The sequence below is a fragment of the Podarcis melisellensis genome, assembly GCF_964234715.1.
Source record: "Podarcis melisellensis genome assembly, chromosome: 6".
In the NCBI taxonomy this organism is placed as follows: domain Eukaryota; kingdom Metazoa; phylum Chordata; class Lepidosauria; order Squamata; family Lacertidae; genus Podarcis; species Podarcis melisellensis.
The window spans coordinates 10,672,265-11,811,365 of NC_138538.1; the positions used below are offsets into that span (position 1 = coordinate 10,672,265).

Sequence of the window (1,139,101 nt, forward strand, 5' to 3'; positions counted from 1 at the left end):
GCCAAGCTTACTCAGGTATCTTTGGTACAGAGTTGATTACAGGACATCAACTTTTAAAAGCTTGAATCGGATCTCTTTCAAAACAAGAGACATTAATTGGGACCTGTTTATATTGGCACAGTGGCGTAGCGTGGGTTGTCAGCACCCGGGGCAAGGCAAGTAATTTGCTCCCCGTAACCCGTGGATTTGCGCCCCCTAACCCGTGGATTTGCGCCCCCTAACCCTAACCCCCAGATGTTGCGCCCGGTGCGGCCGGCCCCCCCCGCACCCCCCATGCTACGCCACTGTATTGGCAAACATGAAGCCATTATATCCATAAGAATTTTTAAGGACACAAGAATCAGGAAAACCACTTAGAGGATGAAACCAATATTCTTAAATGGCTGAAGATGAAGTTGAAAATTTCTTTTTTAATTTATATTTAGTTAGGTTTTTTTATTGGACAGTATGCTGAAAAGTTTCAATAAAACTTTTTTTAAGGAAGAAAGAAAATACCCAGCAGTAAGGGATAGGTTCTTGGCTATTAAATGAGCTGCGGTTTTGGGGCAGGAAATAATGCAAAATCAGCAAGCACATTTGAAGAATAAAAATTGGAATAGTGTAAATGCAGCAAGCATGTTTGCAAACACTTTAAGTACCAGAAACTTCTCCAAAAGTTAATCACTTCTGTATCGTGGAATGGCACAAGAGGGGAGGAAAATGGGTATAAATTTCACACACCCAACATGGTTGGCTGTTAGTAACACAAGGCCCTCCAAAAGGTGAGATTTAATATGGAATTGGGAGCCAAGGTGGATAAGCTTTGTAGACTATCCCATTCCATTTTTGATTGTTTAAATGACTTTAAGAGTAAAAAGTGAACTGTTTTTCTGAGGCCCTTCTTTGTGTGCCTTCATGAGAGGGCGGAAGGTGGCAACACAAGAATGGACCTTTTCTGCAATGGCTCCCCGTTTGTGAGATGCTCTCCCAAGGGAGGTTCACCTGGTGCATTCATTACATATATTTAGGCAGTATTCTCTTCAACCAGGTGTTGATTGAACACCCCATGGCTTTTTTTAAAATGTGTTGGGTGCTATTGGTTTTTATTATGTATATTGTATTCTCATTTTGTATTTTTTTGTTGTGAACTGCCCTGGGATGTTCAATGAAGGGTGGTATACAAATTTTAAAAAGTAAATAAATATTAACATGTTGAGGGCAATAAGAGTCAAAATATGAGAAATATTTTTTAGGTGTGTGTATTTGGGGCAAGAACCAAATTTGGCATTGGATAGTGACAGCTGGTAGTATCGGCAGCAATCTAGGCTATGGGCTGGATTCAGCTACTTGGTCTTGTTAGTGGAAGCTAGCACGATGACTCCAGTAGGGCTTTCCCCACCCTTTCCTCCCATGTACCCCACAAATCTGCTCTGGGGGGGAAAGAAACCCCATAATAGTTTGTGGGGAGAGGAGAGGAGATGGTTTTATCATGCAATCAAAAATGCTTATGCTGACTGAACAACCTCCTTAGTGCCATGCTGATTTCTACCCAAAGTGTTTATCTATAGATCAAGTACAAGTTTGATTCATTGTAATTGTGGTCACAAAGTGTTTGCAGTGACTTAAAGAACTGTGTAACCTGGCAATGTATCTTCAAGACAGCTGGAAGCAGCAGCAAGCAAAACCATACATAAACTGTTAAAACCATACATAAACTGGCTTCTGTAGAAAAGTAGCAGCTGTGTTGAGAAGTCCACTAGGTTCAATGGCTTGAGACTTACGATGTAATGCTTTCTCCTAGAAGCAGGCATGGCCAAACTTGGCCCTCCAGATGTTTTGGGACTACATTTCCCACCATCCCTGACCACTGGTCCTGTTAGCTAGGGATGATGGGAGTTGTAGTCCCAAAACATCTGGAGGGCCAAGTTTGGCCATGCCTGTCATAAACTCTTTCAAACAGACTAAATGGCACAGTTGTAATAGTTACATGGAAGCAACATGGGGACAATACAATTTTAATTGATTTGTAGCTCTTTTCTCCAAAATGTTGCATGACAAGTGGAATGTGAAGTCTATGAAACCCACAAAATTCAGTATGCGGTGTCTACGTTGCAATTCAATTCACATTTTTCCCATGCTGCAACTCAAACTTGTCACCAACATTCATGTGAACCTACGCAAAAATCTGAACATTTCCACTCCAATGGAAATAGAAAATTCAGCCATACATAGAACTTGAAAGCTGGAGTCAAATTTCAAATCTAGATTTGGAATTTCAGAATTAGAATTTTGCATTTTAAATGATCATGTGCATATTTGAGCAAACAGTTTGAAATTCATTTCAGTGCTACTATTGCTTTAAAAATCCTTCATTCATCCCTACCCTTGCCCAAGTTCTGTTCCTTGAAACAATAAAACTACTTTTTTAAAAAAGGAAATATATTAATTGAACTCAGGAAACACTTCTTACGAATCAAAGGACTTGAGCAGTCCCATTTCCCCCTAAGGAATATTCCTTATCCAAACATACAAGCTTTGAATATGAACGTAAACAGTCTTCATTTATTTATTGCTTATACCATGTGCTTCCTCTAAAGACCTCAAAGCAACTTACAGATGGTTCCCAGGTGGTCTCCCATCCAACACAGCTTTCAGAGCCAGATTATAGCGTTTATTCTATCCAATGTTAGGGAAGGATAGCAGCTTTACTTAATAAAAAATTAAAAATCAACAGCCTACTCGAGGTTTTCAGAGAATGTAGTGAGAACTTGTGATGACACAATCTCTCCTCCCCCTTATTAATTGCAGAATTGTAATTCAGGAGGTACTTTCCGCATTGCCTGCTCCAATGTCTTCTTTAAAGGGCTTTTCTGGATAATACACCTTCAGGCAAATGTACTGGAAGTTATTGGGCTTATGCTGAAAAATAGGCAAGGCAAAGTTGAATGCACTTTTGAGACAACTTTAAAAGAACTAGGCAACATGGCCTGAGGTTGTAGAATGCATAGACTGGTCTTTGGAACATTTTTTTTTCAGAACCAGCTCAACCACATGAAGAAACAGGCTTTTTGTTCCTCCATTGCTCTTGGAATCTACTGTATACTGAGATTATTCAGGCAAAGATGTCTGCAATGAAGCATCTTGTGGCTCCTTAAAAAACTAACACACCAATATTGTGCATAAGGTATTCTAGCCTAGAGTTCTCTTCCACAGACGCGTGAAGTGTTGTTCTCAGATGGCTGATAACTGCCAACTGAGGATAACATTTCGTGCATCTAATGAAGTGGGATCTAAAAGCTTATGTCAAAACACCCAATTTGCACATAAGGAAATTTAGCACCAAGGCCGAATCTATATTATTATGACTAACCACCCTTCAGCCTAAGGTCCCAGGGCGCGTCACAGCATAAAAACTATTTAAAACAACTATAGTTTTGGGTGCCATTAGATCTGTGATGGCTGTATTATGCATACAAACCACCCATTTTATTATGGTCATCAGGTGATGAAAATGTATGCTGAAACGCCCCTTTGGACAACAGGCAGACAAAGCGTGTTGAAAGCCAACTTTTTATTTTGCTGTAAAGATACAGTGGTACCTCGGGTTACATACGCTTCAGGTTACAGACTCCGCTAACCCAGAAATAGTGCTTCAAGTTAATAACTTTGCTTCAGGATGAGAACAGAAATCGTGCTCCGGTGGCGTGGCAACAGCAGGAGGCCCCATTAGTTAAAGTGGTGCTTCAGGTTAAGAACAGTTTCAGGTTAAGAACGGACCTCCGGAACGAATTAAGTACTTAACTCGAGGTACCACTGTATCTGCATTGCAAGTATAAAGGTTAGAAATTATGGTGAACATATTTTAAACTACCATCTCCCCCAGTACTGTCTACTGTTAAACAGCTGTGGTTTGCTGTGTTTCATCTCCTACTCTTGATGCCCAAGATCTATTTAGGCGGTGGCATGGGTTCGTTGTGGGACCCTGTGCATGCATGTGCTCTACATCTCAGAACTCAATTCCTCCTCTAAATGGCTGGCAGATCATCAGCTATTTACTCGAAAATGTATTGGTGTGGTTAACTATTAAAATAAAAAACTATTAAAATAAAAAACTATTAAAATAAAAAACCACAGGCTAAAGCAAAAAAACCCCAACCAAACCCCACAAATACAAAACATCTAGCTTGAAAATATATTTCATCACAATAAGAACCAATTAAAGACCAACCCGCAGGTTAAAGGGCAATATTGAGTTCCCCTCAGACCAAAGGTTTGCCCCCCAAAGAAAACTGTTATAGAACTCAAAATTCTTGTATGTGACGCGATTCATGTGTTATTTTCACCGCCTTCATGCTTGGCTGCGGAAATTTCTGGAGCAAGAAGGTATACCTGTCAGTAAAGCCGTACACACTTTAACTGCTTGTAGCACAAAAATGTAGTATTTCTCAATCCAGAAGCATTCATGCTTGTATTCAACATGCTGCTTTCCATTTAGATTGATTCTAGATCTTGCTATACCTAAGGGTGGATGTAGGTACTTGAAACATGTTCTAAAGCCCCTCCCATTCATTAGGTTTTCCATGCCTTTTGCTCTTTCACATGACTCAGGCAAATGAAGTGGTGATTGTGGCTTTTCTATATGCCCACCTACAATGTAACTGGGGCAGGTGTGGCTATGCCCCCCACTGACAGGGCCCTCGACATCTGCTTTCAAATGGATACATTTGGGGGTAGGGCAGACTCAATCTGCAATGAGCTTTTATTTTTAGAATGAATCCGGTAACTCTAAAAGTGCTTTTCGGTGTGTGTGTGTGTGGGGGGGAGAATAGGGAGAAGATCTGGATTTTGTGTGTATACTGCACAGGGAAAAATGTACTCAAGTCTCTATTATTCTATAATAAAATGTGTGCATGCAGCTGAAAAATGTTGTGTGTACGCAGCTTAGAAAGTTGCCTAGGCTTCCAAGGTTATAACAGACACAAAACACTAGCACAAAATGCCTCTATGTAAGAAAGCCACAAAAACAGCCCACAATTCAAATTCAGCATGGAATAAGTTTAACTCTGCTCAGTTTGATAAGGTTAAGCAAACGTTAATGTTGAGATTATGGCTAGTGTGTAAATTGGCAGTTTGATGTTCTCACACTTCGCAGAAAACTTCTTAGAGATAAAGATCCCCCCCCCCCAATTATGGTTCAATGAAGATGCTGCCTTGGATTTGAAAATAAGTTGTGGAAAAGCCAACTCCTTGAAAAATCCTGATACTATGACCTAATGTAAGGGAATCCATAGGGAAGTCAAAAAATCGAAACTGAAAAGAACTAAATTATGGCCTCTTATTTTCAGCTTTTTGTCAGCTTGAAAATTAAATGAGGTTCTAAAGCTTTGGACTGTATCACTTCTGGCTTCATGTTGGGGGTTGCATATTTTAAAATAATTATTTCCCCATATATAACTTTCCTTGCATATACCATTGTATCAGAGATATCCTTTGATGTGCTGCATACAGGAGTCTTGTGTGAAAAAGCATTTAACAACTATGACTCCCCCCATACCTACACTCTGAAATGCAACATTCCAAAATTTTACCCTCTTTATTTTGCATGAGGATATAAACTTTCCCCACTTATACTGAGAGCACGGGACCAAATACAGCAGGCTCCACAAACAGGATGCCTGCCAAATGTCTAAAGACAATTCCCAAGAGTCTCAGCCAGCAAAGGGGGCAGCAGGTGAGTGAAGGCTACACTACAGCATGGCTCCTTTGTGTGAAGCTGGTATAGTGCAGCATGTCCTGATCTATATAGGAGAAGCTCAGGGTGTAAAGTGCATCAGCTGGATTTCTTCCATATATCTCAGGGTGTTTGTATGGGAGCAAGCTATGTGGCAGCCACGCACTACCAACATTAACAGAGGGCCTCAGAAGCCACGTTGCCCACCACTCTTTAAAATATTGCAAATTAAATATTTATCTTACTGGAGTGTCCTCAATTTGCAAAAAAAAGTTTAAAGTAATTTTGTGATGCAGCAAGATTATTTCAACTCAGCATATTCTTCTTTGCAAATACACAGGAAACCAGATTTGTTAACACATTTACTATATTTACATTTTTAGGTAAAACATCTTATGTGAACATCTGCACATATGAAGTAGCCCGTAAACCTTGAATTGAGTATTATTTAGAACAGCTTACTTTACTTGTACTTTTAGGGACATGGATGGCACTGTGGTATAAACCACAGAGCCTTGGGCTTGCCGATCAGCAGGTTGGCGGTTTGAATCCCCGCAACAGGGTGAGCTCCTGTTGTTCGGTCCCAGCTCTTGCCAACCTAGCGGTTTGAAAGCACGTCAAAGTGCAAGTAGATAAATAGGTACTGCTCTGGCAGGAAGGTAAACGGTGTTTCCGTGCGCTGCTCTGGTTCGCCAGAAGCGGCTTAGTCATGCTGGCCACATGACCTGGAAGCTGTCTGCGGACAAACGCTGGCTCCCTCAGCCAATAAAGCGAGGTCGTCCGCAACTGGACTTAATGGTCAAGGGTCCCTTTACCTTACTTGTACTTTTAGGAAACTGCCTCAGACTAAGCCAGGGATAGGCTGACTGTGGTTATATATGGTCTACCGGTGTGTGTGTGTGTGTGAAGAATACATTTATTAAGGGAGCAAACAAAACAATTAATTTAAAAACCCCTCTAAAAACAATCATATATACTGATAGTTAATATTTGTAAGGTTGCTGGGATCAACATATTTCAGCCTGGGTGAAGAATCTTGTTTTTAATTTCCTCCCAAATGTTAGATAAAGGGAGACAGATATATCTCACCAATGTGGGCATTCAGTAAATATGGAATTGCAACCAAGGTGGCCCTTTCACGTGTGCACACCTACAGTATTTCACAGCCCCCGGGAGGAGTACCACCAACAGGGCCTCGCCTGCAGATTCTAGGGCCCAAAATGGTTGATGATGGAGATGTTGATTTAGGAACTAAGCTGTTTAGGGCATTGTACACAAGTGCTAACATTGAATTGGGCCTCGTAGCTCACTGGCAGCTAGTGCAGTGCTTTCAGGACCAAGTTACACATGGTTCCACTGGGCTGTAAATGTAGCAGCAATATATTTTGCTAGCAGCAGCTTCTGGACTGTTTTCAAGCGCAGCTCCTACGTAAATTGGAGTAGTCCAGATGGGTGGTCAACAGAGCATGGACAAGTGAGTCCAAGCCATCTGAGTCCAGGAATGGCAGTGGCGTAGCGTGGAGGCTGCAGGGGGGCCGGCCGCACCGGGCGCAACATCTGGGGGTTAGGGGCGCAAATCCACGGGTTAGGGGGCGCAAATTACTTGCCTTGCCCCGGGTGCTGACAACCCACGCTACGCCACTGAGGAATGGCCATAACTAGCAAACCAACCCAAGCTGTGTCAGGTTGGCCTGGGCAGTTTTGGTGCTAAAAGCATACCTGAAGCCAGCTTGAGTCTAGATAATCTGCTTCTTCCAGGCACACCTGATGGCAGATGGCCACCTTGCCCTGGAAGGGAATATTAGAAACTGATAGTTTCCTCAAAAAACTGTATCTCAGGAAGATCTTTTCAGGAGGGGAAGGGGCATTCTTCCCATGCTAGTCAAATGAGTTGGGATCAAGAGGACTATAGTCAGCCTCACTGCTGCAAGTGTTCCCTACACTTCTTCAGGCTATACAACAATGGAAATAGACCCCACAGGCTGTAACAAGATGATGGTCTAGAACCTCCAATGGAACTGCACTAATTGTGGCATCCAGTTCGGCACAGATCCGAGCAATTTTGATCTCAAAGTGCTTCACATACCTCTCACAGCTGGCTGAGTGGTTAGTTGTTAATTATGAGATACTGATCTGAGCCAGCCAACTTACTGTTTTACAAAGCAAGAGCACACTTAAGAAGTGCCTTGCAGCATGTTATTAAGGTCCACCTAGTCCAGGCCCTCCAGATGTTTTGAGACTACAATTCCCATCATCCCTGACCATTGGTCTTGCTAGCTAGGGATCATGGGAGTTGTAGGCAAAAACACCTGGAGGGCCAAGTTTGAGGAAGCCTGTTCTACTCCATCAAGAATCCTAGGAACGAGCAGGCACTAAACAGTGTTATTAGATATTGGCTAGCGGTCCACTGACAAGACCATATTCTACCTTGTTCCCATCTCTGGACTAAGCCATACTGGAAGTGACTTGCACTCCTGGACAGCAGTTCTAAGCATACACACTGGCAAGTACAGTAAAAGCCACTTAAATCAATGGTACTGCTTTGTAAACATGGCTATGATTGGTCTGTTTGTAAAGTAGTTTGCGTCACATAAACAGTGCATTTTTCCTCCTTGAGGAACTGTTTAAGATTTTAGTGCAAACTATTCTACTTGCTAGACAGATCACAGAAGTGGCAAGGTTTTTTTCCCCTCCCTCAGAGGTGATTAGGCTCACTAGTAATTTTGCTGCAAGAGATAGACAGGGCAAAGGTAAAAGGAAGCAGAAGCACGACATAATAGGCAAGAATGACTAGCAACTTGTAACTATTGCTTCCTGACAACCTGGACTTTGGTAAGTAGCATGCCACCCCTTATTGCCATTGCTGTCTTAGAGGCATTGGGTGTTATGATTTAAAATATTAAGTCTTTTCTGTTTTGTAAGCTGCTTTAAGGTTTTGTGTTTTTTTTAAGGCAAGGTATGTTGTACATTTCTGCCCTGGCTCTTTCCATTTATTTTACTAAACAAAAAACCTCTACTACCTGTTGTGAAGGCAGTGATTACCAAGCAGTATTTGTTGCTATCCAAAAGACAGGCAGGAATTAGGGTAGGGTAGTGTAAAATGGCCAGATTAAAAGGACAAAGGGACAATAATATGAAGGACATGAAGTTAATTCATATTAATGAGTCTTACGTCCAAACTTGGGAAAACTGGGTGTCTGAAATGTGTAAGGGAAGCTGGTATGTCTCAGACACCATCTCTTGCAGTGGTGATCAGAATCAAGGGCATGGTATGTGTTCCCTCTGTCAAGAGAAAGCAAAGCATGAAGCAGATTTATTTAGGTTCCTTTTTTTCTAGCCTACGTAAAGGTTTACAGCTTTTCCTGAGGCGTGAGGGGTTAATGACTTAGTTATGATGCTCTCAAGCCATCCTTTCCCCCTGCCTTTTGCTGCTGAACTTTAAAGGGCAGTCTGAACAGCTACTGATCATCCCCCCCCCTCTTTTCTTTTTCTCCCAAGGCTTTAATATAAAAAACCCTTTCTCTGTGTATTTACGTAGCTTGCATAAAGAATGGGGCTATCAGTTTGCAAAGTTTTCTAAATTCAAAATCAAGAATTTCATTGTCTTTTTTGTAGAAATTCTTGACATAGGTTAGCAGCTTCCATGTATGCTACCCATTTTCTGTACTTCCTCAGCTAATCCTTAATTGGGAACAAAACCAGTTACCTGCTGCAAGGAGTGCAGAACCCCTCCAGTTGCCCAGGGAGGCACCTGAAATACCTGCAGTGCACTGACACTGACTGATAACAGGAAAGCTTAGCCTTCTTAACTCCTTAAAACCAAGATGAAATATGCTGTAAAGCAGAACATAACCCCTTTGTCTTAAAACTGGGAGTTGCTCAAGAGCTTGACGCCTGGTATTAAAAGCCTTGGTATTGGTGGATTCTTTTAATTGTCAGGTTTAAGTAGATGTTTCCATCCCCTCTAATTTTCACCATTCTAAAAGTCTCATTAGAAGTATAAATTATAGAATAAAGTACTGCCACCCATCCTGAACCCTCAGGATGGGGTGGGCTAAGCACAGAAATAATTAATAAAGGGCAACAGCAACATAAGGTATCTCGGCAAGGGAGACAGTGACTAGCACAGCCTGATTAAATTGGTTAAAGAAGGCAGGGAGAGGAACACAAAGAGAATTCTGAATGATTCCATTTACAACTGACTGGTGATAAATTGTGATATGTGGCGGCACACATAGCTTGCACCTCTGCCAATCTGAGGAAGGAGAGCACAGAGATCTTCACAGGCAGCTTTACGCTGCAGGCCAACCACACTATGACAAGGGCGGCACTAACAAATGTGACTTTGCAATGCAAAAGGACCACTATAGGAAGCTTCGGTGAGTTGTTTTGACCAAAACACACACCAATATCTGACTTTAATCCATGTAAAGGTGTGTGGGGGAGAGATGTAAACAACATTAAGGATAGCATTGTGGCGGGTTGGACTAGATGGCCCTTGGGAGTCCCTTCCAGTTCTACAATTCTATGAAGTGACACCGAAAGAGGAATTGTACCCACCCCCAGATTTGGGGGTGAGGTCCTACATTCCTTCAGTCTCTGCACTTTAAAGCCTATCTGCTACCCTTCTCCTTTCAACTTACTTTAGAAACAGGAGTTGTCTCCTTCAGAGAAATTCTTTACATGCAAAGTGGAGATCTCTCTCTCTCTAATAGCAACTTAAAAACTGGAAGGTATGACGACATGGCTGCGAGGTGAGCAGCCAGCTGCTCTCAGGACAGCATGAAATAAGGGGGGAAAAAACGTCTGCGAGGATCAATTATACTAGAGAACTTCCTAAATGGAAAGGCGGCGGCTTGACGTGGTGGGGGAAAAAAAGATTTCTTGCCGGCCTCGCAGAGAGTGTTAAGGAAGCGATTTGAAAAATAAAGGCGGGAGAGGAGGAGGGCGCTGATTCTGACACTGAAGAGGACTCTTTAAAATTATTTTCAACAATAGGAAGGGGGCGCATTTCAACTGGGGCGGGGAAGCCTATGCGTGTGTCTGCAAAACGGGGAGCCCCATGACAAGGATTGGGGGGTGTCGAGAGGATGTAAAGGCGCCGGGGGGGGGGGAGAGGGTCCCCCCTCCCAGGTTGCCGTGTGAGAGATCTCAAACTCTGTTAGATACCAAGGCTGAGGGGAAAGAAAGAGGCGGCAGCCGGCATGGCCAGGAAGCGAGCGCGGGCCCTTCTTCCCCCAAGGCCGAGACCTCCCGTCTCCTCAGCTAAGAGGCGAGGCGGGCGGGCTTCCCCGGCGGGACGAGGCCCTTCTCACCCACAGGCAGGCGGGCCGCCGCCGGGTCGAGCCCGGCCCTCTCCCCTCACCGCCGCCCCTTCCCGCGGGTGTATCGGTTACAGCAGCTGGCACAGGTGCGGCGGGGTTGCCCTTCAGACCCGCTCCGCCGAGGGAAACCTCAGGGGCGCAGGCAGGGAGGGAGAAGAGCGGGAGCCGCCGCCGCCGCCGCGGAACATGCAGCCATTTTGGGCTTCGCCAGACAAAGAACTGCGACGGCGGCTGCTCGCCTCTGAGGCGGCGGCAGCGGCGGCTGTCAACAGTGCCACCTCCGCCACGCTCGCAAACCCCTCTCCGCCAACCGCGCGCGCACCCGGCGCTCCTCCCTTCCCCCTCCTCCTCCTTCCCCCCCAACCCCCTTCGCTAGGCCGCAGCCGGGCCCGCCGCCGCCCGTCCCCTTACTAAGCGCTCGCAGCCATTTGCCCGAGCTTTTATAGCGACCGGCCGTCCAATGGGGAGCCGGCGGAATCCCTCTCCGGCCGCTGATGTGATGCCTCGGCTGCCGGCCCGCCCCTCCCCTCTTTCCCCCCCCTCCCTCGCGCGCATGCCCAGTGCGGGAAGGCCGGGGCGGGAGGGGAGCTGGGTGTATGTGTAAAATGAGTGAGTGAGGGAGAGAGGGGAGGGGTGGCGAGCGCGAGGAGGGCGGGGGGAGGGAGGAGTGAGCGAGGAGGAGGAGGAGGAGGAGGGGGGCCGGCAGGCGGTCGGTCGGGCGGGAGCCTCTCACAGGAACCCTCCAAAAAAAAGATGGCGGCGGGCTCGGATCTGCTGGATGAGGTTTTCCTGAACCCTGATGTGGACGAGAAGGTGGTGAGCGACCTGGTGGGCTCCCTGGAGTCTCAGCTGGCGGCCTCGAGCCACCACCACCAGCACCACAGGGCGCAGGAGCCCCTCAGGGCCGCTGGGGGGCTGCTGGGGAACCATGTTGTGAGCAGCAGCAGCAGTAGCAGCAGCCCGAGCCCGAGCCCTGGAGGAGTAGGAGGAGGTGGCGGCGGCGGCGGAGGAGGAGGAGGCGGAGGAGGAGGAGGAGGCGGCAGCAGCAGTGCTCATGTCCACACCGAGAGCCCCGGCAGCGGCACCGGCACCACCACCGGCGGAGGCAGCGGCAGCAGCAGCGCCGCCGCCGCCGCCGCCACCAGCGCCGCCAAGATGGGACTCAGTGGCCCCGAGATCAGCAAGCCAGGTAACCTGGCGAGGCGACGGGGGGTGGGGGTGGGAAGGGGCTGCCCCCTTTCCTCAGGGGGCAGAGGGGGCTCCCCTTCTCCCCTCCCCCCTGCTGCCCCCGTTCCCCCCCTACTCCTGCCTCTTCCCCCCTAAACCGGGACTGCTGGCTCCCCTCCTTGCTCTTTTCTCTTTCCTTTTCCTCTTTCCCATTCTCTCTCTTCTCTCCCCCCCCCCAGTTGTTGTTATGATAGGAATTGGAGTGTGCAAGGGGGTGGCTGGGTGGAGAGGGTCGGGGGCGAGGGAGGCCTTCCTAGAATGCCAACCTCTCACCCTCCAACCCCCCCTCGCTCCCCTCCCCGCAACATACTATTTTTGGCTGGGACTGGCCTCCCCTCCCCCCCTTCCTACTACATCTAGAGTGGAAATGGATTATTAAGGGGTTTTGTTGTGGTTGTATATGTGTGTATGTATGGCAGTTCTCCTCTGTAACACCGTCTCCACCCCCCTCCTTTTTAATTATGTCATCCCTTCCCCCCCACTTCAATCTCCTGGTAGCTGGGGTATTTGGGGTGCTCCTGATTGATCAGGAGGGGAGACCCTTGGCATTTGACTTCTGCGCCTCCCCCCTCCCCCCCACCCACTGCCTTGTCAAAGGAATAAGAAATTGTGTTGTTTACAGGGGAGATTCTCCCGTCCTCTCTCTCCCTCTCCCTCTGTATATATATATATATAATGCTCTTCTGGAGCTGTCTGAATTCTTCCTTGCCCTCCCCACTCTCTGTAGCCGAAGTGCAAGGATTTTTGTGTGGAGGGGGGGGCATTGTTATTAATCATGACACCAGCTTCCCCTGAGAAGAGGAAGTGATGGGGGGACGTCGGGGTCAGGAACCCTTTTTAAATATACCTCTTTGCAAAGGCCGGTCTGTTTGGCTGCTTCTCCTTCCGTTGTCGTCGGGGTTATACCTCAACCTTTTGAGTCTCTTCTTTCTCCTTAAACAATATGCCAGGCTGTGTCGTTTGCTTCGAATCTGAGGACAAGCCCCTCTTGCCCGTGGGGTTGGGAGAGATGACAGCCCATCTGTGAATGTTTTCCCCTTTATAGCAAGACAGTGGACTGTGAGGGGTATCATAACATTTGGTCCTGTCTTTCACTGCATGGCTAGAGGAGCATTGTAAGGGAAAGAAAACAGTGCTTCTCTCCCCCTCCACCACCATGATTTACACTCCCCTCCCCCTCTATATATTTTTCCCTCGCTTTTGTGTGACTGAAATATTACAGGGATGCTGTTGCACGTAGGACTCCAGGTTAGTAAAGGGGGATCTTGGAGGAACAACCCTCCGGTAGCCCTGATTTGTGTGACGTTATCTATCTGATTACAGTCCTCCTACTTGTGTCTTTTAAATACGGGGCCTGTAAAGTCAGGGATGGTGTAACACATAATGCCAGACTTTGCTAGGGTCAGTGGGTTTTCTGGGTGCAAAAGAAGCATCTTTGCTAGTATTTGTTTTCCTTTGTAGGAGCAGCAATCAAAGCAGCAGGGTTTAATGTGTGTATGTTGAAGAGGGAGGGTGAAGTCCTCTAACACTGCCTTGCAACCTCTTGCCTTCTATCATCTCTCTGACAGCTGCTGTTCAGTCCCACTTTTCCACGTTGTTCCATTCAACAGGAAACATTTAGCCACTAGGTTTTCCTATAGCAGATGAGGGGATTGTGTGGAGGGGGTTGAAGCCTCTGGGCTGCCCCCTATTTACTTTTCTCTTTTTTCCTCCCTGCAACTGCTAGGCTTGCAGTAGAGTATTATCAAACACAGTGCTATAGTGTCCAAAGAAGGAAAAAGAAACACATAATCAATCCCCTTAGGAGCTGATTTCTTATTGTGTGTGTCATATATATATATGGCTTTGGTTAATTATTAAGTTTACCGTTTGTGGGGGGATGGGAACAGTGAGATGATTTTTTTAATTTTCCGCTCTGGAAATATTTTCACCTTTTTCATGTCATTCAATATAGAGAGTTTAAGACAAAGGAGAAGAGTCCCACTGTTTTAGCAGAGTTTGGCAGATGTTTTCTTCTTGGCTTCTCTAGTCAAAAGACTTCTTGGCTTCTCTCTTATTTTTGTATGTTCTTGTCATTTAATCGCCTTTGTTTTATTTGCAGGAGCTGGTGGAGTGCAAGGGAGTGTTATCAATCATAACGCCAGGTCCCAGGGTTCTACTTTGGACGGGACCACCACAACCAGCACCAGCACCACTGCACCTGTCCAAGGCGGATCTGAAGCTGCTGTCACCCCAGGGACCCTTAGCCAGGGTAAATCAGTGGTAATCAGCACCATGGCAACAGCTTTATCTACCAGGAATGGTAAAATTGGGACCACGACAGTGCAGACCTTGAATGGGAGTAACGTAGTGATGAATTCTCACGCTGCTTTCTCGGCCACGCCTGTAACGGCAAACCCTACCGTAATCCCTGCTGTCACCCCTCTTGTTAACAATGGACCTGGAAATGTGGGGAAAGTCAGTACCGTTAACGCCGTCTTGCCATCCGCTTCAAATACCGTCATCCAGACTTCTTTCCTTGGCACTGGGGTGTCCTCCGCCTCTTCGCCCTCACCAACGGTGATCTCCTCACAGCAGCCCCCAAGTATTGGAGCTGGGGGACCAACTGTAGCATTGGTGAGGCCACCCATTCACACGGCGGGACCCTCTGTGGCTGCAGCCACCCAGAACGGGAGCAATACTGTGATCAATTCGACCATCAACGTGGGGAGTTTTCCTCCCGCGGCTGTCGCTGCAGCCACCGTGGGGTCTGGTGTTTCCCTCCAGACCACCCTCGTGAACAGCCAGCCAGGTTCTGGAGTACCGGCTGCACCCACCACGCAGGTCATCAAATCGGAGTCTCCTAAAACTATTGTGCAGACGGTAACTCAACAGCAGACTCTGGCTGCTGGTGGCCAGCCCAGTACTACAGGGGGTAATATGATTATCGGGCAAACTATGCAAGCTGGCCTGCCCAACGTGGCCCCTAATCCTGGTGGGGTTCCTCCTGCGCCTCCAGGCACCCCCACAGGCCTGGCTAAGGGTGCTGCCAACACGGTGGCGCAGAGCCTACCAAGGACTCCGACGGCAACTACAAGTGGAATCAGAGCAACTTTGACTCCCACTGTTTTAGCACCTCGTCTGCCTCAGCCTCCTCAGAATCCAACAAATATTCAGAACTTTCAGTTGCCACCAGGTAAGGAAAGGCTTGAAGGAGTCCCCCCTCTTTCTTTTTCTGCGCTATTGGTGCCTATTGCTTAAAACGAACCAAATGTTCCGGATTTTACTGTAAATGCAGGGTTGGACAGATTGTACTGTGAAGGTCTCTTTGGACATTGAGTTACATGTGCTCTGTTCTGCATATTCCAATTAGTTGTCATTGGCATTATGCAGGTAGCTGTTCAGGAACCAGTTGATGGACATTTTGCAGCATCTGTGAAATAGAAATTTTTCTGGGTAGATTGCGCTGCTCTGATTGTATCTAGTCTGATAGCAGCTTTTCTTTCAGGCTTTCCTCTGCCACCATGAGGGCTAGAAACACAACTTTGCTAAAAGAAGCAAAATCTGAGATTCTTTGGATTCCAGTAGAAGGCTTATGAGTTGCACAGCTTTAAATCATATTGATGTTTTCCCCAGAGTAGTACATTACATCCACATGGAGTTTGGTGTTTCAAAGGACCAGAGCATGCTGGTATTGAACCCTAGGAGAGAATCCACTGCTAGGTAAATTTTTACTTGAGCGTTAAGTGAGCAAAGCAGTAAACCTGCCGTACAGCAAAGTGCTTTACTACTGTGCTAAGCGAAGGAGATATGTCCTAGCACCTTCCTACTTCTTCTCCTCTGTTTCAGCCTGCCACTGTTGTCACAGAAGCAGCAAAAAGCAAGTACAATTTGGGAGCAGATCTGCTTTCTTTTTTCTCTTGATTAAAATGACACACAAATGCTGTGCTTATGGCCCTTGATGGTTTTTAAAACTGGCATGTCTGGAATAGCATTCCAGCCTCATTCTGTCCTCACATCACCCTGTTGTGGGTAGCGCTGAAGCACATGTAGTAGTTAAGATCATGTTTTGGTACTAAGAGGCAACGTGGGAAGGAGCTTCTCTGGTCCAAGACTTAATGCAAGGCTGGATTAATTTCATTCTGCTTTTCCTTCCTTATGATCCCAAAGTAGTATATCCTAAGGCTTCAATATCTTCAGTTTGTGACTTTAGTTGAGATGTTTTAAATAATTAGTAAAAATGGTGTGTCTAGCTTTCTCTTCTTACTGAGTATTACATGGGCAACATTCTCTTCCAGTTGTTGCCAGCCTTTCACAGTGATGCACCTTTTCCCTGACATTCTTTTGTGGTGTAGAAATATGACAGCAGTAATCTGAACAGGCTGTTTCAGACCTTTACACCTGTCAATTCCACCTGAATTCCACTTGCCTATGAGAATATGCAGATCTAATTGACACTTATAGTTGAATATTCGTATTCCCCCCCAAAAAGAATTTCTTATTGCAAGGTTGCCTTGCTACTGCACAAAGCACATCTAATTATTTCCCCCCCCCTTATTGCTACCTAATGAAATCAATGCGGTCATGTGTTCTGTGTGCTTCATTTCAGTGGATCTCTGAGTAGCAAAGCCAATATGTTGGTTGAAACATACTTGGCGAACTGCTTAGATTGATATGTTTATCACATAAGAGAGACCAGCAGCCCTATTATATTGCTGTACTGTACTTTTCTTCTACAGTAGCATTTTGTATGCAGCAGCTGATGCTCTTGCTCAGTTCACTGAAGGCTGCCTGTTAGATCCTCTATAGAGGCTGGCTAGATATTCAGAAAACTTAGGGTATTTGCATTGGACAGAAAGATACTGCATAGTAAGCTTAATTATGTCCACGGTTCAAGGCAGTCTTGAACTGTGCAAGAAAGCTTTCCACACCATGTAATTGCTGTTCTTCATTGCATTCTTAATTTGAAAGGGGGTGGGGGAGTATTCACTCTGCCTCTCCAAAAGTTCTGTCTTCGTTTTCTTTCACATTATAAATGGCTTGTATAGAACAAGGGTGCTTAGCTGCTAAAACAAGCAGAGTTCCATTCTGATAACAGAATTGCTGGGGTACAGTTTAGAAGGTAGGGAACATAGGAAGCTGCCTAGTACAGAGTCAGACCATTGGTCCATCTAGCTGAGTGTGGTCTACACTGACTGGCAGCAGCTCCAGGATTTCAGACAGGTGACGCTTGCAGCCCTACCTAGAGATTCAGGGGATTAATCCTGGGCTACTCTGTATGTGAAGCAGACACTGTACCATGGTGCTATGGCCTGTCCCTGTTCCAGTCCTCCCAGTCAATGTGTTCCAGACCAAATGTATCCCTATATTTCTGGCCCCACACAAAACCAGATAAACCTGGGCCTTTGTATTGGGGATGAACAATGCATCATGAATGTATTGATTTTACTGCCACAAGATGTGGAGACAGCTACTAGGTTTCATAAGGCATAGATATACACAGGTTTTAGCCACGTGGTTCTGAATCTATATTCATTTTCATTTGTTTTATCTAGCCACTTTGATTAGTGCCTTTCAGAGGGGAAAAACAAGATTTATTTTTGGTACTGTATAAATTAAAAAACATGGGGACAAGAAACCGGGGGTGACTGCTATCTTCATCCCCAGCTCTGGGGGTGGAATCTAACTGACCACTGTTGGAAACAGATTGCTAGACTAAGTGGACCTTGGTGTGATCCAGTTGTGCTGCTATTATGTTCTCATGCCTGCTAAAGGCACAAACCCATTTTTCCTAAAAAGAGGGCGACTCTTTGAACATCATTTCACTTGACGTCATTTTCCTAGTTAGGAGTTGCAAACATATTGCAACAAATGCCCTCAAAACACAACAGCTTTTTCTTAACTGAAATCTTCAAGGGCAGGCCTTTGAGGCTTTGCTGAGGACTTTGCTGCCAGTCTTTTTGGTTGCCTATTGAAATGTGAAAAGCTGCCACCGTGGGGCTAGTAGTGTTGCAGAAAGAAAATCTTATCTAAAAACAACTGTTGTGAATGATCACATGTACCTTTTCGATACATCCGTTTTGTGATTTTAAAAAGGCTGTCCATTTGCAAAAAATACACGTGCTCCAGATCATGACAAGTGTGGCTTGCTCTCTAGAAGATTTGGACTTGTGGTTACAGCAAAATCCAAAAGTGCCACGCCACGCCTGTCTTGTGGGAGGAAAATTATGACTTCAGTTCTATGCACCCTTACTTGGAAGTAAGCTCTATTGTACTCAATGGGTTTACTGTTGTATAAACACCCACAGGACCAGGCTGCAAATCACTGAGATGCAGTTCTTATACTGTACTCATGATTTTTATAGTGTAAAAAAATACTTTGTACGCATACCGTACAAAGAGGCAGTCAGTTTCATTGCTTAAATTATTTACAATATTTAATCATCACTTTTTAATGAAAATGCCCAAAGTGACATATAACCAAAGATTAGAATACAACAGTATGCGAGCACTAAAAAAGATAGAACCATTAAAAAGTTGCAATAAAACACAATTGCTGCTAAAAGTCAGATGGAATTAAGAAACCAAAATGTTTTTCAGCAACTGCCAAGAAGCATATTAACCCCCAACCCTACTCTGCTAAGCAAGAAGGCCCTAAAGTTTGGGGGCTTGCCCATAGCTCAGTGTCAGAGAGCATATGCTTTTCATGCCTAAGGTCCCAGGTTAAATTCTTTGTACTAACAGTTAAAAGATCTCAGGTGGAAAGGCTTTGAGTTTAGAAACTAATGTCAGAAATGGGTAATGGTGTTTTTTCTTCTTTGGTGCTTGTGCATGTGCAATCATGAAGGGGCATCCTGTTGTCTTTTAGGACCATAAGGGCTGATGTACTGAAAGAAAGAGAGAGAGAGAGGGGGGGGGAGGGAGGGTATGTAATGCAAGTTGCAGTATCAAGAGCCTATAGCAAGTTTGCTCCCAGGTAGAGGAATCTTCAGTATTTTATATATTTATTTGTTGCATTTAAATCCCACCTTTTCCTTCAAGGAGCTCAAGGTGGTGTACTCTGTCCTTGTTTAATCGCCACAACAGCCCTGTGAGGTAGGTAAGGCTGAGGGGCAATGACTGGCCCAAGGCCGATTAGCAAGCAGTGTTAGAAACTCAGATATATCAGCTAGGCTCCAAAATAGCCCTTAAACCAAGGTTACGGTTGCCTAAGACGGCTCTAAAGTCTTATTTTTCAAATGATGGACTGACTGCGATTGATTATCTGTTAAGCATCTAGCTAGTTCAGATGACAACCTTGAGCTAGGTAAAGGGCTTTGAGAACTTAAAAAAAAGAAAGGTCACTTGATCCAGGGACAGTCCACATATATATTGGCCTGTTCCTGCCTCTTTTTTCTTAATAGTGATAGCTGCTGCTCAGGCTGCACAGAAAAAGCATTTTGGTTCCTGAAATTCATTCCAATTATGCAGATAAAACATAATGGGGAGAAATCTACAGGATGCGGTATTTGTGTGTGAAAACACTCCTGATCCAGTGATCCCAAGGCATGCACCTCCAGATGATGGAACTGTCAGGAATCATCCTGGCATGTGGGCATCTTCACTTGGTCGCAAGTGGTTGATAGCCAGGTGCAGAACATGCCTGGCTAATTTCGAACACTGCAAGTGAGGATTTGAACCCAGGTCTCACATGTCCTAGTCTGATGCTCTGCTACCATTATAACATACTGTCTCTGGGGCATCTTCTGACATGGCAGTTTAGTGTGCTGAAAACAGGATTCCTCAGCCAGGTGCTCTTTTGATGTTTTGGACTACAATTCCCATCAGCCCCAGCCAGCATGGTGAGCGGAGTTGTGGTCCAAATCCTTGGGAGGGTTACCAGGTTGAGGATGGCTAGCCTGAAATCATAAATGGCATTTTAGATATGTGCATATTACCAAGCAGAGAGGCCCCCTTTAATGAGAACATGAATTATTACTAAGTTCCATATTGTGAAGCACCTGCTCCCAAGGAAGGCACTGAAAATCTAGCTGGAGTAGGATTCAGAAAAGGGGGAAATGTAGCTGTTTTGCCTACTTGCCTACTACAACGTGCTTGCTAAGTGTAGCAGTGCTTGTTAATGTGGGAGATAATGGGCCCAGAACTACTTGGAGCTGAGTAGAGTGCATTGCAGGGTAGGTGGCACACTTCTTTTGCCCAAATGGAACAGGTACTTAAACATCCTGAAGAAATTATGGGCTGGGAAAACAACAATGCTGAGAACTTTTTTCACTAGTTGTCCAGAAAAGCTGCATACTTAGGGTTCATGCACCCCCCCTCCCAAGGGCACGTCAAGCTAAGGGATACTAGCTACTAAGCATCAATAAATCTAAAAGGCAAATTGGAAGCTATTTCTGGAGGCTAGAAATTTTAAACTCCTAGAATACTATCCCCAGAGTAGATTCAGGTAAAAGGTAAAGGTAAAGGTACCCCTGCCCGTACGGGCCAGTCTTGACAAACTCTGGGGTTGTGCGCCCATCTCACTCAAGAGGCCAGGGGCCAGCGCTGTCCGGAGACACTTCCGGGTCACGTGGCCAGCGTGACAAAGCTGCATCTGGCGAGCCAGAGCCGCACACGGAAACGCCGTTTACCTTCCCGCTGGTAAGCGGTCCCTATTTATCTACTTGCACCCGGAGGTGCTTTCGAACTGCTAGGTTGGCAGGCGCTGGGACCGAGCAGCGGGAGCGCACCCCGCCGCAGGGATTCGAACCGCCGACCTTTCGATCGGCAAGTCCTAGGCTCTGAGGCTTTAACCCACAGCGCCACCTGCGTCCTAGAATACTATCCCCAGAGTAGATCCAGGTAGACAGAGATAAATCATACATATATAGAATAGTTCGTTTGTTTTCAAATGGCACCTCCCCTTTTGTTTGGAAAGATTGCCCCCCCCAACCCCAACCCCCAGCTTTGTGTATTTTTATCTTTACTACATCTTGATCTGTTGGATAGAATAGGCTTGTAGCTGAGATATTGTTTTCTTGGCAAGGTTGGGAGGTTTCATTTTGCTTTAGATGGTACCTAAACTGGTCATGAGATCAGAACTGTCAGTTCGTGTGTGGTTTGTTTGAAGTCTCGCCTGGACCAGAGGATTTAGCTGATTGGCTCATGCTATTTGCATTTTGATTTATCAGAGCCTGGTGTGAAGTCTTGGTTCCTGTACATTGTGTGGTACACAATGTGGGTTCTGGGTTAATATTTGGAGTGGGCGGGATGGCTCTGTTTTGCAGATGAATTTTTATCTAATTCTGAATCTTGTAGGGGGTTGGACTTTCATTCTTTGCTGAGTTTTTGTGAAGTGCAAAACCGCAAGATACTTGGGGTGGCACATAATACTATAAATCTCTGGAGCTTCTGCATAATGCCTCACTTATAGCAAGATATAGCCATAAATCTGCACAAAGCAGCGTTAAGGTTTTCTTTCTGAAAAAGCTGTCACTCACTTCTAGTGCTGTCTTTTGAGTGTCCTCTAGTCTCTTCTGAGAGTACAATAAGTTTAGGGACTTAAGTTCATTATTAACATAACAACTAACATTGCGCATATTCCACTGAAGAAAGCATTTCTTGAACTTCTTGAAGTAGCAAGAAATTCTGAAGGATTGGACCCTGAAATATTTTAACATGGGTCAGTGAAGTTAGCAGAATGTTTGTTTGTTCATTTTTATCAGGAGCGCTCATCTCCTACAGTAGTTGCTCCATGCAATTATATTTTCCCATCTTTCTGTCCCCGTTTATCACCATACCCTTGCCTCCTCTAATACTTATCATACCTAGGCCTCATTTAAAAGTGATTCCCAAAATAATAATGCATCAGGGCACCAGCTGCTATGTATGCAGATTTGGCCTACAGGTGTTATTCCTGTCCGGATTGTGGATTCCTCTTGTGCTAGCACAGGGCATGTGTAGGTAAGGATGTGATGATCAACCCCACATTTCTTCCACGAAGCCTTTGACTTAACCCTCTTAGCCCATATTTAACCCCCAGTTGAAAAAATACCTACTGGTAAGTACATGTAATTGAATTTGTAGGTATTAATTTCTGTTTATTTTCTCTGTGTTCTTCCCTTCCCTCTCTAGTCTTCATCATTGTCAACACTGTAAGCTATATAGTTTCAAATTTGCCTTTTCCTCCTATTTATTCTGTAAAACATTGTTTGTGACTCTGTATATTATTATTAGCAGTCATTCTCTTCCCCGCCCCCCATAATGAATTAACAATCTTTAGCTCTTTTCTCCAAAAGAATTGGGGTTAGTTTTTAATATCAAATGCAGGTGTACGGAGAGATTAAGTGCCTGGTCCCTTGGGCTGCAAGAGGTTTCATGCTATGGTCTAGCAGTTGTTAATATTTTAATCAACTCAGTGAAGCATTGGCTCCTAAAAATTTCAGAGTGGCTGCTATGTATTGAAGATATGTTTTCAGCCCTGAACAAAGAATGATTGTGAATATAATGTCTTTGGGGAGTTAGAGAAGAAAAGATTGTTAAAAGATTTGTCAGGTTACGCCAAGTAGAAACCCATTGTCTCATTTAGATGGCTTAAGTTGCATGGTGGAGTTCTGATGCACAAAAGGTATCGTGTTAAACAATGGTCCCAAACTGGAACATGCAAGACAAAGTTCAGACTTTTTGTGAGAGAGGATTCTATGTGAGCTGGGCACTTTCTATGGCTTCCTCAGCAGCAGCTCTCTGTCTGTCTGTCTGTCTGTCTGTCTGTCTCCACCTAGCCAGGTCTTCCAACAGTCCTTGCCTCAACTGAATCACCAAACTGCTTCCACAGATTCTTCGATGTAAAGAACAATTTGTGTGTACTTGGTATGGCGATGGAAGCTATGAATATGGGCAAGGAAGTTATATTTTGTTTCTAGCAAACTGCAAGCAGCATTTCACTTGGTGAACCTTTTTAGTGGTTTCTCTTACACTCATTGCTCCCCACTCCCCAAGTCTTGCCACTTCCCTGAGAAATTAGATGATTGCTCCAGTACTGTATGCTATTTCTTGGACGCTGTACTTAACATGTGCTTATGGTTGACACTGCCCTGGTTGCTGTTCATGCTATTCCTGGGTCACATGGAGGCTTCTGACCACGTGGTTCTTTCTAATGGCGTGTTAAGCAATATACAGGTGAGAATCTTTGTTCACACTGGACTCTACATGGGCGCAACCATTAAAGAGATGCTGGTCATGGTGGTACTGTGCAGGAATGCATAAAGTAAGTCTAAGGTGCCCCTGCTGCATTTGTCTCTTGAGAGTAGGAAGTCTACGACAGACTAGTGGTTGAATTAAATGAGAACTTGCAGGTTGACAGCTGCCTGCCTCTAGCTTAAAGAGGGATCTGCAAGAAACACTTTGAGGTCAAATTAATATACCCCAAGTAGGAAATGCTATGCAAATAATTTGCATAAAAGTCCTTGTAGTTGGTTCTCTGGTAAGGTAAAGCTAAAGGGACCCCTGACCGTTAGGTCCAGTTGCGGACGACTGGGGTTGTGACACTCATCTCGATTTACTGGCCAAGGAAGCCAGCGTACAGTTTCCGGGTCATGTGGCCAGCATGACTAAGCTGCTTCTGGCGAACCAGAGCAGCGCACAGAAATGCCATTTACCGTCCCGCCAGAGTGGTACCTATTTATCTACTTGCACTTTGATGTGCTTTCAAACTGCTAGGTTGGCAGGAGCAGGGACCGAGCAATGGGAGCTCATCCCATTCCGGGGATTCGAACTGCTGACCTTCTGATCGGCAAGCCCTAGGCTCTGTGGTTTAACCCACAGTTCCACCCGCATCCCTTTGGTTCTCTGGTAGATTTTACTTAAACCTCATGGTAGTAGTAGGCCTGGTTTGTAAAAGGTGTGGATCAAACAAGAGTGTGTGGGGGATAGCAACTTTCTTGACTCTATATTGAAGGGTTTAATTTTACACCACAGCTCATTGATTTCTGAAATGATGAGGCATGGTAATGTTTAAAGTGTAGCATGTTGGGTTTTGAAATTATTCCTATGATGCATGTTATTGGATCAATTGTCTTGGACGGAATGAGTGATGAGTTGTCAAGTTGCATAGAACTCTGCTTTTCTGATGTTGCTGTTCAGCTTCAGAAAAAGTGTGTCTCAGACAAGCAGTATAAAAGGTATTAGAACTCCTTTGAACCCTATTTGCTTTTCTGTGGGTACCATTCAGCAGTCATACTTATAATTGCCGTGTTTGGTTTGGTTAGCAAGCTGATACTTCAATCCCACATTTTCCTCAAGAGAGTTCAAAGTGGCATAGGTGATCTTCCCCTTTAATCTTGACAACAGCCCTGTGAGGTAGTTCAGGTCGAGAGAGTGACTGACCCTATGGCACTCAGAGTTTGGTTGTTGAGTAGGGGTTTGAGACTCGGTACCTTCCCAGTCTGAGTCTGATGCGTCTGTGTGACACTGTCAGTGTCTGTGTGACACTGGCTCTCATCTGTGAGAAAGCAGCTTTCTGAGTTTTGCCACCTTCTATGCACACACTTGGCTTCACCATTTGGAGTTTGTATCCTCCACTTAAAAAAAGCAAAGCAAAGCAAATTGAGGTATTAAATTGTTGTTTCTAGAGGCCTGGAGTTTGCTTAGTAAAATAATCTTTTTTAGTACTAGATTCACACTCTGAAAGACATGCAGATACACAAATTTACAAGCCAATCATTACCTCAACAATATGGGGACTAGCATCCTTGTTGTGAGTTTCCCACCTGCTGGCTGTACCCTGAGGCAAAACTCAGTTGTGAGTTTGAGACCATTATACAAGGAGTTTTCCCAGTTCTGATCCACGCTAGGAGTGATCATCAATAGGGGCAGGGAAAAATCAAAAGGTGCGAAATCTGCTTCATGAAGATTCATCTTGTATCAATCCCCCCCCCCCATTTCTAGGTTCTAAGTAACCATCAGCTCTTCTGGAACTTATATACCAGAGGCGAACAACTTTTTCAGCATTCAGCCTTCTCAGAATTGTGCCTTAAGATGATTGCAATTTGAGTATTTGCCAAACATTAGACTTTGCAAATCATTTTTATGATTGGATGTGTCAAGTTTTAGACATATTGCCCATATCATAAGCTATATTTGTTTAAGTGGGGCATAAATGGGAGGGCAGGAGAGAACCCTACCTGAGTAAAAAAAAAATGATCGTGAGGTGTGGAAGGATTCAGAATGGCTTTGATGTGGCAGCTGTTATGCGAATTGCCTTTAAAACATTGTTGTGGTAGAAATTACAAGGTGTGAGAAGGGCAGCTTGTTTGTCTTGCCTGTCTGATACTTGGTACTTAACTCATGATGCTAAATAGTGCAGGGACACTCTTTGGTTAAAGTGGAAGCTGGGCATACCTCTTGCAGGCAGGAGATTCTGCAGCACCTGGATGAGCATTCCTTGAAGAGCGTACAGGAAACCACCCATGCGATGCCCCTGACAGATGCTCCAGATCATCATCTGCCTGCAAGGAGCTACCCAGGTAGTGGAAAGACCACCAGCATCCCTAAGAGAGCGGCCACCTTTGGATGATCAAATCTCTGCTTATAAGTGCGAACATAATACACCCTTCACTCCCCACCTTGTTGTGTGAGTGGTTTTGCCTTTGAAGCAGGAAACTGTGATGATGAATGGTTTCTAAACAAGCCAGATTATACGAAGCCAAAAGGTTTAGAGTTGCTTTTAAGAAGCCGGCTTGTTTGGAAGCCATTAACTGTTGCTCCTTTTTCAGATCTGATGGGAAGCTATGGTCGATGGCAGCTTCCTGACATGCTTGCTTGCTCGTGCAAAGGGAAGAGTGAGGTGGGAGCAAAGGAGCTGGGTTTTTATTAAGATGAGCTTTGATTGTCAGAACGTGGTCAGGTGTGGAGGTGCCCAGGGGGGAAAGAGGTTGGTAGCTAAAAGTCAGTATAATCCCAGGCATGCACCTGAAAATCCTGGTAATTTACCCTGACCTTCGCAGGATATTATTTACATTCATTGCTGTTCAGTGGTTTTGGTTCAGAAGGTGTCATCCTTTCTCAGAAAGAGATGCAGTGCTGTATTAGCTGCATGAGTAAAAGGGCCACTAGGTGGTATTGTGAAGAGAATAGGAGAGGAGTTAACTTAATAGAAGTGGTTATTTAAGTGAAATAAATTGCATGCGGGAGCAGGATCTTTGTGACATTATCATTAATTTCCCTAGGCCAGGGGTGCCCTCCAGATGTGGTGGACCACAGCTCCATCAACGCTTGCCAGCATGGCCAGTGGTCAGGAGTAGCATTAGAAACTCGGATATATAAGCTAATTGCCAAATGGCACCTTTAGCCTAAGTTACAGTAACCACAAGAGAATGTCTTGGTGCCCCCCCTTTTTTTACAGTGAAATTTATTATTATTAATTTCATTTCTATACTGCTTTATATTTTTAAGGGGAAAAAAATCTCACAGCGGTTTACAACACATTAAAACATCAAATAAAACAATCTAGAATAAAACAAATTCAAGCTTCAAGGAAAATATTTCAGATCCTTCTCTAAGTGATATTTTGCTTTCCCCATATTTATTTACCTACTTAATTTTTATAGCTGGCCCCACAGCAGAAGTATTCAAGCCAGTGTGGTTGGATTGTCTGACTTAGGACCTGGTAGACCAGGGTTCAAATCCCCACTCAGTCATGAAGCTCACAGGGTGACCTTGGAGTTAGTTGCAGCCTTTTAACCTACCTTACAGGGTTGTTGTAGGGATTAACTGAGGAGTGTGGGGGGGGGTGAACCATGTACTCTTTGGAGAAAAAGGTGAGAAATAAATGCAATAAATAAGCTCTTCTGCTTACCTGCTTAAGAAAGCTGGAGGAGCAAGCTAGATGGAGATGTCAGTTGCCAACCTGGCATTCAGAGATCTCCATGTGGTCGCAATTGGACCTGTGCCAGTCGCAAAACGCACCTGACTAGTTTCTAACACTGGTACCCCTGCTGTTTAGGTTATTTTGGCTGGGCAGGGAGGGCAAAATAGGCTTTATAGTATTCGGCTGTTTATGTAAATAACTACATTGGGCTCTTACAAACATAATGGAAGTTATCTCTTTAGCCATGGTTAATATGCTTTTTATCATCTGCTGTCTTTGATACAAGTTTTCTCCACTTACAAAGACTCTCCTGAAGATCTCGGATATCGGGCAGGGATATAATTGATCAGGTGGTCCTTGAGATATCACGGACCCAAGTTGTTAAGGGCACTTTAAATTAATGCAAATAACCTTTAATCTGGCCTGGTGACATGTGCAGCCAGTGCAATATTTAAAGCATCAGGCGTTTGCTTTTTAACTACAGTTAACAGAGGTGGAAGTGACACTTAAGCTTGCTTAAGGTGAGTAGGGAGAATTTGCCCTAGGTAGAAAGCATGCTGTACCAAGGACTACTCCCAGTCTCGTAACCAAAATTAAGAGATCAACTCTGTCATATAAAGGAAATGCATTTTAGGTTCATTAAAAATATGTCTTGACCACCACTTATATTTTCAGAGTTACTGGAAGCTTAAACTAGCTGGTGTTTGTGGCATATTTCCTGTTGCCCGCCTTAGAGAATCATAGAATTGTAGCATTGGAAGGGACTCCAAGGGTCATCTATTCCAACCCCCTGCAATGCTAGGATTTTGCCCACCGCCATCCCTGAGTGGGCTCGAACCGCCAACCTTCTGGCTAAAAGCCACGCCAACACATTGCGCCACAGGAGGGCTGGATCAGATTTGCCTCCTTCTTGGTAAAACTATGCTAAAGTGCTTGACTTCCCTCCCTGCAGGTTAAGTATGAAGTCTCTGTTTATATCAGATTCAGGTCTGGCAAGCTTTGTTCACAACAGCAGAATGGAAAATTTCAGTGTTAAGTGAAAGCTTTAACTTCTAAACAACTTGATGGCTCTAATCTGAGACTCCTGAGGGTTTTCAAAAAGGAAGGGCATCCCCCCCCCCCCGCAAGCTTTGCTCATAGAGACTTCAGCTTAAGATAGCACTTGAGTATCTGCTTAAACCCCCTTTTAAGCAGCAGTACTGTGGGCATGTCACTTCTTAAAAGATGTATATGAATTCCTTTGTATACGTATTAAGGATATACTATATTTGTTCCCATAAGTTTTCAATCGAGCTGGAAATGCCACTGATACATAATTTTTCTGCTGTGGATTTGCCTAATATGGATAAATAAAAGAGGGGTAAACAAATTACCAGCCTTTTATATTACCAGTCCTTGGAGGTGCAAGCCGAGTGATGGTGGTGGGCAGGTGCAGGTGTTTTGCAGAGGGCGGCTTGCCTGCGAAGAAGATTCACCTTGGACTTTAATCCCACACACCACTTCCTGCATGCTGCCTGGGGTGCAAAGGGCCTTCACCTAAGAGATAGAATCATAGCATTATAGAGTTGGAAGAGACCTTGAGGATCATCTAGTTAGTACAATCCCCCGCAATGCAGGACTATGCAGCTGCGATCTTGTTGTTATCAGCACCACACACTAACCAAGATGAGCTTGCCTTTCCTGAATCATGAAGCATGAAGAAAGAGCACAGGATAAAAAAATTCAGCGCCCCCCAATTCATCCAAGACTTTATTTATCCAGGAGTGGGCGAATTCCTATGCCCCATAAATAACCCAGAGATGCATGTTAAATAAAAGCACACATTCTACTCATGTAAAAACACTAGGCAGGTCCTACAAATAACCCAGAGATGCATTTTAAATAAAAGCACACATGCTACTCATGTAAAAACACTAGGCAGGTCCTACAAATAACCCAGAGATGCATTTTAAATAAAAGGACACATTCTACTCATGTAAAAACACACTGGTTCCTGGACTGTCTGTGGGCCAGATTGAGAAGGTGATTGGGCTGGATCTGACCCCCGTGCCTTAGTTTGCCTAACCATGCTCTTTATTAATGATTGTCCCTTCCTGCAGTGTGCATATACAGTGGTACCTCGGGTTAAGTACTTAATTCGTTCCGGAGGTTCATACTTAACCTGAAACTGTTTTTAACTTGAGGCACCACTTTAGCTAATGGGGCCTCCTGCTGCTGCTGCTGCGCCGCCGGAGCACGATTTCTGAAGAAAAGTTCTAAACGTGAAGCACTATTTCTGGGTTAGCAGAGTCTGTAATCTGAAGCGTATGTAACCCAAGGTACCACTGTACTGGCAGTTTAAATAATCTGTCTCTTTGATGACTTGGTTACACCTGTTTAATTACATTCATAGTCTAACTAAGACACATTCAGGTACCCATTCATAGAGTTGTAGAGTTGGAAGGGAGGGACTAGCTAGGCACTCCTAGATGACCCCACGTGGGGTCATCTAGTCCAACCTCCTGCAATTCAGGAATCTTTTGTTCAATGTGGGGCTCGAACCCACAACCTTGAGATTAAGAGTCTCATGCTTTAGCGACTGAGATATCCTGAGTTCTTGCTTGCAAGTTCAAAACTACTAGTCTGCTGCTGGTGTCATTCTGGAAAGTTGCCTAGTTGTGTGTGGGTTACAAGTAGGGCTGTGGTGTACAAAATTTGCTATCTAATAAAACCTCAGCTTGTATTTTGAGGAATAGTGGTGGTTGAAGTCAAGTTTCTATCTCTTACATGGTTGCACATAATACTTTCAAGTGTGAGTGGTATATTGTTATTATTACACTTATATTCCCCTTTTCCTCCAAGGAACTTAAGGTGGTTCACAACATCCCTGGGAGGTAACTAAAGATTGCAAGGCAGTGATTGGCTGAAAGTCACAGCCTTATCTCAGCTAGGTAGTATGTGTATTGGTAAGCAGCTTTTGAGGGATTCAGACAAGGACTTTCCAGCCCATGAGCAGAGATCCCTTTTTAAGTGGAGATGAAAGTGCTCCACAGCTCTACCACTGAGTTATGGACTTTCCCTCAACTTCCCATCTAGTCATGCGTGGACAGTATCAATATTGTCCAATACCAACTAGAGATGTGAATACTCAGGGGAGTAAAGAAGAAAAATGTGAAATACTGTATAGAGGAAAATCCCCCCTCCCTGTTCTACCCATTTTTCTCTGTACCTTCATATCTTTAGTGTATTTGTTTATCTGATTATGGACTCTTATCTGGCCAAAACGGCACCATCCACACACAATAGTGAGGTATCTGCTTGCTGAACAGGAACACTTCATACTGCAATGTTTGGTTACAGCTCTCACATGCCCTATTTTAAATACCAAGATTGAAAAATGACAACACGTTTCCCTGATTGTGATGATGATGATGATTATTCCACACTTCAGCTGAACATCACAGGGTGGTTTACAATATAAAAACACAAAAGTACGCAACACGATAACAAACAAAAACAATTACCCCCCCCCCCCAGTTTGAAAGGCCATAAATTGTTTTATTTAGCCAAAGGCCTGGGGGAAGAGGAATGTTTTTGCCTGGCACGTAAATATGTCGTAAGTACCTACAAGTAGAAATCCTCCGTTCTGACATTCATGGGCTTCACTTCCAGTCCCCTAGTTCATTCTGCCTTTTTCCTTTTGCGTCTTACATTCTTTCCCACCATGTTGTTAGTGTCCCAGATCTATGCAGCTGCGAGAGGGCTTTTTTAGTTCCACCTGTGCTGCTGTGTCGAGGAAACAGTAGTGCAACGAGATAGCGGTTCCTCCACCAACCTGAAAAGGCGATTGGAGGACGAGAGAGAAGCTGTGCAACTGCCACTGCAGTTTTCCCAGACAGTAGAATGAGCAGCTCTGTTCCTTGACTTTAAGGGCTGAAAGGAAGCTTTACATAGCATATAGGGACCATGGAGGTGAGGGAAAGGAAGGATAGAGGGGGAGAAAGAAGCAGCTCTCTGGGACTCTGGCAGTGCAATCTCAGGCCTCTTCCAAGGAACTACTTGTGCCACTTTGTAGACAGGACAGTGGAAAGTTTTAGACATATGCTAAACTTATCTTTAAAAATCCCCTCTCTTCTCCGCATAGCTGTGGCTTGTCCCCAATGTATAGTCAAGGTCTCTCTTGCCCCATTTTCACGCAAGATATCAGAACACACTTGCTGTTCTCCAAGAAATGTGGCTTTTGTAAAGCCATATAGCAAGTGCCCTTGAAGCGCTTAGCTATTGACCTGAGTGCGCTGTAAGGAAATTGTTTATCTCTCTAGATGTAAATGGTATGCAAAATATTAATAGAACACTGAATATTGAAATGGCTTTGCACTCCTAATATTCACCTACCAAAGTTTATTCTTCTTTAGACTCCACAGCTGCTCAGTGCTACTTGTGTCTCTGTCAAGTGTAATTGCTTTGAAAATAGCTTGCCCCACATTTTAAAGGCTTGACAGCTATGAAAGCAGCTCATTGTCATACAGTTCACCAGAAAGGTGTACTCCAGGCATTAATCCTTCATTACAACAACCATAGTCTAGATTGTGTTAATTTAACTTAAAACCAACAACATTATAGTGGCAGCAAAATAAAAATAAACCACAGAGTATAGTGGACAGAATGTATGATTTGGATACCAGAACTGGGAGACTTGGGTTCAAATCCCTGCTCAACCATGATGTTTGGCGGGTGATTTGAGGACAATCACTCTCTTTTGACATCCTTCACAGCGCTGTTGTGAAGATCATGGGATGATATTTGTGTAAGGTAACATGAGCTGCTTGAAAGAAAGAATACAAATATGAAATGTATATTGCAATTGACAATGTGATTTTGGGAGCCACAAGGCGACTTCTCTTTGGTACAACCAGTGGTCTTAATCCAGCAGGTTTGTACCTGGCTGCACCTGCATGTGTTGGGCAAGACCTTTCCATTTGGTTTCTGTACACCAAAACCACACACCCACCTACCACCTTCCCCAAGTTTTGGGGAGTTTCTTTTAAAACTTGAGGAGGCAGAAGCAATTGCATCTCATGCTGCTCAGAAAGGAAGGCTGCTGTTTAGAAACAATTAAAAAAAGCTCCCTATGCAACACACCTGTAACTCTTTCTGCAGATTTTTTTAGTTGAGGCCAGGAAATTGAGGAGATTTCTTCCTAGTCCAAACAGGAATGATCCTCGTTATGGTTCCTGTATTATGCACAGAAGGTTGCTGCTGGAGCTGGAGAGGGAGGGCTGTTGTATTCAGCAGAAAGCATGTGCTGCAGGGTGGGTTCTGATCCAGGCATCACTCTGTGGTGGGGGGTGAAATCGGATGTAGATATTTCTGTACATCTCTGGATTAGGGGTTGTTACCGAAGCACAGTTGTTGTCCAGCCACAGCTGTTGTCTGGTGCCATCAGCTGTTGCACTGTGAACACACGCAGGGTAAAAGTGAAACAACTGTGGTCAGCTAATCCAGAATATTGTGCTGGCATTTGTTGCAACAGGAGCAGCAGCCACCATTGCAAGACACATGCAGTTGTGTTATGCAGAACTGTCATGTATAGGTCTGAACTGACTGAACAGAGGCATGTTTCAGCATCCTAGAAGCACTTCTGCCAGCATAGCCCTGATTTACAGTTGTGCAACTGTACGCAGTGTCAGATCTGGCTCCTTTGTTTTCAAGGGCAGGATGAAGTAAAGGCCTGATTTGCATCTTGGCAAGAGCAGATCTCCTAGTTGTTCAGATGAATGAGCAAGTTTGATCCAGTAGCTTTTATAGAGGTCAGTTGTATTGGTGCAAAGAGATTTCCTTGGTTGGTGTGGCTGGTCTCTGTAGGGCTAGAATCTTTGCTTGACAGCCCTCACGTCTTCCAAGAGTTGCTGTGGTCTTGAGTCCTGACAGCACCTAATATTTTGCAGCAGTCCTTCACAATATTTTTACAAGTAAATTTAAAGACCCCTGGACAGTCCAGTCAAAGGCGACTATGGGGTTGCGGCACTCATCTTGCTTTCAGGCCAAGGGAGCTGGTGTTTGTCCACAGACAGCTTTCTGGGTCATGTGGCCGGCATGACTAAACCGCTTCTGGCGCAACAGAACACCATGATGGAAGCCGGAGCGCACGGAAACACCGTTTACCTTCCCAACGCTGCGGTACCTATTTATCTACTTGTACTGGCATGCTTTTGAACTGCTAGGTTGGCAGGAGCTGGAGCAGAACAACGGGAGCTCACCCCATCATGGGGATTCAAACTGCTGACCTTCCGATTGGCAAGCCCAAGAGCAGGGGTCAGCAACCTTTTTCAGCCGTGGGCTGGTCCACATCATGTGGTGGGCCGGACTATATTTTGGAAAAAAATAAAAATGAACGAATTCCTATGCCCCGCAAATATCCCAGAGATTAATTTTAAATAAAAGCACACATTCTGCTCATGTAAAAACACCAGGCAGGCCCCACAAATAACCCGGAGATGCATTTTAAATAAAAGGACACATTCTACTCATGTAAAAGCACTCTGATTCCCGGACCGTCCGCGGGCCGGATTGAGAAGGTGATTGGGCTGCATCTGGCCCATGGGCCTTAGGTTGCCTACCCATGCCCAAGAGGCTCAGTGGTTTAGACCACAGCACCACACACGTCCCTATCTTTACTTTTACCTTTGCCTATTTTATTTATTCCTTTATCTTTACCTGTTTTTACAAATAGCAGACATTGTAGTGGGTAGGGTGGATTTTGCTGGCCACAGGATGTCACTGCAGCTACACCAATCTGTTGTGTGTGCTCTCGCTCCAATGTAGTTGGGATACTGGATCTGCTTAAATCAGTGCTTTGTTTATATTTGCATTTCCCTGTATGGTCAGAACAGTGTTTTTCCCTTTCATGAATAGAAGAAATTATCTTTTATTTTGGGCTTTATAGTAAAATAAACTTAAAGCTCTTTTACAAGAGGTACGCTACTTTGTGGCATTTTCCTTGGCCTTAGTAAAAGTGTTACCATCCTGTGGCTTTGGGATTATTTCTCCAGGGGAAAGAGTTTCTGTGTTTTTCTGTCTGAGTCAACTGAAACTAGAAAGCTGCATGATGTAAATATTATTTAAGCTAGTTGAGGTCTGATGTAGAAATGTAGCTACAGTAAAGTCTGCAATCCTGTACCCACTTACTTACTTGGATGTTACTGCTGAGTTGACGTTTATCAGATTGTCCTGTGAGAGACTTGCTATGGTTTCACCTGTGAGAAGTAGTGTCTGCACTAATTCAGATTAATTAAATCTTAAACCAAGCACCCATTTTTTCCATGGAGGTTAGGCACTGAGTTCAAAAAGTCGAGAGGTATAGGGACAGTTTGTTTTATGTAACAAGATATAAACTGATATTATGCATTGGCCATGCTGAAACAATGTGGAAAAAGCATACGGTACTGTGTTAGAGACTGAATTTGTGGATGTTCATAATTACAAACTGGGAACTTGGAATAGTCACGTATCCAGCAAAGTCCATAGTTTGGTGATTGGAGCGTGTGGTTAGAATGCAGAAGGTCCCGGGATCATTTGCATGCTTAAACGATCTTTGATAGCAAGACTGGGGAAGGAGTTACTACTGGATAGAGGAAGATGAACCAGTGTGCCGACTTGGTATAAGAGAGTTTGTCTGCTCATATAAACACAGTTAGTCTTGCCCTAGGCAGACCTGCCAGGGATTCCATAACTTCTTGTTGGGCAACAACTTGTGTGGGATGGAAGCTGCATTTACACAAAAAGAGGAAAGGAGGGCACTGTTTACATATGCTTTTAACTTGGTGGTACTTTTTCTCTTGAAAGAGGGTCATTCTCATTGACATCAACTGAAGGTACCTCCAGTGAGCGAGCAGGGTCTCTGTACTGCAAACGGGTGCCTTTGGAAGAGACACTCTCATGTGACATTTACACACACTAACAGTTCACATAGAAATATCCTGTTCCCACATACTCCTCTTTCAAGTGAGGCCAGGACAGGAGTTAAAACACACTAAAAGATTTTGTGACTAGGGCTTGAGTGTTATTTTAGCTGTAGAAGCTGTTTTCACAGCTGTGGAAGCCTTAAGTAGTGCTAATAAAGGCAAGACTCTATGAGATATGCATACCGTTGTCAGGAATTGACCCAGGCACCTGTAGTTTTTTAATAAGATTTAATAAGAGTATTATGTACTGTAGGCTTCCCCCACCGCACTATCTGCACTCTCTCTAAGGTTGCTGAATTTTTGGTCTACAATATAGAGAAGTGCCAACCTTAGTGAAGGCTCTAGTCTAGTGCGTGAGATTTGGGAACAGAAGAACGTCGCTGGAAAAATGAAAAATTCATCCACTTTATAGAGAATACATTTTCTGTTGTCATGTTACAATTATAATAGAAGTCTGAAAGTCTAAATACGTTTATGTTCAAAGAGAGTGTAGTGGGTTGTGTTTTTTTTTTACCACTTGCCATTGTAAAGTTGGCCTTGAACAATTATTTTGATGGCGATGATTTACTCACTTTAATTTTGAGGAGCATTCAAGTGCTTCTGGTCAGAACTGCTGCTTAGCAGCCATGCAGACTGGCGGCTTTGTTTTCTGCTAGTTTTTCATCCTGTGAAAGGCATTATTTTCATGACCTAGCATGGCTGTCCTATGCACAAGAAACAGGCTCCTTCTTTCAAAAGTGTGTATTGGACTTTGGAATGCCATCCCTGCCCTCTGCTAGTTGCTGACCAGGAACTTAGATCTTTTTGTGGACTGTTTGACCCAATAAAAGCAATTGGCATTCACTTTTAATAGATGACTTAAGGGTCTTTGCTAAAGTTAGCATGGGTTTTGTTTTGTACCATTGCATCCTCACTCCCCAAAACCATACAACCGAAAAATTCCACTGCCGACCTAAAAAGAGAAGGATGATATGAAACAGAAACCAAATGACTGTGCAGTGAAATGTAATGTAATGTAATGTGCAATATTTCCAACTTCTTTAAAAGTCTGCAGTAAATATTATCATGAAAGAGAGCATCATTTTCAGGTTAAAAACAAGAGGGGAAGAAGAGAGGGCCTTCATGGAAGCACATGGAGCCAAGTGGAAGCAGCTAAAAAATTTAGAGGCTGAAGGAAGCCTAAAGTGAATAGGTATTATTCACAAATTGAACACATTACTGGTATATTTAATTGCTTTTAAAAAAAAACTGTTTTGCAACTTGAGGAAGTAGAGTCTTGATTTTGGCACACACTTGCTACTTAGACTTAAATTGTCCAAAAATGTAAGCTGAAAACCTGCCCAAAGCTATGTGCTCTGCAGGTTCATTTTGAAACTTAAAGAATTAACATGTGCATAACCGTGCCTAGGATTTTAGCCATGGCTACCATGCAGAGTAACTGTTGGGCACCAGGAAAATTCTGCACCAGGATAAAGTAAAGGTGCCTGTACAGGCCAGTCTTGCCAGACTCTAGGGTTGTGCGCTCATCTCGCTCTATAGGCCGGGAGCCAGCGCTGTCCGCAGACACTTCCGGGTCACGTGGCCAGCGTGACGAAGCTGCATCTGGCGAGCCAGCGCAGCACACGGAACGCCGTTTACCTTCCCGCTGGTAAGCGGTCCCTATTTATCTACTTGCACCCGGAGGTGCTTTTGAACTGCTAGGTTGGCAGGCGCTGGGACCGAACGACGGGAGCGCACCCCGCCGCGGGGATTCGAACCGCCGACCATGCGATCGGCAAGTCCTAGGCGCTGAGGTTTTACCCACAGCGCCACCCGCACCAGGATATTCATACTAAATAGGCCATAAGCAGCTAACGCATTCCACAGCCTGTGACTATCTTCAACCTGTCAAATTGTTGAACAGTCTTTTCCTGAGTAATTACATACATTTATTTGATGGACCACCATATACTTTATGTATCCAGTAGTTCACTGCTGTCTGCAGGACAGCTCCTCCTTCCGTTCACAAGGATACCAGAAGTCTGCTCCACAGTAACTCAAAGCAGGACTTTCAGTGTGGCTGCCAGTGGAACAGCATTCATGTCTAGATACGACAAATGCCCACCACCCAGGAACAATAGAATACATTTTTGTTCAGGCAAGCTTTCCGAGTAGAATTTGCCATGGTTGTCCGATTTATATTGCTTTGTAGTTAATTTTCTGGGTTTATTCCTCCCGCTTTAAACTGCTTTTAGCTGTTTCTGTGGCAGGCAGTGTTAGAAACTCAGATATAGTGGTACCTCAGGTTAAGTACTTAATTCGTTCCGGAGGTCCGTACTTAACCTGAAACTGTTCTTAACCTGAAGACCACTTTAGCTAATGGGGCCTCCCGCTGCTGCCACACCGATTTCACTTCTCATCCTGAAGCAAAGTTCTTAACCTGAAGCAAAGTTCTTAACCTGAAGCACTATTTCTGGGTTAGCGGAGTCTGTAGCCTGAAGCGTATGTAACCTGAAGCGTATGTAACCCGAGGTACCACTGTATAAGTTAGGCGCCAAATGTCTCCTTAAACCAAGGTTGCAGTTGCCAAAACGGAATACCTACTTGCCATTTTTGACTAAGACATCTTTAGGACATAATTTTCAAATAATGGACTGATTGGGGTGGATTATCTGTTAAGCATCTGGCTAGTTCAGAGGACAACCTTGAGCTAGGTCAAGAGATCTGAGAACTTAAAGAAGAAAAGTCACTTGATCCAGGGACAGTCCACATATATATTGGCTTCTTCCGACCTCTTTTTCTTAATGGCGACTGCTCCTTCTCAGGCTGCACAGAAAAATAAGATAAAATGTGTGAGAAAAGAACCACCCACTCTTCCCTCCTTTCCTCGGAGAAATGGCAGGATAGAAATTTTGTAAATATATACATAAATAATAAAATATGTGCACTGAAGCTCCCTCATCAAGACTGGTAGGTATATTGTTGTGGAGCTGAAGAATGCTGTGAATGCTAACTACCTTGAAAATATACCTCTAATGGAGAAACAGAAAACGATTAGGCTTGGGATAAGTTGCTAAAATGTACAAGGCTTAAAATTGGTGGCAGGAAGATTGCTGCTTTTATAAAAGTGCCCCCCCCTTCTCTTTACGTACATTTGGTTATACCAGTATAGGAAATCATAGTATGCTTATATACTTAAGTTTTGATCTCTACCCTCCCAGCATTCTTCTAATCTTCATCTCCATGGTGTATTGCAACCCACAGAAATTCAGAAGCTTAACATATTCATTATTCAATCGTAATGTTACTGAGACATGGTCAGAATCTTTCTGTTATTTGGGACTAGTATATGAGCATCAAACCACCATGAAAGCTAATATTTTAATGGCCAGCCTGCTCAAATGAAAATCACATCCACAGGGAAGTGGGAAAGGAGAAGGAGTTACGTTTTTATTGATAATGACAATCCTTGCTTTTTTTTCTGGCTTGAAACTTGGTATAAATAATTACGTTGGCTAGGATCCAAAGAATTGCACAACTAGTTCTGCGCGCTCAATGGGGGCTTGGGCTTGAATTTCTTGAATGGCAGTCTCCCCCTCTACCTCCCATGCCACAGAACGGAATCGAGGGGACTTTCCAAAGCCCCATGTGACCTGGAATTGAGGACTGCAGATCCAAGAAAAAGTCAATATTACTCAGCATATCAAAGCCTATAGGGAGTTCTCCCCTTGCTCAGCTCTTGGCTTCTCAGGCCAACGTTGTTACAATGGGGCAGTATCAGTACCTTCCTCCAGATTGAGTCTTCAGGTATCTTGCAGCTGAATATAAAAGTGCGATCTTGCCTGCGTTATTCAGAGTTTGTTCTCCTTGATGTGACTGCTGCTTGCCTTCAGGTAAGAGGCCTCTCTGGATATGGCATTGTAGACTAGGGATTGTGGGCCAGCAGGCTTGCTACCCTTACCCAAGGTAAGAGCCTGGGAGAGGGAAAGTTTGTTTTGGTGGTGGTCCTCCGAGCAAGCGACAGGGAGAAGTGTTATAGTGAGACTACAGTCTTCTGTTCGACAGTGTGGGATGTGCTTACTTTTGGCTTATTATCCATGGCCCTAATCTCCCATCTGTATATTGTGATATTGAGCGATGGTGCTAGTTTGGGTGGGTAGCAGAGAGTTACGAAGATATGGTGTGCCAGTTTCAATGGCGTTGCGCAGACTCTAGGTGTTTTCTACTGCCAATCGGATTCAGTCAAATGTTATGGCGAAACAGAGCTGAGTGCTGCCCATGTTCTAATGGCACCTTGCCCCAAATAAACAGCATTGAGGGTAAAATAGTGCCCTGCAGCGGGCCATAGCATAATTGTCAGGAGGCCAAAAAGCACTTTCCCAGTGACACTCTCTGGGCTCCGTCCTGTTGGTGGGAACAGCACAGAACCCCAATCCTCATTTCATGGAGCCAGTCTAGGATGCTGCTGCTGCTAATAATAATAATAATAATAATATAATATAATTTTTATTTATATCCCGCCCTCCCCAGCCGAAGCTGGGCTCAGAGCGGCTAACAATCGCATACCATTCACAGCATTGGTGGAGATATAAGAATTTGGCGTTTAGAGAGTTTAAATTTTTTTAAAAATGGAGAATACAAATTGAGCTAATTTTGTTTGTACTTTTGCCTAAATATTTCTTTATGGTCTCTTCCCACCCTCATAGCAACAGCAAATATGAGGGAGTTTTGTTTGCCACATAGATATCCAGCCTTTCTTTTGAGGAGCTCAGAGTAGTGCACATGCTTTATCCCACAGCAACCCTGAGGTTGGACTGAGAGAAGGTGATTGGCCTAAGGTCACCCAGATTGCCCCATGTCTGAAAAGGCATTTAAAACTGCTTCTCCCAGGTCCAGGATGATAGACATTTGTCTACTTACCGAGGAGGAAGACTGTCCCTGTAGGTGGCCAATACTGAGGAAATTTTACAGTGCAATGAGGCATTTTCATCTTACCAGAAGCATTTGATAAGTGCAAACCATCGTTCCAACATTTGAGAGAAGCTGAAGAAGAAGAAGAAGAAAAGAAAAAAGGAAGAACAAAAGGAAGTTATGCCACAGAGAAGTCATCAGGCATTGCAGACTCAAATTTGAGAGGACTGAGGAGCCATCCAATATTTTGGAAAGGGGGTGGGTTCTCCCCCCTCCCCCCTTTACCACTTCCTCCTGTAATTCTGATCTGGCTTGAGCTAAATATATGAACACTCTTGCATTGTCTTAAATGGCTTTTTGTTATTGTATTGTACTTATGTGCCACAAATGGTTTATGGTGATATGTATGGGCATTCGAGCTAGTACAAATTGCTGATGGCTAGTCATTTTTGTGAACTTGTAATTGGTTGCAGAAACAGGAATGAGTGGGGTGTGTGTGTAATAATCTATAGTTGCAGTACATCGGTGTTGTTGCCCAGCAAACTAAGATGCTGCGTGGACTGTTCTGGCATGTTTGATCACAGTGGGAATATGCTCAGAGACTTCAGTGTACTGCTGATGGACTTACAATGTCGAAAAGGCAAGTCTTCTTTTTCTAAGTCTAGCTTTGAATCTGATTGGCAGTGGAAAACGCTGAGCCAGGAGGGTATAACTTGGACTCTTTATTCACGAATCAGATTTCATAATAATGCACACTGTACATTGGACACCTCATCTGGGTCTGTCATAACCATGCTGTCCCGACTGTCACAAAGACAAGTGACTTTGTCCTCAGAGTGCCTTGCAGGCTTCTGAGAGAGAGGTCCAACATTACTTTTGGCTGGGGTGGATGTTAGAAAAATCCTGTACCATTCAGAAAAACTGCTTGGTGGCTATTTGGGGATGGAATGGAGGCAAAAAAGTACAATTTCTTGTCATCTTTGTTATGAGTTTGATTCCGTCTGTGTTCCAGATGTCCTCTGGCTTGTTTCATTATCCACAGCTCTCCAGAAAACCAAGGAGCAATGCATGCTCCTCTGTGTTAGAGAGGGCACTCATAGCACAATACATCTTTCCAATCTGTTGATTCCAAAATTATATTTTGCTGTCATTTTTGGTTTCAGGCTTTCTGTTCTCCCAGGCATTTTAAAACTAGCAGTGTTCAAAGTTTTTAGTTCTTTCAAGCTGCCATGAATTCTCATTGGTTGGTGTTTTAGACCTGTACTGCAGTTTTGTCATTTATTTATTTATCTAATTAATCTGTATGATGCCCTGCATCCAAAGATCTCAGGGCGGTTCACAGCATATTGGTTAATTGTCATATTTGTATTTTGGGAGCACAGCCGTGGGATATGATTTTTAGAAATAATACTTATAAATAAGAACATTTTGGCAAGGAGATAAAGCTTCTGGCTTGAAAGGCTATGCAAGATAAAGGGAGGCAGTCTTGTTTTGTGTTAGTAAATGTGTTTGTTGCAGGGGGGGGGGAACTGTCAGAGGGTCAGAAATAGTACCTGGCCTCCTTTTCCTCAGCATTTGTTTTATGCAGTTTTTCTTTACTTACAGGAAGTGGCAGGTGTGTGAGTGCCTTTCCAGGTGGCATGGCATATTCTGTATTTCAGCTGTGCATCTAAAAATGTAACAAGGGAAGGTTGCAAGTGCCTGTTTACCAGTGTGTATATCATGAAGCTGAATAACCAGGGAACAATTTGTTTTAGAAAGTTGGGTTAACAAGTGGTAACTTCCATGGCCTCATCATTTATTTCATGCATTGCACATATTTTTCACTTTAGAGCAGGGGTTGTCAACCTGGTCCCTACCGCCCATTAGTGGTGGGCGGTAGGGGATTCTATGGCACAAGCTGAATCCTCCTTCCATCGAGCACTGGTGGGCGGTAAGGAAACTTTACCATCAAGAAAAATGCATTAGTGGGCTGTAGGTATAAAACCTAAACGTGGGTATAGGACTTGCCAATCAGAAGGTCGGCTGTTCGAATCCCCGTGACAGGGTGAGCTCCCATTGCTCGGTCCCTGCTCCTGCCAACCTAGCAGTTTGAAAGCACGTCAAAGTGCAAGTAGATAAATAGGTACCGCTCCGGCGGGAAGGTAAACGGCATTTCCGTGTGCTGCTCTGGTTCGCCAGAAGCAGCTTAGTCATGCTGGCCACATGACCCGGAAGCTGTCTGCGGACAAACGCCGGCTCCCTTGGCCTATAGAGTGAGATGAGCACACAACCCCAGAGTCGGTCACGACTGGTCCTAATGGTCAGGGGTACCTTTACCTTTACCTTTTAAGTATAAAAAGGTTGACTACCCCTGCTTTAGAGTGTTCAAAGTGCTTCACATATGAAGTATTGGTACATAAGTATTGACAAGTTGTTCAGCATCCAATCTGCTGGTTTTTCAATGCTCGCTTTCCTCCCCATTAGCAGAGACCAGCTAGGCATAGTATGCAAAACTCTATGGCAACACTATCTGAGGTTTGTAGGTTCTCCAGTGTGGTCCATAGCACCAGTCGCCACACCACACACAAATTGCTGAACCATCTTCAGCCTGACAAAGCAGTGCCCCAAGCGAAGCAAAGGGGCTGGCTTACCCGTGACTGCTGTTGTGAGTCACAGCATCAGCCCCTCTCCATTCCATTTAAATTAGCAGCTCGGTGCCCCCAGCTCCCAGCCCCTCTAGACGGTCCAGAAGGATGTTATGGTTGATGATGTTAAAAGCCTCTGAGATATCCAGCAGAACTAGGAAATAGCTCTCACCTTTGTCCCTAGCCCACCGGAGATCATTGACCAGTGCGACCAAGGCAGTTTCAGTCCCATGAAGAGGCCTGAATCCCTACTGGAAGGGATCCAAATTGTCCACTTCTTCCAGGCATCCCTGGAGTTGTTCAGCAACCACTCACTTAATCACCTTGCCCAAGAATGGAAGATTTGAGAACGGGCAATAGTTGGCCATATTGGCCGCATCTAAAGATGGTTTTTTAAGAAGCAGTTTGATAATTCATTTTCCCAGACTGTGTACTGCATTGCGGTGCTTCTGATAGCCACAGAAGCATATTTTTCTTCCTTCTGCTCTTCCCCTAATAAAAAGTATTAATCAGTATTGCAATTGTAGCATTTATCCTCTGGTTTGCCTGTCATTCTTCTCAGAACTTCCTGAGAAATGGCTGTTGTGGAGGCTGCTAGGTATCAAATGGGCTGAGCTAAAGCTGCTGCTATTTATTTATTTATATATTTATTTCTCTGCAGAACTACCCTGCTTTGAGTTTACTTTCCGTTCTTCTAAAATAAATCTTTGTTTTGTCACTTGGCTTGAGTTGCTTGGCTCATCGACGATCCTGATGTTGTATAACTGTGGGTGATCTTACGTACAAAGGTTGTCACAAGCCATAGAGATGGAAGTGGCTGTAGACTGCCAAATATTTTGGAAATGAATGTATATCCCCACACCCCTGAAAAATAATCGGCTTACTTGGGAAAAATAAGGGGGAAATACGAAGGAAAACACCATAAATGTTGGGTACAGAACTGGTAACCATCAGTTCACAAGTATGTGATATGATAGCCATGTTCAAATATATAAAAGGATGTCACATAGAGGAGGGAGAAAGGTTGTTTTCTGCTGCTCCAGAGAAGCGGACACGGAGCAATGGATCCAAACTAAAAGAAAGAAGATTCTACCTAAACATTAGGAAGAACTTCCTGACAGTAAGAGCTGTTCGACAGTGGAATTTGCTGCCAAGGAGTGTGGTGGAGTCTCCTTCTTTGGAGGTCTTTAAGCAGAGGCTTGACAACCATATGTCAGGAGTGCTCTGATGGTGTTTCCTGCTTGGCAGGGGGTTGGACTCGATGGCCCTTGTGGTCTCTTCCAACTCTATGATTCTATGTTTCTCAGAGTCTTAAGAGAGACCTACCTTGCTGTTGTTGGTTCTTAGCAAGTCATAGTATCATAGGATTGGAAAGTTGGAAAAGGACCCTGAGACTCTAGCCTGCAATGCAGGAATCTCAACTAAAGCATCAATGACAGAGGGACACCCAACCTTTGCTTCAAAACTTCCAAGGCAGGAAAGTTCACAGCCTTCCGAGGGAGTCCGTTCCAATGTCAAACATGGAAAAATATGTATCTCTTAGAGGCCTTTCTGATGATGATCCTTGAGCCTAGCGCTGACTTGTATGTGTAGATATGAGAACCAATTTTGTCTTCTTTGTAATGAACGGTGGGCCATACATTGTAAATAAAACGAAAATAAGTAGCCAGTGATGGCTGAGTAAAACACTTGTTTTCACAATTTTGTTTCTTTTTCAGATGTTGCTCTTGTAACATATTTTGGGGGAAATGATGAATGGAGGTGTTTGAGATATTGTCACAAGTGGCCTACAGCAAGTAAAATATGAGAATTGTGACAGAATGCAAACGTCTATAATTAAAATGAAGGACCATTCCTGACCAATTTGGGTAATTCTTTTTTAACGGTGAGGCTATAAATTGGCATTAATTCAGACTAAAGAACTAGGCTTTTAAAGTCTCCACTGTGTCTGCTTCATTCTAATGGAAAGAATCAATTTGATAACTAATTAAAAACGTTTTCTCTCTCTTATGCTTGCTTTAAAATGGAGCTGGGGTAGAAAGCTACTTTAGTGCTCACATCTTAAATTCAACAAATTTGTGACACGCATGGAAAGTACCTGAGACTTGGTTAAACGTGTTGCTTTTTAAGCAATTACTAAATTGAACAAGCACTAAGTATGTCTCCTGGATGTTTCTTATTCAGAGTTAATAGGAACAAAAAGGGATTTTTTTTATTTCTTAGGGGGTGGTATGTCTGGAAATTATTTTTGAGAATGGGGTGAACAGAGAAAACATTTGGGAACGGCAGCCTTAACGTTTTGATCTTACAACTGCGTACTCAGAAGTCAGTTTTATTTGATTCCAGTGGCACTTGCTCCAAAGAAAGGTGTAGCCTAATATGCCTCAAACTGGGTCCATAAATTTTATGACCCAGTCCTAAATATGTAAACTGAGACTTACGTCTGAGGTTCATGTGCGCAGGACTCTGGCCCTAGAACTTCATCCACACACTACATTTTAGTCAAAGAAGAGAAAAAGTGTATGGCAAAAGATGTAGAGAGTCAATGTGACATGTTTTCAAACATTTATATAATATAGGGTACTCATCAAGGAAGGCAGGATTGGATGATCTGGTGACTTGTGGTTTGTTCTTCATAATATGTGAAATAGCTCTTGCTGTCACTGAACTTGGTTCTGCTTAAAACCAAATAATTTGGATTAAAATAGTTAATCATTTGGACTGAAGCGTCTTTGTTTGGATGTGAAATATTATCTGGAGTAGACTTGCAGTTGCTTTTTATCAAGAAATTAAAGATTTATTACTTATACCCCCCATCTGGCTGGGCCTCCCAGCCCCTCTGGGCAGCTTCCAACAGGATATTAAAAACACAATAAAACATCAAACATTAAAAACTTCCCTAAACAGGGCTACTTTCAAATGTCTTCTAAAAGTCAGATAGTTGTTTATTTCCTTGACATCTGGTGGGAGGGTGTTCCACAGGGCGGGTGCCACTACCGAGAAGGCCCTCTGCCTGGTTCCCTGTAACCTCACTTCTCACAGTGAGGGAACCTCCAGAAGGCCCTTGGCGCTGGACCTCAGTGTCCGGGCTGAATGATGGGGGTGGAGACGCTCCTTTTCTTTACTTTCTAAAGCACATTGCAATCCTTTTGCAACGGGGTGGGGGGCGGCAGGAACCAGCGAAGTGAAGAGCTTAACTTTGGGGATGCATGTAGCAAATTCAAGTCAGTTTTCCTTTTGGCCTTGAAGTTCACCTCTGAGCAGCCCTTTCTCTGCCCCACTTACCTTACGGGCTTGTGGTGAAAGTGAAATGAACACCCCATGTCAGCTGCCCACGCAGTTTAGAAGAAGAGGGATACAGATTTGGCGAATAAAAGTCTGAAAAATGAACAGTGATGGTTATCTGAGCAACTTCTCCTAGTGAGTTAGTTGAGTGCATTAGATCTGTTTGGTAATTTGCTGCAGGAATCTGCATGTGCTCAATGTTGGTAGCAATTAATAAATTCCTTGCTATATTATGTAAGGGGGGATTTGTGTGTGTATATACGTGCATATATTGTGTGTGTAGTGCTTTCCTTCTCTCTTTCTCCTGTTCCTAATTTCTGGACATAAAATGCATCAGCATCATTTAGGCTTGTTATGTTTGACCTTACCCTAACCTTAAGTCAGCCAGCCTGTCCTAGCAGTGACCCTTTGCCTTGATCCTATTTTACTTGTAACTCTCCACTTGCTCTTTGTTTCGCTTGGAGCCCATCCTAAATTTGGAAACCTTATGCCTGCGATTGGCTTGGCTGTTAACCCTTCTTCCCATTGTGGTTATGGAGATTACAGTGATCAAGATTGTTTCCAAGTACTTCATGGGCAAAATCACCCCCCTTCCCCAAAATGTAACAAGTGATATTTTGAGCACCAGAAGATGCCAACTTCTGTGTCGTGCAGTGCTCTTCAAAAGGCAGAATGTCAAGGCTGCAAATTTCATCATAGATATTGTATCTTACGCTGGAATTTAATTTAATGTCTCTTAGGGAGTGAAAGTTGCCTGAAAAACAGGGTACTAATGCATATAGCAAACTGCAGCTGCATAGAGAACAAGAGTTGTTAATAGGGGCATATGTTTTAAGTTTGGGACTATGGCATCATCAGCCACAGCAAGCATTATAGAAAGATGCAGAACTGCAGTGATGGGAGCCTCTGGGGTTGCAAGATAGGCTTGGAGAGCTGCTTGGAGCATCTTGGCATGTTACTTTTGGAGGAAGAGTGTCCAGTGCAAGCAAGTACATTGAACATGTATGGGGAACACATTCACAAGAACATTTTACCCCGCAAAATTTGAAGTTTTGTGGTGACTTCTCCACTTCAGAAATCATAGAATTGTAGAGTTGGAAGGGACCCTGAGGCTTATCTAGTCCAACCCCCTTATAGGGTTGTATGGTAAATTGTCCCTTATCTTGTGGGGCTAACATGGGACAATTTCCTGCGTCATATCATCACTGGGAAGGAATTCTAGTGATTTTTAAGCAGTGTAACCTGAAAATTGGCATTTTCTCTGTCTCCCTTTTCTGTGGAGTGCCCATATATGAAGAAGCAACTGTCAGTTGCTTCAGATGTCTTGCGAAGAATTGTCTTTTTTAACAAGGCTTCACGTGTTTTACACATTTGAATCCTGTGAATTTCTGTTTCTCCCCACCTCCATATGCTTTTATGTGTGTTTATACTTTTATTGGTTTTAGGTTGTGTGTGTTTTTTTGTTTCTCATGTTTTAATGATATACTATTGAGGTTTTTTTTTTAGACTGTACACAGCCTTGAGTCTTTTGAAATATCAAGTGGCTTATAAATGCTTATAAGTAAATAGAATAGAAAAGCACCAGCAATGCTATTTGAGGAGGATTTCCGCAGTCAAACCTCCTTCTAAGGTAGATTATTATCTTTGAAACTTAATGTTTTTGTAACACATCCTTATATGGCAATAGCAGCCAGTCCTTTACAAGAGGTTTCAAACACTTTAAATTTAACATCCTGATGAATTCATGTTCTATAATATTTTGAAGTGGGTAGCGGGTGCTGTAATTCTTAAAGTTATTAATGTAATTTTATAACATCAAGGTGTGTATGCCAGTTTATGTATATCCTCCTCTTAATTCAGTGCAAGAAGAGCTTTGTTTTGACTTACAATATGATATTTTTGCCATATATGACTACCTCTCCATCAGTGTTCCAATGCAGCTGAACCATGTGGCGGCTTTGAAACAATTTTCAAAGAAGAATTGGTCACTATGTTGAAATTAAAGACAAATTTTAAATCCATTAGTTAAATGACCAGTAAATTTGGATTGCACTCTTAAGCATTTAAGTAATTGAAATAAGTATTGCAGCATCACTATCTTTATTACAGTACAGGCCTAAGCATGTTTGCTCAGAAGTAAGTTCTACTGAGTTAATTTACTACCCAGTATGCTTGCTGAGAATCATGGCCTAAACAATTTAGTATAATCTGGATCAAAGTAGTTGTTAGTGCATCCCAGTCCTCTGTTTCAGGCGTCTGACACTCTTTCCCCGTGGCCTGAAATATGCATATTCTAGTTGTGAAATGTTTTTCAACCGGTAGTTTTCAGCCGTTCTGGGGAATCCAGGGGTTCTTCAGAGAAAAGATAATTTGTGAGCTTTCTTGTTTGCTGCTGTTGATCTTGGCAGGAATGCTAAAGGTGCGTTTCAGTTCACGCAGGGCAATGGTGAGCTCCAGGAGTCCCAGGCTGAATCTGCATGGCCTGGAATATGCCCCATAATTCTTTGCAAGGTAGAGAAATTTCATTGCTGACACTGAAGTTATCCTGAGCAGAAAAGGTGACACAGAAAGCTAGAAAGCTTGAACAATGCATCACTCTAGGAGAGATGCTGAACCCTGAAGACTCTGCATTGATTTTATATGTCCTAGACATGTACTGTATTTTCGTATATGTTACTACACTTTCTAACTGGAGGCATTTGTGTTTTCCTCTAGCCCTGCCAATTTCACTTTGGGAGAATTGCTAATTCCTCTCTGAAGTCTTAGCATTGGTGACAGTTTTTTTTGGTTTTTTAAAAGTGCCACTTGATATGCATTTTCCAGAGCAGCAGGTGTTTGTTTTCCATTTTTGAGTATGCTGAAGATCTGTGCTGATTCAGTGTTTCGTTTTAGGCTTAATGAAGGCAAGAATATGACAGAGAAATGGGCAAAAAGTGTTTGTTTGCTGACTGTGTCATATTTATATGTTGTAATAAAAACATCAAATTCTGGGGATGGCAGGGGGCGCTAAAGTTTTTATAGTTAACGCTTGTGATTTGTTGTACTTGATGAGCAGAATCTAGGAAAAGTTCGGCACTTCTAAATCCTACAGATTTCAGTGGGATTCATTTAAGCATTTTTCCATTGAGACCAGTGTGTGACTTAAAAGTGGTTAACTTTGCCCTTTGTGACTTATAATTACTAATTAAAAGAGGGCAATTTTGATTTTTGCTGAGAAAGCTGCAGTGTGTGCATATTGTATCATGATTGGAGAGAAAAACAAAATGATATTTGTTACCAATTAAACCTGGCTGTTGTTCAGTTTTCTTTCTTTCATTTTTCTAAAGATTCTGGTAAGCATATTCCAGAAAATCTCGTATATTGAGGCTGCAATCTTATGCACACTTACATGGGAGCCAACTCTATTGACCACAGTAGAATTTTATTGTCAATTACCAGTCTTGAAGATTTCAGAATTATTCCAGAAAAGAGTTAGGGGGAAGGTCATTCATTGGCCAAAGATCTTCCTTTATAACTACTTTTCAACATACTTTGTTGAAAATTATTCCCATTGGAGCTTTCTTTCTGTCATTCTTTTTTTAAATCAAGCCCTCATGGTTGCAGAGACATCCCCAAAGATATACTATGCATTGTTGGCATATTCTAAATGCTTAGGGCTTGAAGAGAAAGTAATATGAATCCTCCATGCAATGTTTTTCAAATATTTGTTTCTATAATGTTTCCCTGAGTTTCAAGTAGACCATCTGTAGCATTTGTACATTACACTTACTCAATAGATGTTATAGTAAAACATCCCATTATTAGTGAATTTGCTTCATTTGCAGTCATTCAGCATGTTGAGCTCGGTATGTTAATTGCATGTCATGAGGTGAGGGGGGAACGTGATGCTCGTGCCGAGTATGTTGCTTACCCCTAAATTAGTGGAAAATGCTTAAGGCTGCTGGTCAAAAATTTCAACTTTATCAGAATATCTGCAAGGAACATAGCTAATGTTTCTGTATAGTCTGTGAAACTGATGGAGCTGATGGCTTTTTCTTTTGCTGACAAGTGAAGGCTAATACAAATTTGAAACCTCCCTTTACCAATGCATGGCTACCAGTTTCAGAATATTAACTCAGATGGAATGATTAATGCCACTTTTCTTTCTATTTGTTACCAATGATCAGCCTCTGATCAATGGATGAGCTAATGTCCTGAATTTTTGTTAGTTAAGGCAGGTGTTGAATTTTGACGAGTATTTTTGTCGAGTAGAATGGGCCAGACGTCATTAGCTAAGTTACTTTCAGGGCTGGGGTGTATGGGTATGAATGGAGAAGATTTATGGTTAAATGATGTGGGTACTGCCAGAATCTAGAAGCAGGTGGGTAGGATTTAGGAGAAAGACATACAGTGGTACCTCGGTTTCGAACATCTCCGTTGGCGAACGTGTCAGTTTTCGAACGCCATAAACCTGGAAGTACCGTATTTTTCTGTGTATCTCACGCCCCGTGTATAAGACGACCCCTATTTTGGGGGACTCAAATTTAAGAAAATGGGAGAAGTACTGTACAGTGGTACCTTGCAAGATGAATGCCTCGTAAGACGAAAAACTCGCAAGACGAAAGAGTTTTTCGTTTTTTGAGTTGCTTGGCAAGACGAATTTCCCTATGGGCTTGCTTCGCAAGACGAAAACATCTTGCAAGTTGATTTCCTTTTGATTTTCAATGCATTCCTATGGGAATCCGTGCTTCGCAAGACGAAAAATTCGCAAGACGAAAAAACTCGCAGAACGAATTAATTTCGTCTTGCGAGGTACCACTCTAAATGCTTCGGTTTTTTAACATGCCTCGGAAGTCGAACATGACACACGGCTTCCGTATTGAGTTTTCAGTTTTCAAACGTTTCAGAACTCGAATGGACTTCTGGAACGGATTACGTTCGAAAACCGAGGCACTACTGTATTTAGTCATTCAAGCACAAAATAAGAATCATGTTCCAAAAAAATTTGAATTATGTGACATGTATACATTATGCAAATTAAGAACAATTGGGACTCATCCACACTGGAGTTTATTGTGGATTTGAAACTGCTTATTTATTTATTTTCCCCTGTGTCCACGCAAGGTCCTCATTGAAGTGTCAACCCATACTTTACCTCTGCTAAATTCAGATTTCCCCAATCCATGGATAATCCACTAAGGGAAGAAAACCCAGTATAAAATTTCATTTTGCCCCCTTGAAAATAAAATGAGGAGCAGAACTAAACAGCCAAAGAAAGAAGCAATGCCTCTGGATGGTACTGGGGGATGATAAGGATAATAATAAGAACACTCAACACGTTCTGATTAAGACCTTATTCAGGAATGTAGGAGCATAGTTTTCCTAGGAGGTTTGCCTTGTAAATGAGTCCACCAAACATACTAGTTTTTTCACTAGCCTCCTGATAGTTAGCAGAGGAAGGATGGAGAGCCCTGCTGTTCCTGCAGCAGCCCACCCCCTTTCTACGCTGTGGATCGGGCAGGGGGAATCTTGCACATCGCTTGGTTTTTATGCTGAGCACAGAGGTGGGAGGAAGCATTCCAGCCCACTCACTTGCTTTCTTTTTTTTTTTTTAATTATATTAATTTTCCATACATTCATACCACATTACAATTTCTATTAAATTTTCCATTTTTGACTTCCTTCGGCTTCTCTGCCAATCATCCAAATTGTAACTTCTTTAATTCACATTTCCAAATTTTGCTATTGCCTTTATACCTACCCCCCACTTCTATTTTGCCTTTTAACAATATTTCTTATGCTGTTACAGAGCTTCTCTAAATGCCACTAGCGTTACACTCACTTGCTTTCATGATGAAAATCCTGGTTGCCCGTCTGGCTACCAGGAGGCTGCTTAAATACGTTTATTTATAACCTGCCCTTCACTTGAAAGTCCAGGGCTGAAATATACACAAAAATTAAACCATAATTAAACCATAAGATTGAAGCAGCCTGGAACAAAATGCAGACTTCAGTTACAGAAAAGCTGGGAACATCCCTTTCTGGGTCATCACCCTGTGTGATATTCTGTAGTGCCGTAACTAAAATTTCCCAGACCACCTAAGTGATCTTATAGGTCTATACAGAGCTGAGCAGCACTTCCGGCGACTCAGCCCCATGGGCACCTAGCTAGCCATTGTGGAAAGTAACAAGCTGGACTAGATAGGTCTTTGGTTTCACCTAGCAGGGCTCTTACGTTCTTCTACATCAAGAATATGGAGGTGTTCCGCAGGCTTCTTCGAAAAGCTGCGTTTTAAAGGGGCTTGAAAGAGGTAAAGGAGGTGGCTGCGCAAAGGCATTCTGGGAGGCAGTTTTAGATCTAAAAGCAGCAAGGACAAAAGATCGGGAGTTATTTGAGGGGAAAGAGACTTTTGAATGGTTGAAGGTCATGGGGAGAAGAGGCAGGTGGGTTTAAAGGTAAGAATGAGATGCTTGTTCAGAATTTTTGAGTGGACTGAAGAGTAGTGTAGGGATTTAAAGAGGGGCATCACATGGTCAGAGCCACAAGAAAGATGAATAATAATACCAAGTTAGGCAACTTATCCTGAGCTTGGTTGCATCTAGAAAGTAATGTTAGACTTTTAAAATTTGGGCAACTTCCTGTGGTCAGAGACAAAGGAGAGGTTCTCTGCTTTTTTTAGTTGGGTGGTGTTCTTTCTGTGACTTTTGATGGATATTGCTATTGGCTGTGCTGATTATTGTAGAGACTCTCCAGGCCCCATGGAAGATAGCATAAAACTAACCCTGTATTGCGTTATCTTTGTCCTCCATCTAACCCTGAACTGGCGGTTTGGGCTGATGGAAGCTCTCCAGAGACTTCCACCTTCCTTTAGTGCCTGAGATCCTTTGGTTGTGCATATGGAAGGATGAGCCCTGATCCTTTAAGTGCAAGGGAGCATTTAAGCAAGAGGGAGAAGCAGGGAGAACTCCTCTCTTTAATACGTTAGGTTAAAAATGCTTTTAAAAAGTGAAATTGGAGAGCCTCGTGATATATTCTTTGTCAGATATCTTGTTTCTCCCTTCGATGTAGATAACGCTTGTCAACAGCACAAGCCATCCTTCTTCGCAGCCACGCTGAGCGTGTTTGTGCAGGCATGCTTAGACACTGGTTTATTACTCTGCACTTGATTATTTGTGGCTGAATGTGTGAACTGGCTCCATAGAAATTTCGCCTTGTTTTCTGAGGCGATGTGCAAATTCGGTCTGTTAAATAGGGCTAGTTCAGACATGCATGCTCATCACTTGCTCCAATTATTATGTGTGAACGGAGCGTGACGTATTTCTTTAGATGAGTTTCAGTGAATGAATGCTTCACTAACTGTGTTGGATTTGTTACATCCTAGCTCTGCCCAAAAGAACTGAGAACAGGTGTGAATTTTGTTTTCAGCCCTTTCCCTGCTGTAGCTGTTACAGCAGGTTAAGAGTGTAGATATGTGTGGTTAAGCAGGGAACGGCAGCTTTATTTGCCTCGTCCTTTTTATTTTTCTTTTGGGATGTAATTCAGCACTGCACCGTCTGTTACAGATGCACTGGAGGCCAGTTATGGTTTTTATAACCACTTTTGTGACTAAATCTGTTATGGGAAATTAATTTAGAAGTTAGACAATTTGTGTTCCCTTTTCTGACGAAAACCTCTGTTTAATTGGTTGGTGGCTTTTAAGGCTGCCCTAATAGAGATTGAATTTAATAGTAGGTTTTTTTCCTTCTGCTGTTGTTTTCACAAGTGAGTTACAGGGGAGAAGCTCAATGGCTTTTCTAGACAAGCAACTACATAAGTATGAAAACTCGCACAGTGTCCTAAACAGAATGCTAGACTTGGACTGGGCAGACCTGCATTCAGATCTTCTGAAACACTCTAGGGAACTTCTGAGACATTCATTGTATCTCAGCCTAGACTACCGCTTGTTAAAATGAGACAGCACCCATGTACACTTGTACTCCTTGGAGGAAGAGTGGTATACAAATGTAGTATGTTTCCAAAAAAAAAACCCACACACACACAAAAACCACCTCTGTCAGAAGCGAGCTTACAGGAAATCACACTGCTGCTGCTGCTGCCAGTGCTGGGCCCGGTGGGGGCATTGGCCTGGCTTTGCAAGGCGTGGGGTGAAATCCACCCCAGTGCCTAGCTGAGCATGGTCATCTGGTGCTGCTGACTTGCATCTAGCAAATAACTAAGTGCCTACTCAGAAGACAGCCACACTGAGTTCAGTGGGCCTTACTCCCAGGTAAGGGTGTGTGGGGCTACAGTGTTTTATCTAGGCAGCCAGGGCTCCTCTGGATGACAAGATCTTTTTGCTCCAGGTCATTGAGGACCACTTGCTTTTTAAAATTCTCCCATATATACAAAACACCCTGTGCGTCTTTTGGACTGTATCTGTAGATTTCCCCCTCTGTGTCAAATATCTGGGGTCAAATAAGTGTTGTTTCCTTTTTATAATACATGGAGGATGGATCTGTCTCGGGAGGTTCTTGACTCTCTACATGAAAGGGCTGGGGATTGGATTTGGGCCCTTCTGCATGCAAGGCATGTACTGTGTCATTGGACCATTTCCCCCATTGTGCAGTCTGGTAATGGAAATATTCTTTGGTTAATTTGAGCTTAACTGTCCTGGGAAAACAATTGCGGAATCTCATTGAAACTCTTTTCACTGAACGGTGTCCCATGTTGCATCTTCATTGATCCCGCATGTGGAATGACTTCCTGTTTCCCAAGGCAATCCTGACTGGCACTTTCTTCCCTCCCTTTCAGGCATGGTTCTTGTGCGTAGCGAGAATGGCCAGCTACTGATGATCCCTCAACAAGCTTTGGCGCAAATGCAGGCCCATGCTCAGTCCCAGCCTCAAACCACCATGACTCCTCGCCCTGCCACCCCTACCAGCGCTTCTCCGGTCCAGATCTCGACTGTGCAGGTCAGTTCACTGAGAAACGTAAGTAAAATAAAATCTTAAATTTCCTTACATTTGAGGGTATCCAAGCTGGCTGCCTCCAGGTGTTTACCCTCGACATGCCCTGCGTTGTATTCTGCGTGCCTGCAAAGTATGCTAGGTGGCAGGATTCTCAGTCCACTGTAAAGGTAAAGGTACCCCTGCCCGTACGGGCCAGTCTTGCCAGACTCTGGGGTTGTGCGCCCATCTCACTCGAGAGGCCAGGGGCCAGCGCTGTCCGAAGACACTTCCGGGTCACGTGGCCAGCGTGACATCGCTGCTCTGGCGAGCCAGAGCTGCACACGGAAATGCCGTTTACCTTCCCGCTGGTAAGCGGTCCCTATTTATCTACTTGCACCCGGGGGTGCTTTCGAACTGCTAGGTTGGCAGGCGCTGGGACCGAACAACGGGAGCGCACCCCGCCGCGGGGATTCGAACTGCCGACCTTTCGATCGGCAAGCCCTAGGCGCTGAGGCTTTAACCCACAGCGCCACCCGTGTCCCTGAGAGACCCGCATTTACCCACCAGCCTTCCAGTGAAGCTTTTATTCCCCCAAACAAGCAGCTCCTAGTTATATCCATTGCAAGTGCTTCCCATCCTAGAGCTTCACTCGCTGCGTTCCAGGTTTCCATGGCCCAAAATCTCAAATTTCATAGCTGAAGCGAATGATCCAAATGTGGCAAATTTGCAAGGATTTGCTTAACATGCATACATAATATTGTTTGCATAGCTCGGTATCGCATTCAGCTTTTCATACTGTGAGCCAGTCGTAAAGGAAAGGGGAAAGAGTGTGTATCTGGAGACATGCATTTCCTGGCTGATAGTCGTGTCATGAAAACTCCCAGCGCCTTACGAGTGGAATTCCTGTCCAGAACTTTGTTTACGGCAAACACTTTCACTATGTCGAACCCTAAAGACTAGCAATGTTGCTTTCCTTCTTTATTTGTTTGCAAATTAAATCTGAGGCCTACTGCAGACTTTGTGCTTGGATATTGACCCACTTTTCTGTAGTTAGATGGAGATCAGTTTGTTAATTTCGTCCTCCAAATCACTCCTCTAAAAAAAATAATGTGGAAGTTAATGGTCTGAACATGAAATGTGCATGAATATAATTGGCTGCTGTGGTCAGAAGCAAGCATGGGATTTCAGGACTCCGACTGAGGCCGATGCTAGATGCTTCATGGGTGGTGCATGCAACTGTGTTATCAATGTGCTTTCTTTTGTTTGGTTTTCAAAGAAAAAGAAAAGGCCGTAGGAAGTTGCATTTGGAAGTGGATGAATGGTAAAGAGGTGCTTGACCCTGTCCCTTCCACTGTGCTTTTTGCTCAGAATTGCCCCTTAGCTTAAGGCTACCAGATTTTTTTCAATGAATCTGGGGACCCTTTAATTAATTAATTACTGCACGTTCGGGATGGTGATGCTGCAGCGATGGCGGTGACAGAGGGGTGGCTGCCACCTTGACCTCAACTGCCATGTTTCCTCTTCCTCTGAGGCTTCTAACTCCTTTCTCCATGAGCATGGGCAGCCCCTGAGTTGTTGGTTCTTTGGTGGTGGTGGTGGGGAAGCGGTGCATGGTGGGTCAGGCATGGAAGGCGGAGAAGGAGGGCTGAGAGCGGTGGCGGTGGCGAGGCTCCGGCAGTCCGATGCCTCCCTTCCCATTGGAGCAGCCCCTTTCCCATTCCTACTTGCGTGCAAGCAGGAGGGGGTGGGGATCCCCCAGCTGGGAAGCGAGGTTTCACACTGCCTTTCGGAGCAGCCCCATCCCAACTGCTACTTGTGTGCAAGCAGGAGGGGGCAGGGATCTCAGGCAGCGTGATGCTTCCCTTCCCATCGGAGCCGCCCCAATCCCCTTCCTACTTGCATGCAGCTGGGAAGGGAGGCTTCTTGTTGCCTACCGTATTTTTCGCTCTATAAGACGCACCAGACCACAAGAGGCACCTAATTTTTGGAGGAGGAAAACAAGAAAAAAATATTCTGAATCTCAGAAGCCAGAACAGCAATCACTGCACAGTGAAAGCAGCAATCCCTCTTGCTGTTCTGGCTTCTGTGATAGCTGCGCAGCCTGCATTCGCTCCATAAGACGCACACACATTTCCCCTTACTTTTTAGGAGAGAAAAAGTGAGTATTATAGAGCAAAAAATACAGTAACTGAGAGATCTCTGCCCCCTCCTGTGAAGCCTGCCTTCACAGCTCAGAGATCCCCGCCCTGCTCCTTCTTGCACGCAAGTAGGAGTTGGGAGGTTGATCTGATAGGCAGCATGAAGCCTCCCTTCACAGCATCTTCACCGATCAGAGTTTTATCTTTTTTTCTGTGCTGTATTCAGTGCTTCTGTACGATTTTGTTTTTGTTGTTTTGTAAGCAGCTCTGGGAATGCTAGCTGTGATATAAATTACAAAAATAAGCAGCCCTACCTGCTGCCCCCCACAGCTGCCTTTCAGTAAAAGAAAACAAAAACCCATTGGTGATTCTTAGCTTGGCCCTGAGCTTCAGGATTTTGTGCTGAGTGCCATCTGGGGTATTCTAAGGCAAGCTGAAACCCCTGGCCTGAGTTTAGTGTTGCATGATTTCTGTTCACCTCTGTTTTTTTAAAATCCAGATTATGTGCTAGCAAACTCACATTCCTCAGTTAACCTGCTCTTAGTTGTAGAAGTGTGCTTGCCTTAATTTCCATTTTTACAATCCACTCCAATTGCAGTATTTAAAAGTCTGGGTCATAATTTAAAAGTCTTTGGCCATAATTAAGGATATTGGATATGTGGCCATAGTTTAGGGATGGATAGATAGGGACTTAAAGTTGAAGCAAGGATGGGGAGGTGGGGCTACTTTAAGGATCTGAAAGTCTGGATTTGGATAATTAATCATCTCATGTTTTCTGATTCTACCTCAACTGTTTAGTTAATACCTATTAGAACAATGCTGATTTAGTCTTAGAGCCATAACATTTTTATGCAAATTCAGACAAGTGAATTATAACCATGTGATTTTTTATTTTATTTTTTAAAAAATAAAAAATTAATACATTGCAGCTTCAAATATTAGGACTAAAGGAGGATTTTTTCCCAGCAGAAAATCAGCCTTTATCTCAAGGTTTTTTATTAGAGGCTTGGAGACTTGACATATTGCTTTTGGAATTTTAATAATAAAATAGCCTAATTAATAATTCCAGTTATCAAGTTCAGACTTCCCTGAAGTTACATCCTGTACTCTGTTAATCTTCACAGTAACTTTTGATGAAGATCTAACTTGCCATATCAATGTTGGGATCAAGATAGTAAGCGTAGCCCTGTGACTTTTCTGTGATTCCAGCCCTATAGCCCACAGAATCATGTAGAACATTGTCCAAAACTGGTTTGAAGTCCATATCATGATACTGGTTGTGTGTGTGTGTGTGTGTGTGCATTCGTACTCGTGTGCTATGCAGAAATCACAATGTGGGGAAAACCATGAAGCCAGTCAATGCCTCTACATAGCTCTATCCTTATTTCAGACATTGTGATATATATGATGACTAGCTGGTGATATATCACAATGATGAAAACCAGATATCGTCCAGCCCTAGTGGGTTATAAACCCGTTGGTTTAAAAACAAACAAACAAAAAACACCCATGAAAAATCTAGACTAGATCTAAAGTTATGAAGATGTGCAGCTGAAACAACTCAAAGCTATAACTATTCGGGACTAAGTACCTGGGTGTGGATTTGCTTTAAAGGATGCAGAATTGAAGAAAGTGCTGGGACTTAAAATTTCAGCCCAACTTACCTTAGGTTGGATTCTTGGTTAAACTGGGCATGTTATCTATTTATATGTGGCTACTTCTCTGTGAATGTACCTGGGATTCTTTTTTGCAGGCTCCTGGAACGCCTATCATTGCGCGGCAGGTGGCTCCAACCACTATAATCAAGCAAGTGTCTCAGGCACAGACAACTGTACAGCCCACGACAACGCTACAGCGGCCCCCTGTAGTTCAGGTAAGGTTGCCAACATACGTTTGCCGGCTAATCCTAAAACAGAACATTGGCTGAGACCCAGGGTGCTGTTTGGGCGCCGTTCATTTATATGAGAATAGATGATGGAGATGTAAAACTAAGTCACACTGGGGCCAGTGGGGCATTCTCCCAAGTAGGTGAGTGGACTCCATCAAACACGGTGGGGCTTACGTGTAGCTTGTAAAGGAAGAGTAAGTACAGTAATAAGTGCAAACAGAAATTACTGAATACTCCAGCCCTTACTGAGGTTTAAAAAGCTGGTGCATTCAAATGATAAAGTGTCTTAATTCAGAAGGGGTGTGGACTTTCTGCAGGAGCTGCACAACTATAGCATCGCTGAAGATTCTTTACACCTCTTAAATTATGTCACAGGTGGTCCAGATTAGTACTTGTGGATAGTTATTCCAGCTACTTTAGACTTTTGGGAGTCAGCGGATAGGTGGAACCAGCAAAGAGTTTCTCTTTCTGTGACTACGCTTCTAAACATTTTCCCCTGATAACAGCTTTTAACTGTGCAATTTTTTCAGTGTGTTTTGATTTGGACCGATTCTTCCTTGACATGTTGACTATGTGACTGATGTGGGATGCAAACCATAGTCCCCCCCCCCCCAAGATTTTACCCTCATGCTTGTTCTGTCTGCATGCACAGTGACCTTATAATAATTGGGAGCGATGATTAAGAAGCAGAAGCAAAATAGATTTATTTCGCTGCACCACAAGGTCTGTAGCCCGTTTCATAGGTCCTGTGTTCTGCTGCCTTCTACCTTTTGCACCAAAAACACATGCTTTGTTTAATCAACTTCCAGTGTCTTGAATTCTGAATGCATAGGGCTTTGTGCCACCTGGTGGTTGTTTCATTTAACTGCGCCAGACGGGTGGCCAGAGCAAATGTCTCTCTTTTTTGGAGCCTGTTTTAACATCACTGTAAGGAGGATATTGCGTCTGATAAAATGCATCCTCCCTTCATTTGCAGCTCTGTATAATTGTCTAATATCTGTGTATCTTTGCAGCCTCAGATTGTTCTGGGCAATCCTGCACAAACGACAGCATTAGGAACAGCAACTGCTGTGCAGACTGGAACGTCTCAAAGGGCGGTGCAAGCAGCCGCAATAGCCTCAGCTGCGGCCACAGTAAGCTCCCAATGACTGTTTGTTGCAAGTCAAAAGCCAAATCTTGCCAGCTTCCAAGAGAGGAACCCATTAACTTACCACCAAGTGCTCAGTGTAGCGCATACTGACTACTTCGCTGGCACAGTATTGGCACTCCAGTTTGTACCTTATGGGTATGAAACTGCTAAGTGAGGCGAATGTGCTGTGATCATGTAAATGTTTGTGGGAATTATGGTAAACTTTACTGTGCCACACACATGCTGTAAAACAAAATAAGTACAAGTTCTGCACCAAAATAACCTAATTTCTGTGTTGGGGGCAGCTGGATTAAAGCATATAAGCAATTTGCTTATTTTGATCTTAATTTGCACAATTTATTCTACTCCTAGTGGTGATGGGAGAGGCAAAGAACTGGGCAGGACACTGAAATCTAATAATGATACAGCAATGGTGGAAAACTTGCTCAGCTTCTCCTTCTAGCTTCTAAGATTCAACAGGCATTGCCCCAGAAGCCATGAAGCATATTTGTAGTAACAAGGGCCATAAACTTTCTTTAAGACAAAAACAAGGAAGCCAGGATCCTTGAGAATCTGGCATGTTTCCATTATCACATCATGTGTTTTTTATGCATGGGCACAGAATATCCACACCCCTGGCCAAATACAATTTGAATGGCAGTGTTGCCAGTCGATAGGGTTGAAAGGGATTCTATAGTGTTCAGATTGAATTCAAATACATTTTAAAAACAACAACAACCCTCTCCCGTCTCACTTTCTTTTCTATCTTTCCCTCCAATAGGAAACCATGGAAAATGTGAAGAAATGCAAGAATTTTCTCTCCACGCTAATAAAACTGGCCTCTTCTGGAAAGCAGTCTTCTGAGACTGCCGCTAATGTGAAAGAACTAGTTCAGCACCTGCTGGTAAGACAGACACCGGTTTAGTTCAGATCCTCATCTGAAACATAGCTTGGGTGACTGAGAATGAGTCTCTCCCCTCTCCTTTACCTTTGCATATAAGAGGAAGAGAATGAAAGCTTCCAATTTAAAATAAACCACAGTTCACATGTCGTCTAAAACCCAAGGAACAGTGGTTTGTTCTAACTAAAATCAGTTAATAAGCCAGGATCTGAAACCATAGTTTAATCATTTGTTTTTAACAACTTCGCTTGGAACGAACCACTGTTCCTTGAGTTGAGGTGCAGCACAGAACCCCAATTTGTTGTAAAGCAAAACTTCCACTTCCCTCCTTGCATGTATGAAGGAGAAGATGGGGGTGGAGGCCTTAGGAGCATGAGTCTTGCCATATCTCATCTCCAGTCTGCTGGATTGTCTGAACCAGGCCACAAACATACGGTTATGAAACGTAGTTTGAAAATAAGAGAGTAAAATGTTGACTTTCTGTACTGTTAGGGACCGTGAGAGTCATCTAGTCCAACCCCTTGCGATGTAAGAATCTTTTAGCCCAATGTAGGGCTCAAAGCCATGACCCTGAGATTAAGAGTCTCATACTCTACCAAAACTTGGATGCTGCCGTACTCTCAACTCATCCTTGACTATTTGCCATTCTGGCAGGGTCTGATGGGAGTTGGGAGTTCAGCAACACTTGAGGACCGCAGGTTAGCTACCCCTGTTGTAATATCCGAAGAGCAAATTCTGAAGTAATGTACAAGGTGTTATGGATGCGACTCAGAACATCTATTTTTAGATATAAGGCCAATGAGCAGGGAAAGCTACAGAGAAATAACCTGCTTCTGCACAGCAACCTGTCATAATTTTCCAGTGTCTTATTGCTATCCATTCATTTAAAACATGTCATCTTTTTTAAGGTGAATTAAGGAAATAATTTCAAAACATTAAAAAGATTGACTGTTTAAAATGAAATTATGGGAATTTTCCTCCCCACCCCAACTTTTTTATTTATTACAACAGTCACATGTGTATGGAATAACAAAACTTAGGCAAGATATACCCTAACAAGACAGAGTTCATTCATGTGAAATGAAAACCATAGAAGGCTTCAGTCATATGGATGTTCTCATTGCTCTCCAGTATTGAAAAACCACAGTATTGAAAAAGCAGAGGAATCAAAAACAATCCATTCAAAATAACAGCTCTACCATTTGATGTAAACATACACTTTTTTGTGACTTTTTGAAATGATTAGCATTCTGCTTATGAGCATAGAAAATAAGAGCAATTCAAGTGTATTAAAAATGTATTTAAACTGAACTTGCTAGCAGATGTGTTATTTGTATTTTTATGTTGGATGAATATGTAGCATTCTTCTTGCAAAGTGCCTTAAATAAATTTACCCAGTTAAGTACAATGGTACCTTGGTTGTCAAACTCCATTCGACTCCCAGAATGGTTCAGAAACCAAGGTGTGGCTTCTGATTGGCTGCAGGAGCTTCCTGCACTCAATTGGAAGCCGTGTCAGACATTCAACTTCCAAAAAACGTTTGCAAACTGGAACACTCACTTCCAGGTTTGGCGCGTTCTGGAGCCAAAACGTCCGAGTACCAAGGCATTTGGCAACCAAGGTGCAACTGTATCTTGTTAATAAGATATGTCCTTCTTATACATTTAAATGGTTGAGGGCTTAATATCTGGAATTCATTATCTGGAAAATCTGAATCTGAATTTTATTCTTCAGGATGGAAAAATTGAAGCAGAAGATTTCACCAGCAGATTGTACCGGGAACTTAATTCTTCACCTCAACCTTACCTTGTGCCTTTCTTGAAGGTAACAACCTCTCTTCATTCTAGTTGCATCACTTGGCAGAAAAGCCTCTTGCCCTTCTCAGTAAAGAAGTGGGAAACACTGTTAAAAATTGGTACCAAATTAAAGTAATAAAGATGACTGACTACAAGAACAAAAAAAATCTCTTTCTGTTCCTCCGTAAGAGGAATCACAGGGGAACTTTCTTGATGTAAAAACTATAGAGTGCAGCTGTGACAATATTCTGTATGCAGAATATTGAATTACTGTGTTCACACAATCACTGCTGGAAATCTGGTAGACCTGGTGAGATGATGTGTGATCCTGGGTATACACATGCATTCTTGCTCTCAGCATCCCTTCCTCCTAAAAAAAGGTGTATATGGAGGAACTATAGGAATTTAACGTGTGTGAATCCCAAGTCATGTTGTATTGTGTGTGCAGGGTGTATGCAAAAGTGCATTTTCAAGCCTGATATTATATCACTTGTTCTGATTTCCAACTAGCAATTATTGTGAAAAGCCCTGAGTATGTTGTAAACTGGCCTGGGATCTGCAGATGAAGGGCAGTATACAAATTTTAACAACAGCAGCAGCAACAACAACAAATAATAATAATGGGAAGAATAAGAATTCTATGAGCCAGTTCCATTGGTTAAATATTAGCTAGTACCATACTGTTGGCAACCAAGTCAGATGGGCAGGGTACAAATAAAATAATAATAATAATAATAATAATAGTGCAGTATACTCTGCATTTTTGTTTGGTTCCTGCTGATAATGTGGTAAAATCCACAGTATTTCTAGTCCGTCCTAGGGGATCTGCACAGAAATGTCAGATTTTGCACTCATGAGGCACTCCTTGTCTCAGACGTCAGTGCTTTGAGCATTCCTGTCAAGCCTGTGCAGTCAAGAGTTGCAGACTGTAGATTTTATTTCCTTTTCAAGGATGGGCTTTCCCCTGCTTTGAGGCAGATTCCCAAGTACTATTTTCATCCCAGGGTATTAAGAGGTACGCACAACTCTAACTTGCCTTTAGCGCTTCTCACGCTGCACAGGCATCTTTACAACAACTCTGCAAGATGGGTCAGTATTATCACCCCCACATGTCCCTGCAAATGGGGGCATCACTGTGTCAATTCAGTAATTGAAATGAATTGGAAGGCAAAGCCGGCACAGTTTTGGGCGATTGATTTGCCCCTCTCATGAAATATTGTAGCCAGTTGTTCGCTCGGCTGGAGTATAGAGTTTACTGTTCCACAGAGAAAGTTTGCCCCCTTTGGACAAGTAAGTATTACAAATACAACCTAAGATTCCTTGTTTGATAGGGATTTTTATCTCTGGATAGCAAGGCTTGAGATAACGTCTGATTCTTGACTGTGTTCCTTGTCTAACAGTATGCTACACGGGGGTGTCACTCACCACAAACTACTGCACATTTCCAATGCCTCTAGGGATAACTGAAACCTGATGCTAATTTTTGGGTGTGTGTGTGTGATGCTTACACACACAGCAGTGTGATGTCACTTCCTCTTTTGTTCCCGTAGCGGAGCTTACCTGCCTTGAGACAGCTGACTCCAGATTCAGCGGCTTTCATTCAGCAAAGCCAGCAGCAGCAGCCCACGACGCAGCCCACGACGGCCCTGACAGCGGTGATGCTGAGCGGCTCAGTTCAGCGTACAGCAGGAAAGACCCCTGCCACCGTCACAAGTACCTTGCAGCAGCCCGTCATCAGCCTAACGCAGCCGACGCAAGTTGGGGTTGGCAAACAAGGGCAGCCCACGCAGGTGGTGTGTAAACCAAAATGAATCAGTCCTACACTTTACCTCCCAGAAAACCGAATCCTTTTCTTCCTAACACCAGTCAGTAATGGGCATAAACTGAACGTAAAACCAGATATCTTGTCGATATTTCATGCATGTTTATCAGTTGGTACAAATGTCTGTTGCTCTGTAGTCAATGGTCTCCTTTTCCTTGCTCTCAGGAAAAGCATATTCAGGAGGTGGGCATGTAAAGCATGTGTGCTTAACCCTCTCCCTACCCATTTTTCTGCTCCAAATTGCTCCCAGCTGGATTTCCGCTGCAGGGAAAAATAGCTTTGGTGTGGAGGGAGGAGGGGCGAGAGCAATTCAGAATGGAAAAGCTGTAGATGTAGAAAGAGTCAGTGATTTCCACCCCGCCCGCCCCCATAAGATGTTTCTCTGCTTCACATTCCCTTTACCCATACCTCCTTTTCCTTGATAAAGAAAAAGCTCTATCAAGGATATATTACAAACTTTTGTGCAGTGGCCCTGAGCTGCACGACACAACTTCTATCCTTACCCTAGCAATCGCTGTATGTTGTTGCTATCGCAGCCTTTCTGAAAACAAAGATTTTATTGGCAGTAGGTACAGGAGAAATTAAAGGGAGGTCCTGCTTCGCATAGGCCAAAAGCAACTTCTTGGATTCATTTCTGCAAGATAGCCAGTAGCAGCAGGTAGCTTTTAAAAGTTCATGGAGAAAAGTTCTTCGAACTATGACAGTTAAAACTTGCGCGTTCAGAATCAGCATACAAATGATTTGCCAGAGGCTAGGGGCAAGCAGTAGTGGATAGCCATATCCATTGTACCATGATTGCAAGGTTCCTAGGATCATTAGGCTGGCTACTGATAAGAGACCAAACAGCACACTAAATGAATGGCAAGGCAGCCGTTGCGTATGTGCATTGATAACCTCTCCGAAAGAGGTTCTGTAAATGACAGTATTCTTTAGTTTGATTTTGCTAGTGTCTAATGATTCAAACCTGTATTGGATTTGACTACCCGCACTTGCCTGTCAGCATTCCTGCTCTTAGTTACTTGAATAACTAAGCTGTTTCTCTTCCTGTACTTGCAGCTGTGAGGATGGGCTATTGTTAAACCCACTGCTCCTGTACTGCAAGGGAATGGGGCTTTCTGGCTAGATACACTCATCATCCACAAGGTGTATCTAAATTATGCATTAAATGGGGAGAGGCTTCTGACAACCTTGTATCGCAAAGTCTGGCAGAGCAACATCACCCACTAAAAATGGAATGGTTTTCATTCTTGAATAACTTTGGATAGGGCTGTAGTGTTTGTATAAAACAAGGGGCCACTCCAGGGCTGCATATAACAAATATTTTATCGTGCATCTCTAGACCCTATTAGGTTGGTGTGGAAAATACCCTTTTCACATATGGCCTGCTTTAATTTGAGAGACTAGCGGCATGGTTAAAGGCAGTGCTATTTTTCTAGAAGAGGTGCCAGAACTTACCATTAATGTCTTCCATGTTCTCTTATAATGGCAATGGCACCCACCTGAGAGGTGCTGGAATTGAGTACCAGTGAGTTCCTGCTGAAAAAAATCCCTGCTTAAAGGGTTCCAAAAGCTGTCAGTTGAATTGGCCTTCTTAGTCAACTGCAACTACTCTCATTCTTGAGAGTAGTTCATTTCTTATTCATTTCTCACGTTTCTCTGCCACCTTTTCCTCCAAAGAGCTCAAGGTCAGTGTTCGAAACTCCTATTGTTCTAGGCTCATTTTGCGACAGGGAATTTAATTAGCACGGGCAGTTTCTGAGTTCTGGGTGCAGTACTGTGCCTAAGATTTCAGATTATAACTGCAGAGTGGAAGGAAAGGAGGACCTTTTTCTGCCTCCCCGCTTCCAGCTAATATCTGAAGGCTGGAGAAGGGACCCTCTTAAGAATATTAGGGGGGTGGGCAGGGTAAGGACGAGGCCATGTGAAAAATGGACATAATATTTTAGCTGCAATTCATTCATTTCCAGCTTTGTATTCATGTTATAAAAAAGTGCACCTAGGCTTTCTTGTTCTTAGCCGGTTTATTGAAACAAATGTCTCTTCGAATGTTTTCAGGTTATTCAGCAGTCTCAAAAGCCGGGCACGTTGATCAGGCCACCACAGGTGACATTGACACAGACCCCTATGGTAGCCTTGCGGCCACCGCACAACCGTATTATGCTTACTGCTCCTCAACAAATTCAGCTAAACCCACTTCAGACAGGTAAGAGAGAAGCATTCTTGTTATTTATTATAATGGGATTTTTTTTTCATTTAAAAAACCAGCCGTCTGATGCTGGTTGCACTTGGAAAACAATGTTTTCAGTCACAGGGCCTCTTAATGGTACATGCTAGTTTTGGAGAAGTTTTTTTATCGGATTCTTGAAAGTCAGAAAACCTGCACAGGAAATATACATTCTTTCTGAGCTAGCATCTCCGGTAGCAGATTTATCAGGTCATGGGGCAGGACTATGCATACTCTATGCTTAACTCCCTCTCCTCTTAATTCTGCTTCGGGTAAAGACTTTGCACCATTCTGCTGGTTTTGGTGTGTTTGTGTGGATTCTGAATTACAGAGCATTTTTCTTGATTTCCTTTCCTTGCAGTCCCTGTGGTAAAACAGACAGTATTACCTGGAACCAAAGCTCTTTCTACACTTTCAAGTCAAGCAGCTGCTGCTCAAAAAAACAAACTCAAAGAACCTGGGGGAGGTTCTTTTAGGTAAGTAATCCTGTGCATTAGTGCAAAGAGATTTGCAGGAGGGGGGGTAGAATCCTGGAAATGACACCTGTCCCTGCGACAGATATTTTGTATTTGTGTGTGTGTTTTGGTTATGCTTTATGTTGCTTTCTCAGTAGCTGCAGATTTGCAGCACCCAGGGAATAAATACTGATCTTTTAAATATCTTCTTATCTGGATTAGCAAATATAGTAGGCTCATTCTGTCTTCCATGCTGAATTGCATTTCTGTATTTATTATACTGCCTAGTGTCTCTCAAATCTTTCTGGAATCCGGGCAGGCGGACTCCTATGCAACTTCTGAATGCTTCCCTCTATATCAGGGGTCAGCAAACTCTTTCAGCAGGGGGCCGGTCCTCTGTCCCTCAGACCATGTGGGGGGCCGGAGCTATATTTTTTTGGGGGGGAATGAAAGAATTCCTATGCCCCACAAATAACCCAGAGATGCATTTTAAATAAAAGGACACATTCTACTCATGTGAAAACATGCTAATTCCTGGACCATCCGTGGTCCGGATTTAGAAGGCGATTGGGCCGGATCTGGCCCCCGGGCCTTAGTTTGCCTACCTATACTCTATATGCCTCCCCATGTTTGATAGGTTAAAGCACAGAGATCCTTCTGGCAGCCTACTTTGATGGACTAGGCTCTGTCAATTTGGGCAAAGGGGTTCAAAGAATGCTGGATCAGGACCTCTTGGTTTCTCCTTTCTTACATCTCCTCCCACTTCTGTGAGGCAGCAGCGAAGGGGGAAATCCTGGGAAGAACCTATTCTCTGGTGGGGGAGCAACGTATCCTGCCAACATACCTTTTAAAAAAGAGAAGGAGAGATGGAATGGTCTGAAAGCCCTTCCTGATTTTAGTGCCGGGGTCTGCAACCCGCGGCTCCGGAGCCGCATGTGGCTCTTTTACACCTTTGCTGCGGCTCCGGGGCGGATACTAGCAAGGGGAGGAGGTGCATTGTGCGCCCCGACACTCCCCACTGTGGCTGGCGCTGTACTGGCTGTGACGTCGCATGGGGGCGGTGCATGCGTTAGTCACGCACCGTCCCGACGTCACCTTCCCGTCCGCCCGCTACATTGTAAGGGGCATGTATGCTGGTCACTGCATTGAAAGGGGGCATGTACGCTGGTCACTGTTTTGAAGGGGAGTGAAGAACACACACACACAAAAAGGTAACTTGTTAATTTAACGTTTATTTCTATGAGGAGGAGTAATTCTGAGGGGTCAAACAAAGAAATAATAAAAAAGTGACAAAAAATATTTTTATAATGACGAGTTTTGCGGCTCCCAGTTTTTTGTTCTTCGGAAACAGGTCCAAGTGGCTCTTTTTGTTTTAAAGGTTGCAGACCTCTGTTTTAGGGGCAACAAAGAGAGAAGAAACCCCAAGCGAGAGGGGAACCAAAGAGGCATTCTTCTTTTTTACTCCTCCATCTCAATACACCACTAATTTTCCCTCCCCACAGATATTAGGGGTGATGGAAGTGGTCTTCAGTTTCTACCAGGTGGCTTAAGTATGAGAGGGAATAGAGGAGCCCCTATCTTAAGTCTCCGATGAAAAGGTCGACTTACATGCATTGGGTATAAAATGCACAGCTGGAACCAGGGAGCAGCACATCTTGCTTATTCTTCTTTCCTGTGGGAAGGAAAGGGCAGTAGTACCAGCATACAGGAAGCTAGGCTTGACCTGGATATCCTTTATATTTTATTTTGTTGCTGGGCAACAGCACCCCCTTGCTGGACCAGGAGAAGTCAATGAGCTGAACCACCCCATCTCTTCCTCCTTGATTCCTGACCCCCAGTCTGTTTTACCGTTCTTTCTTCCAACTGTCTCATTCCCTCTGCCCTACAGTTTGAGAACGGCTAATCTAGCCTGTGGATGCTGAGCTTTGTCACCTTCTGTCAGTGTCCACATAACATTCATGTTGTGGTTGTGGTTGTTGTTTAGTTGATTAGTTGTGTCCAACTCTGCATGTCCCCATGGACCAGAGCACGCCAGGCACTCCTGTCTTCCCAGAGTTTGGTCAAACTCACGTTGGTCGCTTTTGTAACACTATCCAAACATCTCGCCCTCTGTCGTCCCCTTCTCCTTGTGCCCTCAATCTTTCCCAACATCAGGGTCTTTTCCAGGGAGTCTTCTCTTCTCATGAGGTGGCCAAAGTATTGGAGCCTCAGCTTCAGGATCTGTCCTTCCAGTGAGCACTCAGGGCTGATTTCCTTAAGAATGGAGATGTTTGATCTTCTTGCAGTCCATGGGACTCTCAAGAGTCTCCTCCAGCACCATAATTCAAAAGCATCAATTCTTCAGCAATCAGCCTTTGTGGTAACAATCATGTTGCCAGATCCCAAAACAATAGAGATTATGAACCGTGTTGAAAAAGCACACGCGCCCCCCGTTGTTGTTGTTGTTGTCATTATTATGGATTGTCTTTCATTCTCCCCCAGCCCCCCCCCCCAGTTTATTAATGGGAAAATCTACTGGTGCGTTAATGCCTTATTTGCATAAATTTGAACCATGCCTTTTGATTATTCATATTCGTTAAGGTTTCTTCCTTCGACAACAGTCTTTACTGATGTCAACAAATGTCCACATTTCATCTTTCAATGAAGTTCTGTAGTTTTGTTGGATTCAGCTTACTTTTCTTTGAGTTTTGATACTCTCAATATTTTACTGTGGGTTGGATCCAGAGATAGCCAAGAAGATCTCCTTTCATGCAGTGGGGCTTTCTCGAGTCTTCCGTCCAATTGCCATTCCCACTTGTCGAGGGAGTGCTGGAAGCCGCAATGGGGAGAGTGCTCCTGTGCTTGAGTCCTGTTTGCTAGTTTTCCACAGGGATCTAGTTGGTCACTGTGAGAACAGGATGCTGGACTAGATAGACCATTGGCCTGATCCAGCAAGCTAGTCTTCCACTCTTAAGACCAGGCTTCCTCAAACTCGGCCCTCCAGATGTTTTGGGCCTACAACTCCCATGATCCGTAGCTAGCAGGTCAGGGATGATGGGAATTGTAGTTCCAAAACATCTGGAGGGCCGAGTTTGAGGAAGCCTGCTTAAGACCCTCTGGAATGTGATAAAATTGGGAGAGAGCCAGAGTTGCCTTGCACCAAGTGGCAGTGTCTCAAAAAATATCCAGATTTGAGCCAATACAATCACATTTAAATTCCGTATTGTTTTGCAAAATGCCCTTCACTTTGTTTTTGCTGCCCCCGCCCTCCCAGTATCTATTCAGCTGCTCATTGAATACAGTTCGCTGTTTTGCAAATTCCTGGCATTTTTGGAAATTTCCAGATTAAAAAAAATAATACTTATTTTGAATCTACTGTTCCCTCTTTCTGAAGGGATGACGATGATATCAATGATGTCGCATCGATGGCAGGAGTTAATCTATCAGAAGAGAGCGCACGTATATTGGCCACGAATTCTGAGTTGGTGGGCACATTAACAAGGTCGTGTAAAGACGAAACCTTTCTTCTCCCGGCACCTTTGCAAAGAAGGATACTCGAAATAGGTGAGTTGCTGTCAACCTCGGCAGCGTAATGGCCCGATTAATGATACGAAGCGACTCCATCCTTTTATGGTTCCACGTGATGATGTTACTGTTCCAGCAGTGGCGGCCCATATTGAGCACAGCTTAGATGTGACACACAGGTTCATTCTATTAAGCAAAAGTGGATAGAGAATGAGGGGTGGATGGGACAAAGGCAACAGTTGTCTATGTGTCTAAAGGCCACTTTAAAGGTGGCCTTTAAACACATAGACAACTGTTGCCTTTAAAGGCCACTGAGAGCCATCTTCATTAGGTACAGTGATTCGGAGACTCTTTTTATATAGTAGCTTTAAAAATATTCCCATGTTTTACACACCAGAAAAGTAGCTTCTGTGTTTCAGACATCCTGTTTTTTTAAAAAAAAACCATGGACAACCTGGTTTCAAGCTATCAGGAACCCAAATTGGCTACAGCTTCCCTGTGGAGGATATCAATATGGATTAACATGTATTTTACTGCTGCAACTTTGTGACTTGCCCTGTACAAAACAATTGCACCTAACAGGCAGCAAAGCAGAATGAATTTGCGCACGCAAGTACACACACACACACCATTTCCATTAGATGTTATGTCATAGCTGTGTATCAATCATCAGCTAAGCATAATTATCAGGCTTCTAGAGTAGGCTACCAAGTGTTCCTTCCGTCTTTCCCTTTCTAGCAAAAGTTATTGCCTGTTATTGCCTGTTGTAAACAACTTTTCAAACTTTGAGAAATAGATTGTAATGCAGTGATTAGAGTTGTAGGCTTGGGTCTAGGAGATCTAGGATTAAATTGCTGCATAGCCTTTGAAAAAAATCTGTAAGCTGCCTCGAGTCCTGTCAGGGAAAAAGGCGGGGTATAAATATAATACTAATAAATAATATTTGGTTAGGTCAGTTGCTAGATATTTGCCATCTTTAAAATGAGGGTCATAGTGTCCTTCCTCACACACCTCTTTTCCAAAAAGCAGCACAGTGAGATTCATGAAGCCCATTGCAAATAAAAGGAAATGAAATGAAACTAATTAATATCACTGTTAAGTAGTACACATACTTCAATAGGTGCACAATCCACTTGGTTAGGAAACCCAAAAACATTAGCTGTGTTGGTGCCAAGTACTGTAGTAAATTGCTGAGCTTTGTTTGAGAAAAGCAGCTGCATGGGGCTCTTGGGTTGTAAGTCACATTATGTGAATGGTTTTGGGGGGCTTTTTGTGCATGCATAGCCATCGCTTTGGGGGCTGCAGTATCAAGTGGTGTTCGGTAGGTAGGACAGGGTCATCCCAGGTCAGACATCATGGGTAGAACTTTTGAATCACCATAGGCTCAGTGCTTTCCAGTGGAGTCGTTTCACACATTCAATGGCAAGTCAACCAACAAGAAACCAAGTATTGTGATTCTTTACATGAACTCGGCTCTGAATCGGCAATGGCTGCTTAGGTTTCTTACTTTGCTTTTGTTGGAAACACAGGTAAGAAGCATGGAATAACGGAAATCCACCCCGATGTAGTTAGCTACGTATCGCACGCAACGCAACAAAGGTTACAAAACCTGGTTGAGAAGGTATCGGAGACCGCCCAGCAAAAGAATATGTCTTATAAGGTAAATAGTATTACCGACAGTGAGAAGGTTTGGCAACTTGTATTCTTTTGAGCTCTGGTTTAATGAGCTCATACGCAATCCCAGGAATTCTGTTTCTAGCCTGTGATCTACAGCTTTTGTAATAAATTGTTGTTGTTGTTGTTATTTATACCCCGCCCATCTGGCTGGGCTTCCCCAGCCACTCTGGGTGGCTTCCAAAAAAAATTAAAATACTATAATACATCACACATTAAAAGCTTCCCTAAACAGCCTTCCTAGCAGCAGAGAATCTCATTGTGGTGAACAAAAGCAATCCAGGCCTGAAGAAATCAAGTGTGTCTTGTAGACACGGTCTTTGCTGTGACAATGGAGGCATTATGGGAATAAAGCAACAACAGGAATGTTTTTCCTCTTTAATAACTATGCCAGGGCTACTTCTTGGGACATAAAAGACTGTTGCATGGATGGGGGGGAAAAAAAGGAAAAGCTACTTTGGGTTATTGAAACCTGCTATCAAGTTAAATTCTTAAATTTCTTTTAAAGTCTGCATGCCTTTCATTAAATAGATAAATAAATGGGCAGATTTAAGCAATCGTTGGCTAGGTTTAGCTTCCGTTTGGTCCTTTTTGTTGCAAATTTTTGCACTTTGAAATGAAATCAATGGAGGTGCTGTCAGGTATGATGACAAATCAGATATAGTTATCTACTGCATTATGAAGAGGGCAGTGCAGGGTGGATAAAATTGGGGGAGGGTGATGATGATTCTGAATTTCCTTCTAAAGTTTATATTTATGTACACACCCTGGTTTAATCCTGGCTTGAGGGCAAACCATAGTTTGATATATTCTGCAGAAATAGCAAATGAGAAGTGGAGGCTTCTAATCACCTCCCCTCACGTACAAAGGAAGCAAGAAGGATAGGAGGGGAAACACAAGCCTCACAAACTCATAATGAAAAGCCATCGTTTGTCATTCTGGGTGAAATGAATCTCTAGGGGATTTCTTTCTTACTGGCCAGCCAAATGACAGATTTTGTGTAAAACCTCCCATTGATGGATGTTCTTTTGACAGTTGTGTTGCCTTCAGCTTCACCCCCGAATTCTTACAGTTCCCTGAGTTGCAGGTGTATCACATGGTGCCGCTTTCAAAGCTTCATTAACTGAGCTGTTATAGTCTAAGAGGGAATAGAATGGGTGTGTTGTTTGGGGTGGCAATTTTTAAAATTGCCTCATTTCTATATGCAAAATTGCCTGGTTAATATTGCCTCCTGTAGTCCTGCCCTCCCCTCTATTCCCTGCCCCCCCCCATACTACAAGATGCTGAACAGTGGGACTCATTGCTGCTGGAATTACTCCATGGAAAGGACCGACTTGACTTAGGGCAGATATGAATGTAAAAAGCTATTAGCAGAGAAGGTCAAAATTGGACTTACTTATGGTTAGAGTATCCCTAAACTTAATTTGGCTGAACACTGGACTGGTCAGGAGATTAGGCAATGGTTGTCTTGATATTCTGTGCCATTACATGCTTTCTTAAAATCCACCTCCAGCCATTATCAGACACAAAATAGAGGAACTGATGAACCGTTAGCCTGATCTACTGGCTGTCCTATTTCTTCCGCCTTAGACCAAGCTCAGGAAATGAAATGGTGTAATATATTAAAAGAAGGATAAGTATCAGATGTTCTTGAGTTGACTTGACAGGTTTCCATCACCTAAAGAACTGGGCTTTTAGGGGAAAAGAACCTTTTTGAAAAAGGAAGCTGAAAATATCACTTGAATGTTAATAGACCCTGATGAGATCATAGAAAAGATTATTGAATTAAAAAAACAAAGCAACAACACGTTTTTAGCCAGCTGTATGAGTTTAAAGATTAACTTGCTGTTTGAAGACGACTAAGTGAACATATTGAGCTGTGTGTGTGTGTGTGTTTGTGTGTGTGTTATATATATTCTCTCTTTTAGCTGTGCAGTACAATTGCACCCCCCCATTTTTTCCTAATGAAAACCATTTCACCACATTTTTTAGGATGATGAAAGATACGAACAAGCAAGTGATGTTCGGGCGCAGCTCAAATTCTTTGAACAACTTGATCAAATAGAAAAACAGCGGAAAGATGAACAAGAAAGGGAAATTCTAATGCGCGCAGCAAAGGCAAGTGCTTTGTTGTTGCTTTTCACCCCTAATAGATTGACAAGTGTTGCATTTGACGTTGAAAGAGCCGCGGTTCTTTTCTTCTCCTGGCTGTGAAATGAGACGGGAGGCTCCTCCTAACCCTAAATGCCACACAGTGTGATACTGCTCTTTTGCATGCTGTCTTTAGTCCAGAACCACAAAAGGACTGTATGTCGAGCTTCATCCCCCCCCTTTTTTTTGGGGGGGAGGGTGTGTCAGTATCCAACATCATCCAGAAGCCACTCCCAGCAATTTTGGTAATCGCCCCCAGCAGCACTCTGGTAGAGCATGAGGCTCTTAATCTCATGGATTCGAGCCCCATATTACAAAAAAGATTCCTCCTGCGTTGCAGGGGGTTGGACATGGTCCCTTTCAACTCTACGATTCTGTGAAAACAGCTGGGGGATTCTGGTGTGGACGGGAATACCTCCTCAGGTCTAACCAGGCTCCTTGGATCCCAGCCTAGAACTGTAACCCGCAAACTGAAGTGGAAAACGCTTTGTACTCCCTTGAATGGGGAGATTGAACCGAATAACATTTTGCACTCTCAATGATGGCTCAAAGAGAAGCAAAATGCCCTATGCAAAAGCTTTTTGTAAAACCAGGCACAAAAGGGGTAGCGTGGAACCTTCTGCTTTCTCCTTATGGAGGCGCAAATCCAGTGCTGCTTGGTTTGAATCTGGACTGAGCCACGAAACTCCCTGGGTGACTCTAGGCCAGTCACAGTGGGTGATATCCAAGACTGCGTTAGTAGAGTTCCACTTGCACCATGCAACTTCCCCTTCCTCTCTTCTCCCCAGTGGCGTAGCATGGGTTGTCAGCACCTGGGGCAAGGCAAGTAATTTGCACCCCCTAACCTGTGGATTTGCGCCCCCTAACCCGTGGATTTGGCCCCCTAACCCTAACCCCCAGATGTTGCGCCCAGTGCGGCCCCCCTGCACCCCCACGCTATGCCATTGCTTCTCCCTGCGCTGCCCCCCAGATCATCCTGCAGCCCCCAGGAGCAGATTTTGTGGGTGTGCAGGGCCTGCAGAGGAAGAGAAAATTCCATTGCACAACTGGAAATTTTACGCATGTTTCTCAGCCCACAGGGTTGTGAGGATGATAATAATAATAATAATAATAATAATAATAATAATAATAATAATAATAATAATAATAATAATAATTTCCCCAGCCACTCTGGGTGGCTCCCAACAGAATACTAAAAATATGATAAAACATCAAACTTTAAAAACTTCCCTAAACAGAGCTGCCTTCAGATGTCTTCTAAAAGTTAGTTTTTTATTTCCTTGACATCTGAGGGGAGGGCATTCTACAGGGTGGGCGCCACTACCGAGAAGGCCCTCTGCCTGGTTCCCTATAACCTCACTTCTCACAGTGAGGGAACCACCAGAAGGCCATTGGAGCTGGACCTGACTGTGTCCAGGCTGAACGATGGTGGTGGAGATGCTCCTTCAGCGGATAACCCCCTGTATGCCACTCCCGGATCCTTCACGGAAGAGCCAAGATACAAGTGTGAAAAATAAGTAACTGCTAGACTTCATTGCTGTGTATAACGGAGAGGCCAGCAGCCTGTCTCCTACCCAAAGCGTGAGACCCATTGAGTTCCACAGTTTGCTAGGAGATCAGAATACTTTTATTAGGTTCATTGGATCTGAAGTCCTCCGGACACCAGAAATCACCAAGGAATTATCAAGAGGAAGGGAAAAACCCTCCATTCAGACTCCTTTCTTTCTTAAATAGAACTAAGCCAGAGCTTGAGGTGGGTGCCTGGGTATTTGGCTGGATCCAGTCTGTTTCTTCCCCACTCTCCCAGCCACCAGTGTGGTAGCTCATCATCTTAAATTTGAAAATCTGAGCATGTGCTAGTGTTGGACTAGGACCTAGGAGACCAGGGTTCAAATCCCTACTTGGCCATGAAGCTCTGTGGGCCAGTCAGTTCCTATAATCCTCAGCTTTCTCACCTACCTTACAGGGTCGTTGTGGAGATTAAATGGGGGGGGGGCATGTATACCACCTTGAGCTCCTTGGAGGATTAAGTGCAAGATAAATGCAATAACTAATAACTCATTAATCTATGTTTGGAATATAGTTAAAATACAAAACATATGTTATAGCCAAGAACACATTTTTAAAATGTCTCTGATTTATTCTCTTTTTTTTCTTACTTTGTCTCCCCCTCTCCTTCTCCCTGCTGCCACTTTGAAATTCTTCATCAACACAGTCTCGATCTAGACAAGAAGACCCAGAGCAGCTTAGGTTGAAACAGAAAGCCAAGGAGGTATGGTTTTTTTCCCCAAACCACCCGTCGTATTTATCATCTCAGTGCTGCATTTGTTACATTTTCACCTGCGTAATAATGACTGCGTTCCAAAACAAGCACAGGAGAGAGTAAAAACACAGAGAGAAACGGTGACTTTTTCTGTTTTGCCAAACACAGATGCAGCAACAGGAACTAGCACAAATGAGACAGAGGGATGCCAACTTGACTGCCTTGGCTGCAATAGGACCCAGAAAGAAGAGGAAAGTGGATTCCCCAGGCTCTGGATCAGGGACAGAGGTACAAGACTACAACTCTGTTTGTACATCATTGGATCCTAGACTTCTGATAGCTCTGGTACAGTTTCAAACTAAACTGAAATTGGAAGCACATTTCACTCTTGCCCAAAACAGATTTTCTTGTTGTGGGTGTAAGAGTTAGAATTAGCCACCCCAAGTTTAACAAAGCGTGTACCACCTATGCAAGTTGCAAGTCTCATTGCTGGTACACTTTCCTTCCCCACTGCTGCACATCTTTTAATTACCCTTGGGTGCCTTTTGCTATATATCTTAAATTTCTTTAAACCTATCTGCCATGTTACAACTGTGTAAGTTCTGACAGGCATAATATTTTAAGAGGCTTTGCTGTTAAGTTTATCTCAATGTCTTTGGACTGATAATTTCAAGATGTGTTGGAGCAGATTCTTCATCTGTCTTTTCTTAGTGGTGCAGAATGTGCAAAAAATAATAATCTTTCTTGATGTGAAACAGGATATAAAGTTGGCATTTTGTGTGTGAGATGTAACCTCTGGAATGCTTCATAATGGTTGTAGTTCCCTTAAACAAAGGGTTGGAGCCTCAATATATCTGATCTGCAATTCCAGATGCCTCACAGAAAACCTTTATTAATATAAAAGGAGATATCTCTGCCAATTTGTTTTCTTTATTGCTGTAGCAGCAGTGGAAGAAAATGGGCTTTGAAGTTCATCTTCTTCTGCATAGCTCTTGACAAAAATAATTTTCATGTTGCAGGCTTTCCTGCGAATAGCAATTTGGAAATACTCATTGAAACAAGTTTCCATTTTCTCTTCTAACAGAGGCTTTAATTACAGGCAGAATTTGAGCAGATGCACTCGTCTAGTTCTGTAGTGTGTATTAGTGGAACCTGTTGAATTCCTGCCTGGGGCAGAGCAGCAATTGCACAGTAGTAGACAGTAGTAGATGGGGTGAGCTCCTGTTGCTCGGTCCCTGTTCCTGCCAACCTAGCAGTTTGAAAGCACATCAAAGTGCAAGTAGATAAATAGGTACCGTTCTGGCGGGAAGGTAAACAGCGTTTCCGTGGGCTGCTCTGGTTCGCCAGAAGCGGCTTAGTCATGCTGGCTACATGACCCAGAAGCTGTACGCCAGCTTCCTCAGCCAATAAAGCGAGATGAGCGCCGCAACCCCAGACTCAGCCATGACTGGACCTAATGGTCAGGGGTCCCTTTACCTTTTTCACAAAGGCCAACAAAATTTATTTTGGCACATGGGGTAGAAAATCCCATAAGCAGCTCTTTCCCCTCCCTGAAGTAAAATATACAACAGCAATGAATTAACTAATTTGTTGCCCAAAATCAGCTGCTTGAGGTAGTAGTCTCACTTTTTTTTTTTACAGTAGGACTGGCCCTGGTTGAAGGCACAAAGTGAAAGTGCAGAAGCTGATAAACCTATCTAGAAATATCTCTGCAAAATTCCCCTTTTCTCGAAGCTGCAAGTTTCTCTGGCGTGTGTTTATATTGTTAGTAGTAAATATTTTATAAATCTTACATAGCTTTTATAAATCTGAAAAGCATTTACATAGGTTTTATAAATCCATTTGAGTCCAAACACCCATATCTAAAAGGGCACTGCAGTGAATTCCATGGGACTGTGTCTGTGAAGTCCTGGGGAGAAGGGAATTGAGTTAAATCAAGCTCAAAGCTTACTTAATTTTAAAAACTTAAGTTGCGTTCTCAGCAGCAGTAGCACCTAGAAAGATGTGGAAAAATAGGGAATGCAATAAAATTATCATCACTCAAACTTGGAGCAGTGATCCAAAATAGCATTCATTGTGTCTAAGTCCATTAGGTGTGCTGAGCAAATTTAGAAGTAAGCTGTGTTAAGTTGGGCTTACTCCTTAGTTACGTCTTTTTAGGATCGGAGTCTAAAACAACTTACTTCCAAATCTTACCAGTAAACTTGCTCTCAAACCCTATCAGTCAGAATAATAATAATAATAATAATTTTTACTATTACTACTACAATTTATATACCACCCTTTATCCAAAGATCCCAGGGCGGTGCACAACATTAAGAACAATAATTTATGTAGCATAATAAAAAACAGAATACACAGCATAATAATAAAACAATCATGATAACTGCCCCCCCCCATATACATTTAACAGACCATAGATTATTTAATTGCCAAAGGCCTGGGTAAAGAAGAATGTTTAGTTTTTATTGAGCAATAGCACCTACTTCCTGATTAGAGGTGCAGAAGTGATCTTCTTTTCTAGTTTGTTTAGGATCAGGGTTTCTGCCTACCGTTAAAGAGAAGGACTTCAACATACCCATTGCGTCATTTTGGAAGTCTGTGTCCAGCTGCTCCATGCTGTAGTCCACAATCCAGTGGTGGGTGGTGCCAGGGGCAAAAATGGGTGGAGCAATGGGTGTGAAGCTTTCTTTCTTTGGTACAGTGTAAATGGGAGGTTAATGTTCACACATCTCTCCATTCAGGCAAGCAAGAGTCTTAGCACAGTGCCAGCCAGGCAAAAGCAGCTGAGGACCCGGAGCAGTCTGGGGGAGGGAACATGGCTTAGCAAGAGTCTCAAAGGCCAGTCAGAGATTTCTGGAGGGTCCCCTTGGACCCTGGACTGGATGTTCCCCATACCTGAGTATGGCATTGGTCATGAAGCCCTACCACAATTGTTCATCTCCAGGGGCAGGTCACTGCTAAGTGGACCTACATTGCTGTGTCTGAAAGCAGTTTCATTTAGTTCCTACATACAGTGGTACCTCGGGTTAAGTACTTAATTCATTCCGGAGGTCCGTTCTTAACCTGAAACTGTTCTTAACCTGAAGCACCACTTTAGCTAATGGGGCCTCCTGCTGCTGCCGCGCTGCCGGAGCACGATTTCTATTCTCTTCCTGAAGCAAAGTTCTTAACCCGAGGTACTATTTCTGGGTTAGCGGAGTCTGTAACCTGAAGTGTATGTAACCTGAGGTACCATTGTATTTATCTAAGGTAGATTTAAAATACTGTGCTGGCTATTAGGATCACACACACACAAACCTTCAGGCATACAGTAGAACCTCGTGTTACGTAACGTCCTCCTTGCGAACGCTTCAGGTCATGAGCTCCGCTAACCCGGAAGTAGATGCTCCCGGTTGCGAACTTTGCCCCGGGATGCGAGCGGAAGTTGCGTGCTGGCAGCACGGCAGCAGCGGGAGGTGCTATTAGCAAAAGCGCACCTCATGTTACAAGCGGTCTCGGCTTAAAAACGGACCTCCGGAACGAATTAAGTTCATAACCGGAGGTACCACAGTACACATGAACATTTGACTTCATATGCCCTTCAGTATATGGAATCTGCTTTTCATTCATTAGAAATTCTTGTTTGCATATCAGCAAACCGTGATCAATTTAGTTACCTTAGTTTAATCTGTTACTGGATAGCCAAATGTCCTAAATCGAAGCTTTTGTTTGCTTAATTAAGAACCAGCTGCTTTGGATCTAAATGACTCGCAGCTGTACAGCTGCTGCTTTTAACCTGAGCTCCCCTTGTCTCTCTCTTGGTGCATGCACACATGTTGGGGGCGTTTTTCTTGCAGTTAAAGCAGTACAGTGGTGCCTCGCAAGACAAAATTAATCCGTTCCTCGAGTCTCTTCGTCTTGAGAAGCACGGCTATTAGTGGCTTAGCGGCTATTAACGGCTTAGCGGCTTTAAGAACAAGGAAACAAACTCGCAAGAACTCACAAGACGTTTCGTCTTGCGAAGCAGGCCCATAGGGAAATTCGTCTTGCGGAACGACTCAAAAAACGGAAAACTCTTTTGTCTTGCGCATTTTTCGTCTTGCGAGGCATTCGTCTTGCAAGGTACCACTGTATTACCAAAACTGGTTCCGATCAGACTAGCGTGCTGATAATCCAAGGATTGTCGGACCTTAATAAGTCACCTGTAAGCAAAGCAAAAAAAGGGAAAGGGGGGGGGGAGCCAAGAAAATGTAATTGCACAATTAGCTTGTGGATATGATTTTCAATATCCGAGATAATGTCAAAAACCCAGGTTTTACCTGGACAAATTAATTTGTTGCTCTAACTGTGCAAATTCAGCTGTTTGAGCATTTCTGGGAAGCTTAAAAATATATTGTGACAAAATTGCCTGATTAGCTTAAAGGCTCGCATAATATGCCTCATGGCATTCTTCGCCATGACCCAGTTTGACCCCACGAGTGACTAAGAGGTTCTTGCGCTATTCCTTCTCTCTGCCTCTCTTCACCGCACACTCCCTAGAGTTATTGAGAGGAGCCATCAAACAGGATGCTCCTTCTGCATAGTTTTAGCTCATACATGAGGAGGCAGCCCTTGAGTCGGTATTTGGGCAGATATATGCCATGTTTCTCAAGCCTTTTGGGCTTCGTTTCTACTTTTAAGCACGTTGCTTTCTGGAAGGGGGTGGTCCTGTCTAAAGCAAGGGGCTTGGAGTGAAGAATTTGGCAGGGATAGATTTGAGGTATGTGAGCCTTTGGTCACACTGTTAGACGAGGCTGCACATTGAAGAAGGAGGGGGTAGATGGATCATGATCCTGGGGGCTGGAGTGGTGAATGAATGGGACCCTGTCCCTACAGTGTATCAGGAAAGGACGAGCTGAGAATCAAGAAGGTCAAAGAGTGGGAGGACAGTACCAGTGTGCGCTAAAAAAAAATTCCCAATATTTTTCTCAAATATGACCCTGCTAAGGCAAATAGTACTAAACTGCAGCTGCTCAGTTTGTGCAAAATGCAACTTCAACTTGTACACCAATTAGCAGTCTTTCCAGGTGGTATATCTCCCTTGGTTCTTTTTCTTCTTTTTAATATAGAAAAATCAGAGCAGAGACAAATTCTCTGGTCTGTATATGCCACCTGCTGGTCTCAGCTCATTACTGCCTCTCCACATGCATTCCAAGACAATGAGCAGATGCTGCAAAACCTCCTGTCTCTTCTGATTCCATAACTCACTCCTATTATATGTTTTTGTTAAGTTGACTTGCCTTTTAGTAATTATTTTACGAAACAAAAGCTATGTGCTGCTTCTGTAGTCTTAATCTGCGGATGAAGGGCGGTATGCAAATTCAATAAATAACAACAACTACAACTACAACTACAACTACAGCAACAACACAATATGAGAAGTGATGTAATCTTAGTATATGACTTCCAAAACTGTGCCATTATAGCCCCAGCTGTTCCTTTCACCCCCTTTTAAAAAATACAGAGCTTTTGCTAAATAGTATACTGTTAAACAAATTCGCCCTCAGTCATCGATAATTATGTTTATTGTGGGTTGGAGCAGTTGCTCCTGCCTGACATTTACCGTATTTTTCTGTGTATAAGATGCCCCCATGCGTCACAAAAGCCAAAAAGCATCTGCTCAGTAGCCAGCAAGCACATGCACAATTGCCGCAGCATAAGCCAAGCCACAGCAACCCTTGCCGTAGCCACCAATCACCAACCCAGTCGCCGCTGTCAATCTTCTGCTCACGGCTGCAACCAATCGCCCGTCTCCCTCTTTGCACTACTCATGTATAAGACGAGCCCCAGTTTTGAACATTATTTTACACTAAAAAAGTTTGTCTTATACACGGAAAAGTACAGTATTTGCAGAACGGTCATGCTCTTAGCCAGAAGGGCTGTGCTCATAAAAGGCTGTAAACATGGGGCGGCAACTATTTGAATAGTTTTTCATATCATAAGCTGGTCACTGAAGCTGGCTGTAAACTACCTAGGTTGGTTGAAAGTGTCCGGTTGGCTGCCCGGGATGTATAGAAGCTGAGATGTGGGTGGAGGCCAGGGACTGAGGGAATTTTTTGCACCTTCCCCAAACAACTGTTGGTGCCTCAAGCTCGCCTTGTGCTTTGTGGCTTTTACAAGCACATCTGCGTCGGCTTCGAATGGGCTGATATCTTACAGCACAGGTTCAATGTCTTGCCACATCAATACATTCAGTTTATAATGCCAGTGATAGCGATAACCAGAGCTCCCCAGTCTCTGACCCTTAAATGACTCCGGCACTTGGAGGTTGAATTGGCCATCTCTCATGGATGCTTTAGCTGAGGTTTCTGCATTGTAGGGGGTTGGACTAGATCAGGCATAGGCAAACTCAGCCCTCCAGATGTTTTGGGACTACAACTCCCATCATCCCTAGCTAACAGGACCAGTGGTCAGGGATGATGGGAGTTGTAGTCCCAAAACATCTGGAGGACCGAGTTTGCCTATGCCTGGACTAGATGACCATTGGGTCTCTTCCAACTCTACAATTCTATGATTCTAAGTGCTATAGATGCACTCATAGGTAGGCCTTTGCTGGGCGATAACATCATGAAGCATTCTCACTATCGGGGTGGCGGCGTGGGGAATCATCCAGTAGTTGCAGGACTCCATTCCCTGAAGACCCGGAAATTGTTATGTGGCCTCATTTACCTTGTACATAATGCTACAAAAATGAATGTTCTGTGCTCGTTAAAAAGACACCCCAGAGGATCGAAAATACAGAATGTGCCTTAGTTTTCCTCCGGCTCCTGTGTGGATTCCGTGTTCCCATGATGCTTTGGGTGTCTGGCGACAGAAGTACCCTGGATAATGCTGCCCCCATGAGTGTGTCTTTATAATGACTTATGAAACAGATGTTGGTCCGCTGATGCTAAGGCAGACTTGCATCATTCTAAGAATGGTTCAGTTCTATGTCAGCAGGTATTTAATCTGTGCTGTTCATGTCTTTAGCGTTCTGCAAAATTGCATTAGCCTTTTACCTGCTGTCTCTATTCCCCACTTTATTTCTGTTTTAATGGTTTTAATTATTTCGCATCACTCTTTTTATTGTTACAAGCCACCTTGCACATCTCTCTTGATACACAATGTTCAGGGTAGAAATTACTCCAGTAAAACAAACAAACAAACAAATTGACCACTACGCGAGGTGGGATAAAAGTCCAGAGGTCTTCTAAAATGTTGATGGATGCTCACGCACCCTGGAGCCAGTCTGGTGCAATAGTATATAAAGTGTTGTTTGTTTTAGGTAGGGCCAAGCTGAAACCTGTCCATTTAGAGAGCCTTGAGCCAAGTCATTTGTATTACCATAAAAGTCCTGCAGAGAGTCCTGCGGTCTAATCACTTTACTGGGTTGTTGTCAGGATAAGAAATGAAAGCTACTTTACTGAAAGGGGGGCTGCAGAAATGGCAAGGAACCTAGAAGGCATTTGCATAAGAGGCAGCAAACAGGAACTGCAGGTGGGAAGAACTAGCTATAATAGCTAACAACAACAACATATTTATAAGCCACTCATCTGACTGAGTTGCTCCAGCCACTCTGGGTGGCTTCCAACAAATTAAACACAGTAAAACATCAAACGTGAATACTAATAATAATAATAATAATTTTTTTAAAAAAATTATATTCTGCCCTCCCCAGTCGAAGCCAGGCTCAGAGCAGCTAACAACAGTAAAAGTAACACAGTTTACATAAAATCACAATCAATTAATTGAAATACATTCTAAAATCAATTCATTCTAAAATCAATTCAGAATCAAATTAATGGCAACCATTGGGCTAGAGTTCTATGAGTTAAAAACTCCCCTATCCAGTCCTTCCTTCAGGTGTCTTCTAAAAGACAAGATTGTTTATTTCTTTGACATCTGATGGGAGGGCATTCCACAGGGCAGGCACAACTACCTGTGTGCCTGTATGTTTCTGAGCACAATTCAAAGTGTGATGCTGACCTTTAAAGCCGTAAACAGCCTCAGCCCAGTATACCTGAAGGAGCGTCTCCACCCCCATCGTTCAGCTCTGACTTTTAGAAAACGTCTGAAGGTAGCCCAGTTTCGGGAAGTTTTAAATGTTTGATGTTTTGTTGCTTTTTTATATATATTCTGTTTGGAGCCACTCAGAGTGGCTGGGGAAACCTGCCAGATGGGCGGGGTATAAATAATAAATAAATTATCATCATCATCGTCATTGTCATCATCCCAAGAGGGCCCTCTGCCTGGTTCATTGTAACTTCACTTCTCTTAGTGAGGGAATTGCCAGAAGGCTCTCGGAACCTGGACCTCAGGGCATGGGCTGAACGATTGGGGTGGAGATGCTCCTTCGAGTATATAGGGCTGAGGCCATTTAAGCTTCCCATTCCAGACATAGAGGGAACTTTCTAAGAGATTGTTGTTGTTTAGTCGTGTCTGACTCTTCGTGACCCCATGGACCAGAGCACCCCAGGCACTCCTGTCTTCCACTGCCTCCTGCAGTTTGGTCAAACTCATGCTGGTAGCTTCGAGAACACTGTCCAACCATCTCGTCCTCTGTCGTCCCCTTCTCCTTGTGCCCTCAATCTTTCCCAACATCAGGGTCTTTTCCAGGGAGTCTTCTCTTCTCATGAGGTGGCCAAAGTATTGGAGCCTCAGCTTCAGGATCTGTCCTTCCAGTGAGCACTCAGGGCTGATTTCCTTAAGAATGGAGATGTTTGATCTTCTTGCAGTCCATGAGACTCTCAAGAGTCTCCTCCAGCACCATAGTTCAAAAGCATCAATTCTTTGGCGATCAGCCTTCTTCATGGTCCAGCTCTCACTTCCTTACATCACTACTGGGAAAACCATAGCATTAACTATACGGGCCTTTGTCGGCAAGGTGATGTCTCTGCTTTTTAAGATGCTGTCTAGGTTATTCAGCTATACTGCTAGCTCAGAGAACTAACCCATTGCCCTGTTCACACACACACACTGTATTCCACATAGCTTCCGCCACCACCGCCGCCAATGCTTCTCTGAGGGCTTGGAAAATAAACTAACTTCTCTTCTTTGCGTTTTCAGGGATCCAGCACGAGTGTGGCAGTGCCAGGTAGCTCTGGAGTCGGAACAGCCAGGCAGTTTACACGGCAAAGGATAACGCGGGTGAACCTCAGGGACCTCATATTATGTTTAGAAAATGAGCGAGAGACAAGCCATTCACTATTGCTATACAAAGCATTCCTTAAGTAAAAAAAAGTGGAGAACATCAAGGTATTTTTGGCGGAGAAGACACCTGGGGACACTTTTTTTTATATATATTTGCAGATTACGCCTTTTTGTAACGAGCATATGGGATACTGTTTAAAAAAAACACCCACCCCATCAACAAAGCATCACCACCACTCTGAGACAACGACCTCTTTACAAGGAACCGTTTTCTAGTCCCATTTATTATAAACTCTTTGGTGTAAGAGAGAGATCCCTTTCTTTGACAGTAAGGAGACTTGCAAAGGCCTGAGGAGTCGATAAGAGGACAATTTAAAGTTTAACTCATCTCTTTGATTGAGTGGCCTTCTTGCCAAACAAGCCATATTATAGAGACTGATGGAACCGTTTAGCAAATAACCAGCTACTCTGTGTCAGATCCTGTAGCAATTTCAACATTAATTGTGCATTTTAGTTCAGTTTTACTTAACGAGATCGATTATATAGGTATATGTCTACAGCAGATGACCTCATTTTATTTTAGCTTTTAAATGGAGTCAGTTAGCAAAGCGAACTGATTTTAATAAATATTTATCTTTTCCTGCCCAAAATTGTTCAGATCCTAGATTACACTTAATTTTAAGCGTAACCTCAATTCTTTTAATCTTGTTATTATCGCTTATTAGAGGCAACCCCCCACTCTGAAGGCCCACAAAGGAGGGTTACTTCTGAATGTTGTATCAGCATCTGTAAAAATAGAAAAAGAAAAAAAAGAAATGCATTTTATTTGCTATAGTTTGTAAAGCTGTAAAGTTTAAAACAAAAAATGGAAAAAGGAAAAAAAGAAAAAACCTTTTCAGCATAAATATATTTTACTTGCACTGTGTTTTTTAGCGAAAGTGAAAGCTTAGATTAAATAAAAATCAAAGTTGAGAGGAATCATCAAAAAAGACAGTTTCTCAGTGTGAAATCAAGTGTTGAAAAATGGTTGGTGTATTTTGTCAGTAAATGTACATAATTTTTGGCACATAACATTAAAAAAAAATGGCTATGTAAACTATAATTATTTTGCTAAAAGACTGTATGCAAGCTATGGGCTTACTTTAAAGACGTCCAGAGCAAAATTCCCCTCTTTGTACCTATTTTTTTATTACAAATATACTAATTGGTTCTTTATATTTTCAGAGGTTATTGTATTAAATTGTCTATTGATAGTACTTTTATGACTGTAAATATGTCGGCTTTCTTTGTGTGAACTCTCATGTTAGATTTTAAGGGCAGGGGCCACCGTGAACACTTTTTGCGCAAATCCTGTTGAAACGAAGGGAGCTCTGCGACATGAACTGGCATTGGGTTTCAGCGGAGCCTTGTGCGAGAAGCGTTTCCGGCGGATTGCACCTTAACTCTTTTTGTGTGTAAACTGAATGCTGATCAGTATTTTTATCAAACACCCTACAAACTGTTACACCTTTTTATTTCGTCTTTTAGGGAATAAAAATCCTGTCTTTCCATTTTATTTTCATGTAAATTTTGCACAGTTCCTTGTTCATATGTAAATATTTTACTTTCAGAAATGAAGTTTTTAATTGCTATTGTTTTATATAGGATTGAAAGAAAATTAACTCCTTTATTAAAAACAAATTTATCTGTATCTGTGTATGTATTTTTGCTCTATAAAAATACTTCTGTTTCTGGATTTATTTAATTTCTCCCCACCCCGTCCCTACACTGCTACCCCAATCCCCTTTAAAAAAAAAATATTCGAAGAAATAACCTCTCTTGGTTTTAAGCAGTGTTGGGAAGATAACAATTCATCAGGGTGATCAGTGCCTGAAATAAAATTACAAACTGTATGCCAAGGAAACTCAGCTTCTGCACTTGGAATAAATTATGCTAGTTATATAAACCTGCAAATATGTACTTTGCCTAATCAGTTCTGCGTCTAAGATTCAGCTACTGAGGTATAGTGGTTAGAATACTAGATTTGGGAGAAGGGAAACTGGGTTCAAGTCCCTATATCAGCCTTTCTCAACTCCAGCTTGTAATCTGTAGACTGCATTTCCAGTTGAAGTTTCTGAATTTTAGAGCACATTTACAAAAGTCCAATTCAGATGTCATCGGAGCATGCAGTATTTGCTGTACTGCCTGGGCTTTGGGGATTTCTGGTTCCAAACAGCAGGCTGGGCATGGCTGCCCTGCTAAGTGACCTTGTGCCACGTTTTTCCAGCAGAATAGCTGGGGAAATATTTATGCCAACCTGAGCTCAGGGTGCAACGGAGGGAGATAAATCCAATAGGTAAGTGTGATGGGATGATGAGCTGCTTGTGCGTAAAATGCAAGTCCCTCAGAGTTTGATCAGGTTTTCAAACCTCTGCCTGTGACGGAGCCCCTCCGGCATGGCTGCGTCAATCGCTAGTAGAATCCGAAAGTGGTTGCTTTCGGAATCGTTTCCAACATAAAAGCTCTTTAACGGAAACACGTCTTCTGGACTCTCGGCGTGACAGTTTCCGGCGAGGAGTGGGTGTCCCTATAGGAGGTCCTGAGACCTCCCCACTGTTTTCGCTGGAAGCGTCTCTGAGCCATCCCTCCGACTCACTTTCCCTTGGAGTTCTTGCTCGCCCTCTACTGGTTCCCTCTTCCGCTGCTACTTCTCTCTCAACCTCAATGAGCCTTTGCACCTCCGGTTCTTCCGATGGCAGTTCCCTGACAGTAAGTTTGGCTGCTTGTTTGTTTATATGATCAGGAAAGAGCGTGCAAGAGGAGGAGGGGGAGAGAAGCACGGAGATTGGATAGAAACACGTAGGCTTCAAGCAAAAGAAAAGAAAAAGGCAGGGAAACAAATTATAATTCTGGGATTTAAAAAGCTGAATCCTGTGTCGGCTATGTAAATGAAGTACATTTGCAATGTATGCCAATTTTCCATAATTTTGGTGGATGTTGGAAGGATATAGTGCGATGGAAGGCCACCACCACCTGGGAAATGCGGCTTCTGATATTTTCCCAGGTACTACCTACATGATGGCAAGTTTACATTTATAGTTTTAGAAACTGTTGTTTAGTCGTTTAGTCGTGTCCAACTCTTCGTGACCCCATGGACCAAAGCACGCCAGACACTTCCGTCCTCCACTGCCTCCCGCAGTTTGATCAAACTCATGCTGGTAGCTTCAAGAACACCATCCAACCATCTCAGCCTCTGTCGTCCCCTTCTCCTTGTGCCCTCCATCTTTCCCAACATCAGGGTCTTTTCCAGGGAGTCTTCTCATGAGGTGGCCAAAGTATTGGAGCCGCAGCTTCACGATCTGTCCTTCCAGTGAGCACTCAGGGCTGATTTCCTTCAGAATGGATCGGTTTGATCTTCTTGCAGTCCATGGGACTCTCAAGAGTCTCCTCCAGCACCATAATTCAAAAGCATCGATTCTTCGGCAATCAGCCTTCTTTATGGTCCAGCTCTCACTTCCATACAACACTACTGGGAAAACCATAGCTTTTACTATACGGACCTTTGTTGGCAAGGTGATGTCTCTACTTTTTAAGATGCTGTCTAGGTTTGTCATTGCTTTTCTCTCAAGAAGCAGGCGTCTTTTAATTTCGTGACTGCTGTCACCATCTGCAGTGATCATGGAGCCCAAGAAAGTAAAATCTCTTACTGCCTTCATTTCTTCCCATTCTATTTCCCAGGAGGTGATGGGACCAGTGGCCAAGATCTTCATTTTTTTGATGTTGAGCTTCAGACCATATTTTGCGCTCTCCTCTTTCACCCTCAATAAAAGGTTCTTTAATTCCTCCTCACTTTCTGCCATCAAGGTTCTGTCATCTGCATATCTGAGTTTTAGAAACTAGATACCTAAAAATACTAAAAGCTTTCTAGGACATTTTCAAGGATGCTGACCTTTGGCCTAATAATATAGCCTGGATAGCTCAGTTGGTTAGAGCATAGTACTGATAATGTCAAGGTTGCAGGTTTGATCCCCACATCTGCATATTCCTGCGTTGCAGAGAGCTGGACTTGGATGATCACCAGGGTCTCTTCGACTCTACAGTCCTGTGATTCTATGTGTTTGTGTGTGTGTACGTATTTATTTCTGTGCTTCAATTAAGTGTTGGGGAATACACACAAGTTCAGGGCAGAGGTACCTGACAGATGGGGATGAATAGCAAACCATATGATTGCTTGCATCTGAGCTCCGTAAGACTTTCTTCTGAGTAAACCAGTTGCTTGAAAGGAACTAGTTCTAATTCAAGTTCTAGTTCAAGCTTATCCTGCCCAAAAATGAACTAGTTCCTGTTCATGTTTGTCCTTTTACAAAACAGACTAGTTCAGTTCATGTTTGTCCAGTGAACATTTTAGTTCATAAAAAATTCATTCCTGGCAAAACAGTTTCAGCCTTCATAATTTTACAAGCTGCTGTGCAGAAGTGTAAGGTCCAAACGCGTCCTTTAAAAAAAAATTGTGCCAGATGTACAGCTGTTAAAAGTACAAGACATCATTTTTCCTACAAGAGCATATCCCTTCAGCAAGGAAGAGACAGGAAATGCCTCACATTCCTTCTGAATTCTTAGCAGCAGTCATTAAGTGTCCTTGGTGACAACAGCATCTCTGTATCTGTCTAATAAGGCCTAGAACATTGCCTTCACTTTTTGCTTTCTAACTTTATACAAGTCTGATTCATGCTTCTTTTTTAATGAAAGCTAAGATTGGGCTTCCTCCTTTGGTGGTGGAAGACATTAATGCAAAGATGGACTAGAAATCATTCAAAGTTCTGCCCCAAAATGAACTTAGTTGCTAGATAGACTAAAGGCAATTATTTTCATTTTTTTTAAAATTAGTTTTCCAATATCATTCCAACAATAGCCCCATTATAACAATGCCAATTCATATCTAATTAATACAATTATTAATACAAATTAATCAAATACCGGATTATACATTTTAGTTAAAGTGGCCCCGCCCCATGTGTTACATTTGATGGCTTTAGTTACTTGGTGGCTTCACATGTCTTCAGACCCTACCCTGAAATGCACGGGATATCAGGTTATGCCAGGCATAGACAAACTCCAGCCATCCAGATGTTTGGTACTACAATTCCCATCATCCCTAGCTAACAGGACCAGTGGTCAGGGATGATGGGAATAGTAGTCCCAAACATCTGGAGGGCCGGAGTTTGCCTATGCCTGGGTTATGCAGAATGAGGGATGAGCTATATAGCTTGAAAGTAGAACACCTGTGTCACATGCAACAGGTAAATTCCCAGCACCTCCAGGTAGTTGCTTCCTGAAACCCTGGCAAGTCACTGCCAGTCCGTGACAATATTCAGCTAGATAGATGTGCTTTTCTGACCCAGTAGAAGACGGTTTCCTGTGCTTTTCCTTCCTTGCACAAGGAGACTGGAATGGATACAGGTGAGTGGTGCATGTTATAAAAGGAAAGGGAAAATATATAATTATGCATTTAAAAAAGCACAAATCCAGTGGTCTGTATATGCCATGTATATTCTTTTTAATGTACCTAAAACTGCTAGGCACTCTGCGAAATGGAATGAGGTAAAACAACATCTGCAGCTATGCTTATACTATGAAGTGAAGACACGGTAGGGAGGAAATTAAGGGGGGAAAGAGTCACTTGAATGTAAAAACAAATGAGAGTTGGATGTCACCTGGAAATTTTATTCCTATGATAGGGAGCTTCAACAGTAAAGAGATGCAGGCAGGGGGTGGAGAGAGCAATCATGGGTTTCAAAAGACAGCAAATTGACTATAAACCTGTTTATTTTGCTAATTCTTCTAGTAATCTCCCATGTGGCAAGAAGCCTCCAGTTGACTGTAGCAGCTTAAGGTTTCAACAGCTGCTACAATCACTGTTGGACAGCCCCATCTCCTCCCTCAGTGGTGATTTCCTGTAATAACACATTTACCTGTTCTTCTTCTGTAAGTTGTAAAGTCACAAAAGAATGGGAGAAAAGAAAGGAATAGGGGTGAGTTCAGTCAAAACAATAAGCCACAAAATTTAGTAACTACTGTATTGTAGAATTCAGTATTCAGGCTTTCTAGCTCCCATGGCAGTGATGATAGCAGGATTTCTACTTTTGGGTGGGTGGGTAAGGCTTCCTTGTTGCTGTTTTTCTTTTCTTTTTTGTCTAGCAAGGCTGCTGTGCCTGTTCAATCTTCACTGATTTGAAAAATTTGTTCCCATGCCTTTTGAGGCTAAGAACTTCCAAGGTTAAATACAATTATGGGGGGGAAAGCATTTAAAGCAATACAGTGGTACCTTGGTTTAAGAACAGCTTAGTTTATGAACAACTTGGATTAAGAATGCTGCAAACCTGGAAGTAGGTGTTTTGGTTTGTGAACTTTACCTTGGAAGCAGAACATGTCCCGCTTCCTGTTGAGTGTGTTCCATTTGTAAATTGAGTCCCCTGCTGCTATGGGAAAGCATGCCTTGGTTTAGGAACGCTTTGGTTTAAGTACGGACTTCCGGAACAGATTAAGTTCATAAACCAAGGTACCACTGAACTGGAACAACAGAACAGCAATAAAACAGCATGTTTAGCGCACAGCTGAACAATGCCAAAGACTGCATCTCGGGCAAATAAAAAGGCCTGTATCCAGCCATCCACTTTCAACATAAGCTATGGTTTTCCCAAATCAAATCAAATGGCCTGCCTTCCATCTGTGGAAACTTGGACCTGGCAGAGAACATTCAACTATTGGCTTCGTCTTAATCTGAATCCACCTGGTCTACTGCCTCTAGTAATGCAAGACCCTCACAAAAGCAAGTGGTTCAAAACTGTGCATCAAAAACTCCTTACATGCGGTCTGCATTCACAGTCCCTACTATCAATGGGCCTCATTAAAGCAAAGAGTCTAATAGGCCAGCGCCTGAAAGACATTGAACGACAAAACAACCTGATTATCTTAAAGAAACTGTGCCCATGGTATACCTACTTTCCCCCTTCTCATTTTGACTCTCCAGCTTCATATTTGTTTAAACTAACCATCCCAAAATACAGACGTGCCTTTACATTGGCTAGATGGGATGTTCTTCCCTCTGCTGTACTCGAAGGTCGTTACCAAAAGACTCCATTTGAAAAACGACTTTGCCCATGTGGAGATGGTAACACGGAAACAGTGTCCCACGTCCTTCTATCTTGCCCCCTTTACAAAGACCTAAGGAATGAGATTATTACTCCACTCATTCTCTCCAACCCCGGCCGTTCACCAGACATTACACTGTATTTTCTATTATCTGATACGGATAGTCAGATAACAGAGAAGGTCGCGAGGTACATCGAGAGAGCTGCGAAATTGAGGGCCACCATCTGAGTGACAGACTTGTTCATCTGACGGACCTCCTTTTGCTTGTTCTTTTCTTCCTTTTATCCCTATTTTCACTTTTAACTCTTGTATAGCTGTGGCCTGTTGGCTTTGCTAATAAAGTTTTGATTTGATTTGATTTGATTAGGTTTGTTAATGTGGGGTCAGAAGGTCCTTTAGAGTATGGAGATACGTCAGCTGTAGTTCTCCCTGTCTCTGCATCTCGGCAACTGCAGCTGTTAGGCTCTGGTAAAAGGTAAAGGTACCCCTGACCGTTAAGTCCAGTCGCAGACGGCTCTGGATTGTGTGCTCATCTCGCTCTATAGGCCGAGGGAGCCGGTGTTTGTCCGCAGACAGTTTTTCCGGGTCATTTGGCCAGCATGCCTAAGCCGCTTCTGGCGAACCAGAGCAGCGCACGGAAACGCTGTTTACCTTCCCGCCGGAGCAGTACCTATTTATCTACTTGCACTTTGATGTGCTTTCGAACTGCTAGGTTGGCAGGAGCAGGAACCAAGCAACGGGAGCTCACCCCGTTGCGGGGATTCGAACCGCCGACCTTCTGATCAGCAAACCCTAGGCTCTATGGTTTAGACCACAGCGCCACCCGTGTCCCTATGTTAGGCTCTGGTACTGGTGTGCAAAGAGCTATAAAGCTCAGGACCAGGATGATAGTGCTGGCCATCTACTCTCGGGTTTCTGCAGCAGAGCTCCTTTTACTTTTTCCTGTATCTTTTACTTTTTTACAGCAGCAGCAGCATTCCAGCTCTCTCTTTGTGAAATTCCCATTACAGGAATAAACACCACTGGGTTCTGTTTTTCAGAGTCTTTATTATTTACAAAACTTTACACTGGTCATTAATAAAAGGAAAAAAACCAAAACAAATAGAGGAACATAATCTTTTTCGCTTTTTAGCCATCTGGCCAGAGAAATAATGCTGACTCATTCACATACAGTGGTACCTTGGGTTACAGATGCTTCAGGTTACAGACTCCACTAACCCAGAAATAGTACCTCGGGTGAAGAACTTTGCTTCAGGATGTGAACAGAAATCGCGCGGCAGTGGCGTGGTGGCAGTGGGAGGCCCCATTAGCTAAAGTGGTGCTTCAGGTTAAGGACAGTTTCAGGTTAAGAACGGACCTCCAGAACAAATTAAGTTCTTAACCCGAGGTACCACTGTACTCATTTACACTGACCCAGACTTAGTTGATTGCTTGCCATGATAAGGACACCTGTTGCTGGGGAAATTTTCCATTGGAATATTTCAGCATTGTTTTACTCCTTCTGTATCCAACTGCTCATTGTGCTCTGTAGGGGGCGGGGGTCTCCTGCAGATAGCATCTCATCAGGAGGTCTGCTCTAAATGTTAGGCACCCACCCTTTGGAACTCCTTCCCATTACACATCAGACAGCTGATGTCTCTATTGTCTTTTTGGCAGCTATAGATGAATTTCCTTATGTATCTGTACTGCAGGCATGGGGAACATTTGGCCCTCCAGATGTTGCCGACCACCAACTCCCGTCATTCAGCAACTCCTGGAAGGCCATATGTTTTTACATATGAAACTGCTTTATAGATCCATGCTTAGTGTTGATAGGTTCGTGTTAAATTGCACGTTTCACAGGAAACAGTTCAGTGAATGGAAACAAATAAACAACAAGCTTTGCCTTATAGGAGAGCCAGCTCTGAATTTCCCATCTCTCCCGAATCTGCAGCCACTCAGTTTTCTTCTCTACAAGGAAACGGTTGTGATTCGAGGACCCGATCCCCGCTTGGTGGAATAAAGACACGTGGACACAGTGTATAAGGTTAATGGGCGAGAAAAGGCCACAACTTTATTGATTACAGCATGTGAGAAGGTATTGGCTTAGGCATTGGACCACGGAAGATTTGACTCCACCCACTCGGTGAGGGGTGAGTCTGACGAGGGGTTAACCACCAGTCGGGGGAGCCTGTTGATGCTAATACACCTATAAGCTCTCCCCTGAGGGTCGTGCCATGGCCCCCCGCCACACAGGCATCAGACAGGATCCACGACCGCCAGATTCCTTTAATGGAATACCCAAAATTGAAGGGGTGGGCAATGGCCACACCTTGCCCTTCCACACACCAACAACACATTCCAATGCCTAACCGCCAAGGAAGTTGTGACGATTGCTACGAGGTAGGCGGAAAAAACCAAAAGGCCAGTGCCAATTTGCCAGTTATAAAAAAATCCTACCAGGCCCCCTGGACAACCTGGGTGGCCAACCATAGGTCCATAGCAAGGGCAAGAGAAAGCTAAGCCCTAAAGGGAGTGGTGGGTGGGTGACTCAAGGTGAAAAGGTGAGCGCTATGGGCAGAATGGCTGGTGCGGCTGCATTTGAGCAGCAAACCACGCCCCCACCAAGCCCCCCGGTTGGGTGTCAGCCATGTTAGTGGGGCAGGGGGCAGAACGCCCCCTGCATGATGCGGGAATCATCTCCCACTCACAACACCTCCCCTCCGAAAGGAGGAGAGGCCTTGCGGCACCTGGAGCTTTTTAGTTTTGAAAAAGATGAATAAGAGGTGTCATGATGGAAGCACATATATGTTCCCAGAATTATTATTATTTCGTTCTAACGACTTCCCACCAACTCCTTATGCCTTTAAATGTTCATTTGCTTAGCACACTATTTGATTCAGTTTCCTGTTACTAATTATCAGAAATATAGTATTTTCTTACACTTATCCACTGTATCATAGAAGTTATTCAAAGGCTGCCACAGACATCATGTTATTACAGTAATCCCTAAGGTATTTTGTTTGTACATGCCCCATTTCCTAATGAAAGTTTGGTCAGTATAGTCTCTTACTTTTTCTGTTAATTTAGCCAACTCTACATACTCCATCAATTTATGTTGCTACTCCAACTTTGTCGGTACTTTTTCAGTTCATAGCTATTAATATTCTTGCAGTCACTGTGGCGTACAAGAATATTTCCCTTGCATTCTTGGATATATCAGAGCCCAGTATCCCCAAAAGGAAAGCCTCTGGTTTTTTTAAATAAATGAAACCTTAAACATTCTTTTATGCTCCGTGTAAATTACATTCTAGAACTCCCTGATTTTCTTGCATGTCCACCACATGTGCAGCATTGACCCTACTGCTTCTTCACATCTCCAGCATTTGCTTGAGACGCTTTTATACATTTTGGATAATTTTAATGGTGTCAGGTACCAGCGGTACTGCAGCTTCATAAAAATTTTCTCTCAAGGTGTCTTCTATCTATTAAATCATAACTATAATATCATAATCTAACTACTTCTTTTACTCATAGCTAGGGTTGTCATATTTGACCCTTTTTGTTGTTGACCCTTTGGGGCAAATCGCAAAAAGAGACATTTTTGAGAAATGACACTGCCAACATAACTTGCCATATGTCTGGATTTTCCCACACATTTTGCCGATTTCTGCTTAGACACTGCTTTCAACTGCAGTATTCTGGGTATGTCCTGAAAATTATGTATGGCAACCCAATCCTAGCTCAAGTGTTGCTCGCAAGTTCATCATACTATAATGTTTCTTTAGATATTCCAAAAATGGCAACCATTCTTCCATAAAACGCTCATCATTCGATTCTCTTCATTTTGCTGTTAGTTTTGCTAGTTCTCCACAGTCCATCATTTTACTTATCCATTCTTTTTTTGCTGGAATTTCATCTTCCTTCCATTTCTGTGCATATAGAATCCTATACGCACATATAAACAACTTTAACCCAGAATTATTGTACAATGGGAACATAGGAAGCTGCCTAATGCCAAGTTGTTGCATCTCGTTCAGCATTGTCTACAATGGCAGGTGGCATCTCACCTGGGTTTCAGGTAGGACCCCTTCCCATCTCTGCCTGCAGTGGACCTTGGACCAGACAACAAGGGGATGCCCAGGAAGTCACAAAGGTGGTCTGAGGAGGTTGCATAGGAGGGGCCAGTGGGCAATGAAAAGGTTGTTGGTTTTTCTTTATCTTAAAGTGGTCAATGATGATACGCAGGAACAGGGTTGGTTAATTGAAGCTCACAGGTGTATGTTTGCAGTTTGACCTACTTAGCTGTACACCTGTGGTCTCTTGACTATTTATCTAATTAAAAGGGGAGTTTACTTTCTGCACTGGATGCAGGGAGGGATGTGATAGGATAATTGATTATTCGAAACTGTATTTAAGTTGATTAAATGTTTTGTAAGCTGCTGGTGAGGAGCAGTGATGGCTTGCAGTGTTTGGCTGTTAAGTTTTTGAAAATAAAACTAAGCGGACAGCCTTTTATTTCTAGATCCAGTCACTGTGTACACTCAGTGTTGGTGAAAAAGTCAAACAAAGGTGCCAAACAGGACTCTTAAAAAGGGCCTCCACAAACTCCCAGACCTATGGAAAAAGATTATTCCCCTCTTCCAGTTTATTCACTTCTGGGCCTACTTTCCAGAATATGGTCTGAAAGTGGTGGGATGTGAGTTGGACCAGGATCTGGGAGGACAAGATTAAAACCAGCACTTGGCCACGAAGCTCGCTGTGAGTCCTTGGGTCAATAATTGTCTCTCAGCCTTGCCTATCTCCCGGGGTCCTTGTGAGGATGTCACAGAGAAATGGAATGCCAGGAGTACCATACTGAGCTCCTTAGAGGAAAAACGGGGATAAAAATGTATAGGGAGATGATGGCATTCTGCTTGTGTGTTTCTGATTCTAAAGGGATGAGGAGCTTAGGTTTGGAATCATATAGAAAAAGAAACAAACCTAAAAACCAAAGGAGGAAAAAATCTGGGGCGCAACCAGAATGTTCTGGCCCACAAACATTTGTTTTTATATGCAGGACCTTGGCAAATCCAATGTGTGGATGGCTTCTGGGACAACCTTGCCTAGTGGGTTGTGGGAAAGGTGAGCTTCTTCCAGAGAAAATGTGGCAACCTCATGTTAATATCAATTCAAGTAGCTGAGGAAGGAATTTCAAACTGACACTTCTGTATTTAGAAAAAGAGGAAGGTAATTGAAAACAAACAGGATACGTTTAAACAATCTCACTTTATCTGCTGGTGTTGGGGAACGGTGTAAGTTTTCTAAGTGGTATTGAAGCAGATTCTCTCTGGGTGTTTGCAGAAATAACTCAGCAAGATTTTAAGTTTAACAGTATCTTTACAAGATAAGAGAGTCTGTGTTAAACTATCATCTCCTGGAAGTTTCTGCTGCTTTCGGACTGCAGGTGGTGCTATCAGCCTGCACATAAAAAAATAAGAGTAAGTGTACTCTGCATCAGAGTCCAAAAGTTATTTTTTCTCTATCAGTTACTCCCTGGCTCCCTTTTTGGTAAGAAACAGCTTTGCTGAAAAGGAAAGTTTGCCTAAAAAGGATATATGACAAACATTTCATCTGTGGTAACAGAGACTGGAACAGGAATGTTCAAAGTTTGATACTACCAGGGGAGACTTCAGCCAGAACGTTGTTTTCAAACAGTCATAAGAACATAAAAAGAACCCATCAAGTCCACAACCAGATGCCTATAGAGAGCCCACAAGCAGGACCTTGGGCAACAGCACACTTCCCACTTCTCATGCCCCCAGCAACTGCCTTCATATTGCCTCCAGCAGTGGAACAACGGAAGGGAAATAAACAAGAATAAACTACACTAGCATCAAGTTTGGCACAACTTGCTCTCTGTTTTGGAGGAATGCTAAGGGGGACTGGGCAAGGTGTCTTCTTAGTCTTCTATCTTCACCTTTACTAAATTTCTATTCCACCCTCCATCCGAGGATCGCAAGATGGTTTACAATATAAAAACACCAAAATACATAACATAAAAAGGTAAAAGACCACTGACAGTGAAGTCCAGTCACAAATGACTCTGGAGTTGCGGCACTCATCTTGCTTTACTGGCCGAAGGAGCCGACGTTTGTCCGCAGACAGTTTTTCCTGGCCATGTGGCCAGAATGACTAAGCCACTTCTGGCGAAACCAGAGCAGCGCATGGAAACGCCATTTACCTTCCCGCCGGAGCGGTACCTATTTATCTACTTGCACATTGACGTGCTTTCGAACTGCTAGGTTGGCAGGAGCAGGGACCGAGCAACGGGAGCTCACCCTGTTGCGGGGATTCGAACTGCTGACCTTCCGATTAGCTCTCTTTCTCCCCCATCCCAGAGAAGAAAATTCCATGCTTCCTATTGGTGCCAAGATGCCTTTCCGAGACTGTCCTGCTATAATTTTTTCTGATAATTGTAAGCTGCCTTGGGATTGCTCTCCGAGCTGAAGGACAGTGCAGCAAAAATTTCAAATCGAGCAAAAGCCAGAGGAGGCGAATGCAATATGTTAAAAGAGAGAATCCCAAGGCGATTGGAGCGAGGATCGTGTGGTCCTGGGGATGGATGCGTGTGGTCCTTCCTTCCACGGATGCCTTGCAGTTGAAAGGGAGAGCCATTTTCTCAGGGTTGCTTCCTGCATTGTGTTTTTATTAAGGTGGGGAGTGGCTGCGGCAGATCAACTCTCTGCACCCGCAGGTGCGTTGCCTGAATGAGCGAGCCAAGTGTTAGCTTATTAGGTAGCAAGAAAGCTTTGAACAGGCTCTTGTTAAAGCATCAGCATCAGCAACAAAGCAGAGGAGGTTGGAAAGACTGGTTGGAGAAATGATGTCTTAGCAGGTCGAAACAACTTGTGAAAGGAACAGCAGACTTTAAAGAAAATAATGATGCTACACATTCGGAGGAAGCGAAGGCAGTGAATAAAACATACCAAGTCTTGGTGTTGGAACAAGGCAGTATCCAAGGGAAGGGGCTGTAATAATCATGATCATAAACAAACTTGTCACATTCTGGTAAAAAGCTCTTAAGAACTTTAGAATCAAACAGGGACTCTCTTACTGCAGAAGATATTTGGGTTTCTTCTTTTTGGCGGTGTAAACAATTGGGATTGTGGCTTGTTAAAGAGACATATATAAGGTTCTTAATTACCAAATGGGGAAATTGTGATAGCTGTCTTCATTTGCACAAGGTAAAAAAAATATGCAGATTGGTAGAATCACATTGATAGATTCTATTATTATGCCACAGTAAAATAAGAGCTTCAAAATTGGGTTTAGGACAAATTCCAGCTGAAGTTAAGCACCCCTTCCCCCACTGATTTTAATGGAAGACTTAAGCATCTGTTAATAAATATGTATAACAACAACAACCTTCCTGAAAACAAATTGAAATCAGCACTCAATAAAGAGAGAAAATAATATAATCGCCATGCAAGCTTTGTTCAAGCAAATCAGGATGGCTGCTCAACAACAAAGATCATCTGGAGGAGCCCCTGCTTAGTTTCAGAAAGGTAGCAGCCTTCAGCCCATACTAGGGGGCAATCCCACAACCAAAGTTTCCTCTGACTTTTATTTCTTGCATTAAAAAAACTTAACACTCTACCCATCATGGGGGTCTGTGGCTCCAGCTACCCCACTCCTTGCCCTTGATAGTCTTATAAGTCATTGCAGGAAAGGGACCATGAGTAGAATAATAGAATCATAGAATTGTAGAGGACCCCAAGGGACGCCTAGTCCAACCCACAGTTGTCCCTGGATGGGCTCGAACCACCAACCTTTCGCTTAACAGCCGAATGCACTGATCCATTGCGCCACCCATGGACTAACATCATGGGAGGCGTTTTAGGGCTAAGGTGAAACTGCGAAGCTCCCTCGTTATTTTGGCTACTGGATGCTGCAGTTTGATTACGTAATCTTGTTATATTTATAGCAGTTAAATGTGATTTTTTTTTTGCATGCTGTTATATTTGCTATGCTATGAAGTTGTTGCTGTTTTCTTTTTGCTCTGTTATTATGACATTGTTTTAATCGTGTTTGCTTAATGCACTCCCGTCTCTTTGTTATGATCCGTTTTGAGCCCGATTTTGCGTGTGTAAAAAGCGGCATACAAATAGAAGGCGCGCATGAGATTGAATCACCTTTTTCCTCCTGAAGAAAAGCAAGCTGGCTGGATCTTCTGCAGCCTCCACATACTCTCCTGGCAACCAAAGACACCTTCACCCTTGTCATACCCTCGTTTCAAAAGGGTTCTGCTGAGAGGTAATCTTATTTGTAATATAATCAGTCTGTTTACTGGTTGGGGAAATATCATCAAGTATTACTTTAAGATACTTAGGGGATGTGACATACTCTCAAGTAGAAGCCACCCCTTTAGAATGTAAAGGTATTAGTTGGCTGGATTTGCTAATAGAAAAAACAAGCTACGGTTTTATCAAGTCTGACAGTGGGAGAGCAGTTTATTACGCTGGCTGATCACATACACTGTTTCAGAGAGGAAGGGTATTAGAGAGAGATGGCACATCATTAGCAGTAAGTAGAGGTGCGTTGCCATCTGCATACATAAATCACTCCCGGCCAACACGGAACATGATATTTCCTTCTCTTGGGAGTCAGAAAAGAGTGCAGGGAATATAGTGCCAGGGGCAAGGCAGGCAGGTGGGTAAGGGCAACAGCAAATGAGAAAAATGCATTTGGGAAACCTGCAAGTTATTTTCACACCTAGATCCAGCCCTGGTTGAATTTTAACACACAAATGAGGACTTTCCCAACCAGATGTTTTGGACGACAATTCCTATCAGCCCCAGCCAGCGTGGTTGGCTCAAATTCCACAAACTGGGACTTCCCAGGTGGAACAAATCCCTTCTTTTTGCCTTCTCCAAGGTGGTGGGTCCCTTCCAACTCTATGCTTCTTTGAGATCTGGGCTTAGGATGTGAGGAAGTCCTCTCTTCTGAGGGCTTGGAGGCTGTGCACAGCACTAAAGAGGAGCAAATGGGGGCAGGTGTTCCCCACACAGACCAGCAGCTTGCTCCCCCCACCCATCTCTTCCATTGCCAGATCCATGCAATTACTTAAAGAAAGGCACTTTTCATATGCAGATTATAACTAGGAGTGCCCCTGTGTCCTTCTTTACAAAGAACAGTCATCTATTTGCAGGTGTCCTCAGTTTTGAGGGCTGTCCAGTCTGGCTTAAAGACAAGAGGCAAGATTCAACAAAGGGGCTCTGGTAGCAGAAGTTAGTGTTAGGATATAGTTCCATTCCACCTTTAGAACAGGCATGTGGAGTTGTTGTATGTCACATGTCTGTTTACTTCCAGCACAGTCTGCTGGGAACTTCCGTTGTATATAGCTTTCGCCTATGCTGTTTGCTTGGACACGAAGGGAAGCAGACATGTTTTCCTTTGTTCTAATACTGAATAAACGCTTGTAAATATGCTTACATATGCCTCTGTCTGCTACTTCTGTTGCAAAGAGTTCTTCTCTCTGCTGGCTTGCGTTCTCAGTCTCTAAAGGTCTCTGAGGCTTGAGTCGCAGTTTTGATGCTGTTCCAAGAACCGGAGTTCACCTGGCTGCCGGCCGGTGAACTATCTCCCTGATGCACCCCAACAGTTAGTGCAAGGACTTCTGCTAGTGCAACAGGGCTTTTCACTCCCTCCTCCAATGGCAGCCCCATGGCCCCCCATTGCCTTGGGGTGCATGTCAGGGAAGCCCTCAGAACCATGCACAGGGGGAGATCATTCTGCCTGGCAAGCTGAAATTCTTTTTGCTGGTGGAATGATCTTCTATGTTGGATTCCTCCCATGTAATGGCCACCAACCCAAGTCGATGGCCACCAACTTGGATTAGACAAATTCAGGGAGCGCAAGGCTATCAGTGCTACTAACTCTGATGCCAATACTTTGCCTGCTGGAAACGGCAAGAGAGGAGAGTGCTGCCACTGTGAGAACAGAATACTGGACTAGATCGGCCACTGGCCTGATCTAGGAGACTCTTCTCACAATCTTAGAAGGGGAGAACAAGGAGCCTTGAAATTTCCCATTAAGTGTTAGCAGCACCTGATCAGAAGACGGAACAGGCACACAAGTCATGTGGTGTTTCCCCCAATATGGAGAGGTGTACCATATTTCTACTCAAATTCTAGAAATTATTTCCAATTTGTGTCTACGCATTTAAATCACCACATGTTTATTTTTAACATTTGTACACCACTTCAGCCTTGAAACCTCTGAGCCATTTACATAAAGCACAACACATACAGTAGAATGGTTAGCAGAAGTCAGAAAAGCAAATGTCGTGCAAATTGGTGCCCTGTTATGTCTTCCTTTTTTGGCGATGCAATTCTTCTCTTCTTCTTTTTGGCACTGCATAATTGACCACCCTAATGATAACTGAAACATAAGCTGGAAGTAAGACTCTAAGTGAGCTCACTCTGGCAATTTAAAAGCAGCAACAAAATCGATAGGATTTGCAAAGCTTGCCGTCCTCTGAAATGCACTTTGCCGGTTCTGTGCCCTTATATATGAATATTTCTGGTGCTGCCACGAGAAATATTTGGGAGAAACAGGTGGTGGGGCTGGTCCCTCAGGAATTGCCTTTCCACCCATCTCTATTTCTCACCCATCAGACTTTGGTAACAGCAATACTAACGATTAAAAGGCTAGTTGAGAAGGTCTCACACTCTGAAGCAACCATTTGGCTGGACTTTGCAGACCTTTCGCCCTCCATCGTGTCTGATTTGTTAAATAAAAAACAAAAAGAGACTTTGGGTTCAGAAAGCATGGCTGCGTGTTGGCTGAGAGACATTCCAAATTAGTATGCAGAATCAGAACAAGCCTTCCCCCCCCCCTCCAGACAAAGGAAAATGTTACAAATTTTCATGTCTGTTTGAGACATGAATCTTGATATATAAGGAATCCAGACTAAATGAATGAATAAAACTGTAGGCAGCCATCACCATCATTTTTTATTTTATTTTTTGGGTAGACCTTGTAAGTGCAACTGTTTAGGCATCGGACAGAATTCACTTATTTATGGACACATCATCAATAGGCCTTTGTCTCTGATGTTTCAGAGGCAGTAGTGTAGCCAATCTGAATTGGCCGAAGCAAAGTTTATCAGATGTTTAATATAAGGATAAAGCAAAGCAAGGTACAGCACCAGATTTAGAGTGGTGCATGGAGCTCTCCACCCTAAGACCCCTCAGGGCACTGAGTCAAAGGGGGCACACAATTGAGAAGATCCAAATTTTGGCCTTGCACAGGGCACCATATTACGAAAGATTACTATAGTCCACTTCTTTCTCCAGACACAATCTCAATACAAATTGCTCCCTAAACAGCAGTTATCATTACAAAATATTCCCCCACCCCATGCTAATTGCTCTGAAGGGGATAATTCCTACTGAGATTATGGCTGGGGAAGAAGGTGCAAACTTCCCCCCCCAGCACACTGTAGTGTCAATGCCCCCGTCATGCCTAATTTTTTTGTGGGGGAAACTCACAATATGATTTCTGCTCATGCCATTAATGCAACATGTGGTTAGGATCTGCCTTAGTATTATTATGATCATGCCTGTTTCAAATGGTGGCGCTGGAGGAGGAGGAGGACTAGGGCAGAGTGTCGTTTGCCCAAAGTCGTCATGGCAAAGGTGAGGTTCGAAACAGGGACCCAGAGGTGGTTTTAGGGCAGTGTGACTGGTTCTCCACACTGGGCATCAAGACAAGAGAGTGCTTAGTAAGCACTTGGCCAACTATGGGAAGGAGTTGTCAAGTAGGTGATGCTTTCATTTGAAGGCAACATTTGAAATCAAGAAGACCCAAAGCATCTTGTGTGTGTGGCTGAGTTTTATGTTATTTTATTTGTTTAAAAAAAATCAACATGTTAAAAGTATGTGTATCTTAATGTTATTTTCTTTTAGGGCTAAACTCCCATGCAAAGAAATGGAAGAAGAAGAAGAAGAAGAAGAAGAAGAAGAAGAAGAAGAAGAAGAAGAAGAAGAAGAAGAAGAAGAAGAAGAAGAAGAAGAAGAAGAAGAAGAAGAAACAGAGGAGGAGGATAAGTCTCTTTTGGACAGGATCATCATGGATCCTGTTCAGCAAGTGGATCCTCTTCTCCTTTTTACCGGCTATGCAAAATTCCAGTGCGGTTGAAATGTGCTAAAGAAGAACGTTTTAAATATGAGTCTGCAGCAAAAGGAGTAACTCAGCAGGGAGAATTTCTGCAAACCTGGAAGAATCGGCGTCTGCTCCTCTCTGACAGTTTTCTCCCTTGCCTGGTCAGCATTACGTTTTAAGAAGGTAGGTACATTCTGGCAGGTTTGACATATGGGTGGCGGTATGATTAAGAGTGGCAGCTTTGTCAAAATGTCAGTCTGGATGTGGTGGCTTTTGAGATGTGGGAGTTGGAAAGTGACAGACGGAGATAGAGAAGACAAAGGCGGCAGCAGCTATCTCGTAACTAAAATGCCCAGCACCATTCACTTTTAGAAACACCTCTGGGGGTGCTTTTTTTTTTAAAAAAAAAGTTTTTTGGACTTGGGGAAGTGAGTTGTGAAAAGTTTGAAAAAGATTTTCTTCCTCCAGTTTGAAAAAACACCCTATCCCTTTCCTGGGTCTGGTGTTTCACTGCAGATACTATATATATATAATATATATATATATATATATATATATATATATATATATATATATATATATATATATATATATATATATATATGTGTGTGTGTGTGTGTGTGTGTGTGTGTGTGAGAGAGAGAGAGAGAGAGAGAGAGAGAGAGAGAGAGAGAGAAATAGGAGGAATAAGCTTCTGTAAAGCCCAGTGCCTCTTGGATGCAAGGAGGACCAAACTGAGAAAAACTGATGCATATACAGTGGTACCTTGGTTTAAGAACAGTTTGTTTATGAACAACTTGGATTAAGAATGCTGCAAACCTGGAAGTAGGTGTTTTGGTTTGTGAACCTTGCCTTGGAAGCAGAACATGTTCCGCTTCCTGTTGAGTGTGTTCCATTTGTAAACTGAGTCCCCCGCTGCTATGGAAAAGCATGCTTTGATTTAAGAATGGACTTCCGGAACAGATTAAGTTCGTAAACTAAGGTTCCACTGTAATGAGGAAAGGTCACCACAAGTTAGGTCAGAAAGACAGTCTAGGAGCCCCGGAGGTTCCCCTCTGCTTCTCTACTTTCTCCATATGCAAACCCACAAGACAAGGTGAATTTCATCCTACAGCTTCTGACACTTATTTCATTTGAGACTTTAAAACATTTATTTAGCATGTGTAGCTTATTTAGCTGTGGAAATCTATGCCGCTGTTTTAGTTATTTTTAACTGGTCTGTTTTAAAAGTGTGATCTAATGTTTGTCTTAGAGTAGACCACTGAAATCAATGCACTTACTTAAGTCTGCTGATTTTGATGGGTCTGTTCTGAGCAACATTAGCCGTGTTTAGCATCCTAATAAGTTTATCCTGTTGTTGTTTAGATTGCCTAATTTGCAGTCTGTTGACAATCACATTCTGCATCATGTGTACTAGGTACCCAAAAGACAGCCTATAAGTAAGCACATATCTAAGTAGCAAAGGAGGTATCACAGTCAATCTGCCCACAATGAGATAGCATGATTTGCCATGCTGCAGTTGTGTCATTCAGATTTTCTTTGGCCCCAAACTGAGCCCCTCACATGTAATCGGTTGTGTAGATAAGACTGTGAAATGGGAAGGGCTAGTATTTCAGTGTGTAAAAGAGCTTTGGGATACATTAGGTAGGATAACAATTTTACGATGGATATAAACCCCCGTGCTTCAAGATAGAAGCCAAGCACTAACTGCTGGGGTCAAGAGGAAACATCTCCCTGGGGCATCTTAGCACATAATTGTCCATTACAGAAGTTTTACACCTTTCTTCCAAACTTGCCTGCACACTAGCTACTGATAAAGAAAAGCTTCTGCGGCAGACAGTAGATGGTCCACTGGTCTGGCCTAAGATGGGCCAAAAAAAGGAGAATATACGCATTATTCCCACCACAAAAAAGAAGTCAAAATGTGGTGCAGATTTGCATAAAAAATTGCCTATGGTAATTTAGATGCCCGTTTAGAAATAATGTATGTAGTGCAATGCAGACGCAATGCATCTCACCACATTCATGTATTCAATTTAGATTTCTGCTTGCTGTTCAAGCTATGATTCCAGGATGGTTTACAATGCATTAAAATGCACAAGAGCAGTGCAAATACAATTTATGAAAGCAGGAAAAAAGAAGAAGCGAAATCCCAAAACCTGGGACAACTCTGGGTCTTCCAACAAGGGCTCCTTGCTTTTTACTGGTCATTTTGTTGTTGTTGTTGTTGTTGTTTAGTCGTGTCCGACTCTTTGTGACCCCATGGACCAGAGCACGCCAGGCACTCCTGTCTTCCACTGCCTCCCACAGTTTGGTCAAACTCATGCTGGTAGCTTCGAGAACACTATCCAACCATCTCGTCCTCTGTTGTCCCATTCTCCTTGTGCCCTCCATCTTTCCCAACATCAGGGTCTTTTCCAGGGAGTCTTCTCTTCTCATGAGGTGGCCAAAGTCTTAGAGTCTCAACTTCAGGATCTGTCCTTCTGGTGAGCACTCAGGGCTGATTTCCTTAAGAATGGATGCGTTTGATCTTCTTGCAGTCCATGGGACTCTCAAGAGTCTCCTCCAGCACCATAATTCAAAAGCATCAATTCTTCAGCGATCAGCCTTCTTTATGGTCCAGCTCTCACTTCCGTACATCACTACTGGAAAAACATAGCTTTAACTATATGGACCTTTGTTGGCAAGGTGATGTCTCTGCTTTTTAAGATGCTGACTAGGTTTGTCATTGCTTTTCTCCCAAGAGTAAACCACAATAGCCTGGGGAAAAGGTCTGCCAGGCTTGCGTATTGAGGATGCTGCTTTATAGAAGTGAGTTATAAGTGACTTGAACCCACCAGGAGTGATGCCTCAATGCCTTCTATATGCACTGTGTCAGGAAGGTTTTGGGCATCACATGGAGGACCGAGTCTCAAGCAAAGATGTGCTCTCACAAGCCCAAATTCCCAGCATGTACACACTCCTGTCTCAGTGATGTCTATGCTGGCTTGGTCATGTACACAGAATGGAAGATGGCAACGTCCCCAAGGATGTGCTCTACAGGGAGCTGGCTTCAGGCACAAGACCTGCTGGCAGACCAACTATGTGTTACAAAGATATCTGCAAATGTGATATGAAAGCTGGCAACGTCAGCCATGCCATGTGGGAATTCCTTGCCGATGACCGCAGTGCTTGGAGACAGTCAGTCAGGTTGTGTATCCACAGCAGATGACCGGAGAAGAAATGATCACTGGGAGGAACTCAGAGAGAAGAAATTTCAGGGTACATGTGTAACAGTGAAACTGGAGGAGAATAAGAATAAGAATAAATGCCCCAGCTGCAACAAAACATGTCTCTCCCATATCGGTTTTTACAGCCACAGCAGGCACTGTAACTCCACCAATAGTTTGACTTTACTCCTGATGGCTTACTCCTCCATTGTTTCTTGAGATGAATGGATACCAACAACAACAGGCATGACAAAAACGTGAGCTCTGATCTTACTTCCAGGAACAATTGTGGGGGAAACTGATGAGGAGACATGTGAGTTTGTGTGGTGCAGATGCTAACTGCTGATGGGCAATTTCGAGGCTCCCACTCTCCCTCCTTATGGTCCATTATCTTCCCAAAATAAATAAATTCAAAAGTAGACAAGCTCTGGTGCTTCTGATAATCAGCTGTTCATTTTGCTCAATGTGCTTTGGAGAAATCTGCTTTGTCAGGAGCTGCAAAACCATTCAATTTATTAGTTTCAACAAATCGGGACCCATTAGGTCCAAACATTAACCATTTTTTCTTGAAGCAGCCCCATGGTTAACTCTAATCTCAAGGTGACACTCCCGCTCCCACTAGGATTTTGTTAATGTTTAGACCTAATGAATCCTGATTCGTCGAAGCTAAGAAACCAAATTGTTTGAAATTGAGCAAATATGTGCATTTTTATGCACATTACAAACCCTAGGACTCGCATCACTTGGCTGGAGAACTGCACTCCAAAATGAGTGAAACTGTCCAAGGATGGCTGCCATTTGAGCTGCGTATTATTTGAGAAAGTGTGAATTAGGTTGGTTTGCCTTTAAATGCGAACCCTTTTCGATTTCTCCTCCATTCCTAACTGCAGTGCACCCCATCTTCTTCAGCAGTAAACATCATGCTTTAATTGGCCAAAGAAGCCACTTTGAGGAACAAGAAGGAGAGAGAGAGAGAGAGAGAGAGAGAGAGAGAGAGAGAGAGAGAAAACAAAACACAAGGCAGATTTTGTTATATAAAGGAGGACTTAGTTGAGATTCATGTTTCCAGAAAACTCTTGCTCTTCACTTTTTAATGAGATACAGTATGTGAGAAGCAAGGTTATGTGTGTGAGAGAGAGAGTGTGCGCGCGAGGAAGAGAGAGGCATCTTTGTGAGGCTCCCACAAGTATTTCCTTAGCATGTTTAATTAAACAAATGGGAGGAAAAAAGAATTCCCCTTCCTCTCAGGCGCGGTGGTGTCCATGTTCCTTTTCTCTCAACAAGCTGCTAGACCCCTCTGGGAGAACAGCCTGAGGGCTCCCCGAGCAGAGCACAACTCTTTTTCTTGTAAAAGCCACAGATACTGCCTGCCTCGTTGTGCAATGTGCCGCTGTGAGAAGTCTCTGTGGTCCTACACAGCTGCAGTCGGGGTTCAGCAGTTTAGGCTACAATCCTAATTCTATTTAAGGTAAAGGTAAAGGGACCCCTGACCATTAGGTCCAGTCGTGGCCGACTCTGGGGTTGCAGCGCTCATCTCGCTTTATTGGCCGAATGAGCCGGCGTACAGCTTCCGGGTCATGTGGCCAGCATGACTAAGCCGCTTCTGGCGAACCAGAGCAGCGCACAGAAACGCCGTTTACCTTCCTGCCGGAGCGGTACCTATTTTTCTACTTGCACTTTGATGTGCTTTCGAACTGTTGGTTGGCAGGAGCAGGGACCGAGCAACGGGAGCTCACCCCATTGCGGGGATTCAAACCGCCGACCTTCTGATCAGCAAGTCCTAGGAAGTCAGGAGGACTCACTGTCAAGTAGACATGGGTAGAGGATAGCGTTGCAAGATCCTCAACCGGTGTGTCCTGTTGGGTTCTGCTGTAAAGTCTGAGGCCAGGCATGGACAATCTCCGTGTCCTGCAATGTCCTGCATCTGTTGTTTTGTTGTTTTTATTTTGGTTATATATGTTATGGTTTTTATGTTGATCTTTTCTGTGAACCGCCCTGAGACCTCCAAGTATAGGGTGATATATAAATTCAATAAATAATAATAGGTGATATTCCTGCATTGCAGGAAATTGAACCACATGACCCTCAGGTCACTTCCAACTCTACAATTCTATGATACTTGTGGACTTTTTTTCCTGAGATGCGATGGGATCCCACCAGCAACCTTTTCTAGGGAATTTCTAGGGAAAATTCCTGTGCATGGTGAAGGCGATAGTCTCAGAGAACTATGGAGTGGAATAGAAGCAAATTTTGGTCAAGAACTGCTGGCTCATTGTTATGTACTGAAGTTCTCACCCTGGGCCAGCAGGGGGATACTGTCCACATATAGGTCCACATATGCAAATAAGGGATCGAAAGTGATGTTCAGTGATTGGATAGTTACAGAAAGTTGTTACAGTTACGTTGTAGTGGAGCTCTATATAAGCAGGCTGGCTGAACCCTTCAGTTCAGTTCTGTTCTCATCTGTGAATAAACAAGAGCTGTTTGGAGAATCGCTGTGTCGTCTGATATGTTCACCCACAACTTAACACTCATGGCTTTAAAAGGCCTGATTCTTTTGGGTGAGGTCTAGATTTTGCCATTCCAATTTCAAACACTTTCCCTCCCTTTCTGTCTGAACTAATTTCCCCCTTTGGATCACTCTGGATCCCATATTCATATTTTTCAACTTTCTTGTTGAGTTTACAGGATCCTGTTCCTTCAATCCCTTTTTGGACTGGTAGTTATAAATCCCGTTCTTTCTTAATCTTGAAGTTATATAACTGGGAATTTAGTAGGTTTTTTTTAGCTAGTTTGTACTGGAGGAAGTTTCAAGAGGATGCAATTTAAGTCTTAGTAATATACATGATTTATTGGGTAATTATTTTTGTTTGCCAATCCCATCTAGCTCTTTTCTGTTTAAACATTGCTTTTTTCATTTCATGTATACATTATTTTATTCTTTATTCTGTTTGTTCTTATATTTACTGCTGAGTTTGTATATCTTCCTAATTTCCCTGCTTTCATTTAAATAAATCTTTCCCACTTATTTTCATTTCTGGCCCAGTCCGTTTTTGGTTGCCACCACTAGTTCCCCGAGTCAAGCTCAACAGAGCTAAAATCAATCTCCACTTTTGTCACGATATTTTAGCTCCGCCTTTATCCACAAGACCAGGGGTCAGCAACCTTTTTCAGCCGTGGGCCTGTCCACCATCCCTCAGACCATGTGGTGGGCTGGACTATATATTTTTTTTTTGGGGGGGGAAATGAACAAAATCCTATGCCCCACAAATAATAATAATAATAATAATAATAATAATAATAATAATAATAACAACAACAACAACAACATATTTATACCCAGCCCATCTGGCTGGGCTTCCCCAGCCACTCTGGGCAGCTTCCAACAATATATTAAAATACAGCAATGCACCAAACATTAAAAGCTTCCCTAAACAGGGCTGCCTTCAGATGTCTTCTAAAAGCCTGGTAGTTGTTGTTCTCTTTGACATCTAGTTGGAGGGCGTTCCACAGGGAGGGTGCCACTACTGAGAAGGCCCTCTGCCTGGTTCACTGTAACTTGGCTTCTCGCAGTGAGGGAACACGCTGATTCCTGGACCGTCCATGGGCCGGATTGAGAAGGCAATTGGGCCACATCCGGCCCCCAGGCCTTAGGTTGCCTAACGCTGCACAAGACTCTGCAAAGAAACAAGTTAATTGTGCAATGAAGTGTCCTGTTGCGGGTTTTCCATGGGCATGTTGCTGGCCGCTGTGACATTAGAATCCTGGTTGAGATGGGCCCCTGAGCTCATCATGTTCTTATGAACCAGGTCTATGCCTCCTGCCTTCCGCCACCTTTTGGATTCTTCTGTTTTCATCCCGTTCCACCCCTCTCTCTTGCTCTCCTTCCTTGATGGCTTCCCATTTGGGGCTTCAGCCTTTAATGCAGAGACTTTCTGGAAACCAGTAAGGCCAAGATATGGAAGGCAGAGACTTCCTTCTAGACTCCAGCAGGGACACCAGTTAAAACTGTGGGAAGAAAAGAACAATGCATTGTGATCCCAGCTGGCCTACATTTCTTTGCCATCCTTCGAAACATTGCTAACTGGAGACAGACACTTCAACCTTATCTGGGAAAATAAATAAACAAGGAAATAGATGTACTGAGTGAAACATACACCAGCCCAAACGCTCCTCTTGTCATTTTAATTGAATTGTGTCATCTTGGTTTAGTTTGATAAAGGGGGGGGGGGGAGAGGGAGTAATAATAATAATAGAGAGTTAATTAGCAGTTCACAAAACCTGTGGGCTGAGAACAGTCTGCCAGCCATAACAGGGACATCTCATGTAGATTACATTAATTTAGTAACCGTGGGTTGCCTTCCTTCCCACAAATATGGGAGGGAGAATAGCATAATAAACTATAATAGCGTGACATGCAGATAGGACTGAGACCAGGGAGGAGGTCAGCTGCATGAGAGTTTGCAGCCATCTGCATGTTAACAGCTCCTGATGGTTTCTCCTTGCCTTGGGGAAAGGTGAGGGCTGGCTTGGTTATGTGGGACCTTTTAAGAAGAAAATAATAAATTGAGATTCCTTGCTCCCACAAAATAAAGCTGAGCAGGTTGGAATGGGAGGAGAACACAATCAAATTGTAGCAGTGGAGACAAAGAATGGTCAAAAATGCCTACCCGTCAAGCGTTCCTGTTTTCCCAGGACATTCACAGAATTGCAGAAGCAATCCTGGCAATCTGGGATTGTCTCATTTTCCTCCCAGGGTGGAGAGCCAGTGTGGTGTAGTGGTTAAGAGCGGTAGTCTCGTAATCTGGTGAACCGGGTTCGCGTCTCCGCTCCTCCACATGCAGCTGCTGGGTGACCTTGGGCCAGTCACACTTCTTGGAAGTCTCTCAGCCCCACACACCTCACAGAGTGTTTGTTGTGGGGGAGGAAGGGAAAGGAGAATGTTAGCCGCTTTGAGACTCCTTAAGGGGAGTGATAAAGCGGGATATCAAATCCAAACTCTTCTTCTTCTTCTCCCTCAAGTGCCACCATCTCTGAGCATGGGAAGAGCATGTTCTGGTACTCGCAGCTGCCGCTTACCAAGGGAACCTTCTTGAAGTGGGACCCTCTGGCGCAGGGGAGGCATTTCCTCGCCGGAGCAGAGGCATAGGACATGCACGATGCTCTTGCCGGCTTTTCTCTGCCGCCGTCAAAACTGCCACCACTGTCATGGCGGCATGAGGTGCAGTGAGAGCAGAGGAAGGAAGCAAGGAGGGAAGAGAGTGAGCAACTGTCAGGTATGGGTTGTGGCAGGAGAGGCAGCCAGCTGACTTGCACATTATTTGGTGCCATGTTCCTGTGCAAGCCAGCCAGCCAGCCAGCCAGCCACGCGTCATGATTTTCTGTTGAAAAATGTTGAAGGGTTACAGAGCCGGATTTAGGTTTGATGGGGCCCTAAGCTACTGAAGGTAATGGGGCCCTTTATATGTCCAGCTGTCCTTCCTCAACAACAATTTTTTTCTGTTGAATATACAGTGGTACCTTGGGTTACATATGCTTCAGGTTACAGACTCCGCTAACCCAGAAATATTACCTTGGCTTAAGAATGTTGCTTCAGGATGAGAACAGAAATCGTGCTCCGGCGGCGCAGCAGCAGCAGGAGGCCCCATTAGCTAAAGTGGTGCTTCAGGTTAAGAACAGTTTCCGGTTAAGTACGGACCTCCGGAACGAATTAAGTACTTAACCCGAGGTACCACTGTATGCTATATGGTAATTTATGGACCTAATAGGTATCTAAAGCCATTTGCACATGCAGAATGTAGGCACCCTATATATAGAAATGAGCCAACCAGTGATATTTTAGGGAGCAGGCTAGCAGCCCATTACTTACACATCATAGGAGCCTACACAACACGAAACACTGTTGCTGTATGGAGGTTTTTATTTTATTTGTTTTTTATCTTATATTTTGTAAATGTGCATCCAATTTTTTCCCCTTTAATTTTTTTTGGGGCCCCCAAGAGAGTGGGGCCCCAAGCTATAGCTTGTTTAGCTTATACGTAAATCCAGCACTGGAAGTGTATGAAAATGGGATTCTGAAAAATTTCAGAAGCACACCCACACCCCTAAGTGAAATGCATAATGTCTCAAGAAAACTGATACCCATTCACAGCTCTCATGTGGACCCCCAGGAAGTTGTTCACAGGAGAATGTTACCTGTTCTTCACTCCTGTGTTTTGGGGCTTGTGATCTAGCCAGCCCAAATTGTTTAGGCATGCTTTTCCAGCTTGTGAGCCACCACTTGGCTACCCCTGTTCTTGCAAAGTGTGTTTATTCTTGGTCTGTGTGCCTGGAGCCAGACCAAACACGACACCGCCAGATGTATATCAAACGCAATTGCCGTACTAAAACCTCAAATTTACCGCCTTGGCATTGTTTTGTGGATATTTTATTTCATTGGGACTTTGTCACTGCTAGCATTATGATTTGGTGATGAAACCTGGCACCCTTTGTATTATGGCACCCTTTGTATGTCATTGGTTCTAAACTGTTAACACACACACACACACACACACACACGAAGTGTGAGCCAAAGGGAGAGAGAGGAAAATAAAGGAACGATAACAAAAACAAAACAGACCGCTCCTGGATGTAGAGAAAGATATGGAAAATACAGTGGACAGATAGAAATCATAAGAACTGGTTTTATCCAGCAGAGGAATGGCAGAGGTAGAAGAGAGATGGTGGCCGAGGGGGGCGACACATAGTGTCATTAACCCTGAGCTGCACACCCCCTTAGGGATCGCTGTGGAACTAGGCTTTGCATCAATTTTCTTTTGCAAGCTCATGGAGACGGTGGGCGATATATTGATGTATCGGCCAAAACCTCTTTGAAGTCCATATTGTGATATTGGTTTCATAATTTTTGACCTGGCAATATATCGCAAATCACGATATACGTGTGCTGTGTGTTGTATGTGTGTGCTATGCAAAAATTACGATGCGGGAAAAACCGTGAAGCCAGCCAGTGCTCCATTGTGATATATGAGTACAGTCATACCTCGGAAGTCGAACGGAATCTGTTCCGGAAGTCCAATTGACTTCCAAAATGTTCGGAAACCAAAGGACGGCTTCTGATTGGCTGCAGGCAGCTCCCGCAGCCAATCGGAAGCCGCAGAAGCCCCATCGGATGTTTGGCTTCCAAAAATAGTTCGCAAATCGGAACACTCACTTCCGGGTTTGTAGCATTTGGGAGCCAAAACTCAGAACTAAGCTGTTTGAAAACCAAGGTATATCCTGATGTTTAGCTGGTGATATATCATGATGTTGAAAACTAGATATCACCCAGCCCTACGCATAGATGAGTTTAAGGCTTGTGGAGGTGCTGCGGAGGCAGCCATCTTTCCCTTCCTGATGACAGAAGATGGGGGCTTCCTTTGATAGCTTTGATTTAGATTCCATGGCCACAGATTTCAGGGATGTTCGCAAAGCCAGTTCCCATCCCTTCCTGCTCAAAAATTTTAAAAAGTGAAAAAAAGGATCTTGTCCACTACACCTTCCTTGCTTTTAGAATGAGCAGAAAGGAGAGCTTGCTGACAGACCACTCATTTCACAGTGTATCAAATTACAGCCATTCCTGGCTTTGTATCAAATGGCACTGAGATATCTGCTTATCCGTTCCAGGTGCCTGCCAGGACAGGAGCTGTTCCTTTTCAAACCATTCATAGCCACTTATTTTTGCAGGAGCTGTTCACAGCGCGCTTGTCATCACAAACTGGGCTGGCTTGATTGGTGCAGCAAGAGGTTGCGCAGGAGAAGGCAGGGAGCGGGAAGGGGGAGCAGGCCTCCTGTCGCTGCTTCGAAGACGGCTATTAAATCATATCCTTGGCAAAGTTTTTGCCCGCCATTCGATGGCTTTTCTGGAGACTGTGCACAGGCTGGTTCTGCTTGCCCATTGGTAAACTGAAGCATTTGTCCCAGGAAAGGAGCAGTAGAGGAAAAGGCCCCAGAGGATGGGGTCACTCAGTGCTTTTGACATGAGTGTAAAACAGCATCCCTGCCAACCCAGAGCTCTTTGTGCTTCAGCCCACATCTGGAGCTCCCATTTGGAGTGTGTGGCTTCCCCTATTCACTTTAGAGAGCCAGCATGGTGTAGTGGTTAAGAGCGGTGGACTCGTAATCTGGTGAACTGGGTTCACTTCCCTGCTCTTCCACATGCAGCTGCTGGGTGACCTTGGGCCAGTCACACTTCTCTGAAGTCTCTCAGCCTCACTCACCTCACAGAGTGTTTGTTGTGGGGGAGGAAGGGGAAGGAGATTGTTAGCCGCTTTGAGACTCCTTAGGGTAGTGATAAAGCAGGATATCAAATCCAAACTCTTCTTCGTTTTAATGGAGGAGGCAGCTCTGTTCATATGCCTCTTTGGGAACAGAGCAGAATGGTGGTATTATATGCCCACCACTGAATTCTCAGTTTTCACCATTTTATTTTAAGAGCACACTTCTAGCCTTTCATGTTTTAGAATGGAAATACCTAACAGAAGTCTTAACAGAAGTATTGTGTCTCTTTGGATTGCTATGGTATTGGAGTACGTGTTGTTAATTCTTCACTTTTTAAGAGTAAATTTGCCTGAAGTTGGGGCCAAATTTCATGTTGTTGGCTAATACTTCTATTAGGTACTATGTTTTAGCAGACTTAAGAGGAAAAGCCACCTGGCACTCTTGACTCAGGAATTGCAGGTCTTAATTTTGGGTTCATGGGCACTTGTGCAAACTGGATAAACAGCTGCTGGATAAACCATAAACACATGCAAGCACCCAGCACCCACTAACTCACCCTACCCATCAGCAAATTGGCTTGGGAAAAAGATTTTGCTTTTCTCAGGGTGTGTGTGTGTGTGTGTGTGTAAGACAGACAGACAGACAGACAGACAGACACACACACACACAGACACACACACAGACACACACACAGACACACACACACACACTCTTTCACACACACACCCCATGAGAAAAGCAAAAACAATTTTCCGAGCCTATTTGCTGATGGATGGGCTGAACAAATTAGGCCTGTAAAAAGACTTCTGTCGAAGCAAAACAAAGCTTCTTTCAAGCCCAGCTGCATTGTGGAATGGGCAGGACAGTGCTGGTACAAGGGGAAGTCTGTCCAGGAGCACCCAGAGGTGCTGCATTGACAACCCATGCTTTTACTTCCTACTTAATAAGAAACAAACCTCCTCCTGCCTTTGATGTTCTGGCTGAAAAAGGAAAGGCTATGGACCAAATAAGAAACACTACATTCATTTCTAAAATGTTACTAAAATTACTATTTTTTTTGCAGAAAAATCACTCAGTACATCAAATCACATCAAAGTAACTATGATGGCCAATTATATCCCTGTTGCTTATTGTTTGAAAGTTGTTTTGGGATTGATTGAATGGGAAAGTGGCATGGAAATACAGCCAACCAATCAGTCTATCAAATCAAACGATCTTATAAAGTGGCAATTTCTGTTTCACATTAAGTTATGTTACCAACACCCACCCACCAGTCCTAGGTAGGTAATAAACACTCTTCGTGGGTCGTACATGATGGGGGTATGGGGAGAAAATCTGTTTGGCAAGGTACATCAGAAGTTGTGCAGGGGCTGCCTTGATGAAAAGCCCGCAGTCTCTGTGTGGCTCTGTGCTATATTTATCTGCAAAGCACTTTTGAGCTCAGACAAACCTCCAGTCTGTGGTTGCAGAATCAATACACTTTATTCATCACCTCTGGGCATGCCATCTTTTCTCTTATTAGCACTTGCCATTTGACAATCTAATTAAGGTCACCAATCAGCAAAAAAAAAAAAAAGCTACTTAGAGAACTATTTTCTCCCTCCCCGTTTTTAACCAGCAGAACTAATAACCTTGTAAGTTGCCAAATACTCTTCATTAGATCCTCCCCCTCTGGCAATGCTTTGTGACCTAGAAAAACAGGCAAAACAGAAGCTGGCTTTTATCACAATGGAGGTGGGTCTAAATGCCAGAAAATGTGATATCGCCTTTTTAATGAGCAGGTCTCACTGTTCTCCGTGTTTACAAACCACTGAAAAGTGTCAGCGGGAAGTGAATCTTGTGCGTGACACAAACACCCCTACTTCATCCATCCATCTATCCATCTATAAATCTATCCATCTATCTATCCATCTATCCATCTATCATCTCCATCTCTAACACAGGCCTGCTTCTCTCAATATCTTCTCTCCTTGACTATGCGTACCTGGAACAAAATACACATGGATCACATATACAATATGAATTCCCCAAGGGGTGGAAATCATTATTAATACAATAGGAATAGCACATGTGTCCTTTTTTTTTTTTGCTGCTCCATCACTCCTTCTAAATACATGGAAATGCCTTCAGAGAAAGGGTCAAGGCCCTGCTCACCTGTACTTGAACGGGAAGAAAGCACAGAGCAATACGTTCATGCAAAACTCATATCTGATGTTAGTAACGTGACATTTGTTCTTGAGAATGTGTGCACTAGAGTACAAGAAGCACAAAAAGCAGACCAGTTCAGCTGAAAAGGCAGAGGCCACCCACTTCTTCTAAAATGTAGGAGCAAAAGTAATGAATTATCCATAAAGGTTGCATTCTCTCTTTCTGACTCTCGCTTTAATAGTTTTTGCTGGCCTCTGTTCCTTGTCCCTTTGGGGCTTCATAGCATCACAGGAGGGACGCAGGTGGCGCTGTGGGTTAAAGCCTCAGCGCCTAGGACTTGCCGATCGAAAGGTCGGCGGTTCGAATCCCTGCGGTGGGGTGTGCTCCCGCTGCTCGGTCCTAGCGCCTGCCAACCTAGCAGTTCGAAAGCACCTCCGGGTGCAAGTAGATAAATAGGGACCGCTTACCAGCGGGAAGGTAAACGGCGTTTCCGTGTGCGGCTCTGGCACGCCAGAGCAGCGATGTCACGCTGGCCACGTGACCCAGAAGTGTCTCCGGACAGCGCTGGCCCCTGGCCTCTTAAGTGAGATGGGCGCACAACCCCAGAGTCTGTCAAGACTGGCCCGTACGGGCAGGGGTACCTTTACCTTTACCTTTTAGCATCACAGGAAGAAGCTACTATATGAGATATGTGGCTGGGATTGTTATTCACAGAATTGTAGCATTGGGAGGCTTGTCTAGTTCCAACCCTCTGCTATTCAGGAATCTCAACTAAAGCATCTATGGCAGATGGCCATCCAATCTCTCCTTAAAAACCTCCAAGGAAAGAGAGTCCATCACCTTCCAAGGGAGTCTGTTCCACTGTTGAACAGCTCTTACTGTCAGAAAGTTCTTCCTGATGTTTAGTTGTTATCTCCTTCCTTGTAACTTGAAACCACTGGTTGTGATTCAAGGACCCGCCACCTGCTTGGGATAAGAAAGACACATGGAAACAGTATATTAGGTTAATGGGCTAAAAAAGGCCACAACTTTATTGATTACAGCATGTGAGAGGTATTGGCTTAGGCACTGGATAAAACAACAGAGCGTGACTCCATCCCCTCAGGGAGGGGTGAGCCTAACAAGGGTTAACCACCAGTGGGAGGAGCCTGTTGATGCAAATACAACTGAAAGCTCCCCCTGATGTCACTGGGGGGCCGTGCCATGGCCCTAGCCATCAGCAAGGGCGTCGGACAGGATCCACGACTGCCGGATTCATTTATCAGAATACCCTTAAAGTGGAGGGGTAGGTGATGGCCACACCCTGCCCTCTAATACACAAACATATTCCAATGCCTAACCTCCAACACCTAAAAGTTGTGACGATTTGCTACAAGGTAGGTGAAAAACCAAGTGGCCGGTGCCAATTTGCCAGTTGGATAAAAATTCCTACCAGGCCCCTTGGACAACCAAGCACAGGTCCATAGCAATGTCAAGAACCAAGCAATGAACTAAAGGGAGGGTGGGTGATCTGACGAAAACCAGCAGCAGAATGAAAGGGGAGTGCTGCCGCGGCCATGTTTGAACAGCAAAACCCCACCCCCAAGCCTCTACCTGATTGGTTGGCTATCTGGGGGCATGGTGCAGCAGCCAGGCCAGCTGGGCAGGGGCTGGAACGCCCCCTGCCAACGCGCGAAACAGCTCCTGCTCACAACTCCTCCCCTCTGTAAGGAGGAGAGGCTTTCAGGTCCTAGTCTCTGGAGCAGGAGAAAACAAGCTTGCTCCATCATGGCTATCATATCTCCTCTCAGAGTCCTTTTTTCCAGGCTAAACATACCTAATTTCCTCAATTGTTCCCTGTAAGGTTTGGTTTCCAGACCCTTTATCTTCTTGGTTCTCTGCACACATTCCAGCTTGTTAACATCCTTCCTAAATTGTGGCACCCAAAACTGGGCACAGCACTCCAGGCATGGTCTGACCCAGGCAGGATAGAGTGGCACTATGACTTTCCTTGTTCAATACACTGTACTTCTATTGATGCAGTCTGGAATAGCAATAGGATGTTTTTGTTTTGCTGCAGCAGCACGCTGTTGACTCATGTTAACAGGTTAAATAAACTCTGGATAACCACCACTGTCAATGAGCAACTCAAATTCCAGGGAGCAGCTTGGCTTTCTAATGTGTATCCTGAGTGCTTTTGCTATGATCTCAGTTTTACTGTCAGATATCTTAAAACATTGGGTTGTATCTGGCACTGGGCACACAGAGTTCAGCTCATGTAGTGGGACTCTGCTCCCCACGTGTCCCCAAAGTCTTGTCCATAGGGGCCTTCAACCTTGTTATCTGGAGATAAAAACTGATCATATTAATTTAGGTGTTTATATTAGAATTAATGGGCTATTCATATTGTTAATCTCAGCTGGCAATGTTTCCTTATCTCCCCCCTTTCCCCTTTTTGGTATATGTTCAAATAAAGCATATATTAGGGGGAAGTGTGCACACCCACACCCATATGATGTACATAAATGCATTACATTAGGCTTGCAAAAAATGTTCAGATTAGGATGACTATATGTATTAAGAGAAATGTTGATAAATTTTCATTATCCACCCCCCCCCTAAAGTTTGCAAACTGATGTGGAAATTGGGTGAACTGAGAAAAACCAAAATGGTCCATCTCTACCTAGAATAAGCTGATAATTTAAGATTCTCGCTTCAGGACCCACTAAGTCATGGGTAGGCAAACTAAGGCCCAGGGTCCGGATCCGGCCCAATCATCTTCTAAATCCAGCCTGTGGATGGTCCAGGAATCAGCGTGATTTTACATGAGTAGAATGTGTCCTTTTATTTAAAATGCACCTCTGGGTTATTTGTGGGGCATAGGAATTTGTTCATGCCCCCCCATATAGTTCGGCCCCCCGCAAGGTCTGAGGGACAGTGGACCGGCCCCCTGCTGAAAAACTTTGCTGACCCCTGCACCAAGCGCAAACCAGGCTTCAGGACCAAGGACAGATCACAAGAAACTACGCCTATCCAGCCCAGCACTGTCTATTCTGACAGATGTCTTGATCCTAATACCAGCTTCTTGCTTCTAACTGGAAATGTCAGGGATCGAACTTGTGACCTTCTACATCCAAAATGTGTGCTCTGCTGCTGAACTTTGGCCCCTATGTTCAGTAGGCAATGGAGCAACTGCTTGCTATGGGTTCATGATGCAGCAACAATTTATGGACAGATTCAGGTAGGTATCTGTGTTGGTCTGATACAGTTGAAATACATAAGAAAATTAAAAAAATGTCCAGTTGCATCTTAGAGACCATAGGAAAACCACACCCATTGAGTCAATCACCCATCTCCTACTACCCTTCTGAGAAAAACCCTACCCTACCCTCCCACAATATATAAGGGCCTGGTGACTTCTGTTTCAATGTATCTGAAGAAGTGTGCATGCACACGAAAGCTTATGCCCAGAACAAACTTAGCTGGTCTCTAAGGTGCTACTGGGCAATTTTTTAATTTTTTTAAAATTTATGCATGGCAACTGAGGCCAGTCTGAGGCACCTGGGCTCCTGGCTGAGGGCTAGATTTAATGTGAAGGAGGAGGACCATGAAAAAACATGTCCTGTTGTTAAAAAAATGTTAATAGCAGCCATTTTATGTGTGCATGAACATGCATATTTATGTATGTGGGATAGAGGAGTTCAGATCCGGGTCACAGTTCCACAGGAGGGGAGTTAAACTTTCTCTTGCACCAATTTCTTGAGGAACATTCCTATCTGAGGCTGCCATTTTGCAAAACATCAAAATATACAGGCTTCACAAAACTATTATTTTATTATTATTAGTTTTTAAATTTGTGTACCGCCCGATACCCGCAGGTCTCAGGGCAGTTCACAGGATAACATCACAACATAAAAACATGAAATACACACTCAAAATAAAAACAAAACACCCCCCTCCCCAATGTTTTTCCCATGAAGCAAAGGCCACTCCCTTTTCCCCTCACAAACCTACCATTCCCAGAGTTCCCTGGGAAGAGGGATTGGATGTTAATAAACTATTGTGAGAACTATAGCTCTCTGAGGGGAATGGGAGCTCCCAGAATTCTTTGAGGGTAGCCATGGCTGTCTAAAGCGACCATAAGTGCTTTAAATGCATTGTGCGAATTTGGCCTTAGATTCTATAGAAAAAGAACTACGCTGCGACAGCGACTTCAAAGGAAGAGGTCTGTTGATGGAATAGTTACTGAGATGAGTTTGGGCCATAGGCAAGAGCTGACAATGAGAAACAACATTTCTAGAAGAAAGCCTGATATACTGCTGACGCCTTTGCAAAGTGCTGCCCCCTGGAAAGTATGCTCCATACCTCCATGTGGCTGGCGCACAGCAACAGTTGCACTTACCCCCTTAATTTCTCCTATCTATCAACGCCCCCCCCCCATCATAGGCACATACAGCAGGTGCTGCCAGCTTGTTACCCATGACATCAGGCCTGTTCTTTCCAATTATTATGATTTTTTTATATTAAAAAATTGAGATGGTTCCATCTTTCAGCACTGTGCTCCACTTCAACAGATGCCTCCGTTTTCGTGTGTGTTGGTGTTTGAAAATTACGCTCGCTGCGGCAAAAAAAACCTCACATGGAACTTGTCAGAGCAACTCAACATGATCACAATAAAGTGCTGATTGCACTTCACGTTAGCTTCCCTCTGCCAGAGTCAAAGCGCTAGCAGAACCCTAGAGAGGCAGCAGACTGTAACTCCCCCCACTTGGGGGGAAAAAACCCCCAAACCCTTCATTTTACCCTCTTGGCTTGCCGTTGATTTCATAGATTATTTCTGGCCATTGGGCTGAAACATGGCACAATTTCAGAAGAGTTTAATGCGGCGCATCTGAAGACACAGCACAGGGAGTTTTGAAAGAGTCATAGGGGCCTGGCACTGGATAGATCTTCCTCACTAGGGGACCAATCAGGAGTTAGCGGCTGGGATTGAGTGGTTTGTTGGCAGTGTCTTCTTCCCAGCGCTATATGTTTGTATATCTGGCTGCCGGGCTTCTCTCCTGCCAGGCTCAGAAGCACAGCCACACTGAACCCCACAGGGATGCCACTGAGATCCAGTGTGGTGTAGTGGTTAAGAGCGGTAGTCTTGTAATCTGGGGAACCAGGTTCGCGTCCCCGCTCCTCCACATGCAGCTGCTGGGTGACCTTGGGCCAGTCACACTTCTCTGAAGTCTCTCAGCCCCACTCACCTCACAGAGTGTTTGTTGTGGGGGAGGAAGGGAAAGGAGAATGTTAGCCGCTTTGAGACTCCTTAAAGGGAGTGAAAGACGGGATATCAAATCCAAACTCTTCTTCTTCTTCTTCTTCTTCTTCCCTCCTGACTGCCAAGGTGATGCAATTGATTGTTGTATTATTGATCGCAGCGGATGTACTTGCCAACTGCAATCGCTCGTGAAAGTTTCATGGGACCTTCAGAGGAAGAATGTCTCGATCCGATTCTGGGGAGCGTTCGAGCATGTGGCTTGCATTCCGAGGATCCCAGGTTCACTCCCTGGCCTCTCCGGGTCAGGCTGGGAGACACTGTCCTCTAAAACCCAAGAGAGGCATTGCCAGTCAGGATAGATGGAGATCTACCTGTGGCCGTCGTAATGTTGTTAGACTCCAGCTCCCATCAGACCCAGCTAGGACGGCCACCAAGGATTATGGAATTGTTGCCCTCAGGTTCTGCTTGTGACCTTCTAGAAAGCATATGGTTGGTAATGTGAGACCAAGGATTCCCTTTTTATTTTTATTTATTTATTTATTGTGGCTTAGGGCCCTCGTATTTACGGGACCGCCTCTCCTGGTATGTCCCGCAGAGGACCTTAAGGTCCATGAATAACCATAGTATAGAGGTCCCGGGCCCTAAGGAAGTCAGATTATCCTCCACCAAGGCCAGGGCCTTCTCAGTGATGGCTCCGACCTGGTGGAAGGCTCTGTCCCATGAGACTAGGGCCCTGCAGGATTTAACTTCCTTCTGCAGGGCCTGTAAGAGAGAGCTATTCCTCCTGGCTTTCAACTTGAACTTACCCTGATCTTTTATTCCCCTTCCATCCCTCCCCCTCCGCTTTTTATGAAGATTACCAGCTCTGGGATCCCACAGCTAATTCTCCCCTGGTCTCATCGCTGGCCCCAAAAGGACTAATTTAGCCAGCTAGCCCTGGTGATCATCTAATGTTTACTGGATGAATTTCCCCCCTAAATTTATTTTTGAATTCTGAATTTATTGTTATTCATGTTTTCTACTGTATTTTATGCTGTTTTTTGTTGCATCAATTAAGGGTTTTAAATTTGTTGTTAGCTGCCCTGAGCCTGGTTTTCTGAACCAGGAAGGGTAGGGTATAAATAAATTTTATTTATTTATTTATTTATTAATATTATTATTATTAATATTATTATTATTATTTTATTTATACTTTTCAAATTTATACATTTCATTATTTTTACAATCAATTTAACATTTCAAAGTTTGACTTCCTTCCCCCTCTTTCTGCGGTTCAATAAATTTATTTTTTAAATATCTTCTGCATGTCCAAATTCATTTAACTTGCTCATTTAATTATCTACTGTAAAAATATACTCTTGGCTTAAGCTTTGTTTCAGACCGGCAGGTTTGGCCCCCTTGATTCTGAGGGATAACTTTAAATCTCCATGGGAAGGGGAGATAGTGGAGGAAGTGCAGAAGTGCGGGTTGTCCTCCCTTTATATAGAGTCCATGACGTATAGCCACGCAAAGGCGGTGATCGCCCAAAGATTAAAGGATATTGCGAGACAGGAGGACATAGCCCGTGTGAGACCAGGGCTGTTTCTGGGTGAACAGATGTGCCGAGCTGCTCCAGCTCGCTACCTGGCGGATATCCACTACGTGGAATACCGCAGACTATTTACCGCGGCTAGGCTGAATGTCCTTGACTCGGCGGTTCTGAGGGGAAGATATGGAGGAGTCTCATATGACCAGAGATTGTGCCATTGTGTGTTGGGTGAGGTGGAATCCACAGAGCACATTTTGCTGAGCTGTCCCTTCTACAGCGATTTGAGACAGTGTCTTATAACCCCATGCTTACCCCAGCTTAGTCCCCGACAAAGAGGAAAGCAGACAGCATGTCTGCTAAATGGGTCTTCTAGGAGAACAACCTTGTCAGTGGCTAAGTTCCTTTTCCTGGCACTCAAGCGTCGGAAACATACAATTGAATGCCTTGATGTGGGTTATCTGTAGGAGGTTTAGTGCTGTGGCCCTACCTTATTCATGTAACCCTATGATGCTTTAGTTCATAATTCTGTATTGTGTTTTATTTCTGTGTTTTATTTCTGACTGTTGGTCGAATAAAGGAATTGATTGATTGACTCTTATAAAACTGCAGGTTATTACAGTAATCCTGCCAATGTTTTTATCTGTTTACAATTTATCTGTAAACATTCAATAAACCATTTCCATTCTTTTATAGAAAGTTTGTTATCTTGATTTCTTATTCTCCCGGTAAGTTTTGCCATTTCTGCATATTCCATAAGTTTTTATATCCATTCGCAGGAGTGCCCAAACTTTTTTCAAAGAGGGCCAGATTTGATGAAGTGAACATGCGTGAGGGCTGACCAAAGTTGTTGCATTTTTTTAGGATTGAAGTTGGAGCTTTTTTTACAGTTTTACCCCAAAGTTGCTGTGTTTTTAAGGATTTTAGCCCAGGACATATACTGCCATGGGGGCTGGATTAAATTGACCAGCGGGCCAAATTAGGCCCCCAAAATAGACTTTGGACATGCCAACAGTTTACTGGGACTTCTACTTCTTTCCACTTTGGGGCAAGTAAATTCTTGCTGCTGTAGTAGCATACATAAATAAATTTCGATACAATTTAAGTAGTTCTGTCCCTATGATTACGATACGATAATCTTTATTGTCATTGTCCCATACAGAACAATGAAATTGAAAAAATCTACATCAGACATTCAAAACCAACAAACCTGCTATCCCAGCTATCCCAGCCTGGTTAACCCCCTAAAAACTCTGATACACCATAATTAAATACAATATACTCACACAGAGACTACCTTACACTGCATTTAAAACCAAAATCGCATTTGGATAAAAACTGTTTCTCAGGTAGCTAGTCCTAGTCTTTATAACCCTGTACCTTCTTCCAGAAGGCAGAAGCTGAAAGAGATCATTTCCAGGGTGCGCACTATCCTGCACTATCTCTGCAGCTTTCTTATGGCACCTGGAAGCATAGATTTGATCCAAAGTGGGAAGAGTGCACCCAATTATTCTCTCTGCAGTCTTTACAACCCTGGACAGCATTGTTTTTCCCCTGACCGTGCAGCCTAAAGAAAAACTTCTGGTTTTTTTTAAAATAAAAGTTATTTTGAACATCCTTTTCAATTCATTATATATCATTTCCCAGTAAGCTCTAACCTTACCACAAGACCACCACATTGACCCTTGACCTCACCCAGCATGGCACTTCTCATGTTTTTACATTTCCAGACCCCTCTCACCATCCTGGCCAACCTCCTCTGCACATTCCCTAGCTGGCCAGTGTCCCTTTTTGAAAAAAGCATGGCACCCATAACAACAAAAGGTAGATTGTCTTCTAACCTGAGTCATGCCACTGCCCTGCAGAGGAACTGGTATCATTTCAGTGTGATCAATCACTAACGTGCAGAGCTATGATCAACTGTCTGGCCCCGAACAATTATTGTCTTTGGGAGAGAAACATAGTACAAGATCAATGTCTCCTGTTCTTGAAATAGAAACTTGGCTTCCCTTCTGCCTTTCTATAACAGCAGGAGAAATCATGACCCTAAGATAATGCCCTATTTCATGGACATTATCTCTGAAATTAGATTTGGCTGGTGCCAAGTAAAAGTACAGCTTGGAGCTCTGCAGTGATATGCATGGCTTTCGTTCCTTCTGTGGCAGGCACACAGTAACTAGAATATGTTAGCAATAGTGGCGAGAAAATAGGACCCCTGGAATGAACAGAACTAGCAGGAGAGGACAGGGTGGGCAGCCAGATATAAACATGTTTCTACTAATTCCTAGCTGGAGTTATTGGCACAGCTGCAAATGTAAACGATAGGCCTGTTGATACAAGGGTATTCTGTTACTTTAACACACTTCAATGCTGGGGCAGGGAACCTGGGGTATTGGGGGCTGAATGCTCTCTGCTCTGTCAAATTCTCCACAGCTCACGCTCCTCACTGGCTTTTTTTCACCCCAGGTGTTTCTTTCTAGCTGGAATGTGTCCCTGAATTCTGATAATGCCTCTTGCTTGTCTGGGTAGATGTGGGAGGGCACCTTGTTTTAGGGAGACATTCATCAAGAAACAGGGAGAAGATTTGAGAACAGTTGTATATAAGTGGGAGTGGCACTCTGAGCATGCGCAGCTTCAGCTGGAAGTGCCGATAAATGGAGAACTTTTGTTTGTGCTTTTTGCAGACGACTGACCAATGCTGTCTGCAAACGGCTGTGTCATGAGTGCCAACAGACTGTGTCTGCCTGCGTCATTGCTAAAGAGAAAGAGGGACTGAAACTTAAGTATGCCGTTACAGCTATTGCTATCATGATTGTAAATAGTGCTACTGTGATGCATTTATGACCAGTCAAGCAATAAACCCCTTGACTGAGTTGTGAGTGTTTCATCTCAAAGTGTAACTTCAGGTGCTGACCACTGCTTCCAGAAACTCTGCTAAATGGATGAAAGCTTCTAACGAGGTGCCTACACATGAGTATTCTCACGCAGCGAAAGAGTGATAGACTGTGACCTTTAATACACCTAGCCTAGTGTGCAAAGGTGAGATTTGCACCTGTGGCTCCACTCACTTTTGTGCCTGATTCTGGCAACCAGCTGGGAGGCGTCCCTCGGAGGGTGGCCCAGAAGAGAAAGAAAAAGAGAAAGAAAAAGTTGCTCTTGGGTTGAAAAAACTCTGAAAAAATGGTACCCCTGCTTTAATGTCAGACTTCCATGTGAGAAAGAATCTTGTGCATTGAAACCACTTTCCCAAAAGACTGGACCTTTTCCTGATAAGGAAAGTGGTAGGATAATGCAATGGTGTGTGTGTGTGTGTGTGTGTGTGTGTGTGTAGCAATGCTTTGGTGCCATGCCATCTAACCACCCTGGAAAGAAATCAGAATGAATGCTCAATAAGTAGATACCCTGAAAATATATATATTTTCCTGACTTTTTTCTGGCCCATGTAGGACCAGTCTGGATAGTTGGCCTTGGTGAAGATTTGACGTTTTCATCCCCCCAAAAGTTTTTGATTTGCGTTTCTACTGAAATGAGGCTGCATTTTAATGTTCTATTCTAATCTTGTTTTTAAGCTGTATTTTAATCAATTAGTGATATATGGAAGTGAGAGCTGGACCATAAAGAAGGCTGATCACCGAAGAATTGATGCTTTTGAATTATGGTGCTGGAGGAGACTCTTGAGAGTCCCATGGACTGCAAGAAGATCAAAACCATCCATTCTGAAGGAAATCAGCCCTGAGTGCTCACTGGAAGGACAGATCATGAAGCTGAGGCTCCAATACTTTGGCCACCTCATGAGAAGAGAAGACTCCCTGGAAAAGACCCTGATATTGGGAAAGATGGAGGGCACAAGGAGAAGGGGACGGCAGAGGACGTGATCGTTGGACAGTGTTCTCGAAGCTAACAGCATGAGTTTGACCAAACTGCGGGAGGCAGTGGAAGACAGGAGTGCCTGGCGTGCTCTGGTTCATGGGGTCACGAAGAGTCGGACACGACTAAACGACTAAACAACAACAATCAATTGTTTTATACCTGGTGTTAGCAGCCCTGAGCCCAGTCTTGGCTGGGGAGGGCGGGGTATACCGTATTTTATGCTCTATAAGACTCACTTTTTCCCTCCTAAAAAGTAAGGGCAAATGTGTGTGTGTCTTATGAAGTGAATGCAGGCTGTGCAGCTATCCCAGAAGCTAGAACAGCAAGAGGGAACTAGGTGCGTCTTATGGTCTGCATCTTATAGAGCAAAAAATATGGTAAATAAAACAACTTCTTCTTCCTCTTCTTCTTCTTCTTCTTCTTCTTCTTCTTCTTCTTCTTCTTCTTCTTCTTCTTTATATCAGGGTTAATGCTCAGTAAGCAGATGGTCTGCAAGCCCCCCGAGTTGACTCAAAGGGGGCAAGCAGAAGTTCTTTCTGGAGCAAAAGTACATAGCAAAACATAGGAAGTTTCATCAGAGCAGAGCAGATTATCTACCCATGTCATGTGTCCTGAAGCATTGTCAGGCTCCAGGATGGAGTGGCCGGCTGAGATGGACAAGGAGGGGAACAGGAGGATGACAGGAGGCTGAGACAGGAGAACAGGGGCTGGAGCAGGTGGGCACTTCTCTCTCTGCCAGGATATAGCAGGAAGTCTGGAATTAGGACTCCAACCACCCTTCTTCCATCGCATGGAGAGGAACAGAGCAATGGAATCTTGCAAGGGAAGCTGGGGAGAGCATCAACCCATCGCTATGGCAGAGGAACAATCTAGTCACCATCACTGGGAACAGACTCATTCTCCCTGACGCAGCGATCACCTGCATGCCTGACAGTTTTGCAAGACACACAAAGCTGAGTGTGCCAACCTGTTGGGACAACCCTATTGCTTCTGCGCAGTTCTCAACACCTTGCCCTGATCTTGGACTCTAAGCTGGAACTGCTGCTGCTAGCCTGATCAGTCTCATGTTTCACGTCACTCAGCTTGAGCATAGCAGTGCTGTGACTCACTACCAGCTGCTGAGCCTTCACCTCTACTCTCCCTCAATAAGGATCTCTTTCTTACTCTCAAGTAGGAGCCTTTGCCATTAAAGTCTGGGTTGGAGTCAGGGCAGTCCAGCATTGTCTCCTCTGATCAGCAGTGACTTTCCAGGGTGTAAGGCCTGGACATTTCCCAAAATCTGCTCTCTGATTTTGTAATAGGAGGTTCCATAGATTGTACCTGAGTACCTACCACATCCAAAACATATGCTCTAACCTTGAGCTATGTCTTTCCTAAGGGTGAGGTTAGCACCTCTAGAATTTGGGCACTGTCTGCGATTGCCTAGCTTGCTGGACTCACCCTGCTGCATTCTTCCCATGGGCTCCTCTCCTGTGCACACACATTCCCATCACTAGGGGGATTTTATGAGGCCATCTCATTTGGTATGCACTTGTCACATCCATAACCAGAGATGCGCAGTGACAGGCATCTTCCCTCTAATGGAGATCTGATGTTCTCTTTTGCAGTACTGCTTGATGGGCTTATATAATTCCATAAAATCAAAATGATTTTATATTATTAACTAGATGGGCCTTCGACAGGCTGCTTTAACCATGGATAAGTGAAAAGGAGATACAGTGGGCAGGGGGGAGGGGAGTGTGAAGAGAGAGGAAAGGTTGGGGGCGGAAGCAAAAGAGGAAGGGAAAAAGAAAAACATAAGAATGTAAGAAGAGCCCTGCTGGATCAGGTCCCTGGTCCATCTAGTCCAGCATCTTGTTCTCACAGTGGTCATCCAGATGATTGTGGGAAGCCTGCAAGCTGGGCATGAGCAACACAGCACCCAGGCTACCTGCAACTTAAGGCTCATCCACAGTTAACTTTTTTTTTTTATAATAATGTTTTTATTTGCTTTTTTCCAAGGTCAAATGCATCGTCAGTTATTCAACAAAGGCAGTTTTACAGAAAGAAAAGAAAAAAGGTTATAAGCAAGAAAGAAATCGTACTTTGCAAAACAATTTTTCATGATCTACTGGACTTCCCCACATCTTCCATCCCCTGCATCTTTTTCAATAAAATAAAGTTACAGCAAATTAATACCTTGTTTCCTGTGTTTTTGTACTTTCCTCAATTGTATATTAGGTTTAGGGGAAATATTATTAGTTCACAATTCCAACAGTCCTCAATATAGAAACTTTACCCTAGACTTTAGTCGTTTCACAATCTAAACTTAAATTCCAGCAATATCAAAATTTGGAATCTGAAGCTTGTTGTCTAAAAACTTAACAAATTCTCAACATTCACATAACTTATAATGTTTTTGTAAATAGTCCTTAAATTTTTTCCAGTCCTCTTCCACTACCTCTTCTCCCTGGTCTCGGATTCTGCCAGTCATTTCGGCCAGTTCCATATAGTCCATCAGCTGCGTATGCCACTCTTCCAGCGTGGGTAGCTCCTGTACCTTCCAATATTTAGCTAAAAGAATTCTTGCTGCTGTAGTTGCATATAAAAAGAAAGTTCTATCCTTCTTTGTCACTCTCTGGCCCACAATGCCCAGGAGGAAGGCCTCTGGTTTCTTAGTAAAGGTATACTTAAATACCTTTTTCAACTCGTTATAAACCATTTCCCAGAATGCCTTCACCTTCGGGCATGTCCACCAGAGGTGAAAGAATGTTCCTTCAGCTTCCTTACACTTCCAACACCTTTTATCAGACAAATGGTAAATCTTTGCAAGTTTGACTGGGGTCATGTACCACCTATATATCATTTTCATAATGTTTTCTTTCAAGGCACTACATGCCGTGAATTTCATACCGGTGTTCCATAACCTTTCCCAGTCTTCAAACATGATGTTGTAACCAATGTCTTGAGCCCATTTAATCATAGCTGATTTAACTAACTCGTCTTGTGTGTTCCATTTAAGCAGCAAGTTATACATTCTTGAGAGCACTTTCATCTTAGGTTCAAGTAGTTCTGTCTCTAATTTTGATTTTTCCACCTGGAAACCAATCTTTTTATCTTTTTTAAACATCTCTTGAATTTGGGCATAGAGAAACCAGTCTCGCACCTTGTCCTTTATTTTTTCCAAACTCTGCAGCTTCCAATTATCTCCAACTTTTTCTATTATCTCACAATATTTAGCCCAACCACTCTCCATGTTAAGTCCTTTGGTGGTCTTCGCCTCCGTTGGTGACAACCACCTCGGCGTCTTATTTTCAAGTAAGTCCTTGTATTTAGTCCAGACATTAAACAAAGCTTTCCTGACAATATGGCTCTTGAATAATTTATGTACCTTTACCTTGTCGTACCACAAATATGCATGCCATCCAAAAGCATTGTTAAACCCTTCCAGATCTAGGACATCAGTGTTTTCTAGTAGAAACCAATCCTTCAGCCAGCAGAAGGATGCTGCCTCATAGTATAACCTTAAGTCCGGCAGGGCAAACCCCCCTCTTTCTTTAGCATCTGTTAGTATTTTAAGTTTCATCCACAGTTAACTTTTTGCCCCCTGCTTTCTAGGCGCAAGTCCACTCTTTAAAGCTCCATGTCTGACCACTTTTCCCTCCTCCACCACTTTCCCTGGGAATACCTGCTCTTTAATGCTGATTCGGAACAAACAGCAATTTAGATTTTCTGCAGATTCCCGTTTGCTCTGATTCAGCAGTAAAGAGCGGGGGTTTTGCCGGGAAAGTGCTGGAGAAACAGGAAAAGAAAAGAAAAAGTGCTCAGGCATAGATGTTTAAAAGGGCAGACTTGTGTCTTGAAAGCGTGAGGCAAAATGAAGTCTTGATGATCCTGAAGATTCAGAGGCACAATGCCTGACAGTGGTGGTAGAAACTGCATGAAAGACATTGATGGATGGAGAGAAACCTGATCTATCTGCCTGCTCATGATGGAAAGGCCCATGAATGAAAATTGTCCTCGGTCGTCAGATCTCCTAATTTCTGCAACAATTTGCATTTTTTTTAAAAAGCCGCCTGAAAATTCACCAGTATTTAGTATAAATTATTTCTATTTAACACATTTTTGGGGAGTGGGGGCAAGTATGTTTAACACACACATTTTCACAAAGCAATTGCCCTTAATATAATGCATTTTGGGATGCTGTTTCCCCCTAATGTCTGCATTCCCGTGCACATTTTCCTTGAAATATAATGCATTTTTGTAAACATGACCTGGCTGGAGAACTGCATTGAAAAATTTGGAGAAGGGTGAATTTCAAAAGAAGCCTGAATTTCAGTTCGTGTCTTGTTTCAGAAAGTGAAATTAGGAATGTTCACCTTTAAATGCAAACTGAATGCAGTTTCCTCTCCACCCCTAAAACTGCATGTTGATGGACACAGAGGAGCCCAAATTCTGTGCTTGCTCCCTACAAAAGGTCACTGAGTGAAATCCATTCCCTCCAGCCGCCTGAATCATGCTGGATTTTAGGCTGCTATCCGATGTGAGAACTTGCTCTTAAGTATTAGCTGTGATTACTATCCATAGTGTCAGATCCAGCCCAGCAGTGCCAACAAGACGGGAGTTTTTTGACATCAATTACTGTGGCTCTGTCTCCTCTCTGGGTTTCACAGCAGCCCACAGAGCACATTTCCAAGAAGCAGAGATTTGAATTGCCAGATGTTATGTAAAGCAGCACATTTCAAGGCAAGATGCCGAGTTGAATGACTGGCTTCCTTGCTCCAGAAGAAAGCAGTGGGCTTTAGTATATAGAAAAACATTATCATGTACAGGCAAGCCAGGCTCCTGGAACAGTTCGTGGAAGGCCAGAGATCCTGCTGTTTGTAATAAAAGACAATGTCTTTGGGGCTTTGTAGAGAAATGCACACTTGGTGAGGCTGATGTGGGAATCCAAGGGGTCTGGGAGCATTGCTGATGAAAGTCACCTCAGCAGATAACTGACATCTCCTGAGATTTACTTCTGGCATAGAAGAACACCTAATTTATTTTAAGTTTTGATATCTCGGTTGCAGTGTACAGAAATGGAGAGTTTTGGGAATGGGGTGGGGTGAGGAGTCAGAAATGGACCTTCCCAGTTCAGGAATCCCCGAGCCATTGAGAGTTGAGCTCAGTCCCACTCTGAATTTTGCCCCAGCTCAAAATAGCTCAGTTCTAGCCTTCTTGCCAACCCACTTCCCACCTCCTCCTTTACCCATCCTTTCCTAAAAGCACTGGGCCATGGTTGTGGGTGGTGGTGGAGTGATGGGTTGAAGGATAATGGGTGCTGTGACTCAAGTTTAGTGCTGCTTCTAAGCTACAGGTCACCAGCCTTTTTGGGTCCATGACTACATTTGCAAATTGGAAAAATCATTGTGAGCACCACACATGAGGACACATGCACACACACACACACACGCATGCACGCACGCACGCACGCACACACACACACACACTCCTTCCACCAACAATGAGGCACAAAAAAAGTGTTTTTCTTTCAAGTTGAATTGGGGAGGAGGCTGATTTTCCTGCAGAGTGAAGCTGGGAAGGGAAGAGTTAATATTCCCTGCCCAGCTGAAGTCTCCCAGAAGATCCAACAGCCACTACATCAACCATGCTAGAAAAGAACCTTTTGTTGGAGCCTAATTGCAGTGGGGGAGGGACCAATATCTTTATTTGTGAGGGGACCTAGTTGCTGGGAAGGGAAGAGTTAACCAAACATTGCTCTTTTCCATTGCAATTGGGATTTTTAAAAAAGCATTCTGATGACTACTGTTTCAATTAAAATGTAGATTTCAGATGGTTGAAGTTTCTCTTTCTAAGAAACAAAACGACATGAAAAACAAAACAAAACCTTATTGCCTTTCAATTTCTCTTGAGTTTTGTATTTAAATTAAAACTCTGCATGGGAGATATTCTCGGCAAACTGCCTTGGGAGGAACGTAAATATGATCAAGCAATTAAGCCCATCAGCTTATAGGAATGATGCCGAACTGGTTGGCTAAGTTCTGAAGCCACAGCTATCTCCTTTGGAAGCCACATCATCCATGATCCCTGGCACTTCCTGCTCAAATCAAGTGTGGCCATGCTTGGTGGGACTGATGGGATTTGTAGTTCTGCAGGGGCCAGAGGTTCCCCACATCTGCCTTAGATGGTAGAATTGAAGGGTATGGCTTTAATCACCAGGGACTGGCATAGGAAACCAAGGAGCTGTTCTAGGTGCTGAAATTCTATAGGGCTGGAAGGAGGAAACCATGTATTGCCTGTCTAATGTAGGAGCTTGAAGCTATGGTTATTGGTGTAAATCATATTATGCCTACACTATAATGCCCGGACAGAGCTTTCTTTTTACATTGGTGTTGCCTGATAACTGATGGTGGACCAGTCCCTAATATGGACACTGTGCTGGCACAGGGAGGAATCACTGCTGGACTCAAGCAAGATACCCCTGCTTTTCCATCCCTCCCCTGGTAATTGCAGGGACTGGGGCATCTGTGTGGATCTTCTGCATGGGATCCCAGGCTCCCTTTGACCCGGTGCAAATGGATCTTGAGGCTTGAGAGAGTTGAAATGGGGATGTTCCAGAAGATGAGCATGTGCCTCACAAGACCTGTAGTGACCCAACACACAGAAGAGGGTTGTGGGTGGGGAGCATGTCTCTCTTGCGGGAGTGGGGAACCTGTGGCCCTCTAGACCTTGTTGAACTACAACTCGCATCAGCCTTGGCAGGTATGGCCAATGGCAAAGGATAATGGGATTTACAGAGGCAGATTTAGGGGAGTGCGACTGGTTTGGTTGCACTGGGCATTGGACCCTGGGAGTGCCATGGGGGTGCCATAACTATGCTGTTGAAAAGAAGGCAAGAGGTGGGGGTGCTGAATTTTCACATCACACAGGGTGCCAGTAAAATTTGAGGTGCAGCTTTTGATTAACTTTTAAATGTTATTTGCCATCTCACAGAAACGTTTTCCTAGACTGGTTCTTCAGATCATAGAATCAACATCTGAGGCATAGAGCACTAACTGAGTCTGTTTTAAAGCCTAGAGAGAATTTAATTGACTGGGGTGTGATTGACATTACCTGATTTTTTTTTTACATTCACCTTGATGAACTACAATGCAGCAGAGGTGTATGTGTGAGAGTGTGGCCTTATGTAGCCACAAGACACCCAAGGCAGAGCGCTGATCTGGCAACCTGCTGCTTCCATGGTCATTGATGGCCCAAACAAATTTGCCAAAGGAAAACTACAGCATCTGCTGAACAACTGAACGATGCCGTTTTGTTGCACAATTCTTAATGGCCTCAAACATTTGGGGAGCTGCCTTGAACGGAGAGTGTCTGCAGCCTCCTCCAGCCAGGCACTGATGGGAATTGTGTGCTTGAAGAACAGAAACAAAAGCAAATTTATAATATATAATGTAATATGTGATATCCACTTTGACCTCTGTGCAAGGCAATTGCCTCCATAGCAGGGGAGATCTAATTAGAGTCATACGTTTGGTAGACACCAATCTTTCCTGCTCCTCTTGCAAGTGTGGAGCTATCTATTACTCAGTGGGTACTCTAGTTCTGAGCAGCTGCTGTTTTTGTATTTTGTCTTAGTTTCTGCTTCATTACTGGGATGAGGCCTGTCTCCGTGCTGAAGGGTCCTTGTCCCCTGCAGATGGCACTGCGTGTGGGTGTAGCACTCCTCCTGGCACACTCTCCTGTCAATGAAGATCAAGAACCTTGCCCTTGAATGGCCCAACACAGGGTTCAAGGATCAGACTTCATTTCAGACTGTGCACCATACATCACAATCCTACACATGTCTACTTAGAAGGAAGTTCAAATGAGTTTAATGAGACTTAGGACTCAGCTACATTCGTAAAGATAAAGTGCTTTATATACATTATAACACTGTGACAATCAGATGGCACTGTGGAGTCCCATCTTTCGCCAACGGGATTTCCCTGTATGAAGTTTAGGTAAAGGTAAAGGGAACCCTGACCATTAGGTCCAGTCGTGACCGACTCTGGGGTTGCGGCGCTCATCTCGCTTTATTGGCCGAGGGAGCCGACGTACAGCTTCTGGGTCACGTGGCCAGCATGACTAAGCTGCTTCTGGCGAACCAGAGCAGCACACGGAAACGCTGTTTACCTTCCCGCTGGAGCGGTACCTATTTATCTACTTGCGCTTTGACGTGCTTTAGAACTGCTAGGTTGGCAGGAGCAGGGACCGAACAACGGGAGCTCACCCCATCGCGGGGATTCGAACCGCCAACCTTCTGATCGGCAAGTCCTAGGCTCTGTGGTTTAACCCACAGCGCCACCCGAGTATGAAGTTTACATGCGTTTAACTCAATCACCTTTTTGACGTGTCTGGATTCAGCCTTATATGTTTATGCAGCTTTACAACACAATCTTATATTTGTTTGCTCAGGAATATCCTATTGATTCCATGAGGGCTGCTCTCAGATAAGTTGGTATAGGATTTCAGCCTTCATAAGCCTTTGATCAGCCATCTCTTGGATCAGGCTTCAGCTGGTGGAATTAGTAACAGCAGCAGCAACAATGACAATTATACCCCACCCATGTTGCTGGGTTTCCCATCCACTCTGGGCAGCTCCCAGCAAAATATAAAAACATAATAAAACGTCAAACATTAGAAACTTCCCATTACAGGGCAACCTTCAGATGTCTTCTAAAAGTTGTGTACAGTGGTACCTTGGGTTACAGATGCTTCAGGTTACAGACACTTCAAGTTACAGACTCCGCTAACCCAGAAATAGTACCTCGGGTTAAGAACGTTGCTTCAGGATGAGAACAGAAATCGCATGGTGGCAGCATGGCGGCAGTGAGAGGCCCCATTAACTAAAGTGGTACCTCAGGTTAAGAACAGTTTAAGGTTAAGAACGGACCTCCAGAACGAATTAAGTTCTTAACCCGAGGTACCACTGTAGTTGTTTATCTCCTTGACATCTGATGGGAGGGCATTCCACAGGGAGAACACCTCTGCTGAGAAGGCCCTCTGCCTGGTTCCCTGTAACTTCGCTTCTCGCAGTGAAGGGAACCATCAGAAGGCCCTTGGAGCTGGACCTCAGTGTCCGGGCTGAACGGTGAGGGTGGACACGCTCCATTATATCATAAGGTGAAATACAATGGATGGATGCAACCAATGCCAGAATTTTGTTGCTTGAAGTAAAGCTCTTTTCTGAAAGGGATGCTTTCGTAAGGCTCGCCCCTTATAGTACTTTCTTTGAGCGAAGTATCCTGCAATAACATGGTCCTGCATTTTATATACTGCTTTAAGAAAAACAGTGCATCCAAACTATAGACCTGCAATGGAAAAAGACATCTCGGCCATCATCACCTTTATAGGAAATTGAGAGGACAGGCAGCTGAAAACTGAATTATACGGAGGTCTTAGCTGTACAAAAATAAATAAATGGTACAGCTAAAAATGGCATGGGCGTATGAAATTGTCCTGGGAGTGGTGATGGAAATATGTCCCTATCACTGGCTATTAGTAATGATTATTGTTCATGAGTTCCTATGGGAGGAAGGACGGGATAAAAATTCAATGAACAGCTACTTCCAGGTTCAGAGGCAACAGGCAGTATTCGATAAACAAGTTGCACTAGGATTATCCCTAGCAGAATTGGATCCACCCCTCCCATTCTCTTGCCCTTGCACTGCCCCTAAATCTGCCCCAGACGGTTGTGGGAAATGCCAGAGCAGATTTAGGTGTGCGTGGGAAGAGGAGATGGGGAAACATTCCATTGCTCATGGAGAAAGCCTTGTGCCATCAGAATGTTCACCTTAAAGGTAAAGGTAAAGGGACCCCTGACCATTAGGTCCAGTCGTGACCGACTCTGGAGTTGCAGCGCTCATCTCGCTTTATTAGCTGAGGGAGCCGGCCTACAGCTTCCGGGTCATGTGGTCAGCATGACTAAGCCGCTTCTGGCGAACCAGAGCAAGCGCACAGAAACACCGTTTACCTTCCCGCCGGAGTGGTACCTATTTATCTACTTGTACTTTGACATGCTTTGGAACGGCTAGGTTGGCCGGAGCAGGGACCGAGCAATGGGAGCTCACCCCATCGCGGGGATTCAAACCGCTGACCTTCTGATCGGCAAGTCCTAGGCTCTGTGGTTTAACCCACAGCGCCACCCGTGTCCCTTCAATGTTCACCTTAGTACTCCCTTAAATAAAACCCTCTGTATAGTTGAACACCAGTTTTTGGAGGGCAACACTGTTTGCGGGCTTCCCATAACTATCTGGCCAGACCCTGCGATGTGATCCAGCAAGGCTCTTCCTATGTTCTTATGTCAGGTGTTTGTGGAGCTTTTTGATTCCTTATTAAACCCCCTCCCTCTGTTTTATAAAACTTTTGAGAGCTACATCCAATGATATATTATACATAATGCTGCCTTGAGTGCATGGATGTTAAATCTTGTTTTATACACTACTTTATATTAATATTGTATATTATGTATGGTACAATATATTTTTTTATCCTGCATTTCTTGCTTCTGTTTGCAAACAGCTGCAACTCTCTGACCCAGATTTTCATTTCCTTTCAAGGCTTTTAAACACAATGAAGAAAAATGTACAGTAAGTTAATTTTTCTCATGGGTGGAGAATATATATATATATATATATATATATATGAATCTTTTCCCTCTTTCTTTGACAAACTTCACTTTCTGAAAACTTTAACATCACCGACATCCTGGATTTTTAAGCAGAGAGGCAAGGCAACAGTTAACGAGATTGTCCTTTAGCTTCCGATGTCAGCAAACATTTGAGATTTTCATTGCATGCTTGGTTCAGTTTTCATTCTTTCCCAGTCAAATTTAGCAGCTGAAACTGCAGAGGCCTGGGCAAAATTGACTTTATGTATTCAAGATGTGTCAAGAAGAAGAGGCTAAAAGGTGGTGGCAGTGGAGTGAAAAAGTCAGCTTTATTTATTTTGCTGAATGGTAAACATATTTTATTTATGCATGCAGAGAACTGCTTGCCTGAGATTCTCCACACCCCCCCCAATACAAGCCCAGGCCTCAGCTGGGCTGACACCATGCACCAAACAGATTCTGTGTTTGGCTTATTTCCCCAAGAATGAAGCACTCTCAGAATTGACGGGAATGCACAAACACACAAATATTCAAGACGCCTCTTGAATTAATGGCATGTGACAGGGATTAATAAATTAATAAGTATGATTAATTGATTATAAAGGCTTGAACTTGGGTTAAAACCTGCGCTCTTATTAATGGATAGCAAGCGAAGTCCGTGGAACACTTTGAGCTTATCCATACTACAGAGTTGCAAGAAATAACCGTGTATATGTTCTCCCCGTATAGTTAAAGGTCCGTATAGTTAAAGCTATGGTTTTCCCAGTGGTGATGTATGTATGTTATTTTCACAAACAGATGCATTCACATGTACAATTTGCCCGAATAAAGCTATGGTTTTCCCAATAGTGATGTATGGAAGTGAGAGCTGGACCATAAAGAAGGCTGATTGATGAAGAATTGATGCTTTTGAATTCTGGTGCTGGAGGAGACTCTTGAGAGTCCCATGGACTGCAAGAAGATCAAACCTATCCATTCTGAAGGAAATCAGCCCTGAGTGCTCACTGGAAGGACAGATCCTGAAGCTGAGGCTCCAATACTTTGGCCACCTCATGAGAAGAGAAGACTCCCTGGAGAAGACCCTGATGTTGGGAAAGATGGAGGGCACAAGGAGAAGGGGACGACAGAGGACGAGATGGTTGGACAGTGTTCTCGAAGCTACCAGCATGAGTTTGTTTATAATAATATTTATTAAAAGTTTTCAACAATAAAAACATACAAAGTAACATATAGATTTCCATTATCCACAGTTCATTCTCCTCCTTGGACTTCCTCACGACTCTCATTCCTGCATTCTAAACTCATAAATTTTACCAGCAAATTATTAACTTGTTTCAATTCTAATAGTACAATTATCCAATATTAAATCTCAAACTTTAGAAAGTTTAAACCATAATTCTAGAATCTTATTTTTAACGTGATATTTATCCAAAGTTTGTCTTTTCTTTTAATGGCATTTAAATTCTTATTCCTTTTAGCTAGTTTGTTGGCACTATGTTATTACAAATCTTACATCTTTCTTAACATTCATACAATTTATAATGTTTTTGTAAATAGTCCTTAAATTTCTTCCAATCCTCCTCCACCAGTTCTTCTCCCAGGTCTCGGATTCTGCCAGTCATTTCCGCCAGTTCCATATAGTCCATCAGTTGCATCTGCCATTCTTCCAGTGTGGGCAAATCTTGAGTTTTCCAGTATTTAGCAATGAGTATCCTTGCTGCTCAGCATGAGTTTGACCAAATTGCGGGAGGCAGTGGAAGACAGGAGTGCCTGGCGTGCTCTGGTCCATGGGGTCATGAAGAGTCGGACACAACTAAACGACTAAACAACAACATGTTCTCCCCACACCAGTAAAAAGAAGTTTCAGTCTGAGCAAAACCATGCAACAACAGCCCTAAGTATATTCTTATACACCATTTTATGTATGTCTTGCTCTTAAAAATGAAAAGCAACACTAGCTGGAAGTGTGCATTGATGTGCAAATTTTACCAGATCATTTTAATAATGGATAGTGCATCTTTTAAAGAGCCTCTTTTTGGTGGAACGGCATGCCACTTTGTGGAGTTGAAGTATTTTGCTGACTAGGAAGGGTCCCATAAATTTCCAAACGCGGCACTCATTCATCACCCATTTATAATTGCTAAAAATGATTGGTCTCCTCTTATGAAGACTCTATATTACGAACATCCCTTAGAAAGCTGCTACCTTTGATGTGCGCTTCAAAGGGAGACCATGCAACAGTCTTGCTCACTTTGCAGGCAGCCGTGGGCCTACATTACAAATGCTTTCCATTAATCCCACATGCCATATTTTAAAAGATGCCGAAATTAACTGCTCATCTCTTTTCCTCCATTAGGTAGGGGAATAATCTGGCAAAATGGTTGCTAATGAGGCCTTTGCGCTGTGTGCAATATGAAAAAGCATTTCACGGAAATTAGGTTTCTCAGAGTAGCGTATTTATAATTAGTTGATTTCCTCTGTTTCAGAAAAAAACAACAACACATCACCCAAGTTGATCATTATGTCTCAGTTAACTAATTATTATTATTATTTTATATATTGCCATCAGTGTACATAGCACTGTATGCAGAAACATCAACAAAAGGCCAAGTGTCTGCTGGAAGTACCAGGCAGTCTAGATCAGGGTTTCCCAAACTTGGGTCTCCAGCTGTTGTTGCACTACAACTCCCATTGTCCTTAACTAGCAGGACCAATGGTCAGGGATGATGGGAATTGTAGTCTAAAACAGCCAGGTTTTGGAAACACTGATCTAGATGATGACACTGGGCAACACAGGAACTTAGAAAGTTGTTTTATATTGAGTCAGACCCACTGATCTATCTAGCTCAGAAATAATAATAATAATAATAATAATAATAATAATAATAATAATCCTTTATATCCCACGTTCATTAATTTCAATGGGTCTGCTCTCAGTAAAACCTACTTGCCTGCCACCCCTTGAATTAAAATTCATCATGGAACTTTGGTTAGCAGAAAGAGCTTAGATTAATCAAAGTTTGCCTTCTTTCTTTCCTGATGACACTTAGCTTGTGGTTTTCATTACTTTTTAATGATTAGAGCTTGATATACTAAACTATTAATATGCATCTTAAAATATATCAGATGGACGCTATGGGAAAAAACTCCAAAGGTTTGCATTAAAAATGTAGCCTGCTGGGCTTGCAAGATTTTTTTCTGCATCTGTTTGCAACCTATAAAGTTGGACATTTGGTATATATGAGGGAAGGATGGTAGCCCTTGCCCACTCCAATTTGTCTGATGTATTCCACCATTTTGAAGAGGTAGGTATGAAGCTAAAGTAGGCTAGCTAATTTTCCTGTTGTGTCATGCTAATCCAACCCATATTTCCATTATAAAGAAGCAATTATTTCCCAAATATCAAAGGAAGACACAGCAAAGAGTGCTTGTTTACTGTGCCAGGATAAACATTGGTCAAAATCTGCAACCAGAGAACTCAAATTTAGTAGGACATTCTGCTAAAATAAAATAAAAATGGAGCTGGAAATTGGCAGCAGAACCTTTCATTCTCTTTACACTTGAGATAGGCTTTTGAGGTTCATGTGACGATTTGGGCTGCATACATGCTAAACCTTTAAAGCACACTTTCTCCCACCCCAAAGAATTCTGGAGACTAGTTTGTTAAGGGTTGGTGGGAACTGTAATGCCGTGAGGGGTAAACTACAGAATTCTTTTAACGGAAGAAATAATCTTCTCTGCATGTACTTTAAAAGTATAGTGTGTTCACACTCTAAAACCAATGTTTATTTAATTTCCTGTATTTTAATTAATTTTCTTCTGGACAATCTTGCTGACTGCTAATCACTTCAGGCGTTTGCAGTTTATTAAAGCTCCCAGATTCTCCCCTTTCACTAATGTCCAATTGTTAGTAACGAGATGTCCTGCCCCCAAACAGGAATGGAAAACGGGGGGAAGGAGGCTCAGTCAAGCTGCTATTCACAATTTGAGTTGGTGTTTCTTGGTTGTTTTTAAAATAAGTGCATCAGTGCTGATTTGGCACGTCGAAGAGAGAAGAGAGGGCACAGTCAGCAAAGCACCTTTTTAGAAAACCAGTCAGTGCTTCTGAACTGACAATCCAGTACTATTTTCCTGCTTATGTGATTATCTCTGAGTATGGAAAATGGCCCTGACATGCTTGCAGTTGTTACCTGTGTTCTATCTTTACATCTACTTCCTCATCCTTTTTGGACTTGGTCTCATTTCAGCCAGTTCGAGAAGCAGCAGCGAAATACTTTTGCTGGCAGAGAGCACCTGTCAACAACCTTGACAATGCAGAACGCTTTAAGTGAAGAAGGCCTATGACAATCAAAAGGTTAATGCGGACAGGAAAGATAACAGAGCCTGATCCCTTCAGACTTCTTATGAGATATGCTCCACTGACTGATGTTGTCTGCTAAGAGGTGTTCGTACTGCAAACACAGAGTGAATGAAAATGCAGCAACAGTGGCAGAGCACAAATGGTACAAGGAAGGAAGGTTGTGTGAGCAGGATTTATGCTAGCAGTGAAAATGAGAAATGTGTCTCGGAAGAAAAGGTCTGTTCAAGTCAGTACTCTCTCGGTCATTACAATATCAAGGAAGAGAATCCCTATGGGGAGCCCGAAAATGTCTTCTGTAGAATTCTTGGGAGCTGAATATTTGAATGGATGCAGTACACATCATATGGAATCTGCCCTTTCTCCTCTTCTGAGTTGTTAGTGAGAGCATCATAAGCACCCTGCTGGATCAGACCAAAGACCTTTCTGGTCCAGCATCCTGTTGCCTATCATGATCAACCAGGTGTGTTTGGAAGCAGGACATATGAGCATAAGAGGCCTCTTTCACTTGTGTTCTTCAGCAACTTGTATTCAGCCACTGGAGGCAATATAGTCCTCATAACTAGTAGCCATTGAAAACCTTCTCCATTAATTTGTCGAATCCAAGTTGGGTAGCAAGTTGACCAACCCACCAGCCTGGGATTGTAACTCAGCCATCCAGGTCTTGTCTGCCCTGAACGTGGACCCAACTGTGATGGCTAAAACTGTTGATTGACTAAAGAATATAAACGGGCGAATCACCTGCCCCTACCACCAACTGATTAAGTGACTCTGCTTATATAAACGACATATAGCCAAAACTTCAAGATAGATACATTTCCGAATTACTGAAGTACAAAATAATGGCAAGCAGGGACTTGCCCTCTTGCAAGCTGCAAAGCACTATACATATTTGTCAGGGTTTCTGGGAGAGAGGAGGAGATGACAGAGGAGACGGAGAGCGAGTGGGAGGAGGGGCAGAAGGATGAGGAAGAAGATGACGGAATTCTGAGGGAATCCACGAGTCTGAGCAGCGAGTCAGAGGATTCTCAAAAGGGGGTTACCTTAATCAAGCAAAGGGGAGGAGAAGGGAGAAGCGGAGAGGAGCCCAGTGGAAGACAGAGGAAGCAAGAGACGTCTCAGCCGGAACGGAGTAAAGGGGGTGGAGTCGTCAGCCTCTCGGAGGGAGCAGGATTAGGAGAGAACAGAGAGAGGGGGTTGGAGCAGGGTGTTCAGCCGGAAAGGGTGGAGAGCAGAGCAGGGGGTGGTGTAGCGGTCGAAAGAAAGGTCAGCAGCAACGTACGCGCGCCAAGTTCAAACGTAGAGGCGCGCGGAAGTGGAGAGAGCTCAGGGGAGGAGCCCGGCCCTAAAGCCAGAAAGAGGGGGGAAGAGGCGGCAGAGGATTCAGCCTCAGGCGAGTCACGGAGAGAGGGAACCCAGGGGGGCAGGAAGACCCTGCGGAAAAGAAAGGAGAGGAAGAGGTGGTCTAGAGCCAGGCTATTAAGTTGGTGCGGAAGAGGGGAGGAGTCAGAGGGGACTTCAGCGGTCTAACGTGGCAGACGTACGGCCACAATGCTGAACTGTATGAGAAGCAGAAATCTTCAATAAACTTTTCCTGTAAATAAGCTGCAACGGAGTGAGGTCTCTTGTGAGCTGGGACCAGTCCTGGGTGGCCGTGTCAGTAAGTCCCCTCTCAGAAAGCAAAAATTTTTTTTTGCGAAGCTCACGAACGGGAGCAGCCATGAGCGCTGAGGAGCAGCTGGTTGCATTGCGGAATCAGGTTACCGCTCTCACATCGGCAGTCATTGCTTCGCAGAAGAAGAATGACGACTTGGAGAAGACGTGCCAGGATTTGCAGGCAAGGTGGGAGCGCGCGGACAAGGTGGGGGCCCCAGGATCCAGAGCGGAGGGCATTGCGCTTGGACGGAGGGGGGGTGCCCTAGTTCCGCATTTTAATGGCAACTTGCAAGACTATCCCAATTTCAGAGCGGACGTTGTATATGCACTGCACTTACTCCGTCACGATTTTAAAGATGAGGAGGAGAAAGTGGGGTTCATTGTTTCGCACCTGCATGGGGAGGCCAGGGCTTGGCTACGCAATTTGTGGCGCGAAGATAGACCGGCCCGTCGCGATTCAACTGCGTTCATCAAAGCGATGGATTCTTGTTTTCAATCCTCTGTGGATGTGGACATTGCGCGCCGTCAAATGCACGGGCTGAGGCAGGGGAAAGCGACTGTGCGCCAATACCACTCTAAGTTTTTTGCATTGCTCACCGCCTTAGATTGGCCAAAGGACAGTAAGCCGGTCAGAGATCTTTTTTGGGAGGGATTGAGCCCCCCCATCAAGGATGAGATCGCTAGGGGGGACAGACCCCAGACCCTAGAAGACGTGGTGCACCGGGCTTTAGCTATTGGAATTCGACATGAGGGGCGTCCGTGGCACGAGGAGGACGGGCCCCAAGCGCGTGCGCAAGCAAGGACTCTCCCTTTTGTGCACAGGGACTTCAGCCGTGCGCACCCCTCGCCAATGGGGAAGGACAGAGAGGAGCCAATGGAGATTGGTGGTGCTAGGGCTCAGAAGCCATCCCAGAGCCCTGTCCCTGGTGCAGCCAAGGCGAAGCCTCCTAGAGGAACCAGGAAGTGTTACATCTGTGACAGTGCGCACCATATGGCGAAAGAGTGCCCCCAGAGGCTCCAGAAGCACACTGCAGCGCTGGCAACTGTAACAGCAGAGGTGCAACCAGGGGAGCAGCTTCAGGGAAACGACAATGCCTGGCTGGAAGCAGAGCTACTGGGGCTCAGCCAGGCGGATCTGTAGACAAGCCCCCAGCATCACTGCAGAGCGTGGACCCTTTGCCTCCCAAACCGGCAGTTCTGCTCACAGCAACACTCCAGTTGCCTGATGGGAGACTCCTCGAGGTTCCAATAACGATCGATTCGGGAAGCAACGCCGACTTCATGGGACTACAGTTCGTTAAGCAGCACAACATGGCGCTCCTGCCTGCAACGACGCCTCTGAACGTGGTCACGGTGGACGGCAGGAAGTTGCTGGGGGGGCAAGTGGTGCAGCAAACCCCTCCCATGATGATGCAGATTGGCAACCATCGAGAACTTATTAGTTTCAATGTCACCCACTTATCGGACACACCCATCGTGTTAGGCATGAGTTGGCTGGAGAGGCACAGTCCCGCGGTTGCGTGGTACCAGAGGCAGATCAACTTTTGTTCATCGTATTGTGCTCAGCATTGCTTTCAGACCGATCAGGGAGGAGAAGCTGAGCAGCCATTGCATCTGGGTATGGTGCAAACAGTGCCTCACAAGTATCAGGAATTCTTGGAGGTTTTCTGTGAGAAGGAAGCTGACAAGTTGCCGCCTCATAGACCTTACGACTGCGCGATTGATTTAGTGCCAGGGGCGCAATTGCCTGCTGCCAAGCTGTACTCCATGTCGGAGGACGAAATGCAAGAGCTTCGGGAGTTCATAGACCATAACCTCAAGCGCGGTTTCATCCAGGAATCTAAAGCAGCGGGAGGCAGCCCTGTTTTCTTTGTGAAGAAGAAGGACACGCCCCAAAAAAGGCTTATAGTGGATTACAGGTTCATCAACAGCTTGACTAAGCCCAAAGCTTTCCCCATGCCCAAAATTGACGACCTTTTAGCGACCGTCAGGAGGGGCAAGATTTTCACCAAGCTGGACCTACGTGGAGCTTACAATCTCATCCGCATCCGGAAAGGAGATGAGTGGAAGACCGCCATGTTCACCCCTCTGGGCACATACGAATACAGAGTCATGCCTTTCGGCCTCCAAAATGGCAGCCACGTTTTTCAAGCATTTATGCACCACGTGCTAGCAGGTCTCCTCTACAAAAAGTGTGTCTGCTTTCTCGACGATATCCTGATTTTCTCGGAATCGCCGGAGGATCACGATAAGGACGTGAGGGAGGTCCTGCAGAGGCTGAAGGAACACAGGCTGTATGCCAAGTTGGAAAAGTGCCAGTTTGATGTCAGAGAGGTTGATTTCCTTGGCTACAAGTTGTCCGACGAGGGACTGGCCATGGACAGGGCTAAGGTTCAAGCGCTGTTGGACTGGAAAAGCCCTCGAAATCGGAAAGAGGTCCAGAGGTTCATCGGCTTTGCCAATTTTTACCGCAAGTTTATTAAAGGTTTTGCGAACGCGACGGCGGCTATCACTGACACCCTCAGTTCCAAGAAGAAGAAGTTCGTCTGGACCGAACAAGCGGAGCGGTCCTTCCGGACGCTTAAAGGTCTTTTCGCCTCCGAAGAGCAGCTGCTCCACGTGAATCCCGGCAGACCCATGCGGGTAGAGACCGATGCGTCAGATAGAGCGGTTGGGGCCGTTCTTTTGCAAGAGGATTCACAAGGCAACTGGCGACCGGGTGCGTTCTACTCCCGGAAGCTCAGCAAGACGGAGCGCAATTATACCATATGGGACAGGGAGTTGTTGGCCATTCATGCAGCTTTCAAAGCGTGGCGACACTTCTTAATAGGAGCCAAGCACACGGTGCAGGTCCGCACGGATCACAAGAACTTAGAGTATTGGCGGACGGCTAAGTTGCAGACCCAGCGACACATGCGCTGGGCGGAGTTCTTTGCGGACTTCGACTTCAAAATAGAATACATCCCAGGAGACTCCAATGTTATTGCAGACGCGCTGTCCCGAAAGCCGCAATACTTGGAGGAAGCAGCTCCAATCGCAGCAAAGCACATTTTCGCACCGCAGGCGTGGACGTGCGCTACCATCGCAGTCGACCTGGACGCGGTGCGACGCGCGTTGCAAAGGGATCAGTTTGCACAGTCTAAGATGGAGGAGCTACGCGGAGGGTCGCGACACAACGATGAGTTTCAATTACAAGATGGACTTTTGACTCGTAAGGGTGCCCTTTACGTGCCCACCGACGATCTTCGAGCCAAGGTTTTGCAACAGTTGCATGACGCCCCTAGTGCAGGCCATTTCGGCAAAGAGAAGACGATGGAGTTGGTGGCTAGAGACTTTTGGTGGCCCCAGATGAGAGGAGAGGTGGCGGACTACGTCGCCAGGTGTGATATCTGCCAGAGGTCCAAACCAGTGCACCAGAAGCAGGCGGGATTGCTAGAACCGCTGGAGACACCGCAGCAACCGTGGGAGAGGGTAGCGTTGGACTTTGTTACAGACCTGCCCAGCTCCAGAGGTAAGACGGCGGTGTTAGTGGTGGTGGACTTGTTCACCAAGATGGCGCACTTCATCCCTTGTGCCAAGGTGGCGACGGCAGAACAGACCGCAAAGCTCTTCATCGATCACGTCTTCAGAGTGCATGGACTTCCGCAGTCCGTCTTGTCCGACAGGGGGCGCCAGTTTGTTTCCACTTTCTGGCGAAAGCTTCTGGGCATCTTGCACGTCAAAATCAACCTGACATCGGCGAGGCATCCACAAACCAACGGTCAAGCGGAGAGGGTCAACGCGATCATGCAGCAGTACCTGCGGTGCTACGCCAACCAGCGACCTGCGGCGTGGGTGGACTATTTGCCGATGGCTGAATTCGCCTACAACAACACGAAACACGCTTCCACCGGGGTGACGCCTTTCTTCGCGAACAATGGCCGTCATCCCAGAACCTTCCCGAGATTTGCGGCACCAGGAGGGGGGGGGCCTCAAGATGCCGACCAGTTTGCAGCGGAGTTGCAAGAGGTGCACGAGGAGCTGCGGAGACATTTGGAGCTGGCAAAACAGGCGTATAAGGTGCAGGCCGATAAGCACAGGAGGGCGGGAGAGGACATCCAGGTTGGGGACTGGGTGTGGTTAGCAGCCCACGCGATGCCGGCCAGGTCATTGGCCAAGAAGAAGTTAGGACACAGGCAGCTAGGGCCATATCAAGTTGAGGCTAAGATCAATCCGGTGGCTTTTCGTCTAGCCCTTCCGGAAGGTTCCAGGGTGCACCCGGTCTTTCATAGGTCGGTGCTCACTCCCTACAAAACCCCACACAGGTTTCAAGAGTCAGGAGCACCCCCAGAGCCACGTAGGAGGGCGCCTGAGAGGGGGGAATCGCCAAGACCAGAACCTCTTAACGAGGTCACAGAGATACTGGACTCGAGATGGGGGGAGGAGGGAGTTGAATATTTTCTCGCCAGGGAGGGCACACCAGCCGCTGCTAATAGTTGGGTGCCAGGCTACGAGTTAGACGAACCCCTTTTGAAAGAAGAGTTCCATGCACTTTTCCCACATAGACCCATGCCAGCTGAGTACTTTGATGACTGGCTTTTCACACCCACATTGTCTGATAGCACGTTCAGGGGTTTCTCTTCCCCCGAGGAAAGAACACCAGAATCAAGCCCGCCCAGGGGATCGTGCTCGGGGGTGGACACGGAAACCCCTTATTGGTGGGAGGAGCAGCCAGAGGAGGAATGGCGTAAGAGGTGGCTGATAGGTCCTTGGCGGGCAGCACCGGAGGAAGTAGCGATGGAAGCAGAGACTGAGAAGCATTTGGGGGAAGAACCCGACTTCGAATACACTTACACAGAACTGCCAGCGGAGAACATTGACGTAGACGACCTGTATCCTGAGCCTACCCCCGAAGAGCCGCAGTTTCCACAACCGGTCCCCGGCGAGCGGGAGGGGGGAAGGGGGGGCTTCGAGGGGGGGATGGATGTCAGGGTTTCTGGGAGAGAGGAGGAGATGACAGAGGAGACGGAGAGCGAGTGGGAGGAGGGGCAGAAGGATGAGGAAGAAGATGACGGAATTCTGAGGGAATCCACGAGTCTGAGCAGCGAGTCAGAGGATTCTCAAAAGGGGGTTACCTTAATCAAGCAAAGGGGAGGAGAAGGGAGAAGCGGAGAGGAGCCCAGTGGAAGACAGAGGAAGCAAGAGACGTCTCAGCCGGAACGGAGTAAAGGGGGTGGAGTCGTCAGCCTCTCGGAGGGAGCAGGATTAGGAGAGAACAGAGAGAGGGGGTTGGAGCAGGGTGTTCAGCCGGAAAGGGTGGAGAGCAGAGCAGGGGGTGGTGTAGCGGTCGAAAGAAAGGTCAGCAGCAACGTACGCGCGCCAAGTTCAAACGTAGAGGCGCGCGGAAGTGGAGAGAGCTCAGGGGAGGAGCCCGGCCCTAAAGCCAGAAAGAGGGGGGAAGAGGCGGCAGAGGATTCAGCCTCAGGCGAGTCACGGAGAGAGGGAACCCAGGGGGGCAGGAAGACCCTGCGGAAAAGAAAGGAGAGGAAGAGGTGGTCTAGAGCCAGGCTATTAAGTTGGTGCGGAAGAGGGGAGGAGTCAGAGGGGACTTCAGCGGTCTAACGTGGCAGACGTACGGCCACAATGCTGAACTGTATGAGAAGCAGAAATCTTCAATAAACTTTTCCTGTAAATAAGCTGCAACGGAGTGAGGTCTCTTGTGAGCTGGGACCAGTCCTGGGTGGCCGTGTCAATATTGTAAGTCTATATTAATAAAGAACCAGATAAAGAAAAAAGTTAATTAGCTTTTTGCTAATTACATCACCTATGGCCGTTTAAACTGTGTGTTCTTGTTGTTCTTTTGTTACTATGTTATGCATTTTGGTGCTTTTCTGTTGTGAACCACCCTGTGATCCTCGGATGAAGGGCAGTATAGAAACAACAACAACAACAACAACAACTCTTAATGGGTTATCATAGCCCATGTTCCACAATGCGAAATCATTGTAGCTGCAGAGATCCTGCGATTCCTATCCCATTTATGTCAGTGTCCATACAGACCCAACAGGATTGTAAAACATTTCTCATCCAGGGATCAGCGAGAGGACAAAGACAGCATTAATGGGTCCTCAGCAGTGGGGAGTAATGTACATTTCATGTCAGCCTCTTGTCCTGGATCTCCTGGGTTGAGGTTGCCACTGTGCTGAAATGATATTTGGTTGTTGCATGATGGATATTTCTTCTTGACTGCATGTATCTTACAAGGACACATCATGTAATGTCAAGAGAAGCCACTTTGATGATGTGCTCAGAAGCTAAATATTTAATATGGCTGTATATTTATTCTGTGGTGCATTTCAATCTTTAATTTGAAATATACTCAGAAACATGAGATATATATATATATCTACATACCTTTTATATTGTTTCATGCCTGTGAAGTCATTTTATGTGGCCTGCTTCTTCAGATTTTACGTCCCTTTGCCATGATGCACAGGTTGAGAAGGTAGTAAGCAAGCATTCAGGATGGCAATTAATGGCATACTGTGATCCTGCATAGGATTGGGCTTATCAGTATTCTTCAGTGCATGACTGGAATAAAAGGTAGTCGGCATCCTGAGGTTGCAAAGTGTTAACTTCCACACAGAACCGTACTCCTACTGTTCACTCCTATTTTCTCCTACTGTGGCAAATTCCTTCATTTTCTTCACATGGCAATGGTGCCCACCTTAGTTCCAAAAACGAGTCCCAGAACTGAGGTGCCAGCCCTGCTCTCTGAGGCCAACCCCATAGAAACCTAGTGGGAAGAATTCAACATCATGTTGTTCTGATCGCTTCATCATCAGCACAAGTGCTCCAGATTGCCAGATGGAACAATCCCTCCTTTGCACCCTCTGCATGCTGTTATTGGGGTTCTCCTGACCCCCTCAGAGCCAATGTGTGTGTGTGCGTGTGTGCGTGCACACACACGTGCAAGGAGATGAGAGGGAAAAAATCTCCACTGTGCAAGTGGAAATCCTTTGTGTAGAGCTTGTGCTGATGGGGACTTGTTAGGTGAATCCTGCCCAGCATCTCCAACTCCCAACCTATGGAGATGACCTAAGGGAATAGCATAGTTGATGGCATCCGAAGCCACTGGGAGATTTAGTAAGTGTCAGGAATGCGGCCCCCCAGAACACAGGGGATGAGTTAGACTCAGAGAGTGAATTAAGTGAATGAGGGACCGGCTCTATAGATGAGAACTGGCTGTCAGAATTGAGAAAGGGCAGTTCGACCCCCCTCACAGAGAGGAAGAGTTGGAAGGCAGCCAGAGCATTGCTAGGCAATCAGCAGATAAGCAGAGGTTGGGTCGAATTGGACTGACCAGGAGGGGGGAGGTCAGCCTTTCGATCCCTGATCCAGGCTTCTGGATAAAATCAGAAGGCAGCAGAAGGGCAAGAGGGGAAAGACGGAAGTCTGGCGTCCTTCCTGCTGTGGGAGGGGTGAAATTTCAGACTGACCAACAAATGTAAATGCGAGCAGGCAAGATACTGGGCTCTGGATGTGTCTTTTCGTAAAATAAATGTACATAAAACTAACGGAGAGTCATTACTCCTTATCGGGCTTGATTGCCTGCCAGAGATCATTACAGTAAGAGTAACAGGGTTACACTTCTCCTACCCCTCTCCTGTTAATGAGACCTGGCATGGTGACCAAGGCTGTTTATGTCCCAAAACTGGTTCTCAACCCAGACTGAAATGGGGCTAGATAACCACCCTCTCAATCACCTTGCCTGAAAAGGGGTATTAGTAACTTGGCAGTAGCTCAAAAACTCAAAGTCCTTTGTGTGTGTCCTTTGGTGCTGCATGCGTCCTGCATTTCTTAGGTGACTTGATTGCCCACTAATCAGCCCACCATCTAACTCAAGTCGTAACAGTGTCAACTTATCCTTGAGTCTTGGACGATGTATCACTAGCTGGCCATGTGATTTCTCAAGAGCAATGATCTATAATGAGCAAGTTTGGCAACTCCCATCCATTCGGCCCAAAGCAGGCAGTTTTCGAACCTTCCTCGTGCTGATGCCTCCTGGAGTTCCTTTGACTTATTGCCTTCAAAGTAAAATAACTGTCTCTGTCTGAGCGCTGTCACCAAGTTCCAAGAGTGTCAGCTTGTATAGCATAACATCAATCATTCTCGTTTCTTTTCGCTCGGGAAAACAGATCCAGAATGTGACCCAAGGTGATAGCAACTCTGAGGAATGTGGCTATCTAAATTGCTTGCCAATAACACTTGAAGGAAATATTAAAGCTTCTCATTGACCTGCCTCCTTTTTCTTTTAGAATATAAGGTTCTCAGACCCTGGAAGCTTCTGCCATCGTGTTTCATGTTAAGCACCCCGCTGTCTTTGGTAAACTTGACTCAGACAGAACTAGGTTTTCCTTGTCAATGACAGTTGATTGAAGGTGAGTTGGCAAGGCGATGTTTCTCCCACCATGAGATCACCCCATGGTGAGATCAGCGTGGAGCCGAGTCTTCTGAAAAACTTCAGCATGCCCTCATATCTCCCATCACCACATAATTTCTATGTCTGGGTTTTGAGGCTAGACATTTAGCTGGTAGTTAGGAAGGCGAATGCATAGAATTATAGAATTGTAGGCTTGGAAGAGAACCCCAAGGGTCATCTAGTCCAACCCACTGCAATGCAGGAATCACAGCTGAAGAACCATGGCAGATGACCATCTAACCTCTGTTTACAATCCTCCAGTGAAGGAAACATCATCACCTTCTGAGGCAGCCCATTCTACTGTCGAATGGCCCTTGTGATCAGAAAGTTATGCCTAATGTTTCATTGTGTGTATGTTATTTTCACGAACAGATGCATTCACATGCACAATTTGCCCGAATAAAGCTATGGTTTTCCCAGTAGTGATGTATGGAAGTGAGAGCTGGACCATAAAGAAGGCTGATTGATGAAGAATTGATGCTTTTGAATTATGGTTCTGGAGGAGACTCTTGAGAGTCCCATGGACTGCAAGAAGATCAAACCTATCCATTCTGAAGGAAATCAGCCCTGAGTGCTCACTGGAAGGACAGATCATGAAGCTGAGGCTCCAATACTTTGGCCACCTCATGAGAGGGGAAGACTCCCTGGAAAAGGCCCTGATGTTGGGAAAGATGGAGGGCACAAGGAGAAAGGGATGAGAAAGGACGAGATGGTTGAACAGTGTTCTCGAAGCTACAAACATGAGTTTGACCAAACTGCGGGAGGCAGTGGAAGACAGGAGTGCCTGGTGTGCTCTGGTCCTTGGGGTCATGAAGAGTCGGACAAGACTAAATGACTAAACAACAACAACAACAGTGGTACCTCAGGTTAAGAACTTAATTCGTTCCGGAGGTCCGTTCTTAACCTGAAACTGTTCTTAACCTGAGGTACCACTTTAGCTAATGGGGTCTCCCACTGTCACCTTGCCGCCGCCGTGCGATTTCTGTTCTCATCCTGAAGCAAAGTTCTTAATCCGAGGTACTATTTCTGGGTTAGCGGAGTCTGTAACCTGAAGCATCTGTAACCTGAAGTGTCTGTAACCCGAGGTACCACTGACTATGCATTTCTGAACACGTGATTTTGCTGGAGAACTGCATTGCAAAATTCAGGGTGAATCTTCAAAGGGTGGCTGTGCTGGTTCTTGTGCTGTTTCGGAGAGCACAAGTCAGGTGGGTTCTTTAAATGTGAACTGAATAGAATTTTCCCCTCATCCCCATCTGAGTGGGGACAAAGGGTCAATTTTGGGGAAGGGCTTCATTACTGCAAGTGCCCCTGAGCTCAAATGCAGCTGAGGAGCACTGACTCGACAAGGCAGGTCCAGAATGTTTCGTCTCTAATTAAATGCAAAAGTACATGAAGGAACCCCTTTGTCAAGTGATCTAATTAGCCTGGAAACATGCAGGGCAGTTTGAAAAGAGGTTCTCTTTCCAAGTTCCACCAGGTAACGCTCAGTGCCGAAGAGAAGGCAAGGGTTAGGACACTTCAAAAGCAAGCAAATGGCAGGGAGGTGGTGGTGGTGGGGTCAGATGGGAGAGGTTTCAAGCCACCTGCCCAAGCTGTGTAGGAATATATAAAAAGGCTGCTCGGAGCTCCTTGTTCCAACCTCCCCTTTTTATCTCCCTCATTATGGGCTGGGAAAAAAGAGAGCACGGAAAAGAAAGGAACGATAAAGGAAAGAGAAACCTGGTTCAAGAAGCAACTTCTGTCTCTTTCAAGCCATGTTACAGCAGGAGGAAGAGCCATAACGGATTCTGGGTTATCTCAAAGAGTTGGATTTGAAATTGTTTTAAAGATAGGCAGTTTTAAAAACTTTTTAATACATGCAGTTCCTTTATATATGTCTAAGAGCATAAGAAGAGCCTGATGGATCAAGCTAGTCCTGACCCATCTAGTCCAGCATCTTCTTTTCCCTGTGGCCAACCAGATTATTGTTGTTGTTTAGTCGTTTAGCCATGTCCGACTCTTTGTGACCCCATGGACCAGAGCACGCCAGGCACTCCTGTCTTCCACTGCCTCCTGCAGTTGGGTCAAACTCATGCTGGTAGCTTCGAGAACACTATCCAACCATCTCGTCCTCTGTCGTCCCTTTCTCCTTGTGCCCCCCATCTTTCCCAACATCAGGGTCTTTTCCAGGGAGTCTTCTCTTCTCATGAGGTGGCCAAAGTATTGGAGTCTCAGCTTCATGATCTGTCCTTCCAGTGAGCACTCAGGGCTGATTTCCTTCAGAATGAATCGGTTTGATCTTCTTGCAGTCTATGGGACTCTCAAGAGTCTCCTCCAGCACCATAATTCAAAAGCATCGATTCTTCAGCGATCAGCCTTCTTTATGGTCCAGCTCTCACTTCCATACATCACTACTGGGAAAACCATGGCTTTAACTATACAGACCTTTGTTGGCAAGGTGATGTCTCTGCTTTTTAAGATGCTGTCTAGGTTTGTCATTGCTTTTCTCCCAAGAAGCAGGCGTCTTTTGATTTCATGACTGCTGTCACCATCTGCAGTGATCATGGAGCCCAATAAAGTAAAATCTCTCACCGCCTCCATTTCTTCCCCTTATATTTGCCAGGAGGTGATGGGACCAGTGGCTATGATCTTTGTTTTTTTGATCTTGAGCTTCAGACCATATTTTGCGCTCTCCTCTTTCCAACCAGATACTTGTGGCAAACTGGCCAGCACAACCAGAGCATAAGATCACTCTCCTTATTCCAGCTTCCAGCAACAGGAACTGTATTCAGAATCATTACAGTCTCCACCATGGATGCAGAGCATAGTCATCATAGCTAGTAGCTATAAATTGTTGGAAACTGGCCCCCTCGGGAAAGGCTGGCTCCTCTTCCCAGGCTCTTGGGGCCTGTTGCCGGTGATCTACCCTGGCTGGCATCCTGACAGACCAGGAAGATCTTGAATAGGCGACACCTCCCTCATGAAAGGTGCACACCCCCTTCCCCCTTGCATAGCAGCAGGAGAAAGAAAACAGTCAGAAAATAGTCTATTTCATTGCGACTTTTATTCCTGACTATACACTATACAAAAGCATGTCTTCTCACTCAGAATCTTCCGAGCAACTGACTGACTCCTCCTGGACACAAACAACAGGAAGGTTTCATGTTACACTGAGGACATAACTCTGAAAATCGCTTGGAACTTCCTGTCCTACGTTTAGAACCATCATGTGATGTAAACATTGAGCTGGTTCACAGCTGCTTAGTACTCATATCATAACATCATTGGCAGGGGTATTGTTATGGAAATGAGGACGGGGGGAGGAACGCCATCACCTCCCCCAAAGATTGAAGGGTGGTTCGTTAAAGGACTCCGGGGGGCGTCGCCTTGTCCAAAACCTACGGAGGCTAGGGCCTAAAGCGCCCCCCCCGAGCGGTAACCCCCTGCGGGGCGCCCAGGGATGTGCATCTCGGGGGCTCCCCCGGTTGGTGCTTAACCCTTCCCGGTTAGACCGGATAGTCTGGTAGGGCCGATGCCTAAAGCCAATACCGCTCTTTCCTGTAATCAATAAAGTTGTGGCCATTTACGCCCATTAACCTTAAATTTGGTGTCCGGTGTCTTTATTTACTTCATTCAGTGGGAGGGGGAGGGAATTGCCACGCAACATCAATAGCCTTCTCCTTCATGAATTTGTCTTATCTTCATTTAAAGTTGTCCGAGTTGGTGGCCATCATTGCCTCCTGTGGGAGTGAGTGCTACAATTTAATAATAATAATAATAATAATAATAATAATAATTAATAATAATAATAATAATAATAATTTATTTATAGCCCGCCCATCTGGCTGGGTTTCCCCAGCCACTATGGATATCTCCCAACAGAATATTAAAAACACGATAAAACATCAAACATTGAAAAAGTATTATTATTATTATTATTATTATTATTATGTCACTTTGAAATGCTTCACAGGCAGCAATTCATAATCGAAACAAACAATTTGAGGGAGTAAATTGATAGGTGCTCTCTCCCTCGCCTCTCAATTATACATCTGTAGTGAGCTTGTGGTCTATTTTTTTAAAAAAATATTTATATTTTATTAAGGTGATTTCAGTTAAAAGAAATAAAGTGATACGGGAAAAAAGAAGGAAAAGCGAGAGGGAGTAAAACAGCAACAAAGATACATATAAAAGTGAAGAGAGATAGCACACGATATACGTTATTCCCATACACTCTTCTATCAATTGGTATAGTATTATTGTCCTAGTGCTTCTGTAAATGGTAATAGGCCACTAAATTTTGTATAAACTCATTCCAAATGTTATCGTATTTATTTATCCATACAGAGTCTGCGCCTGTAAGCAGTCCATTCATAAATTGCCAGTGACGTCATGTCATCAGTCCCTTGACTGATGTGTATCACATCTTTATTTTCTGATGTGTATCATATCTTTATGTTTCCAGTTCCTCAATATCAATTTCTTGGTCCCCATTAGGGCACGGGAAATCCATTCCTAGGGAAGGCAGCACAATCAGGAATTGCTTTAAGGGCCTCTGCAGGCACAGAACCAAAAGACCCTGGGATTTACCACCGATACATGAATCCAACACAATGGTGTTGCAGAAAAAAGCAAGCAAACAACAACAAAGCTTCTTAAAAATTGCTGGAAATTATATATATGGAAGATATGGATGACAATTAGGTAAGGGGAAAGAAAGCACACTTCAGGCCTGCTGAGTTTAAGGGGGCGGAACTTCCTGGTGGAACTTTGTTACAGTATTGTTTCAGGAAGTGTAAATTAGGTAAGTTTGCCTTTCAATGTGATATGAACTGAATTTCTGCCCTATCACTACTCGGAAGGGGCACTGTTTGTTTAGCAAAAGGTTCTGTTGCACCCTCAATTCTGGGACTTTTGTTTCCATTGTAGTCAGCCTGGTCAGCCTGGTGTGCATCATTTTTGTTGAAAGCACTTGGCAGCACAGTCTGGAACACTTGTTGTTTAGTCGTTTAGTCGTGTCCGGCTCTTCGTGACCCCATGGACCAGAGCACACCAGGCACTTCTGTCTTCCACTGCCTCCCGCAGTTTGGTCAAACTCTTGTTGGTAGCTTTGAGAACACTGTCCAACCACCTCGTCCTCTGTCGTCCCCTTCTCCTTGTGCCCTCCATCTTTCCCAACATCAGGGTCTTTTCCAGGGAGTCTTCTCTTCTCATGAGGTGGCCAAAGGATTGGAGCCTCAGCTTCAAGATCTGTCCTTCCAGTGAGCACTCAGGGCTGATTTCCTTCAGAATGGATAGGTTTCTTCTTTTGGATAGGTTTGTTCTTCTTCTGGAACACAGCAGATCACAAAACAGTGGTTCATCTCTGACTTTGATGCCTGCTTGGCCCCGATCTATAGTGTGAGCCCATATTTTGGGGGAGGGAAAAACCTTGCATGTTCCAATCTCTCTGCCAGCCAGGCTGACATAAGGCAGCTGCTACTGTCATGAGTTTTAAGAGGCATGGCTGTTTTGGTGAGACATGTATACTGCAGGGATGAGGCTTGGAGGAGGAGGAGATTTTCTTCTTGTTACAGAGAGTGTGAAAGAGACTTGAAAGACCATCCTTCATAAAATGCATATACGGAAAGGATCATCTCTAATTACCCAACAAGCAAGGGCTGTCTGGCGTTGCATCAAACTTTGTTTTATCCATGACATTTAACTATGCCATATAAGAACAGAAGAAATAAATAAAAAAAATAAGATCAAACCTCTCCATTCTGAAGGAAATCAGCCCTGAGTGCTCACTGGAAGGACAGATCCTGAAGCTGAGGCTCCAGTACTTTGGCCACCTCATGAGAAGAGAAGACTCCCTGGAAAAGACCCTGATGTTGGGAAAGATGGAGGGCACAAGGAGAAGGGGACGACAGAGGACGAGATGGTTGGACAGTGTTCTCAAAGCTACCAGCATGAGTCTGACCAAACTACGGGAGGCAGTGGAAGACAGGAGTGCCTGGCGTGCTCTGGTCCATGGGGTCATGAAGAGGTGGACAAGACTAAACGACTAAACAACAACAACAAATTTTGTTCTGGGTATAAGCTTTTGTGTGCATACACACTTCTTCAGATACACTAAAACAGAGGTCACCAGACCCTTATATATAGTGGGAGGGTGGGGTGGGATTTTTCTCAGAAGGGTAATAGGAGATGGGTGATTGGCTCGATGGGTGTGGTAAACTTGTTGACTACTGTTAACGACTGCAATTAGTCCTACATCCACCCACTATATATAAGGGTCTGGTGACTTCTGTTTCAGTGTATCTGAAGAAGTGTGTATGCACATGAAAGCTTATATCCAGAACAAACTTAGTTGGTCTCTAAGGTGCTACTGGACAATTTGTTTATTTTGTCTGTGTCAGACCAACACAGCTACCTACTTGAATCAAGAACAGAAGAGACAGAGATGTGAATGGAAAGCAGAAATGATGGATATCAAAGTTCTTCCAAACCGGGTCATGAACTACAGGCTTTGGGACCATCGCTATGTGGGATATGGTTAACAAAAGCAAGAGCTGATCATTGGTGAATGCCAGTTAAATGGCTTTTCCCTTTCATCCAGTGGAGGCTGCCCTCACCTTCATGCCTTTTTACATACAACCAGGGAACAGCGCTGCCTATTAGTTAGAGTCACTGTTACCTTTGTAGAATTCAACACAGAGGAAGTTGAGGACCAAATTTATTTTGGTTGGTTCTCCCTGGCTCCACCAACTCTGTCTTCCACCTCCACCAGTTGGCACCAGTTGGCATACACAGTTCTTCACTTCCTTAATTGCACCCCATAACAATCGTATGAGGTAGATTAGGCTGAGAAACTGCAACTAGCCCAAGCTCACCCCATGACTTTCATAGCAGAGTGGGGATTTGAGTTCTGGTCTTCCAGGTTCTATACCACAATGATTCTCATGAGTCAGTAATGACTTAAGTTGTGCCTCTACAAGGCTTTGTGTGAAGACAGGAGGCATGACCCAGGTCTGGCATACTGTGAAACTCTGATATGAAATACAAGCCACATTATGTACCATTTCAGGTAACTCAGTAACCTGAATCTGCTGAAAACTCAACTCTGATTATGTATCTGTTCCTTGACACAGGAATACGTGCTGGCACTCTATACCTGAGGTCAGGACCTCTGTCTCCTGTTATGGAGGAAGATCTAAAATGCAGTGTACACGACACATTTGCTGAATAAATGTACAATAACATGGATGCAATGGACAGGACTTTTAGGGTTCATAGTAAGAGGTGTTGGTGATGTCTTACCGGTCTGGAACATATGATTTGGGGAGGATAAGGGATAAGGGATCCTCCATATGACCTGTTTGCTGAACATTCATCCTGATATCCTTGCACAAAGCTTAGAGGTTAGACTATGTCTATGATTTGTTTGTGGGGAGGATATATGATGATGAATATTCAATCTGATTTGTTTGTGTAGTGTTCATTGTTGTAAACCATTTTTTTTCATCCCACACTTTTCAAATGCACTTTTCTACATTTCCTCATCACTTTCCAAGTTTTTTTAAAAAGTGGATTTGTTGCGTTGGGGTGACAGCGCTCTTGAATCCACCTTAATCACACCAACCTAAATTCCAATTGTTCGGTCCCTGCTCCTGCCAACCTAGCAGTTCGAGAGCATGTCAAGTGCAAGTAGATAAATAGGTACCACTCTGGCAGGAAGGTAAATGGCATTTCTGTGCACTGCTCTGGTTCTCCAGAAGCAGCTTAGTCATGCTGGCAACATGACCCGGAAGCTGTCTGTGGACAAACGTCGGCTCCCTTGGTCAGTAAAGCGAGATGAGCACGGCAACCCCAGAGTTGTCCATGACTTTACCTTTAAATTTCCTGATATATGTGTGCATCCCCCCTGCAAAATACTCCAGAGGCTATTGGTGGGTATTATTAGCCACAACACCTAAAAGGAACCTCCATATCCAGAGGATATCAAATGCTAGTGACAATAAACAGATGCTTTGGGGAAGCCCAGGGGAAGTGAATGAAGACATCAATCAATAAAGGACAATCCACAGTCCTCAGTTGATTGATGTCTTCATGGGCTGTGCATGGGCTTCCTTGAAGGATTTGATTGACCACTATTAGAATCAGAATTCTAGACAGGAAGGACCTTTGTTTCCTCCAACAGAACTCTTGTGACCAGTTGCAAGGAACTGTGTCTGGCTATGATAAAGGATTTTGTAAGAAATGACCAAACAAAGCTATTTAAAAGGAGGACTTTATTTATTACACTGGAGATTGGTGCCAACACACCAATTCAGCTTTTATACACAATAAATCAGCAAAGCTCTTATTCATTTTTGAACCAAGATTGCAGTGGCATGGAAAACACTGAAAACATCAACTTTCTTCCCTTTTTGTTTTTTATTTCTCTTTTTCTGTATTATTATTTTTTGGTACAAAACTGGTACAAAGAACAATACAAAAAGAGTTGTGCTGTTTTGATGGGTTACAAAAGAACATTTGAGCTCAGTTTAACTTGTGCACTATTTTTTCCCCCTTGAGCTTTTTTGCCACCCTTTCAGCACCCTGTTTTCCAAACATCAGGGATACACAAAGGCTCCTTCTGAATCAGAAAAGGATAATGAGAAAACAAACAGCCTCTCCTCTAAAATAACCACAATCATGCGGGCTTTTCCCCACTGGAAAAGGAAACATGCAAAAGAAATATGAAGAAAGCATCCTCCGTTGCACATTGATATTGGTTTTATGCTCGCCGCTTTGATTGACAGCTGCAAGCAAAAGCTAAACTATAAACACAGTGAGCAAATTGGAGGTGGCTTGGTCCAGTACGTAATATTCACTATCTCTGCCAAACAAAGGTGCTTTCTGAATTTTGACAAAGCTACAGTGTCCAGTTTCTCATTTTTTAAATGCACACAGACTTTTAAAAAATGTACACACTATTTTCACAGACAGTTACTCTGAAGAATTCCAAACACCCTTTTAGAGTCTAGCGATGCTTGGAGCTGCAGTGTGTTCTTCAAGCAAATTGTACTACGTCAACTGTCCAAGTAGTATAGCAGAAATCAGCAACAGAAGTCCCTCGTTCTAAATCCCTAGTGCTAAATTGTATCCCACACCTACAAGATGCCACCCCAAGGGAAATATGAATACGAGGAAGGTGAGGTGACCTTGCTTGAAGTCTCTTTTGGAGAATAAGGACATGTTCTGGTCCACCACCTCCCATTCTCTCCTCAAAAACAAATCTCTATGTATAGCAACCCTATGAGCATCTTTCAGGTTGTGCAAAGGGGTAAATCCACTTTTTAAAAACCACACCCGTGCACTATATACATTTATTCATCTTAAAGCATAAAATAAAAAGTAGGGCTTAAGCTGGAAGAAGCTGTTGCTCAGTGGCAGAGCACATGTTTGATATGCAGAAGGACTTGGGTTCAATCCCTGGCCTCTCCAGGCATCCCCAGTCATTGTAGAGCAAGAAATACTGAACCAGATGGACCAATAGTCTATTTAGAATAAGGCAGCTTTGCTTGCTCCAATCATGGTTGCCAGATTTGCACAAGTGCTTCTGGGACCAGGTGACTTGGTTCATTCATACAGGGTCCTCAGCTGAATGCTGATACAGAGATCTGAACTATATCCCTTCTCCTCCTCGCAGATAATTTTCTTGATCCAAACCCAAACCAATGTGATGAAGTGGGTTCTAGTCCAAGAAACCTTATACCAAGCTGTTCGTTTTTGAACAGATGTTGGATGCTTTAGTTTTGGATGCTTTTGCTGAGATTCCTTCACTGCAGGGGGTTAGACTAGATTACTCTTGGGGTCTCTTCCAACTCTACGATTCTATAATTCTACCAAAGTGCTACAAGACATTTTGCTGTTTCTGCTGCAATAGACTAACATGCTCCCTTCTATAATTTTGCAGGGTTGGTGTGTCAAACCAAGAAACTTGCTCTGAGATCCATTTATTCCAGTATTTCTATTTAGGGCATTTGAAAGGATCTTGGTATTTACAAGCCATGGTGTGAAGATGCCTGGTGGTGATGTTTCTGTTATTAGTGATAGTGATGCTTTTATTAACAGTGAACACTGTAGCTCTCTGGCCCAAGGTGTACTGTGGGATATGATCTGGTAGGACTGGAATCTAGAAGAAAGTCAGGAGAATTCTCCGTGGTAGACGGGAGGTTAAGGATGTTGACCTCTGCTTGAAGCTTGGAAGACCCTTGGCTGGCTTTTCTAGTTGAAGTAATTGCTTTGTCACCTGCAGAGGCCAAAAGGCAATGTCTTGGTAAGAGACCTAGGGGGATAAGTAGAAAATATACACTTTCTGACTTGGACAAGGGCAACTCTTCATCATGTTGGAGGCTGGTTTCTCTTTCTGGGTTTCCTTGTAGGACTGACCTAGCTCAGGGCACCATCCTATGGCCCTCTATGACATTCCAGGGGCCACAGGCTATTCCAGGCCTCCTGCTCCAATGTTGGAGACACAAGGCTTCTCCAGAGTGGAGGGCCTCAGTATGTAATTGAGGCAATAATCGTGCATTAAGGGGGAATGTATATTTGACCTTCCACAAATCGTTCCACTTTATTCATTCTTCTACAATGCTGCCACAATGTTATCCCCCAGCATTTCTGGTATGAGAAGTTGAAGGATTTCAGCAGGAAGTTGCAAAGCATGCACTGACTAGAAATGAAGAAGAGAAGAGTCTGGACTTGATATCCCGCCTTTCACTCCCCTTAAGGAGTCTTAAAGCGGCTAACAATCTCCTTTCCCTTCTTCCCCCACAACAAACACTCTGTGAGGTGAGTGAGGCTGAGAGACTTCAGAGATGTGTGACTAGCCCAAATCACCCAGCAGCTGCAAGTGGAGGAGCGGGGAATCGAACCCAGTTCCCCAGATTACAAGTCCATTGCTCTTAACCACTATACCACGCTGGCTCTTCATACTGGCTCTGAAGCAGTATGTCCACTCTGAAACTCTGGCAAGTGCAAACATTATTGAAAGCGAGATCGCATATAGGTGCCCCAATACCAGCACAAATAATTTTGACTGCATTATAGAAAGGATGTGTAGAAGGGCCCAGGGCTCTGACATGATAAAGGGAGATATGATATTTGATCCACACCAACCCTGCTGCTGCAGGTGTTCTTGAGCTCTAACTCTGGAGCTCTGACATCAGCAGGACAAAAAGGATGTGTGCAGGGGACATATCAGGGACATACCAGGGGAACACCGGGAAATGGCTAGGATCCAAATGATGCTAAGGCATCCTAGCCTCTTGACATACTCAGGAGTGCGCCCAAATCTCTCCCTCCTGGTGCTTTCAATAGGAGAGGAAATGTAAAAATAATAATAATAATAATAATAATAAAGATTTAAGCAATGGACACTTCAGTCTGTCATTATTCTCAGGTGAGATTCAATCACACACTGGTGAATTCAGGTTATGCAATTATAGCTGATCGGGAAGTCTTGCACCTTCTTCCCTAAAATGATTGAACTTCTTGTAATAAGGAAAGTGATGAGAAAATGCATGGAACAATGCTTTCTTTTATGCAATGGCACCTAAACTCCCTGCGAATAAATCAGGACGAATTGTAAAATCATTCCTCTGCCCTTACTTTTGCCCTGAGCCTGGCTGATCACTGGGTATTATAGAAGAACTGCCCCGCAGACCAGCCACCTTAGGATTTCAGCCTTATAAATTGTATTTGTTAAGAACAAATTCTAGCAGTGAAGGCAAACACATGATGCTACTTGTCTTGGGTATGCTTCTACATTTCCCTATCCTTTTGTTTCATAACCCTTATGAATAGGAATGCAAATGAAGCAAAGTGTGCCATTCTTTTCCACTGAGTTATTATTTCTTAAAAAGCCGTTGCTTTGTCATTATCCACAGTCATGCTCTAGCAAGAGTTAGGCACTTTTACATCCCATTGGTTTCAATGAGAGCACTAAGCACATGTTTGCCCATCGTTACTGAAGCAAATGAGACTTAAAATTAACTTTGGTTGGATTGTACCTGTTCTTATTACCACTACTCACTTTCTAGCTACCTGCCCACTGGCTCCAGAAATAGCACAGTTGTTATATCTTTGCATGAAACTACCTTATAGAAAGCCAGACCATTTGGTCCATGTACCCAGTGCTCTAGGGACGCGGGTGGCGCTGTGGGTTAAACCACAGAACCTAGGACTTGCCGATCAGAAAGTCAGTGGTTCGAATCCCCGCGGCGGGGTGAGCTCCCATTGCTCGGTCCCTGCTCCTGCTGACCTAGCAGTTCGAAAGCACATCAAAGTGCAAGTAGATAAATAGGTACCACTCTGGTGGGAAGGTAAATAGCGTTTCCGTGCGCTGCTCTGGTTTGCCAGAAGCGGCTTAGTCATGCCGGCCACATGACCCGGAAGCTGTACACCGGCTCCCTTGGCCAATAAAGCGAGATGAGCGCCACAACCCCAGAGTCGGTCACGACTGGACCTAATGGTCAGGGGTGCCTTTACCTTTACCTTTACCCAGTGCTCTGAGTGGCAATGATCCTCCAAGGTCCCTGGCAGAGGTCTTTCCCAGTCCTACTATCTGAGACCCTTTTTACCTTGAGATGTCAGGGACTGGAACCTTCTGCCTTCAAATTACGGACTCTTCCACGAAGCTAATGCCTCTCCCACAAGCCCTTCCTGCAGCTCTCTAGCTCATGGGATCTAACTAGCCTGGAATTTGGTTACACACAGTACTATTTCTCTAGAAAAAGAGGTGATGGAATGCATCCATATAATGGCAATGGTGCCCACCTGAGAGGTATTGGAACTGAGTTCTGGTGAGGTCCGCCTGAAAAAAAGCCCTGGTTACACGGCAATGAATTGATCAGTTTCAACATATTTCCAAGGTTGCATTACACAGAATATAGATAAAGGCTCCCAAATTACCAATGATTCTAATTTCAAAGCACTGGCACATTTGGGCTTAGTTTCCAGAAAAATAAAGGCTCATTTATTGCAAAAATAGAAGTGTCACTGCATCTTCCAGGACATGGGTTATCACATAAGTGACCTATGGTTGTCTGAACATGGAATCTAACTGGGGTTCTATGCATTCAAAGCCTACAAGGCTAGGAAGCACCAGGGAAGCATCAAAGCTGATGCCACATAAATCTAGTGGGAACATCATTTCCTCCCCCTCAACATTTGATGACCACATCCTTAGTGAATGTAGATATATAATCAGTTCCCTCACCTTTAGGATTAGCTGCATCTATCAATGTAGAAAAGTCATGAATCATTGAGATGCCAGTCTTCTAAAAAAAAAAAAAAAAGAAATGGCAAAAAAGTATCACCTATGAAGGCCTCTCTGCATAAGGCAAAAACCATTAAGTGACACTTTCTGCCATGGTGTTGTTGTTAATACTCTGACATGCCCCAGACACATGTTCAGGTTGCATTTGTTTACCTCTTGGCTAAATTGACATCCTGGGATATTTTCAAGGGGGCTGCAAACAATGTGTTCGCAATCAACCAACTGCAGAACAGCATGTCAACCAATTCCATAACATGATAAGAAAGTCACCTTGTTATCTGGTTATCCATTTCCTTGAAAGGATTGCTTGTGTATGAGAGTCTCTTCAAACTCTAGTAAGAGCTGGCTTACATCGTTGTGGCTGTTGCATAATCATAAGGACATAAGATAGGTCCTGGTGGATCAGAGCAAGGGGTCATTTTCTTCAGCATCTCACAGTGGCCAACAAATGCCTATGGGTAACCCAGCAAGAAGGACCTGAGTGCAGTATTGCTCTCCCCACTTGTGACTCCCAGTAACTGGTATCCAGAGGCATATTGCCTCCGACAGTGTGCTTAGCCACAGAATCAAGGCATGTGGTGGCTGTTTTGAAGTGGCAAACTCTATAAATTGGGTGCTTGTAGCCTCACCACCACCAGTGTGCAAAGGGAGAGGATTGCTGTGGCACGGAGAAAAGTGTGCAGTTATCACAGAGAGCTACCACACACAAATACCTGATTGCCAGTTACCACATGGAAGCTCTGTTAAAGCAGAACCTCCACATGGCAAATATAATGCATGCTCATATTAAGAGTGTTGATGGAATTATATGGCATGCTAAATACTTACCTTTTGCTAGCTTCAGCTTTTTGATCTACAAAGCAAGCCCCAGCTTCTGTTCCTGTTTTTAGAGTGAATCATTACTAAATACCAATACCAAAGCTCTTTATACGGAGTCAGATAACCTGTACATCTAGCTGATTGTTTTCACCAGGGGTGGAGAAACCAGCTGCTGCTGGGTTCCACCTCTCATTGACCAGAGAGGTCAATGGCCATGAAGGCTGAGGTGGTTAGAACTTGGGAATCCAATAACAGCTTTAGGGCACCATGGTCCATATCTCTTCTCTCACTTGCACTGACTAACAGTGCCTCTTCAGGGTTTCAGACACAAATCGCTCCCAAGTCCAACCAGAATATGCTGCAGATTTGAATCTGGGAACTTTTGCAATGCATAGTATGTGCTCTACCACTGACCTATGGACTTTCCCATGGAAGAAGCAGTCAGAGCTAGGAAGCTTCTGAATGTTATCTGGTGTGGTGCTCTCCACTGGAGCCAATCAGATGCTCCAATAATTTTTTGGGTGTATGAGTAAAGGTAAAGGGACCCCTGACCATTAGGTCCAGTCGTGACTTGCTTTACTGGCCGAGGGAGCCGGCATACAGCTTCCGGGTCATGTGGCCAGCATGACTAAGTCACTTCTGGCGAACTAGAGCAGCGCATGGAAATGCCGTTTACCTTCCCGCCAGAGTGGTACCTATTTATCTACTTGCACTTTGATGTGCTTTCAAACTGCTAGGTGGGCAGGAGCAGGGACCGAGCAACGGGAGCTCACCCCGTCGCGGGGATTTGAACTGCTGAACTTCTGATCGACGAGTCCTAGGCTCTGTGGTTTAACCCACAGTGCTACCCACGTCCCTATAGGGTGGGTGAGTACTTGGTAGTAAAAGGCTCATCTAGAAAGATTTGAGACAGGGGCCAGTCAACATGAACTCTATATTATGCTTGTATAGACTAAATACTTTCCAAAAGGGTTTCTGGATTCCGCATTCAAGCAAAATAGCATCCTTTATGAGAGGTGGTTCTGGTTATGGCAGCAAAGCATGAACATGGGATAGTTACTAAGAAACACCGAAGCTCTTCAAAATAAAATTCCACCAGTTTTTCCCATGAACCAGATAATGTTGCTCTGTAGTACACAATCATTTATGGCCTTGAGTTTGATACTTTCAACCCGTTGTAATTTTTCTTCTCTTTTTAAAAAAGTAAAAGCAATACAAAATAGCTAAAGATCACATGACTGCAAAAAGGAAGAGGGAGAAATGTATGCACGGGACATGCAATTCAGAAAGAGAGGGGGATGATGTTTGTTTCATCATTTAAGAGATCAGGTAAACTTAGTGCTTGAAGGACATTGGAATGTCAGGTTAAGGGGAAGGAGTGATGGTATGAAGAAGATACTTTTCATCATGTGTAAGTGCCAGAGTGAAGAAAAATGAGGTCCCAACCTCAAAGCAAGTCTTTTCAGCAGGCATTGGTATCATTCAGTTGACGGGTAGTATACGTCCTCCCGGGAGAGACGTTGGTGGACATGCAAGTACTGTTTCACAGAATCTATCAGAAAGTTCTCCTGCAGGGTAAAAATGGAAGTTGCCTGATAGCCCAGCCTCCCAGTGGATTGTCATTTGTTAAGCTTCCCTGTTTCCCTGCTTTGCTTTTGTCAAGATGCTGAAGTACAAAGTCATGTTGGTTAACCATAACACTTTCCCCCAATAATCCTGGGAATGGTAGTTTGATGAGGATTTGGTTTAATAACTCACAGGCATCGTCACAGTGGTTCCTTGGGAAGAAGGAACAGCCATGAAACTAGTTTAAGACTGTTCGTGTAGATAGGCCCACAAAACCTTCATTGGTATCTTCCAAATCCACAATCCCAACCAAAGAAAAACCAGTTAAACCAGAATACTTCAGTTTAAGTCTATTTGCAGTCTGGTTCTCTAATGAGGAGAGCTACTTGTGTGTGTGTGCAGCTTGCACTTAGCATGAACATCCTTTTCACACCAATTTAGCACATGCCAGTAAAGTGGTTGGATGCCAGCTGTTCTTGCACACCCACATGGATGAGCAGGTCTCGATCCTTGCGCTAGGTACACAGGAAGCTGTGCCCATCTAGCCCAGAACTGTCTATTTTGGCTGCTGATGGTTCTCCAATAGGGTTTCCTTTCCGGGAAGAGGGACACCTCGTCCCAGCGTCCTAGCCCTAGTCTAGTGCAAAGATAGGTTAAATTGCCCAGTGACTTATTAAAGTTGGGAGTTGGGGTGCAAATGACTTAAATCCAAATGCTCTGGCTTAAGTGGTTGATGGAGTCACAGGCCACAGTCTCAACAATAGCACAACCAAGTTATGTGCAAGCAATAGTATCCCCTCTCCTGCCATGTTTGCATAGTTAACCCCTTCTTTTGTAATTTTGGGAGTTTCAAAAGTAGCTTTTGATATAGCCTGCTCTTTAAAGGGTACGAGGTGGCAAGGTGAAGGGGGAGAAGTTATGTGTGTGGGAAGTCTATATGCACCAAAAGTGTGGATTGTGGCTGGTTACCAAATGACAATGAAATTGCAGTGAGTAAAATCATGAAAGATAAGACAGAATGTTCCCTCCAGAATACTTTTTTTTTAAAAAAAACCACATTCCATTATCAGACACGACACATTTCAAATGCTCGTTAATTTACAGAAATTGCATTTTATAGAAAATATGATACAATGAAATATAAAATGCGCGAGGAGCACTTTCAAAGTCTATAGACAAAGGAGCTTGCATTCTGAGACAGTCTTTTAAAACAACATCCACTTGAAATACATTTCTCCTCGCTCTTTCCCCTCCCTTTTTCAACTTCCAAATGAGAATTAATTTGTAGATTGGAAAAAAAAGAAGGGGGGGAAGCAGGATCAGCCCCATCCCTCATGGATAATCTGATATCATTTCCCTAAAACTGTGCACATTCTTGGATTTAACATAAATAATATCTAAGCTCTCCTACATTTTCCTCCTCTTTCTCCAACGTGCTGCAGCAGGACATCTTTCTTATTGTTTAACTCATAGATAATCCAAGATTTCATAGCACAATTAAGTGGCTCATAATCCATTAAATGTGGTTTTTACATTACACAGCCATGCAATCTAAATAATTGTACAAACATTAGACATAAACCTCACTAGTCCAAATCATTAAAGGGGAGAAAAAAACCTTTTGTTTGATTAAAGAAAGCACATAATCTAGATGGTTTTTTAAAAAATAAAAAATAAATACTGACCCTATTTTAAAACAAAAGGTAGTATGCTACCATTGATAACAGTGAGGTCCCATCAGAATGCAGCAAATCAGTGGCTGAATTGTCACCATTTAAACACATTAATCACAAGATACCTATTTATACCTCAGGCTCTCTGTTCTCATCCAATAGGCATTGGTTACACAGCAAAGTACCTATTCATCAGGACAGACACGAGCTGGTTTACATATAGTTGCATCAAGCTGGCTCATGACATTCAAGAGATGCTCATGTTGTAGGCCCCAGATGGCATATTGGTGATCCCCAACACAATTTTGGTACCTGGTGGCCCAACCAAATTTTAATCAAGGGAGAAGCACACAGGTTGTACGACATATAGATAAGTCACACACCAACATTTCATCTCTCTTTGGGTTTCACATGCGATGTCCCAACCATGCTCAAGTGGCAGGTCTTCATATCTGGGAAGCCTTTAATTCTACATGGCGCCAACTTCAATACAGAGCCTAATCACATGCGAGGGGCCAGTTTGTGTGTCGGAACACACTTTGCCTCCCAGATTACTGTCTGGAAAATAGCACCCCTTACGGACGTTGACCATCTCTGTAAGACAAAGGGCAAGTATTTAGTGGTTCTTTCCCAGAGAGCTGGGATGGAGAACTTGTGGCCCTCCCAGATGTTGTTGTGACTACAGTGCCTATTATCTGTGACTATTGGCAACAATGGCTGGGATGTGAAGGAGTTTAACAGCATATGGAGGGCCACACCTTCCCCATCCTATTGTAGAGGCACAGAATGATACTAAAGACATCTCTCTTGGGGATATCATTAGTACGAATAACCCAGCACTGTATCCAATAGTTCTCAAAATGTGAAGCTGGCCACTCTATGGCGGTGCAAATTCTTGCCACAGGAAATGCAGTCTCTTCTTCGACTCCACCCTGTGGATATCATATGAATTATGAAGTAGTCTCATCATGAGTCAGACAGTGGCGTATTATCTATTCTGGCTGACAGCAGTCCTCCAGGTTGACGTATTTCCTAGGCATTTCTCTAGGCAAATTTCGAACGCCAGGGGCTGAACCAAGACCTTCTGTACGCAAAACAGGTTAATTATCACTTAGCTATGGCTTCTCAAGGTCTATGTTAGACTGAGAAAAATAATAGCTCACTACCATTGCTTTCAAATAATTGCAGAAAGGAATGCTGTAGTGCTTACTCTCTCTTGAGGATCAAAAAGCATCTTCCCTCCTTCTGTGTGCTTTCCTGAGGGTCTTTATTGGACGTACTTACACTTCTTTCTTTTTATTTTTCTGGTGTCTTCCCTGACTGAGGGCAAAGGAGGCTGTCTTAATTTTGTAGTAGGATTGATCTGCCTGTTGATTTTTGACATGATTATAGTTATTGCAACATAACTATCTCCCATTGTTTTTAATAACGTTAATCTTTTCCTAATGTTCCTCAGTACATGGCAAGAGCTGGTGCTTTCTATGTTCTGGAGAACATTAGTTCTAGTAGGCCTCAGGAGAACATGATCAATGCCAGACCACACCATGTGAGCTGTATTCAGGAGCAAAACTCATCATGTGGCAAATGCCTGTTGGATATAATTTTAGCACATACAAGCAGTTTTGAATTTGAGATTTGGACTGGGCTGACTATTCAAGCAGCCCAAAAGTTTGTCTGGGATAGCAAAGTTTTGTTGAGTACCAATATGTGCGAGCAGCTCAAGGGTCCTGGGCTCCATTACTTGGATCATGTACAGTACAACTGATTTGGGCAGAAATGTTTCTTGAACCAACCCTGACCAGCACCTCACGTTGTGGGGACTTAACTCTTCAAAACAAGGACCCTCTGAAGTACCTTCCTTTTGACAATGGAGCAACATACAAATAAATGGTCAGGTAAATACGCTAGATTAATTGCTATGCTCTTTCAGTCTGCGTGTGCTTTTAAAATTAAGTTCATTGGTTTTCCTTGCTGATTCATGGAACAGATTATGTGGGCAAGTATATCAGCTGACTTGACGCAATAAACCATAGACTAAAACCATTCCGGCCTGCAGGCCTAACTAGTCTCCTCCTTAAAAATCTCAAGAGAACAAATGGCGTAACCCTAGTAAGACAGTGGCTTTTGCTGGGTCTACTTCTGATGGTGAAAGAGCCCGCAAATGATTTCAAGGGCCTCAAACACCTGCTTCTATTGGCACTGAAAACTGACCCATAGCAATGGCCCCCTATACTAAGTTTGCAACTCTTCAAAACAGAGATGGGCAATTTCTTCATTTGGGTACTTACTGATTTCCTGTCCACCAACCCACCTACCAAATGGCTTATATCTACATTTTGCTTGTGTTTAGCTCCACCTACCTGCTATGCTATGGAAAGGGTGGAAATTCTGGGCAACATCGCACAGGCTTCAAAACAGGTAATCTGGGGCTGTACACGATGCAACTCAATGCATTGGAGTTCATGTGGCTGAACCATGTATATGAGCCGCCCCATTTTATAATCTCCGGTGACAGAGCTTCCACAGCCTCCCTAAAACCATTTCTTCAGTTGCCCACAGTTCTGCGTTCCGAACATTTGCTCAGAATTCCACATTCATCAGGGTGAACATCTGATAAGAGACGTAGTACCTAACCACGGTGGATGGGATCCAGCAGGTGGAGGGAGCTTCAACGAAAATAAAAGGAAGAAAAACAACTCTCACACACAAGCGGCCTTTGGTCTTGTCATCATTTACTGTTGGGCTTATGCAAGGTCTTTTGTGTCACACGCACCAAAGGCTAACCAATGCTATTGTTCTAGGAAGCTACATCACGTGTGACCAGGTCACAAAGAGAAAACCCAGGTCGATAGTTTGCATCGGCTAAACAATGAATTATATATACACAACAGGTTTACTCAGTTCACCATCTGCTTTAGGCCAAAAGATAGCAGTTTTCTTTTTTGTGTTTTTTTTTGTTTTAATTCAAAGCATCTTTCTTCCTTAGTTTCCCCCCCACCCCACAAACAACTTGCCCACTTTTTTTTTTTTAAATAGCAAAAAGGCCCAAAAAGAGAAACCATTCCATAGTTCCTGGTTTTTGTTTTGTTAATTCCTTCCCAGCTAGAACTGGCATAGGGTCATATAGAGTGTGGTGTCCAAGACGGTGGAAACGTAAATTATTTTTGTTTGTTTCTTTTGAACACTCCTGAGATTGAGGGAATCTGATACGTGTACCAAAAGGCACTTTCAAATATATATATCTGTATATATATTTTAAAAACAGTGCTTCTGTTCTAAGAAATTCAAGTTAAGACAGAGTGCCTTTCACTCCCTTTAGTCATAAAGTGGATAGACCAAGCAATATCCCTGCTGACACAACGGGAAAAAGAAAAACAATATTTTTTGGGGGGGGGGGGGACAAAAAAACACACAACCGCAGCAGAGACGAGTGTTCATGCTAGACAGCTCGATGTTCTTTAAAAAAAGGGGGGAAAGAGAGAGAAACAGAAATAAAGAAAAAAAAGAGGAAAATAAACTTTCTAAGTCACCACTCAAAGGAATACAGTCAGCAGGAGATATTAATTTTAAAAAAGCTGCCACTTCTGTACAGTTCTTGTTTAGTCTGCTTTCACTCCTTTCTTCCTCAACACTGGGTTTCTTTTTTTACTTCTTCATCTTCATCATCATCATCTTCTTCTAATGCTATAGCTTTCCTTTCTTTCTTTCTTTCTTTCTTTCTTTCTTTCTTTCTTTCTTTTTCCTTTTGCAAAACAATAAAGTGAGGTCAGTTTAGTCGTCCTCGCCTCCCCCGTACATGTCCGCCAGTTTCTTGAACCTTGGCCCCCAGTCGTTAAGGTAGTCGTAATCTTGATCTCCGGAGCTCGAGGAGTTAAGTGAGCTGACGGACCCTGCTGTTGAACCACTGCCCTCATAGTCAAAGACAAGAAGGGAGTCGTACGGTGGGGCTGTCGGGTCATTATCTGCCGCTCTCAAGCCCTGGAATGTCAAAGGAGAAGAAGGAAGAGGTTACCTCACGCTGGAAGCATCATTCGTAGGAGCAACCTAAACGTGGCTCTGTGGCGCAGAGCTTAATGCCGAAGGATTGCATCCGGCAAAGTCCTCCCATCTGTATCAGGACTTCAGCCACCTTCACGCCATTCATTTGAGGCAGTCACATGCCACTTTAAGCAGCTGTGGCTTTCCCCTAAGGCATTCTGGGTACCGTAGTTTGTCAAGGGTGTGCTGAGACTTGTTAGAACAGGCATAGGCAAACTCCGGCCCTCCAGATGCTTGGGACTACAATTCCTATCAAACCTAGCTAACAGGACCAGTGGTTCTGTGCCGCTAAAACAGAAACCAATCACGCATTTGGTTCTGTGCCGCTAAAACAGAAACCGATCTGCTGCACTTGTACGCCTGAGTGTGTGTGTGTGAGAGAGAGGGATAATTCATTCGCATTCTCATAAATCAAATTAGCAGATGCTAGTTTGGGCTACTTATTTGATGAAGATTCTCTCTCTCGTCCCCTGCTCTCTCAAAGGAGAGGGGATAAGCTCTGTAATCAGCCCTCTTTTACAAGAGTTGCACTTAAAATCAACGTGCTATCTATTGCTACCAGTCACGATGGCTGTTTACTAGTTCCAGCCTTAGAGGCACCATGAATACCAGCTGCTGAGAAGGACAAGTGCAGAGAACACTATTACACTCACGCTTGGCTTGTGGGCTTCCATCCCACACCTGGTTTGGCTTGGGAAATAGTTTCTTGGACTAGATGGGTCTATTCTTATTTGCAGCAAGGAACTGAGATGGTACCACCTAGCCCAGTCTGCAAATTCCATGTGCTTATTCCAATGATCAAACACAACCTACAGCTCTAGTCTGAACTTAGGGCTGATTTATAGATGTTGAGAGCTAGGCCAGCAGGTACTGAAAAATCACAGGGGAGGGAAGTGTTCTTGAGCTTGGAATCTGCTTACGGGTCTCTTACAAGCATCTATTTGGTCACTGTGAGAACAGGATGCTGTTCTTGTGTGAGGGAATTCCATCAGACGTCAGATAATTCCATCCGAAATGGAAACGGGAGCAGAAATGGCCACAATTTACATGCTCATCTGAGGTCAGAAACGGAAATCACGGGAGCGAATTTGAGCGGTATTTGCCACCATTGCATTTAGAATCTGCTAATGTTATGTAAAATTATGTTACTTTCTGTTTTGTTTTTGACATTTTCCCTCCATTGAAATGGACTACATCATGAATTATTTTAATTTTGGCCACAGCGGATAGTGAGATGAATAATGTACATTTTAGTGGAAGCTGAACTGCAGTGGAATGGGAACAGCGCTGATTGAGATGAACACAAGACAGGATGTAAATCGCTGTCTCCATACTTCCCTATCAACAGGCACAATCCTTCTCCCCTTTATATGTACTGATTATGGTGTGAAAGGAGTAACAGGGGGCACATTTTTGATGGGTGAGAGCCCCGCACACAGCGTGAGGAATGAGCAGCATGAGTTTAAGGAGAGGTATTCCTTCTGGGCTCCAGAAACATGTAAATGGGGTTGGTGTGCACCACAGAGGGCAGAGAGGAAGAATTTTTTAATGATTAAAAACCAAGAACAAAATGTCTCAAGAGCAGGAAATGGATATAATAACAAAATTAAATTGCTCCCACATTGATGTATCAGGCTTTATGAAATGGATCACATTTTTGCCTCAGAGGAAATAAAGCATCGATTGGTTTGCAAACACGCCGCCTGTCTTTTCAATAGTAAAAGGATCAAGTTGGCAAATTAAAGAAAAATATTAAATGCACAGTTTCGAGAAATGCACAGGGGAATTCATTCCTTTTCCGGAAGGCTCAAGTTCAGACAAGCAAGCATGGGAGCCTGCATGACCGTGATTGCAAATGTTCCACAGCTATTGCTGTGGAATCTGGGACTGTTTCTATTATTCTTAATTTAGAAACATGTTTCCAGGCCAGATTGATGGCAAAGAAAATTGTGGTACTGCTAAACATTCGCTAAATACAGTTGCAGTGCTTGCTCAGGGAGTTATCCCGTACTTTTGGCAAAGCCCTGATTCTCCACTCCCTCTTGGCACCTGTGTGAGCTGTACCACTTGCTGATTTCTTCCCTCTCCCTCCCTGTGGTGATATTTCCACGCATGGCCACTGGACCCACATGGGGGAATGTTGGCACCCTTGAAGAGCAGTGGATTGCACCTATTGGTCCTGTCCAGGGGCTCCTGTTTATGCATCCCAATTCTCATGGATCCCGAGAAAGCAATCTGTACCGTGCAAGAACAGAGAGTACAGGTACTTTATCACATTCACACCCCACCTTTCCAGGTGGAATGTCCTCAGTATCATGTGTGCAAGAAAAGACAGAGAGCTGCTGAATGAGGCCAAAGATCCTTCTGGTCTCACACTTTGCTCCCTGGATAAAGCAATATATCCTTTCATAACTTGTTGGATGTTGAACTTGTTGAATGAAAGTCATGGATGTTGTAACATAGACTATGATGCATGGGCTAAACTTTGGAACGAGAGTCTAAAATTCACTGCATGCTCCGCTTTAAAAGAGAATGTTATGAAAATGGTCTATCATTGGTATCTCACTCCCACCAAACTGGCAAAAATGTATAGGGCAAGTAGCAAAACTTGCTGGAAATGCAAGGAAAAGGACGGCGATTTTTACCACATGTGGTGGTCATGTAACAAAATAAAAGAGTTTTGGGAATCGATCTATAATGAGTTAAAAGAGATGTTTAAATATACTTTTCCCAAAAAGCCGGAAGGTTTGGTGGGAGAAGATATTAAGAAGACAGACCAAAGATTATATCTGTATGCAACAACAGCAGCTAGAGTTCTGATAGCCCAAAAGTGGAAGTTACAGGAGATTCCGACTGTAAGGGAATGGCAGATAAAGCTGGTTGAATACGCTGAAATGGCAAAATTGACACACAGAATTTTCAATCAGGAGAAGACGAAGTACTAAAAAGAATGGAGTAAATTTATGGTTTTTATAAGTGAGAACTGTAGAAATATGAAAACGTTGGCAGGACTGAATTAAATCTTATGTCATGGTGTAATTTTTAACCAATGAAACTGTGAATTATAGAATGCAATATGAAAATTTGCGGAAGGGAAGGATGGAAGTCAACGGCTCTATGGAGCATAAAGTAGGATATATGTAATAAGACTTGATGATTTTGTTGGTTGGTGTTGGTGTTCTTAAATCTCAATAAAAAGCATTTGGGAAAAAAAAGAAAGTCATGGATGTTGGCCTTTTGGAACACCTATTTAAAGAGCATAACTCATTCACAAAGTCTCCAGTGCCCCTAGGTTTGGGGGTGGGGTTCAGGTTTCATAGCTCTGTCACCATTATTAGGTTTCTCATGTGCTCATGTCTCCTAGGAGCTCCGTGACTTCTCCCTCCTTGTGTTGGATGGCCATCATTACACGAAGCAACCCATTCCCCTCGTTGTTACTTTGAAGTGTATGTTGCTTATACGATTTTGATTTGCTGTTAAAAAGGGATTTTATTGCTTGATTTGATTTCAGATAGGCTTGCTTTATGCTAGGCAATCTGCTGGAAAGTAGGAATAGAAGTGCTGTGATTAAGCAAGCAAATAAATGAATAACACTGTGTGGCATTTCAGAGTACGCAGGAATTTTGAGGCTCATGGTGCAGTTCTACTGCTGAAGCCAAGTAGGTTCAGCCTTGGATGGTAGACCACCTGGAAATGATGGCTGAGGTTCAAAGGACTATGCAGGGACTTGGGCATGAAAACTTCAATTTTTAGTATTTTCTATTGAACCTTGACTATGGATTTAAGACTCTGTTGATGAATGTCTTGGTTAACAGAGCTCTATACAGCTCTCTCCCTGGGCTCTCCATAAAGACCTGCTTCAGGGATTCTGCTAGGCTAAGGGGAGAGTGGGTTGGTGTCAAGTGGACATTGTTCATTGAATTCACCATTCTGGAATACAAATGCACCCTTGGAGCAGCAGGACTTCTACAACATGCCACACACTGCTTTGGAAATTTGTCTCAGTTCCAAAAGACTTTTTTCACGCAGCATGAAGAGCAAATGTTTGAATGTTTCATATCTAAAGTTCCCTTGGCGTGTACAGAACTAGCATTGGAGATCTTTGGATCAAGGCTCATATATAAGTCTCATTGGAGGATAATTTTGGGAGAATATCAGGGTGTACTTGTAATATATGATAATAAACAACTGTTTGCCACATAGAAACCTACTACTGTTTTGGTGCTAGGTTAAAAACCTTGGGTTGTATCCAAAGAAGTGCTACACAACTTGCTCTGTTAGTGCTAGAACTTCTGCTTGCACAATGGAACTTTGGAACTTCTCCCCTCTGTGAGCTCCCTAAATCTGCTCTAGCCTCCGAAGCAGATTTGGGGCAGGCATGGGTTTTGTGTGATGTTCTGTTACCCAAGTGTAATTTTTTGCACTTATGGAATTAGTGCATTGGGCATTGCCCCTTATTTACCCAAGCATTTTAAGCATTGATTATGCTACTGGTCTGCTCTATTGTTTTAAGTGTGGTAAAATATACTTTCTTTCAGAAATCTGTTCTTGTTGTACTCTTTCTTAGTGGGCAAAATTCAGCAAAAGTGTCCCACCATTGCAAGCCCACACAAGGATTTCTGCGAGTGCAACATGGGTTTCCTGCTCTCTTTCCCTCATGCACCCCCAATTGGCTTTGAGGAAGTCTGGAGAACCCCTGGAACAGCCTGCAAGGGAAGGGCAGATCATTCCATCAGGTGAGTGGCAGGAGTTATCTGCTTAGCACTATGTTGAATTCCTTCTGGTACGCTTAGCTCAGCAATGCCCATTTTACACTATGTGCTAGTATCTTTAAGGGTTAAGGAGGGTCCAAAAATATTTCCCCAGTGCAACCCTAGGCACAGTTAAAGGTAAAGGTAAAGGGACCCCTGACCATTAGGTCCAGTCGTGGCTGACTCTGGGGTTGCGGCGCTCATCTCGCTTTATTGGACGAGGGAGCCGGCGTACAGCTTCCAGGTCATGTGGCCAGCATGACTAAACCGCTTCTGGTGAACCAGAGCAGCGCAAGGAAACGTCGTTTACCTTCCCGCCGGAGTGGTACCTATTTATCTACTTGCACTTAGACGTGCTTTCGAACTGCTAGGTTGGCAGGAGCAGGGACCGAGCAACGGGAGCTCACCCCATTGCGGGGATTTGAACCGCCGACCTTCTGATCGGCAAGTCCTAGGCTCTGTGGTTTAACCCACAGTGCCACCCGCGTCCCTAGGCACAGTTACCTGGGAGTAAATCCCAAATAAATAAACTGGAACTTACATCTGAACAGACATGCTTAGGATCTTGCTGTTAACGACTAAAATAGTAACAATTTTTTGGGAGGAAAAAGCTATCGGCAAAAATTGGCAGGCCCCGTTTCATGCACACATGCATCTAATTTTGAACTCTGTGTAAGTTAATTGCATCGGTAGCCTTTGCTGGCTATACGAGCCTCCAGCAGCCGTCCTGGGAAGCCTTCAAGAATGTACCTCATTAATAAAGTCCCCGATGTCCCCAGGATGGGGGATTACAGGTCTTATAGGATACTGGGGCTCAGCAACAACTGGTCTCTCGTCTACCCGTCTGACTCCGTTTGCCTTGTTCAAGACGTGATCCATACTCTCTGGCTGCTGAAGTTGACTTAAATCATAATCCTGTAACAAATGGAGAAGCAGAGAGTGAGGCTCAGGCGGCTTTTCACTGAAAACCCTTCAAGTGCCTCTATGCTGCAGAGGTCTGTAAATAACCTCACTGGCTCAAGTTCAACTGGAATTGAGGCAGAACCATTCCACCATGTGGCATTCGGCATTGATGCCTGCACCTATTTAAACATACGTGACTCATGTGATATTGATTGTTTGCTGAAGGCAGCTGAACAGTGCTCCAAGGCACATTGGGGAGCTAAAGACAATCTAGCATTGCCCTTTAATAATCAGTTATTCAGCTCATATTTGGACACCTGACAGCAAAGATCTCAGAGTGAGTTGAGGAGAGGAACAGAGTCCAATGTACCTGTTTTGCTACCTTACAGGCTTTAGGGTTGAGTTAGCCTTCCAAGTTCTGATCTGCAGTTTATTTAGAATAGCCACACTGATTTCCCAGATTGTCGTTGGACTCTGCAATCCCTTACACTCTTTACTCAGCAATCAACCCCGTTAAGTTCAGTAAAGCTTGCTACCAGGTAAGCAGGTACAGGGTTGCATCCCAAGTAAAATAAACCCAGATTACAAATTAAGTGCAAACTGGCAAGGCAGGTTACAGAAAACTGGCTCTGGGGAGGGCTGTATGTCAACTATGAATGTTGTGTTATACAGAGCATTGAGCAGCCCTAAACCTATGTTGGACCCTTTTTGGATTGGGCATGGATTCCGTAAAATATGGAGTGCTGAGATCAGAATCCAGCAAAAACCAGCTTGCAAGCATTTCAAATAGGGTGCCCTCAGCAGCATATGGAAGTTTACGAATTGCAGCACAACCAAGTCCTGTCTTTGGGCTGATGTTCAAGTACCAGTTGAGGGATGGGGCAGAAAGTCAGTTCAGCTTGAGTTTTAATTCTATTTAATTCCCATTCCCTGAAACAAGCCATGAAACAAAGCTATTATTAAAATTTCACACTTCTGTGAATCTTGTGGCAAAATTCTCCAGCAAAATAATGTGCACATTAAGGTCAAGTGTGCACATAAATGCATATATTAGTGAAAGTAACATACAAAAAGCCATTGTGTTAGGAAAAATTGCTTGCAAAAATGTGTATATTAGAGGGAATTAAGGAAAATCTGTGTATATTGGGAGAAATTCACATGAAAAGACCGGTGAATTTTCATGAGGACCTTAAAAACAACAGCCAGGAACTGATGCAGAAATGCGGAAAACTAAACTTCGGAAAAATGAGAAACTGAGAAAAACCAAAATTGCCAGGCTTGTCCATCCTTAAATACATGTGGCAACCATGGAGTTGTTACAGAGTGGTCTAAACTGTGAGTCTACATGTAGGAAGTTGGACCATGAAGATGCTCTCCTCACCTGGTCTTCTTCTCCACCTCCTTCCTCATCATACTTCAGAATATTATCCCGGACATCATCCTCAGGGTCAATGAGAAGCTGTTTTGTGTGACGCTCCTTTTCCCGGCGCTTCATCCACACCACAAACAGCAAAACCATGGCTGCAGAGAGAAACAGAAACACAATGGAAGAGACGCAGCTGAGTGAGATGATTAACTGTCCCCCATGGGCTAGCAACTCAGCCACAAGGAGGGCATTAAAAGTGCCCTCGCCTTTTCTCTATAATTGATGATTATAGAGGTGATGGTATGTCTGGGAGTGGAGCTGCAAAACTCAAAACAGTCGGAGGAAATAAATGCCCCCTCTTGTGCTATTAGGAGCCATGCTTATTAAGCCAGAGTTAAGGGTTGAGGTCACTGTAAATAGTTCCATCACCTGAACATGGAATACCATCAAGGTGCATATTTCAGCTAAACAAGATGGGAACAAACTGTATGGCTCCTTGCTTTTAGCGCATCACACAGCACAGCCTGAAATGGGAGACAATCACTTCCTGGTTAGCAGAAGAGCAGCTATGAGGCGCTTTCTACTGTACATGTTAACCTGTGCTGCAGCTTAGATACTGCTATATTTTTATGTGATTTTTTTAAAATTTTCAATTGACAGCAGCCTACTTCACCAGAGGCAGGAAGTAGACTGACATGGTAGTGGGTTGGGGGTTCATGGAGAAATGACGAGGTGCTCAAGTTCATGGGGAAGCCAAAGAGAAACTTCTGAAGAGCTGGAGACCTGGACAAAAATATTACATGTAACCTAATTTTCTTCTGCTGCATGAAAACTATCTTGAGGAACACTTGTACCAACAACAACATTATTATTATTATACCCCATCCATCTGGCTGGGTACCCACGTGAAAGACCACCTGCCTGCAATATCACTTGAATCACCTGGGGAAATTCTGCTCATGGCACCACACCCAACAGAATATCACAAGGGGCTTTCCCTGTTCTTTCCTTGTACTGTGGAATGCCTCTCCCTGTGCCTCACGTGAAAGAACAACCATCAGTTGCTACAGATATATCTGTTTGCCAAGGCTTCCCCTGACCCGTAAGGTCAGACCCTGTTCGTCATTATTGGAATTCCTGTTTTTCGTTTGTTTAGTAATATGTTTGTTTAATAATATCAGGAAGAACTTCCTGACAGTAAGAGCTGTTTGACAGTGGAATTTGCTGCCAAGGAGTGTGGTGGAGTCTCCTTCTTTGGAGGTCTTTAAGCAGAGGCTTGACAACCATATGTCAGGAGTGCTCTGATGGTGTTTCCTGCTTGGCAGGGGGTTGGACTCGATGGCCCTTGTGGTCTCTTCCAACTCTATGATTCTATGATTTTATACTCTCTTGCATGATGGGCTTTGTGTTGTATTTTTGCTTTAATGCCATTAAATAAAATGTTGAACAGAACTTGGAGATGTTTAAAATATTAAGCAATTTATAAATGCTTTAAAAAGAGACAGGCAAATATGTCATGGGGACACTGAGAAACAGGTTTGGGGCTCATGGTCCCTGTTCCAGTGCTTAGCAATACCCAAACCACCCAATACCTAAAGTTCTCTTTGCTAGACTCTAGAGCAGGGGTCGCCAACATGGTGCTGTCCAGATGCTGTCAGAGTCCAATTCCCACCAGCCCCAGTCAGCATGGTTCATGGTGAGGGAGGATGGGATCTGTAGTCCAACCACACCTGGAGGGCAAGCCACTTGCTACCTTCCTAGAGGGCATGGAAACACCTTGGGATGTTCTTCCAAAGAAAACCCAGCTGTCCCTTTTGTTGACTTCAATCTGTAAAGGGATATCATTTGCTTACGAAGGCATTCCAGGGCAATTTAACTCCACCGTGATTCCTGGGACGGTGTTTAAAATCTAGCTGTACGACAGATATGCTGGATTTCATTTTAAATTAATAGTTGTTGCTTGCCGCTTTGATTGCTTTGGGAATTTCTACTGTGGCATCCCTATTACGGTGTTGTTACTGGCGTGGCATGTTGCTTTGCGGCACGGAATGCGATGCACACTTCAAAAATGAAAGAAATGTAAATATTAAGCAGTTGCTGACCTGACTAAGTAACAATGTTGAGGGAAAAAAAACAAATGCCATTCTATTGCTTTCCGTAGGTTGATAAGCACCCTTATTAGTCAGCTTGATTAATGAGCTTTTCCTGATCAATTATATTTGATTAATTTATACACATTTGATACGATCCCTCCTCATGTACATTGTGCTTGCAAGAGTATCCCTGTAAGGCTGAACAAAGTCCTATATTTCTCCACTTCTTCCTGCTTAAGTGCAGAACCTTACATTTGTCCCTACTGACATTCATTTTGTTAGCTTGCACCCAGTTCTCCAATCTGTTAAATTCATTCTGAATTCTGATTTTGTTTTCTGCGGCATTAGCTACCCCTCCTAGTTTGGTGTCATCTGCAAATTTGATGAGCATCCCCTCAATTCCTTCACCCAAGTCATTTATAAAGACGTTGAACAACAACGGGTCCAGGACAGAACATCATGCCATCTAGTCCAACCCTTTGAATTGCAGGAATCTCAGCTAAAGCACCCATGACAGATGGTACCACAGTGTTTCTCTCCCGGGGACCAAGGCAGCCAGAAGCAAAGCATTTCACCCAAAAGAAAAGTGGCCATTTTGGAAAATTGTTTTTGTTCTCAAATGCATCCAAAGAGGCACACCAACATGTTAAAACCAACCACGAGGCCAGCTATTTCTATAGGCTGCTTCCCCTCCCCCCCCCGGCCCTACTCTCTGGAAAGAATAAATGCTTTTGAATTTGCAAGTTGTTGCAGCTGGGCTAATTTCATTTTAATGATGTGCGATTCTCTCAGAAGGAATGCAACAGAGGCTGGATAAAACATTAGCTCGCATAATCAAATTTGGACTTATTCTCCTCCTCTTTATGGGCTTTCTATACTTCCGAAATCACATTAACAAATGCACTGTGATACTCTTTCAGCTGCTCTACTTGGAAAGCAGATCTGAGCGTCTTTGAACTCTTTACTGAAAAGTGCTGGTGGGTTTTGCTGAAGGAGAGAAAGCAAACCGAGGAACTGCAGATCTGGTTTGGGCCAGCCTAGATAAACTTCCCTCTCTTCTCTTTGCTTGAAGAGGAGCTTAGTGAAATTAAAAGTGTCGACTGCTGCTTTCACCATCAGAAGTTGTCCTACCCATTTCATACCCGCCTGGGGAAATGGCCACAATTAGTATGCAGAGCCAGCGCTGTGTCAAGGTTGGAGAATTGAACTATGGCTGGGGAATGCCCAGGTTAAAATCCCTCTACCTCCAAGAAGCACATTGGGTCTTTGGGTGTTCAACACTATAAGGCAGCTATGGAGACCGGTCTGTGACAGTGGGTGGAGCAATGCCCCTTGAACCTCAACCAGCCCTCACCTGCCTCGCCTTGTCCAGGGGGTTCTGCCGCTTGCCAGTTTCTTCCTCTTAGTTTCAGTGCCAACTTAATAGCACACAGCAGTCGGAAGGATGGGGACCAAACTAGAATTAGTAGTCTCTGCCTTCAATGGACTCTGGCTCTACCTACTATTGGTCTCCTTGCCTCCTATTCTATCAGTCCCAATGGGGAGCAGACACTGCTGTAAGGAAGGGTGGGGAACCTCTGCTCTGTAAACGGCCTTCCAGGCCTCTCTATTTGACCTTCTGGGCTCTTCCCAGGCCACACCATTCTTGAGTGCTTTTGCCTGGCTGGAATTTGTCCTTGAACTATGATATGGTTTCTTACTTGCCTTGAAGGAGTATGGAGAGGTATGTGTGGGTAAGCTCTGACTTTTGCACGGCTGAAATGTAACCAACCATACAAAGGTAAGAGTTATTTTGCTCTGCCCACTTCTACATCAGACCCCATAGCAACTGATCCCCATAGGGATGCTTGCAAGGGAATGGGACCATTATGCCGAAACACAGGTCCCCAGTATCTGCAATAAGGTCATACTCCTATATGCTGGTCTTGAGCTTTTGCCATGGATAATTGCCTGGGTGCTAAAATGCTACAGAACGGCATTGGGGGAGATTTTATTTCAGAATAATGAGGAATTATTAAGTATTTATGCTAAGGGAGCTCAATTGGAATAGGAGTGTGTGTTGTCATCTTGGGGATGCCTCTAGCCAACAGGTTTGGAGGTTTGCTTAATATTGTTCCCAAACCCTGAAAATGCAAAGACGGCGGAAGCGTAATGAGAAATCTCCTCCAGGCTCAGACTGGTTTGGTCTGGGAAGAAGCCAAGCTCCTTCGCACTCACCCAGCCCTGCTAATCAGGAAATGGTTCAGCTTGTTTCTGAATGAATTGGAATTAGGCTGTGTAAACGAACATACATTAAAAGCATATGGCACACTCCCCAAGAATCCTGGGAACAAGTAGCTTGCTAAGGCTGCTGGAAATTATTATTATATTATTATGTGTGGGGTGTCAGAGGAGTGGTATTATGAAACATTAGCTCGCATAATCAAATTTGGACTTATTCTCCTCCTCTTTATGGGCTTTCTATATTTCCGAAATCACATTAACAAATGCACTGTGATACTCTTTCAGCTGCTCTACTTGGAAAGCAGATCTGAGCGTCTTTGAACTCTTTACTGAAGGCTGCTGGAAATTATTATTGTATTATTATGTGGGGTGTGTGGGGTGTCAGAGGAGTGGTATTAGCTCTGGTAGGGGGCACACCATGCTCCTTCTGGGGTAGCAGCAACCAGGAAGGAAGGAAGAAGGAAGGAGGAAGTAGAAAGGAAGAAGGAACAAACAAGATGAATTTTAACAGGGAGAAATGTAAAGTATTGCACTTGGGCAAAAAAAATGAGAGGCACAAATACAAGATGGGTGACACCTGGCATGAGAGCAGTACATGTGAAAAGGATCTAGGAGTCTTGGTTGACCACAAACTTGACATGAGGCAACAGTGTGACGCGGCAGCTAAAAAAGCCAATGCAATTCTGGGCTGCATCAATAGGAGTATGGCATCTAGATCAAGGGAAGTAATAGTGCCATTGTATTCTGCTCTGGTCAGACCTCACTTGGAGTACTGTGTCCAGTTCTGGGCACCACAGTTCAAGAAGGACACTGACAAACTGGAACGTGTCCAGAGGAGGGCAACCAAAATGGTCAAAGGCCTGGAAACGATGCCTTATGAGGAACAGCTAAGGGAGTTGGGCATGTTTAGCCTGGAGAAGAGGAGGTTAAGGGGTGATATGATAGCCATGTTCAAATATATAAAAGGATGTCACATAGAGGAGGGAGAAAGGTTGTTTTCTGCTGCTCCAGAGAAGCGGACACGGAGCAATGGATCCAAACTACAAGAAAGAAGATTCCACCTAAACATTAGGAAGAACTTCCTGACAGTAAGAGCTGTTTGACAGTGGAATTTGCTGCCAAGGAGTGTGGTGGAGTCTCCTTCTTTGGAGGTCTTTAAGCAAAGGCTTGACAACCATATGTCAGGAGTGCTCTGATGGTGTTTCCTGCTTGGCAGGGGGTTGGACTCGATGGCCCTTGTGGTCTCTTCCAACTCTATGTTTCTCAGATTCTAAGGAAGGAGGAAGGAGGAAGGAGGAAAGGAAGCATGCCCTCACTTCCAGTTACACAAAATGCCAGGCACAAGTAACACCTGGGAAACACAGTTTACCCAGGAGCAACTGAAATGGCAAGGGCATATTTCCGAGCCGCAAAGTACAGATTTCAGTGGCATCGCTACACAGCAGAAAAAGTGCAACCTGCTTCTAATTACTTTCTAGTTTTGTTTTGTCTTTTTTTAAAATTAAAAAAAAATGGTCACCCAGCTTCAGTATTTCCTTTCATCAGCATGTCACCAAATGCAAGATGGAACACAGAGAGAATGTCTTTGGATGTGCACATTCCAGCAGATTCATATCCAAAGAATCCATTTGGAGGAAGGTGTTTGGCAGGGAAAGCCTCATGCTTGTTGTTGATGTTTCTCTCCCCCCCCCCACATACCCCCACTCCCTTTTCTCTTTTCCAAGGGCTTTCTGCAATTTCTACCCAACAAAAATTCATTGAAGTGAGGACAAGAAAACCGGACAGCTAATTACAGCCTCCAGATGTCAATTGGCCGCCCTCCCTTCTTTTCTAGTAAAACAAAATTGTTTTCAGAGTGCTTCGCATTTCTTTACCACTTTCCCTCCAGGGCTTTTTTTTTTGGGGGGGGGGGGTTAGGAATAAAACACAAATGTAACAAAAGAGAGAGATTTCCTCCTCCCTTTAGAAAAAGCTCTGTTATTTATGCCAACTATTGAAGTCTTGCCTACCCACCCCACTTTGTCTTGCACAATAAGCCAACTGCCTGATATGAGAAAACAATATTATAATGGCTGGTTCCCCCCCACCCCCCCCCGAAAAAAAAGATGTATCTTCTTTTTTGGTCACACTTATAGAAAAACTGTCCCATTAACAGCTTTACAGCTTTCTTGAAAAAGAGGCTTTCAAAAGTGTCAATAGCAGATCCAGCTCAGCCTTTTTTATCCGCTCGCACAAATACACAAAGCTCTATTTCTGCTGCTAGGCCTGTTTTTGCTCTGCGCAGAGCTTTCTTGAAGCCCATTGTCTCCCTCAGTCACAGTTTCCCCTCTATTGCATTGCTTTTCTCTCCAGTGTCTTAAGAGTCACAGCTTAAGATGCCAAGCACTTGGCGGCTGATGAGGCCTTTTGCTGGCGGAGCATTTAAATGCCTTGGACAGAACTGACAGGGGATGTGTTGAGGCTTCAGGGCCGGCCCTGTAACTAGGCAAGGTGAGGCAGCTGCCTCGGGAACAGAAAGTAGCCACAATATATTGGTGGTAGGAGGCTTATCTATTCAGCTGCATTATTTGTATATTTATTAATCTCTATCCAACCCTCCCCGCCCGAGGAGCAGCACTAAAGCAGCTTGGACCTGGGGGTGGGATGGCTGGGGGCGAGGTTACCGCCAGACCTGAGTTATGGCAGTGCTGTGTGATAGCTCTTTATCAGGGCCAAATCCCGCGCCCTTCCTAAATTCTGAAAATAAAAATGTAAGTAGGAAAGATCTTCCTACCCCCCAATTCCATTTTTCACCACCGATATAAGCCTAGGGTGGCTGCCGAACATTAAAAAGTCAATTAGAATGACAATGAATGTAAAAAAATATGTGTTTGCAATAAAATCTGTAATTTAGAACAGGGTAATGGATTTGAAAATGGAAAAAGGGTTCTCCTAAATCAAATGTCTTTCAGCTGTAGTTAATTTCAGTCAACAGAATTTTCTCAAGTGTTTAAATCATACTTTAGACTATGATTTATATGTAGAGTATGCGGGGGGGGGGGAGTAAAAAGACATCTTCTGCTTTATTGCTCCTGTTCCTTCCCATGCAAATTTTTTTCGCTGTGCAAAACACAAAGGGGGGAAAAAGGCTTTAAGAAGCTTTATTACATTCAACATTCTTAAAAAGCAGATGTGTATTTACTGCTCATTATCATCACGTCACTATAAAATTAGCATGTGTATATTAAAAATTGTGCAGGAAATCAAAGTGCTTATTTTGCATGTGTAAATCTGAAGGCTGTTGTCTGTTCCACGTAGGTCTTTTTTTTTTTAATGCCTGAGCATTTTTTGCCATTCCTGGGATGGGACGGCATCTTCAGAGGTCTATGAGATGCTCCTAAAATGCTTCCTAACATGTAGTGGTGCTTACTTATATTGTGATGGCAGAGTTCTCCAGCCACTCTTCCTCTAATTGGTTGATGCTGGTGGGAGTGAGGAAATGCATAACACGATGACATCACAATACAGGTAAGCATCTCTAAGGACCACGGCGAGAGATTGGGGCCACTCACCGTTGGGAAAGACTTGACATGGGCTTCTGGTGCTTCTGTTTCTGTAGGTTTCCACATTTCACACATAATGTGCAGGTGCACCCTTAAACAGATACCTTAGGGCAGGGGTGCCCAAACTTTTTAAAAGAGGGCCAGGGGCCAGGTTTGATGAAGTGAACATGTGTGTAAAGGGTAAAGGGACCCCTGACCATTAGGTCCAGTCGTGGCTGACTCTGGGATTGCAGCGCTCATCTCGCTTTATTGGCTGAGGGAGCTGGCATACAGCTTCTGGGTCATGTGGCCAGAATGACTAAGTCACTTCTGGTGAACCAGAGCAGTGCACGGAAACGCCGTTTACCTTCCTGCCGGAGCGGTACCTATTTATCTACTTGCACTTTGACTTGCTTTCGAATTGCTAGGTTGGCAGGAGCAGGGACTGAACAACAGGAGCTCACTCCGTCGCGGGGATTCGAACTGCTGACCTTCTGATTGGCAGTCCTAGGCTCTGTGGTTTAACCCATAGCGCCACCCACGTCCCTTGAACATGTGTCAGGGCCAACCAAAGTTGTTGAGCTTTTTTAGGATTGAAGTTGTTGATCTGTTTTTTTACAATTTTACCCCAGGACATATAATACTGCCACGGGGGCCAGATTAATGATTAAATCGATTGGTGTGCCGGATTAGGCCTCCAAAACGGACTTTGGACATACCTGCCTTAGGGTCTGCCATAGAATGGCAATGGCTTTTTCCACCTGCCTCTCCCTATTCTCCAGTCCATAGGAACCTTGACTCTGAGAACAGTGGAAGCAGTTGGAGAGAGAGAAGAGGAGCACCTTAAATTCCTTTGTAGTGAAACAGCTAAACGGACATAAATCGGACATCAGGAATCACAAAACAGAGAAACCAGTAGGAGAACATTTCAATCTCCCAGGACATTCTATACAAGATCTCAAAGTAGCTGTTTTACTACAAAGGAATTTCAGAAATAGACTGGAAAGAGAAGCTGCTGAATTGCAACTTATCACCAAACTTAAAACCATGGAGAAACCTGGCCTGAACAAAGACATTGGATTCTTATCTCATTATACATGACAAAGCCACTTTTCACCCTCTCACCCCCTGCTTTTTCATGTAATACCTATTGCAGTCGTTAAGAGTCGTCAACAGGCTCATCACAGCTATCTGCCCATCACCCATTCCCACCACCCTTCTGAGTAATACCCCTCCCCACCTTCTCACTATATAGAAGGGTCTGGAAACTTCTGTTTCAGTGTATCTGAAGAAGTGTGCATGCACACGAAAGCTCATACCAAGAACTAACTTAGTTGGTCTTTAAGGTGCTACTGGAAGGAAATTTTTTTGTTTTGACTATGGCAGACCAACACGGCTACCTATCTGTAACTGTTTAATTATTGTTTGCTGATATTTAATTTTACCATTTACTGTTATATTCTAATGGATTATTGAATATTTCTGAATTTGATATGAGTTGTTTATTTTCAAGTTATTGAAAATTAGATTGTTATTATTATGTGTGTGATCTTTGCTGTCTATTTTGTTGTTTTTTCAGATTGTAAACCGCCTTGTGCATAGTAATATACAAATTAAAAATGAAATGAAAAAGTGAAATGAAATGAAATGGAAATCTTGCTTTCAAATTGCGAATGCTAACCAATTAGGCTTCCTACTGCCATCCGGACACTCAGCATTTCCTATTTGTAGCGATTAGTCATGGCAATGAACTCCTGAATAGTTAGAATAGTCATGTGCTACCTGTTTGAAAACTGCAGCTCTTAAGTGCCCACAGCATCTTTGCAAGGGATGAAGATCAGGAGAAAACCAGAGTCACTTGGCCACACCTCTGTCATCTCTTAGCAACCTCACGTAGGCACCTACAACCACTGTAAACAGCTTAGAGACTGATTTCATATTAACTGCTACATAAATATATTAACTAAATACATTTATAATAATAAATAGAAAGGGGTGGGGCTTTGCATTTCTGAAGAGCTAGCCCAAAACTGCTGATCTGCTGTAACCTTGAGATAGCTGGGAGCAGCAACTGCACTGAATGACCAAGAAGATAGTGCCTGAGTGTTGAATTAGGTTGTGGCTCAAATGTGACTCTGTTTTTATGACTGAGAAAGTATTTTATGAAAACGGTGGGCTCTGTAGTGTCTTTGTGTGTAAACAGGGACGTGGGTGGTGCTGTGGTCTAAACCACTGAGCCTCTTGGGCTTGCTGATCGGAAGGTCGGTGGTTCGAATCCCCGCGATGGGGTGAGCTCCCGTTGCTCGGTCCCAGCTCCTGCCAACCTAGCTGTTTGAAAGCATGCCAGTGCAAGTAGATAAATAGGTACCACTAAGGCGGGAAGGTAAACATTGTTTCCATGCGCTCTGGTTTCCGTCACGGTGTTCTGTTGTGCCAGAAGTGGTTTAGTCATGCTGGCCACATGAGCCAGAAAGCTGCCTGTGGACAAACTCCTCCCTCGGACTGTAAAGCGAGATGAGTGCTGCAACTCCATAATCGCCTTTGACTGAACTTAACCATCAGGGGTCCTTTTCCTTTACCTTTTTAAGAGCTTGTGTGCAGGTACTTTTGAATTGCAACACTTACTTAGTAAAATGATGATGCATATCAGGATAGCAATGATAGCTCCTGTTCCCAGCCCAGCTGCGGCAACGGCTCCTACGGTGGTGCAGTCTCCATTTTCATCACAAGGGCACACCTTGACCTTAATGACAGACGTGTTGTACAGAGGAGGGTTTCCAGAATCCGTCACGATGACTGGAACATCATAGACACCAGCTTCCAAGTACATTATTCGTAAACTGAGTTGGGCGTAGTCACCTGCGGGGAACAAAAAGGAGTCAGCTGCAGCACTGAGGGAGTCATATAATCGTGGGGTTGGAAGGTCCCACAAGGAATCTTAAGAACATGGCCAGAATGAAAAGTTCCTCTCCCTGCCCCCATGACCTATGTTAAGAACATAAGTAGATCTTTGCTGGCTCTGGTCCAGCTCTCTGTTCTCACAACCAGATGCCTAAGGAAGCCCACAAGTAGGCTTGGGGGATAAATTCAATTTGGTTTGTATTTGAAGGCAAAACTACATTCTACAACACGCTATGAGAACCAAAACACAGTCATCCTTTGAAATCCGGACGTCTTTGGAATTGTTATGGAAATGCGAGGAACTGAACTGAAGTTTGTAGACGTGAGAAACTTAGGGAGCCCATACTGAGAGATTTCCCCATTCCCAGCTGCCACTGAGTGAGGTTTATGATAAGCCAAGCAATGAGGTCAGTTACAGCTCACTGATTTCAATAGCCTCTCCACTTCCCTCTTCCTATGACAATGAACGAGCCGTCTTCCTACTTTCCCGTCCTCAAAAGCTACTTCCTTGTTAAAGGAGAAAAGGAGGGTGACTTTTATGCAATTACAGCCGGAGGAATGATCATTGATCCTGATTGTGGCTTGTGACAATAAAAATGGAACATAAGGAAGACTGATAATAGCTTCCCCCCCTGGGCTATTACTGATGATTTATTCCCAGTTCAATCCTGATAACGGTGCGTAATTATGAACTGCATTAAAACCTAGAGGGCGGGGAAGCCCAGTGCCAATGAAAGCGCTTAAGAGTTCTGCTCAAGGCCCAATCCATGCAATTTCTTATTAACTACCTTGCCTATAATGTCAGCCAGAATGTGGGGTTTAAAAAATAAAATAAATCAAAGGGAAAGGACTAAAGGAAATTTGAAAGGGTGAAGGCTGATCCCCCTCCCTTGCTTGCGTCGTGTGCCAAGCTGCAAATGCCGCTGGGTGTTGCCTGCCTGGTTTACCATTTAGCCGCGTAATGGTCCAGTTCTTCCTGATGGCAGATGGCACACTTGGCAGCTCAAAGACAAAGGGCCCGATGTTTGGATCGATGTCAGCGTCGGCGGCTGTGATGTTGATGACATTCAGGTTTGGCTTTTCACAGATCTGTGCCTCCTTTGGCTGGAGCTCAGGAGCATTATCGTTGATGTCAATTAGATAGATCTGGAGTGTGCCAGTGCCGCTGGCTGGGGGGATACCTAAATGAAGGAAGGATCATTTCCGTGAGTGATTGTTAAGGTTGGCTTGGAAGTCGCCAGGCAGAAGTCTCACCATGGCCCCCTGTTTAGAAAGTACAGGAAAAGTCAACTACAGTTACCAAGGCATTGGGACACAGCCACTGAGAGCAAAGGCTAAAGCATTTCAGACTTAAAAAAAAACAGTATAGTACAAATACAAACAGGAGAGAGAACATGATACTTTATGAATGGTGTGGAGAAGGTGTATTGAGAAATGGTTCTGGATTTGGCTCAGAACAGACACAAGAAAACGTTTCTTCCCACAACTTAGGTCACATCCATACCACTATAACAGACATGGCTTCCTCTGAAGAGGCCTGGGGAGCTATAGTTTGCTGCGAGTTGTTAGGAAACCCCTCACACAGCTACAGCTCCCAGCATCCTTATGGAATTTTCCATCCCTAAAGGTCATGAAGAAGTTATTTTATGGCAGAAATACTTAGAGATTACAGTTGTACCTCAGAAGTCGAACAGAATCCATTCCAGAAGTCCGTTTGACTTCTGAAATGTTCAGAAACCAAAGTGTGGATTCCGATTGGCTGCAGGAAGCTCCTGCAGCCAACCGGAAGCTGTGGAAGCCCTGTTGGACATTTGGCTTCCAAAAGAACATTTGAAAACCGGAACACTCACTTCTGGTTTTCGATCGTTCGGGAGCCAGAACGTTTGACTCCCAAGGCGTTCGGGAGCTGAGGTACAACTGTACCTGTGTCCATTCTAGTTTGGTTTCAGACCTGGCCATGGTAGCGAAACTGCCTTGGTTGCCCATTTAATGATATTTGTTGGGAGAAAGTGGTAACGAGACCCTGCTCTTTCTCCTTGATCTCTCAGCAGCTTTTGATACTAATAACCATGATATCCTTCTGGAAGTTACAATGAAACTCACTGAATCTTGGGTTAGTCACTGCCTCTCAGTCTAATGTATCATATTTTCTTGAATCTAATGCGTCATGGAATCTAATGTGGACCTCAATTTTCAGAACCTTGAAACCTAAAAAGTATTTGCTGATGAGTGTAAATGTGCCATTGAATCTAATGAACGCCTTAATTTTTGCAACGTCATTTGGCCAAAGAAGGTGAGCATTAGATTCAAGTAAATACGGTATTTCAAAGGGTCATTGTGCTGATACAATGCAGTTAGGGAGGGAGAACCATGTATATAACTTTGAGCTCCTTGGAGGAAAGCTGGGATCGAAATGTAATAGCAAATAAACCAAACCAAACCACAGCAACCCGAGATGAACTGGAGCTAAAAGTAGTACAAACAACAAGTAAAAAATCACCACTCTCACATTAATAGGAAGTGAAAATAACTAATGTTGAAAACATTAAGTCAATAAAAGATTTTAAAAGGGTGATAAGTCCTGGGAGGGGGGGGGAAGGTCTTCACTGGGCAACAAAAACACATTTAAGTAAAGGTAAAAGGACCCCTGACCATTAGGTCCAGTCGTGACCGACTCTGGGGTTGCGGCGCTCATCTCGCTTTACTGGCTGAGGGAGCCGGCGTACAGCTTCCGGGTCATGTGGCCAGCATGACTAAGCCGCTTCTGGCGAACCAGAGCAGTGCACGGAAACACCGTTTACCTTCCCACCGGAGCGGTACCTATTTATCTACTTGCACATTGACGTGCTTTCGAACTGCTAGGTTGGCAGGAGCAGGAGCCAAGCAATGGGAGCTCATCCCGTTGCGGGGATTCGAACCACCGACCTTCTGATCGGCAAGTCCTAGGCTCTGTGGTTTAACCCACAGCACCACCCGCGTCCCTTAAAAACACATTTAAGGAGGTGCTAAGTGAGCATCGATGGGGGCAACATTCCACAAGTTGGGGGCTATGACCGAAAAGACCCTATATCTAGTTGCCGCCCTCCATACCTCAGCAGAACAGGGCCCCCTTGTTGGATGGTTATAAGGCCCAGGTAGACACATAGAAGAAGAGGTGTAATTTCAGGCTACCAAGATCCCACGCCATGTAAGGCTTTCTAGGCTAAAGCAGGGGCCTTTAATTAGGCCCACAGATGAATTGGAGGCCTTCATCTCTTGCTTTGAAGCTTCCAGAGGCATCTGTTGCTATTGGCAACAGAATGCTGGGCTAGGCAGAGCTTGATCTGACCCAACAAGGGCAGTTCTTCGAGTCCCAGGTAGTATCGCAGTGAAGGATTTATAGCCACGTATAACAAAGGTGCAAGCTTTCCCCCTTCACACCGCTGGAGTGATGAGAGTAGCTGAAGGCATCAACCATCTCCTAGGCTTGTAAATATTCAAGGTTCAAAAAGCATCCTTCAAGAGCAGACACCAGCGGTTCTAACACTGGTCTCCCTCCCCACAGGGGTCCTGCAAGATCAATGGCTAAGCCTCTAACGAAGGGTCAGCTGTGCCAAAGCTGCCAGATCAGCCTCTCGGCTTTGAGTTTGACTTTTATAAAGGTTAAAAGCCATCACTGTCCTGTATAATCCTTTGCAATACACACACACACACACACACAGAGAGAGAGAGAGAGAGAGAGAGAGAGAGAGATAGATTCTTCAACTCCCCAGATCTGAATGCTTCAGTAACTTCCCTCTAGTTAGAGGGGGGAACACACCACTGTTAAATTGTTCAATATTCTTCTTTTCTCCCATCTACCATCCCCAGTGAACTGCAGACAGTTTTGTTCCAGGCCTCTACCCTGACTATTTCCTCCAAAAGCCTTGCCTGAGTAGTTTTTTTCAAAGCTCATGTTCTTGGCTGGTTTTTTTTTAATGCTTTGAAAAGAAGAAGAAGAAATAAATAAAGCAACCCTACTCTTTTTTAAAAAAAGGAACGAAAAGAAACCTTCCACTGATTCTTCCTGGCTATTTTTATAAAGCTTTCCGTCTTACTCTCCTTGTTTGTTTTTGCTGACTGAAGAGTCTCAGAATCCCCAACGAAGCCCTTCCAATCCCTTTCTGATTATTGTTACGGTAACTCTGCCAACCTCAAGGTCTAGTACTGAAGAAACTTTTCATTCAGCCTGGTGGCCCTGGACAGAACTCCTTCTAGGCTTGGTGCCTTGATCAGTCACTGAGGTTGCTGAACAGTAAAGCGAAGCCCAGGGGTTTTTCCACGACTACCTGCAACCGCTGAGTTAGTTATCATTATGTAGGAATGCTCAAGTGACTCTTCGTCTTCCACAGTGCTCAGGTTATGGCTGGCGGGGGCTTAAATCTCATCTATTTATTTTACAACTCACAAACCTCTGAGTTGTGCCTCTAAAAAAAACAAAACTGTCCAAATGTGATGTACATTTAGAGGTGAAACAGTGAAAACAGACATCAAAAACACACCTGAGTTTAAAATAGAACATTTGTTTTTGACTCGAGCTCAGTTACCAAAACAGTCTTTTCAAACTCGTTTTATTTACTGTTAAAAGGCATCTCTCTCTTTTTTCAGCCTGCTTTTTGCTGCCCCCTCAAAAGCTTCATCTTTTTTACCTTGTTTGTCATCTAAGTCCTAGATGCTGATGACAGAACAGAAGTCTGCAGCAGCCTCGAAAGTGCTAGTTTTAAGCGAGATCACAGGGCGAAATACACAGAGGTTTATGAGTCAGGGACCTCAATGGTCAGGGACCAGGAAATCTTAGATGGGCACCACGAAAAACCAATTTCACAGAAGTAAAGCAGGCAAACTTCAGAACTCATCCCCTAAAACAACAGGTAAAACACCAAAACCCCACTCCAAACAGTATGGTGTAGTGGTTAGGAGCGGTAGTCTTGTAATCTGGGGAACCGGGTTCAAGTCTCCGCTCCTCCACATGCAGCTGCTGGGTGACCTTGGGCTAGTCACACTTCTCTGAAGTCTCTCAGCCCCACTCACCTCACAGAGTGTTTGTTGTGGGGGAGGAAGGGAAAGGAGAATGTTAGCCGCTTTGAGACTCCTGAAGGGGAGTGAAAGGCGGGATATCAAATCCAAACTCTTCTTCTTCTTCTTCTTCTTCTTCTAAAACAGACATCATTTCCAAGAATAGGCGGCATTCCCTCACTAAAACAACCAATTCCTCACTAAACAAACAACCCCTTCATTTAAAAAACAACACAAAACCGAAAACATTATTTTTTAAAAATAAATTGTATTAAAGTATTATTAAATAAAAATAAACATTGAAAGTCAGTACGTATTGGTTGGTTGGCATCTGCCTGTCTCAGGAAACAATGGAGTGTGCCTTTGTGGGTGAAGTCAAACCCTGGAGAATCACAGAGTCTGTTGTGGCTGCAGAGTAACTGCTAACTGCTGCTTCACACATTGTTTTTGCTGCATGAGCAGTGCTGAAGTGACCTCTCTGGGGCGCAAGCCGGGGCAGCGGGTATGCCCAGACAACAAGACCCCCTTCTTGACCTCTGTTATGTACTGAGTTGAATAGGATCCAAAATGCAGCAGTCTGATTGGTCCTAGAACAATAGGATCCAAAATGCAGCAGTCTGATTGGTCCTAGAACAATGCAGCAGTATGATTGGTCCGCAGGAGCCACCCAGTCCAGCTCCAGGTGGAAGTGAATCCACAACCTAATTGGCTTACAGGAGAATCCCGGAATTAGCCAATCACGTGCAGCCCATTGTGTAAATAATGTATATTAAGCAGATATGCCTGGTTCCTCATAACTTGGCTTCTCACAGCGAGGAAACTGCCAGAAGGCCTTCGGCGCTGGACCTCAGTGTCCTGGCAGAACAATGGGGGTGGAGACGCTCCTTCAGGTATACTGGACGGAGGCCGTTTAGGGCTTTAAAGGTCAGCACCAGCAAGACTGGTGTTATGTGGTCTCGGTGGCCACTCCTAGTCACCAGTCTAGCTATCGCATTCTGGATTAGTTGTAGTTTCTGGGTCACCTTCAAAGGTAGCCCCACATAGAATGCAATGCAGTAATCTAAGCGAGAGATAACTAGAGTATGCACCACTCTGGCGAGACAGTCCGCGGGGCAGATAGAGTCTCAGCCTGCGTACCAGATGGAGCTGGTAAACAGCTGCCCTGGACACAGAATTGACCTGCACCTCCATGGACAGCTGTGAGTCCAAAATGACTTCCAGGCTGCGCACCTGGTCCTTCAGGGGCACAGTTACCCCATTCAGGACCAAGGAGTCCTCCATACCCACCTGCCTCCTGTCCCCCCAAAACAGTACTTCTGTCTTGTCAGGATTCAACCTCAATCTTTTAGCCGCCATCCATATTCCAACGGCCTCCAGATACTCACACAGGACCTTCACTGCTTTCACTGGTTCTAATTTGAAAGAGAGGTAGAGCTGGGTATCATCCACATATTGATGGACACCCAACCCTGGTGATAGGATTATAAAATCCTTCCCTTTCATCCTTGAATTGTTTCTGATTTCCTGAAGGAGCATCTCCTCTTCTGTCCTCAGTTTGGAGCATAATAAGGAGAAGAAACGTACAGCCGACTACCTATTTCTCCTGCCCCATCTTTCTACTGGTTTTACACACTCACGTATGGTGAGAGTCTACATCTTCCCTCCCATCCATCTCCCATTTGTTTCTTCATCATAGTCTGGGACAATTTCATGCATTTAATTTATTCTGGCAATCTCCCATCCCAGCTTCATGAGGTCTTCCTTCCTCTCCCTTTCTACTTTTTTTTTTGCTTTTTTATTTGAAAACCTGGGGAAAAATATATATCTAACTTACCCTGACAACTCTGTCAGGGCAACATTCCCATTTATGCATCACATTACAGTATTATTGAAGCATGGATGATGCAGGACTTGGGCCTACCGTTGTCAGCTGCCAGGAACGTAGCCTCGTAGACGTTGTTCTTAATGTAGGCCGACTCGCGATCAAGGATGGCAGCGGTGGTGATCTGACCATTTGTGGCATTAATGTTCAGCCAGTTTGCAGGATCTGACAGCTTGGAGTATCTGCAGAGAGCCGAGAATAAATACATGGCAGTCTCTTCCAATGACATGTCCTGAATATGGCTTGAAAATAAGGCTTGAGTAGTGTTTTGGCATTCTTGGTTTTCAGACTCCTGGCTCTTCATTTTGAAAGAGCACTTGGACATTTAGTCAGGCCTAAGGTGCATGTTATATGTGAGAGACCCCCATGACTGGAACTTGCAAGACACACACACAACTGGGAAGCTGCCAATTTATTGGAACTGTGGCAAGGGCTGGGAAGGAGTGGATGAATCTCTCTATTTTGGTTCCTCTCAGTTGCTCATTTTTCCAATTCTAAATTCAGTTCTCCACATTTTCCATTTACTTTTTAAGTCCTTGTGGAAATTCACCACTATTGTAGAGCAGGTTTATCCCAATGCACTAATTTTCATCTAGAATTTGTCCTGATTTAATGCATTTTTGTATCTTTACTAAGATATGCAGTTTTAAATGCAAACTTTACCCTAGTTATATGCATTTTTGTACACATTACTTGGCTGGAGAACTGCATTGCAAAAATTGGAGAAGTGTGAATTTCGAAGGACAGCTGTGTTTTGGTTGGTGTATTGCTTCAGAAAGCACAAATTAGGTAGCTTTGCCTTTAAAAGGGAAATAAATCAACCCCCCCCCCCATTCCTATCTCATTGTACTCCTTCACAGATCAGAACTGTTCTCCCCCATGACTGTCTGCCCTGAAGAGAGAAATTGTGTGAAATGTATTTTCCTCACCCATCTCCATAGAGCAAGCAAGAGCCTGAGGTTGAAATTTTGATGTGGAAACAATTCTCAGGTTGCATCTCATTTTAAAAGAAAAGAAAGACAGAAAATGTTTGGGGAGCCAATAAAGGATCTTATGCCTAATGTGCAGTTTGCTCTTTATTGACAAAAAAGGGCCCTATAAATGTTTGGCAATTCTTATTTTGAGCTCTGTAACTCCACAATTTTCCAGGAAAGTCTTCATGCCCTGTTGTCAGGCTTTGGGGGAATTGGCTTCCTCCCCCATGATAGTAAATAAGAAGTGATCAAACAAAAGGAATGTCTTACCAGTTAGATTCTTTAATAATCAGTGAGAGACAAAGAACCTGTCTACCTAGAATGGTGGTGCTCCCAATTAAGGGATACTCCCCACTCTGTCCCTATTAATTTACATCACTCCTATGTCTTGTAATCTGAGTTTGTACCTTCTATGCTTTCTGTTCTGAGACTTTCTGAGTTCTGCTCAACCTTGGACTGAGCGGAGGAATGCTATCCAGAGACTGTGAATCAATCTGCTAACTCTCTCTCTTCCAGTGTTTCTTCTCCTAGCTGTTCCCCATCCAGTATTTCCCAGCTTCTGCCTTCTGAACTATGCCCCTCTGCAAACCACTGTTCCAAATCTATGCTGTCCTCCTGCTCCTGGGAAGATTCAGGATAAGGGGCGGGGGGCTCCCACCATTCCTCCTCAGTGTAGCCCTCCTCAGCACGGTCCCTCACACCTGTGGTAAGTGCTGCTTATGGCATGGATACTGCCATGCTAGTGGTAGCAAAAGCATTATTTAGTAATACATGAACAGTAATATATGTGATATGAAATGGGCACGACCTGTATATGATTGCGATATACTGATATATCACAATGTCTACAATAAGGATGGAGCTATGTAGAGGCATTGGCTGGCTTCACAGTTTTCCCCATGTTGTGATTTTTGCATAGCGCACGCACGCACACGCATGCACACGCACGCACGCGCATGCACACACACACCATGATTCGCAATATATTGCCAGGTTAAAAAATTATGCAATTATGAATCACAATATGGACTTCAAAACGGTATTCGATGATATATTGCCCAGCCCTAGTTAATACATTAAGAGACACAGCAAAGGATCCTGATCAAGACTGTTCAAATCGAAGGAAAGGAAAATGAAAATAATAATAATCCAGAACTTTCATCTAGAAAAATAAAAATGCACGCATTTCCAGACACTCTTTATTAGAACTTGTGGACATTCAAAGAAGCTGAACATTGAAAGACTCAGGACACGAAAAAGGAAATACTTCTCCATCTTGATGGCCAACAACCTGGATAGCTTTCGAAGAAAATTAGGCAATTCATGGAGGATAAGGCTACCCATGGCTATTAGCCAAAATGCCTGTCTTCCCATTACAGTTGCTGGAAGCCACCAGAGGGGAGATCACTGTTGCACTCAGGGGTTCTCATGGGCATGCTGGACTAGAAGGGCCAGCAAGAATTGCTGAACTCATGGGGAATTAATCTCTGGCCCTTTTTTTGCTGTTTCGACTGGGCCACTTGAATCGGACCTGTGCACAATGGCTGGGAAAATCAGCCACAAACAACGAAAGAGACACGCAGGCCTTCTAGCACTGAAGCTTGCAAGTGGAAGGAAAGCTGTCCAAGCAATAGCACCACCACCCAATTGTTCTTCTGCTCTTAGACCAGAAAATCCTAAGCTGGGTCTTTCCCACTCCACACAGCTGGGATGTACAGCCTGCATTTGATCGGAAGGCAAACAGTTTTCCGTCTGCACACCTCAGTGCCGCTACGAGCGAGGAAGGGAAATAAGCACCCTTCAAAAGCCCGGGAGCTTCAGAATGAAACAACTAAGAAAAATGGCCTTGTTAGCTGAGACATTCCCTCTGTCCTTAAAGGTTTCACTGCCTGTCCAAAGCCAACAGGCAGAGGCAGTGAGTAACCACCGTCATTTTCTGCTCCAGACAGCTCCATCCCAGGTGAAATATCTCAACCCTCTAATGATTATAAAATGTCACAAGTGATGTAAGTTTAATTGGCCCCGGCTCTTGTTCCACAGTGTGCCCTCCTGCTATGCCAAATATATCTAGCATTTGCAATAAAGGAGCAGACAGATAACCAGTGAGGCTGGGAGGCAGGGAGGAGAGTTAGAAACCCCCTTTTCCTTAGGACTCAGCTGAGTGGAGAACACGGGTCCTTCTCCTTCAAATGGTATTTAAGCTCACCCAGCTGTGCGTTGGGTTGCAGTTAGTAGCTCAAACGGATGGTTCAGTGGCACTCTTGTCTCTGGAGTATATGTGTCTCTCAGCCACCATAGAGCATGAGAACGTAAGAAGAGACTGCTGGATCAGACCCAGGACCCATGAAGCCCAGCTCTCTGTTCTCACAGTGGATAACCAGATGCCTATGTTGTCAGCAGCTCCCGGCTAGTTGCCCGGGAAAGTATAAAGACAAGGAAAAGTTTCTTACCGTCCTTTTTTATTTCAAACTTTAGAGAGAGGCCATAGAACCCAGCCTCTTGGATACTGGCGTTGTCCCAAGTGAATCTCCATCTGCCACTTCTCTCCTTTTTCCTCATTAGTCACCTCCTCCTGTATGGGTGCCGCTAAGGCCATCAATCTTTGAGCTCTTTGCTCTCCTACTTTTAAGGCTCGCCAGGTTCTGGGAGATGCTGGGTCTAGAATGCTTTCTAGTGACAACGTGTCAGCCAGCTGCTACTCCGGGTCTGTCTGCTCCTCCTCTCCCATTATTTCCCAACTTTCCCCTTCATCTGCCTCTGAGCTGTGACCTCCTGCAAACCAATGTTGTAATCTATACTGCCTTCCTCTTCCTCCTCCCTGGAGGAAGATGGAGAGGCAGTCTCCACCATTCTTCCTCCTCTGCCCAGCTCCTGACAGGGAAGCACAACAGCATTGTCCCCACTTGCAATTCCCAAAAGCTGGTATTCAGAGACATATTGTCTCTGACCACAGAGGCAGAGCATAGCCATCATGGCTAGTAGTCACTGGTAGCCTAATCCTCCATGATCTTGTCCAATCCTCCTTTAAAGATGGCGGCCATGGTTTAACTATGAGCTGGTATAACTACACTTTCCTGTGTCTGTCCTGAATCTTCCAACCTCCAACTTCATCGGATGACCCCGAGTTCTAGCATTATGAAAATGTATGGGGCAATTAATACATGATAGGTGGAATTCAACACCATGCAGTGACAATTGTTCTGTGAGTACAAGCATTTCTGTAGGTAATAGTGTTTAGCTGTGTCTTGTGTCTGGAGACAATAAACGTTTTGTTATTTTGAACCATGTGAGAGAGGAGTTTTCCCCTTAACCAGGGACTCTGGGAGAAGCTGTCTGCTGGGAACAGGAAACTTCTGAAGACTCAACCAGGGCTTGGCTGATACATCACACTGGTTGAGGTGTGGTACACTACCAACTGACTTTCACAAGTCAGCAACATGGTGCCTATTTGACTCTAACTCTCATCATTCCCAACCAGCACGATCAATGGACAAAGGCAGTGGGAGTGCAGCAATATATGGAAGGCGCCATGTTGGCTATCCCTATAATATATATTCTTGCAGATATTTCCCTCCACATCTGCACATTATTTATGGTAAACAACAACAACAACAACCCTCTTAGCAGGGTGATCCTATGATAATGCTACCCAGTATTCAGTGAGTTCTCCCCAGAGCATTTTATCACCATGGTAGAATTGACTACACTAAAAGCATCTAGGTCACAAAACCCAGATTCAAGGCACACCATGTGCTAAATCATCTTCAGCATCCATATAGACAAAGGATAGTATTAAACAGACAGCGCCCCTTCTTCCCTGATACTTTCCAAGGAAATGCAATGTTTTAGATGGGGGTTCCTTCTCACCTTACAGCTTGCTGCATGAACCGGTCAGGATCCACAGCTGAAAAAGTCATCAATGCCGTCCCCGTAGGTACTCCTTCCTCCAGCCTGATGAGCTTGTGGTTTGTGGGGAAGTAGGGTGGTTCATTGACATCGGTGACGGAAATGGTGACTCCTGCAGTAGACTGGAAGGACATTTGGATGCCGCTGGCCAGAGGAGCTTGGTTGGACACCATCACCGTCAGCATAAAGGCTCTGTTCATCTCATAGTCAACTTCCTAGGAAATGCAAAGAAATACACAAAAGAGACAGAAAATCTCTGCACATGAACTACAGAATGGAAATATGATAATCACTAGCTATCTCATTATCTCACGGGCATTTCAGAGGCACATTTTAACTTTCAAGGGCAATAGCCATTGTCATTTTGAAAGAATGCCTTTTTAACGGCAAACAAACTTGACTGTTTACTTGGCATGTGTCCCTCATGGTTGAGTACCTGCATTTGTCACATGGTCAGATTGCTTTAGGTGATGTGGGACTGTCACTCCTCCAGAATGCTGGAAGACAGCACTTCAGAATAACATGACCTACGCTGTCTGGTCTGGATAGATGCTTTCCCTGCATCCCACAACATAAGTGTCTTGGGAAAGGCTTCCAGAGATAGCTCTAGGTTTGTGGGGGTAGTTGCCAAATAATCCCTGCTGGGCACCCTTCTGCCTTAGCAGTCCTAGGTGGTGGTTGTGGTGCCACAAGACAACAGCAGTGCTGCAATGAGTGTCATGTGAGTGTCAGCTGCTGTTTTATTTCCCATAATGCCATTGGAGCGAGACTATGTTGGAGACATTTTGGGGAAAGTATCTGGTGGCTCCCAGACCTAGCTATGCAGCAATGACCTTTTTCCCTCTCTAAAATGGGGGAGCAAGGCAGGCATCTGATGTGGGTCATGCTGGAATCCTAAGCTCTGTCATCTGCCCAGTGATGCTGTTTCTTGTGGCCTGCCATATTAGCCTGTTGCAGAATGGATAAAATTATGTCTAATGGCACCCTTAAAGGGTGATTCGTATTTATTTCAAAAACAAGTGATGGCTCTTCAAGTGCTCTGCCAAACAAAGCAAAATACGAACAAAATAAAACTGTCAAAATAGTGTGCATTCAGTAAAATGCCTATAGTATGCATTTTTATACATATTATTGTCTGCATAAACCCTTGGAAGCAAGAACACACAGCCAGCCTTATCTGTCATAGCTGATTGAACCTGCAGGGTCACAATAGTAGTATCAATAATCGCTATTGTTAGGATTTGTGTAACAAATTTATATACTGCACAAAGAAAACTTTACCTAAGCAACATAAGAATGACAGAAAACATGCATTAAACAAAGAATTGAATTCAAACTTATATAAAAACCATTTGGTCACTCAGATAACTAATAACTCATGGTTGCCTGCACTTTGCAGAAAGCTAGATTTGCCATGAATACTATTAATATTTATTTATTTTATTATCCATGCTTTCATACCAAGATGGCTTATGTTTCCCCACCCTCAAAAATCAATAAAACATATATCCATTAAAAATCTGTTAAATACTAGTGGATACTGGTTGGTTAAAAGGGGTGGAAATCGTATTATGAAGACCTGTCTAAATAGTACAGCTACCACTGCCGATGTCTAAACTGTCCCTCTGATGATGATTATGATAATGGTGAAAATCAAGAAACCCTTTTGTCATAATTCTGTGCAAATCTAAATAGGATTGAAATGGCGGTCATAGTAATGCGCAACTCTTTTACCAGTATAATTTCAGATTTCTCGGAGAACCTACTTTTAAAATCTGGGCTCCCAACCTGGGGGTTAATCTGAGTTACATAAGACCAGGGCTAAGATCTGAATCATCCTTTCAATGGGAATACTGCATGCATAACCGCACATAAGGACTTTAGCCTATTTAAATGTGCCAGATCCACAGAGGCAGTGCCAGACAAGTCGCTCACCCCAACATATTTAAGATGGAAGTGTTAATATGATAGATATCACTTCTCTACTTAGAAGTTTAACCTGTGAGACAAAGTTTCCACACCACCCTTGAAATGCACTTTGTTCCTGCTGTGTGTCCCCCAATATATTTTGTGCGTTATCCACCAATTTGCTGGCCACCTAATTCCTGATACATTTATGTCCTAGGGCTTAATAATTAGAACTGAACCTGTACGTTTGCACTGTCAGAAGTCAGAAAGCATACAAATCTATCTATCTACTATCTTCTTCAACACTCAGGAGCTCAGAGCAGAACACAGGATATTCACTATGAACACATGGCTTAATAAAAACTTGGTGGTGGCACGTTTGAACAGACCGGCGAAGATTAAGGAAGCTTTCTCTAATATTTATTAGTTCACATCTCAAGGGGCCAGAACGGTGCTGTTATGTCAGGCACTGAAAACAAAAGTTACATGGCTAGGAGGCATTTAAGAAAGAATAGCTTACTGCAAGTAAAACATCTCAGGAGGAAAGGTTTAATTTCTCTCCCCCCTGCTTCGGTTAACCTTGAGTGGAGTTATCAAAATAGAATTTGCTGAAACAGTTGGGTTGGAGACACTGAATGGAATATAGGGTTTGATAGCCTACAATGGCCTGAGTAAATTCTCTTATAACATACATTGAAAGCACTCTTATGCCACTTCAAACTGCCATGGCTTCCCCCAAAGGACCCCCTTATTCCCCTCCCAGAACTACAATTCCCAGAGCTCCCTGGGAAGAAGGATTGAATATTAAGCTACTCTGGGAATTGCAGCATGTTCATAATCTATCACATTGCTCACCCACAGGGAGAAGCCCTTTGCACGTCTCCTGTGTTTTAGAGATCTGGGAGGGTAGGGATCCAGTCTTGGCACTCAATGAAATGTGGATATGCCTAAGGGGGCATGTTCAATGTAGGAGAGGCAGAGCCGGTGCAAACAGGAGCTGAGCAGGAAGAGCAAAGAGTCTCCCAAGCACTATGGACTTTTGAGGAAATGTATAGTAAGACCACCAGAGGCACTAGCAAGCACACTAGCACCGATGGGCACTGTGTTGGCGACCCCTGTTGCAAACTTCATGGTACTTTGCTCCAGTCTATGCCAGTATATCTATGGGACATGGGTGGCACTGTGGTCTAAACCACAGAGCCTAGGCCTTGCCAATCAGAAGGCCGGCGGTTCGAATCTCCATGACGGGGTGAGCTCCCATTGTTCGGTCCCTGCTCCTGCCAACCTAGCAGTTCGAAAGTACGTCAAAGTGCAAGTAGATAAATAGGTACCGCTCTGGCGGGAAGGTAAATTGTGTTTCAGTGCGCTGCTCTGGTTCGCCAGAAGTGACTTAGTCATGCTGGCCACATGACCCAGAAGCTGTACGCCGGCTCCCTTGGCCAATGAAGCGAGATGAACACCGCAACCCCAGAGTCATCCGCGACTGGACCTAACGGTCAGGGGTCCCTTTACCTTTTACCTATGCCAGTAATTGGTAATTAGTAGCAGAGAGTTTGCTACATGGAGAATGTCCAATAATATGAACACAGTCTGCATCCTGAATCATAGAGCAGTACAGTTGGAAGGGACCCAAAGCGTCATCTAGTGGTCCAACCCCCTGCTATGCAGGAATCTCAACTGAAGCATCCAAGACAGATGGCCGTTCAACCTCTGCTTAAGAACCTCCAAGGAAGGAAAGTCCCCCACCTTCCGAGGGAATCCGTTCCACTGTCAAACAGCTCTTACTGTGAGAAATTTATTTCTGATGTCTAGTTGAAATCTCCTTTCTTGCAACTTGAAGCCATTAGTTTGAGTCCTACCCTCCAGAGCAGGAGAAAACAAGCTTGCTCCCTCTTCCCTCTGTGACAGCCCTTGAGATATTTGAATATGTCTATCATATCTCCTCTCAGCCTCCTCTTTTCCAGGCTAAACAAACCTGACTTCTTCCACCGTTCCTTATAAGGCTTAGTTACCAGAGCCTCGATCATCTTGGTTGCACACATCCCACCATGTCAACATCCTTGTGGTACCCAGAAGGACCACAACAGAGTGGTGGAACATCTGTATCACACACTAAAGGTCCTTGGCTTCTCTAGGTAGGGGCTGAGAATGTCCCTTGTCTGAAGAGCTACTGCCAGTCTGTGTAGACATCATTGAGTTGGATGGACCAATGGTCTGACTCAGCCTACGACTATGTCCCATGTTTGTTCTCATGGAGGGCAAGCATAATTGTCAAAATTATAATTAAATAATTTAATAATAATAATAATAATAATAATAATAATAATAATAATAATAATAAAAATTCCCTACTTTGGGCCAACAACCCCTCCTGCCAAATGTGAGGAAACCCTTTGAGAAATTAAAGCTTTGGGCTGACTGTTTATGATGAGTCGACTATTCATTTTCTCCCATTGTTGCCCAAATGCCCTGTTTATTGCATATTATTTCATTGTGTCTCTAAAAGCTTAGACAGGTCCTTCCTAGCGGCTTTGGAGTTTGAGAGGATTGCTGTGAGCTCTTACTAGAGGAACTGAGAGCACATAATGCAGATAAATCGGGCTATGTCTGAGAGTTATTATTTTCTTATTTCAATATATAAAAATATATATAATAACAATAATGTACCTTTTTGTTCTAAAGGCATCTTTAACTATCGGGAACAAGCTACAACTTCTCGCTGTTATGTCAGGAGAATGCATCCATTTCAAAACCGTTTCTGTAATCCACGTAGGGTTCATATTAACATTTTATTGAGTCAGATGCCACAGGGTACCTCTTGCAGCACTTGGAGATTCTGTTTAGGCCCTACGTGGAACGGAAAAGCCAGACTCCCCTCTCCTCCTCGTCCCCACCCCTGTTTACAAGGCTTGTGAGGGAGATAAGTATCTTGCGCCACCAAGGAAATAGCTTTCATTGAGATGAAAAAACAAAATTGAAATTGTACATCATTCGTTGCCTCTCGGCACACAAAGTTCGCGTGGCAGACAAACTTACAGTGAAAGCCAGTTAAAAGGGCTGCAGCTACACAGGTTTTAGTGAGGGATCCAGAAGTCTCTGAAGAGTTCTTTGATTGATGTGATTTTTCAAAGTGTTTGGGATATGCTGGGTCCTCAACCCCACTTGATCAAACCACGGTGAATTTGTCAAGTTAGATTTCTCTCTGCTTTTTTTGTTTTGCCTTTTCTGCATCTATTCACTTTTCTTCTCCTCATAGACACATGTTTCTATTTATTTAAGGCCTTTTAATTTATTTACTATTGATTATATTTATATCCTGCCTTTCTTCCAATGACCTCAGGGTGGTGTATATGGTCCTTCCCCTCCTAATTTTATTCTCACAACAGCCCTGTGAGGTAGGTTTGGCTGAGAGACTGGGACTAGCTCATTCAGTGAGCTGCAAGGCTGAGTGAGGATTTGAATCCTAGTTTCCCAGGGCTTGGTCCAACACTCTAACCAGTACTCTTTGCCCAATATACACATTTTTGCAAGGGATTTCACCGTGATAAGGTACATTTGTTCATTGTATTTTAGCTAATACACAAATTGATAGGTACATTAACTTTGCTCCAATTATACTTCTTTGTCCTCCTCTTTTGGATTAAGGACTGCGCTGCAAAATTGGGTGAAGTGTGAACTAGAAGAGACAATCCCTAATATAAAAACTTCTGATGAATGCTATAAATACTGTACTTTTCCGTCTATAAGACGACCCCATGTATAAGACGACCCCTATTTTGGGGGACACAAATTTAAGAAAATGGAGGGAGATGTGCGCATCGCTAAATACGCCTCCCACCCATCCCATCGCCGGCAGAAGCTGCCAATTGCCCACCCAGCTGCCAGAACATCAGCCAATCAACACCACCCATTAACGCAGCAACCAATAACACGCACAATAGCCGCTGACAGCCTTGGCAGCAACCAATCAAACGTCCACCCTATGCACTACCCATGTATAAGACGACCCCCACTTTTTAGCACGATTTTTAAAGAAAAAAACCTCCTCTTATACACGAAAAAGTACGGTAAGTCCTTTTATTAAGGGTGGGCGAACAAAGCATGGAATCTATATGACAGAAAAAGTGGCTTTCACCCTAATTTCAAGGATGATTTCTTGGAGGAATTGTTCCTGTTTCTGGCATGAGGCCTCTAAATGGGGATGAAGGCAAGGCTTGATGAACTCAAGATGCCAGCAGGAGGCATCAAAAATGATCAAGGGGCTGTAGAAATTCCCCTGTTGAGGAAAAGTTATGACGTTTGGTGCTTTTTCCTTCAGAAAAAGGCAAGAGAGGGACAACATGATAGAGCTGTATAATATTATGTATTGTGGACTAAGAGGGCGGGCGAGAGATTTCCTCCATCTCTTACAACATTAGAACTTGAGGCTATTCAAGGAAGATGAATGGTGGGGAATTCAGGGCAGATTAAAGGAAGTATTTCTTCACATGGCAAAGATCTAAACTGCGAAATTCACTCTCCTACAAAATGTAGTGATAGCCACCAGTGTGGATGACACCTACACTTTTAATTGTTCTCTGAGACATGGAGGGGAGGTAAAAGGAAAACCAGGACATTCCAGATCAACTCAGAAACCGAGATGGCTTCTGCAACTCCAGGACTGTCCCTGGAAAATTGGGACACTTGCAGGGAATGTGACGGGGCCTTGTTTTCTTTCCACTCTCCCTGATAAACAGCCATCTCTGGCTCAGCAACTCTGCAAAAAAGTGGGGTGTACAGATGGGTCAGGTGAACAGGATGAATTCAATGCAATTTCAAGCTTCCGGTTTGACATGACATGACGGGCTGTTTCCATGTGTTTCTTTGTGTTTCAATCGCCAGTGGTTGCACAGCTATAGGAAGTCAAGCTTGGGATGAGTTACAAATTGAGGCTGGGGTGGGGAAAAGTCTGCCCTCCTTGCCCCCCCAAAGGAAATGCTGAATAAGAGCTGGGTTATGATGTCCCTGGGGCATGGGGATGAACACGCAAATACCTTCCTCACTTCTTGCCTTTGAGACTGCGTTAAAACTGCACTCGTGGTACCTTAGGCCAGGCACCCCCAAACTCGGCCCTCCAGATATTTTGGGACTACAACTCCCATCATCCCTAGCTAACAGGACCAGTGGTCAGGGATGATAGGAATTGTAGTCCCAAAACATCTGGAGGGCCGAGATTGGGGACGCCTGCAAAATGAGAAGGGTAAATGGTTCTGTTTTGAAATGGATTTTTTTAATTTTATGGCGATGGAATTTCTGTGTTTTTCAGCTGGTGATGCAGAAAAAACAAGTTAAATTCTTTTTGTTGTTGAGGTTAGAAAAACAACACCCTTAAACCAGAAAGTGTATTTTTGTTTTTGGCTGTTAAAGCAGCTTGAATTGCTATACAATCATCATATCAGCCTAATGGAATAAAGCAGTGGAATTCTTAGCTTCTCGTATTCATGCAGGCTTTAGAATTACACTGGATTCCTAATCAGAGAGGAATTCATTTAGAGATCCCAGTCCAATACAAAGTACCATCCATTTACCCTGTTTTGTATCTCTTACAAGTTTCATACTAAACATATCTTCTTTTGATCAATTATGCTTAGAATTATAAAGCCTGTGGGTGGAATTCAAGGTTGCATTGTGGTGAGCATCCTGCCAAAGCAAGCATTTGCAGCTTGAGAAACGATTCCCCCTCTCCTCCCTCTGCACACTGCTCTGGGGGTTCCCAGAGGAACCCCCAATTATGAGGGACCCCGCAATTATGGGGGTTCCAGAGGGTGCTGGGGGAAGGGGGGTAAATCTCCATTGTGCAAGTGGAAGCCCTCACACAGGGCTTGTGCTGATGGGCAAATCCTGCCCTATAATTGCAATTTTATGTAAGGTAAAGGTAAAGGTAAAGGGACCCCTGACCATTAGGTGCAGTCGTGGCCGACTCTGGGGTTGCGGTGCTCATCTCGCTTTATTGGCCGAGGGAGCCAGAGTACAGCTTCCAGGTCATGTGGCCAGCATGACTAAGCCGCTTCTGGCGAAACACCATTTACCTTCCCGCTGGAGCGGTATCTATTTATCTACTTGCACTTTGACATGCTTTTGTACTGCTAGGTTGGCAGGAGCAGCAACTGAGGAACGGGAGCTCACCCCGTCATGGGGATTCGAACCGCCGACCTTCTGATTGGCAAGTCCTAGGCTCTGTGGTTTATCCCACAGTGCCACCCGCGTCCCCTGCGATTTTATGTACTTGGCAGTAAAGCTCATTGAATGAAATGGGAGTTATTTCCATGTAGATATGCATACAATGGCAGGCAACTGAAGAGATGCCTTGCATTAGAAAGGTCTGTTAATGGCTGCTTGTTGTGATCATTATATGCTATTTCCAGTTTCAAAATCTTCTGAATTGCTTGTTGTCAGAGAACAATAGCAAGCAATGGCTATTGCCTTCAGGCTTTGTTTGTAGACTATAAAACTTGCATCCTATATCAGGGTGTGTCATTTAATTTTTTCTTCACTGAGGTGTCTTAAAACTTTGTTTTTGGGTGAGAGGAATTCAAATCTATTATTTTTGTGACTGGGCAACGTTTAGCTTGGGAACTCTATGTTTTATGAAGAAGCACACAAACTGCTTTTGGAAAACCAAACAGAGTTAATTTTACCTTCTGAAAATGTTAGGTAAAGCTAAATAACAATAACAAATATTACAAATATCTACTATAACTGCGAGTCTTTGGCAATCATTTTGAATGATTTCCATGCAATTTTACACACATTCCTATTTACCAAACAAAACTAAATTATATTAATTTAGCTGAAATATCTTTTGAATTCCCAAGTCATGTTACAACTTTTTCTTTTTTTTAAAGCACCCCTCCTTTTTGGAAGTTGAAAGTTGAAAAATGCAACATGCTCTAATCCAATATTCAACAAGAGTTCTTATTATCTCACCCAAAACCTTATGTAGTAGAGTAGAAGGGACCTGTTTTTCAGCTGAAGGGCCACATTCCCTCATAAAGAACTTTCCAGCGGTCGTAGAGTGGGTGGGACCAAACGCAAAAGTTGGGGAACTCTTACTTTGGGAAGTAGCTTGCATTCCAACCATGCAAAAGTCATAGGGAAGATGGGAAGCTGCCTTAACAGCAAGTCAGACCATTGGTCCATTCAGCTCAGTATTGCTTACACTGACTGGCAACAGCATCTCTCCAGGGTTTTAGGCAGCAAGTATTTCCTAGCCCAATCTGGAGAGTCCAGGGATCATAGAATTGTAGAGCTGGAAAAGGACCTGGAGGATCATCTAGTCCAACCCCCTGTCCCATATGGGGATCAAACCCGCAACCTTGCCGTTATCAGCACCATGCTCTAACCTACTGAGCTATCCAATGAGGACCTTCGGCATAAAAAGCAGATGCTCTGCCAGAGGTTTCCACACATGTCTCCATCTGGGCAGGCAAGAGACATCAACACAGGTCAAGGACACAATTCAGGTGGGCAAAAGCACTAGAGGGGGACATGGGGCAGAGCATGGCCTAGGGCAGGCACCCCCAAATTTGGCCCTCCAGAAGTTTTGGGACTACAACTCCCATCATCCCTAGCTAACAGGACCAGTGGCCAGGGGATGATGGGAACTGTAGTCCCAAAACATCTGGAGGGCCGAATTTGGGGATGTCTGGCTTAGGGCATCTGAAGAGCCAGACAGATTCAGACTCCAGGCCCTCTGTTCCCTGTGATTCTCAGGCAGCAAGGCTGTTGGATTCCATGGGAGAATTCTGAATGGATCGGTAAAATGCTACCATTGATGATGAAGAAAGATGCAAGCAACAGAAGATCATGGATTAGAGGTCATGGATTGAATCCAAGATAAGGGCGATGAAAAGGGATGAGGTTTTAGGTGTGTGTGTGAACGTTGCAGGAACCACAGATGGAGCAAGTTAAAATGACTTTAAAAATAATAATTGCTTAACCAGGTAGCAACTGTGAATGTCCCCAAGGTCAATGCAAGAACAAGCTCACAAGCTTCTCCCTCCATCCTTGTGGCATTTCACGGATGGCATTGCATTCGGAGGCAGGGCAGTTTGTTAGGTAGCAGCAAATGTTCTTCGCCCATGAATCACTCTCTCACAATGCTGCTCTTTCAACTTTAGCAGCGCAGCATAGTACATTAAAAAAAATTGCTGCTATGGGAAGGTCACACTTTTCAAAAGATTGAAAAAGCTCTGTTCTCAGCAACATGCTTGCAAAAAAAAAAAAAGATTCTTTTCGAGAACAGTGTATTGGACACACTGCGCAAGTCCTTGCTGATCAGAGCAGCCTATTCATTCGCACATCCTTTCTTGTCTTGATGGTCTGTGCCACAGACTCTATGGAAAACAGCTGCAGGAATCTTATCTGCTAACTGATTCGCTTGATATTCTCTGTGCATAATAACACAAGGGGAGAGAAGGTGTTGACCCATGCTGCTGATTTTCTAAGCAGCGTTTTCAAACAAATAGCAAATGTGGGTTTCTTTCTGGAAAGACAAAAGGCAACAATCACCTCCGCATGCAGCTTAATGGTATGGGCATTGCGCTCGGGGTTTAAAACTTAAACAAGATATTACCATGTATGCATAGTTGCCACTGGTGTTGCTAATGTCTCGTTTTGAAGTGGAGGTGAGATGTGGGACAGCTGAGCAGAATTGGCTGGATCTAGAGTTGGACTTGGTTAGTGTAAAAGGTAAAGGGACCCCTGACCATTAGGTCAGGCATGGCCGACTCTGGGGTTGCGGCGCACATCTCGCTTTATTGGCTGAGGGAGCCAGCGTACAGCTTCGGGGTCATGTGGCCAGCATGACTAAACTGCTTCTGGCGAACCAGAGCAGTGTACGGAAACGCCGTTTACCTTCCCGCCAGAGTGGTACCTATTTATCTACTTGCACTTTTGTGCTTTTGAACTGCTAGGTTGGCAGGAGCAGGGACTGAGCAACAGGAGCTCACCCCATCGCGGGGATTCGAACCGCCAACCTTCTGTTCGGCAAGTCCTAGGCTCTGTGGCTTAACCCACAGTGCCATCCGCGTCCCTGGTTAGTGGTTTGTTGGTTAGTGTAGACCCACTGAAATCAATAGGGTGAATTGGTCATGCTAATTGAAGGGTCTATTCAGTGAGAGACATGGCCTGGGAAGAGGAGCTGTGGTGGGACAGGTTCTGAGGAAAGCCCTGAAGGCAAGCTAAAAATTAGAGGTAGAGTGTTACAGACACGGTCTCCACCCTTGCCAAAGTCCTTTATGGTCCAGACCCCTTCATCTTGACTAACTCTTCTACAGACAGAAATCTCCCCATAAATTACCCATAACAGAACTCCAAATGGGGTGAGTAGAAGGATGGGGTCCCAAATGAGGTGAGCAGCACAATTTACATACCCTCACAACTGTTACCAACCCTTCATTGGTAACGGGATCTGTCCTGATGGTGAAGTGACCAGAAGGGTCTCCACTGATAATCCGATAAACGGCATTCCAGTTGGGCGAGTGAGGCTGATCTCTATCCATGACTGTCAAATTAGCAACCACAACTTCCACTCTGTTTTCTGGGACCTCACCGGAATACTGAAAAAGAAAAGAAAGTGCTGTTAGAAGCATGCATGCTTGTGTGTTCATTACATCTTCACATAATGGAAGACCAACTGGGATGGTACAGAAAACGTGTGAGCCCAGTGTTTACTTTTTCAGGTACCCTTTTCAGACAACCAAGTGAACTCTTGGAGTGTGTATGTGTATTGGGGAAAGTGCCCATTGTATCTTTATTGCGTGTTCACCTGGTTGTCTGTATCCTTGGAGGCTCTGAACAATCAGAGTTAAACACAGAGGTTCAGTAACAGCAAGTGCATTTCCCAATCTGCCTCCGCTGTTTATTTTGCTAATTAATTAATTAAGAGTTTTCTATACCACCCTCCAACAAAAATGATGATACCGCAGTTTACAACAACCGAGGAAATATTTAAAAAAACCTTTAAGAAATGAGAACATTGGCAGTAATTATCATAAAATACATAAATTGGCACTGTGACTTAAAAACCTCTCAATGGTCGTCTGAAGGACAGTTCTCTAATGGGAGGTCTGTCAAGTTCAAGCCCGGTTTAAAGATAAAGAACCACAAGGAGGGAGACTGTGAGGGGCCATGAAGTTGGCCATCAATAGTCAGCACTTGAATAGCAGACTGAGAAGGTCCACAGGTCATCTGGTAACAGTATCTCCCACTACAACACAGTGGAGGCTGGTCCAGTAAGCCAAATGGGGCGTTGCCATGCCAACCTCAGCCAGTCCCACCTTGCCAGCCTTCTTACTTACAACCAGTCTGTTATGTACTAAGCTTGGATCCTAGAACAATAGGCAAGTAGGATCCTAGAATGCAACAACTGATTGGCTTGCAGGAAAAGACCAGTCAGGCTCCAGGAGGAAGTTAATCAGCCTATTAGGCTGGTAGGATCGTAGAATGCAACAACTGATTGGCCTGCAGGAAAAGACCAATCAGGCTCCAGGAGGAAAGCAGTACCAGCCAGCCAGCCAGGACTCATTGTGTAAATAATGTATATAAAAGCCTGAGGTTTGGGGGGGAAATTCAATCACTGTTTTACAAGCTACAATAAAGAGCATGAAATCACTACAGGACTCCAAGTATATTTCACAGTCCAAAGGGTCATTTTACCTGTCAGGCTTCCTCCTCCTTACTCTCATTGTTGTTCTTGTGGAAGTCGGTAGGGAGGAGGAGCTAGAATTAGTTGCCTCTGCCTGCCATTGGCCCTAGACCCACCTACTGTTACCCTTTCTGCCTTCCAGTGGCTTAGCATGCCACCTGGGAGGGAGCGAAACAGACGGCAGTACGGATGCACATTCAACTGCCTAATAGTGTCCACGACTTTCAGGAGATTGCAGCCGCAGAGATAGGACACGAAGAGTTGTCCCATTGTCTGGAGAGGGTGCTTCCTGGTTTGCATGGAGAAGACATTTTCAATGGAGTGTCAGGATTCACAGAATGCTGTGTGAGATAGTAAGTCTGCAGGAAACTTCTGTTTCAGTGTATCTGAAGAAGTGTGCATGCACACGAAAGCTCATACCAAGAACTAACTTAGTTGGTCTTTAAGGTGCTACTGGAAGGAATTTTTTTTGTTTTGACTATGGCAGACCAACACGGCTACCTATCTGTATCTGCAGGCTTGAGTTTGCTAGCTGATGCAACTGGCTGATGCAATCAGCCTGCAATACTTTCTATGGAAGTGCTGGGTCAGAGTGACTCAGCAGTAATGTGCTGACAGTTGATTGGCTGTCATCAGTTTAAAAGGGAAACCTTTCCAGCAGTAAATGGGTGGTGTAGAGGAGTGTGGTCAGAGAGAGAGACAGAGTTAGAGGTCTTCCTATTTGCCTTAAGGTGCAGTCAGGTACTCTGTTTGACTGTATGAACTGTAAAAAGCAGAGACATCACCTTGCCAACAAAGGTCCGTATAGTTAAAGCCATGGTTTTCCCAGTAGTGATGTATAGAAGTGAGAGCTGGACCATCAAGAAGGCTGATCGCCGAAGAATTGATGCTTTTGAATTATGGTGCTGGAGGAGACTCTTGACTGCAAGAAGATCAAACTGATCCATTCTGAAGGAAATCAGCCCTGAGTGCTCACTGGAAGGACAGATCCTGAAGCTGAGGCTCCAATACTTTGGCCACCTCATGAGAAGAGAAGACTCTCTGGAAAAGACCCTGATGTGGGAAAGATGGAGGGCACAAGGAGAAGGGGACGACAGAGGGTGAGATAGTTGGACAGTGTTCTCGAAGCTACCAACATGGGTTTGACAAAACTGCGGGAGGCAGTGGAAGACAGGAGTGCCTGGCGTGCTTTGGTCCATGGGGTCACGAAGAGTCGGACACGACTAAAAGACTAAACACCAACACCAACAAAACAATTTTGCACCTGGGGCAGCTGCCCCTGTGCCCCTCACTCTAACCAACTGAGCTATTTAGGAACTTGGGAAGCTGCCTTATAGCATGTTCAGTATGGTCTACGCTGGGGTAGCACGTATCCAGAGTTTCAGAGGGGAGGCATTCCCAGCCTTATCTGGCGATGCCAGGGATTGAACCCGTGGCCTTTTGCATGCAAAGGAGATGCTGTACCAAAGAGCTGTGAGCACACACAAAAAGGGGGGTGGGGGTGGAGAAGCCTCCGAAGCTTGCATTAGACTTTCACAGGAAAACTGTACTTTTATCTGTATTCAAAAGCTAATAAAGAGAGAAGCCCTTTCATCAAACTACTTGACTTCTGGGGCCTTGTGTATTGCACAGAAACTGGAAGAGTCTGCCTTTGAGAACACAATAGCCTTTCATCTGTAACCCAACACTCCTGTATGCTCCAGCCCTGATACTATCATCTTGTTAGGAAGAAAAATTGTGAATTTATCCAAAATGGGATCTCATCCCAGTCTTAGTGATGGAGCTCCTGTGCCAATGACCTTTAAGAGCTCTTTGGCTCAACGATAGAAGATCTTTATCTCGCAAACTCTTGGCGGGGGGGGGGGTGAGGGTGGAGAGGACACGTTAAAATTCTGATCTGATAAAAATAAGAGTAATAAAAAAAGCAAGCAGGGGCTTCCGTTTTCAGGTTTTGTTGAGTTTGCTTTCTCATCGAACGTACCTTTGTTTCGGTCCCAAGGAATGGATAACATGAAACAGGAGCCACCCCAAAATTATTTGATTGTGGAGGCTAACCCAATAGTGCTGCTTCAGTGAGAACTGTTTGAATACTTTTTTTTGTAAGCAGCTCAATGTAGAATCACAGAGTTGGAAGTGACCACAAAGGTCATCTAATCCAACCCCCTGCAATGCAGGAATCTTTTGCTCAATATAGGTTTCGAACCCACAACCCTGAGATTAAGTGTCTTGTGGCACCTCAGGTGAATGGGTAGTTAACTAAATCTTCCCTTGATTTCAATCAAAATCCAGTTTCTGCACCAAGGTAACCAAAATAAGCTCAGGCAGGAATATGTTGTGCAAATTAAGCACATTATTCTACAATTATGTTTTTGTGGGGTTTTTTTTTTGCTTCTGGAAAACACAACAGACCAAAAAGAAGAGTAGTCTCGAGAGCATTTTGGACTGAGAATTTCGAGAATTTCCAAGCATTCCTTTTAACCTCTAGAATGGGGTAGGAAACCTGTGGCCCTCCAGAGGTCATTGGACAACCAAGTCCCATCAGCCCCTGCCAGCATGGGCGAACAGTCAGGTGGGAGCTGTAGTCCTGCAAGATCTGGAGGGCTGAATGGTCCCTGTCCCTGAAGTTATCTAGAAAATGTAAGTCTATTGCTGTGAAGGAACAGAATCACAGAGAATGTGTCCCAAAGTGTCAAAAGTTATTGGGAAAATGTCCAGAAGTAGCAGCAATCAGTATTAAATCTGTACATGAAAACTTGCTGAAGTATACACTCTAAGATAAGATTGCTTTTATCTGTGCTCGAAGCGGAATGCATTTTCAGTTTCGTCCTTCGCTGAGAGCACACCCTCAAGATCACTTTAAGCACAATAGCTATCCCATAACACTTGAGTTGGATGAAGCATGCATTAGGCTGGTGCAGTCATAGTAAGCGGATAATCTTCACCCCCCCACCCCCTTCAAGGAAGATGAGAATTCTAACCCTTTTGGGGGGACCCTAAATGCCGACTCAGGAAGTAGTAGCGGCCCCAGATGGATTGTTTTGGATGAAAGGATATCCGATCCTAAGTGTGCAGCTGTGGATTCTTAGCCTGACTCCAGACTGTCACTGTTGTGTGGGAAGGATTCAAAAACATATTGAAAATTCAGGTTAGCCCCAGTAAAGTGGATTAAAGGGTTTTATGGCACAGCCGATTCACTTGTTGTTGTTGTTTTATTACTCTTTCCAGTTACGGAAATGGTCGAGAAATGCATTGAAAAGTGTGTACTGAATGATTGGGAAGAAGCGTAAGCACCACACAAGCGAAAAAGGATGGATGTTCATTGTCATGTAACCACCTCATAAACAAATCAGAACAAATGCTCCATAAAGAATAGTCATAGCGTTAGCACCGTGGAAGCAAATCAGGATAGGTTGGCCACTTACTCATCACCAAAAGAAGAGGAAACAAAACACTAAAAGAAGACAAAAGGGGACTCTGATTTGCTAAATACGTTTGCATATGCTAATTTATATGCATAGATGTAAATCTAGTATATAACAAGACATACAGTGCATCTCACCAAGCTGACCAGGTGAATTGTGTGGTTACCTGGTTTTCTGTCCAGGTGCTAATTGTTGAACAGCCCATGATTTCGTTTCCAAATTTTTAAAATCATTAAATGGACTGAAGACTGGGCAGTACTTCAAATGAAGGACTGCCCTCCGTAAAGTGGGACTCATACATCAGGAAGCAAGGAATGCCATTGAGAAATGTTTGACCAAAATGCATTAAATATTACCAAATAGTATGTTTGAAAATGCATACATTGGGATAAAATATGGAGTTAAATACAGACTTTATATACTCTTTTGTTATGAAATGCGTAATTATTTACACACTTTTTTGTGTGTGGACTTCATGCAGGAGGGGCTGATATGGTTGGAGTAGTTTTATTTAAACATCATTTTCCGATGGAAAAATCCAAATTCTTTCCACAGTGTCATTTCACTGACTTTGGGGCTATTTGTAAAAAAAAAGGGGGGGCTGTGGATTTAGATAATAAGGAATGAGATCTTCAAGAAAGTTCTGATTTGTACTCTTCTTTCTCAGGCATCGATTCAATTCTCCATCTCCATGGGGAGCACCATTTTCTTGTTCTGCTCCAAAGCCTTTTGAATATGTTCTTCTAGTAAAACCGTCACACCCTTACATGGTTGCAAAGGGGATGGAGAGAGAGAGGTAGGGATGAGCAACAGGCAGCGCTGGCATCTGTAAATGGGCTCATTAGTTAAGGCTAATTGTATCATTAGAAAAGGGTGTGTGCATAAATGCAGAGATAATTTATAAGATATCCCAGTTGGGGACAAAACAGCTTCAGCCACCCTTCCCCAAACTGATGCCCTCCAGATTCTTTCGGGCTACAGTTCTCATCAGCCCCAGCTAGCACAGCTGCAGGGCAACCAAGTCAAGGAATGGGGCTTTAAAGGGAGCCACTTAAATTAAAAAGACTGACATAAATAGCTGCTTCAAAGCTGGAAACTTCCTAGCTGAAAACTGTCTTCCAGAAGGATGTTTTCTACTTTGCTTATTCATCGTTCTTGAGCATTTTCTTCTTTCCTCAGACATTGCAACAAAGAGCTTTCATTTCTATTGGCTGTGAAATGGAGGAGGTTGGGATTAAGAGCATAACAAGAGCCCTGTTGGAGATGATCAAAGGCTGATCCACTCCACCAGTATGCTCTCCCAATGGCAAACCAGAGGCCTATAGGAATCCCACAAGCAGGAGATGGTGGAAGGCAAGCTTAAAACAAAATCTGGATGTCTGAGAACGGTAGCCATGGGGCAACCTGTATGTTCCTTTCATGATGGATTCCACCCTCCTCCAGGTTAGCCAGTACAGAGCAGATGGGTGGGTGGGCGGGAACCTGCTCAAGGGCCAACCATGAGCAAGCAAAAGATTCCTATTCATCCCCGAAGCAACCAGTCACAATTGAAGTGCATCTTAGGAGCAAAGTTGCCAGGAATACAAAAGGGCTGGGTGGGGCTCAGCATGGTTTATGTAGTCCTTGAAGTCCGTAAGTGACTGTAGAGGCCAATTCTGGATCCACACGTCCATCCACAGTGGGGACATTGGTTCCCGGGTGGGAGTTGATCATGGTGTGGATTTGCCAAGCGTGCCTTCCTCTTAGCACATTTCTCCCTTGCGTTCTGAGTTCTTCAAAGTCCATGACACCTTTGGTAAACACTGTTCTCCAACTGGAGGCCAGTGTTTCCCAGTTGTTGGTGTTTATACTACATTTTTTTAGATTTGCCTTAAGACAGTCTTTAAACCTCTTTTGTTGACCACCAGCATTACACTTTCCATTTTTAAGTTCAGAAGTCCACCCCCTCCATAGCAACACACATAGGTGTACATCTTGTCCTTCTACCTAGACCTAAGTAGGAATAGAAGAAGCTGCCTTCTGAGCTACAGCTCTACCTTTGAGCTACAGCCCATTCCAATAGCGACTTCTCGATAGCAACTTCCCTGGTCCATGTTGTTGCACCAGCTAGGGAAGTACCACCAACCTCGGGAAGTCCCAGGTCCAAAGGAATTCAACTTGCACAGCTTGGAGAACATTATTCTTGAGATTCCACTGAGCTACAGTAAGGGGGAAGAAACAACTCCGGCTCCAGTGATCCAATGGTCCGACTCACCAGATGCACATTGCCTTCTGTTATGTACTGAATTGAATAGGATCCAAACTGCAACAGTCTGATTGGTCCTAGAACAATAGGATCCAAAAGGCAGCAGTCTGATTGGTCCTAGAACAATAGGATTCAGAATGCAGCAGTCTGATTGGTCCTAGAACAATGCAGCAATATGATTGGTTGGCAGGAACCACCCAATCATGCTCCAGATAGAAGTGAATCCACAACCTGATTGGCTTACAGTAAAATTCCAGAATTAGCCAATCATGTGCAGCCCATTGTGTAAATAATGTATATAAAGCAGATACTTTGAGGGGACTTTCATTCATTCCTCCTCACCACTATGAGCTGAATAAAGAGCATGAAATCACTTTGCGACTCTGAGTATATTTCACCTTCTATGATGCCACGCAACATCCAGAGATTAGCAAAATATATACCGTGAACCCCAGAATAAGTTGCGCCATTATGGTGTCTTTGTTTGTTTCTTTATAGTGATGCTGTTGGAATTTGCAGAACAGGTGGTTGCTTGGATCGGAAGACTCTGTGCCATTGGAGTCTGCCAGCCAGGAGAAACAGTTTGCTTTATTCTGCCAACAAACACTGCTTTATGATAGCAAAGATGTACCCCAGACTGCTGTTTATAGGAATCCAATGTGAATACATATTAGCTCAATAAAGCTACTACCTGTGGTTTGCTTCCTGACTAAAGCGCAACGCGGGGAAGGTTGGAGACCATTTAATTGAATTGTGGACATTTTTGTCGGCAACATCTGGCAACGTTACATCTCATTGCACACATCTAGAAGAGCAGCGCCTTGGCACGGGCATCTCATTTTCACTTTGGACATTTTATCCTCATTATTACATAATACATATTACAGGGGCATTGGCTAATGGATTCCTTCCTCCTGGCTCCACACATATTAATGGAAAAGTGAAAATTGCAGAGAGGTTGCATTGAAGGGAGAATACCACAGCAGGGGGATGTGTAACACGGGCAGATGTTACAAATGAAATGGTTCATGACAAATAGGCTCAGGACAAGCTGACAGGGTACCTGGCATGGACTAGGCTGCACAGTACATAAGCTGTGTAACAGCCCTGGAGAACACATGGCTGCCATGAAATTTAATGCATGGTCCATCAAAACCACCTTGCTTGAAGATCAAATATTAACCACAAGTATTCATGCTATCAGGAATATCATGCCCTCAAATAGTCAGGTGTCTATCCTTTTCAAGGCAAAAAAGAGACCACCCCCCAAAAAACAAGTTGTCATTTTGACATGTGCTGTGGACTTCCTAGATGCTGCCATCATGTCCTGCTGTTGCTTGCAAATTAAATGTGTTTTATAATGGCCTGATAAGGACCTGTGAACTGTACAAAATGTTGAGGTGTTCATTGAAGGGAAAAAGAAACTAGAGGTGGGGTACATGTTTGCAAACCCAATGGTCACATAAGGCGAGAGAGTCTCATGAGTGAGTGAACCATACCTTGTCTTTAATAGCATGGTGGGAGTGTTGGGAATCATTCTGCAAAGAAACAGTACCTTTAAGAACAATTTCTGTAAGCTCTGGGCAAATTGGGTACAGCTGGCCATGACTACAAAAGGAGGAAAAGCTGCAGTTTGAACTTTGCCTGCAGGAAAAACACCCACAAGCTTTGCTGTTTGTTGTTTTATAATAAAAACTTTATTTGATTTGGTTTTATACCGGTCTCGTAGTGTCGTAGTCTCTGTCATCTGCCACCAGAGGAAAAAAACCCTCTATTATAGGGAGGAGTGTGGAAACTTGTTGGGACATCTTTGTTGCTTCTGACCAGTTTTGAATTTCTTGAGGACCGTCTGCTGCTGGGCCTGAATCTCTTACTTTCAAGTAACAGCTTTTGTATGTTGGGTGTAAATGCATTAATAATATGAACTGATGGTTCCCCCACTTCTCCTTGTGTCCCCCTTTTCTCCCAACAACAACAATGGTTAAAGGTCACTTACCAACTAAGGTTTGTATTTGGCCTTAGTCAGATTTAGCCTTCCATGTGAAACTGGACTTCCTCCTTAAGGAGCCTTCACCACCCAAAAACTACTGAGCTGTGACTGCAGAGTGTAAAAAAAAATTAAACTGCTCTCAAGGCTCTGCTGCTCTCACTGATGCTTTTAACTATTCTGGAACAAAATAGGCCAAGGTTTAAACTTGAAATGCTTCAGCTCTAACCATGGTTTATTAACTGCGGTTAGCATAGACTATGGTTAATGTTACCCATTGCTTAGCATGGTTATGTGCTAATCAGGCCAGTGTTGTGATTTTGGATTTTGCTTACTTGAATTTTGAGGGTCCTTGGCTCTGACAATGCAAAGGCATTTGTGGATGATGTACTTGTTTCAGCTTTAAGTGGCTTGAGATGGGGACTTGAAAGATCACATTTTGTCACTCTGAAATTTAAACAAGTAGGTTTATATTCCAATTTGAGAAAAGCAAATGTATCTGTCTTCCTTTTTTTGGCAACAGGAAATTGAAGTCTAGTAGTTTTTTAAAAAAAGAAATGCCCTAATCTTTGGCAATTTTAAACACCAGGGTCTGAAAAATTCATTATTACTAACTCCCATCAAGGGGGTTCATGAAGCCAAAATTACTTAATCATCTCCGTTTAGCTTCGTGTGTAGACCTCAATTTGAAAAAAATTATCTTCTTGAATTGTTATTGCAATTAATTTTCTCTTCCTTTTTTTTTCCTACAGCAGACTATGTTACAGTAATTAGATATTTTATAAAAATGAGTTATATTCATTCAAGATAGCTGGCTTCACTTTTACATTTGATTAATCATATTACCACCGAGGTCTGAGGTTTGTCTCCAGGGAAACTTTAATGACCTCGTTTTAATTCTTCTTTTAACCATAGAGAAGGTGTAAATGAACAAATATAAAACTATCTTCTCCCCCCTCCACAATCTCAAGATTAGATCTTAGGGAGCGTTGGGTTGTCCCCCCCCCCCCCCGCGCGAGGCTGACCCATTTTAAAAAGACAATCTACCAATTCTAATTAGATATAGGGTGCATTCAGACCTAAATAGAGACTTGAACTATCTCTGATAACTAAAGTTCAGCTTGATCTTTATGGATGAAAGGATTTTTAAAGGAAGGTTTAGTGTTGAAGAGTCTTGTGCCTGATATGCACACAGCTTCACCAACTTCAAAGGCTGCCCTATTTATGAATGGAGGAAATATATTTGCATCTGTGGATGTGCTTCCTTTGAAATGAATGGACAGGCCATATATACAAGAGCTAAAATGTACACCAAGCTGCTTTTTACTGACCTACTTCACATTGGAAGGGAGGGCTTTGGATGCCTGCTATTGATGGCTACGGTTGGAGGCAGCTACGATTCTGAATACCAGTTGCTAGAAACCACGGAAAGGTTTCTCACAGCCATCTGATTGGCCACTGTGATAACAGTGACGCTGGATCAGATGGGCCATTTGCCTGATCCACAGGATCTTCTTATGTCCTTATGTCCTGTCTTCTCCTTTCTCCCTAACACACCTTGCTCATCAGATGTACCTGTCCCATTGATGGGACATGGGTGGCGCTGTGGTCTAAACCACTAAGCCTCTTGGGCTTGCCAATCAGAAGGTCGGCAGTTTGAATCCCAGCGACGGGGTGAGCTCCCGTTGCTCTGTCCCAGCTTCTGCCAACCAAGCAGTTTGAAAGCACACCAGTGCAAGTAGATAAATAGGTATTGATGCAGTGGGAAGGTAAACGGCGTTTCTGTGCACTCTGGTTTCCATCACGGTGTTCCGTTACGTCAGAAGTGGTTGAGTCATGTTGGCCACATGACCCAGGAAGCTGTCTGTGGACAAATGCCAGTTCCCTCTGCCTGAAAGCGAGATGAGTGCTGCACCCCAAAGTTGCCTTTGACTGGACTTAACCATCCAGGGGTCCTTTACCTTCCTGTTCCACCTCAAACACCCTCGAACATTCCATGTTTAGGCATTACATTGAATTCAGTGTACCCGTAAAGGTTAAGGGACCCCTGACCATTAGGTCCAGTCGTGGCCGACTCTGGGGTTGCGGTGCTCATCTCGCTTTATGGGCGAGGGAGCCGGCGTACAGCTTACGGGTCATGGGGCCAGCATGACTAAGCTGCTTCTGGCAAACCAGAGCAGCACACGGAAACGCTGTTTACCTTCCAGCCAGAGTGGTACCTATTTATCTACTTGCACTTTGACGTGCTAGGTTGGCAGGAGCAGGGACCAAGCAATGGGAGCTCACCCCGTCGCGGGGATTCAAACTGCCGACCTTCTGATCAGCAAGTCCTAGGCTCTGTGGTTTAACCCACAGCGCCTCCAACGTCCCTTTGGTGTACATGAGTGTATAGTAAAAACCCATTAATTCTACCCCACTGGATGTGGTTCCACTAAAACTACCCCTCGCAAAAACAAACAAAACACCCCCACCTTCCTCCCATGGAAAACAAAGATACAGCTATCTGGATACTTTCCTTATGTGATAAGCAACACCTGTAGGGGGCAACCCAGCCAGATGGGTGGGGTATAAATAATATTAAGATTATTATCACCACCACCATCATTTGTAGTGGGAAAACTGTAGGAAGAGGAAGTGTTAAGAAGTACTTAACCCTACTTTAGATGGCAGCCCGCATATGTGCATTTTGTAAGACAGTGATGTCCAAACATTTTTCAAAGAGGGCCAGATCTGATGAAGTGAAGGGTCACGAGGGCCGACCAATAGGCCAAGCTTTTTTTAGGACTGAAGCTGTTCAGCTTTTTTTAAGGATTGAAGTTGTTGAGGTTTTTTTAGGATTTTACCCCAACAAATGCCTGTTGTAAGAGGAAAAAAGTTTAGCCATAGCTACTTGTGGCTGCAACTTAGCCTTAAGCCTCACTGAGCTCAGTGGGACTCACACCCTGGTAAGACTGCGTAGGACTGCCGCCTTGGAAACCGAAATTAAAAGCCCATTATCCCTCGCTTTCTGTGCGCTGCTTTGTGACAAAGAAATGTTATTTCCCATGGAGTGTGCTATGTAGCTCCATTAAGTCAACATCCTTGGATCTAAGCCAAATCAATCTAATCGCCTCTATCGCTGCAAACAGTTATGTGGACATATGTCCTACTCAAACCAATGAGATTGATGCATGCGCAGACCAGAAATAAGCTGCAGAGTTCAATAGGATGCAATTAGCTTAAATTCAAATATGTCAGTTTAACTGGGTTGTAAATGAGGCTGTTAATTACTCAAAGTTGTTGGAAATGACAAAGTTAACTCCTCTCCCCCATTCTTCTAGAAATGTTATTGAAAGAGACAAAAACTAATAATTTTGTTGTGGGGGTGTGGGGAGGAAACCTTTGCAAATTATTTGGTCAGCTTTATCGGAATAATTTGCTGAAATGTGCACACAAATGGGGACATTAAGCATCAGTCACTTTGAGTTACTTTGAAGTTATTGGTGAGGAGTATACGGAAAGCCCTCTGCAATTCTGGCAGCTGGGAGGAAGAGACACAATGGCGATAGCGCTTCTATGGAAGAATAGCAATAACAATCCTGTTTAATTTTCCGCTAAAAAGCAAAGCTCTGCTGCAACACATCAGGAGATGAGGGCATGGTTTGGTTGAGCATACATAATATACAACAGATAGTATTGTAGCTCCTTGAGATGTCAATCAGAGATGCCTGTTGGCCCCTTTTCTATCTGACTGTTACTTTAATGACAAGGGGTGGGACTTACAGAGCCTAATTCCCCCCTACCTCAGTTGCAAATGGCAAGCCACCTGTTCTGCTATGGTCTGTTATCCAACTCTAGCTCAAAATAACCATTTCCAAGAGTTGCGGTCATCTTTCCTTCGCTGTTTTCTTTTTTTCCAAAACTCTAGACTGACTCCAAGGGTGAGCTAAGAGTGGTAGCAGAATGCATGGCTAGAGGCCACTTTTACTACTTAGTCCCTTTGCAGCTCAAAACCACACTCCCCACGGCTTTCTCCCTGCAGCAGAATATGATTCTAAGCTGAATTATGATGAGAGGGTAAAGAGTTGACTAGCTTCTCCCTGCCACCTTCCTTCAGCTCATATGTAGCCAGCCTAGGGGAAGAATTGCTGGGGGAGAACCTGCTGAGGAAAGACTCACAGAACTCCAGGTAACTTATAGTTTGAATATTGCAGCAAGTTGGCCAGCGCAACTGTCCATCTAGAAGAATATTGTCTACCATGGGAAAAGTGCTCTAGTGTCTCAGGTAGGTACCCCCTCCCAAGGGATGGGTGAATCTATCAATTATGATTTCTCTTAGTTTCCCTTTCCCCCCCAGTTTTAGGTTCAGTTCTCCCCATTTCCACATTGGTCCCCAATTTTTTTTTAAAAAAATCTTCATGAAAATTTGTCAGCTTTTTAAATTTCTCCAATATACAGAGTTTTGTCTCCAAATGTTTCTAATGTACACATTTCTGAAGAGCAATTTCCCCTAACGCAATGCACTTTTGCATGCTCTTTTCAATAACATATGCATTTTTATGTACAATTTATCCCAGGGTGTGCATTTTTGTGCAAATGACTTGGCTGGAGAACCAAACTGCAAAATTGGGGGAAATGTGAATTTTGAAGGCTGGCTGTGCATTGTTGTGGGAAGTGAGAATTATGAAGGTTGGCCTTTAAATGAGAACAACACTGCATTTCTTCCCCATCAGTGGCGTAGCGTGGGGGGTGCCAGGGGTGCCGGCCGCACCGGGCGCAACATCCGGGGGGGCGCGAGTCCAGAGGGAAGGGACAAGTTCCTTCCTCCGCCGGGCTCCCTGCCGCCGCCACCGCTGCGCCCACTCACTGCTCGCAGGAGGAGCAGCCGTTGCAGCAGCGCCGACGCCGCCACCGACGCCTGGCCGGGCACGGGCAGCCTCCACACCCCGCCGCCGCCATCCCCTCGGCCCAGCTACAGGTGGCGGCTGCTTCTGCCGACGGGGAGGGAGGAGAGCTCCGAGGGGCCTCGCCGCGCCCTGCGCTCCCCAAAACCCTCCGAGAGGAAGCGGGCAGGCGGGCGAGGGTCTCCCGGCGTAAGGGGGCGCCGCTGGCTCCGGCTCTCAGCGCAAGTCTCAGCCGCGCAGGGGGGGGGGCGAGGACGGAGCGCGGCTGGAAGCCCCAGGACCCGGCCGGGAGGAGGCGAGGCGCTCGCCAAGCCCGGATCTGGAGCGCCTCGGAGCGCGGACTCCACCTACAGCCCAAGGAGAGGAGGGGGCGGGGAGGCGCCCGAGGGGAGGGGGCTTCGGCTGCCTCGGCTCGCGGGGGCTCCGCAAATAATAAATTTAATAAATTCCTGCTGAGCCTTAAGGGGGGGGGTCCTTGGCTCCTTCGCTCGCCCCCAGCCCCAGTGGTGTAGCATGGGGGGGGTGCAGGAGGGCCGGCCGCAACATCGGGGGGGGGGCGCTCGCACTGGAGTGCTAAAATCCACGGGTTAGGGGGCGCAAATTACTTGCCTTGCCCCGGGTGCTGACAACCCACGCTACGCCACTGTTCCCCATCACCTGTTTCTCAACCCCTTGAGCTGGAGATGGCAGGGATTGAGTTTGAGACCTTTCGTGGGCAAAGCATGTGTCCTGTCACTGATGTGAGCCATGTTAGAGAGAGAAAATATCCACAGTGCACTTTGCAAACAAGAACACTAAACCAAAAATTATAATGAAACAGAAGTGATGGCATTCGCTAATAAAAAACACAAGAACCAAAGTGGCTGACGGATAGTTTTGGCTTCAGCATGGTTCCAAAATTTAAATATTGGACTGTCCAGGGACATTGGTTGGCTATCAAGATTTACTTCTGCTAGATTCATCCAAGCAATTGGAAATGCTTCTGGCTGTGGGGAGTAAGAAATCTGGTGGCTAGTGCCACAGTCCATTTAAATATACAGAACAGAATTGTGGAGCCAAATAAAGATATATTTCTAATATATCTTTAGAAGTGGTCTACCTAACTCAGTTGTGTCTACACAGACTGGCAGCATCAGCTCTCCAGGGTTTCATGGCCAGGGATGAAAGGGGATTGAACTTGGTCTCTCTGATGTGCAAAGCTCTGCCAATAATCCTTCTCCGAGACAAAGGAGGTTTGCCAAAGTATCAGGAAGTCACCAGATCCTCTTGGCTGAAGACGCCATAGATTGAAGCTGGAACCTTCTGCCTGTAACTGAAGTGCTTTGTCCCTGAGCTATGGGCCTTGTCTCTCAGCCAGGGGTGAGGAATCTGTGGCCTGGCCAGAACTCTTATAGCTGAGGCTTACGGGAGCTGGAGGTCACCCACCTATTGCCCTAAAGAGATGATAATGAAGGTCATGGTGCCCGGTGGATTCTGTTGTTGTTTTCAGCGGTGAATATTATTGGGAGATAAGTCATTATTTTTTAAAAAAAGTTTTAGGGAAGTTTTTAATGACTGATGTTTTAATGTACAGTGGTATCTCGGGTTAAGTACTTAATTCATTCCGGAGGTCCGTTCTTAACCTGAAACTGTTCTTAATCTGAAACACCACTTTAGCTAAAGGGGGCCTCCTGCTGCCGCTACGCCTCTGGAGCACAATTTCTGTTCTCATCCTGAAGCAAAGTTCTTAACCTGAAGCACTATTTCTGGGTTAGCAGAGTCTGTAACCCGAAGCGTATGTAACCCGAGGTACCACTGTATTTTCAATCTTTTATTGGAAGCCGCCCAGAGTGGCTAGAGAAACCCAGCCAGATGGGCAGGGTAGAAATTTATTATTATTATTATTATTATTATTATTATTTTGGCAAAGCACACATTATCTTGTACCTGGTCAAAATGCTGTGAAGCACCCTTGTTGGAGAAATGTTGCTTATTGTTGAATATGAGAGTGTGAGGAAATTAATCAAAGATAGAGGTTTTGGCAAAGACTCCTATTTAGATCTGGGAATCATCCAAGGGACTTATTTTTCTAAATGGTACCATCTGTTGGAAGCGGATCGCATCCAGCAAAGGTATTTCCACGAATTTCCTCTACAAGGCTGCATTTCTAGACAATGCTGTCTGCGTATCTCGATGGCAGATGTTCTGGCGTGCTCAGCCCTTTTCCAGATACAGACCAAATACTTGGAGTGGGGGCAGAGCTGGCTCAGCCCCCACCTTTGAGTTCCTCGCTGGCCCCGTTCCACAAATGCCTGTGCGTTTGGCAGGACAGGTAAAAAGGGGAACTGATGTGCTTACAGCTGAGCGCTTTCATGCTGTGAGCTGCTATATTAGGCATGGGCGGGGGAAATCTTCAGCCATGGGCCAAATTAGGCCCACCAGGCAGTCCTAATTTTGCCTACAAGGCCATTTTCCATCCGCCATGCTCACCTGCCTCACACCTGCCATCACGGCCACATCTTCACCCGAATAACACAGGGATGAGTTGCATTAAAGAATAAGCTGAGATGAGATAATGGATGAAAACCATCTGTGTGAGCAGATCAGACCTTCATCACTCATGCCAAGGGTCTTCCTCTCCTGCCCCTACAGCCCCATGTACCCCCAAATTTCCTCCATAGGTTTGGGGTACCACCCACAGCTAATTTGGGGAGGAAGGGGGAAGAAAGGAAAAGGTGAGTCGTGTTGCACAAGTGGGAGCTTGCTGACACAACAGTGGATGTCACCCCACTTTTTAAAATTTCCATTTTCCCAGTTGTCACTTTTGCCTGAACCCCCTAGTTTTGCAATAAATCAAATACTTTGGAAGCATCACAGATTGCATCTGCTGTGTCCCCTGCCACCTGGCCCAAAAGGAAACAGTGCTCCTTAATTCTAAGTGCGTGGAAACAGCCTGCAAGTTCCCTATGATGAAGGAAAGGCACTTTTAGGAGTCCCTTCCCGTGTGTGGGGTGTTAGGGGAAGGGTAGTACCTCTAGTGGGGGACACGTCATGCTCCTTCTGGGGTAGTTCATCCACCTTTGGTCTCCATCCTGCACTTAGCTTTCACTTGCGACTCTTTGAAGCTGTCAGCATGCAACAGCAGCCACAACCCAGGAATGGTTTCGATTGACCTGCTAAACCAGGTAAAGGTAGGATCAGTTCCTGGCATTGGCAGTTAAAAGGATGGTGGGGAATACCTCTGCTGCAGACCCTGAAGAATCTCTGCCAGGCAGGTTAGACAATACAGGGCTAAACGGACAAATAACCCAGCTTTCTATGGAAGAGATTCTTCTCCCCTCCTATACACCATTGCACATTTGGCAATCAGAGATGCTCGACCGTTTAGAGAGCTATTTCGGAGGGTCTGGTTTTGACTTGCATCAAGTATTTATCCGGCGACAGCCAGAACAAGACTAAGAAGGCATTTTCTATTCTCCTTGGCCTTGGCCATCAAAGAGCAGCTTTCTTCCCTCCCCGCCGCATTCCCTCCCCTGCCGCTGCTGAACCAACAGTTTTGCTCCTTTTAATTATTTACAGGAGTTTTTCTCTGGACCTGAAATGCAATTAAGAGCAGATCGTCCATTTCAACTGAAAAGTGCTGAATTCTTTCTTCGAACCAAGCAGGCTGATTTGCAACTTCCAGGATTGGTTGTTTGCATTGAACTGAGAGGCGCAGGAAATTAAGGGTGCAGTCTCTGGCATCAGGTGAGGAAGGACTGTGTCAGAAACACGGTGAATGCCACCATCGAGAGAGGAAGACGACTTTTACTCGGTGCAAGTCAGACAGCCATATTTTGCACCTTGCTGCTAAGGCAATGAGAAGAAAGGTCTAAGGCACAGATGGGGGAACCCTGCAGCCCTCCTGATATTTTGTGCACTCCAGCAATGTCCAGAGGGCCACAGGTTCCCTATCCTTGTCCTGACTTCCATGTAAAGTAGGGGTAAGAAGCCTTGGGCCTGGGGTTCAAATGCTGCCCTCCGAACTGCACACCCATCACTGGTCCTTTTCAATACCCTCCTCAAATGCTTTCGCTTGGCTGGTGTGCATCCCTGAATTGTGAAACTGCCACTTGCTGGGATGGAGGAGGATGTCAGGAGCTTGGCCTACACACGAGTAGGACCCTGGCAGAGACACATGCCCAACTGGCATGTTCTCTCCCTCCTGGTCAATCGTTCGGGAGCTTCATTAGCTTTCTTCAGCTCGAACATCACAACGACCAATGCCAACAGACATCGGCACACTTAGGGATCGGCAGAGTCTTCGCAGTTCACGTGACAAACCTCAGCAACTCAGCATTTTAGCTAATCGACTTTATTTACATATCAACACATGGAGCACTGCAACATGGCTCCCTCTCTCTCTAGCATCAGACAGCAAAGAGGAAAAAAACGAAGGACCATAGTCTCACTTCTTGGAACAAAGTAACACAAACATCCTATCTCCGTCACTTCCCACTCTGCGGAGTCAAAACACATACCGTCCTGTTATAGACAACAATCCCATGACTGTAGTCATGGAGCAGGAATTCTAACAGGGGATCCCTGTCTTGCTTCTATTCCCCCCCCCAAAAAAAGTTATAAAAAGCTGCCATCTGATGTATTATGAATTGCCAGTTTTCCCCATAATTTCTGCAGCACGTTGCAAAGTTCACAAATCCTGAGTGCATTTTTTTTTTACATATACGCCACAGATGTGGATTTATTATCACAGTTACTGTAGGGTTTCGTTTCGTTTTATTTAAAAAGAAACCTGGCTACTCTTCATCCATATTGGTACTTCTTTTGTCTTTGTTTCCCTCCCAAGCCACTTCATTAATTGCTTGCCTGATACCATCCTTAGCATGAAACGGCTTTCATGCCTGGTATCAAAAAGTCTATGTAGAAAGCTTCTAATAGATGCTCAAGGCAGTTCACAAAGATTCCCCCACAAACCCAACACAGTAACAGCTGAATTAAGACCACATATTCCTCCAATAGCAAACCATGTACCATCCAAATCAAAGTGCCTCCTAAAAACTTAAAGAGATGGGAGTTCCAGAATAGATGTATCTGTCAATTTTGGTTTCTTTCAATTTTTCATTCCCTGGCCCCAATCGTAAGTTCATTTTGCTACATTTCCACATCAGCTTGTGAATATATATATCTATATATTCATTCCTCAGGAAATTCAGTAGCAGTTTAGCCCACATTTATCTTTAAAAGCAAGCTTTTGCAAGCAATTTCCTGTAGGTATGTCTGCATACTTTACTATATACTTTTTGGACACATGATTTGATTGGAGAACTGCTCCCCAAAAATTTGGAGGACTGCACATTTCAAACAATAAGAACGTAAGAAAAGCCTGTTGGATCAGGGGACCCAACGAGTGCAAAGTCTTGTTCTCAGAGCGGCTAACTGAGTTTCAGTTCATATATTGTTTTAGGAAATGCACGTCATGTAAGTCCACATTAAATGTGAACTGGAATGAATGTCTTCCCCATCCTTATTGCAGAATCCCGAAAGCACAGTAGAAATGGCTCAATTCCATGACCTATCATCGTACATCTCAAGCCTAGCTATACTTTCATTCATTTTAACTGAACTTACTTTCAAATAAGGGTGGTTAAGGATTACATGGAGCAGACCATGTCTGCCATTTTGTTTTCACAGAGACCACCCAAACACCTCTCTTAACCTCACAAGAACGGCACAAAAGCAATTGTTTGTTCCAGCATCTGCAACTCGGAACATTTTTCAGCACAGAAGCAGTTGTGGCTATATCCCTTTCCTTCCTCCACAATTCTTCCCTGTGGCCTCATCAAAGTCTGCTTTTCTCTTCATGCACAGACTTGCGAAAGAAAATCCAAGTTGTGATTAGGCAGGGCAGCAACTGAGAAAATGGATATCCATAGCGTGGTTGCTTTTAAATAGGCTCCTTTTCTGCTTTGGATTCAGACACTCAACGGGAGTACCTCAAAGCGATGCCAAAGGGCGAAATTTAAAGTAGCTTTTAATAAGACCTCCTAAGGCTTGGAGAAGTGGAACGGACCAGTGTGGTGGTGTGTTTTTTTTTTAAAAAAGGAAAAGGAGCTTGATTGCAAACGCTCTCTCCCACCCGCTCCTGCCCCGCCACAAATCCACAGCTCTACTAATCACAAACACTTCAGCCTGGCTAACATATTATTTTCCTTACATGGGGTACTGAGAAAGGGATAAGGAAAAAAAAAATAGAGAAGTTCTGCACAGTAGGCAAATTTAAGCTAACTTTTAATTAACATTTAAGGCACAGAAGTGTGATCATGCAAATTTGTCTGCGTCTCCTCTCGCTTGCTTGATTGTTCTTGATTGAATATGATAAAAATAGACTTTATTTGAGTTGTGTGTGGGCATGGATCCCCCTTTTGGTCCCATTCCTCTCTGATTAAGCATTTGCTAACTTTGAGTGGATGTCCTCCGAAGGCGAAAAACCGCGTCGTAGGCAGAACTGAATGGCATCACAGGCTTGAAGTTCTGGAATCAGCATGACCACGCAAGTTGGGTAAATAAGCTTCTTTCCATCAGATGTGAAAAGCCCTTGATTAAAAGGGTTTTCCTCCACAGTGCCAGCATCAGCCTATGGAGGGAAGGAGTGCCATTCCATGCCTTCACTCTTCAGTTCGCATGCAGCTATCACTCAGGAGTGCAACATTCACTCAAGGCTAACGCAACTCAGCAGGTCTGGTTCTCCTATCAGCACTGGGAGGGTCAGCACATGGAAACACAGCGATCTCGCAGCAAGACATGAGCACCACACACAGCCTTATCATCCCCAAGATACAGAACAAGACCCAGGAGCTGGGGGACTGCTGGGCTAGATCAGGCCACGGGCTTGGAGTTCCCTGGTCCTGTTGTAAGTGATGCCGAATTTAGTGCTGCTACAATGCATTTTGATTGGGTTGCATGCAATGCTAACTCTACTCACCCATTGAAATGAATAGATAAGACCAGGCACCCCCCAAATTCAACCCTCCAGGTGTTTGGGGACTACAATTCCCATCATCCCTGACCACTGGTCCTGTTAGCTAGGGATGATGGGAGTTGTAGTCCCAAAACATCATCTGGAGGGCCAAGTTTGAGGATGCCTGAATAAGACTAACTTACAGACTATTCATTTCAGTAGGCCTAAAACTTAGTTGCATGCAACCTATTGTTTTTTTTTGTTTTTGAACACTCTAAAGGGCTGGGTATTATCATTCAGGTATGCAAGAAAAAAATGGCAATTGGCTACAAAATAATCAAGTGCAATTGCTCTGAGTACATACTTCTTTGGATGAGCACTGGCCCAGAAAGCAGCCTAAAAATAGTTTAATAATAATAATAATAATAATAATAATAATAATAATATAATAAAAGAGCATTTGTTGTGGCTACTTTCCCCCCTACCTCATAATAATCCGATCCAAAAGAGTTCCTGAGGAATAATACATGTGGCATAGCACACAGGCTGAAATAGGATTCCTGCTTACTCTTCAAGTCGCAGGAGATTCAGGACAATGATCTCTACTAACTGGAAAGTGGGATCCCCCCCCCCAAGAGTGCAATCCTAACTTGTTCTACTTAGAAGTCAGTTGAGGGCAGACAACATAATGAAAAGAAATACTAGATGCTCCTTCAGATAAGATGAGATGCGAGCAAAGCAAAAACACCACCATTCTCTGGTGTTGATGTCCTGCATAATAATAATAATAATAATAATAATAATAATAATAATAATAATAATTTATAATAATAATTTTTTACTGATACCCTGCTCATCTGGCTGGGTTGCCCCAGCCATTCTGGGCGGCTTCCAACATAATAAAAACACAGCAAAGCATTGCCCATTTATTATCTGTGAAAAGTAGCTGGGAAGAGATACCTAAGGAGAAGAAGGCCTGCATGATCCTTTGAGCATCAAGGGGTTCATGGGATAAATATGCCCCAATTTACATATTAAGATAATTAGTTCTTTATCTTACTTGCACAGACACTTCCTCCTATTTGACATATAGCTATGGGGACAGGGCTTAGCTCGTTGCCTCATTCATGCAATCATTTCCGTCAAAAACCATCATTTGGGGAGAGGGCGTTGTTTCATGTTAGTGGTTTCTCGGCCGTTCTTGTTGGCTATTGCAGATTCTCATTGGCTCTTAATTTAGTACCTTTTATGTGAGTAAGTCTGTCTTAAATGTTTCCGCTCCACCCTTTAACCAGGAAAAATATATATCTAATAATCATAATAGTATTTGTTTGCCTACAACCATACTACGCCCCATGCTAAGGTGCTTTTTAGTGGTTAAGTTACCCTCTGTTGTGGTGCTTATATTTTAGTGGAGTGGGATGGACTTATCCTTTTCCTTGCATCGCAGAATGAGCATTTTAGGAATATCGTATTGTGAGTTGTTTTAAATTTGGCTTTTATCAGTATTTCATTTTGTTGCTAAGTCACTTGGAGACATTTCTTTTGGATGAAGCAGCAAGTTTGGAAAACTCAGCAGTGGCCAGAGGATTGGAGAAGTCTACATCCCAATCCCAAAGAAGGGCAGTGCCAAAGAATGCTCCAACTACCGCACAATTGCACTCATTTCACATGCTAGCAAGGTTATGCTTAAAATTCTACAAGGAAGGCTCAAGCAGTATATGAACCGAGAACTCCCAGAAGTGCAAGCTGGATTTAGAAGAGGCAGAGGAACCAGAGACCAAATTGCAAACATGCGCTGGATTATGGAGAAAGCTAGAGAGTTCCAGAAAGACATCTACTTTTGCTTCATTGACTATGCAAAAGCCTTTGACTGTGTTGACCACAGCAAACTATGGCAAGTTCTTAAAGAAATGGGAGTGCCTGATCACCTCATCTGTCTCCTGAGAAATCTCTATGTGGGACAAGAAGCTACAGTTAGAACTGGATATGGAACAACTGATTGGTTCAAAATTGGGAAAGGGATATGGCAAGGCTGTATATTGTGTCCCTGCTTATTTAACTTATATGCAGAATTCATCATGCGAAAGGCTGGGCTGGATGAATCCCAAGCCGGAATTAAGATTGCCGGAAGAAATATCAGCAACCTCAGATATGCAGATGACACAACCTTGATGGCAGAAAGTGAGGAGGAATTAAAGAACCTTTTAATGAGGGTGAAAGAGGAGAGTGCAAAGTATGATCTGAAGCTCAACATCAAAAAAACGAAAATCGTGGCCACTGGGCCCATCACCTCCTGGCAAATAGAAGGGGAAGAAATGGAGGCAGTGAGAGATTTTACTTTCTTGGGCACCATGATCACTGCAGATAGTGACAGCAGTCATGAAATTAAAAGACACCTGCTCCTTGGGAGAAAGGCGATGGCAAACCTAGAAAGCATCTTAAAAAACAGAGACATCACCTTGCCAACAAAAGTCCGTATAGTTAAAGCCATGGTTTTCCCAGTAGTGATGTATGGAAGTGGGAGCTGGACCATCAAGAAGGCTGATCGCCGAAGAATTGATGCTTTTGAATTATGGTGCTGGAGGAGACTCTTGAGAGTCCCATGGACTGCAAGAAGATCAAACGCATCCATTCTTAAGGAAATTAGCCCTGAGTGCTCATTGGAAGGACAGATTGTAAAGCTGAGGCTCCAATACTTTGGCCACCTCATGAGAAGAGAAGACTCCCTGGAAAAGACCCTGATGTTGAGGGCACAAGGAGAAGGGGATGACAGAGGACGAGATGGTTGGATAGTGTTCTCGAAGCTACGAACATGAGTTTGACCAAACTGCGGGAGGCAGTGGAAGACAGGAGTGCCTGGCGTGCTCTGGTCCATGGGGTCACAAAGAGTCGGACACGACTAAACGACTAAACAACAACAACATTTGTTTGCTGCTTCATCCAAAAGAAATGTCTCCAAGTGACTTAGCAACAAAATGAAATACTGATAAAAGCCAAATTTAAAACAACTCACAATACTATATTCCTAAAATGCTCATTCTGCGATGCAAGGAAAAGGATAAGTCCATCCCACTCCACTAAAATATAAGCACCACAACAGAGGGTAACTTAACCACTAAAAAGCACCTTAGCATGGGGCCTAGTATGGTTGTACTGTGGTACCTCGGGTTAAGAACTTCGTTCCGGAAGTCCGTTCTTAACCTGAAGCACCACTTTAGCTAATGGGGCCTCCTCTTGCCACCGCGCCACCGAAGCACGATTTCTGTACTCGTCCTGAAGCAAAGTACTTAACCCAAGGTACTATTTCTGGGTTAGCGGAGCCTGTAACCTGAAGCATATGAAACCTGAAGCGTATGTAAACCGAGGTACCACTGTAGTGGTTAGCACCTCAGACGAAAACCTGGAAGACCAGGGTTCAAATCCCCACTTGGCCATGAACTTGGGCCAGTCACTGCTTGTCAGCCTCACCTACCTCACAGGGTTGTTGTGGATATTAAATGTAGAGGTGTGAGTCATGTACACCACCTTGAGCTCCTTGGGATATAAATGCAATAAAATAAAATAAAACTGTCAAGCGCGGTGCTAGGCATGTTTCTCACAGACTGGGAGCGACCACTGAAATAGCCTGTTCTTGTGTAGGCACCTTCCGTACCTCCTGAAGATGAGGCCCCTGAAAAGGGGCTTCTATGAAGACTGCAGGGTGTATTTGTGTACAGTGGAAGCTCGGGTTGCGAAAGTGATCCGTACGGATGCGCATTCGCAAGCCGCAGCATTCACAATGTCTGTGCATGTGTGGGTTGTGATTTGGCACTTTTGCACATGTGCAAAGCACGATTTAGTGCTTCTGTGCATGCGTGGCTGCCGAAACCTGGAAGTAACCCGTTCCACTATAGTGGTACCTCTGGATGCGAACGGGATCTGTTCCGGAGCCCCGTTCGCATCCTGAGTAGAACGTAACACGTGACTGGGCACCTGCGCATGCGCAGGTCACATTTTGCCACTTCCGCGCATGCACGCGATGCCATTTTGAGTGTCTGCGCATGTGCGAGCGGTGAAACCCGGAAGTAACGCGTTCTGTTACTTCCGGGTTGCCGCTGAGCGTAACCTGAGAACGCTCAACCTGAAGCATATTCAACCCAAGGTATGACTGTACCTCCGGGTTTCGGCAGTCCGCAACCCAAAAAAACGCGACCTGAAGTGGACGCAACCTGAGGTATGACTGTATATATTTGCACCATAGTGTGTATTACACACACAATAACTTAAGAAGAGCTTGCTGGACCAGGCCAAAGGCCCATCTAGTCCAGCTTCCTGTTCTCACAGTGGCTGACCAGATGCCTGGAGGAAACATCACTGCAGGATTTGCTCCCCTGCTGTGGTCTTCAGCAACTGGTGTTCAGAAGCATTGCTGTGGAGGCAGAGCCTTGCCATCATGGCTAGTATCTATATTCTCCATGAATCTGTCTCACCCTCTTTTAAAGTCATCTATGATGGTGGCCATCACTGCCTTCTGTGGCAGCGAGCTCCATAGTTTAACTATGTGCTGTGCGAGGAAGTATTTTATTTCATCTGGCCTGAATCTCCTAATATTCAGCTTCACATTCCTTACTTTGTGCCTCAGAAGCTCATCCACCCGTGTCTTGTGTCTAAAGCCTCGTCCGAGTTATACGAACAAGAAAACCAGATTGCGTTTCTCCAGCTGCATGGCTTGACTGTCCCAGTTGACCACCAGCACAGCCAATTCCTTTTTTTGCTCCGGTCCAACTGCTAGGTTTTACATAGCAACGTTAATTCCCGCTGTAGAACACGTGGGGCTTAGCAGCAGTGTATTGCAAAGCCCTCCCGGGCTATGTTTATATCCTGAAACTATTAAGCTTCAAGCCTCCTGCTTTGATTGACAGGTAATTTGAGAGCAAGATAGGATGTGCTTTTGTGCGCGTTAGTGGTGAGCTCAGCCCTTGATTTCTCCTCCGTCGGCGCTGTGCCAAGCGCAAACCTCCGTTGCCATCTTCCAGCCTCTTTCCTTCCCCCGCCGTAACTCAGAGCAGAATTGCTTCAAATAGAACTGTGTGGTTTTCTTGCCGCTGAAACAAATCCTACTCTGAAAAGACACGGTGGGGCTGCAGTGGTGGTAGTGTGGGATATCATAAGAGGGAGGGAGAACAGTGTCAGGGCTTTGTGTCACTCTTGCATTTCACAACATCCAAAGCTGGCCATGGTTCTGATTGCAAAAGTCAAAGAGAAGCACACCTGTCCAGCAGGTGGAGGTGAAGCAATTTGCCATGGATACATTGCAGGATGAAATCAAGGTACAAAACCATTCCCCAGCTGCTGGATAGAGCAAACATGTGCCTTAAATTCTGGCTGGGGTAACCAAATGTTAGGGATGCCGGTGGTGCTGTGGGTTAAGCCACAGAGCCTAGGACTTGCCAATCAGAAGGTCGGCGGTTCGAATCCCCGCGACGGGGTGAGCTCCCGTTGCTCAGTCCCTGCTCCTGCCAACTTAGCAGTTCGAAAGCATGTCAAAGTGCAAGTAGATAAATAGGTACCACTCTGGCGGGTAGGTAAACGGCGTTTCCGTGCGCTGCTCTGGTTTGCTAGAAGCGGCTTAGTCATGCTGGCCACATGACCTGGAAGCTGTACGCCGGCTCCCTCGTCCAATAAAGTGAGATGAGCGCCGCAACCCCAGAGTCGGCTACGACTGGAACTAATGGTCAGGGGTCCCTTTACCTTTAATCAAATGTTACATGAAATACTCTTACTATGACTTGCCATAAATTGCTCACCACCTTGGATAAGGACCATAGCTTTGTGGCAGAGTGTCTGCTTTGCATGTGAAAAGTCCCAGGTTCAAGACCTGGCCCCCCGTCCAAACCCCTGGGGAGCTGCTGCCAGTCACCACAGAAAATTCTGGACTAGGTGGACCAATGGCCTTCCTATACTTAAAGCAACTTCCTACATTATCATTTGCTTAGCGCATTTAGGCCAGGGTTCAGCAAACTTGGGTCTCCAGCTGTTTTTGGACTACAGTTCCCATCTTCCCTGACCACTGGTCCTGCAAGCTAGGAATGATGGGAGCTGTAGTCCAAAAACAGCTGGAGACCCAAGTTTGGGAAACCCCGATTTAGATCCTGCCTTTATCTCACCATGGAACTCAACGCAGGCACATCTGAAATGTCAAGGTGGACTCACACCCAAGCACCAGTCTGATCTATACCGGCTTTCAGGGCTCTGATAATGACCTGGGATGCCAGGATTTCTTGACAAGAAGTGCAGCGCCAGATTTAGTGTGGTGTGAGTGGTTCTTCTGCACAGGGTGCTGAGCAAAGGAGGCTCAAAATTGAGAAGATCCATCATTGAGAAGATCCATTTGGTGGCATCCGATTTTGGCCACACTCAGAGAGCCTTGCTACCAAAGATTACCAAAGTCCACCCCTGAGAGGTGGATCTGCTTTTTTGGTCCAGATATGACAGGTAGGATTCTAGATGCCCCACATCCATCTTTCATGGCAGGGGTGGCTAAGCTGTTGCTCTCCAGATGTTGAACTACAACTCACATCATTCATGACCATTGGCCATGCTGTCTGGGGCTGATAGAACCTGACAGCTTCCCTGTTTTAATTTCTGATTGTAATTTGGTTGCCCAGAATAAAATGTGGTTTGCTGTATCATTTGCAGCCTTGATTGCTTTTTGCAAAAATACAGAATATGTGGGAGATAGCAAATGCTTAGGTTACAGTCCTTCCTTGGGAGCAGGGGCCATCAAACAAATGTGGGGCTCATGTCTGAGAAAACATGCCCAGGACTCGGCTATTAATATTGCTAGAACAAGGCTCTATTTTTGTGCCTACCTGGAATGGATTTCTGACTATAACCAGGAGGCTGATTTATTTTAAAGGTCACTTTTGCTAAAGAGCAGTAGTTTATATAACTGTAAAATACCCTCAGGTTTGAATTATGGAAAAGAGCAATGGGGAACGTGCAAAGCTGTTTCTGGCCCTTGCAAAAACTTTCTGCTCAGTTCTCAAATTTAGAGAAATGGGTGAGTTGTCCTTTATTTCTGCTCGAGGGGGAGGCAGCAGTTTTTGATCCGTTTAAGCTGGATTCTAGGCAGAGATGTCTTGGTGACCGTAAAGCCTTGTGGGCTTTAATGCTCAGCGGACGTTTGAATGCCGCCTCCCAAAGCTTCTCTTCCTAAAGTTGTTGAATAGGCAGGGTGCTCTAACAGGGGGTAAATGATTCGCGAAATCAAGCCCCATGATCCCCTTCTCCCTTTGCAAAGCGTCTTTCAGAGAGGGATGCTTTGAAGCAAAGAAGAATGTATAGGGAGGGATGCTCTTAACCCTTCAGCTGCCAGGTGGTCCCCCAACCTTTCTTCCAGTGGCTTCCTTCGCACCAAGGTTCCAGGCTGGTGCTTGGAAGGGAAACATGGGTCCTGAATGCTGAAGTGAGTACAGTGGTACCTCAGGTTAAGTACTTAATTCGTTCCGGAGGTCTGTTCTTAACCTGAAACTGTTCTGAACCCGAAGCACCACTTTAGCTAATGGGGCCTCCTGCTGTTGCCGCGCCGCTGGAGCACGATTTCTGTTCTCATCCTGAAGCAAAGTTCTTAACCTGAAGCACTATTTCTGGGTTAGCGGAGTCTGTAACCTGAAGCGTATGTAACCTGAAGCATATGTAACCTGAGGTACCAACTGTAGTGCGTAAAAGAAGTTATGGGGAAGATTCAGAGGAAACCAGCTGGTAGGGGAAGGGGTTAAGCATTCCCTTCCAAATATGGGAGTTGTTTTAGGGAAAGAAAAGCACACATCGTCCATGACCGCCTTGCTACAATAAGGGAAGCTCAGTCCCACACTGAAAATTGCAAAGGGCGAGGCAGAAAAATAGAAGCACCTTTTGCTGAGGAAGAAACCTTTCGGGATCTGGAAAGGCAGGTTTGGATGAAACACTATCATTATTCACTTCAAATCCCCCCCCCAATGTTTTACAGAGGAAAGGGGATGTCAAGGTAAAGGTAAAGGTAAAGGTAAAGGCACCCCTGCCCATACGGGCCAGTCTTGACAGACTCTGGGGTTGTGCGCCCATCTCACATAAGAGGCCAGGGGCCAGCGCTGTCCGGAGACACTTCCGGGTCACGTGGCCAGCGTGACATCGCTGCTCTGGCAAGCCAGAGCTGCACACGGAAACGCCGTTTACCTTCCCGCTGGTAAGCGGTCCCTATTTATCTACTTGCACCCGGAGGTGCTTTCGAACTGCTAGGTTGGCAGGCGCTGGGACCGAGCAGCGGGAGCGCACCCCGCCGCAGGGATTCGAACCGCCGACCTTTCGATCGACAAGTCCTAGGCACTGAGGCTTTAACCCACAGCGCCACCTGCTGTCAAGGATGTCAAGACTTCATTGCAAATGGCTTCAGTGTAACCTATAGTTTGCCTTACAACTTCGCACTGGGAAAAGTGAATAATTGGCTCTACTAACTCATCCTGTCATGACCCTGGAGTCAGATTCCCTTTCTCCAGTCGCTTGGAACTTAGGAACCTTCCTTATAAAAAGCCAGACCTTGCTCTATTATTATTATTATTATTATTATTATTATTATTATTATTATTATTATTATTAATTTATTTCTATACCGCTTTATATTTTTAAGAAAAATCTCTATCCAGCTCAGCACTGCCTCCACCAGCAGTTCTCAACCTGTGGGTCCCAAGATGTTGTTGGACTACAACTCCCATCATCCCTGAGCTCTGGCCTTGCTAGCTAGGGGTGATGGGAGTTGTAGTTCAACAACATCTGGGGATCCACAGGTTGAGAAAGGCTGGCCTACACAGATGGACAGCATCTCTCCAGGGTTGCAGGCAGGGGTGGTGTGCCCCAACCTTACCTGGAGATGCCAGGGATTGAACCCGGGAAGCTTAGCATGAATGGCAGATGTTGTCCCACAGATCTATTGCCCCTTCCTTCATGAGGATGTGGACTCTGAATCAGAAGGGGAATGGCCCAGAGGACCAGAACCAGAAGATGGTACCACTGCCTCTCTGGCCTCAGGATGTCATACTGCTGTCCTCATAGAATCATGGAATTGTAGAGTTAGAAGAGACCCCATGGGTCCAACCCCTTGCAATGCAGGAATCTCAACCAAAGCCATCCAACCTCTGCTTAAAAACACCCAAGGAAGGAGAGTCCACCACCTTCCACTGTTGAACAGCTTCTGGGGGAAGAACTGAGGGGAGACACTCCATCAGGCAAGGCCTCTTTCCACCTGCCTTGCCCCACTCTCTGCTTCTCAATGTGTATTGTATTGTTTTATGTACTGTGGCTTGCCGTTGTTTTATTGATTATAGTTTAGATATTATTGTAACTGTGGAGTGGATTTCTGCTTAACTTTTATATGTTGATATTATTATTTTATACTATTCTAATGATTGTTGAATGTTACTTTTTTGATGGAGGTTGCCTATTTTAAAGTTATGTTTTATTATCACATTTTTTGTATTGCATTAGATTGTTATAAGATGTACATTTTTTGTTTCTTCAGCTTGTAAACCGCCTTGAGTATTGTAAGATTGAAAGGCGGTATACAAATTAAAAATGATAATAAGTTCTTCCTGAGGTTTAGCTGGAATCTCATTTCTTGTAACTTGAATCCATTGGTTGGGGTTCTACCCTCCAGAGCAGGAGAAAACAAGCTTGCTCCATCCTCCATGTGACAGCCCTTGAGATACTTGAAGATGGCTGTCATGTCTCCTCTCATTCTACTGCAGAATTCTACTGATTCTACAGATTCTACTGCAGAAGCTGCAGTGGTACCAGAATCTCCCCTACTCTGCAAGAGTAGTGGATGGCAGGAGAGGATTGTTTAGTCATGTCCGACTCTTTGTGACCCCATGGACCAGGGCACGCCAGGCACTCCTGTCTTCCAGGAGTGCCAGTGTGGTGTAGTGGTTAAGAGCAGTAGACTCGTAATCTGGTGAACCGGGTTCACGTCTCCGCTCCTCCACATGTAGCTGCTGGGTGACCTTGGGCTAGTCCAGGGGTCTGCAACCTTTAAGACAAAAAGAGCCACTTGGACCCGTTTCCGAAGAAAACAAAACTGGGAGCCGCAAAACTCGTCATTATAAAAATAACTTGTTTGTCACCTTTTTATTATTTCTTTGTTTGACCCCTCAGAATTACTCCTCCTCCTAGAAATAAACGTTAAATTAACAAGTTACCTTTGTGTGTGTGTGTTCTTCACTCCCCTTCAAAACAGTGACCAGCGTACATGCCCCCTTTCAATGCAGTGACCAGCGCACATGCCCCTTACAATGTAGCGGGTGGGCAGGTGGGCAGGTGACGTCGGGACGGTGCATGACTAACGCACGCACTGCCCCCATGCGACATCACAGCCAGTACAGCGCCCGCCACATTGGGGAGTGTCGGGGCGCACAATGCGCCTCCTCCCCTCGCTAGTATTCGCCCCGGAGCCGCGGCAAAGGTGTGAAAGAGCCACATGCGGCTCCGGAGCCGCGGGTTGCAGACCCCTGGGCTAGTCACACTTCTCTGAAGTCTCTCAGCCCCACTCACCTCACAGAGTGTTTGTTGTGGGGGAGGAAGGGAAAGGAGAATGTTAGCCGCTTTGAGACTCCTTAGGGTAGTGATAAAGTGGGATATTAAATCCAAACTCCTCTTCTTCTTCACTGCCTCCCGCAGTTTGGTCAAACTCATGTTCGTAGCTTCGAGAACACTGTCCAACCATCTTGTCCTCTGTCGTCCCCTTCTCCTTGTGCCCTCAATCTTTCCCAACATCAGGGTCTTTTCCAGGGAGTCTTCTCTTCTCATGAGGTGACCAAAGCATTGGAGCCTCAGCTTCAGGATCTGTCCTTCCAGTGAGCACTCAGAGCTGATTTCCTTCAGAATGGATAAGTTTGATATTCTTGCAGTCCATGGGAGGGGATTAGGCCCCTTTAACCGGAAAGGTTCCTTCCAGTGAGGGTGGGGCCAGCAATTGGGATGCAGCTGTGCTACTATATGGGGCTCAGTCTCAGACTGATTGTTGCTGAAGCAACATCTGAGCCCTGTCATTAGAGCCCATGCATAATAATATGCTGGTTGCTGCTTATGCCAGAAAGGACAGCAAGACATCCAATTTTTCTTAGGAAAGGCATTTTTTGTGTGTGTAGATGGTCAAAATCATTATCTTTTTAAACTGGAAGGGCAAAGGAGGTGTTTACTAGGCAGGACCAGCCCTGCTATTAGGCAGGGTGACACAGCTGCTTTAGGTAGTGGAGGGGAAATGGACACAGCTGTGTGTGCCCTAGAAGATGCCATGGGGCAGTCCCATTGCCTGTGCTGAATTAAGAATCGACTGACAGCCTAGTGAGCTTCTCTGCAAGAAATGGGAAGAAGCAACATCTTGTCCTTTGCCTTAGGCAGCAAAATGATTTGGGCTGGTGCTGTTACTGGAGACTGTGCCCTTTCCATTAGCTGTGGATACAGCTACCACAGAATATTCTTCTGTAATGGTAAGAAGTTGGTGATCATTTCTGTTTGAATTTAGCTCTTTTGGGGATCTATATCTGCAGCCTTGATGACAAATGTCTCAAAATTGTTTGTAAACATGATATGAATCCACTCTGCTTTAATTCTGCAGATTTTTTTTTTTTTTAGTCATTTTGCTTTACGGCTGTGGTCTTTGGCTGATTCTGGTAAAACTGAACTAATTCAATAGCGAATAAGGCGTTAAGGAGAGTGAGTCATCTGTACATTATGCAGAATAAAAGCAGGGATTTCTATGTTGCAGTATTTCTGTATTACAGATACTGATGCCAGACAGCCGGTAGTTGCTTAAACTCTACTTATTGCATTTACAAAGTATTTGCTCAGGCAGGAGTCAGACCTTATACACTTTGGGTTTTTAATTTTTTAAATAAAAAATGGCCACTAGATGTCACTACCTTTCACTGAAATGAAGGTTAAAAGGGAAGCCTCTCTCTCTCTCTCCCTCCTCTCTCTCTCTCTCTCTCCCTCCCTCCCTCCCTCTCTCTCTCTCCTCCCCCCACTCCATTTTACCTGGCAGTTTAAAATGTTTTACCATCTTAACCCCTGCTTTGAGTCTTAGGATGCTGTGAGTAGTCTGTGCTGCAGTGCAGTACGGAAGATGCTTACAAGGCAAGAACCAGTTTAGCTTACTGGTTGTGCTTGGATGGGGAGTCTGTGGCCATGCAAATATTACTAGGCTACAACTCACACCATCCCTTCATGCGCCTCCTCCGCGAGAGGAGTGTGGCGACATGATAAAGGGCCTTTTTTGTGCTGGCTCCCTGTTTGTGAAATGCTCTCTCCCCAGGGAGGCTCACCTGGGACCTCCTTCTCCTCATGGCTGGTGGAGTGAGGCCCATGCACCCTGGGCTGGCACACTCTTCCATTTCCCCCCAAGACAGATGGACTACCTCTCTGGCCATGCAGACGGATAGGAGTGAAAAGCTGAACAAGATTTGGAAGTCCACATGCTCCCCATCCCTAACCTTAAATGAGGAACATATCACAGTGTGGAATGTGTGCAGCTCTGCTTAAAATCCCCCACAGCTCAAAACATCACAAAACACTGTGAACATCATAAATTAAATAAAATAAATCCACAGCAGAAGACAGTGTGCTTACAAACAAGTGAGAAAGTGTAAATACCAAATGTGCCTTTTCAAAGCATTACCTTTGATCCAGATTCTCACACTAGGTGAGAACTCTCTTATGAAGGGACACTCAGATCTGTTTGGATGTTCAAAAGCCATGTATTTACAACTTCCACAAGAAAGCATTTCCATGAGAGAACGATAGGGGAGTCGCAAGAACATAAAACGAGTCCTGCTAAATCAGAGCATAGGACTGTCAAGTCCAGCATCTTGTTTAGCTGTGTGAAATGATTGTCTAAATTCATGCTGCAGAACCGGCTTTGCTTCCTATTTGCTGTCTTAACTGATAACTGCATTTGGGCTGAGGAAGAAATATTCTGGAACAGAGATATTTCCAGAGTCTGGTAGATCCTGTCAACATCTGGAGGCTTCCAAGCCGGGCATATGCAGGAAGACAAATATGCCACTAGGTTCACACCATGCATTTAAAGCACTTTGATATCGCTTTAAACAGTCGTGCCTGCCCCCGAGGATTCTGGGAGCTGTGGTTTGTTAAGGGTGCTGAGAGTTGGTAGAAGACCCCTTGCAGAACTACAATTCCCAGAGAGGTTTAACAATGAACCCCTCTTCACAGGAAACTCTGGGAACTGTAACTCTGTGAGGCAAATAGGAGCTGCCTGGCGCTGTGGGTTAAACCACGGAGCCTAGGACTTGCCAATCAGAAGGTCGGCGGTTTGAATCCCCGCGACGGGGTGAGCTCCTGTTGCTCGGTCCCTGCTCCTGCCAACCTAGCAGTTCGAAAGCACGTCAAAGTACAAGTAGATAAATAGGTACTGCTCCAGCGGGCAGGTAAACGGTGTTTCCATGCGCTGCTCTGGTTCGCCAGAAGCGGCTTAGTCATGCTGGCCACATGACCCGGAAGCTGTACGCTTGCTTCCTCAGCCAATAAAGTGAGATGAGCGCCGCAACTCCAGAGTCGGCCACGACTAGACCTAATTGTCAGGGGTCCTGTTACCTTTAACAACTCTCAGTACCCTTAGCAAACCACAGCTCCCATAATTCTTTGGGGGAAGCTTCACCAGTTAACATAGCACTTCAAATATGTGGTGTGAATTGTGGCCTAGGACGTTTTAATGACCCATCAGAAGCTGCTCCACATTCTGAATCCACTCTGATGCTTGGTGGATAATTCCCCGCCGCCACTCTCAGTCTGCAACAGTATTTCTGGAATGCAACTAAACAGCTCTGCCCACGCCTAGGTTTCACACATAGCACAGTCCTTTTTTTATTTTAGTTCTTTTGTATCTGCATAAGTTAAAACCTAGACTTTCTTCTTCTTCTAAAGCTTTTCTGCAACAAGATTCACACACACACACACACACACACACACACACACACAGTGCAGAAGAGTGGGTCCCAAGTTTTGTTGGTGTTGGGTATGAAAACCAAGGTGGCCATGCAATCTGATTTATAGAGGACAGTTCTCTATTTGAAGGCACCTTTGCTGTGAAAGTCTGCCTGGCATAAAGGTAATGATCCCTGAGCAGGGAGACTAGTACTGTATTTACCTTCTGGAAAGCAGCCTGAGTGGACCCAGAGATCACCCAGTTACAATTTCCTCACTATGTTGAGATGTACTGTATGGAATTATGGTAATCATGTCCAATTTTGACTCTATTCATATAATTCAATGGGCTAAGTTCAAGGTGCTGGTTTGGGTGTATAAAGCCCTGAGACCAGGATAGGTTAGAGATAATCTTTCTCATTATATATCCAATTAAAACGTTTTAAGTGCAATATACAATGTGACACTAGATGGTGGTGGCGAGCCTTATGGAAAATTCAATGTACAGTGGTACCTTGGGTTACAGATGCTTCAGGTTACAGACTCTGCTAAGCCAAAAATAGTACCTCAGGTTAAGAACTTTGCTTCAGGATGAAAACAGAAATTACGTGGTGGCAGCGGAGGCCCCATTAGCTAAAGAGGTACCTCAGGTTAAGAACAGTTTCAGGTTAAGAGCGGACCTCCAGAACAAATTAAGTTCTTAACCCGAGGTACCACTGTACTTTTAAAAACATGTTTTTTAAAAAAGCATTTTCAGAATGTTTTTATATCTGTGTGTAGATTCCACCTAGGTGAGGGGCTTCTGCAGAAACCATCTTATCAGGAAGTCCATTCTGCACAATATAGGAATTAAGTCTTTAGTATTGTGGCACCCAGGGGTGCCAGTCTACTGTGAAACTGATGAAGCTTAAAAGCTTCAGGGGCTCTAATCCCAGAGGGGTCCCAGAAGTGACTTTAGTCCACATTGCTTTAAAAAATTGGGTCTAGTTGACCCAATCTGAGTCACACAACTCAAACTGGTTAAATTTTTTGTTGCCTGTGTTTCAACAATCCCAAAGTTTGAGAGTCAGTAGCACAGATGTTGTAAAGATGTGGTGATCTGCTGTGGAACGATTCCATTAAGGAAGATAAAGGTAGTTACCCAGAACTCATTGCTGGTTGTGAAGCACCCCCCCATGGCAGTTCAAGCTTGAGGGCCCCCAAAATGTAGGTCCGCCACTGGCGCCACCTACCTTTTGAAACTCCCTCCTGTTATATATCAGATGGGCGCCATCTTTTCAGCAGCTGCTGAAGGTCTCCCTCTTCCAACAATCCTTTTAGGTAGACATATTCCACAGACTGCATCTGTATTGGAACCAGGTGGGTTTTGCTCAGAGTAGCCCCATCAAAATGGATGGACCTTGACTTCGTCACATCCACTGATTTCAGCAGGTCGACTCTGAGGTAAACCTAACTGAATACTGCCCATTTTTTTTAGACATTTTTATTGTTTTATCAATTGTTTGTTTGCCACCCTGGACTCCTTTAGGAAGAAGGGTGGGATGTCAATTTAAATAATAATAACAACATGCCATTTTAATGCAAATATGTGGCTTCTTTTGTCTTCTTTTTCGGCCATGTGTCTCCACTATTTGTTGGTGGTGCCTAAGTGACCAGAATAGTGAACATAAGAGGAAGAAGAAGAGGAGGGAGAGGAAGAAGAATATAATGGAGGAGGAGGAGGAAGAGGAGGATGTGAACATCTCATGACATAGAGAGAATATATATTTCCACAATCTTTTCATTTTCTCAGTATTCCACTTCAGAGCAAACTGGTAGCCAGATAGCGGAGCTTCTTCATGAATCATTTCTCACATCTCCCTCTCCCTCTTTCTCCCCCAACCCCCAATTTTTATTTGCTGAAAGTCTTTGTTACACAGTTATCTATCAAGTTCTTTCTATCTGCCAAACCGGCAAACGGAGACGAGCCGTATCAAATGTCCATGAATTACAAACACGTTGTGTGTCCATACATCATTGCGCTGATGTATTGATACTTACGGTGCTGGCAGTGAATTCGGGTGGGTTGTCATTCACATCTGTCACCATAATGATTGCCGTCGCCGTGTTCGAGAGACCGTAGTTAAGATTTCCTTCCATATCTGTGGCCTGAACGATGACTGTGTACTGCTGAACTTTCTGGAAGGGGAAACAACAAAGGGGACAAGAATGTGAAATGTTTTTCCTGTCTCTCCATACTTTTCTGCAACTTCATTTTTAAAAGAAAAATATCGCCCTGTTGAGATCTATCTCCTCTGCAAAATGTTTTCTTAGGACAAACTTTTGTCTCCCCTGTAAACACAAGAGACAGCAAAAAAAGCCTCATTCTTTCTCTCTCTCTGTCTCTCCTCGCAATAAATGATGCATTAATATCTAGCTGGTTCTAATGGAAACTTTTCTGAAAATAGTAAGTTGTATGTGAGGTGAATAAAACTTGCAAGCCGTGTTTACATGAATCCTGTAAGTCCTATTTGGGTGTTCAGTTTCCTCACATGGTTAGAATTGTGTGAGGGAGAGCTAGTTCAACTATCTTGATCATCGTGCCTATGGCTACTTCCAAATAACATTTAGCGATGAGTTAATCTGTCAAATTCAGTTTCTCCCCCCCTCCCTTGACTTAATTTCAATTCTCCACGTTTCCACATCAGTTTGCATTTTGTTAAAAAACCCAAACCCCTCATGAAAATTAATTGGCATTTTAGTGCAAATTTCTCCTAATACACTTGTTTTTGCACACCATTTTGCTTAATGCACCCTTTTTTTATAAAGCAATTTCCCCCCAAAATAATGAATTTTTATATTATTTTCATTTGCATTTTTTGTTTACGCTTTACCCTTGCATATGCATGCACGCATGCCTGTATTCGTTCATTTATTTACTCATCTGATTCCATCTCCAAATTGCTTCCCACAAAACATCTCAAAGCGATTTCTCGGGACAAAACATTAGCAATAGAAACAATTACGCAATTTCATATATGCAAAGCAAATGTAACAATTAAACATAAAATATAGAAAAAAACTTTGATATGTTAAAAAACCAGCAGCAATTTCATATTGATAAAAACCTTGCCTCACAGGACTGTTTTAAGGATAAAAAGGGCCAGCCCTATCATTAGGCAGGTGGAGAAAATTGAATATATGTTGGCTCCTCCTCAGCCACCTGAGCATTCCACTCTGCTGGAGACCAGAGTTTTGTGTGCCACTAAAATAGCCTGGTGCAGGTGAGAATGTTGCCTCCTGGCCAGTTCATAGTCGACTTCTGCTAGGACTGGTCCTGTAAAGGGGTAACATCCATGGACACAGACCTAAAATCTCCTGGAAAACACTAGCTATAAAATGTGATAGGGTGAGGGGAAGGGTGGACAGAGACTTTTTGTTGTGGTATTGTTTTCCCCCTTATGGAAGCCAAAATAAAAAGGGAGAATTATCAGAGCAATTATCAGGCAAACAACTATAAATACCTGCAACACCAGCTCAGTGAGTTCACTTAGGCAGATGAAAATCCATTAAATGAGCTGCTAATATTGATGTGGAGCTTTAGAAAGGGAAGGGAATCTTGACGCAACAAATGACTTATTGGCCTTATCATTTCAAAGTGTCTCCTTTACTAGGAATCGCTGAAAATTGAATTTCCTCAGAGAGCCAGGATGTCCCATCTGCTATTGACTGGGATCATCAGCCACAGATGATTAGGAATGAACAAAAGCAAGTTTTATTTTTGAAGCTGTTCAGACCCACAAAGCTGAAAGCAGCCTCCTAGAAATGTCTGGGGACAAGACGCTGGAGAAAGATCGTCTCTTGAAAGCCACTCTCCCAATGCTACTCTTTGGACTCAGTCCTGGAGGTGGGATTGGAACCAATGTAATACAGGGCCCCCAATTCCCATTCCCCAGAGCTGGTCCACGAGGATCCCATGGCAAATGGCATCAAATACCAATGGGAGCTCAAAAATATAAAAATAATGTCAGCAATACAAAGGAGATGGTGTTGGACTTTCAGAGGAAGAGAGGGGAACTAGCCCCATTGTACATCAGGGAGGGCTGTGTGGAGAGAGTCTCTTCCTTTAAATTCCTAGGAGTTTATCTCAGTGAAGACCTTATTGGAAAATAAATACAATCCAGGTGGTTAAGAAAGCCCAACAGAGACTCCATCTCCTCAGAGTATTGTAAAAGAACGATGTCAATCAACATTTGATGATCTCCTTCTACCGCTCCACAATAGAAAGTATCCTTTCATATTGCATCATGGTGTGGTACGCTGGTTTGACATCAACTGATAGGAAGTGCCTACAGAGGGTGGTGAATACAGCACAAGATATTACGGGCTGTCCTGTGAATCCGCTGGATGAAATAGTGGAAGAACGTTGCCTCAGGAGAGTGAGGAAAATTCTTAGGAATGATTCACACCCTGGCTGGCACTTTCCTGATCTCCTGTCCTCAGGCAGAAGATATAGAAGCATGATTAGTTGCTCCAACAGGGTAAAGAACAGCTTCTATCCATGGGCTGTTAGGCTGCTGAATGAAAAGATAACAACAGGGCAACTGACTTTCGGGTTTGGGAATTAAGACTAAGAGAGCTGAGTGGGGGGTTGCTTGTGTAATCTCACTGTATATAAGTTGTACAAGTGATGATAAAGTATTTCAATAAAAAAGCAGGAGCGAGGTCAAACCCTTCCATCCCACTCTCTGGAAAGGTCATCCATCAGGGTGACCAAGGTCAACTCAGTTTCATGGCTGGGCCTGAACCCAAATTGGGATGGATCTAAGTAATCTGCATCCTCCAAGAATATTTGCAGCTGCGTCCACCACCTTCCCCCCAAAGCAGGTATTGGCAATTGGCCGATAGCTGTTCCCACCCAAAGGGTCCAGAACCAGTTTCTTTAGGAGTAGTTGCAGAACTGCTTATTTCAGTGCAGCACAGAGCACCTCCTCATGCAGCAAAGGGTCAACCACACTCTGGACCCAACCAGACAGCTTCTCTCTGCTAGATTTGATGAGCCAGGAGGGACAGGGGTCAAGGGGAAACATTGAGACCACTCTGAAGTTGAAAATTTTTATCCAGTTGCTCACAGTGGGTCTTACATGTGGTTTTGACTCAAGCACATTTTGCGAGGAATTTCCCCATATATCATGTGTTTTTCTGTGTCGTTCTCACAAATAAATGCATCTTTATGCACACATTCCCTTAATATATGAATCACAATATTCAGGTAAGTGTGAATTTTGAAAGACGGCTGCCTTTTGCTTTATATATTGTTTCGGAAAATGCAAATTTGATAGGTTTCCCTTTAAAGGTGGACCCGAATCAAATCCCTCTCCAATTCCTACTCGTTACAGCAGGCCCACAACTTACATGCATTTAACTTGTGCACATTCAGCTTTACGTGTGTTGCAAAAAGTATATTAAAAATTTAGAAGGGGGTAGGATTCCAGGAAAAATGGCATTGACAACCCTGCTTGCTATTTAACCCAATGGGATTTGAGTATATAAGGTTTTGGGTTTAGGTATGAACCCCAGAACTTAACCCAGATAAAACTTCTGTCTACAACAGAAGTGAAGTGGGAGGGGAAAATAATTTCTCCTCTCTGCTCTCCCATCCATCAAAGAACCACGGCATCTCTCTGCTTTCCTGTGCAGCTTCTTCCTCCCATTTAAACTTTGCAGCGCTCTCTTCTACCTTGTTTTCAGCATGACCCCTACAAAGCAGTGTCTGGGCTCAGAGGTCGTCACTTGCAGATTTATCAGTCGGAACAACCTGGGACTGTCAGAGCCGTTTGCTGCTCTTGTCTCACTGCCTTGCCTCCAGCAAAGGCAGCATGGTTTCTGTGTCAAAAGTAATTCGGGAACCCGTGATGCAGTTATGCAAACTTTCATCTGAACCTGAAAGCTGAACTGCGAGAGAAGGTCACGCAAGTCTGAGAAAAAGACTTTTTGATAGCAAGGCTTCTAAGTGCTTGCTCCGGTGAAGCCCCATTGCATTGCATTGCATCGCAGAAGACCTTGCTGGGTGAAGCTGTTTGAAGGTGGTTGTTCCAGTAACGTGGCCTTCTGTTCTGCAGCCCCACCCCATCCCATGACTTTTGCTCTTTTGGCTTGTCTGTTATTCAAAGAACATTACAGGAGAAAAGACATCCAACCTCTGACCCAAGATAAGAAATCTGAAAAGTTTCATTTTTAAAAAGTTTGTTTTTTTAATTTCAAAAACTTCACTATCTTGCCATTCTTGTCCTCCCAGCCCCTCCACCCAAATCCAGGTCACTTATGAAAGCTGATTTTTTGAACACTAATAATGATATATTTATACAGTGGCACCTTGGTTCTCAAACTTAATCCGTTCTGGAAGTCCGTTCCAAAACCAAAGCGTTCCAAAATCAAGGTGCTCTTTCCCATAGAAAGTAATGCAAAATGGATTAATTCGTTCCAGACTTTTAAAAACAACCCCTAAAACAGCAATTGAACATGATTTTTACTATCTAATGAGACCATTGATCCATAAAATGAAAGCAATAAACAATGTACTGCAGTCACACAATCGATCAATCAGTAGCTGAGCTGGGTTCCACACAGTCACAAAAACAAAGAAAAAAGCTGCAAAAACAAAAAATCAAAATAAATAGCAAAAACAGACAGACCTCAGCGTAACACTCAAAACAAAAGTGTGACCCTCAAAACAGAAGTGTAACACTCAAAACAGAGCACGTTTAGTTCCGAAAAAAGTACGGAACACTAACTTCCAGGTTTGCAGTGTTTGGGTTTCAAGTTGTTCGAGTACCAAGGCGTTTGAGAACCAAAGTACCACTGTGCATTGCTAGCTAGGAAAGGTCCCTGCAAATCTCAGTAACAGCATAAGAACCAATGTCTCTTAGGAACATAGAAAGCTGTCAGTGGCCCATTTAGCTCAATACTGTCTACTGAGACTGGCAGAAACTCTTCAAGGTTTTAGATGGGGGCATTCCCAGCCATACCCAGAGATGCTGAGGATTGAACCTGTCTCTAAATGCATGACAGAAGTGCTATCAATGAGGTACAATCATTCCATAGACACCTACAGTCTTGCAAGACATCAAAGCCAGGCATAGGCAAACTCGGCCCTCCAGATAACAGGACCAGTGGTCAGGGATGATGGGAGTTGTAGTCCCAATACATCTGGAGGGCCGAGTTTGCCTATGCCTAGTCTAAGCAGTGGGAAGGGGTAGAAGATAGAGTGTAAACCAGCTAAGCACAACTTTATAAAATTGAGCTACAGATGATATCCATGATGGAACACATTCAGGACTGGAAAGGTCACCTTACCAAACTAGACCACTGGTTTCATCTGGATCAACATTACCATTGTCTGACAGCAGCTAGCCAGGGTTTTAAGCAAACGTCTTTCCCAATGCTATCTGGTGATGCCAGGATTGAACCTAGGACCTTTTCCCTGCACAGTATGTTCCCTTCCACGGAGCTCTACGGATCTCGCTTTGGAGAAAGAGTCATCTTATGGGTTGATATAATATGCAAGGACAAATGGACTGGATCCAACAGTGTTTCAGTGCTTTTTCACTAACATAAGGAGAGTGGAGGATGACGAAGGAGTTGCTATGGCCTGGAACAACAGCCTGCAATCCTCAATTACCTTCAACAAGGTAAAGACTCAAACATGTTGAATGTGACAAAAAAGAAAAGTGGGGAATGCACATTGTCTTGAGAATTCTGTTTTTTGCCTCTCTCCAAAATTGCAGATACAGTCATACCTTGATTCTTGAATGCCTTGGTACTTGTACGTTTGGCTCTCGAACGCAAAAAACCCCAGAAGTAAGTGTTCTGAGTTTTGAACGCTTTTTGGAAGCCGAACGTCTGAAGCAGCTTCTACTTGGGTGCAGGAAGCTCCTGCAGCCAACCAGAAGCCACGCCTTAGTTTTCAAACATTTTTGGAAGTCAAATGGACTCATTGTGAGGACAGTTCCCATTATAGGAAATGCGAAAGAGATAAATAAAGCTAAGACTGAGATCAGTGTGAACACAAAGGAGCAAAGATTGGTATGATAGCTGCTCCATGCACCATTGGTGTAATGAACTTCTGTTTTTCTGGGAAGCCACTTTGAGAAGATTGTATTTGTTGGGATTAGAGGGGAATTCTCCTTGCAGCAGCAGTTTCTCCATGTGCCCCAACCCCATCACCACAGCCAAATGACCTTTTGTAATTCCCATCCCAGCCTGAAGATAAGAGGAGGGGTGGGTGAGTTACTCCTTCCTTCTGAAAGGCCAACCAGCACCACTCAGAAAGTGGCCTACAGGCTGCCAGTTAGTTGATGATACCTAGCTCAGTAGATCTCATCAGTGTTGCTACTGAGATCTTTGGCTTTACAAATTCAGCTGCCTAATGGATATCACTGTAGTTGGAAGTGCAATGACATTTTATCCTAAATAGGAAGTAATGGGTGAAAGCATAGAAGGATAAAAACAAAAAAGAACACCTAGTCTGTGCATTCAGGAAATTAAAGATACCCCTGAAAAGCAGAGAATACCCCAATTATTTTGAGAAGTGATGAAAAATAAGAGGTGATCTGTAAAATATTAGCCATCAAATGCTATTTCATTTGAATGTCTAGAGCCCGGATTCATAAGGCATAGCAATTTCAGATAAGCCTCTTCAGTTATCTCTAATTAAATCACCAGTGAGGCATGCCCCAATATGTGAGAAATTTGAACGAAGCTTCCCCCCTCCCTGAACACTAACTTTTTCATGCTTGTGTGTTAAGCTGATTTTATTGAGCCATTCAGAAAATTACCATTTCAATGTGTCTCTACAATTTGTCACAGCATTTCTCTGGGAAAATCTCCACCCTCCCTCCATTGAATTTTTGGGGATATCATACAGTTATTAAGGCTGCTTGACAGTCGAAGAAAGGGCCAATGTCTGAGGCCCAGAGTTTGCAAATACTCAGGTATAACTCAGGTGCTTAAGGACCAGCACATTAAGAGGTGACTTGTTCTTTGAAGGTTCTATAGAACTTATACAGTCATACCTCGGGTTACACACACTTTGGGTTGTGCGATTTCTGTTTGTGCACCGCGCTGAATCCAGAAGTACCGGAACAGGTTACTTCTGGGTTTCAGCACTTGCGCATGCACAGAAGTGCAAAGTCACACTTTGTGCATGCACAGAAGCGCCGAATCACAACCCATGCATGCGCAGACAAACGGGTTGCGAACTCTGCGGGTTGTGAAGGTGCCCCCTGCATGGATCTGGTTTGCAACCTGAGCGTCCACTGTACACTCAGTTTGCTTCATGCCCTCCCTCCAAAGCCAGGTGTTATTATGGGTATGCTATAGTAGCATTTCCCAACCTGTGGGTCATGACCCACACATAGTTGGTGAGGCCCCTGCAAGTTGGTGGTGGGGCTTTTGAAGTAAACCCCAAACAATTGCTTTTAATCCTTAACAAATATGATGAATGTCACTTACAACGTGTATCCAAACCTCTTACAACTTGCAGTGGAACATCAGAAAGTCTTAAGACTTATGTTTTAACACTTGGGAACCAGTCTCTGCTGGCTGGTGGCACATGTGGTGAATGTTCACCACAAGGGAGTTCTTTTGAGTGACTCTTACAGCTCCCTTCTGGGTATCCAGCAATCAGTAGTTGGTGTTCTTACCTTCCCATAAACAAAACTGTGAATAACTTTGTAAGTACAACAAATTTCACATTAATAGGGGTGTTACGTACATTTTTGCTCGGGTGCCTCAAGCCATGGTTATAAAATTGGCAATATTTCAGTTAGACAAGTACAAAACTGACTTCTGCCAAAGACTTATGGTCTAAAATTCATGTGATGATAAATCAATGGGCCACAACACCAAGCAAATTTGGGTTGGTGGGACGCCATGTTGAAAAGGTTGGGAGCAAGGTTAACAGCAGCCATAGGGCTTCAGACAAATCAAAAATTAAGATTAGAATGGCAGTGTTTCGAGGAATATATGGAAAAACACTGCTCTGAAAAGAATATGTTGATATACATGGATTAAGTATGTGAAGTATAAGTAAGAAAAATAATTAGAAGGGGGTATAAGAGGTGCATTATCCAAATAATGCAATGACAATATTTAAAGTTGAACCAAAGGAAGTCGAGTCGTGGTGGAGGGAAGTCACGGGGGTATGTAGGGTATATGTTTGTAGTATAGGGGGTATATGCATGTTTTCTTTTTGTATCAGTATTTGCTTGTTTATTTTATTTTCATTTTTCATATCATTTATTGAGAAATATATTTTTTTAAAAAAGAAAAGGTTGGAAACCACTGTACTACAGCACAGACTGCAGGAGGGAAATCTCAGGCCTGGGGGCAAAATGAAGCCCTCCATTCTCCTCTCTCAGACCCCAAGATTCTCTTTTGGCCACGCCCCTTCAGTAAGCCACACCCTCACCAGCCCTTCTTCAAACTCTGCTCACGTGTTTTGCCTGCCTGGAATGCATTTTTCAACTGTGATAATAACTCTTGCCTCCCTGATGGATGGATGGATAGATGTATGTAGGGTGCATGGTTTATATAGAAACCACTGAGTTTTGCCTGGGTGGAATGTAGCCATCTGTGAATCTGTTGCTCTGCCAACCCTGTCCACAATGGGCATGTAGTCCCTGAAAGGGAATATGGCCCTGGTGTAGAGGCCTCAGAGTCAGCCCAAGTCATTTTAGACCTTTGGCTGCAATTTGTGCAGTTCACCTGGGCTCCCAAACACACGCTGTTCTTTAATTTCATTTATATATTTAAGAGACTTCAAAGCCATCAATATCTTTTGAAGGATATACTGAATTTTTCGCTCTATAGGACGCACTTTCCCCCTCCTAAAAAGTAAGGGGAAATGTGTGAGAGTCTTATGGAGCGAATGCAGGCTGGGCAGCTTTTGCTGAAGCCAGGAGAGCAAGAGGGATCGGTGCGCACTGATTCCTCTTGCTCTCCTGGCTTCAGTGAGAACTGCACAGCCTGCATTCGCTCCATAAGACGCGTAAGATGCTCCATAGCCGCCTGAAGCCTCCCTTCGCTGAAGAGGCGCTGCGCAGAGAGGGAAAGCTCCGCAGTGCTCCTTCAGCAAAGCGGGAGGAGAAACGGAGCTCCTTCCATTTCTCCTCCCACTTTGCTGGAGAGGCGCTGAGCAGAGAGGGAGAGAACATTTTTTTTCTTGTTCTCCTCCTCTAAAAGTAGGTGTGTCTTATGGTCAGGTGCGTCTTATAGAGAGAAAAATACGGTGATTAAAAGCATTTTAAAGCAAACAAAAGGCTTGCCAGATGGAACGATTACACACTCTCCCACATTCTGTTCCAGGGATTCTTCCGATCTCTCCAGAACTGATTTCGGGGGGCACAGAGGGAGGGGATTAATCCCCATTTTGTGCAAGTGAGAGTCCTTTTGCTTAGCTTCTGGTGGAAGGACTTGAAGTGTAGGTGGGTTCCCATGAGGCAAGACACAGTGATAACATCAAGAACCTTTATTGAATTAACAGAACTGTGCAACAGGGGCAAAGCAACTGCTTTTATACATTTCTAAAGGCCTGGGCCACTCCCACTCCCAATGTGATTGGCTCTCTAAACTTCCAAGCTGCGAATCATAACTCAGAGGCCTAAATCCTGAAATGTTCTGTGATTGGATATCATGTATCGCATCAGAACACGGGCTCAGAATCCTTAGTCCAGACTCAAGCTCAGACAAACACAGACCACTGAATACATAACAGGACTCATTACTTGAATCCCTCCCAAAGAGTTGCTGCCAGTGCTAGCCCTAGTCAGAGTAGACCCACTGAAATGAATGGACATGACTAATTTAGGTTTGTTAATTTCAATGGCCCTTCTCAGAGTAGAACTTAGTTGAATACAACCTCATAACAATAATGATATTGTTTAAAAATCACCTTTATAAAAGGCAATTTACAAACGTACCACAAATCAGCTAAAAATAGTTTTAAAAAGAGTTTTAAAGAGTTTTAAAAATAGTTTTAAAGAGGTGTTCCCTCTTTAAAATCAAAGTAAACACCTAAGACCAAGACAACTTTTCATCCCGGTGGACAAGCTAAGCAAAACAAATGTCTTCAGTTGTTTTCAGAAGGTGCAGTTAGTGGGCGGCTGTCATATTTCAACAGGGATGCTTTTCCAGAGAACAGGGGCAGCCAAAAGCTCTACCCCACATTTCTCTGGAGCAGTCTTTAAAGAGAAACTACTCTGCAGAGTAGAGCGATTTAACTGGGTGTATAAGGGATAGTGCAGTCTCTCAAGTAACCTTGTACTGAACTGGATCTAACATTACATGTTAGCGACAAAACCTTGAGCTTAATCCAGCAGACGACTGGTAGACAGTGCAAATCCGCCAAACAAGGTGTTATATGTTTGGTGGGATTTATATTAAAGGTTCCTATCACCCTCCATGCCTAATTTTTATCTGACTGATTTAAAACTGATTGCAGCAGTCTCGTGAGAAGAAAACTAACAAATACTTAAATGCATTCGTACAATATCAGAGGCGATGATCCCGTTTCCTCCTTCTCTATCAGCTGTGCCAGGGATTGGCATCAAGGCGACAGGGAGATGAGAATTCCACGTAATCCACCTGATTTACAATTTACGATTTCTGGTTTGGCGCTTTTAAAAAGGACAGCCGTTCAATATGCAACATTTAGATCTATCTTAGGTACTTATCTTCGTCTTGATGCCATAAAGTCTAACTCTTAAATAATCTTTTAACATAATTCCCTGATCATTTTAAAAAAGGTAGATTAAAGATTTGTTCATAACGTTTTGGGTTTCTTTTTTTTGCAGCCTAGTGTTTAGCACTGAAACTGTGGTCTGCTGAACAATGACATGTAAATACCAGTTCCGGTTATCTCTCTATACCAGGCATGGCCAGACTTGGCCCACCAGCTGCTTTGAGACTACAACTCCCATCATCCCTAGCTAACAGGACTGGTGGTCAGGGATGATGGGAATTGTAGTCCCAAAACAGCTGGAGGGCCGAGTTTGGCCATGCCTGCTCTATACTATACTTGCACTTGATTACGATCAGGCCACACCCCCATTGGAAGATTGGCGCTGATGCATCACAATCCTGAATTTGCATGAAGTCAGGGCAGCGTAGGGGGACGGAAAAAGGAGGCAGTTTGCACGACAGCAGTGGTCACGGCATGGGAGCAAAAGGGGAGACACACTGAGTGGGGAAAAAACAATTGTTTAAAACATGGGTAGGCAAACTACGGCCCAGGGGCCGGATCTGACCCAGTTGCCTTCTAAACCTGGCCTGCAGGCGGTCCAGGAATCAGAGTGTTTTTACATGAGTAGAATGTGTCCTTTTATTTAAAATGCATCTCTGGGTTATTTGTGGGACATAGGAATTTGTTCATTTCCCCTCCAAAAAATACAGTTCGCCCGCCCCCAAGATCCGAGGGACAGTGGACCAGCCCCCTGCTGAAAAAGTCTGCTGACCCTTGGTTTAAAACAATGGATGGATTGCAAAGGGAGGAGGTTTTTATTTTTTAAAAAATAAATTAACACGGAAAAACACCAGAAATTGGTACTGCACAGAAGTTAACATGTAATAGCTAACCTGGTTACAACACAACTGGACAAACTGGAACGTGTCCAGAGGAGGGCAACCAAAATGGTCAAAGGCCTGGAAATGATGCCTTATGAGGAACGGCTAAGGGAGCTGGGCATGTTTAGCCTGGAGAAGAGGAGGTTAAGGGGTGATATGATAGCCATGTTCAAATATATAAAAGGATGTCACATAGAGGAGGGAGAAAGGTTGTTTTCTGCTGCTCCAGAGAAGCGGACACAGAGCAATGGATCCAAACTACAAGAAAGAAGATTCCACCTAAACATTAGGAAGAACTTCCTGACAGTAAGAGCTGTTCGACAGTGGAATTTGCTGCCAAGGAGTGTGGTGGAGTCTCCTTCTTTGGAGGTCTTTAAGCAGAGGCTTGACAACCATATGTCAGGAGTGCTCTGATGGTGTTTCCTGCTTGGCAGGGGGTTGGACTTGATGGCCCTTGTGGTCTCTTCCAACTCTATGATTCTATGATTCTAGAACCTTTCCCAACTTCCTTCATGCTCTACTCAAACCTCTCTCATTGTTTAAAACTGCCTTTTCCCCTCCCGCAGGCTGCATCTAGTAGGTATTGCAGTGTGAATGGGAATTGCCCCTTCCACTCAACAGCTGTCAATCACAGACCAGTGCAGAGGCCAGATGAAACAATTCATTTTGGTTTCCCAAAGGCCAGTGGGTAAGCCGTATTAAAAATGTATCACTGAAGTTCAGAGAGTTCACTGGAGGACTAGTGAGCATTTACTCATGAGGAGAAACCTTCTTTCCCCTCCTACTGTCCCCAACCACCAGGGATTGTCATGGCAATCAGGCGATAATCCCAGGTGATTAATCACCCTGGAAAATTTGTAAAAAACAAACAAACAAACAAACAAACCACCAAATAAAATGGAGGCAAGTGTGAATTTCGAAGAACCGTTGTGCTTCAGTTTGAACATTGTTTCAGAAAATTCAAATTCAGTAAGTCCGTCTTTAAATGCAAACTAAATCAATTTTACTTCCCATATTTACCCACCACTGCAGCCCCTGGAGAATATATGGTGATCCAATTTTGGGCCTGAAAAATATGAGCCACCCCTGAAATGGGGCTACTGATTGCTTCCCCTGACCAGTAAATAAATACACATAGGCTCTGCTATCTGCATGCTTGCTATATGATTTTCTGTGAACGCATCGTGTTTGTTAAGCAGGACCTACAAGTAAATAGATAGATTGATGAAAGATAGAAAGACAGAAAGATAGATAGATAGATAGACGCCCCAAATGTTTTGGAAAATCAGCTGAACAAGCTGATAATAGATCTTCTTGAGCCCCTTTGTATTTGTTTCCATTTTCTTCATTTTTTTAAAATAACCTTCACTAAAACATGGAACTTTGCCATATCTAAGGTTAGCAACAGAAAGTGTGCCCTGTCTTATCAGATACTTGCTCTTGATTAGGACATGCAAAGAGTGGGGATGGAGGCCGTATCTTTTGTTTCCCGAATCTTTTCCGTTTAGGACAATGCTATTACGTGCCTGCAGGAGTCGGAGAATAAGAAGAAGGTGGGGAGGGAACAAAGTGCTGGACCTGAGTATGAAAAACCGATGCTGTTAAAATCCAAAGAATTTGCTCGCACCTAAATAGTGCCTTTAAATTCACCTCATTCTTCAAAGTTGACACAAGGCCTGGTTTTCTAAATTGCGCATCTATCGTTAAGTTTGCATGTCAGCGATATCTATTTTCTGGGAGTCTGCAGCTTGACTACAAAAATTTGTGTGTGTGTGTTTTTTTCTTAAATCCAAAACTTGCCAAGCACACAAATGCTCATGGAAAAATGGGTAAGTGCAAGGGGGGGGGTGAGAGAGGCTGAACTGATTCAATATTATAAGTGTAAAGAGGAAAGCAGAGGGTTTTTTGTTTTTACAGTCCTTTTAAAAAGTGGCCCTGATCCTTCATGCGGGCGGAGCGACAGACACTTTTGCACAGTATATTAACCTCAACGGAGACAGCAGGCTCCTCAAGACGGATGAATTCCTTAATATACCGTGGCATATTTATCACAAATAATATAAAATTATGCAGCCCTCTTAATGGCAAAAGCATAGGGCACCATCCAATGCGCTCAGCGCCGTTAGCATAAGGATTTATGCTTGTGCAAGGGAACTTTCCCCTCTTTCCTCCCCCCACCCCAGTGCATCCATGCCCTCCTCAAATCTGCTATGGAGAGGTTTTTTTTGGGGGGGGAGGTGAGAAACCCCAGAACATATTTAGGGACTGCATGGGGAGGAGAGCAGGTGTGTTGCATTGCACAACTATAAATCCTTCTTCCAACAGAATGGTTTACTTGGCGCTACAACCAGTTTTTTTTTCTAGAAGGAGAAGTGCTGCTGCGAGTGGAGTGGGGGCTTTCTCAGTTAAGCACTGGGAGGTTTCTTCCCTGTGCCTCAGCTCTGTGGGTCAAGGAAGCTGCCCTGCCTCTCTGGCTGGAAGGCAGAGCATCTTTCCCATGTGTCATCTGTTAGCAGGGATGCAGAAGAGCCCCAGCAAAGCCCGCTTGCAAGGAGACCCTCTCTGGAGCCTGTGTAGATGATGTCTGGTCCAGGCTCCGGGGAGGGTCTCCTTGTGAGGTGGAAGTGCAGTGGGTGTTTCCTGAGGTTGGTCAGGTGCTTCCCATCTGAGAGGTGCCGGAGCCCAGCCCTGGATACGACCCTTTGAATCCAGCCAGTTTAGACCTAGCCAGTGTTACAGAAAGCAACTTGCACCTGCCCTAGCAACTCAAAATTCCACAATGGGGTGCAACTGATTTGGCGTCAGGGGTATAGAATCACAGAACTGCAGAGCTGGAAGGGACCCCCAAGGGTAATCTAGTCTGCCTGCTGCAACGCAGGAATCACAGCTGAAGAATCTCGTGACATGGCCACCCAACCTCCATTTTTAAGCTTCCTAATGTTCTTCCTGACAAACCTAGACAAGATCTTTAAAAAGTAGAGACATCACCTTGCCAACAAAGGTCCGTATAGTAAAAGCTATGGTTTTCCCAGTAGTGATGCATGGAAGTGAGAGCTGGATCATAAAGAAGGCTGATCGCCGAAGAATTGATGCTTTTGAATTACGGTGCTGGAGGAGACTCTTGAGAGTCCCATGGACTGCAAGAAGATCAAACCTCTCCATACTGAAGGAAATCAACCCTGAGTGCTCACTGGAAGGACAGATCCTGGAGCTGAGGCTCCAGTACTTTGGCCACCTCATGAGAAGAGAAGACTCCCTGGAAAAGACCCTGATGTTGGGAAAGATTGAGGGCACAAGGAGAAGGGGACGACAGAGGACGAGATGGTTGGACAGTGTTCTCGAACCGACCAGCATGAGTTTGACCAAACTGCAGGAGGCAGTGGAAGACAGGAGTGCCTGGCGTGCTCTGGTCCAGGGGATCACGAAGAGTCGGACATGACTAAACGACTAAACAACAACAAATGTTCTTCCTAATGTTTAGTTGGAATCTCCTTGCTTGTTATTTGGTACTGTTAGGCACTGACCAAGGCAGCCCAAGCCCAATATCTTTTAAGGTAGTATTTGGCCAAGGTAAAACTGCAGCGGAAGGGAAACAGTGCTGCATGTGATCCATTTTTAGGCAGGGTATGAAATGATACCTAGTTACATCCCCACAGGAATGTAACTCCTTGAGAAAAGAGGAGCAGAGGCTATCACTTTCCCCTGTTTTTCCTTTCAGGGAGCACAAACTGTTAAGATGACTCCGAAATCTGCATTCAAGTCAGTTCCAGGGCCATAAAGAGCCGCATGCTCATTTTTAGCACAAAAGTTCTAATTCTTGGAACTCCGCATTCAAAGCCATATGCCAGTTTCTGCACCTGCAGATGCACTGAGTAAACACTCTCTTCTATAGCATACGAATCTGAATTGAAGCCCCGTACCAATCAATATGTTCAATGTGCTTGCAATTAAAAACAATTCAAAAATTGTATCAGAAATGACCAAAATATTTGTCCCTTTTTATGCAGCTTCCCAGCTTTCCAAAATTCTGATAAATAACTCCGTGCAATGCTAAGACATTGAATTAATACTATGCCAACTCCAAGGGTGCACAGGAAAATGTTTTTCATGTTGTCGTTCCATTCATTTTCATTATCAGACTTCATTTGTTTTGCTATTGATTTGTTAATTCAACATTCATTTTGTTATACCCATTCATTCCCTCCCCCCCTCTTTTTTTGGCAAGGTGGGGCACAGAGAAACTGATTCCAGCAGCTGTCTCCTAGAGGCTGCCATTTTATTCTTCCAGAAGGCATGGCCTCCATAAAAAGAAAATGGCAGCCTTCCCTGATTCTGGCTAGAGAAAGTATGCCCCCCTAAACCTGTATGAGTGATAAACAGAAATGAATGATCTAAGAACACAAGAAGAACCTGCTGAATCAGGCCAACCAGGTGCCTCTGGGAAGCTTGCAATCAGGATTTGAGCACAAGAGGTCTCTCCCTTCCTGTGGTTTCCAGCAACTGGTATTCAGAAGTATTGTGCCTCTAACTCTCAAGGCAGAACATAGCCATTAGGAATAGTAGCCAATCAGTGGCTGAGCATTTCTTGCTGTTGTCCGGGTGCGTGCGCATACATGGGGTGCATTGCCGGAGCCTCCCACAGAAGCCAAGCAGGGCTGCACTGAGCCACCTGCCTGGCCGCAAAGTGGGGAGCCTGGGCCAGCCAACTGCTTTGAAGAGTGCATTCACAGCGCCCCTGTAAGCGGTGGCGCTGTGGCCTAAACCACTGAGCCTCTTGGGCTTTCCAATCCGAAGGTTGGCAGTTCGAATCTGCATGAGCTCTTGTTGCTCTGCCCCAGCTCCTGCCAACCTAGAAGTTCAAAAGCACACCAGTGCAAGTAGATAAATAGGTACCGCTGCAGCAGGAAGGTAAACAGCATTTCCATGTGCTCTAGTTTCTGTCACAATGTTCTGTTGCACCAGAAGCGGTTTGGTCATGACCCGGAAAGCTGTTTGTGGACAAACAATGGCTCCCTCAGTCTGAAAGCGAGATGAGCGCTGCAACATCATCGTTATCTTTGTCTGGATTTAACCGTCCAGGGGTCCTTTACCTTTTACCTGCTTTGATAAACTTGCAAAAATGGTGCAGTGCTGGCAGGGTACATGCCTGTTGCATCCTTCTCAAGCTGCCCTCCAGCTGGAGGGTGGCATGTGTAATGTGACCCCCCCAAGAAAACAGTGCCCAAGATTGCAGCCCCCCCAGTCCCACCCATGCTACACCTTTGTAGCTAATCTAGATCCTGTCCTTCTTCTCCAAAGAGTCCATGCAGATGTTCAACTAAATCCATGCACATAGCTCAGTGCTCTCCTTCTTTGCCCTGGATGTGTCATCTGAATAGGACTTTATTCTGGCGGACTGGCATGGCAACAGATCTCTATCATCATCACACTATTTAAACATGAGACAGCCCCCTACAAAGGTGGGTTGACAAGGAAGTGTGCAAGAGACCTCAGCGATGTTCAAGGAAGCAAAAAACTCTTTCCTATCATCCGAGGTGAGCTTTTGGGTAAAGGTGAGCATCTCTTCAAGGTAACATCATCCTAATGAAACCAACAGTTGCCAGGAGATGCCCTCTGGTGAACATGTCAGGGCTGAGTTCCTGCTGTCTGAAGTTTGTTTATTTAGTTGTCATAATGGTCGCAGCTGTCAGAGGGGGGAAAAAACTAATCAGGAGACAAAGATGAATGGGGAAGACTGTAAGAAAAGGGCCTTTTCTACACTGCTCCAGTGCAAATAATCTCTGTCTCCAGCTGATGTGTAGCATCACTTTGATTCCCTAAAGGGAACACTCTAAGGTGTCTGTGTGAAATCCTAGCTATGTCCGTTGCTGCTTGATAACGTGCAAAACAAAAATAAACCCAGCCCCCAAATTTCAGCCTTTTGCTGTCACATCCTGCCAGAACGATTTTAATATGCATGGCAAACATATTAATTCATTTTGAAACTTTTTGTTTTGGTTTTTAAAATATGAATCCTGAACATCTTTAGACCCAAGAAAGCTATTTGCTTTCCTGCTTTTAGTTGCTACAGCTTTTTTCCCCAGACTGCAATTTTGGCTTCCACTTGGTCGCCTATACAGGTCAGGGCAGATTTGGTTCATACATCGAGATGAAAAAGATAAATGTAGGTCAATGAGTGCTTGTAATATGGGCTGCAAAGCCCAACATATATCTTGGGTGTGTGTTGCAACAAGGAGGGGGGGGGGAGTCATCTTTCACTAAAAAAAAATATTGGTGAACTTACTCACCCATTGCAACCTCAAGCTCGACAGCTTCACTTCAAATGATATGCACTTTCTTTGCAATGCAGGGATGCTGGAGGGCAAGAAAATGCCCACTATGTGTCAACCTTGTAATTGCTTCTTGCAGAAAGAATGGTACAGAGACCAGTGGACCTTTTGCTTCCTCAATGAAAAGGGCCATAGCTCAGTGCTAGGTGTCCTGCTTTGCAGGCAGAAGGTCCTGGGTTGAACCCCTGGCATCTTCAGGTAGGGCTAAGAAAAGATTCATATATGGAACCATGGAGAGCTGCTGCCAGTCAGAGTGGTCAGTATTGAATAAGATGGACCAATGGTCTAACTCAATATAAATGCAGCTTCCCATATTCTTGTAGCTCTATTTTTAAAAGCAGTATAGGTTGGGGAAAAGGATGTAGCTCCATGGCAGGGCATCTGCTTTGCATGCAGACCGTCTCTGGTTCAAACTCTGGCATCTCCAGGTTGGGGTGAGAAGGACCCCTGTCTAAAATGCTAGAGATCTGCTGCCAGCCAGCCTTGGGAGTTAGATGGACTAATGGTCTTGCTTGGTATCATAAAAAGGGTAAAGGGATCCCTGACCATTAGGTCCAGTCGTGGCCGACTCTGGGGTTGCAGTGTTCATCTCGCTTTACTGGCCGAGGGAGCCAGCATACAGCTTTCGGGTCATGTGGCCAGCATGACAAAGCTGCTTCTGGTGAACCAGAGCAGCACACGGAAACGCCGTTTACCTTTCCGCCGGAGCAGTACCTGTTTATCTACTTGCACTTCGTGCTTTCGAACTGCTAGGTTGGCAGGAGAAGGGACTGAGCAACGGGAGCTAACCTCGTTGCGGGGATTCGAACCGCCAACCTTCTGATCAGCAAGCCCTAGGCTCTGTGGTTTAACCCATAGCGCCACCCACGTCCCAGTGCTTGGTATCATAGAATCATAGAATTGTAGAGTTGGAAGGGACCCTGAGATTCATCTAGTCCAGTGCTTCCCAACCTATTTTTTGGCCATGCCCCACCGAAGTATCTCTAAAATCCTGATGCCCCCCCCATGACATATAATTCTTATTATTCAAAGAGTGAACTCGTATTCATGTGGAGGAAGTCTAAAAGGCCATTAACTGTTAATAAGTCATTCTCGAATTGCCCCCCCCAAAATTGAATTGCCCCCTGTGGGGCGTATGCCCCACGTTGGGAACCATAGATCTAGTCCAACCCCCTGCAATGCAGGGATATGCAACTGTCCCATACGGGAATTGAACCTGCAGCCTTGGCATTATTAGCACTGCACTCTAATCAGGATCAACTCTATGTTTCCACAATACGAGTTGTGCATGCACTTTTTTTTTTAAAGGCAGGATCCTATACTATGGTAAGACAAATTCTGCGTTAAGCAATGCTGAATTCTGCATAATACATGTATTAATTTATTATATAATTTCCCCCTTGGTTTCCTTCCAAGATGGCGCTCAAGGGAGTCTCCTATCCTGGCACAAACCAGACACGGACCTGCTTAGCTTTGGCATGGTGGCAGTATTATCTGAATCGGTATTCATTTATGTAGAAAGCTGCATAAAGAGCTTAAAGCAAGAGCCCTCTAAGTGGTGCATATCATAGAACTGTGGATAAAACACAGCTAAAATCCACACAAAAATAATAAAAACCAAACATACATTAGATAACTATCATTGCAACACAGATAAAATACAGTGGTACCTTGGGTTATAGACGCTTCAGGTTACAGACGCTTCAGCTTACAGACTCTGCTAACCCAGAAATAGTACCTCGGGTTAAGAACTTTGCTTCAGGATGAGAACAGAAATCACGTGGCGGCAGCAGGAGGTCCCATTAGCTAAAGTGGTGCTTCAGATTAAGAACCGTTTCAGGTTAAGAAAGGACCTCCGGAATGAATTAAGTTCTTAATCCGAGGTACCACTGGAAGTAGCATATATACAATGAATATAGGTAACTGAATAATATGAATGGATAGGGTTTCTGGAATTAAAAAAAAAAGTTTTCAGCAGGTGTCTAAAACAACATAGTGGAGGGCAGTAGCAGAAGCCATGGTGGGACTGTGCCATTTGATCTCCCTCCAGCTAGGTCACTGTAACCACACCAGAATGGAGGGGTGGGTGGGTGGCAGACAGGTTTGGCGCAGTGCAAACATGCCAGCCGATCTGGTCCTCCTGCTGACACATTTGCACCATGCTGACCATGTCACAACTTCACCCATCCCCACCTCCATTCTGGTGTGCTGCAGTGACCCAGCCAGAGGGAGGTCTGAGCCCCACAACACCAGTCTGCTACTGGTGAGGGCACCTGCCCAACATCAATAATGTCTGTTTCCAATGCATGCGTTCTTCCACTGAACATTTGCCCATCCCAGCATATTCCACCAGAATATATGTGTTAGACCAGGGTTTTCCAAACTTTCTACTACCAGGGTCTACTCAAGTTGGCTGAACATTACTGAGGACCACCAGTCACAAAGCAGGGGCAGAGCCTGTCACAAAATGGTGGCAGATGCAGGCAGAGTTGGGCACAATCAGCAGGCAATTACTGGCGCCACTTTCTACTGATCCATCTTTGAAAATTGCTTTTTTTGCCATGGCATTTTCCTTGTGGCAAGAAGTTCCACAGCTCAGCTTTCCTCAAGCTAACTACATACATTTGTTCTGGAGGTATTTGTTGGCTTTTTGCAGTATGGTAGCGCTGCAGAGAGCTTGCTGGGGAGACCATGTATTAAAAAGGGACTCAAAAATAACTTAAACAAGGTTTTAATAAGAAAAACAAAAACTCCATTTACACTAAATACATCAACAACAAACCAGACCCAACCACCAACCCATTCCCCAGGGTAATGGGAAAGCTAGGTGCTGCTCCTTATATACTACACCCAAATGCTGACACACCTTAATCAATACAACTCAGCAGCACCTGCTATGTTTCACAGCTGTAAAGCTGGGTCTCGTTATCTTGCTCTGGCCCCTCAAAGACATACACATCGGGTGGAACAATGATGAACCTTTACATTTAAAGAAACCATTCAACAGTATTGTCACTGAACTTCTTCATTTTAGGCAGAGTAGATAAATAGGTACTGCTCCAGAGGCTCTTAGTGGAGGGTTGTTGCTGTTTTTAAATAATACTTTCCCCTTCTCACCCCACATGGCTCTCAAAATATTTTTACTCATCTCCTGTAATTTCATCTCCCGTTCTCCTTTGACATTCAACTTGTACGATATCGTCCACCTACCAAACTGCCAGTTTCTTTTATTTTTCTCTTAGCCCTTTAACCAACAACAGCAGCAACAACAACATTCTACTTAACACCTCCTCTCAGTGGCAGAGTGTATGCCCACGTTGCCTGGGGCGGGGCACCCCCCTGAGGGGAGCGGTGCACGGGGGTGCCTTCCTGCACGCCACAGGATAGGAGAGGGGCAGGAAAGCTGCTGCCCACTCTCGCCCTGCTCTCCACTACCAGCTCAGGCCTGACGTGGCGGCAGAGGTGGAGCTACTGCAGCTGTGGCACGAGACACCTCGCAGTCAAGGAGGGTGTGTGGCAACATTGCCGCCACCTCTCCTGCTCTCCACCGCCTGGTCAGACCTGACCCGGTGACAGAGCTGCTGCAGCCTGGCGCGAGGTGTGCCACGACCAAGGAGGGTGGGTGGCAGCGCTGCCACCCACTCACCTGCTCTCCTCACCTGACCCAGGGGGGCAAAGCTGCACCAGGCACAAGCACCGCAGCCAAGGCACAGCTCCTTCTGGTGTGGAGCCAGGATCAGATGAAGGAGCTTGCTGCAGGGGGGCCTTTTGTGCCTCCTCTCATAATTGCGCCTGGGGCCACGGCACCCAGGGCTCTGCCTCCTCTGGTCCTTTCCTCAGAGGATAGAGACCTTCCTCCCCTCCTCCATCCCATTGTAACCTTCTCTGCTTTCCAGGCACCTTTACTCAACCTGCAAGGAGTTGCAGGGGATGGTATCTGCCCAACGCAAAGCTGTTTCATGGCTAGGGGGTAGAGCAAGCAAATGAGGAGGCACTGGGCAGGTTGTGATACTGAGTGAGCCCAGTGCCACTGTTTAAGAAACACTGTATTGGCAAGTTTAAAGAACCCCCCTAGTTGAATCAGGGTTCATGCTACATTCCCACCATGCCCTGGACAAAACTGTTCTGCAAACGGTAAGGAAAGATGAATCTGGAAGTGCTGTATCCTGGTTAGAAACAGCCCCGATTCACAGCCTACCCCATTTTGACCTAGCAGGGGCATTCTGTTTAGGTAGGATGCAAAGGGATTTAGATTCCGGTCCAGGGTCTTTCGTAAGCAGAAGCTGCAGATGGTGATAAAACTATGTGTCAAGGTTTTTGCGAAGTGGATTTGTAGCCCTGTAGGGAGAAAGGTGAAAGCATGAAATATGTTTAATTTTATCGTGTGCTGCAGTCATATTTGTATCCGAGAGGGGAAGGGGCACTCTTTGCCTCTGAGGCAGCCAGGCTCACGTATAGCACTATTTTTCTGCCATGTGTCCTATTTATATGGCTCTATGTGGCTTCAGAAAAAAAAATAAAATAAACATCTCTTTTTTCAGTAGCAAATGTCAGCCCATTTCAGGTTTCCACTGGCAGAAGAAACTGGCTTACCTGTAACAGTTCCCCTGTTTCTTGGGGTGATCCATTATTAAATCAATGCTCTTTAATGCGGAATGCATGCTGAGCCTGGTTGGCCCACGAGAGGGGAAGACATGGTGGGAACAAGCACCATGTGACACATTGCCTGTCTTCTGGCCAGTCATTGCTGGATCCAAAGGCTTGTTTGAAAGAACATCACTTTCCACATTAAAGTTCTCACCACAGCTGCTAATCTCCTAGATAAAGGAAAAGGAAAAGGGACCCCTGGAGGGACACAGGTGGCGCTGTGGGTTAAACCACAGAGCCTAGGGCTTGCTGATCAGAAGGTCGGCGGTTCGAATCCCCAAGACAGGGTGAGCTCCTGTTGCTCGGTCCCTGCTCCTGCCAACTTAGCAGTTTGAAAGCACATCAAAGTGCAAGTAGATAAATAGGTACTGCTCCAGCAGTAAACACTGTTTCTGTGTGCTGCTCTGGTTCGCCAGAAGTGGCTTAGTCATGCTGGCCACATGACCCAGAAGCTGTACGCCGGCTCCCTCGGCCAATAAAGCGAGATGAGTGCCGCAACCCCAGAGTCGGCCATGACTGGACCTAATGGTCTGGGGTTCCTTTACCTTTACACCATTTACCTTCCCGCCAGAGTGGTAGCTATTTATCTACTTGCACTTTGATGTGCTTTTGAACTGCTAGCTTGGGACTGAGCAACGGGAACTCACGCCGTCGCGGGGATTCAAACCACTGACCTTCTGACCGGCAAGTCCTAGGCTCTGTGGTTTAACCCACAGCACCACCCGTGTCCCTTAATCTCCTGGATAGACTACTGCAATTGACTCTATGTGGTGCTGCCCTTGAAGAAGGTCCAAAAGCTGCTGCTTATGCAAAATGTGAATTCTCAGTTGCTGAGTGGATCACTGGTCCTGAAGAAGTTGAACTTGAGACCCAAATACTCAGATGTTGTTGAGTTGCAACTCCCATCAGCTCCAGACAACATGGCCAATGGACAGGGATGTTGGGAGTTCAACGCCTGGAGGGTACCAGGCTGGAGGAAGCTTTGTGACTAATCTTTCAACTTAAGATGGCGCAGGGGTAGAATGAAGGAATGGGATTCTAAACAAAATGTTTCCTGCTCCCCCCTTCCTGGAGTCTATTGCATAGCATCAGTTGCTTTTCATATCAAACAAAGAGGGAAGCACTCTACTTTTCTCATCTTGACAGCAAAGAACATCTTCTACCTGCATTTGAATAATGTGAATATATTAATTAAGGTTGATAATGGTTCTTAATGATATCCATCAGCAATGGAATGAGGCTATATTTATCTTTACTTTTGTAAAAATGAGATGCCTAAATATAATTCCCCATATTATGAAGGCCTGAAGCTATGCAAACTTTCTGTCTTTTATTAAGCATGCTTTGTACAATGAGAGTTTTAAAGAAACAGGTATATTCTCAAGGGGAGAGTTGTTGTACCATGCACCATGCTTATTAGGAAACATCAGCATGAAACGGGCTGTTCATGGCTACAGCTGAAGCTACTGCTATGGACAGCTGGACAAAGCACAATTTCACTTCCATAGAAAAGGGTGTTGGTGTTCTCCATACACAGCCCATGGCTGCTTGTGCATGAAGGGATGGCACAGTCCCATCTTCCATTCAAGATTCTGAAGATCTCTGCATTCAAAAGGTCCAGGTTAAAACTCTGGCCATTTCGAGGTAAGGTAAGGACTGGGATTGTTCCCTCTCCGAAACACAGAGAGGCTGCCAGTTGGTGTACACCAGCCTGCCTCATTTGCAAGGATAAAATCCAATCTGAAATCCTGAGGACAGGTGTTGCCTATCAGTGCAGGTAATACTCAGTAAGATGAACCAATGGTATAACTCAGTACAAGGGCAGCTCCCCTGAACATCAGGCACCTACATGCTACCAGGATCTCAGTGGCAGTGGTGGACCTTAGGGTATCAAATTTCAGTGGCACTCAGTGCAACACCAAAATTTCTCATGGCCTCTGGCGCTCCATCCTAAATAATAGTTGTGGCATTCCCTGCAGTGCCCCTGAGGCTCTGTGCCCAGTTCAACCGAAGCGGTCATGTTCCCCTAAATCCACCTTTGTCCGTGGCCTACAAGGCTTCCTCTGACTCTATGATTTTAACATTTGACTGGTCAACTGACATTCCACTTATCGGTTCTTCACATGTGAGACTCTGTGATCAAAGATACTAAATGAGAAATTTTATTTTCCCTACAGGAAGATCTGGCAAATGCTGCTTCTCATTATTCTGGCCAGAGTTCTGTCAGAACAAAACGCAGCAAAACTTTATTTAAACATTTGCAGATGAAATAAATCGAGGATGGTTGTCTAACAGTGCATTGGTAATTACCCCATACATTAATCAAAACAGACAACACGCCTTCTAACGAATGCCTTTTCTCACCTTTGGAACAGTTTTGGAGTGTCTTGTTCACCTACTTATTAGTCCATAAATATTCTAATTAGGCTCCTACTCCAGATGAATAGGATTAGCAATAAAGACATTTTAGACTAGGTACAAAAGAGATACTCCAAACTTCCCTGTCTTGTCTACAGCTCTCCTGACATTTATAATCATGTAGAAATGTTAAATTTACATAGCTTTGCCTAGTTAGACATGGTTGTAATTATCCCCCCCCGCCCAAGTATGTCTCCCCACTGTCAAAATAGGAAGACAAAAGCTGAGAATGGAAATGACAACTGGTGGGGAGAACACCTTTATAACCCCCTTTCTCAATATGAAATCTGACATTTTATGTTTGAAATTAGCGTTCCTTAAATCCCAGATACAATCAGTATGAATCAACACATCAGAGAGGAATACACAAACACCCATGATGGCTATACATTGCCCTCTATGGCTGCAAGTGGTTATGTTTCCGAATACCAGTTGCTGGAAGCCATGGGAGAGAAGAGCACTCTTGTGCTCGGATCCTGCTTATGGGATTCCCATAGGCATCTGGTTGGACACTGCGAGAATAAGATGCTAGATGGGTCATTGGTCTATTCCAGCAGGCTCTTTTTTGCATTGGGTAATTTGTATATTTTTTGGAGAATGCTTCTTGAGTAGGGTTACCAGATGTCCCTGATTCCTGGGGACAGTCCCCGGATTCACCAATCTGTCCCCGGACAAAATCTGTTCCCAGATTTTAATTAATGTCCCCGGATTTATGCCTGGGGACTACCGGTGAGGCAACATGGTGGGTGCCTTGGCAGCACCGGAGGTCCCAGCCACGTCAAAGTTCCAGCCAGCCAATGCGCTGGTGGGGGGGTGGGGCTATTTAAACTGAGATGTGAGCCAGAGAACTTCCTTCTGGCTTGTTTCCTTGATCAATGCTCACCCTGAAATCATGCAGGGCTCTGCGCACCCTATTTGGGGTGTGTGTGAGTGAGGCGCTGAGGCAGTGAAGAGGATGAGAAGCCTAGAAAAGAGCTGTGCTGTGTTGTGTGTGTGTGTGTGTGTGAGAGAGAGAGAGCCTTGTGTGTGTGTTTTAATGATTGTTTTCCCAAGACCAGTGAGCGCCTTTACTCGATCTCTCTCCCCCCTCAGCTCTTTTTCTTGGGCGTTTGTGTGTTTGTAGATGAGCTTCTCCGCCTGCCTTGTGTCGAGGTGAGCACCCGACAACTTTGGGGTTCCTCCCCCCTAAAAAAGGTCAAGAACTCTGGGCAACCCTTTCCTAAAATAATAAAGCATGATTTTTTTAAAAAAAAAGTGTCCCTGGATTCCTTGAAAAAAAAATCTGGTAACCATATTCTTGAGTGTGTCTGGGATATGTTTTGCATTTGTGGTATTGTGGAAAATCTCCCTATACAGTCAAACCTTGGATCCCGAACGCCTCCATTTTGGAATGTTTCAGCTCCCAAATGTCGAAAACCCAGAAGTAAAGCTCCGGTTTTCGAACCTTTTGTGGAAGACGAACATCTGACATGGCTTGCACTTGAGTGCAGGAAGCTCCTGCAACCAATCAGAAGCCGCACCTCAATTGTCAAACATTTCATAAGCTAAATGGGCTTCCGGAACAGATTACTGTATGTTTGACAACCGAGGTTTGACCGTATTGAGTCAGACAATTGATCTATCTAGCTAAGTTCTTTCTATACAGACTGGTGGTGCCTCTCCAGGGTTTTAGATAGGTGTCTCTCCAACCCTACTCAGAGAAGACAAGGACAGAACCCTGGTCCTAATTAGCAGCTCTGTGATTGCTTGATCAGTTTGCAACCCAGCCTACTTTTACTTGGTACAGAGAAATGCCAAAAGGGGATTGTCTGATGATGCAATGAACATGGGTTTAAGCTGCATCTATTCACCGATCTTTTCATTGATACATGCCATAGAAGTTGAGCAAGTCGGTCTTTCCCCCCCAAACACTGATAGGAGACGCTTCAGCTGCTGAGTAGATGTGAGCGTCATCGGTGTTAAGGGAGATCGGCTCTGCATATGGATACAGACATATTTTTCATAAGCTCCAGGGATAAACTTTCATCATTCAAATCAGATTCCGGGACTGCGTCTTAGTTCAAGTTTAAAAGCAGATCAATACTCTTGTCGCAAGTAAAATAGAGTCGGATATAATCAACTCTTGTCTTGTTCCTTTCTAATATAATTTTCCACCATATTAACAGCCCTTTATGATAGCTCGCCTTCTTTCAAACAGATATAATTCAAAATCACTACAAAGTTGAATTGGATTAATTTTGTGACGTGCACCCACATGTACACACACACACACACACACACACAAGTCCTTTCTCCAGCAATGAAATGCTTCATTTCATTACCCAGCTAGGATTGTGCATCTGTTTCATGGGTCAGTGATAAGGTAATATAGTTAAGGCCAGGGCTGCTGGCACACAGAGGAGTGATGCACAGCGCCTTTCAAGGGAGATATTCCCAAAATTAAAGGAGCCAACACATTTCACTGCCCAAATAAGAAAAGGGTGCATAGCTTGGTGTTGGTAGAGGTTGGGGCACACTTTTAAGGGCTGCATTCTCTCCAGGGGAGATGGATTTAGGGCAGTGGGACAAGTTCCAGCACACTGGGTGCCAAGCCTAGGGTTTGCCACAGAATGTCACAACTATGACGTAGTGAATTGAGCAGAACGGAAGGTGAGGGACGCCACAAATTGTGGCTTTGCACAGGGCGCTGCTTAAATTTGAAGGACCCAAACTTGCCCCTGCCTCCAGGGGATGTAAGTGATTGGCAGGGCCAGAGACAAAAGTGGGTGGAGCAATGAATTATTTACAGTGGTACCTCGGTTAAGAACTTAATTCATTCTGGAGGTCTGTTCTTAACCTGAAACTGTTCTTAACCTGAGGTACCACTTTAGCTAATGGGGCCTCCCGCTGCTGCCGCACCACGACGACACAATTTCTGTTCTCGCCCTGAAGCAAAGTTCTTAACCCAAGGTACTATTTCTGGGTTAGCGGAGTCTATAACCTGAAGTGTCTGTAACCTGAAGCATCTGTAACCCGAGGTACCACTGCATTTGTTTCATAAAATTGTAAAAAAAACGAACAAACCTCAAAGCGATTTCCAAAATTTAAAACAATGACTTTTTGTACAACTGGCTATATTTCAGCCATGCAAAAGCCAGAGAGTTCTACACACACACACACACACACACACACACACACACCCTCTATCCAGGTAATCAATTAGAATTATTGCAGTTCAAGAACACATTCCAGTCTGGCAAAAGCACCTGAAGATGGCTTGAAGCAGAGCCATTGTAGCTTGGGGAGGAGATGTGGCCTTGGGGAGAGTTCCAGGGGTTGGACAGAGAAGCCCTGAGGACCACATTTGGACCCCGAGCCTGACGTTCCCCACTCATGTGATGGAGCATTTCCTCTGCAGGCAGAACTATTTGTTTGTTTATTATCCCCCATCTACCTGGCTGGGTTTCCCCAGCCCCTCTGGATAGCTTACAACATATCTAAAAACATGATTAAAAACATTAATCCTTAAAAATTTCCCTAAACAGGGCTTCCTTCAGATGTCTTCTCAGAGTCAGATAGTTGTTTATTTCCTTGACATCTGATGGGAGGGTGTTCCACAGGGCGGGTGCCACTACCGAGAAGGCCCTCTGCCTGGTTCCCTGTAACTTTGCTTTTCACAGTGAGGGAACCAAGAGAGGACCTCAGTGTCTGGGCTGAGCTCAATGGAGTCGGTCCTTCAGGTATACTGGGCCGAGGCCATTTAGGGCTTTAAAGGTCCGCACCAACACTTCGATTTGTGCTCGGAATACCCCAATTCCGTCTTCTGCATCTGCATTTACTAAGCTGAGGAAGATGTCTCTGCCTGACATTTTGAACAGTGGTCAGCTGGAAAAGACAGTTTTATCAATCATTCTTCCTGCACAACTTGATAGAAATAGGTAAGAGGACAGAGGGGACACTCTCGTGGGCAAACTTTGCAACAGGAGAGCTCCCATTGCTCTTGAGCTGCTGCTATTAATTTCAGTGAGGCTTGCACAAGAGGAAGAAAGTGGATTGTGCCCCCTTTGTTTCCTCTGGTATTTTCAGACCCACTTCCTGCCAGCCGAGTGCCTGTCATACATTTCACACTAATGCCATGATGATAAAGGCATTGTCCTGCGATGATGACCAGTCGCCGCCCGATTGCTTCTTCAACAACTGCCGTGCGCCCCTCCAGATGATTCTTTCAGATTTCATTTCAGCTCGGAGGGCGGCGGAGAGAATTCAGAAAAGAGCTCAGTGCCTCACATCGCTTGGCTTGTTTCCTTATTTATAAAACCTGGGGAGCCACTAGAGAACATTTCAGCGGTGCTTAAGGAACTTCCGAACACGGGATTACGGCTTGCGTCCTGGGCTCCCAGTGGAGTATAACCAATGCCTGGCTCGAGAAAATGTCACAATTTATCAGGTAATTGCCTCCTGTTAGATGATAATGCATTAGCAGTAGGCTTTCAATAATATCACCTCAGATCATGACATAGCACTCTTCCTGAATAGTAATAATCTTCGCTTTCAGAATAAGTGGTGGCGTGCAAGCCAGCTGCTGGAATATCTGTCAGGAGCAACTAAAAACAAAGTGTTTGCAGTCGCTGGTTTGGTGTACAGGAGGGAGAGTGGGTGGAAGTGAAGGGGAAGGCGAAACAAAACGCAATAGCATTGTGAGGTTATTCTGCTAACATATGCATCCATCCCGCTACTGCACTGTTGTGATTATTATGATTATTGTTATTACTATGACTATCGTCATCAACGTTTATGAATCACTTCCTATGAAGCATCTCAGAATGATTTGACTGCATAATAAAAGCATATATAAATCAGCTGCATATATAAAAACAGTTTCACATCAAATACAGGTACTTGCAGGGGTAAAAAAAAATCCACTTAGGTTTGTTGAAAGAAAACAGTGTCTTTTTTCTTTTTTCTCCCCTTTTAAATAAGTACATCTATCTATCAATCTCTGCTGGATCTTGTCCTTCCAACAAGGAGCTCCAGGGGTATTTGCATGGGTTTTTTGCTTTCACAACAACCTCATGAAGGAGTTGATTTTGGGAGAGAGTATGGGTGCCTCCAGATGGGGGATTAACTTGCACATGTATTGCTGTTGAGTTACAACAACAGGGTTGTTGTTGTGGTTGGGGTTTGTTAAGCAGATTTTCCTCAGAAAGGGTAAATCTGGCATTGTACAGGCTGAAATGTTGATGTCAACAACTTCAAGTTGGTGCTGCAAAAACACTTGCATGCACGCAGAGTACTGATGCCACAATAAGCAACCATCTGGAAGCACCCTGAGTGCCTCAGCTGGGACGGATCCAGCAGCTCAGAGGCAGAACACAAGGCGAAGATGATTTTTTAAAAAAATGAAAACCTTTTTCTTTTCTTTTTTTATTATTAATTTTTTAAGAAAGTTTTTTCTTTTACAAATTATTTGAACACAATCATATTCCATATGTTACAGATTTTTGACCCTCCCCCGCTCCCCCCGCAATCCTCATACTTTTGTATTTATTCCGCATTTCCTTTATAATTATATTGCCAGTTTATAAATCTTTACAGCTCTTTTCCCTTTTACAATACCCTTTCTCAATCACAAAGCCTCTTTAAATCCAACTAGCGTTGTCTGCTCATCACAAATATTTTCCAGATAAATCGTAAATTTTCTCCAGTCCTGAGTGAACTTGTGGTCTTTCTGATATCTAATTTTCCCTGTCAATTTATCTAGTTCAGCAAAGTCCATCAGTTTCCGCCTCCATTCTTCCAGTGTCGGTAAATGAAAACCTTTTTCTTCATGGTTTGGGGTAGGTGGGGAGAAGTTGGTGCCTGAAACTGGGAGAAACTTGGGAGCGGTAGCCACCATAGTGCTCAAAGGCCTAGGTGCAAGATGTATGGTTTTGTAGCAGCCTGCTGTCAGATACACTGGCAGCTACAGAAGTTTCCCCTTCTCTGAGAGCTTCCGATAAGAATTATTGAGCCTCTGGCAGGTTTATACCCCATTTAATTTACAACAACGTACAGAGAGCAGCCCCAGGCCACCCTCCATCAGAATAGCAGTTGGTCACTCTGAATCCCCTCTCCTTCTGCAACAAGAAGCACGCCAGTGTCCAGTTTTTCATCCCCTGTACTTCCATTGTTCTTTAACCCTTTCAACCCTCTGAGTTCAGGAGGAGGGAGGGAAATCCCCCCCCACTCTCGAATGAAAAGCCTTACAAACGCTCCCTATCTCCTGGTTGCTTAGCTACTATCTCAAAACTGTGCAACTCTTCCCCCAACTGTGTGGCCTCTGAATCTACTGCTAGGAATGTTGAAGTTTTTTTTTTGGGGGGGGAATTCTGACCAGTCCCTGACACCTGCATTCTGCCAGTGAATGATGAACATCCTAGGGATACAGTTTTATGGTCTGTTTCAGGTACGGCAAGATGGAGCAGGCCTCTGCAGAATATAAGAGACTCCGAGGAAGCTAGAAACAGCCTTCTGGCAAAGGTACCACATAGCCTTTCCATCCTGCCCCTTCAAATTTCAATGAAGCTTATTCTTGCCAGAGTTTGGAAGGGGAATATTTCGAATTTTATATGCCCTATGTCAGGGCTGAGAAACCTGTGGTCCTCCAGATATTGTTGGACTACAATTCCCATGATCCTTGCCTGTCACTGCTCTGTTGCATAAGGTCAGCCCTTCCACTGCACAGAAAGAGGCAGCCACGTCACACAGCTGATCTGAGATGTCTAGACATATCAGCAAATTGCTAGGTAGTTTATTTATGTATTGTATTTTTGGCTGCCAGAGAATGACGCTTGTGTGGTTTTTCTGCCTCGGGTGCCAAAATAACTTGGCTGGCCCTTGGGTATTATGCACCTTGACATGTGTGTGTGTGTGTGTAGAGGGGAATCACACATGTGCCATCTGTTCTGCCTCAGGCAGCAAAATAGCTTGGACAGCATTTAGAATATGGCTTGGCTTACTTGCATTATTCATGTCTGGGCTGCTTCTTCATTGGCTGGAAGACCCACTGATGGCCTCCCACCCTAGGGCCTGCAAAGGCTTGAAGCTATCCTTGGATACACTGAGGCTGTCTGCCCTGAAATCCTCCTTTGCTTCCTTGCAGGTGAGCACCAGGAATGCAAGCAACTAAGTGATGCAGAAGCAGTGTGCCTGTTGACTGTCTCTCCAGGGGTGTGGAGAATGAAACATTGCTCCTGTCCCAGACAGCCTGAAGCCATTTCTGAATCTACAGGAAAGCTGAAGGATGGGATGCTAAAGCCATTTTGATAGACAGCTGTGTGGTAGCAATTAAGGCGCCTTGTTTCCGGCTACATCTGCCCAGAGGAGAAGACATCTTGATAAGCTTAGGATGAGCCAGTCGAGCTACAAGGAGGATGAACTGTTTTGCCAAGATTTTGCTGGTGCCCGTTGCCTTCCTGCTGTGAATATCTGGTTGTCATTTCCTCTTAACAAAGCTTGCTTGTGGCACAGGAGGAGGAGACTGTTTCACCCACTGTGCTCCTGCCTTCAATATTCAGAGGCTGCAGTGTGTAATATGAGCAGCAAAATGAGGGAAAGTGTCACCCAGTTACTACAAATGCCCTACAGGTGAGGATACAGCAAATGAGGACATCCAGATAGTGGCAGCTCCAGGATGTTTTGTGTGTGTGTGTGTGTGTTTAGGGGACAGAAAAAGAAATCTCAGTGAGCACTTTTGACTTGGAAAATGTGTGGGGTGCAAAACTGGGATTTTAGTCACCATGTTGACCACTACTTGCAGATTGAAAAGGGCAGGATTGTTGGGTCAGGGGTGCTGTGCCACGGAGTCTAAGAAAGTGTAACTTGTTTGAAGCTGGCTCTGAACATGCTTTTAACTTAAAGAAATGAAATAATGGAATTGCATATTCTCCAACATTGATGAGAATAGGGATGTCCTATTCCATTAATAGATCCAGCTCCGAGGACCTTCTGGCATTTCCCTCGCTGCGAGAAGCAAAGTTACAGGGAACCAGGCAAAGGGCCTTCTTGGTAGTGGCGCCTGCCTTGTGGAATGCCCTCCCATCAGATGTCAAGGAAATAAACAACTATCTGACTTTTAGAAGACACCTGAAGGCAGCCCTGTTTAGGGAAGTTTTTAATGTTTCGTGTTTTATTGTATTTTTAATATTTTGTTGGAAGCCACCCAGAGTGGCTGGGGAAACCCAAGCCAGATGGATGGGATACACACAGACACACAGACACACACACACACACACACACACCACCCATCTGACTGGGTTGCTCCAGCTATTCTGGGCAGCTTCCAACATATATAAAAACATAATAAATTATTAAACATTTTTTTAAAAAACCTCCCCATACAAGGCTGCCTTCAGGTGTTTTCTGAAGTTTGTACAGTTACATATCTTCTTGACATAGGAATCGCGTAAGTCCACAACCTCCAACATTTCTCTGCTGAAAATGGGGACGTCCTCCGGAAACGCGGACAATCCAGGATCAAATCAGAAACTGGTATGGCTTCTGTAAATCCGGGACTCTTCACAGAAAGTAGGGGCACTTGGAGGCTCTTGGGATTATTCAGAGGTTTTAGAAATTACTGCCCTTACTCAGTAACTAGTTTTGCTGGAAAGCTGCTTTGAAAAAGCACCATTCCTACCTGCACAGCTGACACCTCCCACTGCTGAAGCTATCACTTCTCTCCACATCACTATTGGCTTTTGGTTGGTCATTTGGAGAACAGCCCAGTCCATCACCTTTCAATGGGTTGGAAGTGGAGCCTCTATTTGCAGATTCCTTCTCTTCTCCATGGGGTGAAGACATTTTTCTGCCTGAGGCAGAACACCAAATCCCCACCCCCCTCCAATTTACAGGGTAGAGTTCCAAGGGCCAGGCAAATTATTTTGGCAGCGGAGGTGGAAAATCCCACAAGCACCTCTTGCTGGCAATAAAAAGACCATCGCGGTTTAGGAAATAACAACTGGCTGACACCTCATGACATCCAAAATCAGTTGCCCGAGGAAGCTGTCTCACTCTGTTTAATGATAGGACTGGCCCCATGCACAGCTGTGGTAGCATATGTGTCTCTGGTTGGAACGAATCGAGTTGACACACACAGTTGACAGTGTACCAGGTTGCATTCTGTTTTATCTGTTCTGCTTCATTGCCACACTCCCTCCCCCCCCCACAAATCCCGGGGGAGGGGAAGGCTCAAGGTAGCTTGCAACCACCTTTTCCAACTTGGTGCCCTCCAGATGTTTTGCAGTGGGGACAGCTGACAAACTGCCCCTCCTAATGAACAGACTCCCTACAATGGTACTTAACCTGGGTGATTTCGTTCTGAAGGACAGGTTAGCTGTGAAGGCTGATTCAGAATGTGCTCCATATCTGCATTATCAGAGACCTGCTAAAAAAATTCCCCTGACTGATATTTGCTCCTGAAAGTGCTAAAACAGCTTCTTAGGGGCCAAATACATACCCTCCAGCATTCCTCCGATGAAAATAAAAAGGTAAAGGGACCCCTGACCATTAGGTCCAGTCGTGACCGACTCTGGGGTTGCGGTGCTCATCTCGCTCTATAGGCTGAGGGAGCTGGCATTTGTCTGCAGACAGCTTCCAGGTCATGTGACCAGCATGACTAAGCCGCTTCTGGCGAACCAGAGCAGCGTACGGAAACGCCGTTTGCCTTCCTGCCGGAGCGGTACCTATTTATCTACTTGCACTTTGATGTGCTTTCGAACTGCTAGCTTGGCAGCAGCAGGAGCTCACCCCGTTGTGGGGATTCGAACCGCCGGGACATCCTATTCAATAATAATAATAATAATAATAATAAAAGTTGTATTGTTATTTATCACCTTGACTTGGGGGTAGCATGACTCTATTACCTCCAACAGTTTTCTGATGAAAATCGGGACATCCTAAGGAAAACCAGGATCAAATAAGAAACCGGGACGGCTTCTGTAATTCCAGGATTGTCCTTGGAAAAAGGGACCCTTGGAGGGTCTGCAAATAGCAGCTGAGGGTGGGGATGCAATTTCTGCAGCAAACCGGGATGCAGAAGCAGGTTCTGGACTGGAGTCCTGTGGCTACTTTTACTTCAAAGTAAAGGCTGGCCAATTTCCACACACTTTTTTTTTAAGTGGGTTTGTCAGAATGTGTACCTTGTCCCTATGCTATGTAGTCAAAAGGGAGCAAACTTTAAAACCGTAAAGCTGTGGTTTCCAAACGTGTAGCAATGTCTGGCCTATGTGAACATTTCTGCCTCTGGACCACCAAGGGTTAATAGACTAATCCTGTCTTGAAAATGCTAATACCTAACAATGGTCTGTGGATAAGTTAATTAGTGGAGCCAGCTTGTGTTTAATTATTTCACTTGACCTGGTGCAGCTTTATACAATAATCCCTTTAGAGAGGCGGATGGGGCTATTGGAAAAAAAAAGTGATTTAACCAAAAGAAAACTTTAAATCGTTTTTTGAGCCGAGCAGGTGCTTTTCTCTAACTTGAAATTGGAAGGGTACACTATTTTTCCACCGCAATGCAAGCTCATGTGGGAGGGGGGGGAAAAGAGAAAAAGTAGATTTAAACTGCTAAGATTATGCTAAAACCTGGTGAGCCTTCCAGTCAAATACTTAACATTTTTTCCCCTTATTCAGCTGGGATTTTATTTATTGAATAATGTAAAAAGCAACCAGCTGTAGACAAGGTGGAGGGATTTGTGTGTATGTGTGTGTGTGTGAGAGAGAACAATTTGAATCAAAGTGCAGCACCCAGGGCTGGATGTGAAGTTACTCAAATGCACATGGAAATCAAGTGGTCTGCGAAAGTGGAGGTGCTCATAGAGCATCCTGCAGGTGGGTCGAATCTGCTAGCTTAACTTCCTGGCAGGCAATGCCTTATTGCTCCCTGGGAGGGAGGGTGTCCTGGCTCCCAGCTGTTGAAGAACAAGGACACTAGGGAGAGTTCTTTCCAAGGTCTTTAATGTTAAGGGTGATGCTGGTTAAAGACACAGCAGGCAGTTAATCCGAAGAACAGTTATACAAAGGCATGGAAGGTGTCTAGCTAAGAAGCTGATCCGACACTAGCATAACGGCCTCGGTGCAGAATATCTGAAGGAGCGTCTCCACCCCCTTCATTCTACCCGGACACTGAGGTCCAGCGCCCAGGGCCTTCTGGTGGTTCCCTCACTGCGAGAAGCCAAGTTACAGGGAACCAGGCAGAGGGCCTCCTCGGTAGTGGCGCCTTCCCTGTGGAACGCCCTCCCACCAGATGTCAAAGAGAATAACAACTACCAGACTTTTAGACGACATCTGAAGGCAGCCCTGTTTAGGGAAGCTTTTAATGTTTGATGCATTACTGTATTTTAATATTGTGTTGGAAGTTGCCCAGAATGGATGGGGAAACCCAGCCAGATGGGCGGGGTATAAATTATTATTATTATTATTATTATTATTATTATTATTATTATTATTCCCCATGCTTTTCTTTATAAAGGAATGGGGCAGTCTCCTTAGTGGGGGGGGGCCTGGGCCCCTGATTCAAAATATTGAGGGGGCTGGAGCTCATAGTGCCCTCTATACCTGGTGCCAGTGCCCAGCGTCTGACAAGGGTGGCATGAGAGGCACTGTGGAAGTGTTACAGATAGACTCTGATGGCTGTGGAGAGAGTAGCAGGGCTTGGAGAGGAAGGCAGGGCTTGCGGCTGTTGCCTTGGAGACAGGTGATTCGAGGGAGCAGGTTGAGAGGATCCCATACACTTGGACCATACCCAGGATCCATATCATCAGACTCCCCCAAGTGACAGAGACCTCCTCAACCTGCTGGAGCTCTCCTCCACATACCCAACAACCCATCTATCTGGATTGCCCTGGCCTGGCCAGCCCATGACAGAGAAGGTGAGGCAGTAGGGAGGTCAGCATGGTGTAAGCAGCCTTTCAAGTTGGTCAGATTGGTTCTGCCAGTGTGTTTGCACCATGCCACCCTCACTGCCCTCTCCCCCCACTCTCCCCCCTGGGAAGCAGCAGTAACCATACTGCCAGAAATCTAGTTTATCCAACCCATCTGGTGAGCTGCTTCTAGGAGAAACTATATTCAGGATCATCAGAAGCTTGGTGGTGAATGGGGAAAAGGATATACCAAACAGCAACTTACTGAGATACAAATGTACTGAGTGAGAGACCCAGGGGCCATCTGATATATATACATAGTTTTGACCCTTCCACATGAGAATGGAAGAAAAGCTTGCTGGCCCATCTACTCCAGCATCCTGTTCTCACAGTGGCCAACCAGCAGAGCCAGATGAAGACCTTTGGAGGGCCTGAGCAATGAAAATATTATGGTGGCCCCATACGGAATTCAAAATGAAGGCAATACATAATGTACAATTAAAATCCAACTGGCTGTGCAGTTCACTCTGCCTTAACATGAGAACACAGATGCAAGTGATTGGAAACCCTCCAGGCATCTCTATCTGGCCACTGTGATTTTTTCCTAGGTCTCATCATCTCCCTAGCCACACTCCTCACTTCACATCCCCCTTAAGAGGTCTTCTCTGGCTGGAATGCAGCACTGAACTCTGATCATTCTTCCTTGCTTGGGTGGAAGTGTTATGTACTGAAGTTCTCACCCTGGGCCAGGAGGGGGATACTGTAGATAGTTATGCAAATAAGGGATCGAAAGTGACGTTCAGTGATTGGATAGTTTTAGAAAATAGTTACAGTTACATTGTACTGGAGCTCTATATAAGCAGGCTGACTGAACCCTTCAGTTCAGTTCTGTTCTGGCCTGTGAATAAACAAGAGCTGTTTGAAGAATTGCTGTGTCGTCTGATATGTTCACCCACAACTTAACAGGAAGATCAGAGATGTGTGGGTGCATTCAGAAATGGCCTACCTTACAAAGGCAGAATTCACATCAGTTGCTCCACCCACATTTACCTCTCTCCATGCCCACTGTTGGCATGTTGCATCCAGAAGGGAATGTAGCCTTTTGGGTTGCAAAACGTTCTCCACCCCAACATACATTAACGTCTGTGATGGAGGTGAGGTGCATGCTTTTAATGCTCACTGTGAGGCACATTGAGCAGGAGAAGTTGGGTAGAAATATTTCAAGCCAACAAATAAATGTATCTGCTTTCATTTCTAGAAATCCTGAGGAAAGAGCTAAACCTTGAAGAGTGTTGCTAGCAACTCACCCTTGCTAAATATTAATACGGCATCCCCCATTCTTCCCAAGGCAAAAACAGGGCCTGTGATTCAGCAGGCATAGTGAGCAAAAAAACAGAGGCTGTGTCTGCATTCATACATCAGTTGATTCCATTTTCCTGGTGTTTCCCTAACTGTTAATTTCTGCATTATATCTGAGCTTCCACACAACTTAAGAGCCAGTTTCAGAAATACACTGGAATACAGTGCAAGTTTAGCGCTCATTTCCATGTTGTTTGCAAATGGATCCCCCCCCCCCCCGAAGCAAAGAACATGGAAATGAGCACTAAACTTGCTATTTTCCCGGAAGTGGCTTTTATGTTGTGCAAAAGCTCAAATATGATGCGGAAATTAACAGTTAGGAAAACATTTGGAAAAAGGAATGAGCTGCTGTGTGAATGCAGCTTGCGTCCAGTACACAGGAACAACTCTTGCCACATACCTATGCATGGGAACCCTTAAGAACTTTTCTCCTCATTTAGGTCTTCTAATGAGGCCTTGCTCTTAGGGAAAACTAGACACGACTCCATTCATCCAATTAGCAATTGTGTGAATGGCTTTTTTTAAAAAAGTAAATTGATTGATTGATTACTTGTTTAACAAAATTTACATACCGCTTACTCGGCAGATGAGCTCTGAGTGGTTTACATAGGGCAATTTAAAACAGCCAATGTAGTCCCTTTTAGACCTGCTGGACCAACTCTAGGGGGAGAAGGTGTCACCAGTCCCCTCAAGATTCCCCAGCAGGTGTCAAGATGCTGTCAGCGGCTCCCGGCTGGTTGCCCAGGAAAGTATAAAGACAAGAAAAAGTTTCTTACAGTCATTCTTTATTTCAAACTTTGCAGAGAGAGGCCATAGAACCCAGCCTCTTGGATAATAGCATTGTCTCGAGTGAATCTCCACCCCCATCTCTCCCAATTAATCTTTTGTCACCATCACCTTCTCTATGGATGCTGCTAAGTGCCCTCTGTCTTCGAGCTCTTTGCTCTCCTACTTTTAAGGCTCACCAGGCTCTGGGAGATGGTGGGTCTGGAATGCTTCCTAGTGGCAACGTGTCAGCCAGCTGTTGCTCTGGCTCGCCCATGATTTCCCAACTTTCCTCCTCATTTGACTCTGAGCTGTGACCTCCCTGTAGGGTAAGGATGGGGAGGCGGTCTCCACCATTCCTACTCTGCCCAGGCCCTGAAAGCAGGGGCTCAGCCCCCCAATATTAAGGGCCAGAGGGGGCCAAACAGCTGAGCTAAGTGCAGTGCGGCATCAAAGGCAGGCTCCTCCTGAGCATGAGAAGAGGCGCTGCAGCCATAGATGCTACATGGCACTGGGCAAGGCCTCCTCTTGATGATGTGCCTCCTCCTGATGACATGCATGTGCTGTGTGTTGCACACGTGATGCTATGGGTGCACATTGGGCATGTGACATCATTTGTGCAAAACGTTGTGGGGCCCCCAACCTTTGACCCAAGGCAACGCCTCTGCTCTAGACATTATGGACCGCAATTCTCAAATTTCTCCCTATTGGCTATGCTGCCTGGTGCTCAAGGCCGTCTTACCGATAGGTTGAATCCGGGGAAGAGCCTGCACATTAGTTGGAGTGCCGCGATGGGCTCTTCTGCTGTGGGTAGCTCTGCGCTGTGATTTCGGGGGCAACTGAGCCAGCGAGATGCTGAGGTGGCCGGCTGGCTCTGCTCTCCTGCATGCCTGGGACTGGGACTGGGCAACTAGGGGGGGCACCAGGTGGATCTTTGCACCCCGGCACCGCATATGCTTAAGACAGCCCTGCTGGTGCTGATGGGAGTTGGAGTCCAGCAACATAGGGACTCCACTGTGTTGGCTATCATGAATCTAAACTATTCATTTACAAATGCCTATAAATGCAAACATTAAAATGCAGGTTCAAGGAGGTTCAATCCAGAAAAGGACCTGGGAGGCAGATGACGTTTCAGGCCTTTGCTTAAATTGGGATGGGTTTGGGCTCTTGTGCCTGCTGACTGGAAGCTTCTTGCCTAGTGGGAAAGGCCATTGCTCAGAGATAGAACATCTGCTTTGCAGGTGGAAGAAGGTCCTGGATCAATCACTGGCTCCTCCACATACAACTGGGAATGTCCAATGTCTAAAATGCTAGAGACCCACTGCTTATGACAATACTGGGCTAAATGATATGACTCATTCCTGAGTTCCTATGTGCAAAATGTGATCCAGATTCTGAGTGCAGCGGGGGCCAAGCCCATGCAATCCCCACCACCATGACATGGACTTGACCCTCATCCATCAGAAGTGTGGTGGATGCCATTCTGCAAGACTAAATAGTGCGTGCGTGTGTGTGTTTAAAGCTGCTTCTGGTTTTTTTTTAAGAATATTTATTAAAGTTTTCAATAGTAATACAATAGAAATCAAAAAGAAAAAAGAAAAAAAGAAAAGAAAAATAACAGAAATACAAAAATGAAAATAATTAAAAAACCACACAAAATTTCCAGTTACTTATTTCCATTAACTTATTTCCCAGACCTCCTCATACCTCCCTTTTTTGTATTCCAATTCAAATTGTTAGTTCAGCAAATCCTTATCAATACATTTTTACCTAATTCTAAACCTTTCCCCCCCCATATTCTCTTAAGGTATTACAGCGTGTTTAAAGCTGCTTCTGTCTCCTCCCTCCACAAACCCCTCACGTCCTTGCATTACGGCAATTAATTCACCAGAAGGTGCAGAGCACATTTCTAAGAGTATTAGCTTGGGTTACACAAAGAAACTCCTTTTGCTAATGAGTGACATTATACACGACACTAATGTGCTATTAAAGGTCATGGTTGCACATAATGACAAAATCAAAATGGAGTGAGGTGAGATTATTTTATACACTTCTCGTACTAACACCAGCTCCCAGCCAACAGTTTAAATCTATGGCTGGCTAAATTCGGTTTAGCGCTAATCAGCTGTTTCCTTTGACAGGAAATGTTGCTGAAGAAATAGGGACAATTTCCTAGTAGAATAATTTCAACCGTTTGATTATTTTAGTAATGATACCCAAGCTTATTAACATATAAAACCTTTGTATTTATGTTTTTACTGCACGGGCCCGCAGAGTTAAAAGCTAGCAGCAATAATGCCATAGAAATGAATGCCGTTCATAGAGGTTTGCAGTTCATTATATGCAATGAATGTTCAACTTCACAAATCTCTTGGAAAGGGGCAGGACAAATAAGCCGCAAATAAGCTATGTGGAACAACTCACAAAAATGAGAGGAGAGGGTCAATTCATATCTCCTCTTGAATCAGGACCTATTTTTTGTGGGGAAATGGAGAACAAGCTCTTGTGGTCTCTGAATTGTTCATTTCTCCACTGGAACACATGCTGAAACCCAACGATCATTTCGCTTACTTAATGGGGCAAGCATGTAAGAGCAGAGCATCTTTGTCCCTTCTCTCTTCCTTCTTCATGATTTCTCTCTCTCTCTCCCCCCCCCTCCCACAACCCCACAACCAAGGATGGAAATAATAAAACCCGAAATAAAAATAAACGCAAGGCCGCCTTGCAACAAAGGTGTCATTTTCCTTATAGCCATTTGTTCTCATTTGACAAGAGACAACCTGCACACTGTGGGAAGTCACAGATATGTAACTTGGTTGCACATCAAGGTCTTTCTGGAGAAATTCTGCAGCAGATGGTGCAACATGCCTGCTTGAAGATGAGGGTAAATCTTTAGACGGGCAAAAAACCAGAAGGAGAGGGAACTGATGGGAAAATGGCAACAGCCAAAAATAACCACCAGCAAAATAGATGAACATAAGAAGAGGCCTGCTGTATAAGGTCAATGGTCCATCTAGGCCAATATCTGGTTCTCACAGTAGCCAACCAGATGCCTTTGGGAAACTCGCACGCAGGATCCAAGCAGAAGAGCACTCTCGCCTTCTGTGGTTTCTAGCAACTTGCATTCAGAAGTGTTACTGCCACCTTGGTCTGATACTCCCAAATCAGTATTTCATCCTTCTCTTCCCAGCTTAAAGAAAGCATGGAAGGAATTCACTTGTTGCAGAGGGAATTTCTAGTAGAGTTCAACTGCAGGGCCAGGGTCAAGGGATGGTGAATCCCATGAGCAAAATGCCTAGTTGGAATGATCAGCTGCACTGCAGTGAATCAAGAGTCCCAAGTCCCAAGTCTGAGACCTGATGTACTTAGAGGATTACCTGCTCCCATACTCCAGGGTTGGGGTACCTGATCTCCTCTAAATATTGTTGGTCTACAACTCCTATCATCCCTGATGGCTGGGGCTGGTACAAGTTGGAGTCCCACAAGATATGGAGGGTCACAAGATCTCCATCACTTTACAGTTTGAGCATCCTCCAGGTGCCTCCATTGTCTAAAGTGAGACAGGTGGTGACTAGGGAGAGTTAGTTTAGTTATGGCACACAACCTATAGTCTTTGCGATGGAGTCTTGCCTGGCACTCTCATTTATGTCCTTTTGGCTCCAAGTGGGGTCCTATTTATTCTTCCAAGCTTTTAACCTGCAGTGGGAACTGTTTTGATGCTTTGTGGTTTTTATGATGCTATTTATTCTGGCTTTGCCACATTTGGACTGTCACTATTTAGAGGTGGGATTCACTCGCATACTGTCAAATTCTGGTTGCACAGTTAAAGTTGATTTGCACAAGAAACCTGTTTTCCCCAAAGACTTGAATATTTGCAATATGGAAAGTGATGGGAAAGTGTGAGATAAGACTTGCTATGATGCAAAGTCATCTAACTCCCCACGGAACATCATCCTGGCTTGTTTTCATATTTTTAAATATTACTATTCATTATCATTTATTTTATTTTCTTAAATTTAATCCCCACCTTTCCTCCTAAATGAGCCCATATTATTGTTAGGATTTGTAAGATGCCCTGGAAATGCTTTTCATTAAACAGCACGAGGAAGATTATACCCAGCCCGTCTTTTTGGAACCTTGGGATTTTGTTCATAATAAAAGCTAAAATGAGTGAGCATGTCCAAACCCCTACAATGAAATAGATTATCTGATTTTGTACAAAACTTTGTTCTAGCATTATTGGTTCCTTCCACCAGTGTATGTGGGAAAAGGAAATATGATGAAGAAATGTTCAGTTCCCTCCCCCACCACATTCATAACTAAATAAGCCACTAACTCTTCTACCAGAAAGATCTCCCTTTTATCTTTCACTTGGTGGAGAAACCCAATCTCAGAGTGCTGCAGTTTCTGAGAGCCAAGCAGCGGTAATCACAGAGCTAGGGGTTCATGCATTTTTTAAAAGCGCTATGCGCGACCCTGCTCCAGTAATTTTTGGAAGAATTTTACTAGGGAAATTCCATACGAAGAGATTCTAAAGCCTCTGACTCTTCGGTTTTTAAGAAGAGATGAATGTGCTAGTAAAGACTATGTGTTTAAAGAAGATTGTGGGAAAGTGAGTGCCATTCCTGCTACAAGCGACACAGAGCTGAAATACTTATTATCTCAAATAAGTCCTGGTGGCATTTGAGAAGTCTCAACATTTATTGCCATGCCAGCAATACGCATGGAAATGCAGTCGCTTTCTCTGCTTTCCCCTCTCTCTGTGTCCTCCCTCCCTCCACTTTTTATGTGCTCAAAGTCCTCTTTTATAAAATATTTAGTTCAAGCTCTCCAGAGGGCTGGATCGCCTTTGCTGTAGACTGGATGAAGCTTTACAAGGCTGCAGGAAATATACGCAGCCGCAAGAGAGATCAGTGCAGTTGTATCCAAGAATGCTGGGAAATGCTATCAGTATCTCAGCTGTTGGTAGGAACTATGGATGGGGCAGAAATTCAATTCAGTTTGTATTTAAAGACAACATTCAAACTTTCCGAAACAAGTTGAAAACCAAAACACAGCCATCCTTTGAAATTCACACTTCTCCAAATTTACGAATGCAATTCTCCAGCCAAATAATGTGTAGAAAAATGCATGTATTAGTGAGAATGACATACAAAATACATTAGGGACAATTGCTTTGCAAAAATGTGTATATCAGGAGAAAATTGCACGTATGAATTGCACTGATGAATTTTCAAGAGTACTTTTTAATTTTTTTTTAAAAAAAACCTCAAACCAAAGTGAAGAACTGAAGACTGCTTAAGTTTAAGTTTAAGACTGAAAAAATGAGAACCTGAGAGAAATCAAAACTGACCGATTGGCCCATCCCTAGTTAGGAACCCAGGAAGATAGCTTAATATTGAATCAGATTGATAGCTCAGTTGGTTAGAGTGTGGTGATGATAACGCCAAGGCTGAAGGTTCAATCCCCATATGGGACAGCTGCATCTTCCTGCATTGCAGGGGGTTGGACTAGATGATCCTCAGGGTCTCTTTCAACTCTACAATTCTATGATTCTATGACCATAGGCTCATCTAGGTCAGTATTGACCACATTCACTGGCAGCGGGTCTATAGGGCTTCAGACAGGGGAAATCCACAGTCCTACCTGGTAATTCCAGGGATTGAATGTGGGACCTTGTGCATGTAAAGCATGTTCTCTGCCATTGGGCTTTCCACCCATCTCCAACCTTTGACCTTGGGTGATCAATGTGGTCCTCTTCAGTGCCACCAAAGACATTCAAACTCTCAGATGCAATTAAAGTGGTGGCACAAGAACCTCATCGGGTGTTTCCCCAATCATTTAATAAGGGGTAGTCATTCAGTTAAGAGTAATGTGGTGATAGTTTGCCATAAGGAGAACTTGAAAGATGGTCTATCTCAACACACAAGGCTGTGTTGGGAGCCCTATACCAAGTCAGACAATTGGTCCATGATCTGAACTGACTGGCAGATGCTCTCCAAGAGTTTCAATCAAGGAAATCTGCCAGCTCTAGTTGGAGATGGAGGGAGTTGAGCCTGGGGACCTTCTGCATGTGGAGCAGGTGCTCTACCACCCCAACAAAGCATAGATGACCACAAGATGTCCATCCTTCTTCATCTGCTCTCTGTGCTGCAAGTCCTGTACTACACCCCCAGCTCACAGCCTTCCTCCTGTCATGAAGTAATCTGAAATATCTCCTTACTCCATAAGCTGCAGGATAGCCTGACAAAGAAGACCAAGGATATCATCTGTTTCAGGGAGTCAGCTGAGAAGCTTCTCTTCCCTGCAGTTGTTTCATGGCTCAGGAGCACCAATTTAACATGTGTCGTTCCTGGAAGCCACATAATCCCTTCAAAGAAAGCCCATACAGATCCCTTTGTTCGTCAGTATCAGTGGCGTGAAGAATAATCTCGCCCGAGCAAGCTGTGCTGCCTTTGCAACCCTAGGTGGGATGACACCATCTGTGGTTTATTCTGCACAGCTTCTTTTTAAGATAACTTTTTCTTTGCTGGATTGTGAAGCATTGAAACAGGAGGACATGATGGTGCTATAATGCCAAGGCTATGTACGCAAGCATGTACATTAGAAGTATGTTTGAAGCACATGACTTTCTCCAAATAATCCTGGGAATGGTAGTTTACCCCCCCCCAAAAAAAATTACAGTGTTGGGGCATGTGCAGAGTGCCCATTCGACATGCCAGCAGAAGGTGGCGATGGAACAGAAAAATATGAGACAGTTTGGGAGGGTCAGGTCCTTTACTGACAGTATAATGCAGTTCCACGGCTTATAGGATACATGTTGTTGTTTAGTTGTTTAGTCGTGTCTGACTCTCCGTGACCCCATGGACCAGAGCATGCCAGGCACTCCTGTCTTCCACTGCCTCCCGCAGTTTGGTCAAACTCATGCTGGTAGCTTTGAGAACACTATCCAACCATCTCGTCCTCTGTCATCCCCTTCCCCTTGCACCCTCCATCTTTCCCAGCATCAGGGTGTTTTCCAGGGAGTCTTCTCATGAGGTGGCCAAAGTATTGGAGCCTCAGCTTCAGGATCTGTCCTTCCAGTGAGCACTCAGGGCTTATTTCCTTCAGAATGGATAGGTTTGATCTTCTTGCAGTCCATGGGACTCTCAAGAGTTCCCTCCAGACCATAATTCAAAAGCATCAATTCTTCGGCGATCAGCCTTCTTTATGGTCCAGCTCTCACTTCCATACATCACTACTGGGAAAACCATAGCTTTAACTATACGGGCCTTTGTCGGCAAGGTGATGTCTCTGCTTTTTAAGATGCTGTCATAGGATACACACAGTTGTAATATACAGTCCTTCCAGCAGCATACAGATTCCCACGGGAATCTGGTCAGTCACTGTGAGAACAGGATGCCATTGGCCCATCCAGCAGCCTTTGCTTATGTCAGTGTGATCAGAAACCCTACCTTTATACACAGGGTGTATCGCCACATGAGAGGGAGGTAGCTTAGTTTCACTCCAAAGAAAAGGCTCCCTATGTTTAAACAACTATTTAAATGAATAGCTTGAATTTCAAAGGATGGAAGTCAGGGTGGAGCCAAGCACTACAATGCCATTGTATATATCTCTCTTTTTTAATTGAGGTCCATGGGCTTGGCAAGAAGGAAAGCTGTTGGAAATGTTGCATGTGGAGTTCTGAAATGTGTTTTGTTTGTTTATTAAAGCACACCAGTGGAAGGTCTGGGTTAGTTTGTTTTTAAAGAATACTGTGGATACAACCCAATTACCAGGGAGAAAAGGGGCCGATACGAAGCTGTAAACTTAAACAATAACAACAATAAGAATAAAAACCACTTGGCCACATCTTGATTATTTTAAAGTCAGAAAGCTACAGACTTCAGTTTCCCTCACCCACAAGAGATTATGGAAGAAAGAGAAATAATTTTTTTATGTCACATACAAAAAGTCCCTTAGACACCCTCATCTACAATTTGGCAACCTTAATTCCCTCTGGAAGAGCTCCTGTGCCTGTAGATTTTATCTGCTTTGGCCAAAAAGACTAAGAAAAAAAATAGATTTCCCTCATTTTATACAGAGCAACTTGGAACCCCAAACAAGACTGAAGTGCAGAAAGAACAGTGTGACTCAGAAGCAGACTGGAATGTTTTAAAAATGCACAGACACAGATATGATGCAAATCTCAGGGCATCTGCACACTCCTAGTATATTTCTGTAAGCCTTCTGTAACAGCTCTAAAAATTCCCTTCCACCAAAATGTCTAATAACACTCCTCTGTCCCTCTTTCTCCTGGCTGTGCATTTTCCTTGCTAATCCATCTATTGCTTGCCAGTGCCTGACATTTCCTCTTTAATCTTGAAACATTCCTTAACAAACTACTTTCCCCTCCTTTGCCCTTTACATGTTTCAGCAGCAACATTTGCTTTCAACCTCTTAATTTTTTTCTTTTACACTCGCATGTTTATTTCAATGCACCTTTGAATCTCCCATTGATGAAATATCATCTGAACATCCTGAACTACAAACTACCTACTTGCCTAACAATCCCTTCATTAGCTCAATGGAAATGACAACCTTTTGTCCTGCTTTGGCATTTTACGCTGTCATGCGAGGACGGAGCTTAAAGCAGGCTGCTGCGAAACCAGCTCCCTTTAATATATTTTTTAAGAACTATAGTCCAATTATCACTATCTTTTTTGGGGATCCATTCAATTAAGTGCAGTCATAATGAGTGAATGGGCACATGGCTCTGTCACCATATCTATAGCCTCATTAATGGGAGCCAGGTAATATAGCTTTAAATCCATCAGTAATTCATACAATGCTTTCTTCCTTCTTCCGTAGTTTGGGTGGCTTTTTCTATCTTTACTTACTGAAGACAAAAGTAATATTTCAAGGGGTTAAAGTGTTTTTTTCAACCATGGTAGGGACCTGACTTTATTCAGTTTTTCAAACGGCATGGCAGTATTTGAAACTGAATGCTGGTTCAGCCATGAGCCCCTAGCCCCTGTCCCGCTATTGATAGGCAGACCGTTTATAGTAAAGGATGCTCTAGTGATGTTTCATCAATGGGAGGTAATTGCTGCAAGATGGCCTCTTGACAGCTGGGGATCTCTCTGTGAGTTTGAATGGGATACCCATCAGGGTTTAAAGAAGGTGGCATTTCTCCATCTGAAGGAAGGGAGAATGGGCTCGTGTTTCCATTTGGGAAAGAGAGATAGGAGGTAATGAAGAGCAGAGAGTTTTTTAAAAAAGGCAAGGAGGTTGGAAGAGAGAAAGCTTCTAGCTAGAGTTAGCTAGTACTGGCAGTGTACTGATCACATTGCTCTCTGAGGCTCTACCACATGGGTAGGCAAACTAAGGCCTGGGAGCCGGATCCAGCCCAATCGCCTTCTAAATCCAGCCCGCGGACAGTCTGGGAATCAGCATGTTTTTACATGAGTAGAATGTGTCCTTTTATTTAAAATGCATCTCTGGGTTATTTGTGGGGCATAGGAATTTGTTCACCCCCCCAAATATAGTCCGACCCCCCACAAGGTCTGAGGGACAGTAGACTAGCTCCCTGCTGAAAAAGTTTGCCAACCCCTGCTCTAGCATGTAAGCATGCCTATTGCTCAATGGTTGAACAGATGCTTTGCTTGCAGAAGGTCTCAGATTCAATTTCTGGAATCTCCAGTTAGAGCAGATAATGTAGACCACTGTATTAGGCAGTGCCATCATTCATTCATTCCTTACTTACACATAAAAATTCTATCCCACCTATTTCTCCAAAGCAAAGCGACTATATCTCCAGCCAGTAGCAAAAGCAGAATAAAGAAAAGATAATGACCAACTCACAGATATCACTTCAAATTAGTAAGCTAACAATGCCCAACGTGTTCAACAAATTACATCAGCACAAAGATAACACAGAACGAGGTCTTCTTCAACCATCTGGGGCCTGATGGAGCAAGGCATTCCAGAAGGTGGATGCCACAACAGAAAACATCCTGCCCCAAGTTGACACCAGCTTTGCCCCCTGAGGCCCAGGCAATCAGAGAAGGGTCCCAGGTGATGAATGAACCATATCGGGGAGACCATAAGTGGTGGTGAAATGATCCTGTGTACAGTGGTAAAAAAAGGTAAAGGTACCCCTGCCCGTATGGGCCAGTCGTGTCCGACTCTGGGGTTGCGCGCCCATCTCGCTTAAGAGGCCGGGGGCCAGCGCTGTCCGAAGACACTTCCAGGTCACGTGGCCAGTGTGACAAGCTGCATCTGGCGAGCCAGTGCAGCACACGGAAACACAGTTTACCTTCCCACTAGTAAGCGGTCCCTATTTATCTACATGCACCCGGGGGTGCTTTCGAACTGCTAGGTTGGCAGGCACTGGGACCGAGCAACGGGAGCGCACCCCGCCGCGGGGATTCAAACCGCTGACCTGATGATCGGCAAGTCCTAGGCGCTGAGGTTTTACCCAAAGCGCCACCCGCGTCCACCTGGTACTCGGGTTAATTCATTCCGGAGGTCCATTCTTAACCTGAAACTGTGCTTAACCTGAAGCACCACTTTAGCTAATGGGGCCTCCTGCCGTGCCGCCGGAGCACAATTTGTGTTCTCATCCTGAAGCAAAGTTCTTAACCCGAGGTACTATTTCTGGGTTAGCAGAGTCTGTAACCTGAAGCGTATGGAACCTGAAGCGTATGTAGCCCAAGGTACCACTGTACATGTAGGTGCCTGTGCACATATAGGTGCCTGTTTCCTTTCTTGTGCAAAGGAAACAGCCATGCTGTCCACTGGGAACTCTCACCTTTTGGGGAAATGGAGAATATGCAACAGGTTCTGCAGCTTCTAACCTGCAATTAATCAATCTGTTCAAAGCCATTGACCAGAATAATACTCTGCTGGAAGGCAAATGTTGTTCCCAAGCCTCGCTAAACGAAGAGAAACACCTTCAGCTTTTCTGTGGCTGCTGTTCCAAGTAGTGACAGTAAGCCTTCTACTACCATAGGAAGCTGTCTTGTACTTGGTCAGGTCAAATCATTGGTCTATCTGGCTCAGCTTTGCCTACACGGACTGGCAGCAGCTTTCCAGGAGTTCAGGCAGGGGTCCCTTCCAGCCCTAACCTGGAGATGCCCAGGATTGTACCAGGGACCTTCTGTTTGCAAAGCAGATCTTCCACTGAGCTACAAACCTCTTTGTTCAATTGCCCTGTCTGGGGATGAAGCCAATGGAAGCAATTTTCTCAGGCTCTGTTCAGTCACTAACACTCGCAGCCTCTTTAACATTCTCCACCTACCCAACTGACTTACCCAACACGAGCCGATTCTGCTGCCTAAGGGTCAATTGTAGCTGACAAGTCTGCTTCAGGCAAGCCAGAGAGCTCCATGCCAGCTCCACCTGGCACCCCTCCTCTTTTCTCTCTTCAAATCTTTTTGACGGCCCATCAGGTCCCCCACTGCTGGCTGCTGACTGGCTGTCAATGTTTCCCTCAAGTTCTCTGAATTCACCAGTGGCCACCTTCCTTCTGCTCAGAGGCGGTGTTCAAGGATTTCCGCTCTGAGGCTTGGCGGGGATGTGTCAAAGCAGCCCGGAATCCTTAAAGCCTTTATGCAGCCTCCGAGCAGAAAAAGGCAGCCCGAGGTGTTTGAAAGAAACAGACAGAAACAGTGGTGCGGGGAGGGCGGGAGCAGAGAAGGGGAAAAGCAGGGAGGGTGGGAGAGCAAGAGTTTGGGCAGCTGCCTCTCCTTGGGAACTTGGAGGCTTTGAGGCAGCTTGCAAGGATGGGAAGAAAGGGGGGTGCATTGCGACTGGCGTCTCCCCGCACATTAGATTTTGGCACTTTAGATCCACGGCTTTCAAAGAAGGAGGTAGGACTCTGAAAGTTACTGCAGTCAGTGCCAGAAGAGGCAGAGTCTCCTCCTTATCTCTCTGACCCTTCACTTTCAAGCAGGAAAAGCATGTTTGGCGCAGTCAGTACACGTCTGGAAGCTATAGCTCTATGCTGCAAAGGGTGTGTGTGTGACCATCATCAACACTATTATTTTGTCATCTTCACTATTTATGAAACTTGCTAGTCACTAGCTGTGACTCACAACCCATTTAAAAACATGGGTACAACTAAAAATATATTACTCTGCGGACCACCCTTATTCTGTGAACGGCCCTGAGATCTTTTTGATTAAGGGCAGGATATAAATTTTAATAAATTTTAAGAAAATAATAATACTATTTATGCAAAAAACGCATGTGATTCATAGAAAAATACACAAAGCAGCCCTGCTTCCCTCAAGCAACAACATCATAAAGGTTTGGCGGCACATTTATAGGAAATGACACCATCATAGTTGATCAAAAGTCTTGAACTCTTACCTCTCTGTCAAGCCCAGCAGCCACTGTGACGATGTCTCCAGTCTCGCTGTTAATGGTGAACATGTTCTGCGATGGGCTCTGAGGGGTTTGCGTCACGATCCGGTACCTCACCATCCCGTTGGCTGTAGTGACGTCGTCTGCATCGTTGGCCGTCACTGTCATCACGTAGGTTCCTTTACACAAGGTGGAAATGACAATAGAATCAATCATCATCTGAAATGGAGTATGCCTGTATGTGTTGATGAAAGGGTTTAACTGGAAGATTCCGTAGAAGCTAAAGAAGATCAGGAAGAGCTCTCTAAGCACCTAGATTGGTTGATTAACCGATGTTAACTGTTGGTTAACTGTTGTTGTTCTCTGCTAGCCAACACATGAATGTTTAACCTTAAATCACATGGGAGGGTATTGAATTGCAAATTGCCATCTTGGTCTTTGAAGCACAATATACATCAAGAGGCTTAGTTTGGTCAGAATCAAGTATACACTTCTGGAGTTAACACTAAATACATTACTTCTGGTAAATGAGGCACTGGAGCTGCTAGAGGGCTATAAAAACTTGGGTCCTGGGCCTTACCAAAAAAGAGAAGAGGACACACTGAGAAAACTTCTGCCATTGCTATTGCTCATGAAAGTAATCCCCTTCCAGGGAGCCATGAAAAAGCAAACAAATTCCTCCCTCTTGAAAACATTGACATAAGAAGAGGCTTGCTGGATCAGGCCAATGGTCCACCTAGCCCGGCATCCTGTTCTCACAGTGGCCAACAAGATGCTTGTTGGAAACCTACAAGCAGGATTTGAGAAGAAGAGCACTCTTCCTGCAGGAGAGTGAACACCAGCAACTGGTATTCAGAAGCATTGCTGTGTCCAACAAAATGCTGCCCCAGTTCCACAGGGGTTGTGAAAGCGGGGTGGCATTTTTGGCAGCGCTTGAAACGTGGCTCACTAGCGGAGCGTCCATTTAACCTTTAGCAACCACCACCACAACAAAAAAGATGGTATTCACACAAGAATATCAATGGAGATGGCAGGCAGAGCTGTTGCATTAACCTGGAGCACTTTCCTGAGCACACAAAAAAAGTACTTAACTTATCTCCCAGAAATTTACAGAGGCAGCAAGTTTGCAGGCTAAAAGCAGCCGAAATCATCAAACATCCCTGGGCTGAATCACGTAGGGAATGCTATCGTACTGGAGTGCACTGAAAGGAACAAGCCACAAAGAAGCTGGAGGTGAAAGCTTCAGGGTTTGAGTTGGCAGAACCTTCCAAGAGAGTTCGTTGCCTGGAAGGACCCCCCCCCCAGCTCATATGCTATAGTTCAGGGGTGGCCAATTCCCAAGAGACCGTGATCTACTTACAAAGACTGGCAGTGATCTATCCCCTTTTGTGGGGTTCAAAGTTGTTGAGCTTTTTAAGGGAAAGCCCTGTTTTTTGGGTTGAGATCAAAGTTTCTTTTAGGAGACCCAAACTTGTTGAGCTTCTTTGGGGGGAGCCAGTGATCTTCCAGTGATCTACCACAGACGTCCAGTGATCTGCCGGTAAATCACAGTCTACCTGTTGGGCGTGCCTGCTATAGTTGATAAGGGACACAATACACTGAGCAGTTATTTTGCACAATCCTCACTGAAACGAACACGCACGGGCACAATAGTCAATTGTGCTGCATGTATCGGTTTTGCTCACTTTGCAGCCCTTAATGGTACTCAAAATCCTGGATCAGAGGTGACCACATCTCCTCATCTCACATAGGACTGTTTATGGAGCCTTCTTTGTACTTGGGGCTCATGGGGTTAACCCAGTTGGACAGAGAACCAAATACAACCTAAGCGTTGGACCTTCCAATCTCTCACAATGACAATAAAAACAAATAACTACATAAATAAAGGACCTGCCCACGAGACGCTGACACAAAACCCCCGCACAAACACTATGCAAAGGTCACCACCCCCAACACTCCCTCTCCCCTCTCAATTTCCCCAATGTCTATGACAATAGTGTCTCAAACCGAATGTAAATGAGCTGTGAAAAATGACTCTATGAATTGAAAGTGGGGGTGCTATGTGTACTTTCCCTTGTTTATTTGTTTGTTTTGTATCACAAAAAACTTTGATAAAATCTAAATTACAATAATAATAATAATCTTGGACATCTTAGCAGGGCAGGGATTTTCACAGAGGATAAGGCCATCGATGACCTGTAGGTGTGATGGCTATGCTCTAGAATCACTTTTGTTTTTTTGTTTTTTTAAAAAAGAATTTTATTGAATTTTCCAATAATTGTATAAAAACAAAATAAAACAATAATGTAACACAAAAAACAAAACAAAACATAAACGAACAAGTATAATTTCATTCCCTTTTTTCCCTTATACCTTACTTCCCCGACTTCCCCATACCTCCCCTCTCTGTATTCCAATTTCTATTATGTTAGTTCAGCAACTCCTTCCCCTTAATTTCATTTAAACTTTTAACCCTTCTTTCTTATTACTTATCCAATTCAGCTGAAAACCACGCAATTTCTAAGCCAACGGCATTCTAACATTCATTAATTTTGCAATATTTCTTAAGATAGTCCTTAAATTTCTTCCAATCTTCTTCCACTGTCTCTCTCCCCTGGTCTCGAAAGCTCTAGAATCACTTTTGGAAGCAATATGTCTCTGAATACCAGCTGCGGAGCATTGCAACATCCCATAATCACATGGTCAGCCACTTTGAGAGCAGGGTGCTGGACTAACTAGACAGAGCTCTTCTTACACTATTATGTACACCCATTTGTCCTTTCCCTGAGAAATGGATGCTTTGTCCCAAGGTAAATGCTCCATAACTTTCTCCCTAAGGGAGAAACACTATTCCACTATTCATGTCATGCTCTCTCCCTCCCTCCCTCCCTCTCTCTCCCTCTCTCTCTCTCTCTCTCTCTCTCACACACACACACACACACATCTCCCCACTACCCAATTTTTATGCTTGGACGAAAACTTCTTTGTCACCCAGCTTCCTATACAAAGCACCATGCACTTCCACCATGGCTTATTTAAGTAGTTAGGAACAAAGCACACCCCATTTAAGTAACATGGACAATGGCGTCTTAAGACACAGCTGCAAGGACCACTCACTAGTTCTCTATCTACTTTTGCAGTCTATTGAAACTGAGATTTCCTCAGCACTCCTACTGGTTTAATCCTCTCCTACGTGCAGGAGAGGGGACCACTGTGATCATTCCATCTAGCCACCTGCCACTACTTTCCTTGTTCCTCCCATAATTTGATATATCAGGAATAGGGATGGATGAATCTGTCCATTTCGGGTTCTCTCGGTTTCTCATTTTTCCAATCTTCAGTTCAGCTCTCCATATTAGTTTGCTCCCCCCCCCCCATCAGCATTTTGTAATGTGAATTTCTCCTAATGGAAATATTTTAGCATGTGGTTTTTGACCAAAGTACACATTTTGCAAGGGTGGTGCTGTGGTTCAAACCACTGAGCCTAGGGCTTGCTGACCGGAAGGTCGGCGGTTTGAATCTCCACAATGGAGTAAGCTCCGGTTGCTTGGTCCCTGCTCCTGCCAACCTAGCAGTTCGAAAGCACGCCAAAGTGCAAGTAGATAAATAGGTACCGCTCCAGCGGGAAGCTAAAGGCGTTTCTGTGCACTGCTCTGGTTTTGCAAGAAGCGGCTTAGTTATGCTGGCCACATGACCCGGAAAAACTGTCTGCGGACAAACATCGGCTCCCTCGGCCAGTAAAGCGAGACCCCAGAGTTGTTCACGGCGGGACTTAAATATCAGGGGTCCTTTACCTTTACCCATTTTGCAAATGAATTTCCCCTGTTTATCAGTTTGGCACGTTAATTTCACCAGTATAGGTATTTTATGGTGAAATTTACCCTCTGGTATGCATGCTTGTGTACATTAGTTGGATGGAGAAGTGCACTGAAAAATTCGGAGAAGCACAAATTTTGAAGGGTGAATTAAGTAGGCTTGCCTTTAAATGTGAACGGAATCAGATTTCTTCCCCATCCCTAGTGAGGGCTCCTTCTTTATTCTAGTATCCATATGGCCTGGACGGGGAGCCATTTATCTTGCTCCACTATCCTTTGATGTATCGGGAAGGGACTTGTGCCTCTCTCTGTTTTTATTCCACCCCACACTCACTCTTTCCCCCTGCTCTGTTCACTCCTCCTTCCTACAACTCTTTCAGTGCCACTTTCAATACTTCGCCGCTCCAGGCACTACAAGCCTAGGTTTGATATTCTCATTCTGGCACCTCCTTTGGCGCCTCTCCAACCTTTGTGATGAAAGAGCAACATTTTAAAAAAATAATTAAAGAAATGTTCTGCATTTGCATTAGTCTAGATTTACACCGCATGTACCGAAAGCCACTTCAAGCATGACAAAATCCCTATTTGGGGCAATGCTCCTGGCTTGCAACTCAAGAGTGGATTAGGATGTGTGACAACTGCACACAGGTGTATTTTATTGTGTCAGTGCACATGCCGTTTCCGAAATCTAAGTGCTCTTCCTGAGAGCACCTTTATCGCTCAAGTGATAAATGACCTTCTTGAATTCAAGGGGGTAACGGGCAAACATTTATTTTTCTTTCTAAATGGGTTGGTCTTGATCAGTGTTTGCCTCTTGACATTTCCCACTAACATGAGAACTGCCAAAGCTCTGGTCGATGAGCTGAAAAGGTTTCCTGGTTGACTGTTGCCTCTCCTGTGTGGCTGAAAGCCACATTTGATGGATCTAGAATTGATTCCTATTATTATTATTATTATTATTATTATTATTATTATTATTATTATTATTCCAGATCAGGAGGAATGCTATGTCATTCCCCCGGGCTTTTATCCACACAATGACCTTGTGAAGTAGGCAGAACAGAAAATCAAGATTCAAGATTACCTTAATAGATTGGAGAACTGGGCCAAAACTAACAAAATGAATTTAAATCGGGACAAATGTCAGGTTCTATACTTAGAAGAGAAGAACCAGCTGCACAAATTTAAGATGGGGGACACCTGCCTTGTCCAAAGTACACGTGAACAGGACATAGGGGATTATTTCATCTTTTCTAAAATGATGAGCCTGTGCTGGACAGCACAAACATTGTATGAATCAGAGGTCAGCAAACTTTTTCAGCAGGGGGCCGGTCCACTGTCCCTCAGACCTTGTGGGGGGCTGGGACTATATTTTTTGGGGTAAATGAACCAATACCTATGCCCCACAAATAACCTAGAGATGCATTTTAAATAAAAGGACACATTCTACTCATGTAAAAACACGCTGATTCCCGGACCGTCCGTGGGCCAGATTTAGAAGGCGATTGGGCTGGATCCGGCCCCCGGGCCTTAGTTTGCCTACCCATGGTATGAATGTTTTGGATGTATCATTTTAATTTTAATTCTGTTATGAAGAAAGTTCTGCAGGTAATAGTTTGAATAACATTTTTCTGAGTCTGGAACATGATTTAATCGAAAAGGAGTCTGTTCTTGTACTTGCAGGTGCTTCAAGCGGCACAATATTAATTTATGGAATGAGGACAATATTAATTTCTGTAATAAGGACAAAGCAGTGGCGTAGCATGGGTTGTCAGCACCCGGGGCAAGGCAAGTAATTTGCGCCCCCTAACCCGTGGATTTGCACCCCCTAACCCTAACCCCCAGATGTTGCGCCCGGTGCGGCCAGCCCCCCCTGCACCCCCCACACTACGCCACTGGGACAAAGGCTAATTCTGGATGGCTGTGATAGTTTCACAACCACAGCGCCTTCCTTTGGCCAGCAGCCCTGGCGAAGCAGGGCTGTGCCTGACCCACAGAATGCTTGTCATTTTCGTCATTAATGTAAGTTAATTGCCAAAAATTATGTGTCCAAAATGGAAGGAAGACCCAAGGGCATGCAGTGTGGAATTATGACCGCCTCTGAAGTTCTAAACTCTTTGAACAGCTATCACCCAAAAGCTTTATTTTTATAGCTGCGTTAGAATTGCCATTATACCAAGCTAGGTTAAAGCAAGATTGATGTTCATTAGTTAGACTTAATGCATGTTAAAACAGAGAGGTAATGGGGCATTTATCAAGAGGCCAAACCCTCGTCTAAAAGCCCTTCCACTTTGCTCTTTATGCCTCCAAGCAATGTACAACCTTTCCCCAACAACACTTTGTCTAGTGCTGTGATCTAAACATAAAACAGTGATAATTATTCTTTACTGAGCTACACCTTACAGTTTATGTTTATAAATTCTTATTATTGCCAAATCATTAAAGCTTGGTTAACCTTTTCGGTCTAATTTCCGAACTACACGATAGTTAATTTAATCATTCCCCCATAGAAAAAAAAATTCAATCATTATGGGCAGACATGTAGTAACAGCCATATTATATTAGATCTTCATTAACCTGAGCTAATAATGTCTTTCCGTTGATGGAAAGTTTCCCTTCTGGCGATTTTTCCTCCTGAATATGTGATGTTTTGTGGAACGGATAGTGTGCTTATGAGCATTTGAGGGGAAAGGACAGAAGTTGAGTGTGGGAGAGGAGCTTCGCAAGAAAGTAATGGGTTCTGAGATGAACTCCTTCAGTTCAGCAATCCCTGAGTCCTAAGGTCATAAGAAGAGCCTGGTGGATCAGCTCAATGGCCCATCTAGAGCAGCCTCCAGGTCTCACAGTGGCCAATCGTATCCCTGTGGGAAACCTGCAAGCAGGACCCACGCACAAGAGCCCTTTCCCCATTGATGATTTCCAGCAACTGGTCTTCAGAAACATTACTGCCTTTCACCATGGAGGTAGACCATAGTCATCCTGGCTAGTAGTCATTGATAGCCTTGTCTGCCATGATATTTTCCCCATCTATCTATCTCTATCTATATATCGTATTGTTCGTTCCATAAGATGCACCCGACCATAAGACGCACCTAGTTTTTAGAGGAGGAAAAGAAGAAAAAAGTATTCTGAACGAAACAGTGAATGTATGATTTTTGTGGTTCATGCTGTGGCTACAGACATGATATGTGATTTGACGGTGAGTTTGGGGGTAGCCCAATGCAAAAATCCTGAGAATCCATGTGGATCTGTGCTTTGTAACCATGTTTTTGCACCCACAAAACAGTGGATGCATGATTTTTTGGTGCAGGCTGTAGCCATGGACACACTATGCGATCTGATGGTGAATTTGGTGTGGCCCAATGCAAAAAATCCTGAGGATCCATGTGCTTTTATCTCCCCCTCCCAGGCAGCCTCCTTTATTGCTAGAGTCCCTCATCTCCCTCCCGATCGCTTGCCGATCAGCTGCTCAGCGGCTTTGTTTCAACACCTCCTTCCCTCTTTCTTAAAAAAAAAAGCACAATCTGCTTTTCGCCTTTGGGCAATTCGGCTCCAGGGCACATGCATTCGCTCCATAAGGTGCACAGACATTTCCCCTTACTTTTTAGAAGGAAAAAACCGTGTGTCTTATGGAGCAAAAAATATGGTGTGTGTGTGTATATATATATATATATATATATATATATATATATATATATAATTACATTTTCTGTTTTGCAATTTAAAATACCGTATTCTTCCATGTATAACATGCCCCGGTGTATAAGACGCCCCCTCTTTTTGGGGACTAAAAATAGAGAACATGGGGAGAGATTGTCTGGAGTTGTTCAGCTTTTTGGGGGGAAGAGGGGTTGCCGAAAATCACTCACACGCAGGACTGCAGCAGCCACTCACACGCACATTGACGAAGCAACCAATCATCTGCACATTCGCCAAAGACAAGCACCAATCGCCTGCCCAATTGCTGCAGCAGCCAATAGCCAGCGGACTTTCCCGCACCCATCAATCACCCACAAAAATATTGCTGGCAATCTCCTGCTTGCTGCATCCACCAATCGCCCATCCCAGCTTTCCACTACCCGTGTATAAGACAACCCCAATTTTTCAGCCTAATTTTAAAATAATAAAACCTCATCTTATACATAGAAATATGCGTTACTTATTTTACATCCTTAAAATATCAATGACTTCCCTTTTTCTCTTTCCATGGTTCATTTTACATATCATAAATCCCTGCATATTTTACAAAAACTATACCATTCAGTATTCCATTATTGCATCCATCAACACTTATGTACACTGTTGAATTTATCTTAATGCTTCCAGCGTTTTCAGATATACACAATTATTTCCCATATATTCAATAAATGTTTTCCAATCTTCTTTAAATTCTCTGATTCTATATGTTAAGTCTGCAAGTTGTGCATATTCTGTCAACTTAAGTTGCCATTCTTCTTTGGTTGGGACCTCACTTGTTTTCCATTTTTGGGCTAACAAAATACGGGATGCAGTAGTAGCTTACATGAATAACCTTTTTTGACACCTGGGAATTTCAGTCTGAATTATCCCCAACAGAAAGAACTATGGTGGATTTTCGGGGGGGGGGGGGAGGAAGTACCTTTAAACATTTTTTTCAATTCATTATGGATCATTTCCCAATACTCTTTTACACTTTTACAAGTTGGTGGCCATCGCTGCTTCCTGTGGAAGCGAATCCTATACATCTGTGTGAAGAACTGCTTTGTTTTATGCATCTTGAACCCTCCAGCATTCAGCTTCATTGGTTGTCTATGAGCAAGGGAGAAAACCTTTTTTCTCTCTCCACGCCATGCAGAATTATATAAATTTCTATCACGCCACCTCTTATTATAAGCTAAATGTTCCAAATGTTGCAAGCTTTCTACATAGGGCAGTCCATGGGGCAGTCCCTCCATCCCTTTGATCATTTTGGCTGCCATTTTTGGAACCTTCTCTAACTCTACAGTGTTCTCGTATCCAGTGCTATTTTTCCAGAAAAAGAGGTGCCAGAACTCACCATGAACACCTTTCTCGTTCTCTTCAAATGGCAACGGCACCCACCTGAAAGGTGCCAGAACTGATTTCTAGAAAGTTCCAGCGGAAAAAAATGCCATATGCATATCCACTTCCACTTGTGATTCAGCTTTGAGTGGCTCAGTGCCAGATCTTTCATTAGTTCTGTTTTCCTCCTTTCTGCTTTCCCCACACATTTTCACAAACCTACCATATTGCAAGAGGGAGGGGAGGCGAAAGTTGAGGGTTGGTAACTGAGTTGTCTCTCACTATCCGCAAAGAGGTTTTCCAGATTTGCTCAGTGTAGGGATTGGGGGGGGGGATAATTTGATTCAGTTCACATTTTAAAATGAACCTACCTAATTTGCCCTTTTGAATCAACATGCAAACCAAAACACAGGAACCTTTCAAAATTTCGCATTTCTCTGAAATTTGCACTGCAATTCGCCAAGCATGTAATATACAATCAACTGTGTGTATTAGGGTGAAAAGTGCGAAAAATGCATGTTAGTGAAAGAAGCCTGCAGAAATGCATTATATTAGTGAAGGGTGCTTGCCAAAATGCTTGTATATCAGGCAAAATTTCATATATCAGATGAGGAGAAATTCACATTAAAATAACCATCCGTTTTCACAAGGGACCCCTGACAAGAATTCACAGCCTGATGTAGCAATGTGAAGAATTGAATGTAAGACTGACAAAACTGAGAAACAGAGAAATGGAAATGGATATATTGCCTCATCCCTCCTGAACTGCAAAGGAAGTGATTTATTGACCAGGAGGGAATACCCCCCCCACTGTGGTTTCCAGAATTCCCACTGGCATGGGGGAAGCATTACTCCTATTCTTTTACATGGAAGCCCTCAAATAGCTTTACCCATTGATTTCACCCATGATGATTATATGGAGTCTCCACATTTAGGGGAAGTATGTACCACTAGATACCATTTGTTGGGGAACCACAACAGGAGAAGAAGAAGAGTTTGGATTTGATATCCCGCTTTATCACTACCCGAAGGAGTCTCAAAGCGGCTAACATTCTCCTTTCCCTTCCTCCCCCACGACAAACACTCTGTGAGGTGAGTGGGGCTGAGAGACTTCAAAGAAGTGTGACTAGCCCAAGGTCACTCAGCAGCTGCATGTGGAGGAGCGGGGAAGCGAACCCGGTTCACCAGATTACGAGTCCACCGCTCTTAACCACTACACCACACTGGTTCTCACAATGCCTATGGCCTTCTCCTCTTCCTCATGGGCTTCCTAGAGGCATCTTACTGATCATGATGGGAAGCAAGATGCTGGACTAGACTACTGGCCTGATTGAGCTTGTCTTGTCTTTTGCTCTCACTTGATGCTGATTGTTACAAAAATAGGTCTTCGCAATAGGATGTGTGCCAAGGAGTCTGACTTGAATTAACACTGCAGTAGTGTCTGTGAGACTGGGGCAGGGCCAACACAGTGCCTTTCAGACATTTTTGACTACAACTCCCATCATTCCTGGCTATTGGCTATGCTGGCTGGGGCTGATGGGTTTTGTATTCCACAACATCTGGAGTGCACCATATTGGCTACCCCTGGGATAGGCAATACTGAGCCAGATGGACCAATTCCCTATCCTCCTAGTGCTGAAGTTTTTTGTATTTACAAAAGTTCTTTTAAACTCATTGCCTCTGCAGAAGAATGGAAGGCATTTCATTCATTTTCTTGCCTTATGCATGACTTTTTAAAATTCTTCATGATTGCTGTTACTTGTTATTTGGGCAGCCCTGTTCCCATTCTTTTTTCTTGACGTCTTTTCAGACAAGGATATGAATTGCTATTATTTGGTTTCCTCTGCTCGCGCCATACCTTGTCAACCATATATGTGTAATCGTATCTAAATGTAGATACAGATGTTTTCATTCTGTGCACCCAGATTGCAACCAAGGGGCCAGGAGATTATAAGGGGAACAACATGATGCACAGCACGGTATAAAAGCCCACAGGGATATTATTAAGTTTAAATTGCAAAGCAAGAGAGAGAAAAGCAGTGCCTTTTATATTAAAAGCATTTGTTGAGGTTATTTTGTATACCTTATAGAAGAGGGTAGGGAAGCTTTCTTCCAGCCAAGGGCCACATGGTCTCGTGGACAACCTTCTGAGGGCCGTATGCTAGCAGTAGGCAGGTCCAACAGCCAAAGTGGGTGGAGCAATGGATATTTCTCTTGCCTTTGCATAGTTCCCTAGGCTGCATTTCAGTCACACACACACTGGCAGGGAAACGGGGGAGTGGAGGGGCGCACCACCCCTGGTACCATTGGGGAGGGGGCCACCATTGTGGCTGCCCCCTGGACAAGCGCCGCACCCCCCCCACTGCGCTGGGTGCCACGCCCCCATAGTGCCATGCCCCCAGGACACATGCCATGCCCCCGCAGGCAGCGCACCACGCCCCCCAGAATGCACACCAGCCACACCCCTGCCTGCTCTCCGCCCCCCGGTGCCAGACCATGCAGCTTCACCACGGCACACACAAATCAGATGTTCCTACACACACAAAGATAGAGAGAGTTCTCAAACCAGTCAAGGAAGAGGTATTACTATAGCCAGTCAAATGTACTCAAAGGGGGGCAGTGCCAGATTAAACCCTGTGGAGACCCCGAGGAAGTCAAAATATCGGTGGGGGGAGGGGTCCTTACTAATTATCTCCTAATACGTTTTTGAAAGCTTCGTATCTGGAGGTTCCTTGTACACGCTCTCTAGTGGGATAACATTGATCTAAGAAAGCTTGATTGTAATTGTCTTTCAAGATCAAATCAATAGTATTTCAATCCGTTGTCGCAGGGCCCCTAAGAGGCGTGGGGCCCATCAGCTGGTGCCTGCTCTGCCTATTTGGTAAAGGGTAAGGGGACCCCTGACCATTAGGTCCAGTCGTGACCGACTCTGGGGTTGTGGCGCTGATCTCGCTTTATTGGCCGAGGGAGCCGGCGTACAGCTTCCGAGTCATGTGGCCAGCATGACTAAGTCGCTTCTGGCGAACCAGAGCAGCGCACGGAAACGCTGTTTACCTTCCCGCTGGAGCGGTACCTATTTATCTACTTGCACTTTGACGTGCTTTCGAACTGCTAGGTTGTCAGGAGCAGGGACCAAGCAACAGGAGCTCATCCCGTCGCGGGGATTTGAACTGCCGGCCTTCTGATCAGCAAGTCCTAGGCTCTGTGGTTTAACCCACAGCACCACCCACGTCCCCACAGCGCCACCCACGTCCCCTCCATATGTATACCCCACACATTTCCTTGCTTGAAGCTTCGCCTTCCCTGTAAGATATATTTTGCAGTGCTCCACTGCGATGAATGTTCCTCAGCAGCCACTATCCTTTGCTGGCCACGAGGGCAGCAGGGAAGACTGAGAGCATTTCAGCTGCATGCTGCACTGGCAGCATTTAGTAACGGTGGCTGAAGTCCTTTCCATGTGTTCAGTGACCACATGGAGAGGGTGAGAATTGGGATAACACTCATGGTTGCTTGGAGAATAGGTCAGTGGGCACCATCCCAAGGGCCGCTGCACACTTTCCCTGAATGTGTGAAAAGGGCAAGTGACCTTTCGTGTTTGCCCACAAACTGTGAGACATGCAGGAGAAATGCAAAAGATTAGAATCTGAATCTCCAGGGACACCCAGAAATTGAATTCTGAAATGTTTTGTTTTTCGGTGTTTATTTTTACATTTTTTTTTAATTAAAGATTTTCTTGTTTTAAAGAAGTATGTGTAATGTCTCTCGTATTTTTTCCATGTAACATTTTTACAAATCAGTTTCATTTGTTGAGACATTTGGGGGGGGGAAGGGGGGGAAAGATGGGTGGGGATCGGGTGGCGATGTTTCTCTTTTGCTTAATGTATGTAGGGTTTGGTCTCAGCGTTGCTCGTGCTGTTCATGTTTCGTGTTTCTTTGGTGGTGAGAGAGGTTGGGGTTGGCCTAGGGTGTGATTGTTTCTTTGTGATTGGCTGTGGTGATCTTTCTTTTCGTGTGTGTGTGGGGTGGGTGGGTGTTTTGGATCAGGTTAGCCATATTGATTTGTATGCTGCTGGTGGATTATTGTCATTGTCTTGTTGGGCTGTGTATGTGATAAAGAAATGTTGATATATTCCAAGATAGGAGTTGGCGACGCCTCTGTCATATCTGACCCCTAAGTGGCAACATCTGTCTTCCCAGATGCCAATGCCAAAGGCAAAGCCAGAACATGAACAAACGGCAGCATCTGTGGCAATGGAAGGCAGGGGCTGGCTATTTTGGAGATGGAGGCCTGGGGCCTGTTTGCACCCAATTCCCTTGTTAGATTTTCCCTCTGACAAGTTAGACCAGCTGTCTTGTTGCCCTAGCAGGGATCCCCTAACCAGATCTGCTGCAAACCCAGGATCTAAAAAAACACAACCAACAATTTGCAGACAACAGTAGCAGCCTTTTGACACCACGCACGATCGAGCTCCAATTGGAAACTCCAGCCATTCTCATTCACTGTTATTTGTTGTAATCAATGGCAGATTTTGACCTTTCAAGCAGCTAACCTAATTAATAAAGGACGTCACTTCCTAACTGCTGGAGATTATCAGCTTCATGAAAGGTGCGGTGAGATGCCTTAATGAGGATAAAAAATTTTGGGGGGAAGAATGCAAGACGAACCCTGTCGTAAGCGACTGAAGTGATGCCTTTCATGTTAACAAAATTAAGTGCTTGGTTAAGAAAACAAACAAACCTTTTCTTTTTGCACAGAAGTTTGCCGAGTTGTGATCGCATTGTTGGGATGTGTGTTCTGCATGTTTTGTAGAGGTTGATAATCATAACTAATTAACCATGCAGGCATTGCAGGCAAAGGACTGGAGTGTAATAACAACTCATGGCAAAGCACAATCTGTATCTTCAGAACAAGCCTCATGCATGCTGGCAAAGCCACATGGCCTCCATTGTACGGCAAGTCAATGAGGACATCAGGGGTGACTGTAGGGCCCCCATAACAGTCAGAAGTTCTGGGCCCTAAGGAAGTCTGATTATCCTCCACCAGGGCCAGGGCCTTCTCAGTGATGGCTCCGACCTGGTGGAATGCTCTGCCCCATGAGACCAGGGCCCTGCAGGATTTAAGTTCTTTCCACAGGGCCTGTAAGACAGAGCTATTCCACCTGGCTTTCAATTTGGACTTAGCTTAATCTTTTATTCCCCTTCCTTCCCTCCCCCTCCCTTTTTATGAAGATTACCCACTCTGGGATCCCACAGCTAATTCTCCCCTGGTCTCCTCGCTTGCCCAAATAGGACTAATTTAGCCAGCTAGCCCTGGTGATCATCTAATGTTTATTGCATGGATTTCCCCCCTAAATTGATTTTTTGATTCTGAATTTATTGTTATTCACGTTTTATGCTGTTTTTTGTTGTTGCATCAATTAAGTGTTTTAAATTTGTTGTTAGCCACCCTGAGCCCAGTTTTTTGAACCGGGAAGGGTGGCGTATAAATAATAAATTATTATTATTATTATTATTATTATTATTATTATTATTATTATTACAAGGAAAGAGTTGTGGTTCAGTGGCCTATTCTGCATGCAGAAGGGCCCAGATTCTATATTCCGGAGTTTCCAGGTAGGGTTGAGCAAAGACCTGTATCTGAAACCTTTGAGAGCAACTGCCAGCCAGAGTTTACAATGCTGACTCAAAGACAGCAATCAACTCTGGTTTCCTTCATTTGAGACAAGGCTTGGAGTGTTTGTGAGTGTGTGCTTCTAAGCACTGAGGGCAAACCTCCAAAGGAGACGAGCGTTGCTGGTGTTATTGCTTATGTGAAGAATGTTGTAATTAAAATCCTTTTTGCCTTCTCTAACTCGGTGCCACGGCAGTAGCTCTGCTCCCCCCCCCCGTCTCCCTTCCACAGTCTTCTTCTTGTTATTGATGTCCCTTTTAAAAAATTAAATAGCTGGGAGTGAGATCTACATGTAGCAAATTAAATTGGAGAAATCTCATAAAAATAAATATTCTGCAGAATGCCAGGAACGGTGTTTTTTAAAGAAGCCAAAAAACAAAACAAAAACAAAAAAGAGAGGAGATTATTCTATTAGTTCTCCTGTTGTTTATTTATTTATTTTATTCCTCTGCCGGCGGAGATCCCCCTGAGAGATTAAAACTGTGGACTAATGCACAGATGGGGCGAGATACTTGAAAGTCATCTGGATATTAAGAATTTAAATCTTTTAGCCTCAGCGATTTGAACAGAAAGCCAATTATGGGCCTGAATTAGTTTTCAAATTAAACTGCAATTTAAAGGTTTGTGAAATTAATCCTTTAAGGCATAGCCTTGCATTTCTACATAAGCTCACACAAAGATCCCAAATCTCCTGCCAAGTCTTGGGGGGGGAGGGGGGAGGGAAGAGGTGTTCCCTTTTACCTGCTAGTGCACTTAATGAAGAAATTGCTCCGTATCCTGCCACTTGCATTCCTGGTAAAAGGACACGGAAGAGCGTTGCTGAACGTGTTGGTAAATTATAGGAGAGAAGGAAATGAAAGTGTCAGAAGCAAAAATCACAGAGCAGTAGGATGTAAGAAGAGGAACCGGTCATTTTCAAGTGCAGGCATCAGGTGGACTGTGAAAACAGCTCCCTTCCCTGACGAAAGCTGAAGCTTTCCATTAATTGCAAGAATAACAAACCCCCTCTGGGGAAGGGGCTGTAGCTCAGTGGCAGACAACTTGCTTTGCAAGCAGAAGGTCCCAGGTTCAATCCCCAGGAAGGGGAGAACCCCGTCTGAAATTCTGGAGTGCCTTTGCCCATCAGAGTAGACAATATGAAACTAGATGGACCTTTGTACAGTGGTACCTCGGGTACCAGTTTGAGTCTGACCAAACTGTGGGAGGCAGTGGAAGACAGGAGTGCCTGGCGTGCTCCGGTCCATGGGGTCATGAAGAGTCGGACATGACTAAATGACTAAACAACAACAACTACCTCGGGTTAAGTACATAATTCGTTCTGGAGGTCCGTACTTAACCTGAAACTGTTTTTAACCTGAAGCATCACTTTAGCTAATGGGGCCTCCTGCTGCTGCCGTGCTGCCAGAGCACGATTTCTGTTCTCATCCTGAAGCAAAGTTCTTAACCTGAAGCACTATTTCTGGGCTAGCGGAGTCTGTAACCTGAAGCGTATGTAACCCGAGGTACCACTGTATAAGGCAGCTTCCTATGTTCCTACCACTGTCTGTTGCAGTGGGTTGTCTTATGAATCCCCATACACACCTTCCAACACAATAGGGATATAGGGTTCCAAGACATCTTTTGGAAACCTGATTAAAGTTGATTCACTTACACCAGGGATAGGCAAACTAAGGTCCATGGGCCGGATGCGGCCCAATCGCCTTCTCAATCCGGCCCGTGGAAATGGTTTTTACATGAGTAGAATGTGTCCTTTTATTTAAAATGCATCTCTGGGTTATTTGTGGTGCATAGGAATTCATTCCCCCCCAAAAAAAAATAGTCCGGCTCCCCACATGGTCTGAGGGATGGTGGACCAGTCCCCTGCTGAAAAAGGTTGCTGACCCCTGGCTTACACTATTCTTTGTCAACCCAGTCGCGGTCCCCCTCTCCCAGAAGTCAGGCCCCGTAAATAAGAAGACACATACACAGTGTGCTATGGGATTAAATTAGGCCACAACTTCATTACATTTCAGATGTACCTTGGCTTAGGCATTGGGCGTGCATCCCTCTCAGCCCCTGGCTGGGAACTGAGGAAGGGCCGGGATTGGAAGGAGTTCAGGGGGACACTGCAGAACGTAAGTTTACACGGCAGACCTCTCCAATTCCTCCCATTATGGGGTTCTGACCATGCACCGAGCACTCATGGTCAGTGGGACCCAGCGTAAAACCCCTCTACTGGAGCCTTGCTAACGCTGCCACATGAGAGGTGCGCTACTGCGCTACCCTTCAGTTACACTGATGGACTAAAGCCGGATGTCGCAGGTTGATTGATCATGGCACTAAGCTAAGTAATAGCCGGTGTGTTTCTTACTGATCCCCCCCAAAGGCTGAACAACTTTTGTCAACCCTCCCTTAAAAAAGCTCAACAACTTACAACTTTGGTCAATCCTCCCCTAAAATAAGCTCAACAACTCCTGTCAATGGCAATGGGTAGATCACTGCCAGGTTTTTTTATCCTGGGAGTAGATCGCAGTCGCTTTGATGTCCCTGGACTAAAGGATTCTACCCAAGGCCTAAAACCGCCAAAGTTGTGACAATTGCTACAGGGCGAGACCAGGGAGAAGAGTCGGTGGAGGAAGATTGGAAGAAATTTAAAGACTATTTACAGACACATTGTAAAATTAATGAATGTTAGAAGGATGTTGGAATGACGTTATGTGGTTTTAGCAGAAATGTTATAAAGGTTTAGGAAAAAACAGACTGTTAATTGGTGAAAGGAGGGAAAGTAAGATAAGATAAATTAAGATAAATTACAAGACAAAAATTGGAAAAGATGGAAAGGATTTGCTGAAATAGTTAACCGAACTAGAATACAAAAAAGGGAGGTGTGAGGAGATCAATGAAACAAGCAAATGAAATATAAGTTATGGGAAGATTTGATGTGGTTTTTTTTATTGGATTTTATTTTTCTGATTTTTCTGATTTTTCTTTTTTCTTTTTCTTTCTTTTTTCTTTTTTTATTGTGGAGTGTGGTTTTGTTTTTGTTTAATATGGTGTTTTTACTTTTTCCTTTTGTAACCTTTAAAACTTTAATAAATATTATTTTTTTTAAAAAAAGACAATTGCTACAGGGAAGGCAAAACCTGCAGAGCAGGGAAAACTCCTTCCTGGCCCTGGAAACAGTAACCATCATGCGACTGTAGCAAAGCCCATGAACCTGAAAGGAAAGGTGTGACTAGACTGCAATTAACACTACGCCTTAAAGGGAGGGTTGGGTGGGTGACGAACTGAACAGAATGGCTGACCAGCAATGCTGGCAGCCCCCTTTTCTGGCTCCTGGCTCTGCTCCCGAGGCCGCAGCTGATTGGCTGATGGGGTCTGCCATGGCAACCTGCAGCCTATGGGGATGGCCCAGGGGATGGGGCAAAGGCAGGTGTGGCCTTGTGGGCCAGGGAAGCCGCACCGGGTCGCAAAGGCCGCCCACGTCAGGACTGGTGAGCGGTCATTCACACCAACAAAGATCAAAACGTGCTGCCGGTTCCCAACAGAAGCCTTGCGAACAGGAAAATCTTGTGAAAAATTATGAATACATTGACAGCAAACCTCCTTGGCAGTTTTGTGGCGGGGTGGACTTCTGCATAACATCTGACTAGGAATGCTCTCAGGGAATTCAGTCTTTACCCATTTCAGTTTGACTGTCCTAGGCTAGTGAGCAGATGGGAACTGAGCTACCCACTACGTTTCCGAGCACAATTCAAAGTGTTGGTGCTGACCTTTAAAGCCCTAAACGGCCTCGGTCCAGTATACCTGAAGGAGCGTCTCCACCCCCATCGTTCTGCCCGGACACTGAGGTCCAGCACCGAGGGCCTTCTGGCGGTTCCCTCACTGCGAGAAGCCAAGTTACAGGGAACCAGGCAGAGGGCCTTCTTGGTAGTGGCGCCCTCCCTGTGGAACACCCTCTACCAGAACAACAACTACCAGACTTTTAGAAGACATCTGAAGGCAGCCCTGTTTAGGGAAGCTTTTAATGTGTGATGTATTACAGTATTTTAATATTTTTTTGGAAGCCGCCCAGAATGGCTGGGGAAGCCCAGCCAGATGGGCGGGGTATAAATAATGGGCAGGGTATAAATAATGGGCAGGGTATAAATAACAAATTATTATTATTATTATTACCCACAAGCCTTTGCAATTCCTGAATGGTTTGATTCAGTTCTCGGCTCAAAAAGCAGCAGAAGGAATCCGTTAAAAAGAAGAAAAGAAAAATGTTTAAAAATACACATTTTAATGCAAATTTTGTGTGGATGAAACATAGACTTATAGGCAGGGATGGCGCTTTCTGAAAATCTTGATGTTAGACTTATTTGCATGGATTTCTCCCTTCTCATTCCTATCTTGCTGCTTATCTCAAAGAAAGATGAGTCTCCCTGCAACAATTCCACTAAAAATGGAAGTAGCCAGCACATACACAGAAACATACTGTACTACAATGTTTATATATTAGGTAAAGGTAAAGGGACCCCTGACCATTAGGTCCAGTCGTGGCCGACTTTGAGGTTGCGGCGCTCTTCTCGCTTTATTGGCCGAGGGAACTGGCATACAGCTTCTGAGTCATGTGGCCAGCATGACTAAGCCGCTTCTGGCGAACCAGAGCAGCGCACAGACACGCCATTTACCTTCCCGCCGGAGTGGTATCTATTTATCTACTTGCACTTTGACGTGCTTTTGAACTGCTAGGTTGGCAGGAGCAGGGACCGAGCAATGGGAGCATCACGGGGATTCGAACCGCCGACCTTCTTATCAGCAAGTCCTAGGCTCTGTGGTTTAACCCACAGCGCCACCCGCGTCCCATTTATATATTAGTATATATCTAAAATTACGCTGCATAAATATACAACATATCCTTCTTCCCATTCTACTTGCAGGTGAACACATTCAAAATTGACCTGCACTAGAAACAGACTGGCTCACTCCTTCTGCGCTACTTATTTCTTTCATAAAATGTATACTTGATTGCATGCATAAAATGTATGCTTGATTGCTAAAAATAAAGAACCCTGAAAGATATGGAAAAGATAAAACAAAATTATAAAAACGGGGGAAGTGACAACAAGAATTTAAGATTTTCGAAAAGTTAAAATAACAATGGGCTAAAAACAGGTTTAAAAAAATCCACATCACTTTCTAAACACGATATGGGTAGGTTTGTCTAAACAAAAATGTTTTTGGCAGGCACCGAAAAGAGGATGGTGAAGACATCTCCCTGATATCAATAGGCAGGGAGTTGCAAAGATTTTGTTCTTACAAACATGAAATGGATGTTATGTGGCATCTGCAACATTCTGCTGATTGGGATGGTTGAGTTGGCATATATGGTTTAAGGAAATCTTTCTTCTATTGTTGCAGTATGGCTTTAAAGGTAAAGGGACCCCTGACCATAAGGTCCAGTCGTGACCAACTCTGGGGTTGCGGCGCTCATCTTGCTTTATTGGCCAAGGGAGCCGGTGTACAGCTTCCAGGTCATATGGCCAGCATGACTAAGCCACTTCTGGTGAACCAGAGCAGTGCACGGAAATGCTGTTTACATTCCCGCTGGAGTGGTATCTGTTTATCTACTTGCACTTTGACGTGCTTTCAAACTGCTAGGTGTGCAGAAGCAGGGACCGATCAACGGGAGCTCATCTCATTGCAGAGATTTGAACCGCCGACCATCTGATCGGCAAGTCCTAGGCTCTGTGGTTTAACCCACAATGCCACCAGCGTCAGCAATGCCCAATTTGCAACAAGGAGCATCTTCTGGGGACGGAAAGCATACCTGCCACCTGTACGCCACTGAAAGAAGAAACTGTGGAATCTGGAGACCTTTATCTACTCTTGAAAGGAAACTTCTGCAGCCGGAAAAGAACTTTGCTGATTAAGACTGCTGGGGGGTCCAGTGGGAATTTTCAGTTCTGGCTTTGCAGCTGCAATTTTTTTTTTTTTTTGAAACTTAGCTATGTTCTTCATAGAGAGGCAAAGTTCAAAGAAGCAGAACATTATTTGAGGAGAGTAAAACATGGCCTTTTAAGATACACTTTCAATCAGCAGCAGTGCATTAAATCAAAACAGCTCGGGAAAAAGGGGGGATGCTGATTTGGGGTGTGTGTTTTTAAAAATGGTTCAAATCTATTTCATGTTCTGAACTCGTTTCAAAAGCTCAGCAAAGACCCGTGTTTAACACGTAATAAAAAAAAAGCGAACACTAAAGGCTTCATCTGCATAACCTTACATTAATGACATGAGAAGCAGTTAGGAAGAATTTATTCTTTGGCATTTTTAAGGCAGAGCAAAGGGAGTTCCTTTTTAATGTGAGCCAGGGGTGCAATATATAGCAGGCTTGATGCCTTTGCTTACATGGGCTAGCAGTTTAATTCCACAAGGACTATCTTGCTTTCAATATAATAATGTACTGTTTGGCATTATAAAACGACTAGTCTCCCCCCTTTCAATAAAAGAAAGAAATAATTTCTTAGAAATCACGAAGGCAACCATAATATTCATGGGCCTCCCTTCCACCTTTATACCAGGAGATTTTAAACTCACCTCTATCCAAAAGTCTGAGGATGAGTAACTCAGCTGAAGCACATCTCCCCACTCCCCAAACTCTTCCTCTGCAATTCTTGTCTGGGAATTTTGAGGGAGAATATTCTCCAGTGCCTGGCATTTTGACATCTGATGGCATTTAATAACCGATTTCAATATTTGATATGAACTGACAGTTGGTATGATGGTATTTGACAGCTGACAAACTGTGACAGGAAACATCTGACTGTCTTCAGTTTTTGATATCTATCTTGCAACAGCAGTTCGTTATTTTTGTATTAATGTAGTTAATACCTTTATCCAATTAGGTGATAGGCAGACCTTGATTTTAAAGCGTAATGTCAAATTTCAGGATTCAATTCCATCATCACTATCTACATTTCAAAACAGAAAATCTGCAAAATTTGAATGGGTTAGAACCTTGCAAATTGCTCTGTGCAAAAGCCTCTGTTGTAGGAGCTACCTTGGCATATTGCCCATTGAAACAAAGCTGAAGAGTTGCACCCAGCTTGTCTCTATAACCCTTCCCAACCCTACGTTACCCAATAAACAAACTTGTACACACTTCAATTCCCAGCATTGTTGGCTGTCAACTGTCCAGAACTTCTACTGACTAAACTTCCCCAGGAAGGGAAGTCTAGTGATCATTATTAATGTATACATGGGTAGATCTTTCAAAGTAGGGTTGAATGACCACAGATTTCAGATTATTCACCACTGTACCTTCCCTAAACATGACAATAATAATAATAATAAAAATAAAATAAAATAAAATAAAATAAAATAAAATAAAATAAAATAAAATAAAATATTATTTATATCCCGCCCTCCCAAGCCGAAGCCAGGCTCAGAGCGGCTAACAATAAAGTAACACAGCATTCTAAAATCAATTCAAAGTCAAATTAATGGCAACCATTGGGCTAGAGTTCTATGAGGATTACCAAAGGAGGGGGTCAGACTGTGCCTTGGACAAAGGCCTGCTGGAACAGCTCTGTCTTGCAGGCCTGCAGAAAGATGTCAAGTCCCGCAGGGCCCTAGTCTCTTGTGACAGAGCGTTCCACCAGATTGGGGCCACAGCCGAAAAAGCCCTGGCTCTGGTTGAGGCCTGCTTAGCCTCCCTGTGGCCCAGGACCTCCGAGATGTTTTTGTTTGAAGACTGTAATGACCCAGCCAGCAAGGTTTTCCCCATAACCTTAAGTGCATCTTTTGCATCAGTGGGCAAAAAAAGAGTTAATTGTTCTGGATAAAGAACAAACCAGAATAAAAGGACAAGGCTGAGCCAGTTGGCGCCCACACTTGCAGCTGTCAAGGCACCCATAGGCAGGACCATCTGACTGCATGACCTTGTCTTTTTCTCAAAGGCATAACATCACCATTATTGCTGTATGTGCAGAATGAGGGCTTCTCATGGCTCGGTCCCCATGAAATTTAGCAAAGGCAAGGAAGAGAAATTCAATACCCAATATAAACCTTTTAAGAGAATACAGATTAAGTAACGGGTTGGTTCTGGGGCAATACATCAAAGGAGAATGTAATTGCTTCTGAATAGGAGAGACAGTTTTGTACCCATATTACGGTTTGGGATAGATAGTAAAACAACAAGAAAGGAAAAAATCCCACCCAAGCCCATAGCTCTAACCAGAGGAGCAAGCATTTTGTAGTCAAAGGTATCCAATTCTGATTTAATAGCTTAAAGGCTTATCCGGATTTTAAACAGGAAGAAGCTGCAATTTACTCTATCTATCATCCTAATGAGCAGAGCTAGTTTAACATCTGGTAACTCTTTTCTGTATTGATTTGTTTTAGAGTAAGACACAGGAAGTTTGATTTGCCATGGAAGTGTCAAGAGGACATCAGCTCATTTCAACGTACATGTGAACTCATAGCAGTTTTTCGCCCGCTGAAATCCTGATGGAGTGTGGGATCCTTCCTGCACTAAGAGCATTTAAAGCATGCTGAAAACATCTGCATGCACCTGAACGTCAAAGGAATTATCCAAATGCATTCCAGAAACCCAGAGCTTGCTGCCAAAGCTCCTCCAAGACGTGCTCTTGTAAAATAGAGGTCTTGCAGGAGAAGGGCTTGATGTATACTATATAATCACTAAGGCTCGCTCAGGTTACTTAGTGGGTGGTCAGTGAGTTCAATCATGTCCTGAGTTTAAAAACTAATCTGAACTTACAGGCAATGTATAAATTGACGGTTATATGTTTCAATCTTTAAACACCTGCTGAAATTTTTTTTCTGTGCCAACAGGCTTATGCAGGCAATTATGGAAGCATATTTCCATAATAGGTTGGTGGTGGTTCCTGACTTTTATTTTTAATTTTTTAAATTATATAGATAGCTATAGAGATATAAAGTTGTAAACCACTTTGACAATTTTAGAAGATAGTTAGTTAGTTAGTTAGTTAGTTAGTTAGTTAGTGTGGGCATGTAAGGGCCCAATATCCAACAATTCTGTCCACAAATCATACAATCATAGAACTGCAGAAAGGCAGAATTGAAAAGGACCCCAAGGGCCATCTTGTCCAACCCCCTGCAATGCAGGAATCTCAGCTAAAGCATCAAAAAAGCAACAAGGGATGAGGCCAGGAGTGGAGGGACTCAGACTTTAGGCAGAATGTGCCCCCTTCTGGCCAGTCTGGCCATTGGCGCTCTCCCCGGGCCACACTCTGCACTGGCCTTGCTCAATAAACTCCTTGATTGCTGATCTTGGCTGGTTGTGTCCTTGAAAAGGTGACCATGCTTGTCTGGCTGGAGAGCAGAGGGGTGTGTGTGTGTGTGTGTGTGTGTGTGTGTGTGTGTGTAGAAATCTGTGACTTTTGCATGGCTGGAACACATCCTACTCTACCAACGTAAGCATGGCACTCATTGCGCCACCCATTTTTGTGGCCCCACCCACCACTCTCACGTGGCCCCAGGAAGGCTGCCCATGAGGAAATGCAGTCCTCTTCCAGCTGAAAGAAGAAGGTTAGGGCAACAGTGTTGTTAGCCCAGAAATGGAAGCAAGAAGAAATTCTGACGAAAGAAGAATGGCAGACAAATTAATGGACTATGCAGAATTAGATAAAATGACAGGAAGGATTAGAAACTTGCGGGACCAGAGATTCACAGAAGACTGGAAGAAATAGATGAACTATTTGAAGAGCAACTGTAATCAACAAATTACGCTAGTAGTAAGGAGAAATATATGAAATATCGCAAAGTAGAGAAAGAATAGAGATATTAGTTATGAGATTTAAATGTAATAGTGAAAATAAGAAATGTGTATTAAGTGAATAGATTGGAAAATTTTCAGATGTTATTGATGGAAGTAAAAAATAATAATGGTACAACATATGAAAGTCTGTTTAATTGTTGTTGAAAATGATATGTTGAAAACTAATAAAAAATATATAAAAAAGAAAGAAAGAAAATGGTTAGTCCCCTCCTAGACTAGATAAAAAAGGAGATGGCGATGTAGGCAGTAGAATGAAGCAGGCATGTGGGCTGCCCCACAACAAGCTACAGGTAAGGAAGAGCACTTTTGAATGTTGTATGAGCTTAAAAACAAAACAAACACCCCTCCATGCAGCCAACCCAAACCTTAGCACTTCTCTGAGGTAGGTTCTAGCCTGGACATTTCTGGATTTGTGTCAGGGAATGGCTGGATGAAGAAGAATAGTGGAACCTTGCCTCCCAAGAGACCTCCAGGGAGGGCTCCAAAGATGACACCTTGGAGCCTGGAGCTGGTGGTGGGTCTAAAGTGGTGTGGTTTGCTCTATCAGCTCATTCTGCTGCAGGTGTAGACCCAGTGTCAGCACAACAGCAAAACAAAGCAAAAGAGAAGAGGTGTGGACTTTCCTCCCTCAAGGCATAAGTCAAAACACTTTGTCCCTGCTACGCATTTTGGTGCCCTATTCCAATTCTTCAACCGGCAGAAAGGCAATCAATCCCAATTGCCTTTCCTCTTGTTAAAAATGGTGTCCTCCGGAGGTTTTTTATATGACAACTACCCCAGGCAATGGAGAAGTTATGACAAATGTTTGCTGACACAATCCAGGAGGCATGTGATATTTAACCCTTCCACCAGGTAAACAACAGTGGAAGACAAATTTATCAAGGGAAAACAAGCTCATTAAGTCTGCCCTGAGATCTTGATTTCACAGCACGTTCCCTACTGTTCACGAAATAACCTACATTTCTCCTAAAAAAAATACACCAAACACTGAATTCCTTCGCATTTGTTATTATTAAAGCTCCTGACAGATGAAATTTGCTGTCAATTAGCTGCCTTAAATTTGTCAGATGGACTGATTTAATGGACTAATTACTGGAAATAATTGATTTATCTCAATGCAGGTGGTCACATTTTGAAGACGATGAAGGCAACAGTTTCTCTTGACTAAGGAACATAGATAGTTTAAAAAGAGCATTTTGAAGAGCTAACAGGGGTGGATAAAAAGCGGAGACCTCACATTGCCAACAAAGGTCCGTATAGTTAAAACTATGGTTAAAACTATAGTCCATTAAATGGTTTTCCCAGTAGTGATGTATGGAAGTGAGAGCTGGACCATAAAGAAGGCTGATCACCAAATAATTGATGCTTTTGAATTATGGTGTTGGAGGAGACTCTTGAGAGTCCCATGGACTGAAAGAAGATCAAACCTCTCCATTCTTAAGGAAATCAGCCCTGAATGCTCACTGGAAGGACAGATCGTGAAGCTGAGGCTCCAATACTTTGGCCACCTCATGAGAAGAGAAGACTTCCTGGAAAAGACCCTGATGTTGGAAAAGATGGAGGGCACAAGGAGAAGGGGACGACAGAGGACAAGATGGTTGGACAGTGTTCTAGAAGCTACTAGCATGAGTTTGACCAAATTGCGGGAGGCAGTGGAAAATAGGAGTGCCTGGCGTGCTCTGGTCCATGGGGTCACGGAGAGTCGGACACGACTAAACGACTAAACAACAACAATAACAACAGGGTGGATATAAGGTACAGAAACCCTTTCACAGTGTAGCGTTTCATCATTTTTTGCTATAAAAAATGCATTTATAAATTGTGGCACGTGGGTGAGTGACAGTGGTGTGGGAAGTTTGCCAAGATAGAAAAGAGTGGTGGCAAAACTGGAGGAGTTGAGGGTTGGCATTGGCAGCCTGGAGTTCCCCTGACCCCACTGCCACCTTGGTTTTCTCCATTATGATAAGGGGAGTTCCACCAGCAGGACTGATTCCCACCTTTCACAAGCCACTACTGAAGCTTGGCTTATTGGGTTAGGTTCAAACACCTGGGAATGCATCCGGGCCCAATCTCTCTCAAAGATTGCAAATCGCTCCATTCCTTGAGCCGGTACAGAGATATTCTCCATAGAAGTTGGTCCATTTGGGCGAACTGGGCATTGTCCCACCAACCTTGGCCTGCCCTCGGCCAGCTCCCACCTGCCTGCCTTCCTCCTTACAAACAGCCCTGGCCTTAGCATCAGAGTTGACTGTGTAGAACTCTGCAGGGAGGAGAATGAGCACAAAAGAAGGATTAATTGGCTCTGCCTGTCACTGGCTCCAGTACTAGTTACTGTTGGTTCTCCTTGCCTTCTGCCCTATCAGTCCCAATGGGTATCCGCCATGACTGGATGCTCCGAATCACTGATTTTCAACTGATGGGGAGTAATCCAAGATCTAAGTCCTGCCTAACTTACATTGAATTGCATTACTTGCTATCTGAGACCCAGAAGTGGTTCATGCCCCAGCCTAAGCTGCTTTATGCAAGTTTCAGCTACATCATTTCTTCGGTTTTGTTTTTTAATTTCCTTCTGCATTTTAATGAGAGGGGAAAAGAGAGAAGCAGAAAAAGAGGGAAAGCCTCGAATCATAGACCAGGAAGGGAGAAATTAGGCTGTCTAAACTAGGATTTTGTGTGATGCAGGAAATCCAAGGGAGTCAATGCATCTCCAACAAATGGCCATTCAGCCTGTGTTCAACTGACGGAAAACTCACCATATTTCCAGGTGATTGCCTCCATAGTTGAACTGCAAGGACAGGAATGGTCAATGTGGTGCTCTGCATATGTTTGGGTCACTCCAGATTTTGCTGTATTACATATTCCATAATCCCTGACCTTTGGCCATGCAGGTGGGACTGTTGGAAGCTGTACTTCCAACAGCTGGAGGGAATTGCATTAAGTTACCTGGCTCAATGAAAGTCCTTTAGGAAATGAACTTTTGCATGGAAGTCAAAGGTAGGGGCTACTCAGCACTAGGCACAGGTCAATGTGTCCGTTTTGGCTTCTGTCAGTTTCTTGGTTTCCAGTATTATTCTCAGTTCTACATGAGTTTGCCAAAATAATAATAATAATAATAATAATAATAATAATAATAATAATAATCCTCTCAAAAATTCAACAACACTTTAGTGTGGATTTCTCCTAATAAACACATTTTTTATTTGCAGTTTCCCCAAATTTTTATTTTTTTATTTTTTGCAAATCAGTGTTTCCTAATATAATACATTTTCATGAATATATCCATTTTTATGCACATTTCACCCTAGTATATGCATTTTTGTATACATGACTTGGCCAGAGAACCACATTGTAAAATTTGGAGAAGTGTGGATTTCAAAGGCTGCCTCTGTTTCAGTTTTCAGAAAGTGCAAATTAGGTACATTTGCCTTCAAATGCAAACTGAATCAAATACCTCCCCACCCCTAGTCAGCGCACACAGACCCCAGAGTTACTTAGTACAGCTCATGCAGAGCTTGTCTGAAACCCAGGGCAGGAGTCTTGAGCATGAGATGTGCTGCCTCAGCACTGCCGCCTAATCTGATCTGATGCTACACACAAGTATGCAGTAACTCAGGTCCAGATTTTACTATTGAAGACTTGCAGTGCATATAAAAAAGGTAAAAGGTAAAGGACCCCTGGATGATTAAGTCCAGTCAAAGGCGACTATGGGGTCACGGTGCTCATCTTTCTTTCAGGCCAAGGGAGCTGGTGTTTGTCCACAGACAGTTTTCCAGGTCATGTGGCCAGCATGACTAAACCACTTCTGGAGCAACAGGACACCGTGACAGAAACCAGAGCACACAGAAACGCTGTTTACCTTCCCACTGCAGTGGTACCTATTTATCTACTTGCACTGGCATGCTTTCAAACTGCTAGGTTGGCAGGAGCTGAGACAGAGCAGCAGGAGCTCACCCCATCACAGGGATTCGAACCGCCGACCTTCTGATTGGCAAGCCCAAGAGGCTCAGTGGTTTAGACCACAGCACTACCCCCATCCCTTGCAGTGCATATGGACAGGCATGGACCTTTTGCCCATCACCGTTTCATCCATTACATCATTGGTCTGCTGGGAGGCAAGGAGCATTCACGGCATATCAGTTTAAGTCCAGTGATGCCCCCAGCCAGCTTAGCCCTCCGAAGCCCAGGGCAAGTGTACCCCTGCCTCTGTATGGGTCTGGCCTGTGCTTTGGGCTTGTAATTGCATTACTTGCTATCTGAGACCCAGAAGTGGTTCACGCCCAGGGCTCTTGACTTATAGCATCTATTTCCTTGCACTAAAAAAAACGTTGTTTTTATGATTTGGAGTGAACGAACCCAAAGCTGTTCAAAGGCTGAATGTGTCAACTGCTCTGGAATTCCTCCACACCCCCTCCTGTTCTTTAATGGACACTCTACATAGAAATAAACAACAATGCCTAACATCCAAGGATGGGCAAGGGAAACAATATAAAACAGCACTTTATTATCTAAAGACTTGCAGCAGTTCCACGGGCAATTCCTACCGTACCTGGTTTGGATCCTTCATCAACGGATCCGTTATAGACTTGGTTTATGAACTCTGGCCTGTTGTCATTCATGTCAATAACGTAGATGTAGAGATCAATGGGGTTCTCTACTTTGTTTCCATTCATATCCACTGCATGCGCTCGAAGCTGTTAAGAAAAAGAGAGGAAGGGAAAAACCACGTCAGTAATGGGATTCAGCACTCGGCGAGGCTATGTGTCATCTTCTGTCATTTAGACTCTTCGACAACATTAGGATTTATAACTGTCATAATAATGGAAAGTTTCTATGGGGTTTTCAATAGCAAAGCTATCCAGCTGATTTTGGTATGCATAATAATATGAACCTTGAAGTTGTGCTGCAGTTTTAGCAGCTTGCTTGAATTTCTGTGTTCTGGACAAACCTCATGAGTGGTGCAGCTGTACATATGACAAAAGCTGCTTTTTCTATAAAAGAGAAAAAGGAAGAGGAAGATATATTGACTTTCTTTAAGCAAATCCCATCATAGTAATGGGGAAACCTGACCTCATTTCTTGAAAGTTCCACTGGATTTGCACTAAACTCTAAGTGTGCGGTATCAGTTTTGGGTGATGCTATCTGGGCTTTGGATTTCTCAAAAAACGGAGGACACATTGTCATACTTTGAAGTCCTGTTGGGACCCGAGGGTTCTTCATCCTTCCTCCTGGTTTCTGTATGGCAGAGTTACACTCTGGCAGCCTCACCAGTAGGTTACTTAGTCTCTCAGGCCACTGCATCAACAAATGTCCATGCACAGGAGAGCGGCAAATGCCTTTATAGAGACAGATTTTTTTATTTCTGCAGCCCAAACCCAGAAACGATAAAGGCAAAAGCAGTCAATCAAGAAGAACAGAAAACCTCCGGAACTTTTTTCTCTGCCAAGCCGTTATCAATACAAATATTAAGAACACATCATTTCTTCAGAACCACCATCTGTTTTTTCATCCTAAAAAACCTATCTTCCATTTTCTCAGATGATTACTCATTGTTCTGTCTATTTATGTAGGTAGGTTTTTTTTTTAAAAAAAATCTTTTTCCTGTTCCTAGTGGGCCATTTTTGTGGTTATTCACACTGATACTAAAAATGATTGAACACAGCATGCCATTTCAGCTGAGGACTCAACAACTAATTGCAAATAAATAACGTGTTGTTGTAGGGATGTGGAGGAGAACTTTGTACAGTCCTTTTAAAAAAATAAAAAATGAACTGGTCTAATTTTCACCTCCTGGATGGGGATACATGAATCAGAACAATTACTATCCTTCCAAGAGTCCACTTCTCTGAATGTTGCAATACAGTTCTTGGCTTAAACAATTTAAAAGTCCATCTTTTAAGATAAAATCTGCTTCAAAACCATGTATTTTAGAAACCAAATTTTGTGCAGGTTTAATCCTGAAATGGGATGAAATGGATTTGGGAATAAACACATGCAAATCTGATGTGTACTGGAAAGAAACTGACCTTCCCATTTCCACTGATAATGATAATAATGATAATAATGATAATAATGATGATGATGATGATGATAATAATAATAATAATAGTAATAATAATAAATAATTTATTTATACCCCGCCCATCTGGCTGGGACCCCCCAGCCACTCTGGGCGGCTTCCAACAAAACACTAAAATACAATAACCTATTAAACATTAAAAGCTTCCCTAAACAGGGCTGCCTTCAGATATCTTCTAAAAGTTTGGTAGTTATTTTTCTCTTTGACATCTGGTAGGAGGGCGTTCCACAGGGTGGGCGCCATTACTGAGAAGGCCTTCTGCCTGGTTCCCTGTAACTTGGCTTCTTGCAGTGAGGGAACCACCAGAAGGCCCTCGGCGCTGGACCTCAGTGTCCGGGCAGAACGATGGAGGTGGAGACGCTCCTTCAGGTATACTGGACTGAGGCCGTTTAGGGCTGATGCAGAAATATCTGCATGTGAGCAGCCCAACATGCACCACCTTTGTAGTGTGGGAGCTTCTACTTCCACAGCTCCTTCAAATGCCATGAAGGCGATATCAGGAAAATCCTGCTCGTGCTGCTCCTATCCAAGTGGCTTCAGGGGGAAGGAAGGATCATTAAAGAGGAGAGGCTCTGGAAGAATGAGAAGACTGGTGGGAAAGGCATCCCCCTACCTTCTCCTGTGAAGATGCTGCTGCTGAGTGCCCCCCTTTTCTCCTTTCTCAGCCTTGTCACTCACACTTGCTTCTTCTTCCTGCCTGATGCCCCTCTCCACTGAAAGCCCCAAATGGCTCTGGGCTCTCAACCTGCAATCTGGGACCCAGATCTCTCCAAATAGGTCCACTTTGGCTCAGGGCTCACCAGATAAATCTGGTGACCAGCCCTTCTGATTATATACCGTCCAACACGTTGAGGCTGAAAACCAGGACCTGCGTCTTCCAGGCCACTCTCCCACACAAGTCATGTGACCCTTGTGAGAGCATAAAGCCCAAAAACGTGTGGTTTTGGGTTCCGGGCTCTCGTGAGAGATATCACACATACAGGATGACCTGATTTAATCAGGGCAGTTGAGGGGTATGTGGTTAGTAATGCAACCTTGAGTGTACTGACTTCCAAGAAAATTCCATTGAGAGCAATGACACTTCTGGATATAAGCAGGTCTGGAATTTGTTTAGTAAGTCCTCATAATGAAGTACTGCCATGCTACTGAACTGTCTCCACATCCATGGTACACATTTTAAGGTTGCACAACTGACAGTGTGTAGTAGGTTCTAAGCATGGATGGGCCACAATGGTACTAAGATGTTCGGTATTTTAATTTTAGGACCTTCCCTTGCATTTCCCTTTTACCTTGTTCCATTTTCTTTCAGATTTTGTTCAATGAGTTTGCAGCTCTTTCTTGGGGAGATACAGCCAAACGACACCAATCAAGAGCATATACAAACACTTAACAAATATATTGGATGTCTTGAATTCCATTGCGAATCACTTTGCTTACACTGAATCCGAGCTGGCATTCTCTTGTCCATTTGCCAACATTTAATGCAAATTTAGCTCACAGGCTACATAATTTACTGTCACAAGATGGCCAACTTTAAAAGGGGTTTAGACAAATTTATGGGAAATAAGACCATCAAGGGCTGTCAGCTATCATGGCCATGTGATACCTCCAGCATCAAAGGCAGTAGGCCTCTGAATTCCAGTTGTTGGGCAGCACAAGTGAAGAAAATGCTGTTGCATTGAGGTTCTGATTGAAGCCTTCCCCTGGACACCTGGTTAGCCACTGTGAGAACAGAATGCTGGACTAGATGGGCCATTGAGCTGATCCAGGAGGTTCTTCTGGTCCTGAGTTTGGATAAATCCATTTGGAGCTCTCTCTAGTCTGTTCAGAATTTCAGCCTTTGAAAAAGGCTGGTTTCACCTGCAAAGTTGCCCACTTCACATTCTATCCCTGACCCTGAAACATTTTATAAATACGCTAAATAATATTAACAGGAGGGGAAAAACACACACACCTTTATGTTCTTTTCCCTTGGTTGTGAAAGGTTATCCATTTATTCCTAACCTCTTGTTTTAAAATCCATTAACTAGAATGGTAGGAGCTCTGTTTTTCTCATCCCAACATTGCTATGTTTCTTCAGGGTTCTTTGTTGAGGAATTTGTTAAAAGGAAAGGTTAAAAATCTAGCGAAGGGAAGCATCCCTTTGCAGAAGCCATGCTGCCTTTTCCTAAGCAAGGCTTATTTTTCTAAAGGTTTAACAATTCTAGTCTTAATCATGCTTTCGACTGATTTACTAGAGACAGAAGTTAGGTTGACATGCCTGTAATTTCTTGGATCCCACCTGGCTACTTTTATAAATTGGTTTTACTTTGGCTACCTTCCAGTCAATGGGTTAAGAAGGTATTTTTTATGGAGAAGTTGCATATTTTAGTTAATAGTTCAGCAGTTTCATATCTTAGCTCTTCAATAATCCTCAAATGCCACCAATTCTCCATGACTTGTTATTTTTAAATGTCATCCTTTGTCACCTCTATTTGACACAGTTCTTTTGACGCATTATCTGAGGGGGGGGGGAGTGGTTTTCTGCACATATTTCCCCAGCGTGTCTTGATGTGAAAACACAGGAACACAATTCACTCCATTTCTCTTCCATTTCCCCCTCTTCCCAGGCCATGCTCCTCTCCCCAGATCATACCCCTCACCAGCCTTGCTCTGCATCATTCTTGAATGCTTTTGCCTGGCTGGAATCTGCCCTTGAACTGGGATAACATCTCTTGCTTACTGGGGTGGAGGTGTACATGTAGAGACTTAGGGACATAGGAAACTGCCTGATACTGAGTCAGATCATTGGCCTATCCAGATCAGTATTGTTTTTGCTTGGTGGCAGTGGTCCTTCAGGGTTCCATCCATAATTCCTTCTCACCTCTACCTGAAGATGCTGGAGAATCAATCTCGGTCCCAGTAGGGCCTTCTCAGTGATGGTTCTGACCTGGTGGAATGCTCTGTCCCATTAGACCAGGGCCCTGCAGGATTTAACTTCCTTCCACAGGGCCTGTAAGACAGAGCTATTCTGTCTGGCTTTCAATTTGAACTTAGCCTGATCTCCCCCCCCTTCCTTCCCCCCTCCCATTTTTATGAAGATTACCCACTCTAGGATCCCATAGCTAATTCTCCCCTGGTCTCGTCGCTGGCCCAAATAGGACTAATTTAGCAAGCTAGGCCTGATGATCATTTGATGTTTATTGGATGGATTCCGCCCCCCTAAATTGATTTTTGATTTTTGAATTTATTGTTATTCATGTTTTATAGTGTATTTTATGCTGGTTTTTGTTGCATCAATTAAGTGTTTTAAATTTGTTGTTAGCAGCCCTGAGCCCAGTTTTATGAACCGGGAAGGGTGGGGTATAAATAATTTTTTTTTACTATGATGATGATGATGATGATGATGATGATTATATTTTATTTTTATTAAGTTTGTATACTACCCTTCATTCCAAGATGGCAGGGTGGTTCACAGCACAAAAATACAACATAAAAATATGAACAAAAGCAAACCAATAACCCTCCTTTCACAGACACATTTAAAATGCTGTAGAATGTTCATCAACCAAAGGCCTTGTTGAAGACAAACGTTTTTGCCTGGTGCCTAAAGATATGTAATGAAGGCTCCAGGCGAGCCTCCTTGGGAAGAGTATTTGACAAGTGGGGAGCCACTGCAGAAAAGGCCCATTCACATGTTGCCAACACCTTGTGGTGGAGTCTCATGAAGGGCCTCAGATTATGATTGCAGGGTTTGGGCCGGATTACATAGGTTTACATTATGGTGCTGGAGGAGACTCTTGAGAGTCCCATGGACTGCAAGAAGATCAAACCTATCCATTCTGAAGGAAATCAGCCCTGAGTGCTCACTGGAAGGACAGATCCTGAAGCTGAGGCTCCAATACTTTGGCCACCTCATGAGAAGAGAAGACTCCCTGGAAAACACCCTGATGTTGGGAAAGATGGAGGGCACAAGGAGAAGGGGACGACAGAGGAGGAGATGGTTGGACAGTGTTCTCGAAGCTACCAGCATGAGTTTGACCAAACTGCGGGAGGCAGTGGAAGACAGGAGTACCTGGCGTGCTCTGGTCCAGGGGGTCACGAAAAGTCGGACATGACTAAATGACTAAACAACAACAACAACATCACAGGGAGAGGCAGTCCTTGAGGTATTGCAGTTCTGAGCCATTTAAGTCTTTACAGACAAAAACCAGCCCATTGAATCGGGCTCAGAAACTAATTGGCAGCCAGTGCAGTTGGGCCAGGATCGTTGTAATATGCTCAAACTGTTTTGCCCTGGTGAGCAACCTGGCCACTGAATTCTGCACCAGCTGAAGTTTCCGAACCGTTTTCAGAGGCAGCCCCACACCTAACATATTGCAGTAATCTAACCTAGAGGTTTCTAGAGCACAGATAACAGAAGTTAGGTTTTCCTGTGCAGGTAGGGGTATAGCTGGGTCACCAGCTGGAGCTGACGGAATATGCACAAAATTCACATTTAAATACCTATTCTTAGAAAGTATGCATTTCTGAAAGTATTTATTCTCAAATTGTGCCTTAATATTTTTTGAAAATATTTTTTTGAGTGGCGATCTGCACTGGAGGTGTGAAAGGCAGTGAACACCTGAGGCTGCAAGCCCATACGTGTCTTCTCAGAAGTAAGACTGACTGAATTGAGTGGGGCTTACTCTTACGTAGGTGAGATTACAATTACAGCCATAGTTTTGATTTGGGTTGGTTTTTTCCTGCAAATTCCTCCCGAAACAGCATGAAACGCCATTGCTCCATGGGAAGGGGGTTGTTCTATGTTCATTCAAGGTGCACAATATCAAGTAGATAACTGCTCAGGCTGTGATAAGCTGGATACACAATTTCAGAAACGTTAAAGGGGGAAAAGTTGGGGGAATGAAAGCAGACCACAATCCTCGGACCACACAGTAAGATGCTTTTAAATGTATATTTAAAGCAAACTTTCTAAATGGAGATTCTGATCCCAGTAGCTACTTGTCTTGGGTTTGAAATTGTTTTTTTTATCCATGTAATTGCTTTATCTGTTTTTATAGATGTAGTGGTTTTGAATTGTTCTTACATACCCACTTGCTTTATCTAAGCATTTTGTGAAAATGTGCTTTGAGATGTGTCACGAGTAGAGACTTATTAATCAAATAAATAGATGGATGGATAGATAGATAGATGATAGATAGATAGATAGATAGATAGATGATAGATAGATGATAGATATAGATAGATAGATAGATAGATAGATAGATAGATGATAGATAGATGATAGATAGATAGATAGATGATAGATAGATAGATAGATAGATAGATAGATAGATAGATAGATAGATAGATAGCCTGGTGGGTTTGTAAGGACATTCCATTAAAAATCCACCTGGAAGCAGGGCAGAATGGGTTGAGTCCTGTTCCCTCTGAGAACTGGGATGGACCAGATTACAGTGTGTCCCTCCTTCCCTAGAACTGATTTGCAAATCCATGTGGAAAGCTCAGATCAGGTTAGTTCATATCGGTATCCGCAAAGACTATATTTGCCAAGCATCCTTCACCGGAACCTCTGCTTGGGGAATCCCCACTTGCCAGCCCAGCTCTTGACACAAATGTGCCATTAAACAGATGTGTCAACCAGGGCTTGTCTGCGTGTATCACGGCAGCAGCTTTAAGTGAGATTACGAGACACTTGCTCGCTGAATTGCTTTTTGCTCGAGTGCAAACCGCGAGCGAATGCATATGTATGTGGGGCAGTGCAGGCGACACGCCGATAGGCTTACAGTGCAAAGAAATTACTTAACTCCTGGAGATTTCAAAGAAGAGCTATCAAATATAATTAAAACTTTGTCTGGGAAAGGAGGGAAGGACGGGGAGGCAGATGTGAAAGGATGAGATATCTGCTTTGCTCTCTGCTTTATCTCAGAAAGGAGGTGTTTTTTTCTGAGCTGGAGATAGAGGAAAGAAGGAATCCATCGCCATTTCAGTTTGAAGATAATAACTTTAATTCTAGCTGAGAATTACTTTTCCCCCCACCCCAAGGGCAATCTGCCCTTTGCCCTTTGACATTATTGAATAGCTGCATCTAACACAAGTGGGGATTGCTAAGCAGGGAAGCAGCAAAGCTGTAAATACACAGGTGAGGAATGGACGTATCATACATATTTCATTATTTTAGAATTACAAAGTACAAAATATACATTTAAGGACTAAAAATGAGGCTCGGTTTCTTCTTTGTCTTTTTTTAACAAATGCAATAAATGCACTCTTGTCATGGTGGACAACCAGATACCACTGGGAAGCCCACAAGTAGAACTTGAGCCCAATGGTAATTTCCCCAGTTTCAATTCCCTAAAACTGACATTCAGAGACACACTGCCTCCAACAATAGAAGTGGAACGTAGCTATCAGAGTTAGTAGCCTCAACCTCCATGAATATGTCTGATTCTCTCCTAAACTTACCCAAGCTCATCTTATAGGAGTGAACACCATCGTTTAACTCTGTGCTGTTCAGGACTGAAGGGCAAACTAGGTGGCAGGATGACGGACCAAACTAGAAGTCAGGACCAAAGATTGAGCAAGGCTGCAGAAGCACACGAGGGCACAAGTGTCAGGAATGAGACAGCTCTCAGTGAAGATTTGCAGTTGGCTGCAAATCGCAGCCAGGAACAGAGAAGCTCAGAGGTTAATCAGGCTGAGCAAAGGATACAGCAGTTAGAGGCAACTCCTCTGGGCAATGGAATGCAGATTGCCAAGGGAACATTGGAGAGCGGGCTGGAAGACAGCCAAAACTCTCCAGACATGCAAAAAGGCACGAGCTTACACAGTGACAGCTTGTCAGGACAGGAAGAGGCTGGAGCTGAGCCAATCAGCCCCCGATAGAATGTTAGACAGGAAGCAGAGCAAGAGATGTAAAGTACGTAAGTTCAGTATCTTCTGTCAAAACCGGAAGCAGTCTTCAGAAGGGTCACCATGATTGATAATGCTGGCGGCTTGTTAGGGCCGTCTGGAGATTTCTGTTTGTTGTTGCAATAAATCTTCCTTTTAAATTACCATATTTTTCGCCCTATAAGACCCACTTTCCCCCCTCCAATAATGAAGGGGAAATGTGTGTGCGTCCTATGAGGTGAATGCAGGCTTTTGCTGAAGCTATCGGCAAGCCTGGGGAGCCCGCGGGAGTTCCCGCAGGGCTCCCTAGGCTTGCGGAGAGCTGCCTGCATCCCAAAGCCTGGGGTGCGCAGCGGAGTGCACCCCGGGCTTTGGGCAGATATCTGCAATCCTGGGGAGACTGGCGCGACTTCCCGCCGGGCTCCCTAGGCTTGCGGATAGCAGCCTGTTCGGGGGCTGGGGTCGGGGGAAGCTCGGGCTTCCCCAGCCCCGCACCTGGGGGGGAATTCCCCCCCTTTATTTCCCCCCCCAAAAAAACTAGGTGTGCCCTATGGGCCGGTGTGCCCTATGGGGCGAAAAATACGGTAACTACGCTTGCTGTGTTATCTGAAGATTTATTTATTGCTCAGATAAGCCTTGGCGTCCAGCCCGCTTCGGCTGCGCAGTTCTGCTAGGCCTCCGGACTTCAAAGGCCACATTCCAAAGGCTCTGAGCAAACGCAGAGTTTAACGCAGCGGTCAGAGAAAGCTGCAAGCTCCAATGCTTTCTTCAGTGTGCTTAAATAAAATCCACTCAGGATATTAGCAGCTAGAAGCAGTTTTTATTTACAGCAGACTATCCATTGTCTATCACAGCGAACAACATCGTGAAAACACGTCCTCTCTCCTCAAAAGTGAAAGTAGAGAGAAAGAACAAAGGCTGGAGACTCTCGGAAATGATGCATAGTCTCCTCCCTCCCAACCTGTAGGCAGGGCATACACTCTGAACTGTTTAACCCTATAAGCTCAGGTTCTCCTCACATTATCAAGCCGGGAACCTGGACTCATGACATCAAGCTAGGCTCAGGAGAACCCGTGAGCTCATTTTGTACTCCTTGCTATCCAGATGTGGCCCAAATGCCCACCCCCTGGGAGGTGGAGTCAGTACAAGCCCCAAAGGTGCTACCTGCAGTTCAGTAGTTTGCCACATGGGAACAGTTGCACATGGATGCATTAGAGCAGGTAGCAGGATGGCTGATTTTTGTCTCTCTGAACCACAGACCTCTGTAGCACATTGCAGGCTACTTTTGAAGCTCAAGCTACATGGGGTTCAGTTGCAACAATCTTAGCTATGCACCTAACTGTACTGCCACCACAGGCCTGATTTGCCTTGTTGGGGCAATGGACATACCCTCCAACATTTCTTCAGTGAAAATACAGTGGTGCCTCGCAAGACGAAATTAACCCGTTCCGTGAGGCTCTTCGTATAGCGTTTTTTTCGTCTTGCGAAGCAAGCCCATTGACAGCTTAGCGGATTAGCGCTATTAGCGGTTTAGCGGCTTTTAGCGATCAGCTGTTAAGCGGCTTATCAGCGGATCAGCTGATCTTAGCGGCTTAGGAAAAGGGGGGGGAGGGAAAAAAACCCGCAGGAACTCGCAAGACATTTTCGTCTTGCGAAGCAAGCCCATAGGGAAATTCGTTTTGCAAAGCGCCTCCAAAACAGAAAACCCTTTTGTCTAGCGGGTTTTCCGTCTTGCAAGGCGTTCGTCTTGCGGGGCACCACTGTAGGGGTGTCCTATTCAACAACAGCAACAACAACAACAACTCTGGGTGGCTTCCAACATATATAAAAACATACTAAAACATTAAACAGACTTCCCTATACAGTGTCATCTTCACATGTCTTCTAAAGGTTGTATAGTTATTTATCTCCTTGGCTTGGGGTGTGTGTCAAATAACGCCATACCTTCCTACATATCTCCTATGAAAATAGGGATGTTCTAAGGAAAAGCAGGACATTCTGGGATCAAATCAGAAACTGAGGCTGTAAATCCGGGACCGTCCCTGAAAATAGGGACACTTGGAGGGTCCGAATGGAGGCAGCAGACAACACTGGAACTCAGGGGGAAGGGAGACAACTTAGTGGCAGACCAGAGGATCTGCTCTGCATGGAGGTGGTCCCAGGCCCAAATCCTGACATCACCAGCTAGGGCTAGGAATGCGCCCTGCCTAAAAACCCTGGAAAAACCCAGTCAGTGTACTGAGCTAGATGGGCCAGTGGTCTAACTCTGTCTAAGGCAACTCCCAATGTTTCTAACACATGACCATGGAATCTACACTCTGCTTGTGGGCTTTCCTGAGTTACTGAAGACAGAATAAATCACAGAGAAACCAGAGGCAGAAAAAAATGCTCAAAAATGCATTATTCATAATGACTGCAGACTCTGTATGCTTGGTGTGCAGAAGCTGGGATTTTGTGCTATGGAGAATTCACTACCTGGCTATTTTTCTATGATGAAGTGGACTTCCTTTAGAATAAATACAAGAGGCCACTGTTAAAAATGACGTATTTGTCTAGATCGACCATTGGTCTGATCTTGTCAGGCTGCTCTTAATTAAAAGATGAAGGCCTGGAGACTTAATGAAGTCCAAAGGCTATCAACCTGTCTATGGAATTAATTAAAATCCATAGACTGGAATGATTTTTTTCTTGTACTTTGCAACTGGCACCACCACAGGAAGGCACAGAAGATTAAAAAGGAAACCCTTGCAATTTCTAATCTGGGCTGCACAAATATTTATCCGCTGGTTTTCCTGTTCAGAGGTTTGGGCCACAGCTACTTGTTGGGATTCGCAGGATACTGGATAAGTCTGCAGGCTTCAACAGGATGATGCAATACTCTGCTGGGTCAGAGTGACTCAGCAGGAGTGTGATTACTGTGATTGGCTATCACCTGTTTTAAAAGGAAAGCCTGTTTAACAGTGGGTGTGGTGGTTGTGCTGTAGTGCTGTGGTGGAGGAGAGTATTCGTTTGTAAGTACTCTGTGTGGACTGTTTCTTTTGTATATGCCTGTATATAGCTCACATTAAAAAAAGACTGCACTGGAAAAACCTGGAACTCTTAGCGTCTCTGCTGAAAGCGCCGCGTGGAATACGCGACAGGGTTATGGGCCCAGCACGCTTCCGCTGCGCAAGAGTACAGGTGGCAGTTATCTAGCCGTGGGTGCTGGAGGTGAGCTGCAGGGATGGAGCAGTCCAGAACTGGCGTGTTGCTGGAGAAGCTGACGGCCACGAACTACAGCACCTGGTCGGTCCGCATGCAACACTTCCTCAAGTGTGAGGGCCTGTGGAAGGTGGTGGAAACTCCACCGCAGCCCCCTGAGGAGGATGAGGACAACGATGAAAAGCTGGCACTAGCAGAGGCCCAGCTTGAAAAGGATGAGAAAGCTTTGGCTACGATCATCCTTGGAGTGGACGACAGCCAGCTAGTCTACGTAGCTGATAAGGTGACGGCAAGTGAGGCGTGGAATGCGCTCAAGGCTGTCCATGTGCGAGAGACAGCTGGCTCACTGATAACACTGACCACGAGACTGTACCGGTGTTGGAAGAAACCGGGGGACTCCCACCTAAAATTCCTAACATGCTGTTTCCAGGAGCTAGCCTTAAGAGGGAGGCCTGTGGGGGAAGAGGACAAAGTCTTTATAGTCCTGAGTTCCCTTGATGACAGCTATGATATGCTGGTCAACTCCCTCGAGTCTGTAGAGACTGATAAGCTGACTCTGGAATACGTTACCGGACGGTTGTATGCAGAGGACAGGCGTGCAGAGCGAAAGATGACCTCAGCCCAGCTGTTGGAGCATCCCAGAGGGAACAACAGCCGGGAAGAGCAGAGGTGTCGGGAGCTGGAGAAACAGCCAGGAGGAGCTGCTGCAGACCAGCCGGTGGTCAACAAAGTAAAAAGGTGTGGAAGTAAAAAGTACTCTGTGTGGACTGTTTCTTTTGTATATGCCTGTATATAGCTCACATTAAAAAAAAGACTGCACTGGAAAAACCTGGAACTCTTAGCGTCTCTGCTGAAAGCGCCGCGTGGAATACGCGACACTACTGACTCTTAATCCAAGAGGTGATCTTGTTAGACTAATCAACTGTCAGTGTTTTTTAAATGTAGGACATAGGAGAAAATGGGCTCCCAAATAAGAATGGACAATCAGCATTCTTAAGGTTTCAGACAGGACTCTGGTGTTCTGTGCAGCTTAGATGCTTGGACCAAAACTGTCAACCAAAAGCTTTACTTTTCTGGTTTTTCACCACAACAGTTACTAACACTGGGCTTCAGTAAAGCAAATAATTTAATTAGACAGCACCTATATGATAGCAAAGGGACGCGGGTGGCGCTGTGGGTTAAACCACAGAGCCTAGGACTTGCTGATCAGAAGGTCCGCAGTTCGAATGCGGTGAGCTCCCATTGCTCAGTCCCTGCTCCTGCCAACCTAGCAGTTCGAAAGCACGTCAAAGTGCAAGTAAATAGGTACCGCTCTGGCAGGAAGGTAAACGGCATTTCCGTGCGTTGCTCTGGTTTGCCAGAAGCGGCTTAGTCATGCTGGCCACATGACCCGGAAGCTATATGCCAGCTCCCTCAGCCAATAAAGCGAGATGAGTGCCGCAAACCCAGCTCTTAGTGTTAGAAAGTTCTTCCTGTATTTAGAGTAGAGCCACTAAATTAAATTACTGAATAAGATGAAGCTATATGAATTTCAATAGCTCTACTCTGAGTAAAAGTTGGTTTAATTCCACCCTAAATTTGTATGTATACATATAAACAAGTAGATGTAAATGTTATGTAAATCTATATCTTTTTTTAGTTCTCTTTCCCCCCAGTGATGCATGAGAACCTGGTAATGTGTTGTTGTATCTTTGGTTCCAAAGATCTCCCTTCAACATTCGTTGAAGATTGAAGTATTGAAGATTTTGCCAACAGTTCTATTCCAAGCAACTTCCATTACACATCAACCAAATTAATTCGAAAATTACTCTATTCCCCCTTGGTACACACAAAAAATAAGGTTGGTGTTAATTAGGGAAATGGATGATGAACACGGACAATTAAAAAAATACACACAATGATATAATAATTGTGATCACGAAGCAGTGCAATTAGGTTAAAAGGAAAGCATTTGTTGAAAACTAGGGATGGAATTAAACAGAACTCTGATTAATATCTACACTAATTCTGATTTTAATTGATTTGGAAATTGGACACCGAAAGGCAACAGTAGGAAGACGCGGATCTCTGCATGTGCTCAAAGAGGGTTTATGTGAATCTGCTAATCTAGGTATCTTCATTGCATTTCATGCCTGTAGGAGACCCTCCAAGTGTCCCTATTTTCCAGGAGCAGTTCCAGGTTTACAGAAGCTGTCCTGGTTTCTAATTTGATCCCAGAACATCCCTATTTTCATCAGAGAAACGTTGAAGGGTATGGAGTTCTGCAACCCCCGAGCCAAGGAGATAAATAACAATACAACCTTTAGAAGACATCTGAAGGCAGCCTGAGCTCTGTGAGTGCAGCTTTGAAGCACAGAGTGTTTGAGGACTGGGACATAGCAGGGAAACCAAAATGCTTGTTTACAAAGCTATTGTATTACCAACTTTACTGTACACTTGTGATATATGAACTACTTATATAAGCCATCTCCAACTCCTCGAAAGATTCCATCAAGGCTGTCTCTGAAAAATTTTGCACATTGCTTGGGAAGACAGGTGAACTAATGTCAGTGTACTGGAAGAAGCAAAGATCACCAGTGTTGAAGCAATGATTCTTCAACATCAACTTTGTTGGACTGGTCATGTTGTGTGGATGCCTGATTATCGTCTTCCAAAGCAACTACTCTATTGCAAACTTAAAAATGGAAAGCGTAATGTTGGTGGTCAACAAAAGAGGTTTAAAGACTCTCTCAAGGCAAATCCAAAGAAATGTAGAATAAATGTTGACAATTGGAAAACACTGGCCTGCAAGCACTGTAATTGGAGAACAGCCTTTACCAAAGGTGTCATGGACTTTGAGGAAGCATGAACTCAGGGCGAAAAGGGAAAATGAGCTAAGAGGAAGGCACATTTGGCAAACCCTCACCGTGATTAACTCCCACCCAGAAATCTATGTCCTCACTGTGGAAGGACGTGTGGATCCAGTATTGGCCTCTACAGTCACCTACGGACACACTGTTAAGACTGTGCTCATGGAAAACAATCTTCCTTGGCTATGAGTGATCCCCAAAGAAGAAGAAAGAAGCTGAACCTCCTGCAATGCAGGAATCTCAGCTAAAGCATCAATGAGAGATCGCCTTCCTCTGCTTAAAAACCTCTAAGAAATGAGAGTCTACCACCTTCTGTGGGACTCTGTTCCACTGTCAACAGCTCTTACTGCCAGAAAGTTCTTCCTGATGTTTAGTTGGAATCTCCTTCCTTGTAACTTGAAGCCATTGGTTTGGGTCCTACCCTCTGGAGCAGGAGAAAACAAGCTTGCTCCATCTTCCATGCGACAGCCATTTAGATAGTTGAAGATGGCTATCTTATCTCCTCTCAGTCTCCTCTTTTCCAGGCTAAACATACCCAGCCTTATGATTAAATGATTTTAATGTATTACTAGATGGCTAAACTCAAGATCTATGATTAAAGGAAGTTCTTTTTGGAATTATAAACTCAAAGTTTTCACCCCTAGCCATGAATATATCATAACGAGATAGAGGCACCCATTTCTAAGCAACCTTGAAAGCCATTGTCTTAACTCAGTATATTTATTAATGAACGCTTTTTATAAAGTAGTCCCAGGTCGCCGAAAGTCGTCATTATGACAGATAAAGTTATTTCTTTTGGACTGTGATTTTCTAATGCTGGAATCCTAATGACTCCATCAAAGGCATTATTCTGAGACCATTTCCCCCAATTATCCCCCAGTTATAATGGTCTGCCACCAGTGAAACATTACTGACAGCTCCGAAGCAGCACAAAGCCCAAGTCTCAAATATTCCTTTTGCTTCATATTTCGCCGGGATCACTGGAGAAAATAATTGCTTTTGTTCAAGGAGGATAAAATAACTTTCCTTTAGATTCCCCTTTAACCCTGGGGAAATCTCTTCTTCCCTCCAGCTAAGGAGGTAATATAGTTTAGTCGTCCCTCCACCTCTGTCCACAAGCAATGCCAACAGAGTTCAATGTGTGACAAAGCAAACACAGCTTGGCAGGATCAGTGCTTGCCATGGAACTCTTTAAGAAGATGAAGTCAGTGCAAGCAATCCTTACAAATTCATAGTTTCTTGATTGCATCCATTTGGAAAGCCATTTGGCTCAGAGGCTCTGCTCTGCGTACACCCATGCCCAGCACAGGAGGCCAAAGGCTTCAGATATTTTCTGGGGATCACAGGAGGTCATTCAGTATGTAGGATGCAGACAGGTCTTTGCATCCATGTGTGGGAAGCAATAGATTTTGAGCAAGGGCTATAGCTTAGTGGTAGGGACTCGGGTGGCGCTGTGGGTTAAACTACAGAGCCTAGGACTTGCCGATCAGAAGGTCGGCAGTTCGAATCCCCGTGACGGGGTGAGCTCCTGTTGCTCGGTCCCTGCTCCTGCCAACCCAGCAGTTCAAAAGCACGTCAAAGTACAAGTAGATAAATAGGTACCACTCTGGTGGGAAGGTAAACGGCATTTCCGTGCGCTGCTCTGGTTCACCAGAAGTGGCTTAGTCATGCTGGCCACATGACTGTATGCCAGCTCCTTCGGCCTATAAAGCGAGATGAGTGCCGCAACCCCAGAGTCAGCCACGACTGGACCTAATGGTCCGGGGTCCCTTTACCTTTACCTATAGCTTAGTGGTAGAGTCAATTCCTGCATTCAAAAGGTCCTGGGCTGGCTTCAAGTTCATTTCTAGACCCAATTCAATGTGCTCACTTTAATGTTTTAATCCCTGAATGACTCAGGCCCCAAATATCTGAAAGACCACCTCCTTCCCTATGGAGCACCACCACCAAAATTCATCAGGATTTTAGTGCAAATGCTCCTAATATTGTATGCAATATTGCCTATATATACTCATTTCTGCAAAGCAATTTCCCCCAATACAATGCATGTCTATATGCTATTTTCAGTAATATATGCATTTGTACGTGCAATTTTCTCTAATATATGTGTTTTCTACACATGTGGCTGGAGAACTGCACTGCGAAAAGTGGAGAAGAGCACATTTCATAGGGCAAAATGTTAATTCGGTAGGTTTACCTTGAAATGCAAACTGAATTGAATTAATCCCCCATCCCTATATAATGAGGATCTCTCTTGCAGCCTGTGTGTAAGAAGCAAACCTTGCCCAGGTGGCTCTGATTTCCAGAAAGCAGCTGACTATTTTCTTCAGACTCTTGCATTTCTTCAGGGAAAACACAATAACCTGAACTCTGGTGTACTGAGATTGTTGTAGCAGATGAATGTTGGGAATGGGAAGATGGAGAAGGCTGGACAGAATTTTGGGTGCCAGATGGGCAGGTGGCAGACTGCTGCGCAGGACAGGATGTTGGCAAGACATTTTGGCTTGCAAGAAAATAGTAACAGGTTTGCAGTATCAAGAAGGAAGAGGCACAAAACTATTGGTAAGGTTTTGGTGAGTCAGTGGTTGATAAACTTGCGATTACTAGAGCAGAATTGAAGGATGAGGATAGAAATATAGTACAAGACAGGAAGGGAAAAATGCTTTTGAAAAATGCAAGCACACAGATGCAAGTTGCAGGGGGGGCATAGCTGATTTGTAGAACATCTGCCTTGTACACAGGAAGATTCCAGGTTCAATTCCTGGCATTTCCAGGTAGAGTGGGAATGGCTTCTATCTGAAAGCAGTATTGCTGCTGACAGTCACTGTAGAGCAGGCATGGCCAAACTTGGTCCTCCAGATGTTTTGGGACTACAACTCCCATCATTCCTAGCTAACAGGACCAGTGGTCAGGGATGATGGGAGTTGTAGTCCCAAAACAGCTGGAGGACCAGGTTTGGCCATGCCTGCTCTACAGTGTTTTGGGACTACAATTCTCATCATCCCTGACCACTGGTCCTGTTAGCTAGGGATGATGGGAGTTGTAGTCCCAGAACAGCTGAAGGACCAAGTTTGGCCATGCCTGCTGTAGACAATCTTTAGTAACGTGGACCAGTTTTCTGACTCAGTGTAAAGAAGTTCCCTATGTTTCTAAATGTAAGTGGAAAAACTGGGCACTCCATAAGCCTTCTGCATATTTTCTGATGTGATGAAAACTCTTATGCCAGACAGATATTCACCTCTTTGGGTTGGCATGCCTTTAATATCTGAATATAGCAGCCATCAGGTTCTTGGCTACAAAGTGAACGTAATAAATGAATAAATGATAAACAATTTTTTAAAAAAAAACTGCAAAGCACTTCAGATACCAGACTTCTCATGCAAGAGAAGCCTGATACACAAATATGGGCTTCCTATGGGAGGCCATGCAATGTTTAAAAAGTAGCAACAAGTGTCATGATTGCTACATGGGACATTTTAGTAGATAATACTGATCACCACAGATCTTCCTCTAAGACAGAGGTGGCGAAGGGGATCCAGCTAGAAGGCAGGATCCTTATCTCCCCCCCCTTCATGGGCCAAGTTTGTTAGGTAAGGAGTTACAATCACCTGACATCACAATGATCATTTTTTTGCCCATTCGGACAATCAGCTGATCACTGTGGCTTGAAAAGTACAAAACTGCTTTGGCGCAGGCACATCTTTAGCTACCCCACACCTGGTGTCCTAGGGGAGGTGGCTGTGGTTTGGTGAAAACAGTCTGACATGTCAAATGGGGAGGCCTGGAAGATGTAATGAGATTCATCACTCCTGCCATAAGATGTCATTCTGGTTATTTATCTTCTTCCTAATCAGCTAGATGCCTTGTTCCATTGGTCTGGATGTTTAATCACCAGCTCTGGTCAGGAGATCTGATCTATGATGAAGGGAATGCTCTAGCACAGACCCAAAGTAACGTTAAGAATTGGTCCTTGAGCTAGTTTTGTCCTCCTCTCTCCCTTTCATTTTTCCTCATGTACCAGAGACTCCCTTAGAACTGATTTTTGAAAGCTGCTCTGAGAACCTTTTTTTTGGGGGGTGGGGTGGGGTAGAGGGAAGGGTAGAAATAAACCTGGAGCTGACTCGTTTTCAGCCTTTCCGTCAAATAATTTCTAAAGCACAATTGTTGCTCTGCCCTCATGCCCCCAGTTAGGAGCTGACGGATTGGTTTCGGTGCTGTCAAAACTGTGTATTCTATGCTTAATTCTGATTGAGCTGTGCTTTGAGATGGTCAGCTCCAACCAGAAGGTAAGAGAAGAAAAGTTTTGAGGGCTGAAAGCCTCAAGATACAAGAAGCTGCATGCTTACGTGATAGGATGCTCTTTCTTCTCTATCCATCGGACGGGTCACGTACATTCTCCCAGACACAGGGTCAATGTTGAAGACTTCCATAGGTGGCTGGTCAGCTCCCACGCCAGTGATGCTGTATCTTATGTGGATCTCGCTGTCCTTATCCGAACGTATCTGAATAAAACATGAAAGGGAACCATGAGAGAGCTTGGAAAGCAAGGCAGGTGGAAAAGAAAGTTCACGGTGCCATGCACACAAAGACACACAAAGCTTTCAAGAGTAGAGAAAAATAGCCTATTATTCTACACACATGTGGATTTAGGCAGGGGACAACTCAGCAACCTGTTCACAAAAGACCAAGGAGATGCTTGTTTTAGGAATCTTCCCAACATCTTCCGTGACACAATGCACGCTGTGTGCTTACGCATTTCAGCCATGTGCGGACCCTGTGTTATTTATCCAAGCCCCTGAGATCACAAACAATTTCTGTGACATCCACAAGCCACTGGTTCATGGGTCCTATGGCTTGCATCAGTAATAGTGCCCAGTGGATTCCAGAAAGGAGAATGAGAATTTGGGAAACAAAAGATGCAGTCGCTGCCAGACTGGTCTGTTTTAACAATCTGTGAAAATGCACATACACAATCTTTTTATCTGATCAAAATATTTGCATGTCGCCTGCCCTACAGCCATATTATCAGGGCAGCTTGCAACAAAGAAAGAAGCAAATTAAATCTGCATACAATAAATCAATAAAACCTGTGAAAGCAGCATATCACTAAACCACAATACAGATATATATATATATATATGAGGCAGATTATGAGACTTGGGAAAATAAAAATGACATCAAGGTAGATGCTGGATAAGCCTCTCTGGAACAGGTATTCCACTGCTGGAGTGTGACCACTGAAAAGGACCATTTTTTTAAAGGAGCTGCTGCACATCACATGGAAGGTGCACCCAGAGAAGATGGAGCCATTCAGAAAATAACACAGTTTCCCTTCTCTTCTCCATTGCACAAAATGGCTATCAGCCCTGATTTGTCAGAAACAGTATGCTTCTGAGTTCCAGTTGGTAGAAATTGGAGAGGGGAGAGTCCTGTTTGGCTCATGTCTTGCTTGTGGTCTTCCCACGGGCAACCATCTGGTTGGCCACTGTGAGAATGCAGGGTGCTGAACAGGACAGGCCAATTCTGAGCATAATTCCAAGTGTTGGTATGGACTTACAAAGCCTTAAACGGCCTTGGCCCTGTATACCCAAAGGAGCATCTCCACCTCCATCATGCAGCCTGGACACTGAAGTCCAGTTCTGAGGGCCTTTTGGTGGTTCTCTCACCGTGAGACCTGAAGCTACAGGGAACTAGGCAGAGGACCTTCTCAGTAGTGTTGCTCACCCTGTGAAATGCCCTCCCATCATACGTCAAACAGATAAAACAACTATTTGACATCTTGAATGCAGCCCTGTTCAGGCAAGTTTTTAATGGTTGATGTTTTACTGTGTTCTTTATATTTTTTTGGAAGCTGCCCAGAGTGGCTGGGGCAACTCAGTCAGATGGGCGGCATATCATCATCATCATCATCCAGGAGGGCTCCTCTTATATTCTTAAAATAGAATTTTTTACCAGCAGAGAAGTTAATACTAGATGAAGCACTGACACAAACTGATGGATGGCTTTGACTCAGGGTAAGAAAGAGGAGAAGCATCAATCACCATAAAAAGAGGACCTACTGTATGAGGATACAGTGGTACCTCGGGTTACAGACGCTTCAGGTTACAGACGCTTCAGGTTACAGACTCTGCTAACCCAGAAATAGTACCTCGGGTTAAGATCTTTGCTTCAGGATGAGAACAGAAATCGCACGGCGGTGGCGCGGAAGGCCCCATTAGCTAAAGTGGTGCTTCAGGTTAAGAACAGTTTCAGGTTAAGAACCGACCTCCAGAACGAATTAAGTTCTTAACCCGAGGTACCACTGTATGGGTTTGTTTAAAATGTGCCTATGCTAATTTATCTGTATCGGTGCAGATTTAGAAATTACTTTTGTTCTTTAAATGCAATATGTTTTGCCATTGTCTGCTGTGTCCAGGCAGCATAAAGACCTTGTGTGCAGTGGGACCATCCCTCAAACAGGGGACCCCCTTCAAACAGAGGTTTATCCTGTCTATAGTAGGCCATATTGCTACCCTGTTTTGACTGTGCTTGCAGTTCACCGAAAGTCAGCTTCAAGGCCACCTCTGCCACCCCATCATGCATATTTTCCCAAGGAAAATAAAAGTAAACAAACAACAAGCTCTGCAAAGGTAATTTCATTCACGTTTCCAGCCACCAGATACAAGACAGTAAGTAGGCCGGTTGAGACGTAACTGTGGCAACCTTGACCTGTTATCGCTCTGCAATCTGAAGTTAATTTTCTGATCAGCAACGTAAAGGAGTTCTTGTAAGATCAGGGCTATTTCTGAAAGGGGTAAGAGAGGTGCAAGGTACAAGGGAGAAACAAACCATCTTGACACCCCCCTCAGCTTCAGAAAACAGTCTGGCGAGCACCGTGGTGACAAGCAAATGCTCTCTTTGACACCCCCCGCCCAGATTTATGAAAGAAAGAACGTGGAGGAGTGGGGAAATGGGGGTGGAGAGAGAGAGATAATAGAAGCCCACTTTACAGCAAAAGAAGATTGAAACTTCACATCTCGATGGCAGCTGCTTTTTGGGGGGAGTCAGGATGTGCTGATGAAGATGCACATCCATGTGCAACAGGCACAAAGGAGATGGCTATGTTAATAAATAAATGAAAAAAAGACTGTATTTTTCGCTCCATAGGGCGCACCGGACCATAGGGCGCACCTAGTTTTTTTTTGGGGGGGGGAAGAAAAAAAATTATTCCCCCCCACCCCAAAGAGCAAAGAAGCCAAAACAGCTAGTGGGATCCATCCCACTGGCTGTCTTGGCTTCCCCTATAGCCGCGTGCAACCTCTCCAGCTGGGAGAGGCTGCGTGCAGCTTTGGCAGAAGCCAAGACAGCGAGCGGGATCCATCTTGGCTTCGTTTTTAGCCGTGGGGCTGGGGCGGGGGAAGCCCAAGCTTCCCCCAACCCCAACCCCCAGAACAGGTCCGGGAGTGGCGGCAAGGTTGCGTGCAGCCTTGCCGCCACTCCCGAAGCTCGCAGGGCTGGGGGGGGCACTCTGAAGGCTTGCGAATAGCTGCCTGAAGCCCAGGGAGCGTAGCAGGAGTTGGTGCTGCGCTCCCCAGACTTCAGGCTGCAGACTGCTATCCGCAAGCCTTCGGAGCGCGGGGGGAACTCCCGCCGCGCTCCGAAGGCTTGCGGATAGCTGCCTGAAGCCCGGAGAGCGAGAGGGGTCGGTGCACACCGACCCCTCTCGCTCTCCAGGCTTCAGCGAAAGCAATGCGAAGCCTGGAGAGCGCAGAGGGAGCGCTCCCTCTGTGCTTCGGAGACTTCCTGTTGCTATCGCTGAAGCCAAGGTGCTTGCATCCACTCCATAGGACGCACACACATTTCCCCTTCATTTTTGGAGGGGAAAAAGTGCATCCCATAGAGCAAAAAATACGGTAAATAAATAAATAAACGAGCAAGCAAGCAGGTAGGGAAACAGATAAGTTCTGCTCTGGCTGAACGGAGGCAGCTATGCAGGTAGCGACAGCAGGAACATTTTGTCCTTCAGAGCAGAGGTGAGTCAAGGAAGCGATGTAGGATTCCTGCTCTCCCTCACTGGTGTCTTTTAACTTCAAAAGCTGTCAACCATTCTTTACAAGTCGGGTGTCAACTGATCAACATATATATATATATTTAAAAAGTGTTGTTCTCAGTGTCTGCTAAAGACTTTTCATTCATTTAGGCAAGCCTAGCCGGATACGTAATGTTATTTCATTTTATTATCCGTATTTTAAACAACTGCCAATTTTACTTTTTTTAGGTTAACTTGCTTTTTATAAATTATTTCTTAATGAGCGCTTTGTACGCTATGTAAACAGCTTAGAGGTTATGGATGATTAAGCGTTATAGAAATCCTGCTAAATAAATATAAATAAATCATATCATTTGCCTTTCAACTAATTAATCAATTGGTGAGAGCGGATGCTACCCAAACTTCAGTAGAAGAGTTTTTATGAGATACTGAAGGATTTTAAAGATAACTTTCAGCTTAATAAACATGAGCTTCCATTCATCGTTCAAAGAAAGAGCATCTCTCATATTTTGTTTGTCATTTCCCACTGTAGTCTCACACCAGGAATAAAACAGTTCCAGTAATTAAGAACTGTGCTCTCAAATCATCACCCCATTGATTAAGGGCCCCTGTGATTCATTAACTAAAACTTAGCTGATTGATCTACTGATTAAACCACTTGAATCTTGCAACCTTTGTTATTTATTAATTACACCTGTACCACACTCTTTCTCAGAAGACCCCTAAGGGCCAAACCGTATTTAACAATAACTGGCATAGGGTAGGAGTTCAGACCAAAGTGGCAGCAGGGCTTTCATCCTTTACCCCACTGCAGTCCCAATTGGAAATGCTTCTCCCTGTGCCAGTTATTTGCAAAGGGAGGAAAGCATTCATTAGACAGAGAAAAGAAATAACTTCTTCACACAAAAAACTAGGGAACTTGCCTTCACAAGAGGTGGTAGTGGCCACCAACTTAAAGGTAAAGGGACCCCTGACCATTAGGTCCAGTCGCGGACAACTCTGGGGTTGCGACGCTCATCTCGCTTTATTGGCTGAGGGAGCCGGTGTACCAGCATGACTAAGCCGCTCCTGGCGAACCAGAGCAGCGCACAGAAACGCCGTTTACCTTCCTGCTGGAATGGTACCTATTTATCTACTTGCACTTTGATGTGTTTTCGAACTGCTAGGTTGGCAGAAGCAGGGACCGAGCAACAGGAGCTCACCCTGGCGCGGGGATTCGAACTGCCGACCTTCTGACTGGCAAGTGCTAGGCTCTGTGGTTTAACCCACAGCGCCACCCTTACGGCCAGCAACTTGGATGGCTATAAAAGAGGATTAGACCAATTCATAGAGGATAAGTCTATGGATGGTTACTAGCAACACTTAACACTTGCTATGTTCCACCTCCAGTGTTGGGGGTGGGGGGACATCCTTCCTGAGTGGCAGTTGCTTGGGAACCACAGGTGTGATGTGTGCTGTTGTCCTCATTTTCTGCTTATGGTCTTCCCATACACATCAGGTTTGTCGCTGTGAGAAGAGAATGTTGGTCAAGATGCATCTTTGGCCTGATTCAGCAGGATCTTCTTATGTTCCAGCAAAAAAAATTCAAGGCTTTCAAGTTTATTATTGTTTGTGTTGTATTAGCAAAGATGAAGCCAGAGAATGAGGCCAACCTAGTATTCTCTGCTGATTCCAAAATATAGAATGAATCAACACTTGAGGGAAGAGCTATGGGAGGCTGTCATGATGAGCTCTTGGATGTACTTCTACAACACCACTGATGGGTCACAAACCATTTGGAGGACAGAAGGATCTGGCTAGGCCAAGACTCTGATTGGTGCAAGGGGAGGACAGGAGAAAGAGAGTCATAATGGAAGTTGAGGTCAGTTTCTAAAAGCAGCCAAGGAATATAATGCAGGCAGTAGGAATGACAGTGCTGAGGAGTCAGAGAGATGCTTGCAGAAACTGTGATGTGATGTTGGGACTTAGACAAATCTGAATGACTCAGTAACAGGGTCTTTTCACTGTTTTGTTTGTGGTGGGCTAACCCACATGAAAGGCATTGAAATCCAGGAAGCATTGTGCTCACCCTCAATTGCCATCCCTGTCCTTGTTAACTGCTTTGCATGCAGAATGTCCCAGCTCCAATATGCAGCCACATCATCATGCTGCAATCCTGCACAATCCTGAGATCTTTTTCATATGTACTATTGCCAAGCAGGACACACACACACACTCCTACACCTGGTGCACTTCATTCCCCCCCCCCCAACAGCAGACCTTCTTATTTGTCTCTGTTGAATTTCATTATAAGAATATAAGAATAACCCTTCTGGTTCAGGACAGTTGTCTTTCTAGCTGAGCATCCTGTTCACATAGTATCCAACCAGCTGCCAATGGGAAGCCACACAACCAGGACCTGAGCACAACAGCAACACTCTCCCCTCTTGCAGTTTCCAGAAATTGATATTTTGTTTGCTTCCATCCTGCTTTTTCTATTGCATTTTGAATTTTATTCCTATCTGCTGAGGTGTTTGCTGTCACCGCCAGTTCATGTGAACCACAAATATGGTAAGATTTCCCTCTGCCCTTTCCTCTAGAAGTCATTGATGAAAACTGTTGCCTCCTCTTCTACCTGTAGGTAGGCAGAAGTTCATGGTAGGGCAAACTACACCCTGTTATAAATTCTGCTTCTGGCATTTGTGGAAGGCAAAGGTTTTGGCTAATAGCAAGATTAAAATCAACTGCTGAACTTCAGAGTCCAGGGCTGGTTATTTTTTAAAAAACAACAACAAGAAGGTCCATTACTGCTGTATTAACAGATTTAATTTCAGAGCTGGAAGATTATAGTCCTTTAGTTATCACTTAAAACTTAAAAGTTTGAAGCAAGGGAAGTGTAGCTCAAGGAGCTTCCAAGTATTTAAGGCTCTGAGACATGATTATGTACGGTCAATGGGATAACACGCTTGAAATATATATATATTATGAACCTAGCCACCGAAATTAAAATTACTTCAAGATGAGGCTATACAAAAATGGTGAGACAACCCGATTAATTTATTCCAAATGGGGAGAGTGCCAGAGTGCAGTCACCAGACCTCCCTCCCTTCCCCTGCCAAAGGATGTTTAAGTGTAACAAAAGGAGTCAAAACAGCACAGGAGTTTGTAAAATCCAGAAGTGGCAGCAGAAAATCATTTCGGATATTTATTTTTGTACTTTAGGGCATCAGCTGGCGGTGTGGCTTGACACTGCTTCGGTATTAAACTCCGCATTACCACATGTCATTTTAGAAGAGCTGATAATGTGACTACTCCTTGGACAACTCACGAGGCTTTTCACAAACCTCTGTCAAACCAAATCTCTCTCTCTTGATCAATAACGGTGCACAGAGAAGGGGGCTATTTGCAGCGTCTAAAAGGGCTGGATTAGCAGAATACTGTAAATACAGATGGCAGGGACTAATTCCAGCTCTTAAGCAGTGATCATGCAAATCACTTAGGCATGCGAACAGCTCCCTTGAGTTCAAAGGGATTACTCACATGAGCAGAGTAGCTTGTGCACCCTGCATATTAGCTGAAATCAAGACTTATTTTGTGCAATCAGGGCAGCCTGGCTTGGCACCATGCATGCAAACCCAGCGGCTTTGGCCATGATAAGTGCACGGCAGCTGATGTTGTCCTTAGCTCCCTTGCTGATAAGAATTCCAGTTCCTGAAACAGGAGTGGTAGCTGGTGCCATTATTGGGACCGGTAAGGTGGAAGGCAGGGAGGCCAGCAATTTTGGAGGCTAAGGCAATGCATACACCCTTCAACATCCCGGTGAGGAAAATTAGGACACCACGTCAGTGGAGGCCCTGCTCCCTCTCACTCAGATCCCCCCTATCTCTCTGCTCCCTCTTCCTTCACTGTCTCCCTTGGGGATCACGACTCTCACCTCCTGCACCATCACGATGATGGGTCCTTACACACCTTCGCCCACTAACACTGCCCACCACCTGCCAAGTCCAGAAGGAGGAAGGGGGATGGTGGAACGTGAACACAAAGTGAGAGCACAACAGCAAAACAGTCTGTATTTGGCCCCATCCTCTGATGGGAGCCAACTGATTCATGCCAGAGTGCGAGACACAAAAACAGTGCATTTTTTTTGGTCCCACGCTCTGGTACAGCCAGAGTGCAGGAGCCAAAATGGGACATTCTGGGGTGTGTGTGGAATCAGAAGCTGGGGTGGCTTCCGTAATTGCGGGATGTCCTACTCACCACACGACTGGGTGTTAGGGAAGAAGGGAGGCAGGCAGGGGCGGAGAGCAGGCAGGGGCAGGGCTGGCGTGTATCCTGGGGGCGGGGCGAGCCACCTGTGGGGGCATGGCACCCAGTGCGGGTGGGGAGACAGCCACAATGGCACCCTGCCGGGATCATGCTGCCGGGGGCGATGCGTTCCCCTCGCACTCCTCTTCCTCCACCAGTGGAGGCAGGTGGGTGCTGGGTGAGAGTAGACTGAAGTTGATGGGGCAGTGTTCCTGTCAATAGCTCATCTTACACTCAAGTAGGACCCTGGTGGAGACACATGCCTGACTGGCATGTTCTCTCTCTCCTGGTCGATCGTTCAGGAGCTTCATTAGCTTTCTTTAGCCTGAACATCAAAGCAACCGATGCCAACAGACATTGGCACACTTAGGGATCTGCAGAGTCTGCGCAGTTCGTGTGACAGACCTCAGCAACTCAGCATTTTGGCTAATCTACTTTATTTACACACACGGAGCACTGCAACATGGCTCCCTCTCTCTTCTAGCATCAGACAGCAAAGAGAAAAAGGACAATAGTCCCACTTCACAGAACACAGTAACACAAACATCCTGTCTCCGTCACCTCCCACTCTGTGGAGTCAAAATATATACCGTCATGTAATAAACACAATCCCATGACTGCAATCATGGAGCAGGAATTCTAACAGTTCCATTCATGCTAATGGACCAGCCTCCACTGTGCAACAGAGAGCTGATGTACATGACCGCTGGAGGCACAAAGGCAGACGGAAATCCAGCTCAAAGCATTGCATGCACTGACTTCCCATCTGTGGCATCTAAGGGTGTCAATAAGCACTGCAAATGCACTATTGGGATGCTAAAGTGATAGTTTACCTATGAATTACCTATCTAGGGACATGGGTGGCGCTGTGGTCTAAATCACTGAGCCTCTTGGGCTTGCCGATCAGAAGGCTGGCAGTTCGAATCCCTGTGACGGGGTGAGCTCCCACTGCTCTGTCCCAGCTGCAGCCAACCTAGCAGTTCGAAAGCAAGCCAGCGCAAGTAGATAAATAGGTACCACTGTGGCAGGAAGGTAAACAGCATTTCTATGCACTCTGGCTCCCGTCACAGTTCCCTGGCTCCTGTTCTGTTGCACCAGAAGTGGTTTAGTAGTTATGCTGGCCACATGACCCAGAAAGCTGTCTGTGGACAAACGCCATCTCCCTCGGCCTGAAAGTGAGATGAGCGCCGCAACCCCATATTGCCTTTGACTGGACTTAACCACCCATGGGTCCTTTACCTTCTTTAGTTTACCTATGAATGGGAAGAGAGCAGCTATGTCCAAGCAGATAGGAAAATCTGAAGCACACTGATATGGTGAGAACACTTTTCTGGACCATGGACCTTGCCTCCCTATCAGTGGAGAAGCTTCTCTTTCTCCATCTTCACAATGCAAAATCACCTTGCACACTTCTCCATTCCACTGTTGATTAACAGCCAACGATCTGAATTATACCAACTCAGAGGCTCATCTTATTTGTGATGTGATATTGCACACAGACACCCTGCCCCCCCCCAAATAGGTTGGCACTTTGGGAAATAAAAAGAAGCATTTTTGCACCTTAAGGAAATCAACAAGAATGGAAGTGACTTGAAGAAATCTTCTTTGCCTCTTTCAAGTATCCGTGAGTTTTCGAGTAAGTGACATGAAACACTGGTAAATGGAAGGCAAATAAGCTTTAAATTGCAGGAGATGAAAGGCAATATATGGAATGGAAGCCCAGGGCCAGACCAGTTAGGGCACAAGAAGTTTTCAGGATTTGTTTCATTGGTCAGCACTTAAAGGAAGCACTAAAGGAAATAAAAATGTCCTTTTATGTATTAATCCACAACTGCCACTCTCCCCTCTTCACTTCTGCCTGAGTCTGTAGATTTAGTACTTAGTTGCTAAAAATACACGGGCAGAATTTTATTAGCGGGATTTGTTGTTGTTTTATCTGAGACATAAAGGTGTTCACCCACATTTGTACAAAATCTCTTATTTCACTGTCAGGTACAGCCTCATGAGAGTTTTAATTAAGGGTGCCACTGAATGTCAGCATGGGGGAAGACTGGAAACAAACTCCCCCATTTCAGAAAAAGCTATCCAGCTATGATCTGAAGAAAATTCCTTACTGAAACTTGCCTTTGCTCGTTATGACCTTGCTGGGGGAGTCATCTGCAGCACCTTGCTCATCAAATATGCAGATAACACCAAACTGGGATGGGTAGGTCTTGCCACAGAAGACAGACTCAGGTTACAAGATGACCTTAAAAGACTGGAGAACTGGACCCAAACTAACAAAATGAATTTCAATAGGGACAAATGTCAGGTGCTATACTTAGGCAGAAATAAGCAGAAATCTAGGATGTGGGACACCTGCTTTGCCAATAATACATGTGAAAAAGATCTAGGGGTCTTAGAAGACCATGAGCTTAACATGAGTCAACAGTGTGATACAGCAGCAAAAAAAAGCTAATGCTATTCTAGGCTGCATCAACAAACACCTAGTGTCCAGCTCAAAGGAAGTCATAGTACCGCTCTATTCTGCCTTGGTCAGACCACACCTGGAGTCCTGTGTCCAGTTCTGGGCATTACAGTTTAAGAAGGATATTGACACATTGGAAGGTGTGCAGAGGAGGGTGACCAAGATGACCAAGGGTCTGGGAACCAAGACTTATGAGCAATGCCTTTGGGAGCTGGGTATGTTCAGCTGGAAAAGAGGAGACTGAGTGGAGATATGGCAGCTTTTCTTTCAATATCTTTAGGGCTGTTATATGGACTATGGAGCAAGCTGGGTTTCTCCTGCTCTGAAGCCACAAACCAATGGCTTCAAGTTACAAGAAAGGGAATTCCAAATAAATATCAGGAGCACTTTTCTGGCAGTGAGAGCTGTTTGCCAGTGGAATAGACTCCCTAGGAAGGAAGTGGAGTCTCCTTCTTTGCAGGTTTAAGCAGAGACTGGATGGCCATCTGCCAAAGATGCTTTAGTTGAGATTCCTGCATTGCAGGGAGTCGGATTAGAGGACTCTTTGGGTCCATTCCAACTCTACAATTCTATTATTCTATGTTCCAGGATTTCCACCGCTGGTTGTCAGTGCTAATCCAGGGGAATCCCTCTGAGCCACCCTAATGTAACTGCAGAGGGGAATCTGTTTATTTTGTCAAGGCGATTAATCTTTGATTCTTTGGGTGTGTAATATTAGTGGCAGAGTGGCACTATTTATTTCGTTCTTCAATTTATTTATTGCATTTATTCATTGTTTTCCTTGAAACAGTCTCTAACACCTCCAGATATATAAAATAAATAATTGTGCTTGTCACTCCTTTATAGAATGATACAATAGAACAAGTATATCGGAAGTGTTTCACCCAACAAGTCTCGAAAAGGGCATATCTAACATACACTTTCAGGTCAAAGGGTGACAGTCTTTAGGTATTAAATCTCTGCCAACAACTCAAAAAAAAAAAATCCAAATCGAAGATAAGCTGTCTCTTGAAGTCAAAAGCTTTCTTCTTTTCCCTGCTTTCACAGCAGCAGCAACAAGAATCAGATGGAAATCCTACCATAGGTATCAGCTTACCCAGTCACTGTCTGGGATACTAATCGGGGATAATGTTGAAAGTTTCTGACTATTTCCATAGGAAAACTTATTCCAATAAGCTATCATTTTGCTATATTTACTAAAGACGCCAATTTTAGTAGATTTGCTTTGGTTCTTAACAATGTGGACGGCAAGCCATATTGTGCCTAGAATATTGTCCCCCAAATATTTGTTTTTAATGTTTTCAGCACTTTTGTGGGTCCACATGACTTCAAAGCTGTGCTCCATAGAGCAATTGCCCCACTGCTCTTGCCTGAAAAGGTTAAAGATGGGATTCATAGAATCATAGAACTGAAGAATTGGAAGGGACTCTGCGGATCTTCTAATCCAATCAGAGGGTCATCTAATTCAACCATCCAACCTCTGCTTAAAAACCTCCAATGAAGGAGAGTCCACCAACTTCAAAGAGAGTCTTTTCCACTGCCCAACAGCTCATACCACCACAAAGTGTTAGGATCATCCTACTTGCGTGTAGGACCCTGGCAGATACACATGCCTGAGTGGCATGTTCTCTCCCTCCTGGTTGATCGTTCGGGAGCTTCAAAAGCTTTCTCCAGCCTGAACATCACAGTGACTGATGCCAAGAAACATCAGCACACTTAGGGATCCCGCAGAGTATTTGCAGTTTGCGTAACAGAACTGAGTAGCACAGCATTTTGGCTAATCTACTTTATTTACATATAATACACTCGGAGCATTCTGACTCAGGTCCTTCCTCTTTCTCATCAGACAGCAAAGAGAAAAAGAACAAAGGACAATAGTCCTACATCACGGAACACAGTAACATAAACATCCTGTCTCCGTCACTTCCCACTATGTGGAATGAAAACATACACCGTCGTGCGATAGAAAACAATCCCATGACTGCAAACACGGAGCAGAATCCTAACATAAAGTTCTTTCTGATGTTTAGTCCAAATCTCCTTTCTTGTAACTTGAATGTATTGGTTTAGGTCCTTCCCTCTGAAGCGTGAGAAAACAAGCTTGTTCTATCTTCCATGTGATTCCTTTAGATAGTTGAAGATGGCTGTCATATCTCCTCTCAGTCTCTCCTCTTTCCCTCGCTAAGTATACCCAAGTGAGTTGTGGCCCTTCTGTATATAACTTGCTTTCTAGGTTCAGTTTCATCTATTCAACAGGAATTGGGCTAATGCAAAATAAGATTCTGCATGCTTTTGTCCAAGTCCTACATGTTATCCTAGCTGAAACCAAGCTACACAAATGTCACCACAGTGGCTTCTTTTTTAAGGCTTCATGGAACTATAGGAAAGCCCAGGATGCTCACATGTGTAGGAAAGAGACATGCAATTCCTGAGTTTGTCTGCCCCAGCTCTGGGAACTCTGAAGTCCCAACACAAGCAGTCTAGTTTATGAAGAGGCTTTGAATGCACCCTTTGTTAGCTCTCACCTGAGTCTTGGCCTTTTCTTGGCCTTTAAGCCAGCCATTCTCAGACGTTTCCTCCCCATGGACCGCTTGACAATTGCCAAGGGTCTTGGTGGAGCACTTAATGATTTATGACATCCTGTGCTAGATGCTGTATGATTTTAAATTCTATTTTTATTGCCTCTTTTATTCTTTATATGTTGTATTACCATTTGAATTCCATGGAATTCAGATAGTAATACAATAAAATGCAATGTAAGACATAAAAGACCAACACAAGGGCAAATCAATACAGATATTTAATTTGATGGATGTGCTGTCTCCTGCCTTCAACTACAGACATGTCACAGACCACCTGAATGAGGCCTAAGGACCGCAAGACCACAATTTGGGAATCCTTGTTTTAAGCATATGGTGAGGCCAAAAGCTTTCCCTGCCAAAAACCCTTCCTGGGATTAGTAGTCAGGAGGCGGGGGGAAACTGTTGGTGAAACATACATTTTAGAACTCTTTCAAAATTAGCTTGGTAAACTGCTTTATCTTTGTGAACTCCTTTGAAGTAGTTTTTTTTTAAAAAAGCAATAACAATCATGCAATATATCAAATTTTATGGAATAAAGTTCCAGGGGTGAGCAAACTTTTTCAGCAGGGGGCCGGTCCACTGTCCTTCAGACCTTGTGGGGGGCCGGAGTACAGTGGTACCTCGGGTTACATGTGCTTCAAGTTACAGACTCGACTAACCCAGAAATAGTACTTCGGGTTAAGAACTTTGCTTCAGGATGAGAACAGAAATTGTGCTCTAGCGGCGCGGCGGCAGCAGGAGGCCCCATTAGCTAAAGTGGTCCTTCAGTTTAAGAACAGTTTCAGGTTAAGAATGGACCTCCGGAACGAATTAAGTACTTAACCCGAGGTACCACTGTATATCTTTTGGGGGGAAATGAACGAATTCCTATGCCCCACAAATAACTCAGAGATGCATTTTAAATAAAAGAACACATACTACTCATGTAAAAACACGCTGATTCCCGGACCATTCGTGGGCCGGATTTAGAAGGTGATTGGGCCGGATCCGGCCCCCGGGCTTTAGTTTGCCTACCCATGGAATAAACCAACCAACCAACTAAATTGTGGGCAGGTTTTTAGCCTTCTGCATTGATGTTTTTAATTATGCCCTAATTCTGATTTGAGCTGAAGTCTGTCTGCCTGTCACCAACTCTACGTTTGGCTAGAAGGAACCACTTTTTATATGCAAAAACAAAAAACTGGGATAAGGAGAAGCTTGAATAGCTCGTGTTTCTTCTCCTGCCAGTTCTCCATATGTACAAATCACTCACAATTACCGCAATATGTTGGGGCGAGGGAAGTGAGGTGGGGGGGTACATGCCAATCGTCAGTATGCTTATTTAGCATCTGAACACAGCTTTGGACTATTTAAACATGGGATATGGCTTTGGTCGTTTACTCGAGAGAAAACAAAGGAAAGTTCTTAAGTTGCACAAAAGTTGGCCAACAGCAGGAGGCTCGCCAATGCCAACGTTAATTAAGAGCATTTCGAACAAAGCATAGCTTATGTGCAGCGGGTTATGCTTGTAAGCATTTGAACTTTGAAATTGCTGTGGCAGGCAGAATGACTGCAAACTTCCTTTAATGAGACCAAGGGAAGAAGAAAAAACACATACCCCAAGAGTTGCTCTGGAAGGGCATTCCATTCATCCGTCTTTATGGCCATATTCCCAGTCATTTGTGCTTTTTTTGCCCATCCCTTAATGCTCAAGATGTCTTCCCTTTTTGATCATCCCTCTTGCTTACAGACTGCTGCTATGGGACCATTTTTCTCCACTAATTAGACAAGTGGGAGGATCCGCCTGCATTTCCTGCATCCCTAAGCACCCAGGAAGGAACTGTTCATAGACACTTGTCAACTTTCCCAAAGATTCATAAATACGGGGACATTCCCATGGGCCATCTAAAGTCAACACTGTTTCATTCATGACAAGCCTCCACCTTTCCCCCTTTGAATGCCCCCAAGGAACACAATTCCACAACTCCCCTAGTCAACCTGATCCGTTGCTGAGTGCTCAGTTCTGGTGGGATGCTTTCCTCAATGCTTTCTTTAAATCTAGCTGACTTAATTTCAAAACCCTGTAAGCTAATGTATTAGCCCAAAGTTGAGCAGCGAGATTCGGAGCAGAACAGTGTTTTCTACCCAGGATCATGCTTTGTTCCATATGCCTGGAGGCTTTTCTAGACCCACTTCATCCCCTCCACCAAAGGTGCTCCTGGAAGTCAAAAGACCCCTAGGAGCAGCATCTGACCCTGCTTCCAACTAGCTTTCATTCAGAAAGTCATCCGGAGGGGGTGTCACTAAAATCCTGCATTTCTCAATTGTTTTTTTCTGGGCAACAATAACTCCTGTCCTGGAAAAGAAAGAAAGAAAGAAAGAAAGAAAGAAAGAAAGAAAGAAAGAAAGAAAGAAAGAAAGAAAGAAAGAAAGAAAGAAAGAAAGAAAGAACTGGCTTCAAAATGAACCAGGAAGTCCCTCTACATGGGCTGAATCAAGACATACACTCCAAGAAGGACTGAGCCACTTCAGAACTGGGGAGCCCCTTCTCCATTGCCTGGTTTGATTTCTCCTAGTGTTAGGCTCTAATGTTCTCTATAGTATGGATCCACTATAGCTATGACTTCTCTCATTGGCTAAAAACAAGTAAAGGTGGGAGCAGAGGCAAACCTAGTCTCCCTTGTGCCCTTGGCAAGTAAATGTATCAGTGTCCCACACCTTGGTCCCTCGTGCCCTTGGCAAGGAGATGTATCGGTGCCTTCCAAGCTGGGAGAGACCATGGCCCAGAAACTAAAAAAAATTGCTTTTCATCACTTTCCGTGCTCTGCCAGTGACTTCTTCTGTAGCCATCAGGGTTGGGGCTGCTCTATTCTGCCTCCCCCCCCTCTTCCACTGGTCCAGGTGTCTTCCTGCCTGCCTGTCTGCCTCCCTCCCTCTGCTAGCTGCTTCCTCTCCTAGCCACTTTGAGCCAGAGTGGAGAGACATGATTTGTACACTTACAGACAAACAACAAACACCCCTGGACCTGTGCTCTTGGCAGACCCCAACTTGGCAACCCCTAGGTACACCCCTGGGTGGGAGCAGGCTATTTTCTCACAAGCTGGTTAGAATGCTGCCGATACATTTTGCTTCGATTGCTTTATTCATAGAGACCTACTTTTTCTTTTTAAATGAAAGCCACACACCTGGCCTCTCTGCTGACTTTGGACCTGGTACATCCATATCCCCTCTACCCCTGTGCATGTCAGCCCTGGAATTTCTTTCCCCTCCATCCCACTCTTTCGTTGTATAAGGAAAGAGATCCTTCTGTATGCTGAAACCCAGCCAAAATGAAGTTTCACTTCTAATAGGAGGTGATCATTTTATTACATAGTTTCCATAAGCATATCTCCTCATCTCTTTTCTGCAACATGGAAAGAGACAGGTAGATAACAACCTCCCAGCGATGCCAGACGCTTTCCCTTTCATTTCAGTTATATTGCCAAGGAGGGAGAGGGTTTCATCACAGAAGGAAAGGTGCTTTAAAGGCAAATGACTCATCTCCAAAAAATGGAACAGCTTCACCAAAGCAGATCATCCCGACACCTGCTTTCACAACGGATGTGAAAAGGCATTACAGTGAATCACCCCAGCCCTAAAATCCACCTAACCTCTAGCGTTAAAACCAGAAATGATGAAATCTAAGTGAAGAACTAGAAGCTCAGCAGTGGGGCATGAGGAAGAAGGAATAGTAGCAGTGCCTTCTTGCTAGCTGCAACACTGCATTTTTCAGGGTGGGAATGGGGCTGGTGGTGGCAACTTGAAGTTGGGTACCAGGAACCCAAAGCACCTCCAGCATCTTCACTGCCTCATGCCTACCCATCACTTTCCCAGCAAGGACAGTGCTGGAAGAAGGACAGCACTGCTATCACTGTGCTTCTGCAGCCATTAACACAGAAACAAAGGAAGGCAGATATTTAGCATTATTGCAATCATAATTGGCATGTCCAGTGATGAATGCTACTCCCTTCTAATGAAAATTACCTGACTCCCCAAAAAGCAAAATGTCACATTGATGGGGCAAGGCTAGGCTGGGAGTGGGCAGCCCAAAGGCAGGAGAAAAAAATGGAGGCTGGAGTGCCAGCAAGGAAAAACCAACTAAATAAATCATGATTAGGCAGAGAGGTAGGATGTGGCAGCACACCTGTAGGAGGTTATCACCAAGAAGGTGGAGCTCCCATGATCTTGCTGACATTTCCCCCCAGCCCTGTCAATGTAGCATCACTGGTGCTGGGAAGCAGCACCTGCTGCCTACCCACTCCCTCAGGTGTGCCAACGTGAATAAAATATTGGGGGCTCCAGGTAAGCCCCACCCTGAGTAACTGATCACATGACACAGCACGCACACACCATCTGAATGGCAATGCCCATTTTATTTTTTATTTTATTTATTTTTATTGGGGAGGCTGAAGCAAAAATATGTCAAAGACTGGGAAAATGTGAAACTGAAAGAAACTGAAATGGGATGGATTTTCCTGAGCAGTGATGCAACTCCAGGGGGCACTATGGGAAATTAACATGGCAACCAGACCCAGCACATTTTGGAGCAGTGGTTTCCACTATCAGGAAAATGGAGCTGAGGAGAAGACTCTCCAGAGGTCATTTGCCCAGGTCCTCCTTGTATCTGGATGTGAGCATGGTGAAGCAGAAGGGAGGTGCAAGAAAGGAGCAAATCCCAATGTCACGAAATGGAAGTGAGAAAAGGAGCAGAATCTTCAGCAAACAGCCCTAGAGTTCCAAGAGTGAATGCTTAACCTTCCCGTATTGAGCGTCCCAGGAGCTCAATAATGAATGACAAGAGCAGCATCAAGGGCCCTTACAACCACAGTTGCAGCTCCGGAAATGTCAGCTCCAAAATCTATTATGTTAGGGCACAATCCAGCAAAGTTAAGCACTTTTCATTGATTTCAATGGGAGAGTTAAGACAGTCTGTTTGTGCCTGGAAAATGAGATAAGGGAGCCTGCCCTAATTTGCCTGGCACAGGAAGTTATGAAAGTGACAAGCTGACTGCAGCAATAACAAGCCAAGGTTGAAAACATCTCATGCTGGGTTTCAGAGAGTTCCTTCTCTGAGTCCTTTACTTTCTGAACACTAGTAATCGTGGAACATATCCTGTGTGTGAATTGCACTCCTGTGGGGCAGGGGCAGAGGGGTGCTTCTAGATCCATGATGGGTCGAGCTTTCAACAAGCACAGAATGTGACACAGGTGAGTTTTAGTAGATGCATGGAATCAGAGAACTGTAAAGTTGGAAGAGACCGCAAATGTCATCTAGTCCAGCCTCCTCCAGCGTAGGAATCTTTCATCCAATGTGGACTTTGAACCCATGGCCCCGAGATTAAGAATCTCATGCTATACAGGTGGAACCATTTTTCAGGATATAGATGGGTGTTTGTGCAGCAGAAAGAAATGGAGGGAGAGGGAAGAGTTGGAACCCAAAATTAGAGATGAAGAGTTGCATCAGGAATGAGGATGTAGGAGAAATAGACCTTGGAAGTGCAGATCTTTGCAGAACACCCACTTCCCCACTCTTTTCTTTACAACCATGCCCTGCTTACCATATGGAGTTGTGTGCTCCCTACTCTTTCTGCGTACATGTATGTGTGCTTGTGTACAACATGCAGAAAATTATTAGGGGAGCTGCTTTGCCTCTTAGTTGATGTGTTGAAAGAAATTTGCTGAACCTCAATTTAAGCAAACACATACACAGTTTTAGTAGAGTCAGATAACTACAGCTGTTCTTTCTCTTTCAGAGCCTGCTCAATTTTAGGTCTTTCCTGTGGGAAAAGGATGCTCCAGTGATCCTTCGTTAAGAGGGATGAAAAGGGGCACTGGTTAATTATTAATAAGGTTCAGCAACCTTCCAGAAACTTCCTCATTCCATGCTGCAAAGGGATGGCCATTTTAAATTCTGCTAACTAAATGGTAGGGACACGGGTGGCACTGGGGTCTAAACCACAGAGCCTAGGGCTTGCCGATCAGAAGGTTGGCAGTTTGAATCCCTGTAACGGGATGAGCTCCCGTTGATCGGTCCCAGCTCCTGCTAACCTGGCAGTTCGAAAGCACACCAAAAAGTGCAAGTAGATAAATAGGTACTGCTCCGGTGGGAAGGTAAATGGCGTTTCTGTGCACTGCTCTGGTTTTGGTGTTCCGTTGCACCAGAAGCAGCTTAGTCATGCTAGCCACATGACCCGGAAAAACTGTCTGCAGACAAATGCCGGCTCCTTCAGTCTGTAAAGCGAGATGAGCGCCACAACCCCAGAGTCATCTGTGACTGGACTTAACTGTCAGGGGTCCTTTACCTTTTAACTAAATGCTAAACTCACACAAGTGAGAAAGGGGAAGGATATATATATAACAAATAATACCCCACTCTCCAAATCCAACCCAACACTTCCAACCCATGCTTTACATCTGCATCCAGGAGCTATTTGGGTCAAAGAACTCTGAAAACCTTTTAGCCCTTCGGTCCTTCCACTCTTGCCTTTGATGAAACCATTTGCAGGTGGGATCCTTTGTACCTGCTCGTCTTGCCGAAAGAGACCGGGGAGCCCAGAAAGCATCAAGGATGTTTGCTTCCCTAGTCTGCTTCACCGCTTGTCATTGTTATGTTGCAGTTCCTTGCTCTACTGAAGACGGGGATGGGTGTGCTACTCTTTTTCCATTTCTGTGGATGTTCCCAAGAGATACGGCAGTGATCTCAAAATCCCAGGGGCCTACAGCCACAGGCTTATATTTGTTCCTGAACCTCTGGCAAGCAGGCTTCCACGCTGGCCTTTCACAGTGTCATTGTTCCTATTTGGATAGTGCAGGTAGGCACACACGAGACAAAGCTGCCTACAGCAATAGCAGGCCAAGCCTGAAGAACAATATTTCCCCCCTTTTTTTAATGCTCAGATTTCCAGCTTATACTGTGGACACTCTTAGCTCAATCAGATGAGTCCCAGGAGCAGGGTAGGCAGCGGGCAGCATCTCAGGAGAGCCAGGGAGAAGGATTTAGGCATAAACAATGGCATCCCAAGTGACCCAATAATTTCTGCATTACCGAATATAGAGGAGATAACAGCTCATCCTTTAATGTGCTGTGGAGAGAGATCTCAGGAGGGAAACATTACCCGCCTTCAGAGCAAAGACCAATACTCTGAAAAGGCAGAAATCTGTGTCAGGGGGAAACATTACAGGAATGGAATGAATGTTCACAAAGATATAGGGGCTCGGCACTCTTTGGAAACTGCTAAGGGCAGAACTAAACATTGCGGCGCAAATACAGGGATTCTAAGCCCATGTCCCCCTTGTAAGGCTAAGGCAGGTGGGGGTGCAAATAGGCATAGAACTGAGGTGAATATTTCTCCCCCGGACTGCCACTCCTCCCTGCAGCTCCTTTTTTGACTGATTTTCTCCAGCTAGACATTGGTGGTAGTGCAAGAATAATAACCACACAGAGAAATAGTCAAGTATGACCAACTCATGAATACTTCCCCCAAAATGTCACACACACATACACACCCCAATTCACATTATTTTGGAATCCATGTTGGTTAATAACAAGTATTTCTGCCTTTAGCAAATCCAAGAATTTTGTTCATCCCTGAACAAAACTTTCCTTGTGATGCACTTCCAGAGGGGCCCCTCTCTGTGGTGAATCGATCTATGTGCCCATTGTCACTGCAGGGGGTTGGACTGGATGGCCCCTGGGGTCCCTTCCAACTCTACAGTTCTATGATTCTATGAAATGTGAATCTTGAAGGATATCTGCATTTCGCTTCGTGTCTTGTTTCAGAAAATGTGGGCGCGATGAAGGCTTGCGTTAAAATGCAAACAGAACAAACTTTCTTCTAGTGCAGTATAACCACAAAAGAAAAAAACCCAGGAGCACCCCAAACAAACCCACCTCTGCCACCATTCAAGGATAACACTTGAGCCTTCAGCTGGGATTTATCTGTTTACCTCCTAAACCTCCTGAATGAATGAAAGCTCAAGAGCTCTAACTCTGGAACTGAGCACAGCAAGGGCCTGTTAGCTATTTAAACCGCTTTTTCAGTTCAGACCCTGTAACTGGGAAAATAGGCCTGATTTCTTTTGGAGATGCAGGAGTTAATTATGCCCAACTCTGTCAATCATATAATATTACCAAGGGCAGCAAAACCAAGACCCCCACACTTCAAAGGACTGACTTTTTTATTTCCCTCTTTCCTCATCAAGAGATGAGATTGTCTTTGTGCCTCGCTGGCTCCTAAGATCCCTTCTAATGGAATTTCCTGGCTCCCATACCAATGCAGAGCTTTAAATAAAAGCCAATATTTTTATCATCTTAAGGCATGAGGGTAAACCAGGATGCGTTTGTGGCAATTATGTGCTGTCCAAGAAACCAAGATGGAATGAATCATTATGCTTTTTTTAAACAAAACAAAACAAAACAAAACCCAAGCTTCAGAGAAAGGGTTAAGTGAAACTGATATCTCTGTAAGGAGAGTGCTATGGAAACAATATAAAATACTTAAGAAACTTTACAAATCATTGCCTATGCTATTAGGAACCAGTTTGGCTACCTGACCCAATTCTCACACCAGTAGTTTTTTATTCACTTTCTATTTTATTTCTTTCTCCGTTTGTATACCACTTCCCATCAACCAAAGGTCCCAAAAGGGTCTTGCAACTGAAACTAAGAACATCACATACATAACCTATCAACAGATAATGCGGTCCAAGGAACAGCTTAAAATAAATATCCACTTACAATAAACACTGTTATTGCTATCTTCAGACAGGAGATTTTAAACTCGTGTTGTAAAAGAGGTGTTTTCCACAGCATTTTGAAAGATGGGGAGGGAGGGAGCCACCACCGAAAAGGACCTGGACTGTGCACCCATCAATTTAGGCTCTTGCTGCTGCAAAATTATAGAACAAATGGGACCCACCTGTTGTTATGAGATAGAACCATAGAATTGTAGAGTTGGAATGGAACCCCGAGGGTCATCTAATGCAAACCCCTGCAATGCAGGAATCTCAGCTAAAGCATCCATGGCAGACGGCCATCCAACCTCTGCTTAAAAACCTCCAAGGAAGGAGAGTCTACAACCTCCTGAGGGAGACTTTTCCACTGCTGAACCGCTCTTACAGTCAGAAAGTTTTTCCTGATGTTTAGTTGGAATCTGCTTTCTTGCCATTGAAGCCATTGGTTCGAGTCCTACTCTCCAGAGCAGTAGAAAACAACCTTATTCCCTCTCCCATGTGAAGCCCTTGATAGTTGTAGATAGCTTTCATATCTGCTCTCAGCCTCCTCTTTTCCACGCTAAAGATACCCAGCTCCTTCAATTGTTCCTCATAAGGCTTGGTTTCCAGACCCTTGATCATCTTAGTTACTCTCCTCTGCACATGTTCCAGCTTGTCAACATCCTTCTTAATTAATGGTGCCCAGAAATGGACACAGTATTCCAGGTGTGGTCTGACCAAGGCAGAACAGACTGGTACTATTACTTCTCTTGTTCTGGACACTATACTTCATTTTGAGAAGTTCTCCTACCCCAAAAATGTATGCATGAAAAAGCATATATTTGAGCAAAGTGGGCATGAAAATGCATAGAGTTATGAGTTTTTTTGGTGGGTCAGTCTGGATGGAATCCTGGGTCCCCTTACAGAACCTGTGTTCCTGATTCCATGGGGGTAGAGTATATAAGAAGAGGAAGCTTTTGAAACCAAGTTAATGGCTTTGGCTTTAAACTAAAATACCATGATCTAGCAGAACCAAAGAAGTTACTCTGTGCCATATAATACACGAGTGAGCCGTTCCTTCAACCCCTTCACCTGGGTGGACACTATGTGATCCTAGGTAGAAGAAGTTGGATGTGAGCTGAGCTGCAAAACAGATAGGGAGCTGAAGACATGTGTTTGCTTTGTTTTGAACTTTGGGACTTCCCTGGAAACCAATGGGGAAGCAAGAAATGTTATTGTTGCAAGCTCCTCTATCTTAAGCTCAGGTTGCATATATGGGTAAATAAAACCATATATTCTAAAGACACCATGATTTCTGCTAACCCCTGAAACTGAACCCTGCGTAAACCCAGGAACCCCTGAAGTCTCTTGCCGCTCAAAGATTGGGGTGGCACGTACAGTGAAAATAACATTCTCAAATGCATTACGTTAGAGATAGATATGCAATATGCATATTGGGGGAAATGCACTTGAAAACTCTTATGATTTTTCACCAGGGAGAAAAGACAGCAACTAGAAGAAAGTTGCCACTGGAATCTGCCCTACATGGAAATTCAGAGGCACCACTCTCAAAGACTTTCAGAGAAGGCCAGAGCCAGGAGACACCCCTGTTCATAATCCTGGAGAGTTTCTGTGAGTCAGTATAGACAATAAAGGACCCCTAGACAGTTAAGACCAGTCAAAGGCGACTATGGGGTGAGACACTCATCTCTCTTTCAGGCTGAGGGAGCTGGCGTTTGTCGACAGACAGCTTTCCGAGTCAGGTGGCCAGCATGACTAAAGCACTTCTGGCACAATGGGACACCGTGACGGAAACCAGAGCGCACGGAAATGCCGTTTACCTTCCCACTGCAGTGGTACCTATTTATCTACTTGCACTGGTATCCTTTTGAACTGCTAGGTTGGCAGAAGCTGGGACAGAGCAATGGGAGCTCACCACTGTTGCTGTGATGGCCTGGGATTCCGAGTCTGAGAGCGATCCGGAGGAACCCCAGCCGGCACAGGAGTCCCCGCCTCCAGGGCCGGCTGAACTGGGGCAAGGCCTAGTTGCTGAGGAAACTCAAGAGCAGGCACCAGGTGAAATCATTCAGGCCCCAGAGGTGCTGGAAGACTCAGTGGCTACAGGTGAGCCTCCTCCAGGACCCAGTAACCCTTCGGCCTCTCCTGATCTGCAGAGGCTTAGAGCAGAGAGGCGAAGGGAACTGGTGTCTCCCAGGAGGAGTGCTCGCCTTAAGGCCAAGAGAGGCGGGGCTTCTGGGGGCCGGGACCGCCCCCGGCCTTAGAAGAAGATAAAGGTCAGGCAGCCCGGTCTCAGGTTGCGGGAGCAACGTCGTTGTGAAGTATCTGCTTTACCCAGTCCTTGTTTGGCACTCCCAGTGTGCCTATTCCTCGCCTGGATTCCTGCTTCTGCCTTACCAGTGTTCCTGCTTCCCCGCCTGGATTCCTGCTTCTGCCTTACCAGTGTTCCTGCTTCCCCGCCTGGATTCCTGCTTCTGCCTTACCAGTGTTCCTGCTTCCCCACTTGGACTCCTGCTTCTGCCCTACCTCCGTTCCTGCTGACCTGCCCGGCTCCCTGTTGATCTTGGCCTACGGTAATAATACCTCATCCCCCCTGGGACCAGCACAGTTGCCTGGATTCAAACCGCAGACCTTCCGATCAGCAAGCCCAAGAGGCTCAGTGCTTTAGACCACAGCACCACCTGCATCCCCAAATAATAGGTGGACCAAGGGTTTGACTCAGTATAAGACAGCTTCCTGTGCACACAAAAAATTAAAAACCTAACTCAAAGCACCTTAAAAGAGGCATATTCAGAAAAAGGGAGCAATGGAGTGATAGGAAAGGAGACAGTAAGAGCAAACCATAAGTAATATTCTTACTTGCACCCTTTTTTTGCACCCCACCTCCTCACTATATACTGTGATGGATTGCAGCCATAGTTCCCAAGAGGAGTTTCCAATCTGTCGCTAAATGTGTAGTAAATACAGAGGAGAAAAGTGTTTGCGATGAAAAAAGGCTCTTGTTGAAAGTCTCCTCGCTGAGAGAGGAGAATGTCTCACTCCAAAAGAATAGAGGAGAATCACACCCAGATGTTGTGGGGTGTGTTTGTTTTGAATGACAGAAGCATTTAAAAAGGATCGCCCAGAACCAATTGCTTTGCCCCCTTCTGGAGCCTTAATGGGAAAGGCAACCAAAATGTTTAGACTAGGATACCATTTGCAAGGAGAGTCCTCCCCCCAGAGAGCTATAATCTTGGTCAGCAGGAATTCAAGTGACATGACTTGAACAGCGCCGGTGCAAGGCTGTGAAAGAACGGAGCGAAGAACTGTCAGCATTTTTAACTTTGCAGGAACATTCCCTGTCGCTGCAGTGTGTGAACATGTGAATTAAAAAAATGAGAGAAAGACTTGCATTTCTCTGGGGAATAAGGCGCGGGGAAAGAGGGAATTAGCAAAACCAAATCTGCTTGCCAGATGCTCACACTTCAAAATAATAAGGCATTCATGGACCCAGGGCTGAATGTGGTCCTTTAGATCTCTGTGTCTGGCCCTCAGAATTCTGCTCAGGCCACACACCCTCCCCAACCTCACCCTCTTCTGACCCTGATTCATTTAAGTTTTTTTGTCTGACTGGAATGTGTCCTTCGATCACGCCTTTTGCACCCTTAGATGGGCGATGGAGAGGGGTGTACCATCCACTAGCAATGGATGATGGGAGTTGTAGTCTAACTGCATTCTCCCACCTCTGCAACAGGAGGCCTATTGCCAGTCATGGCAGAAGTCTCTGCGACAGTCCATGGAGATCTTTCTTCTCCTCTTACCATCGTTGGTTGGATATCTGCCCTTGGAGCCATTTCCGATTCTCTCAAGAGCAAAAGGCTGAGGCATGAGTCCATGGACGGTGCCAACATTTAGGCAACCCAGAAAGAGCTTGCAGACGAAACCAGCAATTGATACGGCCTCCCAAAGGCAACAGTGTTCGATGTCCTTTCTCTCTTGTTATGAATGCTTTTAATATAAGCCTGGTCCCGCTTTTTATGACCCAGTATGTCCCTTTCTGATTATTTGGAGAGTTGCAAAAAAAGAGCTAGTCAGCATTTTGGCGCTCCCCACAGCTCATAAGCGATGGATCCAAGACCATCAAATTGAGCTCCCTCAGAGGACTCCTGTTGTCGTATCTTTCTTCATAACCTCTCCAGAGAGAGAGAAGGAGTAACGAAGCACATCAATAACCTTTTTCTCTAATTCCTATGAAGGGGTGACGGCAACTCATTCCTTTCACTGGCCAGCCATAGACACTGGGGGCTTGATTTTACATTGCAATTTTGGGTGACACCATTTAGCTGGCTAAATGACCCACCACCACCACAATCACTCCCATTACCGTATATTTCTATTCCACCTTTTCCCTCTAAGGACCTCTAAGGTGGTGTTGCATGGTTTTCTCCCTCCTCATATATAACCCCCACAACAACTCTGCGAGGTAGGCTATGATTTGCGGCAGTGACTGAGCTTCACGGCCAAGTGGGGATTTGAACCCTGATCTCCCAGGTCTTACTCCAACGCTGTAACCACTACACTACACCACCCCTTGGTGCTGGTGGGAGACAGAAGATGGTTAAACCTCTCCATGAATTGCCCTGCTGGGTTTTTGACAGCAGGGCACAAATGAGAGCAGTTTCTCACTCATTGTTTTGGTTTGCTTAGTTTATGGTTCCATTCCCATTGGGAAACAACAAGGATCACAGTAGGCCAATTTCTGGGCTGCTCTAGATCTCACCTTGGTTTGAGGGGTGTGGTAGGTAGATTTCTCATAGCCAAGCTTTCCCTTGGAGCTGTCCAGCATGCTCTCAATGTACCCCACCAGACCCTCTTTTTAAAAAACAGGTGATCTGTGTTCCTGCTCTCTCTGTTGCCCGAGTGCTGCTAATTGGTAATGAGAAGCCCTGCAGAAGGTCCCTGCAGTTCTTTTATGCTTATTTCGTTTTAAACTGTACTTCTGACTGTTCACAGCCATGAGAATAGAGGACTGTCAAGTGAAAAACAGGACACCTAGGTACCCTGGTAGAGGCAGAGGAAATTTATTCCCACTCACATAATACTGAAAGTTGATTGGGGGCGGGGGGGGGAGGGGGAGGGCTCGCCCTGATAAATCAAGTGGCAGTGAAAACTGATCAAAGGAAGTACTCCTCCAAACATCACATGATGAATTTATAGACTTTAGTATTTCAAAGCACGGTGAAAGCTTAGAGACCATTAAGGAAAAAGCAGGCAATTTCATGGAGCCCAGGATAATCAATAGCTACTTACTCAGGTAACATGGTTAGTACTATTTGATTTGGTAGTTACATACTGCTTGCTAGTCATAATTTCTAAGCAGTGTACAGAATTATTATTATTTTTTTTAAAAAAAATAATACCAAGAACAATTAAAAGAAGAAGAAGAAGAGTTTGGATTTGATATCCCACTCTATCACTACCTGAAGGAGTCTCAAAGCGGCTAACATTCTCCTTTCCCTTCCTCCCCTACAAAAAACACTCTGTGAGGTGAGTGGGGCTGAGAGACTTCAAAGAAGTGTGACTAGCCCAAGGTCACCCAGCAGCTGCATGTGGAGGACCAGGGACGCAAACCTGGTTCACCAGATTACGAGTCCACAGCTGTTAACCACCACAATCCATCATAAAACCAGAAAACTACCTTAAAATGAGCTTGTACCCAAGAACTGGTTCCTGAGTTTGCTTATTTCCTCCTCCCTCCTAATCCATTTTCCTTTCGTGCCATGTCTTTTGGGATTGTAAGGCCAACACCAGTGGCTGCTTTGCTTTTATTGATTTGTAAACCACTCTGAAAGCCTTTATTTATTTTATTTTATTTTTTGCTGAAGACCAGGGTAAACCATGTTTAAATTAATAAATAAAGCCTTCTTCACGTTTTGAGGAAGCATACCCCTTGGTACATGGGAGGGTCTATATAGGCCTTAGCCATCACATTAAATTCCTGCATCATAGTTCACTCAGTCAGTTTTAGACTCTGAACTTGATGGTCACACCCACACCCACACCCTATATCTTTAGATAGAAAAGCGTATTACTTCACATTTCAAACTTCCTTCAAAATAACCCGGTGAGGTAGCTTAGGTTGAGAGATTGCGACAGGCCCCAGGTATTCAGCTAATGAACTTCAGACAGAACCAGACAGAGGGTCTTCTCGGCAGTGGTGCCCACCCTGTGGAACACCCTCCCTTCAGATGTGAAGGAAATAAGTAGTTATCCTATCTTTAAAAGACATCTGAAGGCAGCCCTGTTCAGGGAAATTTTTAATATTTAATGCTGTATTGTTTTTACTTGTTTAATACTTGATTGGGAGCTGCCCAGAGTGGCAGGGGAGACTCAGCCAGATGGGAGGGTTATAAATAATAATAATAATAATAATAATAATAATAATAATAATAATAATAATTATTAATGGCTGAAGGGGGGATTTGAACCCAGGTCTCTGAGGCTCTGGTCAAACACTCCACACCACATTGGTTCAGCAGGGTATGCAAATGAGCTCTAAGGCAGACCTGGCCCAGTCTTCCTGCTGTCACCTAGAGAGGTAGGAGTTCGATGATAGGAAAGCTCTGTTGCTGAAATTAAACAGTGTGCTTGAATTAAAGTGAATAACCTTTGCTATTCTCCTCTCAACTTTATATATCTTGCCTTCTCCAGCAGTGTCAAATGAATGTCAGCAGGGAAGATCATTCTTCTATTTATTTCAGATACCTTCACCAGGATCCTGAACTGCTTTTTTTTCTTTTCTCCTTTTCCTTTTTAAGAATTGCCAATTACCCACATACCAACTGTCCCACTGATGCTCTGATCTCACCGTAGGAACATTTAGTTCAGAGATACAAAAGCACTTTCTCTGCCCCCCTCCACCTCTCCATATTGCAGCAACCATTCTATGGGTTCTAAAATCAGAGCTGGCATAAGGAGGTGCGTTGCAGATGACCTCCCCATAAAAGCTCCCAGACTCAGCTGCCTCTAAATTTCTGCCCTCCGCCACCTTGCAAGCTGACAGTAGGGTGGGGGCAAAGCAGGAATGTAACAAACCCCGCAGCGCATCTTTCAAAGAAGTGTGGAACTTCCAGAATTAGGAGAGATACAGAAACTCAGGCCATCTGGCGGAATATTGTCTATGCAGACTGGAAGTGGCCGACCATGGTTAAAGGCAGAGATCTCTCTGAGGTCCACCTGGATGTGCCAGGGACTCAAAGCAGATGTGGTACCACTGAGCTACTGCCCTTTCACTTTAGAGGGGACCACATGCATACATTTTGACATTGGTGTTGTCTGTTTGTTGAGCATGGAATTCAAATCCTACACAGATGTTGGTAACTGAGCTGGTTTATTAAGAGTAGGGGTGAGGAACCTCAGGCCTGGCAGTTCACAACATAAAAATGCAAGATAAAAAACACAAAGTACATAATAAAAAGAACACAAACAAACCAATAGTTCCCCCTTCCCTATCCCCTTCCACAACCAGGGCTTTTTTCAGCCAGAACTTGCCAGAACTGAGTTCCAGAACCTTTCAGGTAGGTGCCATTGCCATTGAGGGAGGTGTTTGTGGTGAGTTCTGACACAGATTGTACTTCAGGGAACAGTGGATAAAGAAGAAAGTGTGCTTGAATCATTTTTTGAACTAGCTGGATGTTAGCAAAGTGGGTGGGTGGGGAACTGAATAGGGTTTCTTTTGGAGCAATGTCTGCCTTTCCTAGGAGCTCCCCTTGGTGCTGATCCTCACCCTGTTTCCTGCTTTGCCTGCTGCATAATTCCCACTGAGTGACCCCCTCCAATAGGCTGGCTGGAACAGAAGACAGGTTAATGAAGTTGCTGCTGTGTTGTACACAGCCCTATTGTCTGACATGACCTTCTTATCCAAAGCACCCCAGAAGAGTTACTGCCTGCAGCTGAGTGGCTGGATAGACTTGAGCTGGGCATTGGAAGGAATGAGCAGTAAAAAACCCCCTCCTGACCTCTGAACTTGGCTTCCATGGCTGGCTGCTTCTCACAAATATTGGGTTGCCATGGCATCGGAAACTAACCTTCCTAGCCATGCAGCTGGAGCCTGGGTTTTATAATTCTCTTTTTTGAAAACAAAATAAAAAGCCTGTGTTCATATTATTTTCATTGCAAAGTCGTGATAAAACATTTTTCACCTAAACTCGGCCATCATTTGAGAGTATAAATGTGCCAGCCTTCCTGTGGCATTGTCTCCAATATGAACTGCGGAGTAATATTCTCAGCATTATATGCAACCGTTATTCTATTAACATGATGGAATGACAATTGCTTTTATGATGTGAGTGTCTCTGTTGCAGGGAATGAGGCTCCAGGAAGGAATAATAAACACATTATTCATAGAAACATTGGGGAATAATCCTCTGGTTTTGCATACTGTGATGATGTAAAAAATAATATGCTGAAAAATCCCGACAAATTAAAGGTATGCTGGATTATATAACAGACCGATCCTTTAAAAATCATGGAGAAAGGAAGCCGTGGTCAGCATCTGTATCTAGTGATGGGGGTGGAAATTCACAGGACTCCAGTCATAAAACAAAAATATGACAGAATTATTATACTACATTTATACACCATCTTTTCCTCCAAGGAGCTCAAGCTGTCATTCATGTTTCTCCCCCTCCTCATTTAATCCCAACAAAAACCCTGTGAGGGAGGTTAAGGTGAGAGGCTGTGGGTGTCCCAAGGTCACCCAATGAGCTTTATGACAGAGTGGGGATTTGAACCCTGGTCTCTCAGGGCCTATGGGACGTGGGTGGCGCTGTGGGTTAAACCACAGAGCCTAGGACTTGCTGATCAGAAGGTCAGCGGTTCGAATCCCCACGACGGGGTGAGCTCCCGTTGCTCGGTTCCTGCTCCTGCCAACCTAGCAGTTCAAAAGCACATCAAAGTGCAAGTAGATAAATAGGTACCGCTCCGGCGGGAAGGTAAACGGCGTTTCCGTGCACTGCTCTGGTTTGCCAGAAGCGGATTAGTCATGCTGGCCACATGACCCGGAAGCTGTACGCCAGCTCCCTCGGCCAATAAAGCGAGATGAGCGCCGCAACCCCACAGTCGGTCACGACCGGACCTAATGGTCAGGGGTCCCTTTACCTTTACCTCTCAGGTCCTAGTCCAATACTCTTAACCGCTACCCCACACTGACTTTCAGAAAGTAAAGATCACATGGTATCCCTCTTGTCATGTGACAGGCAGAGGAATCCAGAGAACCATGACTACCATTTGATTTTATAGGGTGAGCTTGTGGTCTTCACCATTGTGGGAAAGAAAACTCTGGAAGTCACTTATTAATATTTGCTGTGAGGAAGAGAAAAACCAGTGATTTCTTTCTTCACTCTTTGCTAGCAAATAGTTTTTGTGTCCCCTCTCCCAATTCTGGTTCCTTTGTCTTATAGGTGTACCTGTGTGTTCCATTCACACATCCAAAATTATTGGAACATAAAGTGTCTCACCGATGTACCTATGTAAAGAAAAAGATAAATGCCTCTAACCTAACTGGGTGCAACAGCCTGAGCTGCAAGTAGCTTTGAAAAATAACAGGTAGTCATTCTATCAGCTATTTGGATGAGACTAAATCCAATCCCATTCTCCCCCAGACAGCTGGCTAGTCATATCACTGGTCTTCTGACACAGGTCTATGAGCACAGAGTCCCGCTCTTTGGCTAGCGAGAGAGCAATGTGAAGTGCACAAAACAACCCTTTGCAAAGGCAGTTCTGCACCCAGTACATGAGATATGCACAAAAGAGTGTTTCTGCCCCAAAGCTGGATTGGGGAGCAAGTGAACTGGTATCAAACCAGGGTGTCAAAAGGAGATTCTGCACAGGCATGCCAAGCACCAACTATCAGCTGATAGTCTGTGCTTGGTAAACACCAGGGAAGGGGCCAGGACTGAAGGTACCTGCAAAGCACCTTTTGTCCAAGACCCACTTTCCTTATGTCGTGTATGATGTCATTGGCCATGCTTCCTTGGGCTGATGGGAGTTGTAGTTCAGAAACTATGGAGGGTCAAAGATTCTCAGCTTTTTTCAGCCAGAACTTGCCAGAACTCAGTTCCAGAACCTTTCAGGTAGGTGCCATTGCCATTGAGGGAGGTGTTTGTGGTGAGTTCTGACACAGATTGTGCTTCAGGGAACAGTGGATAAAGAAGAAAGTGTGCTTGAATCATTTTTTGAACTAGCTGGATGTTAGCAACGTGGGTGGGTGGGGAACTGAATAGGGTTTCTTGTAGCAACGTCTGCTTTTCCTAGGAGCTCCCCTTGGTGCCGATCCTCACCCTGTTTCCTGCTTTGCCTGCTGCATAATTCCCACTGAGTGACCCCCTCCAACAGTCTGGCTGGAACAGGTGTAACACCACTAAAACCAGGCAAAGTCTCGTTTGTGCACATTGCTTTGACGAGACTGTAGGGAAAGTGTGTCGCCCCAAACAGAACTATTCTGAACCTTTTGATAAATGTTTGGGACATGGAAATTGCAGCCATCTGACTTCTAGCCATGACCTTGGTTTGCTTTATCTGCCAGCATCTCCAAACAGAAGCAGGAGCAGTGATGAGTCGATGTGGAATGTGATAAGGACGCAGATGGAGATACTGTTAAAGATAAGACCGCTGAAGCTAAAAACAGAAAACAAAATGTAAAGCAAAAGGCAAAATGGATCGGCTTGCTGCCTACTTAGCAAGACCATATTTAAATCCTGATTGTAACCGTTGTTATGTTTGGTTTATTTGTGTTTAATTTTAAAAAGAGTGCCATTGTTTAGCATTGCCTTAAGAGTTCTATGAAAATAACTGCTTGGATTTGCCTGCCATTCAACACTTCCATATTAATGCAAGTCTGTTAGCATTTAAAATTCATTACACCTTCTCAGAATTTAATCCAACTGCTGTGCAATTTGTTTGTTTTTTCCTCATTAGCATAACATTATCCATTGCATTAAGTCTCTCTGTTCTTATTGTAATAACTGTTGTTTTCAAAAATCTTATCTTAGGCTTGCAACAGTTAGGTTGCAATCATATACACACCGACCTAGGGGTAGATCCCATTGAACTCAATAGGGCTTCCTTCTGAATAGAAAGGTGTGAGATTGCACTGTAGCATTCTTAAGGGCTTCATTTGGCCCCCTGGGGCTGAGTTTCCCCTTTTCTGGCTTCTGCCGCAGTAAATTGTTAGTCTTTATTGTTAACTAGGCAGAGGGCCTTCTCAGTAGTGGCGCCTGCCCTTTGGAACGCCCTTCCATCAGATGTCAAGGAAATAAACAACTACAGTGGTATCTCAGGTTGCATACGCTTCAGGTTACAGACTCTACTAACCCAGAAATAGTACCTCGGGTTAAGAACTTTGCTTCAGGATGAGAACAGAAATCGTGCTCTGGCGGCGTGGCGGCAGCGGGAGGCCCCATTAGCTAAAGTGGTGCTTCAGGTTAAAAACAGTTTCAGGTTAAGAACAGACTTCCAGAACGAATTAAGGACTTAACCCGAGGTACCACTGTATCTTACTTTTAGAAGACATCTGAAGGCAGCCCTGTTTAGGGAAGTTTTTAATGTTTGATGTTTTATCGCTTATTATTATTAGTAATATTAATATTCTGTCGGGAGCCACCCAGAGTGGCTGGGGAAACCCAAACAGATGGGCGGAGTATAAATAATAAATTATTATCATTATTATCATTATTATTTTAAGGTGCCACAGAACCCTTTGTTGCTTTTAATAGGACAACATTAACATCAAAACACTTCAAAATATGACAGTTGGGGATCTTGGGTGTTCAGAAAGTTTATAAACTAATACCAGCTCCCTGTTTTAATTTTTACTAAAGTGAACCAGATAATTTAACTTAATCCTGTTCTGAAACTTTCTCTCTCTCTCTCTCCCCCCCCCCCCCGTTTCACATATTGTGGGCAGGGTAATGATCTCTCTCGCACACCAAGCTATTGCATTTTTAACATACCACTTTAGACTCAGATCCTCAGAGTCCGTATGTTGCTGAGTTCCCTGACAGGAAGCCAATGTTTGCGAAGGAAAACATTTTCACCCTCTCCCAGGGAGAACTAATCTGCTCATTGCCGTGAACAGTGATCCTTGACTGCTTGATTTAACCATGGAAACCTTGTCTAGGAAACCAAATTTCTAACTCAAGCAACATAGACTTGGGCCTTGTCAATATTAGGCTGTTGCCACATCTGGGTCGCCTAGCTCCCCTTTTGTGTTTTGCAATTTGCCACCAGGCGATTCTTTAAACTTTGCATTGCTCCAGAGTTCCTGTCTTTGTAACAACGCAAAACGTGCCCTTTTCGATGCAAGCGAAGAATGTGTGCTCAGAGAAAGGAGAAGGAGAAAAACAGGAGAGGCAGAAAGCAAATTGGACAGCAATATGTTGCAGCACAAAGAGTGCTCCCATTCAGGGTTGCAGCCAGACAACATTCCAGGTTATCCTATTTTGTATCCACCCTGGTTTTCCTCAAAAAAGAAGCCTACACCAGTCAGCATTCCAAACCCAACTAACAAACTACAACTCACATCATCCCTGGCCAGTGGCCATGATTGCTGGGGCTGATGGGAACTGTAGTTTAGCAACATCCAGATGATTCCCTACACTTGCTGTGTCTGAAAGGCTTTTGTGTTCTGTCCAAGTCCAGTTTAAAGATAAAGAACCATAAAAAGGGAGATCAACTGGCGCCTTGAAGTTGCCCATCAGCAGTTAGAACCTGGACAGCAGACTGAGCAGGCAACAAGGTCACTTGGTCACAGTCTCTCTTTCTCTCCCCTCACTATGGGGAGATGCATTGTATTTCTATTTAAATTACTGGGTGGGAAGCAATGTAGCACTAAGGAGATGGTTCTGTCGGAGTGAGCATTTCTGAGTATGTTTCCGAGCACAATTCAAAGTGTTGGTGCTGACCTTTAAAGCCCTAAATGGCCTCGGTCCTGTATACCTGAAGGAACGTCTCCACCCCCATCGTTCAGCCTGGACACTGTGGTCCAGCGCCGAGGGCCTTCTGGCGGTTCCCTCATTGCGAGAAGTAAGGTTACAGGGAACCAGACAGATGGCCTTCTCGGTAGTGGCACCCACCCCGTGGAACACCCTCCCTTCAGATGTGAAGGAAATAAGTAGCTATCCTATTTTTAAAAGACATCTGAAGGCAGCCCTGTTCAGGGAAGTTTTTAATATTTAATGCTGTATTGTTTTTAATACTTGATTGGGAGCCGCCCAGAGTGTATGGGGAAACTCAGCCAGATGGGCGGGGTATAAATAATAAATTATTATTATTATTATTATTAATAATAATAATTATTATTAATTATTATTAATTATTATTATTATTATTATTATTAATTATTATTATTTCAAACCATCTCTTTATTATTATTATTATTATTATTATTATTATTATTATTATTATTATCAAACCATCTCTTTCTTTCCTCCCCCTGAGTGGTGGTTGAAGGGTTATCATGACCCTCCAAAGCAGATCTGGGGAAGGCATGGGGTGGGGAGAAAAAGGGAAGCCCTGTTGTGCTAGCTGGAGTTCTTACATACTTATATACCGGGGTAGTTGAATCCAGGCCACAGTAATTATTTCTAAATGTATACACATGCATATAAATCAACATATGCAATTTTCATGCAAATCTGTGTCTTCTTTTTGTAGTGATGTGCAAAAAAACCACCCTAGACTTGAAGCTGGCCCTGGCTAAACCAGCCATAACTATGAACATGATAACCTACCAGAAACCTGATAAACGTTCACCACCCCCCCAACTTTCTGGGACTTCAGAAACAGGGAGATTGTCGAGCATCTAGAAGAACACAATACATAGCTACACCCTTGGGCAAATTAATTGAAACAAAGCATGTTTTCTATCTTATTTGTAATCCTGTACTCAAAACAAACACGAAAAGTCAGTTGATCATTATGGTGTCGGAGCCAGTGGAAGGAATGACGCGCTCGCCACAATATATTGAGGTTCTATGAAAGAGAGTTATTCCAGAGCTGGAAAAGAGGTATCCTGATGGTACTGGGATATTGCAGCAGGACCTAGCCCCCTGTCACACATCGAAAGTGGTGAAGAAATTCATGACAGAGCAGCAAATACAGGTACTTGATTGGCCAGCGAATTCCCCAGACGTAAACCCCATTGAGAATTTGTGGGCTATATGCAAAAGTCGCCTCCGTGCTGTGGACTGTACAACTATGGAGAAGCTCATTCAGGTGCTGATTCAAATGTGCTACAGGGATCCAAAAATCAACAGTGACTGCTCAAAACTAGTAGACTCCATGCCAAACCATGTTCAAATGCTGCTTAAAAATAGCGGGAGGTCATATCCATTACTAATGTACGTATATGTGAGTTTTGTACAATAAACTACACTGTTTGTTTCAGTTAATTTGCACACGAGTATACATTCTTCCTGTTGGGTTGCAAGTTGTTCAGGCTTGGATTAGTATCTGCAGCTCTGGGTGGTAATCTGGAATTGTTTGTTCTGCATGGAATTGGCTCCCTTTCTTTGACTGTGGCACCAATCAATCACTCAATCAACAGCTGTGGAGTCTGGCACAGTTCCTCACCCCCAGCGAAGCTGTTTTGGGGAGATGTGAACCAATGTTTCCAGCTCAATTGCCAACTGACCAGAAAAATGGCCTCGCCTGCTGTGCTGCCTTTAATGGAGCTTGATCTGCAGAAACCAGCCATTGATGTTTTTCGCTGCGTTGGAGCTGGACCCAATCACCTGCTCATATGGGTGGATCAAACTTCTGTTCAAGGCAGAAGAGCCAGGAACTAGTAAAAATTAAAAAAAATTGGCAACCCCGAAAGAAAAAAAACAAGAGAGAGAGAGAGAGAGAGAGAGAGAGAGAGAGAGAGAGAGAAGGTCCTTTCTTTCCAGATACACAGCAAGGAAGAAAGGTTTGTAATTAGATGTGCATTTTAAGTAGCCAAGGCGCAATGGGGGGCTTAGAGCATTCATATAAATTATACCAATCAGCAATGAAAGGGAAATAAATAAGGACATCAAATGTGACACTTTCTTATAAGTGATGTACACCAGTACTAAATCATGGCAAACAGTGGCTTAGAAAACAAGGACTGAAATGTCATCGCGAAATGAATTTTCAGCACCAGCCTTGCTAGATCTGTAAATGCATATGATCATCTTAATGATGTATGTTCAAGAGACATGATGAATCGCTGTGTTAAAGGGGGACTGTGGAATACGCAGACATTCTGAGATTATTCTTTGGAGAAATGAATGGCATATTGTAAACGAATCCAATGAACGGTAGCATTAAGTTTTATGCATTTGTTGCTGCTAGATCAGGCGGTTAAACAAAGGATGAAATGTTTTCCAGTCCAAGAGAGGGGGATCTGGTCCCACATTTGCACCCCCCCAAAAAAAACCCAATTTGAATTTTTATTTGCTCCCCTTTTATTTTGATGATGGTGATGATTTTAAAAAGGTGCAAAATAGTAAGGGCCAAAAGCACTGTGTTTTTGAGTCATGGTCAGTACTGTGGAAATCAGGGATCTAATCATAAACACAGTTACAATAAAGTAATCCCCACTCGATTTATTTCTAATTTTGAGAAGGAATGCATGTAATGAATGCAATGTAAATTAAGCATATGACCCAGCTTCCTGGGCTACATTCATACTATGAATTTAAAGGACTATGCCACTTCCAACAGTCATGGCTTATTCCAAAGAATTCTGGGATTTGTAGTTTGTTAAGGGTGATGACTGTTGTTAGGGGTCCCTATCCCCAACCCACCGTAGAGCTACAATTTCCGGAGTTTCCTGCGAAAAGGGATTGACTGTTAAACTATTAATTACTAATTAAGCTCGATTTACCAGCAAGTCAGTTTGTAGTGAGTTAGTACAGAGAAAGAAGAATACAATATTTGATATTAGATGATGGGAAGAACTCTGTTGGATCAATCCAAAGGGCCCACCTGTTATCTTGTTTTTACTTTATTTATTAAATCTATATCCTGCCCTTCCTTCCTAAGAAGGCCTGGGTTGCAAACATGTTTAAACAGTACAATGAAATATGGAATACTTAATTTAAAGACAATTAAAATTACCTAAAACTTTGTAAAACAATCACATACCCTCACAACTAATAATTTCAAGGTTGCTGAGAAGAAGAAGAAGAAGAAGAAGAAGAAGAAGAAGAAGAAGAAGAAGAAGAAGAAGAAGAGGAGGAGGAGTTTGGATTTGATATCCCACTTTATCACTACCCGAAGGAGTCTCAAAGCGGCTAACATTCTCCGTTCCCTTCCTCCCCCACAACAAACACTCTGTGAGGTGAGTGAGGCTGAGAGACTTCAGAGAAGTGTGACTAGCTAGCCCAAGGTCACCCAGCAGCTGCATGTGGAGGAGCGGGGAATCGAACCCGGTTCACCAGATTACGAGTCCACCACTGTTAACCACTACACCACACTGTATCATTCAGACATCAAATGACTGGGTAAGCTGGAATGTTTCTAAATTCCCCCTGAGCATTAACGAGGAAGAAGGATGCATCATAATAGGGATGGTATTCTGCAAATGGCCACTGAGAAGGCCCTGTCATGAGTGAACCCCAACCAAGTAGTGACCAATAGCACATCTTGTTACAATGGCCAATTAGATATCCCCAAGCAGGACCTGAGCGCAACAGCATTCTCCTTACTTGCAACTCCCAGCAATTTTAATCTTTTTTTGCATGTGAAAGCATAAATGAACAGAACTTTGGCATTGGGAAGAACTACACTCAGAAACCCACAGGAAAACATTTCAATATCCCGTGATGCTCCATTGTGGAGCTGACAGTTGCCATTGTGAATCCTTGTACTGGTTATCCCTCTTGAACTACTTTATGCACTGAAATGTGGCTTGATACTGGCAGCTACCAGAGCAAGAAGAAGAAATATGCAGAATTGTGGGCTCCTGCCCATTGCATTAAGTCCTTCCTGTGCTGTGATGCATTCCCAGGCTCCAGAAAGACCCCACCTCCAAGACCCCTGAACAAAAGGGGAAAAAGAGAGGGGGAAACCTTATAACTCAGTGTTGTGGAAGGGAGAGAGGAGCTATTGACCATAGCTTGTTTAATATTATCATTTGTGTCCTGATCCGATTACTCAGAAGCAAATCCCACTAAATTCAATGAGACTTACTCCCTAGTAAGTGTGCTTAGGATCTCAGTCCTAGCCACTTCAAGCAAATTATGCAATTATTATGCAATTACGGAGCTAGCTCCATAAACCTAAGACGGTCATAATTAAAATCACATTCACAGCAATGGCATGTCAACTGCTTAACGTTTTCTTCATTGCAGTTCGAAGAAAACTGAGACAATATCAATTAGTCAAGCCAAAAGTAACATTTAGTTTTAAATACATTCATAAAGATGATTTTTTATGGGTTACGAGTGGGAGAAGTTAGCATTTTCTGACACGCAGTTACAGAAACCCTGGTTTCAGTAGCAATGTAAGAACATTATTCCACATAAATTCAGGATGGGCAATAAGATAATTGCTAAGCCGATATTTTCTTCCATTCCTTACTCTCTCATCAAACCAATTCTTGATTCCTGTGTTGCTTGAAAGCTCAGGGTTCACAAAGTTGTAGTTAAAAACAGCAAACAGCACTCCCTCAGGAGGTGGTAGTTTTGGAGGCTTTTTAAAGCAATGGTTAGATGGCCACCTGTCATGGATGTTTTAGTTGAGATTCCTGCATTGCAGGGGGTTGGACTAGATGACGCGCAGAACCCTTTCCTACTTCACCATTCTATGCCTAACAGCCAACTCTGCCCACTACTGCCCACACCAGCTGGTATGCAGTCCCCAAGCACCTACCCATTGTCAAATATGCCCACCCTGGAGTAGATAGACCCTCTGTCTTATCCAGTAGAAGAAGAGGAAGAAGAGTTTGGACTTGATATCCTGCCTTTCACTCCCCTTAAGGAGTCTCAAAGTGGCTAACAATCTCCTTTCCCTTCCTCCCCCACAACAAGCACTCTGTGAGGTGAGTGGGGCTGAGAGACTTCAGAGAAGTGTGACTGGCCCAAGGCCACCCAGCAGCTGCATGTGGAGGAGCGGAGACGCGAACCCGCTTCCCCAGATTACGAGTGTATCACTCCTAACCACTACACCACACTGGTTCTTGTGTAGGGGGTCTTGTGTCCTCCTGCTTCTTTTAACACGTATGTTTTCCTTTCTGGCAATATTTGTTTATTTCATTTGTGTTTGTGATGTTTTGATACACCTGCAAAGCACAAAATAGTCAAAGGGAAAGGTTTTGAAACACAGCACGTCTCTTGCGTTTATGCATTCATCTTCCAACTTTGTCCTTTCCCACTAAAGTTGTCTGAAGGTCACCTGCTCATCCAAACCCCCCAAACCCTTTACCTCTGGCATTCCAAAGGCAGTGTTGCAAAAGGGAGAAAATATCCAGGCACAAAGGCTGCATTTTAAAACAACAGAACTCGACACCCTTTATGGAAGCCAGGTGCAAGGAAGCATTCAAATGTTACCTCTTGCCCAAAGAATCAATTTGTGCATTGTTTGTTGTGCAGCTTGTTCTATTCTTGGTGTGCTTAGTACGCAGTTCAAAATAAATGACTACTTTTAGACTCCTTTTTTTTTTTTTGCAAATGAGAAGAAATTAGAGGTTTGAGCAAACAAACAATTATAACGACCATGATGTAATTATGATGTGCTATCTATAGACAACAGAGTGGGCACAGATAACCTGTCAGAAATGACTTCCAATCTGAAGGGTCACTTATCACAATCTAAGTATACCCATGAAGAACTCCTTCACCACATGTTTGGGCTGTGCTCTAGGAACAGGTTGGCAACATACAGAAGAGAACATGGCTTCTACAACTTGAGAGTTCTATTGAGAGCTAGACGCCTTGAAATTACTGAACCCAAGCCAGCCATGTTGCTTAACTACAGTGGATCTACAGTGGACGCTCGGGTTGCGAACGTGATCTGTGTGGGATGCACGTTTGCAACCCACAGCGGTGCATCTGCGCACACGCAGGTTGCGATTTGGCACTTATACGCATGTGCAAAGCACAATTTAGCGCTTCTGCGCATGCACGACCGCCAAAACCCGGAAGTAACCCGTTCCAGTACTTCCGGGTTTTGGTGGATCCATAACCCCAAAAAACTCAACCTAAAGCATCTGTAACCCGAGGTATGACCGACTCTGGGGTTGCGGTGCTCATCTCGCTTTACTGGCCAAGGGAGCTGGCATTTGTCCCCTTCCACAGACAGTTTTTCCAGGTCATTTGGCCAGCATGACTAAGCCGCTTTTGGTGAACCAGAGCAGCGCATGGAAACGCCGTTTACCTTCCCGCCAGAGCAGTACCTATTTATCTACTTGCACTTTGGCGTGCTTTCGAAATGCTAGGTTGGCAGGAGCAGGGACTGACCAACAGGAGCTCACCCCATCGCGGGGATTCAAACTGCCAACCTTCTGATTGGCAAGTCCTAGGCGCTGTGGTTTAACCCACAGCACCACCCGCATCCCATCATTGGATGTACGTAACCCTTAAAAATGGTGCACAAGAGCGAACTTCAGCAACTGTAGCCTATCTGGGAAACACCTAGAGCAGAGTGTGGCGGAGAAAGGCACTTTTCCTTTCTTGTCCCCAACACCTGGGGAAAGTCAGGGCCAGCCCTGTCATGAGGCAGAGTGAAGCAGCTGCCCTCAGGTGGCAGATGTTGAGTGCTGAGGAGAAAGCAGAGCTGTGCACACCACAGGGTCTAAGGTAGCCTGCTGCTTTCAGGTGAAGTGGAGAACGCTGTCCAATTGCCAGTGCTGAACTAAGATCCAGCTGTCATTCTGGTTGGCTTTTGTACATGGAATGAGGTGGTGGGCATGGAGGGAGCACCATTTTGTCCTTTGCCTCAGCCAGCAAAATATCTTGTGCCAGCCCTGGGGATAGTTTTCTGTCTCAAAAGTCCAACCTGGGATACATGGACCTGGTTTTCAGATTATTTGAATTCTGGCCTATGGTGTCACTAAGCATTCTGTTTGCGTCGTAATTTCGGTTTTGCTTAAGCCCAAGCAGTGGAACATGGATGGCCACTTTTGCACCGTTCTTTCCTCTGGGAAAGGATAGTGGAATCAATTTATCTAAAAATGTATAGGCTGAGCAACCTTTGGGACTGCATACCTCTAGCAGTGATAATTCCATAGGAACATCTAGGCAATGCTCTTCTTTCCACAAAATCAGCTCACAGCATAGGGAAGAAAACAAGGATTTTGCTTCTCACAAGCCCTGTGAATAGTAGCTTAGGAAGACAGGCCACCCTAATTCTGCAGGAGGAACTAATTTCTCAAAGAAACCCGTAGGCTTCCCAGAAGCATCTTTTTTGATCACTGGATTCTGAGATGGACTTTTTGTCTGACCCATTAAGGTTTTTCATAAGTTCTTCAGAAAAGCTGTGTGTGTGTGTGTGCGTGTGTGTGTGTGTGTGTGTGTGTGTGAGAGAGAGAGAGAGAGAGAGAGAGAAAGTGTGTGAGTGTGTGTGTGTGTGTGTGTGTGAGAGAGAGAGAGAGAGAGAGAGAGCCTCCATTCTATCCAAACAGGTTGAAGCTTCCCCACCATTCCTATTTATCCATTAGCCATTTTAGATCACCCTTATCAATGATCAGACTCCACCTGAAGAGAGTACTCATCTAACATGCAGGCAAATGAAGGAAATCTCTCCACTCGGAGAAAGAGCACAGGGTGCTGAGCTGAGTGCGTGCAGGATAGTAGTAGTAGTAGTAGTAGTAGTAGTAGTAATAATAATAATAATAATAATAATAATAATAATAATAATACCTATATTTATATGTGTACCTGCTGAGAATATCCATAAAAAGCAACTGTACCAAAATGAATTTATGTGAAAATAGGGGTGAGGGTGGTGCTGTGTTTAAATCACTGACTCTCTTCGGCTTGTCGACTGGAAGGTCGGCGGTTTGAATCCCCGCGACGGGGTGAGCTCCCGCTGCTCTGTCCCAGCTCCTGCCAACCTAGCAGTTCGAAAGCACACCAGTGCAAGTAAATAAATAGGTACCACTGTGGCAGGAAGGTAAACAGCATTTCCGTGCGCTCTGGTTTCTGTCACGGTATTCTGTTGCGCCAGAAGTGGTTGAGTCCTGTGGCCACATTACCTGGAAAGCTGTCTGTGGACAAACACCGGCTTCCTTGACCTGAAAGCAAGATGACCGCCACAACCCCATAGTCGCCTTTGACTGGACTTAACTGTCCAGGGGTCCTTTACCCTACCTTTTACCTTTATGTGAAAATAAGATATATTTAGAAGGCGTGCCAAGTTTTCAGAGCACCATATTCCCAAAGTCCACCCCTGCCTTCCCCAAAGTTTGTTTAGGAATAGTAGAGGTCAGTATCTCATTAGCATGGGTTTTGGAGTCACTTCTATTGTTACAGTTGTCTTTCCACTAACTGATTCCTTTGCCAACAAACAAGGAGGGGGGGAAAACCTGCCTGTCTATAGCTGTCATAGGTAGGAGGCAGACAATAGTCAAGAGAAATGGAAGTAGTTCAGAAGAGGTATCACATCACTTAGTACACAGACACAAACACATCGTTGCCTCTGATCAAACAGCTTTTACAGCGTTTTGAAGCCGTATACAAAACCTGTTCACCAGAGGACGCAATGGGATGAGAGTACATACTACGGACAGCCTTTCCTCTGTAAAGGTATTTCAACTCTCTGTCTGTCTTCAGGCTCAAATCACCAGCTGCGGACGGCAGATTTGGAGAGCTGAGTTCCTAAGATAATAACAACATGTGATATGACACACACATAGCCAAGTTTGCTTGATCCTAGAGAAGGTGAAGGCACATAGAGGGAGATTAAGGTAGGAACCTAAATAAATCTGTTTCAAGTAGAATCAAGACTCAGCTTATTCCCTATTGCTGTACCTTGTGGTTTCTGCTGTAACGCTGAGGTGGGTGACTCAAAGATTTGAAGTACAACAGAGAGCTGGGCAGTTGTACCAAAAGAAGAAGCAGCTGCAGGAGTAGACAATTACTCTAAAATGAATTGTAAATGTTAGCTTTCAACCAACTATATTAATGTATGACACATATGGGTTTAAAATAGCTCAACTAGTACAAATGGAGTATAATCCCATCGTGACAATTACTCCATCTCCAGCTGTTTCGGCACTGCTCAATAGAATCTTCTTTTCCTGGCAAAAGGAATATTTAAATGCTACTTTATCAAATCCTTTATCACTCAATTGTAAATGCCATTCAGTTACCAAAGCATTTCATAAAGGTAGTAATTACAAACAGCTTCAATATTGCACATGTATTTAGGGAAGAGAGTCTTTGAAGAATTTCTAAACGAGCTTTGCTGGTGTGGTCCAAATTGATTTTATTTTGTTTTTTTGCCTTTGGTCTCCTTTGTAAATTAAATATTGCCTCTTTTGTTTTTGATTTTTGTGTGTGTTTTGGAAATGTGATTAGCCAGGAGGGGATAGGATTAAGACCATACTTCAGGTTGCTCCTTTAAAAATGCCACACAGATCAAAGACTATACAAATGAAATAAACGTCAGTTGCATATGAGAACAGGGATACACAACTCCCCGTTTAATTTAGCCTTTCCAAGATGTTGATGAGATCGCTTTAGACGAATTTGTTTTCAATATCATGATGGCTCATATGGTATTTTTTGTTTTTAAGATAGTTGTCTTCAACATCTTCAGAGGTAGGATCTGCCTTTAACTCAGACTTCTTACTTCATATTAAGGTTTAATGGTCCTTCTCTCTATTCCTCTTCCTGCCCCTCCATTCTATCTCCCATCACTCCCCCTTCTAAAAACCATATTTTTCGCTCTATAAGATTCACCAGACCACAAGATGCACCTAGTTTTTGGAGGAGGAAAACAAGAAAAAAAATATTCTGAATCTCAGAAGCCAGAACAGCAAGAGGGATCGCTGTGCAGTGAAAGCAGCAATTCATCTTGCTGTTCTGGCTTCTGGGATAGCTGCGCATCCTGCATTCGCTCCATAAGACGCACACACATTTCTCCTTACTTTTTAGGAGGGGAAAAGTGAGTCTTATAGAGCAAAAAATATGGTACTTAACAAAAATGCGACACCTGGAGCAGGCAAGTGTTCTGGCCTGGCCATGCCTTCTTACACCTGGATGGGCTGTAGCTCAGTGGTACTGCACCTGCTCTGAACGCAGAAGGTCCCAGGTTCGATCCCTGACACAGGAAATGAATATTTCAGGGTGGAGGGAAAGGAGAAAAATGAAATTCCGAGTGCTGGAAGTCGGCAAACGGTGCAGGCTCCTGCAGCTGGGAAAAAGGAGCTATCACATTTCCCAATTTGCATTCCCTGAAAATAAAGCTCTGCAGTAAAACATAAGACATGAAGATACGCGGCGCCTGTGGAGAAACAAACACTGCAGAACCGAACATGAAAAAATCTCCTCTGCTGGAATCCATGCAGCCTTTTAAAACCAGTAAACCTTTATAGAACATAAAACATTTAGATGGCATTCGTATGGCTGCATCTTAAATAGTGTAAAATAAGGGTAGGTTTGTTAGTTCCACATTTGGAACCAAAGCACTACTGAACCACTCCTGCCCACTCTCAGCTGCTGAGCGTGGAGACGCATTTTCCGGGAGTCAGTTGTCTTGTCTATACTGCCCCGGCAACTTTCTTTGTACAGTGGTACATTGGGTTACAGATGCTTCAGGTTACAGACTCTGCTAACCCGGAAATAGTACCTCGGGTTAAGAACTTTGCTTCAGGGTGAGAACAGAAAAATAAATAGCAAAAACAAAAGCGCCAAATACAGTGGTACCTTGGTTCTTGAACTTAATCTATTCCAGAAGTCCTTTTGACTTCTGAAATGTTCGGAAACCAAGGCGCGGGTTCTGATTGGTGCAGGCGCCCCGGAAACAATAGCCAACAATCGCACCAGACGTTTGGCTTCTGAAAAACATTCAAAAGCCAGAACACTTACTTCCGGGTTTTCGGTGTTTGGGAACCAAGTCATTTGGAAACCAATGCGTTTGAGAACCAAGGTACTACTGTAGTAATAATAAAGCAGGTTTGAAGGATCTAGTCAAAATGTGAAGAAATGCAAATGCAAATTTCTCCCCAATTTGTACTTTGGACAGGTTTTCCTAGCTTAACCTACTCTGACCGACAACAGATCTTTAGGCTCTCAGGAAGACTGTGATCCAGCACCTGTTACCAGATCCAGATCCTTGCCCCCGGGGATTGAACCCATGTCTGGCATGAAGCCCCTGCAATGCTCCCCTCTGTTTGCTTCTATCATCCCAAACTCTGCTTGGAATCCTTTGTCATTTGCAGCTGACAGCGTATGACTAGCCTTGTGCATGTTAAGCAAGAAGCCATTGGATATGCAAAGAGTAATTGGCCAGAATAAGGCCAAGACAGTGCCATTGATGGGTTTCCCTCCCGCTGCCCCTTTGCACCTTCAGCAATGCTTACTGGATTTTAAAAGAGGTTGACCCATGCTCACATGAAACCCTTTGCAGACTCCTGCAGCCTGCACTGCACCTCACTTTTCTATTATTGCAGTTACAAGACGGAAGATTCATCATTAAGAAGCAGTTTGAGAAATTACATCTCAGATGGGAAGATTGAGAAGAGGGAAAAGGTTATGCAGATAAAGACTGAGGAGCCAGTTTTCTTTTTAATGGGCCTGACCTGCAGATGCTTAAAAACCTTTTATTCATGTTCTACATTTTCTCTCTTCTTCCATGCATTTGAAAAGCACTGGAAGCCAACTGGAGAGAGGGGGTGGTGGTGCATGGAGAGATCTGTAACGCTTAGATGGGGAACGATGGACTTTTAAAAACTTTGTTTTTTTAAAAAGGAAGCATCTCTGAAAGCCTCTGATCAGAATTTGTCTGGAAGAAACTACACATTTGATTGTTAGAAATAAAAGCCTAGGAAAAAGGAATTGATCCTAATGGTAAATATTGATTTATGCCTTTCCCTCTGCTTTGTGTTCTGGTGTAGAGGAAGAGCAGGCGGCCACAGAAATTTTCGGAAGATTAAAAGAATTGAGGAAATATCAAACCAAAGAGTTGAGCTACTGGCATGTCTGCTGAATTTTGTGAAGGTTAATGTGCAGAGAAAACCAAGAGAGTTAGTTTTAGAGCGGCACAAACTTTGGACAGGAAAAAGTGAATCAAGTATGAGATAATAGTTTATCTTGTTTTTGTCTTGTACAGTATGATTGTGCAGGATTTATAAAACAAAAACATTGATTTATGCAGAGTTGAAATGCTTAAAATTCCTCGCTAATATTACCACCGACTTTCCGTTCCTCCTCCCTGTCTCTCATAATCACCTTTGTTGAAATTTAAACGGTAAGCTCTTGGAGCAGGACTAAGAATGTCTTCTCAGAGTACTGACTGCCTTTGGGGGTGGGAAATGATTAAAAACCCCCAAAAAACTGGACAGGGGGAGAGAAGAAATGGCTGGCTGAACCCCATACTGCAGGGTTCTGTGTTAAGTCCCCTCCTTGTTTAGTCTGATGTCCTTGCAACATTACTGACTTCATATGGCAGAAGTAGGGTGGTGCTTGTTGTGTTTATTCAAAACAGGTCCCACACATTTATTTTCTAGAGCTCCATACCCTCCAACATAAGGGAAATCAGGATATGACCTCAACAGAGGCTGCACCCCCTCTCACTCCAGCCTCAACCCTTCTTGGCTCCCTCCCTCCCTCGCACCTTTGCCCACCTCTGTGGCCTCTGCCTCTACCATCCATGTGGAAACCAGTAGTGTTTCCATAAATGCAGTGCCAGCGTCCAGAAGTATGTCGGCTGGAAAGTCATGGCGGAAGGAGGAAGAGTGGTGATGCATGGGGGCATGGTACGTTTGACTTCCTTTTTTGGGTACCACGCTCTGGTGTGAGCCAGCTGACTTGCACCACAGCGTGGTATGAATAAATGCGAGTGTTTTGGTCCCTTACTCTGGCATGGGAGCCAACATCTGGGATTGGGATCAGAAGCTGGGGCGGCTTCTCTAAATCCAGGGTGTCCCACTTAAAATGGGACAGTTGTGTAGTATGGAGGTCTGAGTCTGCTCTAGGCGCAGTTGCCATGACCTTCCTGGCAGTTTGAATTATGGGAGGGAGGAAGAATGTAGAGTTGGGTCCAAGAGGATGCAGTCCATAATGTGAGATCAGGAATTTCGGTTCTGGGGAATGAATTCATCATGGATTGGTGCATGAGCTTCCTTTGGGAGCCCTGAAACAGGCACACTTCTTTCTTTAAGCTTCCATTTTAGCTTAGTGCTAAAAAAAATTATGGCTGTTATATAGCAAGGGAGGGGAAGCCTTTTAATTCCCAGGGGGCATATTCCCTTCTGGGCAACTTTTTAGCAAGGCACATACACAAGGTGGGAAGAGCAATGAATGCAGGTGTTACCTTTGCTTGCACACATACACACACACACCTCTTTTCTATCCCTCACCCAGGCAAGCAAAAGGCATTATCAGAGTTCAAGGACATCATAAAGCAGACATTTCCACCCTTCCCATAGGGTGAAGTGACGACAAATGTCTCTTTGTAGCAGAGCATAGTGGCATTTTATGCAGCTGGCTTTGCAAAGCTTGAAACAAATCCAAGGAAACAGATTGTTATCTTTTAAGGTTAGAAATCAGACCTCGCTTGTCTGAAGCGTAGATATCTTAGCGGCCTGCCATGACCTAATACTAAAAACCCCAGCAAATGCAATCTCTGTCACTAAGTTAAGAGGGATCCTTGCCTCTCTCTGTGTGTTCTCTATTGGCTTTTTTTAATCTATTCACTGCAGTCTCATGCCATTATTAAAAAGGCACTATCAACATATCTCTATAGCTTTCACCATTCCATTTCTCCATTATTATTTCTCATGAAGAATCTGACGCCTGAATTTCACTTTTCTTTCTTATGCACCCTCCCCTTCTTCCAAGCGGGCTGTGATGTGGCGGTTTCTGTATAAGGGCTGAAGGAGAACAACGGTATTGAATGCATGTTAAGCATGGCATTGGGGATATTTCCAACACAGACTGAGTTGTGCCATAGTTGTGAGCCGCTTCGCACTTTAAGATCTTCAGAAGAGATCCTGTTAAGGGCAGGGGAGTCAGGACTGGCAACCAGATCTAGAATGCAGGGATCATGTGGCAGCAGCCTCTGGGTGGAATCCAGGAAGTTTGACTGCCTAGCTAACAGTGCAATTCTGACTCCTGCTGAAGGTGGTTGAAAGGGCTTAAGATGGGCCAGGAAAGCCCGTATGTTGGCCAGACCTTGTTCAGCATGTCTTCCTTTCAATCCCCTGGTACTTAGGTGCAGATCTACTCCACAGTGCTTCAGCTGGTCATAGAGATTACTGCAATGCATCATACATAGGGCTGCCTCTGCAAATTGTTTGGAAACTTCAGCTGGTGCAAAATTCAGCAGCCAGATTGCTCACCAGAGAAGAAGAAGAAGAAGAAGAAGAAGAAGAAGAAGAAGAAGGGGGGTTTGGATTTGATACCCCACTTTATCACTACCCAAAGGAGTCTCAAAGCGGCTAACATTCTCCTTTCCCTTCCTCCCCCACAACAAACACTCTGTGAGGCAAGCAGCTGCATGTGGAGGAGTGGAGACACGAACCCAGTTCCCCAGATTACAAATCTACCGCTCTTAACCACTACACCACACTGGAGCAAGACGGTTTGAGCCAATTACAACAATCCTGGCCCAAATGCACTAGCTGTTGATTTATTTCCGGGCCCAATTCAAAGAGCTGGTTTTTTTTACCTATAAAGCCTTCAATGGCCCAGGACTGCAATACATCAAGGACTACCTCTTTCCATATATGATACTATACGATACGATACGATATGATACGATATCTTTATTGTCATTGTCCCATGCAGGACAATGAAATTGAAAAACTCCATAAAACTCCATAAAACTACATAAAACTATATAGAAACTAAATGAAACATTCAAAAACCCCTAAAAAACTCTGAAACCCCATTTTAAAATACACTATACTATAGAGACCCCTAATGCTGCATTTAGAACCAGAATTGCCTTTGTGTAGAAACTGTTTCTCAGGTGGCTAGTCCTGGCCTTTATAACCCTATACCTTCTTCCAGAAGGCAGAAGCTGAAGGAGATAATTTCCGGGGTGCGTACTATCCTGCGCTATCTCTGCCACTTTCTTATGGCACCTGGCAGCATAGATTTGATCTAAGTTGGGAAGACTGCACCCAATTATTTTCTCTGCAGTCTTTACACCCCTGGATAGCATTGTTTTTTTCCCCTGGCCGTGCAGCTCCCAAACCTACCTGGACCTTGCAATCATCATCTGAGGCCCTTCTTCATGTGCCCCCTCCATGGAAAGTCTGGAGGGTGGCAGCACAAGAGCAGGGCCTTTTCAGTGCTGGCTCCCCATTTGTGGAATGCCCTCACCAGGGAGGATCACCTGGCACCTTCATACTACACCTTTAGCCACCAGCAAAAATATTCCTCTTCAACTAGGCTTTGGGTTGATTAACATCCTATACTCTTTTAAATGTGTTGTGAGAGGGAGGGGGTTATTGGTTTGTGGGGTTTTCTTGTTCTTGTCTTTAGCATGTATTTCATTTTTGAACCTTGTATTTTTATGTTGTGAACTGATCTGAGATCTACGGACGAATGGCAGCATGCAAATAATAACAGAGTAGTACCTTAGTTTACAAACTTAATCCATTCCGGAAGTCCATTCTTAAACTGAAACAATTCTTAAACCAAGGTGTGCTTTCCCTAATGATGCCTCCCGCTGCCAGTGCCCTTCCACCTTTCGGCTTCCATTCTTTGACCAAGGTAAACTTCTTAAACTGGGACACTATTTCCGGTTTTGCGGAGTTCGTAAACCGAATCGTTCGTAAACAGGGCTGTTCTTAAACTGAGGTACCACTGTAATAAATAGAGGCCAAACTGGGGTGGTGTTGGAGCTGCCAGACTGAAAGTCCACTCCCTAGGATTGGGCCCTGTACTTACTCCAACTTTGAGCTGGCACCAGTATTCTCCCTGTCATCTGAAAGCCTTGTCATGCCAGACGAGGAGAATTAACTGGTGGTAAGGTAAAGGTAAAGGTAAAGGGACCCCTGACCATTAGGTCCAGTCGTGACCGACTCTGGGGTTGCGGCGCTCATCTCGCTTTATTGGCCGAGGGAGCCGGCGTTTGTCCATAGACAGCTTCCGGGTCATGTGGCCAGCATGACTAAGCCGCTTCTGGCAAACCAGAGCAGCACACGGAAACCGTTTACCTTCCCGCTGGAGCGGTACCTATTTATCTACTTGCACTTTGTGCTTTCAAGCTGCTAGGTTGGCAGAAGCTGGGACCAAACAACAGGAGCTCACCCCATCGCGGGGATTCGAACCACCGACCTTCTGATCAGCAAGTCCTAGGATCTGTGGTTTAAACCACAGCACCACCCATGTCCCTCATAACTGGCGGTAGGTGGAAGCAAAACTGCTTCAGGGTTCTAGCACTAAGACTTGCTTCACTGTAACTTCTGCTAATGAACTGCATGTCATTTTCATATCTGAGTCACCACATATCCTTGGGATAAATCTGATGTGCATCTTTACCATCCAACACAGGCACTGGTCTGCACGCACTTTCTTACTAACCAAAGAGTTAGCTCAGTCAATAGCATTCCATTCGTAACTGGGAAGGGGAGAGAAATTTGGAGTTGACTAGGTGCCATCAATTTTGGCGTTGGGCAGCAAGTTCTTAAAGAAATGGGAGTGCCTGATCACCTCATCTGTCTCCTGAGAAATCTCTATGTGGGACAAATAGTGAGAGATTTTACTTTCTTGGGTTCCATGATCACTGCAGATGGTGACAGCAGCCATGAAATTAAAAGACGCCTGCTTCTTGGGAGAAAAGCAATGACAAACCTAGACAGCATCTTAAAAAGCAGAGACATCACCTTGCCGACAAAGGTCCGTATAGTTAAAGCCATGGTTTTCCCAGTAGTGATGTATGGAAGTGAGAGCTGGACCATAAAGAAGGCTGATCACCGAAGAATTGATGCTTTTGAATTACGGTGCTGGAGGAGACTCTTGAGAGTCCCATGGACTGCAAGAAGATCAAACCTATCCATTCTGAAGGAAATCAGCCCTGAGTGCTCACTGGAAGGACAGATCGTGAAGCTGAGGCTCCAAGACTTTGGCCACCTCATGAGAAGAGAAGACTCCCTGGAAAAGACCCTGATGTTGGGAAAGATGGAGGGCACAAGGAGAAGGGGATGACAGAGGACGAGTGTTCTTGAAGCTACCAGCATGAGTTTGACTAAACTGTGGGAGGCAGTGGAAGACAGGAGTGCCTGGCGTGCTCTGGTCCATGGGGTCACAAAGAGTCGGACACGACTAAACGACTAAACAACAACAACAACAAGGAGCAAAATGCTGTGGTTAATTCTTCACTTCCTTGCAACGTGTGTTCTATGGTGACCGAAACGAACATATTATGTACATATTATCTACTTGTCTTCCAGGAGCTAATTCTGCTGGGAACCCCTAGAGAGTGTTGCTGATGCACTAACCTTTCAGCCTTTGTTAGCAACAAGCACTTGAAGAATCTAAGCTGCTTCTTGTTTTCTATCATCCAGCACAATCTCTTTTCATCAGAGAAAGACTGAAAACATCTCTGCTGGGTAGATTTGATGCTCCCAGAGGCAAAATCTTTAGAGGGGAACTTTGCATACCATCCAGCACTATAGTGTTTACCAGAATGTGGGAAGGAGATCAAAGCCACCTTTTGAAAGGTGTGATCCAGGGACAATGTTGAAATCCTTCCCTTTTCCTGCAGCCCTTGGCTTGGTTTCCATTCCTTTCTCTGCTTCGTGGATAAAATAGCACCCACAGTCCCTGGAGCAGGGGCACAAATTAACCTGTAAGCATTTTTTGGCAGTCTGAAAGAATCCCTCGAGGTTCAAAACCGTGGCAATTCCTGGCAATTCTACTCGGCCTCCGAATGCATATCACGCACAAGGCCTTTGCTGTCATATTTACCATTTGCATAAGATGGTATTTGGCATTTCCCCCACCCTGAGGAGGAGGGGAAAAATATGCGAGAGGAAAGGAGAAAGAAAATGTAGATTACTGGAAAACTGTCAGTCTAGCTTGTGTTTCTGCTCAGATGAGAAGGATGTGGATAAATAATGCCTTTGATTGCCTTCTGAGAGGGTGCGGGTGTCAGAAGTGTTCAAATTGCATCAGTTTCTTTCTGTGTTTCTTCTGCCAGGCATAAACAATGTGGACCTTCTTTACTTTGTTAAGAGATGCCTTTAATTTCACATGGTAATTTGCTATTTGATCAGAGAAAAGGTGCCCTGAATGAAAACTCTTTTGCTGGTGACGGAAGAAAGTATAAGGGGCCGCCGCCGGCCCTTCTGCCGTTCCTCATACCAAATGCTCATTCTAGTATCATGAGGTCTGAATTAGGGGGATGTGTAGAGAAACAAACACACACACACACACACAGATAATTTACTTATGCTATTTACTTATCCTGTATCCCCTATGCTTGAGGGGGCTTGCAAACGACCAAAATGTCCAATTAAAAATAAAATGGCCGTCTCCATCACATAATAGTAAAACCACCACAACAGCAAGTATAAACAAATCCAGTTACCACGGAACAAGAGCTCACGACCAGCCAATCACGATATCCATTTCCAAATGCTGTCATTGAAATGTAGGCTCTGCAGTTCCATTAAATTGTTCCATTTTGGGGCAAGGGTCATAGCTAAGTGGTAGAGCATCTGTCTTTCATGCCTTTCAACCCCCAGCATCTCCAGGTAGGACTGGGAGAGACCCCCTTTCTGAAATTTTGGAGTGGCAGGTATTCGGAGTAAAGATTCTGAACCAGGTGGTGTGAGACCTAATATTTAGGAACACAGCATCCTGTGTTCCTAAATAGCTCTGACCCCACTAGCCTGCCCTTATGCCTGAACAGCAACATACAATGACTTTTCTTTTTGCCTTCAGATACTTCTTCAAAGCCTACATTTCCCTGTGAACATTCCACTTAGCCCTTTAATTCTCACCCCTAACTGCAATGTTGAGGAAGTATGGCTCGCTGCCTTTGCCCTCGCTTCCTGCTCCATTTCTTCTTGCTTCCCCTGTGGGCCAAAGCCAAGAGCCTCTTCCAACATTGGTGGGCCCCCAGCTACCACTTTTTAATTTTCCCATTGTGCCCCAGGTTGCTCTGGGGTACCGTGAGAAATGGAAAATGGCAGACCGCTCTGCTAGTGCCAGGTTTGGAAATGGGCCCTGATGGGGTGTTTGGGTCTCAGGATCTGCCTGAGAATGCTGGGTGCTGTCAAAATTCCTGGCCTGTGGAATGTGGATGAGGGTTAATATTATTTTGCCAAGTTTAAGTCTCTCATAGTGGAGCCTGCACCCCTCCAGATGAAAGTGGTTGGGGATTTGTAGTCCGACAACATCTGGAGAGGGGCAAGACCTACATTGGCTCCAAGTATGTTTCTCAGCACAATTCAGAGTGTTGGTGCTGACCTTTAAAGACCTAAACGGCCTCGGTCCAGTATACCTGAAGGAGCGTCTCCACCCCCATCATTCTGCCCGGACGCTGAGGTTCAGCTCTGAGGACGTTCTGGAGGTTCCCTCACTGAGAGAAATGAGGTTACAGGGAACCAGGCAGAGGGCCTTCTCAGTAGTGATGCCCGCCCTGTGGAACGTCCTCCCATCAGATGTCAAGGAAATAAACAACTATCTGACTTTTAGAAGACATTTGAAGGCAGCCCTCTTTAGGGAAGTTTTTAATGTTTGATCTTTTATTGTGTTTTTAATATTCTGTTGGAAGCTGCCCAGAATGGCTGGGGAGGCCCGGCCAGATGGGCAGGGTATCAGTAATAAATTATTATTATTATTATTATTATTATTATTATTATTATTATTATTATTATTATTATTATCATCATTATTTCCCCAACCCTTCTGTAGACCTTTTGGACAAGGGACCTTTGTGCAAAGACCCCTGGCACTTGTGGACAGAAAATGTTGGGTGTAGCCCACTGTCTCATGAAAACCTGCAGAAAATTACACCAAGCATGAGGCTTTGGGGCTAAAGGGCTTTTCTATCCAGCGCAGGATGTACCAAACACCTCCTTCTATACATAGGTATTCAGAAAAGAGTGAGTTGTTCAGAAACCTTCAGCTGGCTTAAATGTTTGATGCACCTGTTCAGCAATGGGGATTGTGCTGAAGGGATGTGAAATGATATCATTTGGTTAAGTTGATCCACTGTGATGCAGACAATGCTCACTGCTTGATAGAACATGAGAGGCCTGGTCTCCAAAGAACCTGTGTGTGTGTGTGTGTGTGTGTGTGTGTGTGTGTGTAGAATATTGCAACAAGCCCAGTCATGAAACATAGAGAAATTCTTATAGAAAGGCTTGTGGAAGGGAAATTACAATATCTGTTCAAGAAGCGGCAAGGATATTGTATTGGGATCTGGGAGGCTTTAAGGAACAGGGAAAGTTTAAGGACTTAGAGGATGGATTGCAACCGACTGACACTGGGATTTCACCACCCCATGATATTGTAGAGATAGAAGAGGTTCAGACAAGGACAACCAAAATGCAGCAAAGGTTACAATATTTGGGACCTTGGGAGGGGGGAGATGAGGAGGGATAACATGATGGAGGCATTTACTCACGGTGTTGAAAAAGTGGATATATATAAATTTCCACCCCGCTCTTGTGCTACTAGTAACAGGGGCCACAAATGAAGCTGGTTGGCTGTTGTTTTTTTTGGTGGGGGGGGGGGGAGAACAGACCTCCTGACCAAAAAATATTTCTTCATAGAGTTAAAACTATAAAATTCCATTCCCACAAGATGTAGTGGCAACCCTAATTCAGGGCCACATCCCCCTTTGGGGAATCCTTTTGGGGGCCAAATACAAGGGGTGGGTGGGACCAGAAGAAACAGTACACAGAACTATTCACATAGTTTTTACTTTTGTACTGCAGGCTAGTTTCTACACCCCACTCTATCCTGCATCCAGGCCAACAGAGGTATAATCAGGTTACAAGGACACACATCACAGCCAAGACAAAACAACAACAACCCTTCAAGGAGGCTTCAACGCAGGGCAAGTCAAGGATGTGACCTGGGAAAGGTCCAGATAGGGAAGCCTAGAGGGTCACATCCGGGCCCCTCACTGCTGATAGAGGCTAAACCAGTGTTTCCCAAACTTGGGTAGCCAGCTGTTTTCGGACTACAACTCCCATCATCCCTAGCTAGCAAGACCAGTGGTCAGGGATGATGGGAATTGTAGTCCAAAAGCAGCTGGAGACCCAAGTTCAGGAAACACTGGGGTAAATGCAGGTAGCTAGGAAGTTCTGTAGTAGTAATAATAAATAAATAATAAATAATAAATGAAGTAGTAATAAATAAATTTTATTTATACCCCGCCCTCCCCAGCCAAGACCGGGCTCAGAGCGGCTAACACCAAATATAAAAACAATTGATTGAAATACAACTTAAAAACAAGATTAAAATACAACATTAAAATGCAGCCTCATTTCAGTAGGAACTCAAATAAAAAACTTTTGGGGGGATGAAAACGTCAAGTCTTCACCAAGGCCAACTATCCAGACTGGTCCTACGTGGGCCAGAAAAAAAAGCCAGGGAAGTCCCCAAATAGGAGTTCTATCACAGAAGGAGAAAGGAAAGAAGGGGGGCGGATCAAGTTGATTCCAAGCCAAAGGCCAGGCGGAACAACTCTGTCTTACAGGCCCTGCGGAAAGAAATCAGATCCTGCAGGGCACTGGTCTCATGAGACAGAGCGTTCCACCAGCCGGAGCCAGTGTTGAAAAGGCCCTGGCTCTGGTTGAGGCTAATCTGACTTCCTTAGGGCCTGGGACCTCTAGGATGTTGCTATTTATGGTCCTCCATGGGGCATATCGGGAGAGGCGGTCCTGTAGGTACGTAGAGGACATCCTGTGGAGATGTAGGTAGGTCCTCTGTTGTTCCAGTAGCTCAGAGACGGGGAACCTGCAGCCCTCCAGATTTTTAGTGAACTTCCAGCTTCCATCAATCCCAGCCAATGACCAGGGATGTTGTGAGTTGCAGCCAACTAACATGTGGAGAGCTACAGCTTCCCATCCCTGTAGCAGTTAAATTCCCCCTCCCCAAAAAAATACACATTAAGAATGCTAATTAAAGTTCACACCATTTTAGACGGAGGGGGAAACATAGTATGTAGAGAGGAGCAGGTGATGGCGCCGGCACCAAGTGTCGAATCGAATACAATATCCATCAAATCATATAGAATTAGAGTAATCATCTGTTTAATTCGATTTAGCTTGTAGCCGCTAAATGAAATGCGCGTCATGTCCCACAAATGCATCATCATCGCCTTGTAAAATGAAATACATGCAATATTAAAATGGAGATAACATTTATTAAAACCATTATGCAAAGAACCTGAGATGATATTTGAACGGCTCGCAGGGTGTGATGACTTGTTATGGTTACTCAAGCAGCTTAGATATTTATTCACAGGCTAAGAAGCTGCACTTTTTTTTTCCGATCAGGGAAAGAGAAGGGAGGAAGATGCATGTTTCTAGACCTTTCTCCAAAGGCTCAGTTATTAGAATTACAAAGCCCCAAAATCATCCTGGTGGGGAACATTCCAGAGAGGGAATGCACAGTCCCAGCTGAGGGGCAACGGCCTGTGTGTATTTGTGTTTTAAGAAGGGGTGTATTTGTGTAAGGGTGTGAGAGGAAGTGGGGTTTGTGTGTGTGTCACGAAGAGTCGGACACAACTAAATGACTAAACAACAACAACAACAACTATGGGATGAGCTTTACAAATGGAATGTACCTTTCACCTGATTAGTTCATTGACTACACACTGTATATTGTGATGTCATGTTGTATATTGTGATGTATATTGTCACTGTCTCATGGACTGAGTTTCTGCCACATGCTTTTTTTAAAACTTCTGGATCATTTTGTATTTTTAACAGGTCTGGGGGGGGGGAAATCCATTTGTAACAAGGTTGTATTATATAAATACAACAAACACACTTGACGTTTGCAGGGCCTTACTAGGACCAGTGTATTTTAAAATATTTCTTTCTTAACAGAGTTTGGTCACTGCAGCTGGAGCAGTCCATCACAATGGCCCAGTTCACATTTAACATTAAGAACAACCACAAAGATCACACAATCCTTCCCCCATCTATTTGCCATCTCAATACCTGGGGAGTAAGCCACAATTTGGCTTAGCGTTGTGTCCGAACCTGGGCTCATGGTTTCTCTTGTTCCAGGAAAGCCACAGGTGGTAAACCAAGAACAAACCTTCATTGGATCTTGTGGTTCATCTGCTGCCCAAGGTTTGATGCAACGCAAATCATGGCTTAGCTCTAGGTCACATGTCAGCAGCAGGACAAGGGGAGGAACACAGTGGCCACAATCATGGTTCTGGGCATGCTCACATTTGCTCAATTGCACATGGTTAGTGATAAATGTGAACTGAGTCAGGGCCCTGGTTGAAACACAGCTGCACCATGACATAGCATTGTTAAAGGTAAAGGTAAAGGGACCCCTGACCATTAGGTCCAGTTGTGGCCAACTCTGGGGTTGCAGTGCTCATCTCGCTTTATTGGCTGAGGGAGCCGGCGTACAGCTTCCGGGTCATGTGGCTAGCATGACTAAGCCCCTTCTGGCGAACCAGAGCACAGAAACGCCGTTTACCTTTCTGCTGGAGCGGTACCTATTTATCTACTTGCACTTTGACGTGCTTTCGAACTGCTAGGTTGGCAGGAGCTGGGACCAAGCAACGGGAGCTCACCACGTCGTGGGGATTCGAACCGCCGACCTTCTGATCGGCAAGTCCTAGGCTCTGTGGTTTAACCCACAGCACCACCCGCATCCCAGTGTTACAGCATTGTTACAGAGGCATTTTTGGAAGGTGGTGGTGGCAGGTCCCACTGGCTAGTGACTTTTTCCAGTAACCCACCCCCAATTCCTGAAAGTTTCTAGGATCTCTTCTACTCACCTGAAGAAAACAAAAACCCCTCCCCATGTTTCGCACCCTGAAAATTGAGCTATGAAGGTGTGTCAGGGGGTGGTGGTGTATTTTGGGCTCTGTTATACTTGAAACAAGCCTTTGTGCTGATAAACGCAGAAACAGAATATGAGCGGTGGCTATGGGTGATGTGCCTATTTACTCAAAAGTAAGCCCACTGATTCCCTGGAACTTACTTCCACTGATGACTGCTTACACCAGCTGCCTGAAGGAAATAAATTACAGATACATGGGGAAATCGTGCATTGCCAAGCCAAAACCTTGAAACTTTTCTACACAAAGGTTCCATGTGTATTTATGCATAAATAAATAAATAAATACACCTGCACTCATTTGTTCCTTTTCCTGCAGCTCCCGTCTTCTTTGCTTACTCTTCCAAAGTTATCCCTGGGCTCACCTGAATCAAACATTTTGCAAGATGGGTTGTTTTGCACATTTTTAATAAGTCTCTGTTTTGCCATCGGAAACATTTGCCAACAGTGCACATTCTGTTTGCCGACATTAACAACAGAAATTCCCTTTGAACCAACACAATCTCAGCAGGTTGGATGACCTGCTGCAAAAGGAGGCGTCTCTCCTCCTTCCTCCCCCCCCCCCACTTTTGCTGTCTTTTTGCAAACAAGGAAGAGCTTAATTCCTTGGAAACGGCAAGCAAAACTTTCATCCAGAGGTTCCAGCTTAAGCACATCCTAATTATTTTGACTAATCACTGCAAGTCAAAGTGAGAGATCAGCACTCTGGCATGCACAGACAGACTGGTACCTTTGCAAGGTCACTGACAGTGGTAACTGAGACCCATTGGGACTGGTAGGGTGGAAGGCAAGGAGTCTGACTGTAGGTGGAGACCGGGAGAGCCTATGGATCCTGAACTGGCCTCCACAGTCACCTATGGACACACTGTTAAGACCGTATTCATGGAAGACAATCTTACTTGGCTACAAGTGATCGCCAACGAGAAGAAAGACAAATGTGAGATTTGTCTCCGTCATCCTCCCTGCTGAATTCTACAACAGGCAACATTTACCCAGCAGGCCTCTTCTTAATAAAGTTCTTAGTAGATTTCCAATCCCAAATCAATGGCAATTTTTTGGGGGAATTTTTGTTGAGCCTTTCAAAGCTCTGCTCAGTTACACAGGAACATAGGAAGCTGATTTTTACTGAGTCAGACCATTGCTTCACCTAGCTCAATATTGTCAGCATTGACCAGTCTCAAACCCTGAGTGAGTTAGGGACTTTCCCTAGATGAGAAGACAGGCTCCAGCAGATTGAACAGACAAGAGCAATGGGTGTGTGTCTTGTGGGATGTAAGAATCAGGTGCAGTCATGCTAGAGTAGGCATGAATGTTGTCTCAATCCTCCAGCTGGAACATCCTGTTTTCCAGGACTGAGACGAAACTTCCTATGTGTAACTTGAGATGGGCGTGGCCTCTCTCCTGAAGTAGAAAGAACCAGAAGCACAGGTTGGCAACCATCTTGTCTCTCTTGTCTCTATCAATGCCATCTCAATAACAGCACTACTAAAATGCACCCTTGGCTCCAGGCCAAGAGAAGAAAAGGGGGTCTTTCTCTCATAAGGAGATAGTCACTACATTTAAACTATGTTCTAACCATTTAAGTCTGCCTTCTGGGAACCTCTGTGTGAACAGATGATTACTTGTGAGTAAACATTTTATATTTTACAGAAGACTGTGTAGCGTCTCATTATAGGAGGGATTATACGGGGAAAATACCAGGAAATATTTACAGAGTCTCTAACGAGTCTGAGCAAGCTATCTGCTGTGCGTGTGTTTTTAAAAAGGGGAATGTTAACTCTGCTGATTTTGTTGAACTTCTAAAGACAAGTTGGGATAGGATATCTTAGACTATATATCCTCCCCCGCATCCCTAAGCATTCCCAAATCTCTAATGGTCAAGAAGGTCATTTTTGCATGAGCTGCAGAGGGAAGTGAGGGACAGATGGGGCTCATCAACCTGGAAAGATAACCCATCCAGGAGAAGGAAAACTCTCATCCTGAACCTACACTGCCTTGAGGGGTATCTTCGGGAGAAGAAAATGCTAAGCAGTAAACCCTACACAAATCTGGAGTGGAGTCCCTAAGATGCTTGGATGGTGCCTTGCATGCCTCTTTCCAGCAACTCCTGCAGCCCAACTAGTGCCAAACATATTGCTCTGCTTTCCTTTGGACCATATCCGCAAGGCTGGGAGAGGGATCTTGTCATCTGGGCAGCCCAGGACCTCTATACACACTGCCCAGGCTTGTACTCCGGAGAGATCACTTCGATGATGGTAACAGAGCAAAAACCACAGTTTGCCTTGACCCCTGGAGGCATACTCCATTGTCTCTCGAGACAGACAGATGCCAAGAACAACAACAAAATTGGCTCGCTGGGATTTCAGGACTGGGACATTCCCAACTGTTCTTGGAGATGCTGATGGGGACCTTATGGACTACCTGCTCCCATGTGAAACTACTCTCACACACTGGTCATCTGCAGAGGCCCTCTTCATGTTTCTTCTCCAATCAAAGATCTGGAACGCGATGTGGGCTGGGACCTGCCTAGGAGAGGCACCAGAGTTATGAAACTCTCTCCCCATATGAGATACAGCCTGCCCCCTTTCTTGTTTGCTTTTCAATGTTGGGTGAAGACAGTTCTGTTCCAGTGGGCATTTGGGATCAACACTGAGTCACAGTTATTGTGTAATTTCCGGTTGCTTTTGTGGTTTTGGGTTGGGGGCATTATCCTTTTGAATCTCTCCTACTGTCTGATGACACGGTTAATGTTATACACGGGGGGTTTTTTGTGCAAGCTATTTTGTGGCGCCTGTATTTGTCACACAATAAAAGCAGGATGGTATATTAAACAGATACATTTTTACTACCCAGCTGCAGGGAAATTTGCTTTTCAGAGAAGCTGCCCAGCAAGATTTCTCTTCTTTCCCCGCTGCTAGCTTTGATGAGTCACAAAATGCTGAAGACTTTCTGACCAGGCAGCATCTCGAGAAAGGATTCAAATCAGCTGCGGAAGATGCTGAGAAAGAACACAGTGACATTCGGCATCCTCTTCCTCCGCTGAGTAAACAGCAAAGTCGGCTCATTGTTAGGGAACAGGGGGAGAAAAGGCTGCAGCAACAGGAGACGTTTGCTGTACAACAGAATGAAAATACCCCGGGGACACTTTGTCCTCCGAAATCTCTCACCTTCCTACATTCCCTCCCTTCTGACATTGCTGTAGATGGCTGTTGCGAAGAATAATGTGATTGCTGTATTTGTCTATTTCTATATATATTTGACTCTGGGTCTTTCGCAGGCAGCTGGCAAAACATGTTGTAGCGCCTGGCAGATATTATTTTGGAAGGCGGCAAAGTTAAGTTTGTCAAAGTAGGGCTGGCTTCACAGATAAGGCAGGGGAAAGGGTGGAGGGCAGGGGTTCTGGTACAAGAGGAGCTACAATTCCCAGAGTTCCCTGCGAAGAGGGATTGACTGCTAAACTACTCTGGGAATTGTAGCTTCATGAGAAGAACAGAGGGTCTCCTAAGAATTCTCAGCACTCTTAACAAACACACCAGGGCTCCCAAGATCCTTTGTGGGAAGCAATAACTGCTCAAAGAGTTATGATGTTGCTTAGTTCTGTGAACTGCCCTGAGACCTCTGGGTATAGGGTGGTATATAAATTCTAATAATAATAATAATAATAATAATAATAATAAGAAGAAGAAGAAGAAGAAGAAGAAGAAGAAGAAGAAGAAGAAGAAGAAGAAGAATAGTGTAGATGGGGCCAGTTCTAGGACACATTCTAGCTAAACAAAAGCACTCAAGCCTTGGGAGAATTACATGGGCCAGTGTCACAGTGCTGCCGGGCAAGGAATTAACTCTTTATTGTCAAAAGCACACTTGCAAGTTAGGGAAAGACATGTCCATCAGTCCTACATCTCTCAGCTACTCCTAGGTGTGCACTCATTGAGGCAGTTTTCCCCACCCCCTGCCAACCTCAGCTTATATATATATATTTTTCCAACCAAGCTGTGTACAAGCAGGCAGAGACTATGCCTGCATGTAACCTGCTTCTGCTCCTCCCTCTTCAACCCTCTTCTGGTCCTGGGAGACAGTGGGACAGGAGAGGTGGAGGTAGGAGAAGGAGGAGGTGTGGAAGCCCTTGGTGTATCTCTTCCTTCTCCTGCACCTATACTTCACTCTCCAATCCTGCAGCCTCTCCTGCCTCTGACTCTCATCTCCTGGCTGTTACTGCCTCCCCTAGATCAGTGTACCTTTCTTCCAAGTCAGCCTTCAACCCCGCTTCTCCTGATGCCCACTCATCAGAATCCAGCCATCACCGCTCCTCATCCAGTCAGTCCCTGACAGCTAGACAGAGAAGCTTGGAGGGCCACATGCAGCCCTCGGGCCTTAACTTCCCTGTTCCTAGGGTTCAGGGTTGCCATACAGTGGTACCTTGGGTTAAGAACTTAATTAGTTCTGGAGGTCTGTTCTTAACCTGAAACTGTTCTTAACCTGAAGCACCACTTTACCTAATGGGGGCCTCCTGCTGCCGCCATGCCGCCGGAGCATGATTTCTGTTCTCATCCTGAAGTTCTTAACCTGAGGTAATATTTCTGGGTTAGTGGAGTCTGTAACCTGAAACGTATGTAACCTGAAGCATATGTAACCTGATGTACCACTGTATTTGCGCAAGCACCAACATCCTAGCGGCACGCTATGACAGCTCTTCAGTGCAAAACATCAGGCCATCTTCCCAAATGAGTTGCCTTCTTGGAGCAGCTCCCTGGGAAGAGGGATTGATGTTAAGCCACTCTGGGAATTGTAGTTTTCATTGTTTAATTAGGCTTCCTTGTTCATATTGTTTTTATCCAGTGGTGTTTACTTTAGGCTGTTAAATTAGCTTATTTGTATGGTCGCATGGATTAATTGGATGGAATACTTCTCGATGTCGGGACTTATCATTGTTTCAAATGTTTCCAAATTGATATGCCTCTCAGTCCTCTTGTTCATTTGCCCTCTCAACTATTGGGCAGCGTAGCTAGAATTCCACAACAGGCAGAGTTGTGATATGAGACAACAGGGCATGGGAAGGGTGGAGAGTAGCCCTAAGTGTCTCCTCCTCTGCTACATCAACAGATTTAAAGGCACTGGTCCAATGTCTGAGTTACAAGGTCTACCTGAAGTCACACCAGCAGCCTCAAAACAGTTAAGTATCCTGAGATGGTCTAATTTATTCTCCACCAAATGGGAGTTCACAGCCCATCCAGATTAAGTCCCAGCCCGGTTTATGCATGACAAACTACGAGGTGCCAATCAGCCCTTTCTGCCTAAATAATAAAATGGATGATGATGGATCCTGTCACTTTAAATACAGCCAGGCATGGTATTTTCTTCCCCCCTCCGCATCCCAATCAATCTGTTTTCAGCCTTCCAGGGGGTCATGACACTCTTGTGTCAAGAAGCCCTAGGGATGCTCAGTCAAGTGGAGTCGATGTGCGAAAGATGGATTGATTGTAAGACACAACTAGCTAGAGAAGAGGCTGGAAGGGAGGTAGAAATATATATACAGCCAGAATCTCCAGACTCATTTTCTTTCCGCATTTGCAATAAATAAGTGTGTGGTGGGGATAAAATGAACCTTTATATAGCTGATAGCAACCCCATGTCTTTCTGTATGCATCCTGGATTTGATGGTGGGGTGGTTTTTTTGGCATTTAAATAATGAATTTCAAGAGGTAAAGGTCAGGCATTGTGTTTCCATGCCAAGGAGAGCATGTCAGCGCTCACAATCTCCGTGGAACATTCTGCAATCCAAGCAAGGCAACATATTCAAGTTGTAGCAAAACCATGTTTTCTAATATGCCTCTACCTCCCGATAACACAGAAGAAAATTAAAAGGTGCTCTTTTTATTCCATTATGGTAAAGCGGCTTTCGGGGAATCTGAGCAAATCTCCAGCTATAGATATAAAAAAGGAGGGCCTGTCTGAAGTTTGACTGGAGTCACAGAATATTCCTATTCTGGCAAAATTATCCTAATACGGCAGCCTCAGATCCTGGTTTTGTGCACATCCTCACCTGCAACTGCATTTTGAGCCTGAAAACTCTTTCATGGAGAAGAAAAACAACCGCCCTGAAATGTACTTCTATAACAAACTGCCCTAAGAGAACTCTTTAAAAAATGGTCCTCAAGATAGCACAGTCCAAAAAGGAAACTATATCATTGCACACTTACTTTTCATTAGTTATATGGTGTCACTGATCTGGGGCTTAAACAGCAAACATCCTTGCCTGCAGTTGGAAACCAGGATCAAGAATAAATGTGTTCATGCTGGTTAATACTAACATTAGTTAACTTTGGGTAAGTGCCATAGCTCAGTGATATGACATCTGCTTTCTATGAAGAAGGCCATGGGTTTAATCCCCAACACCTCCAGAATGGTTTGGGTATGGCTTTCAAGACATTACTGAGCAAAATGGACTAATGGTTGGACTTCGTAAACAGCAGCTTCCTGCCTTTCTCAAATACATCCTGGAGTCCACTGTCTCCTCAGAGACTGAATCTAAGGAGAGGGGCTATCCCTCAGACGTATAGGAGTGTTTTTCATGCAGAATTTTCCAGACTCAATTCCTGCCATCTCCAGGTACAGCTGGTAATTTTCCTGGTCCAAAATCCTGGAAAGCCTCTGCTTTGTCAGTGTCCACAATGCTGTGGTGAACAGACCTATGGTCTGTCCAGGTATAATATAGTTTTCTACATTCCTAACCTTGGGCCGAAGGGACACAGGTGGCATTGTGGGTTAAATTATAGAGCCTAGGACTTGCCAATCAGAAGGTCAGCAGTTCGAATCCCTACGATGGGGTGAGCTCCCGTTGCTTGGTCCCTGCTCCTGCTAACCAAGCAGTTTGAAAGCATGTCAAAGTGCAAGTAGATAAATAGGTACCGCTCCAGCAGGAAGGTAAACGCCGTTTCCGTGCGCTGCTCTGGTTCGCCAGAAGCGGTTTAGTCATGCTGGCCACATGACCACAGCTGTATGCTAGCTCCCTCGGCCAATAAAGTGAGATGAGCGCAGCAACCCCAGAGTCAGTCATGTCTGGACCTAATGGTCAGGGGTGCCTTTACCTTTAACCTTGGGCCACCAAATTGCCTCCTATCATGGAGCAGCAATTGTGTACTTTTCCTCATGCATTGTATGGATGTACACATCATGACCCTATTTCAACAATATCCCCCACCCCACTGCACACCTTTTGGAGCAGGAGCAGGAATGGCTGTAGACTATGGGAGTTGTAGTTCAACAACATCTGGAGGTCCACAGGTTCCTTATTCCTGCCCTATAATATACTGGACAAGGAAACAGCTGGCTGGAACCCTGAAGAGCACTCCTGCTAGGAGGTAAGGAATACAGTGGCATAGCTTGCATTGCCAGTGACCAGGGCCACATGGAGGAAGGGAAACGGATGGAGTACTCATTCAAATTTAACTCCCTAATGGTGCCCACGTCACCCAGGAGACCGCAGTCACAGAGATAAGAAAAGAAGAGTTGTTCCATCGTCTGGAGAGATCACTTCCCAGAGAAGCTGTTTTCAATGGAGCCCAGGAACGAAAGCATACAGCTTTACTGAGTCAGCATTGGGTCTTGAAATTTTGCATCCCTAACCATTTTGTGCCTGGGTCAATCACCCTGTGGCACCCCATACTACACCACTGAAAGAATATACTGCAAAATTTGTTGCAGGTTCCACTTGTCTGCATCTGAATGAGGAATTCTAGATTATCTCCTCAATGCAGGGGGCTTTTTTGTGTGTGTTTTTAAGCTGGTCACAGCTTTCCATTTTCTGCCCAACCTCCCACAAGTATATTTCAGCTTCCGTCGGTTTTGTGCAATGAATTTGCCATGTGCTGTTTGCGTCCTGAGAACAGTAGCCGTGCCTGGTATTTATAGAATGTTTCGACACATCTAGTGCTTCAAAGCGCTTCACAAAAGGAGATAACTCACTAGGACAGCCAGCCACCTATCTATTACAAAATAAATAAATCGGTTTTAAGTTCAGACTTCAAAAGGGAAGCGGTAGCTGGCCTACTCAATTCTCAGTGGGCAAGGGAATTCCGCAGAGCCAGTCATAATAGCGAAAAAGAGCATGTTCGTGGGGTGGCACACTGCTCCCCTTGCCCGGTATAGATTAATGAACAGCAGGAATGGAAATGTTAATCATTAAGAAAAGGTTAAAATGTTCTTGCTGTGCAAGAGCGCCGCATAAAAGGAGGCGACAACTGTTCGGAATACACCACATCAACGCAGAGATCTTGCAACGGCTAACTTCCAACTGGGAATATATTAGGAAGGAGAAACAACAACAGAAAAGGAATCCTCAGAGGATAAGGCGGATGCAAAAACAGCAAGCGGAAATCAATCGGAACCAGGACACGGCTCTGGTTGCTTGATGTAAACTTCAATTTACTCTTTCCAAACTGAAAGCCAAATGCTGTGGGGTTGGAATTGGTACTGCATAGCCTTGCCTACCATCCTTTTACCACATTTATATGTGGAGTATGGCGCTGTGGGTTAAACCACAGAGCCTAGGACTTGCTGATCAGAAGGTCGGCGGGTCGAATCCCCGCAATGGGGTGAGCTCCCGTTGCTCTGTCCCTGCCAACCTAGCAGTTCGAAAGCACGTCAAAGTTCAAGTAGATAAATAGGTACCGCTCCGGCGGGAAGGTAAACGCCGTTTCCATGTGCTGCTCTGGTTCGCCAGAAGCAGCTTAGTCATGCTGGCCACATGACCCAGAAGCTGTACGCTGGCTCCCTCGGCCAATAAAGCGAGATGGGCGCCGCAACCCCAGAGTCGGTCACGACTGGACCTATGGTCAGGGGTCCCTTCACCTTTACCTTAGCTGGAGTATCAGTCAACTAAACACAGGCTGGAAGCAACTACACATTGTGGGAAACTCCTTCCAACCTGAATGTTAACGGGAAGAGAGGTTGCTTCTTGAGATATCCAACTTGCATCTGATTTGGTGTACATGTGCTACGTGTGCTTCATTTTTCTCCCCTCCAAAAGCCAGCGCATGCAAATTTAGCTTACGTTATGTTGGTGTACAGTCAATGCGCATGTATAGGAGAGGTAAAAAGATTAGGCCTGAGGCCTTCGCTCCCCTGCTATCTGTGGAACAGTGTTCAAAATTCCCCAGGCACCCACCAGGTACATTTTGCTACTGGTGCACAAGCCCTGTTGCAACTTACATGGAGTTTCTGCCTGCCAGGTTGGTAACCCCAGTTTAAAAACCTCTGCCTTAGTCCATAGTTAATACCATTTCCATTTCCACTGTGTGTGTTTCTCCTTCTTGTATATCAGGACAAGTGAATTGTTTTAAAAGCAAGCTACAGTCAAGCAATGTAGTTGAGGGTTGCCATATTCAGGGTTGTCAAGTTTATTTTTTTGGGGGGGAAGGGGGAAGTTGTCGAGCCATACATCCAGATTTTTCCCAGACGTTTCAGCGATTTCCGCCCAGACACTCTTTCTGATTGCCGGCTATGTCCAGGAAATTCTGGGTGCATGGCAGCCCTAACAACAACAACAACAACAACATATTTATACCCCACCCATCTGGCTGGGTTTCCCCAGCCACTCTGGGCGACTCCCAACAGAATATTAAAAACATGATAAAACCTCAAAAACTTCCCTAAAGTTGAGATCATAGAGTCCTAGAACTGAATCCTAAAATGGTGTCATTGGAAAAGTCCCCAAGCATCATCTGGTCCAAATCCCTGGCAAACAGACATTCTCCTGTAACCTAGGTTTAAGGTGCCCTTTGGTGCCTACCTTACATATCTGAGTTTCTAACACTGCTGGGGAACCCAGACCTGGCTCAGTTACCCATGCCTTAATTACTGCTGGGATGGATTGCTGCAATGCTCTCTACACAGACCTGCCCTTAGAAACAGTCTAGAAACTTCAAAGGTTCAGAATGTAGTGGCCAATTTGGTATCTGGAACTCGAGAGACGTCATTTGCACTGGCAATCTCTCTCTGATCCCAGGATTAATGTCAAGTGCTGGATTAAAGCCCTAAACAGCGGTGGTGAAACTCTTGACCCGTCAGCCAAGTTTGGCCTGGCACGGGGTAGTCGGTCTCTGTAGAAAGCAGGCTTGAAGTCACAATCTATCAGGCATCAGACAGTGACTTCCAGACTGCTGATCAGTGGTGCCTGACTCTGATAATGAAGGTTGAATAATTAGCAGATATTTAATATGCAGACAGGGAGTGCAGTCTACCACCTGTATTCAAAGTGCCACTGCATTCCAAGTTTAACCCACCAAATCTGCTACATGGCCTCAAGAACACTAGTATTGAGAAACTCTTGAGGTCTGGTTTACACTTCTCACAATGAAGAGGGCTGATGATCCTTCAAAAACCTTGGAAGGATTCCATGAAATCATAAGGATGACAAAAGTGCAAGTAAATATCTTTATTAATAAACAGTGGGGGGAAAGCAGAAAGCTCATCCCAACACTCTTCACCCCCCCCCCCAGATTCCCTGAGGTGGCATTATGAGGATTAATTAATCTCTACAAAGCACCCTGCGATCCTGGGGGGGAGAAGGCATAATGAGAGGGCAAATAATTATTAAAGTCTGATTAATCATGTAAGGGGATGTAGGAGGTTGCACACTTTGGTTTACAAAAGTCACCAAAATAAAGAAAAAAAGTGAGAAGCTCATAGAATCATAGACTTGGAATATAGGAGGCTCAGTATAGGAGAAATAAAATAACCGAGATTGACAGATTCACCTATTCCTACTCCAAAGTAAGCTCAACTGAGCTCAGTGGGAATTATTCTATAGTATACAATTGCAGTCATAAGTTTATCCTTTGAGAACAGGATGCTGGACTAGACGGGACATTGACGTTGTCAGATGCGGGTGGCAGTTGCTCATGAGTAACCAGGCAGGACTCCGACCTGTCTTTTACAGGTTCTATTGGTGCAAACTATTTACAGACTCTTGAGAGTCCCATGGACTGCAAGAAGATCAAACCTCTCCATTCTGAAGGAAATCAGCCCTGAGTGCTCACTGCAAGGACAGATCGTGAAGCTGAGGCTCCAATACTTTGGCCACCTCATGAGAAGAGAAGACTCCCTGGAAAAGACCCTGATGTTGGGAAAGATGGAGGGCACAAGGAGAAGGGGATGACAGAGGATGAGATGGTTGGACAGTGTTCTCAAAGCTACTAACATAAGTTTGACCAAACTGCGGGAGGCAGTGGAAGACAGGAGTGCCTGGCATGCTCTGATCCATGGGGTCACGAAGAGTCGGACACGACTAAATGACTAAACAACAACACCACATTTACAGTGCAAAAACACAAAGTTTATGTCTGTCTTAGTCACTTGCAGAATCTGGGAGTGGCCCCTTCCCTAACATAAGAACTTCGGCACCCCAAGCCTCCTCCTCCCCTCCTTACGTTTCACCCCTCTGAGCAGGCTGGGCAACGGAAGGGGCATGCGTCCCTCCTGGCCAGCCTGGCTATGTGAGGCGCTGGGGCTCTCAGCAGCATCCTTAAGCCCTTTCCCCACTTGGCTGGCCCCTTCCTTCTCTCCTTCACTGGAGGTGTGGCTTTCCCCACCGCTGGAGGAGGAGCTGCTCCTCAGGCACTCTGTATTCCAATGGCCCCCCTGCCTCCCTCCCCTGTTCCAATGGCAGTCCCCTGACAGACAGGGGTCTACTTATGAGTTTAACTAAGCAGAAATACCCAGGTGGACATGATTTAGTGATCTTGCTAGTGAAGTGGGAAGGTGGGATTCATTATAGAATTGGAAGGGATTTCACTCAGAAACCAATCTCTCCCTTGTCTTTTTCTGTTTTGTTTTGACTGGAGAGCACTCAAAAAAAATCTGCAGGGCAGAAGGATTGCATGTTCGCTCCTTCTCATTACAGCAGTCGTCATTAGGCTAGGATGATGTGACTTTTCTCAGGGCTCCATCACCTGAATTTATCTTGTCTAACAGCCGCCACTGATTTCTCTTCAGCCTATAGGATGTATGTTTACCTATTCAGAGGGTGATTCAGATGCAGGAGTGAGCTGAGTGTCAAGTACTCCCGGCAAGAAAACCAGTGATTCTTGAATCACCAAGGAAATGATGACATAAACAAGAGCAGGATTATTCTCTTGGGTGAACTCAACACACCATTCTGGACAAAGAAACAGTGACCTGTGTACGACCCAACGCAGTCAGTGATGGCTTTGACTGAAAGCCGCTGGAACTCTTAAGTTTGTGCAGGCAGGAATTATCATTGGATAATGCTCCTCAGATAGCAGTGCTGAAACCTTAAATTGTACACGCAACCAAAGTATTATAAAATATAAGAAATGGCTTGCTGCATAAGGCTCTGAGTCTATCTGCTTCAGTCCTCCGTTTCCTATCATCACCAACCAGAGTCCCCTGGGAAGCAGGGCAAAAACGAAACTTCCCAAGAAAATATTTGTAAGAGCTACTCATCTGCAGCATCCAGTTTTCAAAGATACACTGCCCACGAACACGAAGGCCCCATTTAGCTATCAGTGCTAAGAGTTGTGAATAAACATAACTTTTCTTAAGTATGCCTGATCCGTTTTCTTTAAATAAAACCCATCTAAACTAGCCTGTAAGTCTTCGTTGTTGCTACCGAAATGGGCCTTTGAAGGAAGAGAAACTGCTGCTCTTCGGCTGAAAAAAAATGCCCCCAAGGCAGCTTACAACAGCAATGAAGTGCAATATTGTTTTAAAAAATATTCTGAGCACAATTCAAAGTGTTGGTGCACCCCCAGTATACCTAAAGGAGCGTCTCCACCCCCATTGTTCTGTCCAGACACTGAGGTCCAGCACCGAGGGCCTTCTAGCAGTTCCCTCTCTGCGAGAAGTGAGGTTACAGGGAACCAGGCAGAGGGCCTCCTCGGTAGTGGCGCCCATCGTGTGGAACGCCCTCCCGTCGTATAGCAAGGAAATAAACAACTACCTGACTTTTAGAAGGCATCTGAAGGCAGCTCTGTTTAGCGAAGTTTTTTATGTTTGTTATTTTATTCTGTTTAATATTCTGTCGGGAGCCACCCAGAGTGGCTGGGGAAACCCAGCCAGATGGGCGGGGTATAAATGATAATAAGTATTACTACTACTACTACTACTACTACTACTACTACTACTACTGTTGTTGTTGTTAAAAAAACATCAGCAACAATAATGAACCAGATAAAATGAGCAGCAATAAACATGAAGAACTAGAGGCTTAAAAAATAATAATACAACAATTCTCTTAAAATGCACTCCAAATGGTACACACACACACACCCATTCACCAGTAAACACACCACACTTTTTCTTGTGGAAACTCAGTGAGATTGCATTGGAGCACTGAGGCAGCCATCACATCCTGCCTTATGACAGGGCTGCCTCTGTGCCCTTTAATACTGCCAGTCAACCAGTATTTTCCTGTGAAACTGCACATTCCCAGGTAACCATCACAAGACTCAAAATAGTAATCTTCAGACTCTGGCATGCTCCATCCATAATCCACCATCTTTGGCCCTGGCTACACCCTTGACTTGGAAGAATCTGTTCTTGTTTCTTTCCTTATCCTTAGGTTTCGATCCTAGCTCCTAGTTGCCCCAAACTCAACTTCTGAGCTGCCCAATTCCCTCAGTCTCAACCCTTAACACATCATTTCCTGCCTAGGCTCCACCCACCCTGATTCTGCTTCCTGTCTATGGACCTAGTTTTTCAAAATCAACATCTGGCATCTCTAGTCCTCATTAGCTCACAGGGGCCAGGATTATTTCTCTGAAACTCCATTTTCAGTCTGGGCTATCCGGAGTCAGGTTTGCTATTTCTGGCGTCTGTCTTCCTTCTCCTCTAAAATGGATTTTTTTTTTAATAGCTACTGCAGAAGGCCAGCATGTTGCAGAGTAACAAAACCATTTCCCTCCTCCTGCCCGCCTTCTTCATAATATCACATCAAATTGCTGAAGTAGTACCATATGGTGCTTGAGTACCAAGCCAGAACAAGTTGTTCAGCTTGTCATAATCTGGAAAGCTGCAGGAAACTTAAATAATTTCTCTGCGAAGTGGAAGATCTCAAGGCACTTTGCATTCCCCCCCCTTCCTCCCCAGTTTTTTTCTTTGATTCACACACCATATCCTGGTACTTGCCATCAGCAGAAGTGAATGTGTGCAGTTCCCAAAAGGGATGATGTATATTTTTTTTAAAAAAACCCTCAACAAAACCATTTTCTCCCCCATTGAAGCTTTCTGATTCTTCAACAGCAAAAGGGATGACACAAGTCCTCATCTGCTGTCTGGTGGGTTTTTTGTTTAGATTTGTTTTTTTTAAAGAAAACCTTCCCACTTATGAGAAACATCATCTTTGCTCAAAAAAGTATGTATTAAACTTATATGGCTCTCTCTAAAGGCAAACCTAGGTGGTGAGAAAACACGATTAACAGTATCCAATGAAGTCATTCTGCCTGCGCAAGGCATTCCAGTTGTGCAATGAATTCCTGTTTTTTTTGGGGGGGGGCATCCAGTACCCTACCCAAATTTCTAGGGGGCTGGGGAACCCCAATAACAGATTTAGGGGGTGAAAGGGAAGGAAGAAGCGGGGCAGTTCCAGCGTACAAGTGGAAAACCTTGCTCAAATGGAACAAGTTATTTAGATACTGCCCTATATGTAGAAATTATGGGCTGGATTTGACTAATTGCACTAGTGCGGTGGTTCTCGGTGTGTGTGTGTGTGTGTGTAGCGCACTACGTTGTTGTGGCAACTGTGGCGGGAAGATTCAAGGGGGAAGAACCATGTGTGACATCCTGGAAGAATGCTGGGATATGAATGTTGTTCTCATTATTAGTAGTAGTACAGCGGTACCTTGGTTTGCATATGTCTTGGTTTGCATACGTTTTGGATTACAAACATGTCAAACCCGGAAGTGCGTGTCCTGGCTTGCAAACTTTTTTTGGACTACAACCCATTTTGGGGGGGATTACGAACAATTTTTTGGGGGAGGCACCATTGGCGAAAGCGCGCCTTGGGTTACAACCTGTTTTGGTTTACAAACGGACCTCCGGAACAGATTATGGTTGTAAAGCAAGGTACCACTGTCGTATTGATGATGTTAATAATGGTGCAGCCGTAAAACCGCTAGCAGATTAGCAAAGCTAAGCAGGGGCCTGTGTGGTTGCAAATTGGATGGGGGACCGTGTGCTCCAATTCCTGCATTGAAGGGGATTGGACTAGATGATAACATTGGGGTTCCTTCCAACTGTACAAGTCTATGATCCTATAGTCTATGAATAATAATGTTAGGGTCGTCATCTTATAAGGAAACCATAACCCACTATGTGTTTCCAAGAGCTGTTCCACGCCCCCAACTCAAAACCACAACAATCCATAACCCATTGAAACCAATTAAATTTGTGGTACATGACCCCAGTCAAGCTTGTAAAAATTTATCACTTGCCTGACAACAAATGTTGGAAATGTAAAGAAAATGAAGGTACATTCTTTCACCTTTGGTGGACGTGCCCAAAGATTAAGGCGTTCTGGGAAATGATATATAATGAACTGAAAAAGGTATTTAAATATACCTTTCTGAAGAAACCTAACCCTAACCCTAACCCTAACCCTTGGAAGAATGGCAGATGAAGGTGATAGATTATATGGGACTGGCAGAGATGACTGGCAGAATCCGAGACCAGGGGAGAGAGACAGCGGAAGAAGATTGGAAGAAAGTCAAGGACTATCTTAAGAAATATTGTAAAATTAATGAATGTTAGAATAACGTTGGTTTAGAAATTATGTGGTTTCCAGCTGTAATGGATAAGTAAAAAAGAAAAGAGAGACTAAAAATTAAATGAAAAATAAGGGAAAGGATTTGCTGAATTAACAAATTAGAAATTGGAATACAGAAAGGGGAGGTATGAGGAAGTCGGGAAAATAAGTTATAAGAAAATAAGGGACTGAAATTATACTTGTTTTTATTTTTGTTTGTTTGTTTGTATTATTGTATTGTTTAGTTTTGTTTTTCTAAAATGTTTGAAACTTTAATAAAAATCTTTTTTTTAAAAAAAGAAACCAATTAAATTTGGCTATTGTTGCAAATCGGGGGGGGGGACATTTTGTGTCAACCCTAAATACTGGGAACTTAGGCTGCAGAGAAACCATACATTTAAAGCACACAACTTCTTCCAAAGAATCATGTGGACTTTATTAAAAAATGCTGGGGATTGTAGTTTTGTGAAGGGCAAACTACAATACCTAGCATTCTTTGAGAGACATCATGGGTTTTAAATATATAATACAGTGGTACCTCGGGTTACATACGCTTCAGGTTACATACACTTCAGGTTACAGACTCCACTAAGCAAGAAATATTACCTTGGGTTAAGAACTTTGCTTCAGGATGAGAACAGAAATAGTGTTCCGGCGGTGCAGCAGCAGCAGGAGGCTCCATTAGCTAAAGTGGTGCTTTAGGTTAAGAACAGTTTCAGGTTAAGAACAGACCTCCAGAACAGGAAATTAGAAAGTGCTTCCAGAGATATTTCAAAGAACTTTATTCACAAAGGCCACAAAAAGGCTCGGAGGTGGACCAATTTGTCACAACTAATGGATTACAAAAAATACCCCAGGAAATGAGAGCAACCCTGAACTGTAATATTACAATCCAAGAAATTGAATGCGCCATTCAGAACCTCCAACTGGGCAAGTCTCCGGGACCTGATGGACTTACTTCCAAATATTACAAGGCATTGAAGGATTCATTGATACAACCATTGTTGGAAGTTTGTAACCAGATTATGGAGGGGAGGAAGGCACCGGAAACGTGGAAAGAAGCTTTCATCACGTTGATACCAAAATCAGAAACTGAAAAAACTCAACTTAAAAACTACCGTCCTATCTCACTCCTAAATGTGGATTACAAAATCTTTGCAGACATTTTGGCAAGCAGGTTTAAGAAAGTATTAAATGAAGTGATTCATAAGGACCAAGCAGGCTTTCTCCCGGCAGACATTTATTTGACAACACAAGAAACATCATTGACATTTTGGAATTTTTACAGATTAACTCAAATACAAGAGCGGTGTTGATCTTTATTGATGCGGAGAAAGCCTTTGACAACATTTCTTGGATGTTTATGAAGAAAAATTTGGAAAGGATGGGAGTAGGGCGGGGGTTTGAAAATGGAATAGAAGCAATTTATTCAGAACAAAAAGCTAAATTGATAGTAAACAACGTGGTGACAGAGGAGTTCAAAATTGAAAAAGGGACACGACAGGGGTGCCCTCTATCTCCTCTGTTGTTTATTTCAGTCCTGGAGGTGTTATTGAACATGATTAGAAATGACCGGTTGGCACAGGGAATTGTGGTCGGAGAGAAACAATATAAACTGAAAGCATTTGCAGATGACTTGGTATTAACATTACAGGAGCCAGCCTCTAGTACTAAAAGAGCGTTAGAATTAATTTCTGACTTTGGTCGGGTGGCGGGATTCAAGCTGAATAAACAAAAAACTAAAGTTTTAGCAAAAAACTTGACAACTACTGAAATAGAGGAGTTCAGAAAAGAAACAGAACTAAATGTGGTTAAAAAAGTAAAGTACTTAGGGGTGCACCTGACCTCCAAAAATTTGAATTTGTTTAAGGACAATTATGAGAAATGTTGGTCAGAGATCAAAAGAGATTTGGAAACATGGTCAAGACTGAAACTTTCCTTGTTGGGCAGAATAGCTGCTATAAAGATGAATGTATTGCCGAAAATGCTATTTTTGTTTCAGGCCCTCCAGATCGTGGATAAGGTGGAATGTTTTGGAAAATGGCAGAGGGATATATCTAAATTTGTCTGGCAGGGCAAAAAGCCCCGAATAAAGTTTAAAATACTAACAGATGCGAAAGAAAGAGGGGGGTTTGCCCTGCCGGACTTGAAGTTATATTATGAAGCTGCAGCCCTCTGCTGGTTGAAGGATTGGATTTTGTTGGAGAACACCGATGTCCTCGACCTGGAGGGATTTGATAATGCTTTTGGGTGGCATGCATATTTGTGGTACGACAAGGTTAAAGTTCATAAATTGTTCAAAAACCATATTGTCAGAAGGGCAATTTTTATGGTCTGGTCAAAATATAAAGACTTATTGGAGAGTAAAACTCCGAGGTGGCTCTCACCGATGGAGGCCAAAGCACGTAAAAGACTCAATATGGAGGCCCACTGGCCTAAATATTGGGAAATAATTGAAAAAATTGGAGATAAATGGAGGTTGCAGAGTATGGAAAAGTTAAAAAACAAGGTGCGAGATTGGTTGCATTATGCTCAAATCCAGGAAGTTTTTAAAGCGGACAAAAAAGTGGGTTTCCAGGAGGAAAAATCGAAACTAGAGACAGAGTTGCTTGAGCCAAAATCTAAGTTAATTTCGAGAATGTACAACTTGCTGCTTAAATGGAATACACAGGATGAGATTGTTAAATCCTCCATGATAAAGTGGGCACAGGACTTGGGGCACAACATTATGTTTGAAGACTGGGAAAGGTTATGGAACACCGGAATGAAATTCACGGCATGTAGTGCCTTGAAGGAAAATATTATGAAAATGACATACCGGTGGTACATGACCCCAGTCAAGCTTGCAAAGATATATCACCTGTCTGATAATAAATGTTGGAAATGTAAAGAGGAGGAAGGGACATTTCTACACCTCTGGTGGACCTGCCCGAAGGTGAAGGCCTTCTGGGAGATGATACATAATGAACTAAAAAAGGTGCTTAGACTTACCTTACCCAAGAAACCGGAGGCCTTCCTCCTGGGCATGGTAGACCAGAGGGTGGCTAAGAAAGATAGAACTTTCTTTATGTACGCTACTACAGCAGCAAGGATCTTGATGGCAAAGCACTGGAAGACACAAAATCTACCCACACTGGAAGAATGGCAGACGCAGCTGATGGATTATATGGAACTGGCTGAAATGACTGGCAGAATTCGAGACTCGGGAGAAGAAGAAACGGAGGAAGTTTGGGAAAAATTTAAGGACTATTTGAAAAAGCATTATAAGTTGTATGAATGTTAAAAAATGCTTCTCTCTGGGAAATTATAGCTTCAGTATCGGTAAATCTTTGAATTGGTAAATAAGGCACAACAAGACAGAAGTGGTGTAATGTAATAATTTTATTGTGTTGAAACTAAAAATTAATGGATTCGGATTGAAATGTCTAGAGACCAGATATCACGATAAAATGGAAGATATATTATTATGTTTAAAACAAGTCAACAAATTGCTGAGGTTTTGGTTTCACAGAGAATGCAGTGTCCGGAAGATGGGGGGAGTCCACTAGATTTATGGAAACATGTATTTGGAATTTGAATTTTGTATATTATAAACCTAATAAAAATTATATATATATAAAAAATAAAAGTTGGAATGACACACCAAAAAAAATAAAAAATAAAAAAATAAAATATAATCAGGAAAAAAAAAAAAAGAACAGACCTCCAGAACAAATTAAGTTCTTAACCCGAGGTACCACTGTATATAATTTGCATCTTCTCTACTGTCAAAGAGGTGACCAAAGAGCAGGAGTAAACCACTGTATTTCTTGCCCCTGGGTTTGGGGACCTAAGTGGGAGATTTGGAGATGGCATTTGCTGGCTTCAATTGGCCCCTGACCAGGCCCTGAAATAAGGAGAAACACTGTATTACAGGCTTCCTCAACCTTGACCCTCCAGATGTTTTTGGCCTACAGCTCCCATGATCCCTAGCTAGCAGGTCAAGGATGCTGGGAATTGTAGTCTCAAAACATCTGGAGGGCCGCGTTTGAGGAAGCCTGCTGTATTATGTTGCATTATTCTTATCATGAGAAAAGGTCTACAATTTTGATTTTCATCTTTGCACTGAGCAGAAGAGAAATAAAATGGTGGGGGAAGAGAGATACTGTTTCATGTACAATGGGAGGATATAAATACGTTTCTTTTTTAACCCACCTGTGTTGTTGTCATGTTTATTTGACATTGAAAAGTTGGGAAGTAACCCAGACATATGGAGGCTGCCGAAAATAAATATATTAAATTCATTAAGCGCATCAGCCCCTTCCTCTCTTGATGGAAGAAGTGGAGTGAAAATAAGAGATGCTTTGCCAGTGATGCGTGCACATTAACGGTGGGTAGGATGGAGGAAATTAGTCACTTCCCCGTCATATATGTTCATAGCGATACAGGTGAGATTATAAAAATAAATACAGGGAAATTCACCAAAGGAATAATACCGCTGCAAAAGGGAATAACGGAGGAGAATGGCAGCTACATGTCCCCGCTCCCTCAAAAACCCACAAGCATTTGGCCTTGATTCAGAGCAGGCTTGATCCTCTTCATGTAGTAGAAGAAGAAGAGTTTGGATTTGATATCCTGCCTTTCACTCCCTTGAAGGAGTCTCAAAGCGGCTCACATTCTCCTTTCCCTTCCTCCCCCACAACAAACACTCTGTGAGGTGAGTGGGGCTGAGAGACTTCAGAGAAGCGTGACTGGCCCAAGGTCACCCAGCAGCTGCATGTGGAGGAGCGGAGACGCGAACCCAGTTCCCCAGATTATGAGTCCACCGCACTTAACCACTACACCACACTGGCTCTCATTGTATTGCTTGAGATACTCCTGAAAGTAATCCTCTCCACCCACAAAAACACACAGTTGCACCCAGTGCTTTTTTTCTGGGGTACACATACCCCTAAACATTTTGTGGATCTTTGTACTTTTGTCCATTTACTGTATTTATTTCCCCCGATTTGAACTATCATATGGTGGTTTTCTTGGTGTCAAAATGAGAGTACCCCTAAACATTTTGTGAATCTTTGTACGGTGGTACCTCGGGTTAAGTACTTAATTTGTTCCGGAGGTCCATACTTAACCTTAAACTGTTCTTAACCTGCAGCACCATTTTAGCTAATGGGGCCTCCCACTGCTGCTGCGCCGCCGGAGCACGATTTCTGTTCTCATCCTGAAGCAAAGTTCTTAACCTGAAGCAATATTTCTGGGTTAGCAGAGTCTGTAACCTGAAGCGTATGTAACCCGAGGTACCACTGTACTTTTGTCCATTTACTGTATTTATTTCCCACGATTTGAACTATCAAATGGTGGTTTTCTTGAGTCAAAATAAGAGTACCCCTAAGCATTTTTTTAGAAGAAAAACAAAAGCACTGGTTGCATCACCCAGATTAACTGCCCCCATGTTTTTTACACTCTCTCCGCCTCTATTCTGTGGGGAAGTGATACCATGAAAGGAAGGGTTGCCTTCTCTTTTATTTTTAAAAAAGCTGTTGTTAATGAAGTCGTTGATTCAATAGTGGAACAGTCTCCCTCAGGAAGTTGCACAAAGGTAAACTTTAGATTCATTCATTTGTTGTTAAACCACTCTGAGAACTGCGAGGAGAATGGGGGATGCCTAACAACTGTCAGTGTCCTTAGCAAACCACGACAGACTCATGGGCCAGCCAAACAGAGACCTTGAGGCCGTTCCCAGGGATCTTGGGCAGTTAACTTCCAAATGGATTCCTGCATCGCAGGAGAGTTGGGCTAGATGACCCTTGGGGTCCCTTCCGACTCTACAGTTCTATGATTCGATGAAACTACAGCTACCGGAATTGCCCTGTGGGCATTCTCCATGACTGTGGGGATCAGTGCTTTAAATATATGGAGTGAATGTGGCCCTGGTCTTTTCTTAGCTCCGAGATTGTCACTTCCCATCTGGTTTCCTTCCTGGGAAAGTCTTTGTTTCCCGGCATGCACTGGTAAATGTTTCGTGACTAAGAATGCAGAAAAACGTCTCTGTCTGCCTCTCCCCGCCCACATAGAAATGAGGCAAGTAGGAGGTAAAGACTTGTTTACTTCTCAGATATACGAACATGCATGAGTGGACACAGCGAGCGAGAGATTCATTATCTCCTCCCGCTATATTTTTCCTCTACTTTCCCTTCCATTTTCCTGTTCATGGGGGCAAGCTCCATGAATCAGCACTGTGACTCTCCTGCACACCTCCAGCTGTAAATCTAGGCACTGTATGATTCAGCAGCAAGTGGATGATGAGCTTGGGTGTTTGTGCACAGATATTGCACATACGCGATGCTCACCTCTCCTGCCTGTGACAGCTGGGCCAGAGTCAGTCCTAAAGAGAAAGTCTTGCCTTCCCTGCAACAGCATTCCTGATTAAGGATGCTCAAAGTGTTTCTTTTTTCTTTTCTTTTTCCAAATAATCTTTATTAGTTTTTCAATTAGATACTCCACATACACATATTGTATAACATTTTACATTTATACTTGCTCTTCAGAGCTGACATCCCTCCTTCCTTCTTCTGGATTTTTTTATATCACATATAATTTTATCGCATTATTTTCTTCCATTTTATATACTGTTATTCATTTTCCATATTTGTCCATAGAGTATCCATAAACAAGTAAGTTCTCATGTTTATACAATTCTTGCTTTCTGTGTATATTCATTTACCACTGTTAGTTATATTAGTTTCCTTATACATTTTGCTTCTTTTTATTTTCTTTATCCATCACTTTTCTTAATCTTTCCCGTTATGAGGTTTGTTTCCAATTCTGCTGGTTTTACTATTTCATCTTATCTTCCCTATATAAAACATAATTTTTTCCCATCCTTTTAGAAATATTTCCTCGCGCTGTTGTTGAATTTTCCCTGTTAGATTGGCTATTTCTGCATATTCCATTACCTTCTGTCGCTTTTCTATTTCTTTTTCTTTTTCCAATCAGTCTGCATTTTAAAGTGAACTAATCTGATTTGGGATGTGGGTGGTGCTGTGGGTTAAACCACTGAGCCTAGGACTTGCCAATCGGGGGTTCAAATCCCCGTGATGGGGTAAGCTCCCATTGTTTGGTCCCAGCTCCTGCCAACCTAGCAGTTCGAAAGCACCTCAAAGTGCAAGTAGATAAATAGGTACCGCTCCGGCAGGAAGGTAAACGGCGTTTCCGTGTGCTGCTCTGGTTCGCCAGAAGCGGCTTAGTCATGCTGGCCACATGACCCAGAAGCTGTACACCGGCTCCCTCAGCCAATAAAGCAAGATGCGCGCCGCAACCCCAGAGTCGGCCACAACTGGACCTAATGGTCAGGGGTCCCTTTATCTTTACCTTTAATCTGATTTTAAGCCAGCTAATCTAATTCCTTGGCTAATATGTGGATCAAAAGACAGTCGTCCTTAGGTTCTCGCACATCTCTAGGTTTTCTAGTGGAGTTCTTGGCCAGCTCCCTGCTCCCAACAATCCATAATACTCCTGTCCATCCAAATTGTACACGGCAACAGGAACAAGGAAGGAGGAGTTATTTGATTTTGCTGACTTTTCAGTGACCCGATTCTCACTTCTTGGACCAATATACAGACTGACCTTCAATATTCAAACTTCTCTGAACTTTGCAAAGCCGTTCTCCCACCAAACAATATGTACAACATGCACTATATGGGGGGGGGGCATGTGCATTGAAACGTAATTAGTGGGAATAAATGCATTATATTAGGAGAAATTGCTGAGCCTGGACAGCTCAGTTGGTTAGAGTGTGGTGCTGATAATGCCAAGGTTGCAGGTTTGATCACCGTATGAGACAGCTGCATATTCCTCCTGCATTGCAGGTGATTGAAGTAGATGATCCTCTTCCCACTCTATGTTTCTATGAGTGTGTTGGCTAAAACTGCATACAAAATAGATCAGCAAAAAGATGCTGATGATATTTTCCTGAGCTGTTTTTTTATCACAACTTTCTCTGAAAGTGTGAAACAAAATTTAAGATTGAATGAAAGATGAGAAACCGAGAAAATGAAAATTGACAGATTCATCCATCCCTAGATGGGACTGAATCCATCCTGTCCTGTTTCCATGTGAAATCTGTGCAGAAATGCAGTTATTTCTGTAACAAAATAAAATAAAAATAATAAATATTCTTACAAAGCTGTCCAAGGGCTGCAGCTTTGCCTCTGATCCCCCCCGCCGCCACCTTTTTAAAAACTCCAAAGCTTGTTTTGGAGCTTTTTGTAAAGAGGCGAAGAACTAGTTACCAGACAGGAGCAGCTGTGTAGCCCTTGGAAATACAGGACTGTGGATTCTGAAGTGAACCAAACCTATGATCTGCCTGGACTGAATCAGGTTAGTCTGTTTTTGAATCTGATTTCTCCAGATTCATCTCCCATTTCTCCTCTGGACCCAGTGAGTGTATCTGGAAATGTAATTTGTGACTTATTTTTCATCTACCACACCCAGAAAACACACACCCTTCACTGATTTTGGTAGGATTGCTTTAAATGATTTTATCCAAGTCTCCAGTCAGAGAAACAAAGAGTGAATTTACCCAGTGGGGGAGGGGGAGCATAGGGTGTAATTAGCACCCTCTCTTTGATGAACAGGTTCCCACATCTTTAAGTGAACCCATTTCCTGCTTCCAAAATGGTGTTTGATGTTGCTAACACAGGGAGGACTTCAATATCAGATCACATCAGTGCAGAATACAGGTTTTTTAAAAAAGAAATGTTTATTAACCTGGATCAGAGAATAGCCTTAGATCCTACATTAGCATCTCCAGAGACTCTTAAGTATTTTTACCCAAATTTTACTGCAGGAAAAAAAGAAAGAAGGAAGTTTGAAATACTTCTCCATCTTGGCTTCTGCCGTTCATTATATATTTGGTAAGGACTCGTCAAATCTGATGGGATTCCTCCTTTGGTCAAAGGCTGCATGCTTCTGAAGTCTAGTTGCTGGAAACTGCAGGACTTTCCTACAGAGGAAGGGCATCAACAGTGCTGGTAAGCTTTTCCTATTCCCACCAGGGGTGATAAATGCAATGGTGTGCTGGCTGCATTCTTCTTTGGGGTGGAGGTTCTTAACTTCAATGGGTATTCATGCGTCTACCAGTTGGGTGCACAGCAAAATGTTCTCCCTCTCCAAGGCTACAGAATGCCAGTGAGTCATGGTGATTCAATTTAATTTGATTTAGAGATGAGTGAGGTATAGGGGTCATTTGCAAAAATCAAGAGGTCTCAGGCCTGTTGAAAAGACGATGGGAACACCCCACTGGTTGAAGCTAATGGAGAGCAGCTAGGGGATGTCTGCTGATTTCTTATCCTAGGTGACAGCCTCTGTGACTCAAGCTCCCAAATGGAGGTTTGGGAGTGAATGTACTGAGACACTTAGGAGCCACTGCTGATCTCTTCCAAGCCTTGTTCCTGAGGTAGATCACATTGCCACTGGAAAGTTTAAAGGGGAAACACTAGAATATTGCACTGGACTGCAGCTTAAGGCTTCAGTCCTACCCTTCCCCCTTACCTGGGAGTGTTAATGATGATGATGATGATATTCCCTGCCCATCTGGCTGGGTTTCCCCCAGCCACTGTTTAAGCTCCACTGAATTCAATAGGACTTATTTCTGAGTAAACATGGTTAGTATTATACTGCACTACTGTTTTCTGCTTTCAGTGATGTCTCAAGAACCAGTCCAGCTCCCATATGATTTCAGGTCCTTGTTCATCCAAACGTGTTACAGAATGTTGAAAAACCTGCCATATATCTCCTCAACCCAACATGCTTCCTCTGAGGATTCCTTCTGAAAACACAATATCTTCACAGTGAGCTTACTTAATAGGATTCAAGTGGCCTTATCTCGATACCCTGGCATTATAGTTCTTAAATCATTGCTACAGTGGCTATTCTGACCAAGTCAGAGGGAGCTGAATCAAAGCTTCAAAAATTACCGTATTTTTTGCTCTATAAGACTCACCTTTTCCCTCCTAAAAAGTAAGGGGAAATGTGTGTGCGTCTTATGGAGCCAATGCAGGCTGCGCAGCTCTCCCAGAAGCCAGAACAGCAAGAGGGGTTGCTGCTTTCACTGCGCAGGGATCCCTCTTGCTGTTCTGGCTTCTGAGATTCAGAATATTTTTTTTTCTTGTTTTCCTCCTCCAAAAACTAGGTGCGTCTTGTGATCTGGTGCGTCTTATAGAGCGAAAAATACGGTAACTCACTTTGGATGACATGCTGAAGACTCTTGAACACTGAATGTGCAATATGCATCAACATGGCAGCTGTGAAGAGTAATAATAATAATAATAATAATAATAATAATAATAATAATAATAATTTATTATTTCCGCCCCACCCATCTGGCCAGCCACTCTGGGCGGCTTCCAACAGAAGGCTAAAAATACATTAAAATATCAGTCATTAAAAACTTCCCTAAACAGGGCTGCCTTCAGATGTCTTCTAAATGTCATATAGTTGTTTAATTCTTTGACATCTGATGTGAAGGTGTTCCACAGCGTGGGCACCACTACCGAGAAGGCCCTCTGCCTGGTTCCCTGTAACTTCACTTCTCACAGTGAGGGAACTGCCAGAAGGCCCTCGGAGCTGGACCTCAGTGTCCCGGTTGAACAACGGGGGTGGAGATGCTCCTTCAGGTATACAGAGTGTAAGGCGAGCCTTTTAAGATCCTGACACAACTATACCTGGGAGAAGTGGGGAATAAATCTGATTCAATCCACATTTTAATGCAAGCTGACCTAATTTGCACTTCTCAAAGCAACACATGGTTCAAAATGTAGCTATCCTTCAAAAACACACTTCTCAGCATTTTGTGATTCGTGGAGGGTAACACTATCAGCAGCTGCTAGTCATGATGGTTATGCTTTTCCTCCATGGTTGGAAGCAGAATCAGGGTTGCTTCCGAATATCAGTTGCTGAAAACCTCAGGATGGAAAAGTACTCTTGTGCTCAGGTTCTGCTTGTTATGTTTCAAAAAGACTGGTCATATTATGGCTCTGAATGTTAAAGATACAAAAGTTCAGTATACATAAAATGCTGTGATCAAATGCATTGTATTTAAAATGATTGTAAAGAGAAGTTTAAATTAGCTGAAAGCTTTTACTTTAGCTAATACAGTAAAGCCAAGCAGCTATCCCCAGCAGGAAGTTGAAACCTGAGAAACTCAGCTGCCTTTGCCTTGTGGGAAGCCAGCAGAAAGATCACCAGATCAGATTATTGGGAGAAGGAGCTTCCAGAATAATTGAGGCTCTCTCTGGGATCAGAGAGAGATGTTCCTAGGCTGTATTAAAGGAATGAACAGCTTTGCCTGCAATGCATTACTTTGTTCTTAAAGGTAAAGGTAAAGGTACCCCTGCCCGTACGGGCCAGTCTTGACAGACTCTGGGGTTGTGCGCCCATCTCACTTAAGAGGCCAGGGGCCAGCGTTGTCCGGAGACACTTCCGGGTCACGTGGCCAGCGTGACATCGCTGCTCTGGTGAGCCAGAGCCGCACACGGAAACGCCGTTTACCTTCCCGCTGGTAAGCGGTCCCTATTTATCTACTTGCATCCGGAGGTCCTTTCGAACTGCTAGGTTGGCAGGCGCTGGGACCGAGCAGCGGGAGCGCACCCCGCTGCAGGGATTCGAACTGCCGACCTTTCGATCTGCAAGTCCTAGGCGCTGAGGCTTTAACCCACAGCGCCACCTGCGTCCCACTTTGTTCTTAGTAATGTTCAATTGCAACTAGTTTTAAGACTGTTCTGCAGTAAACCTTTTGGAGGTGAAAAGCTCGTTCATTTCTACACAAAGTCCAGATCAGGGATTGATTCCGCTGAACAACTCTTAACACTGAAGACTCTTTCAGGGCCAAAACAGACAAGGCAGCAGGATACCTAGGCCTAGAACTCTCACCATTTCCCCCTAAAGCTTAAGTGCAAATAGAGACAGAGGAATAAATTGGGTCAGGGCCACGTTGCTGCAGGAAGATTTTCATTTGTACCATTTTCCTGAGACTGCCTAGTCTAAATCAAGCATTCTCACCACTGCACCATACTGACTCTCAAATATCTCTGTAAGCCCTGATACGCCATTACTTGCCCTTCACAGTGTTGGTGTTGCAGATCTGTGGGTGCTAAATGGTTGGGTTTTTATAACTGTTGGGATTTAATTAGAACTGATATGTAAGGATGGAGGGATAGCCAGACCCAAGTGTGTATATGGGGTGGTGAGAAGTGTGGTGGACCCACTCATAATCAGCACAAGTAAAAGCTAGTTAAATAGGCGTATTGCAGGGCTGTGTATTAGGGCAGTCATCGTAGCAAATCAACAAGTGTTAATTGAAAAGACTAATTTCCTTATGAGGTGACTGCCTGGGGAGGATAGACCATTCGAAGTTCAAAGCATCAAAAGTGCTAAGTGTGAATAAGGTGTGGAAAGCTAATCCCCTTTGAGGTAATGAGCTTTAGCACATCAAAGGAGGGACCTTCCTCTGGGTTATAAAAGAGGCCAGAACTTAGGCTAGCAGTGGAGTTATGGGGTTGGAGTTGAGAGTGATGCAACCAGGAAGCAGAGATGGCATAAACTGGTGCGCTTTGGGATGCTGATGCTGTGAGCCCCTCCAATGGAGGTTGTAAAAAAGGTAAAGGTACCCCTGACCATTAGGTCCAGTCGTGTCCGACTCTGGAGTTGTGGCGCTCATCTCGCTTTATTGGCCGAGGAAGTCAGCGTACAGCTTCCGGGTCATGTGGCCAGCATGACTATGCCACTTCTGGCAAACCAGAGCAGAACATGGAAACACCGCTTACCTTCCCACCGGAGAGGTACTTATTTATCTACTTCCACTTTGACGTGCTTTCAAACTGCTAGGTTGGCAGGAGCAGGGGCCAAGCAACGGGAGCTCCCCTGTCGTGGGGATTCAAACCGCCGACCTTCTGATCGGCAAGTCCTAGGCTCTGTGGTTTAACCCACAACGCCACCCACGTCGTATATATGTGTGAATAAACCATATATCATAAAAATGCTATAGCTTCCGTTATGCCTAATTTTCCAAAGGAAACACAAATGCTGGGTTAGTGCCTGAAACCATTGAAGTCTTGCACACCACTTGGCAGAGATCGGGGTGCTGTATAACAGCTAGGTATTCTTAGCCTCCCGTAAGCCAAGTCGCAATAAGACAGAGTGCTATTGATGCAGATGTGATAATGTTATGATCACATGCCCTGAAGTGGCACAATATTGACACCCTCCCTGGCTTTTAGATTTCATGATTTGGATTTCGGTGTGGAAAGGAGGATACAAGAGGCTTGAAAATCAGTACGGCTCCTTCTCTAATTACTGATTAATCACAAGTGAAGGTTGCTTAAATAATGATTCATGGGGAGAAGAAGGAAGTCTCATTAAGAACAAGAGGTTAAGAAGAAAAGGAAAAAAATCCCAAGACGTGTGTTTTTACAACTCTATGCAAAGAGAGAGAGAGAGGCCAAAATGTAGTATCAGCACATTATGAAACAGGAAACTATTGCCAAGATTTAAATTGTGCATTCATGTCTAATCATACAGCGTAGAGGAAATGTTCTCTCAAAAGCGGCAGGTAAACCATAAGATGTAATTGAAAGGGAACGACAGAGAAATTCTTTTAATGGCTTCAGAAATACATAATAGTGTCACTGTATCCCCAAGACGCTTTACAAGGCCTAGCAGCTGTTTCGTAAATTCTGAATTGCCTCTTTAAAAAAAAGAAAGATCTAATGTGCAGAAAACTGCGCCATAAACATAACGCTTGATGCAAAATTATTTGGTAGAACCTAGGCAGTTGTTTTAAAGCGTGCATCGATCTTTGAGCTCCTATTTAAATGCCCGCCTTCCTGAAAAGCCAGATGCTACCCTGTAGTGCTTTCCTGCCATCGAGCTGAATCCATATGCTTGCCAGGGGTGTGTGTGTGTGTGTGTGTGTGTGCGCACGCGCGCTCACTCGCGTGTACACATGTGTGGGTGTGTACATTTTCACTCATGCAAAAGGCATTGCCAAGCTGTACTTTCCATCAGCGACAGAAATCTCTTGCCTTGCCTCTCTAAGTTCTCCTCTGTCAAATGCATAAATAACTATTACAGCCTCGGGAAAATGATTTATGTGCTGATGATATCTGATTCTTTTTGCCCCTAAATGATTTTGTTGTTAGATGCTGCAGAATGCTATTACCAGTAAGTAAATTGTATCATCAGTTTCCTCTAAATCATAATCCTCCCGGTGGAAGGGAGCCTAATACACCCCTCCGCCCACTGCCACTCTTTAAAATACATGCAAACATCCATACAAGTTCACACACACACACACACACACACACACACGTACGTAGATCTATAACATTTCAAAGAATGGTGCTTCTTCCTTTGTAACTTCCTATGCCAGGGGTCAGCAAACTTTTTCAGCAGGGGGCCGGTCCACTGTCCCTCAGATCTTGTGGGGGGCCAGACTATATTTTGGAAAAAATAATAATAAATGAATTCCTATGCCCCACAAATAACCCAGAGATGCATTTTAAATAAAAGGACACATTCTACTCATGTAAAAACACACTGGTTCCTGGACCGTCCACGGGCCAGACTGAGAAGGCGATTGAGCCGGATCCAGTCCCTGGGCCTTAGTTTGCCTACCCTTGCCCTGTGCTATCAAGGAGGTACACAGATGCATGTACACAGCTTGTTTGTTCATCTCCAGGGAAAGGGGCATGGCTCACTGGTTGACCTTACATGCAGAAGGGCTCAAGTTCAATCCCTGGCCTCTTCAGGTAACACTGGGAATGTCCGATATCTGAAACTCTGGTGAGCCACAGTCAGTGTAGATGGACCAGTGGTTGGACTTAGTAGCAGGTCCTCTTCTGTGTTCCCCATGACTGGTGGTTCGATGTGGTAGAGCCTCCAAGTGTTTCTACTTTCCAGGGACTGTCCCAGATTTAGAAAACCGTCCCAGTTTCTGATTTGATCCCAGAATATCCCACTTTTCCTTAGGACGTCCCTATTTGCATCAGAGAAATGTTGGAGGGGATGGAGTTATGCGAACCCCAAGCCAAGGAGATAAGTAATTAGACAACCTTAAGAAGAAATCTAAGGGCAGCCCTGTATAGGGAAGGTTTTTTGTAAATGTTTAATATTTTAGTATGTTTTAAAATATGTTGGGAGCTGCCCCAGCCACTCTGAGCAGCTTCTAACATATAACATGTTGTTGTTGTTATAGAATAGGATGCCCGTATTTTCATCAGAGACATGCTGAAGAGTGAGTGAAAATAACCCCCATTTGGAATCTGCAAATAGGGGGATGAGGAAATTCAACCTATCAGGTGGAGTGTTGCAAAATGTGTGTGTGTGTGTGTGTGTGTAGAAATTCACCAATCTTCCTTGCATCTCCTCAGGCAATTGGCCTCCATTTTTATTTTCCACCAACCCCCCAGAATGATACTTAACATAGTTTCAAGTAGCATTCTCAGGTGGTAATGACAGAGAGGCTGCCATCCCCCCCCCCCGCCAACTCCCATGAGTGCCCCTTGGAATTATGCTGTGTCATGATTAGGGATGGGTAGATCGATCAGTTTTAGTTTCTCGTTCTTCCAGTATTAAATTCCATTCCCCACATTTCCACATCAGTTTGCTTCATTTTTAAGTCCCACGTGAGAATCACCATTTTCATGCAAATGTCTGCTAATATGCGCATCTTTGCAAGCAGTTTCCCCCAAAATGCATTTTTGTATGTTATTTTCACTAGCCTACGATTGTGCACACCGTTATCCTAGTTTGTGCATATTTGTGCTCATTATTTGGCCGGAGATTTGCACTGCAAAACCTGAGGATACAAATGTTTTGAATGATGGCTGTGTTTCACTTTGTGTATTGTTTCAGAAAGTACAAAATAATCATTAAAGTGACCAGTGGCTGGTCAAGAATATGCATGTGCAGCAATGATTAGGATCTGTGTGATGAAAGCAAAACAAAACACATTTTTGCTTTTGTAGGTAACTGTTCTGAGCATGTGATGAGGTGGAAGATATTGCTTGAAAATGTTTGCATTTTCACGCCTCTGCAGCGGTTGGCTTCTTCATCTTAGGTACAGTGGTACCTTAGGTTACATACACTTCAGGTTACAGACTCCGCTTACCCAGAAATAGTGCTTCAGGTTAAGAACTTTGTTTCAGGTTGAGAACAGAAATCGTGCTCCAGTGGCACGGCAGCAGCAGGAGGCCCCATTAGCTAAAGTGGTGCTTCAGGTTAAGAACAGTTTCAGGTTAAGAACGGACTTCCGGAACGAATTAAGTACTTAAGCCGAGGTACCACTGTATTCAATATTGGGCTACGATTTTTATTTCTGGCCAAAAAAAAAAAAAAGGTTAGTAAACAACCATAAAGGTGCATCTGTTAGCTAAAACCCACTATGAACTAGCAGAATAGTAAGATGAGGTTCATAAAGTGAAGGATTTGGAGGGGGAAGATACCCTCCCTGCTTTGTCAGAGGAAAATTAAAAGGTGCTTATTTGTGTCGCAAAGGTTTCTGAAAAACGGGTAGACGATGCACATGCATTCTCTCACACAAACACATATCCACCCCTCCAATTTTAGGTGCCTGAAACCTCCTTGACAGCTCCACTGGGATAAACACCCATTTCTGAGCAAACAACAGAATGCCTGTAAAGACCGCCTTGAGACAGTCACCCAAATTGTTTAGTTACCCAGATTGTCATCAGCGATTGTCTAATTATACAGATTTTGTTTAACAGAGGTTCCTAACAAGTGTCTGTCAACTGGAGCAAATTAGACACAAATACCAAATGCCATCAAAGACATGATCAGCTGTCCCTCGGGAGCTCTCATCAAAAATCGAAATGCCGAGAGAATGATTGTATCCCCAGTTTGAAGGAAGTGTTAGCCAACAACGCTCCTGTGGCTCATCCTTAAATCACAGGAGAAGCATCTCCACAAGGATTGACATGGTGTGATACCTTCGGCTCTGGAAATCTCAGCCGCTATAACAGCTTGAAGTCCAGTGCAGTTGAAAGCAAAGAAAATGGGCTGATTCCTTCAAATTAATGCGTGAACTCCAGCCACTACTTGCTCACAGTGTCTTGACTGCAAAAACCAGAAGACCTGCTCCCTGCCTTGCTGGTCTTCTCTCACCTGGCTTGGGAGGGCCAAGGGACCTGACTGACTCCAGCTACAAACTCTATGGTTTCTCCAGTAGTGATGTATGGAAGTGAGAGCTGGACCATAAAGAAGGCTGATCACCGAAGAATTGATGCTTTTGAATTATGGTGCTGGAGGGGACTCTTGAGAGTCCAATGGACTGCAAGGAGATCAAACCTATCCATTCTGAAGGAAATCAGCCCTGAGTGCTCACTGGAAGGACAGATCCTGAAGCTGAGGCTTCAATACTTTGGCCACCTCATGAGAAGAGAAGACTTCCTGGAAAAGACCCTGATGTTGGGAAAGATTGAGGGCACAAGGAGAAGGGGATGACAGAGGACGAGATGGCTGGACAGTGTTCTCGAAGCGACCAACATGAGTTTGACCAAACTGTGTGAGGCAGTGGAAGACAGGAGTGCCTGGCGTGCTCTGGTCCATGGGGTCACAAAGAGTCAGACACGACTAAATGACTAAACAACAGCAAATAACTCTGGGGCTGCTGAGGCCAGAGGCCAGAGACCACCTGAGCTATCTTTTAGGGACACGGGTGGCACTGTGGTCTAAACCCCTGAGCCTCTTGGACTCGCCAGTCGGAAGGTCGGCAGTTTGAATCCCCATGACGGGGTGAGCTCCCGTTGCTCTGCCTCAGCTCCTGCCAACCTAGCAGTTTGAAAGCATACCGGCATGAGTAGATAAATAGATACCACTGTGGCGGGAAGGTAAACGGCATTTCCATGCGCTCTGGTTCCCGTCATGGTGTTTTGTTACATCAGAAACGGTTTAGTAATGCTGGTCACATGACCCGGAAAGCTGTCTGTGGATGATTGCCGGTTCCCTTGGCCTGAAAGCGAGATGAGCGTCGCAACCCCATAGTCGCCTTTGACTGGACTTAACCGTCCAGGGATCCTTTACCTTTTTTTACCTATCTCTTAGTGCAGACCAAGGTCATCGAGCTTGAGCTTCTATAGCCACCACCCAGCATGAATACCAATGTCTGCAACAGCAGCTGATATGTTCTATGTTTATAATGCGTATTCTCTCTCTGATTGTGATGTTTTAAATGTCCATTTAGTATTTGACTTCCTTTAGTAATGTTTTCTTTTGAAATGTTTAAGATAAAAGGATTGTGTTTTTTTTGTTAACTTAAATGTGCATTATGTTGATGACCTCCTTTGTAATATTTTACTTTTGGAATCTTTTAAGATAATTTTAGTTTCCTGCTAATGATTGTTGCTTTGAATGCATACTTTATATTTGACTTTCCTCAGTAATGTTTCATTCTGGATTGAGTCGTTTGATGTTTTTATGTAGGTTGGAGATAGCTTTGAGAATTTTTCCTTAAAAATGTAAGGTGGTACTATTATTATTATTATTTATATACCGCCCTATACCCAGGGGTCTCAGGGCAGTTTACAGAATAAAATCAAGATATAAAACCACAAAATACATAATAAAAATTAAAACAACAACCCAATAACCCACCCTTCACAAAAAACACACACATTTTAAAAGGGCATAGGATGTAAATCAGATCAACCAAAGGCCTGGTTAAAAAGGAACATTTTGCCTGGCGCCTAAAGGTGTATAATGAAGGCGCCAGGCAAACTTTCCTGGGGAGAACATTTGAAAGGCAGGGAGCCACTGCAGAGAAGGCCCTGTTCTCGTGTTGCCACCCTCTGGACCTCTCAAGGAGGCGGCACATGTAGGAAGGCCTCAGAAGATGGTCTCAGGGTATGGGCAGGTTCATATGGAAAGAGGTATGATGATGATGATGCCCATTTTTTGCTTTTTTTAAAAATTAAAAAACTACCCTACTTGTCTGCTCAGTTCAGTGCCACCCCCGCCTCTCGCCTTCTGTTGTTTGTTATTGTTGCGGCACCCCCTGCAGTGCCCTCTTGGCTTGGCACCCAGTGCAGGTGAAATATTCCTCCCTCCCCCCCTGAAATCCACCTCTCCCCTGAGATGTGGTCCTCCCTTTTAGACCAAGTTGGACCCATGGTTCATCTAATTCAGTATGTGTCTACATTGACTTGGCAGCAGCTCTTTCCAAGCACCAGCTGGAGATGCCAGGATTGAAGCTGAGGATCCCCCCCCCCCCCGCATGCAAGCCCCCTAGGCTTTTCTTATTATTTGCTCGAGGTGATTAGATTGGTCTCAACTAGGGACAGGGCCTTTTCAGTACTGGCCCCGACTTGGTGGAACGCTCTGTCACAAGAGACTAGGGCCCTGCGGGACTTGACATCTTTCCGCAGGGCCTGCAAGACACAGCTGTTCCGCCTGGCCTTTGGTTTGGACTCAGTCTGACCCTTATATTTCCCTCCCCTTATGGTCTTGATTTTTTTTAATTTTTATTTGATATCCCGCTTTATCACTACCCTAAGGAGTCTCAAAGCGGCTGACATTCTCCTTTCCCTTCCTCCCCCACAACAAACACTCTGTGAGGTGAATGAGGCTGAGAGACTTCAGAGAAGTGTGACTGGCCCAAGGTCACCCAGCAGCTGCATGTGGAAGAGCGGGGAATCGAACCTGGTTCACCAGATTACGAGTCCACTGCTCTTAACCACTACACCACGCTGGCTCCCAGCTTATCAGCATCTTTTTAAATAAGGCTGCATTTTAACCTGTATTTTAAATTGGTCCCCCCCCCCATTATGTTTTTACTGTGATTTTACTGGTGTAAGCTGCCCTGAGCCTGGCTCTGGCCAGGGAGGGCGGGGTATAAATAAAATTTATTATTATTATTATTATTATTCTCTCCATATTGCTTCTTCCCAGAACCTTTTCTCAGTAAGAGAGACGCAGCAAAGAAGGATTCAGTCTCCTTCTGCCATGAATTCAGTGCTAGCGAAGAAGCAATTTGTGCCACGGAAAAGGAAGCGGAGAGAGGCACCCGTTTGTGGCAGGTGTTTTAAGAGCTCACACTCTGCCCACGCACAGCGCTGCAGCAATTGAAGGGCTAAATTAAATCTCTGAAGATTAAATTAATGATGGAAATCTAAAATATTAATAAATTCTAATTGAATATTCTCCGATAAATTATCGAGGCATTCTCGGCAATTTGGTTCCACTTGCGGTTCTTGGGGAACTTTCAACTGCATAAATATAGCTATTAAAGCAATTCAGGAAAAGAGGAACATTTCCCCCCCCCCTTGCTCAGACAAGAGAATTCTAAATACAAAAGGGGCTAAAATTTATTTCAGATGATTGATTAAATGATAGAGTCTGAGACAGCTGAAATCATTAAACGACGTTTTTCTTTTCAGTCCCACTGGCTGCAGCAAGGACAGCACAAAATCCCCATAGGTCTGAATACAAGGAAGTACAATAGGTATAATTATAATATAGTCCTGAATGCTATTGTTAAGAGGAATTCAAACGGCGGATGCATTATTCATTCCATAGTGCAAAGTACGTATGTCTAATGTCCAGTAAACAGCAGCAGTGGAGTTCTGTTGCTGATCGTCTTTTGTTTGAAAGAGCTCTTAGCAGATTTCAGGGTGGTAATTTGCTCGCGGGTGGGGAAAAAACTGGAAGAATCCATGTCCGCAAGGGGTTCAAATATCAGCAATCATGACACTGACGTATTTGTGGAAAAGCAATATATCCAGCAATTGCTGGATGTGCAGAAAGCCCCAGATTTAATCTCTGACATCGCCAGGAAGGACTGGAAAAGACTCAACTAACTGGATCCAACTAGTTGGTCTCGTCACCAGAAGTCCTGTGCAAGAGTAATAATAATAATAATAATAATAATAATAATAATAATAATTTATTTATACCCCGCCCATCTGGCCGGGCCTCCCCAGCCACTCTGGGCGGCTCCAAATTAAAATTAAATACAATAATTCATCAAATATTACAAGTTTCCCTAAACAGGGCTGCCTTCAGATGTCTTCTAAAAGTCAGATAGTTTTTCATTTTTTTTGACATCTGGTGGGAGGGCATTCCACAAGGAAGGTGCAACTACTGAGAAGGCCCTCTGCCTGGTTCCCTCACTTCTTGCAATGAAGGAACCGCCAGAAGGCCCTCGGTGCTGGACCTCAGTGTGCGGACTGAATGATGGGAGTGGAGACGCTCCTTTGAGTATATTGGGCCAAGGTCATTTAGAGCACTTGCACAATGCGGCTTCCCCCTCTCCTCCCTTCATGCACTCCTACAGAGAGGTTGTGGAGAAGATGGGGAAGTGTGGTGTAATGGTTAAGAGCAGTGGACTCGTAATCTGGTGAACCGGGTTTGATTCCCCGCTCCTCCACATGTAGCTGCTGAGTGACCTTGAGCTAGTCACACTTCTCTGAAGTCTCTCAGCCTCATTCACCTCACAGAGTGTTCATTGTGGGGGAGGAAGGGAAAGGAGATTGTTAGCCGCTTTGAGACTCCTTAAGGTATTGATAAAGTGGGATATTAAATCCAAACTCTTCTTCTTCTTCAAAGGGCAAAGCGCTTGTCCTGGTACAACCTTGGGGATAAATTCCACTCTCCATCTGAAGCTCCCGAGAGCTGCTGCCAGCTATTGTAGACCAGGAATGTCCAGCTTTCAAGAGACTGAGATCTACCCCACACTATAAAGAAACTGGCAGTAATCTACCAAAGTTGTTGAGCTTTTTTAGGGAGCCAAAGTTGTTGAGTTGTTGTGGGTTTTTTTGAGTGAGGGATCCGTGATCTACCACTGACACCCCCCCCCCACGATCTACCAGTAGATCACAATCTACCTGTTGGACATCCCTGCTGTAGACAATGCTGAACTAGATGGACCAGTTCTGTGACATCATAAGGCAGTTTCTTGTGTTCTTGAATGCCATACATTTGTTCTCTCTGTTGAAACCATCTAAGTCGGTTATCATATCTTGTGACAATGAATTTCATGTGTGGGTGTGCTTTACAATACTAATAAAAAAGAAAGATTCCAAATTCTGATGTGTTTCAAGCTGGCCACATTGTTAAATGGAGGATTGTTAGAAATTATTTTAGCTCTTCTCTTAGGAATAATCAAGTAAGGTGTCCCCAGGGATCAAAAGAATTTGTTTCTTTGCACAACTATGGCAGCTTGAGTGGTATACGCTCAGAAATGGAGGGAGGGAACAGTACCAACAAGGGAGAAATACGCCAGATTGGCAAGCTTAACCACTAGAATAAGAAACTGAGAAGAAAAAAAGCATTTTAGGAAGATCGGAAAATGTTTTTAGAATATTTGAAGAATTGTTGTAAACAGGTGTAATGGTTCTAGGGGTTGCTCGTGCGTAAGTTGCCGCCACTCCTGGCTAGGTTACCTGGTTGAACCCTTTCTGTCTGGACAGCCTCTCACTTCGTGGCTGTCTCAGTCGCTGGCAGAATCCGTCAGTGGGCGTTTCTTGAACTTTTTCCAGCAAAGAAGTTCTTTGACGCCAAGTCTCCTCCTACTCTCCCTGTGCAGAAGTCTTCTGCGCAGGGAGGGTGTGGGCAGCGGAGGACCCGTGCTCTCCCCGCTGGTCTCCTGCGAGGAGTCTTGGAGCCTCCTCTCCGATTCCCCCATCTGCCCCCCTTCTCCACTGGTGTTACGCTGATTTCCTTCCCCAGCAGATGCGCTGCCTCTCTCCCTACTGGGACCCTCTCCGGCATCCCTCTGGAGCCTTCCCTCCGCCTCTAGCTCCGATGGCAGTTCCCTGACAACAGGTTAAAATGGTAGGATTAGATTAAATTCAGCAGTATAAATTAAGCTGGGATAAAATGAATAATCAAAATATGCAGCAGTACTGGATAACTGACAGAGCAGTTCAGCAGTGGAACAGACTCCCACAAGAGGTGATGGACTCTCCTTCCTTGGAGGTTTTTAAGCAAAGGTTGGATGGCCATCTGTCATGGATGCTTTAGCTGAGATTCCGGTATTGCTGAGAGTTGGACTAGATGACCCCCGGGGTCCCTTCGAACTCTAAGATTCTATGACTCTGTCAACTAGAATGAACCATGGAAAGGGGTAAGGGAAGTCAATGACTTATATATTGTTTTTTGGTGAATGTGAAAAATTTGTAACAGTGAAAATTATAATTTATTTTTTAAAAAATATTTTAGACACTGCTCCTAGGAAGGCTGATCACTTTTGACTTGTACAAAGCTCAGGTTTCGAAACCTGCTCTCTCTCTGGCAATGCTGTGGTCACTTCCATTGACACTTTCTGGTCATCTTGGATCACATCCACAAACCAACTGGGGATGACATAAACAATAATGATTTCTTCATCCTTAATATTTATTTACTAACGTTCTTTGATCTATATACAGAACCCCTGCCCTTGGTTCTCAAACTTAATCCGTTCCAGAAGTCTGTTCCAAAACCAAAGCGTTCCAAAACCAAGGTGCACTTTCCCATAGAAATCAATGCAAAATGGATTAATCCGTTCCAGACTTTTAAAAACAACCCCTAAAACAGCAATTTAACATGAATTTTACTCTCTAACGAGACCATTGATCCATAAAATGAAAGCAATAAACAATGTACTGCAGTCACACAATTCATCAATCAGTAGCTGGGTTCCACACAGTCGCAAAAAAGAGCCGCAAAAACAAAAACTCAAAATAAATAGCAAAAACAGACAAACTTCAGTGTAACACTCAAAATGGAAGTGTAACACTCTAAACGGAGCACATTCGGCTTCTGGAAAAAGTTCGCAAACTGGAACACTTGCTTCCGGGTTTGCAGTGTTTGGGTTTCGAATTGTTTGAGTACCAAGGCGTTGAGAACCAATACAAGGTACCACTGTAAATCTACTCCATGAGAACTGATGTTCTATGCTTGTTTTCTTAAGATGCTTTTGGCAAAACGAATCCTGCCCCAGTGACAGGGATCAGGCCCAGAGACCTAAATTCACACCTGTTCCAGCCTAGCTTTTTGTCCCTAGTTGTTCCCAGGAAATGGGACTTATCGCAAGCACATTGCAGATAGATGAGTCATTTCTCTTTCTCCCTCTCTTCCCCATTAATTTATGCAGGAGTTTTGTACATTTTGTGCTGATAAGAAAGAAAGAGTTCTTGGTGCAATTCTTTGCTGTAGAAGCTGAGATTGAAGCTTCAATTACCTGTGACTGACAAAACAAGCATAACCTTAATCACCGTGGTGTTGGGTCCAGGTTGCATCATCAAGTCGTATACCGCAATGTGCATTAGGTACTGCTAACAATATTATCAGTTTCTGGAAACTTTACACTTTTATATATATATATACAATAACCACTCTGCAATCTTAAGCAACCACACACTCCTGCAGTCCTGTCCACCATGCAAAATGCTGGACCAAACCTTGGGTTTCAAAGCATTTTGTTCCATTTTAACTTCCTTTGTTATTGGAAGCCACAACCAATTGTCCCATGGGGGGACCACTGAGAGCAGTTTGTCTGGGACCCACCAAAACTTGGAACTGGGCTGTGAAGCCAATTGGATTTGGCTATATGATGAGACAGGGACGCGGGTGGCGCTATGGTCTAAACCACAGAGCCTAGGACTTGCCAATCAGAAGGTCGGCGGTTCGAATCCCTGTGATGGGGTGAGCTCCCATTGCTTGGTCCCTGCTCCTGCCAACCTAGCAGTTCGAAAGCACATCAAATTGCAAGTAGATAAATAGGTACCGCTCCGGTGGGAAGGTAAACGGCGTTTCCGTGTGCTGCTCTGGTTCACCAGAAGCAGCTTAGTCATGCTGGCCACATGACCCGGAAGCTGTCTGCAGACAAACGCCGGCTCCCTTGGCCAATAAAGCGAGATGAGCACCGCAATCCCACAGTCGGTCATGACTGGACCTAATGGTTAGGGGTCCCTTTACCTTTCCCTATATGATGAAACTATTGAGGGCAAACGCTGGCTCCCTCGGCCTGAAAGCAAGATGAGCGCCGCAATCCCACAGTCATCTTTGACTGGACTTAACCTTTTACTTGGGACGCGGGTGGTGCTGTGGGTAAAAGCCTCAGCGCCTAGGGCTTGCCGATCGAAAGGTCGCGGTTCGAATCCCCGCGGCGGGGTGCGCTCCCGTCTTTCGGTCCCAGCGCCTGCCAACCTAGCAGTTTGAAAGCACCCTCGGGTGCAAGTAGATAAATAGGGACCGCTTTCTAGCGGGAAGGTAAACGGCGTTTCCGCGTGCAGCTCTGGCTCGCCAGAGCAGCGATGTCACGCTGGCCACGTGACCCGGAAGTGTCTTCGGACAGCGCTGGCCCCTGGCCTCTTGAGTGAGATGGGCGCACAACCCCAGAGTCTGTCAAGACTGGCCCGTACGGGCAGGGGTACCTTTACCTTTACCTTAACCTTTTACTTTTTTTACCAAGGGAGAGGGAAGGTGGTAGAAAACCTTGGAGGTTTTCCCCTCCCCACCCTCCTTTTCAAATGCTCAGGAGAAAAACAGCCCTTTAGATTTTTTCCAAGCATTTTAAGGCAACACATGAAAAGCACGATTATTTTTTTTTAATACAAGCTGGGATGTGTGTGTGTGTTTTGTGAGTGGGAGGTTGCTTTTCCACATCACTAATTTTGACTCCGCATTAATAAATCTATATTGTCAAGCAGTTATTTCTCTTAATTGTCCATTAGTTTGAGAGAAAGCGCAGCACTGACATGCACGTGATAAAACAGGTATTCTGGACAATTTTTCTTAATTGGCCATTAGCTTAGGAAAAGCTTTTACTGGCAGCCATAGCAACAGCGCACATTTGCTGCATGCTAGGTACACAGAGGTGTCTAAAAAATAAGTTTAAAAAATTAGTCTTAAAAGGCCTACATTCAACAAGGATGGACATATTTGTCAATTTCAGTTTCTACTTTTCCCCAGTCTTGCCTCAGTTCACTCCATCTCTGAATCACTTTGCAATTTATTTATATTTTGCAGTTTTTTACAAACGTCTGCAGAAAATTTGTATGCATTTTCATGCATATTTCTTCTAATAGATGCACATACAATTTTCCCCAACATGTTCATTTCTAAGCTATTTACCCTCTTGCAATGCATTTTTTAAACATTGGTTTCTGCTAATCTATGACTTTCTGTGCACACATATCTCTAATATATGTTTTATTGTGAGCCTCCTTTGGTTGTGGGGAGCAAATGTTGAAGGATTTCAGTTTGCGAATTGGTTTGCAAACTATAATTTTGGTAGGTTTGCATTAAGATACAAACCAAACTTAATTTCTCCTCTCTCCCCAATCCACCTTCAGAAAAATCCACATGCCAAAAACTTTCTGTGCCTTCAGCCTGACTGACCTGAAACATGATGCATGCAACATTACTCTTTGAAGAACAGAGGATTTTCTCTAAAACGTTACTGAGAAATCCCATGCTATTTGTTGGGAAAGCCAAGATTTCCACACGGAGAATGCCTTGTTTGATTCATCCTTTGGCTCAATGACAAGAGTTAAGCTCTGCTTTAGCCGGGGGATTTTCAAGATGCACACTTTGATAGCCTCTTCTGTGACAAGATATCAGCAGCTGATGAACCTTAGGACTTAGCCAAGACGTTGCATTGTTTTTCCTCTGTGGCTTAACAGTCTATTACAGATGATGCTATGTTATATATGATGTTGGCATGCTTTTTAAAGAACAACAACATCCCTCTCCTCTGAATGCATAGATTTGAATACCCTAAGAATTCTCTTAGGATTAGACACTGATATTGGTAGACTTGTGGTTTCGCCTGGTGCCTTTATTGTATATTTGTAGGCACCAAGCGAAAAAGTTCCTCTTCAACCAGGCCTTTGGCTGATTAATATTCTGCAGACTTTTAAATGTGTTTGTGGGAAGGGGGGCATTAATGTTCTGCTGTTTTGTTTTACTTATTTGCTTTGTTTTTATCCTGCATTTTATTCTGTGTACTGCCCTGAGATCTTATATAATTAAGGACAATATAAAAATCTAAATTATTATTATTATTATTATTATTATTATTATTATTATTATTATTATTATTATTATCAATGACAAACCTAGACAGCATCTAGATCTAAAATCAGCCCACTGGAAGGACAGATCGTGAAGCTGAGGCTCCAATACTTTGGCCACCTCATGAGAAGAGAAGACTCCCTGGAAAAGACCCTGATGTTGCGAAAGATGGAGGGCACAAGAAGAAGGGGATGACAGAGGACGAGATGGTTGGACAGTGTTCTTGAAGCTACAAACATGAGTGTGCCCAAACTGCGGGAGGCAGTGGAAGACAAGAATGCCTGGCGTGCTCTGATCCATGGGGTCACGAAGAGTCGGACATGACTAAACGACTAAACAACAACAATTATTATTTTATTTTGCTCATGGTAAGGAACAAGGAGGAAGCCACAGGGCACCAAGTGTAATGAAAGAGTATGTCTAAAGCAGTATCTTGAATGATGCTAATGGTATTCTTGGAATCTGCACCTGCATGTAACATTCAGCTGAGAAGCCACTCAAGCATTGGACGTTTCTTGGAGATGATTATTTCCATTTATTTATTTAGTACAAGAACTGCAGGGGGAGAACATCTTTGGAGGCCCCTCTCTGGATGCTACATCCAATGACAAGCAACTGGTGGCCACTGGGAAAAGGAACTTTTTGGTGGTGGAGTGATAAAGATAATGTCTCTTTCCCCTCCGTCATGACCCAAAGTGGCTTGCCAAAACAGTATAAATATTAAAGCCAGTTGTAGTAAACAAAACCAATAAAAACTGTGAAATACGTTGATGTAGATAAAATACAGATCCTACCCTACTAAAAGAGGCCACAACTACCTGAAACCTTTCAAATCAAGGACCAAAATCCCAGGTAAAGAGACATGTTTTTACCTGGCACCTTGAAATAGATAAAGATGGTACTAAGCATGGGGAGAACATTCCACAAGCAGGGTGCCACCACCGAAAAGGCCCGTTCTCATGTTGCCGCCTTCTGGACCTCTTGTGGAGGTGGCGCATGAAGAAGGGTCTCAGATGACAATTGCAGGGTCTGGGTCAGTTCACGTGGGGAGAGGTGGTCTTTGAGATATCGGGGTGATAAGCCGCAGCAGTCTTTATAGGTCAAAATGAGCAATTTGATTTGAGCCCAGAAACTAACTGGTAGCCAGGGTAGGTCATGCCAGAATTGGTGTTCTGTGTTTGAACTGCCATGCCCTGGTCAACGATCTGGCTGCTCAATTCTGCACCACCTGCGTGGCTGCTTTTGAACCACTTTCGAAAGCAGCCACCCATATAATGCATTGCAGTAATCCAGCCTAGAAGCTACTAAAGTGTAGACCATGGAAATTAGGCTTTTTCTGTCTGGATAGGGGTTTAACTGGGACAGTAAGCTATGTATCTACTTCTTCAGAGGAAGTGTAACTCCATCCAGAGCAGGCCACATTTAATCCATCCAGTCTAAAAAGATTCACTAACTGTCTTATCTGCATTAAAGGTAAAGGGGTAAAGGGACCTCTGACTATTTGGTTCAGTTGTGGCTGACTCTGGGGTTGTGGCGCTTATCTCGCTTTATTGGCCAAGGGAGCTGGCGTACAGCTTCCGGGTCATGTGGCCAGCATGACTAAGCCGCTTCTGACGAACCAGAGCAGCACACGGAAATACCGTTTACCTTCCCGCCAGAGCGGTACCTATTTCTCTACTTTTTGACGTGCTTTTGAACTGCTAGGTTGGCAGGAGCAGGGACCGAACAACAGGAGCTCACCCCATTGCGGGGATTCGAACCGCCAACCTTCTGATCGGCAAGCCCAAGAGGCTCAGTGGTTTAACCCACAGCGCCACCTGTGTCCCTTCTTATCTGCATTAAGCTTCCATTAATTGGCTCTCCTCCAGTCCATTACAGAAACAAGACACTGATCTAGACCATTCACCGCAGCACCTGCAGATGCAAAGAAACCTGGGAACTTCAGTTTGTCAATGGTGCTGGGAATTGTAGTTCTGCAAAGGTGAAACTATACCATTTCCAGGTTTCTTGGAAGAAGCCCTGCACTTTAAATGCGCTTCAATTGAATGGGATGCATGCAGCCTAGAACTGAGCCTGAGAGAGAGAAGGACTTTCCTATTCATTTTGACCGGCGACAGAAAATTATAGGTGGGCTGCTTTTGTTGTGCCTTTGTCCAGCATTTCCTTAGTAAAAAGAAAGGTCCTTTATTACCTTTTAAAGGAACACTTGCTGGGCCTTCACTCAACAAACATCGCTTGACTGCAGGCAAATACCATCTGTTGTTTTTCCCCTCATACAGTTAGAGGTTAATGGATACTGAAATGTTAAGTTCCAAACAGCAAGATACATTGAGAACACTGGGCTTGTGATTGATAATTCCACCTCTCTTTTTTTCCTAGGCAGTTGTTTCAAGGATGTTCAAAGAGATGCTGGAACGTTCGTAGCCAAGCAGAGGTGGGCTCAAGTTTCCTTTGACTTTCTTTGCTTGAACCAAATGGTTCTGCTCGAGGCAAAGAGAAACAGGTATGCGAATGGGCAGACTGTCAAAAGCAATAAAATAGCATAGAAAGTAAGTGCTTAGGGAGGAGTCCAACATGGACATTCCATTGAAGCATGGATTTTTGTCGGAGCAATGGAACATTCTCCTCCTCCTTCTCCCCCCAGATGCTCCCCACACCTGTTGGAAAGGTTACTTCAACCCTTTGGAGCAATTATGGTAGGGCATGGGGTTATGCAAGGAACAGAGGAAAGGGAAGGGAAGAAGTCTCACTGTGCACAGAGAAGAGGGCAATTGATGGCTACTATATGCCTTCTTGAGGGACGCGGGTGGCGCTGTGGGTTAAACCACAGAGCCTAGGACTTGCCGATCAGAAGGTCGGCGGTTCAAATCCCCGCGATGGGGTGAGCTCCCGTTGCTCTGTCCCTGCTCCTGCCAACCTAGCAGTTCGAAAGCACATCAAAGTGCAAGTAGATAAATAGGTACCACTCCGGCGAGAAGGTAAATGGCATTTCTGTGCGCTGCTCTGGTTTGCCAGAAGTGGCTTAGTCATGCTGGCCACATGACCTAGAAGCTGTACGGCGGCTCCCTTGGCCAATAAAGCAAGATGAGCGCCACAACCCCAGAGTCGGTCACGACTGGACCTAATGGTCAGGGGTCCCTTTACCTTTATATACCTCCCCAAGTGTCCCATTTTAAGCGAGACATTCCAGATGGACAGAAGCTGCTATGGTTATCAGTTACTGGAAACCACAGGAGGGGAGAATGCTCTTGTGCTAGGGTCCTGCTCGCCTGTTTCCCACATGCATCTGGTTTGTCACTGTGAGGACAGGATACTGAACTATATGGCCCATTGGCCTGATCCAATAGGCTCTTCTTATGTTCTTCTGTTTAAACAGAAATCCTTCCATTGACAGGACTTGTTGGTAGAACACTGCGCTTGGATTCCTGGGCTGTGTTCACACTTACTGCATTTCTAGAGCTCGGTTTTAAATCTGTGTTCACAACACATTATATATTTTTAGGTGTCAGGTGAAAACATTCCTCTTCAACCAGGTCTTTGTCTGATGAATATTCTACAGCCTTTTAAATGTGTTTGTGGGAAGGAGGGGCAGGTTATTGTTTTGCTGTTTTGTTTTTAATGACTTACTTGTTTTTATCCTGTATTTTATTTTGTGAACCACCTGAATTCTTGTAACGAAGGGCAGCATATACATCTTCATCATCGTCATCGTCATCATGATCTCTAGAGTGGATTGGCAGGGTGGAATGTTTCATATTTCCACCCCACGTTAATGCCTTTTGCATACATTTAAAGGCACAGCAGGCTCTGTATGGCCAGAGTGTTGGATTAGGAGCTAGGAGACCAGGGTTCAAATGCCCACTCAGCCAGGAACTCACTGGGTGCTCTCGGGCCACTCATTCACTCTCAGCTTGACATACATCAAAGGGTTGTTGTGAAGATAAAATGGGGAGGGGAAAACTATGTATGCCACCTTATATGCCTACTTAGAGAAAAGGTGGGATATAAATGCAACAACCACAGGTTAAGTAAAGTTAAAGGACTCCTGGATGGCTAAGTCTAGTCAAAGGTTACAATGGGGTTATGGCACTCATCTCGCTTTTCAGGCCAAGGGAGCCGGCGTTTGTCCGCAGACAGCTTTCCATGTCATGTGGCCAGCATGACTAAACCGCTTCTGGCACAACGGAACACCATGACAGAAGCCAGAGTGCACGAAAATGCTGTTTACCTTCCCACCCCAGTGGTACCTATTTATCTACTTGCACTGGTGTGCTTTCGAACTGCTAGGTTGGCAAGAGCTGGGACAGAGCAATGGGACACTCCATTGTGGGGATTCGAACAGCCGACCTTTCGATCGGCAAGCCCAAGAGGCTCGGTGGTTTAGACCACAGCACTACCCGCATCCACAACAACCACAACAATGTACATGTTGGAATGACTGTGCATAGGTCAGAGAAGGAGTTTCCTGCCCAAAGTTGCTGTCTGAAATGAATCGTAGCCTCTCCTCTGTTGCATTCTTGGCGTACTGGTTCATCAAGACCCTCACATCAGATGCAGCTGAGGCTCAGAAAGTAAATTCATGGAATGAAGAGGGATTGCAATTGACAGGGAGGGCTGAATACGTTTGCAAGAATAACGTGGCACGTCTTGTTTGGTTTACCATATTTTCCCAAAGAACGAAACGCTTTAATGAGCAGAGAATTACTGCTCATCCCAGCAGAACTGGAAAGGGGGCTGTACTTCAGGCTTATGTGGGCGCCATCCAGCTTTATTCACCTTGGCAAGGATTGAAACTTCATTCAGGCGGAGCCTCACTCAAATACTGACAAGCAGCTAATCAACTTCCCATAAAATGGAACTTTCTGTATTCACAATAGAAAGCCGGATGATGGGGGGAGGGAGCCAAAAAAAGATTTGCCCATGAATTTCAAATTAGTTTGACCTATAAAAAAATGGGAAACAGGATGCAGGCAGCTGCAGGGAAGGCAAATTCAAGCACACTGTAAAATGCTCTCTGTGTTTGTGCCTTGCTGTTGTTTATGAATGGGATAACTCGGATTCTCTCAGTTTTGGTTTGCTCAAGGTTCTCCTTTTTAAAATATTAAGTCCACTTCTCTACATTTCCACATAACTTGGCAAAAAGTGAAATTAAATCATTAGCAAAGATTCCTTAGCATTTTGATGTGACTTGCAACTTTTGCAGAGCAATTTCTCCTTCAATAATGCATTTTTATAGCCTCCCCCCCCCCATGAATATATACATTTTAATGAACATTTTACCCCAGCATATGAATTTTTGTACATATCACTTGACTGGAGAACTGCACTGCAAAATCTGGAGAAGTCCGATGTTTGAAGAACGGTTGTGCTTCAGTTCTTGGGTTGTTTCACAAAGTGGAAATCAGATAGGTCCACTTCTAATTGCAAATGAATCAGATTTCTCCTCCATCCTTAGTCATAACAGTTGAACCTCCTCTCTCTCTCTCTCTCTCTCTCTCTCTCTCTCTCTCTCTCTCTCTCTCTCTTTCTTATGCATACACTGATTTCATTGCACATGAATGGCAAATGGAGCTTCAGAGAGATTGTCCCTTCCAGAAAAGACAGGTCAGTAGGAAGCAGCTGTTTATTTTACTTCTCGCGGTAAGTTGCCGTAGCAACATGGTATAAATGAAGAGAATAAATAAATGTAAAGAATAAATGGATACATAAAATTACTGCATAAGTGGAAAGCTCATTGAAGCTTTGGAGAGAGACACCTGGGCTACAGGTAGTTTAACTTCCAGGCAATGCCACAATCAATTCAAGGTTTCTGACGCCTGACAAACAGGAGTCTTCAAAACCAGATCAGAACTGTTCCCCTAGATCTTTCCGACAATAGAATACCCTGGGGTGATGATTATCACGAGGATCTGAAAAAGCACTGAATGGTGGTCTCTAAAGACATACAATTTTGTTCTAAATGGTACATTAAAGAGAGTAGCACTTTATGGGTCAAACTACACTTGATGTCAGATAGTTCACAGTTCTTGCTCATGCTATTTTACTTCAAGTGAAAAGCTTCATTTTGAAACCTTTAAGGTAATGTTTTAGTTTCCTCTTAATTATGCTGCTTTGAATTTATACTGATTTTCTTTTGCAGTATTTTGTTTGGGATTGTTTTATTTGCTGTTTTAATGTAGGATCCTCAAGGATCTCTTTACAGGGAGCTGGCTTCAGGCACCAACCAGTTGGCAGACCATTACAAAGATGTCTGCAGACATTACATGAATGCTGGCAGCATTAATCATGCTGTGTTGGAATCCCTTGCGAATGACCCCAGTGCCTAGAGACAGGCAGTCAGGTTGTGTATCCACAACAGTGACCAGAGAAGGAATGACCACTGGGAGGAGACACTTTCATCTGCCCCACCCAGTGGCGAAGCATCTTTTCATGTGGAGTCGGGGCATGTGCTGCACACCAGCCCAAGCCTTCGCACCAGCCCCGAGCTACTTTCCCCGAAACCAGAAGCTCTAAAAACAGCAAAACCGTATTTAAAGTTCATGAGCAATTAAAATTCCATAAATGGCTGGGCCAAACCTCAAAGGAAAGAGAAACATATTCAATAGGCACCTAACATCATGATGCCTAATTTCAGCTGACGACCAATTCCAGGAGGCTGGAGCTGAAACACTAAAAGCCTGGTTTCTAGTAGCCCCTATGCATACCACCTCTGGGGCATGTGCAGGGCTGGATTTAAGTTTGATGAGGCCCTGAAGGTAATTGGGTCCTTTATATGTCCAGCTGTCCTTTGTCCACAACAAAATGTCGCTGTTTTTTGTGTTGAATATATGATATATGGTAATTTATGGACCTAATAGGTATCTAAAGCCATTTGCACATGCAGAATGTAGGCACACTATATATAGAAATGAGCAAACCAGTGATAATTTAGGGATCAGGCTAGCAGGCGGGGCCTATTACTTACATCATAGGAGCCTACACAACACAAAACACTGTTGCTGTATGTAGGTTTTATTTTATTTGTTTTTTATCTTATATTTTGGAAATGTACGTCCAGTTTTTTTCTTTAATTTTTTTTGGGGGGGCCCTCCAAGAGAGTGGGGTCCTAAGCTATAGCTTGTTTAGCTTATACGTAAATTCGGCCCTGGTCGTGTGCTGCTTTCAGCAGTGCTCCATCTGTGGGGTGCAGTTGTTGAACAAAGGTGGTCCCTTAGGAAACTTAGCTCAGAGCAGCTTATGGTATAATCAAGCTGCCTGGTGTTGACCACACAGAGTTTGGCTTACCTCTCTCAGCTTTAGTTATGTCTGTTTATGCCTCGTACATGCAGAAAATAGAACGTTTAAGACTTGGTAGCTGTGAGGGTCGCAGTTTTAGTTACACAGTGGAAAGCATACTGGAAATTATTTTATGGGAAGAAGGGGTTAACTAAAGAATTATGCTCCACTGCAACCCAAGGATTATTCTCCGCTGCCACTTTTTTCAATGCCTCTGCGCACATGACAGAATCAGCCAATCATGGAATCCATACCTTACAGAATTAATTACTCAACTTAATTGCTTAATGACTGCTGGCAATTCTTAATTGTAGTTGCTTTCTTAACTCTCTGATGCAGAATAGCTTACCGTGAGCATGATCAATCCCCGCAGAATGTTTACGAGTTCTGCGCTACACTAACCATGACAATTTCAACTTGTACTCCAATCAGACTCTGAGCATGTGTCAGCTTCTCAAAATTTAAGTTGGGTACTGATAATTTAACTATATAAACTGATTTTTATTTTTAAAGATCCTTCATCAGTATTCTCATAGCTGTCAACCTTCCCTTTTTTTGCAGGAAATTCCCTTATTCCAGCACTGTTTCCCGCTGCTTCCCGCTGCTATCCCGGATTGTTAGATATCCCGTAGACTGTCTCTGGGACAGGTGAGGCTGCTGGTCCCTTATTTTCAAATCTGAAAGTTGACAGCTATGAGTATTCTTCAATCCACACTCCCAAGTTGTCATCATAATAGCCCTTTTGGGAAGATAGGATCCAGTGCTTAAAACAACAACACATTGCGGGGGGGGGGATTGGAAGTGGGGAGAACAATACGAGCTGCACCCCTCCACTATCATCATTCCCATCACCCTCTACTCATGGAGGCTGCTTTTGCGAAGGAGGAGAATCCATGGAGGTTCCCTGCGCATTTCACAACTCTGGCTTTCCAGGGTTCCAGATTTCCCAGAGAGCCTCTGCACATCCAGGAAGCCCCTTGCTTAACACAGGTGTGCTCCATGAGATGGGAATGATGACAAAGTAAGACAGGCTAAAACACTTGTCTCCACATGGTCCTAATGCCCAAAGAGGCCTAGTGTCTTCTTGTTCCTGACTCACCAAAGATGGAAATGCAAATGTTAGCCATTCCAAAATGGAGGCACTGCTATTGCATTATAAGCTCCTGTTCAATTATTTCCCTTCTTTGTGTTTTTTTAAATCCATGGGTGAGCAGAGACTATTACTGCATCAAACTGGAATGGTTGGCAAGATCAGACACCAATCCTACCCAGAAAGTGGGAAGCTGCCCAAGGTCTCCAGCCATGGGATGCTTCCTAGGAGCTTTTGTTGACCATTAGATAGCTGCAGTGCCTGCTAGGAAAGGGAAGCCTGACTTGCCCAGCCTTTTCATCTTCTACATGTGGCTTAAGGGAGCTGCCAGGACACTGCCAGGTACTGACGATTTCATGGTCTTCCTCCCTCCCTACAGATGGTTTGTGTGATGGAAGGGTGAGAGGGTCAGGTTCCATGGGTAAAGTGTCCTTTGGTGGGGACCCTCCTCTGGCAGTGGACCAAAGCAGAAGAGCCATGGTGGTAGAGCTCTAAGCAGCACTGGCTAATGTTGTGCGGAACCTTTGAGTTTTTGTTTTGGTTTGTTTTTACCATTCAGTAGGATTGGATTTGGGGGTGACGCAAACATGCCTCCAAAATGGGTGGCTAGAAAAGGGAGGTGGGTCAGGTGTTATTTATCTTATGAGGTGACCTGGTCTTTCCTCCTTCCCAGTGAATTCCTTGAGGACATTCACAGTGTCTCTTTTTAAATGGGCTTCCTGGAATGACCACATCGCCATGTGATCTTTTGTCCCAGTGGCTCTCCAGGGGCCATGGGGGAAGGCAGAAAGAAGGCTGTGTGAGGCGGCCTCTAGCACTCAAGACACCCCAGTTATATTTCATGTGTCATCCAGGAAATGCATTGGGTTAAGGAGAGTATACATTTTCAGATGTAATTTATGTTATCAAGACTGCGCGTACCTCGGAGGGATTTAACAAACCACTTTTCGCTTCCGAGTGTCATGTGCTTAGTGAGGCAATGGCTAATCAGTATGGAGCAGGTAATGACAGCATTCATTTTAATCTTGGAAAGGACTCGGGAAGTATTGTTTCCTGACAAGGCATGCAAATGATGCACCCTCATTTTGTCCAATTATTTTCTAAAATTTCTTGCAATTACGTTGCAATTTTCTTCCAGAGGACAACTTGACAAAATGTTTGCCGGTGGCTTTTACTTCTTCCTTCATTTGTTTTACACAATATTTGTTTTGGGAGGTTGTTTTTTTGCTTCCAAAATAGAAAGCCTGGTAGATGCAAGATACACGGCGTGGGTTTCTGTTTGGCTACTGACAGCAAACATATCCATATGTACTCTGCGTCATTCAAACTTCCCTGTGCCATCTTCTTGTAAGTGAACTGGACTATAACTTAAAAGTCTCTGCTTGTAGCCTGTCATTTCCAAGCACACCATTAGTGATGCTGATGTCATGGAATGATCACAAACTTTCTAACTTGCTGAAGGGGGTAATGGCCAGTTACAGAGTTTTGACAACTATGCACCTAGTGGGAAGTTTGTTGGGATGAGCCATCAAACAGGGCCAATTAACAAGGGTGAGTAATGCTATGAGTGCCAGCTGGCAAATGCCTCTCTGGGAACCGAAGGAGCTAAGCAAAAGAGGAGCAGCTGACAATGAAAGGCAAGGAACAGAGGAGGCCAAAAGCTTTGGGAGAAACCTCAGGCCTGAGGTTGAGTATGGCGCTCCCCAGGCCACATACACCCTCCCCAGCCACACACTCCTCTTCCCAGGCAACACCCCTCACCACTGCACCACTTTGCATCCTTCTTGAGCATTTCCTCCTAACCTGGAACGAGTCCTTGAGCTGCAGTGCAGCCTATAACCATGGCTAAGCACAATCAACTGAAACAAATGCAGATGGGCGGGGTACAAATAATAAAAATATTATTATTTATTATATTGCTTTCTACTTCAGCCATGCATTCCCTCCTTCTGTTTTTTCCACCATGCTGGCTTTTGAACTCTAAGTGCCTATATGGAGGGACCTGTCTCCAGGGGCGGAGGAAGGGGGATGTGGTGGGGGCAGACCACCCCGGGTGTCTTTGCTGAGGGGGGTGACATTTGGCAGTCAAGGGCGGGTGATGTGCTGAATGTCCGCATTGTAGGCTTGCTCTGCCCCCATGGGCAGCTCACTCCAATCCTGGCTGCAGGGTGTCTGCACTTCTCCATGCACCCAAGTGGCTATTGTACGCCAGGGAGGGCACCCTCCACACCCCACGCCCCTCAGGAGTGCGCCCACCCTGGGCAGCACAGGCATAGGCTCTGCCACGGCCTGTCCCCTTGTACTGTGTAAAATGTCATGTTCACTGTCGTCACCATATAAAAAAACAATTAAACATCAAAAATAAAAATGGTTGGATAGTAAGCAAGTAAGAAAAAGAGGAGTCCATGATGGGATTTGGTTCTGGAGCATGTAAGGTAATAACAGAATCCATAATGCCTCTAAGCATGTGCAGAGTGTCTCTCCCCCACCCCATGTAACCACTAGCCTTGGATCAGAGTGCAGAACTTCAGCTGAATGGCTACAGCTTCCCTGGGGTAACAGAGCATTACAGATTCACTGCAACTGTGTTCCTGTTCCTGTACCATTGATCTTGGGACGTGTTCTGCTTAGGGTGTCTCTGTGTGGAGAAGCTGTATACAAATGCAAAGAATGGTAATAATAAAACGGTACTTACAGCTCTGAGCATCTACAAAAATACGGCACACCACTTGGAATTGCAAACAGCCTATCTCCAAAACACAGCCAGCCATCTCCTGACTCACGACAAAACTACATATTACATTAAACGTCTCGCTGTGCCTTTAAGTGCAGGTCTGTATGCTGTCACACAAATTGCCAGCCTGATGGATCAGGACCCTGACATGGGGGTAAAGGGGCTTTTACTGCTGGCCCCTTTGCTATGGCCCTGATCTGGATCACAGCAAGGTGTGTGGGGTGAGAGCTAAAGACCCCTCCCTCATCCTCTTGCTAGTGTCACAATATGGATCACCCCTCCTGAAGCAGCAATTTGTGTTAAGTTATGGAAGGGGAACCTCAGGCCAGGGGGACAAATGTGGCCCTCCATGTCTCGTTATCTGGCCCTCAGGACACTCCTAGGTCAAAAAAGCACCCAATACTGGTGCTGCTTTGCATCCTTGTTGAGTTCCCCTCTTCCAGGCTGGCGTGCGTCCTTCAACTCTGATTATGCATTTCACTTGCCCATATGGAGGAAACTAGCCTACTGTACAAAGGAAAAATGCACACTCATTGCTCCACCAACTTTTGCCTCTGGCCCTTCCCAGCACTGCCATGTGGCTCTTGGAAGGCCGCCCAGAATGGAACGTGGCCCTTGAGCTGGAAATAAGTTCCCCATCCCTGTGTTAAAAAACAAAACCCACTTAAAGGCACAGGTATATTGCTAAAGTTGCACTGAGTTTGGCCTTCGGCGTTGGAGAAATGAGCTTCCTCTCTGAAAACGACACCTCAAACAAGCTTTGGGAAATGTGCAGGGTGCCATCGGACCGACAATCAATCATGGGTATCCATTATTCAGCCGTCCCACTCACCCTAACCAGCTGCTGTGGGAAGGGTCCTCTCGAATTTTCTGGCACGTTGATCGGTGGAATGACCCAGTCTCGCTTTTGCCGCCTCAGCCCATGAGAATTCTGCTGATGGCGCCAGGGCAGGAGAGTGTCGCTCGGCTGCTGCAGGAGGTCTGCTGACGTGTTCTTCTTTCCTTTCTGCTGATTTGGAAGGGGGGGGGGGAGGAAAACAGGTATTGTTTTGATTTTGCTTAGTTTCATTTACAAAAAAAAGGAAGACAAAGCAACAATGCAATGCATGTAAGGAAAAATCAACTCCTCAGGACCACGTTGAGGCTCATTTGGGTTGAGAAATAACTGGGGGGGGGTATTTTTGTTATTACAATGAAGCAAACATTTCTGCATTGCAAAAGCGAGCGGCACTCCTATTGACAACTTCATTTTTCCACACGTATGGAGCTGTCATTAGACAATCAAGCCTTCTTCCAGGACGGATTGTCTTCATTATGCCAACTGCAGGAAGCTTTATCAGCCCCTTGGAGGATAAAATCTGCAGATTCCTAATAAATATAATAAATCACAGGGACGAAATGAAACAAGCTGAAAACACCCCTGGCGTTACCAGTGGTAGGTCTGGGTCCATTACGCAGTATTAAGCTCCTCGCTAGCCTGGAATTTTAAAGCACTGCTGACTTATTTGCAGTCATCATGGAATGAGATTCAGGCAGTCTGAATGCTGTCTAAAGAGATCCATCATCTGGTGGACACTAGCTAGAAAGGAGGGTCCAAAAGAAGATTGGTACATCTTGGAGCTCTGCTTCAAACTATATTTACTTCCACACAGATCTCTCCAAATGATGACTGTAAAAACTGTGGTTGGCATGATTATGTGTGTGGTCTTTCGTCAGTGGTTCTGGTCCTTAAAATGGGAACCCCATGTATTTAATTTGGCACCTAGCCTACTAAGCACCATGGGACCATGTGTGCCAAGGGCTCAGCACCCTCTTGAAGTGGAGAAATGAATGTAAGTGTGCAACATTAGCCCTTGTGATTGGCAGTATATTATTATTATTATTATTATTATTATTATTATTGACATGACTTTGGCTTATGAACCAGATGCAGCTAAATACCAAATCAAAGAGTGCCAGGCCTCCCAGAACTATGCAGGCAAAATCAGGGGGTGAAATGTCAAGCAGAGAAAAAGGTGAGGTAGGCAGCCTCTGCAAAGAGCAATGCTTTAATTGTGCACTCCTGTTACCAGCAGGGGAACACATGCACACAGTCAAACTGTGTAGGATTGAATCCGACACTCACCAGCTAGTGAGTAGAGGATTCAGTCCTGCTAACTGCAGGGTGCTTCACAAGGAGCACCCGGCAGGATTGTATGGAAGGCTCAGTTCTTCTGACTGAAGGGTGCTTGCAACTTGGCAAGCATGTTCCCCACAGGGAAGACACTTGTGAAGCACCACCCAGCAGAATTGCACTCTCTGCTCACCAGCTCAACCCCAATTAAATTTTCCCACTCCCCATTGATACAGGGCCACATCTAGGTCAAGGGAAGGTTCTGATCAACAGGACAATGGCTTCTGTCTGCTTGTCCTGTTCTGGTATCACAGAGAAGTCCACAGGGGAAGAGAGCAAGGGATGTTGCCTGCTTCAGGACCAAGGAGAGCTCCTAGTGTGTGACTTGCTCCATAAGCATTGGAAATGAATTGAGGCCTTATGAGCGCCTGACTCCTGTTCGTATCTTCTAGGCTCCTCCTCATTTTAGAGAACCAGGGTGCCTTAAGGGGCAGGCCAAAGTTCAGGCGAAAGCCCCCCCCCCCCAGTCTTCATGAATTTCCCCCTCTCCCCCATGAACTCAAAATCTCTCCACTACCCAGTCATGCCCTTCTCAGTTTATGTTTGGGGGAAACAAAATGCAGATTTAGATAGTGTTCGTGTTTTCTTCTAGACTGTGTGATTTTGCATTTGCAATCCTGATTTAAGCAAAAACCTGTGGCCATACAACCCATATGGCTTAACTGGGCTTCTTTCTTTAAGGAGAATCAAGGCTTCAAGCTCACTTGAGAACTGGGATGGGGAAGAGGGGCATTGGCTCTGAAGCCCCGGGAAACCAAATCAGAATCATTCCTCCATTTCTGAGCTTGCCCTGAGCTGTTTCTTGGTGCTGATAATGCCAAGGTTGCAGATTCGATCCCCGTATGGGACAGCTGCATATTTCTACATTGAAGGGGGTTGGACTAGATGATCCTGAGGGTCCCTCCCAACTCCACAATTCTATGATTCTATGAAAGGATGTTATCATGGTTCCCACATCAAATATAAGGATTGAGTCCAAGTGAAAATCATTTGTTGAATATCACCCAGGGGTGTTACAGCTGTACTTTCAATACAAATCTCATATTTATAAACCAAATGTGCTAGTTATCAGACCACAACTTCTGTAAGGGGAAGAACTACAGGCTAAAAAATCAAGCATGTGTCGTACTGGCAGAAGGTTCCAGGTTCACTACCTGATATCTCCAGGTAAAACTATTACATAGCACAGGGATGGGGAAACTGCGGTCCCTGGCTGTTATCAGATTCCAGCTCCCATCTCTTCCAAACAGAATGGACAGTGGTCAGGGATGATTGGAGTTACACATGGAGGGGCGTGTTTCTCATGTCTGATGTAGCAGATGATGTGAAAGACCTGTCTGAGAGTTTGAGGAGTCTAAGTCAGGACTAACAATGTTGGGTTTGATGGGCAGTTAAGTCTGAATTGGTATCAGGCAGTTTCCTACCACTGCCCTCCTAGTAATATGGCAACAGATTTACAACACAGGTGCTAAATGCTTTCCAAATCTTAAGAGTACAAAGTCTTGCTTGTCTGTGCTTATCTCCTTCCTCTTACATTTTGAGCTTTTCTAGCACCCGTGCTTAATCCTCTTCTTGAATATACTCATTAATAAGTGGCACCAGGAAATGTAAAAGGGCACCCAGGAGCTTGACATGCATTTATGCATACACGAGACCTAAACACAATCCACATTTGCTCCATGGAACGGACCCCTTTTAAAAATCAGTTTGCAATTCCCAGCTGGGGGATCTTGAGAGAGCAGAAGCTTAGGTCAGTTTTGATAATTGGCATGCAAGAGTGAGAGACAAATTACGAAGGGACGGTAAAATAATTTGTGCTCTGGCAAGTTTACACCAGGGAATGTATGTGGGCTAAAGAGAGACTTGAGAATTAACATGACTCCCAAAGCCCTCTGGATGCAGAAATAATTAGTATCGGCTCAGCAAGACCATCCTGGTCCTTTCATTCTTTCAGAAATATTTGATGGCTAGTGAGTGGAACATAACTCTTTGTCACTTGTAATGAGGTTTTCTGACATTAGCATAGATTGCCAACCAGACTTTGAGGTTGGCTGTGTGCACTGAAGCTAAGGGGCCAATTTGGACATTTTCAAAAGGGTCTCCCCTCCTCGCCCACTGGCTTGGTCCTCTCCATCACCATACAAAGAGTGTGATATCACACTGTTTTCCATCATGCTTCCAGTTTTCAGCTCCAAGTAGGGAGGGGAGAACTTAGTGGGATGCTAGAAGCCTATTGTGCTTTTTTCTAAAAATGAAATAAATAGAACTAAATAATTTCCTTGCAAGGGGAGCTGGCTTACTTATATGTATTGATCAGATGTTTCTCATTGCTGAGATATATTGGGCTGGAAACGCACCACAGGACCCAAAGGGAAATTTCCTTCAACTATGCTCTTTCCAAGCCCAAAGGACGTTGGGATGTGCTGCTTGCAAGATTTCTCATCACACTAGGCAATATCAACCCCACAGTTTGCACTGGAAGTGGGTAAATACAAGTGTCTCTCTGCTTCCCACCTGGTCCAGGTGCATGAGATGACCATATCCCACCTTCAAGCAACTGTGCTTCTGAATAAGCTGAAATTCTCCCATTTACCAGGGGCAGCCTCTATTTTCAATCCCTATCCTTGATTTGCCTCTTAGTAATAATAATAATAATAATAATAATAATAATAATAATAATAATAATAATAATAATTTATTATTTGTACCCCGCCCATCTGGCTGGGTCTCCCCAGCCACTCTGGGCGGCTTCCAACAAAGATGAAAGATACACTAAAATGTCACATATTAAAAACTTCTGAATGTCAGGTAGATGTCTTCTGAATGTCAGGTAGATGTTTATCGCTTTGACATCTGATGGGAGGGCGTTCCACAGGGCGGGTGCCACTACCGAGAAGGCCCTCTGCCTGGTTCCCTGTAACTTGGCCTCTCGCAGTGAGGGAACCGCCAGAAGGCCCTCGGAGCTGGACCTCAGTGTCCGGGCAGAACGGTGGGGGAGGAGACGCTCCTTCAGATATACTGGACCGAGGCCGTTTAGGGCTTTAAAGGTCAGCACCAACACTTTGAATTGTGCTCGGAACTGTAATTAGGGGTATGTTGTAGGTATCAAGGTATTTTGTTTCATTTTTTAAAGTTACAGATTATACATCTGCCAAGTGTCCCTTGCGTATTTCACAGATACCATCTCTTTTGCCAGATTAAACATCCCATTAAACATTTATTTATTTTTTAGTAAATAATACTTATGGTGAGCTTGTTAACACATATGCTGCAGAAGTCAGTACAACAGAGATGGGGACCCTCATGGATACAACTCCCAGCATCCCTGCTCACGTTGCTCAGGACGGATGGGAGGTGCAGCTGAACAATATCTGGAGGGTTACAGATTCCTCATCCCTGCAGTAGAGGCTAGGGTATCATAGAGGAAATGAAAGGCATTGCAGAGCAGGTGGAAAAGTCAAGGAAGATCCAGGCAGTGACTTTCATGCAAGGATTCAAAGCACGCAGACTGCATACATTATACACATACATACCCGTCTGCAGATGTTTAAAGTTGAATACAGTTATTGGGAGCAGCACCATAGGGTCAGAGGGGATTACAAAGTCCTTGATATGTTAATATCTTCTATGCAGGCTCTATATACTACAGCATCCATGATAGCATCATATGCTCTATGGATGAAAAGCAATTGTATTGCATTTCACAGGGTTTTTTCCTTTCCTTTTTCTTTCCATGGTTTCCGAATTACGAAACATGCAAAATAGCAATTGCACCAGCGCATCACCAACATAATTCGCCCTACCTAAGCATTACTGATAATGAAAAAAATAAAATAGAATATGAGCAGTGTATGCCAAACCACAGTGACATATTTAATTATAGATAACATAGATCAAATCTCCCCAAATGGCATGCAGCTCAGATCCATCCCAAAAGAGACTAAGGTTGAGCTGCATCACTTTCATTCAATACATTCTGGGTTTGAATGAAAGACTCCATTTATCAATGAATTATTATGTTGGAGTCTCTCCTCTGTTTAGCTCTTCCAGATGTGTGAGTTCAGTTTCAAAAACCAGTGGTGGGGTTGTCTTCGTCCCTTTTTTAAAAGAATGGTCAATTGTGCTGCAGTCAAAATATGAGTGACCATTTCCGCATTCTCAGGTAGCACTGTGCCCTTTAAAAATCCTAGTAAGATAACCAGTGAGTCAAATGGCATATCACTGCCTCTAATTTTTAAAATTTCTGTCATCAGCTTCTAGGTAGCTCTAACTCTTTAGGGACATGATTTTGGGATCCAAGCTGTTTCCGAATCCTTCACCAGCGTGACACTAACTGTGGGGTGTGTTACATCAGTACAGTCAATTACAACATGCTTCACTTTCTAGAGTGGACGGAGACGGGGTGTGTGTAACTTCCTGTTCCTGCTGTAAGTGATTCAGCAGATGAGTGAGACTCCATAAAAGCAGAGTCACGCAGCCGTTTTGTCTCAATTCGATTCAACTCTCAGTTAAGACTCATCCATTTTGCTGTCTACTTTTTTTGTTTAAAAAGTAGAGACATCACCTTGCCAACAAAGGTCCGTATAGTAAAAGCTATGGTTTTCCCAATAGTGATGTATGGAAGTGAAAGCTGGACCATAAAGAAGGCTGATCGCCAAAGAATTGATGCTTTTGAATTATGGTGCTGGAGGAGACTCTTGAGAGTCCCATGGACTGCAAGAAGATCAAACCTATCCATTCTTAAGGAAATCAGCCCTGAGTGCTCACTGGAAGGACAGATCCTGAAGCTGAGGCTCCAATACTTTGGCCACCTCATGAGAAGAGAAGACTCCCTGGAAAAGACGCTCGTGTTGCAAAAGATGGAGAGCACAAGGAGAAGGGGACGACAGAGGACGAGATGGTAGGACAGTGTTCTCGAAGCTACCAGCAGGAGTTTGACCAAACTGCGGGAGGCAGTGGAAGACAGAAGTGCCTGATGTGCTCTGGTCCATGGGGTCATGAAGAGTCGGACATGACTAAACGATTAAACAACAATTTTGCTGTCTGCTGGCTCTCAGCCAGCAGCACTTGGGCCCATCTTCCCAAAGCACGTAAGCCACATTTTGTGTTTGTAACACACAACGTGTTGTAAAGCCTGCCTTCTAGGATGTGTTCTGTGAACAACTTGTGAGTCAACTGATTGTTATACTTTTAAAGACAGACTCGTGAGTCTTTATTGTATTTTTAAGAGGGAGAAAAGGGGACACCAGGAATAATCCATATGAGGAAGCCAGATTGGATTAGTCATTTTGTAAAGATTCAAACGAATCTAATCAACCAGCTTCTGTGAATAGAGGGGATTTGCTCTGCTACTTCACTCACTAGTGTGAGTGAAGGAAGGATAATACTTAACAAATATTTCCTTACCTATTATCCTAAACATCCCCACACAAACTGTCATTGACACCACTATCTGGCCCTACAGACATTGAAGCTCCGGTGTCAGTTGAGCCAAAGTATTTTATGTTTCTGTGGTGCTGAGGTGAGGAAATCCACAGCACTGTCTCCAATGTCAGAAAGGGAGTTCTGAAGGGAACCATGTTTGCTGGAATGCTCTCCATAGGATTGCAGTGTCAGGGAACCAATCCAAGCTTGTGCTCTGGTGCATTTATCCAGTGTAAAAAATAATAATACAAAAAGTACAGAGACTACATGAGAACGAACATGAATCACAAACCTTCCCTTTCAACAAAGCCTCCTTGTCTCCACCCCCAATATCTTCATGTCAAACCAAAACAATAACTCTCTTTCATCTTCATTTGTTGACAATGTGTTCTCATAGCATTAATTTCTCCCATGGTGTTTAAATAAGTTATGCATGTTCTCTGGTGTTCAAAAGCTAAGTAAACTGTGTGAACAAAACTGGTGGTGGGGCTGAGTGCCAGATCCATTCACTTTTCTGTAAAAAGAACAAGCTATGAAAGTAACAGAAGAAAAGGGAGCATTATACGCATGCATAGAGATTTCCTTTTTCTTTTTCTACAGGATCCAACAGTTGTAATAAACCTGGGGTGGACTAGATGATGCTTCTCCATGATCTGGACCATATATATATATAGAGAGAGAGAGGGGGGGGGCCTCCAGAAGCCCATGCAAATCCATAATATTTGGATGTGGCCCAAGTCAGGGGTCACCAACCTGGTGCCCTTAGGTGACAGCATGCCCACCATTATGTCCTATGCAAGGTGTGGTTCAGATCAACATGTACCAGAATTTGCAAAGATTGCTCAGACATCCATACATATACATTTCACAGCAGGATGCACACACCACAAAATACAAGTGGGTCTGCACTGTGAGCACTACAAATCCCACGGTGAAGCACATCCTAGGTTTGAAAAATGGTGCATATGCCTGTATGGAACCACACAATTTTGACATGTCCTCACTGGGAATACCTGGCTCTCTGGGAAACTTTTTGGGCAATCCTTCCTGCTCTTTTATCCAAATCAACTTCAGTAGAACAAGTCCCTGGGCTACAGGATTCATTTAAATCCCTAGCTTCACATCTCTGTGCCTCTGGTCCTCAACTGCTTCCTGGCCAACACCTGCCTTGACATCGCAGGTGCACAATCACAGGCTTGATGACCCCTTGTCTACGGACCTCGGCATTGGCAGACAGAGGCTAGGACAGAACTGCATTTTTCTCCGAGATAAAGGCTAAAGTGATCTAGTTAACAGTTGCCACTACCTCGGAGAGCAATGCAGAAAGACTCCAAAAGCCACTGCCTCCTCATTTGCCTGAGAGCAGAACCAGTGAGTGTGAAACAATACCAGCTTTCACCTTACGCTACAGTTAGCAGTAACCAGTCCAGCCAGCTGGCAGTTCTCCCCTTCCAGCCAACCTGCTTTTGTTATTAGTCAGCCCCTGGCTAGAGAGACATCTGGACATTATTACCCAGCCAAGCGTGGACCACCAGTCCATTTACATAATACAAGATCAGATTTTGTGTACCAGCTTAACGGCGCCTTTTGGATTCCTGTAGCTTTTTTCAGGGGACAGAATAAGCCACCATTGTGAACCTAAGTTATGGGGTGTCCTAATGCATCCCTTGAAGGCTATTAATTTTATAGTTATTAGCTCCATAAAGGAAATATTATATGTTCTGCATGGCGATGCACTGATTTGACTCCATGAAGAAATTAGGAATGGAGGAAGGGTTTTTTTTTTAATAAAATAAAATAAAATAAAAATAAATACCCTCCCAAAAACCCACCATGTTATTCCTGACATTTTTGTTTCGCTGCCATTAAGCTTTACTCTTTTCAGTTCCTCTTCATGCGTGTTTATTTGTCACATTTGTTAGCAACCTTTCAGCAATATGGTTTCATGGCAGCTTTCAATTAAAAGCAGAAAAAACCATCAACAAACCTAACAACTGAAGGAATAAAGAACACAAGGGGGGAACTTCCACCTCAGCAACATCCGCCAATAAAAAAAAGAACAGTCAAACTATAAAACAACAATTAAAATTGTATGAGAGCTGTGTAACATACAAAGTCTTTGCTTGGCAACAAAAGACGTCAAAGTAGAGGCCAGGAAAGCATTAATGTGGAGGGCATTCCAAACACCAGGGCAACAGACATATGTACACACAATTATGTTTTGGAAAGCGGGTTGTCCATCTGTTCTCCATGGGTTTGGCCGCCATTCGAGATATCATCACCAAACTTGGCAGAAGGTGTTGCTGAGCTGGGGGCACAGGTCACTGTCAATGTTTGGATGCTGACCGCCATTTTGAATCAAGATGGCAGACTCAGCAGTGACTTTGGTGTGACATTTTTGGCAAAGGTTTGGATGCCTCTCAAGACACAGTTGCCAAATTTGGCATGAGGGCTCATAGATGTTTGGATGTTGGGTGCCATTTTGATTCAAAATGGGAGATGGTAGACCAAAACATACCTTTTACCTCTCTTTGGCCATTTTGTTTAGCATATGTTTGGTGACCTGTTGAGATATTGTCACCAAACTCTGCATGAAGGTTCTCTCGGTGGGGGGAGATCACCTTCACTGATGTTTGCATGCTGGGTGCCATTTTGAATCAAGACGGCAGATCAAAACATGACTCTGGCATGACTTCACCTGATTTTTGGTGTGATGGGTCCAAACTCAACAACTGCACTATCCATTATTTTTATTATTATTTATTTCACATATTCCTGGGCAGCACAGGGCACTCCCTATTGGTGTGTGGGGGTGTGTGTCATGGGATTAACGGCAGCTTACAGATAAAGACAAGAGTTACTAAAAGCATAGAAAAAACAATATTTTTTAAAAAATCATGTAAACATTGATAGAAACAAAACTATATACATATATGAAATCTGCTTAAAACATACAAATAGTTACAATAAAAAAGTACAGCACCGGCCCTTTCATGAAAAGCAGTCAGTTCCCAAAAGCCTGTTGGAACAAGACGTTCTTCACTTGCTGGTGGAAGGACAAAAAAGAGGGAGCCACTCTAGCTTCTCCAGGGAGAGAGTTTCAAAGTCTGGGAGCAACCACTAGGAAGGCCCTCTCCTGCATCTCCATCCAGTGTGACTGTGAGGGTGACGGGACTGAGAAAAAGACTTCCTCTGAAGATGTCAAAATCCATGCACGTTTGTATGAAGGAAAGCCATTCCACTCCCGAGTGGGATGGTGTTGCGGTCAGATCACGTGGCCTCCACACACAGCAGGCGCTGGGGAAGCCCCGCCTCATGGCCCCCGGCCAGCCAATCCGGTTGGCCGGGGGTGTGGCTTACTCCTTTTAAACCACAGTGCGGCAAGGGGGATCTCCATCTTGTTCTGTGGATCTCCTGCCCTCCCACCCGCTTTTCATGCATTCATCATATTAGCCTTGCTATGGACCTCAGTTGGTCACCTGTTGAAGGGGCCTGGTAGGAATTATTTCCACCTGGCACATTGGCACTGGACATTTGGTTTTCCACCTACCTCATAGCAATCGTCACAACTTTGTAAGGTTTGGCAGTTAGGCAAACCTTGTTTGGGGGAGGGGTGGTGTGGCCACAACCTGCCCCTCCATATTAAAGGGTATTCTGTTAAAGGAATCGGAGGGGCATGGTCTCTGTCCGAAACCCAGATGGGGGCTAGGGCCATGGCATGACCCCTATTGGTGACCCTGGGGGAGATCCTAGATGTGCATCAGCAGGGCTCTCCCTACTGGTGGTTAACCCTTCTGGGATTTCCTGCAGGCAGGCAGGAGTCAGATATAGCCGGTTCAATTCCAATGCCTAAGCCAATGCTGCTCACATTCTGTAACTAATAAAAGTTGTAGCCTGAATTTTGCCCATTAACCTAAATATGGTATCCACGTGTTATTATTCAACATAAAAGAGGGGGAGGGGCGGTGCAGGGACTTGACACGCAATATGGTCTTTCAGATAGCTTTGACTTAAGCCATGTACAGCTTTATAGGTCATAACCAGCACTTTGAATTATGCCAGGAAACAAACTGGTAGTCAGTGGAGCAGTTCTAATAAGGGAGTCACAAGAGACATTATCACAGTTCAAGAACACATCCCAAGCATACCAAAATGTGCTCAAGGAGGCTGCAGAGCAGGACTGGCGAGGACTATGGGTTGAGGAAAAGGGGTCTGGGTTAGCATCTTTTGGGCCAGACCAAGAGAGTCATATTCAGTCCACAAAACTGAGGTCACCAGACCCTGCACCAAGTTCATGGTGGTGTTCAGGACAGGGCATGTACACATTCCCATCTCCAAACTGCCAGTGCTGGATTCATTTCTAAACCAGAACGGACTCCTTCATTACAGAGGAACTCAGTTTCCTGCCATACTTCAGACAATGGCTGAGAAGGTACTGAATTTGCTGTTTTAGAAAAGTTTCCTGTTTGTAGATACTCCAGGGTAACTACTCAGGAGCACATCCACAAACCGTGCAGAGAGAAGAAATATGAAGAATTCAATTTAACTTAGTCTGACAACAACAAAAATCACCTTTGCTTGCTAGCTATTTTTAAAAAATAATAATAATGCTAGTGGAGAAACAGAGTGATGTATGAATTCTATTCTACATGTACAAGACATTCAGCTGCCATTGGCAACTGTAAAGGTAACAAACAAGATTCTTTTTATCTTATGTATGTATGTTTATATCTTTTTTTAGCAAATAGGGTGAGATTTCATTTGGCATTGTCATGCAGAAGAAATGAAAGGTTTGTGGACCGAAAGCAGAATACACACACACACACACACACACACACACACACACACACTTGTTTGCTTAAATAATTACTGTGTTTGCATTTAGGTCACTGCCGAATTTGCCAGAACTGAAGCATCAGCAACCCTGAAAATCTGCAGCAACAGTAGACGAAACTACCATGTCCAATGATCCTCTTTATTTCAGACCTTGATTTGCTTCTGCCTATTGATGTTAAGCTGTTCTCTTTGTCAGGGTGTCATCCCCTCTATTTCCTAGCATGTTCCCGTCCCCCTGTTGAAAAGCTATAATGGCTACCTATCAGCCATATTTACAAATAGTTGTAAGCTCCGTGGTGAATTTAATCAAAGGCAGCTTCGCATCGCGTCCTATTAGCATCAAAACACAAATTGCTATTCATGAACGATTTGTGTCAAAGTGCTTCGAAAAACTGGCATTTTTAGCTGCAAGATGCTCTCCTGAGCACAGCGCTTCAGCAAGGGCATTAAATTAATGTGTTTGCATAAAATGTGTTTGCTAATTGACAAAGAAATGGGAATTGGGCATCTGACTTCTACTTTAAAGATAATGAACAGCATTGGGAAGGAATATATGTACAGGTAGACAAGATCACCTCTTTGCTCCTAAAAAAAAAAAAGTATCTTAATTTCGGAAGCAAACAGGAACCAATCCTAACAGGCGGCTTGAAGTGCCAGATCAAACTGTTTGATCATCGGCACTTCCAAAGGCAAACAGAGGCTGTGGCACATTTGCGACCTTTATCAAAACAGGCGGCACACAATCAAGAATGCTATGTTTGCTTAGGAACTCATTAGATAAAATTACCTCTCCATTTACAGAACAGTATACAATTGCAGGGTGGTTTTTATTTTTTATTTTCTGTTAATCAGCTAGTTAAGCAAGAAATTCATTACTTTCTGGGAGGGGTGGTTTCAGTTAACAGGAGGGCTGCATAGAACAGTTCGCATTAGAGTCAATTAGTAAGAAAAATTGTCAATTTTGGCAAGCACGCAGGATTCGTTGGTTGACAGACGGGGAAAAGACTGAGTGAGAGACTAACACAGACATCTCATAATGACCAAAAAAAGGGGAAAGAACAAAGGGAAGGGAAGAAGGCGGGTGATAAGAGATTTGCAGAATGTTCAGTGCAATTGCACTTTGCAAATCTGGTGTGCTATAAGGGGGTGTTTATGAAAGTCAGAGGTGGCCAGTTTTTTTACTCTTAGAGGACATTCGCTTTTGCAAATAAGAGTTTGGAGACCAGAAGTACGTAATTTGTTTCAGGTTCTGTAATAACGTTGGGCTCATCTAGCACAATGGTCTTCCACTGGTCTAGACCTGACTCCCAGGCTGCAACATGGAGGCCATATTCATGTTTTCACATTTGTCTTATATGTAATAGTGCTAATAATGCACATTATGAATCCTCAAATGGCAATTCGCAGAAATATGCATCTTATTAAAAAAAGGCTCGTGCATTTCTCCTGCCACATTGCGGCACGCATAGGAGCTGTTAAAATGAGTGCCTCGTCAGATTAACGCGTCTTAGTCTGGACACACACTTGGTCAGCCTAAACAGGAATTCAGCATGGCAGCAACAGCTTTGCTGTGACCCATCTGATGTGAACTCGCAACCCAATGGTGGGTCCCAACCTGCTGGTTGAAGATCTATGATCTAGCAGTAGGGGTTTGCTGGTTATGGAGCATCAGTGAAACAGCAGCATTAGATACAAAATCCAATGAGAAGTAGGGATAGTAACATAAGATCAGCCCAGTTTGATGAGCTGAACAGCCCATTGAGTCCAGCACATTGTTCTCAAAGTGGCCTATGGGAACCCCACAAGCAGAACCTGAGTGCAACAGTGCTCTCCCCACCTGCATCAGATGGACAGGTGTAATAATGTGGCCCTCTCCATCAGCATGTCTGAGGACTGCTTCCTCTTGGCTTCTTCTCTCGCACAACTGCCTCCATCAGTGATCATTTCTCCTGCAGACGTGCATTCATAAAAGGCATATGCTCTTCTGCTATGGCTATGGCTTCTCTCCTCAACGGAAGAATGCACCAGCACTACGGATGGTTCGAGGTCCAGCTCCGAGGGCCTTCTGGCAGTTCCCTCACTGCGAGAAGTGAGGTTACAGGGAACCAGGCAGAGGTCCTTCTCGGTAGCGACACCCACCCTGTGGAACGCCCTCCCATCAGATGTCAAGGAAATAAACAACTATCTGACTTTTAGAAGACATCTGAAGGCAGGCCTGTTTAGAGAAGTCTTTAATGTTAGAAAAGTCTTTAATATTTTATCGTGTTTTAAATATTCTGTTGGAAGCCACCCAGAGTGGCTGGGGAAACCCAGCCAGATTGGGGGGATGATAAATATTATTATTATTATTATTTATATTATTATTATTATTATTATTATTATTATTATTATTATTACAAGGTTGAACGGTCTTCTAGTTTATTCCTTAGGCTTCTGCTGTAATTTGCTTGAAGGCTGCAATACTTTCTCATTCATTCCTTTATAACTGTTTTTTAAATGTTTTTGAAAGAGATGTTATTGCACTGCATTGCTTTCATTTCTTCTGCTCAGTGCGAAACCACCTACATTGCATGTCTTGAGCCCCATTCAACTCCAGTAATCTCTGGTTATAGCACTACAGATAGCAAAGGGTGGGGAAGACCTTTCCCCTCCCCTTCTGGAAGGCTGTGGCTGCCCATCAAGGAAGACATTACTGAGATAGAGACATCAACCACCTGCCTCCATCTAAAGCAGCTTCGAAAGGGTACTGTAAGCATAAAGCACACAATCAAAGCAAAATTAAGCATGCATAAGTACCATTAATTTAAGTGAGTGAATAGAGCACATAGTTAAATCTCTCTTATTGCAAGTAATATGATTTAATGGTGCTTAACTTTGGCTGGATCACACCCAAAAATACAGTTCTAAGTCTAGCTGTGTTGCAGAAAAAAACAACAACTCAATAGTACCTTAGAGATTAGATAATTTGTTGTAGCATGGGCTCTCGTAGGCAAGAGTTTTACTTCATAAGATGAATGGAAAGTGAAAATATAGGCACCCAGAAGTCCAGAGGTGGCATCCTAATCCATGAGGTTGTCTACCACCATGGCTAGGTGATGGCCAAGCAAGAGGAGGTCATAAATTGCAAGGGTTCCAAGCACATGGTAAGATCAGAACCTTGGAGAGGGTTCTAGATATGCATTTGAGAACCACAGTTGGTGATCATAGAGCTGAGGAGGAACATGCAAGTTGCCTCAACAGTGTCTTGGGGCACCTGGCAGATTTTTACACCCTAGGCTTAGGATTTATGAAATTCAGGGCCCATTTCCCGAATTCTGCATCAGGGCATTTAAAGGAATGGTATCTTCTTCTGCAGCAATTTGCTTCCACTAGGGCCTGAGTTTTCAGTCCGGAGAGATACCGTCACAAGGCTCCCCTGATCCTCAAAGGAACCTGTGGACCTCTGCTATCAGAGTCTGGGGGCAGAGTTGTCTCCTTGGGATTAAAGGGAAGAGCTGTGGTCTCTGGTATCTGCTGCTGCATATAGGACAGACCAGAAAGAGGAGGCATCTCCTCCTTGGGACTGCCATTAGAAAAGAAAGACCCTGCCTCCAAGGATTCCTGGTCTGCAGCCATGACAAGTGGCGTGTACTGTTATGCAAGTGAAATGAACAATTAAGAATCATGATTAAAATAACAAAACATGTTTAAAACATAGCCTTTTCTCTTTGGGCCATTTGCCATAGTTGAATGTCCTGGTAATATCCGGGGACTTTACAATCCTTCTGAGCTTAGATTGCTGTTAGCAGGGCATGAAGTGAATGATATGAGCCGTCAAGACAATGTCAAAAAAGGACTCAGTCTGAATCATGTTTTAAAAGTTTCCAAATGTCAAAAGTATTTCTTAAATTTAAAAAACAAACCCTAGAATTGCACTTTTTTTTGTTTTTGTTCCTAACGTTGTCGCTCGCTGTGTTGGCAGTCATGAAACACATTGTCAAACGTCTCCTAAGATGAAATTTAGAGACCTTCATATTTACCATCTAATTGCAAAGCTTCATCTTAAAACTAGATTTCTCCCATGTCAGTTAACCTGAAACAGGAAGGCATCTGGTGAAGGGGGCAGAGAGCAATAAGAGCATCTGCTCCAAGCACACCTAGAGAAAGTGTGCAAAATGGAAAGCAACATTTATACAATATCCTGAAAGTTATTTGGGAGGAGGATCTCAGTAGCACAAGCGGAAGCATCTTTCCAGTGTCATTTGGGTTTGTCAGAAACTTCATGTCAGATGGGATGAGCCTGGGATATAGGGCTTGTTTTTTTATGTCAGTGTCTTACATTCTGGAAGAGTTGCTATTGCCATGAGAAATAACCTAATGGAGATCCACCAAATGACTTGCTTATTGAGCATTCATCCTGATTTAATTGCATAAAGCTTGTGGTTAGACTATGCCCACATACACAACATACATTCAAATAACTATTATCCCAATTTAATTTACCTTCAAATAATATTGAGAACTGTAGTTTGCTAAGGGTGTAACCCCTGTTTGTCTCCCAGAGCTACAATTCCCAGAGTGGTTTAACATTCAATTCATCTAGCAATTTTCACTCCATAAGTCAAGCAGGAGTCTCCTAATAACTCTCAGCACCAGTGATAAAATACAATTCCAATAATTCTTTGGGAGAAGTCATGATTGCTAAAATGGTATAATCCTGCTTTAAACATCAGACCCAAACGTGGCCTATGTCCAGTTGTTCTTGAGCATTTGTTCTGATTTGTTTATGACAAAGAACATTCATTTGGATTAGTCTTCCCTATATCATGCATTCATCCCACATTTTTCAAAGCATTTCCATTTTCCAAACCACAAAAAGCGTTGTTGTTTTTCTCCTTGGTGCTCAGGTGGCAGAGAGCTTTCATTTCCATTGTGCAAACCTAATGCTTTGGTATGCGCTTGAATTCCTCCTGCAAAATATTGACAGTCTGGAGGCACCCATTGTCAGCTTCTCCCAACTGACCCAGCATTACCAAAGCAGTGTCACAGCAGCGCTGCTAAGCAAGCATCTGCCAGAAGAGGCCCTCAATATGTTCTAGAAGTGATGAAAGACCTCTTTATGGAGCAACTCTTTGGGCTGTTGCACCACACCTTGAGCAGGATGGAGGAGATCTGTACAATCAAAGAGGTGCAAACAAGTAAGTTCAAGACCCATTCAAATTAATTGACCTAAATTAGTTATATTCCTTAATTTCAATAGGGTCTATTCTTAGCACAACTAAAGTGGTTGTATGCAAACCAAAAACAGCATCTATGGACATTGGTTCTATGCTCTCCAGTCGACAAAAGAAGGAAAATGTGACTGAAGGGAACAGAGGAAGTTGCATTATATTAAGTCAGACCAATGGTTCATTTAGCCCACTGTTGTGTAAACTGACTCCAGGGTTTCAGGTAGGGAATCTCTCCTGGTCCTACCTGGGGATGATGAGGATTGAACCTGGGAGCTTCTGCATGCAAGGCTATTGCTCTACCATTGATATAAACTATGGAACTTGCTCCCACAGGAGGCAGTGATGGAGGCCAACTTGAGAAGTGAAAAATTCAGAGAAGGTAAGGCTCCCAATGGCTACTGGCCTGTTAAGATATTCCGTTCCACCTTAAGAGGAACAGGCTGTTGTGTGTCACATGCCTGTTTACACTCCAGCACAGCTTGCTGTGAACTTCCATTTTGTGTATAGCTTTTGCTTATGCTGCTTGCTTGGACACGAAAGGGAGAAGACATGTTTCCCCCTTTGTCTGAATAAACTGCTTGTAAATATGCTTCACACAGCCTCTATCTGCCCTTCTGTTGTGAAGAGTTTTTTACTCTGCTGGCTTGCGTGCTCAGCTTCTGAAGCTTGAGTCTCAGTTATATGCTTATCCAAGGACTGGAGATCGCCCGCCAACCGGCCGGTGGGCTGGAGCCAGCTGGGGGCCTGCCAAATGCCCCTGATTCATTGGAAGCATCCCAACATGGCCATGATGGCTATGCTCTGCCTCTGTGGTTGGAGGCAGTACAGTGGTGCCTCGCAAGACAAAATTAATCTGTTCCGCGAGTCTCTTCGTCTTGCGGTTTTTTCGTCTTGTGAAGCACGCCTATTAGCGGCTTAGCGGCTATTAGCGGCTTAGCGGCTTTAAGAAAAAGGAAACAAACTCGCAAGAACTCGCAAGACATTTCGTCTTGCAAAGCAAGCCCATAGGGAAATTCATCTTGCGGAATGACTCAAAAAACGGAAAACTTGCGCGTTTTTCGTCTTGCGAGGCATTCGTCTTGCGAGGTACCACTGTACAGTGGTACCTCGGGTTACATATGCTTCAGCTTACAGACTCCGCTAACCCAGAAATAGTACCTCAGGTTAAGAACTTTGCTTCAGGGTAAGAACAGAAATCATGTGGCGGTGGTGCAGGAGCAGCAGGAGGCCCCATTAGCTAAAGTGGTGCTTCAGGTTAAGAACAGTTTCAGGTTAAGAACAGACCTCCGGAAAGAATTAAGTACGTAACCAGATGCACCATTGTAAAGCTTCTGAATACCAGTTGATGGAAGCCACAGGATATGAGAATGCTCTCATGCTTGGGTCCTTCTTGCAGGTTTCGTAAGGGTTTCTGGTTGGTCTTTGTGAGAACAGGATGCTGGTCGAGGTGGGCCCCAGGCCCGATTCAACAGATCTCTTTTACAGCTCAGTGCTTTAAAAACAACAACCCCCCACAATGTTTCAGGTTGTGTTCCTTCCTATAAATCTCTTCTCAAGGTTACCCTTAAAACTCCTGCCTCTGGGAACTTGCTTATATAGAATCTCACATATTTTAACCATGAGGAATCATCACAGCGGTGATTGTGTATGTTGTGTGTTGGTGTTCTTTCTGGCGCTTTTGTTTACATCAACTTTTTGATGCGGCATAATGTGACATTGGCAGGCGGAAATAAGAAACAGGGAAACTGGAGGTCAAAGGGCTGCGATCAGGCAGGGTAAGAAACATACATCATGAGCAGGCGTACCTGGGTCTCTGTGTTTGTTTTCTTTTGTTCAAGAGAAGTGATTTATTAGGGCATGGGTGGCTCGGTTTTATGAAAGACAGGCAGCAAACAAATTTCACCTTGGGGTGGGATTTTAATACATTTCAGGACCTTGACAAGATTAGCATATTATCTCTTCAATGCCTTATACCTTGAGCAAATGAGAGCTCTGTCAAAGTGAACATATTTGTGTGCTAACAGATCTATTTATGAGTATGGCTTGCCTGGGTGATGTGCAAGAAAGTACCTCACAGATAACAAGATGGATGTATATATCTGTCTTAACCGAGCCTCAGTTGTTTATGCTCTGATGACCTCCCATCTGGATTACTGTACTGTGCTATAAATGGGGCAGCCCTTGAGGATAGGCTGGAGGCTGGAGCCAGTGCAGAATGTGGCTGCTAGGTTGGTAAGTGGGATAGCAGGATGGGACCATGTGACAACAGACCTGAAAGCACTCTGCTGGCTACCAATGAGCGACTGGGCCCAATTAAAGGTGTTAATACTACCATATAGTGCCCTCTTTGGCCTGGTGAGGTTGTCTCACTCATTATTGACTTTCAAAAGGAATTTTTGGCTTCATGGGCAAAAGCTTATCTACATGAGAAAACTCTGATTGGTGGGTAGGACAACTACCCATCAATTGTATGGTAGCATCATGACATCAGCTGACCCACCCACCTGTCAAAACCCATTACACAGTGGTTGTTTGGGTGTTTGGGTTGACGTTCGATTCCACAGTGGTTCCCAAGTACTCAACAGTCAACCAGCTATTGGGAACTGAAGGATCAGCTCTCTATCAGCTGCAGAAGAGCCCAAGCCCACCTTCCCTTGCCAACGCACCCTTTAAGACTCCTGATTACACAATCAGCCATGTTTTTACCTGCCCCACATCTGATGTGGGGTCTCACGGGCCAAATTTGCACCCCTGCTGGACCACATCTGATCCTTGTCCTGGATGTTCCCTTCCCCAGCATAGGACACATGGTGATTGCATGACAAAGATGTAACTCCTCAACAACCTATCTAGTATTTGTGGTTTTGATCATCTGACTTTCATTAAGCCAGCAAATACACGCTTCCTAAGTTATCCACAAGGAAAGCCCTTATAAGCCATGCCCAGCAAAAAGAGAGAAATAAAAAGGCTTCCCCTTTTCCCTGGGAATGCAATTTCATTCAAGTGTATCTTTCATAAATGCTGACATGAGCTAGAAGGCCAAATTATTCATTTCATAAACAAGGTTTTCTCTCTTTCCCCATTTCTTCCTTTTGCAGAATATACCCACAGGCGCCATCAACACATTCAACTGTAAAAATAGCCAGTTGGATGAGAACAGTGTGAAAAAACTTTTATCTTAAGTATTTACTGTTATTCCAGAATATCACTCCACTTTCGGGCAGGGAAGGGGGGGAAGGCGGTAATTCAGCACTCTGGTGGTAAATCTGTGACCTCATTTGCATTTTCTAATTGAATTGCTATCAGGTTTCTTGCAAGAGTGAACAACCAAAAAGAGAAAACGGGGGGGGGGGGAAACCACCCTGAAAAGTTCTTACAGTTTCATAACACCACTTGGATTAGCTGGGGGGGGAGAGAGAGAAAGCTTACTTTATGGGTTTGTTTAGCATGAAAAATATTGTTAGTTCATGGAATGCCATAGACTTTGCCATTGAACAGACAGCCTCAAGAAGCTGGGATTTCTCCTACATCAGCTGCCATTTGAAGTGCCCCACAATGTCTTGGAATGTCGCTACATCAGGCATTGTAGGGAATTTTCAATGACAGACAACGTTCAGATCTAAACCCCATCACAGGGAGCCAGGATTAATGCTAAGAGGGGTTCCTACTGAGCTGCTTGTGCCCAGGCTTCTCCCCACAGATATTGCCGCCATTCTGCTTAAACATATCCTGAAATGTTTGCTGGGGAGAGGGATGAAAATACTACGCTTTGTTTCAAGGGGGTGACCGGGACCCAGCTTATCATTGGGCAAGACGACAGAGTCCAATTAAAGAGCAAGAAATGGTGAATTATTTAGCTTATCATCAATTTATCACCACCACCATATGGATTTTCTGCCTTAAGCACCAACATGTTTTGGTCCATCTCTGTAAGTGGAAAAGGTTACTTGGCAACTAATAAACAACTGCATCTCCTTTAGGCAATGTGAAGCAAAGCAAATAACACCACATGCACGGTCAGTTATCTCTGGATTTACAAAAATTATATAGGCTGTCCAATGATATTGTCCCCTGGTCAGGTCACTTTTCTGAGTATTGACACTTTGATATTGTAGAGCACGCCACTAAGGCAGGCATAGGCAAGCTCGGCCCTCCAGATGTTTTGGGACTACAACTCCCATCATCCCTATCTAACAGGACCAGTGGTCAGGGATGATGGGAATTGTAGTCCCAAAACATCTGGAGGGCCAAGTTTGCCGATGCCTTCTCTAAGGCAAGGATAGAGAACCTGTGCCCCCCCCCATTACTCTGAGCCAGTATGACTTATAAGGGGTGATGGGAGTTGTCGTCCAATCACATCTAGGGGGCCACAGGTTCTCCACTATGATCATGCAGCTCTGGAATCGACTGGCACTGGGAAAACATGGGCTCAATCTCAAACAAGGTGCTGTAGGTTGTAGGTCAGAGAAGTTCTATTGAGATTAATGAACCTAAGTTTAGCATGTTCATTAATTTCCAGCAGGTTTACTCTGATTAGGACTAGCATTAATGAGCTGGAGGATCAAGGCCACTGACTAGACAGAAGTTGAACCCTGAGAAGACCTAGAATTGCTATTTTATTATCATCCTTGCTGGAAGTTGCAAGTGGGCAAAGAGTGCTGTTGCTTTCATGCCCAGCTTGCAGGCTGGCTGGCCACTGTGGATGCTGGATTAGATGGGCCTGATCCAGCAGGCTTATGTTACATCCTTACTATATTCTGATTATTGAAGAAGGTTTTGCTTAATGAAGTGTGTGTGTGTGTGTGTGTGTGTGTGTGTGCTATTTGCATGCCTATTAAGACATCCAATCCCCCACTTACATCATGCAGAACTACAGTCTAGCTGTAGATTCACCATATGAAGAATTCTTTGTCTACTCTTGTCCTCAGAGAAACATGTGAGAGGAGACCCAGCATGTAACAAAAAGCATATTTTAATTACCTCAAAAAACAACAACAACACAACAACAACTCTGTGCATAACCTCCAGTGGCTGCTAAGTATGTGCATGTTTGTTTTAATTCTATTGGATTTCTGAAAAACAACATACCAGATCAATTTCCCTGAACAGACGTGTCAGGGTCAGTGCTTCAAAAGCACTGGGATTTTGACTTGATAATGTTTAGTTTCAGTGCTGTTTGATATCCTTCAAATAATCCCATGAACCTGTTTCATTTCTTTTGCAAACAAAACTCTTGTTTTGTTCATAAAAGCGAAGCAGGAAGCTTTAAATGAAGCAGAAGCTCAGCCTCCCACTATGATGACACACAATAATACAGTCTGTGACCTTGTCATTAGTCTTGTTTTCCACTGTTTTTTTCACCCTCCAACTATACACTAATAAGGCTTTTAAGAAAAGAATGATGTGAATTTTAAAAAGCCAGAGTTCTCTCTGTCTTGAACCAGAGTTCAGCTTGTATTAATATTCTACAAATTTCCAATCAAATATTTTGCTAAAGTTGAAATGCACTGCAGCTTGTATTCTTTTCGCCGGGGAGAAATTTTAAGTAGCTCACTCGAGACGACAGTGTGATCTGTAATACTGAAACAAAATGTGTTCCTATTTGCAGAGTATAGGGCACTCTGGCTCAATTGCAAAAAGCATGAAAACAGTGTTGCTCTAGGAAGGACTCAGTTTCAATAGAATCATAGAATTGTAGAGTTGGAAGGGACCCTGAAATTCATCTACTCCAAACCACTGCAATTCAGGAATATGCCACTGTCTCATACAGGGATCAAACCTGCAACCTTGTCATTATCAGCCACTGTGGTGTAGTGGTTAAGAGCAGTAGACTCATGATCTGGTGAACTGGGTTCGATTCCCCGCTCCTCCACATGCAGCTGCTGGGTGACCTTGGGCCAGTCACACTTTTCTGAAGTATCTCAGCTTCACTCACCTCACAGAGTGTTTGTTGTGGGGGAGGAAGGGAAAGGAGATTGTCAGTCGCTTTGAGACTCCTTAGGGTAGTGATAAAGCGGGGTATCAAATCCAAACTCTTCTTCTTCTTCATGCTCTAATCAACTGAGCTATACAGGCACAAAAATTATCCCTTCTTCACTCCCTTCTTCACTATCCCACTCAGAGGATGTTGTTCCCCCATCAACCTCAGACCCAGGGGATGCCGCCCCTCTAGCTACTTGGCCACACAAGAATTGCAGACTACTCACCAAGGGTGGCATGATCACTGAAGAAGAAGAAGAAGAGTTTGGATTTGATATCCCGCCTTTCACTCCCTTTAAGGAGTCTCAAAGCGGCTAACATTCTCCTTTCCCTTCCTCCCCCACAACAAACACTCTGTGAGGCTAAGGGAGCTGGGCATGTTTAGCCTGGAGAAGAGGAGGTTAAGGGGTGATATGATAGCCATGTTCAAATATATAAAAGGATGTCACATAGAGGAGGGAGAAAGGTTGTTTTCTGTTGCTCCAGAGAAGCACACATGGAGCAATGGATCCGAACTACAAGAAAGAAGATTCCACCTAAACATTAGGAAGAACTTCCTGACAGTAAGAGCTGTTCGACAGTGGAATTTGCTGCCAAGGAGTGTGGTGGAGTCTCCTTCTTTGGAGGTCTTTAAGCAGAGGCTTGACAGCCATATGTCAGGAGTGCTCTGATGGTATTTCCTGCTTGGCAGGGGGTTGGACTCGATGGCCCTTGTGGTCTCTTCCAACTCTATGATTCTAGGTGATTGGGGCTGAGAGACTTCAAAGAAGTGTGACTGGCCCAAGGTCACCCAGCAGCTGCATGTGGAGAAGCGGAGACACGAACCCGGTTCCCCAGATTATGAGACTACCGCTCTTAACCACACTGGCTCTCACTGGAAAAGAAAGCCTTCCCAAACTCCAGATAACATCTCCAAAAGCTCAGCCAGCAGTTCCTATTGGGAGCTGTTCAGGGTTCTGATTTGCCTTGCACTGCCCTGAGCTGACCTGAAGCAGCTTTGGGTATGCATATATGGGTATGATGTTCAGTGGGAATCTCTTTTCTTGTAACTTGAAGGCATTGGTCCAAGACCTACCTTCCAGAAAAGGATTGACAGGTGAATGTTCTGTCTCTGACTGAAGACCTTTAGGGTGGTAGAGTGACCGGGAATCTGATGAACATCTCTTACCATTAAGCAGTTTAAACTAAAATCTACAGGAGAAGGAGGAGTTTGGATTTGATATCCCGCTTTATCACTACCCGAAGGAGTTTCAAAGCGGCTAACAATCTCCTTTCCCTTCCTCCCCCACAACAAACACTCTGTGAGGTGAATGAGGCTGAGAGACTTCAAAGAAGTGTGACTAGCCCAAGGTCACCCAGCAGCTTCATGTGGAGGAGCAGGATGCGAACCCGGTTCACCAGATTATGAGTCTACCGCTCTTAACCACTACACCACACTGGTGTACAGTCTACAACATAAAGTTGCTATATCTGACCTGGTCTCTGGAGTGAGCGGAAAACAAGTCTTTGCCCTCTTCAGATATTTTAGAGTATTATGCCATCCTGCTCCCCCCCACCCCACTCAAGTCTTCACTTCCGCAAACTAAACACAACCTGTGCCTTAAGTCCTTCTTCACAAAATCCCCCTCCCCCGCCCCGTCCCAGAGCCTATGCAGTCATTGCTTTCCCTAAAGGTCAGGATGAGCTGGCAGCTAATTTTCCAAAAGCGGTCCCTCCAACCTGACAGTCCTCCATCTCTAGATAATAAATCTTCAGGTTGGAAGTCTGGATTACTTCTTCAGTAGCAAATGGCACGTCTGTGAAGCTACAGGGCCAAAGAATGGGGTCAATGAAGGGAAATTTATTGCCGTGGGATTCTCTGCTGAAGAGCCTCAGGTACATATTCTGATGTCGGCAACACAGGCAGAGTCAGAGTCAATGTAAAAAGAGGGGCTTGGCGGAAGCTCCAAGAGCAGAGGAGAATTAAGCTTCCCTTTCCACCCATTTGTCTGAAGGCTGTATCTCAACCAAAGGGGACGATACATCACCACAAAAGAGGACGTGGAGGCAGGAAGTGGGTGAGAAATTCTCCCCAGTTCACCAAAGTTCAATCTAAAGGATGATCGAGTGGCCTTTTAAGAATAAGGAAGAACCTAGCTCAAAAGTCAATTCCCCCCTTTAGCTACATTAACCTGAAAGCCTGCGCAAGGGGAATAGAATTCACAGCCGCGAAATGATTCACAAGGGTCTCACTACTGCGTGTTGCTGTGCCTGTTTGGAAAAACATGCCTGGTCTGATTCATTTATTTATTGCTCACGTCTCCCGCCCGCCTTGTTTCTAATGTTTAGATGGCCAACAGCCAACAGAGGTACCATTTTGGGATGGAACCAGGGCCCTGGGTTCTTAAACAAAGACTAAAAACAGCAATAGCACCCTCCTTCACCCAGCCTGAGTTTATTCCTGGCCACAGAGGCTGTTGGGAAATTGAGCAAACATTGTAGCCCTTGGTTTGCTGTCTACTATGAATGCAGGGGCCATGGGTGTTGGTGGAAGAAAAGAGGCAGGAAGCTGTTCCAACATTCATTGATTCTATTGCAAAATTGCTTCCTCTCCAGACACTTCCCCCTAGCCTAGCTAGCCCAGAAACAGACATTCTTGGTTGATTCAAACATGATACAGTCTGTCTTGGATTGTAGCATTTCAGACTGCAGGTGAAGGATCTGCTTCTGGGATTTATTTATTTTTAAACACCCCGCAGGTCATGGAGAGTTAGCACATTAGGGAAAAGAGTCTATATTGCTTGTTAACATGGAGACCTTTTAAATATACGATTCCCACATTCAAGCCAAGATATTAGCATGCACTGTTTCTGCACATTTTAATTGACCATTAGAGATTGTGGAGGCCTATAATGATGTACAAGGTCCTTTGAGCACAGTGCCCCAAGCCTTTCTGGGCTATAGACCAAAATATTAACACCTTGCACCAAGGCCAGATTAAGGTGGTGGTGGTGAAATTCCCATAATAAGCCCCCCACCCGCTGCCCCCACAAAAGCTTGAAACAATGTGCCACAAAAAGAGTCTTGTGGCATCATAAAGCCAACAAATTTATTGGCAATTCTCCCCTCCCCTTCTCTAAATTGCCATCATTGTTATTTTTACCTTGTGTCCCTTGTGTTGTGATTTTTCTCCCACCAGTAACCTGACCATAGTTTCCCAGCTTTCTACGGCCTGGTGGTCCCATGCCGTCACCATAAATATTGTCTGCTCCGAGGGGATTTGCACCTGTTGGGTGGCGTAGATAGTCCCATCTGTCCTCACCTTGAAGTCCAAGTTGTCGGTTTCGTATTGGATTCCTTTGCTCCCAGAGCAGCCGCTAAATTTCACTGGGGAAAAGGAGACAAAAAGAGAAGACGGGGGTTATTGAAACTGTTATTATGCCCTCGATGTGCGCAGCGCTTATCAGGGTAATGTAAGCAACAGCAACAAAATCAAGATAGGTACCTGCTGTGAGGACCTTGCACTCTAAATATGCTGACAGAGGAGTGGCGAATAGAGGGAAAGTAAAAAAGAAAAGAAAAAGGGGGACACTTGAGAGAAAATGCAGCTGCACACATTTGGGGTGTGCTTTCATTGGCAAAGAGGGCTATGACATAGGTCTGGAAAGTATGGTATAAAGTTAGAGTATTAGGCTGGGAAACCCGGGTTCAAATCCCTTCTCAGCTAGAACACTTAAGAGGTTACCTTGAACCAATTGGTGGCTCTCTCAGGTGGCTAGTGTACCACTTAGAAGGGCAAACAAAAATGATCAGGAGGAAGAGCACCTATGAGGAGAAGCTACATTGTTTGCATGCTGTCCAACATTTTTGGATCTGAAACCGGGACATGTGTCTTCTGGGATGCACTTCCGTTCATGTCACATGACCTGCACAGAGTTCTAGCCACCCCAAAAACTGGGGGGGGGGGGGCTAGAACGCCGCAGCACCCAAAATGGCTGCTGAGATCTCACGTGAAAAAATGTGATGTTCCATTTTTGGGGGGCGCTTGGGAGGTCTGTGTTTGGGACACTTCAGTTCACAAAAAAGATAGTGACATGACTCTGAGTGAAGTGTAGGTGGATTCCCACAAGGCAAGGCACAGTGATAACAGCAAGAACCTTTATAGAACTAACAGAACTGGACAACAGGGGCAAAGCAACTGCTTATATGTATTTCTGAAGGCCTGGGCCGCTCCCACTCCCAATGTGATTGGCTATCTAAACTTCCAAGCTGCGAATCATGACTCAGAGTTTAAGGTCCAATGGCAGAGGCAGAAATCCTGAAATGTTATGTGATTGGATATCATGTATCAAATCAGAACACAGGGGCTCAGAATCCTTAGTCCAGACTCAAGTTCAGGCAAACACAGACCACTGAATACGTAACACTGAGTACCAGCTGCTGGGAATCACAAGTGGGAAGAGGTGCTGTTGCGCCCGGATCCTGGTTGCACACTTCCCATAGGTATCTGGCTGGCCACTGTGAGAAAGCGGATGCTGGCCTTGAGAGACCTTTCTCATAACACCAAAACAAATGGACCACCAATGAAGCTGGATATTGGAAGTGTCAGGACAAATAAGAGAAGGCACTTCTTCACACTGCGCATCCACTGGGAGCAGTCATGGCCTCCAATTTGGATGGCTGTAGAAGAGGATAAGAGAAATTCATGGAGGCTCTCAATGGCTACTAGCCATGATGGCTGTGCTGTACCTCCACAGTTGGAGGCCACAATGCCTCCATATACCAGTTGCTGGAAACCGCAGAAGGGGAGAGGGCTCTTGTGCTCAAGTTCTGTTCCCTGGTTTCCCACAGGCATCTGGTTGGCCGCTGTGAGAACGGGATGCTAGATGGCCCATTGGCCTGGATCCAACATGCCATTCTTATGTGAAGAGGGAAGGGAGAGGATGCAGCACTGGGCTGCCATTCTCAATGATAGACCCCTCTTTTAATCATCACATCTGGAGCCAGCCTAACTTCCATGTTTCAGTATGTAGCTTTTGGGTTCTTCGTGGGCATCTGGTTGGCTCATATGAGAACAGGATCTTGCACTAGATTGGCCTTTGGCCTGATCCTGCAGACTTTTCTTATATATACTTATCCAGCAGGGTTCAACCTAAGCTAATTCCCACAATTATTGCGAGGACAAAGTTGTCATGGCGGCCACTTATGCTGAAATATGTTCTTTTGAGAGAAAGGGCAAGGCAGATCTCTGATCAGCAACTTCACATAAAGAGGAGGTTGGGGGAGAGAGCTGAAGGGAGAAAGGAAAAAGAGGACGAGAGAGTTCAGATGGGAAACAAAACCCCATAAAAGGACAGTGGCTGGATGTCAGGCCATTTCTGACAGTGTGCTTGATGTTCTCAAAGAAACATCAAGGAAATTATATAACGGTGTATTTGACCTTTCAAGAAAGCTCTTGAACTTTACTACCATTCCCAGAGAAACTGCTAGTGGCTATTTCTAAAACAGTCCTTTCTAAAGTTTTATTACATCTGAGAGGCAGTCGATCCCCACTGCTATGAGTGGATTCCTCTCCTGCCTCCATTATCCACTGAATATGATGAGAAGCAATTAGCCACATGGCTGGTCTGTCATTTTGTGACGCCTACAGCTATCTACCTAGTCTATGGGATGCTTACGCATGCCTTGATGGCAACTTAAATGTCCATAATCATTCCGTTAACAGATTTTATTTTTTTACTTTTGGGTCAGACGACAATTAAAACGCCACCACTGAAACCGAATCCTTCTCTCCAACTCAGACATACACTGTCAGTCTGCTTGACAGCCATCTTGCCCTTCCTTATGAAAGAGATTTGAGACACTGTGACACAATACGTACTAAGGAAATGCAGCTAAAGTAAATGCCACCTGATAAACGTGTTCATACTGTAGAAACTACAATTGTGTTTTAATAGCTCGTTAATTGAAAAAACAACAACAGAGGCCTCTACAGATGGTGGGGAGGTGTGTGTGTCAGCAACAGGCTGGATGAGAAACAATGGGAGCCACCAGCCCAAGAGCTCCCTGGGGAGGACTCTGAAGATGACACCTTAGAACCTGGAGCCTGGTGGTGGAACACTAGGCAGCAGGAGTGAAGAGCTAGGAGCTGATAGAAATAGGAGACAAGTGATCAAGGAGAGTCCAGGATAGGATTAGAAGCTGAAAGTCACAGAGTGCACACAGACAGTCCCAGTTCTGCTGGCCACCTCCCCCTCTGACTCCCGGCTCAAGGAGGATCCTGCACGCTGAGCAACGTGCCAGACAAGTCCAGAGGAGGAGCCCACCTCCTCAATACAGCCTTCAAGGAGGATCCTGCACGCTGAGCAACGTGCCAGACAAGTCCAGAGGAGGAGCCCACCTCCTCAATACAGCCTTCAAGGAGGATCCTGCACGCTGAGCAACGTGCCAGACAAGTCCAGAGGAGGAGCCCACCTCCTCAACACAGCCTTCGTCTGCTTGGGAGGAATCCAGAAGGAGAGGCTAGAGGGGAAGGACATGCCTAGGGCTTAGTTTCAGCAACACCTACACTGAGTTCGCACAAACCAGGGACATTGCTGTTTTGTTCTTTTCCTGCTAATGAACAGCTAATTGCATTCCGTGCCTTCTGTGTGTGTGTGCCTGCCCTGTGGATGACCTGCCTTGTTGACAGCTCCTTGATGGGGGCGGGAAAGAAACTTTATATTTTATCCTTAGAACCATTATGTGTGGGAGTCTTCATCCAGTGCTAGTGCTAGGGCCATGATGCACTCCCTCTCATGTAAAGCAGGGTGAGGGCAAAGCTTTTCTATGGCAGATAGAAGTGGAAGCTTACCTCAAAATGACAGTCAGACCTATTCTGTTCACAATTAGTCCAGTGAGCAGAAGATGAGGTTTTACATTTGCCACCCCCTTCTCTTTCTCTGCATATATCTGTATATATATGTATATAAAGGTAAAGTAAAGGGACCCCTGACCATTAGGTCCAGTCGTGGCCGACTCTGGGGTTGTGGCACTCATCTCGCTTTATTGGCCGAATGAGCCGGCGTACAGCTTCCGGGTCATGTGGCCAGCATGACTAAGTTGCTTCTGGCAGCACACGGAAATGCCGTTTACCTTCCCGCCGGAGCGATACCTATTTATCTATTTGCACTTTGATATGCTTTCAAACTGCTAGGTTGGCAGGAGCAGGGACCGAGCAACGGGAGCTCACCCCATCATGGGGATTCGAACTGCCAACCTTCTGATTGGCAAGTCCTAGGCTCTGTGGTTTAACCCACAGCGCCACCTGCGTCCCATCTGTATATCTATAATGGTGGCAAAATAGCCACATTCAGGCATCCAGTGCCCTCAAGGGATTCTGTGTTAGGGAGAATGCGCAACGGTCTGGCCCTGCTGCCACTCCATATACATAGGCCAAAGGCCCATAGCAGGTTCAGGTATGCAATTTAGAAGCCCAATCATGAGGGCATCTAAATTGTATGGAGAGCATGAGCAGAGAACCTGCTTTGGCTCTTCCACTCATGGACCATGGTGGGACTCGGCTGTCAGGGATGCAACAGATGTGGTGGAAGCAATGGGTTCAGGTCCACTCTCCCAGCCCACAGGATTGTATTCATGTTTGCCATGATGCCCAAAGAGAGCTCATATAAATGTCAGTCAGTCAACCAAGATACATTAGCAAACCCTAATACTTATGTTAATGTATGATGCTCTGGATTTGAGCCCTAGAGGCATCTAGGGTACTGGGGTTAAATGCATTTGGCTAATATCTTTTTTAATCCACTGCTTTTTACTCTGAAAGCCATCTCACAGCTTCACTTTTACTTGCAAAACTGCCTGGTAACATCCAAGAGAATAACTTGTTTTTAAAACATTTACTCTCAAATGGACAGTCTCAAGATGATTTGCAGCTTCAGCTTGCTTCAATGATTTATACATAGTTTGGGGGCTCAGACTGAATATTTTTTGTATATACTGTATTTGATACTGTAATATTTTAATGTTATACTTTTGTTTTGTTTTTACCTTGACTCCCCCCCCCCATTACTTTTAAATAAGCCTTGCTGCAACCAGTAGTTTGGTGTGAGTAGACTAGGGACAAGGCCTCATTTCATTTGCCCCATCCTCAGTTAGGGTGGCCATACTTAATAAAGGTCCAGAGGTTGAGTCTAGCTGTTTTTGGCTGGTTCTCTGTTTGGGAGTCTATACTGTATGTTATTTCCAGGTATGGATGGTATCTGATGGCAACTTTCACCTGCTAGAAGGAAACACAGCAGCATAAGAGGGAGGGGGATAATTTTCAGCTACACCCCCCCCCCGCCCACAGTGTATGTTAAGTACTGTATGTTAAGTACTGTAATTTAATTCCTTGAAATTGTTAATGCTTCTATGCATTAAAAAGGTAAAGGAACCCCTGACCATTAGGTCCAGTCATGACCGACTCTGGGGTTGCGGAGCTCATCTCACTTTATTGGCTGAGGCGTATAGCTTCTGGGTCATGTGGCCAGCATGCCTAAGCCGCTTCTGGCAGATCAGACCAGCGCACGGAAACGCCGTTTACCTTCCCGCCGGAGTGGTACCTATTTATCTACTTGCACTTTGACGTGCTTTTGAACTGTTGGTTGGCAGGAGCTGGGACCGAGCAACGGGAGCTCACCCCATCGCGGGGATTCGAACCGCTGACCTTCTGATCTGCAAGTTCTAGGCTCTGTGGTTTAACCCACAGCGCCACCCGCGTCCCATTCTATGCATTACTATGTGTTTAAATCTGATCGGTTGGTAACTGAATTCTAGAGAGTTCTCATGGGATTGGCTAACATTGGTCACATGGGAGGTATCTGGTGAAGGAGAGACTTATGTGAAGCAAGATGACTGTCTTTAAGAATCCACTGTGAACACTGCTAAGTTGAATTGAGTGTTGGAGTCCTTCTTCTCTGTCTGAAAGAAAGAGAGCAAAGCTGCAGGAGAAGGTAAAAATGGAAATATCTCATAGGAGCTGCAAGGCATATAATTGAGATACATAAGGGTGTAAATGCTAAGCTCCGGAAAGAGAGGAAAATACAGTTGTTTGGAAGTTAAAAGAAGAGACAGTGAGCCCATGCTTGGAGAAGCATGCAAATATTATGTTTTAATTCACCTATAAGTTTCTGCAAGAAAAGTTTTTGAATGTTAAAATCTGGACACTGGTTTCCAAAGAAGTGTGCCAGTCATATATGTGATTTGAGCTTCTCAGCTGCATTTTCGCTACCCTTTCATCAACACTGTACCCCTTTAATCCTTCTCCAGAGGGTTGAGGAACCCTCTGAAGCAAGTTTAGGGTGAGTCTGTGTTGCTGCAGGGGGCACTGCTGCAAATTGCTTTTATTCCCTTCTGGATATGGATTCTCTTCCATCAGCAGATGGTCACTGTTGGATATCTCCTTTTGTGTTTAGCCCACCATTTTCTGGCATCAAGCAGAGACCTTTTCATTTGCTCAAGGTGTGTGTGTGTGTGTTTTGAGACAGAGAACAAAGTCCCAGGTCTTTCTTTTTCTTGTCTGCTGCCAGCATCGTTGGGATGCTTATTTCAGAGCGTGCATTTCTGAACGTTTTATATTGCTGCCATTTCATGCCACCATTAGCCCCCTCCCTGCGTGCACTCACAGGTTGCAGAAAGCTATGCACTCTTGTGATGTTAAAAACCTATCAGTAATTCAAAATACTTCTCACTGCTGTTCCTAGGCTCTTCCAGCATCTGTCCCCCACCTTGGAAATATTTACGAGGGTGGAGTAAAGCAAGTCCACTTTAATGAAGTGGATTGTACTCCTCTTAGAATGGGTCTGAATAACCCAGTTTTTTGTGCTGATGAAGATAATCTTCCACAGCCCATTTGTTTGAACACGTTGAAATATCTGTAGATGCGAACATTCATTCATTTATTTGGTAGGCAGATGCCTTTGGAACTGTCACGTACAGAGGGGTGGAAATGACAGGCCAAGCCAAGAGCAAGTGTCACATTTGACTGATAAACAACGATGGATAATGTCCTAGGTTTTTTGTGTGGGGTGGTTGTTAGTGGGGGTATCTATGCAATTACTGTGGGAGAATTAGGTTTTAAGCAATTTCACTGTCACAGCTTGCTCAATTTAATTACAGTTTATTCCAAAAACCCAGGAGGGGAAAAGGTGCTTCGCTGTTTTGTTCCGTGAAGTGAATTCCACCCCACCGCAGCCTTTGCTTTCACCTTTTTATTGCCATTTGGCATGTGAAAATGATCTCGTACACCTGCGACGTGCAAAGCATCTCAGTCTTGACATTTCCGCCCCCACAATCAATGCCTCCCACCTCTGGCACTGGGGGGGGGGGGAAGAGAGAGGAAAAGATTGGCTTCTATGGACTAGGTGAAATAGGCATTTCTGGACCCCTTCCTAAACCTGTGCATTCAGGAAACAGTATGTTTCCATTAAACTTGTCTGTCATGTCTTTGGACTATTTTAAACACAGGTTGCAAAAATCAAAGCACTGGGTTTCCCGATTGAACTCAACAGCTTCGAAGATCAAGCATGGAGGGAAAGGACCAATTCCTTGTAGATTTTGGGGTGCTGATTCACATGTGAATGAAAAGGGCTCCCTGACTCTTGTAGCATCATTCGTCACTCCCTCCAACAGCGCCAACAGGATTGGACTAAAAACACAACACTCCACAACAACAATAATAAAAAAAATTAGCCCAATTAGGATCCAACATGTCCAGCAGCCACATAATTTTGAGTGTCAGTTGGAAAAGAAAACTGGAAGCAGTTAAAAACAAATCAATCTTTCATATCTTAGATTTGATTTACTTATTTCCCTGACCTCCTCACACCTCCCTTTTTTGTATTCCAGTTCACATGTTTAATTCAGCAAATCCTTTCCCTCTTTGTTTTTATCTTAATTCTATCTCTTAACATATTATAACTTTATATTTTCATCTGTTATCAATCCATTTTTACATGTTCTTATTAACCTTGTTGCTAAGGCCGCTTCATTTCAATCCGACATCATTTTAACATTCATTAATTTTACAATGTTTCTGCAAATAGTCTGTTTTCTGTTTATTTTCTTTGTATTTTGCATTTTTTTCCTATGTATTTTTGTACTTTTTGTATTTTTCCTTTTTTTTCTTTATTCTGTAACTTTTTTTCTTTTTGTAAAACTTTAATAAATATATATTTTTTAAAAAAGGAAAAGAAAACTGGAAGGTCGGTGAAATAGAGTATACTGGGGGAGGGGGGAACAGGGATAGCTGGCTGGAACCTTAAACAGGAGAAATCCTGTTAGGTGAGGATACACACTGCAGCATTTTGTTGCAGATTCTACTTAAAAGAGCAACTTTAGAACACTGTTCGAATGCTTGGGAACATTAAAGTCTCCAAGTTATATGTTATCTTACAATCCTTACAACAGTCCAGTAAAGTAGGTATGAACCTCTGAATATGTGCAGGCCTCCATCACATTGTCCGGGGTCCTCATCAGATTCCTAAATATATGGAAGAGCTGTCTATATGTAGAGTCTGTTTTCATATTAACAACAGCAATGGATGCACAGGGTTAAATACAGTGGTGTCTTGGTTCTCAAAAGCCTTGGTTCTCAAATGCCTTGGTTCCCGAACACCGAAAACTCGGAAGTAAGTGTTTCAAACTTTTTTTTTTTAAGCGGTCTGATGCGGTTGTCGGCTATTGTTTCCGGGGCGCCTGCACCAATCAATAGCCACACCTTGGTTTTGAACATTTCGGAAGTTAAACGGACTTCCGGAATGGATTAAGTATGAGAACCAAGGAACCACTGTATTTAGCGCTTCTGGATTTGCTATTTGTTTTTGTGACTGTGTGGAACCCAGTTCAGCTGATCGATTGATTGTGTGACTGCAGAAATGGAAAAAAGTCCTCCCTCCAAACAATGACCTTCATCAAAGCAAGTAAGAAAAAAAATATTTTTAATTTTCATCATCTACAATACTGTCTTATTTGTTTTATAGTTCAGTACATTGATTATTGCTTTCATCTTATGGATCAATGGAGTTAGAGAGTAAAATTCATGTTAAATTGCTGTTTTAGGGGTTGTTTTTAAAAGTCTGGAACGGATTAATCCGTTTTGCATTACTTTCTCTGGGGAAACCGCTCCTTGGTTTTGGAATGCTTTGGTTTTGGAACGGACTTCTGGAACGGATTAAGTTTGAGAACCAAGGTACCACTGTATATATACACTTTAGCGATACTGAAAATACATAAACATCTGCTTAAGCCACAGCAGGTTGCTCCAATATGCTGCTCTTGAGTCTTGTGTCACCGTGTTGATTTCTGTGCTCCATTATCTGAAAATGACTGCCTCAAAGACAAAAGGCCCTCTGTGATTTGCTAATTATTTCTATTAGTTTAAAACAACGCTAGCTAAGGACAGGGGAAGCCAGGAGAGAAACCAACTCTCCTTTTAGAAACAAGCTGAGGCCCTTGGTTGGTACTGGGCTTCCCTTGTCAGGAGGCAGAAGGACAAGAGAAGCCACCAAGGGCATGTTATGGGCAGGGATGCTGTTTCAGGTGTCCGGAGGGAGGGAGGGAAAAGGGATTGTAAGAGGGAAGGGCTGGAGAATTTGTGGTCCACAAGGTGTGGCTGGGTTCCGTCTCCCATCACCCCGAACCATTAGCCTTGGTGTCTGGAACTGAAGGGAGTTGGATTCCAACGACATTTGGAAGGTTACTGGTTCCCCAGCATGCCCTCCTACATACCTCAGATGAAAATAGGGACAACTCTCTCTCCCTCACAACAGACCCTCCTTGATACTCCATTTTTTGCCCCTGTCCCAGAGCATTTCCTGTCAGAAGAAGGGTGAGTTCCTACCACCACTTCACCAATGGGACCCAGCACACACACCCTCTGCCATCCTACCCAGTAATCCTGATTTTCTTTAATTTTATGGTAGAAGAAGAAGAGAAGAGTTTGGATTTGATATCCCGCTTTATCACTACCCGAAGGAGTCTCAAAGCGGCTAACATTCTCCTTTCCCTTCCTCCCCCACAACAAACACTCTGTGAGGTGAGTGGGGTGGAGAGACTTCAGAGAAGTGTGACTAGCCCAAGGTCACCCAGAAGCTGCATGTGGAGGAGCGGAGACGCGAACCCGGTTCCCCAGATTACAAGTCTACCGCTCTTAACCACTACCCCACACTGGCTCTACCACACTGGTAGATTTACAAAAAGAAAGAAAAAAAGGACACTGATAAATACATTTTAGAAAGGGGCAAGATTAGATGCAGATGCACAAAGCATTTTCTTTTTTAATGAAGATTCCTTGAACTCTGCTCCTCCTTTCTTCCTGCCCAGGGCAGCCCTGTCCTCTTCCTGCCCCTCAGAACAGTGGCGTAGCGTGGGTTGTCAGCACCCGGGGCAAGGCAAGTAATTTGCACCCCCTAACCCGTGGATTTGCGCCCCCTAACTCGTGGATTTGCGCCCCCAACCCGTGGATTTGCACCCCCTAACCCGTGGATTTGCGCCCCCTAACCCGTGGATTTGTGCCCCCTAACCCTAACCCCCAGATGTTGCGCCCGGTGTGGCCGGCACCCCCTGCACCCCCACGCTACGCCACTGCCTCAGAATTAGCACATCATGGGGGGCTGGGTCACAGTGACGACAGCTTCTCTTCTTCACCTGCTCTCCAACAGCCAGTGCAAGCTGCCCAAGGAAGGAGGCCAGCAGCGGCCATGGAGAGGCAGCAAGATTGCAGTTGCTATTGCTCAGAAGAAGTGCCGGTTCGTCCTCCTGCGGGGCTCGGCGGCAGCAGCACTGGCTGGGAAACAGGGACACTCTGGGATCATATCAGAAGCCGGGGTGGCTTTCATAATTCTGGGACTGTCACTGGAAAATCAGGACTCTTGGAGGGTACGCAGTAGAGGAGGCAAGCATTGACAACCTGCTCTTGGAGATATTCCAAATTATATTGCAAAACAAACAAACAAAAGCAACAAGGGATTTTACCCAAACCTGGTCTGGCTCTTTTTCTATATCTTTGCAAGGTGTCACAGACTCAAATAGAGATGGGGGAGTTTGCATTTTGGTTCAGTTTGCATTTTAGTATGAACATATCAAACAAGATCAAACAAATTGGCCTAAACCCTGAAAATCTTCTTATTGGAACTCTGAACAAGGCAAAAGCAATTATCACTCAGAGACTTTACGATGTCGAATTACAACAAGAAGACGCCCTACTCCCGGAGACGTATAGATGTTTAAAAGCTTGGCATAATTTTGCAGCTGCCCCTTACTTAACTAACATCACTAACGAAGCTTATAGATGGGCTTTCTCTAGAGCCCGCTTTGAGACAATGCCCTCAGCAGTGCTGTACGGCAAATTCATGCGGGTACCAATGCATGTGCGTCTCTGCCCCTGTATGTCTAATAAGATAGAATCTGTCACACACATTCTATTTTGCGAATTTGATAGTGAAGAACGAGTTCAACTTATTTTGACGCTTTTATCAAAATTTATACCCCTACAACATTATTTGGAATCCTCCCCCGAAATTCTACGAAAATACTTTCTGGAAGACGCCTCAAGCTCAATATCATATGAGGTGGCCAAATTTTGCACTTTAGTAATCAGGAAGCGTAAATCTCTTCTGTTGTATGGCACACTGCAAAGTTCCCTTGTGTAATCTTTTTTTCCCCTCTCTCTTTTTTCTGATGTTGTTGTTGATTTCTTTTTGTTTGATCTTGTGGTGTTTAGTGTCACTGGCTTTTGCCGCAATAAAACTTGGTTCTTCTTGGTATGAACCTATCTAATTTGGATTTCCCCAATCAATAAATGCACCTGCCCATCAGGAGTTCCACTTGGAAGTTTGCAGCACAGTTCTCCAGAGAGAACAACAATGTGTACAAAAATCCCATATGCTAGGGGAAATTGTGCATGTGTGCGCGCACACACACACACAGTATCTATTTGTGAAAATAATGTCAGAATGCATCATATCAGGGGACGATGCTTGCACAAATGTTGGGGGAATAAACATGCAACTTTCAATGAGGGTTTTTTAAAAAGTTTTTGAATCGGAGGAGCTGAATGTAAGATTGCAAAAAAAAAAAAAAAAAAAAAGAGAAACAGAGAGTAACCAAAACGGACAGATGCATCCAAGTTTGAGGCTTGGATTCTGGCAACAGGAGCCAGGCCATCTCTCTTATGACTGGGGTAGCACTCAGGTGCAAGGAACTTTTGGTCTGATCCCTGCTGTGACATTTGTGCAATTAGGTAATCTTAAACTTAATTCTAGACTCTGCGGTCTGAAGGAGGGGGGCTCCCTCTTTAGATAGCAATGTGCATTGCTTCACTTACTTTGAAATACTGCCTTGCTGCAACTGAGAACCTTCATGCTCCTTTTGCAGAGCAGGAGCTGAGACGTTTGTCCCATGAGACCAGGGCCCTGCTCTGTCATGCTCTGTCCCATGAGACCAGGGCCCTGCAGGATTTAACTTCCTTCCGCAGGGCCTGTAAGACAGAGCTTTTCTGCCTGGCTTTCAATTTGAACTTAGCCTGATCTTTTATTCCCCTTCCTTCCCTCCCTCTCCCCTTTTTATGAAGATTACCAGCTCTGGGATCCCACAGCTAATTCTCCCCTGGTCTCCTCGCTGGCCCAAATAGGACTAATTTAGCCAGTTAGCCCTGGTGATAATCTAATGTTTATTGGATGGATTTCCCCCCTAAATTGATTTTTGAATTCTGAATTTATTGTTATTCACGTTTTATGCTGTTTTTTGTTGCATCAATTAAGTGTTTTAAATTTGTTGTTAGCCGCCCTGAGCCCAGTTTTTTGAACTGGGAAGGGCGGGGTATAAATAAAAAAATATTATTTATTATTACCTGGTGTAGACACTGCTTCTTATGAGCTAAAGCCCCACTTGTAATAAACGGAATAGCTTGCCTTGAAAAGAAAGCTAGCAATCAATCTTAATGGGTGTAAACTCTTTTTCTTCTAAATCACAGGACGCTGGTGAAATTACTTTCCTCCTGGCTTTAGGGGATGTTGTGTTCGCATCCTGCACTCTAACTCTTGCGCCGGACAGGAGATTGGGCTGCATGACCTACAAGGACCTTTTACAGCGGCATAATTCTATTTAGAAAGCTGAGAATGGCTGCAATTTGCAAGGGAAGCAACTTTTGAATTAAAGAAGAAAGGGGGTGGGGGGGTGGGATATGGCTGCCTTTACTCAAAGCTCAGATCTCCCCAGACTCAGATCTACGTTCCTTTGACCAGCCTAAAGTCTCACGAACCACTGTAGACAGTTAGCGTTCAAAGGCTGTGGCGTCTGTAATTAGGGTTCGAGATAAACAGCAGAGCTTTGCATTTTATCAATTTTACATGGGGGTTGGGGAGAGGGGAAACCGTGTTTAAAAATATATGTGCGTATCAGCCTGTGGAACGCTTCACTGATGCTTATCAGAAGCTTATTCCAGAAGGCGCATCAAATGCCCACCAGAGAGAAAGCGGGCATAGTACCTTCATTAGCAGGAGTTTTCGGTTTAACCCTTTACCCTCATCATTTTTAATTGCTTGCTCTGTGAAGGGAGGGCGGGTGTCGAATTGGGGGAAGGCAACCCAGGTGATGAATTGAGCAGTCCAGCGAATTCGCTCATGTGCCGCATGTTGTATTCAAGAAGTGTGCGGAAGAACACAGCCTTTCCATAGCTGTGCATTTCTGAATCAATTCTTTATGAAGCATTCGTTCTACCAAGCTAACAGCCAGACCCAAATATTTAATAAATAATAATAATAATAATAATTTTTTTATTTATACCCCGCCCTTCCCGGTTCAGAAAACCGGGCTCATGGCGGCTAACAACAAATTTAAAACACTTAATTGATGCAACAAAAAACAACATAAAACGTGAATAACAATAAATTCAGAATTCAAAAATCAATTTAGGGGGGAAATCCATCCAATAAACATTAGATGATCACCAGGACTAACTGGCTAAATTAGTCCTATTTGGGCCAGCGAGGAGACCAGGGGAGAATTAGCTGTGGGATCCCAGAGCTGGTAATCTTCATAAAATGGGGAGAGGGAGGGAAGGAAGATCAGGCTAAGTTCAAATTGAAAGCCAGGCGGAATAGCTCTGTCTTACAGGCCCTGCAGAAGAGTTCCTACCCCACATAGACATAGGAGCCAACTCCTAGGGGCCAAGGGGTCTTCACACTTCCAATAAAATATTTGAGGGAGCTGAGCCACCCAAAATTGATAGGCATTGCCATTCAAATAGTGTTCGTGCAAAGCATCATGTGATTGATTATGTGGGGCAGGGCTTACCTGCTCCCCCATATTTGATTCAAGTTGGCACCCTGCACTTAGACAGCCATCTTTGGAACTCCCTGCCTCATGAAATCAGTTCAGCGCCTTCACAGTACTCTTTTTAGCACCTGGTAAAAACCTTTCTGATTAGACATGTAGAAAATGCCATGTGGTTTAATCTGGTGATTTTAATTATCCTTTTGAAGATCTTAAATAGTTGTTTTTATGGTTCTTCACCAATAATTTTACTGTTTTATTCTTTTTGTAGGCTGTATTCTAATCAAACGGTATATACTTGTTGTGAAATATAAATATGATAAATTCACATCAGCAAAAAAGAAAAAAGAAAAAAGGGGGAACACAGATTTGCAAGTGCTAATTTATGGGTGTATACACAAATTTATAAATGTTGACTATAAGTTAAATATAAACACGATACATCCCATAATATGGCATGTGTGCTGCTCCATCTGCTGCCCAGGTACTAACTGCTGACGGGCAGTTTAAGGCCTTTCTTCCTCTCCCTTCTCAGAGTTCTTTATTTTTAATCTGGACTTGGCATGTTAGTCCTTTAAATGAATTGCTCCATTAAACAGAAGGCTGTCCTCTGACAACTCTTCAAATAGAGGACTAATATCTGTAAGGAAGGTCACATAGCCACTGTATGCTGACCTGCTTTAGAACTGATGTTCCAGGTCAGGTATACCATAGTTTACTAGAACAGGCATGAACAATGAGCCTGAGTTCTCCCAATCTTCCTTGAATCCACTGAAATAAGCAGCATGAACAAACAAACAAACAAACAAACAAACAAACAAGCAAGCTAGGTTCACTGTAGGGTGCTCTCTCAGTGTGCAGTGAGATGAGAAAGGAGCAGGAGACCCATCATTTGACAGTGGAATGGTCTCCCTCGGGAGGTTGTGGCCTCTCCTTCCTTGGAGGTCTTTAAATTCTATGATTCTATGACCTTCTGTATTTTTCTTTTTAAAAGAAAGCGAGAGGGAGAAGTAAAAATGATCCGGGTGGTGAATGTTGGATCAGTGGTTATTCAAACTCACAGGAGAATTGGAATGCTGAACTAGAATTATGATAGATTGAATATACAGAATGGGGAAACATACCGTATTTTTCCATGTATAAGACTAGGTTTCCCCCCCCTAAAAAATAATGTCCAAAATTTGGGTGCGTCTTATACACAGCGGACATCTCCCCCCATTTTTTTAAATCTGAGTCCCCCAAAATAGGAGGCGTCTTATACATGGAGGCGTCTTCTAGACGGAAAAATACGGTACATCACAAAAACGAGGTGCAAGGAGCCGTGATTCCTATATTGCAGGGGGGGGTAGGACTAGATGACCCTTCAGATACTTTCCAACTCCACAATTCTACGATTCTAAGCCTTCTCCAAAGGCCTGCTTCCTTATTCTGTCTTGGAAAAAAATTGAGCCTACACTTTCAGCCATGTATCTGCTCACCCAGCCTGTGATGCAACCCAGCACCTGCATTAAGTGATACTCATTCCAGTAGAAGCAGAAGGCTTTTATTTTGTAAGTAAACACAAGACATTTAGTTCCCTGCCACTCTCCTGGGATTGGATTGTACGGATTACAAAGAGCTAATGATGTAGAGTTTAACGGAAGACACAAAAACTCAAAGGATAGGATTTAGTTCTGCTTTTGCCTGGGAGAACACATTTAGCTCCATGAAATTTTTATCACCTCTAAATGCACCCTTCTTGCAGGTAGAATCTTGGTGGTTGGGTGTGTTTTTTTTATTGCACTTGGAAAACTAGCTGGCAATCATCTCCTGGCTTCCTCTTTTTTCTCTTAACACAAAAACTATTGAGTCAGCCATCGGCTATTACTGTATTTTTCCATGTGACTCAAATTTTTCTGACTCAAAATTAAGAAAATGCACTGTGCGCTCTCTGTGTATAAGATGACCCCTTATTTTAAACTTCAAAAATTTAGGAAAAATATAGTCTTATACAGGGAAAAATACGGTATTGTAATGGTTCTAGGGGTTGCTCGTGCGTAAATCGGCGTCACACCTGGCTGGGTTACCTGGGTGAACTCTTTCTGTCCGGACAGCCACCCAGCCGTGGCTGTCTCAATCGCTGGCAGAATCCGTCAGTGGGCGTTTCTTGAACATCTTCCAGCAAAGAAGCTCTTTGACGCCTAGTCTCCACCTACTCTCCCTGCGCGGAAGCCTTCTGCGCAAGGAGGGTGTGGGCAGCGGAGGACCCATGCTCTCCCCGCTGGTCTCCGGCGAGGAGACATGGAGCCACCTCGCCGATTCCCCCATCTGCCCCCCTTCTCCACTGGTGCTACGCTGATTTCCTTCCCCAGAAGATGGGCTGCTTCTCTCCCTCCGGAATCCCTCTGGAGCCCTCCCTCTCCCTCTGGCTCCGATGACAGTTCCCTGACAGGTATATTTGAAGTTTAGCACCAGTGTAAAAAAACAACCTTTTGTTTATTATTGCAGGCCCATCAGGTTGTGGGAAAACCACCAACCCACAAAGTGTCTCAGCAATATGCCAATGGCTACCGATATGACATCCGGGTGATGGAGGAGAGAAAGGATGCAGCCGATAAAATCTGTGATCCACATCACATAGGAGGCTGCCTTAGGCTGAGTCATTTAGTTCAGCATTGACTGCACTACTAGCAACTCTCTAGGGTTTCAGACAGTGGGTTTTTCCAGCCCTTACCTGGAGATGTCAGGCACTGGACCCGGGACAGACACTCTGCCACAGTGTTTCTCCTTCTCCCTTTCCCCTGACCAGCTGCAATTTACATTTGCAGAGGCTAGTTAGCAAAGGCCAGGGCTTGCCACCGCACAGCTGGAAGGCAGGCATTGGTGGAGAAGAAGAAGAAGAAGAAGAGTTTGGATTTGATATCCCGCCTTTCACTCCCTTTAAGGAGTCTCAGAGCAGCTAACATTCTCCTTTCCCTTCCTCCCCCACAACAAACACTCTGTGAGGTGAGTGGGGCTGAGAGACTTCAGAGAAGTGTGACTGACCCAGCAGCTACATGTGGAGGAGCGGAGACGCGAACCCGGTTCCCCAGATTACAAGACTACCGCTCTTAACCACTACACCACACTGGCTCTCAAAAGAAGCTTCTCTCAAGAGAAGTCACAGGGTGCCCCACTCAACCATGGAGAACTGAACCTGCCTTTCCCTGCCACCAGATTAGCAAGACCAGTCTAATCCCAAGCAGGAATCTACTACAGGACAGACCCAGAAGATAAAATGAAAGAACGCTCTGCCTCATGAGACCAGGGCCCTGCGGGATCTGATTTCTTTTTACAGGGCCTGTAAGACAGAGTTGTTCCACCTGGCCTTTGGTTTAGGACCAGCCTGATCCCCTCCCCCTCTTTCCTTTCCCTTCTGTGATGGAACCCCTATTTGGGGACTTCCCTGGCTTTTCTGGCCCACGTAGGACCACTCTGGATATTTGGCCTTGGTGAAGATTTGACGTTTTCTCCCCCCCCCCAACGGTTTTTGATCTGGGCTTCCACTGAAATGAGGCTGCATTTTAAGTAGCATTTTAATCTTGTTTTTAAGTTGTATTTTAATCAATTGTTTTTATACCTGATGTTAGCCCCCCTGAGCCTGGTCTTGGCCGGGGAGGGCAGGGTATAAATTAAATTAAATTAAATTAAATTAAATTAGTAAGTAAGTAAATAAATAAATAAATTATACACCACTTATTGTCCACTTTAGCTTCCAGTCAACACCACTCAAAACACAAGCTGGAAAAAGTGATACAGTGGTACCTCGCAAGACGAATGTCTCGAAAGACGAAAAACTCGCAAGACGAAAGAGTTTTTTGTTTTTTGAGTTGCTTCGCAAGACGATTTTCCCTATGGGCTTGCTTCGCAAGACAAAACGTCTTGCGAGTTTGTTTTCTTTTTCTTAAAACCATTAATACCAGGGTGCATCCGTGCTTCGCAAGACGAAAAATCCGCAAGACGAAGAAACTCGCAGAACAAATTAATTTTGTCTTGCGAGGCACCACTGTCTCTCTTTCATACTCTATGGGTGGTAAAAACTGTTCTTGTCTACAGGTAGAATCATAGAATTGTAGAGTTGGAAGGGACAGGGTCATCTAGTGCAACTCCCTGCAGTGTAGGAATCTCAGCTAAAGCATCCATGACAGATGGCCATCCAACCTCTGCTTAAAAACCTCCAAGGAAGGAGAGCCCACCACCTTCTGAGGGAGTCCATTCCACTGTCGAACAGCTCTCACTGTCAGAAAGTTCTTCCTGGTGTTCAGTCGGAATCTCCTTTCTTGTCATTTGAAGCATTGGTACCTTCTGGGGCGGGAGAAAACAAGATTTCTCCATGCGACAGCCCTTGAGACATTTGAAGATGGCTATCATCTCTCCTCCCAGTCTCCTCTTTTACAGGCTAAACATACCCAGCTCCTTCAACTGTTCCTTGTAAGGCTTGGTTTCTAGATACAGTGGTACCTCGGGTTACATACGCTTCAGGTTACAGACTCCGCTAACCCAGAAATAGTGCTTCAGGTTAAGAACTTTGCTTCAGGATGAGAACAGAAATTGTGCTCTAGCGGCGCAGCAGCAGCAGGAGGCCCCATTAGCTAAAGTGGTGCTTCAGGTTAAGAACAGTTTCAGATTAAGTACGGACCTCCGGAATGAATTAAGTACTTAACCCGAGGTACCACTGTAGTCCCCTACCCTAAAGCAGCTCCTCACAAAAAAATAGGCCACAGGGTGAACCAGACTCAAAGAAACAAACACAAGGGCCAATAGAACCTGTAATAAGTCCAGATACCAACCGAGTCAACACAGCAAAGCACTTAGAGTGCTAGAGACCAGGGCTCAAATCCCAATTCAGCATAGAAGCTCATGGGGTGACCTTGGACCAGGAACTCTCTTTTCACCTAGCCTACCTCACAGGGTTGTAGTGAGGAGGAAATGGGGAGGGAGAGAAGCAGTACACCACACTGAGCTCCTTGGAGGAAAGGAGATAGATAAGTAATAATAAATAAGTATCCACCCTGGTATAACTGTCATGGGACCCAACAACATCAGCCATAGTCCCATGTTCAATTCCTGGCAGATCTCCTCTCCAGGTACAGCTAGGAGAGATCTCTGTGTGAAATCTTGAAGGGTTGCTGCCAATCAGTGCAGACAATACTGAACTAGATGGACCAATGGTCTGGCTCAGTATAAGGCAGCATCCTTATGCAACATCTGCTTGTGTCTAGACTTCAACTATAGAATAGATGCTTTTGAATTATGGTGCTGGAGGAGACTCTTGAGAGTCCCATGGACTGCAAGAATATCAAACCTATCCATTCTTAAGGAAATCAGCCCTGAGTGCTCACTGGAAGGACAGATCCTGAAGCTGAGGCTCCAATACTTTGGCCACCTCATGAGAAGAGAAGACTCCCTGGAAAAGACCCTGATGTTGGGAAAGATGGAGGGCACAAGGAGAAGGGGACGACAGAGGACGAGATGGTCGGACAGTGTTCTTGAAGCTACCAGCATGTGTTTGACCAAACTGCGGGAGGCAGTGGAAGACAGGAGTGCATGGTGTGCTCTGGTCCATGGGGTCACGAAGAGTCGGACACAACTAAACGACTAAATAACCACAGACTTCAGCTGCAGTTTCTGGCTGGACATCTTCACTGCTGTCTCTCAAATCCTCACCCAGCTTGAAACATGCTCCTTGCTATGGTTGGACAGCTTCCTTGCCGTGCTTGTAAATGGGCAATCTAAGCTCTTGAATATATATAGACAGGGAATGCACAACTCCAGCTCTCGATTGGTAAAGCACATTTGCTTAGGTGATGTGAACAACTGCTATGTTTACTCCTTTCTAATCAAGACTATTGAAAATCTGGAAGAAATTTAACCAATTATATCTCCTTGGTTAAGCTCTCTCACTCTCGAGTCAATGAATCTTCTGCCTTCGTCAATATCTGTTTAGTAAACTGCATGCCAGAAGCTTTCTAATGAATACGATTAGCCTTACATGCAAACAGAAAAGTACTTAGGGCAAAACAAGGCAGTTTACACATCAACTTTGTCTCAAGTCAATTTTTCTCTTTTGGAGAAGTCAATAGTGGACATTATGCTGATGGTCTGAGAAGATCATTCTTTGGCTCACCAATTTTTTTCCGGAGTTATTAAACAATATTTGCCCGATATGTCACGGGTTTGCAAAACAGGACCATGATTTAGCTTTGGATATTTATTCAAATGAAGCTAAAACCAATGCATGGGATACAAATAGCATGATAAAGTGCAGCTGTTATCATAAAGCACGCTTCGATTAAACTAGGTTGTACCAGCTCCAAGGCTGAGAACAATAGGTCCTGTGCTGCTAATAAGAAATTGAACCACCTGTGGCCTATTGTTTTAACTGCAAGGACCAGAAATATCTAATTTAGACTTGCATCTGAGATAATAAGAGAAAGCATTACAGTGACCCAATTAGGGATGGAGGAGGAAACTGCTTTTAAAGGATTTCTGCACAGAATTGTGTGCCTGATTGAGCCTTTCCTGCATTGGGCCACCTCTTTCATCAAGAACACACTTAATTTTGAGCTGCTCGCATATTGCCATTTTTATTTTATTTTAAAAGCCCGACTAATTATATGCAAACTTATACGCAATATATTATACATAAATAACATATAAGAGAGTTAAGCCCCATGTGATGCAATATTACTGCAGCATAATTTTGTAAGTAGCAATGTACAAGCATTTTTATAGTCATATGAACAGCTGTATGTATCTGTTTATGTCCTGGATACTTTAGGGAATCTGGTGTGCGTCTTCATGTACAGCAGTAATGGGAGGAGATGGGGTGATCCAATTATCTTATTTGACACGGTTTCTCCTGATTCCTCCTGTCCTACCTTCCATGGTGTTCTAAGGACCCCCCAAACCATGGAACTGGATTTTTTTTGGCGGGGGGAGGCTAAGGGGTGGATAGCAGAAGGAATAGGCAACAATTCCTTTCCTCTCTCTTCTGCTGATGAAGTAAGCCTTCCATCAGCCCAGAAGACCATATTCTTGACATCCTGGCTTCCAAAGACATCTGGGAGGACTGCTGTTGGAGAGTAAAATCCTGAAACTAGACAGCAAAATCCAGCAAACGACTTCTTACTCGCCCTAAATCTGCCCATCTCCCAACGTCCCCCATTTGCCTGAAAACCAGTTTGACTCAAACAGATGTTGCTTAAAGGAAGAAGACTTATCTCTCACATTTGGGATGGGAGTAAGAGCACCCTGGAGAGGATGACTTCCATAGAGACTAGATGGAACCCCTGTCCCCGCTCCAAAAAGATGACTTATAGCAGCAAGCAGGCACAAACTCATTCTGAATATGCTGGTTAAAGCAGCCTCCTTTCTCCACATAGAACTGCTATTTACCCTGCAGTCCTAACCCCACTTAGGGACACGGGTGGCGCTGTGGGTTAAACCACAGAGCCTAGGACTTGCCGATCAGAAGGTCGGCGGTTCGAATCCCCGCGACGGGGTGAGCTCCCATTGCTTGGTCCCTGCTCCTGCCAACCTAGCAGTTCAAAAGCATGTCAAATTGCAAGTAGATAAATAGGTACCACTCTGGTGGGAAGGTAAACGGCGTTTCCGTGCGCTGCTCTGGTTCGCCAGAAGCGGCTTAGTCATGCTGGCCACATGACCCGGAAGCGAGATGAGCACCGCAACCCCAGAGTCACCCACAACTGGACCTAATGGTCAGCGGTCCCTTTACCTTTACCTAACCCCACTTAACTGGAGTAAGCCCCACTGAATTCAACAGGACCCACATTTGGAGAGGCATGGTTAGGATCACAGCCTGAGTTAGGTGTTTGCTTGGTTTTACGTCCTCCATCCTTTGCCCTATAACGGAAGCATTCGCTGTAGATTCTAAAAGGCTGATATGCTTAGGATCAATCATTCTGCCTCACTGGAATATAAAATCCATCCGGTCAGATGAAAAACGAACACACTGGGACAATTTTGAGATGGAAACCATTGTGTTGCAGTAGGTTAGACACCTTATTAAGGTCCCCCCCCCCCACCAGACGAAAAAACACTTTCTAACCTACCTGCTCTTATGCATATATCTATGACAGTCATTTGTGGCTTAGAATGAGGGGAAGAGCCAATTTGTATAAAGATCCATTGTCTAGTGGTCTGGAGATGATTCTTGCTAACCACTGAAATCCAGGTAAGTGAATATTTACAAGCCTGTCTCACAATATACAATATTTAAACACAATGTTAGCATATGCACAATGGATCTAGGCCAGAGGTTGCTACAGGAAAACTTCTAGGACACCACTCTGCCTGGCCATCTGCCCTCACTAAGCCTCTGAGCAGCTGACAACTCACTTTTGCTTTATGATATGACATTCGATGTCTACTTTCGGCAACTGCTCAGTTTCACCTGCACTGCTCTCCATGCCATCCACCCTTAAGCAGGGGCATACTTTGGAAACCTCTCACAAAATGGCACCCTACACAGGGCCAAAATTTGCCACTCCCAAATAGATTTCCTGATGGTTCTCCTATCTAAATCCAGCACTGCCTGACATACCTTCAGGTACTCACACGTTCAGTAAGTCCTCAACTCTTGCGGCGGTTCCATTCTGGGGGTCATGCCTAAGGCCCAAATTGTGCCGTCAGAAGACAATGGGTGCAGTGACAGGTCGGATTGCCAAAGTCTTTTTCCCAGATGCTGGCCCCCTTTCTTACCCCTTTTTATTCTTTCATTTTTTTGCCAAGTGCATATAGTTGAATGTGCACATTCTGAATGTGCATAAATTGTAAGCTTACCGTACTGTACCTGTGAGTCCACGCCTAGGTTTTCTGTATTAATTAGTGCTTCACAACAAGGGGGTGACTGTGCGATTGCGGCGCAATCATTACAGCAATAAGAAGGTATGGAATTAAAAAAAAAGTGATCCAGCTTAAAAGGGTGTGAAATATACGATACTCAGAGTTGAGTGTGAATTTCATGCTCTTTATTCAGCTTATAGTAGCAATGAATGAAACTTTCCCCAAAATGTCTAGCTATATATACATTATTTACACAATGGGCCCCGCATAATTGGCTAATTCCGGGCTGCTCCTGTAGGCCAATCAGTTTGCAGATTCAGTTCCTCCAGAAGCCTGATTGGCTGCTCTTGCAGGCCAACCAGGTTGCTGATTCACTTCCACCTGGAGCTGGACTGGGTGGCTCCTGCGGACCAATCACACTGCTGCATTCTGCATCCTTTTGTTCTAGGGTTCAGCTCAGTACATAACAGGGTGCTAGCTTGACACATGTTTAAAGGCTCCATTCAGAAGTGTTAGCTCTTTGCAGCAGAACCATTCGAAAAGCATACATGCTATTCGTGCTCGCCTGAAGGATATTCTGTATTCCAACCCACCTCAATCAAAAGGTGGGTTAGAAGATTTGGGAAATACGTCAGCTCTCCCCCAAACCCTTTTTTCCCCTTTTCGGACAAATCCCCTTTAGTTCTTGATTCTATTTGCAACCCCAAAACAAATAATTCCACATTTAATATGGCTGCCTGAAAACCTAAAACTAGAACATGCCACAATGTAACATTTTGTTGCAGCCCTAGGATTATTATTTTTTAAACCATTCATCACCGGTGCTCAAACATGCTTTCCTTAAGTCCCCCCCCCTTTTTTTTTTTTTGCTGAACAGGCTTATCGCATCCTTACAGCTACTCTTATGCAGCAGCAAGGTTGCATTAAATGGTTATCCCGGCTGCACCTTTCCCAGCAGGCAATTGCAGCCTCCTTCGTTATGGGTGAGTCTGCAAAGGAGATAAGGTGCTCCGTGGGTTGTCAGACCACACAATTTACACCCCAGTAGGCTATATAACCCGTCTATGGTCCTGGAGCATGGCACGTGGAATCACACCACCTCCTCGTTAGAGTCATCAGGTTTACCGATAAACTAATGAGATGCTTTGCAATTAAAGGTTTCAGCTAGCAGGGAAGCTCTTTTTGCCTTCGCTCAGGCCAGCCTGGGTGCTTTCCTACCTGCCAATAAATAATCCCACACAGCTTCTGGCCTTGTTGCAGGGCTTTCCATGATTAACTCTGCATAAGTTGGCCCAAATGACCTCATGGATTAATCAATGTGTTCCGTCTCTCGGAGAGCAAAGTTCAAGCTGTAGGAGCTACCTCCGATAGGGCTGCGTGTTTTAATTATGACTGGAGTATGAAGTAAATAAATCCCAGTACAGTCAATTTGTCAGTAAAAAGAAAAAAAAAGAAAAAAGTCTCCCGTTTTGCCATTGTAGCACTAACGATTTATTTTTATTTGGAAAAGCACAGGCGTTTGCTAATATATTTATAAAACTGAACATTTCAGACATCAATATATGTACAGGAGGCTGGCTGCAGATGTAAGCTTTGCAAGCAAATGGTAACAGCAATGCTTCAGAGGTGAATAAAATTAGGTAAAATATGAACTGCCCGCATCTAGACAGACAGCTGAAGGCCTGGCCGTTTATTATGTCTATGACAGGCATCAGAACTGAAATGGATTTGCTCCAAAAGCTGTAAATTTTGACATAAAGTCTCTTTGAATATTCAAATATTCACATGTTTGCTAGCTGAACCAGGCAGCCCGCCATGTTTAACAGCAGGACTTATATATGGTTGTTGGTTTCTGACAGCATTCGCTAGATAGATGACATGCAGCGGAGCTTTGAAATGGATGGTCTTTGATGGCTGGCATGCAATAGCATGCAGTATTTAGCTAAAAGAGATCCAGCAAGGTCTCTCCCCAACCTGCCCTCTCACTCAACCAGATGGGAGGTCAAAGAAAAATCCCCGGCAGTTTGAGATTTGGTCTTCAAAGCATCAGATTAGGGCAGATGCTTTGATTTAGGGAATAACAAGCAGTTCCGAGGCACTTCATTCCTCATCCCCACCAATCCTCGAAATGAATATTTTTATTTTTACAATAGATCACTTGAGCTTCCCTGCTTTCTTTTCTTCCAGTCTCCCAGCAGCCCCTATGAAAGGAAGCACTTGGGTTGAACCTCCTGTTATTTTGCTTTGTTTTGCTCCATCAACCTTAGCTTTCTTGCTTTGCCAACTAAATCCTTGGCTTCCCCACCCGCCCTCCGGACACTAAGAGAAAATAAGCAAACATACACCCATAGGCACGACAGCCAAAGTGTTTGGGGGCTGCGGTTAACAAAATCAAATCGCCAAAGAGGCACACGGAAGCATCCTGATAAGTTTCTCCCCCTGCCCCACAACACCTTCCTTTAATTTACAATTTGAGATGAACCGTTTGGCAGCTCGATGCGCCTGGCACCGCGTCAGCGTCGGTTTGCTGGGGCTGAATCCAAACACGAACCTGAACTTTACCAGCTCCGCTCGTTTTTGTAAACAGATTCCCTTTGCCTGCCAAGCGCTTTCCGAAAGGACACAAAAGACAGTGGCTCCCCCACACACACACACACAAAAGGGGGGGAGATGCACAGCCCTCAGCACACATTCTTTTACTTAATTAAAAAAAGAGAGAGAGAGAGAGAAAGCAGGAGAGAGGCACTTCATCATTTGAGTTTCGTTGAGAAGCATGGCAGCGTTCCTGCTGCAGCTTCAGTTGCGCCTGCACCATCCAACTGCACCCAGAAAGGTTGGGATAGAAAGCATGCAACTGGGCAATATTCAAAGCCCACTTCTGCCAAATGGTACACCTGCAGCTTCTGTGGACTTCCTGGTGTTGGTGTGGGAGTCTGGGAGCTAAGGTGTGCTGCCTTGAAGATCTGGAACACAGCTTGATCTGGTAGGGGGCCTCCCCCCCCCCCCAGGTTAGGGATGGGAAAGGACATCGATTTGGCTCGCATTTAAAGGTGAACCTGCCTCATTTGTGCTTTCTGATACAGTATGTCAACTTTTCTCAAACTTGGGTGCCAAAATGTTAGAAACATAGAATCATAGAATCATAGAGTTGGAAGAGACCACAAGGGCCATCAAGTCCAACCCCCTGCCAAGCAGGAAACACCATCAGAGCACTCCTGACATATGGTTGTCAAGCCTCTGCTTAAAGACCTCCAAAGAAGGAGACTCCACCACACTCCTTGGCAGCAAATTCCACTGTCGAACAGCTCTTACTGTCAGGAAGTTCTTCCTAATGTTTAGGTGGAATCTTCTTTCTTGTAGTTTGGATCCATTGCTCCGTGTCCGCTTCTCTGGAGCAGCAGAAAACAACCTTTCTCCCTCCTCTATGTGACATCCTTTTATATATTTGAACATGGCTATCATACCACCCCTTAACCTCCTCTTCTCCAGGCTAAACATGCCCAGCTCCCTTAGCCATTCCTCATAAGGCATCGTTTCCAGGCGTTTGACCATTTTGGTTGCCCTCCTCTGGACACGTTCCAAAGGAGTACAGCTCCCATCATCCCTGACCACTGGTCCTGGTAGCTAGGGATGATGGGGGTCGTAGTCTAACAACATCTGGGCATCCAGGTCTGAGAAAGGCTGCAATAGGCTAAGGGAAATGCGGCCATCCTTCGAAACTCACACGCCTCCAGGTTTTACTGTTCTCCAGCCAAGTAATGTGTGCTTAAAATGCACATGCTACAGAAAAAATGGGAGTAGAAATGCATGCATCAGTGGAAGTAACATATAGAAATGCATTATACAAGGGGGATTAATAATAATAATAATAATAATAATAATAATAATAATAATAATAATAATAATAATAATAATTTATTTATACCCCGCCCATCTGGCTGGGTTTCCCCAGCCACTCTGGGCGGCTTCCAACAGAATATTAAAATACAATAATCTATTAAACATTAAAAGCTTCCCTAAACAGGGCTGCCTTCAGATGTCTTCTAAAAGTCTGGTAGTTGTTTTTCTCTTTGACATCTGGTAGGAGGGTGTTCTACAGGGCGGGCGCCACTACCGAGAAGGCCCTCTGCAAAAGTGTTTATGTGCCCGGAGATGCACACCTACAGAGTCTCAGGTAGCTCACGTAGCTAAGGTTTTAGGCTCAGACCAAAATTTCAAATTTCAGAGACGCCCTGTGCAATGCCAAAATTTGGCACCCCTGCCTCTTGCCTTCAGTTCAACATCATTGCTGTGGTACCCCCTGTGGTTCCCCCAAGGCTCCATGCCCAGTGTAATAGAATAATAGAATCATAGAATCATAGAGTTGGAAGAGACCACAAGGGCCATCGAGTCCAACCCCCTGCCAAGCAGGAAACACCATCAGAGCACTCCTGACATATGGTTGTCAAGCCTCTGCTTAAAGACCTCCAAAGAAGGAGACTCCACCACACTCCTTGGCAGCAAATTCCACTGTCGAACAGCTCTTACTGTCAGGAAGTTCTTCCTAATGTTTAGGTGGAATCTTCTTTCTTGTAGTTTGGAACCATTGCTCCGTGTCCGCTTCTCTGGTGCAGCAGAAAACAACCTTTCTAGAACAGCTCACCCACCTCAAAATCTACCTCTGACTCCGTTCCCATAGTCCCTAATACAGGCATGGAGACTTGTGGTCATCCAGTTTTGTGTGCCTTCAATCACAAGTCTGTTCTGTCCTGTTTTCTGAGGATTTCTTTTAACAGTTGCAAAATATTCTCCTTTATACTGTTACCTGTTTTTGTTTGCACTTGCCCTTAAAATAAGCATTTTCTATGCATTTTCCCCAATATACATATTGTGCACACTGTCTTCCCTCCCCCACCAAAACTTATGCATCATTGCATGCATTAAAACAAAAACTTCATTGCAAAATTCAGACTGTGCAATTTGATTGTTAGCTGATTGTTACAAGCCTGGAAGCTATGAATTAGGTCAGTGCACTTTAAAACCCAGACTGAATGAAATTCACCTCTATCCTAAGAGATGAGGGGAGTTGTAGTCCAACGACATCTGCAGAGCCACTGTTTCACCATCCTTGCCCTAAGGAGTGTTATGTTCAGCAAGGCTGAATGTATGGAATATCAAAGGTTTTGCCTCAATTTGACAGGGGCTTAATTAAAAAAAGGAGCAGTTCATTCAGCTTTTAGGGTGGGGCAACTGACGCTTGAAGCTTTCCTGCTGCAGCTGGTTCCAGTGGCAGCTGAGAGCTACTGGATCTCGGGTAGGTTTTGTCCCAACACCCCAAAATTTGTCCCCTGAGGAGTCCCAACCCTTTACACAGCCTGCAAATGAGATCTCAAAAAGGGTGTGTCAGAAAAAACCCTGCAATGTGCATTGATGGTGTTGCAAAAACGACAATGCAGAAATAATTGGAGTGGATTGCAGATCCTGCTTCCCTTTGGCTGAATCCTGTTTGTTTCTTTTCTGTGTGTTTTTAAAGAACGTAACTGTTCTGCTGTCTTTGGGAAAATCCTCCCTTGCAATTGCTTTCTGAGCAGGAAACTACATATTTCCTTGCTTCAAATTGTTGTTGTGTGTTAAAGCTGCCCTCTTTCCGGAGTGACTGAGTTGCACAATACACCCAGATTGCAGCGGATATTACAGGTTATCAGAACACCCTGCTGGGTGCATGATTGCTTGGACAACCCCGTCACATCTGTGCTTTGCCTTCAGAAAGCAGTCCAGGGTCAGGGGGCCTCTCTCCCAGCACTGCACACTGCCGAGTTGCGGTTTATCAGACGGTGCTCTTTGTCCTGAGGCACCAATTGCCCATCATTTGTTTCACATCAGGCTTTTGCCATTAGATATTGCTGTCAACGATGGGGATTTCTCCCGAGCTGTCAATCACAGGCAGCACAACTTTAGGGGACACGCACAGATCCTCCAAGCAAATCACCTAGCATTTGCTCACATCTGTTGAAGACCTTTCTTGTAGAGCTTCTTTAAACTGAGTCGGAATACTGGTCCATCTAAGGTCAGCGTCATCTGCTCTAACTGGCAATGGTATGCCATGGTCATCTTGTTGTTGTTGTTTAGTCATTTAGTTGTGTCTGACTCTTCGTGACCCCCATGGACCACAGCACGCCAGGCACTCCTGTCTTCCACTGCCTCCCGCAGTTTGGTCAAATTCATGCTGGTAGCTTCGAGAACACTATCCAACCATCTCATCCTCTGTCGTCCCCCTAGGTTTGTCATTAGGCCAGAGATATTTCCCATGACATCAGAAGATAAGAGGACCCTGCTAGACAAATATTGTAGGTTTCAGCAGAAGGTGAACTGCAGTGGAATGGAAACAGTGTTGCATGCAATGCATACAGGGTGGAAGAGGAAGTGATGCCTCTCTACACGCTTAATAGTCCTTTGGGGGTCAGTGTTCTGTGTTCTGCATGGCTCTTTGCCCATCCATTACCAGCAGATGCAGAACGAATTGTGCGAATTGAAATGTACATGAAATCTCTTTGTTGTTGTTGTTTAGTTGTTTAGTCGTGTCCGACTCTTCGTGACCCCATGGACCAGAGAACGCCAGGCACCTCTGTCCTCCACTGCCTCCCACAGTTTGGTCAAACTCATGCTGGTAACCTCGAAAACACTATCCAACCATCTCGTCCTCTGTCGTCCCCTTCTCCTTGTGCCCTCCATCTTTCCCAACATCAGGGTCTTCTCCAGGGAGTCTTCTCTTCTCATGAGGTGGCCAAAGTACTGGAGCCTCAGCTTCACAATCTGTCCTTCCAGTGAGCACTCAGGGTTGATTTCCTTCAGTATGGAGAAGTTTGATCTTGCAGTCCATGGGACTCTCAAGAGTCTCCTCCAGCACCATAATTCAAAAGCATCAATTCTTCGGCGATCAGCCTTCTTTATGGTCCAGCTCTCACTTCCATACATCACTACTGGGAAAACCATAGCTTTAACTATACGAACCTTTGTTGGCAAGGTGATGTCTCTACTTCTCAAGATGCTGTCTAGGCCTGTCATTGCCCTTCTCCCAAGAAGCAGGCATCTTTTAATTTCGTGGCTGCTGTCACCATCTGCAGTGAACATTGAGCCCAAGAAAGTAAAATCTCTCACTGCCTCCATTTCTTCCCCTTCTATTTGCCAGGAGGTGATGGGACCACCTTCGTTTTTTTGATGTTGAGCTTCAGACCATATTTTGCACTCTCCTCTTTCACCCTCATTAAAAGGTTCTTTAATTCCTCCTCACTTTCTGCCATCAAGGTTGTGTCATCTGCATATCTGAGGTTGTTGATATTTCTTCTGGCAATCTTAATTCCGGCTAGGGATTCATCCAGCCCAGCCTTTTGCAAATCTCTTAAACATCTCTTAAGTCATCTGAAATCTCTTAAACATCTCTTAAGTCACAGAATCTACCTTCTCTTGGCAAAGAATTGATATCCTGGCGCACACTTTTTTTTATAACACACACACACACGGAAAGCATGTCTCCTTGAGGACTTAGCAGACATTCAAATGCAGTCAAAAACTATTGCTCTCCTATTGATTACACCAGTATGCAGTCTTTGCTGTCCCTCAACTGTTATCCATCGGCTCTGCTAAGACAAGCCAGATTGCTTGCTTGCTTATGTATGTAGTATGTATGTATGTGTAAGCATGTGGGTTGGGAGTGTCTTGTTCCAATTTCATTTCAGATGGGCGGGGTATAAATAATAAATTATTATTATATTATTATTATGTAAGCCTCTCTGGGAGTCTTTTTGGCTGATAAGTGGGGTACAAGTGTTACCAACAAACTCAGCATTTAAAATCAATTTTGTTGAGCGAGTAACCCAAGCTCTCAAATGACACCAACGTTGGTTTGCTGCCAGCTATTGATTATTTTTCGTTTGTTGCATTCTTTATTTTTATTTTGTAATGAACGGAGGGAGGGGGAATAAACGAAGGGAGCCTTAATGGCTCACAAAGGATGCCCGCATGAATCATTCATTGCATGTTGTTTTGCATACCTTACACTTCCAGGAGGGGTATAATTTCGCACGCCAACAAAAAGGCCCGCTTTGCAGTGCTTTGCGTTTTCCCTCAAAAATCGCAGGTGCGTGAGCGCGCGGCTACCAGACTCTGTCGAGCGACTGCCTCCTCGCTTGCCTCCTCTTCCATCTTTCAGAAACACTGACATTGCTACATTCATCCTGCTGCAGCTAAGGGCCATTTCACACATTACAGAGAGACAAATCTAAGTTTGCCACCAACTGTAAACGCAGCAGGAATGATGCTGGCAAGCGGGACTCCCTGAGGAGCGTGCTTGCATGATGCATGCCTTTAAATTAAAAACACCTCTTTGTTGCATTCACACTTAACTCAGTTGGAGCTTTTAGCTTATATGGCAGTTGTCAGGTTTATTTAGATGCTTGTGGTTGTTGTTTTTTTAATCTGTACTTTACATATATATCTATTTTACATATTTCTTATTTCTTTATTGCTGTAAATGCACGTTTCTTTGCTGTCGGATGCCTCAAGTGCTTAGAGAAGAAAAGTGAGATAAAAATAGAAACACAAAATTGTTTTATCAATTTATGTTGTTGTTGTTTAGTCGTTTAGTTGTGTCCGACTCTTTGTGACCCCATGGACCAGAGCACGCCAGGCACTCCTGTCTTCCACTGCCTCCCGCAGTTTGGTCAAACTCATGCTGGTAGCTTCAAGAACACTGTCCAACCATCTCGTCCTCTTCTCCTTGTGCCCTCCATCTTTCCCAACATCAGGGTCTTTTCCAGGGAGTCTTCTCTTCTCATGAGGTGGCCAAAGTATTGGAGTCTCAGCTTCAGGATCTGTCCTTCCAGTGAGCACTCAGGGCTGATTTCCTTCAGAATGGAGAGGTTTGATCTTCTTGCAGTCCATGGGACTCTCAAGAGTCTCCTCCAGCACCATAATTCAAAAGCATCAATTCTTTGGCAATCAGCCTTCTTTATGGTCCAGCTCTCACTTCCATACATCACTACTGGGAAAACCATAGCTTTAACGATACAGATTTATACTATACGGATTCATCAATTTATAGGCTGCTTAATTACCAACATTTTTACTTGGTGCACGTAAAAATGAAAAAGCAATGAATAAGATCAATTAGAAATGATCCTAGCAACAGAAAAGTCTTTGAAATGCACCTGAAGTTCAACAGGGAGAAGGGCCTAGGATGATGATCACAGGGTTCGGGAAGAGGCAATCATTGAGGTATGGTGGTCCTGAGCCATTCAAGGCTTTATAGGTCAAAATCAGCACTTTGAATTGGACCCGGAAACTAACTGGCAGCCAGTGGAATCAGGCCAGAATCAGTGTATGCTCAATTCATCTTGCCCTGGCCACAAAATACTGCACCAGCTGAAGTTTCCAGTTGTATCTGCTGAGCAGGGGTAGGGGAGATCACAGGGAGGGGAGTGTTAGCATCCCATCCCCACTGACCAGCTGATCGGTTAGCAATTTTGCTGTGGCAAAGAGGAGGCTCTGTGTGTTTGGTCACACATGCACGGGTGTTTGGTCTGTGCCTGTTTGTGTCTGCTAGATTGGGAGTGAACACAACCACTTTTGCCACATCCATTGCTGATGCAAGTTGTCCAAGAGAGAATGTGAGCCCCCCCCCCTCAAATCTTTGACATTCTCCCTGGTTTTTGGAGTTCTGCTTGATTATATCAGCTCATAACGCATAGGGATTTACACCACTGGAATTTACAGTTTCTGCAGCAGCTATTAAGGAACATCTCCATCTACAGAATCTCAAGCTATAGGGAATTAGGTTTGGGGAAAACAAGACCAAGCTGCTGTCTTACCATTCGATGTTTCAAGACAGGAAAGCTGCCTCATCAAAGCAGATTTAGGACAAAAGACAGAGGAGGCCAGAGGAGGAGGAAAAGGATCAGCCAGGAAGGCCTCAGGAAGATTTCAAGTCAGGCAGAATCCCTACTGAATTGCAGTGATCTCCCAGCACACATTCCACTCCCTCTCTAGGGCTGAGAAACTAAATTGCATCTGCTTATAACCACATATGAAGCCATCCCACAAAACCTGAAAAAACTAACAGAGTTGCTACTTTGGGGATGGTTTGTCTCTTTGGGTATTCAAGTGTTCAAGTGGGAAAAGGATCGTTTAAAATAAAAATGATACAGAACCATTTTTAGGCTACTCTCGTTTATCAGTATGTTGCTGTGTTTATACACAGCATATCCTCTCCAGGCATGCCACCCATCCCTCCAGGGGTGAATATATCCCTCCAGATCTCTCAATATGGCCCCAGGGGCTCTCTCTCTAGGTGTCACTCCCCTCTCCCAAGGCAAGCCCTTCATCTGCCCTGCTTGCCCCACCCCTCCTGGAGAGATTTTGCCTTGCTGGAATGTGGCCTTGAACTCTGATTGTGCCTCTTGCTCATCCAGATGGAGGATACAGAGAGGTGTGTGTATGAGAATGTAGAAACTAGCTGGTTGGCATCCACCTGTCTCGGGAGACAATGGGGGGTGAAGTCCCCCCATTAGAAGGTTAGAAGGTTGTAGCACCTGCTGTCTCTGTAGACTTATAACTGCTGCCTCCTGTGTTGCTTTTGCTGTGTTTGTAGTACCAAAGTGACCTCCCCAGGGTGCAAGTCTGGGCAGGTCCTGTATGGAGGTCCTGGGATGCCCAGATGAGAAGACCCCTCTCTCAGCCTCACTGATGTGGTCCAAAGAAAAGCAGAGCACCAGGTTGGCTGCAGGAGTTGCGGGAAGAAGCCATACAAGACACCATCCAACCACCATATGGCCTGCACTCCAGATCTGTGTAGGGTTTACTCTGTAGCCTTTTCTTCTCCTGAAGATGTCCCACAAGGCATATAGGCACACTGCAGCAGAAGTTTAGGATCATCGTTTTCCTTCTCCAAGATGGGCTACCTTCCCAGGTTGATGAGCCCCATCTGTCCCTCATTTCCCTCTGCAGCATATACAGAAACCACCTTCTTGACCGTTGAACCCACTACTGGGGTCATCCACTTCATCCACCAGAGCCTGTCTTCACATGCAGGGAAAGTCCCTAACTCACCGATGGTTTTGGACCACCAGCTACCCTCACCTAGTTTAGCCTGCTAGTCAAAGCTATTCCCAGGCTGTGGCCATTGTCACATGCTGACAACTTCTAGGAGCCACAGGTGAGAGCTGAATGCAGGGTGGAGGCCAAAGGTGGACAAAGTACCCCAGAAGAAACATGACATGTCCCTCACCAGAGATACTGCTGTAGAAACTGGCCTACTGTACAAAGGTAAATTTCACACCATTGCTCTGCCCACTTTTTTCTCCGACATGTGGCCCCCGGAAGGTTGCTTCCAAGGGAATTTGGCCCTCAGGCTGAAGAAAGGTTTCCTACTCCTGCTTTGTTGGTTCCCTCTCCCTGTCAACATTTAAATGGTAAGCTCCTTGGGGCAGGGAGCTGGCATTTCCGTCCATGCCGCTGTCTCAACAGAGTCTAAAGCTCTGCATGAATTGATGGTGCTGTTTAAATAATAGATAGCAATAGCAGCAAAAGCATATTTTAATCGTACTTGAAGCAACAAAACGAGCAGCGTATGCCTGCCTAGAAGGAAACAACAACAAAAGTGGTGAGTTGATGGCAACACATATATTGCTTGCTTGCAAATGTAAAGCAGTTATGTCTGAGATCGCATTAAGATGCTAAGACGACGGAGGCCTTGATCATTAATTTTGGATAGCGCTGCCCATTAAATTATCTCTGGGAAAGCTCTCTGCGCTTCACCTCCACTCCCTTCCGTCTCAGGGATGCTGAAAGCTAACACTAATTGCTGATGCCTCTCCACCTTCCCTAAAATACTTGGGAGGAGGGTGTGGATGCATGCGCGAGTGCATGGGTCCATGTGGCAAAACGGAATTGCAACAATTAGCAGCACCCATATCATTAGGAGAAACTACAGAGGTCTTTTGTTAATCATTCAGAAATAATATGATAAATATGCAATGCAGAAGTGTTTGCGGAATAAAACATGATAAAACTAAGTGGTGCAAGATTGAACTTGTCTGAGAGAGAGAGAGAGAGAGAGAGAGAGAGAGAGAGAGAGAGAGGAAGAGAGGGGTTACATTAACATAATAGAATTCAGTGCAGGCGGCCATCTGTTTTAATTGAGCAAGCTTATTCGTACAATGCTCTGCACCGCTAATCTTGTTTAGATTAATGTTAATGTTCTATTAAAAGGCAGTTTATCATCTCACAATGTGAAGTTAAAATAAGCACACCCAGATTCTGCCGTTAAGGCAGAGGGAGAAAATGGATAGCTCATTACCCAGCTATTGATCTCCCTACAACACAACTATTAAGGCTGGGAAGTTTTGCTGGAAAGTAACTCATGATCTTCTTCCTTAAGGTTGAGTGTAAATGAACACAGATGAAAAGTTTGGCTTCCCTAGTTAAAGATTTAAGACAGGCTGCTTGGCAAAATGGGCTCAGATATGTACTGAGGCTGAAGGGGGGGGGACGGCAGGGGGAGACAGAAGGCGAGTACAGACGGGATCTAATGGCCAGTAAATTCTTTGAAGTCATGAAAGTAGAAATCAAGACAGCTTTTCTTTTTCTTTTTTTCACCCACTGTCATAGCTTATGGTGAGAAAACAGTGTCTTTTCCCTCCTTGTCTGTATTTTAATGAGAAAGCCAGGAGTTGACCATTTCTTGGAAACATGCCTATCATTAAGAACAATCCCAAAGGCAAAAGAAAGGAGCTCGGTCTGCGAGCCACAAAGCACATCTGACACCAGAATCAATATAACAGAGATCAGCATTATCAGCAGTGGCAACGGGTATCATTTTCTGCAAACATGGTGGCTCCTGACAGTCTTTCTCGGGACCTCCGAGAGCAGAAGCAAAGTCCTTCGGGGGGGGGGGGGCAGAACAGTAAGTAAGCTTGATCTCTTAGGCAAAGTCTGCACTAGGCTTCCACAACATTAATCTGCCATGCATAATGCAGTCTAAACACCGTGTTACTGAAACACATTATAGGTGGGACTGCTTCTGAAGACAGTTCGGAAACCTCTGCTGGTGCAGAATTCCGTGGCCAGGTTGGTCACTGGGGCAAGGCAATCTGAGCATATAAAGCCAACCCTGGACTGACTGCTCTGACTGCCAATTAGTTTCTGGGCCTAATTCAAAGTGCTGGTTTTCACCAATAATGCCTTAAGGTCCGCCTCTCCCCATATCAACCTACCCAGACCCTGCAATCATAATACAAGGCCCTTCTTCATGTGCCTTCTCCGCAAGAGGTCCAGAGGGTGGCAACATGAGAACAGACCTTTTCTGCAGTGGCTTCCCACCTGTGGAATGTTCTCCCCAGGGAGACTCACCTGGAGCCGTCATAATATAGGTGGCACTCAAAAACTATCCTCTATAACCAGGCTTTATGGCCTTTAGCTATCTGTGGTCTTCTAGAAGTGGGTAGTTTTAATGTATCTACATGGGCTTGTTGGTGGGTTGGTTGGGTTGGTTGTTAGTCACTTGACCCAATCTAGTTGTATGTAGTTGACTACTTGAGTAAGAATATGGGTGCCCATGTCAAATGCACATCCTGGTGTGAATAACACATCATGGCTGGATGTCATTTATATCCTTTTTTCTTCTTCTTAGACCATTAGTTTCTCTTGCAACACATGTACCATCTTGGGATGGAACTGATCAGTGAAATGCAAACAAAACGAACCACAAGGGGAAATAAGATGAAAAGTCAGCTCCAATGTCACAAAACTACCCTCTTGCACTATTAGCAAAGCGCTCCTCTCTTCCCCAGATTTCATTCCAAATCTGAACCCAAAGGGTACAATTTAGTACTAATTGTGCCTATATGTACTGGAAACGAATCGAAATAGCACTAAACAGAGCAATCATCAAGCATGCTCATGTGCTCATTGCATTGCGGTAGAAACGCAGGGATAAAAATAATTAACATCCCATTTTACCTTCATCCGAGGATTTCCTAATGGTTTGTGGACATTTAATAAATGCCACCATGCGTGTGCTTTAGAAAGCGGTGACTAGGAATAAAAGGGGGGCATAAACGGCCGTCATAAACCTGACCATTAAGCCTCAGTTCATCGCTGCAGCTAAAAGAGCTAATGTGATCCTTGGGCAAGAATCAGGCAAGAATGTTATCGAGAGGAAAGAAGGGAGAGAGCTTTATCTCCATTGCAGCATGCCATGCATGATGAAATAGCAGCGCTAAGAAAATAACCGCTTTAATGTTCCAGTAGACACCAGGAAATGAGCCCATTCAAGGGGTCTTGGGGGAAGAATTCTGTCTGTACAGCAACACAGAGAAAGGGACTATCGGGAGGCTGGCTGCACCAGCAACTAAGTCTCTCAACATCCACAATGTGGAAACCTCAAGCCTAGGGGACTGTACACAGTTCACATCCTCTCCCAACACCAGCCCTGATTTGCACCCACCTCTAGTGTTTTTGCTTTGCTGGAATGCAGCCTTAAACTCTGATAATGCTTCTTCCACGCTTAGATGGAGAGAGGGGTGGATGCACACAAGCGCATGGAGAAACTAGACTACTAAGGTAGAGCTCACATTTGCCGCTCTCCTCACGTTATACTCTGGCCCCTCCCCTACCAATGGTATAGGAAGGCCAGATTTTCGCCTTTATTTACTTTCTGGTCCCCAGCAAAATGCTCCCTCCACGCCTTACAATCATAACCACAGAGAACGACACATAATAAATGGCTTCCAAAAAACTTCCTTTTGTTTAAATCGGAAGCAGTCAACAAGGTGCCCTGCAGACATTGTTGAACTCTAATGCCCATCCTTCTCAGCTGGTGGACCTGATAGCTGAGGCTGATGGGAGCTGTTATTCAACATTATATGGGTGGGGGCACCATGTTGACTACTGTCGATTTAAATCACTGTGAGAAAGACAACAGTTATAGCAACCACCCGAGGAGATGCAGCAACTCATTTTCCAAGTGACAGGAGCAAGCTGGCTAGGGTCGCCATGTTTCAAACAGTGAAAATCCAGACAGAAACATTGTTGAGCCTTTCTGGCTAGGAAAACTTCTCTGGGGAGGGAGTTCTGGAGATATGGTGCCACCACCAAGAAGGATTTTATCTCAGGGGGCTGCATCTACAGCAAGGTGCTCCAACCCATTGGCTCATGAGGCCATTTTTGGTGGCCCTAAGCAGCATTCAAGAAAGAAAAAATATGAAATCCTTTTTAAAAATAAAATAAAATAAATGGTTGGCTGTCATGCATTTTTAATGAATGCACATACATCTATTTGTGTATTAATGGTGTTTAATAATTAAATATACTAATTCTATTGTGTATTTAAATATATATATCTAATTAAATATATTCAGTAATATTAAATATATTGTGAACACATTAATTCGCAAAATGGAAATTTAATTCTGCGTGTGTTGACCCACGGTGTCGAAGTCCTCTTGGTCTGAGAGGTTGGCTGGCCCTCATCTACAGAGTCCCCTCCAACATCCATCAGGTATGAGGATATTTCTATAGGAGCAAAGGTTTTCCTTCATATAACTAGGGCTCTGGCTCTTTAGGGCTTTATCCTCTCGCCCAAGACCCCAGGAAGGAAGAGCATTTGCATATAAATACATATTCATGTGCACATTTCCTCTGTTATGCAAATTGTCACAACGCATATTGTGTTAGCTTCAGGCAACTCACATTCTGAAATGAGCAGTGGCCCTTTGGCTCCTGGTCTATTCCTGATTTGGACCTCCTCGCCGAACAAGCTGCCCACCCATGGACTAACCTTGCGTAAACAGCATACCAATTTTCTGATTATCCAGATGCTTCGCTTGTCCCCATGGCCAATCAGATTAATGAGTTTGCAATGTAATTATTTCACACGCACACACAAAAATATGCATGCAAAGCAAACAGATCTTTGCAAAGAAGCGGGTCCTGGCTGGGTCTCCTCCTGGAACCCCCAGCCGCGGCAGCTCCATCTAATTCCTAAGGTGCATTACGTTCTTGGCCCATTTAGGTAATTTGTCGGGATGGACGGAATACACTTTATGTAATCAGAGGCCAGAGGAATTAAAAGAGCTGGCGGAAAGGATCCTGGGAAAATACATGCAATGCGGAGAATGGGAGCAATCAATACAAAGCATCACACCTTGAGAGCTCTACCCTCTGGCCAATTCTTTCCCCAGAGAAACCTATCCAGAAATAATAATCGGGGAGATGACAGCTGAATGATGGAGGCACAACAGAATATCTATTATTTATTATGTGCCCCTCCAACGCTCTGGGCTGTGTACAGAATCCTGACAACACTACAAAAAAAGAAGAGGTCAAAAGGCAACCAAACCTCAGCAATTTCCCACTTCTTCTCCCCATTATGCCAGAGGGGAGGGAAGGTGTCTATCTGGCTACTATTCAGCCAAAATTAAGCATTGGTCCTATTGATTTCAACCGGAGAGAAAATCCCAGGCTTAAGTCTCTCTGGCAGAAATCAATGGGGCTTCAAAGTGCTTAGCTTTGGCTGGATGATGCCCAGTAATAGTTCCCCCACTGGTTTAATATCTTGGGGACCTTAGACCAGGGTTTCCTAGTTTGGGGACCACGGTTTGCTTTAGGAAACCACTATAACATCCTAAAAGCTGTGCCTGCCCAGGAATAATGTTCCCAGGCCAATAAACAAAGGTGTATCGGGTGGGTGGGTGGCGAGGAAAGATTATGTTATCCACACCACAGAGTTTTCTAAGTTTTGCACATGGCTTGGCTGAGCTTTGTACACAAATCCGGGCTGGTTTGTCCCCCATGAACAAACCACAGGTGGTAAGCCAACAATAGACCTTGGTTACAGATTCAGTGGAACCTCAGGTTGCAGATATAATCCGTGATGGAGGCACGTCCGCAACCTGTAGCGTTCGCACCCTGAAGCGCCGCATCTGTGCATGCGTGAGCAGCGAAACCCGGAAGTAGCCCATTCTAGTACTTCTGGGTTTCCCGTGGTCCGCAACCCAAAAACACGTAATCTGAAGCGCCCGTAACATGAGGTATGACTGTATATAGTGGGAGGGTGGGGTGGGGTTTACAGCTCATAGTTTGTTTGGAGTAACACCAGAAACCTATCCTGGGTTGAGACGTAACTATAGCTTAGATCTCAGTTTTATGGTGGCAGCTGGACCAGGGGAGGAGTAAAGTGACTATAATCTACACTGTGCTTACCAGAAAGCCTTGCTCATTCACACTATGCGATAGCTTGGTCCCTTGCGATGTACCATGCCATTTTTGTCACTTTGCGAAAATATTTCATATGCACATGAATTTTTGATGCAGAAAGAGCTCAGCCAATAGGCAAGTCCTTCTATTCAACCCATGTAAATGGGAAGTTGCCTATAGTGTCTGGAATACCACAATAAGCAACTTAGGCTTCAGACCTAAGCACCCTTACTAGGGAATAAGCCCCACTGAGGACAGCCGGATCATGGAGACCTTGAAGACATAGCGCAGGATTGCACTGTTAATTGCCCACTACTGATTTAGACCATTAACCCTCTTTTCCGCCAGCTGCTTTTCCAAGACAGATTGAGGAACATGCGACTTGAGCTAAACGAACCCTGAGCCAAATTTGCCAAGGCATTGTTATCTTCCCCGGGATAAATTATGCATTCACCCATTGTTTGAAAGTTTGGAAATCACCGTTGGTGGTAAACTTTTCACTAGAACACACAGATGGTCCTGCCTGATCCTGTTAATGAAAAAAATCTCTCACGCAGCTACAAAAACTGACGCGATCATCTGTTTTTCAACATTCTGGGGGGAAAAAGAATATCGAGCGAGGTGTAAGGTGCGATACAAATGAGAATAATTAGCTTGTGCCATCTGTGGACATTAAAAAAAAAAGTAGGGGGAGAAGAAGAAGATGAAGAAGAAAGGAGAGTCTCTTTATTCCAAGGTTTTCTAATGGTAAGCATTATATCTTCAGCAAAGTATGCAGTTAATAACTTTTCAATTTATGGCGACCTTCTGCTCTGATTTACTTAAGGAACTAAGATACTTGCTGCGCCTCACACCTTTCCCACCTTATAATTAGCAAGTAATAAAAAATGCCATTAAAAAGTAATAAGTCTGCAGCTCTCCGACAACCCACTGATTAATTCTACAGTTTGCAAAGCACTTTGGAGGTTACTTGGCTGAACCTCCAGTTTTTAACCCAGTTCTCCGGAAGCAAGGAAGTCTTCCTGCGCCACAAAGTCCAGAAGCCTAGCGATGGCTGTTGAGAGGTGTCCTTTGGGATGACAAATATCAACGCAAGGCTTTTCAAGGTTCGTGAAGGGGTCGCGGTGGGTCTTTGGGGGGCAAGCGTTCAGTCACAGTCTCTTGGCGGTATGAAGGGCCTTGGCGCCACGCTGATATTTACTGAGCTGTGCTGTACCGTGGCTAAATGCCCAATGGAGACCCTGTGTTGAGAACTAGGTCTTGACAGCACATTTCTAAGATGCTGCAGGAGGGTGTGATTACAAGGGGAAGCAGTGAGTTGGGGAGGCATACTTAACTCTCCCCCCCTGGCTTTTTTTCTTCTGCAATCCCCTCCTCGTACCTGCTTTTCCTCCTATGAACACCACAAGCCCAGCCTCCCATTCTTGCAGTGGCCAACCAGATGCCTGTGGGAAGGTCCTAGGTGCTTCTAAGAACCACATCTGGGGAAAAGAAGCTTGGGGAGGGGTGTGCAAGGCAGAATCAGCAGGTAGGAGATGGGTAAAGCATTCATTTTCTCTCCTCCAAATTGCACTCTTATCTAGCCCCTTTTTTGATGTTCTGCAAGGTCCAGGCTTTGCAGACCAGTCTCATTTGCTTAATATCTACTTTGACTCTGACTTGTACCTTTTCAGAAATGCTGTTTTAAAAGAAACAGCTTCCCACACCACTCCCATTTTGTACCACCCCGAGGAATTGGCCAGCACAGTAGAAATATCCACAGGTGGAATCCCTTTGCTTCTCATTCCAGCACGCTTCAAAACAGTACAGGCACATAGTCAGAAATATATTGGATTGCGGAAGCCTAAGTGTGCATTGAAATGGGAGTTTGCAATCCATGCACAAGAGTCAGACTCAGCCAGGGCTGCCAGACATTAACCAAGGCAATGTGGGACCCAAAACTGGCAAGCCACGCCAAGGTATGATAAGATAGGAAATGTCAGGGGATTGTTGAAACATTTTTCAGACAGGGCCTAAAGGCCTGGAATCATAATTTCTAATCACATATGCTTTTTTAAAAAAATAAAAAGTAGAAAGGATTTCCCATTTGGGAGCTGCCCACAGGTAATTTGTCTGTTCACTGTGAGAACAGGATGCTGGTCAAGAGAGGCCTTTGGCTCTTGGGATCTTAGAAACCAGGAACATTGGCCTTTAATAGGAAATCTATGCTGGTCTTCAAATTGTACCATACATTATGCATCCTACTTGGGAGATGTTCCCACAGAAGAATATGCTGCAAAACACCATGATGTACAAGGACTGTGCATGAAAAAGATCTTAGCTGCCACTCTCATGCTGTTTTAAATACCATCAAGAAGAAGAACTTCATATATTATTGAGGAAACATGCAACACTTCCTTGCACTTTTCTACCAGGCTGAAGAAGCCATGTTTGGCCTTGTACAATCACCATCAGTAAGTAGTGGTACATTTAACTAGTTCACATTCTCCCTTAAAAAAAATGCATTCTCTCTTTTATGATGTTGGGTCTGCGATGTACTTCATGCTGGCATATGCATATAATCCTGAGTATTTGTTTTCTCTATTTCCTCTGCACTCCTACAATCTGAGGAAGGATGTTGATGAGTGGAGCTGAATCCCAATGAGATTTTCTTGGGAAGCGTCCAAGCCAGGCTGTGGTCATTGGTGGTGCAAATCCCAATACAGATTCCAAAGAATATGTTTTCCCACTTAGGGACCCTGAGGTCCATCTGGTGGGAGTTGAAGGCTTGAGCCAGAGCAGGAATGGAGAGCCTTTGTGCCTCCAGATGTTCTCAGGCCACAGTTCCCACCATCCCTGACTGCTGTTCATGTTGGGAGTCCAGCAATATCCACAGATATTGCAGATATTGCAGTCAGAGAATTACAAAACTGTGCAAGTGAGCTGGGCACTAAGAAGCACAATAACCAGCAAAGCTTCAGAAGAAATGGAAATACTTCTGTCCTCACTGCCAGCTCCTTCTCTTCCTGGCTATCTGCTGAGTTATCAGTTCCTCCAGAGTAGACTCCCTGGCAACAGAGGCTTCTGGCAGCCAAACTAATGCTGATACTGAGCTTCCCTCAGGTCTGCTACCATCTTTGCTCTGGAGGTTCGGGGGCTGAAGGAGGGAACACGTTATTGAGGCAGTGTTCAGGATGAGAGGGGTTTATTGGAGGGGAGCAGACAAAACATCCATGTTCTAAGGCATTTGGAGCTGCCTTGGGACTTGGGCCCATGCCTTTGCCTCAACAGAGTTCTTCCTGGGGTCTGTGTCAGGCAGGATCCTGACCGCTGGATGCCGAAGAAACCCACAGGCACTATCTTCTGCTCCACTGACCAGGGAGAGGGGGGAGTGGTCAGGCTCCCATTAATAATTATAGGTTTTGTGTTGCCAGTCAGTCCCACAAGCTGATGTCCCATAGCCTTTCTTAGTCTGACAGTCCATGGTCATTTACGAGGCTAGAGCCAGACTGTCTAGGTCAAGCCCTGGAGTCCATGACCAGATGATTCTGTGGAGAACCATTGTCCCCACAATTAGGCCACTACCAGACTGTCACCATTTTGCAGGTAGAATGTATAAGAAGAGCCCTGCTGTATCAAGACAGTGGCCATCTGGCCCTGCCCCCTGTTCTCACGGCAGCCAATCAGATGCCTAAGGGAAACATTTGGATTCTGTGGTGTAAGGTCAAATCCCTGTTGCACAATTAAAACAGAAGCTGGCCTTCTTGTGCAACAATCCCTCTTCTGCCACCCCCAACTACGCTTTTCACAGTAAGGAAAGTGATGGAGAAATTCACCAGAAAATATGGGATGAAAATTGCTTAACAACAGCCTCGGCCCTGTATACCTGAAGGAGCTTCTCCACCCCCATTGTTCAGCATGGAGACTGATGTCCAGCTCCAAGGGCCTTCTGGTGGTTCCCTCACTGTGAGAAGTGAAGTTACAGCGAACCGGGCAGAGGGTCTTCTCGGTACTGGTACCCACCCTGTGGAACAGCCTTCCTTCAGATGTCAATGAAATAAATAACCTCTTAGAAGACATCTGAAGGCAGCCCTGTATAGTGGTACCTCAGGTTACATATGCTTCAGGTTATATACGCTTCAGGTTACAGACTTCGCTAACCAGAAATAGAGCTTCAGGTTTAGAACTTTGCTTCAAGATGAGAACAGAAATCGTGCTCCGGCAGCGCGATGGCAGCGGGAGGCCCCATTAGCTAAAGTGGTGCTTCAGGTTAAGAACAGTTTCAGGTTAAGTATGGACCTCCGGAACAAATTAAGTACTTAACCCGAGGTACCACTGCATAGGGAAGTTTTTAATGTTTGGTGCTTTGGATGTTTTTATATATATGGAAAGCCACTTAGAGTAGATGACAACCCAGTCAGATGGGCTGCTTGTTGCTGTTGCTGTTGTTTAACCTCACCACAAAACTGTGTGGAAACAAAGGATGCTCCACAAGCAGAGTATCTGAAAGTGGCCTCCGTCTGATGGCAGCCCTGAGTTGGTTTTGGATTCAGCTTTCCTGTTGCTGCTGGATGATTCACTTGCCCAAAAGGAGTTGGGTTGTTGCTCTTGTTTTTCGCCGCACACGCATTCACCTGCTTTCTGCTTGTGACACACTGTGCCTGGCCGGGATTCTCCCTTTTCATCACACATCACAGATGCCGAGGTATTTTTTGAACTGAGGCAGTATATAGGCAGCCAGCAATGTTTTTGGTTTTTTTTCCTGGTACAGCTTTAACCAAAAGAACAAACACGATCTTGGCTTTTAAAATATCCAAAGGACAGCAGCGTTGCAGAGTAAATAAACACTAAGTCGGGCATCTGTGTGTCTCAGAGTTGAATGTGCAATACACAGCTACGTGGTTTCGTCAGGGCTTAATTGAAGACTTGGCTTGAATTGTAGGACCACAGCTTAATAAGAAAGGGACTCTGAGCATACACCGAGTACTGTTCTGCCACAGCACACAATTGGGATGACTGGATAAGGCTGCACAGGAAGTGGATTGGATAGGGTGACCATGTGACCTACTTTAGAGAGGACAGTCCTCTGTTTTGACAGGCAGTCAGAATATAGTCCCCTTTATGAAGATGTCCTCAATTTAAGGACTGTTCACATCAGAACTATTAAACTCAATGAGGTCTTTTCTCTTTCCCCCTCAACTAGCATCTGTGTTGCCAGACCAGATGGGGTTGAAGAAAGGGTTAAATTCTGCTCAGCCTGAAAACCACCAAGGATTTTGCAAAAGGAGCAGAACTTTGATAAACATCTCCAGTCTTGCATTAGACAAAAGCCTACATGCTACATCAATCCAGGCACTCGCATGCAAAAGGTCTTTCAGCATATCCTGAAGGTCAACTGATACTGAATACAGATTTGATGCAAAAGGATAAGGAGATGGCCCCATCAAGTTGAACTCAGACATGGTTCCACATAGGCTGCAGAATTAGGGTGGTGTCCAACTAAATAACTACCTGTGCAAGGATTACTGCCAGAGCAATGGACTTTCCCCTACCCACCTACCCCCCCTGCACCCCACAACCCCAAAATCTGCTTCAGGGGATTGGGGGAGACCCCAAAACAGATTTAGGGGTGCAATGGGTGGGGAGGAGGGGAGAGAACAATGATAAATCCTTGATGGAATGTTCACCTTCGTGCTACAACCCTAAGGGAGTACAGCTTTGTGATGGTGCAATGCAGGATCTTACATCAAAGTTCAGCAGGCCACCTGTGTGTCTGTTTTCGAAAGGCTGCCTTCTATTTGAAGATGCTTTCTGCTTGAAGGTTTCCCAGTTTGAGTCTGGATAAGAAGGGAGAGTGAGCAAGAGCCTCAAAGTTGTCCATCGGCAGACTAGGCTGATGCTAAAGCCGCTTGGTGTCTTCCTCATTAAATTAGAGCAATTCTTTCTAAGCATGCCCCAATATCTAATCTAATCTATCTATATCTATCTATCTATATCTCTATCATCTCTCTCTCTCTCTCTCTCTCTCTCTCTCTCTCTCTCTCTCTCTCTATCATCTATCTATCATCTATCTATCTATCTATCATCTATCATCTATCTAGCTATCTATCTATATCTATCTATCATCTATCATCTCTCTCTCTCTCTATACACACACACACACACACACACACACAGAGAGAGAGAGAGATTAGAGATACAATAGATAGACAGTAACCTAAGCATACTATGTGAAAATTGGTATCCTTATTGTCCTGTTTTTGTGTGATACAAAACCTTGTATTTGGCAATGTACAGCTGGCCCGATTCTAGGACAGGATCCCTGGCAAACATCACAAACATCAAAAACCCCCACCAAGAAAGGGGTCAGATAAAGCAGAGCAGAGGGAGACAGAAAGGAGGGGTGGAAAGAATATCAAGATTCTTATTCCTCATTGGTTGCTGAGTAACATCTCAAAGCCAGCACTTCTGGTAGGGGCACTGCACACCTTACAAATTCAAGTTGTCAGCTAAGGTGTTTTAAGTGGATGTGTGAAAATGTAAAGTATACATTTGATACATTTGCAATGCAGACCAGCCCAACTCACAGTTCCGGAAACAATACATTAATATCCTTTGAAATTCACACTTCTCTGAATTTTGCACTGCTGTTGCACCCACGCCAAAATGTGTACAGGAATGTTTACTTTTGTGGAAACTGTGCATAAAAATGCATATATTAGAAAACACACCAAAACATACAATTCATTATAAAAAGTTTTTTTCCCTCCAGATTATGAGAAATTGCATATGGCACAGAATATGTTAACAACAATGTAAACAAAAATGCCAACTACTTTTCATGAGGATTTTTTTTTAACCCTACAAACAGATACAGAAATGTGGCAAACTCAATTTATGACTATGAGAAAATGGGAGGGTCTGAAATTGACAGATTACACCTATCTCTACGTGAAGAGCATTGCAGCTGCTCCACAAGAGCATTATAGATCCTTCAGCTGAACTCCTTCAGTTAGAGGAAATGTTAACAAAACTCTCAGACCTATTTATCTATTCATTTATCACTATCCTAAATTAAACTTCAACTGGGTCATAGGTTCCTGAGAAATTGCAGAAATTGAAAAAGAAAATCTGTCTCCCAAATTCCACTAATACACACGTCACACTCCTTTTTCGTTTCCGTGGCTCCCTGACTCCCCCTAACTTGTTGCAAAAGCCACCCTCTAGAGATTTCCCACCGTTGATTGATAGTGTGTCAAAGTGTCCCTTTTAAAGAGTCTCTGAGGCCATTCTGCTGCCTGCTGTTTCCTTCCGCTAAGTGCTGTCTGTCATGTAGCAGCAGTGAGATTTGCAACAATACAGTTGTGGGTCATCCCACAAACCCTTTTTGCAAGCCTTTTTAGCCTCACAGTGTATTCAAACAGAAAAGGTCAGCCGTGGGCATTAGCGAGTTTCCTTTGCACGGGGGCAATATTTTATTTTATTTTTTTAATAGACACGAACATTTTGGAACCTAGTTTTGACATCATTGTGCCTTAAAAAAGCAACAACCACAGAATCAAAGTGTTGAAATAGATCCTTGGAGGTAACCTGGTCCAAACCAATGTTCCATGGAGGATCTGCAATTCATACTGCAACTACAGCATCCCTGACAGAGATGACTTCCCAGTATCTGCTTAAATACCTCCAGCAAATGAGAACTCACCACATCTCAAAGGCAGTCTAATCCATTGTCAAATGGCTGTGACCATTGGGACCAGCTTTCTAATCTCTAGATCACAGCGGACCAATTTTCCATACCGAGCAGCTCACAAGAGTACTTCAACATGGAGCCCACAGGCTGCACGCTGCCTTGTTGCAATGAGGGGGGGGGGGGAGAAAGGCCAAAATTTGACTCCCCTTCAGTCTCTGTGCTGCCTTCCCAAAGCCAGATAAGTAAGGCGCTAGGGGCACGGGTGGCGCTGTGGGTTAAACCGCAGAGCCTAGGACTTGCTGATCAGAGGTTCGGCAGTTCGAATCCCTGCGACGGGGTGAGCTCCCGTTGCTCGGTCCCTGCTCCTGCCAACCTAGCAGTTTGAAAGCACGTCAAAGTGCAAGTAGATAAATAGGTACCACTCCGGCAGGAAGGTAAACAGTGTTTTTGTGCGCTGCTCTGGTTTGCCAGAAGTGGCTTAGTCATGCTGGCCACATGACCCAGAAGCTGTACGCTGGCTCCCTTGGCCAATAAAACGAGATGAGCACCACAACCCCAGAGTCAGCCATGACTGGACTTAATGGTCAGGGGTCCCTTTACCTTTACCTTAGGCTTTGGGAAGGAGGCACAAGGCTCTGGCAGGGTCTTAGAGCACTCCCAGCTCCTTCCCAAAGCTGAGAAAGCATTCACTAGGCTTTGGGAAGAAGTTGGAAAGACTCTATGACCCTGTCATAGCCCTCATGTCTTCTTGCCAAGGGCCAGTGCCTGTTTGGGGGGATGCCAGCACAAGGGCAGAGAAGAGTCATCAAATGTTGACAAGGGTCGCGTGTTGAACTGTGGTGCTTTAAAACAATACAAAACTACTTTTTTAAAACAAACAAACAAACAATCTCACTGTGAAAATACTATTTTCCCATTTGGGAAAAGTGGGTGACATTACTGAGAGCCGGGGATCTAAGATATGGGGGCCAAATGCAGCCCCCACCAAGCCTCTCTTATCGGACCCTCAGAGTATTTTCAGGCCACATCCTAAACTGCCCTTCCTCCACCCCCATCATTCTACCCAGACACTGAGGTCTAGCGCCGAGGGCCTTCTGGCGGATCCCTCATTGTGAGAAGCCAAGTTAGAGGGAACCAGGCAGAAAGCTTTCTCAGTAGTGGCACCCGCCCTGTGGAACGCCCTCCCACCAGATGTCAAAGAGAACAAATACTACCAAACTTTTAGAAGACATCTGAAGGCAGCCCTGTTTAGGGAAGCTTTTAATGTTTGATGTATTTTAATATTTTGTTGGAAGCCGCCCAGAGTGGCTGGGGAAGCCCAGCCAGATGGGCAGGGTATAAATAATAAATTAATTATCATCATCATCATCATCATCATCATCATCATCATCCCATAATGCCTTTTGAGATGGAGGATAGAGAGGGTCGTGGGTGGGTTTAGCAGCCAGCCTACACCCATGGCTCCACCCACTTTCAGTTCTGGTCCCACCCACCACTGGAACATGGCCCCACAAGTGAATGTGGCCTTCTGAACCCCAGCCTACTGCCTGATCCTTTTAACTGGAGATTCCAGAGGTTGGACCTGAGTCCTTCTGTAAGCAAAGGACAAGGTGTCTTCATGGGCTATTTCCCTGTCCCTAGAGTATGGGCTATTTCCCTGTCCCTAGAGCGAGCTGCTAGTTATGAAGTGTTTCCTACGTGCTTCAAAGATGTCAGATCACAGCCAAGGTGTTTGGGATGGGTTGAGCATAACAGTTTCGGGACGTTGCGCAGAATATAAAGACCATCATCATATGCTAGTGAATTAGCAGAAGTGTTTGTTTGATAAGACTATCGCCCTCACCGAAATGCAGAAAAGAAATGTTAATTTAATTGGATTGCTTTGTTTCCTATTTATCTTAAACACATCAACAATGACGGTCGCACTAGACAACATTCCTTAAAAAGAAAAGAAGCCAGACTAAGAAAAGCTGCATTTCTTTTATTCTCTTTGATTTAAATGTAAATTGCCAACTATCTTTACTACCAGAAAGTGTGTGTGTGTGTGTGTGTGTGTGTGTGTTGAAAGAGTGGTGGGTGAAAATATATGAGAATCCACAAAATACATGCTAAATGTTGTGGTTCTCGCTTGCTTTATGGTGCCGCTGACAGATGTCGGCCAAGAATGGTAAATTCCAATCAAGTGAAACTGAAGATTAATTGCAAAATCCTTCAAAGCACTTTTTTGGGGGGGAGAGGGGAGGAGGGAGTATGGGGAGTGACGGGATGGGTGGGGGGAGGAGGGAATGGGTAAGTATACATAAAGATGCAGAGACTCTCACAAATTTACATCACCTATAATTAGATTTGCTGAATGCTACACAGTCGGAGGACTCAAAACTACAAAAAGTGCCTTTGTGTGCAATAAGATGCACGCTCAGATACATGAGATGTGTATAATTATAAACAGTTGTTGTGCCTGCCCATGTTTAATTCCTATAAAGCAAAATCAAGGCGGCGACAGCCTTCTAAGTAAAGCAAAATGATTAACTGAAAAATAAGGAATGCTGACAAGGACACACAATACACACACACACACAGAGAGAGAGAGAGAGAGAGAGAGAGAGAGAGAGAGAGAGAGAGAGAGATTCCTTAATACTCACTGATGAATGTGCTCAGAGCCCCACTCAGACATTTTGATAATATGATCAGTAAACATACTTGGGGATGAGTGCAAAAGATTCACTTAAAATCATAGTTGGAAGGGATCCCATGGACCATCTAGGTAAAGGTAAAGGGACCCCTGACCATTAGGTCCAGTTGTGACCGACTCTGGGGTTGCGGCACTCATCTCGCTTTATTGGCTGAGGGAGCTAGCGTACAGCTTCTGGGTCATGTGGCCAGCATGACTAAGCCACTTCTGGCGAACCAGAGCAGCGCACGGAAACACTGTTTACCTTCCTGCCGGAGTGGTACCTATTTATCTACTTGCACCTTGACGTGCTTTCGAACTGCTAGGTTGGCAGGAGCAGGGACTGAGCAACGGGAGCTCATCCCATCATGGGGATTCGAACCGTCGATCTTCTCATCGGCAAGTCCTAGGCTCTGTGGTTTAACCCACAGCACCACCTGCGTCCCCATGGACCATCTACGGTAGTTTGATAATGATAATAATAATAATAATAATAATAATAATAATAATAATAATAATATATTATTATTTATACCCCACCCATCTGGCTGGGTTTCCCTAGCCACTCTGGGTGGCTTTCAACAGAATTTTAAAAATACCCTCTGCAATGCCCCCAAACGGGGATCAAACCTGTGACCTTCCTTATTTTTATTGTTCATCTGCCTCTGTAGGTTGGAAGAGGGCTGTGACCACATTCACACAATACATCTGAAGCACTATGACGCTACTTTAACCAGTCATGGCTTCCCCCCAATAATTCTGGAGCGGTAGTCTGTTAAGGGTGCCATGACTTGTTAGGACGTATCACAGAGCCATAACTGTCAACTTTTCCCTTTTCTTGCGAGGAATCCTATTCAGAATAAGGGAATTTCCCTTTAAAAAGGGGAAACATTGACAGCTATGCACAAAGCTAGTATGCTCAGAGTTTCCTGGGAAGGGGCATGGACTGTTAAATTTCTCTAACTTCAAGTCACAACTTTGGATCCAGCATGGAGCAGACATGCCCCAGCGCCTCCAGCTTCCAGGACCTCACTCACACAACTACCACATGCACTGACCCAGTTGGCTTATTTTTCTCCATCCTAGGATGACATGGCACCCAGGAAGGTGAGGTGAGAAAACACTCATCCATTTGTCTCTATGGCAACTGAGCTCACTCTTTAAAATGTGGACAACGGGTACTTAGCTGAGCAGCTAAGACCATTACCTTGACAAAGGTTTGCTCTTATGGATTCTACAGAAGGGGGTATCACAGATAGCACCCAAACTGCACGCAGCACTACGCATTCTTTAGCATGTGAAAGAAATTGTGGGTTTTTCTTACATCAACTCCATGTTGGAAATCATATTGCAAATGTGTTTGCGTTTCTCAGTAAAAGCAGAATTACAATATTACATGTTGCAGTGTATTTAACAAAAAGGCATCCACACACATAACATCCACAAACACTCGCAAAGGCACAGCTGATATCCCTACAAAAGCAAAATTACAGCTGACAATCTTTAGCTTTTATTGTTCCATATAGCCTATATCTGCCAACTAGCAAAAAACGAAAAAGAAGACGAAAGAATCTGCCTATCAGCGGGATAGCTGGATTATTTCAGAATTAGCTAAACAGTTTCCCCTCCTTCCCTTCCTCTTATTATTAATGGCATATGCATATTTAATTTTAGAACTGTAAATCGTATAATTAAAGCTCTGCCTGAAGAGATTATTATGTTTCGAACACAGCTCTGCATGGTAGAAGGAAATGGGAGAAAGGGAGACTTTCATATTTCTAAATTTAATTCAAAATCTAGACAGGTTCGAAGAAAGGAGCAGCGGAGATGGTCTTTGCTAGAGGGACAGATTCACCATGGTCCTTCGACGCCTGAGGGAGGGTAAATAGATTGGCCTCATTTCGGAAGCTCTAGCCTTTAAACATTATGGAGGTTTAATCTGGGTCTCAACTCAGCATCACATAATGCATACTGCAATAAGGCACTGTTCCCAAGTCATGTACCCACTTTTGAGACTTTAGTCTTACAGGCATACCCTGTCTTGGGAAAAGATTTGAATTGTTTAATGCAGATAAAAAGGGACGTGGGTGGCGCTGTGGGTTAAACTACAGAGCCTAGGACTTGCCGATCAGAAGGTTGGCGGTTCGAATCCCTGCGACGGGGTGAGCTCCCGTTGCTCGGTCCCTGCTCCTGCCAACCTAGCAGTTTGACAGCACATCAAAGTGCAAGTAGATAAATAGGTACCACTCCAGTGGGAAGGTAAAGGGCGTTTCTGTGCACTGCTCTGGTTCGCCAGAAGCGGCTTAGTCATGCTGGCCACATGACCCAGAAGCTGTACGCCAGCTCCCTCGGCCAATAAAGCGAGAAGAGCGCCGCAACCCCAGAGTCATCCGTGACTGGACCTAATGGTCAGGGGTCCCTTTACCTTTTTATGCAGCTAAAAGAAACCTCCAATGGTAAGTCTGCTCACCTTTTCCCGGTGGGCAGTGTTGCAGCCAGATAGCCGGGTCTCAACAGTTTACCGGCCAAAGGAGCCGAGGGACATCACCTCTCTGCTGTGTCATGCTGGCCGTGTCATTGTTGCTGGGGTTCTGCCTCCGTGGGACAGCCCCAGCCAGTCAGCTTTCAGGATGGGTGCGGCCGCTGGTTGGCCAGCCCCCTCTTTGAATTGTTTAATGCAGCTAACCCCCCCCAAAGATAACATAATATTTAAACAATCTGCCATGTACTCTTTGGCACCCCAGGGGGTATGTGTACCACAGTTTGGAAAAGACCGAGGGAAATGCTAAAGATTGTTATGAGGCACATGACCTTTGGCATAAATGTACAATTCTGGTTTTACTCAAGCTCTCGATAAATGAAAAAATTGTCTTCCCAAGACAGCTTGCTTGTGCATTCTCAGAGAGATGGCCACTGTAATGCAATCGTCTAGCAACCAGAGATGAATTATTAAAGCCTGTTTTGTTATGTGCATGGCAAAGTCCACTCCTGGCCTGTTCTTGAGGCTGCTAAATAATCACCTGTATGGGACTGGAACTACTACGTCTCCACTGACACCGAGGAGATTGATCATTTTTAAACAATGGCAACAATGCAGACTCCTGGCCCCTTTTGTCATTCACTTGCATAGGAGGAGGCAGCAAAAATCCATTCCCCATTCTCTCTCTTTGTTTAAGGCAGCGGTGAACGTAGAAAGCCGCCTTTAATGGGCAATTCTAAATGTGTTTAAAGGTCGTAAAATTAGACACAGGAGAAATATTGAAGAAATGAATGCCCAAGAAATAATAGTCATATGCTACATATACACGTTCACACTCTTTGAAAACATCTCATTATGGTTTCTTAAAATATCAAAACCATGCCATCCAGGTTCATACCTACAGTCGTGAACTATATGAATGTAACGAATACTGTAATATTGCAAAATTCCACAAAAATATGAAATGATATAGAGCCAGGACAATTTAAATTTCACATCTCCTTAAAAAGTTCATATTGCTATAAAGCAATAAGATTTTACAGCAGATATCCTTCATCAGTCCTCCATGGCTCATCCAACATCTTACATAATATCTTTCATAAAATATACAATCACACTCTTTAACTCCAGATTAATCACTATATCACTGGTTCCAAACTGACAGTAACTAATGAGATTTAAGTTCATGCAGATTTGGAGGAGGATTATACAAGTGCAATCCACAACTTCCCCAATTAAAGGTTTTGTTTGTTTGTTCATTTGTTTTTTTTAAAGCAGGGCTAAAACAGAATGGTATTTCAGACCACAGAGTTTCTGTCTGGTGCAGTGGAACTTTGGTTGTTGAACGTAATCCGTTCTGGAAGACTGTTCAACTTCTGAAACGTTCAACATCAGAGGAGCAATTGCCAGCTGTCAAAATCAACTGAAAAAAAAATGGAGAAATGTGCCTGAGGCACTTTCAAAAATGGAAGCATTCACTTCCAGGTTGTCGGAATGTTTGACTCCTGAAGCGTTCGACAACCAAGGTTCCGCTATAGTACTAGAGAAGGCAGATCATTGGTCAGATGTATTGCACAGGTCAACCTCTAATCACTCTAACATCACAGTGATATTCTAATCACTAGGTAGGAATAGCCTGGAACCAGAACTGAATAAGAACTCCTCAGAGGATGATTCCACCCAAATCCCTAGAATGTACTAAGACATAGGGGAGTTGGCATACCTTGGAGTACACCATGAGGCTGCCACCTGGCTATATGCACTGCAGGGGTACCTGTAAATAGGGGGGTATTTGCACTTTGATAGCACACGCCCCACAGTGCCAGACTCTCCATAATCAGCCGCAAGACCAGAACCAGCGAGGAGCTCAAACTAAACCCTTCACCAGAAGCACACATCTATCGGCAGAAACATTTGAACTCTGGAACAGGAATGAAGAATCTAAGCCTTTGGAGGGGGATCTTTCTCAGTTGCAAACTTGTGTTCCAACATGGGCAACCTTTTGGAGTCTGCATGCCAGTGGTGGGTGGAGCCAGAGGCAAAAGTGGGAGGGGCAAAAGATGTGAATTTTACTCTTCTATACTAGGCTACATTCCACCCAAAGAGAAGACAAGGGTTTCTATATGCAAACACACCTCTTCATCCCTCCAGTTGCCAGCAAGCAGAATGACCAATCCCATTCCAGCCAGAAAAAAGGATGTGAGGAGGCCAATCCATCACCACCCATGCCTGCCACCTGAAACAATCATCTCATCTTGCGTGAAAGCCCCTCACTTTCTGCTTAGATGTTGATGGAACAACATCTCCATCTCTGAATCCTTGGCTAGACAGCACCCCTGTTACTGTGGTAAACCTTGCCATGGACCTGATCCCTGTCCAGCTGGTCAACTGTCCACTCTTGCTGGTAGAATAATGAATCTAAGCACACCACTCAGAGTTGGCAGAACTGGGGCAAGTACAAAGAGATAGATTTGTTGGGTGGGCATGGCCATCCTAAAATGGCCACACAAGCCCAACTGGGTGGCCTGTGGACCTGATTTGTCTCACTGGTTCCCTACTAATGATCTAGAACATGCATGATTGGCACATTGGGCCAACACTGATCCATTAAGGTACTGACTTCCTATCTCCAGTCAAGAGTACAAGCACATGTTTTCCCATATGTAGGGCAAAGAAGGCTACAGATACACCAAACAAAGCTCTGTGAGGTCCCTGTGACTGGCTGATAAGAGTGCCTGGTGGCTGCATTTGTCACTGATTTCATGTCTCCATCACCTTGAAGCCCTCTGCTTCCATTGGTAAACTCCATGAGTGTTGGAAGGGTAGCACCAGAATAGCATGCAGCTAACAACACACAGTATTGTAACGATTTGTGGGTTGCAATGCCAAGCCATTGCAGCAGGAACGCTGAGTAATCCTGAACTGTGAATTACAATGTTAATCACTTGATCAGGCCAATTTATTATGTACATCTGACCTGTTTAGAACATTCCGTCTCCAGATGAATGTTTTTTCGCTATAAAAAGCCAAAGATTTGTATTCTGACTCTAAGGACATAATTGTGCGGACAAAGTTAATCTTAAATTCTATTATGGAGGCAAGTTAATACGCTTTCTCCCAGTGTACTTATAATACACATTTTGCCAGTTAATTAGATGGGTATATGCTCCTCCATCCCACTATATGTGACACAATTAAGGAACTGGGCTTTTTTGTTTTAATTACAGCAATGTTTTGACATGTTTTGACAGCATCAGTTTTCTACAATTTGCTTGTCTGGGTAGTGGTGGGATAGAGTTATCTGTTTACAGCCTATATAACCTTTATGAAAGAATCATACGGTCAGCCAATTAAAACTCAGAAGATTGAGAAGGTCGATGCTCAGCATCTCCCACGGTATTTCGCATTAAAATGTAAGTAGATCATTCCTGTGGCAGAGGCCATAATGAGAAAACACACAACAGCATGAAATGCAATGCTTTCTTTCTTCCCCTTGAGATGATGTTGAACTACAACTCCCATAATCCTTGGCCACAGGCCTAAAGATGGTGCAGATATTTGATAGGGTTCACATTTAAAGATGAACTTTTCTAATTTGCACTTCCTAAAACAATACCCTAACTGAAACACAGCCATCCTATGAAATTCACGTTCCTCCAAATTTTGCAATGCAGTTTTCCAACCAAGTAATGTGTCCCCAAAAAATGAATGCACATTTTTTAATACAACATGGTAAAATGCACATTTTCCTGAAAATGACATGAAAAAGTGCAGTATATCACATTGGGGAAAATTGTTTCAAAAATGTGCATATTAAGTGAAATTGCAGGCAAAATCTGCATTTCTGGAGAAATTGACACTGAAATGCTGTTGAATTTTCACAAGGACTTAAAAATCTGGAAACGTATACAGAAATGTGGAGTGCTGAAAAAAAAAAAGGCAAATGGACAAAACTCGAAATGGACAGATTCTCCCATCCCTCTATAGGCAATGCTGGCTGAGGCTGATAGAAGCCTCTCCTTCCTTGGAGGCTTTTAAGCAGATGTTGGATGACCATCTCTCATGAATGATCTAGTTGATGCCCTTGCATTGCAGGGGGTTGGACTAGATGACCCCTGGGGTCCCTTCCAACTCTACAATTCCCTCCCTAATCCACTGCAGGGTGTGCTTGTGTAAGTGGTGGCAGTCTCCCTCCTTCCAGCCCAGAACAGCTTTACTAGCCTCATTCTGCCAGCGGGGAGCTTCCCATTCCACTCACTGATGGGCTTTTTTCTGGTGGCAGCCTTGTTGGACTTCCTTCGCCAACTGAGTTTGCGCAGCAACTGGGGCGATGAAATAAAAACTTGCCCACAATATCTTTGCTTACTTTATATTTAAATAATAATCAAACAGCTGCAACTCACCACTCTACATCAGCCAGTACCATACAAAGCATTTGGTCAACTTAAATACAGTTTTCAAACTAATCCATTACCCTATCACATCGCCGCATTCCGTGCAGCAGGTAAACTCCCCCTGCTAATTAGTTGAATTGTTAGGATGCTACAGGTGTGTTGAATTGTCATGCAGGTTATACAGTCATACCTTGGGTTACAGATGCTTCAGGTTACGCGTTTTCGGGTTGCACACCGCGCCGAACCCAGACATACCGGAACGGGTTACTTCTGGGTTTTGGCGCTCGCGCTAAAGCACTAAATCGCACTTTGCGCATGCTCAGAAGCGCCAGATTGTGACCCACGCATGCACAGACGTGGAGCTGTGGGTTGCAAACACTGCGGGCTGCGAATGTGCCTCCCGCATGGATCATGTTCACAACCCGAGCGTCCACTGTAATTACAAACACACACACCTCTGTGTAGCACCATTGACCACATCAATATTAAGACAACCCCCAAAAATGGGTATTCCAGGGGTAGAGAGGAGCGGATATGTCTTGGGATCAGATGGATCCCCAGTGCTATCAGTTGACAGCATGGGTCCAATTCGGTTCCAATCTCTATGCCAGCTCCAAGCTGGTGTGGCCTGGAATAGGCTTTTGCCTGCCTCCTTGCCTGCTGTCCTGGCCAGAGTGAGTGACAGGCCTGCAGATACGGTGGTGTCTGAATGGCTGCACCAAGCCCCACTACTGCCCAGACAGGGTTTGAATCGTTCTGCAAAGCTCCATGACAGATGACAACAAGGAAGCCTCTTGGGCTCTTGCAGATCTGATCAGCTAATCACAGGCATCGGAGCACCCAATTCTTCATCAGCTTTTCCTGCATGAACACCATAGAAATGAAGGCCAATTGCATAAGCTTATTCCCTTAAAGAGAATCCATCTCAGACAATTTATAGTGGAATCTAGGTAAGTATGCATGCCATTGCAGCCTTATTGGAGGCTTTTGCCCAGGCATCCGTTAAAGTTTTTATGACTCCTCCATATGGGAATTCCAAATGTGAAACACTAAAAATAAACTTCCAAGTTTGTTTTATTGTGCTTGCCCGTGACGAACAATTGCACACTCAAAAGGCAATGGGTTTCACACTTTACAGTAAAAAAATCCTCCTACATAAACTGCTTTCCTTATAGCAGCTGTTTTCTGTGGCTGTTGGATTCCTTTTTATAACTTGCTGCCTTGCCCCCTTGGCAAGTTCTTCCACGGGTGTTACAAAATAGGAAACAGAAACATATTTTATGGGCATATGATTTGTGAACTGGCAGTATTGGCAGGATTATATTTTAACAAAAAATTGTACTGGATGCTGGAGAGGGATAAAAACCCTTGGGTCTCTGGTGAGTATAGATCTAACTACAGCGAGAGAGAGAGAGAGAGAAAGAGAGATGTTCAGAAAGCAATTATTTGAGGGTGGATGTTTAGAGCTTTCCTTGCAAGGGGATATAAACTATGGAGCTTGCATATTTTGCATTAGGACCTCTTTCTGGGTATAATGTTTCGGATCCTTTTAATCCTGAGTCAGAGGCCAGATTAGTTCAAGAGGCCTAAAATTCCTCCATTTGGTCAGAATCTTCTGGCTGGCTGTAACTGATACTGGTTCTGACTATGGAAGATGGTGAATTTTGGAAATGGGTGCAGTGGTGGAAAGCTCTTCACTTTGGAAATCCCGAAGCAATTATTATGAGCTGAACCCAACCACCCTGTCTAAATTTTGACTCAACTCATAATTAAATGACATACTAGCTCAGTGCCAATCCTCACATCTGCCAGTTTTCTTCTTACCCCAAGACTAAGAGGGTGGGTGCAGAATTTAAGCTTCTACTTTATCTCAATGATTCTTTGCTCTTTGCAATGAAGGCTTCTTCTGCTCTGAGCATGCTCAGTTGCTTCCCCTGCTGATATAAATGTCCTGGACCAATAAAGCATGGGGCCAGTCACACAGGCCTCTTAGATTAAGCTAATTCCAGCAGAGGAAGTGCATAAACAAACAAACAGTGATCTCAAATGAGCAGAACTGTTTGTTGCCCAAAGTGTCCCAGACAATGTCATCAGAATCACATCCTGCAGCCATGAGGGCAACCAGCTCATTTGTACGCACTGACGAAGCCACGGGACATGGGAGGTCTCCTAATTAGCTATATTACTTTGGCTAAGGAGATGATTTAATGAAACCTTGGTTATTTAAACAGCCGGAGGATGTCCAAACAGACAATCCAATTAGCAATCAGACGGTTCAATCAATGAGATTTCTCCTTACAGAAACCAGTATAAAGAAATTACTAGGGACACCTATGATACGGCTTGATTTTCAGGGAATTCCTGGGAGAAAAGGGAATGCACTAAAATGAAAGTTTCTAAGAAGAACCTTCTGGAGCAGGCTAGCGACCCAACTTGTCCAGAGCCCACCAGAGTCTATGAGCCCACCAGGAGGACCTGAGCAGAAGAGCACTCTCTCTATCTGCAAACCCTGTTATGCAGAGGCACAGCCTCCAAGAATGGAGGCAGATCTTAGCCGTCAGGGTTAATAGCCCCTGATAGCTTTATCCTCCATGAATTTTCCTAATCCCCATTGAAAGCCATCTAAATTGGTGGCAACTATTGAACTGTGTAAAAGAGAACTTGCATCGTTCGTCCTGGATCTTCCAACATTCAGATTGATCCTTGCTCCCTTTTCTCTTTCTGTCATACACAGAAGATGTGACACACAACACAGGGTACAGCTCCCCAAAAGGCCAAGCCAAGTTGAGTTCCTTCTCCTCCCCCACCCCCAATTTGTCATAATGCTGACAGATTATTACTTGACATTCCTCATGCCATGACTGCCTCTGTACTGCATCAGCCAATGATGTAGAACAGGGGTCAGCAACCTTTTTCAGCCATGGGCCAGTCCACTGTCCCTCAGACCATGTGGTGGGCCGGACTATTATTTTTTTTGCGGGGGGGGGGGTGAACAAATTCCTATGGCCCACAAATAACTCAGAGATGCATTTTAAATAAACGCACACATTCTACTCATGTAAAAACACCAGGCAGGCCCCACAAATAACTCAGAGATGCATTTTAAATAAAAGGACACATTCTACTCATGTAAAAACACACTGATTCCCAGACCGTCCACAGACTGGACTGAGAAGGCGATTGGGCTGCATCCGGCCCCCGGGCCTTAGGTTGCCTACCCCTGACATAGAGGATCAGGGAAACCCACAATATGGTAATATTGCACCACACAATTACATAAACCATAGTTATTTCTGCAGACTAAATTATGCAAATTGGCAGTTTGTTTGTTTGTGTGTGTGTGTTTCTCTATCTATTCACGCAATGCAACCTTCCTTCCATAAACAGCCTTACAAAAACGTAGTCCTTTTGGCTCAGACCTGATCAGTAGATGAAAGAGGAGTTGAGAAAGCTGCAATAAGGTGTGAGCATTCTGGGAATGGGACACTGAAGTATACAAGCCATTATGACCTTACCCAATAACTTCTGGAAGGATTTTTTCAGCAATTGTCTGCATATATTCAAGATTTTCTCTGTGACAGTGACAGACAGTTGTAACTGGGGTTTTTTTAATTAAAAAAAAACCCTAAGGTTCTCATGATGTTAAGACCGCAGTTATGCACCCAACTTGCTCAAATATTGATTCAGGGGTTGTTTTTCACTCTGCCGTGTGAATTTCTTTATCTGTAAAGAAAGCCAGACAGACCTAACTTTCTCTTCCGCCAGATAGCCACAGTTATGTTTACAAAGTACATTGCTAATCACTCCGAGCAAGTATCAGCTTAATATCATTAGCTTTGACAATCTGGAGCTGGGATTTCAAAGAATTATTCTTTTTCTCCTAGACAACGTAGGCCTCTTTTTGATCTTTCCTCAAAGCCAGGCAATTGGGGGGGGGGGGAGTCCTCCATATTTTCTGCACCTATCCAAAGAAATTTATCTTTCACACCCTGCCTCGTGCCATATGTTGGAAGCCAAACGAGTGAAGGATTTAGCTGTCAGCCTCTGAAGGCACTACAGGCCCGGTTCCAACTCCTCAGAGCATCAGATCTGAAAAGTATGACATTTCACTTTAGCTTCTGTCAGCACTATCTGCAGTGCATCACGGGCACCGTGCGGAAAATATTCTTGATCGGCAGCTCATATGCACTGGATAAAATGTTCATTAATCTTTTGCTATTTTTTGTGGTGAACGGCTGAACTTTTTTGTATGTGTGATGCAAGAAATCTCTCATCTGGCAAGCACTCCCAGGAACATAGGAAGCTGCCTAAGGCTGAGCCAGAATAGTGGTCTGTGTATTGCAGTCTTGTCCACACAAGGGCTGAGAATGGCATTCCCTTCTGGGCAACTGACTGGGAGTCACATGCCAATGGCAGACATGATCATTTGTTGTTGTTGTTTAGTCGTTTAGTCGTGTCCGACTCTTCGTGACCCCATGGACCAGAGCATGCCAGGCACTTCTGTCTTCCACTGCCTCCCACAGTTTGGTCAAACTCATGCTGGTAGCTTCAAGAACACTGTCCAACCATCTCGTCCTCTGTTGTCCCCTTCTCCTTGTGCCCTCCATCTTTCCTAACATCAGGGTCTTTTCCAGGGAGTCTTCTCTTCTCATGAGGTGGCCAAAATATTGGAGCCTCAGCTTCACGATCTGTCCTTCCAGTGAGCACTCGGGGCTGATTTCCTTAAGAATGGAGAGGTTCCTTCTTCTTGCAGTCCATGGGACTCTCAAGAGTCTCCTCCAGCACCATAATTCAAAAGCATCAGTTCTTTGGCGATCAGCCTTCTTTATGGTCCAGCTCTCACTTCCATACATCACTACTGGGAAAACCATAGCTTTTACTATACTATAGCTTTTTACTATACTTTTTGATCATTTGTAGACATCCTCTTTTGTAAAAACAGCACCTCCCCTTCCCATAGAAAGCTAGCACAGCAAGGAGTGGGTTAGTCTATAACTTTTCTCCAGACATTTTCCAGTTGCTGGTCATTTTCCATTAGTGCAGTCCACACACCCCTTCCACCTACATGGAAACCAGGTAGGGCCATGGAGTGTCCTGATTCTCAGAGGTCAGAAATTGCATCATAAATTGGTTAAAGATGAGAGACACATATAATGGAACTCCAAAGTTTGTCAATGAGCGGGAACACTTAGATTTTTGAAAGCTCAATAGGTTTACGAAAAAAAAGAATAATACAGAATTGCTCATGCATTCCACAGTGCACCATAAGCATGTTTTTTTTTTTTTTTTGCTAAATAGAAACTTTGGGATATACAACTGGACACACTTTCTGCCTCTTGCCCCAGCACTGTAGCTCTGGCTCTGACATTAGGCACAATGAGCCACTTGCCTCAGACAGTGGGTGCTGGGGAGACTGGGGCAGGAAGTGTTGGGGAGGTGCTGGGAGTGCAGAGCTGTGTGCTCAGTTCACCCATCACTGCACCTCAAATCAATGTTCAGCTGTCAGTCAGGTTTATTCTTATTTATTTATTAGCCCTCATCCAGTTCACCTCTGAGTCTAGGTTATCACATCTTCTCCTGATTCAGAGGTTACAGAGAAACAGAGCTTGGTCCCATCAGTGTTTTGAAGGCATCTCAAAATCTCCTAATCCCCACTCCCTACAGCATCATATAGCTATTATACAGCACTGGTGACAAGATGGTATCCTGCAGCACTCCACAGCACAACCACCAGGGGACTGAAAGACAACTACCCAACTGACCTTGGGGGTGATTATAATAGTTTATTACTTATATCCCATCTGACTGGGTTGCCCCAGCTACTCTGTGCGGCTTCCAACAAAATATAAAAGGGGGAAAAAATGAAACACAGGACATTACAAACTTCCTGAGCCACCTTTTCAGATAAGACTAGAACCTCTGTAAAACAGTGTCTCCACTAACCATCCCACAAAGTCAGCTCAGAAATAAGCCATGGTCAATGCTATCAAAAGCCAACAGAATTCAAGTAAGAATAACAGGATTGCACTCTACTTACCCTCCTCCCAAGAAAGGTAATCTTTCTGGGTGACCAAGGCCAATTCATTCCCATGACCAGGCCTGAACGCAGTTTGAAAGAGGTCAAGGCAATCTGCTCCATCCAAGACTACTTGAAGTTCAAATTGGCTTCAAATGGTGCAGGGACACCATCTTGCTTTTTGCCTCAGGTAGCAAAATGTTTTGACCTGGCCCTGACTGTCCCCATCCCCTGTGATGTCTCAGCAGCCATTTATGCTGCTGATTCAGTGGAGTGGTCCTTGGAGAACTTCAACGCTGCTCAGCTTGGCTGTTGCATTTCTGAAGAAGGAAGCCTAGAGAGCAGGGATGGGGAAACTTTGGCCCTCCAAAGTTGGACCCCATCTCCCATCAGCCCCAGCTAACATGGCTAATTTTCAGGAATGCTGGGATCTGTAGTTCAGAAACACCTGGAGGGCTTTAACCTCTCTATCCATAGCCTGGGGAGTAGGAGACAGGGCTAAGATTAATGCCTTCCACCACATCATGAAGGCCTGATGGTGCTTTTCCACTACAGCTGGTTTCCCTTTGTGCCACACATTTGTTGGGAGTGTTTCTTGTTGCTGTTTCATCTCTATGTGAAGGTGTTCACTGAATTATGCAATTCGACTGAAATCCTTAAAGCAGCTTGCTTAAAAATAGCCTTGCTGACAACCCTAGAAACATGCCAGAATAAATGTTGCGAGAGATCACATTTAAGCCTGCTTGAAATATTTTTTGTTCTTGTTTGTGTTTCATTTTCTATAACTTTATTAGTATATAAAGAAATGCAGAATAATAATAATAATAATAATAATAATAATAATAATAATAATAATTAATTCCAATTATCATCCTCTTCATAGAATATATAGTTAAGCTCAGGCATTTGGTACAGCAAACCTAAATGGGATCAGCAGAGTACCCGCATGTTAGGTGATGGGTGAACAATTCTGTTTTGGCCATCAGAGGATGGACTTGTCCACCCGCCATGACCCTTCCTCCAGCCCTAGGAGTCTTCAGAAGGGAGCTGCTGCTAGAACAACTGGAAAGGGTGAGAGGCTCCAGAAGGGAGTGATTACCAGAGGAAGAACTGAGAGGGAGAGTGTCTCTGTGGTTGCCATCATGGGATGATTGGTTTCACTGGTGTTGCCCCATCCTTCAGCCCAACAGCCTTCAGAAGGAAGTTGCTTAATGGATACTTGACCTATTAGTAAGCTGTGTGCTTCATGGCTGGAGGCAGCAATGCTTCGGAATACTAATGGTGCTCCTGAACACCAGTTCTTGGAAACCACAGGGGGCAGGGGAGAGAGTGCCTTTGTGCTCAGGTCCTGCTTGCAGGTTTCCCACAGGCATCTAGTTGGTTACTGTAGCTTCCAGGTCAAGCACAAGGAAAGACTCATATACAGCACATTGCAGTAATCCAGTCCTGAAGTAACTGATGCATGAACTATGGTGGTCAGGCTTCCATGGTCCAGGAATGGCCAACCAGTTGCATTTGATAAAAAGATCCTTCTAGCCACTGAAGCTACCTGACCCTCCAGTGATAGAGATGGATCCAGAGGCATCTCCAACCTGCGAACCTGCTCCTTCAGGAGGAGTGAAACCACATCCATGGCAGACAGTTGTCCAATTTCTGAGACACAGGAACTACCAACCCAGAGTTCCTCCGTCTTCCCAAGATTCAGGCTCAGCTTGTTTTTCCTCATCCATCTCACCAATGGCCATCCAAGCGATGGGCCAGAGACAGCACAACCTCTCCCGATTCAGACGTCATGGAGAACTAGAGCCCAGTGTCATCAGCATACTGATGGCACCCTGTCTCCAAACTCCTAATGACTGCTCCCAGTGGCTTCATGTAGATATTAAATAGCACTGGAGATCAGATAGTGCCCTGCGGCAACACATGAATAAATAAGCTAAGTTTCCATTTGCACATTGCTCTGTGAGGTGTGGATAAGGTAAGATCATAAAGACAAAATTCACCAAGTATTCCTTATTTAAATAGATTACTCCAAATCCCTCCCGGATCTCCCGGGTATCCTGGATAAACCAAGCTCACACCAGCCACTGAACATGTAGCCACCGGACATTCATCAGCATCAACCTTACTGTACGCTTGTGAAATGTGGACCACTTATAAATGCCATCTCCAGCTCCTTGAAAGATTCCATCAACGGTGTCTCCGAAAAATTCTAAACATCACTTGGGAAGACAGGCGAGCTAATACCAGTGTACTGGAAGAAGCAAAGATCACCAGTTTCGAAGCAATGATTCTTCAACATCAACTTTGTTGGACTGGTCATGTTGTGTGGATGCCAATTATCATCTTTCAAAGCAACTACTCTATTCCAAACTTCAAAATGGAAAGCGTAATGCAGGTGGTCAACAAAAGATGTTCAAAGACTCTCTCAAGGCAAATCTTTAAAAAATGTAGTATAAACACTGACAAGTGGGAAGCACTGGCCTGCGATCGCTTCAATTGGAGAACTGCCTTTACCAAAGGTGTCATGGGCTTTGAAGACACTTGAACTCAGAACAAAAGGGAGAAACATGCTAAGAAGAAGGCACATTTGGCAAACCCTCACTGTGATCAACTCCCACCTGGAAACCTATGTCTCCACTGTGGAATAACAACAACAACAACAACAACAACAACAACAACTTTTTATTTATACCCCGCCCTCCTTGGCCAGGCAATACAATAAAACGTAATAGAAAAAAAGAAACCAGTTAATTAAAATACGGCTTAAAATATGGCTTAAAATGCAGCTTCATTTTAGTAGTAGCTCATAAATCAAGACCATAAAGGGAGGAAACATCAGATATTCACATGAGCCAACTATCCATGCTGGTCCTACAAGGGCCAGCAAAAAAGCCAAGAGAAAATTTATATACCAAATCCCATATAAGGGGTCAGAATGAGTCCATGTTGAAGGCCAGGAAGAACAGCTCCATCTTGCAGGCCCTGTGGAAAGATGTCAAATCCCACAGGGCCCTGGTCTCTTGTGACAGAGCATTCCACCAAGTCGGGGCCAGTGCTGAAAAGGCCCTGGCCCTAGTTGAGACTAATCTAACCTCCTTGAGGCTCGGGACCTCCAAATTGTTTTTATTTATGGACTTTAAAGTCCTCCTCGGGGTATACCAGGAGAGGCGGTCCCTTAGATACAAGGGTCCTAGGAAGGATGTGTGGATCCAGAATTGGCCTCCACAGTCACTTACGGACTCACTGTTAAGACCGTGTTTATGGAAGACAATCTTACTCAGCTACGAGTGATCACCAAAGAAGGAGAAGAGCCACTGGACATTCATCAACATGGTTTGGAGGCATAAATGTGGAAAATGCAGTCTAATCATGCCTAAGCTTTGAAGAAACAAAGCCAAGCTCTTCAGATATTTGAAAGTGACTATCATATCAGCTCTCAGTCTTCTGCACCTTGGCAGGCCAGAAGTGGCCTGCAGGTCAGCTATTCCTGCTCTGAACTTTCCATGGTCAATCTGGCTGCACGATACAAAAAGAAGCCCTTTCGTCTGCCACGTTCGACTGTACAGTTCCGTTTTATCTGCGCCTAAGCCATCGTCAGTGGAGCAGAACCAACGTGCTTATGGGGAAAGCCGCTTATGCCGCCCGTCTCTCTGCAAGTTCTCTTTCTAAAGCGCCATGAAATAGACACACAATGACGCTATTTTCAACCTGTGTTCCAGTCCCTCTAAAGTGAGGACGGGAATTGAGGACACATGTCAACAACATCAGCTCAAGCCCGTCACGCAGGGACACAGATGGGGTTGTCTATTCTGCACTGTTTCAGAATTGATGGGAAATTGGGGGGGGGGGCAGGGTGCCAGCATTGGCTAAGGAACACAGGGAGATGTCTTATACCAGATCATGCAACTTGTCCACTTAGCCCCATATTACGTACTCTGGCTGGCAGCAGAATGTGCTCTGCATTTGTGAGGATTCACTGCCATGGTATGTGCTCTGAAAAGCCACTTCCGAGCTAGAGAGGAGGTGGGGTTGTGGGCTTCATGCCCCTCCCCCACCCTCACGGGGGCTGGCTCTAGCCCCCGCGATGCTAGGGAATCCTCGGACACATCATCCCTGGACCAGCCAATCGGCTGCCCCGGGGGGGGCGTGGCCTCATGCATTTAGGCCGAGGGTCTCCCTCTTTCCCGTGCCGCAGCTAGCCAAGTTTTTCCCCTTCCCTCCCACCCGTTAGGTTAGGTTCTATGACGATGCTATGGGCTTCGGTTGGTCGCCGTCAAGGGGCCTGGTAGGAATTTTTCCATTTGGCAGATTGGCACCAGCCACTTGGTTTTCACCTAACTCGTAGCAATCCGTCACAGCTCCCTGGTATTGGTGGTTAGGCATTGGTGGGGGTATGGATTTTTTGTTATGCAGGACTCAGCGGCGTAGCGTGGGTTGTCAGCACCCGGGGCAAGGCAAGTAATTTGCGCCCCATAACCCGGGGCAAGGCAAGTAATTTGCGCCCCTAACCCCTAACCTGCCGCCGCTGCCAGCTTCTTGCTGCTGCCTGGGCCGGGTATTCACAGTTCTACAAATCTTTGGCGCTGGCTTGCTCCATTAGTTTAACTTGGGGGGGTGAGAGAGAGATTGCAATCGTGCTATGTGCACCGAGAGGGGGGGCACGGTTGTAACGCAGTGGGGGGGGAGAGAAGAAGAGAAACTAGCAGGAGAACCTTGATTTCCCTCTGCAGCTCTGTGGGGAAGGAGGGCGCAGACTGGGCTCCTTCCTCGCCACAAGATCCCTCGGCTGGCCAGGCCCAGGCCCCGCGGGGCTCCTCCGCGCTCCCCTCCCCCGGCCGGCAGCGCCTGCAAAGGCTGCGGGTTCCGCTGCACCTCTGTCTCTCTTTCCACTGGTAGCGAGAGCGGGTGGGAGGAGGCCACCCGGGAGCCGGAAATGGGCGCCAAATAAGGAGAGCGGGGCGGGCCTGGATCCTGGCCTTGTTTGGCGCTTCCCCTCGGCTGGTCGCCCAGCCAAGCCCGCGGCGGCGGCGAGGCGATGCCCGCGCAGGGGGGCGCCCACCCCTCGGCCCCCGCCCGGCACTGCCACCCCAGCACCTGCCCGCTCCTCCCAAGGGGCCTCCTCTCCCTCCCGCCTCTTCGCAGCAGTCCTCGCGGGGCGGACAGGCTCGACTCTCCCCTCCCTCTTGCGCCCCATCCCGCGCCCGATCCTGGCCAGGCTCCGGCTCCGGACCTCCTTGCTGGCGCCTGCTGCTCCCCCTGGTCACCCAGCCCGACCCCTCCTCCCAAAGGAGCTGAGCCCCGAGGCTCTTCGGCGACTCTGGAGGTGGCGAGTGCGCCCCCAGATGTTGCACCCGGTGCGGCCGGCACCCCTTGCACCCCACACGCTACGCCACTGGCAGGACTTCCCCTACTGGTGGTTAACCCTCACCGGTCTTCCAGCCAGCGGGCTGAAGCCGGTTAAGTGTTAGGACCAATGCCTAAGCCAATGCCACTCAATTCCTGTAATCAATAAAGTTGTGGCCTAATTTGACCCATTAACTCGAATTCTTGTGTCTCGTGTCTTTATTTCTTGCCACGCAACTCCCTGCCTATTGACATTATGCAGGTGCCTTCACTCTACTGTTTTCAGATGCCTGCCGAAAACCTGTCGGTTTCAGCAAGCCTGTGCAAACACTTGATCTATTTGCATAGTTACATTTGTTTAAAAAGTGTTGCAGGTTGGGTTGTTTTTTTTAAAAGCGATTTATTTATTTATATTCATTTAAAAATATTTATATATCACTATTTTTTTTACAAAGGGGTGTTGTACAACAGTAAGCCATATATATATAAAATAGGAAATCGGCTAAGTATTGTGGAAAGTTGTATTGTTAGTTGCCTGTTGGAATAGAAAGCCTTTTTGCAGGTGTTTAAAAGCAGAAACAGAAGGTGCCTTCTGAATCTCTGTTGGAAGAGATTCCAACATGGCAGGGCAGATGATATTGAAGTCTCAGTTTCTTGTTGCTGTCAAATGAGTCTTTCCAACTCGGGGAATGACCAACAATCTCCTGCAGATGATATCAGTGATCAACCTGGGATTTAAGGGTTTAGGCAGTCCCTAATATGCCCTGATGGGACGCAGGTGGCGCTGTGGGTTAAACCACAGAGCCTAGCACTTGCTGATCAGAAGGTTGGCGGCTCGAATCCCCGCGACGGGGTGAGCTCCCATTGTTCGTTCCCTGCTCCTGCCAACCTAGCAGTTCGAAAACACGTCAAAGTGCAAGTAGATAAATAGGTACCACTCCGGCGGGAAGGTAAACGGCGTTTCCGTGTGCTGCTCTGGTTTGCCAGAAATGGCTTAGTCGTGCTGGCCACATGACCTGGAAAAACTGTCTGTGGACAAAAGTCGGCTCCATCGGCCAATAAAGAGAGATGAGCGCCACAACCCCAGAGTCGGTCGTGACTGGACCTAATGGTCAGGGGTCCCTTTACCTTTAATATGCCCTGACCTAAGTTGCCCAGGGCTTTGTAAATTATTACAAGGTTTTAGGCATCATTATTTTTAATTGGTCTCTATGTTTTAGCAATGGATCTGTACACCGCCTAAAGATTTTTATTTTTGAGCAAGCAGTATAAAAATTATCAAGAAAAAATGAGAAAAAAACATCCTGTTCTGTCATTCTGTCAATGAAATTCATCCCTGTACTTTAGATATCTTCAAATAAAAATATGTCCACAAACATGTACAGACAGAGACTTATACAGCCTCCCACAAAAATAATATTAGGGTAAACCTGCACTTGTGAGCACTCAGCAATGTGAAACTGAACTGCAACACCCCCAGGGATTCTCTAGCACAGAACATGTGGAGGAAAAAAAACACACACCAGGCATTCATTATCTCCCTCTTTCATACTGAGTTAATTTCAGGAGGCTTTGCAAGCTTGGAACACGTGAAGTCGAAGGATCTAATGAACAACTATGTATGTGTAAACATGGCTAATTAGGCACCATCAAACCGTTACAAACTGACAACTACAATTTTCATTTATTGATGTGGTATGGATCTTCTGCTCTTTGTAAACAATAGCTAAAAAAGAGGGGCAGAGGGGTGAGGGAAACTTTTTGAACTATTAGGTGCAGGATGCATAATTAACTCCTGGTAGCAGAGACATCACCTTGCCAACAAAGGTCCGTATAGTTAAAGCCATGGTTTTCCCAGTAGTGATGTATGGAAGTGAGAGCTGGACCATAAAGAAGGCTGATCGCCAAAGAATAGATGCTTTTGAATTATGGTTGCTGGAGGAGACTCTTGAGAGTCCTATGGACTGCAAGAACCATCCATTCTGAAGGAAATCAGCCCTGAGTGCTCACTGAGGACAGATCCTGAAGCTGAGTCTCCAATACTTTGGCCACTTCATGAGAAGAGAAGACTCCCTGGAAAAGACCCTGATGTTGAGAAAGATGGAGGGCACAAGGCGAAGGGGACGACAGAGGACAAGATGGTTGGATAGTGTTCTCGAAACTACCAGCATGAGTTTGACCAAACTGTGGGAGGTAGTGGAAGGCAGGAGGGCCTGGCATGCTCTGGTCCATGGGGTCACGAAGAGTTGGACATGACTAAACAACAACAACAACAATTCACTGCCCCAAGAAGTTGTGATGGCCGCTAACTTAGATGGTTTTTTAAAGGGACAAAGGGAAACTGCAACAAATTGTTGCAGAATGTTATGCTCCTATTCACTGTTGGCAGCCTTGTCCTTCCCCATGAGACTCCAGTCCATCCCCCTCCCTCCTAGTTTTGCATTTCCCTCCCACAATAGCACTATATGGCTACTGAGCATTAACAATTCTCATAGAGTTGGGTCCCCCCCAAAAAAAATAATGGTTTGTATGTGCGTGTTTGTGTGTGTTTTCCCAGACTTGTGGATCCCCCCTGTAGAGTCTTCATTGGTGGTTTTTAAGCAGAGGTTGGGAGGCCATCTGTCATGGATGCTTTAGCTGAGATTCCCGCATTGCAGGTGGGGTAGGCTAGATGAACCTTGGGGTCCCTTCCAACTACCATTCTGCGATTTCACTGCTAATCTTTCAATGGGACTTCTATTTCTTCATATGCAACCAAGAAGATTCTGCTCACAACCACATAGCTGGCCAACATTATTTTACTTTCTAAATACGCTCATTTATTTCTCCAAACAATGAGCGGACGAAGAGTGCAGAAGTCTGAATATACTAGGTTTTCTTTGTTGGTGAAAAGATTACCCTCCCTCCTTTCAAGAAGAGATGCCTGAACGCAGTAAGGGCAAGGTGTGTGTGTATGTTTACCGCTGGCACAAACAGCTAAATCCTTCTTTATCACGGACCATGAAGGAATGTAATCACACTCATAAAATGAACACCCGCTCATAATAGGTTGGAGATGAAATGCCAGATAGTAGAAGTATAAATCTGGAAATCCCATACTCCCAGAATGCCAGGCCCCGCTGCAGATTTTTGTCAGAGAAATGAGGTTGTTTTGTGTGTTCCCGATAAAGTCTATTGTGAATTTATTCAAGCAGCTAAGTAAGACGGCAGTTGCCTGGAAAGGCAAAACGCCCATCAGGTACGCAACTCCAGGGGCTACACTCATCCCACACGACTTTGATCCATCTTCACAAAGATAGGAGAGCTTGTTGCCATCTGCTGTCTTCGGAGATTTGTTTTCTAATAATATCACCAATTGACGGAGCACTTTGTAGCAGCAACAATGAGCGTTTATGGAGAAGGGTGGGTGAATAATCTGCTAAATACATAGTGAAAGCTTCTCTCTTCGGAGATGAAAACAAAGAGATTTGGTAGGGGCAGCTCTCACTTGATTTACTTGGCACTTGTGCCTGGGCCACTGAATGTGGGATCCGAGTCCCTTGAAAAACTCCCTCAACTGTTCCTCCTAAGGCTTGGCTTTAAGACCCTTGATCATTTTGGCCACCCTCCTCTGCACATGTTCCAACTTATCAACATCCTTCCTAAATTGTGGTGCCCATAATTAGATACAGTATTGTGGCGCTGTGGGTTAAACCACAGAGCCTAGGGCTTGCCAACCAGAAGGTCGGTGGTTCGAATCCCTATGAAGGGGTGAGCTCCCGTTGCTCGATCCCTGCTCCTGCCAACCTAGCAGTTTGAAAGCACGTCAAAGTGCAAGTAGATAAATAGGTACCGCTCCGGCGGGAAGGTAAACGGTGTTTCCGTGCGCTGCTGTGGTTCGCCAGAAGCGGCTTAGTCATGCTGGCCACATGACCTAGAAGCTGTACACCGGCTCCCTTGGCCAATAAAGCAAGATGAGCGTCGCAACCCCAGAGTCGGACACGACTGGACCTAATGGTCAGGGGTCCCTTTACCTTTACCTTACCTATTCCAGGTGTGGTCTGACTGAGGCAGAATAGAATGGTACTATGACTTCCCTTGATCTGGACCCTATACTTCTGTTGATGCAGCCTAGAGTAGCATTAGCTTTTTTCACTGCTGCATCACACTGTTGAAGCTTATGTCCTACTAAGACCCCTAGATCCTTTTCACATGTACTACTGGTAATCCAGGTGTCCCTCTTCTTATATTTGTGGAGCTGGTTCTTCCTGCCTAAGTGTAGAACTTGACATTTGACCCTATTGAAATTGATTTTGTTACTTTTGACCCAGATCTCCAATCTGTTAAGGCCATACTGAATCCCAACTCTGTCTTCTGAGGCCTCCCAGTTTGGTGCCATCTACAAATCTGATGAGCATCCCCTCAATTCCTTCATTCAAGTCATTCATACAGATGTGGAGCAGTCACAGGCCCAAGAAAAGAACCTTGTGGCACCCCACATGTCATTCTGCCCCCCCCAGGAAAACAAGGAACCATTTATGAGTACTCTTTGGGTTTTGTCAGTCAACCAACTACAAATCCACCTAACAGTCCAGTCAACATTTCCAAGCTTCTCCACAAGAATATCATGGGGGATTCTGTCAAAAGCCTTACTTAAATCAAGATACACTATGCCCACAGCATCCCCCTGATCATTGTGTTAGATCAGCGATGGCTATATTACATCAGTGACCTGCTATTTCAGCCACTGAGGGTACTTCAGATTAACTGTTAACTCCCAAATTGCACACAATCTCTCATTCTTTAGCCTTATTTATTTCAAATTCCTCCAACCGCTTGCTTCAAAAGTAATCTTCATTGGGACTACTCCAGAGAAAATGGAGCACAGACGTTCTCCAGACAAGTCTGGGTCTCTGAAATGCAGAGAAATCTCTCTGCTCAGCATTGGGGAGAGAAAACCCAGAATAATCAAACCTTGTCCTTCATGCATGGAGACCGGCAGCCATTAGTCTCCATTGGCAGACCTGAAGAACAAAAATTTCTTTTTGATTCCTTCTGTACACCGTGCCGATATTTTATGACCCACTGCAATAACCACAAATTGCTAACATTTATTAATCTCGAAAGTTTTTCCCTCTCCTAAGCATGAGCTACAGTCCAGCATGGGTCTTCTATAGGGGGAATCCAGCTCACAGAGCAGGGGTCAGCAAACTTTTTCAGCAGGGGGCCAGTCCACTGTCCCTCAGACCTTGTGGGGGGCTGGACTATATTTTGGAGGGGGGGAAAGAGAACGAATTCCTATGCCCCACAAATAACCCAGAGATGCATTTTAAATAAAAGCACACATTCTGCTCATGTAAAAACATGCTGATTCCCAGTCCGTCTGTGGGCTGGATTGAGAAGGTGATTGGGCTGGATCCGGCCCCCGGGCCTTAGTTTGCCTACCCATGTCACAGACAATGCTTCCCTCCAAATCCAAACTGAAATGGAAAGGATGGTGCAAAGGAGCAGAGAAAGCGAAATTTGCGTTACCAACTGCCAAGCAAAATCTGAGCTGGACTTTTCCAGAGAGAGAGAGATTCACTCTGACAGGACTCCTACCTGTGGTTGTGCAGCCAGAGCCACTCCAACCTCAGAACTGTGACATCAGAAAGGCCAAAAAAAGGAGGTTGTGTCAGGGGCATGTCATGGGTGCACGGGGAGTGGCTGTGAATCTGCATGGTCCAAAATCCTCCCATTTGCCTGTGTGGTGGTCAGAGTGTTGGACTGGTACCCTGGGAGGCCAGGGTTCAAATCCCCGCCTAACCATGAAGCTCATTGGGTGACCTTGGGCCAGTTGCTTCCTCTCAGCTTAATCTACCTCACAGGGATGTTGTGGGAATTAAATTAAATGAGAAAACTATGCACACCACCTTAAGCTCCTTGGAGGAAAAGGTGTGATATAAATGCCGCAAAGAAAGAAGGCAGGAAGCAACTAACCAGTATTGGGAGCAACGGGAAGGAAAAGGTTTTCGGAACATATCAGTGGTAGAAGGCCAAAAAAAGGAAGAGGAACCTCATTTTCCTATTCCCAATGCAAGCTAACAAGGCATTAGAAAAGGCAGCTCTTATTCTGACTTGATTCCTCCCTTTCCCATAGGATTACTCTTTTAATCAATTAATATAACCAATTAGCTGATGAAGCATTGCAGCATAACCCAATCTTGTAGGCACGGGGACAATTCAAACTTTAAAAAAATCACCCCACGTGGCACTTTTGTATCGAATCAAACAATACCCACGTTCTCTAAATTTTCTAAATGCAAAAGTTAGCAATGCAGCTATGAACCATATTTTAATTTTTTCCCCCTTTTGCATCACTGAATACTTACCGAGCAGAAGGTACTATCTGTGATAAATGCTACCTGTCAAAGCTTTTACTTTGATCATGCTTGAAGGAGGGAGGGGGGGCCAGAGGAGGAAGGATTTCTAAATCATTTGCTTGGAAATTTTTAATTCTTAAGTGGGTTGTTTGTTTGCCTCAAAGGGAAGCTCTAACCTATTTTACATTGTCAACTCTATTTTTAAACAAAGTTCTTCTTTGTACTTTAAAGCTTCCCCCTAAAATACTTCTTAGGCTCATTTTGTAAAATTAAAACGGGAGAGATGTTTTTTAAAACTATCACCTGCATCAGCAAACTTCCTGGCACTTTTATTTATCCGCCGGCTACAGGAAGCAGAAATCTGACTGAGGGCTCCATTTGCTCAGATTAAAAGCATCCTGCTAATTCTGTTGTTTTGCGTGGCACCACGACAGATCAAAGTGAGTCAAACATCATACAGTGCTGATCTTCGAGGGGTGGGTTGGGATCCACTAGTGCGCCAGGACCTGATCCAAGGTGAGACACAACAAGAGCCCAATCGCTCCGCAAAAACATGGTAAGGGATTAAGGGAATGGGTCTCCAAAGGCATGGTTGGGTTAAAAGTGGGTGGTGGGTTTGAAAAGGATGGAGGCTACTGCCATACAAGAAAACTTCCTCTTCTCTTCACGTTGTCCGAGGACCAAACTATATATTGGGGGCATGGATTCATGACATGATCTCATGCTTAAAGCTCCACCAGCCCAGCTGCACCTTGTCAACTTCTACTAACATATGAACATAGACAACTACCTTACTCTGAGTCAGACAATGGGCCGACCTAGCTCACTGTTGTCCACACAGACAGGCAGCTGTTTTCCAAGGGGTCAGGTAGGGAACATTCCCAGATTTACCTGCAAATGCCGGAATTGGAAGCAGGGACCTTCTGTACACAATGCAGATGCTCTGCCACTGAGCTATTATTTATTACCTTTATATAGGTAAAGTTAAAGGGACCCCTGACCATTAGGTCCAGTTGTATAGAGCTCATCTCACTCTATTGGCCGAGGGAGCCAGCGTTTGTCCGCAGACGGCTTCCAGGTCATGTGGCCAGCATGACTAAGCTGCTTCTGGCAAACCAGAGCAGCACACGAAAACGCCGTTTACCTTCCAGCCGGAGCGGTACCTATTTATCTACTTGCACTTTGACGTGCTTTCGAACTGCTAGGTTGGCAGGAGCAGGGACTGAGCAACGGGAGCTCACCCCGTCGCTGGGATTCGAACCGCCGACCTTCTGATCGGCAAGTCCTAGGCTCTGTGGTTTAACCCACAGCGCCACCCACGTCCCTATTACCTTTATATACCACCTTTCTTTTCCAAGCATCTCAAGGTGGTGTAAATGGTTCTCCTCTTCCCCATTTCTTTATTCCCATCTTTCATGATGGACTCTGAGTGAACTCCAGGTATGATGCTGGCACACTGCCTGCCTCATGCGATAAAACATTACAAAGGGTATGAAGGGCTGTTGATCCTGATGGCAGCAACACACTCCTAGTGCATACAGCAGACTGCCCAAATGTCCCTATTTTCCACGGATAGTCTCAGATTTACAGAAGCCATCCCAGTTTCTGATTTGATCCTGGAATGTCCTGCTTTTCCTTAGGATGTCCCTATTTTTATTGGAGAAATGTTGGAGGGTATGGAGTTATCTGAACTCCAAGCCAAGGAGATAAGTAACTATATAGCCTTTGGAACACATCTGAAGTTTTTAAATGTTTTTTTATATATATATACATGTTGGAAGCTGCCCAGATTGTCTGGAACAACCCAGTCAGATGGGTGGGCTATAAATATTATTATTAATGTGAAATGGGACATCCCAATTGTTGTAGGGCATGCATATAATGTTGACATTTCAATCCCACCTTAAGGAACAGGCATGTGGAATTGTTGCATGTCACATGTCTGTTTACATTCCAGCACAGCTTGCTAGGAACTTCTGTTTGTGTATAGCTTTTGCTTTTGCTGTTCTCTCTGAGACGACATGAGAGAGAGACGACATGTTTCTTTGTCCTGATTTATGTTTAATAAATCTGTAGCCGTAGCATGACTTCATACGCCTCACGCCTATTCTGTGTGTGCAGTACACTCTGCTAATAGCATGCCCCAGCTTCTGAAGTCCGTGCTTCTGATGTACATCAGAGCACGGGCCGATGGAAGAAGACGGCACAGCTGGGCGTATCAGCTGGCCTCCCGGGCCTCTGCATGACATATAACAGGGATGGGGAACCTCAGGCAGAAAGGCCTTTGAATCTGGCTCCCAGGATTCTCCCTAGGCCACATGCCCTCCTGAGCCATTGCCTAGCCCTCTTCTTAAGCACTCTTGCCTGGGTGGGATCTGTCCTCAAGCTTGAAAATGCCTCTTGCTTATCCGGATGGAGCATAGAGAGGCATGTGTAGAAGCTCGCCCACTGTGCAAAATTTGCATTTGTTGCTTTGCCCACTCCCCCCCCCCCGAGTCCCCCCCTCCTGCTGGCATGGAGAAAGGTTCCCTACTTCTGACGGAGAAGTCAGTCAAGAACTCAAGGATCTGACGAAAAGCGTCTCTAGGCACAGTGGGTGGGGGGAGATGGAGAGATTCAGGAAGAGGCGTGCCCTCTTATTTTATTTACAGAGAGGTGTAAGCCTCCTCAAAACCTTAATCTACTTTCACTGGTTGTCTCGTAGGCGAGCGAAACAGATGTGAAGAAGGCTGCTTTCTAACACTGGCGCTTTCGCAGCAGGTCTGCCAACTGTCAATAAATTTATGAACAGTTTGTAGATCTACGGGAAGTTTTGAAGGGGAGGCAAGAGAGAGAGAGAGAGAGAGAGAGAGAGAGAGAGAGAGAGAGAGAGAGAGAGAGAGAGAAGCAGCCCAGGAAGGCAGAGAGGAAACATATTTATTGAGGACAAGCTGGCAAACACTTCTGGTTATAGGCAAGGGAAAGAAGTGTGAAGTTGCAGACTCAAGCCACAGCTGTCTCTTTCCACGAGGGAGAAAAAGAAACTCAGATACAGACAGAAAGCCTGTGCTCATAAATTATATCAGGATAAATACAACCACCAGGTTTTCAAGATCACCACCCAAGCAGAATGAACAGGCGTGGTTCTTGGTGGAACTTCTGATCCCAGATATAACCCTGCTGGGATTCAGTGGCATTCCCAGAAACCTGCTGAGAATTTTTTTAAAAATCAGTTGCTGTGGCTGTATGAATCATGGCCACTGCATGTCACTCCCACTCTCACATGAAGGAGAGTTGTTTCAGACACCTTGTGCCCCCATGCCATCCTGGTGGGTTTCTGCAGTAATAGTGTGGGAGTTATAAATCATAATCAATCAATCAATCAATCAATCAATCAATCAATCAATCAATCAGAGTATTGAACTAGATTGCCCTTTGAGAAACTTCCAGTACTACAATTCTATGCATTTTGAATTTTTTTTTTTTTAAGAAATCAAAGCCATTTCAGATACAAATGTGACTGCATGAAGCCAAGCCATAAAAGCAAGGACAGGCCTGAGGGAGTTTCGATGTGGGGACCCTAAATTTGAAAATGTGCCCAGTTACCAAATTCCTATGAGGACACAGGAGCATCCCTCTTACCTTTCAGATGAACTCATTGCTTTCCTGTCCTTGAACACCTCAGCAAGGGTTAAATTATATCAACAGAGTGAATGAAATTGGCAGGCCTTTTTTGTTATGCAAATGGAAGCTGGCACAGCATCTGAGTTGTGGGGAAGCTTTAACTCTTTCTCTTCCTGCCATGGTTCCCAACAAAACCACTCCTTTGAAGCTTTGGTAAGAGTGAGTTCTGGTGAGAATGTGGCCCAAGAGGAACACATTAAGAAGCCTGTATTTCTCTTGTGTCAGACTCCCCTTGTTGAATTGCAGCTCCAGTGGCTGAATCTTATAATAATGAAAATTTTCAAAAATCACAGATATGCAATATTGGATTCTTATCTCATTACACATGCTAAAGCTATTTTTGGTCAACTGCATGCTTTCCCATGCTTTTTTTCCTGTAGGACTAATTGCAGTCATTAACAGTCAACAGGTTTACCACACCCATTGAGTCAATCATCCATCTCCTACTACCCTTCTGAGAAAAACCCCACCCCACCCTCCCACCATATATAAGGGTCTGGTGACTTCTGTTTCAGTGTATCTGAAGAAGTGTGCATGCACACGAAAGCTCATACCAATAACAAACTTCGTTTGTCTCTTAAGGTGCTACCGGAAGGAAATTTTTTATTTTGTTTCGTCTATGGCAGTCCAACACGGCTACCAACCTGAATCTAGATATGCAGTGTGAGTCTGCTCTCTCAACCTCTTCAGTGAAGAGGTCATTGCAGAGATCAAGGTTTAAAACCCATGTAAACAAGATGCTAGACCTCAAAGAATCCTGCAGAGGTAGGTAATTTTCACATACCCCAAATCCCATATAAACAAGCCCTGTATTTTAACAATCAGGATTCTCTCCAAAACTATACATTGAATGACTTTCTTTGTCAAGTGCTTCCTCCCTCCTTTGTTTCATTAGCATGGATTTACTCTCAATCTGCATCCACTTTATTTATTCCTGATAGTTTAAAGAAAGCATAATAATGAACCTATCCCTGAATTTTTAGACTAAAAATGCATATCCATGAGGTACTCTTTTGAGTTTCCTATTTTTGTTTGAATTAATTATTTGCTAGGCTCTTGCTAAAAGGAATCCTTGACTTTGCTTTTCTATACATTTTCAAAGAGCATGGTGGCATTTTCTTTCCTGAGCTGGGAGCAGAAAGTTCTGAATCAAGCTGGAATACAAAGAGCACAGCAGGAGAGAACAAACTTTGGAGGAAGAGTTTCTACTTCCCTGATTTTCTTTTTTCTTTTTCCTCAAATACAGATGTGTTTGGACCTCCAGACATTGATAAACAACAACTCCAGACATTGCTGGACTACAATTTTCACAAGGAATATCTATCATCTATCTATCTATCTATCTATCTATCTATCTATCTATCTATCTATCTCTATCTATCTATCATCTATCTATATCTATCTATCTATCTATCTATCATCTATCATCTATCTATCTATCATCATCTATCTATCATCTATCTATCTATCTATCTATCTATCTATCTATCTATCTATCTATCATCTATCTATCTATCTATCTATCTATCTATCATCTATCTATCTATCTATCTATCTATCTATCTATCTATCTATCATCTATCTATCTATCTATCTATATCTATCTATCTATCATCTATCTATCTATCATCATCTATCTATCATCTATCTATCTATCTATCTATCTATCTATCTATCTATCTATCATCTATCTATCTATCATCTATCTATCATCTATCTATCTGTCTGTCTATCTATCTATCTATCTATCTATCTATCTATCTATATCTATCTATCTATCATCGATCTATCTATCATCAATCGATCTATTGATCTATCTATTATCTATCTATCTATAATATCAGAACCACAAGAAAGTGGTAGAAACTAACATGGGCAACTTTGCCCATCCCTAACCAGGAGCACCCTTCAAGTCCCCCTCCAGTAAGAGGAGGGCAGAATTCTAGCACCTTTCTGAGTTGTGCAGAAGAGGGAATTTCAGTGAGAGTGGTGTGTTGGCGATCACTCATAGCATAGTAAGATTGTCTGCCATAAACACGGTTTTAAAAGTGAGTCCGTAAGTGACTGTGGGGGCCAATTCTGGATCCATACATCCTTCCACAGTGCGAACAGAAGTTTCTTGGTGAGAGTTGATCATGGTGAGGGTTTGCCTGGTGTGCCTTCCTCTTAGCGTGTTTCTCCCTTGCATCCTGAGTTTGAGTGTCTTCAAAACCCATGACACTTTTGGTAAAGGCTGTTCTCCAATTGGAGCGCTTGCAGGCCAGTGTTTCCCAGTTGTTGGTGTTTATACTACATTTTTTAATATTTGCCTTGAGAGAGTCTTTGAACCTCTTTTGTTGACCACCAGCATTACGTTTACCATTTTAAAGTTTGGAATAGAGTAGTTGCTTTGGAAGACAATAATCAGGCATCCATACAACATCACCAATCCAATGAAGTTGATGTTGAAGAATCACTGCTTCGACACTGGTGATCTTTGCTTCTTCCAGTGCATTGGAATTAGTTTTCCAAGTGATGTACAATTTATTTTTTTTGAGACATTGATGGAACCTTTCGTGGAGTTGGAGATGGCATTTATAAGTGGTCCACGTTTCACAAGCATACAGTAAGGTTGGTAGTACAATAGCTTTGTAAACAAGCATTTTGGTTTCCCTGAGAATGTCCCAGTCCTCAAACACGCTGCACTTCAATTGGGAGAAAGCTACACTCTCAGAGCTCAGGAAATGCTGGATTTTTGCAGTGTAGACCAGGCAGTGCAGACCAGCCTGAGCTAGTTGGGCCAATAATCTGGCTTGTTATATGTCATCTCCTTCAGTTCCCGTGAAGGTTGGATGGGCAGGGCTGCTCCTGCTTCCTGCTCCAGCTGCCAAAGAGAGGATGAGGCATAGAAGCAAGGAAGATCCTTCCTGTCAGAATGGCAAAATGCTTACACAATTTTGCTTAGCGTCCAGTGACTTACCAGTTGACCAGCCTGGTCTCGAGTCCCTAGGCAAAAAAAATGCTTCTTCTTTCTTTCCTTTTGCCTAGGGAAGACTGGAAATGTGTGAAATTTCTCAGCAGGCCTAATTGCTCTTCCGATTCCACAGCATCATTGCTAATATCACATGCAATTAAACGAGAAATGTAGAGTGGCAGCCCAACTACCAGTGAGTCGTTCGTACAGTAGAAACTTTGGGATGACAGTGGCAGGGAGCAGGGGAGGGTAGAGGGAAAAAAGGAATGTACAGTAACTGCGACCTGGGGAACCAGCAGAAAACACACGACATACAAAACGCTGGGAAAGTCTGTTCACAGCCGGCGTTTCATTAATTTTTGCCAGGGGAGGAGAGTGCTTTGCACAGCTTTACTACCTCTCTGTTTGGGGGCAAGTTAAAAAGCACAACACAGAGTGCAGCCAAAACTGCCAAGTTTCATACAGTAAAAAAAAAAAAAAAAGGTGGAGGGAGAGGAAAAGAGAGAGGGTGGGGAGGGGAGAGAAGGGGAAAAGGGAAAGGAAGGAGAATCATCCTCATGCAAATTTCTTCTGGCAAGCCACAGAGAGATGTGCAATCAGTCTGAACTCAAGGCTTAGTAGAAGACCTTTTCAACAAAGCTGGTACTCAGGCAGGGGGAACAGGTGAGTTTCATGCAGCAGCAGGTGCTGCAATGAGCTTCTTGCCTGGGATCGCTACAGCAAGGCAGCCACCAAATGAACAGGCTTAGCAAAGGAATATTTCAACAAAGGCTGGGGGAGCAGGTGGGTTTCAAGTCGGAGTAAACCCTGAAATGAGACATCTGTAAGGCTCTGCTTGGGATGAACAGTGGTGTTGTCCTCCAGAGTGATCTTTAGAGAAGGCTGTGTGGAAGAAGTTGCCTTGTCCGATTTGCCCATCCATCCCACTATTGTTTATTTTGATTGGCAGCGTCTTTTCGGGATCACAAGCAGAGATCCTTCCCAGTGCCGGATTCCCACATAGAGTGAGTAGGCAGCGGCTTCTGGGTCCTATGCGTTTTAGGGGCCCCGCAACAATAATAATATTGATTTTATCTTGAAAGATAATTACAATCAAGCTTCCTTAGTTCAGTGCGATCCCACAAGAATGCATGAACAAGAAATCTCCAGATACGAAGCTTTCTGCTAGTTAGTATGTCGCAAGTTCCTGCCGACTCCAGATCCTAGTAGAATATTCACAAGTAGCCGATGAGCCCCCCCAAGATTTTGACTGCCTAGGGGCCTCCGCAGGGTTTAATCAAACACTGGTCCTTCCCACCGTGCCTTCCTGATCCAGGGTATATCCTAGGAGCTTCTGGATGTAAGTCCTGTTTTCCTCCTTCTAGATGTCAATAAGAACACATGCAAAAGGGTGACAAATTAACAGAGAACTTGCCTTCCTCCTTTAATGGCATTTCATTTTTCCTCTTGGCTTTTTAAGGCTTCTACTTACTGAGGTTCAGCACCTTAACAGCAGTCTGACTCCATATATTAAGATGTCATCTGGCTTTCCAAAAGCACACTAGACCTACGCCAAATATTCACTATATCCACGGGCACGATTTATTTATAACCTACCCTGTCCTTAGTTAACAACATTTTATCTCAGTCACCGTGGGGAGGTGATGGGGAGAAACAAGCATTTTGGAAATTCCTATGGAACAAAGAAATCTACAGAAATCCCTTCATTATCAGCACTCAATCACACAGCTGACAATCAGAGAACGAGACTAAAAAGAACCCTAAATGACAGCCATTGAAAAATTAAAATACACACGACACAAAAACAAGTACACAGGGAATAAAGTTTCAACAGAATGATTGATAGTATGGAGAGTTCAACAGCAACAGAGACGGGTTTGTTACATTGCAATGCCTTTTATTATTCTGAAAGGTTTTTAATGAATATGTCGCAACTCACATTTTCTGAACCAATAGGCTTTTGACTTAATGGATTTAGATCTATACTCCACTCTAATAATAGGGATAGGTTAAGTTAACAGCCCCCTTTCAGCTCATTCAACAACACAGCAAAAACTAATGAATTGGGGTAGCATTCCTAAATTACAGATTAGGGATCAGAAGCTAAGATACTGGTTTGCTTGAGGACCAGTGGATACATATCCAGATTTTGCAGGCATTGCCTTCTCATTCTGGATTCTTATTTCTCAGAAATGCATGGAATCTGCATGAGTTTTCTCCAACACAAATGTCATTCGCCTTAGTAGCTCATGCATCTTTTCCATAGCACAATACTGATTTCAAAACTAAAGGATGTCAATTTTTTTATTGATTCTTTTTACCTCCTAATGTTTCTTTTTTGAGGTTTTGGGTAAAATCTCAAAGACTAAAGCTTCCTTGCTCCACCCCTCCCCCAAATCCATAAAATCTATAAAAATATGGATTTTAAACCAAAACGCTTTAAACACGGAACAAACATAGATGCACTATGTGCCACATACAAGAATTCCCTAAAAAATTGATTAGCAGATCCATGGTTTTCAGCTCTACTAGAAATAAATGGTTTTCAGCTCTACTAGAAATAAATTCCCAAAAATAAGTGGTCACAGAATGATTTGAAGGCACCTAATGCAGCTTTCCTGCTGACACTAAGCATCTGTGTTCTTCATGCTGCCTAGACATACTGGTGTACACGTTACCAGTTTAAAATGTAGATAGGTCATTATTTTTCTCAATTTGTATCAAACCTGGTTTGGAAGGGGGAACACATTAACAGGACAGAGGCAGGATAGATGTGGATTCTGGCTAATGTAAGCAGCAGTGGGAGTTAGCTGGATGCAGGGTAAACAGGAGTGTGTACACAACCCCATTTAACAACCATATGCAAACTACTCTTGAATGCCACAGAGCCAAAAGACACATAGCAATATACTTCTCTTGCTGGCAAAATGTTTTTGCAGACCATTGTTGTGAAAGAAAATGCATACATAGGTTGCTGGTGACTTTTAACCATTAAGTTTAAAAAGAAGGAAATTTTGGTCTCATTCAATGCTCTCTGTTCATGAATGCAAGGTTTTTTTTTAGTGCTGGCAGATGGTTAAATTTTAATGTTGTGCAACGGAGGAATCCAATGCTGAAGTTGCGGTAGTGGAAACTCATTGTGCAACAGATACAATGCAAGAAAGGAAATATTCACAGTATACATTTGAAGCGCTACGATACCGCTTTAAACAGTCATAGATTCCCCCGAAGGATTCTGGGTGCTGAAATTTGTTAAGGGAGCTGAGAGTAGTTAGGAGACCCTTATTCCCCTCACAGGACTACAACTCCCAGAGTTCCCTGAGAAGAGAATAGACTATAGCACTTAATGCAGCCCAAAGTTTCCATTTTTGAAACAAACAAACAAACAAACAAACACCTTACTAGATTGTCCTTAGAAATGGTAGATCCAGATTAAATGACATGGGGTGTGGGCAATATAGTATGGCATCATTGATGAGGACATGTGTGAAATTTTCATGGAAGTGCTTACGTCATTGATTTTTGAATAAAAAAATAAAAATGCAGCTATTGGAGAGCACGTATTAAGACATGTGCATCTCATTGTCAAGACCCCTGTATTTCTTTTGTGCTTGTATGTGTGTTTGCGGGGAGGGAGTTATGTCATATCTGATTATAGAAAATCTTCCCCATCTCCTCCATTCCATCTGTCCATAATGTTAACCTACACTTTGAGGAAAGAACGGTCTACATTGTCTAATGCACCCTTCCCCTCAATTTTAATGGATTTGGTTCTGCCTGCAAAGTCTTAGGAAAAGGGTCTTTTTGAAGGCGGCTGCTATGTATTCATGAACAAGCATAATAGCACAGGTAATGTGCATCTGCAAGTATCAGAGGGTAAGACTCACCCTTTAAAAATAATGGCTGCGCTCAGATAGTACTGGCCAGGGAGTGAAATACATAAAGCCTTTTCATGTACAAGAGGCATTTATGGATTTGCAAGATAGTATATCTGTTATTTCTCCCTCCCCCTGAGGACAGCATCTTTTGAAGTAAATAATTCACTTCAAAAAGAGAGAGAGAGAGAAGCGGGGGGAAAGCGAGAGTAACATTTATGAAAAATCAGCAATTGCCTAACCCCTTCTTGCCACCTGCACAGCAATTTACCCTTATTTTAGGCATTGCACTTCATCTCAGCCATTCAGGGAGATTTTGCTGTTATGGTTTTGACTGGGGGGGAGGGCAGGAGGGAGAAGAGAAATCGTATTAAATATTCTGAAGGGAAACTAAGCCAGACTGCATACAATTTGAAGGTAATTTGTATTAAATTATGTCTCCTGCTTCGCTGTGTATGGCGGGAGACAATGTACATTGGCAAGAACAGCAGTTGCTCTAAGTTTCTCGGAGGGGTACGGGAAAGGCTTTCTAAGGAACAAAGATTATATATGATCTCAAACGCTAGGGAAACTGCAATGAAGTTGATACTATCTAGAAAGGGCTGCATCTTGATGACATTCCTTTCCCAAAGCGCTATGAGTTCCTGAGTGACCCTATTGCCCTACTTTACAGAGGACAGCCTTCTTTATGAAGGATTTTTCTGTCTCAGAGTTTCCCAAACTTGGGTCTCCAGCTGTTTTTGGATTACAACTCCCATCATCCCTAGCTAGCGGGACCAGTGGGAGTTGTAGTCTGAAAACAGCTGGAGAGAGACCCAAGTTTGGGAAGCCCTGCTTTATCTGAAGGGTTGTCCCAGTCTGGTGGAAAGGCAAAGATCATAAGCAGCGAGGAGAAGAAGGTCCTTGAAATGGTCCACCCATGGTTAGATCTCAACAGCGAATTTAGCAGGCCCTTAAATCACCTAGCAGTTCGAAAGCACCTCCGGGTGCAAGTAGATAAATAGGGACCGCTTACCAGCGGGAAGGTAAACGCCGTTTCCGTGTGCGGCTCTGGCTCGACAGAGCAGCGATGTCATGCTGGCCACGTGACCCGGAAGTGTCTCCGGACAGCACTGGCCCCTGGCCTCTTAAGTGAGATGGGCGCACAACCCCAGAGTCTGTCAAGACTGGCCCGTACGGGCAGGGGTACCTTTACCTTTACCTTTAAATCACCTAGTCCAAGTCTTCCCTTCTGTGATGAGATGGACTGCATGTCAGATTTGTTTTCAAATTTCCATCTCTCTGCACATATTGTATTTTTTATGCATTCTCTTTTGGCATAAGAGGCTACTCTATTCTAGCTAGATCAGACCAAAGGTCTAATTAGTCCAGTATCTTACTTCACAAAGCAGCTAACTAGAAAGCCCACAAGCAGAGCTAGAGGGGAACAATCATCTCTCAGTGGTGTTTCCCCAGGGATTCGTATTCAGTCTCTACCAAAGGCTGGGAAATAAATGGTGCTATCAAATAACTAAAAACTGAAAATTCCAACCTCAGAGAACTGCAGCTACCACAGACGCAAACACAAGCCACCCAAGATCTCTACACAGTTCCTATTCACTTGCCTAGCAACTGTTTGTGTGAACTCACCCCACTGAAAAGCACTGTGCCTGAAGTGACGCCAGCGGTTTGTTATCTGAGGAGTTTTGTAGGCATACCTTCCAACATCCCACAGATGAAAACAGGGACATTTCTCACTCCTCCCCAACTGAACCTCCTTGGGGCCCCCCCAATTTCCTGTGGTCCCTCCTGCAGACCTTTTCCACCACAACTACACCAATGGGACACAGCTCACACGCCCTCCATGAGGAAAACGCTCAATCCCAGTTTTTATTGTATTCTTTCATAGCTTTACAAAAAGAAACACACACACACACACACTGTGATGGCCTGGGACTTGAGCTCGGACTCCGAACCAGAGGAGTCTCAGTCTGCACCACATCCTTTGCCTCAGGCATCATCTGAACCAAGTCTGGGGCCTGAACCTGAAGAGTCCCAGTCTGCACAGGTTCCCCTGCAACAAACACCAGATGGGCCGAGTCAGGGGCCTGAGCCTGTCCTGGCTCCAGATGTGGGAATTACCTCGTTGCCTTCAGCTAGGCCATCACTTACAGCTGCTCCACTACCGGTTGGGTCAGGGGAGGCTGAGGCGGCTCCTGAGTCTAGTAACCCACAGACGTCTCCCAAGCTGCAGGGACTAAGGTCTGAGAGAAGGAGAGACCTGAGTACTCGCAGGAGGAGTGCTCGCCTTAGGGCGAAAAAGGGAAGTGAGTCACCGGGGGATCAGGACCGGCCGCTACCCTGACAAAGATAAAAGGCTGTCGGACCCCGCCCCAGACTGCAGGAGCAACATTGCTGTATGCTAGATACTGACTGAGATTCTGTACCTGTCCTTGCCTGGTATCCTGCCTCGTGTCCTGCCTTGGCTCTGTCAGACTGACTCCTAGCAGAACCTTCAGATTCTGAACGGGTCCTGGACCGCGTTTCACGGGTTACCCCCGGGCCCAGCACACACACACACACACACACACACACACACACACACCAATTTATAAACTATAAAAGGAGCAATACTAGACACAGATGCACAAAGGACTTTTTAAAATTAAAAAGGGCCCTGCCCTCTGCCTGCCCTTCAGAGCTGGTGCATCATGTGGGGCTGGGCCTCACTCATGGCAGCCTCTCCTCTTTCCCACCTGCTCTCCAGCAGTTGCTATGAGCTGCCCAAGGAAGAAGGCTGGCAGCAGTAGCCATAGAGAAGCAACAGGATGGTTCCTCACAGCTGCTGTTGCCACTGCCATCATCGTCACTTGGGATAAGCGCTGGCTCATCCTGCTTCCCAACCTCAGTGGCAGTGGTGCTGGTGGGGGGAAATGGGGACATTCCGGGATCAAATCAGAAGCCGGTATTTCTTTCGAAATTCCAGGACTGTCCCTGGAAAATCGGGACACTTGGAGGGTATGTATGTGAGAAGACTCAGTTCCCAGATGCAATGTGTCTCTGGGCGGCTTCCAATGCATATAAAAACATAATAAAATGCCAAACGTTAATAATACCAGCCTGATCCAATGCAAAAAAAAGTGTCACGATAACTTCAAAATAAACAACTTATATCAAATAAAGCAATATCCAATAATCCATTCGAATCAAATATTAAACAGTAAAATTAAATATCTGCAAATAATAAATAGTTTGCACTTATCAGTTACGATAAAGAATTGCTAAACTGCAATCAGTGAAAGTAATGGCAAGTTGCAATGCATAAAATTCCGCAAAACGTACAAAACCATGTAAAAGAAACAAGGACACTATCTATCTATCTATATAGTAATATATATATATATATATATATATATATATATATATATATATCCCTGAACTCTTTTGATTAACAGGTGATTAACAGGCCAGCTTTTATATGTCTGCCACTAGCTCCAGCTCCAGCATCAATTTCCAGGCCACAATAGGCCTATATTATCAGACTAGTGTCTGGAAGTCCCAGCCCAGACATGTCTGAAGAGCCCCATTGCGTCTCCTGCCTAGAAGCCTCTAAGCGCTTTACAGTCCCCATGCATGCCATAGAGCTGAAGTATGCGTTGGACACATGCTGGCATTTGCAGAAGTTTAATATGGCTTAAAGCACGGCATCTGTGAAATGGATGATAACTTGCAGCACTTGTACGGTTAGGCATATTCAGAGGTTTGCCAATCTGGTATCTGTCAGGGTTCAAAAGTTAATTAAAAACCAGCAGGCAAGATGTATGTATGTATTTATTCCTTGGATATTTTTTTATTTTTTTTTTACTTTTTACACATTTTCAGGGCAATTCCATCCCTGCAGTACTTAGCCCATTCAACTCCCTTCTTGGCAAATGTAATCTCTTAATAAGTATAATTTCAAATGATCCTGCAGGTTTCATGCCTCCCAAAAAGATGCGTGAGGGTTTCGTGTTTACTGTTCCTTCCTCTCATTTTTGTTTTGTTTTTGGAGGGTGCGTGTGTGTGTGTTTGTGTGTGTGTGTGCGCGCGCATGTGTGTGTGTGTGTAACGGATCGCATTGTCAGAAACGAATATGTAATTTTGATTTGCCCCCTAGGCATCGAGGTAATTTCCCCATGCTATTTCCTCCGTGGGCATCTTCGCAACACATTGTGAACGGATTTTGTGATGTCTCTTTGAAAGCGCTGCATGCACAGGACATGTGGAATCAAACTAATGAAGCAACCTCTCTCTCTCTTCTCTTTCCTCTCTCCCTGGCTCTCAATACTCTTTTCTGACGCTTCCTCAAGCTTATACAAAAGAGGTCTCGGATCGGACACTGACAGACAAATATTAAAAATAGAAAGCTCTTGGAGTTGGCCCGCATGTTCTTGAGATAATGAGGTCTTAAGAAAGACGTGGATGTTCACCTGGAACATTAGACCTGACAACCCTTTTGAGGTGAAAATTGCTAGGCTTTCTGATGACCTGCTTCCTTGCCAGGTACACACAGGGGGAAAGGCTAAGGGCTAAAAGAGGAAGAAAAGAGAGGCAGAGATGAAAGATTTCAGAGAATCGTAGAATTGGGAGGGAAACACCAAGTCCATCTAGTCGACCCTGCAATGCAGGAATCTTTGGTCAAACTCACAACCCGGAGATTTAAGAGTCTCATGCTCTACTGAAAGACAGCCTTGCTGTTTTCACATCCCTAAGTATTTTAATTTATGATTTATAATATAAATTTATGAAAAAGGGATGGTCCCAGAAACGTGTTTGTGAGAACAGAAGTTGCTGCTTTATGCAGTGTCAGATCTTTGGTCTGTCTGGCACTAAAACTGCTAGCACATTTACAAAGCTAAGCACTTAATAGAAACAGCAACAATTTGTGCCTGGGGAAAAGGCATTTCTCCAGTCTAGCGACTGATGGAGAGCTGTGTGCAGAAGGGGCTGTGGTGCACCTGCTACTGTATCTTCCCAGCAGGTGGGTCAGTGTTGCTTACCAAGAGGGAGAGGTGGCAAGGAAGTTCTCACGGTGCATGGAGGTTGGCTCCAACAGTGCATTTGCATGGCATCAACCTCCTTACCATCTAGCGCCTCCTCTCTTCCGCCTGGGAAACAACACCCCACTTGGAAGGATGCCCTGTATCCAAGGCCAGCCCTTTACTCCTGAGGAGTGATTCATGCCTCAGGAGTCCTTGCCTGTGGTTGGACACTTCACCAAATGGGCCAGGTTTCCATGGCACATTTACAGGGCCACCTTTCTGTCCACTGAGGACCTGATCAGCCTTGATGACAGAGGATGAACTCATCTTGGGGGTATGGATGGCTCCTCCTCAGCCTTGTTGCAGGATCCTGGCTCCTCTCCCCCTAATTGAGTCTGGCCCAGGGTCTGGTGTAAGGCCAAGGAGGCCTCCTGGCCCTCCTTTAATGAGGAGCCCCATGGCTGACTCCACAGGAATTGAGTGGGCCACACCTAGTGAGTCGCTTTTGTCTCGATGCCAAATATGGTTGTAGGAGTTGACTTCTCGTGAGTATGGCAAACATCTGAGCAATTCACTCTCTGTGAATCCCTATGCAAAATGATCTCCCTCACTGCGAGAAGCCAAGTTACAGGGAACCAGGCAGAGGGCCTTCTTGGTAGTGGCACCCACCCTGTGGAATGTCCTCTCACCAAATATCAAAGAGAACAACAACTACTAGACTTTTAGAATACATCTGAAGGCAGCCCTGTTTAGGGAAGCTTTTAATGTTTGATGCATTACTATATTTTAATATTTTGTTGGAAGCTGCCCAGAGTGGCTGGTGAAGCCCAGCCAGATGGGTGGGGTATAAATAAATAAATCATCATCATCATCATCATCTGATCCACCACATGACAATGTGGTTCTCTGCAGCTTAAACACATACACACACAAACACAGATACACACATGAAAGACCTTTCCATTCAATTTTTGAGAGTAAACTTACATTTAAATTCAGATTTTGAGAGAAAACACACATTTATACACATTTTGAAGGTTTTTTTTTAAAAAATGCTGGTGAATACAGAAGAGAATGGAATTATGGGTAAAAAAACGTTCAAAAGCAACACGGGCCAGAAAGAGACAGGTTCATCCACCCCTATTCCACCTTCCCCTGCTGTGAACACAAATTATGTCTCTTTTCTCCTTAAAAAGAGAGAGAAAGGGGAGGGAAAGTGAGGGGGGAGGAAGAGAGGAAGAAGGAAGGGGGGAGACCTGCATTTTTTGAACTGCTTAGAAATATATATTCATCTGTATTTCGCTGTTGATTATGAAGGAATTGTTTGGCCAAAATCCTAAACGGTTCCAGTGAAGAGTAATATTGATGTATGAGCAAACAGTCACAGCAAGAAGGCAAGCAAGCTTCACAGAATTAATTTTAATTATTATGCCTCTGTTATACAATTAGATCTTTTTTGTTCCAACATTATTTCATTTATAAATTTTAATTAAAAAGCCCAACCCTCCACAGCGCTTACATCTATGCAGGTATTAAAAAACCCCCCAGTAATAACTATAGATTTCCATATATATCTGCTGTTAAAGGGGAAAGCAAACAATAGAGTCATCTCTTAGACGGTTTTTAATTTCTCAGCAGGAATAAGCACTCTATCCATTTGAAAAGTGAAAGATACAAATGGCATAATGTGAGAAGAAAACTGCTTTTGTGCACTTAATATGCTATTTTTACATAAAATAAAAATTTGCTAGTGCACACTGACCTCCCTGACTACTGAAATCTCCTCCCTCTACCCCTGTGGGCACATTTGCATAACAGATATATTATTGCCAGCACCATTCATCCCCTGCAACCTACTTTATATTGACAACAACAGAATGTGACTTTTGGGGGAGGGTCAAGGGCCTTGCAGGTGCCAGGAAAAGCCTCGCTGAGCACATGACCATCTTTGGGTGCCACACGGGTGACCAGAGCTCTACCAAGTAGGACTGTCAAAATTCTAGGTAGGTAGGTTCCCACAAGCATATATATATTTCTCATGTGAGCTGAACCTCATCTACCTGAATATTTGAGGTAGCAATAAAGAGGAGTGCAAGGGCCATGGGTGGTCCTGTGGTCCAAACCACTGAGCCTCTTGGGCTTGCTGATCAGTGGTTCAAATCCCCATGACGGGGTGAGCTCTTGTTGCTCTGTCCCAGCCCCTGCCAACCTAGCAGTTCGAAAGCACACCAGTGCGAGTAGATAAATAGGTAACGCTGCGGCGGGAAGGTAAACGGTGATTCCGTGCACTCTGGTTTCCGCCTTGGTGTTCCATTGTGCCAGTAGCAGTTTAGTCATGCTGGCCACATCACCTGGAAAGCTGTCTGTGGACAAACACCGGCTCCCTCGGCCTAAAAGCGAGATGAGCGCCGCAACCCTATAGTCACCTTTGACAGAACTTAACTGTCCAGGGGTCCTTTACTTTTTACCTAAAGAGGAGTGCAAAAGGTATTTGCCTCCTACCAGGGTAATAACCAGTTCATTCCCATGTAGCAGGAACTGATTTCTCAAATGTGTTCAACGTAGGCCAAGTTCTCTCTGAGGGATGCCTGGGGCAGAATTTCCATTCAGTCGTCGTTGTTGTTGTTGTTAGAATTTATATGCTGCCCTATACCCGGACGTCTCAAGGCAGTTCACAGTTTGCATTTAACGGCAGGACAACCAGATTCACACATTTTGAAACAACCACAGCCTTCCTTTGAAACTGGAACTCCCTTATTTATTTATTTTTCAAAAAAAGAAAAGGAAAAAGAAAAGAACCCACAGAGTAGGGCTATGGATGGCTCTGCTCTGCATGCCAGGGCCACTGCCAGCCCAAGCTGGGGAAAGAGGCGTAAGGGCAAGGGCACTCTGCACACTGCAGTCGCTGTCACTTTAAATAGTCAGAGCTCCCTCCCCCAAAGAATTCTGGGAGCTGTAAAACATGCTGAGAGTTGTTAGGAGACTCTTGCCCCCCCCCCCCCACAGAGCTATAGAGTTGCCTGGGAAGAGGGATTGATTGTGAAACCCCTCTGCGAATTGTATCTCTGTGATGGGAATAGGAGTCTCCCAGCAACGCTCAGCACCCTTAACAAACCACAGCTCCCATAATTCTTTGGGGGAAGCCATGATTGTTTAAAGTGGTATGACGCCACTTTAGATATATGGTTTGAATGTGACCTTGGACTCACCAGGGTCAGCCTTCCTCAACCTCAAGAGTTTTTGGTCTCCATTCCCATCAGCCCCAGACAGCACAGCTGCGTTGTCTGGGGCCGTGCAGAGCTGCAGTCCCAAAACATCTGGCTGCATCAGGTTGCAGTGTGCCTAAGTTTAGATTGGGAACAGGGGCTTCTCTTCGGCTTTGCAAACTGCTGAGCATATTGATGGCGGAGGAAATAATCAATGGCAGCTTGGGAATTGGATTTCTACATATGCTCCTAAATTTACAGCATATACAAAACTAACTCGCATTTGCACATGTATGGAGATTGGCATCCACTTTTCAACCAATAGTGTTCTCCTATCCACACACACCCTGCCCCCACCCCCGATGCAACTAATTTATGGAGGTTTGTACTTTGGGATGCTACATTATTCCAGGCCTGTGCCAAATCTCTCAGAGCTCAATAGCCAGCCTGCCGACTTAAATTAAAGGATTCATCAAGCCCCCTTTTTATTCATCCACAATCTGAATGTGCCCATTCTTTTGCACTGCCTCCTTTCGCGCCACTGCCCTTTCCCCCCCTCTCCAGTTCAGTTCAGCTTGAATTTCATTACAGCTTTTCTTCCCTCCATCTCTTTGTAGGTCCGCATTCATCACATTTGTTCTGAATGGCAAAGTCTCCCTATCTGCAGGGAATGTTGACAACAGATTGTTTCACAATTAATTGAAAAGCAAAACCTGGACATTCTCAATCACCTGCTGATGGGAATTCCTTGGTACAACCACAGTAAATCAACGGTGCGTAGCTGCGGAGAGGAAAGGCAGCTCCGAGCGAACAGCCAGCCGTCGCTCCAACCATATGAGTGCACAGTGAAAATCAGGGCTTAGGTGGGAGTAGAGAGCCTTCGGAAGAAAGATCCCTCTCCTCCACCAAAGCTTGAGTGGGACCAAGGAGATGTCATTTGGCCTGGCGGAGACAGCTCAGCAGGGTTGCCAACTTTTGTGTGAGTTTTGCTCTTATGCATTTAACATCAAACCCAAGGATAGCTATTACACACGGGGGGAAAAGAAAGACACAGAGGTTTGCATATGCTAAGATAAAGGTAAAGGGACCCCTGACAATTAGGTCCAGTCACGGAAGACTCTGGGGTTGCAGTGCTCATCTTGCTTTATTGGCCAAGGGAGCCAGCGTCATGTGGCCAGCATGACTAAGCTGCTTCTGGCGAACCAGAGCAGTGCACGAAAACGCCATTTACCTTCCCACCAGAGCGGTACCTATTTATCTACTTGCACTTTGACGTGCTTTCGAACTGCTGGGTTGGCAGGAGCAGGGACCGAGCAACGGGAGCTCACCCCATTGGGGGATTCGAACCGCCAACCTTCTGATCGGCAAGTCCTAGGCTCTGTGGTTTAACCCACAACGCCACCCGCGTCCCAACATTAAAGCTATATGCATATATTAAAATCTATTAAAATCATACAAAGTGTCTTAATGCTTACAGTGAAGGACAATATGATAGTGTCTCCTAATTCCATGTACAGAAGCTAACTGAATTGGCAGCTTCCTCATGGTTACAGGATGATATTATGCATCGTATAACAGAAAAAACATGGCTGGGGGCTCATAAGGAGCTGATATTACTGCCCCAAGCATCTCCAGCTTAAGGCGGTTGCCTCACTCTGCCTAATGGTAGGGCAAACCCTGAGTCGCTTGTCTGACCGTGAATTAACCTCCAAGCGTAACAGCAACGTGCCCCATGGTGTACCGTGACCCTGTACTAAAGACCCAGGAATACATGCGTTCATTGGGTCTATGCATGCACATGAATCTGTGTACACATGTAGGCAAGAACATTAAAAAAACAACAACCAGCAACCTTTCTGACACTCTCTCACCGCAAATTTGTTGCATCCTCCTGACATTCAGCAGAAGGCAGATGAGGATGTCCATCTCATAATACGGTCTGGATGGTTGACATTCACAGTTGACTATGCATTGAAATGCAATGGTGTTGAGCTGCACTGAACACCTTTTAATGGGATGTGCATTCAGGTGCTCCTTTAAGTGCATATTCCCATCGCCATCTTGTGTAACTAGACCAAGACCAGGTTATGGAGGTCTTGTCCTGCAGTGCTGATGGGGCAACGAAATGGCCAGTACAGTCTAGCAAGGCATGGAATGCTGGCCCAATTGAACACTTCCCCCCTGCCACCCATTCACAGTGAGGGCAGCGAGAGTGAGCTCTGCTTGTCCTCCCTATCGCCAGGACAAATCTGATTGGCTACCTGGTGAATGTCGCCACCACATTCATCCTGTGATCACTGATTGGTTGAAATGAGAAAGAGAAAGAAAAATGAAAGAGAAAGAAACTCTAAAATACATCCCAAATATCATTATATTAGGACGTCAGACAGGCATGAGGGGGAAAACCTAAAGGTTTGGCCTTTTACTTCTGAGGAAATTGCTATGGTTGAAGAAGATTTTAAAAGGGCCTTCATTAACCCACAAAACCCCCAGAAATTGTTTGAATGGGAAGATTTGGCACAGCAATACTCTTTTTCTTTTTAACTTTCCCAAAGGTATTCAAAACCCATCCCATCAGGACAAAATTGGGATACCGTAACTAATGCTGGTTAGTTGCAAGTTTCTGGGGCGGCGGCAGTGGGAGGGGCTGTGTCTACATTCTGTTGCATGTTGAAGATTTTGCGGGCATCAAGAAAATCAGTGCATCTAAGGAAGTGATTAAAACAAAATAAAACTATGTTGTCTCTACGCCCCAGTTCAGCTGTTGACTAACAATACGGAAATGTCTCCTTCTGTTCTGTGCAAAACGGTTTATTAAAACAAGAGTCAATATCATCCTATATATTAAAACATCACGCCAAGTGTCAGAATAGTAACGGATCTGTCAAGCTTCCCCATTACAAAGCCCTATTTCAAGCCATAAAAATCCCCCTTGGGCTGAAAATTGGCATACAAGCAAACTTGAAAGGAAGCCATTCTGTGGGGTTTGAATCATAAGAGTGCAAAGAAAATTGATTTAAAATGTTTGAGAGACTTTTTGTGCTCATATAGCTGTCAAAAAATGAGATACATGCTTTAACATCCCCCCACCCGGGGGGGGGGGAATGTTAGCTTTTGTTTTTTGTTAAGTCCCCACTGAAAAAGTCAAAATAAAGATAGGGAGAAATGGTCAGACTGAAGAATCAGGGAAGATCAGCTGTAAATGATCGGGATAGCTCAGTTGGTTAGAGGATGGTGCTGGTAAAACCAAGGCTGCAGGCTCAATCCCTGTATGGGATATCTGTATATTTCTCCATTGCAGGTTGTTGGACTAGATGATCCTCAGGATCCCTTCCAACTCAACGATTCTATGATTCTATGAAGAACATAAGAATACCCCTGCTGGATTAGGCCAAAGGATCATCTAGTCTAGCATCCTGTTCTCACAGTGGCCAATCAAATGTCTCTAGGAAGTGTTAAATCTCCAGGAACATAGGGAGTGATGACTGCTGTCTACAGAGAAGCGATGTGATGTTTGCCAGGAGGTCTTTGCTCTATCTGTGTCAGCGGAAGCAGACTCAAAATCTTGTTGTTCTGGGATGTTACCTTCTTAGGCTGGGGTGTTAAGAGGCCAGAAGAGGAGTTCATCTCTATCTCCTACAAGGCAGCATCAGGTTTCCCCCCCTTCCTGTCTCTAGGAAGCTCACCAGAAGGACAAGAGCACTATAGTGCTCTCCCTTCCCACCTCTGAAACCGCAGGTACACCTACGTGGTTTGGGTTCCCCTGCAGCAACCATATGCCACCGGTTGGACCCAATTTAGGGACCAGATGGGGAGTTTGGGGTCAAACTGAAACTGGAAAACGGTGGGTTGTCCTTCCAGACTAAGGAGAACCTTCAACGCTACGTGTTGCACCACTGCTTCTCATCTAGGATGCTTAGAGCAGGGCAGGCTCTTTCTTAACCAAAGTCAAAGAGGGATGGCACACTGGATTGACACCGCAGCATATGGGGAAAGGGATGTAACCCTTTCTCCCTTGTTCTGCTTCCACCATCTCCTGGTGGCCCTGGACATCTCCAGGTATGTCCCAGGAATGTTCTCTGTCTGAAACCTTGGAGAGCCACTGTCAGTCAGTACAGGCAATACTGCGCTGGATGGACCAGTGGTTGGATTCAGTATAAGGCAGCTTCCTATGTTCCTCTGCTATATCCTCCAGATATGTTACTTAGTTACTTAAAATTTTATATTTAGGAGCAAACAGTAGTGTCGGGAATGGGTGATCTTTTGCTGGGAGGGGGGGGACCAGAATGGGAAAGAAAGAGCAATCCCGTCCCTGCATACTATAGTCCTGCACATTCCCCATCATGACCAAGCTCCACAATTTTGGGGCCATTACAGAGAAGGCCCTGCTGCAACTCAGAGGGAGATGGCACTGTAAGAGCTTCTCTTGGAGATTGAAACATCTTGACTGGCATATAGGGGGGGATGCACTCTTGTGGGTATGGGGGGGGAGCTGTCTATGGCTTAAAACACAAAGTTGGGTTGCTTGAATTGGGCTCAGAATGAAATAAGCAACCAGTATAGCAGGATGGACATTGTGCTTGTCAAAAGGCAGTGATGGCCATCAGCTTGGATGGCTTTAAAGGAGCAGGAACATCATTGGAGCAGGGTTTCCCAAACTTGAGTCTTCAGTTGCTTTTGGACAAAATTCCCATCATCCCTGACCACTGGTCCCACTAGCTAGGGGTGATGGGAGTTGTGGTCCAAAACAGCTGGAAACCCAAGTTTGGGAACCACTGCTTTAGAGAATATGGCTATTAATGGCTACTAACCCAGATGGCGCTGTGGGTTAAACCACAGAGCCTAGGGCTTGCCGATCAGAAGGTTCGAATCCCCGTGACGGGGTGAGCTCCCGTTGCTCGGTCCCTGCTCCTGCCAACCTAGCAGTTCGAAAGCACCTCAAAGTGCAAGTAGATAAATAGGTACTGCTCTGGTGGGAAGATAAACGGCGTTTCCGTGCGCTGCTCTGGTTCGCCAGAAGCGGCTTAGTCATGCTGGCCACATGACCCGGAAGCCTTACACCGGCTCCGGCCAATAAAGCAAGATGAGCGCAGCAACCCCAGAGTCGGCCACAACTGGACCTAATGGTCAGGGGGCCCTTTACCTTTACTTTTAACCCAGATGGCTATGTTCTACCTCTACAGTCAGATGTGGTATGTTTCTGAATATCAGTTGCTGGTGGGCAGATTGCTGTTGCTTTCAGGTCCTGTTTGCATGCTTTCTATGGGCATTGGGTTGGCCACTGTAAGAAACAGGATGCTGGACAACCTAGGCCATTGGCGTGATCCATCAAGCACTTATTATGTAAGGTCAACATCAACCCAATGCCTACAGCCTCTCATTTCTCACCTCTCTTTATGCTATGATATTAAACCAAGGCTCTCCAAGTAAGAGCGGGTTTCAGACATAACTAACTTGAAGAACTCTATTAGCCTTTGGCAATTTGAACTAGGATTAAACTATGTATACATCAAACTTCAGCTGCAGGATGGATACATTTGTGTTGGTGTAAAATCTGTACGTGAGCAAGGTCATATGCCGTAGGGAACAGGAGCTATTGGAGTTCAAAGCCTGATTGTTCAAGGGCACTTAGAAATAAGGTATCTGAGTTGTTTAAGGCAACCAAAGTATCAAATAATGTTGAGTGCCATATGAACATCAACTCATTTCGGGGCAATAAAGTGGACCTTTGGGAAATAAATAAACTGGTTAATTTATCACACAAAGAAGCGCTCTGGGTATTATCCAGTGTAATTTTCACACTGGTGAAGAGGATCATAAAACAAAAAGTGATTCAAACAACCCTTTGTGGTGTTTGGTTCATTTCCCTTCCCCTTGCAGAAATCAATACAAACTTTTGATTTACCTTGAATCTGCTCTCTCTCTCCAATTCACCTTGTGTGCATAACTCAAACATTCAAAAGCTTCACATCTCTACAGAAGGCAAGGTAGGTGTTTGTGGCACTCCTTCCTAGCACGGCACACGGAGCAAAAAAAGCACTTATGTTTACTCATATTAATTTGAGTGCTGGTATTACCAGACAAGAAAAGATTATATTTGTGCTCTTTGTTTGCTTCTAATTTCTTTCAGTATTGAAAAGCAATTACCATAACAAAAAAAGAAAAAAGAAAAATCTCTTTGCAGTATGAATGCAAACAAGAGGTCAAGAAAGAGACAGAAAAAGCTCGTTGCACAGATGTGCTAGATTTTCTTCGTTGTCCCAATTTGCATTCTCCAACTGGAAATCAAGCAGGGCTTGGAAGCTTGGCTGTATTGAGAAGAAGAAGAGTTCGGACTTGATATCCCGCTTTATCCCTACCCAAAGGAGTCTCAAAGCGGCTCACAATCTCCTTTCCCTTCCTCCCCCACAACAAACACTCTGTGGGGTGAGTGAGGCTGAGAGACTTCAGAGAAGTGTGACTGGCCCAAGGTCACCCAGCAGCTGCATGTGGAGGAGTGGGGAATCGAACCCAGTTCACCAGATTATGAGTCTACCGATCTTAACCACTACACCGCACTGGCTCAACTAAGTCATTCTGATAAGGGCAATTAGAGAGTATATGAGAGATGCCTCACTAGTGTTTTGGTAGCTGGACTATGGAATCTAAGAAGATAAGAACATAAGAAGAGCCTGCAGGATCAGTCCAATAACCCATCTAGTGTTGCATCCTGTTCTCAGAGTGGCCACCCAGATGCCTGTGGGAAACCCGAAAGCATGGCCTGAACATAAGGGCATCCTCCTCTTCTGTGGTTTCCAGCAAGTGGTATTCATTACTGCTTCCAACCATGGACAAAGAATCTAAGACAAATCTTTATACTGGATGCTGCTGATTTGAAGCCAACATGTGCTATTGACATTGTGAGAGTTTGTATAGCTTGATAGCTTGCTATCCAAAATGTCAGGAGTCCAATCCCCGGCTGATAACACAGTGAGCGTAGTTAATTTAAAAGGATGATTTATTGTCAAAACAAAATAGATAACTCCGGACGGCTCTAACATAGCCTCCGCCATCATCAATCATGATGACCCTTCTGAAAAATGCTTCCGGCAAGACCAGAAGCAAATGAACTTTTGCTTTATATGTTTTTTGTTTTGCTTCCTAACTTGCAGCCCTCCCATTAGTTGAGACCTCGGTCTGAGGGGGTTAGCTCCCTCCTCTTCCCCATTCTCTGAGAGGCTGTCTCTTAACTCTTTCCCACCTGTTTGTTCCTCCTGCAAGTGTTGACTCTGTTCCCGTTCACTCTCCGCCATTCCCTTATCAGCCGGCATTCCAAGGAGTGGGGGAGTTGGCACTAGCCAATGCTCATCCTGCAGGGCAGTTAACCCTCTCTGTTCCTGATTGCTTTCTTCAATTGGCAGCAACCCTTCTGTGGGAGCTGGCTGCAAACCATTCATGACGCAAAACAACTCATAATCAGAGAATGCTCACTAAAATTGATAAACTGAAGTTACTTACATCTTTTGATTTCACTGTCTGCTCTAAGATTGGATATTGCAGGTATCAGCCATAGTTTCCTCATTCTTCTCCTAACCTTGAGCTACAAGCCAAGCTGGAGAAAAACTATCTCCTACTCCTCCAATTCCTAGTTGTTGCTGTGGCATCACCAGTGGCAGGCAGGCAAGGAAGTCTTTCTTAATTTCTTTGGAGTTTGGACATGTTGTTTTCAAGGTGTCCAACATCCATAACTAGGGACATTGGATGACTTGGGGAAATCTCACTTTACAGGGTCCCTGGAGCATAAGATACTGCTGTAAAATGCCATGCTTCAAATGCCATGAAGGAAAAGGAGAAAGTTATCTCTATGACCATAGCAGCAGCCAGAGAACTGAATTTAGGAACTCATGGAGAGAAGACTGGAGTTTCAGACTCCATCAAACTTTGGATCATGCCATAGTGAACATGATGAAATCTGAATAAGCATTGGAATTAATCAAATACAAATCACTCAATTTGCTGAAACCAATCCTGTTCTGAATTGGGAGTGTGGGGTGCGCATCACCTATCACTGAGTGTCCTAAAATCCATTACTGCATTAAGATGGCAAAGCCACATCTGTCAGAAATCAGACAAAAGTTTCACAGGCAGCAAATTATATGCTTCATCCACCTCCCAAAGCTCAAAGACTTGAGGTTGGGGAAAACATTTGTCCTAAAAATTCAAGTTATTTTTCATTATGCTGAAAGACTACCTGTGAAGAGTCTTGGTCCAATTAGCATAATTAGCATAATCCAATATAATCAATGTCATTTGAAATTTATGTTGTTTTTTAATGTTATGCAGTGAACTTTACCAATGAACTGGATGCTCTGTTATTTCCAGAGGGGAAATGGTGTATGTGTTAACCATCACTTTAAAATATGCCAACATTATAAATGTGTACATTTCACTACTCAGGAGCAGGTGGAAGGAGAGAGAAAGAGGACGAGACCCACAAAGTTTATAGCTGTTAAAACTGCAGAAATATCACACATCCTACAAGCTAAGCTGCTGCTTTTCCCGAGAGCTGTCAAACAACCATTACATGGTGGGTTTAATTAAGGAAAATAAATGATAAACTATTCCAAATTTCAGAATATATTTCTCGCTTGAAAACTCTAAAATAACAACAGTATGTGTTTGTGTGCTCATGCACTTGTGTGTTTATGGGAAAAGCGAAAACACAAAATTAATCATATTCAACTTGGAAAGAAAAGATGAGCAGCACCGTATCTATCTGACAGCCAACATCTGTAATGATTATGAACTGGCTTATTAATTACCAATACTGTGATGAGACCCAAGCCGCCATCGATCTGCTGCATCCAGAAAGTTCGCTTGCAGAAGGAATGAATCTTAAGGTGCTTAACTGTTGCACCTGCAGACATTTAATTATTACACAAGGTAAATCATTGCAAGAACAACATTTAATTTCAGGGTTAGTTTATTTACTAGAAAACCACTGGGCATCCCAACACAAAACTCACTAGTTCTTACAACCCCATTGTCTATTAATAAACCAAATTTCCTAAGGGAAAGTGAATTTCAGAACTAATCAGGACCTCAGATGCCACATGTTTCTGTATAATATTCCCAATGCTGCCGTTTATAAACTGTGTTATGGGCTAGAAATGAATGGTGAGGGTTGTGGTTTAGAGGGAAAGTTCTTACTGCAATAAGGCAGTGATGATGGTGATAACACGTGGTACCCAACCAGGGCATCCTTTTAGCACAAGGATTTCCACTTGAGCAATGATACTTGACCCTCTCCTCCCATCAAATGTGCCTTGCACGTAGAGATCTGAACTCCGGGGGGGGGGGGAATAGGAAAAACCCCACCTCCCCAAAAACCCAATCAAACTACTTCTCCCCCTGTTTTTCCCTTGAAGCTTTTTTTGCCCCCCCCCAAAAAAACTGAAGAAAATAAAGGCTAGTGAAATATTTGCTTTTAGAATGATGAACAATTTTTTAAAGGCCAGGTCTTCATATATCTACTCCCCATTAAATGATTTCTAAAACTGTGTAACAGGAAGACATGACTGAATAACTCCTCAAAAGATTCCATCAACGGTGTCTCCGAAAAAAATTACACATCACTTGGGAAGACAGGTGAACTAATAACAGTGTACTGGAAGAAGCAAAGATAAGTAATGATTCTTCAACATCAACTTTTTTGGACTGGTCATGTTGTTCGGTTGCCTGATTATCATCTTCCAAAGCAACTACTCTATTCCAAACTTTAAAAATGGAAAGGGTAATGCTGGTGGTCAACAAAAGAGGTTCAAAGACTCTCTCAAGGCAGATATTTAAAAATGTAGTATAAACACCGACAACTGGGAAGCGCTGTGCTGAGAGTGCTCCAATTGGAGCACAGCCTTTACCAAAGGTGTCATGGGCTTTGAAGACACTCAAACTCAGGACACAAGTGAGAAACATACTAAGAGGAAGGCACATTTTTCAAATCCACATCGTGATCAATTCCCATCCAGAAACCAATGTCCCAACTGTGGAAAGACGTGTGGATCCAAAATTGGCCTCCACGGTCACGGACACATTGTTAAAACTGTGTTTATGGAAGACAATCTTACTCAGCTACGAGTGATCGCCAAGGAAGAAGAGATAGATAGATAGATAGATAGATGATAGATGATGATGATAGATAGATAGATAGATAGATAGATAGATAGATATAGATAGATAGATGATAGATATAGATAGATAGATAGATAGATAGATAGATGATAGATAGATGATAGATGATAGATGATAGATGATAGATGATAGATGATAGATGATAGATGATAGATGATAGATGATAGATAGATAGATAGATGATAGATAGATAGATAGATGATAGATGATAGATGATAGATGATAGATAGATAGATAGATAGATAGATAGATAGATAGATAGATGATAGATAGATAGATAGATATAGATAGATGATAGATAGATAGATGAGAGAGAGAGAGAGAGAGAGAGAAAGATAGATAGATGAGAGAGAGAGAGAGAGAGAGAGAGAGAGAGAGAGAGAGAGAGAGAGAGAGAGAGAGAGAGAGAGAAATATAGTTGATATAGTTGATATAGATATAGATGGCATGAGGATTTCTCCTTTGGGGAAGGGGAACACACAGATCAGGCTTCACTCTTCTCTGTGGCTGTGCACCAGAGCTTTTCATGTTGGTGACACACTTTTTAGACATGTATCATTTCGCGACACAGTAATTCAGTTTTACTAGCAAACTGGAAGTTAAACTAACCCCTTTCCAGCCCGAAGAGGAACGCGGGGAGCATTTGTGCGACACACCTACACACTGCAGCCGACACACTAACGTGTCATGACACACCATTTGGAAAGCTCTGCATTATACCTTTACATCACAATTGAAGCATATTTCCCCTGTCAAAGAATTGTGGGGACTGCATTTTGTTAAGCATTTCTGGGAAATGAAATTTTGTAAGGGATAAACTGCAGTTCCCATTTGTTGAGGAGGAAAATGTGCTTTGACTGTGCTTTAAAGGTATATTCTGTCCTTCTTTCTCTTGTTTAGGGATGGGCAAATCTGCCAATTTTGGGATCTTTCAGCTTCTCTTTTTTTCTTTTTGCAGTTCTACATTTAAAAAGAGAGACATCATGAAAATTCATCGTTTCAGTGCAAATTTCTCATAACATGCATATGCTTGTATATACTTTTGCCTGGTAGCTTGTCAAAGCAATTTCCATCAATTTAATGTATTTTTGTTATTTTCTCCTATGCATGCATTTTAATGCACACTTTACTATGGCATATGAATTTTTGTATGTGCAATATGGCTGGGGAACAGGCCTTGCGAAATTTCGAGAAGTGAGGTTGCCTGTGTTTCAGCTCTTGTACCATTCTGAAAACTGAAAATTCACCAGGTTCTCCTTTACATGCAGCCTGAATCAAATCCCCCCCTCCGATCTCTCCTCTCTTTAGACAGAAATTAATCTCAGTGAAGGAAACAGTAACATTTCAAATAGCCTCGCTCTCTCAGGTGTCTCAGGACTGTCTCTTTTTATAGACTAACACAGCTGCTCTGCTAGAACACATCCCATAGGAATTATGATCTATACCGCTATGCATTTTGCATTCAAGGAATGATACAGAAACCGAAGGAGAGAGTGACGGCAGGGCATTGAACACAATGGGTTGTTTCAGGTCATCCAAGTTCCATTTCGGCGTCGCAAACGCTTAAGCGAAAGCCGGCGCTGCTCCTGTTTGAAACCCTTTCTGTTCCTTCCACAGACAATGTTGTGTGGAACATGTAAAAAGCTCAAAAACAAACACACATTTGTTACGCAGCAAGCTCTGAAGATCTCGTGCTGAATGCTTTGTAGATTATTCCTCAGCGTTTCTGGGAGGAAGCCAACACACACACACACACACACACACACACACACACACACACACATCAAAAACCCTGAACTGAATGCCAGAGATAAATAGCACCAAAAATCTGTTTATATTTCCAATCCATCCACCCTTTGCAGACGAAGCTCTGGGAGTCTCTTGTCAGTGATAGTACCATGTGTATGCATGAATCCATGATATACAAAGACACATCTTATGCATTATGAAGACACTATTTCTGTGCCATTTTGGCATCATTCTTATGCTACGGGAAACTCTTGTTCTTTGCAATCAGAGGGCCTGGTAAAAACGATACCACTGTGCCATGTTTAATTAACAGAAAGTTAGCTAATGGAGTATTTAATGCCACACCCTTTGGTGACTGACACTCAGGCCGCATCTGCACTGTGCCTTTAAAGCCGTATCACACCACTTTGGCTTTCTGCAAAGAATCCTGGGAATTGTAGTGTTTTTTAAGGGTGCCACTCCCCTCAGAGAGCTACAATTCCCAGTGTGATTTTACAATCAATTTTCTCTTCCCAGGGAACTCTAAGAACTGCATTTCTCTTAACAGGTGAAATCCCGCAGTGCCCTGGTCTCTTGTGGGAGAGCGTTCCACCAGGCCGGGGCCATGGCCGAAAAGGCCCTGGTTCTAGTCGAGGCCAGTCTAATTTCCCTGGGGCCCGGGATCTTCAAAGTGTTGTTAGTAGACCGTAAGGTCCTCCGTAGGGCATACCAGAAGAGGCAGTCCCGCAATGTGCTCTACACGGGGCTGCTTTGGAAAGCGCTCAGATACTTCATCTGGCTCAAACAGCTGCAGCCAGATTGCTGACCGGTGCTGACTATAGGAAGCAGACAATTCCCTTCCTAGAACACCTCCACTGGCTACCAGTCTGATTCTGGGCAGAATTCAAAGTGCTTTTCATGACCTATAAAGTCCTACACAGCTTAGGTCCAAGATCTCTGAAATACCATATTACCCCATACAAACCTGCCTGGGTTTTGAGATCTTCAGAGTTGGACCTTCTCTTTGTCCCACCACCCTTAAGGGCATACTTGGTGGGAATCCAGGAGATGGCCTTCCCGGTGACCTTAGAACTCCCTCCCTAGAGAAGCTAGATTGGTTCCTTCCTTGTTGTCCTTCCTCTGGTAGGTGAAGACTTCCTTATCCAACAGGGTTTGGGGAATGGGCTGCTTTTAATAAAAGGCCCAATGGAGTGCTGTTTCTATTGTAATTATTTGTATGATTTTAATAGATTTTAATATATGCATATAGCTTTAATGTTGGGACGCGGGTGGCACTGTGGGTTAAACCATAGAGCCTAGGACTTGCCAATCAGAAGGTTGGCGGTTCCAATCCCCGCGACGGGGTGAGCTCCTGTTGCTCGATCCCTGCTCCTGCCAACCTAGCAGTTCGAAAGCATGTCAAAGTGCAAGTAGATAAATAGGTACCACTCTGTCCCATTAAACTTTAATTAGTTTAATGTAAATGCCCAGTGCACTTCCTTCTTTAAAAGTCTCACCACGGCAGAGGATTTCGCGCAGCAGCTAAGAAGGGCAGGAGAGGCAGCATCTTCCCAAAAAGGAGTCCTGGAGCATGCGGTTTGTAAATCAAAAAAAAGGTTTATTTACAAAACACCAAAAAACAATCCTGGCGACGAACCACACATCTCAGCAAAACACACACCCAAAAGGGAGAAGGGGAAGAACAAACAAACAGGGGGACTATTTATACAGACTCATGTTCCTGGAAGCCTAATGACCTCCAGCTGCTCAGTGATTAGAGCGTTTCTGCTACTCTTTTAACCCTTTGATAGCAACACCCCCTCTCGCTCGTAACACTGAGCTGTACCAACCTTAATACAAATTTAAACCTGAACAGAAACATTTATGAGATTGCGGACTCAAAGCTTTTGTAAAACCGTCTGCGAGATTTTCTTGGCTTGGACAATACTTTAGTTCAATTAAACCTTGTTTTACACTTTGGCATACATTTTGATAACGGATATCCAAGTGTTTTGTGTGTGCCTTGAATTGACCTGATTTAGCTAGTTTAATACAAGGTTGATTGTCTTCCCACACTCTGATAGGTAGGGAACATTCTCCAAACAATTCTTGTACCAGTTGCTTATAAAATTCCAGTTCTCTACATATATCTGATAACGCATTGAACTCAGATTCAGTTGAACTTAAAGCTATAAGTGATTGTTTTCTTGATCTCCAACCAATTAGTGCATTTCCAAATTTTATCGCCATTCCTGACACTGATTTTCTATCTGGTCCAGCATCTGCCCAACTGCTGTCGGCCCAACATTCAAGTTGTGTGCTGCCCTCTGCTGATAGTTTTAAGCGAAAACTTTTGGTAGTTTGGAGATACCTTAAAACTCTTTTTACTCCTTGCCAAGCATGCATTGATGGTTTTTCAGCTTGTCTACACAGCATGTTGACAGCATATGTTATATCGGGCCGAGTCCACTGTGCAATGTGGAGTAGACTGCCTATCGCTGACTGGTAAACCCCGGGATTACAGAACTCTGCCTTTTGCTCAGTTTGAGCATCCTTTGTGTAACTTAACTCCATTGGGGTTTTAACACCAGCACAGTTGTTCATTTTAAACCTTTCCAGCAACTGCTGGATTTTAGCTTCTTGGCTAAGCCAATAGTTACCATTTTCATCTTGCTGAATTTTAACTCCTAGATAAACAGATACATTGCCTAGTGATTTTATCTGAAACCTTTCTCCAAGCTTTGTGGCAAATTGTTGTGCAAGTTTATCATCCTTTCCACTGTATAATAAATCGTCAACAAATATCAAAACTGCTTCTTGTTCACATCCCGAGCCTTTTAGATAAAGACACGCATCTGCTGCGCTCTTTCTGAACCCCATGCTCTCTAGAGCATCGTTTAAGCAGGAATTCCAATTACGGGCGGACTGTTTCAACCCATAAATGGATTTGTGTAGGCGCCAGACCTGGTTTGGCTTGTCTCCTTCAAAACCTGGTGGTGGTGTCATATAGACTTCCTCCTGTAAGTCTGCATTTAAATAAGCCACATTGACATCAAAATGAAACAGCTTATTTCCCTTCTTAGCTGAAGAGGCTAGAAGCATTCTTAATGACTCCGATCTTGAAGTAGGGGCATAGATTTGAGAATAGTGAACACCTTTGCGCTGCGAAAACCCTTTTGCAACTAGTCGGGCTTTATATTGCAACTCTTCAGTAGTTGTGGGCTTTAAACGATATACCCATCGACAACCTACAGCTTGTTGCCCTTTCGGAAGCTCTGTACTTGTAAACACACCGAGAGACTTCATTGAAGCCATCTCTTTTTCCATTGCTTCCTGCCACTTTACGGCTTCTGAGCTTGGAAGCTGTTGTACTTCCATATAGCTTTCTGGCTCACACTGTGCCATATTTACGTATACACTTGTCACCTTAAACCGCTCTGGCGGCTTGCCCTTCGTGGCGCGTTTTGACCTGCGCAATTGCTCCTCTTGTGCCCCCTCTGACCGTTGGCTGTCAGAATCTGTCTCAGACTTTATGTCTGGACGTGCCTCTAGGGATAAAGACCTCCGTTTAGATACCTCCCTTGGGCTTGGTGTTGCAGGTGACCTGCTTTGCTTTTGCTGTCTGCTAGGCCTACTGACTGGCGAAGTTGGAGCACTCCTAGATTCTGGCTTTTCTACCTTAGGAGAAGAACCTCGTGCCTGATCAGAATCTGCATCTGAACCATGTGCACCATCCCCTTCTGGCTCATCACTCTCTGGACTTTCTTTCTCAGCATGAATGCCTAAATCATCTCTCAAAATGTCAGGGTTAGCGTGTAAGTGAGTCCATCCGGACTGCTCACAAAAAACAGCGCTCCTACTGAGGACCACTCTTGTAGTATCCCCACCTGGGTCCACAAACCTCCAAGATTTGGCATGTGGTTCGTACCCGCAAAAGATGAGTTTCCTAGCCCTTGGACTTCCCTTTTTCCTTAACGCTTTTGGGATAAGTACATAGGCTTGAGATCCAAACACCCGAAAGTAATTAACTTTGGGCTTCTTCCCATATAAAGCAAAATAAGGCGTAGTATCAATTACCGAATTATATACTCGGTTCAGAATATGAGTAGCCGCCTGCCAGGCTTCCGCCCAGTAACTTTGAGGAAGTTTAGCATCAAACAACATAGAGTTTGCCAACTCTTGCAGAACCCTATTTTTACGTTCGGCCACGCCTCCTTCTTGGGGGGAATAAGGTGTAGACAGACGATGCTTAATTCCCTTTTTCTTAAAGAAATTCTGCAACACAGACCCGGTAAATTCTGACCCTCTGTCTCTCTGAAAAGCAAGTACTCTAGTACCGAATTCAAGTTCTACCGCATGAACCCAATTTTTAACTGTTTCTGCAGTATCTGCTTTTGTTTTGAGAGGAAAAAACCATGTAACCTTTGTTTTGTCATCCGAGAGACACAGTGCATACTTCGAACCTCCCATGCTAGCAACAGGCATTGGGCCACATAGGTCCATATGCACAAGTTGGAATACTTTGTCAGATTTCCTATCTGAACTGGGATAGCTGCATCTATGAACCTTCGCACTTTTGCATGCAGTACAATCCAAATACTTAGTACATTTGTTCAATTTGCACCCTTCTGATAATTCAGGTTGCCTTTTAACATACTGAAAATTAATATGCCCTAAACGGCGGTGCCATAAATGAACACAAGAATTATGGGTAGGCGTGTTCACACAACCAGCATGAACCTGTTCAACTTCATCTGGACTTGTCTCAAAATAATATAACCCATTTCTGCATTCCACCTGCAAAAGAGATACGTTATTCTTTGAAATAGTGCAAACCCCATTTTCAAACACAGTTTTAAACCCATTTCTATCAAGTTCTGACACAGACAAAATACATCCCTTCAGTCCCTTTAGCACGTAGGCATCAATTTCTGTTTGCAAACAATTCAAGAACACTGTGCCTACAGTCTCTAAGGAACGTTTAGTTGAATCTGCCATTGTCACAACTTTAGGGGTTTGCAAATGTCTGCAATTCTGCAAACGTACACTAGATGGCGCCACCAGGTGGTGAGATGCACCACTGTCGATCAACCAGCGTAGATTGCTGCCTTGGCCACGCCCTTGCATCAACGCCATTGCTGAAGCCATGTGCTGTGTGCTGTGGGAGTAGCCACGACCTCCTCCTCTTCTTCGACGTCCCCTGGAACTCCTTGTCTGGTAACTAGGGGTAACGGCCTTGTTGCTGTCTTGACCAGGTTCACGTGTGCAATTCCTGATTAGATGGGAAGGGGAACCACAGCGAAAACAGTGTCTAGCTGCAAAAGCATTTACTGTGTGCTCAAACTCAGCATCAACACTCTTAGGCACAGCATAACTCCCCTTTAAAGACAAACCTCTTTCTCTTTGCCTTTTATCCTGTTCATCCGCAAGCCGAGAAGAAATGTATTCAAGGGTTAATTCAGTTGAAGGCATAGCTTCCAAAGTTAGAGCTAGAGTCTCATAGCTTTTATCAAGAGAAGACAACAATATGTATGACTGCTGCTCCATAGAGAAAGGAATGCCCAGCTGCCTTAGTTGATTAAAGGCAGACACCATTTTGGCAATATGTTCTTTCACACACGCTCCCGGTTGGAGACGTAAATCAAACAAACATCTTGTAGCATGGATCTTGGCCCCCGCAGTGTTTCTGGAATTTAACCGCTGCAGAACCGTCCAGACCTCATGCGTGTTCTTTAACTCAGAAACATAAGGCATTTGCTCTGGTCCCACTGCCAAAACTAGTAGACCTTGGGCTTTCCTGTCGCGTTTCTGTGAAGCTGCTGCTGCTGCTTTGGCTTCTGCAGACGCGTCTGCAGCTGCCTGTAAAGGCGGTGCTTCAGTACAGCTCCACAACTCTTTTGCTTGCAACCAAACCCTTACTCTAGCCTTCCAATCTTGCCAATTTTTCCCATTGAGTCGCGTAAACGGGACAGTAAAACTTTCCTGGGACTCTGCCATCCTCCCTGGGGCTTAGGAACGATACTCACACACCTGTAGACCGTCTCCCAGCTGCTGAGGTGGCTCCTTGAGGAATCAGACGTCTTCCAGCGAGTACAAACTGCGCAGTGCCTCTTTAAAACTTTTCTAGGCACGTTGCAGGACTCAAGCTGCTTTGGAGGCTTTCGTTGTCGGCAACCGCTTCTGTCTTCACTCCAGTCCTTGCATAAATCACTCTGAACTGCTCTCCTTATCTCCTTCTTGACGTACAAACATCCATAACCTGTCCCATTAAACTTTAATTAGTTTAATGTAAATGCCCAGTGCACTTCCTTCTTTAAAAGTCTCACCACGGCAGAGGATTTCGCGCAGCAGCTAAGAAGGGCAGGAGAGGCAGCATCTTCCCAAAAAGGAGTCCTGGAGCATGCGGTTTGTAAATCAAAAAAAAGGTTTATTTACAAAACACCAAAAAACAATCCTGGCGACGAACCACACATCTCAGCAAAACACACACCCAAAAGGGAGAAGGGGAAGAACAAACAAACAGGGGGACTATTTATACAGACTCATGTTCCTGGAAGCCTAATGACCTCCAGCTGCTCAGTGATTAGAGCGTTTCTGCTACTCTTTTAACCCTTTGATAGCAACACACTCTGGCGGGAAGGTAAACGGCATTTCCGTGTGCTGCTCTGGTTCGCCAGAAGTGGCTTAGTCATGCTGGCCACATGACCCGGAAGCTGTACGCCGGCTCCCTTGGCCAATAAAGCGAGATGAGCACCGCAACCACAGAGTCGGCCACGACTGGACCTAATGGTCAGGGGTCCCTTTACCTTTATAGCTTTAATGCTATTAAGTTTAATTCTTGTTGTTTTAAAAAATGATTGCTTATAATCGTCCCGTCCCCCCCACCGCACAATGCCTTGAGTCCCATCAGGGGAAAAGGTGGGATATAAATCAACCAATCAATCAATCAACTCCTGCGAGTCTTTGAGAAAAGCCATGACTGTTTAAAGTGGCATGATACTACTTAAAATGTATAGTACAGACGGGCCCAAGCTTTGATGGCTCTGGAACACAAACATTCATGGAAGGTGGTTAGTCTTTCATTGGTTATTGGGCAAGTGAGTTAAACAGAACACCCATGCAGAAACAGCAGAACTATAAATACCAGATCCTTCAGTCTGACAAGATGAACCACTTCCTATAGGTTACAAACAACAACAACTACAGCCCGTATTTCCACAGAGGCAGTTGCCATAAGGTCTCATGGACCAGATCATGTGGCAGTTATATATGCCAACAGCAAACCTCCCAGGTGTATACCTGCCAGCTGATCCAGTCATCTTGAGAGGAAACAGCTGGTTCCAGATGTCACTGCAGCCATTTGTAGCCCGCAACTATGCAGATAAATATTTGGGGCATGCTATCGAACTGTTAGCATGTTAGCATTAACTGTTATGCACAAGGAAGCTGGAGGAGGCTGAGGACCCCCTAAAACCACCTAAAAGAACCCCTTATTAAAGCAACATTTAATATAGGACACAATGAGTACAGGATCAGTGGGTATCTTTAAACCTGTTTGCAAAAGAGCCTTTGGCTACTATCCAGGATGTTGCTAAACTCGCTTAAGCCCCACTTATTTAAATGGGGCTTAAGCGTGTGTAACTGTGAACTGGATTGCAGCCTTTGTCAATAGCTAATGTTTACTGGATATATACGTCATTGGGTTCTAACCGTTGTGTGTTTGCAATCTTTGGAATGTGCATGGTACCATTAATGAGAAATCTTCCCCAAAGAGCTGAAATCTGAAAGGGGGGAAATAGAGTGTTTGCAGTTGCTTTATCTCTGTATTTATGCAATCTTTTTTATGATGCTGTTTCTGGCTTCCTCCACAGTGATGGGTGAGGGAGTGGGGAGGGGAAAAAAAGACAAATCTGCAACAGAAAATAAAACACAGGACCTTTGTCATCCTTGGCACGTAGCAAATTTGTTTGATTTTGAGCTTCTAAACATTTCAGAGGCAGCGCTTTGGAAATAAATGAAAATGGCATGTACAACAGGAATAGGTGTCCCCCCCCTCAATAACAAAATAAAACTGAAATAATACTTATTGCTGTAGGCTATGATCCTAAACCCACTTAACTGGGAATAAGCGCCACTGAGTTCAACAGGACTTTCTAAGAGACATATATAAGATTGTACTGTTAGGGAGCTTCCTGCATTATTTCAACACTGCTTATAACAACCCCAGGACGCAGGTGGCACTGTGGTCTAAACCACTGAGCCTCTTGGGCTTGCCAATCAGGAGGTTGGTGGTTTGAATCCCCGCGACGGGGTGAGCTCCCATTGCTCAGTCCCAGATCCTGCCAACCTAGCAGTTTGAAAGCATACCAAAAAGTTAAAGTAGATAAATAGGTACTGCTCTGGTGGGAAGGTAAACAGCGTTTCTGTCCACTGCTCTGGTTTCGGTGTTCCGTTGTGCCCGAAGTGGTTTAGTCATGCTGGCCACATGACCCAGAAAAACTGTCTGCGGACAAACATCAGCCAGTAAAGCGAGATGAGCGCCGCAACCCGAGTTGCCTATGACTGGACTTAACTGTCCGGGGGTCCTGTACCTTTCTTACCTACCTAGATAAACTTAAATAACTTAGCTGCAACTGGACTTAACTGTCAGGGGTCCTTTACCTTTTCTTATAACAACCCCATAAAGTAGGTTTGTACAACCACACCCATATTGCAGATAGGCATGCTGTGAACAAGAGACAGACAATGGTTTGCCTAACACAGCAGTGGAGAACTTTTCCAGCCCAATCCCTTTTGGGCAATCTTCCAGAGACCACATGCCAAAGGTGGGCGGGGCCAGAGGCAAAAGTGGGTGGAGCAACACGTATGACCCTTACCTTTATACAGTATGCAGTCAGAGGTTTCTGCACACACCCTCTCATCTCTCCATCTCCCATACAGGCATGCAAGAGGCATTCTGACAATTCCAAGGACCCACAGAAGCACTCAAGGAGGGTGTGGAGCAGGGACCGTGGCCTAGGGTGCAGGTTGTGGCTTGCGGAGCATCTCAGGGGCCAGGTAGAGAGACCTGCAGGGTGCATTTAGCCCCTGGGCCTGAGGATCCCTTCCAGTGGCCTAAGGTCAAATTGAGAATTCAAGATGGACCCACAATTGGAATCAGTTCAGCCTGTTAGCCATTGCACAACAGTAGTGCTCAGGGTTCCTGATTGTGGTCAGTCTGGTAAACATGCTTGGCTAAATGTCCTCCTCTTCAGGCTGCCTCAGACAATGCAGACAGCCTTGGATCAGGAGCAGCACATAGAATCATAGAACTGTAGATTTGGAAGGGACTCTGAGGATCATCGTCCAACCCCCTGCAATTCAGGAAGCTGCAGCTGTCCCATGCAGGGATCGAACCTGCAACCTTGGCATTCTGAGTACCAGCCACTAATCAACTGAGGGCAAGCTGTGCACCTCCACAACAATTAGACATTTATACTGTGGCCTGGTACCTCCTACATGATAAGACATTTATAATGCTTGGCGGTTGGCTATATTTGCCTTCTCCATAAAGATACAGAGGGAATTAATGTAAATGTTTCCTCAATGTTTTGACTATGCAAATCGCCATATGCCTTATGCATGATTCTCATTTGCATCCTATGGTGAAAATAAATGAGAGCTCCGTTAAAAACGATGCCACGGCACACCAACAAACCCTCAAACTTTGGCATAATGGAAAGCCTTCTCACAAGTTACCATGGCTGAGCCGCTCAATGCTTTTAGCACAGGTTGCATAATGGGAGCAGCCAAACAAAGGGCACCAAATTAAAATCTAGATTTCAGTAGGACTGGCAATGTGAATAATCACATGACTCCCTGCTGCAGTTGAGTGCAGACACAAAGCTTGGCACTATTGGGTGTGGGATGAAGCCATTGGAGGATTCCTGCTTTGATTTCTTCCTCTTTTTTTCAGAAAAGGAAAGGCATTGGCAACTCACAGGGCTTCAGAAATAGGGTCTATCATTAGTAGACCGTGGGAGGTGAATTCAGAAGTGGCAGGGGGGCTGGGAATGCGGAAAGAACAACGGGAGGGAGACCTGCTGCAAATGGATGTTTCTTTTTCATCACTCCTACAATGTATTCTGCAATCAGAAGCTGCAAGAAAGTACATACATGCAAATGCCTCTCTTCGGAGTAACACAGAGGCCAAACTTCACAAGCTGGCGGGACAGCCACATTTAGACTACTGCAATGCATTGTCTGTGGGGCTGCCCTTGAAGGCAGTTTGAAAGCTGTGCTTAGGGCAAAATGCAGCCTCCAGAATTTTGACTGGGAGAGTTCAATGGGAACACACACTATCAGTTTTGAGGGATCCGTACTGGTTACTGGTCTGAGCTTAACTCAGTGTGCTGGTGCTCACTTTTGAAGTATTTCAGGGCTGGGGACACAGGAATCTTAAAGATAACTGTCACACATATTGACCTATCAATGCACTGAGACCCTATTCAGAGTGCTGTCAACTTCAGAGGTCATGGAAGTGGCAGCATAGAAGAGGGCACTGCCATCTTTGCCATTCCTTGGTTGCAGAACTCCCTCCTCAAAGAGGATTGCCTGGTCCACCCTGGATTCTCTTTCAGGCATTAGGTTAAGACCTTTTTATTCTACTGGGTGTTGTAACAGTTTGCATTTTAAAATAATACTGAGAACATGGTGCTATATTTTTAAACCATGGAATCGAAGTGTTTACTTTGTGGTTGAATTGCTAATCCAATTTGTGCTAATTATATTATTTGTTCACTCCTGTTAATTGGTTTATTGCATATTTTTTATTATTGTGCTTTATTTTAAATTACGTTGAAAAGCTCCCTGGAATAAAGATTACCAAGGGTGGTGTATGAATACCGGGAAACAAACAAAGAAACAAATGAATCCATGACTAGATCTCCCACAAATTTGCTACGGCTTCAAAGACGCCGAGTTGGACCCAATCAGCTTTGGTAAGCCATTTGCCTTGCACTCTCTCCTATGGTTTCCAGCAGCTGGTATTCAGAAATATGGTACTGCTGCCTCCAAGGGTGGAGATGCACCTCTGTAGGGAAAGAGTTCCACATGCACGGAGCTGCCAATGAAAAGGCCCATTGCACTACTGGTTAAATATTAGGAATAACTTATTGATGGGACCAGGCTGTCAGGAACGTGGCCCTCTAGAGTGCAGGGGAAGAGTCAGACTCAGAAACTGAACTAAGTGAACAAGGGACTGACTCTGCAGATGAGAGCTGGCTGACAGTCGAGAAAGAGCAGTTTGACCTCCCTTACTGGGGAAGACTCTGTTAGCTCTCAAGAAGAGGAAGAGTTGGAAGGCAGCCAGAGTGTTGCTAGGCAATCAGCAGATAAGCAGAGGTCTGATACTGTGTCAAGTGGGAGGGGGGAGGCCAGCTTCTCAGTCCCCATCCTAGGAGACTGGATAAGATCAGAGGGCAACGGAAGGGGAAGAGGGGATGGACGGGAGTTTGGCGTCCTTCCTGCTGTGAGGGGGTGAAGATTCAGACTGACCAACAATCATCAATGTGAGCAGGTGAGTTTTTTTTTTTTTTTTTTGGTAAATAAACATACATAAAACTGCCGGAGAGCCATTACTTCTCATCGGGGATTGCTTGCCTGCCAGAGATCATTACACAGGCTGCCTTTGGCAGGTAGTGGACTTTCTTTTGTGAAAGTTTGCTAAGCAGAGAATGGCTAGCCGCCTATAAGGGATTCTGTAACAGCAAATGTCCTGCATCAAGAGCAGCTCTGTGATTCTATGATTGCACTGCAAATTGGTTTCTCAAAAGGCTACGTTGTTGACTTGGGATAATCTGTTAATGGCTATCGTGGATATCCCTTAATTTTGCAAACCAGTCCTTAATTGCCTCATATTCTAGCTAAATGCCTTTGTAGGGCTCTAATTTGCTGACGATCTGCTTTATGAATTTTCAGTTTTACGAACTCTTCCTTAATTTTATGAACTTCTCAATCCTCAATCAGCTCATAAAGATCTTGAAGTGCCTATTTTACTAATTATCTCCTAAGCATCTTGTTTAGCAGTAGAGATCCCCCCATCTCAAACACACCTTAAATCATGCCTAATGGGTTTCTATTGAATGCCCACAAATATGACAGCGACGTCAACATTAAGAAATTGCTTTGCCATATATCACTGCATAGTGTGGGTGGGTGTGGGGGGAGCAGTTGATTTAAAGGCTGAGGATCTTTCATCATGAACATCAATCACAGCGATGCTTTGTGGGAAAATCTTTCAAAACACACAAACATCTATTCACTAGCATGGCCATTCACCAGATTTCAAAAACATTAGAATGTTTCAAATGCTTGCGATTTATCATTTGGCATTTGTTTTTGTGACACCCCTCCCACCCCACTTTTCAAGGCAAAGAAGGGTGTCTGATTGGTTCCCTGGCAAGGAAAAGAAAAGAAAACCACAAACAGGAAGCTGCTGGCCCATTTGTGATCCCGTCTGAACTGTGGGGATTCTGTGTGAATGGGCTTCTCCCTTTAATGTCAATCATTTGCATGGATTTGTCCAGAAATCATCTAGGGGGCTTGTAGGATTGTGGAAGTTTGGTGTGCACATCCAAACAGCCACACCCCAAAGAAACAGCTGGATTGGGCTTTAGGGGCTTGTTCATTCATTTATTACAGTTATAGTCTGGTGGTTCTTCATACCCTATAACAGACCCTCCAAGTGGCCCTATTTTCCAGGGACAGTCCCAGATTTACACAAGCCACCCCGGTTTTTGATTTGATCCTGGAATATCCTACTTTTCTTTAGGATGTCCTTATTTCCTTCGGAGAAATGTTGGAGGGTATGGAGTTATCTGACCTCCGAGCCATACGAAGGCAGTCCTGTACAGGGAAGGATTTTTGTGTTTAATGTTTTATTATGTTTTTATATATGTTGGAAGCCACCCAGATGGGCAGGGTACATCATCATCATCATCATCATCATCATCATCATCATCATCGTAACAACAACACAGTGGTACCTCAGGTTAAGTACTTAATTCGTTCCGGAGGTCTGTTCTTAACCTGAAACTTTCCTTAACCTGAAGCACCACTTTAGCTAATGGGGCCTCCTGCTGCCACCATGCTGATGGAGCACGATTTCTGTTCTCATCCTGAAGCAAAGTTCTTAACCCGACGTATTATTTATGGGTTGCCACAGTCTGTAACCTGAAGCGTAAGTAACCTGAAGCGTGTGTAACCCGAGGTACCACTGTAATAGATAAATGGAGGGAATTTTGGCACAGCTGTAGGATAATCAGAAACTTTGGGTGTGTTTCCATAGCAGAGACTGAGGCAGTTCATTTTGAAAGGCTGGAAAGGCTTTGCTCATTAATAGTACAGAATTGTAGAAAAACTAGAACCCACCCCCCTGTCCAGGGCTTGAATTCTTCACTGCCAACCTCAGCTTCCCCCTGCCCAACATATTAACTCTCAGCTCACCCCCACCCCACAGCCAAGCTCTGCTTCTGAAGCATAGCTAGTAAGATGCTGCAATCAATTGCTGCATCTAAGAAAACATGCTGCCGTACATTTCTTCTCTCTCTTTTTTAATTAACCAGGTTTAACTAAACCAGTCTCTTTGTGCCTGATAATCTCCGAGGAGAGGGATCACCCACCTGACCACCTTGGGAAAGCAGTTCTCTTCCAGGGTCTCTACATATAATACGTATCACCCTTTTGAAAGATGATTGTGGTGAGAGCATTCTTCTGCATCTCTGCTAATTATTCTTCAAGCTCAGAACACCATTAAAATCTATTAATGCCCATTTTTCTTCTACAATAAGCATTGTGATGTTCCAACACAGTCACAGCTAAATAAAATAAAAATACATGGGAAACAATGGCCTATTTTGCAAGTTGACAAAAGCAAAAAAAAAAAATGTTAACTGATGACTTTGATCTGGGAACTTTCTTCAGGGATACTTGCATATCCAGTCATTGTTCAGACTCGTCTTCAGTTTCTACCAAAGAAATAAATAAAATGTTCTTGTTCCTAAGCAACTTCGATGCTGAAGCATGAGTCACGTCAGCCAGGGGGGTGGGAAGAGAACAAGCTGCCCTTCTGCGACTCAGAAGGAAGGCGATTGAAAGGGAAACATTTAGCTGGAGCAATTATGTTGGAATAGAACACAATGGAGATTTCATAGAGGAACATCTTGCTCTACAATCCCAGCAGGAGCTGAAAGATGCAAAGGGGAAAGGGCTCCAGGGAGAAGATCTGCACACAGAAAAAGAGACTGTCAGTCAGTGTTACTGAATATCTATACATACTGGTAGATGAGGTGTAGAGAACCTGTGGCCCATAGGCCTCATTAGACTTGCCAAGCCCTGAAGGGTGGCCTCCTGGGCTGCTTGGGGGAAACGGTGCCCATGTTCCATGCGCCTGACATGATAGATCACATCAGGCGCTGGGAACTTCAAGCCATGGCTGAAATGAAGAAGTGTGCTCTCAACTCTTCATCCGAACAGAAAAAGCTGGCATTTTTCGTACTTGGCACCTTTTTCTGTCATCCTGAAGTCAAGTTGGAGATGCAAAGGATTTCTCTCTGAGGCGAGACCTGAGCTTCACCCACCAAGTAAAAAAAATAATGAGTCGTCTGAAGTCATTGTGACATCAGATGATGATCAGATGGATCGCCATACCCACCCTGGTCAGGATCTGGACCACTGGTTGGAACTTGTTCCCCATCTCACTCTGCAATAGACAGATAAGGTTGCTGTGGAGAAGAAACACCTGCTTGTTACCCTCTGGACATCGTTTCCAAATCCTGCCCAGAAAGTCCAGGAGTTTCATGGGAACTCTCCTGAGGTGGATTGGCACAGCCCCAACTAATTCCCCTTGCCTTTGCTACCCTGTTCCTTTACCTTCTCTCCATATTGGTCAGGAATCTTTAGAGAACAGGAAGCCACATGTCCCGCCTGGAAGCATAATTACCGAGAGCAATTTAGAAAATCCAGTTAGTTCTTTGGGTACCACACTCTCCAGAGGTCAAGGGCGATCTATAAAGGTACACCCACCTTCAGCCAGCTCAACAGTGGCATTACCTTTGATGTGGACTGGTTAATGTCATAAGGAATCGTGTTCAACCACAGCAGAAGCTTTGATATGTATGTATTTTTCCTTCAAAAAAAGAAGCAGCTATGGGTTTTAATCCATGTTTTGAGAAGACGGCAATGTTGGAACATTCAGCAATACGAAACCTGCTAGATAACAAAATTCTGATTCACACGTTATCCTGGGATACGTGGATGAGTATCAGAATTTGCAAAGACTGAATTCCTCAAGTATATATTGTGTATGCGCGCGGGCACACACACACTACATACAGCACCTTGAACGGTCTTCACATACTCAATCCCTCTTCAGGTGTTGCCTCCCTGCATGATATAGAACCCTCAGAGTAGAAGCAGGTCCCAAGCTTCAGATAGCTCCTCTGCAAGTTGCATAGGCAACGTGGAAGGGGATGGAAATATGTTCAGCCTTGTGCAACCCTCACATGTCACCTTACCCCAGTTCCCCAGCCCCTTAAGAGGGCTACAGTCTAGTTACAAGGCTGCTGACCACTTCCATATCATCCAATCAACAGCACATAGCCCCATCGGTCTGTAGACCTTGGACAGCCTTGTGCTTTTCTGAGCAAGTGGGATTTCCATTAATGTTCTGTGGCACAAGCTAGGAAAGGCTCTTATTGAAGCCAGAGCACTTGCAGCCACTAGTTAAAACCAGTTTCAAAGACTGCAGCTTATTTCTCTCAACACCCTGCTCTTAATTTGTCATATTTAGCTGGTTTTACGAGTCAGCTGTAAGAAACCCACTATATTTCTGCAAATAGATGTGCTCTGTACTTTAAACTGATATGTCATTTATCTCGTAGTTAAGTGCCCTATGAGGTTATGCAACTCGTCTTAGGCTTTGTAAACAGGTATTTTTTGAATGCTTGCTCTGGCCATTGGCTAATTTATATAAAGCAGTTGAGTCACCCGAAGAAAAGAAAAGAGAAATGTTTATACCTTTGATCAAGAGTCTTTGAAGGGCTCATTAAAAAGGAGAGGCAACAGATAGTTCTAAGGGTACACAGACAGGCATGATTTGTGTGGTGATCCAACAGAGGAACCACACTCGTCATGCTATTTTGTTCAGATGCATTATATTCTACCTTCAATTGAGCTAAAAGTTGCCGAAGAAGTGGGAAATGCACAGTACTGACTGGCCAGAACCAGTTCAAGCACAACCCCTGTATGCAAAATATGTATATTGTACACTAAATACCTCAATGCAACACGTACTATAACACAAAACAATGCAAACTCAAATAATATATGCAGTGTCTCAAATCAATCTTGGAGAGACATATACAACATTACAAGTTCCTATTCAATGTCACCGAGTTCAAGAGTTCAGCTGTAAAGTACTGAAGGCCAGAGTGCAGTTTCTCTGTGTTAAATCTTGTAGATAAGAAGCTGTGTATGAGGAGGACGAGACATCCGGGTAAAATCTTTGTTTCGTCCCCTTCCTTCAGGCTGGTCCAAGAACATTGGTCCAAGAGCTGAGTGCCCACTCAGGAGCTGATCCAGTTGTGAGCATTGATTTGCCTGTTCACCAATGTAAAATGGCCATGGCTATCTGCTAAAGGGCAACAACAACCAAAGACAGAACTGAGATGTGAGAACAAGATGGGCCTGGACCTGATCCAGCAGGTCTCTGGTTCTTAATGGGAAGTCTAGAGCATGTCTTGCAGATGTTGCTGAACTACAACTCCCATCAGCCCCAGCAAGTATGACCACTGGGCAGGAATGTTGGCAGTTGTAGTTCATCAGCATCTGGTGGATCAAAGGTTCCTCGCACCTGACCTAAAGAGTATTCATTTCATAAAAAAAAAAAATATCAATATGCCTGGAATGTAAACGAGCAAATATCCACCACCACCCAAAAATAATCACTCAGAAACTGAATTAGTGGTGACTGTTTAAGTTAATATTCCACTGTGTTGGCATGCTTTCTGTAGTTTAATATATTTTTGAAATGGTCTGATTTGCAATGTTACTTGCTTTACACCAAGGCAATAATGCCACTAGTGGCGGCATGCCTTTCATCCTTTTTAGAATGCTTGTTTATTTCTTCTAATTTAGAGCCAAACTATAAAATATTAAGGAGTTATTAGTTTAAAATATAGAACGGAAAGCATCTGAAAATAGACCTATACTGTAGCCAAAGCATTCACGGCTCTTCATACATTAATCAATAGTTCATATATAAATAATTAGCACCAAGTTCACTTGGTGATGAAAGTGGAATTTCTTTGAATAGAAGGGAAAATATGAATATGAAAATGCTGCTCCTTCTAAAGTTCATTCTAGAGACTCTTCCCTGCTGAGAAGAGGGCAATAATGGATTTATTTTTTCATGGTCTGAAGCTTTTAGAACTTTTTGAAAAAAATATATTTGTGTTTCCTTTTTTTCTTTGAAACATCCAAAAATGAAAGGGCACTGGGGTTTCTTCCATTCTGTCTTTCAAGGTTTCATCATAAACAGAAGTTCTCAAACTTAGTCATACTGAGATGCGGGTCTTCTTGTTCATAGGAGGCTCAGTGTATACTGAATGAAACCCTTGGTCCATTGAGCTGAGTGTAGCTAACCCTAGATGGCAGCAGCTCTCCAAGGTCTAAGATGGGGTGTATCCTAGACCAGGCTGTCTGGCAGGGCAGGATAGTGATGTTTACATGACCTCCCATCATAAAACTCCTTCCTTGGAGGTTTTTAAGCAGAGGTTGGATGGCCACCTGTCATGGATGCTTTCGCTGATATTCCTGCATTGCAGGGGGTTGGACTAGTTGACCCTTAGGGTCCCTTCCAATTCTACAGTTCTATGATCCTATGAAAAGTCTTCCCTTAGACATGTGTGGGCGACTCCCTGGTCCTCAACTGTGCCCATGAAGGAACAGATGTGCAGCCTGGTCATTTTGGACTCATAGCTGTACATGAAGGTGCAGATCAATTCTGTGTCCAGGGCAGCTGTTTGCCATCTACATCTGGTATGCAGGCTGAGACCCTACCTGCCCGTGGACTGTCTTGCCAGAGTGGTGCATGCTCTAGTTATCTCCCGCTTGGACTACTGCAATACGCTCTACGTGGGGCTACCTTTGAAGGTGACCCAGAAACTGCAATTAATCCAGAATGTGGCAACTAAACTGGTGACTGGGAGCGGCCGCCGAGACCACATAACACCAGTCTTCAAAGACCTACATTGGCTCCCAGTACATTTCTGAGCACAATTCAGAATGTTGGTGCTGACCTTTAAAGCCCTAAATGGCCTTGGCTCAGTATACCTGAAGGAGCGTCTCCACCCCCATTGTTCAACCTGGACAATTAGGTCCAGCACCGAGGGCCGTCTGGCGGTGTGTGTTTAATACGCAGGAATATCCAACCCCCTAGGTATAGGAGGACTGAACCTTTTCAACTGGAGAGTCAAATTCCATGTTGGTCAGCCCTCCCAGGGTTGCACACCAGTGGTGGGCATGCCCAAAGCAAAAGTGGGTGTAGCCAAAGTAGGTGTCCCCACGCCACCCCACACCTTCCCTCCCCCCCCATCACTCATACACATCTACACATACAGACTAAATGCTCTCATGTGGGGAAAACTTACTCACCCTTGCAGCACACCTATCCATGCAGCATAGCACGTGGTGACTACAGTGGTAACTTGGGGTAAGTACTTAATTCATTTCGGAGGTCCGCACTTAACCTGAAACTGTTCTTAACCTGAAGCACCACTTTAGCTAATGGGGCCTCCTGCTGCTGCCGCGCCGCCGGAACATGATTTCTGTTCACATCCTGAAGCAAAGTTCTAAACCTGAAGCACTATTTCTGGGTTAGCGGAGTCTGTAACCTGAAGCATATGTAACCTGAAGCGTATGAAACCTGAGGTACCACTGTACTTTTCATTTTCATTTTAATTTTAAAAAACCCTTTCAGGAGATGATTTCACACATCACTCACACCAAACCTAATTTGACCCTAAGCTTCTGGTGAAAAAACCCCCCACCTTGTTTCCTAGTACAGGGACAGTTTTAATGACTCAGGGACGCCTTAGAAACATAGCAAGCTGCCAGAACATTGGCTCATCTACTTCAGCCTTGTCAACACTGATTGGCAGTGTCTCTCCAGGAGTTCAGGCAATGACTTTCACAGTGCTAACTAGAGATGCCAGAGTTTGAACTCGGGACCTTTTGCATCCAAAGCAGATGCTCTGCCACTTCCCCAAGAACCACGGCTGCACCTTCGTCTCCTTCGCCTTCCCCAGAGAAGGTACCAGCACCACACCTTCGTCCCCATTATTGTTGTATGTTGTGAGGGAGGAACTCAGCAAGAGGAACCTACTGCAAGACATAGAAAGGCGGCACAGAGCACTGAAAGAAAACAGCATAAAATTCTAAACAGCATTAGCGATCGCAAGGCCCGCAATCCCTGGCAGTAAGACTCTCTATGTTTTGGCTCCTTTCAAGGATCATTCAAAAGCCCGCTTAAGAAAGAATCGTTGATAAAAGAAGAAATTGCACCACAGACAATACACATTGGTCTAGTTGACACATAATGCTAAGCCAAACCATGGCTTGGTGCAGATAAGCAAGGGTACACAATCTCAGAGAGATTATCATGGCTCCAGTGCTCCTCCCCGGGTCCTGCTATTACCATGCTACTGGCAACTAAACCATGGTTTGGTTTACTACTGTATGCAAATATGAGCTAGCAGTCTATTGGCCATGTTGGATGAGCCAAGAACAAACCTTTGCCTCAGCTCTTAGTTTGTCTGTAGTGAGACAAACCACAAGCTCATAATGCTAAACCATGGTTGAGTTCCTGGTAGCATGGCAGAAGTAGAATTGGAGGAGGAGGAGAGTCCAGGAAGTTGCAATGTTTGCTCATGCATGCTATGCCATAGTTTGTCTTAGTGTTAAGTGCAACTTGGGTCATAAGAGAAGTGAATTCCCCAGCCCCCTAGTTTCCTGAGTTGCTAACTCAGCACATGAACCCATCCACTGAGAGAAGTTAGGGCAGTATTGTCACCTTTCCCAAGCAACTAAGCTATTATTTCTCAAGGGACAAAGAAACACCTACTACATAAGACCAGCAAAGTTAATAGATCATCATAAGCCTATTGGCTGAGAAGTGAGCTTTCAGAAGAGAAATAGTGTCTACCTCATATATTTTCAAGGGATTTGTCCTCTGGCTCTCTCCTCTTCTGTCAGCTTTATGTTTTAGAGATGAAACTGTATGTCTATATTATTTCGCAGCTTGTTAACTAGCAGCCTTAGGAAGACATACAAACTATAAGGGATTATTTCCTCTTAATAGTACAATTTTATCTCCGCCATATTTTAATCAGAAAGAAATACTGGAAGAACATTTGAGAAAAGGTTGTTTAAAGGGGGTTGAAATGAGAGCTAGTGCAGCTTAGACACAATGGCGATGTTCTACCTCCACTGCTGGGTAAATTATGCCTCTGAATACTAGTTGCTGAAAACTAGAAGTGAGGAGAGCACTGTTACACTCAGGTCCTGTTTCCAGACTTCTTGTAGGCATCTGGTAGGTCCTTCTAAGGACTCCCATCATCCCTGCCCACTAGATGGCCTGTCTGGGGCAGATGGGAGTTGGAGTCTAACAATATCTTTAGGGCCAGAGACCATCCACACCTGGTCTGCGATAAAGCCTCCTTTACATATTGCCTAGGGAAGTGGTGGCCAAACCAGCCCTCCAGGTGTTTTGGGACTACAATTCTCATAAACTCTGACCATTGGTCCTGCTAGCTAGGGATGTTGGGGGTTGTAGTCCCAAAACAGCTGGAGGGCCAAGTTTGGCCACCACTGCCCTAGGGTGATGTAATCCCTATTGCTTCCCTTGTGGATGTCCCAGTTCTGCTCTAAATAACAGGTACATCTTCTACCCACATGGTTAGGGTGGAGAGCATGCAGTGGGTAGGACCTCCACAGTTAAGCAATATATCACCAGCACTGTACATTGCCTGCCCAAATTATAAAGTAGTGGTTGCCTTTGGAGTTATATATATATATATATATATATATATATATGCAGTGCGTGTGTATGTGTGTGCATTCACATGTGTGTACCTAACTGGTAATAGAATGGCGGTTGCCCCGGGTGCAAAACTGTTAGGCGCAAAATTGCAACGCCTGGTGCTGCCTCAATATAGCTGTGCACTTCTGTCGCTGGGCTCCGCTGAAAGCGGTTTCTCCATGCGAACCAGGAAGTGACCTCTCCAGACAGCAGAGTGACTCTTCTTTTCTTATCTCTGCGGCTGTGATCTCCTGGGTGATACAGATGTTGTTAGGCAGGTGAATGTGCATCTGTACTCTGTGTCTGTTTCCTTCCCTCCCACTCCCTTCCACATGGCCCCGGGTGCTGGCAACCCATGGTACGCCAGTGAGATCTGGTAGGGTTCTTTTTATGATTCCTTGAAGAATAATTTAGCCTTGTCTAAAATCTCCATTGTTGGAGGCCATATTCTTCTGAATACCAGTTTCTGGAAACCACAGGAGAAGAGGGGGCTCTTGTGCTCAGGTCCTGCTTATGGGCTTCCTACAGACACCTGGTTGGCCACTTTGAGAACAAGATGCTGGACCAGATGGACCACTCCTCTGATCCAGCATGCTCTTCTTGTGTTCTGATGATACCCTCCAGATGTCCTGGGCTCCCATCCGCCCCAGTCAGCAATGGCCAGCTGCAGGTTGGGGGAGGCTGGGGAAAAGGAATAGCACCACATACGAGACAGCACAAATGAGAAAGTGAAGCTAACTGACATGCCTCTGTGTTGCATTGGCATCTCAGACAGGGCATCTCTGATTATGAGGTGCCCTTAGAGAGTTCAGCTGGATGGAACCGCTTAGCGCAGCAAATGGATTTGCTAAACTGAGAAGAAGTTGGCCCTTTTCTGAACACAGCAATCTGTGCAACTGCACATAGGGCAGGCTGTTTCCTAATTGTTATGGATAAGGTACAAAGCTTTTTAACAATGGTCAACAGCAAGTGAAGAAAAAAAGGAACTTGAGAGAGGAAAGATTGGGTGTTATGTGAAACTGAGATTAACTGCTCCCTTCCCCATCCACCTCCCTATAGCACCCTATCCAATGTGATAAAGCTTCACAGGTGCTTTTAGGAAGGTAATTACCTCTAAAACAGAATTAATGTAGCTCAAGTGAAGTAACTGACCTGCAAGCTCAAGTGGCATAAAGGTTATCTCCACGATAGTGACTAATACAGACCTTTCTGACCACAACCTGATTCTGACATTTAAAGCTACTTCCCAACATTTATTTTTTTTCACTTCTTTGAACACTGGCAAGATTTGCTCTTTCACCATGGCAATAACAGCCCAGACTGGAAAATGTGTCTCTGCTATACAGGTGAGCCAGCTACAAGCTTTGCTTTTATAACAGCACTCTCCAAAAAAGCATTTCTCAATGTTTTATTCACAACATTGTCACCTCGCCACCTCAGCTATCGCAAAGCTCATTGCTATAGTTCAATTAATCAAGGCCAGAGTGATAATGCTTGGATTTGTTTCTTAGCAGCGATTTGCAATGTTCCAAGGTAGACCAGTGGGAGTAAAGTACATTAGAGAAAGGAGAGGTAATCCATATCTCTTCCTCATGAGCCATTTGCTGTCTTCATTTAGCACATCAGTTGCTAAATACAAGAGGACATCACAAACTGATTGTTACAACTTTGTGGGCACATAGGTTGACTGGAAACTCGGGTGCCTTTGATGTACCCTTCCATTATCATCATGTCAATTACTTCAGACCTATTATTTACATTGTTGCTTGTGGACCATCTAAAAGTCCAATGCCTGCCACTACTGGACCATCAGATAGATGATAGATAGATAGATAGATAGATAGATAGATAGATAGATAGACAGACAGACAATATATGCAGACAGGCAGGTGTCAGGGACTGGGAAGAGGAAGAATGGTGGAAACTACCTCCCCATCCTGACCCTTCCAGAGAGATGGAAGAGGAAGACAGTATAGGGGTTTGAGGGAGGTAGCAGCTCAGAAGCAGATGAGGGGGAAAGCTGGGAAATAATGGGAGAGCTAGAACAACATCCAGCTGACACGTTGTCACTAGAAAGCATTCCAGACCCTCCCATCTCCCAGAACCCAACGAGCCTTAAATAGCCTTAAAGAGCTCAAGGGCAGAGGGCACACAGCAGCACCCATAGAGGAGGTGATGATGATGATGATAGAGGAAGTGGAAGAGATGGGGGGTGGAGATTCACTCGGGACAACACCATTATCCAAGAGGCTGGGTTTTATAGCCTCTCTCGGTAAAGACTGATTAAAAAAAAATACCAAACTTTTTTTCCTTGTCTTTATACTTTCCTGGGCAACCAGCCAGGAGCCGCTGACAGCATCCTGGCAGCAGGTATGCCATCTGGTGCTGATGGGAATTGTAGTCAAAACATCTGGTGACAAATTTCCAATTTTCCTCTTTATTTCCATTGTGGTACTTATTGCACTATGGGTATGAATGTCAAAATGTCAGTTGACCATTGCTGGGGAAACCTAGCCAGATGGGTGGAGTATACATAATAAATTATTATTATTATTATTATTATTATTATTATTATTATTATTATTATTATTATTATTATTATTGAATTATTGAATGTGTATACATAAACTAACCATCTTCAATCATTGTGGCTAGGAGCTGTGGAGTATAGGGAGTGATGGTTTAAAAAAAGAGCCCCATTTCACTGGGAATCACAATTCCACACATAGTCAAGTGGGCACCGGACAAAACGAGTTTTGCTTAGGAATTATGGCCTTCTATAACATAAAATTATTTCACTATTGACCATAAGTTTACATTGGGTGCCTTTAAAAGAACACACCCCAAAGCAAACCCAAGTCCATGAGAAACCACAAGACAGAAAGCATCTCTCCATGATGAAAAAGAAAATAGTAAAACACAGCAAATTGTACACAGCAGAGCGAGAAATCAATTAATTCAATAAGACATAAGATGCTAAATTATTGTACCAGTAGATGTAGCCAGTGGTTATCATCAATAGCCTGTTGAGTAATTGCCTTTGCTACTGCAAGAATACAATGTGGTGCCTGTTATGTATTTTAGACACTTTCCAGACTGTACTATAATTTTATTGATTACCAGATCAGCGGCAGGGGGGTCAGTGAGCGGCATTATAATTTAATGTCGATCTAGCATATTCAATTCATTGGTTTTCATGAACTCTGAGAACAGTTGCCAAGTTTCATACATTGCACTGAAACCACTTGGAAAAGCACCACATGTGTATAAATCATGTTGCCCAATATCAAATCAAGAGTGCATTTTCTTAATCTACTCTGAAGCAGTGACCAGCTCAAGATTTCTAGACACTTGCTAGAAATCCATCTTTCCCCACTTCAGCAATTCCTCCTCTTCAGCTTCCAGGGGAGCAAAACTGATGGGGTCATTGACATTGATGGTGGAAAAACCAATGCTGTAATCAACGTGAGGCTGATAATGTTTTCCTCCTTAGTACGCCAGGAGACACAAGCATCAATGGCTGGGACTCATCCAGACAGACCTAATTACCAAGGCAGGAACTAAGTCTCTCCAGCATTCCTACAGTCAAAATATGGAGAGCTCACTCCCATGCCCATTGGGGATATCGTGGAAAGTGGCTTTCCCCTGCCTGGACAGAGAAAGATTAACTTTTGTAGTCTGTACTTTGGAATTCTTAGCTACCACCTTCCAGCTTCTGAAATTTCTCCAGGCATTGTCCTGTTGCTTTGAGCCTGTACTCAGACTAAGAAAAATGATGCATGTTGCAGAAGTTTGTGATTGGAGGATGCAGATGAAGGACTCTATAAATGGGGAATGGGTTCGAGGGCTCAATATGTTTCCCAGCAAAGGAATGGGAGTCATGAGGGGAGTGTGTATGGTGGACTTCCTAAGTTTCTAGGACTCATCATGCATCAGAAATGCAAAGAGACCTGGAATTCAGAATGAGTCCAAATTAGCTCCATTTAACTGAGTTCATTCTGAAGTGTCCCTTAAGACACCTGCAATCAATAGAAATTTTATTTTTTTAAATGAAAACTGAAAACTTGCAATGTACTGCATTTGTTTGAAACCATGGACAAAACATCTCTGATAATATTTTCCTTCCAGAAGCATACCTTGTATTTTCTATTTGTTGAATGCTGGACTGGACATCTCATTTTCTTTTTAATTGGAAAACTTGTTTTGAGTGGGAAACATATAGGGTTGTACCCAATGCTAGTGCTATTCATTCCATTTTGTTGGCTATTTTCTGAGTCAATGCCTCCCCCGCTTTTTTTTTGTTTCTTTAAAACACAGTTTTGATTCATGTTGTGTTATATTTTAGTGTCTCAAAAGCCCCCTTTATTACTTAGAAGGTTCTTCGCTTGAAGTTCAGGGATAACCAATATAAAATGAAGGATGGAGACAGAGGCCAAAAATATGCCAATGGAATTTAAAATACCTGCTCATTTCCAGATAACCTCCCCCTCTCAAATGTTGGAACATCCTATTTATAGGGTAGGCAAGTTCCCATTTAAAGTAGAAAGGGAACACTAAGAGAAGAAATGAAAGCAACAGAGGCAGCATTAAAGAGTGAGATTATTCAGGAACAAAATGGAAGTGATGGACTTAAAAATGCCACAGGCATTTCTCGGAAAGTATTATTAATAGGGAAGGTATGCAATAATATATTCCTTTAGAATTATATTTTCCACTCTTCAGAAGTGCAAGAAACTTACTACAGGTCCGAGTTCTGATGTGATATTTTGCAACGGAATTAGAGTTGCTGGCAGAAAAAACAATGCTGCCTGATTTTTGCATGTGCTAATCTACTCTCAGGTATTGTCTAGGCTACATTATTCTGCTTAGAGATGGATGTGCTTTTAAAGAGGCAACATTAGTCACAATTATGTCTATTACTGCTAATAATGTTCATCCATTTTTATTTTTATTTAAATGATGTGGCTTTGCACTGCAAAAACCATAACCTGCTTTTTGAGGATAAGAAATATCCTAGGTACATGTAATGGTTATAGGGGTTGCTCGTGCGTAAGTTGCCGCCACTCTTGGCTAGGTTGCCTGGTTAAACCTTTTCTGTCTGGACAGCCCTTCACTTCGTGGCTGTTTCAGTCGCTAGCAGAATCCGTCAGTGGGCGTTTCTTGAACCTCTTCCAGCAAAGAAGTTCTTTGACGCCAAGTCTCCGCCTACTCTCCCTGCGCGGAAGCCTTCTGCGCAGGGAGGGTGTGGGCAGCGGAGGACCTGTGCTCTCCCCGCTGGTCTCCGGCGAGGAGTCCTGGAGCCCCCTCACTGATTCCCCCATCTGCCCCCCTTTATCCCTGGTGTTACGCTGATTTCCTTCCCCAGCCGATTAGTTGCCTCTCTCCCTGCTGGGCCCTTCTCCAGCATAGCTTGGGAGCCTTGCCTCCGCCTCTGGCTCCGATGGCAGTTGCCTGACAGTACATTAACCCGGTCCGAGCGAAGGGAGGAAAACAACTCGGTGGAAATAAAGGAGAAGTTTCACATGCACCTAATACCCAGCCCCACTTCGTGGATCCCTGCCTTGTCACGGCAAAGGGGCTTGAATAATTCAGAGAAGCTATGAGCTATGCTATGCAGGGCCACCCAAGACAGACAGGTCATAGCCGAGAGTTTAGATTAAATGTGATCCATCTGGCAAACCACTCCAGTATTTTGCCAAGAAAACTCCATGGACATAAAAAAGGAGACGCTTTGAGAAGAAAGTGAGAGTTTCCAAGGCATGCTCTGGTTCATGGGGTCACGGAGAGTCGAACACGACTAAGACGACTAAACAACAACAAAAATACCCAGCCAGATAGATCACTCGGAAGAAGAAATCTAGATAGGAAGAGTAGGTTAAATTGTATCACCATTGCTTGCTGTAAAGTGGTCCTTGATCAAACAATGGGGGCGGGGGAGAGAAAAGGGACTTCAATCAATAGAGACTGGTGTGACTGAGTCTGGGAGACACTCATCACTGAAAAAACCTCATGGATAATTGCAGAAAAATGGTTCCCAGTGATTCTTTCTACACAGTTTAGCACCTGTTCCTAGAATGTGAATAAATAACCTCTCCACATCACCTGCTGAAAACATTTCAATGCACCTTCTGTTTGTTTCTCAGGCTTCCTGTCCTCACACCTGTGTTCTAGATACACTCATAAGCAGGCAAGGTTTCACATTTACACCATGCTGCCTCTCTCCCATTGATTGCGTCTTTTATTTTCTGCCGTTCCTGGAGAGAAAAATAATAATGAAAATACTACACAAATGCTGAATAGAGCGTCATCAAATAGTCATGGGGGTGTTTTTTATTTTTATTTTTAGGGCTTATAAATAAGTCCTCCACAAAGAACACACAAACTGCACATTTCCAAACAATTACGTGCATGAAACAGAACCGGGTCCAGTTTTTCAAAAGGAATCTGATTCCAATGAGGCAACTCGATTGCTGTATCATTTATAAAGCTACTTCATTATAACATGTTCTGCATGTTTATGGATTTTTACTTCCCTGCTCCACTGAATCAGTATAGAACTATTATGCTATCCTCTTGCTTTCTGTTGAGGTGCTGCAAAAGTCAGGGGTCCTGATCCAGCTATACACACAAGCAGACAGATGCACACACCTTCCCAGTGGTCCTAGATCAAAGGTTGGTGCTGTCGGATCTGAAGCAAGATGGGTAAAAAACTATGAACCTCTCCAGCAGAATATCTAAAGTCTCAATGCATTTGTGGACTTTGCTGTCTTTCAGCAGGTTAATATTTGCTATGTTAAATAAGGTATTCAAACTGTTTGACCTCCACAGGGTGGTGATCAAAGCAGCCACCTACTCAGCTGTTTACACCAGCCTTCTACAAAACATGTCTCTCCTGTATCGGTCTCTACAGTCACAGCAGGCACTGTAACTCTCCAACAGTTTGACTTCACCTGCAAAGGTTTGCTCTTCCATCATCTCCTGAGACCGACAAATGCCAATGACAACAGCCTTGAACACTGGAGAGAGCTGGTGCTGTTATTTCTCTTTCTAAAGAGCTCTCAAGCTACATCTTCAAACTGTGAGATTAAGGCATGCTTTGGGGGTTTCTAAGGGAAGTCCCTGGATGAGACACACAAAGGGAGGTGGATGAGCACATGCATGAATTGCAGTCCTCTGGATCACATCCTAAGAGTTCCTTCCAGTGTTGGTAGGACAGGAGCCTAAAAGTAGAGGAGCCAGAGCCTACTAATTCTATTTCTGTCCCCTTCCTTTGGTAAGTTCTACTAGAGCAGCACTCAAACTATGGGGGAGGAAGCAGTGCTACCCCTGGACTAGTTGTAAGCCAGAACGGAAAGGAGTTCACAAACAGCAAACTAAGGTTGGTGGGGACCTTGTTCCATTCATCAAAATGGACCAGCAGACTTTGGAAGTGTGTGTTCTTGGAATGTTCCATTCCACCTTAAGGCATGATTGTTGTGCGTCACATGCCTGTTTACACTCCAGCACAGCTTGCTGGGAACTTCCGTTTGTGTATAGCTTTTGCTGCCTTGCTTTGGACATAAAGGAGATCAGACATGTTTTCCCTTTGCCCTGATGTATGCTGAATAAACTGCTTGTAAATATGCTCACACAGCCTCTCCTGCCTCTTCTGCTGCATAGTGTTTACTCTGCTGAATAGCGTGCCCTAGCTTTTGAAGCTTGGGTCGCAGATAATAATAATAATAATAATAATAATAATAATAATAATAATAATAATAATAATAATAATTTATTATTTATACCCCGTCCATCTGGCTGAGTCTCCCCAGCCACTCTGGGTGGCTCACAATCAAGTGTTAAAAACAGTACAGCGTTAAATATTAAAAACTTCCCTGAACAGGGCTGCCTTCAGATGGCTTTTAAAGATAGGAAAGCTGCTTATTTCCTTCACAACTGAAGGTAGGGTGTTCCACAGGGTGGGTGCCACTACCGAGAAGGCCCTCTGTCTGGTTCCCTGTAACCTCACTTCTCGCAACGAAGGAACCGCCAGTGTCCGGGCTGAACAATGGGGGTGGAGACGCTCCTTCAGGTATAGAGGACTGAGGCCGTTTAAGGCTTTAAAGGTCAGCACCAACACTTTGAATTGTGCTCATGCTGGACCAAGGACCGGGACACCAGCCGGTGGGCTGGAACCCGCTGGGGGCATGCCAACATGTGTGTGGGGGGGTAGCTTCAGAAAGAAGGAGAAGAAGGGGAACCCTGCTGTATGAGTGGAAATATACTCACACCATGTTTGGCACGACCCCACACAAACAAATGTCTCTTCCCATTCTAATCTCCCATCATAGTTTCCTGTTTCATTTCTTCTCTCTTCCTGATGACATTATGGGGAAGAAAAACACCCTCAACCACTTTTTTTTTGTTCCCCGTACATATGTCTAAATAATTATCAAAGAAGCTGCATGGTTTGCTAAGGCGGACCGCATCACTGAACAACTCATTTTCTACCAATGTAGCCCTAGTATAACTTGGTCCTTTCGGTAGTAATTGAATTCAGCCTACTGCTGTCAAAACAGAGAATTTATGAATAATAAACTGATTGTAGCCAGCGCAGCTAAGTCCAAGATAGCAAGCTCTGTCAAGGAATCTGATGAAATTTAAAACACAATAAAGATTAATTTAGGCCTAAACTTACGCTGTTTCCACACTGGACAATAAAAAGCAAATAAAGCTGTCACTCTTATGTAACATAATCTATAGAGCTACAAGGTAAAGAAGTGTTGAGACAAAATAAGTTGGCCAGAGATTTTGGGGGGTGGGGTGGGGTCTTATTTAGCAGTAACATGAAAAAAATATGTGCCACAAGTAACTTGAACAGTTTGCACCTCATCTCATTTTTCATTCCAGTTAATGTAGTTGTGTTTCTTAATGGGAAAAGTTAGTACCTCAAAAAAACAGATACTAAAACAGATACTGAAGATATTTATACCTGGCCAGGTATGCCACTTATTTTTAAAGTTTATCCACAGCTTCTAGTAGTTGTCTCTACGGTGATCCCTAAGTTGGGTTTTCCACAACTCACCCCCTGCCCATCACGAGCAGGCTGAGGCTCAGTGTTGGGCTGTTTTGTTGGTCATTGGCCTGATGACATCCTCAGCATCAAGGCATCTTCAGCCAACCATCAATGGTGTAATTTGTCCAAGACAACAGCCAAGACACATTATCAATAACTCTCCTTGGGGTGGGTGAAGGACAGGGCCTCCACAGTACATAATGTCAAGCTCCCATGGTGATTCAGTTCATATGGCATAAGGCACTGGGGGAGAAGCCCAATTATTTCCACCAGGCTGCCTCAATTGACCCATGAAGCTGTTTGCCCAAGCAATACCCACCTATGTCTGGAATGAAACAGTTTCTGCAGGTTCAGTCAACTACATGTGCAAGGCCTTGTGCAGATAATCGGTTGCTTGCTGGCAGTTTCAAAAGTGCTGGTGATGAGCTGATAGTCCATAAAGGCAAAAATGGCTTACCAGACACCAGGTGGCTGGCAAAGGGCAGCCCAAATTTTAGCTCGCAGGGGTGGAAAAAATAAGGATCTGGTTTGCCATGCCGCTCCAGTCTCCCTCCCCATCAGAAGACTTGCTGTGAGTTAGTGAGAAGCAGCAGAAATGACAAAAAACAAAACAGGAACGATATCTAAATAAAGCAGCTAAGCTTGGCAACACAGCAGATTCCAAATTTTCCGTTCTTAACCGCAGCATTAAAATCATTAACAGGAAAATAAAAAGTACATATTCCTGCTGCCTGGGAATTAATCTTTGAGGTCACCCCGTAAACCAATGGAGAAGAAGGATGTGTAATCTCATTGCAAATTCAATAAAACTATTCCATCATGGGGGGAAAGAGAGAATTCAGCGGAGTCTGTGGCTTCAAACCACAGTCCTCCATAAATCTGTCTATGAACTACAATGTTCAATTAATCTCTGAACCCATTTCAATACTGAGTCATCATCTTTACTGTGGTTGACATCTCTGATCTAAGAATAGGTACCTGTGCATGCTGAACTGTGACTTATGAAGCAAAGCCATTAGCACTTAGCCGGGAAGTTTTATTACTTGAAAATCACAGGTCAGAATTTTGAAATGTGACATTCCCCAGCAGTGCTTAACCAAATTCGGTCAGGAGCTTATTTGTGTAAACTGGCACAGTTGGCTCATTAGTGCACGCTTTGCTTTTGCAAATGTTGATCTCAGTTGTTGCTTCCACCTGCCTAAGAGGAGATCAAAGTTTCTAGAAAACAATTCTTTCTAACTGCTTTATGGGGGGACAAAATACACTACAGGGGTCTTTGCAGACCCTGCAATGAGAATGAAAGAACATAAGAAGAGACCTGATGGATCAGACTAGAGGCCTGTGCAGTTCTCTCAGTGCCCAACCAGATGCCTATGGGAAGCCCACAAGCAGGAAATGAATGTAACAGCACTTTCCCACAAAAGTTCCCCACAACTGGTATCCTGGAAGTAATGTAGACATTATGACCAGTAGGCACCAGTACTTCTTGTGGTAGCAGATCTGGCTATGTGTTTCATGAATAAGTACTTTTCTTTCTTTTTTTTTTTTTTTTGGCTGTCCTGAATCTTTCAACATTCAGATTCATTTGACTGTGTGCTGTGTACAGATGGTGGGGAAATTTAGCTCTGTTCATGTTTTAGTATGAACCAACCATAGTTTGAAATTCCCTGGAACAAAATGCAGCTATGCTTGACAAGTCACTCTTTTCTGAATTTTGCAGTGCTGTTTTCTTTACAAACCAAAATGTGCACAGGGATGCATATATTACTGGTAGTAATCTACCCCAAAATGCATTCTGTTGGGAGAAAGTGCTTGCAAATTGTGTATACTAGGCAAAATTGCATGCTAAAATATTTCCATCAAAAGCAGTGTACACTGGTGACGAGCATGACTAAACCACTTCTGGCACAACGGAACACTGTGGCAGAAACCAGAGCGCATGGAAATGCCGTTTCCCACCGCAGTGGTACCTATTTATCTATTTGCACTGGCGTGCTTTTGAACTGCTATGTTGACAGGAACTGGGACAGAGCAATGGGAGCTCACCTCGTCATGGGGATTCGAAATGCAGACCTTCTGATTGGGAAGCCCAAGAGGCTCAGTGGTTTAGAACACAGTGCCACCCACATCTTTACCTGCAAGCTTCCTGTATAAATAAGCACACCACATGCTTAGAGATTAAATATATATGGAATCAGGGACTGATGGGAATGAAACATGGGTGGCTAACCTGCAGCCTTCCAGGTTTTGCTGAACTCCAGCTCCCATTATCCCTGACCATTTGCCATGCTAGCTAGGGCCAGTGGGAGTCACAGTTCAGAAACATCTGGAGGGCAAGATAATGCAAGTGTGAGGGGCTGTGGAGCTTCAGAATATTAACCAGTCTAGATTCCTTAACTCCTATACCTGGAGCCTGTCTTTACCTACAAGGGCTAGGGCAAGATTGTAAATGTGGTGGTATCATAACTCATGTCTGATGCTTTTTCCGCAAGTGATGGACAACAGAAACATTGATAAATTGCATGTAGTGGAAACAGTCAACTACGTTCGCGACACAATAATGTATCTGAATGAGCAAGAAAAGGAGGGTGCTACAATGCTTTCTGCCTGATCCCCAACCCCGCTGGAGGCTTGGTATCTGAATAACATTATTCTGACTGCATCTGCAATCCTTGTTTGCTGTTAAGCTCACCCACCCTCCCACCAGCTCTGGGTAGCCAGAGGTGTTAGCAGAGCAGTGAGGGACAGCTCTACAATTTTGACAGATGCTCCCTTCAAGAACTTTGTTGCTCTCACTGACAATGCAGTGTTTAGGCAAATTAACCTGTCCACAAAAAATTATTTATTACTATGCTTGAGCACAGATGGAAATATGAACCTGACAGTCCTGGGTACTAGCTCAGCAATTAACTGAAACGTTTCAATAGACTAATGAACTTTCATTCCAGGCATGCTCTCTGTCACGAAAGGAGACAATCTGTTGTTTGAGGAAATGTGAGAGAATTTCAAATAGATCTTGACAGTAGAGAAATACGAAATGTTGGGAAAGAACCCAGAGAAAACACTGGAATACCTAAGCAATTGGGGCAGAGGAGGAGGGGGCAGTCTTCGCCAACTTGTCCACTCCCTCCGGTGTTTTGGATGATAACTCCCATCTAATAGGGGCTGATGGAAGTTGTATTCTAAAACATTTGGAGGGCATCAGGCAGGAGAATTCTGTTCTAAGGTAAGCTGGTGTATTATTCTTATATGTCCTAGGGTTTTAGAGATATCTCCTCCATGCGGATGCCCAAACGAAAACCTAGCAGGATCTTCTGGGTTTGGTGGGAAGAGAACATCTCTTCTTACTGGAGAGGACAGTCATGGTGGGAACTGTTGGTTCTTTCCATGGGCCAGCTCCCTTGACCCCGAGACACTCATCCTTACAAATAATAGGCTGCTCATGGATGAAGACCATCTCATAAATAAGGAAAGAGGGACTCTGGGGAACAGCTAGATTGTCTGTCACTGTATAGGGCAGATTCCTCTGCTCCTAAGGGTTGAGTCATTTTTGGAGCGTGTGTTTAATTCAGAGGTAGGACATCTGCTTTGTCTGCAGAAGGTCCCACATTCAACTCTCAGCACTTTCAGGTATCTTAGTAGCATCTGCTGAGGTAGATGAACCAATGATCACAATGGGACTCCCTTCTTTCTGGGTACAGATGCTCAAACATCTGAGCACACATAGAGTGATTGGTTGCAACTTTACCAAGTATTTATGAACAGTGAAATCCTGTACATGCTGACTCAGAAGTAAGCTCAGCTGACTTGTATATACGATTGCAAGCTAACACCACTATTTAATATGTATTTTTACCCCTTCTTAGGGAAACACTCTCACAAAGAAATATACCAATTAAAACATGGGAGGATATCTATCTGACAAACCCTTACTTGGGAGTAAGCCGCATTGAAGTCAATGATACAAATGTCTGAGTGAATACTATAGGATTGTGCTGAAAAGCTCTTGCATTTTAAATAGCCACGCTATAACCCAGGGAAAGAAGTATGTGTGTGCGCGCACACACACACACACACACACACACACACACACACACTACTTAAGATTCATTTATACATTTTAAATACAGGAGACAGAAGAAGCCATTGTGCAGAAACAGGAAATGAGGCATGTTATTCTGTGTAGCAAACAGAATGGTTTGCAAAGGTACGAGTATGCAGAGGTGTTAGCATAGTTAAATAAGGAATTTGCTCTTTGGGAAATAGATGCATGGTTTTAAAGCATTCAGGAGAAGAAAGTGTATGAAAAATGCATTTGAAAGTTGTAAAAACACATCAGAATGACATTTCTGGGAAGAGATTTAAATTATGCATATGGCACACTTTAATGGTCTGTGTGGACTTGCCTTTTTTAAAAAAACACACACAACAAAACTCCAATAATGACAAAAACATAGTCTGAATCATACTGTTATGGAGGAGAGGGCTTTCAAAAGATAGTAGCAGTCAGAGGCAGAAATGTTTCTGTAGACCAGTTGCTGTCCTCAGGTCCTGCTTGTGGGTTTGCCATATCTACCTGTGAAAACAGGATGCTGAACTGGCTCATTGCTTTCTAGAAAGACTCTCAGTGGCTCTCCAAGGCAGGAATCTCTCCCAACCCTACCTGAAGGTGCTGGGGATTGAACTGGGACCTTCTGCAAGCCAGTTCTCTGTCCCTGAGCAATAGCCCTGCAGGGACACGACAAGAAGCATGGCACTTTGCTCTGGTCCAGTGTTTTTCCCTCTACAGTGATAACCACCTATTTGGTTTGTGCAGGTTGGACTCCCATAACCAAATGTTCCTTCAGATAAATAAAAATATAGTGCAGACAAATGACTTGCATGGCAGGGAGGCAGCTAGGCTAGAAACCTTTCCCTTGACTTCCAGTTTGTACATGGAGGGCTATTCCCTCCCCACTTTTTGGGTATCATATCTTCCCACTCCAGCTGTGGTTTGAAATTGTACTCTGAAGCAGAGGATGTCACTAGAATTGGTTAAGTCTGCTAACTGAAAAGCACAGTGGCCACCAGAGCACAGAGGCAGGGGGTGGGACTGTCACAAAAACCCACAGCAAATGAAGCCACCACAACAGTTTTCTGCTTAAGCGAAGACTGTGTGGCTTGTGTCCTACCAAGATGAAAGTAGAAAAACCCTGCAATTTTAGAAGAAGTTAGCTGAGACCTTGATAGCCTGCAGTACGTAGTTGCAAAGCTGAATTTGGCTGTGTGCGTGTCCACAGTTATGCAAGCTTGGCTTTTCATCTATAGGGAAGCATATTCTTTTGACAATACAACCTAAGCTTCCCACTAACATATATCACATTCCACCTGTTTAGCATTTCTTATTGTCAGGACCACAACTGCATAAACCGATGCAATTTTGAAGCTAGCAGAATTTATTGCCTAAGATGGAGAATCCACAAAGGACGTCAAAGTTAACATTTTCCGCACAGCTCAAAACTTTTGCATATTTAGTAGCTGAATAAAATGGCCCCTTGCCTTTTTGTTTTTGCTATTTCTGAATAAAAACTTGAAAATCTTATTGCTTGCCCGGTGAGTTGAAGGATACAAACAATGACAAAAAAGTATCTATTATTTTTCTGTAATTATCCATCATGTCCTTACTTTGTGGTTTATGGGGGGATAATTTTGCCTTCCAGTTGTATATAACGGAGCACTTAATCTTGGGTAAAAAACTAGCGCTGTGATAAAATGGCACATGGCTTTGGCTGCAGTGCTTATAAACAGTTTGCTTCTTTCATAATAAAATATTTAAACCGAACATTGCAGCTTGTTCCCTCCAAGGATCAGGACTTTGAATAGCCCCAAGCCTGCCATACCGTGGATTGGAAATGCTCCTTTTTATAAAAACAAACCCAGGAAAAAACCTCAAAACAAGGTATTAACTGATGTGCTGTGTAATGGATGTTCTTAAGCCCTGGCAGACCTTTTAAAACCTTTAAACTATTAACTTCCTGGGGAGTTAATAGATCTCAGGAATAATTGTTAAAGTTTTAAATGAGTCTTTTCCCCTACCTTTTTTATAGGGAAAAAAGGTCAGCACAGTAAAAATGCCATCAAGCTCCTAATGTTTACCCTCAAATGAGCTGCGTTTGGGGTCAAATCATTTGGGGAGCTCATTTCTTACCGGTTGAGATTTTGGGTCAAATGTTCTCGGATCAGCTCATGACGATTGTGCCGAAGGTTTCACCACAAGCACAGACTGGTATCAAAGGTACCTTTCTGTGCTTCCTACAGGTGCCTCCAAACAAAATGGTGCTTTCTCATTTCCCCTTCTGCCCTTGGACTCTTATCAACATCCAGCGCCACTCCTAAAGTTTAGCGGAAGAGGATCGTGGATTGTTGGATTCCGTTTGTAGAATGCAGATGACTGCACCAGTCTAATCTGAGGATTGGAATCAGATCAGGCCCAATGCCACCATATGGATCCCAAACTTTTCCACCTCCTTGTCCATGGAAGTCCCCATTTCAGGGTTCTCTGTGGGCTTCCAACAACTGCCAGAAGTTCTCCAGAATTTCAGGTTATCCCCCAACTTTATCTGGATATGCTGGGGTCTTCTGCATGTCAAGCAGATGTTCTACCACCAAGCTACAGCCCTTCACGTTGTGTTATCAGCTGCTGAGCTTGCTAAAAGGAAGAATCCACAGAAGCTTGTGAGTACAACACGAACACCACATTTGGCCTGTCAAGGTTTAGCTATAAAACTAGAGGGGGTGGAAATAGGCAGATGGCTTATTGACTGAGCGAATCAATTGCTTTTGTTATCCAGGCTCACGAAACCATGCATTATATATCAGCTTTCCATGTCAAACGGTCTCTGCTCACTTCAGGAATGAGGTTTCCTCCACTTAACAAAAAAAGCGCGCAGGTTAATTGAAACAGGTGTTGGAGCAAGTCAATGAAGCTGCTTGGATGGACATGACGCCGGAGCCCGAGAAAAATCTGTGGTTTATAACTGCACGGCTCTCTCAACTCCCTGTGATAATTAAAAATAGAGTCGAGTTTCATTGCAAAGGGGCGAAGAGCTCTGGTGGAGAAACTGAAGGGGGGAAAAGTAGCAGATGTTATAAACAGACTCAAAAAGGAGGCTGAAGGGATCATGGTGCTGGAAGTGCCACAGAAGGGATCAGATCATTCAGTTTGCAATTGAAGGGTTAACTCTGTTAATGTTCCAGCCAGCTAACAAGATGGAGGCAGGTGGAGGTGCTGCTTAGCAACCAAGGAGAGTGCCATGATCTTCGCTGAGGTAGCATGTGCTCTAAATGGCAATTGTGAGGGAGTTTTTCCTTTGTATGCCTGATGAAATGTCTTCCTGCTCCATACAAGGCCTGAGCTAGGAAAGGCAAAACCTTCCTGTTCCTTTCTCCTCAAATTACACACAGTTTTTGATCTGTTTCCTCAGTAATGACTCTGTGACATGGAGCAGGTTACCCAGCTTTAGCACTTGGCTATTGTCCGGACATCTGAAGAACCTTTATATCATTTTGGTCCATCTGACCCATAGGGAACAAGTGATAGCAGTCCAAGTGAACGGCATTACAAAATTCTGAGAAGTGCAAATTTCAAAGGATAACAGCATTTTATTTCGCCAGATGTGTTAGCACTTGTTGACTGCCCCAAAGCATTCAAGTACCAATGGAAAGAGTCAGTTAACCTTAGGATATTTCTTCAAGTGTTCTGCTGTTAGATTACTTAGTCTATAGCAAGCTGAACTGAATAAGCTTGGATCATCATTGACCCATGACATATCTATGGCCGTTTCATACTGGGGATCTGATGAGATGACCTCAAAGGCCCCCAGCTTTCATTTAGGTGAATAACTACATTTGTGTGTGTGTGATAGGCAGGGTCATCTTGCATTTCAGTTATTTCCTTCTAGATTCTCAGAAGAGTCAGATGTTTTTAATTACCCTGCTACTATAATTTGATTATGGCATCAGCATTCACTGAATTACCCTTCTACTATAATTTGATTATGGCATCAGTATTCACATTGCTGCAGCGCTTTTTTTCTTCCCCCAGCGCTGGCCCGCTCCTATTTTTAAACTCCACAGCTGGCAAAGTTTGCTCTTGGTACAGAGTTGGAAGCAGAAATTGTCAGCCGCAATAGAGTCTTGATGGTGAATAAATTTGAAAGCAAACAATGCTTTTGTGGGCTCTCTTGAAGTTGAATGCTGTTCTTGAGTACAGAGAGATTCTATCAGTGACATTGGACGCTGCATGGGCTTGCATACAAATTTGGGTTTAATTCCTTCGAAAAGAAAAGTACTACAATTAGGGATGATGCAAAATTCCTCAAGTGTCAAGGCTAATTCTGATGACAGTGCAGAATCCAGATATTAAGCACATATTGCATATTCCCCACCTTACAAATATTCAAGGGGAATTCAAGTTTTGCATTAGAGATAGGGCTGAGCGGAAAACTCGTACCCTGTTCTGCAGAATCTGCATCAGACTTGGACTCAAAATGCTGAGATCATTGCAGAAAGGCTACAGCAGGAAGCACTTTGTTTATGACTCCAAATTTATCAGGATCACCCATACTGCTTATATGTGAGATGTTGCCCTCACTCCAAGTGGGTTTCATTTGCCCTTTGTGATCGTATCAAGCAGCCAAACCTGATTGGCTACGTAGTGTTGTGACATCATCATGTCCACTCTAGGATCCCTAACTGGTTTTGATCAGACGAGGAAGAACAAAACATGCTTCATACTATGTTGTTTACCATACCTTTGTGCCATAAAGTAGGGATAGAGAACCTGTCCACCCACCCGCAGACCATTAGCAACTCCCATCAGCACCAGCCAGCATAGCCAGGGGATCATGGGAGTTGTAGTCCAGCAACTGGTTCCCTTTCCCTACCATAAACCTTCAAATTATCTCTGTCAACAACTCCCATTTTACAGGAACGTTAGACAATGTGGCAAGTGGCTCCTCTTGCTCCTCTACACGTGTTACTGTCACTCTAATTATGACGGGCAATTAATACGGAAACAAGTGTTTGTCACAATAAATCTCCTTTGCAACATGCAAATAATACAATTGTATATTTATGCGGCTTTTCATCCCAGAGGATCCCAGAGCACTTCAAAAATGTCCAGGCAGCAGCTGTTTGATAGCAGCAACTAAGACTGAACAACAGTTTAGGGGCAGAAATCAGAGAACAGCGCTGTTCCCTGCTGAAACAACAAGGGGAATTTAGGTAAGGGAAAATGTAATTACCCATGCTGCCATTTGGCCAATATGCCTGGAGGGCTAACATCTTGCCTTATACAAAATGTTGCCTTGAACCACTCTGAGGGCATTCATCTGTTGACAAACAGGGATTTTTTTTTTTTTAATGTATTGGGGAAGGTTGTACAACACAAACACAGCTGAGAATTCTAATTGAAGCCGGTTCTAGGTTTGTTATAACATGCAAATGAAACAAATGGCTTATTTCGGATTACCTTAATGATGTGTGTGTTTTTAAAGCCCCCCTGCCACTGACCATAACAGCTTCATGAACAAAATGAATAAAGAGGGCAAAAAGCATCTGAAACAATGCAGAGCCAGAATCTCTTTGGCACAGATGCAGGAAGCATTTCTGTCCCAGCAAATCTGCAACTTTTTTATATGTAAGAAAATGCACAGGCACTGGATGTATTCCTATCTTCCTACATAAGATGTCCAAACTAATCTTTTATTTAAAAAAAAATAATAATATGGAGATTTTTAAGAGGCGACTGGGAAATGTTGAACGCAACATTGGTGTGCAGGACTCACATTTAAACTTGTAAATATGAAACTCCATCACATATTCACGCAAGTCAATTAGACTTATGGCCAACACAAAGTCTTTTAATCTATGAACAAAGTGGCAGAGGGGTGCAAGTCAAATTTAATCCCTCCAACATCAGGATACAGCATAGCCTATTAGCTAAGTGGAGCCTTGGAGTTCCAGCTTAGTTAAGTGTAATTAGGGGAAACCCTGGACTCTTGAGAGAGACAGACAGAGAGAATTAAATTCACCTCCTGTTTCATTGTTATGTGGATTATACATGGGATTCAGGACACACAAAATGAAGTGTTTTGTTCACACAGCACATAGTCCAGCTAGCTAGGGATCATGGGAGCTGTAGTCCAAAAACAGCTGGAGACCCAAGTTTGGGAAACACTGGGTTAGACAAAGTCATGGTGAATAAGCCTATCCATGGCTACTGGTCATGGTAGGCCTGTTCTACCTCACCTGGCAGAGGCAGTATGCCTCTGAATACCCACTGCTGGGAATCAAATGCACTTAATTCATACTTAATTTGTTCCGGAGGTCCATTCTTAACCTGAAACTGTTCTTAACCTGAAGCACCACTTTAGCTAATGGGGCCTCCTGCTGCTGCCACGCCGCCAGACCACGATTTCTGTTCTCATCCTGAAGCAAAGTTCTTAACCTGAAGCACTATTTCTGGGTTAGCGGAGTCTGTAACCTGAAGCGTATGTAACCTGAAGTGTATGTAACCCGAGGTACCACTGTACAGAGATTCTATCAAGTGTATTGAGCCCTCACCTTTCTTGAATGGAAAAAATATATTAAGGACACCCCCCCTGTTTACTGCCATTCTTCTATGGGGAAAGGAGGAACTCTATGAATTCAATGAAGTTCTGCCTTTTTCATCAGTCTCCTCCCAAACTGCCGCCCACAAGAAATCAGTTTGGCAAACCGATATAAGCAAGCTTGCTGCACTGACGAGGAAGCACCTTAAACAGAATTTTCTACCTAGTTTCATCTTCATGAAGGCAAGAAGACACCAAGGGAACTAGTTTAATGTCCTTTGAAACACTATAAAAATAATCAGTGGTGTGTCTATCTCAGGGGATGCGAATCAGTGGCTCTTCATATCTTGTTGGACTTCAGTTCCCATCCGTCTCAGCCACTATGGATAATGGAATGATGGGAGTTGGAGTCCAATGACACCTGGAACATGACAGGTCCCCCATCCCTGGGCTAAATATCTATTGACATTTATTTCTGCTTTTTCTAATCCTTTAGTTCTATTTTTTTTGGGGGGGGAGGGAGAAATACTTAAGAGGCTCTCCCTCCCTTGGCAATTAAAAACAGTCATCAACACTGCATTTCACCCTAGTTTTCCTTGACAATCCCTTATGATTAAAAGACTCAAATAAATACCTGCAGCTTATCCTACGTTTGCAAAAGTAATGAAAACATGCAATTTTAGCAGTATGCCTAATTATTTCTTTTTTTATTCTTTATAAAAGTGTGTGTTTTGTTCTGACTTTGTGTGATTTCCTCCTCCCACCTCAGTGCAGTTTTTATATCATGATTTCTCCCGCCTGGGACACAAATTGCTTGTTTAGTTATGAGCGTCAGTGATTGGCACACATTCATCCTTAATTACCTTATTTGTCTCATTGTTTCTTTGTGCTGCCCTGCGTTAACTGCTGGCCACCAATTTAGGAAGGCTTCACATGGCCAAATTCTCATCTGATGGGAAGGATCGCCGTTGAAGATAATGGGTCTGGAACAAAGACTACTTTGAGAGAAGAGCTTCTTCCTGTGACGGCACATGGAAACCTCCTCCCCTCCATGCTCATCACATGACTTGAGACACCAGGTGAATATATTTTTATTCTAACATTCTTATTACATTCTGACAGAAGCTTGATTATCCCTGAATATCCTCTGCAGGCAATATTAATTTTTCTGCTCCTCTTGTCTAGGGTTAAATAGCTTTTTTAAAAAAAAAATCTGCTTTGTAAAGAAAAGTTTATTAGCAACCTTGAGAGTCTTTGTTAAAGTACAATGGCAGAATTAAAAAAAAATGCTTCTAGACATACAATAGAGTCCTGAATTATTCTTCTTTGTCAGAAATGGAAATCATACAATTGTGCCACAAACTGGTGTCTCAACAATGCATCTGCATCGTGTGTGACTTTTTGAATTACGGAAGAGGGTGTGAGCACATTCTCAACCTCCTTTACTCCAGAAGCTGGAGTTTTGGCTCAGGTAAGTGTCTGGAAAAAGCCACAACTGCATGAAACCATCACCACTGATTCATTTGGGCTCTTGTCCACGTGTTCCTCATTGCCCACAAATCAGTCGGGAATGAGAACATCAGATGGGAGCCATGTGACAATTGAGCTGTTGACAGCAACATTAAGGTCATCATTAAAGCTGTGGCCTAAAATATAAGAAGGGCCTGGTTGGATCTGACCAAAGTCCAGTAGTCTGCCATGCTGTTTGGCAATAGTCGCCAATTTGAACCCCTCCTTCCAATAACAGCATAAAACAGTCCCACCTTATTAGGGCGAATCAACAGACCTGCGGAAATGTCCTACCATTATGACTCTGGGAATTATGAAGGGCAGAGAGAGAGAAAAACTTATCTCTGGTCCCTTTCTCTATAGCCTGCCTACATATTCATTCTCTTTCTCTCTTTTCCATTTGTTGACGCCTGTTGGAACTAGGCCAAGGTTGCTGTTGGGGCTGTTGAATTGTGCAGATTTTGTACTATTATTATTGTTACTGTTGCATTTAAATGATTCCCAGGTGCTCTGAAAGCTTTTGATCAAAGAGGGTAGCACATGTCTTCTTAGAAAAGGACTACAGTGGTACCTTGGGTTACAGACGCTTCAGGTTACAGACGCTTCAGGTTACAGAATAGTACCTCGGGTTAAGAACTTTGCTTCAGGATGAGAGCAGAAATCTCGCCGTGGCGGAGTGGCGACAGCACGAGGCCCCATTAGCTAAAGTGGTACCTCAGGTTAAGAACAGTTTCAGGTTAGGAACGGACCTCCAGAATGAATTAAGTTCTTAACCTGAGGTACCACTGTATAACCCTCTCTGTTCCAGTTTACAAAAGCTCCCCTGCCTTTTTTCCAGACTGTGTGTGATTCTTACTCACAACTGTGTCCCAGGAAGTTGTTTCAAGCCTGTGAATAAAGATAAGAGATCTGGGATTAATGGATCCTCAGCTTCTTAACTCAAATGGTTAGGGGCAAGCATATTTGTCTCCTACGGGTAGCTTTACAAACCAGACACAGCTGATGGTCAGAGGCTTCTCCAAGGAAACACAACTTAAATCTACAGTGTTGGCTTGGGCATGATTTCTATTAATCGGAATCCAAGTTTTTCCCCTCTTCCAATGAATGCATTAACTCTGGCGGCAAAAACACTTTGCAAGACTCAACATTAAATCACTTGGCTTTCCTTTGAAATGTTGGGCTTTTGTAAAAGAAAGAAAAGAACAATCAGTGTTACCTAAAATTTATTTGATTTTATTTTTCCCTTGGACTTTCCTAAAGCGCTCTCTCTCTCTCTCTCTCTCTTCCATTTTGTGTTAAAGAAAGCTGGAAAAAATTATGGTAATTTTAATGCCCATTCTTCTCCTCTTTCTCTCTCCCTTTTTTGTGAACCACCCTCAGTTTATATGTATAAATAACTAAATGCTCTTATTAGAGCTAACATACTGAGAAATACATTCGCTCTAGCTTGTCTCTGTGTGAAATTGCAGGAAAATCAGCTTCCGTCTCTCGTTTTGATTTTCCCAACACAAGCCCAGTGTTTTTGATCTATTATTCCCTTAATGCCTAGTTTGACACTGGGGCCACCTGGCCATTATAGGAAGGCAAAGGACAACTCTTCTGTTGGCAGGAAAAACAAAAAAAACCCAACATTTCTTCTAGGACCAAACATATTCATGCCAGCATGGCGGTCAATTTCGGCTTGCATTAACTGAGATGGCTGTCAATGACCACCAGAAATGGTATTCCAGCAGAGGCTCTGGAATGTGTCAATCACACAAATTTGTGAATTGCCAACACCAACATTGCCAGGAACCTGCTGTTCCAGCTGGACCACTCATCTAGAGCTGCCAATGAGGTCGGCTGCTCTGCTTTATAACTAAGATTTTTTATTCCTTTTAAATAATTTGAACAGCAAATATAACACCAAAAGGACATATTAACCACGCAGTCCTAACCCTATATGCTCAGAATTAAGCTGTACTGAATTCAATGGGGTTTACCCACAGTTATGTGTGGGTTAGGACTGTAGCCAGCCACACTATTTCCAGACCCAGATTTCCAGAGCCCCCAGTTTCTCAGCAGAGCTTCTATTCACAAGGGGAGAGTAGCAAGAAACCCCATGTGGAAGCATCAGTTTCTCTGCCACAAAATAATGTCTCTGAACCCACAGGTTGCTCAGAATGCAGCCAAACAGAGGGAGCATAACCCAAGTGGTATTGATGTAAAAGCACTCTACCTCATGGCAGAAATCAATAGCTTAGCAGACATTCCAATACGGAGTCCAGTTGAATGGACCCAAGATCCTTTCTCAAATCCCTGTCTGAGAGTGAGAGCAGGAGGCCAATGGGATCTGAACAGAATTTCCTGTTGAGTCAGGCATAGCCAGAAGTCCACAGATGCCATTCTCATTAAATTCAACATTGCCTTCCACTGACAAGGTCACAGCTGTATTCCTATGTGAGTACTCCAGCCTATGCATACAAAGTCTAAAGTGGGGTGTATTTTATAACAGAAAATAAATAAATGTTATCTTTCCCCCAGGAAACCTGTCATAACCTGATCACATTGTGGTATACCTTCAAACCTCTCTGTGATTGTTTAAGTAAACAACAACCAAAAACACATTTTTACCATTTTTTCCCTTAAGGTTCTCAGAACCTCAGGCACAGCCTGTGTATACAAATAATAAAAGTAATATTTTTTCTTATTTTTTTAAATGTATCTCCTGCCCATCTTGTTGGGATTCCCCAGCCACTCTGGGCAGCTTACAACATATATAAAAACACAACAAAGCATCAAGCATTAAAAACAAAATATCCTATACAAGCAACAAGCAAACCAAAAAATCAATAGAAACCAATAATAACAACAATAGCAATAAGAAACAGTTTACAGTTATACTCAAGTTAAAGTAACCCCCAACCCCCAATTAAACATTTAACCAACATCAACCCGACAAAAACAAAACAGAGGAGCCAAAATTAGAACATTTTAACCAGTTGCCCCAACCCAAGAGTGTATGCAAATCCCAAGACTGCGGGATTTCTAGATCTGAATAACGAATGACCTGACTTCTATGTTTGATGATGTTGTGTCCTGATGGCACATGCTTTGGCGATCCTCTGAAACATACTTGGAACATATATCTTCCCCCCACTACAATATGTGCCTTCGATGTTATTTCCTTATTCTTTGAGAACATTACAAATAGCAACAGAACATATCAATGCTGGTTAAATGCACAAATGATCCTGTATGGCAGCAGAGGGGGCAGAGGGGGTTGGAACAGATGGCCTTTGGATCCCTTCTCAGTTTGATGAATCTATGATCCAGGGAGCCTAAAGGGTAAACAAGAGTGAACTAATAGTCTTGCTCAGATAGAGACAACTTGTACTGGATAAAATATGAAGCGTGCAGCTGTCTATTTTACAGATTATTATTATTTTTCCTTTTACAATCTGAAACTTTATGGGATCTCATTAGCTGTTTTATTTTACAAATGAGTGTTCTGATGCTAGCACTTAGACGGCAAAATGGCTCTTGTATTTTGTGTGTGAAAGAGGGGAGAGATGTGCAGGATAATACCCACATCTACTTAACACAGGACTTCCTCTTTTCAGTTCAAGTTCATGCAGTCATTTGGGGAGGGTACTCTAAGAATAGGGTGCTAGGGCACAAGGAGTCTCTTTCTCTCCATCCTTCAAATAAGGTTCAGAATGAATGGGGACAGTATGGGCTGTTCGACAGTGACATGGACTCCCTTGAGAGGATGTGAACTCTCCTTCCTTGGAGAATCATGCATTGTAGGGGGTTAGACTAGTAGACTAGTAGACTAGTAGACCTTTGGGGCTCCCTTCCAACTCTACAGTTTTATGATTCTTGATCATGCAGAAGATGAACATTACAACGGTTTTAATTTATTAAAAGGTAAAGGACCCCATGACAGTTAAGTCCAGTCAAACCTAACTATGGGGTTGCAGCGCTCATCTCACTTCAGGACAAGGGAGCCGGTGTTTGTCCACAGACAGGTTTCTGGGTCATGTGGCCAGCATGACTAAACTCCTTCTGGTGCAACGGAACACTGTGATGGAAACCAGAGAGCACAGAAATGCTGTTTACCTTTCCGCCACAGCGGTACCTATTTATCTACTTCCACTGGTGTGCTTTCAAACTGCAAGGTTGGCAGAAGCTGGGACAGAGCAACGGGAGCTCACGCCGTCACGTGGATTCAAACCGCCGACCTTCTGATCAGCAAGCGCAAGAGGCTCAGTGGTTTAGGCCACAGCACCACCAGTGTCCTCTGCCATTCACCCTTTGGTCACAGGCTGGTTTACAAGAATTTAAAATACAACATATAAACAGTTTTAAAGTATTATGATTACAAAAAAAATGTGATCATGAAAGAAAAAAAACCTAAGGCGTGTTCTTAAAATATCAATCTTACAGCAGACTAAAGAGGTACACTGTCAACATTCACCAAAAACTGTATAATGAGATTGCCTCACTCTGTGTTGTGGGAGTTCCATAACTTAGAATGTCCTCTTCTGGGCCACTGCCACCCTGAGTGTCTGAGGATGGTTTCTTCTGCTGAACGTAACACTGGGGGGCGGTGTGTGTGTGTGTGTGTGTGTTTCAGACATTATGATTCCCTCCAAAAGCTGGGGGGAGAATTGTGCAAACTAGGGCTGGTATTCAACTATGTTGTACTCAGACTAGGTCCACTGAAATTAATGGACCTCTCTTAGTCATGTTAATTTCAGTTGTTTCTTAGTCATGTTAATTTCAGTTGTTCTGCACCGAGTAAAATCTAGTTAAGTTCCAACCTGCCCCCCCCCAGTGATTGGGCATTCAAGTCCCGACTGCACTGGATCATGCTGGAAGAGATCTTCATGATGGCTGGGAGAAGATCATGTAACTCTTCCACCACTTCCGCTCCAAACTAAATCCATGCACAGCAAAATCCTAATACTGACCAAATTACCATCCATGTACAATAGTCTAAACCCCTGAACTCAGCAGATGGCTTCAGAATAATTCCTTAAAAGTCTGTTGCTTGCATTCACATAAATAGCCGCATGACCATTTGTGATTTCAGCTGCCAATCTCTGTAAAATGAATGATGGTAACAGGGTGCCCAGATCTACTCCTGCCTCCTGCTCTCCAACAATTGTATTCAAAAGTACACTAAAAACCAATTCATTCAATGACTTGGTCGGGGGCCAGGCTGCCCGAATAATCAGCATAAACAGAAAATTATTCCGAAGGTTCTGTTTGTTGGGTTCTGGGAATGGAGTGCAATTAATTTTCTGTCCTCCTGGGTGAAAATGTTTGGATAGAATGCCTTTTTCGGAAGCAATAGCCTTTAGGTTCTCTTACTTGCAGTATGAGATGACCACTATTTTTCTTGTCAGCACGGGAACCAAACAAAGAGAAAGAACCACAGTAAAAATGCCACAGAAACAGGGAATCTTTACTGCAGAAGTTAACTGTCTGAATATAATTACTAATTTAACACTGTGTACTTGACTGTGGAAGACTTGTACATTGCAGTTTCTGTCCAAAGTCAAACTTTTTTTGGGGGGGGGGAAGGGGGCTATTACTCTCCTTATTTTCTTCCATACACCTCCAAGTATTTCACTCTCCTTCTTGGTTTATTCCCAGCCAATCATGGATCATATGTAACCAATGAGACTTGACCTAAAAGAGTGCAGAGAAATTGTCCAGAAAAGGATTTGTGTGCTTAATGTGTGCACATGTACACATGTTTGTGCGCGCACACACACAAAACTTCTATCATTGTACTCAGAAAACAGTTTCAGCTCAGCACTATTATGGACCATTATGGACACAACCTTGATGGCAGAAAGTGAGGAGGAATTAAAGAACCTTTTAATGAGGGTGAAAGAGGAGAGCGCAAAATATGGTCTGAAGCTCAACATCAAAAAAACGAAGATCATGGCCACTGGTCCCATCACCTCCTGGCAAATAGAAGGGGAAGAAATGGAGGCAGTGAGAGATTTTACTTTCTTGGGCTCAATGATCACTGCAGATGGTGACAGCAGCCACGAAATTAAAAGACGCCTGCTTCTTGGGAGAAGGGCAATGACAGGCCTAGACAGCATCTTGAGAAGTAGAGACATCACCTTGCCAACAAAGGTCCGTATAGTTAAAGCTATGGTTTTCCCAGTATGATGTATGGAAGTGAGAGCTGGACCATAAAGAAGGCTGATCGCCGAAGAATTGATGCTTTTGAATTATGGTGCTGGAGGAGACTCTTGAGAGTCCCATGGACTGCAAGAAGATCAAACCTCTCCATACTGAAGGAAATCAACCCTGAGTGCTCACTGGAAGGACAGATTGTAAAGCTGAGGTTCCAGTACTTTGGCCACCTCATGAGATGAGAAGGCTCCCTGGAGAAGACCCTGATGTTGGGAAAGATGGAGGGCACAAGGAGAAGGGGGCGACAGAGGATGAGATGGTTGGATAGTGTTTTCGAGGTTACCAGCATGAGTTTGACCAAACTGCGGGAGGCAGTGGAGGACAGAGGTGCCTGGCGTTCTCTGGTCCATGGGGTCACAAAGAGTCGGACACGATTAAACAACTAAACAACAACAACATTATGGACCATATGTGATACATGCAGGTAAAAAATTCAAAATGTAAAGGAAGGAATGGCTTTTGATGTAATTGTTTAAGTCTTTCGCCAAAGCAAAGGAATGTAATAAATAAGCTACTTTTAGCCAGAAACATTAATTTATCTCATTTGACCAGAAACTGAAGAACCATAGAAACTGGTCTAGTCATCTTTTTATAGTAGCTGTACAGCAAAGCAGGTGTTCCTAATGGAGGGCTTTTTAATAATAATATTTTTTAAAACCCAGTCTGTAATTGTGTCCAGCTATTCAAAAGCAAGCACAACATGAGCCTAAGCTGATCTTGGTATACTGGCCTTTGACTGAGTCTCGTGAACACAAGGCCCATAAACAAAACAGGGACTTAGGGAAAGCCAACAAGGTCTGTGGTGGAAGAATGTATTCTGTAGAGGGGTTACATGTTCAAACAATGGCACTCCTATTCCTGGATCTCTGGCAGTGGGTCAAGGAAAGATCTTCTCTGGAGATTTTGGCAAGACTTCTTCCAGACAGGGTTGGCTGTGCTGGACTCGATGGAGCCTCTGCCTGACTCAGGAGAAAACAGCTTCTTGTAAAATTATGGATTCTTGAGAGCAATCCCACAACAGTGAGACATGCCAATAAAAATGCATTTGCTGTTTCTGCTGACACTTAACACAATATTATGAATGAAAATATTAGTGTTGGCGCTGTGACAGTTTGTGATGTGCCCTCTTGGATTTAGTATACACACTATGCTAGAAAATGAGAAGGGGGAAAAAGAGAGGAATCTTAAATCTACGGATAGCGGTGGCAATTAAAAAAATAAAAAATAAAGTCAATGATCTGCTTATGAGAAATGGAGACCTACTGATGCAAGCTGCGGTCTTGCTGATAAAAAATGGATTTCCCATAGCTGTGCCAATAGCGGTGGGAACTAATTGGCCTGAGTTTGCTCCTGCTGACAATCCTGCATTTGTTTTTTGGCTCATGGTGGAAGTCCCAATCAATCACCAACCCCAGCTATCTCTCACCCATAAGGAGGCTGCAATTAAGACACAGCTCCTGCGTATTCAGGGAAAGGAAATTGATACAAGATTATCTGAACCTGATAGAGGCTGAGCATGGAACGGCTCATAGATCTCCAGCTAGCCTCCCCAACCCCATCATTAGCCAGCTTTGTATCTTCTGCTCTCTCGTTTAATGGCTTTGGATGTCGCTGAAAGTGCCAGAAAGTGTATGCGTAAAGGACTCGTGGTTCAACTGCAATGGGTCCAAAGGGAAACCTGAACTCAAGGTGCAGGCGCAGCTTGTGCTGTTTTCTCCATCCAAGCTTATCTTCAGACAACACATTATTGTCAGGACCAAAAGGATGTAACAATCCCAGTGCCACCGAAAACAAATAAAATGTCAAGTTATCTCCATAACAGACAGCTGTGTTACCGTCCAAAATAAAAAATCCCTTCTGACACAGGGTAACAGCTGTTATTGCAAACAATACTACCTGCTCTTCTCCCTTTGGTTTTGGTATCTTGTGTTTCTTTGTGGCCAAGAAACATTCCGTCCCAGCTCTGGAACTGGCCAGAGATTGGGACGTGAGTAGATGTCTACATAAAGATGGGAATCTAGCAAACAATGAGAACTTGTTACAACCATTTCCCCAAAGGAACAAGGCACAGATAGATGTGTGGCGTGCGTGGGTGGGTGGATGTACAGCTCATCTTTCAAGAACTGCATAGAGCACGTGTGTGCAACTTGCAAAGGTGGAAGCACTTTAATTGTATTTACAAAATAATTTTATGAGTCACTTTACAGCCTTCCAACCGGTGCTCCAAAATACCCCAAAGCAAACTTAAATAAAATCAAGGTGCACACCCTTTCTGCGTATGTTTAGATGAGATGAAAGTACACATCACTTGCCTCAGTACAACTGAGCCAGCATAGCAAGAAGTATAAGACCAGGTTATGCACAGTCAAAGGGTAAAGCTCTTCCTGGGCTGAATCACTTTGTAAGATGAGCACAATCAAGTGCTTCCCTGCACATAGAAAACACACCCTTTTGCGGGAAAGGCTAGACTGAGCCCTTCCTTCCTGGCATGCTAGCTTAACATGTGCAAGGCTAGTATTTGTGCATGAGTTTTGCGCACAGAAATGTGCAAACACGCAAGCCTCCTCATGCATCAAAGGTCACAAACTAAGAAGAGTTCATTCAGTTCTTGCATATGAGGGAGACCTGGGATGCTCTTGTTAGCCTCACAGCCTGCAGTCACTGAAATCTTGCATCGCAGCATGAAAGTTTGCAGGAGGGACACCACGATATTTGTGGAGGCTCCCTTCATGATTTAGAATCCTGATTGCACTGCAATCAACATGGCGGCCCCTGGCCACCAATTCTGCTTGGAGTGCTGCTGCCCACCACCACTGCCAGATAAGCCCACTAAGGCTCATGAACAGAGAAAGAGGCAAACAGGGTCACCTGCCTGCCTTCTTACTTAAAAACCAGACCAAAGGGTTGGCACTGACTTTCAGCTTCCTCCTCCCCAGTCTCTGTAGAACTCAGCAGGGAGAAGGATGGGGACTAAACAAGAATTGATTGGCTTCACCTGTCATTGGCTCCTATCTACTGTTGGGCTTCTACTCTGCCTGTCCCAAAGGGCACCAGTGACTATTGCCAGGATCTATTCAAGCCTGGAGCCAGGCCTGGGGGAAGCAGCCTGCGTGGTAGAGAAGTGTTAGGATGTTTAAGCCTCTCCATGCTGATTGCTCCTCCATGGCAACTACCTTCTGCTTCACCACATAGTGCTCCAAGCACAATGATATATTTAAAACATGGTTAGGCAAACTAAGGCCCAGGGGCCGGATCCGGCCCAATCGCCTTCTAAATCTGGTCCACGGACGGTCTGGGAATCAGCGTGTTTTTACATGAGTACAATGTGTCCTTTTATCTAAAATGCACCTCTGGGTTATTTGTTGGGCCTGCCTGGTGTTTTTAGATGAGTAGAATGTATGCTTTTATTTAAAATGCACCTCTGGGTTATTTGTGAGGCAAAGGAATTCATTCATTCCCCCCTCCCCCCCCCAAAAAATATAGTCCAGCCCCTCACAAGGTCTGAGGGACAGTGGACCGGCCCTCTGCTGAAAAGGTTTGCTGACCCCTGACTTAAAACATCCATTGCAAACCATGCAGAATTGAGTGGAAAAGGGGTTGGAGGGGAAGGAAGGGCCAAGAGCCAGCGTGGTGTAGTGGTTAAGAGCGGTAGACTCGTAATCTGGTGAACTGGGTTCGCGTCCCTGCTCCTGCACATGCAGCTGCTGGGTGACCTTGGGCTAGTCACACTTCTCTGAAGTCTCTCAGCCTCACTCACCTCACAGAGTGTTTGTTGTGGGGGAGGAAGGGAAAGGAGATTGTTAGATGCTTTTGAGACTCCTTAGGGTAGTGATAAAGTGGGATATCAAATCCAAACTCCTGTTCTTGTTCTTCCCACTTTCCTATTTCTCTGCCCCAAATCACCCCCCCCCACTGTGTTCTCTTAACAAGAGGTCATCAGGCTTTTGATGCATGTGTTTGCGTGTGGTGTGCAATCCTACCCCACGTCTCAAGACAGGGATGGGGATTTTCCAACCTTGTTGTTGGACTACAACTTCCACGATCCAAGATGGCTGGCCATGCTGATTGGGGCTAGGGATGGGGGATAAATTCAATTTTGTTCTCATTTAATGGTTCATCTACCTAATTTGCACCATTTGAATCAATGCGAGAACTGCAATGCAGACATCCTCCAAAATCTGCACTTTCCGAATGTTGTAATGTTGTAACTCACCAGGCAAGCAATGTGTACAACGATTCATCTCGTAGAATACGTTGTCCATAAAGGTGCATGAGTTAGTGGGGGAAAACCCATTGAAATTCATTATATTAGGGAGAAGTGCTCTGCAAAAATTTGTATATACAGCAAAATTTCATACAAGCATGTACATGTTATAGGACATAAGAAAAAAAGATGATTTTTTAATGATTTTTTTTAAAAAATGAAAATGACAAACTGATGTGGAAATGTGGAGTACTGAACTTAAGATTGGGGGGGGGGGAGAAACTGAAATGGATATATTCACCTGTCCCTAGCTGAGGTCAATGGGATTTGGGGGCTCAACACGATCTTCAAGTCTGCAAGTAGCCATCCTTGTTTCAAGAAGACATGATATTCTCTATCCTATTGTTTGTAATCTCTCCTGATGAAGAACATCACAGCTCAACAGGCATTGTGGCTTGCCATTTTCCTTTAAGAGACCCTTGAGACACACTTATGAAACTTCCTCAGTCACCTTTATCAGTTTTAACTACTTTTATGTCTCCTAGAATTGCCGCATCATGAACCACGGTATTAGAAGAACTTGGTGCTGTCAGCAACTCTCCCTTCGGCTCCAGACACCACAGAAACAAGTGTACTACGCGGGGCTAAAGAACTCTTCACAACTTTGTTTGCAGAAACCCACTTTCATAACACTTCTCATAAATAATAACAGGTCATTTGACTTGGAAGGAATCAAGATTCTCATTTCATTTCTATAAATAGTTCTGGCACCTTTTCATTGAGGACATTTGCAAGCATCGGTTCCATTTTCTGTTGCAAAACCAGTACTTTAATTTTAAGCAAGATGCTGTTTTTCAAGTGGCCAATTCAAGCAGCCTTTTTTCCAGAAATGGAAATTAGTCTTTTGCAGTTCTTTTCACTTAAGCCCTAGACAGCGACTGTCAAATTAGGAAACCATTTAGAGTGGTTTCTGTGTACAAGCCATTGTTGCATTCTTCTGGGTCTCCGAAAGCCTTGGGAAGAATATTCCTTTCTACTCCCATGAACATCATCTGTTAAAAGGCTGGATAATTCGGAACAAATGGCATTTTGTGTAAAACTGTTTGCTCTAATTCAGTGCTAAAAAACAAGGGTTTCCTGGGGGCTGGGGAATGTAGTGGGGCAAACAGAAGTATGGCTGAGCCCTATATTTTCCTGGAGGTAGAAGGTGGGGAGGAAGAGTGGTGAACTTCTTGCTGATTATAGACTTTACCCTCTTAAAATACAGGTGTACATTTATGATTAGTACCCCATCAACTCTGGATGAAAAATGCTGTGAAATGACATATAGGTTACCTTGGTTCTCAAAAGTCATCTATTCCGGGAGTCCATTCGACTTCTGAAAACATTCAGAAACCAAGGCGTGGCTTCCGATTGGCTGCAGGAGCTTCCTGCATTCAACTGGAAGCCGCGTTGGAAGTTCGGTTTCCAAAAAACATTCGTAACATAACACTTACTTCCGGGGTTGTGGCGTTAGGGAGCCAAAACGTCACCTTGCCAACATCACCTTGCCAACAAAGGTCCGTATAGTAAAAGCTATGGTTTTCCCAGTAGTGATGTATGGAAGTGAGAGCTGGACCATATAAAAGGCTGATCACTGAATAATTGATGCTGTTGAATTATGGTGCTGGAGGAGACTCTTGAGAGTCCCATGGACTGCAAGAAGATCAAACCTCTCCGTTCTTAAGGAAATCAGCCCCGAGTGCTCACTGGAAGGACAGATCGTGAAGCTGAGGCTCCAATACTCTGGCCACCTCATGAGAAGAGAAGACTCCCTGGAAAAGACCCTGATGTTGGGAAAGATGGAGAGCACAAGGAGAAGGGGACGACAGAGGATGAGATGGTTGGATAGTGTTCTCGAAGCTACCAGCATGAGTTTGACCAAACTGCAGGAGGCAGTGGAAGACAGGAGTGCCTGGCGTGCTCTGGTCCATGGGGTCACGAAGAGTCAGACACAACTAAATGACTAAACAACAAAAACACCAAGGCGTTCGAGAACCAAGGTACGACTGTACACTAAAAGCAATTTGATGGAAATGGGCCAACTATGAAATGGTCACACTGTTTGGGAGAAAGGGTGGGATAAAAATTAATAAATAAACACATACCAAAAATGACCAGTTACTTCCAATTCCTAATCCTGTGCCCTGACAACCAGCAGAAGGAATTTGTAAAGTTAGGTTCATGTTCTCTACCATGTGGCCTCAGGTGTGTGAACCACACATGAATATGTTCTCATCTCACTGAAGTCCTTGTTGATGCCTTCAGAGATCTGCAGATGTTTTGCCTGTTCAGGAATCTCAATATTTTCCTTGCACTTCTTTTTTTTTGGGGGGGGGGGAGGTGGACTGCATAAGGCCAAGATCACAAAACACTGGATGATTGTAGCTGTGCAACAGGTACAACATGCAGGAAACACTTCTGTCCTGCACTCGGGGCCCTTAGCATCCTTGCCAACCATTCCTCCTGCAATGTCTGGCTTTTTCTTGAGATGAAGTTCTATGAAAAATGCTGAGTACAGCCAGAGGGAATGCAAGTGAGCAGGCAGCACTGAGAGAAAGAGCTAAATGGGGACTCTGCAGGCTATGTTAGTTGCTAGGACTGGTAGCTACCACAGCCATCCAGAGCTCATCACTATGTGGGGCTTCTTTCACAAGCCCATTTGAACCAGGGCTTGTGTCAGAGACCAGCAGCTGGATTCCTCTTCATGGAGACTGAGGACTCTAGACCTGAAGAGGAAGGAGATGGAAAGCCAGCCCCAGAGGTATGCCTACCCATCGTAGAAATGTTGCACTGCCCTCCTCTGATCCTGAGGATTCCACTGTGCAAAACCCTTGAAGACCTGAGTTTCCTCCACTCCATCACAGTAGATAGTTTATGGAAAAGACTGGGTCCCTTTAAGTCAAGCTGCATCTTGCGGTACAGGCAGTACTAACAACAATTACTAGGGCTATGCACCAGATTCAACCAAAATCCAAGGCCTAGGATTACTGCTTGGACTCCCTCTGTTCTTCTCATCTCCTCCTCCTCAAATCTGGAGCAGATTTGGGGAAGGCACAGGGCAAGTGCAAAGGAGAGAGAGCAGAACTCCCATTGAGCAAGCAGAAATCTTTGTGGCATGCTAGTAGAATACTAAGGCCCGTATAGTTAAAGCCATGGTTTTCCCAGTAGTGATGTATGGAAGTGAGAGCTGGACCATAAAGAAGGCTGATCATCGAAGAATTGATGCTTTTGAATTATGGTGCTGGAGGAGATTCTTGAGAGTCCCATGGACTGCAAGAAGTTCAAACATATCCATTCTTAAGGAAATTAGCCCTGAGTGCTCACTGGAAGGACAGATCATGAAGCTGAGGCTCCAATACTCTGGCCACCTCATGAGAAGAGAAGACTCCCTGGAAAAGACCCTGATGTTGGGAAAGATTGAGGGCACAAGAAGAAGGGGACGACAGAGGACGAGATGGTTGGACAGTGTTCTTGAAGCTACAAACATGAGTCTGGCCAGACTGCAGGAGGCAGTGGAAGACAGGAGTGCCTGGCGTGCTCTGGTCCAGGGGGTCACGAAGAGTCGGACACGACCAAATGATTAAACAACAGCAGTAGAATACTGTCCAGTAAACACAAACACTGAATCTCATTCTCTCTCTCTCTCTCTCTCTCTCTCTCTCTCTCTCTCTCTCTCTCTCTCACACACACACACACACACACACATTTTTTGCAGGCAAGTCGTGGACCAACAAAACTACATCTAAATAGGAATACTGGGGTCTCTACCAAGAGGATTAAAATTGAAGTAGTTGGCTTGAGTGAAGGATGGAAGAGTTAAAAAACAACACCCTGTTTGCATAGGTATACTAGGGAACTGAAAATGACAAGGATCTATTTGAGTAAAGAGATGATGGTTGTAGGTCTTTGGTAAAAAAAGAAAGAAGTACCGTAATGCACAGATGGGAAGAAAACGGATACAGAATGACAAGTTTGCCTACAAAAACAGATATATGTACTCATGGGATAAGTGGTGCAGACAGAAAAAGAATGTGCCTAATTGTAAGAAATGTGCTCCGTTTATCAGCGTGGAAGACACACAATCACACAACACAGGATCCAAATAGTTTTCCATAAAGATCAAGATTGATTTGCTGACATACAGATAGCTTTCAGTACCTGACTAATGACTTAACAACTCCCTAAAACCCAAAGATTTCAACCCATTCTGGATTATTTAGTGCCTCTTCCATGGCTCGTGCCCAACCCTAGAGGAATGGCTTCCTTCCACCTGGCACTCAAAATATAGAAAATCAGCATCACAACATTTCAGAGTTGAGGCGCCCATGCACAAAGTGCCAAATGGCGGCAACAGATGGGGAAACCATACATTGCGAAGCACCACCTAAGCAATTTAACATATGCAAAGCCTGGAATTCATAGCGCATCACCTGACAAACGACAAAGATTAGTATCAATACAAGGAAGACAAAATATGCAAGAAGCATATCCGGAAAGCAACAGAATCCTGCTAGCAACAACAGTAAAAAATTAAAATTAAAATGAGATCATGTAGAATGACATGATCATGGATGTTCAAGGAAATCCATGTCCAACAACTCTTGCTTCTCCTCCAACAATTTTTGAGTGAGCAAACTAGGGTAGAAGAAGACTGAATGAAAACTTGAGCAACCACAGGATCAAAGGCATCTTTCAAATTCTGAAGAATCCCAGCTTCTACCAAGAAACTAATAAATCCTATATAATGGGCACAAGGAGAAGGGGACGACAGAGGACTCGGTGGTTGAACAGTGTTCTTGAAGCTACTAACATGAGTTTGACCAAACTGCGGGAGGCAGTGGAAGACAGGAGTGCCTGGAGTGCTCTGGTCCATGGGTTCACGAAGAGTCGGACACGACTAAACAACAACAACAAATGGGCTTGTGGGTTGTCTGTCTGCAACAGACCTTAATAAAATGAAAGTGGAGGTCTAAATCTCAAGTTACAGAGCACTTTCTTTGCATTGAGAAGGCCTCAGGTTCTCTCTCTGGTATCTTCAGTTGCAGTGGCTGGAATAGCCTCTAGCAGAAACCTTTAAGAGGCACAGCCAATCATATAAATCATACTTTGCTGGGTGGACCAACAGTCTGACTCATGACAAACCACCTTCATCTCACCCCAGCTCATTCTGTGGCTTTGTCCTTCAATGAAGTACATTTTGAATGGGATACTTTTCTTCCTTTTTATCGGCCACCGTTCATTATTCAGGGAAGATTCTCTAAGCTAGCAAGGAGTAGACACAGAGAGCTCAGAAGCATGAATATAAGCCTAGCTCGTCATTGATCACAGCGGGGATCTGAAAAATAGAGTTGTCACTAAATTACACCTCAAATTGGTAAAAGTTTCACACATTCAAGTTATTGAGTGGTACCTGCAATTACGATGTGTTGGAGGCAAAGTGCTAATAGACAGTTCCAGTGTGTTCGTTCACACACGCACACACACACACACACACACACACGAGATATCCGCAGGATGGTTTGACAAAGCGTTTCAGTAAATGAAAATGTTTCAACAGGAGGGGCCAGCTTCACAATTGGATCAAACACAATCCTATCAGCTGAAGATTAAAATGCCAACCAAAGAACCAGAAATCAATTTGTAGGAGTGTATTTCAGCAACTTGCATGATGACTCACACAAATAAAATATTTTTGCAAGTATATATCCATGGGAATTATTCTGCAATGCCAGCCAGTGTGTGGGGGCACCCTCTCTCTCTGTATATGTGTGTGTGTTGTGTGTGTGTTTCAGTGTGTGTGTGTGTTTCCCAAGGCATCTTTGCCTTCCAGCTGAGTTTAAGATTGTGTAAAAACTGTATCTCTCTTTTGACATTTCGTATTGTCAGAGCAGCAGGAGGTTAAAAGTGCAGAAAAGCAGAGCTGTGAAAATTAAGAGGACAAATGCTTTAATTAAGCTTTACTGAACTTCCAAGAAATTCTTGGCTGGAGCGAAGACTTAAAACTACTGCATTTCATCTGAATTTCATGTCCCTGGTCATCATTATTATCATCTGTCTGTCTGTTTGGAAGCTGTTTTTCTGTTCACTATGCAATAGAACACTTGTTAATATGTCATAACCAAATCTTACATGATGGTTCCTGAGATTGAGCAGCATGTCTATTTTTGGGCATGGTTGGGTGCCATTTTGAATCAAGGTGGAGTTCTGAACCTTTCAAAGCTGCACTGACTTTCTCGGGTTTCCAAGGATTCCTGAGCAGCCCTGGACACGAGGCTGTTAGTTAGGCTGCAATGTCTTACACACTTACCTGGGAGCACATCTCATTGAACTCAGAGGACTTACTTTGAGTAGCCGTACATGGGATTATGTTGCAAATTATCCATAGCAGACAGTACAAGAGCCATTAAGCCAAATGAGGATTTACTTTTCTGTAAACGTGAATGGGATTGCATTGTAAAAATAGATGCATCACACAAAACTGAGCAAAACCACACCCAATTCCTCATCTCCTGTAGTTTCCCAAAATAGATATAAAAAGCTGAAAAATGGAATGCTGGCATTTCCCCCAATCTTACTGGTTATGTATTTTCCCTTGGAATGAGATATCAAAGAATGTGGAGTTGATAATCTATACTTGTCCAACAGAACGTATCTGACTTGTCCAGCACAATCTATTCTCCACATGTCGACACCACCAAATCTGCCCTGTGTAGACCAGTGTTTCCCAACCTTGTGCCTCCAGATGTTTTTGGCCTACAACTCCCATCATCCCTGACCACTGGTCTTGCTAGCTAGGGATGATGGGAGTTGTAGGCCAAAAACATCTGGAGGCACAAGGTTGGGAAACACTGGTGTAGACCTTCTTGAAACACATTTGTGATTAATTAAAGGTGTGGTGGCACCTGCACTTGCTTGCAGATAGTAGGTGTACACAGTCCTTTACTCTGAGATGCCTGCTGAACACTTTTCTGTGTTGGTAGGCTTATCCATACAGACCCATCCTTTGGTTGCTCCTCCTCCTCCTCCTCATTTTATTTGTATGCCCCCTTTCCACAGTTAAAACAATGCTCAAGGCGACTTACAACATGACAAGGTTTACATAATCACCAACATAACAAAAGCCATAAACAATAAATAAAACACATCAAAAGGTACACAACCAAATGGAAAACAATTTCCACATAAATCATAAAATCTAAAACTAAAAATACAACATTAATATCAATAACAATTTAAAATGACATAGATTAAAAAAAAACAATATTCTTGAATTAGTTTTTGGTGTGTTTATTGCTTTTAGATGCTTTTAACTAGTTTTAAGTGTTTGAACTTATTTTATTCTAAACTCTGTGTTGTCATTTTTATTTTAGGATGGAAGTGATGCGACGCTTCAGGAGAGCTGGGGACATTTGCTGCTACAAAGCTAAATAATTTTCCGCTACACCGTATTGTTTTAACAGGAGCTGCCTTTGAAGAATATATTGTGCTTGTGTCTGCTTGATCAAACATACGGGCATGCTCACCTGCGCCATCTAAATCATCTCTTTATTGGCATGGGGAGTTCTGTGTATCAACAGATGCCCCCAAGCCAGCCCTAGTCTCATATTAATGGAACAATGCACAGGAGTCTCTAAAACAACATCCAAAGACCACGATCTGTTCCATACCAACGGGCTTTACAGGTGCCGCATGAATGACCAACTGAGCCGCGTGACCGGCTAGCTGATCCCGAAAATAAAAACAGAGCACACATGACGTGATAACATTTGGAATTAGCAAATCCAGCACACACTGGAGGATTTGGTAGGGAAATGATGGGAGATGGGTTTTTCTGCCCCCTGGAGATGGATAGAGATGAGATTTTCTAGTTGAGAAAGTTCCTATGCAAACGCCATGCATGGTCAAGCTAACTGAATAGTGGACTGTAGAAGGAACTCAGAGCCAAGGAACTCCTTTGTGGTTATCCAGGATGTGGCTGACTACTCAGTGCATCGCCTTGGGCAAACCTCTCCCTGCCTTGTCTTCTGCCAACTGGAACAACTCTCACTGACTGCCTGGACCTGTAAATGTCAAGTCAAAGGGAAGAGTTCTGAAGTGCGCATTCTCTTCCCAAATCCCAATATGTTTACTGAATGCAACAAAGGGAAATGGTTTTGAGGGGAGGGGAGGGTGCACAATCATCTGCTTTGATGGGAAATGACATGAGCAAATTTCAAAACTCCCCGGAGTTTTGAACTGTTGCAGAGGCAGATTTAGGGGAGCACGACTAGTTTGGTTGCACTGAGTGCGGAGACTCAAGGGTGCTGCAGGGGACATCACCACGATTATTTAGAATGGAGCATGAGTGGCAGGGGGCACCCAATTTTGGCATTGCACAAGGCGTTGCTGAAATCCATCTGTCATGGATGCTTTAGCTGAGATTCCTGCATTGCAGGGGGTTGGACTAGATGGCCAACCATCTAGTAACTGCCTTATATATGCTATTATACAGCAAATAGGGATAGCTCAGTTGGTAAAGCATGAGACTCTTAATCTCAGGGTCATGGGTTCGAGTTGGGGCAGGGGGTTGGACTAGATGACCCTTGTGGTCCCTTCCAGTGCTACCATTCTATGATTCTAAAATGGTCTCATTCACTGCAGCACAGCCTTCTTTCGAACTAGGCCAGGCGGGGTTGCTGCAGGGTTGAAGTCAGGATTGCCAGAGCCTCTTTTTGGGGACACAGGTGCCACTGTGGTCTAAAGCACTGAGCCTCTTGAATTTGCCAATCCTGTTGCTCTCTCCCAGCTTCTGCTAACCTAGCAGTTCAAAAGCAGTGCAAGTAGATAAATAGGTACCGCTGTGGCAGGAAGGTAAATGGTGTTTCCGTGCACTCTGGTTTCTGTCACGGTGTTCCATTGTGCCAGAAGCAGTTTAGTCAGTTTTTTTTTCTAAAAAAAAATATGTTTAGGGGTATTCTCATTTTCCTACTCATATTGAAACACTGCCCCTCAATGAGGCCAAACTTAGATTCACAAAACGTTTAGGGGTGTGCGTACTTCCGCGTCCCCCCCAGAAAAATACCACTGGGTTTAGTCATCCTGGGCACATGACCCAGAAAGCTGTTAGCAGACAAACGCCAGCCTGAAGCGAGATGAGCACTGCAGCCCCATAGTCACCTTTGAGTGGACTTAACCATCCAGGGGTCATTTACCTTTTTATTGCAAATAAGTTTTGGGATGCCTCGTGTGTGGTGATTTAGAAAGGAAGTAAATAAATAAACAGACTGACAACTCCACCCTCAAACGCAACCCATAGTTTTTGGTAACAGAAAGACCACAAAGTTCATCGAAATGAAATCAAGTGCTATATAATGGTAAGGTTCAAAGATTCGAAAGATTAAAATGTGCTGGAAATGTTTCAGCCCAAATCCCCCTTTCATCCTCAATGCCAGTAACCATTTCACGTGCAATGCTTCCAGTATTCGAAATATTCAAAACAGTGCTTCTCGGGGCTCGATATGCGACTCTCCACAATCAATGCATCTCATTTTAGCCACCAGAGCCTGAATTCCTACTCCATTAATAAGAGCCAGGGCAATACATCCTAAATAGATGTTTTAAAGCTGTTCTGCGTGTGTTGAGGAGCAAGGCACCATAAGAGAATAAGAACACAAAAAGAGCCTGCTGCATCAGTCCAATGGCCCATGTTCAGAGATATACCCATTTTACAGATGGAATATTGGAACCGAAACAGAGTGGTCTGCAAGATCCAAAGCTCTAACTGCTCCATCGTGCCAGTTGCTGGGCTCCCCAACCCCTGGAATTGTACTCCAAATGTCTTCTTCAAAATCCATTAGCATTATCACTCAAAGGCTCCCAGCCCACTCTCTTATCTCAGTGACCCTTTTCACTTGGGTTAACCTCTCCTTTCTGGTTACCTTTCCATCATCATTTTGTAATCCCGAATGTGATGCTCGGCTCCCATTGTGCGCAAATGCTGCCCATCCCCTTTTGTTCAGATGCAGAGGCTTGCCTTTGTCACTCTCTTGCTCACATCCTTTTCTTGCAACACATATAGGAGTTTTATAGCTTCTTTAAGACACTAATAGCCATCAGATATGGCCATCTTTGACCAGTGCGGGACATGCAAACATACATCTTGTTCACAGTAGAAATGGGCAGGCACACCCTTAGGCATTCGTAACGCAAGAACTTACAGGCATGTTCAAAGGCTGTTTTGGGGGCCTAATCCGGCCCGCCCGTCAATTTAATCCAGTCCCCATGGCAGTATGTCCTGGGGTAAAATCCTAAAAAAAAGCTCAGCAACTTCAATCCTTAAAAAACCTCAACAACTCTGGGTTAAAATTGTTTGGGCACCCCTGTGGAGTGAAGCCATCCATACATTTTTTTCCAAAGAGCAACAAAGAAGTTCTAGGATGTAATACACTGTACAAAGGGACAAGTTCCACCTTTAACAATCAGGGAAAGCCTGAGGTGAAAAATGTATGTTTTTCAAAGATTTCTAAAGCAGGTAGCTGATGATACAAAGGGAAGACAATTCCAAAAAAGAGTGGGAAGAGTGGGGAAGAGTGGGCAACAGTGGGAAATAAACTTCTACAAATCACCACCATGCGATGGTCTGTAAAATGCAGTGCCACAACTCGGAGCTCCTCAGATGATGCCCATGATCTATATAGGGGCAGGTGGTCTCTCAGGTAAACAGGGCCCAAGTTGTTCCCGTCTCTATGTGCTAGTAACAAGATGTTGCCTATGGCCCGGTGGCTAATTAGCTGCCAGTGCAGCTCTCTAAGCACAGACAGAATGTGTACATGTCTGAATCTCCCATTTAACACCTTGGCTGTAGCATTCCAGAAGACCGTTAAGGGTAGGCCCACAGTGCAGTAATCCAATTGTGAGATTACCAATGCATGGGTTGCAAAGGCCACAGCTGAAACTGGTACACACCAAGAAGCAGAAAGCAACTTTCCATCTTTGTTTCACTGAGAGTGGGGGAAGGAATGCTAAACCTGTGAAACCTGCCATCAGTAGATGGAAACAGCACCTAAAAGTGCCACAGAACCATAGAATTGTAGAGTCGGAAGGGACCCTGAGGTCCCAACCCCCTGCACTGCAGGAATCACAACTAAAAAATCCCTGACAGATGGCCATCCAGCCTCTGCTTAAAAACCTCCAATGTAGGACAGCCATTCTAATATTTTAGTGGCATGCTTAGTTTTTATGCAGTCATGTAGCAGCAGCTGCTAGTGGACAGAGGCTGAGGACAGAAGCTCTGGTCAGCCATTACTTAGGCTATAGGCTTAGGCACATTAACTACTGAATAAGTCAAAGTGAGCACAATGGGACTTGCTTTATAGTAAACATGGATAGATAGGGCTGTACCTCTAGTAACAATAAATCTCAAGTCAATAATAGTCTTGAACTTACACCTTCCTGTCCCTGTCCCATAGCAAAAGGGAGAAAAGTAATCTCTGAAGCAGACTAGAGGGCATTGATTTAAGCATGACATCATCCTGACCCATATCTGGAATGCATGGACATTTGGATCATAGCATCCTAGAGACCCCGGCATGCTGTTTACATCCTGCAGGCTACTAGCATTTCACATTTTGTCACAAAGAGAGTATTGTATATGGAGATAGGCTTTGCAGCAGTGTCAATTTTATAAGCAAATGCCGATGCAAATGTTTGCAGCATGTTGCTGGCTGCACACCTGAGATAACATGTTCTATTAAGAAAGCTAGTATCAAAATGTGCACGCACACACAATCTACGGGAACGCTGAAGCAGGTAGAGGGCGAGCCCTATGTGCACATCAAAGCACATATTTACTCTACATTTGTCCCAGCAATTAAGAAATGGCACATGTGGACCCACATTTGTTGATAAAAACTTTCTTAATGAGATTTCCCCACTCACTTAATCATTGGCGGCTGTGCTTATGAATGGAATTATACACGCAAAATACTTCTGGGCATTGAGGACTGCAATGTGCCTCCAACAAAACAAGGAAGACCTCTCTCTCTCTCTCTCTCTCTCTCACACACACACACACACACACACACACCATTAAGTAAGACGAGGTGGAAACAGTCATGCCCTGTAGTTTGGCTCAGAACCAGTTAATCAGAGGTATGTGATTGGCTGTGAAAAATGGGCCTTCCATTTTTGGCTATCAGTGCTAAAGGCATCAACAGACCATCCCTCCATGGGCCCAACATTTGTGTACAATTTATAGAGTTCACAATCTGAGTACACGCCATCTGAACCACAGGTAGCTATACATTTCTCTTGCTGAAATTGTCTGAATTTCCTATGCTACCAGGGGAAACACAAGGCATGAATGAAACTACCCACATTCAGCCTGATAGCAGCCTGATATATAGTCTTAATCCAACTGCTAACAATGATGCTTAATCCAAAATGTACACAGGATTGCAACTTTAGATTTAAGCTATAACCTACAGCATATGCAATTATCATAATCCTATCATTTTGCTGCACCTGAGCTCTTCATGATCCTCCATAAACAATGGAGCCATTGGGGGCTTATGGAAAATATAAACAACATGTTAGGAATTTGGCTGCTGATTTGCCACAGACAATCATGTCTCGTGCTCTTCATCCTATGATTTGGGCAATGAAACAATGCTTAAACTCAATTAGAGTGTTTTAAATGTATATCCATCTTTTAATGTGCAGACATTGGTGGTAAGTGAGATTTAACAGGGTAGCAGCTGAACAGATGTTTAGGAAATTGTGTACATCAATCGATGCTGAGTGGGGGGAAAGGAGCCATATTTTAATTTAGCTGTTCAAGGTTTTTGAAGTGCTGCCATTGTGTGTTATGCCTGGAAATTAGTTTCTGGGTTTCTTTTCCCTCCCAGTACAAAGGCCACTGCATTACTTTTGCAAACTGAAAATCTGGATGGAATCAAACAAGCTCCAAATCATTAAAGCCATTCTCAGCAACAAATAAAAGCAGAAAGTCACCAGTGCATACATGTACAATGCTTATTTTAAAAATAAAAGGCACTTTACTCTCATGTGTTCTTCATACATTAGTTACCGTGCTTCTTCCTTGTAGAAGCTTCGCAATGTGCAGCTCATATCTTAACAGTCCACAGATGAGGGTTCACACTTGTGGGCTACATATTATTTTCTATAAAGAATAAAATTTCATTTTCATTCCCCATGCTGTTCCTAGAGGGTCCACATTACTAGCAAAGCCACAGATGGAATTCAGGGAGAAAAGATATCCTGACAACACCTTACTGAGCAAAACTGAACAGAAAACAGCATATAATTGGAGGAGATAATAAACAGAGAGCCTTTTCTCCTTCAGGACTTATATAACACAGGATTCCTTGGGGGAAGCCATGACTGTTTGAAGTGGCGTCATTTTTGCTTCAGATGTATGATGTGAACATAGCCAATGGTGCCAAGGAGAAGTTGGCCAGGGAATGCAGACGCGATTTGGACAACCTGCGACGCCATTGCCAAATGGCGGCCATCAGCATTCCAATCAGTGGCTGATGGCTTTATTTCCCTGGTGGATTTCTCTGGATCATCCCTGACAGTAGAGAGGAAGGGGGGAGGAAGGGAGGAAAAAGTGCTTAGTCGTTCGAGTCGTACCCAACAGATGGTTACTGATCAGATATTAGTACTGGAGGCCGAGGTCAGCTGGCTGCCAAGAAAGCTAATCTGAAGGCTGTCTGTTACTTGACCGCTCCGGGGACGCCGCTTCGCTACCTGGGCTTCCGACAGGTGACTCGCTTGGCAATGTTATTGTCTGTATTGTCTGGAGCGCTCATCTATAATTTATAGCCCTGTGATCCTTCCCCCCGCTACATGGCCGTGGTTGGCACCGGGTCACTCAGGGGAGAATTTTGGACAGACTAGAGGGCAGGAAGGGGCAAGGGAAGAGAAGTGGCGTGTTTTAAAGTCAGGTGAATCGTTCGAGAAAAGCCACCTTTACCTCCTGCAACCTTATAAAAACAGCCACCGCTATCTGCATTTCTCAGACTTCAGTTTTCACTCTCTTCATTGTTTCCCCGCATCCTTTGCATCCTTGCTAGACTGATCCACTGTCGGTATACCTCTGAACACCAGTTTCTGGAAGCTGCAGGAGGGGAGAGGGCTGTTGTGTTCAGGTCCTGCTCCTGGGTTTCCACATGCATTTGGTTGGCCAGGGGGATGCTGGACTGAATGGGCTTGTACACTCTTGGGGGCTTTTTAAACAATGGTCCCACTGGAGGCTGAAGCAAACAACTGTTGTGTGATGTCCATGGCAGGATCTCTGGACTGGGGTAGAGGGATCATTTTCCTGCTCCAAGTTACACCTGTGAGGCTCCTCTTAGTCCCTTAGGGAGGGGGTGGGAGGGGGTGATGCATCAGAAGAAATGCCTGAGGATTGCTCTGCTGAGTAAGATGAAGAAGCTGTAACATTACACACTTTTATTTTACAAAATTCATTTACTGCTTACTTGACAGATAATCTCCAAGTAGCTTAAAAATCTAAGCAGTTTGGGTGAATATTCATTCGGGTGAATATTTCACTGGCAATTACTTTAAGGCTGTTCTATTTGTAGTTGTGCTTTATGCTATGTTTGAAATATATATATATATATATATGCCGCTTTGACTTCACCTGGTGAAAAAGGCGGCATATATATATTCAGAGAGAGATTGCTAAAGACCATTATTTCACTTTCCTCCAGAGCCTGGCATGGATACTCGGTAAGTACACAGAAGTCTCAGCTAAGCATCCCTAGATGCTTAGGATAGATGGACAACAGTGCTTCCTGAAATCAGACTCGTGAGATCCATTAGTTGAGCAAAACCATTATTGCTAAATGAATGGCTACATTAACATCAGTCTAGCTCAAAACAAAACTGAACACAACAGCCATGTAATGATTCTTGTTATTTTGAAGATCAGGTCCAGCCCCTCCTCCTCCTCCTCCTTTTAAAAAAAGCTCATTTGAAATTAAGACTAGATGTAGAGATACGATTTTGAGAATCCCTCCCCCCCCCCCCGCAACCTAAGCACATTTCTGAGGATTTATATTTCATTATTATTCCTTGGCTCTAAGGGACTCAGGATGATGCCCACAGTTCTCTCCCTCCCAGCTTTCTTCTCACAACATCCCTATGAGGTAGACACAGTGACTGGCTCAAGGTCACCCAGTGAGCTTCCTTGATAAGGGAGGGTTTGAACCATGGTCTCCCATGTCCTAGTCCAACACTCTAATTCCTATACCACACTGCCTCACAGACAACTTGAGGTAAAAGGTAAAGGACCTCTGGACGGTTAAGTCCAGTCAAAGACAACTATGGGGTCGCGGTGCTCAACTCACTTTCAGGCTGAGGGAGCCAGCATTTGTCCACAGACAGCTTTCCAAGTCATGTGGCCAGCATGACTAAACCACTTCTGGCGCAACGGAACATGTGGCAGAAGCCAGAGTGCACGGAAATGCCGTTTACCTTCCTACTGCAGTGGTACCTATTTATCTACTTGCACTGGCGTGCTTTCAAATTGCTAGGTTGGCAGGAGCTGGGACAGAGCAACGGGAGCTCACTTCACTGTGGGGATTTAAACCGCTGACCTTCTGATCAGCAAGCCCAAGAGGCTCAGTGGTTTAGACCACAGTGCCACCCATGTCCCTCGCTGCTAACAGATGCCAGGGGAGAAAGGAAAATAGGCTACTGTCAGTCCGTGTAGACAATACTGATCTAGATGGGCTAATGGTCTGACTTGGCAGCCACTTGTTTTTCCTCCTGCTGAGCTGATCACTCTCCCACCAAAAGGTCATCTGATAGGAACAACAGCTTGCCTGTGGAAAGCAATGCTAGATGCCAGTTATTTAAAGTTCACTCTTCATAGTGTGCCCATTTCATAATTGTTGCAAGCCACTTGGTGGACTCTGGTTGAAAAGCAGGGGGCAAATCGACCAAACACAAATACACAAATAAAACCCAATTAATAGAGGCAACAATTCAATCTTGGTTTCACATTATTACAGCTGCAGAGCTAAAAAAACACACCTTGGTTCACTCCATGGGAAGGTGTTGTAAGTCCGTAATTAAAGCTAAAGGTTATTCAACTAAGTATTAACTGACATGGTGAGAATTTTTGCATATCTTATTCCCCCCCCCATGTGTTTCACGTTTCTACTTTATGACTGCTGTTGTAATAAATAATCCTTCATGAAGGTTACTGCATCACATTCTTAGTTAAATTATCTCTCCGTTGATATATAATTTTATGTTATTACTCCAAAAAAGTGGTGTTATGAGCCATCAGACCTCAGAAATCCACCTTTTCCAAAAGGTGGCCACTAGTGTAAAAGCTCTCTACCTAAAGAACCATTTCATAGCTCCAACAAAAAGTGTGGGATGCTAATAGCTATTATGCATCCCAGAAACAAGGGACACAATTGCCTTGTCCTTTGGAGAACAATTTGCATCATGAATACACCTAGCAGCAGTCCTTTAAACCTTGCAGAACATCTCACTTCTGGATCCTCACTTTCCCCTGTCCCCACACAAATCTTTCACCTGATCCCCACACAGAGACACTGAAAATAAAGTAGCAGTACTGATCCCATTCAGTAAGGGTGAACTATAGTAAGCTAGCTACAGATAGTCTTTCCAAACTTGGGGTGGCCATTTTGCTGTATCTCCTTTCAAGGCATCTGGTTTTCACCTGGGTGGGGAGAAGGAAGCCCCTTAAGGCAGGAAGCTAAGACAATTATGATCCATTCATTCATACTGACCCGACTCCACAGGACGTTCTACAAATTAATTTATATCACACTTATTAAGGGAGAGCCACACATTCCGATTTTAAGTAGCGCCATTAAGTCCCATTATCACAACTAATAATGCTGATAGCATGAGACTTCAATAGCTGCTCTAAGCTTGCTTTTATTGAAAGGGAACAAGAAGGGGATCAGGACTAGACCTATGAATATCTGCATTGTCTTTTAATAATGATGCTTTTAAACTATAATCTGTCTTAACAGCCCACTGCTACAGGGGAGACATAAGAGAATGGAGTTGTCATCTCTACAGCATGTTAAATACCTCTGAACACATAGCCTTATTCTAATCTGGATTCGGAAATTAGTATTGATTATTTGGTAAGGTGTATCTGTATCTCTCTCTCCCCCCCCCCAACGCCTGAGTAGCACTCATGAAGTTGTTCCACCTAATAGGGGTTTGAACTCCCCATAAATATGGCACAATCCCCTCCCCCCGGGCTCAATCAATAGCAAATACTGTTACAGCATTGCAAGTATAGCAAAGGGAGTTGTTGGAATAGACCTGGCAGAGTCAAACTTTGTCATTGCAGACCTCCTTCAACCCCCCCCCCCAAATCTAATTGAATCTCCCTGACTTGCAGTCAAACTTTTATTTACCTGATATACATGTGCAGACGGGGACACGGGTGGAGCTGTGGGTTAAACCACAGAGCCTAGGACTTGCTGGTCAGAAGGTTGGTGGTTCGAAACCCCATGACAGGGTGAGCTCCCGTTGCTCGGTCCCTGCTCCTGCCAACCTAGCAGTTTGAAAGCATGTCAAAGTGTAAGTAGATAAATTGGTACCGCTCCGGCGGGAATGTAAACGCCGTTTCCATGCATTGCTCTGGTTCACCAGAAGCGGCTTAGTCATGCTGGCCACATGACCCGGAAGCTGTACGCCGGCTCCCTCAGCCAATAAAGCAAGATGAGTGCTGCAACCCACGACTGGACCTAATGGTCCCTTTACCTTACATGTGCAGGAAACCTTGCATGTTTCCGGAAAAAAAACCAAAAACAAAAGAAGAACAGCAAGCTGAACATTTCTGGTACAGCTCACTACTTGTGATACTACTTTTCTACTTGCAAGGAGTTTTTTTCTGTGCTTGGGAGGGGGGTAAGAGTGTGATCTCCACCTCCAGATGGAAGTGGCACAGTCCATACGTCCACCTTATTTGCATCAAGGGCCTCACTGGGTGGGTTTTGAAGTCATGTGACCTCCAGAATCCTTATTGGTGAGAGACAGACCTTCTGCTGCTAAGGGTGGAACTCAGATTCTGTCCTCATTGCAGCACTGTCCTCAAGAGCAGCATGATTATTTTGCCCATCAGGTATGAGTGGGAACTATTCAATTGAATGGCTAACTGTGCTACCTGAAACTTGGTCATCACTATGGCCCCAGCCATTCAATGTCAAGGTGGAACCTATCCACACAGCCATTTCCCTTTAACTGCACATGTTGACATTCTTGGTCACATTAGAGCGTGACAGAATGTTGATGAAAAGCTTCTATGTGTTTCACAACATTTTGACCACCAGGGGGAAGGAGTGAGCACCATTTGGATTTTTGCCTCTGGCACAAAACATCTCTGCTACTTTCTCTTCCCCCCCCCCCAAAAAAAAGGTATGAGAATTGTGCAGAAACAGTACTAGCAATGCAATTCACTTGAATGAAGCAGGAAGAAGACATAGAAATTATTAATTCTGCCTTCTCCCTTGGCCGAGTCAGCGAGAATGCTACAGTTTGCAAGGCCTGCTTTGATATTCTGAGCTTGCAGCTTTGCATGTGGCCAATAAGGGAATCTGTTTGATCGTTTGCTATTAGACAGAATGTGGCTCTACAAAAGGAAATATGAAACTTTGCATTACAACAAAAGCATTCCAAACTTGTTTGCTTTTAATGTGACAAACACACACACACAAACACACACACACACACACACACACACACAGGATGTTTATTGCACTACAGATTTGCATTTGACCCTTAGAAAATGAACACTATGTGCCAAAGCAAACTGCAAAGGCTTCCAGCCCTTTGTGAAACATTATTGATACATGTCTTGACTATCCATTCATTTTCTCCAGTAGCTCATAGAAAGTATTAAAATCTCTTATCATAGATTGCAAAGGTGCTTAAAGCTTCCAGCATTAAGCTGCTTGTGCAATATTCAGATGAGTGCCAAATGCAATCCATCAAGATGCCCCCTCCTCAAATAAACTGAGAATAAATAAATATACCAAATAGCAACTTAAAAATAAAAAGTCTGGAGTACAGAAAATAATTGGTGAAAGCTTTCTAGCGATTTTGTTCAGAGGATGTGTGGGAATTAACCCCACCCGCTGCCACCCAAGGGATAATATCTACTCAGTCTTGGAGGGTGGAGAGAAGAGGAAAACATTTGCCATCTGTGAAGAACACAGACCTGATTTTCCTTAGGACAACAGCTAATCTTAAAACTAAGGATTAATATCTGTAGTACAGTCACCTCCTCCAATTCAAGACACAATGATTTGGAGCCTTATTCATCTCCAGACAATTCTGAGCCTTCCCATACAACATAAATCCATGGATGTTGGCTCCCGACCAGAATAACCTATTCATACAGAATTTGGCCAGGGCACAGAAGCCTATTCATGCTTTGTTCGATGGCTTGGGCAGAAGAGACCTGTAAGGGAAGCAGGGATTCCATGTCAACAAGTCCCCTTAACTTGCCTACAAATTCAAGGAAGGCCAAAAAATGACTGAAGGAAGCTGTTTCAGGATGCGGGTGGGTGGGGGGTGAAGGGAGAAAGCTTCTTATATCTTTTTATAAACACTCTGGAAGTTAATCCCCCGCCAGACTGGATTAACTACCATGGCAGCCTTGTGGGTATGGCGATTGTCAGAGATATTTAAACGAGGAGGAAATGGGAAATCTCTGTCTTTAACCCTCTCCCCGTTCCAATTTCTGCTTTAAGCAGAGGGATGTTCTGGGATCTGTGCGTTGCACTTATATTTGGTCTATGCCTCTCTCTGGGTGAGCATGCATGTGCAAACATGCACATGCGCACACATGTGTAACACACACGTTTCAAGATGACAATAATGCCTCTCAGCTTCTCGAGGTCGGTGTCAGAGGTAGACATCACCGGGCATTTGATAAGACCCACACCTTTGAGGTGCCATGGTCCACAACCCATGGACCATGCACTGAGCAATGGAGACACCAAGGAGGCAGAGGCAGCTCTGAATATCCTTGAGTAAATAAATGCCCGAAGTCTGGCCCACCTGGCCTGCTACTCTCCTCTGATTCAGAGGAAGGGGGTCTCTCTATCTCTGCCTCCGTATGGAGACAAAGACTGCAAAATAAGGGGAAGGCCATTTAACTGCCCTGTCTGCTCCTCTGGGGTTCACTACACTACAGGTTGGGTCAACATTTACAGGGACTGCAGTCTTGCAGAGATGCTTGCAGAGATTTCAGCATGTACAGTTGCCACAGCAGGAGCCGGGGAGCTATCCAGGGTCCTGAAGACGCTATGGATGACATGGATCAGGCTTCCTCAAACTCAGCTCTCCAGATGTTTTGAGACTACAATTCCCATCATCCCTGACCACTGGTCCTGCTAGCTAGGGATCATGGGAGTTGTAGGCCAAAAACATCTGGAGGGCCGAGTTTGAGGAAGCCTGACATGGATTCTTGAGTTGGGTCCTCGCCTTGAATTTCTGACTCAGCCTCTTGATGACACTGCCGGGTGTCCCCTGTGAGCATCAGACTCTCACCATACAAGAAAGCCAGAGTCTCCTGGCACCACTGCTCCACCTCCTTGTGTGCTGTCACTTCCTGCCCACTTCCTGTGTGCTGTCCACTTCCTGCCCTCTCTGCACGTATAAGCAGTTACAAGAGTAAGGACATGGAACAGCATCCTGCATTTAAGGCAAGAGAGGGCACGAGAATGGGCAGCAAGAGCATCAGTGAGGATGAGGTAAGCCCATTCAGGAAGTGGGGCACAGTGAGAGCACCTTGCTCAAGGGCTCTCCAAAACCGGAGAGCAGCCAGCTTTTGAAGTCACATGAGGCCACCACCTTGCTGAAGATAAGAAGGTCTGGATGTGGTCTGGATGAGGATCTGGGTAAGGAGTGCGGACCCAGGAGAGTTCCAAGAGAATGGGAGGTGGAATTTGGCCCATTGTAGACGGGGGCTTCTAATGTTATCAGATGCTATCCTTCCGATATAAAAAGTCCACAGCTGACGAGACATAGACATTGCGGCTGCTTCAGTGCTGGGGGTGCAAATGACCCAGGGTGAGACTTTAAACTGAGCAGCAAGATATTATTAATTCTATGGGAACTGACTGTGATAATACTAATTACCAGCACGGTAATGCAGTATTTCTATAATAAAGGCTTCTGCATATAGAAAGACACTGTAATTCTCTCACTAGCCTGGGACCATTAGCGAGGTGTGCTTTGTCATTAGCTATATTATTTGAAACTTTTATTTAAAAGTGTAAATTAGCGGCATGCTTTTTGCAGCTCCCCCCAAACCTGTGGGTTCCCCCCCTCTTTTAAAATCTTTAATTAAACAGAGCTAATGATGGTTAGCTAAATCTGCAGAAATAACTGTAGAGTGTTTCCAGACCAGAATTATTACAAGGAAGCAAGCCAGTGGTATTTTATATTAAGCAAACATGCAGCAGGAGACACTGGGACAGGAATATAAGCTCTACCTCACCATGCCCTTGGTCATGTTTGCAACTGTCCTTCAGATTTCCTTCTGGAAAACAGAATATAGTAAGGTGCCTTTGCTCCATCTCACTCAGTATTTTCTAGCCTGGCTGGCAGTGGTTCTCCTGGGTTTCAGACAGGGAATATTCCCAGCCCTATCTGGCAGTACCAGAGATTGAATTTGGGACCTTCTGCATACAGAGTAGATCTTCTACCATTGATCTCCAGTGAGCCTACATGATGAGTAGAGACTTCCCACTTCAGAAGATCTCTCTCCAGCTCATGGGGGATGATCAGAAGGGTGAAGGTGGCAGAACCTGAATATTTATTATATTTCTTTATTTATCACTCTTACATCCCACCATTCCTCCAAGAAGGAACACGGGTGGTGCTGTGGGTTAAACCACAGAGCCTAGGACTTGTTGATCAGAAGGTCGGCAGTTCGAATCCCCGCGATGGGGTGAGCTCCCGTTGCTCGGTCCCTGCTCCTGCCAACCTAGCAGTTCGAAAGCACGTCAAAGTGCAAGTAGATAAATAGGTACCACTCCAATGGGAAGGCAAACGGTGTTTCCGTGCACTGGTCAAGGGTCCCTTTACCTTTATTCCTCCAAGAATCTTATGTGGTCTATATGCTTCTGGCCCTCCTCCTCTAATCCCCACAATAACCCTGTGATGTAAGTTAGGCTGAAAGACTGTGACTGGTGAATTTCATTGTGAATTTCATGGCAGCCTGTGGAAAGCTAGCACACCAGGGACCTAAGCTAGAATCCTCCCTCCTGACATGCTAACTTGCAATCTAAGGGACATACACATAGAAGCTTAATACTTGGGTCACACATACACCATACATTTAAAGCTCTCTTATACCACTTTAATAGTCATGACTTTCAATAGTCAAACAAACCTGGAAACTGTAGCTTGTTGGCACAAAGCTACAATTCCCAACATGCTTAACAAACTGCAGCTCCCAGGATGCTTTGGGGGAAAGCCGTGTCTGTTAAGGTTGCATAAAGTGGTTTAGAGGTTATGGTGCAAGTGTGACCTTAGTATAGAAGAAAATACAAAATCATCCTAGAGCATGCTAAGTACCGCAGCTATAAATTGTTTTGGTACTCAAAAAATTAATGGCAACCTTGCCTGTGCAATGGAAGCTTTTGTAGTCCTTGGTGTGGAGGAAAGGAGTGGGGAACTTTATTGTATATTTCATGATTATTACAAATGATTGACCCGATATTGGATAACATGAGACCCAATCGTTTATGTGAAATAATAAGGTAGGCTGCTGAGTAATTATTGAACACAAGGAATTCCTAACTCTCTTCATTGTGCCCATTTTTAAAAAAGAAATTAATCATTGCAAACGACAGAGAATTCAGTTGCATAATAAAAGGAAGAAACAGCAGAGCACACAATAGGGTATTTAAATGTTAATAGAGTCAAACAGTTTAAAGCGTAGCGTACATTCAAATGCCGGTTTGCGCTGAACCAATTATACTTTCTAAGTAGTGGTGTATACCCTTGATTACAGCTTGATGAACATATTGATCCAGCTGGTGACAAGTGTAATTTTCTTCACTGTACATATCTTCGTTCCCCACCTCCTTTCCTGACCACTTTAACAAGCCATCACACTACCGCACCCTTTAAAAACAAATTTTGTTTCCAGTTGGCACAGCATGGGAGATGGGAAGGGGGAAAGAGCCTGGGTTGTATTTAGGAAAGAATTATCAAAACGTCTTGTCCTCACAGCCAGATGAGAGCATGTGGATGGGAGACCTCTCTGCTATAAAGACTGCATTTTTGTTATTATCTATACCCCGCCCATCTGGCTGAGTTTCCCCAGCCACTCTGGGCAGCTTCTAATCAAGTGTTAAAAACAATACAGCATTAAATATTTAAAACTTTCTAAACAGGGCTGCCTTCAGATGTCTTTTAAAAAGAAGATAGCTGCTTATTTCCTTCACATCTGAAGGGAGGGCGTTCCACAGGGCGGGTGCCACTACCGAGAAGGCCCTCTGTCTGGTACCCTGTAACCTCACTTCTCGCAATGATGGAACCGCCAGAAGGCCCTCGGTGCTGGATCTCTGTGTCCGGGCTGAACGATGGGGGTGGAAACACCTGTCTCTGTGGAATCACAGAATTACAGAATTGTAGAGTTGGAAGGGACCACAATGATCATCAAGTCCAATCCTCTGCAGTACAGGAATCTTTCATCCAAAATGGGGATCAAATCCTTCAGGGTCCCCACCACTGATGGCTGAACCAACCATTGTCAGTGACTGTGGGCACATTTTGATCTCACCATGACACTATCTTCAAGTGCAACACTTTACTCTTTTCCATAGGAGTGAATGGCAACCATTCACCACAGAAGAAACTGCATTTATGGACATCACTCGAAACTATATGCTCCTGTCATTGCTAGTTGAGCCAGTTCCTATCAATGAGGCATGATTTCTGTTCCTTTGTCACACCAGAATGTGACAGAACACTGAGATGGAGCATTGCAGCCAATGTTACTTTTACTCAGAGTGGGCACAATGGAAATAATGGTCATAACTAACTTGGGTTCGTGTAACTGAATAAAGCCCAGAGTCACAGCATTTTCAGAAATGGCTTTTGCATATTAAATATGCAATACGATTTAATAAGATGAAAATGTTCACTCCTGTCTAAGCGTAAAATAAATATTGACCTCATTGCTCAAAAGTGTTTGGAATACAGTTAAGCTACACATTTATAAAGGTTTCATATCACTTTACTGGCAAGATTCCTGGGCTGTGTAGGTTGATGAAGAGACAAAAAATTCTCAGAAATCCTTAGCTCCCATAGAGAATTACTGCTTCTAGATTATCTAATGAGAACGAATGCCTTTTAAAGCAGCTTATTAACTGTAGATAGATCCTTCTCTCCTCAGCTGAGATCATATTCACATATCGTGTACTTGGTCCTTTCTCCAAAAGGACGGAATATGCACATACTCATTCTAGCTTCCTTTCAGATTTATCAGTTTGTGAGTGCAGGAAAATTAATCAAACTTTGAATTCAATAGGCTAAAATCATTCAGGTGATGTGAAGCTGTTTTCTTCCAGCCAGGAAAAAAAACAAAACAAGAAAAACCACCCTCATCCACTAATGTAAGTTTCCTTTCCATAAGTCATTAAACTGATTAAAGAAGCTTAATAATTATTGTTTAATGTCAATACATTTGCATTTCATTAACATGCTACACCTGATGCATTAGGTGCACATCAAGTATGTACATAAATTTAACTTAAAGCACAGCCGTTTGCTTTTATCTGGTACATCAAAGAGTATCATAAGAATAGCTGTGGGGAGAAAAAGAAAAACCTTTTCCCCCTCTCTTTTCTTTAGGTTTTCAGAAACAGCTTACAAGAAGTAGCAGGAACACCAGTGCAGAAATAGATTCTTCCCTATTAACTTTTCATGCTTCTCTAAGACCGCCAGTACCATATAAATACACCCGTTCCCTTTAATTTCAACTTTGTTGATCCAAAAAATATGAAACCCTGTCCTGTCAGTTTCTCAATACTGAATTTACACTTCTCCTATAGATTTATTATTATTATAATATATATTTTTTAAAATAAAGAAATAGATATTCAGAATTTTCTGACCAAGAAAATATATATCTGTGTTTCGCTATAAAAGTCATGGAAAATATCATTCACACGGTGTCTATTTTTGCTGTATCCACACAGAAACCTACAAATCTGGCCATTTTCACAGCTAATTACGAGACAGGAGTGCCTTGATAATGTCTGGCTAACATATTTTTTTCAGAATTTCTACTAAAGCTAGCTAGCGAGATATTTCTGCATTTTGTTTCAGTTTGTTACTGAATTTTTAATATGCAAATAAGTGATTGTGTATTTAATTGCCGTTTTCATATTTATAACTTTTATTGAGAACATTCAGGCACATAAACAGAAACGCATGGCTAGATACATGATGATATCACAAGTACCAGAAATATCAAAAAGACACGTTTAAAGAAGGCAATGCATTAACATTCCAAAGAGAATCATCGTCAAATAATCATACAATCAATTGGCCAGAGGCAACACCGGATAAGGCCATTTGTAGAGGGGATTTTCCATCTGCATAACAGTGATGTCAACATACTTCAGTTATGAATGCTTCTATTTTAATGTGAACGCTTTTTTAGCTTGTATGCATTTTAGCTACACACATGTATTTTGTGTTTACATTTTGATGTCTGTGCTACATGCTTTGATACTTTGTGAACAGCTTAAAACCCTACTTTGGCATTGAGCAGTATATAAATTAATAAACAAAAGGAACAACTTTCTCAGGATGCTGGGTTTGGCAATTAAATCTCTTGACTAGGATGGGCTGTATTCAGCCAAGTCCTAATCAGTGTAGCCCCAGCGAAATTAATAAACCCAAGTTATCTGTTTTGTGAGTTGATTGTGACGTAAATGTGAAATGCTCTAAGGTTTTGATTTTGGGTCCTATTGCAAGCCAGGGAGGGAGTGGGGAGTGGACTACAACCCTCCAGATCATGTGTAGGCAAACTAAGGCCTGGGGGCTGGATCCGGCCCAATCGCCTTCTAAATCCAGCCTGCGGACAGTCCGGGAATCAGAGTGTTTTTAAATGAGTAGAATGTGTCCTTTTATTTAAAATGCATCTCTGGGTTATTTGTGGGGCATAGGAATTCATTCTTCCCCTCAAAAAAAAACAAAAACAAAACACATAGTCCGGCCCCCCACAAGGTCTGAGGGACAGTGGACTGGCCCCCTACTGAAAAAGTTTGCTGACCGCTGCTCCAGATGTAGGTGACTTCAGCACCCATCAGCTCCAACTGCTAATGGGCAATGATGGGGGAATGGTTAGAGTGGTAGTCTTACAACATCTGGGGCAAAGGCTGCAGGTTCCTTTTTGGGGGGGTTATTGGGTTGCTATTTTTATTTTGATTATGTATTTTGTGGTTTTGTGTTTTGATTTTATTCTGTGAACCGCCCTGAGAGCTCCAAGTATAGGGTGGTATATAAATAAATTCAATTCATCATCATCATCATCATCATCATCATCTGTCAGGGGATCTCTAGCTATGATTCCTGCACATCAGAGGGTAGGACTGGATGACTCTTAGGGTCCCTTCCAATTCTATACGTCTATTATTCTATTCCATGAATACCACCCATGAACTTTATATTTAAGCAGTTGATAAGGCACAAAACAAAACAAAACACCACCCCACAAGCTTTCCAAGTTAGAGCCGTTATATATGTGACTGGATTGGGGACTGGTGGGAGGGTTCAAAAAAGATCTAGCTGAAATTAGGTTTACCAAATGCCAATTTACGTTTCAGAACGTTTCAGAGAAGATAAAGAGATCAAAACATGCATTTTGTGTTAAATGTAATTTTGCACTATAGCTAAGAATAAGTCATCCCGCTTGCAATTATTTAGTATATATGTCTAAGCTGTTTGTGTTAGCACCAACAAATCACAGATGTGCTGCACTCTATTTTCCTGGATTTATTTCTATTGCTTAAATTAAATGAAACGAGGAACACTGCTGTGCTCACGGTGTCAGGAGGGTAACACATTAGTGCTGTGAAATTAAGGGAGGAAAGCAATGCTGATGGAATTAACTTTTTCTTCTCCCACACCAAAACCGAGTTATGGTTAATTGAAAAAAAGAGGTTTAGAAACCAAAAGACATTTCACCTCTGTTAGCATACCCAGGTCAGGTGGCTGTGAAAGGAAGTGCTACACAGGATTTCAGCTATAACTATTATAATATTATAAAAAGAGGGTTTCACTGATAAAGAGTTAACTCCAGCTTTGAACTATGCGATTTACTGACCAGTTTGAACTGTGACACTAGGGCAAGCAAGAATGTCACAAAAAAGTGTAGAACGACACTCACACACTCATATGGAGATCTTGCCAATAGGCAAATATATTTAAATTTAATCAATTGCTTAATCAGCCAGTTAAAGGGCAAATGATTAATTAGCTCAAACTTGATTGCCTACAAATAATATAACCACCAGCGTATACAAACTAGGAGTGAGGAAATCACTTTACTTCTTGTCTGCCTCATTTTCTTGTGCAGTCACTCAAATGTCTGTTTCAGAGACTAAAACCATTCCAGAGAGCCAGTGTGAATGAGAAGTTACAATGCTGGACTAGGACTTACTGAGTGACCTTGGGCCAGTCAAAGTTTCTCAACCTTCCCTACCTCACAGGGTTGTTGTGGGGACTAAATGAGGAGGAGGGATAACTGTGTACACTACCTGAACTATGTGGACAAAAAGTACAATATAAATGCCATAAATATATATTTTTAAAATCACATTTCCACATTAAGATTTTGAAAATCCATGAAAATTCATATTTCATTGTGAATGTTCCCATTTTCTCTGGAATCTATCAACGTATTTTACTTCAAATTCCTATTTCTAAATGTATTTTTATTGGGAAGAAAAGGCTAGGATGGTGTTAAAATGTCCAGGAAGTATGAAACCTGCTGGAAAACTAAGGCTGTAAGCCTTACTTCACTTACTGAGGAGTAAACCGCAGTGAATTCAATAGGGTTTACTTCTGAGTAGTCATGAGTCACATCCACACCACACAAGCACATGACTTCTACCAAAGTATCCTTCATAGTTTACCCCTTAGAGGGTTGCCCTTCCCAGCACTCTTAACAAACTACAGTTGCCAATATTCTTTTGCAGGGAGACCATGAGCTGTGTGGATGTCGGAGCAATGAGCATTCCACTGTGTGAGTTGCAGCCAGCTAAATTCTAACCAGACCCACTGAAATTGATGGACCTAAGTTGGTCACACCCATTAGTCTGCACAGGTCGGCTCTGAGCTTTGCTAGCACTGAATACAACCCTATGTTTTGATCGGCATATCTGCCTGTGAGGTAGTGACCTGGACCACTTGCATTTGAATGTGCACCTATCTCATTCATCAATTCCAAATCTCAGTAGAAATCTTTCCGTTCCTAACAACAATTCCGTTTTCTGAAAGAAACAATTCAGGACCACTTTTCTAGCAGAATACAGGTGTTGCATATTAGTTACTGCACCTCAGCAGAAAGCCTGTGTAGTTACTTCAGCAAATCCACATTAAAACGAAAGATTAACATAATTACAGCAAACATAAAAGAAATCAATAACAGTGCAGGGTTGCCGTTTCCAAACCTTCCAGGTTCTCTCTTGATACTTCCTGAGGATTGTCAGTCACCCCCACTCTCCCTGTTCTGCCTTTAAACTTTGAAGCTACCTGAGTACATTACCATTAACGAGCCACTTTGTACAGCAACTTGAAAGGGTCAAATGTTCTCCCCTGCCAACTTTCGCTTTCTTCCCTGACAGACCCCTTGATGTACCTCCCTGCACAAAAAGCCAAAGATGTAAAGGGCCAAGGGACAGCCAGGGCCCGTGGCGATGGGGAAAGGAAGGAAGCTTTTAACCAAATAGCTTGCTTGTTTATTACTCTAACTGCGCAGCCAAATGTCAACGCCATCGTTTGGGAGCCACTTAATTCTGCTACTAATGGGGTGCTGCCAAAGCCATTAAGGTTGCTGACTTAGCTATTGGCAGCACAGATTATTTCTCTGTCTTCAAAGAAGTAATAATCTAAAGGCCACTTGCATCACTCGGAGGAGCTGCACCACGGAGGGAATCTCCACCACTAGCAGAAATAGTCTAGAGAACATGAGAATGTAAGGACTCCCTGGATCAGGTCCATCAATTCTAGGATCATGTTCTCAGAATGGCCAACCAGATGCTTGAGGGAAACCTACAAGCAGGGTTCGAGCATGAGAGTGCTGGAAGCCACAGTGTTCTCCTCAATTGTGGCGTCTAGCAATGGAAGAAGAAGAAGTGTTTGTATTTGATATTCCGCTTTATCACTACCCGAAGGAGTCTCAAAGTGGCTAACAATCTCCTTTCCCTTCCTCCCCCACAACAAACACTCTGTGAGGTGAGTGGGGCTGAGAGACTTCAAAGAAGTGTGACTGGCCCAAGGTCACCCAGCAGCTGCATGTGGAGGAGCGGGGAAGTGAACCCGGTTCCCCAGATTACGAGTCAACCACTCTTAACCACTACACCACACTGGCTCTGGGTATTCAGAAGCATTGCTGGCTCTGACAGTGGAGGTAGAACACAGCCATCATAAGCTAAAAGTCATTGATAGCCTAAAAGTCATTGATAGACCTACATTTGCTCCCAGTACATTTCCAAACACAATTCAAAGTGTTGGTGCTGACCTTTAAAGCCCTAAACGGCACAGTATACCTGAAGGAGCATCTCCACCCCCATCATTCAGGCTGTACACGGAGGTCCAGCGCCGAGGGCCTTCTGGTGGTTCCCTGGCTGCGAGAAGTGAGGTTACAAGGAACCAGGTAGAGGGCCTTTTCAGTAGTGGCGCCTGTCCTGTGGAATGCCCTCCCATCAGATGTCAAGGAAATAAACAACTATCTGACTTTTAGAAGACATCTGAAGGCAGCCTCTTACTTGTTTCTTGCTTGTCTTTTCCCTAAACTAAGTTCAAAGAAGAGTCCTTGGGTCAGGAGACAGCTGGGATGAAATCTGGTTTCAGCCTACATCCACAGTCTTGGGGTTCCCTACATTTGCCTAGCATGACCAGATAACATGTCTATGCCATGGGTGAGGAAGAGTCCCTCCCCCCCTCCTGTGGCCACCTTCTCTCCTGGGCAGCCTTCCAGGGCCTACAATCCAGTGATGGACAGGACCATGGGCAATATAGTCAGAAGACATGTGAATTTTACAGCAATAAACTAGGCTAGCTTCTAAACAGATTAGCACCCCTCCCAATCTATCCTCCAGCCATAGGCGCCGACTCCATGGGGCTTGAGGGGGCCCGAGCCCCCTCAAAAATTCGTTTGGGGGGGCTCTGCCCCCCCAATAATCTCCGGCGCCCCTCCAGCAGAGCGCCATCGCCGCCCCTCCCCCAGCCCAAAATGCACAGGGAGGGGCGGGCTGCATGCCTCCTGCCCTCCCTCCCGAGCAAAAGCTCCACCCAATTTCCTTTGGAGCTGATTAATAGGCGCAGCACGCTCTCCCCTATTCGCTCACGAGGAGGCGGCGCCACTTTATTTGCATATTCATGAGCTTATTTATTATTCATGAGCTTTCCCGGGGCCCCCCAATATTTTTTATAAGTCCGCGTCCCTGCCTCCAGCCAAGCTAGCATGAAGCATTTATCAGAGTTCAAGGACACATTCCAGAAGGTAAAAAAATAAATCAACAAACACAGAGGATGGAAAGCATTTTTTCCAGAGATTTGACCCTCTTGACTTTCCCCTTTAACTTCCTTTTTTATCAGTCCCTCACTTTTGGGATCTTTGTTGAAGTCAAATGTGACTGTTGGGTTTTCTTGGCAATTGCCTATTTACATATATATTGAATTGATAGCACAATGGTCACTGTTCCCAATTGGTTCAGGAGCACTTTCATCTCACACCAGGTTTTGCGCACCACTAAAGATGAAATCTGGGTTGCCACCACTTTGGTTGGTTCCACAGCAAAATGTTCCAGAGCACAGTGTATTTACAGCTTCTAGAAACTTTACCTCTTTGTTGGATTCAGGTAAGTAGCCTTCTTGGTCTGACACACTCAAAATAAATAAAAAAAATAAAAAAATTGCCCAGTACCCAGTAGCACCTTAGAGACCAACTAAGTTTGTTCTGGGTATAAGCTTTTGTGTGCATGCACACTTCTTCAGATACTTTGTTGGAGCATACATTCATCCAGTCTATGAGAGGTTACTTAAAGTCACCTATGGCTATAACATTCGCTCTCATTCTCCATCTCAAGGACTCCCCGAGCATTTTGATCAGGTGAACGATAGCATGTCCCTAGTAACGTACTAAATCAATCTTGGATCCTGTTTTGACGATTTCCACAATTTCTGTTTTGAAGTCTGCCCCTGTGGGAATTTTTAGCTTGTAGGAGTTATTGCCTCTTGCCCAAGCCAATGATCTGCATAATTCTTTTGCTCTAGTATATGAATATGTGAACCAGAACCCCCATGCTGAAAAGTCAAGACTGCACTTACTCCTCAACAATGAGTGGACCACTGGATAACTCAGTTGGTTACAGTGTGGTGCTGATAATACCATAGTCACAGGTTCAGTCCCCGCATGGGACAGTGGAATATTCCTTCACTGCAGGAGGTTGGACTATATTATCCTCAGGGTCCCTTCAAACTCTATGATTTTATGATTTTACCTCTTGCACCCCAAACACTGCATCTCAGTGCTTATCTTCATCAAACTTCTAAATGGCACGCTCATCTTTTGCATATGACAATCTCTGCATTGAGTTGTTTCAGATGCTCTTCCACCTCCCCAATATTAGTCATACCTTTCAAAATCAACAGCAATCTTAATGATATGTCTAATCCACTCATTACTACTTTTCCTTTGGCTTTCTTTTATTGGCACCACTCAAATCCACCTCTATCACCTGCAGTGTGGAACGTAAACATGCTGTATATCTATCCATCTCCCTGTCTGACACAATATTTCCAAATGAAAGTACAAACAGAATGATTATAGTTCACAGCACTAGATAAAACAGGTTATCATTTCTAAGAGAATGAATGCGATCTCACACTTTCCTATAGCTGTACAGGCTAATGTACTGATTGGATGCAAACCCGTGTAATGTGGGAGAAAATAAAGCTGGAAACTAAATATCCCCTGCTCTCATATGCTTCTCATATTCCTATGGGAAGCCGAGAAGGGAGAGAGAGAGAATAAAATTCCCTGTGATAGCACAAGTTGCAAAAACACAGACCACATAACACTTGACATAAGCAGCACAATATCTACTTTGTTAGGTTATGCCAGATGAAAGGCGAAAACTCACCCTGTTTCTCCACCTGAAAAACAAGGAAATTGTTCTAAGCGCCCAAGCTGCCTACTCAGTAAGTTAATGGAAAGAGACAGAAATTATGCATGTATGGAATATTCCTTACAAGAAAGTAGAGATGCTAACAGCTTTGTTGCTGAGTGCCATCATCATAAGGAATTGGGAAAGCAATAGAAGTGATGGCGAGAACAGGAGCGAGAAGGAGAAGAAGAAGAAGAAGAAGAAGAAGAAGAAGAAGAAGAAGAAGAAGAAGAAGAAGAAGAAGAAGAAGAAGAAGAAGAAGAAGAAGAGGAGGAGGAGGAAGAAGAAGAAGAAGAAGTTTGGACTTGATATCCCACCTTTCACTCCCCTTAAGGAGTCTCAAAACAGCTAACAATCTCCTTTCCCTTCCTCCCCCACAACAAACACTCTGTGAGGTCAGTGAGGCTGAGAGACTTCAGAGAAGTGTGACTAGCCCAAGGTCACCCAGCAGCTGCATGTGGAGGAGGGGGGAAGCGAACCCGGTACACCAGATTACGAGACCAACGCTCTTAACCACTACACCACACTGGCTCTCTAAGTCCCTAAGCAGAGTAAATAATGAAGTTTGTATTGCTATAGCACCCAAAGAGACTAAGCCCATTCCAAAGTCTTACATACCCTGTGCACATAATGTCTCCTTTCATGCAGGCAGCTTCATTTATAAGTGTGCAGACATGGAGTCACTTATTCCACTGAAACTGAGGAAGTCATTGCAAGGTGGGCAGCTCCACACATGCAAAGTAGTTACTATGATGATAGATCAGGGTGACTTAATAGTTATGTCCTCCAATTCAGGGGCAGGACCAAGGCTCGATGGGCCAGCAGGGTTGCACACCTGACATCACATTGACATCAGGTGATCCATTTATTCTTACGCAGTTTGGAATCCAACCACACTGGCAAAGGCACAGAGATTTCCAGGCTTGCAGAGTGGTCACCTGTGCTTGCAAAGTGTTGAACCTCCTCGATGGGCAGATTCCTTTCCAATTTAAGAGATGGTGGTGAAATAGCAACAGAAAACCTTGCTTTACCATACTACCCTTTCAAAAGTGGAAATTAACACAGGGTGCCTCCTCTCCCCGACTCAGTGGTAAGAGCAGTGCTGAGTAGTGGTTGATATTTGCCGCAAGTCATGCAAAAGCTATAGGAATGTAGGAAAACCACCTTATTCAGGCTATTGGTCCATCTGTCTCAGTATTTTTGGCACTCACTGACAGAGGCTCACCAGGGTTTCAAGAAGAGAATATTTCTTGCCCTACCTGGAAATACCAGAGATTGAGTCCAGGAGCCTTTGCATGTGAAACATGTGTTCTGACACTGACCTATGGCCTTCTCCTACAGTGCAATGGTGGCCCCCGTTGCTGTGTTTCCATGCTACACTTGCTTCCAATGCTGAGAAATGTGCTTCTATTTGCATGCGAAGCAGTATCATTCTTGACTGCGGAGTGTGTATACATGCAAGTCTGTTGCCCAGGTGGGTGGTCAATGTCAAGGCCCCTTCTCATTCATTCTTTACAGTCCTTTATCTTTAAATCCTACTTGGAGCCAAACTGCTCTTCCAAAAGAGGACTCCTTCAGACAGAGGAATGTCCTCTGTCCTATTCCTCTTGCATAGATACAACACTCAGCATGGTTTAACAATCACAATAGTGTCTCATACCAAATGTAAACAAACTGTGAAAAAGACTCTACAGTGGTACCTCAGGTTACATATGCTTCAGGTTACATACGCTTCAGGTTACAGACTCCGCTAACCCAGAAATATTACATCAGGTTAAGAACTTTGCTTCAGGATGAGAACAGAAATCGTGCAGCAGCGGTGCGGCAGCAGCAGGAGGCCCCATTAGCTAAAGTGGTGCTTCAGGTTAAGCACAGTTTCAGGTTAAGAATGGACCTCTGGAACGAATTAAGTACTTAACCCGAGGTACCACTATATGATTGAAAGTGGAGATGCTATATGTACTTTCCCCTGTTTATTTGTTTGTCTTGTAACACCAGAAAATCTTTAATAAAAGCTGCTCGCTCGCTCTTTTTTTTTTTTAACAAAAAAAATCTCTTCACAGGGAATTCTAGAAATTGTAGCTCTAGGAGGGAAAATGGAGTCTCCTGACTACTCTTAGCACCCTTAACAAACTACAGCTCCCAGAATTCTTTGGGGGAAGCCATGATACATCTGTGAGGTGAACAGGAGGTCTCCTAGCAACTCTCAGCACCCTTAACAGACTACAGCTCCCAGAATTCTTTGGGGGACTGTTTAAAGTGGTATCATAGTGCTTTAAATGTATGGTGTGAATGTGGCCAAAGTGAGAGGCAGGGAGCTAACTGGCCATATAAACTGCTTGCTTGCTGCCCTTCCAGATGCCCTCTGGCCATAAAAAGGGTTAGCCACCCCTGGAGTAAAGGTTTATGATGCAGCATTACTCCTATGGTGAAGCTCTGCATTGGCGCCTAAGTGTGAGAGGCCATCTAAGAACTGTACATAAACCATTCTAATCTTCTGGAAGAGCAGCAGAGCCCAAATGCAGAAATAAATAGCAGTCATAGACGATCACAGACTACATTATCAAGAAAGTGGCTTTGGGCAAGAAAAGAGGGTGGGATAAGAAGACAAAGCAGCAATAAACATTCTGCCTGCAAAATAGGCTATTTTGTCAGCACACATCTTGAGTGCCATTATCTATGCACATCTGTGGGAATACAGCAATCATGGGACAGCAAGAAATAGGGTCTCATCTTATGTTTATACTTATTCCTGCATCCATCCAAAACACCTTCTAAATTCAGTCAACCAGTTCTCTTTAAGAAGTTTGAAACAAAGATCAAACTTTTTGGCTCCAGAAAAGGAGTCGTTCCTGGTGTTTCGGGGTAAAGGAAAGGATTTGTGGGGTTTTTCCCTCTCTGTATTTTTTCTTTTCTTTTTTTTTAAGCTGAAGATCCAAGATGAAAGCTTGCCATGTTCACAAGTTTCTACACTTGAGCAACACCGGAGATAGGAGCAAACTTTTAAAATCCCAGATAATCCTCACTTTACTAATAAGCAGTTTTATCTAAATCCTTCTTTAAAAATTGTGCTTCCTAGAACGATGCTACGGGAAGTAAGTTGCCACGTCCAATTTACAGTTTCTTTTCAGTGAGTATTAAACCTCGGTGGCGGCTGAGCCACGGCGGCTGAGCAGACCTGTGTGCCTCAGCAACCACAAAGCCTTATCTTGATCCCTTGTCCTTAAGTCCCCAACTTCAGCTCGATGGAAGGCCTGGTGGTGCAAAGGGATGACGGCCAGTTGCTCACTAACAAAATTGGTACTAGAAAGATCTTGGTATTCCACAGCTCTGGTGCAGTTATAGAAGTCAGCAACATTTACACACACACACACACACACACACACACACACAAACACCCACCCACCCACCCACACACACACACACACACACAGAGATGGTCAACTCTATTAAAAGATTTGGTTCACATGACTCTAACCATGGTTTAGTGCGCTAACCATGGTTTAGTGTGAATGACAGGGGTTCCTGCTGCTGCAAAGCTGTGAGCTAAACCATGGTTTCAGTTAATCCCCATATTATAGGAATATAGTTTAAAAATACATGAACATCTGCAATTGACTAAACCAATGGAAGCAAGAATGTCAAACCAAAAGGAATATAACTCTGGATGGCTCTACACCCTGTGCTTCAAAGTTTACAGTTCTTGGTTTACTAATGGTGACTTGGCTGGGGGAGCAAGTAATAGGGAAGGACTACCTAATGTGAATTACCTAATGGAGGAATTAAAGAACCTTTTAATGAGGGTGAAAGAGGAGAGCGCAAAATATGGTCTGAAGCTCAACATCAAAAAAACTAAGATCATAGCCACTGGTCCCATCACCTCCTGGCAAACAGAAAGGGAAGAAATGGAGGAAGTGAGAGATTTTACTTTCTTGGGCTCCATGATCACTGCAGATGGTGACAGCTGCCACAAAATTAAAAGACGCCTGCTTCTTGGGAGAAAAGCAATGACAAACCTAGACAGCATCTTAAAAAGCAGAGGCATCACCTTGCCAACAAAGGTCCATATGGTTAAAGCTATGGTTTTCCCAGTAGTGATGTATGGAAGTGAGAGCTGGACCATAAAGAAGGCTGATCGCCGAAGAATTGATGCTTTTGAAATATGGTGCTGGAGGAGTCTCTTGAGAGTCCCATGGACTGAAAGAAGATCAAACTTCTCCATTCCAAAGGAAATCAGCCCTGGGTGCTCACTGGAAGGACAGATCCTGAAGCTGAGGCTCCAATACTCTGGCCACCTCATGAGAAGAGAAGACTCCCTGGAAAAGACCCTGATGCTGGGAAAGATTGAGGGCACAAGAAGAAGGGGACGACAGAGGACGAGATGGTTGGACAGTGTTCTTAAAGCTACGAACATGAGTTTGACCAAACTGTGGGAGGCAGTGGAAGACAGGAGTGCCTGGCGTGCTCTGGTCCATGGGGTCAAGAAGAGTCGGACACGACTAAACGACTAAACAATAACAAAGCGATTGGCACTGATGTAACATAGGAGCTAACAATGTGAGCCAAAAAACCTTGAGTGTCTGGCATGCTCTGATCCATGGGGTCAGGAAGGGTCGGACACAACTAAATGACTAAACAACAACAACAACCTAATGCAAAAAGCCTACAGCTCACTGGTAGAGCACATGCTTTGGATGCAAAAATCCCCAGGATCAATCCCTGATCACTCCAGATAGCGAAGCCTCCTGTCTGAAACTGCTGGCCACTGTATAGCAGGCAATCCTCAGTGAGATGCACGAATGGTCTAACTTGGCTCATGGTTTGCTATGAGCTTCACAGAAGCATCTGGCTGAACACTGTTAGAAACAGGATGCCGTGTAAGCTGCATCTTTGGCCTGATCCAGGAAGACTTTTCCTATGTAGGTTCCCCCCCCCTCTATTTCTTAAGCAAGCTGATAATGAAAAAACCCTCTCAGCAGCAATTTTACACTCTCCCGCCATAGTCTATTGGACAAGAAACTTTTACTGCCTGCAGATGTGCTCCTCAGCATTGTCAAAGTAAATTAGTGTGATGGCATAAAAACCAATCCGTGCCCTGGGATTATATGATAAATAGAATCTATTAAAGCACTTGGTAAGCCCTCCTGTGAGATATTCCCTCCCTGACCCAGAATTTAATTGGAATTATTTAATCATAATGAGACAGTAATAAAGCAGCATCACCTGAATAATCTGTTTTATTACCTGTTCCATAATTAGCTCCTGTTGATTATAATAATTCTTTTTAGATATACAAAGAGTATGATGTAAATGACGTCTTGGAAAATATATTAGAGGCAGAGACTATAGGTATCATACGTAGATGGAGCTGTTATCTGCAATAGGTATTTCCTTCGCATGATATCCCCTGTATCTGAACAACACAGGGCTGCTTCAGACATGGATGTTCATCACCTAATGAATTCTAGGTCAAGTGTTTACAGTGGTACCTCGGGTTACAGGCGCTTCAGGTTACAGACGCTTCAGGTTACAGACTCCGCTAACCCAGAAATATTACCTTGGGTTAAGAACTTTGCTTCAGGATGAGAACAGAAATCGCACGGCAGCAGCTCGGCAGCAGTGGGAGGCCCCATTAGCTAAAGTGGTGTCTCAGGTTAAGAACAGTTTCAAGTTAAGAACAGACCTCCAGAACGAATTAAGTTCTTAACCCAAGGTACCACTGTAATTCCATGTCATAGAGCCAACACTACCCCAAACCACTGATGGAGGAAGAGTGGGGCAGGGGGAGCACACTGCCTCCTGGTGGTGCCATCACGGTTTCCCCCCTGTGCGCCATGCCCCCACAGGCAACGCGTCACACCCTCAGGACGTGCACCAGCCATGCCCCCGCCTGCTCCCCGCCCCCCCAGTGCTGGAGCATGAAGCTCTGCCACTGCCCCAAACACAATGCTTCTTAGGGGAGCCGGTCCATACATTCATGTTCAAGTAAGCAAGTGACATGTGTGTACCAGTGATACCTATGGGATTGCACATTGGGGTGTGGAAAGGGTCCTTGCAGGTTAAAAAAAGTTATTACTTTGAGATGCGGATGGGAGCATGGCACAGTTCCGGAAGACCAGTGCTTGTATGCAAGGACTTTCATGCATGCACACTGGGACCTAATGCAATTCTAGGCTGCATCAATGGAAGTATAGTGTCCAGATCAAGGGAAGTCATGGTACCGCTCTAGTCTGCCTTGGTCAAAACCCAACTGGAGTGTTGTGTCCAGTTCTGGGTGCCACAATTTAAGAAGGCTATTGACAGGCTGGAATGGGTGCAGAGGAGAGCGACCAAGATGACCAAGGGTCTGGAAACCAAGCCTTGTGAGGAACAGTTGAAGGAGCTGGGTATGTTTAGCCTGGAGAAGAGGTGACTGTGAGGAGATATGATAAGCCATCTTCCAATATCTAAATGGCTGTCACATGGAAGATGGAGCAAGCTGGTTATCTCCTGCTCTGGAGAATAGTTCTCAAACCCATGACTTCAAGTTACCAGAAAGGAGATTCCGACTAAACATCAGGAAGAACTTTCTGACAGTAAGAGCTGTTTGGCAGTGGAATGGTTTCTCTCACTGGAGGTTTATAAGCAGAGCTTGGATGACCACCAGCCATGGATACTTTAGTTGAGATTCTTGGATTGCAGGGGGTCGGACTACATGATGATGATTATTATTTGCCCTACAGTGCTATTTTTCTAGGAAAAGAGGTGCCAGAACTTACCATGTCCTCTTATAATGACAATGGTGCCCATCTGAGAGGTGCCGGAACGGAGTTCCAGCAAGTTTCAGATGAAAGAAAGCCCTGCAGGTCTCAGCCTCTGGATTCCTTCCAGCTCTACAATTCTATGATTCTATGGCCTTTTTTAATTTCGGTTGCAGATCTGAAATGACTTGCAAGCTGTTTGGTATTTTACATTTTTTTTGGTAAGTCACTTAAGAGTCGTTTTTTATGGCAGAAAGCAATGAATAAAAGCAATAAACAACAACAATAACATAATCGCAAGCTTTAAAGCCAATATGAATTCAGTTAAATTAAGAAATAGCAGGAACAATCCCTCAATGCCCGGCAGCTGTTCACTTTCCTTTTCATCTTGATAACTTTTCCATTTTGCTCTCGAAAGGAGTGGAAGTTTGATGGCCTGACAAACCGTTGACACAATTACAATTAGTTGAGGGGGCACATATGGAAGCAGTCCTATTTGCACACCCGATTTCAGACGGATTTCAGTGCGCTCTGAAATAAATGCTAGTTTGAAATATCTAGCCTGCAATAATAATGATTTGATTTCTCATTTCCCTTTGGTGAGCTCCCATGGTGTCCATACGCAGGGCTAACTGCCATTACGACTTTTACTGCTTATAACTCCAGCAGAGAGTCAACTTACTTTCAAATATTTCTGGGAAACGGCTGTGTATTCACAGAAACAAAAATGCCCTATAAACTTTAGTGGCAGCTCGGGAAATTGTAGATAAAGATGCTGCCAGACAATATTTGCAGATATTGTTGATCCATTTTTAATGAACAAGAGCTTAAACTATGCAGCTAATCAGCCAAATTTTAGTGTCCAAACTAATTCCAGTGGATTGAGATAAATGATGGAGCCATAAATTGATTCGCGTAAAAAATATATATAAAAAATTGGCTGAGTATAAATACTAGCAGCCGGCCTTTCTGCCCTTGATTGGCCAACAGAGTAGCACCTTCTGCCTTCTGTACTCCAAGCTGTGTTCAACTCAAACCCTTCACTCCAGCTATTCAAGGATCTGGGTTCAAAAACACACCCTCTATCTCTGGATTTGAAAATGGGCACCCACAACCACACTGTGGCCTTAATGCTATGAATGGTGAAGCCTACTCTTAAAGTACATCACATATAGGTGAATATTACATGCAAAACAGGTCTTTCTTATCCAGTGGGAGAAGGAAATCCTAATTGCCTTTTTTAAAAAAACTGGAGAGAAATGCAGTATCTGTCCTCTTCAGGATTGTATTGCTCTATGACTGCTGAAACAGCATTTGCCATTAAAAAAGCCTTGGACAAACCCCTAAGCTTGCACACTCCCCAGTCTACTTCAATGTTCGATTAAGCTCAGCTTGTTGTGTTGTCTGAACCACAACAAACTGATTAATCGCAACTATTTTTGGGTCAAGAGCTGTTAGGATTGTGTTTGGATTCGCAGGATCTGGTGTAGGAGGAGGAAGAAATGGGGGGCACATAATAGTGGGAATGCAGGTTGGAGTAGGAGGATCTCCATTTTTCACCTTGACTCATTTCAGCCGCTTTGCTGGCCTCCCCTCCCCTGATCATCCTGCAAAGCAGTGGCCCTCAGTGGAGGCCATTGAGGCCTTTGAGCAGCTGGGGTCGGGAGATGAAACAAGAGGAGTGGCTGAACAGAAGCCCAAACAGAAGAAGAAGAAGAAGAAGAAGAAGAAGAAGAAGAAGAAGAAGAAGAAGAAGAAGAAGAAGAAGAGTAGTTTGGATTTGATATCCCACTTTACCACTACCCTAAGGAGTCTCAAAGCGGCTAACAATCTCCTTTCCCTTCCTCCCCCACAACAAACACTCTGTGAGGTGAGTGAGGCTGAGAGGCTTCAGAGAGAAGTGTGACTAGCCCAGGGTCACCCAGCAGCTGCATGTGGAGGAGTGGGGAAGTGAACCCTGTTCACCAGATTATGAGTCCACCGCTCTTAACCACTACACCACACTGGTAACAGGAGGGTGAAGTCTTGTTCCCTAGACCCAAACACAACTTTTTCAGGTGGGAGAAGTCCCCAATGGGGCACATGTTTGCTATCCTACTATTTCCAGAAGGTGATTGAGTCTCATGGCTGAACACACCATGACTCATCTTTAAAAGTTTGCTGGCCGGGGAGTGGAAACTTGTTGGGACATCTTTGTTGCTTCTGTCCAGTTCTGAAGTTCTTGCCCTGCTCTTGAACTTCTGAAATGTGATTCCTAAGCCCTGCATCTGCTGGTGAGCATGTATCATTACCTTTCCCGAATAAAGATACCTTTCTTACTTAGAAGTAAGAGCCTCTGCTTTAGGAGTGGGAGCAAGACCAGGTTAATGGAACAAGCAAGCCCATAGTTTCCACGAACTACAGATATGATTAGCCAGAGCTTAGGGTTCCAACAAGATGCTAAACTGCAGTAAATGGAAGTGAGAGTTTCCTATTTCCGTGCAGTTGCATCAGAGAAGGAGAGGGGGGAGTTCACAAACTCAGGGGAAAGGGTGTAGGCTCATTCCTGTAAACTAACTATGGTTTAGTGTTATGTTCCAGCTCAGTCATTGGCAGACAAACTCTGTAGACCCAGACCCATCGGTATTTCAAGGTTAACACATACTGACCACAAAACACTGGGATGCCCTCCAGATGTAGTTGGACTACAACTTCCACCAGCACCAGCCAGCTTGGTCAACGGTCAGGGATGAGGGCACCATTTTGGATCCCCATTAGACAGGGGGAGCAACAAACCAGATTTGATTATCCCACAGAGAAACCCAACCAAATGACAATGGGGCAGGGAAGGGCCAGTGAGTGAAAAGATAAAGAGCTCATGCTTTTATATAAATGTGATCATTCTGCCTAGCCGGAATTACTGACTTGGGGGAAGAGAGGAATGATTCAATTAATACAAATAAATTACTTTTTTTACCAAGTTAAATAAAAGCTAATAAAAATGAAGCAGCAAAGCACATGGCAGATTTATGCTAACGATGAGGAGTTTCAGTCCAAGATGGAAATCACGTTATATGATATTAAAACAGATCAAATTAAAATTTAACAAATGCACATTCAATGACAGATGCTAAATATTCTTCTCTTCCTCCTTTCCCCCCCCCCCCAGTTGATGTGGCACAAACTGACCCTCTAGAAACAAATGAAGGGAGAAATAAGAATACAATATGCATTGTCTGTGTGGGAGCGACAGCTTAATGCTCAGAAATTACGCACATACACTTGGAGGTACTTGCACAAGAGCAAAGGAAGAAAAGAACGGTTGGCGATTATGATAACTGATGACAACAACATATAACAATAGAGACTACTGGGTTGTAGCTAACAAAGCCATCGCATTAGGCAAGGACTTTCACTTGGGCAGTGGGATTTCCTGTCCCTCATCTCTCCACCTGCATGCCCATGCACATCCTTAAATCTGTTATGGAGGCTTCTGCAACTCCCAGAACAGATTTGGGGAGGAGCACAGAGGAGAAGAGAGGGGTGGAGAGTCCTTTGGCACAGGTGGAAGTCATGGTACTGACAGAATGATTTTGCGGATACAGTGGTACCTCAGGTTAAGAACTTAATTCGTTCTGGAGGTCCGTTCATAACCTGAAACTGTTCTTAACCTGAGGTAACACTTTAGCTAATGGGGCCTCCTGCTGCTGTGCCACCGCATGATTTCTGTTCTCATCCTGAAGCAAAGTTCTTAACCCGAGGTACTATTTCTGGGTTAGCGGAGTCTGTAACTTGAAGCGTATGTAACCTGAAGTGTCTGTAACCCAAGGTACCACTGTATAATTATTATTACTATTACTGCTACTGCTACAGTGGTACCTCGGGTTACAAACACTTCGGGTAACAGACTCCGCTAACCTGGAAGCAGTACCTCAGGTTAAGAACTTTACCTCAGGATGAGAACAGAAATCGTGCGTTGGTGGTGTGGTGGCAGCAGGACACCCCATTAGCTAAAGTGGTACCTCAGGTTAAGAAGAATTTCAAGTTAAGAACAGACTTCCAAAAGGAATTAAATTCATAACCAGAGGTACCACTGTACTAGGGACTGCTGCACCAGCTTGCTAGGCTCACCAACTCTGCCAACCCCCACCCCGTTACCCCCTCCTATACCCACACCTGGTCAACCCCCTCCACCTCCACAACTCACCTCAACCCCATTCCCCGGCCCCTATTTCTCTCCTCACTGATCTCTCCTCACTCTCCCCTCAGATCTCTCCCCTCACCCCCTTCCATCAGAGCTTGTTGAATGTTTAACCGGTGACCCTCTGAAGCATCCCCACCCTCCTTTAAATGCCACCCCAGTGGTGTTTAACAGAGGATGTGAACACTTCTGAGAAACCATGCTCATCATCCTGTGCAAATAGCATTCAGAGGCACAGCCTAGGATACTGGTACTGTTGCTGCTATCCATCAACTTCCAGGTAGCTGGGGGATCAAGCACTGAAATTGCTTAGCAGCCACAACACAATCCTCTCCCTTCAATAGCCTGGAAAAAATGGCTGCCCCAAGAAGCCAGTGCTGCTGTAAAAGGTGGTGCCAGGGAGCGTTGGGATATCTGGCCTTTAAAGGATGTGACTTCCTTGCTTTATGCCCCTGCTAACTGAGAACCCAGAGACTGCCCAGAGAGATCCATAGGCAAGTGGAAAGATTATTGCTGAGAAGGCTAGAACAGGATTCTCCAGGATCTTGGGTGGATGTGCAAATCTGTCATTTTCAGTTTCTGTCAGTTTTTCATAGTTTCCAGTCTTAAATTTCCAGACCAGTCTGCAAGTTTTTTTTAATTACCCCCACTCAAATGCTCATGAAAATTCATCAGCATTTGGGAGCAAATTTCTCATAATATGCACATTTCTGCTGAATGAAGCCCTTTAATATAATTCATTTTGCTTCTCATTTCCTCTGATATACAAAATTTCACGCACACTTTATACATATTTTTTTGCATGCATTTCTTGGTGGAGAGGGGGAAAGCAAAATTAGAGGAAGTGTGAAATTCAAAGGATGGCCTAGTTTTGGTTCCTGTCTTGTTTGTGGTGAGTGTTTATTATTTCGCCTTCCAATGCAAACTGAGTTGGAATTCTCCCCCATCTCAAGGTGCCTCTAGTAACTGACCAATCAACAGCAGCCAGTCTGTCCAAAGTTCCTGTGCATGTGGAGATTGAAGGTGGTTAACAGACCCTTGTCTGAACTGGTTTAAGAACATGCTTGTGATTTTAAACGAAGAGGCTTATTGGCTGCATGCTAAGAAGAAATTCAACATTTCCTCTGATGTAAGAGACCTTTTTTTTTACTATAAAGTCACCAAACCACAGAAAACAAAAAAGCAAGTTCACAAAAGGCCACCTCAGGAGGTGAGAACGAAAGAAAAGGGTAGAAAAAACAACACAGAGAACAGTTACATGTTTAACAAACTACAGCAGATGTTGTAATTTTAGCTGCTTGGGGTGGAAAGCATTTGACAGCAAACGTTGTTATTTCCTTACAAGCAAGCAAGTAAATAAATGCATACACAAGGCCATTTGGAAAACTTTAAGGAGGGATTAAAAGAAAACACAAGAAAGCTACACAGGCAAAGAAGCAGGGATGCTAATCATGAGTGGGACTCAGCGTTTGAAAAAATAAATGAAACACAATTCAGCAGCAGTGTGGGGATCAATCCCGAAGTGCAGGGTCCCTTCTATATAGCTGTGCTCCCTCACAGCCATGCTGCCTTCTAAGATTATGCAACCTTCTAAGATTATATAATGATCTTATAATTATACAATAATAATCTTTAGGGATGCATTGAAATGATCAGCACAGATCTCCATGTGTTGCCTTTCAGTTAACAAGCCAAATCTCATCTGAATGGGCAAACACCTGTAGCATGAATTTGTCTTTAGACAAGTATGGCTATGTGAAAGACACATGATCACCAAGGAGCTGGGTGATCCATTTTGACATGGTCATCTGCACCTGCACCGTTAAACCTATGCATTAGCTCACAGGTAGACTTCACCGCTGCTGAGGTCCATGCTAGTGCATGGAAGTCCAGGGACCTGGTAGTACTACTGCACACAACAACAATAACTTTATTATTTATGCCCCAGTCATCTGACTGAGTTGCCCCAGTCATGTGGGGATCCATCCCTGTAATTGACAAGTGAATTAGGTTTATCTGGTTAAATAATGGGGAAGGCGCTTCAAAATAATATTTTATAAAAGAAAAGAACCTAGGGCAATCATGTCCACAAAAGCAAAAAAGCTGTTTGGTGTGGGAATTCTAATATTTTGTCATAATTAAGACTGCTTGGGCTTTCTCATGGCTAACAGTGATTTTCACTTGTTTTGCTTGTTGTGAAGGGCCTATTCACAGGAAGTTGGCACATATTAAAATATGGGTTGCATCGCCTTCTCTGACGTTGTCAGGCCACAGTGACATTACCCCAAATGCGGTATTTCTGGCAAAGTTGCTGGACTGCACAGCAACCATTCTATCATTGTGATTTATCTCCCAGGAAACCAGTTCACCAGGGACAGTGTTAACTTAATCGATTTCCATCCAGAGTCTAATATGTCCAACTAGTGATTGGCACTGATGTAGCATAGGAGCTAACGATGTGAGCCAAAAAACATTTGGTTCAGATCTGCTCTTCTTGCATCCTCACTGGGCACTAACCGGGGTCACACCCTAGTCTCCAGACTGCCTGATAGTGAAGGAATTGTCTGATAATTCCCTTATACCAAGGCTATCTTCCCCCGCCAAAAAACTTGCCTCCATCATGAGCTGCTCAGCCCTACTCTTTTGCCTCAGCGGTCCTTACTGAGAACTGTTGCCTAGCAACTACCAACAAACCTGGAAAGGGCAGGGGAACAGGCCGCAATAGCTAAAAGGAGAAGCAGTAGTGCCAGGACCTTCCACTGCAGGGGCAAACTCTCCAAACATTGTTGAAGTCCAACCCCCTCCACCATCCCTACTCGTTGTCCATGCTAGCTGTGGATAGTGGGAGTTAGAGTCCCACAATATCTGAATGCAGAATGTTGCCTTTCCTTTCTCTGCTTTGTGTGTGTACAGCTTGGCAGATGCTTAGCAATGCTAACTCTTATGGCTGTCCCTGTTTGCAACTTTCACAAATGTAATGAAGTGATGAGGGGATTTACTAGGGATCTAGTCTGTCTCCTTAAACAAGGGATGGGGAACCTCAGGCCCAGGAACTGAATATGGTCCTCCAGAGCTCTCTTCCTGGCCCTCAAGACACCCCCCCCCAATTACATACCTTCTTTGCAGGCCACACCCCTCACTGGTCCTAGATCACACATATCCTTGCCTGCTTTTGTCTGTTTGGAACGGGTCCTTGAATGGTTCCTGCTTGCCTGGAGGAAAGTTAAATAGGGATATGTGTGGCCTACTGCACTTAACTGCTGCTTTGCGGGACATCTTTGGAAGAAGATAAGGCTAAGGAGTCCCTATGCAAATATGGAGTGGAGTCCCTAAGACAGTTGGGTGGCACCTTAGATGCTTCCTTCCAGCAACTTCTGCAGCCAAACTAGTGCCAAAGGTATGCTCTGCTTTCCTTAGGAGCACATCAGCGAGGCCAAGAGGAGGGTACTGTTCCCTGGGCAGCACCAGGGTCTCCATACACACTGCCCAGGTTTGCACTTCAGTGCTGCTAATGCAGCAAAAACAATGTCATGAGTGACCTGTCTCTGCAGCAAGAGAGTGCAACAGACATCATGATATGCTCCACACAAGAAATCCACAAAGCTTAAGCAAATGAGTCAGCTGCAAAGATGGGGGAACCTGACAGTTTGATGAGTTGCATTTCTAAAAACTGTTGGGAAAAAATTTGAAATTTATTGTTACGGTCAGAGATCAGCTTGTGAAACACAAATGGAACTACAATCCCAAAAGCAAAACAAACTTTTAAAACAATATACAACAATGGATTTTAAGTTTAAAAATGCGGTAGGCATATAAACACATAAAAACGTTAAGATAGACTACCATAAAGAAATGACCTAGAGTCGCCCGTGGAACTGGGTTTGGGAATTTTCTTAACAAACTAGTGTGTGTGTGTACTTATTTTTGGACTGGATTGTGGGGGTTTTTGCTCCTTAAATGGGGCAGAACTGAAGAGAATGTAACACTCAAACTGTGACTCAACTGTTAATTTTTTGGTTTCACTTAATTCAATTTTCAGTTTACTTAATATATCCTGCCCTTCTTCCAAATGATGGTGAGGATAGCATGCAAGAGTGTCTTCCTTTATTGTTCTCCCAACAACCCCATAAGGAAGGTTAAACTGAGAGATGGTGAGCAACCTAAGACCATCCACCGAGTTTCCTGACTGACCAAATATGTGAACCAAGAACTCCCTGGCCAACGTCTGATATCTGTTGCCCTTCAAGTGTTGCTGGACTACAACTCCCATAATCCCTGACCAATGGACATGGTGGCTGGGGATGATGGGAGCTGATGTCCAATGATACCTATAGTGCCATTGGCTCCACATCCCTGCTCTTCACCGCTTTGTCTTTTCCCATTAGGATTAGAGTCCTTCTGAGACGCAGTTCAAGTAAACCTGGATTTCCGATGCCTTGTCTCCCCCCCCCCCCACACACTTGTGTTAGGTTAATGAATGTAGATTTTGCCTGGAAAGCAAACAGAATCAATTTCAGAATCACACACACAGATTCCCCTATTAGCAGTAGCAATGGCAGAATCCATAACTGCGGGACATTAATACTACCGTAAATTGGAAAGTATCTATTTCCACGTATCTTATGTAGATCGTATAAAATAAGTATGTGCAATGTGTCCATGCTGCTGATAAGTAGCCTGCAGCAAAGTAGAAAACGTTCATTTCATCTCAATTCCAGAGCTGTGAGACTTGACTTTGGGGATTCGGAAGTCGGCAGTAAACCAAATCACAGCGTTCGCAAGATTCGGCTTCCCCTTTGCTTTTTTTCCTGTCCTCCCCAAAAGTTTGATGAGACTGAGCTCCCTGCAATAGAGGCTGATTGAAGAAGCTGTCAGCTGAGGCGAAGACTGTTCCCATGATGAATTAGTCTGCAGGCATTTCGAGACCAAACATTTTTATAAGATCTCTTCTACACAGCAATAGCTTTTAAATAATTCCATTCTGACATGTCCCAACCATCACTAGATAAACCACCCGTATCCAAACTACGAATATCTGTCAGTGCAGCATTCCTAACACTTGCTGTTCACTCCAAGGCACACCAGCGCACCTCCGCTTCGCTGAATTCTCCTCCAGAAACTAGTGCTTGCTTTTTTTCTTTGTGGGAGTTCAGCCTTTGACATTGCTTCCTTTCCTACAACCTTGATCTCAGGACTAGAGATCATGGCACACTGAGGCCCTAAGCGGTGTCAAGTTTCCGAGGCCCCATTGCATTAACTCCCCTCCCTCAAAATGAAAATAGAAATAATGAACTTTTATAATTCTGTGCGTGGGCATGGTTAAGGACGCAACTAAAAAACTAGCCATCCAAGTAAAGGATATATCTTGCAATAACTCTTGAATTGTTAATAAACCAGTATCATTTGAAACTTCCAAAGTATGTTCTATGAAAAGACTAAAATGGCAACAGCAACAACAACAAACAAGCAATGTGCTGCAGAGAGAAAAATGCTTGGGCCTGTCAGTCCTGAGTTCAAATTCCACCTTTGTTTTGGAATTCCTCACCTATCAACATTACACAGGCTCCTTTTGTATATAGTTTTAGATCCCTGTGCGAAACTTTGTTGTTGTTTTGGCAAGCCTACCCAGACATATAGTTGAATTAGCAATATTTGATTTGAAAGTTTTGTTGATTTTATCTGTGTTTTAATGGTTGATAGAGAGAAGAAGGGGAAGGATTTTAGCTGTGTTTTATCTATAGCTTTATTTTAATACCACTTGAAGAGCTTTTGGATCAAGTGCTTTATAAATCTAAGAACAACACCACCTCATTTGTGTTCCATTATTTTTCTCTCGGCCTCCGCATGCCGCATGTATGTATGTTTGTATATCTTGCACACCAGGACTAAGACTAACCCACAACCCCAATATCTCTGTGGAGACCATTTGTTTCTGTATGGAGGAGCCTTTAATTATGTGACATTGACAGCAGTACAGCTGAGAACACAGGTTTGTGCTGCTTCCTCAGCACCCAGGGTCAGCATTTGGGGTGGGCGGGGGGATTCAATTTTTGCTTGAATTTCAGAGAAACTATTTTGTTTTAAGTTCCCAAACCAATATGTAAACCAAAACACAATCTTTTGAAATTCACACTTCTCCGAATTTTGTGATGTGTGCAAAAATGCATACTGAAATGTGCTGAATGTCAAGAGTTCAAACCAGGTCAGAAACACACACAGACACATGCACACACACACACACACACACACACACACACACACACACACACACGTAGGAGACTGTATCACACTGTATGGGAACCAGAAGCACTTCTGCTTATTCTTGGACTTCACTGTGAATAAGATGCATGCCTGGTCATCAGAACCTCCTCCCAGTCCAACAAATTGTGTAATTGTGCTAACAAACAAACTAATCTATTCTCTCAACAGAGATACAAAGGCTTTGCCAAATTAAACTTTCATGAAAACTAATGTGCTTTGAACATCTGCTACCACAGCTCATTGAAAGCAGCCTTTCTTTAGTTTGTTGTGGGGTGCAATAGAGCATAATTCAGTGTCCCTGTCTGAATAAATATAATAAATATGGCTGTAGGATTTAGCCTTCTCATATTTGGGATTTATAAATTATGTGGTGTTGGGGCCAGTTCAACTCCAATTAAGTAACCTTTAAAAAACAGAAAATTCAAGCAATAAGACCTATTCCCCAGTGATTCAAATAGAATGTAAAAAATATATAAATCTGTTTTAAGGGTTATTACTAGGTATAGTATAGGGATACAATGATACAGGGAATGTTAACCTGGATCTGTAATGAACCAGCTTCCCCACTTGGTGTTAATTTCCATGGGGTTTCACAAAAAACAACTTGAAACTTTATTCTTGTATTTCCCCTCTCAAACTCAAAACGTCCTAGAGCTATGTGGTGGTTTAAATGAAAGTGGAAGGAATTCCATTTATACCATGGAGCTTCACCTCCTTCTCCTCATTCCATACTCTTCCCAACAGTGTTTGAAATCTGCCAGGTGGAAGGCGCTTTTGCACATGGCTATTGGCCAATTGTGACCAAGTGAAGATGCCTGGGCTCCTGATGTCTCCACCTGGAGATGCATGCTTGGGGATCCTTGCATCTTGACTGTTTTCACACACCAACAACACATCCTGTAGAATTCTGTCCGTGGTATTTTATCTGCACAATCAGAACGAATTTCGGGAACCAAAAAAATCATATTTCAAGCCTTCTGGCCCCCAAATGGCAACTAGACATTCGGTTTTGGCAACTGTAACCCTGGTTTAAGGAGCCATTTGGTGTGTAGCTTATCTATCTGACTTTCTAACACTGTTCTCAAATCTGCTTTGGAGGGCTGCGGGGAACACCAGAACAGATTTAGGAGGTATGTGCGAAGAATGCAGGGAAAGAAAAGGAAGGGGTTTTCCTGCTGCACAGTCAAAAGTCCTTCAAATTTGCTGGATACCACCCATGCATTTAAGAATGCAGAATGGTCAGCAACTTAACTTAATGTAAGAATTGATGCTTTTGAATTATGGTGCTGGTGGAGACTCTTGAGAGTCCCATGGACTGCAAGAAGATCAAATGTATCCATTCTGAAGGAAATCAGCCCTGAGTGCTCACTGGAAGGACATATCCTGAAGCTGAGGCTCCAATACTTTGGGCACCTCATGAGAAGAGAACACTCCCTGGAAAAGACCCTGATGTTGAGGGCACAAGGAGAAGGGGACGACAGAGGACAAGATGGTTGGACAGTGTTCTCGAAGCTACTAGCATAAGTTTGCCCAAGCTGTGGGAGGCAGTGGAAGACAGGAGTGCCTGGCGTGCTCTGGTCCAGGGGGTCACGAAGAGTCGAACACGACTAAACAACTAAACAACAACAAAAAAGTAGCTCGCATGTTGTGAAATGCAATTTGTTCACCACTTTTAGGTATTTGGGATATGGCAAAACTCCATTTTACTGAAATCAACAAAGCAAACAAAGGAATAGAGACTGAAACACTGTAGAAATTAACACAGTCAATTACTTTACTGTAGAAGAAAACATGGAATATGGAAGCGGGGAGAGGAAAAGGTTACACATTTTACTATTTGTTTTAAGCACTCCTGCACATTCAGGATAATGTTAAGCAACAAATAAGTGCATTTTCATAAATGCTTTGCTCACTCCCAATTAATCTTTCCAAACTTTAGCAAAACTCACATTAAACGTATGATTAATGGCCTGCTGTAAGTGCTTAGTGGCTCCTGCGGTAGAGCATTTCTGAGGTCTAAAGCAAACTCTGACAAAATCCGCATGCAGAATGACAACCTGAATTGAATTTTGCTGAAGTCATCCTGACTCTTGAACTCCAGGAGTTAAGTCCCTCCGCCCCTTTCTCATATTTCCATGGTATTGAAATGGAAATACGTTTCAGAAGGATAGCCCAAAGCATAGAGAGAATATAGCACTTGGGTAATTGTGGCCAAGTAACAGAACAGACACCATTACAACTCAACTATCGCCGCCCTCGCTACTTACATTACATTGCCAAGTAACCACTGCAATTTCTCCTGCTTTAAATTAGGTCCGACCCCAAAGCTACAATCACCGAAGAAAAAGAAAATTGCCGAATTCCAAATGGAGAAGACGCCTTCCATCTCCCGCATCTAACTCTGATATACTCCCGCTATGTTCCCATATGCATGAAGTAGTTTTAATTGAGAATTCATGATGGAACTCTGGCACTGTTTAATTAAGGGGTGTGTAGGAGGCCTTCGGATCCCATCGAGAGTTTGCCCTGCCCCTACAAAGATCTAGGCAGCTTGCCGTCCAACATGAAAACTGAAATGAAGACTAGGAAAATGGCACCTGCAATGTTTAGCTGAATAATCAATCAACCGGATGCTCACAATTGGGGAGCCAACTGTCCTAACATGATGCCTTGCTGTCACCAGTGTGTGAAACATTTGAAAACAAAGCATGCATTTTTAAAGAATATTTGCTATACCTCATCATCACATTGATGAAAAGAGATAAAAGTAGTTTAATTAGTTACTTGCACAATTAATCAACATTAATTGGGTGGCAGCTCTACTTAAAAAAATCACACAATGGCTGAAGAAGAACTCTATATTGTTTCTTGCTGAGAAAAGGCTATTGTTCTATCATTAGTGGGCAGGTTCTAAGGATCTGTGAGATAGATCCCACGATGGTATAATTAACATTAAGTCAATTCAGATTTGCTTTTTAAAATATTTGATGTATTGCATATTAGAATACACACCAGGAGAATGTTCCACCATATTTATAGTTTTTGTATTGTGGTTATTTTGCCATTGCTTTGACCTACCTGCACAATATAAAATCATGCAAGGCATTGTTTACTCTGGCAGCACACCTCTTTCCCTTGCACATACAGAGAAGATAATAATATTAATAATCAGTGGTACTTAATTCCCAAATGCTTTACTGAATAGAGCTTACACAATCATCTTAAGACTGAAAAAGTGGTACGCAATGCTAGCTTTTGAGTAAAGTAATTCCACAGTCCTGGAACCATTATGAAGAAGGCCTTCTTCCTTGCTGCAGATAACATTAATTCCAGGAAGCATACAACTAGAATCTTAGAATTACAGTGTTATAAAACTGGGAGGTCCATTGGTGGTCATCTATTCCAAATGCCTTCTCAATGAAAGTTTTGCAATCTGGATGGAACTACAGATTCTAAAGCAGATGGCTATCAAACCTCCACTTAATTACCTCCAGGCTCTAGCAAAGGAGGTACTTGATGATGAACTTACCAGGTTGGATGGTCTATCCACATACAGAATAATAAGCTTATGATACATGGAAGACTTCAAAAGGTCAGAGCCTGTGCGCATGCACGCACACACATGCACACACACGCATGCACACACACATGCACACACACACACACACATGTAGTCAGTGCTACAAGTGACTAAAAATAATAATAATCCATGTGTACCATCCACATCAAGGAAAACTTAATTCTTCTCCAAGGATACCCAAATTATGTGGTAAGAATACATTACACAAAATCATACTCTTTTGTTGTTGTTGTTGTTGTTGTTGTTGTTACAACTCCAGCAGTGTTTTCCATTGTACAAATATACTTTGCAATTCTTCATGCATCTACCTTGCGGCATGGCTGCATGTAGACTTGTTTTGCACCATCTGCACCCCAGGTCTAGCTTTTCAAGCAATGCAGATTCATTTAAGTTTTGTGGTATGTGAGCAATGACATGGACATGGAAGAATGGAAGGATTGGAGAGGTATGGAAATCTGTATAACAAGGACCTGCTGGAGGGCAGGTTTGCCTTCCATGTGGCTGGGGAAAATAAAGGCATTCCAGGTGATGATTCCTCTTAGTCAGAAGATGGTGATGGCATGGTCCCAAATAAGGAACTAGTCGTTCTCTTTTTGATGATATGGCCTCAACCTCATTTGATTGGATTCCTCTGCCACACAACTCTGGGACCTCATCATCTCATGGCATGACACATAAGAGTCATTTGTTTGTGCATATGTGCAGCACTCATGCATTCAAAATGAACCTAGTATGCATATAGAACACATTCATTAATCTATTATCACACCTTTCTCTCCCACTTCCTCCGTTCCTAGTCCCTTAATCTGGGAGCAGATGGTGCTGTGGACTAAACAACTGAGCCTCTTGGGCTTGCCGATCGGAAGGTCAGCGGTTCGAATCCCTGTGACGGGGTGAGCTCCCATTGCTCTGTCCTAGCTCCTGCCAACCTAGCAGTTCGAAAGCACGCCAGTGCAAGTAGATAAATAAGTACCACTGTGACAGGAAGGTAAATGGCATTTCCATGTGCTCTGCTTTCCGTCACAGTGTTCTGTTGCGCCAGAAGTGGTTTAGTCATGCTGGCCACATGACCAGTAAAGCTGTCTGTGGACAAACAACGGCTTCCTCAGCCTGAGAGTGACATGAGCGCTGCAACCCCATAGTCGCCTTTGACTGGGTTAAGTGTCCAGGGGTCCTTTACCTTTACCTTAGTCCCTTAATTATGCTCTTTGGCTAACTTTGTTCAGTCTAAAACCCTCTTTCCTATAGTGAAATAACCCCCTCCATCTAGCCAAATTGGTAAAAAAAAATAAATACATTTTAAAATTTTATTTAATTTTATGTTTTAAAAAAGTACTTTCTTGGCACTAGCTATGCCCAGGTAAAAATAAAAGCCACTCTCCTTCCCAAGCAAAAATACTGATGTGAAAAAATAAAATATAAATGTGTTACCTGGAAAATGGTTATTATAATCAAGGCAGTTTTGCTGTGCCCTATAATCTCCCAATGAGGTATGTTGCTCCAGTTTTTATACAAAAAAAGCACACACCTTGTGTTTTGCTTTCCTTTTCTGCTAATATGCACACATATACATTTTGCATATGCCCATGGAGAGGGTTTGGGAAGAACTCGTAAAACCACCTGTTCAGCACACCCTGCAGGTGATATTTACAAAACCTTAAGCATATTGTCAGCAACTGATTGAGGGCTGCAGCAGTTGCCATTCCTCCAAACACATCATGATGTATGAAAACAAGTGCTGTATTTAAGTCGTTGGGAGTATTTATCTTCCCTGAGCAAAACAGTCAGCGTGCTCCCGAGAAACCTTAACTTTCCTTGACAAAGCTCCTATCACAAGTGCAAGAAAAAAATACCAATTCTTTACAATAATCCCCCGTAATGCAAGCACAGAAACCACTGGCATTGCAACGCCTCTAATCGCACAGATGACAGGCTAGTTAACAGCCTCCATCACTGCGGAATATCTCATCATATACTCAAGGAACAGGAAACTGACAATGGATGGGAACCTACATTGTTGCCAGAGGTATGATCGGAATCAGTAGCACACAGAATCTGTGATAAGCTGAGATAGAAAAGAGTGAGCTGCCTTTGTGTTATGATAATATCCAGCCATTTCACTTTAAGCAGGGTTGCCGGTCTCCCTCCCGCACCTTCCAGGATTTGTTTGGGTGGTGTTCCTCATGCAGAAGAGCAGCATGTCTGTATCAGGCAGGATGCTTGGCTTGGGCTGAGGTTATCATCATTACCTTCAATGGAAAACTGGTGGGAGGATAGAATGGAGTATTCTGGAGTAGGGCATGGTTGGCACAATGAACAGGAGCACAGCTTCTAGGGCGGACACACTGCCATGTTTTGTTCCAGGTCCCATTTGTTCCCCCAACTTTACAGTTGAGTTGCATATCTAGTCATTTGGATGTGGACTAGGGCTACTCAAAGTTAAGGTAATGGAATCTACCACACTGTTTATTCCAGAGGAGCAAACAAAAAAACTGCAAAGCAATACATTTTTTAAGAAATGAAACAAAGCTAACAATTTCTAGATTAAAAAGGTAAAGGGACCCCTCACCATTAGGTTCAGTCGCAGCCAACTCTGGGATTGTGGTGCTCATCTCACTTTATTGCCTAAAGGAGCCGGCGTACAGCCTCCGGGTCATGTGGCCAGCATGACTATGCCGCTTCTGGCAAACGAGAGCAGTGTACAGAAATGCCGTTTACCTTCCCTCTGGAGTGGTACCTATTTATCTACTTGCACTTTGTTGTGCTTTCAAATTGCTAGGTTGGAAGGAGCTGGGACCGAGCAATGGGAGCTCACCCCGTTGCAGGGATTCAAACCGCCGACCTTCTGATCAGCAAGCCCTAGGCTCTGTGGTTTAACCCGCAGCGCCACCTGCGTCCCAATTTCTAGCTCACTGGGAATAATACATTTCAGCCATCAAATGCCAGGGTACAGTAACAGCAAACACACACACACACTCAAATACTGCTCTTACTGTTGAGCCTGCACTTAATTTGCAGTAACTTCCTCTTGACTTGCCGCTCTCTCTTCCCACCCCTGATAAGTGGTAGTGACATGCACCATTAGGAAGATAGGAGAACAAAACAGCTACACCCCCTCAGTCCTGCTGGCTGCCACTTCCTGGGTGAACAGGGATTTACATTCAGCCTAACTGTTAATAATGAGAGAGAAGGTTGCCTCTCATCAAGCAGAGCATTCCATAACCAGGGAACCACTACCGAGAAGGCCCTGCCACATGTCAGTGCTAACAAGGCACCACTACTGAGAAGGCCCTGTCATGTTGTTATTTTAGGAACTTGGGTTCCAAACGATTTGGGGCTTTGTATGCTTATGCTAACACCTTGAATTGAGCCTGGTAACTCACTGGCAACCAGTGCAGTGCTTTCAGGACTGATGACACAAGCTGCCCCACTCACCACCCTAGAAGTTGTGTTCTTCACTAACCGCAGTTTCTGGTCCATCTTCAAAGGTAAGCCCACACAGAGTGCATTGCTATAGGCCATGCAGAAGGTCACTAGAATAGCCAGGCTATCCCAGCCTGGAAAGGGAAATAGTCTAAGAAAAGTATTCAAGATGCAGTTTTCAAAGGATGCAGTGTACATAAGCCAGAAGGACTGGGCCTCACATTTCCCACCTCTGTACTAAATAAATCAACCAGTAAGCATCATTTCAAATCAGAACCAGTCAGTGCACAGTGGATTCAAAGCGCATTATACATGGAGTCCAGCTGAAGCCACTGTTTCAGGGACAGCATGGCTGGGTGAGGCAGGCTGCCTCAGGCAGCAGATTTGGAAGCATCATTAAAGGGCAGCAAACAATCAGTTATTCATTGTGATATTTTTACCACCTACGGAGGGGCACCGTTTGGATTTTCTGCCACAGGCACCATAGTGTCCTGGTTCGCCTCTGAGGCATTTGATTGATACACCTTGCAGCCAGTTTCCAGTGCAAGAGGAGGAAGAGGGAGACAGATCATAATTCTGCCCCGCCCCCTACCTGAACAGCCAAGCTGGCTGCCACACGAAATAATCAGAAAACCCTTCCTGCCACGCTGACAGCTGCTGTGAGGACACTGAGCTGAAGCTGCTGCTGCTGCGAATTTGCAGCCAATTTTGCAGCAGGAGAATTAGGCCATTGGCAAGAGCACCAAAAGGCATGGTGGCATAGGAGGAGAGGCCAGGCTGGTTTGTAGTGGAATGAGATTTGGTAGCCAATAGAAGTTTTCAGGGGTGAGGAAACTGTGGCCCTGTGGAAGTTGCTGAACTCCAACTCCCATCCTCCCTGAACCCTGACCAAGATGGTTGGGACTGATGGGATATGGGAGTCCAGAAACATTGAGGGCCGCAGGTTTCACATCCCTGGCCAACTTCATCATATGCAGGGAGGAGAATAAACTAGCAGAAGATGCAGAGGCTGAGGTACATGTGAGAATAAAATGAAGTAGGAAATCAAGATAATTTCAGTTTAAAATGTGCACTAATATTTTGTGAAATGAATCTCTCTTCCTCCCAGACCAGATTTTTCTCCTTCTTAATTTGCCTGCCCCCTGTGCCTTTAGCAGTAACTTAAAACACACGTACAAAGCACGGCTTATACTGGCATCGGGATAAGTGAAGGGGAAACATTTCACTTGCTAGCTCCCCTCGTTCCAGCTTACAGATAAAGGCACAGATGCAGAGCCGGTTTCGTTTCGTTTCCAAACGCAGTAACTCCACCGCTTCCTCTCTTATCTCTTTACCTCCTGAAATGGCTGAAGGGATGGAGAGGCAAGAAGAGATTTGCAGCAGTGGGAGGATAAACAAAGGGGCCTTCTCCTTCCAAGGTCTGGCCTGATGGCACATGAGGCCACCACCCTGCTGAAGCTAAGCCGGTCTGGGCCTGGTCAGTGTCTGGATGGGAGACCCTCTGGGAACTGCCTTGAGTTCCATGATGAATGTAAGGAAAAGAAACATAAAATGCATTTTCCCCCCTCTCTGACTCCCATAGGACACTAGTGTAAGGAGGAAAAGGTAAGGCTGGCAGAAATGACAATGATGAAGAAAGAGAAAAGGCTGCCTGACTGCATAGAGGAAGATCTTGGTGACCTCCTTCACTGTGACATCCCACAGGGCAGGAGCACATGGTTTAAGAACAGCCCTGTTTACAAACTATTCAGTTTACGAACTCCGCAAAACCAGAAATAGTGTCCCGGTTTGTGAACTCTACCTCGGTCTAAGAATGGAATCGGAATGGTGGAAGAGCACTGGCAGTGGGAGGCCTCAATAGGGAAAGTGCACCTAGGTTTAAGAACTGTTTTGGTTTAAGAATGGACTTCCGGAATGGATTAAGTTCGTAAACTGAGGTACCACTGTACTGAAGACAATGACATTTGATTGGCCTCTGCAGGGCTGGGGGATTTGGGGCTACCATGAAGGTCTGTCCTCTCCTTTGACCACCAAGTCCAGAGTAAGCCAGTACAGTGGTACCTCGGGTTAAGAACTTAATTTGTTCTGGTGGTCTGTTCTTAACCTGAAACTGTTCTTAACCTGAGGTACCACTTTAGCTAATGGGGCCTCCTGCTGCCACTGCCAGCACGATTTCTGTTCTCATCCTGAAGCAAAGTTCTTAACCCGAGGTACTATTTCTGGGTTAGCGGAGTCTGTAACCTGAAGCGTATGTAACCTGAAGCGTATGTAACCCAAGGTACCACTGTACTGAATCTGCAGGAACCCTGATGCCCCTCTGTACCCAATGACTCCTGCATCCAATGAACTTCTCGAAAAGTATACATTCACAGGGGAGAAGGAGAAACAGCCATTTCAAAAATGTCCGTGTTTCGTTTCCCATCCGTTTATGGACTTTACAAGATATATAGACATGTTGGTGGCAAAAATGCCTATTTCCTAACTTGCTAGGTATTGCCTCCCTGGCAGAGAAAACTCTTCTCGCCCCACTACCCACCCTGATGGGAAGCTTTTAACGGGTGGTGTGTTAAATCAAATCGCTCCAGTGTGGTTTTTCATCAGTTAATGGCTGCTGTGAAATGGCATGAAAGACGGTGTACCCTAAGGGAATGGATGGGGGGAATTAACGGGGGAGTCCAGATGTGGGGAGATGGACGTCGTCTAGGGTTCTCTTTATTCAGCAAAATATTAAAATACACGACAATGATTCCGAGCAACACAATCAAAAAGGAAACACATATGTCTACTCTTACATTAGGAAAGCTGGGAGCTGCTGCTGCCTTTGTTGTTTCATCTCCCCCCTCCCCCCCATTAAATCAGACACTTCTTCTAAATCAAGCCCTCGGGGAGTACGAGACAAAAGTGATGAGAAGGCAGTGTGTGAATACAAAAGTGGAGCATGTGTTTTATAACTAACTCTGCTCAGAGATCAAGGGAAATGTCATTGTTTATAGCCATCAGAAAAGAATCAATGTAATTATATTTGTAGTATCAATTCAGGTCATTATTCTAATACATACACCGCAAAGCCACATGAGCAGTTTGCAGCTGAGATGATGTGTTTATTACTTAACTCCTTTCTGTTGAGTTACTTATATTATTATTATTATTTTTAAAAAAGACATGTTCCTCTTCCTCCAAATGCATGCACCCAAACTGAACAGAGGCAGGGTGTAATACCTTGAAGTTGTCACTTTAGCTGAAGGATGTTGTTGGGCCCACATGAGCACACACAAACACACCAAAGTCTCAATGTCTTCACCCTGCACATAGAGGGTCCCCCTCAGCGGCATCTGGTCCATTCGGGCAAATGGGCCACTACCCAACCAACCTCAGTCTGCCTTCAGCCAACCCCACCTGCCCAGGGGAATAAATATCTACATCGGGACCTGCTGACCCCATGGATTCTGCCACCTGAGGCAGTCGCCTCACCTTCCCTCATGGTTGGGCCAGTCCTGCTGGTGGGACATCTAAAAGAGCATAAAAACAGGTCGGACCACAAGATGGCGCAGGGCAGGCAAAATCCTCACCAATGTTGGCCCCATTAATGAAGGAAAGGCCCAGCCTACCACCCTGGAAGAGTGGCAGATGAAGGTGATGGACTATATGGAATTGGCGGAAATGACTGGGAGAATCCGAGACCTGGGAGAAGAGTTGGTGGAAGAAGATTGGAAGAAATTTAAAGACTATCTGCAGAAACACTGTAAAATTAATGAATGTTAAAATGATGTTGGACTGAAAAAAGTGGCATTAGCAACAAAGTTAATAAGAATATGCAAAAATGAATTGATAATGGATGAAAATATAGAGTTATAATATGTTAAGATATAGAGTTAAGATAAACGAAAGAGGGTAAGGATTTGCTGATTTGATTATGTAAATGGGAACACAAGAAGGGGAGGTGTGAGGAGGTCAAGGAAACAGGCAAATGAGTTTAAAGCTATAAAAAATGGATTTGTTTTTAATTCTTTTTATCTATTTGTTTTTTGTATTTTGTATTTTTCTTTTTCCTTTTTCATGTATTTTGTATGTTTTCTTTTTCTATTTTTTCTTTTCATATGTTTTTTTCTTTGTATTTTGTAAACCTATGTCTTTGTAAAATTTCAATAAATATTCTATAAAAAGAAAAAGGAAAGGCCCAGCCTAAATCATCCACTGCAATGCTTGCTCACAGAAAGATGCTCTTTGCACTTCTCCTGTGTTCAGAACAGAGTACCCGATGAAATGGCGGTATGTTTAAAGGAGAGGCTGGACCAGTGCAAATAGAAACTGAGCTGGGAGGGCATTTCAGATATTTACTGAGACTTCTCAAACATCCATGGAGGTACTGGCAGGCACAGTGGTGACCACAGGTGGTGTGTTGGCAACCCAGGGAATCCTTATCCCTATAAAAATTATGAAGTCTGCTAAATAAAAGAACAACAACCCCAAACCTTTGAAGGATGGGAAAGAAACGTCTTTAAAAGCACAAACTCCCAGCAACAACAAATAATCGGGATTGCCATTGTAGTGTCCTCCTAATGGTCTTTGACTACATTTCCCATCATCACCTAGCTAGTATGGCCAATGAACAGGGATGATGGGATTTGTAGTTCCAACAACATCAGGATGGCACTATGTTGACTGTCTCCTGGATAGAATCCAGCCATCATCTTAATCCTTCTCAGGTGGCCTTTATTCCACTTACTGACATCCACCCAAGTGCTGATTCCAGGGGAACAGGAAGTGGCAAGCTAGGTTGGGCAGATAATAGTTACATGCACGTTATGTAGCTGTCCCCTGCCCCTACACAGAGATGTTCAGGAATCCTCCCTCTTCAGAAATACAGACTCACAAAGAATTAGGGTTTCCATCTAAGTATTCATAGATTGCAAAGTCACCTGTCCCATTTGATTCATAGCACCTCAACTGCGCATGTATAAAAACAGCCACGGGGGATTCGAAACCTGTAGTTACACATGTGTTAAACAGAGACTGTGCAATCCCAAAGCCATAAAATATGACTGAAGCGAAAATCAATAGGACCAAAATATGTATCGAAAGCACATCCAAAAGAAAATTCTACCCATATGGAAAGGGCTAGATTGTTCTTACTTTTCCGCAAAGTTCCAGGATTTTGCTAATCAGAAATATAGGAGAGTCATGTAGAGACTTTTTCTTACATCTTTGTAGTAAAGACAGCAGAATCTGGAAGCTGCCAGATGAATTAAGAGCTGAGAGACTTACCTAAGGGAAGAAAAAGAAAGAAAGAAAGAAAGATGTGAATTAATAAATAGAGCTGCATTAGGAAGACACAATCAGATTTGGTTTGTCACGTGCTATGATAAATGACCAGATTACTTATGTATACTCAATGAGTTGTTGTTGTTGTTGTTGTTGTTGTTATTACTATTAAAATTAAATTTTCAATTATGTTTAGAAGCTAAGCAAATTCTGAGCACTAAGAGAAATCCATCAATTATTCATCCAGGAGTGACTTATATGATCATCCATATAATCCTTTTTCGAAAGTGTCAATATAAGGTAGGCAGTATTTCCATTTTAGAATGCAGTCAATGAATCATAGAATCGTAGAGCTGGAAGAGACCATGAGGGTCATCTAGCAATGCAGGAATCCTTTGCCCAAAGTGGGCCTCAAACCCATAACCCTGAGATTAAGAGTCTCATGCTCTACCAACTGAGCTATCCAGCAGCTATGATAAAATAAATCACAGAATACTCTCAGTTACCAGCTGGGCAGAAGACTAAGCGGGTACATGGGGTACCTGGTCACAGTCTTCCCCACTGGGGTCAGCTGTGCTATATTTCTACAGCAGGGGTCAGCAAACGTTTCAACAGGGGGCCGGTCCACTGTCCCTCAGACCTTGTGGGGGGCCGGACTATATTTTGAAAAAATAATAATGAACAAATTCCTATGCCCCACAAATAACCCAAAGATGTGTTTTAAATAAAAGGACACATTCTACTCATGTAAAAACATGCTGATTCCCAGACCGTCTGTGGGCCGGATTTAGAAGGCAATTGGGCCGGATCTGGCCCCCAGGCCTTAGTTTGCCTACCCATGTTCTACAGTGGTACTTCGGGTTACAAATACTTTGGGTTACAGACTCCGCTAAGCCAGAAATAGTACCTCGGGTTAAGAACTTTACCTCAGGATGAGAACAGAAATCGTGTGGCGGTGGCAGCAGGAGGCCCCATTAGCTAAAGTGGTACCTCAGGTTAAGAACGGTTTCAGGTTAAGAACGGACCTCCGGAACGAATTAAGTTTGTAATCAGAGGTACCACTGTATTTCAGTTATTTCTAAATTTCCATCTATTAGAATATGCAAATTCCATGCAAATCATTACCCAATTTTGGGTAATGCTTCCCTTCTTTTTCCACCCTTGTCATGACTGATCTTCCCTTGAAATAGGCAGACATAAAAGGAACCTTGTGTGGGCCCTACTCTCAACTACACATGAGGCTACAATGGGGGTCAATTACGCTGAGGGGGGGGCTCATCATGTGCTGAATGCCCTTGAAGAAATCCCAGAATCCTTTGCAACACAAAGCAGCTCCTCAGTGGGCATGCCAATGAAGAAATGGTTCCTCAAAGGCAGAAAAAATATTAGAACGGAGGGAAAAACCCACATTATTATAAGCAAACCAATACTACTGGATAGTAAAATTCTGGATAACAGCCAACCCCATTATAACTTTATCCCTGTAAGGCTTGAAGACAAGTGTTTTACAGACCTACTATTTCTTCAGCATGCAATTTATAAAGATTAAAGATTAACATTTACAGAAAAAAAAGTTGCTGCTTAATAGTTTGGCGATGCCATAAAAACTAACACTTTTCATTATAATAGGATTTTATGGCACATAAGAGCCAGAACACCCCACAGGTCTTTTCCCTTCCTTCTCAATATCTAATGGGGGTGGGGGGAGACATATGCGCCCTTTAAAGAAAAGAGACCCCTCAAAAGAATAAAATAAAAGCTTTCGTTGTTGATTTCAATCCCCCTGCATCAGCAAATATATATCATTCCTTATGTCCCTCCAAGGTGAGGTCTGTTATGCAGAGAGATAAAACCTTGAGGAAAGAAAAGGTTTAAAATCAAATTAGTCATTGTATATGCATTCTGTGCCCATTTTGACAATGCAGAATTTTAATGAGCCGAAATCTGCAAAGGCATTTGCACTGACAACAAACTGTTTAATTCACTCGGCAATTCCAAAAGCAAGCTGGAGTAATGACTTTATAATTTTTAATTATCATGGAAGAGCCCTCATCTGTGTGTTCCTTTTCTCTCTCTCTCTCTCTCTCTCTTTTTTCTTTTACGACTGTGCATACTCTATTAAAATTTTAATATCCATATTTTCACCTTCGGCCAGTAATATTTTCATTATTCTGCAAATAAAAACAGTAATGTAAACAAATCATTGGCAGGCATTCACCAAGAATTTAAAAGAGCGACAACCAGCTGTATTGGTTTGAATTTGCATGCAGATTCAGGCTCTAAACTCCCCCCCCCCACCCTTGCCTGAACTTTAAAAAGGACTTGTAAAGGCAAAAATCTCTGCTACAGTTGAGCCCTCAATCCATCTTTTGTTTTTTAATGCAATGGCAGACCATTATGTTATATGATGGATAATATAAGATGATGTTTCTGAATATGTGTGGAGTACCTTTCTCAAATCAATGGGTAACCTAAGGGCCCCACGCATTTGGAGTGATAGGAAATAGTTTTGAAAACAATTGCATACCCTCCAACACTTTGAACCCCAAATCCGGGACGCCATCTTCCTGGTTCTTTTATTGTGAGAGCTCTGTGGCCATTTTGGTTTCTTTGATCTCGCTTGATTTCACTCCACAGCACCCCACCCCCCAAAAAAATGTTTTCCCCCAGGCATGCTGCCCTAAAATGTGCAGTTTGGGGAACTGTGCGAGATCACGGCCCTGAAAAAGTGGGGGTTTTTTGGGGGGGGAATCGCGAGAGATCACAGCAACCAAAATGGCTGCCATTTTCCCATGATAAAAAAATGGGATGCCCTTTTTCTGGGACACTTACAGGGTACGAAATCATTTCCAGCTTGGATTGCGTCCCACTAACTCTCATTTTCGAAACAACACAATGTCTGATGTAGACCAATGTGTACGAAATTACTATTGGTTGGGTTGGTTTTGTTGTCAAGGCCAGCCTGTCATGAAAAACACTGAACTTCTTGTATTAGGTGGCAGACTGGGAGGGACAGCAAAAACGAGTGTCCCCACACCGAATGCCCACGGCTTACTGGGCCACCAAAATGAGTGAACACCACTGGTGTCCCATCTAAAGAAGACTGGCAAGTTAAATTAATGGAATATGCTGAAATGGCAAAATTGACTATGAAACTAAGAGGAAGAGATGACAACAAATTGAAAGAATAATGGAAGGTGTTTATTGCATATTTACAAAAGCAATGTACACAGGTTAATACATTAGCAGGGTTTTAGGATTACTTGTAATTTTGTTATGAATGTATAATAGGAATTTAAATAATAATAATATTTAACAATAGACATGCAGTATGTTGATAAATAAAATAACCAAGGAAGGGATTAGTGGGAAGTCAATTTGTTTTGTTTCATTTTTGTATTGTTGTTATTTTTATTTTTGTTATATTTGGAAAATCAATAAAATGTTATTAAAAATAAATAAATGAGTGAATACCAGCTATCAAATCCTGGTGGATCCTGGTGGAACAAGCCCCCCCCCCCCATTGCTACAGGATGCAGGTGATGGTGTTGAAATTCTTCATGTCTGGCTCCACAATGATATGATGACTGGTGGTAGATGTAGAGGTCATAATGTGGCCAGGCCATCACCCATAAGAGGTACGTTCCCCTTTGCTTACTACTAGTGACATCCGACAGGGTCTTAGACAACAGAGAATTGTGTTGGGGGATGTGTGTCACTGAAGAAGTAAACGAATGGATGAATCAGTGTAATGTACAGCTTAGCTTTGGATTAAAAGGAGACAGAACAAGCCTTGCTGATGCAGTTTTGCCCACTTTACCTTCAAAGAGCAAGAAAGAAAAAAGAAAGAAAAATAAGGCATATCCCATTTCCCTGATTTAATAGACCATATTGGAAAGCAACCAGTATGGTTACAGAAGCTGAAACTGCACCTTTGGTCTCCCCGCACCCCCACGAGCCTCTTTCCAAGCCAAGGTAGTAGTTTATGTCATATTTCAGATAGTGTTTGTGCTAGGAAAGGCTAATACAGTTTTATTTTCCTAGAAAAGTTATCCAGCTTCCATCCTTCATATTACTTTGATCTTGCTAAGCTTCCCACCTCTCTGTGTGTACACACACACACACACACACACACACAATTTGGTATCAAGCAGAGTCAGGTACAGCAGGCAAATCTTTTCCTCTTCATCAGAGCCTGACAATAGACTCAAAAGTTAAAGGCACCCCGTCCGGAAAAGCTGCAGTGCGTGACATTTTATTGAGACAACCCCCATAGGGGAATCAAACAGTGTGAAACATGGCTAACTTCAGCTGGAAATGCAAGCGATTAAAAAAAACCCCACATACACAGAAGCAAGCCAAGTTTACAGTCCAGTGCCAATACAAATGGTGCTGAACATCTCCTGTTAAGTTATGCCAAGCCCAAGTCTTGCCCGTCAAAATGTAAATGTAATGGTTATATGGGGTTGCTCGTGCGTAAGTTGCCACCACTCCTGGCTAGGTTGCCTGGTTAAACCTTTTCCTGGCTGGACAGCCCTTCACTTCGTGGCTGTTTCAGTCGCTAGCAGAATCAGTCAGTGGGCGTTTCTTGAACTTCTTCCAGCAAAGAAGTTCTTTGACGCCAAGTCTACGCCTACTTTCCCTGCGCAGAAGTCTTCTGTGCAGGGTGGGTGTGGGTAGCGGAGGAACTGTGCTCTCCCCGCTGGTCTCCAGCGAAGAGTCCTGGAGCCCCTTCGCCGATTCCCCCATCCACCCCCCTTTATCCCTGGTGTTACGCTGATTTCCTTCCCCAGCCGATGAGTTCCCTCTCTACCTGCTGGGCCCTTCTCCGGCATCGCTTGGGAGCCTTGCCTTCACTTCTGGCTCCGATGTCAGTTCCCTGACAGTAAACTACGTGGGTTTAGCTCTCAAGTTTATATCCAAGCTGCTGGAAACTTACATGGCTTTGGGTGAAACTTTGCAAAACTGGGAAAGGCTTTTTAAAGAGCTGGCAACAGGAATTGTCTAGTTATGACAGCCCAATCTCTGAGCAGTGCAAGATTCCAGGGGTTGGAGGCACTTACCCAGGATTCGTGTTTCCTTTTGAAAATTGAGGCACAGTGGAGAGTGTGGTGTAATTATGATATGTGGATTATTTACACATATATACAACCTGAGGCTAGGATGGAGGGGTTCCCAGCATCAGCACCCCCAATGGGTCTTGTTTCTCTCGTAGCCACAGCCTTGGATTCAAGCAGAAATCAAACATCATGCTTTGCCTCTCTGGCTTTAATTCTGGGCCACATCATTACCACCAACTTAACTCTAAACTGGCTTTTATCCTTCTAACTTGCTGTGAGCTGCGCCCACCCATTTGCCATCTCACACAAATCTTCCCTTTGTTCTCTTAATGGCCCTTCACCCCACGCAATGACCTAATCAGCATGCTTGCTTATATTTTAACACTTGCTGGACCTAGGGGTTAGAAAGGCCTAGCACCCAAACTCATATGGCTGTGTCCCAATGGTGATGTAGCAGTGTAAAACTATGCAATTCTTGACTGTCAATGACCACACACTGTCAGTGAACACAGAACAGGGTAGAGGAACAGCAGAATAGTATATCAGCATGAAAGCAAACTTTAGCTATTTTAGCTAAGTACACTTAGGAGTTGGAGGGGAGTTGTGACCCACAATAATTCAGCCGCCATTTCTTTCAAATGGAAAAAAATATCAGCTGATCCATACTTTAGAAGATATGTCCTCAAGACTTCATGGTTAATTTTTCTAAGCACCAGGCATCTGTATTTTTGCAAGCCTGGTCCTGATGGTTTAGCTGGCCAGCACAAAAACAGCCAGGAGCAGCTACCACAGAAAGCTCACTATCTTTGGTATGTGGCAAATCTAAGTGTATAATAGATTAAGATGAGAAGGTAAGATGTCTGGGGATTGTGCTGGGCAATGGCTGACATATGAGGAAATACAGATGGCAAGCAAAGGAAGTAAAGCATGGAACATGATGCTTTATTCTTCAGAAGCTCTCTGTTGTGCCACATCCCTGCATCTAGGATCCATTGTGAATATTTAGATGACCCTTGGGTCACCACAATTTGGGGAAGCCCTCAGCACCCCTTTCTACACTTGAGAATGTGACTCTTCCATCATCTTCAGACTCTGAAGACAGCTCCTCTTTAACTTCTCCTGCTCCACAGCCATGGAGGACCATGCAACTGCAGAACTGGCTACAGGACCTTCAGGACTTCAGACCACTCTCACAGGGGAGAGAAGTCATTGGAAGGGAAAGCCCAGCCAGCCTTCTGAAGCTTTCAGATGTGTATGGGCCTCTGCTGAGACAACATCTTCCATGGCTCAGGTAACAAGGCCTGATGTGATCAGAAGAGGTTCTGCTAATGGATATAACATTCCTTGAAGCACTACGTCCAAGAAGGACAGGAAACTGTGAGGTCATATGGAGCAAAGAGTCAGACATGCACAGTGAACAGAGGAAGAATTTGTCTTTCTCTCCCTCTTCCTAACTTATTAAAATCCTCCAGCCTAATGGGAGATGGTTTTGTTAGTAAAGGAGGCAAGATGGACCCACTGAGGTACTTACTAGCAGCCATTGCTCGAAAGGAATTCCAGTCTCAATGAAAGACAGATTCATTTTCTGTAAATGAGGGCAAAGTCACCCAATAGGCTTTACTTCATGGATGGCATATTTCTGTTCAGCAATAAGCAATTCTGATACATCCTGCTGCATTACTTTGATTCTCTTTCTTCTCCTTCTTCTTCTTCTTCTCCATTTTCTTTTAAAAAATAAGATTTTTACCCACTATCCCTCCCTTCAATATAGAGTTCAGGTCAAGTGCAGGGCAGTTTGAAAAGGCTTAGGCAGTTTGAAAAGGAAAATATTAAAAGGGCAGAAGTGACAAGAAAGGCTGCCTCCCTGTTGAAATTCAGGAACAAGGGGAACACTAAGAGGGAAGATCATGACTGTCACTTTGATGAGCGACAAAGTGTTCCGTGCCTGATGCTGTCAGAGAAAGCACACCTTGTGCATTTCCTTTTTTTGGGGGGGGAGCAGGGGATTGTGGAGAATTGTATCATGCATTTGCATAAATGCATTGCTTTCCATTACTAAAGAATCCTACATGTTGCTAACAATTGCTATAGTTTTTGAAAGCAAACTGCCCCACCAACCTCTGTTTGTTCTCAGCCAGCTGTCATTTGCCTGCCTTCTCGCTTGCATCCAGTCCCAGGGAAGCCCAGGCTCTCAACGTCCTCCACCTCGGACTCAGTGGTGAACTCAGCAGGGATGAAAGATGGAGGGTGAAACTGGAATTAGTTGGGCCTGTCTGTCATTGCCTGTGGCTCCCCCTACTGTTGTCCTCCCTGTCTTCCACCTGAGTCACCACTGCTTTAGTATTATTCTGAAAAAATGAGTTCACATTGTACAAGGGTGCGGCGAAAGTCGGCCTTTAACAGAACACACTTCATCTGTGGGAAGATTCCATTCCACCTTTAGTTGCAGACATGGGATTGTTATGTGTCACATGTCTGTTTCCAATCCAGCACAGTTAGCTGGCCTTTCGACCCAAGGAAGCCGACATCATCACCATCATTGTCATCATCACCATGATCGTTTTATTTGTACCACCTTTCCATAGTTGAAACTATGCTCAAGGCAGCTTACAACATGACAAGACTGACATACCGTATTTTTCGCTCTATAGGACGCAATTTTTCCCCTCCAAAAATGAAGGGGAAATGTGTGTGCGTCCTATGGAGCAAATGCAGGCTTTTCGCTGAAGCCTGGAGAGCGAGAGGGGTCGGCGCGCAACCTCGCCTTCGCCTTTGTTCTGGGGGTTGGGGTTGGACCACGTTCCCAGGGGGCATGAAAGAAAGGGGATTCGGAGAAAGTTGCATTCACCCCCACTTCCGCTGAGGAAGCTCCCACTGGGAGAAATTCGAGTTAGGATCTAAGCCTTTGTGATCAGAGTGGTTCACGGAAAATTGAATGCGCAAATACGATAAAAGCAGAATATCCATAATACGCAATTATGCTACACTAACAACACAGCAATGACCATTTGACAAGTAACAGGTCATTCAACACATATCAGAAGATTAACCGAGCACAGAACACGCCAACAGGTCAATTAACAATCTGCAGGCAAGCTTCTGCAAAATTCTAGTTGTGAACTGCAAATGAGACTGTGACGTGGCATACTGCATGTGAAACTCCTTGTCTTAAAGAGTTTGGCTAATTTCCTTTTTACTCATGTTCTGCCAATACCTGAAGACACTTCATCAGTGGAGGGGAAGAGTCTCAGCAGCTCAGGGGTGGGGTATCTGCTTGCATGTAAAGGGTCCTGGGTTCAAATTCTGGCACCTCCATTCTTGAAATCCTGGAAAGCCACTTCCAGTCAGAGTCAAGAATACTAAGCTAATTAGACCAAGGAGGAAGCTTCCTATGTGCTGTTGTTTTTAAGGTGTTCATTCCTATCACAATTTTATTTATTGCAAGCTCTAGTCTTCTGTGCTCTTTGTATTATTTCTGGGCTTCTAGTATTTGTTGCTGCTGGTAATTGTTTTAATGACAGATTTGCTTTCTGTCTCATTAGCTACTTTTGGGACAGGTAAAGTGGGAGGGAAGGTTTTCTTTTTCTAGAAATGCATAAAACAAAAGCTACTGCAGCCTTATGGCAATTTATGGGTCATTGAAAGAACAATCACTCAAAGACTTTTGCCAACTTAGGTGCCAGACACCTAAAAAAGAATAAGAATTATTTTATTTTTGGGGGCCACAATGTGATAGTAATTAAACTCTGAGCAGCAGGTCATCAGTAAAGGACAATTCACATTCATATACCACTCAGAAACAAAATACATTATTTCCACATGAATGTGTGAACTGCTTCAACTGGGGGAAAAATCTGTGTTAGAGATCATGTGAAGTGACACAAAGAATTACTTTGTGGCGATCAATTTCTGAAATGCAGATGTTCAGAGAGAGAGAGAGATGTTTGGAAGACTGGGAGGGTCTGAGACAGCAGCCATCAGGTGCTTCGAAAACACCGTCCCAGAAATCATGTGTTAAATTAGTCTCAGAGTGCACCATTCTCTACAGAAAGTGGGACAATGTTTGCTAACCATCGCCCAGACATTAATCTGTGGACATTTGGGATTGCTGCAAGGTTCTTGTAGGGAATATTTGAGCGGAAAGGCTTAAATGCGCAGCTGAAGCAAAGCCAGAGAGACTGAATGAATATAATGTGTATGGCAAGGAGTATGGTGACGGTGAGATAGAGAAACCCCTGTCATTTTCTCATTTTAACATTTCTGTTTTCTGCGATCTGGTTGTTGTTCTTTGCATTGCCTTATCCATTCTGTATTTTCTTCCGGTTCAAAGGTGGGAGAACAACAACCATGGTTATAATGGTAATAATCAGTGGGATATGAGAGTGACCAAAAAGAAAACAGCAGATTTCTGTGCCATGACACATCCAGGCAGTTTACAACAAAGTCTGATATTATAAAAGGGAGACATCAATTCATAGCAGGGGTGGGGGGTGGACGACGCAGTCCTTAAATAAGCAACACAAGAACTCTATGAACTCAAATATCTAAATAGCAGTTATACTACTAGCAGTAGCAGCAACTACTCCATTTGTCTAATCCAGTTTCTCCTCCTTTCATTGCTTCCAAAAAGGAGTGTCTTAACCAACTGCTTAAAACTAGAAAGGGATGGGTCAGATCAGAAGCAGATTTTGGGTTCGCCCGCACTGGGCACCAAGCTGGAGATGCCTAGCGTACTCTCAGAGCCTGAGTTGTGTAACATCAGCTCCTTTGATTGGCAGGCAGTATGAAGCCTCTGGATTGGATGGGCCCTGTTAAGGGCGAGGCCTCTTTCCTGGAGTGGTCAACAGCTCAGTTCCTTCTGCATTCAGCTCCTCAAACTCCAACTCCAGCACCAGCTCAAGCCCTCAACATAAGCTCCAGAAGTGATTTCAGGGATGTGGGCAGGAAAACACATAGGCTCCAGGTCTCAATTCAGGTGTGGCCAGCCATGGTCCTGCGTTGGCCTGGCCTGATGAACCAGGGCAACAGAAGTCAGTCTGGCCAAGGCATTTGCATTCTCTCTCTCTCCCAATCTGGTTGATATGTGGCACAAAATTAATGCTTAGGACGCTACATGCCGCACACACCCTGCTCAGTCACAGAAAACGTTAGCTTGAATTCCTGATATGACAACTTGAAGTGTTCAATATTTCATAAAAGCTTCACAGTGGGAGGAAAAAAAACAACAATCTGTGATATGGCTCCCATTCTTAAGAGTATCTGACTTTTTTTTTAATAGCAAGTATATATATAAATGCTATAGGCAATCAAGGAAAAACAACCACCACCAATATTTTGAGAGTGGAGGAAAAAGAGGCTTAAAAGGTTGGGGGCCATCATAATTATGTTTTAAAGGGAGGTATTGATTGCTTACCGCCAACCACCCAAGGCACGGTGGTTACTAAATTCATAACTCTTTCCATCATACAATAAAAGGAAACCAACGTCTTAATAATCCAAGAAATATTGCAGTGTCGCTCCCCGCCCCAAATTCTCTGGGAATCAATGAAATTTAGAACCCTGGAGCTACTGATCTTCTATATCAGGGGCCATCCCATAATAAGATATAGTCCTATTATAACAGCACATCTCAGGGGGTGGGTGGTCTTTTTGAGAACAGAGAGAAAAGGCAGTGGGAGTGGATCACTACAAAACTTCAACATGGAGGTCCAGTGATACTCTGATGTGGTCCCCTCATGTCTGTGCCACGAAACATTGGATGCGAGGTCACTGAGCATCCTCAGTTATGGCTCATGACGCATCACCATCATTTTGAGAAAAATAGCAAAAGAAGCATTGGGGGGGCAGGATGCATGCTTGTGTTTCCAGCTTTCAGAATGCCAGGAGAATACAAAAGGTATTTCTTTGCCTCCCAGAGGTGCAAGAAGATCTAGGCAGATGAGTCTATACAGGACGAAGAGGCATACAATGGCAGCATCACAGCAGAAAAGACCTTGTTCCTAACAGAATAAGAGACGGAGCCAGTAGTAATCAGGGGACTTCTTTTAAACTGGTTAGTGGCTGACCAACAGCCCAGCAGCTGCAATCTGGACCAGCTAAACTCTGTGAACTCCCTTCTCAAGAGCAGCCCTGTGTAGAGCACATTGCACTTATCAAAATCAAGACTGGTCATACTGCTTCTCCACTTTGCATCGGATTCCAGACATCTGATATGTTCATCTACTTTGAGATGCTCAAACATCTCTCTCCATGGTGCTGTTCTCTCTCCATGGTGCTGCTCATTTCCACAACCCTCTTGCCCTTTCTTCCTTCCCGGTTGTCTACATAGATGAGGAACTTCGATTACAAGCAGGCAGAGGAAACTGCTAAGGTTACAGAGACAATCTGTCAGCAAATGCATAAGAGGTGCTAAAGGACTTTTGAGTTAAAAGACAAGAGTTCTGCTTTATATAAAAAGCAAATACACAGTCTTTTGCAGATAGATCATTATATTTAGCTTTGCAACATTTAAATGGAGGTTTCCAGCTACAGTGTTATTAGACAGGGCAGCTCCCGCAACATAGTTCTTCCATTAAACAGCTGACTTGACAGCAGCTAAAGACTGATGCTACTAGAGAGAGACTGCTCCGTGGTACCCACTGCAAAGTTGGGGAGCCGACAGCAGAGGCAGATTTAGGACAGCACAACTGGTTCTGCCACACTGGGCATCACTAGGGGGTGCCACAGAGCATCACAACTATGACATAGTGAACTGAGCAGAATGAAAGGCGGGGGGGGGGGATTTTGGCCATGCACAGGGCACCACTGAAATTTGAAAGACCAAAGTCTGCCTATTGAAACAGACAAGTAGGGAAAGCATCAGCCCCTGACAGGGTAAGTAGCAGCTGCCCAAATATGATAGGTGCCAATGAAGAGGAGGAGAAGGAGGAGGAGGAGGAAGAAGAATAAGAAGAGGAGGAGGAGGAGGAGGAGGAGGAGGAGGAGGAGGAGGAGTTTGGATTTGATATCCCGCTTTATCACTTCCCTAAGGAGTCTCAAAGCGGCTAACAATCTCCTTTCGTCTCCTCCCCCATAACAAACACTCTGTGAGGTGAGTGAGGCTGAGAGACTTCAGAGAAGTGTGACTAGCATGACTAGCAACAGTAGGTACAAGAGAGAACACAAAGGTGCAAAGGCTGGGAGTCTCCCCAATTGTAGGGAGAACTCATTACAGCAATGCAAGCAACAAAATTTAAGAGGTAGTAGAGCCTGGGTCTTTGGAAGTCAGGCATTAATACATTCCATAATAAAAAAGGAGATACAGATATAGATAGATAGATTCCATCTTTCCCCTCTTTTTGAGTAGATAACAGTCAGATTCATCATTCAAATGAATCAAACCGAGGATGTGCTCTTATGTTTCTGTGGCATTAAATAAGATTTGCTCCACATACTGACTTAGCAAAGCAGGATTTTCTGTGTCCAGCACTTGTGTGGCGATAGAAAATTGCTTCCAAGAAATGCAGAGTTTTGTGTCTGACTGCTTTTTGTGTGTTTGGTGGGGGTAGCTATTACAAATGCCTTGATGCTTAGCTACGACATTTTGGGCCGTTGAACACCAACAATGTGCAAGGAGAACCTGTCGTTGAAAATGAAGGCTTAACGGCTCATGTCTGCTAAGATGCAAATATAATGAAATACGAATATATATATTATTGATAGTGCTGTTAGGTGTTCAATACGATCACCAATCCCTCCCTGCAGAAAAGCTGTTATATATTTAGGCCTGTTCAGTGCTGTCATTATTACTGCAACTACTACTAGAGTTTCCTCCCTGTTTGTAATTTTTTATGGACTGTTCATATTTTTTAAGCTCTATCCATAGGCAAGTGAAAAACCTATTATGGTTCAGAGTTTGGCCATATTTTCTGCACAAGGCAGAACGATCTGTCTAAGCAAATTTCCATCACTTCAATTTCAAAAATATGTATTTGAGTCAGCAAAAGAGCAAACAGTAAATATGTTACACATACACACACAATCTGAACTAAAAACATTTGGGGTTTCTCTCTCTCTTCACAGAAACACAACGCACAGCCTCGTGGGCTTTTAATAACTGGAAAGCAATTGCAAATTCCATAAATGACATGCAAAAACCTGCATCACATCCATCTAGAAAGCTGAGATGGTTATGTAGGTTAATCAGGATATATATAGTGAAGATTGGACATTACCAAGCTGTTTTCTGCCTCTGTATATAATAAATGAAATCATTATGCTTATGTGATTATATACTCCAAGATTACACCACGGTAGTAAGAAATCTCATTTTGCCCTACTTGCTTCTGTTCCTGATGCCTTGAGTAGCTTGTCCAAAACTTGCTAAGTTAGAGGTTGCAACCCTGATTACTACAGCGATTTAACATGCACAGTATGTTGTTCAGAGATGATTAACCTGTAGTCCTCCAGGAATATCATCCCCAAACACTGGCATGGCTGGTACACATTTGAGTCCAACAATATCTGGAGGGCATCAGGTTGCTTAGTCCTGCTTTGGTTTCGATGCTATAATGTACAGTGGTACCTCAGGTTACGAACTTAATTCATTCTGGAGGTCCGTTCTTAACCTGAAATCGTTCTTAACCTGAGGTACCACTTTAGCTAATGGGGCCTCCCGATGCTGCCACTGCGCAATATCTATTCTCATCCTGAGGTAAAGTTCTTAAACCGAGGTACTATTTCTGGGTTAGCGGAGTCTTTAACCCGAAGTGTTTGTAACCTGAGGTGTTTGTAACGCAAGGTATCACTGTGTTTATATTAACAATTTCAAATGTGCTGTAAGTCACTTCAAGAACTTAAGCATCTAGCACGTGTGTATCATCATCACCCCCACAGCAGCCACATCCACACAATACATTTTAGAGCATCCTTATACCACGTACGTACAGCTTCCGGGTCATGTGGCCAGCATGACTAAGCCACTTCTGGCGAACCAGTACAGCACACGGAAACGCCGTTTACCTTCCTGCCGGAGCGGTACCTATTTAGCTACTTGCACTTTGATGTCCTTTCGAACTACTAGGTTGGCAGGATCAGGGACCGAGCAACGGGAGCTCACTCCATGATTCAAACTGCCGACCTTCTGATTGGCAAGCCCTAGACTCTGTGGTTTAACCCACGGTGCCACCCGCGTCCCATAGTAAATGGGTAACCACAGCCAAATGATGAATGAATGAACGAAGAAAGCATTTCAAAACTCTGTGGGGTTGTTGTTGTTTTTTTCTAAAAGTACACCATAGCAAAAAGAAAAAAAAGGGAGAGAGAGAAGTAGAGAGTTTGGAGAAATGCACACATTGGATAGGATAAAGCAGAATTCAATACCTAATAGCGAAGGGTAAAAGAGAGGCATTTAGCCGTGTCAAACAGAGCATGGTACCTGTCAAGTATCTGCTCTCTACAATGTCATGCAAGAGTGTACGTGCAATTTCCCAGATGGATCGCCCCTTATACATTTCAGCTCCAAAGAGTTGAAGAAGATTCAAGATGCCGCTGTGCTCAGTGCTTCCTTATCTGTTTCCCCATTTTATATTGAAAGCATTTCATATTTGCTAGGCATTCTATTTTGGACTCAGAATGGGGAATTAAAGTCCTTCCATGTTACCATTGGACAAAACTCTTGCTAACTTTCAGTGCCTATGATCAAAGTTCCATCAAGATTCCACAGGGATTTTGAAGTACAAAGAAAGAAAGAAAGAAAGAAAGAAAGAAAGAAAGAAAGAGAGAGAGAGAGAGAGAGAGAGAGAGAGAGAGAGAGAGAGAGAGAGAGAGAGAGAGAGAAACACATGACACTTTTGGGGAAGGCTGGCCTAGTAAAGAAATCAAATTCTACATCTCCAGGCTTAAGCTTATTAAATAGGAGGGAAATGAAAAATGTATGACCAGGGATAAAAGAAGCATTCTTGTCTGCTGGGTTCGCTGGTTTTTGAAGTCAGAATCTTTGTTGTCAGCAATCAGGGTTTGGTGGCAATTTAGCACCCGGTGAATGGAAGGTGGGCTGTGCCGTGAAATGTGAGAAACTTGACACAGATGCCGAACTGGGCTAGGACAGCCGTCCCTTGCTAAGCTGACAAGAAGGCAAGGCAAAATATTATTGCCATGCAGAATGCTCAATTTGTTCATTAGCTGGGCTGCACACACCAAAGAACTAAGATCTTGGTGCTGACCACTGGCACAAAAGCCTCCGGACCACCGTTCTCCCTCTCCCCCACCCCAATCACCCGCAGCAATTCACCTCTGGCTGACTTATGTGTAGCACAGACCAAAATATCATGAAATATTAAAGAATGGCTCTAAAGATCATTATCTGACACACTGTGCAAAGTTAAGCACTAACCAAGAAACCTTAATTGATGCCCTCTTGCTATTTGTTTTTCACAAGGCAGCACACAGCAAACACCATGTGGCTGCGACTATATAAGCAACCTGAGGGCTGATGTGGCATAGTGGTTAGAGTGCTGGACTAGGAGCCTGGGAGACCAGGGTTCAAATCCCCACTCAGCCACAAAGCTCTCTGGGTGTCCTTGGGCCAGTCACCCTCCTCTCAACCTAACTCGGTGATCCTGGATTCCAGATTGAATTACAGAGCAGAGGCAACTCCCAATTTATACAAGGATTACATTCCAGGGCCTCCCCATGTGTAACCGAAATAATGTACATTGGGAGCACCCTGGAGGAGAAGGGGGCTTGCACAGCTTCTTTCCCGCAGATCAGCTAAGCTGGTCAAGAAGACCTGCTGCCCCTCCAGCTTGCACGAGTTGTGTGGCAGCAGGGCTAACTCAGCTGATGTGCAGGAAAGTGGCTCCAGCAGCTACACTACCCTGCAAGTCAGCTGTTAGGCGGGGAAGCCACTGGCTCACGAGGAGACACTCCCCAAAGCCCAAAGAGGATGTTCTCTTTGGGCTCTATGGAGGGTCTTCTTGCAAGCCAGGAGGACTCTCCAGGGTGCTCCCCATTTCCAGGTTCACCTTCCACATTCCCACCACCATGCACAGTCACATGCAAATAGAGTGTGCATAAATACAACCATAGACTCATGGATATTATACACACATCACTGGCTCCCAGTAAGTCTCCAAACACAATTCAAAGTGTTGGTGCTGACCTGTAAGGCCCTAAACGGCCTCAGCCCAGTATACCTGATCCATCCCCATCATTCAGCCCGGACACTCAGGTCCAGCTCCGGGGACCTTCTGGTGGCTGCCTCACTGCGAGGGAACCAGGCAGAGGGCCTTCTTGGTGATGGCACCCGCCCTATGGAACACCCTTCCATCAGATGTCAAGGAAATAAACAACAATCTGACTTTTAGAAGGCAGCCCTGTTTAGGGAAGTTTTTAATGTTTGGTGTTTTATTATCGTGTTTTTAATATTCTGTTGGGAGCCGCCCAGAGTGGCTGGGGAGGCCCTGCCATATGGGCTGGGTATAAGTTTAATAATAATAATAATAATAATAATAATAATAATAATAATAATAATTACCATCTTTCCTATTGTTCTTCTGCATCCTATACACCCTTCTACATCCTATACACCCACCCCTTCCTATCTTTCTTCTCTACAGAGGTCAAGGTAGCACAGAGCTCCCAGGTGTCTAATCTTGTCCCATCAGACCAAATGCAGGCCTGCTTGCCTTCAAACCTGCTCCATTGTGTGCCTTCAGAACATACCCTTGTCCCACAGATGTCACGGCTATGACCTTGAGTGGATCACTTGAGTGGGTCAGGTCAGTAGTGCAACCAACAGGGAGGACGAATTAGGCTGCAACCCCAACTCGGAACCAAAGAACCCGAAGCTGTGATTCTCAAAAACAACAGCCTCATGGCCAGATTCACTTTATACCAGGGGCCTCACACATTCTAAGACCTGCTTGCTGGACACAACACAAGGCTGGAGCTCACAAAGCAAAGGGACTAAGAACTGCAGTCCATAGTCAGCCAGGTAACAGAAGGTCCCCAAAAGACTGAGCTTCTTATATGAGAATTTAGCTTCTTGGCCTCAACCCAGAAGTTTCCCAGCTTCCCTACTTCTCAAAACGTGGCAGGGATAAGAAGCGGGAATAGCAGAATTCCCCAAACTATTTATGAACAGGGAATGTTTCTGTGTATCTATTAAGGATAGCACAAGTTGAATTTTAAACAAATGTCTATTTTACCTCCAGCAAAAAACAAACAAACCAGGCATTTAAGTCCTGGACAACTGGATATCGCAAAATGAAAATTGTACATATCTTCTAATATGAACTTTATATTGGGGTTATTATGGAGCCTGAGGGAAGTGGAAGGGAGGGCTGCAGTCCTTAAGAAACCTTAAACTGGGGGGAGGGGGGAGGGACCCAACATTTTCCTATGGAAAGCTAGCAATGGAAAAGTCTAATATACATGGACACATCACAACTTGGCACTTATGTATAATTCCAAAAGCATAGCTCTCTCTGCTCCGCAGCAAATTTCTGATTCCTTCATCAGTTAGTGTTCCGCAGTCTCTCAAGCATGTTGTCAAAAGACATTACCGTCGCCAGGAAACCTAAGGTCATAGGAGCAGCGGAGAAGATTTTTCTTCTTCTTTTTTAAGGGAGGCTGCTGGGCGGGGGTGGGATCCCAAGTATTTACAACAGATTTCAAATTGGTCCTGCTGTACCCTTTGCAAAAATATTTTCTACATTTCTTGGAGACGGATAATCATTTCTAAGAGAGTCAAAAGTGCTTTGTAAGAAGCATCACTACCCCATAATGTATGTACATTATTTTCTCCCGCTGTCACCTTTGGCCAATTTGGTTGTACAATCTCTCTCTCTCTCTCTCTCTCTCTCTCTCTCTCTCTCTCTCTCTCTCTGTGTGTGTGTGTGTGTCTTTGCAAACCTGTTTAGCGGAGGTCAAAGTGGGGGGGATGTACACCCCGTTAACTGCTATCCCCATTTCTATCCGTCTACCACCCTTTGGGAACAAAATAAAAAAAAACCAAAAGAGCCCATTTCCATCTGCTTCTAGTGTAGCCCAACGATATCTCTTTCCTTATACCACAGAAGAGCAGTGATTGGACGTAGCATGTTTGTGTGTGTGGCTGCAAGCATGCATGTGTCCTATATAAGCATTTCCTTGTCAGTTTTTCATGCATTAAAGTATGCACTTTTAATTTTGTCATTATAAAATTACACAAACAAACACACACAACACACACACACAAATATATATAGTCAGGTAGCCCCCCCCCCCCCATAATTTAGAGCCCTGTGTGATTAGGCTTTTAAATCACAAGGAGCTACAACAGGTTCCTTGAACAGAAGACATTTACACTGACATCCCACCTCTCCTTCAAGGTGGTCACATAGCTTGCCCCCTTTCTACAACAGCCCTGTGAGGTAGGTTAGCAGACCCTACAACTGTCCCTATTTTCAGGGACAGTCCCAGATTTACAGAAGCCATCCCGGTTTCTGATCTGATCCTGGAATGTCCCACTTTTCCTTAGGACATCCCTATTTTCATCGGAGAAATGTTGTAGGGTATGGAGTTATGTGGCCCTGAGCCAAGGAGATAAGTAACTCTACAACCTTTAGAAGACATCTGAAGGCAGCTCTGTACAGGGGTGTTTTTTAATGTTTAATGTTTTATTATGTTTTTATATATGGTGGAAGCTGCCCAGAGTGGCTGGGGCAACCCAATCAGATGGGTGAGGTATAATAATAATAATAATAATAATAATAATAGGACATCCCTATTTTCATCTGAGAAATGTTAGAGGGTCTTCTTCTTTAGCGATCACTCGTAGCTGAGTAAGATTGTCTTCCATGAACACGGTCTTAACAGTGAGTCTCTAAGTGACTGCAGAGGCCAATTCTGGATCCACATGTCATTCCACAGTGGGGACAAAGGTTTCCAGGCGGGTGTTGATCATGGTGAAGGTTTGCCAAACGTGCCATTCTCTTAGCACATTTCTCCCTTTCATCCTGAGTTTGAGCATCTTCAAAATCCATGACACCTTTGGTAAAGGCTGTTCTCCAATTGGAGCGCTCGCAGGGCAGTGTTTCCCAATTGTCAGTGTTCATACTACATATTTTTTAGATTTGCCTTGAGAGTCTTTAAACCTCTTTTGTTGACCACCAGTATTATGCTTTCTGTTTTTTTTTAGTTCGAAATAGAGTAGTTGCTTTGGAAGACGATAAGCCATCCAAACAACATGACCAGTCCAGCAAAGTTGCTGTTGAAAAATCATTGCTTCAACATGGGTGATCATTGCTTCTTCCAGTACACTGGCATTAGAACGTCTGTCTTCCCTAAAAAATTTCAGAGAGACTGTTGATGTAATCTTTCAAGGAGTTGGAGATGGCGTTTATAAGTGGTCCATGTTTCACAAGCATGCAGTAAGGCTATTAGAAGGTATGGTTAAGTTGATAGTTGGGGTCTGGCCCATGATCACCCAGTGAGGTTTATGGATGAGGAGATTTGAACCTTGGTTCCTGAGCTCCCACTCTAACTACTACACCACACTGCCTCTCTAATTTGTCTAACTCGATGTGGGGAGTGGTAGGTGAGCCAGGGCCAGGGCTGAGGAGACATGGCCTCCATGAGCTCCACCTCACGAATGGCCAGATAGGACTGCTGCTGATCTCTCATTCTTTACACATTCTGCTCCTACCATACGGCACATGTGTGGGGTTTTATTTGGTTTTCTTTTTAATAGGTGGGTGACTGGCAGCTTGTCAACCCTTCGCTGTTGCTTGCTGTTATGAACTAATCAGCCTTGTTTCTCAGGAACGCTACCCTCCACGAAACTGTCTGCTCTACCCTTTGTTCTTCCTGTCGGCTTTCATTAATTTATTAATCAAACACATTTGGTCGGGGCAAAGTACTCCAACACAAACTGCAATGCACAGCACAACCGCCTCAAACCTCAAACAGCTCCATTAGAAACGTGAGTGTATTTCGTCTCCATTGCTCAAGCTCGGCAAAATGAAAGCAAGAAAAAGAAAAGTGTGGGTCCAGCCACATAAGCTAAATGCAACACAGTATATTGCACCAGCTAGCACATTAACCACAAGCCAAATCATGGCTTTATATGAGCATGAAAGGCTCAGAGTGCCTGGTGAGTAGATTGGGACCGCTGTGCTCATCACCTGGTCTCCTGGTTGCTGCACCCCTATGGACTAAGCCATCAGGACATTAGATCTTCACTGGCTCCCAGTACGTTTCCAAGCACAATTCAAAGTGTTGGTGCTGACCTTTAAAGCCCTAAACAGCCTCGACCCTGTATACCTGAAGGAGCATCTCCACTCCCAACATTCAGCCCGGACACTGAGGTCCAGCTCCGAGGGCCTTCTAGTGGTTTCCTCACTATGTCAGGGCCTCTGCTGCTTGGTGGGGACCTTCAGTCTGGCCAACTGCTCTAGGGAAGGGCTTCTAAGACCAATAGGCTGAGTCGTGTTTTTGTTTCCTTGGATAAAGAGTTAATTTCACCGGCGCTGTAGTTTTGCTTCCTTTCTTGCTGGCCTGCGTTTGACTCCAGCCCTGACGCATTGCTGGCAGCTTGTGGATTCTCTGGGTGACAACACAGGGTAGGTCACAGTAGACCAGCGGCAGCAGGCCTAGAGGAGAAACAAGGCTGTGATCTTCTCTCCAGGAGGCCCCATGATCACCTATTGCGCTCATTCAAACATGAGGATATTGTGGCCTTCCAGATGTTTCTGGATGACAACTCCCATTCTCCTGGGTCATTGGCTATGTATGTGTTCTGGCTGCCAGCAGTATATTATTTATTTATTTTCTTTAAACACACACACACACACACACACAAACAAAAACAAAAAAGGTTTTCTCCCTGTCAGGACCCAAGGCAGCTCACAGTGTGAATTTAAATGAATACAGTTAAAAGCACTTGACCGATATAAACATATATATTTGAAATAAATTTGAAATAAATAAATAAATAACTATTAAAAACACCACTGAAAACACCTAAAAAGCACTTAAGAGAACAAAGAAAAAGGAAATAATGTGCAACACCCACACAACAGCCAGTTAGTGACCCAAGACCTGCCTGAAGAGAAGAGGGCTAAGCCTGCCGCCGAAAGGGAAGCAGAGAGGGGACCATCCTAGCTTCAGGTGGAAGGGAGTTCCAGAGACCTGGAGAAGCCACCGAGAAAGCCATTCCTTGTGTCCTCAGCAAATGTGTTTGTGCAGGTGGCAGGACCAAGAGAAATATATCCTCGTAAGATCTCAAAGCCCAGACAAGTTCCTATAGGGAGATACGTTCCCTCAGACCTTCTTTGTCTAGTCCTGGCCAAATTGCCACAATATATCCTTTGCCAGGAAAGCAAATGTGCCGCTGTTCCATAAATCTCTTCCATGAAATCATCAAATCTCTGTCACTCTTTCTGTCTCGGTGCTGAGCATTCCAGGTCATTGCACAGGTTAAGTGAACAACCTCACAAATGCAGAAATAACACAAACAGAGATTGTTCCAATTTCCTACTGGTAACACTTTAAAACAGGGAGAGGGGAAGGCAGAGTAATCAAACCTGCCTTTGCTGTATAGCTTAATCCTACAGGGCTCACTTTCCCCTTTTTGGGATGCTTATTTCGTCATTTATTGGCACCTGATAGCTTTCTCAGTGTAACCTCTTAACCCTCCATCGTTACTCGATAGTCAAAGTGTTTTCTCCCACGGAGCGGCTGCTGATTCCAGACTAGCAAAATGTTCATCACAATGACAGCAGAGAAGGATGTGGAATAAGAGCTTTTGTATGGCAGGGCCCTGAGGTGGGGGGGGGGGAGGAAGGAAATATGTCTCTGCATACAGCACGGAGACAGGCTGCACTCGCAAGTGGGTCTGCTATAAAGGCCGGAATCATCCCGTGTCCAAGACTGGGGGGGGGGGGTATTTTTTGCTCACCTCACAAAAGTGCACAAGAGTTACAAGAGAAAATTCACTTACTGGTTAGAGGACAATGGGGGAAGAAAACATGATCCACTCCGCAACATGCTGGAGGAGAACTCCTATCAAACCCAGGCAGCATGGTCAATGGTCTGGGACGAAGGGAGATGAAGGGCACCTGGCTGGGAAACTGCAACCGCTACTTGTTAAGAAGTAAGTTGATTGGCTACACAACTCAGAAGTGGACAGTTGATCCCCATGGAAAGCTGGACCCAAAAGACTGTTGATCCGATCCAGCAGTGCTTTTCTTGTGCTCTGTGGGCTGGGGTGGAAATTGGCACTGCTGAGATGAGATTTTGAAGTGGTGCCTGCCACCCACATACGTACACAGGGATGGGTCAACCTGTCAAATTTGTCTTCTCTTTGCCTTTCATTTTCTCAATCTTAAATTCAGTTCTGCACTTTTCCACATGAGTTTGTGATTTTTTAAGATAAAAAAGGTGTTAGATTACCAAATTTCTTGCAACAGTCCTGTTTATATGCAATTATGCACAACATACACATTTCTGAGGAGTGATTTCCCCCAACACTGTGCATTTTTGTACATTCATTTTTATGCATGCTTTACTCCAACATGAATTTTGTATCTGTGAAGTGGCTGCATTACAAAAATTCTGAGAAGTATAGAATTCGAAGGCTGTGTTTCGGTTCTCGTTTTTGCTTTGAATGGTGCAAATTAGGTAGTTTCGCCTTAAATGTAGAGCTGATTCAGATTTCTACCCCACAGTACCCAGATAAACACCCCGCCCCAAATTCCCAGCACCATCACCAACTAACAGCAACACAATATAAGCTGGTGTCTTAGATTCAGGATGTAAATTGACTAACTCTCCTTTGTGAGATCTAATGTAGTAAAAACTAAAGACTTGTTCTGCCACAGAAGCAGATGTTTTTAATGTCTGATTTGTCAACACACTTCACCTCCCCACCCCACCCCACTTTTTAGTACCGGCTAATGTACTTCATTAACCCTGAATAATGCCAAAGAAGATATTCCCTCTCGGAGCAACAACATCTTAAATTTGCAATCCTTTTAATGACTGAAAAATGAATCACTTCGGCACAACACCCTCCTCTCCTGTTAGTTCAGCTGTGGTGAACTTTGCATACTGTTAAAAGCTTTCCCAGGCTGCGGCTAGAAAACAAAAGACTCGTGTAAACAACAACAGCAACGCCATTTAGGTAACACAAAAGAATATGCACACAATAAGAGCTTGGGTTGACAGGGGTGCTATTTACACTGGGGGAAATGCAAACTGAGAAAGAATGAGAGGCTGCTGGCAGTAACTGAAGTTCGAATAAGGGTGTTTTGGTACTGAAAAATAAGTGAGCATCTAGCTTTTATGGACACACTAGAAACAGCTGGTAGCCACTCCTAAGAGTGGTGCAGGAACATAGGACACTGTCGTATACAGAGTCAGACCTACTGGCCCCTGCAGCACAGCATGGTCTACAATGACTGGCAGGAGACCCTCCTAGACCTGGAGATGCCAGGGCTTGAACCCATAGTAGATGCTCTACCAATGGGCTGTGGCCTTTCCCTAAATGGACTGCTATGTTAGCAGAATATGCACAGTATCACACATGACCCCAGTGTTTTTTCTCTCTCTCTCTCAAAAAAAAAAAAAAGGTGCCAGAACTCACCATGAAGTTGTTACAGTAAGTCGCTGAGCAACTTGGGGTAGCCCTGAACAAATGCTGGCGCCCCTGGTTCTGGTGCAGGTCACTTAAATGTGCCTCCGCCTCCCTTGCTCTCGTAGATTCAGGCAGATGCCTAGGGCAACTCGCAATGCAACACACGTAAATGCATGCTTGTGCGATGATACAGGCCTAGCTGGAAAGCTTAAAGCCTGCCACACTATGCAGGAGATGTGTTAAAGAAAAAGAAATATGAACTGGCCCCGCCAATTGCGGCTAGGAGCTAGGTGGAGTCATAAATCTAAAAAAATAATAATAAAAAAAATTGGTGTAGACTCGCACACACTGGCCAGCTTCTGTTTTGACTTGAAATGTTCGTTTGTGGCTTCTCAGAAGTACGGAAAGGCAATATGCAGGCAGGGGAGCACCGGCTCACAATGGTACCCACCTGAGAGGTGTGGGAACTGAGCTCCAGCTGAAAAATACCCCACTGCATAACCCAAGGTTCCCAAACATGGTCCCAAGAACTCCTTAGGTGTTCTGATGAATATGGTAATTGTGCAAGCAGCTTGAATCACAGGAATGAGCATGCGAGCTCCACCCCTTTGCTGTTGTTCTCATTGTGCCGCCTTTGTGTCAAAGGGCAATTGTATGGAGTGGGGAGACTTCTGTACTTGTGGAGGGTCCCCAAATGTTTTAGAACCTGAGGATTCAGAGGGTGGAAGACATTAACTATGTAGCAGCTTAAACCTGCCCTGCCCTTATCTCTGCACCAAAGAAGTGTGAGGCAGTTTCTGGTCTTCTGAGTCAAGTATAAAAGTTGTTTTGGGGGTGGGGGTTGCTAGTAGGGATGGGGGATTAATTCAGTTCAGTTTGCATTCCAGTGAAAAGCTCAGGCTTCTCAAACCAATTCACTAACTGAAACAGAGCAACCCTACAAAATTCACACTTCATTGAATTTCATGGTACAATTCTCCAACCAGCGTGTACAAAATTTCATATATTACGGGTAAGTGTGCAAAAAGAAAAAAAGAAAAGGCATGCAGTTGTGAAAAGACTATATAATAATGCATTATATTAGGAGGAAAGAAATATTGCAAAAGTATGTACGTGACTCAAAACTGCATTCAGAACTGGGTGATTATAACTGGAAAATGAGATGTGTGAGTATGGAATTGTTGCAAATTATTTGTTAACTTCCCTTTTGGATGGCACTCAGGGCATTTAGCTTGATATTTTAAAGAAGCTACTCTCAGTCTGATCTAATATTTAAATGGTTAAACAAACATGGAGATGTACTTCTGAAAAAGGAGAACTTTAAGCACATTTAATGCACTGAGGGAAAAGCCCCGTCAACCCATTTTCCTGAAAGCATAAGAACCAGCACTAATAAACCCAAGATGAGAAAGCAGCCTCAGATTTATACATATAACTCACTAATTTTCTCTGATATTAAAGTGACATTTAAATTGCTCAGTATATTATAATATCTTCAATTTGATTTTTTAGCTGAGCCGACTATATCTTTCCATTTCCTTCTGGTATTAAGTGGTTTATTATAAACTGACACGGCTACTTCTCGGGAAGGTTTCATATTCACATCTTGATCTCCTTGCTTAATAAAACCTTTACGACAGCAACACTTCCCAGTGACAGATTTGAAAAGTTTGACAGTAAAAGAGTTTCTAAGTGGGAGATCAAGGCCTGCTCTCCTAAGAAACTTTCTGCTTTGTCCCACATCCTCATCTGTGGAATAAAACTCCTCCAGCAAATACCATACAACCAAACCTTAAAAGAGTTCTATGACCTGGGGGGGAAAAAACCCTATGAGCTTTATAAATCTGAAGACTCGGGAAATCTGATTGTATCCTATTTCTCAATGTACCACATTTGAGTGGACTGCAGTGAGAATTTAGTTCTGCTTTAGCAGAACTAAATCTGCTAAAGAACTAAATCTGCTAAAACAGTTGTTTTGCATGTGAAAACTTATGTACCCCTTGGGATGCTGGATTTTAGCTGAACATTGAGTTGCGTGATCTGAGTGTTTGCATTCTTACCATAAAGAGGCCAACTTGTTTACTATCCTGGCACGCTCCTTGTAAAATCTTTGTTTACTGTTCAAGTTGGGGTGCTTGGTCACTAAAGCTTCTTTCACATGATCTAGAAGTGCATGCAATGAACAGACAGATGAGTGAGATCACACCTGCTTACCCCACCCCAAAAACTCCTTGGGGTGGATTTTGCAAAAAAGAGAGAAGAACCGGGAAGGGAAAACAAACAAACAAAAGGAAAATGAAAACTGTTCATGCTCACAGATAATGCCCACTAAGTTCCAAGTCTGTGCATCCATTCCCCTGAAATAGTTTTTAATTAATGGGTACATGATCAAACTGCAACAACAGCTAATGAAAATAACTGCTACGACCAGATGTTGCTGTCCGAGAAGACGCTTCCCCAAGAGTCAGCAGTTATGGGGAAGGGAGCCTTTAGAAAGGTCATAATTACAGACATAAATGTCTGTTCGTTCTTATTCATTTCCATGCAGTGTTAATCTTGACACGTAAAAAGCAGCCGCTGAAGACAAAAGAAAAAAATGCTACGTTTATCAAGGAGCAGCATGTACTGTTTTATAAGGCTGAATTGGGAAAAGGGCAAGGAGGACCATTAAAATATTTAACCGCTTTGTCTTCTTCTTCCATTCTGATGGCAACTTAAGTGCAACGGCCTTGAGCGACCTTTGTTAAATCTTTTATCTGTTCCCTGCATTTCACGTGTCTGAAACTTCCTGAAAAGGCTATTATTCCTTCAAGCAGAAGCTGGGTATGGGAACCAGTTCAGACAAATATTGCTGGCTTCCTCTTACCCATGGTCAAGAGAAAGGAATGCACATACCCTTCTCATAATGGTCCTTTTCCAAGGTGCTTATCAGAATTAAGCAATGCCACAACACTGGCCTTAGGTTCAGTCGTAGGCAGTGATCAGTCTTAGGTTCAGTCTGGGCAGAGCTGAGTGGAGGTGATGTTGGGAATATGCGGTGAGCACACTGGAACCAGTCCAGGGCTGCTGCTGGTGCACCAGTCCCAAACTTACCATCGCTCTGTGCTGCCCAGATAAGCTGCAGCAATGCTGACACCAGAAGGATGGTTCTGTAGCTCTACCTCACCCCACCAACATTGTTGGCACCTGTCCGTCTTGAGAGACAATGCAGTGTGTCTCCTGGGGTGAAGTCAAACGGCAGCTTTAGCAGCAATAAAGTGTGTAGATGGAGGTCAATGCAAACTTTCTAGTTCCTGGTTCTGTTCTATTTCCAGGCCAGTTCCTCTTTAACTTGCATTGTCTCCCCGCTGCTCCCCACTTCGCTGGAAAGAGGCATTCTGTATGTACTCTTTTCGCACCAAGTTCTACTATGATTTAGAAGTGAATCCCAGGCAATTGATCGCCTTCTCCTAAAGGAAAGATTCTACCAGGATTTTTGCTTGTTTGTTTTTTTTTAAATTTGAACAAATCAAATGCTCAACTCAAACCCAAGTAAGAATAATCTGGATAACTTTCGGTTCACTTTATGTAAAAGTTGGATTTCTGTTAGAAAGCACAGTCCCAAAGACGGTCACATACATGCCTTACAATTAAAGCGCTGTTATTCCACTTTATGGCCTTATGGCTTCCCCCCAAAGAATCCTGGGAATTGTAGTTTGTTAAGAGTACTGTGAGTTGTTAGGGAGACCCCATTACCTTCACTGAGCTACATGGATTGATAGTCAAAACCACTTTGTTTCATCCAAACAACTTTCAGCATCCTTAACAAATTCCCAGAATTCTTGGGAGCGAGCCATGACTGCTAAAGTGGTATGAGAGTGGTATAAGGAGTGCTTTAAATGCAAGGTGTGGCTGTGACCTATATTTCTGATTTCAAGTAGTATCACAAGAAACAGCATATGATCTGAAATAACCTACAGATGAGTACAAAACTACACTGAGCTCCTCTGGAGGGATTAAAGTTCATACCACGTGGAAGTAGATGGGAATTTAGCCCTCAGTAAGGAAGACTACAGGAAAAGGAGGTTACTGACGTTTTTCAGATTATTTAAATCACCCTGGCTGAAGGATAAGAAAGCAATTTCAGAAACAGCACCTCCTCTTTTGCAACCTCCTCCTCCTAGCTTTTGGACGCCAGGGTTTTACTCTTTTTCTTTTCTGAGCAAAAGAGAAAAGGAGCTGCAGGAAACAATGTGATATCAGCAGTGGAAATCACAATCTTGCACTACGAAGGGAGGGGGAAAATAATAATAATAAAAAGAACCCAACATTATCTGTGATTAAATCAAATTTGCTTTGTCCCTTTTAAAATGCCTAGGGAACATAATGCATGCTTATTTCCACACAAACCAAGCCAATATAAATGGAAAATAAAAAAAAAGGCATTACGCTCTTTTGAGGTGATTGGTGGCAAAGCAGGACAACCGTGAATACTAGGATATATGGTATCCTGGTTCCTGTGGAGTTCCTGTGGAGTTATTTTGATTTACCATCCAGTGTGCTTGTCTTGCACAATACAGACTGCTCCCCCAAATGCATATGAACATAAAAGAATCAGCTGGATCCAGCCAGTAGTCTATCTCACTCAGCATCCTCTTCTGTTAGCAGCTGACCAGATGCCCACAGGAAGCCCACAAGCAAGACCTGAGTGTGATAGCCCTATCTTTACAAGTGTTACTGAGCAAATGGTGTCCTGAGGTATGCTGCAGTATAGGCAGAGCATAGCCATCATGGCTAGTAGCCCCCGACAGCCTTAGCCTTAATGAATATGTTTAATCCTCTTTTAAAGACAATCTGTTGGCCACCACTGCCTCTTGTTGGAATGAAATCCATACTTCCCCTATGTCCTGTGCCCTTTTAAAATGTGTTGAAGGCAGTTATTGGATTGTTGTTGTATTTATTTTTATTATGTACTTTGTGGTTTTATATTCTGATTTTATCCTGTGAACCTCCCTGAGACCTGGGAGTATAGGGAATAATTAATAATAATAATGTAGAAAATCTTCTCTCAATCCACTTTCTCTATACAACACATAATTTTATTCAAAGGAAAAGAAAAACACAGCAACAGAAGAAGAAGAAGAAGAAGAAGAAGAAGAAGAAGAAGAAGAAGAAGAAGAAGAAGAAGAAGAGAGGAGGAGGAGGAGGAGGAGGAGGAGGAGGAGGAGGAGGAGGAGGAGGAGGAGGAGGAAGATACCATCTTTTCCCCTGACAGGGACTCAACCAAGGTAGATGTGCACACTTTCAAGGTAGATGCACACAAATCTTTCTTTAACCAAACTCAGTCACCCCCACCCAAACAATGAGCTTCAACACTGGACAGCAGGCAATGGAGAACTCCTGCAAAGAGGACTTCAGGCAGATTCGTGTTGGAGTGCTAAGCTGGAACCCGTGAGAGGGTTTGCAAGAAAAGAGGCAGGGCTATATAATTCCAAAATTTCAGAAGGGGGTGACGGAGGCCAACAAGAATGCCTTTCATACGGCTACCAAATGAGTTTGTGGCTAAGGTGAAACCTGGACCAAGGACTTCGCAGCATGCAGCTCACACACTTAGGTAGTACTGCCTGCCAATTATACTCCCTGTCACCTGAATCCTGCCATGTTCTATTTATTATTTATTTGATTTTATTTATTGAGTCTATATACCACCTTTCCTTACAAGGAGTTCCAGGTTCACCACCTCCCTATTTCATTCTCACCCTGTGTGTTGGGTTCGGTTACGAGATTATGAAGATTAGCTTCATAGCTGAGTGGGGATTCAAACCCTGGTCTCCCAGGTCACAGTCCAACATTCTAACCATTATGCCACTGTAACAACCCATTGGAGAGCACAACCTTGACCCAAGTCTCACTGGGGGGAAAGGATCCTATTGGAGCAATATATGCCTTGGTGGCAGGAGGCTATGAGTTTAACAGTGGAGCCAATTAGTTAGAATGGTGATGGGCTGTCTCTTGTAAGTCCCATCTCCTAGCCCTGGGTTTCCTGCCATAGAGCAGCAGGTGAGACTAGATGGATCTTTGGAACTCTATGGTTTTAGCAGATGGCACACATGGTCCTGAAGACAGTGTCAGAGAGGCCCAGGAGACTGGGATGGTAAGCTGTGAAAGAAGAAATAAATCTGTGTTGCAGAATTCAAGGAATTCATTTCCCTTCTCACTCTGATTGCCACTTAACACTCCAACTTGGCACATGAGTGTGATGTTAAAAATGAAGAAGAGCTAAATATATAATAGGACTTTCTTTGAAAGCAGTACAGAGAACCTTGTTCACCTTGGCAGATGCAGAAAAATTAGCTAAAGTGAGACCCAGGATATCATTAAACATATATTATGGCTTTATTTAATTTTATTTAAAGTGGGACAACAGAACAGCCAACAAAGAAAAAGAAAATGCTGTCCCAGCTTTCCGACATAAATCAAATGAAATCAGAGCTTTCTAGGGGTTTCCTTCCCCCCTCTCTCCCCCTCCCCCTTTCAAATTTTATTTTAATAACTTTGCCGACAGTCTTCTTTTGAAATTAATATATCTGCTCTAGTGGCTCCCAGTTTTCCTTGCAAAAATCATGACAGCTAATAAGAAAGCACTGTCATGTATTCTGACTAAAGGTAATGTATATGTGACAGCCGTGTGATCATTAGAAGAAAAGAATTTCCCAAAGACAAAAGGAATAATTAAAATCAGCCTGAAGACCTAGCCTTGGATTTAAATGTTTAAATGTTTTAATCGGAAAGAACAATGGCTCCCTGAATCATTGGCACAACCAATACTGACAACCTGCCATCTATTAATCAAATGTTAAAATAATAGAAGTGCAGGTTTTAACACCAAACAGTAGATTAGTATGTCTGACGAGCCTTAAAAGAGCACTCCTTTTCTACCCCTAGATAACAGGTGTATGGAATGAAAGGAACCTTTTGATACATTTATTCCACATCTGAAGTAAGCTTTCATGTGCAACTACAGGTGGGTGAAGACAATCTGGAATATATTTTGGAGGCATCGCAAGATGATTAGACAAATTCATGTGGGGAGAGGCTCTCAATAGCTACTATCCCAAATGGCTACCTTCTCCCACCTCTAAATAAAAGCTGTAATCCATCATTTTTTGAAGGACATGTTCTCCATCTCTGTTTTACACCAGTGTTTCCCAAACTTGGGTCTCCAGATGTTTTGGGACTACAATTCCCATCATCCCTGACCACTGGCCTTGCTAGCTAGGGGCAATGGGAGTTGTAGTCAAAAAACAGCTGGGAAACAATTTGGGAAACACTGCTTTTTACACACACACACACACACACACACACACACACACACACACTTAGAAGAACAAAACACAATTAGCAGCCGTTGGTGGTATCTAAAAAAACAGTTCAGTCAGCACAATGATTCTTCCCCCATCCTCTCCTCTCTCCATGCCTGCCCTGAATCTGTTCTGGGATTTTCCCCAATCTTCTAGAGCAGGTTTTTGGAGTGCACAGGGAAAGGATTTGGGGAGGAGGTTCAATTGCCACAAAAATATTTTTGCTCACAGAGCTCCTTTGTTGGCTACCTTCCGATGAGACTAGCTTTGGAGACATTTAATACCCAGCTTGCAGCTTCAGACACAACTGTTCACTTTCCCCTCTCCTTCTGAGCCCTTCACAGCAACGATATGCAGAAGAAAAAAAGGGTAGTGCATTTCTCTAATACAGCTGATGCTTGCAAACGTTTATTAAAAGCTTTAGCATTCAGCATGTCAAGTATTCAAAGAACAAGATGGATCTTCGTGTCAGAGACGTGATGCATCAATCTTGTCATAGAGAATGAAGTGTTCTCACATTATTTAATTGGCTTTCACCATTAATATGTAGCAGGGGCTTAAAAGAAATAAAGTGATTATTTTAAAAATAAAACACTAAATATCTGTGTTTATTGTTATTAAATGGTTCAATCTGCGGGGCCTTTTTTAATGCAAGACTGGCTCAGCTGCACTGACTTCCAGAAACTCGCTTGAGCTCAGAGAGAGCTTGAATCTTTTAATTTTTATTATTATGAATTGTACTCTGAAGACCCGCTGAAATTCTGGTATTTTACAGTTAAAGTGATTAATCTTCTTACATTAGCGAACATGCAGCTATTTCCCCCCCTCTATATAAATTAGGAAGAAGTAAATGGATGGCTTTAAAAGAGAATCAGACAAATTTATGGAGGAAAGGTTTCGCATTGGCTACTAGCCACGATGGCTATATTTTCACCCCTACTGCTGGGGGCAGTATGTCTCTGTGTACCAGTTGCTGGGAACCAGAAATGGGGAAAGTGCTGTGGTACCTTGGTTCTCAAACTTAATCCATTCCAAAAGTCTGTTCCAAAACCAAAGCATCCCAAAACCAATCAGAAATGGAAAGTTTGAATTACAATGGGGAGAAGGCAAATTAGCAGCGCAACAGGAAACACAGGGAGATGCAAATTAGCAGTTCAACAGGACACATGGAAATGGAAGGCTTGAATTACAATGGGGGGTGCAAATTAGCAGCACAACAGGAAACACAGGGGTGATTCAAAACGGAGCACGTTCGGCTTCCGGGAAAAAGTTTGAAAACCGGAACAACTACTTCTGGTTTTGCAGCGTTCGGGTTCCAAGTTGTTCATAAACTAAGCTGTTCGAAATCTGAGGTACCACTGTATTGGCTTCCTTTTGGCATTGTGTAGGTCAGTATGAAAACGGGATGTTGGACTTCCAAGTTCAGTCTCCAGCATATCCATTTAATTTTTTTGGAAATACCTGTCTCAGAGATTTCAGGGTGCCATTTATTAGTCTCACAGGACAATTTTAGGTTAGGGGTTTAATTCAGGATGAGGCAGCTTTATATAGCTCGGTGCTGATAATGCCAAGGTTGCAGGTTCAATCCCTCTATGGGACAGCTGCATATTCCTGCATGACAGGGAGCTGGACAAGATTATCCTCAGGATCCCTTCCACCTCTATGATTCTTTGATGATTCTATGATGATCTACAGTCATACCTTGGGTTGCGAATGTGATCCATGTGGGAGGCACGTTTGCAACCCGCAGCATTCGCAATTCGCAGTCTGAGCACGTGTGTGACAAGATTCGGCACTTCTGTGCATGCGCAAAGTGCGATTTAGCATTTCTGCGCATGTGGAAGCACCAAACCCGTTCCGATACTTCCGGGTTCGGCGCAGTCTGTAACCCGAAAACGTGCATCTCACAGCGTTTACAACCCGAAGTATGACTGTATCACTTTGCATCTCATTCCCATTCATAGGATATTATGCAGAAGTTTAGAGTTCAGTGGCTTGAGTCCGCTGCTGACCCAAATCCCACATCTCTTTTCCCTTTAACATGGGAAATGCTGTTCGTTCTGTTCCTTCCCAGATTTGTACTGTGTGTGGGGGGGAGGGGGTTTAAACCAAGAAGTTAATATAATACACAGCCCTGCAAGTCAAGAGAACTCGGTCAAAGGCATTTCACGAGTGCTAAGATTGAATGGATGCATAAGAACATTATCTTGCATGGGCTGAAGGAAGAATTCTGCAGAATAAATACATTTGGAAAACCCTGCCAAGAGCAGAAATCTTTTGCGTTTCCGAGATAAAGGCGGAGCTGGCAAGTTCTTTAGACTCCAAACAGTGGAAACAAATTAACTGAAACACTGCAAGCAAAACGGTTCACCCAATGAACCAACAAAATCAAATTACAAAAAAGAAAAGAAAAAGAAAAACAAGACCTGCTCGTCACAAGTGTCAAACCCATGAAGGTCATGCCAGGGAAAAATAAAGAGTAAATATAGCCTGTAAAAAGGGATAGTTGCAGAAACACCAGGACCTACTGAGCAATCCCAAATACTGCAATTTTCAATTTTAATATCCCCCTTTCTGAGGACAGTCCAACCAAAAATTTAAAATTGGATCTGGGGAAACAGACAAGCTTAATAATAGCTTTAAAAAACATTTTTTCCCCTCCCACAGTACTGCAGTATATTTTCTACTGGAGTAAATTTTGCAGATCAGACATGGGAAACATGCGACTATGCAGGTGTTGTTGGACTACAACTACCATCATCCCTGACCACTGGCAATGTTGGCTGGGGCTGTAGCCCAGCAACATTTGGAAGGCCACAGGTTCCCTCTGGGCCGAGGCTGTTTAAGGCTTTAAAGGTCAGCACCAACACTTTGAATTGTGCTCGGAAACGTACTGGGAGCCAATGCAGATCTCTCAGGACCGGTGTTATGTGGTCCCGGTGGCCACTCCCAGTCACCAGTCTAGCTGCCACATTCTGGATTAATTGCAGTTTCCGAGTCGCCTTCAAAGGTAGCCCCACGTAGAGAGCATTCTGCCTTTCCACCAAGGTGGTTTACAATTTCAAAACATCAGAACAAAATGCATTAGATAAAATGAAGTGTGATGGGAGTCCTACCAGGTTCACTGGGAGCTGATGGCATAATGGCATAGTTATCGCTACCCTGGGCTCCCTCACTTTTCCCTCTGGATGCTTAGATCTTTAGCAGCCCCAGGAGAGTTGGAGAGGGAGAAGCTGCCCCAACAATTCTCTCAGGCCACTGATGGTAAGTAGCTGGTTTTAATGATTTCAATTAACACTTAGTCCAGGAGTGGGGATACTGTGTCCCTCCTGCGTAAGCTTGTTTTCTAAGATCCCACCTCCTTGGAAGGCACACTGAAGACTGCTTGAGATAACAACTTTAGCCAATGGGGTTCTACTGTTGACCCAATTGTGACTTTAAAAGAAGATTAGACAATTTAATGAAAGGTAAAGGTAGCAGTGGCTATGGAATGCCAGTCATTGAGACTCACACATGGGGAGACTGCTGTTGCATTCAGGTGCCGCTTGCGGGCATCTGGCTGGCCAGTGTGAGAAGATGATGCTGGAGAAGACAGGCCTTTGGTCTGGTCCAGCAGGACTCCTTTTATGTGCTTTCATGGCACAGAGGAACCAGCACAACAAGCAGAAACAAGGCACCAGTGCATCTGTTGCTTGTCATAACATCTTCTGAAGCCTGTCCGTAGGGATGGGTAGATCTGACAATTTCAGTTTTCTCATTTTTCCACTTTCAACTTCAGTACTCCCAACATCAGCTTGCTTTTTTCTTTTTCTCATTTCAGCAACATTCTTTTAATATACACATCTTTGTATACTAGTTTACCTATATTTATTTTGCAAAGCAATTTCCCCGATGAAATGTATTTTGGGGGCATGTGACCTGGCTGGAGAAGTGCCCTGCAAAATTTGAAAGATGTGAATTTTGACGGATGGGTGTTTGCCTTTGCTTTGGACACTGCAAATTACCGTAGGTAGATTCACCTTGAAATGTGAACTGAAGTGAATTGCTCTACAAAGCTGAACCCATCTATTCCACCTTCCTTCATGTATGCATGCATGTGACGGCCAACATTTGTCCACTCTGTGCAATCTCCCGCCCTTAGTCCTTGGGCTGTGGCTGTATTTAAGCAGCTGTAATTTACATGAATGTAAATGCTGTCTGCATTTCCAATAATGAAAGTTTTAGCATCAAAAACTAGCATTCTGTCCCTGACTTTCCATCACTTATCCCTGCTGTTATCAAAGGTTCCTGTTGTAGCGTACATATTAATTATGCATGCAGGTGGCACTTAAGGGAGAATCGTTTATTTCACCAATGCTAGTTGGTCAGGAGCAAAGCAATGTGGGAGAAGAAATCTCCAAGGAGAACATAATAACAAAAAAAGACAGAGAAAGTCATGTATCAATATTCTACATATGGAACAAGGGCATTTATCTATGTGGCCTGCGGAGTTGTCAGAAACAGGCAATTGTGTGACTAAATAAATAAGCGTATTCTCTCTGGAGGTTGTTGATGCCCATATGACACAACATTGCTGGCTCTTTTATTTTAAAATATCCTGTACTGTGGCACATAACAGACAAACAGGATTAGCTGAAGGCAAATTCAATCTTCAGTTCCAAACCAGAGGTTGATTGGAACATTCCCATGCAAAATCAGTTCAGGTTCATCTGTCTACCTGGGAAAGAGAAGCCAATTCTCAGCAGGCTGTCATGCTCTGTGGTGACTAAGAAACCGAGCACAGGATGGAGCTTTCCTTATGGTATCATGGTGACTTTTTCCCAAAAAGGAACTGAGAACCATCTTCAGTAAAAAGTGAGAAAAAGTTGCACAGAAATGCAAAGTTACCTTGACCCAGATCTCTGCATAGCACAACAGCCCACCTTTGAAAGATAACACTCTTAGAAACAACATGGGTTTCTCTCAAAATAACTCAATAAATTCTCATTCTCTCTCTCTCTCTCTCTCTCTCACACACACACACACACAGTATGCTTAGGTGTTGAAGCAGCTAAAAAACAGTTAGTTTAAAAAACCTAGGAACATAATACCACCTGGAACCTGTTAGGTGGTGAGCAAAAGGAGGGCCTTTTCGGGAGTGGCACCGTGGCTGTGGAAGTCTCTTCTCTCTGAGAAACTGCTGACGCCAACTCTTGCAAATTTTTAGCACCAACTGAATGCACATCTTTTCTTTGTGGTAATTAGTGAACATTAATTCTTGAGCTGTTTCTTATTTCCTCCATTTTCTGCATATGTAGAATCATAGAATCATAGAATCATAGAGTTGGAAGAGACCACAAGGGCCATCGAGTCCAACCCCCTGCCAAGCAGGAAACACCATCAGAGCACTCCTGACATATGGTTGTTAAGCCTCTGCTTATGTGTGTGTATATAAAACAACAACAGATGCACAGAAACACTTCGAACCATGGAGTTGAAAACTCTCTCTCTCCTCTCCACCCCCATCTCTGAGACTATAACCAAATGCATGACCTCTAATATATTCATGGGGGAGATTCATTAAGTACTTCCTTGAATTGCTGCATGATTTCCGCATGATTTTTCTGCATACCAGAAGTGCAAATGGTAGGAAGCTTTCACCACCATCATAGTAAAATTCAAAGTTGCAAACCACCAGCTAGTTTTACTGAGACTGGTATATGAGCCACTTCTACAGTCTAGGGAGCTTCCTATGTTGTTCTGATGCTCATCTCAATTGTGCTCTACTTCCACATTTATTAGAAACATGAAAGTTAGTGTCTCATTAAATGGGTACTAACTTTCATGCAAGATCTCTTGTTCACAGTTCTGAAAAGCTGTCTCGAGGTTCCCTCCATCATTTGTTTTCCACACCCAGCAAAAACAATGGCATTCGTAAGATTGTACAGCTGTCTCTGCCTAGCCAGCATGGTGTAGTGGTTAAGAGCAGTGGACTCATAATCTGGTGAACCAGGTTCGCTTCCCCGCTCCTCCACATGCAGCTGCTGGGTGACCTTGGGCCAGTCACACTTCTCTGAAGTCTCTCAGCCTCACTCACCTCACAAAGTGTTTGTTGTGGGGGAGGAAGGGAAAGGAGAATGTTAGCCGCTTTGAGACTCCTTAAGGGGAGTGAAAGGCGGGATATCAAGTCCAAACTCTTCTTCTTCTTCTATATTTAATATGATAGATACTTAAAATTAAACTCCAAGAACTACCCACAATCCTGAGAGGAAAAAATCACAGATATAAAAAGTAAATATAATTTCAACATGGGGGTGCTTATTAAATTGCCACGGCCGTTTGAATCGAAGTGAACATCTGAATGAATTTAGGGATCTCTTTTCTGACAAAACATCTGAGGAATGCTCGGTTTCTGCAAAAGATATGCAACTAAGTAACTCAAGGTTCCCCCAGAAATTCTTTACATCCCACATCTTTCACTGTTTTACCTAAAATTGAATTCAACACAAATTCCAGGGTTCCTGAGGCAAAACAGCTGAAGAATTTTGCAAGGAATCTTCTGCTCCACAAGCAGTGCTTAAGCAACAGTTATTGTCCTGGCTCCTACCCCCAGACACAATATCCGGACTCACAGACTAAGGAAACTCAGTAAGAAGTCAGCACATGGTCTCAGCACCAGCTCAGAATACTGGACACACAGTTCAAAAGTCCATAAGCAGAGTTCTAGGATGTACGGCAAGGAATAAGCAAAGTCATGCTCCAAACACATGGCATATTCCTCCTGCTCCACTTTAAAGAGTGGGGCAGAGACCATCATTTGCAGAGTTCTCATCCCGAGCTTGCAAGAGAGAACTTCAACAGTTAGTCTGCTTGGTCTGTGGTGCATCCTTGGTGACAGGACCTTAGTTCAACCTTCCAACTCTCACTCCACCTCCACTTCAGCCGGCTCTGCTGATTAGACGGCCAGCTCTTTGCCACTTTCTCAGAAGGCAGCATAGGGACTGACTCAACCAACTCTTCCTCCTGGAACATCTGGCATTGGCTGGAGCTCCTTCTAAAGGCCCACTGCACACTGTCATTGGGCAGGGCCTTCTCTGCACTGGCACCCCAGCTATGGAACTCTTCCCTCAAAGGTACCCTTGGGGCAAACACATGCTCTTGGGTGCCTGCTGAAGATATATCTCTTTACCTAGAGTTCTCAGGGTGCCTGGTTTGGTTTGTCCAGCAGATACCTGTCTATGTTTTGGTTTAACTTGAATACGGCTTTTGTTTGGTGCTTCTATACTTTTTTTTAAAAAAAACATATTTTTAATTAAATTTTGTCTTTTACAATTTAAAATACTCCTTTTAACATCCTTAAAGTATCAATAACTTCCCTTCTTCTCTTTCCATGGTTCATTTTACATATCATAAATCCCTGCATATTTTAGAAAAAACTAAACCATTCAGTATTCCCTTATGGCATCCATCAAAACTTATTTACACTGCTGAATTTATCTTAATGCTGCCAACGTTTTCAGCTGTACATAATTATATCCTATATATTCAATAAACGTTTCCCAATCTTCTCTAAACGTATGTGATTCTTGTTCTCTTATTCTATATGTCTGCAAGCTGAGCATATTATATCAGCTTAAGTAGCCATTCTTCTTTAGTTGGGACCTCGCTCATTTTCCATTTTTGGGCTAACAAAATACGGGCCGCAGTAGTAGCATACATAAATAACCTTCTTTGACACCTGGGAATTTCAGTCTGAATTGTCCCCAACAGAAATAACCATGTTTTTTTTATTATTTGGGGGGGATTACTTTTAAACATCCCCCCTCCAATTCATTATGAATCATTTCCCAATACTCTTTTACCCCTTTACAATTCCATGGTGCTTCTATACTTTTAATGCATTAGCAGCTATGTTTGTGAATCACCCTGGAACCACATGTGAAAAATGGACATATAGAAATCCAACACGTAAACAATAAAAGTAACTTTTAATAAAAGCTCTCAGAAGTGGCAGTGATGGCTACTAGCCTTAAAAAGGGTGAGAGAAATTAATAAGGTTATCACTGTCGACTAGCCATGTTGACTACATTCTGCTTTCATGTCTGAGCCAGTACAGCTCTGAATACAAGTTAATGGAAATAACAAACAGAGAAAGTGATGTTTGCACACAAATTCTGCTTGCAGGTTTCCCAAAAAGACACGGTTGGCCACTGTAAGAACAAGAGACTGGAGCAGATCAGCCATTGGCTTGATCCAGCAGGATCTTCTCATGTTCCTTTTGGCTTCTACCCTTGATCCTCACGTCTATACCCGCTGCTAGGACACAGTGATACCACTGGGAATCGAGTGCATCTTTTTACCTGTTCCTGCAAATTCAAGTGCTTGTCAATAAGATACACCGAGCGGCTTCAGACTTCAATAGCTCGGTTCCGATATGCTTGTAAGTGGTGCTGAATATTCAGAGTGCTGGTGTGTTTTGTGTGTGTGTGTTTTTATCCCTTCTGTTTCCTTGCCAGTAGGAAATAAAGAACACACTTTTAGCTAAATGAGAACTGAAGTGTATTGGAAGAGTGCTATAAATTATACGCAGGCCACCAAATAAAATTCAATTTTCAGGCAATGTGAAAGTGTAACGCGTCTGGAGAAGCTGTTTTGCATATCACACAAGGCAGCAGGCAATAAGGAGGAAGGAATGACTAAAACTTGATCTGTCACATGTACCTCTTTGATTGTTTCCCCTGCTTTACCTATTCTAATCGCACTGTTGCAGTGTTGATTCAGAACACGGCAGCCCATGAAAAATGTCACCGTTCGGTCGGCGCCGCGGATCCGCTGGCAATTTCGGCAAGCACTGGATGCACATAAAGGGTGATAAGGCGCTCTATCCCGCCATGCTCAGCAGGTTTTCCATTTCCTCCTGCAATTACACATCAAACTGTTTTAGCTTCACAAGCTCCGGCACTATAAATGGCCTGGAGGCAGAAGTCTGCTTCGCACACTGATGAGCCTTTCTTCAAAGCAAGAGTGCAAACTCAGGTTTTGGGTAGGGCTTTCTGGATAAAATTATATATATATATATATATATATATGCTTTCGTAGATTTTCACGGGTACAGGAATGCAGGTTTTGGTGTCCTCGGGTGTCTTCCCGTGTAAAAGTTGGGGTGTCTAGGCGACGTTTCGACGAGGTCTCACTCGTCATCTTCAGGCTGGTGCTTTCGGCTTCTTGTTACTGGAACAGAGCAGGATCTCAGTGTTTGAGTTCCTATAAATACTGTTGAGGGGGTGTGGTGTATAGCCTCCAATGTTCTGGGCAGAGAGGAAGTTCCCAGGCTAGTGTGCCTTTTCTTCTTTTGTTCCTTAATTACTTGAGGGATATCTTGAGTGATTTCTTGAGTGATATCCTGAGTACCACTTAGGTGGGTCATTAGGTGTGGATTAGTTGCTAAAGTCTTTGTGTCTTGACCTCTTGAACTTTGTGAAGAGTTTTTCTGAGAAGATGGCTGTACTGCACTTAGTTGTGCTCTGGCTTGGCTTCGTGTATAGGGGCGAGCTGTGGTTTTGTGGCCTGTGTCAGCCAGATCTGTGTAGGGATTGCAGGGGGGTGCAGCATCCGGAGGTGCCACCATGGTTTGGCTACTGGATGGTGTCTGTACTGGATGGTGTCCACAGATAAATTACAGACACCATCCAGTAGCCAAACCATGGTGGCACCTCCGGATGCTGCACCCCCCTGCAATCCCTACACAGATCTGGCTGACACAGGCCACAAAACCACAGCTCGCCCCTATACACGAAGCCAAGCCAGAGCACAACTAAGTGCAGTACAGCCATCTTCTCAGAAAAACTCTTCACAAAGTTCAAGAGGTCAAGACACAAAGACTTTAGCAACTAATCCACACCTAATGACCCACCTAAGTGGTACTCAGGATATCACTCAAGAAATCACTCAAGATATCCCTCAAGTAATTAAGGAACAAAAGAAGAAAAGGCACACTAGCCTGGGAACTTCCTCTCTGCCCAGAACATTGGAGGCTATACACCACACCCCCTCAACAGTATTTATAGGAACTCAAACACTGAGATCCTGCTCTGTTCCAGTAACAAGAAGCCGAAAGCACCAGCCTGAAGATGACGAGTGAGACCTCGTCGAAACGTCGCCTAGACACCCCAACTTTTACACGGGAAGACACCCGAGGACACCAAAACCTGCATATATATATATATATATATATATATATATATATATATATACCCGGTCTCCCAGAGCTTTTAAGCCTCACCTCCAACTTAGTAATGCTACCGAAGCATCATTCCCTTGGGGGATTCCAATTAACACCTAATTTGGTGTCAGCATTAACTGGGATTGTTTATGTAAAAAGGCGGCAAGCAGTAAGACACCCTTAACAATTGTTAATCACATCTGAACCCCAACCTTTGCCTTCTGAGCTCAGGGCAACACTCATGGGGACGGGTTGCACATAAACAATCTGCTTTCTATTTTTTAAAAAATAGCCCGGGCTCAGTCCCTGAAATCTCCGGTCTGAATAGCCCTAGTCTGAATCCCTATAGAGCACAAAAACCTTGTTCGGATAGCTCTCTTTTAAAAAAATTCAGCTATTTTGATGGAATGGCATACTTTCAGATCCCACAAAACACATCTTTCCTGAATAAGCTCTCTGCCTAGTGAATATCTCTGAAACCCTGCCTACGCGTTTACATTTCTAACGTTTAACGCTGGAATCATATCAGTTGCCATTCATCTGACAATGCAGAAAAGCAAATCATTTCTTGGGGCCAGAGGTAAGCAAGCCTCACTTTCAGTCACAGGAAACAATTGCCTATGGAAATTTGCTGAGCAGAAGAGTGGAGTTGAAGAGCAAGTTGGAACTCTGGGTAAATTCATAGTAAAGAAGTGCTGGAGCACTGTAACCAGGATAGAAGAAGAAGAAGAAGAAGAAGAAGAAGAAGAAGAAGAAGAAGAAGAAGAAGAAGAAGAAGAAGAGGAGTAGTAGTAGTAGTAGTAGTAGTAGTAGTAGTAGTAGTAGTAGTTTGGATTTGATATCCTGCTTTATCACTTCCCGAAGGAGTCTCAAAGTGGCTAACATTCTCCTTTCCCTTCCTCCCCCACAGCAAACACTTTGTGAGGTGAGTGGGGCTGAGAGACTTCAAAGAAGTGTGACTGGCCCAAGGTCACCCAGCAGATGCATGTGAAGGAGCAGAGACACGAACCCAGTTCCCCAGATTACGAGTCTATCGCTCTTAACCATTATAGCACACTGGCTCTCAAACAGGGTTCTGGAAAAAGATCCAAACTCGTACAGTTCATTCATAAACACTCCATGTCAATGATGAATCGGGCCATGGAACAACAGCTCCTATGTTTTGAGAGAGAGAGAGAGAGAGAGAGAGAGAGAGAGAAGCAGGAACAAACATATCACTAGGACATATAGAGAACCCTGCTGGATGACCACATAACATTTATAGTTACAAAATGGCTGTTGTTGGGTGTGTGGCATAATACAAAATGGCTGCCACCTAAAAGAGCAGAAAAAGAGAGAGGAATGGAAAATGGTTGGGGGCATGCTCTCCCATCTCACGAATCGTGGATTTTTGAAAGTATACGTACTGAATGAAAAATTGTTGGTTATGGTCACAGACCAACAAAATGAGGTATAAAAATAAAACATACCGCTCATTAAAATAATAAAAATCCACACATACATTTCTTCATCTTGGAAAACATCTCCTGACCTAAACTGAAGTCAGAAAAAATTGGTGACTATCTCAGAAAGGGAAATTTACTGATACCTTTTTAAAGGTACCTTAAGAAGCATTGGAAGGCACAGGTGCCCATGGGCACCAGGTTGGCAACCCACATCCTGTGTGGGATTAAGCTACTGCAATTCTCAAGTCCTGTTGAACTCAATGAGAAGACACATACAGGGCAGAATTGTAAAACCTTTTTCTTATTTAAGTCTGAATAATTGTTTCACCATTTGGAGAGGCCATGGACGTCCTAAGTATTATCTCCCTCACTGAGTACAAATTTTATAGAAAGCTCTCATCTGCTGTTATATTCCATGCAGAGTTGGAAACCGGATGGGTTGTGTGTGTGTGTGTGTGTTTTAACATCCCTTTCAGCTCTGGCATCGCTCAGTGCTCTAATTTGAGCAGAATTTACCCCATACTGTTTATAATGAAATGATTATTTCCTTCCTGCTTGGCACCTTCTTGAAGGTGGCATTGTTCTAACACTCTCAGATACTGCACAGGAGTTAAAGAGAAGAGGGGGAGAAGCTTGGATAAAAGACGTGAGTCACTGCAGTTTCTTGAGGACAGTGAAAGCTCTTAAGGGTAGTGGAGGCAATGGATGACCCAAGCTCTGTGGCAACAGACAATGTGGTCAGAAGGGCTAACATCCTCCACAATGCAGCGAACAACCCAGGCACAAGCCTTCTGCCGTACGATCTTGAAGGAAAATGTTTTGTTTGTTTTTTAAGATATTTATTAAAGTTTCCCAAATTATATAAAAACAAAACAATAATACAAACAAAACACAAACAAGGAACAAGTATAATTTCAATCCCTTATTTTCTTAAACTTACTTCCCCGACCTCCTCATACCTCCCCTTTCTGTATTCCAATTTCTAATTATTAATTCAGCAAATCCTCTCCCTTAATTTTCATTTAATTTTTAACCTTTCTTTTCTTTTTACTTAATCATTACAGCTGAAAACCACTTAATTTCTAAACCAACATCATTCTAACATTCATTAATTTTGCAATATTTCCTAAGATAGTCCTTAAATTTCTTCCAATCTTCTTCCGTCATCTCTCTTCCCTGGTCTCAGATTCTGCCAGTCATTTCTGCCAGTCCCATGTAGTCTATCACCTTCATCTGCCATTCTTCCAAGGTGGGTAGATCTTGTGTCTTCCAATACTTTGCGATGAGTATTCTTGCTGCTGTTGTAGCATACATAAAGAATGTTCTATCCTTCTTTGGCACCAATTGGCCGACCATGTCCAATCTCGTGTTTAAAAACCTTCAAGGAAGGAGAGTCCACAACCTCTCCTGGGAGTCTGTTCTACTCCCGAACAGCTCTTACTGTCAGAAAGTTTCCCCCCCAAATGTTTAGTCGGAATCTCCTTTCTTGTAACTCGAAGCCACTCGTTTGGGTCCTACCCTCCAATCAGGAGAAAACAAGCTTGCTCCAATTCCCATGGGACATCCCTTTAGATATTTGAAGATGGCTACCATATCTCCTCTCAGTCTCTGACACGCCAGTGGCTTGGAAGTGGGCGCTCTTCACCATTTTGCCTGCAAATCACCCATAAGTTGCTTTAGACTTCATGTGAGAACAATGCCGCTGGTTTTTATATTGTATCTCTGGTTTTATGGCACTGTTTTGTTTCTGAATACCGCAGAGAGGTTTTTAAATATTAAGTGGTCTAGAAAGGCTTTTAAATGAATAACTTGTTTTAATAGGGAAAGGGACAAAAGTGAAGTATAGTGGGAGGAAAAAGAAACATGGGCTTCAGAAACAGGGGAAAGGTGTCAGTGTGCAGAAACAGACCCTGAGGAGAAATGGTATTATGGCTATGGAGGGAAAGGAGGGCAAGCAATGATGTGATTTACATTTCTTGCTGCCTTTCAACCAAACTGGTCCTCAAGGCTGATCCCAATCCCCTGCAATGCAGGAATCCCAACTAAAGCATCCAAGACACAACAACAACAACAACAACAAGAACAACAACAACAACAACAATAATTTATTTATACCCCGCCCATCTGGCTGGGTTTCCCCAGCCACTCTGGGAGGCTCCCAAGAGAATTAAAAGCACAATAAAACATCAAACATTCAAACTTCCCTAAACAGGGTGGCCTTCAGATGTCTTCTAAAAGTTGTGTAGTTCTTTATATCCTAGACATCTGACGGGAGGGTGGCATCACTACCGAGAAGGCCCTCTGCCTGCCTCCCTGTAACCTCATTTCACACAGTGAGGGAACTACCAGAAGCCCCTTGGAGCCTTCTGGCCCTTGGAGCCTCAGTGTCTGGGCTGAGCAATGGGGGTGGAGATGCTCTTTCAGGTATACTGGGCTGAGGCCATTTAGGGCTTTATAAGGTCAGCACACCTCTGCTTAAAAACCTCCAAAGTAGGATGGTTTCAACCTGAAAGGACAAAAAGGAAGTGTGGAAGTCAAACTAGCCTTATTTTTTAAAATAAAGTGGGATCACGAGGTGTTTACAGGCCCACCTGAAAAGACTGGGGTGGCATCCCATACTGAGCACTGGACTGGACTTGCCCCGTTTCATGTGTTCAACTTGAGTCACAATTCTTCAGCTTGAGAACCGGTTGCAAGTGCTGAAATTTAAACAGGCTTTTGCGAAAATTGATCCAATTTCAGCTGTGCCAGTAGTTGGCAGTCTGTCTGTCTCCAGCTCAGGCTAGTTAGAGCACAGGGATTTCCCTCAATCGACTGCAGGCACCCAGGGAATCAATTGCCCCCCTTTGACCTAGCGCTCCCATGAAGGTTACTGATGAATAGAAGGCTGCTGCATATTGCATTTCACGCAGATGGGTTTCCCTTACACACACGGGCTGCTTATTGATGCCCTGATGGGTCGTGATCAGCTGCTAAGCTAACATTGATTTACAGAAAGGTGGCGGTGGGAAGGGGGGTACAAGGATGTTTCGAAGATGGATTGAAGCCTACACTTTTTATTGATGGAAACTTCAGCATACGAATGAGACCATGGTATCAGGCTACCTGTTTGCTCTGAGGATGACTTTGAAACCTTCACATTAAAACAAACTTTTAAAAGAAAAAAGAAACCCAGAAACTCTTTATTTGCAGAAATAAAACAATAAAAAAATACACGGCACTCGTCCCTGCCACAACTCATAATATTGTCTATGCACTCAGTGTTGGCCATATTACTACAGAACAGGGAATTGCTCTGATGCCTGGAAAGTTACAGTGGTACCTCAGGTTACATATGCTTCAGGTTACAGACTCCGCTAACTCAGAAATAGTGCTTCAGGTTAAGAACTTTGCTTCAGGATGAGAACAGAAATCATGCTCCGGAGGCACGGCGGCGGCAGGAGGCCCCTTTAGCTAAAGTACTGCTTCAGGTTAAGAACAGTTTCAGGTTAAGAACGGACCTCCGGAACGAATTAAGTACTTAACCTGAGGTGCCACTGTACTCTTAATTAGTAGTGTAGTGATTATCAACCCACCTTCACTTGAACATAACTAGAAACCTCCATGCAACCAGGGACCTGATCCAGTAGGTTCCACAAACACACAAGGCATGACTCAAACTTTGGCCACAATGCAACCCACTAGATGGAGACCTGTGTTCTAGATTCTAATCCCATTCTAGTCCCTGCCCTCCTGCTGGGCCATATTAATCAAACACACTGAGATCAGGCCTGGCCATACGATGAGGCAGAGTGAGGCAGCTGCTTCAGGAGGCAAATGCGGAGGTATGAGTGACATATGGCCTGCCCTTTAACCCCTATACTAGCCTACTGCCCTCGAGGGCAGTGGAAGACACTCCCATTTCACTCAAATTCAACCAACAGTCCTATTGGTTTCTGTGTGTGCTTGTCCTTGGCCTCAGACAGCAAAATGTCTTGGGTCAGCCTTGACTGAAATACTACCAGCCTTGTTTCCCCAAGTAGGATCCAGCACAACCAACATAAAAAAGCAGTCCACAACCCCAAGACATCGTGTGGCAGCAAAGAGGGATCTTACACTGATGATCAGCATTCACTGATCTGCCTTCCCCTTCCTTGGAGCTTAGTTTTTTTTGTCTGATCTGCAGTTTCTATGTACTGCTAAACATGGGTTTTTACATCAAGCAACAAAATCCATGTTGCCTGTGAAATATCTTATTTTAATGGCAGCCTGTTTATATCAAGATCAAGCACCGGGAATGTTTTTAAATGCTATCCAGTGATTTATTTCACACAAATTCAGCAGCCAATTGTAGGCTTTTAAGACATGCCCAGTACACCCTAAGGGTTTACGTTGTTGTTGTTGTTGTTGTTGTTTTGATCCATTGTTATGTCATCATGTTCACCTAGCATTTAAAATCTATGACTACAGGAGACTGATGGCAAAAATAAGATGCCCCAGGTATAAAACTACATGCAGAAAAGAAAATCATACATTTATAAGTTTCAAGGAGATACCTCATTTGATGGGTATTTGCCACTAAATTGTATAGACATACATTCCTAGCAAATAATACAGACCTGGATTTTTTACCACATTGTAGCAATTCACATATTTAAGCATTTCCTTGGGATGATTTGGTAGGTTTGCAATTGTTCAAACTCACTGTCTTTTTGATGTTAGGGAAGGAATTTCCACAAAGATCGGATTCACTTCCGATATTGGAGGCTGAGGGAAGAGGGGACATTTCCTCTCTTAGATGTGTGTGTGTGTGTGTGTGTGTGTGTGTGTGTGCATGCACACATGCTGCTAGCATTTCCAAACCCTTCAGGATCTCTGGCTGGACTTCTTGCATCCTCCAACTTTATGATATTGTGTAAGCAGCTTGTGGATAGGTCATCCAAACACCATTCAAATGCATGTATGCATTGAAACATCCAAAACAAAAAATACAAAAGCTCTATATACTATCAGAGAGCAGATTTGGGTCAAGCAGGGATCAGGATTAACTCCCCTTGCATATAATTATATACTGCTAACCAACAGACGGCACCTGTAATGAAATGTATAGCCAGAGACCAGATATGTCCCATTTAGCAATCAACAGCATTATTCTTCCCCGCCGTAGACCTTCCTCATTTGGCCAATATACTTTTTTTTTTGTGAGTGGCTATTGAATATTTCCAAGAGAACATCCTGTCCTCACTCCAAAATCTTTACAGCGGAGCTCACGGTGGAATAGCATTTCAAGCCCGGCGCCAGAGTTTCCACAATCCCCTTTTCTGAAAAGCTTGGGGGGGATTCTATTGTTTTGAGGCTTAATTTTCAATTTGCATCTTTAAAAAGGTGCCATTTCATCCAAATTTCACTCGGCCACACATTTATAATTATCTGCAAGGGACCACATTTGAGCTCCTTTTGAAGAAGAGAAAAGGAGGGGAGAGGAAAAAGCGTAACCACGCTCACAGAGAATCTGATTTTCTAAAAGAACTGCACACAATGCTGGCTTAACTACAATTTAATTTGAACAAACAACCTGATTTATAGATCTCTTAGGAAAAGCTTCCTACTCAATCCAGAGCTCCAATCAGCTGCAAGACGTTGGTTGGGTGGTTCTCTACTACTAGAACTAATTATTTACTACTAGTAGTAGTACTACTAGGGACGCAGGTGGTGCTGTGGGTTAAACCACAGAGCCTAGGACTTGCCAATCAGAAGGTCAGCAGTTCGAATCCCCACGACGGGGTGAGCTCCCGTTGCTCGGTCCCCGCTCCTGCCCACCTAGCAGTTCAAGAGCAGGAAGTGCAAATAGATAAATAGGTACCGCTCTGGCGGGAAGGTAAACAGCATTTCCGTGTGCTGCTCTGGTTCGCCAGAAGCGGCTTAGTCATGCTGGCCACATGACCTGGAAGCTGTACGCCGGCTCCCTCGGCCAGTAAAGCGAGAAGAGCGCCTCAACCCCAGAGTCGTCCGTGACTGGACCCATTTGAGAAAGACAGAACACTTGGAAAACCGTTAAAAGGATATACATTGAAATTCAACCAAGGGGAAGCGAGGAAGTCACTTAACAATGTTAATAAGTATAATTTTAATAAGGTTATGATTCATGTTTGTTTCTCTATCTGTTTGTTTGTTTATAATTTTGTGAAAATCAATAAAAAATTGGAAAAAAGAGAAAGACAGAACAGTTGTGCGTCCTTTCCACCATCAAGCCAAGGAAGTGCTGATAGTCTAAGGTTGGGCTTCCATGTTGTCAGACATCAGGACTATGTACTACTATATAAAATAAACTTCGAGGGCTGGATTCTGAAGAAAAAACCCCATGCGAGTATAGAATATTACTTCAATACTTTTCAGTTTAGGGTGCCTAATGATTCTTGACTTTGAGTGACAGGACCCAGACCACCACAGGGTCTTCTGTCAGAGCTGTGTGTCAGGTCCCAACGGCTTGATTTACAAGCTCCATGAGTCAGGCACCAATTAATTTTTCCCCACGCATTTATGACCACTGCTTGGATGAAGGGAACACTGTTAGTTCAAGCTGGGATGCTGGAGGCCATAATACAAGAGTATCTCACTTGATTCCAGAAACTCAATCCCACACCACAGCCTTCTATGTAACTATGATATGCTGCGTTCCTTCAGTCTGGACAACCCATTGCAAAGGGAAGCCACCACGCTATCCTTCTGTGTTTTCAGTTATCAGTCTCTCCACTGCTTCCTGTACCCCAATAACTTGCTAGCACATGGACGTGGCCACCACATGGTCCTGATGTCTGAGTTGAGTTGCTGAGAAGATAAAATGGAAGCAGGAAAACTATGCATTCTGCCTTGAGCAGTGGGATCCTGTGGGTGGATGGGTGCATATGTATATGTTTGTGCGCGCGCGTTTGTGTGTGTGTGTGTGTGATCAATTGTGTAATATATGCATTTTTTGTATGCAATTTTGCCTAATGTATTTTTTGCAACCAATTTTCCACAGTGAATTGCATATTTTGTGTGCATATATATGCACATATTGTGTGTATACTTCCCCCCAATCTACTCAACTTTGTAAGCATTTGAGCATGGTGGTGGTGAAGAATTTCATCACAAAATTCAGAAGTGTGTGAATTGCGAAGCACCGGCATGTTTCTGTTGACATGTTGCGAATTAGGTGGGTTCAATGCTGAGATGCAAACTGAATGAATTTCTCCTCCATCCCTAATCAACCTCCTACCTACAGAAACCCCTTCTTCTGCATGCTCATCCTTTGGCCAACACAACCAGCAAGTTTCCATCCGTTCTCCACTGTATCCTGCTCTTCTTTGCTTTTTCCTCCATTACCTCGTGCCCACCACAGCCTGCCTTGATTGATGCTTCCCGGAATGTCAGCCTTGGTTGCCATCTGAGCAACTGAGTAGATCTCTCCTGAACTGGCACTGCAACCTTCTGACCTTGCAATCTCCCATCCTGGTCTCTTAATCTTGCCTTCCTGTCACCAAGCCTGACTCCTAGCATTGTTCAGTGGCCAAAAAAAATCCATTAACTTCAGACCTAATGCATTAGGTGAAGGTGATTTAAACTCCAGAACTCACATACGCAAAAATGCAGAGCCATTGTCCTTGCTATCTAGCATGGTAGCTTGAACTTGCTGCTGAAACTTTACCTCTTAATTTGCTTTCTCTTCTCTCCACCAGATTATTTGTCTTCTTAAGAGACACTAGACAAGAAAAGCATCAACTGGAGCCAAGTACTTCAAGGTGTTGAACCAAGTGAGAAAGCATTATTCATCATGTAAAAGAACCCTTCCCTTCACTCTCTCATACGCATTCTAAAAAGGTCAGTTTCCCAATCATTTCCTTCCCATCATTTCCTCTTTAAACCAGAATTTCCTAACCTGGTATCTTCCAGGTCTTGTTCAGACATAGCCAGCATGGCCAATGGTCAAGGACAATGGTGTCCAAAACCATCTGAAGGACACCAAACTGGAGAAGGTTGCATTATACTGTCTTGCCTTGGGGAGATTTCAATGCAACACTAAACTGGTGCATGACCTGTACTTCCAGTGCAATATCTATAATGGGAACATGTAGGCAGGTGCTCATTGCAAGAGCAAAGGAAGAGTTTCCATCGGGTACAAATAATAATAATAATAATAATAATAATAATAATAATAATAATAATTCATTCTGCTCTTTTCAAAGCAGTCACTTTCCCAAGAGCAAAAAGGCCTGCTTTTAGTGAAAGTTTATTTGTTGTGCCAGAGTAACAGAGCACTTTAATTGCACAGACTTAATCTTCCCACTCTATGCTTGTATCCCTCCCACAAAATATTGACAGTTTAGATGTGCCCTGTGGCAAAGAGATAGAAACTGGTTTCCAGCCTTCCTGGATAAAAATTCTATGTCACTCCAATGTTTTCATATCACACTACCCAAAGATTGTTGTAACCAGCCCCTGGGCCCTTGCAGTGAAGGGTAGGTAAGAATTCTAACAAACAAACAATAAAAGGCATCAGCATGAGACCCAATTTTTTAAAAAAGCATTACTTTTTTTAAATATGTGTATTTATCTACTCCCCGCCCCCCCCCATGCTCCAACAGTGCTTTTGTTTTGCAGAATTGCAGCCCCGGTTTGACTCTCTGCTGCTTTTTCCCCTTACAATTAACATTATAGGAACTTTACATGCTGTGTTAACTAGTGATAAAGCTTTCAGGAACCATAATGGTTTGAAAGAGGGCAATTAAGCTGCTACTTATTCCGAACCAAAGTCCCCATTTTCTTGTCCTCCATCTGGCTAAGAGCCTTCGGGCGGCGGAGAAGATGCCACACCAATCACACACAAAAAAGAGAGCTTCCATTACAGCAACGCTTTCACAAGGACTGCACACTTGACTACCAGGAGTCCCATTAGCCAGACACAAGTTGCTCTCCCCTCCTTAAACCTATTAGCTCCACAGGCATCATGGACATAAAATGAAACCAAACAGACACAGCCAAAGCAACGAAGGAGGCACATCAAACACTCTCCCCTCCTGCTGGTCCTCCATCAGGCCTTTCAAGAGAAACCTGCACCCTTCCGAAGGGAAGCCAAACTCCAACCTGGATCGTGGCTACTTCTGTCAGTATAACAACCTTCCGTTTCCCAGAGACTCCTGTTTTAATTGCTGTGTTGTTCTAATGGGATCGTTTCATTGTGTATTTTAATTATGGATGCTTATATTTTAATGGGAGAGTTTTACTGTGCATTTTAATTATGGGTGTTTATATTTTAATGTTTGTTGAACTAGGTCCTATGCTTTGTAAATGGCACAGTAGCCTATTTTGGCATTAAGCAGAATTTTAATGGCATTATTATTATTATTATTATTATTATTATTATTATTATTATTTCACCACTACTACCCAAACTCCCTAGATCTAAACAAATCGGGGAAGTATCATTTGTTCTATCAGCAATGTTGCATTTGTTTGTGTAAACTACCACATGACAAAAACTTAATATGCCAACTTTGAAAGGCAACATATAAGGGCAGTTACTGCCTTGATACCTGGAATCCCCCCCCCAAAAAAAGCACCCCCACATCTCTGTCTGAGGCTGCCTTGCTCTCCTTTCCTTATAATACACCTTTCCCCAGAAGCATCTGGCTTAATGCCTTAGCCCTCACCCTCCAACGAAAACCAAACCTAAGCCCACATTCTCAACCCCAATTATACGCAGGACTAAGCCATTAGACACGAAGTAGGCATGGCAAGTGGTTTAACTGCGTTTGCTGAAATTTATCCATTTGCATTCCTGTTTCTCTTCCCCCTTTCCTCTTCTTCATATGGAAATTGCCAACCTAGCAGTTCGAAAGCACCTCTGGATGCAAGTAGATAAATAGGGACCGCTTACCAGCGGGAAGGTAAACGGCGTTTCCGTGTGCGGCTCTGGCTTGCCAGAGCAGCGATGTCACGCTGGCCACGTGACCCGGAAGTGTCTCCGGACAGCGCTGGCCCCTGGCCTCTTAAGTGAGATGGGCGCACAACCCCAGAGTCTGTCAAGACTGGCCCGTACGGGCAGGGGTACCTTTACCTTTACCTTTATGTTGTTAGCCTCATTATTAAGAGTAGGCAAGTACCTTACAAAACCAGCAGAGGACTGAATCCCCTCACTTCCCTTTTCTCTAGAGGAGTGGAGCGTGCTCAGTCACTGTCTCCTTAGAGGAGTTCCAGAAGTCAGACTGGAGAAGGACGCCTAGATTTTTGTTTCAGGCCTGTTTCCCCGACCCCCAAGAGTTGCCCAGGTTTCTGGTCAACCACCAGATTGGGGTTCAGCAGACAGTGCCTGCAAGGAACTGTAAGATTTGTTTCAACCGGAAATGCACTAAGAAATTTGAGGTCTCTTGAACTGTTGGATCTCCAAATTGGTTTGCACCCTCCCCCAGTTCAGCTTCTTTTGTTCAGCACAGCCCCAGTGCATCTGTATAGCTTTGTTTGCAATGCATTCATTGTGCCATAGTCGTATCATATATATGTCTGCATATATGAAGAAGCATATATTTCGTTTATAATTTATTTGTTAGGTAAAGGTAAAAGGACCCCTGACCATTAGGTCCAGTCGTGGCCGACTCTGGGGTTGAGGCGATCATCTGGCTTTATTGGCCAAGGGAGCTGGCATACTGCTTCCGGGTCATGTGGCCAGCATAACTAAGCCGCTTCTGGTGAACCAGAGCAGCGCACAGAAACACCGTTTACCTTCCCGCTGGAGCAGTACCTATTTATCTACTTGCACTTTGATGTACTTTCGAACTGCTAGGTTGGCAGGAGCAGCGACTGAGGAACGGGAGCTCACCCCGTCGTGGGGATTCGAACCGCCGACCTTCTGATCGGCAAGTCCTAGGCTCTGTGGTTTAACCCACAGCGCCACTGTTACTTGTGATTTATTAATTGGATGGGTTAATGCAGCTATGGAGGGATGAGTACCTCCCCTCCCTTCCCCACTTTTGAATTCTGTTTGCAGCAGTGGGCAACTTCAGGGCAATTTTAGCAGAAAAGAGGCATCGGTTTTGGGGAAATCATCTCTCCTCCCTTCAGTAATGGTCTTGATCCTCTCCAATTATGATATCTGGGAGAAAGACAACCATTTGGTAAGCAAATTGTCTAGTCCAGACCTCAGATGCCTCCTGTAGAAGGCAGCCAGTGTGGTGTGGTGGTTAGAACACAGGACTGGGACCTGGAAGGCCAGGGTTCAAATCCCCACTCAGTCACGAAGATGACCTTGGACCAGTCAACACCTTTCAATCTAACCTACCTCACAGGGTTGGGGGGGTTCATGCATGCCAAATCTTGAGCTCTGTGAAGGAATAATATCAAAGAATGAACGAATCATTCCTGCCCCCTCTGCCTGACATGAGCAGCTCTTTGCTCCGTTCAGTAGAAGAAGTGAGCACATAAAGGGCTTATTCTTGTGCGAGTGCTTCCCAAACATCATGGCGTTAATAGGGGTGAGGATTCAGCTTGAAAAGCTGACACTTCCCTCAGCGGAATCTGCCACTGAGACTACCCCATCTGCTCTTGGTTCTTTTATGAAACAGAAGGTTTCACATATTTCTGATGAAACGAACGCAAAAACATTGCCGCAACATAGCTCCCTTCGACAGAAAATATACACTTAGCAGATTTGCAAACAGATTTCGAAGACATGTAGGAAGAGTTCCCTGAAAGGCTTTTCTTTAAAATAATAATAAAAATAATTAAAAATTGGCTCGTTAAAGAACAAGGGAAATGTTTTATTTTTCACAGGTTTGCTTCTTCCAACAGTTATTTGTTTAGTGATTCTGAAATAGCAGCAAGGCTGCCAAATTTGCAACTTTGCTCTCTTATTGCTTTCCTCCCCCCGCCCCTAATGATCCTGATTGCACAAAGGAGTTGGACCCGCTGGGGTGTTCAGTCTCATCACATATAAGGAAACACGTGCAGAGAAGTGGGGTGCACTGCCAAGCCCCACTCACCATGGCAACATCATTGTTAGGCAGGTTAGGACAGGGGTAGGAAACCTCCAGCCCGCAGGCCAATTGTTAATTGTGCCACCCATGGGTTAAGATTGGAGGCTGCCCATTGGTGTTGACCCATGACAGGGCCTTGTCAGTGGTGGTTCCCCATCTGTGGCATGGCCTCCCTAGTGAAGTCTGCCTGTCTTTCTTGTTACTGCCTTTCAGGAGAAATTTTTAAGCAAACATTCCTGCTTACACAAGCATTTGACGGTTGAAAGGCCCTGTTCTAGGCAACCCTGAGATCACTGGTTGAGAATATTTTAAATGGTTTTTGGAATGTTTTCAAACTGTTGTCAGTTACTTTAAAAAATGTTTATCATTGCTGAGTCTGCCACCCTGGGTTCGTTTGGCGAAAAGGACAGGATATCAATCAAACTACTACTACTAATACTACTACTACTACTAATAATAATAATGGGGTTTAAGGTAAAAGTAGAGGGACCCCTGACCATTAGGTCCAGTCGTGGCCGACTCTGGGGTTGTGGTGCTCATCTCGCTTTATTGGCCGAGGGAGCCGGCGTACAGCTTCTGGGTCATGTGGCCAGCATGACTAAGCCACTTCTGGAGAACCAGAGCAGTGCACGGAAACGGCGTTTACCCTCCCGCTGGAGCAGTACCTATTTATCTACTTGTACTTTGAGGTGCTTTCGAACTGCTAGGTTGGCAGGAGCTGGGACCAAGCAACGGGAGCTCACCCCGTCGCGGGGATTCAAACTGACGACCTTCTGATCAGCAAGTCCTAGGCTCTGTGGTTTAACCCACTGCGCCACCCGCGTCCCACAATAATGGGGTTAGGAGTTCATTTATAGTGCAATCCAAACACAACATCTGCCAGGGTGAGCAGGTTTGGAATAGGCTCAGTCAGGGCTATGCCAGTGTAACTCCCTCAACCTGGCAGAGCTGGGATTGTGTTGGCTCAGTCAGTGAAACTTCAGCGGGTTTAAAACAACAACCCACTGTGTAAGTCCCCAAAAGTGGCATCCCAGGGGAATGTTGGGGTGGGATGGTGCCATGAGAGACCTATACCTTTTCCAAAACTCTTTCAGCTGAGTCATGTGACCTGGCAACCTGGCAGGACTTATGCTGGTGAAAAAGGATGGTGTGTTAAATATGTATTCTGTAGTTGACCTCCTCTGCAATGTTTTATTTTGAAATCTTTAAGATAATACTTTAGTTTCCTGTTAATTATGTTGCTTTGACTATATACTTTTTATTTGACTTTCTTCAGAAATGTTTGATTCTGGATTGTTTTATTGATGTTTAATATGCTGTAAACCACTTTGAGATTTTTCTTAAAAATATAAAGAGGTATACATAGGAAATAAAGAAGAAGAGGAGGAGGAGGAGGAGGAGGAGGAGGAGGTGGTGGTGGTGGTCAAAATCAATTTTGAAGGCTCGTTTTTCCTTTCCCAGGCTTAGGCTACCTCAGCTGGCAGCAGGCCTGTTCTTGAACAGAGTTTAGGTAACTTAAGTTAAACTGGAACATTTTTGCTGGCTTCCTATGCATAGAACTGCTCTGTCAGTAGGCTAATAAGCGTGGCTATACATGAGGTTGGTGAGACATCGTAACACAATGGAACATTACATAATGGAATGTTAATATGATTTAAACACATACACAGACGCACACACCAATTCAAATTAAAATAAATGAACCAGCTGAAATCAGAGTGTCAAAAGACCAAAGCTGATGAACACTCCCTCCTGCAAGGTGTTTCCATGATGAACTGCTGCCAAGAACAATCATGTTCCTTTGTTTGCCACCATCACAATTACAATTAAATTTCTCTCCAGGCCAGGTGCTGCATGTCGTTTGAATGACATTGGTCGTCCCCCCCACCTGATATGCTAAGAAGTGTGAAATTTGGCTGATGCATCGAAGCTATAATCCAGCCCACCATTGTAAGAGAGAGTGATGGGTGTGAAAATTAAACAAATTAACTCAACCTCTCTTGGGAACACTGACATCCCGAGGGATTCTCCAGAACTGTCAGCTTCAGATTCTGATCGATTCAAGTTTGGTTTTCTGTTTAGATGGGGCACATCATCCTTCAAAGCTCTGAGGAAACTTTAACAGGGATAATGGTACTAAGCAGACATATCCCTACATGGGCGAAAGACATGTTGTCCTTTTGGGCAATGGAGTTTCAGAACTGGACTTCATTCATCAACATAGCTGCATATTGCAAGGCTGTAGGCAATAGGCAGCCACATTCAAGATCTGGAATAGGAGCTGCTCATATGTTTGGGAAAGACCATAGCTCAGTGATACAGCATCTGCTTTGTACACTGAATATCCCAGGTTCAGTCTCCAGACATCTCTAGGTAGGGCTGGGAGAAGATCCTGTCTGGAAATCTTGGAGAGCTGCTTCCAATCAGTGCAGGCAGTTGAGCTAGATGGATCAATGGTATGCCTCCGACTAATACCTCCTCCTAAAGGTAAAGGTACCCCTGCCCGTACGGGCCAGCCTTGACAGACTCTAGGGTTGTGCGCTCATCTCACTCTAGAGGCCGGGAGCCAGCGCTGTCCGCAGACACTTCCGGGTCACGTGGCCAGCATGACAAGCTGCATCTGGCGAGCCAGCGCAGCACACGGAAACGCCGTTTACCTTCCCGCTGGTAAGCGGTCCCTATTTATCTACTTGCACCCAGAGGTGCTTTCGAACTGCTAGGTTGGCAGGCGCTGGGACCGAACGATGGGAGCGCACCCCGCCGTGGGGATTCCAACTGCTGACCATGCGATCGGCAAGTCCTAGGCGCTGAGGTTTTACCCACAGCGCCACCCGCATCCCAATATTCCTCCTATATTCCAGTAAATGCTTAGTAGAAAAGGCATGGGAGCTGACTGCTGCTCAGGCAATCGCTGGTTATGCAGAATAAATATGGAAATAGAATTAGGAACTTCAGACCATACAAGCAGCGAGACAATGCAAGTACTTATGGGGAATGTGGGATGAGAAGGGAACCACCCTAAAAATTAATATGAGAAAGAATTGGATTACATATGGAAATTTGATTGTTAAAGAAGGGGGGAAATGGAAAATGAAACCCTATGAAGAAGTAAAAGAGTTGGTATATGATTGGTTGCATTATTTTCAAATAAATGAAATGTTTAAAAAAGATCTCAAAGAATATGGATATGTAGAGAAAGATTCCAAACTTCAATTAGAAATAATAAATAATGAATATAAAATTTTATCTAAAATGTATAAGATATTGTTGGAATGGCATACAAAGGATGAAGAAGTTAAATCAGTTATGATACAAGGGGCCAGAGATATTGGTCATAATATACAATTTAATGATTGGATAAAACTATGGAATGAAAGTATTAAATTCACTGCATGTACTGCATTAAAGGAATATGTTATGAAAATGATATATAGATGGTATATTACACCAGTAAAACTTGCAAAAATGTATAAAACATGTAAGAAGTGTTGGAAATGTAAAGAAAAGGATGGTACATTTTATCATATGTGGTGGGAATGTAAGAAAGTGAAAAGCTTCTGGGAGTTGATATATAATGAACTGAAAAAAAATGTTGAAATATACATTTGCTAAGAAACCAGAGGCCTTTCTCTTAGGAATCATTGGAAATGAAATAAATAGAAAGGATCATAAACTTTTCCAATATGCAGTAACAGTGGCAAGAATATTACTGGCCCAGAAATGGAAACAAGACCAATTACCAACGTTGGAGGAGTGGAGAATGAAGCTGATGGACTATGCAGAACTTGATAAATTGACTGGGAAGATCAGATATCTACGAGATCAAAAGTTCATCGAGGACTGGGGAAAGTTAGCTGAGTATTGGGAATGGATAAGTGATAGTGAAATAACGTTAGTGGCATTTAAAGAAGCTCTATAATAACATAAGAAATATTACAAAAAAGGAAAACAGAAGCGGGGGGTAGGGATAAAGGTAATAGCAAAATCTGGAAATGTGTAATTAAAGAAATTTAATTCAGATGATTGGCAGAGAGGCTGAAGGAAGTCTAAAAATGAGGAGAATTTGTAGAAGTTGCAATGTGATTTGTATTTTCTTTTGATGGAAAATTAATAAAATATAATTTTAATAAAAAAGAGAGAAGGGAGCCACCCAGAGTGACTGGGGCAACCCAATCTGAAGGGTGGCATATTATTATTATTATTATTATTATTATTATTATTATTATTATTATTATTATTATTATTATTATAGCTTACACTGAAGTGGCAGTCTGAACACAGAAACAGCAACAACAACTCTTTCTTGACCAAGCAAGGAGAAAAGATCAGGCACTGAGTTTGCCAGTTCAGAGGCATATTACTGCCTACCTATCAAACAGGGGCTTAATAGGGGACGCACCATATCAAACAATCTGCCTGACCAGAAGAATAGAGACTTTAGGTTGCTGTTAAGGTAAAATATATATTCACCATTCAGGCTGCTGCATGGATTTCCAGGCTGGAGGAAAAGAAATATTTAAAGAGGAGCTTAGGACAAGCATCTGCAGTGGGTCCTGACAGAGATGTTGGGCTCATGGCAGATGCTCAAGTATTCCAGGTGCTGGACCTCACCCTGCCTGTCTGTATCATTCAGGTACCAAGTTGGAACAGCATAAGCATGCAGAAGGAGGGGCCCAGAATGCAGAAGGAGGGCCCGGTACTTGCCCCACAACTGCCCCTTCTCCTACAATTTCACCAATCTGAGCCTAAGCACCCTCCAGAAATGTCGCAAGGGCAAGGCTGGACTGGCATTTAACAGTCAGGCTGTAGCGGGGATCCTAGATCTGGACCTGGAATGGCAAGGAGAAAGCAGAGAGCATTTTGATGGCTTGGAAGGAACCTTCACAAAGCCTTTTTAAGTTTAAGAAAGAAACGTTCTCCTTTGCAAATCTCAGGTGCCATGACCTAGGGATCTTTCAGTGCATGATGGAGGACTTGGATGAAGATGAGGTTAAGGCTGTTTCAATGGGAAGAGAACCTCCATCACCTCATTTGGGGTCCTCCAACCCTGCCAACATATTCTGACACAAGATGAGGACACTACTGTCATACCTCTGTCTCCCCACCTTGTAGAAACCAAAGGCTACCAAAAGGGTGAGGTGGGCCCTTCAACCAGCCCTACAGAGATAATGTAACTGCCTTAGTCTGTCTCCTTGGAGCTGTCCAAGGTGCTGCATGCTCTTAGGCTTGTGACCAGACACTTCCCGCTTTCCCTAAGAGCGCCAAGCAGCCACAGAATTGGATACAAGGAAGGAAATGGAGAGCGGATTACAGAAGATCACCCACACATCTTAAGAAGCATGAGCCTTAAAATGTTGGGGTTATGCTGCAAAAGCAACAGAATAAAGCACTTCCCATTTTTGCACGGTTCCACAAAAGTACAGAATATTATATATATATATAATGTCCAGTAGCACCTTAGAGACCAACTTAGTTTGTTCTTGGTATAAGCTTCCGTGTGCATGCAAACTTAGTTGGAGAAGAAGAAGAAGAAGAAGAAGAAGAAGAAGAAGAAGAAGAAGAAGAAGAAGAAGAAGAAGAAGAGTAGTAGTAGTAGTAGTAGTAGTAGTAGCAGTTTGGATCTGATATCTCGCTTTATCACTACCCAAAGGAGTCTCAAAGCGGCTAACATTCTCCTTTCCCTTCCTCCCCCACAACAAACACTCTGTGAGGTGAGTGGGGCTGAGAGACTTCAAAGAAGTGTGACTGGCCCAAGATCACCCAGCAGCTGCATGTGGAGGAGCGGAGACGCGAACCCAGTTCACCAGATTACGAGTCCACTGCTCTTAACCACTACACCACACTGGTGCTACTGGACTCTCTCTCTCTCTCTCTCTCTCTCTCTCTCTCTCTCTCTCTCTCTCTCTCTCTCTCTCTCTGCGTTAGACCAACACGGCTACCTACCTGAATCTAAAAGTACAGAGTAATAGCACTGAGGATAGCACTAGGTAAAATAAAAGATACCTCATCACAAACAAATGTACATACACACACACAGCAGTCTTAGCTGAGGCAAAGCTACCCTTTGAGAGCTTTAAGGAAGGGCCATAGCTCAGTGTTAGAACATCTGCTTTGCATGCAGAAGGTCTCAGGTTCAATTCCCAGCATCTGCTGTTGAGGTTTGGGTTGTCTGAAACCCCAGAGATTTGCTGCCAGTCAGTGCAGATGTGGGCAAATGCTCTTACTTGGTATTGGTGTTACAACTGAAAATACTCCCCAGGATTTTTCTGTGAGGGATTGGAGGGGGTCATGTGAAAAGCCTCTATAATCCCTCCAGGAATCTGATTTAACAGCACACTGTTTTATCTGGTTCCTTCCCCTCATTTTCTACATAATTCAGCAAGCAAATATATCCATACATGTTCCTACCCTTTCCTGAAAATGCCTCGCTAAAGGCTAAAATTCATGTTTATTTGCGCAGACAGGAGCTCCATTTCCTCACAAATGAGAAACATATTGGAAGTTAAGGGAGGCTTTAGCATCAAGAAAAGGGCAATGGCTGATGGATCTGAAAAGTCTTCCTAATTCCTTTAATTGCTAAATGCATTTTAAATTACAAAAGGAGCCTTCAGACGATATAATAGCAATTGGAGGAAACGTATAAATAGATAGATTATAGATATATATTATATTGTCCTGCGCAGGACGAGAAGCTAGGGTGTGCATTTTCTGAAAGGAGCATTTCAGTTCATTTTCTCTCTCACTCACTCACACACACACAAAGACCAAGCCCTTAGCAATAAATCAAAGATGATGTTATCCTTTGCATGGCACAGATCATTAAGCTAGTTCAGGCAGCAACTCTGCTTCCTAGATAGGCCAAAGTTACCATTGCCTCTAAATAAATAAATAAAAGGTATCTGAAGAAGTGTGCATGCACACCAAAGCTTATACAGTGGTACCTCGGGTTAAGTACTTAATTCGTTCCGGAGGTCCGTTCTTAACCTGAAACTGTTCTTAACCTGAAGCACCACTTTAGCTAATGGGGCCTCCTGCTGCTGCAGCGCCACCGGAGCACAATTTCTGTTCTCATCCTGAAGCAAAGTTCTTAACCCGAGGAACTATTTCTGGGTTAGCGGAGTCTGTAACCTGAAGCGTTATGTAACCTGAAGCGTATGTAACCCAAGGTACCACTGTACCCAGAACAAACTTAGTTGGTCTCTAAGGTGCTACTGGACAATTTTTAATTTTATTTATTTTTATTTTATTTATTTAGACTGTGTCAGACCAACACGGCTACCTACCTGAACAATTGTGTCTATGATACCATGTTTCTCAGTGCTTGATCTGAAAGGGAATCTCTTCCAACAGGTTGCTGGACCTCAAAATATACCCATCCAAGCCATAACAGCTGGCTGGTTGTTGAGTAGAGGTATTTTGAGACAAGGATGGTAGCTTTCTCCATTCTTTCTATCGACCTCACACTCTGTCCCATTACAAACTTCCACTTTTGAGATGGAGGCGTGAGCAGACACGCTGAGAAGCTCCGCAGCAAGAATGCAAGGAGAAGCATAAATTAAAGGTGATTAAAACCTACTTAATGATTTATGGACTGGAGGAAGGCTGTGGAGGGAACTTCAGAACAACTATAACTGAGCTTATCGGCACTTTACCAGCTGGGGAATATCGAATTTCAAAAAGACACTGTGGGCTTGCGGAGGGCTAGAAGACCAAGTCAAATAATAATATGGTCTCAAAACAAATGAAGCGAGATGCATCAGTCGTAACCCCAGAGTCATCCATGACTGGACCTAACGGTCAGGGGTCCCTTTACCTTTACCTTTACATTGGAATTTAGTGGATTCATGGATTGCATCATCCTAAGGAAAAATCATAGACATATTTTGCAGGAATTCATAATACCCAGCATAGAATTGATTTCTTTCTAACATCAGCATCATTACATCCCTTTACTAGCCAATGTGACATTGATATTCCCATTATAGCCGATCACTCAGCAGTAATACTGGGATATAATTTATCTAAAACCCAGGAAGGTATGAGGAGATGGTATCTTAATATATCATTATTAAATGAAAAAAAACTTTATTCAATATATAACCCAAGTAACGCAAATATATTTTAAAAATAACTCCAAATCTTCAACGTCAAGACTGATGGAATGGGAAGGATATAAAGCTTACATTGGAGGGAAGATAATAGAGGCCAAGCTGCAAAGATTAAAATAAAATAATCTAAAAGATTTCCTTAAAAACACTATGGGGTGATATGGCAATAACCCATCTAATGTTACATATGAAAGAATACAACAACAAACATTAGAACTGAATAATATACTAGCTCAAAAAGTTGAGTTCAGCCTACTAAGTCTAAGACAAATATATTGGAAACAGGGAGAAAGACCGACAAACATTCTAGCTAATCGTCTAAAACAAAAAAAAGTGAACCAAATAATACCTTTAATAAGAAATGAAAATAACATCGCAGCGACCTCATCAATAGATATCAATAATGAATATTGTAAATTCTACAAAAAATTATATGAAGGGCCACAAAATATATCAGAGGATGAGGTGGAGAACGTCTTTCGAGACATTAACATACCAACTATTGAAGAATATCAAAAAGATGTGCTATCAGCACCCCTAAATAGATCAGATATTGAGAATGTAATAGAAACAATGGGGAATGGGAAAATACCTGGACCAGATGGTTTTCCTATAGAATGGTATAAAATATTCAAAAATCTACTAGTCCCCAGACTTCTAGAAGTCTATGAGGAAATAGCTCCTAAATCTACTAGTCCCTAGACTTTTTTTTCTTTTTTGGAGGGGAGGGTGTTTAAAGTGATAGAGCAGCCGTTGCTAAGGAGGAATGGAGAGGTCAGGTTTTAACTTCTCAGCCAGAATCAAACAAACAGCTCAACAGAGGCTCATCCTTGCCACACACAAAAAATAAAAGTTTAAACCTCATCCCTGTGCATTCTTCTCTGGGAGCAAGAACCACTGACCTCAGTGGGACTACAATCTGAGCAAACATTATTATTATTATTATTATTATTATTATTATTATTATTATTATTATTAATAATACCCCACCCATTTGGGAGGCTTACAGCAGATAAAAAATGAGATTCAGTGGTAAGTTAAGTAGCCCAAAATAGGTTCTGAAGCAGCTTTATTAATTCAGAGGTTTCAGTAACGGCACCTTATTACCTTAAGGCACTGTCTGGAAACAAAGAGCAGGTCTAGTTAAAGGTATTTTCTAAGGAAGGTTATTATTTTGCCAAGACAAAGGATATGGTATTTTTCGTCCCATAGGATGCTCCGTCCCATATGGCGCACCTACTTTTGGGGGGGGGGGAAATAAAGGAAAGTTTTCCCCCTTTATTTCCCCCCCAAAACCAGGTCGGGCAACAGTGGGATGGCGGCGCTGCGCCTCCCCGCTGTCCCCCAAGCTTGTGGTGCTGGCCGATGTCTGCCCAGCACGAGGGGCACTCTGCTTCAGGGCACCCCACGTGCCGGGGGTCAGGCTGCGGACACCTGCACAAAGCACGGGGCATCCTCCGAAGGGCGCCCCGTGCTCCGCGCTGCAGGCTGCCGTCCGCAAGCCTTGCGCGCCCGGGGGGAGTTCCCCCCAGCGCGCAAGGCTTGCCGACACCTGCGCGAAGCACGGGGCATCCTCTGGAGAGCGCCCCGTGCTCCGCGCTGCAGGCTGCTGCCCGCAAGCCTTGCACGCCTGGGGGAACTCCCCCCGGGCATGCAAGGCTTGCGGATAGCTTCCTGGAGCCTGGAGAGCGAGAGGTGTCGGTGCGCACCAACGCCTCTCGCTCTCCAGGATTCAGCGAAAGCCTGCATTCGCACCATAGGACGCACACACATTTCCCCTTCATTTTTGGAGGGGAAAATTGCGTCCTATAGGGCGAAAAATACGGTACTTTAATTTGCCACCCAAGCCAGAATATGCCTGCTGAGACATAAACTGCAATTTGATTACTTGCTTCAAAACACAATTTGATTTGATTTGAAGTGGAGGGCTCCTCCCAGACTTCCTTGTTGCAACCACCGGTTAACAAGGGCCTGAAATTATGCCTCAAAATTCATAACAATAGCAACGATGGGCCAAGCTATGTGTGGTACCCAGTGGAAAACCAGCACAAGATGGTGATGGGCACAGTTCCTAAACTCCTCACCCACAGTGCCATTTTCCTCATGAAGAATCCTCCCAGTTACATTTTTCACCTCAAGTGAAAACATGTGAATATATATATATATATATCCAGTGGCACCTTAGAGACCAACTAAGTTTGTTCAAGGTATAAGCTTGCGTGTGCATGCACACTTCTTCAGTTACCCAGAAACTTAGTTGGTCTCTAAGGTGCAACTGGACCTTTTATTTTTTATTTTTTATTTTGACTGTGTCAGACCAACATGGCTACCTACCTGAAAATATATTCATATTCTTGTAAGTGCACCTGTGTCTGTCCATTTACAAAAAAACACACATTAAATGACAGATCGTCCTTTTCCTCATCAATTATTATTACAGTGGTACCTCGGGTTAAGTACTTAATTCATTCTGGAGGTCCGTTCTTAACCTGAAACTGTTCTTAACCTGAAGCACCACTTTAACTAATGGGGCCTCCTGCTGCTGCCGCGCCGCTGGAGCATGATTTCTGTATTCATCCTGAAGCCAAGTTCTTAACCCGAGGAACTACTTCTGGGTTAGCGGAGTCTGTAACCTGAAGCGTATATAACCTGAAGTGTATGTAACCCGAGGTACCACTGTATTATAAAACACTAACAATAATATTGTCCTGTCCATTCACCAAGGAGCTCAGGAGAGTCTTCATGTGTTTTCCTAACCCCCAACAACATTTTGGAAGTTGAAACCTTAGGCTGGGTGGGGGGATTAAATGAACATTCAAAAAAATAGGATGAAGAAGCTCACCACTTCCCCTCTCTCTCTGGAACTAAACATGACTAGTTTCTCAGACATCCACTGGAAATGTAAAAGTGTGGCTCCATCCAAGAAACTATCTGGACTCTGCATTCCAGTAATTGACCCTGATGTGTTGTTGCCTGGTTTTCTTCTCGCAGCCACCCCTTCGTACCCTGGTAAATTGAACGCAATTTGTATAGGGCTGAGGTGGAGGGGGTTCTCTGGATTCAGGAGCCATTTTGCACCAGAACACACACACACACACACAAGTTCAGTTGCCTCTTAGCAGTGAAAGTAAAAACTGACTTACCGTACTTTTCCATATAAAACACACCCCCTTGTATAAGACGCCCCCTATTTTGGGGGACTCAAACTTAGGAAAATGGGGGGAATCTGTCCAGAGTTGTTGAGCTTTCTTTGCGGAGGATTGGCCAGAGTTGTTGAGCTCTTTTTGTGTGTGGGGGGGGGGGAATTGCTGAAAATCACTCACCCATCTGAAAAGCCACCTATCAGTTATTCCCTCACTGCCAAAAGCTGCCAATCGCCCACCTAATTGCGGCAGTGACAACAAATCAATCACAGCCCTTGTCCCAATAACATGACACGGCTATCAGCAGCAACCAATCCCACATCACCAATATGCACTGACCATGTATAAGCCACACACACCCATTTTTGAACATAATTTTTTTAGGGGGGAAACTCATCTAATACACAGAAAAGTATGATACATTCCTCAAAGGTATTCCTTGGCGGATGGCAGTACGCAGTGTGTATACAGTTTCCAGATGTGCCAGCTGGATCAGATCTAGGCAATCAGGCAGGCTGCAAAGGGTTTGACCCAGAAGTAAGGACTGGTGAGCCACCCATTGCTTTGATCAGATTCCCTTGGAAACAAAATGAGGATTTTCCTCCACCTCGGGTTGGGTAATTATAATCACAGCTGGATAATAATGTGGGGTGTTTCCAATGCTCACTTCTTCTCTGGTGGTAAGCCCTATGGAGTGGCCAACAAGACCATATAACACTGGTCCTAAAGAATCTTCACTGGCTCCCAGGACGTTTCTGAGCATAATTCAAAGTGTTGGTACTGACCTTTAATGCCCAGTATACCTGAAAAATGGAAGGGACGCGGGTGGCGCTGCGCTGTGGGTAAAACCTCAGCGCCTAGGACTTGCCGATCGTCAGGTCGGCGGTTCGAATCCCCATGGCGGGGTGCGCTCCTGTTGCTCAGTCCCAGTGCCTGCCAACCTAGCAGTTCCAAAGCACCCCTGGGTGCAAGTAGATAAATAGGGACCGCTTACTAGCGGGAAGGTAAACAGCGTTTCCGTGTGTGCTGGGCTGGCTCACCAGATGCAGCTTGTCATGCTGGCCACGTGACCCAGAAGTGTCTCCGGACAGCGCTGGCCCCCAGCCTCTTAAGTGAGATGGGCGCACAACCCTAGAGTCAGACACAACTGGCCCGTATGGGCAGGGGTACCTTTATACCTGAAAAATGCACCTCCATCCCCATCATTCAGCCTGGACACTGAGGTCCACCTCCAAGGGTCTTCTGATGTTTCCCCCACTGCGAGAAGTGAAGGGAACCAGGCAGGGGGCCTTCTCGGCAGTGACACCCTCCCTGTGGAACACCCTCCCATCAAACGTTAAGGAAATGAACAACTATCTGAGTTTTAGAAGACATCTGAAGGCCGCCCTGTGTTGAAAGGTTTTTTTAACATTTGATGTTGTATTAGGTTTTTATATTCTGCGGGAAGCCACCCAGAGTGGCCGGGGAAACCTAGACAGATGGGTGGGATATCAATAATAAAATTATTATGAATTATTATTTATGTGCTCCCAGAGTTTGCATCCAGGCCTGAGAGTGCCGAGGTTCAATGGCATCTCTGCCCAGAAGGCTTCCTGGTCTTAGTAAAGGTAAAGGTAAAGGGACCCCTGACCATTAAGTCCAGTTGTGACCGACTCTGGGGTTGCGGCGCTCATCTCGCTTTATTGGTCGAGGGAGCCGGCGTACAGCTTCCGGGTCATGTGGCCGCCATGACTAAGCTGCTTCTGGCGAACCAGAGCAGCGCACGGAAATGCCGTTTACCTTCCCACCGGAGTGGTACCTATTTATCTACTTGCACTTTGACGTGTTTTCGAACTGCTAGGTTGGCAGGAGCAGGGACCGAGCAACGGGAGCTCACCCCGTCACAGGGATTTGAACCACCGGCCTTCTGATCGGCAAGTCCTAGGCTCTGTGGTTTAACCCACAGCGCCACCCGTGTCCCTTTCCTGGTCTTAGTAACTAGGATACAAATGCCTGGACATTTTCTGATGCACCAGAGTTCGGGAACATCAGGTCTGGGGGCTGCAGGAAGCCTTTCAAGGGACCCTCACCAGGCCACACCCCTCACAAGCCTACTCTCTGTGTTCTCTGAATGCTTCTGCCTGCCTTGAGCTGGGATGATGCCTCTGTTTGCTTGGATGAAGAGATGTGGATCTATGGAGCCAAAAGCTTCTGTCATTTAGTGCAGTTGGACTGCAGTAGAGAAGGAAAGAGTTGCATCGGTTGTCCTGGAGTCCTTTGCCGCAGCTACCACCCACTGCTTGTAGGCAGCTCCTCCAAGAGATTGTCCCCACAGCAACGTCCCCAAGGCAACATGACCTGTAGACTCAAAAGTGCTCCCCAACCCTGCTTTCTACCTGTGACTTTTCTGTGTTTTTGCAAGGCGGGCGGGGGCGAATAATCAGGTTTCAGTAGCTCGAGTGACACAGTAAAAAGGAAGAGAGATAAATGGCGGAGAGCAATGTGCTTGACATTTCCAAGGAACTGTAGGTTGAAGCGACTGTCCTCTCCCCCCTCCCTCCTTCCCCCTTCAGAAATAAACGTGCAATATTGAATTTCTGGTGAAAGCTTTTGAGACACAGGCCGGGATTCTTTGAAAATGTCAAATTTAACAGCACGAGGAAATGTCTTTTGAATCAGAAGATGAGAACTCAGGGGAGTTAAATTAACAACATAGCACAACATTTTACCAAGTAATAGCACTATATTTTTTCTCTTTTATGGAGCACTGCTCAGGGCAATATCTAATCTCTTGAGTTTAATGAACTTTTAAAACTACTCCATAAATACTCCCGGGCCATGACATATACAGTCCTAAGATAAATTCAAGCCTGACTTCAATGGATGGTATCACATTTCTGTTATTAAAAAGTGTTAATTTTAATATCCGAGGCAATTTCATTTCCTACAAAACGTGGGAGCAGAGGATCTGCACTCGGATCGCAGGGGCAGGCTTTTTTGCTATACATGTTAAATACAAAGACATTTTAAATATAAAAATATATGCAGAGAAACTCGGCTTGTTGAGCTAATAATAGGACTCTCCAGAACCAGAAAGCCTACAAAAAGGATACTCAATATTTTCGTAACCCCATAGCAGTATATTTAGTTTTTCTCTGAATTATATTCACTCAACTGAAGAATAATGTGAGGACCACTTCCATATAAAACATTCAAGGAATATCCAACAGAGCTACATGCAAATAGCCAACACATTTCTCGTCTTCCTTCTGTTTTTCTTTCCTTCAAGTTTTGGAAGGTGAAATGTGTCAGCCTAGGAAGCTGTCTTATGCTAATCCAGACCATACATTTCAAGCAGTATCATACCACTTTAAACAGTCATGGCTTCCTCCAAAGCATCATGGGAGCTGTAGTTTGTTAAAGGTGCAAAGAGGTGTTAGGAGGACCCTGATTCCCCTCACAGAACTACAATACCCAGAGTTCTCTGGGAAGAGGGATATGTTGTTAAACCACTCTAGGAAATGTAGCTCCAACATTTCTCCAGTGAAAATAGGGACGTCCCATTCCATAATGATAATTTTACTCTTTATTCCCCACACATCTTACTGGGTTGGCCCAGCCACTCTAGGCAGCTTCCAACATATATGAAAACATAATAAAACATTAAACAATTTTTTAAAAAAACTTCCCTATACCTTCAGACAGCTCCGGGGCTGGATAAATCCATACCCTCCAACATTTCTCCAATGAAAATAGATTATGGACGGCCTAAGGAAAAGTGGGACACTCTGGGATCAAATCAGAAACTGGGATGGCTTCTCTAAATCAGGGATGTCCCTGGAAAATAGGGACACTTGGAGGGTCTGAGCTGTGTGAGGGGAACAGGGGCTCTCTTAACAACTTTCAACATCCTTTAAAAAACTACAGTTACCAGGTTGCTTTGGGGAAAGCCATGATGGTTAATGTAATCTAGCTGTGTACTGTCTACACCAGGGGCATCCAGCTTGCTCCACTTCCCTCATCCCCAGCTGTTGGCTATGGTCACTGAGACTGAAGGAAGCTGGAGTCTGACAACATCTGAAGGGCACCAGGTTGGCTAATCCTGGTCTACCAGCTGACAGAGCCTCTCTGCCATTTCAGACATGGGACATTCCCAGCCTGCAAATTCTGGGGACTGATCACCAGGCTCCTGCAATTTGGGGCTTTCAGTATATGCTGCAAACATGTCTGGATTTTTCCAATGACATTTTACTGTTTTGTTTTATGTATTTTTCTCTGTTTTCATTGCACACTATTTGAATATTTTGATATTTAGAGGTCTTAATGAAGTGTACAAAATGGAAAGAGCGCTGCAGTTTCCTCCTTAAAAACATCACCAACCCTCCTTTCCCATCTTACAGCCATTTTGAAGGAATGTGGTGCCTTTATTTACACCCAACACTCTTCATTCCAGCTGCAGAAGTTGTTACTCATACTTTCCCCTCAGGAATTTGCAAGACGTGAAAATGGCAAAGCAGACTGGTCAGGTAAAGCATACTGCCCTAGCACAGTATGGCAAAGAAAATGACACCCTATCTTGCATTTCTCTTCCTCTTCCGGTACCATGTGGGCAATTGGCCCTGAAAGCTTGTGTCCGCAACAGGCTGAGTTGTGGAGAAATCATTTGGCTACTTCCTTAATTTCCTGCAATAGCACTGGAATTATTATTTATAGAATAATAATAAATAATAATAATAATAATAATAATAATTTATTTATACCCCGCCCCGCTGCGTCTCCCCAGCCACTCTGGGCGGCTTCCAACAAAACATTAAAATGCAATAATTCACCATATATTAAAAGCTACCCTAAACAGGGCTGCCTTCAGACCTTCAAACCCAAGAGGTAGCCCTCCTGGGTCATTACAGTGGTACCTCAGGTTACATATGCTTCAGGTTACATACACGTCAGGTTACAGACTCCGCTAACCCAAAAATAGTGCTTCAGGTTAAGAACTTTGCTTCAGGATAAGAACAGAAATCGTGCTCCGGCGGCGCAGCTAAAGTGGTGCTTCAGGTTAAGAACAGTTTCAGGTTAAGAACAGACCTCCGGAACAAATTAAGTACTTAAACGGAGGTACCACTGTACTAGCAGTGCCTCAGCTAATCCATCATCAGCAGAAACAGGGTTACCAGGATTCTGACAAGCTACTGAGGCTGCGTTCACATGACAGTTTATTTCATTTTCATGACATTCCCCTGACTGTTAATTTCCAGCTTCTACTTGAGCTTTCATGCACTGTAAACGCCTGTATTTAAATACTGTATAGCTCTCCAAATGTTGCTGGACTGCAGTTCCCATCATCCCACACCACTGGCTGTGTTGGCTAAGGCTGATAGGAACTGGAGTCCAGCAGTCTATGGAGGAAACCATTTTGGTGACTATTGGGAGTAAGTTTCATTGACATCATTGGGGCTTGTGTCTCTGTCAACATGGGCAGCCTAACTCTGCCTTTTCATACAAAGTGAGATATCTCCTTCTTCTTCTTCACACAGCTTGAAAAGTCTCTTGTCTAAGGGGCAAACTATTTCTATTCTTCACCAAAAAAAGGGACCCATAATAGTCATCCATATTTTTGTGCATTCTTCAAAAGGCCTTTTTTCTTCATCACATCGGGGAAAGATGGCATATAATGGTCAAATTGCAACCACATCATCAAATGCTGGGTTCAAAAAAGGAGACCCCCAGTGACCTTTCCACTAGAAAAAGCAAGCTAAGAAAGCAAGCATCTAACTGAAACAAATTAGATGGAAACAAAGAGACACAAATCGGTTCCACAACAGCAAGAAGCAGACGAGACTTTGCAGACAACAGACAAAAGCTTTAAAAAAGAAATCTATAATTTTTTCTTTCTCTCTTTCAGACATTGGACTTAAATCCAGAGGACAATCTTGCCAGAATTTGTCTGTGCAAACAAGTTAGAGGAATTGTCTTCTGTCTCCTTGTTGATTGAAACAGTATTCTTTGTTTGTTTGACTATATAGTAAACCCAGCTTCCTCAGAGAGAATGAAAGGCTTGCAAAGTTCACAGTGTGCCATATTATGGATGAAGTCAGCCGATGAATTATTGCATCTCTGAACAGTAGACTTATAGATAATGCACTAATTATTATATTCTTATTGCCCTCTCCAGTTTACACTCAAGGTTGCTTCATATTACAGACCTAGGAGTTACAGAAGCATACTTAAAACAGCAGTACACATTTGTGTTAAAAGGAGTTTAGGAGGGGAAAACAGAGAAGGCACCTGAAGGTCATTTCAGCCCACTGGCTGAAAAGCAATAAAATAAAATAAAAGAATAAAATACATAGCTGCAAAACAAAAACTGGATCACCTAAAATAATCTGCAGAACAGGGATAGCTAGCTCTTTGAAGTAAGAGGGGAAGAAGCAAAAATTATTGGAAGGCAAGGTTCCACATTTGAACAGGAAGCCCAAATGTAATTATATAATAGTTTTGGTCCAGCTTATACACCACCTAAATTGTGCATTTCTGCAACACTATTCCTAGTAACCAGGGCAACCTGGTTTCCTTGGGCAACCGCTAGGCTCGAAACAGCCTCCTATTGTTATTATTACTGTTGTTGTTTGGCTTTCCTTTTCCTCCCAAGCCTTACCAAATTAGTCTACTTTATATTGGCAGTTCTTTGAAATTTTGTGAGGGTTTTTCAATGTTTTAATGCAATTTTATGTTGGGTTTTATATTTCATTTTTATATATTGCTTTGGTGTTTTCCTCAGGTAGAGAGTTTTATAATTTCTGAAACAAATGCATGCAATTTATTTATTTCATGCACTTCACAAAACAACCTTACAGCCCCCCCCCTCTCTCTCTCTCTCGGATAGGCATTGCAGGGGGTGGACTAGATGGCACTGGGCATCCCTTCAAATTCTACAATTCATTCATATACTGTTCATAACATAAGAATGCTTATAAATGCCTGTCTTGTATTTGAGGTGAATTTGAGGATCACATTCTATCTTAGCCAAGGAATCAATTACAAACAAGCATGGCATCATTTTTTTAAAAAAGTATCTTAATAGTTTTCAATGTTCTCATCCCTCCCGCTGCTGGTATTATTTAAACAATGTAAGGGTAGTGAATGCTATCCAGATTTAATTTTAATTGAAATGTTTCCAACAACAGTAACTTCAGAACAAAAATGCTGTATTTATTTGAACATACTACTAACTGACTCCCCAATTGAGCATTTCAATTCAACTACTTTGGGCTACATTCTGCCACTTCTGAAATATCTATGCAGCATTCAAAATTGAGATGGTGTACATGCCTTGTTTTCATTTATAAATATAAGTCAGTCATGCTAACTCAGATCCCAATCAACTTAAGACATCTGAAAAATGTTCCATTTCAAAATATTTCCATAAAACTGATGGAAGCCTTATTGGAGTGTGTCTGCAATGAGTCCTGTTAAATAAATGAAATTTTGATGATGAGGACCCATGTACTAATCAACAGTCCTGAGGCAGCTTATATTTTGAAACATACAAGAGCTATGATGGAAGGACAAACCTGTCTTATAGACGTTCCAGCTGCTGCTCTATTCCTGAATTTCAGGGCCTTGAAGGCTTCAGAGGATGTGGCTGCTCTAGCAGCCCAAAGTTAATCTCTCTCAGGAGAAGGATTTCCTCACCTGGGCTACCTGGAGACAGATGTGAGAGGCACTGGGAAGCAAAAGGGTCTCTACATGAGGAGAACAAGGTGGTATCACTTTGGGGCACCACAGTATGGTCCCACATCTGTGAGGGACACCAATTTAAGATTTATTTGATATAATTTTTTTTGACCATGGGAAGCAAACGTTTGTCAAAATTTGCAAAAATACAAAAATCTCAGGCTGAGCTACCAAGTAACAGGGAAATGTTACTTGCACTATATTCCATTCCATTCATTTTCCATGTGCCACGTTTACATCACGTGAAAACTCGACTACAGTGTGCAGAGTAATAGTTAGAGAAATGTCAGGGAAACGGAATAGACCGCAGTGTGAATGCAGCTAGGGTGTGCATACGCAGGCAGAGAACGTCAGCCCAAAATGAATAACAGACAAGAGCTCTCTCTCTCTCAAAATTAAATCCACCCTATGTCAGATCAGTTTCATATACTCTGTGTTTTGATCTATTCCCTCCCCCGCCCCAACCAAGAAAAATCTCTCCTAAGCAAAAAGAAATGTTTATCATAAGGGAGCTTGGCACTCAGGATGAATTATCTGAAGCAGTTAAAAACAGGTATTAAGTGCAAACAATGCTAACTGATTATAGCAGTGGGAGAAACATCAGCAGTCTGAATCTGTTTACGTTTGCATTCTCTGTTTTACTGCCATAAAGATTTTTCTTTTTTCCTCCTTCAATTTGCAGCCCTTCCTTTCCAGCTATGGTTTAATCAGAGAGAGACTGGCAGAACTGGATGTGCTTGAGGATTCCCACTGAAGGAAGGGGCATGGGAGCCAGAGGCAGCGTGGCATAGTGGTTAGAATGTTGGACTGGGACCTGGGGGGACTGGAGTTCAAATCCCTACTCAGCCATGAAACCACCTGGGTGATTTTGGCCAGTAATGGTCTCTGAGGCTAACCTACCTCATAGGGTTGTTGTGAGGGTAAACTGGGGAAGAGCTCCTTTGAGGAAAGCGGAGGAATGTGGTAAATAAATCTTCACCAATTCCTCTCCCCTTCCTCTCATGCTGCTCTGAAGGAACCCCCAATTTTCCGGAGCAGCTTTTAAGGGGACACAGAGAGGCAGCATGTGCAACTGGGGAACATTGCCTGCCTGCCCCCTTCATTCAGCAAAACTCTGATCAGGGCAATTATGGATCCAGTTTGTGGAAGTTAGTAGCTCCTCAGTTCATAAATCTATTATTCTACCTCAACTGGGATTCAATGGCTCTTTGGGGGAAAGAGGAAAAAACGGATAGCAGTTCCAATAAGCAGAGAGGAGGGGATATCAACAAGAACTAGGAAACAGCAGAAGCAGTGTTCTCTTCTGAATGAGGCAAGGAACCTTTCTCAGTCTGAGTGACGTGACCCGGGGAGATTTCTGGGGGCCTGATGAAGAAGACTGGAAGGCCATAATCAGGATCGGGCCTGAGGTTCCCTCCTCTTGTCTTCTGACAAAACTGGAATGCATGAAGTCCCAGGAGATAGGTTAAAGAAAACAACCACAGTTCTGGAACAGTCTCCCACAGGAGGTTGTAGACTCCACAGGAGGTTTTGAAGCAGAAGGTGGATGGCTATCTGTCATGGATGCTTCAACTGAGATTCCTGCTTTGCAGGAGGTTGGAGTAGATGACCCCAGGACACCTTCCAAGTCTCTGATTCTATGGCCAACATTGTTTACTTTCTTCATAATGAATTGTTTCCTAGTACCCATTGAGGTTCTCCCCTCTCCTGTTTCCTCCGTGTCTGTTTCAGGCCATGTAAAATATGAGCGACAATCACCCCGCCTCAGGTCATGTACATTTCATGCGAAGGCCAAAGCAGCACAATTCCAAAATTCCTGTCCAAAAGTGAGGCGCTTCAGAATTTCAGCACAGAAGGAGAGTGGGATGAAGTTGCGACAAACATGATTAATGTGGAAAACAGTGTCAGCTCAACCATCGTGGCAGTAATGAAAAGTATTAATTTGTGCAAACATTGAAACATGTAAAGTAAGACGGGTTTTGTTTTTTTTAAGAGGTCCAGCATGGCGTAACCCTGACACAGTGCATTAAAAACCATTCATTACAATGAATAAATAGCTTAATGAGATTGGAAGCGTCTAGCGGTCTCCACATAAGCAGGTGATGAAGTGAGGCATGCTAACAGCGTCAACGGGCATAAATTATGCAAGAGCAATATTTTTAATGTTGTCTAGTCACTTGCACTGCTGCTTTTGTTAAATATTCAAGCGTACGCCTTTCCGAAACAGTATCAAATTAATCTGGGCAATAAAAAGTGCCTGCAGCAAATGCGACAACCCGATTTGCATAACTCTCAGAAAAAAAAACCAGTGAAATGAGAGACCCCGCGGACAGACTCTGCCCGGCCGGTTTTCTCTGCCTGGCGCACAAAGGTTCAACCCTCTCAGAAGCCACCTGAGTACTTTGTTGCATTTGGGCAATGTGGGCTTACAGCCCAAGGCAAGATGTTCTTTTGGCACTTCTTACATGCATGGTAGACTGGGGTTGTGGCACTCACCGCATCTTCTGCTCCACAAAGGGAATTAACAATGAACTAGATGTCCAACAAGGTTTCAGTTAGGGGCACCCAACGTGGTGCACTCCAGATGTCGTTGGACTACTATTCCTATCATCCTGATGGTGGGTGGGGCTGGTGGGAGTTGGAGCCTAACCAACAACTGGAGGGAACCACGTTGGGTACCCTGGCTTAAATTATGGGGACGAGGGTAGAGGGCCTTAATGAAATCAACAAGCCACCTGACTCCACAACCCCCAAATTATGCCCCATAGAGCTGGACCATAAAGAAGGCTGATCGCCGAAGAATTGATGCTCTTGAATTATGGTGCTGGAGGAGACTCTTGAGAGTCCCATGGACTGCAAGAAGATCAAACCTCTCCATTCTTAAGGAAATCAGCCCTGAGTGCTCATTAGGACAGACCCTGAAGCTGAGGCGCCAATACTTTGGCCACCTCATGAGAAGAGAAGACTCCCTGGAAAAGACCCTGATGTTGGGAAAGATGGAGGGCACAAGGAGAAGGGGACGACAGAGGACGAGATGGTTGGACAGTGTTCTCAAAGCTACCAGCACGAGTTTGACCAAACTGTGGGAGGCAGTGGAAGACAGGAGTGCCTGGCGTGCTCTGGTCCATGGGGTCACAAAGAGTCGGACATGACTAAACGACTAAACAACAACAACATAGCTTTCTAAACAGTAGCTAAATGAGGGGGGTGGGACAACCTGTCAAATTATAGGATTGCCTTCTAATGCACAGTTTTGCTTGCTAGGCCAACATGGAAATAAAAAGCCACTAGGACACTTGAATTGGCAAGTTGCAGCAGCACCCAATAATGGCTTCTGCCAGTATCATCCACTGTATTGCACAGCCAACCCCCAAAGTAATTTGGCTCCCTTCTCCCTTGACCCTGTTCCTTAACCAATGTGCAGCTGCTCCACCCTCTTAAGTCAAATCTCATGACTTCTCTGCCAAATACCACTGTTATATGTGGCAACTGCAACTCTAGAAGTCCATTATGCTGCATGCTAGACTTCGACACAGTAAGGCCAGCTCCCTCTGGTGGGCCTGCCCTCTACCAATAGTACAGCATCTGCTTTCTACCCAAAAGATTTCAGGTTTACAGCCAAAACCAGAGAAGTCCACTGCCTCAAAAACCCTGGAGAGCCACGGCCAATCCATGTAGATAATACTTAGCTAGATCGATCCATGGTCTGACCATAAGGTAGGTTGCTATGTATCAGCAGCCTGTGGTAGCATCATGGGACACCATGGGACATTAAAATGGTGGCTGGACCCAACTGTGTAGGGTGGAGGGGGCAGCCCAAAGATAGACAGAAGCAGTAAGCACTAGTGATGTGAGGTGAGAACATTCTCTGCTAGAAAATTCTCCAGAGAATATTCTCCACAAATTGTAAATTCTAACGTAAGAACCAGTTTTACAACCCACATTTTAAAAATCTAGTAAATAATAATTCATGCTGAGATATCGCCAGTGTAAGTAATGAATAATGATATTATTATTATTTTATCCAGTTACATTACTGGGCATTGTGTCATTCCCCATTGGCCGTTCTGAAATGTAAGCTACAGAAAACATTTTTTTTAAAAAAGGTTTAGAAGTGCTATTCATTTAATTTGATGAAAATGTGTATGTATTTCAACTATATGTAATAGTTTTGTTTTTTTTCTATTTTGGTGTGACCTTATTCTTAGCAATTCTATACCCTTGGCCATACAGTGTGCTTTTTATATTATTATTTTTTTTTACAGAAAGTAGCTGTAATGCTTTATACACTTAAAGGTTAGGTATGTTTAGGGGGCCTAATCTGGCCCGCCAGTTGGTTTCAATCCTGAAAAAAGCCAACTTTAGTTAGCCCTTTGGTCAGCCCTCACGACCCTCCACTTCATCAAATCTGGCCCTCTTTGAAAAAAGTTTGGACACCACTGAATAGGCCTATATAATTATATGTAACAGCACATCTAACTCACTGCATTGCCCCATAGAATAAAAGTATCTGTACAGTTTTTGGTTGCCATCTGAACAAGTTTACCCATGAATAAACATTTATATTAACTAATTATATCATTTTCCATGCATTAAAATAATATCATTTTCAATGCATTAAAATGAATATTCTCCAATTTTACATGAAAATTCTCTAATATTCTTATTAATCAAAAATAATCCAAAAGATTATTTTCGAGAATTTAACATCACTAGTCAGCGCCACCAACAGCTCAAGGATGCCACAGGTTTTATGTAGGCTAGGCCACACCAACAGCACAAGAAAACTATAGTGCTAAAGTTATCAAATTTTTTGTAGTCTACATTGTGTTTTCATTGTTGTAACCTGCTCCAGAATCTTAAGGTGAAGGGCAAGTAATATATTATTATTATTATTATTATTATTATTATTATTATTATTATGCAAATTTGCATTAATAGATCTTTTCCAATTTTTTTATTCTTAAATTATTACTGATTTTTAAAATACTTTTTTAGCTAATCATGGAGATAAGGGGAAGACAAGGGAACAAAACTGCACTGTCCTTTCTCCCTGGGCTTTGCCCACATCCTTGCATGCAAATATTCAAAACAATGAGGGCTAGAAACTTGCTTTTTAAAGAAATAAAAAAGAACGAAAGCTTTGTTTCTTATAAAGGTGAGATGAGCACCAGAAACCTTCAGTCTGATCTTTCTGTAATTGGGCAGAATCGCAGCATACACAAAGCCTTGCCCGTAGGCCCCTGCAGTCGCTCAAAGGATCAAACAGAAACAGCTTTAAGGTAGAATATCTTTAAAATAAAATAAAATGAAATAAGACTATTTCTAAAAAGCAGAAGCTTTCATATAACAAACGGTACTGATTTATTTTAACAGCAGGGGTAGTTAATAGACCACGTTAAACTTCAGGAATATTAGGAACATGCTCAAACTTTTTCTTTTCCAATTAATTTAAGGAACTTATTAACAAATCAAACCACTTTATTTAAATTAGGCACCTAGCCATGTAATTAATTAAGTAAAACCATTTAAAGCCCATTTTTCTCCCCATTTTCGGTGGCGGTGCTAAAGCAGTTAAATGCTAAAGCAGAGGAGAAAAAAAGTCAATTAATTTACCAATGACTCTCCCCCCCCCCGCCCCTTAAACACACACATAGACATACAATAGCACTCAAATCAGCTCTCTTCAGCAGAGATGGCATTTTGAATCCCCCCCCCCATTTGCTTGTTTAATGATCATCTTGGCGGGTTTTCTTTTCCCCTCCCCCCTCTCTCCCTGTGTACAGACACGGCTCTGGTTGTTGAATTAATTTCAATAAACGCAAAAAAAAAAAATCTTTATTCTAACTGTTCCGAAGGACTTGTTATTTACATTTCGAAGTGCAGGATTACTCATGCATGGCTGACTGTCAATTAATTCAATATCGCCCTGTGGATTCCTCCATTTGTAATTGGAAAAACAGAGCTTTCCTTGGGCTCTGCAGAGAACAGCAGCTGTTTAACTACAGGTGGTACTTGAAGCAGCCACATCTACACACATCTCGTTCGGGGGGCGGGGAGGACGGCCACATCGCCAAGAGAAACGGGGAGCCTGAGGCCACAATGACACGTTATGCCACGTGTCGCCCTCTAATCCAGGGTTGAGGAACCTCAGACCCCATTGTGGCCCTCTAAACCTTCTATCTGGCCCTCAGGATTGTCTCCCGGCCACACCTCTTCTTGCCAACAAAGGTCCATATAGTAAAAGCTATGGTTTTCCCAGTAGTGATGTATGGAAATGAGAGCTGGACCATAAAGAAGGCTGATCGCCGAAGAATTGGTGCTTTTGAATTATGGTCTGGAGGAGACTCTTGAGAGTCCCATGGACTGCAAGAAGATCAGACCTATCCATTCTTAAGGAAATCAGCCCTGAGTGCTCACTGGAAGGACAGATCCTGAAGCTGAGGCTCTAATACTTTGGCCACCTCATGAGAGGAAAAGATTCTATGGAAAAGACCCTGATGTTGGGAAAGATGGAGGGCACAAGGAGAAGGGGATGACAGAGGACGAGATGGTTGGACAGTGTTCTCGAAGCTACCAGCATGAGTTTGACCAAACTGCAGGAGGCAGTGGAAGATAGGAGTGTCTGGCGTGCTCTGGTCCATGGGGTCACGAAGAGTCGTACACGACTAAACGACTAAACAACAACAACTGCAATGCAGTCTACCTTTGAAGGTGACCCAGAATCTGCAACTAATCCAGAATGCAGCAGCTAGACTGGTAACTGGGAGCGGCCGCCGAGACCCTATAACACCGGTCTGGAAAGACCTACATTGATTCCCAGTATGTTTCCAAGCACAATTCAAAGTGTTGGTGCTGCCCTTTAAAGCCCTAAATGGCTTTGGCCCAGGATACCTGAAGGAGCGTCTCCACCCCCATCGTTCAACCCGGACACTGAGGTCCAGTGCCGAGGGCCTTCTGGCGGTTCCCTCCCTGCAAGAAGTGAGGTTACAGGGAACCAGGTGGAGGGCCTTCTCAGTAATGGCACCCGCCCTGTGGAACACCCTCCCATCAGATGTCAACAAATACAATTACAATAACCATTAAACACTTCTACTCCATGCCTTCCTTGAGTGCCTTTACCAGAGTACAATCTGTTCTTTTTTTAAAAAAATAAAAGTTACAGCTTCTTTTATTTACAACAGTGTCCTGCATTTCAAGGGCCATAGGTCCCAAAGGTTAGAAATTTATCTCATCCAGCATCTCATATCTCATAGCAGGGCCTTCAGATCCATCCAGGGAGATCAACAGTATCTCCAGAAGGCAGCAGCCCTCTACTGCTGCCTCCATTTCAAAAACCAGTGTTTAGCGGCATGACACCTTTGGACAATGAAGGTTCCATTGGCCACTAACAGGACAATCCTCTGTGAATTTCTCCAGGCCCACATTAAAGTCACCTGCAGAAGCCACAAGTCATATATGCTGCATGTTCTCCTTAGGGTAGACGCGCTGAAATGAATAAAACCTGACTTAAGTCATGTCTATTAACTTCAATGGATCTACTCTGAGTAGGACTAGCACTAGATACAGTCCCATATTTCTTCCTGCCCAGACAGGTTATATACACTGATCTCTGCAGAGTAGTTTAAGGTTGCCACAGAAAAGTTGTTGAGGTTTTTTTTTGGGAGGGCAACGTTCTGGAGCAAAGAAATCGGACATTTCCGAGCTATTTCAGAAGAAAATTGGCAAAAACGACACTGATGACTCTGCCATACGTCAGACATTTTGTCGACTTCTGCCTGGACACTTCTTGTGATTGCACTATTCTGGATATGTCCAGGAAATTCAGTACGTATGGCAACCCTATTTAATTGCAAAGCCCAAAGAAATCAGCACTGGCTTAGTACAGTAAACCCGCAACTTACACAGAGGTTACGATTTGCAGGCTGCACCTAAATCTAAAATTGCATATAGTCAAAACCCATTGGGTTCAATGGTGGGTAGGATTGCCAATGCCATCTTTTCCTGAAACCCTGCTACCTTTTTTAAATTTTATTTTTATTTTGCTACATGCATGAAGCTGAATGTGCTCAAGTTAAATGTACATAAGTCGTGGGCTTACAGGGATATACTCACGTATCGTTAATCAGATGATATGATTCAACCACCACCATGCCTTCCCCCCTTCTTTTCTAAAGGGAATTAATTTGTAATGAACTTAACAACAAGGGTAATTAAAAGGTGTGTGTTGTAAAGGAATAATGCCTGATGACATAGGGTTCTCTATCTCTCTCCCTTTCTCCAAGGATACTGCAATACAGAGGAAGGGGGCTATGAAGCAGCGATTCAGGAAACATAATGAACAGAAAGCTTTGATAAGGGGGACAGTTAATCTGTGTAATGAAAAACTCACTAGTTTAATATACTACCAACTCCACCACAGCTTGTTTTACAGTAAGTTTTATGTGGTAATTACATTTAGCCCTCTTATTAAGGGGGTTTAATATCTGATTATTATTAACAACAACAGTAATAGTAGCAGTTGCTGTTACTGTTATTACTAAAATCATCTTTGGTGTAACAACATTATTGAAACACTAGCTTTGAATTATGATTTCAATAAAGTCGGGAAACGCTGTGTGCGTTTTAAGGTCCAAGCTGTTTCTGCCTCCTTACTATTCAAAAGAATCATTTCTTTCAAAGAATGTTTACAGCACCACAGAGCCAGTGTGGTGTAGTGGTTAAGAGCGGTGGACTCGTAATCTGGTGAACCGGGTTCAATTCCCCACTCCTCCACATGCAGCTGCTGGGTGACCTTGGGCTAGTCATACTTCTTTGAAGTCTCTCAGCCCCACTCACCTCACAGAGGGTTTGTTGTGGGGGAGGAAGGGAAAGGAGAATGTTAGCCGCTTTGAGACTCCTTCGCGTAGTGATAAAGCGGGATATCAAATCCAAACTCTTCCTCCTCCTCAGAGAGACGGCAACTTTCAGAAAATGACTGTTCCTGTAGACCCGTTATGTGGATTTGTGGGGGGAGGGTATCATCTACAATTGGAGAGGGGAGGCATAATTTGGTGCTAGAGCACATGCACAGCACACAGGAGATCTCCAGTTCAGTTCCTGTCATCTCCACCCAAAGGACATAGGTCTTCAAGCAAAGCATGGGCAGGAAGCTTGAGGCTCTTGAGATGTTGCCAGCCTGTAGTTCCCTCCATGCCTGATCTTTGGCCACACCAGGCAGGGTCTGATGCACTCTGGAGTCCAGCAATGCCTGGAGGGCCACAGCTTCCCCTGAGCTGAAGAGCTGCCTCCAACTGTGAAATATACTCAAAGTCCTGCAGTGATTTCATGCTCTTTATTGCAGCTTGTAAAACAGTGATTGAATCCCACCCCCCAAACCTCAGGCCTTTATATACATTATTTACACAATGAGTCCCATCTGATTGGCTGATTCTGCTTCCCTCTTGGAGCCTGATTGGTCTTCTCCTGCAGGCCAATCAGTTGTTGCATTCTACGATCCTACCAGCCTAATAGGCTGATTCTGCTTCCCTCTTGGAGCCTGATTGGTCTTCTCCTGCAAGCCAATCAGTTGTTGCATTCTAGGATCCTACCTAGGGGAAACTCAGCCAGATGGGCGGGGTATAAATAATAAATTATTATTATTATTATACCTGCCTATTGTTCTAGGGTCCAAGCTTAGTACATAACAAACTAGGTAAAGGTAAAGGGACCCCTGACCATTAGGTCCAGTCGTGACCGACTCTGGGGTTGCGGCGCTCATCTCGCTTTATTGGCCGAGGGAGCCGGCGTACAGCTTCCGGGTCATGTGGCCAGCATGACTAAGCTGCTTCTGGCGAACCAGAGCAGCGCACAGAAATGCCGTTTACCTTCCTGCCAGAGCGGTACCTATTTATCTACTTGCACTTCGTGCTTTCAAACTGCTAGGTGGGCAGGAGCAGGGACCGAGCAATGGGAGCTCACCCCATCGTGGGGATTTGAACCGCCGACCTTCTGACCGGCAAATCCTAGGCTCTGTGGTTTAACCCACAAACTGGAAAGGGGCAATTCTGAGCTAGATGGGCTAACGTTCTGTCATTAGTATATCCTTTGCTCATATTGAGTCACATAAACAGAAGGAAAGCTGAGGAGACAGGTGGGGCAGTGGATAACTTGGGTCCCCAATGCGGTACTGTGGACTACAACCCCCACCAGTCCCAAGCAGCCTGGCCAATGGTCAAGGAAGATGGGAGTTGTAGTCCATTAGATCTGGGGCACACCACTTTGGCTACCCTGGGATAAAGTGGCAGAGTTCCCCTCTACAATGACCAGAGATCAAATCTCCACCAAGCAAAGAAACTCAGCGGATGACCTCAGACCAGTCGCTACTCCCTAAGTCACTGCTGAAGGAATGCCAGAGCTTCTAGGTGGGTTACCTGTGCTTCCCCCAGGTTACCCCCAGATGCTGATGGACTCCAGCTCCCATCAGCCCCAGCCAGCATAGCCAATGCTCAGAGAAGAGGGGAGCTCTGGTGCAGCAACATCTCAAGGGCCACAGGCTTGCCCATCCTTGCTGAAGGAGGAAGGCATGGAATGAAACCATAATACATGACCTTTGCACAAATATCAATAGTCAAGTTTGCCTTTTTAAAACGGCCTTTGAATAAGAAGAGTCAAGAATGTCCATCATGTCTTTACTGCAATATTTTCTGTTATTAAGCTTTTGAAGTTGGGTCCTAATTCTAGCCCCACCCATCAAAAATAATGAACATGACCACCTTAGCTGCATTCATTTCAGTGGGTCTATTCTGAGTAAAACTCAGATGGACACAACCCAGAATATTATTGTACATTTAATTAACATTACATTTGCTTTGCTATTTATTCTTTGGGCTGACATTTGATTCATTTAGTTGCAGCCGCTTTCATTTGTCTCCGTTTTGCCCTAACGTCTTTCTTGTTTCCCACCCCCCATGAAATAAAAGGGACACAATGAACAGAATTAGCCAGTAAAATCAGCTTCCATGACAAGAATTGGTACATAATCACTCCATCCCTGAAGGGTATGACTATTTGTTGGACCCATTCATTATTCCAAGCATTAGAAGATGATTAACATTTAACAGAATTTATCCTGTTCAATGTAGCTTTTAAGTCCTTCCAAAATAAAACACACACCTCCCTTTTGAGTTTCATCCAGCTCTGAAACACCTATGGTTTGTTTGTTCTTTTACTCTGAATCTTTAATTCTTTTTCCCCTGACAGTTGTCCTCAATATGACAAGCGATTCACTATGATCCCCGATAATGACCTCCGATACAGAAACCATCCCTAGCCTCTGCCCGCCCTTCTCCATTCCACAAGCAGAGTTTTTAGCCTTATTGCTATTAACTTGCCTGCACAGTTGCTCAACAAAACCAAACAGGTGTGAGACCAGAGTATGGAACTCAGATAAATGAAAAGGCTGGCTTCCTGCTGCAGACAATCACAGAACAGTGGATGCCCTGGCTTCTACAACCACAGCCAAAACAAACGCAGCGGGATATAATCAGTCTTCCAGTCCAGTTTCACACAATGCGTTTCCTGCTTCCTAACAGTGTTACTGAGGATTTTGTGGCTATCTCGGTTGTTGGTTTAAGAGCACAAACACCAAATAAGCATTTATTTGATGACACGTTAAAATATGAAATCTCCCAAATTGAGTCCTCCCATTTTAATTAGTTGAGGGTTTAATGGGAATGCTTTACAGCATATTTTAATTATGGATGTTTCTATTTTAATGTTTTATCAGTGTTGTTATATTTTGTATTTTAAATACAGATGCATTCATTTTAATGAATGCATTTTTATACTTGTAAACGGCTTAGAGGCCTGTTTGGACAAAAAGCAGTACAGTATAGAGTTAATAAATAGGAGTAGTAATGAAATGAAAATTGAAGACATCCTTTTAAAAAAAAACTCCTCCTCCAGTATTGTGATGGATCTCCAGGCAAGAGCAGGAAGTAATAAGCAGAATTTGACATTTAAAGAGGATTCTCCAAATGTTCAAAGTAGTTTACAATCCTGTATTAGAATTTGCCCAGGCATTCTGCTTTGTTTGAATCTTGCAGTGTGTGTGTGTGATGAGAGAATTTATTGGGATATTTTGTCTTTTTTATGCCATCCAATTTGTGAGCAAGATTTAAATTTTCTGAAATTCATGTTGGAGGGCTCTAGTAGGGTTTGAAAGGTATAGAAGTGCTCACTCTCCCCCCCATATATATCCCATTTTAGCCATACTCCAGAGTAGACCTAGTGAAATTAATGACTGATTGAGGTCTACCATGAGGAATAAATAATTGTATACCACCCAGTATACTGTTGCATACTTTGCAATATTAATTATGTTTCCCCCCTCTGTTCCTATTTTGAGAGTAATCTGGGGGGGGGGGAGGCTTAAAGGAAGGATAGTAATGTCTACAATAATCCTTGTATGGCAATCAGTGTTTTTGTACCCCATAGTTTAGGTTGGGAGGTGAGACAACAAACGAACAGCTTCCCCAAGTTAATTCATGGGGAAGCCACTGTGGGATACAGAATATTTTGTAGCTGGCTTCAGTAGTTTGACCTACAACCTTAATTTCAGTGGTGTAACTTAGTTTCCTTTTGCTTCTATTTTATTTGCCGTGAACTGGTAATGGGAGCTGCCGAGAAGGGAAAGGGCACTGTTGACGTAGATAAATCCCAGACTAAAGATCACCACTAACAATTTGTAAGGGGATGTAATCCGGCGCCACTGAACATCAGCTTGAGATAGACTGGGACCTCATACTCTGGTTTCCAGAACAGTCAAGGGCTGACATATAGCATCAGTTCAGTTCCAGCAAACATGTAAGATTAATAATGATATTAAATAGTAATAATCATCATATTGCTAATGCATTTGGTTCCTCAATATTAAATATCTACTCAGCTTGAGTCATGATTAAGACCATGTTGGATAAAGAGCCAAAAGCCAGTTGATTTAGATTTGCACATTATTATTATTATTATTATTATTATTATTATTATTATTATTATCCATCTGCCAGGGTTTCTCCACCCAATCTAGGCATCTTCCAAAACATATAAAAGCATAATAAAACATCCCTTGTTGTCTGCTCATTTGTGAAATGGAAATAAAACAAAAAAAGTCTTATTTCACAAAACAATTCTCGCATACGTAGAGGTCCCAAAATATTACATTTATTAATACTTATTCAAAGTGTTTCTTTTGAGCTTTTTATGTACACCATATACACAGGGCCAGCAACATGGTGCTGTTAAGATGTTGTTGGACTGTGGTTCCCATCACCCCCAGCCAGCATCGTCAATGGTCAAGGATGATGGGAACAACATTGGGAAGGGAACTTGTCCCATGCCGTCCCCAAATCTTGTCTAGAAGGTTTATGGGGTGCACAGGCGTGAGGTGTGGGGGGGGGGTTCCATTGTTCAAGTGGAAATCCTTGCACCGATAGAATGAGTTTGTTAAATAACACTCCCCATGCTACCCACCTTGACACAGGCTGATAATTATGGTAATGGAAAGCTCCTGAATTAAAAACACAAAGAACCTGAGACTCAAGATCCAAATGGAGCCAGCAAGCATGGGCAAAGCTGATTGTTCTTTAGAGAAAGGAGGAAACCCATTACAACCCCTCTAGGAATTCAACTTGCTGGGGGGAAAGTACAGCAGAGCTCTGACAGCACCAGGCACCGAAACTTTATTGTTTCAATATATTTCTTTAGAGACCCTACCCATCAGTTGCCACAATATCATTTTCTAATACACAGTGAGAAAGTTGCACCCTGAAGCCAAAGAGAACCCTTTTTTTCTCATTTTGAAAGGGGAGAAGATATTCGAAGTGAAGTAAGGGACCGCCACAAAAGCAAAATGAAAGAGAAGCAGCTGTGATCTCTCTATCTCTATCTCTCCCTTCGCTCCTGCTGCTGCACATTCTAGCTTCATATATTGCCAGGTTATTTTAGGGAACTGCTGAGGGAAGATGTTGGTTGAAAGAATGGGCAACCAAAATGACTGGGAGGCAGTGTGAGCCTCCATATACCAGTTGTTGAGGATAACAGGTAGGGCGAGTGCTGTTGCCCTCAGGTCCTACAAGACGGGCTTCCTATAGGCACTTGGTTGGTTACTTCTGGGAACAAGATGGCGCACCTGTTGTTGTTCTTGTTACAGTGGTACCTCAGGTTAAGAACTTAATTTGTTCTGGAGGTCTGTTCTTAACCTGAAACTGTTCTTAACCTGAGGTACCACTTTAGCTAATGGGGCCTCCTGCTGCCGCTGCGCCACCGCTGCGTGATTTCTGTTCTCATCCTGAAGCAAAGTTCTTAACCCAAGGTACTATTTCTGGGTTATGTAACCTGAAGCGTCTGTAACCCAAGGTACCACTGTAATGTATTTATTAAATTTGTTTACAGCCCTATATCCATAGATCTCAGGGCGGTTCGCAACATAAAATGACAATATTTTTTTTTAAAAAAAACCCGACAAAATACATTTAAAGAAATTATTATCAAAGGGCTGGAGCAATTCCCCTATTAAGTTGCTCCAGCCCTTTGAGTCTCCTAATCGTAGAACCAGGGATCCTCCAATGAAGGTGAAGGATGAAAGATTCAGAACAGACAAACGAAAGTACTTCTGCACACAGTTAAAACTATGGAATTTGCTGCCGTGAGATGCAATGATGGCCACCAATGTGGATGGCTTGAAAACGAAATTAAGACACGTTCATGGAGGTTTTGGTTTGCAATGGCAAGAAGCCTACATAATATCTAGTATTAGAAATCTTGTGCCAGTTCTTGCGGGGCACAGATGGGAAGAGGGCCAGTGGCCTCATGTCCTGCTTTTGGACTCCCCACAGGCACCGGGTTGGCCAGTAAGAGCAGAGCACTGGCCCAGAGTGTCCGGAGGTCCCATCCAGCTGGGTTTGGCTCCTGCCCTTTCTTCACAAAGGCCAGTTAGCCTAGGGGGGGGGGGGACTGATTTTCAGCTGGAAGCAGAACTAAAGAAAAGGCTCCACATAACTTTTTAATATTGTGCTATTTATTATCTCCAGCAGTGTCTACTTTGATGGGCAAGTTTCTGCATATATTTGCACAGAAGGAGCGGTGTGTTTTCTGGGAAATTTTCAATTGAATTTTTCCAGGGAAATTTGTAATGCAAATTAGGGCAATTTGTGCTGTCCTTATGCCCTTTAGAGTGATCTAAGTCAGCATGTTTATTTTACTTGTATATAGTAAAGAAAGATAAAAACTTTTGAAACTTCCCAGCTTGCCTTATATTTTTTTTTGTTTCATCTGACATTCTTTTATTGTTACTAATGAATTTACAAAACAGACAATTTCCCAGGAGGGGAAAATAGGGAAATCTTAACTCCCACAGACCAGATTCATTAATTCCAGGAAAAGCCTGACTTCATGTCAGTGACACTCAAACTTTTATCCCTATTCAAGAAATAGCCTTGACTCATCATTTTGATGGGCAGGCAATTTTTGAAGATGTTAGATTATTAAACATTTTGTCTCCCCTAAGCCTCCATGTGGGGAAAAAGATGAACATTAACTTATGCAGATCCACGAGTTGACAGTATTAGGACGGAGTAGAGTAATCAAATATTTAATATCAATGATTACATTGATCACATGTATTCTTTAATTAATGGTGCATTCATTAATTAATCAATCGGTGCATAGAACAAAGCGAAATGGTTGCTTTATAAATAAACGTTGTCCAATATCTTGACAGTTATTTTAAAATGCCGTTAACAGAAAGAAGAATGGAACAGATTGGGTCCTGATACTAATCCTTGGAGGTAGAAGGGACATTTATTATTTTCCTTGATGCGAGAATCACCTTCTACTTGCTGTTTGTAAGGATGACCTCTCCCTTTTAAGCAGTGCTATTTTTCTTTAAAAAGAGGTGCTGGAACTAAGTTCCTGTGAGTTCCCCCTGGAAAAAAACCTCTGCTTTTAACCCATACATAAAGATACCATAAAATCCACTGGCAAGAGATCAACAGTAAGCTACAATGCGTTAGGATGTTAGTGTTATTGCCCTTAGTAAATAACACATGCATCATACTTAAAAGGCTAAAACTCAATTATCTTAGATACATTTCCATTTTCAAGACAGACAAGAGGTATATTACAGCTAAAGAGGTACATTTGCCTGGTGGACTCCAGCATCAGGGTCAAGCTTAGTATGCAGCAGCAACTTGCAGAGAGAACGGAAAGCACAAAAACAGATGCCACACAGGCTAAATGGGCACAGCTGGTGGGTTTGCTAACTACTTTCCATGTTCATTGCTCTTTTAACAACATAGGGCCCATTGCCTTCTCTTGATCTGTAATCCACACAGGGCGTCGAGGAAGCAAATGGCCTAAAACAAAATGATTTGTTAACTCTACACAGTGGAGCAAATGAATAGAGCGTGATATCCAGCTCCTTCCTGAAGGCGGTGCTCAGAAACAAACCCAAGTCTCTGTGACCATGCAGCTGCAATGTGGAGGAGAAACAGCAGGAGGCTTAACCTTTGCCCAGCCCCACTTACCACTGAACTCTCTTCTCCAGCTGAGGCTTCAGAAGCAACTTTGCCATGATATCATGAAAAGCAACACAGGAGAGGAGGTTGCAAGGGAAACTTAGAGGGCGAAGCATTAAAGCACAACCTTCTTCTTGCTGCTTTTATGCTACAAATCCCCTCTACCTTGCTTTGCATTAGTTTGGAGACCCAGGTTTGCCATAAGAGTCCTGACTGAGCCAGCTAGGTATCAGCTAAGGTGTTTAAAGGTAAAGGACCCCTGAAAAGTTAAGTCCAGTGAAAGGCAACTATGGGGTGTGGCGCTCATCTCGTTTTCAGGCCGAGTGAGCTGGTGTTTGTCCACAGACAGCTTTCCGGGTCATGTGGCCAAGCATGACTAAACCGCTTCTGGCACAACAGAACACCATGGCGGAAACCAGAGCTCAGGGAAACACCATTTACCTTCCCACCACAGCAGTACCTATTTATCTACTTGCACTGGTGTGCTTTCGAACTGCTAAGTTGGCAGAAGCTGGGACATAGCAATGGAAGCTCAACCCATCGAGCAGATTCAAACTGCTGACCTCCTGATTGGCAAGCCCAAGAGGTTCAGTTGTTTGGACCACAGTGCCACCCATGTCCTTTTATCAGCTAAGAGACAGTGCCTGCAGGCACAGCGGAACTGAGAGGGCAGGGCTAATGCTATACATTCCCACTACCCTCCTCCATGTCTTTGGAAATCAACACCTAAATAAGTGGTGTTGGTGTGGGTGAATTGCTGGAAGGGAAAGGGGTGAAACATCTAAGTGCCTAAGTGCCTCGTTTCCCCCCACCAACTGCTCCCATCACATCTTTTGAGAGACACATCTTGATGAAAGCTATGTTGTAGGTTGGAGTGAAATCAAATCAAATGAAGACGGCTTCCCCCCTGTGAGGTGATACTTAAAGGAAAAAAAGGCTCCCGGAAGAGAAAGTTCTTTGTGGAGTAATTAGCTATAATACACTTCTTTGAGACAACAGATCAAACAAAGCCTTTTTAAAAAGCAGTGTTGGAAGGTGGGGAGGAAGAGAGGAGACAGACTTCCTTGAAGGACTATAACCAATGCTTAGAATTTAGACGTTGGGTGTTCATCTCAATTCCAGACAGTGCAAAATGCTCAGATATGTAAGTTCATCTGAAGTTGCAGGAAGTCACAGCAAGACATCTTTTGAGAACTCAGTTGTGTCTCTTTAGTAAAGCTCAGAAGCTAGGATCCAAAGACTTGGCTGAGTACATGTGCCCAATGGGCATTTTGGACTTACATCAGTCTTAAGAGCAGACACATTGTATATTAAAACTGAGGGTGATTTCAAATGACACATGAGATATAGAATCATAGAATTTTTTAGTTGGATAGGACCCTCATCTAGTTCAACCCCCTACAATGCAGGAATCTCAGCTAAAACATCCATGACAAATGGCCATCCAACCTCTGTTTAAAAACCTCCAAGGAAGGAGAGTCCACCACCTCTTGTAGGAGTCTGTTCCACTGCCGAGCAACTCTTACTGTCAGAAAGTTTTTCCGAATGTTTAGTTGAAATTTCCTTTCTTGTAACTTGAAGCCATTGGTCCTACCCTCCACAGCAGGAGGAAAGAAGCATGCTCTCTCTTCCATGTGACAGCCCTTAAGATATTTGAAGGTGGCTATCACATCTCCTCTCAGTCTCCTCTTTTCTAGGCTAAACATACCCAACTCCTTCAAGCGCTCCTCATAAGGCTTAGTTTCCAGACCCTTGATCATCTTAATTGCTTTCCTCTGCACACATTCTATCTTGTCAACATCCTTCTTAAATTGTGGTGCCCAGAAATGGACACAGTATTCCAAGTGTGGTCTGACTAAGGCAGAATATAGTGGTACTATTACTTCCCTTGATCTGGACACTATACTTCCCACATTTTACCAACCAGCTTCCGTGCAAGAATATAATGGAGGACTTTGTCAAAAGCCTTTCTGAAATAAAGATATACTATGTCCACAGCATTTCCCTGATTCACCAAGTTTGTAATTCCACCAAAAAAGAGAAAAGAAATCAGCTTGGTCTGGCATGACTTATTTTTGAGAAACCCGTGCTGGGTCTTAGTAATCACAGCATCCTCTTCTAAACGTTCACATACCGACTGTTGAATTATCTGTTCTAGGACCTTCCCTGGTATCGATGTCAAGCTCATCCCAAGTCTGTAGGGATCTCACCTGTTCTCCAATAATTCTCAAAGATAAAAGACAAAGGCTCTGAAATTACACCTGCAAGCTCCTTTAGTACCCTTGGAAGCAGTTCATCAGGCCCTGGAGATTTGAATTTATTTAAAGTAGCTAGGTGTTCCCCTTACTACCTCTTTTCTTATCTTGGGCTGCAGCTCCCTCCTGACATCATTTATTCTGTTACCACCAGGTTGGGCATCACTTTCCTTTGGGGTGAAGACAGGGACAAAGTAGGTGTTGAGTAGTTCCACCTTTTCTCTGTCACCCAATAGCATTTCTCCATCTTCCCCACACAGAGGACCTACCACTTGCTTGTTCTTCCTTTTACTTTAGACAAAGCTGAATAAACCTTTTTTTAAAAAAAAAATATTTAACCTCTCTTGCAAGCCTGAACTCGTTCTGAGCTTTAGCTAGCCTGACTTCCCCCCTGCAACTGTTGGGTACTCCTTTGTGCAATGGGACAGGGTCTGGCATTTGTCCTGCAGCCACCATCAACTTCTAAACCTGGAATGAAGACACAGGGCATCACACCTGGATTTAAATAAAATATGGATTTAAATAAGCTGCAAGCTGCAAAGGGCAAGGTCCAAACTCTGCCACAATCTCCATAACAGTGCCTTCATCTAAGGTGAGCACTAAGTTCTGCCTCAGAGGCAACTCCACCCTGTCTGTAGAGGCTTCCTTAATGTTTTCTATGCAGTTCCTTCATTCAGCCAGAGCTGGGTGGGGGTGCAGAGGCTGAATACCTTGCCTGACACCACTCCACAGTCAAGAGCCTAGAGACAAGACAGAACATCACACAGCCTGAAAGGCCTACATCAAAGGGCTCAACCCCTTCCAGCAGAAGCATGACAGCAAGGATACCCAACGCAGTAGGAGCTGTTGAAACTCAGACAGCTTCCAGGACAGGATGCCAAAAGCAGGTCTCAGAGTACTAAGCCTGGATTTTATTAACACTATCGAGATATGAGTTCCAATACAAAATTGTGCTCTTGGAGAAGTTAAAAAGCACAGCTACGGGTGTGTTGAATAGTAAAGCCCCATTTCAAAAAGGGACAGCGGTTAATTCAGTAGGCTGTTGCATATGAACAAACGTTGAATGCTAGTGCCTTTTTGCTATCTGCTTTCTAGGAATCAAAAGCCTGCGACTGAGCCCCGGTTCCAGCCAAAATACACTTTGCCCTCTCTATATTCTTGAAAAGCTTTGTGCTCAAAGTGTGTCCAACTGATCTGTAATGGCCATCATCTGACAATCAGTTCATTTGCACCAGGCTAAGTAGGGGACAAGTGTGCTGGAACAAAAGTCATTGTATTAGGATGAATTTAGGGAACTTTAGCGGGGGAGGAAATAACTCTACACAGTCATTGACAGACTGAGGACAGAAGGCTTGACAATAGCCATGGTGAATCACACGAAACAAAGAGAGAGACTCTGCTCAAATGCCCTTTGGTCTTTTGAACTATCACATTATTTTTAAGTCTTTATTTAGGACAGCTGGATCCTCTCTATTTTTTGAGGGTCAAGATATTTCTTTTGTAAATTTTAGTATATCCTTAAAGGAAAAGAAATAGAACAAAAATGCACTCATCCCAATGTCTTTCCGCCAGTCACCTTAACTTATTTACAGAATGGCACTGAGATGGTGGCAATCTGCCTTTCTTCAGTTTTTGATCTTTTATTAGTGTGTGGGTATACAAGAAGCTTACCAATTGTTTTCAGCTCCTGGTGTTTCTCCTCCTTACAGCCTACTGCTGTGCCCAAAGATCTGTGCACCTTAGTTAGACCACTACACAAAATGAAATCCTGAAATCATGTTTTTGTTTTGTGCAGAGTTACAATCGAAGCGCTCTCCATTTCCACATGTCAGAGATGAACACTGCCAAATAGTGCAGGTGATTTTTGAGCTTTTCTTAACTGAAACAGGAAAGCATGTGGAATGAATCACTGGGTCCAATCTACAAACCGTAGCCAACCACACCCTAAGCCACCATCCCCTCTCACAACCAAGGAAATACGCTGACACAAACTCCCCCACTCACTAAGTAGAAGAATAGAAGCATAAACACCTGACCCCACCCCACTGACCATTCCCCCTCTCCTTCCTTCCTTCCTTTCTTCTTAACTGTTTAAACCAATTCATGAACCAAGAACCTGTACATTGACCGCTAATAATGTAGATATTTTTCCACATTCATTATGCTATTTTTTTGATATACAAATGACATGAGAAAACTTGGTACTGTATACTTGTTTGCATAACATTATTCTTGTTTACAAAACCCAATAAAAACCCCAAAGTGGAACTGGTGGGAAGGGGACATTCACACATCCTTATTGAGAAAACCAGGCAAAATAGCAGGTTAATACTTTTATCTGCAAAAATTAGTCTCTTGCACGAGTTTCTGATCCAGGTAAGAACTTGGAACTGGCTTGAGTCGATGATTAGTGAATCCTTCCATGCATGTTTGATAATATCAGGCTGAATTGCATCCATCCAGATTGCCAGAGGGTGACCTAAAACCTGTTCAGATGGACAAACATAAACCTCACATGAAACTGCCCTCCTAGACTCCATAAAGTATATGGAGAGAATGGGAGGGTGTGTGTGGAATCAGATGCTGATGCTTGGGTGATTTATTTATTTATTTATTTTTGCATTGCGCTCTTTCCACATGTTCAGCCAAAAGGTTTGTTTGCAACATAATGTGTTACAATTCCTGCCTTCAGGAGAGGAGTCCTCTATTTTTACTTTTTTATTTTTTTTTAATGTATTTGCATTTGTATCACCACTGCAGTCTATTGCAACTAGTGCTTGGGAGAAGTGAGCAGCAGATGGATGCATGACAGCCTCGAAATCCTTGGCAGAGAAGCAACGGATGTAACCCTGGCAAGGAGGAGGGAATACGAAGAGCGTTTTGCCAGAAATGCTCTCACACCAGCAGTTAAGGGGAGAGTGCCAAAGAAAGAAGACCATTTCCTAGGCTATTAAAAATAATAATAATAGTAATGCATGTGTACATACCTCTATGTCTTGAGAGAACTGCAATCCATCTCAAGAACTGCACATGTCTATACCATGGTTTGCACATCAATTGCCCATCTTTCCCATGCGATGTAGGAATGGCAAAGGAGACATAACATGAATGGCTACAGAATATAAAAAAGGTAAGGAAAAGGTAAAGGAGGGACGTGGGTGGCGCTGTGGTCTAAACCACTGAGCCCAGCCTTGCCAATCAAAAGGTTGGCAGGTTTGAATCCCCGCAACGGGCTGAGCTCCCATTGCTTGGTCCCGGCTCCTGCCAACTTAGCAGTTCGAAAGCATGCCAAAAAGTGGAAGTAGATTAATAGGTACCGCGTTTACATGCGCTGCTCTGGTGTCGGTGTTCCATTGTGCCAGAAGCGGCTTAAGTCATGCTGGGGCCACATGACCCAGAAAAACTGTCTATGGACAAACGCCAGCTCCCTCGGCCTGTAAAGCGAGATGAGCGCCACAACCTCAGAGTCGTTTGCAACTGGACTTAACTGTCAGGGGTCGCTTTACCTTTAAAGTCCAGTCAAAGGCCACCCGCGTCCCTTGCTTCTAAGGTATATCTGTCCATAAATTCTGAAATTTGTTAATGGTATATAAACCCATTTATAGCAACATGCAAAGGGACACAGGTGGGGCTGTGGGTTAAACCACAGAGCCTAGGACTTGCCGATCAGAAGGTCGCTCCCGTTGCTCGGTCCCTGCTCTTGCCAACCTAGCAGTTCAAAAGCACATCAAAGTGAAAATAGATAAATGGGTGCAAATAGACAAAACTCTGGCGGGAAGGTAAACGGCGTTTCCGTGTGCTGCTCTGGTTTGCCAGAAGCGGCTTAATCATGCTGGCCACATGACCCAGAAGCTGTACGCCAGCTCACTGGGCCAATAAAGCAAGATGAGCGCCACAACCCCAGAGTCAGTCACAACTGAACCTGATGGTCATGGGTCCCTTTACCTTTACCTTATAGCAACATGTAGCCAAATAGTATTTGATTGAGCCAGCCACTATTCTAGGATTCGTTTTCTCCCCCCCCCCCCAGCAACTTCTGTTTTGGATTTATCTCTCACTCACCTGCAGAAACCTCTCATCTTAAAGGTGTTTTCCATTTAATCATACCTTTTGTCATGACAAACTGTTATCAGAGTTGCACGCAGCATTGTACTTTTCCATTTCGCATGTGTGTGGGCTGTTCAACAGGAAACAAAATAAATTGCGTGTTTGGCGCCTAATATTGTTACAGAGGAAACAAGAAGAAGAACTAAATAATCATTTCCCCCTGCCTAAGAGCTTCACGCAGCTTGACGCAAGCAATCTGGACAAAAATAAGCAAGTGCAATTTTCTGCAGCGGAGATGGGGGATGTTGTCAGACTCCAACTCCCATCAGCCCCAGCTGACAGGGCCAATGGCCAGGGATTATGGGAGCTGTAGTCTGACAGCATCTGCAGGACTACTAGATCAGCATTCCTGCTATACAGGAGTCCTAGACATGTGTTACTCATGAGTACAGCCTGGGGCAGTGTTAGCCCCCACCCCCAGATGTTGGGTCCTCTTTCTTTCTTTTTAAACAACCCCCATGCTGCACAAGAAATCCTCTTCACATGTAAGACCTCTGTGCTATTTGGACACTAGGTCCACTGGGGTCCTTAATGTGCAAAACTCCTACATCTTTTGGAGCAGCTTGGACACTGGCATAGGAACACAGGTCGGGATGGGCTGCCTAATTCCATTCAGTTCAGATGCTCATTTTCCTGTCCCCCATTCCTTGTCCCATTCTGTCCCATTCCCTTGTCAAAGGATGGTTTCTTTCCAAAATGCATGAAAAATGTGTGTGTGTGTGTGTGTGTGTGTGTACATATAAAACTTCCGCTTTGACCATAGGTGCATGAGTTTTTGTTCCGTTTCACCACACTTGAAAAATATATTATTTTTGCCATTCCTCTATGCACACACATACCCAAAATGAGAACCTCTTTGCAAAATCAGGAAAACTGCACTACCTGGAAATTTAATGCACTGCATTCCACAGAGAACTCTGGGTGGGGTCGGTCAGTTTGCTTCACTTTGGAATGTGAACTAGACAAAAGCCTTGAGCTGCAAGGAAAGCTGTGTTGATTTATTTTAATGCTACTTGGCACCACATTTGTATTATTTAGCATAATGTAATGTGTTAAAAGTAACAACAGCTGGCCAAAAGTTCTAAAATTAGAGTGAACCTATAAGTTTTCTTGTGAGAACTTTGGGGTTCTGTTTTGATGGGAGGATTTTGCCCCTGGTTACAGAAATGGGGCTAACTCCAGGGGAATGAATATATATATATATATATATATATATATATATATATATATATATATGCTTTCGTAGATTTTCACGGGTACAGGAATGCAGGTTTTGGTGTCCTCGGGTGTCTTCCCGTGTAAAAGTTGGGGTGTCTAGGCGACGTTTCGACGAGGTCTCACTCGTCATCTTCAGGCTGGTGCTTTCGGCTTCTTGTTACTGGAACAGAGCAGGATCTCAGTGTTTGAGTTCCTATAAATACTGTTGAGGGGGTGTGGTGTATAGCCTCCAATGTTCTGGGCAGAGAGGAAGTTCCCAGGCTAGTGTGCCTTTTCTTCTTTTGTTCATATCTTGAGTGATTTCTTGAGTGATATCCTAATCCACACCTAATGACCCACCTAAGTGGTACTCAGGATATCACTCAAGAAATCACTCAAGATATCCCTCAAGTAATTAAGGAACAAAAGAAGAAAAGGCACACTAGCCTGGGAACTTCCTCTCTGCCCAGAACATTGGAGGCTATACACCACACCCCCTCAACAGTATTTATAGGAACTCAAACACTGAGATCCTGCTCTGTTCCAGTAACAAGAAGCCGAAAGCACCAGCCTGAAGATGACGAGTGAGACCTCGTCGAAACGTCGCCTAGACACCCCAACTTTTACACGGGAAGACACCCGAGGACACCAAAACCTGCATATATATATATATATATATATGTGTGTGTGTGTGTGTGTGTGTGTGTGTGTGTGTGTTTGTGTGTGTGTGTGTGTGTGTGTGTGTTTGGGAGGCTTACCATGTATGGAAATATGACTCCTTTCTTTTCTGCTTTAAATGCAATGACAGCAACCATGACAGTGGCGGCAGTGACAAAACTGCTGTGCTCAACAGCCTCCAATTTGCACCCCACACTTTCTCTGAACCCCCCTAAAGGATGGCCCGATGTAGTTTTGCTCCATTCTGGAGCAAAATGGCAGCCATTGGTTGTGTGTTCAGAAGACAGTCATCACCAAATAGCAGCTGCACTAAAATTGTCTGTGCAAGAACACAAGGATCAGGCCAAAGACCTAATCAACCCAGCATCCTGCTTTCACTGTGGCCAACCAGATGCCTATGGGAAGCCCCCAAGCCCCCAAATTGGCTCTGGAGAGATGAAAGAACCTGCAGAACAGTGTGCAGGGGGAGGAGAGGGGAGGAATCATTCCATCTGGCAAGTTGAAATGCTTATGCAATGATTGGAAAAGCGTGATCTTGAATTCCACTCAGAGAATGGTCCCACCTTCCTATACAGTGTTACCTCAGGTTACATACATTTCAGGTTACATATGCTTCAGGTTACAGACTCTGCTAACCCAGAAATAGTACCTCGGGTTAAGAACTTTTGCTTCAGGATGAGAACAGAAATCATGCTCCGTCAGCATGGCAGCAGCAGGAGGCCCCATTAACTAAAGTGGTGCTTCAGGTTAAAAACAGTTTCAGGTTAAGAACGGAACTCCAGAATGAATTAAGTACTTAACCTGAGGTACTACTGTATTATGGAGAAGCAAGATGTTATGGGAGGGGGCGAACCCTCAGGTACACTGGGCCAAAACCATTTAGGGCAGGAACAGGGAAGCTGTGGCCTTCCAGATGTCAATAGACTTCAACTAGCATCATATCCAGTCTACACAGTCAATGGTCAGGGCTAACAGAAGATGTAGTTCAACAACATGTAATTCACTGGTCCAGATAGCCCAGTTGGTTAGAGCATGGTGCTGACAATGTCAAGGTTGCAGGTTTCATCCAGGGAAGCTGCATATTTCTGCATTGCAGGGGGTTGGACTAGATGGTCCTGAAGGCGCCTCGAGGATTCTATGATATCCTTCTGTGAGATATCCTTCTATAAACATCTGGAGATCCTGGTTCCTCAACCTTTTCCATCCAGTTTCTACACTAATCATGCACTTAAACCCATATTTAAATACATATTTTATCATATAAGTATGCATTTCTAAATGCATTCATTTAAAAATGCATTGTGATGTGTGTGTTTTTAGCTGAAAATTGCATGAATCAGGAGAAATGCAAAATTTGGAGACCTACTTTCTGATCCACACATTTGTCCAGACAGATTACAGCAAAATTCACAAATTCCTCAAGTATTCCTAGCTGAGACAATGGTTTGGGCCTCCTGGGTCCCCTTTCATTTGCTGTAGTCAATGTATTCAATTCCTTTAACTCCCCCCCTCTAATATCACACACTTCAAACCTTCTCTCATCCTTCTGCACTCCTTTATTGTATTGACTACCACTGCACACGATATTCCAAGGAAGGTTTAAGCGGAGTCAAGTGGAAGCGACTCTCTCACCTCCTCAAGCCTTGCCCACAAAACCTCTGTCCAGGTGAAAAACTTGCAAAACTCTCACATTGCTGACTCATAGAGGCAGCTTGTGTTCTGCTGAAATGAAATTCTCAGATCAAAGGCACAGTTCCCATTATTACATGGCATGCTCCCCACTTCCAAACCAGAATAAAAAGCAGAGACATCACCTTGCTAACAAAGGTCTGTATAGTTAAAGCTATGGTTTTCCCAGTAGTGATGTATCTAAGTGAGAGCTGGACCATAAAGAAGGCTGATCGCTGAAGAATTGATGCTTTTGAATTATGGTGCTGGAGAAGACTCTTGAGAGTCCCATGGACTGCAAGAAGATCAAACCTATGCATTCTTAAGGAAATCAGCCCTGAGTGCTCAATACTTTGGCCACCTCATGAGAAGAGAAGACTCCCTGGAAAAGACCCTGATGCTGGGAGAAGGGGACGACATAGGATGAGATGGTTGGATAGTGTTCTCGAAGCTACCAGCATGAGTTTGACTAAACTGCGGGAGGCAGTGGAAGACGGGAGTGCCTGGCGTGCTCTGGTCCATGGGGTCACAAAGAGTCGGACACGACTAAACAACAACAAGAACACCTTTTAACACCCCCAGGCATAAATATGTCCTACTGATTTCAGTGGAGTTATGTTTCTATAGAAGAATCCCACCCGCTATACCAAAACTCCTAATGACTTTCTGGACATGGGGAAATTTATTCCTTCTAGAAATGAAAGGTGTGACACAAAAACACAAAATCAGGTGCGGCCCCCTAGACCCTGGCCTGAATTCTTGTGGGGTGAAGAGGCACAGAGCTTATTGATATATTCTGCATTTTGCAGAAATTAATATGGTCGATGGTCACAGTGGATTTAGTTCCAGGAGTCCAGAGCGGGCGGTAGTAAGTGGCAGCAAAGACAGATCAAGGCAAATGCCTCTCAGCACAATGAAAGACAGTGATTCTGTCCCTTACGTGCTATATGTTACAGTTACAGATAGGTAGCCGTGTTGGTCTGCCATAGTCAAAACAAAATTTTTTTCCTTCCAGTAGCACCTTAAAGACCAACTAAGTTAGTTCTTGGTATGAGCTTTCGTGTGCATGCACACTTCTTCAGATACCACCTATATGTGGTGCTATATGTTACTCCTCGAAAGATTCCATCAACGGTGTCTCCAAAAAATGTTACACATCACCTGGGAAGACAGGCGAACTAATGCCAGTGTGCTGGAAGAAGCAAAGATCACCAGTGTCAAAGCAGTTATTCTTCAACATCAACTTCGTTGGACTGGTCATGTTGTGCGGATGCCTGATTATCGTCTTCCAAAGCAGCTACTCTATTCCAAACTTAAAAATGGAAAGCGTAATGCTGGTGGTCAACAAAAGAGGTTTAAAGACGCTCTCAAGGCAAATCTTTAAAATATAGTATAAACACCGACAGCTGGGGAACACTGGCCTGCGAGCACTCCAACTGGAGAACAGCTTTTTCCAAAGGTGTCATGGACTTTGAAGACGCTTGAACCCAGGACGACAGGGAGAAATGTGCTAAGAGGAAGGCACACTTGGCAAATCCACACTGTGATCAACTCCTGCCCAGAAACCAATGTCCCCACTGTGGAAGGATGTGAGGAGATCCAGAATGGGCCTCCACAGTCACTTACGGACTCATTTTTAAAACCGTGTTCATGGAAGACAATCTTACTCAGCTACGAGTGATCACCAGAGAAGGAGAAGGAGAAGGAGAAAGAGAAGGAGGAGGAGGAGGAGGAGGAGGAGGAGGAGGAGGAGGAGGAGGAGGAGGAGGAGAAGAAGAAGAAGAAGAAGAAGAAGAAGAAGAAGAAGAAGAAGAAGAAGAAGAAGAAGAAGAAGAAGAAGAAGAATGTTACAACATGATAGACATTTTAAAAAGTATGCATTGCCTGGAGGAAGTGGACAAAGAAATTTTTTTCTCCCTCATGACACTAGAACTTGTGGACATCCTATAAAGCTGTAAGTTGGGAGATTCAGGACAGGTAATCCTAAAGCCAGAGAACTGTAGAGTTGGAAGGTGCCCCAAGGGTCATCTAGTCCAACCCACCTGCATGTGCCTGTTTAAACTATGGAACTCACTGCCACAGGAGGCAGGGATGACCCCCAACTTGGATGGCTTTGAAAGAGGATTGGACAACTTAATGAAGAAGGTTATCCATGGTCCTGCCTCCACGACTTGGAGCAGCCATGATTCTGAGTAACAGTTGCTGGAAACCACCAGAGGGGAGAATGGTCTTGTGTTCGAGTCCTGATTTCAGGCTTCGCACAAACATCCATTTCGCCACAGTGAGAACAGGATGCTGTGCTAGACAGGTCATTTGCCTTATTCAGCAGTGCTCTTTTTTATATTCTTATCTGCACACACACAGAAAAAGATACAGAAGCCATTGCGAAAGGATGGTGAGGTTTGGTGGTGACTGAAAACAAAGACTGACTACTGAGTAATTCCAAATGTTTTGTGTTTCTGTGTAAATACAGGATTTCAAGGCAGAGGGCAAGGTTTGTTTGTCCCCCCAGTTTTTGATGTCCTCAAAAATGGGGGAGTAACAACAAAATGCTTGGGGGGGGGGGAAATATTTCCATATGAAAAGTTGAAAAGGGGAAGGGAATATCATTCTGCAAAAGATTTCTTAACAGACCGGCTGCTTGTTTTGCACCGCTCTGTGATTAGTTAAGGTTTCTGAATGCATGAATGAGAATTACTTGACTGACAGACTCTTTATCAATAGCATAATCAGCTTTCTATTGTTGGAATAAGTCATTTATTTCCTGAGTAGAAACATTTATTTCAGCTGTGGAAATATCGCCTTACTTAAAGTGTATGAAAGCAACCCTCGGTGGTATCAGGAAATTTAGAAAGAGAAAAAAGGCAGACAGGCGAGAGCAGCTTCTTATCTATAGAACTGTTATTTTAAATCAAAAAACAATGGCATTTATAGGGATTTGCAGAGCAGCCTAGTATTTTTCCACTTTGATTTCTACCTGTGGACCAATATAAACGTCTGGGCTAGAACTAAATTTATGATAATTGCGCCATATATAATTTCAATTGCAGAAACATTCGGGTATTAAACCAGTACTTTATCTCTGTTGAGTGCACTGTCTCAGCAGGAGGACGGAGATACCATTTTGCCACCTGTTGGCATCATTAAAATAAATAAATTTTGATACCAGAAAAAGAGAGGGGTGGGGAATAATGAAGAACACAGCCAGGTAGTGGCAGGAAGCTGACAGGAGAACATTTTGCTGCAAAATGGACCCACACCAATTTCTGAACCTACTGAATTGCCTGAGTATTTTTAGGCGCCATAATTAATAGCTAGCAGCTTTAAGAGTCTAAATGTTCATTATTAGAGGGGAAAATGGAAGGAAGAAAAAAGGTCTGATCCATTTTAAACATCTCTGACAGCTGCCAGTACACTGTCCTTGCGCAATTCATCACAGATATTTATATTTAGCCAGCACGGGTTTGTGGGAAGCTACATCCTATGGTACATTTCTCTCTCTCGCTCTCTCTCTCTCTCATTGTTATAAAGGATCAGAAATACTGGCAGATAGAATTTATGTACAAATTACGCACATACACATACCCGCGCCCACAAATGGTGTGTGAAGTTCTCATAAGTCCCACTCTCTTTCGGCAGACAAATCTCTCTCTCTCTTTCTCTCTCTCTCTCTCTCTCTCTCTCTCTCTCTCTCTCTCTCTCTCTGTGTGTGTGTAAATATCAACCCCACTCAGCCATGAAGCCCACTGGCTAACCTGGGGCCAGTCACTGTCTCTTAGAGTGACTAACCTAACTCACAGGTTTGTTGTGAAAGTAAAATGTGAATAGACCACTTTGAACTCCTTGGAGGAAACGTGGAATTTCAATGTAAAAATTAATCTCTCTCTTTATATATATAAAAAGAGGGCCAAACCAGATACATTAAATGTACCTTTGCATTTGCTACCTTGAGGAGGCTACAATTAAGCAGCTATGCAACAGGCATGTAGAGGGAATTTAACTCTTTCCACCCCAGCTGACAAAAGTTATTCTTTCAAAACTGCTTATTTGCATTGAAAGGAAGACTTCAGTTGACACCAACAGGCTCCCCGGGGTTGCTATTTGCCATTCAGACCAATGAGAAGACAGCAAAGGGTTAAATCCCCCCTCCGCACCTGCTGTGAGCGCAATAATTGTTCTCCCCCCAGGTGGATGCTATCTGCATTTTTTTGTTGAATGTGCACTTAAATGAAAAAACAACAATTTATCACCACATGTAGTTTGTCCCCCAGTTTTGGATCATGGAAGTCAAGGTGACAGACACCTGCTTCCCAGGTGAGCCCTCCCCACACATGACATGCATCTAGACACTCACTGGACCCAAACCTGCTTGGCTTCAACAAGATTGCTTCATCATGCACAGCTCTTGGGATATCTTGATGGTAAAAATGGGAATTGGGGGCAGGGGTAGAGAGAGAGAGCCAAGACCTTAGAATTTTCAAAACTTTTCTTGGCCTCGTAAACTTTTGATAAGAAAACTACTCAAGTGAGGAGACTGAGAGAGTATAGTGGATGCTCGGGTTGCGAACGTGATCTGTGCGGGAGGCGCGTTCGCAACCCGCAGCGCCGTGTCTGCGCACACATGGGTCACGATTCGGCCCTTCTGTGCATGTGCAAGAGGTGAAACCCGGAAGTAACCCGTTCCGATACTTCCGGATTTTGGCGCATCTGTAACCCAAAAACACACAACCTGAAGCGTCTGTAACCCGAGGTATGACTATAATATGCAAGACAGTAGTCATAGAGTTGGAACGGACTCCAAGGGGCTTTGCAGGAGTTCAACCCCCTGCAATGTAGGAATCTCAGCTAAAGCATCCATGACAGATGGCCAGCCAATCACTGCTTAAAAGCCTCCACCACCTCCCGACTCCAACAAGTTCTCTGCATCTATGCATCCATTCAAAGATATTAGGAGTTCATTTTTCATTCTTCCTGGGCAAGATCCCTTGAGAGTCGTGCCAATAATGGTGTCTGCCTTGCACGTTGCCTGTCTGAATTAGCAAAGACTACCGCTCCTCCTATTCCACTATAGCATTCTAAGTGGTTTAAGTCAAATGATCTGATCTTAACAGTCATTGTGCTCTCAGAAAGTTTAAACTTGCCTTTCTTTCTTGTCTTCTCTCCCTCTTCTTTTTCCCCCAGACTGAAATGCACAATTGGCTGCAATCCATAATCCTGACATATATTGTCACCAATGCCAGAGGGGCAAGAATGAGTGCTGCCTTTGCATTTCTGAAGTGTTTTATGAGCTCAAGACTCCAGGATTAGAGCACTCAATGGCTAGCAAGGAACTTGCCCACCCACTAATGCACACATTCCTCCCTGCGCTCCAACAGTGTCCAAGAATGATATTGTGATATTGTAATTTTAAATTGCAAGCTGTCCTGTTGAGTGCAAAGGCGCTTGTAGATAGAAATGTTGAAATAAAGACATAAAGCAATGCAGAGTTTAACTTCTGCTGCGGGGGTGATGTGGGGGACCAGCAATACCCCCCCAACATTGCTGAACTACAACTCCCATCATCCCTGACCATTGAGAATGCTGGAGGGGGCTGATGGGAGTAAATATGTGAAAACATCAGATACAGTGCAAATCTCCTAACCCGTCTCTATTGTCTTTAATTGCAAAATGATCCTCTGGTGTAGGGTTGGGCAATATCAGCTTTTCAACATTGTGGTATATCAGCAGGCAAACATCATGGTTGGTCTGGCGATATACCGTGATGTTGAAAAAACTGGTTGAATTGGTCCCAGCCTGCAAGGCGCCAGGGGAAATTGATGCACTTCTCACTACGGGAGCGGAGGTGGTTTCACCCCAGCGCCTAGCAGGCTGGGATAACACAACTTTTAAGCTGTATTGGTGCTTCACCAATCCTGCTTTCATTCTTCCTCTGCGCAGTATTTAGGAAGAATGGGATGGCAGTTTCACTCAATGATATATCGCTGGTGAAACTGCCACAACACCTGAGTCCCTCTGCTAGCGACGCTCGCTGGAGGAAGGAGTACTGCTGAGTAAAGCCAACATCACGGTCTGCTCCCCTTACCAGTCCTGGGCGATATATCAATATATTGTCCAGACCTACTTGGATGAAGGACAGTACAGTGGTACCTTGGGTTAAGAACTTAATTCGTTCCAGAGGTCCGTTCTTAACCTAAAACTGTTCTTAACCTGAAGCACCATTTTAACCAATGGGGCCTCCCGCTGCCGCCATGCCGCCGGAGCACAATTTCTGTTCTCATCCTGAAGCAAAGTTCTTTACCCAAGGTACTATTTCTGGGTTAGCGGAGTCTGTAACCTGAAGCATATGTGTATGTGAAGTGTATAAATCTAATAAATAAAGGTAGATAGATAGATGATAGATAGATAGATGATAGATAGATAGATAGATGATAGATAGATATAGATGATAGATAGATAGATAGATAGATAGATAGAGATATAGATGATTAATTAATTAATCAATCAATCAATCAATCCATCCATAAAATGTGTGTGTGTGTGTGTGTGTGTGTGTATGGAAGAATGCATAAAGTGGTTTGTGAAAGAATAAACCAGTAACATTATCAATCAAAACTCTTTAAAACAATTTTTTAAACATTCAAAAATAGTCACAATAAACAATAATCTAAATACATATTAAAACACACATCAGCATTCTTACATGTCTGGGTAGGTTTTCCTAAACATGAAATGCTTTCGGCAGGTGCCAAAAAGAGTTCAGAGAAAGCACCTGCCTGGTGTCAATAGGCAGGGAGTTCCAAAGGGTGACATTTCTTATGAGTATAGAATGAGTATTATGTGGCCCAGTACAGGTCTCTGAGCACAGGAGTTATATGTTGACAAGGTCTCGCTTCTGTCAGCAACCCTGCTGCAGCATTCTGCACTAACGGAGGAATAAATAATATAAACATCTCAGAAAAGTAAAGGAGGGAAAAGATGACCCCCCCATGCAAGAATTTCCACCAGTGTAAGAGACCACCCGCTTCTATCAGCCTGAATGTCAGCTTTTCTACCCAAGGTTTCTTTGTGTGCCCTCACCACTTCAACTGGCATAATACTCAGAACGCTCATTTGGAAAACAAGGAATGGGTTTTCTTTAAAAAAAATAGTTTGGGAGTGAAATGGAAGAGGTATTGCTCCCTGAGCAGAAGTTATGAGCATGCTAACAGCTGGCACCTAAAATGCCAAGCCATTATGATTTTTAATGTCCTTCTTATCGTGATTTTCTTTTTTAAAACACCCAAAAATCATAGCTCCAAAATGCTTAACAGCACAAAAAGGCCAGAATAAGCCTATTGCTGAAGGTGGATGTGGTTGATAATACGAGAGACACATCAGTGACACTGGACTTTCCCACATTACTGAGCTGGAAACCTAGACAAACAGGAAATACGCTTATTTTATAACTACCCCACATACCAGCAAAATATGCACTGCATAAGGTAGTGGCCTCCATCTCATTTTTGGGGTGAGAGGCCTTACCTTTCAGATTGCTGTACCACACTCTGTGTGGGGTTACTCTTGAAGAAGACCCAGAAACTGGTCCAAAATGCAGCAGGCAGATTGCTAGCTTGGATTCAGTTTACAACTCACATAGCCACCTTTTGGAAGAGCTGTATTGATTGGCAGTTTGTTGCCAGGCCCAATTCAAGCTGCTCACCTTAGCTTCTAAAGCCCTAAATGACTTAGGTCCCTAATCCCCCAAAGTCCACATTTTTCCCTACAGTCCCTCTTGGGTGTTAATATCAGCAGAGGGGGCACTTTGGATAGTTCCACCATGCTCAGGAATTTGGTTGGGGAAAGGTCCTTCTCTGTGGCAGCCACTAAGTTCATACCACTCAACTGGTCCGATTGAATCAGGATATCTCATTTTGAGGGGGTCTCTGCTTTCACATGAGAGCACAGCTCCCCAAAATGTGTTGGAGCACAACACTCCAAAACATGACTCTTTGGGGTCCGTACTCCAAAAAGTGCCAGTCCTTTAAAACATTACTGTTGACTTTGTAACCACCTGTGGCTCAATGGTACTTACGTACTTACTTCCTTCCTTCCTTCCTTCCTTTGTTTGTTTGTTTGATTTATATAGCGTGGTACCTCGGGTTAAGTACTTAATTCATTCCAGAGGTCTGTTCTTAACCTGAAACTGTTTTAACCTGAAGCACCACTTTAGCTAATGGGGCCTGCCGCTGCTGCCACGCCGCCGGAGCAGGATTTCTGTTCTCATCCTGAAGCAAAGTTCTTAACCTGAGGTAATATTTCTGGGTTAGCGGAGTCTGGATCCTGAAGCGTATGTAACCCGAGGTACCACTGTACTGTTCTTTGCCATAAGATCTCAGGGCAGTTCACAGAGTAAAATACAGGATGAAAGAAAGTAAAACAAAACACCAAAACAATACCCCCCCCTTCCCACAGACACATTTGAAAAGCTGTAGAATAGGATCATGTGGGACGCGGGTGGCACTGTGGTCTAAACCACGGAGCCTAGGGCGATCAGAAGGTTGCCGGTTCGAATCCCCACAATGGGGTGAGCTCCCGTTGCTCGGTCCCAGCTCCTGCCAACCTAGCAGTTCGAAAGCACATCAAAGTGCAAGTAGATAAATAGGTACTGCTCCGGCGGGAAGGTAAACAGCGTTTCCGTGCGCTGCTCTGGTTCGCCAGAAGCGGCTTAGTCATGCTGGCCACATGACCCGGAAGCTGTCTGCGGACAAAAACCAGCTTCCTTGGCTGATAAAGCAAGGTGAGCACTGCAACTCCAGAGTCATCTGTGACTGGACCTAATGGTCAGGGGTCCCTTTACCTTTACCTAGAATAGGAATCAGTCCAAGGCCTTGTTGAAGAGAGACGTTTTCGCCTGGCACTTAAAAATATATAATCAAGGCACCATGCGAACCTCCCTGGGGAGAGCATTCCACAAACGGGGAGCAACTACAGAGAAGGCCCCCTTCTCATGTTGCAACCCTTCAGACCTCACGTGGAGAAAGCCCACAAAGAAGAGCATCAGATGATGTATGCAGAGTCTCGGACAGTTCAAATGGAGAGAGGCAGCTCTTCAGGTATTGCGGTCCTGAGCCATTCAAGGCATTATAGGTCAAATCCAGCACTTTGAATCGGGCCTGGTAACTAATTGGCAGCCAGTGGAGTTGGGCCAGGATCAGTGCAATATGCTCAAACCTCTTTGTTCCAAGGAGGAACGTTATGTGCTTTGCATTAAGAAGGTCCTTCTCCATGGACATCTCCAGGTAGGGCTAAGAGAAGATCCTGCCTTGAACCCTGGCAAGAAACTGTGAGTCAGAGTAGACAATACTAGACTAGATAGACCAACAGCCTGACTCAATATAACAACTCCTAACCCACAATAATACTACAACCAGACTTAACACGGACACTGGCACCAAAGCCTGCAATAAACCCAGATGCCAACTTTGCTGCCACATACACCCGGACAACACCATTACTGGCCCCAACAACATCACACATACCATCTCGGGACTATTTAATTGCTCATCGTCTAACATTGTGTATGCCATCAAAAGCCAACAGTGTCCTTCAGCTCTCTATATTGGACAAACAGGCCAAACCTTACGCCAAAGAATAAACGGACATAAATCTGACATCAGGAATCACAAGACAGAGAAACCAGTAGGAGAACACTTCAATCTCCCAGGACATTCTATACAAGATCTCAAAGTAGCTGTTCTACTACAAAGGAATTTCAGAAATAGACTAGAAAGAGAAGCTACTGAACTGCAACTTATTACCAAACTTAAAACCATGGAGAGACCTGGTCTGAACAAAGACATTGGATTCTTATCTCATTATACATGACAAAGCCATTTTTCACCTTCTCACCTGTCAGGGAACTGCCATCTAAAGCGCCGGGGGCGCAAAGGCTCACTGAGGTTGAGAGAGGAGTAGCAGCGGAAGAGGGAACCAGTAGAGGGCGAGCAAGAACTCCAAGGGAAAGTGAGTCGGAGGGATGGCTCAGAGATGCTTCCAGCGAAAACAGTGGGGAGGTCTCAGGACCTCCTATAGGGACACCCACACCTCGCCGGAAACTGTCACGCCGAGAGGCCAGACGACGTGTTTCCGTTAAAGAGCTTTTATGTTGGAAACGATTCCGAAAGCAGCCACTTTCGGATTCTACTAGTGATTGACGCAGCCATGCTGGAGGGGCTCCGTCACAGGCAGAGGTTTGAAAACCTGATCAAACTCTGAGGGACTTGCATTTTACGCACAAGCAGCTCATCGTCCCATCACAGCAATCCGAAAGTCACCGAAAGCCAGCTTGTGCAGGGAGAAGCATCATGAGCAACCCAGCCGGAACCGGAGGAGCAGGAGCAGCTGGAGGGGGTCCAAGCCTGGAAGAAAGGTACAGGGCGTTGGAGATCCAGTTGGCGCTGCAAACGGCGAGGCTTGAGGAGAGGAGGGCTCAGGATGCAGAAAAGGGAAAGGAGAAAACCACCCCGCTCGCCAGAAAGGTGCCAGGATTGGTGCAGAAATTCGGGGGGGATCCCAGGAACTATCATGCCTTTAGAACAGAGATGCAATACGCTCTAAACTTGCAGTTTGATGACTTCCCCGACGAGGAATCGCGAGTGGCTTTTGTGATTGGCCATCTCGAATCCGGGGCGAAGGATTGGGTTAGACCCCTGATGGCAGCGAATAATGAGATCCTAAAGGACACGAGGAAGTTTTTTCGTGCCATGGACCTGATGTTTTCCAGCGATATTGAGCAGGGGGTGGTGCGAAGGCAGTTAATGGCTTGCCAGCAAGGAAGCAGATCTGTCCGTGAGTACTGGACTGAGTTTACTATGCTGATTCATAAATTGGGGTGGGACCTATCGGCGGAGCCCATCCAAATGCTTTTCGAAGAGGGGCTTTCTTCAACCGTCAAAGATGAGCTTTCCCGGGGGCCCAGGGCGGAGTCTATGGATCAGTTAACCAAATCTGCGCTGTGCATAGGAGCGCGCCAGGAGGCGAGGGCTTTGGAAAAGCGGGAAGGGAAAGGAGACCGTTGGAGGGAGTTCCGCATTCCAGACATTCCAGAGCCACCTTTCCCGCCGGCAGAGCCGATGGAAGTTGGAACAGCGCGGGCGCGCGCAGTTTCAAATCCCAGTGAAGGGCGGAAGAAGGAGGGAAGGAGCGCCAAGAGATGTTATCTCTGCCAACAGCCAGGGCACTTTGCCAGAGTCTGCCCACAAAGAAAGGAATGGCAAGGGATGGCAGGAGCTGTTGGGGGAAAGGAAGAGGAAGGCAAGGAGCAAGTAAAAGCCAACGCCTGGCTGCCACCGTCGGGGCACAGCAGCCAGGCCAAAGAGCAGTGAAAGTGCCCATGCCGGAACCTCCCAGACCCGCTTTAGTGATAGAGGTGTTACTAGAACTGCCAAACGGACACCCACTAAAGATCAAGGCGCTTTTGGATTCAGGCAGCTCCTGTAATTTCATGAGTAAGGAGTTTGCAGCTGAGCACCAGATACAGACCATCCCTTTAAGTAACCCCTTGCAGGTGACTACGATTGACGGCAGAGAGCTGTTGGGGGGAGAAGTTAGCCAACAGACTGTCCCGATGATAATGAGGGTGGCAAGGCACACCGAACAGATAGCGTTTAATGTGGCCATCTTGGGAGGAGCGCCCATCATTTTGGGGATGAGCTGGCTGGCGCTACACGATCCGCTAGTGGGCTGGCATCAGAGGGTGGTCTCCTTTGGGTCAGCGCATTGCCTAGAACACTGCAAGGAGGGGAAGGTTTCGGGAGGAGACAGAGTCACCCTAGCCGGGATGGAAGTAATGGACAAAGGGAAGGTGCCCCCGCAATACGCAGATCTGAGCAACGTATTCAGCGAAAGGGAAGCAGACAAACTGCCACCGCATAGACCCTTTGACTGTCAAATCAACCTACTCCCTGGGGCCCAACTCCCAGTAGGCAAGCTGTACGCCATGTCAGACAGGGAGATGCAGGAGCTGAGGGAGTTCATTGACAAAAACCTGAAGCGAGGTTTCATCAGAGAGTCCCGAGCGGTGGGGGGCAGCCCAGTGTTTTTTGTGGACAAAAAGAACACAGACAAACCGAGACTGGTGTGTGACTTTAGGGCCCTCAATGCAGTGTCGGAGCCCCTGGCTTTCCCTATGCCCCGAATTGATGACATTTTGACCAGAGTAAGGAAGGGAAAGATTTTTACAAAGCTGGACCTGCGGGGGGCGTACAATCTGATACGCATAAGGAAGGGAGATGAATGGAAGACCACCATGTTTACCCCTTTGGGAGCCTTTGAATACCTCGTTATGCCCTTCGGTCTACAAGGGGGCTCCGCGTGTTTTCAAGCTTTTATAAACCACGTTCTGGGACCTTTGCTCTACAAGAATTGTGTGGCCTTTTTAGACGACGTGTTGGTGTATTCGGAAGATGAGGAACAGCATGTGAGGGACGTTCGAGAAGTGTTGGGCAGGCTGCAAGCCAACCAGCTGTGGGTGAAACTGGAGAAGTGCCAGTTTCATACCAAGGAGGTGGAATTCCTGGGGTACCGCTTGTCAGACAAGGGATTGGCCATGGATCCAGGCAAGGTCCAAGCGGTACTGGAATGGAAGACACCGAAGACCAAGAAGGACGTGCAAAGATTCTTGGGGTTTGGGAACTTTTATCGGAAGTTCATCAAGAACTTTGCCCACTTGACGGCGCCCATCACCGACTGCCTCAGCAGCAAGAAGAAATTTGTTTGGACGGTAGAGGCGGATCGAGCCTTTGAAGAACTGAAAAGGGCTTTCGCCTCGGAAGAACAACTTCTGCATGTGGATTTACGAAAACCCATGAGAGTGGAAACCGATGCATCCGACCGGGCGGTAGGGGCGGTCCTTCTTCAACCGGGGAGGAGTGCGTCGGAGTGGAGACCGTGTGCCTTCTTCTCGCGGAAGCTGAATAAATCCGAGAGGAATTACACGGTGTATGACAGGGAACTACTTGCCATTCACGAAGCATTCCGGAGGTGGAGACATTTATTAATTGGGGCACAACACAAGGTGCAAGTGTGCACCGACCACAAGAATTTAGAGTATTGGAGAACAGCTCGAGTGCTCAACCAACGACAAGTGAGATGGGCACAGGAATTCTCCAAATTCAACTTTGAAATTTGTTATGTGCCAGGCCCAGAAAACGTCAGGGCGGACGCGCTCTCACGCAAACCAGAGTATTGGGAAGGGGAGGGGGTGATCGAAGAGAGACATGTCATCCCTGAGGACCGCTGGGTGTGTGGGGCGGCGCTGGTGGGGCAACGAGAACTGGTAGAGGAAACGGAAAATGATGAATATGCCCAGGATAAGCTCAGAGGTCTCAGGGGGGAGGGCGAGAGCCCCGGAGGTTTTGAGGAAAGAAATGGGGCATTGTATTACAAAGGGGCACTGTATATACCCGAAGGTGAATTGAGGGAGAGAGTACTCAAGCAGTTGCATGATAGCCCCACGGCGGGACATTTTGGACAACACAAGACCATGTGGTTGGTTACCAGGGAATTTTGGTGGCCTAAGGTGAGGGAAGATGTAAGGGAGTATGTAAGAGGGTGTGACCAATGTCAGCGAGCCAAAGGGGAAAGAAGGGCGCCGGCAGGGTTATTAGAACCATTACCCACACCAGAACGGCCTTGGGAAGCGATATCAATAGATTTTATGACGGATCTGCCAAAGTCCAAGGGGAAAACAGCCATCATGGTAGTAGTAGACCTGTTAACTAAGATGTGCCACTTTGTAGCATGCTCACATGCAGTCACAGCGGAAGAAACAGCGAAGTTGTTTGTAGAACACATCTTTAGGTTGCACGGGGCTCCCTTGAGGGTGATCTCAGATCGCGGCAAACAATTTACTTCCAGGTTCTGGAGGAAGCTCATGAGCTTGCTGCACGTGGAAGTCAATTTTTCAACTGCCCGGCACCCTGAAACCAACGGGCAGGCGGAAAGAGCAAATGGCATTCTTCAACAATATCTGAGGTGTTATGTCAATGACAGAGAGAACGATTGGGTCGAAAAGTTGGCGTTGGCAGAATTTGCCTACAATAATGCGGAGAATGTGTCCACAGGGATGAGTCCCTTTTTGGCTAATTACGGGTGTCACCCCAGGGCATTTCCAGGGGAAGGAGGGGAGAGATGGAGCGTCCCAGCGGCTGAACATTTTGTAGAAGAGATGGAAGCGATCCATCATCAGCTCCAGCTCAACTTAGAAAGGGCTAAGGCACAATATAAGAAGCAGGCAGACAAGAACAGAAGGGAAGGTGAAACCATAAGGGTGGGGGATCAAGTGTGGTTGTCAACCCAAGGGTTGCCGTTCAAAGGGGGTTGTAAGAAATTGAGGCCCAGAAGATTGGGACCCTTTGAGGTCATTCAGCAGGTCAACCCGGTAGCTTTCAAACTCCGATTACCCAACCACATGAAATTGCACCCAGTGTTCCACAGGTCGTTACTGTCACCATACAGGGGGGGACGTGAAGGGGAGTACGTCAGGGGACCAGCCTTGGAAGAGAGGGAACGCCGCAACCATGTAGCGGAAATCCTCGATTCCAGGTGGAAGGGTAATCAGGTGGAGTATTTGGTGGCGTGGGAAGGGGAACCGGAGTCAGAAAACACCTGGGTGAATGCAGAGGAAGTCAATGACGAGGTTTTAACAGAAACGTTCCACCAAAGGTTCCCGAGGAAACCTCAGCCGATAGCAAGGTTTAGGAGGGAGTATTTCGGCACCACCGATGAGGAAGAGGAAATGGAAGGGTTCGCGGAGTCGGAGTTGGAAGAGGGAGTGGACTCCGATGACGAAGATTACCGAGAGAGTAGGAACAGCAACAAGTGGAGGGAAGTGTTCGCGACGTCGGAAGACGAAGGAGGTTCTTTCAGGGGTTTTACCTCCTCACCGCCAGTAGGGGAGGAGACGGGAGGGGGTGAAGGGGGCCCTGGAGGGGAGGTGGATGTCAGGGAACTGCCATCTAAAGCGCCGGGGGCGCAAAGGCTCACTGAGGTTGAGAGAGGAGTAGCAGCGGAAGAGGGAACCAGTAGAGGGCGAGCAAGAACTCCAAGGGAAAGTGAGTCGGAGGGATGGCTCAGAGATGCTTCCAGCGAAAACAGTGGGGAGGTCTCAGGACCTCCTATAGGGACACCCATACCTCGCCGGAAACTGTCACGCCGAGAGGCCAGACGACGTGTTTCCGTTAAAGAGCTTTTATGTTGGAAACGATTCCGAAAGCAGCCACTTTCGGATTCTACTAGTGATTGACGCAGCCATGCTGGAGGGGCTCCGTCACAGGCAGAGGTTTGAAAACCTGATCAAACTCTGAGGGACTTGCATTTTACGCACAAGCAGCTCATCGTCCCATCACATCACCCCTTGCTTTTTCCTGCAAGACCTATTGCAGTCGTTAAGAGTCGTCAACAGGCTCATCACAGCTATCTGCCAATCACCCATTCCCACCACCCTTCTGAGGAATACCCCTCCCCACCTTCTCACTATATAGAAGGGTCTGGTGACTTCTGTTTCAGTGTATCTGAAGAAGTGTGCATGCACACGAAAGCTCATACCAAGAACTAACTTAGTTGGTCTTTAAGGTGCTACTGGAAGGAATTTTTTTATTTTGTTTTGACTCAATATAAGTCAGCTTCCTATGGAAGAAAGACTAAGTGAAACGAGGGCAGGACTCTTCCCATAATGTTTCTACCTGGCATATTTCCGACTACAATAGGTGTAAATGTCTCCGCCGGTTGCAAACCATGCCTGTTGCTTGACTCTTTGTTAATGGCAGGCAGGCTTTCTTCCATAAAAGAACACAATCAATGTCATCGTAAATAACTCTGACATGCGTAAAAACACAGTGCACCCCTGCACAGGAAATAGAAAATATCTCTGATCTCCATAGACTCAAATTGTTTTATCAGATGTTAGGATATAATAAGAATATGTGTTCCTCGCCCTCCCATCTCTTTATTCAGAAATAAATCAATAGAATAAAAACGCCAACATAAATCTATGGAGCAATTGGTCCCTGAGAACACCCTGGGAGTGCAGGAAAGAAAAGGAAGAGACGAGACTCTTACCAAGGGCTGCTTCATATAACTTTTCAAGGAGTGTAAGGTGCACTCATGAGAATTATGCCAATTATGCAATGGAAAATGTGTGAGCTATACTTAACAGGCATATAATTTCAGAGGAGCAGTAAGCACCTGAATTTTTTCATTTTCAGCTGTTTTAGAGCTGCATGCAGTTGCCTTGACTAGAGCAACAAACAGTTTTCAAATAGTGATGGACAAAACTATATTTTGGGGGAGGGACATGTCACTTCCATATGTTTAAAAACATTGTGCTTTTAATATCCTGTTGGAAGCTGCCCAGAGTGGCTGGGGAAACCCAGCCAGATGGGTGGAGTATAAATATATTATTATTATTATTATTATTATTATTATTATTATTATTATTATTATTCCACTCATATCTATTTTTCTGCCACATTCCCACATGAAAATTTGTATTGTAACTTGTTTAAATAAATAATTCTATTTTCTAAAAAGATGTACAATGGTACCTCAGGTTAAGTACTTAATTCGTTCTGGAGGTCCGTTCTTAACCTGAAACTGTTCTTAACCTGAAGCACCACTTTAGCTAATGGGGCCTCTTGCTGCTGCCACACCGCCGGAGCACAATTTCTGTTCTCATCCTGAAGCAAAGTTCTTAACCTGAAGCACTATTTCTGGGTTAGCGGAGTCCGTAACCTGAAGTGTATGTAACCTGAAGCGTATGTAACCTGAGGTACCACTGTATTCCCAAATATTATTTGATGTTTCTTGAGTAAAGAGCTACGGGTTGTCACATGTTGGGGACCCTAATACATATTTGTGGGAATGCCCAAAATATGAGGTCTCGGTGCTCTGCATTTTCAATTGTATCTAAGATTTTGTACCAAGAAGCTGAAACAGAAGCTGGGCTTGCCTTGCTCTATCTTTTCAAAGTTCTGACAACTGAGTCAGCATGGGCTGAGCAAGTTATACTGGCAAATCTCTAGCTGAGCCAAAATAAGGAAGTTATGCTGCCATAGCTCCAGTTGAGCCCTGTCTTATCTAGGAGAGCCTGAGATCCTCCTATTCTGAATTTGCACATCCCAGAAGATCTTGGGATTGGATTGCACTGTTAGTCTAGTCCATTGAGCAATAGATGGCTCAAAGACAAAGTGATCAGCACTCAGAGTGGGAATTTCTAATATATAATTAAGCCACTGCCATACAAATGGAACTGTGCACATGGACCTCTGGGAAGGAAGGAAGGAAGGAAGGAAGGAAGGAAGGAAGGAAGGAAGGAAGGAAGGAAGGAAGGAAGGAAGGAGTATCTGTACCTTTAGAAAACAATGTACAGTTGTACCTCGGAAATCAAACGCCTTGCGAGACGAACATTTTGGCTCCCAAATGGCGCAAACCGCCGTTCCAGTTTGTGAATGTTCTTTGGAACCTGAATGTCTGTTGTGGCTTCCGCAGCTTCCTATTGGCTGCAGGAGCTTCCTGCAGCCAATCAGAAGCCGTGCCTTAGTTCCCAAATGTTTTGGAAGTCGAACAGACTTCTGGAACCGATTCGGTTCGACTTCCAAGGTACCAATGGACATTAATACTAGGATCTATGCCAACCAATTGGGAAATCATAACCTTGAGATGCTATGCCATTTTCACAAACAGGCAATTATAATGAAAGTATAGCAAGGCTGTGCATTCCGCCCCCCCCAAAAAAACCACAACATGCAATTTGCAACCTCCTCTAGATCCTTACAGCAAACACATCTCCTCCCACATACCATGATTATGGCCTAGATCCCAAGACCTGCATGCATCATATTCACTCCTTTCCCCCCCAAATGCATCCTCCCACTCTGAGAACAGGTCTCTGCTCCAATATGAGGTCATGAAACCTGGAAAGGAAAATGGGGTTCTGGGTCTTTGCATGGGTGTCTCTTCTTTGCACTTAAAAGAGCTTCTGTTCCATCCTTCTTCCAGTCTATATAAAAAACCAACCTGTTCAGTAATTCAACAAGCTGCCAAGAAGTGCTAGGAGGCTTATAAGGAAAAGTTTTACAAACTTCCACTGGGGACGAAAACACTGACAAACTGAAAAGAATTCAGAAAGCCATGAAGCTGGTGAGGTGTCTGAAGGGAAAGCTTTCAGGGAAAGCTGGAGGAAACAGTGGATGTATTTGACCCAGAGAGAGAGAGAAATAAGATCCAGGGAGATTGCTTCAAAAACCTTGTAGAGCAAGCTTCTCTAATGCTAATGCCTTTCCAGTGTTCTGGACTATGACAGCCATTAACCCCAGCCAGCTCAGCTGAACTGGCTAGGGCTGATGGCAGTTGTAGCATTAAACATCTGGAGGCACCAGGTTCGGGAAGGCTGCTGCAGAGAATGAGCCACTGCAGAAGGAGAAACTACTCAGACGTTGGAGCCTTTTAGCACACATTGGATGCAGATGCATAGTACAAGGGTCATCACCTTTAATGGATTAGTACCAAGGGAACTTAAAAAGCAGAGACATCACCTTGCCAACAAAGGTCCATATAGTTAAAGCTATGGTTTTCCCAGTAGTGATGTATGGAAGTGAGAGCTGGACCATAAAGAAGGCTGATCACCGAAGAATTGGTGCTTTTGAATTATGGTGCTGGAGGAGACTCTTGAGAGTCCCATGGACTGCAAGAAGATCAAACCTATCCATTCTGAAGGAAATCACCCCCGAGTGCTCACTGGAAGGACAGATCCTGGAGCTGAGACTCATGGCCACCTTATGAGAAGAGAAAACTCCCTGGAAAAGACCCTGATGTTGGGAAAGATTGAGGGCGCAAGGAGAAAGGGATGACAGAGGACGAGATGGTTGGACAGTGTTCTCAAAGCTACAAACATGAGTTTGACCAAACTGCGGGAGGCAGTGGAGGACAGGAGTGCCTGGCGTGCTCTGGTCCATGGGGTCACGAAGAGTCGGACACAACTAAACAACTTAACAACAACAACCAAGACTACTTAAGAAACTCCTTCTCCCATATTAAGCTACCCAAGCCTATCAGGGGCCTGCTCTGTGTCTCGACTCATCTATTAGAGACAGTGTAGGTGAACACAAGGACTTTTACTATAATGAAGCCTACATTTTGCAAACTCTCCCTGGGCACATCTGCCGAGGTTCCTTAGACAGATCTGTCTCACTTTGGACAGCTTCAGCTTTGAATCTGTTTGCCTTTTGTGGGTAACATTTTGGCCTAGTCACTGGATAGAGGCTGAAATATGTTACTGGGGTTCTGAACTTGATTCTAACTTTGCGAATCTGTTTCCACCTTGGATTTAGAAATATAGAAAATATAGAAATATATAAAAATACATACATGCCCTTGCAGTTCTTGCTTGGGCAGATGGGCTATGCCCAGAGAAGCAGAATAGAGCTATTTTTAAATGTGTGGTGTGTCTGTATGTGTGAAACAGAGAGACTTCGTAGTTCTGACGGTTTTCAAAATGATTATTTAAAAACAAAGCATTATTATTGCTTGTTGTCCACAATGAATGCAAAAATAATGGAAAAGCAACAACAACAAACAATGAAATAAATCTAAATGGGTTCAGTAAGATGGGCAATTCTCAGATTGACAGAATCTATGGCAAGCAGCAGCGGGTATCATGTTACAATATTAAATCCTAAATTACACATCTTGGAAATAATAGCTCCTGACTAAAAGAAGAGGGAACCAAAGGAGATCTCATAGTCTCATTCATTGGGGGTTATGTTCAGCACATCACTGAAACTAAATGAATCCTATTTAGCAGTTCTTCCAGAGGTGACACCTTTTTTAACAAGGAAATGCTGGAAAGAGGTGTAAAGGAAATGTTTTAGCCAAAAAGCTACATCTTTCCTAAGGAGACATGTAAGCTGCCCCTCAACACAATACAATTTCTGTGAGGCATTCAAGTTCACCACAATGGCTTATTTATTTCTTTTAAATACAATTTACCATGTGTGTGTGTGTGTTCATATATATATGAATGAGATACCTTCAGAGGCTGGTGGATATATTGCCCTGTAGCCAAGATACTCAAAGCTGTGCCCCACAGACTATGTGGTCTGTAACTCTCATCAGCACCAGTGGTTAGGAATGATGATAGTTGCAGTCATCCTCATATGAAAGACCGCACATTGGGTACCACTGCTCTATAGACAGATGATTAAGACAAGTCAATGTGCTTCTCTTGCAATATTAGGCACACAGATACAGGACTAATAGGAAATCATTTCCATAACAATATCATCCACCCAAACATCTGGTTAAATTAAACTGCTTTTGCATGTCTATGAAATCTAAGGAATGGTTGATATGGGCCAGTGGAAGGAAGGAAGTTTTAAGAGTTGTCATCAACATCAACAACAACAGAGAAGATCATCCTACAAGCACAAAGTCCAAACACACACCCCAGATACTCAGAACAGCCAGCAAGTCCTGTCAGGAGTAGAGACATCCCAGCAGGTGCAATGGCCCTATTAGGAATTTAAAGTTAATAACCAGCACCATGAATTGAGCCTAGAAGCTGATTGGAATAGTTTGTGTGAAAATACAATGCTTACTAGTGCTCCACCTTAAAGTCAAAGCCTTTGTCATTATCTTTTTTTTTATTCCAAACATATATATCTGTCCATTCACCAGGACAGATGGTAGACACACCTGTGGTAAGCGGGGGGAGATAATCCGTGTTTCCATAAAAATACCTAACCCTGGAATGTGAAGCTTGTGCATATGCAACCACCATGAATAGGGTGGTTTAGTCCAGTAGAGGGGAGTCACTCAATTGAAAGAAAGGAGGAGGAAACTGAAATCTGTTTTGCAGGGGAGCTGAAAAATATTTCTGGACATCTGCATATGTATGGCTACAGTCATGACTCTAGAGCAGTCTTTCTCAACCTGTGGGTCCCCAGATGTTGTTGAACTACAACTCCCATCACCCCTAGCTAGCAAGGCCAGAGTTCAGGGATGATGGGAGTTGTAGTCCAACAATATCTGGGGACTCACAGATTGAGAACCACTGCTCTAGAGTCTTTGGAGACCATGAGCCCAGCACTGGGAATAGCCCCAGAAGCACCTAACCTACTGAAGGACTTTGCAATAAGAGCCTGGCAGGCCAGCTTTCCTCCTCTCCAAGGATGCTGCACTGTCCTCCTCTGTCTCAGAGGACACTTGTCTCAGAAACCCCAGCACAACTAGAGTCTGGAGTAAAATCCAATAGAGAAGGGTGGGGCTCTTTAAAGGATGAGGAACCTCTTAGTGAAAACAGCTACTAAGGCAGAACCTTAGCTCATTTATAAGGCTCAGTCCAGTGTGTTCCTACCCAGTGTTTCAGACGGAGCTGTTCCAAGAGCTGTCCATGGTACCTATGCTTCTGCCCGGATGAGTGTTTGCACCAGAGTGGATAATTAGCAAGGAGATGGAGAACGCACGGAGATTTATTTTTTTTAACTTTCATTTTTTTGTACAGCTGGTATTATTGTTTATAATTCTATTCTAATTGCACAGCTATGTACTCCAAGCTGCAAATTATGTTGTTTGCTGTGCTTGTCCTGTTGCTTTGGGACTCAAGCTATTTGCAAAGACACGGCTCTGAAGTACCCAGCACCTTGGTGAATTAGAAGAATGTTTGGGCTGGTCAACAATGAATTCTGTGAGCAAGAATAGACTAATTTTCTCTTTTTGACTCATGGCATTGAGGGACTACAGCATTGTTCATGTGTTAAACAAATTACTTATTCATTTAGCTTTTGGGGGGCAATTATGGTATTGTTTTGGATAATTATGGTCCCGACTAAAGAAAGCAGTTCCCCTTAAATACCTCAGTGCTGGAGATGTGGCAAGGACAATGTTTGTACAGTGTTCTTTACTTAACAAGTTTTGGGGAAAAAGTGCTGGACTGTGTAACTATGACTGTGCAGAAATTGTTAAAACTTTCAGTGGAGAATATTTTATTGAACTATATTCCTGCAGTATGAAAATTATCAATGGGACAATGGAAATGGATTTTCTGTGCCCTAATGGTGGCCAAGAGATTGATATTGAATAAAGATATGATAACCTTCAATCAATGGACTGATGATATGACGTCACTGGCAATTTTTGAATGGACTGCTTACAGGCGCATACTCTGTATGGATAAATACGATAGCATTTGATTTGGAATGAGTTTATACAAAATGCAGTAGGCTATTAACATTTACATAAGCACTAGGACAACAACACTATATCAATTTATACAAGAATGTAAGGAAATATTGTATATTGCTTTTTTTGGTATATTTTCATTTTTCTATGCATCTTTGTTGTTGTTGTTTTTCTCCCTCTCACTTTTCCTTCTTTTTTCCTGTATCACTTTATGTATTTTAACCGAAATTACATTCTACAAATATATATATATATATGCAAAGTTTCATTCCACTTAAGCCCTGCAAGATTCACACAAGCAAATATTACACATACTATTTAAAGACCTGAAACCAACATTTATGGTAGACGTCTTCACAGAGGCTGTCCGTTTGCCACATTTCCAGGGTCAACATACAGAATGCAACATTAGGACTTCCAGCTACTGGTGAGAAGGAGTCTGAGTGAAAATAGTAATTTTGTACTGCGCACTAAAAGCTTGACATTCTGTGATCCGCACCCACCAAAATGCTATCTTCAAAGTAAACAGTTTAATGCAGTGTAATTACCATCGGACAATGGATACTCTCCTGGGCGTGAGGGGTCCACTTATGGATTCTTAATAGACTCCAATGGGAGAGTTGTCTTTTGGACTATCAGAGAACACTGCTGGGTATCTAACTTAGAGAACAAAGTCGTAATGGGGACAGGAGAGAAAGACCTAAGCAGTCAAATCCAAGGAGAACATTTTGGGCAGGGCACACTCAATGTAAGCGCCTCTTTTGGAATGCCCCAATGGAATGCCCCTAGTCACCGCAGCATCCTGTTTTGTTTTTTTAATAATATATTTTATGATCGGGGCAGCCAACCTGGCATATACATGGTTACAGGTGCATATTATCACTATTTATCTAAAATAAGATTGTTTTCTACTACAAAGTGGAACTTATCCCTAAATCAATTAATTCTATCTGACTAAATTTTGCTCAGAGCACAGTCATACATCATCATCATCATCACCATCATAGGAAGTTGAACGGAATCCATTCTTGAAGTCCATGCGACTTCCAAAACATTCAGAAACCAAAGCACAGCAAAGGCTCCTGCAGCCAATCGGAAGCGCGCCGGACGTTCAGCTTCCAAAAATCATTCGAAAACTGGAACACTCACTTCCAGATTTTGATCGTTCGGGAGCTGATTTGTTTGGGAGCCAAGGCGTTTGAGATCCAAGGTAGAACTGTAAACACATTGAAATAAATGGAGCTAAGTTAGCCATATCCATTAATTTCAATGGGTTGTATTTAATGTCCTCATTTTGGCTGTGCAATGGAACTTTCCCTCTCTATCTTCTTCCCATGCACCCCCTAACCCTCGAGCATATTTGGGGAAATCCTTGGGCTAATAGAGCAAGTGCAATGGGCAATGCCCAGTGGGCATACTCTGAATCCAGCTAATATTTGAGAAACATAACTTACATTGGGAATAATGAGAGAGTAACCAAAATGGACAGATTTCTTCCTTCCTAGTGTGCTGGTCCCGGGGGCTAACTGAGAGGTGAGGTCCGAGTCCAGCCTGAGGTCGATGGTGTGGTATGGAGCTGTCCATCAATGCTGTAGCTGGGTCCAAGGTGGGGAGTCAGGTGGGGTCAGGAACTCTGGCAGAAGAGCAGGACAGGGTGCAGACAGGAACAGGCTAGCAACAACGTTGATCCCACAACCTTGGACTGGGACTGACTGTCTTTTATCTGGCCCGAGGCATAGGGCGGCCCCGGTCCACAGGTGACTCGCCTCTCCTGGCGTGGAGGCGAGCACTCCTCCTGCAGGAACTTAGTTTCTTTGCCTCTCTGCCCTGAGCCTCTGCAACTCAGGAGAGGCTGGAGGGACCCAGAGGCAACCTCAGCTTCCCCTGACGGGGCTGAGAGTGGAGCACCTGCAGGCAATGGGCCCTCCATCACCTCAGGGGCCAGAGCAGACTCAGATAGTGCCTGAACCTGAGGATCCAGCACAGGTGAAGACCTTTCAGGCTCAGGCCCCAGCCCTGGCTCAGCTGGTTCTGGAGGCGGGGACTCCTGTGCAGGCTGGGATTCCTCAGGTTCAGCCTCTGAGTCCGAATCCCAGGCCATCACACCTAGGACATGGGATGGACTTTTGTCTTTCAAGTTTCAGCAGTGCCCTGGGCTCCCCTGCTTCTCACCTAGATCATAGTTTGATGCCCTGCGGTGCCCCCTAGGTTTGGTGCCCAGTGTGGCAGAACCCGTCGTGTTGCCCTATTTCAATCTCTGCTATGAGTCTGTAACAGCAATAAAGAAATTTATGGTGACTAAGATACTCCATACCCCCAGAGGAGTGGCAGCCCCAGTTTGCAAGGAAATCTAGCTAGAGCCCCCCACAAGTGTGACTGAATTTTCCAGCCCTTTCATGAGCCCTGCGAAAAAGTATTTGCCAGTCAAGAGTTTGCATTAAATTGCTGGTTAGGCAACGGGTAATTACGATCACCTGTGGTGTGCATGCAAGTGTCACCCTGGAAAAACGTGCCTGCAGAGCGTGACACCCCTTCCTACCACCAGGCTACTGCTCAATGGAGCAATTTGGCATGCTCTGTGAACACACTGCCTGTTGTGGTCGTCAAGGCAAGCCTTTTATCCGTCATGCGCAATAAGCTTCACCATAGGCTTCCCTGGAAGCCCAGGCTTTCATTTGCCGTTGCTTTGATGTCGAAGCTGTAAACTTTGTATTATTGCACATTTCTGCTAAAATAGCAAACTGGGACCTGTGCAGAACTTCAGCATCGGTCTTTGTTCCTGCTGCACTTGGATGTTCAGTTCAAGCCCGGCACACAGCAGCTGCTTCCGCTTTTTCCTAGTTTAACAATTCAGCCTCCCCTCAGCTCCCAGGGCTGCATCAACAAGCATACGCTGCTGGAAGAAAACTAGTCGCAAGGGCAGGCCTGTGCATAAATTATCATTTTTTTCTCTCTCCCAATGATTGCTCGGCACTGGCATTTGTCACCTTGTTTTAAACCAAACTCAACTGTGCTTTGACATTGCACTAAGCATTTCCTAATTATACAGTGACCTTTTTTTGTACAATAGAATGCTATTAGTGTTCCATTAATCTGTGGTTCCTGGATGCTAATTTATTTCTTGTTTGGCCTGGAATTTTAATAATAGCATCAGGAGATGTCAAAACTGCAGAAATTTTTTATTGCAACACTTTCGGAGAACGGACGAGGGAGGGGGAAAGCAATATACAGATCACTCCCAGAAGAGACCAGAAAGACCCGCCAACCGATTCCATTTCCATTCTGCAATGGATACAGCAGGTCACAGTGTTCAGACTGAACTTGTTTAAAATGAATATGTGCTTTTAGAAACAAACGCTCTGGATACTTAATATTATTTTTAATCCTAAAATAAACACTTAAGACTAAATATTTATTTCTAACCCTCCTTTTTTCATAGAATAAGGGCAGGTTCTAGGAGTCTTGGTTGACCACAAACTTGACATGAGCCAACAGTGTGACGCGGCAGCTAAAAAAGCCAATGCAATTCTGGGCTGCATCAATAGGAGTATAGCATCTAGATCAAGGGAAGTAATAGTGCCACTGTATTCTGCTCTGGTTAGACCTCACCTGGAGTACTGTGTCCAGTTCTGGGCACCACAGTTCAAGAAGGACACTGACAAACTGGAACGTGTCCAGAGGAGGGCAACCAAAATGGTCAAAGGCCTGGAAACGATGCCTTATGAGGAACGGCTAAGGGAGCTGGGCATGTTGAGCCTGGAGAAGAGGAGGTTAAGGGGTGATATGATAGCCATGTTCAAATATATAAAAGGATGTCACATAGAGGAGGGAGAAAGGTTGTTTTCTGCTGCTCCAGAGAAGCGGACACGGAGCAATGGATCCAAACTACAAGAAAGAAGATTCCACCTAAACATTAGGAAGAAATTTCTGACAGTAAGAGCTGTTTGACAGTGGGATTTGCCGCCAAGGAGTGTGGTGGAGTCTCCTTCTTTGGAGGTCTTTAAGCAAAGGCTTGACAACCATATGTCAGGAGTGCTCTGATGGTGTTTCCTGCTTGGCAGGGGGTTGGACTCGATGGCCCTTGTGGTCTCTTCCAACTCTATGATTCTATGATTCTAGTCATTAAAACAAAAGCTCTAGTCTAGCAGAGTGCTTAAGAAACTGAGGGAAATCATTCTCCTTCCTTGGAGGTTTCTAAGCAGAGGTTGGATGGCCATCTGTCATGGATGCTTTAGCTGAGATTCCTGCATTGCAGGGGGTTGGACTAGATGACCCCAGAGCCCCTTCCAACTCTATGGTTCTATTTCCTGAAACTGGCCACAGCTGGCCAGGATAAGGATGGAGGAATCAGTCAATCTCTGATCTCACAGTTTCTCATTCCCACACCCTCAGTTTTGAATTAAGATCTCCACTTTTCCATAGCAATTTGAAAATTAATATTATTCTTCAGAAAATGCTCACAAAAACTTCTCAGCATTTTATTGCAAATTTCTCCATTTGTATGTGGTTTTGACTAATATACATTCCGCCGCCCCCAGCAATCTCCCCAAAATGTTTGAGTTTCGCGCACATTTCCACCCTAACATATGCATTTTGCACATATTGTTTGGTTGGAGAACTGCATCACAAGACTCGGAAGAGTGCACATTTCATTTTTATTTTTATATTTTTTATTAATTTTAACATACAAAATTATAAAACGTACCACACAAAATTATCACAAATAAAATCTTACTGGACTTCCATCAGCACCTCTGATAATCCTCCGTCTTACATCACTTCTTATGCATTTCCTAATTTAATACTGTCTTTATATCTCTTATCCTGTCTTCTCTCCTTTTCCATTTTAACAATATTTCCATGAATACTCCTCACAGAACTTCTTGCAAACCTACAAACGTCGTCTGGTCATCACAAATACTCTTCAAATAGTCTTAACCTGAGGTACCACTTTAGCTAATGGGGCCTCCTGCTGCCACTGTGCCACCGCCATGAGATTTCTGTTCTCATCCTGAAGCAAAGTTCTTAACCCGAGGTACTATTTCTGGGTTAGTGGAGTCTGTAACCTGAAGTGTCTGTAATCTGAAGCATCTGTAACCCAAGGTACCACTGTACAAACAAAATCAAACGCCTCCTCTAGCGCTACCCCAGGACCTCTGCAGAGGGCTTCCCCACATCATCCTGCTAGTCATCAATAGATAGAGAGATAGACAGAGAGATAGAGAGATGGACGATGGACTATAGATAGATAGATGATAGATAGATGATAAATAGATGATAGATAGATGATAGATAGATCTAGATAGATGATAGATAGATAGATAGATAGATAGATAGATAGATAGATAGATAGATGATAGATAGATAGATAGATAGATAGATGATAGAAAGATAGATAGACAGACAGACAGACAGATAGATGATAGATAGATGATAGATAGATAGATAGATAGATAGATAGATAGATAGATAGATAGATAGATACTGTAGATAGAGACGCATACTGGGATGTTTCATAGGAGGTGATTCACAGATGAAATGAAATAAATTATAGACAGTCAGATGAACAGAACGGGGAAGTGAGTTTGACACCACAATCCCACTCCAGTCTCCTGCCATGTCCATTGGGATCACGACAATCTCTCAACCTACCCTACCTCACAGGGCTGTTGGGAGGATAAAATGGGAGGGGGAGATCGAAGTATGGCGCTTTAAGCTCCTTGGTGGAAACATTGAATGTAAATGTCGCTAAAAACAAATAGATCCCTGCTGCTGGGCTGTCTTCCATGTGTCTCTTTCCATGGCTGCTGTGTGTCTCCTTTATCTCTCTGTGTGAGTGAGGGGGCGGGCAGGGATAACATCGTCCCATGTGTAGACCACAATGAAACCATGATTAGAGTAAGCTGCCATAACTATGTTCAATTTCTAAGACTCCAGCAGGATGGGTAAAAGATGAGGGAATCCTACCTCTGATAGATAAAGAGAATATCAAGGATGATTGCCCAAAATATTGGACACCTCTAACCTTTGAAATCAAATAATCCTTCTCTCCACTCCATTTCTAAACTGAAGGCAATAAGTTTTGTGCCCAGAAGGCATGTAATAGTATCTGTGTCTTATAGGATATACGAAAGCAGCACCAAAGGGGGGGGGGGAACACACAAAGATAAGAACGCCGTGAAGAGTTATCAGTTATTGCAACTACCTCAACTGGATCCATTCCGGGGTAACAATTTTCCCCAGGAAAACACATCCACACTTTCTAATGGACCATTTACAACTGGAAATTGCATTTCCATTATTTGTGCATCTCCTTGCAAATGTGTGTGGTTTTTTTGTTTTTGTTTTAAGATATACAGTACAAAAATAAGTTCTGGGTATTTACATTAGGGAAGCTCGCTGAGATACGTCCAACAGGAAATCAAGACCAGGCAAGCTAAATTAGCCATCTGCCTGGAAGACAACAAATCAAAAAAGATGTTTTAATGTTATTTCAAGCTGGTCTTACGAGAGTGGGAATCACAAAGGCCTGCAGAAAATGGAACCCCCCTAGAGAAGCTTCCTGCAGAACTGTAGCCTAGTTAAAGTTGTCATATTACTTGAAGCTGGCAACTTCAAACTAAATGCAGGAGGGCTGTGAGAAAGTGTTAGTGATGTCCTAGGACATCTGGGCACCTGAGGATGTATAAGGCATAGAATGTCTCAGGTGTCCTCCCTTCTAGTACAACCCCAAGTTCTCCCACCTTGGTTGCCTTCTCCAACAAGGATAACAAGAGCTGCTGTTCCATCTAACAGCAACAGCATTTCCAGGCAGGGTAGGAATGGGGAATCTGTGGCTCTCCAGGTCTAGTGGGACAGCAACTGCTATTGGTCTCAGCCAACATCACCTGCCCAGTGGAACCCTGAAGAACTGGAAATTGTATGCAACAAGTCAGTGTGTGGCCCACAGGTTCCATGTCAAAGTACTCATGCAGCTCATCTGGTGTGAAACGTTGGGTTACCCTGATCTTGAGGGTACTAGGTAGGGCTGGATGAGACCTGGTTTTCAACTTTATGATATATCACTACCTAAACATTGCAATACAGTGGTACCTCGGGTTAAGTACTTAATTCGTTCCGGAGGTCTGTTCTTAACCTGAAGCACCACTTTAGCTAATGGGGCCTCCTGCTGCTGCCACGCCGCCGGAGCACGATTTCTGTTCTCATCCTGAAGCAAAGTACTTAACCCGAGGTACTATTTCTGTGTTAGCGGAGTCTGTAACCTGAAGTGTATGTAACCCAAGGTACCACTGTATACTGATGCACCAGAATGTCTGAAATAAGGATAGAGCTATGTAGAGGCATTGGCTGGCTTCACAGCTTTTTTGCCACATTGTGATTTTTGGATAGTGCTTGCACGTGCGCACACATACACACACACCATGATTCATAATATATTGCCCGGTCAAAAATTCTGACACCAATATCATGATATGGGCTTGAAACTGGGTTTGAGTACTATATTGCTTAGCCCTAGCATGATTCACAATATATAGCCAGGTCAAAAACTATCAAACCGATATCACAATATGGACTTCAAACCGGTTTGGGGTGATTTATTGGTATATTGCCCAGCCCTAGTACTAGGTTGGGTAAGGCTGCATCTGAGTGATGTTTTCCACGGGGTTCATCTGCATACAACAGTGCAGCAGTGATTGGTTCTGTTTTGCAAGCCATGCCAGTCTGCAATTCCTCATTCCCTGCCACACACACAGCTTGTGCATATGATACTACTGTGTTCGACAGTTCCCAAAGCTTTCAGCTCTCCAACGCTGCTAAGTTGGTTTTAGCTCTAAAAACCCTCCAGGCGGTAGCACCACTGATATGTATGATAAACTTCCAGAGCCCAAGTGAGCTTGTGCAGTGCCCTAACTTGTATTTCAGCTCTCAAGTTGTCATATGGATGAATTAACGAATTACGTTTGTAGCAGTAACTGTTCTAGTTACAATTATTACCGGGAGAATGGATTTATAATATGCAAGCTCCCCTTTTCATTACAAGCGTTCTCATGAGAACGTACAATGAGAATTTTAAATGCCTCGAACTCCATATGAAAGACGGCTGTAAAAGAAGCAGCAGCAGTGATATGACCTTTTAAAATAAAATAAAATAAAAAAGATTCGGTTATTTGATTCCTTATTGGCTCCCGGGGCTTGTCCACAGTTAAACTTGAACCGGCCTGTTGGAAGGAGATCTGAGTGTGACCTTGTCTGCCCTTTTCCTAACCTTGTGCTAACACCAGTTGCACAGAAAGAAAATCCTCTTCAACTTTTTCTCTGCCCTTGGGCAAGACGAGTAAGGAACAATTAGACAGACCAGAACACAATCCTCCAGATCCAAAGCTATATTCTTAAAAGATGTAGGCAGGTGCTAAGAGGAAGTGCGATGCTCTTCAATCATTTTTTGAAATGGGGCATGTATAGCGAGGGGATAAAATTCAGAATTGGGGGAGTTTGGATTTTCAAACCGCCCCAGTTCAGGAAGCCTTGCTCCACTTTCAGCTTGTCCTAGATCAGGGTTCACTAATGCAGCTAGGATCTCCTACAGAACCTGCACAAGAGCTAGCTGGGGTAGCTCAGTTGGTAGAACACGAGATTCTTAATCTCAGGGCCATGGGTTCAAGCCCCACCTTGGGCACAAGATTCCTGCATTGCAGGGGGTTGGACTAGATGACCCTTGTGGTCCCTTCCAACTCTACAATTCTATTATTCTAAGTTCTCAGTCAATATCCCCTCAAAAATCCACAATGCATTTGTACCATTTACTCTTCCTGCTCAGTTCCTGCTTGGGGTAGGTTTGTTTGCCCTACCCTTACACAGCTCCATGTAGCCATTTTGTGACTGGTACCCATGTCTCTTTCTCAAAATTCCAGATGTGCCCATCTGGTCTTTCCAAATTCACACCCAGATCCAGATTTAGTTTGACCTCTGTGCTCTACTAGGCTGCATAGTGTCCAGATCAAGGGAAATAATAGTTCTGCTGTATTCTGCCTTAGACCACATCCAGAGTACTGTGTCCAGTTCTGGGCACCACAATTTAAGGCGGCTATTGACAAGCTGGAATGTATGTAGAGGAGGACAACCAAGATGATTGAGGGTCTGAAAAAAATGGGTGGGTGGGAGGACCGAAACGTTTAGCAAATTCAAAACACTTTTACTATTACTAGTGAAAACAGCTGCCAGGGGTGCTTTCTGTACAGGTAAGCCTCTTCTTGGGCAAAAAGTTGACCTACATAGTATGTTGGACTCCTTGCAAGCTTGCTGATATGGTGTAGTGATGGGCTGACATACTCCAAAAAATATTTTGTGGAACTCTGGGCAATCAGCTAAAGAACCTTGTGCCCGATTTGTTTCCAGATGGAACAAGTCCTACCCAGGGACTAAGAGGGAGAGCCTTCTCCCGCTCTTCAAACTAGATCACTTATGCAGAAAGTGTTAGGGAAGTTTCATTTTTTAATATTCATACCCCACTTTTTCTCCAAAGAGGTGATGTATACAATTCTTCACACTGGGGTAGGTTAGGCTCAGAAACTGTAATTGGCCCAGTGAGCTCCATGTTTGCATGGAGACTCGAACCCTGATCTTCCACATCCTAATCAGACACTCTAACCATGATACCACAATAGGGACAGCACCCATCAGGCACTGAGCAGACCAATTAAATCTGGGAACAGACTCCAAAAGGGTCTGACTCTGATATGCAGTTGAACATAGAAGTCCAGCTGTCAGGAACCCAGTATCTAAGCCTCACTTTCCTTTCCAGGTTCAGTTCGGTTCTCTTACTTAGCAAACCTGAAACTCGGCGAGGGTGTCCCTTCTTTTTCATTGGCTGTTGTGAAAAGAGGAAGCAATAGTACGACAACACGGCCAGCCTGCAAACAAGGGCAAGCAACTGAGATGCTGTGTATTTGTATCAGTTGGAAGAGATGTAGAAATGGTGTCAACATTCCTTTGGACCATTAATCTGACCTGACCGTTAAGATTTAGTAGCCAAGGGAACTCCAAAGAGCTATTTTTAACAGGTGTGTGAGAGAACATGGCTCCAGCATTGCAACATGGGTCTTTGGAGACAGACCAATTGGCATGTAATAAATAACGACACTTTGGACTAGCAGAGGGAAGGAACAATGAAAAAATTGGACATAGCAGACTTAAAGGGGTTGGGGAGAGGAAAGAATTAAAAGTTTGGCTTATCTGACATTCCTTTAGCTGTTCTAATTTCAACACGCAAGCACCCTGCCTCATCTGCAAAACAAAGCCGGTGTTGACAATGCCCGGCCTCATTTGCTTAGTTAATGAGACACAGAAATCCTCGCAGAAAGTTGCATTTTGCCTTTGAGACGAAAACGAAAAAAGGGAAGTCCTGGGTCATTATATTGGCAACCCCAGTAACTCGGTGGCATGTTTGCTGTCACCCTGAAGCCACAGCATACAAGTGACCTTGGGGCATTCTTGCACGGGGACATTAGGAACTTGGCATGTCAAAATGGAAATGCTTTGCGGGAGAAGGAGCTGGTTCGTCGCCTTGCCCCTATAGTAATCCCTCTTGCCAGAGCCACAGAGCAGAACCGATGGCAGCCTCCAAGGAGACCCTGCCTCCTGCTCTTTGAAAGCCAAAGGGGGTGGGCAATGTGAAGAATGAGACAAATCGGAGATTTTTTAAGTAGGACTTCAAAGGTAATGCCAACACATTAGTTCAGATTTCACGAGAGAGAGAGAGAGAGAGAGAGAGAGAGAGAGAGAGAGAGAGAGAGAGAGAGAGTGTTTCAGGGATTTGTAATGCGGCGGAGAGCACGGCATCTCAGAACAAAAACCTGTTATTTACAGAGACACCCCCCCCCCAATAACTTCCACAGAAGGTACAAATCATCAACACCACAGCGGCACAGCAATAATGTGTGTATTTTAATTAATGCCTTTACAGAATTATCTTGCAATAGACGCTTGCTTTTCTGCTTTTTCTTTGGCAACCCTGCTATTAATAATAGTTGTTTTACAGAACCTTTGCAAAAGTGATCCCAGTACAATTTTCTTCGATAACCTTTGCCAACAAGAAGAGGAGTGGAAAATTAATATTTGCAAGCCAGGCGCACGCAGGGTGGCACCAGAGCACCTCCCATGCCAATGCAATTACCCCAAGGTTTCACATTATTTCACAAATATTGCCACCTCCCAGAAATGAACTTTGCATCTTCTGTGCCCTCAATATATATGTGTTTCCTGGCATCAGCACTGCAGGCCTACAGTACAGATCACTCTTGCTTTGTTGGTCTTAGTAGGAGCCAAGGAACTATGTATGGCAGTGTTTCCCAAACTTGGGTCGTCTGCTGTTTTTGGACTACAATTCCCATCATCCCAGACCACTGGTCCTACTAGCTAGGGATGACGGGAGTTGTAGTCCCAAAAAAACAGTGGGAGACCCAAGTTTGGGAACCCATGATGTATGGCATGGAATCCTTGCCTGAAATAACCAGAGGCTCAGTTGCAGTCAGCCACACTTCTAGCTTCAGAGTTTTCAAGAAATATGGTCCACAGACTTCCCAATTTTTCAACCACAAGGGCTAGAAAACTGCATTTTGTTTTTTGTTTGTTTTTTAATGGAAAAAAGCCCTGAAGTTCTCAGAAAGTTGAAATATGTACTTTTTCTTTTCCTGTGGAACTGTAGCACATAAACACCCTTTGATAATAGTACAGTCATACCTTGGGTTACAGATGCTTCAGGTTGCGTTTTTTCAGGTTATGGACCGCCAAAACCCGGAAGTACTGGAACGGGTTAATTCCGGGTTTCGGTGGTCGAGCATGCACAGAAGCGCTAAATCATGCTTTGCACATGCTCAAAAGTGCTGAATCGCAACCTGTGCATTCACAGACGAGTTGTGAATGTGCATTCTGCACGGATCACGTTTGCAACCTGAGCGTCCACTGTACTGTCTTGCATTTTTTCTGGCCAGGAAACACACCCAAACCCTTGGGACTACAGGATATTGGTGCGCTATGGCAGGCCAAGAGGGGATGAAAAAAAATACTCCTTTCCTTGCACAGTCCAGACCATGGAATCACTCCATCAAATGCATAAAATGAGATAAAATGCAAAAAATAAATTAAAAATTCTGATAGTAACAATTCAGTAGGAGGTAGAATGCATGCAAAATAGGTATGTAAGTTAAACACCCTTTACAACAGCAGTGACAGGTGATAAAACAATCGACTTTGTAACGTGGAGTTAATTAACAACTGCAGTGGAAGAGGAAACCATTGTCTCTATTCAGGCTCAGATGAATACAGCTGAACTTCTTGATGAATGAAGCCTGCTGTCAACCTGCCTTCTTTGGGCAGTGGCAATGTTACCATGGCAGGAATGCAGTGCATCTGCCGAATCTCTGAGGTGCCTGGCCTGGAAAAAGTACTGTCTATGCATGGCTGCAAATTTCAGCTTCGCAAGTGACCATCAGAAGATGCTGTGTGTTTTATGTGCACCTTAACAGATTTTCAGAACTCTGCCCTTATAAAATCCGATAGAGTTTGTGTGGGGAGACACTAATTCAAGGCACCATAATGCAAGTTGCATGTCAGAAGACAAGGCAGCAGTCTAAAAGGAATCTTTCCCTGTGCAAATAAATCCTATTGACCGGCAAAATTTCCTATGAAAAAACATGGGGTGGGGGTTGCTCCCCCCAAATTTTATGACTACATAAATCATGGGCCACAATGTTTGCTCGTGCTAATGTTCAGCCACTTTATCAAATTCATCGAACGCAGTTTATTAGACTTCTGTAGCTTTTCAAAATTAAGTGGAGAACAACCAAGGCAAAAATTATACACAGGGTTTTTTTAAGGGGGGGGGATGCTGGGCTTTGCAAAGGCTCCCATTGTCTCTAACGCCCCCACCTGCCACTGCATTGTTCAAATGCATATTGAGTACAACACATTCTGTGCTCATTAAGGTATAATCAGCAATTAGAGTCTCTGTCCCATTTTCATGGGCACTTTCTTCCCTCGGTTTGCAACAAAATTGTCTTTGTCCAAATTGTGCTGACACACTCAAAACGAGGAGGTTTTTTGGCACAGCCTGTGCTTCTCCATGGCGAAGCCTGAAACAAAGAACGATGAGCATGGGAGAGGCTCACACGAAAGTGGTCGACCCTGCCATAAAATATCTTTTTTATTTCATGGGACACTACTCACGGCGCTGGATTTGTCCAATCAGTACGCAAGCGCTCCACTCACACATAAGCATAGCAATTCAGGCACTGTGCAGAAGAGCATTGAGGGATGATATTTCTTTGGAGGAGATGGACTCCCACTGAAAATGAGAGGGATGCAATGTCCCTTAGAAGTCCCTCAGACTCATCATCTGATTGCAAGAAAAAGGAAGAGAAACACATGCTTGCCCTGCAGAAAGACCCAAATCCATTTCCTAGAACAATTATGAGGAATGTGGGTTGCAAAGCTAGAAAGGGACTCTGCCAAAACTGGCCAAAACAAGGCTAAAAGATAAAGGTACCCCTGACCATTAGGTCAAGTCGTGACCGACTCTGGGGTTGCGGCGCTCATCTCACTCTATGGGCCGAGGGAGCCGGTGTTTGCCTGCAGACAGCTTCTGGGTCATGTGGCCAGCATGACTAAGCCACTTCTGGCGAACCAGAGCAGCGCACGGAAACGCTGTTTACCTTCCTGCCGGAGTGGTACCTATTTATCTACTTGCACTTTGACGTGCTTTTGAACTGCTAGGTTGGCAGGAGAAGGGACAGAGAAACGGGAGCTCACCCCATCGCGGGGATTCGAACCGCCGACCTTCTGATCAGCAAGTCCTAGGCTCTGTGGCTTAACCCACAGCGCCACCCATCAAAATGCCGAAGATGCCAGCTTACTGAGTGGTTTTCCATTTAGACTTCACATAACAACTTGTTTAAAAAGAGCTCCACCGGTTGGCAGTTCATTTCCAGGCCTAATTCAAGCTGCTCACATTATTTCTTAAAACCTTAAGTGACTTAGGCCTCAAATACCTGAAGTACCACCTGCTTCCCTCAAACCAGGGGTCAGCAAACTTTTTCAGCAGGGGGTTGGTCCACTGTCCCTCAGACCTTGTGGGGGGCCGGACTATATTGGGGGGGGGTGAACAAATTCCTATCCCCCACAAATAACCCAGAAATGCATTTTAAATGCTGATTCCTGGACCGTCCGCTGGCTGGATTTAGAAGGCGATTGGGCCGGATCTGGCCCCTGGACCTTAGTTTGACTACTCATGCCTTAGACCAGTTATGGCCAAACTTGGCCCTCCAGCTGTTTTGGGACTACAACTCCCATCATCCCTAGCTACCAGGACCAGTGGTCAGGGATGATGGGAATTTTAGTCCCAAAACAGTTGGAGGGCCAAGTTTGGCCATCACTGCCTTAGACCCTCTCAAGTGGGGTCTACTGTCTTCAGAACTTTGGTCAGTGGCAGCCTGAGAGAGGACATTCTCTGTGAAGCCCTTTAGCTGGGGTGGGGCTCATTTCCCACAGAGGGTCATAGGGAACCTTCACTGTACAGGCATGCCCCCCCCCCCCGCGCTCATGCACATTAAACTCGTGCACGACCACATATACATGCCGCACTGGGTAACAATTAAATCATTCAATCCATGCCTGGAAATGGCAGGAGAGAGCTGGCGACTCCTCGTGGCTCACACAGAGACTCTCCACAGAGCCCCAAGAGGACGTCAGTGAGGACGGATGAAGCCCTAAAGAGACCTGAGGCACAGCGGGGCTTTGTTTAGGCTGCTCAACCTCCCCGCCTAACAGCTGGTGTGTGGGGTGGTACAGCAGCGGTTTCTTTCCTGCGTATGCTCCAGTCACCTGCCAGCCCCAGAGCTTCAATTCTGGCTATGGATATTTTCACATACAGTATTTTTTGTATGTGTGTGTGTGTGTGTGTGTGTGTGTGTGTGAGAGAGAGAGAGAGAGAGAGAGAGAGAGAGAGAGAGAGAGAGAAATATTGGCAGAGAGGGTGCCTAGAGGGTGCTCCCCACTTTAAATTATCTCACTTATGTGTGTGGGGTCCATAACGTTAGTGGGGAGTCACCTGTATAGCTTTTAGCATATGTCCAAGATGCACCTCTTTACCCTAGTATGTGTACTGTATTTTTCGCCCTATAGGACGCACTTTTTCCCCTCCAAAAATGAAGGGGAAATCTGTTCCCGCAGGGCTCCCCACGCTGCGGATAGCAGCCTGTCGCCCGGTGCGTGGGATGCCCTGAAGCAGAGCGCTCTGTGCGCCGGGCAGACATTGGCCAGCCCCACAAGCTCGGGGGACAGCGGGGAGGCACAGCGCCGCCATCCCGCTGTTCCCTGACATGGTTTGGGAGGGGGAAATAAAGAAAAAAATGTTTTCCTTTATTTCCCCCGCAAAAAATTAGGTGCGTCCTATGGGACGGAACGTCCTATGAGACGAAAAATACAGTATATGTATCTGTGTACACACACACTCGCACACAAATATACATATATATATACACACACGATTCTGTATGTAAACTGTTTTAATCTTCTATTTTTACATTGCCGTAACCCACCTAGATTATAATAATTATGATAATGATGATGATAATTAATAACACAACCACCACCCACCATTTCCCAAATATAAGTAGATGTTTACATACCCAGTTCTGTGCCCAAAATCCATCCCACATCTGGAGTATGTTATTTAACTCTTAACAACATCCTGCCTTGATTAAATAGTCCAGAGGCAGTTAAGACTATGGTCAGAGCAGGAGATATGGGTGCATACATTCTGATTCCCTAATTTGCCTTTCTACCATCTGCCCATTCCTTATTTATTTATTCATATCTCAATACATATACAAAATGTTTACATAATATTACATATACCTTATACTTGTAAATTCACATTTTTCATTTCATTATGTATCAACATTTAGTCATTTCTTTCTTACTTCTTGTCTTACCCTATGTCTTCCCTCCAACCGTGCGTGATTTCCTAATTTTTATTTTATAACTTTTTTTATTGTGGTTGTTTTCTTCTATCTTAATAATTAAACATACATTCTTGTATAACTATTTAAATTCACTTTGTGAGATCAGTCTATACATATCAATATTTTTTTGTTGGAGCATGTATTCATCTACACGCTTCCATTCCTGTTTGAGATTCTGGTTAGATTGCATTCTAATTGTTGCCGTCATTTTTGCTAATTCAATCATTTAAAAAAAAAAAAAATTACGTTGCCAATCTGCCACTGATGGTACTTTTTCTGATTTCCAATTTTTAGCAACCGATAACCTAGCGGTTATCAAAGGGACGCAGGTGGTGCTGTGGGTTAAAGCCTCAGCGCCTAGGACTTGCCGATCGAAAGGTCGGCGGTTCCAATCCCTGCGGCGGGGTGCGCTCCCGCTGCTCGGTCCCAGCGCCTGCCAACCTAGCAGTTCGAAAGCATCTCCGGGTGCAAGTAGATAAATAGGGACCGCTTACCAGCGGGAAGGTAAACGGCGTTTCCGTGTGCGGCTCTGGCTCGCCAGAGCAGCGATGTCACACTGGCCACGTGACCCGGAAGTGTCTCCGGACAGCGCTGGCCCCTGGCCTATAGAGTGAGATGGGCGCACAACCCCAGAGTCTGTCAAGACTGGCCCATACGGGCAGGGGTACCTTTACCTTTACCTTTAACCTAGCGGTGGCTGTTGCAATTAGAAAAATTCTCTTGATGTTCATTCCTATACACCTCAGTTTCATGCTGACCATTGCACAAGGACCTTTCCTCACTGTCAGGGAACTGACATCAGAGCGAGAGGCGGAGGCAGGGCTCCAGAGCGATGCCGGAGAGGGGACCAGCAGGGGGGAAGGAATTCAGCGCAACACCAGTAGAGAAGGGAGGGAGATGGAGGAATTGGAGACTGGTCCCCAAGACCCTGCATCAGAGACTAGTGGAGAGAGCGCTGGCACACCCCTGCCTTCCCCTTACTTGCACAGACGAGTTCCACGCAGGGAAAATAGGAGGAGACTTGGAGTCAAACAGCTCTTATGCTGGAAAAGGTTCAAGAAACGCCCACTGACAGATTCTGCAAGCGACTGACCGGCCATGGAGTGTGGGCTGTCAGCCAAGGCATGGTGAACCAGGCAATCGGACACAACTAGCAGGCAACTTACGCACAAGTAACCCCTTACAACCATTACACTCACCACCTAATGGAACACGGTTCTTCTTCCTGGAAGGGAGAAATGTCTCGCATCATTTTGGTAGCATCTTCATGCCCTTGCATTCCTTGTCTCCTCACACCCAGCTAGAAACCCTGCCCTTTCCTTTGAAGCATGTAATAGGCTATGTGCTGCAAAAGGCTATGCAGCCTCATGTTTTGTCTTCCACGGTGGCGACACAGACCTGCCCCGGGGAAGTTCACCAAGAGGGCATGACAGCTACAGCCACCCCATTTGTCTGAAAACACCTGGCAGCTCATCCTTTCCTGTCCATAATTTCCGACGGCGCTGCTTTCATTCCCGTATCTGCTGCCATAGCATCTCGTCTATTAGTTTAGTTTAAACATTAGTCATCTTCCAAAAGGGGCGCAGAAGGCAACTCGCAGAAATAAAATTGTGTCAAGAAATAAGTCAAAAGCAATTACATTACGCCAGCAGCTAAAAAAGGGGTTAGAGTGATTGGAACTGAATGGTTATATTGGGATGGTTTTGGAAATCATGTAGATCTTCACCAATTTTTTATGGAAAAGAATGCGGTGGTGGATGGAAGCTGTCTGCTTAAACCAGATTCATTTGAAGGCTTACCACAGTGGTGCCTCTGGATACGAACGGGATCCGTTCAGGAGCCCCATTCATATCTAGAAGCAAACGTAACTAGTGACGGCACATCTGTGCATGCGTGCGCCGCTTTTCGCCGCTTGTGCGCATGCGCGTGATGCTATTTTGAGCGTCTGCACATGCGCATGCGCAAGCGGCGAAACCTGGAAGTAACGCACTCCATTACTTCCGGGTTGCCATGGAGCGCAACTCGAACGTGCTCAACCCGAAGCGCATTCAACCCGAGGTATGACTGTACTAAGCTTGACATTAATCCAATTTAAAATCTGGTGGATTCAGAATCAACAATGATCCTAAGCTTTGTCACACTCCTGATATCATGGAGAGTGCAGCAAGACCTAAAGACTTTCCCACTATTTTCACACTCAGATAGAAGCCCTCCCTGTAACCCAGGGAGAACCTAAATATATTAAACTCAAAGTATCTGAAGGTCCACCTGATCCTTATGCACCACCTTGATCACTGCAGTCTTCCGCTGGGGCTATTTGGTAATCCCACATGCCCCTAATGTTTGGTCAAGCCTTTAGTGTAGAAGGTGCTGTCCTGTGGAACTCATTGCCAAGAGATGTTTGGCAGGAGCCACCTCTGCTTCGTTCGTATTCTGCCTTGTGATGTTTTATATATTAAAGTGTGGTTTATCAATATTTAAACAAACTTGTGGCCTGCCAGATGTCGTTGAACCCAGTTCCCATCAGCCTCGGTCAGCACGGCCAATACCCAGGGAAGTTAGGAGTTGCAGTCCAGCAACATTCAGAGGTTCAGGTTTCCCATCCCTGTTCTTCCCACCCCTTTCTCAACATTACAGACGGAAAGGGAGGCTGCCATAGGCACTGGGGGGAAAAGGGACATTCCATTTTTTCACATAAGATCTTGGTGGCCATTTTGGGTGCTGCGCTCTCACCTCAGAAAAGTCCTTTTTCAGGGGCAAATCATTGGGTGCTAGGCAAGAGTCATGCAACTCGCCCAGAAGCGCATCCCAGAAGACACACATTGGAAAAAGCTGGGACAGTATGGACTGCAAGGAATGTTGGGCCTCAGGCTGAGAATTGACCAAAACAAAAAAACAAAAACCCACCATGGGAACGACAGACACAATTTCTCAAGTAAAGGCCTGATCCACAAGAATACTGGGTGCATGAACTGAGGTGGTACCACAATGGTAACTGTCACTGTCTACATCAGGGTGGTCCAACCTGTAGGCCTCAAGGCATTTTTTTATGGCCCTCAGCACTATTTGACACCCCTCCCCCCAGACCTTGAACTGTCTTCCCAAAATCGGGGCAAGTGAGACGTTGAGCTTTGGGGAAGAGGAGTGAGGCTCTGACAGGGTCCCAGAGTCCTCCTGCCTTCTTCGCAAAGCCTAGTTCACACTTTCCCAGTTTTGGGAAGGAGGTGGGAGGGATCTGTTTGATGCTGTATTCAGGGGTCAGCAAACTTTATCACCAGGGGGCCGGTCCACATTCCCTCGGACATTGTGGGGGGCCGGACGATATTTTGAAAAGAAGAAGAAGAATGAATTCCTATGCCCCACAAATAACCCTGAAATGCATTTTAAATAAAAGGACACATTCTGCTCATGTAAAAACACGCTGGTCCGAATTTAGAAGGTGATTGGGCCAGATCCAGCCCCCAAGCCTTAGTCTGCCTACCGATGATGTATTGTGTTTTTGATATTAAGTTGGATGGGCGGGGTATTATTAGTATTATTATTAGTGTTAGTATTATTATTATTATTATTATTATTATTATTATTATTATTATTATTATTATTTAGGACCATGCCAGAGCCTCATGCCACCTTCCCAAACTCTGCACATAATTTACCTGGATTTGGGAAGGCAGTGCAAGGGCTGGGGCAGGGTTGTCAAATTTTGGCTGTGCAACAAGACAGTGAGCAACCAGTGGCTTTCATGTCAAAGTATTACTGCAGCCCACTTGGTATGAAATGTTGGGCCACCCTAGTCTAGATAACAGGACACAAGGTTAACACAGCTCAACGGTGTCACTGTCCCCTTGCAATTTTCCTTTGCAGAACTGTCCCGTGCCACGGACGGGAGGCAGCAGCTCAGCGCTCCCTGTACAACATTGTCCACACAGTACTTATTAATGGGTTTTCTTCCTCTGAATGCAGGTGTCATCAGTCAAGAGGACCCCTTCTCCGTTTAATTATCATAGCCAAAAGACAACTTGCTCTCCCCTCAGCACGCAGTGTGATTCATTTTCCCAGACGACATGGCACATATTAGATGAAAAAGGGTAATCTTAGCCAAAAAAGAAAAAAAAAAGAAAAAGCCCTAATCACTGAGACATTGATAAGTATATCCTTTTTTCCCCTCCAGCCAAAAGATTTATTCAGTCCTCCTTGAAACAATGGATTTATTTTGTCATCCCAGCTGTGATTTACGACGACAAATCAGAGCGCTCTCTCTCCCAACGCCTGATTATTATGGCAAGTTCTAAAACTTTGTTAATTATACCGGCTCATGTTGCTTTCCATCTCCTCAGTAAACAAGATATTTCTCTAAGCCTTCGCATGGAGTTACTTGGGGGACAACCCAGATAATGTCAGTAATCAATTCTAAAAATATATTCTCCTCTAGCAGAAAAGACATATTCTGTATAATACTTCACTTTGTATTTACGCTGTATCGAAAGCTAGCTTCCCCCACTTCTCTTCTGCCCATGCAGGAGATAGCCTTAACATTTGGAAAGGAAAAAAGGAAATGACTGATGAGGATGAATGGCCGCCCATGAAAGCCTTGTTGCCTTCTCTTTCCCTCAAGGGAAGTTCTGCCCACTTTAATTCATGCTGGCATCAACTGGACTATTTGTCGAGAAAGATACTATTGGCTCTCAGGGAAGGTCTTAATTTCTACAGTGTTGCTGAAATGCTTTGAGACAAGGGCCTCCGTCAAGTTTTATAGCAGCATTTCCCAACCTAGTGACCTTCAGATCCTTTTGGGGCACAGCTCCCATCAGCTGCAGGCAGTACCACCCAGCCAAGAAAATCTGGAGGGCACTTGGTTGGGGAAGGGTGTTTTATAGCATCTGCTCAGAATTTATTCTTGCTATCACAAAGACAAGCAAACACACGATTTACATGAGATTTGTTCTACTGACATTGGATGGGTGCAGCATGCTTCTAAAGTGCACACATGCGCGCGTGCACACACACACTATATTGGGATCCTAAAAATAGTTAACGGGCTACATCACTAAAGGTTGATATCCAAAGAGCACTCCAATCAGACTTCAGAACCTAATGGCTGCAATTTGATATCCAAGGAGAGCCACAACACATTTGCTTTGAACTTGATAGAAAAAGAGAGAAGCAGGAGCATTGCTACAATCAGACAAGAAGCGCACATTGATACCTCATCCAAACTTAACATTAGGCAAGCGCCTTTGCTATACTGTTTTAGACATCTGCTAAAATCTTTTTTTTTAGTTCACCTACAGAGCCAGATTCAAGCAGTTCTGCTAGAAGATGCCCCCCACAAGCACTCTTGCTTAGTGGTGTAGCACAGAGGCGGTTGCCCCAGGCACAAAATTGTTAGTGGTGTGAAGTTTCAACACCCAGTGTTGCCTCAATAAAGCTGTGTGCTGCCATCGCTGGGCTCCACTGAAAATGGCTTCTCCATGCAAACCAGGAAGGGACCTCTCCAGACCTCTTATCTCTTTGGTTGTGATCTCCTGGGTGACATGGAAGCTACCTTCCCTTTCTGCAGCCCCGGGCACTGGCAACCCACGCCACAACACTGCTACTGCTAGTGCAACCAGACTTTCCCTTGTGTGCCTCCCTCCTACAAAAGAAATTGGCTCTTGGCTGACTGAGAAAACCCTCAGAAAAGCATGGAGGGGAGGTGACGGTAGTCATTCCATCGTCCAAGCAAAAATGCTTGTATGGATCAATTGTTTCAGCACAACACTGAATTCCTCCCAGACACAATGGGCATGACTAGCTCAGGTTCATTCTCATTGGGTATACTCTGGGTAGGGCTTGGCTAAATACAACCCCATTGGATAGAATCCAACTTAACGCCAAGGAAATTGTTCCATCAATGCACGTATTTCTGCTTGCCTGATGGAGTGCCTATCCCAGGGGTCAGCAACCTTTTTCAGCCTTGGGCCGGTCCACCATCCCTCAGACCATGTGGGGGGGGGCAGGCGGACTATCTTTTTTTTGGGGGGGGTGAACGAATTCCTATACCCCACAAATACCCCAGAGATGCATTTTAAATAAAAGGACATATTCTACTCATATAAAAACATGCTGATTTCTGGACTGTCCACAGGCCGGATTGAGAAGGCGATTGGGCCGCATCCGGCTCCTGGTCCTTATGTTGCCTACCCCTGTCCTATCCTGTGCTGTTCTGGGTGTTCTCTTGACCATCCAGAGTGGATTTGGGGGTGTGGGGAGACATGCAGGGGCAGAACAGTGGGGAAAATCCCAATGAACTAAATGAAGTTATTCAGCTTGCTTCTGCTAGCAGAACAGATTAGCTGAATCCAGCCCCTGTTTTCTAAAAATATTTTCCAATATGTATGCTATTGGTAAGTATTTATGTTCACAGATTAGAGATGTTTTCTGTGTTATTAAGTGGTTTACTTTTTTTTCCCTAAATAAAATTAATTCCAACCAAACTGACAACTTCTCCTCCCAGAAGTTGGACTGTTTTGCTGCTGGCAGCTTTATATTGTGAGCAATGGGGAAATATAGGACCATCTCAACTGTATTACGGGCAGCTTCCGTGCCAACTATACAATACAGATGAGTATATGTCATCAGAATGGTGCCTTGCGGTTATTGAAGAATAATTGAGACACAATAAAAAACAAATGAAGTATGCATGGTTGGCCTTTTCTTGAGGAACCAGCCTTTGTTTTGCCAATCATGCATCTCATTTCACTGTCAATATGCCTAGAACATATGAAGAGCTTTTCCAGTTTTGCTCTGCAAACATTTGTTTAGCAAAGACGTTTATATCAGGCAGAATGAGCATGAGGCTCCCAAGAGGTTTTCTGGGTTTTATTTTCTTTCTTTCTTTTTTTTTAAGGAAAAAAGATCTGTACATTGAAGATCTGTACAATATTTATCTAATGACTGGTGTAAACAACATGTTTTCTTTAATGAGGAATGAAATCAATAATAGCAAGTTAACACAGTTTTCTATTAGTATTACAGTTGGACCTTGGAAGTAGAACAGAATCCATTCTGGAAGTCTGTTCGACTTCCAAAACGTTTGGAAACCAAAGTGAGGCTTCTGATTGGCTCCTGCAGCCAATCAGAAGCTGCGGAAGCCCCGTCAGATGTTCGGGTTCCAAAGAACGTTTGCAAACCGGAACACTCACTTCCAGGTTTGCAGCATTCGGGAGCCAAAACATTCGACTTACAAGTTTTTGGGATCCAAGGTACAACTGTACAGTATTAACAGCAACTATCATTTTATTATTTATTCACTTTGTATCCTGTCGTTTGTCCCTAATGAACCCAGGATGTCTGACAACATTCTAAGCAAACATTTTGAGCGATCTTTGGATTGCTGAAATATATAGGGTTGTATCCAACTAAGCCAACTAAGTGATCTTCATAGATCACTGCCTTGTTGTGGCAAAGGGGCTTGAATAACTCAGAGAAGCTATGAGCTATGCCGTGCGGGGGCCACCCAAGATGGACAGGTCATAGCTGAGAGTTTAGACTAAATGTGATCCACCTGGAGAAGGAACTGGCAAACCACTCCAGTATTTTGCCAAGAAAACTCCATGGACATAAAAAAAGGAGAAGCTTTGAGAAGAAAGTGAGAGTTTCCAAGGCATGCTCTGGTTCTAAGACGACTAAACAACAATAAATCCAACTAAGGGCTTCTCAGAACACAGCAGACCCACTAAAATTAATAGAACTATGTTGGTCATGTTCATTAATTTCAACAGGTCTACTCTAAGTAGGGCTGGGAACGTCCCCAGTCTGAAATCTCAGAGATCTGTTTCCAGTTAGTGCAAGCCATGTCAAGCTAGATGGACTGGAAACACACAACAGCACCCCAATTAGTTCTTCAATATAGGGAATGGGAAGCTGTTATAAGAGCCATTAAGGCTTTCGTTCCTCAGCATGGTACACTAAAGCCTCACCCAAGTATTTTTAATATGTTGAAGGATAATATCCCACCATACCGACAAAGAGTTTGGGACAAAGAGGCTCCAAGCACTCTTAATCCAGGCAGCTGTCAGACCCAATAATCACATTATGCATGTCTTCATTGCAGGACTTGAGTCTCACAGGCCTAGAAACTTGGGCCTTGATCGGCTCAGGAAGGATGGAGGCTATGGAAACAGCTGAGAAGAGTGCTTCTGAACCATTCAGATTCATCCTACAGGACGACACTTGACTAGTTTCATCGCAGGCACTGTGGCACCCATGCTGTATGATGTCAACTGCAGCAGAAGAGCTGAATTTTTGCATGTGCTACGACTCTGGACAGAAGTAGCTCAAAATGTTCTGTTTCAACTCTTTTTAACTGGGGTCGAGAAAACTCTTTCCAAAGGAGTTTTTTGAGCCAACAAGCTAAAAAGAAGAGGGATGGCACAAATCCCTAAATACGTTAAATACCGTGGAGGAAAAATTTACAAGGACAGTATGTGTAGGTTAATGGAACCCTGGGGCAGTTTTAGCTTATGCATCAGCAACTTACACAGGTTTTACACAACAGTTTACTTTACAGTTCAATAAAACGGGAAGTTACAGGGCAATTACAAGTCCCATGTCCCTTGCTACTTATACTTTTACCCCCGAGACACCAGAGCATTATCTTCACACTGTGATATCAATATCAAGTTTTTAGGATTGGCAGAAAAAGCATATTGGACAAAGTCAAGCTGGTTCATAACATCATTATCCACGTTGTCTATGGCGCTGTTGACAAGGGCAAGGAAACATTTAAAAAGTAATGTAAAAAATAAAACCATCAATGGCACAGTCGAAATGTAACAGGAAAATATGGTTTCCCACTGCATGGATGAGTCACATCTTTCGTTTCTGCTTTTAAAGAAACTATTTTTAAAATGTGCCAGAATCTAAGTGTGGTTTCCGATACTGCTTGGTTTGAGCTAGCTAGAGTTTAAACAAACCACAGTCTTCCCAGTCAGATGTAACCTTAACAGTGGTTTGTTTAAAATTCAAAGCAACCGTTTCTGAAGAGCTACTCCTCCTCACACCTAAGAAAGGGGGAAGATAAGCGCTAAAAGCAAGGTGTGGTTTGTTCATTTCAAGAGATATGAGGATTTCTCAATAGATCTAAACTAGACCCGCCCCCGTCCCCGTAAAGCATATAATAGAATTGTAGAGTTAGATGGGATTGCGAGGGTCATCTAGTTCAATGGGCACACGATGTTAAATGGGCACACGATGTACGGTACAACATTATGATGGAAGATTGGGTTAAATTATGGAAAACTGACTTAAAATTTACAGATTGTTCCCTATTGAAGGAGAATTACATGAAGATGATGTACAGATGGTACACAACACCAGTGCAGTTAGGGAAAATGTACAAAACTAGTTCAAATATATGTTGGAAGTGTAAGGAAAAGGAGGGGACATTTTATCATATGTGGTGGGATTGTAATATAATTAAAACATTTTGGGAAATGATTTACAATTGAAGAAAATGTTCCATTTAACAATTGTTAAAAAATCGGAGGCATTTTTGTTGGGGATTGTAGGGAAAGACCTGCCAAAAAAGTTGAAAAACATCTTTATGTATGCGACAACGGCCGCGAGAGTTCTGGTAGCACAAGGATGGAGGACTGAAGAAACCCCAACTTAAGAATCATGGCAAAAAAAATTGACGGACTATGCAGAACTGGCAAAACTGACATATAAGCTATGGGACAAGGATAACTGTGACTTTAAGGATGAATGGGAACCCTTTACAAAGTATCTGAAGACGCAACAAAGCGAACTGGACTCCTTGGCAGGTTTTGAATAAACATTCACAAACCTTTTATTGATAATAATCAGCTAAATAGTTTGAGGATCTATACAACTTTGTAACATGCAGAAAACAGCATTCTTAGAGAAACCAAAGACTGGAACTGAGGGAAGTCGGGGGGTGGGGGTAGGTGGGTTTTGTGTGGGAGGAGGGCAGGGAGGAAAAATGGGGGGGGACAAGGATGATATGTTTTTGGATAATATGTCTTGTTATAATTTTGAATAAAAAAGATATATATATATAAAACCACCAATGAGAATATAATTCACCAAATCAGATAGCTACACAGAGACATAATTGTCAGCAATGCATGGAGGTTGACTGGAAGGAGGCCAGAATAAATCTTGAAGAGACACCGTGGGAAAGGTCTTCTGTCTGATGGCTACTTTGGAGGTTATATAGGTGCTTTATACAGCATACCTCAAAATACACGCTGGGAATTACTGCTCACATCTAGTTTAAGTCAATAGCTAGACCCAAGGAAAATAGAGAAAGAGAGAGAGAGAAAATAAACACCATACACCCAACAACAACAGATGGTGCAATTTTCATAAAATTAACACACACAAAAATGGAAGTCTCATAAAAATAAGACCTGAGAGACATGGAAAAGATGCAATGAATGCCATTAATGCAGGGTTTATGAAGTTGGAGAATCATTACAGATAAGGTGTGTATTTATTACTCCTACAGGAGCAATCTCTTGGCATAGATTTTGCTATCTGATGCCCAGTGCAGAGACACTTATCTGTAGTTCTATCTGGCTCAAATATCTCACACGCCTCCCCAGTGATATATTTGCAGTAACTGCTTGTGATATATCAGCATCTTTCCTTTTATTTATTTCCATCTTCTAGCTGGAGGAGAAAGGAATACAGCCCGTGAATGCCTTCAGTGAAACTTTGAAATACTTAAAAAACCCCACTCATCCTCTGATGATACGCTGCCACAACTGGAGCGACGGGGTTCTCTCTTTATATACCGATGATTTGGGAGTGAGAGGAGATGTTGCAAAATTCTTGAAACATAATAACCCAAAGTGTAAGCTCCAATGCCTGCAAAGAAACAGTGAAGCTCCACGTGAACAGAGGATTCATTGTATTGTTTGATTATTGAGGCTGATCTGCATCTTTTGTTACGAGTAACTCATTATTCGCCACCAAAGAGAATGGGAATCACCACCCTGCTCTTGTGGAGCTCAGTGCATGAATGGGAAGAAGAAGAAGAAGAAGAAGAAGAAGAAGAAGAAGAAGAAGAAGAAGAAGAAGAAGAAGAAGAAGAAGAAGTAGTAGTAGTAGTAGTAGTAGTTTGGAGTTTGGATTTGATATCCCGCTTTATCACTACCCGAAGGAGTCTCAAAGCGGCTAACATTCTCCTTTCCCTTCCTCCCCCACAACAAACACACTGTGAGGTGAGTGGGGCTGAGAGACTTTAGAGACGTGTGATTGGCCCAAGGTCACCCAGCAGCTGCATGTGGAGGAGCAGAGACACGAACCTGGTTCCCCAGATTACGAATCTACCTCTCTTAACCACTACACCACACTGGCTCCAGACTAGCACTGTTCTGGGAGATGATGCAAAACTGAAAGGTTGGCTAAGACACAACCACTCAACGGTGCCAGTAGAGACAGATAAGCTTGTCAGTGTCCAGTGACAGAGGAGGGGTCAAGCATCCACTCAGACCTGAAGCTGACAATGTGTGCTGGCCGGTGCTCAATTTTCCCACTGATCTTACAGGGGTTCAAAGCACCTGGACTGAATACACAGAGATAGGGGAAGCACTGTATCTCAGGAGTGGAGCATCTACTTTACATACAAAAGGTGATTGGTGCAATCTCAAGCATCTCCAGGTATTGCTGGCAATGCCTCCTGCTTGAACCCTTGGACCCAGTGTAGATAATACTGAGCAATAAGAACCAATGGTCTGACTTGGCATAGGGTAGCTTCCTATATCTCTGTACGTTAAGTACAGTTTTATCACCATCACCCTCAGTTTCATAATGTGCCTTAGGCTTTGGGAAAAGCAGGCACAAAATTATCAACAAAATATTCCTTTCTTTGGATCTTGATCAAGAAGAAGAAGAGTTTGGATTTGATATCCTGCTTTATCACTACCCTAAGGAGTCTCAAAGCGGCTCACGATCTCCTTTCCCTTCCTCCCCCACAACAAACACTCTGTGAGGTGAGTGGGGCTGAGAGACTTCAGAGAAGTGTGACTGGCCCAAGGTCACCCAGCAGCTGCATGTGGAGGAGCAGGGAATCGAACCCAGTTCACCAGATTACGAGTCCACCGGTCTTAACCACTACACCACACTATGCTTTCAAGTTTGCTCCCAATACAGCAAAATTCCATGAAGCAATATCCTTTAGGTCTGTAACTCTTCTATCTGTGCTTTAAAAAGAGAAGCGGAGACGACTGAATCACTCAAAAGAAGAATCCTTGGTGCCCAACAAGAATGAAATATATCCTCCTTGTCCAAAATGCAAGCAAAGTTCTGTTTGCACATTTAGAATAAAAGGCAGTCAACATAGATGCATGACACACCTTCTCATGGGTTTTTGAAAACCCTCTACTCCATTTTCAAACTTTTTCACATATAAAGTCCTTTTTAAAAAGTTTTACACCATTGAAAGACAATGTGGAGGACCCCACACGGATTAGCAATGCTGCAGGGTGAGAAGGTATATTTAGCTAGAGGTGTCACTGGTGGGTGGTGGGAAGAGAATGAGTAATCTGGTGATGTTGACACTTTTCTAATTTCAAGAGAGGGAGGAGAGAGAAAACAGTTGCCCACACGATTTGCTCAGGGCATAGCTAATAGTGGGCTTGGAATACAACAAGGTAGAATCACAAGGAGAACCATAGTAGTGGCAGTTCAGTGATGGGCCCAAGTACTAGGGAGAGGCCTCTTCTTTAAAGAAGTCCTCAAGAAACTGGACAGTCATCTATTGGAGACACCCTATATCTCAATTCCCTAAAGTCATTGAACTAGAAAGCTTACAACACACACACACCGCACCTATTCTATGGTCCCTGAATGCCAGATAGTTAAATAGGTTTAGGGAGTGCAATAGGAATGAGAAACAGGACTTGTTGAAATGCCCTCATCTATACAGTTAATATGGGACGCGGGTGGCGCTGTGGGTTAAACCACAGAGCCTAGGACTTGCAGATCAGAAGGTCAGCGGTTCGAATCCCCGCGACGGGGTGAGCTCCCGTTGCTCAGTCCCTGCTCCTGCCCACCTAGCAGTTCGAAAGCACATCAAAGTGCATGTAGATAAATAGGTACCACTCCGGCGGGAAGGTAAACGGCGTCTCCGTGCGCTGCTCTGGTTCACCATGCTGGCCACATGAATCGGAAGCTGTACGCTGGCTCCCTCGGCCAATAAAGCGAAATGAGCGCCACAACCCCAGAGTCAGTCACGACTGAATCTAATGGTCAGGGGTCCCTTTACCTTTATACAGTTAATATCGTTGAAAAACCATCCCTTGCCTCAACCAGCCTACTGCACCCCTTTCCTCCAACCCTGTGCATGGAAGCCACATGTCCCTGAAACAGTAGCACAGTCCCAGAATGTTCTAATAAAGGCCAGCCTTGGCCGTTGGGAAACAGGGATGGGAAACCTGTGGCCCTGCAGATGCTGGACCACAACTCCCATGACCATTTATCAATGCATTGGCTAGGTCTGAACAGAGTTGTATCCCATCGTAACCTTGGACAGAAGTAGATTTCCCATCCCTGCTCTAGAGGACATGTAACACAGTCTATATACTCCCCAGCAATTTTGTTTCCCATATGTACTTATTTCATGGTTCTCCTTCTGGGAGAAGGAGTATCGTGTATCTGAAGAAGTGTGCATGCACACGAAAGCTCATACCAAGAACTAACTTAGTTGGTCTTTAAGGTGCTACTGGAAAGAATTTTTTTTGTTTTGATTATGGCAGACCAACACGGCTATCTATCTGTAACTCCTTCTGGGAGTTTAGCTTTCCATTGAGTTTCCTTTGAATAGCGGAACATGGAAGACTTTGTAGTTCTTTTGCCTAGCCATTAGAAATGTTTGGTCCTGTCCCACTGGCCAAATATACAGATATAGGCTGAAGAGGAGGAGGCATAGCCTTGGGAAAATCCCAAAGGCCAGGAGGACAAGTCCGGAGGACCACATTTGGGTGCTGAGCCTCAGCTTCACTGCCTGCTGTGTGTACTATTAAAAGGGTAAATGATGTACCAACAGATGCGGAATTAGGATGTAGCAGAAATTTACAGGGTCTGCATCACATTAAGAAAAAAACACATTTATTGTTTTTCCTTGCAATACAAAGTGCAAAAAAAAAATCACATAGAAAAGAAAAAGAACCTATAAAGGCCCTCATTACTTTTGGAAGGAAGAAAAAAAGAATTAACCTAGAGGAATTAATGAAAATTAATGATTTTTCACATGCAGGTATTAAATGATTAAAAACCTTGTGCCTCTTTTTACTAAGTTTAATTTCAGCTTGCAGATCCCCTAAAAAGCATAATTAATGGGCATTTGTATGGGAAGTGAGCAGTAGGGGCTAAGCCATCGTATAAATAAGAGGCAGGCCATTTGTGACGGCACAGCCACTGCTCCTAGAGGCTCGATTTGATATATAACTTGTGGGTGGGGGAAGCCATAAGCTAAGTCTGGAAATCACAGTTTGACCAGGAAGCAGTTGAAGACCCCTAGCCTCCCCACAACTTCCTTCATCCCCCCCCCACTGCAGTTCCCAAGGTTCCCTGGGGCAAGAGGAGGACTATGAAACTTGTTTAACCCTTTAGCAGATACACTGTAGTGCTGAGCTGTGCTGCCTTTTATTATGATCCTCAGTTCCCTTTGACTACAACCATTTTCCCACCTCAGCCCAACTCTCTCCTTTTGGTCAACTGGATCCAACAGCAAAATTAAAATAATCCTCTTTTACTACCGCATTATCCTTTAAGTACTTAAGTTTTAATTATATCCCAAGTCTACCTGAGGACGTTAGAGGGAACCTTCCCAGGAACGTGGCAAACGCATTTTGACTACAGTGTATGAGTGCATGTAATTTCTGCGGTCCCCAGTTGTTAATGAAATCCCCAACATTCAGATTTTAATTGAACTAGATAAAGATTAAGAAGCTTAGCAGCAGCTGGCAATGCGAATTAGTTCTCAGCAGATTTTTATGTTGTACTCTAAATCATGGCTTTTGTAATCTTCCTAAATTGTCCTTTATCTTCCTAATGCAGATATGATTCTCAGAAAATAACATCAGGCTAACACTATTCTCCATTGCCTGTAAATTCCTGAACTGTAAAATCTTAATAGTCTTTTTTTTTAAATAAGTATTATGATCTATAGGTATAATGTGCATTCAATAAAAAAAATCTTACTGTAATTAGAAGAAAAAGTTTTTTAACGTGACCTGTTTTGCAGATTAGATTTATATTAATGGCATAAAGAGTGCTGAGACTTATTTGGGTCCCAGTAGCATTGAATGAGGAAGCAGAGCTGGATTTAATACTTAGATTTGTTGGCTTAGACTGTCTAGTAAAGTATTAGAAGGCTTTGAGTTTACCTGAAGAATGTGAAACTAAAGACATTGCTACATCACAGGCTTAAAACATTATTATTTTTTAGGCAACCGCAGCAGCAACAACATCCACAGTCATCTCCACTTCCCTGGAAACTCTGGGAACTGTATTTCTACAGATGACTAAGACTCTCTACAAGAGAATTCAAAGAACTCCAGCCTTAACAAGCAAAACCATGAAGATGGAACAGCTAACAGAGCAATCTATGTCTGTGTGGATATCCCCAAAGTATAAATGTGGTGGGGAAGCTAAGCAATTCAATGATAATTGAGGATTGTTTCTTAATCACCTACAAAGCAGCTAGTCCGCTATAAAAAGTGTTGCTTTTTTTAAAGTTACTTTTAACATTAAATCAGATTAATGTGGAGAAGGGGTAGTTATTATTTTGCTGTTTTGTTTTACTTCTTTACTTGTTTTTATCCTGTATCTTATTCTGTGAACAGCCCTCAGATCTTATGATTAAAGGGGGTATATCATAAAGGTAAAGGTAAAGGGGCCCCTGACCATTAGGTTCAGTCGTGACCGACTCTGGGGTTGCGGCGCTCATCTCGCTTTATTGGCCAAGGGAGCCGGTGTACAGCATGACTAAGCCGCTTCTGGCGAACCAGAATTTAGCATGTGCTAAATTGGCCGCACACACACACAAGTAAAAGGTAAAGGTAAAGGGACCCCTGGGGTGGCGGGGCTCATCTCGCTTTACTGGCCAAGGGAGCCGGCGTACAGCTTCCGGGTCATGTGGCCAGCACGACTAAGCCACTTCTGGCAAACCAGAGCAGCGCACGGAAACGCCATTTACCTTCCCGCCAGAGCGGTACCTATTTATCTACTTGCACTTTGACGTGCTTTCGAACTGCTAGGTTGGCAGGAGCAGGGACCGAGCAATGGGAGCTCACCCCGTCGCGGGGATTTGAACCGCCGATCTTCTGATCGGCAAGTCCTAGGCTCTGTGATTTAACCCACAGTGCCACCCACGTCCCTATATCATAAATACATAGATAGTAATTCCAAGGAGAGATGTTTCTAGGGCCATGGAGAAACTGTCAAGCTCCCCTGATATTTTTGCTCTTGGGTGTTGTTAATGTAATCTGGTTATATCTATAGTATTGAAACGTTGCTTTTTATGCTGTTATATTTGCTGTTGTGCTGCTGTTTTATTTTTGTTATTCTAACATGGCTTTGCAATGTTTGATTTTGAAATGCATTCCTGTTTCTTTGTTGCAAGTCACTTTGAGCATGTTTCAGTGTGTGTGGAAAAGGGGAATACAAATAAAATGGCGAATGAATGAATGTGGTCAATCGTGGGAGGGAAGAAACTTTCAATGTCGTGATGAAAAAGCTCTGTTCTGCACTGTTATGGGCACTTCAGCCAGTATCCACAGAAATACACAAAGGTTTACACAGTTTCTTCTAGCTGAAGATTTCTGATTCTCAGCAACTTCTCCCCATGACATAGAGACTTTTGCAACTCTCTGCAAATTCAAAAGCGGTTGGCCGTGGGGCATTTAGGCAAGGTGCTGGATTAGGTTTGCTACGTGAGAAAAGCACAAGTCTAAAACCCCCGCTCTGCAGATCCTGACCTTCATCCTCAGATTGTTTGGCTTACTGTCCTTGTATGTGTTTTTAAAAAATTGGGCTAGGAAAAGCTGAAATCCATTAATTTTACAGTGGCCCCCTCAGCTCTCAGCAGCAGATATAAATTCTGCCGTGTAAAAGACGTATGGATCGCATGACTAAAAGCTTTAAGAGTTACTTCAAAGTAGTATAAAGGCTCTATTTAGTTGTAAACCAATGCTTTAAATTATTCAAGTATGCTCGCTAAATGGTTGCTAGTTCAGGAAATGTATGAATTTACAAAATGGGAAACCAGATGTAAATCAATTATTTAATTGGTCTTTTTTTCCTCGTTTCCTTCTTGGGCGATTTCAATTGCCTTGATTTAAATCAATCCAGTTTTCTCTAGCATTTGCATTTACCTTCACAACTTAAATTCTGGATTAACAAAGGGAGGGCTCTTTATACGACAGCTGCTCTTCAACAGACATACAGAGGAGGCTTATTGCTTGCTCAGCTTACACAGCAAGCCTGCTGCATTCCCCCACCAATGTTATGTCCCACTTCCCTGCTGCCCCGTGCAGATCTTCTAGTCTTCTGTGTGGCCAATGAGACCTCAGATGTGGTTTCTATGTCTCCCTGTAATACGGCAACATATTGGCTGGTGCCAATGGGGGCAGTGCCGGATTTACAGGGTCATACCTCGGGTTACTGGCGTTTCAGGTTGCGCACTGCGCCGAACCTGGAAGTACCTGAATGGGTTACTTCCGGGGTTCGGCACTCGCGCATGCGCAGAAGCACTAAATCGTGCTATGCGCAGAAGCGCCAAATCGCAACCCGTGCATGCACAGACGCTGTGCTGCGGGTTGCAAGCGTGCCTCCCGCACAGATCAGGTTCACAACCCAAGCGTCCACTGTATAAGCTAAACAAGCTATAGTTTAGGGCCCCACTCTCTTGGGGGCCCCAAAAAACATTTCCAAAATATAAGATAAAAAACAAAATATAACCTACATACAGCAACAGTGTTTTTTTCTTGTGTAGGCTCCTATGATGTAACTAATGGGCCCTGCCTGCTAGCCTGCTACCTAAAATATCACATATAAAGGGCCCCATTACCTTCAGTAGCTTAGGGCCTCATCAAACCTGAATCCAGCCCTGGTGGTGCCAGAGCAAATGACAGGCAGTACCAACTAATTCTGCCTTTGTCTCCCTCCTCCTCCCTGCTGAATTCTACAAAGGTAACACTGAGACTGAAGAGAAGGAGACTGACACTGGAGGCCACCTATTAGAATTGGCATCTGTCTGTCTTGGGAGACAATGGAAGAGTGTGCCCTCAGGGGGAAAGTCAAACTGTTGGCGAGTGACTGTACCAGCTGTGGCTGTAGAAACCGATAAGGGAGAGACATGTTTTATTGCAGGTGTGGCAGATGAAGGCTTCCGGTTTCGCTGCTGTAGTGATCAGGTGGGATTGCTATGAGGAATTATAACAAATATAGAGTAAGCCATCTGTGTCAGCAATGAAAGCATTGCGTTGACTGGGTTTAAACTATTTTGATATGATTCTTGATCAATCTACACCTCTGCATCCCTGTTCCATTCCTTTCTTCACGAGTCACGTACACACAGGCGTCCTGGGTCCTCAAAGATAATGGGCAGTTTCGTCGATGTAGCTTTTCTTATATATTAATCTTAGGATGTTAATCTCAGGGCCAGGAAACAGGTTTCATATTAAGGTTTCATATTCACTGTCCTCCTGCCCATCCTTCTTATCATGTGTACTGATTGTTTATGACCTCTGGGGTTGCTGAATACAGTCCTTTGTTGTTTTCATTCATTTACTCCAAAGTATGCATGCCTAACTAGTGTTTATAGTTTAACTTGTCCCCACGTGGGTTTGTGGAAATGCTCAGAAGAAATCTGATTGGTTCTTACAAACACTCTGTAAAAAGTTCTTTTGTGAATAAAACGGCCTGGGCTGGGGGCTGCGAGGATCAGACAGAGAGACTACTATACGCACCCTTCCCAGAGTCTTGCTGGTTCAAGCCTCTGTGTGTATTCTTATTAATCAGAGTTCAATCCTTCCTTTACTTTGTGAACACCTCACGCTGCTACAGGTGCACTATGGCATTTCTCTTCTCTGGGGGGTCATTCTCTGGTCACTGCTGTCGATGCACGACCCATGTGCTGTATAGCACTGTGCCCCGATATGTGATTTTCCATTCAGGACTGGACACAATGTTTCTGCCCCCCTCACTCACCCATTGTCCCTCTCTCCTGCTCCACGTCATTGCCATTTAAAGCCCTGAATTGTCCTGGAGCCCAAATATCTGAGAGAACACCTTGTCCCCTGTCAACTTGACTTATCTACTGAGATCAGTGGGAGAGGATCTCCTAGCTGTTCCTCCATTAAATGAAGTGTGCATTGCAGCAATCTGTGTGAGAACCTTTTCGGTGATAGAATGATCTTGCCACTGAGCTGTGTCTTGCACCAACTTTGTATTCTTCCAGATGCCAGCTTAAAAATCCACCTTTAGTGACTGACGGGGTTACGTCAGTTCTGTGGTGTTTCTAAATCGTGTCCTCCCTCAATGAGGGCACGTGTTGCGGTGCGACCTGGAAACCAAACCCTGTGTTGTGGATGGGTACGATTGGATAGCCACAACACCCTATTGGTAGGTCTTGATGCTGGATTTAATTAGGCCAATGAGATGCTAACCAAATGGATCGAGGGACCTATATATGCCCATGCACATGACCCTGAGCTTCCTCTTTGGGCCAGTGCATCGGAACACCCACCCACCTCTCCCTATATTTAGGGCTTGTGCTTGACCTTCCTATGCCATCGTGTGTCATCTGTCATTGGGACAGGGGCATGGCAGGAATTTTCCCCACTTGGCTGATTTGGATTTCACCTAAAGTAAAGGTAAGACGACCCCTAACCATTAGGTCCAGTCGTGACCGACTCTGGGGTTGCGGCGCTCATCTCACTTTATTGGCCGAGGGAGCCGGCATACAGCTTCCGGGTCATGTGGCCAGCATGACTAAGCCGCTTCTGGCGAACCAGAGCAGTGCACGGAAATGCCATTTACCTTCCCGCTGGAGCAAGTACCTTCTACTTGCACTTCATGCTTTCGAACTGCTAGGTTGGCAGGAGCAGGGACCGCCTGCCATGTAGAAATCATCACAATTTGTAAGGGTGCGGACAGGCTCTGGTTCAGGTGATAGGGATGGGGGAACGCTCTCACCATCCCTTTGAGAAGGGTATTCCGTTAAAGGAATCCAGGGACTCAATGGTTTGGTCAACCCTGAGAGGGGTTGTGCCCGTGCCTGTGTCCAGGGGGGCATCTGGGTGGTGGACTAGCCTGGCCCCGGCTTTCCGCTGTTCCAGGTGTTCACCCTAGGCTGACCTATGCTGGTGCCCTGGGTCAGCGCTGCCTGCCATGGTGCAGGGAGCTAGTCGAACCAGAGCCTATGTAACCACTCACTTCATGTAATCAATAAAGTTGTGTCCTAAATTCTGCCAAAAAACCAAACCAAAATTTGAGTCTTGTCTGAATTTATTTAAGGGGGAAGTTAAAAGGTCTAAACACGCAACTATGCTGCTTATGTATTTTATGAGAATTTTTTTTGTTTTGCTTTTTTATGATCTACTACTTTTATATTACCTTATTTTTGTAAACCACTTGGTGACCAGATTTGGTGAAGGGTGGTAAAGAATTGGCTGCTGGTGGTTAATGAAATTATGTAACACACTGCATGCCACATGTTTCATTGCTACTCATAAGCAATGATGCAGGGAGGAAAATTCCCCAAACATAAATGATTTTTGGAAAAAAATCCCAGTGCTTAATTTCATAGGTTCATTAGCAAAAGAATGGATGCCAACTGCAGATACAGTATTAGGCAATTTTGGCAGCTGTGAAGGTTTCAAGTTTGTTTACTAAATGCAAGTAAAATAAAAGACGGTGATTTAGATGACTCTCTAGGGCAGGGAAAGCCAGGGGATGTTTTAGGCTCCAACTCCATCAGGCCTGGCTATCATGACCAATGGTCAGGGCTGATGTGAGTTGAAGGCTGAATCATCCTGAGGAAACCCATTGGCAACCCATGCTCTAGTCTACAGCATCAGAAATTTTTCTGTCTTTTTAAAAAAAATCAATTTTATTCAAGGTTTTCAACCTAATATTACCACAAAATTCAAACCTTTTCTAAACTAAAAAAATTCTGGTGCAGATTGCAGAGGGTTTTTAAAAAGAAACATATTATGTTTCTATTTGGAGTTTTCTGCAAAGCCCCCGACACTGTCTATAGCACAGGAAAAGGGCCTTTTCACAGCAAAAAGCCCATTTTGCCAGTAGCATCTGGTTCTGCCTTATGTCCAGCAGTCAAAGTTGGAGGCAGAAGTGATCAGATGCTGAACACATGTCTCCCAGAATACAATATAGCATAATAACTATTCAAATCAAAACACACACACACATTTTTTTTTTTATTTTCTCCAAAGAGCTTGGAGGTGGTTTTCATTTAGTTCCGAAACAACCTCCCGTCTTCCACCATTTGACTGCATCATACGCCTTCAGGACCAAGAACCGCTGATCTTTCAAACCCCAGCCCTATTATTTAAAATCGACACACACCAAAAATGCAAATTGAAACCTATTTTGCCCTCTCGCTGCCATTGAAATCAGCTGCTTTCAGAGCAGGGGGTATGTTTGTTTGTTTGTTTGTCATTAAGGGGGGGAGGAAAGCATCGAGGGGAGCCAAGCGCAACAGAAGTTTGGAACGGGGGAAGCGCATTCCTCAGCAGGAAAACTTCAGCCATGAAAGCCTCTCTTACTTTTATACAAGTTGGCTGATGGAAGGGGACGGCCCAATTAGTGTGGTTGTATGTGGTTAGCAAAAGAAGAAATCTAAAGAGGGTGACAACAAGCTGGCTTGAGCTTCTAGACAACTGAGGTGCCCTTGGGGGATAATTAGTGGAAAATTTTAAGACTTCAACAATAACATCTTAGCATAACTAAGCTCAATTTGTGGCTGCCTGGGGAAAGAAAAATATGCTTCACCCCACCCCAAAAGGGAAAATAAATAAATAAATAAGGCATGCATTCATCTAGCAATGCAGGGATGGGGAGAGAACTGCATAAATAGATCAGAAAAAACCAGCTCATATTTTAAAAGTTTTCCCTTCATATTTGTACTAGAAAAAGCTTTTTGGATGAGGAACGGCTCTTAAGTCATGCCAAGACCATGAATGCAAGCTGCCCATGCACAGACCAAGAGGTTTGACAATCACTGGGGAACCTGTTCAGAAGAACACAGAGTTTGAAACAAGACAAATTTTGAGATCCGGTGTGGTGTAGCAGTCAAGTGTGCTCTAGGAGACCAGGGGTAAATACCCACTCAGCCATGAAGCTCAGGGGCTGACCTTGGGCCAGTTAATTCCTCATTCTAACCTACCTCACAGGGTTGTGGTGAAGATAGAAAGGGGGAACCAAGTGTCCCACACTGAGAAGGAAGGGCATAAAGGGGAGAGCCTTCTGGAACCATCTTTTCCATCTCCTTTGCCTCACACCCGGTCTAGATGTGTGTGTACTGTTTTTGCAGCCATTTGGATTTTTGTATTTTACCGTTAGCCGCTGTTTTAGGGTTTATTAACATGAAATGTTTGTTTGCCCTCTTGATATTAATGTGACTTTCTATTCCATTTCATAATGGCATGTCCCGCAGAGGACCCTAAGGTCCATGAATAATAATAGCTTAAAGGTCCCGGGCCCTAAGGAAGTCAGACTATCCTCCACCAGGGCCAGGGCTTTTTCAGTGACGGCTCCAACCTGGTGGAACGCTCTGTCCCACGAGACTAGGGCCCTGCAGGACTTGATCTCCTTCCACAGGGCCTGTAAGACAAAGCTATTCTGCCTGGCCTTTTCCCTTTCCTCTTCTATGAAGAAACCCTGTCTGGGACCCCACATTTAAATTCTTCCCTGGTCTCCTTGCTGGCCCTAGTGAAGCAGTTCTCAACCTGTAGGTCCCCAGATGTGGTTGGACTACAACTCCCATCATCCCTGAACTCTGGCCTTGCTAGCTAGGGGTGATGGGAGTTGTAGTTCAACAACATCTGGGGACCCACAGGTTGAGAAAAGCTGCCCTAGTAGGACCAACGTGGCCAGTTAGCCCTGGTGATTATTTGATGTCTACTGACTGGTTTTTGGGGTTTTCCTCCCCAAAAATGACCCCTGATTTTTTTGAATTTTATTGATATTGATGCTGCATTTTATGTTGTCTTTTATGCTGTTTTACGCTGTTTTTAAGTCACATTTTAATCAATGTTTTATATTTGCTGTTAGCTGCCCTGAGCCCGGTTTTTAAACCGGGAAGGGCAGGGTATGTATGTATGTATGTATAAATAAATTTATTTATTTATTTATTTATTTATTTAATATAATTGTTCTCTTTCATAATTGTTATGTGTTTTCTTTAAATGTTGTTATATTGTATTCCATACACTGTTGTAGGCAGCTTTGAGGGTATGGTTCTACCACAGAAAAGCTGCATACAAATAAACTCAAGATGATCATAAGTTAGAAGGGACTATGCAGGTCAACTAGCTCAACCCAATGCAATGCAGCATTTTCCTTACCCAAAGTGGAGCTCAAACCCACGAATCTGAGATTAAACATTAGGAAGAACTTCCTGACAGTAAGAGCTGTTCGACAGTGGAATTTGCTGCCAAGGAGTGTGGTGGAGTCTCCTTCTTTGGAGGTCTTTAAGCAGAGGCTTACAACCATATGTCAGGAGTGCTCTGATGGTGTTTCCTGCTTGGCAGGGGGTTGGACTCGATGGCCCTTGTGGTCTCTTCCAACTCTATGATTCTATGATTCTATGGTCTCATTATCTACCAGCTGAAGAAATAATGAAATAAAAGTTAAGGTGGGCCCTCTCTCTCTTCTCTTTAATAGCTGCAGATCCGTTTCCCAATTTCCTTCCATCTTGAGCCTTTTTAAATCTTTCAGATGAGAAAATCCAAGGTCCCAGAGATGGGACGCAGGCAGCTGAGTATACATGAAATGAGAACAAATCACAAGATCTCATATGAAGCTGATGGGAAGATCCATGGGAGGGCCAATATTGAATCAGAGTCAGAACATGAACCGATACATCTGGAGTGAGAGCCAGAATGGGAGGGTAAGGAGGCAAACAGGCATACTGACAATGACAACTAGCTAGAGCAAGCATGGAGAAAACTACACAAGGCAGGCTAGCCACTATCTGATGCCCATGAAGGATGCAGACCCAGCGAAACCTTACAGCCACACCAGAGAAGAAGATCCCTGAATGATAAAGTTATCATTATCTAGTTATCTCCTGCTTGGACTACTGCAATGCGCTCTATGTGGGGCTACCTTTGAAGGTGACCCGGAAACTGCAATTAATCCAGAATGCGGCAACTAGACTGGTGACTGGGATTGGCCGCTGGGACCACATACCACCGGCCCTGAGAGATCTGCATTGGCTCCCAGTACGTTTCCGAGCACAATTCAAAGTGCTGGTGCTGACCTTTAAAGCCCTAAACGGCCTCGACCCTGTATACCTGAAGGAGCGTCTCCACCCCCATCGTTCAGCCTGGACACTGAGGTCCAGCACCGAGGGCCTTCTGGCGGTTCCCTCATTGCGAGAAGTGAGGTTACAGGGAACCAGACAGAGGGCCTTCTCCATAGTGGCGCCCACCCTGTGGAACACCCACCCTTCAGTGTGAAGGAAATAAACAGCTATCCTATCTTTAAAAGACATTTGAAGGCAGCCTTGTTCAGGGAAGTTTTTAATATTTAATGCTGTACTGTTTTTAACATTTGATTGGGAGCCGCCCAGAGTAGCTAGGGAAACTCAGCCAGATGGGCAGGGTATAAATTATTATTATTATTATTATTATTATTATTATTATTATTATTATTAAGCCCTGGGTTGTAGCCAATGCTAATCCTACTTAGAGTAGCACCATTGAAGTGAGTATTCCTAAAATAACATCAATGGGTCTAGGACTAACATTGGATGCAGCCCTATATTCACATCAAGGAAAGCAAACTAGCTCCTTCTTGCACCATTCACCGAGTAATTCTAGGGGCATCCATACACACAGGTGGAAGATTATGATGGGCTTGTTTTGCATGGTTTTGGAAGCACCCCATTCACCAAGTTGAAATAGGGAACAAGAAAAAAAATGTTTGCATCCAATGCTAATTCAGAAGTCTGGGGAATCAGCTGGTCAAACCACCAGATTATCATAGGCCAGGGAACCTTTGTCCTTCATGATGTTGCTGAACTATAACTCCCACCAGCCCCAGCAAACAGAGCTGTAGTTCAGCAACTTCTGAAAGACCAAAGGTCCCCCACGACTGATAAGATGTTTTAGACTGCAGGTAGGTGGGCATCCTCATAGCTCCTCATGGAGTATATTTCCAGCACATGAAAAGTTAGTACATCAGGAAGATGTACACCAGATGTGTTTACATCTGCATCATCAGTATAGCACAAAGACCTCTCTGTGCATGTATGCCCTACAATGCAGTCCTCATTCACACAATCCGTGACCAAAAACCATATGTTGACAGTGGTTTGGTAGTGATATCAAAAGAATCAATATTGGCTCCCACAATCCTAGATGCATTTAGTAGGAAACACAACCCGCAGATTAAGAATGGTTTTTCACCCAAAGAATGAAGGTTTGGTGTGAAAATTCAACAAAAAGACATATACTGCTTGATCACAAACAGAACCTCTTAAGTGTTTTGCAAAAAAATACTATTTCTCTTCCCAAATGTCATTCTTTATTTCATGGGAATACATTTATTCTCTCATAGCATTGTTGTCTGCAGCCCAAAATGTTATTATATTCTACTAGTGAGAGTGGCAAATGAAGTGATTATTAACCTTTACCTGCTTCACAGGATGATGTTTGGTTTAATTAGCTAATATTTGTAAGGAGCAGAGATATCCGTTGGATGGAAAATGCCAGGAGTGCTAAGTAATCTCTCTTCCTCCCCCCCTTTGGATTGCTAACTTTTTACACATTTTAATGTCCTTTATTACATCCCCCTTGCCTCCTCGTAATCTTATTATAGAATACTGACATTCGGGCAGCCTCTGTTATTTGCAGGGGGGAAATTCGATGGCTCAGTGCACCAGTTAAGGAGACCCGAGGATCATGGGCCACTTTTGTTATTAGAAGTGACAGAGTAGAGAATACGTGATTTGCAACTGCAATCTTTTTACAATACCTATTCCAACAGTCAGGGAGAATAACCATTTGTCTTAAACTTAGAGTTCAGTCTAAGCTGGTTTGGACCAGGCTATGAACCAAAGCCCTAAAGAACGGAACAAAATTCCCTTAATCATGTCGATACTATGCAGCCTTCCAGGGATCTTTGTAGCTAATTAATGGATTTATTGGCAGTTTTTGATACAGTGGTGCCCCGCAAGACGAATGCCTCGCAAGACGGAAAACCCGCTAGACGAAAGGGTTTTCTGTTTTGGAGGTGCTTCGCAAAACGAATTTCCCTATGGGGTTGCTTCGCAAGACGAAAAAATCTTGCGAGTCCCCGCGGGTTTTTTCGCTTTTTTCGCCCTTTTCCTAAGCCGCTAAGCCGCTTATCAGCTGTTCCGCTGATAAGCCGCTTAACAGCTGATCGCTGAAAGCCGCTAGACTGCTGTAGCGCTAATCCGCTAAGCTGTCAATGGGGTTCCTTCGCAAGACGAAAAAACCGCTAGACGAAGAGAATCGCGGAACGGATTCTTTTCGTCTAGTGAGGCACCACTGTACATTCATTTGACAGTCATACACAAACATAGAGAGAGACAATCAGAGACAAAGAGTCAGAAATAGTCAAGACCGCCCTCCACTAGATCCGATTTTGAAAGGACTCAGTTGTTATTATTAACCAATATTAATCTATTTCATTTCTAAGAACATTCTGAAGTTTTGACCCATTGTGCTCCCAATGACACCAGGGGTACAATGACCTTGCCTTTGTCTTCCTTCCCTTGCCCAAAAATCTACTAAACGGGCATGGAAGAAAGGCCCTGAAATGTGAATTCCATTATGCCACAGAAACACCAGTATAGCAGGTTCCATAAATGTTAGTTCCCAGGTCTCCCAGTGTTGGAGGAAAACAAATACATTTCCTTCCCTTAAGCTTCTAGTTGTTGTTGTTGTTGTTGTTGTTGTTGTTGTTGTTGTCGTCGTCATCATCATCATCATCATTAATGTACACTACCCATTTGACTGGGTTGGCCCAGCCAGAGTAGAAAAGGGTATAAAAGAACACATGATACATCCAAAATTAAAAGTTTCCCAATGTCCACAGGAGGTTGTATAATTGTTGATCTCTTCGACATCTGATGGGAGGGTGTTCCACAGGGCAGGCACCATTACTGAGAAGGCCCCTCTGCCTAGTCCCTTGTAACTTCACTTCTTGCAATGAGAGAACCACACACATTATTTTAAAATGCATGAGGGCACTGTTTGTCTAGCAATCTAGCCAATACCTCTTTGTCTAAATTACCTCCGCCCCTAAAGCTAAGCCAATTTGTTTGCTGCTCTTTCCAGGCAAGACATTTGCTATTTTCTCTCTCTCATCTCCACTTATCCTGTAAATATAGTTCCTGCATGAACAATGCCTTTGAACTCCAGAAATTGTAAGTGATTACAGTGGTACCTCAGGTTAAGAACTTAATTCGTGCCAGAGGTCCGTTCTTAACCTGAAACTGTTCTTAACCTGAGGTACCACTTTAGCTAATGGGGCCTCCCGCTGCCGCTGTGCCACCGCCATGTGATTTCTGTTCTCATCCTGAAGCAAAGTTCTTAACCCGAGGTACTATTTCTGGGTTAGTGAAGTCTGTAACCTGAAGCATCTGTAACCTGAAGCATCTGTAACCCACGGTACCACTGTACTTTAATTTTATTCAGTCAAGCTACAAGGTCTGCTAACAGTTCCTGGGAGGGGAAACTTTGAGAATCGTACCAGGCAAGCCCCTCCTTCCAACACCATTGCACAGACAAAGACATGTTAAACTCGGGAGAGGCAAGGGACTGTTTCATGAGTATTGTGCCCAGGGTATCCATGACTTAAGGCCCTCAGATCAGTAGGCTACTAACTCACATTCTCCCCCCCCCCTTTTTTTGTAAATTCCCCATTTTAAGATAATTTTCAACTGCATTGTTTTAGCACTTCGAGTTTTTCTGCCTTGGCTCCTTTGGGAAGAAGGACCGAATATAAATAAATAAATAAGGTAGTGTGTGTATGTGGCTGAACCATCTGATTCACATAAACATCGGAAAAGTAACTATAACCATTCTGCCAGGTGCAGCTATAATCTGACCAATGTGGGCAAAGCCACTTTTAACAGCAGGTATCCATTCAAGGCAAGATATTACTCAGCAGATTGTCCAATTAAGTCTACTGCACTAAGGGAAGGATCAGATTGGAGAAGATGGCCTTTATTGATCAATTGTCCCGTACAACCACCTTCCTTTTGTCTCCCTGAGGGACCTCTGAGCTTTAATCACAACAGTGCCTTTGCCCTCCCTTCTGTCCGTCTTCTCTCATACATCACATCTTAGATGTACTAAGCACGGCCTCAGTAATTGCAGGATATGCACAGCACAAGATAATGAGTAATGTTATAAACCGAGGCTGAAAGTCGATGTTCCGAGATTCAGGTTCTGGATAACGCCACGGAGAAAATCAGCAGGAAACATTAAAGCATTGCAAATAATCTATGGGTTGGCTTCCATTTGCTGAAATAATTTATACACCACATTTAATTTTGGAGAAATGCAAAGGTGGGTCACAACCAAAGCATCACAGCCACGCTTGTGAGGTTTATGTAGAAGGAACCAGTACAGTGGTACCTCGGGTTACAAACACCTTGGGTTACAAACACTTCGGGTTACAGACTCCGCTAACCCGGAAGTAGTACCTCAGGCTAAGAACTTTACCTCAGGATGAGAACACAAATCGTGCAGTGACGGTGTGGCGGCGGCAGCAGGAGGCCCCATTAGCTAAAGTGGTACCTCAGGTTAAGAACGGTTTCAGGTTAAGAACATGCAGTTTCAGGTTAAGAGCAGACCTCCGGAATGAATTAAGTTCGTAACCAGAGGTACCACTGTACTGAGCACCTCGCCAAGAAAGCCAAATGTGGACTGAGCATGCTCAGTAGACACAGAATGCTGACTGACAGTTGGGAAAGAATTGTAAATAACACAATTGTGCACTGCATAGAAGGGCATAGGTTTGAACATGGGCAGACCTGATAAGATGCAAAGACATGCTCCCATGCTTTCCTGCAAATCCCACTTGCTTTTTTCCTAATGGCATCCCCTCCCCCTCCCCCCCAATCCCCATTCCGGATGGCAATGGCATAACACGGGAAAGACAGATCTTTCCTGACAAGCGAAGCGAGCTGCATAATGTTGGCCTAAATGGCAATGAGGTTCATTAATTAGCTGGCTGCTTTAGAGAGTGTTGTTCCCCTGCAGCTATATTCCGCTCAAGGGGCTTTTCAATAGTATTGAATGGATGAAACAATTACTAAACAGAAATCCACTAACTGATAGCCACCATCAGTTTCCTCCGGCTCAGAGTTTTCACACAGGGCTTGTTATGCAACTCACAGAATGCAAGGTGGGGCTGGGGAGAGAGAGGACGTACCGGCATCCTTGCCTCTGCACACTCTTGGGCCTTCACACATGCAGCAGAATGAGGGGGCAGCTGTTCTTCTGCACCAGCACAGGCTGTGCCACTTCAGACTACAGGTACCAGCATGGCACCGAAGCAGAAGAGCATTCAAAACCCCATGAAACTAGAAGTTTCCTAGCACAATGGCTGGTTTTCTGTTGCCACGGACCTCTGAATGCCTGGAGGCGGATGGAGGATGGATGGCGGCTAACGGATTGAGGTTGAATCCTGACAAGACAGAAGTACTGTTTTGGGGGGACAAGGGGTGGGTGGGTGTGGAGGACTCCCTGGTCCTGAATGGGGTAACTGTGCCCCTGAAGGAGCAGGTGCACAGCCTGGGAGTCATTTTGGATTCACAGCTCTCCATGGAGGCACAGGTCAATTCTGTGTCCAGGGCAGCTGTCTACCAGCTCCATCTGGTATACTCCCTATGATGGAAGCAAAGCTTTGGAAAGCTCGATGGGAAGCGATTCATAAATTGAATAAATAACACCTAGAAAAGATAGGCTCTCAGTTCAGACTGTGGGGTGCTGTGCATGCTTGAATGCTCCTCACACATAAGCATACAAGGAAGTAGTGCATCTAATGAAGGCTAAGGATTTGTTTCTAATGCAGTGTTAAGTAAGCATCCAATTGGTGCAAGGATTCTCAATTTTCTCCTCCTCCTCCTGTGCACCCCAAAATCTGTTCCGAGTTTTCCACCAAGCCTCCAGAGCAGATTTGGGGAGGGCCGGAATTCTTGCACTGACTGGACACTTACTTAGATTAAAACCTAATCTTCTCCCCAGAGTATCATTTTTCTATGTGAAGAAGTTGCCTTTCTTTCTTTTTTTAATATAGGGAAGCATCTGTTACCTGATCTCTCACCGGGGATCTGAAATGGGGCAACCCAGGAAAAACTGCTTCATGTCACTCACCGGACCATGTGTTTCGGCTTAGCTCTGAGATGCACATTTAAGGGGAATAAATATAGAAGGTTTGGAGTTCCTACCCCTGCCCGACGGATGGCTAGATGTTTTGTTTTGCCATTTTAAAATGCATTAAGCTTATTTTCATTGTTGATGCCACCATTTTAGTTATGATGCTTTGAGTGCAGCTCATTAAAGTTGGGTGCAGAAGTAAAACAACCTTGAAGCGAGATCATCATATTGAAGGTTTAGGGTATCTGTAATTCTAACTGATCTCCGGCTTGGCATTAAATCTTCAAAGAATGTCAAGGAGCGCCTTAAAAACCAGAGATGCTTGACTGTATATATAGATGGGGAACAGATGCAACTGTGTAATTTGCCCATAAACAAGTAGAAATGGAGCCGTCAGCTATTCAGAGATCCTTGTATGCAAGCTGGCAGGAGCATCCTTTTTCATTGTCTTTTTCTTGTTGTTACAGTTTTAATGCCTTCTGAACTGGTCCAATATGCAGTGCTGTTAAAAAGCTTTTACACTGTCATATGTTTGCTTTCGGGATTACTATCCAGAAGTGCCAGCTCATAACTCGGGTCCTCAGATAAATCCATTGCCTTCAGAGTTTGCTCCCTTCTTGCAACAAAAAGGAAAAAGTATTTTATTACTCCAAGTTATGCATATGATACTCCTAAAAAGTGGCCATCACCTGCTCCAAAAAAATATCTGCCAGGAATTCCGTTTCCTACAGTGCACAGGAATCACAGTGGTGCTATGTGCCCTCCCGATGTTTCTGGACTATAATTCCCACTGTCCCTGTCCTTGCCATCTTAAGCTGGTGGGATTTGCAGTCCAACAACATATGGGGGCATCATGTTAGCTACCCCTGCTAAAAGGGTTTGAGAGCTGTAAACATTGGGGTTCAAAGTCTTCCACTATGGCAGTAGTGGTAAGGCCTAATCCTTACAATACCTGAATCAGTCTTTCTTCATATGTATTTCATGTTTTCAAGTCCATTATTTTGGAATAATATAGACTTGCACACACATGATACACGTCACGTGGATCCATATCATAGAATCGTAGAGTTGGAAGGGAACCCGAGGGTCACCAAGTCCAACCCTTTGCAATGCAGGAATCTCAACAAAAGCATCCATGACAGATGTTCATCCAACCTCAGCTTGAAAACCTTCAAGGAAGGAGGGCCCACACAGGGCCATCTCACCCACAGGTGCTAGGGGTGTGGGGCACCCAGGCGCCGGGCTCTCAGGGGGACCAGACCGAGAGTCCGGCGTTGAGATTTGGAGTCTGAGGATTGGGAACAGCCGACAGTCAGAGGAGCCCATTGGAGCACCACAGCTCTTCTGCTGCAGGTGAGAGAGGCGCTGAAGCAGCCGGCCGGCTCGGCCTGCCTGCGCACCTGGGATTGGCGGGCTGTCGAGAGGTCCGCTCAGCACACACTGCTCACACGAGGCTCCCGGCTTTGCTCAGCTGCCGCCGCCTCAGGCTCGACTGTTGTTGTGCTGGGCTCTGCTTGCCGCCCCCCCAGGAACCCGGCCCTGGCCTTGCTCTGCTGCCTCCACCACCTCGGGCTCCTCTGTTGCTGCTGAGGCGGCCGGCCAGGCCAGCTCTGCTGTGCGCCTTGCCAACCTGCCCTAAACAAAGGTCAACAACTTTGGGTAATGGGGGGGGGGCACCGGGTGGATCTTTGCACCCTGGCGCTGCATATGCTTAAGACAGCCCTGAGCCCACAACCTCCCAAGGGAGACCGTTCCACTTTCAAACAGCTCTTACTGTCAGAAAGTTCTTCCTGGTGTTTAGTCAGACTCTCCTTTCTTGTGACTTGAAGCCATTGGTTTGAGCCCTACCATATTCAGTTTGTGGTGGTCCATCATAATCCTCTGGTCTAATATACCCCGAGACAGACTGCGGAGCAGAACAGACTGCCTCATTAGAAACTGCACCTGCCTTTTCTTGGGTTGTTTCTGGAACATTTGGTTGTGACACCTGTCCAAATCAGCAGCTATCACTAACTATTTAGAAAGATAGTTGTATCTGATGATGTGGATTCAAGCCTTCAAAAGTTTGAGATGCGCTTACTAAATACCTCCCACAATGACACTGACTGATATGGTTGCAAAGATCCTAGGGGACACCAGAATCTGGAAAGAACCAAAGTTGACTTTGGAAGTTACATAACGCTGAGACAGCAGGGAAAAGAAGAAGCTCACATATAGTTGGCACTTTGTTTCAGAAGCAATGGTGCTTTTATATAGTGAGATTAACAAAAGCCAGAGGAAGAGACGGCTTGTGCATTTTGCCACTGGAGAGAAGTTTGCTTCCCTACTCCTGACGTTCCAAAGGAAGAACATCCACAGGCGCATGAGCTTTCTCTGACCTTGTTTCACTTAAACACACACACACACACACACACACACATATATATAACCTATTCTAGTATTGACTCTTTCCATAATACTACACATTATACAGTGCTCAAAGCAACACGTAGCATTGTGGAATTGGGGACTCTCTGTACATTATGAGGAAGGGCCACAGGTTAATGGCAGAGTATCTCCTCTGACCACAGAAGGCCCCAAATACAATCCCTGACATCTCCATGTAGGTCTGGTAGAGAGACCTGTGTCTGAAATCCAGGAAGCTGCTTCCAGTCAAGGTTGACAGGATGGAACCAATGGTCTGACTCAGTATAAGTCAGTTTCAGGTGTTTTGGTCTATGTCTCCCACAATACCCATATACTGGCCATGCTAGCTGGAGCTGCCCCAGAATATGGGAGAGCAGCAAGCTGGGGAAGAGGATCATAAACAGAACAAACAGTTGAGTCTTCCAACAGGTTTGCATGCTTTTGACACTAAAGAAAGTGGAGACACCTCTGCAAGCTTCCATACAAAAGTATTCCTGGTGATGTATTCTACATCTTGCATCTTTTCAACCCGTTTTGCTCTTCGGGGAAAAATCATGAGGAGCCAAAACAGCAGAAAGGACTAAGAACTATAAACCTTATTCCCATTTTTCTTCAATTGCTGAGGTTTTGATTCTAGCCTACATTGGCAGACAACTGCAACAGGCACATTTAATTAAGCCCTCTGGGGTTTTAATAAATATGTACCTCTGGAAAAGAAAGGTGGAGAATGTGCTGCTAGGTAGCAATCTAATACAACTATTTTAAAAATATAGAAAAGAGGGAAATCCTGAAGTTTGTAACCTTCATTTAGCATGAGATTTCAGCAGGGAGACATCACCACAAAAGACTTAGAATCAAGGTTTCGGTCAATTCATTTCCATTTAAGAGTGCTTAATTTTCCACTCATTAGGATTAGCCATCAGTTCTTAAATGAAGCAATATATTCATACTCACTAAATACTCAAACACAATCACTCCTTGGAAATTCAAGTAGCTCACAGAGAGGCACATAGACTGCCCGACCGATTGGCAGTTGAAATGGGCAGGGAGCTATAAGTTATTATGTTACCATACTTTTACGTCTATAAGACACCCCCATGTATAAGACACCCCTTATTTTTGGGGACTCAAATTTAAGAAGATGGGGGGAGATGGCACAGAGTTGTTGAGCTTTTGGGGGGGTAACCCAGGGTTGTTGAGCTTTTTTGAGGGGGGGGATTGCCGAAAATCGCTCACCTGATCACCTGAACAAGTCGCAAAATTTGTCTCCCGTCTGTTCCATCACCGACAGAAGCTGCCAATCAGCTGGAGCGTCAGCCAATCAACACCACCCATTGACACAGCAACCAATAACACACACAATAGCTCCTGACAGCCACAGCAGCAACCAATCAAATGTCCACCCTATGCACAATCCATGTATAAGATTACCCCCACTTTTTAGCATGATTTTAAAAGGGAAAAAATCATAGTATTATACATGGAAAAGTACGGTATATTATTAATTTGTATACCACCTTTCATCTGTAGATCTCAGGGAGCTTCACAGCATAAAAAACAAGATAAAAAACACAAAATACATAATAAAAACAAAGACAAAACACCCCAGCCCCAGACCCCATACATTTAAAAGGGCACAGGATGTTAATCAGCCAAATGCCTGGTTATAAAGAAACATTTTTGCCCAGCAGCTAAATATATGCAATGAAGGCACAAATGGAGAGTTCCTGCAGAAAAGGGCCATTCTCATGTTACCACCCTCGGGACCTCTCATGGAGGAGGCACATGAATAAGGGCCTCAGATAATAATCACAGGGTTCAGGTCGGTTCATACTCGGAGAGGTGGTCCTTTGGGTATTGCAGTCCTCAGCCATAGGTGAAACCCAGCACTTTGAATTGGGCCTGGAAACTACAATCATACCTCAGAAGTCGAACATAATCCATTCCAGAAGTCCGTTCGACTTCCAAAATGTTTGACTTTCAAAGTGTGGCTTCCAATTGGCTGCAGGAAGGTCCTGCAGCCAATCGGAAGCCATGGAAGCCCTGTCGTACGTTCGGCTTCCAAAAGAATGTTCAAAAACCGTAACACTCACTTCTGGTTTTTGATCATTCGGGAGCTGGAAAATTCGAATCCCAAGGCATTCGGGAGCCAAGGTATGACTGTAATGGGAAGCAAGTGAAGTCAGGCCAGGACTGGTGTTAGATGCTTTTATCTAAGTAACCTTTTATTGTATTTTCGACAGTGACAGTATGCAAAAGAAAAATGACCACAAGAACCCACAGAGCCAAAGCGGCAAGCAAAATGACAGGAAGAAAGGAGAAATAAGGAAGAGAGAAAACCATCTAAAAGAAGATTAAGAGACTTCCCCTTTATCTCAGCATGCACGTTTTAAAACTCAAAGGGAGGCAGGGAACATCCCGATCACCACAATGTCACCAAAAATGAAAAGAAAGAAGCACGTAGAAAGCGTATGACACTTCCCCCTGATAAATCCAGATAAGGGAGGCAAGCTGGTGTTTGGTAAACTCTCTTTTTTCCCCCTAGTTGAGTTCTAAAAACTACAATGTCTAATGTGTTTTAAGTGGCAATAGCACCCTCTCCGCCTCTCCCCATAAATATGTCCTTAGGCACCTTACTCTGAGAGCCAGTGTGGTGTAGTGGTTAAGAGCGGTAGTCTCGTAAACTGGGGAACCAGGTTCACGTCTCCGCTCCTCCACATGCAGCTGCTGGGTGACCTTGGGCCAGTCACACTTCCTTGAAGTCTCTCAGCCCCACTCACCTCACAGAGTGTTTGTTGTGGGGGAGGAAGGGAAAGGAGAATGTTAGCCGCTTTGGGACTCCTTAAAGCGAGTGAAAGGCGGGATATCAAATCCAAACTCTTCTTCTTCTACTATTCACAAGGGATCTCTCTCTAGTCCCTTGAGGAAAATTTTCAATCAAAAGTGTCAGCATCGCCCTTGAGGCAGTGTACCAACTGGACTCATGCACTACAGCCCCGACTGGGCTAGGCAAGCTGGGTAGCACTGCCAGAGACCTCCTTTCCCACAGGAACTGGTCACAGTGCTGTGGACTCACAGCTTGGAGCTGAGAGCACCGGATTCACTGTCTCAATAATGCAGCAGCGTTTTGCAGAGTCTTGCAGAGTATAAACCACTCGGAGAGCAGCTCTGTAAAGTATCTTCTTTTATTCTATAACTACAGCTATAGTACAAACTATATACAGAGCTAAATATTCTGAGCATACATCAATGCTACTCTGAGTGCCTGCAGCTGCTCTTAGCAGCAATCTTATCTCTAAATACTATCTCTTGCACTCACTCTCCAACAAACTGACTGACTTTTTCTTTCACACACACAGACTCACTCACTTGACTAATTAAGTAGAGAGCAGTACATTGCTCCTCCTCTCTGTAGAGTCAGCAGAGACCTCAGGAGATGATCAGGAGATTCTTGGGTATGGGAGGGGTGAAATCTCCTCAAAAAGATCTTGCATGTGCTATGATTTTTCACCCTACGAGAATTAGATTGTTTTCTACCCAATGCCAACTGGAGACTTGCCTCCCTGGTGCTGATCATCTTCTCCTTCTTTTGCCTCTGTTCCCCAAAAGAGTGCATCTCAGAGCTACCAACAAGGCTGTCTCATACCAGATCAGCCTCTTCAGCCATCTAGCCTAGTAGCTGGCTTTGGGAAAATGTGCGTCCCACGGGTTCTGAGTCCAAGTTCTCTGGCAGCCCACTTGTATGGATGGAAACTTGGACCGCCCTGTTCTAGACTGCCTCCCTCCTATTGTTCTTCCTCTAGCAGGTGAAGACTGTCTTATTCCAAAAGGCCTTTTGAAAATGACTGTTAGGAAATGATAGGGCTTTAATAGTGCTGTGCATTTAGCTACATAAAAAAATATTGAGTTTTAATATAACAACATAAAAGTATGAACTGTAATAACAAAATATAGAACCATACAGTCATTTTTCTTATTACCTGTATTTAATATATTGTTTTAAGTCTAGAAAGGGAAGGGGTGCCCTTCAGAGTGGACCAAAATGCTTGGGTTGCATTATGCGGTTTTAAAATGTTGTTTTAATTCTATTAGAGTTTAATTATTTTTTAAAAACTACTACCTTGTTGTGTGTTTTTAGCTTTCTGCGTTTTATCTGTGTTTCAATTTGTGTAAGCCACCCTAAGTCTCAGGTCTGGGCAATGGTTGGGATATAAATAAATATAATAAAACAATAATAGGAACTCCTGGGATACTGAAAAGGTCAGAGCTGGTTCTACCACCACTTCTGGGGTCTCTCGCTTCTCCCTCTCCATCCACCCTCCCCCAATGCCAGTCAATCATACCACCATGGTACAAAGTCAGGTGTAGCCTCCCAAAAACTGCTGCTTGGCTTGTTCCTCCTCAGACTGCCTGTGCAGCTGAGACTCCACACCCTCATAAGTATCAAAAAGATCTATAGCCCACCCTTCACTGGTACTGAGGGACATAAGTGGCGCTGTGGTCTACACCACTGAGCCTCTTGGGCTTGCCAATCAGAAGGTCGGCATTTTGAATCCCCACGATGGGGTGAGCTCCTGTTGCTCTGCCCCAGCTCCTGCCAATCTAGCAGATCGAAAGCATGCAAGTAGATAAATAAGTACCACTGCAGCGGGAAGGTAAACAGCATTTCTGTGCGCTCTAGTTTCGGTCACAGTGTCCCGTTGCACCAGAAGCAGTTTAGTCTTGCTGGCCACAAGACCTGGAAAGCTGTCTGTGGACAAACGCCAGCTCCCTTCGGCCTGAAAGCGAGCTGAGTGCTGCAACCCCAGTTGCCTTTGACTGGACTTAAACGTCCAGGGGTCCTTTACCTTTTTTTTACCTTGGTACTGATACCAGGGTAGAGTGCAATCCAAAAATAAAACACCATATCCTCTCATTCCTCACGTGTTGTACCAAAAATGTATTGCTATTATTAAACACGTATGTCAGTGCGGCATAATGGTTAGTGTTGGACTTGGACCTGGGAGAGCAGAGTTCGACTTCCCACTCAGCTATAAGCTCGCTGTTTTAATTTGCTGGAAGCTGCCCAGAATGACTGGGGAAACCCGGTCAGATGGGTGGGATATAAATAATTATCATCATCATCATCATCATCACTGGGTGACCTTGGGCTAGTCATCATCTCTTAGCCTAACCTACTTTACAAGATTCAGGTAGGCAGCCGTGTTGGTCTGACGCATTTGAAATAAATAAAAAATTGCCCAGTAGCACCTTAGAGACCAACTAAGTTTGTTCTGGGTATAAGCTTTCGTGTGCATGCACATTTCTTTAGATACACTGAAACAGAAGTCACCAGACCCTTATACAGTGGTACCTCAGGTTAAGAACTTAATTCGTTCCGGAGGTCCATTCTTAACCTGAAACTGCTCTTAACCTAAGGTACCACTTTAGCTAATGGAGCCTCCTGCTACCGCAGCACCGCCACCATGGAATTTCTGTTCTTATCCTGAAGCAAAGTTCTTAACCCGAGGTACTATTTATGGGTTAGTGGAGTCTGTAACCTGAAGTGTCTGTAACCTGAAGCATCTGTAACCTGAGGTACCACTGTATATAGTGGGAGGGTGGGGTGGGGGTTTTCTCAGAAGGGTAGGAGATAGGTGATTGGCTCAATGGGTATGGTAAACCTGTTGACTACTGTTAATGACTGCAATTAGTCCTACATCCTCTCACTATATATAAGGGTCTGGGGACTTCTGTTTCAGTGTATCTGAAGAATATACATATACACACAGCCAGCAGGAACTTCAAGAACTTTTATCTAAAAGATGAACATTTTACAACCCACTGCCTGTTCTATTTGTTCGGAAGTTGAGATAATGAAGGGGGGGGAACCCTACCGCAGCATCGTGATATGTTTTTCCCCCTAAAAATGTAATTATGGTTCTCTCCGTCATCCGTGCCTCATTAATGAGTCCCCCTTCCAGTGTGCAGGCAACTGTAAAATACAAAACCAGTCCACTCTCAACAGAGGGTAAGGCTTCAGCTCAGTTCTCAGCAGAGTCAGGAAATTTCCTGGCACCGCAGTATAAGCAACTGAGTCATAGTCTCCCCACCATATTTCCCATTTGCAAAGTGCAGCATGTCTTATTTTCTGTTGTTTTTCCTGAACAAACACCCCCTTTGTTAAGGACTGCCTGTTTGCGCCTTGGGATGTTCAAAACCTCTGGCATAAACTGATATAAGCTTCTAATCACTTGGATCTTAAAGCAAACAAACAATCCAGATAATGGTTTTAGGACAGCTTCTTCAGACCCTCTAAATGTCCCTATTTTCCAGCGACAGTCCCAGATTTACAGAAGATGTCCAGGTTTCTAATTTGATCCTGGAATATCCTGCTTTCCCTTAAAGGTAAAGGGGCCCCTGACCATTAGGTCCAGTCGTGACCAACTCTAGGATTACGGCGCTCATCTCGCTTTATTGGCTGAGGAAGCTGGCATACAGCTTCCGGGTCATGTGGCCAGCATGACTAAGCCACTTCTGGCGAACCAGAGCAGCGCACAGAAACGCCGTTTACCTTCCCACCAGAGTGGTACCTATTTATCTACTTGCACTTTGATGTGCTTTCGAACTGCTAGGTTGGCAGGACTGCTTTTCCTTAGGACGTCCTTATTTTCATCTGAGAAATGTTGGAGGGGTACGGAACAGGGCGTCCCCAGCGCTGAGAGGACGTCCCCTCTCAGGTGGGTGCCATTATAAGAGAACAAGGGAGGTGTTTGTGGTGAGTTACAGTGCCTCTTTTTCTAGAAAAATAGCACTGGGTGTCCCTATTTTCATCAGAGAAATAGTGGAGGATATGGATAGGATGTCCCTACTTGCACTGGAGAGGGGTGTGTCCCCTTCAGAGCAGTCCAAAATGCTTGTGCTACATTTCTATATAAACCATAATTGTTTTAACCAGCTTTACCAGCTTGAAGGGGGGCAGGGAGCAGGACAGAATTGGTCTCCTCCTTAGATGCTCGTCTGCACAGCGTTTACATCCAGGGGTGTCTTTTCTGTATTGTTGTCAAATTACTTTGAAATTTCTTTACTGCATGATTAAATTTGCCTTGAGATTTAGATTGAGGTTGAATCCTGACAATACAGAAGTACTGTTTTGGGGGGACAGGAGGTGGGCAGGTGGGTGTGGGGGACTCCCTGGTCGTATAATGCAAAATGGCTGGATTTTCAGGGGATGGGGTTCTCTTAGGAGCTTCCTTGAATACCACCCACTGTGTGATAGAAAGGTGGCATCAAAATATATTTAAAATGAAATAGGTAATAATGAAATAAGACTCTGGAATACAGACTTTGAAACTACTTTCCATTAATCCAAGAAATATGTTACAAACAAAAAACAAAAAAACCCTCAATGTCCATATCTGCAGAATCTCGCAAACTCTCAATTCCAGTGTGTTTGCAAGTTTCAGCCAGAGAGCTTTTTCCACTTCTGATTTAATTGCATTAATAAAAGGCATCTTCTCTTCACCTTGCAGCCTTCACTCCAAAGCCAAATTATATCACCATATGGTTGCACAAAACTTGCCAACAGGTTGACTAACACTCAAGATCGAGAAATACAATAGACAACAAAACATTGCCTTCAAAAGCTATTGTGAGCACCCCATGATCAATTCATACCAGAGCAAATAAGTGTAGTGGAACATCTGCAACGACAATGAGCTAATTTAATCACACTTCATCAAGAGCACTCCGCTTTCAGCTACTGTTGTTCCTGGAAAAATGAAGCCTGCGTAAAAATATGTCATGAGTCAATGTGGCATTCTATGGGAACAGGGGGGAGGGAGTTTTAAAAACTGAAGCAAGCCTTCATTAAATGTAATATATCAAATTAGCTCCCACAAAAATGAATGTAATTAGTCAACATATCCAGATTTAAACATACAGAGAACTCTCTCTCACACACATGCATGCACACACACTTCTTAAAGATATGCCATTGAAAATGTTTTTACATTATGGTGACCATATCAGGTCTGATCCTGGCAAAGTCAGATTTGCTTATTGTTTATGATGACTTTAGTTATGTTTGCAAATCATTTTTTTTTTACCTGTTGTAAGCTGCCTTGAGCACGGTTTTGACTTTGGAAAGGCAACATGCAAATAGAGTGGTTGATTATTGTCCCCTGGTTTTTTTAAAAAATAATAATGCTCAGGGAGATCTTGAGAAGTAGAATGAATTCAAGGAAGCATCTGAAGGAGGAAATGATGCACTAATGGTTGACTTTAGGCAATCTCACATACACTGGATACATGTGGACCAGTCATGTTATGTATTAGGATTAGCTGCAGTTCTCACTCAGGGCCACCAGTATGCAAATGAAGGATTGAGAACTGTCACTCACTGATTGGTTAGCCAGTTGGGAGTTGTTACTGTTACACGTTACTTAGTATTATATAAAGCAGCCAGCTAGGCTGCAGTCAATCCGATTCCAGGAGCAGTTCTAACTGCTGTAATAAAGAGCTGTGAATCTAACAGAGCTGTGTCCTTCGTTCATCCTTCCCACTATTTAACAAGTCACAACAAAGAAGTGAAATTTCTAAATACCTTAAATGACTGTGCGCTAGAACAGTTAGCCATGAAACTGACCAGAGGGACATCAACCATATACTTAATCTTAAACAGGACCTGGTGCAAAAATTAAGCATTGTTGTACCAATTGGGAACATTAAATGCTGGTGCACATCAACCTCCAACAATGTTACCACAGTGCAGGACCAAAAGTTCCTCAAAGATGCATCATCCACCCCTCTTCCCTATTTTTGGGTGTCTTATATGCCAAGCCATATCCACACCAGACCTTGAAAGCATTCTTATGCCTCATTTAACAGTTGTGGTCTCCTCTAAAGCATTCTGGGAACTGTAGTTCAAAGTCACTGAAAGTTGTTAGGAGGTTTCTTATTTCCCCACCACCACCACCCGAGCTAAAACTCCTAGAATGTTTTTAAACTATCTGTTCTTTTTCACGTGGAACTCTGGGAATTGTGAGGGGAAATAGGGATCTCCTAATGGTTAAAGCAGCATAAGAGCTTCTGGCACCTAGTCCAGAGGTTTTCAACTTTTTTTGAGTCCACGGCTCCCTTGACCAACTACAGTCTTTCTATGGCACCTCTGTGGGGCTCAGGAGCCCAGTTATGTCACCCCTTGCCTGCAGAGCTGACAGCCTCTCCACCCTTTTTCGAACACCCTTGTGGAGTATTTCCTCAGTCTCTTTTCCTCTCCTCTCCTTGGGAGTCCTCTGGAGTCCTCCTCTCCTTGGGAGTCCTCTGGGCAGCAGCTGCTGCTGCTGCCCCAGTCTCTAAGCTGCCCCCGCTGCCCCAAAGAGAGGTGCTTCTCACACTGCCCCACAGGGGCCTAGGAAGCACCCCCTGGCCAGCCCCAGAGCACCATTCACCTAGGGAGGGGAAGGAGTGATGGTATGAAGAAGATACTTTTCATCATGTGTAAGTGCCAGAGTGAAGAAAAATGAGGTCCCAACCTCAAAGCAAGTCTGTTCAGCAGACATTGGTATCATTCGGTTGATGGGCAGTATACTTCCTCCCGGGAGAGACGTTGGTGGACATCCAAGTACTGGTTCACAGAATCTATCAGAAAGTTCTCCTGCAGGGTAAGAATGGGAGTTGCCTGACGGCCCAGCCTCCCAGTGGATTGTCATTTGTTAAGCTACCCTGTTTCCCAAGGATGCCCTCTTCACAGCTTTGCTTTTGTCAAGATACTGAAGTACAAAGTCATGTTGGTTAACCATAACACTTTTCCCCAATAATCCTGGGAATGGTAGTTTGATGAGGATTTGGTTAATAACCCACAGGCATCGTCACAGTGGTTCTTTGGGAAGAAGGAACTGCCGTGAAACCGGTTTATGACTGTTCGTGTAGATAGGCCCAGAAAACCTTCATTGGTATCTTCTTCATCCACAATCCCAACCCAAGAAAAACCAGTTAAACCAGAATACTTCAATATAAGTCTGTTTGCTGTCTGGTTCTCTAATGAGGAGAACTACTTGTGTGTTTGTGGGGATGCAGGTGACGCTGTGGGTTAAACCACAGAGACTAGGACTTGCCGATCAGAAGGTCGGCAGTTTGAATCCCCATGACAGGATGAGCTCCCGTTGCTCGGTCCCTGCTCCTGCCAACCTAGCAGTTCAAAAGCATGTCAAAGTGCAAGTAGATAAATAGGTACCGCTCTGGCGGGAAGGTAAATGGCATTTCCGTGCACTGCTCTGGTTTGCCAGAAGCGGCTTAGTCGTGCTGGCCACATGACGCGGAAGCTGTACACCAGCTCCCTTGGCCAGTAAAGCGAGATGAGTGCTGCAACCCCAGAGTCGGCCATGACTGGACCTAATGGTCAGGGGTCCCTTTACCTTTTACTTGTGTGTGTGCAGCTTGCGCTTAGCATGAACATCCTTTTCACACCAATTTAGCACATGCTGGTAAAGTGGTTGACAGCCACTTGCTCTTGCACACTCGCATGGATGGGATGGTCTCGATCCTTGCACCCCCTGGCCAGCCCCAGAGGCACCATTCGCCTAGGGAGCTTATAGCCAGGGCTGCTGCAACAAGCAGCTGTGCAAGCCTTTGGGAGGCAGAGACGTGAGAGGGCAACAGAGGAGGGAGGGAAGGAAAGAGGGACAGAGGCCAGGGTTGCCCACGACACCCCTGAGCATCATTCAAGGCACCCCAGGGTGCCACAGCACACTGGTTGAAAACCACTGACCTAGTCTGTTGGTTCTGTTCTCATTGCCAGCCTATATTCACCCAACTCTAAAAAGTGAAAGCGAGTTTTCTCACTGGACATTAGAGAAAACTCACCAGCTAATAATTAACGAGCATCTTACATCTGTCACACGCAGGTTCCTTAAGAAAAATCATAAGCCTTGCAAAATGATGCCAGAGTATAGTTATCTGCTGTATGAGAAAGGGAGGGGGGGACACCCACTGCCAGCTCATTTCTGAGGAGCTTCAGGCTACTTGTAGCACAGAGAGGAGATGAATCAATAAAAATGTTATCAGTAAAACAGTTTGATTCCTGCACAGTTAAGCAAGTGCATGGCCACCTCCATATCTCCATCCCCTCAGGCCAATATAATTTTACACAGTTACCCAATTTTCAGCAGAGAAAACTATACTGGGAATGTTAACAGATATACTCAAGTGCTTATTTCTGCATAGGAAAGGAGGGGGGAAGTGGAGAATTGCTCTCCTCACCCCTTCCTTCCATTTTGAAATGTTTTTTGTTTTTTTAATGTAGTAAAAGATATGAAACAAAACCTCAGACAGAAGGAGCTGGGCTTGTTCAGGAAACAAAAAAACTGCAGAATTCTGCGGTAGAAATATAAAGAATGGAAGTATTTTTACAGGAATGGAAAGACGTGGATTTGCTCCCCTTATTTAGGCAATTTCAGGAAACAACTAAGGGCGTGGTTTCATTCCCCATTGTAAAGGAACCCTAATAAGAGGACAAGGAGACAGAAGACCAAATATATTTTACCCCTGTATACATATGCAAGAGGCATCAGTTATTAGTCCAGGTGTTCTCATAAGCCAACAAGTGAGGCCATTCTTCAGCACCACTCTCATACTCTCCAAAATTTCTCTGATGGAAATATGGATGTCCTATTTAATAATACCCCTTCATGGATCACTGCCTTGCCATGGCGAAGGGGCTTGAATAACTCAGAGAAGCTATGAACTATGCCGAGCAGGGCACCCAAGATGGACAGGTCATAGTGGAGAGTTTTGACCAAACGTGATCCACCTGGAGGAGGAACCGGCAAGCCACTCCAGTATCCCTGTCAAGAAAATTCCATGGACAAAGACAACAGGCATAGAAAAGTTATGACGCTGGAAGATGAGCCCCTCAGGTCGGAAGGCGTCCAACATGCTACTGAGGAAGAGCGGAGGACAAGTACAAGTAGATTCAGAGCTGATGAAGTGGCTGGGCCAAAGCAGAAAGGTCGCTCAGTTGTGGATATGTCTGGAAGCGAAAGGAAAGTCCAATGCTGTAAAGAAAAATATTGCATAGGAACCTGGAATGTAAGAACCATGAACCTGGGTAAGTTGGATGTGGTCAAAAATGAGATGGAAAGAATAAATATTGACATCCTGGGCAACAGTGAACTAAAATGGACGTGAATGGGCGAATTCAGTTCGGATGACCATCATATCTACTACTGTGGGCAAGAATCCCGTAAAAGAAATGGAGTGGCCCTCATAGTCAACAAAAGAGTGGCAAAAGCTGTACTGGAATGCAATCTCAAAGAGTTGGACACGACTAAACGACTAAACAACAACAACAAATTTAATAATAATAATAATCATGGTGTGGACCCATGATAGGGGTTTCTCACGGGTGGGGGCAATTCCCCATTTTTGGAATGTCATCCTTCCTCTTCAGACTGAATAAAGAGGTTGAAAAAAGAGGTTGAAAGACACCATCCCCATTGTTCACTGAGGTCCAGTGCCGAGGGTCTTCTGGCGGTTTTCTCCCTGCAAGAAGCGAGGTTTCAGGGCACCAGGCAGAGGGCCTTCTTGGTGGTGGCGCCCACCCTGTGGAACGCCCTCCCACCAGGTGTCAAAGAAATAGACAACTATCTAACTTTTAGAAGACATCTGAAGACAGCCCTGTTTAGGGAAGTTTTTAATGTTGGAAGTTTTATTCTGTTCTTAGTGTTCTGTTGGTAGCCACCCAGAGTGGCTGGGGAAACACAGCCAGATGGGTGAGGTACAAATAATAAAATTATTATTATTATTATTATTATTATTATTATTATTATTATTATTATTATTATCTATTATAAAGTCAGAATTTAACGCAAGTTGTTAGATGGAGAATAAGAAATTTTCTCCATTTCTTGTTTCTTCTCTTCTTTGTCTATTTTCTTTTTCTTCCTATGTTTTAAAAAAATGCTGGATATTTGATGTTTATGCCTGTATACTGTTCTTCTTTCAAGCGTTAATAAAAATTCAAGAAAAAAAGGAATGCCATCCTTACTGAGGTGTGCCTGTCTTCTCCCTCTTTATTAACTTTCAGTCGCAATGAATAAGTATGCCTGTTCACCGAAGCATTTGATGGCTGAAAAATACTGTTTTCAGAAACCTTGAAATTACTAGCTGTGACCGCATGTGATTGTTTTGCATGCTTTTAGAGGTTTCTAATTTTTTTAATGTTTCAAATGTGTTATTCTGTTTTTAATTGCACTGCTTTATCGCCAACGTGTTTGCTGCCCTAGGCTTCTTCAGGAAGAAGGGCAGGATTCAAATGTAATAAAATAAATAAAACACAATTAAACTGTTTGCAGTAAAAAGAAAAAAAAGGGGGGGTTTAGCAATCCCAAATTAAATTTTGGAGATTTGGAGTAGATTGTCCGCAATATCTAGGTGACATACAGCTCTAGTTCTCCTTTCCATCTGCAGGTGTGTCAATGGATTTGCTGAACCAATGTTTTGCTCTGATAACAGACTGGGAAAGAGCCAACAAATCGAATCCCAATCCAGCCAAATGGAGACGCCAAGCCTTGCTTCCAGAGATCTCCATGTGGACAGAATTGGACCCGCACCAGTCACAAAACATGCCTGGTGCCTGGGGAATGTCTAAGAATGTGTTTTGTTACATCTTCTGAGAAGCCATGTCCATTGCATGCTTGTAAGTTTCAGATCTGTAACAACAACAACAACAACAACAGTAATAATAATTTATTACTTATACCCCAGCCATCTGGCTGGTTTTCCCCAGCCCCTCTGGGCGGCTTCCAACAAAACACCATAATACAATAACCTATTAAACATTAAAAGCTTCCCTAAACAGGGCTGCCTTCAGATGTCTTCTAAAAGTTTGGTAGTTATTTTTCTCTTTGACATCTGGTCGGAGGGCATTCCACAGGGCGGGTGCCACTACGAAGAAGGCCCTCTGCTTGGTTCCCTGTAACTTGGCTTCTCGCAGCGAGGGATCCGCCAGAAGGCCAGTGTAGATCTTTCAAGACCGGTGTTATATGGTCTCGGCGGCCACTCCCAGTCACCAGTCTAGCTGTAGCATTCTGGATTAGTTGTAGTTTCCGGGTCACCTTCAAAGGTAGCCCCACATAGAGCGTATTGCAGTAGTCCAACAAGGAACTGTTGTGCTCTAAAACCAACCCATTTCCTTTCCATCCTCAGTTGCGCCCCCCCCAACCAATATTTAAAACTTCGAGTGAGCTCTTAAGGCCTTTTTTTATTTTGGTGAGCTTTTAGTGCGAGCTGAAGATGCATCTCCCTTTTTTATGCTGAATCGTTCTATCCTGCTCTTCCTTTTAATGTAGAAAATTGATTTCAGGTTCTTGGTCTGGGTTTGTTTTTTTTTGCTGTAACTTGAACCGTTTTATGTATTATTAGCCACTCTTGTAGAGGAAAATGGGGCATAGATCTTTAAATGAAAAATAATAACCAAAAATGTGTTTTTATTGTGAGTATATGTATGCAAAATATTTGTATATATCTACCCTCCAAATCCACTTTAACATTATATGGTCTCATGGTTAAGGTGGTAAAACAGGTTCCAATATCTGATCACCTGTACATTTCACTGGGAGGAGCATGATCTACTCACAAGTTTGGCCTAAATCACCTCACAGGTTTGTTTTGTGGATAAAGCGTGAGGCATAGATACCCTGGCATTGAGCTGCTTGTAGAATATGAACACAAATATTTTCATATGTATCCAAACAAAGTCTACGTCATTTCAAAAGTTGTGAGTGTTATACAAATGAGTTTATGCAAAATGTAGCAGGCTATTAATATTTACATATGTATTAGGATAATAATATCAAATTTATAAAAGAATCTATGGGTTTAGGTATGTTTCGTATATATTCTCCCCCCACGTATTTGTGTGCCTTTTTATTTTCTCCTTCTCTTTTTTCTTTGCATCGCTTTATTTCTTTATAATTGAAAGCTTTTCAATAAAATATTAATACCAAAGAAAAACAAGAACAACAATAATAAAACTAATGCACATCTATGTAAAAATAAACTTTTGACCCCAGCAGAAATGAAGAGGACCAGGATTTACCATAGAGGTGCAGAAAGGAACAACGTACAGCCTCTGAGCATCACCCCCTGGTTTTGGAGATAATCTTCCAGCCCTCAGCAGAGATTTAGGGTCTGAATTTGCCTAGACCAACATAACAGCTATATTTAGCATTTTATAAAGTGTCTTTCAAAGCACTCAAGTTCTTGGGACATCATTACAATAGCTCTATAAGAGGCATTTTACAGTCTCCATTGTGCAGGCAGTATCAGATGACACCATTCTTGCCTTGTACTTATATCTGAAGGTGTACATGGAAACTGATGCAGATTTGGAAATGTTCTTTGAGCGCACTGAAATATGCTAAAATTCAATCTGATGCCTGTAAGAATCCTGAGGTGATTTGCTTTGTGGATTTACTTGTTAGAAAAGAGAATGGCCTTTTAAAAACACTTCAGTCAACAGAAGAAACATGACTGGCTAGAAATAAACTTGAGATATTGGTAGTTCACATCTAAAAACAACAACCCTTAGACGAAATTTGTTCTGCCTGTGGTTTTTATGGTTATAAAACAATTATTTTAACTGGTAAATATCATTTTGTGTGTCCAGAGTATTAAATAACCACTTTACAGATGCAGAGATATCTGGAGCAGTGAGACAATAGTAAGGGACTGCAAGAAGATCAAACCTCTCCATTCTTAAGGAAATCAGCCCTGAGTGCTCACTGGAAGGACAGATCGTGAAGCTGAGGATCCAATACTTTGGCCACCTCATGAGAAGAGAAGACTCCCTGGAAAAGACCCTGATGTTGGGAAAGATGGAGGGCACAAGGAGAAGGGGACAACAGAGGAGAAGATGGTTGGATAGTGTTCTCAAAGCTACCAGCATGAGTTTGATTAAACTGCGAGAGGCAGTGGAAGACAGGAGTGCCTGGCGTGCTCTGGTCCAGGGGGTCATGAAGAGTCGGACATGACTAAACAACAAAAAAGGTTCCTTCAGCAACATAGAAATAACTTCGGAATAACTATATTGATCCTTACAAATGGCAGCAGTTGGCAGGTTTGTGTTAACCCATGACAGGGTCTTTTCCTTGGTGGCTCCCCATTTCCCTCCCTGTCACCATCTGTCACCATCATTACTGAATTTCAGGAGGGATTTGAAAACATTTCTGTTTACCTAGGTATTTGCTAGCTGAAGGACACTTTTTCCTGGCAGCCTTCGGATCACTATATGGCAGAATGTTTTTAACTATTCTTAGAATGTTTTTAGATTTTTAGGTGTCTTAAACTATTTTTAAAATGATTTTGTTATCTTGTGGATGTGTTTACCACCCCAGGCTCCTTAAGGAGGAAGCGCGTGATATAAAATCAATTCAACACCATCATTAAACTATACCTCAGAAGTGGGGACATCCATCTGAACTGATGCACAACAGCCTAAAAAAACAAAGCATTTGGGAGGCTGAGGTTTGACCATGCCTTCTCCACAGTTATACTAGATTCCCCCCCCCCCTTAAAAGTGACCTTTTTTTAACAAAGAAGGTTTCTGCAAAAACAGCTAGTTGGTCAACCACTTCGTAACTCAAGCATGAAAAGGCTGACTTCAAAATCTGAGAGGGAATTTGCTCTGTACTGTGAGTACAGAGTCTATACATTTTAAATAAAGTATTGTTTAAATGGGACACAGGTGGCGCTGTGGGTTAAAGCCTCAGCGCCTAGGACTTGCCGATTGAAAGGTCGGCGGTTCGAATCCCTGCGGCGGGGTGCGCTCCCGCTGCTCGGTCCCAGCGCCTGCCAACCTAGCAGTTCGAAAGCACCTCCGGGTGCAAGTAGATAAATAGGGACCGCTTACCAGCGGGAAGGTAAACGGCGTTTCCGTGTGCGGCTCTGGCTCGCCAGAGCAGCGATGTCACGCTGGCCACGTGACCCGGAAGTGTCTCCGGACAGCGCTGGCCCCTGGCCTCTTAAGTGAGATGGGCGCACAACCCCAGAGTCTGTCAAGACTGGCCCGTACGGGCAGGGGTACCTTTACCTTTACCTATTGTTTAAATAAACTGCTATAGATGCCCTACATTAGCCTTAAATCACCAGGGCGGTGGAAGCATGGATTCGGCAAAAATATATTAGGGTTAAGGGAATGTTTTAAATATGCCCAATTCACATGATGAATAGATACACGGCTCAAGTGGTGTGAAACAGTTCATGGAAGGAGGAGTAGAAACTAGCTTTAGTGCAATAAAAATAATGGAACTTAAGTAGCATATCGTAAGGATGCTTTTATGTACTTGACTATTTTTCTCATTGTTTGAAGCAAAACAACTGCAGGGAATAAACTTTTCAGTTAACTTTGCAGACAAGTACAGTGGACCTAGGGTTACGTTAACTTCGGATAACAGAACTTTTGGGTTGTGAACGCGGGAAACCTGGGTTTTGCCGTGTATGCAGAAGTGCTCTGCACACCGCACGCATGCGCAGAAGTGGTCCTCTTCTTATGAAATTGTTGGGGTGCACATGGATCCCCAGAATGAATTAAATTTGTATGCGGAGGGTCCACTGTATATAATACCAGTGTATACGTGTGGGTTTTTTGTTCGTCATTTCTGTCTCTTTTGCTAGGTACTATTTAGTCCATTGAGGAATTTGGTGAAATGGGAAAATGTCTGCTCCTGCAGTTTGTAGTTCAATATGTTAGCCTTTATAGTGCAGAGTATTTAAAGAGCATCTGTCTTTTCCACCTTTCACAGCCTTTGCCTGCAGTTTGCTAGTTCCTTTAAAGGAAATGCAAAAGGGAAATATATTTTGAGATCAGGGTGTTCAGTTATTTTAGAGATGCAGGCAACCCTAGAACAGTAATAGATAGTAGTTTAATGAAGGCTGCTTTGATGACATGCAACGGACCTCTGGTAATTCAGAATAAGGAGCCATAAAACCAGTTAAACTAAAGTGCAGTCAGGTTGAAAAGATAAAGCTGGGGCTGGAGTTGTGTCACTACCGATGGGCAGTTCCGGTCTCCAAGAACCTGCTGAATATTTAGCAAAATATGCTCAACCATCCCTACAACTCAAGATTAGAAGATGCGTATGGATTAGAAATTCCATCTGGAGAGGTTGTTCCTTTGTTTCATTTCTTTTACCATATTCTAATGCTTTCCCTTTGTAGGAGACATCTGACATTGCACACTTGCTCTACTCCAGTTTGCTTTTTCTCAGCATTCAATTCAACATTCAGCTGGTCTCCTTGCATTCTGTCTTTGTTTTTTGTTTGTTGCATCAGTTATTTAGAGCTTCCACAAACTGGAATATCATCCAATTTGATACCCTCCAGACCCTAGAAAATTATTACACTTTCCCCCCACTTTGGAATGGCTCCCACAAAGACGATATGCCAAAAGGCAAACTTCCAAATTATGCATTAAAGGTGGCAAGTTTGCTGCTGTTTTCATCCAGTTTGCTCTGCCAGCATCCCAACAGGGTATCCAGCACATTTAAAATATTTGCTGCCGCCAATTTCTGAACAATGTCCTTGAGGGGAGGTATATCATAGCATCATAGAACCGTGGAGTTGGAAAATACCCCAGGAATCATCTAGTTCAACTGCCTGCAATGCGGGAATCTCAACTAAAGCATCCATGGCAGATGGTCATCCAACCTCTGCTTGAAAACATCCAATGAAGGAAAGTCCACCACCTTCAAAGGGAGTCCATTCCATTGTCAAGAATTTCTGTACCATCAGAATTCTTTTCCTGAGGTTTTGTTTGAATCTCCTTTCTTGTAACTTGAAGCCACTGATTTGGGTCTTGCCCTCTGGAACAGAAGATAACAAACTTGTTCCATGTTCCATGTGGCAACCCTCTAGATATTTGAAGATGGCTACCATATCTGTTCTCAGTCTCCTCTTCTCCAGGCTAAACTTCCCTAACTCCCTCAACTGCTCCTCATAAAGCTTGGTTTCCAGACCCTTGATCTTCATGGTCGCCGTCCTCTGAATACTTTCCAGCTGGTCAACATCGCTCTTAAATTGTGGCATCCAGAACTGGACACAGTACTCCAGGTGTGGTCTGACCAAGGCAGAATAGAGTGGGACTATTACTTCGCTTGTTCTGGGTGCTATTAGTGTTCAATTGATGCACCCTAGCATTAGGGTCTTTTTTGGTTTTGCTGCTGCATCACACTGTAGACTCATGTTAAGCTTGTGGGAATCATTCTGTCTGGAAAGCCAAAATGCTTACCCAGATTGAATGCTTTCCTTAGTACAACACTGAGTTCCTCTCAGAATGTTATAGTGGTTCTGTTCCTACCTGTAGCACTGTTACCAAGGAGAAGCATTGGACAACAGCTGCCCTGCATACTTTCAGATTATTCCAGTCTCTGACCTATGCGCACAGCACTGGTTGTTCTCTTTTCTACAGCGACTACTAAACTTAACCAGTTCTGAGAACCCTTCAACCTTCTTGATTTATCCTGGCTCCTTCATTCACTAGTTTTCCACTTGATTCAATTGAGCCAAATACTGTCATTAAGAATTTTTTTTAAAAAAATAGATCTTGTGTCTGTAGGGCCATCAGTTGAAATACTGGCATAGAAGGTGAGTCTACCACAGACATGTAGGCTTTAATGTTGCTTTGCTGATCTAGCACTGGATAGAGGATGGATTGAGTTCCTTTCCAACTGTACGATTCTACGAGTTCCTTTCCAACTCTACGATTCTGTGTCATCTTTACTGCATTTGACACTATCCTTTCTGATCCTCCGGGGAAGTGCCTCCTGTTCCGTACTATCCTCTCAGATTCCCTTTCTCAGGAATGCAGTTAACCTGTACTCCCACAGCAATCTTCAAAGTCTACCAGTTCTGTCTTGGGTCCTCTGAATGATGAAAAATGCTTCCTCCATTCCAAAAAAAATACTATTATTATATATCGTGGCTAGGTATAAATCTTGCATCAGCACTGCTGGCTTCTTTAACTTAAGAATGTTCGTTCTCTGTGTGAGTCAAATGTCCTTCGATGGCATATTCCTTAGGAATTTTTTTCATTTCATTTTTTTGCCTATCTTCTCTAGTGCTGAACATTCTTGCTTTTCAATGCAAATCTGCAGTGAGCAGACACTGGGTACATTTACTGGGCCATGCAGTCCAAGGGCCTGTTGACCCTTTCCCGTCTGCTTTTAAATTAGCGTACGCTAGAGCCTATTGTTCTCGTGTGTTCTTTGGATACTTCATAGGCTCTGTTATCTGAATAACTTTCATCTCAAGTTAATCCAGCCTCAGTCAGTATTATTTTTGCATTGCTTTTTAATTAGATCCAATAAGAATCTTTCAATATATCACCCTTCTCTGCAAAAGTACAATCTTAGATTAATTGCATAGGAGTTATGTCGTCTTGTTTTGTTAGTGGGCCTTTGGGTCTCTTACCGTTCTCTATGCTCTGTATAGTCTATTAATGTATGAACGGTTTACACATGCAAGTTACAGGGAACCAGACAGAGGGCCTTCTCGGTAGTGGCACCCGCCCTGTGGAACGCCCTCCCACCAGATGTCAAAGAGAGCAACTACCACCAGACTTTTAGAAGACATCTGAAGGCAGCCCTGTTTAGGGAAGCTTTTAATGTTTGATGTATTACAGTATTCTAATATTTTTTTGGAAGCCACCCACAATGGCTGGGGAAGCCCAGCCAGATGGGTGGGGTATAAATATATTATTATTATTATTATTATTATTATTATTATTATTAAGTATTATTATTATTCGAAAAAGGACAAGAGAGGGTTAAGCTAGGTGTGCTGGTTAATTCTAGGTGTGTTTGTCTTGCACCTGCAACAAGTTCAGCATGTGAGAGTGAGTCAGGAAGCATGGGAGAGTGAGTTAGCACAATCTAAAGTCTAAACATGCTTGTGTTTAAAGCAAGTCTGCTGTTGGCCCCTACCCTTGGCCAGAACCTGGTCTGTATTGAAATGAGGTTGCAATGAGACTCTGTGCTGCTGGAAGGACTATATATTACAACTCTATGTAACCTATAAACTGTGGGACTGCATTATACTGTCAATAAAGGGACTGACTCGACCTAGCACTGTCTGGTGTTTTTCTGTTCCATTGGCAACACTCTACTGGTGCAACATAGCTGGACGTATCCGAGTATTTCACCAATTCTTTCCATCCAAGGCCAGCTTTCTGCAGTATTTACAGTTCCAATATCTAGTAAGAGACACATTTCCTTGAACCCTTGACGTTATTGAACACGATGCACTGTCTCCCAACTATTGTATTCAGGCTCTGTAAATAGCTGTAAATAACTCAGCTTATTTACCAAGTTTGTATGCAAATTCCTGCCAGCCCGCCTAACCCAGGCCTTAGAGCAGGGTTTCTATAGGCCAAGGGGGAAGCTGGACTGTGTGTGTGTACAAGGGTCGCAACAGAGTTAACTCACTGCAGTTTAGTAAAATACAATTACACTTCTATGTCTTCATCATACAGCACAGTCTGTAGTGCAAGGCTGAGAAACCTTAGATACGGAGGATATTTCAACCATCCAAGTGCCTTTATCTACCCAGCCTCAGACTCCACCCAAGGGCAATACCTTTATTAGGGCCTATCCAAAACTATGAAAAGTAATTTATTCTTATTCTTATTTGGGAGGGGACTGCATATGAGTTTCATGGAAGTTATACCAGCTGGAAAACCCTAAGATACTGTGTTAATACTTGGAACAAGCGTAGGAAGGGGGCGGGGGGGCGGTCCACCCCGGATGTTATCCCTGACGGGGGGTGACAAAATCCACACACACCCACAGCACTGATCTCTCTCTCACACACACACCCCGGTGGATCACACACACACCCCGGTGGTTGCGTTTTTTTGGGATGCGGACCGCCGAAACCTGGAAGTACCGGAACAGGTTACTTCTGGATTTCGGGGGTCGCAACCTGCACATGCACAGACACGCAGGCGCAGGTTGCGAATGCTGCGGATTGCAAACATGCATCCCGCATGGATCGCATTCACAACCCGAGCATCCACTGTATCAGTGTGAAAATAAAAGTTGGGATTTTTTATTTTTATTTTTCAAAAAAACCTTTGCTTTTCCTACAGCACCATTGCCATTATTATGTAGTACAGTGGTACCTCAGGTTAAATACGCTTCAGGTTACATAAGCTTCAGGTTACATACGCTTCAGGTTACAGACTCCACTAACCCAGAAATATTACCTCAGGTTAAGAACTTTGCTTCAGGATGACAACAGAAATCGCACAGCAGCGGCGCAGCGGCAGCAGGAGGCCCCATTAGCTAAAGTGGTGCTTCTGGTTAAGAACAGTTCCAGGTTAAGAACGGACCTCCAGAACGAATTAAGTACTTAACCCGAGGTACCACTGTAGTACTCACCACACACAAAAAATTCCTTAACAGGAGAAACTGTACCATCCGTGGAAATGTTTAAAAGCACAGTCTGTTTTGAAACTTGGTGTGAGCTGGGAGTGAGGTTGGGGAAATAGGTGTCCTAGGGGCGCAACTCCTTGAAAATCTAGAACTCTGTCAGACACAATCTGACAAATTAATGAGCAATCTACAACAATTGAGGGGGGAGCAGATTCTTTCCACCAAAGCAAATTGCAAGGTAGTACAAACAGTATCACAGCGCTCTTGGCACTCACTCTTTGCTCCATGCTGTCAGTTAAGCAGTTTAAGGAGTCCGAAATAACAGGCAAAACTCTCTAGCAGGATACAGGTATTGTTCGGATATAAATCGATCTTCCCTGATCGATGGGGCCGCGATCTCAGACAGCTTTACGATCCCAATCAATCATTTACAGCGGTCCGGCACGCTTCCTCCGAAGCTGCGCAATAACTCCTGCTGTCTCTTCTCAGTCACGGCTTGTAGCAGCGCAGCGTGTAAAGCAGCCTAGTTTCCAGGCAAGCACACATAGACAGGTGTGTCTATTTACAGCTCTTTATTCAAACATTACAGCATTAAAGTCCGTCACTCTTGGCCGCCATTACTCTCTCTCAGATACACAGAGAGTACGTCTTTCTCCCCTCAGGATCACAGGGGAACTGAACAATACAGGGATTGTCCCGCCCAGCTTCTATCTCCGCCCAGCTTCTGTAAGCTGACGTCAGCAGGTGACACACACCAGGGGAATTTAACCAGATAAATTCTGAACAGGTATATTTTTTTTGCAAAGGAAGAGTGGCACTTCAGAGGTCAGTGGGGAAGGTTGCATTTTGCACACAGCTTAAAGGTTTATTTAACAGAAGAAGAAAAATAAAGGGGCCATGTGTTCATAGCCCATAAGACTATGACAGTCACTTTATTCAGAAGTAAATAAATAAATAAAATGAGACACCTGGAAGCACGAGAGGGATGGAGGGAACAAAGCTGTTTTGTGTAGCAATAAGCAGTTAGGAACTAGAATTCCCCCTTAAGAGGACCCAATAAAGGAAGAAACTGCAACTGTCAGCACATCAGAGTTCAAGCTGGGTAGGCCCAAGTCTTCAAATTGTCAGAAGGATGGATTTGAAAAGAAGTGAAGTGTATCACTCTGAGTGCTTCAAACTCAGAAAATAAAGTTTGATGAGCTGAAGGGTCTGCTCTTAGAATCTTAGGGGTCACCAAAAAAGATTTCGGCTGAACACTCTGCAGTTGCAACGGACAAAATACAAGAACACTTAATTCAGGTGAAGAGACTCCCCAGGGGGGAAAAATGCAAGAGCTGGTTTATGGTAACAGTGCCATTGTGCTGAGGTTGGCGCGTAAAGCCACACGCAACTGAAGAACCCGGTACCTAAAGGATTGCCTTTAATCCTGGTAGGTTGTTCAAAAATCTGGAAGAGAGGTCTTTTCTCCATGTACTGCACAGCAGTGGAACACCCTCCTCTCAGAAGTTCAGCCGGCATCTCTTGCATTATCCTTTGGCATCAAGCTTTAAAAACCTATTTTCCCCTTGAGCCTTTTAATGCTGAGATTTTATGGAACTACCTACCACATTTATTAGAATTAGTTTATCCTCATTGGCATCCTATGAGATCTCCCTCATGAAAACCTCTAACCAGCCAAGCCTAGTAGAAGGCCACCGTATTTTCTCTGGGTATTGGCTCATGCCATCAGGATTCTACTATTTCAACCCAAGCCAGAAAGGCACATTTATTGGCCTAGCTTATGTCTTCACTCCTACCCAGATTTTCAGCATGCTGGTGTGTTTTTTGTTTATTGCTGGTTTAAATGTTTTGAATGTTTTAATCGTTTTGACTGATAATAGTCATATACTTTTCCTCTTTTCGCAAAACTCTGAGGTTTTTTACAATCAAGTGGTTTCCTTGATGTAAATGAATATCCATTTATTTATTTTATGAAGCATGTAAAAGTGTGAGAAGGTGCTGAGCAAAAAAAGAGGCAAAGAATGAACTCTTAAAAATCTGTAAATACTTGATTTCTAGTATGGAAAAAATATGGTAAATTGTTGCATCATACCATTTCTGTTTCATTTCTAATTTCACAAGTCTTTGTTTTGAATAGTTTAATTAAAAAGGTTACTACTAGGATTTTCATGCACTGATTACCAAATTAATGTTGGCTTATATGAAATAGTTTTGGGGGAAGTATACAAAAAAAAACCAACAACGCCTGCCCAGGCATGTCTTGTTTTCTGTAAATAAAACTTTTTGTGCACTTAAAAAAACTACACCTCCCTGAGACCCCCAGGTATGGGCAGTATATAAATTCAATTAATAATATTAATAATATTTTTTTTAAAAAAATGTTGTTGTTGTTGTTGTTGTTGTTGTTGTTGTTGTTGTTGTTGTTTCTGTCCCCCATCCACTCAAATGAAGCATCACTGTTTGAGATATAGAGAGAATACAAGCCATGAAACCTATTTTCCAATTCAATTAATAATATTAATAATATTTTTTTTAAAAAAAATGTTGTTGTTGTTGTTGTTTCTGTCCCCCATCCACTCAAATGAAGCATCACTGTTTGAGATATAGAGAGAATACAAGCCATGAAACCTATTTTCCACTCCTCAATTTCACACGGTGATGCCAAAATGTGATTCAGTCAACCCACCCTTAACCCAATGGCCCTATAAATCTAACTCTCTTAGAACTTCTCATTGTGGTCTCGCCATTCCACAAACAGCCACTGTTTGTAACTTCATACAACAATATGGGATTCTGCTCAGTATATCTATTAAGAGGCAGCACTCCTCATTTCCCCCCTTCGGGTACACAGACAGAAAGTGGGGAGGAAATCATTGTTTTATTAAATCCTGGGTAACAAGAGACTCAGGGAAGAAGAAGCAGTTGCTAAAGGACTCGAGGGGGTTTGCTGCCCTTTTAATGGGCTTTGCTATCCCATTGCTAACTGGACCTTAACAGGTAATGGAATATGCTATGAAAGAAATGTCCTTGGCCCCTCTCCAACAGGTGGGACAATTAAAGGGCCTTTTTCCTAAGGGGGAAAAGGCATCGAGACTGCCACAGTCTATTCCCTAGATGGTGAAATGAAGATGTTTCTTCAAAGGAGCAACTTAATGGAATATGAGAAGGCTAAGCATTAGGATGCTCTATTGTTTTTTTACATTAAAAAGCCAACTCATATAAACTGGGGGTGGGGGATGACTAAAAAAGGAAAACCAATTATGTTCTACTTTACTCAGAGCTGGCCTACGCAGAAAGCCTAAGCGAATTCAGATGTGGCCTTCCAAGGTGAGCGGGAGGAGAGAATAATAGCTAAGCAGTAGAGCAGATGCTTGCTTGTAGAAGACCCTACATTCAGTTCCCAACACCTCCAGGTCAAGTTGAGAACGTCCCCCGGCTGAATGCCTGGCCAGTTGTTGTCTGTCAGTGCAAGCAATACTGAGGTAAATGGGCCAATGGCCATACTCCATATAAAACAGCTTCCTGTGCTCCTCAGATGCCTTTAACAGCCTGTCCATTAGATACAACCAGTGTCAGAAACTCAGATAGATAAGCTAGGTGCCAAATGGCTCCTTAAAGCAAGGTTACAGTTGCCGCAATAAATGTCTGGTTGCCATTTTGGGGCCAGACAGCTTGAAAGTCATATTAAAGTGGTACATTGGTTCTCAAAAACACCTTGGTACTCAAACAACTTAGAACCCAAACACTGCAAAGTGTTCCAGTTTGTGAACTATTTTCAGAAGTCCAACGTGCTCCGTTTTGAGTGCCACGCTTCCATTTTGAGTGTTACGCTGAGGTTTGTCTGTTTTTGCTATTTATTTTGCATTTTTGTTTTTGAGTTTGGCCAAACTGCGGGAGGCAGTGGAAGACAGGAGTGCCTGGCGTGCTCTGGTCCATGGGGTCACAAAGAGTCAGACACGACTAAACAACAACAAAACTGTTTATGTGCTCTATCTGCAAGGTGCTGTCAGGAGCTTGTCCTACACTCGAGTAGGACCGTGGCAGAGACACATGCCCGACTGGCATGTTCCCTCCCTCCTGGTCGATTGTTCGGGAGCTTCAAAAGCTTTCTTCTGCCCAAACATCACAGCAACCGATGCCAACAGACATCGGCACACTTTGGGATCCACAGAGTCTTCACAGCTTGTGTAACAGAACTCAACAACTCATCATTTTGGCTAATCTACTTTATTTACATATAAACACACATGGAGCACTGCAACATGGCTCCCTCTCTCTCTAGCATCAGACAGCAAAGAGAAAAAGAACAAAGGACAATAGTCCCACTTCACAGAACACAGTAACACAAACATCCTGTCTCCGTCACTTCCCACTCTGTGGAGTCAAAACATACACCGTCATGTGACAGACAAAAATCCCATGACTGCAATCATGGAGCAGGAATTCTAACAGGCGCATGCTTGAAATAAGTTCTTGTTAAGGGCAATACCTGAGCTGAATGACCCAGCTTCTACAGTAGAAAATTGCAATAGCAGGGCAGCTGCAGAATCCCTGGAGACCCCAGCCAACATTACAGGACGGAGTCAGAACCCCACCTGTGCTGGTCCAGGGGGGAGGTTACCGTGGGGCGAAGTCCAGGACCTGAGTTGAGGGTCGGCAGACAGTCCTCCTCAGGCAAAACGGGGTCCACAGCGGGAAGCCGGGCAAGGACAGGAACTCTGGGGGAAACAGGACTGGATGCTGGCCAAAACAGCTCATCAATGACGTTGCTCCCGCAACCTGGGACCGGGCTGACTGGCCTTTATCTTCTCTGAGGCCAGGGGCGGTCCCAGCCCCCAGGAGACCCGCCTCTCCCGGCCTTAAGGCGAGCACTCCTCCTGGGAGAAACCAGTTCCCTTCGCCTCTCTGCCCTGAGCCTCTGCAGTTCAGGAGAGGCTGAAGGGTTACTGGGCCCAGAGGGAGACTCACCTGTAGGCACTGAGTCCTCAAGCACCTCTGGAGCCAGAGTGGATTCACCTGGTGCCTGCTCCTGAGGATCCGGCACAGGTACAGGCGCTTCAGAATCAAGGCCCTGCCCCAGTTCAGCCGGCCCTGGAGGCGGGGACTCCTGTGCAGGCTGGGATTCCTCCGGTTCAGCCTCTGAATCGGATTCCCAGGCCATCACACTGCCTCACACATTTCCTTCAGAGTTCCTAAAGCCCCAGGAAGCCTAGGATACTTGCTTGGCTCAGCTGTATAGTACTGGAGTGTGTCTTAATCAATGTTCTGTGAAATACATTAATTGAGTTTTAAGTCAAATCACTGGCCGTGCCAGCTTTATCTCTCCAAGTGTTTTATTGCCACAACGAAATTTGCAAGGCACTCTCAGGCCTGCGCCTGCAAAAGTGGGTTTGAAGCGAGTTCAAACACGGCTGTTGCTTTAAAATATGTCCCACAATTTGATCGTTTCTCTGTCAATCATGTGAGAGGAACTTTTGAATCTGCCCAGAAAGTAAACCCTGACTGCAGTGGTGAAGAACGCACAGCTATGACCACAGGTGACAGAGCTACAGCCATCAGGGTTGGCGGTATTTTTCTCCTGGTGCCTTTTTTTTTCCTAAAGGAACAGAAGACCCTTTTTGAGGCTTGCGCCCAAGTTGACAACACCACTCCCCTGCTATCCTCCATTAGCTGTATGGCAAACCAGTGTCCTCTAGGCAAGTGGTGAGATGGAGCTGAGTCACTAAGCCCGTTGTTGTTGTTTAATTGCTTAATCTATTTTATTTATCTTTGGAACAGACTGTTTGGGGAGCCAAGGACACCTGCTCCAAAACACCCCTGGTCTATAAACCTTCTGGATTCAGAGAACAAATATTCACGTTACTGAAATCTTTCACTCGCTAGAGCACAAGTCAAAGTGCTTCATGGTTATGCTTAAGATGATACTCATTAAAAGATGAAAAGGACGTCTAAACTCCTCTAACAGAGGAATAAGTGAAAATTTGAGAAAGATGGGACTCTGGAGAACCCTAAGATCCTTCGGCACACTACAAAACAGGGCATCGGGCCTTGTTGTTGTTATTTAGTCGTGTCCGACTCTTTGTCACCACATGGACCAGAGCATGCCAGGCACTTCTGTCTTCCACTGCCTCCCGCAGTTTACCCTTTCACAACTCATGGCATCCTAGACCTTTCCAATTTAGTCCCGCAGAACCCAACAGGAAAGGTGAAGAAAGGTGAAGAAACGGAACCAGGGAAGAAATGGAACGAAGCCTGCTCCTGCCCAGACAGCCCAGTTTGCCACTTTGGGTTCCATTTCTTACAATCTTTAGAGCACACAGTTGGTGCCTTCCACAGCCACTGCCAATTACACCTCATAGTATAACAATAGCCTCCCAACTTTACCATTTCCTGGGTAAACACACACACACACACACACACACACACTGGTCCCTTGGTTCTCAAACGCCTTGGTACTTGAACAACTTGGAACCCAAACCCGGAAATAAGTGTTCCAGTTTGCGAACTTTTTTCAGAAGCCGAACATGCTCCGTTTTGAGAGTTATGCTTCTGTTTTGAGTGTTACACTGAGGTCCGTCTGTTTTTGCTATTTATTTTGCATTTCTATTTTTGAGGCTCTTTTTGTGTGTGTGTGACTGTGTGAAACCCAGTTCAGCTACTGATTGTTTATTGCTTTCATTTTATGGATCAATGGTCTCGTTAGATAGTCAAATTCATGTTAAATTGCTGTTTTAGGGGTTGTTTTTAAAAGTCTGGAATGGATTAATCCATTTTGCATTACTTTCTATGGGAAAGCGCCCCTTGGTTTCGGAATGTTTCAGTTTTGGAACGGACTTCTGGAACGGATTAAGTTTGAGAACCAAGGTAGCACTCTGTGTGTGTGTGTGTGTGTGTGTGCACACCCACACGCATACCTGCACTGCAGAAACAATTATTGTCCCTGCAAACCAGCTGCAGCCATCAGAAGGAAGATAAGACACAGAAGAAAACCTCAAAATCCATTTGAACATACTATATTTACTATGATACCATAAAGTACTCTATCCAGTTCCCATTTGACATAGCAGAAGTCATGTAACTACTGCCCCCACCCAGAACCTGGTATTGTACATTTGAGGATATTTGCACAGATTTACATTCTATCTCCATTTCTTTCCAATTACCTGTCATCCCTTTGTCCTTTGCTATGCAGCTCTTTGCCCTACAGTTGATCCCACAACCATTTTTTTTATTATTTTTTTTAAATAATTTTTATTAAAATTTTCCAAATTAAAACAAATAAAATCCAATTCATAAACTTTTTCCAATATCCAGGACTTCCCCTCCCCACCCCCTCTTGTGTTCCAAATCTTCCAAAAAAGCAATAATATTCAAGAAATTCTTATTCCCAAAATACACTCATCATCAATAACTCAATTTATCCAAATTTCCATCCCCTAAGGTCGACCTATTCCCTTCCACGAGTTCCCCCCTTTCAAATATAGTACAGATGAAAATAGAATAAAAACAAACAATAATTTTACAACCTTTGGATTCCAAATTTCCCTCCCCTCTTTCCCTGTTGCTTTCCTCCTATCCCTCCACTTCTAATGTCTTCCTGATGAACCCACATTTCACTAAACCCACATCCCTCTGGTTCTTTACCGGTCTTTTTTTTTTTTTTAAATTACAGATGTCCAATCATAGAAGGAGTCTATCAAAGGGGGCCCATTTCTTCTATCCAGATTTTTATATCCAGGAGTATAAACTCCAATTTTATATCCATAAGCTTGTCAAATCTGGATATCCCAAATGTTCCCACTCCAGTTCTGTCCAGTTCTTGTTGTTTCCTTGTTCTTGTCAATCACTCTCCTCCTTTTTACCCACAACCATTTTTTTTTAAAGAAAAAGAAAACCAGAGGTCATCTGCAGTGCAATCTTTCAATAGTATAACAGTGCCTGCACTCACATCCAATTTCTCAGGAACAAAATTAATCGCCAGTTGTATTGCTAACCCAGATTCCTACGCAGGAAAGTCTCAAGCTCCTTGCGTTGCTATTGTTTTCTAAGCCTGTTCAGCAACACTCTATTTACAAGAACCACTTTTAGCAGTGTGGTTTGAACCAGCAAGGTCATTGCAAATATCATACAAACAAAAGGAACAGCACGGAAAAACCTTGTATTATTATTGTTGTTAAAGATGTGGGGATATTTTATGCACCCATTTTGTCTGTTTCTATATATGTAACACAGAGAGAGCATACTTGCTGCTTTGAGACATTCTGAAAAGCAGGGTATAAATTCCTTAAAGAGAATCAAAGATCCCAACATTATGCATCACTCACATCACACACACACACACACACACACACACACACACGCACACACACAAACAAAATGAGGCTTGTAAAATGCTGGTGACAAGGGAATGTTAGCTTCATGGGAATGGAGGGTATAGAGGCATTCAGAAATACAAGCCTGCTCTTGCCCACCCATCAAGATTGTTAAGTCATTAGTAGTTATTATTAAACCCAGTCATATCACTGACATTAATTTTTAGCACTCAAATAAAGCTGAGCTGTTATAAGAATATTTTTATATGCAAATGGCAAACACAACATCTTACAAACGGCAAATTTCTGCGGGCTCCAGAGCAGGGGTGTCTAGTGACCACTGGGACAGACAGAGCAAAAAGCAGGGAGATCAACAATAGGTATAGACAAGACCAGTGACAGGTAGAGCCATCTAATTCAAGTTTTGTCTACATCCTCCTCCATGCCATGTTCTCCAAAGGCAACACTGAGAGGAAAGGACAGTGAGTGTTGCCCCCTGAACTGCTTGTAAGTTAGACAGCAGGTATGGGAGGGTGGGGGCTGGCTGAGGACAGATTGTGATAGGTGGGGCAGTGGCCCATTTACCCCACTGTTCCAGAGTGTGCAAGCCTCTGGGTTAGAATTGGTAAGGAGTTTGTCACCAATCTCCTTGGTCATCCATGACTCTTTGTTGGCAAGTAAAGCAGATGGAGGATACGGGTGGCGCTGTGGGTTAAACTACAGAGCCTAGGACTTGCCGATCAGAAGGTCGGCGGTTCGAATCCCCGCGACGGGGTGAGCTCCTGTTGCTCAGTCCCTGCTCCTGCCAACCTAGCAGTTCGAAAGCACGTCAAAGTGCAAGTAGATAAATAGGTACCACTCTGGTGGGAAGGTAAATGGCGTTTCCGTGCGCCGCTCTTGTTTGCCAGAAGCGGCTTAGTCATGCTGGCTACATGACCCGGAAGCTGTACGCTGGCTCCCTCAGCCAATAAAGCAAGATGAGCGCCGCAACCCCAGAGTCAGCCACAACTGGACCTTATGGTCAGGGGTCCCTTTACCTTTAAAGTAGATGGAAGATTCAGTAACTGGAAATGCTGAAAAATAAATTGGTCTAACCACAGATTCGCCTCTTCCTTTGGAGTAAGTGATTTTAGCTGATTCGCAATGCAGGAATATCAAACCCTTTGTTAACACTACAGTGTTGACCTGTGGCACCAAGAACTCCAGCCACGGGGTCTTCAAAAATACTATTTCTGCTGGGTCATTGTCGCTTGGCATTACTCCGGTTGGTCTACTCCAAACAATAGCCAGGAGGTAACATACAACACTGAGCCCCTACTAGGAATAGACCTCTCTGAAGCCACCCAGCCAGTGAGAACATGGCTGGCTAAATTGTGGGGTGTCACAGCCAATCAATGGGACTGAAGATGTACCACTGTGGCCAGCAACACACACCCTTGTTTTCAGTCACTTTGCCCACACGTAGGGCAGGATGGGCACTTTTCCTCAGAGGGCAAGGGACTGCTTTTGCATAGCCAACTATTCAGAAGACACAATAATGGGTAACTCTGTATGAGAACCAAGCTTATCACAAACACCACAATATCAAATCCCTTCCTTCTTTGTAAGAACTTCAGAAATCAAATAGTTTCCCAAAGAGAGAGACCAAAGCCTTCTGAATAGCAATTCCATCGGGAGAAAGTAGGTTTAGATTAAAACCACAATACGTTCAGAAATAAATAGATAAGCCTTTCCTTCCACAGTCCTAGCTGATGGAGTAGAACTAGGTCATAGACAACTGTTAAGGATCAACTCCCCATCCATTTGTGTTTTTTTGGAGGGTGGGGGGAGAATGAAAGCCATCCACGTTAACTACATTCCTCTATCACACTAGGGATTATAGTCAATGAGGAGTGGGGGAGTGTTCTGTATTGATAACACTTAATTGTAAAATTTGTCCAGCTTTGTATTTAAAACGAGTGGGGGAGAAAAGAGATGGTTAATAATAAAAAAACACTACACTGATAAAGCTCAAAAGCAATAAGGGAACTCAAAGATAACCACATGTATGGTCTGCCTTTCTGATATAATACAAGTGGAAAAAACAATGCAATTAGATACTTGCACTGGTTGGAAAGATAAAAGTTGGCAGTTTTGCTTTATCTGTGCAAATTTCTTAAGCTTTGTTCCCATTTCATTTGAAGGAGGAACGAATTACCTTGGCTGCACCCCAGTTTTCACATAAGCTATTTGTGATTTCGGAGGCATGAGCAACAAGGTGGAATCTACTGGGCATTCTGGCCTCTTGTCACCAGTCAGAGGATCAAGGGACAGCTTCCTAAGACAGCATCACAGCAAGGTGAACATCAGAGTGATGCCCAACTATCAACCAGAACAGGAGTAGCTGCAGGGAGTTCATTGTCCTGCCACAAAAAAAAAAATGGTACTCCAACATTAGAATGGGACTTGAAAGAGCTTGGAGGCATTCCAGGTCCAACATGGTGGTGGCCTTGATGGGCACGGGTACCTGGTTCCAGCTGTGGCTGGTCTGCCTGCTACAGCCGCTTTTGGACAGAGGTGACTTGGCCAATGTACTCCAATGTTCTGGTAACATCCGGATCGGATTGCTACAGTGCAGCGGCGTAGTGTGGGTTGTCAGCACCCGGGGCAAGGCAAGTAATTTGCGCCCCCTAACCCCTAACCTGCTGCCGCTGCCAGCTTCTTCTTGCTGCTGCCTGGTCTGGTCTGGTGTGGTTCTCTCCCGCGCTCAGCGCTGCTCTGGGCAGCCACTGCACTGTCCCTCCCCCAGATAGTCCCTCGCTCTCTCTCCGTACTGCACACCTGGCACCCACTCCCTCCACAGTGGGCGGCGACCCGGCGGCTCGGATCGGATTCGCACAGCCAGCACTGGAGTGAGAGAGAATGAGTGAGCCAGGTAGGGGCAGAGAGCTGCGAGTGCGAGCGCGCCCCCCAGATGTTGCGCCCGGTGCGGCCGGCCCCCCCTGCACCCCCACGCTACGCCACTGCTACAGTGTGTTGTATGTGGGGCTTCCCTTGAGTCCAAGTTACAGCACACAGATTTCTGGCCACAGTTTCATCTAGAGCTCAGACGATCCCCATTTTAAAGCACTTCTTGCCTGATTGCTCCTGGGCCCAATTAAAGAGTGCTCACGTTAGTGTTTAAAGCCCTAAATGACTTATGCCTCAAATATCAGGAAGCACCTTCCCTTCCCTATGGACTCTCTCAGGTGTTAAGATCAGCAGAGGGAGCTCTCTTGGTAGTTCCATCGCTCTCAGAGGTTCAGAAATGGCAGCCTAGCAGAGCGCATCCTCTGTCTCATTCTCTACCATCAATATTTTGCTGTACCCCCCCCCCCGGGACCCTATGTTGAAGGCTGGGTAAATAAACTCTATAACCAAGACCAGCCGCACATTATAGAAGCTTCCTAGTCAGGGGTAACAGGAGAGCAAGGAGCCACAATTCAGTGTATGGCTGCCACCACAGTGCAGCTGCCAGAAGGAATGGCAAGAGGAGAGGGCAGCATGATGGGACGAGTGCCAAGGGCACCAAAAGACTAGACCCAGTTTCAAATATGTATTCTCTATATCACTGACATTCAAACATGTTATGGGGATCCCTTGAGGCTCTTTGAAAGATAATTGGGGGGGGGTGTCTCAGTAAGACACTGGGTCATGGTGGACAATCAACCTTGAAGAAGAGTCCTCTCCCCCCCCCCCGCCAATTGGTAGTGCAACTCCTGGGCAAAGTCTGGCAAAAACCATGGTGAGGTTTATGCATATAGGAAATCAATAGCAATAGGGAAAGAGGCAGTGGCTCAATGGGAGAACCAAAAGCCTTCATTCAGGCTAAGGATTCCCAGTCTACACTATGAACTTCTTATTAAAGGAGGAGCTGTCCACAGCACCACTTGAAGGAAACAAACACAGAATTCTGTTCTTGCCTGGCCAACATTGGTTTCCCTTGCTCTGATGAGTTTTGTTAATATGGGCAGGGCTTTTTTCCTAGACAAAGAGGAGACGGAACTTGTTGACCTTATCAGGCGGAGCTTTTTGGGGGGAACACACCCTAAAAAACCCTGACTATGGGTTTCACACATTACATTCAGTAAGTGCACAGTCTGTACACAACAAGCCAGACTTACACGTGTAGAGACAGTTTGTACATGTGTTCAGTGCAATGTGTGAATAGGTAGAAGACCAGGGGATGGGTCTGTAAGATGTATTGGCTGGGCTGTTGTTGGCTAGTCTTCCTTGCTTTAGGATTGACATCTCTTATGGTGGCTGCCAACTCTCTCACTTATAACCTGAGGTTCCCCCATCTGGATGTGATGCACCACTCTGGCACCTCACCTCCCCAGTTCCTATGCTGTCATCTGACCCCCAGATTCTAGGCATAACTTTCAATCCTGAGATGGTTGCACATCTGCCATTCTGGCCCAGTGTGTAGAAACACATTCTTTCCCAAGGCATCACACATTTTAAGCAACTCCAATTGTTTCCATAATTTTGTGCCCATCTAAGTTTGCAAAAGCGCCTTGTTTTATTAATTTACTGCAGCTGATCCCCCCCCCCGCCCCAAATCCCCAACCCGAGTTAATTCTTGCAATGTGAAGTTGCTGGGCTTCTGTCTGAAGTTCAGAGCCTTGGCCCTATTCTTATCTCCTTTCCCTTCGTTGTTATGTCTCCATGGAGATAAAGGGACTACATTGTCTCTCATCTGTCCCCAGATCATGCACCTGTCATGATCCAAGTGGAAATCTGAAATCCCAATGGACGGGATACAATAGTGGCCTTTTAGAGAATGAAAATACTCCACGAATTATATCATCTGACCACCTGCTCTAAGACAGGGCACTTTATAATACGGATGGCCAAGGTGCCAGCTCTCAGGTAGTTCATGACAGAGGCATGAAACAGACCACACTGGACCCCTACCCTATTGCTGTCCACCACACGCAAAGATCATGCAAGACGAAGACTGTGGAAGAAGCAAAGGTTTTTGAGTGCCCAAACACCAAAGAAAGTAGTGACACTTCCCAAGCAATGGAAGCAAGAAGGAAGGTTCAAGGAGCCCGAAGCATCAGTCCTTGTCAATCCAGCAATGTAGTGAATACAAAGCTCTATATGGTACAGTAGCTCTTGCCATCATCATCATATATTGTGTTAGAGGCTCATTCAACCCCAACAGAAGCCAAGGTCAAATGAAAGCTCAGTTGTTGGTAGCATTCCAAAGAGGAGCTCAGAACTGCAGATGTAAAGTGATGCCAGCGGAAAAGGATATATTACTGAGTACTAGAAGTATTTGCAGATATCAGACAAAGGTATCCATGGGAGATTGATACAGGGCTAGGACTTACGGAGGGAGGGGAGCAGCCAAAAGCTGTCTGCAAAAAAATGTCTCATGAGGTTCAGAGAGACAGGTCCTGCTGTTGGTTAAAACACCTTCCACCCATACTTCATTTGCCCCATTATGGGGGCAACTTTATTCAGTATGCATCTGAAAATTATATTCTGGGGTGTGAGGAATTCAGATCTGCTATTGTTGTATTTGTGACTGGACAACATTTAAGATTAAGATTAAGATTAAGATAAATTTATTGTCATTGTCCGTATATACACAGTATACACAACAACGAAAATCAAACACCCAACATTTAGCTTGGTAAGTCCACGTTTGATGAAGAGGCAATTAAGCTGCATTTGGAAAACCAAATAATTTTAATTTTAGCTTCTGAAAGTATCAGCTAATGCTAAATAAAACTAATAAATAGATAATATAAATGCAAGTCCTTGGCAATCATTTTTAATCATTTTCATGCAATTTTACATATATTTTACTCACCAAGCAAAACTAAATTATATTAATTTAACCAAAATATATTTTGTACTGTCAAGTCATGTTACAACTTGTCAGCGCCCTTCATTTTCTGGAATTTTGAAACTGAACAATTTGATGTGCCTCTTTACAGGGTCTCTCTCCCAGGGATGGCTTCAAATGTAATACTGAAAGTGGGTGAGATTTCACAAAGTGCAAAGATAATGCATTTAGGTAATAAATACTTGAAATGCTGCATTGCTGGTGCATTCAACTGGTTTTTAAAAGTTAGTTTTCAGCCTTTTAGCATGCCCTTCTATTGCATGCACACTAGCACAAGATCAGTCTTCAACAGTCTATCCTTCCCTTTTCTAAAAAAAACCAAAACCTGAATCCACATGAACCATTTGCATGCTCAATTAGGCATAACTAATCTGTTTTTAATGATTTCAAGCATGAACTTTCACTTAACCTGAAGAAGTGTTCTGGCGTGGTGGGGCTGCGTATTTGGTGGAGGAGACTCAGCTGGTGCTCCCGATTGCAAGTGAGACTTTTCGTCTCCTTCTCCAACTTCCTCCAGTATTATGTAAAGCTGGCATCTGGCAAGGATATGAGCCCTTGGCACAAAAGCCAAAGGGCTTCCCCCCTGTGGCTCTCAGCCAAGGGTGACCAACCAATTAAGAGCATAAGATGGAGAGGAAATTAAGGGAGTGTCGGCCCAGGCAGATGAAGACCCACAAGAGGAAGAACCAAATAGCTATAATACACCAAGTGATGTCCCAGTTCTGGAAAATTCTCCTCCAGAAGGCATGAATGGTCACATGTTCATTGCGAGTTCACTGTTTAGCAGAAATTTACTTATTACGTCTAGTTTTTGGTGGCTATGCTTCTGAGTCTTGAGTCTTTTGTTTTAGAGTACTAAATTTGTGCCTTTATTATTGTTGTTGCTAATATTTTACTGATAGTTTAATTATCTTCTGTGATTTGTAATGGTATTTTTTAAAAAATAACATGAACTGTTATAAGGTAACGTGTGGCTAAATAAATAAAACAAAACTTAAATATATAGAGTGGTACCTTGGAAGTCAAACGGAGTCTGTTCCAGAAATCCGTTCGACTTCGAAAATGTTCAGAAACCAAGGCGTGGCTTCCTATTGGCTGCAGGAAGCTCCTGCAGCCAATTGGAGGCCATGGAAGTCGCGTCAGACATTTGGGTTCCAAGGAACGTTCGCAAACCGGAACACTCACTTCCGGGTTTGTGGCGTTCAGGAGCCAAAACGTTCGACTTGCAAGGCGCTGACTGTACATTTACTAAATAATACTGCCTGGTTGCACTGCAGCCAGACGTAGTTCCAACATTATTTGCAAGCATCACATTAATTAGTAGGGCCTTAGAAGTTCTACTACAGGGGTCTCCAAGCTTTCCTTGCCTCGGGCCAGTGTCTCCAGCAATGATTGTGCAGCGGGCTGGAGGAGCGAGCGCCCATACGTGCATGCACACGCTATTTCCGGCACACTTTCAGGTCGGAGGAGCACCGGAAATAGCTTGTGTGCATGCGCACAGGCCTCCTCTGACCTGGATGTGCACTGGAAATAGCATTTGTGCACACATTGCGCATACGCAAACACTATTTCCGGTGCACATCCGGGTTGGAGGAGGCCCGTGCACATGCGCACAAGCTATTTCTGGTGCTCCTCCAACCCAGAAGTGGGTCCCCATGCGGCACCATGCCAGTAAGAGCGGGTGGTGGCGGGTGGCACCGCAGGCTGGATAAACGAGTCCCTCGGGCCTTATCCAGCCCCCAGGCCATAGGATGGTGACCCCTGTTCTACTAGTTGCCCTAATTGCCAAGTGGCCCATTGGTAGTTGGGGACCAATCCCTACACAAGAAGGGCATTATTTTAGCCTCGCGATTGACATCATGCATCAAAGAGCATAATACCAAGTGCCATTTTCCATTAGCTCACTGTGCTCATTGTCCAGCATTTTGCAAAGACTTCCAACGCACCAGAGAACAGCCAATCAACGATGACCTTCATCCCAAGGGAGTTCTTGTATTAAGCACATCCCATTTGTGCCACGTTGCTGAATTAACAAAATCTCATCTTATTGTGAACTGACCAGGCAATCAAAATAGCTTCCCTACTTCCAAAGCGTTACATGCTTATAATGAAGCTGGCAGCCCTGCCTCAAAAGATCATTCATGATAAAAGGGAAGGTTTTATTGTTATGAGCTAGTAAGCACTATGAAGTGAACACAGCAGGCTAAGCCCAAGGTCTAAAGATGCTATAGTACTGGGTTTCAGATAAACAGGAATCCCTGCTATGGTCAAGTTATCTCAAGAGTTCACTACAATAAAGAGTGGACTACAATCTTATGCTCTGTTCTGGATGCCATTGTCCTCCCCCAGAATTCAGAATACAGTAGCCATTCTCCTGCTGCTCAGAAGAAGCTACTGTTACTTTACCAGGCTGTGAGAATTTGTTTTTAAAAAGATACCTGGCTCTGTCCTGCATGAAAAAGCAGAATGACCAGACTCTCTATACTGAAGCAGTTTTCAGGTGCCATGCAAACAATGGACTGGCAAGCAACATGCTGCTCTTCTTGCTATTAATTTTGATCTGAGGAGCAGGCGAGTTACGGGGCAGCACAGAGCATCAGGGGAGAAAGACAATGCTTACAAAGAATGTTTAAGTATTGGGGGAAAATGTATTGTAAAGCTGTAGGATAGAAAGACAAATGAGTATGCGTGTTGAAAGAAACTGATCGGTATGCTTTAAAGTGCACCTGCAATTTGTAATGCAAACTCCATACCCACACAGGTCACTGTAAGCCAGGCATCCCAACAATCGGCCCTCCAGATGTTTTGGCCTACAACTCCCATGATCCCTAGCTAACAGGACCAGTGGTCAGGGATGATGGGAATTGTAGTCCAAAACATCAATGGGGATGCCTGATGTAAGCCTTATCCTAAACAGGCTTAAGAAAGAGCCTCAGGAATTCACAGCAGTGGTTAGGTCCTAGCTCAGCCCTTCCTAACCGTGTGCTCCCCAAGTTTTTTGACTGTGACTCCCATCACTCCCGATCATGCTGGATGGGGCGGATGAGAACTGGAGCCCAACAACATCTCAAGGACATAAGGTTGGTGAAATCTGCCCTAGCCTGTTGAGTTAGCATCGACTGTGGATACTGAGTCCTCATACTTTCAGACACAGAAGAGAATAGGGATAGGCAACATGTCCCTATGATTAATATGCTTGTTGACACTCTCAAAGAACTCCCAAAGGTTTGTGAGAAGGGATTTGTCCTTGCAGAAGCCATGCTGGCTTCGCTTCAGCGAGGGCTCTTCTTCTATAAGTTTAGCTATTTGATCTTCAACAATACTTTCCACCAGTTTCCTAGGGACAGACATCAAGCTAACCAGCCTGTAATTTCCAGGATCCCCTTGGCATCCCTTTATAAAAAATGGTGTTACAGTCCTCAGGTATGGAGGCTGCTATGAGGACAAGTTACATATCTTTGTTAGAAAACCTGGAGATTTGTCAGTTTTTGTTTTGTCTATTAGGCCTAGAACTTCATTTCTGCTCACCACTATCTGCAGAAAGGGAGTGTCTCATCACTTCCTTCCTGCAAAAGCTCCTTCAGACACTGGGTTATGCCCTAGATTTTCTGTTGTGAAGACAGATGCTTCTTTGCAATCTCCTTATCCTCTTTTAGCACACCTTTGACTCCCTTGTCATCCAAGGGTGGAAACTGGCCTCCACAGCCACCTATGGACACACTGTCAAGGCAGTGTTTATCAAAGACAATCTTACTTGACTATGAGTGATCGCCAAAGAAGAAGACGACAACGATATTCAAGGGTCCAACTGCCACCCTGTGAGCCTCAATGCTCACATGTTTCCCTAAAGCCAGTGCTTGGCTTGATACTGCATGCAGACTGAGCCGCAGACAGTGATGTAGTTTTAAAGCCTGCCTTTGTACTATACAGGGAAGCTTTCGTTCCATTTAGAGTACAGTTTGGGCAGAAGCTGAACAATACTGAGTGATTCAATCTGGGCTCCCGAGCTGCACTTAAAAGTTGCCAGTTGTAACATAAACCAGGACTCCTTGGGGATAACATGGCTTTAAACCAGAGGAGATGCACAGCCTAATCCACTGTGTGCCTTCCCCAGGCCTCTCCATTATCAAAACTGCAGGTGCCCATATTTATATTGAATTAATACAAGAACACTCTCCGTAATACCCTCAGAATTAAGCAAGTTGCGCTTTGTTTTTTTATGAATAAAGTAATGTACCCTTTAGGGGGTATGCATGCATTGCAAAGATTTGTATCTCTTTTTATGGCTTTCCACAGACATTTTAAAGGCTCAGGAGGGCATTCTGAGTGCTGAAATAACAGTCTGGCTTTGCTTGAAGATGGCAAACACACAGAGCAAGAATAATCAGAGCCTGCATTACCTCGGCACTCTCAAAGCAATGGAAAGCAATGTAGAGGAGATCTTTAGATTGGTTTTAAGTGCCATCAGTGCCCACACGAACGAGGCTGTGGTAAAGCTGATTATGAGAGAGCTCAGTAGACAAGAGATGCCAGATGAATTATTGACAATACCCAAAGGGCCTGAACCACTTACTCCAAAGTATTCCCGCAGACTTGAATAAGACTATTTGGGAGCTCCACATTCAGAAACACCACATGATAATGGGCCCCCAAGGACTGTGGCCTTTCGGGATGAAGACAAAGAAGCGCATGCATAATGGGTTGTTATTTATCGCTGGATTTAATATCCATTCTTCACCCAGAGTGTTGCACCCAGAAGGTGTCCTTCTGCACATGGAAGGTGCCTTCCACTCAAAGAATGATGACTTCACAGCAAACACAAGAGCTGCCAACAAGAAAGCTGTAGTCAAACCCAAAGAGGATGTCCCAGTGGTCCCCACTTCTTGATGGTTGAACAAATCTTCCCCCCACCCCATAAATATGACTTAGGCCAGTCACTACCCTCTGGCTCATCTGCCTCCCAGGATTGTTGTAGAGGTAATATTATGGGAAAACCCACATCCACCCCCGAGTGGAGGCTTGGTATTAGGGTAAAATGAAGTGGTGCCCTCCCAGCTGCACAAACAGTCTTCTGCCATGCCACCAACCCATAACTGCAGTGTACAACTCAGTGAAATTGCTTGCAACGTTCTGCTTCAAGTTATCCGCTTTGGACTGTTGCATCTCAGTACTGCCTCAGACGACTTATGAACATATTCCAGAGAGAAGGGGCAGTTTGTTTCTCTATTGGCTCCCTCGGCCATTAAAGTGAGATGAGCGCCGCAACCCCAGAGTCGGCCATGACTGGAACTAATGGTCAGTGGCCCCTTTACCTTTACTACCTAGAATTCCTGCAGTTCCCGGGAGCAGGTCAGTGTAGGCCTGGGAGATATATGGATACATTTCCCAGGACCGGTATGAGGGGCAGAGTCCTTCCAACTCTATGATCTACGAAAGGGTGTGAAAGAGAGGAGAGGGATAAAACAACAGATTTGGGGGCTGAATAAACTTTCAGGGGTATTGAGGACCCCCTCTCCCAAATTCTCTAGCTTAATTTCAGGAAGCAGGGAGAAACTAGATCACTGATGGGAAGAACTGAGGGGAGGTGGACAAAAAAATTGTCTGCATGGCTAAAAACAACAAATCTGTCAACATGATAACTTTTGCTCAACAGAAGCTTGTGTCTTTCATTGGACTTTGTTATTTGAATGAGTCCGAGTGAGTGTCTTGGGAAGGAAGATTGCAACTTCCGCTGGTAACTTCTTATTCTTTTTAATTTCCTTGCTTTTCCTGAGCTTGTCAATTAATTTCTAAATTTTCTAAACTGAAGTTTTGGATGTATGCCTGAGGTGGAGCTTGGAGTGCCACAGCAAGTCTGAGGTCTGCTGTTTGGTTTATTTTAAATGTGGTTTAAATGGTAGTTATTAAGCTAATTTAAACTTGGTAACGTATCAGGAGCACAACACCAACTTATAGAGTTCTATTTTTATTTTATTATCTGGTTGGACGGAAACTCAGTGTTAAAGCACCTGAGCCTACCTGCTTGAAGCTTATCTGTTCAACAGGACCCAGAGCAGCTGAAAGTAATTAAAGATGGAGCTCAAAAAAGAGAGAAAGAAAGAGAAAACAGCCCAGTCAAATCTTCTAGTGAGAGTTATGGTGGCTGCAATGAGGATTTAAGCCTGCTTAATGCTATTTTTCTAGAAAAAGAGCTGCCAGAACTCATCCTGAATACCTTCCTTTCTCTCTTAGAATGGCAATGGTGCCCAACTGAGAGCTGCCTGGTGAGTTCTGGCTAAAAAACAGCCCTAGCTGTCATATCTCCTCTGAGTCTCCTCTTCTCCAGGCTAAATAAACCCAGCTCCTTCAACCATTCTTCATAAGGCTTGGTTTGCCAACCCTTGATCATCTTGGCTGCCCTCCTCTGCACACATTCCAGCTGGTCAATATCCTTACATTGTGGTGCCCAGAACTGGACACCGTATTCCACGTATTGATATTTAGTTGGATTTTTATTGTTCTGTATTTGCACTGGCATGTTTGCATTTGCATTGTTTGTGAGCTGCCTTGGGGTGTCTTTCTGGGCTGAAAGGTGACATATTAACAATAATGTAACATACACTGTGCATGGCCCTTTGGAAGTTGTCCTGTGAAAAAAGGGAGGGAGGCGAACAGAGGGTTTGCCATCCCGATAGGCTTAGTTGAAGGGAAGGATGGTTACAAAATGTGACAGATAAAAAACCGGCAAGCAAGATCTAAAACAGTTCCTGTTTTCTGCTCAGACACTTGTTCCTAATAATGCAAAACGACTTATAAAATCTTGGCTTTTGTGATGCATCAGGCTTCGAATCCTGTTTGTTTATTCTTCTTTTAAAAAAGGAAGAAAGAAATATGTTTGTTTCCCTAAGTAGAAATGCAGTGTGCTATGCTGCTTTTCTTCTTAAAAGATGCCTGGAAACCCCAAATCGTATTACTTTCCAAGCTAGAGCAAAAACCCATTTTACTTCATCGATTGCTTGACCTGTATTTGTTGTAAAAGGCCCATAGCAAGATACCACAGAGACCAACTTGACTGGTAAAACTGATAAAAAGCTTTGCATAGATCATTTGTTTATAAGCAGCAGCACCCTGTCTTGCTATTAAAAAAAAAAAAATTGGTTTCCTCCACATGTTATTCCAGAACGAAAGGGAAAGCAGTGTCGGGAACTTAAAACGCAACCAGACAGAAGCTCTGCAAATTGCAAATATTTTGGCTGGGACATCAATTCAAGAACTGCTAAAAGCCACTTTTGTGGAGTGACTTATAATGGTGGGGGGGGGGGAGAGAAAAAAGCCCTGTCCACAACGTATATTTTAAGACTCTTATGCTACTTTAGGCAATAATGGCTTCCTCTAAAGAATCCCAAAAGCTATACCTTACATGGTGAGCTGCTAGCAGGCCCCTATTCCCTTCACAGAGGTACAATTCCTAAGTTGCAAGGGAAGAGGAGTTGATTGTTAAGCCACTGAGCTCTGCAAGGGGAACAGGGGTCTGTTTTTCTTTCTCTGGGGAAAGCCATGACAATTTAAGGTTGCACATGATTGCTTTAAATGTACACGTGAACTTCAAATACAACACAGGGCTTTTTTCCCCTGCCGGAACTCGCTAAAACTCTCAGGTGGCCACCATTGTCATCATAAGAGAACAAGGCAGGTGTTCATGGTGAGTTCCAAACCTCTTTTCTGGAAAAATAGCACTGCTTACATGACAGATGACCCATGGGTCCCTTCCAATTCTAAGATTCCATTATATAGTTTGGTTAGTCTATGTTTAAGGGTAAAGGGACCCCTGACCATTAGGTCCAGTCATGACCGACTCTGGGGTTGCGGCACTCATCTTGCTCTATAGGCCGAGGGAGCCAGTGTACAGCTTCCGGGTCATGTGGCCAGCATGACTAAGCCACTCCTGGCGAACCAGAGCAGCGCATGGAAATGCTGTTTACCTTCCCACCAGAGCAGTACCTATTTATCTACTTGCACTTTGACGTGTTTTCGAACTGTTAGGTTGGCAGGAGCTTGTCTATGTTTAGGTACCAGGAAATCTAGTCCAACCACCTGCAGTGCAGGAATCTCAGCTAAAACATCCATGACAGATGACCATCCAACCTCTGCTTAAAAACCTCCAGGGAGACTGGCCACAGTCAAACAGCTCTTACTGTCAATAAAGTTTCTCTATATGTTTAATCGGAATCTCCTCTACTGAAACTTGAAGACACTGGTTCGAGTCCTACCCTCCAGAGCAGGAGAGAACATGCTCATTCTCTCTTCCATGTGAAAGCCCTTGAGATACCTGGAGATGGCTATCATATCTCCTCTCAGTCTCCATCTCTGAAGCTCAGCTTCCATCCCTGTATCCTCCACCAGAAGAAGACAGAATGGCTAGGAAGCAAGGAGGGGAGACTAAACCCTTTGCAGAACCATAAACACTAGACATTATTGTTGCCTTATAACAAGCCAGACCATTGGGTCTATCACACTCAGGAGTCTCTCCTGCAACTAGTAGGGAATGCCAGAGACCTCTTCCATACAATGTATGGGCTCTTTCACTGAGCAATGGGCCTTCCACTTAAGTAGTGGTCATATGCTTGCTCCAAGTCCATGTTCTATCCATGACCACAGCTACTACTATGCCATAAGATCCACTGTCTTGTAATATCACATATGTGCTTGAACTACTGATGAAGCCCAGGACGGCAAAACAAGGCCAATATTCTGGAAATCCTTGTTTAGACTCTGTGAAAGGATTTTGTGGAATTGTAACCATCTTTCATGTGGATTGTTTGGACTTTATGAACAGACAGGTGGAATAGACACCATTACATGGCTGGACCTTATGCATGAACTGACTAGTGAATGTTCTGATCCACTGGGTCTTCTGCTTTGTTCGTTTGTTGACATTTATGAGTTACTTCTGTTGAAATTTACAATTTGATACAATTAATAGTATACCTTATTTATCTAAGAACACAGCCGGTTACGTCTTGTGTGTTTATTGAAGATGCTTTACATGACCATAGGCTTATTTGTTATTGTTATTCTTGTTGTTGTTTTTGTGTTGCCAAGTCCATGTTCCGCAGCAAGCGGGAGACATGGTCATTATCAAATTTCCCATGCACACCTATTTATTTCTGAATCAGGACTCCAATTTGAATAAATATGAACAGTCTGTTGGCCACAGAACTCTGGGCAAGATTGATTATCAGTCTCGCCAAATAGTTTTGTTTAAATCTGCCCATGAGAATGCTACAGTGACTATGTCCTAATTGCTATGCAGCTAATGGAGACAACGGATACTGTACACACAGGAATCTTGCAAATTTTACTGGGCACATTGGCTGTATTTGGGGACCAACGTTTCTTTCTTTCTTTTTCTTTTTTTGGTGGGGGGAGGTTGAGAAGACACTCTGTAGAAATGCAGAGATGGTGAGTGCTCACAGACAATGCATTATCGCCTCCTGCACAGCCAGGCATTTTGGAGGATAAAACAGGATGGTGGCTTCTGTTACCACTGGCACCAAACGGGACGCAGCAGAGAAGCTGGAGGCAAGCGCGAGACCAGCCTGGAACAGCAAAGCATCTCCCAGACCAAGAAGGGGCAGCAGACAGCCGATCTGATGGTGAGCTGGCCGGCAGGCAGGCAGTCAACATCAGGCAGACAGTGGGAGAACAGGAAGCAGATGTCACCATCGCATCCATTTCAGAAAGGCTGGGTGGCAAACCAGCCAGAACATTTTGGCCAGGGATAGGCAACAGGCTTTAGGAGGTGGGTGTTACAATAGAGAAATTGTTTCCTATGGCAGTGTGAGTATTTCTTTTTGGTTATGCTTATTTGTTGAGGGCAATATGCTTGGTATACTCAAAGTACAACGATGGCACCAATGGACTTTCATAACTCGACCATTGATTTCAGTGGGTCTCCTTGGAGTATGACTTAGTTGGGAAGAGGGCCCTGGGTCAGTGGCAGAGCATCTACTTTGCATGCAGAAGGTCCCAGGTTCAATCCAGGGCATCTCCAGGTAGAGCTGGGGATGCTCCCTTCCTGGGACCCCACAGAACATCAGTGTAGACAGTACCAAACTACATGGACCTATGCTTTGACTTAGTGTAAGGCTACATGCCACCCCAACCTCTGAGCAGTGCAAGTTTACTAGGGTACCAAACTCACTTACCAGGGTCTGCGTTTCCTTTGCAGAGACTGTGGTGTCTTTAAGATAGATTGTTTATTTACGCATATATAGGTAAAAGGTAAAGGACACCTGGATGGCTAGGGCCAGTCAACGGCAACTATGGGGTTGTGGAGCTCATCTCGCTTTTCAGGCCAAGGGAGCCAGTGTTTGTCCACAGACAGCTTTCCGGGTCATGTGGCCAGCATGACTAAACAGCTTCTGGCACAACAGAACACTGTGACGGAAGCCAGAGCGCACAGAAACGCCGTTTACCTTCCCGCTGCAGTGGTACCTATTTATCTACTTACACTGGCGTGTTTTTGAACTGCTAGGTTGGCAGGAGCTGGGACAGAGCAACGGAAGCTCACCCCGCTGCGGGGATTCGAACCACAGCATTACACCCCAAGGGGATCCTTTGCTTCTCTAATAAGTGCAGCAGGCTTGGGTCTGCAAGCAGAGAAGTCAGCCATGCTGTCACAAGCCATCCCACATGGTGCTCTCTCCTCCCAGCCTACGTCATCCAAAATCCCAAACCCTTCTTTTGTCTGTGCTCACTAACACACAGCTGGAGAGCAGCCCCACTCCTCCTCCTCTGACTTGCCAAACTGACACTTTTTCCTGTTTGCTTACATCAGGCAAAGTGGATTCCTAAACCAAAACTACTGGTCTTCTGTCTTACTAACTCTCCCATTTGTGACCGGCACAACCTTTCCTTCGCTGAGGGACAATCTTGATGCATCATGACTCTGTCTTTGTTATGTCAATCATTCCAGTGATTACCTCCTGATTTCTCCTCTACCAGGTGGTTTCCTGGACTCTGAAGAACAGGTCTGAACTCCAGCCCCTACTACACCCAGGAATTTAGGGGCTTGTTTAAATTGTAACCCTTTACTAAATGAATCCATATATTTTAGGGGTGTATTGATGCCTCCCAAAATCTCATAAAAGTAGCTTCCTGTTTTGCTATGACATTGCCCAGTTGAATAGTTTTAGAACACCTGACAAAAATAAATAGAACTGTTTATATATAAAACACAGAGACCCCGCACAAGCTACAAAAATCAGTAGAAACAGCACAACACACAGTCAGCAGGATTGTAATTAAAGAACAAGCTTAAAGGCTCACCAAAACAAAAAATAAAAAGAGCTTTGCCTGGTGCCTTGAAAGAAGGTACGCAGGTAGGTAGCCCTCTCTGGGGAGGGAATTCCAAAACCAGGATGCCACCAAGGTGGTCCTTTCTGGCAGCCACCTGCTTCCGCTCAGATGGCAAGGACACCCACCCTCCACTGAAGACCTTGGCATCAAAGGTGAAAACTGTTTGGGATTTTTCTTCCAGATCCCGAATGCATTTTTGGGAGAACCACCCAGAAGTACCCCAAGGCTGGAAACAGAGACTACAGCCCAACTGGAGCAATGGGGAAAACTGCTGTTTATCATCATCATCCAAACACCGCAATGCTTTCATCATACAGCTGCCAACTCTGACAGCGCGGGGGGTGGGGGGGGTACTATTCATCTCCAGACTCACTTAACTCCCAACTTCCTCTCTCTTACCCTTGTAACTAATATTTTCACACACCCGAACGTAGTCGTATTTGATAATAAGCGACGAAACATTAAAGCCTGCAGCAGAAAGGAATTCTGCTCAGCTAACTTTTTTTTTTAATGCACAGCACAGGAATCCACTTGGGAAGGATTCTTGCTCAAGGAAATAAAACAGCCAGCATTACTGACAAATATTTTTGAAGGAAAAACAGATGTTTTCCTTTTATTCTTTACAAAAGAAATATTCATACCACACACTCATGATTGGGCTTGATGTGCGGCTGTTGTCAGATCTTCATCTCCAGCTCAAGCACTTAGGTCTCGAGTTAATCCAAAAGGGTTTCCACATTGCCAGGAGGAGGAGCAGAGCAGCACCTAAAGAATTCTGCAACTCTCCACTTTGCCATATGCATCAGTGTCTTAACTGGGAATGCATTCAGAAGTAGGGAATATCGCTTTAGTTTTCCTACTTATAATGCTACCATATCTGTCCCATTTTCTTATCTTCCTTCTGCAACAGTTGTGTTATGGAACCACAGTTTTTTCAACCAACATCCAGGCATGTCACACTTGATTTCATTCAAATCAATGGATGTGGTATGGCACAACAAGGGACATCACTGGGCAATGCCACAACTTCCCCATCTTTTTTACTCATGCGTGCTTCGGTTCCCTCATGGTTCCCCCATGAAAACAGGAGAACATTGTATGCCGGTGTATTACCCTAAATTCCATCACTTTACCGTTGCAATTTTCTGGGATAAGGGATTTTGTTCTAGCCGAGTAACATGGAACCGAACATTAAACATTCCACCAGTTTTCCAGAACTGCCTTCTACATTGCGTGAAAGGTCAAATATGAGTCTGCAATGAACAGTCAGGGAAACATTGGGGAAATGGAATAATCAGCCATGGGAATGCAGCCTAGGTGCATCTTGTAAGTCCAGGCTTTAGCAAGAAGGGGCAGAAGGCAGAGAAGCTAGGTTGACCCAGAACCAATGCCAACCCATTCCAGCTTTGCCCCATAATACTCCTCTGCTGAGTAATTCAAGGGCAACACTTAGACTAAGGAGTAGGAATCTGATAGCCAGTGTCACTCCCTGGACTGAATGCAAGAAGATGGGTAAATAAAGGCTGTCTGAAGGGGGCCTCATCTCTAAGACTCTCAAAGTCTGAATACTGGCAATACTGTATTTGCAGTAGTGGTTGGTGCCCAGTGTGATGGGTAGGGCAGAAGGCAGAGAGGCTAGGTTGATCCAGAACCAATGCCAACCCATTCCCTGCTTATTTGAATTATCGGGTGAATTCTAGTCACCATAGTTCAAGGATGCCTAGAAGGAAGACAACCTGGAACAAGATCTAGAGGCCTTGGTTTACCACCATGATGCTCTTCAGATGGTGGCGGCCTGCAGCTCCCATCATCAAGGACACAGAAGCTACCTTATACAGAGTCAGACCATTGGGGCCATCTATCTCAAAACTATCTCTGCTGACTGGGAGCAGCTCAGACAGAGTTCACTCCCAGCCCTACCAAGGGGTGCTGGGGACTAAAATTTATGCATGCAAAGCAGATGCACTGAGCCAATGAACCCGCTAGATGAGGCCAGTGAGACTTCAACAACACCTGAAGGGCCACACATTGGCTACTCCTGTTGAAGATCACAGGAAAGCAGGGAGAGCTCAGTGGGAGTGGATATGCATACAGACATTCCAAGGTTCAGTCCTCAACATCTCTAGTTAAAAGGATCAGGTAAAGGGATAAAAAGACCTGTGCCTGAGGCCATAGGGAGCTGTTGCCAGCCAGAAGTCACTACTGACAGAGATGGAGGGTCTGACCTAGGATAATCTAGCTCTGTGTACAGTGGTACCTCGGGTTACATATGCTCCAGGTTACATACGCTTCAGGCTACACACTCCGCTAACCCAGAAATAGTGCTTCAGGTTAAGAACTTTGCTTCAGGATAAGAACAGAAATCGGGCTCCGGTGGCATGGCAGCAGCGGGAGGCCCCATTAGCTAAAGTGGTGCTTCAGGTTAAGAACAGTTTCAGGTTAAGAATAGACCTCTGGAACGAATTAAGTACTTAACCCGAGGTACCACTGTATTGCCAAGCAATTCAGGTGGAAGAACCAGAAATGCAAGCATAGATGCAACCAGCCCTACCATTGGACAGAGTGAGGAGATTTTGCATGTTACAAAAGGGCAGAAAATGTTTCACTATTTAACTGACTATTGTATTTTTACTTCCAATGAAAGGTGCTTACGCAATCTGATATCAAAGTAATTTGGCCGGCCTTGATTTGAGGGAGAGCCATGATCTGAGGGAAAGTTGTGGCAGGGACGCCATTTGCTCTTGTGCTCCAGGAAGCCAAGAGTCACAGGCCACCCATCCTCGTACACAGGCCTCACACTCAAGGCGCAAATGCTTGACATGCATGAAGGATCTGATGACAACACACCGAGCCCATTCGTATTACGAATACTGAACAGAAATTAGCAGAAAGCATCAGGTTTTTTCCCTTCAAAATATTTGTCAGCGACGTCGGCTGCTTCATTTCCCCCAGCAAGAATCCATCCTGAGTGGATTCCTGTGCTATGCGTAAAAATACCTTAATCTAAAAATAGAAGATTAAGTACATAGGATTCTGGAGCTGGTGAGGTGCTGGCAGATTTCAAATACTGTATATTAAGAAAGATAGTTGATGCAGGAAGAGGCAAGTACTGAAGTACCATTTTCTCCCCATATTAATATGCCCAGTTACTACTGTTGATCATATGAAGCCCTGCAATGGGCGACTCAAAGATTGTACAACAATGACCAGAGAAGGTGTTGATTCGGTTGTGATGGCCTTGTTTTTGGAACCTGCCCTTCACCTCCAGGGAAGCTTGCCACCACAAACCTGATGGCTTTTAGGCATAAAGCAAAACTTTCACCAGGCCTTTTCAAAAAGAACTAAGTTTCCCATACAGTGGGTGCTCTCTGCCACTACTGCTGCTGCTGTTGTTTTTAATTGCATTACAGTGGTACCTTGGGTTACAGACGCTTCAGGTTACAGACTCCGCTAACCCAAAAATAGTACCTCGGGTTAAGAACTTTGCTTCAGGATGAGAACAGAAATTGTGCACTGGCAGTGCAGCAGCGGCGGGAGGCCCCATTAGCTAAAGTGGTACCTCAGGTTAAGAACAGTTTCGGGTTAAGAACAGACCTCCAGAATGAATTAAGTTCTTAACCCGAGGTACCACTGTATTTTAATTTACTTTTTGGTTTCTGCAAGCTGTCTCAGAAACTGCAATACCAATAACATTCTTCTGTTAAATAAGTTAAACTAATAACAACACGTTCAGCATACGCATAAAGGGTAAGGCAGGCATCAGATGTTGAGCTAAAAAAGAGGTAGGTGGAAAGGTAATATTAAGATGACCCCAACTGGATCAGGCCAAAGCCACATTCTGTACTCACAGTGCCCAACCAGATGCTTATGGAAAGCCTGCAGGCAAGACTCTGCACTTGTGATTCTAAGAAGCTACTGTTCAGAAGCATACTACAGTGGTGGGAGAAGATAGCCATTGTGACTATTGGCAACCAATATCCTCCATGAATTTTCCAATTCATGCCTCGGTCCAGTATACCTGAAGGAGCGTCTTCATCCCCATCATTCTGCCCGGACATTGAGGTCCAGCTTCGAGGGCCTTCTGGTGGTTCCCTCACTGTGAGAAGTGAAGCTACAGGGAACCAGGCAGCGGGCCTTCTTGGTAGTGGCGCCCTCCCTGTGGAATGCCCTCCCATCAGATGTGAAGGAAATAAACAACTATCTGACTTTCAGAAGACATCTGAAGGCAGCCCTGTGTAGAGAAGTTTTTAATGATTGATGTTTTATCACATTATTATTATTATTATTAATATTCTGTTGGGAGTAGCTGACTTTCTAAGCATAAACCAGACTTAGAAGATGCTACCTAGAAAGACTGCAAAATCTCTCCCAATGCTGATTGCGTCTGGACTGGCACAGGCTAGCAACATTTACTGTGAGATAGGAGGCAAGTAAATCACCTTAACCTGACCAGTGTCACTGAGTGGATTTTTTCTTTCCTGGCTACTTCCCCTAAACAGCTTTAACTTTAGGGACTTTAAAAACAAAAACAAAAAACCTGTCACAATCAAGTGGTTTTGGCAATGAGAAATAGGTTGAACAAGGCAATATCCAACATATTTAAACCCAAAGGGTTTTTACTTAGCGGGGTGGGGTGGGGGAGAGGTAAGCAAGTTAAACCACTTTTTAAACATTGTTCTTAAAATAAGTCTTTTTTTAAAAGAAAAGAAAAGTGGAGTCCCATAAGAGCAAGATTTAAAAAGGAGGGAAGTGCAGCCAACAAACCCTAGAATTGACTGTCCTCCTATCCAAGCCATTACTTATCCTTTCCCGGGTCTCCCAAGAGGTCACTTGCTGGCCAGATTTTCAGCCTTCTCTCTTGGCTTTTCTTCTACGGTGCTCCACACATGGTCTCCAAACTGCACAGTGTTCCAAGCCCCTTTAACTGTGTTTTATCTCTGCCCATAATAGACATTAGTTCCAACTCAACCCCCACCTCCAAACTCTAGGCCCAGATGCAGAGTCCTGTATTTGTTTCCAGATTCATATTTTTGTGGGTGGAGGGGAAGTTTCACCCTTAAACTACAGTGGTACCTCTACTTATGAATGCAATCCATTTCAGGGTGCCATTCGCACCCCCAAAAGTCTGTGAGTAGAGCACTGCTACTGAGGTATGACTGTACTGAATCCATTTCTCTCTCTCTTTCCTGTGACCTTTCTGGTGACAACACCCTATAGAAAGCAGCCATGTGGGTTTGCTTCCAGACTCGTGATCTTTGGCTGGCGAGTCATAGAATTGTAGAGTTGGAAGGGACCGTGAGGGTAGTCTAGTCCAAGCCCATTTCAATTGCTTACCAGGAAATTCAGGTTGCACAAAGAATTTGGTGTTCTTATGCTACTTCTTCACACAGTGCATAGTTAACCTGTGGAACTCACACCCACAGGAGGCCATGGTGGGCACCAACCTAAATGTCTTTTAAAGAGGGTTAGACAAATTCATGGAGAATAAAGATACTAGCCATGATAGCCTGGGAAACGGTCTAAACCACTGAGCCTCTTGGGCTTGCCGGTCAGTGGTTCAAATCCCCATGATGGGGTGAGCTCCCGTTGCTCTGTCCCAGATCCCAGCAGTTCTAAAGCATGCCAGTGCAAGTAGATAAGTAGGTACCACTGCAGCAGGAAGGTAAATGGCGTCTCCATGTGCTCTGGTTTCCGTCACTGTGTTCCGTTGTGCCAGGAGCAGTTTAGTCATACTGGCCACATGACCCGGAAGAAGAAGAGGCAGAGTTTGGATTTGATATCCCACTTTATCACTACCCGAAAGACTCTCAAAGTGGCTAACATTCTCCTTTCCCTTCCTCCCCCACAACAAACACTCTGTGAGGTGAGTGGGGCTGAGAGACTTCAGAGAAGTGTGACTAGCCCAAGGTCACCCAGCAGCTGCATGTGGAGGAGCGGAGACACGAATCCGGTTCCCCAGATTACGAGTCCACCGCTCTTAACCACTACACCATACTGGCTCTCCCGGAAAGTCCGGAAAGCTGTCTGTGGACAAACGCTGGCTCCCTCAGCCTGAAAGCAAGATGAGTGCCACAACCCCATAGTCACCTTTAACTGGACTTAACCACCATGGGGTCCTTTGCTCTGACTCCACAGTTTGAAGTTAGTGGTGCTTCTAACTACCCACTTACTGGAATCTACAGTAGGATTGGGAAGGAGGAGTGTTCTTATGCCTGGAGCCTGCCTGCAGGTTTCCAGCAGTCGTCTGATTGGCCACTGGGCACAGGATGCTAGAAGAAATGGGCCATTTGCTCAATCCACCAAGCCCTTCATATGTCCTTATATTCCTGTCAAACCCACTGCCCCACCCCACCCCCAAAACCAAATTTTGCAATACGGAAAGTGACCTGAAAATGCACTGGAAAAGTACAGAATGACAGTGGCTTCGTAGGTCATATATAAGCTTCCCGCAAACAATATCACCTTCCTGCAAAGAAATCAGAACAAATGTTCCAACAGCAGACACTGTGTAACCTCCTCTGAAACTTTGTGAAAACAAGCCAGGATGAATGCTCATAGGTTGTCTGGAAGTGATCTTTATAACAAAGAACAAAACATAAAAACCCTGGCACAGTTTCATCCTTTCAGAGGGGCTTTGAACTCTCTTCTGAACACCCCTCAAGAGGATACGGTCGGAAATACCGGTGCAAACCCCAAAACAGTGCAAAAGCTTGAAGCATCAATAAATCCCTCTCTATTATGGATCAATGACATGGCAAGAGCAACTCTACATATCCCACACACACGCTAAAAGAGCTAGCAGTTTCTCAGTCCCCAAAACAATGCCATAACTCTGAACTTCGTCCGTAGCACCCGCTGCTACCTCTGTCACAAATGGAACCCGCGACACAATCCATTTTGTGCCTGGGAAATTGTACTTCAGACTGTGGGACATCTCATCAATCACAGTGACAAAAGATCATACCCCAGTGGTATCTACTCTGCAGGCTTCAGTGCCATCAATTGGATAAGTGACCTACATATGGGCATCTAAGGTTGCTGGAATTTTTTTTCCCACCCTAAAAAAGCTGTGTGATAGAAGATTCTTTTACTTTTTTGATGTATTTATTGCTACAAAATCCCAGGAAGGTCTGGCAGAGCCATGGTCTTGGTTTTAACAGATGAGCAGCTGGCGTCCAGAGAAATTAAGTGAGGACAGAGATGTTTATTCACTAGCAAATGAATTAATGGATGATCCTGGTGTATCTCAGGACAGACACACCCTCCCTCCAAGCTCCCCATCACTGGATCAGGGATATCAGGTGAAATTTCCCTCCAGAAGATTTGTAATGCTCTATTGATGTACTGGAAGTTTTTTCACCCCCCGCCCCCCAACCCCCCCCCCATCATTTTATTTATGCATTCTAAGATCTTTTCATTTCGAAACTTATTGTTCAGCATTTCCCAGACCCTTCCAGTGGTTTTCAGTGGATGTGACTGGAGAGGATAGTAAGTTTGTTGCAAAGATTCAAGGACAATCAAAGACTCATTTGGACATTTCAGCTCAGAGTATAGTATAAATGCATCTGAAATTGGGAAACTGGGATGGATGCAAGACTAGCCAAAACTGTAGCAACAGAATGGACAAGATGACCTTCTGAGTACCCTCTCTGATGGAAGGTAGCAAACCTAACCTATTGCTGAAACAGCAGAAGACAACTTACCCATAACTCCTGGAAATAGACTCAAAAATTCTCACTCTTTTGAAAGGATAATGGAACTCTATTATACAAGCATTTTTGGGCAGGTAGGAAGAATCTTGATCTTGTATACAATCGTAACTACATGTTCAAAAGTTTCCCTACTGAAATTTCAACAAGTAAGATCTACTCACCAGCATTCATCACTGCTTTGCACAAACAGAAAGGTATTATGGCTCTTACTAAGAGGTATTTGATCTAGACACAGACTTCCTGCAAATTCACCACTTGGTATTCTGTTTTCTTTCTTCTTTTTTTGGCCTCCTTTACTGCAGCTACGCTTACACCTGAAAGGGTTGTACCCAGCATATTGGGACAAAAGGTTCAGAAACCACATGATCTATCAATAGAGCTGTCAGTCCTTTTAGACAAGCACAGATTCATTCCTGTGCTGCTTCTGAGGATTTGTGTAACAAAGAGGGGGGAATGGTACTGTCTGTGTGCATCGGGCACAGAGGAAATCATATTTCTACAGTCCTTACATAACAGGACAAAACAGAACCCGGCAAAAATGGTTCACAAAGTCCATTAGCCTGTTTTCAACAGAGGCACCCATACCCTGGAATGTCACCCACTGCAAGTCAAATAACCTTTCAATACCTCTTAAAAACATACTGTTGCAAAGGTTGTGCACCACCCGCAATCTCTGCTGGCCAGTAGCAAGATTTCAGAGGGCTTCAGTCACTTACCCAGAGTCGTGTTTCCATGTCAGAGACTGTAGTGTTTTAAGATATAGGCTTTATTTACGACCTATATACACCTGGGCAGGGGTCAGCAAACTTTTTCAGCAGAGGGCCGGTCCACTGTCCCTCAGACCTTGTGGTGGGCTGGACTATATATATTTTGGAGGGGGGGAAATGAATGAATTCCTATGCCCCACAAATAACCCAGAGATGCATTTAAAATAAAAGCACACATTTTACTCATGTAAAAGCACGCTGATTCCCGCACCGTCCACGGGCCAGATTTAGAAGGCGATTGGGCCGGATTCGGCCCCCGGGCCTTAGTTTGCCTACCCATGGTAGATGGAAGAAGAGAGTTCACAGCATTACATCCCCAAAGGGACTTGTTCTCCATAGCACAACAGCGGCAGAGTCCAGGGCATCCTGCATGCCATCTCTGCATCTCTGTCCCAGCCTGCCAAGATGGTTCTACCCTGCATGGGCTCTGCCCAGTAATATTTGCTCAGTGGTCCCTCACCTTCTCCAAACCTCTGTTTTAAAATGGACACTTTTGCCTGTGTGACACCATTCCCCCCTCCTCCGTAACCCTGGCAACAAATGCCTGTTCTGCAGAGACCCAAGGATCTGTCTTTGATGTGTTGATGACTGGGCATGGTTTCATAATGGCTTGCACTCAACAAGCCTGACCCGGCCAGTTTGCATAGGCTAAACCCAGTAATTTCCCTGTTTGGTACACTTCAGGAGAACTGCTGCAGCCTGTATTTTCCCTTCAGTATCCCAAATGTTATCTAGATGCTGCGGTTTTACTAATTTCTAACATTCACTAACTCTAGCAGTTATGGGGGCCCTTGCACCCCCAAATTCTTACCTCAAATCTGTAACAATACATTTAGCAAAGATTTCCTGCACTCCAGTTCCTTGGCTCGCCTCCAACTAAGTTCTCCACAGAGTAGAGCCATTGAAATGTATGTACCTAAATTAGAAATGTCAATGCATTTCAACAGGTCTACTCTGAGTATGTATGACCAACAGCGGCTACAACCCTTATTTTTTGTTTTGTGTATTGCCTGGTTTTATTTGGGTTACACAGAAGTGTTTTGCTTTTATTTTTAAAGATGTTTTATGCAATTCCTCTTGTATTTTTACTGTAGTTGGGTAAAACTGCTTATCATATTAGGCGGCATAAAAGTAGAATAAAAGATGCCTACAAAGTAAAAAAAAAAAAAAAAAGCAGTTTCTCACAGTGAAGGTGATGTTGTAGCTTAATCTTTTCCACATCCCTTTCATTGTGTCCTGGGTTATGAAACTTTGGCCTAGCATTCCCAACATGAACTGTACCACTTCAGACTTCTATAAAGTGGGCAAATGAACACTCCTTTGTTCAGCAAAATTCCTTGCACAGAAGGTCCCTGACATGCTAGCCATTTATGTGCAAGGATTAATTTGTTGTCATAGAAAGCAGCCTTCAGTTTGAGAGTCCTCACCTCCAGCAGTTTCAAGCAGTACTGTTCAGAGACAGGTTTACTACCCCGAAGATAATCAAGAACAGAGAGGTCTTGGGTGCATTTGCAGATCCTTCAAGTGTCCCTATATTCCAGGGACAGTCCTGGATTTACAGAAGCCATCCCGGTTTCTGATTTGATCCTGGAATATCCCTATTTTCATCAGGGAAATGCTAGAGGGTATGGAGTTATGCAATCCTTGAGCCAAGATAATCAACTATACAATCTTCAGAAAACATCTGAAGGCATCCCTGTATAGAGAAGTTTTTTGAACATTTCATGTTTTGTTATGTTTTTATATACCCTGGAACCTACCCAGAGTGACTAGGAAAACCCAGTCAGATGGGCAGGGCACAGATAATAACATTATTACCATTATTATGGAATAGGAAGTCTCTATTTTCAATGGAGAAATGTTCAAGGGGATGCATTTGAGAACCTAGCAGATTGGTACTTTCCAAAGTGGTAAAGTAAAGGTAAAGGTACCCCTGCCCGTACGGGAAAGTCGTGACCGACTCTGGGGTTGCGTGCTCATCTCGCTTAAGAGGCTGGGAGCCAGCGCTGTCCGAAGACACTTCCGGGTCACGTGGCCAGCGTGATGAAGCTGCTCTGGCGAGCCAGCACCACCGCAGCGCATGGAAATGCCGTTTACCTTCCCGCTATAAAGCGGTACCTATTTATCTACTTGCACTTAGGGGTGCTTTCGAACTGCTAGGTGGGCAGGAGCTGGGATCGAATGATGGGAGCTCACCCCGCCGCGGGGATTCGAACCGCCGACCATACGATCAGCAAAGTGGTACATGAACCAAAACTCAACTATCCTTCAGAATTCACACTTCTCAGAGTTCCCTGGTGCAATTCCCCTCCGCAGGGGTGTGATAATGCTCTTTTAAGAAACAACCATGGTAGTAGGAAAATGGATTGCAAAAAAAATGTTATTTGAGGCCAAATTGCATATAACAATATTATTTGTCGCAGGATAAATGAACGCCAAAAAGCAAGGAAGTGAAATTTTTTTAATGCAAACTGATGCAGAAATGTTGCAAATTAAACTAAAGACTGGGAGGTCAGGAAAATAATTGAAACTGAAATTGACAGATCCTTACATCACTAATGAGAGCTAGGTCTCAAAATTCTGCATTACTTAGGAACAGAGTTTCAGTTCAATGCATTTGTTTAAAAAAAGTTAAAATCAGATATTAATGTGAATGAGGGTTCAGGAAGAATCACAGGGTAGTAAATGGCTTCAACAGCAACATGTTTGCAATTTCTCTCCGGCAATAGACAGATCTCTAGAATAGCCTCTGATAAAAAGCAATTAATCTGAGCCCCTCGGAAGAGAAGGTTACGGTCAAGGGACTCCGCTAAGAAGTAAAGTCTTTTAAATGTTAAACATGGCTCAGTTTATGGAATACTTGAGCTCTAGCCCGTATCAATTATTATTGAACAGAGAGGCGACTGATAGTGAAAGACTCCTGCAGAGAGAGAGAGAGAGAGAGAGAAAGAAAGAGAGAGAGAGAATGAAGAATATAAGAAGAGCCCAGCTGGATTAAGCAAAAGGCCCAGCCACCAGATGGAATCATAGAATTGCAGGGTTGGGACCATGGGGTCATCTAGTCCAACCCACTGCAATGCGGGGATGTTTTGCCCAATGTGGAGCTTGAACCCACAGCCCTAATATTATGAGTCTCATGCTCTACCAAGTGAGCTAACCCAAGAAAGATGCTTGGGGGAAGCTTGGGGGAGTGGGGAGTAAGAAGACCTGAGCACAGCTGCCCTCTCCCCATTTGTGAAGCAACTGGCATTCAGAGGCTTACTGCCTCTAACAGTGAAGGGAGAACCCAGCCATCATGCCTAGTAGCCTTTAACCTCCATAAATTCAAAGCCAATTTAAGGAAAAATCAAGAGAAGCCAGGCACAGCTCCCTGAATCCAAGGAAATATACGAACATAAATGGCCTCCACTCATAGCCAAACTGCACTTTGTGTCCATACTTCGCAATTTAAACTCGGCCTATTCTTGATTCCTGAGGTATTTTCCAAGGGTAGACCAGGCTGCTGAGGCCACAGTGTTGGTGCCTGCTCAGAGTCTAATTATTATCCCTGCATTTCTCCCCTTCCATAGTTAAAACCATGCTCAAGGCAGCTTCCAACATGAAAAGATTTACATAATTACAAACGTAGTCATAAACAATAAATAAAACACATCAAAAAGCACACAACCAAACTGGACAATTTCCACATAAACCATAAAACCTAAAAATGAAGATACAAAAATATTAATATCACTTTAAAAAAAGAAAGAAAACTACAACAACCCCCCTCAACAATCTCTCAGCCCAGGAGTCTGTTCAGCAGCCACAGCTTTTGTAGCTGGAGTCAGTCCAGGCCCCACCCTCCCAGGACAGGTGGGAAAAGTCCAGCAAGGCAGAGAGTGGGCCTTCCAGGACTCACATCCAAGATAGTCACAGAAACTGTATTTCTTTCACAATAGCAAACACTGGGTGGTAGTCAACTATGTTTTCCCTGGAGTAGCCCTCATCAAATCAATGGAATTAACTTTCCGCTCATTATCTAGTGTTTTTGTTGCTGTTGAACGCTGCAATTTACAGAAGACTGACCTAGCTCACCATCAGGGGCAGGGACCTCGTCCTCTTATTCTCTCAAGCATCATGGATGCTGACAGTCCCAGCTGGCTTATTATTTCATACACACAGCCAGCCAAGTGATATAAAAGTTTGGCCAGATATGCCAAGGAGTTCAGCATCTCTTCCACACCAACGTGGAGAGAGAGAGATAAATAACTGTAAATCCAGCACCCAGGCAACTTTGCCATCGCTATTCAATTTGACCATGTGGCTGCGTGGGACTTAAGGATCACACACCCAGGATCTGGAATTAGCAGCACAGATTGTGCCACTCCCCTCACTTTGGACCCCCCTCTTCTGTGCAACAAGCAAAGCTTTGACATATTCTGACTGAGGTTCGTGGGTCCCACTTTTTAGGTACAGTGGTACCTCGGGTTAAGTACTTAATTCGTTCCAGAGGTCCGTTCTTAACCTGAAACTGTTCTTACCTGAAGCACCACTTTAGCTAATGGGGCCTCCTGCTGCTGCCGTGCCGCTGCTGCACGATTTCTGTTCTCATCCTGAAGCAAAGTTCTTAACCCGAGGTACTATTTCTGGGTTAGCGGAGTCTGTAACCTGAAGCGTATGTAACCTGAAGTGTATGTAACCCGAGGTACCACTGTACATTGCTTTGACTCAGCTGCTATATTTGCCGTGTTGTGTGTGGTCTGCAGATTCTTTCTCATTCAGAATCGTTTAGCAAACAATGTGATTATAGGTTGGCAGATGGCCCTCCATGATCTCTCTACGTATACCCAAACCATACTACACTGGAGTGAAAGAAGGTCCCACTGACTAGATCATAACCCAGGAATTTTTCCTAGAACACCAGAGCTTTCCACCCTGCATAACTCCCACATAAGCCAAACCTGGCATGCACCTTCCTCTTCTCAGAGATAACCTTGCTCAATTCCAGTGTAACACAAAGCACCTAGATGCCATTACAAATTCACATCAGGAGTGGGGAGTAAGAATATCAAAAGACAGAGCATACAATTAACTCAAGCTGCACCAGAAAAATATCCAAGAAGTCTTATGTATTGAGAGGTTAGCCTATATCCTGCACCATCATCAGTGGAGGTGACAGAATACCAATACAGTGGTACCTCAGGTTACATACGCTTCAGGTTACAGACTCTGCTAACCCAGAAATAGTACCTCAGGTTAAGAATTTTGCTTCAGGATGAGAAATTGTGCTCCGTCAGTGCGGCAGCAGCAGGAGGCCCCATTAGTTAAAGTGGTGCTTCAAGTTAAGAACAGTTTCAGGTTAAGAACGGACCTCCGGAACGAATTAAGTACTTAACCCGAGGTACCACTGTATAACCAATTTGACTACAAGACACAGTTGCATATGCACCAAGCATCCAGCCCCATAGTGTGGCTTTCCAGGTACTTTTAAAGACTCCTATTTACCTGGTTCCAGGTAAGCAACCAAACAAAGGAGGTCTGTGACTTCCCTTAGGAGGCACCATAGTCAGCTTCATGAGTCGAGACAATGTGTGGAAGGGATCTGGTAGGTGTTATTGCTACAGCATGCAGAAAATAGCTGCATGCTGAGCCCAAAGCAGTGTATGTTGCAATCAGAAGGCAAGCATTAAACATCTCACACTTCAAAGCCTGGGCAATTTATTTGCATTTCCCCTCTCCCTCTCCCCCCCCCCCCAACTGGGGCTTGGCATTGCTAATTAAGCTAAATCTTCAAGGCCAAAGATCTTCAACAGGAGAGTTCAAGTCAGCCTGGATGAGTCAGCCGGTTCCAGGCCTGACAAAAGGGCACCACAGAAGGGACAATACTTAACTGTGGCTGGGCTTTGAAACACACACACAAGCCATTATTCGGTGGACATTAGATTCAGTCAGTCTTAGAAACACTCACACACTCTCTCTCTCTCTCTATATATATATATAAGCTAGGCACCAAATGGGATGTGGGTGGTGCTGTGGGTTAAACGACAGAGCCTAGGACTTGCCGGTCAGAAGGCTGGCAGTTCGAATCCCCGCGACGGGGTGAGCTCCCGTTGCTCGGTCCCTGCTCCTGCCAACCTAGCAGTTTGAAAGCATGTCAAAGTGCAAGTAGATAAATAGGTACCGCTCCGGCGGGAAGGTAAATGGCGTTTCTGTGCGCTGTTCCGGTTCGCCAGAAGTGGCTTAGTCATGCTGGCCACATGATCCGGAAGCTGTACGCCGTCTCCCTCGGCCAATAAAGTGAGATGAGCGCCGCAACCCCAGAGTCGGCCACGACTGGACCTAATGGTCAGGGGTCCCTTTACCTTTTACTAGGCACCAAATGGCTCCTGAAATCCAGGTTACAGGTGCCAAAACAGAATACTTAGTTTCCATTGGGGGGTCAGACAGCTCAAAAGTTGAATTTTTCCATATGACTTTTTGTTTCCGAAATTCATTCTGATTGTGCAGATAAAATATCATGGCTAGAATTCCACAGGGTATGTTGCTAGTGTCTGAACACAATCAAGATCCAAGGATCCCCAGGCCTGAAGCTCCAGATGGTGGAGCTATCAGGCACCATCCCAGCACCCGGGCATCTTCACTTCATCTCAAGTGGCTGAGAGCCAGATAAAAAATGCACCTGGTGCCTGGAAAATTTTGAATGCTGATTGGAATGGTCTGGAGCAGGGGTCAGCAAACTTTTTCAGCAGGGGGCCGGTCCACTGTCCCTCAGACCTTGTTGGGGGCCGGACTATATTTTGAAGAAGAAAATGAATGAATTCCTATGCCCCACAAATAAACCAGAGATGCATTTTAAATAAAAGCACATATTCTACTGTGTAGAGACACGCTTATTCCCCAACCATCTGCGGCCCAGATTTAGAAGGCGATTGGGCCAGATCCAGCCCCCAGGCCTTAGGTTGCCTACCCATGGTCTGGTGAGATAAAAACATCTCCAGGCATGGCCATCAGAGTCATCTAAGCAGTAACCATATCTCAAGGATAAGGCAAACATAGGAACCTCCCTTCTGTTGTAGATGAAAATGGCATTCTTTAACCTTGAGTCGCCAGATGTTGCAGGACTAAAACTCTCATCTTTCCCTGTTCATGGGCTAAACTGGCTGGAGATGATGGGAATTTCAGTCCAACACCATGTGGGGACTCACCTGCTATGGACACATTGTTCCCAGATGGTTTTCCATGAGTAAGCATAGCCTTCAGGCTGAGAAACATCCCTCATCCCTGTTCTCTGGCTAAGAAATGCTAACCAATGAGCAAACTAGTCAAAGTGACTTTCTTAAAGCTGCATGGGGGAAATGGGGAGACAAGAGCCACCAAGGTTTTTAAACAGTTAATAGCATAAAACAGGTGCTGGCAAACACAATGAGACAGCATAATTAAATACCACCTTCCACTCTCAATTGCTCAACCTCCCTTCTCAGAGCTCTTGAGAGAACCACAAGTGACAGCTGCTAATCATGTTATTTAATGCACGGAAGGCAGGTGTTCAGGAATTACAGCGATGTGATCTGGGTACAAACCCAAACCGAAAAGACGAACAAGCATCGCTAGGTACCGTGCTTCGGTCTAAATACAGGAGTCAGCCTGAAATTAATTCTTACTTAGATTTGACAACCCGGGTTTATTTTTTTAAAAAATAATAATCTTTTTTTACCACTTAAACCAGGAAGAGACACAAATTCCCTCTCCCCTTTGCCAAATTTCAATCCCCACTGTAAAGTCAGCGTATGACCATTCCAAGTCCCTGACCTCCACGTTTCTCTTCCATCACCAATATTACCAGGCGCTTTCGCCCAATCTTTCATCGACCGCATTTTCCCTTTCTCTTCGCTCCCCAGCCAGCACCCTCCCTAGCCTGCGGCAGGCTGTTCTCACCAGTTTAAGTTAACATTAATAATTAAACAAAGCAGAGAAAGAGATACCAGCGAAGTAATTGTCCTCTGCTACAATGCAGAATTTCTCCCACACACACACACTCACATACACGTCTGTTCAATGTTAGCCTAAAGAAAACAGCTTTAACCATCTTATTTCATACATTTCCATGCACCAGTGATCATGAGCATAAGTTTATTATCCTGCTAAACAACAAAAAAAGAAGAAGACGTGATATATCAAGGGAACGAACAAATAACGGAGCAATAATAAAAGAAACACAAGGCAAAAAATAGCAACACAGAACGCCAATAGTTCTGCAAATCAGTTTCAGCTAAGTATGTCCACATTAAGACCTGGCCTGTGTCATGGTTTGCAACCTGCTGGATTTGCTACCCTATTGGGGGAAACTATTTGAAGCCTAATTAGCATGGAATTTGGGGAGAATGCAAACACTGTTTTTTTAAAAAAAAATTATTTCAGTGAGACATAAAGCAAAATGCCATGGCATTTCCTCCATCCATTCATCATAAACAAGTTAATTACTGTGTAACAAATGGGTGCCTGCTGGATTCCCAATGTTTTGGAGGATGTTAAGAGAGCTGAGTCAGGCAAAGAAGATGAACCACAAAGTAGTAGTTAATAGCTTATGGCGTACTTATAATAAAACAATGACTCTGTGAAAGCTTTTGTTGTCAAATTAAGGCTAAGCCATTTCCATTGGAATAACTCAATTACAAAGTAGTCATTATCTGTTTAACTGAATTCCAACCAGGAAGCCTGTGCTCCCCCCCCTTTCTAATCTAGATGCAATGGAAGGAGGAGCCATGCCAGTCCGGGGACCTGAAGAATGACACACAGCTGAGCACTGGAATGCTGATTCAGTTCCAACACACACACACACACACACACACACACACGCCAAACAAGAGAACCTCAACAATGAGTCACATCTGCTTTATTATCAGAAGTTCCAAGCATGTGATTTAGATCTCCTTTCCAAAAGGAGGCACAAGCAATTGTCAAGACAATGGCAAACCATTTAAACACAGCACATCTTTGAAACTAAGGAAATTGTTCCTACAGTGATGGCCACCGATTTGGATGGCTTAAAATAATAATAATGAAGTTTTCACAATGCAAGAAAAGAAACAAGCTAATCTGCAGGAAATAAAGAGAAGATAGATTCTGAAAAAGAAACTACAAGATCCCTAGGGGATGGAACTAACTTCCATCCCCTATGTAGGAAGATTCGTCCTCCCAGATCTCACCTGGGCTCACCCCTCTTCTCGCAGCCTCTCACCCTGTGATATCTGTGGGATATATTATTACTAGAGCAGTCAAGTACAACCTTTTCCTCTTGCCTAGAATGGACACACAGAGGAATGTGGCTCCAGACAGGGAGGACTTCCTGTTATACCTTCTCTGGAGCTTCCTCCTCCTCCTGTGTGTGACCAGGTAGATGGGCGTGACCCTAGCTGACCAGATAAAAGGGCTGGCCACACAACCATCTTTCTCTTCGACTCTTGCTCTCCTGGCTCTTAAGCTGTGCATGGCTCAACCTTCACATAGGATGGAGCCCACAAGCAGAAAGTCTGAGATGTAGCCCAGACTTCACTGTAACCACAAGATAAAGCCTGCCTTCGGATTATTGCTGTGAACTGAATGTGAGTAAAACTTTATTCTTACTTTTGAATAAGACTGTGTTGTGTTATTATTTTAAGAGGGTAATAAAGGGGAAACTTACCAGGAACAATCCAGACTGGACAAGTCAGACTGGATTGCTTAATTAAAGGATTCTAACGAATCATCAGCTTGCTTCCAATAAGTTGCAAAGGGAATGTGCTCTGCTGTTTACTCACAAGTATGAGTGAGGAGGGAAAATAACAAAACAATATATCCTCTCCTACCTTTCTTAACATTCCCACAATGTCTCCCCTTAAGCTACCTCTCACACGAAATCCAAACTTTCCCCTTCAGCTGTATACAATTCTTACAATTTGGATGGCTTTTGGAAGAGAATTGGACAACTTCATTTGGGATGGGGTTATCAATGGCTACTAAGCCTGAAGAATATCGTTCTACCTTTGGTGTCTGTTGCAGTATGCCTCTGAACACCAATTACTGGAAAAACGCAGGAGGGCAGGATGCTCTTGTGCTCAAGTCCTGCTTCCTGGCTACCATGAGAAGAGGGTGTTGGGCTACTGCATTGTTAGAAACTCAAGATATATAAGGTAAAGGTAAAGGTATCCCTGCCCGTACAGGCCAGTCGTGACCGACACTAGGGTTGAGCGCTCATCTCGCTCAAGAGGCCGGGAGCCGGTGCCATCCGAAGACACTTCCGGGTCACGTGGCCAGCGTGACGAAGCTGCAACTGGCGAGCCAGCACCAGTGCCACACACGGAAACGCCGTTTACCTTCCCGCTATTAAGCGGTACCTATTTATCTACTTGCACTTAGGGGTGCTTTCGAACTACTAGGTGGGCAGGAGCTGGGACCGAACAATGGGAGCTCACCCCACCACGGGGATTCGAACTGCCGACCTTACGATCAGCAAGTCCTAGGCACTGAGGTTTTACCCACAGCGCCACCTGTGTCCCATCAAGATATATGAGCTAGGCGCCAAATGGCACCTTGAATCTAGGTTGTGGTCACCACAACGGACTATCTATTCACCAGAGGGTTGGACTAAATGTCCCTCGGGATTCCTTCCAATGCTCCAATTCTATGGTTTTGTGATCTCAGCTACATTGTGTGACTGTAGCTTGCTCTTACAACAATTCACTTGTCCCAGCATGCAAGGAGGAGAAAAACACAGTAGAATTGGAAATGGAATTAACTATGGAGTAAAGCAGAGGTTTTTAACCTAGGGTCACCAACCTGGCACCCATAAAGCTCCATGTAGTCACAATTGGACCAGTAGCAAAATGGGCCTGGCTAATTTTGAACACCAATTATTCTCATGTTCTTAAATACACACACTAGTTCAGTTTCTGTGTTTTTATTGGGCCAAAAGGAAGTATTCCTCTCATTGTCTAAACAGCTCAGCACATCAGAACACAACTTCCTCCTTCCTGCGCTGATGGTGGCAACGAGACAAGTGCCTACTGCAATTGCATTTCTTCATTCTACATCTTTCCTTGGGGTTCTAAAGCAAGGGTAGCTAACATGTGTCCCTCCATATGTTGCTGGACTACAGCTTGGCTGGGGGTTATGGGAGCTCAAGTCCAACAACAGATGGAGGGCTAAAAGGTTAGCCACCCAGGATCCAACAGAGCTACCTTCCTTCCATTGAGTTATCCCAATCTTTTGAGCCCAAGATAAATATCAGAGGTCATGCAGCCATTATACTCCCCTCAGAGACTGGCATCCCAGTGTTATGTTTTCTAACCCCTTCAGGCAGATAATTAAATAGAATTCACATGCAAAGAACCTGCTCATCACACAGCGATGTCCTCCATCCCTGCCCCTCCTTATCAATGAAGTCAGCACAATTTCTGCAGAGAGTTCCACTAAGTGGTGTGGGCAGGGAGCTGGGAGGTATTGACAGCCACCTACTGGGAAGCAGTATGCCTCTAAATACCACTTGTTAGTAATCGCAGGTGGGAAGAATGCTAGTGTGCTCATAGCCTGTTTGCAGCCTTCCCAGGGACATCTGGTTGGCCAATGTGAGAACAAAGCACTGGTGTAGATGAGCCTTTGGCCTCATCCAGCATCACTTATGCTCTCAGGAGGAGGATGAAAAAGAAGCCAAAAAGGGCACTTCTTATTCCCGTATCAACTACCAGCAGCTGCGGCATCTGTCCTAATTTTGATCTCAAGGGATAACTTCAAATGTACCCTTAAAACACTGGCACCCATGTAGTTCCTTTGTGGACTCAGCGCCATGCCTGCGTAGGAATATAAGAAACTGCCTTCTAAGCACTCTGACTGCCAGAAGCATTCCAGAATCTCAGGTTATATCACCTGATAGCTGGTCCTTCTAAACTGGAGATGACCACAGTTGAGCCTTGAACCTACTCCATGCATGTTCAACGCAGTGACACTGAGCTCTGTTCCTTTCCCCACACAAAAATACTTGTGGTCACATTTCTGGTAGTAAACTTGCAGTTCACAGTACCACCAGAGGAGTGGGGGCATTTCAAATATGTGAGCTTTGCACAAAATTCCAAGTCAGGGACAACAAATAACCATACTGCTTGAAAAGTCTATCTAGACCCTTTGGGTCATGTACACAAAAAGGATATTGAGCAACAAGCATGCAGAAGTACCAATTGATAAACACATATACAAAACCTGTTTGGAGACCTTTTTAGCCTAAGAACAAAAGCACTGCCATATTGAATCACAGTGGTCATCCTGTTTCCATGAGTAACTAGTCTTCTGATACCAGAAACCCAGAAAAAGCTCTGGTTGGTCTTATGCTTAAAAGAAACAAGGCAAACTTCAAACCGACGCTGGCTTACTTCACAAAACCATGGAAAGGTCTAACCAGGTACAGACCATAGTTTAGTAGAAATGCAGGCAAAACTTTCTGGTCGTCACCTCGCAGCCACATAGGAAAAACAGAGGGAATGTAACACGGATGGAAAGAAAGAGAAATGCATTTATACGAAGTGTCAGGAAATAAAATGAAATGTAAAGGGAAAGGTAAAGGGACCCCTGACCATTAGGTCCAGTTGTGACCGAGTCTGGGGTTGCGGCGCTCATCTCACTCTATGGGCCGAGGGAGCCGGCGTTCGTCCGCAGACAGCTTCCGGGTCATGTGGCCAGCATGACTAAGCCGCTTCTAGCGAACCAGAGGAGCGCATGGAAATGCCGTTTACCTTCCTGCCAGAGCTATTCCTATTTATCTACTTGCACTTTGTCGTGCTTTTGAACTGCTAGGTTGGCAGAAGCTGGGACCGAGCAACGGGAGCTCACCCCGTCACAGGGATTTGAACCGCCGACCTTCTGATCGGCAAGTCCTAGGCTCTGTGGTTTAACCCACAGCGCCACCTGCGTCCCCTAAAATGAAATGTATCCTTGGATAATTAACTCAATTCATAAGCAAGGAAGAGAATGTGTATGTGGGGGGAGAGTATTTTTAAAGTAACAGATTTATCCCAGTTGTTATACAAATTAGAGATATTTGTTTCACAATGATAAACAGCAACATGTATTTCAGCATACGAATTCCAAAAGGTGCAAAACAGATTTCTCGTCTATTGGCAAACAAAATAATTACTTTTTAAAGATAGATCACAAGGAGTTCCATTGATAAAATTGCTACTTGGTTCCCACAAGCAGAATATGTTCCATAAGCAAACAATGAGGATAGTCCAGTCAGAGTTCTCCAAGGTCAAGACCTTCTGAAATGAATGGGACTACCTGGCAAGGGACGCGGGTGGCGCTGTGGGTAAAACCTCAGTGCCTAGGACTTGTCGATCGTATGGTCGGCGGTTCAAATCCCCGTGACGGGGTGAGCTTCCATCCTTCGGTCCCAGCTCCTGCCCACCTAGCAGTTCGAAAGCACCCCTAAGTGCAAGTAGATAAATAGGTACCGCTTTATAGCGGGAAGGTAAACAGCGTTTCCATGTGCTGCGCTGGTGCAGGCTCGCTAGAGCAGCTTCGTCACGCTGGCCATGTGACCCGGAAGTGTCTCCAGACAGTGCTGGCCCCCGGCCTCTTAACTGAGATGAGCACACAACCCTAGAGTCGGACATGACTGGCCCGTACGGGCAGGGGTACCTTTACCTTTACCTGGCAAGGGCACAGTAACCACTCTACAGTGGAGCTTGTTACTGGCTGCTGCAGCGACATTTTGACATCACTTTAAGCTTCAGCCAGCAACAGAGTCGTTCTGAAGGAAAGGCCAAAAGAAACATGGATCTCAAATGCATCAGATCCAAGCACTGTGTTTGTAGCTGAAAGCTTCAAATATGACCACCAGGATTTTCATGAAGTGCGATAATTCATACTATGGAGAACAAGGACAAACTGCTCTGAATGTGTACGTGCACCAAGAAACTCTGGACTCTTGAGAAATTTCCTTCTGCTATCTAGTCTTATGTTAGCTTATTGGCAAGTTCTTTTTCTTGGCCATCCTCTGTAGAAGAGCTGGCTCTTTCACAGCTCAAGCTAATTTTAATGGGACTTGCCTGGGTATCTTCCCACTGGATTGTGTCCATTCTCATTATTGCACCATTTATTATATTATGCTCAGATGTATTGCTCATCTTGCTCTGGTTCATTTCCCTGCCCCCTTGCATGTGCAGTACGACATTTATGTTGCAGATCTTGCGATTCTTCCTATTCAATATAAGTGACGCCACTTAGAATCATCAAATTGTAGATATATCATTATATATCCTATTCAATATAAGAGGGACTTATATTGAATAAATATTGAATAAAAACAAAACCCTTTAAAAATAAATCTCCCCAGAAACCACTTCTCTTGATATGAATTCAGACAGAAATCAACTGAAACTTTTCATTGACTGAATGAAATTTGAATACATTTAACATATTCCACTAAAGCATCCTGGGGCAAAAACTCAGAGTGGGAAATCCCCATGAAAGTAAAAGCCCTGCCCAATAAGATCATGGGGATGTGTACAAGATCCTCAGCATCTGATGAAGTTAGTTCATGAAAGTTTAGGATCCCACAAGAGGGTCGATTTTGTGGCAGCAGACTAGCATGGTTGCTGCTCTGGAAACATACCCTCTGAAGACTCATAATCTACTCCCAGCATCAACTCAAGGGAGTTTCAACATGATCAGGAGAAACAATCATTGATGGAAATTGCTCATTCACAGGAAGTGCTTAAATGGCTTATTGTGATATAATTTTCTATTTATTTAAAGATCACAATCGGCTGATGTTATAATTACATGGCAGCTTCTCTGCAGCTTCAGCTGGCACTGCCTTTGAACTGCCTTCCCCAGACCTTCTGTTCCATCTCTATTGTCCAGCCAGCAACAACACAACACAATGCATCAAACACCCAATTGTCATAAATCCCCTTCCAAAAGAACAGGCCAATTACATTGTCTGCAAAGATGAAGAGGCAAGATAAACATTAGGAAAAACACTGTCACTCAGAGAAAGATAGCAAAACAAGGGGAAGAAGCAGCCTGGGAGCAAATGCATACAAACCACAATGATCCCATTGGATCAGGGATACAATGTTAACTCAAAGCATGTGCGAAGCCGTTTGTCTGGTTACCTGCTGCAAAGAAGGCCCACTTCACCTGAACTGAGCAAGGAACACTTTACGATTTGGAAGATATAGCTCAATGGAGTAGCAGGTGCTTTCCATACAGACAGACCCAAATCCAGACTAGTCTCCATTTAAAGAGAGCAGAATAAGACCCCTGCCTGAGAGTGGGCTCGATCAGGGATGGAGAACCTGTGGCTATCTAGATATTTGACCTAGAACTCCCTTCATCAATGGCTATGCTGTCTGGGGCTGAGGACGGATGGAATCCACCAACTTCTGGTGAGCTACAGAATCCTTAATCCTGAGCTAGAGAGGCTAAGCCTGCAGACCCCATCTCACTTTGGAATTATAGAATTGTGGAGTTGGAAGAGACCAAGGGGGTCATCTAGTCCAACTTCCTGCAATGCAGGGATCTTTTGCTCAAGGTGGGGCTCAAACCATTAACCCTGAGATTAGAAGTCTCCTGCTCTACCAACTGAGCTATCTCCTGGAAGTAAGCCCCACTGAATCCAATTGGACACTTAAGCAGACATGGTTATAACCATAGCCTAAGTCAGTATAGGACAGCTTCATGTGTTATTCCCTCCCCACACACCCTTCATGTTGTCAGTCAGTCAATGATCAACCTGCAGGCAGGTGGTGGACGACTGGAAGAAGAAGAGAAGAAGAAGAGTTTGGATTTGATATCCAGCTTTATCACTACCCGAAGGAGTCTCAAAGCGGCTAACATTCTCTTTTCCCTTCCTCCCCCACAACAAACACTCTGTGAGGTGAGTGGGGCTGAGAGACTTCAAAGAAGTGTGACCAGCCCAAGATCACCCAGCAGCTGCATGTGGAGGAGCGGGGAAGCGAACCCGGTTCCCCAGATTACGAGACTACCGCTCTTAACCACTGCACCACACTGGAATAGCCACCAGGCCAACTGAGAAATTCCCTTCTGCTGCTGCCTCTGATCGTACAAACCCAGCATTAATTCATCCTCCGGAGAGCTTGGATCGAGTCAGTTAAATCCGAAACAGCGCAAACTTTGTTCATTAATTCCAAGTTCAGAGAGGGGAACAAATTAAAATGGACTTCTGAACGTAAGGCAAAGGCACAAAACGGATTGAAAGCCCAGGGTGTAATAAAAGGGTTATAACACTGAAGTGGCAAAGGTGCACACTCAGCTGCAAATTATGGTCAAGCAATAAAGAAGTTCAGAACTCATATACCTTTCTAAAGGAGTCAGCAGCAGATGCATTGTGCAGCCAACATCTGCTGTATTCTTGGAGGAAGGCCCATATTCCTCTCCCACTTCACCTCCAGCCTGAGAAAATGAAGCCTTTCACAGCCCGTGGCCTTCCTCCATTCCTTTCTGAGCTCCCAGTAGGGTTATCATCCAACACTTGAGGACATACTGAGCTTTAGACTGCTTATTGTCCACATAACCGGCAAAACACTGACTCGCCCCTTTCTGCCAGTGTCAAGTCACACAGGAATTGTGTGGATTGGGGGGACACGTCTGGCAAAAAGTCCGCTCGTGTGGCCCTCCCTTGCTCTCCAGCCAACTTCACTTGCCCTCAGTGGCATCAGATTTGATTGGCTATGCAGCTATGCATCATCGTGACATCATCCCATCCCAGGAATGGTACCCGATTAGTCGGGAAGCAGGAGAAAAAGAGTAGCCAGGAGACAAAGAATTAGGGAGGGTGCAGCAGCAGCAGCTAGATACTAGCTACTCAAGGAAACAATGGATTGAGAAGGTTTCGGCAACGCACCATCTCCCAAGCCTAGCCAACCTCATAGGGGGGTTGTAAAATGAGAAGAGAGGGAACCATGTGTGTCACTTTAAACCCCTTGGAGGAAATGTGGGATCACAGCTGTCAACTTTTCCCTTTTCTTGCGAGGAATCCTATTCGGAATAAGGGAATTTCCCTTTTAATAAGGGAAACGTTGACAGCTATGTGTGGGATATAAATGTAATAACAGTTAAATTTAAGTGGCGGCAGGATATTTGGGGAGGGGCAAATACCCCAAAATAATCAACTCAGTATTAACTGCCACATTTAATAATTAAAGTGGTAGAAATCAAAAACCGGAAAGTATTTTGCAATGTATAGCTGCCCTTGTTAGAATACTGCATCTCAGTAATCCTAGCCTGGAGAAACTTCCAGGTCCCTAGCCAGGTCCTTAAATAAAATTGCACATACCTAAGATTTTGAGCTGTTTTCTCAGGTTTACATAGGATGTTTCCTCACGATATTATTTATATTTCTCAGAATATAATTACTCCTCTGAGATAGGATTTTTAAAAAATGACTCATGACTTACCAGACAGTCCTCTTACAATACAGCCATGCCAGTTTCTAGAGCAACACACACACACACATCCCCACAAAGCTCTGCATGTAACACTGTACAACCATAATCATTCTCCTCTTTCTGGACAGGAAAGACAGGAGGAATGAAATCTTTGCAGAAAATAAAAGGGTTTGGAAGCAGAAAGAAACCATTCAGGACAACGTTCTTGGGTTTCAGTGTGCCATTTTGCTGTCTCATTACAACAGACCCTCAAGGAAACAAAAACAGCCCATCGCAAATTGAGCTTCGTTGGCCTCCTTTGCTAAAGTGTTTGCCATCCAAAACTCACTTCTCTTCCTTCAGCAACATCTCCCTGCCATATCAGATTGGCACTGCAGAAGCGGCAGCGAGACATCTACAGCGCCTATTAGCAATTAGGAAGCAAAGTACAGAGAAGTGTTCCAGTTTGGCTTTTAAGATTCTCACAGGACTAAACTAAAGGCTACATTTCCTGTGCCACACAAATAGGAAAGTTTAATTATTGTAATAACTTTAAAAGGCAGAGGCAGGGGAAGGGGACAAAAAGGAAAAGGAACAATGCTCACAAATAAGCTATTTTCCTTCGGATTATGAAGCTGTTTTAAGAGTTTCTATTCGCGCGAACACACACACACACCAGTTGTAATCCTGCAATTACTGTAAAGCTAATTGGTACTTTCTCACTGGCTGTGTTTTCATGTTGTCAGTGGGACAGTAATGAACATGAATGCCACATTTGAGAACAGAATGTCTGTGGGCTTGTTTACCACATAATCCAACAACAATGTCTGCTTTATCAGGCATTGCAAATCAAAGGATGGTTTAAGGATCTTCACATCTCAAATGCAAGGATGCTCTGTACAGAGGTGTGCACACCCACAATATTTTAAAAAATATGACACAGGTACAGATACTTCTGCCAACAGCAGGTAGAGGTTAAAAAAACAAACCAAAACCATGAAGTAAGGGCTGGTGTGCCACACTACCCTGACATCCTTTCACTCAAGCTACACAATATGCAACAGAAGAATGTGGTCTTCGTCTCACCAATGCACAGGTCCACAGTTCACCATTCATTTTGCTGGTGAAACATTTGAGTCTGGGGTCCCTTGCTTTTCACATCTGTCAGCTGTTTCCTCTCCAGCGGGACAAGTGTTCCTTAACCTATCCCTCTGCATTGCCAGTTTATACTTCCTACCTTTGAGTAACTTCTGCCCTTCCATGATGTTTTGGGAAACCAGCGCTGTGTAATCATCTTCCGAGAAGCCTGGCTTGCAAGTGGGTCTGACTGTAAGATCCCCATTGGGCGCCTGCAGAGTCCAAAACAAGAGCAACAGAACACTGTGAATTGTATTGTTGTTTCTAGTGGGAATCTCCAGGGTTGGGGGGGAGGTTTCACAGCCAGCGCGCAAGTGTCTGCAAACAGGCAAGTCTGAGCAACAGAAACAGCGTTCATCAAGTCTTACACTGATAACATGTTTCAAGCCGGGTGGGGAAAATGAAACACCAGTCAGAAAATAGCAGTAGCCTTTTGCTGAAGAGATGACTGGGGGGGGGGGGGCGGAATATTATTCAGCAAGGTTGCTGGGAATGGTGGAGGCTTGAGTGATGCACACAGCAATAAATCTCCCCAGTTGGATTACAGGCACCCTCACATCTCAGATCAATACAAATCAAGCCGTGGCTGGCAAGCCTGAGGACTCGCATGCCAGCAGCCCCCCGCCCCAGGTTTGAGAAACCCATCTGATCACCATCTTTGGCCCTAGTCATTGGACAATCGAGATCTGGAGAGTTGCTGTTAAAGCTACAGCAGGATGCTGTTAAGTCTGCATATATACCCAGCCTGTAACCTCCCTTAACAAATCAATGCAGAACTGCTGAGCAATCACCACCTGGCAGGCAGGCAGAGGGAGAGGGAGGAAGTGAGTGCACACATGCAAGCATCCCTAGCTGGAACGCAAAGCAAAATCCTGAAAGGTTCACAGGGTAACCCAGAGAAACAGAAACACACACAGTGCCTCTGCCTGTCCCTGACCACCCCCAGCGAGGCAATTTAGGAGCATCACCTAGACACCCTAACCTGCATGCTACAGCCATAGCTTATGCCATGTAACTTCCTCCCTTTAGGGACAGAGATTTGTTTCCAGCTGCACACTGGAGCGAATCGTCATAGAAAAAGGCTAGTTTCCAGCCCAAGCCTTGGAGGGGAGAATCAATTTTCCTTGTGCCTTGGTTTCCAGATCTATGTGCTCAATCAGACTCCAGCCAACATGCAGGCACAGAAGCTGAATGGCTCGTTAGCTGGTGATTTGTAAACAAATTCCTATATAGAAAATGAGGTTGGGAAGGTGGTGGGGTGTCACCCCTGTTTTTCTACCACCCCAGGCAAGATTTTTCTAGGGACTCTCCCAAACGGATTAAAGGCACAGGCTGATGACAAAACCAAGTGGCCTAAACCCTATAGAGAGGGGGGAGTGGGAGAGCAAGCCAGGCCAACCCCATGATCACTGGAAAAATTAGGCGTTTTGAGGACTTAATAGGTAGCAGAAAGAAGCAGGCTCAGCCGAGGTGGCTTTTCAAATAAGACTGAAAGAAAGCCACAGGGCATGTGGATGAGAGGGAGAGAAGGGGCGAGGAGAACAGAGAGTCTGTCTCCTGGCTTGCAGAGGAGCTTACTAAGCAAAAAGTAAGCCAATGTAATATCGGCGAGAAATCACGCTTGGGAGAGAAATGCCAGCTACCGTCTCTGGAAAGTGCATGAGAGGGACTCGGCTGTGCACTCCGGCAGTCTCCTGGCAAGATCTGCAATTCAGAAGCATTTCAGAGTCTGACAGTAGATAATAGGCTTTGGATTTCCAATCACCCACTTATTACAATGGCCCTAACAGTGGGGCCACTGCAGCAGAGAGTCGGTGGTAGGGTTACACAGCCAAGCCTCACAAAGCGGCTTTCCCTTGATGGGTTTTTAATTAGGACACTATTCTCTCTCCCCACCCCCAATCAAGTTCTCTCTCTCTCTCTCTCTCTCTCTCTCTCTCTCTCTCCAGGCTTACAAATAAAGTGCCTCAATTTGTCTTGGGAAAGGAGGTCCCAAACAAGAGCCATTATTGGAGTGCCATTTGCCAGGAAGCTCTCCTGTCCAAGCAATGAATGGCACACTGCTGTAGTTAGATTTATGCAGGAGAACTTCCCAACAGATCGTGTCCATTGTCAGTCAGAGCTCCAGTACTGGAAATGTGCTTAATGATAATAAGACTCTAGAGGGCTTTCCATATGAGCCTGGAAAGGAAGAGAAATTGCAATCTGATCAATTTTAACTCAAAAATGGTTTTGAGAATCAGGCTGATTTGGCAGCTGTGGGTGTCCTTCTGAAATTATCTTAAAATTTAGAAAGAGACAAAATGTAGGTGTCAGGGTTTCTGGGAGAGAGGAGGAGATGACAGAGGAGACGGAGAGCGAGTGGGAGGAGGGGCAGAAGGATGAGGAAGAAGATGACGGAATTCTGAGGGAATCCACGAGTCTGAGCAGCGAGTCAGAGGATTCTCAAAAGGGGGTTACCTTAATCAAGCAAAGGGGAGGAGAAGGGAGAAGCGGAGAGGAGCCCAGTGGAAGACAGAGGAAGCAAGAGACGTCTCAGCCGGAACGGAGTAAAGGGGGTGGAGTCGTCAGCCTCTCGGAGGGAGCAAGATTAGGAGAGAACAGAGAGAGGGGGTTGGAGCAGGGTGTTCAGCCGGAAAGGGTGGAGAGCAGAGCAGGGGGTGGTGTAGCGGTCGAAAGAAAGGTCAGCAGCAACGTACGCGCGCCAAGTTCAAACGTAGAGGCGCGCGGAAGTGGAGAGAGCTCAGGGGAGGAGCCCGGCCCTAAAGCCAGAAAGAGGGGGGAAGAGGCGGCAGAGGATTCAGCCTCAGGCGAGTCACGGAGAGAGGGAACCCAGGGGGGCAGGAAGACCCTGCGGAAAAGAAAGGAGAGGAAGAGGTGGTCTAGAGCCAGGCTATTAAGTTGGTGCGGAAGAGGGGAGGAGTCAGAGGGGACTTCAGCGGTCTAACGTGGCAGACGTACGGCCACAATGCTGAACTGTATGAGAAGCAGAAATCTTCAATAAACTTTTCCTGTAAATAAGCTGCAACGGAGTGAGGTCTCTTGTGAGCTGGGACCAGACCTGGGTGGCCGTGACAGTAAGTCCCCTCTCTCAAAGCAAAAATTTTTTTTTTGCGAAGCTCACGAAAGGGAGCAGCCATGAGCGCTGAGGAGCAGCTGGTTGCATTGCGGAATCAGGTTACCGCTCTCACATCGGCAGTCATTGCTTCGCAGAAGAAGAATGACGACTTGGAGAAGACGTGCCAGGATTTGCAGGCAAGGTGGGAGCGCGCGGACAAGGCGGGGGCCCCAGGATCCAGAGCGGAGGGCATTGCGCTTGGACGGAGGGGGGGTGCCCTAGTTCCGCATTTTAATGGCAACTTGCAAGACTATCCCAATTTCAGAGCGGACGTTGTATATGCACTGCACTTACTCCGTCACGATTTTAAAGATGAGGAGGAGAGAGTGGGGTTCATTGTTTCGCACCTGCATGGGGAGGCCAGGGCTTGGCTACGCAATTTGTGGCGCGAAGATGGACCGGCCCGTCGCGATTCAACTGCGTTCATCAAAGCGATGGATTCTTGTTTTCAATCCTCTGTGGATGTGGACATTGCGCGCCGTCAAATGCACGGGCTGAGGCAGGGGAAAGCGACTGTGCGCCAATACCACTCTAAATTTTTTGCATTGCTCACCGCCTTAGATTGGCCAAAGGACAGTAAACCGGTCAGAGATCTTTTTTGGGAGGGATTGAGCCCCCCCATCAAGGATGAGATCGCTAGGGGGGACAGACCCCAGACCCTAGAAGACGTGGTGCAACGGGCTTTAGCTCTTGGAATTCGACATGAGGGGCGTCCGTGGCATGAGGAGGACGGGCCCCAAGCGCGTGCGCAAGCAAGGACTCTCCCTTTTGGGCACAGGGACTTCAGCCGTGCGCACCCCTCGCCAATGGGGAAGGACAGAGAGGAGCCAATGGAGATTGGTGGTGCTAGGGCTCAGAAGCCATCCCAGAGCCCTGTCCCTGGTGCAGCCAAAGCGAAGCCTCCTAGAGGAACCAGGAAGTGTTACATCTGTGACAGTGCGCACCATATGGCGAAAGAGTGCCCCCAGAGGCTCCAGAAGCACACTGCAGCGCTGGCAACTGTAACAGCAGAGGTGCAACCAGGGGAGCAGCTTCAGGGAAACGACAGTGCCTGGCTGGAAGCAGAGCTACTGGGGCTCAGCCAGGCGGATCTGTAGACAAGCCCCCAGCATCACTGCAGAGCGTGGACCCTTTGCCTCCCAAACCGGCAGTTCTGCTCACAGCAACACTCCAGTTGCCTGATGGGAGACTCCTCGAGGTTCCAATAACGATCGATTCGGGAAGCAACGCCGACTTCATGGGACTGCAGTTCGTTAAGCAGCACAACATGGCGCTCCTGCCTGCAACGACGCCTCTGAACGTGGTCACGGTGGACGGCAGGAAGTTGCTGGGGGGGCAAGTGGTGCAGCAAACCCCTCCCATGATGATGCAGATTGGCAACCATCGAGAGCTTATTAGTTTCAATGTCACCCACTTATCGGACACACCCATCGTGTTAGGCATGAGTTGGCTGGAGAGGCACAGTCCCGCGGTTGCGTGGTACCAGAGGCAGATCAACTTTTGTTCATCGTATTGTGCTCAGCATTGCTTTCAGACCGATCAGGGAGGAGAAGCTGAGCAGCCATTGCATCTGGGTATGGTGCAAACAGTGCCTCACAAGTACCAGGACTTCTTGGAGGTTTTCTGTGAGAAGGAAGCTGACAAGTTGCCGCCTCATAGACCTTACGACTGCGCGATTGATTTAGTGCCAGGGGCGCAATTGCCTGCTGCCAAGCTGTACTCCATGTCGGAGGACGAAATGCAAGAGCTTCGGGAGTTCATAGACCATAACCTCAAGCGCGGTTTCATCCAGGAATCTAAAGCAGCGGGAGGCAGCCCTGTTTTCTTTGTGAAGAAGAAGGACACGCCCCAAAAAAGGCTTATAGTGGATTACAGGTTCATCAACAGCTTGACTAAGCCCAAAGCTTTCCCCATGCCCAAGATTGACGACCTTTTAGCGACCGTCAGGAGGGGCAAGATTTTCACCAAGCTGGACCTACGTGGAGCTTACAATCTCATCCGCATCCGGAAAGGAGATGAGTGGAAGACCGCCATGTTCACCCCTCTGGGCACATACGAATACAGAGTCATGCCTTTCGGCCTCCAAAATGGCAGCCACGTTTTTCAAGCATTTATGCACCACGTGCTAGCAGGTCTCCTCTACAAAAAGTGTGTCTGCTTTCTCGACGATATCCTGATTTTCTCGGAATCGCCGGAGGATCACGATAAGGACGTGAGGGAGGTCCTGCAGAGGCTGAAGGAACACAGGCTGTACGCCAAGTTGGAAAAGTGCCAGTTTGATGTCAGAGAGGTTGATTTCCTTGGCTACAAGTTGTCCGACGAGGGACTGGCCATGGACAGGGCTAAGGTTCAAGCGCTGTTGGACTGGAAAAGCCCTCGAAATCGGAAAGAGGTCCAGAGGTTCATCGGCTTTGCCAATTTTTACCGCAAGTTTATTAAAGGTTTTGCGAACGCGACGGCGGCGATCACTGACACCCTCAGTTCCAAGAAGAAGAAGTTCGTCTGGACCGAACAAGCGGAGCGGTCCTTCCGGACGCTTAAGGGTCTTTTCGCCTCCGAAGAGCAGCTGCTCCACGTGAATCCCGGCAGACCCATGCGGGTAGAGACCGATGCGTCGGATAGAGCGGTTGGGGCCGTTCTTTTGCAAGAGGATTCACAAGGCAACTGGCGACCGGGTGCGTTCTACTCCCGGAAGCTCAGCAAGACGGAGCGCAATTATACCATATGGGACAGGGAGTTGTTGGCCATTCATGCAGCTTTCAAAGCGTGGCGACACTTCTTAATAGGAGCCAAGCACACGGTGCAGGTCCGCACGGATCACAAGAACTTAGAGTATTGGCGGACGGCTAAGTTGCAGACCCAGCGACACATGCGCTGGGCGGAGTTCTTTGCGGACTTCGACTTCAAAATAGAATACATCCCAGGAGACTCCAATGTTATGGCAGACGCGCTGTCCCGAAAGCCGCAATACTTGGAGGAAGCAGCTCCAATCGCAGCAAAGCACATTTTCGCACCGCAGGCGTGGACGTGCGCTACCATCGCAGTCGACCTGGACGCGGTGCGACGCGCGTTGCAAAGGGATCAGTTTGCACAGTCTAAGATGGAGGAGCTACGCGGAGGGTCGCGACACAACGATGAGTTTCAATTACAAGATGGACTTTTGACTCGTAAGGGTGCCCTTTACGTGCCCACCGACGATCTTCGAGCCAAGGTTCTGCAACAGTTGCATGACGCCCCTAGTGCAGGCCATTTCGGCAAAGAAAAGACGATGGAGTTGGTGGCTAGAGACTTTTGGTGGCCCCAGATGAGAGGAGAGGTGGCGGACTACGTCGCCAGGTGTGATATCTGCCAGAGGTCCAAACCAGTGCACCAGAAGCAGGCGGGATTGCTAGAACCGCTGGAGACACCGCAGCAACCATGGGAGAGGGTAGCGTTGGACTTTGTTACAGACCTGCCCAGCTCCAGAGGTAAGACGGCGGTGTTAGTGGTGGTGGACTTGTTCACCAAGATGGCGCACTTCATCCCTTGTGCCAAGGTGGCGACGGCAGAACAGACCGCAAAGCTCTTCATCGATCACGTCTTCAGAGTGCATGGACTTCCGCAGTCCGTCTTGTCCGACAGGGGGCGCCAGTTTGTTTCCACTTTCTGGCGAAAGCTTCTGGGCATCTTGCACGTCAAAATCAGCCTGACATCGGCGAGGCATCCACAAACCAACGGTCAAGCGGAGAGGGTCAACGCGATCATGCAGCAGTACCTGCGGTGCTACGCCAACCAGCGACCTGCGGCGTGGGTGGACTATCTGCCGATGGCTGAATTCGCCTACAACAACACGAAACACGCTTCCACCGGGGTGACGCCTTTCTTCGCGAACAATGGCCGTCATCCCAGAACCTTCCCGAGATTTGCGGCACCAGGAGGGGGGGGGCCTCAAGATGCCGACCAGTTTGCAGCGGAGTTGCAAGAGGTGCACGAGGAGCTGCGGAGACATTTGGAGCTGGCAAAACAGGCGTATAAGGTGCAGGCCGATAAGCACAGGAGGGCGGGAGAGGACATCCAGGTTGGGGACTGGGTGTGGTTAGCAGCCCACGCGATGCCGGCCAGGTCGTTGGCCAAGAAGAAGTTAGGACACAGGCAGCTAGGGCCATATCAAGTTGAGGCTAAGATCAATCCGGTGGCTTTTCGTATAGCCCTTCCGGAAGGTTCCAGGGTGCACCCGGTCTTTCATAGGTCGGTGCTCACTCCCTACAAAACCCCACACAGGTTTCAAGAGTCAGGAGCACCCCCAGAGCCACGTAGGAGGGCGCCTGAGAGGGGGGAATCGCCAAGACCAGAACCTCTTAACGAGGTCACAGAGATACTGGACTCGAGATGGGGGGAGGAGGGAGTTGAATATTTTCTCGCCAGGGAGGGCACACCAGCCGCTGCTAATAGTTGGGTGCCAGGCTACGAGTTAGACGAACCCCTTTTGAAAGAAGAGTTCCATGCACTTTTCCCACATAGACCCATGCCAGCTGAGTACTTTGATGACTGGCTTTTCACACCCACATTGTCAGATAGCACGTTCAGGGGTTTCTCTTCCCCCGAGGAAAGAACACCAGAATCAAGCCCGCCCAGGGGATCGTGCTCGGGGGTGGACACGGAAACCCCTTATTGGTGGGAGGAGCAGCCAGAGGAGGAATGGCGTAAGAGGTGGCTGATAGGTCCTTGGCGGGCAGCACCGGAGGAAGTAGCGATGGAAGCAGAGACTGAGAAGCATTTGGGGGAAGAACCCGACTTCGAATACACTTACACAGAACTGCCAGCAGAGAACATTGACGTAGACGACCTGTATCCTGAGCCTACCCCCGAAGAGCCGCAGTTTCCACAACCGGTCCCCGGCGAGCGGGAGGGGGGAAGGGGGGGCTTCGAGGGGGGGATGGATGTCAGGGTTTCTGGGAGAGAGGAGGAGATGACAGAGGAGACGGAGAGCGAGTGGGAGGAGGGGCAGAAGGATGAGGAAGAAGATGACGGAATTCTGAGGGAATCCACGAGTCTGAGCAGCGAGTCAGAGGATTCTCAAAAGGGGGTTACCTTAATCAAGCAAAGGGGAGGAGAAGGGAGAAGCGGAGAGGAGCCCAGTGGAAGACAGAGGAAGCAAGAGACGTCTCAGCCGGAACGGAGTAAAGGGGGTGGAGTCGTCAGCCTCTCGGAGGGAGCAGGATTAGGAGAGAACAGAGAGAGGGGGTTGGAGCAGGGTGTTCAGCCGGAAAGGGTGGAGAGCAGAGCAGGGGGTGGTGTAGCGGTCGAAAGAAAGGTCAGCAGCAACGTACGCGCGCCAAGTTCAAACGTAGAGGCGCGCGGAAGTGGAGAGAGCTCAGGGGAGGAGCCCGGCCCTAAAGCCAGAAAGAGGGGGGAAGAGGCGGCAGAGGATTCAGCCTCAGGCGAGTCACGGAGAGAGGGAACCCAGGGGGGCAGGAAGACCCTGCGGAAAAGAAAGGAGAGGAAGAGGTGGTCTAGAGCCAGGCTATTAAGTTGGTGCGGAAGAGGGGAGGAGTCAGAGGGGACTTCAGCGGTCTAACGTGGCAGACGTACGGCCACAATGCTGAACTGTATGAGAAGCAGAAATCTTCAATAAACTTTTCCTGTAAATAAGCTGCAACGGAGTGAGGTCTCTTGTGAGCTGGGACCAGACCTGGGTGGCCGTGACAGTAGGAATAATCAAAAAGCAGGAAGGGAGCATGGCACCTAATATCCCTCCCACAAAAAAAAGTATTTCAGCATTAAGCATCCCTATCCTTTCGTTTTAAAAGGCTCCGTGGCAGACCGCATGGTAAATATTCCCTTAAAATACACCAGGATATTTGGAAGCAAGTTAGAGCTGCCAAACCAGATTCTGAGCTGCGTTAATACACATTTGCAGTCAAGTACAAGTCTGTTATTCCCCTAAAAGCTATTAAAGCAAGTTTCTCTAGGGAATACCTATTTTGGGGAAAGGGGGGACTTCTCAATTTTTATGTTATGAGTAGTGTTATCAGGTGCATAGTAGGACTCCCTGCATAGATCTGTATTAGCCTCAGCCATGGGTGTGTCGGGTTGAAAGATGCACAATTTCTTCTCTAAAAAAAAATGCTATTAAAAAGCATTTTTAATAGCAGAGGTGAGGCTCAAGAGTCCTGCATCCACACAACCACCCTTAAGCCGGTCTCGATTTGCCTGGGTCCTCCGAGTGCTCCAGTTCTCTCTACAGCGTCTGTTGATAAACCGCAACACCCAAGACTTCAGCCACGCCACGTGGGTTAAGCACACGAGGGCAAGATGCATTCTGAAGTTCTGGGAGGATCCTAACAAAGCAAAGCTTTTTTAAAAAAATAATAACCCATCTCTAATATGCAGATATAATTATATGCTCCTTCCAGCGGTGCTGGCTTTCTTCTTTTTTCCCGTTTGGATCTCACCGCCAGCTAAAAACAACTTGGGATGCTCTATCCGCGCGATTGTCTACCAGCCCAGGTCTCTATCCCCGGCTACGGCAAAGAGACACATTTCCGCCCGTTAAGTCGCTTTGCATTTAGCAAAACGACCATCCAGCTTTCCCCACCACTACTGCTGCTGCCGCCGCCCCCCTCCTTTACTCAATCCTTCCTCCTCCTCTGGATTTTCGTCTGCCAGTTGTCTATGAATTGATAGAGGGGAGAAAGGGGAAGGGAGGGGGGCTCAGCGGGGAGACACACACAAGCTAACATTGTTGCACATACTCTGCAAAAAAAAAAAAAGGAAAAGGGAGAGCGCTTGGCCGGCGGGGCGGTGGGTTGTGTGTGTGTGTGTAAGTGCTGTACGGTGGAGCTTTTGCAGGAGCTCTTCCTCTGCCCTCCCCACACACATACACGAGAAACCTCTATTGCACAAGGCATCTGGAGAAGGGGGGGCGCTCAAGCCGCATGCAGAAATAAGGGGACCCCCTTTCCTCAACACACACATACATAAGCAGAGCTATATCCCAGCCATCTCCAAGCGTACAGTTAATGATGTGCGGAAAGAGAGAGGAATTGCAAGGAAAGAGGTACTCTCGTGGCTCCTTCCAGGCGAGCTTCCAAGCCCCGGAACCCAGCCCGGTCCCCTTCCCACCCCCCTCCCCTCCTCCTCGTCTCCCTCCGGCAGCGCCCCATCCCTCTCCAGGCGGGAGCTGCTGCTGCAACTTACCCGGGCCGAGCCCCCGCAGCAAAAGAACAAGAGAAGTAGCATCCTCGAGCCCAGGGGCATCTCCGCGGATCCCGAGCCGGGCTCGCCTGCCCGGCTAGCTGCTGCCTCCTCCTGCCGCCGCTTCCACCGCGCTCAGCCCGGGCAGGGCAACCCCCAGCGCGCGCCCTGCCTTCTCCGCCCGGCGCTGCCTGGTTATCCCGCGGCGCCTCCGAGCCGCCAACTCTTCGCAGCCGCCGCCGCCGCCGCTGCTTCTTCTCCTCTTCCTCCTCCGCCTGCCTTGCCGCGCTCAATTCCTCGCCGCCGCTCTGAACTGCAGGTGAAGCGCTCTCGGTGCTGCTCGAGCGAGTCCCCGCCTCCAAGCCCGGCCCATACGGCGCGGAGGGGCAGGCGGGCGCCCTTAAAGGAGCAGCCGCGGCGGCGGCGGCGGCAGCAGCCAGAAGGGGAGCGCGCGCGCTAGCCGGCTGGCCAGCCCAGCACATGCACACACACACACACAAAAAAAGCTCGGGAGGGAATCCTGCGCTCTCCGGAACCGGCTTACTCGGGAGTCAGCAGAGGTTGGGTGCTGATTCCCAAGATCCACTTAGTAGCGGGTGGACAGGGACTTGCCCCAGCTCCAACTCTCCCGCTGGCGCAGGCAGAAGGAAGTTCCGCGGGTCTTACTCCCGAGGAAGCGCCTGCGGGGTTGCAAGGGGCATCATCCGAAGGCGGGCTTCCTCGAGGCTCTTGCACGTTTGTGTTTTTGCCGACGATCGGGCCCCGCGGCTGCAAAGAGGTTTACTCGGAAGTAGGGACCGCGGAGTTCAGGCATGGCTTGCTCCGAAGTAAGCGTGCGCTGCATTAATCGAGCTCGGAGCCCGTTAAGCAGTACTGTACTGGGTTGCTTTACCCAGCGATAGCTCGGCCTGCATTTGTCTCCTAAAGGGAGGTGCGCAAACGGGACCTTGAGGCTGCTGCTGTCCTGTGCGCGCGAGTGGTGCCCGCTGAACTCAATGGCACCTACTTCTGAGTAGACATATACAGGCGGGGCATGTAAGCTGCAATGCTTTGCTTGGAAGTGCTGCCCCTTCAAACCAATGACCATTGTGATTGCACATCAGTAGGGTTGTGCTGTGATTTGGTTTCCTTTTTAAAATAAAATAAAAATACAAGCCTTTGCACACTTGCTTGAAATGAGCCCATTGAAGTAAACATGGATAAGATCAGGTTGCATGAAAATTTAATAGACTGGATGTATTATGCATGTTTACTCAGAAGAGAGTCTCTCTCTGAGTTTGGTGGAATTTACTCCCAAGTAAGTTTTACACCCAAACTGAACTAACTCTCTCTATATATATATTGGGGTGGTATTTTTAGGGCCCCAGGAAAGCAAAATAAATGCTTTTATGATCTTATAGATATTAGTAGGTTTTAATGATTTTATTGTACACAACAATATCTCATATTTTTATGAGTTAGTGGTTTTTAAAAAATATTCTTCTAAATAAAATAAACTAGGCTAGATATTTTATTGGCTAAATGATTATAGGATTGTCCTCCAACCCAAAACAAGTTTACTGAGAGGTAATATCCCATCAAGTTCTTCTTCTTTTTACCTCTTGTAAGAATGAAAAGAAAAGTGTCTTCCCTGGGATTGAATCCTGCTTAAGAAGAAGAAGAAGAGTTTGGATTTGATATCCCGCTTTATCACTACCCAAAGGAGTCTCAAAGCGGCTAACATTCTCCTTTCCCTTCCTCCCCCCAACAAACACTCTGTGAGGTGAGTGGGGCTGAGAGACTTCAGAGAAGTGTGACTAGCCCAAGGTCATCCAGCAGCTGCATGTGGAGGAGCCGAGACGCGAACCCGGTTCCCCAGATTATGAGACTACCGCTCTTAACCACTAGACCACACTGGCTGCAAGCCTAGCCATGCCTACTGAATTCACTGGAGACTTGAGTATGGTCTGCAGGCTTAGTCATGGTCAACCTAGTAGAGTAATAGATTTAAGTATATGTTTTGTTTGGACTTTCCTTTGCCGTTTAGACCAGGCTTACTCAAACTTGGTCCTCCAAATGCTTTTGACCTACAACTCCCATGATCCCTAGCTAGCAGGACCAGCGGTCAGGGATGATGGGAATTGTAGTTTCAAAACATCCAGAGGTTCAAGGCTGAGAAAGCCTGTTTTAGACTTTAATACAGCAAATCTAGCTTCCCTGCCCACCCTGTACCCCCCCCAACCCAGGGTAGCCAGATGGAAAGGGGGACTCCTGTACCTTTAATAGTTGTTTGGCAGAGGGGTACTGTTTTCAGCAGGTGAAGCCTATATGACAAGCCACAGCTGCTGACATTTCTTCTTCTACACAGCTATTAACAGTCATACAAGCTATAACTAGGGACGCGGGTGGCGCTGTGGGTTAAACCACAGAGCCTAGGACTTGTCGGCGGTTCGGATCCCTGCAAAGGGGTGAGCTCCCATTGCGCGGTCCCTGCTCCTGCCAACCTAGCAGTTCGAAAGCACCTCAAAGTGCAAGTAGATAAATAGGTACCGCTCCGGCGGGAAGGTAAACAGCGCTTCCATGCGCTGCTCTGGTTCGCCATAAACGGCTTTGTCATGCTGGCCACATGACCCGGAAGCTGTACACCGGCTCCCTCGGCCAGTAAAGCGAGATGAGTGCCACAACCCCAGAGTCATCCACGACTGGACCTAATGGTCAGGGGTCCCTTTACCCTTTAAGCTACAACTGCTGAAATTCCTTCTCGGTTAATCAAAGTCGTGTATGTTGCACCTTTGGAATCCCTTCTTATAGTGTATCCCTAAAGGCGCAAAAGCCCTGCCCTCTTTGGCATCTGGTTATCCTGCCCACAAGCCTCTTGGCTCAGGCCCTGTAGATCCTCATGCAACAGTTAAGATGGACAAAAATCCAATGGCACAAAACATATGAGGAAAAATACACCCATTAAAAAAATTAAAAACCAGCACTATTTCTTTCCCAGGTATGGCTTGTTGCATCTCTAATTTGTTACTCAGAAATGTTAAATTTGGAGCGTGGAAGCTCCTGCCCGTACAATAGGCCGATTGGCATATGTAAGCTCATTGCAGTCTTAAACAATACTCTACTTGTGGGAAACTGCAGCTATGGATCAAAACACCCCAGGCAGCACCATCATACAGAATGTTTTTATTTCCCCCAAGTGGCAACAGCTTACATGCATCACATGGAAGAGAATACACACGTGGCATGTTCAGCAGCATCTTCGTGGCAACATGGACGCATGATGATGTCATGAAGCTTTGCAACATGCAGAATGTGTGATTTTGGGCTTTCTGGATATTTCAGGGACAGTTATTAGTGTACCTAAAGGGGCACTGCCTTTGGAGTATAGTAACAGCCTTAGCCTAGGGCTAATTCATCTGTGAACATGGACACGAGTGACGTCTCATTATTTGGATGGTCAACATAGCCTCATGGGAAGGGAACATTGGTAGTGGCAAAGGGCCACAGCTTCAGTCTCTGGCATCTCCATTTAAAATATATCAGATCATAGAATTGGAAGGGACCCTGAACATCCTCTAGCTCAGCCTTTCTCAACCTGTCGGTCCCCAGATGTTGTTGAACTACAACTCCCATCACCCCTAGCTAGCAAGGCCAGAGCTCAGGAATGATGGGAGTTGTAGTCCAACAATATCTGGGGACCCACAAGTTGAGAACCGCTGCAACCCCTGCAATTCAGGACTATGCAGCTGTCCAGGGCCGTCTTTACCCAGGGGTACAAGGGATGCGGGGCACCAGGGCGCCGAATTCTGGGGGGTGCCAAGCACCCACCAGTGAAGCCGCCTAACTATCTACCTGTTATGAAATAATAAATAGTTTTGATCAAGCTAGGGGGAAAAAAGACATATATACCTAGGTATTACCGAAATATATATCTACTGTTTCACTAAATGACTTTCGACTTTGTGTGCTCACTTGCCAAAGATGCGCCGTGCCAGCGGCGGCACTTGTCATTCACAACGGCGGCACTTGGCCGACTCAACGACGGCACTTGTCATTCTCAACGGCTCCGTGCACGCGAAATTAACTCTTGCATCATAATACAAGTTATTTTGGGGGCTAAACTAAATTTGGGGGTGCTGGGCGGATCTTTGCATCCCAGCGGTGCATATGCTAAAGACTGCGCTGCAGCTGTCCCATACGAGGATCGAACCTGCAACCTTGGTGTTTTCAGCACCACACTCTCCCCAACTGAGCTATCCTGAGAGAAAGGGAAGAGTACTCTTGTGCTCTGGTCCTGCTTGCAGGTTTCCCATAGGCATCTGACTGGCCACTATGAAAACAGGATGCTGGAGTAGATGCTGGACCACTGACCTGACCGTTCTTGGCTGTCTCTTCGTGCAGACCCAGGTCCTTCCACAGCCATTGTCCTCCATGAACCATCATTGGCAGGACCAGCAGGAAGAGCAGCAGGTACGTTTTCTGCTGATGATAATATTTATTCTCTTGTTAATTATTCTGTTTTGGATGTGCATTTTATATTTGACTTCCTTTAATAATGGTTTCTTTTGAAATGTTTAAGATAATTTGTTGTTGTTTGTTGGTACCTTTGCTATCTGTGGTTGACCTCCTTTGTAATGTTTCATTTTTAAATCCTTAAGATAATCATATTTTGGTTTCCTGTTAATTATGCTGCTTTGAATGTATACTTTAGATTTGACTTTCTCCCATAATGTTTTGTTCTGGGTTGTTTTATTTGATATTTTAATGTGTCATGAAACCACCTTGAGTTTTTTTCCTTAAAACTATAAAGCAGTAGAGAGATGGGATGAATAATAATACTAATAATATTAATCCATCAGACTCTTACGTTCTTATGAATGAGTATTGAAGGCATGAGAGAAACCCTTTCACCCATCTATTTTCATGATTTAAATGTCCATAGGTCTACCACTAGGCTCATGGAGGAAAAAAAGACAGCTGCTTTTATTGAACAGCCTCGGTGCATTGGAGCTGGCATGTCGGAAACAAAAGAGGGGAGAAAGATGCAGGAGCCCAGGTCTCTGCATAAGCCCACATTCATTTGCAGATGCCACCCTGGTTTTCCGAACCCTGGAGTTGAGTTAAAGGTAAAGGGACCCCTGACCATTAGGTCCAGTCATGACCGACTCTGGGGTTGTGGTGCTTATCTCGCTTTATTGGCCGAGGGAGCCGGTGTACAGCTTCTGGGTCATGTGGCCAGCATGACTAAGCCGCTTCTGGCGAACCAAAGCAGCGCACGGAAACACCGTTTACCTTCCCGCCGGAGCGGTACCTATTTATCTACTTGCACTTTGATGTGCTTTCAAGCTGCTAGGTTGGCAGGAGCAGGGACCGAGCAACAGGAGCTCACCCTGTCGCGGGGATTCGAACCACTGACCTGATCAGCAAGCCCTAGGCTCTGTGGTTTAACCCACAGCGCCACCTGCGTCCCATTGGAGTTGAGTAAGGGGAGAGCAATTCCTGCAGGGTTCCACAAAACCTCCTAGAGCAAAAGCTATGCAGTTTTACAGATAATCCTCCCTAGGTCTCATCGCACCACTGCACTGGATATTAGAAAGATATAGTAGCAAGATACCCAGTACTTGCTTTTAGATATAAAGCTATTTGTGCGCCCAAACTCTCCCTCTGCCCCCCTTTTCCCTTTTCTTTCTTTTTAGCTGCTTCCTTCCCCGCCTCCATCCATAAAACCACATTTTACCAACACAAATGGCCAACTCTGAAAATTAAAATAGCAAAGGAGGTGGCAGAAGCTGGGTGAAAACACTGGGGTGCTCTCAGCATCAGGTGTTCCTGGAACCTAAACTTGGTGCCCCTTAGACCCCTCCATCCACTCTCTTTATTACTGAGGTCCTTGAGGAGAGGGGTGGTTTCAGTCAATCGGCTGTTTAAGATGCCTCCGGACCATCACTGCTCCCTCTTCTCTAGCACAAGTCGACTTTTGTCATGGATTGGTTGGACACAAATGAACAATGAGAGGAGCTAGTGGGGGAACTCCCAAGGGAAGAAAGCTCAGAGCCAGGGGAATGGTGGTGGGATGACAATGAGTAGTCAGAGGCAAATGACTGAGAAGAGGAAGCGTCAGATGCTGAAGAGGTAACAGGGTTTAGTGAGCTGGGAGAGTCTGTGGCAGAGACCAGTCCAGAATCTCAGGCAGAAGCTAAAATAGGAGAGTGGGATGAGGAAGGTCAAATGGCAGAGATGAGTCAGGCTGGTGAAGAGATGCTGGGATCCAGTGGCATAGCGTGGGGGGTGCAGGGGGGGCTGGCCGCACCGGGTGCAACATCTGGTGGGGGGCGCTCGCAGCTCTCTGCCCCTACTAAAATCCACGGGTTAGGGGGCGCAAATTACTTGCCTTGCCCCGGGTGCTGACAACCCACGCTACGCCACTGCTGGGATCTCCCCCTCTTGCCGCACCAAGCTGACTTCCCCTCTGGTCTCCCAGAACCTGGAGAGGTATGAAGCAGGAAGAGCAAAGAGAGATACAGGCACAGTCTCTGATTGCTTAGAAAAAAAACTATGGAGAGCAGGAGACAGGTGGCTGTGGGGAGGTGAGGGCCTTTAGTCTCGGCAACTTTTTTATGGGCAACAAGACCTACTACTGTGCTCAGGCCTGACACTCCTATGCGGACCCTGTTTTGCTAATACAGTGGTACCTCGGGTTACATACACTTCAGGTTACAGATGCTTCAGGTTACAGACTCCACTAACCCATAAATAGTACCTCAGGTTAAGAACTTTGCTTCAGGATGAGAACAGAAATTGTGCTCTGGCGGCGCAGTGGCAGCAGGAGGCCCCATTAGCTAAAGTGGTGTTTCAGGATAAGAACGGACCTCTGGTCCGTTACCATAAAGCACCTTTGCAGCCACCAGCAGCTGACTGAGCTGCTGGTAACAGAATTAAGTACTTAACCCGAGGTACCATTGTACAGTGGTACCTCAGGATGCAAACGGGATCCGTTCCAGAGCCCTGTTCGCATCCTGAATAGAATGTAAGATGTGACAGCGCATCCACAGGTCATGTTTTGCCACTTCTGCGTATGCGCGTGACGTCATTTTGACCGTCTGCGCATGCGCGAGCAGCGAAACCTGGAAGTAATGCGCTCCGTTACTTCCAGGTTGCCGTGGAGTGCAACCCGAAAGTGCTCAACCTGAAGCACATTCAACCTGAGGTATGACTGTAAAGAGTTAACTCCAGCCTTCTCAGTGTGATTTACTGATGGCTCGCTGCTGTCAACTTTTTTAAATGGCATTTTGCAGTTAGGGAAGTGAGGAGGAAATGCACTGAAAACTCTGGGATGGATGAATGATCAATGGGGAGCCATAGAAACACCCCACAAGTGAATCAGGAAGAATGCTTATTGTCATGTAACCTCCCCACAAACAAATCGGAACAAATGGGCAATAAAGACAGTCTAATTTTTGCATAGGTAAATTAAAATGAAGGCTCAATATACAAGTCATCTGGAGATACCTCTCACCTAAAACTGTGGCAGGCTTCTCCCTCTCCATTGGGGTGGTTTTTCCTGCCCAGAACACCCACGTGCTACACCCACGAGCACAATGAGGAAATATTAATTCAAATATATTGCCGAAGGCACCGTTTAGAAAAAGTTAAGAGGATGTGAAAGCCCTTAAAAATAAATGAACATCATCTGCCCTTCCTAACTCCACAGCCTGAGGCAGCCCACACTGATTTGGCTCATAGAAAGGCCAGCTCTTTCAGTGTCTCACTGGTGGTAGGTTTCTTGCAGCGTGAATGTGTGAACAGCTTGCATGGATGAAAATACTGTATAGACTGTAACAGGGGCAGAGGGACTTAATTTTTTACTAAAACTCTGAGATCTACCAAAAACAGTAGTTCAGGAAGGATGGCAGAGAATTTATTTATTTCTATTTAATTCATTGCTGCACTAAGTCAATGAATGGCATTATTACATTTTATCCACCCAGTAACCCTGTGAGGTGGGCTTGATAGAGAGGGAGTGACTGGCCAAGATCACCCAGTGAGCTTCATGGCTGAGGATTTGAACCCTGGTCTTAATCTGATGCTCCAGCCAGTACAGCACACTGGAATTGAGAAGCAAGGTGCCTCTGAGCACATGCTTAGCTCAGGAATGCTTTTTTTAAAGTACAGCGGTACCTTGGTTCTTAAACAGCTTAGTTGATGAACAAATCAGCTCCCAAATGCCCAACACCTGGAAGTAAGTGTTCTGGTTTTCAAACGTTTTTCAGAAGCCGAACGTCCGACACGGCTTCCGCTTGAGTGCTGCCAATCGGAAGCCATGCCTTGGTTTTCAAACGGTTTCAGGAGTCGAACGGACTTCCACAACAGATTAAGTTCGAGAACCAAGGTTCCACTGTACCAGAACTGGAGTTTGCAAAGAGATCGTTAGTTTTCTCCTAAGTTTTCTAAAGGAGCCCCACCTCTTCTGCATGTTTCAAGCAAGCATAAAGGTAAAGGTAAAAGGACCCCTGACCATTAGGTCCAGTCGTGACCGACTCTGGGGTTGCAGCGCTCATCTCGCTTTATTGGCTGAGGGAGCCAGCGTACAACTTCTGGGTCATGTGGCCAGCATGACTAAGTCACTTCTGGCGAACCAGAGCAGTGCATGGAAACGCTGTTTACCTTCCCGCTGGAGCGGTACCTATTTATCTACTTGCACTTTGACATGCTTTCGAACTGCTAGGTTGGCAGGAGCAGTGACTGAGCAACGGGAGCTCACCCCGTTGGGGGATTCGAACCGCTGACCTTCTGATCGGCAAGTCCTATGCTCTGTGGTTTAACCCACAGCACCATCCTCTCCCATTCAAGCAAGGATGAAGGCATGCAAAAAATAATAAAATAAAATAAAATGGGATTGTTAACCAAAGCAAAAGTTCAATCATTCATCCTCTCCAGATTATCCTCCTTTTGCTGTTCCTGACTGTGGTCTCTCTTCCGCCTCTCTTTCTCCTCTCCTCTTTTCATATTCTCTTTCCTAGAAGTTGTAAATGACGTGTGTTATAAAAGATGGGCTGGGAAGGACTGCAGGGGTAATCTATACCACTGACTGTGTGATGTCTTGGGTAGTTTCTTGTTTTGAAGAGTTCGTGGCGTTGCATCATTAAAAAAAAAAAATTCCTGTAAAATTCCAGATCTTTTTAAAGGCGCCAATTAAACAATTTCGGGAGCAGCCCTCCACGCTGCTCCGCGAGACAATTTAGCGACATCTTATCTCTGCAAAGCAAAGCAGAGCACCGTTGTGTTCGCAGAAGTCAGGTTTTCATCTTGGAAATGATTAGGTTAGCCCTTTTTAGTTCTTATTTATGCACCGCAGTGTAATGTTCTGTACAAGAAATATGAGAGGGGGGAAAAACTAACATAGCTAGGAGAAAGCACAGCACGAGCTCAAGCTTGGAATAGCTTCCTTAACAAAGCCACTTGCTGACTGCGAGACTCAATCGTTTCTGCTGAATTTGAAATGTTTTGAATAGGGAAGTGGGGAGGGAGAGAGAGCGAGCAATGTTAACACAGGTTTCTGGTAGGTATTGCTCTGATGGCCTGACTGGAAATGCTTACAGAAGAAGGAGCTGAGATTTAAAAGGAGCAGAGAGAGAGAGAGTCCTGATGTAAATTTCCATCAGCTCCTTCTTCCCTTCCACAGATCTGGCAAGGCCCCAGGGTGTCCTTCTTAGCGTCGCTGGATTTCTTAGGTGCAAATGCAGAAGTGGGTCAAGGTTTGGCCCGGCAGCACAAGCAAATGCAAGTGACAGAGTTACTTGCGGCAGCAATTTGGGAGACTGCCAGTCAGTGCAGCTAGTACTGAATTAGATGGAGCAATGGTCTGGGTCAATTTAAGGCAGCTTCCTGTGTTCGGTTGCAATGCAGCATAGAATCATAGAGTGGCAGAGTTGGAAGGGATCCTGAGCATCTAGTCCAGGGTTTTCCAATCTTGGGTCTCCAGCTGTTTTTGGACTCCAGTTCCCATCATCCCTGACCACTGGTCCTGCTAGCTAGGAATGATGGGAGTTGTTGTCCAAAAAAAAATCCACAATGCAAGGATATGCAGCTGGGATCGAACCTGCAACCTTGGCGTTATGAGCACCACCATAGCTGTCAACTTACAGATTTGAAAATAAGGGACCAGCAGCCTTGGAAATAAGGGATTAGCAGCCAAAATAAGGGATTTTCAGAGCACAGGTATGTTCGACTTCTGAGCCCCTCCGAGCCAAAGCCAGAAAGCCCAGTCAGCAGCCAAACAAAGCCTCAAACGGTGGTTCCCACAGCGCAGCAACCCAGCAAAGGGGATGCAGCAAGGAAAACCACCGTCACCTCTCCGCTGGGAAGCGCTGAGCAAAGGTGAGTCCCGAGGCAACGCGGCCGATTTGATCGGCACAAGGCATGCAAGCTCCACCCCCCAGTTGTTCTTAGACTCCTTATTGGGTGAGCAACACAGCCAAGCAACACAGTTGGAGCCTCCCTCCTGCCTGGCCGGCAGGGAGGGAGGGAGGGAGAGGAGCTGCTTCCTTTGAAACCCGGAAAATTTAAGGGACATCATCAATAAGGGACAGCAGCGGGACACGGCGCTGGGATAAGGGACTTTCCCGCCAAATAAGGGACGGTTGACAGCTATGAGCACCACACTCTAACCAACTGAGCCATCTGGCATGCTCAGTAGCAGTACCCAAAGTTCCCCATGCCCATTTTTAATCCTGTCAACAACCCTGTGGGGTAGATCAAGCCCAAAGAATGTCCCAAGATGATGACAATGAAGAAATAGGTTTTTTACCTGCCCTTTACCCTAAGGTTCTAGGTTGGGTTACAACAATCTGGAATGCAATATTAGAAGCATTTTGAAAACAAATGACCGGTCAGCTTTTATGGATGTTCAGGATTTGAAGCCAGGTCTCTCTGACCCTAGTGCATCCCATCCAATATTTCTGACACAGACTGGCAGGGTCTTTCTAAGGTTTCAGACAAGGAGCATGGTCTGCCTGGAGAGATGCCAATGACTGAACTCTGGACCTTTTGCATTGAAAACAGATGCTCTCCCACCAAGCTACTGTCCTTTCCTGATATGTATGTAAAACATGCCTCATCAGCCCTCCTCTAAAACAGGGTTGTCAGTTTTATTACTGAACCTGCTTACATGCCTCTAACAGCAGGCTTCTGCATTGCAATTTAGCAGGCAAAGCTTTTCCAGGCGCAGAAACAAAAGCATGCTGTTGAATTTCTGCGCACAAGGCTGTGGTTAAAGGGACAAAATCAGGGCCGGTAATAAAGGGGGCAACACGATTAAAAAACAAACAAACCAGAGAATTTTATGCGTCCAGCTTTGTTCCCCAGGTCTGTTCTGCAGTTAACTCAGTCGTATAAATGCTCAGTGTGAAACACGAAAGAAACACGTGCTTATTTGTGAAATGCGGCGGTTCCCCTCCCCATTTTTTCAGGAAGAATCTTTGAGTTCTTTCAAAGCATAACCAGAGTTCCCAGAAATACATGGGGTACAGCTGCACTAGACCCCAAGCCAGCAAGGGGGCAGACTCTGAGCTTTTTTAATAAAATAAAAAAAATAAAATCACCCCACCTAAAGAAAAAAGTAAGTTTCCAGCCCTTATGGAACTAAAGATAGGTTGAAGAAATAAATGTACAGGCATCATTCAAACTAACAAGTCTGTGGTTAAACACACACACACACACACACACACACACACACACACACAGAACTAAGCCTGTTATTGGTTGATTGATTGATTGATTGATTGATATGCCATCTATTCCTCCAATGAGCTTGAGGGAGCTTCCCTGCAAAGTAGCCCAATGTTGCTATACAGTGGTACCTCGGGTTAATAATTAATTCATTCTGGAGGTCCGTTCTTAATCTGAAACTGTTTTTAACCTGAAACACCACTTTAGCTGATGGGGCCTCCCGCTGCCTCCGTGCCACCAGAGCACGATTCCTGTTCTTATCCTGAAGCAAAGTTCTTAACCCGAGGTACTATTTCTGGGTTAGTGGAGTCTGTAACCTGAAGCGTCTGTAACCTGAAGCATCTGTAACCCGAGGTACCACTGTACTAATATTGTATCAGTGGGAAAAGGAGAGGCTGACTTTGAGGGAGTAGTGCACAACATCAATATAAAATAAAGGAAATGATAAAGGGGTGTGGTTCCTGATCAAAGCAGCAATTTAGTGGGGGCAAGGTTAATAAATTTTGTCACCACTCATGGGGAAAAGTAGGGGGGTTACTATGGGTGGGCTTTTGCTGTTGGGATAACAGTTAGAGTTCTGGACTCTAACCAGGGAGGCCAGAGTTCAACTCCCCACTCAGCCATGAAGTTCAGAGGCTGCCTAGCCTTAGGTCAGTTACTCTCTCTCAGCCTAACCTACCTCACAGGGTTGTTGTGCAGATACAATGGGTAAGGGAGAACAACGTACGCCACCTTGGGGAGAAAGGTGGTTTATAAAATGTAAGGAATAAGCAAACATTTCAATGGGCATATTCACCATGACATATGCCTTTTAACAACAGAAAGGCATACAGAAATTTAGCAGCTGAAGTTTTTCCTAGCATGGAGATCAAAAGATAGCCAAAAAATAACTGGCTTTAGCTATATGCATGCCAGGCTGCTGTTCAAGTAAGAACACACACAACGGAACTATGTAACTTCTATTTCAAACACAATTCAGCATATAATATCTCACAAAGTGTAATTCCATAGACCAACACATTGTGCAAACAGAACATATCAAGAGAAATTAAAGTCCAATGGATGGTCAGGAGATAAAGTCCATTTGGTTCCTAAATTGGCATATTGGCAATAATCACAATATGGTATGCTTATCTTTGATGTTCCACATATCGCTGCTTTGAGGATTCTAACGTTCCTTGTTTGTAGATAGCGGATCAGATGGAAAACTTGAAGGTATGGCACAACAAGGATTCCAGGTTAATACCTGGTTCTGTCCAATCGGGCTTTGTCAGCCGTGGATACTCTAAATTAAACAAACATGATATAACACAATCCTTATACAAACTGTTGTTGTTGTTGTTTAGTCGTTTAGTCGTGTCCGACTCTTCGTGACCCCATGGACCAGAGAACGCCAGGCACCTCTGTCCTCTACTGCCTCCCGCAGTTTGGTCAAACTCATGCTGGTAGCCTCAAAAACACTATCCAACCATCTCGTTCTCTGTCGCCCCCTTCTCCTTGTGCCCTCCATCTTTCCCAACATCAGGGTCTTCTCCAGGGAGTCTTCTCTTCTCATGAGGTGGCCAAAGTACTGGAGCCTCAGCTTCACAATCTGTCCTTCCAGTGAGCACTCAGGGTTGATTTCCTTCAGTATGGAGAGGTTTGATCTTCTTGCAGTCCATGGGACTCTCCATGGTTATACAAACTAAGTAACCTAATATACAAATTAAACAAGAAGTTTGCATACCATATTCTTATATGAGGGAAACATGGAACAAAATAAATTCAGTTAATCCAATCACTGGCCAAAGTTCCTTTTTATACAGAGAGACAGTGCAGTGGTACCTTGGGTTACATACGCTTCAGGTTACAGACTCCGCTAACCCAGAAATAGTACCTCAGGTTAAGAACTTTGCTTCAGGATGAGAACAGAAATTGTGCTCCAGTGGCGCGGCAGCAGTGGGAGGCCCCATTAGCTAAAGTGGTGCTTCAGGTTAAGAATAGTTTCAGGTTAAGAATGGACCTCTGGAACGAATTAAGTTCTTAACCCGAGGTACCACTGTATAGATTCTAACACAGGTGGCTACAATGTCTGTAAATGTTAATGTTTTGCAGGCTGCTTTTCAAAGCATAGGAGCTGAGCCAAGGGGCAAACAAAGAGTTCCATGTTCCAGGAGTGAGGCTTTCAGCCCAAGACCATATTTCTCCATGGACACCCCTTTTGGACCACATAGAATAGGGGGCAGGTTCAGAATCAAGCAAGAGGCATGATCATAGCTCAAGGAAACATTCCAGCCAGACAAAAACAGTTGAGGAAGGTCAATGATGGGGTATGGCTTGGGGAAAGTCTTGAGAGCCAGATAGGGAGGCCTCGGGGGCCACATTCAGCTTGAGGCTCCTCATCCTTGCTAAATCCAGAATGCTACAGCATGACTGCTGACAGAGTTCCTTATAATACTCATTCTGCATTTCATGGGATCATAGAATTGTAGAGTTTGAACCTGAGACCAAAGAATATGCTCCACCACTAAGCTATGACCCTTCTAGCTCTAATTTGTGCCCATGATAGCTCCTGAAGGAACCCGAGTATCCCTTGCCACACAATTTGAAAACCACTGACCCAGTGGAAGGATTTAGCAATAATCTCTACTAATGCATCGCTTAAATGCGGCCTTCTGTAATCTTCCCCTCGGGACCCAAACATTTGGATGAGGAGTTGTGGGGGACTTGGTGCAGCTGTTGCGGCTGCCATATGAAATCTAAAGATCTCAGGGGGCAAGGATTTGTGCTTCAGCGTCGCTGTGTTGTTCTTCGTTCCTTAAAAAAAATTGAAGCTGATTTGTGTGAGCCGAGTGTACGCGAGTATTCTCTTGCAAACACCTATGAATCGTTGACTCTGGCTGGACTACAGCTGTTGCTCAGCGTGAATTCTCTCTCAAATAACTATTAGCATGACAAGTTCTGCCGGTATTGTCAAAATAAGTCTCACACCACGAGATACTGTGAAGAAAAAGGCAGAGCAGGAGAAATAGATTTCTTCAGTGTATTTAAAATAGGCTTCTAATCTGGCGACAAAAGCACCAGAGTTGTTTCCCCCCCACACACACCCTCCACAGCCAAAGAAACAAGCTTTTTCCATCTTCAGTTTTAGCACATTTGCTACTACCTCCAGACACTTGATAAATATATACATATATTCCTTTCCAAGTTCTTTGTATTTCTTCCAACTTTCTGGAGGGATAAGGATAGTCATGATAGCTGCATTCTCCCTCTAGGTTGGTGAAGTAGACATTTCCCCAGGTAAATGTCCATATATGGAAAGCCCCTCAAGAAGGTCACAATATCTCAAGAACCCCCGCTCCACAAATGAACCTACCCAAGTGTCCCTGTTTTCCAAAGACAGTCCAAGATTTACAAAAGCCATCCCTGTTTCTGATTTGATCCTGGAATGTCCCCCTTTTCCTTAGGACATCCCTATTTTCATCACAGAAATGTTGGAGGATATGGAGTTATGTAACCCCCTGAGTCAAGGAGATGAGCAACTATACAACCTTCAGAAGACATCTGAAGGCAGCCCTGCACAGGGAAGTTTTTGTTTTAATGTTTAATGTCTTACTATGATTTTATATAAGTTGGAAGCCACTCAGAGGGGCTGGGGCAACCCAGTCAGATGGGCAGGGTATAAAAAATAAAGTCAGTGTGGTGTAGTGGTTAAGAGCGGTAGATCCATAATCTGGGGAACCCGGTCCTTGTCTCTGCTCCTCCACATGCAGCTGCTGGGTGACCTTGGGCCAGTCACACTTCTTTGAAGTCTCTCAGCCCGACTCACCTCACAGAGTGTTTGTTGTCGGGGAGGAAGGGAAAAGAGAATGTTAGCCACTTTGAGACTCCTTAGGGTAGTGATAAAGCAGGATATCAAATCCAAACGCTTCTTCTTCTCATCATCATCCTAATTATTGAATAGGACGTCTCTATTATCATCAGAGAAATGTTGGAGGGTATGGACCCTCTTATCATAATCAGAGGTCCTTCTTGATGTTCCTCCTCCACATGAGGTCCAGAGGGAGGCAACACAAGAACAGGGGCTTTTCTGCAGCGACACCCTATTTGTGGAATGCTCTCCCCAGGGAAGTTCAGCTGGTGCCTTCATTATGCACCATTAGGTCCCAGGCAAAAACATTCCGCTTCAACCAGGCTTTGGGCTGCTTAACATCTTCTACCCCTTTTAAATGTGTTTGCAGAAGAGGCATGGGGTGGGGTTATTGGTTTGGGGGGGGGCTCTTTGTTCTTGGTTTTATTATGTATTTTATGCGTTTTTTAAAAATCATATATTGTTACGGTATGAACTTCCCTGAGATCTACGGATGAAGGGCGATATACAAATCCAATAAATAAATATATAATAATAATTAATTAATAAACCTTTGACAGCGTCTTGAGATAATTGAACAGATTGCCAATACATGGATTGTTTTTAATATTTGGTTGGAAGCCACCCAGAGTGGCTGGGGAAACCCAGCCAGATGTGCGGGGTATTAATAATAAATCATGCACTCCAAACAGCTCCAGTTCATTCATCATCATCATCATCATCATCATCATCATCATCATATGAATGAACTGGAGCTGTTTGGAGTGCATGGATCTGAATGAGCTGGCGGATGTCCAGCGTTTATTGAGAACCAGAGTGATCCTGTGAATACAGTGACCGACTGTAGGATTCTAGGTTTAAAAGCTCACTCACGGCTCAGGTAGGTATGAAGTGGATGAACTATGAATAGGAATACCCACTTTTTTATTGAATAGCAGCCACTGGGAGCATTTGGATCAGAATGGAGGATTTAGTGACTTTCCCACCAAACCCAATAAAATCTTTCTGCCCCTCCTTCTATGCTCCTTCTATGCTATGCTCTTTGTCCAGTTGGAAAAAAACACAGAGAGAGATCTGAGATTTGGATGCTTGAAATGACCTCAGGCTCACAAGTCTCTCACCAGAATGAGAACTGCAACTTCCTCTTTCAAATGTTCTGCTAGAAACAAGGAACTGGAGGGAGGGAATACCTCTTGCTTCTGAAACCAACATTCCTTGTCTCTCCCTTTTGATTGTCTGAATTGGCCAAAGAGTTTCAATGGGAAAGGGGTGTGTGTGTGTGGAGTGGGAGGTTCATCCTACACCATCTGAGCTCTGTAACAAGGCACGTGGCTTGCTAGCTGACAACTTTTACAGAAATGTACATGTGTGCATTAAATCAACTTACTAAATGTCTGAAGAGCGAGGCTGTTTCTCTGGAGAGCCAACTTGTTACATTACACCGCACTCGAGAGAATAGAGGGCTCTAAAAGATGAGAAATCCATGGAACAGACTGTGCCAAGATAATGAATGGAATGTGGAAAACAATGAAGGAACTTTCTCCCCTCACTGAGCACACGCAATTCTCAATGACAGCAATGGGAGTTATATGCGCGTGTCAAGGGGATAATGGAACTGTGAGTATCAAGAAGAGAACTATCGGATGTCAGGTAAGGTGCTCAAAATAGAAAATAAGCTCAAAGGAGGGGCGAAGCATCTGCGAAGTTCTATAAAGCACACAACGTGGGCCTGATCAATATAAAAGTATGGGAACAACAGGTTCTCTCAACAGGAAGTAGGGCCACTGAGATGCCACCTAAACTTCTGACTATAAGCCGAGGGGGGTGGGGCATAGCTTTCCATGCAGATGACTTTAGGTACAATCCCTAGCATCTCTAGGTTAAACAGCATCAGGTAGAACATGACACCTGGGGAGTCAGTATCAGAGTAGTTTAATGCTAGGCTAGATGATCTGGTGCAAATCTGCTTCCTATGGACCAGGGGGAGCTAATGTCATGCCCAGTTGGCTGAACTGACATGGGCACAATGGTCAAATAACATCAGGTGAGTGCCGGGTATCCCTGCATCCCAGGATGCAGCTATCCATATAGCAACATGCTTGAGTCTACTGCACCTTGAGTCTATTGCAGATATTAATATTGCACAGCTTGAACTGACTGGATCAGGCATAGGCAAACTTGGCCCTCCAGATGTTTTGGGACTACAACTCCCATGATCCCTAGCTAACAGGACCAGTGGTCTGGAATGATGGGAATTGTAGTCCCAAAACATCTGGAGGTTGAGTTTGCCTATGCCTGGACTGGATGCATAAAAACTGAGTCCTTTTGGAATTAAATTCCGTCTAGACCTATTTGTTTGATTCAGAACTTTACTTGCAGAACTTTATTCAAAGCAGAACAAATGCATCAAAGATACATCCAAATAGTTCCATAAAACACATGCCGATCAAAACATACGATCAGCATCTTCTTAGAAATAACTTTAAACAGGATTGAGATCATAACTCTGTCTTTTCCCCCATCCCAGCCTCCATTCCAGCCTGAGGTTGTGCACACCTGGAGAGATTCATTTACATCCTTACTCCCACAGAGCCTGGGAACAAAGACTCGGCTACCACCCTTCCAAGATGGTGAATTTGCAATTCAGTAGCTCTCATGTGATCTAAGGCTATTCACTCAGGTGTTAGCTGCTAGAGGAGATAGTTAATTATCAACCCATTAAGCAGCACAGAGAGCCCTCTTTGCTGTTCTTCAGCTTCAATGGAATCTTCCAGTTAAACCCTTTCAGCAATACACACAGGCATTCTCCATTTCAGTGTCAATTAAGCAATTATACTTTATAGGATCTCTGTGTGTGCCATCACTGTAGTGGGGGGGGGGGTGTTCTGCTGGGACAGCCAACAGGTTTAGCATCAATGCACCCCATTGCTTCTCCACCACAGAGAATTTGTTGTTGTTGTGTCGTTTAGTCATGTCCGACTCTTCATGACCCCATGGACCACAGCACACTAGGCCTTCCTGTCTTCCATTGCCTCCTGCAGTTTGGTCAAACTCATGTTGGTAGCTTTGAGAACACTGTCCAACCATCTCGTCCTCTGTCGTCCCCTTCTCCTTGTGCCCTCCATCTTTCCCAACATCAGGGTCTTTTCCAGGGAGTCTTCTCTTCTCATGAGGTGGCCAAAGTATTGGAGCCTCGGCTTCAGGATCTGTCCTTCCAGTGAGCACTCAGGGCTGATTTCCTTAAGAATGGAGAGGTTTGATCTTCTTGCAGTCCATGGGACACGGAGAATAATGTAAGCAAATCACTGCCATCTATTCTTATGGGTGGGTAAAGGGGGATCAATGGTACACTTGATAGCATTGTTGCAGCAAGGGTACTTTTTTACCCCCATCTTTAATACCAGCAACTCAGGCATCGCAGACAGGACTTTCTAGAGGTCCTTGCAGGAGGTACCCACAAGGTGCCCATCATAATGGCAGACATCTTCAAGTTGTAATGAATTGATGTTGGATTGCAAAACATTACTATCCTGAAGTCAAGCAGAGTGATTAAAAAGAAAAACAACTCCCTGTGGAAGAAGAGAGGATGGAGAGAGTAAGTAGATGTCATCAAAGCACGAACAACAGCTGAAAAATTGTAACTGGGAGGCAAATGATCACAATTTTCACCAGGGTGTTTCGATTCAATTTTGTAGCACAGGGGCCAGGGTGGTAGTTCAGGCTGAAAACTCACAAGACCTCTCGATAAAATACATTAGTGTCAACTTAGCAACACTATGTTTAGATGAGGTGACCGAAAGCATGTTGGGGCATGCACGCCTTGAGCTAGTAATCTCGTCCAGGTCAAGAGCACACACACACACCCTTTAAAAAAAAATGTAACTGGTGATGCTGCACCACAGTTTGCAGGTCAGCTTAACATGGACTCCCTGGAGATGCAAAATGCAAACTGTGCTCTCCTGAGCCAAAACTGTAATAGGTTTTGGTTTCAGCTCCGATTGTGACACATCGAAGGAAGAGGATCTGCTCTCCAAATGCAAGACTCAAACAGCCAAACAGTTGGCGACTGGTCAAGTCTTGTTTTTCTGTTTAGCATAGTGCCACCTTGCAGATGGCATGATGTGTATGTGTTTGTGTTAAATCAGGCAGTGTGACACAGGAAAGTAACACCCTGATAAGGAGAGAAAACTTGTTGAAGATTCCTTATTCATTATTTGTATGGACGGCAAGAAACAAGACAATTAAAAATGATTGAAGATTGATTGACATCCCACATTTTCTCCACCGAGCTTAAGGCAGTGCATATAATTCTCCCTTCCCAAATTAATCCCCTCAACAACCCTGTAAGGTAGGTTAGGCTGAGAAGCAGTGAGTGACCCAAGGACACCCAGTGAGCTTCGTGGCTGAGTAGGGGCCAGTCTCAGTCTGACATTCAAACTACTACATCACACTGCCATTGTCTTTGCAAGGTGAGCTGAGGCACAAAAATGGTGGAGAATTTGTGGAGGATTTCAGCAGCTGCAGCTTGTTAGGCAAGCCATGCCCTGTGAAGTGCTTTCTTCTATACAACTGTTAAAGGTGCAGGAGGCTCCTGTCCCCTTTCTGCATTTGGCCAGCATACCAAACTGTGGGAGGGATGGTGGTGGCGCTGTGGGTTAAATCACAGAGCCTAGGACTTGCCAATCAGAAAGTCAGCGGTTCAAATTCCCGTGACGGGGTGAGCTCCCATTGTTCTGTCCCAGCTCCTGCCAACCTAGCAGTTTGAAAGCATATCAAAGTGCAAGTAGATAAATAGGTACCACTCTGGTGGGAAGGTAAACGGTGCTTCTGTGCGCTGCTCTGGTTCGCCAGAAGCGGCTTAGTCATGCTGGCCACATGACTCGGAAGCTGTACACCGGCTCCCTCGGCCAATAAAGCGAGATGAGCGCTGCAACCCCAGAGTCGGCCACGACTGGACCTAATGGTTAGGGGTCCCTTTACCTTTACCTTTACTTTACCACACTGTGGGAAGTTAGTTGTAGTAGTAGTAGTAATAGTAGTATTTGCTGTGCATTGTTCCCTTAGGTACAAACCAGACCCTCTTCTCCTCTTGGCTTACGACAAGGGTGGGGAACTGTTATTGTGGTTTTTTTGGGGAAATATCCTTATATGTCCCCCATGGGCCAAGTTTGACAGGTGGGCGTGACAATCAACCTTATGACATCAGGTGACTGGCAGTTGTCCTCACACAATGACCCGTCAACATTTTCATTGAAATCCCTGCTAAAATGGAAACGCCTTGCTGCAGGCCTGTGTTAAGGGCCCTGCCACAGAGCTGTATAAGAACCCTGCTAATAAGCCAGATAAGTTATACCATAGAAATCATAGAATTGTAGAATTGGAAGGGACCCCAAGGGTCATCTAGTCCAACCCATTGCAATCAAGGAATCTACCAAAAGACACACTTGCTCTGTGACCCAAATGAATCAAATCCTTAACCCAAGTGACCTTTCCCTTTGCTCCCAGAGAATTGTCCTCTTGCCCCTATTCTTTGATTGATCCTTCTCCTGCAGCAGCGAAGAAATGAACATTCTGTGACATCACAGCTGCTTGGCCATTGGCTGAGACTCACAGGCAATACGTGGCAGTATATTTGTAGTCTAATATATAGGAGAGACATAGGCACAAATCTGTTTTCTGTTTTAAGGCCAGCTTGGCTCACTTACTTGATTCTGAGATAAAGATAGGAATAAACTTGACTGTCAGTTTTTTTTTAATGAAAAAAAGAATCAAAAGAAAGGATTATAAATTCTATATTCAGACATTAAGCTCATTAATTTCACATTATGGCAGGATAAAGTGTGTTAGTTTAAACTATGTTTAACTTCACCGAAGGTGAAAAATGACTTTGAAATAGGGGTTTTTAATTGACTGTAATGTAGCTATTGTTGGATTTCTTCCAGGCAGAGCCTGAAACAGTTCACTGAAGACACCATTGCATCTTCTCTTTCCTTATGCGAGGTCACGTTACTGTTGAGTTGATTTAAGCAATGTATTATTACTGTCACTACTATCTTTCTCATTACAATGGCATGAAGCCATTTTTCCTGCTTCACACAACCAGTTCAGATTTCCCTTTCTTAAATCAGACATAGGACAGCAACAATCTACTTATTTTGTTTATTCTTGTGTTTCTGTCTCGCCTTTCTTTCCAAAGAACACAAGGTGGCATACATGGCTCCTGCCTTCTCTCACAACAACCCTGAGAGGCAGGGTTAGGCTGGGAAAGATGCCCAGAAAATGTCGTGGCTGAGTGGGAATCTGAATTCACATTTCTCCACATCTCCACATCAGTCTACAACATTTACTTACTTACTTACTTACTTACTTACTTACTTACTTACTTACTTAAAAAGGTCCTCAGGAAACTCCATCAGCATTTTGGTGAAAATTTCTCACAATACCCACAATTTCTATGCAATTATGTCTAAGATGCCCATTTTTGCAATCTTCCCTACTATCATCCATCTATCTATCTATCTATCTATCTATCTATCTATCTATCTATCTATCTATCTATCTATCATCTATCTATCTATCTATCTATCTATCATCTATCAATCATCTATCTATCATCTATCTATCATCTCTATTTGTATCGTAGTTTAGTAATAGATGCATCTTTGTGCACATCACATGGCTGGATAACTTCTTTGCAAAATTAGGAGATCTGCAGATTTCAAAAGATGCCTGTTTTGTATTGTTTAGGAAAGAGCAAAATAGTTAGATTAAGTAGTTTCATCTTTAAATTCAAATGGAATCAAATTTCAGGGGAGGGGTGATTCAGAACATGTGGACTGATCTCATCCATAGGATCCACACCCCCCGACACACATACCCCAGTCATTCTCCCCTCTCCCCACCAAATGATGCTTGATTAGCATCAGTCTAAAGGATTCCTAGGTGTATATGGCTCCCTCCATTAATAAGCAGTGCCTGATTGACTAGGATTCTCACTCCCCCAAGGCTACCAAATGCTTGAATTGGGAAAATATGCATCCGAAAATATGCATCCGAACAAAAACAAAACGAAACACCTCCTGCTCCACCCCAACCCCCCCAAAGTACTGAATTCAGAAAATTAAATATGTGTGGCTGGGTATTCCATTTATTTAATTCGTATACCATTGTCTAGCTGAGCTGATAGAAATAAATATTTTAAAGTGTCATTCTGCCACTAAGTGGTGCTATTTACAGTACAGCGCCTTCATGATGCTCACAATTTATAAGGGAAGGAGAGCTTTGTCAGAGCGATTAGACCGATGCAGACTCCTAGGTAGAATCTAGTATAACTTCATTAATCCTTTTGCTCAATGAGATAAATCAGGAAGAAACGAGCAAAGCAGACAAACAAAAGGAATCTTCTAACAGGAATCTCTAAAACTCCAGCTCAAATCTTGACATAGCTCTTTGTACTGCAAAAACTACTGGCTTTTCCAGAGAATATTCACTGGAATGTTGGGATTCACTAATCCAACAGGGTCAATTTCCAATGTGCACAACTGTTTAAAACCTTGCTTACATCAAATTCTATGTTGTTTGTTTGTTTATTTATTTATTTGTCAGGCAAAATCCATCCAGCAATCAGAAGCTGAATGCATAAGCCCTTGTGTGAACTAGTCGTAGGAGGAAATAAATAAATAAATAAATAAATAAATAAATAAATAAATAAATAAATAAATAATAGCCTGCCCATCTGGCTGGGTTTCCCCAGCCACTCTGGGTGGCTTACAACATAACTAAATAATAACATAATAAAAACAACATAATAAAAAAATCAGTCTTTAAAAACTTCTCTAAACAGAGCTGCCTTCAGATGCCTTATAAAAGTCAGATAGTTGTTTATTTCCTTGACATCTGATGGGAGGACGTTTGACAGGGTGGGCACCACTACCAAGAAGGCCCTCTGCCTGGTTCCCTGTAACCTCACATCTTGGCGCTGGACCTCAGTGTCCGGGCTGAATGATGGGGGTGGAGACGCTCCTTCAGGTATACAGGGCCGAGGTCATTTAGGGCTTTAAAGGTCAGCAACAACACTTTGAATTGTGCTCGGAAACGTACTGGGAGCCAATGTAGGTCTTTCAAAACTGGTGTTATATGGTCTCGGTGGCCGCTCCCAGTCATCAGTCTAGCTGCCGCCTTCTGGATTAATTGTAGTTTCCGGGTGACCTTCAAAGTTAGCCCCACATAGAGTGCATTGCAGTAGTCCAAGAGGGAGATAACCAGAGCATGGACCACTCTGGCAAGACAGTCCACGGGAAGGTAGGGTCTCAGCCTGTGTCCCAGATGGAGGTGGTAGACAGCTGCCCTGGACACAGAATTGACCTGTGGCTCTATGGACAGCTGTGAGTCCAAAATGACTCCCAGGCTGCACACCTGGTCTTTCAGGGGCATGACTACTCCATTTAGGACTATAGAGTCCCCCCCCCCACCCTGTCTCCCAAGAATAGTACCTCTGTCTTATCAGGATTCAACCTCAATTTCTTAGCCTCCATCCACCTGCCAACTGCATCCAGACACTCGCACAGGACCTTCACTGCCCTCACTGGTTCTGATTTAAAGGAGAGATAGAAACATCTAGTCCAACTCCTTGCAATGCTGGAATCACAATGAAACCAACCCAGACAGATGGCTTGATATTTTAGTTCTGCAATAGTGTTGGGACCATGCCTTGCCCTATATCTGAAGATAGCAGGCTAGCTTAGGAGGCACAAATAGAGTGGCTGGGTTAAAAAGAGGACAGAGGTTTTGCACCCTTTTCCACGGAGAAGCTGCAGCTGCTTCTTCCATGGAACTATTAAAGATGCAATATGCTGTGGTTCAGCCAGTTCAAGCCCCATGTTGGGTGAAAGATTCTATGCTTCTATGAATACTGTCCTCTATTTCATCTGGACCACCTCAGAAATGTAAAACTGAAGATACTACAGAAAACATTAATGAGAATGCTCCATTCACCCCCCATTTCCATCTAGTGGTGGCTGGTCCATTAGGGAAAATGGGGCACTGACCCACCAAAGTCTAACCACAGACAGCCCGCACCTACCTGCCTTCCCACTTACAAGCAGTCCAGGTGATTGGGTTAGCCAACTTTTCCTCCTCCATCTCAGCTATGCCCTTGTAGAACCGAGGAGAGGAGAAGACAGGGCTAGAACTAGTTGGTTCTGACTGCCATTGGCTTTGGTTCCATCTACTGTTTGGGCTCCCTGCTTTCCAGCCTGCCAGTCCCAAAGGGCGCCAGACACCCCTTCTCTCTGCACATTTCAGGATAGCGACTTAACAATTCTGTTGATGCAAGAAAGTGAAAGAAATGAATGGAAGTGTTCTTTGTCTACCATCCATTAAGTTGGAATCAAACTGAGATTTTAATTATGTATTGAGTAGATGACTAAGAGTGTGATCAAGGTTAATAAAATTAGGGAAAATGACTTTTCTCTCCCCCTCTCATATAATATTAGAAGTCAGTGGGATGGTGATGGGGAGTAGGTTCCGGGCTGACAAAAGGAAATATTTCTTAACACAGTGGGTAATTAACTTATGGGTTCCAATGCCATGAGATGTGGTGATGTGCGCCAATTTAGAAACCTTCCGAAGAAGAAGAAGAAGAAGAAGAAGAAGAAGAAGAAGAAGAAGAAGAAGAAGACTTAGACGAGTTTCCAGAGAACAGGCATGCCAATGACTATTGCCCCAAGATGGGCAAATGAACTTCCATGTTCAGAGGCAATGTACCTGTCAATACCAAGTTAAGAATAAAAGAACCTAAGAATAGCCCACTGGATCAGGCTAATGGCCCATCTAGTCTAGCATCCTGTTCTCACAGTGGCCAACCTGTGGGAAACCAGACAGCAGAACACATATAATATAATAATACCTTTATTGTCAATGTACACCCTGTGTACAATGAAATTAACCGAGCTCCCCCACCCCAAAACACTCAATCTCATTGCACTCTGTGTGCTTATTGCACAACACACCACCTTGCAAGTCAGTTGCGCTATGTTATTTTCCGTTCAACAGCCTAACAGCCCACGGATAGAAGCTATTTTTTAGCCTGTTGGTATGACTGATTATACTTCTATATCTCCTGCCCAAGGGTAAAAGATTAAAGAGGCGCTGGCCGGGGTGTGAGTTTTCTCACTCTCCAAAGGCAACAATGCGATGTCATCTAGTGGACTCAAGGGACAGCCCATGATATCATGTGTTGTATTCACCACCCTCTGTTGAGACTTTCTGTCCGTGGCTGTCAAGCCAGCATGCCACACTATGATACAATGTGGAGGAGATTCTCTCCACACTGCTCCCCCTGATATACAACGGGGCATGTTCCCCTCGCTTCCTCTGGAAGTCCAACACCATCTTCTTTGTCTTACTAATATTTAGGTACAAGTTATTCACTAAGCACCATGTGGATACATGAGTACAATAGCATTCTCTGCTATGGTTTCCAGCAACTGATATTTGGAAACATTATCACCTCCAGCTGTGGAGGTAGAGCATAGCTATAATGGCTAGTAGCCACTGATAGTGCTGTCCTCCATGAATTTCTCGAATCCTCCTTTAAAGCCATCTAAGTTGGTGGCCCTCACTGCCTCCTGTGGGACTGTGTTCCAACCTGGTAGATTTAGGGTTAAGGTTGCCCCATAAGAATATGGAAGCTATGGGCTTCCAGATGTTGCACTCCTGGTCCTGTCACCCCCAGGCATCATGGTCAATGGTCTGGGATGATGGGAGTGGTTGTCTAGACACATCAAGGAGGCCACATCTTCTCAATCCCTGCACTACAGGGAAGTAACATCTGTTCTGCTAGTTCTTCCTGGAAGATAAAAATGTCAGTGGGCTCTTTCCAGTGTATAGGAAGAGGATGTCTTGCACTGTGAAGCCCACCAGAGCAGATCCCTGATCATCTGCCAACTTAAAAGGCATGGTGCCCAAGGTACATGATGATGTCTGAGTGGAGATAGCCCCATGGCAAAATTCCAGGAGCAGGTCTAGTCTACAGCCACGGTTTGCACATGTTAGATCCATTAATTTTCTTTGCAATATCCTTTGCAACCTTTGTGAGCATTTCAGAGCAGGAAGAATTCATGTCAATCAAGAGGTGTACTTCCAGAGTTTCTTTTAATTTAAAGTCATATTATAGATGATTTCTACAGTATATTTTGCCCAAAACAACGCTTGCCAATTGCTTGGCCATTCCTCATTATGGCTGTTCTGGGGAATGTGGTGTTAAGCCACTAAATTAACTTGTCTCAATTTTGCACCTGCCCCCCTCCGAGTCCTATGAATTATTCTTCGAGCGTGAGTTGTTAAGTCCATTTTTGAAATGATATTGATGTGCAGGGGTGCAGCTTCTCCTTGAGAATAAGGGATGATTTATTGACCAAAATTCATAAAAAAATACCCACAAAATTAATGTTTCTTTCAGTGTTTGCACACAAAAATGAGGACAGATGCCAGAAACAGACGTGAATTTCCCAGGGGGAGAAGAAATATCAGAGGTAAATCAGGTTTATGCTAGAGACGTTATTAAAAAAAAAATCTGAAAAAAAATAAACAAACCCCTGTATGCAAAAATCCGGAAAAATAAATAAACTCCTGCATGCAAAAATAAATGCTCAAAACGTCTAGAAGAGCTGGCAAGATAATTCAATACTGTGTGCATTCACACTTCCCAGAATGATGAGTGGGCTGCTCATCAATGGAAAGTTCCCAAAGAGGCTCTCTTATTAAGAAAGCATTTTGGGAGAAGAGCTGTAGCTCCATGGTTGAGCATCCATTTTGCATGCAGAAGGTCCCAGCTTCAACCTCTGGTTTCTCCAGGCAGAGTTGGGAATATCTCCTTTTTGAAACCCTGGAGATCCACTGCCCATCACTGTGGAAACCGCTAAGAAAGATAGCCTCAGTATAACGCAGCTTTCTGTGTTCCTGATTAAAACATGCAAAGAGCTCTTCTTTGCTAAAATCTTAGCTAGCCTCATCTACTTAAGTCCACAGAGGAAATGCCAAGAATCTTGAACTGGTGGTTTCCAAACATCCTGCCCTCAGAGAACCCCTTCCACACTGTATTTTCTGCTGCACAATCCTGGAGCCATAGTCCTATCCTCAGGACTCGGTCCAGTCCCAATGTACTTACTTCTGAGTAGAAATGCATAGAATTGTGCTGCTGCTTAGTATTAGTACGGCATTCCTGGGCCCTGGGCAGGGGGAGAATCATGTATGCCACCTTGAGCTCTTTCCTTCCGTTTTTTAAAATCTTATTATAACTTTTTGGCTTCTCACAAAATTCCTCAGATGCATCAAAATGAAGAATTCCCAAATGAGTTTCAAATTCCACATGAACGAGTGCATACCCCCTCAACTGTCCCACTTTAAGCGGGACATCCCAGAATGACAGAAGCCACCCCAATTTCTGATGGGATGCCGAGATGTCCCATTTTGGCTCCTGCAAGATTGCGGTCCCAAAATATGCCCATTTTGGTGGACCTCACTCTTGTGTGAGTCACTGAAAAACACAGAGTCCGTCACAGTGTCTACGAGACGCTCACACTCCCTGAATAGTGATGCTGCTGCCTAGAGAGCCACTACTTCCACCGAACATTGGAGGAGGAGGAGGCAGACACTCACTCTGGCCTCCTCCATGCCTCCTTTCCACCTTCCAACAGGCTGCAGCCCCTGCCAGCCTCTCTAAGGAGAGAGCCTGGGCTCTCTGTTGCGCAGCGGTAAATTAATTGATGCAGAGTCTTCTTTATAAACAGAATAAAACTTTTACTTGAAGAAAACAAACTTGTTCAGAAACAGTATAGTCAAAGAGCATACACAGAGTGCTCATAGCAACTATATGACTCCTCGCAGAGGCACAGTCTTAAGTTAGTGATTTACTAGAGTCCTGGAGCCACTCGGTCTGCCTTAGCTTTACATAGCAGCAACAACAGCACTATTCCACAGACTACTCCATACACAATCCATACAGCTCTCTGACTGAGGCCCATAGAGAGGCTGCCTACCTTTTATAGGGAGAATGAGTCATCACCCAAGATGAGTCATGAGTCACAGTGACGTAGCAGTTTGATGTTAACAGTTAGCATTCAGCAGGTTTAGGATTAAATGATTGTGTAGGCCTTGTAAGCTTTACTGCTTCCTCTGCTCTTAGCCTCCAGGAAACCTGCGGGTTGGGCTCAGATGACCCACAAGAGCCCTTCCAACTCTGCAATAAATAATAATAATAATAATAATAATAATAATAATAATAATAATAATAATAATATTTATACCCCACCCATCTGGCTGGGTTAACAGAATATTAAAATACAAAAATCTATTAAACATTAAAAGCTTCCCTAAACAGGGCTGCCTTCAGATGTCTTCCAAAAGTCTGGTAGTTGTTGTTCTCTTTGACATCTGCTGGAAGGGCATTCCACAGGGTGGGCACCACTACCGAGAAGGCCCTCTCTGCCTGGTTCCCTGTAACTTGGCTTCTCACCGCAAGGGTACCACCAGAAGGCCCTAGGCACTGGACCTCAGTGTCCAGGCAGAACGATGGGGGTGGAGACGCTCCTTCAGGTATACTGGACTGAGGCCATTTAGTCATGTGACACATGAGAGAGCACAGCCCCAAAAGATGCTCATCCCGATTTTCCTTTGCGGTATGTTGGCAGGTATGAGAGGGTTTGGGTGGCACTCGCTACAATCCAGTTTTCCAATTTCTGGAAGCTTCCAAACTCATCTTGCAGATTCGCGTTGCAAAAAAAATTGCCCCCTCCCAGCATTTGAAACCAGTAGTTTTAGATTTCCGGATAACACCTGTCCAACATGAAACTTCCTGGGGGTTTAGCTTTTTCTAGTTATTGCCTATGAATGCTTCATATTTAGTCTCTGCGCCTGTTGTGCTCAGTAGATGGTTTGAATGTAGGTGTTATCACAGAGACAGGAAGCAGCTATTTATGTATCATGCAACTGCAGTTTGCAGCATCTGGAAAGAAATTATAGTTCTTTCTTCGAGAAGCCAAGGCTACCACATCGTTACCATGTTTATTGACAGACATCCTTGTTTAGAACTTAATAGTTAACCTCACAGCTGGATAGAAGAATCTGTCAAGTCAATTCAGAGACTGCGAAAAATTATTTGAATGCAACCATGATGCATTTGTGACTCTCTTCCACCCTTTCTTTAAAAAACTCAACAGCAGGGCACCTGCCAGTCTCCACAGATGTATAGATGTAGCTGACAGCAGGTGAAAAACTTCAGCAAAAGGGTGTTCTTCACCTTCCTTGGGAAAGTGCCATAGCTCAGGAGTAGAACAATGGAACCTTCATGCAGAAGGTTGAATGCTCAAGCCTTGGCAACTCTAGGTAAGAAATGTGCCCAGTCTGAAACCCTGGAGAGACAAGAGAAGGCTAGTGAGACCAGTATAAGACAACTTTCTATGTTTAATATTTTGAAGGTGGTTCAGAAACTTCAGATGGTGCAGAATTTGGTGGCCGGGGCAAGACTGTTTGAGCATATTACACCGATCCTGGCCTGACTGCCAATTAGTTTCTGGGCCCAATTCAACATTCTGGTTTTGACCTATAAAGCCTTGAATGGCTCAGGACCACAGAACCTCAAGGACTGTGTCTCTCCCTATAAACCATACCCTGTAACATTTCTCCGATGAAAATCGGGACATCCCATTCCATAAAGATAATTTTACTGTTTATATCCCACACATCTTACTGGGTTGCCCCAGCCACTCTAAGCAGCTTCCAGCATATATAAAAACATAATAAAACATTAAACATTAAAAAAAAAAACTTCCCTATACAGGAGAAGGCAGGAGCAAGGGAAGGATAACGGGTTGGAGCAGGTGGAGGCAGAGGTGGGGGCGTAGGATGTGTCAGAAGCAGAGGAAGGGGCTGTCCATGAGAGGGTGGGCCAGTAAAATCCCCACCACCCCCTGCCTTGCTGTCTCTTAGAACCAGGAGAGGTTTGAAGAGGGGGGAGCAGCGATGGTTTCTGTGTAGAAGTCTCAGGTTGCATGCTTATGAGGGTACATAAGCAAAAAATAAGGGGACACAGGGGACACTGAGCCTCTTGGACTTGCTGATTGGAAGGTTAGCAGTTTGAATCTGCACGATGGGGTGAACTTCTGTTGATCTGTCCAAGCTTCTGCCAACCTAGCAGTTCGAAAGCATACCAGTGCAAGTAGATAAATAGGTACCACTGTGGTAGGAAGGTAAATGGCATTTCCATGCGCTCTGGCACTCATCACGGTCCTCCATGCGCCAAAAGCAGTTTAGTTATGCTGGTCACATGACCCAGAAAGCTGTCTGCAGACAAACGCCGGCTCCCTTGGCCTGAAAAGTGAGATGAGCGCCACACCCCATAGTTGCCTTTGACAGAACTTAACCGTCCAGGGGTCCTTTACCTTTTACCTTATAAGCATGCAGGAAGGTGTGCTCCCACTGTTGTTGCAACTGCTCCTTAGGGCACAGAACTGGGAACAGCTGCCTGCTGACTAGAAGTGTGGATGTGGAAATTGCTGCCACTGTGTGTCTCCTCCCCCCCCCCCAACAAAAGAATTAACCCCCAGAAGTATGCCTCCGTTGCCTGGGTGCTCTGGACAGCACTTATATTTAGGAGTAAATCCTATAGCACTAAGTAGTTCTTAGGGCTGAGTAGACACACGCGTAGGGTGTTAAATTTTGTGTTAGGGATATATACCATCTGGTGGTTTTCTGGCAGGAACCAGCACTACTTCTGGGTGGGGAGGTTCAGCATCTCTGTGTTTGTGTGTGTGTGTGTGTGTGTGTGTGTGTAGAATGCCTTGTAGCAAGAAGTAGGAAGATTCACCTGGGTGGAATGGAGGACAAGAAAGGTCAGGTACATTGTGCATGCCTTCAGGTAGCTGTTGTCAAGGAGATCAGGATGCTGGGGGAAAGAGGAGTGGCAGGTAAAGTGTACCGCAGGTGGGGAATGGTGATGTGTGCAGCTGGTGAAGGGAGAAAGTGAGTGTTGCTGGGATCCTTCATAGATTTATCAAGGCAGGAGATGATGCCAGGAACTGACAGGAGCGTTTGGTCCAGGGACGATTGCAGCCTGTGCTGCGAGGTACAGAACACCTGTGAGGACCATGGGAACTGGCAGGCCTTAGCACATCACTTTGGTACCTGAGCATCACTGAGTACAATCTGGCTAATGCAGAGAACTACAATGTCATCCCATTGCACAGCTTTAAACTGCAGTGTCAACTAACAGATTCTTTCACCCTTTGAAAAACCTCCAGAAACACCAAATGTAGGAAGGTGCGTCAAAATGGCATTTTTCATTATTTCAAATAAGATTACGAGTTATGGAGTAGGAAATTTGTTCACAGCCCTTCCCTGAATAGTGAATCCGAGCTGATGTGGTTTTTTATTTTTTTGTGGAACTACGTACTTAACATTTTCAAACAGCAACCAAATCCATAAATAGCACATTTTACGGAGTGGTTCCTAATGAAAATGACTTATATTCACCTTCTGACTAAAATAAGCACAGAAGATAAACAGACAATGCATTCTCTCCAATTAAGGCACCATACAGAAAAGGTTAAATATTCCACCTCAAAATCACACCCCAAAACTGTGGAAAGGATTCATTCAAGGCCTTCTGTTTAAAAAGTGCTCAAATGGAAGCCTCTGAACGCTCTTTACTAGCTTTGTCTCAAAAATGTAGTTATGCGCCTCAAATGCCAAACAGCCCCAAAGCATTGCATTACATGCAAAGATGTATAGCAACACTGAGATGGCTGGTATTTCTGTATCAACAACACCAGGGAAAACATAGTGTGAGGTGGAGGCAACAAGGGAGAGAAGGTGCTTAACCCTTCCTGTATCACTCTTCTTAGTTTGCTCCTTGCCTCCAACCACTTTCTGAAACCTTTTCCTTTTCACAAGTTTATTTGTGTTAAAGTTTCAAACAGAGCCCCCCTGGGTTTCGTACTATTGTGTATTAGTGTGAAATGCTTAGTGGCCACAAACTGGCACATGCATTCATTGGGCTTTGGGCTCTTGTCCCAGATCAGGGACCTGATTTTAAACCTTCCATTCTCATCGCTCCTGCCCCATGAAATGGGAACAAAATTAAAGCTCTGTGCTTATTGCAAGTGATGATTCCAAGCCAAAATTGCATGCTTCAAACTGTCTACTGGTTGATGCTGGATGAGGACAGCAGCCATGAGTTCAACTGTTACAGCATCACAGAATGTTCACAAACATTCTGCATTCCATTGGGGAGAGATTAGGTCGACTTTCACTTTCAGAAGTGCTCACTAAGCCATGCCTTGTTAAACACTGGTTCATAATTTGCTTCATTTATATGTAACGACACTGATTTTATTGTTTGTGTTGTATATTAAATTTCTTGCTTATTTTAAGTATGGGCTCTAATTAGCTGTGTTACATTCCACATTTATGTTATGCTGTGTATGTTTTCTGGGAAATAATTGTGTGAAAATTTTTGTTAGCACAGTAATTAGAAGAGGGGTGGGAATAGTGTCAAAGCAGAAGGCAAGGGAAACAAGGACAGTGCCAGAAAATGGGGGTGGGGGTGGGAGTGGAATGTGAATTTTCTCACAATCAAGGTCCCTCATCTAACAATATTTCTCCTTGCCTGAAAGCACTACTTTGAACTCAAAACTGAAATGTAGGAACATTAATCACAGAATACTGTGGATTTAAGACCACACCTGATTTTTGCTTTGCAGCAGGAAATTCTAATGCATTGGATAAATTAAACTATTGGGGAAATTTTGTATTGTTCTTAACGAAACGGTTATGCCTGATAATGCTTTGTGCTTTTTTTTAAAAAAAATCAACCAAGAGTCTTGTGGCCTGTTCAAGAGTAAAGCATCAATCATGGCATAAGCTTAAGTGGACTACAGTCTATTCCATCTGATGCATAATAACCATGAGTTATAGATGCATGTATATGTGTCTATATATGCACACAACATTTTTAGGGATGGGCAAATGTGAGATCAGAGGGAAATAAAGTACAGAGTAAAAGCAGTGATAATTGCATCCTCAACACCGGTCATTCACAAAACAGCTCTCGGTGATACAGACTTTTTGGCACTGGTAAGCAAATTAACACATATCGTTGGTTAAAAATCTGTTGTCTTCGTTCAATCCACGAGTGGCAGTTTGGAAACTCTAGATGCACTGCAGATCTGGGAGCCTGCTAGCAAAGATTTAGCCTGTGATTTGAAATGATGTGAACTTCAGCACTGGTATGTTCTGCGGTTCCTGTGTACTAATAGCAAACTCATTCTCCAAGCGCCAATCCAGCATCTAGCCAAAATGACATGGCCCATGAAGAAGGAGGAGCTGTGAGGGACCCCAAAGTTCTCAGAAGGAAACAGAAAAGCCAGTAGGACCAAAGACCAAGTCCAGAAACTGCTGGTCCATAAGGACAAATAGGGTCAGCCTGTCTTTCTACCTAGGGGACACCACTGCTTGTCAGCTTCCTCCTCCTCTGTAGAATTCAGCAGGGAGGAGTCTGGGTACAAAACTAGAATTCATTGGCTTTGCCTGTCATTGGCTTTGGCTCCAGCTACTGAATGGGCTCCCTGCCTTATGCCCTTCCAGTCCCAATGAGCAGCAACCACGACTGCCAGACTGCAACTTTTATTTGCTGCTGGTCCCACCTGGCCTTCCAGCTGTCCATCCTTCTGTTTGCTCCATCTCTGGCTGAATTTTCTGGATCGTCAGCCCCCTTCTTGCTTCCCTTATTCTGCTGCCTTCTCAGGCTTTGAAGGTAGATTGGTTGTTTTTTTTTCAACCTCCCCTTCCTCAGCTGTTTTGGCTGCCTTTTCTTGGCTGAGAATAGCTCAAGACCTTTCTGCCTGCCTCATGCCTCCCTCTGTGACATGAAGGCAACTTAGTCAATGGCTCCATAGTTAGAGGCAGCCATGTTTCTGAATACCAGTTGGTGGGAGTCATAGGTGGACAAAGGGCTTCTCTTCTTCTTATGCATGGATCCTGCCTGCAGTTTCTCACAGGCCTCTGGTTGGCCACTGTAAGAACTGGATGCTGGACAGAATGGAGCATTGGTCTGATCCAGCAGGCTTTTCTTATGTCTGCTAGATTTTAATATAATATAATAATAATAATAATAATAATAATAATAATAATAATAATAATAATAATAATTTATTTATATCCCACCCTCCCCAGCCAAAGCCGGGTTCAGAGCAGCTAACAACAATAAAAGTAACACAGCATTCTAAAATTAATTCATTCTAAAATCAATTCAAAACCAAATTAATGGCAAACATTGGGCTAGAGTTCTATGAGGATTACAGAAAGAGAGGGGTCAGGCTGTGCCCTGGCCAAAGGCCTGGTGGAACAGCTCTGTCTTGCAGGCCCTGCGGAAAGATGTCAAGTCCCGCAGGGCCCTAGTCTCTTGTGACAGAGCATTCCACCAGATCAGGGTCACAGCCAAAAAAGCCCTGGCTCTGGTTGAAGCCAACCTAACCTCCCTGTGGCCCTGGACCTCCAAGATGTTTTTGTTTGAAGACCGTAAGGTCATCCGTGGGACATACCAGGAGAGGAGGTCCTGTAGGTATGAGCGTCCTAGGCCGTATAGGGCTTTAAAGGTTAAAACCAGCACCTTAAACCTGATCCTGTACTCCACCAGGAGCCAGTGCAGCTGGTATAGCACTGGGTGAATGTGATCCCACGACGAGGACCCTGTAAGGAGTCTCACAGCGGCATTCTGCACCCACTGGAGTTTCTGGGTCAGTCTCAAGGGCAGCCCCACATAGAATGAGTTACAATAATCAAGTCTGGAGGTGACCGTCGCGTGGATCACAGTGTGTAGGTCAGGCTGCTTTCAAATAACTCATTGCTTAAAACTCCTGCTATCCACTTTTCTCGGGGATCACGCGATTCTTTGTTTCATTTCGTTTTTTAAAATGTGTCAAAAAATAAAAGTGAGTTTTTATCACCACTTGTGGAAACATTCTAAAGCCACAGAGCAAGCTTCAAAAACAAAACTATTTTATATATACTCTTTTTTCCCCCTAACGGTTAATGCACTGCTCTCCAGAACAACCTTTTAAAATCTTCTCCATCAAAATGGAGTAATAAAAAAGGGGGAAAGAAAAACCAAAAGGGGTTACAGGAAGAATTGGAGGTTTTGTAACGGAAGTCTCAGTACTTTTAATGAAGACCGAAGTTTCCAAAAAGTTCCTGGATATCATTTCTTCTTAGCTTCCAGACTGAAATATTCCTCATGTAAGTGGAACTATATTTTGTGCCATTTTGTTAGTACTTTAGCCCCAATTTGATTTCCCTTTGGGGGGGAAGGGGCCTGAGCTACCAAGAATGTTCAAAAAGTAGTGAAAAAACGGCCTAAACTTCACAGAAGGCTACATAATGTAGGTGAGAAGACTCAAAAGAAGACCAAATATAAGCACTGCAGAAGAAGGACCATGACTCAGTGGTCCCAGGCTTGCATGCAGAAGGTCCCAGGTTCAGTCCCTGGAATCTCCAGGTATGCCTAAGAATGTCTCCCCTTTGAAATCCTAGTGAACTGGCAATACTGCCAGCTTGCTGTGTGTTGTTGTGGTTTAGTCGTGTCCGACTCTTCATGACCCCATGGACCAGAGCACGCCAGGCACTTCTGTCTTCCCCTGCCTCCCACAGTTTAGTCAAACTCATGCTGGTAGCTTCGAGAACACTGTCCAACCATCTCGTCCTCTGTCGTCCCCTTCTCCTTGTGCCCTCCATCTTTCCCAACATCAGGGTCTTTTCCAGGGAGTCTTCTCTTCTCATGAGGTGGCCAAAGTATTGGAGCTAAACCCAACACCGGGCAACATTCTGCAGGACACATGCCAGTGACGGGCAGCACCAGAGGCAAAACTAAGCAAAGTAACTAGCTCGAATTTTGTGAGAATGGTGCATCCATAATACTATGCAAAGGGTTGATGCGGTAGCATACAATCTTGCGATGTCATATGATGTAAAACTTGGGGTTTTGCTTTTGCTGCCCAACATCCTGTGGGACTCTGGGTCCCCTAAATCCATGATCAGTCAGAGAAAAATGGATGGAGGACAGGATCCAAAGACTTTTGACATTGTCCAACCCCCTTAGCCAAAGACCACCCCAAAATCATCATACATACACCACAGAAGGAGGTGGTCTGCAGCAGAAATCCTGTCTGCCAGGTTACCTGATAATGGTCACTGATTGCATTACCTGGGCAGCCTGGCCATTCTTTTGAGATGGTTAATACTTAAGTTCCGGATTCCAGGCTCACCCTGTTCATGCATGCCCTTAAGACAGGATTTGTAAGCGAAAAGACAATGGGAATGCTTTCCCCATTTGCCTCCTTTACTGCAGAGGAATATTTGAGGTCATTGCGAGAGTCAATATGGCTTCAGGATTGCTCTCCCATACTATTTCAGACACATGGTTTATATATTTAGATATGTGTGCATTCATGAATATTTATTCTATATTTGAGACCTTAAAAATTCTTACAACACACACACACACACACACAGGCAGGTTTTTTGAGTTAGTTCGGTTATCAACTGTGTGAGAATTTTAACTGTGAGAGCAGGAAGTGTGTTGCATTATGCTGCTGCCAGCATCAGAGCCAGTCTGTAAATATCAGTCAGATGCAAATTCATGTAAATATAGGTATCACCTGCCTCACTTGTACATTCAATCTGACAAGAGCAAGTAAAAGTCACATGTTATTTTTAAACTTTAAAAGCAAGTGTGGCATGGTTGTTCGAGGAGAAAAGAGAACTATTTAAAAGGGTCAAAGGACCTGCCTGTCAAAGGAACTTCCGCACAACTAATTACCACAATTTGTTTTACCTTTTTCCTATAGATTAGTTTCTACAAGTACCCCCTCCTCACCCACTGTTCAGGCAAGGAAGAATTACCTCTGAGGACCAATTCTAGCCAGATCGGCTGATATGGATTGGGATTGGGACTCTGCTGGTCTTCAGGTAGGCCACAAAAATCTCAAGCACTTGACACTTCCAAAAGGAAAAAAAAATCTCCTGCAGTCCATATGGGATTTTACCAATAAGAATGCTCAAGTCACTGCTTATTGGCTACTAGTAATCATGGCTCAATATTACCTCCATGGCCAGAGGCCGTTTGTCCTTGAAGCCCAGTTGCAGGAAACCATCAATGGTGGTACCTTGGTTGTCAAACGGCTTGGCTCCTGAACAAATCGGCTCCCGAATGCCACAAACCCAAAAGTGAGTGTTCCGGTTTGCAAATGTTTTTTGGATGTTGAGCATCCTCTGTGGCTTCTGGTTGAGTGCAGGAAAATCCTACAGCCAATCTGAAGCCGCACCGTGGTTTTTGAACCATTCCAGGAGTCGAACAGATTCCTGGAACAGATTGAGTTTGACAACCAAAGTACCACTGTATTCTGCTGCACTCACAGCCTGCTTGTGGACTTCCCATTGGCATCTGGTCACTGCAAGAACAGGTTGTTGAACTAGATGGGCTGTGATGGCCTGGGAATCGGATTCAGAGGCTGAACCTGAGGAATCCCAGGCTGCACAGGAGTCCCCACCTCCAGGTGGGGCTGAGCCGGGGGAGGGGCTTGAACCTGAAGGGCCATCACCTGTACCGAATCCTCAGGAGCAGACACCAGTTGAATCCGCTCTAGCTCCAGAGGTGATCGAGGACCCATTGCCTGCAGGTGCTCCTCTCTCAGCCCTGTTAGGGGAAGGTGAGGTTGCCTCTGGGTCTAGTAACCCTCCTGCCTCTCCTGAGCTGAAGAGGCTCAGGGCAGAGAAGCGGAGGGAACTAAGTTCTCACAGGAGGAGTGCTCGCCTCCAGGCCAGGAGAGGCGAGTCACCTGTGGACCAGGGCTGCCCTATGCCTCAGAGGAGATGAAGGCCAGCCCACCCAGTCCCACGTTGCGGGAGCAACATCGTTGGTTACCTGTTCCTGCCAGCACCCTGTCCTGCTTTCTGCCAGAGTTCCTGACCACGCCTGACTCCCTGCCTTGGACCCCACTTCAACCTCAGACCGGACACGGGCCACGCTGCACGGTAACCCCCCTCCCCCCCCGGAACCAGCACATGGGCCTTTGTCCTCTGTTTGCCGTTGGGGGTGGTTGGTTTCTCCTGTGCTGTCCTACCTCCAGCCTGAAGAACCTTCAGAAGGGAGTGGCTGCCATGGGCATTATGTGTATGTGTATTTTAATGAGCTGAATAGAGTGGAAGATTATTAAGAGTCTTTGGCTGTTATTTTGCTAATGCTGTTAATGTTGTTCTAAGGATTATAAGTGACGAGGGTGGTGCTGTGGGTTAAACCACTGAGCCTCTTGGGCTTGCCGATCAGAAGGTCGGCGGTTCGAATCCCTGTGACGGGGTGAGCTCCTGTTGCTCGGTCCCTGCTCCTGCCAACCTAGCAGTTCGAAAGCACGTCAAAGTGCAAGTAGATAAATAGGTACTGCTCTGGCGGGAAGGTAAATGGCATTTCCGTGCGCTGCTCTGCTTCGCCAGAAGCGGCTTAGTCATACTGCCCACATGACCCGGAAGCTGTACACTGACTCCCTTGATGGGCACAGGATATCGGTCATGACATTATGTTTGCTGACTGGGAACAGTTATGGACCACTGGTGTTAAGTTCACGACATGTAATGCCTTAAAAGAGAACATAATGAAAATGATTTACAGGTGGTACATGACCCCAGTCAAGCTTGCAAAAATTTACCATTTGCCCAATAATAAATGTTGGAAATGTAATGAGATGGAAGGTACCTTTTACCACCTTTGGTGGACCTGCCCAAAGATTAAAGCCTTTTGGGAAATGATCTATAATGAAATTAAGAAGGTCCTTAAGTGGACTTTTCCTAAGAAACCTGAGGCTTTTCTCCTGGGCATGGTTGGCCAACTGGTGCCAAAGAAGGACAGGACTTTTTTTATGTATGCTACTACAGCAGCAAGAATTCTTCTGGCAAAGTATTGGAAGATGCAAGAACTACCTACTCTGGAAGAATGGCAGACAAAGGTGACAGACTTCATGGGACTAGCAGAGATGACCGGCAGAATCCGAGACCAGGGGAAAGAGACAGTGGAAGAGAACTGGAAGAAATTTAAAACATATCTTAAAAACTGTTGTAAAATTGAAGAGTGTTAAGATGTCAAGGGGTAAGAAGTAGAGAATTACAGCTGTAACTAATAAGTTTAAGGAAATTTAATGAAAGGGAACTAAATAGATAAATTGACTAAAGGGTTGCTAAAGAATTGTGGAATAAGGATGCAGCGAAAGGGAGGTATGGGGAAGTCGGTATATGTTTAATGTTGTGTATGTTTTTGTTTTGTGATGTGTTTGTTTTTTATTATGTGTTTGAAAAATGAATAAAAAAATTTATTTTTTTAAAAAATACACTGACTCCCTTGGCAAATAAAGCGAGATGAGCTCTGCAACCCCAGAGTCGTCCGTCACTGGACCTAATGGTCAGGGGTCCCTTTACCTTTACTTAACTAAAGTAGATCAGGGGTGGGGAACCTATGACCCTCCATATGCTTTTGAACTGCAGCTCCCATAATCCCTACCTTTACCTTTACCCTTTAAGGATTAGAAACATTGTACTGATTTGTTAATCGTATAACATGACTTTTGCTTCAATTGTGACACTTAGCGTATTTTTTTCAGCGGTTGCTGAACTAACAGTGTTTTATAGATTGTAATTGTTCCACTGGTGATTTGTTAATTATTCTTTATGACTTATTCTGCACTTGTGATGTTATATCATGTTGTTACTGTTTGTAAGCCGTGTTGGGATTCATTTGAATGAAAAGCAGCATAGAAATATAATAAACAAAACAAAGTATTTGTCTTGACACAACTTCCTTCTTATACTATCAACACAAATTCCTCATCTGCATTCAAATAATAGGAAAACATATGTAGACTTTGCAATAAATACATAATTTATAAATCTCAAAATTTTGCAGGCACAATTAAGAATCTCGGGTCAACCTTTGACCTACCAAATTCCCCTTCTCTGTCTCAATAACGATATGGTCAATGGCAAGAAACATTGTTTACCAGCTTCTGCCTGAATCAATGGAGGGTTGTTGTTGTTTAATTCATAAAGATATGTTTTCAGAATGAGGTAGAAGCTCTGACATTTAGCCAGAAGCAGGATGTTTGCTTTACTAGTTTCACTGGAAAGCACAATGCTTCTCATGTATATAAAGGGAATTATCCAAAACTGAATGTGATTTTGCACATCTATGCCACATTAGGTTTAATGATAACTCAAAATATTGGTGCAAATGGAACTTGCAGCTGAGGTATTCACTTGCATTCGCCAAAGTTCTCATACATTGCAATTCTGGGGCAGCTGTTTCACATGTGTGTGTGTGTAAATGTGTGTGCATGGCTAGTTGTCACTGAGATGGTGAATTTGTGTTTGAGTCAATGGAGGTTGATTCATTAGGGTGAGTATCCCACCCACACCAATTTGTTCTCAGCCAGCTCCACCTTCCTGCCTTATTACCTTCAGCCAGCTCATGGGCTAGAACTGGCTATCAGCTTCTTTCTCCTTAGTGCCTGTAGAACTCAACAGGGACTGGGGGCAAGGATAAAATTAGCTGGCTCCATCTGTTGTTGGTCTCACTGAAAAGTCTCATTGGGCACCAACCGCCTCTGGTCTGCGCTTTACAAAGTGTAGGAGGAAGCCCACATAGCTGAATGAACAACAGCAAGGAGAAGATCCATGTATGCAGAAAACCACCATGTCCAAGAGCAGGGTCTAGCATCATATTTGACTTGCTAGTTTTTGATGTGTAGGAATCTTCCTTCATGCCTGCTGGGAAGAAGAAGAAGAAGAAGAGTTTGGATTTGATATCCTGCCTTTCACTCCCTTTAAGGAGTCTCAAAGAGGCTAACATTCTCCTTTCCTTTCCTCCCCCACAACAAACTCTGTGAGGTGAGTGGGGCTGAGTTCCCCAGATTACGAGACTACCGCTCTTAACCACTACACCACACTGGCTTGGGAGCATTCTACATACCCTTCAGCCATCCCAGACATCCGAGAATTACAGAAGCCATCCAAGCTTCTGATTGGATTCCAGGATGTCCTGTTTTGGCTCCCACAAGAGCACCACCCCAAAGATTCCCTTGGGGGGGGGTTGCACTCTCATGTGAGTCACATGACTTGTGCAAGAGTGCAGTCCCCAAAGATGTGCAAACCCAATTTTCCTTCACTGCATGTGGGAGGGTATGCATCCCATCATTTGAGCCCACATGTACATCCAGATTTGCCACTTTCACAATAGACACTAGACTTAAGTATTCAACCTTCTGCTGTCCTCAACTCACGCTTTGCTTGTATGTTTTTCAATAAGCAGACATTGCTTTTTCAATAAGCAGACCCCCAGCCTCGCTGCTTTCTCATGTAGGGATGGGGGAGGAATTCAGTTGGGTAGGACACACCATGCAGGAGCAGGCCAGCAGAAGAGGGCATTGCCACTTACTGGGCTGATGCAGGGCTGTGCATGTGCCCTGGTGGAGTCAGTTCTTGCTCTCCTGCTCACATGGAAAGCAGCAGCAAAACTGCAACCTGGAGCCCAGCTGCCCAGCTACCTCCTCCTTCTGCTGCTGTGACTTGGCCAAACAACAGCCAAGATTTTGCAGAGGTATATATTGCATCTGTACATGCACACAGGGCTCACAGCCAGTGTCGGAGCTAGCTGCACAGGCACTCGGAGTGGTGCACAAACGGGGGTGGGGCAATCCGCATAGGGGAGCCAATTGGCGTGGTGGTGATCTGTCTGCGGTCCCCGATCGGCATGGCAGTGATCCTCCCGGAGGGGATTTTGTCACCCCCCTCTAGGATGACACCCAGGGCGGATCGCCCCACTTCCTACGCCCCTGCTCACAGCTCCCCACACTGGGGGTGACTGCATTGTGAAACCCCTTCCTCAGCATAGAACCCACGCACTCTAATGGCAGGCATTTTGCCAGCGAACTAATACACAGCAAGGCAGCACAGGCTGCTGATGTACTTTGTTAGAAAGAGGAGTTGCACACCAGCAGAAATCCTAAGCAGCTCGAACTGCTGTCTAGCTGGGCATAGGAAAGGGCAAACAAACATTTTTAGAATGTGCATCTAGCCCTCAGGATTCACCGTTGATTTTGATATAAAATGTTATTAACTTTGGCTCCTTGTACGAAAGGTCGTGATCAATAATTGTTTCAATCTGCCTGTTTCCCCCCACCCCTCCTCCTCCTTTCTCGTCTGTCTCCCGAGACATTTCTGGGCTGCTGCCAATGTAGTTTTTGGCTCACCAGCACATTGCATTGTATCACCCGCTCCAGATCTGTGGGTCTTTATCTTATCTTTTCATTAGCTTGAAGATGTGTATATGTGTTCTGCTTTTCTGAAATTTACGCAGATTAGAAGTGTCCATAACTCTTCTGAGGTCAGCCCAAGGAGAAAAGAAAAGGCTCAGCTCTGGCTAACCACTCTATTCTGTCTCGGTCAGACCACACCTGGAATACTGTGTCCAATTCTAGGCACCACAGTTTGAGATGGATATTGACAAGCTGGAACGTGTGCAGAGAAGGGCAACCAAGATGGAAAACCAAGCCTTATGAGGAGCATTTGAAGGAAGTGGGTGTGTTTAGCCTGGAAAAGAGGAGGTTGAGAGGAGACATGATAGCCATCTTCAAATATTTCAAGGGCTGTCACATGGAGGATGGAGTAAGCTTCTATTCTCCTGCTCTGGAGGGTCGGACTTGAACCAATGACTTCATGTTACAGGAAAAGAGATTCCAACTAAACTTCAGGAAGAACTTTCTGACAGTGAGAGCTGTTCAACAGTGGAACAGACTCCTTCAGGAGGCTAGATCTCCTTCCTTGGACGTTTTAAAGCAGAGGTTGGATGACCATCTATCAGCTGAGATTCCTCCATTGCAGGGGGTTGGACTACATGACCCTTGAGGTCCCTTCCAACTCTACAATTCTATGATTCTAAACCAGTAGTGTATGTCTTTTAAATCATTGGCTCAACTTATATTCCATGCTGAAGATATCAAGCAGAACAGTTAGCCAGAGCACAATGACTTGTATCAACTGGAAAGGAACTTCCCCTCCCTTTCATTGAAGCCTTTCTTAATAAATAAATATGCACACAGTGACATGACACCCTTTTAAGATCGAGACATTTTGAAGTGAATACTGCATTGGTCACCTAGCAACAATCTATCATCACTCCATTGGATATAGTTAAAAAGGGTCCCAGGAAGTATGAGAAGCAACCTATTACCTTGTGTTAGGTGAGCAATCCTATATCCCAGTTGTGCTGAAAGTGAAGTTATACTTTGGAAAGCTGATTTGAAGTTTACGGATTGTATATTGTTAAAAGAGAACGATATGAAGATGCTGTGCAGGTGGTATGTCACACCAACAAAATTGGCAAGAATATATCAAAGAGAACAAAGGAATTGTTGGAGGTGTAAAGAAAGGGAAGGTACTTTTATCATATGTGGTGGGAATGTAAGAATATTCCATTTTTGGGGGAAATGATATATAATGAATTGAAAACAAATGTTTAAAATGACATTTACTAAAAAAACAGAAGCTTTTTTGATAGGAATTTTAGGACAACTGCCGAAAGAATAATGGACATTATTTATGTATGCGATGACAGCGGCAAGAATTCTGATAGCACAGAACTGGAAGAGTGGAGAAATACCATCAAAGGAACAATGGCAAGAGAAGTTGATGAACTATGCAGAGTTGGCAAAGTTAACAGATAAACTACGTGAAAAAGGCAATAGTGACTTTGAAAAAGAATGGGAGCCTTTTACATCATATTTGCAGAAACAACGAAAAAAATAGAGTCACTGGCATGATTTAAATAAACATTTGCAATGTTATTTATATAAAAAAGAAACTTAATAGTACAATAATACAGAAGTATATATAAACAGCAGAATGTAACATGAGATGTAATAAACCAGGGATGGAAGTTGAGGGAAGTCAGTAGGAAAGGGGGAAATTGAAACCTGAATGTAATGTAATGATTACAGATATTGTAAAAATGAAAAACCCAATAAAAAAAGAATAGCGGGGAAAAAATGAAAGAGAGGTTATGCCATTGTGGAGTTGTGCTGGCTTGTCCACACAGTTGGACTGGCATATCTCTACTGGTGGTAGTGGACCATATGTTCATCTGGTGCAGAAATATTTCTCTGTATCCAAAATCCTCCAGCCAGCACCCATCTTTCACGCTGTTACTAGAAGTGCAGATCCTCGAACTGTTGTGCCTGATAATTATTTGTTCCTGTCTTTTCAAATTCAACCAAGAGTCTTGTGGCATGTTCAAGAGTAAGTCATTCATCATGGCATAACTCTTTGTGGGCCACAGTCCGATTCATCATAGCCATAAAGCTGAGTTATAGCTGTTTGTGTGTATACAAATACACAGAGAATTGGGTTTTTTTTGGGGGGGAGGTGTGTGTGTGTGTGTGTGTAAATTCAATGTAAGAGGGAAATGAAATGCAGAAAAATGCAGGAAAGTACAGAAAGTGATAATTATATACTTAACATTGGTAACCTAAAAAACAGCTCTTGATGATACAGACATCCTGGCACTAGTAAGCCAATTAACACATGTAATGAGTTGAAAATCTTTTGTCTTGTGGTTCAATCCATAAGTGATAGCACTGAAACTCTTGTGTTCTTCACCCTGGGGAAAGGGACTTGCGGTCTCATTTGTAGTGCCACCCTTCCCTGGACATGGGCTAAATGTAAGGTGTGATAATGTAAATTCACATAATATAAAGACAATGATCTAGATTAGAAATGGCCACCACTTCATTGATTACAGATGCAGGTGGAATTTTGGCTCAGACATTGGAAGTAAATCTGTTTTAGCCTCCTGATAGAGGGTTGAAACTTTTTCAGGGTCATGCCAAGGATTATGGCCTCCCCAAGATGCCAGTCTACAGAGATGGCCCTCCTATGGTTGCTGCTGGAAGCTCTATGGCCCGTCTGTGCCACGCTTCGCTTTGGGACAGAGACTTCCACCGAGACACCTCCAATGGGGTACCGTAAATTTGTTAGTGGATCAAAATGTTGCACCACCTCACCCAAAGTAAAGTTTTATTTCAGGAAAGTTAGTTCACACTCCTGCGTCTGCCAAGCTCCTAGATTACTTCGCTTTTCAACAGGTCTTGTCTTCCAGAGGTGGCAGCTTCAGCATTCTTCCTTCTCCAGTTTTCCCTTTTCTACTTAAGCCTCCTTTAGAGTAAATCCCAGATTTCAGGGACAGTCAGATCCTGCCAGGGTTCTGAGGCAGGCTCTTGCTAAAGGCTAAAGGGAATGGGAGTGTCCTAGCTCCTTGCTGTTGGTCTTGTTGTTTAGTTGTTTAGTCATGTCCGACTCTTCATGACCCCATGGACCCGAGCACGCCAGGCACTCCTGTCTTTCACTGCCTCCCACAGTTTGGTCAAACTCATGCTCGTAGCCTCAAGAACACTGTCCAACCATCTCATCCTCTGTCTTCCCCTTCTCCTTGTGCCCTCCATCTTTCCCAACACCAGGGTCTTTTCCAGGAAGTCTTCTCTTCTCATGTGGTGGCCAAAGTATTGGAGTCTCAGCTTCAGGATCTGTCCTTCCAGTGAGCACTCAGGGCTGATTTCCTTAAGAATGGATGCGTTTGATCTTCTTGCTGTCCATGGGACTCTCAAGAGTCTCCTCCAGCACCATAATTCAAAAGCATCAATTCTTCGGCGATCAGCCTTTTTTATGGTCCAGCTCTCACTTCCATACATCACTACTGGGAAAACCATAGCTTTAACTATACGGACCTTTGTTGGCAAGGTGATATCTCTGCTGCTCTTATGCTTCCCCATGGGGAATGTGGGCTGGGTAAATCCAGTCTTTGAGTTTTCCCACTCTGGGCCCTCCCAGTGGAACTTCCATGGATAGTGCAAGTTTCCAAAATTTCCGGGAGGACCCCTCACTTAAGGGCCCAGCTATTCCAGCTTTCTCTCTGGGAGATCCTGTTACCACCACATACCAACAACCCTACCAATATCACATTGGAGCAGGGGAATGAGCATGGGATGGTGTGGATGACCTTATTAGCAGCTGTAACAGCATTTTCAGAGGAAATATGTGTCCAGAGTTGACATCAAGGTCTGTCACCGTAGGCTAGTCCCTGGTTTTTCTAAATTTTAAGCCTGGAGCAAGCAGAGTTTTTACCTCAAATGATTATCACCTGCGTAACTGGTTTGAAACCAATTTGCATCTGTGGAGGAGAGAATGACTGTGGCAGGTTTCCTGGCTCTGAATTTGCAAGGGTCTTCTTGCCCACTGTACATTGCAGAGAAATAACTGCTTTGTAGGAAGCTGTGGAATGGGATAAGTCAGAGATCAATTTGTGAATAATAGGCACATCCTTTCATTATGTGAAACATTTTTCCCCCTTCCATACAATTTTGTACCACCCACAGAGATAACATATCTGCTCTTCTGAAGCAAGGGTTTTGAGAAATATTTATTATTTCTCCCTCTTGTAATTGTTAAAAGATAATTGAAACTTCCAATGAAGGACTGATTTTTTTATTTTTTGCAAACAAATCTAAATGCTAGTTCAATGCCTTGTTGTGTCTCATGCCTTGAATTCACATTATACTAAAATAGATGGAGCCTAGAGCAACTGGTCCCCATTCAAGTCTCAAACCACTCCCTTTCCCCTTCCCACTTGCTTTCCTTTCAGCCCCTCAACTGTTTCTCAACATTTTATGACCACTAGACATTCTCAGTCTTCATTCACTATTGGGCTCAGTTCTCCATACTACCTACCGTACTCCTCCACCCAAGATACTTATGCAAACCTTGCAGTTTTCCCCAAATCCTGCTAATTCTTCCCTCTAGTGCATGGTCAGTGCCATATTGTCCACACAAGCAAGAGCCTTCAAACCTGACTATTAGAACTGGATGGACTTATAAATGTTGCCAGAGTTTGGGGAAGTCCATTCAGTCTCAAATCTGCATCACCGTGCGTTACTCATCACATGCAAAATACACTTTTAAAAAATGTTTTGCGCAGATTTCACAGATGTCTTGGAAAACAGACAAGCTGGCAACTGTGTGTTTGATGCCCTCTGTTCCGATTTCATAAATGCAAATTCTGAAATGAAGCAAAAGCGCCCCTCCCCGTCCCCAACCCTTATCTGCTCTATGAAGACTTGGCATGTTTAAATAACTATTATCCCTTAAATGTATTCAAGTGATGTTGGAATCATTATTCTAACAGATAGAATAGGCATTAAATCCACAGGGGAGTCATTAAAAGATGGCTATTTCTCTCTGTTTGACCGAAGCAGCAGTTATAATGTATTTATTCAGGATTTAGCAAATGGAATTCAATTAGAACTGAAATGGTGTTAAATTGAGTAATTCCTATTGTGTTTGCTTGACAGACAGGAGTGGCATGACCTGAAAAGCTAAAAGGAGCTGAGTCCCAGAGATTCTGCTGCACTTGTTGACAGCATGTCACTAAACTGTTGTATATCCTGCTTAACTCCTTAATCACCCACTTAACACCTGAGGAAAAACTAAAGGCCTCACCAGTGTATTGATATTAGGTGATCAGAGTCCTACCTTTGTACGAGTAATCCCCTTTATTCAAGATGGCTTGAAGGGGGCTTAGCATTCCCCTCTTAATGTCATGTTAGACTCAGGTGTGCTGGTAGCAATTATACTTTACATAACGAGAGAGAATGGAAAACTATACAGCTTCTTTCCTCTTCCGTGATGCCATTTTATGTTGGGGAGGCTTTGCAATTTCAAATGTCTCCGGAGGCTTAAAATAGATAAATAATTTAAAAAAGGGGGGAATGTGTTTACACATGCTCATGATGAAATTGGCATATTAAAAAAACACACACAAAACCCGCCCCTCAACAATGGATATTATTTCTTTGTTTCATACAATTTACACATCACTAGGTTGCAAAAAAAGAAGCTCAAAGCGGTTTGCAGAAAGACAAAACTATAAAATGAATAGTAAAAGGTAAAGGTACCCCTGCCCGTACGGGCCAGTCTTGACAGACTCTGGGGTTGTGCGCCCATCTCACTCTAGAGGCCAGGGGCCAGCGCTGTCCGGAGACACTTCCGGGTCACGTGGCCAGCGTGACATCGCTGCTCTGGCGAGCCAGAGCTGCACACGGAAATGCCGTTTACCTTCCCGCTGGTAAGCGGTCCCTATTTATCTACTTGCACCCGGAGGTGCTTTCGAACTGCTAGGTTGGCAGGCGCTGGGACCGAGCAGCGGGAGCGCACCCCGCAGCAGGGATTCGAACCGCCGACCTTTCGATCGGCAAGTCCTAGGCGCTGAGGCTTTAACCCACAGCGCCACCTGTGTCCCCAAAATGAATAGTAATATTGTGTTAGTCGGTCAAATACATTCTTAGGAATGGTGCCAGATCGGTGCTAGAGATGAATTAGGCCAATGGTGATTATATTATATAATACAGTGGTACCTCGGGTTAAGTACTTAATTCGTCCCGGAGGTCCATTCTTAACCTGAAACTGTTCTTAACCTGAAGCACCACTTTAGCTAATGGGGCCTCCTGCTGCCGCCGTGCTGCCGGAGCACGATTTCTGTTCTTATCCTGAATCAAAGTTCTTAACCTGAAGCACTATTTCTGGATTAGCGGAGTCTGTAACCTGAAGCATATGTAACCCGAGGTATCACTGTATATTGGTCTGTGTGTGCATACATAACAAACACACAGACTAAACTGAATAAGCAACAGCCTGAGTGCAATGAGTTTGAGCCACAACTGTCCTAAATGTTTCCATTTTCCCCTCGCTCAAACCATATAACAAACTTTATTTCCTCCAAGAGTTCATTTTTATTTATTTATTTTGCTTCATGACAATAAAATCCGTCCAAAAAGACACCTGGGACTTCAGCAGGAAAAACCTATTTGTTCTTACTTCCATATGGCATTAAAGGAAAACAGGTTTCTCTAAACCGATCTTATTTATTCTTCCTTTACAGTCCCCCTAATTAGTCTACTACTTAACCTCTGACAATGCTAACCACCATATCTCACCAAACCATCCTTGACACATCTATGAACTTTTGACCTGCTGGTACTATGACTGCAAGCCTCAGTTGGCTTTATTCGTGAATTACTTAGCTGAACATTTCATTGATGAGTGGCAGCTGGCCAATTTTAATTGGTGACATTGCAAGCTAAGGGCTAGTTTCAGTATAGTATGTTACTATCGTAAGGCATACATGGGAAAATATTACAAATCACTGAATCCAATCCCAAATTCCTTTCTTTCCTAAGCCTTGCAAGAACCACCAGTCGGGGAACCACCTAATCAAGGGATTAGGATTAAGTCTAGAATAGACAGATTTAGATGAAACTATTTTCCTTTTTGCTGATTTATTTTTTTATTTGTTACATGCCTTGAGCTTTCACATTGGGGAGGCCTATAAATCTAGATGGATTGCCAAGGAAATAAAAAATAATAATGGTATCCTCATAGTAATGATGAGTAACTTTTGTTTATTGCATGATCCTATTCTTTTTTCACCATCTCAGGAAACATGAAGGCTTTGGTAACTGGCAAATTTATTAAAAGGTAGTTGATCAAACCATTATTTAACTGGTCAAAAGGCAGGTGATTGGGGCATTAAAATCATATCATCAGTTGGCAGATCTTACAGAAGAATTCTCTGTTCCTGGCAAAGTATTCTGCATTAGCAGAGAGTATAGTTGTATATTTACACAACCCGCTCCAATTAAATATACTATGTTACCTATGGTGCAGCAGTTACATAGAGTGCAGATGCCTTAATGACTTGTAGAGAGAGAAAAAATCCAGCTCACTTCATCAAACAGAAGGCATCACTATTAATTTGCAGGATTGTCTCCAAAAGGGCATTTACCTGGCTGTGGGCAGAATGTTTCATTTACAATCAAATTTAGAGGTGATGACTTTGCATGGAGGTAAATATATGGAAAAGCAAAATGGAAATTCTGGGCCATCAGAGAAAATAGATGTTCCGGTGGATTTATGAATGCTATTAACACTACAACCACCTACACTCTCTGATACCTTATAATCATTGCTGCGGTACTTCTGCAATAAAATAATGCATTAAAGAAATAATTATAGCTGCAGACTACATACAATGGGGATATAAATAGCATTTTAAAACAGCAGCAAGTCAGAGTCCTTATTTAATGCCTCTGGAGCGCAGTCATATGAATTACTCTAGGCAGCCTCGGTTAAATGGAAAGAATATGTTTTCAATTTCCTTACAAGCAATTCGGCTGCTCTCCATGGTCCTTATCCTGCAATTAGTTAAACACATACATAACTCTGCTCTTGTGAGGGGCCCCCATTAATCTCTACAGACGATTCAGCAGAACACTAAAAGTGCACGCAGGATTTTAAACAGAGGCAGAGTTTGAGATGAGGTGTTGTTGGCAATAGTGGGCATTTTAGGTTGGAATAGCAGACTGGGAATCTCTGCTAGGGTTGCCCACTACATTTGGGTCCCTTCTGCTTTGCTAATACTCTGGAGTTCATGGGCTCTGTGGCAGATGCTGGGCATGCAAAGAGAGGCCAAACAATACATGGAAGAGGTGGAGACACCAGCCCACAGGGGCTCATCACACACCACTGTCATCACAAGCCATAGTTTGCTCCCCTCTCACACAAAGCCATGAAAGAATGCCTTCTCAAATATCAGCCATTTTGGGTCTTATGATCACCTGGTGCTGACTCATCATGGTGGGGCCTTCTCAGTGCGGTGTGTCTGTCTCCTTCATTATTTACTTTCAGAAACAATTTTAAAATATCCCTGTCCACCCAAGCATTTGATGGCTTGAAAGATACTGTACCCCAAATCCTTGAAATTATTAGCTGTGATGATAAATGAGTGCTTTTAAATATCTTTAGATATTTTTAATGTTTTCAAACCGCTTGTAAAATAATTACAGTAAACTCTTTCCCTGCAATGTTGTTTCCTTCCCTGGACTCCTTTGGGAAGAAGGATGGAACAGAAATGTAATTGATAGAATAAATGAAGTATTTGGAATGAACCCACAAACCCATTAGAAAGCAGTGGAAAACCATGGTTCACTGTGGCCGGGATTCTCTTTGGGGTGGAACTCCTCTCTGTTCCTAATCTCGTTTTGGATTCTCCATGGTGAGATTGCCTGTCAATCAGTTTGCCACCCTCACCTTCTGCAACCGCTTGGACAGGTTCATTTGTGCTATAACCCAGTGATAATAGTGGTCAGGGATGAGCCAATTGTCCAGTACTGGCAAAATATCATGGGTCCAGGTCAGATTTACATTGAGAATCACCTGGATCCTTTGGGAGCACTGGGTTTGCAACATGTCAAGGACTGAGCAGAGGTGCAGATGGTATAATACAGTGCTGCAACATTCGCATGGGCGGGATAACTTATGGTTGCTTCTGTTTGTACAATTGTAGCAGCTCAAAAAAGTGGCAGTGGGAGCAAACAAATTGCAGAAGCCACACGTCCACCCCCGCACCATCTTGAGGTTCCAGTGATATGATTTGGCACCTACACACAATCCCAGCTGGGTCAGAAGTTGGCTAGCAGCCCAGCTCCTGCAGGAAGTTGTGTGGGGCTCAGTGAGCATCTGCCATGGGAATTCCACAGGCTCATTTCAAAACTTAGCTTTTAAAAATAGGTGTGTGTGTGTGTTCGTGGGAAAGAGAAAGGTGTTGCAGGAGTTTCAGAAAAACACACCATTCCATTTCATCGCTGATTGGGATCTATCTCTCAATCTCTGCTCCCTGTCATGAAACAGCAGTAAACCTGTCAAGCAAGGTTGTTGCAAGGACATATGGATCTCGAAGTGCCATGTGTAGTTTAAAGGTGCTTTAGGAATGGCGGATGCCAATGAGAAGGAGATGGGAAGAGTACTAGAAAAACTCACGTAAAATAAACAGCAACAAAAACAACCCAGCACTCTAAACTGACATTCAGCATTGACTGGGTAGTTCTCCAAAATATAAGCCTAACTGAAAAGAAAAAGGTGCAGTGTCGTGGACGGAAGCACAACTAACATTTTGAGCATCTCCCATGCCTTTCAATGGACTTTCACTGGGGAAGGTCTTGATTGATTGTGCCACAAAGATATTTAAATAGACTTGTTTCAGGGTAAATAGTGGTGGGTTTGGCTTTTCTGTAAATACTGAGATGTTGATAAAAGAGGTAAACATATGACAAAAAAATCCCACTGGACACTGAAATCCCTGTTGCAGTGCAGGGAACCAGATGGCATGCCTTTTTCAATAACTAACAAGCCAAGATTGTTTTTTCCAGGAGGCATATGCAGCTACATTTTCCATTAAAGAACATGGGTACCCAATAAGGTTTTAGACAATAAAGTTTTGTTGACTTGGGGGAAAAAAGATTCAAGCTTGGGGTAGAGATAATTACTTTAAAAAAAAATCTTCTAGGAAATAAATAACCCGAGGTTCAATTAAATTAAAATTTTATTGTATATAACTATGATTTCCTTTGCTTCAACCCAAACCATTTCAAATCATCTGGAAATCTAAAGGGGGTGGGCAACCACTACTGTACTCATATATAAAAGAAAAAGAAACAAAGAATACAATGTTAAGTGAAGTAATTTCAAAGCTTTAGGAAATGGGATGTTCAATACACCCATTGCACATTAATTAGTATTTCTTCTTTGTCGGGCAAGTTAATTGCACTCTGTAAATGCTATGAAAGCTGCTGAACACTTCTGATTACCATCCTGAGCTTTACTCAAGGAAAAAAATATGTCATGGACCATTTATAGTAAGAAAGGAAGGGGATTAGCATTAGAGCTGACACATAGAGGAGGTCAGTACATGTCAGTTCCTTTCCCCCTCCCATGTATAATTTAAAGATAAACCCACACATTTATTTATTTCCTAATGGGCATTTCATCCTGTAGAACTCATGCCTATTAAGAGTTCACTGAGGCAAATTCTGTAGCTGGATTTTAATGGGGATGGTCACTAAATGAAGGTGGACAGGCAATGTTTTCACTGTCATCACTGATTGCAATGCATACAGTGGTACCTCGGGTTACAGACGCTTCAGGTTACAGACTCCGCTAACCCAGAAATAGTACCTCGGGTTAAGAACTTTGCTTCAGGATAAGAACAGAAATCGTGTGGCGGTGGCAGCAGGAGGCCCCATTAGCTAAAGTGGTACCTCAGGTTAAGAACATTTTCAGGTTAAGAACGGACCTCAAGAATGAATTGAGTTCTTAACCCGAGGTACCACTGTACTCAAGGAGGAAGGGCAATAAGGTTTCATGATTCAGGATGATATACAAGAAAGTATCCTCCTGTCCACATTTCAGCACAAAGGACAGTGCATGAGATGAAAAGGGATATAGTTAGACTAATCATTTGTGGTCAAGCACACTGATTCAGCAGTTTCATATGGGTGTGGAGCTCTGATAGTCATACATTCATTGCTATGGAGCTAGAAGATTAATGTGTGCTTTTTTAAAGGTATGTGTGGATTTCCTCTTCCATTGAAATGGGAACCACAGTCTGGGTGAGTGCTATTGCCCTCCTGCTTGAGGACTTCCCATAAGCATCTGGTTGGCCAGTATGAGAACAGGATGCTGGACTCGATAGGCCTTCGGTCTGACTCACAACAACTCTGTTTATGTTAATGAAAGGTTCAACCAACCCACAGTAGAGTGTTGCCCATATATACCTGACTACCCACAGAGCTCTGGACCAAAGCAAGGTTCTACTTCATTCTTCCTTTGGATTTCATGCACCTGCTTAAACCTGGGTGCTTGCATTTCTTTCACTTTGCCTTTGTCCTCCAAAATTTCTGGACAGAGAGTCATGCTAGTAAATTTTGCAGCTCATTTCTTGCTCTGGTTCCGCTAGGACTGAAGTGATTGTAGTTCATACTGTGATCTGGTTAATTACAGTTGAATTCAGTATGTCAGCATGAACTGATTCAGACAGTGCTTATTCTTCACTAAATGTAAATAGGGTTTCCAAAAGTGGGTAGAGTAGGCCAAAATATCTAAAGAGGCCCATTTCAAAGATTAGGTAGCAGCAAATCTAGGTTTGCCCTGAGAGCTGCAACCAATCCTAGCTGTCTTATGAGTGTACCTGTGTGACACAAATACTATTTTACTTGCTTCATATACTTTCCTTAATCAGGTGTACACTTAAAATGTCTTAGGTTCATCTGTCACAAAGACCTTAAGAATCATTCAGAACACAAGAAGCAAGCATCCAGTATGTAAGAATCATTTCAATGTTCTAAAGTGAAGCTGTTGCTATGAGGCTGATAAGGATAAGGATGGATTTTAGGAACAGGCCTGCACAGAAACAGAAGCATAATTTGAAACTCTTTTGCTGAGCCTAAACTGGAACCAAAACTAGTTAATGAATAAAATTCAGTAGAGTCCTTAAAGTGCTTCAAGTTGGCTTCGATTCACTTAAAGAAAAAGAAAGAAAGAATAGTAGTTCATACCAAACTGTGCTTGATTTACCTTCCTGCTTCTCCTTTTTCAAATCTCTGAAAACCACTCAAAGACAGAGAACAAGAAATCTTTTTTGCTCCATTTTTTTTCTTATTTTCAGTAGAACTAAAATATAATTTTGTTTACTTCGTACCTGTAATATTCCTTTTGTATTGCCAGTTCTGTTCCAGAGGAATGAAAAATTGATTTTTCTCTTATATGCTATAGCTAAGAGCAACACCTATGATCTTCATACAATTACAATTGTGTGTGTGGTCAATCTGTTATATAAAATTCTGTGATGATTCTCCAGGAAAGACTGTCAGCACTTCTGCCTAGAAATATGATGGGAGCGCACAGAAAGCCTTGCACATTTGTTCAGAGACCAGGCATTTGTATGCATTTACTTTGCATGCTTGCCTTTTCTGCATCCCCAAATTATTATTTGTACTTTTGTGGCATTGCTAAAGTAGCATTTCCCAAACTGACATTTTTAAGCTATCTATAATGGAGCAACATGGCTCCATTGCATTCAAAACTGAGTCAACAATTCCGCCCACTCTCTCTCTCTCTCTCTCTCTCTCTCTCTCTCTCTCTCTCTCTCTCTCTCTCACACACACACACACACACACACACACACACACACACACAAACACATTATAAACAAATGGGAAGAAGACTTCTGGAGCCTACACAGGGTAAGACCATCTGCCTTGCACACAGAAATTCCAGGTTCCATCCTTTGCATCTGAAGGTAGGGGAAGGAATGTCCTTTACCTGGCACCCTGGAGAGTCCTTGCTAGTCACAGTGTTGACAATACTGAGCTACTGTAGATGGACCAATGATCTGACTTGGAATACTTACTCAGCAGCTTCCTGTGTTGCCTCTCCTTTGAAGAGGGCTTCTTTTGTGAGCCTGTCTCAGAATAACTTTGCTGGCTTCTCTATAGGGGACAGAGCTGGATAAACGAAACACAGTATTTGGAAGAACATTTCTGCAGTATAGCTGAAATGGAACCTTCTCTAGTTTGTTTCACTAACAGCAATACCTCCCCTGTTTCCTTTTGGTGAGTTTTCAAGTGCTCCCTGGAACGTTTGCCTGTTTGTGGGAGTATTAGTGATAGGTGATAGTAGGCTAAGTAATTTAACTATGTCTTAATGAAGAATAAGTGTGGGACACAATGAGAATCTGTTTTTTAAAATGCCAGGTAACATGGAAAAACAAAGTTTGCACCATCAGGAAAGTGCCATAAGTATCTCACCAATAAGGCACATGATTCTCATGCAGAAGATCCTAGGTTTATTGGCATCCCAAGTAGACCTGAGAAAGCCCACGGTCTAAAACCCCGGAAAGTCACTACATGAACCATTTCCCAGGAATGGGGAAGCCAAGGCTCTCTAAAGCTTGTTGCTGGACTCCAGCTCCCATCAGGTCGAGTCAGCATAGCCAACAGGCAGGGATTATGGGAGCTGCAGTTCAAAAGCACATGGAGGGTCATAGGTTCCCCACCCCTGATCTACTTAAGGTTATAGAACCTAAATCGGGAATAGTGACTGCAGCTTCCATAATTGGCCATTGCTGGTTGGGGTTGATGTGAGTTGGAGGCCAAATATCTGGTGGGCCACAGGATCACTCTGTGACTTTAAGCTTAAAGGTAAAGGGACCCCTGACCGTTAGGTCCAGTAGTGGATGACTCTGGGGTTCTGGTGCTCATCTCGCTTTACTGGCCAAGGGAGCCGGCGTACAGCTTCTGGGTCATGTGGGCAGCATGACTGAGCCGCTTCTGGCGAACCAGAGCAGCACACAGAAATGCTGTTTACCTTCCTGCTGGAGCGGTACCTATTTATCTACTTGCACATTGACGTACTTTCGTACTGCTAGGTTGGCAGGAGCAGGGACTGAGCAACGGGAGCGAGAATCTATTTAAGTGCTCTGTGTAAGGGATCCCATAGCCTCCAGTCACAATGGCTGGGAGAAGAGCTTTGGATGAAGATAGCAAACAGAAAATCAGTCAAGTTAATCTAGGGTTTGTGTATCTGTGAATCAAACACCCTTAAAAAAAGGTATCATTCTTTCATTTACTTGGCTGACATTTACTGCGTACTTGAAGCTAATATCGCTTGACATCTCTTTCAATCAATCATTTGAAAGAACAATTGTTTCCCTCAAACTCTACCATAAACACCATTTGTTTTCTCTGAGAAACTTCCCAAGCTACAGATAGTAACTACCCAATCAGATAATGTTTCATCTGCTTTAGATCTTACAGGTGGATGATGTACAATTGTGTAGAGCATAAAAGACATGACCCATCCATTCTGCTGAAGAGAATATCTGTTTCCTGTTGTTCAGGGATGCAACTCCAGGTTTCAAAGTGTGTACATTCACCAAGAGCGAAGGTGAGCTTGTATACCTTGTACAAAAGCCAGGAATGTGTGCAGCACAAAGCTTAACATCTTGCCTATGTGTGACATTGACACTCCTTATTTTGGGACACAAAGGGCACTTCCAGGCTCACTCTTTTTTCAGGTGGAATTCAATCATATACTGGCAAATTCAGGTTGCGTAATTATAGTTGATTGAGATGTCTTGTGCACTGAGCCCGCTCCCCTAAAAGATCATACTGTTTTGCTGGAAGAAAAGTGACAGAAAAGTGCAGTGGAAAGTGTGGGGGATAACACTTGCTTTGACATAGCATGATCCAGCCCCCCTGTAAACAAACCAGAGTAAATGCTTATTAGCTAATGTTATTGAATTCCCTTGCAAACAAATCAGGGTGGATTTTGGGTGGATGGTAGGTTGGTTAAGCAACCCCATCATTCCTGGAAAAGCAAACAAACTATGATGTGCCTGAAACTGAAACTTTTAAGAGACTTAAATTTAAACATCACAATTCACAAGATTATTCTAAGTGGTCTGTGTGCAAAAACCCGTTCTTTTCTATCCGAGAAAGATAATCAACCATTGTTGTGTTACTCATTCTTGCAATTTAAACTAAATTTAGCAGTTTCAAGTTTTGTGATTTTCATTCCCCCCCCCCCACAAGGCCTCTGTTTTTGAAAACAGAGGTTAACTAGCCTCGCCTAGAGTGCAAGATAGCTTGGCACTGGCACCGATGGCAGGTCTGGAAAAAGTGTGGCCAGAAAAGAGAGAGTGTGGCTCAAGGGCCACATAGAGAGTTTTGGAGGGGCATATTTGACTCCCAGGCTTGAGGTTCCATATCTCTGGTTTAGTTTGATAGAGATTTCTGGAGAACTCAAAAGCTGGCACACTGTTTTGTGGCATTCTGGTTGACCTAATAAAGGCAATGCCTTACTGTGGCTTTTGGATGTTTTTGTCTTATGGGCCAACATGGCTCCTATTGCCTTTTCTGATGTATAGTTCTCTGCAGAGTCTTTCATGCTTCATTTTGTGAAACTAGCTTAGCTTCTGGGAACCCTGGATCTGTACCACATGCCAATTCACTATTTTAATTGGGTCTTTCAGTGGGCAGGAAATGCAATATCCATTTTAGAAATTCAGCAAGGTGAGCAGGAACACCTTATGATTTAGTGTTTTCCTTAGCTGTGTAGCATAACACAGTGAAGCACCATCCATCTCTGGCACACAGAGTGTGATTTTCACCCCTTCTTAGATATGAATTCATGACCTTCCTTATATATTAGATATTAGGAGTTCTCAAACATCACTGTACTTTGTCACAATAAAGCCAACATCTTCCTCATGAAAAGTCAGCTTTCCTGTAGATGTGACAGTTAAGAGTTCTTATCAAGCTTGTCTTGTGATACCTCTTGAAAACGCTCCACCGTAAGTTTGCTGACATGACCCCAATCTCGACAGGCATCCGCTGACATATTTTCTTTGCTTATGCAAGCCCTCCCTCCAATCTCCAAACAAACCCATACAATTTAAATGTGAATGCAGTGGAGTCTTAATAATCACAATGATTTCAGTGGCACTTTGCATAGGCTCAGAAGCACTGCCCTCTCAAAAACATCCAACAATTTTGATCCATTCAAATCTCTCAGGTCTAGCAAAGTAATGTATGAAAGGACAAATTTCACCTCCTAAGGCACAAAGACTATAGATACCATGCCAGAGATAAGAATAAAGGGAAGGGCCATGACTTAGTGATAGAGCATCTGTTTTGCATGCAGAAATTTGGGGGCCAGTCCTTGGCATCTCTAGACAAGACTGGAAGACAGCCCTGTCTAGAATTCTGGAGAGACACTGCCACTCAGTGTAAACAGTACTGAGTTTGATGGACCAGTGGCCTGACTCAGTATAGGGTATCTTCCAATATAAAGCACTAAGCAAAACCACTCTCTGGGTCAGCTGCTAGGGTCAGCATGGTCTTGTGTAGACCAAATACTTTTTATTTTTACTGGAACTCCAAGATCCACCTACTGAAGCCACATGCAAAACAGTGGGTCCATGGGGGGCAGAATGAAAAAAATGAATTTTACCCTGGTAGAATGGGCCAGATTCTGTTCACAGCCCCCACCATCGCATCTCTCATCCTGGCAAATTAGAAGCAATATCAGAGTTCAAATGCCTCTTATAGTCATGATAAACACTCAAGGAGGATGCAAAGCAGGGCTTCAAGGACCAACCAGAAAGGCCTGGAGGGCTGCATTGGCCCTCTAGGCTTCATGTTCCCCATCCCTGCCCTAAATGGTCAGGGACTCCAATCCCGAAGGATTCTATCCATCAATGTTATAAGATCTTCCATTACTCCAAGTGCCTTCTTAACTGGAAGTATGCTATGTGATCACACAAAGCAGACGGCTTCTCAGTGGTGGCTGTGGAATTCCCTCTCAAAAGCGGTATGCCTGATGACTCCAGAGTAGGCAACCAAGGCGTTGGGTCTTAGAGAGAAAGCTGGGTTGGTTTCTAGCTGTGGATGCTATTAAGATGAATTCCCTCTTCTCACCTAAGTGCTCTACATGGGAAGCCTTCATCCCTCTGATGTTATCAGCCTCTAGGTCCTACCATCACTGATCATTGACCATGTTGGCTGGGGCTGCAGCATGGTTTTCCACCTCTTTTTAGGTCAGGAATGTGGAACCTGTGCTCCTCCATATGACGTTTGACTCTATCAGCTGCAGCCAACTTGGCCAATGGCCAGGGATCATGGGAGTTGTAGTCCAGCAACATTTGGAGGGCCACAGGTTCCACATCTGCAACAGAGCTGCACAGTGCGTCATTTCAAGTTTCACTGCAGTAAAAGAAAACCCGCACACCACTCAGCTTACACAACTTATTATTCAGCTTAGTCAACTTTTGTGCACGCTGCGCTTGCTCTTTGAACTTTAGAACTTAAGTGCTGGATTTCAGAGTGGGCAGAATGGAGGAGATGATTTACAGAGTTCTCTGGTGGTGTACACGTGGAGGATATTTATGGGCATGAAGGGTTGACAGAGAGGCGAGCACAGAGCAGGAAGTTAGCAGCACAGATTAATGACATGGGTCATTAAAGCAGGGTAGGCAGCAATGTTAATAATCAGCTAATAAAACATGTGCATGCACACACACACACACACACACACACCACAGAAGGCTAGGAATCAATCCACAGATAGAGCTTCTATTTGTCTACTGTATAACGAAACATGCTAATTGCCTCATATATTGTGGCAGATGCCAGGATGCCCTGTGTGATCCTGGCATATTTCTCTGCTTTGGGGATTCTGTTATATCATGGAGATTTTGCTTTTTAAAAGTTGGACTGTGTGAGCTCTGGTCCAGCTGTTTGCCTCTTAATGTAGTATCAACATGGGAAGAAGCCTCCCTCCTCCTGTAGTGGCTGCAAGGCTCCAAAACAGGGAGGAGCAGCAGCTGTGTGTTGAGATGCTGTTTTCAGCCCTTGGATAAGGACAGGGTTGCCACTATCACTGCTCATTCAACCTCATGGCATCTCAGCAGTTTTGCTAATTCAGGCAAGGGTTTGCACCGATTCTTGCTAATCTCAGTTGCAGATAGGTAGCCGTGTTGGTCTGCCATAGTCAAAACAAAAAAAATTCCTTCCAGTAGCACCTTAAAGACCAACTAAGTTAGTTCTTGGTATGAGCTTTCGTGTGCATGCACACTTCTTCAGATACACTGAAACAGAAGTCACCAGACCCTTCTATATAGTGAGAATCACCCATTCCCACCACCCTTCTGAGTAATACCCCTCCCCACCTTCTCACTATATAGAAGGGTCTGGTGACTTCTGTTTCAGTGTATCTGAAGAAGTGTGCATGCACACGAAAGCTCATACCAAGAACTAACTTAGTTGGTCTTTAAGGTGCTACTGGAAGGATTTTTTTTGTCTTGCTAATCTGAGCAGGATTTAGCCCCTGCCCCAAAGGGTATTTGAAATCCTACAGCCCTTGCTACGCATGGCAGTTCCCTAACCGGAACTGACACATGTAGTCAATGTGATATTGAACCCCACCCCAATGCTCATCAGTTGGTTGACTCATCACCCATCAGAGCGACATCAGCTGATGGAGAGGTGGGCATTTCCTTTTTTTAAAAAATGACACATGGGTCAAATTGGAACTCCTGGAGAGAGTTATATCAACACCTTAAATTGGACCCAATAGCATATAGCAGAGGTCAGCAACCTAAGGCCCATTGGCCACAAGTGGCCCATGGGGTTTTTTTAACCGGCCCCCGAGCCACCCCTGAACCAAGCTGCCTGCTCAGTGAGTCTCCGTGCACTGTGCTAAACCGGCACAGCATGGCGTGGGGACTCACTACCGCAGTGCCAGAAATTGCTTCTGTGCAGACGCAGACGCTGGAAATCGCGGGTGCATGTGCTCATGCGCATGCATGATCTGGCCCACAGAGGGATCTCTGCTGGAGTGAACCGGCCCAGGCGAGGTAAACCTTGCTGACCCCTGGCGTAATAATAATAATAATAATATTTATACCCTGCCCTCCCCAGCCAAAGTCAGGCTCAGGGTGGCTAACACCAATAACATTACAATAAAAACATAATAGAAAAAATAAAATAAAGCAATTTAAAATACAGGTTGAAATGCAATTTAAAATGCAGCCTCATTTTAAAGTCCATTGGTCAAAACCATAAGGGGAGGGAAACATAAGGGTCAGCCTGAGTCCAAACCTAAGGCCAGGCGGAACAGTTCTGTCTTTCAGGCCCTGCGGAAATATAGGCATCCAATGCAAAGCTTGCAAGATAGGTTTTATATGGCTGTGCACTGAAGTGCCCAGGAAACATGCTAGTGACAGCATTTTGCAGTTTCTAGACTGTCTTCAAGGTTAGACCTATGTGGAGTGCACTACAGTACTCAAGACCACATAGAACGCACTACAACACTGTTGCTATGAAATTTTGAACCTGGGGAATATAGTTTCGGCAGACCATCTTATTCATTTAACTCCCTTCCCACTCCCATATGTACCTCTAATATGTACCTATATATAGACACATATATTTATATGGAAAGCACTCCCCAGTGTATTAATATTGTTGTGCCTTCCTGAAGACTTGAATTGAAGCCAGTGCCGGAGAATATGCATTTCTGCTGTCACCAGCAGTGAAGACTGACTCATTGTTTATGGAATATTTCCTGTCAAAGTCTGCAGGTTTTGAAGAACTTATTTGAAGAAAACGAATGTGGGGGGGGGGGGAGCCCTCACTTGTCAAATAAGATGCACACCTACGTACTTCAGGAGAATACAATATTGGATGTCGAAAAACCTGAGGAGTCAGCAACAAGAATTTCTCCACTATCCAGAGGGATCAATGGGGAAATTCTTTCAGAGAAAGGCTTGGTCTACCCATGCAGTTGAATGGGAAAGTAGATAAAGAGTGGACCGTGTCATTTTATGTTGTAGGTAGAGGATGTATCTAATGCTTTCCGTGTAACTTCTCCTGCAAGTTAAAAAAGAAAAAAAGTTGGTACTTGAGGAATAAAGATTCAAGGCCAGATTGTTTCTTGCTGGGTTAATTTTCTACTTGCAGGTGGGGTTTTTTTTATACTAATACTAAAAATATGACTCTCCCCATCTGCAGCCTGATAAGGCACACTCCATTTTGCTACTTCATTCCCTCCTCATATTGATTGATTGATTTATTATGGCCATTGGCCCATATCTAAAAACAATACATCAAAATTTATCCATAAACAATACAATTTAAACAGTTCCAAGTTAAAACACCCCTATAAAACCAATTTTACTTCAATTAAGTAAACTATACACAATAAGCTCCCTCTATGTCAACCTCCTCATATTGTTGCATCTTTTTGGATCAGACACAAGTGCTGCGCAGACTGTAGCCCTCTTCAGAGACGTGTATCTTGTTGTTGTTGTTTAGTCATTTAGTCATGTCCGACTCTTCGTGACCCCATGGACCAGAGCACGCCAGGTACTCCTGTCTTCCATTGCCTCCTGCAGTTTGGTCAGACTGATGTTGGAGCTTTGAGAACACTGTCCAACCATCTTGTCCTCTGTCGTCCCCTTCTCCTTGTGCCCTCCATCTTTCCCAATATCAGGGTCTTTTCCAGGGAGTCTTCTCTTCTCATGAGGTGGCCAAAGTATTGGAGCCTCAGCTTCACGCTCTGTCCTTCCAGTGAGCACTCAGGGCTGATTTCCTTAAGAATGGAGAGGTTTGATCTTCTTGCAGTCCATGGGGCTCTCAAAAGTCTCCTCCAGCACCATAATTCAAAAGCATCAATTCTTTGGCGATAAGCCTTCTTTATGGTCCAGCTCCCACTTCCATTCATCACTACTGGGAAAACCATGGCTTTAAATATGTGCAATTCCCAATATCCGTCTGTGTGCCCCCTCTACTTCAGATCTTCCTGCACTGACAGGAGGGGGTGGAAGATAAATTTGATTAAGTTTGATTCAGTAAACTGTGAATTTATCAAAATTACAAAATAATTTGTGAACCAAAACATAGCCATCCTTTGACATTCTTGCAACTCTGAATTTTTCAGTGCAGTTCTCCAGGCAGGCGATGTGTACAAAAGCACACATACAGATGTAACATTTACAGTACCTAAAAATGCAAACGTTCTAGTGAAAATAATGTATAAAAATGTTTTACACTTGGGGAGACTGCATATGACCATGTGTATGTTAGGATCGTCCTACTCTCCTATAGGACCCTGGTAGAGACACATGCCCGACTGGCATGTTCTCCCCCTTCTGGTCGATTGTTCGGGAGCTTCAAAAGCTTTCTTCAGCCTGAACATCACAGCAACTGATACCAAGAAGCATCAGCACACTTAGGGATCCACAGAGTATTCGCAGTTTGCCTAACAGAACTCAGTAGCACAGCATTTTGGCCAATCTACATCTATTTACATATAATACATTCGGAGCATTCTGACTTGGCTCCTTCCTCTTTCTCATCAGACAGCAAAGAGAAAAAGAACAAAGGACAATAGTCCCATTTCACAGAACACAGTAACACAAACATCCTGTCTCTGTCACTTCCCACACTGTGGAATGAAAACATACACTGTCATGGGATAGACAACAATCTCATGACTGCAAACATGGAGCAAGAATCCTAACAGTGTAGGCACTAAGATGCTGCTGAATTTTCATGAGGACTTAAAGGAACTTGCAGGCTGATGTGGAAACATGGAGAACTGTACTTAAGAGAAAGAGAGTGACAGTTTCACTCACAGGGAAAGTTCTGAAGTGCATTCAGTCTTTGTGCATTCAGGTGAATAGGTTTGGAGTTCCCCTTGCTATCAGAAACCACAAATGTCCTTAGAATTGCTCTTGCAAGCTTCTGGCTCAAAATAGAAAGGTATGAAGCTGTGCTCTTCCAAACCTTTCAATTGTCTTTCCCCCCAAACTATTCAAGGGGTAGAACACCATTTCCAAAGGCAATGGTGTACCTATCTTATTTTACTGTAAAGATAAAGGTAAAGGGATCCCTAACCATTAGGTCCAGTCATGGCCGACTCTGGGGTTGAGGCGCTCATCTCGCTTTATTGGCTGAGGGAGCTGGCATACAGCTTCTGGGTCATGTGGCCAGCATGACTAAGCCGCTTCTGGGGAACCAGAGCAGCGCACAGAAACGCCGTTTACCTTCCTGCTGGAGCGGTACCTATTTACCTACTTGCACTTTGACGTGCTTTCGTACTGCTAGGTGGGCAGAAGCAGGGACTGAGCAATGGGAGCTCACCCCGTCGTGGGGATTCGAACCGCCGACCTTCTGATCGGCAAGTCCTAGGCTCTGTGGTTTAACCCACAGCGCCACCCGTGTCCCTCTTATTTTACTGTAGAAGTCGACTAAATGGCTCTTCATTTTTCTTTAAGTGTTGCTTTAAAATGTTGGCTTCCAACTAGGCAGTCCTTTCTGGGGTGCCCAGTGCTGTAAGTATGTGAAAGGCTTTAAATAAATTCCAAGAGCAAATCTTAAGGATGGGCAGGATAGAAGGCGATAGAAATGTGCCAGATGTGGAGAAAGTGGAGAGAGGATTTCATCCACTCTCATAACTCTACAAGCCACAGCCACCGAATAAATGCTCAATGAGGGGATATTCGGGGTGGACAAAATGAAGTATTCCCCCTCCCAAGAGCATGTATTTCTATACACAGCACATAGTTAAATTATGGTATTAGTGTTGGTGCTGACCATTAAAGCCCTAGGTTCAGCCCTGTATACCTGAAGGAGCATCTCCACCCCAGTCATTCAGCCCAGACATTGCGGTCCACCACTGAGGGCCTTCTGGCAGTTCCCTCACTGTGAGAAGTGAGGTTACAGGGAATCCGGCAGAGGGCCTTCTCAGTAATGGTGTCCACCCTGTGAAACGTGCTCCCATCAGATGTTAAGGAGATAAATAACTATATAAGGTTACCATACGTCCAGAACTTTCGGAAATCGGCCGAAAATGTCTGGACACATGCCAAACCATGTTGGCAGTGTCGTTTTTGCCATTTTTCTTTAAAAGTAGCCTAACTTTGCCAAACAAAATAAAAAATACAAAAATGTTGGGCAAAACTTTCACTTCTTGAAACACGGCAACCCTGTAACAAACTATACAACCTTTAGATGACATCTGAAGGTAGCTCTGTATAGGGAAGTTTATACTGTTTAATGTTTACCTTTGTTTTTATATGCTGGAAGCTGCCCAGAGTGGCTGGGGCAACCCAGTCAGATGGGCTGGGTATAAATACATCATCATCATCACAAGAGGTGGCAATGGCCATCAACTTCAATGACTTTGAAAGACAAATTGATGGAGGATCAGCCTACCAATGATTACTAGCAATGATGAATATATATACTGCTTCCACTATCAGAGCAAGTATGATTCTGCAGACCAGTCACTGGAATGCAACGGGAAGAGTGGGATATTGAGCTCATCTCCTGCTTGTGAACTTCTCCTAGGCATCTGGTTGGCCACTGTGGGAATGAAGATGCTAGAGAAGATGTGCCTTTGGTCTGATCTGGACGAGCTCTTATGGTGTTGCCATGCAAACTTTCCATCTAGTTAGTAGAATTGACTTAATAAATTACAGCACCAAACACATTATAGGGGATGCAGTTTCTGGTGTCAACTGCATGACCCACGTAGCATATGGCGAGAACATTAGTTTATAGCTCTAACATCTGACAGGGATGGGGCACCTGTGGCCTCTAGATGTTGTTGGTCTCTAGATGTTGCTGGTGATATGATAGCCATGTTCAAATATATAAAAGGATGTCACATAGAGGAGGGAGAAAGGTTGTTTTCTGCTGCTCCAGAGAAGCGGACACGGAGCAATGGTTCCAAACTACAAGAAAGAAGATTCCACCTAAACATTAGGAAGAACTTCCTGACAGTAAGAGCTGTTCGACAGTGGAATTTGCTGCCAAGGAGTGTGGTGGAGTCTCCTTCTTTGGAGGTCTTTAAGCGGAGGTTTGACAACCATATGTCAGGAGTGCTCTGATGATGTTTCCTGCTTGGCAGGGGGTTGGACTCGATGGCCCTTGTGGTCTCTTCCAACTCTATGATTCTATGATTCTATGAACTCACATCAGCCACAGCCAATAGTACCTGCAGTCCAGCAACAAATAGAGAGCCCCAGGTTTCCCACTCTTGTTTTGACTGACAGATTAAATTACTAAAGAGTTACACTTGATTACTTGATGCTTGCTGTATTGATTGCATTGAAAGGACAAGCTTGCTTGTTGCTTAATAAGGGATGAAAAAGAAAAATATTAAAGGGTACCTTCCCATCTAACAAAGAGTAGTATCTGTTCCTTATTGAACTGTATGTTTTCTTATGTGTCTTTCTTACATCCCTTAAAAGGCATCTACACTGAAGTTTTGCTATAAATTCACATTTAAACTGGATCAAATAATTAATTGGTTGACAGGCATCTACACAGTCTTTAATTGGCTGACATCCCCGGTGCTAATTATCATCAAGAAGTTTGAAAGCAGAAGCACAGCCTCCCTCACTTTTTGCTACATGTTGGAATACAAAAAAACCACACATTCAAAGCATGTTGCTATGGAGATGGCGATCCATTTTGGGGACTGATCATTTCCTAGAAATTAAGTCCTCTTACACTAAATAGTATGAAGACGTTTTTGTGTGGGTTTGAATGTTATATAAGGAACTAGCTACAGATCTGACAGGTATAGCAATGCACAAATAGAATAATTTACAAAAAAACCCCTCATCATCTCCATTTGTATGCAAGGCTGAGCCTCATCATTTCCTAAGAATATCTATCTGTCTATCCAATATACCACATTTCCTTTAAAAAGCTCACGGCAGTTAGTGAAATAAATCGAAAACAAATAACTTCCAAATTACTGAAAGAATACAGAAGGACAGACAGTCACTAAGGCAGGCATAAGGAATATGTGGCCTTCCAGATGTTGTTGAAGCAGATGTTGTCATCCAGCCAGGCAAGATGGGAGATGTCATCCAACAACATCTGAAGAGCCCCATTCTCCCCATCCCTGCATATTATATATATATATATAAAGTCATATGAGGTGTAGGCTGAATTTCTGGTGAGGGTCTAGAAACCATGCTCTGTGGGGAATTGCTGAAAGAGGAGGCTATGTTTAGCTGGAGTAGACAACTTTAAGATGTCTTCAAACATCTGGAGTAGACAACCATGATAGTGGTCTTCAAATATCTGAAGGGCTTTAATGCAGAAAATGCCACAAGCTTGTTCTCTGTTGCTTCAGTGGCCAGAACACGAACCAATGGGTGGAGATTACTAAGACAAGTACAAATATTTGTTGGAAATGTAAAGAGAAAGAAGGTACCTTTTATCATATGTGGTGGTCATGTAAGGTAATGGAAGCTTTCTGGGAAATAATACATAATGAATGGGAAAAAAATGTTTAAAATAACCTTTGTAAAAAAAAACACAACCAGAAGCTTTTTTACTAGGAATTTTAGGTACCGACATTCCAAACGAGCAGAAAAGACGGTTTATGTATGTGAGAACAACCACATGGATGCTACTAGCCCAGAGATGGAAAGAAGACAAAGTCCCCACAAGAGAGGAATGGCAAATTAAGCTGATGGAATATGCCAAAATGGCAAAACTGACTGTAAAGCTCAGGAGCCAAGAAGACAACAGGAAGAATGGGGGGGGGGGGAATTTTGACTTATTTAATAATATGCAGGTGAAAATGTTGACAATGGGACCTATGGAGGGGATGGTGGGAGGTCAAGGGATTCAGAGAAATCCCACCATATAGTTATATATTTGGTAATGTAATAACTTTTTTTACTTGTGAAATCAAATTAAAACTATTTCAAAAAAGTAATAATGGGTGGAGATTACAAGGAATCAGATTTTGGCTAAACATTAGGAGAAAACAACAGTTTCTCGCGGAAACTAAACCACATCCTGGTTTTCTACAATCACGTGCTATGTAAATTTATGAAAACGAACAGTATAAGCTCTTCAGCAGTGGAACAGACTAACTCAGGAAGTGGTGGGCTCTCCTCTGCCAGCCTCTCTCCCTAATGGCTAGAATCCTGCAGCCTGCTTCCAGGGCACTGTGGAGATTTACTAAAATGAGATGGTTCAGCAGGTTAGGGCCGGAACATAACACAGTAGAGTGGCCTGCAAAATGATTGCTAAAAATTCCACAGTCCAGACTGACATGCTGTCAAAAGACATCACTGAAAACTAGGAGACTCTTCATTATATTATAGGGGTGGGGAGACTGTGACTCCAGATTTTGTTGGATTCCGGTCTCCATCATCCCTGACCATTGGCCATGGTGGCTGGGATTGATGGAAGATGTACTCTACAAGTTCTAGAAGGCTTCATTCTTCACAGTTTTACCTGCTGCAGTGCTGTGTCAGAAATTCCCGCTCTTTAAAGGCTTTCTGACTGCAAGTGGGACCGAGCAGGGAAGCTCTGTTCCAGCTCCTCTGCTTAGGATGGCAAAACCACAGCTCCTTAGGATCCGCCTGTCAGTCATGATTCAGCTTTTTCAGTGTATAAAGCTATAAAAAATAGCTTGATGATTACGGAGAATAAGGCAACACAGAGATTGCCTTTGCCCAGGAGGTGGCATAAGAAACGTGCTGTGATGTACTCCTTCCGTGAATGTTTCATTAAAATAAAAAATGCTGCGAGACCAAAATTTCGTGTAGCAGTTAATTTCTCTTTGCTTTGTAACGCCCCTGTTCTAGCTCTGTTCTTGAAGAAGCCAGCCATTTGTAATCTGATTCAGCACTTGCAAGCTGTGTACTCCTCCTCAGGATCTTATGCCTACAACTGTTTTCCCCATGCAAACATGTTGAGTTTAATCAATTATCTGGGATATAAAGCTCTATTTGCTCAGCACAAATCCATAGATTAGGTCTCACGGATAGCGAAGGATGCAAAAGAAGAGACAAGCAGAAATGGACCATTTGAATGTGAAGATCAGTAAGCATGGCAGCACATTAGTATCTTTTAAAGCATTGCTTGGCACAGTGATATAAGGGCACATGGTTTGAGCAACCTAATCAAGGATTGCTTTCACAGGATTATTTGCTCATAATGTAAAGGTGATTGTTAAGTGTCTGAAACTAACTTACCTATATCAGTTTTCTTCAGCCTTGGGTTAGACTACAGTTCCTATCATCCTTAGTGTGCTTAGCCAATGACCAGGGATGATGGGGGTTATAGTCTAACCGCATCTGGGGGCTTGAAGTTGAAGAACACTAACCTCCATTGATTGCGATGTTCTGGTTGAGATTGGCTCACTTATCTCACTTATACTGAGAGCTAGTGTGGTGTAGTGGTTAAGAGCGGTAGTCTCGTAATCTGGGGAACCGGGTTCGCGTCTCTGCTCCTCCACATGCAGCTGCTGGGTGACCTTGGGCCACTCACACTTCTTTGAAGTCTCTCAGCCCCACTCACCTCACAGAGTGTTTGTTGCAGGGGAGGAGGGGAAAGGAGGATGTTAGCCGCTTTGAGACTCCTTAAAGGGAGTGAAAGGCGGGATATCAAATCCAAACTCTTCTTCTTCTTCTTCTTTGGCTGAACGGAGGGATGAAAGGGATCTGTCAGCTTGCCAAAGGAGTTGATAAGGTTCATTACTGAGTCATTTGCAGTTCCACGGATCACTCTTCTTGCCAGGCTGAGAGGGAAAATGGCGAAAACAGGTTATTTATTGGGACAGTGGTTTTTGCAGCTGCTGTTAAAGTTTCAAAACAATGAAGCACGGGATGGAGCAATGGAGAATTTCTGAAACAACAATGGGATATTAGCTCCGCCCAAGGAATGATGGAGAACAGCAACAACTGGGAAAAGATAGACATACTATTTTACAAAGACAGGAAGAAACATCACCGACAGAATAATTGCCACACACAGAAAGAACAAGGATGTAGTTTGAGCGCCTCACCTGTAGATTTATAAATAATATAAGGTGTCAATACAAATGGAAGTTATTAATATTGCAGTTGTTGTATAAGGGATTGTTATTTTGACTGGAGCGTATTTGAAATTAATAAGATTTTGGAATGCAGAAATAAAGTAAATAATCAAACCATCAATTCTAGCATGCAGGGGCCACCTAAATTATATAATTTGTGAATGATTTCTGAATGATTAGTATTAGTAATTGTATTATAATTTGGCATTGTTATAATGAGGCTCTTATTGGATTATTGTAACTGAAAACTAATAAAAAATATTATCAAAAAAAGAGATAGGCTTCCACAATTTGGAATCATGAAATGTGAAGTGCCAAGACGACATATGTCTGCCAGCTGTCGTGTTTCCTCTTTTATTTGCAATGTTTAATACCCTACCTTTCAGGTCAGTGAAAGTAAGGGAGATCTATAGTTAAAAAGAAACAAAGCAATTAAAATACATGTACAAGAAAACAACAGTCTAAGAGTAGAAAATAGTAATGGTTTCTCTGCAAAAAGACTATTGGGTCGGCCTGAAATATTTTGCTCCCTGAGGCAGGAAAGTTATGGGGGTTCCTGGAGTGGCTCACACAATCCTGTCCTGCAGCAGACAGGTACAATCAAGGAGGAGCAAATGGGAAGGGGGCTACCACTAGTATACCCCAGCCGACACAAGTGTTATAAGGAGTTCCAGTGTGGTGTAGTGGTTAAGAGCGGTAGTCTCGTAATCTGGTGAACCAGGTTCGTGTCTCTGCTCCTCAACATGCAGCTGCTGGGTGACCTTGGGCTAGTCACACTTCTCTGAAGTCTCTCAGCCCCACTCACCTCACAGAGTGTTTGTTGTGGGGGAGGAAGGGAAAGGAGAATATTAGCTGCTTTGAGACTCCTTCGGGTAGTGATAAAGCGGGGTATCAAATCCAAATTATTCTTCTTCTTCTTCTTCTTCTTCTTCTTCTTCTTCTTCTTCTTCTTCTTCTTCTTCTTCTTCTTCTTCCTGGCCACCACTGTCCCCATAGAAAGTGTCAAGTCCAGGAGAAACTCCAAATTATGCCCTTCTCCCTTCAATGGAATGCAACCCCCTGAAGGGCATTCAGCCAATTGCTGCTATAACTGTGCCCTGATCCTACAGTTTTGCAACTTCAGATAACATTTATTCCATCATGATCCAGGGGAAATACAAGTACTTCCCAGAGCAGTGGAACCTGTGATTTCATTTTCACATAACTATCTGTAATCACAGAGCAAAAGCCCTTGAAATATTCCCCCAAATGTGGCAAAACGACTTCTCATTCTTAATGGAGGGAACAGAGTCGAAGCTTATCTATATGAGCTACCTAGAGACCAGTCAACCAGATGCCTTTCTTTTGGTGTCTTCCCTGTGTTGCAATTTTTTAAACAATTTCCAGTTATGAGTGCATTTTATTGCCAAGGGGTCCATAACTCCCAGACTCCACTTTAATGCAGCTGCAAAAGGGGATGTAATAAGTGGCAGGTGGGTCAAGGTTCATAGCTGTTTGCACTGAGTACAAAAAGCAGGCAGGGGAATCAAACTGTATTAGCAAATATCACAGGGCCAATGCATAATGGGGAAAGTGAGGATTATATTGCTGCTTTCATTCATATGGGATGGTTGCACATTACACTTTACTGATAAGTATTATTGTTAGTATCCGTCTGTCTCGACAGACAATGGAGCGTGCCTCCAGGGGTGAAGTCAAACCTCTGGAGAAACACAGTGTCTGCTGCGGCTGCAGAGTCCAGTTACTCGGTTCAGTATATCTGAAGGAGCGTCTCCAGCCCCATCGTTCTACCCGGACACTGAGGTGCAGCACCGAGGGCCTTCTGGCGGTTCCCTCACTGCAAGAAGCCAAGTTACAGGGAACCAGGCAGAGGGCCTTCTCTGTAGTGGCACTTGCCCTGTGGAACACCCTCCCACCAGATGTCAAAGAGAACAACAACTACCAGGCTTTTAGAAGACATCTGAAGGCAGCTTTGTTTATGGAAGCTTTTAATGTTTGATGTATTACAGTATTTTAATTTTTTTTTTTTGAAGCCACCCAGAGTGGCTGGGGAAGCCCAGCCAGATGGGTGGGGTATAAATAATAAATTATTATTATTATTACTCGTAGCTGCTGCCTCCAGCATTGTTTTGTTGCATTAGCAGCACTGAAGTGACCTCTCCAGGGCGCAAGCCTGGGAAGTGTGTCTGGTGAGGGGAGAGACTCCATCAGGCAAGGCCTCTTTCCACCTGCCTTGCCCCACCCTCTGGCCCTAGGATTCCTCATAGGGGAGCTGGTCCTGGAGGAAGAACTGTGAGGGGAGAGACTCCATCAAGCTAGGCCTCTTCTACCTGCCTTGCTCCACCCTCTTATCTCTGCTTCTCAATTTGTATTTTATTTTATGTACAGTGGCACCTCTGGTTACGTACTTAATTCGTTCCAGAGGTCCGCTCTTAACCTGAAACTGTTCTTAACTTGAAGCACCACTTTAGCTAATGGGGCTTCCTGCTGCCCCACAATTTCTGTTCTCATCCTGAAGCAAAGTTCTTAACCTGAGGTATTATTTCTGGGTTAGCGGATTCTGTAACCTGAAGCATATGTAACCCGAGGTACCACTGTACTGTGGCTTGCCATTGTTTTATTAATTATAGTTTAGAAATTATTTATTGTAACTGTTGAGTGGAATTCAGTTTAACTTTTATATGTTATTATTATTTTATACTATTCTTTTTTGATGTAGGTTGCCTATTTTAAAGTTGTCTTATTATCACATTTTGTATTGCATTAGATTGTTATAAGATGTACATTTTTTGTTTCTTCAGCTTGTAAACCGCCTTGAGTATTGTAAGATAGAAAGACGGTATACAAATTAAAAATGGTGATGATGGAAGTCCTGGGCTGCCCAGGGTGACAAGTACTCCCTCTCAACCTTGCAGATGTGGTTTGCAGGAAAGCAGAGCAGTACATCTGGCACCAGAAGGGATACGGGTGGCGCTGTGGGTTAAACCACAGAGCCTAGGGCTTGCCGATCAGAAGGTTGGCGGTTCGAATCCGTATGGCTGACCTGATTCAAAAACGCCCACTCACCCCACTCACACATGAAAACAAAGTTCACCACAGCCAATCACAGACAAGCAACCACACCCTAGGCCAACCCCAACCTCTCTCAGCACCAAAGGAACACAAGCGAATAGCAAAGAAAACCCGCAAAAGCGACGCTGACACAAAACCCCAAACATACATTAAGAATAGAAGCATTGCCACCCGACTCCACCCCACTCATCATGGCCCCCTTCACATCTTTCCCCCATTTCTTCCTAATGTAACACTAATGTCTCAACAAATGAAACTGATCTGTAGAAAATGTAACTTGAAAAAAGAGACATCGCACATACTTTTGTAAATCAAGAAATCTTTAATAAAAAAGGAAAGAAAAAAGGAAAAGCATTCCATCTCCCAGAACCAGTTGAGCCTTAAATGTAGGAGAGCAAAGAGCTCGAAGACCAAGGGCACTTAGCGGCACTCGCAGAGGAGAAGAAGAAGAGTTTGGATTTGATATCCCGCTTTATCCCTACCCTAATGAGTCTCAAAGCGGCTAACAATCTCCTTTCCCTTCCTCCCCCACAACAAACACTCTGTGAGGTGAGTTAGGCTGAGAGACTTCAGAGAAGTGTGAGTAGCCCAAGGTCACCCAGCATGTGGAGGAGCAGGGAAGCGAACCTGGTTCACCACATCACGAGTCCACCACCCTTAACCACTACACCAAACTGAGGAGAAGGTGATGATGATGCAGAATGAGGAAGAGGGAGAGAAGGGGGGGTGGAGATTCACTCGGGACAATGTCATTATCCAAGAGGCTGGGTTCTATAGCCTCTCTCTGTAAAAAGGACTGTAAGATGCTTTTCCTCGTCTTTATACTTTTCTGGGCAACCAGCCACTGACAGCATCTTGAGACATGGTGGATTCTTTTTTTTTAAAGTAATATTTATTAAAGTTTTAAAGGTTACAAAAAGAAAAAGTAAAAACACCATATTAAACAAAGACAAAACAACACATCACAATAAGGAATAAAGAAAAAAAGAAAAAAGAAAAAAACAGAAAAATAAAATCCATTAAAAAACACAGCTAATCTTCCCATAACTTATCTTTCATTTGCTTGTTTCATTGACTTCCTCACACCTCCCTTTTTTGTATTCTAGTTCGGTTAACTATTTCAGCAAATCCTTTCCATCTTTTCCAAATTTTGTCCTGTAATTTATCTTAATATAATGTAACTTTACTTTCCCTCCTTTCACCAATTAACAGTCTGTTTTTTCCTAAACCTTCATAACATTTCTGCTAAAACCATATAACTTCATTCCAACATCCTTCTAACATTCATTAATTTTGCAATGTTTCTGTAGATAATCTTTAAATTTCTTCCAGTCTTCCTCCGCCGACTCTTCTCCCTGGTCTCAGATTCTGCCAGTCATTTCCGCCAATTCCATCACCTTCATCTGTCATTTTTCCTGGGTGGGTAGATCTTGTGTCTTCCAGTACTTTTCAATAAGTATTCTTGCTGCTGTTGTAGCATACATAAAGAAAATTCTATCCTTCTTTGGCACCAATTGGCCGACCATGCCCAGGAGAAAGGCCTCTGGTTTCTTCAGAAATGTATATTTAAATACCTTTTTCATTTCATTATAGATCATCTCCCAGAAAGTCTTAATTCTTGGGCACGTCCACCAAAGGTGAAAGAATGTACCTTCAGACACATGGTGGGTTCTTCTGGCCATGCATGCCCTGTGTCTGCGCAGTCACAATCTCCCTGCCCCCTTGCTTCTCCCCCTGCTGGTGAGCTGCAATGACACCGCTGCTGAAAATCTAGCATGGCAGTTCTGCTCCATCAAGTGAGCCACTTCTGAATATACTCCCAAGCACGTATGTTTAGGATTTAACCTCCGACTTCTCCCATTCAGGATTGCTTCCTACATTTAGTTTTCTTATATATATATATAAAATGCACACAGGGTCTGACTCTCTATGTCTTGACATTTCACATGCTGCTTCATGCAACATTGTGTTCCTCTGGTTCTGTTTCCTCTCTTGTCTAGAGGTCACAAGTTCCACGCGAGCACCAATATTATTAACTCTGCCTGATGTGCATACAGGATGACATTATAAATGCTGTTGCTGTGCTGTCATGGTGGGGAAATGCTGTTACTATGAATAGTTGAGCAGATAAAAGCAAAACAGCAGGTGGAAAATAAGATGAAGATAGCTAAATAATACTGGAAATCTCCCCAAAAGGTGCTACAGGGGAAAAACTTTGCATAGAATAAAGAAATGCAAATCATGGACTGTTTTGTCCATAACGATCTGCAAATTATTATTATTATTATTATTATTATTATTATTATTATTATTATTATTATTATTTAAAGGTTTCCCAATAGGTTAGCCACAATTTGCACCAAATTATTAATTAAGTAATTAACTTTTTTTAAAAAAACAACAACCTAACACCCCTGCTGTGTAGCCCTTAAAAGTTTACCAAGGTGGCTTATGATAAAATAATACCGATAAATATAACAGCAGCAATATTAGTTAAACAATTAAAAATAAAGTAGAGATGATCAGTTTTGTTTATTTCACTTATGAGTTGCCTCCTGTGAAACACCCTGAGGTGATTTAACATTGAAAACATTTATAAAAATCATTTCATATTTAATAGTGATGCACACAGGCATAAAATAGCTCTACTTCAAAGGCTTGCTGAAAAAGGAAGGTCATGGGAAAACAGTGCAGAATGCACCTCTCAGATGTAATGGGAGGGAGGTGGTTCTACACTAAAAGGCCCAATTCCTACATTGTATGGAATAGACATTGCAATGAGAGGGCGTTGGCTGTCTCTTATAGGGCACATGGAACAGTTGTGAGTAGTAATTCAACCAGTAGGAACAAAAGACAGAGACTCAATCGTAACCATAAGATGCACGCTTCTTTTAAGGATTTGAGTTCTGCAACTTAGTTTTTAGTATGGGAGTTCCATAGTCTGGCAGTGGTGGACTTTGGGCTCTCAAATTTCAGTGGCTAAAGTGTGGAGCTAAAATTGGGCACCCCTCCCGCGTCTCCCACTCTGTTCTACGGCATTGTTGTGGCACCCCCTGCAGTGCAGCACCCGGTGCCGCTGCACTGGCCATGCTGCCCTAAAACTGCGTCTGCAGTCTTGGCACCACAACTGAAAAGGCCCTGCCCTGAGTCATATGGTTGGGAGACTCTGTGGCCCTATCAGAGGCAGAGCTAACATGCTGTGCACCCGGGGGTGGGGTCATGGGGGCAGAGCGAGCCGCCCATGGCATGCTGCTTCCGGGGGGGGGGGTGGAGTTGCGCAGCTTTCCCAGCAGCCTTCCTCCCTTCCCTCTTCCTTTTGACAGCTCGGGGGAGGCTGCCCCCCCAGGAAGCAGCCCAGGAGTGGGAGGCAACGACACGCTGCCTGCCCACAACTCCCAAACTTCCCCCGAGCTGTCAAAAGGATGGTTTGGGGTAGGCTTGGGAGTCACAGGCTGGCAGCGCGCCAAATGTCACCCCCTCAGTGATGACACCCTGGGCAGGCCATCCCCACCGCCCCCTTCCTCCACCCCTGGGCCCTATGGATTTTGATGCGCGGTATTTCTCATCTCCCCAATCCTTAGCTGTGCTGGCTGGGGTTGATGGGAATTGGAGTCCAAGGACACCTGAAGATGTTCCCTCTAGGTTCCACAGCCTTGCTTTACATTGATTGTTCATGTCTTTGGAAAGGATGGACATTTTGGCAACTCGTCATTGGGCAAAAGCTTCAGATGACCAGCCAATCAACACACGAAACAGCATCACCTGCAATCCTATATCCAGTTACCTGGGAGTAAGTGAATATTCAGCATGCCTCTGAATAACAGTTGCTAGGAAGCACAAATGGGGAGAATGCTATTGGGCTTAGGATAGGGTTGCCATTTTTTTGGGGGGGGGGTGATCGTCCAAGATTGTTGGACCTTTTTTGGGGTGATCGGCACTGGCGGTGGCGAGCGGGCTTCTGCAATCACTGTCTGGGAGGCAAAAGCGGCCTCTCCATAGTGCTTCTGCTTCTGCTGGGGAACAGACAGGAACCCAGACATTTACTATTACATTTAAAATTCCACCCGAGCGTCCATGTTTGTCATCGCCCCCTGGACAGGACCAGAATTTTCTGGTTTAGATGGCAAGCCTAGCTTAGGTTTAGCTTAGGCCTAGCTTAGGTTTAGCTTAGGTTCAGTTTGCAGGTTTCCCATAGACAACTAGCTGGCCGCTGTGACAGGGTGTTAAGCTGAACTTTGGCCGGACCCAGCAGGCTCCTCTTCTGTATGTTTGTATGCAAGATTTATATCCTGTCCCTCATCATGTATGATCTCAATACAAGTCAAACCAAATAATATAAAACAGATAAAGCAAGTACAATTGGAAACCAAATTCGCAGACAATGTTTCAGTCTGGGCAAGTTCTTATGAGTAAGCTCTATTGTACTTAAGAGGGATTCATTTTCGAATAGATGTGTGTAGGATGGTGCTATGACTCAGCCCAATGCGATGTGGTCCAATCCATCTCCTTGGGTACATTTTCCTCAGCAATTCTCATCAAATGAACAGGGTGCTTTAGGAAAGGTTTGTTCTGAAATGCATCAAGCCTAGAAAGAAAATATTTACAAACCAAAATTATGAAGGGGAGGGGGGAGGGGGAGAGGAGCCGAAACAAAATCAACATCACTTGATACACTAATAGCTCCAATGTATTTAAATGCTGACCAGTTAAACTTAGACCTTTAAACACAGGATGTGGGTACAGTTTGATCTTGTGGGTCAAACATTTACCTAAGTAGGTCCTTCAGAATAAAAAATCCAGAAACAGCTTCAAGTTCTTCACATATGTTCTTCATAACTGTTATGAGTTTAAAAGGATTCCACTTAAACAAAATTCTCCTTTTCAATCACTGAAAGCCTTTTACTCTCTGCCCCCTGCCCCTACCTTTGGTTTACGCCCAATTTAAATATTTTAGGAATGCTTTTATGCTCACAACTAGACTTTGAAGAACTGGCTTTTCACACACATTTCTTTCCTAGGAGTCAATGTTGTTATGGAATACAGTATTTCATTGTTCCAAGTATGTACAACATGAAGCAATTCTGTATCAGGTAAACATGAGCCCAAGGGAAGATGAGGCGTGGGCTCAAATGGAAATCAAAACAACAACAGAATAGCTTGAGAATGGACTCAGAAGTATGCAATGTAATTAAAGAAATTATTGGATAACCTCTACAAATAAAGAAAGGGGAATTCTGAAAGAGAAAGTCCTTTTGATTTGGTGTCCTCCACACCTCGGCTTCCATTCTGCTGTGCTCACTATGTCCTATTTGTGACTGGTCATGTTGTGTGGATGCCCAATTAGCATCTTCCAAAGCAACTACTCTATTTCAAACTTAAAAATGGAAAGCGCAATGCTGATGGTCAACAAAAGAGGTTTAAAGACTGTCTCAAGGCAAATTTTTAAAAATGTGGTATAAACACCAACAATTGGGAAACACTGGCCTTGGAGAACAGCCTTTACCAAAGATATCATGGGCTTTGAAGACACTCAAACTCAGGACACAAGTGAGAAAAATGCTAAGAGGAAGGCACGCTTGGCAAACCCACACCGTGATCAACTCCCACCTGGAAACCAACGTCCCCGCTGTGGAAGGACGTGTGGATCCAGAATCGGCCTCCACAGTCACTTACAGTCACTTACAGACTCATTGTTAAAACTGTGTTTATGGAAGACAATCTTACTCGGCGATCGGTGATCGCCGAAGAGGAAGAAGAAGAAGAAGAAGACGAAACTAACCCTTGCAGTGTCTCATCCTGCCAGCAGCAGGTTCAAAGAAATGTATTTATCACATTGGGCTTTTTGCATTATCTTTACTGCTGGCAAGTGTGCCAAAACCCACCCCATAATAAAGAACTATTTGTTTATCTGCCCCCTCAGCCCCCAACTGTTTGACATACTTGTACTTCAGTGGAATTATATTCAAGAATGAAAGAGAAAACTTGATACAATTCGGGGGGGGGGGATAATGCCTACTTTAAAAAAATATACTACATTAAAATCTTTCCAGTCTGCCAGTGCCCCAGATTTCTCCACTATTGGGGAAATTCAGCAATCCAGTGTTCCATTTGTGTTTGGTGACAATTGCCTGAAAATCATGCTATGCTCTAGGAAAAAGGTAAATAGTTTGCTAGTGACTTTGTCTCTATAGAAACAGGACTGGTGATACTGATACAGCATCTCTGGACAAGTCCACTTTTCCCCTATGAGCAGTGGTGAGGGAGCCCATTGTGGGTGATTTAGACTCAAACCTTCCCTGTTAGAAACAGCTATGAATTCAGACATTCTATGTGTGTGGTAAAGGTAAAGGGACCCCTGACCATTTGGTCCAGTCGTGACCGACTCTGGGGTTGCAGCGCTCATCTCGCTTTATTGGCTGAGGGAGCTGGCGTACAGCTTCCGGGTCATGTGGCCAGCATAACTAAGCCACTTCTGGTGAACTAGAGCAGCGCACGGAAACGCCGTTTACCTTCCCGCTGGAGCGGTACCTATTTATCTACTTGCACTTTGATGAGCTTTCGAACTGCTAGGTGGGCAGGAGCTGGGACCAAACAATGGGAGCTCACCCCGTCGTGGGGATTCAAACCGCTGACCTTCTGATCGGCAAGTTCTAGGCTCTGTGGTTTAACCCACAGTGCCACCCGTGTCCCATTATGTGTGTGGTAGTGTTTTCTAATTCAGTAACAAGGACTTATCTTTATGTGTGGGAGGTCCTGTTACCAGGTATTTCTTGAACTGGGATAAAACTAAAGACGAGGCAGAATGGAAATAAAAATGGAATTTTATTAACAAGCACTCTATGAGGAATGAAGCATAGTGGTTTCGCTAGTAAGGGCACAGCACTTAGTTTCAATCCAACCTTCTTTTACAAATGTAATAAAGAACTTTATTTATAACTTTCCTCTACCATGCTGTTTCTAAGAAATCCAATGCTTCCTAGGATGGTTATCTGTTTTACCTTGCCTGTAAAATGCCTCTAGCCCCTTTCCAGGATCTCTTCTGACCCCTATGGATTTTAAACCACTTTGTCCTCCCTAACAAGCTCTAAACCACACAGCTACTTCCCTAGCCAGGCCCTATCTCACAGTTAAATTGCCAAATTCTACCTTCTTATTTTTGACTACCACCTGATTGGTTGTCTCTCCACTTGGCCAGCAGGATGACCTGTCTGTCACCCTAGATTGACAGAATTCCCACCCAATTTTGATTCCACCAACAATACTAATGGATTCCTTTCTTCTTCTTTTTTAAAAATATTTTTATTAGAAATTTCAACATAACAATTTATCAAAGATGCATCATCACCCCCCCCATTTTACCTCCCCCCAAAAGAACCCCTCCTCCCACCACCACCCAGACTTCCCTCGGCTCCTCTCTCTGGTTTTTCAACACTTGTTATTCTCTGTGTATTATAAAATTGTAAAGATCCTTAATTTATCTATATATATATATATGTTACCAATAAAAAGTTTGTGTATGTTTATTCAAAACCTGCCAAGGAGTCCAGTTCATTTTGTTGTTTCTTTAAGTACTTTGTAAACGGTTCCCATTCTTCTTTAAAGTCACAGTTGTCCTTATCATGTAGTTTGTGTGTCAGTTTCGCCAATTCCACATAGTCCATCAGTTTCTCTTGCCACAGTTCTTTGGTTGGGCTTTCCTCGTTGTAACGGATTCCAACATCTTTGGGGCATCAACTGATTTTTCACTGATTCTCCAGACTGAGATCCGATATCCAACTCCCTTATTCCTCCATTGCAAAGATCTCCACTTTCACAAGTGGAACTTTCCTCCCTTTGTGTCCCACCTGCATCTCATGCCTTCTACAAATCTGCTCGGGTTGGTTGAGGAAAGAGATTTTGGAGGACATGGGAAGAAGGAGGCATCAAATTGGAAATCCTTGTTTTCCTTGGAATGAAGGAGTCAGTGCTACTTTGTGGATTTCCTTTTATTTCATCCCCTGCCCCTCAAAAATGTGGCATTGTAATTTTTGCCCATAAATTTCGGTGTTCTTTCTGAAAGTAAACCACGGTGCGCATCAAGGTTACTATTGTAAACGCATTGACCTTTTTTTGGGGGGGGGAGAACATGACAGTAGACATTCTCTTTCAAAGGCACATTCAGTGTATAGAAATATATTAAACAGCTGCTGTGCTTCCAAGCCAGATTGCTGCTGATTTATGCCACATGCCTCTTTTGCTCGCCTTATCACGAAAAGCCACCCTGTTGAACATCCCCTTCCATTGCGGTGAGAAAAGCTAGCAGCGAAAATTGTGTGTCAGCAGCATGGGGCATCTCTGTCGTGCATGTGAATCAAGCGGTTGTGGGGAGCTTGGGCTGGGACTCTGTGTTCTTTGTGAACTTCCGCAAACATTAATTATGCAGCCATCAAAATAATTTCCCCATGCATAGTGCTGACCTCATTCACTAGAGGGCAACCAAACCCCAGCTTAAAAAAACAAAAGAAAACAAAACCCCCTAGCTCCTCCTTTCGACTTCTCCTTTCAGTGACAGAGCAGATTTAATAAGACTCTGCCTGGATTCCATAATGAATTCCCTATTAATTTTGCATAAGTGCAAAGTTACTGCTCAAAAAGCCAGTTAGGCTGCTGAATATACATGATCTGCTCTGCCGACAGGTACCCAAGGAGCCATTTATTTCAGTCCTACCTCTCCCCCCCCCCCACTGCACAGAAGGCAAGCGGTGGGTGTGTTCCTCTGTTTGAGGCTTTATTGTTTGACTCAAGTTCCCCCTACAGAGCTCTGTGTAATAGAGCCCCTTCCGAACGTTAAACAGTTTCTGCAGATCAAAACGTGTGGGTTTATCGGCAGGATCAGAAAAGCTGCGACTGTGAGATTCTGCTGAATTGGGGCGGGGGAGGGAGAGAAGGAAAAAGAGAAGACGTGCTCCTGGTTCGCTCAAATGAGAGTTTCTTTCCTGTTTGAGAAGGCCTGTTTCGAGTGTTCCCTGGCCACCTCTCACCTCATCAGTGCATCAACTCACCCCCAGCTCTCCTCGATTCCAATGAATGTGGGAGTTTCCAACCCACATTCTGACAGCAAGTCCCCTTTATGCTCCCAGATCTTCACATCCAAATAGGAGAGCCAAGGTGGCCCTGCCAAGAGGAGCAATTAGCTCACAACGAGAGGCGCCACTGTAAGCACCACTAATTTAATTTTTTAAAAGTTCACCCTACATCATAAAAATAAAATAAAAATGAAGTCCGACTGCCAGATCATCTCCTTCTGAGCAGTAAATATGAAGGAGCTATTAACCAGGATGCTTTATGGAGGAAGGGCTGTGTATGATGGGAAGAGGGAAAAGAAATAATAGGAAGAATGATTACACAAGCATGGACCAAACCAACTGGAAAATAATTATAGGAATTTATCTTTTGTTCTTAGATGCAATACAAATAAAGACTCTGTGAATTATTCCCCATTGCTAGTCATAGCCTTGATTGTGCTATATTTTCTTCTAATATTTTTCCCCTCTCAAAGTAGGACTCTCTCTCTCTCCCCCTCCCCCTTTCCTTTTTTTGCCAGTCATAGGGAAGACATCATTAAGAACTGTTGGATGCACAAGCAGAATAAAGCATGCTCACATGTGTGTGGACCTTGCTTACAATTGCTCTATTCCCAACAGTGACTGAATTGTGCATTGTGCAGTTTCCGAGAAGCAGGAGCAAAGGGGGCTGTGGGTCTGGGAGGAGGCTGGAAGGGGGAGATGTGCAAATACATTTTTCCTCCTGTTACGCAGCTGACAGCGCCTTGGGAAAACAAGCCTAAGAAACGAGCAACCTTGAGAAGTGTGTATATTCCAGCGGGGATATTTTCAATGTGAACCCTCAGCTCTCACACTTGGTCCTTAATCATCCTGCTCTGCTGGGCAAGGGGACCCCTCAGAAGCTTGCAAAGCACCAAAACAAACAAACAACCATGCCAGCATTAATGTTTGGGCCATGTTGTGCTGTTGGTGTGCACTAAAGTTGACATTCAGGTCCAGATTCTCCTCCCTGCAAATTGGGGTGGCAAATATTCACTGCCTCTGCATATTTTTGCCACTTCCTGCTTTCAACAGCAGCCAACATTTGACAGTATGTGATATGGTGAAATTCATTGCCTGACAGTGACCAACGGTGCATTTTCCGTAGTAGCTGCTACCTGATGTTATCTGCCTGGCAGTAAGCATTTCCTGTTCTTTTTGTTCCTACTCCATTCATTCCTTCATTTCCCCAAAGATTCCAAAGATTTTTCAGCAGCCTAATTCAGATTCACCCACCAAGCTGGCATTTGGGAGTCTCTATGAAGGTAGTGAACTTTCCCCCCCAAAAATTGGGAGCTTCTGGATCTCGGTGTACTTCCATTGAGTACATGGGCCACTTGTCATGGATGCTTTAGCTGAAATTCCTGCATTGCAGGGGGGTGGAGATTATATTTGGGGGTATTTCTAACTCTAAACATTTTATAATTAGAAGCATGTCATGTCTAGAGGCCTTGGTGCATGTTATGCCCATGCCATTGTGAACCTGATCTGGCTATGCATTTAAATGATTTGGGAGATGTCATCATGCACTTGGTCCCCTGTCAGTGGTGTCACTGGGGAAGGGAGAGGTAGCGGGGATATCAGCATGGTGCAGGAACAGTGGTGGGAGCACCAGATACCCCTCCTTGTGGTCTTTCCCTGAAGGAATGATCGCCGGGTGTGGAGCACACTTCCACCCGCAGACAAACCGCAGCTGTCCGAACATCATGCCCTCTATCTAACCTTTTGCTCTCTTAGTAGTCTGCCATGCCCTGTCTGTGACCTTTGTCTCTTTTGATTAAACATTGTGCAAGGGGAAAGTGACGTGGTGGAAACTGGTGCCAAAATAACCTTGTACCACCCCTCGATCTTGGGATTGGAAGATGTGTAAAGGTCACAGTCCAAAATGTGTCTGACTGGTTTTGCATATTGTGCTAATAAAAAAAGCTTTGGCAGAGCTAGCTGGCAGCTTGCTTAGGCACAGCTCACCTGATGACCAACAACTGACTCGTGTCCTTCACTTCATTGCCATTCTCCCTTTCCCTCTCTGTAAGCATAGTATTGCTGCTGAGGCAAGTTGTGTGCTGCCCCCCTCCCTGCCAGACATCCTGTATGGGAGTGGAGAGGGGGCCTGTCTGTGCTGGGAGAGACATGGCAAAGCTTCTAGCACCCCCTGTTAGAGAGCAGATCATGACCCCTCTAGAAGCCTCCTTAGAACCTCTGCTACTACTGGAGCTGGAGAATGGAATGGTGGGAGCAGGAAGGGTCCCATCAAAGTAGGCTATAGAGAGTCCTCAGTACAGCATGTCCCAAGTAACTCGACATCACAGGGATTTCAGATCTTATAATGGCAGAATGCTGTAGCTACCCTACAGAAGCATGGGTACCCCAACAGATCTCTTTGTAGCCTGCACCCCTCTGGTTTTTGGTGGTACCTTTGGTGGTACTCCAGAGGAGGAGTGGTGAAGACCACCTTTCCAGCCTGACCCTTCTAGAGAAGGAGGAGACAGTTCAGAATTACAACAGGGGGTCAAGGGAGGTCACAGCTCAGAGGCAGATGAGGGGGAAAGCTGGGAAATAATGGGAGACGAGAAGGAGGACGAAGAAGCACCAGGGGAGAGACAGCTGACAGACAGTGTCCTTAGAGAACATTCCAGACCCCTCTCTCTCCCAGAACATGGCAGGCCTTGAAAGTAGGAGAGCAAAGAGCTCAAAGGCAGAAGGCACGTCACAGCACCCGTAGTGATGACTCATGAGGAAGTGGGAGGGGGTGGAGATTCACTCTGAGCAATGCCATTATTCAGAGAGGTCACATTCCCAAGCCTCTCTCTGTGAATATTGAATAAAAGCAAATGGTAAGGACTTTCCCTTGTCTTGTCCATTCCTGGCAACCGGCCGTGGGGGTTGGTTCCTCTGCTGGCTGACAACTACTAACTGAGATGAAGTTGGTGGTGATGAGATCCTGATCAGCAGGGATTCAGGCTACAGGGAAGTCTGGGTCCTTGTGTGAGGCTGAATATGCACCATTGCTTGAAAGCATATTAAAAGAATCCTAGGAACTGTAGTTCAGCATGGGCGATTGGAATTGTAGCGCTGCTAGGGGTCAAGTACAGTTCCCAGGATTCTTGTGTGCACTTTGAATGTGCTTTAAAGGTATGGTATGTGTGCAGCCTAAGTCTTCGTTGTTCATGTCAACAGGTACCTGTGCAAATGAGCCAAAAGGTTTGAACCAGTTTGTTGTCATCTATTATCAAAACAGCAGTTCTGGTGCAATGTCTTGGGATGGATGGACCACAGCTAAATAATCACTTAAATTAACAAGGGCAAGGAATGGTACTCAAAAAGCAGATATCTTCTTCTTCCTACCTCTCCCAAGAGCAAGCATCAAAGCACACCACCATCATGTCATTCTCCACACCCAATTAGAAGTGCTTTTCACCTTCCCAAATGGCCCCCAGCCCATCTCCTTTTTCCTCGGATGCATCTAACAATTTCCTTGGAAATGCAATTCATTATACCAAAGCAGAACTAAATAAATAAAAAATACATATACTCCAGAGAGGGAAACAGATTGCTAGATATAGATTAGATGTTCAGGCTAATCCTTCAAAACCATTAAATATTTAACGTAATCACACCACAGGTGACAGGAAGATGTCTGCATTGTTTAATTAGACTTAATTAAACATAAGGAAAAAAATCTAATATTAATTCAGGACCAGTTTCTCTCTGAATTGATTAAAGGAGGAAGAACACCCACCCTATATCCTCTTTATTGAGAACCAACTGAAATGTATTCCTTCATTCATTAGTAGGAAGATAGCCAGGCAGTGCTCATGATCAATGAAGGGAAGAGTTGGTGATGTTAAAAAAATCAACCCTCAGCACCAAAGCCTTGTGGATGCAATTTCACACTGAATCCTAATTGAAATTCCTTCAGTTCAGCTGAATCTGTCCTGATTCATACCTCTTGAATCAAGAAGGGAACTGAAACGCAGCTACCTTGCAAAATTCACACATCTCTGGGTTTTATGGTGCATCTCTCCAACAACAGAAGTAAAAACCAGGCAGAAAATGATGTTGAATGGCACTCTACTAACTCATCCCATCAACTTGCAAAATGGAATCCCCCACTTTCCTTCCTCTCCCCCACATCTGCTCCAGAGGGTTGGGGGGAACCCCTAGATCAGATTCCTGTTGGGGGGAAAGTGGGAAAAAGTTCTGTTGTGCAAGCAGAAATGGCTGTACTAAGTTGAATACAACCCATTCTATTAGAGAATTATCAGGAAAGCATTTGTTGTTGTTGTTGTTGTTTAGTTGTTTAGTCATGTCTGACTCTTCGTGACCCCGTGGACCAGAGCATGCCAGGCACTCCTGTCTTCCACTGCCTCCCGCAGTTTGGTCAAACTCATGCTGGTAGCTTCAAGAACACTATCCAACCATCTCATCCTCTGTTGTCCCCTTCTCCTTGTGCCCTCCATCTTTCCCAACATCAGGGTCTTTTCCAGGGAGTCTACTCTTCCCATGAGGTGGCCAAAGTATTGGAGCCTCAGCTTCAGGATCTGTCCTTCCAGTGAGCACTCAGGGCTGATTTCCTTAACAATGGAGAGGTTTGACCTTCTTGCAGTCCATGGGATTCTCACGAGTCTCCTCCAGCACCATAATTAAAAAGCATCAATTCTTCGGCGATCAGCCTTCTTTATGGTCCAGCTCTCACTTCCATACATCACTACTGGGGAAACCATAGCTTTAACTATACAGACCTTTGTTGGCAAGGCAATGTCTCTGCTTTTTAAGATGCTGTGTAGGTTTGTCATTGCTTTTCTCCCAAGAAGCAGGCAAATTGCATGCAAAAACGCAAATACTACAGTACCTCAAGGATCACCTCTCCTTGTATGAACCAGCCTGGTACCTAAGATCATAATCTGAGGCTCTTCTTCATTTGACCCTGCCACAGAAGATTTGGGGGATGGCAACATAAGATTAGGCCTTTTCAGCAGTGGCTCCCTGCTTGTGCAACGATCTCTCCAGGGAGGCATGTCTGGCGCCATCTCTCCCCACCCCCATTTTTAGGTGCCAGGCAAAGGCATTTCTCTTTACTTGGATTTTGGTCCTTAATTTTAAGGGTGGCACCATAGCCTCTATTGGTACCGTGGAGTGTATAAGTCCTGCTTTTTATCTGTTTGTTGTGTTTTTAGGTCCCGGTCCCCCACAATGTTCTTAACTGGTTTCAATATAAGTTGAATTTGAGTGTACTCTGTGGGAAAAGTGACTTTTATTATCAAGGTGGACCCTACAATAAAACAAAAAATACATACTTTTGGGCTGATATTTTAAATAAATATTGATGTGGAAACATGGTGAACTGAACAAGGCTGAATGAAAAACTACAACTTTTGAGAAGTTAATGAATGGAAGAAACTGTTCTAGCTGCTGCTGCTGCTGCTACAAAATGTAAAATAGGAAGGAATTTAAATATACTCCCATAAAATCAGAGAAAGTACCCCCCAAAAAATGTGTGCTTTTCATATGGGCCCCCAATACTTGTAGCCCCCTTCTTCAGATTCCTAACACAAGTTCCTGGCAAGTTTTTTGAATAAGGCGAATTCCTCTTATAATTAATGGTGAGTTTCAATTTCAAAATATCATCTTTTACTCTGGCCTTGTTTGTGAGAACATGGAACATCCAAAAGGTGAGACGGACCTAATGTCCTATTAAAAAGCAGCTGCACGCAGGTCATTGACTCAAGAATTTTGTGCACAATTCATGCTAATTCTGCAAGTTCTGTGCGTGAGAGAAAGAGAGGAAAAGAGGGAACACTTTAAAGGAGATGTTGCCATGCAATGCAGGGCTCGTATCCAATGTTATGAATCATTTACTGATAGCGTTTTGACACCTCTCTTTGGGAAAAGATATGGCTCAGAACTCTATTTAAGTGTAGATGAGCACATCTGCCATAGTCAAGATCTACAGAAACTTTCTGTGCCTTAGTACCTATTCTGTAATCGTTGCCATTTTTAATGACACTTAACTGGGAAAGCTGGCAATTGATCCAACCCAAATTGTTGCATGTTTGAATACCTGGGTAAATGTGAAAAACATTACTTTCTCTTTCTCCCCCATATGCTTCCCCCTCATCTTTTAAGACAGACCTAGTGACCTCTAAATGTGTACAACTACAACTCCTATCAGGACCCAGCCAGCTTGGCCAAATGTTGGAGGCACAGACAGCTGCGCTGGCTGGGGCTGATGGGCATTGGAGTCTAAAACATCTGGAGGGTATCTGGTTAATGAAAGCTGTTCTACCTCTATTTCTTATGGAGAGATTACAAAGGGAATTTGGAGTTGGGCCTTTCCTGTGCTGGCACAAAATGCAGAAATGAGATGAATTTAAGACTGGATAAATGAGAAACTGAAAAAAACAACAACCCCAAAAAAAACAGATTTGGCCATCTCTGAGTGAGAGGAGACTTCAGTTCTGTTCTGCTTTCCAAGGTGCTAAAGCAGGATATTAAGTGAATCTTGCTTTACTCCTAGCAAATGTTAAAGGTGTGTACTGACCAGATGATTTGACTGGTCTCTGTAGCTTTGGAAAGTGGTCTGATCTGTTTTGGAGCTGCTCTGTGTCTTCAGACCCAGAGTAGCTCTGTAGAAAACTGAGTTCTGCTTTCAACTCCTGTCATGGGGAATCTAAACATTGTTTTTGCTCCCCCTTTTCACAGAACTGGATGAAATAGACAGGCACAGCAGAGTGGATTACGGCTGCCGAATTGTAGCCAGAGAAATCCATGAGTTTATGTACAGGGCACCTTTAAAATTTGATTTTTATATGTTTATAAACAGGGGGGAACCCTATAACTTTTTCATTTTCTACCAGAATTGGATGCATTTTTCAAGCAGTGCCTCACCTTTGGAGGATAAATGCAATGATTCTCCCACAATGGCAAACTTTAACACTTTATCAAAGGGGGTGTGGAGGTGGTGGAAAAATAGCACGTATTCCCAGGAAAGACTGGGGTGGGTGAAATGCCATTCTCAGCAGGGACCCCAAGCATCATTTGGTGGGGGCTGAGCTTCTTCTCGCAACCTTGTGGAATGCTGGAGCTGCAGCTTGTTCTCTCTGGGAGAGAGGTCTTACACAGGGGATGGGGATGATGGAAAAATAGCAGCAATCGCTAGGAATTATGAAATGCCAGCTGTTGCTCCATTGGTTGTTGTTAAAATTTCAATACCACTCTTCATCCAAAGATTATTGGGCAGTTTACAATATAAAAGCAAAAGAAGAAGAAGAAGAAGAAGAAGAAGAAGAAGAAGAAGAAGAAGAAGAAGAAGAAACGAAATCAATACCTCCTCAGTTTAAAAGGCTATAGATGGTTTGATTAGCCAAAATCCAGGGAGAAGAGGAATGTTTTTTTCCTGGTGGGGATAATCTTATGCTCCCCACGACAGAGTTTTGAGGAGACAATGGATGTCTCTCCAATGACCTTCATAGGAGAGTACAGGCACCCACATGAAACTAAAAACAGTTTGCTTCTCTCCACAGTGACAGGAAAGCCCTGGGATATTTCTTCAATAGGATTAAAAGCTAGACCTGTAAATCACAACCAAAGATCCCCCACCTTACCACTCTCCTCTCTCCTCTCTCAGAGCTTCTGGCATTTCCCCAATAAGCTTGGCTTCGTTGCTTGCAGGGAAACAATGGTCATGCCTTCGTATTCTTCCGGACACCCAAGGCCACAGATCCACTTTGAAAACAAAGGAAATTCATGAATTGTCTTGAACTGCAGGATCCACGTTAAAAATGTGAGGACCTCCTCCAAATCACCTCAATTCACCTTGTAATTGGGGGGTATGCACAAAACTAATGCACACCCGCAGTAAGTATTTTTGGCATGTACTTGAATGGGTTGAGGAACCAACACCAGCCAGAGGAAGAACAAGCAAATACGAGGTCCTTTGCGAGAAGAGAAATTCCATTGGGTCAACAGAGAGAAGGTGGAACTGTTCAATGCCTGCTTTTCCTCCATCTTCACCCAACCTGCTGATAACAGAATAAAAGATTCAAGGAGGGAGCTGCAACCCAAGATAGGAGAAAAGTTGGTAAGGGAACAGTTAGCTGCTTTAAATGAATTCAAATCTCTAGGGCCTGATGAGCTGTATCCAAGGGTACTAAAAGAGCTTGCAGATGTAATCTCAGAGTCTCTGTTTATAAGCTTTGTGGTTTCCTAGAGAACAGGTTAGGTCCCTGCAGACTGGAGGTGGGCAAATGTTGTCCCCATTTTCAAAAGGGGGGGGGGATGAAGACCCAGGAAACTACCAAACGGTGAGCTTGACATCAATACCAGGAAAATTCCTAGAACAGATAATCCAACAGCTGGTCTGTGAGCACTTAGAAAAGGATACTGTGATTACTAAGACCCAGCACGGGTTTCTCAAAAGCAAGCCAAGCCAGACAAATCTCATTTATTTTTCTGATAGAGTTACAAGCTTGGTGGATCAGGGGAATGCAGTGGACATAGTATATATTGATTTCAGTAAGGCTTTTGACAAAGTCCCCCATGATATGATTGCAGAGAGGGTGGTAAAACGTGGGCTGGACGAGATAACTGTAAGGTGGATTTGTAACTGAATGACTGACTAAACCCAAAGAGTATTTACTAACGGTAACTTGTCATCCTGGAAAAAAGTTACGGGGGGGGGGGGAGGCACAGGATTCTGTCTGTTGTTCAGCATCTTTATAAATGACTTGATGCAGTAACTGAGGGGACACTCATCAAATTTGTAGAGGACAGCAAATTGGAAGGGGTAGCTAGGCAGAAGACAGACTTGGGATTCAAGATGAGACCAAGCCTTATGAGGAATGGTTGAGGGAGCTGGGTATGTTTAGCCAGGAAAAGACGTCGCAGGGTGTCACAACTATGACTTAGTGAATTGAGCAGAATGGAAGGGGGAGCACCAAATTTTGGCATCGCACAGGGAACGGCTGTAATGTAAAAGACCAAAGCCCATCCCTGTTCTGACTAAATATCAGGAAAAACCTTCTGACAGTAAGAGTAAGACAGTAAATTGCTGCTGCTGTGGCTGCTGCTGCTGCTGCTGTTGTTGTGAGCTGTTTGACAGTGGAAAAGACTCCATTGGAAGGTGGTGGACTCTCCTTTCATGGATATTTTTAAGCAGAGGTTTTTAAGGGGACACAGAGAGGCAACATGTGCAACTGGGGAACATTGCCTGCTTGTCCCCTTCATTCAGCAAAACTCTGATCAGTGCAATTATGGATCCAGTTTATGGAAGTTAGTAGCTCCTCAATTCATAAATGTATTATTCTACTTCGACTGGGATCCAATGGCTCTTTGGGAGAAAGAGGAAAAAATGGATAGCAGTACTAATAAGCAGAGGGAAAAGGAGAGGAAGGGATGTCAATAAGAACTAGGAACAGCAGAAGAGCAGTGTTCTCTTCTGAATGAGGCAATGAACCTTTCTCAGTCTGAGTAAGTGACGTGGCCTGGGAAGATTTCTGGAGGCCTGATGAAGAAGATTGGAAGGCCATAATCAGGATCGGGCCTGAGGTTCCCTCCTCTTGTCTTCTGACAAAACTGGAATGAATGAAGTCCCAGGAGATAGGTTAAAAAACAACCACAGTTCTGGAACAGTCTTCCTCAGGAGGTTGTAGACGCCACAAGAGGTTTTGAAGCAGAAGGCGGATGGCTATGTGCCATGAATGAATCAACTTAGATTCCTGCATTGCAGGGGGTTGGACTAGATGACCCTTGGGGTCCCTTCCAAGTCTCTGATTCTGTGGCCAACATCATTTACTTTCTTCGTAATGAATTGTTTCCTAGTATCCATTGAGGTTCTCCCCTCTCCTGTTTCTTCCGTGTCTGTTTCAGGCCACATAAAACCTGAGCGACGATCATGTCCATATGATTCTATGATTCTGAGTGCTTTTTATAATACAGTGGAACCTCGTGTTATGGATGGGATCCATTCCTGAGGCCCGTACGTAACATGGAACTGATGCAAGCTGAAGTGCCGCATCTGTGCACGTGCGTGACGCAACTTAGCACTTCTGTGCATGCGCAAAGCGCGATTTAGTGTTTCTGTGCATGCGTGAGTGGCAAAACCTGGAAGTAACCCATTCTGGTACTGCCGGGTTGCCGCAGGAAGCAACACAAAAACACGTAACCCGAAGCGGATGCAACATGAGGTATGACTATAATGCATTGATAATTTTGTGAATCAACAACAGGGAATGAAAGTTGCTTTCCTGCCTTGTTTCTGAGCATTTGGAAGCCTCTGGCCAGCCACAGTTGGAAACTAAATGCTTGACTAGATTGACCTTTGGTTTGATACAGCAGGGCTCTGATGTTCGTAGAGGAGTCCTGCTCAAGCCGTAGCTGAATAGAGCATACATATATTGACTTCAGTATTCCCGAGGATCATCTGCTGTATGATATTGATTCCATGTGCTGCCAGTTTTATCGGTAAACTATGCCGGGAGGGTGAGGGTGGAGTAAATCATTTTCGTGCATCGGAGCTTCTTCCTTCCCAAAGTGAAAACGCATACAAAATGATGATGCAACCGCCCAGAACGGAGTGACTTTTCAGACCCAGTTTCCTTCATCAAACTTAAGGCCAAAGCGAACTAGGAATGAAGTGCTGGAAGGAACACAGTGTTCTAAACATATTCACATTTGATAGCAAAGATGCTTCCTTTATAGACATCAAGATTACACATTTCAAGAACAGCAAATCAGATACATACAACAAATCTCAACGGAGTGAAAAATAAAAAAGATGAGACAGAGAATCATTTCTCTTTGAACATCGGGCTTTTCTGTTCTCTTCTTTTCCTGCCGGCTCTCTCCCTTGTTGGTTTTCAATGTGATATCGGAGTCAAACTGCCGTCCTTCCTCTGGAGGAGGAAGGAATTCATCAAGCATCAATTATGGGAAAAGGAGGATAGTGATTCCAGTTCACAGAAAGACCTTTCTAACAGGTAGTGATCGTTGGACATTGCAGAGGTACCAGAAACTCTCTCATGAAGCATTATTGTCAGCATCCATATGTCTCGAGAGACAATGGAGTGCGCCTTTGGGGGTGAAGTCAAACTGTAGCATTAGCAGCACAGATTTGACCTCCCCGGGGTGCAAGCAGTGTGTATGGAGGTCCTGGACTGCCCAGATGACAAGATTCCCTTCTTAGCCTCACTGATGTGGTCCAAAGGAAAGCAGAGCAATACATTTGGCACCAGCTTAGCTTCAGGAGTTGCTGGAAGGAGGAGTGCAAGGAGGCATTGAACCATCGTAGGGAATCCACTCCAGATTTGTGTAGAGTTTACTCTTTATCCCTTTTCTTCTCCTTAAGATATCCCACAAGGCAGTGAAGGTTTAGCATCAGAGTGGAAGGTAGGGTTGTGCATGGACCCCCACACCTCCCCTGTGGTGACAATCTGTGGCCCTACCAATGACCCACTTGCTGGGAAGCTGGCATAGCTATTACACCTTACCTGACAAGCCACTTTTGCCTAGATGACGACTAAGGGAGCCAGTGTGGTGTAGTGGTTAAGAGCGGTAGACTCGTAATCTGGTGAACCTGGTTCACATCTCCGCTCCTCCACATGCTGGGTGACCTTGGGCCAGTCACACTTCTCTGAAGTCTCTCAGCCCCACTCACCTCACAGAGTGTTTGTTGTGGGGGAGGAAGGGAAAGGAGAATGTTAGCCGCTTTGAGACTCCTTAGGGTAGGGATAAGGCAGGATATCAAATCCAAACACCTCCTCCTCCTCCTCCTCTTCTTCTTCTTCTTCTTCTTCTTCAGACTCAGCTAGACTGCTAGAGAAAAGGCAATTTATATGTGTTATCAGGGACATAGGGAGGGGTGTGTGGTGTGTGTGGTCCGCCCCGGGTGTCATCCTTGAAGGGTGTGTGTGACAAAATGGCACACTGTGGGGGTCGGCACTTACTGTGGGGCCTGGCCTGCAGTGTGCCAGAGCCACGCATCTCTCCTGAGAGTGACGCGGTGGCTCGGGGCCCAGCATGTGTCTTGCGTCCGCGAGGCGGACTCTGTGGATAGCTCACCCTGCCACCCTCCTGGGTGGATTGCCGCAGCACCCCCGTGTAGCACCCCCCTGGCGGATCGCCCCGGCACTCCTGTGGGTGGTTTGCCCGGCCCCCGCCGTAGCAGCTAGCTACGCCCCGTGTGTTGCATGTGCAATATAACATTGTGCCATCAGATGGCGACGTGGAGTCCCAGTTTTCTCTACCTGTTTTCCCTGTTTAAATTTACAACACTTTAAACTCAAACGCTTCTTTGAGGTATCTAGATCTAGCCATAGCGTCATTTTCAGGAGCACGGGGGGGGGGCAGGGGAGGATGTTTATTCGCATAAAGCATTGATGCAGTTATGTTTGTTGCCGAAAGGGTGGAGGTTCTACATCTGGCTAGACAGGTCAATTGCTGGTCCTGAAGGATTCATTGAATTGGCCAAGGGCAGCCTTAATTAGTAATACAGCGTCAATACAAATGGCTAATTAATTGCACAATGGAATCAAAAGCACAGCAATGCATTAATTACAGTTCTACATAGCCTTACTCATGAAGTATTTTCAAAACAATTCCAAAATTCCCCTCCTTCCTAAAAAAAAGGATTGGTTTGGGTGAGGGAGTTAAAAAAAAAAGTAGACTCAATCTAATGCCAATCTTTTTTTTCCCCCTCCCCCACCTGGAGAACTTTCTGCAATGTATTTTGACAAGGCAATTCATCAAATTATTGAAAAGCAAATACCGGCAGAGCTGCGTTTATTGCCGCAGGCAGCATTTTAGCACTATCAATACCCCACTGTATTTGTCATAAATCTGACATTCAAATCCCACCTAAATAGAAACCTACTTTCTCTGTATGGGTCAAGAATGGAATGAGAGGAGGAGGGAAAAGGACATCAAATCATTTGCATTTTTCATGTAATTGGTAAGCTGATTACACACATTCAGTACTTTGTTAGAAATAATCAATCAATCATCTCAGGAGGAAAAATGTCTTTAAATGCTCATTATGGGCTTGATATTCAATTCATCCTCTTGAGCAAAACATGAATGAGAAAATTAGGCTCCCTGTAAATGTGGGTGAGCTGCAGGCCTGCATTTCTACACAAAAGTTTCTGGTAAATTTAATGAGAAATTTCTTTTTGGGGGCTCTCTTTGAATTTTGGGAGAATTAATACACACACAACCTATTGAAAATATTTGCCAAAATGCTTGCCCCCATCCCAGTTTTTCCCCCTCTTTTGAAAAGGGTGAAGAGTTTCAAGTTGTCCGGTTTGGGTCTTGCAGAATAGTCCACAGGGCAAGACATCAACTTGCTCTTTAAAATCCTAGAGGGGGACCGAGACTTTTTGAGAAAACTGCTGCTTGAGAAATCTTGGTTTGCCAACAGTCTGGAAATAGACCCTTTACCTGTCTCATACCCTCCAACATTTCTCCAATGAAAATAGGGATGTTCTATTCCATGATGATAATATTAATAATTTTATCATTTATACTCCACCCATCAGCCATTCTGGGCAGCTTCCAACATATATCAAAGCGTATTAAAACATTAAACATTAAAACAAACTTCCCTATGCAGGGCTTACTTCAGGCGTCTTCTAAAGGTTGTATAGTTGCTTAGTTCCTTGGCTCAGGGGTTGCATAACTCCATACCCTCCAACAGTTCTCTGATGAATATAGGGACGTCCTAAGCAAAATTGGGACATTCCACAATCAAATCACAAACTGGGACTGCTTCTGTAAATCTGGGACTGTCCCTGGAAAATAGGGACACTTGGAGGATCTGCCAGGCTCTTGGACCATGTGATCTCTATATTTGGCTGCCTGTCGTGGAACCTAACCAATGAATCACGTTGCTTGCTTCTGGATTCTTGGAATCTGATTTGTTTTCAGACTTGACCATTGTCTTAGATCACATCATTTGTCTGTGACCCTCCTAGCTCATGTTGTAGGGTGATGAGTTGACCCAAGCATGTCAATTTCCTGTTGTTGTTGTTTAGTCATTTAGTCATGTCCGACTCTTTGTGACCCCATGGACCAGAGCACACCAGGCACTCCTGTCTTCCACTGCTTCCCGCAGTTTGGTCAAACTCATGTTGGTAGCTTAGAGAACACTGTCCAACCATCTCGTCCTCTGTTACCCCCTTCTCCTTTTGCCCTCCATCTTTCCCAACATCAGGGTCTTTTCCAGGGAGTCTTCTCCTCTCATGAGGTAGCCAAAGTATTGGAGCCTCAGCTTCAGGATCTGTCCTTCCAGTGGGCACTCAGGGCTGATTTCCTTCACAATGGATAGGTTTGATCTTCTTGCAGCTCAAAGTCCTTTATGACATTAGTTCTGCTTGGAAGCAAGGATTTTTTTGGGGGGGTGTTGGTGGCAGAAGGGATGCCTAATTCACACTTCCTGAAATACTGTGTGAAGCACCGCTGTTCTTTGAAATTCACACTTCTTCAAATGTTGTGAAGCATTTGTGATGCACACATCAAGGGAAAGGGTGCATGTTGTAGCAAAATCAATATACAGAAATTCATTTGTTAGGGGGATTTGCTTGCAAAACTGTGGTATATTAAGCAAAACTGTGCGTGGCACAATGTATATTATGCAAAAGGCATGCTAAAAGGCTAACACATTTTCCTGATGACTACAAAAAACTACAACCAGAAATTGATGCAGAAATGTGGAAGAAAAAATGGGAAAATGAGAAAGGGGGCAGAAACTGAAATTGACTGAGTTGTCCATCCCTCCTCAGAAGTTTCATGTATCTAATTATATGGGTTGACACAAGTGTCCAGGTTTGAATATTTGCATGCTATGTTCTGAGACAATGGATGAATGACAAGTTGTCATACTCGGGTAGGGGTGGGCATGTGAATTACAAACCTGGAAAAAAAGGAGGTAAAAGTTGTCTGCCTTAGAGTCGAGCCAATAGCCTCTTAGATTTGTCCTGCTAACATTTGCTTCTACTGCTTAATTAATACAAAGTGCTTTTGCAGTGTGTGTGTAACTATCACAATACAAACAGAAACCACTCTATACTCCATGGTAGGTTTTTTAATAAAAGCCTTGAAGTTTTTCCAAGTAATTAATGAATCTAGTTACCTAAGAAAAGAAAACAGAATAATGATTATAATTAGAAGTATTCAGTGACTTTGCTTCCCACTATTTAGATGTAGTTACAGGCAGGGTTTCTAATTAAAGCCCTCTTGATGTTTAGGTATCTCTCTGTTCAGTTCTCATTAAAACAGGAATTTCTCTCTCCCCACTTACATTGGTGGAATTGTTTAATACTAGAAGTTTCTTGTCACTAAATGATTTATGCTGGTGTGATGGTGTACCAGAGAATATTTTAACTAATTTGCTGTTCTTAGCGATCTCTTTTTAATTGACACGTCATAGCAGTGGTATAACAAAATTGTTAGAATACCATCATAAGGACTAGGACCCTAAAACTCAAAATTAAATTCTGATGAAAAATAGCATGGCCAAATGCAATAAGACTTTTCAATCACTTAAACTATACTCATTGGAATTATTTTATTTACACCTGGGGGGCCTGGCCCTCTTTTGCATCCAGCAATCTCAATGAAAAGGCAAGGAAACTCCAAATATTTATTAACTCATTTACAGAGCAATGTAAATTCCCACAGTGGAAAGTGAGTCCTACTGTGTTCTGTGAGATTTGCTGAATGCAATTTCACAAAATGACATAGAGTACAATTTTCTTCTCCCTGTAATCCTGTACTTGCTTACCTGGGAGCAAATCCTGTCAAACACAAAGGAGCTTACCTCTGAGTAAACATGTGTAGTGCTACACAGCAAATATACATCTATCCCACTACTCCTTTAGAAATCCAGTATATCTGAAGGAGCGTCTCCACCCCCATCATTCTGCCTAGACACTGAGGTCCAGCTTCAAGGGCCTTCTGGTGGTTCCCTCCCTGCGAGAAGTGAGGTTACAGGGAACCAGGCAGAGGGCCTTTTCGGTAGTTACACCCTCCCTGTGGAATACCCTCCCAACAGATGTCAAGGAAATAAACATCCATCTGACTTTTAGAAGACATCTGAAGACAGCCCTGTTTAGGGAAGTTTTTAATGTCTGATGTTTTATCATGTTTTTAATATTTGGTTGGGAGCTGCCCAGAATGGCTGGGGAAACCCAGCCAGATGGGTGGGGTATAAATAATAAATTATTATTGTAAATATTATTATTATTATGAGAGCTATATCCACAATTAGGTGTACACATCCAAACCATTTAAATGTATCCTTTATTGAAGTGTAAAGTGTGAGTATGTCAAATGAGCGCATTGCAGAAGTACACTGTGACGGTTGAGTGAACACTCGGAGCTTGTCCACCAGAGTTTACTGTTAGATTCCACCATTTGCATTCCCATTTAATTTTTGTAGCCCTCATGACATCACCCTCAAAAACCACTAATCTTAATGTCGGCTGATGGAATTGCTTTCTTCTTCTTCTTCTTCTTCTTCTTCTTCTTCTTCTTCTTCTTCTTCTTCTTCTTCTTCTTCTTCTGTGTTTCATTGAATTCAGTGGGAACCACTGCTATATGAACCTCACCCCCATCTACATAATCCCACTTCTTTGCTGGCTTCTGTCCGGAAGCAGGGTTGAGGAAATGTTTACAGACCAGATCTTCATGGCCTTCTGGACAACCTTCACAGATCCACATGCCAGGAGTGGGTGTGGCCAGAGGCAAAGTGGGCAGACCAAGGAATGGCAAGGTTAAGGGGTGATATGATAGCCATGTTCAAATATATAAAAGGGTGTCACATAGAGGAGGGAGAAAGGTTGTTTTCTGCTGCTCCAGAGAAGCGGACACGGAGCAATGGATCCAAACTACAAGAAAGAAGATTCCACCTAAACATTAGGAAGAACCTCCTGACAGTAAGAGCTGTTTGACAGTGGAATTTGCTGCCAAGGAGTGTGGTGGAGTCTCCTTCTTTGGAGGTCTTTAAGCAGAGGCTTGACAACCATATGTCAGGAGTGCTCTGATGGTGTTTCCTGCTTGGCAGGGGGTTGGACTCGATGGCCCTTGTGGTTTCTTCCAACTCTATGATTCTATGATTCTATGATTCTACCTTTGTAGAACAAGGCTAGCTTCTACATACAAACACACCCACGCACCCATCTCTAACCTCCAAACAGGCAAGCAAGATGCATGATCAGAGGTCAAAGGACACATTCCAGCCAAGCAAAACTACAGAAGTTGGGTTGCCAAACAGGACCGGGGGGGGGGTGGCCTAGAGAGAAAACAGGTGGCGGAGGAAGGGGTATATATGGGCAGGGGAGAGTCCACACACATAGAAGCTAGGAGGCTACAATTGGGCCCTAGGGCTTGAGGCTCTAGAACAGGCAACCCCAACCTGCAGCCCTCCAGATGTTTTGGCCTACAACTTCCATGATCCCTAGCTAACAGGACCGGTGGTCAGGGATGATGGGAGTTGTAGTCCAAAACATCTGGCAGGCCAAAGGTTGGGGATGCCTGCTCTAGAATGTTCCAGAATCCTGAGGTCACGGCAGACCCTCCAAGTGTCTCCGTTTTCCAGGGGCAATCGTCGATTTACAGAAGCCATCCTGGTTTGACCCTGGAATGTCCCGCTTTCCCTTAGGACGTCCCAATTTTCGTTGTAGAAATATTGGAGGGTAAGGAGTTATGCAACCCCCGAGCCAAGGAGATATGTTACTATACAACTTTTAGGAAATGTCTGAAAGAAGCCTTGTATAGGGAAGTTTTTAAATGTTTAATGTTTTTATATATGTTGGAAACCACCCAGAGTGGCTGCGGCAACCCAGCAAGATGGGTGGGGTAATAATAATAATAATAATATACAATATGATAGGTTGTCCTTATTTTCATCGGAGAAATGTTGGAGGGCATGTCATGGCTCTTACCTATCTCTATATATTTATTCTTCCTGATGGTGAAAATTGAAGCATATAATCTGCAGACTATGACGACATAGTCCTAGTGTCCCCTGGTCCTGCCAACAAAGGGAGTTAATCATTAGCATTGACTAGAATAGGCCTCATTGGCTGTTAGGAACATTTCAGCACACTTAGAAAATCCACCTGGAATCCTGGTGTGTAGTTTCTGGGTTTCATTAGCCAGAGCACAAAAGAAATCGGTGTCCCTTTGCTGCGTTTTGTTGGACATCCATGGAAACTTTAAATGGCGCTCTCTGGGAAAATGAGGACTGTAGGAGAGCTTGTGCTGGATTCTGTTATTAACACAGCTGCGCCCTTGTCAGGGGAAAAAAAAGGTATAATTCAGCACTGCCTTAGATGAAAAATAATTTCAAAGGAAAGTCTCTGTTGCCGGCTGCTTTGAATGGGTCTGTAAAATACCTGAACTCTGAAATCAAACCTGCTCTAAAGAATGGCGGATTAATCAACTGCCCTAAAACCACAAAGACCTGTCCACGAACTCCCAATTTTACCACCAGAATTGGCTTGAAAGTGTCACACAACTTTTGTTTCCTTGGAGTTAAAATTCATTCATTGTCTTACTGGGGGCGGGACAAACGCAGCCTTGATTAATGAGTTTCGTAGTGCATTATTTAACTATAAAACCAGATATAAATCACTCTGTTCTTCATACATTATATATATATATTTCCTGCTGGAAGGTATTGAACTCACGAAGACAGAGCCCATATTTAAGATGGCAAAATGCAGTATCTTTTGAAACACTCTCAAAATGTGTTGGCGTTGGCGGAACACGAGGCAGTGATTGGGTGAGCTGCCCTTATGTCACAGTGAGGTGGGGCCGTAATGGGCTGAGCTGCTCAAATCCTAGAGAGGACAAAAACAGCTGTTAGAGCCTAGGGCAGAGATGGGGAACATTCAACCAGATGGGTGCATTCTCTTGTGAATCATACCTTTGAACGGCAGAATACATTCTAGATATATAAAAATCAGCACTCCCACATTAGAAAACGAATGGATGGCTCTGGTCTGCCTCCACTACCTGAGACAGTTACAGTGGTATCTTGGGTTACATACGCTTCAGGTTACAGACTCCGCTAACCCAGAAATAGTGCTTCAGGTTAAGAACTTTGCTTCAGGATGAGAACAGAAATCGTGCTCTGTGGCGCAGCAGCAGCAGGAGGCTCCATTAGCTAAAGTGGTGCTTCAGGTTAAGAACAGTTTCAGGTTAAGTACAGACCTCCGGAACAAATTAAGTACTTAACCCGAGGTACCACTGTATTGGGAATCACAAGTGGGGAGATTTCTCATAGGCATCTGGTTGGCCACTCTGAAAACTGGATATTGGACTAGATGAGGATTTGGTTTGGTCCAGCAGGCCTGCTCTTATTTTTGAGCTTGTAAGGGAGTAAGAGGAAAGTTATGGGACGCGGGTGGCGCTGTGGTCTAAACCACAGAGCCTAGGGCTTGCCAATCAGAAGGTCGGCGGTTTGAATCCCCGTGACGGGGTGAGCTCCCGTTGTTTGGTCCCAGCTCCTGCCAACCTAGCAGTTTGAAAGCATGTCAAAGTGCAAGTAGATAAATAGGTACTGCTCTGGCAGGATGGTAAACGGCATTTCTGTGCACTGCTCTGGTTCACCAGAAGCGGCTTAGTCATGCTGGCCACATGACCCGGAAGCTGTACGCTGGCTCTCTCGGCCAATAAAGTGAGATGAGCGCCACAACCCCAGAGTCGTCCACAACTGGACCTAATGGTCAGGGGTACCTTTACCTAAGAGGAAAGTTGGGGTGGCCAAAGATGGAATGAAGGTCACTGGCAGGAAAAGGTTGGAGCTAAGGGTGGAAAGATAGGATGGGGCACACCTATGGAGGTCTTCAAAGCTACACACAAGAGCTGGGAGGACCAAGAAGATCAGAGTTCACATCCCCACTCAGTCATGAATCTCACTGGGTGATCTTGGACCATTCACAGTCTCTTAGACTAACCTACAACACAGAGTTACTGTGAGGATAAAATGGGGAGCAGGAGAAGTGTTTATGCCACCTTGAGGTCCTACATATATACATGCAATAAATAAATTTAATTGTAGCATGTGAGGTGAGTATCACAAGGAATTCTCACTTCACCAGGCCTGTAAAATATGTATCTTTTCTTATTCTCAAAGAGTTATGGTTGAAATTTCCATTTCTTGCAAGCCTTCCTTGGGAGGAGAAATCAACTCAGCCGTTGCGCCCAAATCTCTATGCAAATGGATGGCAAAGTGACAGCATTAGTGCAAGCCAAGCTAATTATCGGAAGGCAAGAAGGGTGAGAATATATATATTGTTCAGAACTTCATAGTTTCAATCTAGCAGCTTCAAGAGCAAAAGCCAAGGTCATGAAGTATTCAGAAAGAACACGTTTCTAAGCCTCTTGTTGCAGGAGTAAATATCCACCGCAGATGCAGAGGTTTGCTGTAGCCAAGAGAAGAGAGAAGGCGAAAGAAGTGGAGAGCCCATGCCAGTGTGTAAACAAGCAACATTATGCAAATGAGAGTTATGTAAATGAGAGGAAGATTTACTCAAGTTATTTACATGCTTTCTAATGGTTTCCAAAAGCAATAATCCCCTTTTTCTTTTTACAGTGGTAGATATCTTGCAATTGTGTCTTCTAGCTATTCGATAATAGCTTGGATCCTCTCCTGGCAAATGCTTCACTTCAGAGAAAGGAACTTTTCAGTCACTCCTGCTGTAAATGGCCTTCAAATTAAGGGCACAAGAATTGCTTTGCTGGGTCATTGCAAAAGGCCCATCATGTCCAGCGCTTGGACGACAACAGTGAACAGCCGAGTGCTGTGGGGAACTCTCAGATGGGGCATGATCTAATCATTCATATCTTGTTTGTTGCCAGCACATGCTATTCCCAGATAGATTGCCTCTGGCTGTGGAGGTTCCACGTGGTGTGCAAATGTCTCCTGGAAGGCCTATTTACCATTAAATTGTATAATATAATGATCTTTTTAAAAAATCTTTAAGCTGGTGACTGTTGTGGTAATGGGATTCCATAAGTTAATTATGTGCCGTGGGAAGGAGTGCTCTGTTTTGTGATACCTCAATCAATTTAATTTATTGATCCTGACTTATAGTATTGTGAGAGACAGAACAGAATGTCTGTTAATTTACTCTCCCTCCATCATTCATAAAAAAATTCCAAGGTACCAGATTCTGGGGACGAACTGCAGTGAAAGGCCAGCACTTTCATCCTTTGCTTCTGCTCTGATTATTCAGAGGTGTCTAATATTTTTTGCGGCTTTAGCTGGCAATATAACACTGGACTTTCAGCTAATCTAGCAAAGCAGAGTTTTTTTGTTTTAAAAAAGAAACATTCCTTTGAAAAACCTGGAACGATTCTCTGAGACATTCAAGAGAAATGCCGTTGCAAATAATTGAGGGCTTTATAAACCAATTGACCTGCAAATTAACCAACCCATTTTTAATCAGCTTGAACATTCTTTAAAACGATTGTGAGCAAAGGCTGCTTTGCCTGTTTGTTGGTTGGGCCGAGCTAATGTGACCGTCTTGGGTCAAGTCAACCCCATAAATGTGGCCTTCAATCAGCACAATCAGCCACTCTGTAATTTATCAGAAAATGTTACGAATAACTATGGGCTATTTATTTTTCTCTTCACATCATTAGCATTCAAAAGAAAAACAAACCCACTCAATCAGAATCAAAATCATTGGATCCCCGCCTTTACTCTTAAGAAGTGGCTCATCTGACATCAAAAAAGATGGGCAAAACTTTAAACATAGTAGGGTGTCTTTATTCAATCATGTGTCTGTTCCACAAAATTCATTATTCTTCTGGCGTCTAGTTATATTGCTTCATTTCCTTTTGCTTTCCTCTCCCTCCTAGTGATGAAACTTCCTGACACTTCTGTCAGCCACATCTCCTACGACGTTCTTCCAGGCTTACGATGTTCATTCAACAGTCGGGTGGCTAGTATCAAAGTGAGAGCTTCTCTCCTTCCAAGCTATGATCATTGTTTTGGTAAGCTACAGAACTCCAGGAGGCTTCGAAAATACCAGCTCTGTTCCCCAGGTCTCACACTGTGTATTCAAAGGCATATCAGTTACTTCAAGTGCCTTTTAAGTATCTCTCATGGTAATATCAAATATCTTCTTTTTTCATAAATAATTAACATTAAGCAACAAGTTTGAAAACACTTCAACTGTAAGTAGATGGTTGGTTTCTCGTTTCCTGCAAACTGGAATTCTGGAACTCATTTCAGATACTTGACTGTACCTCACCCAAGTCTCGTTCACACACGGCACACAAGGCAGGTACAAGCTGTTTTTGAATATGCACACGTGCTTGTGTGAAACTGCACACACACTGATTTCTACAACTCAGCTACTGTGTGAACAGGTGCGTGAACGATACACTTCTTGAATGCTGCATGTGAATAACTGCATGTGAATTAAGCAAGTATACAAATCAATTTAGCGTACAGGGGCACACAAACGCTACACTCATTTAATGTAACAGGTGTTGTTGTTTAGTCATTTAGGCGTGTCCGACTCTTCGTGACCCCATGGACCAGACCACGCCAGGCACTCCTGTCTTCCACTGCCTCCCGTAGTTTGGTCAAACTCATGTTCGTAGCTTCAAGAACACTGTCCAACAATCTAGTCCTCTGTCGTCCCCTTCTCCTTGTGCCCTCAATCTTCCCCAACATCAGGGTCTTTTCCAGGGAGTCTTCTCTTCTCATGAGGTGGCCAAAATATTGGAGCCTCAGCTTCACGATCTGTCCCTCCAGGAGTAACAGGCGTATATTTCTATAATTAGGGATGCAGGCGGCGCTGTGGTCTAAACCACAGAGCCTCTTGAATTTGCCAACTGGAAGGTCAGTGGTTCAAATCCACGCAACGAGGTGAGCTCCTGTCACTTTGCCCCAGCTCCTGTCAACCTAGCAGTTTGAAAACACACCAGTACAGATAGATAAATAGGTACCGCTGTGGCGGGAAGGTAAATGGCATCTCTGTGCGCTCTGGCTTTGGCCCCATTGTGCCAGAAGTGGTTTTGTCATGCTGGCGACATGACCCAGAAAGATGTCTGTGGACAAACACTGGCTCCCTTGGCCTTAAAAGCGAGAGGAGTACCGCAACTCCATAGTCGCCTTTGACTGGACTTAACCATCCATGGGTCTTTTACCTTTTTACCTTTACCTTACATTACAATAATCATCAGCCACTGTCTATTTCTGGTTGCTGACTCTTGCGTGTGTTGACTCAAAAGTCTGTTCAGTTTCACTTCTGCATTAATCAGCAATTTTTCCAAGAAAAAAAAATCAGCAGGGAAATCTACATTTAAATGTGCCATTTTATGGTAGTTTAACTACACATCCAAAGCTCTGCCGGGCTCCCATTTGCAAGGTAGAAGTAAGGTTGGAGTAAGGTTGGAGAAATACTCTTCTCCCCAAACCTCCATTGTGTTAATCAGTGTCGCTGAGGTTGGGAACAATGTAAGGGAAATTCACAGGAGAGATTTACGTTGCATCCACTTGAAAGCACTCTTTCCCCATAGTCATTGCTCCACCAAAAGAACCATGAGAACTGTGGTTTGCTAAGGGTGCTGAAAGTTCTTATGAGACCCCTGTTCTCCTCAGGGAATACGATTCCCAGAGTGGTTTAACAATCAATCTCTTTTCCCAGGGAAATCTGGGAATTTCAGCTCTGTGAGGAGGATGGGGGTCTCCTAAGAACTGTCATATGGTCCCCTGAGTGAGGACAAAATCACCCCCCCCCCATTTCTTATTTTCATAATAATAATTCCTTTTGGTCCTGTTGCTTTTTAATCGATTTTCTCAATAGGTATCCATATAAATATACGGTAGGTATGATGATGATTATAATGTTGAATATGTTCCCCCTTGGCTCAGCGCCCTGTGAGGGGGGGGGACCACCTGCACCACCCTAAATCTGGTGCTGCAATTCTCCTCACCCTTAACAAAACTACAGTTCCCAGGATTTGGGGGAAGGTGAGCCTTGACTGTTAAATCGGTATCATAGTACCTTGAAGGTATTGTGCAAATGGGGACTTTGACCAGTCCATGAATTGGTCTAGATCTCCATATCCTCCAACATTTCTCCTTCAGGGCATCCTATTCAACAACAACAATACCCCATCCATCCGACTGGGTTGCCCCAGCCACTCTGGCAGCTTCCAATATATATAAAAACATAATAAAACATTTTTAAAAATCTTCCCTATACAGGTGCCTTCAGGTGTCTCCTAAAGGTTGTATAGCTACTTATCTCCTTTCCTTGGGGAGTCCATGCCCTCCAACAGTTCTCTGATGAAAATAGGGACATCCTAAGGAAAAGCAGGAGATTCCGGGATCAAATCAGAAACCAGGACAGCTTCTATAAATGTGGGACTGTCCCTGGAAAATAGTGACATTTGGAGGGTCTGGATCTCTCTTTGGTTTTGGGATGTGTCAGTGGACCATGATGTCTTTAGATCCTTCAGATCAAAGCCCTTTCCCATTCTGCCCATGACACATTCCTGAACAATCGCCACACTTCACCTTTGGGGCTCTTCTGACATTGGAGCACTGATGTCAACTGGGCTAAAGCCATGGATGTTTCTGCAGAGACAGAGAGGCAGCATCCAACATCAGATTTTGCCCTCTCATTTTCATAATACTAATGTTTCCTTTTGGTCCTGTGACAAAGGCTGCTTTGCCTGTTTGTTTACTTCAGAGTGGGCGATTCAGTATCTCCTATGGTCTCTGGGATGCCCTCGCAGGGTCCACAGAATTGCATTTTCCCTAAAATGCACATTCTAAAACACATTTTGGAGTGTAGTCCAAGAGATTTGAATGGCACTAGTTAGGTTGGGGAAGGCATTTCTAAAGACCTCAGCATAAATTGCTTTTTAGACATATGCCTTAGAGAATCAGAAAACCTACATATTTCCTGAGGATCATGTCAAGGCCATCTGGGGATGCTTAGATTCCATACTGCTTGTCTTCAAAAGCCATGTCAGATGTGTGACCATCAGTTCCCATGGCAAGAAATGACCCATTCCACAGAGAAGGGCCCTTTCTCCAATAATCAGATGCAAAAAAAACCACACTTGCCCAAGCATTCCCTCAACAGAAGGATATTCCCCCATCTAGTGGATTAACGTAACATTTATTTTCCAAACTGGAAAGAAACACAATCCATGCTCATTAGTTAATGCATACTTTGAAATGTAAGTAGAGAAATATGTGCCATCCATTCGCTGTGTTTTGTTCTTGCCCCACCGCTGATGCATTTCACATCTCTGTCTTCCACTCACAGGTCCTTATCAGCTGTGAGATTCCACCCCTCCCTCATTATTTAACATTATTTTGAGGGTAATTTTATGCAAAGCCAACAGCATATCAACTTTCCAGATGGTTGGCAAGGAAACTGCCAGCCGATATTTGATGCCTTTGATGGGATACATTAATGAAGTAATTTTGAGCTTTGCAGAGGGAGAGCGCTCTTCATCAGATGGCTTTTGTATTTTGTTATCTGTGTTGCTTCAGAGTGGACAAATAAAACACTCTGTTGACACTGTTGTGACATTCCTCTATTATTCACCAAAGCATTCAGCTCCCTGGTTCATAATCTATGGGTGAAGATGGATGGAACATTTTAAGAGTGGCCAGTTTGGTAGCAAGACCAATGGTTTGTTTTTCACTCTCAGAGCAAGGTGCACAGAACAAAAACACAGAGGACACTGCAGTTTGTTTTTTAAATGGTTTAGCTTCAGTAGGAAAATATGGTGATGGAGGTACTATTGGCTAGTGTCTGTATCATCAGTAGCATACCTAACCCTGCCCCCCTGCAAAACAACAACAACCCTAGATCAGTTTTGCAATTGTATTTAAGGCTGCGGTTCTTTACACACTTACTTGAGAGAGCCTCACTAGGCAGAGTGGGATTTAATTCCAAGGAAACATATGTAACATTCCTCTGTAAATGTTTGTGATGTTAAAGGGTAGAGTGCAAAAAATTTATTTATGAGCAGATGCTCATATGCCACCTCCATAATTATTTAAAAGGCACAAACACTGTATGATATTCATCAAGAGGCACATGGCTGTGGGCTGATCCTGTGTTTGACTTCTTGGTAATGTATGTCTGCAACCTGGAAATCTGGGCTCATACTGCAGATGAAGAATCTATTGCAGGTTTATTTTATATATATAAAGTCCATGTGTTGGATCCAGGCTTTGTGATGGTTAGAGCAGACTAATGGAAATCAATAGGATTTAGGTTAGTCACAATAAGAATGACTAAGCGATGATCCTAACACCACCTACCTGAATTAAATGAATTGAATTAAATGAGACTTACTTCTGAGTAGACGTGGTTAGAATTGCCGCCTAAGTCTGGCTCTAACCCTATGGGCTTCATTTGAAATGCACAGAGGACTGTAGCTTTAGTATAGCCTACAACATTGATTGAGTAACAGCTAACATTGCACCAGGAGCAGGAATCAGAGCAAGTGGATCATCAATAACCAGTGCGATTTTGTTATATTTCCCCCTAGGATTGGCTGTTTTTTGTCACTAAGCCATATGAAGTGTTTGCAGTAGAATTACTCTTACATCTTTGCCCCAATAAGTTACTTATTCAGAGAGAAGTGAAGAAAATCTTTTTGCTATATGACAACCGTGATACTTCTCTGCATTGCTTTCACTTTAACTATTTACGCTTTCTGCAGGCTGTGCGGATTTGGAAAACAACAACAACCTATCTGTAGAAAGAGAGCTAGCCTTGCCTATGGGCATAACAGATATTTTCTCCATCTGATTAAGATGCTCTCGTTTACCGGGCATGACTCGTTTTCCATCTTATACCACTTCATTTGAGCGCAATATGCAGAGTGCCTGTCTCACCTGCTAAAGTCAAGGCATGAAGCCATCTGAAGGCAAATCGGCAACAAAGCCTAAAGTTCAGGGATGAGGGAGAAATTCATTTGGTCCACTTTTCACAGTGGACCAACCTGATCTTACCTTCCTATGGATCAGGATGCAGCTATCAGATTAAACACACTTTCAAATTTTACATGGAGTTTTGGTGCCTTGCCCACTACATTGATCAGAAGAAGCCCTCTAGGTTTGGCCATGTCTTCTGGATTTTCATCATCCCCATGGATTCTCCACATGGGCTCACAACGCCGATATTTCTTCAGCTAGTCAAAATCTTACCTGTTCACTCAGGCCTTCCTGGCATTGGATGACAGAGTGCCAGTGTGGTGTAGTGGTTAGAGCATTGGACTAGGACTTAAGAAACCAGGGTTCATATTCCCACTAAGCCATGAAGCTTGCTGGGCAATGTTGGGACAGCCACAGAAATATTTTTAGCACATGCTGAAAACAGTACAGTGGTACTTCAGGTTACATATGCTTCAGGTTACATACATTTCAGGTTACAGACTCCACTAACCCAGAAATAGTGCTTCAGGTTAAGAACTTTGCTCCTGCTTCCCTACCACATCCACTTAATCCTCCCTAAATCCAGAGGGTTGGAGGAAGCACCAGAACAGATTTAGGAAGTACCTAAGGCGAGAAAACGTGGGTGGCGCTGTGGGTTAAACCACAGAGTCTAGGTCTTGCCAATCAGAAGGACGGCAGTTTGAATCCCTGCAACGGGGTGAGCTCTTGTTGCTCAGTCCTTGCTCCTGCCAACCTAGCAGTTCAAAAGCACGTCAAAGTGCAAGTAGATAAATAGATACCACTCCGGCGGGAAGGTAAACAGCATTTCCATGCGCTGCTCTGGTTCGCCAGAAGCAGCTTAGTCATGCTGGCCACATAACCTGGAAGCTGTACACCGGCTCCCTCGGCCAATAAAGCGAGATGAGCACCGCAACCCCAGAGTCGGCCATGACTGGACCTAATGGTCAGGGGTCCCTTTACCTTTAAGGCGAGAAGAAAGGGAAATTCCATTGTGCAGCCAAAATTCACTGGACTAGAGGAAGCACTTCACCGGTACTTCTTTGTGTCAACAAAGTTTTTCGGGTGGCAACAGCACTTTTTCAGTGGGTATTTGAAGAGATTCATTGTCTTTAATTAGCAGACGATCTTCCTTTAACATGGGAGGGTGCTCACCAGTGCTTATTCCAAGCCATGTAAGAAGGCAGCTGTTTATTTGAAGTGCCAACAACAATGAACACATTTTTGCTTCTGCTTGGTGGTGGCTCTGTCATATGACGCTAAAAAGCAGATTCTCCCATCTGAAGGCTCAGATGGACAACCAAAAACATCCTTCTGTGCTCATCTCTCTATATGTCATCCAGAAAATAGTATCGATTAGGAAGTCATATGTTCAAGGAATGGTGGTGCCAATTGGCATCTTTTTGTAACTGGCAGTTCTTCAAAACAAAGAGAAGATGGGGTGGGGGTTAACTGCATTTATATGGCAGTCCCTAAAGAGGACATCTGTTCATGGAAGAGGGGTTGGGGGAAAACCTACCAAAAGTAGTGATTGATTTATGATCTGTTAAATTGCATCTGTACAAAACACACAAAAAATCACAGAAGAAGAAATCACAGGGGAAGAGACTGGGGGAGGAATCAGGAGCTGCTGGAGAACTAACAGCTGTTGTGCTGGCTTTCTATGACAGTATTTGGAGAAACAGAAAATGCAAAATAGGTGAGGCATTATCTTTTATTATAGCATCAACAGAGAATGGCTGCATCCTGATGCTATATGCTTTCTAGTCCACTATAACATACGTACACTTAAGGCCCATGGTACTCAATGTGCACATGGAAAACCAGGTAAGAAGAGTCTGTGTAAATCACTTCAATGTAACAGGAAGTTCTGCTTTTATAGGCAGGGCTGGCTCTACCGTTGGGCAGTGTGAGGAATCCAGGGGAGGTGGAGGTTGCCAAAGGGCAGTGGGAGCTCCTTGTGGATTTCTCCCGAACCCCCAACTATTCCCTAAAGCATCCCAATCTTTGCTTGTGGTCGACTTGGGCTGGTTGGCTGCCTTGCCAAGTCACCACCTCTGAGTACATCACAGATGTTCCACCTCCCCAATGTGCCATTGCTTCTAAACCCATCAATCTCCTTGCCCAGCCTCCCAGAGGCTCATCCTAACTGAAACCAGACCACGCTAGCATAAGGGTAACAGTTTCCTGTTCGTAGCCTTCATTCAGGAGTGGCACATGTTTTTCAGTCTAAGGGTCAGTTCTGTGGGCTGTATGCCTCATGCGCATGTGCACGTACACAGGTACATGCACTCACATTCACCCACCACATGCACACATTTGGGTACATGGAAAGGCAGGGGTGTGTTTGTGCTCACATACACATATTGCAGTGGGCACCCCTCTCAGCAGAAGGGAGGTTCTTCATCACTGCAGAGGTAGGTTAGGAGGAGGTCCTGCCTCCTTTTCTGCCCTTTCGGATGTGGCAACCATTTTGTGTTAGGCCGCCCCACTCCACAGCAGCCATTTTGTGTTATGCTACATATTGACGGCAGCCACTTTATGAACAATGCTCCCTTAACTTTCTCAAAATGCCCCTTAATTTAATACAACTCTGTACATTATTTTTAACTAATATATGTATGTGTTTATGCATCCTTAAAATAGTACATGCATTTTTGCATGCACCAACATTGCAGAATTCAGAGAAATGCACACTTTGCAGGAGAGCTATGTTTCCATTCTCTTACTGGTTTGGAACTGGCAGTTCCTGTAGGGTTGCGCTAAAACCACTGCTATTTTTTCTTGAAAAAGAGGTGCCAGAACTCCCCATGAACACCGCTCTCAGTTCTGGTGAGTTCCGGTTGGAAAAAAAAAATCTCTGACTGAAACCCAAACTGAATTAATTCCTCCCTCATCCCTGCTGTAGTATCTTGTGGGTTTGGAAGCAGCAGCCACTGCCCGAGAAACTTTGCAAGAGATCTGCCCTAATACCAAGAAGCAGCAGGAGAACTTCCATTCTTAACTTTCCTAGCAACAACAGAGCAGCAATTCAACAAGGCAGCAAGGATGTGAGCCATGGAGGGAATCACACCCAGAGAGGAGAAGGGACTTCCTTAAAGAGACAGGCCACACATGACACCTGGTCTTCTGTGGTCTTTTCTATTAGTACTTAGAAAGTTTCATACCCATAGCTACTAAGTAAAGACACACTTAAGCCACACAGATCTTTTGCATAAAAAATCTACATGTTCCTCCCCCTCCGTTGTTCACTTGCAAAGCCTCCACCAGTAGCTCCGGTGTTTTGAAAAGCTTACTATGCATGGCCACAGCAGGGAAACACCATGCTGTTTGCTACCTGAAGGGATAATGCATGCCCCAAAGAATGAACTTAATGAAAATGTTAAGGATATATCAAGTTTGGCATCAGGGATCTTTAGAAATGCACTTAGCCGGCAAGCAGGGCAAAACAATGCAATATGTTTCCAGAGCGGATTGAGGGAAAAGGCAATGCTCAGAGGAAATTTCTCCCCAATGGTTATGCTAAGGCACAAAATGAATGTGTGTGTGTGTGTGGGGGGGTGCAACCCAAGAAAATAACACAGATTCTTGCTGAATCAAAAGCTTTGCTGCAACCCCACAATCATACTGAATACAAGGCTTAATTCACATGGTCAACCCTCACAAAAAAGTTAATACCTGTTGATTTTGACAGGCACACGAAACTGATAATATATATATACAGTGGACGCTCGGGTTGCGAACGTGATCCATGCAGGATGCACTTTCACAACCCACAGCATTCGCAACCCGCGCCTGTGCACGCGTGGGTTGCGGTTCGGTGCTTCTGTGCATGCGCAAAGTGTGATTTAGCGCTTCTGCACATGTGCGACTGCCGAAACCCGGAAGTAACCTGTTCCGGTGCTTCTGGGTTTTGGCGTCCGTAACCCAAGAAAAGCAACCTGAAGCGGCTGTAACCTGAGGTATGAATGTATCCCATAAATGAAAAGCAAGCTCATTCTTTGAGTATGAATCTTTTTGCACTCAAAATGGCACCATCTGTGCACTAGAGAGAGGTGTAAAAGGCTTGACGGAGAACCCAATATTTGCAGAAGTACCTCTCTCCCTGCAAAACCCTACTCCTTAATGGGAGGAAAAAAAGCAGGAGTGGAATAGGGTATGGCTGGCTGACTAGAACCCTCAGCAGCAACACTTTACACTGCAACGTTTTGTTGCACATCCCACTTATATTCACGATTAACCCATCATCCTCAGTTTATGAAATCTTTTAAAATTTGCATCTCATTTTACAGAAGAAGACGACTTAAGAATAGCAGTGCTAACTTTAAGATAATAGCAGCATTCCTATTGGTCAAAGTGTAAGCAAATATGTTGATGTTCCTTTTGACTTCTGTTTAAAAGGAACAAGCAAACTATAATGAAAGCAATCTCCCCTCTGCAAACTGTGCGAAGGGTATTTATTGTGCCGATGAAAATATTTGGCCTAACATCACCACATTTTCTCTATAACTGAGAGGTGAGGGCTGACCATTGACTCAGATCTGCAGTTATTCTTTCCGCCAACCTATTTATAGCTTTTCTGTAGAATTATTGAGTCTTTTTACACACACACACACCCCAAACAGGCTTCTAAGTGGTTTACAAAGTATTTGTTGTTGTTGTTGTTGTTTTAAAAAAAGTTGCGCAGATATGGTTAATAATATGCACAGTAGCCTAAAGATAATCATTAATCAGCATGGGGAGGAGGGTTGGTAATCAGGACAGGCAAGTTACCTCTGCTCCCACCCTTGTGCCTGATTTTGGAAATCTCCACCTAAGGTCCATTGCACAACCAAGTCCTTTACTCACTAGCAATAATGAGTGACGCCCAAGAATTATCTAAAAGCAAGGTTTTGCTTCTTGCTCAAGCAGGAAAAGCTACAGCAAGCAATCAGGAAAGTGATCAAAGTCTGGAATCCTGATTTCTGTTAACACAGTTTCTATAACCATATAGATCTGAACCATATGGTATCTGAATAAGTGTGCATGCACACGAAAGCTTCTACCCAGAACAAACTTAGTTGGTCTCTAAGGTGCTACTGCACATTTCTTAAATTTATTTCGACTACGTCAGACCAACACGGCTACCTACTTGAATCTATAACCATATAGGTTAGACGTGCAAGACCCCCGGTGATATATTACCACAAGCTTAATGGCAAAGACAGATGTTTCCACACCTCAGCTAACCAAGCATTTCCCTGTTTACACCTTTTTTAAAAGGTCATACCCAAAGGAGCGTCTCCATCCCAATCGTTCAGCCTGGACTCTGAGATCCAACAGCGAGAGTCTTCTGGCGGTTCCCTCACTGCGGGAAGTGAAGCTACAGGGAGCCAGGCAGTGGAACGCCCTCCCATCAGATGTCAAGGCGATGAGTATCTATATAACCTTTAGAAGACATCTGAAGGCTGCTCTGCATTGGGAAGCCTTTTAATGTGCAATGTTTTATTATGTTTTCCTCTATGTTGGAAGCTGCCCAGAGTGGCTGGGGCGACCCAGTCATCTGAGTGGGGTACAAATATAATAATAATAATAATAATAATAATAATAATAATAATAATTCCCTTGCATGCTTTTATAACTTTTACTTACACCATTTCTTTGTTCTTTTTCTGTTCCTCTCTTAAGCTGGCATTTTAGCATGATTACAAACAAATGATTATGTCGCTTAAAAATGGTGTTGATGACTATTGGCTCAAGGTGGAATCTTCAGTTGTAACAAAGATGGAGGTGGTCTTGCTTTGGTTATAACATCCCTAACAGTTTATACTTGAAATTAGCCAGGGATGGGGTATTGTCCAAAGGTGTATCGTTTTACCCTTGTTTGCACTGAATCGCATTTCCCATTTTACTGCCAAAAAGTTTTTCAGCAGGGTAACCACACAGCTCCTGAAGAAAGTTCTGCTGGGTTTGAATTTCATTTTTCACCGTGAAAAGCATCTTTATAAAAGCTCACAATGCATTAGGTGATTCAATCCATTCCTGTTTCCATTCATTATTGATTTTACTAATGGGACAAATTGGATGATACTTTCTCTGGTTGCTCCCTTAAACATTGTGAGGAGCACAGAGGAAAGGGCACCTTAAACCCCTGCCCATCTCAGGGCGCTTGCAAGGGTGAGAGTTGCAGTTGGGCCCATGCATGTAGAACCTAATCTGCATTTGCTTCTGCTGCATCATTGACTCACATATCCTGCCTCATGTTCTGACAACATAAAATGGGTCTGGGCACACTGGGTCGCCTTTTTTCTGGGAGAGCAAATCCCATGTGTGTCACTGACAGTGGCCAAATTTCTATGGGGAGCAATGAGAACAAGAAGGCAATCAGCCACCTAATGTCAGGCTTCAGGGAATCAGCTTTCTTCCCCCAAAGAAGCAGATAAGAGATCAAATGAAAGGAATACCTTACCAGTTAGAACCTTTAATAACCACAGTGAGAGAAAAAAGAACACGTCTCCTAGAAATGGCGGTGCTCCCAGATAAGAGACACTCCCCCCTCCGACCCTATTAATTTACGTCACTCCTACGTCTTGTAATCTGAGCTTGTACCCTCTGTGCTTCCTGTTCTGACACCTTCTGAGCTCTTTGTGAATTTGGAGAAGGGGGTGTGGATGCTATCCAGTGACTGTGAATCTGTTAACTCTCTCTCTCTCTTCCAGTGTTTCTTCTCCTAGCTGTTCCCCATCCAGTATTTCCCAGCTTCTGCCTTCTGAACTATGTCCCTCTGCAAACCACTGTTCCAAATCTATGTGTCCTCCTGCTCCTGGGAAGGTTCAGGATCAGGATCAGGGGGAGGGGGGTAGCTCAGGGCAGCCCTCCTCAGCATGGTCCCTGACACCTAAAAGGTTTATTTCCAGTGTGGTGTAGTGGTTAAGAGCGGTAGATTCATAATCTGGGGAACCAGGTTCGCATCTCCGCTCCTCCACATGCAGCTGCTGGGTGATCTTGGGCTAGTCACACTTCTCTGAAGTCTCTCAGCCCCACTCACCTCACAGAGTGTTTGTTGTGGGGGAGAAAGGGAAAGGAGAATGTTAGCCGCTTTGAGACTCCTTAGGGTAGTGATAAAGCGGGATATCAAATCCAAACTCTTTTTCTTCTTCCAGGGGTTTACCTGAAGTTATTTGTTGCTTTGTCAATAACTGAGCTGTTGTTACTATGCTATCCTTCTTTGTATTGGTCCTCTATTTAAGATTTTGGTGTGCTCTGCATTTTCTTTCCCTGGACTGCGGACCGAAATAAAATGGTGTTGGTGTTGATGATGAATTCTTTCTCTTCTTTGCACAATCTCAACAAGAAACTCCTCCCCATATGTAATGGTTGGAGTTTCAGACCAGGGCCTGGGAGATCAGAATTCCAGTCCCCACTTAGCCATGAAACTCACTGAGTGACCTTGGGCCAGCCTCTGCCTCTCAGCCTAAGGGAGAATCATGTACACTCCCTTAAGCTCCTTGGATAAAAGTTGGAATATAAATCCAATAAACAAATAGCTGAAAGTCACACTGGTATTAATGGCAGCATCTCTTAAAATGCAACCAGCAGGTTCTGGGAGGGGATTTTTGTCAGACATGTGCAAGGAGAGAGTTATTTACCCTCATTCACCCCACCCATGCTATTTACATAATTAGAAAAATTGCACATCAGTTGCATCCATGCCTTGTCTAGCTTAGCCCTCAGCTACCTTACACTTCCCTCAACTTCTCTGTTGGAGTTTTAGTACATCTGAAGGTAATCCGTTGCTGAAAAGTCACATGAGCCATTATCTAAAAAGTGGTCCGCAACCCTACAAATCGCCCACTCACCAACTTTCAGTTCTTCCTCTTAGCTGTTGGGTTGCTTCAAAAGCAAAATCAGGAGCAAGGCACAAAATGGCTCCTTGGATCTCTGAGGCATCTTGCTTGTGGCACCAGTGCCCATACTTGGGACTGCCTCTGCTTCAACCAGCAAACTGAGAGACTCATAATTTCCGCCGTCTAACTTGGTCCTTAGAGACATGCGAGCAGCCGTTGTTGGACAGGGGAAAGTGGGGGAGGTTATAAATCAATTTAATTTCCACAAGAACTAATCCAAAGAGAATTCAGTCGGTGAGGGGAGGGTGAGGGGAAGAGTACAAGAAAGAGATATAGGCGTGGAGGATTGTATGTAAGGGTGGGGGCTGATTCGCTTGACTCTGGCATCTCAACTCTTGGTGCCATTTCAGACTGAAGTAGTAACTGTATTCTTCTTTTCTTTTCTTTTCGTCAGGCCATCTTCCCGTGAATCCGCACAATGTTAATAAAAGGAGTCATCAGAAAGAAAATGTCAGAATTACCTTTAAGCAAACCCCCCTTTTTTAACAATAGAAGAAAAGCTCTTTATAAGTATCCGGCTCTTTATACATTTCGTGAAAGATGAGCATTTACTCTTTCTTTTTGCCATCTGATTCCAGGATCAAGGTCCAGGTCAAGGGGACCTGAAAATGAGGGTTATTGTTGCTTGCAATTTGAGAGACTGTGCGTTTTCCTTTGAAAGAAGGTGTGTTTAGGAAAGAAAAGAAGAAAGGAAAAAGGACCAAGGTGACATTCTGGGTTTAACGCACTTGTTTTTGTGCTTCTATTTCTTGGCCTTGGATTAAGTTAAATGAAGAATAGATTTTCTGGGTTCTGTGGTGACTTCTGTGGTCACCTGTTTATGGGGTTCACATGCTGCCGTGTTGTTTTGCATGTTCTGCTTGGGCACAGAAGAAAATGAAAGCACCTTGCTTGGCAACAGTATTCTGGAGAAATGAAATCCATGTATCAGAGCTGCCCAGGGTTTGAACCAGGAGCCCCTTGTGGTAAACCAGTCAAGGCTTTAGAGTGGAAGAAGAAGGAACAGTACTCCTTTCTCTGATCTAAGGATGGTTCCATCCCACACACTTTGGTTCCTCTTGACCTAGCTGGAAATTATAGGCTTCTAGGTGATGCTGGTGTACTTTGCATAGAACACCAGTTGCCCTCTGTCAAAGAGGCACTGTAGCCAGTGAACCAGCCATAGCTGGAAAGAGATCATCAAGGCTGTCTGAGTTTCCAGTGATAATTGATTTAGCAACACTAGCATGCTACTGACCTGCTTCTTACAGGGGAGTGCAACCTTGTTGAGAGCTGGCCATCTCCCCACCTCTGGTGCTTTCTGGGAATGGAAGTGGCACGTCTCTTTTTACAGTAGTAGTCTAAACCACTGAGCCTCTTGGGCTTGCTGATTAGAAGGTCGGCGGTTCGAATCCCCGTGATGGGGTGAGCTCCCGTTGCTCAGTCCCAGCTCCTGCCAACCTAGCAGTTTGAAAGCATGCCCAAAAGTGCAAGTAGATAAATAGGTACCGCTCCAGCAGGAAGGTAAATGGCGTTTCCATGCACTGCTCTGGTTTTGGTGTTCTGTTGCGCCAGAAGCGGCTTAGTCATGCTGGCCACATGACCTGTAAAAACTGTCTGCAGACAAATGCCAGTTCCCTCAGCCTGTAAAGTGAGATGAAAGCCACAACCCCAGAGTTGTCTGCGAATTGGCTTAACTGTCAGGGGTCCTTTACCTTTACCTTTTTACATTGTAGAAGTTTCTATGCATACATGCACCAACCCACACACATCTCCATCCTGGCAACAAGCGAGAGGCATCCACACAGTTCAAGGACACATTCCAGACAGTCAAAAGACCTCAAAGAACAGATCTGGTGAGAAGGTGTGTGCTGGAGAGACTCCCAAGGGCCACATGGGCAGGTCTGGAAGTCTGTATTCAGCCTAGGTAGCCAATGATGCTCCTAATTTTTGGAGGCTTTTATTTTGCTCACAGAATACAAATTCATTTTGAAAGGAAGCCGGAGGATCCCCAGAGTCTTTGAATTCCAGCAGGAATGCCACCATTTGCATAATGCATTATTGATTATTATTACAGGCTGTATTTTTGTGTTGTGGTTCTGCTTAGAGCTAGCCATGCTAGGCTCTCCGGAGAGGAAGGGTGGGATTTAATGATCATTGCCATTGATTCCAAGATTGACATATTTGAAAAGGGCTTTCTGCATGTACCTTGCCAGCAATGCCATGATTAAGCCTAGGGATGGTTGCGGCTTAAGTGAATATTGCACTGTCAAGTGCTTATTGGAGGACTTTAGAACCATAGCCTCCAATTGCTTATAATCAGGTGGGGTCAGTGGGATGTTACATTGCAAAGGTATCACTGACAATTAATGCCATGGCATTTGTGAGGGGGCTCAGTTTCCATGCAAGGAATGATGATAGGTTGGGTAACATCCTTGCAGGAATTACATGAGGAGGGTTAAGTGTTTCTTTGCCTCGGTTTGAGCAATGTGAATGGAGGAGACTTCAGAGGTGAAACACAGGAGCAGTGTCCCTGTTTTCCAGGGACAGTCCCAGATTTATAGAAGCCGTCTCTGTGTCTGATTTGATCCCAGAATGTCCCACTTTTCCATAAGATGTCCCTATTTTCATTGGAGAAATCTTGGAAGGTATGGAGTTATGCAACCCCCGAGCTAAGGAGATAAGTAACCTTTAGAAGACATCAGAAGGCAGCAAAGTTTTTTTCATGTTGAATGTTTTATTATGCTTTTATATATGTCGGAAGCCACCCAGAGTGGCCGGGGCAAGCCAGTCAGATTAATAATAATAAATAATAATAATGGAACAGGACATCCCTATTTTCTTTTTTTTTTTAAATAATTTTTATTGGTTTTTTACACATATAAAAGACAATACAGAACAAAACACAAACATCAAAAACATACAACAAAAAAAAATTGACTTCCCCATACCTTCCTTTCACCACATCCTTATTTTGCCGTTTTTTTTCAAGCAACTCTTCAGTCAATTTTTAATCAAGTCCCCTTTAAATTTACTTAAAGTTTAACATTTACAGCTGTAATTCTTTATTTCTTACCCCTTGACATCTTATCAGTCCACAATTTTACAATAATTTTTGAGATATATTTTAAATTTTCTCCAGTCCTCTTCCACTGTCTCTTTCCTCTGGTCACGGATTCTGCCGGTCATCTCTGCCAATCCCATATATTCCGTCACCTTCGTCTGCCATTCTTCCAGAGTAGGTAGTTCTTGCATCTTCCAATACTTTGCCAACAGAGTTCTTGCTGCTGTGGTTGCATACATAAAAAATGTCTTATCCTTCTTTGGTACCAATTGGCCGACCATGCCCAAGAGAAAAGCCTCCGGTTTCTTTGCAAATGTCCACTTAAGGACTTTCTTAATTTCATTATAGATCATTTCCCAGTAGGCCTTAATCTTTGGGCAGGTCCACCAAAGATGATAAAAAGTGCCTTCAGTCTCATTACATTTCCAGCATTTATTATTGGGCAGATGGTAGATCTTTGCAAGTTTGACTGGGGTCATGTACCACCTATAGATCATTTTCATTATGTTCTCTTTCAAGGCACTACATGCCGTAAATTTGATACCGGTGGTCCATAACTGTTCCCAGTCAGCAAACATAATATCATGACCGATGTCCTGTGCAGGACATCCCTATTTTCAACAGAGTAATCTCAGAGGGTATGCAGGAGGAGTAGATCCATGGACTGCTGCACCATATAAAACTAGTAAGTTATGGACAAGTAATAACTTAGAACTCTCCTGCTCAATACCCTAGTTTTGTATGTGTGTGGCATTTTCTGATTAATATCTGTATTTTGTAGTTGCTGGGTAGAGTTTAGTCATCCCTAGACTTCTACTGGGCCAAGAACTATTTGAGCAACCTTATTTAGATGTCATGTTATAGCATGGTTTAGCACAGTGACCCCCAACCTCATGCCCTCCAGATGTCTTGGAATCAAATACCAGTACTCATCTCCCCCCACCAGCATGGCCAATGGTACTGGATGAAGGTAGATCTGCTTTCCAACATCTGAAAAGCAGCCGGTTAAGGAAGGCTAGGTGGGATGCGGGTGGCGTTGTGGTCTAAACCACAGAACCTAGGGCTTGCCGATCAGAAGGTTGGCGGTTCGAATCCCCACGACGGGGTGAGCTCCCGTTGCTTGGTCCCTGCTCCTGCCAACCTAGCAGTTCAAAAGCACATCAAAGTGCAAGTAGATAAGTAGGTACTGCTCCAGTGGGAAGGTAAATGGCATTTCCGTGTGCTGCTCTAGTTCGCCTGAAGCGGCTTAGTTGTGCTGGCCATATGACCCGGAAGCTGTACGCCGGCTCCCTTGGCCAGTAAAGCGAGGTGAGTGCCGCAACCCCAGAGTCGTCCGTGACTGGACCTAACGGTCAGGGGTCCCATTACCTTTTAAGAAAGGCTACTTTAGCATCATGAACCTAAGTCTCATTCGTTCCCGCCTTCTTTGTATAGTGTGCAGTCATGAAAAGCTTTCATTTTTAATATAGCAGCAAACACTGGATTTCCATTTCATCCAAGCCCAGCAAACAATGGTTTGCCCACAAAACAGTATTCCAAACCATGGTAGGCACAACACAAAACCAATATTTTCAGAGTCTGGATCAAGTGACCAACTAGGGTTTGTTGAAAACCAGGAGCGGAAGCTTCTATACACTATGAGGGATCAGAAGGTGGATGTTTTAGACTCTGGCTATAATGGTGAACTTTTATGTCTGAATGCAGCCAATGAGTTCCCACAGAAATCAAAATGTATAGAGAGATGAGCTAGATGAGTTCCCCCCAAAGATTTTGGGGCACTGGCTGCCCCCTTGGTTCCATAAATTCACCCCCAGTTCCTCCTACCGTAGGAAAAGCATGGTTTGAAACAGTGGTTTGATTGGCCCACTAAGGAAAATGATAACACGATAAGACAGCAATAATTGGTTTCACAATTATTCAAAATCTAGTTGAAAAGATTTAGTTTAATTAATTCAACAAAATAGATTAACTTCATCCAGTCATACCAACTTTGAAAAATCTGATTGTCATTTACATCCCCATGCCACCCCATGCCACCCACAGCCTCTCAGCACCCCCTCGGTAATCCCCCAGGCCCCCAGGGGGCAGTACCTCCCACTTTGGAAACGGCTAAGCAAGATGATTGTGGCACTTGACATTTTGCAAGTGTAACTGTCCAGCCATTAGAGACATTTTCTTTGTACTCCAGGCAGTAATCTCCTAGTCCGATGTGTTTTCACAGGTTCTTTTAGAAAAATGTATTGCCTGCTAGAAAAAAGCTGAATTACAAAAGTATTGCCTCGTGCATTTGCATTCGTGACACTTTTGTGAGATCTCAAAGCATTCAAATAAAGATTGTCTAGCACACCTCGTGTAATTATGTCTATCAAAGTACGCTAACATCTGTACAAAATGCTTGAAGAAGGCACTCAGTATCTCTACACATCGAGATATTGTAGAACACTTACTGAGAAGTCAGGTATCTATAGTAACAGCATGCAGGTATTCTAATGCCAGTGTATTTTCTGATAATGGGTCCAATAATGAAATAGTTGTTTGATGCTCAATCACATATAATGATAGCTTTTTCCACAATAAGCATTCATGCTATACAGATGTGTGCAGATAACTTATCCCCCCCCAAAAAAAAAGAAAGAAAGAAGAAAATGGCATATGTGTTTTTAGCTGCAGTCACCAGAATAGGTATTATTCTCTTTCCTTGATTTATGGCTAAAATATTTAGAACACTTGTTGAATAATAAAATAATACCTATAATTTTATGGATGCGGTGAATTTTCTGCATTGTAGCGAAATGAAGCCAATTATACAGCAGGCTGCTTTTGGTTCACACATGCATGGTTATCGCATGGGGACTGGCATGTTGAACAAGCCCAGCAGCTGTTAAAGGTCTGAAGGTGAAACTATAGCTGATTTGGCAACACTATGGTGAGATAGCCTGTCTTTTTCGTTGGCTTGTTAAAACAAGTGTGTGCATGTAGGGTGATCTGGATGAGGTCATGCTTTTAAACCTTTCCCCCATCCCCATTTCATCAGCTTAAATCGCCAGAGTTCCCTGTGGAGAGAGATCAATGGTTAAAACACTCTGGAAATTGTAGTTCTGTGCGGTGAATAGGGGCCTCCTACTTAACTCTCGGTGCGGCATGGGTTAAACCACAGAGACTAGGACTTGCTGATCAGAAGGTCGGCGGTTCGAATCCCCGCGACAGGGTGAGCTCCCGTTGCTTGGTCCCAGCTCCTGCCAACCTAGCAGTTCGAAAGCATGTCAAAGCGCAAGTAGATAAATAGGTACCACTCTGGCGGGAAGGTAAACGGCATTTCCGTGTGCTGCTCTGGTTTGCCAGAATTGGCTTAATCATGCTGGCCACATGACCCGGAAGCTGTACGCCGGCTCCCTCGGCCAATAAAGCGAGATGAGCGCTGCAACCCCAGAGTTGGTCTAATGGTCAGGGGTCCCTTTACCTTTTTACTTAACTCTCAACAACCTTAGAAAATAATAGTTCCCATAACTCTTTGGGGGAAAGCCATTTAAAGTAGCATCGCAATGCTTTCAGTGTTTGTTTGTTTTCTATACCGCCCTATACCCAAAGGTCTCAGGAAGGTTCACATAAAATATCAAATACATTTAAAAAATCAACAACCTAATAACACCCCCCAAGAGCCAGCATTTTTAAAAAGGGTATAGGATGTAGATCAAGGCAAAGGCCTGGTTGAAAATGAATGCTTTTGTCTGGCACCTGAAAGTGTATAGTGAAGGCGCCAGGCGAACTTCCCTGGGGAGAGAATTCTGTTAGTTTCTGTTCTTATCACTGTGCAGCTGCTTGGAGTCACAGGACTCTGTTTACATTCCAGAGACCTTCCAGTCTCATGGGAAGGGAGACGGGGTGTGACGTTAGTGGTTTCCTGTTCTTTTGTTCCTTTGTTCGGTTGCTCTCTGCTTTCATAGAGAGAGAGGATGTCTTTTCTGACTGCATAGCTTAAAAATAAACTCTTTACAATGTAGCCCAAACCTCTCATCTCTTTCCTGTGCTGGAAACTCTGCTGAAGAATGTTCCTGAGGCCTCATTGAAGGCTCAGGTCGTTATACGTCGGGACGCGATTCCAAAGACTCGGGGGAAGAAAATGAGCTTTATCAGCTTGGCCGAGCGGAGATCCCAACATATCCACAGATAGGGAGCCACTGCAGAAAAGGTCCGTTCTCGTGTTGCCACCCTCCTGACCTCTCACGGAGGAGGCACACGAAGAAGAGCCTCAGAAGTTGATCTCAGGTCTGTGTAGGTTCATTTGGGACAAGGCTATCCTTGAGGTATTGCAGTCCTGAGCCATTTAAGGCTTTATGGGTCAAAACTAGCACTTTGAATTGGGCCCAGAAACTAATTGGTAGCCAGTGCAGTTGAACCAGGATTGGTGTAATATACTCAAACCGTATTGCTCCAGAGAGCAACCCTGCTGCTGAATTCTGCATCAGCTGAAGTTTCTGAAGTTTCCATCTTCAAAGGCAGCTCTGCGTATAACGCATTGCAGTAATCTAACCTTGAGGTTACCAGAGCATGTAGCCTTTCTGTTTCCCTTGGACTACCTTTATCTCAGTCGGAACAACCAATTAGTGAACACAGCATGGTTAAAAAATGAGGAATAGTGGTATATCCATGCTAACATTGTAACCACTGTAAGGGATTCTTCTCAGGTCTGACTTCCTTTGTGAGAGTCTATTTCTAGAGCGATGCCCAAACCACAATTAGACCATGCATTCCAAAGGCAGAACAGATATGTACAAGAGAGAGATGCAAGTTATGAGAAAGCGAAGCTCTGCAGGCAGACCACCGTGCATCAATTTTTCAAGGAGGCGCAGGGATCAGTCTGGGAATATGTCTGAAAACCAAAGAGTTTGCCTGTGTGGTGCATTTTAAAGGAGAAAAACGAGGAGCGAGCATGGAATCAGGGAGAGAAGAAACTTTGTAGATTGGCAAAGAATGGACAAGTGAGTCCTGGGATAGGAGTAGATGGAGTGGTTTATCTCTGGGAGCAGAAGAGGAAAAAAGTAGATTTCATCTAGGATACTCAGAAAGTTTTCTGGCTACAGCAGCACATGTAAGATAAAAATAAGCTTGCAGCTTTCTCAGCACTATGGTGCCTGGAAGAACCCAAGCACGAGAAAGTAAAATAATAGGTTTCAAAAGCAGATAAAGATGGAATGAAGAGCAGCACAGTAGGAGTGATTTTTACTGGAGAAATGATTGGCAGGCTAAGGGTTATGCATTCCTTTCGTCTAGGAATGAGGAGAAAATTCAATTCAAGTTGCATTTAAAGGCAGACCTACCTAACTCACTCTTTCTGAAGCAATATGCAAGCTGAGATCTAGCCATCCTTCAAAATTTACAATCCTCCATCCCACCCCACCCCCCCGTGCATTTCTCCACTTGGAGGAGTGCAGGGAGCATAAATTCCATGGTGCATCTGCATAACCGAACACCATCATCTGCCCCAGCTGCAGCAAAACATGTCTCGTCCACATTGGTCTCTATAGCCACAGCAGGCTCTGCAACCTTCCTACAGTTTGAGTCCACCCCCGAAGGCAGTGGCAATATAATAGTAATGAATTAAATAACTAAGAATTCACTGCCCTTTCATGACACCCAAAATCATCCGCCTGAGGAGGCTGCCTCACTCTAGTAAAAAAGGTAAAGGACCCCTGACAGTTAATTACAGTCGCAAATGACTATGGGGTTGTGGCTCTCATCTCACTTTAGTAGCGTTTGTTCGCAGACAGTTTTTCCGGGTCATGTGGCCAGCATGACTAAGCCGCTTCTGGCGAAACCAGAGCAGTGCTAGTAACGGTTCCCAAAATGGCTTTCTCTCTCTCTCTCTCTCTCTCTCTCTCTCTCTCTCTCTCTCTCTCTCTCTCTCTTTCACACACACACACACGTTTTTGATTCACACACGTTTATGTATCAAGTACAGTTTACCCACAAAGCAAGGCTCTTCTGGTAAAGTTTCATTTGACAAAATGGGCTTCCCTATTATATCACCTTGTTGGTGTCACCTTGAACTGTCTTTTGGAATATATATATATATATATATATATTCAGAGGAAATACCTACATTGTGGAATACTCCTCTGAGACATACTGACTACGTGGCCTTCCTAATTTAATTTGGCATCAGTAGAAGGCCTATCTTTCTGGCAAAAGGGCTTGATTGGTTTCTGAATTGGTTCTGAGGGGCTTCGATGTCAGATTTGATCCTCTTGCTCTTTGAACCTAGTTTATCAAAAGGCTAGCATTATCGTTCATAAAAAATGAACCCCTCAGCGACCTATAAAGCCTTAGTTTCCTTGCTTTGGGCAGCTGCCTGCTTAGACATAAGAAGAGACAGGAAGGGTATAAAAACCATACCCTCCAATTTTCCAGGAACAGTCCGGGAATCACAAAAGCGATCCTGGCTTCTCATTTGATCCCAGAATGACTCTGTTTCTTCTGCCAGTACTGCTGTTAGTGAGCTCAGGGAGGAGGATGCGCTGGTGTCCCGAGAGATGGTGGGGATGGTGGCGACTCTCCATGGCTTCTCCATGGCTGCTGGATAACTTTGCATGGCATAGTTTACTTAATCCATTCATGATGCATCGAAACTGTAATACTGTGCTGCGTGTGCCAGATATATATATATTTTTGCAAGTTTTCTTGTATTTTGTAAACCAATAAAAATTATCAAAAGGATAGCATTTGACACTGTAATATTGTGTTCTTAATTGTAGGTTATTTTTTTTTAAAGAATAATGCTTTATTTAGAATTCAACAATAACAAAGGAAAAAAACCCACAGTAATTGCTACATCAATTCATTACAATTAACCAATGTTAACAATATATAAATAGTAATAGAAAAATTACACAGCAACACTTTTAACTTGTAGGTTATTACTTGTTTTTGAAGGAGAAACACCTTGACTTCGGGATACAGAAAAGAGGAATATACTTCTTTCTTTCTTTTTTTGGTACAACAAACTAGCAGTACCTCTGAACATATTAATACCTGTAAACATAATTATCAGTAATATATATATATATATATATATAGAGAGAGAGAGAGAGAGAGAGAGAGGGCGACAAAAAAGAAACAAATGATCCAGTTTGGGAATAGTTTTATTACTTACACATCCCAGGACTTGTGCATTCAGTAAAACGGGTACCTAGATTATAATCATAAAACTGGAACTCAGGGATAGTCCATGAAGCTGAATGTTGGTGGATTGAGCACAGACAAAAGAAAGTCTTTTTTCACATAGCGCATAGCTGAACTCGCTCACAGGGTTAGGCGAATTCATGGAGAAGAGGTCTATCATAGGCTATGACTCCTGATGGCTATTTTCTACCTCCATGGACAAAGGTAGTATTCCTCTGAACAACAGTTGCAGGAAACCACAGGGGGGGGGAGTGCTGTTGCCCTCACATCCGACTTGCGGATTTCCCACAGACATTGGTTGCTGTGAGAATGGGATGCTGGACTAGACTGGGACCATTGGCCTGATCCATCAGGGTCTTCTTATGTTCTTAATGTCTTTATTGTTGTATTTTTAAAGGCACAGGAGCCTTGGCAGGGAGGGGGGGAAAGTAAAGAAATAATTGTAGAAAATTCACTGGCCCATTAATTTTTCATATTTTTTTAGAATGGACGTATATCAGGGATGCGTTTTCGCACCAGTTCCATCAGATAGATTAGACTCTTGGCACATCACTGTCTTTGCTGATTTACTCCAGCTGAGGATCCAGCTCATAACTCTTTGTCTGCCTGGGAATTTAATCAAGTAAAAAGGATCTGTTGTGCGCAAGGGGGGAAAACACACATATAGCATTTCTTTCTTGAGTGGGTTGCATGGCTGGGTCTTAGTAGCATTGTTTTCCCATTTCAGGCTGTGCTCTAGAAGGATATCAGTGAATAAAGTGGTCTGTTTATTAGTAATTACTGCTATTGCTATAGAAACAGAACAAAAACCAATATAAATTACGTATAATTTCCCACCACTGAACTTCACATACATGATTACGGCACCGAAGTAAATCCCGAGGAATACTACATTATGTAATTATCTCCAAAGTGTGCTAATGGCCCTGATGGAAATACCATTTCATCCTTGTGGCTCCTGGTGACCCATCAGTAACTCAAGGGAAGGGTGACTGGAGACACTCAAGGGCTAATGGGTTAGGGTAACTGCTGTGCGTTTCCTGGTCATTTTTGGCACCCCCTGACGATTAATTATTTCAAACGGACAAAGTGATATTATTGGATATATGACAAGAATGGACGTCTAAAGGATTGCTAGCCTCCCAGGAAGCATCTGAAACAAGTTGAAGTCAACTGGACCACCATAGAAGAGACAATGCCTGCCAAATTGAGAAGAGATTCAAATGGAGGGGGTAAAGTTCTCTCACAGGGCTGTAGCACTATGGAGTGCATGAGGGCTGGGTGGTGTCAGGCTTCAGGGACTAAGCTTCCTCCCCCCCCCTTTGGCAGCAGATAAGCAGAACAAAGCGAAAGGAGCCTCTTACCAGTTAGAAATTTTAATCACAGCAAGAGAAACAAAGAATTCATTCCTCAGAATGAAGGCACTCCCAATTAAGGGGTCCACCCACTTCCTCCCTAGTCGCCCACATCACTACAGCATCTTGAAACCTGATCTTGCAACCTCTGTGCTGCTACCTTATGTGCTGCTACCTCTCCTTGACCTTGGGCTGCTGAGCGGCTGGATGCTTTCCAGTGACAATGAGTCTGTTAACTTTCTCTCACCCAGTTCTCCTCCTCCTACCTGTTCCCCACCCAGTACAGTGGTGCCTCGCAAGATGAAAATAATTTGTTCTGCGAGTCTCTTCGTCTAGCGGTTTTTTCGTCTTGTGAAGCACGGCCATTAGTGGCTTAGCAGATTAGCGCTATTAGCAGCTTAGCGGCTTAGCAGCTTAGAAAAGGGCGGGGGGAGGGAAAAACTCGCAAGAACTCGCAAGACGTTTTCGTCTTGCAAAGCAAGCCCATAGGGAAATTCGTCTTGCGAAGCACCTCAAAAATGGAAAACTCTTTCGTCTAGCGAGTTTTTCGTCTTGTGAGGCATTCGTCTTGCGGGGCACCACTGTACTTCCCAACTTCTGCCTTCTGAACTATGTCCTTCTGCAAACCACTGTTCCAAATCTATGCTACTTTCCTGCTCCTGGGAAGTTTCAGGATCCTGATCAGGAGCAGGGGGAGGGAGAGGTGGAGGCTCTCCTCAGCAGCTCTCCTCAGCACAGTCCCTGATAGGTGGCCAGGTGAATCATAGGGTTAACATGGACCCCAAGAGTCATCTAGTTCAATCCCTGCAAATGCAGGAATCTCAGCCAAAGCATCCATGACAGATGGCCATCCAACCACTGCTTAAAAACCTCCAAGGAAGGAGAACCCACAACCTCCAGAGAGAGACCGTTCTACTGTTGGTGTTTAGTTGGAATCTCCAGTCTTGTAACTTGAAGCCATTGGTTCTGGTCCTACCTCCCCCCAAGAGAAGAATAAGAGTTTGGATTTGATATCCTGCTTTATCACTACCCGAAGGAGTCTGTGCTGGTCCCGGCGGTAGGTACCGTGGGTGTAAGCAGAGTCCACACGAAGAGGGGCGAGGTCCAAGGCGGAGAGCCGGGCGGGGAACAGGAACGCTGGAACAGGAGGCTGAGCAGGGAACAGGAGCACCGGATAGTCAGGAACAGGAGGCCGAGCAGGGATCAGGAACACCGGATAGTCAGGAACAGGAGGCCGAGCAGGGATCAGGAACACCGGATAGTCAGGAACAGGAGGCCGAGCAGGGATCAGGAACACCGGATAGTCAGGAACAGGAGGCCGAGCAGGGATCAGGAACACAGGAAGGTCCGAAGCCAACAACGACGTTGCTCCCGCAACCTGGGGCCAGGCTGACTGGGCTTTTATCCTCTTCTAAGGCCGGGGGCGGTCCCGGCCCCCAGGAGCCCCGCCTCCTCTGGCCTTAAGGCGAGCACTCCTCCTGGGGGCAACCAGTTCCCTTCGCCTCTCTGCCCTAAGCCTCTGCAGATCAGGAGAGGCCGAAGGGTTACTGGGCCCTGGAGGAGGCTCACCTGTGGCCACTGAGTCGTCAAGCCCCTCTGGGGCCAGAAGGGATTCACCTGGGGCCAGCTCCTGAAGCTCTGACACAGGTGCAGGCTCTTCAGCATCTAGGCCTTGCCCCAGTTCAGCCGGCCCTGGAGGCGGGGACTCCAGTGCAGGCTGGGATTCCTCTGGTTCATCCTCTGAATCGGAATCCCAGGCCATCACACCATCCCCCCTCCCAGGCCCCCCCCTCAACTGAGGGTCCGGACCCGGCTTGCCGGGGTACGTCGCATGGAACTCTCGGAGGCAGGCAGGTGCGTGGACATTGGCCGCTGGTTCCCAGGAACGGTCCTCCGGTCCGTACCCCTTCCAGTCAATGAGATACTGCAGCTTTCCCCTGCGGTATCGGGAGTCCAGGATGCGTTCCACCTCGTACTCAGGCTCTCCCTGAACCAACACCGGCTGCGGTCGGGGACGGTTCAGGTGGAACTCGTCGGGTGGGGCCACCGGACTCAGAAGGGACCTGTGGAAGACCGGGTGAACCTTCAGGGTTGCGGGTAACCGGAGGCGGAATGCCACAGGAGAGACTTGGTCCACGATAGGGAACGGGCCGGTGAAGCGGGCGTCCAACTTCCGCGAAGGTCGAGAGGGGTGGAGGTGGCGAGTAGAGAGCCAAACCAGGTCTCCGACGCGAAGCTCCGGCCCCACCTGGCGGTGGCGGTCAACCTGGGCTTTGTACGCTTCCTTGGCCTGGTGCAGTTGCTCCACCAAAAGCTGTTGCTGGGACTGGAGCTCTTGAAGCCACTCCGTCACCGCGGGGACCGCGGATGCCGGCAGCACATCTGGAAACAGCCGTGGATGGTAACCGTAACTGGCCTGGAACGGGGTCTGCTGGGTGGACGCATTCACCGCGTTGTTGTAGGCGAACTCCGCCAATGCCAGGTGGTCAACCCAGTCATCCTGCTGGTAGCTGCAGTAACACCGGAGGTACTGCTCCAGCACCGCGTTCGCCCGTTCCGTCTGGCCATCGGTCTGTGGGTGGTAGGCTGACGAGAGGCAGACCTCTGTCCCGAGGGTCTGGTGCAATGCTCGCCAGAACCGGGATGTGAACTGAACGCCCCGGTCGGACACCACACGCTCAGGTAGGCCATGCAGGCGGAAGACATGCTGAAGGTACAGCTGAGCGGTTTCCTTGGCTGTGGGTACAGATGGGCAGGGGGTGCAGTGCACCATCTTGGTGAAATGGTCGGAGAAAACTAGAAGGCAGGTACAGCCACAAGACGGGGGTAAGTCCACTACAAAGTCCAACGAAACCGTGTGCCAAGGGTGCGGTGGAACTGGCAATGGCTGAAGTAGGCCGGGGGGTCGCCCGGTAGGGCCCTTGGCGCGCCGGCAGACTTCACAACCAGCAACATAGCGAGCCACGTCAGCCTTCAGGCGGGGCCACCAAAACTCACGACTGACCAGATGGGTGGTCCGATACCGTCCAAAGTGCCCCGCTGCTGGGGCATCATGGGCCATCCGGAGAACCTCCAGCCGCAGTGGCCCTGGCGGGATGTACAGACGGCCGTGGTGCAGCAGAAGGCCCTGATGCAGGACCAGCCCCGGATACTGTGGGCTGGACCCTTCAGCCAGCTCCCGGAGTCGTTCCTGGGCCCAAGCGTCGATCCGCTGCTGTTCCCGCACCCGAGCCTGCAGTGGCTCCGCCTCCTGGGTGGCCAGGAATGCAGCTGGAGGTAGGATCGTGGTGGGTTCTGCTTGCTGTACCGTGTCTGCGTTGTCTTCAGGTTTCCGGGACAGGGCATCCGCCTTCTGGTTCTGAGAGCTAGGAATGTAGCGTATCCGGAACTGAAACCGGGAAAAGAACAACGCCCACCGGATCTGTCTTTGGTTCAGCTTGCGGGTGGTCTGAAGGTACTCCAGGTTCCGGTGGTCGGTTCTCACCTCCACCGGATGTCGTGCCCCCTCAAGATGGTGGTGCCAGACCTCAAAGGCCACCTTGATGGCCAGTAGTTCCCGCTCCCACACAGTATAGTTACGCTCCGCTGGTAGGAGCTGGCGGGAATAGAAGGCACAGGGTAAGAGTGGCGCTTCAGGTCCATTCTGTTGAGACAAGACGGCACCGAGAGCCGTACTGGAGGCGTCAGTCTCCACCACAAAGGGTCGAGAGGGGTCAGGATGTTGTAAGATCGGCGCCCTCTGGAAACAGGCCTTCAACCCCTGAAACGCCTCCTCTGCCTCCTTGTCCCAGGAAAACGGCGTCTTTGGGCGCAGTAGCCGGGTCAACGGGGTGGTGCGATGAGCATAATCTGCGATGAAGGTCCGGTAGTAGTTGGCGAACCCCAGGAAACGCTGTAGGTCCTTGCGGTTCCGGGGTGCCGCCCATTCTCGAACCGCTGCCACCTTCCCAGGGTCCATCTGCACCCCATCTGGAGAGAGCCGGTGACCTAGGAAGTCCACAGTCCGCTGATGGAACTCGCACTTGCTGAGCTTTGCGTACAAACGGTGCTCACGCAAGCGCTGCAGCACGGTCCGGACATGTCCCTCATGGCGAGCCGGGTCACGGGAGTAAACCAGTATGTCGTCCAAGTACACCACCACGTACTTGTCTAACAAATCCTGGAACACGTGGTTGATGTAGCGTTGGAATACAGCAGGCGCGTTGCACAAACCGAAGGGCATAACCAAGTATTCGAACTGCCCGTACCGGGTCCCAAACGCTGTCTTCCACTCATCCCCGGCTCGGATCCGAATCAAGTTGTAGGCCCCCCGGAGGTCCAGCTTGGTGAACACCTGTGCCCCTTGCACCCGCTCCAGCAACTCCGAAATAAGGGGCAAGGGGTACCGGTCTGGGATGGTAATTTTGTTCAGGGCTCGGTAATCATGGCAAGGGCGGAGTTCCCCACATTTCTTCTTAACAAAGAGCACTGGTGCCGCGGTAGGCGAGGTGGAAGGCCTAATGAACCCACGCTCCAGGTTCTTGCGCAAGAAGTCCTGCAAAGCCTCGCGCTCTGGCTCTGTTAGAGAATATAAGCGACTCACTGGTAAAGGCGCTCCGGGTTGGAGGTCTATGCCGCAGTCAAAAGGCCGATGCGGCGGCAGCTGGTCCGCCCCCCGTTCCTCAAACACGTCCTGGTAGTCCTGGTACACGGCTGGGAGCGTGGGTGCTGCCTGCTCCGTGGGCGCGGCCGCCAGCGTCTCGGATTGAGCATGGGAACATGGGTCTGGGAAGTGCACAGTCCGTTTGACCCAGTCAATCTGAACGTTGTGAGCTTCCAACCAGTCCATCCCGAGCACGAGGGGGAACCGGGGCATAGAGGCAATGTCCAAAGTTCGCAACTCCCGGTGCTGCTGGAGACACAGGACCAGGGGCTGGGTCTCCTGAGTAACGGCTCCCGAACGTAGAAGCCGTCCGTCAATTGCTTCCACCTGGACCGGTTCTGGCTTGTTCTGAAGTGGCACCTGATGATGGGCAGCAAAAGCAGCGTCCATATAAGAATGGGTTGCTCCTGAATCCACCAAAGCATGGGTAAGAATCCAGGGCCCACCTGGAGGGTATAAACGTACCGGAACCATAAGATGTTGCAAGTCTATTGGTGCAGGCCCATTCTGCGCTGTTTGGGACCCCCGGTAGCTAGGGCCATCAGCTACTGGGGGTTGGCGGTTTCCCTGCGGCCGGCGTTTCTCAGGGCAGGACCGAGCGTAGTGTCCACTTCCGCCACAGTAGAGACATAGATTCCCCTCCCGACGCCGCTCCTTCTCTACGGGGGAAAGGCGTGGCCGCACTGCCCCGAGCCGCATAGGCTCCTCCGATAACTTAGTTGTGACCGAGGGGCTGCCGGAAGAAACTGGTGCCGAGAACTGGAGGTGTCGTCGGCCCCGGGCCTGGCGACGATCCTCCAGCCAGTCGTCTATCTGTAGACTCCGTTGAATGAGAGCGTCTAGCGTGGTGGGGCGTTCCATCGTGGCCAGCTGGTCCAGTATCTCGTCTGAAAGCCCTTCGACATACTGGTCCCGCAGTGCCGAGTCGTTCCAGGTCAAATCCTGTGCCAACAGCCGAAACTCTGTGGTATATGCGGCTACCGTGGACTTGCCCTGTTCCAACCGCCGAATCGCCCGGTTGGCTTGACTCCCTTTCAGGGGGTTGCCGAACGCGGCCTCCAGGAGATTGCAAAACCCCATATAGTCTGCCAGCAAGGGGGAGTCTTGCCTGAGTAGCGGCAACGCCCACTTGGCCGCCTGGTCCTTTAACAAACTAATCAAAAAGTGCACCTTGGTGCGGTCGTCAGGGAAGTTCCGGGCTCGCCCCTGAATATACAGCTTGGCTTGGGCGAGGAACATGGGAAAGCTGGCCGGGGCCCCATCAAATTTCTCAGGCAAAGCCACTGGGTACTTGCCAGGAGCCGGTGGGACTTCCAAGCGCTGCTGAAGAGCCGTCACCGCGTCGCTGAGCTGCTGCACGGTGTGGGTCAAGGCCTGGTTCTCCTGGGCCAAAGCCTCCAGCGCAGCCGCCTGGTCAGCCATGGCCTCTGGCTCTTCCCGAACGCACCCCAACGAAGGGGGAGTGCGGGTGTGGCGGGAGCAAACTGTGCTGGTCCCGGGGGTAGGTACCGTGGGTGTAAGCAGAGTCCACACGAAGAGGGGCGAGGTCCAAGGCGGAGAGCCGGGCGGGGAACAGGAACGCTGGAACAGGAGGCTGAGCAGGGAACAGGAGCACCGGATAGTCAGGAACAGGAGGCCGAGCAGGGATCAGGAACACCGGATAGTCAGGAACAGGAGGCCGAGCAGGGATCAGGAACACCGGATAGTCAGGAACAGGAGGCCGAGCAGGGATCAGGAACACCGGATAGTCAGGAACAGGAGGCCGAGCAGGGATCAGGAACACAGGAAGGTCCGAAGCCAACAACGACGTTGCTCCCGCAACCTGGGGCCAGGCTGACTGGGCTTTTATCCTCTTCTAAGGCCAGGGGCGGTCCCGGCCCCCAGGAGCCCCACCTCCTCTGGCCTTAAGGAGCACTCCTCCTGGGGGCAACCAGTTCCCTTCGCCTCTCTGCCCTAAGCCTCTGCAGATCAGGAGAGGCCGAAGGGTTACTGGGCCCTGGAGGAGGCTCACCTGTGGCCACTGAGTCGTCAAGCCCCTCTGGGGCCAGAAGGGCTTCACCTGGGGCCAGCTCCTGAAGCTCTGACACAGGTGCAGGCTCTTCAGCATCTAGGCCTTGCCCCAGTTCAGCCGGCCCTGGAGGCGGGGACTCCAGTGCAGGCTGGGATTCCTCTGGTTCATCCTCTGAATCGGAATCCCAGGCCATCACAGAGTCTCAAAGCGGCTAACATTCTCCTTTCCCTTCCTCCCCCACAACAAACACTCTGTGAGGTGAGTGGGGCTGAGAGACTTCAGAGAAGTGTGACTAGCTCAAGGTCACCCAGCAGCTGCATGTGGAGGAGCAGAGACACGAACCCGGTTTACCAGATTACGAGTCTACCCCTCTTGATCACTACACCACACTGGCTCTCAGCGAGCATGAGAAAACAAGTTTGTTCCATCTTCCATGTGACAGCCCTTGAGATATTTGGAGATGAAGAAAAGTGGAGAAAGCTTATGCACAGGAGTGGCCTCCTAGTAGTAGCAGAACTATTGTAGATCAGGACAGTAAGGGACAGTGCAGGGGGCTGGGAAAGTTGGGAAGATTCAGGTTCACCATTGGGAGTACTGGATTTGCTCTGCCAGTGTTCCCAAACCACCCAACGTTCCCACCACTCTGTGTTTCACCTTCCCATTCAGGTACATGATGCTGCTGCTGCCACCAGGAGGCTTAGTCCAGAATATCATTGTCCCCTCCTGCCACTCCAGATGTTGCTGGATTTCTTACTCCCACACAGCTGTTGGAAGTGAAGGAGACCTGCTTCCTTTTGCATGTGGGTATTTGATTGCAAAAGCTCGCCCATGGAAAGTTAATACACCAGGGAGGCCACAGTCGTGTGCAGAAGCAAGGCTTCCCTTCAGAAAACAGGTGTGAGATAGGGCCTCCCTGGTGTATTAACATTCTATTCTTAGTTGCGGGTCTGAGTCAGTTCGGCATCTGCCACAAAATATCAGAAGTGACCTCTGTGTAAGAAGAAATTGGCCTCTTCCGGAGCCAGCGCTGGGACAACATGGAGCAACTTGGGGGGTTACCTTTACGCATTCTTCTTTCTCTAGACATTTTTTCAAGGGCATTTGACAGTCACAAGAGCTGGATGGAAACCAAATTACTCAAGGCTTGCATGGCTAATTAAAACCATCACAATGGGAGGCAAAAGTCCGTGAAAGGTTTAATAAATAAATAATTGCCGAGACCACCCTGTAGCTCACAGTTTGACATTTCATTATCCAGCAGATGAAGGTATGAGGGAGAAAACAAAATCTGAAAGATGCCGAGAGGGACAGGATGGCGTATGCAAAACCTTGTGTGGCCAGATCTCTTTGCATATGGATTCAGAAGTGGCTGAAGAAGACCAGCCCTATATGGATTCTAAATATAATTTCCTTCCTTCCTTCCTTCCTTCCTTCCTTCCTTCCTTCCTTCCTTCCTTCCTTCCTTCCTTCCTTCCTTCCTTCCTTCCCTCCCTCTCCTTATCCCTTCTTCTAGTCTTCACTTGAGTCTCTTCCGACGCCAGCGTGGGCAAGAGGCTGGAGATGTGGCTCAAGTTGCCCATGAGAGCCAGCTGTTTACCCCTGGCCCTGAGACAAGGGGAAGAGCAGAGCTGGGATGGTGAGGCAGGCAGGAGGTCAAAAGCAAGGACCCCTCCCCCTCCACAAGGGGCAGAAGATTGGGTGTCAAGAGAGAGTGTGTGCCCCACAATCCCCAGTCCCTTGACCTGTCCCATATTTTGACCCACTGAAGGTTGTAACCTTACCCTGAAGTCATCCTCAGCCTGAGAGTTGGACTACAACTCCCATCATTCCCAGCCAATACAGCTAAGCTAGCCAGGGCTGATGGGAGTTGTAGTCCAAAGCATCTAGAGGGCACCAGGTTGGCCCAGGCTGCCTCTGTCCTTCCTCCCGTTCAGATGTTTCTCTCAAACTCTTCCGCTGAATTAGAGATGGAAGTGGATGGAAGTGGAAGCTTTCTGTTGATGAAAGAAAGAAAGAAAGAAAAAGAAACCAAACCAAAACTCCCATTCAAAGGTCTATTACCTCAACACTTTGCCACTTGTACAGGAGAGGAGGAGGGGTAGTGGGGGGGGCAATTTAAATCATAATGAAATGCTAACAGACTAGTAGGAACCGTTTGTATGTTGGTTTCTCAGAGGAAAAGAGTTGCCTTGCCTTGCTTGTAATTGCTGTCGGCTTTTAAGCTCTCCTCTTTTCAGAAAACACTTTCAAGTGTTCCTACAAAGGGGAGGGGGGCAGTTACCAAGCAACCAGCAATCTCTGAGTGCCTAGAATTCAAACGTGATTGACATGGACTCTCCCCCCACCCCAAAGTGAGCATGCCGCTGCTACCACTACTACAATGGGTGCCATGAGAACATAAGGAGAGCCTGCTAGCCCTCGTTCCTATGGGACCCCATCTCGCGGTATGCCCCACAGAGAACCTTAAGGTCCATAAATAGAGGTACCGGGCCCTAAGGAAGTTAGATTAGCCTCAGCCAGAGTCAGGGCCTTTTCAACACTGGCTCCAGCCTGGTGGAACGCTCTGCCTCATGAGACCAGGGCCCTGCAGGATCTGATTTCTTTCTGCAGGGCCTGTAAGCCAGAGTTGTTCCGCCTGGCCTTTGGCTTGGAATCAATTTGATTCCCTCCCCCCTCTTTCTTTTTTCTTTTCTCCTCCTGTGGTGAGGCTGTGTTTTAATGTTGTATTTTAATCTTGTTTTTTAAGTTGTATTTCAATCAACTTGTTTTTATTATTAGTTGTTAGCCGCCCTGAGCCCGGTCTTGGCTGGGGAGGGCGGGGTATAAATAAATATTATTATTATTATTATTATTATTATTATTATTATTATTATTATTATGCCAACGGCCCATCTTGTCCAGCATCCTGTTCTCACAGTGGCCAACCAGATGACTGTAGGAAACCCCGCAAGCAGAACCCAAGCACAAGAGCAGTCTGTGATTCCCAGCAAATGGCATTCAGAAGCGTTGCTGGAAGCAAAGCACAGCCATCATGCCTAGTATCTTTAATCTCCATGAATTTGTCTATTATCTTTTAAAGCCATCTAGGTTAGTAGTCACTACTGCCTCCTGTGGCAGTGAGTTCCATAGGTTAACTATGCACTGCAAGAAGAAGCACTTTCTTTTATCTGCCCTGAATCTTCCAACATGGAGCTCAAAGGAATGTTCCTAAGTTCTAGAGTTATGAGAGAGGGAGAAATCTCTCATGTCACCTCTGGCTCACGAGATGTGAGGGAGCAGCCATATCGCAGGGGCTCCCACACTGCTGCAAGTGATATATTGGGAGGAATTCCACACCATGCTATTGCAAACATACAATCTGCACAAGCTTATCAGCTTTCCAGATGAAGCAATGTCTCCTGTCTTGTGCTGGTCTGGGGAGTTCTCTGAACTCCAGCAAGCCAATTTTGGGTGTAGGTGTGCCTAGGGAGGAAAGGAAGGAAGTCCCATTGTGCAAGCAAAAGTCCTTGTGCAAGGCTTCCACTGATGAGCACTGCTAGGTGGATCCTGTCCAATATTTGTCTCTTGCATTTATATCCCAACTTCCTTCCATCATTGAACTTTTCCACTGCATTATCCCCCACTTGCACTCTGACCCAAGCCATGCCTTCTTAGCTTCAGCAAGGATGTTTGTTCGTCTTTTGCTGCCTAGCCTATTGCATGCCAAGGCAGTTCCCTATTGATTAATAAAACATAGAGGCGAGTATTTAGGACTATGGGCTAAAACAGGCCACAACTTTATTGGTTACAGATGTGAGCAGTTTGGCTTAGGCATTGGGTGAAACCAGGCTATATCTTGACTCCATCTGGTCTGCAGGGAGTCAAACTAAGGGTAAACCACGAGAAGGGGGAGTCCTATGATTTACATCAAATAGGGGCACCAAGGGGTCCCTATTGGGGTTGTGGAATGATCCTAGCCCACATCTGGGATCCACACACCCGGATCCCTTTAACAGAATACCCTTGTTGACCCACCCCCCATTAAACAAAGGCTTACCCAATGCCCAACTGCCCCTCGAGGCCAAACGGTTCGCCGCCAACACTCTCACACCTGCAACAAACCTCTAATGCCCTCTGTGATGCCTTTCAGCCAGATATCGTTTCCCACGTCAGAAAGCTGTACTTTCAGACCATATATGAGGAGCGTGAGTTGTCGTGAGCCATGCTGATTGCTAGCCTGATTGAAAGGCCATTTTTAGTTTGTAATTAAAGCTTTGGTAGATTCATTGCCTCTGTCAGTCACTCAAATCTTGCAGCCCCAAAGGCTAAAGCATATGCATATACAAATAAAAGAACGCTCTCTGGTCCATGTAAGCTGGCAATGCAGTTTGCATGGATCACTGACTGTTTTTATGCCCAAGGCAGCATTTGGATTTTTTTGAGTGTGTGTCACCTCTTCTCATTTTCCCCCTCTCTCAGAATCAGAAAGAGAGAAAGCAAATAGACATACACTCACTGTTCCAAGGGTTATGGGTAAAAGTTGTATCCCGTAGAATTATCCAGTAGAATCTTCAAATATCTCAAGGGCTGTCACATGGAAGATGGAGCAAGCTTGTTTTCTCCATCTCTGGAGGGTAGGACTTGAACCAATGTCTTCAATTTACAAGAAAGGAGAGTCCAACTAAACACCAGGAAGAACTTTCTGATCTTAAGAGCTGTTCAACAGTGGAACAGACTCCCTTGGAAGGTGATGGACTCTCCTTCCTTGGAGGTTATTAAGCAGTGGTTGGATGGCCATCTGTCATGGATGCTTTGGCTGAGATTCCTGCATTTGCAGGGGTTGAACTAAATGACTCTTGGGGGCCCCTTTCAACTCTGCAATTCTGTGATTCTACTCTGAACCTTGAAAAGAGCTTAGAGGTGAATGCAGAAATTGGAAAGAACATCTCGTGCCATTTCAGGGCGTGGATCTCAGCCAGGCTGGTGTGGGATCATCCCAGGTCTGGTGTGGGGGGCACTCTGAAATGCTAGACAGGGCTCTGTATTGGCAGGGGTGTGTGTGAACAATGGAGACTACAGGGGATAATTTGGAAAAACTCATTTCTGCAGGGTGGATCCATTTTTTATCCATTTTAAATATAGCATAACCACAAAGCTTTTAGGGTGGAGTGTACTATAAATTGAGTGGGTGGATGGATAGATAGTAGAATGCCTTAGCCACTCTGGGAAATAATCAAAATTCTTCTTACCCGATGAAAAGGCAATAGTAGAATATAGATAGCAGTTTCCATGAAATGAAAAGCTCTCATAGAAAGGGTGGGTGACATTCAATCTCCTGTTCTTTCTCTTCAAGGACGGCTAGGAGGACTACTTGGTCCAAACCTTGGAAGAAGTACTGAGTTCCTTCCCCAGAGTGCCCAACAGGTTGCAATTTTTCCCCCGTCAACTTGAATTGAGGTTAATAATATCTAAATTGGTTTGGCTTTGCACCTCTAGCTCCCATAGCTGGTCCTTATCTGATGGATAAAAGTGGCAGATGTCCTTGATGCTTCAGCAAATAGATTGTAAGAACCAGAGTGAACTTCACAGGCTTCACGACGAAGATAAATGGCTACTACAATCTCGATTTTGCCCCAGCGTTCCCACAGATGCATCATACATAATGAATACTGATCTGAGTGCCTGCAATGAAATCTAGATAAAAAGGTTGCCCCAGTTTGTACCACCATCTGGTAGGCAGACGTTGGAAATCTTGAAGTGGTGGGGGGAGGGAAAAGAGAAATCCCATACATTTTCTTGAGTGTAAAACAGTAAGTAAAGGTAAAGGTACCCCTGCCCGTAAGGGCGAGTCGTGTCCGACTCTAGGGTTGCGTGCTCATCTCACTCTAGAGGCCATGAGCCGGCGCCGTCCGAAGACACTTCTGGGTCACGTGGCCAGCGTGACGAAGCTGCTCTGGCGAGCCAGCACCAGTGCAGTACACAGAAACGCCATTTACCTTCCCGCTATAAAGCGGTACCTATTTATCTACTTGTACTTAAGAGTGCTTTCGAACTGCTAGGTGGGCAGGAGCTGGGACTGAAAGACGGGAGCTCACCCCGCCATGGGGATTCGAACCGCTGACCATACAATTGGCAAGTCCTAGGCACTGAGGTTTTACCCACAGCGCCACCCACTGTAAAACAGTAGTTCCACTGTAAAACAGTAGTTATGTGCATATAGTGTCTGGCTATGTGCACATATATCTGTCGTAACTTGTTTTTTGGGGGGAGGGCATGTGAGCTTCCCTCAGCGTTTGGGGGCCATCTGTGTAACCTGTGTTTTGCAGTGGACCCATCCCCGAATAGACCCTGTCATGCCTTAGTTCCTCAGTGGGGGGGGGCGGCCTGAGAGGGATACACACCCAGTGCCCATGCCAAAGCTTCCTACTTCTGAAGAAAATAATGTTGTGGCTATTTAAATCCCAGACAGTTGTTGTGTCCATTCATTCTACCATTCAGCAGTTACACGCACTGGGAGGGGGCACTCTGTGGCTTAGCATGCGATGCTACTAAGCCTGCTTGTGGTATAAGCTGGAAATATAATTATCTTTAAGATACGGTAACCAGCAGGCAAATCAGTCCATCCACCTCTCCCTTTGGGCTGGGTTGAGTGTTGGGAGTGCATGGAGGTAATCTTCTGCCCACCCCTGTCAGGGTCCATTGGTTTAACAACAACAACAACAACAATTTATTTATACCCTGCCCATCTGGCTGGGTTTCCCCAGCCTCTCTGAGCGGCTCCTAACAGAATATTAAAAATACGATAAAACATCAAACATTAAAAACTTCCCTAAACAGGCCTGCCTTCAGATGTCTTCCACAAGCCAGATAGTTGTTTATTTCCTTCACATCTGATGTGAGGGTGTTCCACAGGGTGGGCGCCACTACCAAGAAGGCCCTCTGCCTGGTTCCCTGTAACTTTGCTTCTCGCAGGGAAGGTACCGACAGAAGGCCCTTGGAGCTGGACCTCAGTATCCGGGTTGAACGATGGGAGTGGAGAAGCTCCTTCAGGTATACTGGGCCAAGGCCATTTAGGGCTTTAAAGGTCAGCACCAACACTTTGAATTGTGCTCGGAAACATACTGCAACCCAATGTAGGTCTTTCAGGACTGGTGTTATGTGTTCTTGGCGGCTGCTCCCTGTCACCAGTCTAGCTGGCACATTTTGGATTAATTGTAGTTTCGGGACCCCTTCAATGGTAGCTTCACGTAAATAATATTTTTATTATTTATACCCTGCCCATCTGACGGGGTTTCTCAAGCCACTCTGGGTGGCTTACAGCATATATTAAACATAGAAAAGCACCATACATTAAAAACTTTCTGATAAAGGGTTCCACGGTGGTTGCCGCTTGCAGAGGGCCACTCCACTTGCTCCTCCTTCCATCTGCCCGAAGAAGAAGAAGAGGAGGAGGAGGAGGAGGAGGAAGAGGAGGAGGAGGAGTTTGGATTTGATATCCCGCTTTATCACTACCCAAAGGAGTCTCAAAGCGGCTAACATTCTCCTTTGCTGTCCTCCCCCACAACTCTGTGAGGTGAATGAGGCTGAGAGACTTCAAAGAAGTGTGACTAGCCCAAGGTCACCCAACAGCTGCATGTGGAGGAGCGGGGATGCGAACCCGGTTCACCAGATTACGAGTCTACCACTCTTAACCACTACACCAAGTATGCTGCTAACATAATCCCTGTTGGTAGCAGCCAGCAAAAAGCCCCCCCTCCCCCACCACCCCAGCAAAGTAAACCTGTCCTGACAATCCACTGGATTCCAAGCTGGCCCATCATGTGACAGCACTGGGCCCAATCCTAACAGCTTCACCAACTCCAGGCTCACCTTCCAACATGTGTCCCTACTGCCTTGCATGGCAGGGCTACAGGTACAGAGGTGGCCCACTGCTGGACTGTGGGAAGGGGAGACAGAGGTTTGATTGCCCCCTCCCCTAAGTCAGATTTCACATTGCTGAGGACTGCACATTGCTGCAGCAGCCTCCTTCAGTCCATGCACACAGCAGTCTCTCTTTTTATGTGGTTGGAAATTCTGTCAGCTGAATGTGTGGAGGTTATCAGGATCATACCTTTTGCCCCTGCAACTTTCCCCAGCACACAAGCCTATGCAATTTTATTCTATGTATTCATTGCATTAATAGTTCACTTTTTCACCATGGAGCTCAAAGAGGGATCCACAGTTATCTCCCTCCTCATTTGATCCTCACAATAACCCCATGAGGGAGGCTGGGCTGAGAAGCAGCGACGGGACCATCAAGCTTCACGGCTGAGTGAGGATTTGAACCCAGGTCTCATAAGTCCTTGCCTGATGCTCCAACCACTCCTCTTCACAAGGAGCCCAAAAAAACATTGTGAAAGGGGCTGTTCTCACCTATCAGGACCAAACTAAACGTAATGTTAAGTATGTTTTGCATTTAATGTGCCGCTTAAAATTAAATAAATGCAAATAGTATCTCTGTTGTTTGTGAGAATCGCAGTGTTGGAATCACAGGGGCGGGGAGGGGGAGTTTAGTCCTTCTTTCTCCTGCTGAGATCCTGACAAAAACCATTCCTTTGAAGCTGCTATTTGCATTGGGAGGAAAACTCCAATTGGCACCCAAATGTGCATGTTAAATGCAAAGGCACATTTAACATCACATCTAGTGTGGCCCTAATTCCTCACTTACTGATGAAAAGCTGTGTTGGGACTGGCTAGCTGCTGAGAATTCACTATAGCTTTCTTGTTAAAAAAAAAAAGTTGTGCAATTGCCTTTACATTTATTTCTGTGGCATTTGTTCTGAAGCTGGTTTTGGTTTTCTATCTATTTTACATTTGCATGGTGAGCTTTCTCGTGAACCCTGAATGTTCATCACTGTGGCATGCAAGTGCAAATAAATAAGCAGTACGGAATAAAGCCACTTTGTATTTATCAAAAGTCTGTTTTGCATTGTTTCTGCATTTCTCTTTGAGATATATGTCAAACACAGAGAAAGAGAAGGATGAACCCAGCCCCTCCCCCAATTATTATTACATTTATATCCTGCCTTTCCTCAAAAGAGCTGAAGGGTGGTCTAACAATTCTCATTTTACCCACACAATCACCCTAGGAGGTCCCAAGGTCACCCAGTGAGATTTATGGTTGAGCGGGGTTTGAACCCTGGTCTCCCAGGCCCTAATCTAACACTCTAACCACTACACCACACAAGTGCTAAAACAATATATCTCACTTTTTAAAAGACTGAATACTACTGGGGAGGGACTGGGAAGTAACATAGGGTTACTGGTTTTGCCACTGACATTTCATATAGTAGAAACTTGAGAAAGGGCCTTCTTGGTGGCTTCATCCAAGCTTTGGAGCGTCTTACCAAGGGAGGACTGCCTTGCCCCTTCTCTGGGGACTCTCCACCAGCACACACACAAAATTTAATATAAACATTGACAACTGGGAAACACTGGCCTGCGAGTGCTCCAATTGGAGAACAGCTTTTACCAAAGGTGTCATGAGCTTTGAAGATGTTTGAACTCAGGATGAAAGGGAGAAAGGTGCTAAGAGGAAGGCATGCTTGGCAAACCCTCACCATGATCAGTTCCCAGCTGGAAACCTATGTCCCCACTGTGGAAGGACGTCTGGATCCAGAATTGGCCTCCACAATCACTTACTGACTCACTGTTAAAACTGTGTTTATTTATGGAAGACAATTTTACTCGGCTACGAATGACTGCCAAAGAAGAAGATGAAGAAAAAGAAGATACTCATAAGCAGATTGTAACGTCCATTGTAAGTATTTTAGGGAAGTGGGTGGCGCTGTGGTCTAAGCCACCGAGCCTCTTGGGCTTGCCGACTGTAAGGTTAGCAGTTCAAATCCATGCGATGGGGTGATCTCCCATTGCTTTGTCCCAGGTCCTGCCTGTTGGAATTCTGGCCCGTCTTGAGGTATGTGCCTATCTGTTCAGGCACCGGCTGAATTCCTTAGACCTCCCTCCGGCGACTCCCGGCAGGATACAACATACTCGAGGTCCGTTCCGGCGATTTTCCTCAGGCTGTGAGGAAAACACACCAACTGCTCCTCTCTCCCCTTTGGTGTCCCCAGGGAGGGGAAAGAAGCAGACAGAAATCTATTTACATCTTTTATTCCTGTCTTTTACTTCAGTACAGAGAAAACATGTCTGCACTCATCAGCAGTTAGAATAAACTCCACCCATGTACATCCTGTACAGGTCATATGACAAACCCACTGAGCTAACATCCGGTGCTCAGTACAGAAGGGACTGCCCCTTTGTTCCCATGGCAACAGTCACACACTTCCTGTTTGGCTTTCCAGCCACAAGCAGCAGACTTGGCTGCTATAGCCTTTGCTTGCTGCCGCATTGGTGCTTTAGAATAACATACTCCCCCTAAAGTATCAATGCGTGCTGCGAGCAAAGCGTCATCCAGAGAAGAAAACAAACAGTTGTTATACTTATAACATTCCCCTGTTGTTTCAGTTCCACCCTTGGAACTACCCGCCACTGGTTTTACCAATGTACCTCTCTGGTTGTGTGACTTCCAAGGAATGAGTGCTTCTGCATTACCTTGGTTAGCAACTCTCTGTTGTGCCTTTGTCTCTGACTCAGACACAGCTTCAATTTGACCTTGGTCGTTTACAACAGCAACAGCTAAGTTAGCAAACTCTTGTGAATACCTCTTTGGTGGTACACCCTTCGTTGCTCTCTCAGACCTACGTAAGAGGTGCTGCTCTTCTCTACTTTCTGGTTCAGCCTTTGAACTCTCTGGAGAACCAGTACTAAGCTTAATCAGTGGTTCATCCTCCTCTTCTGAGGGTCTAGTCATTATCTGAGATTTCCTCTCAATGACCGTGACAACTGAGCTGTCTGAGCTATCACTGTCATCATCAGTAGTACTGAACTCAATAAGATCAAACTCATCATCATCATCATCAGAATCATCATCACCTGTGGGAAATGTGTGAACAATCACTCTCTCCTGTTCAGGAGCACTCTCTAGAAGTTTTGTGAGAATCACCTGACCAGATTCAGACAAAACTACTCTGTAGAGACCCTTTTCATAACCCACAAAAATGCCTCTGGCATTCTTTACTCCACCTGGAGCTTCTGTTCTCACATGAGACCCAAAAACCTTGAAATGGGCAACAGAAGGTTTTCTGTGGAACAGTTTCTCAAAAGGAGAACTTCCCAACTCTTTTGAAAACTTTCTCAACCACGTGTAACAGAATGACATTAGCGATTCAGCCCAGTACTCATGTGGCAAATGTGAACTTAGCAATTGCGCATGCATTCCCTTTTGCAATTCTTTGTTCACCCTAACACAAACACATTTGTTCCAAGCTTCTTCAGAACTAGCAACTTTGTGTCTTATCCTTTTCTTCTTCAGGAACCTCTGGAAATCCTGTAAAAAGAAAATTGGCTTCTCATCTGTGCAAAGACAATTTATGTCAGCATCATGCATATTTTTAACCTTATCACAAAACTCTTTAAACCTTTCTAAGGCTTCTTTCGGTCTCTCCAAAAGATAAATCCAGACAAAACCTGTAAAAGAATCAACACATATTAGGTAATACTTTGCATTGCCTCTAGATGGTGCTAAAGGACCAATCACATCAGCATACACCCGCTGAAATGCCTTGTTGACCCTCGAGGTGACCTGCTTGGTGTTCTTCTTGGCTACACCTGTAAAAGAGACCATGTTAGAATCACAAGAATTACATTTCATGTAATCACTTTGATCAAAAGTCAACAAATACAGTCCATCTTTCTCTTTGGCAGAAAGATACAGCTCTCCATCTTTGTAGATTTCGCAGTTCTGATCATCATAGGACAGTTTTAGTCCCTTCTTGGCAATCTGCGAAACACTGAGCAGATTAAACTTCAAATCTGGAACCAAGTAAACATTGCTTATAGTCAAGTTCAGACTTTTAAGATACACAGTCCCAATTCCGGTCGCTTCCAGCTTTTGACCGTTGGCTAGTTGCACAGTGAAGCTTTGCTTCTCAAACGTAGAAAATAGTCCTCTGTGTCCTGTCATGTGAACTGTGGCTCCAGTGTCCAGGACAAAGAAGTTTCCCACCTCTGGTGTGGCTTTTAGGGACATCAAAGCTTTTGCAGTCTTTGCCTTTGGCGTGCTGTGACTTTTGTCTGACGCTTCAGACCTTGTGGAGCTCACCTTGGCTCCTCTGTTCTTACGTGGCTTCTTGCAGTACCGCTGAAGATGCCCAATCTGGTCACACTTGTAGCATCGGACAACGTTCAAAGCTTCGGCGCTTTCTCCAGTAGCAACAGCAGTGGGGGCGTTAGAACTCCGTTCTTGGCTCCCCCTGTCCTTGACTTCCAGGGCGGCAAGCCTGTCATGTTCATTCAGAACCACGGCAAAGACCCTCTCCGAAGTCAAATCCGCTGCTGGGAGAGACCCCAGCTGACTGGCAACTGTTTTGTAAGTCCGATTCAGGCTGTTGATCACCATGAAGCAAAACACTTCCTCCTGCAGACGGAAATTGCGTTCCACCATCTGTTGACGCAGAAATTTCATCTCCGTCAGGTGCGCTTGAACATCTCCATCAGGCGCAAGCCTCAGGTTGGTCAGCTTCTCAAAATACTGCAACGCTGAAGAACCTGCATCTCTCTGATGTGTCCGTCTCAGCGTGTCCCAAACATCTTTCGCGTGGTCTAAATCTTGTATGTGGATCAACTGCGAATCTGACACGCACAGAATTATAGCAGTTCTGGCCTTCACATCCTGTGACTCCCAAGCACGCGTTGGTGCTGCTGGAATGGGGTTCTCAATCACCCCAAACAGTCTCTGATTCTGCAGCAGGGCCTTCATCTTAATAGACCAAGATGCATAATTGTCACTGGTCAAAAGGGGCGGAGAAGGCAAACTGCCCCCCCCTTTTGGCATCCATTTTGAGTCCTTGCATTGACTCTCAAACACAAGCCTCTAAAATCCAATAGCTGGCTTGTTTACACTCTGTGCACCTGGCAGCTCTCAACACTGGCTGCGTTGGAAATTTCTAAGAGCTCTTCAGACTGTGTAGTCAAAACATTCCATTTTAACTTTCACTTCTCCTCTCTGAGGCATGGCCTTCACTGAAGGGCGTCGCTTAGCAACAGTGCATTCCATCCCTTGGACAGGATTAACCACAGGAATGTTTGGAATGCGGTTTCTCTTTTGACTGGAGCTGTTTTTAGAAACGTTTCTCCCTCGAAGCAGAGAATGAATCAATCTGCATTCACACTTCTAAGCCCGAAAAACTCATACCTGGGCTCCGTTGCTTGGCTTTCAGATTCTTCTGGTCAGCTTCTGGCTGCAGAGAATCAGCCTTCTCACCTCAGGCTTCCATGGAGGCCACTTCTTGATGCAGAGGTCGATGAAAACAGCAACCGGCGTCTGCTACCACTGTTGGAATTCTGGCCCGTCTTGAGGTATGTGCCTATCTGTTCAGGCACCGGCTGAATTCCTTAGACCTCCCTCCGGCGACTCCCGGCAGGATACAACATACTCGAGGTCCGTTCCGGCGATTTTCCTCAGGCTGTGAGGAAAACACACCAACTGCTCCTCTCTCCCCTTTGGTGTCCCCAGGGAGGGGAAAGAAGCATACAGAAATCTATTTACATCTTTTATTCCTGTCTTTTACTTCAGTACAGAGAAAACATGTCTGCACTCATCAGCAGTTAGAATAAACTCCACCCATGTACATCCTGTACAGGTCATATGACAAACCCACTGAGCTAACATCCGGTGCTCAGTACAGAAGGGACTGCCCCTTTGTTCCCATGGCAACAGTCACACACTTCCTGTTTGGCTTTCCAGCCACAAGCAGCAGACTTGGCTGCTATAGCCTTTGCTTGCTGCCGCATTGGTGCTTTAGAATAACACTGCCAACCTAGCAGTTTGAAAGCATACCAGCGCAAGCAGATAAATAGGCACTGCTGCAGTGGGAAGGCAAATGGCATTTCTGTGTGCTTTGGCTTCAGTCACAGTGTTCCGTTGCACCAGAAACGATTTAGTCAAGCTGGCCACATGACCTAGAAGAGCTGTCTGCAGAAAAACACCGGCTCCCTTTGCTTGGAGAGAGATGAGCACTCCACCACATAATCAAGTTTGACTGGATTTAACTGTCCAGGGGTCCTTTACCTTACCTGTGTAATTTGTTCAACAGGCTGTGTCAGGGAACTGCCATCGGAACGAGAGGAGGAGGCGAGGCTCCACGACAATGCTGGAGAGGGGCCAAGTAGGAAGAGAGGCAGGTCTCCTGTTGGGGAAGAAAATCAGCGCAACACCAGGGATGGAGGGGGGCCAATGGGGGAAGCAGAGAGCAGGCTCAGAGACTCTTCACTGGACACCAGCGGGAAGAGCACAGGTCCTCCGCTACCCACGCCCTCCCTGTGCAGAAGACTTCCGCACAGGAAGAGTAGGAGGAGACTGGGCGTCAAACAACTTTTATGTTGGAAAAGGTTGAAGAAACGCCCACTGTTGGATTCTGCCAGCGACTGAACAGCCATGAAGTGAGGGGCTGTCCAGCCAGGAAAGGTTTAACCAGGCCACCTAGCCAGGAGTGGCGGGAACTTACGCACGAGCAACCCCATATAACCATTACAGGCTGTTTTTATTGTTTTGCCCCCATGTTTTTACAATTTGATTCCCCCCCCTTTACATTTTACTGTAGTTAGTAAGCTGCCTTGAGCACTCTTTGGTGAAAAGGTAAGATACAAATTTATCAAATAACCAGACAAATTTGTAAGCAAATAGGAAGGCCAGGCCTTATTTAAAGCAATTGCAACCAATCAAATGCCCAGGAAATAATCTGTTGTGTGGCACATTCTCCAGAGACATGCAAAATCCATGCTCATGAGAATGCATGATGTCTGAACAAGAAAATGTTTTGTCTGTATTTGAGTCGTGAAGCAAGTTGCTGAGACATCATCTCAAGCAGAAAGTTCCAGCTCATTGAAACAACGGTGGATTCATCATATGCATGAATGATTTCCGGAACAACAAAAATTAGAACATGAGCAAGCAAGCAAGAATAAGTGCAGATTCTGTACTCCCACACAGTCGAACCCAAGAGTGTCAATACGGAGCTTCCCTGGGGATGTTGGCACCAATGATGCATTCTTAAGCCAGCGTGTTCTGCAGGAGATCAGGCTGCATCGCCGGTGAGGGTAACACACAATCCTTGCAAAAACACAAAGAAGGGGCTGTTGTCAGCATAATGTCACAAATGCACATCCTGTGAACCTTGCATAAAGCCCAGAATCAATGGAAACCAGGACAGAGCATCTTCTGTACACTAATCCCAGCGCAGACGGGGAGATACTACGGCCCAATTGCTTATCTCATTCCACGTTTAGAATAGTAATTGTTGGAGGAGCTTTCGTCCCTTGCAAGCATTCAATCTGGGGCAACCCTTCAAATTATTTCTGCTAGGCAAGCTACTCCGAGAAAGTGATACCAGCTTTTTCCTGCTGAAATAGATCCTGTAATACTGAGTGACACTTCATATTTTTGGCACCAAACTGGCACTTAGTTATTTTAAGCTATCACATTACACCATGTAATGGCATAGAAAGCCAAGGTGATAAGAAACGCCAGCTCCTCCTGGCTATGGATTCGAAAAAGGCCTATTTTCCGTTCATCTATTTTTAGGCATTCGAGTCACTATCAACTCGAGTCATACCCATTATGGGGAGAAATAACATGACAAGACCAACAATTCAGCGAAGGCACTTTATGCCAACTTGTCAAATTCTCAGGCTGTCAGGAGGGACCACTTTGTTGGTATTCAAATTGTGACTTAGCTGAGCAGCTCTTAGAGGCAGGAGAGAGAAATGGAATCACACTCACACTTCGTTGCATTTATACTTAATTAATACTTAATTTCACAGGGCTTTTTAAAGGGTTTTTTTGGTGTGTTTTTTACAAGTCATATCCCAGGAATGCTTACAACCACACTGTAAAGGAGGCCTGTGTGATGGTCTCATAAAGTAGATGTTTTGCTTGCGAGAAGTCCCAGGCTTGCCCAAGAGGTGGCTGGTGCCCGTTGAGACTTGTGGGACATATGCCAGAAGGTCAATAATAGGCAGAGCTAGAGCCAATGTCAGGCGCAACCACAATCAAGAACAGGCAGAGCCAACTAATTCTGGTTTGTCCCCATCCTCATCCCAGCTGAATCCTAGAAAGTCGACACTGACACTAAGAAGGATAAAGCTGGCAGCCAGTGCCATCTATTGGACTGGTTCTAAAGAAAAAGGTAGGTGTTGGGGCTGGCTAATTGTCAGGAGTCCAGATTCCCTGCTTGATAACACAGTAAGGTAAAGGTAAAGTGACCCCTGACCATTAGATCCAGTCGTGTCCGACTCTGGGGTTGCGGTGCTCATCTCGCTTTATTGGCCAAGGGAGCCGGCGTACAGCTTCCGGGTCATGTGGCCAGCATGACTAAGCCACTTCTGGCGAACCAGAGCAGCGCACGGAAACGACGTTTACCTTCCCGCTGGAGCGGTACCTATTTATCTACTTGCACTTTGAGGTGCTTTCAGACTGCTAGGTTGGCAGGAGCAGGGACCGAGCAATGGGAGCTCACCCTGTTGCGGGGATTCAAACTGCCAACCTTCTGATCAGCAAGTCCTAGGCTCTGTGGTTTAACCCACAGCACCACACAGTAAGCGTAGGTAATTAAAAAGGAGGATTTATTGCAAAAACAAACATAGCTCGGGACAGATTCAACCAAGCCTCCAGCATCATTATTCAAGATGACCTTTCTGAAGACTCCTTCCAGTGATGACAGAAGATATTGAACTTACGACCCTTACGTCTCTTGTTTTGCTTCCTCTCTAACAGCCCTCCCATTCGCTGACTCTTTGGACTGAGTGGATCAACTCCAACCTCTTCCTGTTCTGAGAGGCTGTTCATGCCTCTTTCCGCTTCCTGCAAACTTTTGCTGTGTTGCAGCCTGCTCTCAGCTACTGCCTTCTCAGCCAGCCCGTCAAGGTCAGGAAGAGCCGAAGTCTGCAGCTGCCGGCTCTCCCCTGCCTGACTAACATCTAAGCTGCTCTGTTCCTGGCTGCTTTCTGCAGTTGGCTGCAAACCTTTGCTGGGAGCTGGCTCATTCCTGACACTAATGGTCCAGCCTACACTGTTAATAAATAAGAAGATGGGAAGAACCTGCTGAATCAGGCCAATGGCCCATCTGGTCCAGCATCCTGTTCTCACAGTGGCCAACCAGATGACTGTGGGAAACCTGCAAGCAGGACCCAAGCACAAGAGCAGTCTGTGATTCCCAGCAACTGGTATTCAGAAGCATTGCTGGAAGCAGATTAGAGCCATCATGGTTAGTATTTTTGTTCTCCATGAATTTGTCTACTCTCTTTTAAAGCCATCTAGGTTGGTGGCCATCACTGCCTCCTGTGGGAGAGAGTTCCATAGTTTAAATATGCACTGCATGAAGAAGTATTTTATTTTATCTGTCCTGACTCTTCCAACATTCAGGTTCACTGGAGGTCCACGAGTTCTAATATTGCAAGAGAAGGAGGAAATCCACTTCCTTCACCCCATACATAATTTTATAAACCTCTACCATGCCATTATAGTCTCCTGTTACCCACCTTGTCTCTAAACTTGTTGTTGTTGTTTAGTCGTTTAGTCGTGTCCGACTCTTCGTGACCCCATGGACCAGAGCACGCCAGGCACTCCTGTCTTCCACTGCCTCCCGCAGTTTGGTCAGACTCATGTTCGTAGCTTCAAGTACACTGTCCAACCATCTTGTCCTCTGTCATCCCCTTCTCCTTATGCCCTCCATCTTTCCCAACATCAGGGTCTTTTCCAGGGAGTCTTCTCTTCTCATGAGGTGGCCAAAGTATTGGAACCTTAGCTTCAGGATCTGCCCTTCCAGTGAGCACTCAGGGCTGATTTCCTTAAGAATGGAGAGGTTTGATCTTGCAGTCCATGGGACTCTCAAGAGTCTCCTCCAGCACCATAATTCAAAAGCATCAATTCTTCGGCAATCAGCCTTCTTTATGGTCCAGCTCTAAACTAAGGAGGCTCAAATGCTGCAACCTTGCCCCACAGGGGAGTTCCATCCCCTTAATCCAGAGCCACAGTGGTGTAGTGGTTAAGAGCAGTGGACTCGTAATCTGGTAAACTGGGTTCGCATCTCTGCTCCTCCACATGCAGCTGCTGGGTGACCTTGGGCTAGTCACACTTCTCTGAAGTCTCTCAGCCTCACTCACTGCACAGAGTGTTTGTTGTGGGGGAGGAAGGGAAAGGAGATTGTTAGCCACTTTGAGACTCCTTCGGCTAGTGATAAAGCGGGATATCAAATCCAAACTCTTCTTCTTCTTCTTCTTCTTCTTGATCATTTTGTTCGAAACCCCAAGTATTGTCCAAATAACAATCTGCTTGCGGAATTAAACTGATCCTTGTAAAATACAATGTGCAAATGTTAATTTGTTATAGTACACGAAAACAAATTAGGGTAATAGAAGGCTGTGTGTTAAACGTAAATAACAATACAAGTACAACGAGAAGAACTGGAAGTTTTTTATTTAGAAATTCAAAGAACGATTGTATAATAACGCAAATTCGTGTTTTGTATGTGTGTGTTTTTCCTCTTTCTTTTCTTGTCTTAATCTTTTCTTTTTTATCTTTATGTATGTATATATGTTTGTATTTTAATTCAGTAAAGATGATTTAAAAAGAAAAAAAGAAACCCCAGGTAGGTTTCGGGGAGATTTCCTACCTCAAACCCTGAACAACTGCTACCAGGCAGTGCCAACAATGTTGCACTAGAATGACAGTGGTTTATGGCAGTTTCCTATTATTTCTCTCCAAACAGTCATTACTGGGAATGGAGGAATAATTTGTTTGGTCTACTTATTGCAGTGGACCAGCCTGATCCAACACTTCAGAAATGTCTTGTGGATTGGAATGCCATTCTCAGCTAAAACGTCCATTTTTTTCTGCATTTTGTAATACTGTTTCAGCATGCAAAAAGTGCACACAAAAATACAGTGGTACATCGGGTTAGGTACTTAATTCATTCCGGAGGTCTGTTCTTAACCTGAAAGTGTTCTTAACCTGAAGCACCACTTTAGCTAATGGGGCCTCCTGCTGCTGCCGCGCCGCCAGAGCACGATTTCTGTTCTCATCCTGAAGCAAAGTTCTTAACCCAAGGTACTATTTCTGGGTTAGCGGAGTCTGTAACCTGAAGCGTATGTAACCTGAAGCGTCTGTAACCCAAGGTACCACTGTACATATTCTGCGCGTGCGCACGCGCGCACACACACACACAAATGTATATTTTAAGATGAAATGCACTTCAAGATGAAAGGCAATAAAACCGCAGACCACATGTAAAATGTCTCTACAAAATGCATGCAATTTTAATGTGGACTTTTTGTGCATTCTTTTAAAGTAGATGCATGAAATGGGATGGAACAAACCCATGACTGTGAGCCGGCAAAGCTGAAACAGGATGGAATTATGCTGCTCGTTCTGTCCCTAGTGGCAATAATCTGTTCCCACCACTGAACACAATGGCATATTCAGCCAAGAAGCCCCACCTGCCTGCCTGCAATTTTAATACTAGGCTCACTCCCTGGGGAATCCATAAGGATGGAAGAAAGTGAGCCCACCATGCAACTGTGGCATCCTTGCAGCAATATCAGCTTGAAAATAGCGATGCCCCCCTTAATCACCCTGCATTTCTGCAGGATTGCTGCCATTCACTATATATATATATAGTGAATGGCAGCAATCCTGCATGGGAAAGGATGACATTTCCCAAAAGTTTGTTTGGGATGGTGGTGCCTTACTCTAGGGCAGGCATAGGCAAATTCGGCCCTCCAGATGTTTTGGGACTACAACTCCCATCATCCCTGACCACTGGTCCTGTTAGCTAGGGGTGATGGGATTTGTAGTCCCAAAACATCTGGTGGGCTGAGTTTGGGGATACCTGCTTTAGGGTGATGATGGTGATGACTGGAGCAGCTGATCCACAGTGTGCATTATTCTTTAAGCCTATTTTTAAGATTCTCACAGTAGCTCAGAGCTATGTCTATTTCCACCTCATAGGAAGCTAGGAGAGGAGAGGAGAGGAGAGGAGAGGAGAGGAGAGGTGGGGACATGGTTTCAAATGCACCAGTGGAGGTGATCTGGCATTGCTGGTGCATCTGGAATGTGCCAACCGCTCCACTGTCTTTTTTAAAAAAATAATTTTTATTGTTTCCAATTTTACATTTCAAAAATGAACATTTTACATACTTTTAAATATCCAGTGACTTCCCTTCTTCTCTTTTCATGGTTCATTTTACATATCTCCCATTCGGTTGGCAGTTACTTTAATTTGGGCATAACTGTAAACTATTTATTATTGTTGTTGTTACTAGTTTTCACTGATTTATTGGTTTATATGTTGCTTGTATAGGATATCTTGTTTTTTAATGTTTGATGCTTTGTTGTGTTTTATACATTGTAAGCTGCCCAGAGTGGCTAGGGAAACCCAGCCAGATGGGTGGCATATAAATTAAAAATTATTATTATTATTATTATTATTATTATTATTATTATTCTGCATATTTTACTCTAACCATTTAAGTCCGTTCTCCATTTTACATCATTTAAACATTATTTACACTGTTGAATTTATCTTAATGCTGCCAGCATTTTCAACTGTGTACAATTATTTTCCATATATTCAATAAATATTTCCCACTCTTTAAATATATGTTCTTCTTGTTCTCTTAATCTGTGTGTTAAACCTGCAAGTTCTGCATATTCTAACATCTTAAATTGCCAGTCCTCTTTAGCTGGGACCTCACTCACCTTCCATTTTTGGGCTAGCAATATTCGTGCTGCCGTTGTTGCATACATAAATAATTTTTTTCTGACTCCTGGGTATTTCTGTCTGGATTATTCCCAGTATAAAAAACCTCCCCACTGTTTTACCCCTCCCCCTGTACCTCCTGGTAAGAGGCAAGAAAGTGTCCAATCAGAGATCGGGTGAGTGATGCCAACCCACTGTGGGATGTGAAACACATAGCAGTCAAGAACAACATTGCTAGAATGGACAAGCTAGGAGATGCTTTGTACCAGCCAGGAGAAAACTTTCTGTGGGTGTGGCCTAATTTGGGTAGAGGAGCACACATTCTTCTTTTGCTCCTCTCTTCTCCATTTTGTTTTTCTATGTGTTGGCAGTCACTTGGGACTAACTCTCTTAAGGGATAGTTCCACATGTATTTTTTTGTAACCTAAGTCTGCCTTCAGGGATCCAACTGTGAACTGAATGAATGTGAGTAAATTACTTTTATATAGACATTAATAATATTGTCGTGCATTCTTTTTAAGAGGGACAAGAAGGAATCTTATCAGGAATCTTATAGAGAGAGGCTCAGATGAGACTGCAACAATCAAACCGCTGTGCACTGAAAAGGGAATGTTTAACTCTGCTAAGATATAGAACTTGCTAACACAAGTTAGGAAGGATATCATCAAAAAATATACCCTCTTCTGCCTCCCTGAACATTCCCACACCCACAATGCATCCTGCTATTGAGTGAGCCCTTCTGAGCGCACTGTTCCTGGCTGATACCCAGCCATACCAACGACTGACGCCAGACCTGTAAATGTGATTAATACCTTTTCATTTTATCCGGGGGGGGGGGGGAGCCATTTGGCATCTGCAAAAAAAGGAGAGGGACAGAGTGGTTGCCATTATATCAAGAGATAGAGATCAGTTTCAGGAAAAGGAAACCCATCAAAATGCAATAAAAGAAAGAGAGTAGCTTTGTCAGCAGGCAAGAAATCCATGCAACCTAAAGCTGGAAAATATAAATAGATTCTAATAACAGGATTACTTTGCAAGTATACAACAGGGATTGGGGGGGGACCCCTGCAATTAATTTATTAAGAGGGGGGAGCAGATTAGCATTTTCTTCTCTATTAGCAAAAATAAATTCAAGCATCATTATTCATCCTCTGAAGGACATTTGAAGGAGCATGCATCAAAATAGTTTCTTCATGGAATTAATTAGAGAGAGAGAGAGAGAGAGAGAGAGAGAGATATGAAAAGTATAACATTTTCCCAAAGCACTATTATTACAAAGATTATTGAGTGGTCTTCTTCATTTACCTTGTCCAATAGCCTCCTTTTCATGAAAAAAAAGTTGGTCCTCTGTTGGGTACCATTTCCATCTTTCTTTCTTACAAACTAAAAAGAGCCCAAAGTGGTTAGCATTTGCAGAATGTTGACTTCATTCTTTTGCTAGCTGGCGAGGAAAATTGTGCAGCTGTGTTTCTGCGAGTTTGGAAAAGGATAAGACTGAAACATGTTTTCCTTTCCTCTTTCATGCCGATGTAAGGAATTCTAACTTCTATAGCATTGATCATGTTAATATGTTTTTGATTTAGTAGTGGACCATATTCTTGCGGATTTGTCTGGGAATGTTTGATATATTGTTAGGCAATTTTCTCGCTGTGCGGTAAAGACATTTTGATTGATTGATTCCACTCCTACACCAAGAGAGTTTTGTTGCTGATTAACTGATCATTTACACTGGTAAACTAGATTATAGGCTCTCCCAGACAACCTGCTTATTGAGCATTTGTCCTGATTTGTTTGCCTCATATTTGTATGGAGTTTATTTGTATGGCTGCCTATTAAGCATTCTTTTTTATTATTTGCACAGAGGTTATATGACATTGCCCAATGTCATCATTATTCCATGCATTCCGGGACATTTCCCCATTACTTTTCTTACAGCAAAAATAAAAATCTGGCGTTTTGCTTTTGTTTTCAAAGATTCATAGAATTGTAGAGTTGAAAGGGACCCAGAGGGTCATCTACACAACTTCCTGCAATATAGGAATCACCACTAAAGAATCCCTGAAAGATGGTCATCCAACCTCTGTTTAAAAACCTTCAATGAAGGAGAGTTGTGGGGTTTTTTTTTTTAGAAGCTAGCATGTTGTACAAGAGTGTCAAATTCACTTGAATTGTGCGACCTAAATATGCTGATATACAACTGAATCATTCTCACACAATAGTAACAGTCTAAAGTGGCCTATGGGCAGTTTTCAACTACAGTGGTACCTTGGTTCCCAAACTTAATCCATTCCGGAAGTCTGTTCCAAAACCAAAGCGTTCTAAAACCAAGGCATGTTTTCCCATAGAAAGTAATGCAAAATGGATTAATCTGTTCCAGACTTTTAAAAACAACCCCTAAAACAGCAATTTAACATGAATTTTACTATCTAATGAGACCATTGATCCATAAAATGAAAGCAATAATCAAAGTACTGTACTATAAATAAATAAGACAGTATTGTAGATAATAAAAATAAAAATTATTATTTTTCCCCTTACGTACACTGATGATAGTCATTGTTTGGATGGGGGGCTTTTATCCATACTGCAGTCACACAATCAATCAATCAATCAATCAATCAGTAACTGAACTGGGTTCCACAGAGTCACAAACACAAGTCACAAAAACGAAGCCACAAGTCACAGTCACATGTCAGTTCCATAAAACGAATAACAAGTCACAGTAAAAAATAATAATGAAAAAGCAACACAAACAAAAACACAAAAAAATAGTAAATACAAAAGCTCCAAATATCACCTCTGTGTTGCATGGGTGCTCGGGACTCAACAGCCGACAACAGGAAGTGGAACATGTTCTGCTTCCAAGGCAAAGTTCACAAATTGGAACACCTACTTCTGGGTTTGCAGAGTTCTGTTTCCACGTTGTTCATAAACTAAGCTGTTCTAAAACCAAGGTACCAACGTAAATAGTTGAGCTAATGTAAGGATTAGTGTGAATGCAATGGGATTTCCCCTTCTCCTCCTGCACCGTCCTCAAACCTGCTCCAGATGGTTGGGAGCACAAATCCCAGAATAGATTTAGGAGGCATTCAAAGGAAGGAGAGGGGAAGAATATTCCACTGAAACTTTTGCTGATTGCTACATTGAACACAACCTTATATCTTCTGCTTTCACCTTGGTATTTATTTACACATCAGCTACCCTTGAAGCACATTTCTGATTTGCTAAATGTGCTTTCAACATGCGTAAGGCATGAAAGGGAGGGGGAGAAGAATCTAATTAGAAACAACAAGTATACAAAGTTACATTGTTTGACAATTACTCTTCTCCAAGTGGGGCTCTTCTGACTTAGAGCTCACCCATGAGAAAAACTATACTCATCATCCAAATGAAAGTAATTAATTGAGGGTCGGGAAAGCAGTGGAGATTCCCAAGGAAACAACTGGGAGGCAAGATTGGCTATTAAATATTGCTGCAGGGGGAAGCTGAGAAAGTATTATATTCCCCCCTCCTAAGAGCTATTTAATATACATTGATCAGTCATTACTTCCCATATATACAGGGTTTATCTGTTTATCAGCAGCCCGAGATTTAGTGTCAACCATCCCGACAGATTCCCAATACAGATAATAATAGGGTGAGGACAAAAAGAAAATGGGAAGATCCATCTTTCAATGCCTGCTGCCATCTTAGGAGATCAATAGCTGTCATAATGTCCTTATCATTCTGGGAACAGAAATACTATTTGGGCAATAAAGCTTTCCTGTTTTAGTTGTTAATTTAGATCAGCTTTGACAGAACTCTGAAATTCTGGCCTGGTGCATGAAAGAGCGTTAAGCACACAAACACACACACACAGGGATTCCCAGTTATTGTGTTACTCTAACAAGTCTTTCGAGATGAACTGCAGATTGGGAATGCTATTATGCAGAGTTGAGCTGAAACTAAAGTTGCTGATGACTACAAAACCAGTGATACATATAATATGAATTTCTGCTGCTCATAATACTCACTTTTTATTTGGAGCCAGGAACTATTACCCTGAAACTCTTAGTACATTCATAATCAATGAGACATGCCTTGAGAGGATGCCCCACTTTTTTACCTGCACAGTCAGCATCCGATGGACTGGGAAACTGGCAGAAGAGGGATCTGTTGCCATGTGCTGCCTAGGCCAGAGGGTGTCTCACCCTCTATCTGCAACAACAACCAGTCAAAGCTGGTCCATTAGAATGAATGTGGCACTATTTCATCAACCTCATCCCAGCTGCCTACATTCTTCCTTATATCCAGTGCAGCAGGATATCTGGCAGGGAGAAGGCTGGGGGAAAGCCCAAAATTAGTTGACTCCACCAGCTGTTGGCTCTATCTCCACTTACTGGAACACTTTCTACCAGTCTCAGTGGACACCAGCCTCTCCTGCTGCTACTTCCAAGGTCAGAAAGTGTCTTTACTATCTAATAGAAGGCTCCAAAACAGTGTGTTCCAGCTATTGTGGTGCTGGGCTGGTCCATTGGATACCAAGCCATTCCATTGATCCATTGGATCCCAAGCCAGTTTCACTGATGTCAAACATCATGGGGCCCAATCTGGTTGCCCCTGCTCCATTAGGTAAAAGGTAAAGGTAAAGGGGGACTCGGGTGGCGCTGTGAGTAAAACCTCAGCACCTAGGACTTGCCGATCGTATGGTCGGCGGTTCGAATCCCCACGGCGGGGTGAGCTCCTGTCTTTCGGTCCCAGCTCCTGCCCACCTAGCAGTTCGAAAGCACCTTTAAGTGCAAGTAGATAAATAGGTACCGCTTTATAGCAGGAAGGTAAACGGCGTTTCCGTGTCCTGCGCTGGTGCAGGCTTGCCAGAGCAGCTTTGTCACGCTGGCCACGTGACCCGGAAGTGTCTCCAGACAGCGCTGGCCCCCGGCCTCTTAAGTGAGATGGGCACACAACCCCAGAGTCGGTCACGACTGGCCCGTACCTTTACCTAAAGGTAAAGGGACCCCTGACCATTAGGTCCAGTCGTGGCTGACTCTGGGGTTGTGGCGCTCATCTCGTTTTATTGGCTGAGGGAGCCGGTGTACAGCTTCCGGGTCATGTGGCCAGCATGACTAAGCTGCTTCTGGCGAACCAGAGCAGCACATGGAAATGCCGTTTACCTTCCCGCCAGAGCAGTACCTATATATCTACTTGCACTTTGACATGCTTTCAAACTGCTAGGTTGGCAGGAGCAGGGACCAAGCAACTGGAGCTCACCCCGTTGTGGGGATTTGAACCACCGACCTTCTGATCGGCAAGTCCTAGGCTCTGTAGTTTAACTCACAGCGCCACCCGCGTCCCTTGCTCCACTAGGTAAGATTGTGCAAAGAAAGTTGTTCTTACCTCCAAGTATAGGTGGACCCTTCCAGCTGAAGAGGAACCAAGCTTTAGATGCTCAGAGAGCTCTAAGAAGATAGGAACAGATTTTTTAAAAAACTGCAAGTATTGCAACCGAGGCTACACCACTGTGGGGCAGTTTTTGCCACCCTGGTCCCCATGGGGAGGGACAGCAGGATATAACAACAACAGCAGCAGTTTTATTATGTATTTATTATTCATACCCCGTGTGTGTGTGTGTGTGTGTGTGTCTATCTATAGATGAGATAGAGCTGGAGATAAATATTCCTGAATGAATCGGCTGTGTGGAAAGGCTGCCCTTACAGGTGGCAGTTTTGCAAGAAGGACACGAGGTGGGAAGTATACGGAGATGAACAGGAGGTGGAAGGAGCCACAGAATTTCACTAAAGAAGTGAGAAGGTGTGGAACCAGACTGAGAGAGAGGATCATCAAAAGTTTGCAAAGGAAATGGAAAATACAGGACTTTGAACAAGTTGCTGAATGACAGAATATGCACTCAGTAGGGGGGCTTCAGTGAGACTTGTCACTTGTCTTTTGATAGCGATGTTCACTCTGATGAGATAATGCATTTGATTTACATATATTTGCAGGCTGATTTTGTAAAATTTATATATATGACAGCTGCTAATCCAAGTGAGATACCCACTTGAGCAATTATATCACCCCATGCTTGATAGAGCCCATCAGAAGAGATCTGGTGATTTAGCCCCATTGCTCTGGATCGAGGAGTGCAGCTAGCTGCTCTTGCACCCAGCGCTGTGGGGGCAAGGGGAACCGCCCACGGGGTGCCACAACGATCCACCCAGGGGGGCAGTGTGGTGAGCTGCCCACAGAGTCCGCCTGGCAGACGGAAGCCCCACGCTGCCGTTTGGGGCAGCGCAGGACCCCGAGCTACTGAGTCACTCCCAGGAGAGACACATGGCTTGGGTGCGCTGCAGGCCAGGCCCCACAGAAAGTGCTGCCCCCCACGGTGTGCCATTTTGTCCCCCCCTCAGGGATGACAACTGGGGCTGACCGCACCCCTGGCACCCCCCTTCCTATGCTCCTGTCTGGATCAAATCTCTCTGCTCTTTATTTCACACACACTTCTAATACTATCACAAATATGGTATCAAGGACCACCCTAAATCACAGCTGACTTAAACCAATCTGCAAAGTCTATGCATCTGTAAAGACATCTGCGTATTTTAATATACACAATGGAGAACTAATAAAGATACTAAATGAATGCTCGTCATTGCGGGAGGATGTGTGCGGGAAGGAAAGGAATTGGCACAGTTAATTTTACAACCTGGAAGCACTTTTTTGGGGAGGAAATCTCTCTTGAGGAAGAGTTACATTTGCGTGGTGGGGATGTCAGTTCGGAAGAAAAGGTGATTAAAGGGGTTGGACGTGACGGAGGTATGCACAATTGTGTGTGATGTGGAGAAAGTTCATAGAGAGAAGGTTTTCTCCCTTCTTCTTAATACTAGAAATGGGGATCATCCAAGGAAGCTGAATGTTGGAAGATTCAGGACAGAGAAAAGAAGGTACTTCTGCACGCGGCGGATAGTTAAACTATGGGAGATGCTCTCAGGAAAGGTAATGATGGCCAACAAATGAGATGGCTTTAAAAGAGGATTAGACAAATTCGCAGAGGGTCAGTCTATCAGTGGTTGCTGGCCATGATGGCTATGTTTCAGTTGCTGGAAGCCACAGGAGAAGAGAGGTTGTGGTTGTGGGTTTCCAACACAGGCATCTGGTTGGCCACTGTGAGAACAGGGTGCTGGACTAGATGGGTCATTGGCCTGATCTAGCCTTCTCTCCTTATGCTAATAATAATAATAATAATAATCATATAAATAAGACAATATGCATAATACAATATACAATATGCAAATAAAATAACATTCAACATTCATTAAAATAATATAGAATAATATTAAATATCAGCATTTCAAAATTAAACAGAAATCCACTCAACAATTACAATAAGTAATTTCTAAACTCCAATCAATAAAACAACAGCAAAACAAAGTGCATAACATAATGCAATACAAAATGAGAAGCAGAGACTGGAGGGTGGAACAAGGAGGCCTTGCCTGATGGAGTCTCTCCCTCACAGTTCTTCCTCCAGGACCAGCTCCCTTATGAGGACTCCTAGGGCCAGAGAGTGGGGCAAGGCAGGTGGAAGGAGGCCTTGCTTGATGGAGTCTCTCCCTCATAGTTCTTCCTCCGGGCATAGCTTCCTTATGAGGAGACCCAGGGCCTGAGGGTGGGGCAAGGCAGGTGCAAGGAGGCCTTATGAGTGAAAGGCTGGCCCTACCCTGCTGCAACTGGAAAAGACCATGCTAAAGTCACTTTGAGGGAGGGAAAATTATTTCCCATCGCCTGGTGCATTTAGCTTGAGAGATGCTTTTGATTAAACCTGGAACTTTTTCCGGACAAAGCACAGGCTCTCCATCAGTAATCTCCTTGCCCCCTCACCTCCTCTTTCCCTGCCCTTCCTCCACATTTATCCTCTTCTGCCTTTCCCCCAATCTTCCTACTTAACTCAATAAAAGGGAAAGGCAGGATTTTCAATAATTCTACAGAGCTCCAAAACTGTTATGACAGGGGCATAATTTAATTATTGCAAACTTCTTTTCTTCCTGACAGCTTCTTCTTCTTCTTTTACTTTTACTTATTTTACCCAAAAGGATGATATACCCTTTTTTAAAAACATTATAACTAAAATTGGAACAGTCTTTTCTTTTCCATTTCTCTCATAATCTATTGTTATTGGTAAAGGTGGGAAATATTTTTCTCAACCCAAGGGTCAGGTTCCCTCCTGGGGGGAAAAGAAGCTGGAAAAGCAGCAAATGTGGCTTTTGCTTTTGTTGAGGAGGATATATTCCAGTCATGCAAAGGTGAAAAGGTTTCTTTACACAGGTATCCATCCCTTCTCCAGCCAGGCAGACAAGAGGTATTATCACAGTGGAAGGACACATTGCAGCCAGCCAAAAACACCTGAGACAGGTGAGAGCAGGAACAGCGAAAGGTGTGACCTGGGTAGATAATTTGATCTGGGGGAGAGTCCTGAGGGCCACTTAAATAGGTCTGGAGGGCCGCATATAGGCCCAGCTCTGATATAGATAAGGAAAACATCTCAGTAAACTACAGAAACAACGACAAGCAGCAACAGCTAGATGCTAAAGCAGGAGACAGCCACAAATGCTGTGATATCACAACGGACCCATTTTAGCACAAGATGCTCTTTATTTTTCTCCCTCTAGTGGTGTGAGGTGACAATCTTCTTTCTTTCTTTCTTTCTTTCTTTCTTTCTTTCTTTCTTTCTTTCTTTCTTTCTTTCTTTCTTTCTTTCTTTCTTTCTCCCACTTAACTACCATTGCCACTAAAGGGTGTAGAAGAAATACAACACAAATAAGGGCAGAATTCAGTCGGAATGGTAAAATCAGATTTCAATTAAAATGCCTAATGGATTCATTTTTTAAAAAGTATTCAGTAGTGGATTAAACCACAGAGCCTAGGACTTGCCGATCAGAAGGTCGGCGGTTCGAATCCCTGCGACGGGGTGAGCTCCCGTTGCTTGGGCCCTGCTCCTGCCAACCCAGCAGTTCAAAAGCACGTCAAAGTGCAAGTAGATAAATAGGTACCACTCCAGCAGGAAGGTAAACGGCATTTCCATGCACTGCTCTAGTTCGCCAGAAGTGGCTGAGTCCTGCTGGCCACATGGCCTGGAAGCTGTATGCCGGCTCCCTCGGCCAATAAAGCAAGATGAGCGCTGCAACCCCAGAGTCAGCCATGACTGGACCTAATGGACCCTTTACCTTTACCTTTTAGCCTCCTGAAGCTCAACAAGGAGGAGGCCTGTCTGACCTCAACTGGAAAAGAAATGCACCCAATCCTGAAAGCACAGATCCTGGTGGATGCAAACCATGCACTGAATCATGGAGGACCACTAGCGGCGATTCCCCCAAAGACATCTGAGAATATGAGGTACTGGGCAGGCCTTGAGCCACCTGGATCCAAATGGTGAAGGGCCTTATACCTTGTACCTTGCACCTGGCTCAGGTTTGCCAGCCGGTTCCACTTGAGCAGGTCATTCCCACATTGTTTCCGATTTCAGACGGAAAGTCAAAATGTCAAAAGGGAAAGGAAAGTTTCTTCGGTTTCTAATGGGCAGTGTTGGCAAGGCTGACATTTGGGGTCAAAAAACCGAATTGCTTGGAAACGAACATTTCCTTGCAAGGTGGCAACGTGAATGTAAGAGAGGGAGAGAGAGGGAGATGGGAAGGGGTGAGGAAAGGAATAAGGTTTCATTAGCAAAACCAAGCCTCACTGCAGAGAAAGGAACATTATGGAAGCTGGGGTATTCAAAGTCACATTTCAAAGGTGTCCTCTTTGCATTGGCAGGAACGCATCGTCCCTTGGAGTTAGGCCACCTCACCCTTCGTAATGCCTACTTTTATTACCTTCTGTATATTGCAGATAGAGAAGTGATGGTGCATGCCTAAGGCCACTTAGGCAGTTCATGGCTCAGGTGAGAGTTAAAATCACTGATTCCCTGGTCCTAGATTGGTTGGTTAGGCAGGATGTTAGCTTTAGCCTTTACTACACAGCTTCCACATCCATTCCCACAGGCACACCAGTCAGTTTAATGACTCTTTATGCTATGTTCTGTTAGGGGGATACGGGCGACGCTGTGGTCTAAACCACTGAGCCTCTTGGGCTTGCCAATCAAGAGGTTGGCAGTTTGAATCCATGCGACAGGGTGAGCTCCCGGCACTCTATTCCAGCTTCTGGCAACCTAGCAGGTCGAAAGCATACCAGTTCAAGTAGATAAGTAGGTACCACTGCGGCAGGAAGGTAAATGGCATTTCCATGTGCTCCTACTCCGATCATGGTGTTCCGTTGCACCAGAAGCAGTTTAGTCATGCTGGCCACATGATCCAGAAAGCTGTCTGCGCACAAATGCTGGCTTCCACGGCCTGAAGTGAGATGAGCACTGCAACCCCATAGTTGCCTTTGACTGGACTTAAGCATCCAGGAGTCCAATACATTTTTAATTTTACTATATTCTGTTAATAGCCCTGGATTACCTCTTTTGATCCATGTCCTCCTTAGGGATGGGGGGGGGGATTCAATCACATTTTAGTGTGAACCCAGCTAATTCACACTTTCTGAAAAATGCATGAATCATAATGCAGCTGTCCTTCAAAAGTTCCACTTCTTTGAATTTTGCAGTACAGTTCTCTAATCCAAAAGTCCGTATGTTAGGGGAAAGTGTGCATAATAATGCATATAAAGTAATCATATAACGATTCATTGTATTAAAGGAAATTGTTTTCCAAACTGGTGTCTGTTATGAGTAAAGTGCACTAAAACACTGATGAATTTTTAACTTTCTGTTTTTAAGTAAATTAATCAGACACCTATTAGAAAGTTAGAAAGCAAAATGTGGAGGCAACATTTTAAGGCTTATTAGGCAGGCATGGCTAATGCCGTTGCTATGGACTTAAGGGACAATCTAAACACAAGATCAGTTGGGACAAGAGAGTAAGGATCTGTCCAGTGCTATTTTTCTAGAAAAAGAGATGCTGGAACTCAACATGAACACCTCCCTCATTCTCTTAGAATGGCAATGGTGCCCACCTGAGGGGTGCTGGAACTGAGTTCCAGTGAGTTCCTGCTGGGGGGGGAGCCCTGCCAGTAAGAGGTTGGGTCTGTCACATCTCTGGCTCAGCCAACCAGTTCCTGGTTCAGCCAAACTATACCTGAATAAGCCCATGTCCCAGTTCAGCCAATGCAACACCAGTGTAACACCTGTGTCTCAGTGAAACTAGGGATCAGTCAACTGAGACAAGACTGGTGGATCTTACACCAGCATAAACCCTGGAAAATGGGCCAACTGCGGGGTGGTGAGGGAAAAACTGGGCTCAGGAGACTTACACTGGATCATAATTCCATTCAGCTCAGTCACATGACCTAGCAACTTGGTGGAACTTACACTGGCAGAAAGGTTTAAAGGTTTCTTTTCCCTTTGCCAGGCTTAGGCCAGTTCAGCTGGCAATAACCCCACTCCTGAACAGAGTTTCAATAGGGGTGATTTATGCTATCTTAATTTTAACCAGTGCCAGTTCCACCGGATTCAAATACTTAGCTTTGGTCTGCCCACCACTGCTGCTAAGCAATCAGAAGGGAGGAAAATGAGGCATCTCCTTTGTGTTCCCTGGTGAAGAGATTTGCTCTTATCCCACAAGAGCAGCTTGCAGCAAGAAATACATGAAACACCTGTAGCAAATGATGCATTGTCTCTTTAATGGCTGTGTGTGTCTGATACAAATTAAACAAAGTAAGCCTTTTCAAGTATGGAAAGAAAGTTATAGAGAATGCTTCACCTGTAGATACTCAGCTTGTCAGAAACCTTATTATGATTTACATTTGGACCCTACACTTCACTACAGGCAGGGGCGTAGGAACAGGGGCACGGGGGGGGGGGCAGCCCGTCCCGGGTGTCATCCTTGAGTGGGTGACAAAATGGTACACCGTGGGGGGGGGGGCACTTACCGTGGGGCCTGGCCTGCAGTGCGCCCGAGCCACGCATCTCTCCTGGGAGTGACACAGTGGCTCAGTGCTCCGCACTGCTCAAAACGGCGTCTGCCAGGAGGATGGACTCCTGGGTAGATCACCACTGTGCCCCCCTGGGCGAATTGCCCCGCACCCGTGGGTGGATCGCCCTACCCCCGCTGCTCTGGGTGCCAGAGTGGCTAGTTACGCCCCTGATTACAGGAGCTTGTAACATTCTGATAGTTATGCGAGCATTACAATTTTATGAACTAAAATGTTCATTCAGATGAATTTGAATGAAACTAATTCATTTTGTAGGGACGCGGGTGGCACTGTGGGTTAAACCACAGAGCCTAAGACTTGCCAATCAGAAGGTTGGCAGTTCGAATCCCCGTGACGGGGTGAGCTCCGGTTGTTCGGTCCCAGCTCCTGCCAACCTAGCAATTTGAAAGCACGTCAAAGTGCAAGTAGATAAATAGGTACCACTCTTGCAGGAAGGTAAAGGGTGTTTCCGTGCGCTGCTCTGGTTTTCCAGAAGCGGCGTAGTCATGCTGGCCACATGACCCAGAAGCTGTACGTCAGCTCCCTCGGCCAATAAAGCAAGATGAGTACTGCAACCCCAGAGTCGGTCATGACTGGACCTAATGGTCAGTGGTCCCTTTACCTTTACCTTAATTCAGTTTGTAAAAGGAAGCACTAGAACCGGAACTAGTTCCTTCTAGGACAGGAGGAACTATAGCTTGAACTAGTTCCTTTTAAAAATGAACTTCCCAGGCACTGGTCCACTCCAGGGCACTTTGAACCCAACTCCTTTTTCCACTTGGAGTGAGCCCATGCTGGATAGTAGAATTTGCTCATGGAAATTTTGGAATGGATATAAGAACTGATTTCACCTCCTGCTGAATTCTTTTTCTTACAAAACATCCTTTTTCTCAACCCCTCCCCTTTATTTCCAATATTCTCAGGAGAGAAGCCTGAAAAAAGAGACATTATTTCAAATGGAAAAACATTGATTTTTATTTTATATTTTTACAAACCTCCCAGGGAGTCTCAATTGACACATTGTTTTTTGTTTCCTTATTGGCTTGTTTGAAGTCTTTGATGTTTTCCGAGCCGAGGCTTGGATTGCTTGTGCATCCAGCATGACCCTGTGTCAAATGGGAATTCCTTTCAATCAGACCCTAACTTTAGGAAACAAGTGCCTTGAATTTCTCAGTCTAATCTTGTTGCCGCCTGCTTCCAAAAGACAGTT

The 1,139,101-nt window shown here is 44.3% G+C and overlaps 2 protein-coding genes and 1 long non-coding RNA gene across 12 annotated transcripts; 1 reads left to right on the forward strand and 2 right to left on the reverse strand.

The window, feature by feature from the left end:
• Window positions 1-2,011: 2,011 nt before the first annotated feature.
• LOC309373198 lies at window positions 2,012-10,110 on the reverse strand. The gene is made up of 3 exons (XR_014169826.1): window positions 8,883-10,110; window positions 4,208-4,349; window positions 2,012-2,898 (listed from the first exon to the last, which is right to left on the reverse strand). It is a non-coding gene; the product is annotated as an uncharacterized lncRNA (long non-coding RNA).
• A 1,617-nt stretch (window positions 10,111-11,727) lies between these two features.
• On the forward strand, window positions 11,728-87,522 carry TAF4 (TATA-box binding protein associated factor 4). Of its 3 annotated transcripts, none has more exons than XM_081916685.1 (16): window positions 11,728-12,223; window positions 14,363-15,436; window positions 54,601-54,779; window positions 58,629-58,748; window positions 59,777-59,896; window positions 60,674-60,796; window positions 62,528-62,617; window positions 64,140-64,382; window positions 66,467-66,614; window positions 66,997-67,111; window positions 70,464-70,633; window positions 72,124-72,254; window positions 74,261-74,386; window positions 76,635-76,691; window positions 76,851-76,970; window positions 85,749-87,522. In XM_081916685.1, the coding sequence occupies exons 1-16, from the start codon at window positions 11,788-11,790 to the stop codon at window positions 85,914-85,916; spliced, it is 3,420 nt and encodes a 1,139-aa protein (XP_081772811.1). In that variant the 5' UTR covers window positions 11,728-11,787; the 3' UTR covers window positions 85,917-87,522. The 3 variants fall into 3 exon arrangements, with proteins under 3 accessions (XP_081772811.1, XP_081772812.1, XP_081772813.1); XM_081916686.1 differs by having other exon boundaries at window positions 54,601-54,761; XM_081916687.1 differs by lacking the exon at window positions 11,728-12,223 and having other exon boundaries at window positions 14,365-15,436.
• Window positions 87,523-174,507: 86,985 nt separating this feature from the next.
• On the reverse strand, window positions 174,508-969,178 carry CDH4 (cadherin 4). 8 transcript variants are annotated; one of them, XM_081916750.1, is made up of 16 exons: window positions 968,868-969,178; window positions 958,671-958,782; window positions 492,154-492,218; window positions 466,063-466,236; window positions 352,388-352,543; window positions 333,589-333,733; window positions 304,760-304,932; window positions 253,450-253,587; window positions 216,706-216,891; window positions 205,346-205,599; window positions 200,544-200,686; window positions 194,536-194,769; window positions 193,313-193,546; window positions 182,866-183,005; window positions 181,332-181,496; window positions 174,508-175,770 (listed from the first exon to the last, which is right to left on the reverse strand). In XM_081916750.1, the coding sequence occupies exons 1-16, from the start codon at window positions 968,925-968,927 to the stop codon at window positions 175,564-175,566; spliced, it is 2,586 nt and encodes an 861-aa protein (XP_081772876.1). In that variant the 5' UTR covers window positions 968,928-969,178; the 3' UTR covers window positions 174,508-175,563. The 8 variants fall into 8 exon arrangements, with proteins under 8 accessions (XP_081772876.1, XP_081772875.1, XP_081772874.1 ...); XM_081916749.1 differs by having other exon boundaries at window positions 466,063-466,239; XM_081916748.1 differs by having other exon boundaries at window positions 492,118-492,218.
• Between the last annotated feature and the right edge of the window lie 169,923 nt (window positions 969,179-1,139,101).

Coding starts and splice junctions, on each gene's coding strand:
- CDH4 (XM_081916744.1), bottom strand. CDS start 968,927: ATGCCCCTGGGCTCGAGGATGCTACTTCTCTTGTTCTTTTGCTGCGGG. Junction 333,734..352,387: donor AAGAAAGAGCATCCTATCAC/GTAAGCATGCAG, acceptor TTTTCTTAACAG/CTTCGAGCGCATGCAGTGGA. Junction 205,600..216,705: donor GGTTGGTAACAGTTGTGAGG/GTATGTAAATTG, acceptor TGCATTTCCTAG/GAAGTTGACTATGAGATGAA.
- TAF4 (XM_081916685.1), top strand. CDS start 11,788: ATGGCGGCGGGCTCGGATCTGCTGGATGAGGTTTTCCTGAACCCTGAT. Junction 15,437..54,600: donor GAACTTTCAGTTGCCACCAG/GTAAGGAAAGGC, acceptor CCTCCCTTTCAG/GCATGGTTCTTGTGCGTAGC. Junction 59,897..60,673: donor TAGCCTCAGCTGCGGCCACA/GTAAGCTCCCAA, acceptor TCCCTCCAATAG/GAAACCATGGAAAATGTGAA.